Here is a 954,038-nt window from a genome sequence, read left to right as displayed (position 1 = left end):
AAAATCCAATTAAGTCGTTTTTGCTATTAGTTTCCAATCTAGGCGGAATTTTTAGTGCTCTGTTAAAAGGCTTTGTACTCATGATTGTTCCTGTGTGCAAGAGATCGCCGTTTCTAATAGTATGGCCCCCTTCCATCACAAGGAGTATGAATTACATCGCTTGTGTTCTTAAATGACATTGTTAGGGGCCGTCCATAAAGTACGTAGGCATTAAATGCCGACTTTTCAGACCCCCCCCCGGTACGCGTGGCTTACGTACGTACGCAGTAGCTCCAACCCCCCCCCCCCGTACGCATCCGCATTCCACGGCACTCTACCACACGCATACGCATTCCTCATTCCTCGGCATGTCATTTTTGCTTATCAAGTGGAAAAGTGCTGCCATGCTTCGATACGTATTCACACCATCCTGTTGCAACGTTTAGATTCTACAGTTGGGATATCTGGCAAAGTTCTGGCCTGGTTTTTATTCAGGGTACTCGTCAGAGAAATTTGATCTACACTGTGATGTCCCTCAAGGGTCTTGCTTAGGGCCACTTATATTTACGGTTTATGCTTCTAAAATATTTGACATCATTGAAGACCATTTACCTGATGTCCACTGTTATGCAGACGACACACAGTTGTATTTATCATTTAAACCTGATGGCACTTCCTGCCAAACTGCTCTAGTTGTAATGGAAAGTTGCATTCTGGACATTAGAAATTGGATGCTGCACGACAGGCTAACGATCATTGATGCTAAGTGTGAATTCCTGATTATTGGAACTAGGTAACAGTTGCAGAAAATAAACATTTCCAACGTCACTGTGAGCGATTCCGTAATCCCTCCATCAACGTGCGTCAGGAATTTGGGATCATGGTTCGACTCGTAAATGGCAATGGGCATCCACATCACTAAGGCGTGTTATGCAGCATTTTTCCACCTTCATAATCTTAGTCGAATCTAGTCTGGATACCAGACCTGATGATTCTGACTATTCTACGAATCAAGGGTCCGGTATTGCCCAATGTGCACGTGACCAAGACTGGAGGAATTCCTCCAATTTTCCGGAAATAGCCGAAATATTCCGAAGTCGTCTCGTCTATATTCGGAATTTTCGGATGGTACCATTGATGTCCGGTTATTTCCGGCTGGGTAGGTAGGCTAGCTGTTGATCGTAAACTCCCGTATCCTAACAGCAGCTGTTGATCTTATAATATTTGACTTTACCGCACCTAGACCTCTTACGAATACGCCAACACCCATGTTTCAACCTCTAACACCAATACACTCCTTCACTGGTAACCTGTTTTGTACAGGATTAACTTCAAAATCATCCTGTTAGCATACGAGGCCATCCATGGTCTTGCTCCTAGATACTTAATGAATCTTGTCATCATTAAGGAGTCTAGATATCATCTCAGGCCAGAAAGCAACGGTCCTTTGTTAAGTTACCCTAATGGTAAAATGCTGCCCACTCTTGGTGACAGGGCATTTGCAATGGCTGTTAATTCCTAAATTATTGAATGCGTTGCCATGGCACATACGGTCCGAGCAGAGCTTTTTTAATGTTACAGTTGCACAATAATATTGCACTTCAAGATTCTTGATTCTTATTTTTTATGTTTATTTTAATGTAGGTTTAGCTGTGGTCCGTAATTTTAGTGTCACCGTGTCTGGTATAATTACTGTTCTTTTAGCGTAGGTCGGGTTGGAGGCGTCTGTCCCCGGGAAAGATTGAGACATCACCAATGCCAGCAGGGTTAGGTCGGAGTAAAATTATTCTCCCTGTTGGCGGGACAGACATATCCTTATACTATGGTTTGGGTGCTAACGCGGTGGCATTCTTCATTCATTCATGCATTCATTTTTTTACGAAAACTTGTACCGCACTGTTGATCATTTTTATGGAAACGGCGCATTAGGCCTATAAATTTGCTTCAGAATCAATAAATGTCACAGTGGTGCGTCCCTTCCAAATTCTTAACAACAGGTTTTTATATCGGTATTTCTTTATTAACGGCCATGGAAAATAATTACTGTGCAGCTTTAAAAAAGATGTTGATAAAAACAAAAAGTAATCCCGGTGCCTTTATTTGTTTCTTACGCCGGTAGAGGGCACCTGTACGTTTCGAGAGGACGCTGCCGGTGTTTGTCATGAGTAATGTTGCCGTTTACTAATAATGGGCGCTGGGAAGGGCTGATGATCTTGCACAGAGTTTATTGAAGGAAATACGCCACAAGGGGTTACACGCAAAGCATTGTTGGTAAATTTCTGCCAGGCGCGCGAGCTCGCTAAATACGTTACACAAGAGACGTTTTTCAACTTGATATTTTTTCTTTTTCTTCCTCATTGCTGAAAATATTCTCACTACACTTCATTTGTTCTTCCAAAATTGATCAAGGTAACCAATGATTTGAAACATAACCCCAAATGATGTGTGATCAGTGATACTTAGTGGTGAGAAAATAAATGGCACAGGCTGTAATTTTACCAAGGCCATGTTTTTATGATATACGCTTTGCCCGTGTACTAAAAGCATTGCCATTGGCAAACCAAGGAATTTAAATAAGGCTTCGCCAACAGGAAGTGATAACTTCACGGTCGCAGGTCATGCACAGTGTAGCAAATCACAGTGCAAAGCCATCATCCCGGGTGTCCGCGCTGTCCCATAGGGAATTTACGCACAGTTGAAGAAAATTCTATGAAGCAATTTTTCGATTGTAAAAACAAATCCTGCATTTACTTAATCTGGTCCGTAGGGATTCAAAACAATGCAGTTGCAACATTTCAAAAGAAGAGTTAACAGTACCGTAGAGCAAAAAATGTGAACGTATTTGGAAGCACATTTAAACAAACACAGGCAATATAAATGCGTTGCTCGTAATGCGTCGCGTCGCCCAGTATTTGCCCATACTTTTCAAAATATACCCAAGACTGGCGATTTATGTGTTTATATGGGTCAGGCAGTACCACAGACATAAAGCCTTCTTTTTGCCCTCTCTTCCTGTGCTCTTGACTGCAGGGCAGCCAATGTTGAAGGAAACCATCGAGAGAAAGAGGTGTCCCAAACAAGCAGGCACAGAATGCAGCAAAATTCCAGCATCAATTCATGATCATTCATATTCGATGCAAGAGAGTCACAGAGTACTGAAAAGAAAATTAAATGGTGATCTGGATTGCATTGATGCTCTAAAGAAGTTTAGTTTGAGGTGTGTTTTAAAACACATACAGACTCCCAATTAGGTCACTAGCGCACGCCTCATTGGCAGTCCACATGTATACAATCGTTCAACTGACACCGCCCGAGCAATGGATGTTTGGATCATCTCGTCGATCATTTGGGACCATGCTCCGGAGCATGGTTGCACCGCTGGTTATCAATAACCGATTTCATTTATCATCTCGGAGGGAAATTCACATTGTTTGAGATTTCAGTGACCACGTCCGCTGCGAGATTCGCAGCCAACAGTGAAATGTTAGTAACGACGACATTTGAAAAATAGGCCGACTAAGATTCGCGTGTAACTGAATTGCGCGAGCAGGCTATTGGGCGAACTACAATTCGTGCCCGAACATGGCTGTTTTCACCATTGGGTGCGTTCGATTAGCTTCCTGAATACAGCAGTGTTACACTCAAGGGAAGCCTCGAAATGAGGGTAATCGAACGCTGCAGTGCAATCGCCAAGGCATTCTGGGGAAAAGGTCAAGTCCCCGCCACATTCCATCATGTATGTCCATGCACGAACAGTCCGTCCGTGACGTCATTACACTCGGGCAGCCTCCAGAGACCCGCTCACTAGCTAGAGTACTAGTGGCTGACACCAGGGCAGGCACAGGATCACGTGATGGCTAAACGAACGCTCTCGTTTAAGCTAATCGAACGCACCCAATATAATGCGGTACTTCTGCTCCAGGCGGCACGTATAAACGCGCGTTCCGACCTTTCCATGAGCGTTGTGCCGCCTCAGTAAATTAATGGCTTCTAGTTCTGGAAAGGCCTGTTACGAAGGCAATATTAATCTTTATTTGCATCACTAGTGTGAGTTCATTTGTAGTAACATTGACGTCTAAATGGACCAAGGATCATTATAATAACTACTGAATCATATCAGATGCTTATCTTGCAGCGACAAAGTACCTGGAAGATAACACAGAGATGGTATCTGTAGGTTCCCGATCAAACTTTGCTAGTTATTATTTTGTACAATAGACCCAAGTAAAACTCGTTGCCACGGCATACAGATAAAATGTGAACGGTGTCAATTTCATCAATTTACTCCCCAGAGATGATCATCATCACCACCGAAGTCACAGTAAGTAGTATTTGACATGCTTAAAGAAGTGGGCACTTTATAGAAGGTGTTATTCTTAAATCTTTGTCGTTATTTTGGCATTATTTTGAGCTAGGTGCGTGATAAAAGTGAAGTTCAAGTAAAACTGGCCTATTATTCCTCGGGACGCAATATAGTACGATAGGTTGGTTCCCTACCAATAGCAGGGTAGGATAACGTCGGGCTTTTACGTACAGGATACCTATTGTGGTGCAAGCACGTCTGTTAGGCCAATAGCGGTTCAAACAGTCAGCGTAATGAAAGGTGCGTGCAAGCGGAGATCAGTATGCAAAATACAGGTTTTCCCGGCCGAATTCGTCATCTTCACAGTCAAATTCATATAACTGTTCATTCGTATTCCAACGATTTTAAAGCTGGCTGCTCCCATGTTTCTTTTTCGAAAAAATACGATAGTGTCTTCAAATTCGTTTACTGGCGTCGAAGTGTATTGTAACAACTTCAGTTTAAAACTCATTTCATTCAATTGAACGGTGCATAACCGTCATTCGATTTTTCGCTGGGTGACAGGAATGAGACATTCCTTCCGATTTTTTTACTTTTGTCTTCGTCTGTGTGCAATCATGTTCGCATTTTGAGCATTCAAATTGGAAAACTTCAAGTTAAGATGAATATACGTCTAGAACAGAAAGTGAGATTACAAAATGAAAATATGCGAGAAGTGAGTCCCACGCATGAACTTGAATGTATATGTTTTTATATATCTCAAACAAATTAGATCAAGATCAAATCAAGAATACAGCACATTTACTCCTACACTGACTGCCCGTTTAATCAAAATGTAGAAATGAAACTCTCCCTGGACGTTAATCACGGATGCTGAAAGAAAAATCCTTCAGATGCAATTTTAAAAATGTGCATGAATGCTGGGACATTTCGGATTTTCTTAAACAATTGCTTATTTTCTTTTTGTGACAGTTTTAAAATAATGTTTTTGCTTGTGCGTTTCATTCCATTTTTCTCATCCTTTTAGACACTTCGCCACTTAGTCCATTTGTATGGTATACATACTTTTACTTTTCATTTTCATAGAGATCTCTACCCATTAACCAACGTTTCCTTTCTTGAGTATTTGGCATAAATTAGTCCCAAAAGAAAAAAAAAAAGAATTAAAAGATTTCCGGTAACGTGTAATGAAATAACACTTCACAAATCTCAGCTCACACATGCTTGCTGATTCACGGAACTGAACACCAATACACATACCGCAGGCGTGTCCGCGCGAATATGAATGCTTTTTACGTGTTTTTCCAAATTGAATGCCGACCTTTCACTTTTTGAATAACAAGATTGTGCAATCGTTGCTCTTAGAATGAAATTGAATGATCAGTTTTGCTCTCTGAATGGTGATCTAGATTGTCAATCCATTTCGTGATAATGTAATGAAAGTGTCTCTAATTCGTGTGAGAAGATGATGAATTCAACCGGGAAAACCTGTAGTAAAAAGAAAAATTGAGGAGTATGTTTGAGCTGTGATGCATGTTGGGCATCGGACAAGAAAAGTTACTGATATGACCCAGTATTCGCGAAAGTCAACGAAATGGATTAAGAACATTTTGGCTAATTTTTGGAAAAATTTAGGTTTGGGAGAAATTCCTACCTGTTTTGTCGTGGTAGTGTTGACCTTGGCGGTTGCTTGACCTTAAGATCTCTCATATTTAGAAGTTGGAATTTTTTGGTTTGGAAAGAAGCTTTATGTAGTTCGACCGACCAATGTCAGTTAAAATTTTTACAAAGAGGAGTACAGCGCCCAACTTAGACCCGCTCATAAAACAGGAAAAATAGGTCGAAAGTCTCTTGCGAATGTTGCTGTTGTGCGTATTATAGTGACGTGTCCAGGTCACAAAGGCATGGGGGCAAAATGAGATGATTTTTTTTCAAGGCATAACGACTACCCAACTTTCTATCCCCACAAGAATTGCCCCAAGCCAGTGCCGTTTCTTAAAAGGTAGTTTCAATCAAGTTGTTTTAATACAAACGTTCACAATGTACCTCCATGTCTCAGTTAATCTTATTTTCAAATTTTTACCCTTGTTCAAAGGGGCCTTTTACTGCCTTTTTTGGCTTTTACGCTAACGTATTTCAATATTCATAGACAAAACTGTGATGTCATCTCAGGGAGAAAGCCTCAATGTTACATTAGGTTGTACACAAAAATCCTAGGTTCTGTAGATTATGATGGACTAAATGCTATCTTGTTCACGGATTCAGTATTTCTTATGTGCATAGCAATAAACAAGCATCAATCACATCCTCAAAAAAAAGTAATAGTTAGTAAGTAAATTCTAGGTTCACAATTTAAACCAAAAAAATAAAATGTACATTGAACATGTCTTCTCTAGATGTCATCACAGCAACAGCGTCCTCGGTTGCAGAAGTGCATTTTTCATTTCAAACATTTTTGTCTACGAAATCATTGCAGCTACACTTAAAGTGCTGGTATGTTTTGGTGGGTTCTCGTGAGGGTTTTAGTATTTGGCCCTTGTTTGAAGGTACTGTGTTGAATTTTTCTTGTGCCTTTTTAATGTGCCCTTCAGATTCCATAATGTAGGGCGTATAGTGGTTGATCATAGAAACTGCATTTGACCCCAAATTCTACACAATTCTTGTACCAAGCTCAATTTATGACGGCCTCCCCGAGATTAATCTGAAAGCTTTGAACAGTTGCAGCCTCCACGTGTTTTCATACAGGTGTTTCCACTCCACCAGAGTTCTTGGTATGAAAGAAAACGAGAAACAATCTTTCTGAGCTGGTGGGTGGGAAAAGGAGATAGAAGAACAGGATTTTCTTGTTTTTTATTCCGAGTCAATGAGTCATACGTTACAAGACGTATTTAGCAAAGATTAATTAACATCTTCACGGTCGCAAAATACATCTTGTAATAGTTCACGGCACCTGCTACGACATCTGACTCTGACCGACCAGCCGATCCCTGTACGTTCAGTGGTCGATAAGGATAACCTGAAAGCGAATTCAATTACTGTCGAGGGGGTCTGCTAAAATGGCAACAAATACAAGAACACACTAAAATCACATGTAGAGATTTATACATACAAACAAAATTCAAATATGATAAAATCAGCATGTCGGCTGGCAAGAATACATGGTAATCCAATTTGCTGGTTAGTTTAGGCAAGATTGCATCGGGGTTTATTGGAAAGTAGGAAGCATTATTTGAGACTGAGAAATGCATGTACAATAAAATTAAAGTTGTGTTGTTATGGTTACATTTACAAACGTCATAACAGATGACGTAGTAAAAATGCTCGGAAAAACAAAAAACAGTTTCCTTGAAGAGTGTAATTAAAAGCTACATGTACATGTAGACATAAATTATTCATGATTTACATTAAAATGCTGATATCCATAGATGAATTTTTATACAATTTTAAGATCAGGGGAAAGCCAGAGGTTTCTAAATTTTAAGACAAAAGAGTTGAGGTCAAAGGCAATTTTTCATTAGCAACATCAACGGTAAGGTATCCCACAATCTGGTAAATTTAACAAATAACGAATTACGAAATCCTTGGTGTACGTGAGGAGAAATGAATGAATTTGACCCTATTATGGACAAGTTCTCAATATTTTCATAAAACCTGTTATACAAAGTTGACAATGAAAACTACTGACAGGAAATTTAACCTATAAAGTAGAGGGGGTAATCCAAGTTGAATGTGAAGGGCAAAAATAGTCTAAGTTATCAAAGTGAAATCCTGGTACATTTATGTGTCTTCGAGGTAAACTCGAGGTAAAACATCATCGAGAAAAACTTGCAGAGAGCAAGCAAATTCAATGATGGGTCGAACAAGAGCACAGAACGTTTTCACTTGAATTTGAGAATCTTTAAAATGACCAGTCTTTCTTTAAAGGCCAACATCCCAGTTGTCTTAGAAACAATCGAATCAATGTGCTTTTTCTAGCTTAAATCATCACATACAATCACACCAAGTATAATGATCAACAATTTCAAGAGCACCAAAAAACACATAAGTAGGGCCATTAAACGTCTGCACTAGTAAACAGGAGGTCATCGGTTTGAGTCCCACCCAAGTAAGCCTTTTTTTGCAAGCTCTTTGATAAACACTGAGTATCAAATGTTACACGTCGGTAAAAAGTTAAAAACCGTATTCAAAAATTTTAACACCTTGCTATCAGTTCGTTTCTGTTTGACACCTGCGTAGGTGAAGGAATTGAGGGCGCTCTTTACGTACCCGTGCGGCCCCGCTTGCGCTTGTGTCAAATGCTCATGTACATTTGAAGCATGTTTTTATTCCTCCATGCTTGTAGTATGAGATTATTCATATTTACATGTACATGTATGTTTGCTTAAAAAAACAATGGCATCGAAGAGGATGAAGATGATCCAAACTCGTCCGGAGCCACCGGATCTTGACAGTACTCTGAGTGATCTTGAAAAAGCCCAAACAAATGACGTAGTATTCTCATTTTTTCAGTCAGTAGACCTGTCAAATGACGATGACCTCGCAAAGGGCAGTGCAGCATCGCGTAAGTACATGTATACGTTGCTGGCTACCCCCAGAACTCAGTGGGTGCATGGAGGTAGAATGCGACGTCCGCCCAGTGGTGGAGAGGACGTCGGACCCCACAGTTCTGGGGGTAAGTATTGGGCCTTGTTGACCTACATGTAGCCTTGTAGGCCTACAAACAATGCTACATCATCAGAGCAGAGTAGACTCGGAAACAGGGCCCTTCTCAGTTGGTACTATAGTATAGGCCTAAGTACTGGGCTCTGACTCAGGAGGGCCTAGGCCCATGTAAAATTTGCAACTTTACCCTCTTACATCCTCAGAATTCACCTTTAAAATGGTCCTTAACCTAGTAACAGTCCCAAATCCTCCAATTTCAATATGATTTTTACATACACCCTAGGCTAAGGGGTGAGGATTAAACTGTCCGTGTGCCTCACAGTCCCAAATTTTCATTGCTATGTAACGCAAAGCCTACAGGTATGGGATTCTGAATGTGCCCATTTATTCTGTCTAAAACTGCACTTTTTCAATCAATCTTCCCTCCAAAAGTCATCCACATTGAATAATCTCTCATTAACACGTAATCGTGATGGGTTTTTGGACCGTCTACAACCTGTTTTTATCAAATTTCAGACCTTTCACACACGATCATACCGGTTACCTGTCATGGACCATGTTTGTTTACGGACACCAAAACTCACCTAATGGATGATGTGAACCAGCGTTAGGATCACTGATCAAGATCCAGATCCCTGTAAACAAACAGGCCCAAGAAAATGATCCACACAATTTAGCTGCATACAGCATGCAGTGCATGTCCGTTGAACGGAAGACTGGTTCCTGTCCTGTCCTAGCCATCTGAATGTATATAAGGGTCATTCTTCAGTAATTGTCTACTTTTGCGTTTCTGGAAAACCAATTGAAAAATCGATCTCTTTGCAACTTTGAATGTTGTTTCACGAAAATAAACATCCCAGGCATAGCAAAAACACGTTGGCACAATCTTTACTGGAATTTAACTTAATTTCACCCCTCTTTTGTGGGGCCAGTCATTGTCTTCTGTCATATCCGTCACATTTTTGTGATAATCAACCTTGGAAAATAAAACCAAATGAAAACTATAAATCTGCATTCATACCACAGTCTTCAAAACTATGGAGTACTGTCTTACAATTAATATAAATTCTCTGCTCCCTTGGTATAACACACCGATTTTAAATCCACAAAAAAGTTAAGTGCCTCGAAATTAATGACTGCAAAACAGTAACTGGCACATGATTTTACTCCAACTTCCTAAAATATAAAGTGAGCTCCAGATGATATACATGTACTGGACAAAAATGGTTAGTTTATCAAGTACAAATGATAACTTTATTGATTTTTATATTAGCTTGATGTTCACTGACATAAATTCATTACATGTATGTGATGGATATAACCGGCTGTGATGGAGATGATTAAGTCATTTCTGTCATGTGACGGAGATGACGTCAATCATCATGAGGTTCTAAGTGTGTGAAAACAGGAAGCTACATATCCAAATATGTTTTTAAGGCATTTTTATAAACTTGCAAATCTCTTACAGACTTAACCTTAAAAGGGGTCATGCAATGCAAATTGTTCAGTTGGTAATAGTTTCTTGATGCAATAATTTATGAAGCAACCATTTTCAGGAGTTAAATTAAGGGAGGGAAGATGAAGCTGTGATACTAGACCTCCTCAATTTTGCTAGCGGCAATTCAACAACTGCATGTATTCATGTCAATTTTTTACCATTAGAAAACATTTATGGAAGGTAGAGCCTTAGAGCAATTGTGTCTTATTATATGCTTGCAAAATACAGCAAAATGCTTTTAAATGAAACAAAAAACTATTAAACTAAGGTATGATTTTTTTTCATAGCCTGTTTTCTTCTCTCTAAATGCAGAGTGAAAACACTCTCAATACGGGAATAACTCCAAAACATTGAAGCTCCCACCCTTTCAAGGAGTCATATACGTGTAACAACTCGAAAAAGAGCTGTCCACAACACAGCTCGTCTTTTTGAGCGATATTTGCTCTTGTGGGGGTTTTTCTCTCTTTTGGGGTGGTCTTTACTATTTTAGAGGTTATAAAGGAACTCACTCCGTAGAAAAGTGGAATATTCACCGTTTAATTTACATTTATATGCTCCATTTCAGGCTCCTTTTCATCCTGATCAAGCGATAATTAAGAAAAATGTGTAACAACATGGCAACATTTTCACAGATATTGGCGTACACCCCATTAAGCATTTTTGCATTCATTCAACATCGAGTTTTACAAGAATTTCTCGCCAGTAATCCATGGCAACTTGGTGATGCCTGTAAGTCACTTTCTCCGGTGGGGGTATCCAAGTAACATCGTCATACTTACATGTATACTATATCTTGTCTTCCCTTAGTGGCCAGAAAAATCTATTTTTCCCCACTCTTGCCACGGAATTCACTTCTACTGAGTCTGCATCTATCTTGTCAATGATGCCCGGATATGGCTCTTTCTCATATACCACCACACAATTCACCAATCTTGGCATTCTCAAATGTCACAGGCTTCAGAACACTGTTTGTTTAACTGTCCTTTCCTTGGATGTCTCTTTCTGGTCTGTCCGTGCCTCTCTTTCGTCTGCTGTGACTGTCCCTTCCTGGGTCGTACCTTCCCGGGCTGTCCTGTCTTGTCCTGTCCTCTTCTCGGTTATCCTATCCTTGGTTACCTGCTCCTTTGCTCATCTTAACCTTGCACAGGATGTTTTGAAGCAGTTTGTGCCATTGCAGAAGCAACTCGGCTCCCGATGCTCAACAACTTCAGGATCATCGGTGAACAGCATCTTTGGATAATACAACACCCACAATGCCATCAGGAGCCCCCTTCCCATGCCCTGCTTCCATAAAGTTCCATGTCATTGTATCAAAACCTTTGCTCTTAGGGACAGTTGATCCAAGAAAAAAGTTCTTTTTGTTTCTGTACTGTGTAGTGGGCCCATCTGAAATAAAGTGTACTGTTGTTATGCCTGGGTTTTGCTCCTTGATTTCCTGCAAAATTGGGTCAAGATGCCCCCAAATGCCAGAGGGATCTTGCCTTGCGCAGTCAGATATTGTACAAAATGTACAGTATCCATCTGAAGTATAATACACTTCTGTGTGCAAAGATACCTACTGGGGTGATGCACCGAAGTGAACACTTTGTATCTCTTCGGTGTATTTGCAGTTATAATTTCTGGAGAAGTCTATGTGCACAATAACAGAATTTTCTGCCAGGTTTGCCTTTAACTTTCTCAGCTCTGCGTACTGATGCAAAATGTTGAAGTAATGGGTAGTGTAGCAGTGCTTCAGCTCTGCTTCATATTTTACACACAGTGAGAAAAGTGTGCTCTTGAATGTTTCTTTCGCAGCTTGTCTTGTTTAGGCAGCTGGAAATGTACTTGTTTCCCCTGGCATACCTCACACTCTCCATACATACATGCCTTGCTGCAGATGTTGCAAACAGCTGACTTCATTGATTCTTCAACAGTACTCATTACTCTATTCACAGCCAGAATCTGATCCATTAGCTTAATGTTACTGCATCTCTTACACCTGCAAGAGTCCAGATTGATGATTGGTGGTTTCACTATCCATCAGGGCCTTAGCTTACAGGAGGCAGAGTAGTGTATTGACAGTGTTGGATTTTCATACAGGAACTGCATGAAGCACTTTAAGGTTGTCATTGTTTCTTGTGATTGTGTCTATTTTGCCAGGCATTTGTCGGCTGTTGTAATCGTGTTCAAAGAGGTCATTGAGTAACTTCTTTGTTTTGTTGTTTACCCTGTCGCTTCTCTGGACCCTTCATATTTTAGGTTTTTGCCCATGTCTTTATGGATGGAGCGATGAGCATTTGTTCCGAGTGTCAACGACAAACGTTTCACCATCCTGTATTTTTTACTATGTTACTTACAGCAATTCGTCTGATTTTTTGTTTATCTCGCTGTGCCTTGTTGTGCCGATACTTGTTACACAATTCATCAAGTAGAACATGGTGAAAGACAAGTTTTTTTTTTTACTTCTTTGTCCACTGTAGTAGTAGCTTCCTTGTTTTTGATCGTGGCAAATCCTTCTTTTCAAGCAACTGTTTATTTACCCTGTGGTACCTCTTCTTCCACCGCTGAACCAGTCTCTCTTGTTGCTTTAATTTCCTGGTAAGGACTCCATTTTGTCTGTAGGCTTTTGCTTCATCTTTCTTGACCTTCTTGCGACCTCTGTTGGTCCTCAGATCAACTGACTGTTGCAGAGTTGAGCGTGATGAATTTGAAGCACTTTCACTGACTGGCGATATCGGAGGACTGTCTGGACATGGACTTGTTCCATAGTATGACGATATTTCTTTGTACTCGTGCACCAACTTTGTCTTGTTTTCGTCTGTTGTCACTCACTTCTCTGTGAAATAGGAAAATAGTTCACGTCCTTTCAAATCCCCTCTTTTTCCACGTAATGAGCTTTCCACGTTGGGTCGTTTTTAATACGATTATGGTATCTTTTGGCTCGTTCTGCTGCTGTAAGAGCCATTCTGTGATAAGAAAATTAAAAGCTTACATAAGGTTTGAAGTTCAAGGAAGAAAATGTAAGTTGCTAAAGCCTGGTTTCAGTAAACCCCAAATTTATTCAAAAAAGGTTCAACTGAGGCCTAATTATGCCCAGCGTATGGAACAGTGTAGGCCCTTGCATGCCTAGAACCTGGATCCCATTTATGGGGCTATTACCAGACCAGTCTCATTCAGTGACTGTGAACTCCATATTATATGGACCTTAGACTGAAAACAGGAGTAAATAATGTTAGGCGCAAGCTCAATAACATTTTTTGGGAAAAAAGTGAGATCAGCAATTTTGTGCAAAAGTAGGCCTAAATGAAGATTTAACATGCTTAACCATGTAAACATGTCAAACAAAATAATGCCTCGTACCTATCGATATGAGGTTGCGTTATTGGACTGATAACTGTCCCTGTAATGTATGTTGGGAGGGCTGGGACACGATGGGAACCACTCTTCTGTTTAACGGACATGCAGAGCAGTATGCAGCTCAAATGTGAAGATCATTTGTTGGAGAGAGGCAAAATCATGAGTACAAGGTCTGAATTTTGAGAACAATAGCTTGTAGATGGTCCAAAAAACCCATCACGATTACGTGTTAATGAGAGATTATTTATTGTGGACAGCTTTTGGATGGAAGATAGATTAAAAAAGTGCCATTTTAAAGCAATGAAAATATGGAACTGTGAGGCACATGGAAAGTGCCTTAACGTGCCCACCTTAGGATTCAGTGGGAATCGGAGATTCCAATGCTGGTGATATGGTAAGGTGTACTCACATAAGGGAAGAAAAGAGAAATTTCCCATCTAAATTGGAAATGCCGGTCAGCCGAGCTCAGAGTCAGTATCTTCTTCATGTAGCATTTCAAACTGTATGTTAATATACCCGGAGACAATGTCATGACACTCCAGCCGAGCTAACAAACTTTTTGAGGTATTTGATTGGGAGTAGGACAATTTGTTATCTATTTTGAATGAAATCCATTAATTGAAGGAACAGCCTATGAAGGGTACTTTGACTCTACTATCACCCGACCATGTATAAATGTTAAAAAATGTGATTTGTAGCTTCCAAGTTATGCAAGATTTGTACCAGTAGTTTCCAAGTCATGCAAGTTACTTAGACTACCCTATGCTCAAGTGAAGCATCAGACTGCAGAAGCATTTGCTATTCGTTGGAAAGTTACATGTACATGTACCTTTCTCAAAAATTTAGGAAGAAAGTAATTGCGACCATAACCTGACAAGACTTTGTGGTATATGAATTCTCACAACAGACAAATTTTGACTTGCATTATGCTTTGATCCCGACTCAATTTCTTCCAAAGCAGTGGGAAAGCTCCTGTCTCGTCGATCAAAAAGTATGTTGATGTGATCAGCAGTCAGGACCTTGACTCCTGCATGTCCAAATTTGAGGGAGCTCTGCAAAAGCACCTGTTTAATGGGTTACAATTGTCAAAATGCTAAAGGCTGTTTTATGTCATGGAAAATTTACTGCTGATTTAGTTCAGTTCAATGAACTAATGGACTAATTCAGTAACGCCAGGTCTTTCATTTTTTGGAATTTTATGTTTTTTAAGCGTTGTACATATATTGCACAGCCACTGAAGCACAGTGTCTTATTGTCACAGAGCATCTGTGGTTTGAGCATGGAGTCACATGTGTACATATAATATCTGTGAAATGAAATTTTACCGAGGACATTACCAGTGAAACTTCATAAGCACACTTTTCACATGATAGAATAATAAACTGCTTTCTGTCATGAAATATCTTTACATGATTGTCTAGTGTTAGTTGCACAATTCACCAGCACATTGAAGCAGTGTATGATAGCCTGTGTCCATTGCTGTCCTGGTGATTTGGAGACCATGCACACGACATTACAATGGGAGGAAATGGGCATACAGTTAGCATGCTCTGTTACATTATTACCTGAATTATGCCAAATAACAAAGTCTGTTATGCCTCTGTTATAACATAATTATAGTGATACTAGTCTAGTGTAATTTGTAAGAAAACACTGTATTGTGTGTGTGGTATCCCGACACCACTTTATTCATTTAGTTAATATTTGACCATGAACCCAGTCCCCAGTTGTTGTTTCTATGCTATTAGTATGGTTACCAGTATGGCACAGTCTGCTGAACATATGCAGGCAGTGTTCTTGGAGAATTTGTTTGATGTTCTTGTTGCTTCCCTGTCTACAATTTTTGAAAATTATTTTAATTGAATAGATTTACTTTCTCCTCGAGAGCTTGGACTTTACACAGTATGTGATTAATCAATTTCACTGATTATTTGCATTTTCTATGTTCTTTTTTTTTTTAGATCTATCAACCAGCAGAGATGCCTTGGCAACTGAAGTGCCATCAACAGTTTCTACAAAGCCCAAATCATCTGAACTCAATCACTGCTATACACAGACAGTCCAGTTCATCCGGATGAACGACTATCTGAAAGATTCACAGGAAAGGCTGGCCGATCAGGCCACAGAGCTACAGAGGCTAGGACAGGCCATTAAAGAACAAGTGGAGTCACTGAGAACACAACTCAGTTGATGTGTATTTTGGGACACCATAGATGTGTGAAAAACTGAATATCTGTGAAACACCAAAGTTACATGAGGTTGAGTGGGATATAATTTTGTAAGATGTTTAAACTATCAGTTTTTAGTAGTTGTGGGCATTCTTCAGCCTGCATTTTACATTGCTGTTTCCAAATTTTCCACCAGTGTGATTGTTTTGCATGATGCTTTTGGGTTTCCATAACTACATTGTATTGTCTTTGTGTTGTTATTTAAGAGCGTGATGTATGACTACATGTCAATAATTGGGCTGTGAGTTTGCTATCACCATGTGGAGCAATGTATAGTTGGCCAAATCAATTTGATGGAGCGTCAGCCAAAACTTGTCGGATTCTTTATTACATGTAAGCCTTTATGGTCCTTTTGAGGGTATGAGGCAAAATTTTCCGGATTTGTGCATGCTTGTAGTAGGAAATGAAATACATGTTGTCCAAGAAATCGACCTCAACACAAATGTTGGACTTACAAGAAAAGGAAACACTTCTTGTGCAGTATTTATGTAAGGCCACCTGGACTTTTTTGGGATTTTTTTAAATCGGAGCTTATTGTGGGTTCGGTGGGTGGAAGGGTCAGTGGGTAGAAGGGTCGATGGGTGGATGGGTCGATGGGTTTATGTATTGCAATTACATTGAAAGTTTTCTGTATATTTTAGGTAGTAGTTTCTCATCTTGGTGATAGGTAAACATTGAAAAACAATGTGGTCCTTTTTATATTCATGAGTATGTTCAGGAGGGAAAACATTTTCTGGACATTCTTACAAAAATCGTGTTCTTTCCCGTGAAGAGAAAATTAATCCAAAAGTGATTGCAATTATTTGTTCATTGTCAATAATTGATCCAACCAAAGTTCAGTGGAAGAGCACCGAGTTTTTTGCTTGAAGTGCGTTTTGTCCTGAAAGTATTGAATTCGGACGTAAAATGAAACACTAATTAATTAATTAAATGCATACTTAATCGTGCAATGTACAAACAACACCCAGTTTCTCAAAGTTAATAAGAGTTGTAAGCCTTTTACTCACAAAAAGATTGCTGCAAAATTTAGTTGGTAAAAAAACCCCGACTTTCTGAAGATCATTGCTGATCGGATTGGAAATAAAAACACGCGAGGAATCTACCTACCTCTCATGGGATAATCTCTGGAAGAAGTACCTTTGGAAATATAAATGTGCAGTGCAAGAACACAAGTCACACGTTTTTAAAAAATCTTGTACGGGATAAGGGATTTTACTGGGCCTTGATCGCAAAGCTAACCACCTGCATCCCAATTGCTCTCAGCAAGTCCAAGACCAATCGGTGACCATTAGATATATCAGCAACCCATGGCCTTAAATAGGGCAAATCCATTTTGTTTTTGAAAAGACACACCTATCAATTCTCAGGCTTGTTAGCTGTCCAGTTGTAATTCCGAATTTTACTTTAATCATCTTAGCCAAGCACATACAAAGCTCAGAACTTTTTGCACCCCTGTAAACAAAGCCCAGCAGGAGCAAAATGTCACGATCGTTACGTCCGTGTCAATGTGTCAGAGCTTTGTATGAGAAATAAATCAATTCCCACTTGCATTCCATTTGAAATGGACCGTTAGCCCACATGGTGAAAATTCAGTTTGACTTTATGACATGCTCTTTTAAGATTAATAATATTGCGTAGTAGAAAAACGTGTGCAAAACCTGTGGAGAAAACTGGATTATTGTCTGGAGGTCTGCCACGTTTGAAGTCAATCAGATATATAAAACTACCAAAGTCGACTAGTGGACGAGAACGTGTACAAACCCTAAGGGGAAAGAGTCTGGAAAAGGAAAAGAAAAACGAGAACTTTATGCCTGTTCGAGAACAGAGCATAAGGCTTTTCCGCATTTTGAATGTTGTCTTTAAAGAATGGCCATTAAATGTCACATTATTTTTCGTGCAGCTGTCAAATGACTTGGTGACGTCATCATGACGTTATTATTTTAGTATAATCTTTGCTTCCAAATCTTTCCTTTGTGTAACTTTGAGCACAACTGAAGATCGCTAAGGTACCAAAATTGTGCATTGTTCTCTGCCCATCTTCGAACTAAGGTCCTTCATTAATGTAAATTTGATGAAGATCCAAAGTTGTTAAAGGACCAAAGTCGAAAGATGAAGAACAAGAAGAATGCATACGCCCTATCATGTATAGGGCGTATGCCCAACCATTAACGTGCGTCAGTCTAGTTAATGTCGGAACATAATGCTTCACTTCGTATTACAACTTTCCGTATCCCGGGATAGGAAAAGAAAAAAAAACATGTAACAGTATTGTTATGGGAGGAAATTTGCTCTGGAAAAATTCCTATCAGACACCCCCCCCCCCCACGGTGGAAGAAGAAGGTGGAAGGCTAACTCCGGGGCATCGTATCTCGTGTTTAATAATTTGTATCTAAGAAATTGTTTGACTGAAGGTGAAGCATTTAAATAAATTTTCGGGATGTCATTTCTTTTCTTTTAAATTTGTTAATTTTTGTAATGAACGGTGTGACGCTGTGACTGCGAATGGCCTGAAACAACCACCCACAATGCATCCCTTTTGCACTAAATGGGCAAAATATTTGCATGACCATTTCTAATATTTCCCGCCCAAACGCTAATAGGGTGGTAGAAATGTGGCCCACAGGGTGCTACGCAATATCTTCATTCAAAGACGTTAGTTTGCATACTCACACCGGGTAACTCCCAACTTCACCAAGGTAGTCTTTTCATTCAGTACCACGTGGTCGTCGAGCGGCACAATGCGCGCATTTGAAGTATCTGCATAAACACGCTGAACAGGTGGTCGTGCACAGCCGTGCATTGTGTAAAACAGCCTGCCTCGTCATGCAGGCCAGCTAAGCAGGCTTAGTGTATTTGGTTTCCAGTCCATACTCGCTCTCGTAGGTTTTCCCTGGGTACTCCAGTTTCCCCCTGCCTCGAAAATTGGACCTTCTTCCTAACTCCGTAATATGATGCTGATATGAATAAACGTAGAGATATTGGCGCAAATAGCCCGAGTAGCTGAAAGTACCATTAAAACAAAACAACAGGAGGCTCAGCAGTTGTGAATTGAACCTGCGTGCTGCTGGTCGTGATGTTCAAGGCTCGTGGATGTGTGTATAGATGGAGAATCGGTGCAGGTGAGCTGTTCGCGAAAATCTATCACCTTTCCCATAACGTATTACAGATAACAGATATGTTTACTCTAAGAATGTGTTGCGTCTTTTAGGGATCCCGTGGGAAGTCAGAAACTTGCCGTCATTACTAATACAGTAAGATGTGCCGAATCAAACGCAGGAGAAAAAAATCGCACGGCAACGATTTGTTCAATTTTGCATTGTAACAAAGCATGTCTTAAACTTCCACCAATTCCAGTGGAAAGTCATTGTTTTTGGATTTATATGCCGTTTATACTCCATGTCAAGGGCGAAATTACATTCATAATGTCATGGGCACGTCATTCTCTTGTAATCTACATTTTATATCACGAGATTGTGTAAGAATAATTCATACCGTAACCAAGTCTTTTTATTTAAATTGCTTTCGCCAAATTTCATTGCCTTCATTTATTTATTGAAAGCAAATATTCCAAGAGCCAAAGGTAACGGTGAAAATGCTGAGGCATTCGCATTCAATTTTTCAGACCAGTCTGGTGGGGCTTGTGTACAGAGCGTAAGCGTGTATCCAAATAGTCATGCAAAATGAGTAACACCGGTGTGTTGCGAGCCAATTGACTCGTCAGACGAGAAACACTGAGAATATCCAAGTCTGGGATGCAAATCCACGGAGTGCTCTAACCCAAATGCCAGTACCCAATTATAGGTTAAGAGACGAAAAATATGGTGTTAATTGGCTTGCAGTAGCCCACACCGTATAACCAGCAGATGTATTCAACAAACCAGATCTGGCCACTTACGTCCCCGAAAGGAATTAAAGGACTACTGGTTTTCTATTTCTGTTCAGTAGGAGTCACTAATTTTTCCGTGAAGTGGTATATCAAGCACCAGAAAGTGATAACGTGTCCTAAAGTGTCACAAAGTTAGCATGAGGGAAAAATATTCAAGTGTTACCTAGAAAATAAATTCACTATTTTCAAACCTTTCTCATAGACTTGTTTACGGCGTGTCCATGCACAGTCATGTTTGTGTATAAAACTCATTTCTTCTGTTCTAATTAAATGTGGATGTCATTCTTCCTGTTTCTGTTTTGATATGTTTAGAATGGCAACTCTTCATCTTATATTTTCCAGGCAATAACTTCACGTCGAACTGAAAGGCTAATGACTAGAAATGAAGTTGCCTACCTGACTGATGTGGCTGGATGTGCAAGTGACCAATGTGCAGTTAGCTTGTTCTGCGGGTATAGTAAGGGTCGCTCTTGCTACCCTCAGCATGTGATTAGCCCTGCCCTTGCAGGATCACGTGTATCTTGTTAACTGTTGCCTGCGTTTTGTGACTGGTTCATGCATGTTTTGTCTGTCTTTCCCCTAAAATTGTTGTTTGTGCATGTTACTAACTCTTGTGTGAGTCTGTTTGTTTCTCAGATGCTCACTGGATGTGCGACAGCCCAATGTGCAAGTTGAGTATTTTTTACTTGTTTTGCGGGTAATAGGGGTAGCTCTGGCTACCCTGAGGAGGTGATCGGCCCTGCCCTCGTGAGATCACGTATGTCCTGCTAATTGTTGTCTGCCTTTTGACCTCCAGGATATGTCCATCACACCACTATCTTAATTAAAGCACTGCTTCATTTTCAGCTACGCGTGCATTCCATCCCAACTGCTTTTGGAATAAGTGCCACCATTTATCTTCCCCTCCCAACTTGTTTTTTGTCATCGTAGGGCCTACTTGGAAGTCCCACCCCGTAACCCGGCCACGGCTTGACCAATTAAAGGCTGAACTGACCTTGCAACACCTACACACACCAGCTTGCAGAAAGAAGTGATGTACAGCAGTTGTGACACTAAGCGTCAGGCTGCCGCTGACATCCCACAATTCAGAGACAGCGACTGAGATAATGTGCTTCTTGTACATTGTGTGTCATTTTACATGTTATAGAAGTATCGAAATACATGTAGGCCTACCTGGATAATTTCTGAATCATCCCATTCAGTTTGCACTCAAAGGCATGCTTGATTGCAGGATCATAAAATTTACGGCATCATTTTCATCAAAACCCCCCAGAATTATGAAATACTTTTCCTGTATCCAAACTTCTCATACTTGGGCTTTATAATCTAAACTTTCTGGCTTTTCAAACTTTGTTCTTTTATAAGTTTCTTCTGTGTTTTAGTAATAACATGTGTTATTATCTATTAATCGCTCTCATTCGTTCTATCAATTTAAATTGTTCATATTTGTGTTGGTTCCTGTTCATAATGCATGATTGATCATAATGACAGTCACACTGAATTAAAAAAAATGTTTTTGCATTGATGATAGTATTTCATTGCGAGTAACAGGACCTTAGAAAAATGTTTAGCACAAACCATGCAAGAGACATCCAATGTGTGTTTAATAGTTTTTTGCAACATATCATCTGGACCTTTCGTATTTGTGAAAGATCACTTTCAAAAGTTTGTACTCATTTTTCATATTCATGGCGGGTTATAGATCTGTTTATGTATAACATCCATGAAAATTGTTAGCTGTGTGTTACATAATGTTTCCTCATTAGCTAATTACTACCTAATTACTAACTTTTAAAAACTTTAAAAATCAAAGAAATCTCACAGTTCAGATAATAAGTTTCTTCAAAGATAATGCACTTCTATTTTTGGTATGAAAATTTTGAAAAATAACATTCAAATCAAGAGTCATGGAAACATTTATTTTATAATCATACAGGTATGTAAGAATCCATATAAAATTATGTAAGAAGAGAATTCAGTCGTCCCAATTTGATGAAACAGCTTGTATGCAGTATAAGCTGTAACATGACCTATACAACTATAGAAAGTAGTGGTTCTAGTATATAGTTTATTTTTGTATTTTTTTTTTTTAGAAATACAAAGTTGTATTAGTTTCAACCTTTTTAAATATTTAATTCATTTTAGGCCCATTGGGGCTTCAAATAGTTTATCGCCACTAGGCTGGGTTGCTGGAGTAAATTCCTCCGCTGACCACACAGGCGCTGGAGTTACGACCCCGTTGTTTCGCTACAGCCTCATAGGCAAAACCAATGTGTGTGCTGGTCACTTTTGTCTGAGCAGTTTGCCATGTCGGTTCGTTTGGTTTACTATTGGATAAATAATCAGTGTTAGTTGTTGTAAATTTGCAAAGTATCCCTCGTAGGTTAGTCGTCTGCTATATTCTGCATTTCGTTTGCAACTTTGTCGTCCCCACAATCAACCCCCTCGGATCACCTCAATTGAACAGTGGACCTCGGTTTTTTTTAATTTTTGCATCAATCTATTTGATGCGGCACCCTACTCTGGCAAGGCAGTTGCTTAAAAATACCGATATCGTCTGTTCGGCTGCTTTTCGGCGAGTAGGGTTATGGGTGGCGCGACTATGAAATTCAATTCAGGTTGCGCCAAGCATATGGGCGGCCCAAATCACCAAAATTAATTTTAACAAAAGTAAATTTTAACAAAGTAAAATCAAAGGGCAATTAGCTGATGTCAACACAATGGTTGCGCATGGTATATGACGCCCCCAACGGTGGAACAAAGTTAGTTTAAGTTTGTTTAAAAAAAATCCGGGCGTCCAAAAGGGCGAAAATCGGCCAAAAGGGTCAAAATTAGTTTTACAAAAAATAAAGTATTATACGTCGAAACCAAATTTGTTTCAGAATTTTTCAAATGATTTGCGTTTAGCAAAAATTGAAGTAAACTACTGGCGACGTTTGGTTTGGACATTTTTTCCCCAAATTATTTCGTATTTTGATTTACTGTTTTCATTTTGGGAACTTTTTGGGTACATATTGTTTTCAGTTGTTGGTTATTTATTTTTTTTAATTATTTCTGTTATAAATGTTTTAGAGTTTGTTTTGTGTTTTACCATTTACATTTTGATAAGAAAATGTTGTTCGCCCGTGATTAATTCATTTTTGGTGAAATTATTTTTTGTGACATGTAACGTTTAATTTTTTCAATTAAAATTTTCAATAATTTGTTTCTCAAATGGTTTTGGTGATTGTTTTGTCTTTTATTATTTAGATTTTTGAATAGGAAGATTCTGTTTGCTTGTAATTGTTCGCATCTATTCGCCCTCTATTGTCTAGTATGTATTTTTAATGTATCACGTTATGTCATCAAAATATACTGACTCGGCGAAAAGGGGTGCAAATAGGACCTTTCTCTTATATTTGAAGTTTCAAAATGTTAATGTTTTGTTTATATTGTCAAGTGAGTAAATATGAATAAAAGTTACTGGTGGATTTTTAGTGTTTCTCATTCCAGAAGAGAGCTAGATTACTTGAACTGACACTGACTTGCTCATATTCATGAATAAAGGTAATCAGTGGTGGGATGGGATATGAGCCAACCTGATAGGGCACAGAATAAACCCAAGGGTGTAGGAGGGATGGGAATGGGGGTGTTCACTAACTTGTGATGGTGGTTGTAGGCTGTACAAATAACGAAGAACATGGCAGTAAATGTTGGAATGGAATAGGTCTACCAGTCCCAGGAAGGTGTTATCGGAGGACATTAAGACTATTTGTCTTCTCTTGAAAATTATTAGTTCATTATTATGATTGCAGATTTATGTTGAACGGGGATTTAGAGACGATTTAGATGGTTAATATGGAGTGGATTGTACAGAAGAGGGGACATATCACTGGAGGATACGGGGTGCCATATTTAGTGTTCTAGTGGAGACTGTCAAAACAAACATGTAAATAAGCAAAGGACACATTAAGGGACTTTACTTGTAATTTATTATGCAAGCATGTTAAATAATGACTGACCGAGGGAGTTCGAGGGAGTGTTGTAAAAAGTTAAAATACTGTTCCTTATCAAAATTTATTTTCCCGTTCAAGAAAGTTACTCAAAAGAAATGGAAATGAGTACTGGAAGATTTGAAATTTGAATCTGTTTAAATTGCTTTTAAAAAATCAACGAATATGTCCTGTTACAATGCAGTTACAATGCAAAACACCAGGACTCGCCCTTTCAATAAATATATCTTGTGTAGCACGTCGATCTTGGCCACCGTATATTTCAAAAGCCGCCAGCTGCGCAGACTTGGGCAGGAATTTTTACACACACGAGGTCGAACCCACTAAAGCTGCCTACTCCTGGGCACAAAAAGAAGTAATTTTTGTGTGAATTGCTTCGATGACAAACTGTGAGTTGTGAAAATAAAATCACCTCTAAAAAATTCAACTACATTTTAGTTTTCTGGAAATCTTGTTTCAACGCCTTAGGTGTGATTCTACCTCCATGGTGCGCACAAATAGGAGGATCGAGCACACTGTACATGCACATCAAAGATTGTCCAGCGCGCGCCGCACAGGGGCGCTATTCAATCACGCATAGCCATCACAGATCTCTCCACACACTGGCCGGGTACCGTGTACGTACAGGTCGCGATCAGTGACAGGTACGCACCAACCAATAAGCATGTGGTTATACGCCCGTGGTGCCTGGTACCATAGAGCATGTAGCTCTATGCTGGTACTGTGCATGTGCGGGCCGGCCGGAACCGCAGCTTGCAAGTACACTGTACTAGCATGGAGGTAGAATCATGGTACTAGGCATGCTGCGTATCTGCATCATAGGTGCATGTTTTTGCATAAATTTCTGGATATGGAAACAGTTTGGTCAGTCAGTCGGGGTTCCTTTCCTTGCTGACCATTGCTCTTCGCATGTGTCGTACAGTATCGATAGATTTTTTTTTTATGTTCCAACCAGTGGATTCCATGTGAGTGATTGTGTGTAGTGGGTGTACGTGTGTGTGGTGTTTTTTTGCGGCAGCGGTGTGTTCGGTAAATTACATAAGCCTGCTTCCCCAACAGTAAAGTACTACTCCGTAGACCTTACCGAAGCGATCTTTTTTTATGGTTCCACACGCTATGGCATTTTTTGTAGCGTTTAACATAGCCCAGGTTGGACGACCTCTACAAAGCATTGCGACTAACGTCCAGGATATGGAAGTCCTCCTATAATGCGAAATTTTAAAAGAAAAATTTTCAGCAGTTTTTTCTCACATTTTTACCTGGCGAAGACAGCTCAAAATGTTGTTCACAAGTGCCTTGTATCCCAAATTCCATAAATGCTGTGTTGACATTATTAAACACGCCTGCGGACAACGTATTTTGCAGGAAATTGTGCGAAACTCCATGCTTTTCGTTGCAACTCATCTTCTGCATGTAAATGACATTCGTCTAGCACGTGTACTCAACTCGCACATGCGCAAAATTCCTAGTAAGTGAATGCCACTTAGTAACCGAATGCATGTGCAGAAAAGCCATGAGCGTGAAGAAGTCGCAGATAAGGCCGTGTCCGAACGGGCTTCCAAAGATATGGCTAGATCTATTGTCTGCGCATCTCTATGTATTTCTAATGAAGCAAAGACCTAGCTCTAGACAACATGCTTACATGTAACTGACAGAATGAGGGCTGAGCTTGGAGGCCATTTTGTACATGTGCAAATACGTACTACTACACGAACGTAGGTCGTTCACGAATCATGACGGAAAGTATGGAGTTTCACAGAATCTTCTGCAAAATACATTGTCCACAGGCAAACATGTATTTAGTAATTTCGTCACAGCATTTATGGAATTCAGGATACAAGGCATGTGTGAACAACATTTTGAGCTGTCTTCGTCAGGTAAAAATGTGAGAAAAACTGTTGAAAAAAATTTCGCGTAGTAGGAGGACTTTCATACCCTGGACATAAGTACAACGCAATGTAGACTTCGTACAACCTGGGCTACAGTTTTACCTATTAATTATTATATTATTGGCAAAAAATGAGGTTCTTTCTGCAATCTTCAATCTCATCCCTCGACCATGTTGACAATCTGCGCGAATCTGCATAGCGCATTCTTTGTTGCCATATGTCACGTGACAAAAACAGGCGCAGCATATTTGCATAACAAACATTTTTGTTGCTTTGGATACCAGTCCCCATAATTCCAACTACTCCCGCTAAGATTATGTATAGAGACGTCTGAGAAAGTGGGAGGTGGTGATGTCAAGGCGCACGATAGCCGCTACGTGGTCAAGCTAGCTGTTTACACAGGTTTCAAATGTTTGAGAAATACCTACTTCATGGAGTGATAATATTTTTTGAAGATTCGGTTGTGAAGTTGTGAGACTAATAAAGTTTAAGATAATGTATAGAGACGTCTGGGAAATCTGTGGTCAGGGATCCACACTAATCACATATAGGCTCGACCGTTTGCAAATGAATCCCCCAATTGTGTGGAAAACGGAAACTTTATTATGTTATCAGATGGGCTAACTTAGCAGCATTCAAAATGCTATAGTGTCTGGAACCATAAAAAAGATCGCTTCAGTAAGGTCAACGGAGTAGTACCTTACTGTTAGGGAAGTAATATAGGTCTAGCCTACAGCAATACAAAAGAGGGCCTAATAACATACTGGTCCAAAATTTGAAAAAGAGGATTACTAATGCTTCACTCAGTAGAGCTAGTGACGCCCCAACTAAAGCGTCTGTCCTCTGTGTAGTGCTCTAGTTGGGCTGGCCCAACTATTAAATTGATAGTTAATAATCGATAGTTGTTAATTTGGCTTTCATTACTATTAGCACCCAGTTCCTTGAATAAGGAATTTTAACTTTTTCAAACTAACATTCAGACCTTGAGGATCCATTCCTTAATCCTAGTAGCTCTAGTTTTGGTAAATTTTGAAAAATCAGAATCTTTTTACTTGAGTTTGGCGAAAGATGACCTCATCACACCAGCTTGTTTCACGTCTGGTTACCTGACCCAGCCATTGTGGATATACTGAATTTCATTAAAGGAACCAGGAAATGAATTTTGGTACTGATGCTATATTCGGGGCGTAACACTTACAAGGCCTATTTTTACTGTGCTAATGCTTTGTACCAGAAGTTGACTTGGCCTAAAATATTGACACGTAAGGATGATTCTGATGATGACGTAGCCCGGCCAGCATGTACCAAAATAACGATGACTGTAGCCTAATAACCACAGTCATGAAAGTTACTTTTAGCTCTGTCTAGTCGGCTAACATCTAAAAATACTGAAGGAGGGTAACGGATAATAATGTAGGCTACACGTACAGATGTACATGTAGGCTTAGCTTAGGCCTATCTGCCTTTATTTTGTTAAATCATGGTAGGGCCTACATGGAGGTAGGGTTAAATGCAAACTTTTAATTATTACTTGTACCTGGCCCACTGAATGTTGCCTAGCAGCATGTGCTATAGGGATAAAGCACATCACTCTTTCCATAAATCTATGGTTTTCGTTGGTCTTTTAATAATTCCAGGGTAAGCACTACACTTTGCTTCCTATATAGATGAACCGTCACTGGTTCTACATGCTAGGTAGGCCTATCAAAAATGATACTAGGGCCTACTCTACAGTTAAAGTTTGTTCATTTTTCAGCTATCCACTTCATGTAATTTGAAACAAACTAGCACAGTTAAACCTTGTAGAAACACTTGAAATTTAGGTTAAGATTTCATGGGCGAGTGTACATAGTATATTCAGCGCAATCTTGAATCTTGTGTGGATTTATTTTACTTCATCCTAAGTTGATTTGCTTTTGAATGAAATCTACCAGAGGATATTTTACTGAGAAGGAAGTACAATAAACTTGTGCGAAAAGAAAGATTGTATTTTGGCTCTTCTCAGCAAATCAGAAGCAAGCCCAGCAGCCTTTTAGTAAATTTGGTGATACCAATCAATAAGTAACCTTCACTAGACTACAATTTCATCCTGCCAAATGCTTAGCCACCCTTTATTACTGATAACTGTCAGATTATTGTTGCACTTCATAAATTCTCATAGTCCATGTTGTGGTTTCTACCTACGTTATTGATAGACATTTGATGTCGGAGTTCTTGTCAGAATGCGAGAGTAGAATTTGTTAATTTTGTAGAAGATGAGTGTGATGTAAGACGCCCTGAAATAACTGAATAATCCTATAATTTTTCTAGAAAGTCTTTCAAAAATGAAAGATTAAAAAAAATTGTGACAAGATTTGTACGTGTACCAGCACATGTATCAATTTTCTGGTCGTCACTACTGTACAACTTCAGTGGACGTAAATATACTTTGCATATACTTGAAGGGCGCAGAAATACATGTATCTCAAAAGATGTCCTTACTCTACAAATTGTAATTCAGTTGGTTTTACTCTCTTATTTAAATGGCTTGGAAAAAGCTGGTAAAGTTGGTAGGATTTTTAATTAGCAGATTTTTCTTCAGGCAAGATTGACTAATTTGATGTACGCCAGTATAATGCAGCTTTAATTTCATCCTTGATGCAGCACATCCTATGTAGTAACTCCCATCTGACAGGAAGTTGGCCCTCATCGGGGTTTTGCCCCTACCTCAGTAATGAGTGACTCAGAAGCTTGTGCGAATGGGGACAGTGATCAGGGGTCTGCATTCACTCTGTCTGAAGAACCAGCCGAAGACAGTAGTGGGTCTGGGCCAGCTGCGTGCGGAGAGTCTGAAGACAAGTCTGAATGTAACATGGAGGAATCTGGACTACTGGAAGGTACCGGTAGAGCGGCAAGGGTCAGCTCCAAGAAGCACTTTTCATCCAAGAAGAAACATGGCCGGTTCCATGTGAAGATCATCAGGGAGACGGACAAGGCCAGCAGTCTAAAGCGCAATGGGGACATGGGCAAAGCCTCCATGAGCCCCAGCCAGCAGGAAAGTGTTGATGAGAGTTTAGACCATTCACTGGCTGCCCATAGCTTTGGCCATACTGTAGAGGCAATACCCTCGCTGGATCACTACAGAAATCGGTATTCACTGCTGGCATCAGGGAAGCAACGCCCTACTTTGTATGAACTTCACGAGCCCAAGGTAAAGTCTGGTAGTGTAGCTCAGCAGCAAGCAATGTTTGCCCATCAGCTTGGCCAAAATATACAAGCATAGTGCTAATGTGAGGGTTGATCACCTGTATTGGGACAAAGTAAATGTAACTGGCATCCTGGCACTGAGGTATAACATCCATTTCCATGCATTGAGTTGCCTTCACAGGGTACAAGTGAAGTATAGTCTTCATAAAGCCTTGCTGAAATAATTGTGCACACGTGTAATATGCACATCCAAAAGAGGTCTTGCATATTTCAGAAGGAAATCAGCAAATAGAAAAGATATATTGGCACAGATGTCCAGAACCAAGATTAACGCCCTTACGAAGTCGGAGCCGATTTTTGTATCTAATATGTTTGTTTTCCCTCTATTCTGTTCACCAAATTCCTTAGACTGCGGTAAATCAAACAGCCGACACCCCTGTCGATGCTGGGGGCTTAGCAGAGATAGAGGCTCCCCCAACTACAGCAGCCAGTGGAGGGGTCAAGTTTGGATGGATCAAAGGCGTGCTGGTGAGTTGGACAGGTCTCAACAGTGAAGAGGGTATTTGTATAACATTGTAATTTATTTATTTATGTATTTATTTATTTTTGGGCAATACAGATACAAATACATGTACATAGAGCACAAGATATAGAAAATTACGTTACAAATAGAAAACCAGCCCATGGGCTACTTAAAAGCAAAATAAATCCCTATACAAGGAGCTATATCCCCTCCCTCCCATATATATAAGAACACTTTTGCAGAATACATTTATAAAAAAGTACAATTTCCTTACAGTATATCAAATTACAGTAAAAGCAATATTAAATTCATTTGTTAAGTTAGTTTTAGAGTTAATGTTATTACTATATGTAAAGCACTTGATGAGGGTACCTTCAAGTAAGAAAAGGTCACAAATACAAAAATACAAACAGTTCAGCAAAACACAGATCCTCTACACTGGATCGGTGAGCAGAAAGGAAAACAAGGCATCAGTTACCCCCCCCACCGATATATCCACACCAAAAATATATAATTACTGGTCATGTAATCACCCTTGAAAACAGTGTTGGAGATAACGAAGAAATATATATGTACATGTACATATATCTACCAAACCAAGCATGCACAAACTGATTTAGCCGCAGAAAAAAAATAGGAGATAAGATCATTTATTTTAACAAAAAGCGGTGCATAACATTTTTGTAGTGAGAGGAATTAACCCCTTCTCATCGGGAAGTGGTAAGAGATGCCGTAAAAATTGAGATCCCTCAGCCCGCTTTTCAGCTATTATTCTCGGCCCACACTCGATCGAACACAGAGAAAGAAGGCAGACCCTGGCTCTTGTATATATGGTGATTGGCCTTTGTGTGTTGCCAAGAAATGAAAAGGCCGAATTTGCATCATAATCACCAATTTCACAATAGTCCCACTTTGAAAAGAGGCAACGGGAATGTGGAAGCGTGAGTAGCGCTGCATGCCACCGAACAACAAGCCTTTTCACTGTGTAAATCAAAGCATGCAGAGCACGCAGGGCCACAAACCGAGAATTTACCGAGGCTGGAATTCTCGGAGTCGGCTTTCAGAAAAAGTCCCAGCGTCAAGGGGTTAACAGTCTGATCCCTGATGTCAGCAGGTAATGAATTCCAAAGATTGGGGAAATGATTAAAAATGGAGAATTTGAAAGAGTCGTTTCGGGCAAAAGGAATTCTTAATCTGTAGTCATCAAGGTGCCAAGTGTTGATTTCAGGAAGGAGATGAGGGTCAATGTCATAATGTTTGTGAAAACAATGTAAAATAAAAGTAAAAGCTGGTATTTGTGATGGTCAGCAGTGGTTAGGAGATGAAGAAGTTCAAGGCCTCCAGGATCCTTCCTGTGCTGGATCACACAGTGCTGGATCACACAGTGCTGAATCACACAGTGCTGGATCACACAGTGCTGGATCACACAGTGCTGAATCACACAGTGCTAGATCACATGATGCTAGATCACACAAAGCTAGGTCACACAGTGCTGGATCACACTTAACAATTGTTGACCGCTGTGGTGTGGGATATGACGTTGTGAACACCCGAGGGACATATGTCTTAAAGGGGATGGGCCATGCAGGTTAAATTGATGTTATATGATAGTTTCACCGTCCTATATACAATAAATTTGATTAACCCCTCTTTTATGTCATTAACCCTAACCGTACATTATACTACAAATTACTACTTGTGGTAAAATGTAAGAGGACATGACTTTATTGTTCTGTGAAGCCATAAGATACAATAGATAAGACAATGTACATGTACCAAGACAGTGCTGTGGTACTATGAGTGCATAGCTTTATTCTGTGTACAAGTAACAATGGAAGTAACCTACATGTAGCTAGAAGTATTAATCTGTAGCGCTAGGTCCTTCAGGCTCAAGCTACTACTTAGTATTTTGTAGTACTGAGTAGTGTAAGGCAAACAATATTCTTGGCGGTTAGGGTTAAATCAGTAACAATTGGCATTTTCTGTGTGTTTTTTTAGTCTCCGCCTGAGCTCTTTGCAAAAACTTATCGAAATTGGTCGATGAGGGCAGCCGACAAATCTTAGCAAAAATGTGATGTCATTGGATGGACTTGACTTTCCAGACAAAAATGCACAGTTCCAGCAAGACAGTTGATTGGTCTGCGCAAGAATAATATTCTATGCCCTGGCACATAGTCGAGTATGTAACTTGTACGACGTACGTGTCAAGTCAACCTCATTTGATCTTGTTTTCCTATGCCCTTCTCTTAACACTGGGCAGAGCTATTGAACAACTAACTTGCTTTCATTTTGTTTTGTATCGTGTCGTACACATGTAATAATTTCTATAGTGAATTGTGAATTTCAAAAGAACGCCAATAAATTGTGTTGTCTGTGGCTGTTGTCGCATTTAAAACAACTTCCCACAGAGCAGTTTTTGTAGATTCCCAATTGACTTTTCACACCAGTGTTTGTAGGTTAGATTTGTGGATAACACACAATCAGATTTTTACAAGGACTCTATAGTAACAAATGTACATGTACATTACATACAGTATGTCGATGCGTCGTTGCATAACAGTAAACAGTCACCGGATAAAGGACTCATCCCCTTTAAGGAATTTATCATTTCAGAAGATGATGGGCCTACTGTAAAACTATACAGTTAACGTACATAAATGATGTCGTTTGCAAATGCACTGTCCCCTCTCTTTCATTAATTGCATAAACGCTAATATGAAACTAGTTCAGGTACCAGTGAGTACACTTATATAGTCTGGTTAGCGGTTCCTGCATTACCTTATCCACTGCGGGGATAGGAACGAGTCTGTTACACATGTACGAGTGCAATCATTGATCGAATTCCCTGGTAGCCTATGCACAAAGCGTATTATGGGTACCACGCAAAACTTACTAAAGGACCACAAATGTTCGTTCTCAAACTTCCAGTAGTTGTTTTGTTTCGCGCGCATGTGCGTGCACACACTGTCAGTAGAATGAGATGTCTCATGATGAGTGTGACATGCAGCTATACATTCGTGTCTCCCTGTCATGTGATCGTTCTGGGCCAAAAATGGACAGTATTAAAGACAGAGGTATGACAAAGTGCTGGATCACACAGTGCTGGATGACACAATTCAGCCATGATGCTATGATATTTGCACAAGGACAAAAATAATACAATTTTTTCAAAGAATCAAAATGTTGAGATATTGCCAGTATTATTCTTGAAATTGTTACTTTATGTTACGCCACTTTTTCCTTTAAAACAAAGCCAGGCATTTATTTAAAGCTTGTGCACTGTGCAACGTCTGATTTGCTGCCTGGTCTGTCCTACATGTAGTCCTTACTGGCATCACTTCTACAAAACCATGTTCAAAACAGCCATCTAGTGAAGTAAAGTGGGACTTCGGCAACTTTCTACATTTTGAACTCTTGTTTGTTGTTTATAAAATGCATTATGAGGATTCCAAAATCAAAAAAAAATTTTGTGATGTTTATCACCTTGATGGCAATTTCATAGTAGCAAAAAACTTGACTGCCAAAAAATTAGTACAACCAGTGTAAACTTTTCAAGTTACCACATTTGTTCTTTCGAAAAAATATCTCATTAACATGTACCATAAGCAAGAAATGACTTAATACATGTAAATAAAATGTCTGTCAAGGAAACATTTCAAAGAATAACTTTGATGGTCTTTTTTAAAACAAAAAGGTCATGTCTTCTTACAAGTGACAGCATTGAATACTACATTTTACTATTAAGTAGTACTTTGTAGTATTCAGAGCTGTTGGGGTCAAAATAATAATGGATATTTTCTCAGTATTTGGCACAGCCTTTTATTTGGGCGCTACTTCAAACTTGATATGCATATGTCATACTAGTATACATGTAAACTACTCAAAAAAAGTGAAGGACCACTTTTTTCTTAACTTGTAATTTCTTTCAAGAGATGCAAAAGACATTATAAATGCAACAACTGAAACGAACCGCATTTGAAATTGATAAAATAAAAGTACACACACAAAAAAGTGGTCCTTAACTTTTTTTGAGAAGTACATGTATATGAAATTATGAATACTCCTGTGAAAGCATTATATATATTTACATGTATTGTTGATTCTGATACAGGTGCAACGTGTGTATTTTTAAACTGCCATACATCGGTACAAGGCTCTTGTGCAAATACTTGTGCACACCGTTTCAACTCTACTTGGTATTTTTACTTTGTTTAATTGTTTTCATCCTCTTTCAAAGCAATGACTGTGCGCGGACACTTCCGAAAACATTTGCTTTTACACTGTGTACACGTGAGTCACCATCGCAGTCTTGGACTCTAATAAAATCGCATCCTGGAAAACTTCCAAGACTTCCATTTAGTCAAAGCAGTCATGCCCAGAAGATGCATTAAAGCAGTGTGAGGTGCTACATGTATGACTGATTTTGTTATGAATTGTGTGACAGCTCATTCCTACCAGTTGTGTTATTTGTACCTGTTCTTTACATGCATGTACATGTACAGTTGTGCTGAAAAAGTATTCATACCCTTTGGAAAATAACATATTTTTTTAAATTGTTCCCTTGTAAAGTTATTATATTGGTACTTCCACTATATCTTTTGTCTACTTCTTGTAATACACAAAGCACAAACCCACACGTATGTGTGTCGGCCCGGGTTTCGTTTTTTGCTCCAGGTCAAAATGATTCATACCCCTGGTTTACATACCGGTAGTCCAAAGTCTCTTCTTAATAGTCAATATCGTGGCCTTTGTCCTTGAATGCCTCAAGACAGTTCCTATAAGTGTCCACAGGCTTTCTGCATGTTTCCTGTGGGATGTTGGCCAACTCTTCCTTTACATTAAAGTAGGCAGTGCCTGAGTTCAGGGTTCAAACATAACACTGGTCCTCTAACTTGTTGTGAACCAGTCAAGTCATTGAAGTGGTCTGGCCATCCAGTCAAGGCATACTTCTGAATATTTGTATTTACTCCACAACTTCAGTAGAAAACTTTGTCCCATATGTTACTGAATATCTGCTTCCTGTAAAAAATAGAGAATTTTTCCCAGTGTTTACCTTTAAAAATGTAAATGTTTTCCCCCAATGTGACAAGGCTGTGGAACATGTAGCAAGGGGACATGTCATTTTTCATACCATGTGCATTTAGCCTTAATTGGTATTATTGGACTGTGTATGTGTGTGGGTGTATTCATTCGCTCAACAAGAACTGTTAAAGATGGCAAAAACAAATCCAAATGCCAGGCTGCAAGAGAAACCTGGTACATGTACATGAACCAGTACATGTGAATGGGTTTGCTTTGAAACATGAAAATTCATTCATTACATGTTCAGAGCAACATGTACTGTATCCTCCATTGTAAACAGAGAAAAGGTGAAAATCACACCCCCATGCAGGAGGCAATCTTTAAACATATCCACACATGCATTTATCTACACATGCATTGAATATTGAACAATGGAACCACAGACCCAGTGTGCTTTTAACCATATCACTTGAATGTGAAACATAATTTGTAAAACATACATGCATTTATACAGTGTACATACATGTACATGTATGGTATTTCAATTTCCTCTTGTAATGTACCCCATCGGTACATCTATCCGTACATCTACATTATACACACTGTACATGTTCATGTTAATGTGCATATGATGCAGCTTTACATGTACAATGGGTGTTGCTGATGCAGTTAACAAAATGATTAATATTACACAGTACACTGTAAAGGATGTTGGAGTTCCTATCACTTTATTATCAGCAAACTTTAAACACCATTTTTGCAAAAGAAACATGTTTTGCTTTAACCTTAACCCTTACAAATAGGGTTTCTTGGATTTAAAATTTAAATGTTTGTTTTTCTCTCTACATGTATTTTGAGAGAATTTTTTTTATTTTTCTTTTTTCCTTCAATTCAGTTGGGAGGAACTTACATGTTTATGTTTTCCATTATGATCTGTGATTCCCCCAGTACAACTGTAATGCTGAATATTCCAACTGCAGAGAATACATGTATGTAAATGTCATGAATGTTATGCACCAGTTCTGGATATTTCTTTGCTGAAGCTTACATTTCAATTTAAATTGCATATCAGGTCAGATGTCTGCTGAATATCTGGGGTGTGATGCTGTTTCTGCGGATGTCATGGATCGTTGGACAAGCTGGAATAGGTATAAGATCTATTATTTTTCAGAGAACTTTGAGGGAAACAATTCATTTTGGAACATGCATTAAGCCAGCATAATAGGTACAGGTGTACTGTAAGCGTTGTACAAGTGCTTGTTCCTGTGAGTTGGTACAAAATAAATTATTGTATTACTGACAAACTTTGAGGTCAAGTTTATCAATATGAATGCTTGCAAAAGCATACGGGTTCATGTACATGTACACTACATCAGGGGTAGGGGCTTGAAGTTTGTACGTGTTCATGTATTGCCATCCAGTTTTACTTTGTGCTTTTTCTGACAGTGCAGGTAGAAGTAAAAGTGAATATGCAAAGGGTATGCCATTGTTTTTCTTGATAGAGGAGTATCAAGTATGTTTATGCCCCGCAATTACGGTAGTTTGTGCACATGCGTACTGAATCCCATGACAGTGCCAGAAGCCAGTAAAAATGGCTCTTGACTCAGGCAGGTGGACCCCAAAAGTAATTGATGGACATCAATCATGGATATACATGTAGTTGTTTGCCCCTCATTTCCCTCCTGATTAGTATTTAAACACTCAAAGTCCCTTTTGCTAACTTGCACATGATGAAAATCCATTTTCTGCCAAATTTTTGCCTGTCTGTCTCACATACCTCCAAAATAATAGAGTCAGAAATTGGAAGTGAAGCCAACATTTAGAGGGGATTTTTTTCAGTTTTGCCAAATTTTCCCTTACATGTCTCTACTTGTGAATAGTGAGGAATATCATGAATGCTCTAATGAGAAAGTATTATTCAAGAAGGAAACCGTATGAATGAGAACGGAAAGGTTTTGTTTGTGCCTTTTAGTCAGGCAAATTGGTGGCGTTGTATGTATCAGTGAAATGAAGTAAACATCACCTCGTACCAAAACACACTCGTATCCAGGTGTGTGTGCATGTACATGTATGCCATGCCCAAATCTGGACATCTTATTTTTGACCATTGTTGGTCATGTCAGACTCAGTGCGGAAATTTGAGTCCGCATGGAAAATGCACCGCATTTCAGACAAATGGCCCTCGATATCTTGAAAAAAATGAGCCGATAGATACAAAAAACTTATCAGTCTTCCAGACAGTATCACCGATGATCTGAGGGGAATTCGACACAAGTGTGAAAATTGGGCACTAAGTAAGGTAAAAAAACATGGAAAATGATGAAAATGGGTCCCAATGAAAAAATGAGTGAAGTTCAAAAAATTATTTGTATTAACTCAGTTGACTAGTCAGATACCAGAACCAGTTTATGAAGTATTGGTGAGTCATTGTTGGTCAGGGCTAACTAGACAGTTGGTAAAACCCCCAAACACTTGTAGTTTGCGATCCTTAACAGTGTGCTGTCATTGGACCACAAGAATCTTTGGTGATTGACTTTTATGGCAGAGATGCCGAGATGTGCATGTAGGTACAGGTATATCACAAAAAAAGCTTGTGTAACACTTGGAATACATGTATGTCAGCAGCAAAGTACGGAGCATTTAGGTCAGTTGTGTTCATGTAATTGATTCCATCACAAGTCTCTTCAAGTCCTTGCAAGTCCATCTTAATTTCATCACAAGTCATTCAGTCTTAAGCAAAGTCACAAGTTATTCAAATGAATCATGACAGAGGCATTCACTCTGTTACTTATTGTCTTGTGGAAGGACTTGTGAGTGGACTTGACTACAGTACTGATTTAAGTGGTCTGAGGGGCATTTTACAGTGATGGAGAACTCTAGTCTGGACTCAGACTCAAGTCAACTTTCTTGGACTCATGACTTGAGTTAGACTTGCTAGTAGCTGACTCATACAACCCATCAGACAAGAATCGTCATTGTTCGTCTTTCCCATGGCCTCTTGACACTTGAGTGTGCTCAGGATAACTTCTTTACATTAACTTTGATCTTTACTGACTGTCTCTTTCGTAATATGTTTCTTAAACTTTCCTGTACAAAATAATGATTGCGTAATTTGTCAATGCTTCTTCCTTTTCCAGGCTTTTCCATTTTGATTGTCATGATGGCTACCGTAGTAACTGTACTGACAACATTGTCAATGTCTGCTATCTGTACAAATGGAGAGGTCAAAGGAGGTACGTTGTCTTGGTGACACAGTCTCTACATGGGCTCAGAAGATTGCTGTGCATGTCATATGGGACACCAATTTTCTGTAGAAATTGACCCATCAGTCTGTTGTGGTAGCCTCAGAAGTTCAGTGTATTGAGAAATGAGCATTGAGCTACATGGAGCCTACATGTATGTGCATGTTATACATGTAGAACAAGCACCTTTTATACCAGCCATGCATAGATGTCCAAATGTAGGGGGATGGACTGCAACTGTAGACCAGGACACTTAACTACTTTATGCTGAATGATGTATGTATTGTTTTCTTATACAAAGAGGGCTCATAAATATAATTGCAAAAAAAAAATGAATTTTTTCATAAGCTCTCAGCCAAGCTTTGATTATGTAGAGATGCCAATGTGTACGATTTAGGTGTAATTTTTGTGATTTGTGTAGTCTGTTTACGACTGTACGATCCAGACTAAGATTTTTGCAATTTCCCAACTGAACACCAAGGTACAAAACCATAAAGTTTTGCAAGAAAAAACTATGTAAGCAAGCCCTGAGCAGGCCTTATAATTTACGCTGTGATGAACAGGGGGTGAATAGGCACAGTTAAACTTCATTTGCAACATGATTGTGTACAACAGTGCACTGTACACATACATCGATATCGTTATATGTCATGATTGTGCTAAAATTGACTGGGGTGGAAGACTATCGAGAATTTGAGTCTCGGATATTTGGTGAGCAACTGGACTTGTTTTGCATAATGCCATCAAGTGAGCAGAAGGTCAGAGAAGAATACATGTGCATGTACACCCCAAAATGGGCCTTTATTGCTAAGTCTTGTTGTGGAGAAGCTTACGGGTTTTGCAATGCATGTACCGGTAAACATTGCCCTGCTGGATCTTACATCACCGAGAAGCACATTAATCAAAAAATACATTAGTTAGGTCAAGAAAAAAATATCTCTGCTTCCGATTACATGCCTCTCAAAAATAGGATCAGTACTGTACACGTAGGTCAGGGTTTTTTTTAATCAATGTTTTGTGCCAATTGAAGGGGAAAATTGCTTTCAAAATTGCCGTAAAAGTGATAAAAATGTGCCTTAATTAATGTAGAAATATAACACGGTTGACAATTCTTACCAATATACACGTTAGTCAGGTACAAGTGTTTTGACATGAAAAGAAGTTGAGAGATGTTTGGGTAGAAAGAAGGACAACAGGATTTTTTTCAACTATTTTAATTATTTTAAATTTGGTTTTCTAATTTACCGATAAAAATTTATGGTTGGTCAAGAAACTGGAAACGGAAGTATTTTTGGCCTTAACTATCATGACTTGTACTATAAGTATCAACTCGTAGGGTTTTAACATATTTCTAGTAGGTATCTCAGTATCATGCAATAGGATTACACTTTTTCATTTTGGAAAGTTGGCATCTCTGGATTATACAGTGTTTGTGAATATACGTTGGAATAAGGGCAAAACCTGTAATTAAAATTAACATGTACCTGACGCTGAGTACATCTTGAAAAAAGTTTGCGATAGCCACTGCTACATCGGACTCGGACCCCTGCACAAGTAAACAAGAGGTCATGGGTTGAAGTCCTACCTGAGTAAGCTTGTGAATTTTTTTCATAAGTTCTCGGACAAGTACCGAGTATACAGTGTTTATGAATGTACATCGATGTAAGGGCAAAACCTGTAATTAAGATCTAATTTTGTTTGTTCTGCAGGTGGAGCATACTACATGATCTCCCGTAGTCTAGGCCCTGAGTTTGGTGGATCTATTGGTCTGATTTTCTCCATTGCCAATGCTGTGGCTGTGGCCATGTACGTTGTCGGATTTGCAGAAGTTGTGCGAGACCTTTTAGTGGTAAATTGAATACACCTGTATACCTTAGGGTTTTCTTTGAGATACCATTCTGTGAACGTTGCTTTTCTCTGGAATTTTTTGTTCAAGGTGTCTTGGTCTGACTTCCATTTGATCTAAATAGCAAAGATATCATAATGAAATACTCCATATTGTTGTATAGATTCTTTATCAATAGTTCCTTCACTTTGTCCATCTTTGATGGTTGACCATACCCAAATTGGATACTTTTTGTCTATAACTTTTGCTGTTGGTACTTTTGTGCTTCAGTGAGTTGCACAGTTAAGGACAGTTCATGTGACGTGACAGATCAAATTGGGTTAGTGTACCACTAAGTGTGACACGACTCAATCATTTGAATTAATTTTACTTGTATTTGACATTTTTACAATTTCTAATCAATTAATAGAATTCCTATTTATGAAGGAAGAATTTGTAATCATTTATTAGCCCTAAACCCTCAGGGGTTATGTAAAATCATATTGAAATCGGAGGACTGAGGACTGATAAGGTAAAAAGCTTGAGCATTCCTCATTGAATAGTGAGTAAATGTACACACGCAATAAATGCATTAAGTTGCCACAGAGAGGGCCAATAGAAACATGTTACCTCTGAGGAAGCATTTTTCATTAGGATGGGATGGCTGTTTTGTAGAATAAGTGTACATGCAGTGTGTCATTCATACATGTAAATCTCCGGATGATGTTGTTTATAAAGTTTAGAATTTTTACAATTAATTAGCATAATTTTTTTATTTTCCCCCGGTTTAGGATAATGGCCTGAAGATTATTGATCCAGATAATGATGTCCGGATCATTGGTGAGGCTACCCTTGTCCTCCTGCTGGGCATTACCATGATTGGAATGGCATGGGAAGCAAGAGTGAGTCATACATGTAGATTCTTATGCTCTGTTTTATAGGCTATTGGATTGATTCATAATACAGTAAATGGGTCATTCCATGAAGTTGGATAACTTCAGTGACAGAGGAGCAGAGTGACAGAGGAGCTGAAATTTCAAATTCACTTACATGTTTGTGTCATCCCCTCCCCCCCAGTTTTGACACATTATTGACCGTGTTTCTCAAAGCTAGTAATACTTTTGCAATAACTTAGGCAGACAAGGAAATACTCAGGCATTATACATCATGCAGCGGGTTGTGGATGTAACACGGAAACCACACAGAGATTCAGAGAAGAAAAATGAAGGTTCATTTGTTATGTTCTAAAGATTGGCAAGTATCCCCCTCCCCAAAAAATAGAACAATAAAGAGGGAAATGTACCACAAGAACGAATGTCAGGGTAGGTACATGCACTCATTTTGGAAAATTTTCCAGATCAGGTATGATGCAGTCGGGTTGAAGGTTTTCTCGTATTCGGTCGGCATGGTTGGGTTGGAACGAAGTGCAATCTTTGTGGCCATATACGGCTGCATGGATAGCAGTATTTGTGTTGATATTTCCACATTTATCCCTGATTTTATTCAAAAGACACTGAAAACATCATGTCAGATTTCACAGAAAATTAGCAAAAAATTTGACACCTTTACTTGCAATTTCCCTGCTGGAATGTTGCCAATATCCTGTCCCGCGCGGGAGGCAAATAGGGAAACCACAGCCAGTCTCCTTGCACACAATACATGTATGTTGTGTTCACTTGCACGGTTCCTCACAGTGAGGAATCGCTCTATCATTAATCCATGAGGGATATGTGGAACTAGACGTATTAGCATAAAAATGCACCACTATGCCCTGTGGGCATGTACCATATTAATATTTTCCCTTTTTTATGTTTAGATGATAATACTGTCATGGAAGTACATGTATGTAAACTGGAGTGATTGCTTAATTGTAGATGGTTAACATTTTCGGTTTGAAAAAGTGCTCCAAACCTGTTTATGTACGAGTTTAAGATACAGCTTCTCCAAGGGGATTGTGGTACTACCCCTTTTATTTCATAATGGTAATGGTCATTGCAATAACAAGATCTGGACGTAACTTGGAACTTAAAGATTTTTGTCCGATCAGTTGTAAATAGTCAATATTTACCGAGCATGAGCACACTACATGTGCCATAAACTTTAAGGACTCATTCTTTCTACGATCTTGTACTTTGAAATCAATGATACCGGTTGGTCTCTAATGGTTGAATTTACTTCCAATAAACTTAGGGTGGGCGTAACTGTGTCGTGGACGTAAGGTGTGGAAAGTCCTTGTTTGGAAAGCAGGAAAATTTATGCCTGACGACATCTGACATGTGATGTTTTGTTTGACAAATTCTAAGCAAGAGCTGTTGAAGCCTGGAAGAACCTATTTCCAATGAGGGGCATACACTTAAACGTTACTGAATACCAAGGGTTGTGGACGCAGCAGAATGACTTCAGAAACCATGCTCAGCATTCTGGCAATACAGTAGTGAAAGCCAAGTTGAGAAAAAGTACATCTGGGTTGTAGTTTTCAAGCCATGATGTTGTAGTTACTAGGAGCAATTATTTCCCAGGTCCAAAAATGAACTCCTGTTTCGAACATAATGCGACTTTTTGTGTGTGGAAACCACATGTTGTGTTCATACTCTCGTACAAAACGGGCTCAGTTACATGTATGAAGGAGGAGTAGTTAACATAAACTACCAGTATATGGTGGACTGTTGTGGGTTGACATAGATGCAACCATATAAACAATATGACAGTATTTACATTTACTTTCAACCCACTGTCTTCGTTTCTTAAATGCCCATTTATCTTGTCACAAAAAACCTGGTTTTACATAATCAGAAACCGCTTATTCATGCTTTATGCTGTAAAAAGTGTTTCCACAAATATGAACCAAATGATCCAACAATATACCTCTCTGTGTGTTCTTTTTATGGTATAAATTTAACTGGCTAATAATTTGATTAGCCGTATGATCTACTCCAAAGTCTTCAGACCACAAGCAAATAACCAGGTATTGCCCAACTTCATGGAATGACCCAAATCTAAGGTGAAAACCCTGCTGTAACACCATCAGCACGCCAGTGGAAGTAACGTGAAAGTCAGATTTTTGTTTTTCTTGGACAAATCAACCTGGAACATTTGTTAGAATACTTTATTTTTTACCTCTCTTAAGTCAGATTGACAAAAAAATATTTACGTACATTTATTTATTCCAGTGAACACAAGGATTTTTGGAATATTTGGTATTTTCCTGTCCATATCAATCATTTTGCTCCACTGGGTCTTTACTGCAGCAATATTTGCAATACCACGTCACATGGGCCGCACGTGTAGACATCGTACTTTTCAGTAGCGGCCTATAACCTTGGCTTGAGCTTCGTTTCTTGCTCTGCTCCCATTGCTGTACTGCATGAATGAACTGGATTTCTGGCTGGAAAAAGTCTATGTGCCCATGTGATCACAGACTGCATTTTGTATTGGATAGTGTCTGGGCTAAGTATAGCTACCGAAGTACATGTACATGTACATTGTGATGGTAATGCTCAAGGTACAAACTCATGTGGCATGATTAGTGAAACATGCTTTGATTTTCAGTTGCATAGTACATGTATGTAATAAATTGTAAAGTTGTCCCCTTGTAGGGCCGGCCAGGGCTCAAAGGCAAAACCATGAAATTGGGAAATAGTCTCTTTTATAACACGCCTCTTGCTGGTTCTTGATTCCCATTGGCTGAAATAGAGCAACTGAAAGCATTCCTTTAAATGTTGAATTGGTTTAGAAATTGCTGAGGGCATCCCTTTTTAACTCGTATTGTTCTCACAAGTTTTTGACCGGGGGGGATTGATCGATCAGAAGAAAAATTGGTAAAAGAAAAACACTTTTTTTCTGTTTCATATCTGTTTGTTTTTTTTTGGATACTTAGATATGATTGACAGCATAAAAGAGATTTTTTCCTCTGTCCCAGCCAAAAATAACGGTCGGTCAAAAATGAGAACCACAGAGTCAACAATGGTCACCTTTATGACTGGATAACTAAATTAAAACGGTTCATTTGAAAAACCCTGAAAAGCTTATTTTCTTTTTTTACATTTTGGACAGAGGTGTGTCATAAAACACATATGGTCTTGCATAATTCAGTCACTCATTCACTCCTGTGTCACTCCCCCCTCGGGCCTGTAAGTGATCAGAAAATGGTCCTATTTCCCTTTTTGGGTGACTTCAACATGTATGTGCAATGGGCCGTGGCTTGATAGTACACTTTTGAGAAGTTGTGATTGGAACTCGGTTTGAGATAGTCACACCAAAGTAAAATCCAGATTTTCATTTTAGCCTATTTAAGGTATGGCAGACACGATAGGAGGGTTGTATTTGGTTTTGGGTAAAATCTATCGTGTTCACTGCAAATTAACCCACTTCAAATTGCACCTTCCTATTGTGTCCGCTGTGCTTCCAAAGAGTAATGCGGAGTCCTCATCAAAGGAAATTAGCATGAAAAATATTTGTTCGGCAGAGTATCCACATTGCTTCTTTGGGCTTGGTTTTTAGCTTGACAGCTCCTTAAATAGACTTTAAAATTAAAATTGATTGCAAAATTGACAGTTAAATTAATTAGGGACTGTATACTAAGTCCCAGTTTCATGGAACTGCTCAATGCTTTACAGAAATCTTATTCGTGCTCATTGTCATACTCTGCGCATGTTGTCTTTGTGAAATGGATGAAGCCCCCTTGAACAAAATGTGTGAGAAGCTAACATGTACATGTACATGAGATGTAGCCCTGAGTGACTGCCGCAGATTTACAATGTACACATTAAGATACATATACAGTATATAATAGTAATTTTGTAATTGAGATGTGCTCATTTTTTTTCTTGTTGAGTGCAGGCCCAGTTGTTTCTTCTACTTCTTCTTGTCATAGCTATCTGCAATATGATGGTTGGGACTTTTATCCCTGCACCGGACCATGAAATAGCTCGAGGATTCCAGAACTACAGAGGTAACGTCAGAAATCATTTACTTTTTAAACAGGGAAAGGGTCCCTAGGACCTTAAACCTGTAGTTTCCCTTCAAAAGCATCATGTTTGTCCTTCCTTAAAAATTCATTTACAGGTGCGCTTTTGGTTGAGAACTTCGGTCCAGACTATCGAGACGGAGAAGGGTTTTTCTCCATATTTTCCATCTTTTTTCCGGCTGCCACTGGTATCTTGGCTGGTGCTAACATCTCTGGTGACCTTAAAGTGAGTTATTGTTCTTTAGTGGAGCCTTTTTGGAGAGAATTTGGTCATGCGTAAATCAATCAGTTGGTATTTCTGACTTGCAATAGATAATATTTTGCTGTCTCACAGGCACAATTTTGTATTTTAATTGGTTTGAATTCAGTCCATGAGTTGGGAGTAAATACAGAATTAATTTTTGTAGTTTGTTTATAAGCATCGAGGAGTTGCCTGGTCACAGAGTCCACAACAAGTGTACATTATTGAGGCAGTCTAATTTGTGACAACTAACCCCTGTAAACCTATCATACTGCTGACACTCTGGTGGAAATGGACATACAACATGTTTGAGTCCTTTCCTTCGGAAACACTTTAACAAATTAGAATGAAACTTAAGCACAATTTACTATGCACGAGTGTCTGACTTGTGTGCACGCCCAGGAAATGGCAAACAAAGCATCTGGCTTATGATGGTGAATGAACAAGTGAAAATTTTGGACTTTTTTTATCACGAATATGTATGAGGTACCTGGTATGGTAACTTGAGATATATCATTTTTTATTGCCATCCTCCTATAACAGGAAGGCCTATATTCCACAATTTTTACTCATTTCAAGATTTGTGTCATAGCATGGCTATCAGTTCTCCCTTATGTTGTATTCAAATATTTGCCAGGATGCACAAAAGGCCATACCCAAGGGAACCCTAATAGCCATAGCCATGACCTCTGTCAGCTATGCTGGATTGGCCATCGTACTAGGATCCTGTGTGTCCAGAGAGGCTACTGGTAATATTGCAGATGTCATAGCAGGAAACTTTACCACAGCTTGCGAAGATGGATTTGACTGTGAATATGGTCTGCTGAAGAATTTCTCTGTAAGTTTGGATTAATTGAGTAATTAGTGGCACATTTATAGAAATTAAATGTGGGGCTTGATGCCCCTTTTAAGTTAACCAAGCTCACAAGGTAGTGTATGATACTTAGGAATTACTGCAAGGTTTACAGCAGTTAGGGTTGATAATGTACAAAAGAATGTCACACACTCTTTTTCTTGAACTCTGAAGAATTTTGGAAGAGGTTGGAAAGTTTTCGCTAAAATGTCTCAGGAGGAATAAAGATTTTGTTCCGCAATTCCAAGAATATTTCTGTTGGTTTATTATTTGCTTCACAGGTAGCAAGTTTGATATCAGGTTGGGCTCCATTAGTTCTGGCTGGTGTTTTTGCAGCAACCTTGTCTTCAGCTCTGGCTAGTCTGGTCAGTGCACCCAAGGTGTTTCAGGTAAAGCTCGTCAAACATCTTGAGTCATGGAAGCTTCATGAAAAAAATTGGAAGGGGGGAAAATCAGTGACCAAATTCATAAAGTATGTTGACATGAACAATTAAAAATGGGCGTCTTGTTGGAAAAAAAATTGCTAGATTCAGATTAAACCTTCCACATTATTAGTAAGTTTATTTTTCACTCATTGGTTTATATTTTGGGTAGTCATGGCAGTAAGTTTCCTTGTGTTCGCTTTCACAAAAACCAACTTGAAGATTCAAAAGTTATGTCGCTGCACTACATTGTAATCAGAAACCTATGAAGAAAAAGGAAGAAAATGTCAGTTTAGTTACAGGTATATGTATTTTTACTATGCTCAGGGTAGCTGGGTATGGGAGAATGCCAGCAACAATGTGATAATGCAATTCTGCGATTCAGTCATTACAACCAGATACACAACACTGGAAATGCTAAGAAGTTCGAGATTACAACAAAAACAAAGGAAAAATAAAGACAGTTATGAAAGGTCCATGAGTCTTGTACCCGAAAACCTGTGGGTTTGTGTACATGTATGTGTTCTGGTAATGCGGTCAGCTCAATTTGCCTTTTGCATCCGACAGAATAAACCTTTTGTGTTAAATTTGAAATAAATCTGGTACACTGAATTCTTTAAATTCACGCGAACATAATTGGAATTCTCCATACTAAAGCCACTGTTGCTATACCTCATGATTCGAAAAAAGCTTTTCCTTGGTTACATAAGAGACGCCTTGCAACAATACACTGTTCTCAACGGAAAAGAAGGGCACAAAGGAACCAGTCCATTCCAGAGATGGTGGTCACTAAAAAAGCAAAAGCTTGCCCCGAATCACGAGGTATAGCAACAGTGTCTTTAGTCTGGGGAATTCAAGTTATGTTTATGTGCAATCAGATAACTCAATGTACTAGATTTTATTCAAATTTAACTCGCAAATGGCTTATTCAAACTAAGGTCCTCATTGTATTAGGGAAGGACAGTTTGACCACTCTAACATTGGGTTCATACAACAGGCGAAAATGAAAGCAAAGCAGATTTGATCTGACAAAAGATTTGCAGCAACATTCACTTGAGTTTGAATGTGTTCAACTTTTGAGAATTTGAAGCACCAAATACTTGATATGAAGTCGCAGCCTCATTAAATGATGATTTTGTGATACATCTCTTTATTCTTTACCCATTATTCTTCCAAAGGCTTTGTGTAAAGACAAAATTTTCCCCAAGATCGGGTCTTTTGCTGTTGGCACTGGACCAGGAGATGAACCACGGAGAGCCTACATCTTGGCCTTTTTCATTGCAGCTGCGTGTATAGCAATTGGCAAGTCACAAATATATCCAATTATGAATAACATGAAACATATTGGATTCCCAACTACAAAAGGGTTAGTTTGAAAGTGCAATCATAAGTGAACTTAAGTTTTAACAGGGTAATTGGAGCAGTTATTATAATAAGCAGGATTTTTAGATTTTCTTATGGTGATGTTGTCACTTAAAACCTAAGCACCAAGGCTGTTTTGGTCAAATATGTGTACTTATAAAGATGATTAGGAGTGGGTATTCATACGCAGGCAAGAAATGTCTAAATGTTTGTGTCAGTAATGAGACCCAAACTCACAACTTTAGTAATATTCCCTATACTCATCTTCCAACCCTTAAAAGCTTAGCACCCAAGTTACTGTACATCTGTATGTATAGTGTAAGACTCTTGACAGTAGAAACTGAAGTCTGGGCAGCAAACCCGACACTCCACTTGCGGTTCTCATTTCACACATCACTATTTTCATTTTTTTTGTGGTGTTTGTTCTCTCGCAGGTGAACTGAATGCAATTGCTCCCATCATTTCTAATTTCTTCCTGATGTCATATGCACTCATCAATTTCTCATGTTTCTCGGCATCATTGGCAAAGTCACCAGGTGAGATGTTTCTCCAGCAAACTGAGGAAGCTGTCAATGTCATCAAATGAAGAGCTTCATTCATTTTTACAGCATTAAAACTAACTCTTTTTGTTTTTAATACAGAAATGTGGATTTCGTTGCACTTCATTTTTAATTATCATATACTGATATTTTCCCAGAAGCTCTAGCCGTTGTACATGTGGTAGGCAATGCAAACTTGAGTGGATATAGGACTTTGTTGTGTTAACAGTGTGAATGAAAGGGGCACGAATTAAATGGCATTTGTGTAATCACAGACTTCTCTCACAGATTTTGAGGCACCGATCATTTTTGTTATTTTTTCACTGAGCAAATAAATCTCACTGGAGAAAACAAATTAGTTAAACTGGAAAAAAATACTATTTCATCAGTTTTCTGTTATCAATATTTGAATTTGTCATTTGACATCTATATTACAAGTGTCAAATTTCAAAAATATGATTAGATTTTGAGTTTTCACCCTTTTTGCTTATTAGCAGCAGAAGCTTGATTTGAAAATAGCCAATATAAGCCTCATTTTGCAGCCAAATAGGCCAAATTTTAACACATACCAAAGAAAATCTGTCTTAAACAGCTCTACAATGAAATCAATTCAGCTGTTGTAACAATGGTTCAAACATCAGAATAGATGAATGTGTTCAACTCAGCCTCAGGATGGATATGTTGTGTGTGGCTGATCTTTGCCCTTGACGTCTTTAGTTCAATCTAATTATACATCACAAAACCTGTTGATTGTTTTGGTAAACTACCATAGGTTGGCGTCCAGCATTCCGTTACTACAACATGTGGGTGGCCCTGCTTGCTGCTGTACTGTGCATGGGTGTCATGTTCCTGATAAACTGGTATGCAGCACTCATCACCATCTTCATTGTGACAGCACTGTACATGTATGTGCACAACACAAAGCCAGGTAGGTCATTGGGAACTAGCTAACAACTGAAATTATGGCAGCGTCTGCTAAAGGCTACTGTCTGGACTTCACCAATTTTCTAATAGTTACTGTCCTATGGAAGGACAAGAGTGAGGAATATTCTTACCTCAGGTTATCAGTGGAGAATGTATTGAAGTTGTGGTCATGGTGGTCAGGCTCTCCATTTGATACTTGCCTCTAAGGAGACTGAACTCCACTAGCACTAAAGCTTACAGTGATTATATACAGTATGTACCTGTAGGTCAGTACCAAAACAAGGATTGTTTACGTTTTCCTTATCAAGACAAAGCCAGTACAAATATTAAAAGTTTGATAAAGAATGAGATGGCACTAAAGCAGAACAACTTTGCAATTGAAAGAAAAGTAATTCTACGGAAGTTTTGAATATAAAAGAACTGGATGACCCAGAATGTCTGTGTGTGTAGATGTGTGCTAGACATGCACCAGGAAAGTGCATGCATGGAAAGTGGCACTGAGTTTTATAAGAAAGTTTATGGTCCCAAATAGCATGGAGCCCCTAGAGATCAATGAAATCCACTGTACGGACATTGTTTTGATGCAAGAAGAAATGAATGGTTTGATTTTACCCCGGACACAACTTTACCTTCCTGCTTTGTTTAGCTTTTTTATGTCTTTCTTGTGTGAAACATATAGAATAAAGGACGGTGGAATTTCTCTAGTTTTTAAGGTTTAATTCACATTTGAAGTAGAATAAAGTATAGATGCGTGAAACCAGACAAAGGTGAAATTACAATGGAAATTTCAGACTCTCCCAGTTTTGTAAAAAAATACGTTTTAAGGAGGAAAGTTTGGCCGAGGACTTCTTTTATCAATCAGTGATGATCTGAAGTCATCATTTTACTTTGTAGTCTTACCTTTGTGCATTTAACTGTCCAGTACCCATGTTCTTCGGCTTTGTTTCCTCCTAACCGGTTCAATATTTGACTGGATTTGGTACTTGAAAAGTACTCAACTACAGCACTGCTTGTGATAAGCTGATTACAAACGTGCTTGAAATAAGGACCCAACCTTTGGATTGATGCAGAGTGCCCATTATAGTCTGATATTTCCAAAAAAATTTCAGTTTGCCACGGCATCAATTTGGAAAACTTTCTTTCTTTTTAATCCCGTTTGTAACAGAGATCAATTGGGGCTCTTCCAACCAGGCTTTTATCTACAAGCAAGCACTGACCAACACGCTCAAGCTGAACCACATACCTGCACATGTTAAAACATTCAGGTAATTAAAGATGGAGTTGTTGTCCGGATATGATGTTCAAGCAGAAGATGAAATTAAACACAGCCAATGCTTTTAGTATTGCACTCTTAACCACTACCTGCTGGGCGACCCGTTTTCGAGTACATAGGCTTTATATGCAGAGCTGGGGAGCGCAAAACTGGGACAAAAGAGTTGGGCCTTATAACAAAAGACTGTGCTCAGCACAAAAGACTGAGCTGCTGGGCATTACCAACATTTTTCGCTCTCAATAGTGGAGACAATCCAGCCTTGTTTTGAAACAGTACACCACGGTTTGAGGCATTTATAGTGAGCGGATTACCACCGGGGACAAAAGCTCTCCACAACCGCAGTGATGAACCACACAGCACCACTGGAAAGAGGTCAGTAGTGCACTGTGCCGGTTTCTGGAACAAAAGAATCTTACTTAACACCATACAATCTGGGCTCTTTTTCAAAGGCTTGCAGGCCTGGCTGAAATATTCAGGAGTCAATGAATTTTACCTGTCAGCTTTAGAGTAGTCCCAAAGAGTCCTTCATTTCGGTATAAATGGCCATTAAATGAAATGATGAATTTTTAAAGAATTTTGAAAACGGAAAATCTTGAAAATGACCCGGCACCTTCCATGCACATGTACAGGTATCTATCCATTCTGTGCATAACCTTCCAGGGATACCTTAGCCTCCCAGCAATAATCAACCAAGACCAGGCTCAGTCAGCAGCCATTAGTCAACCACCGGTTGCAGGGCTGAATCCCTTTTCAGTTTTTGATCTGAAAATTGTTGTTTTCCTGTCTAGGCCCCAGATCATTGCACTGACTGGTCTCCCTGAATGCCGGCCTGCCCTGGCACACTTTGTGTCACACATCACTAAAAGCACAAGCCTCCTCATATGCGGAGCGGTTCTGACTGTAAGTAATTTGCCCCCGTGGCAGGTTGTCTGTGACCGTTAAGAGCTTGTCTTCGTGTACATGGGATAACACATGTGTCTGTACCTCGCACAAGCCTCTTACAGTGTGTAGTAGGAAGGCAGTAAATGATCAGTATTGAAGCTAGTTCAAATTAGTTATGTCACCAAGCATTAACCTCAAAAGACCCTACTTTGGACGAATTGTCCCTTTCAATCGCAGTTTCAGTTAGCTGTTGCTCTGTGTTGCTCTGTGTTGATCTTTGTAACATTGCAACCTTAGCAGGCAAGTGAATGACAAGGGTTAATCGAATCTTTCTCTTTCCGTCTTTTTTCTATATGCTACTTTTCTCCCAAATCCAGCTAGCCAGCATGGTGTTGCGTCGTTTTAGCTGGCAGAATGCAGCTCCTTTTTTTACCCCAGCTGAAGAAGAAAAGAATTTTCCCCTGCAAGTTTCAGGGAAAACATGTCTGAAGTAGTGATTTGCTGTGTGCTCCCTAGGGAGCTTACAAAAGTCCAAGGAATGTTTTTATATACTCAGTGAGCATTGATAATGTGAAGTGCCTTTGACCTTTGTTGACCTTTATGTTCTATCCATTGTTGTCCTTACTAGGGTGAGCAGAGTACTAATCTGAACGAGCTGACGACAGACTATCATGAGAAGTGGCTAGATTCTCAGAAGATCAAGGCATTCCCTGCCATGGTAGCCAGCCCTACACTAAGAGCTGGTGCCCAAGCTCTCATGCAAGTAGGTTGTGAAGTAAACAGGACTAGAGATTGACTGTGCTTAGATGAGTCGAGTTCCTGGCAATAAGTCAATTATATCCTGATGAGCTGAATTCTCTTTGCATTCAAAGTGTGTATACTCCATGACTTTGTATGCACAAACAGTGGCATGCACATGTTGTGTTGCCATCATTGCTAATATAAAGCATGTTTTCTTGTCCATAAGCAAGTTCAATTGTAGAATTACTGTTTGGCATGTAATTTGTTTACATTTAAGAGGCACAGACTTTTAACATAACTTTGTTGCGTACTCAGCGAAAGCCATTGGATGGCACATTGCATGCACTCTGTAGTTGAGCACAACTCAGCTTGGGCATACAGCAACAAAGGAGCCTAAGTGTCCTTCAGTATTGGTCACACTGTTATTTTCACTGTTAAGGAGAGTGTTAGGTTTTGTGCATGGAGACCATACAGTTATGTTAAGCCTACCGGCATTTGTACATGGTTGAAGCAGTCACTGACAATACAAAGGATGCCAACATGCAGATAATATCTGACAAAATTATGCGTGATATCATTCAATTAAAAATTGGACAAGGGTGTGATTTGTCCGGATTTTTCCGGATTTCTGGAATGTCTGTGAGACTTTCCGGATTGTCAATGCTTTCAATATGTAACAAAAAGACTACAATATTTGGTACGAAACTAAGTGAAAGACTTGTACAACTTTAGGTGTATAGTATGCACTTGTGCGTTGTTATTCCCCCTGGAAATGCGCCAGATATGTAGGTAATAGTACTACACCTAGTACATTGAACAGAGGGGGTATCATTGTTAAACATAGGGACCCTGGCCAGCGTTATGATCGTTGTGTGTATGTACATGTACTGTACGTTCGCTGTGTGTGTATGCACGGTACCCGTGTTGTCGTTGCATGCACTGTGTACAACTTGCGTCTGTCTGCCATTGTGTTTCGTTTCGTTCTTGTGGTGGTCTGATGTCATCGATGTCCATAAAAAATGTCCTACAAGGTAGTAGGTAGGGAAGGGGATCTGAATGTAGACAAAGGATTAAAGAATTCTTGGAAATTTTCCTGGCTGGAAATTGAGGTGGACAGAGAATTAACCAAGGGGAAATCGATATATTATCGTGACTTTCTCATGAACATCGACAAACCTGGGTACTGCAAGTGCACGTGGTGTCACGAGAAATGCAGTACTCATCTGTATGAGACAGTTTTCAGTTGTAATAAATTGTGATAGAATTTTGTGGATCACTGATAACTGCATGTTTGTGTGTGTATTACACTTCTAGGTCTTTGATTGTCACCAGTTATAGCTTACATGTATAATTGCAATTGAAGTGAATGAGGACAAGGGTTTTGTTGCAGTAAATGTTATAATTATATCCCTCAAAGTAAGAATAGCTCTTGTGGTGGCTTACATGTAGTACCTGAATCCCCTCCTATAATCGGATTGATATGCTGCGAATCGTACGGAAGCTGTGGCTGACGCAACATGCAAAACCCTCCGACGCATGTTTCGTGGATTTTTCATTTTCCCCAAATCACACCCCTGATTGGAGCAAAGCAGCATAAGGTTGCATAAAATGCCTTCCTAAGATGGTTATACTATTTCTTGAAGCTTTGTATTTCATTTGTAGTCAGCTACTTTGTTGACAAGGGGGTTTATTTCTTAGCCATTAAGAGAAAATGGTGACTTTATGCATTAGCCATCAGTTTATATTCATTCAAACTTAGGTTCATCCTGTTGCTTTACTTTTTCTAGATCGGTGGTCTGGGTAAGATCAGGCCCAACACGATCATCATGGGCTTCCTTGGTAGATGGAAGACAGAAAAGTCCCAATATGTCAATGACTATGTTGGAATCATTCAGTAAGTATCATCTCAAATGACGTATTGTGTTACCCAAAGGGGTTGATTGTTGATCCAATAATTATAAACCCAAATCATGCTAAATCCAGCAAAATTCCATATGGTTAACACAATGATTGAAAGGACTACACTCAGTGTAGAGTAATACATAGGGGCCTATTGTTTTGGTGTTCAAACTCAATATCTTGTTGGTCTTTTTGGAGATTATGGATTCAGCCTGGGGTATTTTGGCCCATACCAGTATATCCTATGGCAAGATACTTTGTCACTAATTGATCTCTCTGCCCAGGAGTGAGTTCCGACGAGAGTGGAGGTTGATTTACATATTTTATTTGAATTACGTGTAGTTGTGGGGGAAATGATAGCATTAGGCTGGGCTGTCTAAGGAATGATTTATCAGTCAGGTTAGCAGGAGTAGTAATCATTAAGTACAGTTCAGCACATCATGATGGTGGATGGGAGCCCTTCAGCAACTCTGCATCCTCATTATGTGAATGTGCTTAGTGTGATGGTTCAAATGAATTGGAATATTTGGTTATTATTTGTCTACAGTGATGCATTTGACCTGAATCTGGGCGTAGGTATACTACGCATTAAGGAATCATTTGATGTGTCTAGTGCCTTGAATACCCCTGGATTCTCTGATTATGTTGAAGGAGGTGAGTTCAGATTTGTTTCAAGTTCAAGTGTTTTACATCTAAAAAAGGGTTAAAGTTTGTGTACTGTACTCAACATTGTCACCACATTGCATTGTAAAAAGGAGGAATTTTAGTTGAGAAACTAATTTTGGAGCAGAATGTGTTTGTCCTATTTGTTTAAATTTATTTAGGTACATGAATATCAATAACATTCGTGCAAAGCATGCTCTGGTGCCAAAAATGTCCATTGCAAATGAACTAAATTAGCAGTTTCCTTGGAAATTTTGCAACTGTTTCACTGCAATAAATTGTGGACACCATCATGTATTGTGATGGAATAATTTACCTGAACTTTGCTATGAGCTACATGTACCATCATGTACCTTCACCTCAACCACTTGAAGCTGACAATGTCTACCTGGTATTATAGAACACAAGTGACCTGTTTCATTTGGCAAATGTTGATTTATTTTCACAAGATTTACAATGGTCAGATCACCTTGACAAGAATGTTAAAACTGTGATACTGGTTTATCTCAGATAACTGTCATAATATTCTATTACACTTATAATGATGCTGGAGGGGGGCTTGTTTTATTCTCTCCATCAAATTCTGAACAGGATTAATAGGGCAATAAGCTTCAAAAATCAATTTTAAGTTTTAATAAGTAAGACCATTTAAATACTAAAAAAAAGGAAACAAATTTTCCTCACTTAGTTAGTGCTGTGTATCATTATTGTCTGAGAAAACTGTGATCACTAAAGAGATACCAGGAAGTTGGGGCAAACATTCTAAGGTAGTAAATTGTATTTTATGGCTACTTTATTCTCTGACAAAGTTCTCCACCAGCCGGAGCACACAAATTCCAGATTTAGGATCGGTAAGCCTGACATGTACTAGTCATGGTTCAAGGAATTAATGAGTGGTACTAGACTGTCATTATGTGGCCTGTTTTTATTTACACTGTACATGTACACCCTTGCATTACAGTATTTGAATGTCTTACTGGTAGGCATGTGGCTGTTTGTTTGCAAATGTTTTGATTTAATTGTTCATCACTTGAACTTAGAGGTTGTTTCATGCAGACTTGTAGTCCTTGGATCTGGATTCATTTGACACAATCCAGATTTTACAGCTGGAGATTGGTCTTGCCTGTCATAATGTATGAATTGATTCCCTAGATGCCTGTCATAATGTGTGAAGTGATTCCCTAGATGCCTGTCATAATGTGTGAATTGATTCCCTAGATGCCTGTCATAATGTGTGAAGTGATTCCCTAGATGCCTATCATAATGTGTGAATTGATTCCCTAGATGCCTGTCATAATGGGTCAAAAATATATCGTGCAAGGGCATACTCCTACAAAACATGTAGCAAGTGACATCAGTACATCGTCACCCACTGTCAGTCATAAGTATCTTGAACTAAGACCACACGTGCCATGTTTTTTTATGTGAAAAAAGTTTCACTGACCACTTCACCATCTCGTGATGCAATTTTGTTTGTAGAAAAGTTTCTAAAAGTTCTAGACGGCCCTCATAAATGTGGACAGCGGTTCTCTCCTATCATGTGTACATGATAAGAGTATTGAGGACAGTTCAGTGCAGGGGTCAAATGCAGCAGAGATCTTGAGGAGGTTCCTTCAAATAGGCTGCATCACCCCTTGTGAAGTGCTTCTGTCTGTGATGTCAAACTGCATTATCTAGTCGACCCACAATTGTGTTCACCTGCCTGTCATTTGTGTAGGAATAGATATTTTGTAATTAAGAAAACAACTGCCATCAGTGTGCATGCATGAATCCAACTTGAGTGTTCTCATTTCATATGAAGTTCTGCATGTAAGAATTCAGTTGAAGGTTTGAGCATTTTACCCAGCTGGTCTAAATCTGGTGTACCTGTGCCATGGTCACACATGGAGGAAGATGTGTTGAATGGTTCTATTGACAAATGGGGGCTGTAACTTGGCAAAATGCTCATATGCTTCAGGTATAACAACACACTGAATAATGTTGTCATTTGATGCATGGATTGGCCTAAAAGAAATGAAAGGCTTGCACATGTGTATACATACGGACCATCAGCATCATACCCAGGTTATGACTCCTGAGGACAGAACTTGAAAGATGTTCATAAAAAAGGGAAGAGAGTAACAAAGTCAGTACCTTTGTGAAGTGGTATTCCCCTCACTCTCTAAAAAAAGAGAAGGGAGGTGGGGCTGGGCTGAATAGAGAAATCCTTGGGGGAGGGGTTAACCACCACATTTTCTCGGTTTCCAGTTGTCTGACAATCCACAAGTTTGGATAAGTTACTGAGCTGCCTTAATGGCCCGCATCCCACTGTGTTTTAAATTACACTCTGCACCTTCATGTCTTAACTTAAGTTTCCCAGTTTTCACAGTGCATCATTCCTCACAGTTTATAGGATTAACAGTCATTACCTTTAATTTCATTGATTCCAGGGGCTTGCATTTGTTACTGATTAGCTCTACAGAGATGGCTTTGTCACCATGTACATGTAGTTCATGTAGTGTTGGTTTATTGTGGATGTATATTGTAAGCACTGTGACTGCAAATAGTGTATTGTAGTTGCAGACTGCAAATAGTGTTGGTGTTATGTAGCACTTTGTACATGTGGCTGTGAAGGGGATAGTATTTCGGTTGAATTGGAAAGTTGTGTGATTTAAATTGCAGAAAGTCTGCTGGATATTTCTGTGACTGCTGTACATGTATTTATGATACCATGATGTTCATTTGGAATGTATTACACAGTGCAGCAGTAGTCTATTGAACATAAACCTGTTCTAGAAGTTTTAAGTGTGTAGCGACCCTCCCAGTTTTCTGGGTTGTGGAGGATTCTACAAGGTTGAATAGCTAGAACATAGCCACAGCGAGCGGGGTTTAATTCCTGTACAAGCTGTAAAGTGCAAAGTTTGATCCATTGGGTTTCCTGCATTGTGCAGGATTTTGCAGGAATGATGAAGGTACCTAGCAGAAGTGCATCTTGGATGAGGGTCAATCCCATACCCCTGGGTTGTGTTCACATGGTTACTCCTGTTAACATGATCAGGATGCATGTGCATCACACTCGGATGCAGGAATATACTCCCCCTCTAGCAAGAGTATACTCTCGCTGACCCGCGGGTCATACTCCAGCTATTCGAGTGCTCAGGAATATATCTCGCTCGAACACAACCTAGAGCGCATTCAAAATCACGTTGCTATTGGAAGATTGACAATTGTGAAGGCTGATGTTCATATATACTCTTTTGGGGCTTGCACATGTAGGAACACCTTGCTATCAGCTTTTGCTGACATTCTGATTTATTCACGGAAAATTCTTCAAAGTTAACCAAATGTAATGTAGCTGACTATTTAACCTATTTCAGGGCTTTAACTCGTCACTTTGAAAAGTTGACTTTTGACCACTTTTATTCAGTTCAACCCCTGTGTTTCTATCAGCAGAAAAAGTTCCTGAAATCAAAGTGGAAAGCATGGTGTCATCCATCAAGGAGGAAGAGAAGGAGGGGGAAGAAGTAGCAGAGCCATCAGCCACTGAACCACCCAATTCCCCTGTGGGAACAAAGATCTCCATGTTTGACAGTACAGCACTCATCAAGGGCAAGCCCATCGATGATGTCATCAAATCTATGCAAAAGTTTCAGGAAAAGATGCCAAAAGGGAACATAGATGTGTGGTGGCTCCTGGATGATGGAGGTACAGTGATTCCAGAAGGATTCATGCACAAGCATAAGCTCTTTTTTATTCCACAGACACATAGCTACAAATCTTTTAGTGTAGTAGGTTTATGTTGACCTGAATTGTGAGACAGCATTCAAAATACTGCAGACCCTCTTCATGTGAAGGTCACATCTTACCTATGACAGGTTAAGCCTTAGGTCCAGTCCTGTGCTGCAGCACATGTTTAAGAATTGTGGAAATCAATGTTTATCATGGAAGATAGTTTCTTTGGTCAGCACCATGATGCAACAAATTTCTATTTAAGAGAAAGGAAATTTTTATGAGACTGACATTGATGTTATTGTTGCTGTCTTTCCAGGGCTGACCCTACTGATCCCTCACCTCTTGTCCATGAAATCTAACTGGGAGAAGTGCAAGCTGCGCGTCTTCGCCACCACAGGCAAGAAGGAGCAGATTGACCGGGAGAGGATGAACATGGCTAACATGCTAAGCAAGTTCCGCATCAAATGCACTGACGTGGAGATCATCTCAGACTTGAACAAGAAACCCAAGGAAGAAAGCCTGAGGCGGTTTGAGGAGCTGATCAATCCCTGGATACTGAAAGAGGGAGCGGGGGAGACAGCCGAAAAGTTTCCCTGGAAGATCACCAAGGACGAAGTCACTACACTCAAAGAAAAGGTAGTGTCTTTTAAGGAACTCATGCATTTGCTTTCACTCGTATCCACCCAGGGGCTCTGGTTGTTACAAATTACACAAAAACTTTGGAAGGCAATGCAAGATTGTTGGTAATTGTTTCACTCGGGTTGTTACCCAGGGTCCCTGGTTTAACCAAAGGTATCAAATGAAAAGTGATAACAACTATTGCTTGTCAACACCATTGGAAAGTCTAGTGGGTAGAAAATAAAAGTCCATGACTTCAATGTTTCTTAATGCAAAAATACTGCTATAACAGAAGCCAATTGAAGCACCACTTCTTCTGTTCATGGGAGATGCTTTGGTTCGTATGCATTCAGTTGTAAAGCCAGACCTGTTGCCTTTGGGCAACAGTTTTACTCAAATTCAGTGTTATGCGGTGGCTGTAGGGACCAAGCTACATGTGCATATGTCATTCCTCAAGAAGTGTTAATTTCCTACCAAGCTCCTCTTGTTAACTTTACTTTCGTGTTTCTCTTTTTAGGTTTACTTACCTAATTTGATATGGGGAGGGGGAATTGGGAGAATTGATAACTTTCCATTGGTGTTTACTTGATATCTTTTGTATCACAATACATGTAAATGCATGTAATGCACCACTCTCAGAGTTCCATTTTGTTCACCTGTTGGAATTTTCTGTGCATGATTTGTTTCTGTTCAGACCACAAGACAAATACGGATACGTGAACTGCTTCGCGAACATTCCAGAGAAGCCCAGCTTATTGTCATGTGAGTACACATAGCCACGCTTAAGTCTGAGGCTCTCGGTTTCAATTTCCTTGCTCTGTTTGAGGTCTCTTTGCATTCTGTGCTTCTTGTCCCTGTTTGTGTAAGCACAATTACGCACTTAACCTGTAATCACACAGTGCTAGTTTTAACCTGTTTGTACCCACATACAGGATCTAGCAAACTGTATATAATGACAAGTTAGCAACATGCAGGATCTAGCAAACTGTATATAATGACGAGTTAGCAACATGCAGGATCTAGCAAACTGTGTATAATGACGAGTTAGCAACATGCAGGATCTAGCAAATTGTATATAATGACGAGTTAGCAACATGCAGGATCTAGCAAACTGTATATAATGACGAGTTAGCAACATGCAGGATCTAGCAAACTGTATATAATGACGAGTTAGCAACATGCAGGATCTAGCAAACTGTATATAATGACGAGTTAGAAACATGCAGGATCTAGCAAACTGTATATAATGACGAGTTAGCCATGAGGTGCACCTTAACTAAAAATCTGGTGATGCTTTAGAAAGAAGTGTATCCCTAAACACACAACATTCCAGAAGTCTCTGGAGGCAGACCAAGTGTTGAACTTGAGCTTTGTTTCTGTACAGGGCTTGTCGTGTTAGTAAAGATCATTCCACTGCCATGCCTGCTCCCTGGAGTGTTGAAAAATATGAGATAATTGTAAAAAATATCATACAAGTATTGTTCTAATGACTGTAACGAGTCAGATTTTGTGGCCTCTGGCTGGTTTACCTTCCCTTTCTCACAAGTCAAACTTTGTGGCCATAAAATTCTATCTTCAACTGATCAATGCATGTACATTTATGTATGCACACCCAGCCTGCCAACCCAGGAAATATGTTAGCCTTTAGCAGATATTTTTTAAAATCACTGGGAGGCTTGGGAGCATTTTACAGTACAGAAGAAGGTAGAGCCAGTCATCATGATTTTGCTTTGGGCTCGATTTACATGTACTTTATATGTTCAAGTACAGAGTTAATGTACTGGTACTGTTTGGTTCCTGCACATTAGCAAAGTTTGCTATACCATCTTGCAGAATAGTGAATGGTAACTTTTGTTATCTTGATAAGTCAACATTTGCGACATTTTAGCTTGTGACTGGCCTCATTGCTCACAGTAACTGTCATTGATTCCTACAGGAGCCTTCCTATTCCACGGAAGCTGACCTGCTCAGCCTACATGTACATGTGCTGGCTGGAGACATTGACCAAGGATATGCCACCCATACTACTGCTCAGGGGCAACCAGACAAGTGTTCTTACTCATTATTCTTAAGGCAATTAGTGCAAAGATTATGCCAGTAATCAGTGTATAAGTGTGATAGTAAGAACAGTTTTATGAGGTGACTAACTAACTGTTCTATTTCACTTGGCTTCACCGCATGAAACAGAACATCCAGTCCTTCGTTATTTGTTTTACACAAGGCCTGAAGAAATCCTCTTTGTGTACAAAATGTCACTTCACTTTTTCAGCTTGGCATTGAAGCATGACACCAGGTTTCACGTTCTGAACTGCGACTAAATTTTGTCAATGATCAACGACCCATCAATCAGTTGACAAGGATTTATTCAGGTGTTGTTAAAATCACATTAGTTAAGAGATTATTTTCCGTTTTTCATCTTGAGAATGATGCATTTTTCATGAACAGGATAGGCAGGGTTTTGAGTAATTGATGCTCATTTGTGCTACATTTAGAAGAGAAATGTTATCAGTCATTAATTTAATGAGAAGTTAAGTCACAAGCATCAAAATAAGAGGGCATGAACATCAGCTCCGGGCTGCCTTCGCCGCAGTTTCTTTGAGCAGCTTGTGACTTGAATTGAGAGGGGAGGTCTTTTTATGAACTGGTGATAACTTAATGACATTTCTTTACTTAACAACACATTTGCCGTAGCTTATAAAAGTATTGGTATACTAGGAATTATAGCTCCAACGTCAGAATCATACCTGGAGGTAAACACACTTCCAAATTTGTCATAAGCTGAATAATGAATAACGCATTGTTCAGCAAACAGTTGAAATGAAATACTGGTATCATTTATAGTGAGACATTCCAGATTTTGGTAATGTTTATAGCACTTGCAACTCTCTGCAGTGGTGATCTTTGCTTTAAGTAATCAAATTACAAAAGGTAGGCTTCCAGTTAAGGTCTTCGTTTATTTTAGGCACATTTTATTTCTCGGGGTGAGTTTTGCTGTATTTATTTGGTGTACTTTTAAAATAGGATTTTCAGTTGGTGTTTTAAATTGTTATTTAATAAATGTTAATATTTTAAAAGGCTCACAAAGCATGCATGATGAATTAGATAGGATAGCTTATGTACAGTTTAATTTTTATAAAGAAAGGGAACATGTACAAAGAGAAGTGCAAGTTGTTGGGAGAGTGGTCTTCACTGTATTCAGCAATGGGAGCATCAGTTGGAATGTCATGTAATCCTGCTTTTCTTGATTTGTTTAATAATGCATGCCACCAGCAGAGGATGATACCCATCGACTGTTTGCATTGAAAAGAGCACTTTTTATCCCTATGGTTGACATCTAAAGTTATCCCACGAGTAACTGTTTATTCCTCTCTGTTTACATGAGGGGCCCGCAAACACATTGCCTCCAGTTCTTTTCAGAACATCACTTGCTCAAAAGGAGATACATCCATGGTGCTGCCGCAAACCCATGTAGTTTGCACTGGCACAAGTCAATATCCATATACCCAAAAATACTCACTACAAAATTCAGCTTTCCCTCCAAATTGAAAATGGCCAATTTCTTTGAAGGAACGCAGTTTGGCATGTAGGTGACTTCCATCTCCTGTCATGTGCTGTTAGCACTGGCCTCTTGGGAGTAACTTGTCTGCCAACTTTTCCGAACCATTCTGCTCATGTCCTATCAACAAATATTTTATATCCATTGAGTGTGTGGCAGTCTTTAAGAACCTTAAACAATAGTACACCGGAATATGTGCACTCCCTGGGATCAAAATTGAAATTTTGTGCACACAGGTGCATAACTTTTGACTTGATACAAACACCTGACCACTTTTTTTTTTAAATTAATTGCCTGCATACGTGTATATATCACTGACAAAGCATTGCGCATGTTCAGTTGCATGTACCTGATGCAAAGTCACTGAAAAAAAGACAGTAGTGGTGAGCTACATACATATTTTTGCTGTCTGAATTCCAGACCAAAAGATACTGACTGTGTTTGTCCTGCATTCAGTGATCAAGATTGAATCGGTGGTGTAAACGAAAAGCAGCAATGATACAAGTGCTTCATTCCCTGACTTTCCAATTTGGCTAGGCATGGGGTAACCTCCCAATACAACTGCATTTTCAGTTAAGCACACTAGCAAATTCTGGTGTGCTGTTCACATATTTTCATCCACGTCTTCTTTGTGCATCATAGAATACACTTTTGTGAATTTTTTTTTATTTTTGTATGTGGTTGGTTTTGCTTTTTCTCTGTTAGTTTTCGTAGGGTATGGAATACCTTGCATTTTGACAGAAGGAATTAAGATAACATCCTTTACCAAGACTTTCCCCAGCAACTGGTTTGTTAGGGATTCAGGTTGTTTCATGCACATGTATAGTCGGATAGTTTATTTGTAGATGAAATATTTACATGAACGAATCCAGGCTTTTTTGAATTGATTCCCTATAGGAAGAGTGTATTTTAGTTTTATACAATCATGACTTGATGTGAGTAAATTTAATGCAGAAATGTCTCTTGTGAGTTGGGTATTTTGTGAACATGTAGAAGATTTATAAATGGAATTGCATGTAACCTTGTAAAATGGGAGTTATGCATAATCTTATGGAATTTACATAGTTCTTCAAAGATTTTCTTGAACTTTCTCTAAAGATAATTATCAGTTACATCACACGTTGTTTCATGCCTGCACTGTAAACTTGATTATTATGTTTGTATGTTTTCAACCCAGTCTTTTTCTGCTAAATAGCACAAATTAGGTGGAAGTTAAAGTACCCTCTCCAACATTGTAATATTCTGTTGTTCAACTTAGCATGTGGGTCTTACTTTGTAAATAATTAAGTTAAAACCAAAATTGATTTTCAATCTGTTATTGGAAAAGCTGAAGTAGCCAGTTCCTTGTTACTGTACCCGTACATTATGACAAGCAATAAACAACACAGACTGAGAAGTTGACTCAACATTACTGTGCAACACTGCCATAAAAAACGTTTTTACAGAATCTGAGATGGCTTTTTACACCTTAGGGCACAAGGCAAAGCCTTATAGCCTCATACCATCACCAATGCCTTCAAAAAAGGCTTTTGACAAATGAAGGAAAAAGATGCAAACCCACACATTTTTTATTGCCTACTTTTAAAGTTAAAAGCTAGCCCCTCATCGGTCTTCTCATTACTCTATCCATGGAGAACGGCAAGTTTGTTTTCAAAGAAGTGAAAACCTGACATTTTACCGGCTGTAACTTCTCCAATACTAGGTTATTGATAGGGACCATGAGCACACAACCTCAGTAGCTCATGCAGTTCACTCAGAATTCGTGTAAATGGTTGCATACAGTAGGCCTTTGTGTATTTTACTTGAAATAAAGATGCAACAACAAATTTGAGCACACCGGCAGGCGTGGTGTCTGAACTGTGTAAGAGAAGCTATCTCCCTGTGGAATAATTCTTCCAAGCAAGCTGTTATTTATTTGAAGAAACCAATGAAAGGCGGCCAATTCTGTGTAATGACAAGTCTAAAGAACCATTGTTAGAAATTGCTGTAGCAAAACACATTGAAGAGTTCAGTGACACACACAAGTCAAGTGATTGCTTCCCTTCATTGGTTCAGTGCGAAACATGATTGTATACAGCTGAAGTAGAGCATGAATTCAAAACATGACTTCACAATTTAATTTAATCTAAGACATGTAGGATCTTAAATTTAAGATCCTACAAGTCTTGGATACCAGTACTGTTTTCCTTGGAAGATATAGCATTCAATGATCTTAAAATTGATGAGGTCGAGTTGTAAAGCACCCTTCTTTAGATTTTGTGCTGTTTTGTTGCCTTATACGAACACAGTAATGCACAAATGGTGGGCTGTAACTTTAAAAATAAAATTTCAAACAGCAGTTGATTCATCTTCCAATCACATTATTTGCATGAGAATCGTCATCATTGACGATGAGTTCAATGTTTTAGGCCCACTGAAAACATGACCTTTATGTCTTTTACTACGATCCAAACTCGGTGTGTAAAACCCTCCTATAAAGATGCAATCTGCACCAAGTTGTGCTATCAGTCAAATGGCATAAATGTCCTGTAAAGGGAAATGTGAAATGACAGGCAGAGACTGAGTACATTGAAGGAGGGTTTCGGTACACCTGTCAATATGTACCAATGCATATCAGGCATCCAAGTCAAACCTTGCCAAAAAATCTAAGCATGCTAAGTGAGCAGTACTAAATATTCACTTTTTAAATCACCGTCCGGGTTATTACAATCTAAATGTCCTCATTTTGTGCCCCGGAAACGCCTTCGGCGCTATACGATCCTTTCTACAAACTGTTGACCACCCACGTTCACAATGTGTAGACCTTAAAATATGAAGCACGCCACCTGTAGCTCAAATTAGAGACAGGCTACAGATCTTTGGTAATAGTCTGGTACCCAGTTGAAAAGCCTGAGAAAATGAATGATTTCTCAATTGGATTTCAGACTTAGTTGCCACAAATTATTTGGCACGCGCTCTGAAGACTGATTACGAAGTGAGTCGGCTGTGACTCGATTGAAGGTTTTTATCGTTCAAATGTCGGTAAGTCTCACAGTTCAGTTATTTCAGGTATTCTTTTTTTACTTTTCAACAAGAATCGGGACATAAGGGCCAAGGCATTTGATACTTCCCTCACAAAAGATTGTTGAAATAGTTTCAGCATGGCATTATAGCAACCCCAACGGTGGTGAAAAGGCCCTACAGTTTAATTACAAAAAATTACCATGGACATCATGGACATGGAGCTATTATTAAATGAATATACTCACGTGATATCGAAGTAGTAAGTTATATATGAAAAGTGGCACTGTGACTTTTGAACAAATAGGCCTAATAGTAGTGTGATAAATATACATGATATATGAACCAATTCTGCCGTTTTTTTAAAAACTGTCCGAGTTGGTGGCTCAGCGCAGAAATGCTGTTTTAATTGTGCACCACTGTGGAAATGAAAAATGTCATGGCCTCACAGGACCTGGTTTCGTGCGTATGTTTTGGTATAAATGCCTGCACGCCTGAGCTGCAGGGCCTAGCCGGACATTTTTTGGAATAAAATAACCTTAACAACATAGAAAACATTCACTCCTTCACCATATTCACTCTGAACTTACGCCTACCAAGCTGTGTTTATCAAACGATCTTGGTCTCCTTCACCACCTTGTTCACCAGCGGTGCCCCCTTGTCAGCACAATCGGGATTCCGTTGGTGCTTCGGTGGCACGATGGGTTCAAAGCGATAAGACTTTGCGCCTTGGATGGACTTGGGTCAGTGTAACTGTAACAACACACGTTTTACTATATGTGCATTGATGTGACCGCGCTGGTTCAGTGCTTACATGTACATACACCAGTCAGAGAACTGTCTCCAAAGTCCTACGTTGACCAAAGCCTAGAAAAGCCATATTCATGAGATGTAAATGAAGCGATGACGACACACTCCTTTGATGAAAGTTAGCCATGGTGCTCGGCAGAAACAGGTTTCAAAAGTGAGTTTTTTAACCAAAAAATAGTGCTGAATCCGGGTGCATAGATGTCTATAATAGGATCCAAGTAAATAAACTACAGCCAGATTTCTTATTTTCTTCCACCGTTGGGGTTGTTCTTTAACCCTACCCCTCCCAAATCCTTTTCTGCAAAGTTTCAGAGTGTATGGCAAAAGTGCATGGCAGATTTTGAAGGATGACATGCATGAAGGTCATGGATTAGACATTGTTGTTTGTGCTTAGTCAAGCACAAACTCAGCCCGATATTTGTTTTGAATCAACTGCACAGCTCAAGAGTGCCGTTTGTGCTGCCTCAACCTAAAGACAGGAGTTGCCGGAGGATTTTGAAGGATTCAGTTAGTTACATGTAGGCACATCTCCAAATGATATTTTCAAGAAATTTTGGAGGATTTGGGCTGAATACAATTTTTTATGTTGAAAATTGGAGGATTTCAGAGGATTCAGGGTGGTTCCTAGTAAAAGGGCATGGGGGTTAGGGTTAATGAACCACTGCATACATGTACATGTGGGCCTAAATAGATCTGTACTCTTCTCACCCAGCGTGAACAGGCTGACAAGGTGTTAGTTCATAGCCAGTCACTGTCATATCGAGGGTGCCTCAAGGCACAGTCCTAGGTCCCCCTTCTGTTTTTGATTTACATACATTAACATGATTAATGATATTATGCGAGGTCTTTCTTCAAACATTAGCCTATTTGCTGACATTTGTGTCATCTATTGCCAATTGAAAAAAGTGCAGATTGTGAGGCTATTCTACAAGATCTTAGGACCCTGGAGAAATGGGAGCAGTGGTGGCAGATGCACTTCAAAACAGATAAATGCAATGTTCTTTATTTCACAAAGAAGAAAAATGTAATAGAATATCCATATTCTCTGGGAGGCTACATTCTGAAATCAGTGAAACATTATGAATATCTAGGTATGCATCTATCTAGCAACATGATATGGAATTTTTACATTGAAGCAGTCACTTCTGGGGCCAGTAGCCCACTGTGAATGACGACAAATTAGTGAATGTAGTCTGGTTCCTTGACCTGGATAGAGATTTGTTTTGATGAATCCAAAACACCTGAGTTGAGTTAACCGACAAGAAACAAAATGGCATGATTCAACTGAGCGATTGTCTTTTGCCAAACTTGGGTTAGAAATTTATGGTTTTCTTGCTTAAATATTGTCAAAATTTACCTAAACTACATGTAGGCCTATCAGGATTGAGTAGTGGTTCCTTAAGGTCAAAATGTCAGCTAGTTTGAGAAAGTGGACATTGTTTCCTTATAAAAGGAACAGGGTGCTAAAGGTAATGAACACCACTTGCATGGGGTGGTGTTCATTACCATTAGCACTCTGTTCCAAAAATAAGAAAAACAAAGTCCACTTTTTCAAACTAACTGATGTTCAGACCTTGAGGACCCATTCCTTAATCCTAGTAGCTCTAGTTTTGGTAAATTTGGGATGCATATTCATGACTTAGCGACAGGTAAGGGCGATTGCATGGGCGTTGTGGAATAGAAGTTTCAGACGATTTACTGCCGCTGCATTCATTGACTTCAGCATTACTTCTGCTTGGCTGGTGCCAGGGACCAAACTACCAGTTGTTTTGGTCGCAAAAGGTTCTATTTTATTTGGTTCAAAAGCCAGCAGCAGCTAGAGGGCACGTATCATGATCAACTATTTCGCTGCTTATTTCAGAATATTGTTTTATTAGACCGCCGGACTACCCTGGAGCTGGTCACATATTGAGGGGAAGAAGAAGAATTTGTGGTGAAGTCAACCCTGCAAAATAACACAACTGAAAAAGATGGTACATGTACCATGTTTTTCACACTGAGTGAAAACAAAACTAGAGTACCAGTACACTTGAACATTGATCATTACATGTACACAAGCAATGAATGTTTATGAGTGCAATGATAACAACAGTTTCACGAGGTGACATGAAATGTTCAATTCCATCAGGCAAGGCTGAGTAGAAATGGATCATTTCATCTGTCATGAAATTATAATGTAGCGGTACATGTAATTATCTTTACCATTGTACAAATGTGGAACATTCATTATTTGTTTTCTACAGTACCTGCATAAATCCTCTTTTGTTAGGAGAGCAAGTACATGCAGGACGCACGCATGTGAAAGAGATTTGAGTCTGAAGTGCTACCCAGTAGCAGTACATGTGCCGTGTAATGTTAGACTGGTTTCTTTCCATACATACATTTTCTTCCTCTGTCTTACTAGAAATGCGATACACGTACCGGTATATGAAATGGGGTTGGGAACAGGTCAAGTAATGAAATTCTGTTCGACGGATCAAAAAGAATGAAAGATTCAGTGACGTGATCAATAATCCCCACTAATCATATGTCGGGATTTATGCTTCATACATGTATGTTACAAAACAGAACATGTCAAGGCTTCCAGCAGTTATTAGTTGCCCTTGTAGCCAATGGAACCAAACTTTGACATCTGTTCTGAAAATTTGATTAGAGAAAAAAAACAGTTTTTCATAATGCATGAATGGAAAATGGCTGCAAAAATGTGAATTTAACAAGTAATAGTTTGGCTATTACCGGTATTTAAAGTTTGCAAGCTGGAACCATGATTCCAAATAAAAGGAACACTGATTGGCTTCCATCTTTAAAAAGAGCCTTGGTTGGGTAGCTGTTGCTTTGGCTTTAGTTCCCTGAACAAATTGCCACTGAAGGCAAAATCGCCAATCCTGAGGCCCGCAAGGTACTGTGGAGGTTTGTTGAGTACCATTGAGCTTTGTGCTATGACAATGATGGTACATGTAATACTGCCCTCTGTTGATATGAATTTTACATTATGCACAAGCACCATATGGTACACTTACATGTGTAGCATGACCATCAACAGAACAAAGATTATCAGTTTGCATGGTATGATGAATTTACACAAATGTTATCATGATATATGTACATGTATGCAATGTGTATTTTTCCATCCCATCAATGATGAAATTATGTGCTTGTTCTTACCGCTAGGGCTTTAATGTCAAGTACAAAATCTGTTGTACATGTACATGACTGATATACATGTACATGTACAGTAGAGGTTACATGTGAAATTTGAGAGCAGTCGATGTAATCTTAACAGATTATTTCATGATGTGAAGATAATATATAAATTTATTTTCCTGTATGCACATACAATGTACAGTTGGTTTTAGTAAAATGACAGGAAAGATTTGGGAAATTTCTACAAAAAAATTACTTGCAAGCCTACATGTACATGTACGTGTACATCTTACTTTGAAAAATGTCTGTCTTGCACCAGGACAACCATCTGATTGTTGTCCAAGTAAAGTGTGCAGCTGTTTTCATTCAAAAGAAAAATACAAATTAATTCAGCAAGATTTTAATTAGAAAAGGACAGACTTCCTGTTTTTGCCTGTATGATAGATTGTTAAATAGAAATATTTATGAAATTAATATAGTTGCTAGCTGTTGCTGTCCTAAATGTGCATGTACCAGTTTTTCCATTTTTTATTTTAATTTGATATTTTGTCCAGTACTGTCAGTTACAGTATATACAGATGATATTGTCATTATAAGACTGCAGCAAATGGTATTAAGATAATGAATTGAAGATCGATAGCCTCCTCATTCTGTTTTTGTAAAAAATAAAGGGGAAGATGTAGTTATTGAGAAAGCTGCTCTTTGTAATTTCTGGTTGCTGCTCTGCTGGTGCGCAGCCTGTCTTCATCCTTGGTTGCTCTGGCGGCAGGCTCGGTTTGTGGAGACAGAGAGAGGACCACACCAATATACATGTATTTTTCTTACTCCTTCCTTCCGGGAGAGAGAGCAGTAATTGGAGATTACCAGAGCATGACTGGACATAGCCAGGGAGCCCATCTTCGATATTAATGAGAAAGTGCCGAGTGATGAGAGATGCAGTGCCGTGGCGACGTGCATGGCAATTCTCATATGGGGATGTAAAGACCAGATGCATGTGGCATGCTAATTAGCATGGGCAGTGTCACAGTAACTGCACTAATTGTATTCAATTTTTTCATCATATTACATTTTGTCCATATGTTGTAAGGACAGTTACTATTTTCAGCCATTTTAAGGGTTAAATAAAATTAGACAAATCCTTTCACATGGTAGCCAAGTAGTGGTACATGTACATGTACCACTAGACAGTAATGCTCTGTGACATACTGGGTGGAAAATGTACTCTTGGTAGAAACGCAAAAGGAAAAGTGATGTGTTTTACAGGATGCAGAAAATCCCCTTTCTGACAGGAAATTTTGAGTCAAAGTCTGTGAGCTCATTAGATAAACTCTTTACAACCAGCATGAAGGGTTGTACTTGTAGTACTGGTATCAACCATTGTTGTATTCAAGTCACCAATGTCGAGTCATGGTCCGAGTCCCGAGTCACAAGCCTTGAGTCCAAGTTTGAGTCATAAGTCACCTGTTTTAGGTTATTCACCAATCTGGTTATTTTACCGTGCATAATGTGGTTTTATATATAACGGGTTTGCCCTTACCCAACGTATATTAATAAGCACTGTATGCTCAGTGCTTGTCCGAGAGCTTGCGAAAAAACCTCACAAGCTTACTCGGGTGGGACTCGAACCCACGACCTCCTGCTTACTAGTGCAGATGTCTTAACCACTCGACCACCGAGCTTGCCGGGGTCGGCTGGCCGGTCCGAGTCAAATGAAGCAGCGGGTACCGCGAACTATTTTCAAGATATATTTTTGCATTGGGGTTGATGTTATTTATATATAACGGGTTTGCCCTTACCCAACGTAAGAGTAAGCTTGTGAGGTTTTTTCGCAAGCTCTCGGACAAGCACTGAGCATACAGTGCTTATTAATATACGTTGGGTAAGGGCAAACCCGTTATATATAATTAACATCTCCCCAACGCAAAAATACATCTTGAAAACATAATGTTTGGCTGATGTGGGCACATGAATGTATGTACATGTACATGTACGTGATGATATTAGATAGTGTCCATGTTGTATTACGTGTACATGTAGCTTTTTGCTTTACAGCGCGCATACAGAGGCGTTTGGGACAACATTCCATGGTAGTGGACACTTTCGGCATAAAACTATAGGGCCTGGGATACATGTACGTGGCTGCGGAAACTACATGTACATGTACATGTACATGTACATGCAATTTTTCGTGGCCTAGCATCAAGTTACATGTACATTAAGAAGGAATGCTACGGTCTTCTCATAAATTTGTGGGGTTTTTAAAGGAAAATATGTGACTCGAATTACCAGTCACCAAGTTCAAGTCGGAGTCATCATGGTCGAGTCTAAGGCCAACTCTGAGCCATTTTCCAATGTGACTGAGTCGAGTCTGAATCTTGGAAAAAGTTACTGGAGGCCAACTCTAGTCTGAGTCCTGGACTCGAGTCCTACAACACTGGTATATGTATCAGCAAAGGGTGGATAATACATGTAGTTCTGAATTCTTGTCCAATAAGCAAACTTGACCAAAGTCATGCATTCCAGTGTCTCATACAGCATCCAATGTACAGGACCAGTCCAACATATACATGTATGAGACAGGTGTACACATACTGGATTAGCTGCACCTGTACGTGAGCCTGACTTCATTTACAATTATGAGCTACATGTATGTTCATCACTTGACCAGTGCACTGTTTTCTTGTCCTAACTATAGAACACATCAGTCCCACAGAGATGTTAGCCAGTGACAATTTTGGAAAATACAGTGAACATGTACTGTGTGAGTGCAAATTGTACTCGTACAGTACACATGCAATTGTAAATGTTTGTTTCAGCACTTTTAGAGGTTTCCATGTGAACATATTCATTAATTTATTTTCCAAATGTTTAGTAACAGGAAAACTGAAGCCTCCATTGTCCCCTTTAGGCATTATTAAAAGTGGGACCCTTTTAACATTTGGAATGGAATGATTCAGAGTAAATGACAAGGAAATGCATTTGAAAGCACCAATATTTTGAAATTTCAAAATAGTACGGTGCAACAATAAGTCAATATTGTGATATTGTGCAAGACAGTACATGCATTTCAAACACTGAGTAATTGAAAAAGTTCTGAAGAAACTGTTCCATTCATAAAATAATTTTGATTAATGTGATGTTTTTGGTAATTTCTGTGACTTTTACACAGTTCTATTTTTACTTTTTATTGTATATTTTTTGAGTGAATTTTCTTTTTTTCAACTTTGGTGTTTGGTCTCTGTTGTGCTGTTTCTTTAGGGGTCGTATTTTTGTGTTTTGACCATTTTAACCCTATCCCTTTAAAATGTACAATATACGTAAAATCATATGGAAATTGGAGGGTTGAGGACTGTGGTAGAACACAGTAGTTTTTGTACACAAAGAGCCATGTGAAAAGTTCGAAATACCATCATGACCATACTGGTAGTTTCATTCATCATTTCAAATTGCCAAAAAACAAGCTGTGTGTGCAAGTGCATGGCCACATGCATGACTGTATTGTACAGCATTCTCATTGTCCTCACTGAAGTACCCTGAAATTGCAGTGAGCTGCACTTTGTTGCATCACCTACATGTACATGTAGCAGTACATGTAGAAGTGTATGATACGAGTGCAACATTTATAACTATAGACAAGTCCCCACCATGAAATGGTTCAAATAATGTACATGCAACAGTGGCCACCAGCCTTTGTGGAAATGAAATTGAGACTTTAATATGTCCAAAGCATGACACATGCAGTTTCTTTTTTATCCTTGCACTAATCTGGAATGCTCCCATTGTATTTTGAAATATGAAGAAAGAAAGAGAGCATTTTGAGAGAGGAAAAAAGCTTGTCAACTCCAGAAGGCCCACTTACTCGTAGTAAATTCACATTAAAGAAAGAGTATTATGTGATGAAACTTGAAACTCCAGTTTCCAAAGATGGCTCTGCACTGGGGAGATGTTAATTTTGGATTTGTTGCCCTGCCTAACTCGTATTATAACACTGTATTCCCAGTGTTCCCCCCCCCAAAGGCTAGTGAAAAAACCACAAGCGTACTCAGGTAGGACTTGAATTAACATCTCCTTGGCGCAAATCCATCCTTGGAAATAGTTGTTCTTAGTACCTGCTGTTACATCTGATTCAAACCAGCCAGCCAACACTGCAAACTTGGTGGCACAGGGTTAAGACATCTGCACTAGTAAGCAGGAAGTCGCGGGTTCGAGTCCCACCCAAGTATGCTTGCGGTTTTTTTTCACAAGCCTTTTGGGGCAAACACTGAGTTTGCAGTGTTACATGTACAATGTATAATACACATGGGGCAGGGAGAAAATATTAAACTCCAGTTTGTGAAAAACATAATATGTACATGTAAACAGTGTTCTATACATGTACATGTAGTTACCTGTGCACCTTTTAAAAGTACTTGTAGTCATTTAGGTCCAGAATGGATTAGTTACAAATCTTGTAACTAATTGTTGTTTGTTTTCAAAACTTTGTTTTATGGTAAGATTTCTTTGTATAAGTTATTCTACAAAGAAAGTGTGGTGTGATGTTGCATTAAAAAGAGTAGGGTTTTTACATTTGTTTAGAGGCACAGGTGTGGCTTTGAGTATAAGTGTATGAATACATTAAATATGATTTCAAAACTTTCATAACAGTTATGCACGTAATTTGGGGGTTGAAAATGATACATGTACATGTACTGTACACGTACCGACACATTTTAGATATTAAACTGAAGGCATGGTAAGAAAAGTCACTGTTAAAAATATCAGGGAACTAGAATTGCTCCACTGTGACATTGTAAATTGAGGGCAAAAAGTGATAATGACTTTGACCATTATTGTCAGCTTGCTGGTGCTCACGAAATGTAAGCTACATGTACATGAAGCTGATAAGTTTGTTACACTTGGCACATACATACATGTACATTGTAACTTACAGAGAAAGCAAAGAATTCTGCTCTTGCTTGCAATAAATTACCCTTACAGCTGCTTTTTTTCCATGTAGTTACATGTAATACATTTATCAGTAGTTCCATCGTTCTGTGAGCCAAGAGCACCTATTCTCTGTAACAAATTATCATGATATTATTAATAATCATAGTTTATCCCAGAGCATTTCCACCATGAAATTCAGAATTGTTCTTTCCCTCTTCTCTCTACATTTTGTCCTTATTGTATTTTGTATCTTTTGTACAAAGTACTTTTCCTTGGATGTGCTGCCAGTTTACTCAAGCTACTCTTAACCTACATGTACATGCTCATGATACTCATACACTTGTAATCGTATGTGTTTACCCATATGGAATTTTACCAGTATTAAATTGACCAGCTCTTATGTACATGTGCTGCTGGCACTGTGCCAACAAAAGACTGGGATGCTTTTTCTCTCTCTCTCTCTCTCTTTTTTTTTTTTTTTTGCCCCTTTGGTTTTGTGCTACTGATTGGCCAGTGTTATCATGAGAGTACGTGAACACTTCATGTGGAGTAGGTAGCTTGGGGCCCCTGATGATTAGCCATGGTCTGACTGTACATTTTTTTCTCCCATCCGGTGTCATTCTGGCTGGGGTGGCCAAGTGTGCACCTGCCTTCAGCATGCTGCTCTTGTTCCAGGGGATTGTCTGCACGTAGGCCTGCCCCTGTTCTCTTCATCTCCTGGTCTATCCATCCTCTGTGTGCTGTGCACCTTTTGTGTATACATGTACACTGTACATGTACTGTATATAATGTGTACGTGCATGTGAGAGTGGGACGGAGACTGTGAGCCCAGTATGGATGGCCAGTACAAAGGGTATGTAGGGTCTTCCAAACTGCATGCAGTATACTGCACTGTGTGTCAAGCATAAAGCTCTTTGTGTGAAGAGCTGTGTTGAGCGGTGTAGTTTAGTCGGTACCCTCCTGGAACGATGATGTAGGAAAAGCGGGGGAGGTAACAGTGCATTTTGTGGGCTAGTATTACAAGGTCAGTATATTGTTAAAAAAAACCTACCCAATATTTTACATTCAATGTGTTTTTTTTCCTGTGTTATTTAGGCTTCCATATGGTTTAAGTTTGTTTAATAGTACAGCGTGGCTGTTCACCAAGTTGTCCTGTTGTATGTCTGTGCGTGTGTTGTTTTTTTGTTTTTTTTGATGAGTTCAATAGGAGGTGCTCACTGGAGATTAGAGATGCATGGTGCGTGCCCTTTGTAGCCATCAATTGATTTGATGATGTTGACTTTTGTTGTAGCTTCCGGATACGATATGATTAGGATCGTGATTCTTTTGGTGCACAGTATTCATTTGGGGTGCAGCTGAATGTGGCTGAACCAACATCCCAGTAGTTAGGGCTAAATTTAGGTGAGTTGAGTTTATTTTGGAGAAGAATTTTTGCTGGAGTTTTAACAATCCGTAGCTTTGTGTCTTTATAACACTTACTTCTGATACAGAAACTGTTCAAATGGTGATGCAGCAATATAAGAATCTCCTAATATACATGTATATGTATGCAAGGATTTGTTAATAAACATGTTCAGTGTACGGTGAAATGCTTCCACACAGTTCTTCTGTTTTACATTTTACCGTACTTGTACGTACATGTACGTGTTAACTCTTGAGCAGAGTTAGCCTTTGCAGGCCATAGCTGTTGCATTTGTGGATATGGAGGCCCTGTGATACCAGTAGCTTCATTGTGAATTTTTACAAGTGTAAAGGAAAGTGATGCGTTCACGTAAGTCTGACATCAAAATGTGTATTTTATGCATTTTTTTTTTTTAGTACCACTTGATGAGACAAAGTTCTGGTTATTAAGTTTGTTTAATGTCGGGCATCGTAAATATTTTTAGAGTTTGCTCCTTGATATAAATCAAGACTAACTTTTTGTGGATTATTATTGTCACATGATTTGGGAGGAGCTTTAAGTCAGGAACCTAAGGCTTAGCATAGTCAAGTTAACCTGTTGCCTTTTCTTTCAGTCCTCCAGTATTGTTTCAGTTTATTTTTATTTTTTTTGGGGGGGGGCTCAGAGAATTTATTTAGATGTAAACATGCTAGCCAGTATTCTTCTTCAGGTAAGTTTATTTTGAAATATGTTTGTTGCTTTTGCTCTTTGGTGGCATATTTGATGTCAGTTATTACATGTATTTTTGTAGGTATATTGGTACATGTAGGTTGTATATTTGGGGGGATTGGGAAGAATCTTTAGTATATTTTGTTCTTGCATTAACAATATTTCCATATTCTATTCTAATTTCATAGTCACTCGTTACTTTTGGTTTTCTTTATGTTGTCTTTAATTTCAAATGATTAGATGCTGGCACTGGCGCTGATAATACATGTATGTAGGCCTAGATGTTCATGATTTGAAATAATTTCCCAACCTTGGATGTGCTTTTTCCGATTTGTTTCTTTTACAAGTTGAAATTCCCTGAGAAACTTCAGACACTGCCCCCCCCCACATTCCTGTTCAGGTCAAATGTGACACTGAAAAATATTTAACCTGGTGGTCAGTGCTTTGACAGATACTGAATGTACAGTACATGTACATTGTACATGTACAATGTACAGTACATATACATTGTACATATATACTATGTACTATGTACCGGTAAATACCACTCAAAGCAGCCCTCCTAGATAACATTAATTAATAGGAATATCTCTAGAATTCACACTTGAGAGGAGAAAGTCGGTAACACTGCTGTTCTTTTGAGAGTCTTACACGGCAACTTTCCACAAATGTGTTTTCAATGCAACATTTGGTCATCTGTCTAAGGCGCAGAGTGTTAAGTGATATTGCACAGGAGTGGCCTTAGGATGTGCACACCAACCATGCTCTTGAGTTTAGTTCTGTACATATACATATATAAGCTCCTCTATTTTCCTTCTAAAAATACCCTCGTAGTGGTGATGAATGGCCTCCCATTTTTTCCTTCTAAAAATATCCTCCTAGCCGCAAAGAGTTGTTTCATATAAACTTTAATCCGTCTGAATGGGCTGATTCAGCAGATTGTTCCTTGCCTAACAACATCTTGTCCCATTTCTTGCCGAGATCAACAAAGTCTGAATGGTCTTATCCATATACAGTCATCTTTTTCGTAATGGCGTACTACTATAGACGGTATAAATCTCCTCCATTCCACGCCAATAGCTTACAACATTTGACATATATCGTGAGATATGTCTGAGGCTGAGTAGGACCTTATGTCCACTCTCAAATAAATACATGTACATGTACATACATGTGCATGTACCAGTGAAGATAACCCTATCAGTACATGTAGTTTGCGTCCTTTATATACTAATAGTGTTTTGTACGTGTAAAGCTGATGAAAAACTGCCCATTGGTAAATTAATTTACCAGTGTATGTACTGGTTGAGATGGACCAAAAGGTGCACAATGCTTGTAAAACACTTCTGAGAAGTACGCTTTATACTTGTTTGGCATCACAGACATCTGTCAGTCATCAGTGTGTTAAGAATTCTACAGGTACATGTACTTTTAAGACTTAAACATTTTCATATTGAAATACATGTACATTACATGTATTTACTGCAAAGATAATGAGTATTTAGTGTCACTATCCATGCCGTTTTTATTACTATTTTTATTTTTGGTTTACATGCATGATTTTTTTTAATTCAATGGTGGTTTCTTGATTTGTGTCTGTTGCCTGTGAAAAAATGTTTTTGGAGTCCGAATTTATTGTCAATAGAAATGCTGCAGTCTCCACAATACATGTACATGTACAGTACATGTACATGTGTGCACTTAGGTTTTTCCTGTAAGTGTGGTTTCATTATTTTTCCATAACCACAGCTCTTATTCATGATTTACCAATGACCCAAATATTTTCATCTCCACAATTTCTAGTACATGTAGTTTATTGTTTTCTCCTTTTTTCAGGGGAAGGGGTCACAGGTCCATTGAATTACTGTTCTTGTACTTCCAGTACATGAAGTGAAAGTGAAAGATTGGAATTTGATTTCCATAGCCTAGTTTCAACCAAAGGGACAAAGCCTACTATTGACCTTTCCCCCTTCTCTTTTGCCAGCCTCAAGGGATATTGATATGATCTCTCACTCATACACACTGCCATATTCGTTGGAAGTCACAGGAATGTGTACAAGTGTAGGCTCTCTAGTCCAGTGCACCGTGTATGGTGCCCCTGTTCTTATTGTATAGCCTACTGGTTGTGATTTCAATTTTGATTGTGCAGGTTTCAGGAACGCAGTTTCTAATTCTGTAACAGATTTCATGAAACTTTACTTGTATTGGTTCATGTGTCAGTCATGAAGTAACCACAAGCACATTTTGCTACCGGTAAGAGTGCAGTATGTAAATGGCAACAAATTATGCCATGTGGATGTATTTTGTTTGTCCATTCACTGGTATGTAGCAAACAAGCTGGACAGTTTTACTGCTTTCTCATTGTGTACCAGAACATCTACATGTACTTGGGGTTCACCATAAAGCTCATTGTTACTCAAACTGCAGTGTAGAAACTCACAGCTTTGATTTGAAAACAGTGATGTATACTTTCAATGAACACTGAGGTTTGCATCCTGGTTATGATGAAGAAATGCTATAAAAGCTCAGATCATCTTCTTCAAAGGTGTTTGAAGTGTTTAAAACATTGTACCTTACAATCACTTCTCATGACGATTTAGAGTATTTTTTGTGCGTACATTCATAGGCTACATATTATGCAGCTGCTCTACATGTACATGTTTATTACATGAAGCTTATACACATGGCCCAATGTTACACCAAGGTTTGTGAAACTGAGTTTAGTTTAACTCCAAATTAAGGGGTGTGACATGAACAGTGTACCGGTACATTTACATATACATGCACATGTACATATGCCATGGTGAAAAATCCAAAGCAAGATGACATTACAGAACATAACTGCACATGTATAGGTAGTAGTATTTTCTCTCTAGACATTGAAGTATAATACTCTACATGTATGTACATGGATGAACAAGAGAAGTAACAGCTGTAAGAATGAGCAATGTGCTCACACAGACCGAGTACATCTTTGTACTGTACGGATGAAGTTTGACTGAAAATTTCAAAAAGAGAAAACTGTTTTCGTGGCCATTTTTCCCTCTGTCAAAATTTCAAAATTACGGCATCGTGCAGCCGAAGTGCCAACTACATGTACTAGGATGAATGCCAGCATGTACATGTACCAACCTGTACAACCCTGTCATACTACATGTATGTGATATTGTCATGTTCTAGAAAATCTTTTCTGATACCCCATAACCCATGCATGTCTTACATCTCCACACATGTATGTGTGCCATATGAACTTATATACCGGTACACTGTTATAAAAAAGTTCCACAACTTGCTGAGTACTTACTGACGAGACATGACAATATGCATGTAATATAACAGTGTATTGTCATGTCTCGTCAACAAGTACTCAGCAAGTTGTGGAACTTTTTTATTTCTTACAAGATTTAAAATGAATTGATTTGTCATGCTGAGTTAGTCTGGTCACGTTTCAACATGAATACTTGTTTTGTGGTATATAAGGTCCAGTAATGTTAATCTTGATTGATGAGTGAATTGTTACCAGAAAGTACATGTAGGTGAAGTCATAGAAATTGTATGTAGACCATATCAATCCAGGAAAATAAAAAGATCCTACACCCGTACATGTAGATCAGCACCTGCCTGCTCTGAAAAGTCCCAACTTGGAGACTGCTTTTGAATGTCACAACCAATTGCGTGGGAGCACTTTCTTGTGCAAATGAGTACATGCACGTGAACATGTACCCTAGGCAACTAGATTCTCCAGAGACTGTATAGAGAAGTTAGCCTGGCAACCAGCCTACTACACACATAACAGTGGGCATGGAGTGTCCCTTCCCATGCCACACAGAGGGGATTGTCTTTAAATTGTGAAGCATATGATCATAATATTTGTGCTGACTTTTGAAACTCACTGGTAACCTTTGGGGTTTGAAATAGTTTTTGCAGATGATCCATGCCTCATTCATACAGTGTGATTGTTTATGTCTTCTGAATTCAGCTACCATTACTTCCAAGGAATTTTGAAATTGTAGTCTGTGCTTTTCACTGCTTCTTGTTTGATTACAGACCCTTCAAGATATGGTATGTACATGGAACACGTTCATAGGGTAAAAGTATGAGGTGACAAGGTGGCATTATTCTGGCATTTTTACATTTTCATATGTTGTTTCAACATTTCTGACCAGGCTCAAATAATGCTATCATGGAATTGCTGAGAAAATGACATTTTTAAATATCTGATCCTGCTAACAAAATTGGAATTAAATAGAAGGGTTAATCTTTCAAAATATTACAAGAAGCCAGAACTGACCCCCACTTCAATATTTGACTGTGAACCCTCAAAACAGGAAAAAGCAGAATGCGACTTTATGCTGATTTTGTTGTGCCAGGTCACATATATGACCTGCCTACATGTAGCAAGATCCTCCACAGTTAATGTTCTTTGTTTTGTACCTGTACCAGAATGACTCTCACAGGCCAAGCATTTTGTAGCTATAAACAATTCTCATTTTTTTCTGTGTTCATAGTCAAAATGCCGATAGCCTTTCATTTCAGTGGACTTGACTCAAATCAGACTTTTCAATAAATGTAGGCATTTGTATGAAGTTTATTGGTGACTTGGAACTTCTGAAATCTTGTTTGCCTTTGAAGTACTTTTGGCAACAACTTACATGCATGTACCGATAGACGAGGAAACAAGCTCATCAAATCCTGCACAGTACTTATAACATAAAGCAGCAAGTGTACAGTTAAATCTTTTTCAATGGTTTATTCCTGGTATTTATAGTAATGGTCACAGTATTTAATATAATTGCTAGATTCTCAGAAGAAATACTCTTAGTTGAAAATGTTCAGAACTTATTCCACCCCATAAAAAAGTCATGTTTGCAACATCTGGAAAAGCAGTCATTTGGTAAGAAATGCACTGTTGGACAACATGATGAAGCAACGTATTAATGAGCAATCCAATACCATCTCTGTGCCCTGACCACATCAATCTTTGTCATTGGCCCAGGTATTGCTTTCCGGGGGAAAAAAAAAGCTGATCCAAAGATGTGCATTTACAGTGTATTATGTTTCATTTCACGCTGTCTTTCTGTTGGACCAGTACATTTTGTGGCCAATCAAGCACCCTTCTTAATGAAGTGACAGCTGCATGCACTGTCACACATGCAATATCAAGTGCCCCATCGCCCGTGTGACATCTAGGCCTGCATCTTATCACAGAAAGAAAAAAAATAGAAAGGAAAATTCAGGGGACAATTTATTATGTTGCTGCCACTGCTTATGCTTAATCCAATTCTGTAAGTGAGGGTGGCATTTATCTTGTCACAGATTATCTCTTTACGATGTTGGGGTAGTCTTTCCCAAAAGAAAGGCGCCAGTCCAAACCATATATGGTCATACAAAAGTTATCGTTTTGGGGGAATTTTTGATGTTGGGTCATCCAACATCTGCAAACAGAAGTGTGTGGACATTTTTTTATATTTACATGTACATGTATATGTATACCTGTGTGTACCAGTAGATTCGGTTCAGTGTGAGCATTAGAGAAAGGACATTATCTAGAGTGAGGAGAATCAAACTAAACATCCCTTGAACAGGAAATAATCTGCACATTGTTGTGTTACTCCCTCTGTTTTCTTATTTTCAGATGGAAACAGATTACAAGATGCCCTCTTTTTAAGGTTGGTTTGCTTTTAGCATGGTACATGTAATTCAGCATGTGTTTTCCTTTGAACAATGATTGTTGTTTGCACAGACCTGTGTTAAATTCTTTCTCATTGCACCATGAAACAGTTAAAACACGAGGACTGCTGAATCCCAACAACTTCACATGTATAGAACAACAGCCTCCCTTGTCCATCCAATTCAGTGCTTGATTTACTTGTATTTGGAATTGCAGTTTTTGCGGACAATTTTACCGGTACCTCTCCTGTCCTCATAAAAGTACTTTTGAAAAGGTCAACTGGGAGGGTCACAAAATGTATGAAATGAGGATGTTTACAAATGTTGTGCAACCCTTTTGACAGGTTGTATAATAACAGGATACAAGGCCAGTTTGATAGTCAGTGCACTTACACGCAGAAATCTGACAGAGTGAAGCATGAAGCATTTACCAAGAATCCCTAGAGGGCACATTTGGTCACAGGGAAAGGTTATGGGCTTTAATATGAACATTTAGCCTAATTTCCATGTTTTCCTCTGTGTATTATGTACATGTACATGTAGTTCAAGTACATGTACATGTACCACACCAAGCCAAGCTTAAATTGCTCACTCCATTTTCTGAATTCTATTTTAATTTAAAAAATACATAGAAGTACCAATTTTCTGATTTAAATTTTGTTGACAAAAAACTGGCCAAAAATTATCAGTCTGTTGAATAATTTAATGCACTTTTAAGCATAAAGGTTAAATTCATCTCCAGGTTTGTGACCTCAGATGCACTCGATTAAAAAAGCTACCTACATGTGGCCTTATTGCACTTCATGGATGTCTGCAATTGCAAATTGTTTGACAAAATGCATGTGTGATGTGCATGTTGGAGTATAATGTCAGACAGCAATTTTCATTGTCACTTGTCCTCTGTTGTGCATCTTTTTAAGCAGTGCCTTTTTATTACAAGTGTTTTGCACTGGGCAATAAAAGATTGGATGGGGGGGGTGAAAAGGAAATTCTGTATTTTATGGCCTCACTTCTCAGGGAAAAATTTATCAAGGATTTATCTTTGATCCAAAGAAATACACACAGGGTTATTTAAAAAGTGGTTGTTTTTTCTAGGCCCTTGATGATTTACATAATTTTTACGTGTATATAGCGAATAAATTTCAACCAAATTCAGTACATGTACTGTACTTGTTCTGTGACCATATGTGCAAGTCATACATGTATGTAACTACATGTACACTGTACATGCATGTAGTACTGGTATGTACATGGAGTAGGTTGAAGTACTGTAAATTTTGGAATATAGGCCACACGGGAAGGAGCAAAGATCTGCAAATTAAGATTTAAAGTTGGCGTTTTAGCCGCACTTGGGTGCCAACTACAGAAGTCATTACATGTGCTGCACAAAGTGCACATAAAGCACTAGTACGTATAGAGTATTACGTGGCATACACGGAAGTTTGTAGGGGTTATGATTTATGAAATTGACTTTTGTGAATCAGAATATTTGGAGTTTGATTAAATTTCACCTTTTGTAAAATTGGAAGTCAAATATTGCTCCAATAATACACAAATGTTAGAGGCAAAAAGTGCCCAGTGTTAGGATCTGCACCACTTTTGGGTACACAATCTTAAGTGTGAGCGGCACACGAATGAGTGTTGTTATTCAAGCTAAACTTTCCCAAGTTCTTGAAATTACTAATTTTGGCAGACTGGATTAGTGTCCTTGATGAGTGAAATAATAAGCGACATGGATTACACAAGCGTAAAAGACAAAATGAACACACACCCAACATGATTTGTGAGGTGCGAACGGTACTTACAGTACATTTACAGGTCTGTTCAGTCCCTCTGGACTGGTTTCCTATATTTCCAAAACATGAGTAGAGCCAATGAAACGGTAACCAATGAAAACATGACTACCTATGCTTGTCCCCACGCCCAGGGGGCTGCGTAGCTTTCACACGTGGTTGACCGGCGGCTCTGGTGGCGGCAACCGTGGTCAGGCTGCACTGAGGCACAGCATGGTGTGGTGTTTAGTGACCGACTTCATTTTTCAAATATTGCCGTATAAGTCGCACAGAGTATAAGCCCAGGGACATTTTTCAGCATGAGAATCGATGTACACCGTACATGGTATAAAGCCACGGCTTTGTAATATACCAAAAATTAGGATATTTTCATCTCACCTGGGCAAATTAATTTTCACAATCCCCATGCTGTCCTACTATTTACACTTATTCTTTTTATGTACATTAGCTACCATACTTTGGCCCTCAATGTACATGTACATTTAAGTGTATTGTAAGTGTTTGAAACTGCCTGTCTCCAGTTGCCTACATGTACATGTACAACATTTCAAGACTGTCACTGAAATGCAGATATAAATGAGTCTGACCATTCCGATCATGAAGAAAACAAAAAAATTAAATTACTGCTACAAAAGAGGAGGGCGTTTACTTTGACAAGTTCTGGGTGCAGTTTTCATGGAAATGATCAATTCCTTTACGAGATCTTCCTTTGTTTTAGTTAGGGTGGCTCGTTAAAGAAAATAAACCTTGAGTGACAGAGTTGAGGGTGTGTGTACATCCGGGGAGTTGCTTGAAAAAAGGGGTGTAACTTCTTAGATTTGATGATTGGTTGTGATGTTAAAGGTTTGAAATTTTACAGTAGAAAGGCCAAGGTATACATATTTTTACTCAGAAGGTACTGTTTTACACATTGTTCCCTTTCAGATAATAGCCAAATTTCCCTGTGGATTTTAAGAAATTGATTTCATTTACGGCATTGTGACAGCACAGGTACAATTTTTGAAACTGATATATTCATGTTGGAGCATGATCAGGGTACAGATAACTAGTTTGTTTAGAGTTGGGGGAAAGGAACCTGATTTGATGTTACCAGACTTTCTGATTGTTCACAATGTAGAAATGTATTTGGGGGGGTCTTTTGTCGCAGTTTTTATGGCTTTAGCCTGTGCGTGAATCAAATCTGGCAGCGTTTTTCTCTCTGCCCAAAGATAACTTTCTGTTAATGGTATCTCAGTCAGATATTAGATGTGCTTCACATAGGTTTTGGTGGTTGATTTTTTTCCGTTCCCAGGTTTTATGGAATAGTTCCTGTAATGATCCACTTTTCTCTCCGTACATGTACATGTATTTCTCTCTGCATGGTTGATTCATTGGCTGATTTCATTGGGAGGGGTTAAAATTAACAGTGTAATTTGAGATGCACAAGGTAACAATTATACAGTACTTGTACCTGCCTAAAATCCCTGTCATCTAATTGATAGATCATTTCATCACATGTCTTTGAATTATTTGGTTTATTCCATGGCACCCATTGAATAGAAGTTCTTTTTACTTGACTGGTTCTCACCCCCATTTCATACATGTATATTTTATTCCCACTAAGAAAGAGGAAAATAATGTGGGGACTGGAACCAGTCTAACATACTGGTATCAACGTACTACCAGTGAGTGACATTTGAGACATGAATCTGTTTGCAAAATGACGAGGACAGTTCTAACAAAAGTGGAATTTATGCAAGTAAATAATGAATGTTTCACATTCATGCAATGGTTAGAATAATTTCATAGGGGACAGATGAAATGTTCAATTCCAAGAGGCGAATATTCATTACTTGTGTAGAATTCCGTTTGTAATTTATTTTGTGTAAGTTACTGTTACCGATACATGTAGTTCAAGTAGACAATATGTCAGTTTTTTCACAGTGTATGAATAAATATTGGGGTAAATTTCAGAATCTAAAAATAATGAGGACATTGTGTTTTTTAATGTACATGTACAGTGTACTTGTACTTTATGATACATTTTCAGTCCTGTACACAGTTTACATGTACTTGTATCATGTTTATTTATATGAGACAGACTCACCAGTTCATAAGTATTAATTCATTCCCCTGCTGGTTTTAATTACCCAAAATGAATTTGAATTTGAAATTTGAGAGGCAGGAATTATTTCAGGGCTCTCCTCTTGCATATCTGGCATTTTCTCTTTCCCTATTTAAAAAAAAGGGGGAGGTATAGCGTGGATGGTGAGCCGTGACTACCATCTGGTAAAAAAACTAAGTAGCAATGTACATGTAATATTTCATTTTGTGTCCACGCTCTGGAAGATACAGTTCCCCCGCACTGCAAGGGGAGAATTCACAGAGCGAAAAGTAATGATCCTGTTCAGTTTGTAATTAAAAATGCTATTGAAGAGCCGACCATGTGTGCACGTTTGTTGTGAGTCATCCTGAAATTTGGGGGGGGGGAAGTTTTGTTGTGGGTCAAAAAATTTGCAGGTACTTGTTTGTTACTGTCAGAATTTGAAACATCTCCAAAGCTTTAGTACCAGTACATGTACCAAATGTCTACATGTACTTGTATGTATAGTACATGTACACTGTACATTTGACTGGGAAGCTCTGTGGATACAGTACATGTACATGTACTGGTAGGTGCATGCACAGGTATTTTCTTCTTCTTTTTTTAATCATGACCAAAAGGCAAGTGAAACCTGCTATCCATATTTCTCTCAGTAATACCGGAACATGGTGTGTGCATGATCCATAATGATTTACATCTGGTTTTATCACAAAGTTAAATGCAAATTAATAGTACAATATTATACAATATTATTAATAATACATTATTTTTTTTATATATATAGAAATTAAGAGTCCATTTTTTTTGCGTGTCGCTGTCACATCTGACATATGATTTTGTAAGTTCAATAATGAATTTATAAAAATTTACCTGCCAAACAAATAGTAATTGTTTAAAATCAATTCCGGTGATATTTCCAAGTCAAATTACAACGTTTTGGACCCCTAATTTCTGGAATTACCCATGTGCTTATATATGGTTCTTGTTTGCTTCAAAGATTATTGGTAAATTGGTTTTTATGGATCAGCTTTCAGGAATATATTTGTAAACCAGGATAGTGAATTGATTATACCAGTACATGCATACTAGTACATGTACATGTACACATGTATGCACCTACATGTACTGTATGCAACTGGTGTACATGTACCAGTGTTAAGCATTGTGTTTGTGTTCATAGCAACAAAAGGGCAATTTCTCTAACAACACAAAAAATGAAAAACAGGCATTTTTAGTGTTTGCTTCATACTAATCTTCACTAAAAGGCATGAGCTGATTCCATCCACTTCATTGAGTGATGCTTGTCCTTGATAGGTGTGACTTTTGCTACTTTTAAATAACTTCAGATTATGACTTGTCGGATGTGGCTTTCCCTGTGGCATTTTCTTAATGAAAAAAGATTAGTGCTTTATGATAACTTCCTCTGCACAGATTTCTTCAAATCAAAAGGAAAGAATCATTTTGAAATTGTATCAGTGTGAACTTACCGGTATCTCTTGTGTGAGTGCAGAGCTTTTGGAATTTTGTACTTCTCAAACTGTTAATTACAAGCCCTGCTACATGTGCATGTACATGTACATGTATTTGTGCAGATGACCAAGTTATACTGTACATGTTAGTACCTGCATGTGTTTCCTTGAACTGAACATGCACTCATTCATTGCATTGTACAAAATTCCCCAGGGTTCTTTGGGGATGTGTTCATCTAGGATGAAGTCTCGTTCAGTGTACAAGAATCCAAGATGCTTTGACAGACAGCATGCCCAATTTGTCATTACCAACAGCTGTAAGGAAGGATATGTACATAGGTCTTGCTTATGATCAGTCCTTAAGGTGTTTTTGTTCAATTGTAAGGCATTGTGTGATCAAACGTCTCAAATATAAAGAAAATATCAATCAAGTTCAAAATTTTGTTGGGCTTACATGTAGTTGTGTGCACTTGCCACATTATAATCTTAAAATCCGAAAAAGTGAAAAAGTTGAGAAATCGGTAAAAAAGTGTTTACCATCAGTTTTAACAAAATATGATGCTCCACCAGTAGTGGGTGTCTCCAGATATTTAAAGCTGGGAAAAGTGTACTTCCGCTATAGTAGGAAAAGGGAAATTGATTAATAGGGAATAAATGAACTTCTTCTGGGGTTGCAACACAAGTTTCAGGTTCAACTCATAATTAATCTACCACGTTCTCTGTCCCTTTTTGTTTTTTATCAAATGTGCGTAGGTTTTGCGATGACTCGCTACATACGACACCTTCTTGGCTCCACCTGGTGTCGATGGCAATCAGTGACATCACTGCTGCCTTCGGCCAATCAGCAGCACCCATCAGTTGCCTGTCAGCGGCGCCTGACCATCCTTGGCGCATCACTGGCCAGCAGGAGCGGGCTATCAGTGAAGTTATTGCACAGTACAGGACAACAGTGTTGTGGAACTACCGGTACCTCCTCCAAAGGTGCCCCTGTTGCTGATGATGATGAGGTGGGAAGGCCTGCCATCACAGAGTCCTTGATGTCCGAGGGTCCAGGGGGAGCCTCAGAGTCAGCAGATGGAGATGCAAATGGCCTAGATAGCTTGGATATTGGGTGAGTGACAGATTGTTAGTATCCTCCATATAGACATACATTTTGCATTGCCACTGCAAACCAGGTGTTGTGTAGCATTGCTTTGCTGAATGATTACAGTTGAAGATGCTCCTTTTGACAAACAAATACAGATTTGGGGTAATCCCAAAATAATTTGTACAAGTATTCTTCCAAAATACTCAATATTTGATGTCTTTAAAACCTTTCTGGCAGATGGACGAAAAATAAATATTTGTTCGAGACAGCAATAGACATTTGGACATTGTCTCAATTGTAGGATGTGTCTTTATTCATTTGCTGACCAGATGGTTATTACTTGATCAGCTATTTTACCCAATAGATGTAGCACAAATGCTTGTGCAGTTATTAACAAACATGCAAGCAAATATCCATATAGTCAAAATGACAGAAACTGTTGAAAATTGTAAGACATGTAGTTCACCTTTGTATTTTTAAGCATGTTTTAGGTGCTTGTTTCTTGCCAGTAAATTGCAAAGATTGGCACAAATACTGGTGGAATTCTTGAAAGTCAATTTTCCATTTGCTGTTTTGCAAAAGAAAATACTGTGTAAGTACTTTTTTTTTCTAGGTACAGTCGGTGGTCCAACTGAACAAAATGAAGTTCAAAATGCAAGGGCCACTTCTGAAGCCCTTTCAATTATTGTACAGTGGAGATAGATAGCATGTTTTCACTCGTTTAATGCTTGAAATCACTGAGTGTTGAATTGAAACCCTGGCTGCACTGGACTTTTTTTGGTAAGCTTACCGAGAGAATGGGTACATGTACTTTTCCCAAGTGCAGACAACCTGGTACATTTTCCTCTCAGTTGCTTTTTTCTGCGTCCAGCAGTTCCATTGGCCAACTGCTGTCCGCGATAACTGACCAGGTAACTTTTCCCAACACGACAAGTCCAGTGCAAACAATGTGAGTCATTGAAAGTCATGCTGTATACATACATGTAGGGATACCACGCATGCACTTTGTGTGTTTCACCATGGTGTGGCACATACCATATGTGTCCAGTCTGTTGTTCCTCTTCTGGTCACAATTGTGGTAAATATTACTTTTGATGCATTCGGAAGGTTGGTGGTACCATTGCATCAATAATTTCCACATGATAATGAAATACATCAACATCATGTCTTATTATAAAGAAATCACAGCATTTGGCTAAATTGAGAAAGGTCACGCAGTGTGCTCTAACAAGTCATTATATACCGATATCGGTAGCTTGGTTACCTCTCCCACGGTCTTGGTAAACTTTCCCTGTTCAAAAGTCCACATACCGGTACTAACATTGGTCACATTTAACCATATTTGTTTTGGGTAAGAAAATATGGCATGGACATCATCAGTCAGAAATTGATTTTGATCCTACATGTGTGTACTTACAGCTTTTTTCTTTCTGTTTTCATCAATGCTTCAATTTCTGCTTTTCACTCATCAGCTTGCACAAGCATTGTGTCCAAAATTTTGCCCTGATCTGCAGTAGCATGCTGAAAATCTTTACTATTGTACTGGTAAATATATACCAACACTGTGTATTCACAATCGTACATGGGTTACTCTCAAACCTGTGACTTCCTGCTTGCTATTTATGCAGATGACTGGCTGCTTAAATGCAAAACTGGTTAGGGTTGACCAGCTGGTTGTTGAGTGCTGTTGGGCAAGTTATATCGGGTAAATACTTAATGGTAAAATATACATGTACATGTGTACATTACTATGATGCAGAATTCACAAAGTTGTCTTCAACACTTGCACCCAGTGTAACTTACATACATGTAACTGCAGTATCTCTGACCCCTGGCAGATGTGCATGCTATGTTCAGTACGTGTATGGCATACGTGGGAGGGTAGGAGGCAATCTCACCCCTCCCATAAATCAGCTGTGAAAAGAAAGGGAAGATGGCCCTCCCTTGACAGGCGAGGGAGCTCTTCCTATTTACCCCACTGCAGCTCGTTAAGTGCCTTCCGTTAGATGAGAGCCTCATCTCCTGTTATGCTGGAAATCCAATGCTGTAGCCGTGTTCTTGAGAAAGGGGTAACTCCCAACCTAGTTTTGTGTCCAGTATCAATTAGTGTTCATATGCAGTGCCACAGAGGTCACCAAAAGTCCATTATAATCAAGATGGGAAAGTCAGGAGGAGCATCCTGCTTTTGTCTTTGAAGCGCTTGTTTACTCATACATTTTTTATTGTTTAACTTGCAGATGGGATGGTTAAGGAAAGAAAAGGGATTTCATTCTTTGATTTCCAGCTGCTTACCTCTAATTAACGTTCACGTGTAGGCCTACAATGTACACAGTTCTGTTTGGAATGGATCAAGTTCGGTTACAATTACAAGATCGAGAGGTTTTCATTAATGTACCGTATACCCAGAAAACAATGTAAACAGGATACACAAGTAAGTTAACTCTGACAAGTCAGCAGGAAATTCAACATCACTTAAACACATGCAGACTGCCTACTACATCTACCGGTACATGTACATTTGAAATCTTATAAAGCTGCAAGTACTGCACAAACACAGTATGTACATGTACATTCACGTTGAAAATCAAATTAAGAAAAAAGATTTTTTTAAGTTCTCATTCAGCAAAAAAAAAAGGCTTGTTTAGAATCATGTGAAATTTGAGAGTGTCCCCCTCATTTGGATTTGAGCTTATCAAAGACAAATTAATGAGGCCATATTCTTTCAATTTGTGTGTGTTTGTTTGTTTGTTGGGGTGTTTGTTTGTTTGTTTGTTTGTTTGTTTGTTTGTTTGTTTGTTTGTTTGTTTGTTGGGGTGTTTGTTTGTTTGTTTGTTTGTTTGTTTGTTTGTTTGTTGGGGTGTTGGGGTGTTTGTTTGTTTGTTTGTTTGTTTGTTTGTTTGTTGCTTGCTTGTTTGCTTTTGGGTCATTTTAGTTGATTTTAATACGCACTGCTAAATGAGTTGATCCAGCTACATGTGGCACTGACTTCAGTAAGATCAGTAGTCAGATGGAAGGGAAATTACATATTGTCTTCTGATTGCTTGTCATTTAAAAACAGAAGTGGTTGAAGTCATCCCCTCCCCCTTTGCATTTCTTTGCAGTCTTTTATGTTAACTTTGGTTTCACTCACGGTACATGAAAACTTTTTTGCCGAAAAAGTGATTAAACCTTCCCCCTAAACTAATAAACTTGCTTTTGCAGACAGAGTACTTGCAGTGATTGATAACAACCATGTACATGTACCGGTATTAATGACAAAGTGAAATACTTGAAAGTACATGTACAGTGTATGTCATATGTACAGTACTTGTAAAAAGCTACATGATTGCATTAATTGTAATTGTAAAGAATTTGGCTTGACTGAACCAGCATATTTGTAAAAAGCTTAATGAATAAACAGAGAAATTAATTTACCATTATGCATCTGCTGCAGCATTGCTCATGTACATGTAGTTTTACATTAATAACAATTTGAAGAAAATTTGAAAAAAAGTAAGAAGTTAATGTTTTGGGCAGTTATATTCAGCTACTAGTCGGTATAATTCAAAACTGCCAAATTTCTCAAACACATGCGCTGTATGCTGTGTATTAGTTGGTAGGGTCATGTAGTGCAACAAAAAAAATTATTTAAGCTCATGAAAGTACATGGCATTCGTGTTGCTACATGTAGATTTTCAGACTCCCTCCCCCAAAACAGTATACATCAGAACACACGCAGTACAACGGACATGTACATGTGTTCATGTAATGGAGAATTTCAGTTGATGTGATTTTTGCTTCACACCATTTTAAGCACATCTCCCTGGGTTGGGCAGACCAATGTATTTGAATATCACTAGCTTTTTGAAACTGGGCCAACAACTCTCTGTGTACAATGTACATGTATACGTGACAAATCCATCAACAGCCCGCTTGCTTTTTTAGATTGTGTCTACAGATGCAGCCTTTGGAGTGTTGTACACTCAGCAACTAAAATGCGCTTTCCCAATCACTTCCTTTTGATATTGTCAAATGGCGCATCACGTGACATCATCTGGGTTATGTGTATTTATGCAGGTCGAAATAGCTGTGATTTGAAAGCCTACCAGGGTCACAGATGGTTGTTGAGTCCAATGGAATGATTTTCTACATTTTGATTTTCATGCTGTACATTGTATGTTGTAAAATGTGCTTACAATACAACCAGACCACCTTGAACTCAGGCATGTATGCACTCATGGACCATTCATCAGGCACTAGAATTTCTCAAAGTGCATTGGAGACTATATGTACATACAAACAAAGTCGATTAGATCAAGCATGGTGATCAGTAGGTACAGCTGTACAAAGTCATGATATTTTCCAACACTTATTGGTTCTTACCAGTACATTGTACATATGTGTTCACAGATGTATGCAAGCACTGTACATTTACATTAGGTTAAGAGAACATTTAGAGCCAGAGAGCCAATAATTAACTTGGACCAGACTCAAGAACAAGGAAGTTGTCCTCTGCATGCATATCTATGCCTGCAAAAATGTAATGACCAGTGTGTTCCATTATTAAATATTTATTTTGTAATCTCATGCATTACTGATAACTGGAGGCAGCTACATGTATGGAGGTTTAATGCAGATGATGAGAGCGGGCCTCACCCACACCAAAGCACTTGGCTACTTTACCCTCACTGGCTGGCCAGGCCCAACCTCTGGCATGCCAGAGAGTAAGAATGAAAACATTGGTTCTATTCCCATCAGTCTCTAGTTTCTTTTGACCTCACTGACCTTACAAAAGTTTGCCATGCCACCTTAAAGGGGAAGTCTGGAACCTGGATTAGTTATTGCTTGTTTTGATCAATGTACTGTACATGTGTACCATACTAGTACCTCTGATTTCCATCAAAAACCAGACCTGACTTTTTTTCAAGAGTGGGTGATAATGTGCCTGAAAAGGCATATGCAGTCTACATGTACCTACATGTACATGTACATGTAGATTTAGGTTTTTTACCTTCACTTTTCTACAAAAGAACGATGTTGATGACATTTATTGCTTACAGTGTCACTCAGGAAATGTATGTCTACCCTGGTATGTCCCACGTTGATACTTAAGTGTGAATATGTGTACTTCAAGCATGGAGCAAATACGTACACGTACGACCCAGCATCATCTGAGACTCACAGAAACAGTAATAAAGACCCCTTTTGTGGATGTGTGGTTCTTCCTGCTTACTGGAAGCATGTGCATCATAGCATCACTGGACAAACTGTGAAAGCCCATTAGCCCTAGGCACTTTGACTGACCTTCACCTTGACCTCCATGGCTCAAGTTGTTAGTGTTGTTACCTTAAAGCGAATAGAAGGGCTTTACTCCATGAACCATTACAGTTGGTGTTGTTTTGCTCAAGAGAGTGAGTTAAGTTCTCCAATTTGTCTTTGTCAGACTTCTGGAAGCCTGGCAACAATCATCTGTGGAAAGTATTGTTGTTGACTCTGGTGCCTTCCTGGTATTTTTCAAGCAGCAGAGAATTGACTGTATGCATTATACATATATACATGTATGTCCAGGTACGGTTCTTTGTACATGTAAATCCGGGTTCTTGATGTCACATTGCGAAACAATGGTGACAAAAATGCTCAAAATCTAAAGAAGAGTACTTTACCAGTATGAAGTTGGAGCTCAGTGAATGCTGTAAATTCTGAGAAGAACTACTGTATAATTCCAGGATCTTGATTTCAAATCAATATTGCATGGACATGTACGTGTAGTGAATTTGCCCAAATTCATCATCTGAGACACTCTCTTTCAGCTGACTGTAGTTATGTGATGTTGCACCTTACAGTGACTACGTGCATGTGCATCGTGTTAGTGCCTTGTGCCCACTTTCAACGGCAATTTCCAAATATGCATCTTTAGACACATCATTGGAAATTGCCTTCTTTCATTGCTTTCCTCAGAATGGCATCTTGCCTGAAAATATGATTTCACAAGCAGTTTAGTCCCATAACTACCGGTATCTTTAAACTAAGTTTGCTCTTCTACAATAATTTCATCGGTTACATAATAGACAGCTGCAAATGTCTGTACGTTTGCATTTAATTGCTTGGATTTTCTGACTTCAGGCTGCTTGAGGAAACTGAATAATTTTAGAACCAACTTTCAGTTCCTGGTTCATCTTAGGAGATACTGGATGCAGCTTCATAGCTTCAGTGTATCTTGGAAACTGGCAATGTCTGTATCGCTATCAAGAGATAGATTTTGAAAATAGATTTTGACTTTTTTTGCAGCTCTCTACATATAAAGTATGCATTTACTAGCACTTTGTATTTTTCTGGATTTTTTGTAAGCATGTACACTTACAGTACATTGTACATGCATGAGTTTTCACATGCTTGTTCATTAAGTTTTCAAAACATTATTTTGGTTGAAAAAAGGACAAAAATTCGAACATAGAAAAGAACACACTTAGTTTTAGAAATTCATATTTCCTGTTTTGCATTGAAAAAACTGTGTTTGAAAATCCATTTAGGCAGTGTTTGGTCTTATTTCTAGACTGCTTGAGCATGTACAGGAGGAGCTGTGCGTGTGGTCTCCTGCAAAGGCAATGAAGAAATGATTCTGTGAATCACTTTTGTGGTCAAGATATCATGAAAACATACGATGCATGTATCTCTTGACTTTGAGATGAAGACCTCAGAACGTGCAGTCATATGTACAGAAATGTTTGTTGAAATGCCAACTCTGAGATGAGTGAGAAACTTCCCCATTTGTCAATTGACCATTTCAGCCCCATTTGATCAATGGAGTTAAACCATTACATTTGGCTTTTTCAACTAAAGTTTGCCCTGCACTGCATGTACCAAATATGAACTGAATTGGATGTGTTTGATTTAGTATGTGACCAGTGTTGTAGTTGTTGAGACTGGTCTTGGTCTCGAGACCAGTTTCAAGACCAGTTTGAACATGGTCTTGGTCTCAGATCAGTGGTCTCGGTCTTGGTTTTTGATCTCGCACCTCCTCTTCTTGGAATTTTTTGCCGAGACCAGTACAAAACCAATTTAAAATACAATTTGCACCATTTCATACCTGACTGGTGATGAATTTTGATTGTTTGTAGACCTACGAAAAACTTGAATCGAGACCCCGCAAGATGTAAGTACGGCTGTTAAGGACTGTACGTACAAGCGTTTGTTGTGGTTACATCTAGCAGTAGTGTGTCATGCGCAAACTTCACCCTTTGTGCGAGTTAAGTGTGCACCCAAAGTTAAAAGTTGCGTGGCCAAAGTTTAAAGCTTTTGCGCTCGTAGTTAAACTTGTGCACACAAAGTTGAACCATGCACCAGGAGGAAGATAGTGCATGACAGCCCCAAAAATAATTGTCACTGGTTTCTGGTCGTAAAAAGATATGTGATTTGTTGTTGTTGTTAGGGTACCTGTCAATGCGTAATCGCATTGTGTGGTCTGGTAACTAGATGCTTATTCATGCACTGTTTGTTGATCTCAAACTTGGCTAACAAGACACCATTCTGTGATGGGGTTTTTGGCACAATATGTAAACGTGGTGTGCTGCGTGCCTTTGCCTTGGTGGTGTGTAAGTTCGTTGATGTCAGGACATTCAGAGCAGACACATCATTGAAGAATGCAAACTGCAAAGAACATTTAACAACAAAAACATTCATGCTAAATTCCAGGACCATTCTGTCAAACTAACGCATACATGTAGTTCTGTGGTTTATAGCCCATCTTCACAGTTTTATGTCAATGTACAGAGATGATTTCCTGCCATTTATTTACAAAGGTGGTTTTGATCTTGGTCTTGGTCTCCTACGGCTGGTCTTGGTCTCGGATTACTTTTTCTAGCCTGGTCTTGGTCTTGGGGTGTTAGTCTTGGTCTTGGACTGCTTGGTCTTGACTTCAACATTGTATGTGACCCATTGAGTGGTTCGACGTGAGTAACCCTTTTATGATTGTCAGAATCTCCTGATGACAGTGTACATGTACCACTGGTGACTAACATACTGGTATACAGTATAAGGTTAGCTTCGTGTTTGTATTAAATACATCTGCTTCTATAAAATCACTTGTCTTTTTGAGAACTTGCTATAGACTTCTATGGTGTATCCATACATATATGTACATGTGTAGTTTAACTTTGCTGTTAAACATGTACAGGTATGAACATATTTCATTCCATTTCTGTCATCCTTGTGTGCCATGTACAGGTACATGTACATACATGTAATAGTGTGGTATGAATTACCGTACTTGGATTATGGATTTCTTTGCCCCCCGAAAAACATTTTTGACCAAAAAAAATTAAAAATCAACAATTGTGGATTTTGACAACAAAAAAAGAGAGGTTTTTGTACACAGAGGCATACAAATCTCATGTCTTCTTTATGAATGATACATGGACATGTATACTAGATGTACATATGTATGCATGTTGCAATCAAACAACATGACGCAGTGATGACTATAAACTGGGCTACCCTGTACATGTTTGCACAGCCATTTGACAATTTGCGTTTTTTTTTCATTTTTATATTTCCCCCTCGTTGCCTGACCCGGGAACTCAAAAAAGTCCACAATTCAAGTACTGTACGGTACTATTACATATGATTTTTTTTAAAGTCCCTCAAATGTGTTTTGGAAACCACTACACTTCCCCTTTAAGAAGCCAAGGCAAATACACTGGTACTGGTAGGCTTCTATTATCGCACTTTGTGCTTTGAATACCGTCCAAAAACGTCATGTGAGGAGTAGGTAATATGGGTGGCTATTTATAAAGAGAACTGGGATCATGTGCCAACCACAGAATGCATGTTCAAGTTCAGCCAGAATGAGTTCTGGTATCAATACAAACACTTTTGTACAACTTGCATTTTCAGTGTGGGGGTATTGCCACTTACATGTACATGTACACCGTGTACATGTATCTACTTTCCTAATGCAAGTTTAAACAAGCAGAGTCAATACTAAAATGCCTGTATCGGGTACCTGTAAGTAGATGAACACATTGCGGGGTTCTTGGAATCTCTTTTTGTCTTCTTCTTTTTCTGAGAATTTCTGTAGGTTAAATGAGAAAGATTTTATACAATGCAAGGTTGCCCGTCACCTGTAACCGTTCTGTCTTTTCAATTCTCCTTTAGTATGCATAGTTGTACATTTCTATAATGACCTCCATTAGGAACTTTTGTAACTCAGCACTAGGCATTCAGTTTGTTGTTCATACTTTGTTCCTGTAGAAGTCTGAGATGTTTATTTTGTTGCTTGTACAAGTTACAATTTTCACCAATAAAAAATACATTGTATTATTGGCGTTCATCTTGAGCCCTGTGTGGTTTTCTGTGGGCACCTTGCTGCATTGTAAATGCAATGGGGAACCTTGCTGGATGCAAAAAAAAAGAGTTATTGATTTTGTTGTACATGTGCTGGGTTAATGTGCAGAGCAACTGTTTAAAAAAGCTGTGGCACACAAATTCAACAATTTACATGAACTGGTATATACCGGAGTTGTACCGTGCAATTTTAATTTCTGTTTTACCTTCATTCAAACTAATAATGTACATGTACATGCACAGTACGTACATGTAGCAGTATACAGTGTGTACACTGTTTTTACAGATGCACATTCATACTGGTACATGTACTGGTACCAGTATTAATAGAAGGAAATTGCATTCTAGAGTCTGAAGTTCACTGTTGCACTCATTTTTGTAATGCAGAAGTGAAGCTGCCTGTGTTTGCACACCAAAAATAACAATTTTGGGTTGTTTATTTAAACAAAAAGTTTGTACTATCACTTGATGATGTAAAAGGAACTGACATGCATTTAGCATAAATTTCTAGACAAGTACCAGTACATGTACATGTACAAAGTTTCTATTCACTGAAAGAGTGCTATCACACTGTACATGTACAACACAAGGTGAAAGCATACTTGTATGTTCACTTGTTACTGATACCAGTATAGTGTAATTCGACCACCAGAATTACAAGCCATTACTGCGGTGGCAGTGGACAGGTGGCACACGCGCGTTACATGCCTCTTCAACCAATAGGGTGTTGTGATTTGCCAAATGCACATGTGAGTCAAGCTGAAGAATGTGCGTGTGAGTGTGGGGCCACTGCAATTAGGGCATCTAATCGGATTAGTCTATTTGCTAAAAAGCCCATTCATAAGGAAGTGTTTTGGACTTTTGATTTTTCTTGTATTTAAAATGACCCTCATGTACTGTACCACATACATGTCTATGTACATGTACTACACATACTACATAATTAATCTGGTTTCACACTAGTGTTACCCAGGTACCATTAATTATCGGGTTATGAAGAAATTTAACCTGAGATAACTCGGGTAATTTCAAGGTGTTCACACTACACTTCTCAGGGATAGAAATTCTCCGGTTTAACTGCCTCAAAATGCCGCTTTCCCGGGTAATTTCTAACCGAACTTGTGAGGTACATGTAGGTTAACCCACCAATTTGGGGGATTATGGTGGCCTTGAGACAATTCTCTGGGTCACCGTCAATCCCAGCTTTTTGGTAGAGTAACAACACAGCCAGTGTTACTTTTGAATGGCCTACGAATGCTACCGTACCAATGTCCACCATAAATGGTTTCTACAAGGACTTCATATGGAGGACATGAGTTCATCTTTCTAGGCACCAGTTTTGACCTCATGCTGCACATGTGATCATTATGGTTGCACTTACTAAATATGCGCCCATGTAAAACATTGCCAAATCGGACAGAAATTGCGCTGCCTGGTGACTTTCAGGAAGGGATTGGGCTTGCGTTTTTCACTGCAAATTGAAATTATGGTCAGAACCTCAGTTTTCTTTAGTTTTATAAGGGTTCGCCATGCAAATTTTTTTATTTACCCTGCCACGAAACCACCCCAAAAATAGTAGTAAAACTACCGGTGTGCACTCAGCTGGGCCCACAGGTTGAGAATTTTGTGAATGAAATATTAAGAGTTGGAAGCTACAAGTCCCAAATTTGATAGAAATACCTCTATGATCAGTCCAGATTATGGCATTTCTAATTGTAGATGTAAATTCCCTGTTGGATCAAAAATATCAATGAGCTCCCACATAGATATCTAGCCATTTAGTGGAACTAAAAGAACGTAAAGAAGATGAAGATACATACATGTATATTGCTGTTGTTTTCTTGAAGCTTTAGTTGTTCTTATATTCATGAAGGAACTCTGGTGCATCCTACAGTGTGTACATGTACATATTCTTTCTATCGCATGTTTGTGGAAAACATTATGTGCTGAACATTGCCGGCATATTTTTCCCCAGAGGTGTTCAAACATGACCTACCGTACATCTTTGCTGCAGACTACACATATTTTCTTTGCTCTTGAAGGAAACATTTGAGAATGGTTCCTGACATTCTGCAGTCCCTCCCAATTTCTCAGAAATATTCACACCATGCTGGGACTTGTGAAACTCATTCGTTTATCTAATAATTCCATTTATTGGCTCCCTGCTGTAGCATGTATAACAATATAATGTACGCAATTGGAATATAAAGTTGTGGTTACAGAAATGCTATCTACGATAATAGCAACTACATGTACCTACATGTACATGTAGCACATTGTTGGCCTTGGGTGTGCAATACACAAATATCCTCTCATTTGGCAAATTGCCATATTGTATAAAGGAAAATCCAACTGTGGGATGATTGGCCTCGACTTTTTTTATACCAAGGAAGGAAGAAGAGAATCAAATCCATAACTGGAACAGGATATAAAAACTGATCTTTCTTTTGGTCAGCCCATTGTCAGAAAATACCTACGTACACGTACATTCTGTTCTACATGTAGTCTGCAGGCCAGGATTTATAGTGGAAGTCCACACACAGCGGAGGTTTACATTTATGTATGTGTACGACTGGAAAAGTGGACCAAGTTTGAGTACGTTGTTAAGTCTCCTGCTGTTACTTTCAAGTGTAAATGATGATAAAGTTTTTTTTTACAGCTTAAGCTGTATTGCTTTCAAACTTTATGTACTTTTGCCATCTGAAGTCAAATCGTAAGTCATTCTTTTTTCAGATCAAAATTTCCCTAAGTCATGTCATTTTGTGGGACGGTTTTTTTGGTAGTGATATAATTCGCTGTTTCCTGGATCCTTTCTTACATCTATGCAAATCACATTCAGCAATCTTGTCTCTCCTTCAGCCATGTAACAGAAATTTAGGTAAACTAGAATTTCAAAATGGAACTACATTTAACACAAAATAGATCACTGATGGCATCAATAGTGCTGCCAATTTTCTCATGTAGATTTGTCTGGATATGTTTGCATGTATACAGTGTGTATGTGTGTATGTACATGTATGCATTTACATGTACATGTAGTCACACAGGATACATGTATCTTATCCAGTCTTTTAATATCTATTTGCAGGAGAGCAGTTGCTTTTTGTGGTAACTGTAGCTGTAGATGTTTGCTCAGATGTGTCATCGAAAAATACATCCGGCGCATAGATGTACCTGTACCTCTCACTTTCCTCTTAAAAAACAAGTCACCAGGCAATGTACACATGTACATGTATTTATATTTTACATGCTGTCCTTTTAAATTTTCAGGGCTGATTCGCAGAGGGCAGAGGTTGAGCTGCCCAGATTGCTTGAACAGAAGTCACAGCTTCTTGGAATATTTTGCATTCTCCCCGAGGATGGGCGGGATGACCAAAGGTTGTGGGAATAAAAAAAAGTGGATGCCTGAGTGCATAAAGAGAATGTGAATTGTTAAAGGTTCAGTGACATGAATTGTTTGTTGAAACATGCTTGAAACATTTTCTGCAAATAACCATTCTGGTGTCTGGGTAACTGTACAAAATTTGAAAAAGTCCCTTCTTGGGTTAATTTCTGTGTGCACTTGTTACTCCAACCATGTACTCTGCTGTTCCAGATCACCAAGGCAAGCCTGCTGAAAGACATATTTTGGTGGCGAGTACTTAAAATTACAGGATGTGCACTCATGTCCACCAACTTGTGGGGGTGTCACTCTGTAGAGTGTATGGTACATTGGCCCTTAAAGGTTGCAGGCCAGTCAATACGTGTAGGTCCAAAATTGCCAAATCACGATTTGTAGGCTGTCAAATTCTCTGCTGTTAGAGCATTTCATGGCAGGTGGACTGGTTGCTTTGTTAAGAAGGAGGATGGAATCTATCAGCAGGACTGCCAGCTTGTATTTCTGAAAGTATCAGACCAAATGGTGCCCTCCAAATTGCTCTATTTTGCAATGGAGTGTAGGCATCAATTTTCAAAATGGTGATGGGCCTCATGATTGTTTTTAGGGGTGATTTTCCTTGGAGCAAAATATCTTCAAAAGTCATTGGTTAAGCCACTGAAAATTGAAAGGAAAATGAAAGATGGGGAAGTGAACTCAACATCTTGAACACCTGAGAAATTTGTAGCTTTCCTGATTTTTCACCTTAAGAAGGAAACGCTCTCCTGTTTGATGTTACTTGATTGTTGGGAAAGCAATCAAACTTTGTGTGAGCGTTGTGGGTGTTATGAATTGACATTCTGTGACTTGCGATGTCATCACACCAATAAGTCGTTGCAGATAAAGAACATCAGAATCTGGCTTAACATGCCTTAACAGTTAGACTTTTCATCCTCTATAGCAGTGTCCACTGGACTTTTTTTTCCCCAAGGGTTTTACCAAGCCAATGATAAAATGAAAAATGGTCAAATGTGACCACTTTCCAAACTTGGACTTTCGACATGGTAACATTTTACTGAGTCTGCGGGGGAGGTAACCAAGCTTTTAGTGCAGTGACTTAGGAGGGCACTTTGTGGGACCTTTCTGCAAATAAAATTTGTTTTTGTCCTTAGACACAATGTTACTATGAATACTGTCTTTATTATCATTTGGAAATGGTGCACTGTTACCATCAGTTAATCTCCCAACTGTATCAATGATAATTTCTGCAATGATTAGGAACAAATGCACTGGAAATATTCACCACATGCCACACTGTGGTGAAATGTGCAATGCGCGTGCATAGCTTCCCTTTATGAAGCACATGTATGCCGTATTTTTCTTGAGCGAGACAAGATGCCAGGTCCTTTCAAGATTTTCCATTTTCAAAATTCTTCAAAAACTCATTTCATTTAATGGCCGTTTATACCCACATGAAGGACTATTTGGAACTACTCTAAAGCTGACAGGTAACCTTCATTGACTCCTGAATATTTCAGCCAGGCCTACTGCATTATAAAAAGAGCCCAGATTGTGCAGTGTTACGTAAGATTCTTTTGTTCCCGAAACCGGCACAGTGCACTGCTGACCTCTTTTCAATAGGGGCCAGATTAGCGCGCAGCGGTGCTGTGTGGCTCATCGCTGCGGTGGTGGAGAGCTTTTGTCCCTGGTGATAATCCATTCTCTCTAAAAACAAGTCTGGATTATCTCCACTATTGAGAGCGAAACAATGTTGGTAATGCCTAGCAGCTCAGTCTTTTGTGCTGAGCACAGTCTTTTGTTATAAGGCCCAACTCTTTTGTTCCAGTTCCGAGCTCCCTGGCTCTGCATATAAAGCCTATGTACTCGAAAACAGGTCGCGCAGCAGGAAGTGGTTAAGAATATTTCATGAAGTTACAGATGAAATGTTTGATTCCACAAGGTGAACACAAATGCGAAACATTCATAATTTTTTTGTACAATACCTGCATCCTCTTCTGTTAGAACAAATGGGTCCCGCTCCCTCATAAACCTCCGTCATTTTGTGAAACAGATTAGTCTCTGAAGTGCTACCCACTGGTACATGTACAGTAGATGGTAATCTAATGTTAGACTGGTTTCTCTCCCTACATTATTTTTCTTTTTCTTACGAGGGAATAGGGATGGGAACCAGTCGGGTGAAATGAAGTTCTATTCAACCGTTTAATAGAATAAATAATTCAATAACATGTGATCAATAATCACATTTTCCCTAATTTTGCTAAGAAGACTGGGGTGTGCCTCACCACTCTCTTCCATGTATGCAAGGTACAGAATCCCACTGCTTTTGCACATGAGAGTAATTGAAAATTTCCTACTCAGGGTAGCATAATGGCTACTTATGTTGAACACGTTATGCTGTTGTTCAATGGATTCACTTTGCATATCACGTTTTCACTTGGGAGAAAAATCGTCATGTGGGAAGAACATGGCAACAAGTCTGTGTTTGCATCTTGTATGGACTCTCACCTCCACTTGTCAACCCAGTCTGATACCTTGATCAAATGTTTTTCATGTACCCAAATGCAAAACAGCCAATGTTTGAGCATGTTGGTTTCTTTTTGTCTAAGGATATCCCTGCAATAAGTGCCCAATAGTTGAAAATTAAAACAGGCTGAGGCATCACATGTTTCCATTATTATATTCCTGTCAGATGTCCCATTTTACGCTACACACTATGAATTATGTATGGGCTGTTGTATGGATCAGTCCTGGGTTTACTTTATTAGCTATGCACGCACCAGGGCAGGGCTTGGTAATTGTATAGTGCCCATGGGATAGGGCAACAGCAAACACATGTACCACTTTATTTGGAAATGCTGTACCATATGGACCCAATTTTTTCTTCCTTTGTTTCATAAAGAAATGCAGTTTTGCATGTACGTGTATACAGTTGTATGCCTGGTAACAAAATAGGTTTAAACATACATGTATATCTACATGTACATATACATGCAATACATACTGGGTCCTCTGTTTTTTTAATTTCTTGTATTTTGTGCACTGACATAACATCCATCAGAAAAAAACCTTGGACTTCTAGTAATTGTTATTCTCACAGTGTATTGATATAGCAAATTTTACAGGACTGAGGCATAATTAGGAAAAGGGCCATCTGTGTTCACACAAAATTCATCAGCCTGGTAGTTGTACCCGTACATGTACATGTATGTACCAACGGAAAAGCAATATGTTAGTGGATGAATAAATGTAGGTCCCCTACATGTATCATTTGCCTGAGAGATAACAGTGGTTACTTAAGAGAGTCTGTAGATGTTAATAACAGTTGTAACAAAGTCTGAGGATGTTAAGCTGTCATTATTTGCAAATTTTTGTAAAGAATGAATGGCTTTCACTCATTATTGTGTTCTGTTAATTACTTTGTTGATCTGCCCCCACCAGGCAATTTTTTTGGATAGATGAGAACAAGGTCTCAAAAATGAAAAACTAGCTGTTCAAATAGACCTTATTCACAGTGATGCCATTTTTTATCATGTTCCCTGAATCATATTCAATGTGTTCTCTTCAATGGGATGATGCCAGACTACTTTGGATTCCATGCCTTGTTTTCAGTTTTTCTATTTACTGGTAGCTTTAAACATTTAAATGTAGATATAGTTACTCACAAAATGTTAAATTCTTCATCAGCCTAAATTCCATTAACTTGCAGTGAAGGTTTATTTCAGTGCTTTCATTTTTATTGTGCCAAAATGAAAAGTTAATCTGCTCTCAATTCATTATGGCTATCTTGTACATAATTAAGGTCAATTGCCTTTTCATTACAAAGCAGAATAGCCCAAGTTTAAAAAAGAGAAAACATATGAATAAGAGCAAAATGATGGAAACTGTGCGTTTGCCACTGTACAAAACAAGTGCTCTTGGACAGTTTGTCAGAACAATTTCTCACTTAATGCCTCCACATTCAGTTAACAAGTGATGGTGTAAGCCTTTATGAAATTTGAAAATGAAACATTAATGTATTTTTAAAATCTTTTGTGTGCATTTGTACCTCTATATTATCCAAGACCATTATTCCTCTAAAATGAGAAATTTTAAAAGGATCATGAACTTCATTTTCCAGTGATTTAATGCAAACAATGTACACATGTTGTCATTATGTAGGGTGCTTTTGAACTTCATTTTTGAAAAAACTTCTGTGTACTCACTGACAGCATATACTGGTACTACATGTATGGATGGGATGAAATGCAATTTTATTTTATATAAGTAACATACTGGTTCTTCAAACTTGAAACTTCATATGGCTCATTTAAATTAACCCTAACCTCCCAGGCCTTTTTACAAGGAACCATCCCAAATCCGCCGAAATCCTTCAATTTTCAACATGAAAAATTGCATGCAGCCAAAATCCTCCAATATCCTCCAACAGTTCTTTAAAATGTCAGTTGGAAGTGTGCCTAACTGCCCAAATCCTTCAAAATCCTCCAGTAATTCCTGTCACTATGTTGAGGCAATGTGAATGGCACTCTTGAGCTCTGCAGTTGATTCAAAAGAAATATCGGGCTGAACTTGTGCTTGACTAAGCACAAACAATATAAGGTCTAATCCACGACCTTCACGTATGGTATCCTTCGAATCAGCCATGTACTTTTGCCATACACCCTGAATCCTCCGAATTCCTCCACTTTGCAGAAAAGGATTAGGGAGGGTTAGGGTTAAAGAAATTAAGCTTTATGTTAGTTTGTGGATTAAACTTAGCATTTTTAGCGCATCACGATAACTGTACATTTGGGCTATTAAATATAAATTACATAGATAATGTAATACAGAGATGCACCATTCAGTCATTACATGGTACAGGTAAGTTTGAATTTGCATTAGAGAAAGCTCTGTGGATTAAATCTTTTACTCCCTTTTTTAAAAATAATGATTTGTTATGAGTTTGCATTTTCACCCTTCAAGTTACAGTACATGTCCATGTACTGTATGTGTTTAGATACATGCAAAACTAAACTGTAGAGATTTCAACCATTGGATAATAATGACAATTGCATGTATGTAAATTATAATCAGCTGTACATGCAACTTAAAGTGAATGTTTCAATATTTATTAATTTACAATGTACCGGTACCATGAAATACTACGTGAATTCAGTTGACTTTCATGTTTCATTTGGAGTACTTGTACACATGTAGTAGTGGGTTTGTTACTGGCAGCCTGTAATCAATGAATCAGTTGTACTGGTACAATGTACTAAGGGTGTGATTTTACAGGTTTTCATGGAACTGGGTACCTGTTTCCAAATACATTTGAAACTCTTATTACTGTTGCACACTAGAAGCCAGACATAAAGCAGACATATTATACTATGCGTTGCTACACTCAGTGAAATAAAGTCAACCAGAAGTGTTATTCGGTAGACATAGAAAACAAATTGATTCAAAGTGATTCATGAAAAATTGTGTTTTGTTGTTGGAAAAGTCCTTTCTGAAAGTAAAAAATTTGGGGGTTACAAACGTCCAAAATGGAACTGGTACCTGCCATTTGTAACCAACCAGTATTCTGGCATAGAGTTCCAACTGCATCTCCTAAGGCATGGTAGCCAAGAACCTGTGTTGTCTCAAATCCACTAGTACCGATATGCAGTAAAATCTTGGCAAATCCTTTGTACTTCACTGTTATGAGGTATCAAGTTTGATTTTGTGTGTCTTCAGTACATGTGCAACAGTGCAATATAAATATAATCCATTGACAAGGTACATCTGCATATGTATACCTGTATATACCGGTACATGTACATTGTACATGCAGATTTTATGTTCACGTACATGTATGTATGGGCAGATATTTATAGTTCGTTATAAGCCAATTTTCTATTTTCATGAGGCAAGGTCAGTCAGGATAAAAGCACCTGATATCACACCAGCTTAAACTTTCTGTAGGTGTGAGTGTGTTTATCCTCATTGATCATGTTGATAAAACTGATTCTTGCACCTGTGGGCCGGTATAGTGCCTATTCCAAGCAGTACCAATAACATGTACCTGTGCATGTAGGTACTGATTGTCCCAAATTGTGCATGTTGTTAAACACTGCATTATTATATTTCCACAGTACATGTACATGTACATGTAAGACACTGGTCCCAAATTAAACACTGTGTACTCAGTTTTTAGAACATAACATTTCTTCAAAATGACCATCTTACTATTGAGGAATAACTACATGTCTTTTTCACAGGGAATTGGTTTACTTCATGTTTACACACTGTATCTAGTGGTCTCACTTATGAGCATTTTAAGCACTATCAAGTGTGTAATGACTGAAATATTAGTCTGTCAGTGTTAGAATTCCTTGTCTGTATGTTGTTGTTATTAGCATACATGTGCAATGTATTTCACTTTGACAGAACAGAGAATTTGTTCCCCTTTCTACAGGAAAACCTACATTCCGCCAGCCACAACAGACAATCTTATATTTGGAGGAATCCCATACTACGAGCTGCCTGTGATTCACATTAAAGCCACATACAACAACACCCACATTAACATCACTGATCACACCGGACGTAAGTCTTTGATAAATCATTAAGTCCTACATGTATGTATATCCGCTGCATGGTCAATCTTCCTGCATGGTGTCTTTTTCTAGTTGGCCTATTTCATTCTTCCGTGATTCTGATGCATACATTGCAGTCACTGTGTGGTTCTTTGTCATGTTTGTACATGTAGCATGTTGTGTAAAAATAGTTGGAATTTTCAGATAAACCTGAAAAATGACCCCTACTTTTCTTAAGCTTCTGAAGTTTAGCACACACTTCTATTTTTATGCATTATGGTTTGTGAAGCCAAGCTACAGGATGACATCATATTCCTAATATAAAGATTGTGCAGTTGCTTTGTGCAAGCATACTTGGACTGTTCTGAAGTTTGCCCGATTCAGGAAGCTTTGTAGTAAAAAAAACAAGACATAGGGTGTAATTGAATGGAATTAATGCAGTGTGGAGAAAGGATGACATTTTTTAAAAGTGTTTGACAGTAAAGGCAGTGGTTGATTGTAAGCTGAATGACACGGGAACAATTTTATGTTCATGTACACGTACGTGATATCCCTTCTTCCTTTCAACGAGTGTCATTGTCATTATTGGCTGTTTTTTAAATGTACTTGCATGTGTCTTAATTTGATTTTTTTTTAAAGAAAGGCACCAATGGTACAGTTTTCTTTCATTCTTATTTTGATTAGACTGCTCAACAATAGACATGCCCATGTTAACCGTTAATACTCTAAAATGCTCAAGACTAATTGTACGGCTGGAAAATTTGGATAGCACAGTTATAGTAGGTGATTCACAAGACAATACACCATCTGGAAGTTGCAATGGAGGGGCTCTTTTTCAAAGAGCATGGGGGTGAGAATGGTTCCTAAATGCTCTTCAGAGTTTTAATTAATCCTTTCTTCTTCAGAGTGCTTGAATTCCCTGATGTATCAAACTTTGCTCAAGTTGTCTACTGACTACTGACTTGTTGTATTCCGACTTCAGAAATTGCCTCTCCATGGCAACCTCTAGGCTGGTGTACTGTATAACGTGTTACCGATGTTGTACCAGCAAGCCAACAAGTACCGCATACATGTATTTTTTTTCAACATTTCATATTTTATCCAGAAAATTCTTTTAAAAATAATATTGTTATATAATGTTATGGAGCCATGCATAAACCAGTGTTCATGTAAAGTAAGGCACTTCATTTTAAGCAATTTTTTGGTCCTTGTTCACTTTGGAATGTACAAAGAGATTCGTGGTAGGGTAGTCCCTTTACTTCTTTGCTTTGCTGTACCTTTGCGAATTCCAAATGTTGTGTACTTGTAATATGGACAGTGTTAGGTTAAACATGCAAACTGTCAGAATCTATCAGGACATTTCAAAATGATGTCACGATGGCTTGATACTGATATCACATAACATTGCACAGCTGTCTTAAATTTATCCTTTCCCCTTTTTTTGTCTCCTAACAACCCGCCTTTTGACTCCCTCACATCAACCCTTCAGGAAGGAGCTACACAAGGACTACTTGTGTGAGTATCTCTTAGATAGATTCTTATGGAAGTTGAGCTCTTAACTGCCTTTTTTACCGGAAGTCTGATTGGCGTCACTAGGGAAAAAAAGAACAGATAAGTACATGAGTTTCCAAAATAGCACTCTTTTCTGTAAACTTCCTGTTTTGTTAGCTGGATTTGTCATGTGTTCATATGGCGTTGATTTGTTTTGTGTCATGTACAGTTTTCTTGGAGAAGTTTATTACATTGAGTTTGCTGGATGTCAGTGCTTGAATTCATGGAGTACCGACTTTTAAGTCTTAGTTATAAAGTAATGTAGTGCAATTTAAAAGTGAAATTTGTGCAGATTGTATTTTCAGCAGGTTGAATTTCCTTCAATCTGATGTACAGTTGTCAGTTAGTTAAAGTCAATCATGCCAAACATTTCTGTTTATTTTGATGATCAAAATGGTGATTTTATTTTCCAAAAACACCTTAGCCTCATCTAGTAGGTTTTGGATAGTTACCAACTTACCACCACTAGAGGCATTTCCTTTTGAAAATATTATCCCGTATAAATATACATACATTTACGTCTCTCAGTTTTACTGCCAAATTAAAAAAATTAGGATAACTAGCAGGATAATTTCATATCATTTTTCATTTATCAGTTTTGAAGCAAGTATTTTCGTTGCACTTTGTAATTGGAGTGTGATGTAGATCGCTCCATGTATTTTCTGACTAAACCTACATATACATCTATGTGTAGAGTACAGTTTGGGGTAACCATTATTTAGTGGTGTCAGCCCAGTTCACTTGCATTCACAACAAATCAGCCAACAAATTGGATTTTACACTCACCCATTTACAAGCTTGGACAGTTGCATTATTGGATTTTTGGAGGGGTGGATGTTGTTGTGATTGTAATGGTCAGGTTGGAGATATCTAATGGAGACAGAAAATTGGAGGGTGACTCTGACTGCCCTAATGAAATCTACTGGAAAGAGGGGGATCACTATATGTGTTTGTTTTTATATAGGGAGTTTACACATCACTTGGTGCATGAGATCAACCCCAAATAGCTACTACACATCAAACAAATTGCGCGAGTGCCATTTATGACCTAGCTGTCGTCGGGGCAGCTAATGAGGAATAGATCCCGTGACCTAGTTAATATAATTGGCTTCGTGGAGCCAGCAAATACGGCAGTGACGTGAGTTATGACAAGCTGCATTATGACTCTGTGTGGGCCCCTGCCCCCATGATTTTTAAAGAAAAGGTATGGATATGCATGTGATGGTCTCATGGTCTGATGCAGTGAGTGATGGAAGCCCAATTTATGATTCAGTTTGGTTCCCATGTAGGCAGTGGTGTTTGTTGTACATCCCACACAATTGTGAGTGCTTCCTTTTTTCTGTGTGGGGAATGTACCGCACCGTGAAATTAATTGCCCATTTTGAAGGGCCTCATAATGTTGTCTTATTCATTTTTGTTCTTCCTGATTCTAAATTTGGTGTGGATTGGATGCCCATGTACATGTAGTGATTGAATTTGTGAAAAAATTCCAGCTCTTACCAAATGGATCCTACAAGTAGCTAGGTTCTTGCAGAAATTATTGATATTGAAATTTTCTATAATCAATAGAACGGAATAAGTGGGTAGGGTATTGGTGTAAGTTGGGCACAGGTTTTTAAAATTGTTTTCATGTATCATGTGCCCTTGTAAGTCGTACCAGAAGAAGACAAAACAAGTGCATTTGGTAAAGTGTTCATTTCTTTTCTTTTTTGGGGGAAGGAGGATTTGTTTCGGGGGTGTTTGTGTATATTTGTACACACCAAAAGTATACTGCAGATTACTATAGCAAACTAAGAGAATTTTCCATACAAGGGCCAGTTCTTACATGGTACAAATGTGTGATTGCATCACAGATGTCCCCTCTATGAGTTTGTGCAATTGAAACACGAATCTGTCCGTGTAGTTCACCTGAGTCTTTCATTATGTCAGATTCCTTCTTTTAGTTGTTCTCATACTGAGTATGAACTACTTGTAACACAATTTTCTGTCAGTCAGAGCAACCGTCTGTGTTCATTTTGCTGTTTATCTTGTACAAGTGGTTTTATTTCGGGGTTTTTTTCTTTGTTACTTTTGGACAAGAAGCATGCATTTGCATTCTCACTATGAATACGTGGATCAGTACTTCGGTTTTCTTTTTTCATTTACTATAGTTGTAATCATTTGCATGTAAATTGTTCAGTGTTCTATTTCATCAGTTTGTAAAATCTTGATTACCAGCTGTGTCTTAACTTTGTCTTGTCAGACAATTCGTTTTTAGCTTTTGTAAATGGGTTTGATCAATTTCTGTGTTAACTTGTTGAAAAAGTATGTTTATCTTTGTTCTGTTTGGAGTGTTGTCAGTTAACTTTGTTATTACTTAATTGGTATAGAATAAAATATGTGAACACCTTTGTTGATGTATTTTGGTGGCCACAAATATTCGTCCTGAGAGTACCTTCAACTCTATGGAAAGCTACACCTGGAAACCTCTAGATTGAGTTCAGCTTTTATCCATTTGTGCATGTAATAATGAGTTCAAACAGTCTGGAATCATCCACTGTCAACACAATTGTTGAAGGTCTTCTGAGGGAGTTAGGTTAGTTTTTAAACCTTTTTGTTCTTTGCTTTATTTTGATACAGGGAGCAGAAGGGTTCAAAAATGCAAAGAAGGGAACAACAATAGCAGCTCAAACTGTTGGCATCTCAGCTGCCGCTGTAAGTCATGTTTCTGTCTTGCGATATCTCTTGCAGGTACATGTACCTGCAGTACATGAAAGTCAAAACATACTGTTCAAAGGCACGTCGTGTAATGTACATGTACATACATGCCATGTATACGTACACATACCAATAGGATAGACCTCAACCTAATCAGGGTTCGCTAATTGTGGACAGTCACATTGAATTCATTTGCTGGTTTCATATTTCGAAGCTTCTCTGGTGCTCGTCATTTTTGTGTACTTAGCATAGCCTTGAAATTAAACATCAGGACAATATCTTGTTTGAATATTACTTTGGTCCTCTCCTGCTAAGCAAGAGAACCAACCTGGATGCAAATGTTTCAGATCGCTGGAATCATTCAACTCTTTGCCATTGACTAACAGATGGATACTGTTGTTTTGTGTGTGAGGGGAAGGGTACGCCCTCAACACATGATAGGAAAGTTTTTTGTTAGGTGAATAAATTAGGAACAAGTTACAGGGAGATTTCTCAATTCCAAAACCTTTGTGGCCCAAAGTCAGTGTTATGACAAGTGTATTTCCCCACAACTTTGCAAAAGAGATGCTAACTCAGTTTCTTTTGCCTTTCTGTCTTCACACAGAAAGCACTGGAGAAGGGGCTGAAGACAGTGAGGGTTATCGTGAAAGGGATTGGTCCAGGTAGACAGGTGAGGGCTTATGGGCTTGGATAGAATGATTGGAGTAGGACAGAGATGATTGACCACAGCCAGGAAATTCAGTTAGAAACACTTGCATTGTTGCTGCAATTTTTGGGGTGGTTTAACCTTTTAAGACTTGTTATCTCTGAAAATGTCAGAAGATGTAGTTTTACAGATTATGAAATTTTGGTTTAAAATGTAATGGATTTGGGCGGGGGTGTCGATGTTTTGGAACAAGTCTTTGTAGTACTTTCAGACTAATGTTGGAGGGTTTTTAATTTGTTAAAAACATTGAAATGATTGAAAGGTAATAATTTTTCACTTATTTGAAGCTTTTCAATTTCATAACACTTTTTTTTCCTCCTTAGTAAACAACCACTTTTTTCCTTTAAAATTAGGTTCATCCTCAAATATCTGAGACAGTAGCTCATTAATTCAGATGGGATTTCTCACCTTACTTCCGGTACCTTTTCCCCCCATGCTGTGTTCACATGTATATACTGTGTATTTCCATTTAGTACATGTAATGGTCTTCACTAACATTTAATTAATCAGTGGTCAAGTAGTAAGAAATCTGCACTTGAAGCAAAATGTCCTGAGTTGAGGTCCTGACAATGTAAGATTGTGAAAGTTTTTTCTCCACACCAAACAATACCAACAATAAATACTACTGATGTTACATGTAGTTGGTTATACATGTAGGTAGGTCTACTAGACATCTCAGAGAAATGCAGTAGTGTGAAGAGTTTAATGAAGGGATGTTTGTATTTTCAGAGTGATTTGTTAAATGAAAGGCATTTGGCAGACTTACAATAGTATTTGCTTGTTGCTTCCATGTATCATCAGTATCTGCTATAATACTGCCCATTGTTTGACAGTTATGTCATCATGTGTATATCCAGAAACATATGTTCCTTACATTTTTGTCCCAAATAAAATATCCAGTTAAATTAATTTGATTGTCCGTTCAGAAAATGTTCTTCCTTTCAACAAACTAATGTCAAAGGATTTGACACATTCTAGTATCTGTCCCTTCCGTATTGATCGGAATTGGAAGGATAAAGAAAAGTGCTATTGTTCAGATGTGAAGTTTAAAGTTATCAGTTTTATTTACAGTAACACAAATCTTTTGACGGCTGTTTGGTATCTTATGGAATAGCAATTGTTATGGTACAAAATCCATCTGTTACCTTGGTGTTGGACCCAGTCCAACAGGAATATGGCTGTGTGCCAAATTCCAAGCTCTGCGATACTGTCATGTGATGTCATGTGATAGTGAAAATATTATCAAATACTAATGCACACAAGTGAAAAATAACAAGGGACACCATCTTGAGAAGAATTTTTAGAAGGTGGATACAATGTAGTATTCCAATCACCAGAACATGTACATGTACAAGTTGGCATACAGATGTACTTCATTGCAAAGTAACATTCCACAAGCAGTTGAAGTCGTGTGATGTTTACTGGGTGGGTAAGTTAGACTGACTTTCAGCAGTTTCATCTGAGGCATGTGACTCAGGTTAGAAGAGTGTGTGGGCTCTGAACTTTGCCCATGTGTTCTTCAAAACCAGACATAACTGTAACTGCCTTGGCAGTCTTGCAAGGAATCTTCCAAACTCCTCAAACATCTTTCATGGTACAGGAGAGCAGTAACACATTCTTAAATTGCCAAAGGGACTTAATTTTCAAATAAAGCTTGTATAATGCCATGGGATGTACCTTCCTGGATTTGGAGAATCATCCCAAATTTCTTGATGCAATTTAAAGAAGGATCAGAAAAGAATAGAGATATGTTAAATTGCACTAATCTTACGTAGTAAGCAAAAATCAGATTCTCAACCATTTCTTATGCCAATTCTTGTGCCAATTTTGCTAGGGCCTGTCCAGAGTATTATGTTCTCTTTGTTTAAGTAGTTTCTCCCATGTATTCTACTGTTTTCACCAGTGCAAAGAGCTCAATTTGTGGCCAACTGGGAAATGGTGCAAAAGAAATATGCCTTCACTTGCATGTCAATCCCCAACTTCCCTTATGCAGATTTAAAGTATGCATGTACATGCACTTGTAAAAATGTTGTGAAGGAAGTTTATGAAAAGAAGAAAGTGAAGTTTGAGAGCCATGTACTAAAATGCTTTATGGTCATGGTGGAAATTGAGGTAGCACTGAAAGACTAAGGTAATAACTGGATGAGGTTTCATAGTGACAACTACTTTGTCAGATGCAATGAAGTAAAACATCATCAACATGAAAACTTCAAGTATTTGAAGGTTACTGTTATATTCTAAAAATAAAGCATGCACTTAATCCCATTTTTCGTCAGTACAGACAAAACAAAAATTTGTTTTAAAATATTCAGTTAAAAAATGCCCCCACAATTATTTGAAAAGATAACAGACTTTTTTGTATTAAAGACAACAGTAATGACAGGTTTCTTTCATTTCTCATACTTTCAAATGCTGAGGATATCCAAATGATTTGCCAAGGAGTCACTCTCTGTACAATTTTGAGGGTTTTATACTTAGCAAAATGAGAGTGTAATGGAGCCGTGTAAAAGTTAAAAGCATGGTGTCATGTTGCAGGCTTCTTCATCAACTGATTGCTATTTTTCTCTCTGCTCTTTCATGTCTGTCCAACATAAGCAATGAGATGTATATCAACCATCTGTCGTCAAGAGATCTAAAATATTTTTGTTGCTGTTGCCTTGATGGATTATCTGTCAACCAATGCGTTGATTTCCACAAAAAAACCTGTGTGTTTGAAATATGTGTGATATTTTTTAAGAATTTACACATCTGAATAGTGATCAGGGCCACTGTAACAAGCCGCTGTTTAGAAGCAAATCCTTACTGTCCTGAATTAGTAGAAATATTATGTTTATTCTGTCTATACAAAGCCATTTATGTGTTATTACTAACTACTGTACATTGAGCAAATTCTGTTTCTTTGTTTCCCCTGATAACCCTTTCATCAGTTAGCAGTAAATTCACTGACAGAAAGCTACCGGTTTTCACCACATTTCAGATACTTTTACACTTTTTCACTTTTGAGTTTTGCTCTGAGTTTCCAACAAAATATTTTTAAGCTATAATACTTGTTATAAAAGTTCTTATTCAAAATATTTGTATCCCTTAATTTGTCTTTTCTTTGTTCCCCTGTATTTCATTTTTAACAGGCATCCATTAAAGGTTTACAGATGGGAGGACTTGACATTGTGTCCATCACAGATAATACACCCATACCACACAATGGAGCCAGACCACGAAAAGCAAGGAGATTATAACATTCCAACACAACTGGCTTTGGGCTGAAAACAATATACATGTACATATTTTGATGATTGCAGTACAGTGCATCAGGAAAGTGTGTCTGCAACTCTACCTACTCTGAAAGTCTTAGCTGATGAAATCTTGCATGTTTCTTTTTGGAGGGAGGTGGGGTACAGTAGGTAAGAGTTGTTCTGTGAATGTTGCAAAGATTGGTAATGAGACTGATTTGACTAGAGTAAGTAGAACTTGGATGCATGTGTGATGTGTGCATGATTATGTTTCCAGTTTGAATCTGTGGATGTTCCAGAACAGGTTGGAATTGGTTCTAGAACTTCTCAAACATATTTCCAGACAGACAGTATTGTTTTATCCCCGGCTTCAGTTTTGTTTATTTAATTTCTGTCAGGAGTATTAAATGCTTTTCAAGCATCTCCCTTGTGTTTCAGTGTAAAATTCATTTAAACTTAAGTCTGACAAACGCCTTCAAGTTACATCGTTGTAATTAGAACAGCGTTGTATTTGAGTCCATCACAAGTCCCTGTAAGTCCATCACAAGTCATTCAGTCTTAAGCCAATTCACAAGCTATATAAATGAGCTGTGAAAACAGCATTCTTTTGTCATTGTTCACCTTGTTACTTATGACTGGCCTTGTGAAAGGACTTGTGATGAACTCAAATACAACACTGAATCAGAAAGTTTTGAAACTGTTTTCTGTTTTAAATTGGAGGCAGATTTAAGGCCGTAAAATGAAGCAAAGTGACAAGCACTGTATGTTAATTTATGCGGCATTTTTTTTACAAGGCGGTCAATCATAACATGAAACTGTACCATGATGTTGGGCCATTGGAATTGTGTGTGAAAGTCAACCATTTGTACATGTATGTATGTTAATACAAAAATGTAACTTTGAAATAAAGTATAGTGAAACGATGATAGCAAGTTCAGTGTTTGATTTTTCAAGTGAGTGCTGAAGCTTATACCATCTGACAGTTCTATTTTGAATGTGTTTTTATTGCATTGCATGCCAGATATCCACTTTCTGGCACTGCGGGATTTTAAGTAACTCTCTTTGAATGCTCAAGGACACCAGGTACAAGGAAAAATACATTTAGATGTAAACAACAATCCACAAAAATGATGTTGCAGCAAATGATACAAGCAAATGATGTACAAGTCATGATGTTCAGATGGCTAAGTTCCAAACTGAGGTTCTGGTTGTTACAAATTCCAGTCCTGAACAGAGGCTACATTCAACCGACTTGGAAAAATGTCTGGGCCCCAGTCTTTCTGTGGTAGTTGTGTAAGGCTGAATCAAGATCCCTCACACACAACCACAGGAAGTTTGGTGTCTCAAGCCATTGCATCGTGATATAGCCAGATGGATACTAACTTGACTTCTGGCCTTCAAAGCACTTCAGTGTGTTGTGCACACTTGAAACCATCAAATATGGAGAATCTCAAGCAGATGTTGAAGACAGTGCAGTGTTGCAGAGTTGTACTACTCACTCTGAGTTTAATTCACAGAAATCTCTTAGGGCTTTCAAAAGGCAAGATGTTCTTCACATAGGTTCACTCTGGAAGCTTTGCCATCTAGGTTGGGAATCGATAGGCAAGCAAGAAGTAACATTGAAGGTTTGGAATGAAAACAAAATGATCCAGTTTGCCAGTGCTGGGAAGCAGGAGGGAAATGGGCTGAACGATTTCAGATTAACCTTTTTTCTTAAAATACTCTGAATTACACCACTCTTGGGTATTAAATATACACTTTAGAGATACAAAGAATGGCTATATAGAAAATTAACAGAGCTGAACAGTGTTGGTGATGGGGCAGTGTTGTACTTGATGAAATCATTTGTCATTTTTCATCGTTACTTACGACTGGTCTTTTGGAAGGATTTAATGGACACAAGTACCACAACTCTGTGACATAAATTTAATGGTAATTTAAACCCCCCCTCCTAAAAAGACAAAAAAATTAGGCAGAAAACTATACCGAGAGGGAAAGGCTGTACATGTAGGACACCTTACATGTATAGCCTAGAATATGCATGTACATGTAGTCAAAGAAATGAAAACATCTCAGTGAAAAAATATATTGAAAAAGCCTCAGGTGAAGAAGCAATGCCACTGCAATTACAGAGAGGAGAAATGCCAGGATCACAACATGAAATATGAGAATCATCATAAACATGCATTGTGAAAGTTTCTGTACGCCCACGGACTTCAGCACAGAGTGTGCAGATGAACTCAGGTGAACTATGACCAAAAAATGTTGGATTTGTTACACAGAGGTTGTTTGCCCATATGCTATGCTGCAGTGATCTAAGGATAAGTGATGCTCCAAAAGTGCTTCCAGGGGTTGTAGGAGTTCTCAAAGAGCAGATCTTTTACTTTGCCAAAACTTTTTTTTGGTGGGGGGGGGGCAAAAATGGGTATTTTTTTGTGTAACCGTTTACAGCCATTCTGAGAGTAAAGCAAAATTTGAGGGCTTTTTACATACTTTGGGGAGGAAGGGCAATAACATCCCCCCCAACATTGCCTTTTTCTCATTTTTAATAAAACATTGATTCTTTGAGACCTCCCCCCTTCCATCTTCCGATGAGTTTTCCTCTCATAAAAATAAAACTAGCCAACCCAACAAAGAGACCCTTTGTGAGGTTAATATTTCAGAGAAATTGCTTATAATATTTAAAACTACACAATGAAGCCGAAGTGCCCAAACCTCTTTTGAAATTGTCCCATTTTTTGAAAGAATCTTCTGGTCCAAAACTGCACCTGTCATCCCTTTTCCTCTTATCATGCCCCCTTTAATAAATTCTGACCAGATTTATGTGTCCCCGGTTTTATATTCTCTACTCACGCCTGAAGTCCCCTGCTCCGCACATATTTTAATTTCAAATATTTTTGCTGTCCCCAACCTAGCGCAGAACATCTGTACTTGAATGAATTGCAGGTATTTCATCTGGTCATACAACATTAAATCATTTTTATTCCATGTAGTTGGTTTCTTTGCTTTGCCTAAAGCACCAAATCTGTCAAGTCTCAAACCCTGTAAACAAGGCGGTCTGTTATATGAAACTGTAGAGTGCTTTGACAGAAATTGTCTAAGCTGGTGAAATACTCGGTTTGCAGAAATGACTTTCCTTACCAGTTCAGGAGGCCTTCAGTTGCTGTCAACAGCAGTTCAAGTAATTTCTGCTGAGTGCATATAATTTGCTCGTCAGCTTTGTCAGCTGGGAACCCAGCTCATGTTTAAGCTTCTGAACTTTGTTTCTCATACATGTTTTGTGGTCAGAAGATATGGTCATCTTCGAAAGAATGTTATTCATTTGTGTAATATATTCAGTTAGGACACCTAACGCCTTACTGAGATTAGGAAAGTAAGATTAGGAGAGAAAGACATGAGTTCCAGCCTTCTGGGCCCCATTCGCCGATACCTTAGAGGTAAAACTGAGGTTATAATTTTAAAAGCTGCCATTGAAAAATGTAAATGTGTAAACTAAGAATAAAAACAAACACTTTCCCTTCTGACAGGAAAAAAAATTAAAAAATAAACATGATTTTCCTGCAATAAAGTGTTATTAGAAGAATGTATCTTTTGTTGGGATGTTGTGTGATTCAGTGCTACAGGCTTGGGGATTTCCAGCCTTCCCTTGAAATGTTGAACTGATCAGAAGTTCGAAACACATGTTTAACAGGGCAGATCCAGGAATTTTTCCCAGGGGGGGTTAAGGCTGGAGATTTTTTTAATGTCGCATTTTTGCGGACAAGCGGAAATGAAGCCGAAACATTAAACATGACATACATTGTTTACAATGGTATTGGTGCACATATTTTACTTATTTTTTACTATAAGTTTTCTCGGGCAATTCCGGAAAATGTGTAAATGAATTAGTAATAGCAGCATTCGTTTTCAAGCAAAAACGAACAATCAAAGCCCCGTTTTTATTTAACAACTAACAATTTCATTTCAAGGAGGGTGCATTCAGTCGTATAGAGTCAGCGTTCAATTTCCTGATGTACTGGTTTAGTACATTGACATTCATTTTTGTGCAGAATTCACCTCCATGCACCTCTGCAATCCTGCATTCATCTTAAGTTGAACAAGGTGATTTCGCTTGAAGTGTTGTTTAATGTATGCCTGATCAAGAATTAGAAAGCTTTTGTGTGCCAACAGAAGTTACATTCTTAGAAGTGTTTAGTTGATTGATTAAATGTTTAAATATTTATGATAGCAATAAACCATGGGAAACTACAATTTGTTGTAGGAAACCTGTAAACATCAGCACTGAGGGAACCTTCCTTCTTGTGCTGCGTTCCAATCATAGAAACCTTAATTTTTTAGTTTGATAACAAATATACCGTTATTGAGTAGCATGACATTAATTATTAAAGTGGTGTCATGATTCGTGTAAACTTGTATATTCTAATCAAATAGAATGTATATTTTGCAATAGCAAATGAAAATGAATACTCACTTCCAAAGGGACATGGTAAAAGACAGATTTTCAGCGAATAATTTGTTGTAATTGGCAAGAAATACGTCAATCCGAAATCCCAGTCACGTATTAGTAACCGCTTTTATGAAACTTAATGCACATTCATTTATTTGAAGGTTGCAAAACGAAGTCGAATGCTTCTTATTGCAAAAATGAAACCAGATTTTAAGTTATTTTCAAAATCCACACTAAATTGCAATTTTATTATGTAAATTAGATGGCACATTTTCCGAAATTGTTTTGTTTTTGTTTTTTTGAATCTTAGAGGGCGAGGGTTGTTTACCCCTTTGGATCCACGCATGCTCGAGCTCCAGTTCATTTGCTTTAGTAAAAAAAAAAATTTTGTAGCCCGGGCCCGTCTCTCCTCTCCCCAACTGGATTACTTCTAGTGAAAGAACGACATCACTGGATCAACGGACGAAGGAGCAGGACAAACAGCTATTTACAAAAACCTAGTACCTGAAGCTGGTAATAAGTTCCTTTCTTCAGTTTTTTGGCACCATTTTTCAATTTCTGGTTGACGAAATATTGAAGCTCTTCGGGAGAAAAATTGGGGCGAATTTTTTTTGGGGGGGGGGGAGACAGTTCCACCAACATGACTAAATTGTAATATGCTCAAGAGAGGGCGCTATTACGAATTCACGGTACACACTGCCTGGTAGAAGTTTAATACCTAGATGTGGAGCGGCTGCGCATACGCATGGGGCTGTGAGTGGTGCCGATGGTACCGGGCTCGTCTTCGTCTGTTCCTTTCTCTATCCAATTTTGAGGACCTGGTCTGTTGCACCAGAATGCGTCAGCACTCGCAGGCAAGAAACTAAAAATGTGACATTTGCAGTTACATTTAAAACAAAATGGGGATATCGGTGAATTGTGACTAAACTGTAAATATGTAGGCCTACTTCGGTACCCCTGGCCATAGAACTGCAGGGTCCGACTTCCGCCCCCGTTCCCACGAACGCGAACCGACAGGACCGACGTCGGACCCCACAGTTCTGGGGTTGGTGGTCCTGAAGTTTACAAATGCCAGTATTTGGGTGGGTGTTTGGTCTAGTCCGAGTGATTCGCTTCTTTGAGATTAACATGTTTAATATCATTTGATTTGGACCTGGTCACCTGAAATTGGCGATTCGAAGGGTCCTGTGGTCCTACATGTAGTTACATGTACATGTACACCATATTCTACCTCCATGGTTACACAGACTACATGTAGGTGATTGTGGACTAGGTGATTGTGTCTACAAGATTTTGGGTGAACTGGGTTAACCTGGTTAACTGTGTACATGTACATGGGTGTACTTGTACCCCGGTCAACTAGTAGTACCCAGCCATATGGCACAATTAAAATTCAACTGCTGTACACCATTTTGTAGCCTTCATGCTGAGCTTGGTCAGTGGCAGTGAGACTTCACAATTGCTCGCTCAAAATGCAAATAAACTTGCACCATCATTAACAATTTCAAATGAATACAATTGTTTTATTTCTATTCTTTTTCAAATCTGGAATTGTTGTTCAGGCGAGAGATACTTTCAACTTGGAAACAAGTTCTGTACATATATGTGCCCTGCTTATCTAAACTATGGATTTTCTCATGCTGCTTAAGTTTTTAGTAATTTTGTAGGCAAGCTTTAGGTGTATTTGCTCCTGTCACTTTATTTTGTGTTGTCAAAAAATTTCTGTCAATCAGTTATTCCTACATGTATCAGGTTTCTTCTTTTGCAGGGGTTAAATTATGCAACTTGTTTCCACTTTAACTGATAGCCAGTGGCCACTTTGGCCAATGGCCGATTGTCACTATAGCCGAGGGAAAAAAAGGGAAAAAAAGAATCTCTTCTTTATTAACCCTAACCACCAAGCATATTGTTTGGCTTACACTACACAGTACTACAAAATACTAAGTAGTAGTCTGAGCCTGAAGGACCTAGCACTACAGATTACTACTTCTGGCTAGGTTACTTCCATTGTTACTGGTACAGAGGACAATAAAGCCATGCATTCATAGTGCCACAGCACTGTATGGTACATTTTCTTATCTTACAGCTTCACAGAACAATAAAATCATGTCCTCTTACAAGCGACAGGGCTGAATACTACATTTTACTGCCAGTAGTAATTTGTAGTATTATGTAGGGTTAGTATCGGGTTAATCAACAGAAATAATACATTATAGCTCTGTTTTGAGGATGGGTTGGCTCTGAAAAGAGCCAGTTGACTTGAATTTCATAATGTAAGGCCAGTAATATGCTTGCAGGCTGCCAGCAAGCCGGATGTCATCAAATCACCGGTCTTCTATGCAAGTCATCTTCTGCTGGTTTACTGTAGCCATGGTACGTGTGCTTGGATTCCTTAAGCAGATTCATCTGGAGCCTAACCATGGATGCCAGGCTGTGGAGCTGCACAGCTATAGTGTGTAGTATAGAACTGGATACAGTGGTACTTGTAGCATGCCCACCCATTCAACCTATGATGCCATGCCTTTCCCCAGAAGAAACCAACCTTACACACTTGATCACAGTTTATTTGATTATATTTAAAGACACCAGAAAGAACAACCGAGACATAATGCTATTTAAATATTTCACGACAAATGAATTTTTCAACAGATTTAAATTGAGACGTGAAAAAAAGGGAAGAAAAAACAAGTGCCCTGCATTGATATAACAGCCACCACAACCAGTGCCCTGCATTGATGTAACAGCCTCCACAACCAGTGCCCTGCGTTGATGTTAGGGCCTCCACAACCAGTGCCCTGCGTTGATGTATGGGCCTCCACAACCAGCGCCCTGTGTTGATGTTAGGGCCTCCACAACCAGTGCCCTGCATTGATGTTAGGGCCTCCACAACCAGCGCCCTGCATTGATGTAACAGCCTCCACAACCAGCGCCTTGTGTTGATGTTAGGGCCTCCACAACCAGCGCCCTGTGTTGATGTTAGGGCCTCCACAACCAGTGCCCTGCATTGATGTTAGGGCCTCCACAACCAGTGCCCTGCGTTGATGTTAGGGCCTCCACAACCAGTGCCCTGCATTGATGTTAGGGCCTCCACAACCAGTGCCCTGCATTGATGTTAGGGCCTCCACAACCAGTGCCCTGCGTTGATGTTAGGGCCTCCACAACCAGTGCCCTGCGTTGATGTTAGGGCCTCCACAACCAGTGCCCTGCATTGATGTTAGGGCCTCCACAACCAGTGCCCTGCGTTGATGTTAGGGCCTCCACAACCAGTGCCATGTGTTGATGTTAGGGCCTCCACAACCAGTGCCCTGCGTTGATGTTAGGGCCTCCACAACCAGTGCCCTGCATTGATGTTAGGGCCTCCACAACCAGTGCCCTGCGTTGATGTTAGGGCCTCCACAACCAGTGCCCTGCGTTGATGTTAGGGCCTCCACAACCAGTGCCCTGCGTTGATGTTAGGGCCTCCACAACCAGTGCCCTGCGTTGATGTTAGGGCCTCCACAACCAGTGCCCTGCATTGATGTTAGGGCCTCCACAACCAGTGCCCTGCGTTGATGTAAGGGCCTCCACAACCAGCGCCCTGTGTTGATGTTAGGGCCTCCACAACCAGTGCCCTGCGTTGATGTTAGGGCCTCCACAACCAGCGCCCTGCATTGATGTTAGGGCCTCCACAACCAGTGCCCTGCGTTGATGTTAGGGCCTCCACAACCAGTGCCCTGCGTTGATGTAAGGGCCTCCACAACCAGCGCCTTGTGTTGATGTTAGGGCCTCCACAACCAGTGCCCTGCGTTGATGTTAGGGCCTCCACAACCAGCGCCCTGCGTTGATGTTAGGGCCTCCACAACCAGTGCCCTGCGTTGATGTAAGGGCCTCCACAACCAGCGCCTTGTGTTGATGTTAGGGCCTCCACAACCAGTGCCCTGCGTTGATGTTAGGGCCTCCACAACCAGTGCCCTGCGTTGATGTTAGGGCCTCCACAACCAGTGCCCTGCGTTGATGTTAGGGCCTCCACAACCAGTGCCCTGCGTTGATGTTAGGGCCTCCACAACCAGTGCCCTGCGTTGATGTTAGGGCCTCCACAACCAGTGCCCTGCATTGATGTTAGGGCCTCCACAACCAGTGCCCTGCGTTGATGTTAGGGCCTCCACAACCAGTGCCCTGTGTTGATGTTAGGGCCTCCACAACCAGTGCCCTGCATTGATGTTAGGGCCTCCACAACCAGTGCCCTGAGTTGATGTTAGGGCCTCCACAACCAGTGCCCTGCATTGATGTATGGGCCTCCACAACCAGTGCCATGTGTTGAAGTATGGGCTTCCATCATCAGAGCCATTTACACTGGTTATTATTTGATCTTATAAATGGTCTACAATAAACACAGCAACAAAATCTATTTGCCCAGTGCACTACTGAATACGAGTTGACTCGGGCACAAGCTACTCTGGATGTTAGGTAACCTGGGTGTGAGTTGACCTGGATATGAGTTAACTTGGGTGTATATTTTGGGTACATGTTGACCCATTTTGTTACATCCTGAATGCAGGATGAGTTTTTACTCACTATCCTAAATTTAGGATATTAACCAAACAGCAGGTTTACTGTAACAAGTTATAACAAGTTACGAGTAGGGTCCTTGTTGTTACAACCCTGCAGATATAGAGGTAATGCATTTCTAGTTCCTGTGAGGCTGTTCACCTCACCACTTGTCAATCCCTTATCATATTAGCCAGCTACAGGGTCACACCTGATTGCTCACACTGCCAGCTTATAGGCATGCATCATCGTAGCCTTCAACAGGTAGTTGGTTTCAACTTTAGCTACAACGAATTTAAAATAGGTTTACTTGGGCCATTTGTACTGATACAAAGCCTGTGCCTTCCAACTCCACCTTGGCGCATAACCTCTTTTCTTGCCAAACTCCCCTTAAAAATACATCCATCCTTGTAGAATCGTTTATGCTTTCTGACACTTGAAAATTGTGATTTTCCTATACACACTGGTAGAATTCTTTCCCACTGCAATCACCCCATCATTTATGGTGCAACCATTTATTGATGGACGGGGAAAGGTGAACATGCTGCGACCCTTCCCCCATATAAGAGGTACATGTAGTTCTCTGGAGGGACTTGCCCTGTATACATGTACTGCGTAAGTGTTTACATGTGTGAGTCAGTCAGTAACCCTAACCATCCTCAATCCTTCAAAATCCTTCGGGCAGTTTTGGAGGATTCAGGTGGCATTGCAAATTTGCATTGCTGATTGGGCAGAATGCATTGTCTTAAGGTTGTGGGTTAGACCTTGTGTTGTTTACATGTTCATCATGCATAAAGTCATGTCCACATTATATACGAAACCCTCCATCTGATCCAATATACCGTTCAGACTGCGTCAACATAATGAGGGGAATTGCATGAGGCTTTTGAAGAATCACCGGTAGGCAGTGGGCACCCCTCCACAAACATATTCAAGATTCAAGAAATATTGGAGAATTTTGAAGGACTGAGGCTGTATCCAGTTTTTTCATGGGGGCATTTGGAGGATTTTGAAGGATTGAGGGTGTATCCTAGCCAAAAGGGCCTAGGTGTTTTAGGGTTAAGGCTCCATCAACAGAATAACCAAACTCTAGCTCAGATGATCTTCTGTTGTGAAGAAGTTCGTTGTCAAACTGAAAGCTGTCAGTGATGACCTTGGAGTCTGCCATGTCTTGTGTTGTTAACCTTACACTTACTGTGTGCCTGTACTCCTGCTTGAGTTTCCCTTGAAATATGAAGTAATATATCAATGTCAGCTTCTTTAATTGCAACCACTTGCTCCATGAGACAGTGAGATATAATGGCCAACCGCAGTCGAACACCAGAAATATTTACCCACTAGATTCATTTGAATTGCATTTGTATGGTCTTTCTCGTCCTAACTTATATTCAAGCTATCCAGGGAGGGGGGGGCCTTCAAATACCCTGTCTCTTCCCCTTCCAACTTATTAACCCATGATATATAAAGGATTCTAAATAGCCACCTCTGAAAGCCAGTTCCTCCAGCAGTCTGTATGCATGCCTCAGGGAACATGTGTACCACACAGTCATGGTGTGTTCGTACTTACTGCTGGTAAGTGGCTGAAACACTGGTACAGATTTATGTGTAACAGGAGATAACCTGTAGCCTTTTTCCCTTCCCCTGTCCAGTTCTGAAGTAGAACATACAAGCAGTATAGATCCATGTACAGGTGTGCAGTTCTGTGAATATGTCAATCTAATGGTCAAAAATAATTTTTCAGTTTTAATGGTCATGTTGGCTACCATTTTCAAGTGGCTTGGCCACAGAAAATTACATTTAATTTTATATATCATATTTACTTGACTAGAAAATAGAAAATGCAATTATTGGTTTAAGAAATACAAAATCTGCATACATGTATATTGCCATTTTCGAGAGACTTTTTATCAATTTAGTTTTGCTTTTCAATGCATTCAAGTATGGTACCAAAAATCTTTGGGTCAATATTAATCCATACAAACATTCTTCATCACCCTGAGGCAACTCTGGAGATGGTCTATTGATATTTTGGGCCAAAATCATACTTTTCTTGCTTTTTGCGCCCATAGTGAGCAACACAAAAGAGTGTTCACCACAAACTTCATGTACATGCACTGTATAAGGATCAGAACTTGGCAAAAAGATGGACATGTACATGTAGGTGAGGGACGCATGTTGCACATGCACATTCAGAGCATGCCAGTCTGTATGTATCACCAACATCAGTCTGTTATCAATTACTTTTGATCCTGCCATTTTGTTCACTTTATCCAGCAGTTAATGTATTTAGGGAAAACACCTCGTATAAACTCATTGTTATAATATTTAGTATACCAACAGTCAAGTTGAAAAGCGTGTGTCTGTTTCCATGGCATCTGTTTCTTCTAACTGTGTTATTGATAAGCTGGTGATATTCTCAAGATTACACCCTGCCATACGATGCCCAAATGATGAGCTTGTGCTTCAGACTGATTTCAACAGGCTCAATTGCTGATGTGATTATAACATACGTGTATGACCTTCGATGCTGGTAAAATTTAAGGATTGTGTATCACCAGAAGCCCTCACCTCAGATTAACTTCCCAATGAATAATTGTGGCAATATTTCTCTCAACTCTACCTTTCATTATCTACATCCCGGGTACATGTACATATAGGTCTTACAAAGATGCTTAAACCCAGCTGGGCAGCACTTACTGTTCTAAAGAAGCTAGAGCCAATACAGGCAATTCACAATAGCGCGCCACCAAGAGTTTGCAACACGTTGGCCAATCATAACGCGTGAAATTTGTCGGCCCTTTCCAAACATGCATTGGGTCGACAAATTTCGTGCACTGTCACTGGCTAACACGTTGCAAACTCTTGGTGGCGCACTATTGTGAAACAGCCGTATTATCTCTTAAAGTTGATCAGAACAGTTCCCGGGGCTTCACTCATTTTCGGTCTTGCATTTCTCAGGGTCTCTTATTTAGCTCAGCTATGCATTATGGACATGTAGCAGAGACGCTAATTTTGTATTAAGTTATTCATGCTGTACTCTGGCGTGATCGCGTGTTCCTTCACTTCTTTATATCCATGTGTTTTCTGTGCTCAGTTTTGGCATGTCGAAATTCCCCTCCATGTGGCTGCGTGGTTGGGCGTGGTAAGTTTCCCTGAAAAGCTAATGTCCAGAAACCTCAAACTTTGTAACTGTCAATCATTCGCCACAGATGACCGGGCAAGCACTTTCACGCACCCGGCTCTACACTTTGTACACGTGACTTCTTATTCTGTACTTTACGTTTTTACACATGACACTTAGGTTCTTGCACACGACACTAGCAGGAAGTCATGTGACCTTTGAGATGGAAGATTTTCATTGGTTGAGCTGTTCAGCAACGCTCAATTCCTAAGCCTCTAGAATCCCATAAATAGAGCAAATTTTCCTTAGCTCGTCGGTCAGGTGCGGCGGACTAAACCCTTGTTACGAGAGAGGAACCTAATGTAGTACGACGGTTGGACCCTTTCCAAGAGAAGTGCGATAGTAACCATTCCTATGGTGAAGAAATGTAACTATATGAATGGCCAGCTAGCTTAGCTTGGACCGATGCGAGAGTGCTACGAACTAGCCCAGGGTGTGAGAGAGAGTCGTAGCAGCCCATCACCGCTACGTCCGAATCAATCGCCGAGCGAGACACCCCCGTGTCCCTCGCCACCCTTGTCTTGCTAACTAACCCCAGTCCTCCCCGTCTCTTTGCTGAGCCAATGGTACATAGTGCGGCAACTTTATCATTGCGCTCAACACATTGTGGTCTGAGCGGCAGTGTGGTCGGTACATACCGGCGCTGGCCCCATCCAGCCCTTGCTAGTCACCAGCCCGGCCCGATGAATGTAGCCTAGCTGTGCGATGCTACACACACGTACCGTACCTACTCCATCCGACTTGCATTTCCAATGGTCCTGCCAAACCGTAGTTTAGTTACACTTGTATACAACTTCGCCTCTCTATAACTTGTGTGTTGTATTATGTTAAGCTACACCTTCTTCAAATCCATATTGAACTTTGATGAAGAGAAGTGAGAGCAATAAACCAACCATACAGTTTGACTGTCACCCAAACCCCTTGTTTCACGTCCACCTTTTAATAAACTGTTGACCCCAAATATCATATCCCACAGACACTAATAAAGTCCATGCTACCATCGATTTGATATTTAGGGAATGCAACAGAATTTCAACACTACTGCATTTCTTGTGTAATGTTTCAAATAATTGCACTAAGTTGTTTCCTCCATTTCCTTGTAGGCATTGACAAACATTGGATGAGTCGTATTTCTGATATATCTGAAGATGGCAAGTAGTGGAAGTAGCACTAAGGAGGTTAAACAACTGCTGAAGAATGCCAGAGAAGCAATAAGGAACAAGGAATACAAAGAAGCACTCAAGCATTGCAAGGTGAGCATCATGTACATGTCTACAAGGCCTGTGCATTTTGTGGATAGACTTGTGAATTTTGACTGGTACAAAATACTGAAGCAGTTCAAAATTTCTTGAAGTCAGATTGTGTGAGGGGATTAAAATGTATCACAAGTTCCATGTCAACCATCCATCATGGAACAAGTTGGCAGAGTTTGGCACTTCTGAAAGTTGTACCTATTGTTCCAAAAAGTGCAAAATATTTTTGTTGTAGAACATACATGTACACTACATGTATGCACATGTAATTCTATCAGATAAGCTCAAATCCACAATCTGTAGAATGGCTGTTGCATGAAGGGAAGTACTTGTAAGCCCAGAAACCAATTTGTTATTAACCCTAACCCCCTAGGCTCCTGCACTAGAAAGCATACTGAACCTCACAAAATCCAACAGGTTCATGTACTTGTCTATGTGCTTGTACATGCAGGGTAGTGTACCAAACCTGATAAACTCCAACAGAATGAGCCTGTTGGAGTTTGAGTGATATGGTATGGATGGGTCTGTGCAGTATAGGATGACTTGCACTGAACAGTACCAAACCTGACAAAATCAAGCATAGTCCAACAATTGGTACAGCAAGCCAGACACTGCACACAATGAACCCTGTGTGTCCCAACTCACACAGAATCCAACACCATCTCCCTGGGCCTTTCATCCCAAGTCTCACAAAATTCAACAACAAGTTCCTCAGGTACGGTACCAAACCTACCAAAACCTCACAAAATCTGCTGTTGGAGTATGGCAGGTTTTGGGCAGTTAGTGTTAATAAAAAAGGACCAAAAAAGGAATAAAAAGTGTGAGAAATGGAAAAATAGATGAAAGGGGATGAAAACAAACAGTTTGGGTTGCTTGCAAAACAATCAAAATTGACCGCTGCCACTTTTCATGATTTGTCAGTTCGTAGCAGATGAGTACGTGCTCCTCTTCCTCCCGTCCCCAGCCCCTCCCCCTCCAAAATTTTTTTTCATCGGCTAAGAAGTGGTTTCCCTCCCCGTGGAAAGAAATCCTGGTGATCTACATGCCTGCCTTTTCATTGTTCAGCATACAATACAATGGTTAGACCAATTGGCCATTTTTGTTTTTGTGTGAATGACCAGTCTGTGCTTAAGCAAGACAAGAACAACTACAATGCCTTGGTGTTTGTTGGTGTAGCAGCAGCAGAGTTAGACCAACCAGACCAAGCAGTTGCTGCCTACAAGAAAGCTATTGAGACTGACCAGCAACAACCTCTAGCTTGGCAGGTGAAGAAAAACATTCTTATGATCCTTTCTCTGCTTTCTTGGACTCTTCACTTTCCTCTTTTGGACATACATGTACCATGGAAATTCTGTATGGAAAGTTTATTTTTAATTTTTTGTAATTTCCACACAAAGTACTTCTTACATGTAGGTCAGGTGTTTTTTTAGATTGAGATAAAAACTCATCTCTTGCTGGTATTCCAAAGCAGAGATATCTAGGCATTCAAAGTTACACTGGAGCATTGGATGTTCAATTACCTGTACCTCATATACCCTATGACCCAAAACATCAAAATTTTGGATTTATGAGCAAATACTTTTAGCATTAGTTAGGAAAATCTATGAGATTAATCCTGAAAAGTGTTTGATTTAACACAGAATACCCCTTTTGAGTAGAGTTATAACTTCACAGCTGTTTACAAGTCAATATGTACATGTACAGTGTATTACATTTCTGTGTTCATGATACACTATGTTTCTCTCATGATATTTTGTGAATTTGAGTTTATAGCATTTGTGGTAACTTTAGTCGGTGATGATTTTTCCATTTTTTTTCCAATCAGTACCTATAGGTTGCATTTATTTTTTCCACCATTTACAAATTTCTCTCAAGATGTCTTTGGAATGGCTTCATGTACTGTGAAACAAGTGTTTCTTTACAAATTACAAGGCAAAGTCCTTTTTTTGCTGCCTGAAATGACACAAGTGTGTATATGACCAACAAAACTTGAAATTCCCTCATTTAATACTAATAGTCTATCTTGTTACTGTTTGAGAGCCAATTTGGTCTTATTAATTTGGAGGCAGGTTTGACAGTCGATTATGCACTACATAACTACCTGTTTAGTGAGGAGGTATTACTGTCATCACTCTTATGACAACATGCTTTTGGAGAACAGTAACACATGTTTCCCATAGTCAGCATGGAAAAAACATATTGAACTTGTTCAGTTAATTAGTGCATACCAGTATATGGCAGTTTGTCATGATGTCAGAGTTGTAATTTGTTATGTATTCAGAGAGCTCACTATTCTCCCTATGCAACTGGTTGTGGAGGCTGCTGTGCTTTTGGTGTAATAGGATTAGCCGATGATAGCTATAGACCGATTGACAGTGCTGGTGAACGTTTTTGTCCAAGTTTGCACACATTGTCTGCAACAGGAGCCTTAAATTAATGCAAGGCCAAATTGAGCTTGTTAACAATGTTCATGAATGCAGTTTTGTGATCTTGAATTCAAGTGATGGTTCTTGTGTGTTAACTTCATTTGAATTAAAACTTGTGCTCACAAAACACTCTTTTGACAGGGTTTAGCTGGGTTCTATGAGAAAAGCCAGAATCCTGGCCATCAGCCAGAACTGGCCGATGTTTATAGTCAGCTGAGAGAGTTGTTGAAAACCAAGGAACCCAAGAAATGGCAGGAAGTTTCAGAGAAACTGGCAAGACTACACTGTGAGCTGGGTGACATACAACAGGTAATATAAGGGAAAGAATGCTGGGAAAATTAGTTGTCCAATAGTGGGAGGGATTCTGGCCACAGGTAGAGCCAATGGAACTGGACAGGGGCTGCAGTGGAGAAAAATGTAAATGGTTTTTTGGTAATCCTTGAGATTTAACATCCCAGATACTAAGACCGCTGCACATGAAAGCACAACATTCTGCCTGTATACCGGTAACATGGGAAATGCAAGGCCCCATGTCTTTGTACTCTTTGTGTTCCAGTTGTGATCGTACAGAATTCCTGTAATCTGCCCTAAACAGAAGCACCCCCTCATTGGTACTGAAAGAGAGCCATGCTGATGGGGAGTGTTCAATGGCTGCATCAGAATCGGTTATGTATGTAGGTCTACATGTATATCCCTCTCCATTGAAAATACACAGAGATGTGTCAACAATAGATGTGGCTATATCTTTGGAAGATCGTTTTGGACATGGTCTGGTTTCCACTGCATTATTGTGCACTGGATAGAGAAAACCAGGCTACCCAGACAGCTGTTGCACTTCCAGCCCTGGGCTGGCCACAGAAATCAGGGAAGACCCAGACTCGGTTTTAAAGACATAGTTAAAAGAAACATGAAATGGCGCGGAATCACCCTGAACAGATGGCAGCAAATGGCGAACAGCAGACCTGTATGGAGAAGCATCATTAAACCTAAACTGAAACCATAGATCAGTCTTCGTCATATCGATGGACTGCAAGACAGAGAGATTGTATGTAGACAGAAGCACATAAAAAGGAATTGGGAACACTGTTACACAGGTCCTCTGGTATGATGTGCATTTAATAAACAAGGTTTGTCATCCAGCAAAGGGTGGTACCCACCAAAGGAGCCACCGTTGCAAGGGAATATGGTCCCTCTCTTGGTCCCGCTTGGGACAGCTAACAAGTTGTAAAGTCCCAACAACTTTGCTGTAATGCTGTTTAACTATAGCATTAGAAGAAAAATGTTTTAAAAGCAAATGCTTGGTATCTTTCATTTACAGAATTCCAAAACTTAAAATTTTGAAAGTCTTTCTTGCAGTATGTTAGTTGTTTGATAAATTGGGAAATGCAGACTTTTAATATCCACAATTTGTCAATGACATGTCTCATTGAAGTGAATTGATCAGTATGCATAAATAATTGAGACAGTTAAACCATTCCTGTTGGTTTAGAGCCTGTCACCTGTCTGGTCTTATATGGTTGACAACGCACCAGCTGGCTGGGCACCACCTCGGGCAGTACACGTTATGTGTGCACCAGTCTCTATATAAGGAGATTGTTTAGACTACTTGCAAGAGGAAAATACCATAATATGAGGGATGCTTGGAAATATGAAGTAAAATTGTTGATCAATATTGTTGGAAATTTATCATTTGAAACTGGTTTTGACTTTGCAACCCTAAAGGTACATGTCAGTGGAAATAAAGATGTGCTTGGCTGGTTTAAGACTGGCTCAGAATGGACTTTGATAATTTCCCTCATCTTCTATCAAGGCACTATCAGTGTCCATTCTCCTGATCTGGGTTAAATTTCATGGTGCTGCTAAGCACACGATTTTACGTGAACAGAGGCTCCGTGTATTTCATGGGGACTGTTAGCGATAAGTATGGCAAAAGACATGCTTACCTTGGAGGAAAACTTTGCTTTAAAACGTGGTAACAAAGCAGTGGAAATATTTATGCTTACGCAGCTGTAATCACAACCATGCCAACTGTAGTGCTTAAGGTTAGCAAATTTTTCTGCTATTGTAAGCGTAACCTTTCTGCCAACTGTTAAGCAGCTCTGTGGAATTGGGCCCCAATTGGCCAATTTCATAGTGCTGCTTAAGCAAAAAATTTGTTTTAAGTGTGCAGAAACCTTGCTTGACAAAACTGGTTACCAGCCAAAACTTTTTGTGATGTATTTTTTTTTTAATGGTATGTGTTTTGGTTAGCATGGCAGTCACATGGAGTTTGGAGCTGGTAACGTTTGTTTAGTAAGCAAGGTTTTATCGCACTTAAGCAAATTCTGTGCGAAAGCAGGTCTTAATTGAACTTTTAAGACTGGCCAATCACATATTTATTCCCCTCATTGAAAGGAGATTGTCATCAGCAATCCCTTAAACCTCCTAGCTTGCCATTGTTCTGGCAATCAGGCCAAACAAAACAAAAGAAGTCTTTTGTTTCCATTCAGGTCTTACCAGCACCTGTTTTAAGCAAGTACTGCAAACTAAGTTGCATCAGCATTGAAAATTAAAAATTGTTTGTGTATGAGGAATTTTGCCCTTCTAAACCATTTTTTTAAATGAAATTGCTCATAGTGTTCACCATTTTGAAAGTGATTGCTTCTTCCTGTCCATTCCACTCTCCCTCAAGGCTGTTCAGGTTTTACGATCCATCATCCAATCAAAAGAGATGGAAGACCCATCAACAAGACTGGGATATTGGATACAGCTTGCCAATGCACTGGCTGGAGCCCAGGAGTTGCCGGATGAGTATGTCACACTGGTAAGTGACCACTCAATTGTGCATATGACTTAGAAGTAGCTTATGTTATTGCCTCTGTTCATGTCATGACATGTACGTGTCATTCTACAGTGATATGTAGAAATGTACTACAGGAGTGTCTTATTAGCAATTCATTTGTATTTGGTTATAAGGAATTTACATATTCAAACGTAACTTCATTAGAATACAGTAGCCAGTTAACATTGGATTTTCGTACCTGAAAAAGCTGCTGAGGATGGGGTTTTTTTACCCGCAAATTCTTCATCCTTGCAATTGTGCTTGGACCCAACCAAGCACAACGCATTAATATGTCATCTGCAGAAATAAAAGAGAATTCTTAAATGAGTGTAGACATCTTCCATGGAACAATAAGGAAAATTATGTTTGTTTACACGTCATCTTGTGTTGAGTGGTTAAAGGCCAGTACACTGTATGTGCACTTTGATCCTACGAATACAAAATTCTACATGCCTAAAAACCACGAATAACAGAAAAGTTAAAGCAAAGTTGCACTGTTTTTAAGGTCCTCCTGGGGTTCATGATAGTCTGCAGCAATTATTGTGGGCTCTGTGTCGTCAAGGATGAGTTAATTTTTTTTTAATGAATGGGGACAAAATTTGTCATTGTCATTTGGGATGGTTGGGTCAGGGCAAAAGATGCTACAGCTTTATGACATTGACTCAGAAGGGTCAGTGTATAAAATGAAGACTGCATTGTAAAGTATGTTGTGTATGAGTTAGATCTCACTGTGCTCCTTGCAATGACATTTTGTATAACCAACACTTTTTGCACTCGTTCATGGGCAGATACAGAACAAGATTTTCGGGGGGGAAGACTTATTATTTGGGGCGCCAAAAATGGGAAATTATTTAGAAGGGGAGGACAGCCCATGTTTGTCCCCGTCCCTGGATTCACCCTTGCTCTTGTGAGGATGTGTTTAGTGGAATGACATCGAGATCAGCCTACTGGTTGTCCAGTCTTTGTAACTAGTAATAGGGTGCATAGACCCCATGCACTCACTCCAGCAGTTTTTAAGTGAACAAGGAAGTCATCAACACTCATTTACTGTTAATTGTCCCAATTTTTCCCCGTTTAGTGAATATTCCTCGTATATGTAAGCATTTGGTTGGCTTGCTGGGCTCCTTTCCATTGTCTTGCAAATGGGAATAAAGTGGAAGCACATGTAGCATTATTTTTTGAACAGCATTTTTTTTTGTCATGCCAAAGGAGCTCTTTCATCCAGATTTAAAGCACGATAGTTCTACGTATTCACTGCACAGTGACCAGACCTCTTTGCCTTAGTAGTCTTGACTTTTCCAAATTCTTTGGAATTTAGGGTCAGTGGGGAACATGTGTAGGCTCACACCATCACTTGCAGTTCTTCTGTAGCAACACACCTCGTTGACATGGCTGAAAACCCATGCTTTTTTATTTAGAATCTGACGACAATATCAAACAACTTTTGTAAAGACCCATGCACATAAGCATACATGACACAGCTTTTGCCTCGTCCTCCCCCCCCCAGCACAGCCAGCTGATGCCTTTGTTTACATCATATCCCTTGTGAAGATTTATATTAATGAAGGTAAAAATCCACGGGCAGAGTGGCTTTCCAAACTTTTCCAAATTGTAATTTTCCTACTTCTCTTGGAGACCAATCATCAAGACATATTCTTTACATTATAATTTATTGTTTTATACAGAAATAATGCAAATAAATTTTGGATTTTTGCCCTGCCCGACATGTATTTTAATACTCTATACTCAGTGTATGCACCCCCGAAGACTTGTGTAAAAAACCACAAGTGTACTCGGTTGGGACTCTAACCAACGACCTCCTGCTCCGTTTTTTTTACAAGCCTTTGGGGGCATACACTGAGTATACAGTGCTAAAATACACGTTGGGCAGGGCAAAAAATCCAAAATTAATTTACATCTCCCCGTTGCAAATCTTCCCTTGAAATAGAAATAATGCAATAAAACCTTTTACATGTTTCCCTTAATTCATGATTCATAGTTGGAGAGAGCTTACAAGACCATCTTGAAATCTGGGGAAGACAAACAGCAACACTTCTGCAGTTACATCAAGTTCTTAACTAAGGTGCATTTTCTTAACATATTTCAGGAGAATTCCTTGCCTTTTCCTCCTTTATCCGTAACCCTCTCAGGTCCTTCAAAATCCAGTTGCAGGTTGGGAAAGATTCTGTTAGACTGAGGAAGGTAGACTCTAGTTTCTGTTATTCTACATGGGGCTTGATGCATCCCTCAAATTGAATTAACCAGGAGTGCATGAACAACTGAAAACTTTGGAGATTTTCCAGAAAGTTACTAGCGAAAACCATAGGTCCAGTAACGTGTATAGTCACTGTGTTATCCAATGTAACATTTGACCTCTTCCTACACTGGAAGGAAAAGAAGGAAGAAATATAAAAGAAGAAATATACATGCATATGAAAAAATTCCTTAGTGGATTTTCATTCCCCCCAAAAATCATTGAATCAAAGGGGGTTTTCTTTTAAGTTTTCCTTCGTCATGGAATATTACTGGTTAGGGTGCTTTCTTTTCTTTGCATCAGCGTAATGATATCGGTGACGAACTTGTTAAGACTGAATGCCTCAAGATGCACGAGTTATTTCCCTCTGATCCATATCCTTTGACAATCCTGGCAGGGATTTATCTGCAACATTCCCCAGGTGAGTACGCTGACTGAAAACAAGAGACTTAAAGGGGTCCATGATGTGAATTTTAGCTGGGTATATGTTTGATGTAATTTGTTGCTTCTCTTAAATGGCACAAACTATTTGAAACCCCTGTTTTGGTTGCTGTCATTGAAAAGTGCATTTTTGAAGACATTAAAAATTTCTTTGTTTTTCCTGATGAAATGAGGGTGCTGTTGCCGTGATGTCATTACAGGAAGACATTCTTCACTTCTGGGGCTTATTGTTCAAATTATAAACCCCAAGTTTGCTTGTCAAAAATATTGTGAGAAATGTGGGCTTAGTAGACTACAATCAGGAACTAACTCAATGAAGTAAAATAAAAAATTATGACAGCAAAATTGCAAAAAGTCTGGTGATTTTCAGTGCAGACATATCCATGGCATTGGGCATTCTGCCATGAGTGATATCAAACATTTGCTCAAAAATGTGCAATTTTTACATTAACGTGAAAATAAAAAGTACCATAAAAATAAAGGAATGTCCCTAAAGTGGCACAACAAGGTTTAATTGGATGCAAAGGGGTATCTATGAGAACTGCAATGAAACAATTACATTAGGGCTTTGAGATCATGATCTCTGATAACGAGCAAATCAGGACTGGGTCAATTTTTGGAACCACTAATGGGATATCATGGGGAGTTAAAATTGCTAAATCTGTTCAGTCACACCAGTGTTGATATGACAGTTGTCCACATTTTGTTCTGTAGAATGCCTTGATCAAGTAGCAGTTTCTGTGTATGATAAACTACAAACCCTGGATGATGCGTCCACTGTAGCATTACTTGGAATAGGACAAGCTAGCCTGGCTAAAAAGGACTACCTGCTTGCAAGGGACAGGCTGCAACAAGGTATGAACACCAACAGAAAATATACAAATCCTGATATCTCAAAGTGATTTCTGCAAAGGTTGATATTCTCTAATATCAATATTTGAATGATGTTTTTAAGAAAGGTGCTTTTCTGTTGGAGCTACCAATGCACAGGCAGCTGAAGCATTCTCCCACATATCCAACTGGTCCCAATTGCATAGCATTACTAAGCATAAGATTTTTCATGCAGTAATAATGGAATAATTCTATGGAGATTATACTTCTCTGAAAGTATCATTGATGTCATCATGACACCCATAGAAGTTACCCGGCCACTGATCAATATTTCAGGTCTTAAGGGAAGCAGAAAGAGTGTGCATGGTTGGCTGTATCTTGCAAGGGCCCAACTTGGTCTCCATGACAACCAGGCATCAGTAGAATCTACTCATGAAGGTGAGGAGATACATATTTCAGATGAATCACTACAGCCTGTTTGTGTGCAGGGATGTGGTATTTGAGCAGTGACCCCAGCACTGGTTCGCTTCATCGATGAGGTGGGTTCTGGTGTCAGTGAACCAGTGACAGATAACTGATCAAGATTCAGATCTGTGTGGTACATACAGGCCCATAGATACTGACCTGAGGTAATGACAGAGAAGTTCTGACAAGTTGATATTATAACCCTTACTTACCCTCTAATATGTCATTAACTCCCATGATGCAAGACACCATGTTAGGAATACTCCACTGAAGGAGTGCATTCCAGTTGTATAATACTTTAAGTACAGATATACAGTAAAATCTTGATAAGTCGAAGCTCAGAGAATGGACGAAAAGTTCGAGTTATCCGACGTTCGAGTTATCGAAAGTTACACGCTTCAGTGCACATGCAACTTTACTGGCTAACGGGAGTTGGCCTACAAGCTGAGTCGAACACAAAGTGGATTTTAGGCTATCCCTATTGTGCAAGTTTTCCTCAAACATCATCATTAAACATGTTTTTATGTGGTACATTGACAGACTGAGAAATGTTTCAATTTTGTAGAAAATGAGGTTGATTTCCTGGTTTGTTGTATTTTGGCATCATGGTACATTTTGGTTCCCTTATTATTTTATATCCTGTTTAATGCACCAAGGTATGAAAGCATTAACTGGTAACAAGAAGCTGGCAGCTTCTCGTCTCAAGAGGGAGCTTCTAATGGTTCAAGCTGATGCTCTCCTGGATGCAGGAACTCTGACTCAGACGCAGAAAGCTCTGCAGATCTATGAAAAAGTGAGTAAGTCTCTAAGTAAATTTGTGTGCCAGAAACTTTGGAATGATTTCATATTTAGACCTTGCCTTCTTGGAGATGAGGTCACAAAGAGAGTTACATGTACTCTGTTGTCAACTTGTTAACTACAACTCAAGTTGCCAATTTTTTGACTCAAGATTTTCCTTTGAAAAAAATGACTTGGACTTGACCAGGGAGAAAATGGCTATTGACATCCCTTGAACAAATTTGACTCATTTACATAATCAGCTTTAATTGAAATTCGTAAACACTTCAGACAGTTTCCTTATTCAACAAGGGGCAACGTGACCATGTATTCACATTTGATAATGCCTGCTGCAATTTGATAATGCCCACTACATAAAAACGTGCTGGCACCTGGATACTAGACAGTAAATCCATTCTTATTGGTCAAGAGAGTGTGCACGCTGCAGCACACAGAACTTGCCATATGCACCAAGTCCATATAAGGAGATTATTCTGGACTTCTTGCTCAAGGAATATACCATAAAATGGGCACGGTTGTTTGGGAAAATGAAGTAAAATTCTTGCACAAAATCCTGGGAACTTTCTTAAATACTGACTTCTTTTGACTCTCTGACTAAAACGGTTTTCGTGAATAGGAATAGATAGTTTAAGTTAATCTAAAATGGCTCAGGAGACTGAACGCTGATAATGCCCGAGCCGCAGTTGAGGGCATTATCAGCATTCGGCAGGCATTATAAGCATAAGGACATTAACTTCTTTGTGCAAAGCAAATCTGTTTATGTTCTATCCATGTTGTTTTGGGATTTTATGATGTGAAAAATTTGGTAAACAGGTCCAACTTGTTTTAGAAAATATAATTGGTCACACTTACATAGGACATTAGGAAAAGTGTACAAGCACTGTCAATTATAAGTCTGACAGGTTTGAGAAAGTCACTTAGGACTTCTGTTTGGCCTTAATATTAACTTATTAACTGGACCCATAGACATTACATTATCAGAGATATGGTAGTCTCCTAAATAAATATTCAATCATGGTCAACGTAGGAGGCACAAGTTTTAATAGTAAAACATTTCCTGGATGTCAAAAACAAAACAGAAGTCAAAGTTTGTCTGCAGCTAGTTGAAGTACGATTTCGTAGTTCAAAAAGAAAACAAGGAACATTTTACTCACAAAAGTATTTTGATACTGCCATCAGCTCACATGATGAAATTTATGGGTTAATGAGGCTAAATCCCTTACACAGGAACACTCAACAACTAATCATAGCAATAACAGTGATAAGAATCTTAATTGTCTTCTTCGGTTTTTCCAAAAGGTTCTTTTAGAACTGACCCATAATGACACGTATACATATATCTACCTTTGAATTCAAAATGATATATCAATGAAGCTGAGGTGCCCAACATCTAAATGCACTATGAGTAAATAAGCACTATGCCGTAAATAATGTAAACCTGTGCACATATGCGTTGCAGATGTACATGTACATGTATTGTGCTGAGGCTTTTTAGTGTGTGAATGGATCAAACTACTTGAGATTGTATTTACATGTGTATGTTATACGCATATGTTGCGATTGCATGTTGCATTCAGACTTGGGAAATTAGGATGGATGAGACATTTAATCAATGCTGTTATTCTTACAAAAATTCTTTGTACAAATATGTAGAAATTGCATATTTTAAAGTACAGTTGTATACTAGTAGATACATGTAGGGGTACAAGTATATATCCCAAATTTGTTTCCAAACACAAAATTAAATTATAACATGTAAGTGTAAGGTTAAGCAAGGAATTACTGCTATTTTTGCTCATAAAACAAGTAAATTCTGGCTTTTCCGCAATTTCGTTTTTACTTTTTCCACCCCAAGGCAAACAGCACTAACTCCACAAGCAGTAACTAAATCTCTACGCACTTCATGTAGGATGAAAACAACTTTAGCTACGTTATTAAAATTGACGGAAAAGTGTGACATTTTCAAGTTATATACACTACTCTTGTGTTGCTTACTGTCCCTATGGGATTTGGCTAAAGTTCACAGAGGTATCACCTATAGGTAGTGTCAGATTTTGCCTTTAGATGTACATTTGCCTTATTGCTTTTAAACGGGGTCATGTTTCATTTAATGCTTGTTATATACATGTACATGTACAATGTACACCGTAGGTTCATGAGATTTTGTAATGAATTTTTCTTTTGTTTTTGACAGCAAGCCATTTATCAGCCACTGATAGGCAACAAAACATGACGTGACATAGAATCATGTATGGTGCAACCTGCAATTAGGAAAGTACCAACAAACCATGAAGTACGGTACATGTACATGTAAATTTACATGGAAAATACAAAATAGTATTTGCACACTGAAAAAGATGTTTGTTGAACTCCTTACTATTATTCTGTAGCTTAATCCAGCGTTATTTTGAAACCGTATACCAGGGTTTGGGGTATTTAGAGCAAGCGGATTACCACCGGGGACAAAAGCTCTCCACCACTGCAGCGATGAGCCACACAGCATCGCTGCATGCTAATCTGGCCCCTATTGAAAAGAGGTCAGCAGTGCACTGAGCCAGGTTCGTAAACAAAAGACAGTTGTATAACACCGCACAATCTGGGCTCTATTTACAAGGCTGCAGGCCTGGCTGAAATATTCGGGCATCAATGAAGGTCACCTGTCAACTTAGGGTAGTGCTTGAAGATTACTCTGTGTGGCTATAAACGACTGTTAAATGGAATGATGAATTGTTGAAGGATTTTGAAAACGGAAAAAATGATAGTCATGCCGGCCCAGCATCCTCAACGTTGAAAAATGCGCCGGCACGAAGTGGTTAAAAGTCTTGCATGGTACAGTTTCACTAGTACAGTTTATGAATAGATGTTTGGTACTACAAAATCAGAAAATGCAATTTAGTAAAGATAAAGATGTGCAGAAGCACATCTCGTCTTGCACTTATCAGAGCATTTATGCAAGAATGACATTAGATGCTAATGGACAATAGGACAATTCCACACCAACTGTGACATGATTGCCAAAGTTTCAAATTGATTTTAAAGTTTGTGTTCACTATTGCTAGTCAGGGGGTACACCTTAATGAATCCGAGGGGGATATCAAGGCAATACCATATGGAAAACTATAAGTAATAAAACAATTCTTAACATTTGTTGTTTTACATGTACATGTATATTTCTATACAGGCAACGTCCGTAATACAAAATGTAATGTCCATAAAAGTCTTAATAAACAAAATTGGACTTTACAAGGGTACTTTTTTCTAACTGTCAATTCAAGCCCTGGACAGAATGGACTCGGGCCAACTGCAACATAGGAGAGTATGTATAAAAAGCTACAGGAAGCAACTTCACAGAGTTTTCTTAAATGTACCCGAGGTCAAAAAGCCATGTCACAATGGCGTTAATGTTTGTAAGATTCGTTTCTCTCACTTGTAGGTAATGAATTAGTGAAGCTAGAACAAAGTTTAACAGTTGAATATAGGCCACTGGTATAAAAGCAAACAAACTGTTTTTTCCACCAAGTGTAGTTGAAACTTCGAAATTCCATAAGCGTAAAATCCGTAACAATGGAATTGCCCAATAGTAAAGTTTAATCTGCAAATATTATTATTATTTGGAAGGAGTAGGTTTTTCTTTTTTTTGAAGTATTTCCATGGAAAAGCGAAAGCTGTAAATTAAGATTATTAACATATCCTTGTTTATACTGGATACCTCAGGTATTGCTGATTTGCAAGCGTTGCTCATACATTTTTTGATAGAATGGCATGCTGAACTGGACACATCGCTCAATATCCATGGTGATTTTAGATTCTTTAGGGCTTGTGGTAGCCTGTTTGGTCAACTCTGTTTTGTGGAAACCAGTGCTGTTGCGGAAGTTTTCATAGCTTGGTGCATACTGGATGATCTTTTTGAATGTCGTGCCCACAGTCCAAGTTTCCACAACATCTGTCCCTTTTTTCCATGTCAAGAGAGAATCAGAGTATGGGATTCCCAGCTTGGTGCACAGTGCTGACATTATGGCTGCTGGGTTTTGGACAAGGTCGTCTGCATCTATGATGACTGGATTGCTATCTAACTGATTCTCCTTAACGTATTGGTACAATTCATAGCCCTCCTGAAAGGATTTCCCAGGAGGCAACAGATGTGGAGGTTGGTGGTCAAAGACAAACTCATCCAGAGATGCTGGAACCTGACTTGGAATTCTGGTATGGCTGTCAGGACCTCATAGGTCAGTTTCTTCCAGGAAGGAAAGACTTTGCTTGGGTGCCGCAACAAGAAGACATGATGATAACCCTCCGGCAGACTGTCGTACCTGTGGTTCAAGCAGTAGACAATCTCCTTGGAGATGATGATCTCTTTGTCAGGATAATCTTGCTGAAGGGTCTCCTTTATCCAGTTGTATGTGCAGATTGAGCTGGGGAAGGCGTATCCTTTGTCAGTGTGTATGGGGTCCTGCGTTGGCTCATTATATGGAGTCTCCTCTTCGATCGGGGTCTGGTTCAATCTGTCTGGTCCCAACAGAAATGCTATGCTGTACAATTCATCAAATACCTTGGTATTTGGTAGGCTGCTCATGCATTTGAGGAGAGCTGTAGAGCATGTGCGTGGTGATGACCAAATGATGATTTTAACTGGTTTGCCCATGTTCAAGCTTGTGCAGTTTGAGAGAGTGATGAAATTTTACTCTGCTTTCGTGAGGGAAGTGTTATGTGGTAGTGGAGTTGACTTGTGCAAGGGCAGTTGTGTCTCTGTTGAGACACAGGTACACACATGTACAATATATGCGTTGTTCAAAGATAAAAGATGTGTGTCCTTTGACCTTCATGCTCACTGCGTACAAATGTATAGTGCTGGTATACAGGTGATTTGTTACTGAGGGAAATATTCTATTGGAGTCACGTATCTTTCTTATCCTTTTACCCTTATTCAAGGCCTTCAGGGCTTTTATGCTGTACAAATAGTGAACAATACCCTGACATCAACTCAGGACATGGTGCTAGTGTAATTGTTTGTTGAAGGCTATGCTGTACAGTTTGACTATTGGCTTAATGATATATCTCTGTTGCCCTCTTTGCCCTTATTCAAGGCCCTCAGGGATTTAGGGTGTGCAATTAGTGAACACCAACATAACAACTCCAGCAAATTAAAGAGGCCATGAGGTGGATTTTACCCACTTTTTGTACAACTTGGTGTAGTTTTCCTCTGGAATGTATGAAAATGTTTGACATTGTTTTGGGGTTAAGTAAATATTTAAAAAGTGAACTTATAAAAAAAGATTTTAAATTTTTGATGTTTCCAGACAACTGAGGAAGTTATTGCTCTGATGTGATTGGTAGAAGACACTATTCAGTACATATTTTCCTATGAAATTGTGGACCAATATATATATACTCTTTAGAAACACTTCTGAGAAAGGGTTGCTTTTTGTTTTATCACCATGTGCTTACATGTACTTAACAATAAATAACGATAGAGAGAAATCACAAAAAACAAGAAATCTTGGACAGCATATATCTCTTTTTTGGTATATTTCATAGTCAAGTTTGACAACAAGTGTTCTTATATTTTAGTGGTGTGGATGTCTGCTCAATACAACTGAGATGTGTTCAAATATATGTACATGTACATGTGTGTAAATGGCATTTTTCTCATAGCTTCTTGAATTGCCCTGCACAAGCTAAGACTGCATTTTTTTTCAACAACATGTGGCGTATTTGTCATTTAATTGACTTAGTAAACAGGAGTACTTGAGAACTGAAACGGAGTTTACTCATTCATGGTGTACTCGATACACTGAATATACATGTACATGTATGCATTGTGGTCCTAGCACTTGTGGGGCTTTTGGTTTTTAGTTTGGTGTTGTTTGTTTTTTATTGTTTTTTAATTAACACGCTAAATAAAGGCTCCCCTTTAGCTAATGAATGACAGTGGTACAGTAGGCATGTGTGACTCAGGTCATGTGCATTTGAATAGTGCTGTGCACAACTACATGTACATTCTACTGATACATAAGGACATTTAATTTGTGTAGGGCATGTGAGAGTTGTACCATGCAGTTTTTTCTAAAGTAAATAGACTATTTCTATTTACTGCCCTCATTGGTCGGTTCTTAGAACTCGGGAAGATGCCACTTTTCATAAACTGAGTTAAACACTTTGCTCAAATATCCAAATGCACATGATGGTGTTGCTTGGGTGTGGGCGGTGACTTCCGCTACTGAGCAGTCATTGGTTACATACCTGCCTAAGTACATGATGTGAGTGACATTCACTGACCTACATGAATTGTCTATGAAAAACTCAGCTTCATCTCCTGTACAATTAGTTTCTGTTTGAGCAGTGTTGGTACCTACAAAGACCCATCTTTTTAGTGAGGTGGTTATAAGCTGACAGGGCCGCAATCCACCAGAGGTACATGCATTGCTAAAATAGCTATGTTGTCAGCATACTGTTCAGCCTTCTGTGATGTACAGGGTGAAAAGTAGATCACCATCATAGCGAAATCTGACCTTTACACTGTATATGGTTGATCTTCTTGTAAGCAAACCAAAGTAACACAGCTGTGTACGTACATGTATTTTACAGTGTTGGTGCCAGCTTTCATTCTTGCTGGACACCTCTGTTACACTCTGACAAGACAGTTTGAATTTATCTTTGACAATGAGCCCTGTGCACATATTGTTACATCACTTTTTGATGAGTAACTTTAGGCGAGGCTTTGATGAAGCCCACAAAAGCTACATGTACTATGTATGCAAATTTTTTGCTGCTCTCTGGTCTTCTCTGGTAATTGTCCAAGTTAAAGATTCCATTCACAGAACTTCTGCTACTGTGATACCCAGACTGAGCTTCAGGATATATTTTCTCCCCTGCTAGATGTTAGAGTTTCTGCAAGATGAAGTCAACGAAGACTTTACCAACAGCACTAAAGAAGTGAAGCATTTCAAGAAATTCAACAAATCATAACGTCATCCATGAAAAACAGTAGCAAAACACAACTTTTATAAAGTGTTGGTGTGCATTGGAGGTGCTTATCTAGAGACCTTAGTATAAAACACAGTGTGTGTAACATTGTAACTTGTCAAAATGTTATTATTACTATTGGTATTTTGGTCATATTGCAGCTACTTGAACAAACAGAAGATTCACTCCAGCTTGGTATAACCTGCGGATTATGTACGTCACTTCTGATCCTTGGGAATACAGAGAAGGCAGATGAGGTAGAAATATGTTGTAATATGGAATAGTGTCCCCCTTTATCGCTCAGATTGATACTGCTGATCTCCGTGATTTTGTCATTATTAGGCCTGTGAACACAGAAAGCAGCACAAAGCAGTATTAATACATGTATATCGCAACAGAGGGCTTTTTGACAGTGGTTCCACTTTTAAAAATAATGCCCTGGTCATAATGCTAATCTGTACCCAATTTCATGCTTGTACGTTAGAAACCCACAATTCTCTACCAATTTGGCTGTTACCTTCATAACAATTTATAAGAAGCAAATGGCTTATACCTGGTAATAACTACATGTATGTGCTAATAATCCCCATGATACCTGTACTGTGCGTATTTGCAATGTGCCATGTGTACAGTATGTGCTGCTTGACCAGAATGCTTGCAAAATCATTACATGGTATTTTGAAGGAAAAAAGCTGATACTTGTTAGTGCTGTGGCTTATCACTGCATTATGCAATATACACACAATTCATGTCTGTCCATGTTTTATATTAAATCTGCTTACATATGTACCATAGTTCCATACATGAACAGGCCCTGAGATTGGCAACATATACATGTGTACATGAACATAGTCATACATGTGTGTGAAATAAAAGATTATCAAACACTCAGAAGCATTGCAATTAAAGACAAATAGAGGAAGGACACAGAAGGAGTTGTAACTCTGGCACTTCAAAGTGTTCAATGATCATCGCCGCCGAGTCTGACAAATAATACAAAATATTCCAAAAATGCCTGATTACTGCCTGCATTTTAGCCAGACAAGCGGGGCCAGTAATATCCTAGCGATACTTGAAGTGTTTTGCTTGCAATTAAATACAAATTAGACTTAGAAATAGAGAGAGAAAAATCCCTGATATTAGACCTATTTTTGCCATCCTGAATAAACTTTTTAAATTTTAATAAACTGTTCCATTATCCATGTAAAAATTTGTAATTTTGTTCTCCTCCCTCCAATACATCAGTTTTCAAAGACTTGGTACGAATTTGGCAAAGACTGGCCAACAAAATGTTGTCTGCTACTGGAAAGCTAAGTTCATAAGGAACAGTGTTTGCTATTTCATCACAGGGAGTGATCATGGAAAGCTAAGTTCATAAGGAACAGTGTTTGCTATTTCATCACAGGGAGTGATCATGGAATCTCGTCAAATCATGTTTTGTATAAATGCCATAATAGAAATGATTCAAACAAAACACAACATCTTGTAAACAATGGGTCTATTTATTCCCAAAATAACTCCAGAATCAAGCGTTCATTAAGGGCAATGACTGCACAGGTACATTTGGGTACACGGTGTAATAAAAGCAACTGCACAAGCAGTAAGTTTGATGTTGTCATCATGAGATCATATCAAGCACCAACAAATGTATGAATATTCAATTTCCTATAACTCAGTACACAAAGTTTTGTGGCAGTGATCATCGGGTACAAAGAGGATTTGTGATTATGAAACAGATGGTACACAGCAAGCGCTCACTGCACTCTTGCTATGGACATAATGGGCATGCCAGAAAATGGTCATTGGCCAGATGTTATTGCCCCGGCAGTTCAAACTCCTGTGTCCTTCCTCTATGATTCAATTAAGTCATTCCTATCACCACCCATATGCACATGCTTGAGGCAAAAAACATCTTTGGATGAAGTACTTGTAAAAACTCTGCTAACTGGATTAGTTTGTATTTTGTAGTCCTTGTGTTGTGTAGTCCTTATCCTGTGTCATTCCTCTTTAGAGGAGCAGATGTGAATGCAGCAAATGTAGGTATCGTTTGATATCAATATTCTTTGATTGCTTCTTTTTGCTTTTCAGATTTATAAAAGAGCACTTCTCATTGATGCTAATGATAGTAGGGTGATAGCACTCCAAGGCCAGATCTTCATCAACCAAAAACAACTTGATAAAGCAGAGCAGAGGTGAATGGATTTGTAGACCTTGTCAATGGTTGAATTTGATAAAAGTAAACCTGGTAAAAAGGACAAAGAAGGTTGATGAACAATGTACGGTAGCCTTCTATTGTCAATTTCTTGCTAGTTGTGCAAGAAGTGAGAATAGCATGGTATGCATTCCACATGGAGTCAATCTAACATGATGTGAATGTCAGTGGCACAATACCAAATGGGGCAAATCACTTCCCAATAGGAGACTTTGAGGCACTTGGTGGCGACAAACATACCGGTCCGTTTACCCAGTTCTAAGCATGCGCAATACCTTGAAAAAGGACCGGTATGTCTGCTGCCACCAGCGTCTCAAAGTCTCCCATTCACATACAGGTGATGAAAACCTCCAGATCAAATCCTGTTGTCACATCCATGATTTAGTGTTGGATTGTTAACTTTCATAGTTGTGAATGTGAGAATGTGAATTTTGCAGATGTGACTTTGTTAATTCCACGTGTATCTATCATCAGAGATTTACATGTGTACATGTATTCAGAGAAGAAAGGGAAGGATTGATTCGAACTGATGGTATAACTATGCTGTTTATTTACTACTCAATTGACTTTGGCACTTTTAAAAAGGCAGAAACATCTACTTGACACTTGTTAACCCTAACCCCCAGGCCCTTTTTGCTAGGGACCCTCCTCGATCCTCCAATTTGGGGGGGTGAAGAAATTGGATTTTCCCCCAATCCTCTGAAATCCTCCAAATTTCTTGAAAATGTTATTTGGAGGTGTGCCTACTGCCTCAATCCTTCAAAATCCTCCAGCAATTCCTGTCATTATGTTGAGGCAGAGCAAATGGCATTCTTGAGCAGTGCAATTGATTCAAAAGAAATATTGGGCTGAAGTTATGCATGACTGAGCAAGAACAATACAAGGTCTAACCCACGACCTTCATGCATGCCATCCTTTACAATTAGGCAAGTGCTTTTGCCATTCACCCTCAATCCTCCAAAATCCTCCAAAACTGCCCAAAGGATTTTGGAGGATTGAGGAGGGTTAGGCTTAACCATGATTGACTAGCACTGAGTAACCACATATTGACCAATTCCATTGATTGCTTGAGATTTGAATTGGTCCCACCCAAATTTCCTTTCTAGACAGGTGAGCAACTTTTCCGAGGATCAGCTAATTTCCTCATATTTCACGTAACACTCATGTCACTGAAAATTGAAAAACACTGTACAAAATCTTGTTCAAATTGGTATTTCCTCATCTTTTGTCAAAGTCCAAGTTGCATGCCTCTCTAGGGTATGTCTTTGCCAGTATTGATATTTCCAGATACATTGCGCAACAAACTTCATGAATTTTGTCTGATGTGATGTTAAGAATATAGTGGAGATTCCCAAAGCAGCTCAGGTATATTAATATCAAAGCTCTCAATGGGAATTTTGCCTCAATCAGGTTTATACAGGCACTAGAAGGAGCGCCTGACTGTGGACTGTTTCATTTATGGCTGGGGAAGGTGTACTGGCAGATGGGAAGACAAACAAGAACTGATAGGTCTAAGATGCTTGCATCATTGTTGAAGGTAACAGGAACCATTCATATGGTAGCATGATATAATGCATTGGCCTCAAAGAGACCAGCATGTGGCATTTCTTAGCATCCTACATGTTAGTTAACAGTTTTCATTGCTTACATGTGCTACACATGCAAGTTCTGATATAAGACACATCAGTTTCACTGTGGATACAAAAACATGTACAAATATTTCAACTTGAACATGGGTAATTCCAGAAATTAGGGGTCAATTTTTTTCGTTTCCCTTTCACATCTGATGTATGATTTAAGTAAGTTCAGAATTCATTTTCTAATTTCTAAGAGTGATGAATTCATGCAAATTACCTGCCAAAGAAATACTAATAGTTTGAAATCAATTCTAGTGATATTTCCATGTCAAATAACAAAGGTCAGATGTAACAGGGACACAAAAATGTCACACTTTTGTATCCCCAATTTCTGGAATTACCAACGTGCATTTCAAATTGTTCAAAAATTGTAAAAACTTATGCAAAGCTTTTTCAGTAAACAGTTTGAAAAATGACCTCTCTGTGGTGATTTCTGTGTAACATTTGTTGGCCCCTTTGTTTAATATAATTTTAAGATTTGTTTGTCTCTTATTTCTCTCCCGACCCTTTTCTTTCGTTATTTCTTAACATATCAAACCGTCTGTCAGTGCAGTTTTTATACTAGACCCTTGAAAATGCACCTTGGTGTTCCAGTTACCCTTATTTTCAAATTAGTTTCGCTATATTAAAAAAGTATTTTGGTTCCTCTTTGGTTTGAGTGCTGATGCAAATTTCCATATTCAAAAGTAATACTGTGATGCAAGTCCAGGGAGGAAACCTCATTGTTGCTTTGGTTGATCCACAAAACTGCTGGAATTTTCAGAAAATTTTCTTTTCGTTTTTGATTTACTGTTGTGTGAAGCACATGGCAATATCCCAACAGGCAACCCTTTCTCAGAATTTTTATCAGTTTATCCCCTGGACTGTTTAATCAGAGATTGGGTTTTCAATTGTCTGAGTTTATATTTGATTATAGTTTTCAAACATTTTATATTCTCATGTATTATATTGCTTGCTTTCCATGTTAAAGTGTGTTTAATATTGTTCAAGTTATTTATTTTGTAATATGACTGTGTTTCTCTGTTCATCTAGGCAGCGAAATTGGACCCATACTATTCAGACACGTTTCTTTACCTGGGACATTTCTACTGGCAAGTTGCTGGAGATAAAAGGTACCCGACTTTTCAAGATCAACTTTCCTCAAAATGTTTGCATGTAGTGGCAGTAGAGTGGAAGTTTTTCCATAGATACTTTTATTCTTGACACTGGCCTTATCTGATAACTTCCTGATGCTATTTTGAATGAATTTATCTTGTTTTCTGTGCTACCAGTAAAGGGAGAAAATGTTACCAGAAATCCTATGAGTTGAACCCCCAGAATGAAGTAGCAGCCGCAGCTCTTGGGGATGCTTGCATTGAGCTTGGAGAAGAGGTAAAGACATACATTACCAAGATAAAAGGCATTGTGTAATAGGTTTATAGAATGTCCAGAGGTTATGTTGATGTTTGAACTCCTACACGTAATGGGGGGGGTAGTCATGCTGATATCATGTGACACATAAAATTCTAAACTGTTGAATATGGATGATATACAATACAGTGTGCCCCCAAGAGCAAAAGTCTATTATTCTGTTGTTGCAACCATACTCTCTTTGTACAAGGCCTTTAGATTTGATGTGTTGGATGGAAATAGTCGAAGATTGCATTTTTACTTAAAATAAAGAGGGCTGAAAATAAATATTGTGTTAATGTTCCATACATAAGCAGTGTCATACAAATGATTTTGTGTAGGCAGGGTGCTGACTCTTCAAGGCAAGGTGCACTACATTGCAAATTGCTCTTATCAGCATAATAGGTTGGGCTTATTGAAACATCCATTAACGACTGAGTTAAGACTAGGTTGCCTTTTGTCTTATTGTAGGATGCAGCCCTGCAGCTGTATAGAAACGTGACTAAAGCTGCTGCAGCAGGGACAGCCAAATGGGCATGGTTGAGGCTGGGGTTGTATTACCACAAACAGGGCAGCTGCAACGATGCTGTGGCAAGGTACGTTAACTCTTAAAAAGATACAACAGATATTGCTTAAGAAAGAACCATTATGTAAGTCCAACACAGTGATCTGTTGTGAATACAAAGGATAACCCTACTTGGGTTTTTTCCTGAAAATCTGAATTACTTTAGCCTATCTTATGTAGTAACTTTTTAAATTTTGTTGTTGATGTTTTCATTTTTGCAGCTTTCAAGCAGCACTAAGAGCTGATCCTAAAGACAGGTATGTGGGTTCCTGGAAAATACCAGAGGTTTTGAAGTCTTTGTAATAATGACAGAGTACTCAGGTTGTCACTTTCAGCCAAGGCAGTTCAGTGCAGATTTTTAGTGCAAGAAATTTGTTGAATATGTAACAAAGGCATTAACTGCATATTTTGGTTGGAGAGTTTGATGTCTTTATTGTCAGACAGTTTTGCACAACTACTGTGTTGCATTATAGGAGACAATGAGCCCCAAGCTGGACCAAGAGAGGGTGCAATTTTCCTAGCAACAGAAGCTTCTTTGGTGGGAACTGCACTTCACTGGTTCACAAATGACTATGCAATGTACATGTTACAGTTGCGTTGCTACCAGCAAAATGAACATTCCTCACCAACATAGCTCTTTTCAATTAATAAGGGGGTGCCATAAGGGGGCTCTCAAGGCAGATAAAATAGGATTATTAAGACACCCTATGCACCCTCCTTGGACACTCATCCTACGGCATAACCATGCTCATATTGATAATATCATATAAAAGTTGTGTTACACCTTGTATACTCTGTTATAAGTTTAAGAATTGTAACCTTTATTTGTTAACAGAAATCTCAAATATATAATTTCCCTGACTATTGCTCTTCATTATGCTATGTGTAACTGAACTCAGTGCCTGTAAAACTGTTTGTCAGAGTAGAGGGGGATACATTGTGTGGACATCAGAAGTCCCCAGAACATCTTCGAACCCTTTATTACAGGTTCACACAAGCTTCGTAAAACCAGCTCACTGGTACAGATGATTGTGGCACAACCGATGTTTATCCAATGTTTAACTCAAAGCATCTTCGAGTGGTCGCCATACAGTGGGAGTGTGGCTGAGGTATCTGTCATCTTTAATTGTTATCATTGAGGGGATTTTAGTGCACAGAGCTAATTGAAGGTTCCAGTTGTTTGAAATACATTGATGTTCCAAATTCAAGTATAATGCCGTTGTTTTTTGCTGTAGGCATATCTGGGAGTGTTTGGGAGATGCATACATGAGTAGAGGCAGCTACACAGCTGCCTTAAAAGCTTTCTCCAGAGGTGTAGAGGTATACACGTTGTTCTTTTTCTGTTGTATTAGAGGGACATGGGATATTAGAAGATTTTTTTACTTGGAATTTTTGAAGTGGACTTTTGTATCCAAGTTGCTTCAAATGTTCATCTTTGCTTTGTCATTTAAGGACATTTAGGGGCTTTTGCATTGTAAAACAGGCTTGTGGATTTGTGTAGTTTAAGGTTAAGTCACTTGTTTGGACGAACTTAAGTAACGCTTATGAATTCCTTTATTTGAACAGCTGGACCCCAATGCCAAATACTGCTTATTTCAGTAAGTACTGCTGTTGATCTGGTCATCTGCCATTAATAGTAGGTATTTTCTGTGGTATTTGTTAAATGTTATACTGAGTGAATCTGAAAATATTTTCACTGAACATTTGTTTCAGAAATTTCTGAGCCTAAAGAAACTGACCTCTGGAATCTCACTCGTTCTTACATGTTTCTGTGTGATTGTCTAGTGTAGTCAGAATAAAAGATATCATTGGTTTTTACATAGATGTTATTTTCATACCTGTAGCAAAGAGCTCATGGTGCAGCTTTTTCTTGTAAGCCTTGATGAAATCCGATTTTTTTTTCAATTTTGTTTGCAGAATTGCTGCCATCAAGCAGACACTTGAGGCCTATGCAGAAGCTGTGACTGAGTACCAAGTCATCTTGGATAGTGACCCAGACTATATTCCTGCCCTTAAAGGTAGGAACTCTCACTGCCATATCTAAATCAACAAACCTCAATGCTCCCATGAAAGAAATGGCTAGCCAGTTCAAGCTGGAGCATGACTAAATAGGGAGTTATGTATAGGGAGGGTGTTCAGGGGTTCAAATGCAGCAGCTGGTTTAAGAAGTTCATTGAGGTAGACCTTGTGTTGCAGATGAGTTTTACTGCACATGGCTGGACATTGCAGCAAATATCGCTTCACCCTGGGGCCTTAGAGTGTTGCAAAAGACAATGACTGCCTGTACTGCAGACTTCTCATGCTATTTTGCCTTGTGGTCCTCATCCAGAACTGTCCTTTGAAACAGTTATTTTTGTTTTTAGGTCAGGGAGAGACCTATGTCCGTCTAGCCCGATCCTCTCTGCATCAATACTTCAATGGCAGGGTTGTGGACTACATCAAATTAGCCATCCAGGTCTTGGCTCGGTGAGGATGTGATTGTGGATTATTGTTCGGCAGTGTGGTTAGCATACACTGGTAATAGTGCAGGGGATCAGGTTAATGGATGTGCTTTGCACATGAGTATGTTAAACACTAAAGCTCTGCTAGCTAAGCAAAAGTAGTTTTTTTCTGCCAAATTGCATTGTGATATACTGCTTGAGACTTAGTCTAAGCTCAGTTTTGCTTAAGGTTTAAATTCACTTCTGATTACAGCAGAAATTAAACCTTGGAACTTTTTGAAGTGAAGCGTTATGGCATAGCCCCAGAATTGTAATGTGTCTCAATCGATACCATTTGATGTTAAACATTAATGCTGCAAACTGATTCTGGCTTGAAAAATTGTTGCACATATGGTAGGTTAAGAATTTTGTTGTACATAGTACTTCATCTAACCCTGCCCAGTTCCCTGTGTATGAATTACTAAGCTTCAGTGTCTAGAGTGATTCAAGACTACCTTTCCATATTGTTCAGAGCTGCCTCCTTGCGTCCTGATCTGAGCTGTGTCTGGAAGCTTCTAGGTGATGCCTGTACAATGCTGCATCCCCTCAGTGATAAACTGATCAGGTTGGTGTCTTCATAACCTCCTGGTGGAGATGTATGAATGTGTGACAGAGGAATGCACACCAGTGTGGGTGCATAATGTCAAATAACAGTCAGGTGACCACAGTGCTCCATTCATTCCAGTATAGTGTATACCCAGAATATGTAGTTTGGCATGTTCTGATGCTACAGCCAAGTACATGTAGGTCTGATGATTTCCTGTAAATGTCTGTGTGAAAAGAAATCCAGAATTCCATTTCAATCACAACAAAACCTTCCTGCTTGTAATTAAATTTGCCATGTAGTTGACGTCCACTGAACGTGACAAGTGTTTTTCATTAAACCACAAAATGCACATAAATCCTCCAAAAACTGCACAAATTGTACACAGAATTACTAGAATCCCATCTCTCTTTTAACATGCAGTTTAGTATTTTCTCCAGAAAGTAAGAATTCCTTTCCCAAAGAACACAAAGTTTTTGACCTTCCCAAAGATATCCAGTACAGTGTGGTTGGGCTCCTGAAATGGATATGACATGGAAAGCAGCTGACGGTTGACTCGTCATACTCGGAAATTAACTGAAACTTTCATTTTGTATTTCAAGCACTTAAGGGTGCCATTATTCACAAGGCCCTTTGTTTTCACTGCCAAACATTACATTGTTTTGTCTTTACAGTGTGCAGGTACCAACTAATTTATTGGACCATTCATTCCATGGGGAGGCTTCTCAGAACAAGAAGCAGTTACTGTGCATTGGAGCCAGGTACAAAATTGTATAAATACAGACTTGGTGAAAAAAAAAAGCTATCACTCCTGTTATTACCAGTGTATCATATATGTATGACAATTTTTTTTGATAAAAACTTGGTGAGTCTCCAGCCATTCCTGATCTTTCAAGAGAAAGTTGTATCAATTTATTCAAGGCCTGCCTTATTCAGACAGTACTTTCCTAAGGACAGCTACTTTGGAGATAATAACCTATATATGAATTTTTAATAAATGTGCAAAGTGTTTAGTATCATGCTTTTTTTCTCAGTTGTGTCATAATCTGCCTTGATCTGAATAAGTCCACCTGATCTCAAGGTCATTAGATTTCCGCCTCCAGCTATTCAAACACTGAGGGTCTTGTTTGAGCAGCTTCAACCATATTCAACTACAAACTGTAACTGAATGCATGCTGATCTATGATAGTTGACCAGTCTATTCAACTATTCAGTGGGTCTAGGTTGGCTATAACACGTCACAGTGGATGACAGAGGGTTAGTACCTTTAGTTGCCTTGATGGGGTTTAACCATAGTTCGTTTGAAGATGCTGTTACGTTAATATTCACAGGTGTAAGATGTGTCATAAATTAACCTCTAGTTAACTAATCATCCTTGATCACCTTTGAATGCTGTGGTCATTTCTTATTTAGCTGAGTTCTGTTGACTAATCCAATGCCATGGTTTTTCTCTCTGGTAGGTGTTACGGTCGAGCCTTGCATCTACAGAGCAGCTGTGCTTCTCTGTGGCATGATCTGGGTCGCAACTATTACTACCAGTCACTCAGTGACTTAACCAACTCAGCACAGCTGGCTGTCAAGGCTCTGCAGGTATTTGCAGCATCTGTTTTTTTTTATCACTTACTCTCATCAGATACAGGTATCATCTAGTACCATCTCCAGGTTAAACCTTTTCTACTTTTTCTCTGGAATGTTTACAGTTGCCCAATCTTTGTAACAATTTTAAAGCTTGCATTAAATAAATTGATGGCCCTCTAAAGCCTGGTTTCCATATGGTCGTTTGTAACGCAGACAGAACGCAAGACATGAAGATGCAGACAAGAATGGAAGAGACGGTGTGCATGACATCATTCCACCTAAAAATTGAAACAAAATGACATCCGAAACTCTGTGTTATTTTTCAGAAAATAACCTTGTAAATTGACTGCACCATGTCTTGATGCCAAACCTGTACTCCAGTTTCATTTGACATTTCATTGATGGTCAACTATTTAGTTGATCATAAGGGTGTAATATTTAAGCATTATGGAGAAAATGGGCAAAATTCGTGGAACTAAGTGAGTGGGACATCGTTGCACGCCGGTCATGCCAGCATGCCTGTTGGTATGGGGATACCATGGCTACTCAGTGTAGACAGTAGGCAAAGTTGATTCTGGCTCAACTTTGTTGATCATTCGTAGGCTGGTTTGGGTGTGTCTTCATTGTCAGCGACACTTCTGTTTGACATGTTTCCACATGTCTGCATTGCAGTTTGCATCTTAATTGTGTTGCTCTCTACATTTCTTACGTCGATATGGAAACCAGGCTTGACTCTCACTGGGAGAGATATTGAATAAATTGACTCTGTATTCCCTTCAAAAGTTCAAGTACCTTTTTGTTATTTGCACTTTTTCATCTAATGATGTAATGCTTAGTTCCTTTTCATACATAGGAATTTTCAGCAACTCTGCTCCAAAATTACTTTTGAAAGGAGACACATATCACATTTTTGGTTATTTTTCTTTTTGGGTAGTGTCTTAAAAAAGCTGTGGTTGTGGACAGCACAAACCATAATCACTGGACAGCACTGGGAGTCATAGCAGCTGGCAAAGGTACACAAGGAATGAAGATTATATCATGTTTTTGCCTTTATGGAGAATAGAATGAAATCTGCTTTTTTCTTTTACCTACAGAAGTTTTAATGAACACTGCATACTCAGTGATGCTTGAGAGAAAAAAATTGTGGGCTTGCCTAGGAAAAACTTGAACAATATTAAAATTTGTATTGTACGGTGCTCCAGATTTTGAATGATTGTTTCAAGTATGGCAGATAATGGCAGATAGTATGCAAAGCTTGCCGGGCTGCCAGGCTGTGTTTTTTTACGTTGGAGAACATCATTAAGATACTACATTGTGCTATTGAAATGGCTGAAGGTAGCATTGAATGTGAGTTTGTGTTTCTTTCAGATGTGGACAACCCTGCTTTAGCACAGCATGCTTTTATCAAGTCCATACAAGTAGAAGCTAATGTAAGAAAACCCAATTAATTCAAAACTGTGTCAAGTTTCCCCCGAGAATTTTTAGAAAAAAACGATGGATACATTCATTATCCACTGGAAAGATTTGTTGATTTTCAACATAAACTATAAGGGAAACAACAAGGTAGACTTGAAATGGGTTTTAGGCTGAACAAATGGATTGAAATGGGTTCAAAGCCCAGACCTGTAAGATACCACTCTGATGCCCAAGTAAGTTAGCTATCCAACCCTTACTTGTTAATGACTTGTAAATATTCTGTTATTGTAGTTTATTGATGAAATGTCACATTTTATGGGAAAAAGCCAAATTGCCTAAGACGTACATTGTGATGAATAAAAACACACACAAAACCTACAAATTTCACCACATGATTTCAGTGTCAAGAGCATGGCAGGCAGTGTTACAATAATTTCTCAGGATTCCACAACAGTGTGTCAGTATTATAAAGCAATTCAGAACTCAAACACACTCATTCTCAGACAAATAATTACGTTATTTTTATTATTATATAAAGTCATATGTGAAGAAATCAAGGAAAGGATCTTCAAAAAAGGCAATGGACTTTGGGGAAATTGAGGAAGAAAACATGTTACACAAGAACATATCAAAGTTAGAGTATATTGTTTAAACGATGGTAAAGTATGTGAATTCCAAACAGGCAACAAGAGTGTTATGAAGAAGTACGACAAACTGTCACACAAGAAGATATCAGCGTTAGAATTTATTGTTTTAAAGATGACAGAATTTGTGAGTATTTTGTGGATATCTGTGCCATAGAATGTGGTGGCCTGGACCAACCTGGGTGCCCTGTATCTCACTAAAGGCAACATAGAGTTAGCCCATCAAGCCTTCAAGATCTCTCAATCTCTAGAACCAAGCTATGTCAACTGCTGGATTGGTCAGGTGAGAGCTATGTTAGAATCAGGTTCTTTTTACTCCACAGCTGCTGTGGTTTTAGCACTTGCATAATACCTCTGTGATGCCCTGATTACACCACAGAAAATCATTCATTAGAAAGAAAGAAAAGATAAATTGCCTTCATATCTCAACATAGACACAGTAAAAACACCTTATGGTTGTAAGTAAATGACGAATGACTGAGAAATGATAAATTAGTTACTAAATTACAGTGTCATTTAGTAATTATGCAACCAGTTACTTAGCTGCACAGCAATGCATTTAATGTGAAAATTCAATCCTTATTTAAATCAAAATTAATAAAATTATACAACTTTTGTTTGCTATCTGTTTTTGATATACTATTTTTTTTAGGCCTTGGTGGCAGAATCATCGGTTCCAGAAGAAGCCATGGATTTGTTTCGACATACAACAGAGCTAGCAACTCATGTGAGGAGAAACATTGACATTTTGTGTGACCACTGTCAGTTTCCCTCCGAACCCTTCATTCATTGATTCCACAAAACCTGTTTGGCCCTTCACCAGTACCCTGTCTAATTCTATATCACACACAGCTCTTGTAGTATTTCAAATCTTTTTGATTGATCACCATGATCATTCAGAATCCTCCAAAATATTTTTGAGGATTTTTCATTGCTGGAGAAGATTGAGCTCATCACTTGGTATTACTTGACATGAGACTCTATTGGGAAAGTTAACCACTTCGGGCCGGGGCATTTTTCAACGTTGAGGATGCTGGGCCGGCATGACTATCATTTTTTCTGTTTTCAAAATCCTTCAACAATTCATCATTCCCTTTAACAGTCGTTTATAGCCGCACAGAGTAATCTTCAGGCACTACTCTAAGTTGACAGGTGACCTTCATTGACGCCCGAATATTTCAGCCAGGCCTGCAGCCTTGTAAACAGAGCCCAGATTGTGCGGTGTTATACAACTGTCTTTTGTTCACGAACCTGGCTCAGTGCACTGCTGACCTCTTTTCAATAGGGGCCAGATTAGCATGCAGCGGTGCTGTGTGGCTCATCGCTGCGGTGGTGGAGAGCTTTTGTCCCCGGTGGTAATCCGCTTGCTCTAAATACCCCAAACCCTGGTATACGGTTTCAAAATAACGCTGGGTTATCACCACTTTTGAGAGTGAAAAATGCCGGTCATGCCCAGCAGCCTGGTCTTTTGTTCGGAGTACGGTCTTTTGTTACAGGGCCCTGTTTCCTTTGTCCGAGTTCGGAGACCCCGGCCACCCATATAAACCATACGGCTCCGATTTCGGAGTCCCCGGCTGGTAGTGGTTAAAAAATGTATCATTTGTTTTCAGCAAAGTGTAGGAGTTTATGGGCATTTAGGAAGGTTGCCAACGTAAGTGTCAAATTAGAATGGTACACCCATGCCTGCTTGTACATGTACATCACAAATACACATGTACTTGAAATACATCAGCACATGTCATCTGAGAGCCGTACTATACATGCCTTAAGACAGGATAAGGACAAGGGGTGAGGGCAAGTATAGAAATAGTGAGTTGTTGAAGAATGTCATGCATTCTTGAACAGGACTGTCTTGGAAATAGTACATTAGAAGTGAAATACTTGTTCAGTGTTATGGTTTCTCAGTATACTGCTTATGTAAGTTCAAACAAATTACACAGCATATTTGAAAATTTGTCTCCCTGTCTGACAGAGTGAAGGAGCTATTGGCTATGCCCACTGGGTCTGCCAAACTCTTTTGGATCCCTCTCTTGATAAGACCTCAGAGCGCTATCGTTACAACATTGTCCAGATGGATGCTGTCTCCATGGCAACAGTTGGCCTGGATAAGGTCACAGGTCAGTGAAATTTGCAACTAATATCTGAAATGTTTTGACAGTGAAGGCTATTCAAAACTAGGCAAGATATTTGGTTACAAAGTGGGGAAGTTTAGAAAACAGGTACTTGTCTCATAAGTGTGTATTATCCAAAGCAATTTCCTGTTTCTGCTTTTCAAAAATCTGATAATTTGAAAAGACTCAAAATACTTTTTTTTCCTGAGCAAGTGAAATTTTAAATGTTTTTTCAGATCGGATCCAAAATGATGCATGTGCCTACACAATGTATGGACTTCTGCTTGAACGGCAAGGTTTGCACAAAAGTGCTGAAAAAGCATTTGCAAGGTATTGTATTGAGAGCATTATTGGAGAATTCAACTTGATGTTTTTTGTCCCCCCCCCAGCAAGCTGGAAGCTCAGAATCTGCCAAGGGTCAAAATTCCAACTCTTTTAAGTCTGGTACGAAATTCCAAAGTCCATTCTACTAGTCAAGAATGCTTTGGACCATGGCACTGGAGCAAACAAATCTCATTGAACAATAGCGGTCAGTGAGATAAAGTATGCCAACCGTAGAGCAATTGGCCCACTTAATTTGCATAACCTTTGCAACAATTTACATTACTGAAATGTAACGGATTCTTTATAATTCTGTCATGAAAAGGTATGAAAGAGATCTAGAAGAAATAAAATGCTTTTTCATTTCATGCCCATTTTCCAAAGAATACCTCGACAGGGACTAATATACACAACCCTTCGCAACTCTAAAGCCCCTTACTATTCTTTTCCTTTTACAGTCACTTCACCCTTTGTCACTTTGTCCACAATGGCTTCGCCCATTTACCATTTTTCCCATTTCTGTGCAAAATCATCAATCCTGTTATCATAATAAAAGTTGAGAACCTTTAACTACTTTAGATAATGAAAATGGTGGCTGGGACCCATTCAGAGATTATCTCCGTTACAGACTGAAAGAGTTATGTCTATTTGTATGGATAGGAGTCCTTTCTTTGTGGTTAATTCTGGTTCATCCAAGTGGACAGGGTTGAGTTTAGACAGTTATCAAAGTCATTAGGACAATTGTGGTAGAGTGATCCTTGTTTGCTTTAGGATTGTTAGACATTAGTACAATTTTATTTCCTTTGGGCGAGTGAGAATGCATTTTCATCCAGTTTAAGACTTACCAGCTGCGTTGGTTTTATACCCTGTCAGTGTGAATTTAATCAAACGTCAATTCTTAACTAGCTACCTAATAAAAAACCATAACTTCTCAAGAAAAGCCCAAGCCCAATTGTGGGCCGTTAGTTACCTTTTCAATTGTAACTCAACTTCCTATCTGAATAGTGTTTTGAAAATTAGTCAAATTTAAAGTCTTGAAAAGCTGAAAATCTGTCCACAGAATTGATCAGGTTACAAGTATTAGAAAAGTTGGGTCCTAGAATATTTCCGTTTTGTCAAGCCCTCAATTTTCCATTAATAATACGCATACGGGGAAATGATGTAGTGCTACCTTGTACGACTGAAATGTTAAGTAAAGTATGCACGTGATGTAATTAGACATGGTGACTAGCAAGCTCCTTGGTTGCCAGGTTGACAGGAATAAGTATATGTACTTATCGTGATTAGTCCATACAAAGTGGGGGCAATAGGAGGCTGACTTCTGAAACTTCTAATAATAATAATAATAATAACACATTTCTTATATAGCGCATCACATCAGTGATGATGAGCAACCGGCCCATTAAAAAGGGATTAAATCAGACCAGCAAGTGCGCATGGTCCAGTGATGATTAAAAAATGGTTTGAAAATGACAAGACTAACAAAAAGCTGTATGGACTGAAATGCCACTACCTGCAACTATCTGCAAGTGTACAGGGTTAACCTAGAAAGAGCCTGAAAATTGGTAAATGACACGGACAAGACTTTGCCTCAGCACTGGTAAAGGTCTTGTAAAAATTCTGTCATTTTTAAAGTAGCATTTCTCGTCATCATTCATATAATCGAGTCTAGGGGGTAATCACATAGGAACGTTAGTTCTCAACCAGTCCATTGTAGTGTCAAGGATGGCTGTAAAAGGGATTCTAGTCCCACAGGATGTGTGCAGTCATCTGTGAAGACTCACAGAGACCCGTCATTGGCTGTGGTGCCAGTTAGGTGGAGAGGAATTGGTTTTTCTAAACCCAGTCCTGTGTGAGTTGAGTCTGAGTCTGACATAAGGCTTGTACATGTACTTGAGATTGTTCACCACTAGATTTGTCGACCACACAGGCATGATATCCTGAAGGCTGGTGGTCATGCTCTCCTGCTGCTCTCTGAACTACTGTACTGTCCATGTAAAACAAATCAACAAAATCGGGTATTCTAACATTTTAGAAAGTAGAAGAAAAAATATATACATTGTATGTTTAATATATTTGTAATTAAAGAAGTTTAAGAAATAAATACATGAAATAACTGAAGAACCTTCCAGACATGTTCTGCCAAAATGGAACGAATTGCTTTCTCGATCAAATCAAGCCAGGAGGATTTGACCTTGCATGTAGTTCATCATTTGGCATGGCACAGGCTGGTGGGGCTCTGGAGTTCCCCTAACACTCCCAAAATTTCAAAGGTTGAGAGTACTGAAACAAAAAGAACATGGTTAAAACAAACACAAATCTTGTCAGATATAAAATACTAATTATTAATATGACAAAAACATTAACTAAGGCACTGAACAAGAGTTCAAAGGCTGTTCCTTGGAAATGCATGACAAAGTTTTGAGGAGATGGGCCTTGGAACATAGTGAGCAGAGCTGATTAGTAAGTCACAAGTAAAGTTAGAAACACACTCTGTAGCCTAACATAGAGTGCTTTGGGGGACCAATCGATGGGGATAAAGTCAGTAGTTTATTTACAAACAATGCAAAGGATACAGGCATGTTTATTCTTTGAGTCTCCAAAAAATTCATACCATTATTTACTAGTTTATGTAATGCAGGGCCCAAATGGAAATAGTTTGTTAGGACTCCCATCTCCAGGCGAGCATTACATAACTTGGTGCAAGCCCACAAGAGAGTTTGTTATTGTCTCTAATTAATTACAATGATACAGAGGGAATGACTGTGAGTTTTAGGGTTGACGGTAGTGCAGTGTCCAAGTTGTCAATCAGCAGGTGAGTTTACTGATCAAAAGATGGTAGGTAAACCGAATGTCAAAGGAAGTTTCTCTCTAAAATCAAATTTATACCGGTAGTGCGTAGCCTTTGACATTTGTCCAAAGATACCAACTCTAAGATTGTTACCATGCCTGGGCTTAAATTGAAGAATCTTATGATATCCTCTCAGTACCCCTGTATTAAATCTGGGGATGAAGATTCATCCAGGAAGTATGCTATTCAGTGCAGCACCATTGTTGCCCAGGTTAGCTTCTTTCCCTCTGCATTTCATTAATATTTTAACTGCTTAGGTTGAAAGTACAGAATGGTTCAAAGTAGTTTTCACTTTTCGTGTTATCATGATTTTGTCAAATTTCAAAGAAAAAAGTCATAATACCTACGTTAGGAGTGAAAGATTGATAGACTGAAAAGTATTAGTTATTAAATGCATCTTACTTTGCAATTTGCTTTTCTTTTTGCCAAAAACTACCAAATGTTGGAGTTCTGGGCTGCAGTGAGATCTCCCTTTTTCACCTTTCTCCTTTTTTTACCATTTCATTTAAAATGTTCTCTGTGATTTTCTCTACATAACCTCATGAAAGTAAATGTAGAAACTTCACCAATTCCTGAGCCTCCGTAGTAATGGGCTAGCAATGTAGCATTGTTCATGACTGACTGACCATACTGAGTTTGCACAATTTTGCCCTATTCTGTGACCAAGATATGACCTCCCTTTGGTCTGAACTTACAGAATTGACAGTAAAATGTTAACAACACTAAGTAATAAGGTCAATACTCTCACTTGGTGACTAATGTAGCTGTCTGCCTTGAGCAGAAGGGCCCCCATCATTGGTAGAATAGAGCCATGTTGGTTGGGAGCGTTCATTTTACTGGTAGCAATGCACCCGTAACATGTGCACGTCTGTTGTTTGGAAAATTGTACCCTCTCTTGGTCCAGCTTGGGGCTCATAGAAGGCAAGCAAACCGAAACTGCAATGTTGCAGTAGAGAGCATGGTAATTCTGCAATGCAATGGCCTGTCAAACGTGCACATACAGACATGTATTGGAAAAGTGGCAAATATGTATAATAGCAGTGCAGGGGCGAAGTATTTGTGGGTGAAGTGGAAAAGGGGAAATGATCAATACCCCAAGGGCCATCCCACATTGAATTGCATGCACCTTGTATTTTACATTCATTTTGAGTTCATTTTGAGTACATTAACCACTACCAGCTGGGGACTCCGAAATCGGAGCCGTATGGTTTATATGTGTGGCCGGGGTCTCCGAACTCGGACAAAGGAAACAGGGCTCTGTAACAAAAGACCGTACTCCGAACAAAAGACCAGGCTGCTGGGCATAACCGGCATTTTTCACTCTCAAAAGTGGTGATAATCCAGCGTTATTTTGAAACCGTATACCAGGGTTTGGGGTATTTAGAGCAAGCGGATTACCACCGGGGACAAAAGCTCTCCACCACTGCAGCGATGAGCCACACAGCACCGCTGCATGCTAATCTGGCCCCTATTGAAAAGAGGTCAGCAGTGCACTGAGCCAGGTTCGTGAACAAAAGACAGTTGTATAACACCGCACAATCTGGGCTCTGTTTACAAGGCTGCAGGCCTGGCTGAAATATTCGGGCGTCAATGAAGGTCACCTGTCAACTTACAGTAGTGCCTGATGATTACTCCGTGCGGCTATAAACGACTGTTAAATGGAATGATGAATTGTTGAAGGATTTTGAAAACGGAAAAAATGATAGTCATGCCGGCCCAGCATCCTCAACGTTGAAAAATGCCCCGGCCCGAAGTGGTTAATCTGTGAGTAGAACATACATGTTAGTTTGTTTGTTTCACCCAAGTTTGCACTATATAGACTTTTCTTGATTAAAAGGGTCCATTACAGAGGTTCTGTTTCATTCATTTTAGGTACGAGTGTAAAACAAATCTCCCTCACTTATCTGGTTATCTTTGCCTTCAATATTTTGGCAGGGCATTGGAGTTGGTTCATGATACTCGGGACCAAGAGAGGTTAAACCTAGCTAAGGCCAATCATGCTAGAAGTCTCTGGTAAGTCTGGTGTACTTGCTATTGTTGTTGCTCATTGTTAGCTTTCCTCAAAATTCTGCCAGATTAGGGAGGATAGATCCTGGACACTGTTAGCTTGATTACATGGGTCTTAATGCTCCTTTTCTAGTCTGGTGGCTGTGGAGAGAATGTATGTAAATCGAGACATAGCACAAAATTTTATTGCGTCAGTGGCCCTCTTTGTGCATCTTCTTAGAAAGTGTCAGAATGATTCATTCCCTAAAGCATTTGCTTGGACAGCAGTTTTAAAACATTGGAGTTTTTGGAAAGTTAAGACACAATCCCAGGCTTTGGAGATTTGCGCCATTACAAAATCCACTGAGTGTGTAGCCGAACTGTGTAAAGAACATGGAACTTGATTTGTTTTAGTTAGTAGTAATTAGCAATAACTGGGTTGTCAGTAATCGGCTTGGTATTTCAACAATGCAAGCTCAAAGCGAAGCACATTGTAGGTCATTTGAGAGCATTAATGCATGCGAGGTTGGCCCTATCAACACAGCCACACAGCGACTTACTCTCATGTTCAAACTTACATGATAAAAGTTGGTTGTTTTGTTCTCAAATGACCTAGCCTGTTTCAAATACTGAACTGGCTCTTTCACTCAAATTTCCTACATTTCCTGTTGACCAGCTCTGTTGGCCACTATGAGGAGGCCATCAAGCAATTTCAAGGCATCACTCCTCTTATTCGGCTAGAAGAGATCTGCAATCTAGCTCTAGCCCTCTACAAGACAGGGAACATGCAGGCTAGCTACCAGGGTGAGTTGAACTTGTCAAAATAATCAACTGTGCTAGAGACATTGCAGCTATTTCCTTTGGAATTGCTTTTTCTCCGTTTCCACTCATTTTCCTCTTGTCCTGTTTCCAGCTTATGAGCAAGCCCTGCAATTGGCTGGCGATGGTGGGCTCAGATCCCAGTTACTGACTTGTCTAGGCATGGTGGCATTTCAGTGTGGGGATAGCAACCAGGCTAAAACACTACTCTTCCAAAGGCAAGCTCTTTTATTACAATCATTATAATCAAATGTTGGATTGTTATGGTAGTTGCTGGTTATGAATTAAATGTTTCCAGGCTTTAGAACAAGCTTTAAGAAGTCTGGGTGGAGTCTGCTAAGTTGGCTCCAATATGTTTAAAATTGACTCTGAGTCCAAATTTGTCATGTAAATGGCATTGGTAAAACCTTTGTGCAGGTTGAAAGTCCATGAATACAGTTGAGTGTTAAGTGGTACAGTTAAGTATTAAGTAATACTTAATACTCAACTGTATTCACTGTAAAAGTTTAACTTGAAAATTCCATTTCCAAAACTGATACTTTCCAGAAACACAATTAGCAAAATGACACATCGTAGTATGGAATTAAATCAGAATTGATTTTAACTTACTGTTAGAAGCATCAACACTCAAGCATCAACACTCGAGTAAACAGGTGAATGAAGATCCTGCTTGTCAAATGATTTGGAATAAACTCAACTCAATTCTAGCTTCAGCACAATTATAACTGGTTCTACTGAAAGATCTTACAGTAGCGTGACTTTCCTGCTTGGAGTCTGTAGTCCCAACTGACTGGACCACGCCCGAAAGAAAACCGGCAAGAATTTTAGGGCTCCTCACTATAAACCATGGCTTTAAACAAAAGTACATTCCATGCCCACTCATGCAGACTCAACCATTATACATACACATTCTTATAAGGTAGTGTTCATTCAACTGGGAAACACAATGCAATGAAATAAGGCCACAAGTGAATATTCATTAGGCCTAAAACTAACAGCCAATAAGAATTAAGGGGAAAATAGACTGCTTTTCATTGGGAACTTTTACTCTCTTACATGGTAAACGTACACAAACTGATTGGAGGAATTAGTCATTCTTTTCTTCAAACACTTTGTTTATCACTCTAATTCAAAGTTGGGAATTAGTTCTGTTCTATTTCTGAGTCATCGAAGCATAGAGGGGAGAAGACATTATTGAAATGAGGGTACATTAAACATTGTTTTTATTAATTTCAGTGTATCATTTTTTTGGCCCTGTGCATTATCTTGTGGAATTGTTTTCATGAATTGTCAGTTCCCAGGAGTCAGAGCCAGCACCCGAGGGTCTCCTAGCTCTCCTAGCTTTAGGTGTGCACCAGGAAGACATGACACTAGCCACAGCTGCTGTGACTGAACTTCAGAAATTGAAAGACAAGCATGGCTTTGTAGCGGATGTGGCCTTTGCTGGGGCTGTGCTGTATGCTCTTCAGGTAGAGCCCTGCATACACTTAGGGTTAGATCGCAGGATATCAATCATCGCACTACAAAAGGGTCAGGTTATTTTTTTTTCAGCCATATTTCACAGCCAGGAAGGGGGGAGATTCTGTCATTCCTGCAGATCTTTGCCAGGTATTGATACTGATCCCTCATACAGACAAGTTCATCTAAGTCAGGTTACCAGCCAAATGTAGTGATATGTATTGCTTTAGACTGGTTCCTCATTCATTTTTAAACACATCAATATGCTAAGCATTATTTAAATGTCCAGGTCTTCTAGACCTTGTCACAGTCTTTTGTAATTTTTATTGATCAAATTCTCATCTTGAACAGGTCTATTAAAATATTAAATTGCTGTGTGTGTGTTTTTATAGGGTCAATTTCACCTTGCCTGCAGACAGGTTACCAAAGCAACAGGAAGGTAGGTTCACATCTCAAAACCTTTTTTTTTTTCTTAATTTTTATCTTATCAGGCAGGATTAGGAGTTATCGTATGGCAGGATCATGGTATATTTCTGCTTTTATAACCCAGTAATCCTGTCACACAATTTTTCATCCTATTCCAACAGACATCCTGGTTTATCTGAGTTGTGGCGGCTTATGGCAGAGGTCATTCTCCAACTTCTTCCTCAAAAGGCCAAGGTAACCAGATGACAAATTTTGCAATTACAACGTTGGTCATACTTTTTTAAGGGTTAAAGTTTATCGTGACAGTTGGGTGAGTTCCCATGGCATTGTTTAATTCTCTGATATTTGTAGGCAGCCATTGTCTGTAGCCATGCTTCCCTCCAGGACAAAGAGATATCCAAGGTAAGAAACATTCAATTTATTTAGCACTTAAGAAAAAGATAAAACATTGGTTCCATCTTCCTCGGGTTCATTCCCAGCTTATAAAGGGCAACAACTCCCATTGTATGACATGCACAGAAAGATTGTAAACATTGGAAGTAGCCCATACAAGTTTTTAATCACCTGTGATGTATTTTTTATCAATTGCACTACTAGATTTCCTCCTGGGACATAGTTTAGTTATGCTGACGTGTTCATCAAGAAGTTTTAAAAAGTTTTTTTTTTAATTTCTCTACCCCGATTGTATTTTTGATTGCTGTTTTATATGAACTTTCTCTCCTGGTAGGAGTCAGTGTCAACATATGCCTTGGCCACCCTAGCAGTTGGTCAGCATGGTCAATTAATTCCTGCCAACCAGCGATGTCTTAGTGCTGCACAGAAATCTGTTCATATCTACCCTGGTAAGACAATGCTTCCATGAACACTGAAAGACAACTCTCTAGAACTACTCTTATGACATAATGGTTCATCAGTAGAAGAGTATTGCAGAAGGGCACCGCAGTACTAAAATGGTTTTAGCTGCAAACGGAAATAAGAATATTTTGCACACTGAATTTGTAGTTGAACCATTAACTAGTAACAATAACCATGCCAAATCCAACAAGATTCTTTGTGATTTGAACTAAATCTTTGGGGTTGCAGGGCTACTAGAACAAATAAGCAGGTGGCGTGTGGTCAGAGAGTACAATGGGAAGTCAAGTACAGTTTTGGAATGAATGCAGCTTTGTCAAACAGGCCCCATTTCATGACCTGTCAAGTCCGGATTTAACTTATCATCTCTGATAAATGAATATAGCTGGTTCACTGTTGTGTTTCTTAGGTATAAATTAAATTGTTTATTCAACAGACTGCGAACATAAACATTGACTCTGGTGTCCATGTACACCCCATTTGGCAGTAACACCTGCATGGACATCTGCAGTTATTTCTCTTGCCTACCACACGGCTATTGTTTATTTCCATTACTTGAGTGTTTCAGTATTAATGCCTGGCCATCTACTATTCTAGTCAGTCCTGATGAAGATCTCCCGATCGAAACGTTGACTTTATCCTATGTTCTTCATCTCTGGTTTACAAACATATGTTCATTATATTGTAAATGTGTACAACCGTTGCTGTAATATGCTGAGCTACAAAGTGCAAAAGTTTCGATTATTGTAGGAGATGTTTGGTTTACATTTAGTAATGTTGTTGCTGTTAGTCTTTGTTTGTGATGAGATCCCCGGCAGCATTACATATGAATACAAAAAGCAGGACTCACAAGAAATTGGGGATTAAACCCCCTGCCCCAATGCAAGCTTGTTAGTAATATACCTACAGAGTGATCTTCAAACGAAAGGTTTACGTTAAAACCAATGCATTTTTATTGCCCATTCTCCTTTGTTGTATTTACACAGACTCTCTTGAGAACTGGGCAGCCTTGAGTGCCAGCTACCTCTCTCATGGTATATGGAACGCCACCCAGAACAATAAACAACATGATGATTCAAACAACTTGGCTTCCAAGCTAGCTACATTTGTTCAGTCATGGGGTGAGAATGCTGGTCACTGGGGATCTGTTTAAAATGAAAATTGCATTCCAAGATCTTTCACAGTCAGCAAGGATTCTCTTTACTGGTACAGCAGTGGCAAAGGTTTTATGGCCTTGTATTAATTATATTTCTAGCTCTCCTCTAAATTGCTAAATTTGTACTTGCGAGCTCATTAACATTTTGTGATCCCACAGGTAATTTACATGTAGAATAAGAGGTGGGCATTGATTGTGAAAACACAGTCGACTCCCGTTATTACGAGGGCCAGCGGACTTTCACAATTCTGTCGCTATAGCCGGAGCGTCGTTAAGACCGGAGCGCAATTTTTCACACTCATTTTGCACAAGTTTATAGCCACGTACATGTCTGTTGGAATCATGTACAGGTACACCAATACCCCACGCCGAACACATGAAAAGACGATGTTATGCATCTCTGATTGATGCTAAATATTTATCTAATGTTGATGAATAAAATGATATAAATAAAGTACATTTAAAAGTCAAATATTTGACCACCTGGATCAGAAGAATAGCCAAGTGAGAAGAAACATTCAAGTCCGTGCCGATAAGTACGTCACACGTCCTGAGTGTACGTTTTGCTTTTGTCATGTATTGGCTAAAACCAGTCAAAAGAGGGCGCCACTATTACCAGTATGTCCGGGGGCGCAATGTCATTGATTAAAGATTGTCAAGATGAAACAACATTACGTTGAAGTTCTCACAAAGGTGCATTGATAAGGTGTTGACAGGCTTGGAAAACTTGATGCCCGAATCGGGACAAAAGGTTTGTCGTTGACAGCTGCAGATAATACGGTTTGGAAAAAAGTCGCTGTAAATGGGTTGAGAACAATACTTTTGCTCGCATGGGGTCTTCACAAATCGCCGTTGTAGGCGGAGTCTCGCAATGTCCGTGCACGTATTAACCAAATATTTCTCCATAGCAATGAACACAAATTGACCTAGGCCCAGGGATTTGCAAGCATTTTAGGGGTGGTTGGGGGGGGGATAAACCATAACTGACATGGTCAACACTGGTGAAATTGAACAGAAACTTGTACTGGAGGTCATTTTTCTTTGGTTTCCAGTGAAAACCATTTTGTTTTTGTTTACTTAACCCTAACACTCCTCAGTCCTCCAACAGGTGAAGGATTGAGGAGGGTTAGGGTTAATTACTCTTTGTCACCAGGCAGCACCCTCTCCCTTGGATTTTGTGTTTTTTATGGGCACTCATTCAATAAAGGAACCCTCAAGAGTCTTCAAATTACATCAGAAGGTTCTTGGAGGTTTGGCAGTGCTGAAAAGATAGATCCAAATCACTTTTATGTGTACCAGCTTGATAGCCCTTGGGGAAAGTTTTTGAAAGAGTGCCACATTAATTTCATATGCAGAAGAGTGTTTTGGTAGATTCCAGAAGTTTTCTAGTTGAGATGTCATTGAAATGTTATGGGGCAAAAGTTAATGTTTGCCTTTACCTTTCTTTACACATGAATCATGGCTGATGAGGCTGTGGAATGTTATACATGTAGCATATACATAGGAAAGTGCTTGTCAAGAAGAGAGCAATAACATTCTGAAATCAGCAGGCAGTGTAAATGCTTTATTTCATTAAATAATAAAGCATGTGAATGCTTTATAAATACATGTATTTGTTCAAAAGGAATGAGAGATATTCCACGTGTTCAAAAATTGCATCTGGGGCCAAGAGTTGAGATGTGCTCTGGTCTGAGTTAAATACACGTTTCATAATTTCATCGTAGTTTTCTCTTTCTTAACCACTTCGTGCCGGGGTATTTTTTAATGTTGATGATGCTGGGCCGGCATGACTATCATTTTTCCGTTTTCAAAATCCTTCAAAATTCATTTCATTTAACGGTCATTTACCCGCACCAAGTAATCTTTAGGCACTACTGTAAGTTGACAGGTGGCCTTCATTGACGCCCGAGTATTTCAGCCACGCCAGCAGCCTTGTAAACAGAGCCCAGATTGTGCGGTGTTGTATAACTGTCTTTTGTTCACAAACCTGGCTCAGTGCACTGCTGACCTCTTTTCAATAGGAGCCAGATTAGCGTACAGCGGTACTGTGTGGCGGAGCGCCTTTGAGCGCTGCGGTGGTGGAGCACCTTTGTCCCCGGTGGTAATCCGCTCGCTCTCAATGCCCCAAACCCTGGTATACGGTTTCAAAACAACACTGGATTATCACCACTTTTGAGAGTGAAAAATGCCGGTAATGCCCAGCAGCCTGGTCTTTTGTTCGGAGTACGGTCTTTTGTTACAGGGCCCTGTTTCCTTTGTCCGAGTTTGGAGACTCCGGCCACCCATATAAACCACATGTCTCCGATCCCGGAGTCCCCGGCAGGAAGTGGTTAATGCTGGTATAGACAAATTTGCATTTTCAATGTAAACTTTGCAGTATTTGGAAAGGCTTGCATGGTGACAGAGTTGTAGGATCCTTTTTTATAACCTTCCCCCACTGTGCTTGTGATGTCAACAGAAGTGTACTGGTGTGTCATACATAGGGTGGACCTCTGCACAAAAGAAGTCCACATAATGCAGGGTACGATGGCATTGTATGGACATGCACATGTCGGCACAAGGTTCCCCCTCTCTGGAAAAGGGGTTTAGAGATATTTTGGGGTAGGGGTCATCTGTGGTAAAAGGAAGAGGAATAGTCAAGGAAACCTTGTACAAAAACCAGCCAAAATCTTGTTCCTGGTTGAAGAAAAATGAGTATTTTCACTGCATTTTCTTAACTGCACAGAAACAAAGGAATGTCCACAGTAAATGTAAACATGGTTGTACTAAAAGAGTGAATTTAAACGTTGGTGGTGAGCCAAATTGAACATTTGATTCTCGTAGTCTTGTTCTCTCAGAACGAAGACAATCAATGTTACAATAATTCTTGTCTTTTTTTTCAGCTGAGAAGTGTGGTAATTCAGCCATTCAGCAGTGGGCGGGGCTTCAGGTGGTTGTCAGCTTAATGCATGAGGGCAGGCTACAAAGGGCTGATGCACTCACTAGGAAGGTTAGTCGATCCAAATGTGATTCACAGTAATGTTTACTACCATAGGGGTCACCATAGAGAAGTCATATTTGCAGTTCATAATAAAAAATAGTTACTTTTTTGCATAAGTTGTCAGCAGTTAGATACTCAACATTAATATTGGAATCATTCTCTGAGCAGTGAGTTTGTAGAGGACTTCAAAATACACATGCATGATGCTGTCCCATGTGCAAACAGTACAGAGTACTTGATTAAGTGCAGGATAATGTACTCAAGATACTGACTATGAAGAAATCAAGACAAATCTTACTGGCATATTATATTGTGAAGGAATCCTATTCTACTGGCACATCAAGGGGCCAACAGATACAGGAATTCGTAAGACTTCCAAGACTAAACTGCCAATCATCTGTTTTTTGTCCAAATTACCTTAGTCTCTTAAGTGTTCTGGTAACTTTACTTACAGGAGTGCTACATAACTACTGAAATCATGAAGAGGACTTAAAAGCTGCTAAGAAATAAATTTATATGTCACACTTTTTTGAAGAAATTAGTAATTATAGGAAGAAAATCTGAAGACATTTTTTAAGCGATTGCTTTACCAAATGTTAAAAACGTCTGCATGTGAATCTTGTTTCTTTAAGTCCATTTTGGTGAATTATTTCTGTCATAAGATTCAACTTGTTCCTTTTCTTTGATGACGTGAAATTTATGAAAGTTTGCCTAACAGCTTTCCCTCAAAATCATGAAGAGTTTTTGCTTACTGTTTGTGCACAGTTAGAGGTCATTTATCAGTCTCAACCAGACATCAAGTCAGCCTTACAGCTCCTCCAAGCCCAGGCTGTCTGCATGCAGCATGTCTCTAGTCAGAGCATTGAGTTACTCAGGACTGTCATCTCAAGAACAAGTTACCAATCATTAGCAGCTTGGCAGGTCTGTACAGAGGGGTCTAGGATGAAGGTTCCTCCCTCCCATTTCCCCACAAAATACCTTACCTATCCCCTCTTCATAAGAGTAGCACCATGTAGCAAATGCAGGAATATTCATCCTCAATATATCAAACCATTTTACTAGTGTTGCACTTGTGTAACAGTCATTAAATACCAAGTACGTACACCAACAAGAGATACTTGAATTCAGCAAGTACACTATTGAATTTACCTGTGGCTATGTTGTGCCTGGTTAGTGTTGCGTGAACAAATGAAAAACCAATTCCTTGACCTTCATTGAAATAGTAATGTATCATTGAATTTGGATGTTAGATTAATAGCACATGTTAGTTGTGAATCAAGACACCATGTTTAACTCTTGTACATGTATCATTCAGACCTTTTAATAAAATAAACTGATCGTGTATGAAACCCATTTGCCAATAACTTGTGCTCAGATCTTCAGGAGTCATTAGTGTCTGTATACAGGATTTTCCATAAACCAGACACTACAAGTTTCATTGTCTTTTTACTTGTTTATCAGAACACACTTTGGCTATATTTACCAATGCACTTTACATCATTTGTATCACTACAATCTTTGATTTCCAGTTGCTGGCCAAGCTGTATGAGCAGGAAGGTATGGTGGCGGCAGCAGAGTCTGCCTACAGACAGAGTCTAGTACACTCACATGGACAGCAGCTTGTACCGTTACTCAGACTCGCCCATCTGGCTCTCAGAGCAACTAAGGTTAGCGCATTAGTGACTCACTGTGAGTCATTCCAGAGTCCTGTACAGTCACAGGGACAGCAGCTGGAACTGTTACTCAGACTCACCCTATAATTGTAAGGCGTTCAGAGCAACTAAGGTTAGGGTCTCAGTGACTCACTGTGAGTTAGTCCACAGTCTGGTACACTCACAGGGACAGCAGATGGTACCATTATTGACTCACCCATGTGGCTTTCAGAGCAGCTAAGATAAGGCCTCAGTGACTCGCTGTATTACAGTGAGTATTACAGTGAGTATTACAGTGACTGACTTAAAGTCAGTCTACAGAAATTGGTACACTTGTAGGGACAGCAGCTTCTATGTAAAACCCCAGTAAACACTCAAGATGAGCCCTAGCCTTGTTGAAGACAGCACCACCCCACCTGAGTGACAAACACATTATTTCTATCCCGGAATAAGTGTTTTAGTGTTGTTTTCTTTCAGGCAAGCAATGAGGAACACTGGGCCGCTCTGGTCCTTGAGGCCACTAATGAGGCATTGAAGTTACAACCAACATGTCCTATAGCATTATTACTACAAGGACTCCTACACCAGCATAAAGGCAATACAAGGTAAGACTACAGGCAATGTTGTATGATTATAGGGGGTAATGTTTGAGATCACCGGTGCATCCTAGACTGGGTGCATCTCAGATACAGACACCTTGGAGCAAGTTTGAATAAAAAGTGTGGTCAACCATAGGACAAGTTTGATCAAGAATCATTGTTAATCATAGTTAGCTAATTCTTATCCATGATTAGTCTAGTGCACTTGATTACTCAAGACCACTGTAACAAGGTTGATTGCATCTCCAGGAGTCGCATGCAATACTGTATACAAAGCAGGGAGCCATGACCTTGAACTCTTGCAGTGACATTTGATCATAATTTGACAGTACTTTGCACTTTTGATGCACAGGTGTAAGACAGGGCAAGAAAAGTCAATAGTTAAGCAGTGATCTTTGGCTGAATTTCATTGCAATGTACAGATTTGAGTGTGCATTGTACGTGTTCAGTTATCAATCTTTCCTTATCACTGTTCCCCCACAGTGAGGCCAGAGATGAACCCTTTGTTTACAAAATCACTTTGTGGTCGCTGCCATTTCACCTAATCAGTTCCCTCTGTACTTGCAATTACAAAACAAAGCTTTTGTAGTTGCATTTCACAGTCTGGTTCAAAGTAGTTGACTGGAGTAGTCGCATCATCCTACATTACAGTTAAAGTTTACATAGTTTGTTCCAACTTGCTCCTGGTCCAATGGTAGGGGTTGCTGTCATTCAAATAATGCTAATACCAATGGGCCATTTCCAATTGTTAGGCAAAGCAAGAAGTGTTTCCAGCAGGTGCTTGAGATGTCCAGAGGAGACCAGATGAACTTAGCAAGGTCTGTAGCTAGATATCACATGATGCAACACTATGCCAGCAAGAAAGATGCAAACACTGCCCAGGTGAGACTCCCTTCATGTATTCTGTGTTTCACCTTCCAAAATGGACATGGGTCCTGTTGCCCAGAGACCCTCAAAAATGGAGATTTGAAACGTTTGCTCTATATAGATCGAACCCACGACCTCCTGCTGGAGGAGGTTGTGGGTTCGAGTCCCACCCGAGTAAGCTTGTTACTTTTTTCGCAAGCTCTCTGTCAAGCACTGAGCATACAGTGTTTTATTAATATATACGTTGGCTAAGGGCAAACCCGTTATATAAATTAAAATCTCCCCAACGCAAAAATACATCTTGTAAAACGTTTGCATCGTAAAAATACTTGATATACAGTGGTGCACTGTTGATATGCACAATGCATGACTAAAGTATCACAAAAAGCCTCTATTAACCCAGCAGTATTCCCCCGATATAGATCTTGGTTGAAGAAGCCATTCAAGAGCAGGATCCCAACCTTCATCTTCTCCAGGAGCTTGTCCCATCAGCATGAAATCCTTGCTTGACATGATAACGGTGATTTGCTTGTAATAGGGTACTCTCTGGCATATGGATACCGGTACATTATTTGGAGAAATGGTTTTAGATGTGGGTGTATGTCAGAGAAGTGCATCGTGCAAACAGAGTCAGTTCTTGAAGTCAGTGAACAGCCATTCCTTTTTTTTTTTTTGCACCTGCCTGAGACAATTTTCACAGTAGTGCTGATTTACAGGAATAGCATTTGCATTCCTGTGTGACTCACAGTTGTGGATGAATTTCAAAAGGGGTACAAAGTCTAAGGGAATTTATCAAACCTTGGCTTCCTTAGCGTCGGCTTCAGTTGTATGAATTTAGTCCCTCATCCCTGCAGCTCGTTACATAGATGGTTTTAGCCACAGAAACCTCAAGCTTTTTTTCATTTTGAGTATTTTAGTTGTGTGCAAAAGTAAATAGTTAATGTTTTTGCAGCTTCAAAGCTGAGAGGCCAGAGTGGAAAATGGCTCACAAGTTGGACAAATACTGTCACATAGACTGTCCTAATGCAGTGTTAGCTCAGTGCATGCTTTGATTTGATTGTAGTCTGGCCATACAGCCAATTTTTCTGAATTACGGGCCTGCTATTTGTACTACCTGTGAGTGAAGGCTGTCAGGTCACTTGGCTACGGGGGGGAAATTACGGACAAGTCTATGGCAGTGGCAGAGGCCAATTCCCATTAAGTCATGTGTAAATTCCGGCCGTAGCCAAGTGATTCAGACACAGCCATATGATAGACTTACTTGAAGACACCGGGATAATCTGTGCTTCATTGCATGCTCTAAAACACTGTAACAATCATATTAGAGAAAAAGCACCGACTCCAGAGAATTGATGCGTCTAATGCCCGAGCTACAGATGAGGGCACTATCAATGGTCCATTCTCCTGAGCCAGTTTGCAAAGCATGTATTTATTTCATTCAAAATACCTTTTGTTTTTAAAACACCTCTATAGCAATTTTATAGTATGTTCCTCTTGCAAGCAATGATAAAACAATCTTTGTCTAGATTAACCACTTGCTGCCAGTTGCCTTTGGAAATGCAGTTTTTAAAGCGGGCAATTTTTAATACATATCTTCGGTTTTCAAAAATCATCAAAAATTCATCTCTTTTTGTCCTGAATGCCCAAACCCCATCGAGTGACTGTCTGGTTATTCTAATCTGACAGACAACGTCTATTGATGCCTAAGTATTTCAGCCAGACCTGCCACCTTGTTAAAAGAGCCCAGATTGTGTAGTGCTACATAAGTTTCTTTTGTTCTGAAACCGACACAGTGTGCTGCTGGCATCTTTTCAATATGGGCCAGATTAGCATGCAGCGGCATTGTGTCACTCATCACTGGGGTGCTGGAGCACTTTTGTCCCTGGTGTTAATCCACTCACACTGAATGTCACAAACAGTGCTATTGTTTTTCCAAACAACGACGGATTTCTTCCCCTATTGACAACTGACAAATATTGGCAATTCCTTGCAGCTCACTCTTTTGTTTCAAGGCCCGGCTCTTTTTGTCCGACTTTGAGCACCCAGGCTATGCGTGCAAACCCAAGGTACCAGAAACGGGGCTCCCCGGCAGCAAGTGGTTAAGACCAGCCATGTGACAGGCTCTCAACCAATAGGAATGGCTAAATTATCTTGGGTATTTGTGAAGTAAACCTAAAAGAGCGAGTAACTGTTGAAAAGCAAGGCCATGCCAAACACTAGTTTTGAAGTTGTATATAATGGCAACTGTTTCCATGCTTTCAGAGACAAACCACGAAGACAAAATCAGTGGTTCACCTCAGTTGATTTTCCCCAAATATATTTCCCTTTTTATTCGACATTTGAATATCATTTACATGTTACCAATACTAACGTATTAAACTGTAGTAAGTCTAGTGACTTCACGCTGATAAAAACATGCAGATGATGATTTGCTCTTTAACGTTCATTTGATGTAATCCACCCTTAATATCAAGTTTTGAAAATAAAACAAAACCAAAAATTAAATTGTGTAGAAGTGAACCCATGCTAGGTTGACCTTCAGTATTGTGAACGTTATCCAAAACGCACAAGTGGCAAAAATTCATTAGAGATGACTTTAACAAGGAGTTACCACAAGTCTTATGTTATTTACAGATCTGCAACTTTCACACTGGTTTTAAAATGTCAATTCTGTACAATGCTCAACTTTTTGTTAGGCTTTGTTTTAATTGCAGTACAGTATAAAGTACCTAACAAAACTGATCAAAGAAATCTACTTTATGGATTTCAATATTCTGTCTGTGGAGGGAGTATACTCCTGTGTGTTACTCTCAACACTGTACAAGAATCTAAGCACACAAGTGGTCAGTGGCCAAATTTGGTTTAGTTACCACACACTGATCCAACAATTAACAGGTGTCTCGTAAGCAAGTACTGAATACAGGTGATTTTTGTACAAAGAAATGTTAAGTCATAAGATGCTTGTTTTATGCTAAAACCTTCTTCATATAAAACTTTCCTAAAAGAGAAAAGTAGTCAAAATGTGTTAAATTTTATTGAATCGAATAACTCAAAATAAAAATCAGAGAAGGCAACAATATCAGTTTTATAAGGAAGAAGATTTGTAGGTGTATTTTGAGTAGCAGTTAATAAATCCTTTCTTCTTCTTGCAGTGAATGTCCCCATCTATCGAATCATGGAAAGGCTGCCATGCTTTTGTCGGCCATTAACTGGAAAAATGGCCTTTCCCTGGGAGCCTTTTGGTGGCGCACTGTATTGTCAATCACCCCTATACTGAGTGGAGACCAGTCAGGATCCAAGTTCATAGAGCTAGTATACAGGAAACTTGCCCAACTTGCCATACAGAAAAGTGTCAAACCAATCATCAGCAGTATATCTCTGGTGATGTTTTGACTGGTAGTCACGCATTTGCTGAATGAGTTTTGACATTCTTAGCGGCTACATGATATTGGATCCAGGCTGTGTAGATTAAAAAAGACATGAAACTACCAGAACTCTGTTGAATCCACTAAAAATCCAATTAGTCTTAACTCCTCAGTCAGTTGTTCATCAACTATCTGCAAACCTCCGCGTTACACACCCTCCAACTTCAATAATATGGTCTCCTTGGATTGTTCTGCAGAAAAAAAGACAATTCCCTCCTTATTGCAAAAGTGAGATGCTGCTTTATAGAACACAAATTAAACACTGAAAAAAGGCAGGGAGGAATTTTTCAGCAATGCATTAAAACCAAATGATGGAAACAAAGGATACAAAAGGAACTGCAGAATTCAATAGTGCCTTCACTTTTCCAATAGGTGGATCTGCAAATTTAAACGGCTCCATCTATAGTAATAAAAGGCTAATTCTTTTTTAATTTCCTTCTGTTGATACCTAATTCTCTGCACCCTCATAACTGTAATACTGCGCTGCACCTTCAATGGATGACCAGGGGCAAATTTCATAGCGCTGCTTTAACTGAAAAATTTGTTAAAGCGTGAAAAAACCTTGCTTGACAAATCAGGTTACGAGCCAAAACTTCTTGTGATGTATACTGTTTGGGAATGGTATTTACCTGTCTTTTGGTCAGCATGACAATCACACAGTTTGAACTGGTAACATTTGTTAATTAAACAAGGTTTTTTTCACACTTAAGCAAATTCTGTGCTTAAGCAGCTCTATGAAATTGGCCCCTGGATGTGAGACTGCAAATCAGAACCATTAAAGGGTAACAGAAATTGAAAACGTTTAGTTCACATGAGGTATTTAAAAATAATAATAAATACATAACCATTTCAAAAACATCGAAAATTTAATGTTTACCCCATTAATTGTGACCCCAAAATGAATAAAAAGATCCTGCATTTCCCCACCCACAAAAAAAATCCCCTTTTGACCGTTTGCACTCCCAGGCGGATTGGATGATGTCATCGCCAGAACACTGACATGTACATTGCGCACAATACATGCAGTATAGCATGCTTGCAATAGAACAAGTTGTGTTTGATGTAGCTTGGCCCACAAGCAAACACTGTCTCTGTTCAAGAAATACATGTACACAGTAGAGATGTGTCTTTTCATTTCTACCTTGAACTGAGACATTGGAATCTGGAAATTATATTACGAGACGTACCAGTACTAGTCCATGATAATTTTTTTAATACTAATATGAAATAATGCAAACTTTCCTAAAGGTATACCTTTTTAGGCTTATCAAACACATATCCAAGAGAAGTTACTCATAAACATTAGCACTTTAAGTGGACTGAAGACCTGCACTAGAAATCAGAGTTTTCCCACAGTGACTATTTCTGACCTACCAGGGGGTTTGGTCTGAATCTGTACGCCAGCATCATCCTCTTCCGATATGCTGAGTATTCATCCTCTGCATCCTCTTTGGTCAAGTTACTGGCCTTGTCAATGCCCAGGCCAGTGGTGGCTGCAGACGCACTGCCCCTGTGAAACCATCCAATGATCCCAGCAATAGATTAATCAAATCATACAGAGATTTCCTGACAACTAACCTGGCCTGTATGATTTCACATCCACCGCAGTTTGGAAAAAAAAGCCTTAGAATTTCTTAGATTGGAATTGGAGAATCACTAATGCAGCATTGTCTACAGACTTCCAATATGGATTCCACTTGTTTAAATTCCCACATTATGCAAGAGAGGCAGTCCCCATGCACACTTTATTTGAGGGTTCAGCCAACCAGACTAGGGAAGTGTAGAATTGCCAACCCACTTTGTAACCAATTTAAGGCACCATCCAAATTGCTTGGCTGCAGCTTGAAATTACACACAAGTTCATGACAGTGGCTGCAGCCATACCCTATGAAGGCTGGTGTAGTTTCAATCCACAGCCAAGTAATTCAGCTTAATTTCTGCCCATATTAACCACTACCAGCCGGGGACTCCGAAATCGGAGCCGTATGGTTTACATGCGTGGCCGGGGTCTCCAAACTCGGACAAAGGAAACAGGGCCCTGTAACAAAAGACCATACTCTGAACAAAAGACCAGGCTGCTGGGCATGACCGGCATTTTTCACTCTCAAAAGTGGTGATAATCCAGCCTTACTTTGAAACCGTATACCAGGGTTTGGGGCATTGAGAGCAAGCGGATTACCACCAGGGACAAAAATGCTCCACCGCCACAGCGATGAGCCACACAGCACCGCTGCACGCTAATCTGGCCCCTATTGAAAAGAGGTCAGCAGTGCACTAAGCCAGGTTCGTGAACAAAAGACAGTTATATAACACCGTACAATCTGGGCTCTGTTTACAAGGCTGCAGGCCTGGCTGAAATACTCGGGCGTCAATGAAGGTCACCTGTCAACTTAGAGTAGTGCCTGAAGATTACTTGGTGCGGCTATAAACGACTCTTAAATGGAATGATGAATTTTTAAAGGATTTTAAAAACGGAAAAAATGATAGTCATGCCGGCCAAGCATCATCAACGTTTAAAAATACCCCGGCACGAAGTGGTTAAGATGGGTGATAACAGTTCAGGCGTCAAAGCTAGTAATGTCCTTCAACAGACACCTGAAGTCTCTTGGATGTCTGTCTGTTGGTCATCTCTGACTTACTTGTTGACTGGTGCAGTGATGCCCTGCCCCGTCGAGCCAAGACCTTTGCCTTCCTCCCAGCCAAGCTTCTTCAACATCTGGTAACCTGTCACAATTTGACCCAAAACAACACAATGTCAGTGCATATTTAACAACTTGTGATTGCTATATGATGCGGGACATGGATTTTTAAAAAATCGAATGATGCAATGCAGCCTGCATTCTCAAGAGAATTTTGAAAAGTTCTGACATCAAAGCATAACAATATGGGCAATTCACAATAGCGCGCCTCCAAGAGTTTGCAATGCGTTGACCAATCACAAGGCGCAAAATCTGTCAACACAATGTACATTTGGAAAGAGTCGACGGATTTCACTCACTGTGATTGGTCAACATGTTGCAAACTCTTGGAGGCGCACTGTTGTAAAATGCCCATATTAGTCTGTTGTATTGCATCAAAGAAGATTCCTTGAACCATACATGATAGGCTGTCACACAATTTACTTGCAAGGTGGAAGGTAGACCACTTAAGATAAATGAGGTATAGAATCTAATACACGATAAAACAAAGTTACCAGATAACCATATACATATATAACCAAAATGAAAGGTTTACTCTAGTTGATTAAAAGAGATAAAAATTTGTAGACTCCACAATCACTACCAGGCCTTGCATTGCTCTCATGTCTTGACTACTATTCAGAATGGATATGAAACTTGGGAGCTATTTTACCAATGTTGTCAGCTTGAATCTTGAACTTCTGGTAGTCAGAGAAGTCTGGTGTCCTGCCTTCTTTCAAAGCTTGCAATGTCTCCAGGAATTTCTCCAGCTCATCAGGGGGCAGGAAGTCACCCAGATGGTGCTTACCCTTGCCCATCCGAGTCAGAATCTCAGCTCTCTCTAAAGACAAGAAAATACAGGAGATGCTTGGAGAAATGATTGGATGCCAATGGCATCCTGTAAAACAGGCAGGCATCACAGAGACATATTTTTAAAATCTTGATAGAACACTTTAAACTGTGTATTAAGAGGACATGCCACGGCTTGCCTACCAACGTGAGGTGTAACAAAGGTGAAAAGCACTTGCAAGACATTTGGAGGCAAGTTCAAGAAACAGCTAAAGAAATGCCACGTTGTCAATGCAGTTAGGAAATAAAGCAATGCTCCCACACAACCCATCCTCACCTCTAGTCTCCTCCATCTCTAGCATACGCTGCTTATGCTCCCAGGTACCACCGTGTGTATCTTCATCACTGTCATATTCGTACTTGTTCTTCTTTCTGGGGCCAGACTCCTGGTTCGCTGCACTGCGGCCCGCCGCTGCTATCTTGTTATGGTATTTCACCATGGAGTCCACCATACGTTGCATCTACATGTATGACCCGTTGGATAACCATCAATAATGAGACTTTCTCAGGGTTGTGTGAATAGGAAACTGGAGAAGTCAGCTTTCTCCTCCCTTGAATTAATAAAATAATTGGAATTTTGTTTCCGATGGTGAAAGACTTAATACTGATTCGCACATAGCACAAAAGTGCACAAAGCAATCACATAAGTGGAGCACATTTCAACTCCTACAAATTTGACCATAATTTATAATGACCAGCTTTACCAACGAAACAACTCCATTCCCAGACTCTTCCCTGAGAAATGAAGACAACTGTATACTGCAGTGCACGCCAGGTCAAATATGTTTTCAGAATCATACAAGATATAAAACCTCTTGCTTGTTGAAGTTTATGGTACCAAACTGCTTTAAGGTAACACAATAATGCCCTGTCATTCAAATCTTCTATACTGAATCTTCCAGTGTTGGGAGCAAGCCCACGCCAGTCTGTTAGAAAAGAGGAACGCACTATACAGAACACCGCTATACTGAACATTCAGCCGTACCGAACATCGTCCTTGGCTCCCAATATTTTGTGCATACAACCTACCAAACACTATGCAGCTGCCATTTGTCATTCCCGAACGTCAACTTGATAAAACAGTCAGGTTTTTTATGTGGGAGAGTGACAAGTGGCCGTTATTTCCTCAGAAATAGGGAAAGCCGCTAGTTGTTGAAGAGTTAATTGTAATTAACTGGCTGAGAAACTGGGTACATTGGTCCACACTTGTTCAAAGTGGTCTTCTAGTGACGGCCAGGGCATCTGCTCACGGTATTGAATGGACACTGGTTTTGCGACTCCGTGTGATCGATTGGGTGCAGAAGAAAATCACACGCACACCGCCGTGGCATTGCACTAACATAAGTCTTAAGAAGGTGCCGCTGATACACAAGCCACCAAGATTTGCCCAAGCATGCATCAGAGATCGATCCTGAGTGGTAACTTCATGACTTTTAGGATAAACCTGAAATCAATTTTGTAACTTAAGATTTAATAAAAACCAAAAATAATTAACAAATACATTTTTAGAAACCTAAAATGTGAACGCAACGGCAAGACATCACGAAAACAGTGAACTATGGTATCACAAGAGGGTGCACTTCAATTAGACAAGAGAGGGTGCTATTCAACATGGCAAGGAAACATTCGGCAGTAAATTTCGCTATACCGAACGACCGCTGTACCGAACATTCAGCGTTGACCCCGGCATGTTCGTTATAGCGGCGTTCCACTTTAGTCACATGCTAAGCCAATGAACTGTGATGCATGCATTCTTTTGTCATCTCTGACCAGACATGATGTAACTTATGATATGGCTAGTGATGGAGATGCAATAGACTAGTCAGTGACTTGGCTTCAGCGATCCTCCTTGATGGAGATGCAATAGACTAGTCAGTGACTTGGCTTCAGCGATCCTCCTTGATGGAGATGCAATAGACTAGTCAGTGACTTGGCTTCAGCGATCCTCCTTGATGGAGATGCAATAGACTAGTCAGTGACTTGGCTTCAGCGATCCTCCTTACCTCCTGCTGTTCTTTCAGCTGCTTCAACTGTGCTGGGCTCAGTTCTGTTGTCCCAATCATCCCGACACGATTCACATCGTTCCCCAGACTGGACGTCGACACACCTCCCCCTGACCCAAATCCCCAATCATTCTCCTCCACCTCCCCCAGCCCCATCCCGGTGCCTCCCACCCCACCCACTCCTGGCTTGGCACTGGCCCCGCCCACTGAGCCCGGGGGGATGATGGTGATCTTGGGGGGTGGTACGGCTCCGCTATCGCCTGGACCACCTTCCATCCAGCGGCTTTTGCGTTTGCGACTTCCCTCGCTTGAATTTCCCGCTATGGACACAATGATGAGAAAAAGTCAAGATTGCCTTATCATTTCAAGTGCCAAACTGATGTTATTATGAAGCAAATTTTCCAAACAACATTTTGGCCTTCAACAGTGTGGTGAATGGTGAAGACAGCTTCTGTTATCACAGAGACTACAGAAACAAACTTGACAAGTTTGCTTGGGTTGGAGGTGAACCAGTCACATTCTGCTCACTTGTGAAGATGTCTGAACCATTCAACCACCTAGCTTACCATTATCCACTTGCCGCTGGGGATTCCGGATTCGGACACGTACTCTACCAGTATATACACGTGGCCGGGGTCTCCGAAATCAGACAAAGGGAACTGGGCCTTGTAACAAAAGACCGTACTTGTAACAAAAGCCCAGGCTGCTGGGAATTACCAACACATTTTCACTCTCAATAGTGGAGATAATCCAGCCTTGTTTTGAAACAGTACACCAAGGTTTGGGGCATTCAGTGCGAGCAGATTACAACCAGGGGCTAAAGCACTACACCACTCCAGCAATGAGCCACACAGTACCGCTGCACGCTAATCTGGCCCCTATTGAAAAGAGGTCAGCAGCGCACTGTGTCAGTTTTGTGAACAAAAGAAAATTACGTAACACCGCAAAAACTGGGCTCTTTTTACAAGGCAGCAGGCCTGGCTGAAATACTCCAGCGTCAATACATGTTGTCTGTCAGATTAGAGTAGAAACCAGGCAGTCCTTCATGTGGGTGCAAGCGTCCAGTAAATGAAGACAGGAATTTTTAAAGATTTTTGAAAAACAGAAAAAAATAATTATCCCGCCCCGGCATCATCAACATTGATAACTGCCACTAGCGCGAAGTGGTTATTATCTAGCTCACTTGACTTTGATGTGAATCTAGTGGATACAATGCATGACAATGTATGGTTGACTCATCCACATTCAGCAACTAGATCTGAATAAGCACATCCAACACCCAAACATGAAGAAAATGTTAGAAATCAAACTTAAGAAAACCTCAATAATGTGACCTTGTGTTCTTGGCCCTGTAAGGGACGGCGACCATTTAGACAGAGTTTGAAAAGGGTCCCCCCCGGTAGCCCACCCGGTATAATGCCTGCCCGGTATTCAGCCTACTCCAGGCCGGTATCAGGCCTGTCTGCACATTGGCATTTCAAAGTCCCTGATGAAAGGCTTCCCCCAACATGCTTGCACAGATGAATAGGGGTCTAAGCGGATTAGTGTAAACATTGTATAGAGCTGAAGGATTAAAAACCACAAGCAGGTTCCTTCTGGGATAGATTACATGTACCAGTACTTGCAAACAATAGACCCCAGGATGAAGAAGTTTGAGATCAACAACCATTCCAGCATCCCAGGCCGGTAGCCAGGCCGGTATGAAAGGGGTTTTTGCAACCGGGCGAGCTTACCGGGGGGCCCTTTTCAAACCGGGTCTAAATGGTCGCCGGCCCTAAAGCAATCCACGCTTTCCATATATCTAGCCCATTGTGCTGCATCCAAATTTCCTGCTGGGAATATTTGCTTGGCCTAAAAATACTTTCTGGGAAGAAAAGTTGAAGAAGCTACTTTACCTGCTTGTCTGGTTTCCCTGATGGTACGTACTTTCTTGGCCAGACGCATCTCCACTAATCGCTTCTGGTAGTACTTGTGTTCAGGACAATCATGGTCAAACAAAAACCTACCAACAGAAATACAAATAGTCAACACAGGCACCTAAACTCAACCACAGGGAAATTATCAATGAAACAAGTTGGGTGTAAGAAAGTGGATACTGTTTGAAAACAAAGCATCTTAATTCTGTAGAGTTACAAAACCAAATGACACTGAGAAAACAGTTTCATTTATAGGATTTCCAAGCTGTGTGCATGGCCCTGCCTTTGCATATTAAGGTTTCATGGTAGTATTTAATTCATCAGCAAACACTGCTCACACAAAACCATAAACTAATGAATTTATGGTTTTTGAAGTAGCCACAAAGTTTGAAAAGCTCCTAAAAAGTCCAGAAATTTCTATTTCAAATACTTTCTCCGAACAAGATACTGACAAATGTGTTACTTTCAAAGTGGTTGTGCCATCTTTACCCTGACATCTTTGAGGCCAACAACATTTTCTACTCACCTGTAAAGTTCTTCATCTTTGTGTTCCTTCTTGGCTGTCTCTTCAACCATTAGTCCTCCCTCTGCAACCTCTTGGGCCAGTCTGTTGACTGTCGTCAACAGTTCAGGATCGTCTGGCGGTAAGACTATAGGCTCCTATAAGTATCGGCATTGAAGGCAGGAGGGAAAACGCCCACAGGAAGAGCCACACATAAAGCCATTTGGCATTTTGGGATTTTACCAACTAATATCAACTATCCTGCTTTTTCAGGTTCAAGGCGTATGACTTCTTGCAAAAGGAAAACTTCCTTAATGAAGACAGGTGTACTCAAAGAAAATTGGATTTTTAGGGGGTTGCTTTATGGATGACTGTTTCCTCTTGTGTTTGCATAATTTAAGAGATGTTTCTGGACAAGGAGAAATCTTTGGAAAATATTTGATGACTTTTTTTTTCATTGCAAGAAAAGTTTCAATTTTATCAAAATTGTTTTAAGATAGATGGTATAATATAAAATAACAGTACTCATTGACAACACTGAAAATTATCTAGAGCTGCCAAGTTTCATTCATTCTTTGATGGATTGACTTTCCCCTTTCAGTCACAATTAAGATCGAGCAGATGGATGATTAGTAGTTGTCTTGCTGTGCACTGTGTTTCTAACTTCCAAGCCATGTGTGAAAGTTTACTCAGTACTAATGAAGCACCAAACGTAAGTCTTTGACACCATCTATGTGTTTCTAAAATGAAAATAGTTTCCCCACTGTTTCTTTACAATGCTTCATTTTCATACAATGAACACACCTATCAATTAATCAAATTAAATTTGTCTAACTATTGCAAATTGTCTGCAAAAATGTTGCATCTGATAGGCAGGAGGGTAGAGGAGGCAGCAATGTAACACATTTTCATTTTCAATCTCACACACCCAGGACAATCAACTTACTTGCTGCCAAAACATTGTCATCTTCATCATCAGAGTCCCGAAAGGCACTCGGCTTTGGCACTGGCAGGGTGGACTTCCTGGTGTGTGAGGACGCTGTGCTAAAGGCTATAGGCTGTGGGGGATTTGTGGGAGTAGAAGAGAGGGCCAGGGATGTGGTTGGGAGCTCCTGATTGGGCTTTGGGGGGTCCGGTAGTGGAATGTCGCTCAGATTGGTCTTCAGCAAAGATGGTTTTGACTCTGTAGTAAGAGGGTATAACACAAAAATTAAGTCATACTCTCCAATCCAATCCACCACATTCTTGCAATTGTAGTTACATCAAATAGTGGCCAAAGCAAAACGGAAACTTAAATCCCAACATACAAGTGCATGTTTACTTCGGTAAATTGACTTCTATAAACTTGTTTCTATAAAAATGGAAAGAGAAGCATATCCTAGGAGTTAACAAAAGTAACTAATTGCCAGCTCCTGCACAGTCATGTCAAACAAAACTATTTTAATGGCTGAAATTGCATTGAATCAGCTTTTCACACATGCAATGATATCAGTAGTTATAATAGTGCACACAATCTTTCACCATTCCTACCAGTCCCAGATCCTCCAATTTCAATGCGATTTTTACATACATGAACACCCTAGGGGGTTAACGTCAATAAAAGAAAGAATTGCAGTAAAAAATAAAGCCACAAGTTTCAGCACATAAAAAACACCTCTGGAAAAAAGGTGTTTTTTTTTTTTTATCTTTCTCATTAGTTTAGTATTTCTAAAGAAATTATGCTTACTGAGATTAAGAAAAACCCATTGTACTATTAAGCTCACTAGTACTCATTGCATATCATTAAACTTTTGAATGGAATGGCAAAGTTTTTCACAACTTATTTTGGTCTAAATTCTTCAAAGTTCTAAAAGTAGATGTATTATCAGGTCTTAAGAGATTAACCCTCTTATGCATCTCACACTCCTCCAATCAGTTACTCATATATTCAAATCTATGTCTTTTGATGAAGATAGGGAACTGTACCTAAGCCAGATGTCAGCATGTTTTTCTGCACTGTCTTGGTTACTCTAAGCCTGACTGTCCCCTTGCAATAATTTCAACCATTTGTCCACTACACAAACCTTCACTCTTCTCTCCCTTCTGGTTCTGCTCTTGCATTTTGCGAAACTGCTCTAAGAAGCTGCCATCATTGGAGAAGATATTACCCGCTGGCTTTGTAACTTCTGGTCCACCTACCACAGGGGCTGGTACTGTGGCAGCTGGTGTTGGTACACCAGCAATTTCTGCCTCTGCTGTTGTCGGTACAAGTTTTGCAGGTGGTTGCGCAGGGAGCCCAATATTACTACATTTTAAAAAGAGCACAAAGTGGAAGATTTGTTACATCGTCTTTGAATTACTGGAAAAAAAGAGCACACTATTTGACATGCGTAGAAAGCAAGAGTATTATGTGTCTACTATACATGCATAAAAACATGGTGTCTCCTTCCCCTTAAATATGAATAGAGCCATGTTTGTTTGACATTTTATTACCATGAGTCAATTTAATGCCCCAGACACACAACCTGCTACCCAACATCACATTCTCATTTCAATCGCAAATTATTATCTAGGCTTACAAGTTACATTTACGAAAGAAAATGGAAAAACAACATCTGCATGTAGTCCTGTTCCCAATCTATCTTTAAATGTCCTAATTACAAACACATAATTATGGGTGAACATGTTAACCACTTGCTGCCGGAGTTTCCAGAACTGTACTCCTTGGGTGTATATGCATAGCCAGCTTGTCCAAAATCAGACAAAAGAACTGGGCCTTGTAACAAAAGACTGTACTAGGAACAAAAGACCAAGTTGCTGGGAATTGCCAACATTTTTTCAGTTGTCAATGGTAGAGGAAATCCGTCATTGCTTTTAATGATTATACCACTGCTTGTGGCATTCAAAGCGAGCGGATTACCACTGGGGACAAAAGCGCTCCAGCGCTCAGGTATACAATACCGCTGCACACTAGTCTGGTCAGCATTTGAAATGAAAAGATGCCAGCAGCGCACTAGGCCAGTTTTGGGAACAAAAGAGAACTACATAACACCACACAATCTGGGCTCTCTTTACAAGGCAACAGGCCTGGCTGCAATACTCAGGTGTCAATAGATGTTGTCTATTAGAGTAACCACCAGACAGTCATTCATGTGGGTGTAAATATTCAGTAAATGACGTTATGAATTTTTGAAGATTTTTGAAAACGGAAAATCTTGAAAATCCCCTGGGTATATGTCATGCAATTTCAAATTAAACCCGGCAGTATACGGTTAACTAAAAAGAAAGGAGACATTATAAGTCGAGCTGTAAATATAAGAGAGGTGAAAGCTATTGCACATTCATGCATATCCAGGATTTGAGTCTGGGAGGGAGCAGGAGAGGGAAGGTACATGTATATTTCCTTCTGGAACAATGGTCCATCTTTTTCTTAATCTTTTAAAAAGAATCTTCCCCCAAGCAAGGTACTAATACCATTTCTGAAGTGTCTTTCAATTCCAATATGACTGATTGTTACACCCACGTTCACCACTGAGTCATGGTGTCTAAAGAGGATAGATTTACCCATAAGGTTTTGAAACATGTGCACACCTGGGGTTTGGGTCAAGGGTATGGAGAAAATATACAGCAAGGTAATACTTACAATTTAATAGCAGCTGCTGTTGCCTTCTTGGCCCCACCCTTGGCCTCTTCCTCTTTTTTCTTCTTCTCAGCCATCTTTTGTTGAATCTCTTTCTTCTTCTGCTCAATGAGGCGTTCCTGCTCGCTGATAGTCACTGCCTTGGCCTGAGCCCGCTCTGCTGGACTGACCTGCTGGCCTTGCGTCCCCTGCTGGAAGGTCTGCCAGTTGGTTCCACCGGCTCGAAACGCCATAGCTTCTTTCACAGTTAAAGTGAATGAGTCTTGAATCTATACACCTTTGAAAGGATTGAAAAATTCCCAATTTGAACTTCCCTTTTTTTGTTGCATGATGATACTGGTCCAAATTAAATGTTATCTACATGTAGGCCTCTGCTTACATCACACAAGGTAAAATTAAGTTGTAAAGAAGGGAACAAAATTTCTGTCAATTTCCACTGATTAATTCCTGATGACCCCATAATGTTGCCTACATGATCTTAGTGTCATTTTAAGGTGAATTCGGTGCTCTTTCAGTAATTTTAATCTTGAGTTATTAAACTGCTAAATCAACCTTTTTCTTACTGGTACATTCCTAGTCTGACCCTTGTCAAAATATTCTTTGAAATACATTGGCTTTTTGTCATGGCTTATTTTTGGAGAACCTAGATGTCATTAGCTCTGGCGGAAGCAAAGTCATAATTTTTTTCATTCAACCAAAACTTTATCTGTGATGTTACTTTATTCAAGATGTAACCCAATGATGGGCTTTAAACATCTTGTTCAATTTATTTGTTTAATCTGATATTGTGCATTATCTAACAGATCATAAACAACCTCACCACTCATCAAAAAAGTTCCCTCCCTATTTCACTAAGTGTTTCATGCACAGTGAGGGTATTAAAGCATTCCCGTTTACATTTATGACCATGAAGGTGTATAAACTGCCGACTGCCAAAGATCATTAAGAATAAAATGCATGAAAATCGAAATGAGAGGAAGTGCACCGGACATGCCAGACCTGCCATGGCTGCATGAGTCGTACATCAACCCATGCCAGCAGTAACCTTTAACAATGGAGGTACCTCCACGCTTTGATGTTCTAGTCAGAGTAACTTGGACTCTACAAATTGCCTCTTTTAACATTTTGGACAATCAATTGATTAGTACTAGGCCTAGTACAAGTGTAGGCTAGTTGAACATGTTGAAGTGCTCCAGGCCTTCCTTTCATCCTAATAAGCCTTTTGCAAGTTAAATTTCAATAAAATCTGGTACAATGAGTTCTTTTGACTCCACGTGAACATAACCATTTGAATTCTCCATACTAAAAACACTGTCACTATATCTTGTGATTCATTGTAAACTTTCGCTTAGTTACATAAGAGATGCCTTTAGGGCTCAGTCAATTCGAATAATTCACTATTCGAGTATTCGACCTTCAATTTGATCAAATATCCAAATATTCAGTCACATCGACCAGCAGATTGTTGATGAACAAACCATATGCATTGTACAAAATCAGTTGCAATAATGCACACAATTGTTCATTATAATCACGATAATAGCTTCTCACATCTAGGAGTATCTTCAGCCACAATTTAGCAAGTTTTAAGAAATAAACAATACTTCTTGTCTTGTTGAGAATTTCTATTCCTTTTAATTTTTTTAATGAATAATTTACTTTTTGAATCGTTGTAAGATTTCTGTGGCTCTTCATTTGAATCTGCTTGAAACAAGCCTCCATATTGCAATTTTTCTCATTTAAAACAAAAGAAAATTATCCCTTTTCGTAAATTTTGCATTCGAATAATTAAATTCAGAAAATAATATTGAAATATTTGATAATTGATCAAAAATTCAGATATTCGGCACAGCCCTAGACCCCTTGCATCAATACACTGTTCTCAATGTTTAAGAAAGGCACAAAGGAACCAGTCCATTAGAGAGATAGTAGTTGCTATGCAATGTCTTTCGTCAGAAGAATTCAAATTGTTACATTTATGAGTGCCGAGCGCAATCTTTGAAAGTGCGCAAATTTAAAATTTGCATGCGCAATGTTTAAATTTTGCAGAACCACGGATATTACCATAACCATTGTGCACAGTAATAAAAAATGCATGGATACATAAACCTCAGGCAAAAGTCGTACGTAAGAGACTGACATCAACTACACATTTTGCACGTTTTGTCGGGTCTGTTTCGAATGTGACCTGTGTGCTGCATGTACTTATACAGCAGCCTATATATTTATGGAGCCAGAACACGAGACATCACGTGCCATGCTGGCCAGCCGCGAGAAATTTCACCATTCAAGCATGTTGATGAATATTGCTACCGGTACTTCAGAGCAATTAAATTCCCCTGTAGACATTTAATTTTGGAATTTGCTTCCCACTGAAAAAATTTAATGCAGAAAATTCTTAAAGCCATACTGGTACATATGTGTGGGCCTATTAATTAGAAATATATCTGCAATAAAGGTAGGATCCTAGACAAAAAAAAAATTCAGGGAAAATCAGGGTTTTTTTAAACCAACATCAAAACCACTTGTTTGTACTGGAAGTACTGGAAGTTTCCCAGCTTGACTGGTGCCAGACAGCTGGAGAGTTCAAAGGGAATGGGAATCCCTGTGCCATTGGCTGGGCCTGGTGAAATGCTAACCAACATGACTCCCTTTGAAAATCGCACAGTTCGAGGCACAAAAATTGAGCATATTCAAATATTGCATTCAGCGCTATCCGTGCAGATTTAAAATATGTGCAACCTAATAAAAATTGCTCAAGAAAAATTGTGCAAGTTGTGCAAATTTAAAATTTCCACACTTTCAAAGATTGCATTGTACCAGATTTTATCATAATCATGAAAATTTAACCCCCAAATTGACAAAATGCTAATTGATTTCACTCAAAAGAGTAACCTAACACTGATGTTAATTTACTGTTGATGATTGATCGTCACTTCGGCATTTTCTTTTTGCTGTTATGTGCGAATTAAAAGCTTTTCCACTTAGAATTCGGGAAAAAATGTCAGCAGAGCATAGAGTTTTACCTTACAGACTAAATACAAAAGTGAACAAGTTGAAATTGTCTAGAAAACGGATAAATGATTGCTGTTTGCTCACAATTGGTGTTAGACTTCTGACACAGGCACTAACAACAAATTTGGTCAACTTTCACCAACTATTCAGGGCATTATCAAACATACAGAGCCTGAAAAAGCACTGCACACCTTATAATTTGAGATTTCCGTTGCTGCCGACGGGCGTGGATTCGGTGGCACGATGTTATGCTACTTTTTTTTAGAAATAAACATAGAAAGCGACATTTTGTCACAGCATTCAGATCAATTACATATATTAATGTTAATTATGATTTATTCGAAGGAATAAAAATTCATGCCTCACAGTAACTTGAACGTAAATTTAAAAAAATTTAAAAACCAGGCAAACGAAAGAGAGAAAGTGATGGGAAGTCAAACTATGGCAATCTAAATTTTTTTTTTTTCCTCAAACTGCATCACCAAACCAAAGTAATTAATGAAAAAATAATTCCTCATTCAAGAGAAGTAGGGCATTATCGATACCCGTAAAATGACATTCGCAACGTACGTGCACGAATTATGCTGACATACTTTTCTTACAGCCGATCAGACTCATTTGCAGACAACATTGTTCCTGTTGTTTTGGTGACATCCAATGTTCTTCATAATAAAATTCCCTGTAGGATTTTAGTCAAACTTTCAACGAGTGCAAATGAAGCCATAAAATGATTAGTTAATTTTAAGAACAAATTTTGGTCAAAGTACGAAGTACGCAAATTACAGTGACATGTGGATACAGTCGTATCCCAATTCAAAATCCTCAGAATTCTGCTGTGACATTATCGTGGGAGCACAGTACCCCCAGAACTGTTGGGTCTGACTTCTGCCCCAACCCCACAGTTCTGGGGGTAGGAGCATGGCGGACGTCAAACCCTACAGTTCTGAGGGTAAGGCTAGGCCCTACTTTCAGAGCTGTAAGTTTTACACTGACCTTACAGATACAATGTTACATAGTGCATGCCACTGTTTTGAGTCAACTCTGACCCAAATGAACTCAGACCCAAAGCCACCTTGGATCAACACCAACTCGGACCCAATACCAACTTGGTTCCATAGCCAACTCGGGTCCAACTTCAACCAACTCAGACCCAACCCGAGGAACAGTTAATTCTGTGGAATGCCGAATGAACTTGCCGCCTTTTGTGAGTCAGTGCCACACGTCAGATTAAATCCCTTGGCGTAGATACTTGCAGCAATATGAATGCGTGTGAATGATTGACATATCCTATAGCTTTTTTAGAAACTCCAACATAAGATTGACATCTAACCCTTACCAACAAATGTTAGAAGTACTGTTTTCTGAGGCCTGAACAGGCAATAAAGTTTTATTTCCATGTTTTTATTTCCATTTTGTTTTGGTAAGTGTAAGCCAAGAGCAATTACACCATTTCATTTGCATGTCCAAAAATCTTATTTCATCGGTTATCAACAAATAATAATACTAAAGATAGTATGCAATCATCTGCCGCATTGGAATGAACTTGAAAATGAAACAAAACATTATTTTATACTCCAGCAAAATTTTTTTTTCATGTACACTGTACTGTGCATTCAGCAATTGCGGATGATGAAATCAAAATGACGCCAACGGAAGGAACGGTGTAAAATTCTTTGTCAGACATTAAACATGAAAAATAAAAATTCATGAATTTATATAGCAACTAAATTTGAAGTTAAACACCCATGAATCGAGTTTGAAAATGTAAGTGGGAAATAACAGGCTTACACCCTCTTAAGCTTTCATTAAAACTTTCAATGTCATGAGAGTGGCATCACTTGAACAAATCTCAGAAAAGGCCCCGATAAAGGTGTAAAAATGTTTTTAAAGTTATCAAATTGTGATAAATTATTATCACTTACAATGCAATTTTCAGTGGATACATAAACCCCAGATTTTCAATAACTGGAATGATTAGAGGTTGATGAACGTTTTAAATGATTATTTGGTGTACTGCTTAAAAGAACTGTTATTAAGTGGCCAGAAATCGTCTTAGTTGACTCAGGGTGGGTCCGAGTTGGTACTGGTCTGAGTTGACATGGGTCCGAAATGGCTTTGGGTCCAAGTTGGTTTGGGTCCAAGTTGACCTGATCCCCAATCCCCATGTCATAGGGCCTAACTAAAGTGAGGCTTTGCTATTTTGATCGAGATATATACGAGATCAGACGTATGAAGCTCAATTTTGCATCGAACATGTACGCACGAAGCCTGTGTATGGTTGATTCATACACCTGGAGGATTTTATTTCCCGTGGTTGATGAGCGTCATAGGTATGAAGCCTGTGTATAGTTGATTCATACCCTGGAGGGGTTTTTTAAGGGAAATAAAGTTTGAGATCTATTAATAGCAGACTAGTTTGGTTCCTGTTTCCAACAAGCAACTCTGTATTGACATATACATGTACATAGGCCGGGTGTCAGTCACTTCACCCCGTTTCCACTTTGCCCCATCCACACTTCGCCCCATCCCCACTCCGCACAATCCCCATATCGCCCCATTTCCACTGCGCCCCACCAAAATCGTTCATTTTTTCTTTCAGTTCAACAGAGGAATATGCAACAAATAAAAATGTCAACAGTTTGAGTCTCTAGCCAAGTCGGAGGTTCCGCTGCTGACAACTTGCAAAGGTTGTTCAATGTAAAGACATGGCCTATTTTCGAACGTAGGTTGCATGTTTTATTCACCAAAATCCAATAATTGTCTGCCAAACATGAAGCACAGATTGTGCGGTTTTCGGTTCTTTTTTTTCATACTGGAACCTGGTTCTATTTTCAAGAGGTACAATGTACCAGTTTGTCACACAAAAGTAATTCAAACACCAGAATTTCTCAAACGAAAGCTTTAAATAGAGGAGGCGGCCCAGACTTGGGACACTTAGGGGAACGTTCATTTTTGTTTCGTTAATCCAACCATGGAGGTAGGAAAACATCGTTAACAAGGGTGCCCCCGTACGAGTTGTGCAACTTCACGTAAATTTGCAGCTTCAAGTAATTTTGTATCGCTTTGAAATAGAGACGACAAACCCAATACATGAACAATTGCAACTATTCATTTCACCAACGCAGCCAACAGTGAGTGAATGCCGTAACATGTTAGATACATGTACATGTATGTTAGAGTATCTTCATGCCCATTCAGGCACCCCTTTCCAAGCTCCCCACTTTGGAGAGGCAAACACCTCAAGCACCGACGGGACGAAGTGGAAATGGGACGTAATGGTGGTGGGGCGAAGTGACGATGGGGCTACATGGTTACGGGCATTACCTAACTTACTAACGTTAGGCCTAAGCCTTGGCCTATCCATGAGTCACCATAATATGTGCACTTATGGTAGTACTTTGACAAAAATTTATTCTTAAATATACTAAATTCTGTCACCGAAGCAATAGGAACAATGTCATCTGCAAACAAGTTGGATCAGCTGTAGTAATACCTACATCACCATAATTCACACGCGCACATTCCAAAAAAGGTGCCAGTTAATGTCTTTTGAATGAGGAATTATTTTTTGCATTAATTTAATTACACGTACTTTGCTTTAGTAATGCAGTTTGAGGAAAAACACTTTCATTCGCAACAGCTTGACTTCCCATCACTTTTTCTTCTCCTAGAGTTTAATTTTTTTTCAATTTAATTTGAAATTATGATGAGGCATGAATTTTCTTTCAAATAAATCATGATTAGCATTAATATAAGTTATCTTCGTGTGTTTCTGAAAAAAGTCACAAAATACAGTGCCACTGAATCCGCACCCGTCCTCACCAAAACTTTATATGTATTTTTGATAACGCCCTCATATTTGGCGAAAGTTGTTCGAAGCCGTCGTTAGTGCCCGTATCGGACGCTCAACATCAGTTTTGAATGAACAGCGATCATTTATCCATTTCCTAGACAATTTTAGCCGGTTCATTTCTGTATTTAGGACCTACATGTAGTCTCTAAAGTAAATGCTCTGTTGACATTTTTCCTGAAGTCTCCCTGGAAAAAAGAAACACGTTGAAGTGAAGATCGATAATCAATTAATGTCAATGTATAATTTTGTTGAGGAGATTCACAATGAGAAAGATGGATGCGCTAATATTTGTATACGCAAATTATGGGTAGGTCCTAGGCCCTCCTGCATTTCATTTTTTTTAGGGCAATGCCATTTGGCATTGGTGGACTGGCCAAAATAAAGGGCACTAATGCTAAACATGAGGGCATTAATGCCATCAGCATACCAAAATTATGGGCATTAATGCCATCACTATACCAAAGTTATGGGCATTAATGCCATCACTATACCAAAGTTATGGGCATTAATGCCATCGGCGTACCAAAGATATGGGCATTGATGCCATCCCGATTTATTTTTGATATTGCATAAAAATCAATGTACATGTAATTCATTCATTCTTTCCTCCATGATTTCACTCACGCTATTCAGGTATTTTCCAGTCTTTTTGCCTTTATCCATTCAAGACATATGTAATACACTGACTGAGCAATAAGATACTACATGTACCAAAACTTTGGCAGCAGTTTAGATGTCTTGACCTGGATCAGCTGTCGAGACGATGAGGGGTCAAGTGACGTAATGTTCAACGACCTTATTTTAAAGATGGCGACTGTGAGAGTGAGCCCATTAGATTGAATGGATAAAGGCAAAAAGACTGGAAAATACCTCAATAATGTGAGTGAAATCATTCAATAAATGGTTTTAGAAAGTGGAAAGGTCAAGGATCATGTCCGTGTGCAAAAGAAATTGCGCCCACAATGATAAGTGGGTGCGCCAAAAATGTTCAGTACACCAACACGAAATTGCGCATACGGATGTGTGGCTAAGGATGGATCGGGAGTGAGAGTCCGTGCCTAGTAGTAGTACTAGTGGGGCTATCCGTTACCATGCATTTCGCGCAAGTGTGAGTGCCTGTGCTAGCTAGATGAATGTGTACTACTGTACATTATGTCAGGTACATGTACATGTATGTAGATCGCGAATCGCAACGGAAAGCGTGGAGTCCCAACCTGGGCTAGTGGAACCCTACATCTAGAGGCCTATGCCTCTCTAGGCCGCCTAGGCTAATTATTCGATGGAATTTCTCTTCTGTCACGAATATTTATGCCCTAAGATTTAACAAGCGCTTTTATTTGAAATGTCTTTACCAATAACCAAAATCCATTTACTTACTGATGTTTGAAAATGCTCGGGGTACCTGAAAAAATGACAAAAACCTCGATAAGTCACTTGCTCAACATCACAGACACGACAGAATTCATGACAACTGTCCACGATGAACTGTGGGAAGGTATACTTTGGTTTCTGAGAGGACTACTGTGATTGGGTCTAGGCTGCAACCAATATGAAATCTATCCAATAGGACAATTTGTTTTTCGGCGTAGAATTTTTGGACATACCGCAAGAGGGCGCCTGTTCATAAATGAAACGCGGTACACAGGCGACGCGGCGATGAGTGACACAAACGAAGCATTTGTCTTCCGGGCGAATAAGGTATAAAATGTGTTGACATTTTCTCTTCTTTATTTGTATAGTTGGCAAGGCAAGGGGCAATGGCATATCCAACGGGAGGGGGGCCGGGGGATTCAAAATCTAAGCGCCAATATTGGATTTCAGTTCATCGAACATGTCGAATGGTGCAGCGCGGACATCTGGGATTCTCACCAAATGAGGTAGGCCTACTGCGCTGGTGAAAACAGCGACCTTGGCAACGTACGCACACACCAGCCAGTCCGAGGATCAGGTTATGCATGTACAATCTTTTTTGATCTGTACGAATGTGTGCGCTCGTTGCAGTTGTTTTCATCGGCGCGGTGTGGTTGCTACCGTTACTTTTGTGAAACTCCCGGATGTCTGCGCTGCCCCATATGCCGGAAAACACAGAAAAATTACTGAAAACACAGGAAAACAACTGGAAAACAACACTGGAAAATAGGCCTACCCTAAACACCATAAAACACCGAAAACATCAAAAAACACCCAAAAGGCTAAACATAAAAAACCACCCTAATTACCGGAAAATACCCTAAACACTGAAAACATCAACAAACACCCTAAAAACCAATAAACATACTAATTACCAAAAACAACCTAAATACCGGAAAACACCAAAAACCAATAACAAATGTACCAGAAGACCTTTCTTGAAACACCTAAGCCTACCAACCACTGGAAAACGTACAAAACGAAAATTATCAAATGCCGACAACTAAAAAAACGTCAAGAAAGCCCAACAGACAAACAATAACCACCTAACAGGTACTTTTAATCATCAGAGGACGGCCGAAAACCACCTGCCGCCTTTTGGGAAACCCCAAAACATGTAAACTTGTACCTTCCACTGTTGAATACTAAATTTCCTCAGTGATGAGGATACCTCATCTGTCCTCGGGAAGTACATGTAAGTTCAAGCAAGTCATCCAGGAGTATAATCAAGTAGTAACGTTCTCGTGCATTTTCTCCACGAAATTGTGTATGATTTACAATGTCTCATATTCACTTCATTTATTCTTTTAGATATGAAAGTGTAGATTGTAGGTCAACTTGCCCCCGGGCCGACTCGTCCCTTACCAGCTCGCCCTTTCCAACTCACCCCCTGGCCGACTCGCCCCCTAGCCAACTCAACCCCCTGACCAACTCGCCCCCTGACCGACTCGCCCCCTCCCCCACTAAGTTTGCCAAGCACGTATGGCCGGCCCATTCACCATGTAATAAAAAAAAAAATACAATCAGTCGGAGATGGAATCAGTGATTGCTGCCCGTAAAAATAGGTTTGGGGGTTTGCAGCAGGCACTCAAAGTTGAGAATTATGAAAGTTGAACTGGTTAACTTGGTGGATGTTCACTTTCTGGGGAATTTGAGGTAAATTTTTTTTTTATTATTAGTAAAACTAATTCAGTGATATTGTGTGTATGGGCCATCTGCCCAGCTGCGACGCATTCCTTCTGCGGACCTCAGTCACATACCCAAATATTAATTGGACGGAGGGTTCGAAGTTGTTGATCCTGAGGGTATGTTTGATGTACAAATAACCTAATCAGACAGTGGACATGGGAAGCGCTAAAACGTTTGAATAAGTCATTAGTGTCCAAATATCCATCATCCTCCGTGAGTCGTTCTTGTCGCATTGTTGCTTAGAACCATTCAGGTTTTTTTACAGATTGGGCCAGCCATACTTGACTGACGGTCCAAGAGAGTCAGTCAGGGGGCGAGTCGGCCAGGGGGCGAGTTGGCCAGGGGATGAGTCGGCCAGGGAGGCGAGTTGGTCAGAGGGCGAGTTTGTAAGGGGCGAGTTTAAGAGGGGGCGAGTTGGTAACGGGCGGGTTGGTAAGGGGCGAGTCGGTCAGGGGGCGAGTTGACCTGACACCAAAAAGCAACATGTTTATATTACGTAAATCCAACAAAATGAAATTTATACGGATTAGTGAGCTGGACGCAAAAAAAATTTAAAAGGCTTACAAAGTCAGCCTATAACGGTGCATGGAGTTGCATAGGTGAAAATTAGGAAGCACTTTTCAGTGTGCCGTGCACCGACTTGTAAAACTGCGTCATCCCAGTCTTCCCAGTATAATCGCATCAGAATCAGGTCGAAGCAACATAAATACTTGCATGAATGTACTTTAGTGAATGGACTTAAGTTGTTGGCTACCTAGCCCCCACTAGTGTGGCACAGACTTCGCTCCCGCTCCATCCTTAGCCATACATGTACATCCATATACGCAATTTCGTGTCGGCATGGTGAAATCTTCGGCGCACCCTCTTATAATCATAGTCGCAAATTTTTTGGCACACACAAATGATCCTTAGTCTCTCCGCTTTCTAATGACCGCTCACGTTATTCTGGTATTTTCCAGTCTTTTTGCCTTTACCCATTTAATCTCACAGTCTCACTCTCACTTTTAAAATTAAAATAAGTCTGTTGAACTTTACGTCACTTGACCCCAGCCCGCAGACGGCTGTTCCGTGTCAAGACATATCAAAAAATTGGCAAATGGTGCATTTGTTCGTCATCCCTTTACAAGGCCAGTCACAAGTCCCCACACAAGACCAATCATTAGTTACAGTGTGAACAATGACATAAGAATGCTTTTGTCACAGCTCATTTGAATACATGTAGCTTGTGAATTGGCTTACGACAGAATGACTTGTGATGGATTTGCATGACTTACTGGAAAATGCAGGGAATTGTGATGGACTTGAATTAATTGACTTGGTTAGCACCACTGCTGGCTGTAACTGCTTCTCATTGTTTCCTCTTTACAGGTTTTTTCAGGCTTGCGAGCTACAGTGCCTAGGGTGCTTTTGAGGAATCCTTGTTGTCATTACCAGAAATAATTGATAATAATGTGTGGACGAAGTGACTGTAAACACATACTGCACTCATTGCAAGGTGACTTTTCTCAATCGACAAATTGTCCCGAGTTGAGTTGGCAAACGGTCGAGTTGTCTGAGCCCTCAGGGACCAAGGCTTGATCTGTCGACACTGGGCCATCGCTTGATCAAGCAACAATTAGGCGTACTTCATTTCATTCTCACAAGATTTCAAAAGTTTTTGAGATTTCCATTATAGATACTGTTCTGGAAAACACACCACACCCAAATCATACAATTTGCAAAATGAGATTGATGAAGAAATTTATCGAAAGAATTTATACTCCTCAATAAAGCTAATCAAAAATTTAGTTTCTTTCGCAAAGAACATTTACATTGTGCAGTCACATGTGCATGAAAGGGGGCTCAGACAACTTGACTGGTCACCAACTTGACTGGGAACAACTTGACCATGTTGAGAATTGAGACAATTCAACCAGTTAGACATCTGGATCATCTGTGCTTCTTTGCACAATTCAACCATTGGTACAAATCATCGATTGAGACAATTTGACTCCCAATGAGTGCACTTATGCTTTACAGTCACATTGCCCTGGTCTTTTCTCCAAATTAGAAAAAGAGAAAGGACTGGGAGACAGGTTAACGCTCTCCCTCTCCCAAACCTGCAGAAAAGCAACTGATCACTGGTGCGGCTGAGGCACTCGTGCACTTTGCGCCTTGTCACCAGGCATGCCGCATTGCCGTCATGGCCTTGCACCGCACTGGTTGGCAAAGCTAACGTACCCCCCCCTCCATTGGTCCTGTAAATAGTCGTGTCATGGGTCCCTGTGCATGCTGTGTCCAGTGAGTCGAGCCGCAATGTAACGTGACACATGCAAATTTGCCTTAACATGCAGATGTGCAGTCCGTCGAAATGCCCCAACCCTCCATCATGTTCCTGCCTTGCATGATTGAGTTGTCTTGATGGACCACTTGGTAAACAGTCACGTTGTCCCACCAGTCGAGTTGTCTCAATGGTCAAGTTGTCCCGAGTTATATTTGGAAAGGGTCCACATCGTCCACACAATCATAAAATATGCTCCACGCAGTCAATCAAGACACTGAATACCAACATTTTTATACACAAAGCAAGTTGATCAAGAAGTCCAGTTTTTTGCATAACAGTTTTTTGTCGGCTGAATATGTGTACCTGGCAGTAAAAACTTTGACACCACCTGGGAAGAGTCAGCAGTGAAATCTTAGCTGTGCACTTTAAGGGAACCTGTAAATGTAGCTGAAAGGAATATTGCTGTAAAACACATGCTATGCAGTCTAAATCAGGAAAATCATTGCCATTTTTATCGAAGATTTACATCACTGAAGAGATCAGGTTCGTTTGAGAGGCATAATCTATAAATAACTTTAAGTGATGTCGCTGTTGCTAAATTAGGTAACGTATACACAGTATAGCAACATTGCTAGATCCAGCCTTGGTCCCTGACCTGTATACGGACATCACTAAGTTTCCCTGTCATGATCTGTTGTGTTAGCTCTCTGAAAACAATAGAATGTCCTAAAGAAACAAATTTAGCAGTAAAAATATTGGGGTAGTCACGTTGAAAACACTTCATATTTTTCTGACTAGTCTTTTAAGGATTGTGCACAGGATGTCGGATAGTGTCCATACTAGTTTTATGAAAAACTTTCTGCCAAGGGTGTATAGTACATGTACACGCATAACGGCAATACAACCAAGGTATACATACCAACTATCAAGGCTTGGACAACTTGACTGTTTGCCAACTCAACTCAGGACAACTCAACCAATGGGACAACTCGGATGTCTATGCCTCAAATAGACAGACAACTCTACCATTAAGCTGACTCGCAATCAGATTAAAAAGCAAGCATAGAAAAACTACATTTTTTATTAAAAAGTGCTAAAACCTACCAAAAGTTGCACATTTTTCATTCTGTTTTTATGAAACCAATCCTCAGGCCATAGGTTATTGATTACCTGGGTGAATATATTGCCAATTGTGGGCTTATTGGCAACGTAAAATGCCTAATTTCCCATGCAGCGACTCTACCGTGATGTACGGTATGTAGGAAGCAAGTATACCTGTACATGTACAGTGTACACCCAGGGATCAAATGTGAAGTCATTGCCCCGCAGGCATGTGATACACAACTCAACACAAACACCTAATGGCCCATTTACCCAAAGACATTCAATGTGTAATTATATTATACACGGCTTCATCTTTACATGTCCAGTTGCTAGACATGAACTCGCTGGAGAAAATAGGGCTCTGTTGGGATCAATGTGTTATCACTGTCTGGTTCCCAAACCAAAAGATCCTGACTGTTTATGGTGTGTTCAACAATCAGGGATGAACTGGTTCATGTATAGTACAGTGTAAAAGGATAGCAGCATTGAGGTGACAAAAAATGACAACATTGGTTACAAAAAGGGAGGCTCAGGAAATTGCTGTTTTAGGAAATCACTAATTTGCTCAGGTATGCATTGCTGTATATGGACCTGTATAGGTGTAGGGCCAAGGATACAGGGAATGGTAGTCCAGTGCACTGGCCTTAACCCTCCTATGTGGAAGTCACTCTTTGGGTCATTTGGTAAACACCTCAAAGAAGCACAGCTGTGTTGAAGTGTTGTGCACTGCACTAACTGTCCCTCACAGGAATGTCAGATTGCACTTTTGTGCTGCCCAACAACTGTGCTTCACTGTTTCATGTGCATCATTGTGCAGTAAACCAAATGCAATGAAGAGGACTGCACAAAAGACCCTGGGTCATTTTGTGCTGACAACCTACTGTGTACACACTGAACCTGTGCATGTTTGAGTTCCATATAGAAAATACATGCTCACCAGTGACTGTGGGCATTTGTGCACATTTGTGCTGTAAAACCAAAGGAGGGTTAATGGACAGGTTACCCGGAATATGGACCTGTACAGGTGTAGGGCCAAGGATACAGGGAATGATAGTCCAGTGCACTGGTTCCAGTGGACTGGTCACACAGAATATGGACCTGTACAGGTGTAGGGCCAAGGATACAGGGAATGATAGTCCAGTGCACTGGTTCCAGTGGACTGGTCACACAGAATATGGACCTGTACAGGTGTAGGGCCAAGGATACAGGGAATGATAGTCCAGTGCACTGGTTCCAGTGGACTGGTCACACAGAATATGGACCTGTACAGGTGTAGGGCCAAGGATACAGGGAATGGTAGTCCAGTGCACTGGCCGTAATGGACAGGTTGCCCAGAATATGGACCTGTACAGGTGTAGGGCCAAGGATACAGGGAATGATAGTCCAGTGCACTGGCCTTCATGGACAGGTTGCCCAGAATATGGACCTGTACAGGTGTAGGGCCAAGGATACAGGGAATGGTAGTCCAGTGCACTGGCCTTAATGGACAGGTTGCCCGGAATATGGACCTGTACAGGTGTAGGGCCAAGGATACAGGGAATGATAGTCCAGTGCACTGGCCTTCATGGACAGGTTGCCCGGAACATGGACCTGTACAGGTGTAGGGCCAAGGATACAGGGAATGGTAGTCCAGTGCACCGGCCTTCATGGACAGGTTGCCCAGAACATGGACCTGTACAGGTGTAGGGCCAAGGATACAGGGAATGGTAGTCCAGTGCACCGGCCTTCATGGACAGGTTGCCCAGAACATGGACCTGTACAGGTGTAGGGCCAAGGATACAGGGAATGGTAGTCCAGTGCACCGGTCTCAGTGGACTGGTTGCTCGTAATCGTCCTTTACATGTAGCCTTATTCTGGTGCCGTAATACTGGATTCCGTCCATACCCTTGGCTACTGCATAACATCTGCACAAACGCACAGGTACCCTTTGGCCATTGCTATAAACACCTGTTGTGAGTGATCCAAGACATTCATGACACTTGGCATTTTTAACATTTCTAAATCTCAAAATTTTGTATATGTATTCTGGTATATTAAAACTTCATTGGTTTTCCCCCAAATTTCAATCAGAGCGATGACAATGAATTGTCGGATATCTGGGATGACACTGCATTGATTAAAGCCTATGACAAAGCAATCAAAACTGTCAGGGTAAGTGGTGCATGTTTTAAGTTCATGTGCTCTTTTTCAACTTAATCTTTTAAACTGTGATGATTTGTTATTTATAGAAAGTTAGACATCTTTTTTCGTTGTGGAAATGCTTTGGTTTTTTAGGTAAACGCTGTGCTTTTAATAGGTAACTTCATGTAAATTTTGAAACAAGTCATACAGGGAAACTGACTAGATTGTATCATGTAATTGAGGTGTGATCCCTGGCTATATGGTGGTTCGGGTTTATTGGCTTCTGGCTGGCACCCCCTGAACAAAGATATTGACAAATGGGAAGAGCCGCCAGTATAGGGCTGGACAACTCGATAGACCACTGGTGCAGTATTCCGAAGGCCGTACATTCAAATCCCACTCCAGTCAGTTTCTTTGTTCATCTTTAGATTCATGTAAATTCTGTCACAACAAAAAAGTTCTGAAAGTTATGACAAAAATAATGCAGAGAAATATTTTAATTGAAACTGTGGGTGTTAGATTTCGATATATTCAGGTACACCTACCCAAAATACCTGAGGAGTATATACATACATGTATGTGTATGCTTGTCCTGTCCAGGGCGAGGCCAGTAATGAAGAAAGTGGTGGGCCAGAGAATGGCAGAAAGTCTGCAAAGAGTGGAAACCAACGTAAGAAGAGAAAGCATTGGAGTCAGAAGAGACATAAGAAACACACAGTAAGAGGCGTGTTGCTTGAAGATCTATGAACCCCTACCCTGCAAATAATTTTGACGTAGTAGTCCTTATGATGTGCAGATCAAAGGCGTGTTCCCCAACTGCAAAGGACTGCTGATTATAAAGTTCCCAGTAAATTTCTGTACAAACCCAGATTTAGTATAGAAATATTCTGAAGCAAGAGGTGACATGCCCTTTTGAGCTGGTGACCTTGTCCAAATTTGTTGCCATAACCTCATGGCATATTTATCCTCTCTCTGTCTCTTACTCTGCCCACTTTCTTTTTGAATACCAGTGGAAAGTCGGTGACCGATGTCGCGCTATTTACACCGAGGATGAGTACACATACGATGCAGTGATCAAACTGATTGACCATGACAGGGGCACATGTTGGGTCACATTTGTCGGATATGGTAATGAGGAAGAGAAAGACTTGGATGACCTCATGTCAGCGGGGTCAGAGGTCGGCTCACCCTCGCGACCTGTGAATGGAGACTTTGAGGTACATTTTATCATAGTAGCATCCTAAATTTGATGCAGTAGCAGTGACAATGCCGTTAGTGAACAAAAATATCATTTCTTATTCTTTGGTTCAACTTTCCCCTCCAACTGCTGGTGATATTGTCTTTATAGCAGCTGAGACTCTTCAAATCTTCTGGCTTGAAGAATTTAGTCAGGTCCAAACTAAGAGAGGACCATTTTGTTACAAAATGTAAATTTGCTGTATGGTAAAGGTCAAGCTTCCCGGTTTAGGATGTCTGACTAACAGTATCTGGCTCAGGTGATTCCATTGTTCTGAAATTCTGCCCTTTCTGTATTTTGCAATTTTATATTTTATGCACATAATATGCATAGGTGTTTATGTTAATGCCCAGTGCTGCGTTCATGGGAATGAAATTTTAAAAGGCAATAATTATCCATGTAGACATTACGTGTAATCTCCGGGGCACTGATAGAGTAGACAATTTTTCTCAGGCCAACACTTTAACATTAGAATACTAGGAAGCAGTGTCATTGACTTATCTATGCATTCGTCTCACTTTTCTAGTATGACATTCTTTTAATAATGTTTGAGCTGAATCATCTAACATCGTGTTTTAGACATGAACCAAGTTTTATCCAATAAGAATTACAACTTTGTTGAGAATGACATATACATGTCGTACCAAAATGCGTCATTTTGTTGTCCCTTTCCAGAACTTTTTATAGAGACCATTTTATGTCCCTAATATCAACTCTTTGCCCAACTTTGTGATTTACATGTACATTCTGAAGGCTGGTTATGAATCCATGGAATATTCAAACCACAACCAGAGTCCAGCACCATCTGGGTCAGGGGTCAGAGGAAATCGCCTCAATGCCTATTCCTATGACAACCACTGGTATCCATCTCAGCAGCCTTTCAGGCCACCCATACCCCCACCAGTGCATTGGCCACCACACCCAATGGTAAGTTTCCTCTGATTGCACCATTATCTTGTTTTATGACGACTAGGTTGATGTTTCACATATTAGCCAACGTACATGTACATGTATTGTGGTTTGCATGTCCTTGATACTCGTGAAGATTCTTCAATTTGGTTTGAATCATCTCTGACTTGAGGACCAGATCGTGACCAGTCATTGAGTTCTACATAATGCTGACAGCTACATTGTATTAACAGCCATCTTTGTCATTTCTGAATAGTAGCTTTGATAGGCTAGCTGACAAAAGTCTCAAAGAGTGCCAGCACACTACGTCAGACATTCATTTAGAATGGGCTCTGGCATGGTGATGATACTCAAGCAATCGTAGCATTGTTCCAACGACTAACATTGATTCAACTCGAATGACACGACCACATGTGCATGAATAAACACTGTGCCCCATGCAAACACATATCATGAACTAGGCCTGCAGCCTTCATCAAAGGCTGCATTGTCAAGGCTACATGTACATGTAGTAACCAGAATTAGAAGCCATTGCAGCACTGGTGCCACACTTGCATGCTGATGGTAATGTACATACGTGCGTTGAATACCAATTTGACGTAACATAGGATATTGTGAGTTGCCAAAATACACATGCACCTCAAGTTGAAGGAGCGTGAATGAGTGCAGTGCCACCAAAGTGACAGCATCACCTTAGATTACACTTGTACAACTTCAGAATCCTGGAGGGCATTGTCTGTCATCATACATGTATGGCATGAGATCAGTATGTCATTAAGTCAATTGTCATCTGTCATGAAGGTGTTATGGTGCTTTTTTGATTGTACATCTCTGGTAACTTAGTACATGTAGTCACCTCAATGCAATCAGTGTAAGCACAGTGTCTAAAGAAATTAAGAGCAAGGTGATACATAGTCCAATAAAATTTAATTATAAAGATGAACAAAGAAATTGACTGGAATGGGACTTGAACCTGTGGTCTCCAGTATACCGTACCAGTCCTCTACCAACTGAGCTATCCAGCCCTATGTCAGTGGCTTTTCCCAGGGATTGCCAGGGATCATGCCCCAATAACGCGATACAACCTGGGCAGAGGTGAACAGGGATCACTCAGAGAGGATGCGGCTTTTTAAGCATCAACCCTGGCTACATGGTGTTTTGGGTTTAATGGCTTCTGGCTAGCGTCCCCCAAACAAAGATATTGACAAATGGGAAGAGCCACTGCCTTAGAGCTGGATGGCTTAGGTGGTAGAGCACCGCTACGGTATTCCACTGGCTGCAGGTTCAAGTCCCACTCCAGTCAGTTTCTTTGTTCATCTTTGTAATCATTTGTAAGCACCTGGTCAGTTTCTGGATATAATTTGTTTCAATAAAATTTAATTGAAATCATCCAGCAATGGACCACCAAAAGCTGTGTTTGGATATCATATCAAAGTGGGTTTATGATATTACGGGGATCACCTTTAGAGTTCAAATGAGTAATTGACTTGTGTTTCCATCCCTCAGTCACATGGCTTCACTCTGCCTGGTTTCCCTTCATATCCCCCTTTCCATGGACATGGGTACATGCCACAGGTGAGTGATTTTCTTCAATGAAACTTGTTCCATGAACAAGCCCATTTGGTTTTCCAACTGTACATGCTCATATCGAGATTTGCCAACTGCTGATTTAATACAGGCAATGAATTTATACAAGTGCACCAGCCAGTGATATTTTCATGCCATCAAAAATAAGGTTGAGATATTGCTCACCAAAAAAGCTTCAAAAGGCTGTCTAACATCATTTATTTCAACTGTTTTAAAATTTTATACCTAATGCATAATATGGAAAGCAAGTTGCTTACTTGTTATCAGTATCATTTTACCATCCATATGTTTGCATGCGTGACAAACTATTCCAAAACAGGAAATTGTTCAATCTTGAAACCTGGTTGTGTGTTTGAAATGGCAATCTGGCTTTTACACTGTCAGTTACTTCACTTCACCAAAGAGATCTAATTCTCTAATATGTAGCAAGCTTTGCAGCAATTTTATTTGTACAGTCAGAATGTAGCTGTATGCTCCCTAGGGAGCTGAGATTGTTTCAGGAATTGGTCACTGCAGTTCTTAATAAGCAGAACATGCTCAAACAGCCAAAGCTTGTGTCCAACAGAGCACATTTTGTACGATACCACACACAGTCACATAAATATAAATTCAAGGCTGAAATCATTGATGACTGAAGAAAAGGCAGAACTGTGAAAACCCTTTCAGGAGAATTTATTAAATCCTGTTTTGGATACATGTACGGTACTGTCATTTTATTGGTCTGAGACCTCACGTCAAACTTATGAAAAGAATGTTACTACTACAGCACATTGCAATTTGTGTGTACCCATAGAGCTACCATACCGGTATGTAAAACCAAATTTCTGTCCTGAGTACCTTAATCAGACAACCATTCATGTTGAGACTTGCTTTCAATGACTTGTTTTTGACATGAATTCAAAAGTATTCTTACAAAATGATCATAAAATCTGAGACTACACACAACTTTAATATGGAGCATATTCTCTGTAAGCTCATCAAACCATCTTGTGTTATGGAGCTGTAGCTACAACTGCACCAGGCAGGGTTGCATGCATGCATGCTAAAATTTGTCGAAAGAATAATGTCATCAGCCCAACATAAACAATAGATTTGGCCATAAGTGTGTTTCGGAAATCGGACTTGCTGTGGACAGAAATGCCTCTTATTTATCTTGTCCTGCTTTTTGGTTGAGAAATCTAATGCATTTTGGTTTGGGGATGGCAAGTCAATTCCCAGAACCCCAAATGTCAATATTATTTTTTTAAGTACCGCTTTAAATTACAATTTTGATCTCAATGAGTAGCGATGAGTAACGATAGCAGTTACACCATGGATCAATCTCTTTCTTGAGTATGTGTGGTTCTGAGAAGAAGCAGGGAATAACTTGACGTTTCGAACAGTGTACTCTGTCCATCTTCTGTCTAACCACAATCGTTTTACTTATAGAGTTCTTTCACCATGAAAACCTTCAAGTCTTAATTTTGATCTCTTTGGCTTTGGCATGATGCAACAGAATGATTGATTGACAATGATTTAATGTTCTCCTCTGTCTTGCTGTTTTCTGCTCAGGGTTTAGCAATGCCAGTGCCCCCTCTACCCTCTGACATTCCCCCTCCCACACCCATGTCTATTCCTGCTGAGGCACAGCAAGGGGATGAAGAGGCCCTGCACACCATGCTTATGTCATGGTATATGAGCGGATATCACACCGGATACTACCAGGTCAGTCCTTATCAAGTAGTTGTTTACACATTTGGCTGCTCACACAGACACTTGAAGACATTACAGTGTGGTCACTCTTACATGCAAATGTGACCCAAGGTACATCCACAGTTGTCGTGGGTTAATACTAGAGCACTGCTTTTACTATTTTGGTAGTAGAAGTAAGCAAGCAGGCCTTCAAGGCTTATAAGTTGCAAAACGTATGAGAAAAAAGTATGTGATCAAGTGCTGGATTAGCATGAGAACAACTATACAAGGCATAAGTGGTGATTGTTCCATTTCATAAAAATGCACTGGTGTGGGATGTCAGTTCCCCCCCCCCGGCAAAACTTTGGTGCTGTCAGCAAGAATGGAGAAGGGAGGGGGCCACCTGTCAGGTCAAGGAATCAGACCTCCATTGCATTTAGGAATTTGCTGATAGTCTGTCAGCAAATTTCATGATTAAACCCCCCCCATTAAAATGGTAAATCAGTGAGTCTTGCTTCTTGTCTCTCCTACATCATCTCAGGGTTTAAAACAAGGGCGGGGCACCAGCCAGACAGCATCACCTCAGAACCAAGACCAGCGGAGGAGACAATCCAAAGAATGGCAGTCACGGTCAAGAACTAGCGGGGCACAGTCGAGATAACAGCAGTCACTTGTTCCATCTTACCCACTTTTTCTAGTTTTTTTTTTTCATCTTTAATCCATAAATCCACCCCTCCCAAATTTTAAGAACACATTAATAGATATGAAAGGTTTTTGTCTTTAAGGAATACACATGTAACTTACTGGAATCTGGCAAAGTGCCTGCTTCTCAATTCCATTCTCCTTTATTTCACAAATGCAACTGTGAAGGTTTCAGTATTATCATGCCGAGGTCCCCCGTTACATTTTGTAGTTTCCAAGCACACTAAATAGACACGTCAAAGCCATGGACTGGACAATGTAAACTAGATAATTTTGTAGCTCAGTGCTTTAGGAAGCATGGCACGACCTTTTGACATGACCAAACCTGTGGAATCCCGACTGCTGCACCATGATTTTTTGCATGTTAGGCTTTGACCTTAATGCTGGTCCAAAGTCCAAATTCAAGACCACCGTGGTCTAGTCAAGACCCTTTTCCAGCAGTCTTACTGTACCATTGAATACATTGCATTCAAAGATTTTACCACCCTCCAAAGCTACATCTTCATCCCTGCAGAATGCAGCAACATCCAACAGTACTGAATGGTGTTGGCAGGACAATGATTTTGTGAGATGTTTTCTTAGTCTCTGGATATGGTTTGATTGTAAGGATCTTTAACATTATGCATTGTTCAGTGTTGCTGGACACGGCATCATGATTGTAGAAAATGAAATTCACTGCTTTACAATGTAGTTGACTTCCAGATGAAACGTGTTTATCAGCACTTTCCTGGGATATCTGGAGATTGTATCAAGATGTAGTAATGTGACATCATGGCTCAGGGAGAGTTAAAGCCCAGAAAACCATCACAGACTACCCACATCGAATTGGGTCTTTCTCTGAATACCAGTTGATCTGCAAAAACTGTAAATGATAATTACCAACCATCACAGATTCTGTTTAGAAGTTCAAAAATGCTGTTTCTTTATTTCCATATAATCTTTTGTAAATAAACAATGTTGGCTACATCAAAAATGTTGAGATGTGTAAATGATTTTATTGACTTCAAAGAACTGTTTGTCTGTACCTAGTGTTGACTTTAACACAGTACATTCAAATCTGGTCTTCATTCAACGTTGCTTTTACAACTGCTGAACAGTATTAGTAAAGTAATTCACAAACTAGGATTTGCTTTTAATACCAGCACTTGATGAATAGAAAATTATCAAAACTTTCTTACTCAAGTAAAAACGGGACTTATTTTTAGGTAGTTAATGCGGGTGACCTACATGTACATGTATTGGCAATGCTTGCACACAGCAGGACTTCATTGCTCTAGCATGCCAGAAGTCAAATCTCTTAAATCAGGTGGATTATTGTTAAAAGGACACCTTGCATGATTACAGATCAGTGCTTGGTTAAGTCCTTGTGCATGATGTTTCTGAATAATTAAGTGGAAACATCAAACAAGTAATGACAAGATAATCGTAAATATTTTCATATTACTATTTAATTTGTGATAAAGAGAAGGCAACGCAAACAAAAGCAAGTGATACAAATCCAAAAGAGTGCAAACATTTTACAATTAATCTGGAGGCCAAATCAGTCATTCTTGAGCTCAGTCTTGGGAAAAGGTTGGGGAAACAAAAATATTTCATCTGTTTTTTGCCTTATCTACAAATATCTTGGCCAGTATTTATAAGTAGCCTCCGGGAGGAATGGGATGGCCTGGATTCCATGTCACCTTGGCCTGAGAGATCCTCCGGAGGGCTGGGGTTACTTCTTGCTTGTTCCTGCCTGCTCTGCCTTCTTTTCCTCTGCTTGTTGTTGCTTTTTGCGCATCACATCGGCATCCCTGCACGAAAAAAAGACACCATTTTTGGCAAACTGAGTTAAATTTTTTTTTTTCACTTTTGCAAATTTTTCTCCTAATTGAACGGAAAATCACATTTGATTTGAAGCATGGCATACATGTATATCTGACAAATGCAGGGGGCAATTTACGAATGGCAATTTCCAAAACTGTGATCATACAAGAGGCAAACATGCCTCAAACTCTCTGCATATGGTGTGAACTGGTCTGCCGGTACATGGAATGATACTATATGGTCACACGGTAATACCAAGCACAGTAACATTAAAAAGCAACACTAAGTCTAATTTCTTCCAATTTGCCACCCTCCAGGATCCTACAAAATCCACCATAAAGTTTGGAAGTACACAGAATGTGCTATTTTTTCCAGCTTCCTGGCATCGTAAAGGATTATGGAGGATTTGGGAAGGTTCTTGAAAAAAAAAATTGCTAAGGGAACAATGACAATCAGTGATAACCCAGACTGTACCTCTGACGTCTACTTTCCAGATTTGTGCCTGCATTTCCTCCTGCTGTCTTTGCTGCCTTTTTCTTCTGCTGTTCTTGCTGTTTCTTCAGGTTCTTGGCCCTTGCCAATTCTCGCTGATTACCACCTATTCAGTCAAAAAGAAAAAATTTAAACTGCTGAAATTTAAAGCACAAAAACTGCTGCAAACTCATCGCTGACTACAGTGACCTAAAAGTACATGTACATGAATTAACAATACAAAGTGAAAAAGTTAGAGGGCCTGACGTTTTAATCCTAGCAGAATCTTTCTCAAAAGGTTTATACAACTTAAACATCTTAAACCTTTTGCTCTGATGCATCCTTCAAAACTTTAAACATTGGCATGTACATGTATGTGTCGTCCATTAGGGTGCATAGATTATGCATAAAAGATGGTGAACTAGACATGACTCTAATGTCCACTGCCTGCCTGGAACATCTGTAAACAACTCACATTGTGCTTTTTTGATACACACTTGTACATGAAGTGACCGTATGCGCTAGTCTTTATATGAGACTTAACATACATGTACATGTATTTACATATAAAAATGCCATAGAGGCCAAAAAAGGCTTCTTTGGCAAGCTACAAGTACATCTATTAAAGTCAGATACTTCTGTATCAGCTTAATCATTTCTGGCAGTTATTATTGAGTCATTTGTGCAGAAGCAGTCAGTGTAGCTGGTCCCAGTCAGTGTAACTGGTCCCAAATGATACTGATGAAGAGTGCCCTGCATTTTTGAGTTGTGAATCTGCTATCCGACCTTTAGAAGTCCCAAAATCTCAATCCTCTATCTTTCAGAGAATCTGCCAGGGTCAGCAAAAAAAAGAATCCAGTACAAATGGGATGTGTTGCCTTCATCTATTAGTATTTCCTTTGTGGCTACAAGTAGGTACAGTTCCAAAACGAAGATAAAAGGTGTGATACATGTATTTGCTATGTAAATGTACACGTTCAATACAAGGTATCTGGGAAATAAATTAATGGACATTATGCAGTTATGGGTGAAAATAGCAATGTTGACCATGTATCCACAAACAAACCCTGCAACACACTGGAAACAAAACTGGTAACAGTGGAAACGGTTTGGTAAGCAGTCACTGACTGGTTGATGAAAAGTTTCATTCACAAAGCCAACCTGTGATTAGTCCTGAGTAGCATTTTGTTCCAAGAGTAAACTTACTGCATGTAACAGCATGACAGCAGTGCACATGTACAGGTATAAGCCTGTAGTAACTATCACTAACAGAAAGTAAGATAAGAAAGTCACTTTTTCTCCCACACTGCTGTTCAAAATCCACAACCATTGGGTCAATGTGCATGTGACTGGAACATTGTGGGATGGCAGATGTCACTATAATGTAAATGACCAAATGTTTTCTGAATCAAAAAAGATGGAAGCGTCCCCTTGTAAGCAAACACTTCCTTTGTTACTTAATAATGATCAAGAGATTGTTGCACGTACATGTATGCCTCAACTTTGTCTACTGACACCGCTTTGTCAAGACCCAACTTGCAACTTGCATCTTTTCAAAGTGGGGACTATTGTGAAACTGGTGATTATGATGCAAATTCGGTCTTTTCATTTCTGGGCTACACACAAAGACCAATTACCATATATACAAGAGCCAGGGTCTGCCTTCTTTCACCCAATATTTAATTCATTGAAATAAGGTAGATTTTACAAAAATATGGATTTTAAGCTTTTCAGTCAAAACCCACTCATTTTCGTGTACAAAAACATCAGTTTCCTCTGCATTACACATGCAAAAAAAAGTCCCAAAACATCTTGAAATACCCCTAGGCCAACTATAAATCAGTATTTCTTTGTTTTGCAAGGACCGATGGAATCCAAACTATATCAAAATGTTTCTCATTACATCCTCTCCAAAATCAAGTCCAAAAGAAAACATAAAAAAAATAGTTGCAAAATTTATGAGCCTCCCTATATTACTATATGATTAGGCCCTAATATAATACGCATGCATCTGTGAGTTGATGAGCAGATACATAAGACAAATTTAGTAGAAAACTGTAGCTTGATTTTTGACTGGTTCACTTCCCCCATAGGGTTGTGCATGAAATGCATTGCTTGTTTGTCATCCTCATCACCCATCACGCCTATATAATGCATTGCCAACTTCAAAAAGGTTTATTGCGAGCATCCATTTGCCAAACGTTACGCAACGTTGTTGTCATGAATTTCTTCCCTCTGCTTGCACATATGAAACGTGAAAAAGGCTTATCATGACAGTGCTGGAGGCTATTTCTGTCTGGGATGACATGCCTGTTCTGACGCCTAGGCCTACAGTCACAACATGTCATCGTGACAAGTTGGGGAACTGGCGTAGGCCTACTTTCAAATTAATTAAATATGTTAAATTAACAAATCACATGCTTTATTTGAACATTAAATTTTAAGAAATCTGTATATGAATCTATAATAATAATAAAAAGTATACCACTTACGGGTCATTTTGATGTAGAGTGAGGACAATCTTCGTCACTTGTTTCAGCTTTGTTCAGCTGACGTTTCAGAATTAAAATATCTTTGACCCGCTCGCTGGTAACTGATGCCAATACAGGAGAAAGGTGCACTAAATTTTAAGGTAGCCCGACTGAGTGACTTCCCTCCGTGTCATTAGTCATCGGTTATAGCGCCCTCATCGCCTTGATGATTAATCACCCTCCTTTCCTTTGTACAAATTTAAATGCACGTTAGATTTTTCACATTATTTTGGTCGACTAATTAAAACTTGAAAAGAATTGCCGGTACCAATGCACATTCGAATTCACCGTAGCGGCCAATTGCTAAGTTTGGCCAGCCGAGTGTTGCAAATCAGCAGACATTTGTAAAATGCAAGCAAAGAGACGCTTTTGGTATATTTTATTGTTCATTGGAATTATTGTTGCTTCTTTGATGTTCAAACTAGGTACATGTCTCTTTGAATGTTCTGCCACGTTTACCATGTAATTATTGACTGTCAGATTCAACTACCACAGCGAGCATATACACACCAGCATGGCAGCTTGAAACGAAAAATAGACGGTAGCCTAAAACTTTGAGCAAAGCATGTGCAAGAAACTATACAAATGCCAGAAAATGATTGAAGCAAACTTGTTTAGCAGACAAGAAAACTTCCAGAGTTGGGCCACATTATGTTCAAAAATAGACTCAACAGTGACAGAGATTGTTGAGAATAACCCATCTAAAACGCCCTGATGGGGGCACCAGCTTTCAGTGGTGTGGTTTTTCAAGCTTTTTTTTTTTCAAGCCTTCTTCAATATCCATTCATCAAGGTTTTTTGTGGGGGGGGGACACGTGGGGGCACCGGGAATTTGTGGGGGACACGTCCCCCCCTCCCCCGTCCCCGTGGCTACGCCACTGGTAGTGCAACTGATGGAAGGATACCGTACGCGATATAGGGCCGATGGGTACCCCCCCCCCAATACGTCCAATCCCTATACGCACTCTAGACTATTGTTACCCAACACATCCTCCAGAAGTCTGTAAAGAGTTCCTGAGATTCCGACCAAACAATGACCAACACAAAGGCGGGGGGGTTCTCTCCGCCCCATATCTTGCATCATTATGGGTGGAAGTGACGCCTAAGCCCTATGAACTATTTTAGAGGAAAATACCAGTCTACTGAAGTCAAGAAAAGCTGCATACTTTTGAATTTTTATCATGCGAACCTGATTGCCGTAATTAAACAAAAACGAAGTTAACATTCGCAATCAAAATCATCAGTGGGGCGGATTCTCCATGCTTATGATGATTGAAAACTACTAAAACGGCCAACAAATGTTCTAAGTAAAACATAATTGTTAAGGAAATTGTGGTCCTGAAGGTGAAATTTAAAGGCACGGATTTTTAAAATGCAAAAGCAACTTGCTGTTGTGTTGCTCAAATAATGAAGTGTTGATATGTGACGCTTTATACTCAGTGGTGTCAAAGCACTTAACATAAATTTTGATGTAAATGATATAATATTGCTAGTTTCGTGAAATTCCCGCTTTGTCTACACATTATTGGTCCTGTTCCCGCACAAAAATTGCTCAATATATTGGATCATAAAAGACAATTTCCAAATCTTTCAATCCTTTTGGCATCTGAAATTGCAAATGTGCCTCTATTCATTGGTGTAGGTTACATATCCATATTTGCTTTAGGTAGGAAAAAATCCGCGAAAGAAGGCAGAAGTTCTTGTCCTGCTGCTTTTTGTTGTTGTGGAATTCCCGTTTTGTCTACACATTATTAGTCTTATTTCCGCGCAAAGATGGATCCATTGTTGGATCAGAACAGACCCGAAAATTGTCCAAATCTGGCAATCTTGGTGGCCTCTTAAAGGGCGAATGTCCCTCTATCCATTGATGTAAGTTTCATATCCATATTTGTTTTAGTTAGGAAAATACCCGCAAAAGAAGGCAGAAGTTCTTAAAGTACCGCTTGCTATTTTTATGTGGAATTTCCGCTTAACATCTACACATTATTGGTCATGTTCCCGCGAAAAGATGGCTCCATATATTGGATCATGAGACCTGAAAATGGTCTAAATCTGGCAATCCTGGTGGCATCTGGAAGGGCAAATGTCCCTCTTTATGCATTGATGAAAGCATCATATTCCATACGGGAAACAAGCGAACATCATTAAAACAACTGACGAAAAGGAGGAATATTAAGTCTACATCCGATTCCGCTGTCTATCCGTTCATAAGCGTGACGTCACTTCAGTTTAAACTACGCCCACTGCACAGAGGGTTACATGCACTGATCGCCGTTGACATTGAACCATGGAATCGGAATTTAACGCGCACCTTCAATGATTGTCCAATGAGAGTCTGCAAATCGTGGCCCGTTTGCCTTTGTGACGAAGTCACTTACGAACCGGATAGAGCTAGGACTTCTTTACGTGGAGACGCGCAGACAGTAGACCTAGCCGTAGCTTCGGAAGCCGAGACGGCAAAACGGTTGTGCTTGCGCAGAGCGCGCGACGTGCAAGGATACGCACATGCGCATGTGCATTGTCCTATGAGATGTTGTTTTGGCAACAGTCAACCAGCCCAAAGGGCAGATGATAGTCATCATCATCAATAACAGCACGGGCATCCAGATTCATAACAGTGCCATTTTTGTTATTTATTAAGATGTTGCGGTGGAAGAATAGGAAAAAAAGCAGCCGGGTACCCGCTGGACAAAAGTTAACACAGACGACTCCTGTACCGCCTATTCGCACAGAAGATGAAGAACGCACAGATGCCGAGCGGGATGAAAGTCTATATAAAACAAAATCCGAGACCACGACACCGGTAGTTCCTAGGTCACCGAAAACGATTGGGGTTGTCTTGCCGGAGCTGCCAGGCAGACAGTCCAAGCTTAGTACACTGCTTGAGGTGTCTCATCCTAACGTCACGTTGCCTTCTTCGGACGCTCCTCACGCTGAGCACGTCCTCGGGGTAATGACAGCTCTGTGGCGACAGAAGCAGCTGAATGATGTAGTGCTGGCCATTGGGCCCCATCGGATAGGCACCCACAAGCTGGTTCTTGCCGCATGCAGCGGGTACTTCTCGGAGCTTTTCACTGGGGAGAATTTGGACAGCGAGGAGTTCGTCTACAAACTTCATGGCATCTCCTTCGACACGCTAAAGTTGCTCCTCGAGTCCATGTACACTGGAAATCTGCCAATTGATTCGTCAACACTAGAAGAGGTCCTCGCAGCTTCTGTTTACCTCAAGCTCTCCTTCGCCCTGAAGATCTGCTGCGATTATATGATCGAGAACATGGAGACATTCAACTGCTTGAGGACTCTTGGACTGGCTACGGTGTTTGGATTGACCCGCGTGATGGAGGAGGCCTCCAAGATGGCAGCCAGGAACTTTGGTGAAATTACCGACGCTCAGGAATTCTTGGAGTTGCCGGAGAAACCTTTAATGACGCTCTTAGCTCGCGACGATTTGGTCGTGGATTCTGAACTGACCGTGTTCGCAGCAGTATTGCGGTGGATCGAATTAGACCGTGAGACAAGGTTGGGTCATGCTGCTGCCCTGCTGGAGAACGTTCGTCTCCCGATGATCAAACCTGCGGACCTCGTGGATCACGTGGAGAGCACACACTTCTTGATGGAGCTACCGTCGTGCGAGGCATTGGTTCGGGAGGCACTCCATTACTACTGTCTGCCCCTGAGACAGAGCATTCTCCAGTCTAGCCGAACAACTCCCCGGTCAACGATGCGACTCACTACTGTGGTGGCGTTGGGTGGCCAACCAAGGAAAGCTAAGGATTCGGTTGGTGATGTACTGACGTATTATAACTCTGAAACAAAGAAGTGGAGGGTTCTGACGAAAATGATTCAACCCAGACATCATCATGCGGGTAAGACCTATTGCACTTAATGCATCTACCGAAGTTATCAAATTTAACACACTACTGGTATGCGTAACCGTTCTTAAAGGTAGAGGTTTAGGCTATGCGAATTCATGCTTCTGTTTTATAATTGTTAATTTTCTCGTTTAGAGGTACATACATGTACATTAGATTTCGCGTAAAAGGCATTGACGACACACACGTTTGAGTTGACGTCATCCAATTAGGTATCAACCAATCCGTCATTCAGTCTTGCGCAACTTCTATTGACAACTTGAGACGTTTTAGCTCGAATCTGATTCCCATCTACGAATGATGTGCATTCAAAATAATTTATTCAAAATAGCTCATGATGTCCACCCCCAGTTGTGCCACAGAGGTCTGGGATTTACGACTACATTAGAGCTAGTAGTTTAAGATGTAGTTGTATGTTGTTTTGAGTATGGCCTTGAGGCCCGAGACTCCCCATGCACTTAGGTGCGCCACTACATCGTGGCGTATTTTTTTGCGGATTAAGTTTGAGCGTATAATTATTGTTGATCGTTTTGACACCCACTGGCCTGACAGGTTGTCTGCAAGCTTCCTGAAATATTCAAAATGACCTCAAAACATTTCCACCGATCTAGATGGGAGATTCTCATGTACTGACCACAGACTTTTACTAAAAGGTCAAGAAACTGTTTTCCTCAGTGAGCATGTGTGAAATAAAAACCCGATGACAACGTTCACTCTGCCTTAATATGCAAACAAACAATGAGCAACTTAAACTACGTCGAAACATCTTTCAATTTCGATGTTCAGATGCAGAAAATATTTTCTCCACTTGTGAATTCCGTTGACCAAATGAAAATATGACCATGCGTCGCACATTGCTTATGTGGCAGTGTAAATCGGCGACCAGCATTAAAAGTCATTACTACTGGAGCAAGTGCATGGGTCCGTGTACGTCTCTTTCATCAGTTTTGCGATTTGAAAACAAAAATCCAAAAATTGAAAAACGAGAAGAAGATTTGTTAACACTGGTTCCCTGTCGTATTGTACATGTGATAGGGCCTATATAATAACCGTCTCCTTCGACATGGTACGACGTCACGTCTAAGATGATCCATCTGCATTTACATGTGTAGCACACACACAGCCAATATTTTTTCTGTAATTTGGGAGCTATAAAGACATTTTATAGATTACCAAGTAAAAATGGGACTGTTTTAATTCTTCAAAAAGTGTATTGATAGATAACCATGTTTACTGTTTTTTTTTGCATTAAAAACAAATTAACAGAAGAGTTTTTCAAAGTTAAATTGATTGATTTTTTAATGGAAAACTAAAAACAGCTTGGATTCGTTTTTCATGTTTCATTTTCAATTCAAGAATGAATGAACCGAACTTTATGTAAACGGACCAAGATAGTATGCATGCATTGCATGCATTTTCGACCAGTAAGGTGACTGTGTTTTGCCAAATGCATGCGCGCGTCAAGCTGAAGACGCGTGTAATACAGAATGTGAGAGTGGCGCCACCGCAGTCACGACGTCTCCTAGGATCAGTATGTGCACGATTTTACCCTGGAATATTTTCCTCGGTTTCCTCATTCCATTTAAGAAATCTAATACGCGTGACCTGTCTAAGGTCACTGCTTGTGAACAATATGTAAATTTGTAAAATCAATGAATCATTAAATATAAATGTCGAGAAGGTGCCCTTTGGTAATCTGTAAAACACCTGACTCTTAAGAACACTGTGCACAAGTGAATGGGCTTTGAGGAAGAATTTCACAGCCATGGGAGCTGCATGAATTAATGCTGACAGAATTCGTGTATTAAAAAAAATGGCCAGAGGGAAAGCCACTTGAAATGCTGGGATTTATGAAAACGGAATCGGTTAAGGTGTAATAATTTATAAACATAGAACCACAGTATGGGTTACAAAGCCTAAATATTTGTATGTAAATGTGTAGTCGTGCCTAAAAGATTATACACTTGAGCAGAATACACTTTACTGCCATTTAAACCGCTTTTGTTTACAATAATCATTATTCTTTCCATTCCTATAATGAGCTCAACCATTCACTTTCATTTTTTCCTCAAAGGTTTTTACGACCTTTTCACTTTGGACGGGACATGATGTGACTAAAATAGTGGTTAAAGTTTACTTACACCATGACTGTATATATAAATTACAACATTGACAAAGAAAACCAGTCAGAATTTGTCAGTTTTGTTCAAAAATCAATGTCTGGGGAATTTCATTTCCCCACAATAACCCCAATCGCTTGCCACAACAATTACAATGTATATATAAATACGCCTTTCTTTAAAGGTGAACCGGTACTCTTGTGTATTACGCTTTCAGACGCTTTAGCACCCCCATCCCCAATTTTTTTTGCTGCCCCAAAAACAAACAAATGCCAAAAAAGGCTCGGAAATATTGGATTCGTAATTCTGCATTTTTAAGACGTCACGTACATTGTATGACACGGCGATTAGGATATAATTTGATTTTTTGAACTGAAAACCGTAACCTATGCTAGTGTTTGTGTAGTTATCAATCGCGGTGATTTGATTAGAAAACTAGAATTATGATTTTTGTTTTACTTCTGTTTAAGTGACTCAGTCCTCACAAATAGCCGAACTGACTAAATAGTTTCAAGAATAAACTAAGCAAATAAAACAAACCAAATATCTGAGAATTTGGAGACTCACTAAAATGCCCCCCCCCCAAAAAAACTCGATAGTTACAGTGTGCATAAATCCGTTGCTTACGAACGAGGGTCCCTATCTTTAAAACATCGTGTATACAACATGCCATTTCAAAGATTATAAATACATGTATATTTCAACGTAACTATTTGCAGGCAATTACGAAGTACATTGTTTACATCTTTAAAATAAATGACAAAGGTCACTTACTACTATGAATTACTATTTGACTGACAATCGTCCATATATCTTCTCTGAACTTCACAAAAAAACGTACATATCAGACGTATTCGCTTTGGTACTCTACTTTGTTCAGAGAATACCTTGAAAAGAACGATTATTATAATGTAATGTAATGCATATATAATATGCTAACAACAGGAATTGAAAAACATTCCTCTGCTCGAAAACCCACCCCCTCCCAAAAAAATATGCAACAAACGCAGAGTGCTGGTCATACAGTCTACAATCAACCCACCCAGGACATTAACGGCTCCGATTCTTTATGCTTGTACCGCCAAGCCCCACCAGTTACATGTACTTGGGAAACAGTGTCACTCAATGGGAACGCGCCAACACTTTTCTACACAAGTACACTATACACACAGAAAAGTCTCAGAATTAGGTTGTGTTCACTCAGTCAAAAAGGACAAGGAATTCTACATTATTCCTACTTTATATAAGTGTATGTGAGTCCACGAATAAATCAGGTACTTACACACAAAAGTGGCAAAAAAGAGTACAAATCTGTGCTCTGTCTAAGCATGAAGACAAGCTACCATTGTACAACTGTCATCAAGTTACTGTACACGAACACGCGGGTTCTGCGAGAGGGTCATTGATCTATGGAAAGTCGTCGATCTAAATGCTGCAACCCTTCACGTTGAGCGTTATTCAAGAAATTATAATCTGCGATTTGGCGGTGTACCTGAACTTCTTGACGAATCACCAGAGTACCCGTATGATAAACTTAAAACATATTCTCTCCGAGAGATGCGACCTGTCGCCAGGAATTAAAAACACCCACAGGTCTGGACATCGTCCAAGATCCCCAAGGACAAACCGCGCCACATACTGGCGAAATCCATTTACCGACCAGAACGCCTGGCTGTACTACTCCAGTAAAGAGATCTTGGCTAAGCATGGTATATACCTCATCCAAGACCCACTTGCTACCACCAGAAGCTTGAAGGATGTGATGTAGAAGGCTTACAAGGCTGACAGGAAGCCAGCATTTCAGAGTGGCGACATATCAGTGGTCAGAAATATTATCCCCCGCTGCCCATCTCCAGTCCAACTAGCCCAGCCCAGCCTAGTCCACCTAGGTCTGAGTAATCTACCTTCCAAGTTTGATTTGTGTAGGTTGGTCCAAGGTCTTAATTACCTGGACTTTATCTGTCAAACTCATTATTAAATCGTTTGGTGTAATATAAAGGTTGGTGTGTCCGCGGTTTGTACCCTAGGAATGGATTCTGGGACTGAGTAAATGCCTTCTGGCATTGTGATTGTAAATTGGTAGTATCTTTTTCCATGGATATCTCATTCGGGGTTACTGGTTACCCACCCCTTCGGGTTCAGACACACCAGTCCTTTTACTTATCATCTATCGGAGCATCTTAGTTGTGGTAAACTCCCTAATTTCATTTATCTATATCTTAACCAAGTTTCAGTCAATCCAATAACAGAAAAATTATGATTTAAGGGATGGAGGAGAGTCTTAGGTTCATCAATGTGTTTGGTTCAGCTTCTAATATGTAAATGCTAAAGTGCTTAAGGTTTTGACCTTAATTTTTGTTTTCCGTAGTTTGTTCTCTTGTTTAGTCTTGTAATTCTTTATCTTGTTTTTGATGGTTTAACAAACACTTTTGGGGGTATTAAGTTATCTGGTTTTTATGTTTAGCTTTAATCAAATCCTGTTTATGTTAAATTTTAAATCCTAGTTTTATAACTACATCGCCCCAATTGAAATCTGCCCTGGCTGTTTGGATTTACCATGGGTAAATAAAAGAATAAAAACGAATAATACTAAAAAATCATATAAAACGAACAGGTGATGCCGATAGAGCACGATCACATGATTTATCGGAAGAGTTTACACGATTGAGCAGAAGTAGACATTTGTCACATAGACGTATCTTATAGAACGTGCATTATTGTGCATTATAGAGGTGATCTTATGGCATTAAGCTTAATAATAAAATTTAAAAAACAAACGGAATCTATCACTTTTGGTTCACAGGAGGCATTCTGTGAATTTCACTCGGGGAAGGTTTTTGTGCAACTTGTCCTATTTACGGGAAGTTATCTCACATTTTCAAAAACAAGGCACAAACATACCCTCAAAACCGGTACAACGAAACTTATCATGATAAACGGGCATTTTCATGGTCAGGTGCGGATCAGGCGGAGGTAAAACGTCCTCCCCCCACTCTGAGACAAAAAAGGCTTCAAACGGGGACAATATAACTAACGTAAGTGCACCAATACCATTGTTTAAACAATGTATGTTTTGTATGATGTGTCAGCATCGATTCTACTTGTCCACAAAAAGTAGATGAAAAAAAGGTTTCGGTCTACCTCCTGAAAACCTCCTGGATCCGCCCCTGATGCCTCTTGTAAGACCCTGCATGACGGCAACAATTTTACTTTTACCCTTAATCCGTGTCCGCAATTTTCCGTCATTTGGCGGCATGGACTGTTGGTCCCATGCAAGGAAATTGTTCTCGTCATTATCCATAGCCTTTCATTCTAGTTATATCCACAAACTTCTGTTCAAACGAATTACGATTTCATTTTCAGCTGCCGTTCTTGGAGGGTTTCTGTACGTGATGGGGGGTAGGGAACTCGTCAACAACATGGATGACCCTTTGAAGTCAGCCTTTAGGTACGACCCTCGTACGGAATCTTGGATCCAGATTGCTGATATGAGGAACGCACGAGAAAGCTTTCAGATGGGCGTACTTGATGGAATGATATATGCCATCGGTAGGTTATGAACATCCTTCCAACACGTTACAACCATCATAATGGTAGCAACACGACACAGTTGTCTTTGTTTTCAGCATCGTACCTCGTACCTTTATAATGATTATTTCAGAATGATAGTATTTACTCTCAAAATACATGGAGCTGAGGAGCTGCAAAGTATGGGCTCTGTGTCTCCGATAAAAAAAAGCCACAATTATTTTGGCACATAATCAGCTAGGTCAAGGAACATTATTGTTCACTCTATTGTCCGTCCAGGTGTATTAAAATTCTTACCTCAACTGAATATATTGAATGGTTAGTTTCGTTTCGGTTCAGTTTCGCTTCACCGTCCTCCTGACTGATATAAGGGACAGGAATCTTCTTCCTTTCCCCCTTAGAGAATTTTCGTCCAACTAAAGCAAAGATACGCAAAGATTATCGAAAGGTAAACACTAAACGAATTTACAATCGAAAAGATACACAGCGGGAAATATTAAATGAAGATATGTCGTTGGTAGGCAATGAAAATTACTAAATTGTTATTATTGTTTTATACTTCTTTGCTTCTGAAGTGATAACCCATGTACGCTACCAGCCGAATACATGTCCATATTTTTGTTTCCTTTACGTTTTTCCCAGGAGGACGTCAAAGCAGTGAAATCTCATTGGCTGCTGTCGAGCGTTATAATCCAAGTACCGACCAATGGGAAGAGAGAGCACAACTTTGTGCTCCCAGACGGGGTGTTGCAGTTGCTGTGCGTGATGGGAAATTGTATGCGGTTGGTGGATCAGGTATTTACGTTCTCTCACAGTGACAAGTGCCAAATGACAGGAGCTGTTAATCACAAGAGTTGTCGGGAAGAGAGAAATATTAACCCAGTAACATTGATGACCAAGATGTCATGCCCAACTGCTTACAAAGCCAGCTTTGGGGACCAACTCTCATGCTAAATTTTACAAAACACAGAAATTGCAGGCAATATTATGCTCTCAGTGTTCTGTGAGTACTATGGCTTTCTACTCTGCCATTTTTTGGATATCCTAGAGAAAATGTGGACTAGAAAATGTATTCAGCGAGCTCTCTGGAAATTTTGAGAACCTATTCAAGCAGTACATTACAAGTGAGTTGCTGGACTTTCCAGTAAGCTCGCTTACATCGACTGTATTGCATCTGACAGACTTAACATGTTTCTCCTTCCCTGTAAAACCTGTTCACAAATGCAGGGAACAGGAAAGTTTCCAACAAAGTTGAATGCTACTGCCCAGCCTCCGATACGTGGAAACAAAAGCGAGACCTCCAAACCCCTCGCTTCTTCGCTTCTCTGTCCTCCGTGGGTGACTACCTGTACCTTACTGGAGGAGCCACAGTCAACCCCCCCGAAGGCGTCCGATGCGTACCGCAGATCGATCGGTATGAGCCCGGGACAGACACCTGGACGACCCTGCCAGCGGTCATGGGGCAACCGCGGGCTGAAGCCGCCAGCTGTTTAGTCGGCAACCGCATCTACATACTGGGAGGGTACTCTTGGGACAAGAAATGCTGGTTGGAGTCCGTCGAATGCTACGACGTGGAGGCGAGGGAGTGGTCGGAAATAGCAGACTATCCTCAAGCGTACACCGGCATGGCCTGCTGCTGCTTAACACTTCATAAATTACCCTGAAAACATTGCCCGGCTGCCATTATTATCATTCGAGGAAAACTCACCCTTGTACGCCAGTTATACGAAATTTGGCCATGCTAGTTGTATTATTATAGGCCTACTAATTCATAAAAGAATAATATTTCTTTTTTAGATAAAACAAATCTACACAAAAGACTACATACCAATCTTGCGAAAACTTCAACTGTTTGATCAACTCTTTAGAGTTTCCCATTTTTAAGTCTTATTATCATAATCAGTTTGTCGGTGTTTTCTAACATTCTTCATCAGTCCTCATAAAAAGAAAAACAAGCCAATTAGGCCTACAGCTTTCCTTCACAGGCCTAAAGAATATTTAAACTTGCCTAAATCCCACTTCAGAGCCGTGTATCCAGTGACAGGCCTTATAGGAAGATCTTTGGACTGCCTTACTTTGTTCGTTTCCGAATAAACTGGATCGCATTTCGACGCACGGGTCCAGCCTTGTACACATTTTTATGTACGTTAGAACGCCCTGTAGTGAATGTGCATCGCGAGCCCCCAGGCGGTGCACGGCTGTAAAGTTAGCCAATGTTTGCAAAAGAAATTAATCCAATACATTATTTTCATAAATACGTTCAAGTTGCTGTAACTTTTTATTCAACGGATGAGATGTATTATACGCTTTATCCGTCAGCAGGCATATTTCAACCAGTAAGACCCATACTGATAAATACGATATATTATGCACGTCTTCAAATTTTAGAAAGGCCCTACTATTGGATTGACATTATGTTAAATAAAAACAACACTTTTTCATGCTCACTTGTGTAAACTTCAAAAATTGATTATTTTGCTATACTGAAGAAATTAAAAGAAAAGAAAAAACAATGACGACGACAACGAGTGGCGTAAATTTGTGCCAGAAATTGGAGGGGATGGGGTGGAGACTTGGGGGCGGATGATTTGCCAGGCCGTGGAAATTTGAAATGCGGGGGAGTAGGGTATGAAACCATATGACACGGGGAAGGGGGGGGCGATGCTCATGGTACAGATGCACATGTGTAATATGTATTACATTCACGAAGAATCTTATGCAGTGCCATTTATGGCTTTTTTGATTGTCATTTTTTAAAGGTATGGAATATATCTTTGTTGTTGGGGAACCCGAGAAATTCTTCACAGTACGCTTTAGTTTTTATCACCACGAAAAAGCTGGGGGATGGTTTACATGCCCACCCCCTCCCTTAAAAAGGGGGGGTATATACATCCATCCCCGGGATTTACGCCCATGACGACAACCACAACGACACTGACGACAAGAACGGCGTAAGCTGAGAACTCTGTAGGATAAAGCCTTCAAAGAGCCCGGAGCAGAATTCCCCTTGACATAAACTCCGTTGTCGTCACTCTGCAATTTTTCCTGTGCCGAGGCGAATGTCATGTGGAGGTCATTTTGACACTAGTTTAATTAAAAATCGGATATGATCTCGCGAAACGTGATTTTTCCAAAATAAGTCAGCAAAAAATGTGTATTTTTCCGCGTAAGACCATGAACTTCAAAATAATCATCAAAAACACAGATCTTTGCATACATGTCATGTTTCCAAAAATCGGGGGTATGAGAGCAGAGTTTGAGTAAGGGTGGGGATTTCCCGGCCCCCGCAGTGAGATGGTCGGGAAGAGCAGAGCTCTTTGCTAGGGTTTGAAGAAATGTTCATCTGGCGGGCATGCCCACATAAGTTTCGTACGTCTGATTGTTCTTGATATGGGTACTCTATGGGAATGCCTGTCAGCCTCTCAACTAAATCGAAACTGCTTGGGATGAAGATTGAAACAAAAATCTTTTAAGGGAGATGATGTAATAGGCCTACGAATTTTGTGACTTGGATACATCTAGGAAAGCTTCCTTGTATAGTTACTCAGAACTCCCCTCCTTAAAGCATTAAGTGGGAAAAACTTGGTTTATATCCGGTTCGTAACTGTGACGTCACGTCGGTTTAAACCACGCCCACTGCACACTCACTGCACATATATAGTGTTACATGCATTGGTCACCGTATGGAACCGTGGAACCAGAAGTTAACGAGCAACTTCAGCGATCGACCAATGGGAGCCTGCAAATCGTGCGCGTCCGCCCTTTTGACAAAGTCACTTACGAACCGGATGCTGATGAAAATATCCATATTCATAAGCTGAAGTGAGATGTCACCCAAGTTCGTAGCTCTGTATACAAATAATATCACAATAATTGTCTACATTTTTTGTAGTAAGTTAAGTTTAACTTGTTTATAGTGTTAAGCAGCTCATTTCGACAATACCAATGGCCAATAATTCCTTCAAGTCTTTATTGGGAATTTTGAAAGGTGAGTGTACTTTTTCTTAGGCTCTTTCGACAACGTTTGCCACGTCTAACAAAAGCAAAACAGCGCACTCTTAAAAGTATTGATGAACTTGAATTTCGTAGGAATGTGAAATTACCCCCCCCCTACCACCTTCTTGTCAAATCCAATGACAAGAAACATTTAGATCTTTTTGGTATTGTTGTAACACCTTGTAATATGTACGTGTACAAAAACCGACCTCTGCATGTGTCTTTTATACATTCATATTCAGGAGTTTTTGTATTTTGTCGCCCTAGACTACTCATACGCCAACTTGAACCACGAGGAGTCAAAGTTACCGCTTTTTGTCACTACGAACAGCATTTGATTAAGACGTATGCTACTTCTACTCCCATGGCACGTAATACTACACATGTTGACCAAAGATCGCAGCGCTTTACGATCTTTGATGTAGATTGCCAACATTTTCATCAGTTTTCAACAGCTTGTATACACTACGACAGTACCATAGAGCTAATATAGCTCGAGCTCTCTGGCCAGTGCGCAATGGAAGTGCATTGAGGCCACTTCGACCCAACTCCCCATACCTCTGCCAAGTTCTCGACTGAAACAAGAAAATATAAAGGGCGACAAAAGCTATAAAAAGTAAAATTAATTTTAAAAAGATAATAAAAAGCGAAAAGGAGAAAAGGGGTTCAAAAGCGGCAGTATCGTCTCCTTCCACGTTCACATGTTTGAATTGTAGGTTTGCTGGGCACCCCCAACCCTGCCATACATGGAAAAACTGATAATGGCAACGCCTATACTGACAGCATGCATGAATTCAATGCAAGGCCTTGCAATTGTTAAAACTGTTCCATTGTGAACAGTTTTCATTAGACAAAAAATAGTATTGTGGGAATTATAGTAAAACTGTCTACAGTGACTATGAAAATAAATATTAAAGATTTTTATTCACGTTACTGAAATGCACTGTTCTAAAATTTAGAACAGTGGTAAAAAATGTCATTGACAAACACGCTGTACGCTGTGTAAATGCACTTAGTTTTAGTGATGACTGTTTATTTTAAAAACTAAAGCGAAGTTTACTTCAAAATGCATATGAAAGTGCTCCATTTTTCCCCACCTACAAAATCTCCATTTCTCAAGGACCTGCGAGTTCAAGGTTGTCACTTCATACAATAAATTGATAAGTTTCTGAAGAAAGCTGTTGAGAGTCTTCTTTCAAATCATTTGAGCTAGCTGGAAAAAAATCGATTCATAATAGATACATTTTCATGCAAGTTAACCTGCGTCTACAAGTGCTTTAAAAATGACTCAAAAACACGAGTAAAAATACTGTACTTGGCGAGTAACTACACTCTGCAAGTTTTGTCTTAGGTTCAGTTACTTGCAGTAAAATGTCAAAGCAGATCTTCAAAAATAATCTACCATTTCAAAATCTGTATTATGCGACTTGCAACAATGGTCCATCATGCAACAGTATAAAACAAAATTGATTTAAATGTTCAAAAGGTTGAAAACTCATAAAAAATATTCGCATTTCTACAAAAACTAAAATAATTATATACAGTACCATTACTGTTCATAGCTGTATAGGTAATATTACTGCAATCATACAAGCTGTAACAACAGATTGGGACAACTGAATTCTGTTCTTACATATATGGATTCTTACATACCTATATAGTTATAAAATAAATGCTTCCATGACTCTTGAGTTTAATGTTATTTTTCAAAATGTTCACACCAAAAATAGAAGTGCATTATCTTTGAAAAAACTTAGTATCTGAACTATTGGGTATGAATTTAAAGTTTTTCAAAGTTAATAATTAGGTAGAAATTAGCTAATGAAGAAACACATATATGTAACACACAGCTAACAATTTGTATGGATGTTATATATAAACAGATCTATAACCCGCCATTAATATGAAGAATGAGTACAAACTACCTGTACTTGCAAGCTGTTGCCAATTATCTGTATGTACTTTTTGAAAGTGATCTTTCACAAATACGAAAGGTCCAGATGATATGTTGCAAAAACTATTAAACACACATTGGATGTCTCTTGCATGGTTTGTGCTAAACATTTTTCTAAGGTCCTGTTACTCGCAATGAAATACTATCATCAATGCAAAAACAATTTTTTTTTTAATTCAGTGTGACTGTCATTATGATCAATCATGCATTATGAACAGGAACCAACACAAATATGAACAATTTAAATTGATAGAACGAATGAGAGCGATTAATAAATAATAACACATGTTACTAAAACACAGAAGAAACTTTTAAAAGAACAAAGTTTGAAAAGCCAGGAAGTTTAGATTATAAAGCCCAAGTATGAGAATCTTAGATAACAACAGGAAATGTATTTCATAATTCTTGGGTTCTGATGAAAATGCTGCCGTAAATTTTATGATCCTGCAATCAAGCACGCCTTTAAGTGCAAACTGAATGGAATGATTCAGAAATTATCCAGGTAGGCCTACATGTATTTCGATACTTCTATAACATGTAAAATGACACACAATGTACAAGAAGCACATTATCTCAGTCTCTGTCTCTGAATTGTGGGATGTCAGCGGCAGCCTGACGCTTAGTGTCACAACTGCTGTACATCACTTCTTTCTGCAAGCTGGTGTGTGTAGGTGTTGCAAGGTCAGTTCAGCCTTTAATTGGTCAAGCCGTGGCCGGGTTACGGGGTGGGACTTCCAAGTAGGCCCTACGATGACAAAAAAACAAGTTGGGAGGGGAAGATAAATCGTGGCACTTATTCCAAAAGCAGTTGGGATGGAATGCACGCGTAGCTGAAAATGAAGCGGTGCTTTTATTAAGATAGTGGTGTGATGGACATCTCCTGGAGGTCAGTTGTTTAATTAAAAGATGTTTCCTCTAAAAAAAAAACCCATCCAGCATCGCTGCTTCACTCTAGTCAAAACTTCATTCAGGAAGTCACACACCCTGTCGCACATGAAGCCAGCCGGGCGGTCGCACATCCAGCCAGCCGGGCAGTCGCACACCCAGTCAGTATATATCCGCAGAAAAACAAAAAGACTCAAACGAGAGTAACATGTCAAATCACTAATTTAAGGGGAATGACAGACGAAATAAGTGCACGCACAATTAAAACGCAGACAACAGTTAACAGGACAAATATGATCTGGCAAGGGCAGGGCCGATCGCTTCATGAAGGTAGCAAGAGCTACCCCTGCAGAAAAACAAAAAGATTCAAACGAGAGCAGCATGTCAACACAATAATTTTAGGGGAATGACAGACGAAATAAGTGCATGCACAAATAAGTCACAAAACACAGACAACAGTTAACAGGACAAACATGATCTCGCAAAAGCTGGGCCGATCACCTCCTAAGGGTTGCAAGAGCAACCCCTACTCCCCACAGAGCAAACTTACTGAACCTTAGTCACTTGCCACATCATTCAGGTAGGCAACCTCATTTCTAGTCGTTAGACTTTCAGTTCGACGTGAAGTTATTGCCTGGAAAATATAAGATGAAAAGTTGTAATTCTAAATAATTATATCAATACAGGCAGGCCTGTACATGACCACCTGTTCCGCGTGTTTATGCAGATACTTCAAATTTCGCGCATTGTGCCGCTCGACGACCACGTGGTACTGAACAAAAAGACTACCTTGGTGAAGTTGGGAGTTACCCGGTGTGAGTATGCAAACTAACGTCTTTGAATGAAGATATTGCGAAACACCCTGCGGGCCACATTTCATCACCCGTTTAACGTTTGGGCGGGAACTTTAGAAATGGTTATGCAAATGTTTTGCCCTATGGGTGCGTTCGATTAGCTTACACGTGTAAATCAAACTTACACGAGAGCGTTCGTTTAGCCATTACGTGATGTTCGTGCCTGTCCTGGTGTCAGCCACCACTACCCCAGCTGGCGAGCGGGTCTCTGGAGGCTGCCCGAGTGTAATGACGTCACGGATGGACTGTTCGAGCATGAACGTACATGATGGAACAAGGCGGGGACTTGACCTTTTTCCCAGAATGCCTTGGAAAACACACTGCAGCGTTCGATAAGCCTCATTTTGAGGCTTCCCTTGAGTGTAACACTGGTGTTTTCAGGGAAGCTAATCGAACGCACCCATTGAGAACAAGAGGGATGCATTGTAGCTTGGTCGATTCTTCAACGGGTGGCTTTTCTCCAGTAAAGGCAGTGCGGGGTGAGCCCCCAAGAATAATTCATTCTCTTGGCATGTACTGTACATAAAAGAAAATGCTTGTCTCGTCGTATGTGTGAGAGCGCCTGTTGATATGTTTTATGTCAGGTATGAAAAGGTTTTTGGTGGACAGCGAAACGGCCAGTGCTGTAAAAGCTGAGCTGGGCGGTTTGTTTCCGGCCATTTGTCAAGCCGTTCATTAAAAAAATAACAAATTTAAAAGAAAAGAAATAAGACATCCACGGGATTTATTTAAGTGCTGCATCCTCAGTCTAACATTTTCTTAGATACAAATAAGCAGATCACTTTTTGACTGCTAGTTATATACGAGAGATACAATGCCCCGGACTTTCTCGATCACCCGTGGGGGGGGGGCTGATAGAAAATTTTCTTTGAATATTTGTTTGTTTGTTTGTTGTTGTTGTTGTTGTTGTTTTTTTCGTTTTTCCTATCCCAGGATACGGCAAGTTGTTACTAAGGGAGCATTTTGTTTCCACATTTGCTAGACAGACGTACGTTTATAGTTGTGCATTAAAAGAAATTGTTATTCGATATTGGTATGTACATTATACGCCCTATACATGATAGAGTAAGGAAGACGCAGGTGATGTGAAGGCAGCCTTCCCGGAATAAAACAGCGAAAAGTGCGGTTCCAATATTATGATTTGTTCTGAATTTGGGGCTGTGATGAGATATGTTGCCATTGAAAGCGCCGGTTTTTCACGAATGGTGTTACCGTCTTTCTGTAGGGGAGGGAGGACAAGTAATTTTTACGGCTGAAAAAGTGGAATCTTTTCTTAATAACCCCCCCCCCCCGGCCCTGGACGCACTGGGATACGCAGTACGGTCGAGTTTGTTGCTAAAAGTGCAGACGATGTTGTCAATGTCAATCTCCCGGATTTAAAATGACGGCTTCACCCCCAGCATAGAATAGGACCTAATTTCGTTGATATCCAAGGTTTTGTCCAAAGCTTCTGCACGTGTTACATTCTGCATACCATCTAAGAATTTAGGATCCCCGGCCATGCAAACTCTCAGCTCAAATAATACAAGTGGGCCCTATACCGTGGCGCTTTACTTTCGTTTTTAGGCTAGTAATTTCTTTTTAGGAAAATACAGCATAAAACTAAGCAGCATCGGAGAAATCACAAAATTGAAATCAAAATGTTAAAGTTCTGTTTTTTTTTTTACATTCAACTAATTTATCTAGGTTCTGAGGAGCAAATCACTGGGTAAACTTTAAAAACTTGACGCTTGCTGAGTGCATTTCCCTCAATAAAACTTGCTCGGTCGTTGAAAAAAATGCAAATGTTATTATTCAAAATATATATATATCCTGAGTCGAAGAAAAAGAATTGCTATTCTCATGCAGTGTCCTTTTTTAGATTTCAGTATTCAGGGTCGGCACGTTTGTGTCATCCTCTCGAAAGCCCTTGACGGGTATTACTTTGATGTTAAACCCACACCACGATATTGAATCATTCCTGTTCAGTGTCATCAATTGACTGATTTTTCAAAATCAAGCAAAGATGTGCACTATTTGGAAGAGCACCAAGAATCATTTAAAAACCTTCAGAATCTTCAGGGAAAGGTTTTCATGGGAAACAGGAGTGATGGTTTAATTGGTTAACCCTTTCCCTTCAACCATAGAGTAAGGACCAGCTCCACCACCATGGCCCGGCGCGCGATATAGCGCAGGTACAAACTCAATTACAATGAAAATCAACAGAGGACGTTCTGCTAAAAGAGATTTTGCTCGCGCGTGCTGTAGTTGAAAATTTGCATCGTGAAATTTACGAATGAATGATATCTCCGAAATGGAGGACGAAAAGTGGCCATCTGCTTTTCTGCTATCACAATCGTAGAAAAGCAGATTGTTTTCTCTAACCGGCAATTTTCCACTTTTCTGCCACCTCAAAAAGCAGAACAAACATTTCTTCTATTTTCCTGCTTTTCTGCTTTAAGAAAAGCAGATTTTACCTTTTCTTCGTTTTTTTAAGTTCGCTGGTGGTCGAGAAGTGGCCATCTTATGGAGGACGGAAAGTGGGCATCTGCTTTTCTCCCATCGAACAGGCAGAAATGAGAATCAGACGTTTTGACAACAACCGTGAATTCTACTTTTCTGCTTTTTTCAGTTTGATACCTGAAAAGCAGATTTCACACAGGCGGCCGAAAAGTGGCCATCTGCTTTTCTGCCTTCCAATAGGGTGCACTGAACCAATTTAAGCTCCATTGAAAACAGTGTAAAATCAACCAAGTTTGAAGCCCCATGGCAGGCAACTGAAGTCCCTGAGGCCTCTCAAACAAAAAACAATATGTTGTTCGGTCCTTTAGGTTTCATTCGATTTTCAATTTTTAGTAGGTTAACCAATGAATTTTTTAATTATCCGCCCAAAACAAACTCACCCCCCAAAAAGTCAATGTTTCCAAGTCTTCTCAGCAGCCATTTTTCAAATGACATCCCTCACCTTCCTGGGGCTCTTCTGACTAATTTCAATCCCATTTTTGTCTGCTTTGCCCCCAGATGGGTGCCCCTGAATCTACAAAGATGATCTTGGGCCATACTGACACAATTCCACCATTTCTTGGCCCAAACACACCCCTGTTCATATTCATATCTCCAATATTCCCCTCTACAGTCAAGGTCAATTCGTACCGTATTTCTACCCCTACTCCATTGTTATACCCCTACCCAAGGTCAAATTGTACTCAAGGTTTCACCCTATCCTCATTCATATTTATCATACGTGACTTTTTCATATTTCAAGATCAAAGACGACACAATCAGGGACGGATCCAGGATTTTCCCGGGGAGGGGGCAGATTTTCCAAAGGGGGCGTGTGAACAAAAGCAACAATAGTAAATGCGGCCCGTCACGGTGAGCGCGCCAGTAGCCTGAGCGCGAACTCAAAATAGCCCGTACGGGTAGGATCCGGGCCCGCGGGGCATTTGGGGATTTTAGGCCGCTCTGTACGTAGTGCAATTTCAGGTAGTATGACTCATCTTTTCTTCCCTGTCCCGCTTCTTCTTCTGTTTTAAATTAATTTATTCATTTATTCATTATCTTTGGGGGTTAAAAGGGGGCGTGTGCCCCCCACGTACGCCCCTTAGATCCGCACCCGACAATGGGTCTCCAGTGTGGGCACCGCGGACTTCATCACTACATAATGCACGACTTTCCCGAAGCCGGCTAACTTCAAGTACATGTACATGTACAGTACTTGCTGATGTAAACACATGCATCGAGCATGCGGGAGAACATGTACATGTGCACTGTACATGTACATATACATGTAAACAAATCATGTACACAGCCAGCCAGTGCCGATTTTGTATCTTGTGACCTTTGAACGTCTTGCGTCGTACCATTTTGTGCACAGCTCTATGGGGCTGGGACCATAGCTATGTGGTACGGAAAAACAATCGCGGCCGGCCCCCCACCTGTACACATTGCGCCTGCGAGTTGTCCGGAAACCAGACTATGAACTGGCGCTCCACTTGAAAATGATAAAAACGGTGCAGCGATGGTTGAAAGAAATGTCGAATCATGGAGGAAGGAATGGTCGAATGCACCTTCGGTCATGTCGGTTTCAGGAGGCTTTGAATTTGAGGAAATTTACTGAACTAAGCGTTTGATAGAAGAAATAAGAAGAACTTTTGATAGAAACAAGGTAAAGCGACGGCGTAGATAAGTTTAAGTACATGTAGGCCTACATGTAGGTCCTAATTCTTTCAAGTATAGTGCAAGGAAGGAGATTGCTGTCCGTTTTTCGGACACACGGGTAGACGTGGTAAAATGTAGCTTGTGTGGTAACGAGCTTACGGTTTGTTTGAAATCATTAGGCCATGGCTCCATGATTCAGATACAGCCCTTGTAATACTTGCAGAACTCAAAGTCACTACGACTTTTTATACTAGGTTCGTAACGCTATGGTTGAGTTTTGGAATGCAACTGATCATGGTTACATGTACAATGTAGATCATTAAGTCAGTCCAGGTTTAATTTTTAATAATATTACTATTGTAGGCTAAGGCTACCTACATTCACTTTGCTCAAAAATTCTACCATCTCAATTGTGCCAATCAAATTGGCCCCCCACAAAAAACAACCAAGTTGATGCATATCTCTTTAAATCTTATGACCTGTATTTTGAAGATCATACAACTGACTTTTTTACTCACCACCCTCTCGTTCTGATGAAAACAGTCCAGCACATCACACACTTTACATGCATCTCACATTACATGTGTGCATATGACTTTTTGGGGACGACTTGATTGAGAAAGTGAAAAGGCCAAAAGTCATTTAGAGTTGTGACTTGTGCAAGTAGCATACTTGTATTTATATATGTGGCTAGATACTCAGAATTGGTACCAAGATTAAATAGCAACACGGAAAAGTGAACCAAAGTCCCAGGTGTTTTAAACAACTAAGTAAGTAGGTAAATATGTACTGTAGTTTGCGTATCTTGGACCCTACAAATTGCCTTTTGTAACATTTGGACACGGTGGGGTGATTGTATGGTACATGTACCTTCTATAGGCTTTTGCTTCCATTAATTATTTCACTCTAAATAGATTGTAACCCAAATCAAAAATCTCTGAATTCACAGGTCTCCAAAATGCTCCATAATGTTCAAAAAGGCAATTTGGTCCAAGTTATTTGGACTAGTAAACATGGTAAAGATGGAAATGACACTCTAATAATGCAGCATGTTGCATTTCTTTAAGTATCACTGCATCAGGCCTTGATCGCAGCACTAGACTGGTGTTTAAATGCTTGTAAAAACTGGTGTGGGGCAGTGAAATGTAATCCTTAATTTGCCTGGTGGGCTAGGAACAAAACACTTGTTTGAAACCATCACTTGTTTTATTTTGTAAACATGACTAATCAAAGGTTATAAATGTTTTGAATTTTGAGCATGTTGTTTACTAAATTACTATTTAATTGTAACAGTTTTCAATCCTCAACTGTTTTGAACAGCTTTACAATGGACATCTTGACGCCACAGAAATGGTTATAAAGTTGAAAAACCAGTCAAAGTTAGTTCTGCCAAATAATGTCCAGTGAGCCTGTGAAAATTCCGGTAGGCTGGTTAAAAAAAGGTTAAGGTTGATGCCTGACTGCACTGTGCTTTGTATTATTCCACAATTTATTGGTTTCTTAGAGAGTTTAAAACAAATTTCTTGGCCGGTTGAATTAAAGTCAAACTTGCCATTAGACCATCATGATGTGAAGAATTGATTTAACTACATGTATTAGCAATTTAGGCCTAATGTTCCTTAACGATGAGGTACATGTACAACCAATAGTCACATAATTGCGGCTTTGTGGTCTAGGTGAGTTTCACTGCCACAGTGCCCTCAATTGTTTCATAGAGTTTATTGTACATTCACACAGATATGAGTACATTCAACACGTCTTCATTTTTGTTTGGTTTCTTACCCAGACTGATCACTAGAGCCAGTATGTGGGAGACAGTAACTCAGCATGCGCTAAGTCATTTGGGTGTTAGTCGCCCTGGTAATTGGCAGGGATCATCAGATGCAAGCTACATGCTGCACACCACACAAATTCAACACCAACTCAAGGGTAGGCTTGGCCCTCTCCAGACCTCTGTGTTTAGAATTACAATGGAGTAACCAACAATCTTCGTCAAACCTTTTTCTATCAGTTTTGCAGGGACGAGTTTCCCTTTTAGTCAAGTCATGTTTCCAAATTGTTCTAAGGGTAACAGTTGGTTTTTAAACTCTGCAGTGTGCCCGTGTCACCATATGGGAACACAAAAATCACAGTTGTACTGCATTAATACAAACATGCAAAGCTTGTGAAGATAGTTTGGATAAGAAGCATTACAAGTTGCACAAGAGGAAGAGTCCGTGGAATAACATTCTCAGTCTTGGGAATCCTTTATCTAAAAGAATCAGGAATATACAATGTCCACTCACCATTTCCTGTTACATGAAGGGCTGAATGCCATCCATGTACTTCTTTGTATTGTATTTCTTGCATGAAGGTTCATGGTTGAATACTCTTCCATCTGCTCAAAGTCATAAGTGCATTACCATAAGTGAGCTTGATGGTTACACACAAGTAGGCCACAGTCACACAGAGAATGCCAAGTGTCTCCCACAACATTCTGCTCTTCACTATCACACTGTGAATCAAGGTACATGTACAGTATGTCTGTGGCTGATTGTTATTTCTTTGCTGTTGAACAGTCAAACATTTTATTAATATTTTACAAATTTAAACAATTGATGATGACAAATAATGCTGGAAGTTACAAACCCTGTATAAAGATTTGGTTTAATTTGAAGTTTCAGATCTGTTAAATGCACAAAACCAGGGCACATTTTAATCCAAAAGGACATTTCCACAGATCATTTAATTTATGCTGAACTTGGGTAATTTGAGACCTTTGGTGAAAGATTTTAGTTTTTATTATTTTCATTGCCCAATGTTTTTAAGGGAGTAAACATTGATCATACTACTCCTTGGCCCTGACAAATGTAGCAGTAATGTCTATGGAATTTTAGAGTTGAATGTTAAAGTGGACTTGTACATTTACTTTGCCTGATGTTGGAAAACTTTGACTGATGTACGATATAACAAGTCCACAAAAACCCCTGGTTAAATAGTTTTCTCAGATGTGAAAGCCTTTTAACGAGCTTTGCTCGTGCTTTTTTGTTGTCCTTAATCATTTGTAGGCTTGAAGCCAATACCAAATACCAACTCATTTCTTCTGGCCTGGCTGACTGCATCACCAAATGTTCATCGCAAACAGGAAGACAAAGAGGACAAGAGACATTGTCCATCAACAGGGGAGGATGAACTGTATCTTAAAGATAACACCGGAAAAGTGCAGTGTCAGGTACTTAACTCTCACAGTAAGAGTCTTCGGAATGTCAGTATACCGATGATCAATTTCATTAATTAAATTAAGCATTCATGTATGTGTATACAGAATGATTATAATTTACCAAATGATTCGGTATTTTAATGTTGAATTTTAACCGTTGCATGCATTTGTGAAACGTAATAGTGAAATTCGATTGAGACTGGTGATGTCAAAAGTAGCCAAGTGCTCATAATCAATGTCTGCTGTGTATGGCTATGCTATGGCAGTGTGTTTGCGCTCCAGTTGTACATTGATGAGATTCGTACGTGAACTTTGTGAAAGTGAGACAAGATTAAGTAAGAATTACTTTTACCTCCAGACTATTCGATTTTTAAAATAGTTTGCTCTCATTCTAAAGTTATGTTGGTACATATTTCTTCATAGGTAGCCATTTGTCACTGGGGTTGGCTCAACCAAGCTTTGTTAATCCCCTGTTGGAATGTTATTCCAGGTACCTATATGTGTGTACTGCCTAATATAAGTCTGTACTAATTACCACAATTATGCACATGCATAAATCAAGTACCAATTATGCCTTTGTCACTGTTTTATGTGTTGGAATAAAATCAGAATACTATACTTTCTTTGACATTTTGTACAGCCATATCCTTGCAGTGTACAAACTCAGTTTGGCATTGTTTGTGAATTGTTCTACATACAAGTTGGCGTAAATTAGGATTGTCTAATACTAGAACCCATACTTGCCAAGCACCTGACCAAGTGTTAAAGAGACTTGTAAGAAGAAAAAAACATGGGATGCTGGCAGCTTCAAGGATTGTTTTAATTTAGCTTGGGTGATTTCGAAAACTCTGACTTGGTTGGCTCCAAGGTGCTGATGCAAGGGTACAAGGATTGGTTGAGATCTGCCCTCGCTGTACCCCCGTGGTCATCTCCAGCATAGCCTCAGAGCCTGGACGACTGTCTGACAAACAGCAGACAATGCTGTCTGCCTCTGCTGCAGTGCAGCTGCTTCAGCATCATAACAGGTACAACTCTACCACTCCAATCTTGAAACATATTGTAGAGTTGGCTGTGGAACATATTCAGATGTTTGCTAGAAGGTCCAAAACAATAGGAAAGTATTAAGGAGGACATAAAAAAGCACAATACAGAAAAATTGATGGTAGTTGTGTTCTTGAGCAGGGTGCTTTGCCATGACTGATTCACTGAGTAGCAAATGAGTTGGTGTTGTCTGAATCAGTACCAAAGCAGCATCAATCTTTTTGAGTTAAAAGACTTTGAACATGATAACACATGGAACAGTGCATTAAATCACACACACCAGCTAACTGATTGTCACTTGTCATTGTATTGGCCAGGCTGTGAAAGAAACATCTTAACTTTTTCAAAATGGTAGTTAACATTTTCAGAGTGGCTAGTATGAATTTATGGAAAATTCGTGGTTACTTTGGCAAAACTTTTTTTCTTGCAGCTCTAAGGGAAGAGTAAAGCAAGTCACCGTAAAAGGGACACTAGTTTGTAAGAGTCCAATAATAAGGTAGGTAGGCTTTCTATTGAACATTTTTGAATACAATATTGATGCAATCAGTGAAACCCTTCACCTGGTGAAAATGTTACATTTAAAAATCAAATTGTCTTTAAAGCTCTTTTAATTTAAGCCATTTGTTCATGTAATGTTATACTGCTAATGACGTAGACATTGTTGAAAGAAGTGAATTTCATTAAAAGAGCCCTGTTGATGCGTCTAGGTTGTATAAACTTTCAGAATGAATGTCTCTACCATGTAAAGGGTTTTTGCAGATTTGGACATCCATATCATATCCATTCTCTTTTATAATCAAGTTGATAATGAACGCTAGATCATGATAGTTTATAAAAAGGCTCCAAAGATTATGTCCAATTAAAATTAAACATACCTTTTGAAAATGATTTTGTGGCAAGTGATGCTAGCCAATTTCAGTGTTTACAATTAGAACCTGTAGGTCTGTTGTCTAATTGTGAGGAGAGATTAATTAAGCCAAATTAAATTTTTTTGTAAAATAATATACTTGTTTGCCAGTGTGTTTTATCTGCTTAAAATGCCCTTAAACAGCATTCATGGGAAACCACTGTTCTTCTTCAAGCTCTCTTCTGATGTTTCTGGATCAAGTAGTGTATCATTTCTTGCCAAGGTAACAATACTTGAAGATGAATTTGAGGAGGGAGTAAAATATTTAATTAAATAATTTGTAAAGATAAAATAACAGTTAGTTGAATTCTCTGATTAATTATCAACTTAACAACATAACTACAGCAAAATATCTTTATGGCACCAACTTTAACACCAGGGCTGTAATTTGTATACTCTATAGAAAAAATCCTGCCAAAAAATCCCCAGTTTTTGTGTTTCAGATTTTTTGTGGATACATTTTGCATAATCCACTTGAATTTTGAAGCTTACTTTTGATATGTGTAATTGGTAGCAGATACAGCATATACACAAAAGAACAGCCACACCCATTTCATCAACTACAATTTAATTTTTAAATTGATTAATGCTCACAGTTAAAAAACCTAACTGTTTCTTTTCTTGATGTGTATTGTGATCACTTTGGCAAACCTTAGCATCAGGCAGATCTTGCAAGAAGAATAAGAACTAGTTAACTCGGCAGTGAATCTGAATCTGAATTCTCCCACAGGGAAGCAACCTCACTTTTTTACACTGTGCTCTACCAATGTATTCCTCTTGTTGTGTGACTCATGTTACTCCTACAACAATTCTGAAGGTAAGAAATCAAACATGTTCTTCAGCTCCTAACATAGTATTGTGAAGAATCTTTTTATTCAAAGCATTTCCCCTGAAATCTTGAAAATTGATGCCCTAGAATCACTCTTGTTGTTTGAGCTTGTTTTTGTCAGTGCAGGTATATGATTGGATTATTTGATGAATTTCTTTGTTTTCTGTGATGTAATTTTTGGCCAGCATTGTTTTTTAATTTTGGAATGTTCAGGGCACAAGGAAGCCTTATCATATATACCTGTGCAGAAAAGAGACCACAGTTAATGTCCAGGAGAGTTGCAGTGAGCATGAGTATAAGAATAGCGTCACGGTAAGACAGATCATTAAGCTTTCTCCCCTCTAGTTCTCACTTTAGCTACATTTCCAACTTGTTCATTGAATGCTGTAGCATATTTTAAGGATTCGATTTTGATTATAATTAATAGTCAAAAAAGTTTGCACTTAATCTAGCATTGAGCATACATAATGTAATCTTTCATCCAATTTTTTTCCTCAACTGTAGCCATGCAAATCATATGTCTTATGTCGTGCTTGAGATTATACATACCTGCCACTGGGCATCACTGCACTACATCACTACATTTTATGTACATGAAAACTGTTGAAAGGGTTCTATGTATTACTGCTCCCTCAATGGACTCAAAGCCACGGGCTTAGTGGCTACCTGAATGCTGTGCACCATGTGAAGACCTAGATGAAAATTGGTCATGCATACTATCCGCTTTGAACAGAACAAAAGAGGGCATGTTTTTTGTTTTCTTTGGTACTTACTGCACAGGCGTTCGTTTATAATGGAGATCAATGGCGCGTTGGACACAGAGTATGCTGAATACGTGTACTACGAATTTACTCCTTAATGTATGGTCTCTGCGTACACGCAGAACGCATGCAAGAACCTGCTTGGAAAACTTTCTACTATCTGTCTTTTTTTGCCACTTGGGGGTACACTTCAACTTGGAGTGGATACCGTTGGCATGTACCTGCACACATTTGTGTGTACCACGTAAGATTTGTTAGCCTAAAGGGATGTAGTACATAGGTAAGGAAGTGCACTGAAGGTTAAAATTTGGGTGAATAATGTTTGATGTAAACCAAAACTTGGAATCTTTGCAAGGCAAAAAAAAAATGGTAACACCTCTGTGTGGATGAAATGGGTCACAGTGTGTCAGCATACTGAGACCACATGTACATGAGTTTGTAGAAAGAAGAACTCTTGGTGTTTTTCCCTACTCGTACCCATCATGTGCCACAAGCATTTCATTTTCAGAATGTGCATATTTACTGTAAGAAGACAGCAATTTTGGGGGGAGTGTTTCAGAGAAAACCCTCTTAAACCCTCACTTCCTCTTTGTGTGAATTCTCAACATCTGTTAATGGATGTTCTTCTGGACATAAAAAAGTTTACCCAACCAAAGTGTTGACCTCTGTTCCTTGTTCAAAATAATTTCATTGTAGGCAGCTGTTACCAAGTGCATTGATGCAACTACAGGCATTTATGAATTGGATGGGAACATGAGGTGAGCAAACTAAGTACTCAGTAATGCAGTTAGAACAGAAATGATAGTCGCCTTTATTATTGTGTGTCAATATCTTTTCATCTGCCATGTGTGTTTGTACAAAGGTTGTACCTGTGTTATCAGATGGATGATTCTGCATCCTACCAAGTTCTGAGGTCGGGATGTATAGTCACAATCCACAATGCTCACTACCATCACTTGCAGATTGGAAAGGTAAATCCACTATTTTGATGCAGGCACAATGCCGTAGATAAAGATAATTATTAACAATTAAACATTGTGGGATAGATGAAATGTTATGAAAAGATAGAAGACTGAAGCAGTTGAATCTTGAAATCTACTTGGCAAAGGCGCCAAGCTTGTTTCTGCATAATTGCCTGGGATAATTAGAACCAATTAATATTTGAAATGAGATGGAACTTTTGGTTAAGATATTGTTGTTTGAATTTGCTTGATTCATTCCGTATGATGCTGAGTTAATTATTGACCTCAACATTTGGATGTAAAGAAGTTTGTGATAATGCCTTTCTGCTGATTTCCCACATCTCGTTTCTGATTTCCTCATTTTCTCAAAACCCTCCTATGCAAATGTCCATTCAGAAAAAAGTTGTATCAGTCAAGTTACAGTTTTAAAAGTTTGAAGTCCCCTGCCTACATAAAGCAAAATTGACTGACTGTGACTGTTTATGTAACTTGACATATCTGTGCCTTGACTGTTAATGATTGATAAACCAGCTTTGTCTGTCACAGTCATCTGCCTTTGTCTATTGATGGAATTTGACTGGTCACAGTACCAACCAGAATTATGATTTGACTGTTGGTGACTGGCAGGTGTATGAAGTATAAGCAGCAGAAGTGGATTGAATTTTGGACAGTTTGTGGTGGTTAATACAGCAAAAGAAGGGTTACATGTATGTGGTGAAAGATAGATTATTGGTTGTTAGTTTGATGCATGATCAGAAAGTAAAGTTAGGTAAGATAAAGGTCAGGTTAAGCTGTTCTTAGAATTACCTAGCTGATAAAATTAATATATCCCTAACACTCCTCAGTCCTCCAACAGGTGAAGGATTGAGGAGTGTTAGGGATATACATGTACGTGCACATATCCCTACATAGAACTAATGCCGTGTGATTAATAATGCCTAACATACCTTCAACAGTGACAAACTTAACAAAGCAAAATAAAATTTTTAAAGCTAGAGTCCACATGTGTTGGACTTGAGATAACGGTTTGCTTCCAAGAGAAATCCATGTTTCTTTATTTTCTGCCTTCCCCCATGTAGTCCACTGTGCCTTGTGTAGTCTGTTGTATGCAAAGTACACTCTCAGTAGACACGTGTTCACCTCTGGATACAGGGCCAAAGAAGGTAATTGGTTTTTTTGCAGTAATTTCAAGACTTGGCCGTGATAGTAGTTTAAAACTTGGTCATCCTGTACTTATATCATCAGAAATGTTCATTGATTCTGTAGGTTTTTGGAACACTTACCAAGGACCAAATGATGTGTCAGTCTCAAATTGAATCTCAAGTCTTGTCACAGGTACACATACCCACAAAGAGGAACAATGACAAGGGAAAGCCTCTGGTGCAGTTTGTCAGAATCTCTGGTGGCTTTAGACTGGATGACTATGAGTGACTTGTGTGGACTGGATCACAACTCTACCACAAAGGCATACCATGATGTCCCTTAGTTTGCACATAGTGCCAGACTCACATTGATGAAGTTGCTCTTACAATATTTAATTGATAGCTTATTCAAGGCTTGAAGCTTTTCAGTAATCCTTCATGTTGCTATTGACCACACGTTTTGTTTGTATTTTAGAAATTAAGCCCACCCTTGTCTGGGATGGTAAGACTTCTTCTGAAGTACAACTTGACCATTAGCCAGTTAGAGTGGTTGGTTTCCGTCGTGACTCAGCTAGAAAAAAAATTCACTCCAACTCTCATCAGGTAAAGCACAAACAGGATCACAAATGGTGTGACACTTTCAATAAAATGAACACAATTTAAATTTTTATTTTTGCAATACGTACTGCTGCTTATGTGACTTTGACCAGCCAGCAAACCCTGGGAAGCTCAGTCATCGAGTGGTAAGACATCTGCAGTAAGGGTGGATCTAGATCTTGGGATTAAGTCAGTGAATGGGAAAAACACCCAATATAAAGATCATACATTGTGTTCAGACAAAATTCAATGTAATGCAAGGGAAGAGAATTGAACAAAGAAGTCGATTTAGTACATTCTAGTCATGCTGGCATCTTTGTATGTGTTTGTTTGCCTTGTAACTTGACTTTAAAAATTGAATTCTTAAGTTGAATTATGTCCTCAAGTGAGAAGTTTTTGGTGCAAGTTTTTGGTGTCCTCAGAAGCATGTGATCACCCTTAAACTCTTTGAGTTTGCGGACATTCAGTATGCTTGGTAAATTGGAAGCATTTCTAGACACAAGAATGTTTTTGATATTTTCAAGCTTTTCTTAAAATTGCTGAATTTTAAAATCTTTATCTTTATACCGTGTTGAATAGGCACTGCAGACATTTGTGATAAGTTCACAGATCATGAAATTGTAGGCACACAACTCATCCAAAAGGCTGAAATTGACACACGGTATCTGTCCATATCCACAGATTATTACTTTGTGCAGGCTGCTATTTTATTCTTACTAGAGTCAGCTAAGGGCTATCATTCAGTCTACAACGTGATGTTGTCATTGTGGCTGCATCACAGTTTCTTATATCAGTTCTGATTGGCCGGTGTATATTGTAGCTAAAATTAGCATGCGAAAATACAAGGTTTATCCGGTTCGTAAGTGTGACATCACTTCAGTTTAAACCACGCCCACTGTGCATGCACTGTACATAGAGTTACATACACTGATCGCTGTTTACATGGAGCCGGAAGTAAATGCACAACTTCAGTGATCGTCCAGTGGGAGCCTGCAAATCGTGGTGCATCTGCCTTTGTGACAAGAAGTCACTTACGAACTGGATGCACCTGCTCTGCCGACTGGATGACAGGCAGTGTCAGAGATATTTTGCAGTTGTTTCCTGACAACATGGTCTCATTATGGGTCTCCACATCCTTGTCATTTTAGGCATAAGGGTCTCCATGCCATTCTGCTAAGACTCTTCAACACACCATCTACAATCTCCAAGGAGCCTCTGCTGTCCAAGAGAAAAAGGAACATCTATGAAGAGTTCCTGAATCAATCCCATGTCTGCCTGGCCTCAAAGGGTGCAGATAATGAACAGGTAAATCAGGCAATGTTGTATGTATTGCCTGACCATAGCACATGTTGACTAACATGTCCATGTGAATGACACACAACTCTCACAGACACAAGAGACTGCATAGACATTTCAGTGGAATCTTTGAATTGCGTCTTGTGTACCATTGGAATTCACTGTTAGCCATTGTATTGCTATTTACAATTTTTGTTGCAAATTTCCTGTTCGCTAGAAAAAAATGACATCTTAAGTTGAAGTTTCAGTATGACTCTTTTCTTAATCATGTCTCTTCCAGCTGTCGTCATTTCCGTCCTTGTTTAATGTGTGACAGTGTGTTGACTTAGCATGTGACTGACAACAGATCAGTGATTAAACATTTTCTACAGTTTGGGTTCATAATTCATAAAGAAGGTCTCTGTGTAGAGGGCACTTCTAACTACATGGCACAGGCTCTTTAAACTTTGAGAAAAATTGCACTGAAATGAAACAATTCACACTGGAAAAGTGTCTTATTAAGTAAAAAACAGCTCAGACAAACCGTACTTACACAGATACGTCTTAGTAAAAAAATGTATTGCATGGACTCAAGAGAATTTCAGATATTTGAAGCAGAGTTTCCTATCCTCTTGTTCACCTTCAAGACTCCACCTTGGCAGTTTCCATCCATGGCAGAATTCTCTGGCTGTATTGAAAAGTGCAGAGAGCAGCTAAGTTGGCATAGATGCATGGGAGAAAGTCTGAGTGATGACACCTTGATCCCTGGTGAATGGCACTGTAGGAGCATACTGTCAACCAGTCTGACTCCGCCCATGGTACACCTTGCTTTTAAGACTTTCTGTGTCTGTTCTTGCCGAGAAATTCTTTGTCTACTGTCTAGTTCATCTTTGTTCATCTTTCTGTTTCATCTTGGGAAATGAGCCTAGGAATAATTCCAAATAGAATATGACACAGTATAGCATCATTCAGTTCTAAGAATCTTGACCAAATAATGTTTGGTAATTCCAGAAATTAGGGGTCCAAAATTGTGACCCTTTTTGTGATCTTTGTGTGTCCCTGTTACATCTGACCTTTGTTATTTGACGTGGAAATATCCCCAGAATTGATTTCAAACTGTTACTATTCATTTGGCGGGTAATTTACATTAATTCATCACTCTTGGAAATGAGAAAATGTGTTCTGAACTTACCTAATCATTTGTCACATGTGACAAGGACACACAAAAAATGGACCCCTAATTTTCTAGAATTACCCATATCCTTAAAATGACTTGGTGTGGCACAGTTTACCTGCTTACTTATGAACTGTTTGTTATTTTTCAGATACTAATTGGCTACCTTCACCTTGACTCAGCCACAGGCCAGGTACAACTCAAAGACCAAACTGGTCTGGTGGATTGTGTAATTACAAAGGCACACCCTAACTCATTTGAGTCCAAAGACACCGTCATATACCCCACCCCAGACCACAACACTATAAATCCTGCAGAGTGTTGCCCATCAAAAGACAACTCATCAGAAGTGGCCTTACCCTTGCAGAGGAAGTGTTCTTTTTCCAATTGTCATCACATGCACACCTGGTGTCTAGGACACCTCATTCGAGTTGAAGGCTTTCTAATTGTTCAGGAAGATTTGCCACCAAGCTGTACTGGACCATCTGGCGATCCTGGGACAACTGCTCATAGTAGTGAAAAAGAGGACTTCAATTCTCTTAGTCAACTGAGAAGGCATCGTGAGTTTGTTGCATTCAGCATGCAGTCTGTAGAGTGCTTAAATTGTTTGAATGTTGTCCAAAGCCACAGTCTTGCCAAGGAATTCCAGAACAAAACTGAAGGTGGAACAGTAACTGCTCTATGTCAGGATTGTTCTGATTGTAACCACCGTGGTAGAAGTTGGAACTCTTCAAAAGTCAAGTCAACAAATAGTACTCAGAGTGAAATGGGCAGTTTCAAATCAACATTAGCAAACGATGTTTCCATTGGTCATTCCTTCAACACAAATCTCTTCCTACTTCTCACAAAGAGTCAACTCCTCAAGAGTTTGAGAGATTCTCTCTCTTTCTTGGTCCATGTCGTGATCCTGCATGAACAATTGCCAGAGGAAAAAGGAAAGATTGCGGTAAAATTACAACAGCAATCCAAGCTAAGGTCGGCTGTTGTGAGGTTTGTAGGAGACTCAGTGAGGTGGTACCATACCTTACACAGCGGCTGTGTTTACAGGATGCAAGGGGAAGTCAGTGTAGTCACTCAGGTTAGATTTAGTTGGTTGCTTTCCTTCCACTCTTTCTTAATTATTAGAATACCTGTTAATTTGTAGGATTTCCTTTGGGGTAATTTATAAATTTGAGTTAGGTGTATTTCTAAATATTTTTGAAACTCATGAAATGCTAAATTTCAAACTTTTTTGACTGTCATACGTGTAGATTTTATACAATGAAAAACTAAAGAATTCAGAATTGATCAAAGAAGGAAATAAAAAATCAATTTTCTGGTGAAAGACAAGATCCAGTTCAATGTTCTTTGCATCTTCGGAACTAATGAACTTTTGGTGTCATCTGATCAACATTGGTTTTTCTTGCAGCAAGAGTTCCACAGCATAACATCCTTACCTCCTGCCCAGCTGAAGCTTGAAGACAACAGTACATTTCTGACTGTGTCACGTGATCTTGCACTGGAACAAATTCCTGTATGCTGTACAACTTTATTGAAATGTTTATATTTCTAGATTGGTGGGAGGTCAAATGCATGTATGAACTTCCTATTGATGTTACATGAGTCCGTTTGACTGAAAAGTTGATTAGCTGTGGACTTTTAGTGTAATCGTTGGCCAGGTATTAAGGCTAGACATGTGTTCCGCATCATTTCCAAGTAGTTTCAACTTAAAAAAAAGCTAATTAAACATAATCCGGTTTATTTAATTTTTTTGCAAAAGAGACAGTTAACTGCATGAATTGAGAAACAGTATTGGGGGGGGTCTTAGGAATTTCACTGGCCAAATTAAGAAAAATGCGAAACTAATGGAAATCAGATCTTTCTTGGACATTTCCTTTCCAAAAATCTCCTCAAATGTTTGGGGCTAAAGCCACACCAATAGTCTTATTGTGTGTGTGTTTTTTCAGGGGAGTGTGTTGCCAGCTCATATTCTTCAGCAACTGCGAGTTATACAGAGTAGGTACAAAGACAAGCTTCATGTCAGTACCCTACAGGATATAACAGCTGACAGGTCAGTATACCCAATCCATACTGCATCAAATCCTATTGAAATACAGGCCAAAATCATTGCACTACCAAGCAAGTAATTTTAAACAGTGATTTGCTGCCGACAAATTTACAAAAAATCACTTAGTTGTACATGGTATCATTTTGGGTTGAAAATGCTGACTGATGTAAAAGACCAAATATAGTGGCAAACTTTCAAATGCAGCAAAACTACAATAACTGATTAGTGCAGGTCAGTTGAACAATCCCACAGGGGTGTTGCTGCACAGTAATATTTGCTGCAGACTGCTTTCCAAGTCACTCAGATTGTCAGAGTTGGTTGGCTTGTTGAAATCCAACAGCAGATATTACAGTCAGTAATTGTCAATGGAATGTTGCTGGGGGAGATGCAGATTAGAATTTATTAGAAATCATTATTTGTGATTCCATTAGGAAAAGTGCATCAGGAAGCCTTGTCTCATTTTGCTGTGTAATCATCTCAACAAGTGACAGTCCTGGAGACAGAATTCATCATTTTGACAAGAAGAGGAAGACAAGTGAGAATCCCTCAACCAGGGGTGAGATTTCTCAGCCTTTCAGCTGATTTCAGCTTTTTTTGTTTTTTGTTTTTGTTTTCAGCTTTTTTTGCTCACTTGCTGTGTACAAAAGTAAAGAAGATTTTCACAGTTCAGCTTCTTTATGTCTTTTTTTCAGCTGTTTTCAGCTATTTTTATCATTGGATAAATAGGCAAAGTTATTCAGCTTTTAGAGCATTATTTGTGTGGAGTCACTTTGTTGGCAAGGTCTCACATGTAACTCATGCAAACAGAAAGTAGCCTTTACCCCAAACAGATCTCATTTGTTTTTCTGTTGGAGTATTAAGAACTTTGTCCCTATATCATGCCTGTTTGTTTATAATTATAAATATGTTATTCATATATTCCTGTACATGCTCTGCTTTCACTAAGAGTTCACTAACATTTCTTATTTTTGTGGCTGCATCAGTGGTTACCAACTATTTGGTTTTCTGCCATTGTTGTAGATGGTGAGTTGAGGTTACTAGTGGCTGGTACTGCAGTTTCTTCAATCACCATGGTAGTCTGTATGAGTGGAACTTCACTTCATAGTATGAGGGGATTACTACCTGGGGCATCAGTAACATTCAGGTTGGTAGATTACTTGCTTGCTTGCTCGCTCCCCTGCATGTTTGCTTGCTTGTTTTCTCGCCCTCAGACTCCCTCAAATCTTTACCAGCAGGCCAGTTTCAGGGTATCTTTCTCTAGAAGTCTTTCTGCATCGTCTTGTTTTTTCACTGTTTTTTCTCATCCTGTTATGGGTCTTGGTTTTTACTTGGTGTGTCATCGCTTATGCAACTCCATCGGCTTGTAAGCAAGTCCTTGACCAAATTCTGTAAGTATACCGAAATACAACTTGGAACAGTAAAACTTGATGAAGAGAAACTGGGTGGCTTGAAGATGAGAAACTGGGTAGTTTGAGGATGAGAAACTGGGTGGCTTGAGGATGAGAAACTGGGTGGCTTGAGGATGAGAAACTGGGTGGTTTGAGGATGAGAAACTGGGTGGCTTGAGGATGAGAAACTGGGTGGCTTGAGGATGAGAAACTGGGTGGTTTGAGGATGAGAAACTGGGTGGCTTGAGGATGAGAAACTGGGTGGTTTGAGGATGAGAAACTGGGTGGCTTGAGGATGAGAAACTGGGTGGTTTGAGGATGAGAAACTGGGTGGTTTGAGGATGAGAAACTGGGTGGTTTGAGGATGAGAAACTGGGTGGTTTGAGGATGAGAAACTGGGTGGTTTGAGGATGAGAAACTGGGTGGCTTGAGGATGAGAAACTGGGTGGCTTGAGGATGAGAAACTGGGTAGTTTGAGGATGAGAAACTGGGTGGTTTGAGAATGAGAAACTGGGTGGTTTGAGGATGAGAAACTGGGTGGTTTGAGGATGAGAAACTGGGTGGTTTGAGGATGAGAAACTGGGTGGCTTGAGGATGAGAAACTGGGTAGTTTGAGGATGAGAAACTGGGTGGTTTGAGAATGAGAAACTGGGTGGTTTGAGGATGAGAAACTGGGTGGTTTGAGGATGAGAAACTGGGTAGGGTGAGGATGAGAAACTGGGTGGTTTGAGGATGAGAAACTGGGTAGTTTGAGGATGAGAAACTGGGTAGTTTGAGGATGAGAAACTGGGTGGCTTGAGGATGAGAAACTGGGTGGCTTGAAGATGAGAAACTGGGTGGCTTGAGGATGAGAAACTGGGTGGCTTGAGGATGAGAAACTGGGTAGTTTGAGGATGAGAAACTGGGTGGTTTGAGGATGAGAAACTGGGTGGTTTGAGGATGAGAAACTGGGTGGTTTGAGGATGAGAAACTGGGGGGCTTGAGGATGAGAAACTGGGTGGCTTGAGGATGAGAAACTGGGTGGCTTGAGGATGAGAAACTGGGTAGTTTGAGGATGAGAAACTGGGTGGCTTGAGGATGAGAAACTGGGTGGTTTGAGGATGAGAAACTGGGTGGCTTGAGGATGAGAAACTGGGTGGTTTGAGGATGAGAAACTGGGTGGTTTGAGGATGAGAAACTGGGTGGTTTGAGGATGAGAAACTGGGTGGTTTGAGGATGAGAAACTGGGTGGTTTGAGGATGAGAAACTGGGTGGTTTGAGGATGAGAAACTGGGTGGCTTGAGGATGAGAAACTGGGTGGTTTGAGGATGAGAAACTGGGTGGCTTGAGGATGAGAAACTGGGTGGTTTGAGGATGAGAAACTGGGTGGCTTGAGGATGAGAAACTGGGTGGTTTGAGGATGAGAAACTGGGTGGCTTGAGGATGAGAAACTGGGTGGTTTGAGGATGAGAAACTTGGTGGTTTGAGGATGAGAAACTGGGTGGTTTGAGGATGGGAAACTGGGTGGTTTGAGGATGAGAAACTGGGTGGCTTGAGGATGAGAAACTGGGTGGTTTGAGGATGAGAAACTGGGTGGTTTGAGGATGAGAAACTGGGTGGCTTGAGGATGAGAAACTGGGTGGTTTGAGGATGAGAAACTGGGTGGTTTGAGGATGAGAAACTGGGTGGTTTGAGGATGAGAAACTGGGTGGTTTGAGGATGAGAAACTGGGTGGCTTGAGGATGAGAAACTGGGTGGCTTGAGGATGAGAAACTGGGTGGCTTGAGGATGAGAAACTGGGTGGTTTGAGGATGAGAAACTGGGTGGTTTGAGGATGAGAAACTGGGTGGCTTGAGGATGAGAAACTGGGTGGTTTGAGGATGAGAAACTGGGTGGTTTGAGGATGAGAAACTGGGTGGCTTGAGGATGAGAAACTGGGTGGCTTGAGGATGAGAAACTGGGTGGTTTGAGGATGAGAAACTGGGTGGTTTGAGAATGAGAAACTGGGTGGTTTGAGAATGAGAAACTGGGTGGTTTGAGGATGAGAAACTGGGTGGCTTGAGGATGAGAAACTGGGTGGTTTGAGAATGAGAAACTGGGTGGTTTGAGGATGAGAAACTGGGTAGTTTGAGGATGAGAAACTGGGTGGTTTGAGGATGAGAAACTGGGTGGTTTGAGGATGAGAAACTGGGTGGCTTGAGGATGAGAAACTGGGTGGTTTGAGGATGAGAAACTGGGTGGCTTGAGGATGAGAAACTGGGTGGTTTGAGAATGAGAAACTGGAACATTAAACTTCCTTTAGTGGATCACTCATTCACTCACCAGTTACATGTGTGACAAGACCAGTTTCCATGTAACATTCTTGATCCCTAACGTTCAAGACATCTTTGAAAAGTTGTTTCCTGAATTTTTAGAAACCTGTATACTCAACAAGCTAGTGGCCCATTTTTAAGACTAAACGTGAAGCCCCTTATAAAGTGACATGGTCTTGCCTGGGCTGTGCATCTCTGAATCCATGAACATACTGAAGAAGTGCCAATTATTTTGAAGATGTAGGTTTAACGTGGTTAAAATCAAGCCTTTTACTCTTTCTGTATTATTGTCATCAGGCAGTGCGTGAGATCAACATCTGCCGATGGCTGTGTCATCTGCCGTGTAACTCCTCTCACCTCAGTCACAATTGACACCCTGCCAAGTCTTGTTCCTAGAAGACAGTGAGTCCACAACATCAGTCCAATTTCAAAGAGACTGTCCTGAGGGTTTCAAAAATATGTAGTGAGGAGAGAATCAGATGCCATTGAAAGCAGTTTTTTGAAAGTCAAGTGCATCTGTTTGAATATTCTTTGATGGTGGTATTCGTCATAACTTTTGAAAATTTGTACCTGATCATTTTTGGCATGCGAGTGAGGTCTTTATTGCTAAAATATCACTTTTCTAGAGTACTGTAACACTCCCTCCAGAAGATGAACCTAAACTACAGTGGAATGTCACTATACTGAACATCACTATACACAACATTCGGCTGTACCAAACATCGTCCTTGGCTCCCAATATTTTGTGCACACAACCTACCGAACATTATGCAGTTGCAAAGCAACAGCATGCATCAGAGATCAATCCTGAGCAGTAGCTTCACAACTTTTAGGGTAAACTAAATATCAATTTTGTAACTCAAGATTGAATAAAAACAAAAATAATTAACATTTCTAGAAACGTCAACATAAATCCAGCGAATCATAGTATCACAAGAGGGTGCACTTCAGTTAGACAAGAGGGGGCGCTATTCCGAAAATTTAGTGTGGACCCCATCGTGTTAATTATAGCGGCGTTCCACTATACCTGAATATCAATGAATCCTTGAGTCCTTTGGCAAATTTGATAGAAATAGACAAACTTATGTATTCATATTTTGTTTAGGCTGCATTTGTGCTGAGACTTATCCTCACCAGACCAATACCAACAAATCCAAATGTTAAAATGGTGTTTATTTACTCCATTTCACCTATAGTGATGGTGTGTCGACCCCAGTTACATGAGCTTAATCTGAGTGTGTCTCGCTTAACCACTTCGGACCGGGGCATTTTTCAACGTTGAGGATGCTGGGCCGGCATGACTATCATTTTTTCCGTTTTCAAAATCCTTCAACAATTCATCATTCCATTTAACAGTCGTTTATAGCCGCACGGAGTAATCTTCAGGCACTACTCTAAGTTGACAGGTGACCTTCATTGACACCCGAATATTTCAGCCAGGCCTGCAGCCTTGTAAACAGAGCCCAGATTGTGCGGTGTTATACAGCTGTCTTTTGTTCACGAACCTGGCTCAGTGCACTGCTGACCTCTTTTCAATAGGGGCCAGAATAGCATGCAGTGGTGCTGTGTGGCTCATCGCTGCGGTGGTGGAGAGCTTTTGTCCCCGGTGGTAATCCGCTTGCTCTAAATACCCCAAACCCTGGTATACGGTTTCAAAATAACGCTGGATTATCACCACTTTTGAGAGTGAAAAATGCCGGTCATGCCCAGCAGCCTGGTCTTTTGTTCGGAGTACGGTCTTTTGTTACAGGGCCTTGTTTCCTTTGTCCGAGTTCGGAGACCCTGGCCACACATATAAACCATACGGCTCCGATCCCGGAGTCCCCGGCTGGTAGTGGTTAAAATAACTTTTCAGTTTCTTTCCGCGTGTATTTTTTCGTAGGCCTGTACAAGATCACACAGCCCCGCCCACCAACCAGCAGGATTCAGCTACAGACACAGTGACCACACCCTCAACCTTTCCCCAGCGATACCAACATACAGCCCCGCCCTCCAACCAGCAGGATTCACCTACAGACACAGTGACCACACCCTCAACCTTTCCCCAGCGATACCAACATACAGCCCCGCCCTCCAACCAGCAGGATTCACCTACAGACACAGTGACCACACCCTCAACCTTTCCCCAGCGATACCAACATACAGCCCCGCCCTCCAACCAGCAGGATTCACCTACAGACACAGTGACCACACCTTTTATCTCTCCCCATCAATACTTCCTCTCCCATCTTCTGTCCTGTCCTGACTCTGTCTCCCCCACTGAGGTGTTCATCATCAACTGTCACTTGCTGGCCATCAAGTCACTGGTACTCAAGTGAGTCAAGAAACATAATATATGTTTGTCTACAAATCCAATTTGCAAGAAATCAGAATATGGACAAAAATATAATACATTATCAGTGCTCTGAAAAATGTGATTGCCAAGCTTTTGGTAACTGGGTACCTTTGTTAGGGCAAGCAGAAACTGAATCTTTCATATATGCAAAATATCAGAGATAGTTTTCTGTATAGTGATATTTCGGGTTCAGAAGGATAACTCACCTCAGTAAAGTTTTGACAAATCCTTCGAAAATAACAATTGCGAGTGTTCCATCAGAAAGTCTGTTTTTTTATCATGGCTTTAAAACTTGGAAACAACATTGGACATGAATGATAGATTTTAATTTGGATTTTCAGATGGTCTTGTCAGCGTTGTGGTCACAAAGAGTGCATCTGTAGCTCAGATAGTGAGGAAGGAGGAATGCTGACATCATCAGTGAGGTACGATTGGAAGATATTGCCTAAAATCCACCAAGTCTCTCAGTCTTTTAAATGTTTGTTTTTCAGTCTTTTGCAAGAGGCATTTTGTAAATAAAAATATAAAAGTTATTGAGTGGCAAGGAATCTCAAAGGTGCAAATTAAACTTTATTTGTCTCCTTGGCAAGATTCAAAGTTCTTTTCATAGCAGGCCATCGGACTGAGTGCAAGAGGACATCTTGTTGGAAGTTGATGCAGAGCAAGAAAAGCCCTCCCTCAGAACCATCTTGCACCAAGAAATGACTTGTTCAAGGAATTGTTTTTGTTTTAAACAGTGGAGGGTTTAATGAACGTTTGTATACATTTGGAATAGTAGAAAGCAAGATGCTTCCACCACTGACTGCGATGTCCTATTAATGCTCATTGATCACAAACCGGGTCTGTCTGACAGGTTTGTTGTGGAGGATGGGAGTGCAGAGGCATTGGTGTGGTGCACTCAACCCTCTGTCATTGCCGCTGTGTTAGGCTTGACAGCACAGCAATGGACTCAGCTGGAGTTGGAGATACGGCGCTGCAAAGAGGTGGTCTACTCCTACAAGAAACCCAACTACAGAGAAAAGGTTAGCTTATTTAAGATAGTTGATCGGTACAAGAAATCTTGAGCTCTGTTTCCTGAATGAGTGAGGATAGGTGAACTAAAGAGAGCGCTTTCCTACCTAGTTAGATATATCCCTTGGGGCTGTGTACACCGTGTGGGTGTAATTGTTCATGCACATATAGCATGCGGTGCATATACGTAAATTTCAGGTAAAAGATGACAAACTCGGGCGTCTTCAGGCACGTGGAAGCACAGCATCATTGCATGGTGTTCAAATGTCTTTATAGGTCCTTTTCAAGAATTTCTTTAAAGGTACAGGCCCATATTTGCAGCTGTCCATAAAGTAGCTCACGTAATTATTGTTATAAAGCATGTTCTTGGTTTAAAGACGGTTATGGGCCCAACTCTCCCAGTGGAATGATTCTTTCTAACAAGCTGTCACATTGAAGAAAGCAATGAGAGAAGGCTGTTGTCAATGATTTGTCCAAGACGCATTTGTTGACATTGTAGTTAGTAGTTCATTTTCAATTTGGCAAAGTGTGCACAAGTGATGCACAATGTGTGTGGTTGCTTTAATTCATCACTCCAGTGTGCAACATCACAGAGAAAGAGCATGTCCTTGACATTGAATTTGTGTGCAATTCAAAACATAACTCGGCAACTGTTGATTTGAAATTGACATCCTTAAAAGTTTTTCTTTAGAATATACAGTATTCACTGAGCTAAAACTTCATCAGGTTTGGGCACCTTTCTTTAGATTTTGAGCACTTTTGTTGCCTCAAACAAACATGGTGCATTAATGACAAATGACGTTCTGTAGCTTTAAACAAGAAGGATGCAGTCAGACTTTAATATAGACACCAAATGTAACAAAGCAGGCCAGACAAAATCAGGTCAATTGATTCCACTTGGAAACATATTGTGTTTGAAAAGGTGGCCCACTAACCAGTTATTTGACTCTCCCCAACCATTTGTATATAGCCACCCAACAGTGAGGAATAGGGAGAGTTTTGTCTAGCTCCCCGGCCCCTTATCCTAGTGGTCCAAAGTCAAAGCTATATTAGCCCAATTAGCAAATTATTGCCCACTGCAGAATATTCGTTGGTGCTAATTAAATCAAGCCAACGCAGCCACTATTAATCATAATGAAATCAAATCACTTCCTGCTTCTGCACCGACCAGTTGAAAAACTTCCTACCAGCCTGTCTCTTTTTTGCCAGTGAGGATGCACTTCAACTTGGGGCAGATTATCTTGTGTGACTTTTACTTGGGTAACTTATGTAGACATTCAACTCAGAGACCTTTCAAGTCTCATCAAAGTTTATGGTTCAAAAAAAAAAGTTTAATTGACCCCTCCTACCCAAATATGGACTTTGCAAACAGTATTTAGGAGAGGGTATCAAGAGGTTTTACATCCATATGATTCAACACGTAGGAATGACATATCTTCACATGAACTATTCTGACTTAAGATAGTGTTGTAGTCCAACCTATCACAAGCTTGGTCACCAATCTGCTCATGGGTAACAGGAAACAAACAGAAACAGAGAAATGGATATGTCACAGTTTATTGGAATAGCCTGTGACTACAATGACTTGAAACTGCATGAACAAGGATTGACTTGTTCTGGACAGACTCCACTATAACAACACTACATTAAAGACTTGCCAGTGATTGAATTGATCATACATCATCCATCACTTTGCAGGTAGTTTTGCCCTCTCCAACAGACACTGAGGGCCTGGTGAATCTACTCTGTAGTGATGACAGTTTACAGAAACCCTTGGTACTGCACTGCCAACTCAGGAACCGAGGTACAAGCATGAGAAGTTCCTCAGCTAACGCAGGTTTGTCTAGATTTAGTAATTTATTATTATCAATTATCAATTATTTCTGGTAATGACACAAGGATTCCTCAAAAGTGCCCTAGGTACTGTGGCTTGCAAGCCTGAAGAAACCTGTAGAGAGGAGACAGTGAGAAGCAGTTACAGATTTAGAGGTGGGAGGAAAACCCCAGAGGAATAGTCTGGGTAAAACCCATGGAATCATTTAGGGACTTCACCTATGTCCAAGCTGTGTACGGATCATGTGTCCAACTTGAACTTGACTACTGTATGTACCCAGCCTGTTGTAGCAAATGTCAGTCCGTGGCAATGCCTGGGAGTGTTGAGAAATATGAAGCTAGGGTGCAGAAATATTGTTCAGATGACTCTGAGTCACAGTTGGCCATTAAGTACAAAAAATCAGAAGTGCTCACTTGCAATGCAACAAATTGCATACATTTGTTGTGGAAATCATTGGTACAGGATAGAGCTATGTACTGATTCATGAAAATGGCTGATTGCCCTGTTCAAACTGCTTCAGTTAAATTCATTTCCTGACTTTGTGACTTCCAGGGACAGCTGACAAGCAGTTTGCACCCTCTGTTCATCTGAAGTGTTTAGCTGCATATGAAGGCTATCATTGAGTCCTAAGAGTCAAAAACACCTCCAAACACCCTTCAGAATTCTACTTCAGGTAGGTTTCCACCTTCAGAAGAAAAAACTAAAGAAAATCTGAGCAAGATGTGCCTAACGAAGCACACGTATCAGCCGGTAGTCTTAACTGCCACCAGTTACTGTTGGTAAACACTGGGTAAATTTTGACCTTTGCCTTGAAATAGTGCATATTCAGCAGTCAACATTAGTTAAACTGAGCAAATGTGAGCCGAGTTAGTTCATACAATTTGGGAAACAACCCAGTTTGGATGGCTTGTCGAGAAATGACCACTGCTGACTACTAGGTGACCTTTGCCCTTGATCTGCAAACAGTGTCCATGAAACTTGCAATAGGGCTATAACTGACCAACAGCGGCATGGTTTGTAACAAAGCTAGTTCGTCCATTCTCCAGAAAATTGCCACTGTTGACCACCAAGTGTTCTTTAACCTTTATCCATTAACACCCTATTTGTAGCTTTGGTCAAGGATACATGTGACAATATGGCTAACATTGGCTGAAGAATGTGACAAAAGTGTCATTTCCCTTGTTTCAATGAAATTACCCCTTGTGACCACCGCATGACCTTTTGCCAAATTCTGTGTTCATTCACTGTATCTAAATCTCAGTCCAGAGATGCAACTAATCATATTTAGCTCCCATAGGAAGAATGCTATGAGAGAAGCAGTGTGTAATTTTCAATGTGACCACTTTATGACTGTTATGTGACCTGTGACCCCAGTCAGAGTACAACATGTCTGTACACGTGGCTTGAAGTTTAGTGGTTATACCAACATAAGATTCGCATTGAGGAAGAAAAACTGGCAAATGGAGATACAGAAGGACCACCCTAAATCAGCCTGGCTAATATAATTTATACCCAGCAAGAAATGAGACCGCGGGGTACCCCCCCAACATGTCCAATCCCTATACACATTCCAGACTATTGTTACTTAACACATCCCCCCAAGATGTCTGCAAGGAATTCCCCAGATTCCTGCGAGACAATGACCAATACAAAGTATTGCAAAACAATACAAAGCTGCATATGATATAATCACCATGGAACAGGCAGTTGCAAGAGGCAGACTTACACCAATAACCAACCAGTAGCATTACTTTGATTGTTAGGAATGTACACAGCTGTGTATTTTAGGAGATGATTTTGAAGCATTTCCTTCTGACGTCTTCGCTGCCTAAGACCAATTAATCACGAAAATAAACACATGAAAATCATTATTTTGTAAAGTTTTCTTTGCAAATTTTCATTTATTTTTTGTGTGGTGATTTTTCCTAGTTAGGAAATAACTAACTTAATTACCGCAATATTACTAGCCAACAGGCTATTCTCAACCTCATACCCAGGTGTACAAAGCATCACATTTGTTAAGTATTTACTTTCAAACCTGGTGCAGTTTATAAAATCAGTACAGGGAAGGGGACTGTTTGGAACTTTTATTTTAAAACAAAAATCAGTAATAAATAAGATTTACACATGTACAATCACTTCAAACAAAAAAAACCCATGGCAAATTATATATTCGAGCAGACTAAATCCAAGATTACAAAAACAAACCAAAACATTGGTCTGCGAGTTTTAAACATGATTTAATTTGGGAAACTATTAGAATGTTGTTGCTGTTTGTAAAAGAAAATACAATTTATCACAAGCTGAATGTTTTTAAAAGTTTCCAACAATCATCACACCATAGTTTTCACACAAATAAACCTAAAAAGTCAAAGAATGACTTTGGAATATCACCTTATGGCTCTTGAATTTGGATACCACATAACAAACACAAGTGAAAATTAAAAATACCAACAGCACTGGACTGCCACTACTTCTAGTATGCCAAGATCTGGCAATAAAACTGGAATGGAGCAGATTTTGTGCACAAATGTACCTGCAGAAAACCAAATAAGTCATGTTTTTCTTTCTCTTTCAGGATGTCTGGCAATAAGTTCAATGTGATTGGGACTCATTTAAGGATACCTCGGTGAAGTTTCTTGAAGAGTAGGATCAACTATCCGTGGCTCTTCCAGCAGCAGCTAAAATTATAATACTGATAAAGCAATGCCTGTTTAATGAGAAAGATTACAGTATTCCTTTATCATGATTTCTATGGGGTTAGTGACGAAATTCTGAAAGATTTTTGGAGGGAAATTTTCATCAAACACTGGAGATTTCTCCATACTCCTATGTACATTTCAGCATGCACACAAGGACTTGAATAGTCCGAATAAAACTTATGAAACTTGGAAGTTTTTCCTTAGAATATTACTAATGGGAACAGGTTTAAAAAAAAACCAACCAATGCTTTTCATGAAGAAACGATTGTTTGGATATCTTTTTGAAACAGATTCCAAATCTCTTACGACATCTCTAGACTCAGTTTCAACATGCAATCTGAAAAAAGCAACTTTGGCACTTTGGTGTAATTTACTACTTTGCAAGACCTCGCCCAGTTCTTATTTTGTCAAATTTGGGATAAGAGTTACTCTTTCCAACTGCTCAATCGAACTGTTCACCAAGATGTCTAGAAATTGCTGGAAGCCTGGTATTCAAAGTACATGTATTCAAAGGCAAAGTGTGAGCTGAAGATTTCTATTAGTTTTCCTAATAATAACAAATGGTTCTAAAATACAGTGCTTTTTGAAAATCGTTTTAAGGGTCAAAATAACCAAGTTCAATACCTCTTGTCAGTTGCAGACCAAACTGCATGACTAAAATTTGCTTCTCCATAAGTCTGGCTTAAAAAAAGATCAGTCACATCTTTAATATAAATATTGTACACCATTGAGCTATCTGCGCAATTAAATTAATTCTAAATAAAATCTCAAGTAGCACACTGCCTTTCTGCATATACAGAAAGTTACAATTCTTTAGATACACAAAGACAGTAAACTATTTTTATAGTGAGGGCCTGTTTATAGGATCAAGTATTCCTTAACTTTTGCTTTTGTCTGTTTGCAAAGGAAAAATGGATTTTTGGCGAGAAGACTTCTTGTGCCCCAAGTTTAGTGTTGATCAGGTACTAACATTCTGGCCTTAAAACTGAATTTTACATTCAGTGTACACTTCAAACAGTGGCATTTGGACAGACAGGTTACAAATGGTGGGCAGAAACAATAGACAAAATGTAACATTTCTCCAGTGCCCATCTCCATCAGTTACTTCATTGCATCAGTGGAGAATCTGGTTCAACTGATTCAGCATACATTGCTATTTAATACTTTCCCCGCCATTTTTGGCTGGGCTTAAACTCTTTGCCAAAGATTGTATAGTGCCACATAGCAGCGTAAGATGGAGAACTCTGCCCAAAAGGTGTAATCACCATGGACGCAGTCTGGGCAAGCAATACACCTGCACAGTGCATGTTGATGCATAAACTCAGGCGCACAAGGTGTGTGCGCCTGTCGCAGCGCCTGTGCATTAATGTGCACTGTGCAGGTGCATCGCTTGCTCAAATGGTGCCCATAAGATTACGTTTTACACGTATTCACGGTGAAGTTCTCAATCTTGTGCCGCTACGCAGCATTACACGATCTTTGTTCTTTGCCCACTGTTAAACCTATGTTTTACTAGTACTGTATGCTGTATAGACCTTTCTTTTCTTTATAAACGTTGAGTGCAAAGTGCGTACTGCAATTTCCTGTGCCTGAATTTGAATTTCTACTCAGGATGTCAAAGTAGGTACGCTAACAGTTTTTACCACAATGGCACACCTACTGTAGTCCAAGGGGTTGAATCTGCAATGTCATTTTGGCATCGTTGTGGTTGTATAGTGATGAGTAATTATACACAATGTACAACATGCTAGTACCCGAGTCATTCATTTCTTTCTTATCAAGGCAGCTACCCACGCCGAGGTTGGCAGAGTTCAGCTCTGATGCAGAAAAGAAAGGACTACACTGTCTCCAAAACATTCCCATTTTGTTTCCATCATGCAACTTTAAATTACTGAATGCTGCCACACTTCAATGCTGAAAGTTTTTACAGCACACTTCCAATGTTTTGTTCTGCTGCTGTTGTTGCATTGGAGGGAATATAATCAAGAATGCATACACAAAGTATCTGAAGGGACTCATCCAGGTATCCTTATACAATTATGTATCAAAAATAGAAGTTTGTTTCTCTGAACATTTTCTTATCTACACTCTGGACAACAAGGTGCTTTTTACAATTATTCTTGCCTAAGGCTTTTCAAACACCGCACCCAAAGATTCTGTTTTGATTGGCTGAGAGCAAATCGGATGAATTTGTTATTCTATTGTACACTCAAAATAAAAATGACCAAGACAGTCTCAGTCTGAAAGGTTCAGAGCCATCTGCAATAGTTTCATATGTATGCCCATGCCAGCTCATAATATGTAGCTTGAAGCAAATATTTTCATCAAGTTTGGCAAACTGCAAAGGAATTTCTCATTTATACCACTTGAACTGAAATGAGTTGGGCTTTTAATTACTAGTCAAATACTTTTTTAAACTTTACAGAAATCTATGGTGATGGCCTCCAAAGAACAAATGCTGACTGCTTTTACGAGTGGAACATTTTTCCCCTGTGGCTTTAACTTGAATCTATAAAAATAAAATGGATCACCATGGAAGGCTAGTTTTACAAGACTACTTAAAGCAGTCAAAAGTTGTAATACTTTGCTCAAAATGCTCAGAACAATGGTGACATTTGTAGGATTCTCACAAGTTGAAATGAAACAAATATCTGCTTATCAGGCACAATGGACTGCAAACTTTATTAACTAGGTAGAAGCTGACTAAATCATTGAATTTAGGATTAAAGTGCAATATGAGCATGGTACCAGACATATTAGAAAATACTTTGGCCAAAGATATATACTGAGTTTTGCTGAGGGCCTAAAGCGCCAAGTAACTTGAAAAACTGGACATAACTCATTTAAGATCAACTTAGGTTTCCTTTGATAGGTCTAAAAATTGGAAAACAAAATTTGACCAAAAACCTAAATCAAATGAAATTCACAAAACAGCTATGCGTATGTACCAACAGGAAAAGCATGCCCTTTCACAAAAGTCAATATTGTATTTCAGACTTACATATTTTTCAAAATTTACTCCGAGAGTTAAAAACTCACCAATTCATGAACCCATCTACTGGTATGCTTAGGCAGTTGCTACGAGCAAACACCCCCTCCCCCGAAGAAACCAAACAGATGTACAAACTAACTGGCACAACAAACACGCTTGCAAACAAATACTCCACTCATAATTTACACATTTGTTCTCTTGAATAGGCACTACAACCTACATTGCAAACTTCAAGAAAATCGGAATATTATATAGATATTCTGGCCCGTTAATAGTAGTACAAATTCTGCACCTAAAAATAGTGGAACGGCTGGTATCTGTTTTCTCCTGTTTTGTACATACTTCAATATTCACAAGAATTATTTGCAGTTTAAATTTTGTGGTTTCTGAACTTGGTCTACCCTCAATGCATCACACACACCATCTCTTGATTATTAAACTGTACAGTTCTTTAAATTTTTTACACTCTCAAATTGTCCACTTTCTCCATAGCAATATTGGACAAGCAACATTAGGTGGCTTCCTTATATACAGCCGCACCACGGTAAGCAAGCATACTGCACTAAAAAATCTCCTGGAGAAAATGATGTCCAGAGTTCCCGCAGCAATTTTGACGTTATTGCCAGGACTGAAATGTCTCTCACCTCAGTGGACAACCAGTCAGTTGGAATGGTCAGCCTTTCAAAAGCAAAAGAAAAAAGAAACAACTAAGACTGACTGACTACTTGAGTACCAGAGAGCAGTGATTGACAGCAGGGTACCAGTGTTTGTCTGCAAAAGACTACATGTCAATATTGAATCCAGAAGTTTAAGCTTATCCAATTTTCACTGTGTACATGGTGTAACCACAAATGCACATGGATCCTCAGCCATAAACTCGTTACTTATATGCGCAAATTCCAACTTCATCAACTGAGCCCAAAACCTGTCATCAAAAGTGGTTAACTGCCAAGTCTTTGGCCAAGGGAACACCACTTGGTATGGATTTTGACTTTGAGCACGTTAAGCCAACCAAAATAGTAGTTGTGCTTCAAATTACCCACCCCAACCTAGCAAATTGGGCCGACTCTAAATCTTTTTATTGAAAAAGAAATTTTAAAAAAGACACTGTTGCCGACCCTTGTGCTTATTTCAGGGGTGTGAAATCTCTGCTTTTTTGTGGAGTATGCTAAATTTCATTTCCGGTTTTGCACATGTACATTGCACATGTACAGTACGTGCATATAGTGATATGTATCTGTGTGGCTCAAAGCGCAAGCCTTATGTGTAAACAGCACCCTGGGACCATCCGGTCGTTGTGCTGTGATTGGCTGCAAATGAAACTTCAATACTCATATATCAGTGAGAATCATTACAGCCGTTCCTGCACAAGCAGAAGTAGTGACTAACAATCTCCACTGTAACTCACAGTTGCACACATTTCACTGTGAATTTACAGCTTGAAATGAGGTTAAAACATTTTTGCTTCCACGGGTAGCAGGTTTCATGACAACTGGTGCGAGGCACACAAAGTTATTGTGTCTTGCATCATCACGCCGGTTTTAACCACTTCGTGCCGGGGCATTTTTCAATGTTGAGGATGCTGGGCCGGCATGACTATCATTTTTTCCGTTTTCAAAATCCTTCAACAATTCATCATTCCATTTAACAGTCGTTTATAGCCACACAGAGTAATCTTCAGGCACTACTGTAAGTTGACAGGTGACCTTCATTGACACCCGAATATTTCAGCCAGGCCTGCAGCCTTGTAAACAGAGCTCAGATTGTGCGGTGTTATATAACTGTCTTTTGTTCACAAACCTGGCTCAGTGCACTGCTGACCTCTTTTCAATAGGGGCCAGATTAGCATGCAGCGGTGCTGTGTGGCTCATCGCTGCGGTGGTGGAGAGCTTTTGTCCCCGGTGGTAATCCGCTTGCTCTAAATACCCCAAACCCTGGTATACGGTTTCAAAATAACGCTGGATTATCACCACTTTTGAGAGTGAAAAATGCCGGTAATGCCCAGCAGCCTGGTCTTTTGTTCGGAGTACGGTCTTTTGTTACAGGGCCCTGTTTCCTTTGTCCGAGTTCGAAGACCCCGGCCCGATTTCGGAGTCCCTGGCTGGTAGTGGTTAAGGGCATCAGTTTGTATGAGCTTTTAAACAATTTTGGACATTAATTTAGCAAAATGTCAGTGCAACACAAATGTATAACTGTTTGAAGAGGCTCTGACTTGGATGCAACCTTTGACAAGATCGATCCTCAAGTTATGAATCCGCAGAAAAAAAAGTGGATGGAATACACTGTAGATGATCAAAATCACTTTTATTAAAAAAAAATTGAAAAATTCCCACCCTAAAATTTTGGACCCAAAAATGTAAAAAGAAAAAAAAAAGATATTCCCACCTACCAAACCTAGTTTTTCCCCAATGTAATAGGGAGCACAGCTTTTACTGTATTTGGCCTTATGCATATGTTTTGCCAAATGGCCTATCCATGGTCACCTCTCGGTGGTGCACCCCAGTATGAATCACTCCACTACAAACATCAACATTTAGTTATCCTTTCCATTTGGACAAATGAAAACCAAGACTTTACAACTACTTGGTATCAGTATACAGGTTGCCAGTTGTCATCTTTTTTTTGTTTATTCAACTTGAATGGGAATTATTCATTTATATAATCATTCCAGATCTATTACACTGCAAACACTGTGGTGTTAATTTTACACCCTTCAAATCTGGATCCAGTGCTGGCTAATATTAACTCCACAGGTGTTAAATTAATAGCAACTTTACACCACAGCATTAGCAGAGTGTGTCAAATGCAGGAAATAGCCGTAAGAAATCTCAACTCCAACTTCTGTCGTGGGCAAAAAGCTGTAGGAATTTCATCAGTTCAGTTTTCCAGCATTTGTTCCAGAAATGTGAAGGTCTGCTATAACATCACCAATGCCGGTGTTTGCTGTTGGCATTTATCAATAACTGTGTTCCATTTTTAACCGAGTGTGGAATGTGACAATGTATTGGTGCCTCCCAATGGATACATGATCACTTCATACTGGGGGGAAACTTCCAGTATTGATGGAATCACTCGGCCAGCTTTTATTCAGCAAAACTGCTAAGAGCCATTTCCTTGACTCAGTAGTGGCTCTGAATGCTAACACTGTTAAAACAGATTTCCTGAGTGTGTGGTAATTACAACCCTAACTTGTTAGAAAATACGATCAAGACTGTGCTTGAAAACATCTGGACACAGACTGCTGTCTCACCTCCTCAGAAAAATATGATGTTCTGCTCCTTGCCCTGCTTATTGTTCATTTTGCTGGATCCCTGGTTGGATTTGGAGGACCCCGTGGACATCCGGTTCCCATTGCGTGTCATTGCAGGGGATGAGCTCTTCGCTGACGAGGCAAGAGATGAGAGTTTTGTGGGGATCATCTGCTGAGGTTTGTTAGAGGAGGAAGAGGAGGGCTGGATGGAAGCCAACGAAGAGAGCTTCAAGGGGAGCTGCTGCTGGACCAGCCCGCTGGATCCCTGCAGCTCGTTGGTGGCACTCAGCAGGTGCTCCGGCACTGCATCCCGCCTCCTGCCGCCGACAGTCTTCTCTGGGGACAATGAGGAGGAGGATGACAAGACTGATGATGGTGGTTCACTGGGCGCTCTGCTGTCGCTCATCCCTCGGTGCTTCATGATGGACTTGGGGCTCTCAGCCTGTGCCCCATGACCAGCATGGGTGCTGTTCTCATTATAGGATATGTCTCCAAAGGCTATTCTCCTAAGGCTTTGGTCTGAGGCCTTCACACCACTAAAAGGAGGCTCATAGGGCTTCCCTTCCCCAACTGACTCTCGTTTACTCCTATCTTTGGTGTCAGGCGTCCTCCCTTTACCATCCTTAGAGTCCAGATTTTTATCTGAAGTTGTACTGCTGCTCCGTCCCTTGTCCTAGACAAATGTAATCAAAAATCTTTCACAATTAATCAAGAAACGTAATTGCTTGCTCACCCAATGCTGGGGGTTATTGTTTACAGTGCATAACACTCAATACGTATTTTACAGGTTAACTATATACATGTAAGAGCGGTAAGCAAATCCTGATTTGGAGTACACACATCAGTGATGCTATCTATAGTATCTCAAAAATTCTGATGCAGTAGTGAAACCCAGTGTGTATCAAGGTGGAGTTTGTTTCATGCATCATACTTTGCTCTTATGCCTATGCTGGCTATTGATAACGTGCTGGCTATTGATAACATGCTGGCTATTGATAACATGCTGGCTATTGATAACATGCTGGCTATTGATAACATGCTGGCTACTGATAACGTGCTGGCTATTGATAACATGTTGGCTATTGATAACATGTTGGCTATTGATAACATGCTGGCTATTGATAACATGCTGGCTATTGATAACATGCTGGCTATTGATAACATGTTGGCTATTGATAACGTGCTGGCTATTGATAACATGTTGGCTATTGATAACATGTTGGCTATTGATAACATGCTGGCTATTGATAACATGCTGGCTATTGATAACATGCTGGCTATTGATAACATGCTGGCTACTGATAACATGTTGGCTATTGATAACATGTTGGCTATTGATAACATGTTGGCTATTGATAACGTGCTGGCTATTGATAACGTGTTGGCTATTGATAACATGCTGGCTATTGATAACATGTTGGCTATTGATAACATGCTGGCTATTGATAACATGCTGGCTATTGATAACGTGCTGGCTATTGATAACGTGCTGGCTATTGATAACATGTTGGCTATTGATAACATGCTGGCTACTGATAACATGTTGGCTATTGATAACATGTTGGCTATTGATAACGTGCTGGCTATTGATAACATGTTGGCTATTGATAACATGCTGGCTACTGATAACATGCTGGCTACTGATAACACGTTGGCTATTGATAACATGCTGGCTATTGATAACATGCTGGCTACTGATAACGTGCTGGCTATTGATAACATGTTGGCTATTGATAACATGCTGGCTACTGATAACATGCTGGCTACTGATAACATGTTGGCTATTGATAACATGCTGGCTATTGATAACATGCTGGCTACTGACAACATGCTGGCTATTGATAACATGCTGAAGACTGTGATAGCAGAAGGGTAGCATACAAAAAAGAAATAACACTACCAATAATTTCACTCAGCAAAGTTTTGTGTCACTCTACAAAACCCTGAGATGAAGTAAAGCGGCCACAGCTTAAGAGTTCCATGGAAACACAGCGATGAATCGGTCCAACCATGGATATCACAGACCAGTGACTGGGGTTTTCAATTCTTGATCTGGGGTCTCAATCCAGCAACAGTCATGTCCTTAAGCAACCTTATTTACCCACACTTGCCTCTCTCCATTAAGACATTTATCCTGTGTGGGCCTTTATCGAAGAAATCTCACAGGAGAGAGAAACACGCTAAAAATAAAGCTGGAACACAGCTGTATGAAGAGCCACACGGGCTGAGGAACAACATGTTTAAAAGACATCCTAGGCATAAAAGTTCATTTCTTACCCCTCGTTTTGGTAGTGAGGCCAACCCTTGTGTACCCATGGAGTAAGCTTTAGCACGGGGCTTGGGAACAACTCCACCCAGTGATTCAATCCTCTTGTTCGCTTCCAGCAACTGTGATCTCATGCTGCCAGGGGGAGAACAGAATCAAGACATTGTCAAATGAAAGGTTTCTAAGACCTTTCTGAAACTCCCTACAAAGACTAGATAAACAGCTTATGAGGGTGTTACCATGCAAACAGACTGCACCCGATGTGGGAGTGGGTGGCCTGTTAATGGATGAACGCCCTTTAAAAGCACTGAGTATATTGATAATTGCATCCAACATGCCACACTTTATTTTTTCTTCCCTTTATGATTTAAATGGTGTAATTTTTGAATTCTAAAATGCACAGAAAGTATGACTCTATTGATTTCAAACTCCTTATTTGCAAATGCTTGAGTTTAACAGGCCTGTTAAAAAATGACATTTTCCCCACACGATTCTCTGATTTGTTGAGATAAGCTTGAAAGCATTCCCAGAGACACTTCAAAAGAAGCATGTTAGGGGACCCTCGGCCCAACTTTGTGCGCAATCTTCAGACACCGCTTTTTGAATTAAAGATAAATAACAATTCACATGATTAACATGACAACAGTAAGAATCCCAAAGCCTTGTGGTGACACTTCTTGAGCAAAGTAGGAAAAAAGTTGAGGAGAGCCATTCAAAGGCTTCACTACTTTGTTACACCAGTAAAAAAAGCAAAACCTTGCCAGCGCCCTCGGTCAAACAAACACCAAGAATACTACTTTTTAATATTTCTTTACAAAAAAATTTCTGAACTGTCATCCGTACCTTTCATAAGCCGTTTCTTTCTTGGATGTAATCGACTGTGGCAGGAAATAAAGGAAACTGACTTAATATCGGCAAGATCAACATTTATACCAGCTACCACATATGCTTGAATAATGACACACAGTTTGTGTCATGACTGATAAGTGTTGTCACTCACCAAGAGGGAGTTGAGATGTTTCAGGAGGTGGTTGACGCTAACTACATGGTCTGGTGTGACAGCAGTTTTATCGTCTTTCAACATGCCCTCTGGTATGTCCTCACTCGTGGAGCTGAAGCTGTCCACAGTCAGTCGGCTGGAGTTGTCTGAGAACCTGTCCTGACTCCCTGGCTCCTGTAAAAAAAATACATAACAGACCTCTCTCATGATACACTTTTATAAATATCACCAGGCTAAATGCCACTCTACACTCAGCACATATGCATTTGTGGTGTGACACCAGGAAGCAACTGAGGTGAAATTAAACACAATTATAATCTGTCCAACTATGTGAATTTGTGGTGTGAGTTTTTGCTTTGATATCACAGATTGAACAAACTTTTTTACAATAAAACTGAAGACTATTCAGCTCTGTGTCCATGAAGTAAAGAAGGAAAGATGTGATAGAAAGTTGCTGACTACTGTACAGGGCCACTTAATTACTTCAGTCTTATCACTGTCTCTGTTTTGGGATCTAAACTGTTTGCATATGTTTCCTTAATCACTACCAGCCGGGGACTCCGAAATCGGAGACGTACGGTTTATATGCGTGGCTGGGGTCTCCTAACTCGGACAAAGGGAACAGGGCCTTGTAACAAAAGACCGTACTCTGAACAAAAGACCAGACTATTGGCCATAACTGACATTTTTTCACTCTCAAAAATGGAGATAATCCAGCCTTGTTGTGAACAAAAGAGTGAGTGGATTTCCACTGGGGAAAAAAACGCTCCACCACCGCAGCGATGAGCCACACAGCACCGCTGCATGCTAATCTGGCCACTATTGAAAAGAGGTCAACAGTGCACTGAGCCAGGTTCGTGAACAAAAGAAAGTTACATAACACCGCACAATCTGGGCTCTTTTTACAAGGCTGCCGGCCTGGCTGAAATACTCAGGCATCAATAGATTTTGTCTGTCAGGCAAGAGCGGACACCAGACAGTCCTTCACGTGTTTGTAAGTGTCCAGTAAATAAAGATAGGAATTTTTAAGGAATTTTGAAAACACAAAAAAACAATAATTATCCCGGACCAGTGTCATCAACATTGATAACTGCCCCCAGCAGCAAGTGGTTAAGCCTGGATCTCTACTTTACCTTCCCATGCATGTGTAGCCTGTCCTGATAGCTATCAGACAACAGGTTAGGGTCAGAGCCTTGCTGAGCAGGGTGGTGACTGTCCGACTCATCCGTAAGCTTCCCCTCAGCCTTGGCCAAGTCAGGGAAGCTGTAACTGCGGTTGTCTGTCTCCCTGGTGCTGGCAACAAAACGCTTCTTGGCCACAGCACCTGCAGAGGATTCAGTAGAAGTTATAGTCTCCTTCAGTTCTTTCGTCCTGAATCCTGGAGGTTATCTCTAGGAGTGTTAGAAGAATCCAATACAGCAAAACAAGTGCAGCCTGCTGTATTCATCAGGCAGCATGGCAACGTCAGGAAATTCCCCTAAAATGCCCAGGAGTATAATTTGGTGTCTTTCCATTTAAAATACCTTACACAAGAAGTACAACACAAGAAAATCAAGATGTATTTTTTTTTTTTTTTTGCGTTGGGGAGATGTTAATTATATATAACGGGTTTGCCCTTACCCAACGTATATTTATAAGCACTGTATGCTCAGTGCTTGTCCGAGAGCTTGCGAAAAAAACCTCACAAGCTTACTCGGGTGGGACTCGAACCCACGACCTCCTGCTTACTAGTGCAGATGTCTTAACCACTCGACCACCGAGCTTGCCGGGGTCGGTTGGCCGGTCCAAGTCAAATGAAGCAGCGGGTACCGCGAACTATTATCAAGATGTATTTTTTTTTTTTTTTTTTTTGCGTTGGGGAGATGTTAATTATAAATAACGGGTTTGCCCTTACACAACGTATATTTGTAAGCACTGTATGCTCAGTGCTTGTCCGAGAGCTTGCGAAAAAAACCTCACAAGCTTACTCGGGTGGGACTCGAACCCACGACCTCCTGCTTACTAGTGCAGATGTCTTAACCACTCGACCACCGAACTTGCCGGGGTCGGCTGGCCGGTCCGAGTCAAATGAAGCAGCGGGTACCGCGAACTATTATCAAGATGTATTTTTTTTTTTGCGTTGGGGAGATGTTAATTATTTTTTGTACAATCTTGATAATAGTTCGCGGTACCCGCTGCTTCATTTGACTCGGACCGGCCAGCCGACCCCGGCAAGCTCGGTGGTCGAGTGGTTAAGACATCTGCACTAGTAAGCAGGAGGTCGTGGGTTCGAGTCCCACCCGAGTAAGCTTGTGAGGTTTTTTTCGCAAGCTCTCGGACAAGCACTGAGCATACAGTGCTTATAAATATACGTTGGGTAAGGGCAAACCCGTTATATATAATTAACAAGAAAATCAGCTAGTCTAAGCAAAAATTGTCAGCCTGAGTAGACTTCAACATCAAGCAAGGAAAGATATTTTTTAAAACATGGGCCAGACCTTGTGATTCTGCCCCCAGAGTAACTTGGTGTTAAGGTGTTACAAAGGACTGTCTTGTTGAACATGTAATGACAATGTTTCAACTACAAAAAATGTGTACACTGGGCTTTCATTTTGAAAAACTTTACTGCTACAAATTGATCTTGAGTTGGATTTTTTTTACCTCATATATTACTCTACCCTCCTAGTAACAGTACAGACTGAACTTGAAATGACGTCAAATATGACAGAGTTGACAAGCAACCAACCTTGCTGTTTGTCAAAGCCACCAAAGGTTTCAGCACGTTTTGGTAGGGCAGGGGCTTGGAATAAGCCGCTTTCTCGTTCACCAGCGCTGCTAGCACTACGAGTCAACCCCACCCCAGCACTGTAGACTGCTGTGGTAAGGCGATGTGCTGCAGGATAGATTAAGAAGTGACAGGCACTAGGTTGTCAGTCCTCAGTGAATGTACATATATGCTATCTGCCTTGAGCAGAAGCACCTCCCCCTATCAGTCGAAAAGAGCCATGTTGGTAGGGAGTGTTCATTTTGTTGGTAGCGACTCAATGGTAACTATACATTTCATGGTTATTTGTGAACCAGTGAAGAGTTGTTCCCGCTGTTGCAAGGAAAACAACAAGAAAACTGTGCCCTCTCTTGGTCCCGCTCAGAGCTCATAGGTTATTCTGCCACAATAAAACAACTATTCCACATCCAAAAGCTTAGAAGTAGATAAATTTAATCAGCAAGTAAAATTCTCTGCTGCCCTGAAACCTTTTAAGTCATAAATCAAAATAAAGCTATCATTAAAGGCACATTGAAATTCTCAATTCCAAAATGTTTATTTTTTTTAATGTTGTCTCCCAAATGCACTGAATCTTTCCTAAAAGATAATTTGCCACAATAATTTCATTTGTTTCAAGAATAATGAATACATTTTGAATTAGCCCCGTTACTAAGGGGACTGACTCCCAATACAATGTATAGTGCATTATCGTACCACACACAGACAAACAGATGAGCAAAGACTAACCTTCAGCAATGGCAGCCAACAGAATCTGTTTAGCTTCCTGCATCTGAGCGTCGCTATCAACTATCACAGATGATTTCAACTAAATCACAACAAAATCAGGTATTATTGGTTTTATTTTACTTTACACTTTATTCCTACAATATTTGTGTTATGCATATTGGATCACTGGACATTCTTTACACAGTGACCTTTGATTTAACATACTACATTGTATGTCATTCCATTTCTTCCCCCCCCCCATTTTTCTAGACCAACTTTGGCAAACAAACTTGAATGTTCAGCAACCTCAGTTTGGGCCGACCTAGGCCAGGCACCAAAGGATTATTGTGTTTGCATCCTGCTTTCTTTACAGCTTGTAAAAGTTGTGACTATAGGTTTGTACACTGGTTTTGTTTTGCAAGCTGGAATTTCAATGGTCTTTTTGTCCAAGGCTTTCAGAATATGTACATACGGTTCCCAAGGCATCATCTTTGCTGAGTGTGTCCTTCAATTCCTCTACTAGCTTAGCTTTCTCCTCCATGATCTCATTCAACTGGTTGTCCTTCTCTTGCATTTGTTCTGAAAACAAAGTCAACAAACAAAATCAACCATTTCTGTTTGTCTTATTCCTTCACGACACTCAACACCTTAGGTTCAGTTTGAGAACTAAACGAAGCCAATGGTTATTTTGAGAGAGAACACGAACAAATACGCCATTTTAAGAACCTATTCTCATCGATGCACTGTATCAGAAAGTGGCCTATAACATGGTAAGTTACTGTTCATCATCACTGCCAGGCCCTAATCCAAGAACAACCCAAGAGGCAAAGTGGCTTGGCTGGCCTAGTTGGCCTAAGCCACAGTCTCTTCTGGAAGGCCAAGACCACTGCCTGTAATAACTACTGCAATGTTGCTCCTACCAAGCAGTTTCTTGATCTTAGCGGCTCTTGCCTCTGCAGCACGCTTCTCTTCATCTGTCTCTGCATCTTCTCCTACACCTTCATCTGAAATCACAAGAAGATTGAAACCAAATCATTTATCCTGGGTAATTCTGCACAGATCGTCCAAGTCCAGCCTGTTTGAGCTGTGGTATGAATGTGGACTGCTTTTTCTCCACGAGGGATCAATTTCTAGCTCTGCTGTTTGCAACATTCAACACTAAAGATCATCACTGTGTGTTTAAAGCAGTAACACAGATATGCCATGGTTACTGTGACAGCTTAGACCCCTTAACTAGAGGATGTATGCATGCACAAATTTCCTATTGACTTGTTAAACATGAAACTTGTTACCAAAGAGTTTTCTGCTTTCTTAAAGATTCTCACAGTAAGCACAGCCACCCAACAGGGCCAAAATCTTTCCAGCCAGGAATAGATAGTCACATTCCGAGCAAATTGGTTGTGTTCTAGTTAGCGGTTTTCACCAAATGAACTGAGCAGTATAAACTCTAGGGAGCTGAGATGATTTTGAAATGCTTTACGTGCCTAACTAGCAAAAGTTATTAGTAACTTGGCATCTTGAGTTCAATGATAATGTCAAGACTGATTTCAGTGACAGTGATAAAATATCTAGGAGTACTTCCAATTCATTTGTATTGAAACCTCATCACTCTCCTTCCCAAATGACTCACCTTCATCAGGACAGTCATGGATGGCCTGTTCCAGGATTTCCTTCCAACGTTTTCTTTTTTCTGGAGTGTCACAGTTGACCTCATACATCTCAGGTGCAATCTTGTTGGGACTGATCAGGTACATGCTGCACTTGTCAATGGCCACATCCCGCACCATAAGCTTGTACAGGTTGATCACAGGTGGCTGGAGAAGAGGTTAACAGGTAACAGGTCAATAATTCAAGGTCCAAGGGTTAAATATAAGCAGGCCTACAGTCAAGACAGTAGGCTCACTGACAGATCGAGGGGATACTATAATATAAGTAACAGCTGTACTTGTATAAGAAACCGTCCCATGTACTACTACCTGGACAGGTAAATGCTGAAGCTGATGAAATCTAGACTAGAGCACGAAGACAGTCTTATCATCCATGAGGGTCATGCACTAGATTAGTAATGTTAAACAAACCCAGGGAACTTATTGTGGAAGACTAGGAAGTTGCCTGCCTTTTTCTATTTTGTTTCATGGTGAAGACTTTGGCTGCCCTCTACAGAAATCAGTATTATTATAAAAAGTGAAAATACACAGCATCTGCATTTGACGTGTTTTTCCCTATTTCAATTAAAAACACACACACACACATGTGTATTTGCCTGCAACTAGGGACCCCCTATTGTTCCTCTTTTGTTTGTACTTTAACTTTTTTAGAAGACCACCGATATGTTTTGTACACAGTTATCAATCGGGGACCCTCTGTCAATTGGGACCTTATTGTTTTCTATTGTTCAGGGTCCCCAACTGAATGCAGAAACAAACTCACACGCACAAAACCAGTGTAGAAATGATACCTTGTTATCCTGGGAGGCAAAGGTGTATTTCTGGTTGTTTTCCTGAAGGAAGATGATGACATCGCTGAGCACAACGGCAACGACTTCCGTCAGCCGTCCCCTAGCTGACTTCCACTTCAGCTCCCCTTCATGCCTCAGCTTTCGATTGCTGGACAACAGGTCTGATTTCTGAGGATGCAAGAAGTAGGTGTCACAGAGTTATCACATCTCAGAGACTTCAAACACAGATGAATTAGGTCACATCACTTTTTGGTGGGGGGAGGGAGTGTTACGGTTTCTGACACATAATTGGGGGTTCGAATCCACCAACTGGCCCCAGGTTGTGGCCTTGGGAAAGCCGCTTCACTTCTACTTGCCTTTCTCCAACTTGGGCTATACATGTGCACCAACAGTAGATGACAAATGACACACAATGGACTCTCATCTCACCCAGGGGGAAATAGAAATATTCACAGCTGTCTCATGCCACTGAAACAGGAGATTAAGCACCAGCCAGATGGGCCATATTGGTTCATGACAGACTATATGATATGAACATCACTCAAGTACGTAGTTGGAATATGTCTAGCCTGTTAACATTACAGAGCCTGACATTTTTAGTTGTGTAGCATTAAGCAACCGCTATAGTGAAACATGACAATGGGATGTTCACACAAAAAACTTCTCCATAAAATTCAAACATGCTTCCTACGTGCTGAAACTAGCTTCGCTGTGTCTACCTCACCCCAAAGATTCTTCCAAATTCATCAGAAGTTGGGGAGTATTTGGCTGAGTTAGAGAACACAAAGCCCAGCCACTATGAACTTACATAGGCTTGATGGCCACTGAAAGCTCAGTCAACAGAGGTAGTTGCAGATGATCAAAAAAACCTTTTTTGAAAAAAATGCTTAGTAACCAGTTATGCCAGCCCCAATATCACCGTTTATACCACCTGGTTCTAAACATGAACTCATTCCTTCCTTGTTTGTGTTTTTGCAGCCTGCCTCACCTTGAATTTCTTGCCACTTTTCAGGATGCCCGTGGACCTAGCCTCCAGCTTGTTATAGATTTCCATCAGTCTCTGGTGTCGCTCGTACTCTTTGACCTGAACATTCACATCTTGGCATATGTTCTACAAACACGTGGGCAGAGACAGTTCCAAAATGAGGACACACACTGAGTAACAAAACAAACCCCAAGCAAACAAACCCTCTCCAACCCCTCTCGCAACCAAATAAGCCTCGCCTCTTCATATTCTGCAATTATGAGAGAAATACAGAAATGCAACAAAGACTGGGCAGAAGGGAGTACATTGTCAACTAATTGATTTCTGAGGCATACTGCACGACCTGGAACTAAACCACCTCCAGCAGACTTTATCAGTGACCAGAATTAGGGAGTCATCACTAGAGTAGCATCTCATTCTGAGTGAGTTGTACACATGCGATAAATCTTTCTTTGACTAAAAGGGTGCTCTGATTGGCCAAAATACAAGTACAACTTTCAGAAGGCAATGATACAATGCATGCGCGAGTGAGATGTCGCCCCAGAATTGGTGTCTCATTAGTCCACAGCAAATCTCATGTACACTCACTTTGACAAGCTGCAATGCTTTCTGGAGGTTTGGGATTTCACTTTTGTCCACTTTGGTACCTGTGGAAAATGACATTGAATCAACTTGTGCAGAACCTGGTGGTTCATAAATCAATTACAAAAGGTGAAGGATAAATAATGAGAATGCAGTAAGTACATCACAGTATGGATGTTGGCAAATATTGTTGAAATTTCGTACTGACAAAGGAAAAGATTGTCAGAACTGAGTCCTGGAATCTAATTGCTGGAAAGAAACTTCTTGTTGCTGATCCTGAATAAACCTGATCACTCATCCTACTACCAAAATGATGAATTGACATTAACCACTTCCTGTGGGGGTGACCGGTTTTGGACACATACATGTAGGCTTTATACACGAAGCCAGGGAGCCCGAAAGCAGACCAAAGAGCTGGGCCTTATAACAAAAGACCGTACTCCAAACAAATGACTGAACTTCTGGGAATTGCAAACATTTTTTCAGTTGTCAATAGCAGAGGAAATCCGTCACTGTTTTGAAAGATTATACCACTTTTGTGATGAGTAATACAATGCCGTCGCACGCTTATCTGGCTCCTATTGAAAAGACGCCCGCGCACTGTGCCTGTTTCGGAACAAAAGTAGCTTATGTAACACGGCACAATCGGGGCTCTTTTTACCAGGCTGCAGGCCTAGCTGAAGTACTCGGGCATCAATAGATGTTGTCTGTTAGATAAGAGTAGCCACCAGACAGTCATTTGTGTGGGTGTAAACGTCCAGTAAATGTACAGTACTTGGGATTTTTTGAAGAGTTTTGAAATGGAAAATTTTGAAAATCTCCCGGTTTTACGACATGCAACCAGCAGCAAGTGGTTAAATTCAATGTCCAGCAAGTCAAGCCTCTAAGTACATTATGAGTCCTGCTTCAGAGTTAATCTTTGGTTTTTAGTCCCTGACAGAAATCTATCTCCAATCAGAATTCCTTACCTTTGGAAGGTTTGATAATGGCTCCTATAAGTAGATGGTACTTGGTGAGTCTGTTAGTAACACTCAGTATGCACTCTGGAATGGACCACCGTCTGCAAAGGGCATTGGTACTACATTTCTGGGGAAACAATATATGAGTCAGACAAACCAAACAGTTATTGAGAGTTCAAATTTCAATTCATTGTTACTGATTAAGATCCAACATTGATGCACCTACTTAAAAGAAATATTGCAAGAAATTTTTCCTGCTGAGTAGAACTCAGTTAAAACCTGTCATAAGTAGTGTTCATCACTTGACATAATGACAGGTGAACCTGATGTTGCTAATCAGAACGTTTCTGTACACTCAATGAAATTGGCTCCTATGATGAAATTAAACAAATTCAGAAGTTTTTATCAGCTGAGATGTAATTTTGGTATCAAGTTTCCTTGATGTTATCCTGGTTGCTTGGAACAAGTTATTTTGAAGTTGGAAACAATCAACAGGGATGCAACAAATTGTTCACAACTTCATTAAGAGCATTCCTGGCAGGAAAAATTCATCCGAAAGACAAAAGATGATGTTTAAACCACAGATCAGTACATTTTCATCAAAGTAAATTGTATTAAAATACTCGTAACTTACACAAAAATGAAAGGACTCAGCTATGTCCAACCAAAAATGCAGAACACAAGTGCCAAAAAATCTGGCTAAAATTTACTGACAAAAATTTGTCAGGCACACCAAAAGGCACTTCAAATTGCCATTATGGATGTGTGGATGTTGACTTACCTTAATAAATGCCTGGAACTTCCTGTCTGTCTTATACAACTCCTTATAGAGTGCTACAGCCTCAATCTGCCGACTGCACAGGAAGGCATAGGCTTCCATCATTCGCTTCCCGTTCTCTTTGTCAAACTGGCCAGAAAATTCAACCAGATGAAAAGAAAAGGGTAAGAATAGTGTTGCAGCTTATGTGAAGAGGAAACTTTTCCATGAAGACAAGAGGGATAGGAAATGTCAATCTTTGTAAAAACTGGCAGACACTGAGCTGCGGTAGTGAACAGCCAGTAGTACTAGTGCAGTGAATGCAGTGATTACTACCTGTCCATAAAAATCAAGACATTTTCAGGGACTCTTCCTCCACATACTCATTTCATACTCAATGATTTGGGCCATTCACACAGTATGTTTCATATTTGTTAACTGTACAAATTCTGTAAAATACCATCAAGACAAATAACATTTGTAAATGGTGTTTAATATTGAAATATCTGGAGAAATACCACTCATGAATTAAGATATACGGGTGTCAGGTTGTCGTAGTGCTTCTTTCCTTGCCTTCTACCTCTGCGGTCCAGGTTTGATTCTAGGCTCGGCAGACATGAGGATTGGGTTTTCAGTCCCTACCCAATTTCATGGGTTTTACCCAAAATATTCTTCTGGGGTTTTCCTTCCACCTCTAAAACTGTATCTGCTTCTCACTGTCTCCTAGATACAGGTTTCTTCAGGCTTACGAGTTCAGTGCCGAGGGCACTTTTGGGGAATCCTTGGTGTCATTACCAGAAAGACTATAAAGACTATAAAGATATGCAGATGAAAAGCCAAGCACAAGGTCAGACAAACGTATTTCTTCAGGGCAATCGCTTGCACACATGGGCCTCCACAATGGAAGTGCACGATATATGTACTGAGTGCTTTACTGTAAACAGGCAGAGGAAAACTGAAGAAACTACAGCCTCTTCACATGTGAGGACTTGGCCTGAGTACAGGGGCATGAAGATGACATTAAAGAGACCTTTACTAAAATTTGTTTGGCACTTGTAAATGGGTCATTCCATGAAGTTCGGGCACAGTTTGTGACGGCGTCCCTTGTTACATCGGTAACCTTTATTGCCCTTTATTTTCACATTACAACAGATTAAGTCATTATTGTTCTGCAAAGATGAAGCACGCCACTACAAGAACCTAGCAAGATTTAGAACAATGTCAATTCAGAATCAACGTGCAGGGAAAAAAGATGTTTATTTTCACTGATGTAACAAGGGACGCCGTCACAAACTGCGCCCGAACTTTGTGGAATGACCCAAATCTCAAGGCACATTTACACAAACGGAATATCATGAAGAACTAATACGGTACTGAAGTAAAGTGGACTGCACATGGACACAGGCTCAGCTTCTTTTGACTATGTGCACTGAGACTCTATCTTCAAGGATTCTGCCTCTGTAATCCATGACAGATTTGAGATGTCCATTTTTGAGAGCCTACCTGATTGACCAAGACATCACCTATCGTTTCTACCGGTTGACCGGTCCTCTGTTTGGCCTGCAAGGCCTCGTTGAACTGGACAGCAATCTGCACCAGCTCTTCCAGGGAGGGGAAGACTTTGTTGATGATGGTCTGGTCCATCTTCAGCTCATTCTGCATCCCAAAGCTGAAAATCTGTCGAGGAGGAGAAAACCTTAAGATTTCTCATAACAGTGACTCACATCAGTCAGGCATCAGCAGAAAAATTGTCATTCCCAACATTTCAAAAAGAAAACAAAACACTATCCACCTCAATATGGATCACACACATTCCAGCAACAGCGCTCAAACCTTTTGGGGGGGTGCAAACAATTCATTTTTTATAAATCTAAGAGTGTTCAACAGGAAACTGTAATTCCAACCATTCTGGGGTCAGATATCAGATAGTTGGGTATCCATTATAGCCATACACATCCAAGGTTTGTGTGTGGTTAGGGTTGCATATGATACTCCAATCATACTTACCTTTTGCATGATCTTCAGTGTTCTCATATGGTGCTTTTCAGTTTTAATGAATTCTGCACATTAACAAATCAAACAAACATGTTGATTAGGCTTAAAATTACAGCACAGGAAACATGTTTGTGTGAGAGCATAAAACCACTGCATAAAAGTAGAACTATACCCAAAATGAGCAAATAAATGGCCAGAAGAAAAGAACTTACCAAATATCACATCCTGTCGTTTGATTTCTTTGTGACTCATCTTTTTCAAAACCTATGAATAATATACCAATAGTAAATGATCAAAATAAATATGGAAAGGAAAATATTGGAAAAAAGGAAAATTGGTCTCTCTCAAGAACTAGTCCATGTAATTTACACCTAAGATGGTCTGCAGGGTTCCTGATAGGTTTGCTGAGCAGGATTAATGACGAAAGGCCACAAACCTTCTGTTGTAGGATGTGCGTCAAGTTTCAGTCCTTCTTTGTTATTAACCACTACCAGCCGGGGACTCCGAAATCGGAGCCGTATGGTTTATATGTGTGGCCGGGGTCTCCGAACTCGGACAAAGGAAACAGGGCCCTGTGACAAAAGACCGTACTCCGAACAAAAGACCAGGCTGCTGGGCATGACCGGCATTTTTCACTCTCAAAAGTGGTGATAATCCAGCGTTATTTTGAAACCGTATACCAGGGTTTGGGGTATTTAGAGCAAGCGGATTACCACCGGGGACAAAAGCTCTCCACCACCGCAGCGATGAGCCACACAGCACCGCTGCATGCTAATCTGGCCCCTATTGAAAAGAGGTCAGCAGTGCACTGAGCCAGGTTCGTGAACAAAAGACAGTTGTATAACACCGCACTATCTGGGCTCTGTTTACAAGGCTGCAGGCCTGGCTGAAAAATTCGGGCGTCCATGAAGGTCACCTGTCAACTTAGAGTAGTGCCTGAAGATTACTCTGTGTGGCTATAAACGACTGTTAAATGGAATGATGAATTGTTGAAGGATTTTGAAAACGGAAAAAAATGATAGTCATGCCGGCCCAGCATCCTCAACATTGCAAAATGCCCCGGCACGAAGTGGTTAATAATGACCAAACAAGTGAGTTGCAAATTTACTTCTGGTCTCTGTGGAGCATTGTTCGTTTGCTTGACGTACCTTCTTCTCTGCTGTAACACTCCAAGATTCTGGCTCCGTTCCTCTCGAGACCAGATCCTCATCCTCATCAAATTCCAGAGTTACAGCTGAGACTTCATCTAACGACTCCATGGACATAGAGATGTTGTTGTTGCTGAGGCTACAGGGTAAACCAAACACAGGAGTTCCATCGTAACTCCATTCAGTATCCTTTACCATTGTGATAATTTTTGCAATTAAACTCATGGAATTGCATGGGATTTGATGAATACGGGATTGTTATGAACTAGCAACTGTAGTTCAACATGGGCACGATGGTCCAATCCAAATTTTGTTTTAAGTACAATGAATATACCATATCTCATTTCACAATGCTGAGTTAACATGCTTCAGACAAGTTCCAAGCAACAAGATTTACAAAGGGAGAAAAATGCTGAAATGCTGACTTTCAACCAACTCAGCAGATTGATTTTTTCAATAGCTCGATGACATTTAAGGAAGCCAAATTTCGCTTCTGACTTGTCTACCTTGAAAGTTTACCAAAAGTAGTCTTCTGTTATGCCACTGAATCATATAATACATACATATGAAGTGTGGACAAAATTCAAATAATGTCATGATAAAGATTGCTCTCAAATCTCTACAAAAACAATACGCTAATGCATTGGGGGGGTTATTGCATATCTATACCAAACATGTTATTTCTATAAAGTTAGCATCAACACCTGTTGAGTGATTATAGATTAATTCACTCCACACATTTACATGTAGGTTAATATCAAGCACTGCGAGTTGAATCAACAGCAGTTACTTCTGATACACATCAGCATCACGTGGATCCACACGTGATGCTACCATTAGAGGACCATCAGGAGTGTCAGACATTAATGATCCACACATACACGTAGGGCAGATCCATTTGCCTTTAAATAACTTCAACTGATCTGTGAGAAAAAAAAAACATCCAAAATTCACTACTACATGTATATGTATGTTTCCTGGAGCAGATACAAATTAGAGGACAACCAAGAGGGTACCTGCTCTCTAGAGTGGACCCAAAACAATGCACTTAGTCAACTTGACAAGACTAGAAATCATCCACTAACAGTCACATGTATCAACTGAATTCACTTCTGTAAACTTGTCTCCATACATTGAATGCATCCACTAACATGTGGATATCTATGTCTCACATCACTGCTGGAGACTTTATCATATTACACTACAAAATTTACTAATCGAACGAAAAAAATTATCCAACAGCTATCAGCCATTAAAATAACACAGCTATTCAACCTTTGATGCATCTACATCAGATACTGCTAAAGCACCGCACTGGTCTTGACTATTAGTCTTTAACTACTTTCTAGTTTCTCTTTTATGGAAAGCCTGATAAGACCCCTCCAAATATCAATGTGTGTTCACTCGACTACCGTATCTCACGAATCCATGCAAATCTCGGCCTCCAGTGATTGGCTCTTTCCTTACCTACTGGGCTTAGACGTGCTATCTGTGGATTCCTCAATTTCTTCACTTTCCTCAATTGTCCTGTAATGGGAAATTCTCTCTCAAGTTACTGACAGACCCACGCAAAGTACAGGCATCATAGCCAAACTGTACAATTTGTGCATGGCGCCCAGGTACACTGTACATGCACTTGCATCTCAAGTTGTCCATCGTCAAACACTTATTTCCTGCTAACATTCAGATGCAAGGGATGGCTGGCAAACAAATCTGAACACTACACCTCAGATACAAATCTCATGCATCATCAAAACATCATCTACGCTTTTTCTGATTTGTAGGATGTCAAATTGTGGTTATTACACTGTTAAAAGTTAGACTGGCTTCAAAACGTTAATCGGCTCAAAACAATAGGGCATAAAGTAATGAAAAGAATATGCAATGAAAACAAAGGCTCCTGTCATAACAAATATCACTGGCAGCAAAGTTCACCATGAATTCTATTAGCCGTTTTAAAAGTTGTAAAAGAGAAATCTAGACATTAGTATTTTGACTACCTTAATATTGAATAACTCCAATTTTTTTTGAAGAAAAACAAATCTAGAATGAACAAGTATGAATTGAACACACATGAAATTTTATGAATACAATCCTAAGAGGTAAGATGGAATTTAGCATATGAAAAAAGCGGTATCTATTGCTTGATTACAACAATGCAGCTTATTCTGCAAATACAGCAAAGAATGCTGTCTTTTGTTATGAAGAAATAAGCCAGCCTTAGTTGAAAATCTTCATTGACTAGAGGCACTTAAGAGTTCATTCAAAAAATATTTAACTCAGAAAATCTTGTGCAACTTAAGCTTTGAAACAAGTTCACACAATGCCTACAGTTTAAGACAAATGACCTGTTTGCATACATTCTGTCTTTTCCGTAATAAATTCTCAACTCAAAAAACTTAATGCAATACAATTACTGAAACTGACTACTTCTCCAGGCTAAAAATATTCCATAAAAAAAAAGAAGAAAAGCTAAAATCGGTCGGAAAAAGCACCATGCACAGATGCATTCTACTTGCAAATGGAATCGAAATTGGATGTTGTGCACGTGGGATCAAATTTATACATTTAAGGAGAGAGGTGCGTGAAACTTCTCATGCAAATAACGAATGCATTCTTTTACTAATGTCTTGATCATCAACATGCAATTAAAAAAAAATGTTTGAAGAGGACTAACTGAATTGTGCAATTTCCCTTTCCCCCGATAATTTTAAAATTACAGTGAAACTACAACTTTTGTAGAATTCTAACAAAAGGCAGGCAATAGTTCTCCTTGCCAACATGTACCCCACACATCTAAACTTGGTGCTCTGAAATACCATCAGGCTTGAATAATATATTATGCCAATAACTGCACAAGGATTTCCCTTTTTCCTGGGGTAAAACTGAAACTTTTACTTCGAATACACCCAAGGTTTGCAACAAAATACGTGACAGAAGGCTGAGAAGAGGAACGAATGTGTGATTTCTCAGGTAAAGCAAGAAAGTCTCCCAACCCAGTCAGTTCTTAAACACTTGTATTAGTCTGAAAGGCTTTTGGACATCTAGGAGCAACTGGCTCCGGTACATAGATGATGCATATAAATGCCAACTATTAAAGCATTTAACAGCCTTAACAGTCTTTGCCAATGTCCCAAATAATGGCTTTGTTTCTGAGTACGGGTGTGTCTTGCGCTCAACAACCATTTGGGATCTTTCACTGGAGGATCCAGGTGAGAAGACTTCCCAAAATGTTTGTTTGGATTGTAGGTGTTTAGAGATCTGTGCAAAGACTGACTGATAGTGATACGGAACTACTTTGCAAGAGCCTGAGAGGACTTCAATCACCAGAGGGCAAGAGTGTATACACGGTGGACAGGCATACTACATGCTTTTATGCTTGTTTAACTGCAAGGGCTTGTAGACATCAAGCTTCAGAAGGATTAATTGATTGCTTGAAAGATTACTTTAGACAGAAAAACCACTTACATGTAATTCTTGTCAAATAAATTTTGTGACAGCTGAGCTGAGAGGCAATACTGATTTTGTACAATGACTTTTGTCTGTACTATCGTGGTTGTATTTCAAGTCCCAATCTCAGCCTTCTTTGAAGCTCAAAAGAATGCTTAGCAGGTAGGGGGCTGCAGTCACTTACTTGACCCCTAACTTTACAGCCACACGATGCCAATGCCAACGTCCAGTGTCCGTACTGGTGTCCAGGTGTGCACAGGGCAAATGAGTGTGGTCACATGATAACACGGTTAAGTTTGACAGGATTAGCAAACAAGAATATGTTACAGAAAAACCCCCCTCCCATTGCACTGGGCTTTGTGTCAACGGTTATGATTGAATGCCTACTAAAATTACGACTCAAATTACATATGAACATGTGAAAATGGATGTGCAAATGAGAATATGAACAGCAGCAACATGAACGGATCCCATTTGAGTCCGTCACGTTCTGTCAGGCACACATTGTCTACTGACCTCCTATCCAAACAGTGATATGCACAATGTATAACTACTGTTATTTTCACATCTTAGGGCCAGTTCAAACTTCAGGCGAATGTGAAGCAAATACCATCCATAGCAATTTTTTCTTGAGTTGAAATGAGTCCATCTTTTGCAAAGTCATGGCAGGAATTGATCTGATGCCATAAAATCCCATTAATGTCTGATTTCATGGTAAGTTGGAAACGGCCTTGAGAGTGTGAACTTTTCAACTGTCCATACGAGATTAACATTGAGCAACATTTTATGAGTCTGTTCTGCCTAGCAGCAGATGTGCACTCACAAATGGGATTCAGTCAAGAAATGCAGGAGGGCGAACTGTAAGAACACACAAAACTCACTGCAACTACCCACATCATCACATCACTGCTTGCCATCACAAGATTTTGTGACTTCACAAAAGCTAACACCGGAATGAGTCAGTTCAGTATTCCCAAAATGCAGGGTCACTTGAGAACAAAGCACCTGATGTCATGCCGGTTCAAACCTATTTCAGTTCATGGGCGGATTTGTCAGACTGATGCTGTCAAATGACACTTGACACACTTCATTTTGGGCATGTGTTGTCAGAATACTGAACTTTCTCACTAACGCCTTGATTTCACCACACTTCAATCTTGTTAAAATACATTTTGCACTGCAAAGCACTTAACATTGCACATAGGGGGAGTTATGAAAATTCTAAATCACAATGACAAATTTAAGATAAAAGTTTCATGTTCATATTTGCTGGAGTCAATGAAATATCCGTGGAGGAAGTTGAGATTTGTTTCCCTAATGCTTGCTATTTTCGTGCAATGTTCCCTTTGTCCACACCTTCCAGGGCCTCTTCCAGCGCAGCACTGCCTCACTATATCCAATCATAAAAAGTCTGAGAAATGTCCAAGTATCCAAATAAACAGAAGAATCCTATATTTTGTTTTTAGTCTTTTTTGTTTGCAATAATGGGATGCAAACAAGACAATAAAAAGAGTATAGACACAGATTTCAGAGTAGTGGCATAAGCCGTCAGGATGAAATACTGGCCAGATTCTGTACTCAATGCAGTGATGTGGAGCGCACTGTACATGTACTTGACATTATCTGCTAGTGTCACACATAGCGATTGTTACTGAATGAACTGTGGGTGGTCCATAGCAGACATACCGTTATCATGTATCGTCTTGTAATTGCTGAATGCAAAGCTGCCCCACACGGGAACTTGTGAAGCACCCCGACAACTCCTCAAGAACCCACTACTTGATCCCAAACTTCACTTTTAAGGATGTGGCCAGACGTACATGTATGTACAGACACATACAAACGTATTCGACCACATCACCGTCTTCGTATGTTCAAAACTAAAAATTTGACTTTATAAAAGCAAAAAGCCCGCGACAGCAATTAGCTTATGAAAAAAGCCAATTCCATGGGAATTAAGACATGACATTGTTCAGTTGGATGTCGCTAGTGACACCATATGAAAACTGGAAACTGCACACAAATGTGGATTCTGCATAATAAATCATTTCTCCCACATGCACACACATTATGGAAATTAATCAACAAATTGCCAATGCATTACACCTGTGTCCATTATGGAACTGCGGTGGAAAAAGCAGAATGCTACTTGTATGAAGCAAAACTGGCTATATAAATGATGCTATTACGATAAACGGAGAAGGATGGCTCATGAAATGTTATGAGTGGAATCTGATGAGCTTTGAACATGGGTAGCATCAGGTTGCAGGCATTTTATAAACAAGCTTGTACACAACAAAGAGGTGTGTCAAAACCAGGCGCAATGTCAAGGGGCTGGGTAAGCGCGGGATGGGACTTGGGCAGCCTGTGATGGTGCAGGGTGAGCCTAGAGCATAGGCTAGGCGAGCTTAGTTGAAGGGCTGGCTGATCAGGGGGTGAGGGGGTGAATCCAAGGTAGGCAAGGTGGGATCATGTGTGTACAGACTGACAGGTGGAAGCGCTAAATTAACTAGATTGATTTAGCTCCATAAGAAGATTTCAAATACAGCCCACTTGCACATCTTTGCTTTGTTTTTATTTGGAGTCCCTTAAATTTCACATTAGTAATTTTCCATGCCAAATTAGCAAAAGCTTATTTCTTTAGTACACAGCGTTAGTATTAAATTCCATCCGGTTCATTAGTTGTTAATCAGTTTGGAACTTCATTCTGTGGGAAAGGGACTTAAGTAAAAGGTGCTAAATTTCCAGAGCCTTACCCGCCAACTGATGATGGTATACCATGCAGCCTTAGGTCAGTTAGACTCCCCTGGAATGGTAACTGCCAAATAAATAAAGACAGACGTTCAATAGTAAGTCTGTACCATATGGAGGGTACTCAATAACTATGTAACGTATACTAAAGTGTCAACTTTTCTGCGCTAGCTAACCATCAGAAGGATGAAAATTTGCATATGCAGATTCTTTCTTTTCCTCATTGTCTTGTCAGCCACACATTTTGTCACAGACAAGAATAAAAACACAGAAGAAAAAAAGACCCAAAAGGGCTTCCTTGGACGGGGTTGGACCTGAAAACTCCTGTTTTCAAATTTTAACAGCCAAACTACTGAGCTTGCAAGGGTTGCCTGTCTGCATGATTGATCCATGTCTGCGTACTGACACAGTAATTTTTCAGGCCTTTATTTCCATTTGTCTTTTTCCACCTAGGAGAAATGTTTTCCTTATTTGTCTATCGGTACCTGTTTGAGGATTTTAAAAAGGAAAACCACCTCTGATCTAATGTAACAAGAACAATGAAGGAAAAAGCAACCGCTGAATATACAGTGCAAGAAAGACCCTACAGTACTCCAACATATGAGCAACTTATTCACCATCAGCTGTTCAGGCATCTGCCTTGTAAGCAGGTGTTCACTAAGTTAGAGTTTATTACAAGATATTCTTCTTTGGATGCTGTATCGAGAGTAAACTGAGGGGTGAACCAAAGTCCTTTCTTCACACATGTACCTGTCGGAATTTGTCAGTATAATGCCCTGATGTAAAATATACAATCAAACCCAATGCCCTCCCTTCATACCTGTTGGAGTTTGTGGGGATAATGCCCTGATGATGCAAACCCTACAAGCAAACCCAATGCCCTCCCTTCATACCTGTTGGAGTTTGTGGGGATAATGCCCTGATGATGCAAACCCTACAAGCAAACCCAATGCCCTCCCTTCATACCTGTTGGAGTTTGTGGGGATAATGCCCTGATGATGCAAACCCTACAAGCAAACCCAATGCCCTCCCTTCATACCTGTTGGAGTTTGTGGGGATAATGCCCTGATGATGCAAACCCTACAAGCAAACCCAATGCCCTCCCTTCATACCTGTTGGAGTTTGTGGGGATAATGCCCTGATGATGCAAACCCTACAAGCAAACCCAATGCCCTCCCTTCATACCTGTTGGAGTTTGTGGGGATAATGCCCTGATGATGCAAACCCTACAAGCAAACCCAATGCCCTCCCTTCATACCTGTTGGAGTTTGTGGGGATAATGTCCCGAAGATGCTGGTCTCATTTTTGTGGGTTCCCTCAGGGACTGTGTATGAGCCACTGTAACAAAAGACAAATAATACTGATAAAATAATAACTGATTCTGATACCTGTCAATATCTATGCACAAAAAGTTCAACTGTAATCAATCCCTATTTAACCTTGTAAGAGAATTGGTGGGGATTTTTAAAAGGAAATGCTTTAAACAGTGGATGACACAACATTTCCTTAACCCCTTAACGCAGGGATTCTTTTGATCGTGACTGCTGGGCTGTGGTATGCCCTGTACGCAAAGCTCTGTCCATCAGCAGGCCCACATTGAAACCGCAGTTGCATGATGAGTGGAATGTATGTGTGGTATGCACTAATCCTCACACAAAGCCGTGGCTGTCGCTGTCTACTGGCGTTAAGGGGTTAAAAGTTTTAACGATGATTTTACTGTGAGACTGCATGCATTAATGTCACCAGTGATTGAGTATTCCATGAACGATGACAGTGAATTGTCTGAAAACCTCAGTTAGTCACTCAGATTAATAGTTATAATGTCACTGCAAATTTCTGCTGTTTCTTATAGATTTTTCAATCGTTTGTCCCATCTTTCTTGGTATGAATGTTTGATAATCTGCAAGCTCTACCAAAATCCTCCACACAGAGTGTGACATCAGATGCAAACAGAATGGAAGACAGTCCACAGGTAGTAATTGGGAGGTTGCTCAGTTATATAGTTCCATGGATGCTGACATTTGTGGTTATGACCACTCTCTTCTGCAGTAATATTTCCGCCGTAAAGTGTAAGATGAATACCAAACTGATTCGGAGGATCCCAAAGCACAATGGTTCATTTTCAGATTTTGAGATTTGAGAAGTTGTTTTGTTTTTCTCTAATGAAATACCACGGTCCACTGCCATTGTCGGGTGAACTGAGGTCTTACGAGCAATTCCAAAAGGTTGGGGTGCCACTTCAGACAAAAGGATCACTGCAATCCTATGACAAGTAAACATGTCTCTACCAAGCATTATGTAAGTGCCTGCGGTGATGTGGTTATTGCTGAATGACATGTTGCCTCAAATGTTCCAGATGGTAGCAATATTATGGGAAGTAAGCGGGGAAATGTAGAGAGCTATTGCCTAAATATAAACGCATACCGTCCTTGTGACAAACTTTGCCATTGTTCTCAAATACAGCTTAAAATGGAGAAAAATAGTACAAGCACTTTCTTGCTGAAAAGGGACAACTGCTGAATGTTCCTTCAATAACTAAGGGACACTTTGATGGCTGGATATGGTCGGTTTATCCCCCCTCCCTCTGAACACACAAGTTATGAAATTTAGTAAGGTTAGTAGAGTTAATTGTGCATACCACCAGACTCACGAGTACTGCCTGGTCTGCTTGGAATGATGGTGGAGAGACGATCCCGAGACAAACTGCTCACAGACTTAGAGACCTACCAGAAAAAAAGGGAGAACATGTCGTTATCCAGAGGAAGTCCTGACATATCAAAGGATGGGAGATATTTTGTTGAAAAGGGCCATTATGAAGCAAATGCTTGGGGGTTCACTGTAGTGTGAATCCCACAAATTTTTATACATCTGTCAGGTGTTACATCTTGGAAGTTTCCCTTTCAATAATGTCCAAGTTACATTCCAGGCATCAACTTTGAGCTGGTGGAGCTTTCAAAATGATTGTTGCTCGCTTACACTTTCAGTGAAGACACAGTGAAGATCTCGTTTACCTGTTTGTGGTGTTTAGTGAGCTTTGCACAACCTTGCACATGATCCTTGCAAGAATTGTTGTGGACATTTACAAAACAGACTGGAAAAAAGAAGAAGAATTCCGTGGTCAGCACAGCGACTACTTCTCAGGGACATATGGTCATTGTTAAATTGCTATACTGGCAAACAAACTGGCGTGAATTCAATAATGTGGCAGGAATTTAAATCACTACAATATTTGAATTATATTTTTACACCTGGAGGATTGTCAAGTAAAGTTACTAGATAGACACTGTTGCTGACGTATCCAGTAAACTTTGTTTCCGTATCCTCAAATGCTTAAACAGGATATGAATGACAAGACCCAGCCCAGTAAGATATTAGGAGAAGCAGGAGATATATTTGGTATTCTTTCCAACCTGAGCACTGCAGTGAGTCTCTGTTGGCCAGGGACTTTTCACAGTAATCACACTTAGTGGAGTTAGAGAAGGAAACGCCCACAAACTGGTGTTTTCTCTTCTCTTTGTCTTTCTCTCTCTTGTCTTTGTCCTCTTTCTGTATCACACACAGGTAAAAAAGGAGAGAGAAACATTATGAATTGGCATACAATGGTTAATCTTCTGGCCAAGAAAAAACCCTGGCTGAATAGCCAATCTAGGAGGCAGCAAAAGACTCCTACTCCCATGCCATCTCAAGGTTTCTCCTGGTATAGGCACTCCCCAAAAGACTCAGCATTGGACCAATAGAGGGCGCTACGCTGCATACTGACAAAAGCTATTCAAGAAAAGGCTCTATGACCGGTGATGAAACAGAATACATGTACTTAAAAAGAATGACATAACTTGGGGATTGAAAGATGTGCCATTTTCAAGAGGAATTTGTTTAGACCGATCAGAAGTTACGATGAATATTCATTCTGGATGACAAAAAGGTGACTGAGGGAACAAAAGAAACAATTTCCAAAGAGTATGGGGTGCAAATCCAACTAATGTGAGGAAAACTTGGTTCCCCTCTCAGTAACACCTGAAATTATTGAGACATTTTTTACCTTATTTTTGGTTTTCTTTAGGAAGCTGAACCTTCTAATCATCTTACTTGACTCCATCTCACTGCTTGCTAAAGCAGACACTCCTGGAATAAGAAGAAGGAAAAAAACTCAATTGTGAACTCAAACACTGGATAAAATCTGAGCATTTAGCTTGATACTACTTCAACTACAGGCTCCACAGGGGAACTTACTATGAATGTAGAAAACTGTGCAAATTTAAAATGAAAACTGGATGTAGAAATCTGTAATTCTTCAGGAATGTTGAGTTCCTTTTCTTTTTAGATTCTGTTCTATCTTTCCAAAACACCTCTTTAGGATTCACTGAGTGCCATATTACACTTTTCTTAAAAACAAAAACTGGCCAATTTGTGATCACTCTCCTGGCCATAATTGGTGAAATTATCAAGGGCTACATATCAGGACGATGCTTCCGCCAAGTTAGCCAAACTTCACAAAATGAAACAACCGTGCCATTTTCAAACTCATTGTAGTTTAGATTGGCAAAGATTGGCAAATGTAATTTTGCAAGTTATTATTACCAGTGTGCACAAAAAAATGTATTCTGAGCTGAACCAAAGTTGAGTTGAGAAGAAATGATTCTGTACACCAGCCAAACTGAAAAACGCACCGATCACGAGAAAGTCACTAACACAATATACTTTTATGGATGCGACTAGTCTTAAACGTTTGTTTAAAACTGGCCTAGAGCATAATTATTCCCATTCATAAATGAATTTTTGTTCACAGAATCAAAAGAAGTCAACATATGGTGGATTTCCTACAATTTTATTCAAAACATTACTTTCACTTTCCCAAACACTCCCGTCCATATTATGGAATATTCCTTCAGAAAGTTGTCCAATAGAATCCCCTTCAATAAAGTTGGCGCTGGCGCGCATTATGCATCGCATGTACACGGACTCCTGACTGATCAGACCCTATTAAACTGTCTCGTATCCATGTGCCAGCACATGATTTGCACAGCGGGCATTAACACTTTTCAGTGGGCATTATCAAATCTTAATATACAGTCACATGACACGTTTTGACAAATAGGAATAGAAAATCTGTCCCAGATATTTATGAATATGAATTTTCCAGCTAGTTACCCATTTTTACCATCAGGCACAGGTCTGTGCTCAACCAACGTGGGTGCTTACTTATTCTGATGCTCCTATAAGCCAGCACAAGGCTTGTGATCACACTTACTACTTTGAGGCAACTGCTCCTGCTGTAGTTGCTGCTGTTGTTGCTGCAGCTGTTGCTGTTCAACCTTCTGCACCTGATCGTCCTGAAAGTTCCTGGGGTCACTCAGGAACTCCGTCAGTGACAGTCGAGCCTTCCTTTGCTTAGCGGCGGTCAGCTGCTGCCGCTGTGCATCGTCCACGTCGGAATCACGACTGTTGTCCGAGCTGCAGAAAATAAGAGAAAATACAGTTCAGCATGTGTAGCATCTTGCAGAGCAATACAAGGAAATGATCTGGTCCTTGATCACTTCGACCTATCTTGTCATGCCTCTAGCCACAACACCCTGGTCACCTCAAAAGTCTTACAGCGCTCCCAGGACATTTTGAGAGTCTTCATAGAATTCAAATGCCTACCAAGTGATAGAGCAATGACATGAGGGATGAGGTGTTCTCCACAGTGACAGAAATGTGAATGTTTCAGTACCAATGAGAGACAATGACAAACACTGAACTAAAACAAGAACAAGAAAAGGTTCAGGGTGTTCAAAGGCTAGAAGGTCAAACAACATTTAAACATTGTTATTTTTGTAATTTTTTTCTATTTTGGTTGCAACGGGAAGGGTCTCTTTCCATGATATGCATTTGCTTTTTAAATTTGACAAGGGGAATGTTACTTAAGGGAAAAATACAGCTTGCACCAAACTTCCAACAATTAGCAAAGACAATGGCTTGCTTGATCATTATGCAATTTTTACTTACCTTCTTCTTGGTAAGTTTCAACAGCAAGACCAACAAACAACAATATTCCAAATGAGGAATTCGAAATTGTTGCAAATGTGTATTTGCTTTTAAGTTTGCCTTTTCAAAGCCAAGGGTCAATGTCTGATTACCAAAAGGCTGATGGATATACATTGAAATTTATTAGCAAGCGGTTAGTGAAAGTTTTGATTACTAAAGCCATTCAGCAACAACATCTTGATATCAGTGAATTTCCGCCAAAAACCAAGTACCCATGTACTCAAAAAAACCCTCGTCATTCAGTACAGAGACACAAGTCGTCCATTACCAAAAAATAAACCAGTTTAATGACTTTCCTTGGTGTGAAAGTGACTACTGCTATGGGATGAAACAATGCTCTTATTATAAGGATTTGCAGTGGATATATTTTGTTTGTGACGCAGTGTGACTGTTACATGGAAGAGTAATTCATAGTGATGTTAGTCCAGTGTACAAAAATGCTTTCAATGGAAAGATCTTTACTTGTTAAATGTTATGCAACTCATTTAATAAACTACACAGCATGACTGCTTTTGTGAGGTCAGGTGGAAATTCATGACAAGAGGTACAACTTTATGACTCCAGATACTTGTAGATGACTCGTTTTGAGAGGCCTTTGTTTACAACATAGCTGCTTTTGTAACTACCAAATTGAAAGAAAAGAAAAGAAACCAACAGTGAGCAATTTTAGTGGCTCTGAGATGGCGCAGAGTGTTCTTAGTGGCTGGAAATAAGGCCAAGTGGGCACGGGATGAAGTGGGGGATGATGGGCATCAGTGGAGAAACTGAATCACAAACTTACTCGCTGTCTGTCTCCACCACGGATTGGATTGGATGGCGAGACTTCGGAGAGGTTAGAGTGCTGAGAGCATGAGAGAAAAGGGGTGGGGGGAAGGTGTGAAGGGGGGACACGTAGATGATGATCCATGAAATAATAAGAGAACAGGAGAAAAGAGAAAAGAAACGGTGTGCAAGTGGAGAAGATTAATTAACCACAACAACTGACACCTTCAGAAGAGGAAATGAAGACAAGACCAATATTATAAATATGTTGCAAGACTAAAAAGCAAGAGAGGGTTTACTCTTGAAACAGGTTTTTGGTTCACATTTCTGTCTTTCATATTTTGGGCTTTAAAAAGACTTCCGTGTTTTTTGGGAGAATGATTTGTCTGTCAATGGTCACCACAATAGGCTATTTTGGAATCACAGAAAAATGGCTTTAAAATATGCAAAGGTGGAATTCTTCACTAATCAACGGTAACATCCTCAGAGATAAATCATATTAATTTTAACATTAAATATTCAGTTTGCTTTTTCTTGGTTAGGATTTTGGTTTTTTCTTTTGCAGTAAGAACATCTACATGTAGGTGCAAAGTTTTCCTGCACTAAGACAAAATGGTGACCATGAACTTATGCCTTTTACCCAAACTCAGAAATCTGTGGATTACAAGGGAAAATTGCTGTTAATGGGCAACGTTTTCATTTCATGGTTTTGGGGATGGTTTTCACAGGGGTTTGAGCGGTATCATTAGTCATTGGCTGTGCCTTCCCATGGAGAATTTTGTAGCTGCTACATGTAGGCTCAGCTGAGTTAAACAAGCAAGAACATTCTCAGAGAGAGAGAGAGAGATAGAGAGAGATTGGGGATTGGGACTAACCGGCTGTGATAGACATTTTGGAACATGTGTCTCTAAAACGGAGTTTTTACTGGCTGAGTAAAGCTAGAGTGCAATTCTAGACCCCAAAAATCAAGGGGATAAAACTGGAATATGATTTGGCATTTGACAGAAAATACATACATGCAAAGGGCCTTAATTACTAACTCGTTTGAAATTTGGAAGTATTTTTTGACAAGAAATTAGAAAGCAAGATATAGCCTCCATTTGGGCAAGGAGGAAAGAGTTCCTTCAAACTTCAATTGCCACTGCTACCGTGTGCCTGCTGCCCGTATGAAAATGCTGCAAATTACACACATTCAGAGAGAATTCCTAGTGTACCGGTATACTCCATGCAGTACATGCATAACCAATTGAATGAACGCAGTGTCTGCCATAGTAGTACTCATGCAAATGGCTACCTAGTATTGTGGTTTGTTCCTGCACATAATCCACAGCCTCTAACCGGAGAGATCAACACATTATTACGTATAGGGTGAATTAGAAATGTTATGGAAGGGTGGATTTTAGTAACAGAGTTGGGAGACAAACTATGCTAGAGTAGTACAGTAACATGCAGAGCTCATTCTTTCACAGTCATGGTATTAAACACTGGCAAATTACTCTACTGTCAGGGCCGATGAGTTTCAAATTCACTGGGGAAAGAACGCAAATCACAGAATTCACCCTTGGAAAATACATCAGCTTTTGAAGCAAATGAAAAGGATGATTTACAAAAAGAAGCCCCAAACATGTATCTCAAAGCAAGACATCAATCCACTTCAGAGAGCTAATGTGCATCTCTTTCTGTTAGTCTGCTCGATAGGAAATTTGCTATTCTCAGTGCCCATCTACAGCATAACTACCAGCCAAATAGGCAAACAGGGTGTCCCTCCTTGGGAAATGGGCATATCTGACAGAGAAAATCACTGGCCCCACAATACCACACTGTGATATTATACTTTCTTCAATAACTCAAATATCCATCTGCAAAACAATGCTGCCCTAACATACTTAAGCTTAACAGTCTGGTTTAAGTCCTATCAGCCAGTAAAATGTGAAAGCCCATCTGTAATGCTACACTACTTTTCATGTTTTATAATTATGCCGGACAAGGGTTCTACACATATAAAACTAATTTCAAGCAGACAACACCAACAACTTTCACCTAGGGTATACATACACGGCAAACTACAAGCTAACTACTGCACACTAACGGGCACACAACTCTCTGTAAATTGTACTTATCTTTCTGAAAGTAGTAACATGGCTGCGTGCATTTAAGAAATGAGTACTCCAGAAAATATCTTGCATATGTTAGTTGCCTCAAAATTTTGAAATGTAAAGGCCTGTTTTCAACCAGACTTGTCAGAGAACTTCATTTCGACTTGCCACTCGGGTATTTGCGCATTCAAGTAGGTTTTCTGCTCAGGGCACATTTTAGTCTACAAGGGTTTGCTAAAGTTGCCAGGAAGGAGAGTTAAAAAATGCCAGAAAAAGGGAAATTGCAATTCCTTCACCTGAAGGGAGAATAGTAGCATAGTGGCTTATCTGATTGAAGGTGCACCAGCAATGTGTCAAGAAAGTATGTAGCAGATACAAATGCTGGACATTTCTCTCATTTAGATTTTCCTCCTGTCCGTAGCAAACATTTCCTGAGTTTTTTTTAACTTACTTAAGGAAGTATGCAAAAGGATCCAACAACTTTACAGCCATACCCACACTTAATTTTCAAGAGATTGCTTGTTGTTTTCTGTGTTGGGACACAGTGAATATTGTGTAAAATAAAACTGTGTGTAGTCTAACAGGAAGGTACCTTGGCAAAGTAACTTTCATACTTGGATTAACTGTCAAGCAGAATGTGAATTTCTTCATTTAACAAAATGTTTTGCTATAGATATTGAAATTTTTGATTTTGTGTTATAGATATTTAAAGAGGCTAAACTGAGACTAAATCACGTTGATGAAAAATTCTCTGTTCAGCTTCAAAATGCATCTGTTTACTGAAACTACTTTCTACCAATTTTGTCCATTTTTTTATAACAAAGAAACGCTTTGATTATAACTTGCAAAGAAAAAAGATGACAAAGTCAACAGTTCAGATGAAACATGAATTGACACAAGTGCACGATAACTGGACACACAAGGGCTGAGATGTTTCTGGGGTTCCACACCAACAACACAACATAGGCTAAAGGAGCCATCAGATGAACTGCCTGTAACCCGGACATCAAATCTTCTGGAACTACGGACGAGGAGGGGCTTAAGAAGGGGAGAAAAGGGGGCAGTGCTGGGAAGCAGAAGCAACTGTCTGGTTAGCAACGATCAAAAAAGCACAGCAGGCGACAGAGAAAGGTACAATTTTCGGCTGGTGTGTCTTACAGCATGACTATCGGCGGTGCACTTTGGGGTGAATTGGGCAGTTCAGGCTCTTCCGGCGTGAGGGGTAATTCCTCGCCTACCGGCTCCCCCTCGTAATCCTCCGTCCTGAAAATCCAAGGGTAATGGGCTCTTTTTGTTTTTAGTCAAGACTATTCCAAGGGTAAGGAAACCATAACTTCTCCCCTCATACAAAAGGAAGTTGCTATTTCTAAACTAACTCTGCACTCAGATAATTTTCTACACCTTGCACAGTGAGTCAATCAGGCTGGCAATCTATTTGTATTAAATGAGATGTGCTTAATATATGTTGTTTGGGTTGTTATTATAAGCCTTGATGACTGCACTACATACTATTAACGTCTCCTGTTGATCACAAAACATTCCATAAGTTATGCGTAGCGTAAAGCACCAATTATCAACCCACGACATGTACATCATCATCTTGTATCCCGCAGAATGTACTGGCATTCTAATATGATCAAGAAAGCTACAACACCCAAGATTTGAACTTTGTGTTTTGTTTTAATATGGAGGTGGAACTGCATCATGAATATGTAATATAAAACAAAAAACTCAATAGAAAATCCATTACTGTTGGCCGCAAAGAAATAATCTATAAGTCATTATTTCGTAAGCATGAAAGATACAGAGAAAAATGGCAAAGTGCAAAACAGAAATCCTTAGCTTGGCAGATTTTTAACAGCTCCTGGTGCATTTTATTCTTTCAAAAATATACTGATTTTCATTTTTTAAAATATTCATCACACCAAGCGTTTTGCATTACATTTAGTCACTGTTCCAATTTTACAGGTGTCCTTGAAGATCTGACAATATTCACACCCAGACATATAAAGAAATTTATTCTAGGCAAATAACAATACCCCAACATGAAAACCTCCTATTTTTTTCCATGCAATCAAAAAAAATTTAAGTACAGTTTGCACTTAAGTAGTAGGGCAGAAATACTGTGAAACAGGACGCAAGTCTGAAGGTTTAGACCGAATTAAGTATTTTCTTCAGAAAGCAAACTTTTCATCAAGCTTCTTGCCACAAAGTTTGCATGCATGTGGCAGATCAAATGACATGAGTACTGGCAAATCAGCTATACATGATTTACAGAACTAACTTCAAATCTCAACGACTCAAGGGACAGTCATTAATAGCGTTATTGTTAGTTGTTTACTTATGAGATGGAAAACATAGCCACCATTACAAAGTGAAACAAGTATTCAAAGAGTTCCAGAATAAACGAACTTGCAGGACAAGTGATTTTCCACTTCAGTGAAAAAACAAAACAATCAAAAGAAATCTTTCTGAGATGAGCTTCTCAGGAGACAATGCATATACAGGGATACACATCAGAAATTCTGGACAAAAATCATGATATGAAAGTATATCTTGTTTTAGATTCAGAACTCCAACTAACAAAATATATGTTTGGCTACGATGAGTTGGAAAGATACTGTGTAATTACATGTACATTATTCATGTTAACTCAGGATTTTTCAGAGGAAAACTTTTGTAACAAGGTGCTCTGCACCTGTGGTGATCAAGGGTTAAAGGTGAAAGGACCAAAAACCAAATTAGATTTTTACCTTGGGGTGACAAACATAGAGTTGGCTTGCCGAGGACCTAAAAAGGTAAAAAGAAATGAATAAAAAAAACTATCAGATGGAAGATCAAACCTGCGTAAAGATTACAAGAGCCTTGTCAGTTAAAAAGGCACCAGTCTAGCGGATAAGTAAGAATGGACATTCCTATGAATACATGTATGATGTCAAATTGAGGTCCAGAAATTGAGACTGTCCTTTTCATACTCATATTGTTGTTATTGACTCAAAAAAAAGGCTTTACATTTATACATCCATGCATGCACAGATAACCAAGGCAGCTCTACATACACATGATTGAAAATTAAGAAAAAAAGATAACATGTAAAGCATTATGATATGCATAGCAACCAATACAATTTGAGAATCTTGGAAAGTACTGCCTGTCTCTTACAAGTACATTAACAATGAAGTAAGATCATGTCTCAAGTCTACTTGACATCAAGCAATATTCTTTCTTTACAAATGAAATTCGCTTTCTTCCATTCTAGCTACCCATGGGCAACTGCTCATTCCTTCACACTACAATATTTCTTTTGCAAACCCCTACCGGTACCATCATGATCACGTCAAATCCACTCAGAGTACAATCAAACAAAATCTGGGCCCAATTTCATGGCACACATGATTTTATGCCAATGGAGGCTCTGTGTATTTCATAAAGACTGTAAGAAGTAAGCAAAGCAAAAGGCATGCTTACTCTAGAGAAAAACAATGGAAATCTCTATGTGCATGCAACCTTTAACAACCCACGGCAAGCACTGCCATATCATGCTTATGGTTACTAAAGATTTATGCTACAGTAAACCAAACTTTGAGGCCCTGCTGAATGAGAGCTCAAAGTGCAAACTAGTCACCAGTGCCCTTCAGAGAGAAAGGGACAGAGGCTATGTGAATACAATCCTGAGGATGAGAACGGCAGGAATATGACCCGCAGATAAATGAAAGCACACTTGCACCATGTGGTTATTTCAAGATGGAAGAAAGGACAACATTTTCTGTTCCCATGATGCAGCATTTTCCTGCAGGCGTATCAAGAGTGACACACCAGAATGAAGCCATAGGTACAGGGTTTCATCAAGGATTTACAAATAAAAGTGTCACTCCTTGCTTTTTCATCACCCTGACCTGCAAAATTGCAAATGAATGTACAGCAGCGTACAGTGGTGAGAAGTTCAAGGAGCATAGAATGCCAACAAGCACCTTCCATTAATGGTTCTTTCCAGATAACAAAGGAAGAAGATATTATTTTACTCCTTTTTGGCATGATGTAAAAGACAATTTTTCATGATTTGAGCCAAAAGCTGACAGTTCTTTTTAACTGTCTATTGGGCAAAGCACCAACACATCACACTTTGCTTGTCCAAACGAAGTATGAAGCCCTGTGAATCAGTGAAAGATAAAAGCTATGCAGAAACAATATGAATAATTTCTGTCTACTTTTTTTATTCCAAAAAAAAAAAGTAAACGACAGTGCTTCTTACGGTTCTGACTCAGGCCATCCTCTTTTTTCTTTCTGCGTGGGACAGCATCAATCTCGGCTTGGGTTGGGAGCGTGGGGGCATTGTCTGGTGGCAAGATGGCGGTGACGTCTAACTCACTCGAGCTCAGATCAAGCTTCTCATCCTGCAGAACCAAAACAAAAAAGATGGACCATTTAAGTAGTCGTGGACCATTTACGAAGTCATCATGTAGAATTAAACCTACTGAATTGCCTTGTGTCAGTAAACAAATGTCACCAGTGATTTCAAGTTGGTTACTGAGGTGGAACATTGTCCACTTTGTCCATTTTTACCTTTGAACTATGGTAACAAGCACAGAGGGTTTGAAGTGCACACTGTAGCACATACATCATCCTTGTGCTTTGTAAGACATCACATCCCAATGCTAAACTACGATGACTATTAGCTCCTCCAGTAGGAAACCACTACAAAATTGATCATCACTTCTGGTAACGTGATTCTGTCACCAAAGTAAACAATGCACCAAGTGATGACGTTTGGAAGGATCGGATCTCCACACAATCCTTCCCACGGTCGCGATCAGGGTTGCTTCGGATCTCAGTTCTCAACCTCATTTTTCTGACTTGCTGTCCTGCTGACATTCGGTGTGCAGAAACTGGTCAAAAGCCTCTATGTCCTTGTCAGAGACCAGTTTCAAATCAGTGTCAAATTACTTCAGTCTGAATTGAAGCAAGAAGAATGCCAATGATTGACACTGTATCATGAAGTCTTGCATTCCTTGGCTCGCTCACTGGACAGTTTTTTTAACGACTCCTATACATGCAGGAGATGAACATTAAGTGATGCAACACAAAATGCTGACAAGTATGGCAAAATCACAGCGTCACTGAAATCATCCGATGAGTGTTTCTGGAAAAAACATGCGTCATGATGCAAACAGCTAGAAGATCAAAATGCAGCCACCATGAGAGATGACACAGCAGGAACACAAATCTTTTGATATGAGTAAACACTGTCAAACAAAGCTGCACCCTTCACTTGCAGAACCCTGATAATTTCAACTGGCAGGTACAAAAATCAGTTTCTACTCATCATTACTGTCAATAATCCTGCCAAGACAGACAGCTGTGATGTCAATAACACAGCCAGACAATACTCGCGGAGAGACAGATAATGTGCAATCAAACAAGGCATTGGCGTCGCATGCGTGCTCACATGCACCAACCAAACTAGCCCTCTACAGAAATGAATGACAGCAAGTCACCTCCCGGTACCAGGTGCTGTTCAAAAGGGGTGCAGGCATACATGTAGTTGCATGTCCACATGATTGCAGGCTGTCGTTATGCTACTCAGCAGTCCCCCACGCATGACTGATATCTAAGCCAGGACGCTGCCACAATGTCAATTCCCCGTCAGACTGCTGACCAAAGCTCCATCTCACTGTAAAAATGTACACCACCTTCCAAGCACCCACCAAAGAAGAAGAAAAAAAAAACACCTGTTGAACTAGCCCAGGGTAATTGCTACTTCTGCCGTGACTCTATACACATGACCAGTGCTGCCATTCTGTCGGGCTCCAGCTAATCAACTCTCTCTTCTGGCCCCTTCCTTCCAGCTGATTCCCCAGGTACTCGTTAAAGGCTTGGTCACATAAGACCTACATTCCTTGGTTTGTCCTCAATACAACTGAACTTTTGAACTTTCATGCGTTCCATTTTTATTCTGACATCCACTCTGAACAGTAAGATTGGAACACGTGCAGTCAGGAGTTTGCTGTGAAAACAGTTCCACCAATTCTCTCATAGATAGCCAAGATTCTTCTTGGAGGCATTAGTTCAGGACATTTTTGGAAGTGGCAAACCCTTGTATTGTGCTTCTCATGTCAATACTGATCAAAGATTTGTTTTCCAAAATCCAACTTGTCAAAATCAAGATCAAAATTCCCTTGGTACTTGGCCTACTCATAAGCTCAATGGGAAATTAGTCAGAATAACACAGCAATGCAGATGGTAACCCTTCCATGCTGAGCTTCAAATGCTTGGCTGACCTGTACCCTTGGCCAATGAAATGGAATCACATCCTAGGTGTGCTGAAGAGCTAAAGGTCGTTGAACTCCATCTAAATGCATTTAGGAAATGAGTTTTGATCCAACATCAGTCTCCTTGGTAACACAGGAAGTCTGCAGCTTTATCCCTGGCTTTCCATGGGTGCTGGGTACCGGTTGTTTTGACTTTTATCCCAAAGGCCAAACTTTCCATCGTTTATGGCTTTTCGTTTCAGAGCACTCTTCTGTGAGTGTTCAGATGTGATAACATACATAATCTATATGAATAGAATTGACATTACAAAGGGTCTTTGGAAAGTAACGGTATAAATTTTAAACACGTGTAGACCCTGGGATTTTTCGATGAGTACTTTATCTGATGCATTAAAAAAAGGTTGGCAGTTGTGGCTCTTGTAATAGACTTCTTGATGAATCACAATCCCTACCATGTGAATAAGAAAAACCACACATTTGGTCATATTTTTGGAAACCTCCTTAGTAGCTACACTCAAGGCCTTGGGCAGGAATTCAGATGAAGTGGAAATAGGCAGAGCTCATCTTGGACGCTCAGTTTAAAAGAGTTTCCTGCAGTAGTATTTGAAATGAAGATTGCTTCAAATGAACCGTCAAAAAGCTACCTTTCAATTTAGGAACATATGAGCTGTTTCTGAGTACTGCCGGAAATACTAGTGCACCCTTTCCAACAAACTCCATGTGCATACATATATGCTCTATCTAAAAACAGGAGAAAGGACAATGGAACATTTCAAACAGAACATTTCAAATTTTCAAGATTACTCCCCGAGTCTGACAGAGACGTACATGTACTAACCAGAAATTAACAAACTCACTGAAAACTGAACCCTGAGCCACAAGTGAGACATGAAATGTTTCAGCCGTTGCTTAGCAAGCTCTGGAACATGTACATAACTCAATATAGATGAAGCCTAATCAATAGAAATACACCCCTTCCTGTCTTGTTACGAAACATGCATAGTAATGATCAACCCAGTGGGTGAACTGTGAGAACATGGCTACTGCCATCACAGGTAATATCAATGTCTTGATTTCAAAACCAGGGTATCTCATTTTAGTCCCAAAACACAAGCGACAGAGAGTTGAGTACAACCTTAAATTTATGGACATATCTAGAAATTAAATGACCACTGAATCCTTTTGGTCCAGTCATTTTGTTTTCTGATGCATTACGCTTCAACTTTTCAGTTTATCATAGATATCATACAACAGAGAAATTAGACGAATTTTAAGAATACAGCACAGCAGCACAACATTTTTATAGGGCACAGAGGCAAATGATACTGTGGGGATTTCAATCTGAGAGGGAAAAGGTCACAGACTGACATAGGAACTTACCCAGACCCAGGAACTACCTGCCAAGGCTACGAGGGTATAAGGCCGAGGATGTGCGTAAAACAAGCTGGGGGGGGGGGTTATGGCCGAGATTAAGACTTGCCAAGACTACAAGGGTATAAGGCCGAGGATATGCGTACAACAAGCCGGGGGAGGGGGGGTTAATGGCCGAGATTAAGACTTGTGGCTGGGAAAACTGGGAGTGTGGTAAGAACTCAATAGAACTCAAGCATGTTTTAATAGACAAGGGTTTACCCTTCAGCACTGCTATATTTGTGGCTATGAGCCTGCAAGGGAGACAAACAACTTTGACACAACTGCTTGATCAAGACTCATATTCACCACTCTGTAATGAAATTGCAGATACTTTGGCCACTGGATTGATTCCATCCACTTTGACTAGAAGCGCCCCCTTACTGGCAACAAAGAGACAGGTTGACGGTGGGAAAAAAATCAACTCCATGCAGAGCACACACGTGAAGACCTTAGATTTCAACAGAAATCGGAAGCGCGAGCGCAGCGCATCCTGTGCCACATGTAAGAGTACACTGTGTTCCCCTCCCCCAGGGATGTCATTCCTACATGTAACGGTACAGAAAAACAAACTCTCTTGCTGAACGGAGCAGATATGGAATCCTTGCATGACTACTGCCTCTGAGGTGAGAGTCAGAGAGGTATGACAGACACTGTCAAATGTGTATCCGGTGCCCCATGCAGATGCACATTCTGATTAAAATCACTCGTGTGTGTACTCCCTGCCATGTGTACCTAAAAGCAGAGATTCCCTTGCCGATTCAAATGCGAGGCGGATCGCCTTATGAATTTTAGTGGCTTTTTAGTCACTATTGCTGCCTCACTGGTGAAAGAATCCTATGTATTTTGCTGTTAGTTAATTTGCAGAAGCTCTCGTAAAAGGTCCCAAACCCTCACCTATTGCAGCTAATGACGTTTTTCTCATTTGCTCTTCATGTCAGAATATGTAAGTATGTACATGGAAATTGAAGCTTTTAGTAATTTTCCCTAGAGGAAAGGCTAAGGTAAGGTTCTGTGGGTCAACCAAGTAGACAAGGCATACTCACCCAAGTGCCTTCTTAAGATGTCAAACACAACCAATATACAATCCAGTCTCTGCTTCTGGAGATCTTTGCAAGAGAGCACTCTCAAGCAAATCCAGCACTTACAAGTGAGTCAAGTGCAAGCAAGACATGTAATCCAACTGACATTTGACTTGAAGCTTGGTGGACAAACTGATGAAAATCAGCCTTGGAGTGTTGCCTTAAAAAGAGGCTCTCCAATAAGCCAGCTGGACGAAGAATAGCTATCATGCTGATGCAGATTCAAAAGACACATAAGCTTGTACGGTAAATTATGATCTTACGTAGGAACAAGAGAACAGTGGATTGGGAGAAAAACTATTCGTAGACTTCTCTTCTGCTCTCTGAAGATTCAGCTGTAACTTGGACCAGATTGGGAAACGGAAGTGCTATTCAGCGGCTTGAAGGATACTATGCTGAGTGAATGAACCACAACAACACTTCCTAAACGCAGGCACACTCACCACAATCTGTACTAGTAACACGTCACCCAGGAATCAGGCTCATTGTTGGAGGGGGGGTGTGGAGGGAATTATGATGATGCGATGAGTTTCAACAGTAGATGTAAGCCGAAAGCACCTTAAGAGCTGAATCATGCAGAGTCACTGTGGAAGGTGTTGCATGTCTACAGAGTATGGAAGGTGCAGGGTTGATCTCTGAGAGGTGGTCTGGCCTGCGTCAAGGTACGGGATTAGACTTGTCTCGATCCATTTATTAGCCATGGGTAAACTCTGACCAACGGAAGGCTTGACGAAGCAATCAGTCCCAGACTCTCAGTGTCTGTCAACTTGTATTATTCGCCAGCAAAAACCTTGTCTGACAGCTAATAGTATGCACAATAAATCCTGGCACATCCAAAGAAATCATATCATATTCCATCTCTAGATGACTACATCTGTCTATCTGTCTATTAATAATCAGGATTTCTTCATTAAAAGAGCCCATTTATTTAATATCCTAAAACATGCTGTATTGTGGATATAACACAATAAAGTAGGGTGAATCAGAGTGGCTTACATAGTACAGCGGTTACTCATTTATGGTTCCGAAAGCTAAGGGGTTCCAATCTTGTCCTTGTTTCATTCACCCATCAGAAGAAAGGTCATCATTGAATGATTAATCAGTTTCATATTTTTGACAGAGGTCTCTTGATGAAAATGAGCTCAGTTCAGTGTGTGTACACAGACAAGCCTCAACTACTGGCATGCTCCTATCATATCTAGCAAGACTGTTGGCTAGTAGTTTTGGCTGTGTACAATGTACATAGATAGACTGTCCTTGTTGAAGCTGATTATGTAATGAGAGTGTCCAATAAGGCTGCTCAATGCATCATCTCCATGAAAAAAAAAACAGTGTCTCCCTTATTATGAAACGCCATGCAAAATCATTACTATCATATGCCGAATATCAGGGCGCCACGTTTGTTCTGTTCACTGTTGCTTACCTTTCAAATAAGTGGTGTTATGGTGTAGTTTGGTTTGTTATGATTGTTGCCATCAGTGCCTTAATGGGGAACAAGCTTTGAGACTGAAAAAACCAAGCAGTGGCAACATGCATGAGCTAACAAAATCAGTCATTCTGGTATCAAGGGGTTGAGCCAGAATGGCCGAGTGCCTTGCACAAGTTTACCACGCTATAAAAAACCCTGTGTCTGGCTAGAGGTGGTTTCCTGCAGGGGCCAGCTGGTGCAATCAGATGTCTGCAAGTTCTCCTGCAATTTTTTTGGGGGGGGAGGGGGGAGCCTTGTCTGGGAGGTTGGCATATGGTTCATGTATGACACACACGTACATTTAATGAGTGACATGGGCTTGATCTGACTTTCAGTGAAGACAAACAGGGTGGGGGAATCAGGGCGTGCAAGACTGAGAGTCGAAGCAATTTTCAAAAGCCCGCTCTCCCAGTCAGTTTCCAATCAGACAATTTATCAATTCTGAAAGGTGCTTTGTTAGAATGAACTTTCAAGATGATGACCGATTGTGCAGACTTGTTTGAAAGAGCTAAGCTTTGAACTGCTGAAACTTTATTTCATGTGTATCAACACTTTGAGGTCGATTGACTCTCTTTACCTGTAAAGTTGTCCAAAACACCTGCAATAAATTGTCTGCTTGCCTTCATAGTAGATTAACAGAGACAAATGCAAAAGTATTTTCAGCTTTCTAAACATCCACCAACTGTCCAGGTCTTCCCAGGGGACAGTCACTCCTGGTCACAAGACCATAGTGTCATTTAGTGCTAATGGCCTGCATAATTTCAAACTTACCACAATGACGTCAGCGGACTCAGTCTGTGCTTCAGGATCCCTCGAGTCAATCGGTGACGACGTGGCACTTGGACCTGCCAAGAGTGCAAGACAGAAGCACAATTCCATTTGTTGATGCAAACACACATTGTACAAATCTGGTGACTGAACTCTGCGTAAGTTTAACCCTAACTTGGGAAGTCATGTGTGAAAATTATTCTGAAAACTGGCCAATCATGACTGTCAGGGTCCAGCTAGGAGGACGAGTCACTGAGTATTATGGACTAATCATCACATTCAAATCAAAGCAACACCATAAAAAACACGAGCATACTGTCAGCACATGCATATATCTCTCGCCCTTGTACTACATTACCTAGCAACACTACTGAGGAAGTTGGTCAAATATTCAGTCAATCACCCCAACCCATGTCAAATGCATCAAGATTCAATGTGATTTGCTGCTGTGATTTCGAATGATTAATGCAGAAGTACATGAAATTTCTCCACTTTTATTTTGCACAGACCTCAATGTCTCTTCCACGTACGTGTAGACTGTGCCCTTGGTTTACTGCACAGACAGGGATTTGGGGGATTTAGAAAGTTACGTGGTAAGAATGCTATATTTTAGGGTTAAGGAACTTCCAATCAGAAAGCAGAGACATGTGGGAGGCTCAACACAAACCATCAATGTCTTTCTAATGATGTAAATCTTCGTGATTCTACACTTACAATTCTCCAATCTGCATCACTGCCAATGTTAAAACTAGATAGGTGAGTTGATAGCGCAACCATGGAAAGCACTACAGGTTGGAAGCTTAAATCCCACTTCAATCAATTTATCTGTCCAATCTTATATCAACTTGAAGTTGGACTTCAAATGTGTCTATCTATTTGGTTGATCTGTTATTGCTTATTTCATTTGAATAGGAACAAAGAAAACAGCACTGAACTGTTTTTGTCTGGAGTTACGCCACCTTTGTATCTCATATCAGCAAAAGGATCACAAAATATGTTTCTTCTGGCATATACTGACCATCAATCGACAGAGGTTCATTGTTTCAGAATAAGGATTCTCCATTTCAGAATTTATGACAAATCACTGCAGACAGCCTGGTAGTATTGGACAAACACTTTCACCCTTTTAAAAAGGGTTTCCTGCTTTCAAACACTCAGTTTGCTAAATCTGAGTTAACCAAGAGTCTCCAGTTGCTGACAAGTACACCTGTGTTTGACACTCAATTATTAGTAATCAAAAGTACTACAATGGAATGCCGCTACAACGAACACGACGGGGTCTATGCTAAATGTTCGGTACAGCGGTCGTTCTGTATAGCAAAAATTAAGTGCCAAACGTTGCGTTGCCATAATGAATAGCGCCCTCTCTTGTCTAACTGAAGTGCACCCTCTTGTGAAATTATGATTCGCTGTTTTCGTGGTGTTTTGCCGTTGCATTCATGTTTGTGGTTTCTAGAAATGTATTTGTTAATTAATTTTTGTTTTTATTCAATCTTGAGTTACAAAATTGATATTTAGTTTATCCTATAAGTCGTGAAGCTACTGCTCAGGATTGATCTCTGATGCATGCTTTGGCAAATCTCGGTTGATTTGCAACTGCATAATGCTTGCTAGGTTTGGTGCACAAAATATTGGGAGCCACGGACGATGTTCGGTACGGCTGAATGTTCAGTATAGCGGTGTTCGGTATAGCGATGTTCCACTGTATGTATAATTGTATATCACGAAGTCTCTTCATGGCAAGATCGCTTAATGTTGTGCACCAACATTACTTTAGAAACCCCAGGTACAGGAAAACAAACATTGAACTTTCAATGTTAACATTCACACCATTACAGCAATGGATAGCATGCCCACCTTCAAAGCCTGAGAAAGGACAAATTACACTTCTTGGCAAGAGGTGTGACATTACTGCTAGAAATAGGTTCCGCATACAAACACACTTGTCTCTTTCTTTCTTTCTTTTTCTTTCTTTCTTTTCTGGTTTTTTTTTGCTGACTAATGTCAATGTCAGCCTCATTCAGGATGAATTAATACACGAGGAATAAGAAATACAAAACTTCACAGTAAGTGAAACAATAACCTCATTGTCAATTACTTATTCTGTATGAAGGTACACATGGATTGTCTTTGGATATTAACAGAGCTGCAACAAACAATTTTAATAGTGAGTTTGGGTGGAGGACAAGGGGATTGTGGGGTGCTAAAGCACATTTTCATGTACAATAACCTTCTACCTATCCATTGGCTGAATTCAGCAGCATGGCAATGTCTTGCAATCAAACTAAAACTATCACCGGAAAACATAACGAGACGTGGTAATGTTCGAGATGAATGCATCCATGGCTGGGAAACATGACATCATGCACATAGACTGCAGCTTCATACAGGAATAGGAAGACATTAATGCGCAACACTTCCTGTTTATTTCCCTGATATTTTCCATTTCCAAATGGCATATTTTGAAGGCAATCTGTACTCGGCACAAATTCTCATTTCATGAAAATGAAATCCAGCCCCAGATGAACATATTGTTTGTCGCAGTACTCATATGCTTGAAAGCTGTATTCATGTTTGAGTACCTGTGCTCATTACAGTACTCACTTTACTCATCATAACCCTGAAAAAGAGTTTATTACACTGAGTGGGAGGGGCGTGTTGGCAGTCCCATGGATGATTTTTCACTGATTTTAAAAGATAATTGTCAACTATAACTGCATGCATCTACAAACCATGCAAAACCTTCATGCCCTAAGAATACCAACCAGCATGCAAAAGCAATCAGCTAACGAGCCCTTTGAGACTCCAAACTCACTTACTCCTGCAAAAAATACATATAAACTGGCCAATTCATATTCAATTCAAGATTGGACGTCAAAGGCCAAACCTTGATCTGGTGATAGCTCCACAGATGCTTTTGAGGACTTTGGAGTTAGAATATCTTTGGCATCGTGGAATTCCTCCTCACTGTTGACATCCAGATTGCCCATGCTTTTACTGTGGGATGAACCAACAGAGAAACAAGTCTCTTTACAACATTATACCACTTGCTTGATTCTCTGAAGTACTGTCTCTTAAACCCAACTCTGTGAGCATTCTTACCACAAACCTTCCTAAATTCTCCCAAAGCCAAGCCCCCCCAGGAACTCAACGGCACATCAACAGTATATTATTTGCGTAAGGCTCAGTTTTACATAAGGCTTGTTGGGCTCTACCTGCTTCACTCCTGCAGCATCCTCCAAACCTACTGGATCTGGATGAATCTCCGAAGGTTAAGGTTAAAGACTTATCACTGCATGGATTAAATTTGGCTTCTGTATTAAGAACTACTTAAAACAAGACATCCATGAACACCATTTCATGGATGAACTTGGCTGCGGAAATATCAGTGGGCACAGAGGAAAACTAGCACCTTTCATTTTTTTTCCTTTACAGGCAAGATTTAGATGCACTCTCACGGAATCCAATTATACCTCTTCAGAGCTACCTTGCATAATTCACCTATGGGACAGGTACATGCACTGTTTGACTATTTTTCATGGCCTGAGTTGCAAAACTGTCACACCCACATACAAATGGGTCAACCACTCTGGGAAATCCCTTACTCAGCAAAACCCAACAGTGTCTTGGGTAAAAACACAGCATGTGCACACTCACGCCCTCATAGTGAGGGGTACACATATATATATATGCATAACCTGAACAGAGATAAACACTTGCTAGTAGTTGAGCATTCCTTTGTTTTCAAGTCATGATTAGAATTTGCTGAACATACTCAGCTTCTTGCCAAAAATGCTCTTTTAAGCTCAGCTTTTCATCACTTCTTTGCCTGTTCCTCTTCATTTTGCTACTGATGACCATAAACTAAACATGTCCTTGATACCATCTTTAAACCAAGTGAGGGAACTGTGTGGAGAGTCCACACAACGCTTCTGCAACCTGCACTCTCCTGGCATCTTTTGTTGTCTGGTCCACACGAGGAACACCACGCTTGTCCATGGAATCTTTATGTGGTTGGCAGACAAGCAGCTACAATGGCATTTAGGGCCAGTTTAAGACTCTTTCTGTTGAAGGGGAGTTACAAACCTGTGCAAGGACGCCATGCATTTCATGGATAATTTCTCTTACCTTCTTGGGGCCAAAGCCAGGGGCAGTCCTTCCAATACTTGGGACTCCTGAGAGGGGCTGATAACCTCGTCGTTAGGGTCTGGTCCCCAGCTGTGACGACGCACCTTCTCCTCTGGCTCCAAGAGGTCCTCAGATGATTCGTCTGGGGAACTGGAAACAATTGAAAGACGAACACAATGTAAGTCAGGGGTTATGGAAGTAAGATCATGGTTACAAATTCTGCATGCATTCAGTCAAAAGCCAATCTGCCCCGAGCTGAGGTGAACCCCCAATCGGCGAAAGAAAGACATGTGGTTACAAGCAGGTTCTTGCATGCATTCTGTATGTGCACAAAGACCATGACCATACATGCCGGAATAAATTAGTTACGCGTACTCAGTGTACTCCACATCAAACGCGCATATAGTTACACGCCTCATGGCACACCTATGCGGTTCTGCTCAGAGCAGATAATGCTGAAGAGATTTTCTGCAAAGAATTCTCTGGAAGATGTCTACAGCAATGTGGATATCAAGTACATTTAGATATATGTACCAGGGGAATGCAGTCCATACCAAATGAAAGAGCTAAAAAAATAACCAAACAGGGAAACAAAGGAGATTTTCTAACCAGTCACATTACAATGAAAAAGGATGTGCTCAATCAGACTGTCTGAAAAGAAATTAAAAACTCGTACAAGAGTTCAAGTGCTATTTCCAGTAGAAAAGCACTAGTACAATAATAATACTATATATATCAACAGTGTATTGTAAGCTAAACACTAGACACTTATGACAGCTCATGCAATACTTGTATGTAGCAGATGAGAAGCAAACAATAACAGAGCACTTTCGGCATCTATTTCATACACAGGGCAAATTGAACCGCTTAAAAAACATTTCGTTCCACAAGAATTTTTGAAGCATTTTCTAAAGAGTGCAATGCATGCAGAAAATTTGAGGCAGCCTGTTCTATATCCAAATGAATGGGCAATGGTGCTTCACTACTACGAATGATGATGAAAAAGCTCTAGACTTTGATTCGAGATGCTGAGTCAATTCATTCACCTGCTTCCCTCTAACCTGGATGGTGACACCTGACCTGGGGCCGCAACCTCAGTCCTACTACTGTCGCTCACGCTGACGTCATTCAAGTGGATCTCGACGGGCTGGCTTGCAGGCCTTTCCTGGGCCGATGGGGGGCCCTCCTCTATTCCCGGCACATCCTCGGTAAACTCCTCCTGGAAGGATGAGGACTCATCATTGGCCAGCAGGGGACTGTCAGATGGGGGATGGGTGGAGGGGACCTGCTGTTCCTCCCCCTCCTCTTCCTCCTCCTCCTCTTGCTCTGCCTCTTCATCACTTGGGAGGTAGCGTTCTGTGGCTTGCTCTCTCATTGGAATGTCTTCTCGGACAACCACAAAAACAAACAAAATTAAACTTCCAATCAAGAGCTGGTCAGCAGTGGTAACATTTACCAATAAAATCTGGATCATTTCTCCACTGCTGATTAACTGCATGTTGGATTGAAGCAGGTACTTTTCACCAAAATTTTGCTCATCTTCATTATCAGTGTCAATTCCCCCTTTTTTTTTGGCCGAGCCTCCACAATCCTCTGTTCAGGAAATCAAAAGCACATTCTTCAAGCTGCAACTTTCAGGAGTGCAATCAAGCCAAATGCAAAGTAACAGAGGCTAGACTCTAGCTTTCTCAGTCCAGCAAAATCTTCCCAAACCTCTAACTGGATTTTGAAAGACAGTAAAACATACAATTTGAGACTTGGAGGTATTTTAATACATGCGTTTATGGAATCGTGCAGGGATGCTAAGCTCACAAATTTGGCTTGTATTAAGTGGATTTACCTTTAACCTAAAAATGGCAATAAGGAAATTCCAAATTCTGGCTAAACGTCTAACTCATCTAAAAGCATTAATTCTCCATTTTAACAGCCTTATGTTTTTTCTACATTGTGTACTTTTTATCTAAATCAAAACAAAGTACCCGTCACCTCCCACAAGCGTTAAACCTCAATTTAAGCAAGCTGTGGTAGCCAACTCTAAGTAGAGGTAAATGCACCATCCTTGACACAAGGTCATTTTTTCCTGTTCTGACACCTTGGCAACCAAGGATATTTCTAGACCCAAGTACCAACGAACTCTGATTGCATAACACCATTGAATGAAACAATGTCTTTGTAATAATTTGACCAAAAAAAAGACAAAAAATGTAGCAAATTGGTCATCACGCTTTTTGACAGGAATTACATTCAATGACGGCGCCAATTTTTAGCCATGCTGAACAGGCTGTTTGCACTGACTTCAAAACTCATCAATCCATAGGTTGCCATCTTTAAGCATTAGCAACAATGGCTATGGCTTTTCAGTACACTGTGTGAAAATGGTAACACCAAAGCCACAGCCACAAAATAACCAATTTGGATACTGCTGACATCAAATGGTGGACCAGAAAGGATAATGGGATATGTGCAAAGATCTACTGAGCATTCTTGCTTGTGGCTTTTTTGTTGTGGCAGCAGGCTGTAGTGAAATGATGAGTCCCGCAACTTCAATAGTCAACTGGCTGATACCTTCTTTTTCACACGAAGTGTTGCATGAGATAGCAAATTATTGCATATAACTCTGCACATCCAATGCACCAAAAACATTTAAAGATCATGTCCCGAATTCATGCTCATGTGAAAAATCCAAATCACATACTCCGCTCTTTCAACTGCTTGAAAGTGGAGGAGGGGAGGCAAACCAAACGAAATGCTTGATTAGATTATGGGGCATGCTGGTCTGAATGCGAGAACATGGGAGAAGGAATGTGATCATGTACGATGATGTGCATTTCATGAGTCCATGACCTGCGTGGAATGCAACAGGAACCAGGTGGGAAAGGGAGAGGAAAATTACCAATCAGATTGTGTTAAGGGTTCACCTCTGTATTTTGAAGTTGAAACAAAAAAGTTAATCTTGGGTGGGGAATGCTCAGGGGAAGAAGCATGAGTTTCAAGGCTGACTTTTTTGGGGGGTCTCAATGGGTGTGAACTAAGGCACGTTCAGACCAAATATTTGGGGGGGGTGGCAGTGGGGTGGGACAACATAAAGGAGGAAAGGCACCACCACCCCTCCCCCCCAAAAAAGAGAGCATCTTCATGGTTTTCTCAGTGAAGACTACATTTAGGGACTCTTTTAAATGCTTTGAGGAAGAAAGGAAATGAAGTTATCACTAACAAATCTCCCTTGTCATTTTTTTTTCAAGAAAAAGAAAATCTGATGTGCAATGCAGATAAAGGAACAATTTGAACCTTGATGTAACTTATAAGCCTTTCAACCACACAATACTTGTCACTGTAATGAGGGGAGGGCAAACGTAAACCAGCCAATGTAGAATGATACATGTAAATTGATACTTAAATGCAAGAAAAAGATGCATATTCTTTTTAGAATAAAGAGCAATGCTCCCTGCATTTATGGATCATCTCTGAAACCAAAATGGCTTGATATTGGCTGTAAAAGGACAAAAGACCATGTGCTTTCATTTCATGATGCAGCATGGGCCCAATTTCACGGCACTGATTAGCAGGTAGCAGAAAAGTTGTGCTAACTTTAGCAGAAAAATGTGCTAACTTTAAGCACTATTTCATGGTTGTGCTTGGCGTGGTTTGGCTAAAGCTTGAGCATGCATAGAGATTTCTATTGTTACATCACTAACTTTAAGCAAATTTTCCTCTTGGAGACCGTAAGCAACCTACTGGTTACAGTCTCCATGAATACGTGGAGCCTCTGCAAGCGTGAAATCATGTGCTAAGCAGCACTGTGAAATTGGGCCCTGATATCTGGCCTTTTATGGACAGCCCCCTCTAGTGTCAAGTGCTGGTGTACAGTTTTCCTATGCAGTGGTAGATGCTCGTGCCTTCTGATTGTGTTAAGCCTGGTTTCCAAACTGACATAAAGAGAAGCAGACAGCATCAGTGAACAGTCTACACAGATGTGGTGTCATATGGAAACACTTTACATCACGACCAATGCAAAAAGTTGAAAAATCTGATAGTGTTCAAGTTTGCTAACTGTCTGTATCTGAGAACCTCAAAGTTGGCCAGTTTCCTCCAAAGAAATTAAACTCATTTTGTGAACAAATAGCTGACAATAAACATATCTCAAACTGAAGTACTGATTTAGCATCAAAAAATGACATAACTGCCTTCAAAGGCATTCATGCAGAATTTTTTGTGGAGTTTCAGAGGCCATTTTGTTCTCATTATTTTGTGGAATGATATCAAACACCGTCTTTTTCTGTGTCTTGACATGTTGCGTACCTGTAAGCGTTCATTATGACTATATGGAAACCAGGCTACATTTTTAAAAAAATCTGACAGGGTTCAGAGCTGTTAGCATGTTGCACTGTGCAGTCTCTGATGTTGTGGTTTTTACAATGAAAAGGTATTACAGCCGTGTCTCCATCTGATGAATGTAGAAGCAAGAAAATAAAGGCATCAAACTAAATATAAATGGCTAATGAGGAGCAGTGCTGAACCTGTGCACAGCGTTTCTCAAGCTTTGCATAAAGTAAAATGTCCTCCACATGTCATTTCAGAGCGCCCTCTATAGATCCAGATTCTAAGTTGGAAAATAATCCTCTACAGTCTATCGGTTCTATTTACTCTAAAAGACTGTTAAACCAGTGTTAAAAATTTGACTTCTAAATCAAAACACCATTCACTATCGGAACTAGGCTCTACAAAAAAATGCACATCATTAGAAAAAGATTTCTCACTTTAAAAGCAACCACTAATCGTACTGTTGAATACTATCGGCAAACAAGCATTACAAGATGCAAGATCCTTTGTGCTAATACAGTCAAAGAGTTTGGGTAACCCCTTGTTTTGACCTGATTGAAATCACAATCACAAGTGACCAGCGATCTATCTGCATGCCAAACTTTTGTTATCTAAGCTGCCAATGTTGCAAAGTGGTTTCTCCTAAGAGCACCATACATCTTCTGGATACTTGCAAATGCAATGCAAAAGATGGTTTGTGCTCACATATATGTAAGGTATGTAAGTACTGTACATATCCCACAAGTCTCTTTGATGCACTGTCTCTAATGTTGGGTATGCCCAAAGCAGACACTGATTGTCTGTGTCTATGGCTGTTCACCAAGGCAAGTTAATGGCAAGCACAGGAGCCATAGCCCATAAAAGCCCAATTCAGACAAAATCTGACATCAAAGATGGCACATTGCAAAGGATTGTGAGAAATGTCCCATAGAGTAAAAAGGACCAATCAATGGAATGAGAGCAGCCAACTGGTTATATTTTGAGACAAAAATGGGGCGCATGATGGCAACTTAGCACTTGTGCTCAAGCTATGATCATGATGCTTTATGTCAACTGATGTATACAGTAAGCGGCTACAAGGCAAGAATTCCGCTGACATCATACCTAAAATGTGCATGTATGGAGGCGGAGTCAACACAATTCCTATCACAAGAAAAATGAGAAGAGTCAACAAGATTAGTCAAAGCTTTCTTCAGTCATTTTCTGCTGATTGAGTGAAGATCAACTGAATCTGGTTGAACCATATATATAAATTTAAAGTTCCCAAACAAAAGGAACAGATCTATTTTACAATAAACAGGTGTACTGTCATTTTAACTGTAACAGTTTTTTGTACATGCCTTAATAAGACAGCTCCTAACAGCTTTCCAAAAGGCCAATCCCCCTCCATCAATTTACACTACGAAAATAGCAGTGCAGTTTTCTTGGTCAAAGATGCACAATGCCATTTAACATTTGGGGAAGACTGCAGTAGCATGGAATTAGCACCAGAGAGTACATTGCCTCCTGATCAAATGCAGGTTATGAGTTTCAACACTGGTTCTTTACCGCTGAGTGGAGAAACCTTTTGCACCCACCCATCCCCCAAAATCCTTTCTTCCACTACATCAGAAATATAAAGGCTGGCATTTGTGGAAACAAAATACTCCAAAATTTGCTGAGCTTGGGTTAGGGTCATCTGTAATATCCAAAAACCTGCTCAAACCACTTATCACTGTTACATGACTTTACAAAAAATGATTTGAAAATGCTGTTCAATTAAGCCCTGGACAATGCTATCTGTAGAAGGACCCATAGTTTGGATCTAAAAAACCCTGATTCAAATTTACTGAGCATCACATGCAGTTGTCAAAAAATATATTGATCCTTCTTATTTGTGGTGTGCTCCAACAAAATGAGACGGGCTCAAAATCAAGTTTCCTAATGTCAATAATACTGGAGCAGATGAATCACCAGGCCAGGATCAGGGCACGGGGGTGGAAAAAACCTTCTCTGAGACAAAAAAGGAAAAAAAGGGTGGAAAATAATAAAATACCTAAAGTACGCACACCAATACCACTGTAAACAATGTAAGTCACATGTAATGTTTCATGGTTTCTGCTTGTCCACAAAAATGAGACATTAAAAAAGTCCCCCCCCCAAAAAAAATTCCTGGATCCACCCTTGATCACTTTACATTTACAACACTGCTGCTGCTGTCAGTTACATTCTTGAAATGTTGGAAAACCTTGCAGTATTCAAGATCTAAGCACTTCGTATCTTAATTGAAAGAAAACAGTAGCCTCAATACCTGGGGACCTTAGTCTCACTTTCTGGACACAGGTCACACTGAGATGGCAGTAAATGGACAGACATGTATTGAATTTGACGCTTATTAAATTTAGGTTGGCCAACACCGCTTGCAATCTGCTTTTACTCGGTATTAAAACCAGTCATTTCTGGTTGGCCTGTTCTGATGGGTAATAAATGCCACTGGTTAGAGTTCATAATACTGATAGTCCTGACCCCAAAATAACAAGGAAATTTTATGGCCTTTGAAAAAATCCCCCAAAAAGTCACGGTCAGTCTAGTATAACTGACCATCAGTAAATATAACGACCATTTTGTAAGTCTGAAATTGTCTCCTGCAATGAGCAGGAAGTCATTTGTCAAGGAATTAAATTGCTGGGTAATAACCTATTTGGTGCCACATGCGTGTAGTCTACGTACATGTATAGATATTTCAGATAAAGAACATCACTCTACATGTGGAAAGCATGACACAATATCCTGATCTAGAATTAGCTGTGTGAAAAAAATAAGATTTGAATGAGTTCAGATGATAAATGATTGGTTACAAGCACACAGGTCACTCGCAAATAGAAAAAAAATTGAGAGTGACAAAAGCTTTTTTTTTTACATTTCAAAAAAGAAAATGCTCTTCACAGTACAGGTAACTTGAGAGTTTTTAAGGTTGAGATAATAGCACTATGTAAAAATCAATGTTAACTTTGATGAATATTATCTTTGCAGGCTTTTTCTCTTCCTTTGGTAACTGCTGGGTAAATATACATGGAATATTTTTTAGCCTTTTTCCCTGTCAAAACATTGTGGCTAATCAATACTTTGTTAAAAGTCCCCCCCCCCCGAATCCCAGTGAGAGAGGAAACTGACAGTCATTCCCACTTCTCATTTGGCAATTATTCATGCAGTGTTGGCATGTACTGGCCAATTCGGAATAAAAAAAAATTAGCTTGCTGATCACGTCTTGCCCTGACAGGCCTGGCGGAAGATGACAAGATGAGATGATGTGTTAAAAATTGTATAATTGGCTGACAGGGCAGCGTGTACTTCTTGGTGCGCTGAGGAGAGTGTGACTTCCCACGCTGCCTGAACATCTGAGAGTATGATGTGCAATGGGGGGGTGGGCATTTAAAGTGATGCCGATGGGAACTGGCAGCCCAACAACGATGGGAAAGGAAAAAAGACATCACAAAATATAATCCTTCTTCTATCTGTCATTTCTCCTCGGGTGCTTTCTGAGCTCTTTTTAGGATGGTGCGATGGGGAGGAGGTTGAGGTTAAAAGCTGACAGTCAAAATTGAACCTTCCTACTTTGCATAAATGCATGTTGATATGTTCAAAGAGACATCAACTTGGTGTTAATCATCCATTTGATATGTCACTCTCTAACGTATCAAAGATCCCTCAGCAGATACAAAGTGTTGTCACTCGGGAAATAATTACGATCATTTCACATGGTAACTGCTAACCACTCTTCCATCAAACAGTTTTGAGTGATTTCCCAATGATAATAATGCCTTCTTCTGTGAGATCACTTGTAGGAAAAAATCTGTGACATTTCTAGACAGAGACAATATACATAGAATTACTCAAGGTATACTGATGGTTATTAGGGATGTTTAAGAGCACCCCCCCAGGTCATTCAGCTCATAATATGAAAGAAAAAAAATATATTAGGCATAACAACACAGACATCGAACTATTTTTATTCTGTTTGGTTAATACTGCAAAATTTGTACCCACCAAAACAAGGATACTTAAAAAAAAGAACTGTTCCTCATTACACATTTGGTCATTTGACAGTAATGACTCCTTGTTGTTCCAAGAAATGTTCATATCACCAAATCTACAGTGTCAAATCTAGTGTCAATTGGAAGGTTTCTTGGAAAAGTAAAAACTTTCCATTTAGACTAAGTTAATGGTATGCCATCTCTCAACCACTGAATTTGAAAATGATGAAAACAAATGGAAACATTAACCACACTCTGTAAAAATGGCATAGCATCAATGTTGCATCTGTACTCTTTATTCTTGAGAATACAAGTACATGCATCTGTCTAAATGACATCTCAACGCTTGAAAACTTTCTGAAACAACTGGAGAAGTCAATACTTCCATTATTATCCAGACACCCTAAATAGCCCCTCATGTGTTGCCACACTTAATGACGAGACTAATAAACATCTCTTCATTGAGCACACATACTGTGTGTAAAAAATTCCACCGAGTACCGAGGAAATGTGATATCTGCTAAGGATCTCTCAGATGATATGCCTTGCATTCATGTATTCAATCACATCTTCAATCCACTCAGTATTTTCCGATGATCTCCTCAGACACAAAGTGCAGTCACACTGCGACTCAACCTCATGGCACCAAGACCAACCCATTACAATACTGAATCAAATATGATTGATGCCAACTTTAAATGAGAAAATTAACTGTATGTACGTTACCAGAAGTAAATGTCTACAGCAGGATTTCTGCAACCCTGAGAAATGTAGGGGAAGTATTTTCACCCTTTGACCTTCAAACGTGGGGTGTTTACAAAGGCATATATTTCACATCCCATCATTTCCAAATACTGCAGTTTCAGTTTCCTTTCGTCCCTCAGCTGATGACAAAAAGAATCATGAGCACAATATTCAGAAAAGAAAATAACACGCTGTAAGATTCCACAATTTTCATTCAATAGTTATCAAGGAACACTCAGCAAATTCTGTGAAAAGAATAATGATGACAACAAACATTTCAAATCCAAGGGGGGACAACAAATTAGATTGTGACCGAAAAAGAAAAAAACAAATTTCATCAAGACTGGACTCTGAGCCAAAATCCAAATGTCACATGGAAGACAAAATAGTATGTGGCTGCCTCTGACAAACATGCAAAGCACAATGACCTGATGAGTATGACTTCGGTTTATAGTGAGTTGCTGCTAATGTGAAGAGAACAATACAAGTACATTTGTATTTTTGATTTTAGACTAGCTTTAAGTTTACACACCCCATCTGAAACATACACTGTACATACTTCTTGTCCCAACAAGAATAAACACTTTCAAGACTCACACTGCAGTGAGGGATTGGATAACAAACAAGCCATGCATTTTTATGCATGAACCTAGGGGGGGGGACTTGAACCAGTCAACCATCGATCAACAATTTACCTCAGAATACTGATATGTAAGTACCTGCTCATAAGGTCACAGATAAGATGCAGAGTATACAACACACATTTTGAGTAAACACTACTTTTTTTTATAAGCTTAGAAAAAAAGCACCATTCACAATACACAACCTTGTTGAAGGGGCACTAGTCAATGCAGGCTGAAAACTGAACACGATTGGTCAATGCAGGATGGATGAGCTTTGAATCTAATTCTGATTGGTCAGTACTAGCTTATTGACATTCATGCTCTTTGTCTGAGACAAAAATTAATACTCAAAGAAAGAATTCCTCAATTTTTCTTTCTCTAATATGCTTTAATCTTTGGTATCTGTGATAAAACTTCATCACACATCTTCAATGCTACAGTATGAAAAGAGAACGGCTTGAATTGAGGAGGGTACGGATTGTTATTTTGCAAGTACACTTCTTCCCTAGGACTGTACATAAAATGCATTAATTGCTTGTTTCAATGTTTGTCATCCAACCTGTTGATGCATTGCATGTACCAAAAGGTTACACTGCTCCCCACAAGTGGTAGGAAGTTCAACATCACACACTGAGAACAATTTGTGTCAGAAATTTTGAGGTTTCGTCTTCAGCTGGAAAAAAATGCAAAGTGACCAGACCCCCTAAAAAGCATGGAGCTCTATCAACACTTATCTAAATTTTAATATACTTCCCATCATTAATCACAAGCGGCTGAAGCAAAAACAGTGCTAGGGATCATGTTGTCAAAGACTTGTCTGTGTTGTTTATTCTCCCAAAAATCCATTACAATCCATTCCTTTCTCTTTTCTCGAGAAAAGGAAAAAAGAAGTGATCAGAAAGCTTTTTTAATTTGACGTCCACTTCCCCTATGATCAATATGGCGGTCCGACTGCCTTTGAGCACAGCTAAACTCCACCTGCCATGCTTGGCTTCATCGACAAGGATCCTGATATTGACTCCCCTATGGCTGTTTTCTCCCCTGATCCAAGCCTCCCTGGATTGATCGGTTAGGGGAGGAAAGCCTATCACAAAGGCGATGGATTACACTGGAGTAGAGTCTGTGTGAGGCAGGTTTATTATTAGGACATACCGAGAAAGGGGACTGGAATGCAGTCACGATGCACTGCACTTTCCGCTATTATTTTCCACAGATATTTTGGGACATGACTTGAGGTGCAGAAGAAAGAAGAGGATTGTTTCAGTTATTCATGTAGACAGCACCTTCTGAAATTCCCATGAGGCTCTAAACAGGTGGAAATGAAAAGGACATTTCAAGTTTTTCTAATTTTTTCTTCTTCTTTTTTCTTTCCATGCACATTTCTCAAAGAACAGTTGCTTTTGGTAATTTATATAAGGCTTTGTTTGGATGCTTGACATCAGAGAAGGCACATTATGTTATACCGGTACAGATGCCACTGTCATTTGTAGACTTACATTCCTCAGTGTACCAGTATACCCTAACCTCCAAACACTGTCCTCTCCATCAAGAATCCTCAAACTGTGTAAAGGTTTCAAGCATTTACACTTTAAGAACTAAATTCCTGTAGCATATAAGTCCAAATGAAAGATAACCATGCTCTTTTTCAATGGAGGCAATGCCATGTGACTGGCGTCCATGACACCTGACAATTTACCAGTGCTTAGCTCAGTTCTACTCCAGCTGGTCTGTACTCTTTCGTGCAGTTCAGAAACACCAACACAGCATGGTTACAACCAACCAACCAACCATACTATATTTGCAGCAGCTACCCACTGGAAGATTAAATAGATACATATCACTGATAGTAAGGGACAAATTCCTACAACTTCTGGGAAATCTCCAGGCTGGGTGCCACATGCAGAGTCTTTGAACTTGTACACAGATCAGAGGGCCAATGTCATGGTGCTTAACTTTAATTTTATTATAGCTGTGCCAACTTCATGAGCATTAACGGAAAAAAAATCCTCCCATCCAAGTCCCACACGATGACTATACAGGAATTTCTACTGCTGCCTAACTTTTCTCAGACCTATTGTGTAACCTGCGTTATGAAGTTCTGCAACCTAGTTGTTGGTAGAGTAGACTTGCGACAGTGTGGCAATATGGAGATTTCTGTGGCATTTTCATTTTATAAACAAATTCTCTGACTGGAGTTGGTAAACTCCACATTGTTCTCACTGTTGTGTGATTATTGCCCTGTAAAATGGGGAGGCTTTCTTTGCTGAAAATCATATTCTTTGGTGACATGAAATGGGGCACTGGTTCTCACTGTGTGGGGTTACTTATTGTACATGTATTTAAGTGGGAAATAAAATTAGCAGCAGCAACCAAACCTAGAAACAAACAAAATCAATCCCCTTGCAAACATGAAACACACTGTCATACATGTACGTATGTACATGTATATTGGCTAATGACCCTTGCTTCAGGCAAATCTCATGACTTATTGTGGGCACCTTGTGTGTTTGTACACATTTTGTTTGTACATCAAATCACTGTGCACTTCAAACGTAACTCCACTTAATTAGCTGCCACTGGATTTCATTTTTCAGAAACAGGAAGTATGGGACAAAGTGTTTTTTACATACCAGAAGGTCTACAAAGCCTTTTGAAGTTTTCCCTGATTTTTTTTTAATCCTGACTTTAAATGGCAGCAACATTTTGTCTGACCTATATGAAAAAAAATCCTTGTATATTAAGAGTACGTTTTAGTTTTATTGATATCTTTTTGACTTTAACTGATCTTGACAGGCAAAAGACAGCTGCAAGATATTGTGTGGGTGTTTTAAAAGGAATTGTTTTTCAGGATTGAAGTGCCTTTTTAGAACTACTTTCTCAGTTCTTTTCCATATGATAGCTAGCATTTTACAGCCAATTTTCTCAGAAGACCTTCAGATCGGATTACGGATTAGATTTTAAAAAAGGACAAAAAAAGAGTAAACTAAAGAAAACAGAATCACGACTCATCCGTGCTCTGGGAATAAACGCACTCGTGTAGGTAAATCAACCACATGACCCTTTTCTTTGCTGCTCTCTCATTCCGGTCAGAAACCTGCAGCAAACTGAATTCAGATACGATCCTGTACTTGTTTGAACAAAAAAGCATATCACTCTTTTTAGGGGCAAATATCCTTCAACAGCATAATGTGCAAGGTTGTTGATGCCCCTAGTTTGGGGCTTTTGCACACTTTGCTCAAGTGCAATCTTTCCCCAACCGCTGATACCAGAGTTATTCAAAGTTATGGCACCGGTAGGCCTATGTGGGACATTTTAAAATAGGGGTTGGAGAAATCTGAAAAAGATTGGGCTGCTGAAGTGAATGAATGTAAGAGCCAACTGGGGTGTAAAAAGACGGTCAAAAGCATGTTTGGTTTTTAGCATTAGAATAGCCAATTGGTCAACACAAAACATGTGTACTCACGTGGAATATGTATTTTTTCATTGTCGTCGGCTAGCACTGGGCAAGATGAACTAAATCTTGACAAAGATTCCCTTCTTGCATCCTGAAGTGGGGAGGAAAATAAAAATGAAACAGATCAAACATAAAAGGGATATTTTGCAATATTATGTGTCTTCCAGAATGCATTTTAGGAAAGGTGAATTTTACTTAACAACTGCGAATAAGATACATATTAAGTGTAGGCTGATTGTCAGCCACTCCAATATTCCTGAGTGTCTTCCACATTCCAGCTGTGTCTCTGCCTTTGGTTTCATGCTTGATTTCTTGAGGTCACTCTTCAAGATGAGCCTCAGGCTCCATGTAGTTCCATTTTTCAGTGCAGATAAGATAAACTATCTTTGAGGTGAAGCCAAGTTAGGGGCATTTTCATCCAGAGCTGGGGTACTTGTACTCAAGTACAACTGAAGTACTAGTACGAGCAAATACTTTGTGCAGACTCAATTCTTTATGGACTCTGAGTACTCTGTACTCGGGTTTGAGAATTCACTGAGCCAAGGCAGAGAAACAACTGAGATTTGGGATAGGAAGGAGAAGGAGTGGGCAAGTCAGTCTGATCACAGCTCCAATATGTCGCACAGATTGCGAGTCGGAGAACATATAGCACATTTTTCCCCAGCACAGATATTTGGTGCTCCTAAGGGGTTTGTTGGGAAAATTCCAAAGCTTGCAGTTTTACAGCAATGAGGGATAGAAGTTCAAAGTAAGCACAGTTTAAAGTCATCTTCACAATTCTATGCGTATCAACAATAAAACATTTAGGGAAGCTCTTACCTCCAATTTTGAATCTAAGAGAAATCTAGCAGTTTTGAAGTACAGTACATGTATGTGTATTTCCCCAATTGCTATATGTTGAGGGGCTTAGCTTAAAAATGTTGGGTTTTCATTTGCAGTTACCCTGGTGTGAACTGAACAGGGCCAAAGGAAAGTCCCTACAGATCTATACCAGTGATAAACACCACTCAAAGGTCTACACAAAAAACCAGACAATGGATATATCCCAATGCTCCCATTCAGAGAAACATTAATGCAGGGGGTTTTAACCTATTAACCTTGGGGATTATGAATTTGTCAACACTATGTGCCTCCCTTACCCTTTCCAAGATAAATGCTCAGTGAACTTCCTGAAATGGTCAGCTCACACGTTATAATGAATGAAAATTAAAGCAACTGAATACTGTTTATGATGATTTGTAAACATCACTTTGTGCATTGGGATTGTTTGCAACAAGGAACATTTCACTAGATTTAGGTCACATGGAACAGTTGTTTGGAGGAAAATATTCCTAGTTCTCTATTAGAGTAAAATCGGATTTAGTAACAAAGGATTCAGTTTTTTTTTAATTTTAAAGGTCAAATTCATCAAAATGTAAACTGTTGCTTCAAAAATTGGCCAATTTGATTTATTTGTATTGTTGAGGTCAATAAATGACATTTACACCTGTAGGTGTTTCAAAAAGGAGTGTACGCTGTACATTGTTTTAACGTTAAACCTACAGATAAACTTCACTTTGTAACTAACTAATGTTGTTTTTCTTAATTTTAGAAGATCAGAAATCCTTAGATCTCAAAACCATGATACTGGCATGTGCTTCTAGCTGTGCAAATAGGAAGCTGCTTGGAAACTACGAAGTTATCTTCTAAAAAAAATACACAAACTTTATCAATGTATATTCTCCCTTTTATATTCCTTATCAAAGAAAGTCAAGCACACAGACAGAATTTGAAATCAATTGTGGGGAAAATTTGAAACAAATCCGATCCAGTGTTCATTGATGTAACCCTATCTAATCTGACCAGAGAAGCTGATAGCATCTGGGACTGTTATCCTATCTGGCAGCCTGTCCAAATACCGAACAGTGCGCAGCACTCCCATGATGCTGTCATCTCAGCATCCCACAGAAATCATGGGATGAGATTTCAGTTAATGCCAATATCTCTCCCCCCATCTCCCTCCCCGCTGAGCTGTGCAAGTGCAGAGTTTCTTGAGTTTCCTTGAGAGGGCCCTGTCCGCTGCTGTGCATGCTAGCAACGCTGGCTATGTCCGCATCTCGGACACTAATTGCTACCCTTTTCTATCCATGATTGGAATGGATTTCTTTTTGTCTCATGTGGAGTATGCGCCATCCCCCCCTTTTTTTCCTCAGGTTATATACCAATCTTTAAAAAAGGGGGCATAAATCCCCTGCTAACTCACTGGAGAATTTCAATGACTACGGCTGCCTAGCAACCATGCCGGTCTTCACATCTCGACAGCTGGCATGGTGCAATAATCATAAATAGGGAGATTCAGCCAAGCTACTATCTTCACAATTCTGCATCTTCAGAATGGCACACACGCATGAATGAATTTTCTATTCTTGCAACATTTCAGTTTGAGTGAGCAACTGTACACTGCACGTGGATCAGAGGCCGTCTCCGAAACGGGTTCCAGGGCTACGGCTAGGTCTATTGTCCACGCATCTCTGCACATTTCCAATGGAGGGAAGACCTAGATCTAGCTCTAGACAACAGATTTGGATGCAGCCCGAGCTGCACTTCTTGAGCTCTCCAAAACTTGGCAAAGTTTTCGGCAACTACAAGTTCATGTAGTAAATGCCTGTAGAGAGAGACAACCTACACTGTACATGTACATGCTGCAGCCATCTGGGAAGATTGGCCTTTCAATAAATGTACAGCAGATTGTGCCATTGGCCAGTAAGGTATTTTGATATTTACTCAACACAATTATCTAAATGTGCAGTCAGACAACAGATAAATACTAAGTGCTATAAAATGTCCTTGGCAAAAATTCTTGCAGTACGAAGTTCTCAGCTTCTTGTACATATGCAACAAAATGTAACACTGTGAATGCCAGTAAATGAGAACCATGACAATATACCAATACATGTAATAAAACAGATTACAGCTCATTTTGTTTTTTGATGACTGCATGTTAGTCAGAAATCTACAAATGCAGCAGTCAAATTTCTAAAGTTATTTCTTTTCTTTCAGAAACTTTGTTACATGTGCACATGTAGATTTCTCATTTCTGGATCTAGACAAAATGAAAAGATGTCATTCTTTAGGCTTTACAGTGGATGTCGTTTTGAGTTCACATGGCACTTAAACTAGCAAAAAAACCACACTCAGTGCTGTGGTACTAAATGTCCGGCTGTAACCATTCCCTTTGGCTTTATATCTCATTACACCTCAATATAAGATTGTGTAATTTCATTGGGTTAGACCTGTTCACATGAAGCCTGATATTTTGCAAGTTAATAAACTATGAAAAGAAAATTCGATCAAGGTCAACTAGCAGAATCTTTCTCAAAGGCAGAATTTCACATTTCATTCTAAAATTTGAAGTGCTTCTGCAGATGCTGAATATTTATCTAAGCAGTCCTCCAAAAATCCTTGGCATATTACTTATCTGTGACTACTCTTATTGCGTTGTCCAGGAACGATTGATTCAATTATGTTATTGCACGGAAACCTTGAGACCAAGTCTCAGTGTACGAGATTCCTGTCACAAACTACAAACTACACAAGACCGAGTCAGTTTCATTTTATGACAAAAACACAACAAATCGAGCACTTCATTGCATGCACTATCATTAACACATACATAACTACTGTTTCTGAAATTGGCCAAAAAGAGACAAGTGGGAGCCCATTTTTTGGACATTTTTTCATCCATAAATGGGAAGACAGTTCCATTTTTTTCGTGTTAATTTTGGAAGATGGTCTTGTCCCCTGGTGTATAAAGGTTACAACTTAGGAAAGAAGGGTTTCTTGAAGCCTCTTGAAGTCTATCGTGATTAAGAGCCTAACATAGTGGGGTACTTCAGCAAAAATAGGCAGAGTGAAAAACACAAGAACCTATGTGTAAGACTGTTATTGCATATCAACTGTCACATATTTAACTCAAATTTCACCTTAAGCACAGCTTATTTGTGCGCAGGACCACGTGCAGGTGGATGCAATGTCCCTAGGAACTGCACTTTGTTGATTTACACATGACTATGAAATGCACCTATTATGGTGGCATCACTACCAACAAAATGAATTCTCCCAACCAACATTGCTCTTTTCAACTGACAAAGGGGTGCTTCTGCTCAAGGTGGGTTAAAAGTGCAGGTTCTCAAAGTCCTGACAGTAACTAAGAGGCCTGTACTGAATATTTTGAATATTCAATCGTTTATCGAATAACTGAGTATTATTTTTTTTAATTTAATTATTCGTAATTGCGGTACTACTAAATGAAGATGTACTCCTCTAAACTGTACTATGTGCTCAAGCTTTGCTGAATGATAAATCCTTACTCTACCGAAAAATCACCATACAGCCAAACATTCAAATATCAATTATTCTACCTGACTCAGACTTAATAATGCAAAGAAGTTTGTTCAGATGAAATAAATGAGTAATTTCTTACCAAGAGTATTCCCACGCATTTCTGAATTCTATGAGCAATCCATAGTCCCAGCCCAGCATTCTGCATATTGCCAGCAGAGTGAGGTAAGAAACTGTGCTCAATACACAGGCCAAAACGAGCACATCCTTCACAAGATATGGGCATTTAAAAAAATGAGAAGAAAATTGCTGGGATTTCTCAGTACAACTGGGGACCCCCTTTTTTTTCTCTCTCTAGGCTAATTTCAAACATCCTCTAGGAAAGCCAGGGTTTTAAAGAGCCAAACCCTACGGCTGGGAGGAAGTGTTCAGTTAAGTCAGTAGGCTTTGCACCAAATCCCCCCCCCTTTCAGGAAGCTCCTTGTCCATATTTCAGCTTGGTCATTCTGTCAGCAGCCTTTTTTGCATTCCCCCCCTCACTTTTGGGTTTCCTACATTTGATTCGCATACCCTCTGGCAGCTTATAATAGCCAAATATCCGGAATTGGGTGCAAATGACGACTGAGTGTGTTGCTGACAGGAAGGGAGGGGGGGCTACTGACATGGGAGAAACCACCCTTTTTCAGGCTACTATTGCGTTTTCTAAAATTGCTCACTGAATACCGCCTGACTTGTAAGACATAAACCAAAGAGGACCTCTTCCATCCCTACCACACACATGGACTTCCAACCCTCCTAACATTTAAATTTGAACAACTGTTCCATGAAAGCAACCACACTTATTGCAGTAAGACCTCTGCACTGAATTTTTAAATTTCACATTTTTAATTTGATTATAATTCAGTCAGCAGTTATTGTAATTGATGTTGATGATGATGCTGTGGTTGTTGGGTGTAGCATTGCTGCTCGTTATTTGTCAGTGATTTCGATACACATTCATGTTTAAGGTGTAAGTTATTATTCTTGTGTAAATGTACCCTTTTTTAATTAAGGTCCTTTTACATGTCATAAAATTCTATTTTATTAAGATTAAGATTGTTATTTTGGTTTGTTTGTCTGTCATTCATTACTCAGGTTATCATTTTGTTTCAAACTTCAGTTTAAGGTGTAGCCCATATACATGCATACTCTTTTTGATCCTTAAATGCTGTATCAGTTTTCTGGTCCTTTTATATGCCATAAAATGATGTATCTATCTGTTTTGGTCTTAGGCTATAATGCTAATGTGATTGCTTTATTATTTTTCAAGATGTATTTATGCTTTATTATTGATATTAACTCGGAACAAAATTGTAGAAATTTTTATGGATTAAATTATTTTGTTTTTATTTATTTGGTTAGTTACTGGAAAGTCTCTGAACATCTTTGATGGATTTGGCGCTATAAAAGGTTATTTACTATTATTATTATTACAGTAAAATCTTGATAAGTCGAAGCTCAGGGGAATGGACAAAAAAGTTTGAGTTATCCGACGTTCGAGTTATCGAAAGTTACACACTGCAGTGCACATGCAACCTTATTGGCTTACGGCAGTTGGCCTGCAAGCTGAGTCGAACATGAAGTGGATTTTAGGCTATCCCTACTGTGCAAGTTTTCCTCAAACATCATCATTAAACATGTTTTTATGTGGTACATTAATAAACAATAAACTAATGAAGTTATGTACCCGTACCTGAGTCTGAATTCATTCATTTGCTTGCGTGATCGGGTTGTTACGGCATAACGCAGCGCACAGGCCAGTCGGTGAGGGTTTCCATGCTGGGTTACTAATACATGTACAAAGCGCTTGAGGGTGCATCATTCATGCCTGATTTAGGCTGCATCCGAATCTCTTGTCTAGAGCTAGGTCTTGGTATTCACTCCATTGGAAATGCATGGAGACGCACAGACAATAGATGTAGCCGTAGCTCTGGAAGCCCGTTTCAGACACGGCCTTATTTTACAGTTGCAGTAGATGCCCAGCCAGTGCTTGTCGACGTGACAATAGCAGCCCGTGTGAACATGCTCGGCTCATCAAAGAAAAGTTGTGCGTGTGACAGTAATGACTCATAATGAAGGCAAGCGTTCTTTCATCACTTTTTATTCATCATTCTTCAGTGTTTTTTTTTAATTGGCCTGCCCAAACCTCGAGATAAGCGGCTTTAGTGGTATTGACATTTCGAGTTACGGATAGTTTATTGTACATAAAGGCCTATTCTTTTGTTGGGAATACAGAAAGACGTCAAGGTAAACAGAGTTCCGACTTAATGGGCTTTGTCTAATCGAGATTTTACTGTATTTTTAAAAATTCAGTACGGGATTCAAATCAAACATGACATCACTGTAACTCTTTACATATGAGACAATGAACAAGTTTGGTACAAATGCTACATTGTCACAGCTTGCTTCTTGCAATGTCTTCAAACTCCATGAAGAGTTACAAGTGTTTTATTCTACTTTTTGTGAAATTGCTGAAGTCCAACTGCAATAAAAACAAGTCGACTTAGAAAACTTAAAAAATACATGTACCGTAAGTTCTGCAACACTGGACTCAATATCTTACAGCAGTTCTCATATTTAATATGCAAAAGAAGAAGTGGACAGTCTTACCTCTGTGGTCAGATACTCTTTATTGCTGGCCCGTAACCTTTGAACTTTGGTGTTGAGTAAGTGAAGATGCGCCATGCTCTCTTCTGAAAGTGAGAGGTAAAAACCGGGTTTAACAGCACTGTTTGCAACCAGGCATAGATCCATGTTGTCAGCTACATTTAGTTTGAAGATACATGTATGTCAACCAGTACTAAGATAGCTGGGGTTTTGTCTGCCATGGCCGCAGACACAAAGTGCTGATTCCCAATTCCAGATGCAAAACTTCTATTTTGACCATTTTCAGAGTTCTAATGCCAGTACTGCAACGATCCCCTGGCACAAACAACACTTAGGGTCCCAATCCTCAACGGGCCTTTAAGAAGAAGCTCTGCAGCACTGTAAGACTTCGATCGGACTCTGATGGAAAAAGAAACATCTGTGTACAGTGACCATTCAGTAGGGTACGCGGGAAACATTTCAAGGAATGGTATCCAAGTTATGCATATCCATGGTGGAAAGGACCATTCATTCTGCACCTTATCCACAGATCGTGCATTACATATGAAAACACAAACCAAATCCTACTGAGTGCTGCAAACCTCAGTCAATCCTTCAATGTGCTTTGCACACATAATCTTTCTCAACATGACAATACCAATCCTCGATATTCAGATGACAAGGTGAGTCAATTATGCGAGTATACTTGCACACCAGACTTGGCCGGGGCCAATGTGAGCTCTGTGTGTGAAATATTCCCTCAAGAGGCACACCGGCATGCACTACAATTCCACAAGCAAGTTCACATCAATAAGAGCATAGCTTCATGGCTAGGCTACACTGCGGCGTTCTGCTGCGGGCCACATTTCCTTCACAAGAGACACTAACGAGATTCAAGTGCATGCAGCATCTATCCAAACATTAATTAGTTGGCTCCATATTGGTGATCACTCATCCACTGAATGACAGGAGAATGCATCATCCTCATATCCACATGGTGTTTTTACCTACACGCATCACATATCATCACAGCATTTTTTGCACAAGGCAGGTATTCCTGGTTGCATTCTATTTTCAAACTAGCCACAAGACAGCCACAGACGAATGAAATCCTTCCCCTAACTGAGCACCAAATGGCCAAATGCTGCTTCAGCACAGTGTTTGTGATGATATACACAGCTCCAAATGGGAATGCCACATGTAACTACGAAGCACTACATGTACATGTATAATACAATCAAACGTTGCACTAATTTATCACTATCCAACACTTTACACCATGAGCACAGGTCCCTGACTCCATTCTGTGACAGCCCAAACTTTGAGGCAGTTCCAAGCACATTCCACCACTGTAACAACACAGCACACGACACTCCAGCGCAGCTCCACACAGTAAATTCCTATATTCACTGTATGGCAAACAATGCCCCAGACAGCTCAAATGTGCAAAAGCTGCCAGAGTTGTTCTGACGCACTTCAATCTGCGCATCACCTTGGTACATGAAACAGCTAATAACAGCAGCCCAGCAGAGGCCAATTCAGCTAGCCCGAGTGGCTCCCTTCAATTCTTCCCCTCAGCAGCCTTCATGCTGCTCTTCAAACCTCCACTTTTCTTCCCTTAAAAAAAAATCTGGCACCATTTCAAAAAGCAACCCAGAAAGTGAAGAGGACCGATTACACAATCCTCCAAGGCTAAACAAAATACTGGCTTCATGAATGCATAGGGCATGTGGAGACTCAAGTATTTCACATCATTATCAGATAAACACTGCCATTTACCCCAAGTAATGCTAAACCATCAATACAATGTGATATCTGAACAGAAGGAAACTTCTACATACAGTACATGCATGATGAGACCATTCTACAAGGGACAGTACCATAAAGATGTATAAAACTTTAACTATACAATTTTTTCTGAAACACATGTACATGTAGGTCTACGCTCATTTTTATGAAATAACAGTCCATTTCCTACTGTTATGTTTTATAATCTATTTAACTGAAAGTATTATAGCACAACTTTTGTAAACGTTTTTGTAAATTGTTGTGTTGTGGTTTCTATTTCTGTCTCTGTGTAAACAGCTGCTTTTTAATCTAGTCTGTTTAATGCAGTCATAGATGTTTTGGGCTATCTTGGGTAGGGCTGAAACGATATATCGATAAATTGGTGCAGCGTGATACATTTGTTCACAATACCATATATCGATACAAATTTTTGGTATCGATACTTTCAAACAAACAAATAAATAACACAGCGGCAGTGCATGCACTGAAACAACCAAACAAGATGCAAGAAAAGTGTGAAGTGTAAAATTGAAAACGCGACAAGTTTAAGTCTCACCATGGAGCGGTACTTCGATCAGTTTAGGTGACGCATCAACGATCGATCATGTCCGATTGCAGTGTTTGTATCAAGTTGCAACGTGTCCAGATCAACTCAGCTGCACGCTCATACATATACATGTATGTCATACATGTACTATGTTTGAGTACAACACATACAGTGCGAAAGTGAGTGACGAGCAAAGCCCCGGTATGCAGATGGAGTTTTCATCAAGTAAACTGTACCTTGAGGGCACCCTTTACAGTGCCAGCAGTAATGGACTGGTACCTTTCTTACTTTAAAGGGGTTTTATGTCATAGTCATTCTTGGACCTACAGCATTTTTGCGATGTTACAAGCTGGCTGATAATTTTTTGGCGTGAGAAGTATTTTTTGATGGGACAAAACAAAGTTTTTTTACAACCATTATCGTTTTGCATAGCGTAAGCAAACTTGATAGGAGCAGATCTAGCACCAGTGTACCAGTGATACTATGGAAGCTTCTGGGATTAAGATTTCCCCAACCTTTAGTAATCTTCTGTATGGAAACACTTTGATTTTCTAAAATCAACCGATGACAATGGAGAAAGAAAAGTGGACAAAACAGGCAATGCAGGCACTGTTTTGTTGTTATGAAGTACACTGGTAAATAAGTATTTAGGTTTATATTCATTAAGTAAATGAGAATTAAGTTAATTCATAAAACAACTAGGCCTATCAGTTGTATGAATTTTATAAATTTGATAAAATTACAACTTTCTAAGCTCATGAAGTTTGCTGAAATTTAAATACACTAAAACCGGTATATTTTTTGCTTATTACAGTTGCTTCAGCCCCAAGTCAATTCATTTTGTCATGATTTGATTTGTTCTTATAATTAAGATACATCACGATACATATCTTATTGTTTGGCAGGTATCCTGATACGTATCATATCGTGACTCAGGTGTATCGTTTCAGCCCTGATCTCGGGAAAATAAAATCAACTGTCTACTGTGTTTCACTTTTGTTCCATGTGTGCAGGTTACAACTGATAATTTCTATCCATGGAAATAACTTATACAGCAAAATTTGAAACGGTATAATATTGTCAGCAATTCATGGAACTGATTAAACTGATAAGGATTTTTATGTATAATTTAATGGATATGTGATCAATTAGTTAAATTCAATACGTTTGCTTTTATCCCTGAATTAATTCAGTACATTCTTGAGATGAATAATCATCCCTAAAGATTAATTAATTCCACTCACACTGTACCCTGTACAACTCCGATAGCATTTGCACACAGCTAGTCAGTCCTCATGTAAAGGCAGCATCCCCTATGCCTTATGCACACCTTGAGCCCAATCACAGAGTGGCAGGCCATCATCATCACTGCAGTCTGCCCATTTGGTGACCTTTATTGGGTCAGTGGGTGGACATTCTGACAAGATTCCTGTAGGTGGTTCATGCTGCCTCAGCATGCGTGGACAGCCCCCCTTTAAATGCCAAGGCTCGGTAGTTGGCGGAAGGCAACAGAGTACCTATTACATTCTTAAACGTTTAATTCTGTTTTCATAAGGAGCATTGATTATCGTTGCATGCATTGGTACAAATACATGTACAACGTACCGATGTTCTGTCTCTCTTTTTAGGGAAAAAAATGATCAGTAAAAAAGAAATGGACATTTTTGGTTTGGAAGAACTGTCACACTGACTTTTACATCAACGTTACACAAACACACTGACTTTTACATCAACATTACACCTGTGAAATGAAATAGAGAAGTTAATCAACAAACTTTGTAAATATAAAACTGTACTGAACTGTGACTGAATTGTAAATTCATGAAAATCAGTCAAGTACACATGTAGGTGAAGCAGAATTGGAGGGGAAAAAAGAAAGGTGTAGGCTACTAGTGGTATATTGACAATTGAATGTATAATGAAATAATGTCTGTGAATCAGTAACCACCTTCTAAGCACTACAAACACTGTAAAATTGCATCAGTTCATTCTGCTGGTTGCATTTCATCAGTGACCATCTGTGAGGGTTTAACTACGATATCTCAAAAAGTCCTAGTCATTCAAGCCAATGATAAATAGCACAAACTCTTGAAAACAACCATGCCATTCTCCACAAGGTGCGAACTAAAGGAGGGCATGTGGCATATCTTGATATCTCCAGTTTTTTGGCAGATGGCCATTCTGTAATTAAAGTTTTGTCCTGAATAAACTCCCTCTCTAATCCCAGAAAGTCCTATTGGATTGGCTAGTCACACAGAGCGACTATCTTCCAATATGGCTAAAATGATGCAATTTCAGCAAATCTGTACAACATCCATCTTAACAAAGTCCCCAAGTCCCACGGAACACTTGATGCCTGCAGTGTTAATCGTCATGTTCAAAGCTCTCAAATCACAGCATTACATGTGCACTCTGGATTTAGTAGTCAATGTCTTCTAAAAAATTAATCACCCAAAGATTAACGTTCTATAAAAGCATCATTCCTGAGAGCTCCAACAATCTCTTTGCTGAGGGATCTTTTATAATCTTCACAATAAAATTTTGCCAGACAGAATAATTTCCATTTTTGGTATTATTTAATTATTTCACGCAACTAAAACTTTCTATCAAAGTACTTTTGAGTGCTAAAACATGCAGACTTTGCTCTCTGGTGTTTAACCAATAAAATTTGTTTTCTTGCTTCCTTTCAAGAACTCTTGTTTATGAAACATCTTACAGACTTTAGAAACTCACTCTGTGGAATCTGGTCACTAATACAAAATTCTTATGTATACACATGTCATCTACATAAAATGTGTTCCATTGCTCCTGATAAAAAGACTACAGGTATATTTCAAGCACCATGGCCAGTCTAAAAAAACTCACGAGTGCATTTGATGCCTGCATCTCAATAGCCCATGTTAATGGTTTTTAAGTTTTATGCTACTGAACTCACTTTGCGACGAAGTGATATGGTATTCTCAAAACAATTTGGTTTCCTGTTTACCAAATCCTGTTTAATCGACTATTGGCCATAAAGTGGTACATGTACTGGTGACAACTGGTTTATTTATTTCCCATACTTTCAACAATTTAAATAATATAAGGCAATGAAAATAAATTAAACAGTATGGAGGGAGGTCAGACAGAAAGCCGAAGTTTGTGTGGGGTCTGCCCCCTGCAAAGATGATACATGTAAATTTACAATTCTCGAGAGAAACAATGTGTGAAGGTCTTCATTAGTTCAAGTTAGTAACAATATATTTAACAATATTTTATCAGCATAAATTTGTTCTAGGGGCCCTGATACAAATTTTGGTTCGGCCTGAAACAGAGCAATGCAGATTACATTGTAATATCCATCAAATCTTTATTGTCATGCAATGCAGATCACATTGTAATATCCATCAAGTCTTTATTGTCATGCTAATGGTTCTCAAGTGGCCTGATTTGTAACTGGGTCAAAATGATAAGCGCTGAATGGCCAGATCTCTACAGGTGAAACGTACATATACTAGTACTCATGTAACAACGGTACCATTTACAATTATGTAGATAGTAACCTCTTTCTGCCATTTCAAATTTATAACAGCAAGTTCTCAAATGGATTTGTACATGCATCCGTCACTGTATCCTGATTGTATCAGAATAATAAATGCCAACCAGCACTGAATATTGTGCCCCCGCAATGCGCATCCACATGACCAACAAAGCCGAGCAAAGTGACATGCAGGGCAAATCTATCTGCCCATCTGACTGCACTTGTGTATCAGCCTCAAGCATTGTTCATCACTGTCATTTGAGCTGGCAGCTCATTTTCCCTGTGCCAAAGATTCTGGTTATAAAATTAATTACATGTTGCAGCTCCACAAAATTTGGCTCCTTAATTTCATATACATGAACATGCACCTTAAATATGCCACACTGCAATCATGTCAGCCACTATAAAGCCTTCAACCTTTAAGCATTCCTTGACTGATCAAGTTAATTTTTTATATTTTTTTCAAATGACAGTGTCTCAAACTATTACCCCTACAGGTAGATCTTCTGTTTTTTCCAGCACTGGCAGGTTAAATGAGAAACCTGCTGATTTTAAACAGTAAAAGCCTGAACTCCCTAATGCAGAGTTGTGACTTTAAATTCTGATTGAGAAATGTCAGCGGCACATTTGTCTGGAGAGGCCCATCTCTCTGCTGAACTGGGCCCATCCTTTATTTCTCAGCCTGCAGGATCACAGGGAGTTTGGGAAAGATCTTTTGGACAGTATTCACTCGTACTACTTCAAAGGAACAAATTAAACACTGCGTGGCAATCCTTCACACGGAAAAGAGCAGTACAGTCCTTGCTGTTCAATTTTGCCCCAGCTGTTTACTTTTTGTGTGAGTGCGTTGAGACAAGCAGTACACTAAAGAGGAAAAGAAAGCAAAGCAGCTGGATTACTTTGATGCCATATACACCGCATTCATGGAGCAGTTAAGCACAGGAAAGCAAATACCCAGGATGTGTACTGCTTATGACTTGTCCCCAGTAAACATTTTCTCAAGGCGTGACATTTTCCACAAAATATGAACTACTGTACTGCACAAACTTTTACTTACCTCTTACAAAAAACAGCCTACTACTTGACCTTAATAATTTTCTTAACCTTTAGCACTGGTCATATGGGCATAAAGGAGGAAATGAGTCTTTCTCTGAGATGGGGGCCCATTCAGTGATATTCAGGCACATTTGTAGATGGAATATGAGGGGTCCCTAGAGAAACTGAATTATCATAACATTTAACTCTTCTAGTTGCTTTAAAATGTTTCAGAGTATTCCCACGGTTAAGTTTGAAAACATAAAGAGAATATAGTTGTAGTTGTAACACGAAAAACCAAACTAGAGTCAATTTTGGTAAAACTGTTTCTCCCCAAGTAAATCAGAAATTGAAGGTGAAGTTTGTTGATATTCCAAGAAAACTGTTCATCAACCTTCATGTTACGTACTTAAAGTTTGGCGTCCCTTAACAGATTCCTTGGAGTAATAGTAAGACTTCACACTGAATTTCCCAAATCCAATTGGAGAGAAGTTTGACCCGTTCTCAGTGACAATCTTCTCTCATCTAGCCCATTATAATATGTATTTATAAATACCTCAAGACAGTCTCCCTATTCAACGTGTAACTTGACCGTGTATTAACATTTGATATTACCCGCTGAGAAGTGATAATGCCCGCTGCGTGAATCACGCGCTGGCACCTGGATACAAGACATTTTAATCAATTCTGATTGGTCTAGAGTCTGTGTACACGCAGCTCGCCATGCACCCGCCAAGTCCATGTAAGAAGACTATTGGACAACTTGAACAAGGGATATACACGTACAATAAAATGCATGGGGGTGTTCAGGGAAAATGAGAGTAAAATTCTCGAACAAACTTATTGGAAACACATCACATATTGACTTGTTTCAACTCTCTGTCTAAAATTGTATTTATGAATGGGAATAAACACGTGCTTGGTCGGTCCTAAACTAATGTTTAAGACCTTACTCAGGAGAATGAATGCTGATAATGCCCTTGCCTGCAGCTCGGGCTTTAGTGACGTCAATTCTCCTGAGCTGGTCTTAAACGTACATTTTAAACCAGCCAAGCACATATTTATTCCCTTAGTATGGGTGGCCCACGGTTGCTGGAACACCAGTAACACTCATCCCTGTTAGGGTTTACTTTGAAATGTGTATTTGTCACGTTACTTTTAAAAACAGCATATCTGCAATTGGAATTCAGCAGTAGCAGGTCTGTATTTGGTGTGTTTGATAACTGTGTGAAATATTTTAAAATTTGAGAATTATTCTTTGGTGTTTGTACAGATGGCCAGCTAAAGTTCACCAGCCATTAATAGGCAAAAATAAAGACTATGACATGAAGAAAAACGTCCATAAATAGGTACCATAGTGCTGCAAGGAAGTGCCAAGGTTTAGTTCAGGTTTGGTTTGGACACGGTTTGGAAATTTCTTGCCAAACTTTGGTTTGGTTTAGGTTCAGACATGCACACACACGTACGTACAGTACATTGCACATTGAGCCATTGACAGACTTGCTACAAATGTGCTGTAGTACTTCTGCATATTAAATACAACAAACAGTCCCAAATCCTCTGATTTCAATATGATTTTATATACACCCTTGGGGCTTAGGGTTAATACAAGCAATGAATCTCCTCCTTCCATTTTTTTTCTACCCCGTTTCCAAAAAGTTTATTTCGGAATTAAAATACCATAGGCTCCCATATGGCCAAAGGGGCCATTTTCCATCATTTTTTGAATGGATAACGGCATTTTGTTTCAGATTTGTGAACAACTTAGAGATCTGGCGAATTCCACAACGTATTCACAGGCCTACAACAACTTTGACCTAACAAAAGGCAAGTTAGGCCATCGCATCAAATCTGATTGAGTGCTAGATAGAGTGCTGAACCGCCTGGCAAAATCAGCCATTTCTGGAGTCGCCTTAGAGCATGAGTCCAATAATGATCAGCATCTAATCAAAATTTGTTTTACAACGCCACTTATGACATCATTGGCCTAATATGGAATTCAAGGGCGAGGCTATCAGCGACTGGCATATAATGTTCATATGAATATACATAAGCACAACTGGATGTACCGGTAGTAAGAATTTAAATGTAGCATTGTTATGCGGCAGAAATGCTATACCTTGCATATTCTCAGTTGATTTTTAGTAAATTCTCTCCACATACTTTTTACAACTATCGCACAGTGACAGGCCATCATAGGTTTACTGTACATACATGTACGCATGTACATGTACAGTACACGCATATACGCACATGTGCTGAGCGCAGGCCCTGTGTGTGGGTAAAGCATAGGGAGTACACTAAACTCATCAATTTTTGTTTAGCTTTTTAATCACGCTGTCTTGTGTGCATTCCTTGCCCTATCAATGTGTTGCCACATTAAAGCCTAACATCTGAACCGACCAGCTTGATTCAGTTCGGTTCAATTCAGTTGTGCCATGTTTGATGATTTTTGGTTCAGTTTGGCGGTTCAGTTGCAGCACGATAGAGAGGCAGAGAAACTGTTGATAAAGAATGTCAGCTGCTTTACCAGACTTGACAAAAATCGTACAGTGCCTTTGTCATGTCTTTAACTTCAAAATGTTCTGAATACTCCCAGATGAGTCTTACCCAACATTATAACTCTGAGTGGTCCTATATATGGCACCCACAAATGTGTCCCGGTGCCAGAGAGTGTATCCCAACCTCATGAAAAGATCTCATCAGCTAAATTTGCCTCCAGTGACATCAGTCACAAATATGCCCCAGAGATCACAATGCTGATAAAATGCATCAGGCTATCTCAACGAATTTCATTTCCACCCTACCCCTGTAAACCCTTGCCTACGTTCACCACACATGCCGGCACTTTGCTCAACTGTTATAGAGAGGCACCCCTCCCTTATGTCTACTTTAATGCTGCATCAAGCCACTCTGTTCAAGGTCCACAACCAAAGCTCCCTGCAGTGACAACGCCAATATTTACAAATGACACTGAACAGCACACATATTTGTCACACACTTGCAACTGTACAGTTCTGGTGATATCATCTTTGCCTGGAGGGTCACACACAAAAATGACCGAGAGCAAGCAACTGGGATAAACAGGTACATGTACAGCTCCATCAGTAAGTTCCCCTTACATACTGCCTGAACATTCTCCACAATAACTAAGATACACGTACTTTACAGACTCCACAGTACAGAAAAACAATTTATTTGATGCCAGTGTTACTTGCAAGGCAATTTGAGCAGCTCAGGATTGAACACCTTTCCCTAGCTACGTTATCACTCTGTACAGCATTTACCAGGGGCAGAGAGGATACTGTCAAAAACCTAGAATTAATCTCATCTTGGCAATGACACTATCTTTACAAAGATCAGGCCAATACGGCTGGGGTAAAAATGTACAGTAAAGCTTAAATGTATGAAGATTTCACTAGAACCCTACCCAAGTCCTCCAAATCCTGCACAATGCATGAACCCAAAGACAGTTTCCTTCAAAGAATACCAAATCAGCATCAATCAGATGACAAGCTACTATCTTATGCCTTCCTCAATCTTACAAAATCCTCTGAAACCATCTTAGAGGATGTCGAAGGGCCTGAAGAGATGGGGGTTAAAGTACACCAACAGAGGGTCAGCATTATAAAAGACTAGGTAACTATAGTGGTACACTGACATTTCATGGGTTCAAATGTGTTCAGACAGCATACAAAAACTCACATCCTCACAGAACAAACCGTGAGTGGCACACAAGCAAAAGTCTTTCTCACCTAGTACTGGCTCCTCAGGAATGTCATCTGGTCTCCTCGTCTCCTCCTCGTCGTCTTCATCTTCATCCTCCTCATCATCTCCTCTGTCATTCAAGTCATCATCAGCTTAAAAAGGAGCAAGCCACATGTAATTCTTTTACTTACTGGTGCATGTAAGTTTGTCTCTTCCAATTCTGCTTAACAGGTCTTAATCCTACAATCCTATAGTGTCTTTAAACTTTTCAGGGGGGGGACTTTACAGACTTTAGAAAGGTTAAGTCTGGCCACTATTAAATTACATGGGGTTTGAGACCCCTGGACAATTAAGGTAAATAAACAGAGAGGATGCCACCATTTTCTGTAAAGTGTAGGATTCTGGTAGGTTCTTGGCTGAAAGTGTACAGAATGTGACAGTGGGTTTGTGCACATGCATTTTTCTCCAGCAACAGCTGCATACATGTACAGGTACATGTACATTCACCGTAATAGTACCCTAATGGCTAAACATCTAGCAACGGAGACAAAACAGCTTATGCATGTGGCCTTAGCCTTTAACATTGCTAGGAGCAAACAGGCGGTGGCCTTTTCATGGGTTTCATGCACCGCCTTTTCACTTTAATAAACGTACCAGAAGATACCGACAGACTCCTGGGAACTGCACACCTCTGACACCTCCAATATACCCCAAGAAGATTACACAGGTGTACGTGTAATAGGATGACATGTCTATGGGCACTGTGACTTGGAATCCTTGGTCATGCTCAAAAGTTTTTTTTTGCTTGTCAGTTGGAAGTCACTTGACTCAGCAAAAGAAAAGCTATAAAACCAGCCTCCCTTTAAAATTAATTGCTCATCTGACAGTCTCACAGCAATCAATCTGGTAAATACAACTCCCAGTGCCCCCTGCCCGCTATCCTATTCTGACCAGAGATAAGCCCTAAGCCTCACCCACGGCAAATAACCGTTCTCAGTCCATTATGAACAAAATGCGCTTGTATCCTGGTCGCACGATCGTGTTTAAAGAAAAAAGCAGCCCTAGACAATTTCATTTGCCTGTGAAATCTTGACTGGAGGGCGGGATGTATTACATTTGTTTTGAAAAGCCTGATGAGGAGGGGGTTTACTGGGGGAGGGGGTAATCTCCCCTGAATACTGTGATACATTCTATCCTTAGGCCCTTGTCACTGTGATGCCCTGCTCTATACAATATACAGAAATATTAAGATGTTGTGTTGGTATAAGCGCATGTTTATTGTTCTCCCCCAGGTCAACCGATAGCCTCTTATTCAATCAAGTCACTGGAGACTCATCCGGGCATGAATGTTTTATCAAATTTTGTGTCCAAATGCAGGGATCTGGAGCATGAGTAACCTGTACAAATTAAGAGCCCTTTATGACAGAGTAGCAAATCGAAGATCTGTCTTGCCCTGCAATTTAGACAGCAGTGTGCTATCTGAAACTCACTTCACAGAGTTCTTGTTCGATCAATTTCAATAAGCTACATCCACTTGGCTCTCTTACTCCATGTACCTCAGTGCTAGTCAAACATTTTGTTGGCAAAGTTTTGCTGATTTTATTTTTTTTTTTAAGGACGGGATTCCAAACACTGCACATGTAACAAACGAGGTTGTGGCCACTGAACGGCAGCCTCAGAATGCACAAAGGGTTAACAATGATGGCAATGCAAGGACTGATAATTCTGATCATTTTACTAACAGCAAACTACAGGTCAGATACTGAAATTCTTCCTTGGTCACAAGTGCTACACATACACTGTATCCTAACTGAGCAAAACATATTTTCTCTTTTTCTATAAGAAAGTGGAATATAAGTGAGTTAATTTTGACCATGAGATTTTTTTTAATTAGATAGTAATGATGACATACCAGGAATGACAATCCAGATAACGGTAATTATGACTATTGTTGTTGATACATATGTAAAGGGATACAGTTTTCACTGGTTCCTCGTAACCTTAGAAACACGGTGCTTAATGAACATATTTTCTGAGAGAGTTCTGGCCAAGTAACACCAAATGTGCCAACTTTCATGGCATTGCCCGGCACCATGCTGGTAAGTTCAACCATCTACTTTTAAGGGCACTGCAAGCACTGTAAAGAATAGCTCACTTCAGATGAAAAACAGCTTTGATGAAAGATATACCGAACAACAGAAATCTAAGCACTAGCAAGTCTGGTCCTGAAATGTGTTTGGGATTAGCATAATTATTCTGTCCGTTACCTTAACTTTCTTTTAACCATAAGCCACTCCACAAAGTAGCCCCTGGCCTTATAGTAAAAACTTACAAGCAACGACCAGGAATATCATTATGTGAGGACTTACGGCATCAAACCAAAAAGAGAAATGCTGCACCGTAACCTAGCTGTATGCTAATTCAGCATTTAGGATTTATTTCAGTTATTCAGCTATTAACATTTATACCTGCTGAGAAGTACTGTTGACTGGACTGTTGTGAGGGTGCTCTCGATGATAGCATTTCCGAGGGTAATCTCGCTGGTAGACTACCTACAATGTAATCATTTTAAAAGATAATGATTAACATCTACCTGATAAGGACAATGACATCAGTTTGAATTCCATGGATGGGAGCAGACAAGGGAAGGGAGTCCAGCCTCTTAATTAGAACACCTCCATAATATGCTTTCTTGGATAACTTTGACATGATCTGAAGGAGGCTTTCCTAAACTGTAAGTATTTTGCACACGCCATTACCAAGTGCAACAAGTACAAACTAGGGTCCAACAGCTGAACAGCTAAACAGTACTCTGAGTAAACGGACCACAAAGAAAGCTTTACCACGGCCTAACTAATTTGACTTGAATGCAGGATGTTTAGACTTTTCCAGTTGACAATTTTGGGCCAACTCATGTGGCACAGTAGCACTGTACACTAAGCACATACAAATATAGCATATGCAGCAAGAGAACAGCGACCAAGAGCAGCAGCATGACATGTAACCAGCGACAAATTTCAGTGACAATGGAATTTCACAAAAATGGTTCTGCTAGTGTCACTGTTAAGAAACTGTGCTGTGTACGCCCACTGGCAAGCAGATATCGACAAGTGGTCTGGCCTGACCGTAGCGCACACTAAAACTTGCTCCAGAACAAACACTTGAATCCTCTGCACTTAACTCGTGTCTTATCTTAAGCCACTGCATATTCTGTAAGCACTTCATACCAGTACCTCGTAAACTGTAAACCAGCTGGGATCTGAACCCTGGCCACACCAATCGAGAGTTCAGGCATGCACCTGCACAACATGATATGTGCTTACCCACTGTGAAGCAGTCTGGACTAGGTGGGTCACCCGTTGATCTGGCTGGTGGACTTTCTGCTTCTTCCCCCATGAAGCTGACTAAATCTCTTAGCATTTGAATATCACCTTCTATGATAGAAAAGAAAAAAAGGTGGGGGCTCTAAAACCGCAATTATCAAACTTGAAAGAGTACTCTCATACCCACTGATTTGGGAGAAGAGATATTTAACTAAACTGAATAAGAATCTCAACATTGTCATGTAAAATTGCTTAACATTTCTCAACACTATCAACGAAGCGGCCAAATTCTTCCAATAACCTATCAGGCTTTCATTGCGCACCTGGCTATTAATGTAACACATTTCGATGCACCTCCTGAATGCAGCACAATGCAACAGCGATCACTGTCACTTGGGTTGATTTGTAACTCAATAGTACATGTTATCTGTACAACAATGTTTGAACATTTACATTTTGCTACATTTAGCAAGGTTAGCATTAAAACAGGCATGCAACAGAACTAATATTGGTGACGTCAATATCCTTAACAGAAACACCATTTTTGACGTACATACAAAGACCCTTGAGACCTCAATTACTAGCACACTTTACACATACATGTTTATCCTACAGAATCACAATATTAGCACATAAAAAGTGACACTACAAAATGATAACGAAGTACTGGATGCATGAAGAACCTTCAGTTTTTGCTTCAAAAAAGGGTCCCAACCAAATTGCCATGTCGAGTATCTTGTATTTGACTGTTCAAGCCACTTCTAGCTTGTCAATTCCCTTTTATTTCTGCTAAAACTTCACACGATAGATGCCTTCACTAAAAAAAAATTCTCTTTTTTGTCTGTACCCAGTGAACGAGACGCCTCTGACGTGCTGGAGGTGATGGTTGCCGTGCCAATATCGTGCCGCTTCACCGTCACAGATTTGCTTTGGACTCGGCTAAGGTCTGTAGGGTGATGTGAACTACCACTGAAGCTGTGCCTGTCACAAACACAATGAAATCTCATTGCTTCCCAGTACCACTTTAAGCACAATGATAAAAACAACCAAGGTGTATGGACATGTCAATCATACAACTTTACACACCTGATTTTCCATATTTTTGAAAGTGTAGGGCAAAAACAGTCCCAAATTTCTTTTGAAATCAATTGTGACCTGTCACCACACAATGAGCTGAAAGTCGGAATTTTCAAAAACTAAGACATTGGTATTTCTGAATTCAGTAAAAAGAGAGCTTTACAATTGTATGTACATGGAACACTTAGGGTAAAGTTACAAGGTGACAATGTGACATTATTCTAGCAGCTTTGCATCTTTGTTCACAACTTTGTTCCAACATTTCAGACAAGGCACAAATAATTCTATCGTCAAAATTGCTGCGAAAATGACATTTTTAAATATGTGATTCTGTGAAATATTTGGAATTAAATACGAGACGGGTTACTCTTTCCAAATATTACAAAACCCCAAAATTGACTTCCACTTCAATATGACTTTGAACCCTCAAAACAGGAAAGAGCGAGATGCGACTTTACTCTCATGTTGTCGTGACAGGTCACAATTACTATTTATTGACACTTATTGAAAGTTTTCAGTTTTTGTGTATTGTAAAGATGGAATCAATGTCCAATAAAACAAGTCTGCATTAACCAGAATAGCAAAGCGTGAAGATATCCAGAATACATCAATCACAAGTATAACTTGTGGATAAAGTAAGGTAGATATGACATTAGGTCAGAGGTTGATGGTGAGGAAGACCCGCTGAACCAGTCCAGCCCCAAAAGAAGCCTGAATACTCCATAACCCTCTAGTGTACGGGTCACCATGAGCACAGTCTTAGTAATATCAGTTTTCAAGGGGGCCCAGGCCCTACGTAAACCAACAGTGATGTGGCTTTATAATTTCTTGAACAATCTTCCTGAACCTCCCAGTGGATGCTGAAGGATCAGGGACAGTTAAGATAACATTCCAGTGTATTATGCACCGTTTTATGTATGTGGGAGTGCAGTTTCAAAACCAGCTCATGAAAAATCCTGCGCCATGAACTTACTCATCCATACGATCAGCCAAGTCATTCAAGCCATGTGACCTCGCCAGGGTAACAGCCAATTCCCCGTTCTGATTGGGTATTCTCAAGGCGACATCACTACCAGGCTTGTCCAAAAGATACTCGGCAAACTGCGGCAGATTGAAGCGGGTGGCAAAGTGAAGCAGCGTCTCTCTTGGTGGTGGATCTGAAAACAGAAAAAAATTGACAAATGAAAATTTAAAAAAATAAATAAATAAAAGACAGAACTTTGCTTCATAGTGCTGCTAAAATAACCAGCAGAATTTCAAAAATTTGACACCTGCAACACACAATGTTGTGCAAGCCGTATTATGTCCACCTCGTTGTTGACAATGCGACAAGAAGGAACCATGAACAGCATCCTTAATACAGGAGTGAGCTTTGACGAAACGGGAAAATCCAGAAAAACAGTGCCTATAAAAACTCAGTCACATATTCAATCCTCCATCAGAAAATTGCAACAATTGATCACATCTACACTATCCTTGGTTCCTTACTGCTTGATTTCTTTTTTGAAGATTTCATGGTAGTGATCATCTTCACCTTTGATGCCTCTTTTTCCAACTTTACTGTTGAGCCATGAAAATTTCCACAGATTTTTCAGGCTTCTGTCAAGTGAAAGATCTTCACTGTTATGAGCAACTCTGTGAGCTATGTTGATCGATCAAAGCAACAACTGATAAACCACATGCAGCAAAAACAAGACGGTACTTGAGATATTTTCCATGACCTAGAAACTGATGGATTAAATGCCAGAATATTATGTATTTTAACCAAGAAACATCTTTGTTAGGATGTTACATGTAGTGTAACATGCTCTTTAATGTGTGGACAGCAAGTGTAAGGCACAGATACAGAGATTTAAGTAACAACACAAGAATGTGTCTTCTATCTAAACCTCAACTTGAACTACGGATGTAAATGTAGTCTTGAATTCACTTTCTTGCAAAAATCAGAAAATAACACTTCAACCTTTTACAAAAGCCATGCCAAATACAAAATCTATACACCACGACTACCCTGTCACATTGTGAATGATAGTGTACATTTAAAAGTCATGTACTAGTCATTTAAAAAGTCATACATGTGCAAGGTGAGTACTTGCACACTCCAGGCACAGTACAAGCTAGAGGATGCCAGAAAGTCCACAGATGTTCGGGGCTACCCCTATCTACAATTACATGTACCCAGTAGTTCAGATACTTCAGGACAACCCTTTCCGTGGCAAAATAAGTATTTTCAATGGAATCACTGAGAGGAGTTACACTGAAAACATGACCACTGTGCATGGCGATTCATACACAGAGAGAATAAAAAGAAAACTGAATACATACACTTTTGGTGGTCAACATTCTGTGTCACTTTTTGAGTAACAACAAACTCTACTGATTGGTAAAAGCATACCAGCACATGTACGACATGCCTCTCACTTCAAAATCCTAACCTTCGAGTACTGCCACACTCTATTAACTCAACACCAATCCATAATCTCTTTCCAGATGCAAAAACAGACGAAAGCTCTCTCTAGACCCTTTCCTACCGTTAGGCAAGCAGTGGTATCATTCCAAGACTGCTCCCGGCCAACTCCTGCCCACATATATGAACGTAGCTCAGCTCCGTTCAAGATACGACACCATGCCCTAACTTTCCTCAGGACACGTGATGGAAAAGCGGCTTAATCCATGGGTGTACAGAAATTGAATGCCGGCCGCAGTACAACACGTTTCCCCCGGTCTCCAGATGACAAAAAAATTAAGCCCCAAAAATACTGCGCACAATGCACCCACCCTGCCAACCAATCAAACAGAGAGGTATCAAAGTACACACAGTGTTTTCCCTAAATGTCACACAGGCAATCACAGCAGAATGCACAAGGTAATCACAGTTATTTGCTTAAGACTGACAGCAAATACAAAAAGTATGTACAAGTGGGTTTCCAGGTGTCATATCAGAGGCAAAACGCTGGTTAAAAAAATGTAGGCTAAAATACTGAACAGTCGTAATGTCCAAATAAGGAAAATCATGAGATCAGACAGAGTTATCAAAAAGGATATTCTGAGTGGAATACCATACGTGTTCCAAAAGGTAAAAATATACAGTTTATGACTATGGATATCCAAAATAGGAAGTTTTATGCTGACATTAAGGCAATAAATGGAATTGGCTCTTGTACATCGAAACTTTACGTAACTACACAATGGCACAAAACTTTTCCATGCATGATTGGCTCGAAAATCATGCCAACAAGACCGTGCATGTACGGTATCCCCTGAATGACTTACATGTAAAACAACTTTAAAATTGTCGTCTTGCCACCAATTAAAGTGAATCTTTCCCAATTTCTGTAAGTGCTGATAATGAGCAAGAATTATTAATGACTTAAGAAAATTAAAACCAACATATGAGACCTTGACAAGTTCGGCCTAATGCACTTTTTGGTCATGATTCTCATCGAGCCGTGCTCGCAAATGAGGTTCAATCTACAGTTTGTTGAAAACAATCCAATGTTCCAATCTTGACCACTGTTACATTCACTAAAAAACATACAAGTCATATTTTTAAAACAAAGAAGATTGAATTCTTGATTTTCAATACAGGTGATTCACAACAGTGCACCTCCATGAGTTTGCAACACGTTGGCCAATCACAATGCACAAAATCTGTCCGCCTAATGCATGTTTGGAAAGGGTCAACAAACTTCACGCATTGTGATTGGCCAACATGTTACAAACTCTTGGAGGTGCGCGATTGTGAATCTCCCCTATTGAAAGTAACGCTTTTAGCAATGACCCCATCCATATTTGGGTATGAATGTAGCAAAAACAAAAAAAATCAAGGAACTAGACTGATCTGGGAACATTTAGCATAACCTAAAAACAAAGATGCTCTCAAGTTTTTCTTTCACAAGGCAAACTGCTGAATCAAACAAAATATCATAACTACAGCAGAGGGTGTAATCGTTTTCTCAAGGTCACCCAAATTGGACAGAACCCCCACAATGCCAGATAAAGTAGGAGTTACCGGTACCATATTCAAGGATAGGCCCAATGCACTCAGCAGAAACAGCACGATGGTCATGGAGGGCAAAATGGTGGGACCCTGCTGGGAAATATCACAAGTATGAATGGGAACAAATAATACATGTAACTCATCAGTGTAATGACACTGGATGATCTACTCAAGCTTACCAATACCAGCAAGTAACCAGCTTCAATCCAGCAGGATACAATTATCCGTAGAAAAAAACACATGTACTGCCACTACTGTTTAACGTACTGCATAGACTGTGCAGTGTGCAGACCATCTAAACATGTACATGTACATTTGTACAGCATACACTGTACATGAACATGTCGCTTCAATGACCACATGAACTTGTCCTATAAACATGTAAGCTTCCACAGAAGGGCATCTCCTACCACAAAGACATAAATCATGTGGGCACAAGTCACGTCCTGTCAGCCCTGATACCTACACATGGTTCCCCGCAGTGCCATGTGAACATGTGTGCGCATGACATGTTGGGTATGTATAGCTAGAACAGCAAGAGACCCCAGCAGGCTCATGGATGGGGAAATAGAAACCACATTTGTAAGTTTCTGCTTGAGGCCAAAAAATGTAAGTAGGTCTGCACCCCAACAACCTTTTTCTTGAAAATGTGCCCACACACTGGCTCTGAGATATTCTTAATGGTGCACCACTTGCCCGTCACCCTGCTTCTACACTTGATGATTTATCACACTTTGTCAAGCAAAGTGAAACATCGCATCTGGTTTTATCAAATTCAAAACTGGGGAGAAGGTTTTCTTGTATTTCAAGCACTTTACTGATAATCACATCAGTGATTGAATAAAAAAATTCTCTCAAAAGAATTTCAATGGCTAAGGAACTTTAATAACGAGGGAAATTTCCAGACAGTTATTCTTTTCCTGTTTTAAGAGGAGCAACCTTAAAAAAAGTGTCCTGAAAGACACCCACCACAACTTTTTGTGTGCTTTGCTTTTAATTTGAAAATTTCTACATTTTCATCAGAGTCTTCCCAATTTGTGTGGAACCAAAAGCTTTAAAATGCAAAGTGTCTTTAAGGACAGTGCACACATGTTAATACTCCTAGAGGCACAAAATGAACACATAACAATAACACCAAGAAACCATCTGCAGGTCATAAAACTATGTGGCCTTATTTTTCACAGACACTGGCTGGTACTGTACCAAGACATCTGTCTGCAGACATAACCACCAGTTACCATAATACCAGTCAAGTTGTTGTTAAAGCATCTACAAAGCGATCACTCAACTTTCCCTGACTGCCTGTCAAACGTGTATGGACACCATCTCATCCCAATAAACTGACAGATATCCCCTGGGTCAAACGTCACAGGCATGACAAGTTCACGGCCATAGAACTTGGGAGAGAAAAGTTACATTCACATGTACAGTATTCTGGAAGGGTAGAAAAACTTTAAAACTTTGGTTGAGGTGTACTCTATATGAAGATGTACTTGGAGGTGTCAAAGTTGATGTACATGTACATATAAGAATGATTTTGTCTTTCCAAGTACATTTACAAACAAGTCAAATTAGTAATTAAAAAAAGCATGCACAAAAGAAAACCAGAGAATAAAAGATGACAAAAAAATTACCTGATAAAACAACCAGCAAAACACACCTGAAATTTAAGATGCACCATGTTAAGGAATGCGTCACAAAACTTCTTTTTTGGGGGGGAGGGAAAGGGTGCAGAAACAATGGTACAGGCAAAACCTACCATACGTCACAATGTTCAATCAATGCCAATGGCACGAATGCATTCGTCTGGATCAAATTACGGTAATGTGAGACAAAACACTGTGATTCGCTATGAGGGTGTAAGTACAGATACTGTGTCGCTCAACCTTATACCCACTGCTGTACAATGTCCTTATCCTGCTGGAAGGCTAAAGGGATTAAGGTTGAGATTGACACGGATTAACTCGACTTGTCCAAATACATGCAATGTACATGTACATGTTCTACAAGGAAGTACCGATACACAAAATGCACACATACATGTACTGGTACATCGGGGTTGCCCAAAGGGAACAGTTGAACATGAGGTGGCAAAAAATTAGGATAGAATCAAAGTTCCCTCACCAAATGCAATAGGACTTACAGTAATTGAATACTCTTGTTGTACATGTACATTTACATTTAACCCTCAATCTATTTCCTCTAAATGAACCAAATGAACCAATCTTAAGGTACATTTGTGATCAAGATGATCATACAAGATGATTGCTAACATTAGAAAAGCAGGCCAACTCCCGTACATGAATGAAACAGGTCGGGGAAACCCTGATGCACATTTATGTGCGTGTACACTAAACCTACATGTATACTGCATGTTGTGATTGATGTCTACCGGTACCTGGCACTTCATTCTACACAGTAATGCTTTATCAAAGCACTGGACGTCAACAACTGAGTCATAGTTGTAAAAAACTGATGTACATGTACTTCCAAGACAATCGTTTTGCTGCTTTGTTCGTCATTTACAACCGCGTAAGACAGAATTCTTTGAAATTCAAGTGAACATCCTAATAATGCCAAAACCACGCAGGTACGGTACATGAGGTTAATCCTTTGTGGAGTCTGAATATACATGTAGATTTACAAAGAGGACATTATGCTGACATGCTCTGTCATGTGACCAAAATACGTGCCTGTGCCTTTATTCTGAGCGTCAATTTCATGCAGCAACAAGGAGCTCTAGGTATGATTGTGAAAACTCTTTGTGTTTGGTGTTTCAAAAACATTGCCTACTGTTTTTGAGGGTTCTCTCTTCATTCTTTGAGGATTTAATCAGATGTGTTCAAAAACATAACCAGTGCACAGAGGTGAACGCACTCCACCTCTCACTAAAGAGTGGGAGAAGTTTTGAAAACTTGCAGATAAGACCTTGGGGTTGCATTCCAAGTTCATCTCAGGACATGTTTCCCTAGTGCCAGCAACTGGAGTGTCACCTCATCGGAAATGAAGGTGTCGTATGCAGAAATGTGAGTGGTCGCTGAACACTTCCTGGAATAAAGGATTTGCTGACAAAAATTTGCTGTGCTGGACTGAAAAAAATTGATAATAATTTGCTGCTAATTCCACAGAGAGAGTAGCTGACCACATTATAATTTCATGAAGATTCTTTTGAAACATATGCACATGTATGTAAAGGATCTCTATGCATATATATTACTGGGTACAGGCATGTGCATACTAAAAAGAGAAAAAAATTACGGTGGGAGTTTTACCCATCACCAATGTACAAATACATCTATAAACATTGTATAATAATGTTGTCTGAGGGCTTGAAAACAATTCACAAGCTTGCTTGGGTTGGACTTGAACTTGCGACCTCCTGCTTACTAATGCAGACATCTAACTGCTCAACCGCAAAGTGTCCTGGTGTTTTTGAGTCAAATGAACTGCGGGTACCAAAAGCAAACTTGTTTATACAACAGAATTTTCCTGGGCATTGTTAATTCTCAAGCAGTGTGTCTTGCCCTTCACCATTTTGCAAACAAACTGAACTGTCCACACAGTGAGATTCGCGGTGGGGGAAATCAGAGAATTTGAAAACTGGTTAGCCGAATTCACAAAAAGGGTTATCTGATCCTCCAGTTTTATCGACCTTTTCAAGGACACAAAATCACACAATGCAGGCATGTACATGTACCTTTAGCAACAAAGAAATGCCTCACCTGTTATGCTTATTCACACTGTCATTCCAATCTAATAATACTCTTTTTTGCAGACTATTTTGAACCGTCTTGAACCGTTTTTTTATATACATCTTTTAAGCCTGAAGTATTTCCCTCTCTGATGGCCACTGGTACATGTACCGTAAGTAAACCAAAAGTTTTGAATAATTTTTAATTTATTCACCTCATCTGACCTAAGATCTTCGAATTCCAGTCAGCGTCCAAGACATTTAGCCAATCAATTACCCTTTCTTACTTACAGAAAAATGCAGCCAAACCCCTTAAGACTACTCAATTTCTTTTTATGTATTGGCGTCCCTCGTTAATAGAATTCTATGATTCTCATTTCCAACTGACCCGACAAAAGTACATGCAAAAAGAACTTAGAAGACATTTCTTTAAGGCCGTGTCACATCTGAAATTTCGTTTTAAGAAAAACTGATTATTTTAAGAATTCTTGGAAATTCTGGGAAAGGATATTTTTTACCACTTCTCCCACTCAGGATTGAGCTGACTGACAACCTTTCCTGAGCTCAGAGTATAACAAAAGAACTGTAGAATTGACTACGGTGTATGATGCCCTATTCTTGCAGCAGAAAATTAAACAAGGGACCTGGAGTCGGGCCTCAGTCAGCATATTACTTGATGAGTTTTTTAACGCAGCACAACTTCCTTCGAATTTCACCCTCCCTATTCTCAAGCTCTTCTACTGCCTGGCCAAGGGCACCTCCAGTCATCCAATCACAGCGCGACTTCCACCCTTGTGGGGCCTAGAGTTCGTCCAATTGCAGTGCATTCATGTTCTGCTTTTGCCGATCTCAGAATATACTCCAATCATCGCGCCCCACCATTCAACGGCCCCTGTAAAATGTACCCCCAGTGTACTGTGTGGCACTAACCTTACATACCTAGTATGGACTTGTGAACAAAAGATGTCCACACAATGCAGGAAAGGAAGACGTTCTGTGGACTTACACATGTCCACAGGACATTTCCCCTTCTCTGAAAAAGAACTTTAGGGGCATTTTGGGGTTGAGGACATATGTAGTAAAAGGAAGAGGAATAGTCAAGAAAACCTTGTATAAAAAGCCAGCTGAAAATCCCGTTCGCAGTTCAAGCAAAACGAGTATTTTCAATGAGTTCTCTTAATTGCATTAAAAAAAAAGTAATGTCCACACTAGGAATGTGGTATGTTTGCCCCATCAGTGTGAGCATGAGTGAGTGCCATCCTGTGTTTCCACTGCAAGTTTGCCGTCTTTCTTTAAACAGTGCCAACAACAATTACGCAACAGTGGCCAATAGTCATTCATACTGAAATCCAAGTCTGTTTTTCTACCCAAATAATTAAAATCTAACCCAAAACGGCAAAGGTGCTGTCAGCGCTGTCGTTCATGACAATGCCAGCAACGTCAAGAATACTAGACAATCCATCGGAGTTGCAGATGTACCGGAAGCATATGCAGCCCACACCCTCCAGTTAACCACTTGCTGCCGGGTGGAATTTGAAGTTGCATGACGTAAAACCGGGAGATTTTCAAGATTTTCCGTTTTCAAAATTCTTCAAAAAATCATAACTTCATTTACTGGACGTTTACACCCACACGAATGACTGCCTCAATGAAAGGGTGACAATGCCTTGGTTAAGTTTTTGTGACCACTAAACAAACCAAAAAGAAGCAACGTTGTTATACATATCTACGGTCATACGGTGGTGACAAGGGATCACTGTACATGTACATATACCGGTACGATGTACAATGTATGTACATGAAGATGTCTTTGATACATACATGAAATTGCATTGCACTTGGGAGTACTCTGGCAAACTTTCGAAAAGAATGAATGTTTTGAGAATGGTATCTTTTGCAGGACAGACATATACAAGTACTGACAAATGATGCTTGATGACTTTTCACCATTTGCTAATAGTCACTGTCATAAACCACAACTGTGTAGTTTCTTCAATCGTGTCAATATTCAAGGATGGCATGTTTACACATAAATATTACAATCTTCAATAAGGGTAACCGATCTAGCAAAAGCTGACCATTTAGGACCCTCACAATGAAGAAAACAATGAAGAAATGTCCAGTTGAAGAGGTGGGAGGAAGAAACAGATAACTTTAATAATCATGGGAAAACCCAGAGAGGGTTTGGGGATTGAAAACAAAATCAACATGCTGGCCTAGTGTAGGTGGGATTCAAACCCAGGCTACAGAGACGGGAAACAAAGAGGGCACCACTACAATAACCTGACCCTGATATCAATCATGGAGATCATTTTTCCACAGATCACTTGCATGATTGGTAAATCACAGAATTAATTTCATGGAATAAATTAGACATCTAAGTATTAGGGACCCTAAACAACGATGTCAAGTTAAACACCTTTCAAAAAAAAAAAAAAAAAAGGTACAATGTATTATGTCCCAGGTATATGCTTTAAATATTTTCCAATGGTTATTTAATAAGGTGGAATAAAAGATATACATGGGCATGGTTTCAAATTCTCCGCAGGCTGTTAAATTTTTTTTTCTTCAGGCCTGTTCGGGCCAATCAATAAAATCACTTTAGGTGTTACGTGTCATGGAATGGCTGTGACGGATGAACCTAGGCTCTTCACTCTGTGAAAACGAGCTGCAATTACGGCACACTCAGCAGTTAGTTCCCAATGGTAAGAGAGATCTGTGATTTAAAGCGTAGACCGGCTTTGAAATTGTCTAATACTGAGCAAGGAGGAAGGAATGCGAGCAGTATCGGCAATGGGCAAAGTATGGGCAAAAAAATGGCTGTGTCTCTGTGCAATGTTCTAGACTTCCTGAAGATTAAATTCACCCATTAAGTAATGTCAACTACATGTACTTTGATTTTTTATGAGCTAACAGGCTTTTCTGAGGAGCTTACATGTAACTGAGAAAAGGTTATGGTCAAGGTTTCCTTTTTTCTTTAAAGGAAATGATGAGGTCTTCTGTTTTTCCCACCCAAATAAACCTCCTTTTCCACAATAACCACCAACCTTTTTTTAAAAATGGCTTTACTTCCCGTGCCAAAATGGCTACAGACTTTCCTGGACTAGTCTGAATAACATACATTTTTTTCCACCAACGGAAATGTAGATGACAAAGTGAGTGCATGGATTCAGGCTGTCTTGGGATGATTGTACATACCGTACAAACCATTGGGCAAGGATGATCATGCACATAAATGTAAGAGCATGTTATTATTTCAAAAAAATAATGATCTCTGACCCAGTACCATGAAGACCTTCCTAGTAACACAAAGGGGATGAGGTGAAGAAATGCTGGAATACCATTAAATCCAGCAACGTGTGAATTTACTGCACCCATGCACACTGACAATGTGAGTGTACAATGTACATGCAGTAAAGTTTTACCATGCCACTGAGGAGAGGGCATCGTGTTTCCCTTTTTTCTACCAATACGCACATACCACTCTCCACACAGGCACTTACCGCTAAGACAAAAGACTTACCACCGAGGACATAAGATCAAACTGAGGACAGGGAAACACACCTTGTTCCGTTTACATGTTCCCTGTTCTCTGTGGTATCAGCTCCGAGTTGAAGTGCACCCCCAAGTGGCAAAAGAAAGACAGATGGACGTAAATTTTCCAAACTGGGTTCTTGCAGGGGTTCTGCGTGTGTGCAAAGACCACACATACATGTACATCAAGGAATAAATTTGTTATGCATACTCAGCATGCTCCACATCAAACGCACCACTGATCTCCATTATAAACACACACTCCTATGAGGTGAGTACCAAAAAACACACCCTCCTTTGTTCCAGGGGATAGCATTAAAACATGTACATACATGTACTGTGCATATGAGACAGTCTATCCTAATTGGTCATGTATATTGAGGGTTCGTACGCTTGTACACTTCAAGAAAATATCCAGTACAATTCTGACTGCTGCTTTAATTTTCCCAATGTGGGTCATATTATCTGATCTGCGTTTGCACACACCATACATGCGATTAAATAACATTCATAGAATTCTTAACAAAAAACAAACAAAAACAGAAGAACATGCAAACAAGAAAATGAAGGATTTAATGTTAATTCAGCATCATCCTCAGTTGCTAACATTCAGGGGTGAGATTGACCAATGATAAAACAGTTGAAAACAGCTGAAAAAAGGTACAAAGAAGCTGAACTGTGAAAATTTCCTATAGTACTTTTGTACACAGCCAGTGAGGAAAAAAAGCTGAAATCTACGACAAAAAAAAAGCTGAAATCAGCTAAAAAGACTGAGAAATCTCACCCCTGAAGATTGTTACACAAACAAGTGGCTATCAGGAATGATGTCGATCAAATACATACAGTCACCTCACATGTTCAAGAAAACCACACATCCTCTGCCATCACCAATAGGCCAATGACCAGGTGCTTCCCCAGACCCACTGACAGACACCTACATGTACATGTACATGGACACCTTCATGAATACTGCAGGACAGCCCACAGTACTAGTACATGTGTACACATACATGTACATGTTACTGCATTATCAGTGCTGCCCCCCAAAAAAGATTACAGAGATGACAGGTGAATTCTGCTTAGGGTCAGACGATGATTGATGATGTTATTGTGGGTTTTTGTGAAAGAAAAATCAGTAGTACCAACATGCCTGTAATGTGTCTGGTGGTGGAACCAGGGAGGGCTACGGGATAATTTAGAACTTCATTAAAAGGGACACAATGTACCACCATGGATTACAAGTTAGTGGGCTCTAAAACTTGTTCCCTCTGAAATATTTGAGAAGACCATTCAAACAGAAGTACATGTACAACTACTGGTACATTTACATGTGAAACCTCAAAATGGAAGGATTCTTCGGATTATAGAGTCTGAAAAAACTGTTGAGGTTCAAAATTTTGACTCCTAAAAATTCAACAGTTAATAGAACTGGTCGTGAATCTCATAACTCCAGTCACATGCATTTCCTATGTCCTATTTTGAAACTTTTACTCGAGAACTGGGCAGATGAACAATAATAAATAACCTCCTAGTGTCGTCCGACACATACATGCATGCACTTCTGCCTATCTTCCACTGACAGAAATGAGAAGTACCACATATTAGTAAAATCCGCTGGCAAAGCATTCATCTTTCCAAGACTTCATAATTATCTTGATACAACCACAGAGATTTGAACAAACCACTCCTCAATGAACAAACTTCCACCAGCAACAATTGAAGCACCTGTGAGTTTTGGTTCCCAGTTGCCTGTTGTTGACCTCTGCACACGTTTCACAGGTCAGGGTCAAACAGGGACATGTGTACTAATCAAACTTCCAATAGGGGGTTGGTTATTTATGATCCTGGCTGATCCTAGGGATAAAGCCTGCAGAATGAAAGTCTCTCCTGATCTTTTCTGTCCACAAACCTACACAGGGATCATTAGCTATTAATCCCACAGCACACAGCACTGCTGGAATGATCTCTGTATCTTTTTGCCCAAGCTTGGTGAAAGTTTCTGATTCATGCCTGCATAACAATGCATGCACACCTCATTCTAAAAACCTGGACCAATTTGCAAGAGCTGAATCATACTTTGAAAGGCAAACATAATACAAGTTTGGGATCTCATGACAAGTGCTGAAAGTTCCCAAAAGTAACCAAAAAAAAAACCCCAAAACAGCACAGCTCTGTCATTTTTTTCCCACAAGAGGCATGCATATACTGTATGGAAGTGAAGTAAATGTAGATATTCTTATTACCACATCTACTGGTACATGCCATTCACTTTTGTATTCAATTTTTTTTCAAGTTTTGCTTGCTTAAATTTGAAATAAGATAAGGCCTTGACAAACTACTAGTACCAGGCATGTACAGTATGTGTGGCGGTATGTGGCGCAAAATCTTCAGAAATCCCATTTCAATTCTAATCTAGATATTTCCTTTTTGTGATGATGCCACCACAACCACAAAGAGTCCATAATGAAACTTAAGAAAGCCTGTACTCCAACTACAATTACAATAATGCATTTTGGTCATTACCTGGAAGGTTGCTAAGCTACAATGTACACTGTACATTTATAGGCCTTCCTTCATCTAGTGCACTTGCTCTCTCTTTTAGGCCAACGACGCAAAAGGCCCACAAAAGGCCAAAGCACTGGTAAATACTGAAATGTGCAGCCATACTGGTATCTCCATGCATACAATGTGCACTATACTGATTGTACAGTTAACAAACTTGTACATGTACAATGTACATGATGTATAGTACATGTACACTACTGGATGAGCTGAACAGAACTGTGACATGTACACGTACATATGCACAAAGGATGCGTTCTACATCAATGGAATTGAAGTTGCGGCTGGCGATGTTCTTTTGTCGTCTTGTTTTTGTAGCGAACACTGTTACATGTGATACAGGTATCTCCTTACAGTGCATACACCAACCACGGGCTTCAGCACAACAGGGAAGTTCAAACCTTATTCAACAGTTTCTCTCTACCGCACTACAGCACAAACGTATGGGTTATGCCTATACATCTATAGGCTCATCAAATAAATTCCACATCAGGGTGCTTAAGCTTGGCATGGGTAATGCTTTTCCCTAAACTTACATGTATCAGGTACATGTGAATGGAGAGCTGAATTCAGTTAGGGTAGCGTGTCTTCAGATCTCACCATCTTCGATGCAGGACATCATAAGCAGACTCTTCAAAACTTCTCAGGTGTGGACAAGGAGAGTAAGGCTCAATCACAATCCAGGTAGTCCTTAAATGGACGCACTTCTAAATATAAATGGTGAATTCCTGATGCAAGGTACCGGTATGTGTAAGAGCCATTAAGATTTTTTCCATTGATTCCAATGAAGAAGAAGTTTCTCTCAGTTGCCGTTACAACATGTGCAATGTACCGGTACATTAGCTGTGCCAGTTTGTTTGAACCACATGCATAACCACCTCCAAAAACCTGCAATTTGCCCACGCTTCAAGATTAGACTAGGATAAACTGAGCTCCTTTTCCCAAAGAGTTTCAGATCATCGGGAGACAGCAGTCCCTGTCATCACAGACTTCCAGTAAGACCCAAATATTTATCAATATCCTGACTGACATGTACAACAAAGTTATAAAACACTTGTTTATGCATTCACTTGGCAATGTAATATACATGTACATATACTTGCTCAGCAGGAACAAGGCAGTGATTCTTTTTTTAAACAGGGCATGGAGTGGAAGGGGGGAATTTCAGCGGAGCATTTTAACAGACCTCCTGAGAAAAAACTCACCCATTTGTGAAATAAGTCACATGTTGCCAAAGGGATATTTGGAGTAACCAGCCTCTTAATTTCAAAGAATCTTTCACCGTGAAAATCAACACAAACTCCCAACATAGTTTGCCAAAACATGTGCAATGCCCAATTTCATCAGGATGGCAAAATGTGATACATCAAGACAAGAGGCGAAGCTTCCTCTATTTTCACACTAAACCAAAATTACTGAAACAAAAAAACAACAACTGCCTTGTGACTAGTTTCACAGAGAAAGTCACAAATAAAGAACAGTTAGCTTAGCATGTTGATATCCTAATTATCAGACAAACCATCAAGCCGAATTATATGCATGTAAACTTACAGTACATACCAGTGCAGAGTGTCCCCTTCTACCGACCTGTGCGAAAAATCTATGCGCTGGTGAAAATGGCTTTGGATCTGTGAATACAATACGGGTACAGGCTCAGGCCATTTTAGGGTGGCAACCCGTTGAAATGCACACCCACACCACTCCAGAGGGAATGTGTGTGGGAGTTGAGCTTGGGGTAAATGTCTGGCTGCTATTGGCTTTTCCTACTTCATTCCCATATGGCAGCACAAAGCTCACAGTATGCCAATTTCTACTCCGGTGACAAGTTCCTTAACTCTCTGCCAATTACACATGCACTGTACTCCTTTTTATGTACGTGCTAAGGCCGTTTTCCAATACTCAACTTCATCTTCGTCTCAGGCTTCGTCCCCGTAAGCAATCCCCAATTGTGGGCCTGACGCATTTAAATCAAATTGGATTACTGTTTTTGCTCTGTTGCATCTTATTTGATATTTTCTGGCACTATCAGACTAATTAGTGCGTTTACAGCTTCAAAGTCAGGTAGTAAAAAACAGTTGAAACCTGAGACGGAGCCAAAGTTGAGTATTGGAAAACAGCCAAAGCATCACAAAGCAGGCCTGTCACTGTGTAGTTTGACCATAAACATGGGGAGGAGGGTGCAGGGTCAGTTATGACCTACAAGTACAACTAGGCCTGCATTGTACAAGTGCATGTACATGTTCATGTATGTGGGAACATATATACATGTACGGAAGGCACAAGTGCTAGTGTCTTTTCTTTAATTGACATCTTTATGAGAAGCAAAAGAACTTTTGCCAGATGACATGTATTTTTCCCACAGACTTCCCAGGAGTCAAATTGGTCTGGCTTTACTGCACAATGTCACACAAACCGGACAACAGGCAGAAAAGGGTTACCTTTACAACTATGGTAGGGGGGGGATGGACAAGCGTCCAGAGTACATGTACATTGTACATGCTCTGTGGTACATGTACATGCTCTCTGGTACATGTACATGCTCTCTGGTACATGTACATGCTCTCTGGTACATGTACATGCTCTCTGGTACATGTACATGCTCTCTGGTACATGTACATGCTCTCTGGTACATGTACATGCTCTCTGGTACATGTACATGCTCTCTGGTACATGTACATGCTCTCTGGTACATGTACATGCTCTCTGGTACATGTACATGCTCTCTGGTACATGTAGATGCTCTCTGGTACATGTACATGCTCTCTGGTACATGTAGATGCTCTCTGGTACATGTAGATGCTCTCTGGTACATGTACATGCTCTCTGGTACATGTACATGCTCTCTGGTACATGTACATGCTCTCTGGTACATGTACATGCTCTCTGGTACATGTACATGCTCTCTGGTACATGTACATGCTCTCTGGTACATGTAGATGCTCTCTGGTACATGTACATGCTCTCTGGTACATGTACATGCTCTCTGGTACATGTACATGTAACTGGAAAGATGTACATGTCCAAATTCTGGCAAATGGAATTTGAAAATGTCAGGTTGCAGTAAAGAGTCCTGGGCATGGAGCCAAAGCACCTACATGTACATGTAGTCTGGATTCTGCCTGCATCCAATGACGCAGTTTTTGACACTTCACAACCACTGGGACTTCAATGGTAACTAGTCTGGAATCTAGACTAAAGATGCCTGTGAGACTGCGTGACGCATTTGAACCCATCCCGCTGGAACCAGACCTCAAAGTCTACAGGGATGAACAATGTTGCTATCAGTAAGTCCAGTATCTCATACATGCAGACATTCCCAGACCATTAGCTCAATCAAAGATCAAGTGAAGCTTTATCTACATGTACCGGTACATGTACATGTACGTGTAGGTTGCAAAGGTCCTGAATGCCTACTTGAATACTGATACATGTCCATATTGACTGGTACATGTCCTGTCCTTTCTCTATGGTCAAATTGACAGTCTATAAATACATGGAAATGTACACTACATGTACAGAATGTACATGTAGTAGTAGCTTACAGACCATTCTCAAAGAGCATTCTAGACACTTACCAGTACGTATACAGCATGTAACAAATGTGCAAAAGCACTGGTATAGTACTGGTACATGTACAGTACAGTAAGTATTGCAGGTGCTTCGGTATGCAAGTGCACAAATACAATGCAAATGCATCAACCATTAAGCAATTTTGTGACAAAGTGCAGTATACTGTACCCAGTATACATGTATATGTGTACATGTATATGTGTTCAGTTGGCAATGCGCATGATGTGTGGCACTACGCGTATGTACATGAACATGTTCAGATGAGTAAGGTCTATACAACACTACGCGGAAGTAGATTTCACCTCATAGAAAAGACCTGTTAGATGTAGGGCCTACAGTAAGATATGTTATGGTACTCTGTGTGATAACAAGCAGAATATGTCTATGCATTTCTTCAATTTTGCATGCTAACCAAGAGTTTGAGTAATTTCAAAATCCTCAAGTCAAGGGTTACAGTACATGTACAAGTACATGCATGTTCCCTGGAGGTTTTGTCTCTCTTAAAGAAGATCATTCTGTTTGCTTGTACCAGGCAAACACCCACAAAATATTGATCACTTTTTTTCTTTAATTGCATGCAGACCTCATTTCTGAGACTGCCCCTGAAGTGACACACCCAGCAAGATCCCTGCACTGGAGCCCAGCTGGTCTCAAACAGCTACCAAGGGTTTCATGTTCCTCCTTACATTCCAAACAATGAGGCCAGCATGACATTAGAGATTATCGGTCCAATAGACACTGCTGACCTGTTGGCATATAATGGGCAGCTTTCATGTAATGCCCATGATGGATACAGTGCATGATACACATATCTATAACAGTCAATGCTATAAAGAGCAACACCTTATAACATTGATGCGGCTAGTAATTCGATTAGAAAGATTCCTGGTGTGATCTTGGCGGAATCACTGTCTGCTGTGCTGTGATTCATGAATTTATCACAGCTGAATATCATAAACTCAAGGAACAGTCTGAAACGTTTACATGTACATGTATATTGTATCTGTAACTCCTCTAACAATCGCGCTCTTCTCTGAATGTAAATATGTTACAGTAAATTATTACAACAGAGGCAATGCCTCATGTACATGTACATGCTGGGTGAGTAACAATGTTACTTTTATAAAAGTACCTGTTTGTTAAAATGTCTGAATTCATAAAAAACAACAACGGCAGTGATCCTTGTGTTTAACACATGTACACCTCATCAGGCCCAAAAGGCATTCGTGAAGACCACACTTATCATTTGCTGAAACTGTTCATGATGCTGCTAATATTAGGACACACTGGTTGCATGTCCATGTACATGTATTACTTTGATCAAGCGCTGACCAACATCCAACTGACTGTGCACAAGTTATTCACCAGCACTAAAACACAATAGAATGTACTTTAACCCTAACAGTCCTCAATCCTTGGACAGGTGGAGGACTGAGGACTGTTAGGGTTAATAAAGCATCCAAATGTAAACGCTTACATTTTGCTTGTTAAAATCCAGACTGCGCCACAACATACACAGTACATGCATGCACACAGTCTGTCAGTTCCATGGAAAGTACAGCCAGTGGTTAGATGAGTCTGATTGGGCAATGTCATTAAATTACTGTGACTGTTTAATGATGTTCTGGTTTTGCTATTAATACAGCAATGGAAGTTTGTTGCCGGTACTGCCATTATCCACACCGTGACAAATCTGATTACAATGTGTACATTAACACAGATCATTTGCCACTCGGATGTCCACACCAAAGATTTCAAGCTGGCATACTCAATATCTAAACCATATGCTTTCTAGGTCTATTACATAAAGTAATGCAGTCCTCCATGGTAGTCCTCCACTATCGCAGGAGGCATAACTGAGATCCCCATCTCCTACCGGTACCACATTTGCCAAGAAAGCTGACTGACATAACCAATTTAGGAGATGCCAGTATGATCAGGGCCTTTCCCAAATCTTGCATTTGAAGTATTCCCCTTTGGAACCCTATAAAAATGCACCAAATTCTGGCCTCTCATTAACTACTAGTACTTCCAGATGGTATTATTTCTGGCTGAAACCTTTGGAAAACGACACATACATTGATCCCTTTTCAAATACCAACAAAGGCTACAAACACAGGCTCTTAAGAGAACAGTCCGGTGTGTTTCTTACCAAAACCTCAAATTCTGCAACACTTTGATGCACTGCCACCGAGTGAATTTACAAAAACAGAAGGCTCCTGCTCTAAACAGGAAAGACTGTTCATTGGTGGGAACTCACTACACACACAGGCAAATTTGTGTGCATTTGGTGTGGAGCGCAAGGAGCACGTCCAACCAAATGCTGTTCCCAGAATGCGGCAAGCTCGGTGGTCGAGTGGTTAAGACATCTGCACTAGTAAGCAGGAGGTCGTGGGTTCGAGTCCCACCCGAGTAAGCTTGTGAGGTTTTTTTTTTCGCAAGCTCTCGGACAGCACTGAGCATACAGTGCTTATTAACATACGTTGGGTACGGGCAAAACCGTTATATATATAATTAACATCTCCCCAACGCAAAAATACATCTTGAAAATAATCATCACATGTTGGCTAGGCATTCATCAGCCCAGTTGAAAAACTTCCTAGACGCTTGTCTTTTTCTCTGCCAGTGAGGAAGCCCCTTCAACTTGCGGAAGATAGTGATCACATTCAAGTTCAACACATGTTTTGCATCCAAAATCTTCAACGACATTTTGTGGGGGTTAGACATGTCTACTGCAAGTGACTCGGGGAATACTAGACAGCTTGACCCATCAGCAGCCCCTGAAAATATAGAACTATTTAACTCTGATGATTATAGGGCAAAGATTGAGGGACTACTGAGCAGTAAGTCCTAACTAGGGAGGAGGAGGTGTCTAAATTCATGAAAATGAAGACCACATTTTAGGAAAACCCCAGGAACATTAACTGACCTTGGTCTAGCCTGGATGGGTCCTCCACTAATCGCCAGCTGGGCGAGAGATCCTGGTGTTCAAAGGCAGCTGTCAGCCGCTCATCCAGGGTAGACATATCCTCCTCCCACAAGTTGAAGCGGTCCGACTTGATGGAGGAGGGATTCTGCAAGGCCGTCAAGTCACAGACACTAGAGGCGAGGTAGTGGGCCAGGAAATAGGTGGAATCCTGGATGTAGCTGAAGGCACCTTCTGACAAGAGCTCCACAGCGCCATCTAGGGAACTGTAGCAGGAGAGATGAACTGACTCAAAGCAGTCGTGCCCTGAACAGAAGAACAAAGACAAACCAAAAACAAAAGGGTTACAAATACATTGTACAGATACTGGAACATGTGGACCATTACAGGTCACTTAGTTTACGCTGGTACCCAATTGCATGTCCAAGTGGAGAGAGGCCACTAGGGTAAAGTGGCTAGCCCAAGGACATCTAAGCATATGGCCTGCAGCCAGACTCATTCCCCTGACCATGCCACCGCATTTTATAGGTAACAGTTTACTAAGCCACGCTCTCAGCAAAGTCTGGACAGAAACACCCAAAAGGAGTCCAGAACACAAGCAAAACGGGTCATCTTAAAAATCAACAGTGAGACATTAAATGCACAAATTTCTTGCACACTTTGTACACGTATTTCTAATTTAAGTACCGCACACTGTGCATATATGTGTCTGTCTAGAGCTGAATTTTATTTTTCACACTTAAATGTGACCACTGCTGTTTTGCCAGAGGAAACTCATTACCTGGGAATAATCACCTTACTCTCATTTATTCAGAGCAAGGCAGTATCAAAAATTTTAAAATATACATACACTGTATATACAATGTACATGCATGCATGTACATTACATGTATTATAAACATTTTCAAATGCAGACAATACTTTAAACAAGGGATAGTTCACTTGCATTTCTAGAATGGGTTTAGTGTGTCAGCAGTTTCATTTTGTATACTGCTTTCATTTTATATTCTCCAAGTGATTTGGCAAATTTCATGGTATAAATTTATGTCCTCATTGTTGACACAGTAGATTGTCTGGCATACTGGTATAGTATCCAGCACCTTACATGCCAAGCACAGATAAGAGTGTAAGGGTACCAGTACATTACACACAAAAGCAACTTTAAACACACATTATAACTGCCAATCAAAAACATAAAACATACAAACAACAGGTTTTGTGTATACATTACATGTACCGGTACCGATACGTAGACATATACATGTAACTTCCTTTGCTTCACTGTTTGTGTACGCGGTATGTTGTAAATGATGAATTTATGGGAGCAATTGCTGTAGTTGCCCCAATTTTTCCTTTTTTCGGGGATGGTAGAGGCCTGGAGTAGTAAAGTTACATGCAGCAGGAAGGCAGTGAAACTGTCCCAGTAGTATATGTAAGGTACATGTAGTAAGCCTCCTACACTGTACAAACAGCCTGAGAAAAATCGTAACAGGTTGGTGTGCCCACGGTTCAGTTAGGTTAGGTATTTTTGTTACCAAATATTGTACACTGTACAGTGCAAAACTAAGGTTTATTGCTCATGTGAAGTTTAGTAGTTACATGTACTTAGTACCAAGAACTACAGTGTAATTACACACTTTGGGGGGGGTGACAATAAAAATAGCTGTATAAGAAACTGGTACTTCTCAAGAAACAACCCAAAAAGGAAAAAAAAATGAAGAAATAAAACACTTTTGGTTCCCATCAGCCTGGGTCAAGCTGGGTCGACACAACCGATCCTACTTCCTGCTTTTGCAGACAACCAGAACAACATGGCATAAATGCACATCAATTAAGATCAGGAAGAGAAAAGACTAAAGTCTGAAAATCCAGTGTTCCAGAACAACATGTATGTACATGTATGTACAAATAATCTTGAACTTAACATTACCACTGACATTTCCATGGGTTCTTGATAGTTTGAAATTTTAACAAGGCTTGGGCTTGAAATACACTCTGATTATACTACACATTTACACACATCATACATGTACTAGTACATGTATACATGTAAATCAAAGGTACATGTAGGAGACAGCTTGGGCAAAAATCATAAAAATGGGACTGCCGAATAACCCTTCAATATCTCTAAAGAAAGTAAATAATCGTCTCAGTCAATCTGTAAAATATTTCCAACTAGAATGATGTAGTTTTTGAGAAAACAGAAATTTAGTTTTCTTTTTTTACAAAATGACTCCTACAACATGTGTACACACCACACACAAAAAGTGGTGCCTATTAATAGATATGGTATCTGAAACAAAACAAATTTTACATGGCCGACCATCGTGTAAAATTTGTTTTGTTTTGTTTAAATACTGAATACTGTGACTAACATTCTTCCTGTATAAAACTGAAAAGGAATACAAATGTGTAAAAACAAGGTCTTTTCTATCAAGGGGTCCATTTACATGTAAATGGTTTTGGAAAATTATTGGAACAGATTTGTTTCAAGGGCATACATGTACATATACATACACACGTTTCAAACAAATTCATTCATCAAAGTTTCAAGTCACAGCTATCATGTCCAAAAATTCCTCCAAAATCTTTCTTTTTCATTTGCTTACCTGGAATGATAGCTTTCACAGAGCTGTGGTCCAATCTGCGAGCTACAGTGACATGCCTAGACTTGGTTCCCTGAAACACTAAGAAGATCTCTGCATCTTCACTGGGAAGGTCACCCGTCTCAGAGAATACAACCACCATCTGACTGCCACCCTGCCAAGAAAAGATACATGTATGCCAACAAAGAAACAAACTACTAGCGGAAGTTGTGATGAAACAATCAGCTTTCTAAATTCTTACCCATAGATCTACTTGAAGAAAAAGAATGAAAAATGCTGCACATGAAGCTTCTGTGACAGTGTGAATTGATATATGTACAAGTACATGTACACAAAATGGCTTAAAGTTGGGTTTCCATTGGACTTTTTCTTATGCGGCCACGTGGAAACTTACCGCGACATTCCTTCGTGTCAATCTACTGAGCATTCCCACGGGGAGTTTTTTACCATAACGGAATGTTTATTTGCTGTGTTAATAAGACTAGCTGATTACATTGCCTACGCTGAACAAATCATGTTGAAATCGGCAAAATCTGACAAAAATATGACAAAATCCCATGAATTCAGCCAAATCTGCCACAAATAAGATGTACCAGTACACAATGTGTGTACAATGTGTATAAAAGAGACAGAAGTCTGCTTTGTGGTCACACAACAGTCCTTCATATACTAAAGAGTAAGAATTGTTCCCAGAAATTCTTGCAATAGTGGGTCAGTGTACTTGTCTGCAGTATAAGAAATAACTAACCCTCCTCCCTTGATTTCCAACAGTGCAGATGTTATTTGGAAGGTATTTTAATTGTCTGAAAACTTGTGATGAAAATCTTAAAAGGTACCTGTACATGTAGGAGAGGGAAGAAATTACAGCATGTTGGAATGCCAAAATAAAAAGACATAAAACGGTTTTATGTGCACGGGGGAGAGGTTAAGTTACAGGGTTGGTGTTTTTCTTGCTCACTGATTTAGAAGTTGGAAGAAGGTGCGACAAAAGTTCACTTCTGGAGAAAACTGACATCCCACGCATTGAGCGCAATATACATGTACATGTATACACGTTCGTACATTATCTGACTGGGTTGGCTTTTCAGATGCCCTCCATGCTGGAGATGAATTACATGTACCCAGGTTACTTATTAGGTATGAAATGCTATACCAGGATCCCTTCCTTAATCAACCTAGAAGTCAGCACCCCATGGAGTTCAGTTTATCATCCTTGTATTCATAAGCATAATATGCCAACTCCAGCTTGCCAAGCTTGGAGCACAATAAAATATAAACAGCACAAAGATACATGTAAATAGTATTAATCTGCTCAGATTTCTTTGAATGTGATCATAATTATTCTCCCTCACAACTGGTAGAGAGCATTATCAGTTGGCCAATCAAACGCAAAGACTCTGGCTTCAATTAAGCAGCTGCTTCCAACTGGAGAGTGGTGCTGCTAGAAGTGTCCCAGCAGAGAAAGGGCTGATAAATTCACTATGAAAAATTAATGCTATTAACCATTTTTAAAGTTAAGTGTCTGTGTGCATGCACCGCTGTGCTGTAGGTACATGTACACATATGCACTAGCTGTGGCGTCATGTGATGAACAGGTCCATGAAATGAAAGTCACATGGTGGGCTACCGGTACTACCCATTCGTTCACATGAATATAATGAGAAACTGTTTTTGTTTACTGTTTATAGTGCACACTTTCTATTATTTACAGCCATTTCTGCACTAAAATTTTTCAGAATAAGGGATATTGTTTCTGATTGTAAATACTCTTACTTTTTAACAAAAACTTCAGTGATTGTTGTGTCTATACCGTACATGACAGTAATGCAGAGAGCAAAGTTTCTCAGTTCTCACTCATATATGGGAAAATTCTGGTGCATAATTTGCACAGAAAACTCCCTAAAATGAAAAATGTTTTCCAATTATACATGTATCAAAGTAACAGGGGCATCATTTGTAAGGAAAAGCATGGGAAAATTTTAATATTTAAAAAGTGCACTCTCCAAACAGAGTAGCCAAAAGGGATGTCAAATAGTTTTCCTTGCTTTTGAGAGAATTCCCACAAATCATCCTCCCAAGTGAAATTCACATCATAAACCCTTCAAGGTGCACATACACTGTATGCACTCTGCAGTCAAGGAATTCTCTCAAAAGTTGAACTCCTGATGTATTGCAAGAAATGGGTAGCTTTGCTGAAAATGGTGGAGCATTACATGTATGTACTGGTATGTATGTTTTTGACAAGCACTACAACTGAGAATTATCAGTGCAATGCCACGAGACGACATATTAGTGACAATTCGCGCAACTTCAGATGTAGAACGAACTGTGAAGGCTCAGACCACAATGACATCACTGAAGTGTGAATTAAGTGCCAATTGGCAATTGCAAGAAAACCCCAAAACCTGGAACACCCTTGAAATTGGCATGTACGGTACACTGACAATTGAATTAAAATCGGACACAAAGGTACTGTACATATACACTGTACAAGTATGAAACCACACATGTATGTTTTCCATCTGTGGCATTGCCCTTTTTAAAGTAAAATTGACATACAATTTTTACTACCGGTACAATTAATTTTTAATTAAGTAATGCTTTTTAGTTCTCAACCTCACATTGAACTAATAACATATAATTTTGTTTTTTTAATTGAAGCCAAAAGCTCATACATGTACATGTAAATGCTGTTAAGTTGATCAACATATGACCTATTATTTGTTACAAAATCCATAAAAAGGAAGTTCTGAATACCAGTAGAACTTTCTGTTGGGTTCCATAGTCCATAACATGTTTAAAGTTTCACTATATCTTAAATGTCAGAAATGATTTCTGAGGTCAAAATAAATTTCACCTTCCTGGAACCTAAAACAACAAAAATCTATACTGTGGGCCTACCAGTACTTCAATATTTGAGTTCGTTTCCTTTTTGTTGGTGAGTTTACATGTACTTTGCATTGAATGTATACAGACAGGATACCTAAGCACGTCATGTGCATGTACCGTATGAAGACATATGTATTTCCTTCCATGAATAAAACCAAGCAGTAAGCAAAATGTGTCATTCCCAATAGCCATTTCCTTGTGACTGCAGCTACAGACTTTTAACACAATGTGACTATACTGGCGTACCAAGTACCGTTTTAAAATGTCATGGTCACGTACACGGGGAAATTTAACAAAATACTTTGTGTGTAAGGTGAGCTGAAAGTCAGGAGAATTGAACATAAGCCTCAAGACTTAGTGTCAGAAACCAGACCCTCTACAGAGAGTACTAAAGACAGATTAAATTACTTACATAGATTGGCGACTCTTTGGGTGAGAAAGCCATCTGACAATTGTCCCCTGGGAGAAAAAATAAAGGAAGGCACTTTATTTCTTAATTACATGTGTCAAAAATCAGATTTAAACATGCAATACAATGTAACAGTACTTGGCTGGAAATCAAAGAAAAATCAAATGAAAAGCAAACACTGAAAATTTGGCTTGAGTGAATCAAATCCACTGAAGATACATCTACAAATCGACAACACTCTTAATTCAAAGGGCCCATGTACATGTAGGTACATGTGCCCATACGGTACATGTACAGTAACAGTTCTGTAAATTTCCTCAAACCTACATATACATATAAACTTTTGTGCTTAAATTATTAATCTTATTTTGAATTTTTGTTTTGCCATTTTAAACAGTAAAGGTATTCAATTTTTTCGGGGGGGGGCCTTAATTTCCATACTACATGTTACATGTACGTGTATAAAAGAAAGCCTAAATGTTGCACTGATTTGAGCACAAAACCTGTTGGTTTGTAACATTTTGCTGTCCTGAACGTCCTTTCTTTGGCAATTTACTGTTGTATACAAACATGGAAGCAACCCTTTCTCAGAAACGTTTTCAATTCAGTGAGCAGGGTTTGGGTTCTGAATTCAACAGATAAAGGCACAAAGTGAACAGCGTCTTCCCTGCATGAAATCATAGCAACAGTGCCCTCGATTGTCCAGGTAAGCTTGACCAATGTTAAATCCTTAAAACTGCACTTTCAACAAGCTGAGACCCAAAGAACATCAAACCTATTCATACATTGAAGAAGAGCATACTGGACACAGTATCAAACTAAAAAGACAATATTTCCATCGTGAAACAATAAGGAGGCAACTTTTGAGACCACGTGCCCCGATCTGTAAAGGCCTACTCTTGGGGGAGGGCCAAATGGCGTAAAAACTGGGAGCTACTACATGTAGTGCTGGTACATGTACATGATTTTTGCTGAAAGCTGCAAATATTTTGTGACAGCAATCACTTGTTGCAAACAAGAGGCCTGTCTCTGCCCAAGGCCATTTTCCAATACTCAACATGGCTCTGTCTCAGGTTTCAACTGTTTTTTTTACTACCTGACGTTGAAGCTGTAAGTGCACTAATTAGTCTAATAGTGCCACAAAACATCAAATAAGATGCAAGAGAGCCAAAACTTACAGTAATCCAATTTGATTTAAACACTTCAGGCCCACTATCGGGGATTGGTTTTGGGAATGAAGCCTCAGACGGAGACGAAGTTGAGTAATGGAAAACAGCCCAAGTTCAGTCAGTGTCCATGAGTCAATTACTTGTCAATTCTGCTGGGTATCTGGGAACTACTGGTATTTTGTGTATCTAGACCACAAGGCAAAATAGACCAGTGGTTGACGAAAAGTACATGTAGCTGATCAAACGTACATTAGCCTATGATTTCACAAATCTTTTTCATTTCTAAAGTAAGTTTGATGGTTGCAGCAATATTCATTTTTCCAAAACTACGGGTAGCATCAGGTCACAAGAAAATACAGGCAAACATAAAAAAAATTGGACTGTGGTATGCATTATGCATATCCTTCAAAACCTCTTCAAAGTATCTTATTTACCTTAACACAAACCTAATATAACTACAATATGCAACCTCTGGAAGGACACTCGACATGTACATGTACTGGTATCGTGATGTTCCTGCCACACACTCCTGCCCGAGTGTGTCATGTTAGTGAAAGATGAGTACATGTACTACAACTAAGTACTACCACCAGGCGCCAGCATGCCCTGGGAAACATTAAGACTCATTCTCCATTCTCAGTGATTTTTAAAATTGATGGGACAGGGAAAAATGACATGACAGATAAGGGTGAAGATATGCACACATGTACATGTACATGTACGTACATGAGGCTGCACATGTACATAAAGCATTAATTAATGAGTTGCAATGTACATGTACGTACATGTATTTAAAGTACATGTACTTTGAGCCAACATAACTATAATTGATATTGGCACTTCCCTTAGGTACCCAACCAAAATGCAAAAAACAGTTTGAGTTTCAAATTCATTACCTCAGACCTCTGTAGAGAATACATTCACCTGTCTGATTACAGATGAAAGTACTCTGCTAAATATTACAAAAGGTCAAACAGTTTTGTCGAAATGGTGGCACTGGCAGCAAAAAATGCTTTCAGATTTTTTTAAAAACTGCATGTTCCACAGGTATTGAACTGCTTTGAAAAGGGTTACTTTTCAGGAAATCCTGAAAAAGTACAACCAGGTAACTTTGTTCACCAACTTTCAATTGCATTTGAATGGGTTATTTGTAACAGTAGCAGAGCGTGAACATGGAAGCTTGTTGCCAAATTTGGTCCCATAGTGAGACGGGTAGACATTCAAGGATCTATCCTACCTGTACATGTACATGCTCGTACATACTGTATGTGGTACAAAGGGTTGAAGCCACTGCAGGATCATGTAACCAACAAATGTCAAATTCTAGGACCTAGTTCCCTGTGGTGCGTACAAGTGTCAAATAACATAACGGTACATGTACATTGTACACTATACTAAGTTTTCATGTGACCTCATGCATTGAACAGTACATTAGTAGCAGGTACATACCGGTACATGTACATGTACATGTAGAATTGCAGGGTTCAAATGTGCATTATGGAACAACCTACATGTACATGTACAGTACATGTACTGGTAGATCATGTATATGTATACATATTTTTAGGGCTTACATGTAGCTGTACATGTACAATGTACATGTACACATGTACCGCTACATGTAGGGCCTATGCACATGTCTGAAGATGGGTGTTGTGTAAACTTGTACACATGCTGGTTTATGAGTACAGTATTTGTATGGCACAAACGGCCTGGAATGTACAAGACTGGTGCCAACTTGCATCATTGCAATATGGATTAATTTCCATGCACAAACTACAGGTGGACCTTTATCCTTTTTCCTATTCTAAATGCAATACTTATGTGGGAAGTGCATAAATTGCAAAAGGAAACTTTACGAATTATGTGCATTAAATAATTGTCATGAGTCACTGTTAGGTATTCCTCATGTTACTGTGGTTGTATGATTACACATTGAAGACTGGGTCAAAACTCTCATAAGGTTTACAATGTGCATCAACATTATCCCCGATGAAAATTTGTTTTCACCCACTAGCAATCTTCTCTATGAAAATTCAGGAGAGCAAATAGCAAATTCCATACATGTGTATAGGGCCTACATACCGGTATATCCACACAAATACATGTACCGGTACATGTACATGTATACAGTACATGTACATGTACATGTACATGTACTCCCTATGGCAAGTTTCAGTCACCATAACAGCACACTTCTGAACTTGGCAAATACAATGGGCAATGTCCTGGTAATGTTTCTCAGTCTGAAGTCAGGTATTACATGTAGATGTATTACATGTAGATGTACATGTACATGTACGCACAAAAGAATCAGAGAAACACTCATCTGTTGACCCAGATGTAGACAATTCTTATCACCTACACTGTATCTATATTACCCATTGTGCTACTGTAGCTAGCCACATCATTCTACTGGTCTTAGTGTGGATGGAAACTCCCCTGCTATGGTGACCCAATTCTGACCTGTTGCTATGGGAACCACGTGACAGCAATAGGGGAAGGTTATATTATATTGCAAAATCAGGGCTTTGCTGGTGACTCCACCTACCACTGCCAGTACCATGGAAAAACTACATGTACATGTGCCAGTGCTTCAGGTACCTTACATGTAGCTGGGGGAAAATGCCTTCACAGAAATTGGACAGGTATAACAATGTACATGTACATAAATGTAGGTCTACATGTACATCATGTACATTGTGCCATAAATATACCGGTGGAGGCTGTATACATACTAGCACATGTATGTATCCTTGTAAGTGTATCAGAGAAGATGGACAAGCCATAAAATTACATCTGCATGTGCGTAAATTTCTTAAAAAGTGTTAAAACTGAAATGTACATGTACCAGTAAACAATTCACTTCTCCGACTTTCCCATTAACTGGGAGCTTGTTTTCAACAAACCAAAAAGACTAAAACACTGAATATTTCAAAGTTCGAAGGGCAAAGATCATGTCCTTTCTCATTTACCGGAATATTTGGCCAAGGGAAACCAGTTTAAGTCTGGAGTGAGGCAAAGAACATGGTACCAAAACCCACAATGATACCTGTAGTTCCTGACTGAAATATCATCAGGGAAGCTCACCCTGTACATGATGTAACATACCGGTAACCTAAGTACATGTGTTAGAGCCTTGCAGGGAACTGGTTAATGTACATGTGCGTACATATAAATACATATGTACATGTATGTACATGTAAATGATGTGATGCCTGACCATACATCTAATGGGCACAGGACACAGACTGTGCAGTCATGACTGGGGTATAGTTGGTGTTTTAAGCAAACAGGTGCAATGTGGTACAATACACGTACATGTACTGGTATTTTCATACATTTCCCCAACTGTCTCTTTAACCCTAACTGCCCAAGGGTTGCAGGACCTAACCTTCCCCATTCACACAAAGTTAAACACCCCTATGGGACTTTGTGCACAGAGGCTGTTGGACTTAGTTTTTCTGAGGTATGCCAAACGCAATGCAAAAGCCAGCTGTCTGGGCCTACCAGACCTATCCCCACAGAACTTAACACTTTACTACTGTTTAATTCTGTGTGGTTGGGGAAGGTTAGGGTTAAGCCCCTTTCACACGAGGTCAAAAACTCACAAAGCTTGATATGTTCCTCATGCTTGAGAAATCTTTCAAAAGAGCCACCAAGTGAGAGCACACCGATGCTTGAGTATGACCAGCATTTTTGGTGATTTTTTCTCAATTTTCTCTGGAGGTACCAAGGTATCCATGACGACATTCGTGTGAAAGGATAGGTATACTGTCTGCTGCACCATAGTCTACGCGATAACCTAGACAATGCACCAGTGTGGAGATCATGGCATGCAATCATGGTATCTGTTGATCACCGTGGCAGTTCACAAACTCCACAGCAATCTCACACTACTGGTACATGTACATGTATGTGCATGGCTGTTGCAAACCATTTTATCCATCTTTTTACTGGTTTGCAGAAGTCTCTATGAGACTTGTGAGACATATTGTCTGAAGGTACAATGTACTTTCATGACCCCCTCCTTTTTCTTTTCTTTTTTTACATTTCCCGAGTTCCGAAGTGGCTGCGTGGAGCGGGCACACACATACATGCGTATTTTGCTGATGATAGTTAGGACTAAATCAGGCCTTCCACCTGCGGTCATTCTGTACATGTACATTGTATGTTGCCCACTTGTGCAACTCATTAGTGTCATCACTGCATGTTTCAGGGCGTAGAAGTTAGGGTTAGGTAGATTTGCATACATGTTCCGGTACATGTGGCAATTCGGAGGGAGTTACTCCCCCTCCTGCAAAGATACAAAAGCTGTCTAATCAAACTGAATTGGAAAAGGGCCAGTTTTAAGACAGTGAAGTTCATGAACAGTTCTTCATACATGTACATAAGGGAACATTATGAAACAGACATCTTTGTGAGATACTAGAGGACCATCGATCTTTCAGCAGAATGTGTAGAATTATCTAAGTGCTGGTCCTGCTGGCTACCATGAAAAAAACAACTGAACTTCAACCTCTGTACATGTAAATGCTACTTCATATATACAGTACTACAACACTTTCACTATCCCAACGGGTCATGCTCAGAGCTTTGGTACAGTATATGTGACATGTGTATTCCCCTTAACCAGCCAAACAACTAAAGATTATTTATGCATGACCTTTACTTTAAAAAAACACTCCCATTGTCAGTTTTCTTCAAATATAAACAATGTTTTCTCTCTTTGTCCTTATTCAATGGGGATTGACAATAGCATGCTTCAGGAAAGGAATCAATCCATTCAGAGTTAATGAATGACAATGGGCAGAAGGCTATTGTTACAAAGCTGATGTAGAAAGTGTAAACATTTGGCTAAAATTAAGCACTACAGTGATGGTCATAGCTAAGTTTGTATATAAGGCAACTTTTTTATTAGGCATTGGGGCTGTGTGCTGTTACCAGTACATGTACAGTGTATATACATGTACATGTAGTACATTGAAATGATACATACATGTACATATACATCACTAGAACTCTTCTGATTTGCTTCTAGAGTGGTACTAATTCAATACTCCCTTGTCTTAGCAATCTTGAATTCTATGCCTTGAACTTCATCTGTGAGCATAAAGTTCTCCAGTCGGCAATAATGTATATGCACATGTACTTGTACATTCACTGAAGGGTGCACCCTCGCAAAAAGGCCCGAAATATGTCCGCCGAGCTCATTAATAAAAGTTATACACTCAAAATATTCTATATTGAAATTCCCGAGAACCATGATGAAATGGAGGAATTGGAGAAATACGGCACTGAATCTCTGGCCCGGACTTTGGGATCCCAATTCTGAGCAATTTGGGTGCAGTCGGGTCCGAAAGTGGCATTATTTGGCCGTTTTGCAGAGGGATGTTTTTCGAAATGGCTCCTTTTCTGGGCAGGGACATTTTCTTCATTTTAGGGGTGGTCTGCTTCTGGTGAAAATTTCTCAAAAATTCATTGGTCAACCCCCCGAAAATTAAAAGGAAAATGAAAGGGGACATGTCGATCATCGTGTTTCTGTGCAGCCTGGACACCTGTGAGAGTTGTGAGTATTTTTAAAATAATTGCGAAGAGTGGGGATTTATCATGGCTGTCTATGGGAATTTATTTGTAGTGGTGCACCCTGAAGGCCCTTTTACACGTGCTGGAAACTCACATCTGCGATGGTGTCACAAGGTGCCTGCCACAAAGCACTGGTATGCCTGTGATGAAATTGCAGGCTTTCACATGATAGAATGCAGAAATTAGCAAATATCCAACATTTTGCCACATTTTACATGTACATTTGTAACTCTGGTATGACGATATTATCTGAATGGTGGAATTATACAGTACCAGCAAGTTTCCTGCCATACACAATGTTCGTCCAGCTGTCTGTATTGGATTTAAGTTTGTCAAATTGCCAACAGTCTCTGTAAGTTTTGCCCAAAAAAGGCCAATGTGAACACAGCTTAGAGTGCCTGATTGTGGCAGTTTATGACATGACAGATTCCCTCTACGAATGAGTAGACCAACTGCTCGAAAGGATGGTTGTTGGATTTATAATGTCAGGTTTCAATTTCGTTTTCAAAAAGTGTTGTAAAAAAATTTTTCTTCTGATTAAATAGCCCTAAAAAAAATTATTTTTACAAAGGAAAGTTAAGTCCAATATTTCATGGAACAGATAATTTCACCTTCTCTAGCATTCACGGCTCTGGAAGACCCATTCTCATTAGGGAAAGTAAGGCCTGAAATTTACAGGTCTGATTCCGCCCCTGGAATATAAAACACATGATGCTAAATGTTGCACAGAACCAGATAGCAACAAAGCTATCATTAATGGGCAGTATATTTTGTGCATTTTCATGAAACTTTATTTCGCACGATGGCAAAATCAAAGGTCTGTATGCGTAATGGCTTCAACACACAGTGCCCCCCAAAAAATTGCATGCAGTTTACATTCACATAATCAAATGTGGTGATAATCACATGGATTCTGCAATATAATTTGATGCGAAATTTTGGAGGAGGTCGTGATCTGTGCGATGAACACACCGGAATCATGAGAATGGTTGCCCGGAATACACTTTTACACAACATGACATCCCTGCATTTGTGACATCTACAGTGTATACCATTTCATCGCAAGGGACCCGTGTTTTCAGAACTCATATGAACGGGCCATCAGCCTCCTGGTATCCTCAAAAAGACTTTAATTTAACCCCAACTGCCCAATGGTTGCTGGACCTAACCTTCCCCATTCACACAAAGTTAAACACCCATATGGGACTTTGTGCACAGAGGCTGTTGGAGTTTTTCCGAGGTATGCCAAAACCAATGCAAAAGCCAGCTGTCTGGGCCTACCAGACCTACAGTGTATTCCCACAGAATTAAACACTTTACTACTGTTTAATTCTGTGTGGTTGAGGAAGGGTAGGGTAAATTAATGGAAGGTGAAAGTGAAACCAACCGCATTCTCCTCACATAAACTCAATGAAAAATGTTACAGTCACCTACGTACATGTACAAAAGTACAGTGTAGCTTAATGTATTACATATAAGTCAACTTCAGGGCAAATACCAGTATTAACACAGCCTGGCCTGGGGCATTCTCCTGGTATTGACAGGTAGATCTGTAATCATCATTGCTAAGCTGTGGTAACTATTGGCAAGCTCAGTCAAACCAAATGAAAACAACAAAGTTTATATTACAACCGGTAGTACTCTCCAGTCCACCAATAAAAAAAAAATACCCTCCATCCTTGCAATACGGCCTTTCAGGTTACTTTACAGCCTACATGTACAGTACATGTTGGTACCCGGTCGCTGTGAAAAGGTTATCCTGACAAGATCAGCACACAAACCCCTGGGGTCCAGTTTTTATGTCCATCAAATTCCTATACAAACTTCGTTCAAGCAGGGTTCAAGTTAGTCAACACCACTACTGTATGTGTGCGTGTACGTGTAACGGTACAGCACATGTAGGTGTGCAGGCATGACAAGCACTCTACACATGTGTACTGGTACATACTAGTACATGGTACATGTATCTTGCAGTACCAACCTAACCATACACATGTAGAACACAGAATAAATACAATGTATTACTGTCAACCTTTTTGTGAACACTGTGCACTGATGGCATGATAGTCATTCCTTGCAAGCAACAGTTTCAGAAAAAAAATGAAAGTTATTTAAACACAAACTTCATCATATCCACGCCACCAGACTGTACATGTATTTGCGGGGTACCCAATTTTAGTCGTATTCCTGAACGTATTGTACACATTTGAAACTTTTAATGAGATGGTACCAGGTGATGCTGGGGGTCGAATTGAAATCATAGAACAGAGTCTGGTTAACGTTTTCAAATGAATACACTACAGGTACACTGTACATTGGGGAATCTGACCGACATTGGGTCCCCCCGCCAATACGGTTCATTGTAGGATGTACAATACCACTAATTTAATAATTTGGTGCCATAGAGATGTTCCCCGACTTGTATTTTGTACATGTATGGTGTTGACAAAAGGCTTTCAAAGAAATTCACAAGCTTACATGTACATATATGTATATGTATATGTACATGTACTTGGGTGGGATACATTGTATGAACCAACAACTTTCTGCACAGAAGTTTAAAGGCAGAGACTGATGATAGCATTTGAACAGTGAACAGAATACACTCAATTTTTCCAAAGTGAACTTAAACAGAACATTAAAACCTGCAACACAAGGCAACAGCTGATTAAGCATTAATTTGCATTAATTTCTGAAGGTACACAGTTAAGTTCTCTACATTCTCCCACTGGTTTCTGATGACACTTTATACATTTTACTTTTTCTTTTTATTTCAAAGCCCCCAATAGTTCACAATGCCTGTGAACTTGGCATGTGTTGTAGAAAATATTCCAGCCACAAGGGTCAATATAAAACACCTGGCTTTCTTTTTACAAACACAGTGGGTGTATAAACTTCAATATTCCCCCACTTACTGTTAATGTTCTTTGGTTTTTCTTTTTTCAAGAGGGAAAGAGCTGGTCACTAAGCACAGCAACGCCATGAACTTGGCCTGCAAATAAAATACCCTTGGTTTAAAACCAGACAGTAGAAATACATGTAAGTAAAGGTTCATGTACCAGGATTCTGAGGTTATGTAAATACATATATGTACACATGAACTTTGAACTACAGTAATTATGGCAATTGTCTGACGTAATGTGTACCTTGTATGCATAAATGCACAGATTACTGCGTATTTTTTCTCAGAATTTTACGTGTATACAACATGGCAATAAAGCCTAAAAGTCTGGAGTAATTACAATTCATATTTGTACGGGCGGGGATTCTTGCCACCAGTTGCTGGAAATCACTATGTGTCATGTTGGCTATACAGAAAAATCTTTCTTATTGCTGTAATTCCATTAGGATTGCAACAGTGATACGTGTACTTCTATTAACACCAACAGATTTGTTGTCCTCATAGTCCATCGGAAATAGTCTTTTTGTATTAGAGTTAATTCAGAGTTAAGTATCACAATACACTTTATTTTGTGAAATCGCAACATTTTCATACCTCAGTTACATGTACAAGGCATCAGGACTCACAATGTACATGTGTACATCAGTAGGCTACTGTGCATTGTTACAACCATGACACAGGCATAAACTCTATCACAGAGTGTGCACATTAGTACATGTAGAACTACAGAAGAAAAATTGATTGGAAAGAGTGATTAAAGTCATGGTAACCTTTATACTGTGTATCCACAATACACGTACAGTATAGGCACAAAGTGCAATGCCTGTACTTGGTTTTTTAAATGAAGAACAACAATCTCTCTTAATCATCTTCTAACCCTTTGAGGTTGTTAATGAAACTATGCTCTTGTAGCAAGATGCTTCTTAGCCGTTTTTAAGAGCACGAAACTCCTCAATGTGGCGGCAACGTGTACATGTAGCACTGCAAAATCAGAGTGGCTAAAACGATCCTGTAAAAGCAACAAATCCAAACTGAAGACTAACCCGAGGTTTCGGTTCAAACTTTGCTGAATTTATGCAACTTATACCCAACGACAAAGTACCCCTCGAAAAGTACCCCCCTCACAAAATTGAAAGTTTCAAGAAACAGTTTATTTTTCATTTTATTTACATGTACATGTACGCTTACAACATGCATTTTTTGTACTGCATTATCAAAGTTTTACCCAACACGACCCAGTTTTGTGCCAGGATCAAAACAATAAAAGTGAAATGGAAAAAAAAAATCAGCAATCTGTACCACTGTATCTGTCCCAGACTGACCCATGCTGTGTCTATTATTACACTCGGGTACCAGTCAAATATCAAGTTTAGCCAAGAATACCTGTGCATTCATACCACGTTTGTAACACCAGGGGATTAGTAATGCCAGGGCAGGATACTTTATGGCACTTCAAATATTTTCCTTTTCCAAAGCAACAATAAAAAGCATTCTACGCTTGGTTTGAGTTCTGGCATCTCAGAATCTGAAAAGCAAATAGATGTTATAAACGTTTGTGTGACAAATTGAAATCATACCAATATGTTAAACCCTCCGGGATGCAACAGAAACCAAGAGTGACACGCACAATTCTGCAACAAAATACTCTCTAATGTCCACTGCTCAAATCAAACAATCACTCGAGATTCCTCGGATCTTATCACTAATGCATCAATTGGCAATGACAAACTTACATTGAGTCAAGCTAATGGTGATATCATTCAACAATACAAGACTGCTTGTCTATTTCTGGGAATACCGGTATGTACAATTTTAAGAATGCCTCCTGGCTGGAGTCGTGAATGACTCTGCATTTACCTCATCTGATTTAAATAAGAAAAATCAAATTCAGTAAACATTAGAACAACAAAACAAAACAAACACCACTGTATCACAACATAACCCTTCGAGCAATGAAACAATCAATGCTACTTAATTTCTACAGACACATTCGGCGACCAGAATAACCATAGACGCCGTTACTGCGGGGCCATCCTGTGCGCACGCATGTGGTACATGTACACGTGTCCGTGTTGCATTTCTCTCAGACCAATAGGGTGTTGTGACTCACTAACATGCGCGCACACGCTCAAGTTCAAACTCATGCCTGAGTATGATGGTCCTGCACTGCTGCAGACATGGCATCTCCTTTGATTTGTCAACGATGCAATCAAAAATCGTCCACAAAAAAAGGAATTGTCTTTTGTTTTACTTTGTTTGAAATCCAAACTGCAACTACATTAACTTCCAAATATTCCTGACAAATTTCCCAGGAGATACACACACACACACGCCAATGGAACAGGAAGAATGCACATAAAATGCTCACAGACACCCACACCAGAGTCTATATACATGTACCAAGTTTCTCAAGGCTACATACACATGTGGGTTTGTTTGACAGCTATAAACTGCGCTGCTTTATTTTCCCTCTTTTGTCTGTCTGTTATAGCCCTGAACCAGGGAGAACAATGGGGCAAACTTACATTGTTGAACACTATCTACAGCAAACCCCCAAATCTCTGTCCCACGGTTGGAGTAGGGCAAGTCGATGTGAAATGTTCCAGAGTGGAGATTTCAAGTTTGATGCACATATATGTACATGTACATGTATCATGCAAGATACTTGTACATGTACCAGCAATGACAAAGTTGCTGTTTACTCAGTAAGACGTACATGTAACTATTAGCTTTGAGTCTGAATGAAGACAACTGTACACATTTACATGTATATTACTTCAACACCCTCCCCTCCCAAAAAAGGCATAAGGGGGGAGCGGCATATATTGTTTATTCTTGTGAAGGTGCTCCATATTATGCACTTCATAAGAGGGAAAGTGTGAAGTAATTACATGTAATCTTAATAAAAAGCATAAAAATCATAGGGAAACAATAGCAACCTGAATCATGTTAGCAGTCAAACAGTGTACAGTATTGCAATAAAGGCATTATTTATGACATCTCCTTCTTTTTCTGCTTCTACATGTACATTCATACTGTGCAAACACCCTTGGAGGGTTATAAACGTGCAGGTGTTCTTGCTCTTGGAACGTATCATATTAAATAATGTAAAGTAATGTTAAATTGAGAGGTGCCAGACTATTTTGGGTTCGAAGCCTCACTTTCAGGTTTTTTTCACATGACTTGAAACATTTAGATATTGTTTGTCACAAACTTTAAATTATTCTTAACCTGAACTGGTATTAATTTGGAATGAATGTTTATTTTGTTACAGTTTTTTTCACTCTCAGAATACCAGTGCAAAAAGAACACAACAAGTTATTTACGAAAGACGGCAAACCTACCTTTGTTGCGCATGTTCGAGGATTCCTTCCAAGTCAAGTACCGTATTATATTCCGATAATCCAGGAAGGAATGGGAAATGCTCAATTGTGACAGCTCACACTGAGCAGGGGCTTTACCAGGAATTTACAACCACCAGTGCTTTATCCGCACATCTGATCATTTCCTTTCCAATGCTTTGTGTTTTCCTATGGCGAACATCAGCCATGAATTCCTGCATGGGGAAAACATAAAGAACAACACGGTATAATCAACAATCTCACTGCAAAAATGTTACCTCAAAACTCTAACAGAAAAATCACAAGGCAACATTTTTTCCATTGTCTCTGTATCATTTCCCTTCAAATCCCTAACATGCAAGCCAATACATGGATAATGCTAAGGGAAAAACATGATGTGAGACCAAGACATTAGTAAGATCGTTAATTATGAGTCTAACAACAGCCGACCAAAAACTAAGCCTCAGGGGTGGTGAGATACGGTACATTCACGTTGGTGTAATGTGTGTGTGTCTAACAAAGAAACTGATGAATATTACATGACCAACCACATCATGGGATGTCAATATCAGGCACTTTCTTCATGTTACATGCATCTTTGGAGGACTGGGTTTGGATATGCAGACAAGAACAATAGCTATTGCTTTCAGTAAAGTACAGGTACATTTTACTCTTAAAATTTAATGTCAAATATAGAGAAAAGATGTAGGCCTACATGTACATATATTTGCCTTGTTGAAAAGCAGCAGTCCCTGTAATACAAACATGAAAATCAAAAAATGGTTAAATGCCTACAGGACAGGATGTGATTTAAGTTTTAAAAAACAAAATGAACCTGAGAGTTCAAAAGAACAATTATATGCATGATATTAATTCTTATTCACCAAGGTACAATGTACATGTGAACATACATGCCCATAATGTATATGTACATACTGTACCTGTATACACACACAATGGGCACAATTCTTTGAGAATATTTGCATGAATCTGCAAAAAAATTTATAAAAATTAAAAATAAAAAATGCAGGAATTGAAATCATTTCAGACGGGGGACAACGGGCATTATGCACAGCAGAAAGCGAGCAAGCAAGCCCATGACTCACATCTTGTAAAATATGCATACATGTTTTGATTTTATAACTAAATGTGCATGGTGCTAAGTTGTGTCTGATGTTTCCTCAACATTTTATGTGTACCACCTGTACATTTCTGTTTTCGTCTGGGAAAACCCCATCATAACAGCACATCTACAGTACTGTTTATATACATGTACAATGTAGAGTGTAATGCACACACATGCAGGTACCGGTACCACTAAAGAAAGTAACTGAATTTACCTGAGATGAGGACAAAAATCAACAAACATGACATAAATTATATATAACGGTTTGCCCGTACCCAACGTATATTAATAAGCACTGTATGCTCAGTGCTTGTCCGAGAACTTGCGAAAAAAAACCTCACAAGCTTACTCGGGTGGGACTCAAACCCACGACCTCCTGCTCACCAGTGCAGATGTCTTAACCACTCGACCACCGAGCTTGCTGGGGTCGGCTGGCCGGTCCGAGTCAAATGAAGCAGCGGGTACCGCGAACTATTTTCATACAGTGCTTATTAATATACGTTGGGTACGGGCAAACCGTTATATATAATTTACATCTTCCCAACGCAAAAATACATCTTGAAAACATGACATACATGTACCTGAGTACTGCACACACAAACATGTACAGTATTAGGCCTTGTGGTAGTTACATGTACATGTACATATGATACACTTTAGGGTCTAGAGCCAACTTAGAATCTACATGTACATGTACGGAGGCAATGCATACATGTACATTGTGCATGTGCTTGCTGTGACAGTTTAAAACATCACCCCACACAGAATTACAAAACATCAAATTGTCAGTAAAACTAGTAAAACTACACTGGACTGCAGGTTTACAGATTGTGTGGATCTGAAATGAAGAGATCTCCAACGGAACATTCCCACTGGTATCTTATGTAGAATGTTTTGATTGAGTATATATTAATTTGATATTTTAGCACAATAGCGTTTGTGTTATACACTGTACATGTATTATGTGTGGCTAGGCTATATGCAACAAAATGATTTACAACAAAAGAAGAGCTGTACATCACAGCTTCAACACACAGATGAAAAACCAATGCAAGTGTTCTGAGTCCATTTTCATACTGCTGCTTAGCACATGCTGACAGAGGGTCCACGTATTTCATGGAGACAGTAAGCAGCAAGCACAGCCAATTTGCTCAAACTCAGTAATGTGCATGCAACAACAGAAATCTCTATACGCGTGCAACCGTCAGCACAACCACATCAAGCGTTACCATGAAATGGTGCTTAAGGGGAACAAATTTTTCTGCTTAAGTCAGCACGACTTTTTAAACTGATAAGCAGTTCCATGAAATTGGGCCCTGAACTGATCCCAGAGTAAATGTCATTTCTATAAACTGAGGTCTACCAAGCAGGCAAGTCAAAGATGATTTCTGTTCTCCCAAACTCGTGCATTACCAATAACAAATGTGGGCAACTTACAAATAAGAAACATTTCACCAGAATCAATCTATTTCAGGGTATTCCCACGACATGGGTCCATGGTGGGTTAAATGAGACAAGGATATTGCAACAACTGAAGAGGTGAGATTAGCAGTGTTGGTACATGTATATCAATTTCAAAGAAAGCCCATTCCTTGGATATTTTTTAAATCCATTTCTAATCCTTGCATGGTACCATGTGATACCACTTCAAAGAAACTTCCTACATTACATGAAATTTGCAGAAATCTTGTACAAACATATGTACATGTACACACTACAGCTCAAGTGTGATCTGTACAGAATGTTTCAAGAATACAGCCAAAAATATGGTCATTATTTAGTCAAACAGCTGTAATTCTAGTCAGCCTGCCTTCGGCCACCTTTCTCCTGCTGAGAACTGAGCGTATTAATTTTCCCCAACTCCGAGTTCACACAATGGACAAAGTGAAGACCAAGTAGGCAATCCTACACAGCAGGACAAATTGCCTGGGCAGCAGGGCAAGGTTTAGCTCAGCAGACCTTGGTATCAGCCCATATTTTCCAACCTAAACATGCCGGTAGCTAATAACACACCAGTGCCTAAAGGCCAATTCTTACTCTCAACATTTGTGAATGAGTACTTTAGCTGCTCAGCAGCTCAAGAAATCTGGACCAAGGCAGAACAGATATTCTTTCAGCGTTTAGAACTTGTGGCTTTTGGTTTGCAAACTAAAGTCAGCTAGTGTCACAAGTAACCCAGTGTTGCAGCTTGAGAGATGAATTACACAGGCAACTGGCTAGTAATCTGATACAGATGCCTATAGGTATGAGTAACACCATGTCCATGATAGTCCATCTGTCTATTGAATAAGTTCAGAGTAAATCTAGGTTATTGAGCTGAGTGGTCAACCTCAGAAAGAACTACATGTAATGGTGGCACTTACATAACTATTCAATAACTATTTCAAATTTGAAAGGCCTTTTAACTTTACATGTAACTCCAACAACATCAATTACAGCTCCTCAAAAAAAATGTTCAATTCATTCATTACACATGTGGTGATTACAGGGGAATAGAAACTGAACTCAAATTACAGCCCTTTCATTGTTTGACAATGTCAGCCATTTTGTATGAGCAGCCAAAGTTTGCAGAACATTCTCCCGCTGCCGACAACAGCTTTTATATATTTGTACATTTGGTCCACTTAATTAAAGAGGGAGGAACAAGTGGGCTTTCAGGCATATTTGTGCTGTTAAACCATAGGAGGGTTTTAACCCTAACAGTACCGGGTGTTGTTTGGCTTAGAGTACTCAGTACTACAAAATGCTACGTAACTATCTGAGCCCGAAGGACCTACATATACCATATAGCGCTACAAATTATTACTTCTGGCTAGGTTTATTCCGTTGTTACTCGTACAGAGAGTAATGAAACCATGCATTCATAGTGCCACAACACTGTATGGTACATTGTCTTCTCTATTGTTTTTTATGGCGTCAGAGAATAATAATGTCATGTCCTCTTAGAAGCGACAGGGCTGGGTACTAAATTTTACTACTAAGTAGTACTTTGTCTATTCGGGACTGTTAGGTTTAAAGAGGGTTGAACAAGTGTTTTACTTAAATATATTTATTACATGTAATTAATATTTTAATAGCTGCATCACTGTGAAGATCTAACACTTTCTGAATTTGTTTCTCGGTTTTGTACTGGTGGCCAGGCACAGTTTTATAGCCACTTTGAGCAGATTTACTCGTTGGTACATGTAGTTACTACAACTTTTAAGACATGAATCACAAGAAAAGTCTTCACACTTTACTTTTGGAGGTCATATGCGAAAAAGTATATTTTAACAACTTGATACGTACATCTATGTGTAGGTAAGACTCTATACCAGGGCCAACAATGTTCTGAAACATGTATATTCCCGTTAAATTTCACAGATACACAGCTCAACACCTAATATTTCAACATATTTATGGCAAAAACAACACCAGTATCTTATTCCAGACAGGCCTACAATGATAGTGTCATTGTGTTTACTGTATTTGTCTTCAGCGAAATCAAATCACGAAAACGGCAGATGAGGTATTTTGAAAATGGTCGAACCAAGATGCGGAGCAAGTGTGGTCATCGTGGGCACAACACGGGTGGAACCTGATAAACACGAACAGCATGAACAGACGATGAACGGAGTAACAGTCAATGGGTGGAAGTAAGAAATTGGTGAGTAAAATCTCTCTTTTTTTAAAGTACTGTATCTTAATGGTCTGAGACCTTATTATCCAACTTTTTAAGAGGTATAGATTAATCGGGTTTGCTGACAAGGGAAAATTTGATTTACGCCTAAACTAAAAGTAATATACATGTAGCCTTATATTAATAGTAATTTTTACACCACTAAATTATTTCACAACAAAAATCCGATTCCAAAACCCCATAGCGTTAGTGGGCTGTTACAACACCATGTAAACGTATGTTCACATTTTTATCAAACATTTTTTTCTTTGTTAATTGTTGTATGTAGATGACTTATATGTAACGTTTTTGTCTTACATGTCCAGTTATGTCTGTATAGGGGCTCCAACTTGACAAGCTGTGCTTCTTGGTGGTGGTGGTCCCTCCACCTTTGTGTGAGAAATAAAACCTTGTTGACTCAAAGTCACACGGAGTAGTGACTTTGAATTCTCAAAGTAGGCCTAAACCCAGACCACCAAATTTTCATGAGGGCCAGTGCAGTGCATTTCCCCCTGGCATGACCATGATGAATGGCCCTGCGGGGACATTGAAGTTAATTTCGACCCCTGTTAACATGGTTAATTGGTTGAATTAACTGATGTTCAATTCAGGAAAAAAGGAATCCCCAAAGTTGAGAATTATCTAATGGTCCATACTTTGAGGAACCTGCCATATACGAACATCATTCTTTTCCCGAAAATGATATCGTGGTTATACTGCACGGACCATTACTATGCATGAACTGAAAAATACGATTGCCGGAGGCCGGACGGCCTTCATGACCATGTTCTCTTTAATTCAATAATGCATGTAGGCCTGCTTTAACATCAAGCAAAGACTTCAAGCTTTTGCTCTATGCTAACTTACCGTTCATTTTCTTTATCATATTCTCAGAGCCTTCGTCAGATTAAAAAGCTCAAAATTCCAGTATTACAACACTGCCAGTTGTCCCGCTTATGAATGGAACTCTCTTCCGCCATAATGGTATCACTTTCCTTAGCTGGTTTCCTCCAACCACTTTGCAGTTTCTCGATCTCTTTTCAAGGAAACAATTACATGCTGTTGAGTACCAGCTACAAGAATATACCACCGATGAGTGACGTCACACAAACTTTGTCACGTGACATAAATAAATCGTACAGAAACTTTTGCACGCGACTTTCAAAGAGAGGGCGCTCCAGTAGTTCAGTTTACACCACAGGGCCACTTAAAAAGGGGATAGTTTTCTGGCGTTTGCTTAAATTTTTACTTTAACAAGAAGTAGTTTGGAATAAATCAAGTGTTACTTTACTTTTCTACTTTCATGCATTGTGTAGGAAACAAAACTCTATCACATCCTTAAAAGGGTAGCAGAAATTAATTTTCCCTAAACGCAATATTTTTCTACAACTTGGTACTCTTTTTCAATTACACTCCCATTTGCTTAAATGCACTGAAAAGTACACAGTTTTAAACTTAAAATTATCCATGGTATCTTAGACAACTGAAGGCCCTGTTGCTGGGATGTCATCTAGGGAAGACATAGCATTTCATTGCATAGGTTTTTTTCTATTCAAATCGTGAACTCAGAACTTCCTTGCTGATAACATTTGAGAAAAGTATTGGTGCTCCCTTATTCCTGTAAAAAATAATAGCCCATCAAAATCTACAAAAATGCATGACCATTTGTATACAAACCTATGTAACATTAATTTTAGACTTTCTTCCTGAAATGACATCACATTTTTGCTTATGAAAATCTCATTGACATAACACCGAAAAGGCAGCAAAATACCCTTTGAAATAGTGAAACAAAAGTTGACAATAAAGTTAACTGAGCCAAAAAAAGTGCACTTTGAAGGTTTGTATTAAAAGAAAATGCTGGCAGTTACCCTTCAAGGCAATCACAATTTTGTTAGCAAACTGGAGACTGACATAAAACTGATCAGAGAAAAAACAGAAGCATATCTGTCATGATAAAATGTTTTATTCATTAGTAATGTAAATGTGGTAACCCATGTCAAGTGACTATGGGAAACATATTAGCACACTTTTGAAATCCTGGAAAATTTCTGTGTCCACTGTTTGCCTGAAAAAGAGTAAAATATTCCACACAATTTTGTTTAAAAGTTAAAATTCCTTATATAACTCCTGAAAATATTAAAAGATTTAATATTGGCAATGTGTCACCACCCAGAAACAATGGCTTTTAGTTAAAAACAAACACCATTCTTTTTCTCTCCTCTTTTCTCTCCTCTTTTCCCTTTTTTAGGGAGCACATTTTTTTTTACTAGCACAGTAAGCATAAGAGAGTTGCTATGGGAACATAAGCAACCCATAGATGGAAGACTTTTCATTTGGTCCAAACATGCAAGGCCCATAAACAACTGCTCGGCCACAGTCAGACTTGAAGCCAAGCTTTGACAGAAGAGGTCCTACGTATTTCTGACCTCGAGTAAGGTCATGTCCAAATTAATTAGCTGTGGCTTAAACTTACACACCACTCTATGAGTACCGGCTGCAGACACCATCCTAAACTTTGTCTATAACGTCAAGCAACAGCCAAGTGCTTCGGACACAGCCTAAGCAAATGCTGTACTGAACGAGTGGTGGCCATTTCATAGTCACTCAAACTTTAATTGAAAAGAGAACTAGACACACCAGAAAGTTTCAGAGAAACCATTTCAAACAAAATGCAGCATCTTGTGTCAAAGCTCTTTTTTCCACTGGTGTAAATCATTTGACAAAATTCTCATAAATTTAGAGGTAAATCGTGTGGCTACATTAACTCATGCAACAATTAAAAATGCTGGATTTTAGAATATAACTTATAAATAAATTCAGCTGGAAACTCTAAATTTTCACTTATTTTAATACAAATCATCATCAACCCATGCTTTGATCTGAGAGAAGAGTCATTATTTCAACTTATTCAAATAACATTTGAGTTTTTAGAAGATATTATGTAAATTGGCCCAGAACTGGAAGAGACAGACGCCATATTTGATGACATAATGTGAGCAGGGTCAAGTTCATGGTGCTGCTAACTTGCTAAAGCAAATGATTTTACACTAACATGGGCTCCAAATATTTCATGGAAGTCATAAGCAGAAAGCACAGCTCCTTGGAGGCAAAAATGGAAATCTCTATGCACATCAGTGTTGTATTTGAGTCCATCACAAGTCCGTTCTCAAGTCCTTTCACAAGGCCAGCCATAAGTAAAAGGGTGAACAATAACAACACAATGCTTTTGTCACAGCTCATTTGAATGGCTTGTGAACTTGCTTAAGACTAAATGACTTGTGATGAACTTACAGGGACTTGTGATGGACTCAAATGCAGCACTGATGCACATGCAATCATAACCACAACCAAGTCAAAACTGCCATGAAATAGTGCTTACAGTTAACAAATTTACCTACTACAGTAAGCACGACTTTTCTTCTAACTGTTAAACAGCTCTTTGAAATTGGACCCTCCTGTGAGCTGGGTTTTAAATTTTATGACTATTCAACTAAAACAGAGAGATATTATTCAAATTACACAGTTTCTTGAGGTGTCAAATTGAATGTTCCATTCCACAAGATGAAACCAAATGAAATTCTTCCCATTCCACGAATGTAAAACATTCCTAATGTCTTATGCAATGCCTGACTACATCCTTGAATCACAAGTTGACATTTTACTTTCTCAGCTTGGTGCAACACAGAGTGTTTGCATTCTGATCTGTGACTGAAATTTCGTCTGTGAAGAGCTGCAACTGTCCCTTACCAGCACATCACATGGTGCAGTGTTCTTTGCCTGTGCGAAGAGCCATATCTGAGCCTACAACATGCAGGCAACGCAATAGTATATTTAATACGTACACTTAACAGATGTACTATTGAATATACCGAGTAAATAAATGCCATGTGCTTGGCGACCTCCAATCAAATGACAGGGATTTAGTCAGGAACTGCGTAATTTGCTGTAATGAAAGCACAATTTCAACTATCTCACAAATATTCAGGCCCTACAGTCAAAATAGGTAATGCATAAGTGTTATCTTTAATTTTTGATTTGGTTCAGAGTGATTCTTATGATAATTGAATAATGTTAAGAATACATCAACATTTTTTCTGGACAATCAATATTCTTTGGAGGATTATAACTCCTGTGAACAAAAACACAGAAATCAATCTTAAAAACTAATGGTTCAGTATAAACCAAGCCCGACAAAGAGCTTTTCAAGTACAAACATCTCAATTTGAAATTAGAAAATATGCTTTAAAGATCACTCTAAAAATCGGAATACATCAAGATTTACACAAAAAATCAATCATTATTCCACATTCTGTCGTTTCATAAACACACTCATGAGCATCAAACTGCTCATGCTAATCATCTTTGCTGTCTGAGGCTTTTCCAGTGGCTACTGAGTAGCATCGCCATGCCAACAGCTGTGGAACAACCAATAGTGTCACATTTATGATCAGGAAGACTGTCCGCCCCTCTGCAGGGACCCGGTAGATGTAGGGAGTGTTGGAGTGAAGGGAACCACCAATGTGAGAAACCTGAGCCTACAGTGTAGAAACAGAAAACATAATAATTTATGTCACATCAATACCTAAAACAGTTTAGCCATTCCTACTGGTTAAAAGCCTGTCACATGGCTGGTCTTACACAGTTGATAAAGCACTGGCTGGCTGAGCACCACCTCACACCGCACAGGGCCAAGCATGTGCCCTTCTCCATATAAGCAGATTGTTTACAACTGTTCATAACAGGAGCATACCATAACATGGCTAGAGTCTTTGGTTTTTTTTTAAGAAGTAGAATTAAAAACTTTGACTTTCTGACTCAAATGGTATTTATGAATGGGGCCATATCAAAAAATCAGCCCTGTATTTTTTTTTTTAATCTAACCAGGGTCGCCCTCTCAGTTTCAAATGAACTTTTACCCCTGGGGACCTTGGGGGAAAGGACAATGAAGAAGTGTTCAGTTATACACATGAATGAAAACCCCAGACAAGCATTCCAGGGAAGACCCTTGGAATTAGACTTAACCTACATGTATAGTGATCACATGGCTGCTCTATATAGGAGTCTATATTACATTTGAATTACTTTTGTTTAAACGAATCGAATGTACAAGTACCAGCGAAACTAGCATAAGGATCCTCCCACCCCCACCATTTTAAAAATAGGTTTTGAATAAAGAGATGCGCAATGCCATATGTGACCCTCCATCCCCAAACCAGGCTGAAATCAGTATTTGTGTTGTTGGACAATTCATCTCCTTCAGGTTTTTTTACACTTTAAAGTGATCCATGTGAAATTGAAATTCTGTCTGCAGTAAGCTTCTTATGGGTAGTGATAGCTGTAAGACTCCCATGAAAATCTGAACAGTGGAGATTCCACTATTATAGGGTTTTGAAATTACCTACTTCAGCCTGGTTTGGGGATGGTGGGTCACATATTGTAAGAAGAATTCAAATTTTGCATCTTGTGGCCCCAAAACCTGGATACAGGCCCAATGCTGTCAAGCTGTGCATCTCACGCACATCTTTAGACATACTGAAAAGTTTATTAATAGAACCCTGCTCAGCACTCATACATTTTCATGCCCAAAATATAGAAATAAAAGGGTCCATGCACAAAAATGTATGGCCCATCTGGCTTCACAACAAGCTAGCACTCCAACCAAATTTGGTTGTTAATGTTATACCTTGCCAGGACTGCGCTGTGGAAAAGATTTTTAGTATTAAGCAAATTCGACCACAAGTGTGGGTTCATGTGGTCTCCTGGAGAATTCTGGTCCCTACCAACAAAACTGTCAAGCAGCACCACTGTATCCAAACATACGAAACAAATTTACAGGTTCCTGCACCAGTCTTAATACCAAATGAAGGAAAGCTTAACAAAACCAGTACCTGCGCAGATGCACCTGCATGTATTATTGCCCAGTCTGACACCCAGGATGCCCCAGGATAAAGCAGGGCCCAGATGGTGGCAGCATAGTATGGAACATAGTAAAACCAGAATGTCAGCATCTGTGTTCAGATAAAAATGGAATTGAAAATAACAGGGCGATTAGTACCAATTCTTCCGAAGCTTTCAAATTCAAATTGGAGGTTTCGGGGGAAATTGCAGGTTTGAGGAATGAACAGCTCCGATGCTACTTGTTCACACAAGGCTTGATGCCCATTGAAAGTTCAAGTAATAGGAACGTGCCATTGGTTTCCTCAACAAGGGAAGATTTTTTATGCTTTGGAAGGCTAACTATTAAAAAAAAATGTAAGGGGAGAGCAGGTAAGGTTGCACACGTATTAAAGGTGGCTGTGATATCTTTGTTGTGAGGCTACATGTATGTGCAGTTCTGAAAAGTACCTTTGTAAATATACTCAGATGATAAAAAGTGTGTATCACTCAATGACTGATTAAATCCCCTTCATCTGATTGGTGAAGTGCTGAATGATATGAATTATTCATCTCAGTGCGAGGTCTATGCAAACATGCCACAAGAATTGTGTGATAGAGCCAAGCAAAATTGTGTGTATGGATAAACAAATGGGGAACATACACATGGACGAAAGTCTTGTGAATTCAGTCAGAATGAGCAGGTCAAAGTGCATGTCTAATGAAGATTTCTTCAGGCATTGTTTAAAACATTGAATGCTTCCTATTCATGCAATTGCAAAACTGATTTCACTTAGTGACACGCTGCATACTCCATGTTGCTGAGCCTCGACGTGCGGAACAGGACATTGTGCCTGCCAACTCATTAAAGTATTCTTACAACTGCAGTCAAAAATATTCTTCTTTTGTTAATTAATGTAACTGACACAGATCCTTATGATTTGATTGGAGGAAACTAACATTACATGACATTCATTATTGCAGCCATTCAAAAGTCCCATTCGCCCATGGTGACTGGGACTTACTATTCAACCATTAGGATCATCCTTGTTCCCATGGCTTTTGAACAGTTGACCCTTACTAACTTTGATCAGCAGAGTGCCGCAGACCAAACCCCGGGAGAAGGTTGTGACCTGATTTATACAGCTTGACAAGCACACACAATCATGGCAGACAGACATGCTTATGTTCACGTTCATTTTGGACACCAATTATAAAGGACTTAATTGATGTAAAGGACTTGAATCTCTCTGTCAGTTACATAAATAAAATATTGAGTGGCTTAAATTGTAAAATGGGGGAATTTTATTGCTCAGTATAATCTGGGCAGTTTCGCCTCGTGAAAAAAATAGAAAATGTCCGGATTTTACGCTGCAATAATACACCTCCCATGCCACTCTGTACCACCCAATATTTTTATACTGTACGAAATGGTCAAGATTGCACAGGCTTTCCTGGGTAGGCCTTCCCCCGGTTAAGAAGAAAATTTTGTTAGGAAATTCAGGATCAAGTTGTGGGGACAAAAAACTGTCCAAGTAGCGTTCTGGCCCTCACAAAATAGGTGAAAAGACAGGTGTATAATGTCCCTACAACCACTGTATGTGTTTCAAGTGATCTTTCTCTTTACCTGTAGTTTGGGGTAGGACACTGGATCGTGTAGGTAGGGCTCGTAATCCTTCAGGTACATCTGTGCAAAGGGGAAGGGGCTATCTAACGCAGCCTGAGACACAATGTAAACACATACCAAATATGAAATTAAAAAATCCAAACTCAAACGATGAGCTTTCAACATTTTGTTCAATTTTTAGTTTAAATGGACGATTCAAATGGAGCCTGGCTTAACTGTTTTTTTTTGCCAGCAGACAAATTTGAAACAGGAAAACTAAGAAAAAGATGGTGGGTATGTTCACATCTTGACAGGATCTAATACTTGAGGACAGAAGAAATCCTGTATGTACATGTAGAGACTTGTGAATATTGATGAGCCGTCTTCGGACAGTCTGCCCTTTTTTGTCGTCTTGACTCAACAGGCAACAGTCAGCAGTTCATGCTCAGCAGAAAGCACAGCTTTTCTACAACTCTTGTAACTCATATACATGTACATGTATATACCACGCTGATTGCAAGGGAGCACTGGGTATGTTTTTTATCCTTTCATATACACTTGGTATTTATTTAAAATGAATATACATGTAGAGAACTTCTTTTAAAGTTTGTGCATGGTTACATAAGAGACACCTTGCATCAATGCACTGTTTTCAACGGATAAGAAGGGCACAAAGGTACCAGTCCATTCCAGAGATGGTGGTCACTATGCAAAAGCTTGCCCCGAAAAACAAGGTTTAGCAACAGTGTCTTTAGTCTGGAGAATTCGAATTGTTGTTTATGTGCAATCACGTAACTCAGTTAACCAAATTTTATTCAAATTAAACTTGCAAAAGGTTTGCTGAGTGGTCAACTGTTCACCACTTCAGGACAGTATTTATACCAAAGAAAACTTGTCCTAGATGCGGTATTATTTTTCTGCTGAAATACTGACTTTTTAAACGATAAGACATCACAACAGTCATTTATAACATTGGGCTTTACAAATGCTGACCCTCAGTGGTCATGGTCATTGGTCAAGATTTTTGACATTTTTGACATTTTTTACTGCATCATTGGAAACAAGTTGGAGCAATTTGTTACAATGCCCAGCCACGGAATACAGGAGCTTGAAGGCCCCCACATACTCAGTCACCATGGACTAGTCTATGCTTCTGTGAATTTCACAAAGTCAGTGGGAATCACTCAATTGCGGGGAGACGAGTGCAGATGTCCCCCACTACCGCAAACAAAATTTGCCAGAGAACATGATTCTACGTCCTCCATGTTACAGACACAGAAATGGCCACGTGTCTTTGTATCATCTGGCATGAAGTAGTTACTTGGAAAGTGTCCTGTGTGTAGAGGCACTTACCAAGAAGCGGACGAAGGCTAATAAAGTTGCCCCGATGAGGTAGACTACAAAGACAAGATCCACAGGTCGAGATAAGATACTGCTTGGTTTGACAGACCCCTGTGGAGGTGGAAATTGTCAATGAAGCAAACTTCACACGTACACTGAAAGGAAAATAATGATCAAGGTTCTGTCGTGGGCCATAAGTTGGTAACTACCAGTACTTTTAGGATGCCAATGTTTTCTTGAAAACTTAAGACAGTGCTTTTAAATACAACTCTCTAAACATTTTCAATGAATTACCCAAACAAAGTAAACAGACATGACACTTAGTCACAAATTTTCAGCCCCTGCCAGGAGTTAAATAAGTATTTTTGAGATCAAGAGCAGTCTAATCACAGAGAAAGGACACAGAAGGAGTTGCAACTCAGGTACTTCAAAAGTGTTCAATGATGGTCGCCGCCGAGTCAGATGAATAATAGAAAACATTCCAACATGCCTGATTAATATCCCAGCAATACTTGTACATGTAGTTTTTTGCTTGCAATTAAACACAAATTATCGCGTTGACCAGGAAATCGAGAGAGAAAAATCCCTGATATTAGACCTACTTTAGCCATCATAAATAAACTTTTTAAATTTGAACATACTGTTCCATTATCCATGCAAAGTTTGTAATTTTATTCTCCTCCGTCCAATACATCAGTGTTCAAAGACTAGGTATGAATTTGTCTAAGACTGGCCAACAAAATGTTCACTACAACTGGAAAGCTTTGTTCATGAGGAACAAAATGCGCTATTTCATCACAGGGAGTGATCATGAAATCGCATAAAATACGCTGTTGTACAAATTCCATAATATTAATGATTCAAACAAACCACAAAACCTTGTAAACAACCGGGATATTTATTCCCATAACAAGTCCAGAAGAAAGAGCTCATTAAGGGCAATGACTGCACATATAGATTTAGGGCACACAGCATAATGCAAGTAACTGCTGAAGCATTAAATTTGATTTTGTCAGCAGATCACACCAAGCACCAACAAATGTATGAATATTCAATTTCCTATACCTAAGTACACAAAGTGTTAAGGATGCAGATTGCCATCGATAAATTGCGGCGGCAATCATAGGGTACAAAGGGGTTTCGTGGTTGTGAAACGGATGGAGCATAGCAAGCATTCGCCGCGCTCTGGCTATGGATATACCAGGCATGCCAGAAAGTGGTTATTGGCCAAATGTTACAGCCCGGGCAGTTCAAACTCCTTCTGTGTCCTTCCTCTATGGTCAAATGATGACTACAAAGTGTTAATTATAATCATTATTGTAAGCCATTAAAGGCATGGTACAGTATCTAATTATACTGCAACTGTCAAAGATTCTTGGAGGAAAATAACAGCTTAAATTCTACCTTTGTTGGTTTTCTCTCATGTAGAAACCGGTACCCAGCATACACTGGTAGGAAGACATAGGGTATATTCAGGAAGTACGACGATCTGACCTCAGAACCAAACTTGCCCAAGATGTTACCTGGCATGAAGACAATAATGCTATTCATGATGGACCCCACCCAGTAGAGACCAACCTCACGATAATTTTCACTGTTGTCAAAAAAAAAGAACAATCACATCAATGTTTCACTTCCTCTTTCAAATGATTCACAAGGGTGCTCACAGAAAAGTTCAAATTAATCAATGCCTTTATCACAAGCTCGAGCCATGGAACATTTACTCTTGAATCTTTTTGAAATACAAAAGTTATACTAGTTTAACCTCCAAGATTTTCCAACTTGCACCAATAGGTTATGAAGGATTATGCTAGATTGACAACTATCAACACCCCCTATTTGCAGCTGTTTCTTCACCATTTTCACAAATTCTGCCTTTGAATCTGATCTTTCTCGTTGTAGTGCTGCTTAGAATATCATAAGAATGTTGAAAGCAAGGAAATTAGGTGATTGTCAGTGCCATAATATTGGCTGGATTAGGCACTGCATGCCATAACTGCTGTAGTTTTGATCAACTGCTGATTATTTCCAGAGATTTAATTGACAGCTTTATTACAATGCACTTCTGTCAAAAACACATGACCTGATGGTTTGTTGCCGTGCAACACAAAATATACCCATATGAAGTAGAAATTTTATCCAGGTATGACTCAAATGATTTTTCAGTCAAGACACATAAATTTTTTCTTCTGAACCCTGACCAACCACAGAATGCATTGAAGATCACTTGCAAAGTATAGCATAATGAGCTATAAATGTTCATTACTCTTTTAATAACATGGATGACTGGCCACCGCAGCTCATTGGAATAATCCCTTGATCAACATCAGTGTAGATTATAAGAATCTTACAGGTACCGGACACTGTAAGTTCAATGTTAATGATATGTGTACTTGCTGGCTGGTACATTCACTGCACTTATCTACAATTCATGATCCATTCTCTTTTTCAAGATGACAATATCTGTAATACTGTGGTGGATTCGTCTGTCAGATGATGGAGGTAGGAACCTCCACGGTCTGATGCAAAGTAAACGTAAATTAAAGGGATGATCACACGGTGTTACTGATTTATTCTAGACAGAGGTCCAACTCATCCAAGGTCACCTATTTATACTAGTTACATGTACATGTAGCTTGTTTTTACTAAGAACAAAGAACAAAATATTTGATCAGAACATTTACATACAAGAAAATCCATAAGAAATAGTAAATACAGTGTGTAGCATGGCATAGCAACTTTACACGCCCCATCACAAGACGGCGCGTGATGTGCATTGTTCTGGGACTGGAGCTGGACGGCTTCCACAGGGGAGTGAAGGTACGCATACAGACCATCACAATGTCCGTTATTGGGTCATCATTTACAGATTTCCTATCATTATCAACGAATTCTACATGTAGTAATGAATAATTAAAGTGTCACATCAACACTATCTACAGAATACAGTTTAGTGCTTTCATTAACTAGTGATTCTTTGTTACTTTGATGTGATAAAATTTTTCTCTATGTAGAATTATTAAAAGTTCTGCTGAAAATGCAATGTACAAAATCTTACTTCAATCTTTAACCATTTCCTATTTCCATGGTGATCGATTCAAGTTGATAAGGAGGAAATGAAACAATTATATATACTTAAACGTATGTATTTCTAATTAACAAAGAACATCTGAATCTACATGTGCAGTAATGGCAAGTTTAACTTTCAAGATCAACTTAAGCTGTGGAATACAAAGCAATGACACGTAAGCTGTAATGATAAAAGAATAGCATGAAAATGTTCATACATGTAACTTGTGAGCCTAAAGATCTTTACTAACACACTACAGACATACATGTTCACGTAGGAATGGTCTTTGTATCTAATGACAGGTTTTGCTTCAGGAAATGTATGCACAATTACAATGTTCCACTGAGGCAAACAACTGCTGAAAATGCGCACACCGGTCAATTGAGCACCAAGAAATGAACTGAAGTTGTAACCCAGGCCGTTTCCAATACTCAACTTCGGCTTCGTCTCACGCTTCAACTGTTTTTTAACTAGCTGACTTTGAAGGTGTAAATGCAGTAATTAGTCTAATAGTGCCACAAAACATCAAATAAGATGCAAGAGAGCCAAAACCTACAGTAATCCAATTTGATTTAAACGCTTCAGGCCCACAATTGGGGATGGGTTTTGGGAACGAAGCCTGAGGCGGAGACGAAGTTGAGTACTGGAAAACGGCCCTGAAGATCAGAAGAAAATGACATACAGGTACTCACCTCGTCTTGGTTCCAAAACCTTCCTGTAGTTTATTCAGCAACACAAACCATCACACAACGAATCACTATCCGTGACATGAACAATTACTAGACGAATCACTAGCGCGGACCAGCTGGTACCCATAAAAAGAGGGCGCTGTTGCAATCAATCACCTAAATCATATGCCACAATAATTGCATACACAACATGCATATCTTCTATGTATGAGTACTCGTCTTGGACCCAAGACGAGTACTCAGCATTCCTACAGCATGAGGCTGGGTTTAATCAATCACATTTACCCTTGTTCATTAACTTACTTCCAGGCTATAGCAGTTATCATCATGATGTACATGAAGTAATGACCGGTACCATCCCAATAGTTGATCATCATGCCATAAGCTGTGTTCAGGTAGGGCTCACCCTGCAAGTACACAGACACCAGCCAAGAGATTATAAACAGAATCTTAAAAAATTAATACACCTGTAGTCTAAGTGAGTTGGCAACAATTCTTGTCCAGACGCAAGGTTCATGAAGATGAACCCATTAATTTCTGTGCACTTGTAAGATTGGAGGAGGGTGAAATCTCCTTTAAATAATCAACAGATTTTGAGGACCCTGACCACTGTAGTACAGGGGTCCATGGTATATGTCTGTGTTTGCTTGAAGGCATCCCTTAAATGGGTTCTTGTGTTCTATATTAACTGTTGAAGGTATGATAAAACTACCTTAATGGAAAATGGAGGCCGGCTCAAATTCAACGTGTCAATTTTGTGCTGAGTGCAACTCCAGACTGGAGCTTGCACTGACTGGATCATGTGTGACATAACCGTGCTTAAATCCTGGGGGTTAGATAAACCATGGATTATTGTGGTGCAGGATTGAATTGGCTAGTGGAAGATTGACTTTTTATACAAACCAGCATTATATTGTAGACATTCCAAGATTATGTCCTACTCTTTTACTGAATATGAACGGATAAACCCAATGACTTTGAAATGAACCCTTCGTGGGAGCAATCAGCAGCCAACAACAAATGCAACAAACTTTGGCGCTGTCAGCCATGATCAATATCAATCTACATGCTAATTGCTATTCCAAAATTAGGGAGGAAGTCACAGAAGTAAAGACGAACAGACTTACTGTATTAAACTACCAATCAAACCCTCTCCCTGCAAGAATTAAGTGTAATTTAAAACACGTCTGTAGTTTTTTCTTTTGGGGAGAATTTTTTAAGTTAAAAGTGCCTGGAGCTACTCAGAGTTTGTTTTACATATTTTTCTGCTCTTCAGACCTATGCCTATTTCCATCAAACCACCAGTGCCTGCAGTGGAGTTCTGACCATACACTGGCTGAGCAATGCTTTGTGCAGTTAATTATTAATGCCAGGGAACAACCCCTGATTGCACAAACAAACAATGGTAATAGGTTACAGATCTGATAAAGGGACTGGTATCAGGTGGACAAAAGTCCTTTGCTGGACAATTTTGAAACTATTCATGAAATCTGGACACCTTACACAGCTGTTGGAATGAACAACAAATAATGCTATATACATGTAGTAGACAGTATGTCAGCGCTTTGACAAAAAATGCTATCCAAGTTCTTCAAAGGGGGAAGGTGACTCTGATCCAAATAAGGATTGTAAATTGTGCAATAATTATCATGAGATGAAGTACTTCATTTATCAGCAATATGTAAAAACACAACACATTTATAGGTACATGTATTATAACAGCACTATGAAAAAAACTGTGAAATCCACAAAAATAAAACTCCAGTTACTGCATGTCTGAACTTACATGTTTTTTGGTGGTTTTTTACATGAAGGATATCAGGGTTTGCAAAGTTTTTGATTAAAACAAAATTAATATCAGATGTCCTCACTTTTTTTACTTAAAGCAAATTGTTGGATTCGAATAGGACAGTTGGAGTAATTTGAAAGCAAGCAAATTTCTCTGCATGCCCGTTAATTTTCCTCTATTTAATTCTTTTGTTCCAAAATTAAACAAATTTGTCTTTAAATTAGGAAATTTCAAGCAAGTACCATAATTTGATTAAAATCCCAAACCACATTAAAATAGGGGCTAAGTCAAGGTGAAATGCATGCTGTAGGCACCTTCTTGTACCCACACAGAAGACAGTTCCTTCAGAGATACCGTACATGTGCATAGATACATGTACATGTATCAAGGGTAAAGTACCAGGTTTGAAACTGGACTCTAGATTTTAACACAGACCACAGGAGTTTGCCTATAAGGAACTCAAACCTGATAACCAGTGAGTGGAAAAATGTAAAATAAATACAGGTACATGTACCATATGTTCATGATTTATGTGGACGTGTGCAAAATGCTGGTATTTTACCTTACTCTAATGTGTGCAAAAAGTAGTCTTGTCACAACAGGTTTGTCTGTGAGCCAACTCCCTTGTCATAAATAGAATATTTAATATACAGTGAGTGATTTCAAATTAAGGTGATTTAAATTGCCTACCCTGAAGGAAATAGAACTCAGGAAAAATGAAAGAATAGCTGTGCAAAATCCATCAAATATAATGTAAATACACTTCAAAATTGACACAATGAACAGCAAAGGAATTAGGTTTGGCTGTGCCCAATTTGTAATGATTACAATGGATGACATTTTTAGTACACACAACATAATCTAGGGTCCAACACTGTATCAATATAACTTGATTATTCCGATATAATTTTGACACTGATATCGCCGACATCAAACTTTTAATATCTAAATATCAAAAATCTTGATAAAGGGAATAATATCAAATGTATCAAAAGCGAGTCAGATCTTGGAGCAAAATGAATCTCCAGTTTGAGTAATGCAGTTGTTATTAGTTTTGGTTTGAATTACAGCATATATGCGCAACATAGCTGCAAATTCTGCCAGTAGCTGAAAAAAAACACAATCACAAAAGTCCAAGCATCAACCTCTGATTCTTGTTCTTTGTGGCAGATGTTAACATCACATCAAAGCCTGGAGATCTCAAACAAAAGCACTACTCAATTACTATTAGCTAAACCCAATCGGGGCATGCAAAACAAATTTTCTTTTACTAGCTTGTAAGCTAATGATTTTTCACATCTGTAGATTCTTGTGCAGCTCGGGGTCAAACACAGATCTACATGAACTGAAGAGCCAAATTTTCATATTCAACATGTTTTCGGGGGCCCAACATTTCAAAAAAATTTCACATAACTGTTGTGGTCCTGTCTGCAGGGTGAGGCTACATTTCTGGGCTTTTTACATGCTTTTTGAAGGGAATTTATATTGACCAAAATTTTGCCTTTTGTTTATCATTTTTCAAAAAAGAAAGCTTTTAAGGCTTCTTGTGTCTTTCTCTTTTTTTGGGGGGGGGGAGGTGGCCAGGGGTGAGCAGCATAGCAGGTTAGGCTTTCACTAGACCTACCCTTGCTCAGGATGCACCCTCATCTTTTTAAATTTATCAATATTCTGAGTCTAAAACTGAAAATAAATTGGCCTTTGTAATTTTCCAAATTTCCATGGCTTTTCCAGGTCTTGGAACTAAAATGAAATCCTATGACTTTTGCCAGGATTTTCCATGATGATGGAAACCCTGTCTTTACCATCTGCCACAGGTAGATCATACAGCCTCTGTCTGGCTGGACCTTTGAAATGGACACATTTTTCTCAAACCATATTTTCTTTCAAACCATATTTAACACCACTGATTTACACTTCACTCATTACAACCAAATTATTGAAACCTTTAGGGTTTTCCATTTCTTTCGTTACTTTACCTCCTTTAGGTAGAAGTCAATGAAGTTGGCGATGATTCCATCAGCAGACAGGGCGAGTATGATATCGATCACACTAGTCCATGCAAACAATGAAAACACTGTGGGAAGAATTGACAACCCCATTAACACCAAGCTAGACATCAGCTCCTCACGGGGCAAGTTAATGGGGCTTTTTTTTTCATTCGTAATATGCTCCATAAGCACCTTTCTGGTGAGAGGCGGTACACAAAAACACACCAGTAGATGCATAAAAGGTGATATTTCAATACCGTTGCTGAACTTGTATAAAAATGAAGGCAATTTGTTAGCTTGAATGTAAAAGAAATAGGAGCGCCCTCCTCAAATTAAGGTCTGCTTACCAAAACTTGTGTACTTACATGTCTTTGCTGCAGTGGTATTGTTAGTGGGCTGGGGTGATCAACAAAAACATGTATGCCACACTTACTTGAGACTTAATACCAAGCAATAAAAAAGCCAATTTTTTTACATAGTTGTCAGTTCAAACTTTGATTTACTTCAAACTGAATGAGAAGAATATACATGCCTCATGTACAATCATGAGATATGTACGGAGTTTCTTTGCTTCGACTGGACACACTAACATGTCAAACAATTTGGGAAAATGCTCTACCAAAAAGATGATTTTGTTAGGCAAGCACATATTATTTGCCCACAAAAATACATACCCCTGCTCATGTTTTTCAGTATTTAATGTCAGTTGATGCACAAGTTATCGTATCAAATAATTCAATAGTGTTTTGTTTACCCTGTTCACATGACCATTCAGTAGTACCACCCATTTCCCATCTACATTGTACATGTACTCATTCTTCTAATGCCTCATTTCAACTCCAAAATACTGTCTCCAATACTTCAAGGCAGATCTGGGAGTTAAGGCATCCTGTTTTCCCCGAGGCATGTTACTCAGTCTTTTTTGTTCTTCTTTGCTTTTTTTACAGGATGACCGACCATTTCAATATGAAAGAAAGCTTTCCACATGTGACCATGCGTACTCTACATGTAGACAGTGTCCTTCTATGCTATTTAGATGGTTGTGCCACTGGGGACTGGGATGTACGCTACATATATCTCAGAGCCAGGAGTGGGTGTATATGTTATTTCTTTATTGCTCTGAAAAAAACAAAAAAATTGATAACCACACTGGATCCACCACTGACCAAATAAAAGTAGATTTACATTTTGTGAAACTTCAACTTGGTGAGTCAAAAACTTGATTTCTCCAGAATATGAGGCTATTGATCAGGTTCCAACTGTAGCAATCACCCTTCCTGAGTACATTACATGTACATGCATGTTGCACCACTAAGGGCTACACTTTTGGAGCAATATGTGACAAAAACACAAAAGTTATGGTCCTTGACAATTATTTCTTGATAGACGTCACTCACCAGGGATTTTTAGAACTCCATAGCATTATGTTGGTTTCAAACCGCATGTAGAGTATGCCTTGACCATCCCTAGGCCTTTAAATAGAAGTCCGAAATGGACTTTAATTAAGTCTGTACTATTAAGTGTGCTGTTTGTGTTGAATAAACTTTTGTTGGTATAATTTGTTCATAACAGGATATCCCTTCCTTTTTCATTCAGGCTTGTTAGTACAAACCAGTACCCCCCTCACAAGTTCTCTTCAATAGGTATAGACCCTACCCCCTTTTTCGGGAGGGGAATTTTTCAAGGTAAGAAAATGTAACTTTCTAGGAAAAAATTACACTTTCTCACCTGATTTCCCAGGTCACAACAAAAACAAATATTCAAACAAACATAATGCACTAGACACAGTGCAGTAACGTCAACATTCCATCAAATATGACATTCACAATGAACATGTTGTACTCATTATATACATGTATCTATATATAGCCAAACTTAAATATTATTTTTGGTGGGTGAAAGGTATGAGATCTGGTACATATACTGGTATTCTTTTTCTGTGGGGCTTTAAATGCATCTGTTGAAAAATGTACTGAATTTTCTTTGCTGTTGAGGGAAGTTCTGAAATCAAGTCATCTGGCATAAACGTTCAGACTTCAAATGTAAACGAGTTCAACTCCGTTCGATTTGCACTGGTAGTACATGTAGCCAGCCAACAGTCCACCAAATGTACACAGTCTACCTAACCATCCCCACATAATATTTTCCAAAAAATTTTACAAATCTGAAGGTGCGAGGGCCTATTTTGAGTTTTCTATTACCAAAGTTAGTCTTTTAGAATTTGAAAAATGACATGGATTTGCATTTTGGTCAATTTTTCGAAGAATATGCCATGTATCACACGATACTTCCCGATGTATTGACTGTGTGGGCTTTGAGAAACTGTATTTGGACTCCAAAGCCGGAAAGATGTTTCATTTCAAATTAATTAAAGAGAGAAATTTGGAGAGGTGGGGTATTCAGGTGGTATTCTGCAATACGTTGTCAACAAACACCATTTATTTCACCTTACTAATCAATTTCATACACAAAAAATACTCTACGGGTACAGTCCACTAATTCAAGCCCCACTGAAAACAGTGCAAAATCAGCACCGTACAGGACCGAATAACATGCACGCCAACATCCCTGAGATTTCAGAAACACGAATAAAATTATTGTCTAGTCCCTAATCTTTCAATTTCTTTTAAATTTTTTGTGGGTTAACCAATTAAATTTTTAATTATTCCCACAAAACAAAACCACACCCCAAAAAGTGATTTTTCCCAAGTCTAATTGCAGCCATTTTTCAAGTGTCAAGATCAACCCTCAACTTTCTCAGGTGCTTAGGACCATTTTTTTAATGGTAGTTTTTAGCCATTCTGCTCTCATATGAAAGCTCAAAGACCCAGGGAGTTCATCCTGGCAGCAATTTACACAATCTCACCATTTTGGGGGTCAAACAATCTCTTTTAAAAAAAAATACTGTGGGGGGCACTTTTAATGCTAATGAGCTGGCCAGAAATTCTCACTTGAATTAGTGGTCTGCACCCCTACCACAGAGCAAGGAACAGATACCCACCATAGAAGAACCAATCTCTGGGCTTTGCCCTGCGGCTGATGAGATACGCCAGGAACACAACTAGCGGTATAACCAGGCAGGCTACGGCAAACACCGCCCGGTGGTCTTGGGAGAATGTCTGCACCGTGTTCAGCGTGTAACTCACGGGAATCGCAGTCAGAGACAGCAGAAAAATGCCAGTTGCTGTAGCCATTGTGATCTAAAGCGCTTATGAGGAATTGAAGCTCTGTAACGGAGGGGAAAAGTGCAAAAACTGAGAAGGTGTCCGAGAACGACGCTTGAAAGTTGTCACAGATCGATACGCGATGCAGAATTCACGGCGCATGCACGCAATAAATGTGTGTTCTGGGAACACGACTGGGATGGGACCGCGATTAATAAACTTAGCGTTTTCCCACTGGAGACTTGCCGGTACTGTCCACAGACATAAATGGTACTGTCCCGCTCCGCCGCGCCAAGGTCCAATCTTAAATAGCGCCCTCTACCGGACTCATAAGGACAAAACACCCCTGGTGCTTTTTAGACTTGAAATCAAGTCGTTAGTCGGTCTTGTTTGTCGCTGCGTCATTTTACATTTACTGCGGAGCCTGTTGAATGAAAAAAAGGAACTTTAACATTTTCATTTCAATTTTATACTGTCCTCCGATGCTGTTTAGTTTCATGCAGTATTTTCATAAAAATGAAATTACTAGCCTAAAAACCGAAAGCAAATCGCCACGATAGGGGACACTGGTATTATCTGAGCTGGGAGTTTGCATGGCCAGGGATCTAAATTCTTAGATGCTTTGCAGAATGTAACGCGTGCAGAAGCTTTGAACAGAAGCTTGGATGTGAACGATATTAGGTCCTATTATCTGCTGGGGGTGAAGCCGTCTTTTTAACATCTGGGAGATTAACGTTGATAAGATCTTCTGCACTTTTAGCAACAAAAACGTACTGCGTATCCTAGTGCGTCCAGGGCCGGGGGGTTATTAAGAAAAGAGTACACTTTTTAATCTGTAAAAATTGCTTATCCTCCCTCCCCCACAGAAAGTCAGTAACACCATTCGTGAGATACTGGCGCTTTCAATTACAACATATTTCATCACAGCACCAAATTCAGAACAAATCATGATACTGAAACCGCACTTTTCGCTGTTTTATTCCAGGAAGGCTGCAGTCACGTCACCTGCGTCTTCCTTACTCTATCATATATAGGGCGTATACATGTACATACGAATATCGAATGACTATTTCTTTAAATGCTCAACTATAAATGTACATCTGTCTAGCAAATGTCGAAAAAAAGGCTTCCCTTCGTAACAACTTTCCATGTTCCGGGATAAGAAAAAAATGCAACAGCATTGTTATGGGAGAAAATTTGCTCTGGACAAATTCCTATCAGAACCTCCCCCCCACGGGCGATCGAGAAGGTAGTAGGCTAACTCCGGGGCATCGTATCTCTCGTATACAGGCCTAACTTGCAGTCAAAAGTAAACTGTCTACATGTATCAAACGGCACAATGCGCGAAATTTAAAGTATCTGCATGAATACGCTGAACAGGTGGTCGTGCACAGGCCTGCCGTGCATTGTGTTAAAACTGCGCACCTCGTAATGCAGGCTAACCAAGCTTAGTGCATTTGGTTTCCAGTCCATACTTGCTCTCGTAGGTTTTCCCCGGGTACTCCAGTTTCCTCCTGCCTCGAAAACTGGACCTTCTTCCTAACTCCGTAATATGATACTGATATGAATAAACGTATAGATATTGGTGCAAATAGCCCGAGTAGCTGAAAGTACCATTAAAACAAAACAACAGGAGGCTCAGCAGTCGTGATTTGAACCTGCGTGCTGCTGGTCGTGATGTTCAAGGCTCGTGGATGTGTGTATAGATGGAGAATCGGTGCAGGTGAGAAAATCTATCACCTTTCCCAAAACGTGTTACAGATAACAGATATGTTCACTCTGAGGATGTGCTACGGCTTTTAGGGATTCGGGGGAATCAGAAAGTCAGAAACTTGCCGTCATTACTAATACAGTAAGATGCGCCAAATCAAACCCAGAAAAAAAAATCGCACGCCAACGATTTGTTCTTCCATTGTAAGAAAAGCATTTCTTAAACTTCCACCAATTCCAGTGGGAAGTCATTGTTTTCGAATTTATATGCCATTATAATGTTCAATGTCAAGGGCGAAATTACATTCACAAAGTCGTGCGCACGTCATTCTCTTGTAATCTATGTTTCACATCACGAGATTCCATAAGAATAATTCACATCGTAACCAAGCCTTTTCCATTTGCTTCCGCAAAATTTCATTGCCTTCAAAGCAATAAATATTCTAAGAGCCAAAGATAACAGTGAAAATGTTGAGGCATTCGCATGAAATAATAAAAACACAATGTTTTGTGACAGGTTCGTGTATGTGCATGTTTTGTTTGTCATTCCCCTAAAATTGTTGTCTTGTTACTAACTCTTCTTTTAGTCTGTTTTTTTTTTTTTCAGATACCGACTGGATGTGCGACTGCCTGGCTGACTGGATGTGCGACTGCCCGATGTGCATGTTAAGATGTGCTTGACCAAAGACTGAACTGACCTTGCAACACCTGCACGCACCACCTTGCACGGGGAAATGATGTACAGCAGTTGTGACACTGAGCGTCAGGCTGCCGCTGACATCCCACAATTCAGAGACTGAGATAATGTGCTTCTTGTACATTATGTGTCATTTTATGTGTTATAGTAGTATTGAAATACATGTACCTGGATAATTTCTGAATCATTCCATTCAGTTTCCACTCAAAGGCATGTTTGATTGCAGGATCATAAAACTTAACCCAGCATTTTCATCAAAAACCCCAGAATTATGAAATACATTTCCCATTGTTATGCAAGAAACATCCAATGTGTTGTTTAATAGTTTTTGCAACATATTATCTGGACCTTTCGTATTTGTGAAAGATCACTTTCAAAAAATACATACGGATAATTGGCAATAGCTTGCAAGTATAGGTAGTTTGTACTCATTCTTCATATTAATGGCGGGTTATAGATCTGTTTATACATAACGTCCATGAAAATTGTTAGCTGTGTTACATATACGCATTTCATCAGTAGGGAATTACTACCTGTATATCCTTTGAAAATCTTTAAAATCACAGATATGACAGTTCAGATACTAAGTTTCTTGCAAAGATAATGCAACATTATGGTGTGAACATTTTGAAAAAAATCATTAAAATAAAGAGTCATGGAAGCATTTATTTTATAACTAGGTATGTAAGAATCCATATATGTAAGAACAGAATTCAGTTGTCCCAATTTGTTGAAACAGCTTGTATGCAGTAATATGACCTACAAACTTTAAAAAGTAGTGGCACTAGTATATATTAGAATTGTTGTAAAATGATAGATTTTTGTTTGAGTTTCAACCTTTTTAAATGTTTGAATTAATTTTGTTTTGTATTGTTGCATGATTGATCATTGTTGCAAGTCGCATAATACAGATTTTGAAATGGTTTATTATTTTTGAATATCTGCTTTGACATTTTACTGCAAGTAACTGAACCTAAGACAAAACTTGCAGAGTGTATAGTTACTCGCCAAGTACAGTATTTTTTACTCGTGTTTTATTATCATTTTTAAAGCACTTGTAGATGCAGGTTAACTTGCATGAAAATTTATTTATCAATCACATTTTTTCAGCTAGCTCAAATGCTTTGAAAGAAGACCCCTGACAGCTTTCTCCAGAAACTAACTTCTCATTAATTTATTTTATGAATTGACAACCTTGAATCCACAGGTCTTTGAAATTAAAACACTTTGCTTTATTTTTTTTTAAATAAACACTCGTCACTAAAACTAAGTGCATTGACATAAAATCTAATTTAATGTACGGTGTGTTCATGACAAATGACTTTTTACCAGATAATAGCTTATGTTTTCCCTGTTTTTAGAACAGGCTTTAACATATGAATAATAAAAAAATGTAATATTTATTTTCATAGTCACTGTAGATATTTTACTATAATTCCCACAACACCATTATTTATCTAATGAAAACTGTTCACAATAGAACAATTTTGAAAATTGCAAGGGCGTAGCCTGGGGGCGATTTTTTCTTCCGTACCACATATTCGCTATGGTCCCATAGAGTTGTGCACAAAATGGTCATACATGAAGTTCAAAGGTCAAAAGATACAAAATCGGCACCTCTATTTCGCGCGTTGACGGTGTGCTTGCATGATTGTGTACGTGTACTATGTATTCTGTAAATGTATACCGCCACATGCTCGCACATGCATGGATGGGTTTACTTCAGCGAGAACTGGAACTTTGTCGGCTTCGTGAAGGTCGTGCATGTAGTGATGAAGTCTTCTGTGCCCACACTGGCATTTAGGCCCATTATCGGGCGACTCCAGGGGGCTTGGGGGGCACGCCCCCCCTTTCCACCCCCCAAATGAATGAATAAATAAATAAATAAACTAATTAAAAACAAAAGATGGGGGTGGAGAAGAAAAAGAAGAGTCATACTGCCTGAAATTGCACAACAGAGCGGCCTAGAATCCAAAAATGCCCCGGATCCTATGCCGTACGCAAGGGCTCTCGGGCATTTTAGTCAAACTTAAATGATTTTACTATTGCTGCTTTCGTTCACACGCCCCTCCCCCCCCCCGAATATCTGGAATCAGCCCACCCCCCTCCCCGGAAAATCCTGGATCAGCTTCTGATTGTCGTCGTAGTTGTGGAATTTTTAACTGTGTCTTGAACAATGTCTTCAAGTTCCTCTGTGCTTATATTGAATGATCACAGCCATATACCCCTCATGTTACACCTTGTTCATTAAATGAAATTCCGTCGATTGCAACATAACGGCTAAATTTTGTTCCATCTTAAACTTGGGTTGTCCACTTTTAGATAAACTACAAAGGCCAACAATTTTCATATTTTTAACACACACGCGTAGCCCACTTGAAATTAATAATTAGCGGAAAAAGAACTGAGCCCTGCTGTAGTCCCTTGTTATTAGGGGAATTGTGTGCCTTTCTTTTTGCCCTGTACATGCATGTACATCATGTACATGTACCAGTAGGCTTAGGGCTATTGTAGGCGATCGATGTGCAGCTACAGTTTGCACTTCTTTCTGTGATTCATTGCGCAAGCGTCATTCCGCACAGAGCTAGATTTTCGAGTCGACATTCATATACACGTACAATAATCACACAGACAAAAATTAACATACTTCAAGCATAAACTTGCGACTAATTCTTAACACCGTGCAATAGAGCCTGAAAGTAAAAGGTCACGCAACGAGCTTCCGGAATTCCGGAACCCTCGCGCGGTTTCATGGGGATTTTACGTTAGGCTGTCCTATCACGTTCGATAATTTTTGGAAGAATAATTCCTTATTCAAACCACCCCATGAAACGCTTGTGTTGGAATTTTATCTTTGTCTTCCTCAAATAATATTAAGGAAAAGTCACCTGGAGATGGGTAAAACATGAATTTCATTAATGACCTTTCAGTCCGACGATATCGTACGCACGTTTTCACTCGCCGTACGTGCTTCCGTGAAAACGAGATTGTACAACGATGCAAAGACTACCTGCAGTCGATGGGTTCCAGATTCCGTTGAGCTGACCATCATCCGATTGTTGTCAGCAAAGGTTAAATAAAGTGTTAGAATTTTTCGTAAAAGTACAATACTGCTTTAAGTTTATTACCATATATGTTTTAGAATCTGTCAAATATTTTGCTCTGCTTTTATTCCGGTTTTTAGTTACAGACTTCCACAAAATTTCAAACTGTAAATGTTCATCTGCGTACGAGACTGCCGCATTGCACTGTTAATTCTTCGTGCATATTAGATTTTCGGAAGTGAATTGTTTGGGTCAATTTTTGGCAGGATATTTCTCCTTTAGATCAGGTGATTTCAGTTCCTATAAATTGATATCCTAGCAAATATTTTCCAAAGCCCCATTTCTGTGTTGGAATTGTTAAGAAGTAAAATATTACACATTTTTCAATCTTTGCAGGTTATTTTTCTTATCCAAGGTTTCTGGAAGCGCGCCATCACGGGTCATCTTTCGGGCTCTGTACGCGTACGTTGCACTTGAGCTCAAGCAATGTGGAGTGTAGAGTACAGCGCGTACAACACAAGTACATCTGACGGCTAGCTTCTGGGTCAAAACTCTCTCTCGAATCATGCATGACTTAACGTAAACTTGGCCCAATCAGACAGTTTTATTTGCACCCATAGCAAATATGTGGTACGTTAAAAAAAAAAAACCGTCCCGCTTCGACAGCGCCCTCCATCCATGTATTTAGCCACGATTTCCACTTAGGTCTGGCAGCACTTTACAGTAGGAAAATGGTTCATTACTTTTCTTGAGAGAACAGTCTTCACGCCTCGTGGAAGCTTCCTTTGTTGAAATGTAGGGTTTTACTCTAGAACCACGATTATAGCCATGGTTTATACACCTCAACGTTTGGGAAAAAGAGAGAGAGAGATAACAAATTCGCGGTGCCGTTCTAGGAATCATTGTTTTTCTGCAGTTTATGAGCGACGGACTCTGGGACAGTGGGAGGGGACCGGCCGTATGGGAAGTTGTACCTCCCGATGTCAGAATTTTGACAATAAGAGGTAACTTTATCTTCCTTATATATAATGTGGTTCTGCGCGTGGTTTACCATCTAGGAAATTAGCAGGCCTTTTCCGTGCTTTTTTTTTTTCTTGCTTTCAGAGAGAGAGAAAAAAATTGTTTTGGCGAATGGGACTGTTTCTCAGTCATATCAACACAGAAAAATTGCTACAAAACTACCAATTCCCAGAATGTCGAAACTATACAAATAGTTGCAAGGATGCATCCAGAACCAAATTTTAAAGGGGGGGGGGCTTTTTCAAGCATCATTTATGGCCTTACTAGGAAGTGGAATCTTAAGGCTTTTACACGTTTGGTTGTTTGTTTGTTGGGTTGTTGGGGTGGTTGTTTGTTGGGTTGTTGGGGTTGTTTGTTTGTTTGTTTGGTTGTTTAAAGAAGGGAAATGAAGTAGCCCCCCCCCAAAAAAAAAGGGCTCTTGGGGGCATGGCCTCTGTTGCCTCCTTCCCTGTATCAGCTTCGGAATGACTAGTCTTTTTACACAATATCCGAGAGCTTAGCGATCCACTTTTTATGAGCTATCAGTGCATGGACCAGCTTTCTGTGTGGAGATATAGGCGTGTTGCATTTCTGTTTGTAAACAACCATTCAGAAGGTATAAAAGGGGGTCTCCTTGCAGCACTGTGAGCAACAGGACAGTAAATCTTCAAACCTTAAAGCAACAGCCGCCTGCGCATTATGCACATGAGCCTCAACAATGGGCTCTGTGCATTAGCAGCGCTCTCGGCCGTCATAAGATGATTGATCTTGTGTGGGCATCATCTGCTTCCGTGGAAGAAAACATCCCTCGTGGAATAAAAAGCATGAAAGGGGTGGGGATAACCGAATGCCGCTAGCCACAATCCTGCCAGTGTTAACCCGTAGCGTAATAGCACAAACCACATCAGGTCCAAAGACTAACAAGTATGGTCAAGTTATGCAGGTATAGAGTATTGGGCAAGGTTGAGGCCTTGCACAACACGATCTAAACAGAAAGTCAGGAAGATACCTGCTTGTTACACGGAATACAAAACTGAATCATCTTTCAGTTAGATTTTGACCACTCAGTTGGTTTTTCACATGCTATGTCTCCATCGTGATGATTAAATCTTTCCTCTTTTCAAGGGTACTTTTGTATCAAAAGTTAAGTTTTGAGACAACTGGAAGATTGGAGACTGTTAGAATTAGTAAGGACCTGTTACCTTCCTCCATGATGTTGGAGAAGAGGAATTAGGGTCCAAAGAAGAAACTTGGATCATACACAAGCGTAATAATTTGTATGAGTCCAAGACTGCCGTGTCAGACAATGCCATTCCTGCAGCGAGCCTCCATCTGTCCATGATCTGTCCCAGTCCGGGAGATTTCGATGGAATGCTTATGTGCAGCCCCTTTTATTATCTCCAAATCTGAACAATCTGGTGGTGTCAGCGAGGGACCCCCTTTTCTGTAATGACTTCAGGGCCATGAAACACGACACGAGGTGTGGCGCCCCACGTTGTGATTGGTCCGGGGCCTTCTACGAACGTGATGTTTGGAGCCCCGGTGATGAACCGAGCGGCATAATCAGCAGACCCGAGTCGCGGCCTTCGAGCTTCTTAGCTTTGAGTCAAAGTTTTAAAGGCAAATATCAACTGACCCACAGTTAGTCTAGATAGGTGCCACCCCAGATCTAACACTGTGTCGGTGTATGCTCGTGAACAGCTACCTGCTCGCAGTGACAAGACTTTCTAAATCTAAGTCGGTCAGGCGAGCTGAGAGTGAGCCAGCTCACTCGAGTACGACTCTTGCACTCTCCCGAGCGCAGCACTTCAACCTCATTCGCGGGGACTGTTTTGTGACAGTACCAAGTGCAAAGTTCTGTGTTGCAGAAGGTGGTGGCTTTTTGCTCCTGTTGTAAACTTTCAGGGGATAAACAGAAACGACAAATCGGCCGGCGCATCGTGTGTGTATGTGTGTGCAACCCGGTGCATGGTTGAGTTCAGCGGAACTTTTTTGAAAAGGTGATTGATCACAACGTGGTAAGTAAAATCCACACAGGTAGTTAAACTCGGTACATGATGTAGTACAGTGGCGAGGTTTTTGAATAGTTTTGCGAGTTTGGTTTCACATTGACATGAATGAAAGATAATTGAAGTCAAAAATAGCTGATTTGATTTTTTATGTCGTTGGTGTCTTTGCTGAATGTCGCATTACACCATGTACACTATACCCCTAAACTCCTGGGTTGGTTCGAGCATAAGGAGGTAGGAAAACACCTCCGTGGTTCGAGAGCGCGGTTGACGACAAGTCCTAGAGTTCGAGGGGTGCATACACACTGCAGACTACGGGACATGACGTCATACTCGAGACTACCATGAGTAAATTGATATTGCTGTTTGCAGCCATGGAGGTGCACGCTTAAATTTGTGAGTCTGTAAATACAGTATGTCAAAGAGTTCAGCAAGCCTAGCGAGGTATCTGGAATAATGGAGCTCGAACTATCCTTGGAGAAGTTGCGTTGGTATGGTATGTGACAGCACTTCCCAATTAATTCACGCATGATTACCTCTCTGGTCGACCCAGCGCGGCTTGGGCCCTTAAGCACTGTTTATGATGTTAACAATATTGGTGGGGTTATAGGTTACGTAACTCCATACTGATTTCAGCTGGTACTGTTGGTGATGATGGGTGGTAGTGGGGTCGATATGCGCAGAATTCTCATGCCGGATTCACATTCTTGGTTATTCGGTCATATCTCTAGGTAAATTTTACTGTTTCGTTATGAAGATCGTGGAGGTGATAATGTGTGAAGACCAACATGACTTAGACCAACATGATCAAAGTCATCCAAGTACTAACGTAAAAAAGGGCACGAAACGAAAGCCACCTTCCAAGAACATTCAAACATTTAGTTACGACGTTAATTAACATCTACAAAGTGTCTTTACTTTCACACTGCATTATGTATCTGTTTACATTGTTACAGTACGTGGGATCCGGAATAAAATCATTTGAAAAAAAATTTAATGCTTACTAGGAAAAATAATTGGGAAATGCTTTCCAGGAAAATCTGTCTCCGTCAAGGAGAATGGCTGGACACGTTAGTGAGCTTGCACTGAAACTAACCTATCAGAATTGGGATCTGAAGCTGAAGCATCCTGCGTTGACCACACACGTTCATGTTTTCTATCAGTCTGACGACCAGTGTCTTTTCAAAAAGTTTTGTAGGGCGACGCTTCCTTCCTAATCCTATGGTTCAGCTTCCGTGTGGATAAATTCCATGGCTAACTCGCCTCCTAATCCCATGAAGCAGGGTGGATGTCGAAAAATGCGTGAAACTTGAACAGACTTTTTGTGATATCGCTGTATTGGCTGATGACATAAGGTTACGCTATTTTGTGCAGGCAGTTTAGGTTGGCACAGCCTGATGATTGCATTATTTGGGTACATTCAACCCCCCCCCCCAAAAAAAAAAGTAGCCTGCCGTTTTTATCCCGGTGCCTGGACATACCAAACCTGGTCTAGGACTTCTGTGGATGCTTTGTGGTTATAAGAAAAAAACACATACTGACGTCGAACTTTCACGTGAAGTCAAAACGGTCAAGTGCTTCGCCATCTGTCTGTGTATTTATCGTAAAATTTCTGATGGTGATCTTGTTTGCACTGTTTAAGTAATTGCCGTTGCTCCTCCATTCACACTATCTCACTTTGCTTGGACTTCTGGAATCCCTGCTCCTACCCTACGAGTTAATTGCCCTGTATGTTTTTGTAATCAACGTGGCTGTAAACATCGATCTCCCTATGATTTGGTTCTCGATTCAGTAGGCAGGATAGGCTTTGTGCAGGTGCCCTACGTTGTACGTTGACTTGCCCCCTTCTCTCGTCCTGGACCTGCTGTTTACTAACCATATCAGATGGACAACAGTGATTTTTTTCTTATCTGTTGCCAACATTAGCTTTAATCACAGCTGACTTGCTACTCGAGTCGATGACTGACTCGAGTTGCATTTTTTGGCGACTCGACCTGACTCAAACCTTGACAAGTAAATGACCTGACTCAAGTCACTGCGAGCAAATTACTTACCTGGACTCTCTCATCAGACGACCCGACTCGCGTGAAAGTAAATAAGGTTCGAGTTCTAACTATAAAAGCAAACTTTGTTTTGTGAAAACAGTATATTGGCAACTTAATTACTTTAATGGTTGGTAAAATTTATGTTGTGTTATATCAAGAGTAAGATGTGGTACGGCCACATGCAGTAAGCCAAAGGTGAAATGTAAAAATGCACCCAAAATGGTTTTTCTCTTGTTTCTACGTACCTTATTGTGTTCAAATATTTGACTCAAATCGACTCGAGGTACAAGAATTAGTGACTCGTTAGAATTTCGATTCATCCGCTGCTCAATTTACTGTTCATTCAATTTACTACTGTTTTTCTCCGAGGAAAGAACTTCCCGTAAGTCGTGTAAGATAAATTTTAGGCCTTCAGAAAATAAAGTAAAGCGAGTGATGTAATGAGACCAAATACTTTTTGGTCGAAAAGAAATGGCTTTAAATTTGGTCAATTAATCTTTTATGCTCGAACTCACGGTGACAATGGATCAGTCATCTTTAAATTACTTTTCACCTAATTAAATACTCCCCTTTCTTAATACTCCCTTTTTACGTTTCCAGCTGTGACTCTGAATGTCAATGAACTCCTATTGATCCAACAGAATCAGGATCATTCTCATGTGAAGCTCTTTCATGTATTGTTAACCAATAACCTTACTTGTGACTGAGCCTCTTAAAAGAATTACATGTACAATACAAAGGTTTGTATTTGAGGCTTGAAAGTTTTGTTTTTAAGTTAATTTTTTTTAACTGTCCATAGTGCATCCATTTGCTGGATTATGAGAAGGTACTTACTTTGGGCAAATATTGAAAAACCCTAGTTGACTTGTTCGCATCCCCATGTATTTGGGTAAAAATGTACCGTTTTCTGCCATACAATAAAGAAGAAAGATTCATGAAGAAGAAAGGTTTACGCGCGGTTACTACTTTTGAGTCTTTTATTTCAAAAGAATCCAACCATGGTATCAGGAATACTGTGTCCTATTAGCATGCTTCAGAAAATGCTACTATGATAGTAATGTAATACATGTACAATGTACATGCATTTATACTGAAAGGATTGTCTAGATTATGCCTGGCGGATATTTGCTACAGTTCGCTTTCAGGAAGTGTTCCTGTTATTTTGCTGAATGCGCAGACACGCCGCAGTGTGGGGGTGGCCAATCTCCCCTTTCCTAGGTCAGTTCTAAAGGCCCACTCTCGCCAATCAGGGTAGTTGAGGTGATTATTGTTGATGCATTCACTGATTGAAGACACAAGAAGTGGCAGAAAAATGGGTTGTGTGCTAAGCTAAGAGCACATTCTACATCATGAGCGGGTATTGTTTCATTTAATTATCCAAGGGCGAAATTCTAGTGTGTAGACGTTAATCTAACCGCTGAAGACTACCCAGCCTGTGTTTGGTTTGTTGCAAGTCCTGTGAAAAAAAATCAACTTAAAAGTCTTCCTTCTTGAAAATATTTGATCCAACCACTCTATCCACAACCATTTTCCTCCCTAGTACTGTGCCCAACACGGATGTAGAATCTGTTTCTACCTCCGTGGTGCCTAATGGTCCAACCATGGTTATGCCCTTTATAGAAATATCCAGAACATTGTTATGTCTGCAGAGGAAGTTGGCTCGGCTATCTTTTATCAACAGATGCCAGTCTTAATTGGCTGACTTACAAGAACATTCCTTTTCCGGACACCATTTGCTTTAACGCTTGAGGCTTTGAAACATAATTAGGCCTTTTACGCAAGACAAGTAAGTCTTGGCAATGACAAGGGGTTGAAAACAGGCAATTTACAACCCTAATCCAGTGTCAACTCAGCCAGGGTTGAATTGATACAACCCTGCTCCACGGTCACACCAGCGTTGATATTTTTCAACCCGGGTTGAAACAAATCCAGTCAATCGCCCCGGCTTGAGCGTTGCTCGATGCTGCTTTGCTCGAGGGAAATGTACTCGCTTGTTTTGACTATACAAGAATAGTCGGACATTGTCTTGCTTCATTCCACCCAAGTCCTCCGTCTTCGCAAATGCATATGAAATAGCAAAAGATTGTTCTCCAAGCGCAACGTCGTTGCAATCCTTGTATTACACGCGCATTACTTGTACTGCTGCAATGTACACTAGACTGGTCCCCGTCCTTATTATATAGGGACCAGTAGCTAGCTGCAGGTTGACGTACGTGATTAGCCCTGTCGATTGAAAGCTGAGTATTAATTTTGTTTTTGTCAGGTCAGTAGCAATGCTATAACATGAATTACATTCCAGTAGTGAGGTGATTAATACGCAAGCAAAGTACCTATTCATGTTAACACCCTGTCGATCACAACGTGGTAATTTATCTTTCAACGAGTATCATCGATATGTTATTTTTCGTCAATTTATTCCAAATCAGTTTTTGTTATTTTAAATAAATATACAATTTATGGTGAAGCTAATTTCGGTACCGTCGAAGAAAGGCGAAATATTCTATCAGCTCCTGTTTCATTTGTGCTTAAGTTTGAGCGGGCTTCGTTTCCTCATTTACATATATAAACCGACAGGATTCCTCCAGTTTCACTATACCTCTATCGGTCCCTACGTTCGAAGGACGTCTGTGAGACCTCTGAAGACGACTTACGGGACGGTCACCAGTCTGTGAAGTACACTTTATATGTATATTTTTACCTTTGCGCGGGGATACGCGGGGATGTTGGCTTCCTCGTCCCCAGCTAGCGGATGGATATCGACTGAAGTTCAACGGCAAAACGACGAGTTGAGAGGCTCGTCAAAATCCATTATCAAATCATCTGCTCTTAAGGTGCAACCAAGTTTGGGTTAACATCTTGTGCTATTCGAAGACTCACCAAAATGTTACAAAATGAATTTCCAATATTGGAATCTCCGTGATGAGCGCCACTTGTGCATCGATTTAACGTAGTTGGCTCACAACAAAGACCGTAGTTGGCTCACAACACGTGTCCCGTGTGCCTTTATTTTCTGGTGCTGACAAATGTTTCAAGTAAACCCTGGATTTTACGTGTCAATTTGCACGTTTTATTATCTTTCCCGTGGCTCCTACGTCGAAACCCCCCCCCCCGAAGACATGTCAATCAAAACGTGTGGGAAGGGAATACATTATGGAGGAACCGCCTTTTGGACTGTACAAGATTATCGTTGTTGGTTTGCTCGTAGAAGATTTCATTCAGGCGTGGCAAGGCACCCATTTTGCATTGCTTTCCAATTCCAAAACTTATAGAGCGAGCAATGACGCTAAAGACTAAGTATCTCTGATTGTAAATGTTGCTAGCAAGCCAATGCAATGTTCTTCGGTTGGTTTAAGGCGGGAGTGGTTGGTGGTTGCAACCAGATATTATATCGGTTGTTGGCCATGGGTAAATCCTTTTGGTGGTTTGTCGTTTTCGCGAACACATATGGCCGGCCTCAATATGCATACACACGGTTATTCACCAACACAAAACACGCGCAGATTTTACCATTTATTTCCCTTGTGCTCAGCATATTTTGCTCCTCAAGAAGCTCGGTGGAGATGTCCTCTTTCCAAAAGGTAGTTTCCCGCTTGCATACTCCAGCTTGCAGATTTACTGCATTAAATCTATTGCCAATTATGGCATGGACTTTTCAGTTGTCTAACACAAAGTCAATTTCTATCCTTCAGGCTATATAAGCAGCATTGGCATCCTGGGGATGGAATTGGTGAGAGGAGTCGTCTTAAGGCTGGCGTGTCTTTGCCTGATGTTTCTGACTGGGACTCTGGCCCAGGAGCAGGGTCCAGCCCTGGGTCCTGTTCCAGGAACCGACGTAGGATCGGGTCCAGTAGTACCTGTTGGCCGAGTGCCGCAGGGAGCGCCCCCACAGGGAGCGCCTTCACAGGGAGCGCCTCCACAGGGAGCGGACGCCGCACAGACAAGATCGAGCCAGTACAGAATCATCAGTGGGTAAGCAGCAGTTTACAAAACTTCCTTTCTTCTCACGCGGATTGAAGATTGGCACATATAATTTTTTACATTCATTTTTTCAAGGTGCATGATGACATGCACTATGCATTCAACACGTAACGCACGCCTCTCAGGGCTGTTTACATAAAGTCATGCACACCTCCCCCCCAAAAAAAAACCACGATGAGTCTCGCAATCACTAAGAGTTAAGATATAATTATTAAGTGTCTCACATGGAGGCTGTTTTGTGTGGAAAGAGCCATTTCTTGAGAAATTTATTTTTGAACAGCTGCTTAATTATGACTGGTGCGATGTGCACTTAGGATGCGGCTTACTTGTTCCCCCCCTCCAGGGTTTGGATCTGCCCTTGCGTGCATGTCGTTGGTCCGTAAACGGTACAAACATCTTGCCACAAGAATGACATCGGCACAACATAATTTGTTTCATGCTCTCCTACTATTAAACACGGCTTTATCCTCCAATTTCAATACAGTTTTACTTACACCCATGGGAGTTGTAGTAAATAAACCACATAAAATTTGTGGTTCTTAATCTGAAACTCTTTATTCTTAAACGATTTATAAAACCTGAGTGTTGCCTTCATGTCCAATGTGGAAATATAAATATAATATATATAATATATATAATAAATAATATATATATAAGCTCTATGACTCAGTGACATTCTCAGTAACGGCTTAGTTTCAGCGAGACTATGCGATGGTTGTTGTTGGTAAATATATGTACATGTATTTAATGTATATCTGAGAAAGCCATTTCCGCTGGTGGATGACAGCTTCACGTGACACCACTTTTACTAGATAAGCCGAGGAGGTCGGACGCAACCCCCACGACTTATCAGGCTTGCCACACGTTGCCTTGGTACACCCCCCCAGCGTACATTAGTAGTTATCTGTATAATGCATCATATTTTGTGGACGTAACTTTTTTTTCCCAAATCGGACACATTTCTCCAAAGCCCGTATCGTCAGCGCTGTTGTCAAATGCTTGAAAAGCGCGAACCAATATGTTCCTTATAAGCGAAAACACCTAACTGCCTGGAAGTATAAGAGCGAGTCTGCCATCTACTACATACAGGCAAACCTACATGTACAGTGTACGTGTCCGTAACCTGGTGAGCCTAATCCTACAAGCGAACGAGCTACGTTGTTTAACCCTCACCTTAATGTGCAATTACAAAACTTCGTATCGGGTTAGGGCAGTTGAACGTGGTTGGGAGGTTAAAACGTGTCCTACATGTTTACATGTATTATGATACAAATGGCTCAGTAATAGTAAACAATACTCACCGCATACCTTTCCTTTTGAAACGGCAAGTAGGACAAGGTGTGCGCGTTACATTTGCCTGTTGCTAATTTCTACATTTCTGGAAGGACATCGACAGGACACATGCGACAAAAAACATTTCCACGGGTGTACAAGATAGCAAATCCACGAACTGATATTACTTCCTGAGACAATACGGCGCTTTATAACTTCTAATTTTTTTTTGGGGGGGGGAAGAAGTTGTATAGGCCGTGGTTATTTTTGTTGTTTCAAGCTATCTCTCTGTGCAGCATGCAATGGCCAAAGGTGAAGCTTAAAGTCAGTTGGGCCCGTCGCCCGTGAGTCATCGGTGCAGTCAAAAGACCCGCCAGTACCAAAGTTCAGGCGTCAAAGGTGCACTCTTCCGACCTCTTGCACAGATCGGAGGTCAGTTCACACGTATTTGGACAGCTACGTGTACATGTACATGTACATTCACAGTTTGCTGAAAAAAGACCCCAGACCAAAATAAAACAAAAACATCATGAAGTAGGAGGAAACGGGGAGCTCATCTGTAATCGAGCGTGTTCTTGGAACAGTATTGTAAAGTGAGCTAAACTAAACTTCCAGTGAAAATCTTGCATATGCTTGTTGGATTCGAAATAGTTACGGTTAATTTACTTATTACAAAGTGTACTATTCAGGAGGCTTTGTCCTCAGTCAGTGTGGGGTATTTGTTTCGCTTTAGTTATTGTCCTAGTTCTGTTGTACGTCTTCTCTAAATTTGCCATAACGTCAAATAAACATATGCCTTTCGACTCACGAGATTGAAATTTAAGTTGATGTCATATTACTGTTGCATAGTCACTTGACACCCATAAATTTGCTGCCTGCACAAATTAGCTAGCGCTTGTCAAGATCGGTTTCCTTTGGTTCCAGCTGGAAATATTCACTCATGAACAGAATGTGCTCTTGCACTGGGCCTCAACTATCTGACACAAGCTGTGAATTATCTCAGGTTCGCTGTGTTTACCAACACCAACTGTTTTTCTGATGGGTAGCCATTACCGCGACCGGGGAGGGAATTGCGCACCTACCGCTTTTGTTGGTCGGCAACCGTGACCCCCGCAAGCGTGACCAAAAAGAACGCCTCTTTGGAGAGTCCAGGAACTTAAATTTTTCCTTAGAACACGCTGCTTGTTGGAGCCCGTTGGATATGTAAAATATACATACATAGGTTAGAAGGAAAGCTTCCCCACATACAGTTCATAAGAATGTTTGGAATTGTTTGATTGGGCGAGAGGTGCTAACGAAATAGGCCCAACTACGGCATCCACTCTGGGACGAGTATAAGTCCTTACGTTAAATCCTGCTTTAAATAATGGTACAGCTGTTTCCTGGTATTTTGTTTTAACGAAACGCATTTTATCAGTCTTTGGGTTTCTTGGGTTTCACAGTTTTTTTTATCCGAAACTAATAGGCCTCTTGTAGCCATTTTGTCGTGCAGCGGTACGAGGAAGCAGTATAGTCAAACCAAACCCACGCTACACTTGGTAGACTTCCTTGAATTTATTACATTGCTTACATGACTTCCAACTGAACCTTTCTGCAAGAATCTTTTCTGCGGTGTTACGTTTATGAGCTTTCATGCCGGCGAAAACAAATCTACCGTGCAATATTCACTTTAAACAACCCTGCAACGTGGTTCAAAACAGTTGAAAATATATATCTATCAGCAAATTCTGTAATTTCTCTCCATTACAGCATGTAACAGTCCAGGATTTTAATCATGTATCTGATTTGGTTTCGAATGGGAAGGAACGCCGAGTTTCACGTGTGCTAGGGTGAACCTAGACTTTCATACTCGGCTCGTTTGAGTTTGCCTTGTCGCCACTAATTATCATCTGATTAAGAAGATGGTTGCTCGATGATATGTTAGAATATTGTCGTCAATTGACCCGTCAGCTTGCGCGATATGTGGCAAAAGGTAACTCCTGTGTTGTACCATGGAGCTATCATACATTGGAACCACGGAACCATGGAATTCCTTTCAGGTTTTCGGGGGGGGGGAGTGCGAGAGGAACCTGAAGATAAAAGGGCTACAGGGTATGTAGCCCTTTTGTGTTGGTCATTGTCTTACAGGAATCTCAGGAATTCTTTTCAGACACCTATGGGGGATGTCTTAGGAAACAGTAGTCGAGAGTGTCTATAAGGTTTGGACATTGTAGGGGGCACCCTTCCGTCTGCATCTTGACGGGTATGGTTGGGGATCGCTTATACTGAAATGTCAGTGGTATACTGGTAAGCAAGCCAAAGGCGAGAACATGCGATCTCAACGATTGAGTTATGGGAACTACAGACGGGGAAATGTTTCATCTCGCTGGATGTCACTTGTCACACACATAACTGCCCCAAGTATAAAGCGACTTAAAAATAATGCTCTTTCTTTTCCAATCATTAAATCATTGTCAATAGTCTTTTACTTACAAAGCATCACGTGTGTATACACGTGTTACCGATTAGAGCACTGATACTAGATTTGATTTGAGCATTCTACCTCCATGATTTGAGCAACTGCGCCTTGTCAGGGTGCAGTCAGAAACTTTCGACGATGTGATAAATGTTTTGGCTTAAAATGTAAGGCATTCGTCCCTGACCTGAAAGACTTAGTGACTGCCAGTATTTATGTTGGATTACTAGGGATATTGGTTAGAACCTCAAAACAAAACCACACACCGCAGGCCTCGCTTGGGACTGCACGAGAATAACGCGTTCATGCTGGTGTGTCGTCGAGATGGGACACAAAACCTCAAGATCAATTTACTTCAAAGGATTTCTGTGTATTGCAGTTTAGTGCCAACCCTGTAGTGCCACTATTTCAAGTTGCATTCCTACAGCTGTATCGCTAGGCACATCCCAGTTGGAAGGGGAAACTCGTTTAAACATTCGGGGCTGAGTTGTGGGGACAGATATTTATCCCATAGCGTTTTTGGTGTTGAACACAAATGCATGTCCCCACAACTACGGTAGGAAGTATAAGCTTGTTTAGTTTTTCTTAGTGTTTGAATTGTAGAGGGCTGTCTAGAGTAAAATCTCTATTAATGCAGAAAATTAAGCCGTATCACGTAATTATGAGACAAACGCAACGTTACGTTCAGGGTCCTGTCTTGCTGGACCTACGTCCACCCTGCCCATGGAGGCAGCTTTATTCAGTGGAATTGGGTCTTGGACATTTTATTGGGAATTTGGGACATTCTTTAAATTTTTAGCATACCGCAGACTTGTCTGGGAATCGAGACCAAGGACAAATCAGCAAATGTCTCGAATGTCCTTTTGGTGAACTGAACAAAATATTTGCTGTGTGTTGACGTTTCTCGCCATGATAGGTCCCACAACAACACGACTAGTATGGTATAATTTTTCAGACTTTGTGGGCACGGTCATCGTTTACAGAAGTCCAGTTTATTACAACACAAACATACCAACATTTATGCGCAGTTTGTTAATCTGTGAAAATGATGAATGACAAAAATGAATCTTCTTCGTGATGATCATACAATCATACAGAACAAACAGTCAAGCCACGCAGAATCCTGTTGTCAGTCTTTACATATTGATTAAGCACTGGTATTCCCGCAAAGATCAAGAACAGTCAAGTTAACTAAGTGCACCATTGTGCTTAAATGTCACATTTGCTTTGTGCTTGATACTTAACTTCAGGAGAATGACGACTATTTTGACTTGAAGGTATGTTATCAGTGTCTTTTGGATTGTCACATTATTTCTTACAAATGAGGTCACCTACTTTTTGACGCAAAGAAAGGTATGTTGGGATTATTAATTTCGAACAAAAGAATATTGCTCAATGGAAGTAACTTATACGATCACATTATACTGTCTTTATAAAAAGAACATTTTTTGTACTTTGCTGAATTTGTTTCAAAAGTCTCAATAATAGAATAACTAACTTCTTTGTGTATAACTTGAAATATAGTGAACTCGAACCTAATAAGTAATAATGATTCTTTAATAAAGATATTAAAAACATAAACTAATCTGTTTTCAGTAATGACCTTTATTCTTGCTTTATTCAGTAGAGTATATTATGATTTTTTTTTAAATGTGGCTTAATCTCAAATTTAAAATCAACATTCTTTGCTTCATTATTACCAGTAAATGTTAACAAATGTTGCGGTGAGGCCCTTTTTAACATGACGACTTCAGTTAACCAGTTTTGTTTAGTAACCAGGTTTGTTTCAAGATATTTCAAGGAAAAGTCTTCATCTTCGTGTTGCAGATCTTTCAATCTTTCACAGAAACCACAAACCATAGATCATGTTGACCATAAACCAGCTGTCCATGTGACGCCATTTTGACTGATGTTCTCATGAAAAATGCAAGTTTAGAAGTGCACAGATATTTTATAAAAACCCAACAAATTTGCTCCAGTGTTAGAGTTGTGCACACAATGCTCTTTGATAAACGTCCAGTTGCAGCCACGCATATTTGTCATTTTTTAGGAATATCTTGCTTTCAAGATGTCGCTCTTTAATCTTTCAAGAGTATCGCCGTTTTGTTCTGAATAAACTGTGTGACAGACATTACTGTCACCTTTTTGACAGGTAATGCAGCCTGCCGACAAGATGCACTTATGGTATTGACACCCTTTTGATGTCTAGACATTTTCCGCTCAAAATCAATATGCCCGGTTGACATTGGCCCACGGCAAGAAGATTTATGTTACAATTCCGGGGACTAATGCAGCCTAATTGTTATTTGACATTCCTGCGCGGATATTACACCTCGATCTATGTTTGATAAGCAGCGTTCTCTCAGCAACTGGTTTTACTTTACTTCCCAATACTAGCCCTGTTATCGTTAGGTGTACTCTTGCCCTCAAGATTTTATGAGTAATGTCACTTCGCGTGCAAGAACAAAGACAGACCAGGAAAACTGCTACAAATCACCATTCAGACGAATTATTCTTAATCGTCGTAACCGCACTTGCATAGCATTATATGAATTTCACCAATGTGGAATCCTGCGGAATAGCAAAAGAGTGTTATACAAAATCGTGTTCTTTGTAAGACATGACGTTCTTTTTTGTAGGTCAGCATGCTTTCAGCTTTAAATTCAGGAAAACCCATACGTCAATTTTTGTTTATTTTATTTCATTTTTGTAACATGAAAATACACTACAAGTTAGATGTTCGTGTACAGTTGATAGGTCAAAATGACCAATTAGGCAATTACTTGGAGAACTCAAGGTAAAAACGGGCAAGGAGGTTGAATGGAATGGAACAGGTGAACACCAATTCCCTGTGGTCCATAGATTTATCATGACGAAATACACTGGTCAAGTTGCAACTTTGACAGAAAGCAGTTCGGACGAATAATTATTGCAAGTACGTTTACTTTATTTACGGGCTTTGTTAGTTGGGAGTCCCTCAACACGAACTGGAGAAAGGTTTTGTCAGCGAGTTGTCAAACTTCAAGACAGCCCTAGGTCTATGTATTAAATCATGTCGGTGTACGAAGAAATACTGATATTTTGGAAAACCGAGGAATGCAGCAAAACAGCGAAGAATTTCCCAAATTTGGTTTCCCCAAATTCTGAATTTCTCCCAACCTGTCAACACCTCAAGACATTAGTATTTCTCGTTCGTGAGATGACGATTAAAAATTATTGAGTTCACGTTGATTGAGTCTGAAAGACATATGAAGTTAAAATTTGAAGGTTTTTGCCCACTGCTAGAGAAAATCTTTTGAATATGGTTAGAATAGACGCAACTGCCCTTTCAGCCCATCGTGCACTGGGAATGGACGGCCGGCGAGGTTCTTCATTACGGAACCAGAATAACATTTACGGAGTGGTATGCTGCCGGCCGTGTGTAGCACCCGTGAAAATTGGATTTGATTTTCTCTTACTTGTTTTTTTGATGTATCGGGTTGCGAATGTAAAAATCAAAGCAAAATTCGTAACAATTTGGGGTCATCAAGATAAGGATACAAAACAAGTTTATTGTTGGGGAGGCCTCCCAAGACTGAAATAATTTTGTTCACATCGTTCAAATTTCATACGCTAGCTGTCTCAAATCTAGTGTACATGTGATTTTATGATTTGAAAAACTTTAGTGGAGAAGCAACCTGTTTGCAGGCTTATCTGATTACTGTAGAGATTACTGTGGAATTTCCCTTGAAGTTTAAGGAGGCTTACACGAGTCAAATTCAATGGCTGTATCTGGCCTTAGGTCCCCATCAGCGCATGTCGGTCATTTCACTTGATATGAAGACAGTGTAGAATGTGTGGTTTTTCTTTTGGTTTGCTGCTTTTTTTTTGTCAGATCAGATTTTGAAAAGTGATAAGTGATTACTATTAATCATAGGCTACTGATTAAAAGTTTTGAATACTTTGGTGTGTGAAGTCAGATACACTCAAGTGACAGGAATGTTAAGTACTACTACCAGGCCTAATGGCATCATTATGGGGGGGCAAGAAAATAAATGAAAATGATAGTTATTAGTGATATATCCACTTATGAGTGATTTGCAATTACTCTTTCCTTCCAGTCCCAACGTCTGTGGTCGTAGGTTGTATGCGTATTGCTGTCCTGGTTGGCAACTTCATCCTGGATTGCAACAGTGCACGAAGCGTAAGTTTTTAAGTTTAACCAGAGAGAGAAAGTAGTTCCAACGTCAGATGTGGAACCAACAGGAATGTTCATTATGCATGCAATACAGCATGGAGCTATAATAGTAGCTTGTACATATGCAGAGTTTGGTCTCCAAAGTTCTAACATGATATCTTCATCAAAGAGACAAACTTTGCAAAGAGTTCCCTTTGACTACTATAAAGTTTTTGAGATGACAGAAAGGGGGGTCATTCAACACTTCAATGAATGGTTTGAATAGAATTAGGTTCTTTAACTTACAATATTTACTTTAGAGTCCCCTATTATATAGGTGTGCGAATTCTTCCCAGAATAGTAGAGTGCTACGATTAAATTTGTATCAGTGAGTTTAGTTTTGACCACATTGCAAAGCTTATAAACTGAGTGACTGATTGTAAGCTATTTTTATTTTGTTTTTCTTTTTGTAACTGAAATAAATGAGCAATATTTTGTGATCCCCCCATATCTACACAGCCATATGTAGCAGGTTATGTACATCAGGGTATTGTCGTACGCCCAACACCTGTCTTGGCCAGGAGTGTGCATTCGGAGGGATAAACTGTGATGGGGTTGGTGCCGACAGTAAGTATTACTCCCTCTAGTCTTGTTTTAATGCTGGAAAATTAACAAAACTTAACGTCACTGAATTTGTCCGTAATTGCAGCGTTTTCTGCAGACATTTCTGGATTAAAAAAAAATGCCTTTTATGCAGAAAATTACTTCAAAACAAATCTCTACTGTACATACCATGTCAAGGTGAGAGTAAAACAGCTTGTAGTATACAAGCTTGAGATGACATTGACATCCCACAATGCAACATTTTTCTTGAGAAATTTGAAAGGTGCAGTATTAAATATCTCTTTTTTTTTACTTGAATGATCACCAGATGTAGTGCCAAGGTCTTTGGGGATACAAATAGTCTGTGGCAATCACATGCATTTATTCTACAGTATGACACACAGATTTTCACAGTGTCTCTAAATTCATTTGTTTACTACTTATTCATGTATATTTGACAAGTAATCCCAAAATGGCTGTACTAAAACTGCCTCATTTGGAAGAGTTCTATATCTAATTATGTATAGCAAATAAAGTATATGTACAGTACATGTACATGTACTTTACATAGGCTGTGTCATTTACCAACCACATTACCTCATAAGATAATACTCACCTTTATGGGTGGCTTACACATATTTCTTTCTCGCGCGCAACAAATTTCGATGTCAGAATTAGACTTTACGTAGGAATTTTAAATAAGATTTGTGTAAGTATATCTCTATAACTGCCAAAAATGCAGGCTCAGTGAGGTTTCATTCATAATGATTGACTGCCTTAACTCTTAATGGGTCAGTTAAACTAGCCACCCTCATTGATCTGTCTTTTCCATTTTCCCTAAATGCAGTCTTCTCAGTGGAAAAATAAAATTTTAAATAAATCACTTTGGCAGGGTACATGTAGTTTCACTAGGCCTCTTGATGTTGACTTTTCAAGAACTTAAAGATTTGTTTGTGTGAATTCACATTAACTGTTCATAACTTCAACTTGTCTTGTTTTTAGTGCATGGAGAGTGTCTGAAGCCATTTATTTATGCATGTGTCTGTCTCATTTTGTGTTTGTTCATTTGTGTTTTTTGCACCCTGTTTCTCTAACCCTTTTCCTATCAAGCAACGGGTGTAGGGGGAGACTATGAAATTGTTGACTATGGTGGTGTTGGTGGTGATTACGGGCTCCCAGTGCTGCCTGAGCCCCCCACGTTTTGTGGTGAGACTGGGTGTAGTGGCAGCGGTATCGTGGATGGCCAGTACCCACTGCCTGGTCCTGGCCCATTTGATCGTAAGTCTTTCCCAGTTGGATCTTATTTTGAATCAGCAGATTCTGTGAGTTTTGCTTTCTTGAGGGGGGGATGGGGAGTTAAAAATTTATTCTTCCAAAAACGTGACACTGCCAAAATTTCCAAAGTTGTAAGGGAAGTTGGTAGCCCGGCATTGCGGTACCAGGATACCAGTCTGCTTAATAAGCAGAAAAATAGCATGTACATGCCAAAGAGTGGCCAAGGGTTTATCCACTACGAACACAGGGCGAGGGTTCCCCTCGTTTTCTATGTTTTCTCAGAATGATGCAATCTACATTCAGAATTCACATTTTGGCATGAACAGAAAAAAGCCCTTTTAAGCTTGTATAATTGAGCTCTGAAGACAAATGACTTTGCATTTGATTTGGATACTTCCATATTTTTTGAAAGATGAAACCAGAGAAAATGTGTTTTCTTGAGAGGTGCTCTTTAACTGTTTGGTTACTCTGTAGCTCTAGAGAGAGCCCAGCCGTCAGAAGTGATCTGTTATTTTCTGCATGGAACACTCAACAGATCGCACAAGGTGGCTAAATAAATTTCACCTACAGATTCTGGATAAATTTAGAGATGCTTTGTTAATACAGGCATTTTACAATAGTACACCTTCAAGAGTTTGCAATGCATTGGCCAATCACAACGTGCTATGTCTGTCCACCCAGTGCGCATTTGGAAACAAACAAAGTCGACAGATTTCATGCGTTGTGATAGGCCAACACATTGCAAACTTGTGGAGGCACACTATTGTCAGTCGCCTGAATAACTCAAAGCTTATCCAGATAAATAAGTGAAGCTTCACTTTAATGAGATGATTGTTTTCCACTCTTTCACTAAAGATCAAGGGTGCATCTGCATATATTATGTTGAATTTCATTTGCTGATTGTATAAATCTGTTGTTGCATTATGCATGCTACTTTTCAGAATGAAGCTCTTGTGCTGCACCTGTAATCTTGTTACTGATTGCACAGCAAAATAATTGAACAATGATCAAAATGTTATGTTTTCTAAGCAGGGATGTGAGAATTCAGCTCTTAAGCCGATTTCAGCTTGTTTTGTTTAGATGTTGACCCTGAATTTCAGCTTTTTGTACACCTGGTCTGTACAAAAATGGGGGAGCTTTTTACATTTCAGCTTGTTGCTAGCTGTTTTCATCTTTAATTTAAAGTGGCCATTCACGCCCCTCTTTAAATCAATCAAGAGACAGAATGCCATTTTCAAGAAGCCATTTTCAAGCAAGAGAAAAGTGCTGTTATATGTACCTATATTTTTGGCCACCAAGTGCAGCAGACTTTATCCAGCATCATATGAATTTAAAAGTGTCTCTCTGTTTTTCTGGACATTTTCTTTATTAATACACTTCCCCGTTGTGCTTCTAGGCTACTAATTTGCAGTATATTTTCAATTAACATATTTATTTGTTTGGAGTGTCTAACCCTTTAAATTTCATGTATTTATTTGATGTCGAGTCTGTCTTCACTTACATGATGGTATTACTAAATTCTATTTTGGTGGATGTAAACGACTTCAAACATAACCCAGTAATAAACAGACTTCACTGATCTGCAATTTAAGGTAGTCACCAATCCATGCAAATGTTACATGTTACCACTTCATTTTTACTTTAGTCAAAAACTGCCAATAGTAATTTCACTATTAATCATAAAAACAAGGTTGAGTTTAATGTAGTGCCCGGTGGTGGAAGTATTCGAATACCCATTTGTACTAAGTGCCAGCCATTAAGCATGGACATCCTGTCAGAAATGTTCAGTTAAGGATAAATTGTGTGGTTAGTAAACCACACTATACTCAGTTGCTGCAGGTATATGAACTTCAGCCAAACCATAGAAGAATAAAAAGTGGGAAAACCAAATTGGGGGGCACAGGTAGTGCAATAAATTATATGTAGTCATTGGTTTGTTGAAGTAATCTTTAAAACAGAATCATAGTTAAGGCAAAGACAAAGCACATCACTATGTGAATTACAAATTGGTTCTCGAACACTTTTGTGTACTAGTAAAAAAGGTATAATTCAAAAATTGTCCAACTGTAAGAAATGGAGCAGTAATTCCTCAGCCACCTGTACAAAGTGTGTGCATGCTGTAATGTGAAAATAGTGTAAGCATTGTTCGAAAACAACCCAAGATGCAGAAGGTGAAATATACAGGGGGTAATCCACCAGGGTCATGAGGTGAGACATCTGAAACCTTCCAAAAGTCAATTTTACAGATGTGATTTCCATGTGAAAATTTGTTCCCAGTCAGAGTCAGTTCCGATTTGCTTTGTGTGGGATCACATTAATTTATGGGGTTGCGGTTAGAGTTGGCTCGCTGGGGTTGTGTGTCAGTGTTGTTAGAACTTTGCCATGGCTTCTTCCCACTCTGTTTATAATTATATATTTATAAACATGTGCCTATAAAGGAAGTTGAGATCCCAAAGACCCTTGTCACGTACTTTCAGTTCATTACAAGACCAATTACACCAAAAGAGGATGATTGACTTCAGCGTTGAAATCTACTGGATGACACAAGTGTATCCCAGTTTTGCTATTTATTTATTCTGTTGAAGTAGTGCCAGTGGGAAGTGATTGTGGTGTGGAACTTGCTTAGCAAAGGCTGAAGATTGCAAATTGGAACCTTGAGTAACAAATCTGGAATTTCAGATCTGTAGGAGCTTGCAAATGCATGTTAAAATTTTGCAAAAATTAATTTTGTGCGGGCGTTTAATAATTGACCAGTTTTTCCAGTTATGCTGAGCTGAACTTTATATGTCCATGTGTGCCCAAAGTTGAGCTTGGCATTGCACTGCGATCCATTGCCAAACAGAGCTTTGCTACTTTATTATCATCCTGAATGAGCAAAGACATATTTATTAAGATTTTTGCACAAGTTAGTGTGTCCTTGATCTTTTAGAATGGTCAGTGGGAATATTTATATTCAAAGTAGTGTTGTAGGAGAGACCATTGACTACAATCCAGTTTAGAGTGAAGTCACAACTCACAAGCCATTCAGATGAACTGTTAAGTTGGCTGTCCCCTGTGAACCAGTTATTTGACTTGACCTTGCCAAACAACCCCAGAACGAGAAGCACATTAAAAGACATGTCCATTCCCTCTCATTGGAGGTATTTTCAATTATTTTTTGTGGCCATGAACAATGAAGTATTTTGAATGGTTTAAAATACAAGCTTGTAATAAAGTTTACTAATTATTGGAAGAGATGGGATGTGGCTTGCTTATAATTATTTTAAATTAATATAGTATTTAGTATTCTGCAGTGTGATTGGGGACCTACATGTATGCCTCCTTTACCCCACATGCTCAGAACTTGACAAACTTGTTTTGGTTTGGTTTACTGGTGTACACAGCACTTAAGTTTGAGTGCTTCTGAGAAATGGGACCACCTTAGTGTTCCTTCCATATTAGAAGGAAGTTATATGGCACATTTCTCTGAATATGCTTCCGTAAACTATGTATGTAAAATATGGGAGTAGAAAAGGGATTTGTGAATGCAATTTGACGAAGATACCATTATAACACAGTTTATATCTGACACAACTAGTGTGTTTTTAGCAGCCAGGGAACAACATGTCAGGCTTGTTACACATCTGTGAAAGATGTGTGCACCAGGAAATTTGTTTGACCTGCTATTTGGTGGGGGCAAGGCCAGGAGTTTATCAAGTTCCAAGTCCACAAATCAATGTGCTAGGAGAGGATCAATATTGGACAAAATCAGATGTGCCCAGTTTTATAATGTACATTCTGCTTTGGGTCAGTGCTGGCATTTTGCCAAGAAACGTTTCCAAAGAGCTTACAGAATGAGTTTGCTTAAGGCAATTAGGATTTGCATGGAGCTTCTTCTAAGGAGTTGAGTTTTGGAAAAAGGTCAAGTTGTACCCCATACTAGAGGTCAGTGCATTTTTACATGTATGTAAAAAAAGTCATTCCTACTGTTATATAAAATTCTTTCTTCCTGTAAACCTATTGTGGCGAATGAAAAAAAAGCAAAAAATTTTTATTACTCATTCCATATCACAGGCCAAAATATTAACCACATTTACCATGGTCACAAAGAAAGAAGTAGGCATAGAAGTAACCTTGAAGTTGATGCATTGTGACAAAATGGGAGTAAATACGTTCGGTGATTTTTCGCAGACGTTGCAAAATTACATTTGTCCTGAGAGATATGACACTCCTTTAGAATCTACTGAAAATATTACAGGGTCAAATGAAGGGTAATTTTTTTCTTGATGGGGTTTTAGTTGGGATTAATCTTAGTGGGGTGAAGGAAGGTCAATTGTTTATGTTAAATCTGTGCATGCAAAACTGTGTTTCTCTTAAGCTCTACTCCCAAGATAGAAAGTAAAGTTGCTTTGCTGTGGCAGGAAAAATATTTACATTTAAGGGGTATTGTTGCCATCAGGATTCAGTCGAAGATTGACTTTGCTCAAGTTCTTGTGTCCTTATTCTTTTCCATTGTTGGAAACTGAAAGATACTTGTGGCTAATTATTTGTAGTCGTAATTAATGTTGTACTTGATCAAGAAGAAGCTGACTAGTGATCAAGAAAATACAAGGATTGGAATTCTAAAAGTCAATAAGTTTGTGTCTGCAATTTTGTTCGTAATGGAAGAAAATGCACCTTCTCACTTGTGTGCAATTTATTCTTCAAGGACATAGTGCTTTTCCTCAGATGAATGATCTCTTTACTTCCACTAATGGACTCAAAGTTGAAAAACAGAACAAAGTCATGGCCATGGGTAGTTTTGAGACTTCCTGTCTCTTTTCCCAGCTGACATATCTAGTGGAAAGATAAACTCTTCAGTCCTTGAGCTGTCCACAGCGTTATAATTTGATGAACACGTGGGAAAATTAGGATTGACTACCAGTTTGATCTTGGTGTCTTTTTTGTGTCCACAGCAATTTGTAACCCTGAGTGCTTGAATGGGGGCAGGTGCATCAGTGGCAACAGGTGCTCTTGTCCTGTTGGATTCATGGGAAGCAGGTGCCAAACCGGTAAGAACACAGCACTGGCAATCGATGTTGAATTGATATACATCATCCCTTCCAACACAGTTCAAACATCATTCAGAAATCAACATTCTGACCTTGTGCAGAAGGCATTGTAGGTGTTTTTACCAACCTTGATCCACTTCCTGAAAAGACTGCTGTAAAGCATTACTTCCCTGACTGGAGATGGCCTATGCCCTGAACCTTGCAGTGGCCCAGAGATATCCTGATTTCTCCCAGTAAACAAAGAATGCCTACATTGAGGGTCAACAGGGAATAGTCAGTTTATCGCTTCTTAAGGTGCTATTTTGATTTGTTGTCAGAAGTTTGTTACTGTCCATTCTCTGCCACTCACAGTAAATGCATTTTTTTCCAAAAGATAATTTGATAAAGCTCCCAATCCCACTGGTGCTCTTGTGTCACCTTCAGATTCTTTTTGACCATGTTACTAAGGTAGTAGATTGTTTTCTTTTCATTCTTCCAGTCACATTTTATCATCCAGTGCACACTTTGAAATGTGATCAGTGCCCAGAGTAGTGTGAAATAGTCATGGTCTCATATTCAAATAAGCACAACAAAGGTTTGGTGCTGCAAACTACATATACTCCATGTTCAGTGACCTTATGTAGATCATTTTTGCATGTGTTACAGTGTGTAGACAGACCAGGTGGGTCATTTTGAAGAAATATGTGGGTGCACCTGGCTGGTGTGTTACTCTAAGATGAAATCATGCTGCCAGTCGTGCACACACATATCAGATGCTAAAACTGTATGAAGGGGGTCACTGGTTTCTTCCAGCAAGGGTTGCCTATACATTCCTTCATGTAATATCAATAAATAAGATTTCAAGGTTTGACAGTGACGTGCATGCGCCAAACCAATAAAAACAACGGCCTGTCCCACTGGCACTGGTGTTTGGCATACAGCTTCCTCAGCCTCCCCCCTCGTGCCCTGAAGGAAATTTAATGTTGAAATAGTGACAGGTGGAAGTTAAAGAAAATTGGCCCTTGTTTCCTTTAGGGTTTAGCCTTGGGGCTGTGCACATTCATCACTGTCTAGTTGCAGTCATGACCCCGGACTCTTTTTTGTTTGAAAGCTTGTAATGTTCTTTGTGATGCACACGTAGTTACTGTTTACCAAATGGCTGCACGTGAATACCAGTAAATCTACACGAACGGAACTTTGATATGGTTACATACTTGAGGAGTTGGCAACAAATTCAACAGTTGGGAAGTTCACCTTTTAATCATGGGCATAAACCATAAGCTAGTTGATGTGCTTCGCAATGCTGTAACACCTTTGTATTACACTTGTAACTTTTATTGAAGTTGTTGAGTTGTTACCAAGAAAAAAAACTTGCTCTGTGGAAAATTGTTTTGATACCAAACAACTTATGAAATTTTATTTGTTTGGGAGTACTCTCATTCTGAATATAAAATTCAGTTTCTGGAGGCTTATTCATGCCTCATAGAATGCAAAATGTAGGCGTAAATGTGATATCATGCATTATTTGCAACAAATTCGCCTGAGCTGAAATACATTCATCACTTGTGTATTTGCCGTGGATAAGTGGGGAATATTTATTTTGCCCATGCACAGAGTGTGAACCAACTTTTACTTTTCCCAGTGTAATGATTGCTGTAGCTGTGATCAGAATAACACAACAAATAATCCCATTAGGTAACATTATGGTCTTCAAAATGATCATTATGGCAGTGATGAATATAATGTCTCATGACAATGTGGATACGCCTAAAAATTAAAGATGGGAAGATAGGACAACTCTTTTGGAATCACTAGCTACAGTTCATTTGATGTTTACCCCTGGTGAACGATGATCCACATATATGAATGGTCCACAGTGCTTGTGAAGTGTTTAAAAAGAGTTATTTGCATGCATCTTTTAAATTTAGTTCGCATTCAATCTCTTCAGACTTCCGCACTGGGCAGTGCTTCACGCAGTTCAACCTTGGTATCTGCTCAGGAGAGATTCCAGGGTTACAATGCACCAAGGCCCTGTGCTGCTCCACCATTGGTCAGGGGTGGGGCTCCAATCCCTGTGAGGCCTGCCTCACTTTTGAGAGCCCATGCAAGAGGGGATTCGTCATTGATGCACGAACTGGCCTGTGCACAGGTGAAAAAAAAAAGGATTTAATAATCCGTAGGGTTAAAATTGCATTGTAAACCAGATTGGTTAGCGTAATCAGGGGGCATGTCAGAGAAGTTTACAGAGAGAATGAACTGATCACATTTTGTGGAATGTGGAAATAACTCAAAGAGAACCAACTGTTATCAATGAAAACAATGTGGTTCCAGTGGTATTTTAGGCTGTAGTCATCTGATTTCTATAATTTTATGATTAATAAGGAAAACAATTGTAAAGCTGTCAGTGGGATCCATTCTTGCCTGTGATGGAGATGTTAAAATACCTTAGCTAAGGATGACACTTAAATCGTTCACAGTGATAATTTTTCATGTGAACTGATGAAATAAAAACTCACTATCAACTGGTTCCAATGTTTGTCTTCTCTTTGGAAACATTTCCGAGAAAGAGTTGCTCACTGGCTTATTAGCATGTACAAACATAATGAATCAACAAAGACAGAGGAAATTGGAACAGAAAAATATCAAAAATTTGGCATTTTTGTGAACATGCGGCATTGAGGTTTTCTTTGTGAAATGACATCACAGCTGTGATGTCATTGAAAAATAAAAATTTATGTTATCATGTAAACCAAAAAGGCACCAAAAACTGTTAAAAATAGTGAATCAGAAATTGGAAATAAGATTATTTGAAACACAACAATGCATTTTCAAGGGTTGTATTGCAAAATTGCTTTGCCTAGGCACTTCATGCAGTTCAAATCCCCATTCAAAACTTTTTTCAAAGGTTAAACCAGTGAAACAAAATGACTTGCTTGGTTAGATGATGCAGCCCTTTTTGTGTGATGCACAAATCCCATCACCTAAACAGTTCCAACTTAAAATGTTGGTTCCTTTTCTCTGCCACAACTTTCTATTCTGGTACCACACTGCAGATTCCAATGAATGCCACGTTATCCCAGGGCTGTGTCAAGGTGGTACTTGCACCAACACTATTGGATCATATGCCTGTGTGTGTCCGCAAGGCTATGCTCTCAACCTTCTTACGTTGGGATGTGAAGGTAAGTGTGTAACTTTTTTGTGAGATTCTATTTGTTAGACCATTACAATTACATTTTCGGGGTATTTGCTAGCACATACGTATTGGTTTCCCTTCAGATCATGCCATTTTTTGAGTGCCTTATCCATAATCATTGCCAACATTGATGACGTTAGGTACACTGAGCTGTTTACCCCTTATCTCTGTGAACATCTTAAATCCTTGTTAAAGTACCACTGGCGCTTAATGGGTTCAGCCCAAGTCAGTGGCCATACTTGCTACAGGGTTATGGAGCAGTTAAATGCACATGTTGAATACGGGCAATTCACAATAGTGCACCTCCAAGAGTTTGCAACACGTTGGCCGATCACAATGCGAAATTTGTTGACCCTTTCCAAATGCGCATTGGGTTGACAAATTTCGTGCACTGTGATTGGCCAATGCATTGCAAACGCTTGGAGGCTCACTGTTGTGATACGCCTGTATTATGGACCTTTGGGAACTGACATGTTTGAGGGAGAAAATATTGTGCCAGGCACTTCGTCTTGAAGTCTCTGAAAAAAAATTGTCTGTGACGCCTTAATGTGGGGAAGGTCTACCCATATTATATATTGTTTCAGCATATCTGCTCTCCATAAAATGGCCTTTCCAAATATTCGCTGGTCCCTTAAAATCTGTTATTTTCACATTTAACCCCTGCTTTTAGAAATCCACAAAAAGCTTTTGATATGCTTCCTTGTTTAAATAATGTTAAACTTTCTGTCTCCTTCACAGACATTGATGAGTGTATTTCCATCAGCAATATTTGTTATGGTGGAGAATGCCGTAACACCCCTGGTGGATTCCTGTGCATTTGTGGCCCCGGTTTCACTCTAAGCCAAGATGGGACAAGCTGTTACAGAAGTTCAGGGGAAGACGGTAAGAAAGAACCTTCAATGCCAGTGTTTATAGACGCTTGTTCTAAATGTCAGTAGAAATTTTCTCTGGATGCTTGTTGGGTGAGAATAATGATTGGTTTCATCACTTGAGGGCTCTGTATAGATTCGGAACTTCACTTCCAAGAAGATTTTGTTTGGTTGTTTGTAAGAAGGAAAGTAGAGCATGGAAATAAGTTACCCAGTTGTTGTATTCAATATTTTGCACAAGAAGTTACTTTGATTACTTATTTGAAGTTGTTGTATAAGCCTATTTGAGGCATGGTGGACACACTATGAAGGCACCATTTGGTTTGAGTAAAATCTTTCATGTTTAATGCAAATTTACTGACTTCAAATAGTGGCACCTATTGTTTTTGCTTTGTAACAGTTCAAAAAAGCCCTGTCAATCTTTTTTATTTTTTATTAATTAATTTAATCAAATTTTTTGAGCAGCTCTAGCTTGACAATCGTTTTGATTGATACTCTTGTAATTTGAGCGTTTTCCTTCTCCCTCATAGACATCAATGAGTGCATCACTATCCCGAACATCTGTGCTGGTGGAGAATGTCGTGACCTTCAGAATGGATATCAGTGTATTTGCCGCAATGGCTACATTCTAAGTCAAGGTGGAATAAGCTGCTCTTTGAGACCTGGAGGACTCGGTAAGGAAAACCTTCAGTTTTGCTGCAAGTCGGCTTTGTCTTAAATTGACAACCCTAATAAAGTTTTGTCTAAGTGATCACTGGATAATCTGGACAGAAGAAAGGGGTTCTATAATTGAATTTTCTTTTGACTTCATAGACATAAATGAGTGCATTTCCATCCCCAACCTCTGTTCCGGTGGACGATGTCTCAACACCCAAGATGGATATCAGTGTATTTGCCCCACTGACTACACTTTAAGCCAAAATGGGCTGAGCTGTGTAACAGAAGAAGGTAAGAAAATGCTTTGAGTTTTAGTTCTGTTTTGATAAATGGCAGCAGAAGCATGTACATGTTCATACACTGTACATGAAAATGAAGATGCACTTTGGGTGCCTGAAGTCACTTTCTTATCTCCATTGAGGAAGGTCTAGATAAGTTGGAACATCAATGATGTGGTCTCATTATTCCTGACCCGTGCCCCCTCAGATCAATTGACCTATTGAATAACTGAATTGCCTTGATAACAGTTTGATGTACATAGCTGTGAGAATTATTTTCAAGGACCCTGTGGACTTTCGTGGAGAAAGAGATGGCACTTTGTTCCCTAGCAGTAATGTCCCTTCAGGCTAATGCGCATGCACATTATTTGATTTTCACTTGCATGGTACTTAGTATATACAAGCAATTTTCATCGACACAACTGTGTCATTGGCTCTGCCATCATTTGCTTCATTCACTATCGTTAGGGGTTTTGTGAAAATCTCATAATAATCATGAACGAAAGAAAATACAAAAATCTGACAACCTGGCTACCAACACTGAGTGATAGATGAATGTAAGAGTAGTAATCTTTTTGCTGGAGTCAGAAGGTGGTGTCTAACACTGCCACATCGGAAATGTCCCATACAAACAAAACATGCATGCCATTATTGATAGTGTGATGGGAAGTCACACTGTCATGCTTTCAGGCTGGAAAATGTTTCATTGGTTAGTAAGGATAGGACAGAGAAGTGTCGATTAATTGCTTGGTTTTCATTATTCTAGTTACATTTTTAGCATGAGAATTCACATGTGGGCATCAGAGCTTGAGGATAGCCTGTTACACTCAGTGCATTAGAGTTAATTGGCAGCCTTGTAATAATGCATTTCCACATGTCTGTCTTCGCAGACCGTAATGTGTGCACCACTATTCCGAACATTTGTGCTGGCGGAGAGTGTCTCAACTTGCCACAAGGTTACAAGTGTGTCTGTGTGGGTGGCTTCATTCAAACCCAGAATGGGGTGATATGTTCTGGAGGTGCTGGAGAAATTGGTAAGAACAGATCTTCCATGGCATTGTTTCTTCAGCTTCCTCTAAAATGCCCATGCGCTCTTGAATTCAGTTCTAATTAGGACACAGCAGATTTCTCAAGGTTTGGACCTTAATTTTTTATGTTTTCATCAAAGTTGACATTTTCTTTCAGAAAGGAAATGAGAGCTGGGAGTTTGCCTTTTTCAAGAAAGATGATAAGTTATTGAATTTTTCAGATAGTATCATTATACCTGCTGATGGATCCATGAGTGTGTAGAGGAGATTTCCCTCTCCTCGAAAATAATATATCCAACTTAAATGGGCTCACAGAACTAATCACTGGCCATACAGCCCTCCTCAGCAGTTCTGCTCAAACTCCTGGCTGGTAGCTCCCTGGCCCCAGATTGATTTCCACTGCACAGGTTATTTTTGACTTTCAACTTCAGACTAGGTCTGCCACTTTGGCTACATTGAAAGTCTTTTGAAATTCCTCACCTTATGGACATTTCCTTTCTTACAGACACTAATGAGTGTGTTACAATTCCGAACATCTGTTCCGGTGGAGAGTGTCTCAACACTCAAGATGGATACCAGTGCATTTGCCGACTTGGCTACACTTTTGGCCCAAATGGGATGCAATGTACACAAGAAGTCTGTAAGATGGAATGCTTGATTTTGGCATAAATTTTAGATTGGGCTAGTAGGAGTGAGTAGAAATTTTGTCTAGATGCTTGCTTGTTGCTGTCATGGAATTGGAATGTACTAATCTTTGATGAATTTGAAACTTTAAGATTTTGCCTCTTAGCTCTGACCTGCTCTAATACAAATGCACTTTAGAAATTACCCAGACAATATTAAAGTCATTTTGGGATATTGAAGTACTATATCTTCAAACTTGCAGAAAACAGTTTGTATACACATTCTACCTACATATAATAGGTATGTCTGTTGCTGGCTTTCTGAATGCATAATCCTGCCTAATGAACTGAGTCAAAAAGTCACCCAACTCATGTTGACCTCTATGTAACATGTAGGTCAACTTGAGTTGTGGTGACTTGAAACAAATTTTTGAACGGAAATCATTCAGATTTGTCAATAGTTTTACCCCTGAAGTGATTGTGTCCAGATCAGACAGGCTGGCAACTTTCTTTTGGAGTTGTTGATGTCCTCATTTTTTTCTTTATCCGTTTTCATTTAAATCTCATTGTAGAATATTTCTCTCTTGCAGCATTTGAAAATCCTTTTTTTAATGTGATTTTTCTATTCTCTTGTTTGCACAAACCATATTTAGTGATTTTTTTTTAAATGGGGAACTCGGATTGTTCTTGAAACTTCATGAGAAACAGTTTCTAAAAATAGCAATCAGGTACTTAGTTCTTGTTGGTTATAATGTGTGTTAATGGGCCAAACTTCACAGTTCTTCCTTGTGCTGTTACAGAAAATGTAGCACGTTTGGTTACCCTGTATCAATAAATTTAAGGATTCTACGCTTACAGGATTAGTATAAAATTTCCTTAGCAATGGCATAAGCTTAGGATGGTGTGATACGTTATACGTACACTTATTTGGTATTGCCTTGGGGAGAGTGTCACATCCAAGTGTCCTTTCTTCAATCTAGAGCTTAGCGTTTCTCTGACTTGGGAATGTTTTGAAGACCATAAAATGGTTAGACTCTGCCGGGAGACTCCTGTCATTGGCTTCATTTTGTTTCATTTGTATTCACTAAAATCTTGATCCTTCATCCTTTAGCCCAGGGATCTAGTCAGAACCCAACAATCAAGATAGGCTGTGAGAAATGACTGGTTCTTATTGGTGGGCCATACACAGGCTAAAACAGTGTTGCATCAACTCTTGCCCTACCTGAATTATTATCAAGTTAAACCTAATCTCTCCCCAGTACCTGCTAGGGGTCTCTGTTTCATACGGTATGACCAGTCCAGTGGTGAATGCTCATCTGAGCTGACTCGCATCATGTCTCTTGAGGACTGTTGCTGTTCGTTGAGTGTGGCCAAGGCTTATGGGTCCAGCAGGGGAAATTGTCAGCCTTGCCCAAGACCGAATGAAGGTAGGCTCCTTTCATGATCCATGATATGGAAAATCATTGTGAAGTTAAATTCTCAAATTTTCTTAGTTTTGGTGAGCTTGAGATATCAGCAGCATACAATTTCATAGTCATTAAACTTTTTACAGATTAATGGTTTCATCATTCTTTTTTTATCTGACTTTCAGTTGCATGTCTAAATTAGGTAACTCCTTTAAGTATTATCAACTGTAAATTTAACTTTCAGCTGTGAAAGGATGTTATGATTGTCAAGCCCAGCTGACAACTTACCAACGTCAAATCAGTGCAGTGATTAAAATGTATTCCTTTTCCTCCAGCTGCCTACACGGACCTGTGTACGAAGGTTTTGCCACCTGGCCCAATCCGTGACTACTGCAGCCTGAACCCCAACATCTGCACCAATGGTGACTGCGTGTCAGTGGGGGACACTAACTTCCGCTGTGACTGCAAAGAAGGCTTCAGAAGACAGACACAGACTGTATGCATTGGTGAGTGAATGGTCTGATCAGCACATACAGCAGGATGTTTAGGAAGATACGAGAAGATTCAATAGGAGGACAGAAAAGAAAGAAATCAGCTGGCATTCTGACACACAGGACATACTGAAACTTTTGAATCAGTACTCATAAAATGCTCTGCATTGAGAATTTGATAACAGGCTGTATTTCAGTATTTTGTGATAAATAAGTATCAAGCAGTTTGGTTTAGGGCCCACTCCAAAAAATGAAAAAATGAGGTGCAGGAAGATGTGTCTTTTTCAAGAAATAGATGTTAGCATCTCCAAGTGTAAGCAATTTTTCATGAAACCATTCCCTGACCAGCAGCATTTATATCCCTTGTGTCTTTCACCTGCACATTGTCTCATAGAAAAGACTTTAAGTTGTCAATATTGCCATTATGGTGTCTTTACTACATGTTTTTGATTGTGAAATCTTAATCCCAAACTGGCTGATTTACTTTGGTAATCATCCTACTGCTGGCCCAAATTTGTGGGCAGTTGTGAGACTAGCACAGAGCATTACCTGGAATTTATTTCACATAGTTGTTAAAAACAAGTTGTCTGTATGGACGAATTCACATTTCTTTTCAGTTTGCAAGGGATTTGAATGTAGTGGGACATCACACCAGTGTTGGAAAAAAAATTGTAAATATCTTTCTTTTGGGGTCTTTGTTAGATATCAACGAGTGCTCTGAAGCAGGAAGATGTGTGAATGGGGAATGTAACAACGTCCAAGGATCCTACTATTGCGAATGTAACCCCGGCTTTGAACTTGCAGATGATAGGATGTCATGTCAAGGTGGGTGTATCTTCATCAGATGCAATGTCAACTATCCAGTACATGTGGCTGACAAATCTGAATTCACATATTGACCTGAACATGGGATGGAGTTTTTTTGCAGTAATGTGAAGTAATTTAGCATTATTATTGTTTTATTGAGAAACAACAATACATGGCACCCCCTGAGGCTGAAATGGGTATTGTTTACAAAGTGTCTTTTAAAAGTGATGTAATTTATCACAGTTATAATATGACATGTCACATAATGATACCGGTTCACTAATAAGATTCAACCCTCTAAATAACCTAACCAAGCAACTAAATCATTAGGAATTATGTGTTAGTCAAGGAATGGGACTGTTTTTCATCTGGTTTGTTTGACAGCGTGGTTCAGGTATAATATATGTATGTCTGAGAGTTCTTTTGTTCTCCAAAGGATGAAAAAGGGTTTGTGCAAGGGGGGTCTTTCTTATTAAAGAGTAACTGAGTGTACATCTTCCTTCTAGAGTCTGGATATCAAACAAGGTCAAAGCATCCACATATTAAGTAGTGTATTGTTTGCATAAATTAAGGCATAGAGCACATTTTGCACTTTTTCTATGCTTTCACACCGTTTTCTGGTAAGGCCCCCATTCCAAGCAGGAGCTTGATATTTGAGGATAGGGCAGATATATCCCTTGTATATCAACAGCAGGTCACAACTTGAAAGGTGATATCATTTTAAAACATGTTGCATGTGAATTTTTCCATTGGATCTCTTTAAAATGTCTGTTACATTTGAGTCCCATTTTAAATCATTTTGAATGATAATACCCAGGAGCTTTAACTTGTTGACAAATTACAACTGGTGATTATCTTTACAACTGCAGACAGTAAACCAGGGTTTCAAGTGAAATTTGTATGCATCATAGAACACTTCGTTGGGTTGGAAACAGCACTTTGCATGTTGGAGCTTTCATTTCCACTTCAACATTCAACTAGTGTCAAATCATTCTACATATTTTGTAGGCATTAATGCCATTAGAAGGTGTTGCATCATTAATCATGGCAAGAAACACTATGGGGCCTAAACGGATCCCCTGTGATATTCCAGCATGCAACGTTGACCAGTGTGAAAGGGATGATCTATACGGTACGCATTGTTGTTTTGACTGTAGAAAACTCATAATCCAAGGCACAAGGCTGGGACAAACTCTAAGGCTGATAACTTTAGATGTGGCTATGGACTGATCTAAACCGTCAAAATGCTTTTGAAAAATCAGTTGCAACAATCGTGGAAAAGGATTTTGGTTTATCCGCATTGACAAAAACATGTAAAATGTTGATAATACAGTGTGACGTTGACAAATATTTCCAGTTGCCAAACTGCATCGAATCCACCTTTGGCTGAATATCGCCTAGTACTCATTTAGCAACAAAGCCTTCCATGATTTTTACAAAATGGTCTGTGAGTGACACGGGTCATAACTTTTCCAGGGAGGAAGGATTTGACTTTGGAATTGGGATCACGATTGCTCATTTCCATTCATCAGGAACAATATTTTGTTGGATAGATGAATTGATGATATGAGCGAGAGGTGTTGCGAGTTCATAAGAAAACTTGCGTACTGTTCTTGTGGGGATACCGTCAGGTCCTCCAGTGTCGTATGCTTGACTTTCACCAGCTCTCTCTGTACGTCCCATGATATATCGTTGGTTTCGGTTTTGGTGACGGAAGAAATGTAGGTAGGTTGATGTGGTCAGTGGGTCCAAATCTTGGGTAACTGAGATGAAGTATTTGTTGATTACATTTGCAGTACATGTAGTTTCATCATCAGTCAAATCACACCCGGGTACTGTGATGTACGACTGATCCCGTCTGCCTCCCATCATTATTGTGATACCAGGATGCAGGGTTACTGTTCTTCAGTCAGTGTACACCCATGGGGTAGTAATCAGATGCTGCTCCTCTGATTAATCTGATCACTTTGTTGTGAAGATGTTTCCTTTCATCCACACGGTTTTGGCTATATGCGCATTGCCTTTCTTGAATAAGCAATTGAATCTCTCCTGTCATCCACGGCTTATCAGATGAATGTAGTTGTATTTTCAAGATGTATTTTTTGCGTTGGGGAGATGTTAATTATATATAACGGGTTTGCCCTTACCCAACCTATATTAATAAACACTGTATGCTCAGTGCTTGTCCGAGAGCTTGCGAAAAAAAACCTCACAAGCTTACTCGGGTGGGACTCGAACCCACAAGCAAGCTCTCGGACAAGCACTGAGCATACAGTGTTTATTAATATACGTTGGGTAAGGGCAAACCCGTTATATATAATTAACATCTCCCCAACGCAAAGATACATCTTGAAAATAGTTCGCGGTACCCGCTGCTTCATTTGACTCGGACCAGCCAGCCGACCCCGGCAAGCTCGGTGGTCGAGTGGTTAAGACGTCTGCACTAGTAAGCAGGAGGTCGTAGGTTCGAGTCCCACCCGAGTAAACTTGTGAGGTTTTTTTCGCAAGCTCTCGGACAAGCACTGAGCATACAGTGTTTATTAATATACGTTGGGTAAGGGCAAACCCGTTATATATAATTAACATCTCCCCAACGCAAAGATACATCTTGAAAATAGTTCGCGGTACCCGCTGCTTCATTTGACTCGGACCGGCCAGCCGACCCCGGCAAGCTCGGTGGTCGAGTGGTTAAGACGTCTGCACTAGTAAGCAGGAGGTCGTGGGTTCGAGTCCCACCCGAGTAAACTTGTGAGGTTTTTTCGCAAGCCCTCAGGCAAGCACTGAGCATACAGTGTTTATTAATATACGTTGGGTAAGGGCAAACCCGTTATATATAATTAACATCTCCCCAACGCAAAAATACATCTTGAAAATAGTTCGCGGTACCCGCTGCTTCATTTGACTCGGACCGGCCAGCCGACCCCGGCAAGCTCGGTGGTCGAGTGGTTAAGACGTCTGCACTAGTAAGCAGGAGGTCGTGGGTTCGAGTCCCACCCGAGTAAACTTGTGAGGTTTTTTCGCAAGCTCTCGGACAAGCACTGAGCATACAGTGTTTATTAATATACGTTGGGTAAGGGCAAACCCGTTATATATAATTAACATCTCCCAAACGCAAAGATACATCTTGAAAATAGTTCGCGGTACCCGCTGCTTCATTTGACTCGGACCGGCCAGCCGACCCCGGCAAGCTCGGTGGTCGAGTGGTTAAGACGTCTGCACTAGTAAGCAGGAGGTCGTGGGTTTGAGTCCCACCCGAGTAAACTTGTGAGGTTTTTTCGCAAGCTCTCAGACAAGCACTGAGCATACAGTGTTTATTAATATACGTTGGGTAAGGGCAAACCCGTTATATATAATTAACATCTCCCCAACGCAAAAATACATCTTGAAAATAGTTCGCGGTACCCGCTGCTTCATTTGACTCGGACCGGCCAGCCGACCCCGGCAAGCTCGGTGGTCGAGTGGTTAAGACGTCTGCACTAGTAAGCAGGAGGTCGTGGGTTCGAGTCCCACCCGAGTAAACTTGTGAGGTTTTTTCGCAAGCTCTCGGACAAGCACTGAGCATACAGTGTTTATTAATATACGTTGGGTAAGGGCAAACCCGTTATATATAATTAACATCTCCCCAACGCAAAAATACATCTTGAAAATAGTTCGCGGTACCCGCTGCTTCATTTGACTCGGACCGGCCAGCCGACCCCGGCAAGCTCGGTGGTCGAGTGGTTAAGACGTCTGCACTAGTAAGCAGGAGGTCGTGGGTTCGAGTCCCACCCGAGTAAACTTGTGAGGTATCATGTAGGTTCGCATATCTTCTGAAAGAGCGAAGTGCGCTATGGTCTATTTGTATGAGTTGTCTTCACTCTGGATTTGTCACAATATTGGTTCAGTCGCCATAGTAACATTGCATAATTGGACAAGCCTACTGGAGACAGAATTTGAACTTTCTTACAAAAAAGACTAATTTTGTAATGATTTTATCCATTAAGCATCTCCCTCGTCGGCTCTTGTTCAACATGTTTAAATCATTGATCACATAGGAGAGGGCTAATATCGAGCTGGTTCAAGTCATCCAGTAGGATGAATCCGGCATCTGGGTGTTTTATGGTGAGGAGATCCACTGAGGTCTGGATACGCTGGAGTAATCGATCCACCACTAGGTTGTCATGTTGTGGGTAGTATATTGTGGCACAGAACACACATGAAATCAATTAAATTAAGGTAGCCTGTGGGATGAACTCGATCCACATGACTTCAACTTCAAGGTCATCTGAAGTCAAGGAACAGTAATATTTTATAGGCTAGAATGGGTGGATTTCATTCTTTACACACAGGACTACTCCACCTCTAAGACGATATATTCTCGATTTGCAAACCATGGTGTATCCTGGAATGGACACAAGATTGGCTAGTAGATCATGTTTATACCATGTTTCAGTGATGGCACATACGTGAACTTTGTTGATGAGAAAGATTGTTATATATTTAATTGGCCCATAATGACAAAACACTGTCGGATTGGACTGAAGTTTTAAGAAGTATACAAGGCATTGATGTTTTGTGGGCTTCTTTGTAAAGTTTTATTCATGCAACATTGCATGGATGAGACCAAAGCAGGGAGATAGAGTTTCCTTCTTCCTTTTTTGTCAGTTACAAAACAAATTAAAAAATCACCAACGCACCATCCCTTTGTGGATTTAAACCCTTAACAATACTTGTCATTTTTTGTTTAATGAGTAAGTGAAATTTATTCTCATGGGCCCTCAGACAGCACTAAATATACAGCATGAACTAAAATGCGTCTGCATCAAGATAGAATCATGTATTCAGGAGCTTGCATATCCTCTTCCCTTTGATGATTACATTCTTCCTGGAATAGGAAATTACTAAGATGTATTGCCCTCTCTCTCTCAGTCACCAGCTTCAAAATATCTTGCTTATTATGTAACATTTGTCTCCCAAATGTCAGGATTTCCCATCTGCTTTCAACAGTGAATAGTCACCAGCAAATGGGTCATTTTCTTTATCGAGACTTGTTTCCTTGAGATACAGTAGTTCTCCTGTCTGAAAAAGATTGTCCTTATCAAATGTTTGTGTCACCTAAGTTGTTTTAAGGTCACAGTTTTACAGAGTACATATGGCAGGAAACTCAAATTATTAGGTATGTTTGTATACAAGTTATATGAATAGTGTACATTCTTAAAGTCAGAGAAAGAAATGTTAAGAAATGTAACAACTGTAATGAATTTCTAACACCCTAAGAGATGAACATAATTTGTCATGTTATAACTTACAATGCAAGCTTCCACAAGTTTATATTGTATTTAACATGAATAAATAGTTTTTAATCTTTGTTTTCTTTGGTTGAATGCAATCCTGACTTCAATCAGACATTCAGTAATAAAATAGACACAAAATGGTGTATTAAATTGATTCCAAACACATTGAATATCAATTTTGTGCTGCAAAATTTACAAACTGGGTTAGTTTGCTATAGTTGGGGTGAAAGATGGTCAGCATACTCCACATAAGAGGCGGGTTGAAGGACATGGGCTGACTTAGAAATGAAGTTCAGGAATGAAGTGAATGATGCACAGCCATCCGTTTTGGAACCGAAACTGCATGCAAAGCACACGATCCGTGCAGCCTTTGTGTATTTAAGCTCCCAATTACAAGCTCCCAGCTGCCTGTTGATCAAGTGGAGCTTTGACAATGTATTGCTAGCATATGTAACAACAGGATGACAAACATTTAAGAAATGTCGGTGTCCGTTTCCATAGAGGTTCCCTCTTTTTCAGGAAGTTATTGAGCAGCTGTTAGGATATATATAAAAAAGGCGGAAGGACAGCACCCGTCCTGTTTGCCATTCATGTGTTCCATTGCAAGGTCGCCATAACCAAGTGACCCTTACCATCAAGGATGAGAGAAAAACGGAAGTCACATTTTGAAATCCAAAATCAAACTGTCCTTGGTGAACGACTCACATTTGTGCACACCAGTGGGAAGAACAGATTTTTGATCATAATCTTAAATTACCGTGACAACAAAATAGCCGCCCTATTAATTTTGAGAGTTTGAACTTGGGTACATTTGAGGGTACATAACTCTCTCTTGCTGGTGGGTCTATTGACTCTGACCTATTTTATTAGGCAACAACTGTTAAACTCATCATGTAGAATGTTGTTGAAAAATACGTGCCATTTCCCACTTCAAGGCAGTAAATGCTTGCCTCTGTATTGGATTCAAAGTACTTCTGCAGATTGGCTGTAGATGACATGTGAAGGTTCCTTGAAAAGAATTTGAACTCTGTTTCAGTTTCTGACTTGGTGACATATATTCTTGTCAATTGACATACATCTACAAAGCAAAAAGTGATTGCACCTGTGTGTACTATGGGCTATGTAGGCCAGATTTGTGTGTGTGTAATATTTTTATGGTATTGTGGTTAACAGTTAAACTTATAAATGTAGTGCTTGCTGACAGTCAGTATGCTGCAGTTCATTTTAAAACCATTTTTCCCTTTTTTGTGTTGGACCATGTGATGAAATTAACACGCTTGCTCACTTATGCTTAACAAGAAAGCTTATGGTAGCATGTTGGAGTTGTAATTGTGAGTTGTAAGGTAAACCGAATTGTCGCAGACTCACACTACTAAAAAACACATGTGGTGGGCTAACTCCTGGAACTTGTGTGACTTATGATACCTTGCATATACTTTTCACTTTCTCAGCAGATATTTAACTTTATTTTGCTGTAACTTGTGGGAAGTGGCAAGCATTGAAATATTTTATATATTTTCTTGGGATTAAAGTAGCTAAGAGTAAATGTGATAAATAGAAATGTTTCTAAGCTGTTACTCTTTCTTTTGGACAATTCGGCCTCTTAATGATTGCTATCTCACCATAATGTTAGGATTTTTAATGATAAATTATATCTGCAGTTGCTCTGTCTAAAGCAAAATGAACAATCCATAATATTTTTAAACGTTAAATGATGATAATGTACTTCCTGCTTCACACTGGATGGATACATGTTTCATTTTGGTCAAATATGTCACCAACCTCAGTTGATGTTTTCAGCTACTGATTATTACCGATATAAAATGGCTCTCAAAGTTGTCTAAACTAAAGACTGGTCTGTCTAGGTTTTTCAAACTGGAACCATGTAGCACCATTTTTATGTTGATATCTTTACCAATAGTTGGTACAATTTTGTTAAATGGGATAGGTATCCCGTATGCAGAGTTGGCAAGTTTGCATGTACATGCATGCCTGGCCTTGTTTTGTGTTCATGTCATGTGTGTAGCCATAGTGCTCTGGAAGCAGAGCTGATGAACTGGTAGGAAAAAACTGAGGGGTTTGTGTGGATGTCTTCATTAGAGAGGACCAGTGACCAAACTGTTGAAGTCGGCATGCATGGGGACCAAAGCAGAAAATTCAGACTTGCAATATTGCATGACATTCGCTGAGGATAAACAGGGTCTTTTCTCAGTAATGTGGAAATAAGAAACAAATGATCAGATGGATAGATGAGCAGGGGCGGATCCAGGAATTATTGAGGGGAGGGTCAGGCCAGAGATATTTTAATGATGAAACATTATACAAGACATACATTGTTCACCTTGGTATTGTTGCACTTACTCTAGATATTTTTTATTATTTTCCCCATTTTTTCTTGTTTTATTTTCTCAGAACAGGTCTCTCCCTCCCCCAGATCCACCCCTGATGAGAGGGTGGTTAGTGCCCAATCGACTCTTTGAACGCTGAACCCACCCTTCCTTCCAAAGCAGTTTGCACATTGGTTGTTCACTTAAGTTTATTTGTTCTGTATGCAGAATTTTCCTCTGTTAGTTTTGTAAATGCTGCAATTATTATTTTGCTCCCCCCAGATATCAATGAGTGTGGTCTGAATCCAAACGTCTGTCTTCATGGGACATGCCAGAACAGAATTGGCTCCTATGAATGTCTCTGTTTCCCAGGCTACAAGCTCTCTGTGGATTCCAAGTACTGTGTTGGTGAGAACTCACACTAAACAGTGGCAGTGACAGATCAAAGATTTTCAGAAGAGAAAAAATTCAGACCCTTTCCACTGCAAAGGGGTGAAGGTGGTTTTCTCTAATTATGTTAACGTTTAACCTTGCACATGTGGTTCAGAAAGCTTTTTATTCCTAGAAGTACTTTACTTTCCTTACTTAATAAAAGATGGAGCATCACGACCATTCCCCCCTTCAATTCACGAATAGATGATCATACCTTGTGTTGGCCATCTTGAATTGAAAGTGAGGCGAAGCTTTCCATTTTAGGAGTATGTGAGTTACAGTAACAGTGACAAAATGAAAGTTCAATTCAAATTCATGCCAGCTTTTGTTTAGAATAATTTAAAATTGTCATAAATTATATCCAAATGTTTTAAGCCACAGTTTGAAAAATGAAAGTAAGGTTTGTAGCCTAAAATAGTCAGGTACCATCACATTATATTGAATAGGATAGATGCAGGTAACAAGTTGAACAAATAGTTTCCTTTTGAATTATGGTCTATTGCCAGTTCTGTCTGATGAATCATGGACAGCTACATGTAATACTCTGTGAATCAGTACCTCGTAACTGTTGAGATAGAGACTGGGGAAATGTGTGAATTTTTCACTTTGCATTTAGTGGTTATGTGAACGAAGACCCTTTATATCTGAATACATTGTACATTGTGTGTATACTTTCTATACTTCATACTGCATGTGCAGGGACAACAGTGGAGGTGACACCTCACTCTCGTGTTCATTCACCAGTTGAAACGATATGCAAACTTGCATTTTTTCTGCGCTGAAGGACAATGTTGGCCATTCGATTTTTCGTGTCCTCCTCATTTTTAACAAGGTCCATATAGTTTTTTCTGTCTGTTTTCTTTTCAGATATCAATGAGTGCAGTAACCGTGACGTGTGTATCAATGGGGAGTGTGAGAACCTTGGTGGCAGCTACAGATGTGTGTGCAGGGAAGGCTTTAAGGAATCCTCTCAGCCTGGGCAGTGTATTGGTGCGTAGGAGCTAGGCTCCATTCATTCAAACCTGACATTTATCATGTCATGTTTCTCAGCCAGTAAGGGACTTTAAGAGTATGGGGTGGGGGTTGAAAAGGAGTTCTAAAGATGCTTCCAAATCCAGAAAAGAAGTGAAAGAAAGAGACTACCCAGCACCAGTTGATCCCAATATCCCACCTTTGTTCTTAGAGCCAATTGAATGTACAAAAAAAATGGTAACCTTCATCCACCAAAGAATTTTTCTACTCTGTATAATACTGGTGTGGAACACATTACCCCTTATGTATTTAATTTTCTAACATTGTTTATCTAAAAAATAATCTGCAAATTATATTCCAGATATATTATATTCCATTTTTGATGGTTGTTATATGGATGATTCATACTTCAGTGCGCCACCATGAGGTTGCCTCCAGAGGGGCCTTTTTTTGTAGAGTGTCATGGGAAAATGGTCAACAAAGTTCAGTCAATGAGTTTTGCTCTGGTAGGGAAATTGAACCAATGTTTATTTGTCTGGGAAAAAGATTTGAAAGGGTTTTTGAGTATCAGTGTTAATTAATCAAAGTGGTGGTATTTTGAGAGGTAAGGAATACCCCGATCAATCGCAGAATTTACAACTTGTCCACTGACATTCACTCCAACATATTAAAATCACAGCAAAGCGGCCATGATTTTGTTGGCTGTAAACTAGAAAAATGACCTCTAGGTGGTGTGCTATATTGTAAATTGCCCATATTCATTTTATTGGGACATGGTTGTTGGTATGTTTTAGTGTAACCCAATGTTGGACAGTAGCAAGTACAATGTACATCTAGGTGAGTACTTGTACATATACAAAGTTTAAATGCACTCAATTGGTTGAAAGTTTATCCTTTTCATTTTGATTTTTCCCCCAGATATCAATGAGTGTGAAGAGGGTCCGGCTGATCCCTGTGGCAAGATGGGAGATTGCGTCAACATCCAAGGGAGCTACCGCTGTCATTGCCCCATGGGATACACGCAGGGAAGCAGTGGATGTGAAGGTGATCAGAGACTTCGCAGTCAAGATTATTGTAAAAACCAAAACATCCCTGAAACAAAACACGCTGGTACAGAGATTGTCTCAAGAATGTTGTCTTAGCCATGTTTATTTTAATGGGATTGTGGTTATCCCAATTCTAATGGAAGTCTCCCACTTTTGTTCAGAGTATGAAGAATGTAATGCGATTTAGGAGGCCATGGTCCAGTGGTTTTCGGTATTCGGTTTGGGTTCAAATCCTGTGGGCAGACCTATCTTGGTGAAAGCACTGTATAACTACCACATATTTTTATTGTTGAGATTTCAGAAAGCTTCTTGGAAAGATGCCAAGAGAGAGACTATTTGTCCCCATGTTTAAGGAAATATTTTTTATTCTTGAATTTGTTATGGCTTTCATTTGGGTGTTGTTTCCAGGAAGTATCTTTGATTTTGACGTGATAATTTGCTTCTGTTCAAGGGTGGACCCGGGTCTAAATTTTAAGGGGAGCCAAACTTATTGTTGAGGTAGCCCCCCAAAATTGTGTTTTTTCATGTAATCTTTTATTGCCTTTCTGGGGTGAGGCTACATTTTGGGGGAATTTACATCCTTTGGAAAGAAAGCAAAATGAAAGATAGCAAGAAAAGTTGCTTTTCTTTCATATTTTTTATTTGTATTTAATTTTTATTTTGGTCCCATTGTTTTTTCTTTTTTTGAGGGGGGGGCAGAGCAATGTTGACCCCCCTGAATCCACCCTTTACTTGTTATACATATTTTTTTATTGTTGCAAAGTACATTCCATACATGTGACGATGGCATAATGACATATTGCTTTAACAGGCTAATGTCTTAATGTGGACATTACTGGAATTAACTTCATGATATCAGTGTCACATTCCAAATGTAAACAAAATATAATAGCCCAACATTTACAAAAAAACAACACTCGCTACTGCAATAATTCTAAGTGCAATAAGATTAGCAAGTGACCTAAATGTCAGATTTAGACCTGATAGTAGTGACTCGATTTTTGAGAGGAATGCAGTTGCTCTTTATTACTATTATTATTATTTATTTGGCCAAAAAAGAGTGAACAAAACAAACTAAAACATGTATTTTAAAAATAAAAAGACAAACTTCAAACAACAAACTAAAAGAACCCACTTTAAGATGGCCAGGATTAATAAATGTTAAAATAAACCACTGTAGCTCGAAAGCCAATTAATCCATCCTTAAAGTGGAACAAAAAACATTAAAGTTAGAAAACTATAATGGCAAGAGAATCACTGGGGAAAAAGAAAGTAGTATGAGAAGTATAGAAAATGAAACCATGAATACGATGAGACTAGAATCCTTAATTGGATATTGCATAAGGGAAGAGAATGGTGAAAAAATTTTTTTCATTTGATATTTTTCTTTTTTATTAGTCCATTTGCCCTTTTAAATTTTTAATTGATCAAGTTGTTTGTTTCTGTTTTTCTTGTGGTGTTTTAATTTTTCCCTTGTGCTGCTTCTGTTGTATATTGTCTTTTATGGTAGTTTTTACAGTATTTGGAAGTGTTTCCTTGTGTGTATTATGCATGTTGGTTATTTTAACTGCAAATTAGTAAATGAGATGAAATAGAGCCAAGTAAGTTGATGTAAAGTTATGCTAAACAGGTGCCTCTTGATTTGTTCAGACATCAACTTAAGGAAACAAGGTATATGAGATTCAGACCTTGACTGTTACTCAGCTAAGAACCATTAACATGAGATGTGGATGTACAAACAAACAAAAATACAAATTTAGGAAAAGCTGACTCATCATTTGACTGACCTTACCCCGCCTGTTTAATTTGATGTGGAAATGTGGAAACTTTCTCCTCTTGACTTGTGGACAGTGCTTTACGTTTATACCTATGTCTTCCTATGGTATGCAGAGTCCCGCCATGCCTACTGCTCGCTGCACAGCCGAGAAGGACGATGCACTATCCGCTCTACCATCCAAGTCACCATCTCCCAATGTTGCTGCAACGTGGTCACCATGGAGCAATCAGCTGGCTGGGGTCCTACTTGCCAACCCTGCCCTGCCCAGGGCACCATGCAGTGGGAGAAAATGTGCTCCCAGGGTCCCGGACGGGATAGCCTGGGCATCAGTAAGTTAATCCATTTGAACGTTTAGTTTGTCCCTTTGCCCTCGTCTAAGTTGAGCCGTATCACACACTTCTTGTTGGTTCTTTGTCTTAGATATTGATGTTGGGCGTCGGATGCATCATGTGTGGCACGAGGTTCTGCTGGTCATGCTCCAATACGAGTGTTTCACTGTAGTGCACCTCCAAGAGTTTGCAACGCCTTGGCCAATCACAATGCGCAAAATCTGTCGACCCAATGCACATTTGGAAAGGGTCGACAGATTTCACGCATTGTGATTGGCCAACACATTGCAAGCTCTTTGGGGCGGGCTTTTGTGAATCGTTCGTATTAATTTCCTAAAAATACTAATTAAAGTTCATTTGGTTGAAATGTACAACTAGGCAGTGATTTTATTTGGGAATGTGGGTCACACAGAACAAAGAGAGACAACGGAGACCAATAACTTCAAACACTTCAATAACTCCAACTCTTTTGACCAGTGAGGCCTAGAATGTTCTTCTTTGGGTATTCATGAAGTTAGATTAAAACCTATAATATACATATACTCGATATCTCCATTAAGTTTCACACCCATGCACCCTTATTCCTCCATAGTAGCAGCAGCCACAGCACTAATTACTCCACTGGTCCGAGCTTCCACCCTGGCGGATAGCTACTCGTCAGCTACACCCCTGGCGACTTTGTCAAATACTAACTGCTAATTAATTACTCTGCTACTTCGACCTTGGGCCGCAGAAGTTCGAGTCGCCATCAGCCGTTTCCTGGGGATTGTACCTGTATGTGAATTAGCAGCCTGCTTATTGGCGACTGACTTATTTTTGTGAAACATCTCTCATTGTAATAGTAAAGGTTTCATTTGATATTGCAGTTCTTGCCTAAATGATTTATTACTATTAACTCTGAATTGGAGTCACTCCTGTCATCAGAGTAATGTGTTGCAGGAGGTCTAATAGCTTCCCTTAAAAAGTCGAACCACATTCTCAACTTTTGGCAACATTTTCGGCATCATGTTTCCACTTCACAATGTTTGGATGCACCAGTGCAATAATGAAGAAACGGAGGGTTTCCCGTAATAAGACTTGGAAAAGTAAAGCGTAAAGAATCTCAGAACTCTGGCGTAAACCTAAACTTTTTATAATTTGGCAGAAGTGCTCAATTGCATGGGAATTAGTGGCCTGCTTATCGGCGACTGTCACCCGTAGCAACCACAAGCAACTCACACACAGCCCGCGTCAGACCCTTGTATGATAACTTTATATAATTACGCAAATTTGCAACAATAAAGGAATCCACCTTTAGTCTAAAGAAATGCAAAATAATAAGATAATAGGCCAAAATTAATTTTAGAAGTAAATTTGTCAAAGATGTCATGTCCCAAAATAAACCAGTAAAGTGAGAAGCATGACAGCTGCTCGTATCCAATAGTGAACGGATCCCTCGTATGCATACATTAACATGAATCAACTAAGTAATTTGGGAAGACAAACAAGTACTTTATATTGATGCAACTTTTGTAAAATACAATGTAGGTGAAAGTGGTTAAGCTAAAACCACAAGAAACTTGGGGGGGGGTCATCTGTAACATTGACAACACACTCATCCTAAAGTAACTCACATAGACTATTTATTACATGAAATTTATCACATGGAACTAGGTACATCTTAAGTATTATTTGCATTGAGTATGGTGCCTTATTGTGTACTGTAATCATCAGTCCTTGATTGAATCATGTATTGTTGAAGGGTACCAAAGTTCGTCAGGATATATAAACTGACGTCTTTGGGGAGTCAGGTTGGTGTAATGATTCTTTCCTCGCCTTCCACCTCTGCAGGCCCGGGTTTGAATCCCGATCCGGTCCTCATGTGGATTGGGTTTTCAGTCCTTACCTGATTCCATGGGTTTTACCCAGACTATTCCTCTGGGGTCTTCCTCCCACTTTTAAAACTGTAACTGCTTCTCACTGTCTCCTCTCTACAGGTTTCTTCAGGCTTGCGAGCTACAGTGCCTAGGGCACTTTTGAGGAATCCTTGGTGCCATTACCAGAAATATATAATACTACTAATAGGAATATTTTGTAAAATGCATAAGCTAGGGTCCATTTTGTACATCTGTGCACTGCATCCTGTTAGGCTCCCATAGCCACTTACTTCAGCCTTATTTGGCTTCATGAGGCAAGGTGTGCTGGCCAGTATACCTTGTGGAACTTTGTGCAAAGAGTGCACCCTTTTAAAGAGTGCACCCTTGCTAGTTTGTTGTAACTACTAGGGTGTTATGATTAAGGCCTTGTCTGAATCCAGGAGTTTTGTCAAATATTGTTGAATATTTACTGATACCGTAATTTGATACTGGGACAGATATCAATGAGTGCATGTTGTTTGGTGACCTGTGTGCCAATGGAATGTGTGAAGACCTTGTTGGAAACTACCACTGTCGCTGCAATCCTGGATTTGAGCCTGACGTAACAGCCAAGGATTGTAATGGTGAGTGCTGATGAGAAAGCCTGAATGCTTCATATCTGGGGAAGTTGCACTGTTCGAAAATTTTCGGATATCCAATCTTGATGTTTGAACGTTGTGAGGAATTTTTGTTATTTTATCCAATTTCCATGGAGCTTCAAAAGAAGGTATTGCTTTGCCAGATTTATGTGCCAAGCAAGAATTAACTGGGAGCCAATCGTTTGCAATATTTTTTATTGTGGCTACCATTTTGTTTTTGCTTAGCCAATTTCAATTTGGAAACTAGTCTTTTCAGAAACTGTTATCAGAAAAGGCAAGGTAGGTTTATCTGACTGCTTCCTTCCTGATTTATCTAACTGCTTCCTGTTTAATATTTGTTTAAATCGATTCTTTACCTTCATTTTTCCACATTTGATTGGGTTTAAATTTCTATGCAAGTATGCATTTGAACATTTGAATATGCATTGAAAGAAAACTGACAAAAAAATCACAAGGATTAAAGGAGCAAGATCAAGGGATTGTGCGTGAGCTCTTGCAAATGATCACCAAACTGAACAAAGATTACATACAATTCCTTCTCCCTGCCTGGTAGACATCAACGAGTGTGCCATCAACCGGTTGCTATGTAGTGGTGGTGCCTGTCGCAACTCCCCAGGAAGCTACACTTGCGAATGTCCGGAGGGATACGAGTTTGACATAGCTAGTGTCCAGTGCAGAGGTATGCTTCCTGCCATAAAAATTGAGATATGAGTAAATGTGTGTGAACTGTATGTAAACCAACTTCAAATGTGCTCTGCAGTCACTGTCTCTACTTTATGGCTACGGGGGAAGATTGGACCTTGGCGTAGAATAACACCAGTCAAATCTGTGACTGTCATTATACAATCTAATATCATGAGATAAATTGGTGTAGCTTTGATTAGATTTTGATGCCATCTAGATGTCAAATTCTGAATTCCCCCAGCGAAAACTAAAGCATTGGGAAAAGACTCTTTAGTAATGAAATGAATTAGTCATTGGCTAATGTAAATTCATTTTGAGGGTAATCTTCCTCTCTTTTACAACCTTAAATTTGGTTTCAATTGTCTGCAATTGAATCCTGGAAAAACGGAACCTATTACTTTGGGGTGGCTACGTCAAAACAAAATAGAATAATTCAAAATCTAAATTATGAATTTATGTTAATTAAGTATGGAGTCATGTACCACAGGCTAATATCTGGTATTAAAAGTTGATAACATGGCATCCTAATCCTCCCTTTGACTGCTAGATATCAACGAGTGCTTGCGTGACAGCCAGTGCCTGAATGGTAGATGTCAGAATACTCTTGGTAGCTTCCGTTGTGAGTGTACCATCCTTGGCACCTCCTTGGATGAATCAGGCAGAGCTTGTGTTGGTAAGACCTCACTGTGCCCATTTTTGCCCACTTCTTTCGTGAGTCCAGGATTTTGCCAAATCAATACAGCTTACTTAGTTCAAAAGATCAATGGAAAGTATGACATAGAATAAATCAACTGTTTTAGAATGTCAGTGACAGTACATAAACAAATGTATTTGCAAGGTGTAAAGTTGTTCGTAGGTGAACCGATTAAAGCAGTGAAGTGATGTTGGTTGCAAGTAATGGTCGTTTACATTTAAAGGTTATTGACTGGTTAGTGAGGGAAAATGTTATGTTTACATTCAAGGAGTGCATGGTGCCTGGAGTGAAGGTAGTGTTGTAATGCAGACATTCTGCTTTACATGAGTTAAGAATTTTGCCCTTTTTTCCAATAAAGCAAAAATGGAAATTGTGACTTAGTCTGTAAGAATGAATAAAGTATCACATGGTAACCCTTGATAAAAGTAAACTGCAGTTGTAAATTATTTACACATTCTGGAAAGTAGCCTTGCATGTGGTGTTTGAAAAGCGCCACAGTAATGAAATCCCTCTTTCTATAACAGACAACCGTCTGGGCACTTGCTGGACTGAGATCCGATCTGGCCGCTGTGAGTCAGACATTATGGGTCTGATGAGGAAGTCTGAATGCTGCGCCACCTTTGGCCAGGCATGGGGAAGCCCCTGTGACCCTTGCCCCATGTCCTTGGGTGATTGCCAGAGAGGATACACCCTGAAGAATGGCAAATGCGAAGGTAAACATGAACAGAAAAGTAACCCTAGTGACATCATTTGCACAAATTGGCACTTCCTACTACGGAAAGAATGCAGCTGTCATGCTGAAAAGAAGCCTGCTAAAATATGTCAAAAGTTGCTTGAATGATATGGAGATTGTCTAGGAGACCAGAATTTGATCACAGCTAGCACAAGTGTTCAAGGTACCACTGATACATAAAACACGTAAATGTGGTTCAAAATGTAGAACTGTACACTATAAAGCTAAAAAATTTGCTCTCAAAGAGTGAAAACCAGTCTAAAAAGTGTAAATATCGCCTAAAAAGAATGAAAACCCCTCCAAAAGAGTGAAATTGCCAATCGAAAAGAGTTGTCATTCAAATGGCTCCTCTTTGAAATGCTTTTCGCTCTTTGTAGAGCCGTTTTCACTCTTTGTAGAGTGGTTTTCACTCTTTTGGAGTATATTTATAAGAGACAAATTCTTTTTGAGATAAGGTTTTTGCTCTTTTGTCTGAAGAGAGTAGAAAAATGTTCAATTTTGAAACAGTGGAAAATAAGGTTAGGCCAACCAAAACAATAAATGTGCTTCCCGTTACCTTGAAAAAAAATAGGTTGGGTAGTATATTTTTCTTTTGGTGTGGGGATTTTTTTAAATTAAAAATTGATTTTGATGGTCTACGGTGTATTTTCCATCCACTGTTTTTTTCTGCGGATTAATAACTTGAGGATCTTGTCAAAGATTTTATCCAAGTGAGAGCTTTTTCGGACAGTTACACATTTGTGTTGCACTGAAATTTTGATAAGTTAATGTCCCAAAAATGTTTGAAAGGTCGTACAAAACAAGGCACATAGAGCTCTTAAACCTGTGCAATGATGCATGACACAATAACTTTGCATTGTCACGAAACCCTCTATTGGTGAAAGTGAAAATGTAGTAACCTTATTTCAAGCCATAAATTTACAGTGAAATGTGTGCTGCCACAAGTTATAGAGTAGGTTGTTAGTCACTACATCTGCCCTCTCGCAGGAATGGCTGTAATGAGTTCCACTGACACATGTATGAATATTGATGTTTCATTGGCAGCCAATCACAACACAATGACCAGATGGTCCCAGGATGCTGTTTACACATAAGGCTTGCGCTTCGGGCTACACTGATGTGCATCACTGTACGCACGTACTGTACATGTACAGTAGATTCAGTCGCATGCATTATGGAGCTTCAGTCCAGTGCGGTGTCCCAACAAGGACGTGCAAAATGACAAAAATCTGGCCTGTCGATGGCAAAAAAGTGGAAAATGAAATTCAAAATACTCAACAAAAAAGGCAGAGATTTCACACCCCTGAAATAAGCATAAGGGTCGGCAAGAGTATTTTTTGAAACTTTTATTTCTTTTTCAATGAAAAGATTTTGGTTCGGCGTGATTTGCTAGGCTGGGGCAGGTAACCGGAAGCACAATTATTGTTTTGTTTGGCCTTAAGTAATGGTTGATTAAGTTTATGATCACAAAAATGATTGAGGTTGTGGTAATAATTTGCACTGTTGTGCTTCTTCCAAACTTTGCATGATACCTGTGGCAAAGGTTATACTGTTGGCTTCCCAGAATATCAATCAACATAAAGCTAATCCCATTGTTGCAGCTTTTGAGATGATTGAAGTTGCAATTGTTAAGTAGATAAATAATCGGCACTGTTCTGTCTGTAATCTTCTGTTAAAGTGCAAGTGTAATATTTTGGAAATGGTTATTTATGTGGAACAGATGTCTGAAGCAACTTCATTGTCATGTACTTTTGCCAGACATTAATGAGTGTGAGCTGAACCAGATGGTATGTCAGAACAGTGAGTGTCAGAACACGGTGGGCTCCTTCAGGTGTATTTGTGAACAAGGACACACATTGGACACCACTGGAAGGAATTGTATCGGTAAGAATTCAAATGAACCAATCAGATATCAGAGAAAAGCATGCGCTCATTATCATTACCATCAGAACCAAATCAGCCAATTGGGGTTTAGAACATTTGTCACCATTGGACACAGCTTCCAAGAAATTGCATCAATAAGAATCAACTCAGCCAATCGTTGTTGAGATTATAATTATGTAACATTGGATGCCACTGGAATGCGCTGTTTTCAGTAACTATCTGGCCAACCAATAAAAACTCACTCTATGCCGAAACTGAAATGAGCCAGTAGAAGGACGTGAATTCATTTGAGTTGTCTTTGTTAGGCTCTGCACAGTTGCATTTATATAGGGCCTTGAAATTAATATCCCCTCACATTATTGGTTGGAAATGAAGTGAACCTGTTTTAAAACTCTTAAAATTCATGTGAAAATTCATTGACAATGGAAAATAGGTTCAATTAGGTAGATTGTGTAAGCAAGCATTGTACACATTGTCTCAATGTATTACCAACTTCAGTTGCTCGTAGGAGATGGATTCTGTAGAGATGTTTGCCTGTAGCATCATACTTAACAAAGTGTGCACACATTCTGTTAACCTTAAAATTATTAGTCTGACAGACTTGGCATTTGTGTTTAAGTTAAAACCGGAAGGCAAATTGTGTCAACTGGTTCATTGTTTAAAATTTGAGTTACATTTAAGTATTTTTAAACACACAAGGACTCGTTTTCTTTAAATGTGTAAATTTCTCATTATTGGAATAAATTTAGTGTTGCAGAATGATAAAAGGAGTAAGCATAAAAGCATCTGTAACATGTGAGTAGTTGATAAGGGGATTCTAACTACTTTGCTTTGCCATATGTGTTGCTCTGAAGCAAGCCATTTCTCCATGTGGTTCTCTCTGCCAAGGAGTATAAAGTGGAACAATATCTACCTGGGCAGTAAGCCTTATATAAATAGATGGCTACCCCTTCCAGGGTGAACAGAATTATTGTCGGTTGTTTCACACCAGGAATATGGAGATGAACATTTGACTTGAAAGTACTGTAGCTGACATTTCAGGTAGCCATTTGGGCTCATGTATATGTAGTGTTTTGAAACCCATAGAAAAGTCTGGGCATTATTCATTGTTCATTTTTCCTCAGATCTAAGGAGTTACCAATGCTTCTTGGACTACTCTGAGGGTCAGTGCCATGATCCTATCCAGGGATTGTACCGCAATGCTGTGTGCTGCTGTTCCATGGGCAAAGCCTGGGGTAGCCTGGGCCAGTGTTACTCCTGCCCACTGCCAGGCACTGGTAAGGTGGTTGGATTGTGTCCTGTATGTGGCTATGGATTTTGTTTTTGCTGTTAGTGTACTATCATTACACTGAATAGCCTATATGAAGCATGCGCGTCCTTGGACATAGGCTCACCCGTGACAGCTCAGTCACTGTTTAGTCTGTTGGTAAATTTTTGTGCTTTTGTCAATCTGAGAGCCACTTGTATATTTGATAACAAAATTCTACTTTCACTTACTGTTGGTTGAGTAATGCCTGTTAGATTATTCTCTGTAGTTAATCATCTAGACAAGTGTGGAAGTACTCATACAAGACACTGCTGGCAGGGGGTGGGGACTGCCCCACCCCACTTTTTGCAGGTCTTGTAATGGGTTAAGGCTTAATGGATCTGCCCATTAATGGCTGATGTCTGATGGTCGCACATCTGCCCCCCCCCTTGAAAATCTTCCGCTAATCTTCCTTACTTAAATTCTCAAATCTAGCACAGTCTTTTTAATCTTGAATTGAAAGTGAACAAGTGGTTATTGAATTTGTCTCCTTTTTATAGTTGAATACAATACGCTGTGCCCAAGAGGTCCAGGCTATGCTGACACGAGGCCAACACCAGAACTCATGGATGGATCGAGTGTGACCATTGGTAAGATAAATCTGTCAGCAAATAAACAAAAATAGATATTATGTATTTCAGTTGCATACTCATACAAATTGTTCGTTTTATTCTGTAAATATCAGAGGTGTAGCTTTCAATAATAACATCACAAATTTCAGTTAAATGTGGGTTTCTAGATTGCAGATTTATAGTATATTTTGCAAAAAAAATTGAATTTCAAACAAATGGAAATGAGATTTCCTGTGGAGCTCGGTTCATTGAAGCCTTTGAAAAAGGTGGCAACTTAAGTTTTTAGTGACTGAAAGGCAATTCTAAGAGATGAAATAGTTGATGTGTTGGCTTTCTGTCAAAGAGCCAGCCGTTTTTCTGGGTATTCTTCCATGTTTAGATTGTTGTGAGATTTTTTTGTATTTCACGCCAGACATCAACGAGTGTAATGTCTTTCCTGATGTTTGCTCCAACGGTATTTGCCGTAACATGATTGGCACTTTTGTCTGTGAGTGTGACATGGGTTACGCACTGGATCAGTACAGCTACCATTGTGTGGGTGAGTAGTCGGCAGTCTGCATTGCTCTTTTAGATTTTCAACGATTACCAGAAGCGTTGATTTTTTCGTTGTTGATGGACCAGTCCCACGGTCTGTGAATTCAGTTTGTTCTGTAAATTTGTAAATTTGTACATTATTGAAAGTAAATTAAAAGCATTATTGAAGGGCCAAGCAATGGCAAAATTGAGGTGAAAATAAGAATCCTCTCAGTCTCTTCGACATACTCAACTTGAATTTTATATTCTCAAACATATTTATTTTTACACAAGGAGTTGAAACAGTTTTTCTGTAGGATATTAAAGGCAGAATACCAGAAAATTCTGTTGAAATCAAAACCTTCCTCCCAGGTTTGCAGCATTGTAATTCAGAGCATAATCTCTGTACATGGTTTTAATTGCTACTGATGAGCACTCCACAAAACATGAGACATTAGCAACACAGGAGTTGAATAGTTCATTTGGGTTGAAGCCCTGTTCCTGTCAAGTTTTCTAGCATATGTCATGTTTGAAATGAAATACTGAATAACTTCTCATTGCCTCATGTTAACCTCATCCTAGATATTGATGAGTGCCGTATTGCCTTTGGTGCCTGTGGCAATGGAACCTGTGAGAACCGTCCTGGTGGCTTCACCTGCAATTGTAATCCTGGCTTTGAGACCTCCATGATGATGCAGATGTGCACAGGTGCGTGCAATGCCAGTTTGGTTTTTGGTGTAGGGTCACCTGGTCTTGTCACTGGCTACCCTTAAATTCTGTGCTCATCAGGCTTTGCAAAGTTGCTTTTAGTGTTTAATGAAAGGGATCGAGAGCCCACCATATTGCATCTGCATTGTCTGATAGTCATCGTATCATTCATTTATTCCTTTGAGGTTTTGTTCTGTTTTCTTTTCCTCAGATATTGATGAGTGTGTGGTGATTGCTGGCATCTGCCGCGGGGGTCAGTGTATCAACACTGTGGGGTCCTTCCAGTGCCTCTGTCCCCCGGGCCAAGAGCTGTCAGATGATGGACGCATTTGCAAAGGTAGATCAGGGAGAGCCTCCACGTACACTTAGGTTGTCATGGCCTCTGCTGAAAACTTCTTGAGCAGTATACTTGACTTATGTCTTGCCTCTAGTGTCCACATACTTTCAGTGCACACCCACTTAGCTTCGAGTATCCTGTTTTGAAGGTGCAATTTGCGTAGAACTTAAGAAGAGCATTCCTCAGCCCTTCTCTTAGACCAAGTACCTCACCAACCTAGGGTGTCCTTGATGGAGGACTAGAAGTGTGACAGACTGACTGGGATTTTTAAATGAAATGTTGCAAAAGACAAGGTCATATTGCTCCTGTATTATGGTGTCTGAAAGTCAAAGTAATTAACAAGTTGGTTGTTATTTCTGAAGCATATTTGCATTTAAAATAGGCATGCTACTTTTCCTCCTATCAGCTAACTTCCTAGTTTTTGGAATCCCCATATATTCCATAATAATTTGAAAAAACACTCCACAAAGTCTTGTTATGACTTTCTTTTTTCTTGACTTTTGTAGCTGTATACCTGCAGCAAGCTGATTAAGCAGTCGCTGTTTACTGCAGTTTGGAAAATGAATAGTTCTGAAAGCCTACCTTCATTCAAAAACACAAACAAAAAGCTTACCTTTTATTCCCAATTTGATGTCCTCTCTTTAGATATTGATGAGTGCTCTCGAGGAAATGATGTTTGCTCCAATGGCCATTGTATGAACATGGTTGGCGGCTTCCGTTGCATGTGCAACCCTGGCTTCAGACCAAGTATGAACTTCAAATCCTGTGAAGGTAGGTGTTTGAGCCTGGTATTCACTGGTAGGAATGAAAAAGATACAATTGATTCCCATTATCATGAAATCGGCTGTTACATAAGTTTGGTTATAAATATGAACACACATTTGTGGTCCCGGAGAAAATGTGCCCGTTTCTATGGGGAAAAATCTGTTACAGTGAAATTGCATTGTACAGAATTCCTGTTACAATGAAAGGTTTTTCTGACTCAGTTGCCTGACAAACCATCATTGATGACCGAGTCCGGACCCTTACACAATGCAAGTTGCATTCTCAACCATGGTTATCTTATTCATTTGGTTCCCCACTATCCACAACATCTCCTGACAGTTACACCAATACTCCTTTGTTCCGTATTCCCGGCTGGACACACTTGACGTCCCCTGGTTTCCAAACTCCTGGACTACCCCAGCACCTTAATATGTGCATGAACCGGGTATCCCCATTGCCATTCCTCTGGAGTGTAAAAGGTCACCAGACATATGCCTTACAGTATTTTCTGTATTCATGAATTTATTTGAGGTTGTACTACTCGTACTCGAAGCAAGCGTGTTTCCACAAAATTTCCTGCCACAGCACATGAGGTTTATCACCTGTCCCTCCAGATGCATCTCTCACACTTACAATGCAAAATACAGACATTGTTTGCCAGTTTCCTGTCATCATGACTACCATAGTGCACAATTAAAAAAGGAATAGTTTTTTTACTTTGATTGTAGCAATACCAGAACGAAAAATCCCTTCCCAATTCCGATAAAAATACACCCCAAATAAGTTTGCTGAACTATTCTCGCTTCTCAAGAGCTTAACTAATCGCCCAATACTGAATTATTCATACTGCTGCTAGAAGAACTAGCGCGAAGAAAACGGAGGGGTCATACTGCCTACCATTGCACCACAGAGCATCTAGAATACAAAATGGCTCCAGACCACACGTCAAACTGGCATTTTACCATTTACTGCTTAGTTCACGCTCCCCCCTTTTGGAAAGTCCGGGATCACGTCCCCAGTTTGGGAAAATCCTGCAGCTGCCTTTGCATATAACAAATTTTAAGTTCCGTTTGGCACCGCACCCCAAAAGATCTGTACACCTGCTATTTCTCTTTTATTGTGAAGTCTAGTAGCTAATGTTGGGTATCTTTTGAATGAAAGTGATTGGCTTCTATCTTTTGGACTCAAAACCTTTTGATGTCTACTTTGGCTTGGTGCTTGTTTTTTGTTGATGACAAATAGACATGGATGAGTGTAGCATGGAAAACGGAGGCTGTGAGCAGACCTGTGTCAACACACCTGGCAGCTATGAGTGTGTCTGTGATGTAGGTTATGGTCTGATGCATGGACAGAGGCAGTGCAGAGGTAAGAGAGATCATTACTGGGCCAGATGTTTTGGAACATTTCGTTCAAAGAGGTGACCAGTGGTGTTACTTAGCAGGATTCCTTGGGGCCGAAGTCACTCGTGTGCCCCTTCATCCCTAGCTCAGAAATCAGAAAAAAGGGGTTTGTTTAATGGTAGGGTGTGACCAATCCTACCGAGTATCCCCTTCCAGAAAACCAGGCCACCAATTTTGCAAGTCCCCTCTGCATATTGGATGCACTTATGTTACTGGAGGGGACATGTCCCTTCTTAAGGCCTCATTGCTTACCCACGTACCAGTCAAGTTTCATAGGGCTGTGATATCTATGAAAATGTACAAAGGGAAAGTTGAAATTGTTTTGTGGATGGATGCATTGTCACGTGCTGGATTTTACAAAAGTTTGGTTTCAGGTAAAATTTTCAGAAATGAGCCAATTGAAAAGGCACAATAAACCCATCAAGGAATCTTTGCTTCATTTCCAACCTATAGAGGGAAGTTCGGTTCCAAAGGAAATGATCATTTTTGCCATTTTTCAAGCTCAGTTTCCTTTTTGTTATTTCCCATTTCTACACACAAACACATTTTCATAGGCTGATTTCATGTAGTCATGCCGTGTCATTGTGTTACTAACTGTGGAAAGCTAACTATACAGTATAACGATTTGTGTGTGTTGGGTCATAGATATTGATGAGTGTGCCGAGAGTGTGGACATCTGTGGTGGAGGCATCTGTGAGAATAGTCAGGGCTCTTACAGCTGCACCTGCTTGGAAGGATTCCGAATCTCCCCTGACTATTCCAGCTGTATCGGTAAGGCATTTTAAGCCACAAGTACTAAGGCTGCATGTGAATCTCTTGTCTAGATCTAGGTCTAGGTCTTTGCTCCATTGGAAATGCGTGGAGATGCGCAGATAATAGACCTAGCCATAGCTCTGGAAGCCCGTTTCGGACACGGCCTAACTCTTTATATCCCTCACACAGTGCTGTTCTTGTTAGCTTGCTACACATGTCAAATGACTCTTGTTTTATTTCCACCATGGCAGAGCTACCTGATAACAAATTTCAATTGTATTTACTTCATTTGTGTTTACATCTTTTCATAAAATTGGTCACAATGTGCCCTTCTAGTCATGATGTGTCATTTATTATATATAGCAAAAATTAAATCACTTGCAGGAATACAGGAATACAGGATTGGTTTATTGCTCAGAATTCGTATAAAGAACAAATTGTGGAGCACAACACATTACAACGGCTTTTCCCAACTTATTACAGGGTGCAGACTTTTATATACATGAAAAACAGGGTCATACAAATAAAGCTTGGACTGACATTCAACATTAACTATACCCATACAAATGGTAATCTGTACAAAAACTAAAAAAAGACACAAGCATTACAAAACAGGTTTACTTAAACTATGACAAGCATTCCTTAGCAAACATGGCCAGGTTAACAAGCTTGTGCCCAGAGCAATTAAAGACCTGGGGCCAATTTCATAGAGCTGCTTAAGCACAAAATTTGGTTAAGTGTGAGAAAACCTTACTTGATAAACCAGGAGACCAGCCAAAACTCCCTGTGATGTATCTTGTTTTGGGATTGTCTTAAGCTTTTTTTTGGCTAGTATAACAATCAGACAGAGTTTGAGCTGAAATCTTTGTTTATTAAGCAAATTTGTTTCCTGCTTAAGCAAATTTTGTGCTTAAGCAGCTCTATGAAATTGGCCACTGGTCAAGAGAAAGAAGTGAAAAATGTTGATGGTTCCAGAGTCTCTTTGGAATATATATTTCAGGAGAAATCTTTTCTTTTTTTCTTTTTTTTGGCACAGATTGTTACTAAGGAAATTTTCTGAAGACAGTTTCACAGAAATGTTAACTACAATTTGTTAACCTCTGCTCTCCACAGACATTGATGAGTGCACCATGGCTGATGACATCTGTGGAGCAGGCACCTGCATCAACACCCAGGGATCCTACAATTGCCGCTGTGATGAGGGCTATGCAATCCAAGGCTCATTCCTCAGCTGTCTTGGTAGGATGACCAGAGTTTCGTACTGTGTGGCCTGCCACTTGGATAAGAAAGAGAGCCTTTGCTAAATTGATTCACCTCAGGATGAATTATGTGAATAGGTGCAAAAGGAAATAGTTGGATGGATTGTTCAAATGTGGGAAAGGAAGAAAAAAATTTTGTCTGACAATTGCAAATGCTTGATGTTTGAACAAAAACAACCTTCCCTGATATAAACAGCCCATTCATTTACTTACAGCACCGTCTGAATTCTTAGGTTTAAGCAGCATGAACAGCTCTTTTTAAACCAAATTTTCAGAAAATTTCCCATTTCTCCTCAATGCATCTGTCAAGCAACATCTTTTGGACTGCATGATCAGAGCTGACCCACTGCACAGGATCTTGATTTCTTTGTTTTTCCTTTACTCACAGATATTGATGAGTGCACCATGGGCATCCACAACTGTGCCATGCACTCGCAGTGTGTCAACTCCCGTGGCTCCTTCCGTTGCCAGTGCAATGCTGGATTTTTCCCCAGCTTTGATGCCTGCATCGGTAAAGAAAATGTCCTCTCCAAACTGGCTTGTCAGTTTTCAAATCTAAATTCCTGTTTCCGTCATGAATATATAATTTTTGGGGTATTGGTGACCCTGTCTTTGATAAAAACTTATTGCAGTAGTATCATGCTTAAGTACATGTATTTTGTTTAAAAACTACCCTAAAATACCAGACAAGGTAGAACCTACCTTTCCGAATAAACTTCCCATGTCACCCTGTTGGATAAATTCCCTGGAACTCTTCAAAATAAAATTCAAATCCCATTTACTTCGGTAGTTCACTTTCTCTTGAGATATATCTTGTTGATTTTAAGTTTCCGTTGTTTGTAGGCACCTCAAGCGAGTTACCTGATAAGTGTGAAGTTGAAGTCATTGTTATCATTACTGTTATAGCTCTTAAAAACAGATGGCTCATGGAAGTCTAAGTAGCAAAAATTTGAAAGGGAATGGCTTCTACTTGCAGTAGTACTCAGTTCAAAAACTATACCACATACTGCCAAGAAGATCCATTACTTGCTATGATAGGTGCACCTTCATCAGGGGAATGAATATCGACCTATTGTTATCCATGCGGGTTATGTACTCCAGGTGGGATGCTAAACAGTACATCCTATGCATGTATAACAACCCAGGAAACATAATGAGGTAGACTTGGTGTTTGCCCTAGTATCTCTGGCTCACAGCATGGTATTCTGATCCAGTGCTCTGGGTCCGTAGCGGAAAACAGGCCATGTAAAGCAAAAGGGGTTCATGATTAATATTTGTTTCCCCGCAGATATTGATGAGTGTGCCACCCAGATCCATGAGTGTGATCGTGAGAATGCTGTCTGTATGAACACCGAGGGATCCTATGAATGCATCTGTAATGAAGGCTTCACTGGCAATGGCCTAGAATGCAATGGTAAAGTAGAATGGTTTGGAGTATTCGTCTGGTCTTACATTCAGGATGCTGTTATCCCCAGCAGTGATTGGTAAAATTATTCCTTGAAAATATTACTGGTAAAATGTTGTGGTATAGGACTGTGTGCAGTGACTCTTGAGTTCATTGGGAACTGGAGGAAAAAAGGTTAAAATAAGTGGCAATGTGTCAATTAAATATGAATGCCCTGCTGCGTAATCATTGCACGTTTGGTGCCAGCAATTTCTGTAGCCAGCAAGAAAAGTTCCTGAAGCTTTACAGCATGTGGTAGTCCTTTACTTCTTCTGAAACATGATGTACGTGACTCACCGTTCCAAAACCAGGCTGAAGGCTCCTTGGCTATGGAAATACAAATGAACAATACACATTCCACAACTTTTCATTGGGTGTAACTACCAAAGCCTTCTGGAGATAATTAAAACTTGTACCGTGGATCACTTTGAAGCATAAAAATGAACAGCATAGGGAGAGGAATTGTCAAACATTGAAAGTACTTAATTTTGCTAGATTTTGTAATGGTGAGGTCAGTCAAACATATGTCCTAACCTCATGACTACCAAGCTTTCCGGGTTTTATGAGGCTTGTAAGAAACCTGATAATCTGGTATACATGTACCAGTGGAAACCATAAGCAGTGATCAAAAACTAGAATTTTTGCAAATATTGAACTATTAAAATAAATAAAAACCAATGAAAACTTAAAGATTACCCAGTGGACCTGATGGCAAGACCTTAATATGATATCCCAGAAGTTTCAGATGTGAATTGAACTTTCTATGTAGTGTATTTCCAATGGCTTGACAATTTTGTTTGTATTGTGTTTAAATATTGCAGATGTTGACGAATGCATGAGGAACCCAGAACTTTGCCCCAATGGTCAATGCCTGAACACCCCAGGATCTTACGAGTGTGACTGTGATATGGGCTTCCTACCAACAGAGAACAGAGATGATTGTGAGGGTAAGTAGACCCAATTTGCTCCCTCCTTGTTTTGCAAATCTCCCAGTTTACATTAGCAGTGTTGTAGTCAAGTGTATCCTACTGGTCAAGAGCCTGTTATGCAGATGGTTTGATGTAAGTGCCAACTGGTTATTAATACATCTTCATATGAAATTTTGACTTCTTTAATAATGGACTCAACCCTCATGCAGTGGCATTACGCATCACATCATGCAGCACATGGTGCTTGCATATAAAATGTGTAAACTTTTTGTCCTATATGTACATGAGGGACATACCATAGATATGGATAGAGGGATGTTACACAAAGCACAAGGTAAAACCGATAACTAAAATCATTAGAGAAATATGAATTATGTTCGCTTATTTTAACTTTTTTATTAGAAAGACATTGGTGAATAGGCATAAAGGTGTGGTGGATTGGTTTTCAGTTTATATTTTGAAACTGGCTTGGGACCTTTGGCCTGGTCCATCATCATCATCCCTAGGCCTCTATCTGATTTAAACACTGTCACGTTTCTATTCTCTAATTAGGCAAAATGGTTTGACTTGGAATTTTACATGGAAGAAAGTATGAAAATGTTGCAGCCCTCAGAAACTGACATTTTGAAAAATACTTTGCCTTATTATTCCTTGGAATTTTTCTTCAAGAGGGTTGTGTGTGTTGATTTGTGTTGCAGATATTGATGAGTGCACCATTTCCTTCATTTGTGTCTTTGGCACCTGCATCAATGTGCCAGGGACATTCCGCTGTGAATGCAATGAAGGATACCAGCTGGATGCAGGAGGTGCCAACTGCACAGGTAATGCTCGTTATTAGCATTATCTGCAAATGTTACACCTGCTGTTAGTGTTACAAGCCGAACGGTTCAAAGTTTCTTATGGTATGAAGTGTGGACACTTCATAAAAAAATAGTGCCCAAAAGTCAACATGGATATTTATTTATAATTATAACTCCCTTTGTGTTGCTCTTTGTTGTCACTGAAACAGATAATGTACTGATACTGTACCCTGTTATCTTTACTTATAGATTCAGATTCTGTGTCAGCACTTCTCATAGCTTTAAGTTGTGAAAGAATAACAATCCTTGCTATACATCTTTGGTGCAAATTTGCCTTTCCTTTTGTATTTTTGTCAGGGATGTGATTTTGTTCTAGGACAGTATTACTCAGCTCATTGTGTTTCTGCTGTTTGTTTGTTTGTTTATTTTGCTTTCCACTGTAAGACTTGGATGAGTGTGCAGAGCCAGACACCTATTGTGTTAGCGGGGAATGCACCAACACCATCGGCAGTTACATCTGCATATGTCCAGAGGGCTTCACCCTCACCCCGGATGGCTCAGTCTGCTTAGGTGAGTTGGTAGGAGTAGATAAACAGTTTAATTTGGTCAAAGTACCAAGCTGTGAAGTACCAGTCAGTAAAGCTGATCCCAAAACCTTGTAGCAACCTTAAAAAAAGGGGCCACGTGATCCCATCCAGTTGATTGCATCCCACATGTAAATGCAATGCAGAGATCATGGGAGATAAATTTCGAGTGAGGGAGTATTTAGGTAATCTAGTGGCAGTTCGTATGATGCATTAGGTAGGATCTGAATTGGGGACACCATAGCTGATCAGGTGAGTAGTACTTTCAACAATTTTTTTTCTGTACTGTATACTCATAGGCAATCATGCTACATTACATTTCCAAAAACTTTCATTTTGTGAAAACCTTACAGGACAATTTTTTACTATACCAGTAACTGCGGTTATCACTAACTGCGGTGTACACTCTCAGCATTTCATTCTTTTATCTACCTTGAGCAGAAGCACACCCTCATCAGTTGAAAAGAGCCATGTTGGTGGGAAGTGTTCATTTTATTGATAGCTATGCAACAGCAACATGTGCATTTTGTAGTTGTTGGTGAAATCCGTGAAGTGCAGTTCCCACCATTGCTCGGAAAATTGCGCCCTCTCTTGGTCCTCACTTTGGGGTGGATTACTTTAACTTTTCAGCACTTATTGACATACATTTTACTATTGTACAGTGAAACTGGCTGGGATTAGATGCCAATCAGGTGTCCCACTCACTTATCCAACATTGTTTTATTGGTAGATGAGAGACGTGGCCTGTGTTATGCCAACAGCCCTGACCGTGGTGACCTGGCTGGGTCAACTTGCACTACCATCCTAGGTCGTGACATCCCCCGCTACGAGTGCTGTTGCACCCTGGGTACTGGATGGGGCGACCCTTGTGAGCCTTGTCCAGCAGTAAACTCCAGTAAGTTGCCGCCCGTCTGTGAAGCTATCTCTCTTGGTATTATTTCTCAGCTTCATTTCAGCTGTTTTTAATAGTTAAGTGAACACATGGTGGTGGTTTACTTGTTTCTGTCCACCCAGGGATGTGAATGAGAATCTTTCAGGGCAGAGATGGTTATGTGTGTTGCCATTTGTGCCTGATATGGCATTATCGATTTGTATGCTCCCAAAGAAGTTGTGATTTGTTTCAAAAATATACAGATGTGTTGAGTCCAATGAGCAGGGATGAGGATAAAAAATCAGCATCTTTGACATTATGTACCGCAAGCCTTCAAAATGCTCTGTTGTCATTAATTTTGAAAGAAGAGAAGAGTTTTTTCCGTAAAGTTATTTTCCTTTGAAAGTGTATAAACCTGTTATCTTTATGATCGAGTCCACTGAAGCAATGTCATTGAAGTATCTTTGCCTAGCATGGGCTTCGTCCAGTCATTATCCTGCCTTTAGACAAGGCTTTATTCACTCCAAACAGAAAATTTGTCATCAAAGCCTGCCCTAGTTCAGTTGTTGAAGTGTAAGTGAGGAAGATTTACGACTAATGTACTTGACTGTATAGTTGCCAGGTCCCATAATTCCACCACCTATTATCAAGTCTGATTGGTTTTCACCATAAGTGGTGAAATAACACCCAGTTCAGACAAACATTCTAGTGTCACGTTGCACCAAGTTAAAAGCAAATTTTGATTTAAGTGTGGCAAAGGCTTGACATCTTCGACAATTTGGAGTAATCAGGCGTGTTACCATGCAAAAGACTGACTCTTTAAGGCATTCAGAATGATACCAGAGGGACTTGGTTTCAGATGTCGCTCTTTTCATGGGACAAATGTATATTCTAAGTACATCTAGCCTGAAACCAAACTTTAATTAGGTTGACCCTGGCTGCCAATGGCAGCAGAATGGTTTTAAAAGGTGGGGAGGCAAGCCCCAGCCATTAAACTGAAAAGAGTACAATTCTGAAGTTGCAATGAACCTCCAATGGCTGGTAGGCCTATAAAGTGGGGAGGGGCAAAATAACTAACTTTTTAAAGGTGGGGGGCGATGGCCCAACAACCCCTTTTTCTGCTGCCGCTGTGAGTCACTCTTAATTCTATTTGGTGCGGCATGACCCTGGAACGCCTGTCTGAAATGGATGTAAGGCACCTGGTAACTATATGATCACACACGTTACATCTTGTTCAAAGAGAATACGGACGTTTCACAATAGCATGCCCCCAAGAGTTTGCAATGCGTTAGCCAATCACAATGTGCAAAATCTGTTTACCCAAGGTGCATTTGGAATGGGCCGACACATTTCGCGTATTGTGATAGGCCAATGCATTGGAAGTGCGCTATTGTGAATCTCAGAATTTTGGAATGTCCAGAAGAATATGTCAAAGCTTGACCTGGGTTGACCAGAATCAGCTGATTTCTTCTAATGTTTACTTCTCATGTATGCCATTACAACTAGAAAAACATTGTACACTATTTTGTCCCATTTTTCCCCATTTACATGACCAAGACATAAATATCTGTAACGTTTACCTCTTATTTCAATTCCACAGCTGAAGGACAACTCTTGTGCCCCACTGGCCCTGGCTTCAAACCTGTGCCCAAACCTGATGGCCCTGATGTTCCTGGAGCTACCCCTGTTCCTGGCGGTCCTGATGGTCCAGGAGGCACCGATAGTCCAGATGGTCCCGATGGCACTGATGGTCCAATTGTTCCCCCTGATCTGACCACTGGTAAAGCTTTTGACTGTCTTATCTAATTCTTACAGTGCACTAATTCAAGCCCCATTGAAAACAGTGAAACAATCAACAAAGTTCAGGGCTGAATAACATGCAGGCCAGCCTTACTAGAATTTTGCAAGCTAGAATGAAATTATTGTCTTGTCCCCAATCTTTCCATTTCTTTTCAATTGTTGGTGGGTTAGCCTCTTGCAGTTTTCCACACAAAACAAACTCACCCCTCGAAAAGTGATACATGTATTTCCCAAGCCTGTTTGCAGCCTCTATTTTCTTAGGAACCAAGGGCCATTTTAGATCCATAATTTTATTAATTCTGCCCTCGGATGAAAGCCCCACACCCAGGGAGTTGATCCTGGCCTTTATTTCCAAAATCCATCCTTTTTTGGGCAAACCATCTGACTGCCTTGGAAAAATTAATGGTTCAGAAGGTCCTGCAGGCCCTGATGGTCCTGGAGGTGCTGATGGTTGGAGGCCCCGAAGGTTGCAGAGACCCTAATGGTACATTAGACAATGTTGTTTTGGTTCCCCATAGTCCTCCTGGACCACTTTTACATTTTGGTGTACACCAATCCCTGCATGAGCTTGACATTGGTTTGTTAAAATGTTGGTTTGCAAAATGCCAAGTTTTGATGGAAAGTATTGAGACAGTGTGAAATAATTGTAAATGTAATTATAAAAATGCAAATGTTTTTCCTGTTTTGATATATCAGCCATGGTACTTTCTTTTCCAGTGATTTGTTTGTGTATCTGATTTTATAAACCTACAGATATTGATGAGTGTGCTATCTTCCCATTTGTGTGCGCCGGAGGGCGTTGTGTAAACACCCTGGGAAGCTTCATGTGTGTCTGTCCCGTGGGTTACACTTTGGATGAGGACTCACGCTCCTGCAGGGGTAAGATGAAACAATAGGGCCAAGAATGTTGCTGTGATCATTTTGGTCTTGAATTTATGTAATCAACATTACAGATCTTCACCTTTATTGATTCTAAGTCTGCCTTAACTCGTATGACAAGATTGTGGTTGTGTGACATAATTTTAATGGGTTCCTTGTGCACAGTGGGACCCGCCATCATACCTTTAGAAGCACCGCAAGTGTGACGTCACTGTGAACCAGAAAGTGCAGTGCAAACGAATGGAGTACGCGCACGTGTTGGTTTACACGCTGGTTCTCGAGCTAATTCCTTTTACACACATAATCATGTGAAGTATTCACTTTGGTACCCTATACAGGAAATGGGTTGGACGGAACACTGAAATTCTCTATGCAAAGAATGTGTGATTTAGTTACTGTACAGTGTTAGATTTTGAGAGCTTCTGGAAAGTTTTTTGTAAAAATACCCTGATGGACAAAACTAGAAAATGTGTGTGAGAATGTAAACGGAGTTTTTAGAGTTATATTGCTTAATACTTATGTTGATGGTAACAACTCTAAAATCTAAAATAGTCTGTTGATCACAAATTGAGCATTACATCATAACAGAGACTGTCAATGTAGCCATCATTGTTAGTGGACAAAAGATTATGCAGACCTTAGGGATATGCTTTTGGAAATGGCTTGATTTTTGTGTTCACAGTTAGTTTGTGCCACTCTAACAGCATTACATGTGTTTTCTCATGTATTCCCTTTCAGACATCAATGAGTGCGAATTGAGCCCTTATATCTGCGGTGCAGGCACTTGCATGAATACTGTTGGGAACTATACCTGTATGTGCCCACCAGGATTCATGTTGATGGATATGTTCAGTGGACGCAATTGCATGGGTGAGTAGGATGCTTAAGCTGCCCCTGAAATCTGTAGCTTGCCCCCCCCACCCATAGTTTTTAATGCAATCATTAACACAATTTTCTGATGTTGTCTTGCATGTTGTTCACCATTTTCTATACCTCTTTTATCAGAAGTTGAAATCATTTCAGACCTTGTTATCTAGACTTTTCTAACAAGCAGGTTCTCCAAAGTTATGTCAGATTTCCTCCAGTCCCTCCCTCTAATTTTCAAGACAGACCATGTTCAATAGTCCAAGATGAAAGTTGATTTTTCTTTTTAAAGAGAAAATATGTTCATGTGCAATGTACCAACACAAAATGGAACCAAAATGCTCTTACAAAGAAGTTAAAATGGTGGAATGCAGATAGGTCTGCCTTGCAAAATTGTGACAAAGTGGTAATACAATCTGCAACAATATGTTTTGGACTGCATATACTCACCATAATTGCATCATTTCTGAAGATTTCTATTATATTGATACTCATGATGCCACATATAAGATTGTTGTGGCTGATGAAACCAGTATGGATTGCAGGTCAATATATAGCCATTCTACTTTGATCCATTGAATCACATCTGTAGTCACTTCTGATATGTACAAACTCCTCACCGATAATTGTTGCAGACATGCGCCAACTCCCTTGTTACCATTACTACAATGAGACTGCAGAGCCCCAGTGCAGTGCCTCCTATGGCATGAATGTCACCCAGAAGATGTGCTGCTGCAGTGGGCTTCAGGGGGCAGCATGGGGAATATCACCTTGCTCCAAATGCCCCGATATGTTCACAGGTAGGTTGAAGACAGCCAACTCTGTCCACTCAACCAGCAGCCGATGTCTTGGAGCTCTTAGGTACAGGAGGTTTTGTTGTTGAATTCAGTTCAAGTCCAGTAATAAGAAAAATTGCTGAATAATTCACAAATCCAGTCATTATAACAGTCATGAAGAATAACCAACAGTATATATGCTACATTTGTTGGTTGACTTGAGACTGAATGACTTGTGACTGATACTTGAGGACTTAAGCTATTTATGGAAACTTGTGACAGACTTGACCACGGTGCTGTAAGTTAAGTACTGAAATTATTTCAGGCAAAAGTGATGTAATGTATATTGTATGTTTGGATATAAGTTTTTGAAATGATGAAAACATGATAAGGAGAACTGAGCTCTTGTTTAGCGATCTATGGCACAGATTAGAACGTACATGAATTTATTTGTGAAGAGAATATCAACACAATGTTCTGACAAAATGATTTGGCATTTATGAACATTCAGTATACTGTTATTACATAGATAAAAACTTTTAGTAATGTTTGAGTAATAGAAGAGGTTGTTTTTTTTGTTCAGAGGAGTTCCGTATAATGTGCGGCATTGCACCTGGATTCTTCATTGATCCGTTCACTGGGCTTCCTAAAGGTAAGATAGCAGTGACGAAAACTTTCCAAGAGACAACTGCAAAGGCTTTGCATGGAGAAACCCACCAATACTTTTGATCCAATAGATATTTTTCTGATCTAGTTGGTTTAATAAGTGAGCAGCAGCGAGTGTCCCTGGCACCTCTGCTCTTCGTAAAAAGGGAAACCTTTTTTTCCAATGTCTTATCAAGTTTTGGCATATTCATTGTCTTTTTATTTAAGATATGTACAGCTGTGCTTGTCTGCCAGAAAAAATAGTACAGGCTTTTAACATAAATAGGACAGATTACCTCCACTTTTCCTCGTGATTTAATGTGACATGATTGAAGGATTAGATCTTCTCTTTAGGTCTCCAGATTACATCCTAATTTTGGGCAGCTCTTAGGCTCCCCAATTCCTTGCAGTAAATTTTCTTGTTTAACTCTCTAAAATAAAATGTGTTGATCACATCAGTTTCCTGTGCAGTTTGAGTTAGCAGTATTTGAGTAACTGTAGGCCTGTTCACTTCCCACTTAAGTGCACTTTCTATGTTAACCCCTTTGAAAACAGTTTTACACTGATCAAAGTTCTCGTGTTTTACTCTTCACATTAATTTCTCTGCCAGATATCAATGAATGTGAGGTATCTGACCTGTGCCTGAATGGAGCTTGTATTAATCTCGAGGGGACATTCAGGTGTGATTGCCGGCTTGGCTATCGTTACGACCCCATCAAATTTCAATGTGTCGGTGAGTTATACCCCTCGCAATAAAAACAAATTGGGGGAAACTAGTTGTAGGAGTGAGGAGCCGGTGCCCTACCCCTCCACTTTTTCGCAAGGGGGGGGGGGAGGCATGGCCCCCTACTTTTTGGAGGTCCTGTAATAGAATGGGGCTTAACGGATCAGCCTATTAATGGATACTGTTTGATTTTAAAACTCCCCTCCCCAAAAATTGTTTTGCGGCCGTTGCTGGGGGACAATGTGTACCAAGTTCACATTGTTGTTTGTCGTTGAAAGATTTCAGTTCTAGGTACAGGTGTTGGCATAATTGAGTAAATTACTCGTTGACATATTCACCCTTCCCAGCACCCTTTTCAGCAGTTGATATCACTTGTAATGTTCATAATGCACTGTTGATCAGAATGTTCAGGTACCATTAGGCATTATTTCAAAGATTTTGTTCTGTGGACCTTGAGGTTCACCACACCTTGAAGCAGAATACAAGTTAATTCATCTAAGCACATGACAATGGTTTCTTTAATTTGTCGAGTTGACTGATGTCAAATGTCATCCTTGTTTCTTAACATGAGTTAAATTTGTTGCAGTCTCTTGCCTGATGTAATGCTACTTACTATGTTGTGATTCCCCCTCCCCTCCAGATATTGATGAGTGTTCCGAGGGTATGTCATTCTGTCGAAGCAATGCCATCTGCAGGAACACCATTGGCAGTCATGTGTGTGAATGTAGGGCAGGCTACACCTTGGCCACCAATAACGTGGCATGCATCAGTAAGTACCAAGTTCTTTCACACTTTTCCAACTCCACACAAGAAATGCAGTGAACATTATTTGGTCTATGTGATGGATTTTGTTGTGTAGGGTTCAAACTGTCCGCTGGTTGTCTCCGACACCTAAATTATCTTGAATAGACACACAATCTCCTGTTCAGCACTTGACTGTGTCTAATGTGAGTAATTTCAATTCACCAAAGCAGATCAGCATTACACTGAGATTCAGCTGATTAACTGGTCTCTGGAACAAGATAATTCTCACAATTGATGTACATAAACAAGCCTCCAAAGTTGTACACTGCAAGAGTTTGATTTCTTCAATTTTGATGTACTAGTCCTAAAGAAACTTTGTAGATGGCCTTGCTTATACAAAGTACTTATGTGTTGCATGATGAAAAATCCAAACGATGCACTCAACTGCTTTAAAGTCCAATCACAATGGCAGTTGGTCACATGTATGAATATGTAATGTTATGTGGAGATCAAGCCAAAATAAGCGATGTACAAAACCAGAATGGCTCCTCTACACAGCAGTCCAAATCTCTAAAATTTACAGAATATGCTGAAGTCTTATCACTCAAATTACATCTTAAAACTTTTTATAAATATCAAAGATATCAAACTTTGTTTACAAACAATACCTCAAAATGGCTTCTCAGCAACATGAATGCTAAGGCATTTTTTGGAAGGTCCGAAGCAAGAGTGCCCTCAAGTGGCCCGAGACAGAAAGCAAACAAACTTATTTTCATCTACAAAAAACCAAATTATACTGAAGCTTTTTCAGCCAGTGATAAATAAGGTAATAAATATGTGCTTGGCCAGTCTTAAACATGCGTTTAAGACTGGCATTAAAATGGACGCATTATCAGCGTTCAGTAGCCAAGCATATATTTATTCTCATTCATAAATACCTTAAGTCAGAGAGTCAAAAAAAGATATGATAGATTTCCATCAATTTTAATTGGAGTTTAACTTTTATTAATCCCAAACACCCCCCCGTCCGTTTTAGGGTATATTCCTTGTGCAAGTTGTCCAGAAGAATCTCCGTATATGGACTTGGCGCACACGTAGCGCATTCTGAGTGCCATGTCGCAGGCAGACTCTTGGCCAATAGGGATGGATTAAACTTTCTCATATCCAGGTGCCAGAGCATTTTTTTACACAGTTGGCATTATCAAATATTAATACACAGTCAGGTTGAGTGTTGTTAAAAAGGGAAACTGAGGCTTTATGAAAATAGTGTAATCAACAGGTATCAACAGTTATTACGTGATTGACAAATATGAACAGTGAAAAAATGTTGTCTCTATTCAGAGCCCAAGATCTTGTGTACATTGTTCATTTTCTGTCATATCTCCTACCTTTTGTACAAGCTATCCTCTCACATCAAATTTTCCACCCTTTGAAAACTTCAAATCAGCCCTACTAACAAATTTACTTTCATGAAATTCTTGGACAATTTGCTTTTATTTTGTACACAGAATTATGACTTCTTGTGAACTGCAATTTGTCCTAATTCCCAAGAGTATGTGAAGAATTATATAATTACAGGATTGAGAATAAGCTATACCAATCGTGGTTTAGTATTTTTTATCACTGAAAACTGGGCTACTGGGATTTGTTGCTTTGCTTACTAGTACAAGTGAATACATGACTAGATCTTTAGATATCTACCTATAAAGATCTGTATGGAACTTGGACATTAAAAAGGGATGGGGTTTTCCAACAGTGGTTTACCCTGGTTTGTTTGCCTTGTGGGCATTATTGGGACTTTTTGTGAAACTGGAATGCACTCTTTTATTTGTAAAAGAGTCATCCATTGTTCTGGGAGCCAGTATCATGACATAGAGTCTTGGTACTTTCAGTTTCTACCAAACATTTGTGTCCTGACAGCCATTCTGCTTGATGTGTTATGGTGTTTGTCTTCATCACCTTCTCCCCCTCCACCCTGCTGGATTTTCAACTGGTTTACCACTGAAAGAAACATGCCAAGCTTTGCTTGCTTCTGCAATAAACCACAGTGTTGAGGGATTAGACGAGATTTTTACATGAAGCACCCCACGGAATACAGGGAATTCCATGGACAGCTGGTCACACCATATAAGAATATCCATTTACTTGATTCCTTATCTGTCATTATCTATTCACTGTTTTTATTTCAAATGTTTGACAGACATCAATGAGTGCCAGGAGTCACCCAACATCTGTGGAAGAAATGGCCGCTGTGTTGACACCATGGGATCTTACCGCTGTGATTGTAATATTGGATTTGCTGAATCATTTGATGGAAAGTCCTGTGACGGTGAGTTGAAAGTGGTGGATTTGTGACATGCTAGTGATTTGGGAGTACTTTTGTGTTTTATTTGATCTTTTTTACATCAGTGTTTCTTTGCTTATCAGGCCTATATGATTTTGGTAAGACTATTGCAAATCTGAAGAGTCTGCTGCTCTTTTACCAGGTGAGGATCAAGGAGGGGGGCGGGGTTGCATACCCCTTTTTTCACCAAAAAATATAAATAAATGAATAAAAAGAGAAGAAAAAGAGGGAGGGGGAAGAAAAAGAGGGAGAGATTCAGTCCCATAAATGTGACAAATATGTAAAAAGCAACAGTTCCGCTTCCAGTTACCCAACCTCCATAGTTTTATGGCCGGGACCCTAAACTGTTTAGTTCACGCCCCGCCCTTTTGGAAAATCCTTGATCCACCCGTGATGACAATAATTGCAAATAACTCATTTAAATGTGAACACCATATTTGCCATCACAGATACTCATTTACTCATGTATTGAGAGAACCAATGAGTGCTGTGGTCAAGGACACATAAATCTTACCTTAACCCCACAGCATGGAGTTGACGCATAATTTGGGTATTACCCACAGGATCTTGAACTACATGCATCAGACCTTGTTAAATCACTCTTTTTGACACAGAAGTTTTTCAATCTTTTGCCCTCAACTGTGGCAGCCATAAGTACCATTTGTCATGTTGTTGTTTGTCCAGATATTGATGAGTGTCAGCAACGTATTGGGAGCATCGGAGTGTGTGGCAACGGCACCTGCCGCAACACGTTTGGCTCTTACGAGTGCGAGTGTTTTGGTGGCTATGAGTTGGGACAAAACAAGGACTGTGTTGGTGAGAGACTTGTTTTCACCCATTTTTTTTTGTCGCTGTAACATTTAGCATACTGAACAATTTCAAGTGGGTACTTGTCATTGTGTAAATGGGACACTAGACTTTTCAAAATTGGCCATTACTGTTCTTACATAAAATGAATGAGGTCATTCTTACCATCCTTTGATGTCAGATTAAAAATAATGTTTTTATCTGTTTAGAAATAAGAGTCAAGATTTCATTTGCACAGTAGTTATATGTCTTTGTTGTAACAAAAAGGTTGTTGTCAAAGAGATTAAGGAAACAAAATACGGAGATCAGTATTAGTTTATTGTGAATTCATTTTTTTTCTGTACGACATTTACCACTAACCTTTACTTATCCTTGCTAGAATACTTTTTATTGGGATCCCCTTGTTCCTTTGAATCCCACAAAGTGTTCAATATGATGTAGGTAAGGTACATCATATCTGTTGAATGGACAACTCAGCAGAAATTACCTTGCATCCCCAGTCCATAATGAACCCATTAGAAATTCGAAATTGACTCACTTGAAGATAGGATTATAGCAGCTTTCCTAGATCTTTCAAAGTCCATGAAAGATTTGTGAGGATTTTACCAGACCTGGAATGGTAAGGCCTTGCCACTACTGTCGAGTGGTATTTGTTGCCTCTTGAAAGTATAGATTAAAGAATTTCAAAGGGTTCATAAAACATCCTACTGAAAAAAAAGCCTAGCTAGGTAAGGTCATGTGTCTGGACCCCAATGTCTCACTGAAATATTATCGTTTGAATGTACCACATCTTGGCATCATGCTACTAGACATCAACGAGTGCATCACTGGTGTGGGGGCATGTTTCAATGGCCGATGTGTCAACATCCCTGGTGGTTTCTTCTGTGAGTGCTTTACCGGATTTGAACCGTCTTTCACTGGAGAGACATGTGAAGGTATTCAAACCTATCATTTTCATCTCCTCCCCTTGTCCTTGTTTGTTCCTTAATGCTGTGTTATTTACTCACATTGATTGATCAATTTGATTTAGATAAATTGTTAGCCAACAATGTTACTTCAACTATCAAGCTGTTGTCACGTGCAGAGAATGCACGGCAGAAGAAAAATCAAAAGACGGTAATCAGGACACTAAAACATACGAGCAAAGGACAATAAAGGAACTAATTTGGAATAACATTTAATTATTAACTTAAATCAGCAAAGCAGTAAATTAAAACAAAGTAAATCTAGTGGTTTGCTGCAACTTAAACTTCTCATGCGAGAACATCGTAAATTTGAACAGTCAAAAAGCATAAAAGGAAATTATTTACATTAGCTCAGCCAAGCAGAATTAATTACACTGAAAATTAGCAAGCTGGCAAAAACATATTAATATGTGAAGAGGCAAATTATATTCGGCCGAGTATGATTACCTTAAGGAGCCAACACAAGAACAGAAGAAAATTAGGCCCCGCCCAGTCAGTGCCGTGGCTAAAAGAGCGCGGTCGTCGGGCCAAGCACCTCCGCACTCCGCGCCAGAACAGCCCAGTTCAGACAGGCAGGTCAGTGTCAATCCCCGAGATTCGGCTTCTACATGGAGCCACGACACTCCAGGGTCCACGGTCCCTCAGCGGTGTCAGCCTTGGCTACGGTGCGGCAGTAATCGAGGCGTAGACGACAAGGAGGTGCTAACCCAACGCCGGCTATTTTGAAACGCACATGCTAAAAGCATATAGGCACTGACTGAGAGCGAAATCAATGACTACGGAATCTTTTATAGGTTTTTGGAACGTGCGTAAATTCCACACGTACCTTTTCAGGGAGACACAAAAGGATTTGGATCAACTGGAATCATAACACTGTCAACTTCAAGCAGAGTTCTGAAGGACTCAACTTGCCATTCAAAAAAAGGATCTCATGTCGATTTTTTTGTGTACTGCTTGATAATCCAAAAGTTTGATAGACTAACAGACTAAACGTTCATCAGCCTCAAGGTAAAAAAATCCAAAGATTTGTTATTCCTAAGGTTCAGTTGTCTGTAGGTTTGTTTGTCTAAATGTTTTAGTGTCCCACCGTTTGTCAGTCTAAAAATAGACCAAACAGACCAATGCAAAGGCTTATTGTCTGAATTGAAAATAAGGCTCATTAATCACAATAATCAACAATAAATAGGTTAAGTTGTCTGAAAATAAATTATAGTATATTGAAGAGAATTTCAAGTCAAGTTTGGATCATTGAATTTTACATTTAGGTACTTTTGAATTAATGAACCTTTGGACTATTTAACCTTGCCTTGATTTCAGACTTTTGAACCTTCACAATAATTCTTATTCCTTATTTGGATTATTGAATCTTCAGAAGAATGAACCGTCAGACTATTGCACCACATGTTCAAACTTTTTCATTTTCAAACTAATGAACTCCCGGCTACAGAAAATTTGTGCACATGGACTATCAAATCTTCCAACTATTGAACATAGGAACAAGTGGAACCCCAGTTTTTTTTTCCACACCTTTTGAAAAGATTCTTGTCTTTGCTCAATTACTGTGTAAGAAAGTCAAGAGAAACTTAAACAACATTGCAAGAAAATTTCTGTTTATTTTGTGTGGGGAGGGAGGGTAAAATAAAATTTCACAGTGTTCTCTCACAACTTGTGCCTTCTCATTTTCAGATGTTAATGAATGCTTAAAGCAACCTCTCCTGTGCCCTGGTGGCCGATGCCAGAATTTGATTGGTTCCTTCCAGTGTGTCTGTGACGATGGTTACCTTCTTGCCCCGGATGGACAAGCATGCATTGGTCAGCACCACTTTATTTACATTGCTTTGAAAAGCACTCAGAAGTCCAGCCAGAAGATTGTAGATGTTTTATGTTGTGGTTACTTATTTTTGATTGTTCCCCTATTTTCTTAAAGTGCTAAGTTTAACTGTACTATTACATTTCATACACGCTCACTGGATTAATTTTAGTTGTTAACCGATAACTCAATTGTCCAAAATATCACGCTATTTTTGGGCTTGAGGTTCCCTAAATATATGATCTTGGATAAGGAACCAAACACAGGCCAAGTCCAATGTTTTGATAAATCCTGTACATGTCTCGTGGTAAACCATTTTCCACAAAGGTAAGTAGGACATTGCACTAAGAAAATTCAGTGTGTTTATTCTGCTAGACAGTGGAATTGGCACTGGATTAAGTGACAGTATTCTGCTTTTCCATTGTCAGTGGAAGTTTGTGTCCATATCAGGAAAGTATTTGTAGGTATTTGAGGTAGTTATTGACATCAAGTGGAATGCCAAGCGGGACTGACCACCTTATTGTGTTGCCACAGATATTGATGAGTGTGCCACACTCACTGACCCTTGCCTGGATGGGGTCTGCAGAAACACTCAGGGAAGTTTCATCTGTGAGTGTCAGCCAGGCTACATGCCCACCAGTGATGGGTTGACGTGTGTGGGTGAGTGAGCATCACAAGAATGGTTGCTGGCTAGCCATGGTAGTTGGATTTTTTTTGGGGGGGGGGAGTGCTCATCAGCTAAAAATTGATCAACATTTTATGGCTAGAGGGTGTCAATTTTGAATTTTTTTCCAAGCAACTTGGTTATTTCTTTCATTTTTTCTCATTTCTCCCCCTTTTTCCTGTTCAAATTTTTTGGGCCAGAGGAGGGAGGGGGAGGCCGTGCTTCCTCATGACAGGGACAATTGTTCTAGACCTTTGGAAAAGTATGGCTGTGGCCTCCATTTTATATATCCCTACTATGGAGATGTTTGTAATGCACCATCCCCCTCTCATCCAATATAAAGTTGTCCTCCTGATGCTATTTACGTGATAGATGTCTATGCTTAATTCCATTAATGAATATACTTTTTAGCTCAAGACTCAGTCTGAAAATTGAAACAGCTGGTATCAAGAAAATTTCTATGGTATTTGCAAGGTACAGCCCATCATGTGTAGTCATTCAAAAAAGTAACTTATAAAATTATCGTGGTTTAGAGATGGTTATGGGACTTAACTTCATGTGAAGTTTCTGGCAAGCTGCCATTTTGAAGAAATGAAAGAAGGCCATTTCCAACTATATGTCAAAAGATGCATTATTTGAACTTGCTGTAAGTAGTTGGTTTTTAATTCATGTGAAGCATGTGTAGTGGTTAACTTGACACACAAGTATGTGCAGTTACTATAATTTATTGACTCAGTGTGCGACATTGTGCAGTTGCATTCAGCTGAATGGGATGGTTTCCCAGATGCTGAATATGTGCACAATTCAAAACATGAGTTGGCAACTTTGATTTGAAATAGAGATCCTGGAATACTGTTTTCCTGGAATCTATAGCATACACTGAGTTGAAACGTCATCAGGTTAGTTGTTGGGCACCCTTCTTTAGATTTTGAGCACTTTGGTTGCCTTAAAGGAATACAATGTACAAGTGACAAGTGATGGAGTGCACCTTGAAATCAAGAAACTCACTGCTCCCTTTTGCAACTAAAACTGAACAAAAGGAAATGTCTCCAGTGCTGGTTTAGCAATGAGCACTGTGAGTGTTAGTGACAATTTGAAATTTGTCAATTGGGCTTATCATCTGATTTCTTTGTATTCTCCTAATGTAGACATGCGTGAGCTGACTTGCTTCACTGGCTTTGAGAGGGGCCAATGCGTGGCCCCACTGATGGGCAATCACACCTTGACTGCCTGCTGCTGTAGCATGGGATCTGGCTGGGGCATACCCTGTGAGGTTTGCCCTCTACCACAATCATGTAAGACTACTAGACTGTTACTCAAGAGTGCACAGACTGAGGCTGCATCCGAATCTGTTGTCTAGAGCTAGGTCTAGGTCTTCCCTCCATTGGAAATGTGCGGAGATGCGTAGACAATAGACCTAGCCGTAGCTCTGGAAGCCCGTTTCGGACACGGCCTGAGGATGCTGTAATGTGACAGTTCACTTAGTCCCATGATCTCCCAGATGTCACTCAGGCGGCTAGAGAAAATTGTGGCCAATGAACAGTTGACCACTGAAGCAAAGTGTTACAGGAGTGGTACTTCATGATAGCTGACCAAATTAGAAAGAAGATTGGGAAGATGGCCCCAGTCCGAGTTTCTTGGACTAGGGGATGGGTGGGATAGTCAAATCTCAATGAGAAATGTTTTGGCATGTCCATGGAAGTGGCTTCCATAGTAACTTGAAATTGAAACCAATGATGTAATTTTTAGGTCTCACAATTGTCATTCTACTCAGATTTCATATTGCTCTTACGTAAAACAGGTGTAAGGTATACACATATAAGAAAGCACTCCACGGCTGTGCTGTTTTTCACATGCATTTTGTCACTTATGTATTTTGTGCAGAAATGATGGAGTGTGTGCTAACTGTGCTTTTTTCAAAAAGACATGGTCATTTCAGAACAAAGTCCCTGACATGATACCACTTCAGCCTCATTCATTGTGTGTGATTTGGCCTATGGCCGTGCTGGACTCGCATGTACTAATGGGCTTCATTTTGTGTGTGTGTTTGGAATGGCAATATGGCTTACTGACAAATCTTTGTATGTTTGGCAGCGAGGTATATTGATCTCTGCAAGAAGGGGCAGGGCTATGCCCCCACAGTTTTCCCAGACATCTTTGAGGACATCAATGAGTGCAAACAGTTCCCAGACATCTGCAGCAATGGCTACTGCATCAACATGGATGGCTCCTTCCGCTGCGAATGTGATCTGGGCTTTGTCTTGGATGAGACAGGCCACGCCTGTGTTGGTAAGAGCCAGTGAAACTGATAGAGGGGTTGGATGTTTTTTGAGTAATGGAATGGAGCACACATATGCCCATTAAAGGCTTTTGGAAAAAGGAATCCTTAAAAATATTGTGGATCAAAGGGAAAGCTTGTTGCTGATGCACAGTGAACTATGTTAATTGTCCAAAATGATTGGGTTTAAACAGTCATTCACTATGCATTCCTTGTTGTGGGAAATCTGGTTCAAACTCTGAAAATTAATGGTATTTATGCTGACATTCCTGCAGGATTCATGTGTTCCATAATAAGTTAAACAGTTTACATTGTATTTGATGAGTTTAAACATGAGTAGATGAGAAACAAGTCAATGGAAACACCTCCTTGCTGTGCAATTGCTACTTAATCACTAGTAAAACTTCACGGTCATACTTGATACTGGAAAAACAATGCTTGTATGTTGTCTAGATGTGGACGAGTGTGAAAACTCACTAAGTGCCTGTGGCTACAATTCTACCTGTGTAAATACGGCTGGTTCTTATGAATGCATCTGTGGTGAAGGATACCAGCAAGGACGCAACGGAAAATGCCACGGTAAGATAGATTACAGCAGTAACATCATGGATGGTAGGTTTCCACTTTGTCATCAGCAAAACTTCAGCGTTCATTTAATGTTGTATTTCTAGTCCATTTTTCAAACATTCTGTTTTTTTAAATAAGTTATACGTGGAATGACATATATCTCCTTGAGCAGATCCTTTACATGCAGCAGCTATCTCAGAGACATTTGAAGGAGATGTATTTTAATTCCAGAACGGTGAAATTACTCATATTTAACCCTGTTAAAAAGTACTCCTCTAAGATGGCTGCAAAGCGTGTCATGCAAATGATCTATAACTTTTTGTGTTGATGGACAAGAATCTTTTTCATAGCTTTTATCACAGCTTGTGTTAGATCATAAGTATACTTTTTTGTAAAACTGCCAATTTCTTGAAAGATTTTGTAAGCATGTAGAAACCTGTGAACAAATATCATTAAATAAATGTTTATGTTTGGATGGGAATAAAACACCAGTTGCAATCTCCAGGGAAAACACATAGATGTAAGTAGAGATTAAAATATCCCATCCATATGATAATGCAGTAACTATTAAACTGAGCATTTGTCGCAGGGGCATACTGACACTTGGAACCAAATCCTTGCCAATCTGAATTGAAGTGTTCTCTTCTGGGGCAGATATTGATGAGTGCCGTCGTGACCGTGACTACTGTGCCTTCCGCTGTCAGAATCTTCCTGGGTCCTTCCGCTGCATCTGCCCCCACGGATTCGTGATCACCGATGATGGAAGACACTGCCGAGGTAAGTGAATCACACCCTAAAATGCACCTCGATAGTCTAGAGCTTCATTTTGGAGAAAACTGCTGAAAATGATAGCTCATTAATGCATTTCTACATAAATCATGTGCTGAGATATGACTCGTTATTATCATTTGCAATAATCCGTTTAAATCATTTTTCATATGCTACAAGAGAACAGAAACAAGTAAAAGAGTCGTAAACGTGTTACTGTTTGGAGTGGCCTGAAATGTAGAAATTTCAAAAATTCTGAGGGCTTGTATTTTGATCTCAGCAGAAATCAATGGTCTTTCACAAAGATTCTTCTTGGATTGAAATATTAAAGCCAAGAGATGTGTACAGCGTACATCATCAAGTAAACCACATCAAGCACACTAATCAATTATTCAGAGGGAACTGTAACGTTAGTTTGGGACTTGGCTGCTTTGTTGTACCAGAACTGTACTTTGGCCAGCAATTGGATGGGTTAGTTGTCCAGTTTCTGTAATTTCCAACTTGGGTGCACATTTTAACATTTACTTCAATATGCCAGTTTGCCACTTACATCTCTGTGTAATTCTTGGACCAGATTTGGATGAGTGCCAGACTTCCGCCAACAACTGCCGTTACATGTGCAAGAACCTGATCGGCAAGTTCATGTGCACCTGTCCAGAGGGCTACTCCATCATGGGTGGCAACGGAAACATGTGCAAAGGTGTGTGTTGTACTACCATTTTGTGCATAAATGCAAAGTGATGCAAACTAGTTACGCCTGATTATAAAAAATGATATGTTTTTGGTCAGTCTGCCCCAAAGCTATTTCCTGAAGTGATCGATGAAATGTCTAATTCAAATCAAGATATAACAGGCATATAGCAGTTACAACCACACAGAATGATGAAGTGTAACCTTTGAATTGATTGCTAGTTTATACTGTGGATCTTATTTTCAACGTTAAACCTAGAAGGTTTTACTCTTCGAGTCCTTGCCACTTGTTGGCTTTGCACAATAGACTAATTGTTGCAGGATTGGGTAATGTCAGGCAATTTTTCTTCTGATCAGCTGTTTTCTTGTTTTGTATTTGCCGTGCTTCATGCATTCTTGAACATTCTAGGAGTGTTGCTGCACCAATCATGCTACAAGATGTGGACATGAATTTTATGTTCTTTTGTCCTACAGATATCAATGAATGCCTGGACTATCCTTGTAGTAATGGCCGCTGCATTAACATGGAGGGTACTTACAGGTGTGACTGTAACACAGGATATATCCCAAGCTTTGATGGAAAGCAATGCAAAGGTATACTCAATAGCTTCTTATCAGATGCACTACTTTGCTTGTGACCTTTGTTTGAGGTGAAACATCCATGTAGCTGTCTGTATTCATAGTGGTTTTGATAGCCAATTAGTATATAAGGTTTAGAACAAAAATTGTAAAACCAACCACAAAATATGCTTCTCAGATACTATTCTTGTAGTTTTCAGGACAGCTCTTTACGTAGATTGTTTGTTAAAAAAGATTCTTTGTTAAAAACAAAGGAAGGAATTATAAAAGTGCTCTGTATGATCACCACTTTGGGAACCTCAATAAAGGTGGGTAATGAAAATTAAATACACTTAACAAGGAATACGTTCTGAGTGCTAAAATTCAAACATGATACCACCGTTGAGTGTAATACAAGAAAGTAAAGCCACTCGTACTTGATCAATTCTAGAATACGTGATATGTTGGTCCTCTAGAATTTTTTCTTGAAAATTGCCTATACATTTACATGCACATTGATACAAATGGTTTTCTGTGCAATCTGTGATCCCACCCCATAACAGATCAGCGTACTGGTGTGTGCTATGCCACTACTGATGGCCCTTGCAGTGCACCAGCTAACACAGTACCAGTCACCCGAGATTCTTGCTGTTGCAGCGGTGGGCTTGCCTGGGGACCTCAGTGTGAGGAATGCCCCAACTTCGCCACTCGTACGTATATGCAATTATTTTCGTCATTGAAATCAAGAGACAATAACAGCTTTGTCAGTTGGTGATGGCTATGTTGAAGTAGCTGCCACAGCTCATATAAATAGCAGAGTAAAAACAAATCAAGTTCAATATCGGTCACTTTCCACACCATGCATGCAGTGCACTGTGTTATCTCCAAATATGTCTTTATATGGCCATACCCAAACACTTGCCAGTGGCTGCAATTTGCAACTGCGCTCATGTGAGAAAATATGTTTAAATTCTTATGAAACCACTGCTACAGACTGTATAAATCACTTCAATATGTTCAAATCTCGTGTCCCACATGCTTCAATTTTGTGTCTTTGAAATGTAGAAATACCAGTGGTTGTCGAAAATGTAAACTGAAATGGTGGCCATCTTGAAAGTGGAAAAAACGAAAAGCCTGATGAGTTTGTCATTGTTTTAATTTTCAGGAACTGGAGAAAATATATAATCTGATATCTTTGTACTGCTGATTTTTCATTAAATTTTGTAGTAAGGCTACTATGCATGGAGAGATTGCTGTAGGAATGACATATGAACTTTTGATCATCAGGGGAAAGTACCTTATATGTTTTAAATGCTGTTAATTGTTTCATTTTCTTGATAATTGATGACTGCATCATTTTCTTGCCATTTGTCGCATCTATCTTGTGTTACAGCTGAGTTCAATGACCTTTGCCGAGACTCTGGCCCGCCAATCACGGACCCCTGCACCACCATCATCGGCCTGTGTGCCAACGGTCAGTGCATTGCAGCTCAGGGTGGCTTTATCTGCCAGTGCCATACTGGCTACGTGCTGACACCCGACGGCTCTCGCTGTGTCGGTGAGTACATGCATGAGAGTGACAGGCCGCTTTCTTACTTAGCAGTCAACATCCCATTGAAGTTACATGCTGCCTGCATGCAAGCAAAGTAAGGACAACTAAATTTTCATGGATATCAGTGAGTCACAATATGGAGATTGCATAGAGTGTATGGCTGCAATAGGATTCAGTCCATCAGTCCATCTGTAGCCTTTCTCTTTTTCACAGGTGAGGGGTGTTTGTGCCTAAGCATGTGCTTTAATACACAACTGTAACATGGATTGAAGGTTGATAGTCAATGTTAGCTCCCAATTGGAAGATGACAAACTAGTTCCTGAGATAAAGCAGAAGGAACTTGTTCATTGAGTTCCAATGCAGAGGCTTGTGATAGTGAATTGACCAGTGAGAATTAAGTTCACAACGTGAACGTGTGTGGTCAGGTAGCATTTCACACAAGTTATCTTTCGATACAAAAGGTTTTTTTTATTTGGGGGGGCACTTTTTTGTTTTGTTTGTTTCTTAAAATAGTTTCAGGAGAGACACATTATTAAGGGCAGAATTTTCTATTGCGCTTGTCAAAAGTCCAGGTTTTTATTGGCTATAGATTGTGCCAATTTGGTAGTAGTATGTTCTCCCTCAAATTTTACCAGGAAATTAAAGAGGCAAGGTAAAGAAACCCTCCTTTCCCCAATTATAACCTTTAAACAACAGCTGAAAAGACCATCTTCCAAAATTAATTTGAAAAAATGGAAAGCTGTCCCATTTATGGTCGAAAGAATGTAAAAAAGGGATTTGTTGAGTCCTTTTTTTTTGCAGATTCCAGAAACACTCATTTTGTATTTATGATCTTCTGGTGACCCCAAATGTCACAGGGAGATACAGCTGTAAACAGTGCAGGCTCGTAGGCTGGGGGGGAGGGGGTTTGAATGAACCCCCCCGCTCGCTTCTGAGTTCCACTTGTTGGTGTTTTTTTAATAAATATATCATTTTAATATACCGTAATTTTCGGAATATAAGCCGCAATATATACATTGATCCTGACGCGGAAAATGTCTCTGCAGTTTATAATGAACTACGGGTAATTTATATGGCAACATTTAAAGAATGAAATCAGTCACTAAATGCTGCGCCATGCCTGCAGTGCAGCCGAACCTGGACCGCCGATGCATGCCGTGGCCGGCCAGGCACGTATACCAGCGGCGCAGCGTTCTGGGTCTAGAGACAAGGCAGTCATGTTTTCATTGGTTACTGTTTACATTGGCTCTACTCACATGTTGGAAATGAAGGAAACCAGTCCAGAAAGACTGAATAGACTTGTAAATGCACCGTAAGTACCGTTCACACCTCACAAATTGTGTGGTACATCTGTTCGTTTTGTCTTTTACGGTTGTGTAATCCATGTTGTTTATCATTTTACTGGTCTTAAAAAGAATTGCTGCATGGCCCACTCAGCAAGGACACTAAAATAATTTCAAGGACTTGAGAAAGTTTAGGTTTAATGAAAACACTGGTTCACGCGCTGCTTCACGTTACAAATTGAAGAATGCACTCTGGAGAGTGGCACGGACCCTATGGGCACTTCAAATTTTTGCTTTGGATGTTTGTGTATGGAACAATATTTTACCTCCAATTTCACAAGAGGTGAAATGTAATCAAACTCCAAATATTCTGATTCAGATATGTCGCTTTCATATATCCACTACAAAGTTCCGTTGACATTAATCCGGTCTGATTTTCCGATTTTTTTTCTGAAGTGCAAAATGAAATACACCTCAATATTTTTTTACCATTTTTAGTTAGGTGAGTGGAGGTAATAATGATTTACTAGAATTTATCACTTTTTATAACTTCTTTTTTGTGGGATTTTCCGAGATATTTGTAATAATCATATTCATATCATTCACTTGTCACCTAGCGCCCAATGCAAGGTGCTGAGTGAAGAGCGAATTCATATGCATTAGGCCAATTTACAATACGCCGTGAATAATAAAAAAGCATTTTCTAATATATTTTGAGAAAGTATTAAAGGACTAAACTGATAGAATAATGTGAAATATCCCTTGAAACACAACTTACAAATGTTTATTTAAAAATCACTAAAAAGGAAATGTGACAATTACAAAACATACACATGTACACTGGACTCAGTATTTTTTAACACAATTTGAGATTTGAGCACCGATTTCCTCCAAGTTTCTAAAAATATTCTGGAAAATGCTTTTTCATTTTCGTTTCTCGGTATTTAGTTTTAATTTCTGTTAACTATGTTTTGTTTTCAGCTCAAGTGTTGGTTTTATATTTGGATTAATTGTGACCCTTTTGGCCACCCATAGGGGGGCTATGCAAGTCTAACATGCATCCTTCGGTTTGCAAAAAACATGGAACTTGTTGATGTTGTGTTCCCGGCAAAGGGCATTATGATAGGCCTTCGTATAAAAAGATGTGATCACAGTGCCCAAAGTTCCACTTTTGGGTTTGATGAACCTGCCCAGTCTCTGGTCAGGCAGCGGGCTTGCAGTGTGGATCTTCACACGCAAGTCTCACAGTAGAACTGTAGAAGCATGCTCAAAGTGCAATAGTCTTACACAGTTCTTGTCCACTACGTTGATTGTTCCATCCATCAAGTTTATGTGCATGATTTGTTGTATTTTCGTCATAAAACATAACATACTCTCCTGTCTTAATGGTGCTGTTTGTAGTTTTGAACAGGAATCTCGTACACTGAGACGAGGTTTCCTTGCAATAACACATTAAATTAATCATTCCCGGGCAATAAGGGTAGATTTCAAACCTTCCTGGTTGTCACAGATAAGTAATGTGCCAAGGATTTTTTAGGACTGCTTTGACAAATATCCAGCATCTGCAAAAGCACTTCGAAGTTAGAAAAGTGATGCATAAGCCTCGCCGACTGCTCGTGTTGTGTTGGAGCTGCCGGTGTACGATGCTGTGCTGCTGGGCCACCACCAGGTTTGGGACTGTCACAACACCCCCCCCATTACTGACAGATTCCCTGCTGTTGTCCTCATTCATCAACAAGTAAATTATAGTTCCTGTCCTCAGAATTGAATCCGCTCACTTTCTCGAGAAGAATCTGATTCGTGTATTTCTCTTTTATTAGACACACTGAAAATTATGGACTTGGCAAACAAGTTCGCACGTGGGTTGTTGTCTTTTTCTAGAAGCTTCACATGTACACACATACATGCTTGCCCGCGATTCAGCCCAAGATTCTGGTCTTTATACTCCTACACAATATTCTCTGTGGTGTATGAATAGTCTGTTACTACTGTACGTGAACAAGAGTGCACTCTCATATGTATGCCAAGCAAAGTATGTTCCTCTTCACCTTCAATATCTTATACTCCTTCATTTCGGAACAGATCTTGCAATTATTTCGACCAGCTTAGAGTAAGATTTTAGGTTTATCCATCTTAGAGATTAATGTTTAATATTTTGCATTTTCTGCACGTCATTAAAACTCCTTGTCTTTATGCATTGGGGCTGCACTTGCATGTATCTTCATGCATGCTTCATGCATGCCTGTTGTGTCTTTTTCCCTGTTACGTCATCAACCCAACACAAACACAAAATTTGACCTCATGTTTCCAAAAACGGCCCAGTTGGTTGTGCACAAATCAACATGAGAGAAATAAGATGCAATTTCTTTCCACAATTGTGGAAATAAGATGCAATTTCTTTCCACAATTGTGGAAAGAAATTGCATCTTATTTCTCTCATGTTGATTTTTGGCAGATACATTCATTGCATACTGGTTCTGGGCTACCAATCTACCTCCCAAACCCCAGATATTGCAATAGTCGAAGCCTTGTCTGGACGGCTTTAATGAAAGGTAGTGAAGAAAGTTTCAGGTCACTTAATGATGGGCTTACAGTGTTCACTTACTCTGCACATTGAATTGAAAAAGAGTTGCAAGGCTTTTGAACCGCTACAAACTCTCTTGGAGCAGCACAACACATCACTGCAAGTGCTCTCAAATGTCACTCATTCTGAAAAGGAAGTAACCTATAGAAAATTGTTTTTGTATGTGCACGTGTGTGTTGCAGATGAGGATGAGTGTAGCCGTGACATCAACCCATGCCCCCACAGCTGCCAGAACACTGTTGGTAGCTACACCTGTGACTGCCAAGAGGGATTCACCAGGGGTAGAGATGGAGTGACCTGTGTTGGTGAGTTGTGCTTGAGTCCCAGAAGAATGAATAGGCCTTGATCTGTATTAATGATGTCATGCTTTGTTTACAAGTACACTTTCTTATGGGACCCAGGTGGGAAGACAGATTTGAAGCTTTGAAGGAAAGCTTATATGGAACACATTTCAATGTCATTAGTACACATAGCTAGGCCTATTCTCTGCTTGTTCTATACATAGACACACCAGGAAAATGGCGAAGTGTTTAGCTTGAAAAGAATGTATACAGTTCTTGTAATATTAACTCTTCTGGGTAGCTTGGCATGAGTACTTGAGTAGGTTCTAAAAATATGGTTAGAGTCTCCCCCCCCCTTGCAATCAGGGTTTTCATATTTGAAAACACACTCTTCTTTGCAAAGTTGTGCTTACTTTATGTCCCAACAGCGAAAACAGTGTGATTACGCTTTAAACTGTGGTTTCAACTTGAGGTCTCCCAAGGTCTCCTGCTTGAGGCAATACCAAATCATGTAGGTGTGGGTACATCTGCATGGGAAATTCTTAGGCTGATAAAATTAGTAAATGTCAGAAACTTTCTTTGAGCTAGCCAAAAGAGATGTGTTCTTGCAACTAGTGCACCTGTATAGATCACTGGACGAAAATCACCTTGAGAGGAATTAAATGTAATTACAGTCTTAAAATTGTGTATAAAATTTCGGACATATCAAGGAGCACAAATGCGGGGGGGGCACAAATAGCAATTAAAAACTGAAAAAAGCAGGTCTTTTTCATTGTAGTTCCATTTTAAGTTCTGCCTGAAGCACTCTTATTTTGACAGGACATGTTTTATATATTTGACAATCCCTTCACTTGTGTTCTCTAATTCTAAGATGTGAATGAGTGTGTACTAGGAACTCATGACTGCCAGTTTGATTGTTTCAACACCGTGGGTGGGTACGAGTGTAGGTGCCCTGATGGCATGGCACCGAAGGATGGCTCATGCATCCGTAAGTAGGAGGCTCAGCTTCTGTCATTGTGTCAACCGTGATAGTTTGACCCATTTGTAGGTATTGCATGTAACATGAATGCCTGTTGGGATTTTTTTAGGAGCTTGAGGTGTCCTTCCTCTTTCTTCAAAAACTGTTAAATGGAATGAATATTAAATTAGAAAAATAATATTCAGAAAACAGTTTGCATGTAACTGAGTTTTGGGAGTCTTGTCTAGCTCTGTATCCCACTTTTTGATGAGCAGATTACACATATTTCAGGAATGTCATTATTTCTTTAAAAATCCTCCACTTCTGAAAAATGATTTAATGAAAGGTAATAGTAAATGCTTAGATATATCAATAATGTTGGAACGTTTTGCTGCATCATCTACTAACAAGAATCTAACACAGATTTTTATTGTAGGCCTATGCCTGATGATCATCTGTGTTTGTTCATTGCAGATGTTGATGTGTGCGCTGTATCTCCTGATATCTGTGGTCCATATGGCACCTGTCGCACCACAGCAGATGGCTACACCTGTGACTGCCAACGTTTTTTCACCTTGGACCCCACGGGCAAGAAGTGTGTGGGTAAGTCATTTTTTATTAATCCCAGATGCAGATAGGAGTTAGTTGCCCTTACCCAAGGGCTGTAATTGACAGCCAAGGAAGAGGCTGCAGCAAATCTGACTACTATCTATTCAAGGCGGCTATCTGCAAACTACATATCTAGGCTTGCTGAATGTGACTTAATTCTGGGTGTGACAAAAAAGGAACATATGTATCATATTTGAAAAGCTGATTTTTAGAAAGTTAAAAGGGAATTCAGAAAAAAATGGAAAAAAAATTTGCAAAGTTTGTGGAAAACTTGCTGAAGTTTTAGCTGAATGTCACTAATCACTTTTCTTTTGCTGTCAGACATTGATGAGTGTCAGACACAGCCTAACAGGTGCCAATATGGCTGTCGTAACACAGTCGGAGGATACCGCTGTAATTGCCCCGATGGATTCTCCCAGCACTATTACTGGAATCGCTGCATTGGTAAGCTCACGATCAGTGGTTGGTTCCACGTGGCTTGTTCCTCAACAACCACTGACGGTGAAGCAATGACACAGTAATGGAATCAAATGCAAATTGAAAGATGCATTCTTTTGTCCCTTTTTTGTTGTAGGGACTATAGTTTGGGATTTATAATATATTTGGATCATTTAAAGAGAAATCAATACAAAATCCCAAAAAAGTATACAAGAGACACTTAAAAAAAAATTCACTGGAATTCATACAAATCTTACTTTTCTTCAATAACTTGTCCGACAAGTTGTTGGAAATCCCCAAAAATTGGATTGTTAGAAGATGTTTTACTGCTTTACTGTATGTCAGAGCCTGTAATGAGACTTGCTTTTTGTGTTTCATTCTGCAGATGACAATGAGTGTAATCAGCCTGGTGTGTGTGGTCAGGCCACTTGCTACAACACTGAGGGCTCGTACCGCTGTGGCTGCTCTGGTGGCTACAACTTTGACCAACAGAACTTGGTGTGTACAGGTAGGTGCTGACAAAGGAAAGCTCGGGGTATGCAAAGTATTGCCATCATGGTGCTAACTTGATTTTTTTTATCTTAGTTGATTTTTTTTTCTAAGCACAGAAATTTGCTGCGATATTTTCTGATCATCAGCTTTAAGGTAGTGTATAGGATTTGTATGTACTGCAATTTGTCCAAATTTGGCCGATTTTGGGGTTTGTGATTTGTTTTGTGTATGATTCCATGAATTTTTTTCATCTTTTGAGATCACTGCCTTGAGAAAAATTGAGAAAAACACTGTCTCTTTTAACCCTCAAAGCATGGCTTGTGTAATTTGTCTCACAAAAATCCATGTGCCACTGGACCTTTCTGTGTGCCTGTACAATGCACAGGCGAGGTCGATCTGCAGACCGGTTATCATGGTTAGGCCCTCAAAAATGCATTTTTCCATTTGGCTTCACGTAGTACTAGTGGTTGGCAAATTTACCTTCAAGTTTGTGTTTCCTCTTCAACAAAGCAGACTTTGTCAAACTTTGTCATACGTTTCATCGGGCGGAGACAGTGAAGTGACTACAGTCACCATAGTCACTGGCTGTGCAACCTCATATAAATGTACATGTAGACTACATGTGCATGTACGTGTTCACAATCAACCACACAGTCATTACTCACTCTCCACATGTATGTATGTCAGTCCATAACTGTCCACACACCATCAGTGCCGTCATAAACACTTTAAAAATAAACAAAATGGTAACATCCTCGGGCATGAGAGTTACTGTTATTGGAAATACAGAAAGCTAAAGGTCTCAAAATTGAAGGTTTTGTTTGAGAATGAAATCATTGGAAATCCATCAAAAGTTGACTTGTTTTGACTCTCTGAATAAAAAGGTCTTTATTAATGGGAATTAATATGTGCTTGGCCAGTCTTAAACTAATGTTTAAGACCTTGCTCAGGAGAATGACTGCTGATAATGCCCTCGCCTGCGGCACGGGCATGAGTCGCATCCATTCTCCTGAGCTGGTCTTAAATGCACGTTTAAGACCATCCAAGCACACATTTATTCCCTTTTATAAAATAAAGTTATTTCAAGATAAATTGACAGTTCTGTTTTGAGATCTTGCAAATCCTATGCACTGCCTTTAATGGATTTTCATAAAATACGTGTGCATGCACCTCCCATACACTTACCCCCATGCACAAGTACAAATATTTGGCTCTCAAGCATGAATATATACGAGGTATTGTAATGCAGCATATCACACAAGTTATCCTTCTACACAGTGGATATATATTGGGGGGGCTTTTTGTATTGTAGAACAACTGAAGGAGTGACACATAAAAACAAATTGTTTTTTGCTGTTGTCATATTCGAAGTGTTGATTAGCAATAGAATGTGCCTGTTTGAAAGCTTTGAATTGTAGCTTGTAACTGATGGACAGTGACGGAGATGTCAGAATAATGAGTGAGGGGTTGACAGTGTACGCTTACTTTTTAGGCTCATAATGGAAAAAGTGTCCCCTACTGCACTGATGCAAGGCCTGTAAATTGGGGGAGGGGGTTAACCCAAAGTGCTTCAAACTCTACACCTGAACAAGTGGCCGGTACGAGGGCCAAAACTCAATGTGAAAGTTGCTGTAAAAATACAGAACAAATGACACAAAGAGACCCCAAAAGTTGAACATTCTGGATACTCTAGAGTATTCCTTACAAAAAAATCTCCTGTACAAAACCCTGTGGGAATTTCCCCATCGGGAATTTCATGGTGATTTGGACACCATGGGATTTTCACATGTAAAATTACCCCATGTTTTCAATTACTTTCCAATTGGACATCAATTACCCTTGAAGGTCACCCATGGGGTCCCCCATATATCCTCCATGGAGTTTACCCCAATATTTCAATGGGAACCCCCATGTATACCCATGGGGTTCCCCCATATATCGCCATTGCCTTCCCCACACTGCCTCATGATAGTTCCGATATAATTCCACATTTTTGTAATCTTGCCCCGTACTTTCTATGGGGAGCCATGGGTTTTTCTGATGCTTGTATCCTTGCAGTTTTGGGCTTATTTTACTTGATGATGGGGAATGTGTTGGGGAAGAAGTTCAAGAATGTAAATACATCGTTAAGTTTGAACACTTTTCACTCTGGTGAAATCTGAGAGTTTGAGGGAGACATTTTGGGGGAAAAAATGTCTTTACATGTGATTTGTTGGGGAAAAAATCAATTGTGGGAACAGGTGGGGGTGGGTTGCCGGTGTGTTCACCTTCTCATCCACCCGTGTTGCCCCTTCACTATACCAAGCCATCACTGCGAAGTAAACAGGCAGAAAAGGAAGTGCTCAGGAATCTAGATTACCACTCCCTTCTGTTCCCATCATTTTTTTTTTCTAAATATGATACTAACAATGGCCAATTCCCAATCTTGCATTCTCCATATCAGATGTCAATGAGTGTGCCACTGGATTTGGTGGTGGGTACCAGCCCTGCTCCTATGGATGCCAGAACTTGCCAGGGAGCTTCATCTGTGGTTGTCCTCCAGGTTATGTGACCGTGGCTCAGGGGTGAGATTTCACTGAAATTTGCTCCTTCATTGTTTTTTTTAAATAGACAGAAACTTTAAAATCAGTTAAGTGATCATTTAAACATTGTACTTATATATAATAGGTTTGCCCTTACCCAACGTATATCAATAAGCACTGTATGCTCAATGCTTGTCCGAGAGCTTGCGAAAAAAACCTCACAAGCTTACTCGGGTGGGACTCGAACCCACGACCTCCTGCTTACTAGTGCAGATGTCTTAACCACTCGACCACCGAGCTTGCCGGGATCGGCTGGCCGGTCCGAGTCAAATGGAGCAGCGGGTACCGCGAACAATTTTCAAGATGTAAACATTGTACTGTTATTTATTGAGTCATCAGAGACTAGCTAGCATGTGCTCATATGGGTTTAACTGAATGTAATATTTGTGTGAGAGGAATCCTTAAAGGAGTGTTGCAATTGTTACCCCTAAAGGCCTTTCATATGAGTGCCGATTACAGATTAAATCAATGTTACAATTGCAGTGATATCGCGTCGTGTGAGGGTCAACCTCTGTCAGCAAATTGTACGGTTATAGCACAGGTCCTGAGCGATTGTTGTGGCGATTGAGACTTGCTCCAAATCTGTGTAATGATCACCATAATCGGCTGTGTGAATGCAGAGCAAGCGATTGTCGCGAGGGTCCTTTGAGTTGAATCTCATTACGCATGCACATTCATTTATTGACATCTTCAAAAATGGCGGCTCTCCACACAGATATACTCCTTTGGCTACTCCAAATTGTGATGTTGCAAAATGGAAGGTCTTTGCGTCTTTCTTCCGATCGGGCTACTATATCTAGCATGCAGGCTAGCAGAAAAGAACAGACACGCAGTAAACTACAAGAACTATCAAATTCTGCGAAGAACGCATTGCCTACAAATGCATGGTGGGAAAATCGCAGGTACCACATGATTCTAACATTTAAAACATAGCTAAGTACCAGCGATGCAATTTAACCTTTGACCGCTACTGCAAATTGTGGCGAAATGAGGAATGTCAGCTACGTGATAAACATTGCACTGTGTGAAAGCCTGCAAAAAAATCTCACATCGTAAGATGCAGACACTGTGGCACTGACTGTGGCAGATGTGTGGTTTCAGCACTCATGTGCAAAGGCCTTAAGGGTACATAACTCCACAAAGGCTTGAAACCCTTGTTATTTGGAGGGGTAATCTACTTCGGTCAAGTTTGTAACCCTGACCTGCCCAAATGCCTCAAAATCGGTCAGGTTGCTATTGAGGATTTGGAGGATTGAGGAATGTAGATCCAACTCAGGCCCGATGGGGGGGGGGGTTCTGGAGGGACCAAGGTTCCCCTGGTGAGCAGTGCCCCCCCCAAGCTGGTACTGTGGCCCCCCTGGTGCCAGAAGCTGGCAACAGGACTGATTCAACTTACTGTCACTTCATGGGGCTTGATGCCTGTTGGAAGCATAGTGAGAAACTATAGAATTTGGGGAAGGTTCTTTGCAGAACTGCCAATGGAGCTAGGGTTATCCAAGAACAAGTCAATGTTCAACTCAGTAATATCATCTTCTTTGTGCTCTTCCTTCAGAGCTTGTGTGTCTACGTATGGACAGGGAGGTTCTTATTCTGGTCAGTATGGCCAGTATGGTCAAAGTCAACAGACACCTTACGGTCAGACACACTATGGCCAGGTTGGACAACAGCGATACAGTCAGACACAATATGGAGGCCAACCAGGGTATGGTGGCCAGTACGGTAGCCAATATGGTGGCCAGACACCCTATGGCCAGCCCAGTGGCCATCAAGCTGGCCAAACGACAGGTGGGGCACAGAAGCCATGCTACCACTGTCAGCTGAACAACGGCCGCAAGCGACGAAATGTGGACACTGCCCTGAATGAAGTCCCTCAGCCAGAAGAGGATCATAATGTCACTGTAGTTGAGGAGACACCTACCAATAACACAGCTGAAGGCCTGACCAACAGCACCGAGACAGCTGAGAACTTCCAAGGTGTCCATGCAAAGCCTGGCAAGGTTGTCTACCTCAACATTCCCATAGAGAAGGCACGCAGGCGGTTCCGTGTGGCCAAGTTTGTGACGGGCTACTCCAAGGATATTGGCGCCATGCAGTACAAGCTGGTCAGTGGCAATGAGAACGACTTCTTCATCATCCAGGACAAAAAGGAAGGCGTAGCCCTGATCCGCCTGCACAAAACCGTGAAGGAGCATGCTATCTTCAAGCTGGAGGTGGAAGGTATCTTGAAGCCCACAAATGAGGAGATGGCCGAAGCACTGCCCAAGGAGCTGGAAGAGCCAGTGATGTTTGAAATTGAAGTGCACATTGTCACAGATTCGGAATGAAGTCCTGACACATGCAGCCATGTATGATCTGGTGACTTTCTGGTGCTATTTAACAGATGTGCTGTATAGTTTCCTGCTCCTCTCCCATTCTTAGTGTGGCTAACTTCATGGATTTGACTTCTAAAATAAGGGACTTGTTCTTTGTTTCCACCATGCTTTTATATTAGGTTTACAAGTACATGTAGTCCATAACATTTCTTGTATCTCCATTGTAGAATATGTGTATGCACTAACATCATACTGTAGTTTAGAAATATTTATATTCACCTGAAACCAGCTTTTTGAAATGCTATTGTCGTAATTGGACAACAGTATTTTGAATATTTGTAAATAAGCTAAAACCTTAAAGCAGTCATTTAGATTTTTGTATTGCTTCTTTTTAATAATAGTGTTGTTTTCTTACAGGGTATCCCATATCTTGTGAGTATCCTTGCATAAAGTATGTGTAGTTTTGACATGATTTCACTGAGAGAACTTTTTTAGTTATTTTTAAAAACTAATAATAGTTTTTTATACTGAGAAATTTATATACTTAATCCAGTGTAGGCACTGCCACTTCGAGTAAAATGTAGCAGAAGTTTCCAATTCAGAGGAACTGCAGATTCTTTTTAGTGATGGTATTCATTGGAAAGTACTGTTATTAAAAAGACATCCGCTTAGACTCCAATACAGTTAAAATGTAGTGTTTCAAGTGAGTAAAAGCGTGGGGTAACAGGAGCCTTTCAGCAAAAAGTTCAGGCTAAACTTTCCATTGAAATCTATTTGCTTGTTTACTGACATGCAGATTCTCTTGTTACCACTGAGTTGCCGTGCTTTACCAGCTTGAGCAGTTTAAAGAAAAGGACTTGTATAAAAGTACAGAATAATATGGAGAAGACAGTAAAAGGCAAAATTTTGTATAACCAGATAGTAAAAAAGTGTTACATTTGATGGTAAAACTGGTGTTCTTTGATTCAAGAAGCCACTTCTAGAATTCTTTCAACACAAAATGCTGCACTGTTATGTTTTTTATTGAATCATCCAGCACAGTCCTTACTGTTCACCCCTCTATATTCAGGGATTCAACATTTCCGTGTACATTAACAATTCACAAAAGCACGTACAGTTCAAGTTTGATAAAGCCTTGGCTGGAGCCCATAGGGTCTAATTTTGATAAAATGGTGATAGGCAGAAACACTACTTGGTGCAACATGCAAGTGGTAAGCATATGGCTGATGGCCTGTTAGTGCTTACTACATGTAATTGCTTAAGTGGCAAAACCCATGCTCTTTGCATCCTTAGATAATGGGGAGGGGGTAAGCTATTTGCATATCTGACAATGTGGCTTCATGTGTAAGGTGGTCACAATATCCAGAGCCAAAAAGATAAGATAGGGTCTGAATTTGGTTGCATTTTGTCGTCAAAAAGGTCATTCAAGGACCATTTGAACTTGCATGTTTTTGGATACAAGTTCAGAAATTATGAAATGTGCCATGAGCCTTTTGAGCAAGGCTTGTTGCGTAATTCTATTATTACAACATCAGCATGTGCTCATGAAGTGAACCAAATCAAGTTGGTTTGACTGAAGAAATATTCCAAATGTACTGGGCAAAGTAATCATTTTTATGATGACACCGCTATGTTACCAAATGATTGGGTCCAAAAACAGAAGCAACGTGCTGTTGCCAAGAAAAGGAGAAAACTAGATTTGTTCTTTTTCCACTAAAGAATAAAATGTGTGTGTACATTAATGTAGTACTAATGTTTGTCTGGTAACAAAACATTTTGTAAAGAATGAAGTGAATAAAAGCAACCTTCGTATTACATCCTGTGTATACCGTCTGCATTTTAAAAAGTATGCATTCAAATGTAGTGTATGTGCTTCACGCAGCTGCATGCACTTCAAAGTTTTTACTTTGACAGTACAAGACACCCAGTCTTCCCCCCTCCCCAGGTGAAAAGTATCATTATATTTTAAAAATCACTCAAAATACTAAGTCCTCTACACATCTGAACATTTCTGTAGAAGCATTCTATTTTGCCAAAATATCCAATTTTAATTTCAGCCACTTGCACAAACCTGAAAATATTGCCAACTTTCAGCTTACTCTGCATCAAAAATGGATTTAAATCCTGCACATGCTTGCAACAAACAACATGCATATTTTCATGTTACGCCACCTTCCTGATATTTATTAACACAAGAATGCAAGTAGTTGCTCATCAGCAAATGTGATTTGTAGTTACTTCATACCTCAAACATTTTGTGGGAATTACAGTCAAACCTTTTAAATAAGAGCACTATTAATGCTCTTGTTTTTGCAGACTTTGCAAATTACAGGAATCTTATCAGGAATTCAAGCAATGAAAAGGTCTAACGAACAAGTTTCAAAATGACCAAGTTAACATGATTTTTTCACCTTTGAACAATGTACAAGTATCCATATTTGGGATGCAACCAATATCATGTGCTTATTTTTTCAGGGGCGTAAATCCTGGGGATGGGGGTATATCACCCTAACCCCCTTTGCCCAGGGCATGGGCTACTAGATCATCCTCTCTTAATTTTTAGTGGAGGGGGAAATTTCACTTTGAGGAATTTTTGAACCTCTTTACAACCAAGCTGTACTCAAAAGAGTGCTGAATAAGGGAAAGTGTAACAAAAGCTTGAAAAGTACTCTTTAAATTAATACAAGGTTTGGTGCTTTCTGTACACATGGCCATCTAACTCCCCAGTGCTATACCTGTTCAGCTGCACCCCATCCCCTCCCCCTTGGAACTTCCGAGCTATGAACGACACTGTTGCTATACCTCTTCATTTGGGGCAGCTTGCATCAAGTTACATGAGAAGATCTCTCACCAATACATAACTTCCAAGTCGTTATTGCCGAGATGGTAGCCCCTTTGCAAAAGCTTGCCCCAAACACCACAAGGTGTGGCAACAGTGTCTAGTCTGAGCAACTGGAATTACATGTCTTAACTGCCATCAACTACCTGAATCAGATTTTCAAGTTAAACTCGAAAATGGTTTATTCCCTGGTTGAAGTCAACCCTCCCCCCATGTACTACTGTGGTTATTTCATTTCCCAGGAATATTTTCAGCAAGATCTGTTGCTGCAACCACATACATGTACTATCAATCAGACCCCCTCTTAAGAAAAATGCACCTACCTGAACAAGCATTGGCTTAAGTTGGAGTGGCAGTAGGCGCAACACATCAACTCCAAACCTGGCAACAGTACTCGTCAGTTAATGACGGATCACGAAAACCTACTTATTGTAATTTATGTGAACTCTGCAAAATTCCAAAATGCCCCGATGCAAGCAAAACGAGTGCGATTGGATAATTAACAACCAAAAAATGACAAAGGGCAGGCCTAAGCCACCATAAGGCACGGTGCTACACTAGCCCTTCTCTAGCCATTGATGCCATCAGGTCACGTTCCACAGACATTATGATTATTCATGTATTTGTAAGAACCGTGTTATGATGGCATGTATCTACAGTATCCTCTCTTAGGTGTTTCATTGGTTTCTACAGGATAAACATTCAGCGCTCCAGACACAGGTACCACTCTATTAAAGAAAACAAGGTTGGGGAGGGTCAACATGAAGCATGCAAGTTTGCTGGAAGTCCATCTTCACCTGCAGAACACAAGAGCTATTCAGTTACCCCTCTTCGGTCAGGAAGGTGGGATGTTTTGCGGATTTCCAAGCCAACGTTATAGCCCGTCACCGTACGTACATGTACATACATCATGGCTGCAAATTGCGAACACAGGGAGATGAAAACAATCAGAAATTTGGAATGTCCATGAGAGGACGAGTCGTTCCACTGGTATCAACGTTTCAACGACCACCCCCCCCAAAAAAAACCAAACTTTGTTGAAACTATGCAGGAAGTAATGCATCATGCCAAATTTCGATAAAGTTGATCGATCGTGTATATACATGTATCGCACAAGATGTACAGATTTTTCTTGACCAATTCTTTAAAAGTCTTATATCTAAAGAAAAGGAAATACCAAAACAGAATGACAATGCTTTTAAATTTAATGCACTTTCCCAATTACCATCTTTTCATATGTATATCTCAACAAAGTGTACTTTTCCTACAAGCTTTCTGTGAGTTGAAAACGTACAAGATGGGATTCTTGTTTCCAATGTCAATACTACTTGTATTACTCAAGGGCTAGGGCCTTCCATATACGTGTACACATGTGTATTGAAAACTCCAAGATCCAACTAATGTGAAGGTTCTGCAAAGAAATGCTCCAATCTTTTCAAGTTATTTTGACAGACTGATCTGGATACATCTCATTACAAACACATGTATACTTATGTACAGACTGTTCAAAGTTCAAGCAATCTGTACTCCATAGGCTTAAATGCATCACTGGGTCATTCTATTAAGCAGGGTTCAGATTTTTTTGGTGTGCGTCCCTGTTATAAAATGACATGATTTTCCGGTTTTAAAAACATACTCAAGTTTCCAAGAGTTCTTACATCGTTCAACATGAGAAAAAAGAACGTTTTGAATTCGATTTCAATGATACACGTATTTCCATTTCAAATTAAACGTCTGGCGCAAGTGACAAAAATTCTGAACTTTGGGACCCCAAATTTACAGAATGACCCACCCCCGAAAAAAGTGAAGGCAATGATGAATTTTTGCTTTTCATTTCAAATTTTTATCATCTTTAGAACTGTAGTTTCATTTTTAATTAAGGAAATGGAACCTGGTCACAAGCAGCTTTTAGTAGTATATATGTGCAGTAGTACCTCCTTAATATGAGCAATGTTAATACAAGATTCAGCTAACAAGGTAATCTTTAGCTCCCAATCCTTTTTTTTTTCATTGTTTTCACTCCTGGTAACACAAGGTTCCTGTTGTAACAAGGTAATTTGCCGAGTCCCATGGACCTCTTATTAACAAAGTTTGACTGTACTTTTTTTTTTTAAACCTAAACCCCTAGGATGTGTGAAAAGTCACTTATTTGGAGGGGAACTGAGAACCAAGTTCTGAGTTCATGATTGTTTATATTCAGTTTTTCCCGAAGCGTCCTAGTGTTCTGAAGCTGCAGAAGTGGCACTACTAAAACATTAATCACTGAACAATGAAGTTACAGATGTTCCATGCAAGTCTTGATTTACTGCCCTCCACGCAGACGCAGAACCAAATGCAGGGTAGACTCTTTCTGGATGTTGTAGTCAGACAGGGTGCGACCATCTTCCAGCTGCTTTCCGGCAAAGATCAAACGCTGCTGGTCTGGTGGGATGCCCTCTTTGTCTTGGATCTTGGCCTTGACATTCTCGATGGTGTCGCTTGGCTCAACCTCAAGAGTGATGGTCTTACCGGTCAGGGTCTTGACAAAGATCTGCATACCACCACGCAGACGCAGAACCAAGTGGAGTGTGGACTCTTTCTGGATGTTGTAGTCAGACAGGGTGCGACCATCTTCCAGCTGCTTTCCGGCAAAGATCAAACGCTGCTGGTCTGGTGGGATGCCCTCTTTGTCTTGGATCTTGGCCTTGACATTCTCGATGGTGTCGCTTGGCTCAACTTCAAGGGTGATGGTCTTACCGGTCAGGGTCTTGACAAAGATCTGCATACCACCACGCAGACGCAGAACCAAGTGGAGTGTGGACTCTTTCTGGATGTTGTAGTCAGACAGGGTGCGTCCATCTTCCAGCTGCTTTCCGGCAAAGATCAAACGCTGCTGGTCTGGTGGGATGCCCTCTTTGTCTTGGATCTTGGCCTTGACATTCTCGATGGTGTCGCTTGGCTCAACCTCAAGGGTGATGGTCTTACCGGTCAGGGTCTTGACAAAGATCTGCATACCACCACGCAGACGCAGAACCAAGTGGAGTGTGGACTCTTTCTGGATGTTGTAGTCAGACAGGGTGCGACCATCTTCCAGCTGCTTTCCGGCAAAGATCAAACGCTGCTGGTCTGGTGGGATGCCCTCTTTGTCTTGGATCTTGGCCTTGACATTCTCGATGGTGTCGCTTGGCTCAACTTCAAGGGTGATGGTCTTACCGGTCAGGGTCTTGACAAAGATCTGCATACCACCACGCAGACGCAGAACCAAGTGGAGTGTGGACTCTTTCTGGATGTTGTAGTCAGACAGGGTGCGTCCATCTTCCAGCTGCTTTCCGGCAAAGATCAAACGCTGCTGGTCTGGTGGGATGCCCTCTTTGTCTTGGATCTTGGCCTTGACATTCTCGATGGTGTCGCTTGGCTCAACCTCAAGGGTGATGGTCTTACCGGTCAGGGTCTTGACAAAGATCTGCATACCACCACGCAGACGCAGAACCAAGTGGAGTGTGGACTCTTTCTGGATGTTGTAGTCAGACAGGGTGCGACCATCTTCCAGCTGCTTTCCGGCAAAGATCAAACGCTGCTGGTCTGGTGGGATGCCCTCTTTGTCTTGGATCTTGGCCTTGACATTCTCGATGGTGTCGCTTGGCTCAACCTCAAGAGTGATGGTCTTACCGGTCAAGGTCTTGACAAAGATCTGCATACCACCACGCAGACGCAGAACCAAGTGGAGTGTGGACTCTTTCTGGATGTTGTAGTCAGACAGGGTGCGACCATCTTCCAGCTGCTTTCCGGCAAAGATCAAACGCTGCTGGTCTGGTGGGATGCCCTCTTTGTCTTGGATCTTGGCCTTGACATTCTCAATGGTGTCGCTTGGCTCAACCTCAAGAGTGATGGTCTTACCGGTCAGGGTCTTGACAAAGATCTGCATACCACCACGCAGACGCAGAACCAAGTGGAGTGTGGACTCTTTCTGGATGTTATAGTCAGACAGGGTGCGTCCATCTTCCAGCTGCTTTCCTGCAAAGATCAAACGCTGCTGGTCTGGTGGGATGCCCTCTTTGTCTTGGATCTTGGCCTTGACGTTCTCGATGGTGTCGCTTGGCTCAACCTCAAGAGTGATGGTCTTACCGGTCAGGGTCTTGACAAAGATCTGCATACCACCACGCAGACGCAGAACCAAGTGGAGTGTGGACTCTTTCTGGATGTTATAGTCAGACAGGGTGCGTCCATCTTCCAGCTGCTTTCCTGCAAAGATCAAACGCTGCTGGTCTGGTGGGATGCCCTCTTTGTCTTGGATCTTGGCCTTGACGTTCTCGATGGTGTCGCTTGGCTCAACCTCAAGAGTGATGGTCTTACCGGTCAGGGTCTTGACAAAGATCTGCATACCACCACGCAGACGCAGAACCAAGTGGAGTGTGGACTCTTTCTGGATGTTGTAGTCAGACAGGGTGCGACCATCTTCCAGCTGCTTTCCAGCAAAGATCAAACGCTGCTGGTCTGGTGGGATGCCCTCTTTGTCTTGGATCTTGGCTTTGACATTCTCTATGGTGTCGCTTGGCTCAACCTCAAGAGTGATGGTCTTACCGGTCAGGGTCTTGACAAAGATCTGCATACCACCACGCAGACGCAGAACCAAGTGGAGTGTGGACTCTTTCTGGATGTTGTAGTCAGACAGGGTGCGACCATCTTCCAGCTGCTTTCCAGCAAAGATCAAACGCTGCTGGTCTGGTGGGATGCCCTCTTTGTCTTGGATCTTGGCTTTGACATTCTCTATGGTGTCGCTTGGCTCAACTTCAAGAGTGATGGTCTTACCGGTCAGGGTCTTGACAAAGATCTGCATACCACCACGCAGACGCAGAACCAAGTGGAGTGTGGACTCTTTCTGGATGTTGTAGTCAGACAGGGTGCGACCATCTTCCAACTGCTTCCCAGCAAAGATCAAACGCTGCTGGTCTGGTGGGATGCCCTCTTTGTCTTGGATCTTGGCCTTGACATTCTCGATGGTGTCGCTTGACTCAACCTCAAGAGTGATGGTCTTGCCGGTCAGGGTCTTGACAAATATCTGCATACCACCACGCAGACGCAGAACCAAGTGGAGTGTGGACTCTTTCTGGATGTTGTAGTCAGACAGGGTGCGTCCATCTTCCAGCTGCTTTCCGGCAAAGATCAAACGCTGCTGGTCTGGTGGGATGCCCTCTTTGTCTTGGATCTTGGCCTTGACATTCTCAATGGTGTCGCTTGGCTCAACCTCAAGGGTGATGGTCTTGCCGGTCAGGGTCTTGACGAAGATCTGCATCTTTATATCCTGTGAAAAAAAAAAAAGTAAATGGTGGGTGTTAATGATGGTTGCTAGTTCAGTAGTATAGTATAGAGTGATATTTCTGTCAGAAAATGATCACAACCATTCACAGAAATTTCTGTGGACAGACCATATGGTGTTTGGACAGGGGAGAAAACCTACTTGGAATGGAACCAACTCTAAACAAAAGTTGCTAATTCAAGCATACTAGACTCTCCAAGGCTTTGTTGGTTGACCCTGGAGCCAAGAGGTTTAACAATAACCTGTAAAACAGACTTGAAATGAAGTCATTAGTCAGCTGTGTTTGTTGTCCATGAGCCAACAGAGCTGAGCCTGTTCACTGCTGCATGCAATATATCCAGCGTTCCACGCTGAATTGGCTCACATGTAAAAATGTCATGGGCTTTGACTATGTGCACGCCGAACGACTTGATCAACCCCATCCTCGAAGGATATTTATACCCATGCGAGTAATCTTTCCAACACAAATTGTACCAAGGAGAGAACACTTTATTAAATTTTCTGTCCGTCTTATGATTTTCATTGGCCGGTACGCTACATCTTTTTGTTGCAATATAACTAATTCAGTGTTTCAGGGAATTTTTGTTTCGATGTTTGTGTAATCAATGTAAAAAATAATTGATATTAGAATCGTGCTCTATGCTTGTCATGACTACAGGAAACTGGCAAACGATGTCCGTGTATCGTGTTGTGAGTGTGCGTGACGTATCTGGGGCAATTAGCCTCGTGCTGCGGCTTGAAATTTTGTGGAAACACACTCATTTTGAGTGCGAGCAGTACATCTTCAAATGAAATACATGAACACAGAAAACAAACATAGACATGAGATCAATTTCTGTGAAGAACCTACAGAAAAATTTCTGACGGCAGTACTTTTTTGACTTGCAACTGTAGAGCTGCATTCGTATACGATGTACATGTAGTAGGACACTCGCAACCCTTATTGGCAGCAACTGTGCACTGACTGGTTGCCGCATTTCCCTCATGCCTTCTTTGGCAATGGTTCCGCCCGGTGGGAACTAGCGCGATGCACTGCGCACGTGTCTTCACCACTGTGATTCACAAATGTTTGTTATAAATGGGTAGTCAACAAATGGTTTTTCAGGCAAAGGAATCACAAAAACCATTCGTTGTAACAGGAATTACTTACAATGCAATTTCACTGTAACAGATTTTTTCCCCATAGAGATGTGACCGGAACCACAGACTTGTATAATATAATAATGAGAGTCAACTGTTTACGTTTTTTCAGCCCATTTCGGAAAATGTACAATGCAATTTGTAAAATAAAATTTCAATTTAGCATAGATTTTGAGAACGACTAAAAATCTGGTTTCATTTCGCAATAACAAACATCAACTTGCTTTTGCATCCTTCAAATAAGTGAACGTGCATTAAGTTTCATTAAAGAGGTTACAATTACATGACTGGGATTTCGGATAGATATATTCCCTGCCAATAACTAATAATGTGCATTCTTAATGCTGAAAATCTGTCTTTTACTGTGTCCCTTCCGAAGAGAGTATTCATTTTAATTTGCTGTAATTTAAAATCACAAAATATACGTTAAATTTAATTAAAATATATATACAGGCTTCACAAATCATGACCCACTTTGGTACCAAATGTCATGTTACTTATTTATACTAACACTATAAATAAATTTTTTTTCAACAGTTTGATAAACTGTAAAAAAAAATTTCAGGTTTCTATGATTGAAACGCAGCACAGGAAGGAAAGTTTCCTCAACGCTGGTTTTTAGGTTTCCTGCGATAATCGCTAGTTTCCAATGACCGCATGAATAGTTTATTTCAATCATGAATATTCAAACATATAACCAAATCAACTGAATACTTCCAAGATTGTAACTTTGGTTAGTACACAAATAAATTCTCATTCTTGACCAGGCATACTTTAAATAAAATACAAGTGAAATCGCCTGCATATTTTGCAAAATAGCTTGAGTTCAAATTAAAAAAATGCAGGATTGCAGAAGTGCGATCAATTTGGCGCAATAATGAATGTCAAAAAACTAAACCAGTGCAATGTTTAGGAAATTTAACGCTGACTCTATACGACTGAATGCACACTCCTTGAAATAGAATCGTTACATAGAAACAGGAATATGTGCGCTTGTACGTGGTGCCTTGTGGGGTACCGGAACAATGGAAGGTAAACCACAAGGCCAGTTTTGAACCTTGTGGAGTACTAAGTGGCACCCCACAAGAATTTCACAAAAAGAGATATTTGAAATTTACTCAAAAAGGAAGAATTTTCAAGCGCCATTCATCTGTCGCAAATTGAAGTGTTTGTATAAGGGATATACACTGTATGGTCAAAGTTTCAACCCAGGAAACTAAATTTGGTTGAAATGGCAGTGATTTGAAATGTTTTCCTGTGTTGTGTGGGAGTTTTGTACACGAGAACAAAGGCAATACCCCACAAGTATACATATGTAAGGGTGGGTGTGTGTACACATGCACGGTAGTCCATACAATGATTGTTTGCTCTCCACACATACGTTTGTTGGTAAAAAAAGTCCACACATTGTCAGTTCCAAGCCCATCATGAACAATTCATAAACAATATGGTAACGCTCCTTGGGTTTGGGGCATGAGAGTTACTGTTATTGGAAAAACTGAAAGCTAAATGTCTTGAAATTAATCAGAGTGCTCCATTCCATTTTGGTAGCAAGCCCCATATATTGGGCACAAAAGGGCTTGCAGATTGTTCAAGTACATAATATTGTTCATGAATAAACAATATGGTAACAAATCCTTGCATTTTGGGCACGAGTAACTGTTGGAAAAACAGAAAACTGAATGTCTCGAAATTGGAGATTATGTTCAACAAAACTGGGCTTCGGTAGGGAGCTCTGATATTGGACCATACCAATATCTTCAGTGACAGTGAGGTGATGTATCACATGAGGTAAACTTTCATGTTTTTATGAATAAACTAGTTTTAAACAAGTCGAAATTCTCCTTTTGAGTGTAAGTTATGGTTATGTATCTATTTATTTACTGATTGAGTTTAGGGTTACCGAGTATTGGCAGTATGTATATTACCTATTCATATAGACAGTTCCAACAGCTCCATGCTTTACATAATGTTCTCTGCACCGGTTAACAGTTGCGAAATTTGAACGAATTTTTTCCCTAAAGATCCTCTGTACGGACCATCTTTGGAAAAAACATGAAATTTCTGTTTCCTCGAAAATGACAGCATTTCTGGCGGTAAAATTTTACTGTTTGTCTGACACTATTTATGTACTTTACAGCAAGACATTTTTAAGATAATTCGACAGTTGCATTTTTGAGATCTTGCAAATCCTATAAACACCCTTTAGACTTTACACACAGTCAAAGCTACACAGCCCAGGCAGTAAAAGGCATCTTTCCAACATCACTATAAAGTGGTACGATAAAAATTAAATAGTCCCCTGTCTCTGAAAATGGTTGAGCAGATACACGCACACCCAACATATGGACGTACACATATTTATTCTCATACCATTACAACATCCCAAAAAGTGGTGAAAAAGCTGGTCTTTGAAATTTGATTAGAAAAAGGCTTGTGCAGACATGGGCTATGTGGCTTAACAATTTCCAGATGCTACGAGCATCTAAGCTGGAGTTACTAAAGCTTACCTCACAGTAAACGCACTTTAATCATGATGCATTGAAAATAAAATATGGCTGTTCCATGTCAAGATACCTAAACTGCTGCAAAATATTTGGAAGAGCCCATTGGTACATGTAGAATCTTATCGCTCAGTCCGTGTATTACATATGTCTCAACAAGGAACAGCCGTCGAGACGATGAGGGGTGAAGTGGCGCAATGCTCAACGACCTTACTTTAAAGATGGTGACTGAGAAAGCGAGCCGGTTAGATTGAATGGATAAAGGCAAAAAGACTGGAAAAAACCTGAATAACGAGAGTTAAATCATTATACTATAGAAAGCGGAAAGGTCAAGAATCATGTTCGTGTGAAAAGAAATTGTACCTATGATGATAAGTGGGTGCACCGGAATGTTCAAATATCATAAATTTCATACGAAATTGCGTATACAGATGTGTGGCTAAGGATAGATCTGGAGTGATAGTCCGTGCCACACAAGTGGGGCTAGGCCTAGTTGTGCAACAGGCCTAGGCTACTAACTATACGTGGCATGAATTACTCACAACCCCTCCCGGATATGGCACAACAAAGAAAAAATGCGAGTCATGAATGTTAGCCTGATTAGATAGGCCCCAAGCCTTATGTAAAAAAAGAATCTGATCGCACCTGCAGATTAAGTAGTCTTACTGCTGAATGCACGAAATATATGTACTCTGGACCATAGCAAACATCACAAAAACGAGCAAAATGAGACTTTTCAAAATAATGTTAGGACTTGTTAAGGTAGGTAATTCGTCAGCGTGCCGGCGTACGGTTTGCACAAACATTTACGTCCTTATTGCCGGAAAATGAGAATATCAACCAACATTCAACCAACAACCAGAGGTTCTCCGTACAAACAATTACACTTACTAACCATTACACCTAATAATACTTACGTTTTGGTACAAATTGTAAGAAATAGCTTCAATTTCAACGCGGTAACTCGCCTCTGACGAGATGCACGAAGTAAAATATATTGCGTAGCGAGTTTAGCGTCAGATTATATAGTCAGTGTTCAGGTAATTCTATTGGCCAGACTAAATCACATGATCAAAATTGGAGTCTCCAATTGGTGAATAAAAATAGAACGTGTCTCCAAGCGGAAGCAAACCCGACCTGGTTCCCTGCAAAATGAATATCAAACGCCACGTCACTCAGAGAACCACTTACATGACGTCATGGTTATTATAAAATATGAGTGACTAAGCACGGGCCTGAAATCGGTCCTTCTCGAAGTTCATTGTGTTAGATGATATAACAATTTATTTGCTCAGTTGAGAATAAAAATCAAACAGTTTTTCGAAATAAAAGTTCTTGATTTAATAAATCCTTAGCCTTTCAAAAGTGTCTTCAAACCAATACTGATATTTAATTCATACACGATGGCCATAGGCCTTTTTTTGGAAATGATCGGAAGGACTGGATCGACGACTAATCGAAAAATAATTCTTGGCAGGAATCCATAGAGTTTCCAACTACACCTAAAATGATTTCCCACTAGGACTGATTCAACGGAAAAGGAATTATTAAAATTTTCAAGGACACTTTTCTTCCATAGAAAAACCCTGCTATATGGGCGGCCAACGTTTGCGGAAATAGGCCAGTACCATCCTAGGTTGGTGTACTGAGATTTCACCCTCAAAGTGTATTTTTCCTAGTAAGGAGTTTGTATTTTCATTGAGTGAAGTAGTAATCAAAAATGGTGGCTTGACATCGGCATGAGTTTTTTAAAAATAATAATTTATCCTCTTGTTTATGTACTACGGTCCACCACAGTTACTGGCCAAGGTTAGCGAAGCTTGATGCGATTGTGATGTGACGGTAGGCCTATAAAGCAGTGGATGTCACGTGTTGTTAATGTAAAACGGACCTGAGGTAGGTGAGTTAAAGTTCATGGTTTCGTCTCCGAATGAGTCACACCATATATGGACAAAAGCCCGGGAAAACGATATATGAACAGGCTTCGGCTACAATCATACAAACACATGTTCCGTTTTCTTCTTTTGATAGGCCTACTTTTATATAACCCTAGTAATTCTTTCTCGGAAAGAGATTGATCAATAAAGCATGTCGATTCTCCTAAAAATATATATATTTCCCCCCAAAATACAAGGTATATAAAATAGGGGAAAGAGTTCTCCTGAGTTCCAAGAAAATGTTAATGTCGGTAAACCGATAAAAGTGCCGACTGTCACTGCATCAACCCTTATCTATTATGTCTGTGTCGGTATCCTACCTGAGTTGAAGTGCACTCTCTCCCTCCGGCGAAAGAAAGACAGGCTGGTGAGAATTTTTAAACCTGGTCCTTGCACGCGTTTTATGCGCACGCGCGAAGACCATTCCACACCAGTATAAATTCGTTGCGCGTGCTCAGCGTACCCCGAGCCAAACGCGCATACACGTACACGTACATGTACACTAGAGTACTCGCGCGCCTAGGCTACGCGGTGAGTTCCTACCAAAGGGCCGTCTTTTCATTTACAAATACAGTGACGCCCTCTTTCGTTCCTGCTCGGAGCGAATTCAGTGGCAGAAACTGGTGTCGATTTTTTTCATAAAATACGGTGACCGGGGATGGGAACGTGGGGTGGCGCAAGACCGCAGCAACAACATCGGAGTTTCACTCGTCGCCCAGCGCCCACTGATGGCCGCGTCCAAAGTGTCGGTTTATTTGATAAAAACATGGCCTTGATACAATTCACGGTACTTTATCCTCTCACTGAGCATCACTTATCACTTGTCTTTTGGGAATAAATTTTAAATCATTGGATATCTTGATCAATTTGGATGAACTAATGAAGTGTAAAGAAAGCGAAAAATCCGTGTGACAAATTTCCTACACAGATCTGTGCAAGGTCGTACGCCCTCCTCCCAAACCCAGCGCCTTAATTGAGGCCGGTTCGCCCGGCGGCGAATTTTTTTCGTAGGTTGTGGAGTGAAACGCCGTAAAATTATTCAGGAGGCCTACTCATGAATAAGTGATTTCTCGATGGCGGAAAAGCTATCTCAAAATTATTTTATCACATTGGGTTGTATTGTTTTCGCTAAGGTCGGCAGCAACGTCAAATGAGTTTTATTAAAAGTTCTATAAACTTTACCCAGGAAACAGAATAATAACAAGTTAATAACCTTTTATCCCCAACATGTGGGCCGATTGACGCAAATTTATTCAGAACTTATTCAGAACAGCAATAACGACATTGTTTGATCAGTTAAAGCCTCTTCAAAACATGCAATATCTGACCTGAAGTGATCAATGTTTTGTGCATTGATTAGGGAAAAAAAATCACATCTTGGAATCATTAAATCTAATAACACACTGTCTTCAGAGGACAATCAATACAAATGTGTACTTCTATATAATCCAACCCGAGCTTTGAAAAAATGATTATGATAAAATTAGGAATAAACATTGTATAAAAAAATTGTAATCAAAATCTGTAGTTAATTATGAACTTAATTATGTGTTTAAATGAAACTTTCCTTGTTAAAAACAATTTGAATACAATTATACATGCTATAATAAAAGCTTTGCTGGCTTTGTGCTTTTGCCTTACTTAAGATCAGGAAGGATACTTGATGAACATAGAAATGAGCTTAATTCTTGAGACATTCATCTTTAACTATGAGGTAACAGTCATGATTAGTAGTGGAAGTTTGGAGAATTTCCACGGTACGAATGTCCTTATTTTTTTTCCTGATTCCGAGTGCAAAATGATTTATGCAAACAACTTTAAGGTAGTAACTTTCTGACCTTTGGGGTTACTTGGGTAAAAGTATAACTGACTTGATTTTGAAAAAAATTTACAATCACAAAAATCGGAAAGTGAAAAAAAGAATCATATATGTTTTATATCATAAACTAATATACATGTACAATTTTTTTCAATTAAATGAGGAAAAAAAAGACTTTAAAAAAAAAATGCAACCTTTTAAGCACTACTTATTCGGAAATCATAGTTCAAATTTAAGCTCTGACCAACATACCCTTAATCAATTAAAATTAATTAATTGGAGGTTCCTATTCTCCAGCCTGTTTACTGACTGGCACCCTGCACTCCAGAGGGGGCTTTTGCCACAAGGCAACAGCACCTCGGGGAATTAATATCAGTACGGCAGACATTTCTGCCGGAATATGTTGGAGCCGTTTTCTTCATACTCTTGTCTGGTGATCCAGCACGGATCAAAAGTTGGAAGCAAGGAGATGATGGATCCACCCACCCAGTTGGAGAAGTGACGATAAGGTGGCGCATTCACATTAACCTGGGGGGGGGAAGAGAAAAAGAAAAACCACACATATGTTCACAGTTGGACGTAAGGGTTGCTCGTCGACCAGCTTGGACAAATGAACACTGGGGACAGACCTACTCAAGCAATGGTTTGACATAAAAATACTAATATTCAGTGCATATAGCCTCACACACTTGTACTTCTGGGTTCCTCAGTTGTCCTATTATTTGTTCTACTCAATTCCCAAACTCTATGACATCTTCCATGTGGGGCAGGGCATTATTCTTTGTGGGTTCACTTTGGTTCCTCCTCCCACAGGGATTCCCCTTTAAGACTATAAGCAAAGACACAGCCAGAAATTAACAGTGGGAGTGGCCTTGGCTATTCCAGTGGGCCAGGACAGACAACATTGGAGTTTCTTGCAACAATCCTCTCCTTCTGTAGTCTCTGATGGATCAATTTCACAAGGGAGTGTATGCCGGAATTTACATTCAAATTGTGGACTTTCAACACAAAGGATGATAGTGCTCAGTTGAGTGAAGGTCCACAACAGGAAAAGTGCACATATCAGGTGGAAGCTTTTTTGGGTAAAAGGATAATGTGTTTTCACACATGTGCATGTTTTCCAAAGTTTTCAGTTTAAGTGAGGCTGTGACCGAGTTCATCATGAGCAGAAAGCCGTGACACCAGGTTGGGCATTTTCTGAATCACTATCAAAGATGGAGGCAACGTTTTTCTTGGAAGTAGTGTTTCACACCCATACGTGTTCCACAGTTGTATCACACACGTGTTGAAATATAAATGTTATAGGGCCCCAAAATGTTATGGAACAATTGTTTGTTCTCCTTTCCTAGGACAAGAAATTGTTGTCATGACCCCTCAACATGGTGAAGGCTTACTCACATAATCCCAAGCTGGGCATTGATTACTCCTAAAAAGTGGGTCAGGGACATGGTCTACAAAGGCCAGCAGGGTTAAGGGCCTTGATGGTGACATTACATTTAAGTACTTAAAAACAAACGTGGGGGGGGGTTGGAAGGGCACATCCCCTTTCCACCACATGTTGATGCCTCTAAATCCCATTACTACAGTACATATACGCAAATAATGTGTAGCATTCATTCCTTGTTCAATGAGCTAGTTCTGTATTCCAGCAATGAATGCCCAACATGAAGCAGAAGCATTTCCAAGGTCTGCCCTATTAGTGCAGCCTCATATAATGTGGATGCGCATGCATGCTTTGTGCCTGAATGACCTTGCTCTTTTGAAATACCAAACTGGCTCACTAAAAAAGTACATGCATGCCCCATATAGTCATGTTTCTTCACACTTCTTCAGTAGGCTGCTTAGACAACAAGGCATATTATAATAGCCTAAACGACAACCATGTAAGTGCCACTGCTCCATTGAACATGAAAGAGACGTAACTCTGAATAGTCATATCCCTTCTCTTAGTTTTATGTATTTGCGGTAAAAAAATCTTCCCCCTTTTCTAAACACTTAGTCATCCATTCCATCAACAGAGAGCATGAAAAAAAAGTTGTGCACGCGCACAACCATATTTCGCTTTGAAAAAGTGGTGCGTACAGTGGAGTATTAAACATCATGAATGTCTGATTCTCTTACCGTCATGAATGACAAAAACTTGACTCTGTCAACCTCTGCTGTCAGTCTCTCTTGCAAGCCCCTGATCATGGTGTTTCCTCCAGCTAAAAGGATTTTCTTGAGATAGAACTCATCCATCCAGTCCTCATCATCAGACAGCTCAATGCTTTCCATGATAGCCTTGGTCAGACCTGTCATCCAGGAAAAATCAAATTACACGTCTGTATAAACTCTCCCCAAATTAAACGTCACTGCAATTGATGCTCTGCAGAGACAGTACAGCACAAAATTACTACTGAAAACTATCCCTTACCACAAAGATTGGTTATTAATTTACAACTGGTGACTGTAAAAGAGGGCCCGTAACAATCAGCAGAATCTCTCTTGATATTTTTTGCTTTTCAGAAACATTCCACAAGGATCATGACACTGGGCCTTCAACCTTTCATGATTCCTAGCAAATTCAGCTCACTTCATGTGAATGATGTTCTAAGTCAGTCTATTCATCCTCTGAATCATCCTTTTAAATAGCTCCACATTTGAACTAACCAAAACAGGACAGACCCAGAATGGATGGGTCAAAAAGAGCCTCTCCAATCTTGGCTCCAATTTCCCCTGCATCAATGGAATACTGCTTGCCGCCAACATCCAGCATGACCATTTTCTGGGGTGGTTTGTCGCCTTGAGACATTTGGAGATACCCGTGTTCTTCTTTGAACTTTTCAGCGAGCTTAAAGTCCACTGTCTTGATGTCAATATCATGTTGCTCCCTCAGTGATGCAGCAATGAGTGCTTGGGTATATTCAGTCAATTTGAAACCGGTATATGTCAGTGGTACCCTTCCAAAAGTTGGCCGGTGCCCATCACGAGCTGTCATCACATTTGTAAGACCATGGCCAGATTGAATGACCAGACCAGTCGCCTGGCCAATGGAGTACAGTGACAGCATCCCTTGGTTGGAAAGATTCACGGCGGGTGCCTTGAACCCCTCAAACAAAATCTCGAGGCTGGTCTTACGGCACTTGTGGGGGTTCCCGTCAGGCTCGCTGAGGAGAATGGAGTGATTGGTAGGATCAATCTTCATCTTGCCTTTGAAAATGTGCTCCAAAAGCACCTCCATGCTGTCCCAGTTCTCAATGTATCCATTGCGAATTGGGACAGGTACTTCGCCAAGATCACAGTTCATAAAAGGCTCAGAGGTCCGGAACACAAAATCCGGAGCCCGCTTAGAAATCTCAGCCAGGCCAGCTTTGCAGTTCAGTGTGCCACAGTCAAGCACAACTGGGGGAGTCTCGCCACTATTCATGGTGTCTGAAGACTTACATCAAACACCAAAGTTCACTCAAAATATTCTGAAACTGAGGAAGAGAAAGAAAGCTTATCAAATTTTACCATCACAATCATATTATTGATTTAACAAGCAGCGAAAACTCTTTACTTGATATCATTTTGTTTGACATTAATACGAGATATTGAAGCCGTAATCCCCTATGAAAATTTTGAAAGAAGTTTCAAACATAGCAGAAATGTTTCTCAGTTACGAATTCATTTTGGGAAAGAATTTTGGTTCGACTTACAAAAGGTCAGAAATTAACCAAACGCTGAGAAAACAATGCTAACACATTCTCAATTTCAAGCTGTATACACACCAGGTAGGTCCTCTTTACAAGCCTATACAGCCTATGTGAGGCCCAACAAGAATGCGTTAAGACACCCCATTATCATGATTATATCCACATACTGTACTGGGTTACACAGGCACATACTGTATACAAAAGGAACAGTCCTACATGTATGCCAGATTTCATCAAATTTTACTGGCATACATGTAAGGATGGTTTTGCCTAGTGTTCAGAGTTTATCATGATGCATCTGCACGATGGAGTAACTAATTTAGTTGGGAACCATGGGAACTCTTGAATGTGAGTCACGTAAAGGCCGATTCATGCCTTGCATGAAGGTGAACAAAAACACAATTCTGTGGCATCAGTATGTTTTTTTTATGTAGAACTCTACAAATAGCCTATTTTACTATTTGGTCATGACCTAGTAACACTAAAAAAAGTCAGTTTTTGGTGAAGTCCTGGTTTCTTAGACCAAAGTGGCTGATGGTCTCCATAGTCCATTGTAAAAGTTGCAACCATCGGAGGACTTTCTATCCCTTTCTCCATGACCAGACACAGGACTGCCTGCAGAAAGAGTTCCATACATGGACAACCCTACTTTTCCCTTAAAATACTACAACAGTCATCAGAAAGTGATAACATATCCTAAAAAGTGAAATTTGGCTGAGAAAATTCCAAAGCATTTACTTAGAATACACTTTTTCAGACTAGTCCCACACTCTGCACGTACGCAGGAGCATCAAGGGTTGTCCATACATAGAACTCTTAATTCCATCTGGGCCCCGGCTTAACCCCACACGCAGTAAAAATTTGCAAATCTATATTGTGAACTTGTGATGATGATGAGAGTCTTTTCAAACTGAAACTGCATGCCTTTGTGCAAAAGAAAGTTAATCAACTTTGCTCACTCTGCATACCTGCTGATGCCGAATTCCTGGATGCTGAGGCCAAGAAGTAATTTTAAGGACAGATCCACAGGAGGTAGTCCAGTGATTAATGGGGCCCCCATTAATGACAACCAGTATAGGCCTGAGGCGTAACACCTTGGCCCACTTAACTTATCTCCCCAATTTGTGGGGACTAAACTCAGAGTAAACAGTAAAAGGTTAAAGTACAGTTGGCACTACTCTATCTACTTTATACCACGGTTGAGTAAGAAACTGGGCTTATTGTAGTTAGTCTAGGCATGTGTTCCTATATAGCTCTATAGTCCAGGTAACCGAGACATTACAAATCGCCTTTTTTACTACATATTAAGTGTGGACATCGCTGACCATGTCCAAAAAGAGGTGGTTCTACATGTAGGCCTAGGTCTTAAACTTAAGACCCATTTTGCCATCATGAGGAAGGAAAACATAACTCTCTCCGAGTTTTCAACACTGGAACAGTATGTGCAAATTTCCATGTCTGGCCATCACGATCTTGAAAAAAAGGAATCAGGATATTGGACTTGATAGATTTGCGGAAATTGCACACATCACTCAGCATACCTCGTGCCAGTGCCAAGGGTGTTGATATGTTATGTATAATACGTACGTACACGGTCCATGTACACGACGTACATGTATATACGTATATACACATGCAGTGGACAACCTAGAACCCATCCACGTCTGATAATTCGGGACTAGCGGCTGCAGCTAGCTACTGTCCACGGACGCGTGTTACTTGCAGCCGCAGTCGCTTATTCAGATGATGAACTTTAAGGGCGCCGCGAGGGCGCGCGCGCGCGACTTACATCGGTTGGTTCCTTGTAATCGTTCACAGGACACTCTCTTGTTCGACGAGAAAATATTAGTTCACCGTCACATTTCTCCACCCAGTGACGAGGTTGAAGTATAACAACGCGCGACCGGTCGACCGGGCACGGCGATCATATAGCGTATAGTACAGTGTATACGTAGACTACTTGAATGTTGACATGATTGAAGCAATGAATGATTATGTTGTACTTCTGCAGTCTACTTGAATTCAAGACTGAGCAAGATTTGAAGTACTTGTAGGCCTACCTTACTCACGCCAGTGTTCTACTTGGAAAGTAGGTAAAGAGACACTATGCACATTATAAGCAGATAAGAATTACGGATGTTTGAAAATAGGGCAGTTGTGGAATTTAACGACAATAACTGACAACGTTCTAGCCCCACTAAATTAGTAATGGCACGGACTCACGATAGGCCTACGTACTACCGCCCCATCCAAAAGGATGGAGTTGACCATGTTGACGTACTTGTTATGTATGTAGGCCTAGGCCTAATCATGCACTCGCCTGCGCTCCGTAGCGCTGGTGGGGTAGGCGGCGGTGACACCATAACCAATTACAATTTGACACTGTTTGAACGTGTTGTGTTAATCAGCAGGATTTTATCCTTACAAGCCATATGACTCAATTCCTTGTGCCAATAATGAATCGGAAAATTCACAGAATTTCCGATGCTGTTGGCTAAAACACAGTATCTAGGTAGACCTGTGTTTATGTGTGGTGGGGATTGTATACTTGCATTCGGGGAAGAAATGGTCAAGTCGTCCCCAAGATGGAAACCCTGGTCAAGTCGTCCCCCACTAGTTGTGTTAGGCCTAGTTATATATATCTGTGCCTGTACTAATTTTCTTTTTAGGTACATTAACATGATCAACCAAACGTAGAAGAGAATGGTAAACAAGATAGACAGACGGAAGATTCGTACTCGTTCATTCACAATTTTCATTTGTATAATTTTTACAATTCACAGTCTGTCATTAAAATCACACAAAAAGTTCCTTGTTTTGCCCAGTGTGTAAAAATACAAAGGCAACTCTCTCCCTTTAATGGGCTGACCCTATTTTGTGGAAATTTCAAATTGTAATTTGTGAGAAAATGTGACCCTCCTAATGATAAACCAGCCATTAACCTGATAGCAAATACTGCATGGGTGATTTTGCACAATGGTAGAAAGGCATTGTGGGAAGGAAAAATGAGCAACCATTGAACCTTTTGCCTACCCCAGTGCCTTTCTGCCATTATACAAGATCACACATGCAGCATTTGCGATAAGGCTTATGCAAATTTGAATCCACCATGTCCATGTGTCATGTGTTAAAATACTTACAGTTCCCCTCATAATTTTCTTCAAAACTCAAAACCCTGCCCTTTTTTTTACATCAACCCTACGGTTATTGAGCATGATGTCACAGTCATCTACCAAGGTCAGTGCAAAAGTTAAAATGTAGCTCTCCCTGTTATTGGAACAGGGTCCCCAAATTTACAATCCCCATGTGGTAGGCCTTGGCCTATGAGCATATAGAACAGCGCGGACATCCAGGAGCTTCACAAAATGGTGGGTAGTAACCGCACTGCATCGGCAAAACTACTTTCAGTGACTTGCAGCCATTTTTGTTTATATGGGGCCGTAAAGCTAGGCCTACCTGTTTTTTGAATGCAGCTTTTGAGGTAAATAGTCATTTACCTCAAAAGCTGCATTCAAAAAACAGACTGGTGACGCAAATTCTGCTTTTTCAATTCAAATTCTCCTGAAAGAGCAACTTGTGAAGTACTGTAGCTATTGAAAACAGTTTAACAGTAGTTTTTAGAGCATAAGATCAAATTTTGGGGGGGGGGGAAATTGGAGTTTTTACACCTGTTTGCTACCAGATGATCGCAAAATACTGCACACTCTGTGTGCCTCCATGGCACACACGTGATGGCGGCCGCAGGCCAGTGGCTGAGCTACTTGTAGATGTTGGTTCAATCATTTTTGGAGGTGGGGGTATTTTACCTGGTCACAGCTACAGCTAGCACAGTGCAAGTTGCACATCCTGTTGGTATCGGTCCTGTCAGACAGCTAGGCCACTCATGCGATAAACACAAGATTCCAGTTTCCGCCTCTGAGAGCTACATGTGTAGGTACCTCACAGTTGCTCTCTAGGGAAAAGTTGAATTGTAACAGCAGAATTTACGTCACCAGTCATCCACCTCAAAGGCTAGATAGTGTTATGACCCCGTGTAAACAAAATGGCTACAAGTCACACAGAGTAGGGACTTGCAGTTCTGCAGTTAAATGTTGGACAACTCCGCCGCTAACAACTCAACGCTGTTACGGTCCATATTAGGCCAACGATGTCGTAAATGGCCGTGCAAAATGAACTTTGATTAGATGCTGATCAAAGTCAGACTCTTTCTCGATTGAAGGCAACTCTAGAGGGAAAACTGATTTTGCCAGGCGGGCCGGTGCGGCAATCTAGTGCACAACAAGATTTGGTTTGAGCGGTAGCCCACTTTGCCATTTGATTATGTTTGATCGAAGTTGTAGTGTAGATACATTGTAATGGAATATTGCCAGATCTCTAAGTTGTTCGCAAATCTCAAATAACAAAATGCCGTTATTCATTAGAAAAAGACTGATGAAAAATCTCCCCTTTAGCCACGTGGGTGCCGTCCTGGGAAAGAATGCTGAAGGTTCTTCGAACACATCGAAATCCATAGTTTGGTAGTTGAATCTGTTTCGTGAAAAATAACAAAAACACGATTCACTGGAAATCTAATTTTATCTTGTATCTTTTAAAGGAGGAAACGCCTATTTGAGCATGCCATTTTTTTCTGTTTTTACATATCCTACGATTGTTTTGTTGAGTCAAGCATTGTCCAAATACAACTGCTCTTGGTCTGTAAAACACGGTCAGAAGCTGTCACTCCGACAGTAACTTTCTAGGGAATTTTAACTCCTAAACATACTTTGGGGAACAGTTTGGAAAAAAAAAAATTATGTTCACATCGAAGTTACTCGTGGATGGGATGGAGAGGAGATTTATTGCTTGAAAACGGAAGTACTATATACAACACATACGTTCGTAGCAAGCTCTTTGATATCTCGATGAGCATTGTACATGTACATGTCCGAACCCAAACGGAACCGAAGTTTGGCAAAAAATTTCCGTACCGAACCTTGACACCTACTTGCAGCACTAGCATGATGTGTGCAGGGACACAGTGATGCACTTATGGACTGGTGGGTGGCGTGTCGGCTGCCCCCAACCAGCATGGTGTGAGGCTGTGATGCTGATGCGGCATGCATGGTGGTGTAGCACACCATCTGCGGTACACAGGCTCTGGTGTGGGGGTAAATCTGCCCCCCAATCAGGGAGTTGTTTCTTTTTCCTTCCTTTCTCTTTCTTAATTGGGAAAAAAAGTGAGGGCAAAGTTACATGTACATTTTGACTTCTCTCAATCAACGACTTGTCCCAACGGTCAAGTTGTCTGTTGATTTGAGGGACAGATAGTCGAGTTGTCCCACCATTCCAGTTATCTCAATGGTCAAGTTGTCCGAGTTGAGTTGGCAAAGGTTTGAGTTGTCCAAGTCCCCACATGAATAACTGCAAGCGTAAAGTACGCCTGCCATTCCTGCAGTGATATATCAGCCGTAAGAAAGTAATAACATGTCCTAAAAAGTCAATTTTAGCAGGGAAAATATTGAAGCATTTACTAAGAAAGCACTTTCGTGAAATATTTTTCAGACCAGTCTTATCCCCATAGCCAAACACTAGCCCAGGTGAGATGCCAGTCCTCAAGCTACCAGTACATTACATTATGACGGTAAAGTATGGTGAAAAATCCACCTGGGCTAGCTTCATACTAGGTCTGTGCATGGGGTGTCACATGATGCTCATGTATGGAACCCTTGTCATGTTCGTCTACCACCAGAATTGTGGGGTTCATTGTCTGCTGCGCTGCTTGTGGGAATGCAGCAGATGGTGAACCCCACATTTCTGGGGTTAATGTTTACCAGGTTCATTGAGCATAATTTTACGGGAAAGCTATGGCCTGGAATGATAAGCAAAAAGGCTACAATTGTCTTACCACTAGTTAAAAACCATAATACATGCAGTGTACTCAACATTTGGACTGACGGTAGCCCATTTCTGTGACCAAATTGCTTGACCTACAGTAACCTTCAGTAATCTAGTCCTAGCATGCCTACAGTTCTGGCCAAATGTCTTTTTTCCTTTATGTCAGAAACATGCAGATGTCTCTACTTGCAGAGTTCCAATCTCTGAAGGCACACCGAGTGTAAACACATCAGGTGTTACCTTTTGGCCGGTCTGTGTAACCACTCCAATGGAGTTTGACTATGAACATTTTAGCGAAGCCAGTTATGAAGACAAAATGTCAGTTTTCCAGTACACACAAAAAAGACAGATCGGCAAACCACCCAGAATATCGCGGAAGCTGGATTCGTTTGCAGCAAGAAAGTTACCCTATCTTCTCAAGGAGAAAGAGATACCCCTAGGAACGACCAACAAAGTCTTTGCTTCGGAGTGGCTGTCAGACCGACAGATTATCTTCGGAACTAAGTGCAATAAGGTAAAAAACAATAGTGCTTTCATGTACTTAATGTTGGACAAGCCACAACAGCAGAAAACACCCAAGCCGAATTTTCACTCACTGGGTGAAAACTGCCAAGAGCCATGGTTTTAAATGGAAGTCTGGTTTTATCAGGAAAGCTTTTGCAGTTCACATGACTACATTATTAGACATGGTTATTGTATTGTCATGTTACATGGTGCGCTCTCCAGTTTACTCATATACTAGTATCTTTCCTATGTTTGTTGTTTCGAAGTAAGCAAAATAGGTGACATCTATGTATTTCTTACCATAACATGGCACCCTTGGACTTATAAACGAAGACTCTTGGTGTTTTGGTTGGTTGAATTGTAGTGCCAATCCACAACCAACTTACTCAACATATAGAGATGAATTAAATTGAAATTATTTTGCCATCATGAACTATTTCTTCTTTAACCACAGGTCGTGAACAGTACATTTTACATTTATTGTCATCACTGTGACTGTGTACACATGAAGAGAGATTGAGTTGAACCTGAAAACTGAAAGCTTTTTTGATGTAGCTAATATCGTTCCAAATGCCTGTTCAGCTACTTGTGGTTTTTGATCAGAAGTCTGATATCATTTTTATGTGATTTACTTTTTCTCATCTGCTCCTGATCAGCTGATTGTGCTAGATGTCTACACTGGACAGCAGTGTAGGTTGCCCATTATCAAAAGCAGAACCGGACGTGTCTATGAGAACTGTGTGTACACACAGTCTCTAAGTTTTGGCGGGATCCACAGCATAGCCACAAACCCCAGCAAGACATTGTTGGCCACTGGGGCAGATAACCCGGACAATGTTGCCCTCTATAAACTACCTTCATTTGACCCAGTTTTCCTTGGTGAGGTGAGTGGAGAGGCATTTTGCTCGAGAGCATCACTGCTCTCTAGAAATCAATAAAGCTGACACAAAAGTTATTTTTTTAACTTTATTTCAAAGGTTTGCAATCATTACATTATGTCAAATTCCCTTTGAATTTATTCCTAATCTTATGAGGGGCCTTCAAAGCCCACTAAGAATAGGTGTTTAGTGGCCAGCTACTATTCCTTTCATTGGCCTGGATTTGACGAGAATATTTGAGGATTCAGGAACATTGATTTCAATAACATTTAGACTGTACGTGTAGTTTGCGTTGATACCTAGTATACTCTCATATTGCAGAAAATAGTGTGGTTCAGAATACTATCGATAGGCCACAACACTGCTTGTAGTAATTCAGCCATGCAGAAATGTTCTATATAAATTCTTGACTGGCTTGATTGTTGTAATTGGGCAATCTTGTGTTGGTGAGCTGTCAGTTCAGCTGCTGTCTCCCTCGGTGGTGGCGACTTGACTTTGGCTAAAGAAACCAAGCCAGATATCCTGTCCAAAGACAGATCAGTGGAGTTGTGTTGGAGAATGAGGTTGAGACATCTGCATCTTCTTTCCCTTCATGCTTATCCATGTCATCCTGCGTGAGCAGATAATCTGGAGCTAGTACTATTTCAGGCCTTCGTGATATGTACATAATATGATTATCATATGCCCCTCCCAGTAAACACAAAAACAACACAAGTACCAGAGACATTTCAAAACATTCTTGAAAAGAATTGTTACGCTTGAGTTACAGTGGTAAAAAAATCCTGAAAGTGATTTAGATTTTTAAAACTTTGGTTGAAATAATATATCTGATTAAATAAAAAATCATCAATTGTCGTCTGCCCTGATGCACACCAAGCCCTTGAAGTGTAAATAAGTTTCTTGATTTACATGTCTTTCTTGCAGAACTGTCACGAAGATTGGATATTTGCCATTGCGTGGCTTGATGACCAGTATTTTGTAACAGGTAACTGGCAATGCAATGTTATTTTGCAGCCTGCATTAGGATTTGGCAAAGCTGAAAGCTGACATAATAAGTGCCTATGTGTATACATACACGTAGGTATCTGGCTTGTGTATCTACTTTGTGTTGCGAGAAGTAACTTTGAACCTTGAATTTTGGACAGATAATTTGTTGACAGCGAATATGACATTGTGGCCTTTTTGTCCAGTTGCTTTTTTGTTGCATTCATCTGTGTTCTATTGACATCTTGAAAATTGGCAGATTTTTTCCAAATATCAACAAAGTAAAACTCAATATGTTGCATACTGACATAACCATGTTGAAGAGTGAAATTAGATAAGCACTGTATCTTAATGCTGTAGGTGACAAAATATCAAACAAATGTAGTTACATTTATGAATCATGTTGTCTCTGTCATCAGGTTCCCGAGATTCAAGTATAGCCTTGTGGTCTACAACAGAAACACAAAACATTGAAGAAAAGACTCTGTCCAAGAATGTCTACCTCTCCAAAGGCAGATGGCGGGAGTCCTCAGTCCGGCACTACTCTGAGGACGAGGAATCATGGTCCTCGTCACCAGAGAGGCTGGACTCCTACCAGAGTGGAAGTGAAGACAGTGCTTACAGCTCAGTAGAGGACGTGTCCAATCACACATGTCTGAAGGATGTTGCTCGCAAGTATTGCCAAGACAAGGACAAGGTTCGAGCACTGCAGGTGAACGAATTTAAGAAGGTAGGTTTCTAATTTAATGTACAACAGAAATGTAAGCACAGCGCTCACAGCACCGCTGCACGCTAATCTAGCCCCTATTGAAAAGAGGTCAGCAGTGCACTGAGCCAGGTTCGTGAACAAAAGACAGTTATACAACTCGGCACAATCTGGGCTCTGTTTACAAGGTTGCAGGCCTGGCTGAAATACTCGGGTGTCAATGAAGGTCATCTGTCAACTGAGAGTAGTGCCTAAAGATTACTTCGTGCGGCTATAAATGACCGTTAAATGAAATGATTAATTTTTGAAGGATTTTGAAAATGCAAAATATGATAGTCATGCCGGCCCAGCATCATCAACATTGAAAAATACCCCGGCATGAAGTGGTTAAACATGGAATGGTCACCAACAGTCAGATCATAGTTCTGGTTGATACTGTAACCAATCAAATTCCATCAACAGACAAAAGCATGCCTTTGGTAGACATAGACATGGCTGGCTTATCCATCACTGACAATCAAAACACAGCCATATCAAGTGATATTAACAAAGCCAGTCAACTTTGCTTTATGTATTTAGGTAGGGGACTCTAAACTGATTGATTTCGACTGAGAGGACAACTTTGTCCAGAAAAGATGTTTGCTTCTGCAGGAGACCTAATGAGTGTATTGTCAACTTTGGTAGTGAGATACACTTATTGCTCAGTTTGCCACACAATGAAAATAGACATAAGTGAAAATATTGCCAGTTCATTTTATTTGCATTTTCAAAACCATTGGATGGCCTGCAAATTGAACTTGTCCCCATGAACTTCCAACTCATTTTGGTTGGATCGATGTCATATCACATTTTCACAGCGGCGAGAGCTGTACCAGGTCATATGCTCAAGCATCATATATTTCCCATGAACCTCTGAACTGCTGTTCACTGTAGCAAAAGAAAAAGAAAAAAAAAAGAGAAAAGAACACCATGCTGTAACCCCAGCTATCCTTGATATCAAAAGTGGCAGCCTGCGAAGAATTGCTGGAGACGGGTTGTAGATTTCAAATTGTCTGCTGCTTAGTTGTGTCATGCTGAAATCATTCGGTCTCAAGAAATCTGCAGTGTAAATGAAAAGAAGTCTACAGCCGTTAATAAAACGTGTCAACTTTACCAGGATCTGGCTGTGCTGACGTCAAACGGGTTCATCTACACCATCGACATGGAGACTTTCGATCAGCTAGATGTGGAGCACCTAACGTACTGCCAGGAGAATGTCTGTATAGCCCTGTCTCGAGACTACTCCCTCTATGCTGTGGGGTCACAGTCCCACATCACTTTCCTGGATCCCCACTCACTGAAGTCCATCACATCTATATGCTCTAAGGAACGAGGAAGCGGTAAGTGCTGTGCAGTCTTTTGAAGCCTGTACCAAACAGTATGACCAAGTTTGCCAATGGTGTCATTTGCAGATTGTGTCACCTACACTTAGTGGACTAAGCTAGTTCACCATAAGGTTTTTCCCCCTTCGGGGGTCAGGGTTATCCATAACCAAAATGAAGAGGAAGTTGTTAAAATGTGTTCATAGTTCAAGAAAAATGAGTATTTTCACCCAGTTTTCCTAACTTCATGAGAAGAAAGGAGTTTCCACACTAGTTATGTATTGTGTAAAACACGAGTGTCTTTGAATGTGCAACCAAGAGGAAATGAGCCCTAAATTCTTGAATAAAAGTAGTTTTCCAACCTTTAATATCCTCCCCCAGCATTTTTGCTCAGAACCTTTGGCAATTCTCAAAAGTCCTTTACTCTGCAGTAATCCGGTGACCCGTTCTTGGTACTCAAATGTGAGGAGTTATTGGTTGGGCTGTACCCTCCTCAAAACCTCCAGAATCCTCCCAGACTTTATGGTGGATTTTGAAGCTGCAGGCAGGGTGTGGGTAAATTTGATCTTATTTCTGTGACTTTTGTCAGTGAGTCTTTAACAGCACTTTGCTGTTACCTGTCTCTAGGTGTCCGTTCTGTCAGCTTTAGGGAAGAGATTGTAACCATAGGCACTGGCAGGGGTACTATACGCTTCTTCGATATCCGGGCCGGTCGCTATCTTCCAGATGAAGCACGGCCCAAGAAGGAATGCACCCTTCGAACGGGGCAAGGACACCTGGTAAGACACAACACCAAATTCCTCTGCTGGTGTATTCTCAAGCAGATGAGTCTCTTGAAAATTTTTGAAATGAACACCACAAATGGCAGTGCACTTTTGGAATGAACAGAATTTTGGTAAATTCTTTTGATGGTTTAATTTGTCACGTCCAAAAATGCAGGCTAGTGTTCAAATTTGTTTGAAAAGAGCAATTGGTTGGTCCATTTTAATTTGGCATCAAATGAAAAACAAGTGAAATACATTTCGTTATCCTATTCATACTGTTAAAAATCAAGTTTATGAATTGAAAATCCTCTACTTTATTGCCTGATTTGAAACATATCAGGCTCATATGAAAGCTTTTGCATTGAGACTGTTCAAGCAACATTGTACCGTTTGAGATGCTGCCTTATTTAGTTTAATGTTTCCTTTTAGAATCGAGATGACATGTATTTCCAGCACTTCTACGGAGAGCAACATGGGAACGCAGCGTACACTCACGCTTATGATAAATCCGGAACCAGACTATTTGTTGCCGGAGGCCCCCTTCCAGCAGGACTCTCTGGAAATTACGCTGCATTGTGGCAGTAGCCCACTGTAACACGAGCCACACGAGGACATTGTGAGGCACAAGGTGTTGGGATTTTGAATGCAAGAAGGAGAAATAGTTGATGCCCAGTGGTGCTACTGGTGTGTATTCCTCACTGTAAAGATAACTTACGCTGCAGGAAGTTAAATCTTTGGTGTCTGACAAACTTGCAGCTGTACAGAACTTACAGTATGGATAACTGAGGAACCTGCAAGTGGAGGATTTTTCATCGAGTATTTTCACAAGCATTTTGGAGCATGTGTGCACTGAAGTGGCAGCATGAAAGATCGTCACTCTGGCATGAAGTTGCATACATATTTTTGTTCAGCAATTTTCAGCAATTATTTGATGAGATTATGTGGATATTTATATACCCCTTTTGTCACAAAGGTTTTGCTCATTCACCCTGTGTTAACAAGCCACTTTGGAGAAGTGAAGCGTGACGTTATTTTGAACCAGGAAGTGTAGTGGAAATGAAGTACGTGAAAGTGGTTCACGCTCTGGTACTAATGCCTATTACACACATAATTGTGCACGTGACATATTCACTTCAGTACTCTAGCAATACCACAGATCAAGGTACCACTTGCTTCAGGCTTAGTTCTGGCAAATTGCTGACCATAGGTTTCAGAGCTGGATGTCCAGAAATTTATGACATGCTGACACAGTTGCAGTACCACAGTGCTGAAAAGGAGGGATGTATCAATTATATAAAGTGGCTGTCCTTAAACAGGTGGTTTGATTAGGAGAACTGTGTACTGACTTCGACGAGATGTTGCTAACAGCCAGAAACGCTTTGGTGTGCACTCATTTTGCTGATGATCAAATGACAGAATTTCTTTCACAGAAACCTGCGTCATTGTTTGGCTTGCCATACTGTGGAGATCTGCATGCCAAAACTTCGAGACACTTGTGAAGTATGTGGCACTGCTATCAGAGAGATCATCAAAACTTATCATCTAAAAATTTACAAGTCCTCTGCTTTGTCCTTCACCTACCTACTTGGGATACTAGTACAAGACTGAGGGTACTAGTGCAAGACTGAGGGTGCTAGTACCAGACTAAGGGTACTAGTACAAGACTGAGGGTACTAGTACAAGACTGAGGGTGCTAGTACAAGACTGAGGGTGCTAGTACAAGACTGAGGGTGCTAGTACAAGACTGAGGGTACTAGTACAAGTGCCCTCATGAGACAGTTTGGACATGACTGGCTGTCAAGACCGAGTTGATGACAATACATTAACTTCAGTCACAGTCACTGGTGTTACTCAACAAAGTTAGGCTTGCACCAGAGGTCCAAGTTAGAACTGTGGGTACACAGACGTACAGCAACTTATCTCAAAAAAAACCCAAAACTGCACTGACATTGATGACAGAAATTATACAAGAATCTACTCACAGATAAGAAAGTCAAGGAATTTTATAGGCGTTACAACTGTTGTCGGGTACAGATCTGCATGATATATTGACAGTAAGGTGACTCCGGATGTTGGGTGAAATGGTAGAATTTTCATGTAGAGTGAGTTTATCAATGGGTGATCTTGCTTTTTCATAAATTTCTCCTCTCAATTTCAACCAAACTTTACGTGTACATGAAGATTTTCAACCTATATTGGAGGAAGGATTGTCCCGAGAACTTGCAGTATCAGCCACTGTAAGTCTAGGAATGGAAACCTGTTCCACCTGTTTAAAAGCATGAGCCCAGTCCCATTTGCACGCTTTAGGTTGTTGAAAAAGATCGACAATGCTCTCAAGTCCTCCTTGTACATTGGAAATAACCACACCACCCCCTCTTCCTGCTCGGTTTCCCCTAAAAATTGCACCGTAAAAGGATGTCAACTGGTCAAGTAGAAATTGTTCACTCCAAAATTCAACTTACAATGTATTTAAGCAACATCCAGTGTGCTTGTACCAAAGGTATTTTTTGACTAGCATGCCTGTATATTGATGTTGACATCAGTCTCATTTTTGAAGCGAGGTTTGGTGCACTTTCTTGAAATTTGGGGTTTTTATACTACATAATTATATAAATTCCTTAATGGTAAGCACTGATGTCATCAAGGCAGCAACTACACCCATTAGTTTAAGGCCATTTTTATATGAACTGAATGAAGTAGTAAAACTTTCATTTAGCACTTTAACATGCCATATTTACATTTGTCCCTCGATTACATTACTGAAATGGTTTCGAGTCAACTCGGACCCAAACCAACTCGGACCCATGCCAACTCGGACCCATGCCAACTCGGACCCACGACCAACTCGGACCCATGTCAAGTCGGCCACAATACTAACCCGGACCCACGACCAACTCGGACCCACAACCAACTCGGACCCAATACTAACTCGGACCCACAACCAACTCGGACCCACCCTGAGTCAACTCGGACCCAACCCCAGGAGCGTGATTAACTGGTTGAAAATTTTTATTTTGTCCACTTTTACATTTTAGCATTTGGTAAATGACACTTTTGCACTGCATGCTGCCAAGCTGTAACGTCCTCTCTACACGTTATGCAGGGAGACAGTGGCATAGGCTTCCCAGAATCTCTCCGTTTTCCAGATCCAGATCACTAGCAGAAATCGAATGAACTTTCACCAAACAGCCCCCAAAGTTTTTGTTGCAATAAAATGCCACAGATAGGCCCTTCTGATGTACATAAGAGATGCTGCATACATACAACAGATACTGCAGATACACATCAATGTCACGAACATTGGACCTTTACAGTGTCTAATGGTGTTATCCTCCACCCCACTTTTCAATTTTTTTTTGGCCTGGCAAGTCTTACACCTCCACCTTGCCCCATTCTCTCCCCACCCCCAATACCGGCAAGATGGAGGAATTCATCCATACAGGCCTTAACTGACTGTCCAAATAACGCAAATAGGTTGGTAATTTCGAACAACACAAATCAAATCATTTTAAAATAAAAATGTGGAATATTTCCTATTGGCTTAAACTTGGAGACGGTTTTGAAGCGTCGTATGTCTGCTCGCGAGCTCATTATTAATATTTTGTGATCCCACGGTTTGTTATTTTCTACAATAAGACGTGCCATAATCACGAGGGATCATAGAATTATTTATATAAATCCCGAATTTGGGATTGATAGTTTCCGGTTCAGAGTATTTCTTTCACAAAAAGCCCCACAACGCGGGCCTATTTTGGATAGAGGAAGGCGACTACATTCATATGAGCGCATAGTTTTACTACTATTACTTAGGGGGTATCTTCGGGAAAAGACGAATAAAAAAGTTCATAAAATTGAAATTGATCGATCTGTCCATAATCTTGAATTTCCAACGAAAAAATGAAGGCCAACCTCTTCGCGAGGTTCAAGAGTCAGCGCTATTTCGGTCTACGGGCGCGTAAGATTCAGTGGGTCCGAGTTGACTCGTGGTGGGTCCGAAACGGCGTGGGTCCGAGTTGGCGTGGGTCCGAGTTGGTCGTGGGTCCGAGATGGTCGTGGGTCCGAGTTAGTATTGGGTCCGAGTTGGCGTGGGTCCGAGTTGGTCCTGGATCCGAGTTGGCATGGGTCCGAGTTGGAATGGGTCCGAGTTGGTTTGGGTCCGAGTTGACCTGATCCCACTGAAATGTGGGACCTGCTTACACAGACAAGTAAAAATGGAAACAGTGACAGTGGTGTGCCATGTGATATTTTGCACTTGTGCTCGGACGCCCGTTGTGCTCAAAGATCATCATGTGAATTACTTTCCACTTTGACAGCGGCCCCCCACAGGAACAAGCGAAGACAAGGAAACACCCAGCCATGCCAGTCAGTCCGTAGTGTCATACTTAACGAGACCACTAAATGGCCGGAGGACTAAGCGCAGTATCTTTGAAAAATCACGTATTTTACTGAATACGGTGGTTTAATGTTCAGTGTTTTTGACAACTCAGAAATAAGTTACCATTTGTCTGTGAAAAAGGGTCCATAACCAGCCGCCTTTTGAAAAAGCAAGGTAAAGCCCAAGAATGATAAGTCACGATTGCAATTCAAAGGATGCTTGCGGATTTTGTTCAGATTATCAATTAGCCCATAAAATGATCCAAACAAATTGTGGAAGCATGTAATGGGTTCCATTGGTCGTATGACATCTCAGTGATTGTCCCAGATTTGTCAATTTGTTTCAAAACAGCCAAGTAAGCTATTTTGGTAAAGTTCTTGAAAGCAAAAAGATCTTTTTTGTATAAAAAGAGATATTTGAAATACTTTGTTGCATGTATTAGAGAACTAATGTTTTAAAGAGCTCAATTGTCTGGAATTTTTATTGAACCGGATTCTCATATTTTTATATGCCACGTACATTTACGACGTGAAACATGCCATGGCACATCAAACCATTTTGAGAGTGCTTTGGCTGCCAGTTTCTCCTCTAGTGTCCCTTACTACAACAAATTGATTCAAGTTTACATAAATAAACACTTTAAATCTCAGAGAAAAAAAGCCGCCACTAGTACCATTTCACTCAATGGTTTTGAAAGACAGCCCTCAGTTACAACATAAAAAAACAAAAGTAATAAAAGATAAGTTTAAGTTGTCTCGCAGTGTCTTATTTCTTTGTCTAAATTTATCCTTGGTTACTTCACAAACGGTAAACAAAGCTGTAAATACCTATTTTGTAAACATATTTATTGCTGAAATTTATTTGGCGTATGATTCCTTTGATTAAATATTTTGTACGATTCATTTTTATGTACAGACACCGGAGTGATTTTATTCAGATGCTTCTGTGTACACATGCAGTGTGTCCCTGTTCTCACAGAATGCACAAATAAATACCAACTTTGTATGTGACGGGGGTCTTTGTACTTTGTGTACTTTTAGCGTGTAATAAAAGGACGAAACTTTCTATTTTTACTTATGCACATCTGTACATTTTTGACATAAAATTTGTCTCTAACAAAATTTGAACTGTTTAATTTCAACTCTGCAGTTCTGCCCAGCTGCCCCATGTTCCGCACTTGTTCTTGCCTGATTTTGTTGGATTCAACACCACACCTTATACATATATTTAAGAGCCAAATTCTCAACGGTCCATTCACTGTCTCGTGCCACTCACTGTTTCTTAGATGTGCATGTGAGGATCCATACACAAATCAAATATGCTAGTATACTTAAAACTGCTCCCCGACAATAGTTCAGTGGAACTGTCACATGGGTGAGGTTTACATGCGCAAGCATTGCCTTAGCTATGCTACATTTCATTTCATGGTGGTTATGCCACTTTTACCTCATCCTGAACATTTTACTGGCAACTGAATACATGTATGTTTCATAAATAGTAAAACAAATATACCATGATTAAGTTGGAATGAATAGTCAATATTACCATACCTCGTACATATTCACCCTACTGAAAATATCCAATTCATTTACCTATTGAGACCTATTCACTTACCCATTGTATCCAATTCACTTTTTTACTAATTCAATAACGAATTCCAAAACCACCTGCGTTTGCTTGGAATCGATTGGAATCCAATTGGGTTCAATTGGTTTGAATAGTAAATTCGGACCTTTTCTCAGTTAGACCATTTCAAACCAATTGACACTATTTGAATGCCAATTCACAATCCAACTGTAACCAACTGAACAATCGATTGAAACCATTTTAATACCAATTGCGTCATATTTGGAATCTCCAATTGATGGGGGAAAACAAATGGGAGAGAAAACATACCAACTGAAACCAATTGATTGCCAACTGGACCCAATTCATTCCAATTAAATCCAATTCCAAAATCAATTGGATTGAATAGGCCATTTTTAGTAGGGCATCAAGAATCAAACTCTCACTCATTCATTTATCATCACGTGCAAGGTGCCATTTCTGCAGTTCATCAGACACAAGAAGGGATCTTCACGTAACTCATGTACACATTAGTACTGAACTTTTCCCATAGAAATGTCACAAGAATACACAGGCATGAGCATAGCCACACCTATGCTACATGTACATGCACACTGAACATGAACAGGTGGTAGCATATGTACATGCTGCCTTTCCCTTCCTCCTGAAAACTGGAATTGAGTGTGTCTTAGGTTTGGTAAAGCAGACAGTGTGGCTTCATTTGATTGGATGGTCAACATGAGCTCCCCTTGGTGTTGCAAGTTGGGAAAATTCCCTCGGCTTTATCTTGGGAACTAGTTTGTTAGTTTGTCGACTTCCAAAACTTGGGGTGCAAAAATCAACTCATTCTTTCTGTATAAAGATTGAGCCATTGATTTCCTGAACAGTATAAGATTTTGGTAGATGAGGGAGTAAACTTTCCCCTTAAAGGCATAAATAATTGGCAATGCCAATCTTTGGGAATGGAAACAGAAAAATGATAATCATTTCAAAAAGAAAAACCATTTTGCATCCCTCCCTACTCAAAACCTGAAACTGGGGTTCGGTCTTCATTAAAATAGAACATACAGAAGTCTGGAAATGAAACTCTCATGGAGTCATTATTATTTCAGAGAAAGAATTACACGTTTTAGTTCCCATAAAATCCCATTACTATTGTTCTAGTTCCTCTGTGAATGCCACTTCGAAAATCCCAGCGTCAATGGCATCTAAAACTAGATTAAATCTCCAAGGTAACGGACCTATTCCATCACAAGTCAACTACAATCAAGTCTTGGAGCAAAGTATACATGGACATGTATTTATTAAGAGACCAATACAGGAATACCCTTTTTTGGTTATTCCTGTTGTCATAGATCATGTAAAGTAGGAGATTGATGGCAACTTTAATTCAGAAAACCTCTAAACATATTATATATAACGGGTTTGCCCTTACCCAACGTATATTAATAAACACTGTATGCTCAGTGCTTGTCCGAGAGCTTGCGAAAAAAAATCACAAGCTTACTCGGGTGGGACTCGAACCCACGACCTCCTGCTTACTAGTGCAGATGTCTTAACCACTCGACCACCGAGCTTGCCGGGGTCGGCTGGCCGGTATGTATTTTTACATCTTGAAAATAGTTCGCGGTACCCGCTGCTTCATTTGACTCGGACCGGCCAGCCGACCCCGGCAAGCTCGGTGGTCGAGTGGTTAAGACATCTGCACTAGTAAGCAGGAGGTCGTGGGTTCGAGTCCCACCCGAGTAAGCTTGTGATGTTTTTTCGCAAGCTCTCGGACAAGCACTGAGCATACAGTGTTTATTAATATACGTTGGGTAAGGGCAAACCCGTTATATATAATTAACATCTCCCCAACGCAAAAATACATCTTAACATATTAACGTCAAGATCACCTCACAGATGGATTTTTCTGCACTGCTGGGTTTCTTGGCTCACTCACTGAAGGCAGACATCTGTACAGATGAAATGCACAATTGGTTTTCCATTAAACTGTTCTGATTATGAGATCATCGATGTGAGGTTCCTACTGGTTTCCTGAAGGTAGGTCATGTCCACCACCCTTTTCAAACAAGTTTTCTCACTTAGCCCTCTTCTGAGTGGAACACAGTGTGGACCAAAAATAGGTGTGTATTATGCATTTTGGCAAAATTTCATCTACTGAAACCAGTTCCTCAGATCAAATGTATCTAAACTTCTCTTTCCTTCTGCAGACTATAAGACCCCTGTGGTCATGCAATACAAAAGCACACCATTCTGTTTCCTACTGTACATCCCTCATCGAAGATATTGATTCATAAGTCATGGAAATAATACTTTTGACTGCACTGCAATGGACACATAACAAAGAGTTGGGTCCGTCTTACTTAAGGTAGTCACTAGTATGTCACACTGCTGGAGGCAATGTTAAAGGTAAATATTGTCTCTTGTCGCTGTGGCTTTGTCATGTATCAAGCACTGTGGCCCATGCTGCACAACTAGGGCCTGATGGCAGAACCCAAGAGACAGGTACCGACGACCCCTCCGGGTCCTCTTGTGGCACAAGGAACTGGTCCCACTGGTGTCTGTACAGTAGGGAAAGAGAGGGCAGTTTCAACATCAGTTTCTGTGGAGACTTTATATAAAAGTCAAATTTGTAGAGATGAAGAAGTTTTAGTGAGTGGATGCAACATGGCATACATCAATGAGCAGAAAAAGTGAAAGCCTCAGTTAACCCCTTCGCGCCGGGAGGCGGCTAGACACGCCGTAAAAATTGAGATCCTCAGCCCGCTTTTCAGCTATTATTCTCGGCCCATGCTCGAGTGAACACGGTGAAAGAAGGCAGACCCTGGCTCTTGTATATATGGTAATTTGGTTTTTGTGTGTAGCCCAGAAATGAAAAGACCGAATTTGCATCATAATCACCAGCTTCAGAATGTGGAAGCATGAGTAGAGCCGCATGCCACCGAACAATCAGCCTTTTCACTGTGTAATTCAAAGCGTGCAGAGCACGCAGGGCCACAAACCCAGAATTTGCGGTTTGGCAGGTGGCCTTCGTGGCCAAGCGAGGCTGGAATTCTTGGAGTCGGCTTTCAGGAAGAAATTCCCGTCGTCAAGGGGTTAAAAGGAACGTCACAGTTTTCAATGTGTAATATCTATCATGTCACAGTCTGGATCCCATAATTAAGAGATTCACCCATTTGGGATGAAATACGGTATAATGTAATGGCAGGAAATGAAAGAAGGGATCCATGCTACCACTTTTGGACCAATCAATAATTACATGCACACATCTAAGCAAGTATTATATCAGTATACTGAATGACTGCTCGGAAATTAAGTAGCCATTAACTTTGCTACAGCTATTAATCAAATTGATCAATGTTCACTTAAAAAGATTGGCAACAAACTTTAAAATGTTACGTGAGTTATAACTTGTATCTATGGAAACATTTTTTCCCCCTACTTTTTGTCCGTCATGGTTTGTGCTCAGAGATTGTTACTGCAATGACTACCTGATATCTATCAGAGCTTGTACGTTATTCTCAGCTTGTTGGTAAAACTGCTGGAAAGGGAACAAGGGATCGTCTGGTCTCAGTGATTCATCTGTGAAAACAAACAGCACGTTTTCTTTTTACATATACATATCCAATTTCAGCAACAAGTCAGACAGAAGCTCCAGCTTCGGACTTTCTTTTGTCAGATGAAAATGCAGTTTTTACTGCCACATGTGAGACCAATACACAACTGACTACACAACATTTAGGACTGAATACATTCAACTTTTTGGTTACCTTTGCCAAAGAGTAACTTCATCTTGGCCTGCATCTCCTTGATAGCCTTCTCCTCCAGCCACTTTTTTTGCCTCCTCTTCTCTTGCTCTTTGTATTCCTCGTGCTCTTCCTCAAGCATCACCTTTAGTTTGGAAAATAATACTTGCAATTAGGGGAACAATACATGTGAAAAATGTATGTTACTCTTTACAGCTAAAGAGTTTGATCAAGATGATTACTACTAAGCATATTTGGAGAACTATTTGGAAAGTCTGTAAAAACTCGCTGCCTGTGAATGGATGTAAGCCAAGAAAAAGAGCAAGAATCAAGTATATAAAAGCCTGGATCAGATTTGATTATACGTTCATATCCAATATTACCGTGTCCCATACTCGACTAGGTTGACTTTTCATTCTGGCAAATGCCAAAATATGTATACCTTTTACATGATTTTGAAACCTTTTTCACTTGTACTCGGGCATAAAACTGATGAAAGCAGCAAGTGCCCCACTGTAAATCGCAAGTGGGCTAAATCTGTACTAGGTCAGTCGGCACTCCAGTCTGTACTTCTGGAGTATCAATCTGTTTAGGTATTGAGAGATTAGAATCCTTCACAAGACCAAGGCCCAAGTACAGAAACCTACTCTGCCCACCCCCCCATATACCTGCATAACTCTCTCCTCCTCCTGGTATAAGACACTCTGCTTGCCCATCAACTCCTCAAGGGGCTTCAGTGTTTCATCAAAATTGACATCTGATTCCCTTGGGGTGTAGATGCCTTCAACAAAAAATAATACATGTATACAAATCAGTCATTCTCGTTCTCAAATCCTGGGCAACCAACCTCAAATTTGGTCCATGATAACAGGTCTGCAAGTTAGCATAAGAACAGACCTATTTTACCCAGCGTCATTTTGTTTCATATTTGAACAGAAAATCCATGACTTGAAGAGTTTATGACATCATAGTGTTGAGGTCTTGAGTTGCAACAGAAAAGTATGGATATTTTAAGTATTGTGTATAGGATTTCCAAGCTCTCAAAAAATCTTGAAATTTCGTAAAGTAAGTACATAATAGTGTCAGACAATCTGTGATATCTTGCCATGAGAAATGCTGTCATTTTTGAGAAAAAGAAACATTTCATATTTTTGCCAAAGGTCATCCAGACGGATGATCTTTGAATGGCCAATGATGGTGTGTGGATGGTTTTTGACTGATGTAAATGGTAACGTGTGAAGAGCGAACAATCCAGTCAATTGTGCATGTGTATAATGTACCCGTCCATGTACATTGTACATTTTGGTCGCGCATTGATTGTGGTGTCTGCTGTCTGAAGTCAAACCACTGTACGACGACAAGGTGTTTATTCAACAAATTCTCAGCATTGCATTGCTGAAGAAGCACAAACTTGAAGGTAAATTTACCAACCACTATTACTGCGCAAAGCCATGGGAAAAAATGCATTTTTGAGGGTCATAATTGGTCTCCAGATCGGTCTGGCCTGTGCACTACCCAGGCTCTCAGGAACATCCTGTAGCCCATGAAGTTTTGCGAGACAAATTACACAAGCTGGGCGTTTAGTCATAGTGTTAAAAACGAACAGCGTTTTTCTCAATTTTCCTCAAAAGTAGTGAACTCAAAAAATGAAACAGGTCCTTGAAATGATACACAAAGTGAATCACAAATCCCCAAATGGGCAAATTTTGACAAACTGCAGTACCTGCAAATCCTGTGCACTGCCTTTACGGAGTGAAGAGGTGCCTTTCAAAATCTTTAAGCAAAGAAAGGGTGTCTGACTATTTTCATACACGTACTAGTCAGGTACTGGGAAAATGTGCCAACTCTAAGTTTTTCATAAAATTATCTACAAGTATGGGTAAGTTCGGGTACAAACTATAGTTCCACTGGCAGTCAATTGCTTTTAGCAATTTATATGTGCAATTCAGTTACGTTCCAATGACCCCAGTCGGTCAATTTTAAAATTTCGTTACAATTTACCATTTGCTGTGATTTTTGCAGCATACATGGTCATTGACATCTCATACAATTATTTCCATGTGAATGGTTCCCTCCACAATGATAAATGAAATCAGCTATTGGTAACCAGCAGTGTGACCATACCCAAATGATCGACTAGATAGTTCAAACCACCCATCCTTTGAGCCGTGTTAGTCCAACTAAAGTCAACTTTATAACACCTCGCCCACAGATTAGTTTTACTATTTTTATACCATCGCTTCAAAAAGACTATACCATGCAGCCTCATTCTGAAAAATAACTATATCCATAGCAACCAAAGAACCATATCCATAGCAACGAAAGCATAGGCACGTATTTGGGCTCATGGCAAACAACACTGGTTAATGAATGTATTCAAACGTTGCTGTTCCGCTTGGAATTCTTGAATTAAATTTGATGAAAGTTAATTCCAGTTTGGTGTTTCATTCTTGATTTTCAGCTTAAATTTTGCACAATCTGCGAGGAGGTGTTATAAAACATATATTGACTGCTTTATCTCGTGGTACAGTAAAACTAGCCTCCCTTGGTGATTCATGGAGCATTCTATTTTCCTGAGGCAAAGCCGCGGGGAAAATAGAATGCTCTAAGAATCACCTCAGGAGGTTAGTTTTACTGTACCACTTGAAGCAGTCAATATTTGTATAATAGTCGTCGCTCAAACTTGTCTTATCTTTGAAGCCTCAAGCCCCTTTCCACTGTTGGTGCCTGTTCCTTACCCTTTGCCTGGGCTGCATCCTTGCGAAGCTGTCTGAGCTTCCTCAGTCCTTTGATGAGTTCCAGAGCCTGAGAGACCTCTTGTTTCTTCTTTCGAACCTCATAGAGCGTCTTGTCGACCTCTTCCTGCAGTTCGACCTCCTGGCGCCAGAGGGAAGAGAATAAAAGATGGTGAACAGAAAACTTATCTCCAACATCTGGTGAAATGTCTGGTTGTGAAGGGATTTGCTTGGAGTGAGGGAATTTTCTTTATGGACAGGGAGAGGGAAACAGGAGTTTAGATGGCAAGCTTTTGATGAATGTTGGTTCTATAGCTGTGCAGGCTTTAACACTTAGAAGTTGAGTGTGCTTCTCTTCTTGAACAAGTTGCCCCATGGAATATCCATTAAATCATTGCCTCTAATGAACATCAAAGGGTACTGATGCGAACAATTCAACACTGTCTTGGCAGCAAGCAAACTTACAAGTGTAATTAACGCTTCCAACACAGCACAAACCACTGAACTGCCCTCACACAATCAACCTTTCAAAAACATTTGAACAGAATATTCAGCAAGGCAACAACAAAAGACGTGTTGATCTTGACAACTTGATGTGAACCTTTTTGAAAGAGGTTTCTGTTAAGCTTAAGTACCCTTTTCTTTTCTTGCTCAGCTTGTAACCTCTTGGCCAGCTCAGAATCAATCTTAAGATGCATCTCCTTTCTCCTGGCTTCCACATCTTGCTCCGCCTGGTACTTCTCCAATCTTTGCCTTTTCAGTCTCGCCTTGGTCGTAAACATAGTCAAATTGTCACAGTTTTAATATTAGCTTCCTTAGTATTTTTTGCTTTTGTATGCTTCAGAATGCAACACCAACTGCTAGTGAACACTGCTGTGCAGTATAAACCAATGGAGAATGGTTACGTTTGCTGCAATCAAGGACCTTTACCACACACTTAAGGAGAGCCTCTCTGGGGTTTATGACCCACATCGCCCCACAATGCAAGCACGCCATCACTACAAACTTTCTACTAGGCACTGACATTTGTGTACATTGCGAAGGAACTGCTGAGCCTGTGGATTAGTGCATGTGCACCTTAAGTCATTCCAAGAACCTTCCGGACAAACACACCTGCTAAGGTACACGTGTACACAGTGACATTTGACAACAGATTTGGCTGTACGTATCTCACCCGTTTTCTTCTCGTCTTCTTCATTTTGTTGTCTAGCTGGTCAGTAACTTCCTTACTAAATACTTTTGCCTTCAGCGCCTCAACTCTTTCCTAATAGAAGAAGAAAGACACGCGGTACTAATCTTTCTGTGTCTTAGGAATTCTTTGCCTACCAGTTGCTGGTAAACCGTGGCAAAAACAAAAGCAAAAGAACAATCCAGAAAGCGTTGAAAAATTCACTACTACTAAATAATAATATAGCCCTTTTTAAAAGTAATGGGCTAGATTTACATACCTCACACCAACAAGGGGTGATATTTCTGACCACATGTGCAAGTAGCAGGTAATATAAGAGAGGTCTAATTTGTTTGTATACATGTACGCGAACTGCTGATTACTATGATGTGGAACATGTCTCTTATGCAGCAAACAAGTTGTCAAAGAGGTAAAAAAAACTGCATCAAACACATTCAAGCAGTCAACAATTGCTTTATTGCATGGCAGTGAGACTCTAAGATACAATGTTGTAACTATTAGAGGGGAAACATTTGAATCAATGTAGTGTACCCTTTGATAGTTGACAAGCAGTATTTTTATGAGGCAGTATCGTTTAAGGCAGTAAACAGCTGTTTTGAATCGAGCGCTACTGTGCTTTACAAATGAAGCTACAGCATCCAAGGCATGGGGGTAAGGCACAGAAAGAGTTCTGCTTCTAATTACATGCCTTTCAAAAAAGGGGTCGCTAAGTCGGAAATTCTTTTGGGGGAATTTTTGTACTGATTGATTGGGGTCATATGCCCTTTTTGACAATTTTAGTGCGTGGCGGGAAAAAACACAGCTTTGCTTCACTGAGCATCAATACGCAATTGTTTTCATCACTGTGACAGCGAACCACAAAGGTTACTTGTGAAAACAACAGAGTTTCTTTTTACAAATAGCTAATGTAAGAATGCAAACACATAAGTGTTTTTGAAGTGAAAAAGTTGAGAGGCATTTTAAAAAGACAGACAAGACAACGGGCAATTTTTGTCAGGGTCGGTCAGATTTAACTGGAAGCAGAAGAAATGTCTACTACCTTTGTCCGATTAGCCCTCCTGCATTCATACTGCCAAGATGACTCATCTTTGTTGATGTGCCTACTCATCATGTCTTTCTGCTCGTTCAGTTGACGCAAAGCCAGAAGCAAGTCTTTGACTAGCTGTCGACCTTCCCCTAGCTGTGCATTCAAAGGAGAGGGAAATAAAGAGATAAACATTCAAACATTAAATAGTAAAATGCTTTGAGAATTAAAAGGTAGGGCTTTAGCCAGTTTTGTGAACTGTGGAGTTTTCTTTAAATAGAATTTCCAAGATCAGACCCTTTTGCTCATACTCGTCTGTGAAAACGGACTTTCATCCATCTGACTGGTTTAAAATATGCATTTAGAAACTTCACATTATGTTGTTAGAAACAAATAAAAAGTACATTGAAAAGTGACATACAGGCAGTGATGAGAAGCTAAGTTTTTTTTCCTTTGCCTGAATCAGCATCATAAATTGAAAAAAACAATTTGACAAGATTTTAAACAGTGTTTAATCTACTTGGACATTCAAAACACAATTTCTCTTTTTTTAATTTCTTCCAAATTTGCACTCACGGAGATGGGTTTAAATTTCTTATCCTTTGCCTTCTCTGATTGGTCTATCTTGTGCTTCCTCAGCCAAGTTTTCAGCCAATCCTCATCTTTTTCTCTTTGAGACTTCTCAGGCATGGGAGCCTGGTGCTGTGAATATGGCTCAAGGCCTTCACGAGACTGTGGTGGATGATGAGAAGGCACAGCTGGTTGATTTAATTCTTGGATGGAGAAAGGATTAGAAGTAATAGCCTCTTGTGGCAGCTGTTGCTGGGGCATTGCAAGGAACCGATGACCAAGTGGGTGTGGTCCCGTGGGATGCTGTCCTACAGGGTGTGGTCGTGGGAGAGATGAATCTGGACGGTTGTGATCTTGGTGCTGCTCTGGTGGATGGAAAGGTTGGGTTGGAGGTGGCACACTGAATCCTCCTGGCATTTCGAATGGGCGTGGTACAGGCTGATGTGGATGTGGCTCAAATGGAGGCAGGCCAGAATGGAACAGTTCAGATGAGTGTGGTGCAGGTTGGCGTTGCCCTGAGGGGTGTGGTTCTTGATGCTGCTGGAAGTGTTGAACATGACTGAATGGACCGTCAGAAGGAAAATGTGATCCTGGAAACTGATGTCCTGGAGCAACCATTTGAGAATGGTGTCTCCTACTCTTAGTTTCTGCCATTCTTTCCCGATTTGAAAGATGGCACATTGATGAGCTCTGCCTCTCATCAGATATGGGCACTGTGTTGGAATTGGTTGATGTGTGGACGATATTTGAAAATGGCTGCAACTTACTTCTCTCTGTCTCGTCACTTATTTTTAAATGCAGACATGCGTCAGCTCTCCTAAGCATGTTTAGGTTATCTGGACTGACAGGATTTCTGGGGACACCAGGATGATTCTGAGGACCCCGGTGATTCTCAGACTGTTGAGTTCTTCCCTGCTGCTCCTGACTTCCCATCCCTGGCATGCCCGGAGGCAGAGTCTGCCAAAATGGTTGAATGGGACTAGGATGGGGGCCATTGCCACCAAGCACTGGCTGACCCAACAACGGAGGCCCCTGGTCTTGGGGAATCGCCATTGGTGCATTGGTTGGGGTGTTCATCATGGTAGATTTTACTCTCAAACAAACCTGCAGTTAGTCACATTGGTTTGGTTAGGGCCTGTAAGCCTTACCACTAATAATACTGCATGGGTGATTTTGCACAATGGTAGAAAGGCATTGTGGGAAGGAAAAGGGGGCAATGTTTGCTTCTTTTTCCTTCCCACACATGCCACAACATTGTGCAAAATCACCCATGTGGTTACTAGTAGCGGACGCGTATGAGTAATGACACATTTCAAGTTCAGCTTGGTTTATTTTATCTAACTTAGACTCAAAGTCACCACTCCGCATTACACAGAGCAGCCTTTAATAGTTGGCAGACAACAAGCACAGTGCAAATAACTTACATGTATGTACAATTAGGCCTACACAAACTGAAAGTTTTCAGAATAAGCTTACGGAAATTGAAGAAACCGGGTGATAAGCAATAAGACATTGTTAGACGAGTGCATGTTCTTCGACAACATGTTTGAAGAGTTGATAAATTGTGTTGTTGACTGTTGTCACTGGTTGTTACTTACGTAAGCCCCTTGGCCTTGTTAAAGGCACCTTTGGCAAATTTATGCCATTGGTGCCAGCCTTCAGTAGAATTGCTGAGTCACGGTGAGACTATCCGCTGCGTCTGGACTGTAGGCTTGAGCTTCGAGAGTGGAGATGAGTATGAAAGAAACACTAGAACTATGCGCTAACTGAAAGCAACATGCGATGCGCGAGGCAAAAATAAAACGCTGAACTGAAGCTACCTCAAATCTCGATTGGTGCTTACGCATTTGTGTGCCGCTGTATTACGGTAACTACAGGTCTCCGCAAGGTACAAGACTTTAGTCTGATACCTTAGAATCAGTTACTCTCTCACATTATACTGCACTTCCCAGACAGGTACCAGACACAATTAGATGATGTAGAGATGGCCGAGGACAGCCGAGCTGTACGGATTTTGTCTGATTTGTGTGGCGTTTTACGTCGAGAAAAGAATATGTAAGGAGTCATCTGTATTCAGTGTTAGTTTACTGAGTTACGATAAGCAGAATTGTTTTCGTATGTCGGAAATACATGTAGGGCTCCAGACCTAGGTTACTTCGAGAACTGCCTTTGTACGGCAATTTGCATATCTGCAGCTAGCTGCAGCTGTGTGCTAACACGATAAGTCAACGAAGCCGATGTGCAAACAACCAGAACGCACAATCAGAACCGAGGGCCAAAATCATAAATGAGTATTTCATTTGCTCTATGCCAAAAAAGAAATGAAACTGCGGCTGCGTATGACGTAAGCGCTGCACATTAATTTTGCTGTGACCATGGTGACCTTTTTAAATTTGGATTTTATCGTTACCAATTGCAATGCGCACATAAGCCTGCTTCTATGGTGTTATATAGAATATAGAATTGTGTCGTGCCATCACCACAATGCGATGCCATGATGGAAGATCACAATGCGATGCTACAATGGCTCCGTCATGTTGTGCCATTGCATGTGGCGTCACCTCCTTTCTCATTACTTTCATGCTGATAAATGTGATACATTGAATATGATATTTGGGAGCCTAATTAACATTGTACAAACCAGATTTTTGCATAAATGTGCTTGAATAACTTGTTGACACCTTGTTGATGCTCATTTATTTTCAAAGCTAAAAAGCATAACCCAAACTGTAGGGTTTTTACAAACGTTACAGGTTTTTACACATGTTACAGATAGACATGTACCTGTATAACTCGCATAAACACAGTTTTGGCTGTTTCAATAAAATTCCAATTTACTCCGCCATTACAAATATTTGTGCAGCAACATTGCACACATTCCTTCTTGGGCAGGTAAGATGTCTTATATTCACTTAATATCTCATTTAAATGGTAAAATTCACAAGCACTTCACCCATCCATGCCACGGAAACCATAATTTGCGCAAGAGTTAAGATTGTGCTGAACAGGCTTGTGCCTTTAGAAAGGATTTTTTTAACATGATATGTTGACCTCTCACTGTCACTCCCAAACCATAATAGTGTTGTCCAAACGGTCAGCTTTGTATCATTTCATGCTTGCCCAACATGATTGGCCTTCTTCCTAAGCTGCGTAGTGAGAGGCCTAGTTTCATCAGCAAAAAACTATGATTGCGGTTCTTGTTAAGTCTGTATTATAACTGCAAGGAAAGTGTTTTTGAGCTGTGAAATTTCCTCCTTGACCATAATTGTTAGTCAACTGAGAAAACGAGAATGGGGTTTAGACTTTACATTTACGATGATTATGTGAATTGACACGTTTGCTCTTTAGATTTTAGATTTTCAACCCATGGAAACATTGTTCACATTGTTCTGTGTTCTCCATTTAGTCTTAAGCCCTTTTGATTCTTTTACAGACACGACTTTGGCTTTGTCTACTGCCCTGAGCCATTGTGTAACAAGAGCCCTATCGTAGTGGTTGATGGGAACTTGGGCATTGAGACATGGAGCATTAAACCTCTGTACTTTCATGCCTACTCACAACTCTTCCACAGCAAGCACAGACAACATGGTAAGAAGTCTGTGCGCTTTGATGACATACGTTTCCCAGATACATTTTCAATCTACTATCATGGATGTCAGGCAGGCATTCTGGTCTGGGACTAAGGCTGTTCACTGTGTTGTGCTTCAGGCTCAAAGCCACAGCCACTAAATACCTGATTTAGACAAAGCCTGACATGAACTGTGTCTGACCACAGAAACTTTTAGAGCCACAATGAATGCATCTGTACAAAGTGCAGTTGATGTGTAAGTTTTAGAATGAGATCACTTCACATCCTAAGGCAACAACAATTTCTGCTGAAGCATCATGGCAGTAGCAGCATTTTTAAAGTTCTATGTTGTTACATAACAAGGGTCCTGCGTGTATGCCACAAACACACCAAACGTTGTGCTGCAGTTAGACATGAATCCAGTCGGACTTACATGTACATTGCTCTTCCCCAGTCAGCCATTTCTTCACTGTACAAAGTACACGGTCTTCACCCTTGGCCACTCGCATTTATGAGGCACCCTTATTTGATAGCTTTTCTGCAATATGCCTCATCGGTGTGTGTCATATGTCACCCGTCAGTGATTCCAACTTGATGGATAAGTCAATCAGACCCCCCGTCGGTGATATGTAGTTATTCATAATTGCATATGAACAACATGATCTTACATAATGTATACAGAATTTCCACCAATCAAAGTAGTCGGACTTGAATTTTCCACCAATCAAAGTAGTCAGACTTGGAGGTACATATATGAATGATGTAAAAACCAAGTCCGGCAATTTGATTGGCGGCTACCTGCTTGGGAAAATGAGCTGATTTGCATGTGTACAAATGGCTTGCAGATTTGTCAAGTCAGGATTTCTGAACTCAGAGTAATAAGTGGACACGAGGGCGCGAAGCATAAACAAGCATAAATGCGGACAATGTCACAGAAGATCCTGACTTGAGTCAAGTCCATGCTGCAGGTTACATGCACTGTTTCTTGCTTCAAACTTTCCTACATGAACTTCAACGTAATCTCATCAGCTTTTGAAGGGCTTCAAAGTACTTTGCAATTTTTTTGTTTGGGTTATCAGAACTGTCCCAGGTCCATTAAAATCCACCAGGAGAATTTGGAAGAATTTTTCAGAATTTAAGAAAGAACAAGCCAGTCATTCTCACTCACCGGTCTTGATGCCTTGCGAATGTTGAAGTACAAATATCATGCTGTTGGGAAGGTTCCAGTTATAATTCCCGTGGTCAGTGTCAAAAGCAAGACTTCACGTGAAGGACTTGCTGTGCTTGAGACCACTTTCAAAGTGCACATGTACGTGGCCAAAGAAGTTCCGTCTATTATGACAGAAGCTGGTAGCAGCGAGTGTCCTAAGACTAAGTGTAGCATTTTACCAGTAAAGAGCTTGCTGTATGCAGAGTGCATTGATACATGGTATGTAGACTTCTGACATATCACATTTTGTCATGGCTGAATAGAATACTTGCGTTCCGACCGCACTGATTTCAAGCCTCTCTTTACCTTTAAGACTTGAAAAGGTCAGGTGACTGCAGCATGGCTGTTCTCCTACTTAATCCTGATTGCCTCTCTGCATGGAATCTCAGGTAATAGTTACCTCTGTAGATTTCTGTGTTTCTGCATCCATGAGAGTGTCAGTTTGTTTGTCTCTGTCTCTCATTCTCTCTTATCCCCCAATCATTATGTATTCATCTGTCAATTGTCTCATTACTTACTCTTTGATCTGAACTGCCAATGTCAAAAGATCCAAAAGATTTTTGTAAAGTCATACATCAATTTTTAAATTTGTAGGCAGGTGTGCACCTGTCCATTGTGTCCCAACCTCCCCCCCCCCGGATGCCCCGTCCAATCCGTGGTATTGTCACTTTGTGAAATGATAAATTCTCACCCTTGGAGCAGCCAGTGGTAGCAATATAATTTGGAAAAAAAAACTGGGACTAAACTCATGACATAACACCCAGGGCAGCCTGTGACGGGTGGGTTGGGGAAAGCAATTGATGGCTGCATTAGTGGCAATGAATCTTTCCTCAGGACACACCCGTACCCATGTAGGCTAGACAAGCACCCATTGTCTGCAGAATTACCCACAGGTCTTGAGTTTGAGTTTCCATATTATGAGGCTACTTTCCTTGAGTTTGGGCTACACACATCAATCTTTGGTTTCATGTAGGAAACAACTTGTCTTGAACAAATACTTAAAAGCAGAGGAGGAGTTGAACCTTGCCCGACTGGTCTTGTCAAAGCATCCCAAGAGCACAGAGACATTCAGCCAAAGGTATGGCATCACTGACGTGCAAATGCGTGGCCTGGAAATTCACAGGTAGACAGAACCTCTGTCACCTCACTTTAGTTCCTATACTTCCGCGAGGAGTGCTTATTAAAAGCATTTTTGTTTTAAGTGCCCTTTCAAAGGTTAAACAAATTCGTTCCTCTTCATGGATGAAACCAGGATTGCAGTTAACAAGGAAACTTGTCAAAATTATTCAAACCAAGCACCTCAGGAAACCAGTCTGATGCTCTACCAGGTCACATCTGTGGCATCCGGAAACCCGAATTCCATGAAACTAGGTTATGTTTGCAGGAGCCAGAAAGGAGAATTTTAGAGGAATTTTGACCATATTAAAGCCGGCATTACAAAAAATGTAATTGTGACTTTTTTAACAGATTAATCAGCATTTCAAAAAGAGATGATTTTGCAATCAACAACTTTTCAAGGAGAATTTTGGTTTGCTTCCTGCAGACGTTGGCTCCTGCAACAGTTATTTCCTATCGCAAAGCTAGAAAAAGGCAATGCCCCCAGAACTGAGTTCCAAGAGGATGACCTGGCAGGACTTCATCCCAGTGTGGCTGACAGTTTACAAGAACAAGATGGAGAGAATGCCCACAGGCAACCACATGATGAGACGCTGATGATATTCGTCAGGGCCGAGATGGAGGTTTGCGAATTGGCTGCTGGCCGGTACCCAAGCAACTACAATGCCTGGAGCCACAGGATATGGGTTGTTGAGCATCTAGCTGGTTGCCCGCCACAGGTATTGCAGTTTGCAATATAGGGGGATAACTCAACTCCTGGCTGAAGTGATGTTCATGCATACATGAACATTACTTACAGTTCTTACAAACGGTTGAGGGTTGAGCACCAGAAAATTTAAAAATAACTAAATTAGTAAAAACAAATTGGCCAGTTATCCTGCTACGTAGCTATTGTCTGTCGTCCATCTTTCTCCTCTGTCAAAGATTCATGGCTGTCAACCATCCATGAAAAGTATTAATGCTGCAAAAGATATGGGGCATGAAAGACAAAATCCAGAGCAATACATGATCATTCATTGGTTCACTCGTGCAAGTGGGTGTCGCGTATCAGTAAAGTTGTTAATACGCTGGGTTTTTGTGCTGTCAGACAACCAAACTGATTATTTCACTGACAAATGTAAGTGTCTTAATAGCCAAGGAACAGATTAGTTGCTAGGGAAACAACGGAATCAAGAAAAGTTGGTGAATTGAATAAATAAAAATTTTTAGTTTCTGGCATTAGTGCCCTTTTTTCCTGTTCCTCCTGAACACAGTTCCTGAAGTCTGAGTTAAGAGCCACCAAGTCCTGGGTGTCTTCTCATGTGTCTGATCACAGCGGCTTCCATTATCGGCAGTTTCTCCTCGGCACGTTGACGGGGCTTTCCCGGCCCAACCGTCTGTACCCTGGATCTCCCCTAAGGGCCGGCTTGGGGTCTGACACCGCTCTTCCTGGGAGTCTCATCCTGGAGGAGCTACAGCTCATCCTAGAGCTGGTGATGTCTTACCCTGGGCACGAGGCCGTGTGGTATCATAGGTCAGTGTCTTATGTAGTCACTTACTACTCCAGCATTTGAGAGGATTTATACACCCACTACTTTGCCAGTAATCCTGACTGATAAAGCAGGAGTTGCATAGAAGGATCATTAGCAGCTTTTTGATTGAATCATTAAAACATTTACACTTACAGCAGTGGATAGAGAAAGTCGATAGTAACCACTTGCCAGTAGTGTTGTTGCTTCAAGAAATTTGTCCCAGGTGTGGTATTATTTTCGGCCCAAAATACACACATTTTCGAATGACGGGATACCACAACCACAGATGTTTACAAAGTAGGCCTTTATAAATGTTGAGCCTCAATGATCATTTGGTCAAGAATTTTGCAACATTTCTTACCAAATCATCACTTTTTTTAACTCCAAGACGGTGAGTGACGTTGCCTCAACACCTGTCTACAGCACAGGGCTGCTTGAGGACTCCACACATAGTCAACCTCCACGGACCAGTTTGAGCCTCTGTGGGTGTTAAAGCTCAAAAGGAATCACTCAAGCATGGGGACGAGTATGGACATTACTAGGCACTACATACTGCATTTACCAGAGCATATTTAAACATCTTCTGTGTTATTACACCGGAAATTCCTTTGCATTTACACATATTCAGTATTCACTGAAGTGGCCCCCCTCAAAATTTTAAATAATTTATAAGTCTGATGAAAAGTAGGGATATGCAGTAGATCTCCAAAAGTGTCCATCCTCAAACAGTTTTTTTTTGCATTTTTTTTTCTTATCAAACAACTATTAGGCGGTTTGTGGTTTATCTGCGGAAGACACTTTTATGCAGTGGATCTGTAGCAGCTGTGGATCAAACTACTGGAAGCCTGGGAGCTTATGGTGGTGTTGAATTATTGCACATGGAGACATCATCACTAGACAAAGCTTCAGTCAAGGATTGCCCAACTGCAGATCAGTCACAGCAGAAGCAGCAGATTGGAAACTGTCCAACTGGGAAACAACCGATTGAGAATCAGCCAATCAAGAATCGGCCACTTGCACGACGGCCCTTCAAGAATGGGCAAAGTGAAGCCTGTGGAGGAGATTCTCAAACAGACACTGGAGAAGATTTTCGAAGAAGAGACGCCATGTTTCCTGCTATGCAACTCCCTTCAAGATGCTCTCACGATAGGTCCTTACTGCAGCCAGCCAGTGAGCAAGTCTCAGATCAGTTGCCTCCTGTCCAGACCTCTGTTCAAGTGACTTCCAAGAGGCCAGAGGGAGTATCTTCCCTTGCGCACGATGTCTTGCCCAGTGAGGTCCTATGGCTGGTTCAGCATGAGAGGAGGTTCGCTGACATTGCTGTGGATGGCACAGCTCGGTCAGAGAGACCAGCACAACAACGATGTGCAGAAAACTACTGCCGTTGGTTAGAAAACTTGCTGACAACCAGTGGTCAGTAGGCAATATTTTCAACTGATTTGGGGTTCTGAAACACCAACCACTTTTGCAATACTAACAGAAGTACGGGGTCTGTTTACGGAAATAAAGTATGTGATGAAACTCACGTTTCAAAAAAGTATGTGATGAAACATTACAGATTGGAGATTGACTCAAATTTAATTCCTTGAACATTTACATGTATGTATCATCACTGCCGTGCAGCCACACTAAATTATGTTCCTTCCATGCGAAGATACCAAGACGTTTGTGCACATGTGATGAAATTTGATTGCGTGGCCTTCACACCGTCTGGTGCCAGTGTGCATGTAACACGTCATTCCTCTGCTCAAGTGAGGAGGTCCCAAGAGACTGTGTACAGTTCTGCACTAAATTCACACAGAAGTTTGATTTAAACAGTTAAACATAATTTGACTAACTTTGGTTGAAGGCACGGTTGTTGATGATGGTTGGACTAATCTTGTTCATTAACCAGGACCAGCCTACCATGAAATGCTTCTACTAGAATCATTCAAATTAATTTATTGGAAGGTGCTCTCAATCAGTCCAGAATCTTATCTGAGCAGATGTGGGAAGTTTGTACTTAATCTTGTTATGAAATCGTGTGTGCATGAAACTGAAATTTTGGTTTAAACTCAGTTTTTAATTAACAGAATTAATGAGACTTTATGTCCACACATTGGATAAGGCACTTTGTGTTTTATAGATGCACCAAGTGTGTGTTGTATGATTTTGTGCTGTACAAAAATTACTAATATTCGTCTTTCAACAGTTGCATGATGGTATTCTTTCCATAGACGTACTGGTGTCTTCCTTAAAGTTTGGTTTTTAAATCAGCTGTTGAGACTGTGTGTGATCCAGTGGAACTTTTTAACCTTCAATGCAAGTTTTTAAGTGTCTACAAGTGTTAAGGTGTTACGATTTGTGTTACATACATGTTGGGGCTGGGCATGAAAGTGTTCAGGTTTAACACCACATGTAAGTGTCCCAAGCTAAAGTGAAAAACGTTTGATGGAGAGCAGTATAACTCGGTTTCAGCAGAATCTCCAAGAAAGTTTCAGGAGAGTTCATGAGAATTCATTTTTTCCACTCTGAAGTCACAGTTATCACAGATGAAACAGTTTAGCGGGCTCTGTGATGCACTTTAACCTGGTCAAATGGCACACTATTGGCTTTGTCCACAAGACGGGCATTGCGAATCAAAAGTGAGTCAATCCCTGTTCAAGTTTTTGTAAAATTTGACATATGGGAATTAAGATGAATTAAAGGGACATCCTTGTGCTCCCATGGGTACTTTCAAATCACGATTAAAAAGTCACATCCTCTTTAATGAGTAATAAAATATTTATTTTTTTCAAATTGAGGCTGTACATGTAATCATAGCCGTATAGTCAGACTCATTCCCACTTCCAAGAGTTCATTAAATAAAGTGGATTCAGGGAACACCACCATGGGAACTTGCATATTATGCTAAACGCACAAGGGAAGGGGACATCTAAGACAAAACCATACTTTTTTTTCCTCAGGTGACGATTGCCATTGTCTCATTTCTCTACCACATACTGCATGCTATCTTGAAATGTTATAGAATCCATTTCTTTTCAGACGTGCTTGATCCTTGAATACTATCGGATTTGAAATGTCTTCGGAATTGTCAGGCACTGTCAGGGATAAAGTCTCAAAGAAGGATATCTTACTACTAGAGTTGCAAATATCCCCCTGCACACAGCAGGGAGCTGGGACAGTGACATTTGTACACATTTGATGAGAGTGAGCGAGATCATAGTTAACCGTGGTTCTGAACAAGGTCTAAGTAGGCTCAGCTCAAAACCATACTACACTACAGAGTGCACTCAACAGTTCCCACACAAAGCCTATAGGGAACAAAGGTAACAGCAGTTAAAAACGGGACAGCAATCCTCTTGCAGCGCAAACACGTTCTGAAACTTTATTTCCAATATTTCATTGGATACTGTCATTTAGTATGGGGATGGAACATTACTTCAGGCGGTCTTTATTTTACAATTTTACAGTAAGTTCTAAATATCTAGAACAGTACAAGCAAAGGGGTTACAGCTAATGTTTACATTCACACAAATTCATGGAACAGCATAAAAAAATGAGTAACAATTATGTTAAAAAGATGTTTACTACCTTAAGAAAGTAAAAAAAAATAAAAAAATAAAAAACTAGTTTTTTGTAATTAGTTTCAATAACTTCAATTTCAAAAAAATTCAGAGTCCACAACCACGTCTCTGCCATTTATCATGTCCCAGAGAGCAGATCTATACATTAGATTTTACATTTAAATGTACGCTATCAAACAACATTGTATATTTAAAAGAACCCTTTAGTTCAACAGTATTGTTACATTACATAAAACTGACCAGGGGCTACATAATGCCAAATTGATGACCACAGCTTGTTACAAAAATGAATTCTGCAATGGATCATTCATCAGATTACAAACTCGATGAGTTGTGATTGAATCAAGGACAAGTTAATCACTTGTCTTATCATAAATCGGTTCACGTCAGAATATGAACCATGCATATGTCACAGTCTCCTTGAGTGGCTTGTGACTTTGATTTGAGTTTACATACAGGTTTCCAAATGTTGAATACATGTAATTGCCGGGGGTTCAGTGCACTGTCTTGCATTACAATAATTTATTCTCACCATTTTCTCGCCAAGAATTCTCCATCTTGCATCAATAGTCTCTGACAGCTTGAACAATAGAACAACTTGCCACTGATTCGTAGTGACTTTTGATTGATCCAGTTTTCACTCTGGAAATCTGATGTTCCTGGATTGTTGCTTGTGATATCATTTTTTCCTCATTGTGGTTATGTCTACAGTATTAGCCCACAATAAGCCTTTAGTGAGTTGAATTTGAAGAAAATCCGGTACCATGAGTTTTTTTAAATTCTCACGAAAATACCTCGTGATTTGGGGCAAGCTTTTGCATAGTGACCACCATCTCTGGAATAGACTGGTACCTTTGTGCCCTTCTTATCCATTGAAAACAGTGTATTGAGGCAAGGTGTCTCTTATGTAACCAAGCAAAAGCTTGCCCTGTATCATCACGTGGTATAGCAACAGTGTCTTTATTATGGGGAATTCAAATTGTTATGTGTATATGCAGTCAGATAAATCAGTGTACCAGATTTTATTCAAATTTAACCCTAACCCTCCTCAATCCTTCACCTGTTGGAGGACTGAGGAGTGTTAGGGTTAACCCGCAAAAGGCTTATTACATGGTCACATTCTATGTTTAAAACTTAGCAAGAGTGTATCATGATAAATGCTTGACAGATGCACGTATTTGCACTATGCATGAACTATTTGATAACCTTTCAGTTAATCAGACAGTTGGGCATGGGAATGGGAGGGAGCCAGTTATCACTGCACAAAATTTGAAGTGTCTTTCTAAAATGCGATAAGCGCAATTTATGTATCTTTCAGAATCCTACCTCTCTCCATTGGTTGCAGTCAGTTTCTACAACCTCAAGACAATAATGTGTCCAAATAGTGAAAAAGAAGTTTATGGACACATGGTTCACTGTTGAAGCTCTGAAATCTTTCATCGTTGAGGAAAATTGCATGTTTTTCAAATGGTCAATCTCATTCTGGAAATAAACCCTTCATTTTCATTTTTCAATGTATAGTGGCATACATGGGAATTGAAAACAAAGTTATCAGCTGTTTTGTGGAAAAATTGCACTCTTGACAAGATGCTAGCATACATTTTGTACTTTTTTTCCTGGAAGAGTTTCTGTTTCTGCAATGAAACCTCTCCTATCTAGTTTTCAAAAAGTACAGATCACAAAATGTACAAAAAGTGTATTAAAAACTGCAAAATTTTCCTGTTTTAGAGAGTATTTTAAAGGACTTTTCTTCAAAGACGTGCAATTTTGAAATAAAAAAAAAACTTACTGAATGTACAATGTAAGCATGGATTTCTCTTCATTACACTTTTTAGCATGGAATTCTATTCATTAACTCTTCCTGAAGCAATGATTATGCACAAATTTCATTTGTACTCAAATGCTTAATTTATGTACTCTAAATAATTTTCCTTTGTAAAGGCCATATGCTTACTCAGATACAATGTCTTTTTAAAAAATCTGTGAAAGTTACAGAGAAATAAAACTAAGCTTAAGGTGCATATTGGACTGATGTATTGCGACTATTCATTGCTAATGTGTTGTCATTCTTGGTCCCTCACAAACCATCTTTATTTATTTAGAACCATCTTTTTTTTAAAAATCAGTGAAAGGTGATCATATTTGGCCCTCACAATGAAGACGACGAGGGTTCTGTGTGAAAGGTGGGAGGAAACCCTAGATAACTTTATCCATAGAAAACCCAGGCAATCAGGGGTTGGAAAATCAGACTGCAGAGGTGGAAGGCAAGCCAAGAGCCACAATGCCAACCTGACTGCCTGCATGCTACAGATACAAACTCAGTCATGAATTTTCCCCACGCAACTGGTCCTGAATTTTGAAGAGCCTGCTCGTGCAAAACACTGTTCCCTTTTGCTTCACCTTAAACTGAAGTGTCTCAAGGAAAAACTGACTTTATCATCTCTATTTATTTATTTATAATTTACATTAAAGAGACTACCAGTTGTTCATCATTTCAAGGTTATAAAAATAGTGTGTCCCACGGTCCTCCTTCCTTGCTTAAGAAGGGAATTTTAAACCTTATTAAAAATTCCACATTGTGGAGATGCTTGATATGATACACTTTCACCGTTATCAAGACGCTCCTAAAGAAGTGATTTCCTAAGATGACCTCACATACTGTTCTGTTGAAATTTGCAGCCATTACCTTTAATAAGAATAGCAAATAAAATCACACAAAACTTTTTTAGGTAATTAAAATGTAAAAAAGATGTTGTGAGCTATTGGGCAAATAATCAACACATCTCAACAAAATCAACGCATCCCATTCACTTTAATCTATGATAGTTGTTTTCAAACGTTAAAACCATTATGAAAAGGCATTCTTATACCATAGTAAGAAACTTACTGAATAATTTTTGCTACATTTTAAAAATTGGATTTCAGTTCACTAAAATACCATGAAATAAATTTACATGTATTTTGATATTTTACTAAATACATAAATTACATTTACTAAAATTTGTTTCGTTCCAAATCTGCCAGTCTGAACATCATGCATTGCTTTGTTTTAACGAGCATTGCCAACAACATATATCATCAAAACATAGCATGCCAACTTTTATCAATGTTGTATGGTGACTGCTTTTGATATATATAGTACTTGGACTTTACCTGCACCAGAGGTTGACACTACCGTACATGTATGCATTTACATGTAGGTCTTGCATTACATTTTGGCAATATGGCACACAACATTTTAAGAAGTCAACGCACACAGAATTTTAAACTGAAAATTTAGATGGACAGCGTTTCTGAATATCAACAAAAGGCATAAAAAAACAACATTATTGGCAATTCATCAAAGGGCAACAGAAACGTTTAGAGAAAAGTGCATTATTCAAATTGGCAACTTTAGAACTTCATAATAAAACCCTTGGGAGATAAAATACCAAGCAAATATGTCCAACGTTTTTACATTCATTCAGCATGATAACTTTTTTGGCTAAAGGAATTTGATATACTTGTTCAATTTTCTTATGAATGGATATGCTGGCAAGTAGTAATAGTCGTATGGTTGTATGCAAATACATATAGTGAATGTTTATGAATGCAGTGGAAAGAATTATTGAATGAGGTGATAGATGGAATGTTAACTCCACAAGCCGAAGCCAAATAGAATAGACCATCCACGTCACCAAATGAGATTATTCTTTCCATTGCATGAATGTGAAGCATTCATCGTTATTTGTTTTATATGATGCAGTTTAAGAGTAAATCATAGAAAACCTCATCATCACCTAAATAAATCTTGAAGAAATCTCTGCTTGAATAAATAGCTGAGTCCAGAAATTTCTCGTGACCAAGGGTTTGATCTAATCCATTGTCATGGTGGGGAAAAAAGTTTTACACATCATCTGAATAAGAATTGTTGGTTAGAAGGTCATCGACCAGGTGTCATTGACTTACTCGGTATATTTAATGGTGCAACTACTAATGTTAAATATTCCTATGAATTAAATGTGAGCTCTGTAAGTACTGTTACTACTCTTCATACAGGCAAAGAACGCTGCTGTAAGCTGGTCCCACCACACGCATGTGGGCAAGATGCAGTCATGGCTCTTCACACAAACTTTCAGCATTTTAGTCACAGCTCGCAACATGAAAACAATGCGAACGTTTTCTTTCACTTGGTTTCACATACTCTGTGGAATAGAATGCTCAATCTGTCACCTGATGAGATTTTCTTACCATTGCACTCATAAACATCCGTTAGTTATTTTGAGTAGTGACTGCAACATGTATTGGGACGGATAATTCAATGAAATGTGACTGACAATCCAACAACTGACCAGGGCTTTATTCGGGCACTATATAACCCTAGTAAGGCACAACACAGATCAGCTGCAATAATCCCACTAACACTGTGAATGTCAGGCTATACCTGAAATGAGCATCCTTGTCTACGGCTACTGCTGTTCACCATCACACACAAATGCAAAACAAAATATGAAGCCGTAACCACAAGATACCCCCTTCAGACATGGCCTGACATACACAAATTACTGTTGACCCAAAAGGATTTTAAGGAACATAATGATGATTAACGTGAGACCCTAAGAATCCCACCTTCAAACAGTACACTGAAAATAGAGGCCTTCTCATTGTCATTAGAGTTAAATAGAAGCTCATGTAATATGAGAAACAAGAGAATTTACACATTTCCTGAGAAAAATCCTGCTAATCTCACTGGCGCGTATGTCATTGGTTACATGTGACTGAATTTACCTGTTAATGCACATCAAAGCTTTGCAGGAGTACAGGGGTTCCATTCCATGATGCTATTGCTTGTGTGAGGATAATTACACAAAATACACCATTTACTTCTGATACAAATTTCTGCACTCCTAGGTAACACAGTGGTATACTTTGGATTTATTCAGGATATTGTATAAAGCAGTATTTCATTTTCAAATGGAAAAAAAATTGTATCTGATGAAAATAGTTCTTGAATGCAGCAGGAATTTCCACCAGAGGGGATCAATCATCAAAAAAGAAGTCATCTGGAAGGAAGGAATAAAAGCAGTAAAAGATTAGTGAGAGAAAGTCAGGTATCTTTGTATGCAAAGTTATTATGGCCAGCAAGATTGGAGTATAGATATAAAACCATTTGGATGAAAGGGCACATAATGGATTCTTTTTCTCTTCATTTTTTAGTAGATGATAAATTGGTTTTAAGTAAACAGCTTGCAATTCAGTATTAACCCTTATCAGCAGGAACTCAGACCTTGTTCTTCAAGACTTAAACACAGTCTCAACAAAGACATATCCAGGTTGGGGCCGAGGGAGGGAGGACAGGGGATTTGTTTTTAAAAATTGATGGTCCAAATTTTTGTTTTGTTCGAAAAAGAATGGTCAAAAAGGTGGTAGTGCATTTCTAAAGTGTTAGGGCTATGAATTCCTTTAAAAACAAAGAAACTGAACAATTGGCAACATGCCGGGGGGGGGCAACTTGGCCTTGCATACTCTCCCCCCCCACTACTATGGTGGATAAGCCATGGAATGTTCATCAGAAAGACAAACAACTGCTGTTGCCAGAATTAAGTAAGGCTGAAAATTTCACTGTCTTCAGGGTTGAATCAACTTCAGGGCAATTTCCTGTGAACGTGGAAATTGGTCACCCTGCTACTGACCATTCTATTCCTAATTCATAAACAAAACTTCCAGTACTGTTGAACTCATTCTTGTTTAGCAATTACAAATTATAATGAGGTTGTTAAAGGTGTGCCAAATGTCTATTTTAGCATGGAACTGTCCTTTAGATGATCGGTAAACAGCCTCTTTACATCTGCTTACTCTTTACATTTTTCCTTACCTGACTCGTCCTTTTGCATACAATGGAAAGGGTCATCCAGTATCATTCTGTCTTCGGGTAGAATCCCGTCCCCTCCAAAGTAGATATTCTGTAGGACTTCCAAGGGATTTCCACGGAAGGCATGACACAAGACTCTGTCACTGGACCGGGAGAACAGTCGACGGAATCCTCTCAAGTTACTAAGGCTCTCCAAGAGATTCCCCTCGAAGAGATTGTTCTGCAATTCCTCTGCACACTGCTTGAAGTCCTTGTAGGAGTTCTCATCCAAACCTGCCATTTTAATTCAAGAAAATAAAAGAGTTGGATGATGGTCTTGATACGTGTATATAAGCTGCAATGGTTTTTACCCTGTGGTTTGGATGTGGAGCGTTAAGTTAAGAAAAGCCACAACTTGTATCTAATATGACAAAGTATCCATGGACAAGATTATCTTAAGAGGTATTAAAGAATATCAGCAGTAAATTGTCAAAGAATGAGCAATAAATTTGTATTTCCTCATTGTTTACTGATAAGACAAACAACATTCATCAATCCTGCAATTTGGGCTGGATGAAGTGAACACAGTACTTTCCCTAAACCACTTGACACTATCATTCAAAAGGGAATTTTGTGTTGGGGAGTTAGCTATAAAAAAGTTTTATCTAAAACGAAAATAAAATGGATAATTCCACACGGTGTTTGGTGTATAGTTCCTGTTTTCTTCAACTACGATTCTTAGCAATGGATTTACCTTGTATTTTGTGACACAATAAACCTTTTCGACATTCGCAATGCATTGTGGGTTTGGATGACAAACAACCCTTTGGAAAAGTGTACCTGCAAAACGTTAATCTGTTTCCATTTTATTTCATACTCCACTTCAAGCCACCCCCTTCTGACAAAGTGTTGCATTATTGATTTGGGACGAAGAAATTCACAAACTTTAAAGTTTAAAGCTTGGCAGAGAAGGAAAATTCAGAGAATCCTTTCCGACAACACCACTTTCTGTCATGGACTGTGCTTTGACTAATGTCGTAATATTAATGTTCTTGTATTGTCCAATCAAGATCACAACTTGCAGCTCATTCATCCCACTTTGACCAGTCACGTTCATTTTCAGCCTGTAGAATGACTGGTGCCCTTTAAAAAAGACAAGTAAGGGTGATTTCTTCTTACAAACATTTGAAAACTTATTGAAAATGTTTCTTGTATAATCTGATTATGCACATGCATCTGTGGGTTGATGAGCAGATACATAAGACAAATTTAGTAGAAAACTGTAGCTTGATTTTTGACTGGTTCACTTCCCCCATAGGGTTGTGCATGAAATGCATTGCTTGTTTGTCATCCACACCCTCAATGCATTGTGAACGTACATGTAGAAAAGGTTTATTCTATAAGCTTTGGAACTTATTTTGGAGTTGTGTTGTGTTTTAAATGAAAATGGACCAAACAGGTGTGAAGGAAGGTCTTCAAATTCCCTATCTAGTTGAAATGGATCGATCTAATAATGGCTGATTCCTGATCGTTTCACAACTGCACCCCCCCAACTCTGAAAATCATTCAACCGCCACGTATTCCAAAACTTTTTTCAAAACTCACATTCTTGATACGAGGCTTGAGTTTTCAATAGTAATGTGCAAGAACTGCATACTGTTTTCATCATTTGGTGTCTGTCCAACTTAGACCTGTACTTTTTGGCTTAAACAGCCGTATCTCATTTACCAGTGGAAGCAACTGAGTCCTGTGGTATAAGCCCATCTCTCATAAATTTCTTCAACTCATATTCCATCGTGGCCCAGGTGACTGCAAATTCCTCACTTGGTGCAACTGCAGCGCCTTCGTATTTCGTCATAAGCTTGATGAATGATGCTCTCAGTAAATCTTCTGCCCCATCAGCCAATGGCAGCACACTTCCCGGCAGCAACTGGGATGGGGGAATTAGGATGGTCCCATCCCTCCATGATTCTCTGGAAAGATAATTCTGAGATTCTCCAGCTGATGTGGGAAGGTCATTTCTGTCTCCTCCAACTGCACCCCCCATCAGTGAGGTGCCTTGTTCTTCATCTTCCCTTTCCCTCTGGACATTGCTGACCAGCAGAGAAGTAATCCCTCCGACAAGATTCTCATTGGTTGCCACTGACAAGCCCGCTCCAACTGCTCCTTCATATTGTTCACCCGCACCTGCAGCACCAGCTTCGTCAAGCTCAGTGTCTCTCGGTTCTCGTTTCTGTCCAGTCTTCTCCATGGCTCTGTTCTGCGTCGAAAGCTTCAACTTCTATGAATACGTGCCCCTACGCGCAGATGTAAATTTTTTGTCGTTTGCGGAAAGTTACTGGTCGATGATAGGTAAATTCAGACGCAAAATTTGACTAACGACTTCTAAAAGTTCCCCAGCTCGAAAATATCACAATATTTACTTGTTCTGAAAATCTGAGCTATTCGCTATTCGCCGCTGTATATACATCAATGAACGACGCAGCGGCCAAACACGCACGGCACGCAGTTGGGAAATCCCGATCGTTCTATTTTTATATGGTGACGCAATCAGACTACGCCCTCATGAACTGAACAAAGCAACGACGGACGCATGGGCCGGGGACGTGATCGTCTTTTTCTTTTTTTTTTGGTGTAAATAAAAGCGTTTCATTTACTACCTAGCATCCTGTACGTCCTATCGCCCGTGTTTACGCAAACACTGTTACTTGATGTAGATATACCATTGTCGTTACTGTTTATTCCCTGTGATTTTTCCCCTACACATCACTTATCATGCTTATTTTAACTGTGAAGTAGGCCTAACTTGATGAAAAACTGTCACATTTGCCAAATGTTTTTTGGGCATGTTAAGTGTTATGGAAGCCTGGATTATTCATTCTGTTATTCATGGTAATTTATGAAGCCCCCACCTTCCCTTTGTGACGTGTGTTTCGCAAGGAGGCATATGTCTTTCAGTTGCCAAGGCAAGATGATAAGTTGCCGAAGCAAGATGATATTAAGAATAACTTGGCGAAGCAAGATCAGAATTGTCAAAAGGTATGATGACCACTGCAGCACTTGCCGTCGGGACACGGTGAGTTAATGATCTATGGTTTTGCCGTTTGTAGGCCTACTATATCTAATCTTGTTTTACTGGTACAATGGGACTTGGGTGTACAGTAAAAACGATGCGAAAGTATGCCGTGGCAGCGGGTGAGTCCATCCTGCCACGCCATATTCTAGTACTAGTGGTCGGACGAGATAACTGACATTTAGACCTTGAGCATCTGTTCCCCCTTCAGGTCAAATTTGACAATATTTAAGCAAAGAAAAAACCCACAATTTTCTTACCCGCATTTGGCAAATGACAACCGCTCAGTCCAAATCATTTTGTTTCACAACTGGTTAATATTCGACTCAACCATTGTGAATACATTGTATACTAAAATTCATCAAGATATGTCAAAATCTTCATCTAGGTCAAGGAACCAGACTGCTTACACTAATTCGTCTTCTTTCACATCTGTTCGTCGCGTCACGTACGCTGCTGTTTCACCCCATAATTCCCTAAAAAATCAAAGCCCTGTCTTCTTTGCACAAACACAATCTTTCTGATATGAAAAAGGACATCATCGTCGACTTATCGAGATGAGCTGTTTCGTAAAAGTAGACTTTGTTTCCTTATAGGAACAGGATGCTAAAGGTAAGGAACACCCTGCTCATTCATGCCTCACCACAGCAAAGACCTGTCGTCAGTGAGGGGGCACTTTGCAAGTCCTCATTAATGGCGTTGTTTAAGTAATGTGCATGTTGAGCATGATCGCCTGATTGCTTTGCGTGATTGGTCAATTCTGCAAGAAACTCTTTCCAGCTGTCTCATCCTGAGCGCACGCACACACTTCGGCAGTTGACCATTGCCCGTTGCACCGCCTATGTGCGATAATTTTGATCGTCAGATTTGTCTATATGGGGACACCATTTATAATTAGAGAAATCCCAGCTCGTGCATGTAGTGCTAGTACATATTGGAAATTCAGCAATATTTCTATGATGTCTGCTCACTGTTGTTATTTCACAGAGGAATGGGTTATAGAACTCAACACTTCCAACTGCTTCACAGAGGGCATGTCATTACGTCTCGTCAGACTTGGTGTAGCCTATTTATGTGCAGGACACTTTCTGTATCTGGTCGTCATGGCAATCCTAACCAGAAAAGATGCTCAAATTGGAATAGTAGAAAGTTATTTGGAATGATTCAGCCAGTGTATGTTCTCCTGAGGTGGTTTCACATACGAGCTCGCCCCTACCATCCCTCCAGAACAATTCTTGAACATGGCTGGTGTGTTTCACCACGTTTCCCATGTCAGTTTTCCTGGAAACCGAAAAGTGATCCTCGGTTGCAACCAGCCTCTTCATCTGCCCATGATCGTGTGGAATTCTCCCGAGACACAATATTTGCATTGTCCTCAGGCCACGGGAAGTGTGGGGTGGCGGTCATCCGCATTTCGGGCCCCGAGGCATCCAAAGCCTTTTTGGCCATGACCAAAATGTCAGACCTGCCAGCAGCCAAGAAGGTACACTTGCAAAGACTGTTCAACCCTGTGGATGGGGAGACCGTCGACAAGGGTCTTGCAGTCTGGTTTCCAGGTCAGTAAGGCCTGATGTTTGTTATAGCGTGTTTGTCTAGGGAGAAATGTTCAAGTTAGAATAATATTCTTTCCGTTGTAAAAAGTGTCACGAGACATGGAAAGTAGGACACTGGTCAGTTGTTAGTTTCAATCGTGATTCAGGGCATTCTGTGGTCATTGTTTATCCCCTGATAATTGTGACTCGACTTGTGTTGTGTTTCAACGTGTGGTTGACTTCATTACATCTCTGCACTTAACGGAAAGAAAATCTATAAACCAACACTTTTGCCCCATGAATTAACATCAAAACTCTTTGGTTCAATTCTGTAGACCTTGCCATGACAGGGAAACCCAATGTTACCTTGAATAAAATTGTGTGCCTTCTCTCATCCTAATTTTTCTTAGGTCCACAGAGCTTTACTGGTGAAGATGTTGGTGAGTTCCATGTCCACGGTGGGCCTGCCGTTGTCTCAGCAATGCACTCAGCTCTGGATGCCATTGATGGCCTGAGACATGCCGAGCCAGGCGAGTTCACCAAGCGGTATGTCTACCAGTGGAGAAACAAACCAGTGGTAATGACACCTAGCATTAGTCAACGGTGTCATTGGCACGAAAGCTTGCCAGTCAGAGGAAACCCGTGAAGAAATGACAGATAGTGTGAGGACGGGCTCCCCCCCCACCAAATTTTTGGTTGGCAAATTACCAGAAATCTTCCAGTACATCCCCCTCTCCATTCGGTTTAGTCCAGCATTCCCCACAGTGAAATGTCCCAAAAGTATTTTGTGGAAAGTTCACGGAATGGGGTCAAATCTACATGTCAGCCATTGTGCGATGTGAACCTGGGCCGTGTTTATCTTGCATGGATTGTGTGCAGACACGTGTAGATTTGAAAATGCTAAAGAGACATGTCCATCAAATGAGGAGATTGGAGCACCATGGTTTAGTACATATGATTGGTATTTGACATGTATGACTTGAGCTGGTTTGACATGTGGACTAATCTGGGGTGATTCACTGTAGTGGTACCATACTCGTGCTTATGATCTTAAACTTGAAGAATTTGTGCATTTGGTGAGTCACAACTCGTATCCTTGTGGTTGAAGAGGTATTCAATACCTGTGTATTTGTGGTACCACTGCAGTGATGGCTCCCAAATATGGCTGACGGATCATTATCATTCCATGCCATGGCATATGCAAATTGGACATGCAAGCAAAATGACACCATTTGAGGATATCTGCAATCGGCAGGCTGCATCTTAAAACCTGCAGATCACTGGGCAGTGTGTTGCTGCCCATTGTACGGAATCCATTTCTTCCCTCCCCAGGGCATTTTTGAATGGTAAACTGGACCTGACAGAGGTCGAAGGGCTTGGAGACCTCATCCACGCTGAGACAGAGGCCCAGAGGCGGCAGGCTCTCAGGCAGATGGAAGGTGATCTGGGCAAGCTGTATGAAGCCTGGAGGTGGAGACTAGTCAAGGTAGGCTCAGAAAAGGCTGAAGATCAAGGTTTATCAAATTAGGCTCAGAGAAGCTGGCGTCACACACTGGTGTTGGTGTGGTAACTTTTTCGCCACAAGCACATTGAAATTTCTCAGATTTTTTGTTGAATTCCACGAGTTGATGGAATTTTTACAACAGAAGATGTAAACTTGGATGTTTCTCCTTTGTGCTTTCTGAGACCATGTGGGAAAACAATTCATAAGCTTGCTCATGTGAGGCTCGGAACATTACGACTTCTTGCTTACTAGTCCAGACTACCGGAACAAGCTTGTCAAGTGTTTTCCCCACAAGCTCTTGGAAAAGATTTGACAAGAGCTTGTCACGTTTTACAAGTTGCTTATGCTGGATTGTTTGGATTGCTTAATTTAGATCACTTGCTTTCAGGCAATGAACATGGCTGTTCTCTGATTTGTTTGAGTAAACCTTTTTCCCCTTTCCCTGGTTCTCCTATAAGGAAAAGTTTACAACATCTTTTTTTTGATAGTGTGTTGCACATGTAGAAGCATTCATTGACTTCAGCGAGGATGAGAACATCGAAGAAGGTGTCTTGGACCAGGGTAAGAAAGGAGTAAAATGACCAGCTTGAAGCATCCTTAGAAGAACTGGACACACTCTTTGCAGAGGACCGAACATGGAGCGAATTCAGCATTCTACCATTTTTTGTTCATTACCAGCATTTCATAGCTAGTAATAGCAGCTAGCACTCCTTTTTTCACTGCACAAAAGCGTAAGAAAAAAAAATTCATCCCTGTCCCACAAACCTGACAACTTCACTGAAACTTCAGCTGCCTTCAACCAACAGTGAATACCTACGACTTGGAACAAATTGGCATCTGTACAACTCACTCACATTAATACAGGTCTGATACAGGTCTGGTTGTCAAATTACCCACAATCCAAAGTACCGCTAATTCTTTAACTACACAAGATTTTCAAGGGCCATTGTGTTGGCCCACCTCTATTAAATGGACGACCCCTTTATTCCTTTCAGCTCAGGCTGGGGTGACGCAGCTAATGCAAGACATACATGCCCATCTAAATGACAATCGGTGTGGTGAAAGATTGAGAAGCGGAGTCCAGGTTGCCATCATCGGACGGCCAAATGTTGGCAAGAGCTCTCTTCTTAATCTTCTGTGTAAGAGTAAACTTTTTAAAAAATTGAAACAAAAATGAGTTCTGCAATGAAATGAAATGGGAATGAAAATAAGACTTGGTACTGAGTTTCATATTTTGTAGCATAAGTACTTGGTCCAATTTTGAGGAGGCGTCTTTTTCTCTGGAGAAGAAACTTTTTTTCAGACGTAACAGGTTTGGTAAAAGTGTTAATTTAAAAGTCTTTTCCTTGTCAAATTCTGAGTTCAAAGGGCAGTGTCATATGTCTTCAGCCATTGTCATGAAATGTTGTAACAAACTGAGCCATATAACGTAAGCCTTGTCTTGCTTCATTTGTTAAAGGTCAAAGACCAGCAGCCATTGTAACCCCAATAGCAGGCACAACAAGGGACGTGATTGAGTCTGCGGTGAACATCGGCGGGTATCCTGTGCTTCTCCTAGACACGGCTGGGTTAAGAGACACCCAGGACATGGTAGAACAGGAGGGAGTCCGTAGGGCGAGGCAGAGGTACGTTGCAGATGTTGGTGTTACTCAGCAACCATAATTCGAGAACACTGTGAAAGTCCATTTTAAACCACTTACCAACAGGATAAGTCCACAGTGAACTTGTCCCAAGCATAGTATTTTTTGTTAAAAATATTGACGTTTTAAATTACGCGATACCACAACCGCACTCCTTTACAAAGTTAGACTTTTACAAATTCTGACTTGAGGTGGTCATTTCTTCAAGACTTGTATTACAATTCTTATGGCTTCATTGCTTTTTGGAAACTCCAAGGCATACAGTGTGGTATTTGCTACAGCAGTTGGCCATGGCACATGGCTCTTGGGGGCTCCACACACATCCATCCTCCACAGACCAGCTCTTGTGCATGTACAAACTCAATAGGAGTTTCTCAAGTGTATGGATGAGTACAGACGTCAGGCTACTGCACATGCAGAATACACCAGAGTGTGTTTAATAATCACCTCCATGTTATAACACAGGAAATCTAGGTGTGTTTACATGCCATCCAGCACAAAGCAGTTAACCACTTGCTGCCAATGTGAATTTGAAGTTGCATGACGTAAACCAGGAGATTTTCAAGATTTTCCATTTTCAAAATTCTTCAAAAAATCACAGCTTCATTTAGTGGACATTTACACCCACACAAATAACTGTCTGGTGACTTCTCTAATCTGACAGACAACATCTATTGATGCCCGAGTATTTCAGCCAGGCCTGCCGCCTTGTAAAAAAGAGCCCAGATTGTGCAGTGTTATGTAACTTTCTTTTCTTCCCGAAACTGGCATAGTGCACTACTGGCTTCTTTTCAATAGGGGCAGTTTAGCGTGCAGAGGTACATGTGTTGTATCGCTCATCGCTAGAGCACTGGAGCACTTTTGTCCCAGGTGGTAATCCGCTCGTGCTGAATGCCACAAACAGTGGTGTAATCTCTCAAAATAAGGATGGATTTTCTCCGCTAATGACAACTGAAAAAAATGTTGGCAATTCCCAGCAGCTCGGCCTTTTGTTCCGAGTACAGTCTTTTGTTACAAGGCCCAGCTCTTTTGTCCGGTTTCAGACTCCCTGGTTTCGTGTATAAAGCCTATGTGCCCGAGTTACAACTCTGGCACATCAAAGTGCTTGATGATCATCGCCGCCTGGTCAGACGAACAATAGTAAACATTCCAAAAATTCCTGAGCACTGCCTGCAGCTTACCTGGACAAGTGGGGCCAGTAATACCGTAGCAATATTTGTGGTGTTTTTTGCAATTAACAACAATGTATCGCAGTGACCAGGAAACAGAAAGAAAAAATAGCTAACATAAGATTTACTTTTGCCATTTTGAATAATTTTTTACAGATTTTGATGCCCTTTTCCATTATCCTTGCATATGTTTGTAATTTTATTTTGTCACTCCAAAACATCAGTTTTCAAAGTCTATGTACAAGTTTGGCTAAGACTGGTCAACAATGTGTTGAACACCACAGGACAGTTAAGTTCATGAAAAACAAAATGCGCTGTTTCATCACAGGGAGTGATCATGAGATCTCACAAAATACCGTTTTGTGTAAATTCCGTAATAAAAATGATTCAAATAAAACTCAAGATCTTACAAACAACTTGGCTATTTATTCCCAGAAAAAGTCCAGGAGAAAGCATTCGATAAGGGTGACAACTGCACATGAACACTTCAGGTACACATCCTAATAAAAGCAACTGCACAAGCTCTAAATTTGATGTTGTTATCAGATCATAGCAAGCACCAATGATGGCATGAATATTCAACTTCCTATACTGCAGTACACAACGTTTGAAGGATGCAGATTACCAACGAAAAATTGTGGCAGTGATCATTGGGTACAAAGGGGACTTATGGTTGCAAAACAGGTGGTGTGTAGCAAGCGCTCACTGCACTCTGGCTATGGACATAACGGGCATGCCAGAAAGTGGTAATTGGTCAGATGTTATAGCCCGGGTAGTTCAAACTCGTTCTGTGTCCTTCCTCCATAGTTAACCCTTCGCGTCAGGATGCGGATAGAGCCGCCATAAAAATTGAGATCCTCAGCCCGCTTTTCAGCTATTATTCTCGGCCCACGCTCGAGCGAACATGGTGAAAGAAGGCAGATCCTGGCTCTTGTGAATATGGTAATTGGCCTTTGTGCGTTGCCCAGAAATGAAAAGGTCAAATTTGCATCAAAATCACCAGCTTCACAATAGTCCCCACTTTGAAAAGAGGCAACGGGAATGTGGAAGCTTGAGTAGAGCCGCATGCCACCGAACAATCAGCCTAGTTTCACCGTGTAATTTAAAGCATGCAGAGCACGCAGGGCCACAAACTGAAAAACTGCGGTTTGGCAGGTGGCCTTTGTGGCCAATCAAGGCTGGAATTCTTGGAGTCGGCTTTCGGGAAGAAATTCCCGTCGTCAATGGGTTAAGCAAGCTCACCAGACAACACACACAAAGCTTAATCAAGGTCTTGTGTGAACCGTAAATGGAACAACTGTGCTAAAATTGTAAAAAAAGGTGAAAGTGACCGGACAAGTCTGGTCAATTCTTCGGAACCAGCCCACTGAGGTGGTGTAAAATAGCTTTCAAATACCACACATATAAAGTGCACAGTCATTTTGAACATGCTCCTGTATGCAGCAAATCAGAAAATTTGCACCTTGTCGTTTGCTGCATAATTCCACTGAGTTGGGAGTTCTTCATTGCAAACTGAATTGCTGTTTTTGATTTTTTAAACACAGGGCCGAGAATGCTGACTTAACCATCGTCATGACAGAAGCTAGTGACGTTCACAATTGCATAGCCTCCTCCTCAGCAGGCAGTATCGGTGACAAGTTTACTACCTTCTTAGAAAGCAGGCTTCAAGAGACCGCAGCCTCAACCTTTGCCTCAACCCAGAGGTCAATGTTACCAGAGAATGCTACTTTAGATGGGACAATGATTCAAAAGGACTCAATCTTTGTGATTAACAAATCGGACCTTGTTGGTGATGAGGTAAAGGATGCATTCGTTGTGCTAGAATCTGCTCTTGGACAGTATTGTAATGAGAAAGGTCAAGATGAGAGATCTGTTTGCATTATTTCCTGTAAAACGGGCCAAGGAATGGAAAACCTTCTGGCAATCTTGAGGAGAAAGGTCGAAGCCCTGTAAGTGTTATTTTACCTTTTCTCATTTTCAGCATGTTGTCTCATTGTGCAAAAATGAAATGTTTGTGAGAAAGGAAATGACAGGATGAGCTCAGAAAGGCGAAATTATTCATCAGAAGTTTTATTTCTGGTTTTCAAATAGCAATCAAAAATATTTATAAGTAATGCTTGAAGAGTTCCATTGAGATTTAGAGGTCAGGTACCATTGCAGGTCATCTGATGAATACTCATCCGAAGTCTGATATGAAGCCTGGTTTTTAAGTTTAAGAAATTATTTTTTTTTTTCTTTTTATGAAATTGAACAAATTCCCCACCTTTTATTTGGTATGAAAAGCGTTGAGAAAACCAGCTTGGTATGTTTTCACCCCCCCCCCGTGAACTAAAGCCAGATAAATTGTATCCTCCCTTTATTTATTCTCTTTCTCTTGCCAGGTGTGGAAACCCCCTCCTTGGCAACCCTAGCTTGACGCAAGCCCGTCACCGTAGCAACTTGACCCGTTGCCTTGCCGCTCTAGAGGCATTTGCCAGCCAAGAGGACCTTGTCATGGCTGCTGAACAACTCCGCATTGCACTGAGGCATCTTGGGAAGATTACAGGCAGAGTGGGGGTGGAAGAGATCTTGGACGTGGTATTTCAAGACTTCTGCATTGGCAAATGATTGCATTACTTGACTGTTGACTGCATCACAAGTCCAGTTACATAGAAGAGGGTGAACATTAACAAAAGTACACTTTTGTTGCTGTTCATTTGAATAGCTCATGATGAATTAACGTCGCTGGTCTTGGTATATATTGTGGGCTCTTGCAATGTCCATTAGAGGTCTCAACTATAAACGCTTATAATCTACACTAAAAAACACATTTTGGGAACTGGTTAGGCAAGATTGAGGAGTTTCCATTCCGCAAGTTCAGTGAAATTAGCTATTAAAACTGAGGGTTATTAACTTTAAAGGCAGTCATCAAGAATGGACTGCTGTTCTTAAGGAATCTTAATCTAATGCTTGATTATTCACCCAGTTGAAAAAAAGAAAACGGATTGATAAAAGTCTCAATGAAAGTGTGTGGTTCTACTCTCTTAACCCCCTGATTAGTAGGTTTGCAGTGTTATGGGTATGCTCAGTGTACAGACTGATCCAAGTAGATGATATTGCTATAGGGTAATGCAAGCATTGTGGCAAAGCCCAGTGCTGGCCAAAGAGGTATTTAACACAACCTGTGTGTGCACAAGCAGGGTACCAGTGCAACTACTTTGAACAATTCCACAGCTCTCGAACTTGGAATCTAAGAGTAAATTACAGTTGGGAAATGGCTAACATCTGGCCAGGAAAAATTGTGCAGTAGTGAGCATGCAATGGTGAATTTGACCCATACTGTAAAATATGAATCCACAAAAAGCCATTTACCATTGTAGTTTGTTCAATGACGTAATGTGTAGTGTATATAAAAATCTTCTGACAAAGTGCTTTAGAACAATACATATTGGACAAATTTACAGAAGTCTTTTTTTTTTAAAAAGGTGTGTTTATTACTCAGAATACCTTGTCCAAATTCAAGATGGTCACCACTTGTTCACAATTACACATCTTGAAGATATTACCAGAAATCATAATTCAATTTCTAATCAAGCATGCACAGGTCAAAACAAAAACAAAATGAGGTCTTCAGCACATTCAGTTACTAAAACGGAACTCTCTTCCAGTATGACCCTAGATTTCCCACAACTGTGCTTAATATTACATGCTTGTGAATTCCACGGACCCTACTCTGCTGAAAACAAAAACATCCAGACAATTTCAAATGTATGTGTCTCATATATTCATTTGAGTGACCTCTTGTGAAGAAATATCAACCGGAAAAGTTATTTATCCCAACCTTTGCCAAGTTCAATTGACTCTCTTGGTACAAGGTACAATAACTTAAATGGCAGACTCTCTACACCTTAACACAAATGAATAGTTGACAAAAAAAAAAAAAACCCACTGCAGGTTACACCAAGCACATCTGTTTCAACTGGATTTAAAAAAACTATTAAGCACTTTAAAATTTTAATGTTATTGCCTTACATCACATTCAAAGAAATGTACATCTTGGTTTAGAGAGAAAAAGTACGTTAAACTATACATAAAAGAAACAAGTAACAAAACTGAAGATGAAATAAAGGAACAGCTGCTGCAGCAAAGAGACTCTCCTCTAACCTGTCACTATGGCAACCGAACACTACCCTGCCTCCTACTGCAGCTGGTAAGCAGCTGACCACCTCAACAAAATGCACAGAAACCAGCGGGGTAGTCATCAAGAGTTCACATCATAAGGACCATTTATTTACATAGCAAGTGACAGAAGATATTCTGCATGATGGAAAAAAAGCAAACACTGGGTGATGAATTTTTACCAATCTGAGTGATTTTTCCAAACAGCTAAGTATAATGGCACAGACTAAGTGGAACGGTTGAGTGGTTTGCTGTAACATCTTAGATTCTTCATGTGTGGTGCTATGTGGTTGCCATACCAAACAGTTCGTGCCTCATGTAAATGTAAAACATCACACTTCATACTGTGTTTCATCGCCGCATTTCAATTATTGATTGTGAGAGTAAATGATGTTAATATGCTCCAACTATGGCATCAGTCCCCACTTGCCAAAGTGCTGCATGTGGACTGGCCAATCAGCACTCTCCGCTCTGCACAGGAACAAAAGAGGGCATATGTGGAAATAACACTGACAGACGTTTCCTCACATTCACTGCATACGCTGCAATATGGTCTTCATGTGCACGCAGAATACGTGCAAGAACCCAGTTGGAAATCTTAGTACCATAAGTCTTTCTTTTGCCAGTGAGGGTGCACTTCAGCTCGGGGCAGAGAACAGGGCAGATAGGTTGAAATCTTTGCATTTGACCCTTTTCCAAATCAGGCTTTCTCTCCAGCTTTGACTTCATATGTAACTGGCCATTTTTGGGCTGAATATATCACTGCACCGAGCCTGGAGGTGCATCTAAAATGAGTGAATTCATAAGATTCTGTCTGGAGTGGAGATAAACCCAAGGTCTGCAGAATCCATTTTGACGGAATTTGTTAGTGTAAGTTACATATCAAACTTACATTTGGCTCTGCGTTCACAGACCCGTGTCAAGCCACAATGCCCATTTGCTAGAAACAAAATCGATGACATTGCTACAACACTTGGAACATGAGCACTGTGGATTGGCAAATTATGTGCAGTACAGTGACTAAAATGTTTTGAGTGATCAGGACTACGCAGTTGAGTGTGCTTTGATACAGGGTGGACTTCACGTATAAGTGGCCAGCAGACTAAACTTCAGTGCATGTAATGGGCATATCAGATCCGAGTACACTTGCAAAACTGCTGGTCCTCGGTAGGGAAACTAAAAAGAAAACCAGGCCAACTTTAACTGAGAATTTGTTACTAATGAAAAATAACTTTACATGCCAAAATTCAAGAAGGGAGGATATTAAAAAAATGTAAGTATGACTTGACAGAAAACTTGCACTGTTATGAATAAAAACAGTTACTATTTAATTCTGACAAAAATTCAAGTTAATTTTTTTTTTAAAGGTCACCCTCTGGTCTTGGGCACTTCACTTGGAATCACTTGACTTCAAAATTCCCCAATTCAATGAACTGACTGTACGCCATCATAGGAAGTTTGGAGTAGCATGCCGGTTCTTTGGATTTTACAAAGCCTTCTAAAAAAACATGAGCCTGTGTCTCAGACTAACAAGAGAAAATGCTCACTTAAGTAGCTTTAAAAGAAACTACCAGGGTTTGCCATGACCAAGCTTTCAGCAACACAGAAACAACAATCTGGGGGGGGGGCAACCCCCATATACAAACTCTCCTCTTCAGGCTTAGCCTCAGTAAAACTAGACAAAACATCACGCAAACAACTTGCGACTTCATTTGAATTTACAGCAGACAGATAAAAGCTAGGCAGCACCATGTTGGCGTGTTAATGGTATACGGCACTTGACACACAAGTCACACAGCAATAATTTGAAAACAATTCATCTTATCAAAACAATGGAATGTAGTGTAAATAACATACATCTCGCACTCACAACCTGATATTGCATGCGTCTTGTCCCACTCTCCCGTGTCAGAGTACAGTTTGGATGCCAATCGCAGGCCTCTATGATTATGGGAAAATCTTAGTATCTTAGGAAAATCTTAGTCCACACTTAGATTGAAAAAGCAGTGTTGATTTTGGGTGCTTCATTGGAGATGGGGGTGTAAGCCAGTTCGGAGTTTTATTACCAGGAAATATTGACCATTGCCATTTCATGATACTCACTTCAGAGTATAGGTATACATCCAGTGGACAGTCATAAAACTTTCCAACAAAATGGGACACTTTCTTTTCTGAGGTCTAAAAAACTCATTGACAAATAATGAGTTAAATAAGTTCTCAACAATAAGTCATTAAGACTTCTTCTGTGTTTTTACACACACAAGAGCACCCATACTACCTTACTTGTTTCCAGGTTATGGGGAACACACACATGCTGAAATAAATAATAAAAAAATAAAAATAAAATGTTACAGAGACAAGTTTTTCTCCCCACAATACAAATCCTACTTTCCTAAAAAAAGACGTTGTCCCTTGATGTAGGGAGGGCCTAGTCATGGCTCTCTGACTCTCTACCTTTGGTAGCTGAGTAATTTTTGAAATGGGAAAAAAAATCAAATTAATTTGTATGGTTTAATTTTTAAACAAAAGAAGTAAGTCACAGTGGCTTCCTTGAACTAAATTGCATGCTAATTACACCCCAACCACCAAAATTTAATCAATTATTGCAATTTCTGTGTTTCACACAAGCCTTGCATTTTTGTTTTTTCCCCAAGTGTAATATTTCTGTGACATTGAATCTGTGGAGTGATTCCACCAATTTCAACTGGAAGAAGTGAGGCATTACGTGTATGTCCAAGGAAAAGTCACAAGTTTCTTTCTCATCCACTGTTTTGAACTGTGTTATTGAGCTTAAATAGTTCTGTTATGTGTGACCTGTTTTATTTATGCCTTTGACATTTTGACAAGGGCGGAAAAGGAAAAAACATGACAACCCTCAGTGTAAAGAGAAAACTTCATGCAAACTTTGAAATACAACAGACAGCAGACCCCCATTCAGGCTTGCTATACATGGTCTCCCTCGTCGTAAACCTCATTGGCTCTGCCCGCCTCATTGCCCTGAGCGTCTCCAGCATCGTAGTGATGTCGGATATCGTTGTTGGGTGCATCTCCTCGGTCGTTTCCATTGTCCTGATTGTTGTCGTGGTCTGGGTAGTCTGCTGCTTGTTGCTTGTTTTCGTCTGGGTGAAAAAGTACAAAACAGTCAAACCTTTCAAATTCCAGAAGACAACAACGTTAATCCTGTTACAGCTCAGATACAGTTCTACAGAGTGCCAGGAAACTTTAACACTCGTCCTCAGTGTTACAGTGTCTCCTGAACTGCTTTAAAACAGAGCATTTTCCGACCAGGTCTCTCAGCGACAGGAATACTTCCTTCAAACGCACATAATAACCCATTTCTAACAAACAGTTCCTCCAAAACTACTTCTGTCTTGTTCTTGTTTGTTTTGTCTGCGTGTCTTGCCTTTTTTCAATCTAGAACTGTGCCTTTTCTCAGAAATTGAAAAGCAAGATGGGGACTGCAGAAGAACTGTACACCTGGCATTTAAAAAATGAAACCTAGCATTTGGGATTCAAACAATTTCAGTACCAAGTGTGCCCTTCTCTTATGCAAACTAGAGCTGTTGCGGAGAGAGTTGCAACATGAGTGTCTCAATTATTGGAACCAAAATGGTGGATTATGCATTACTGCACCTGGAAAATTAGCACAGAATAGCTGCAATTGGAACTGCACACATAATAACAGCCATCTTGATTCCACAATCTCAAGCTGGCACCGTCCTATAGCTCTGATGCAAACTACATTTGGTACTGTCAGACAGCTTGGGTGGGAACACTGAATGGTAAAAGCAATGGTACAGTCTGACCACTCTCAAGAGTTCCACTTAGTGTGACACAATACACACGTGTACTGATTCACATGCACATATGGCATAAATATGTTTCCAGTTTTCATTTGAATGTGTACACACCCACAGTTCTCACTTGTGGACCAGGTTCAATCTTGTGTCTGGATCTGTCTCTGATATAAGTCTCATGAAAGTAAGGGATACTTTTGGGCAGTCCACATAAGTTGTTTCTAAAATCACACTGGTGAAAGGATAATCTCAGTACTAACGTAAGCAAGTCAACAAGGATATAGCAATCAAATAAGGAACTCTCACTATGCAAGTAAAACGTGTCAAGGATTCTTAGGTTATAGCTATAAGGTAGGTATACTGTCATCTAGAGCCAAAATCTTGCTTTCCAATATGGGCGATTCCAAATAGTGTGCCACCGAGAGTTTACAACATGTTGGCCAATCGCAAGGCACGAAAAGTGTCGCACCCTTTCCAAACGTGCATTACCAATCAGCACGTCCAAACGTGTCAAGCCATTCAAATGTGCACTTTGTACAGTGGCCACCGCACTGCAAACTCTTAGTGGTGCACTATTTGGAAAATCGCCCGTTGAAACTACTGCTGTGCTTTCTTGTCATCGTTTCCAAGCAGCACCTGGTTAGAGAAGTCTTTCAAATCCACTGCAAAAGGAATCTGAAATCGAATGAGTCGTACTTCAATAGCGATTTACACAACAATTCACGGGTACACACAACACAACCGGAGCTGAAGATACACACTGTCTATTCAGTATTAGTTCTACATGCACAAATGAAGAAGAAAGTACACGACAATCACGTTCAGTTTATTGGAGGATTTCTACAGTCATCAACAAAGAAAACACACAGCATCTGAAGAGGACTACCAGGGGTTGACACGAAAGGGTGATTACAAACATAAGAGTGTGAAAAGGCTTTTTGTGCTCAGCAAAAAATGTGTGCTTAGCATTGGTTGACAATGGGCCCTGGCTGCTAAGCACACAATTTGGCTATCAAGCACGGAAAGACCTACTCTGTAAAAGTGAGTTATCCGTTATCTACATGTATTGTAGTCGAGCCCTTTTCGGACTCTGAAATATGAGGGTGGTGAAGTTGGGATCAAGACTGAAAACCTTGGAGAGTGCAAGTGATTTTGATTACGAGATTAAATCTGAGTATTGGTACAAATAGCTCCACTGAAAATGTCCCAGTATTTGCTGGAGGAGTTGGACTTGAGCTCTGCCATAAACATGAGTTTCTTACACCTCTTTGTCTCTGCTGTAACCGTTTCATCCCAATTATTGGTCTTCTCTGAAAGTATTCTGTGTCTTTTTTAACATGTACAATTATACGTAAAAAGAAATGAAAATAAAATTTCTTTCACACCCTTTTCAAGTGTATTCCAATCACTTATATTCCTTCTTGTTTAGGGATGACTCGGCCAACACTGCCTTGGAGCTTTGGCCTGATTGCTGCAACCTCATCTTGTATTTCTGTTTACTTTAAGAGACTTAAGAAAGGACTTGACATTGAATACTGCCATGTGACATGTACGTTCTTTGGAAAAACTGTCTTTCATTTCTTAAAACCTCAGCAGAAGAAAATGAAACAAAAATTTAATTTTATCTTCCTTTGGATACCATTCTAAGCCTCTGATGAAATTTCAAAGAAAAAAAGGTTGGTTCTAAAATCTCCCAAGCTTGGCAGTCATTGTAGAGTTATATCATGAAGTTACATGTAAGTGTATGAAGATGGAAGCTGACTTCTTCCAAGACCGTTACAACTCAATGTTTAGATTTTACATTAAACTCCAGTAAATTAATAGAACTTTGGAAGACTTGAGCAGTCAAATGGTGGTTTGTGATTCTGAAGAGTAATCGAAGAAGAATTCCAAATCAGTCAGTGTGGTTCACTCAATCTGCCTTCATTTGGAAGCAAAATGTTGTCAAAAATGTTACTTTATTAGTGGTTATGTACATAGTCAAACCACACTGAAGATGTGCAAAGTGGTAAGTAATCGTTCTTGTTTTTTTTTTGGGGGGGGGGTGATGGTGCTCTCTTTCAGAGACCAAGGAAAGAAGTATGAACATAGTGATGTGTTAATGTGAGAGATACATGTACAGTGAACATGTGGGGTTGATAACATGCATGCTGTATTACAGGCATTGTTCTCTTGATCCTGGTCCTGTTTGTTGCGATCAGCTTCCTTGGAAGACAGCTCATTGTCTGTCTCGATCTCCACCTCTCCAAGTTGCAACTGATCATCCTCTTGCTTGTCATCTGGCCCTGCCTCTACCGCATCCTCTTCATTACCAGCATCCTCCTCTTCCACATTCTCAGCATCCTCCTCTGCATTCCCAGCATCCTCAGCATTCCCAGCATCCTCCTCTACATTCCCAGCATCCTCCTCTGCATTCCCAGCATCCTCAGCATTCCCAGCATCCTCCTCTACATTCCCAGCATCCTCCTCTACATTCCCAGCATCCTCCTCTGCATTCCCAGCATCCTCCTCTACATTCCCAGCATCCTCTTCCGCATTCCAAGCATCCTCCTCTACATTTCCAGCATTCTCTTCAGCATTCCAAGCATCCTCCTGCTCTACTTCCTCTCCATCTACTGGCTGCTCGTCACCTTGAGGAGCGTCCGCATCGCCTGCATCCCCAAGCTCCTCTTCCTCCCTCCTCCTATCATTTTCCTCATCCCGTCCATGCCTGGCAGCATCCTCCACCCTGCCTTCCTCTTTCACTCGCCCTGTTTCCTGATCATATATGAATGCTGGTCTTTGGAGCGCTGGTCTCTCATCCAGCTGATTCTCAGCATGATCCCCGAGTTCTTCCTCCCCTTCTTCTTGTTGCTGCTGTTCTTGTTCCACTTCCCACTTTTCATTTCCTACCTCCTCATCTGTTAAGCACATTATTTTTAAATGTGAAGCAAGACAGTGTTACAACACTTGATCAGCACTAAATGGTGACAGCCTGCAACCGACACCCATCATCATCCATCCCACCCTTAATAAAACACAGCCAGCCTTGAGGAGTGGATATTGTTTGTTTTGTCCATTTTGGTTCTGAATTTTTTTGTTTGTTTTACTTTTTGCAGAACATAGGTATAAAATCCTTCCTCAAACTAGTCTCTGTCGCTGGTTCAGAAACGAATATACAATAGGATGGAAAAAAGGCAATGAAATCCACTCTAAACTCCGTTTCCAATTTATGCCCATAGGCACACAAAAGGGATTTGACACTAGAAACATGCACTACAGCTCTCCAGGGGTATTACAACTGAACTGCCTCAGCTTCAGATTGGACTAGACGTATCCTGCAGCACTCAGAATATAAGCTGGAATTTCAGGCTATTCATGGTGAAGGACAGCAACAGGTGGAAGGGCTTGTGGTAGCACCATGTGAAGGAATACATCTCTCTTATGAGTATGTGTGGTTCAGAAAAGAACCGGGAGTATATTAAACGTTTCGGACTGCGCGCTCAGTCCGTCGTCAGGAGCATGGTGCTACCGCAAGCCCTTCCACCTGTTAAGAATACAAGCTGTTCACCACACTGATCATGTCACGTTACCTGCACCGCCCTCGTCCCAACTTCAATGTAACTTTTAACATATCCAAAGGAAATAAGGGTTAAACAGCAGTGTTGGTAATCCACTCTAGTCAATGACAATTCCCCCATCATTGAACTTGGCAGTTTTGTATTAACATAACATGATACAAACATTTGTTTGTGAGAGTAATCACTCATGTTTGTTGTTTCCTGGCCACTGCCAAGTTGAGGAATGATATTCCGTCCATTTATCAAGATGTTCAGGATGTAGGCATGATTGACAACACTAGGATTGGAGGCTGATGTATGTGTAAAAAAAAAAATGGAATGAATGGCCCTTGGACATGTATTTACCCTGACCCTCTGAGATCCATTAAAACTTGTCTCATTTGATTACGTAAGCCTTGGAAGGCAGAATCTAGCCCTTTCTTTGTCTACAGAGAGGAGAGTGTGCAAGGAGTTTTCCAAACAGGGGACACTTGTTAGATGTTTTGGGCAGGTTCCTGAAAAAACCCTCCTCTAATCCTTCCCTAGATCGAAACAAATGCTATGCTGTAAAAAAAAAGGCATATAATAAGGATTTTTCAGTTTCATTTAACAAAACCATGAAAACTATGATGGGAGAATCCAGAGGACTGGGAGTTATGAGCAGATCCAAGCCACAGTGGATTGTCACTTCTGGAATAGGCCCTTCAACGGTTTCCTATTTTTGAATAGTTTTTATTGCCATCTGTATCATGAATCTTTTGAAATTTTGGAATTTTCAAATGACGCACTTCTTTTTAATTCTGCTCCTTTTCATATGAGGTGTGGTTTGGAGCAGAAGGTTTGGTTGTTTTGGGAAATTATTCTCACACCTGTGCGGGTTTTTAAAAATCTTTGTTGATCTTTTATTGTTTGTAGTTCAATTTTTACCATGGCGTTTGTCCATTTTGCACGCTGTATGTCGTCTGTGAAATAACCAATAACATTAGTTATGAATATAATCTTCGTGCTTGAAACAAAGATTTTGATATATTAATATATTAAAGATTTCAATAATCTGTAGATTTTATTTCCCAGTGGAACACATGGGAAGTTCAAAACAAGCTGGTATGCGAATGGGTTGTAACCAATAACTTTTCAGAACTTTTAACAGATACCAATGCACGAGTGTTATCCCAAGTGGCTACGATTATGTGAATCTTTTTTGTCCAGTGTTAAAGTGGCAAAGTACGCCCGACTGACCCTCTCACAATCCAGCTCTTTTGGGAAAAAAATTTGAAACCCAGTAAAATCTCACCGCTGAGGGAACTGCTTCAATCTGAGGTAAACTTGCATGCTTGTGCTCATTCAAAAGAAGTGTTCGGACTGTCAACTTTCACCCAGACACATCACCGGCAACAGCTCCCGCGACTTCGGGGGAACAACAAAACATGCCCCCCCCCAAAAAAAAGGCACAAAATATTCCCAATGTACATGAGAGTAAAGAAAATGCAAAGTTTTTGACAAAAACTGAACTGATTGATTGAAAGGCAAAAAACCAGAACAGCGACCACAATTAAACAGACCACTTACCTTCATTATCTCCTTCTATCTGAATATCTTGGTCCACTACAGGAACGTTGGCTCCTTCCTTTGGCTGGGAACAAATTTGAGAGGCAGATACATTAAATACTGAAAATATTCGAAGTATACCAAAGAGAAATTTAATATGAAGTGAATCACTAATGACGTGTAGACATTAATGAGGTTGTCTCTGAAGGATGTGTAAACATGAAGTGACCATTTGTGGTCATTTGTTTAACCCTAACAGTCCTCAGTCCTCCAACAGGTGAAGGATTGAGGACTGTTAGGGTTAAGCTAATGTTTCAAACACTACTCTCCCATTTGCTTTGCACATAACATCTCTGAAGTCTGTGGAGACAGACCAGGTGTTGAACTTGAACCTCAAGTGAAAAGCCTGTTAAGGTGTAACACATTAGGTTAACACATTCCTGAATTTTTAACAAAAATATCTCGTTATTTCCCCATAAAAATTCTTGGCATCGGGAGAAATTAGCCCTGATTCGCTGTTTGTAAGAATGGCTCAAGAGTGAAACAAGAATAATCAACAACTATGTACCAATTGGAAGTTGAATTAGAACAACTCAAGTCAAATGATCTCAAGTTACTGCAAAACAAAACCAAATTGAAGAATTTTTAAAGTTTTCAAAAATAAACAAAGTCTAGAATCATCGAGAATGACCGAGAATTATGTCGATTTAAAATCTGAGTGCTGTCACAAGTTATTCCATGAAATATTCGCATAATTCTTGACACATTTGTAGTGATTTGGCATGATGCCTGACTAATACTAACACCAACTCGATGAAACTTGTAAGAATGCTGTAAAATATCCAGAATCAGTCGTGAAAACAGGAGTAAACCACGCATTATAATTTGATCTGGAATCACCCTGACAAGTTTAAAAATGTCTAAAACTGTTGGAGTGCTTCCCAGTTTTTATCAATCTGTCACCAAACAACCAGAATCGTCCTGTGGCAGCCAAGAAGTACTCCCTGGGAATGTGTGAACCAAGCTTAACCCAACGATATCTTTGGATCTTTGGCTGGGCTTACCTCTTCTGCATCTCTCTCCTCATCCTCCTCTCTGTCATCTCCATACTCTGGCTGCCGTTCATCCTCTTCCTCTCGTCTGTCTTCCACTTCCTTGTCATCCCTGCCCTGTTGCTCCTCACCTGCTGCCTCGCCTGCTGTCTCACCCCCTGCAACGACAAGTGGTTGTCGTCAAGAGTGCTTTCAAGACTGTGACTGAGTACTGTTTGGAGTCGCTGAATTTTGTGACTTATGCCCAGTTCCGCAATTCTATTAAGGAAGAGACTTGAGTTGAAACATTACATCAAGTCACAACAGCAAGGGGGTCCAGTTATAAAAGTCAAAGTGGTGTCAAGTCAAGTCACTGATATGTGTAAACCTTCTCTTAAAATTAACACTAGGGAGGAAGAGACCAGGTTGAGATTCAGCAGTTATGTCTTGGTAGGTCTTATGTCCATGCTAGCCTGTACATGTACATCTCCATGCAGTCAAGTAAATGTAAAACCTGTTCACAGAGTCTTCATCTACAAGTAGCACTGCAGTAAAAACTCATCAAACTGTGGCCGGGTTCAAGTCATTTGCTCAGGGTGACTCAAGTCAAATTGAGTCAGCTACATGTACCTGTTGCGACTCAAGTCAAAGCAAATAGCAAAAATTGTGACCCCCGATGGACCATGACCAAAACTATCTTGCTGGGCTTTGTTTCTTAATTTAATCCTGGTTGGAAGTCACTGTTTGGTCCAAAAGGAACCCAACACTGTAGTCAATTTAACCTGTTTTGAAACGTGAGAGGACATGGAAAAAATAGTATTATTTCTGGGGGGGTCACAAAAATGATTGATGGGTTCTGTGACTTCAGGTATTTAGATATTAGTTGGACTGGAGTTTATCTTCGAGAATCTATTGTGTTTAGGACACCCAGTGGGAAGTGTGTCAGATATCTGACTGACTGACAACTTGCCATCATGAAGTATTCAGTCCTCCTTGGATAAACACTAAGTTTGCCAATTACATTTTTAATGATTTAGTATTTTTTTGCATGACAAGTTAACATAAAAGTACTTTTGAGGTTCGACGTTTTGTTATGATTTCAAGCACAACCTCGGACAATTTACAAGGAGAGCTTGTCATTGTAAAGTTAAACATGATAAGAAAAGCACATGGCAATCTCAAGATTTTTCCCAAGCAATCATTTTCCATCTCTCCAAAGACCCAGAAATATAATCCACTATCTGGACCATGTGAGGGCACTCTCAAACAACTCAGCCAAGTTCAAATTTGAAGTGCAACAAGTGAAATTCGTAGTTTTCTTTCTGCTTGAGCCCTGCAATAATGGTGATACGAAACTGTCCTCTGACTTCGGGTAAACACCCTGGGCCCTGCACCCTGCTAACGTAGTGCTCTACTGTTATAAAGTTTTCCTCCAAAACATGTACAAACAACACAAGTCCCTTCACCAGCAGTGATCAATATCACTTATACAATAAAACATATCCCCACAAAAATCCAGCCACATAAAGAGCATACATGTAGATCTCAAAGCAAGGGAAAACTTTCAAGAGTGATAATATGCCATTCAAATATAGCAACAACCACCCGCAGTAGCTCATTGATCCTCGACCTATCTGCTGTCCAAATCCAGCCACCCTCAGAAATTTCATGCCAAGGTTAACAATATCTTGTCACAATGCAAATGTTACAGCATACTGCCCCAGCACTTCCACCGTATATTTGTCCAGCTCCAAACAGACTTTGCATAAAAATATAGGCGAATCTGGGCACATAATCACTGTCCATTAGGAAGCCCAACAGCAGCAGATGAACTGAGCCAGCTACTGGAAAAAAAGGCTCAAGCACGAACTATGGGTTAGATCTCAAACTGGGGTTTGCTCAAATGTTGATCTCTTTACCAAACCATGTATGTGCTTCAGTTCCCTTCCAAGAGTGCTACATGCAACCCAACCACTGTTGAGGGAATTTTGTTATGCTGATCTTGCATGACTGTGTTAATGTCCTCTCTGCACACAAGGCCCAAACCCGGGAAACAGCTGTGTGGTGTTGTCTGTTTAGATGTTGGAGTAAAGTACTTCAGACATCATGTGTACAAAACTGTATCTTGCCAAAGACAAACTTGCTAAAACTTGAATATAGCCCTTCACTTTCTATAAATAGCTGGTAAACTGCTTCAACTCAAAATCTCTTTGTACACAGCCAAAAATGAGAAGGGGAATTTTCACTGTCAAGTCATTTGAACTCACACATTTCAACTGCAGTATATTGGGCTGTGAGTGCTTTCTATATCACACTCATGTGAGTGACACTAGGCTTTCACAGTGAGCATGAATAAGTCACAACGTGAGGCCTTCCCGGCAAACAGTGATCACTGCCCTGATTTCATTTATAGAGTAAAGATCACCCGTTGAAACACTAAGAAAATGAAGGATACAAAGGAACTCAAAGATGACAGTGCAGAAATACGTCAAAGCGGGTTGCACCTCAGTTTTCATGGGGGAAACAGCAGCAGCAGAAACTCTGTTTTAAAGAACCTCAAGCCCCAGTCCCGCATGAGAGCCAGTTGATAACACAGATTGGAGGTTGCTATTACCCAGGGATCACCTGCTGGGATGGGTGCTGGCTTATCCTGGAGAGCGGCAGGGCCGTGTGGCCTAGCCACCTTGCTAACTTCACCTCCCGCATTCTTCTCCTTTGTTTCATCTGACGTCAGCCCTTGATGCTCGGCTGTCAAGACTGGCACATGTATGCCAAGGTAGCCAGTGAGTGGGTTATCCTGATGCTTTGGTGTGACCTTTGACATACTGTTCCGAGTTTCTCTTGGCATTAACGCAGTATCTTGTGCCAGTTTTAGCACTTCTTTCCAGTAGACAAATCAAGAATACAGGGGATTTTTTTAAATTCAACCACAAATGTTCATATGCATAAAGTACATGTATTTCAGTACTGTAGCAAATAACACACATCTATTGTTTAAATAAAACATGTATGTACACCTGTTCTCATCAATATATTCTTAATTTTAACTGGAATTTCATGGCATTTCAGTTCACACAGTTTTTGAATATGATGTTGTGATATCTTTGTTATACAATGTACATACACCCCAATGCATATCTCCTCCCAATACTGTTGTTTCAATATGAACCTACATGTATCTCATTCTCACACCCCATACTATTTTCATAATAGGGTAGTGATGCTGATACAGATTGTCTTTGAGATTCCAGCATCCCAAGTTATGCTCCTGTCGCAAATGTATCCCATTGCACCTGACTTGTAAACACATTGTGTCAGTGCAGAGAAATATCTTGGTTTCGAGTACTTTTGAGAAAAATGTATAAAATAGGTTTGCAGCTTCCCAGTAAAGTTTGGGACAAATCATAGGAAATGAAACTTTTGCCAGGTACATGCATTGTATTTACAAACACATTTCTTTAATTCTAGGCTTTGGTACCTGATCAAATTTGATATAAATGAATTTTGAAAGGAACAAGATGGCCCATACTCAGTAAGTAGGAAATAAATTCTGTAAATTCACACATTATTCCTGTTGAAGCCCCAAATCACCTCGGGTTGGAGTGAAATATCCCTCATCCGACTAAAGTCTGTTAAAAAATTCCAGCAGCATCTGAATCAGTGGCAGATGGTGTTTTATACTCTATTCTTGAATTTTCCACAAAATTTGTTTCTTTCTCATGTTTCCTACTTACATGTAGATGCATTTTTTGGTCATGAAATTAAATGATTTTGGGTTAGCTTTAAATTGCGATAAGCTGCACTGAAAAGGGGGCCAAAGTAAACACAATTTTATACTGCATATCAAGAAAATGTGAATTTCGACTAATTTTAAAGTTATGAAATTTTGGCAGAAACATGACTACTGTATATGGGAGTTGTGCTGAGTGTGCTAAGATACAACATTTTAGCACAAACGTGAAGGCACGTAATAAAGATACGTTTAAACATTTATTAATTACATCATAATTATGCAATAGTTTTCATTGAAATTTATGTATAATCATCTTTAGGTAAATCTGAATCAAAATTCACAAAAAACCTGAATTTCACATAATATGCAGTCACAACATTTTTTCACTGACACGACGACATATTGCCTCTAACACTGGTTATAAACGCAAATAGAACAGGTGTATTCAACCAGAAACGAAACTACATCAGTAAACTTGTACTGGAAGTACATGTACACTGTACATAAAGCAACATTTTTCTGCCTGATGACATAGATTCTATGAATTGTCATTGATCAGCAAATGGGACGAGTCAGTTACTGAATCTCCATAAATGTAGCCTGGGATTCTCTGAGTGGTCTAAGTGTCTATGTGAATGGTGATGCCATGCCCAAAGCAATACCACAAGTACTATGTAACTATATCAAAGACAGCATACATTGAGACCATCTGATGTTTGTCCTAGGATTGAGCTCTCATGTTTTTCTACAACTACTGAAGTACCCGTTTTCTGCATCTGCATCTGCAGAATCTTGTTTACAATTCAGGCAACTGAGGAAAAGAATTTGACAATCGCACAAACTTTCCTAACGTATTGTGATAATTCACATAAAAGAATTCAGACTTTATGCATTCTCTGGACACAAGCATGTTTTTATTTCACTGTTTGGCAAGTGATTTACTGAAAAGCTGGCACTCGTTTTGGAAAAGCTGTTTGTGAGTTAGGGAAAAAAATTAATACCTAATAAATATGAAAAAAGAAATAGCAGGCCCGTAGGCTGGGTTCCCCCGCTTGCTTCCGAGTTCTGCTCGTCGCCGGTGTTTTGTTTTTAATAAGTATATATTTCTAATATACCTTAAATTTTGGAATATACGCAACATTTAGTAGTTTTGTCGTTTATATATGAGTTTTGTTGTATATTAGTTTTCATTCTACATTAAACTTTTTTTTCCTTAAATGTACTTTTGTCCTATATATAGGTTGGTTTCGTACTTTATTAGTTTTGTCCTATATTTACTTCTTTTGTCTCTCATATACTTGTTTGGTTTTAGATTTCACTTTTGTCCTATATTCATTAGTTTTGTCGTGTATATATTATTTTGGTTTGATTTTTTTTACTGATAAATTCATAAAGGGGGCCTCATAATAATAATTATCACAATGCCAAAAGTTCCACTTGTGGGTTTAACGACCCTCCCCAGTCTCTGGTCAGGCAACGGGCCTGAATAGCTGCAAGAATTTGCCACTTATGGTCAGGTACAAGTCACAGGCCTCATAACTGATATGCTCTATGACAAGCAGGCCGCCCTAATGCAACACAGATATGGTCTTGTTCCCCAGGTTTTCAACCCACCTTGTTCCCCTTGGCGGTCCTCTTCACCCCCCTGTGGTCTAAGTCGTTGCATCCTCAGCTCCATGTCTTTCTCCAAGTCCTCTTGTCTGGTCTCCTCATTCTCCTGGCCTTTCTTGCCTTCCTCCCCATCTTCTGTCCAGACAATCATGCAGTGTTGTGGGACTCACATTTTAAGAGCTATTCTAGCTACATCAAGTATTGCTGTAACAAACTACAATTTAACCACTACCTGCCGGGGACTCCGGAATCGGAGCCATATGGTTTATATGCATGGCCGGGGTCTCCGAACTCGGACAAAGGAAACAGGGCCCTGTAACAAAAGACCGTACTCTGAACAAAAGACCAGGCTGCTGGGCATTACCGGCATTTTTCACTCTCAAAAGTGGCGATAATCCAGCGTTGTTTTGAAACCGTATACCAGGGTATGGGGCATTGAGAGCAAATGGATAACCACCGGGGACAAAAGCGCTCCACCACCGCAGTGATGAGCCATACAGCTAATCTGGTCCCTATTGAAAAGAGGTCAGCAGTGCACTGAGCCAGGTTCGTGAACAAAAGACAGTTGTATAACACCGCACAATCAGGGCTCTGTTTACAAGGCTACAGGCCTGGCTGAAATACTTGGGCATCAATGAAGGTCACCTGTCAACTTAGAGTAGAGCCCAAAGATTACTTGGTGCGGCTATAAACGACCGTTAAATGGAATGATGAATTGTTGAAGGATTTTGAAAACGGAAAAAATGATAGTCATGCCGGCCCAGCATCATCAACGTTGAAAAATGCCCCGGCACGAAGTGGTTAAGGAGATAACAAGTACAAACACCGCCAGACAGTTGCCTGTACTCATAGGTTAGTACAAAGTTGGGACACAGTTCATAAAATCAGTAACTTCTAACCCCTCCTGGTTTTCTCTGGGTACTTTATTTAATGCAACAGAAACAATCACAGCTGAAACACCGACCCTATGAACAGCAGACTCGGTGGTGCTATGCTATGTGCTACATATCCACCCTGACTAGAAATATCTTCTCACCAGCAATGAGACTGATTGGCAAGGAAAACGTTCAACTTGGCACACAAGGCCCACAAAAAAGACTGCACATTTCAACAGAAATTACCCCACCACACCAAACATGGCCGAACCTGTGTGGGCAAGCAGCGGTTTACCATTACAGGAAAGTTGTTCCAAAGTCGTTACAAAACCAGCTATAGCTTGTTCCTGCGCTAAGTAGGCATACAACCGATGCAAAACATCCCAGCCACTTGTGGTAACTCATAAATCATACACTATACAACTGTTCAATGCTGTTCCGATTGGCCAGGCTAGGGCTGAAGTCTGCTGAAGTTTAAGCATGGTAACTAAGGCAAATTGATTCCACCCACCTCCATCCTGGTAAGCCGGTCCCCCATTGTCTTCTTCCCCACCGTCTTGGCGTGCGACATTCTCTTCCTCCTCTTCTCTGTCTTTAGTCTCCTCCTCTACTTTCTGCCCAGCTTCATCCTCCGTCTTCTCCTCTTGTCTCTGCTGGTCTACCTCATTCTCGATCATGTTGACAGGGCCTGGATCCCGACGATCTGTTACAACAACGTGTGATCCAAATAAAAAGCCTGGCCACTGGATAAGAAACAGGTTCTTTGCACCAATAAACATAAGTTCCTTGTACCAGTGAGCCAACACTAATGTAAAAATGTTTCAGATGGCAAAAACGACAAATACCTTGCCCTGCTTCTTGCGGACGGTCAACTTCCAATGGAACTCTGTGATGATGAAGTAAAATATATCAAAAGATACATCAAATTACAGTGATGTGCAAGTACATCACAAAGAACAAGTTACTTTTTGGGATCGATTCATGTTGTCAGATATGAAACTCCTTTTTTGCTAGATCCTCCAAAACACACCAGCAAGCATTTGTTTGTACGTTCACAGCCTGAAAATGAGTAAATGCCGTGTGGCATTTACACTCATTCCCACACTCGAGTAATTTCCATTCAGTCAGTATGTACACAAGGGGTTAAAACTCGCCCATGGAGTTTGAGCGTGTGTGGAGCCGTCAAGTGGCTGTGCAGTGTCGGGCCTCAGCTGGGCGTTGTACCAAATATGATATCGCTTCATGAAATTGTGTAAGAGTTTCAAGAAAGCAATGATTCAGAAGGGAATGTTGCACCCTTCTTGGGCAGAATATTAGCATTTGTAAAAGTCCAGTGTTATGAGGACCGCAGTTTTAGCATCCTCTCATTGTGATTATCAAAAATTTCTAAAACTAAACAGCACCTGGGCCGAGTCTGTTGTGGCATGCAGTTCAAGACTGAATCTTACAATTATAAAGTGATTTCTTTCGCTTTGTTTGGATGCAGCCACGAGTGAGAAACAAGTGTGGTTTTTATTTTCAGGTGGCAAGACTCACCCTCTCTCGTTGCTGTCAGGCTCCTGCAGTTCCTGTTGCTGCTGCAGTTGTTCAAGCTGCTGCCGGTGCTGCTCCTTCTGCAGCAATTCTTGCTGCTCCTGGATGTACCGTTGCCGAGCGGCTTCATCCAGTGCTTCAGGCTGCTGCGGCTGCTGCGCTTGCTGTTGCAAGTACTGGTTGTAGGCCTGCTGGTTCTGCACATCCTGAGTTGAAGTGGAGGACATTTCAAAATGAAATTGAAGCAGCAATTCAGATTTATGTGAATCTCAGCTGAAATTGAAATCGTTGAAAAAAGCATCAATAAACAGAGTTGTAAACAAAGCAAAAATTGTGAAAAGAAGCTACAAATAGGTTCCTCTGCCATACTTGGCTTTGCCTCTAGCTTTACATCCGGGCTTCAACCCCACATTCCTCAAACCTCAATCAAGGATCATCTGGCTCAATGCAGAACCATCTCTACAAGAGAAACACCAACTTGTCTACTGAGAGGCTGAATTTTAGAGCATTTTATGGTTCTGTTCCAACTGTGAGCGTTTCAATGTGATGCTCTGGTGCCCAGTTGAGACCAAAGCTGGGGATGAAGCTGTTAGAAATGGCATTAGCATTACCTGCTGGACCCACAAGCTCTGCAATTCTGTGGTCCTGCCAAATACAAATTGACCACTCTGTGTGGACAACACGTATTCTGTATTTTATGGACCGATTATGGCCCAATTTCACAGCTGCCGACCTATCTGATTTGTCCAGATTTTACAGTTTACAGAATGCCAAAAATTGGAACTGATTTCTGACAAAAGAGCATGTTTAAAAAGATTTTTTTTAAAATGTCTGGCAAAGAGGGCAGTGCTTGCTATACAGATATCTGCCTGTGTAGACCAACAGAGGAGGCTACATGTATTTGCTAATTTTTGTTTTTTATTTAACATGGGACTTTGCTGCGCTTAGCCTTAAGTTCTCAGCAGAGATTTTCTTGCAGAACAAATTATTTTTAAGGTGATATGGAAAGGGTAAGTCACAGGAATGTTTGCAGAAATTCAGAGTTCAGAACAACTTCCGTGCAAGAGTGAAAAGGGAAAAGTGCAATTCCTGCATATCCCCAAAAGTTTCATTTCGTGTTCTGAAAATATATGAACCATTCCCATAAGGCACCCTTTCAAAGTTGAAACCCGCAATTCACAATTGTACATACACAAAACTTCCTTGGTGCACCTTGCTTCGTTATCCGTGATTCGTAAAACAGGTGTTCCTATTTCTGACTTTTCAAAGATGAGAGGTGTGCAATCAACACTACTATTTGAGGGCCATACGGCTCTCAACTAACACCTGTCTGAGTATTAAAGACATGGGCCTCCTGACGCTTTTTTGCAGCCAAAGCATGTGTGCCATCTTGTGATAAGGCCTGCACAGTGCCCAAAACAGCTGGAAATCTACTAAACTTGGTTACAGCTGCTCATTCATATAGATTACAATAAATTCTTAAGCACTTGTTCAATTTACTCATTTCAGCACAGGTGCTGTATTTACGCAAGGGGTTGCGGCACCTTTTTTCCTTTGTGCCTATAAGCCTGTTATGTGAAAGTGGAGAAAAGAGAAAGGTTTACTGTATTGTTTTTACACGCTTGTCAGGTAGGTTAACGGCAACCACCACCAAAAGAGACCTTTCATATTAATATTAAGTCAGCATGTGACACACTGATCGCCTACGCAACTGAGATCATGAACTTTAATATGCACTGGGCCTTACCTTCCTACTAATCCAACAGACCTTATTCACAGGGAAGCCATTTTGAATTGTGTTTCCTAAATCTAATTATGCATTAAAATCTGTTAAATGGAGTGGAGCCAGACTACTTTGGGTTCCATACCTCACTTTAATTTTCTAAAATGAGGCTTAAAATATTTTGGTATAATCAATCTCAAATTGTATTCTTCATCAGTAAAGTGACATTTAATTTGTAATGCAGTTTTATTTTAATCCTTTCATTTGTGTTCTCTGGTGCCAAAATTAGAAAGGTGAACCTCACTTTTAATTCAAAATGACTGATGTGTGAATGAGGCCAATTCTGATTGGAGTTCGGAGCAAGTAACAAGCAATGATGAGACGTCCAAGCAGCACTAACCAACAGCCCATAAAAGCCTACATTGCAACAATCTACCAGTGTTTGCAGAGGATTTTTGTGGGAAATGCCAATAAAATGGCAAATGCTGGCAAATTTCCGGTACGGGCCCATTTACCAAGTCAACCACAAACCTACTGCAATGAAAGAAGCAGTATCGAGCGTGACATTTCACATTTAACACAGAAGGCATAAACTGTTTGGTTTGCCAGTAACTGACTGACCACACAAGCAATAATGCCCCATAGAAAGAAACAGCGGCATGAGTAGCAACTGCTGAATGAAGTGTTCCTACCGGCGTGTAACGAGACCACTGATTGGCCAGAACCCACTCAGCACAATATTATCTTCGGAGGATAGCTAAGGTTTTTAAATACAGCCATTCATCACCTCATTGAGAGGTTTGTCTGTCTGAAGAGTAAACAGCACATAGGAAATCACCTTGATCAATTTTTTTTAAACACACAGAACATCTTTTTCAAGATGTATTTTTGCGTTGGGGAGATGTTAATTATATATAACAGGTTTGCCCTTACCCAACGTATATTAATAAGTACTGTATGCTCAGTGCTTGTCCGAGAGCTTGCGAAAAAACCTCACAAGTTCGCGGTACCCGCTGCTTCATTTGACTCGGACCGGCCAGCCGACCCCGGCAAGTTCGGTGGTCGAGTGGTTAAGACATCTGCACTAGTAAGCAGGAGGTCATGGGTTCGAGTCCCACCTGAGTAAGCTTGTGATTTTTTTTTTTTTTCGCAAGCTCTCGGACAAGCACTGAGCATACAGTGTTTATTAATATACGTTGGGTAAGGGCAAACCTGTTATATATAATTAACATCTCCCCAACGCAAAAATACATCTTGAAAATAGTTCGCGGTACCCGCTGCTTCATTTGACTCGGACCGGCCAGCCGACCCCGGCAAGCTCGGTGGTCGAGTGGTTAAGACATTTGCACTAGTAAGCAGGAGGTCGTGGGTTCGAGTCCCACCCGAGTAAGCTTGTGAGGTTTTTTTCACAAGCTCTTGGACAAGCACTGAGCATACAGTGCTTATTAATATACGTTGGGTAAGGGAAAACCTGTTATAAATAATTAACACAGAACATCCTTCATTGCTTACTGTGTAAATGGGCTGTTAGTGGAACACGGATCCATTATTTTACTTGCTTGCATTTGTTATGCTGCAACTGTTATGTGCTCAAAACCATCTCATGGAATGACTGTAACCATGGCACCTGCAAGCTCTACTCTTAAAAGGTCCAACTTGCCATGGATTTGTTTTGCCGCTGCTGGCCTGGCTCAACATGTTGTTGCTGCTGCTTGGACAGGTGCTGTTGCTGATCATTGCGCTGACTTTCCCGTTGCTGTTTCTCTTGATGGTCTTGTTTGCCTTGCGGCTCTGGCGTTTTGTGTTCTTCCTGCCGTTCACCGCCTTGTTGGTGTGCCTCTCCTCGCTGCTGCTTCTGCTGTTCTTGATGCTGGCTAGTATTGCGTTGTTCCTGCTGCTGAAGCTCTCCCTGCTGCTTGTGGTCATCATGGTGGCGCTCTTTTTTTTCACTTTCTCGTTTTATTTCATCTTGATGCTGGTTAACATTTTGAAGAGCCTGTTGCTTGTTATCTTGTTGCTGTTGTTTCTCCTCTTGCTGCTGCAAGTTAATGTCGTGCTGTTCTTGCTTCTGTTTCTCCTCTTGCTGCTGCGAGTTAATGTCATGCTGTTCTTGCTTCCGTTTCTCATCTTGCTGCTGGTTAACATTTTGAAGAGCCTGTTGCTTATTATCTTGTTGCTGTTGTTTCTCCTCTTTCTGACGTTGTCCTTCCGTCCTCTTCTGGTCAATATTGTGTTGTCCCTGCTGCAGACTCTGATCATGCCGTTGCTGCCCTTTCTGCTCCTGTTGGCCAGTTTTCTGCTGTGCGTGCCGCTCCTGTCCTTCCTGCAGTTTTTCTTTGTCTAAATGCTCCTGCCTTTCCTGCTGCCGCCCTTCATGTTTCTGCTGCTCTCCAGAATGCTGTCTTAGTGGTGGCGAGGTTCTTTGCTGGTGATGCAGACCCTGCTGCCGTGTCTCCATCTTCCACTGGTCCCTCTGCTCCCCTCCTCTTTGCCCTTTTACCTGCTGGGGTTGTTCTCGAGACCTTTCCTTATTCTGTAGAGATGTTTGATTTCTGATTCCTCCTAGCCCAACAACCTACAAATCAACGATCAGTGATTGAATTCTTAAGCCTACAATTTGGCTCATGTATTTAAAAAAAGCCATAGGATTCTGGCTAGAGTTTGGCAGAAACCCACTTGAAAAGATGTCTACTTCTCAGAAAATTTTTTTTCATTTATGATTTTTTCCAACTGCACAAAAGTGTAACATTCCAAATTAGACTCTGACCACGTGACCATTTCAAAGTTAGTTTGCTTCAAAAATGAGTGCGGCAGCTTGCGATGCCTTTAACTTTTATTTACAAGAATTTTTCGAAAAGAAATGATAATTGGAAATCCTGATATAATGGAAAGTGCATAATGGGTCTCTCTCAGTTGACGTCAAATCCTGCAGATTGCCATGGCATGGGCACTCTTGACGTCAAATTGTTGTGATGCGTATCGGCTCCACAGTATTTTGAAGATACTTGATCAACTCACGTGTGTGTGTACTTGTATAACATTTGCACACTGCGTGCACGTGTACCTGATGGTGTGGAATATACAGTTGTAAGTTTTCTACGAAGATGGCTTCCCAAGAGAAAGATCTATAACTGTCAGCTGAACTGACAACGGCTGAACAACTTGGGAACCTGTAGAGGCACTTGGGGGTTTATGCACAGACACTGGATACAATTACACATAAAGTGATACTCTGACTTTAAGGAAAGTTGAATGCAGAGACAGAGAAAGCGGAGCAAGCATCGTCAGAACGTTTCATGAACTTGCCAACAACTGCACTGGTCGCAGAGGTCCAGGGAGCAGGAGCTGTCAATAGCTGGCTCTTTGTGACAATGCTGACAAGCATGGTACATGTACGTCAGTTGGGGCACATTTGCTAGAAGCTGACGAAAGCTAGGTCATGATGTGTGCTGCTCCACAAGGTCAACAGTTGGCATCATCTATGGCCATGGACATTTGTACAATGCGACTGTGATGAACACGATGGCGTTTTCTCTAGTTGTGTCTAGTCATTCACAGAGTTGTTTTCATTAGTTGACAAAAAAGCAAGGCTGTGATACCTCCCTTTGCATCCAACCAACGAAGTCACCAGTTAATGTTGTCCAAAGTGGCATAGGCTTTCGGAATAGTACGGTACACCACAACAATCAAAAAACAATGCTATGTGTTCTCTTTTGTATCTAGTCAGCTGCCAAGCCAATGCAGTCTTCAGTGCAGAGACAGTGAGATGAGGCAAGTGGATTGCTCTTGGCACTGCTCTGGCATGGTGGGTGGCTCTGAATGCAAGCTGTGGTACGTGAATTTGCTCACAGGGTAATTGTGGAAAAAAAAACTTTAAAGAAATGCTGAATAAAACAAGTGGTACCAGTGTGTGACAGGTACCCCCTGCGGTGATGGATAATAGCCATTTGTGAGTTAAATTGGAATAAAATCTGGTACATTGAGTTATCTGACGGCACATAAACATAATGATTTGAATTCCCTGGACTAATGACACTGTTGCTATACCTCGTGATTCGGGGCAACCTTTCAAATAGCGACCACCATCTCTGGAATGGATTGGTTCCATTACGTCCTTTTTATCCATTAAAAACAGTGTCATGATAGAAGGCGTCTGTTATGTAACAAAGCACAAGCTTGCTCTGAATCACGGGCGAGGTATAGCAACAGTGGTTTTAGTACTGAGAATTCAAGTTGTTATTTTCATGTGAATTTAAATAACTCAGTATACCAGATCTGAGTCAAAGTTAACTCGCAAAAGGCTTATTGCACCTTTTGCATTTGCTACGACGATTCAACCATGGCGTGATAGGTGTATAAAATGAGATGGGTGAATTTTGCGACTTGTGGCTTTTTCATGATTTTTTTTCAATGAATGATGAGATTGCATAATGTGCCATGCACGAAGAAATGCTTTCATGGGAACTTGCCACAGGGGATGCATTAAAGGGTTGATCTTGATGGACGTGCTCTTGCTGTCCTTGCTGTAGTTGGCTGTGCTGAGATGCAAGTTGCTGATGTTGACTAGCCGTCTGCTGCTGCTGCAGCTGTTGATCTAAGCTCAATGGCGGCTGCTGTGATTGCTGATCTGCCACCTGCTGCTCATGCTGTTGATCCTGCTCAAGTTGCTGTGGTGGACTCTGTGAGTATCCCTGTTGCTGTTGCTGATCGGCTGTCTGCTGCTGTTCTTGGGACTCTTGCTGGTCGCCATGATGCTCTTGCACCAGCTGGTGCAGCTGCTGTTGTCTGTCTTTGAACGCTTGAAGGCGCTGCTGATGGCGTTGCTGTAAATCTAGGTTCATACTTACTTGTTGCTGTTCCTACAAACAGGTGCAGCAGTATCATTTTAAAATTGAAAAGTTAGGTTAGGGGTACGTATGTCATTAAAGCGGACTACTTGAGCAGGAGAAATAGACATGTTTTTCAGCAGACAAAGTTGTCATCTAGGGCCATGAATGTGTAAGTTTACCTTACAAATAACATAAACTACATGTACATTTCTGCCAGTACTCCAAAGATTTTTCTCTTTTTATTTTGTCAAATTTCTGTAATCCTTCACCAGAACAGAAACACAATTACACAAATTAGTTCTATGACTGCTTGTCAACTTGTAATTGTTAATTGTGTGTAATTCTGGAAATTCAGAGGAGAGGGGCCGTGGGGATGTTTGTGGAATATTGGGGGAGTAAACACGAGAATGACGGGCCACTTTTACGGCACACTCACATGTCCCTGGCCAGTGCCAGGCTGTTGCAGCTGTTGTGCCTGTTGCTGGTCATATTGCTGTTGTTGTTGCTGATACAACTGTTGTTGCTGCTGTTCTGTCAACTGTTGCTGCGGCTGCTGCTGGTTGGCATCTACCACCTGCTGCTGTTGCTGCTGTTGCTGCTGTTCGGTCAACTGTTGCTGTGGCTGCTGCTGGTTGACATCTAACACCTGCTGCTGTTGCTGCTGCATGGTCATCTGTAGCTGTTGCTGCAGGTTTTGGACATTGTTCTGGCACTGCTGCATGGCCTCTTTGCATTTCTGGATTTCGATCTGCCTCATTTGGGCCTGCAACACACAGACGACCCACCAGATCAACGGTTTAATTAGCAAGACAAGTTCTTCACATGAACATGTAGGTCCAGTCACAAGAAATGGCTTACACTAGGCCATGGCATCCCTCCCATTCATTTACAGTAGGATAAGACCAGACATACAGTGTATACATGCACTGTGCATGGTTGATAAAAATCATATTTTGTTTGAAATTTAATGCTCAGATTTTTATTGAAATCAGATTTTTAAATTTCAAATTGATTTTGTTATACTGTTTTAATTATTGTACCATTTTCTTTAAACACTGCTTTTAAATGTGAACTGAATGTGAAGTGAACTGAAACAACTGTTTTAAAATTTCTCTGGCATCATCAGTGTAGCTGTTGTGTTTATTGGGAAGGCAATGATCACACTGAGTGCAAGCAGCCAAGCCTTACAAGAGTCAGTTGGGATGGATTGTCAAGACTCACAACCAGTAGAAAATCTAATTCATGGCAGTTGTTTATGTTCCAAAGGGAAGGTGTATGGTGCAAGAGGGTGTGAAAAGTGTATTGTACTGTACATCAGTATAGGAGTTGTTTCATTGCTTCAGAATACTGCAGGACATGCACTCTACACAAGATAAGTATGGTACATTGTTTAAGGAATCTCGTCTCATACCTTGTGTACATCCCTTAAGAGTGAGTAGTTGCAAAGTAAAGTTAATAAGCATGCAGGTCTGAATTACAGACTTTGTTTCTAGATTAAAAAGGGACAGAAATAAAAACAAATTATAACTGGATTTTGGATTTTAATCAAATATGAAATCAACCAACCCATGCACTGAGCCCACTAGCTCAAAGATTGTCTTTTACCTTGTTTCACTGGACTTGAGTGGATACCTGACAAAACCAGAAGCAACATACTTACCTCTTTCTACTTTAACTACAAGCCCACTGTGATTGTGGAAAAAACTGTCCGCAACATGATTCCCAAGTTATTATTTGAATGTAAAAGCAAGGCATTTTAGTGAACATCTCTATCTGCAATTGTTTAATAAAGAGAACCTTCCTGTTCAGGGAAGTGTTGCCAGAAACTGCGAAGGTTCTGGGAAACAAGACTTCTGTATCTAGGTACCAATCACGACTACAGAGAACACCTTCACTGACCTCTCCTTTCATGGAATTCACCAAGTTGTTCATGGCTTCCTTTTCTTCCTGACACCTCCGGTAGTTACTTTCCATAACACCTTGCTGGGAGCGAAGACCATTCATCTCTTCTTGCCGATTGGCCGTAATGATATCATCTTCTTCGACTAACTTGTCATACTTTTCTGCCATCAAACAAACCATCAACAAAATCAAAACTGAGGGGGGAAAATGGGCCAATTCCCCATCATCCTGGTTCTTGTTTTATTTCACCGAGGGGTAGGCAGGAAAACAACAGCTTATGTGTAAATGGACCATATCAAGGAACAAATCAAAATTACTACATACGACAGGAAATTTGGCTGGCATGGACCCCTGAATTCTGGAACTTTGGAACAAATTATTTGGAATTAATTTGGAAACAAATTTCAAAGTGATCCATTTTTTAGGATTATAAATCCCTGTGGTATTTCAAAAGAGGTCATAGCCAAAAACATTTGTGATGGAAGTACCAATCAAAATTTTCTGGGTGTATCTTAAAATTAGGGATGGACTTTTGAAGACAAGGAGGGATTTTTTGTAGAAATCATGTGATTTAAATAAAAAATGCCTCACCTGTGCATATTTGTAATAGTCGTGCTGTGGAAGATAAATTGCCTTGTTTTATTGCCTGCACAGAAAAATGATAAAGTAAAGTTGTTCATAGGTAAACGCAGTGGTCGTTAAAAAAAGGCATCATCAAAGGGTTGTTTTTTTCACAGGTAACGCTTAAAAAAAATGAATCATTCCTATGAAATCCTAACCCTCCAGCATGTCCAAGATCCTTGGAAGTGAACCTTGCAGTTTCAGTGGAACGTGCAGATGCACTCGTTACTGAGTGGTCTACTGCTGGGACTGCTTTTGTATTGCAATCTAGGCCTGGTGCACTGGGACAATACATGCATTGTACTGGTACCCAGTTGGTCCTGACACTGGTCCAGTCCATTTACTCAACTCCCCCGAAGAATCTTGAGAGAAACTTTGTTCTGCACATGCGCTGCTGGGGTTTGGCACTAATTCATTCCCTCGTCAAGCCCCCCGTCAGCGTATCGCGCATGTGCATACAAGAGTACTCCTGAGCATGTGAATGATACATGTATGTGGGCGCATAGTGCCATGCGTATCCATGTTCAACCTATTAACCTTAGTTTTTTAGTGCTTGCCACAGCCTGTTTTGGACATTCTTTTCCGCTTGTTGCATTAAGCTGGACACATGCCACATTATACAAACATTTATGCAGGGAAAAATGATAAATAGCAGTCAGAATCTGGAAGGACAACTACGGGGTTAAGGCTCTGCCACCAACCACTCACAAATTTGTCCTCCAGGTCGGTCTTGTGCTCTTGGCAGACGTTGAGGTTGTTGGTCAGGTCCTCGTTCTCGGTGCGTTTCCTCTCCAGCTCCTGTACGCATTCCTGCCTCTGCATGTCCGTGGACTCCTTCTCCTGCTTGAAGCTGGTGATGACCCGGTTGGATTCGGTGATCTGCATTTGTAAGGCCTCACTGCGCTTCTCAAGATGGATCTGTGAACACACACCCAAGAAAGAGTTGATATGCAAGAAGTACATTAGATTCACAGTGGACTTTGTTAGACAAAGTCCAATGGACCTGGCCAAAATGTTTGTTGTAACATAGGGTACTAATTTTCCCATTTTTCCTGCACACACTTGTAAGTTATGCATGTGCTGGTATGTACATGTATGTGCACACATGTTAAGTTCAGCTTTTAAAATACAATACATAGGAGAAACTTGTAGGAACTACATGTAAAACATAGACTCATTACTACGGTATAATGGAAACAGAAACTATCCTAAAAAAATGTTGGCAGGTTTAGACAATGGGGCGGTGCGGACAACCGGGACTCTTGCAAAATGGCGGATAGTAACCGATGAAAATAGCAACCATGGCAATGTAATTAAGCCTGCACCAGCCAGTCAAAGGATCAGATGACACAATCATTTCTTTGATCAGAACGTATGCGCATGCTCGTTGCAGTTGTTTTCATCGGCGTGGTGTGGTTCCTACATGCCATTTTGTAAAATTCCTGGATGTCCGCGCTGCCCCACAGACCTTATTTATGGAGAAGCCATGTTTTATCTTGTTCCTTGAATCTACCAAATATTCAATGTCATCTGGTAAGTGGGATGGTGCCAGACTACGTGTATGTTGAGTTTAAAACCTCACTTTTTTTAAAAATATGTTTTAAAACATTTAGGCAATTGATTTATCACATTTAAATAATTCTAAACAACTGGCATGCATTTTTACACACTTTTATTTTGTCACTGTAATTTTTACTCTCAGGTTCCCAAAATGAAAAGTTTTACCTCACTTTCAATTCAAGATGGCCAACACATGCATACATTCAACTGAATGCATTTTCTCTATTGTCACTATTTTTGTGGTATTTATGTGAGCTGCTGACCTGTAATGTACATGTTGCTCTATAGTGTTACTCATGGAACTCATTACATAAAATTTCAGACATTATCTGCAGTGCTGAATGAAAAAAAATTCAGTAAAATTCTCCAAAACAATTTTTGAGAAGTTTTACTGAAATTCTAAGGTCCTATTGACATCCAAAATGGAACCCTAATCCCGAGATGCGCTGTTTTGATGACTCCGCTCAGTAAAGAATTTCCAAAAGCTTGCTCTGTTTCAATTGCCAACCAAGCATCCACAGCACTTTGTCAACAGGGCTGATCCAAGCTGTAATACCCCTTTTCAGATTTGTTTGCACAGGCTAGGTGTCAATGCTGCAATATTTGCTGATAGCACACAGTTAGCATTATATCTGGCATTTGGGATTAACATACATGTATATGTACAGTGTGTACACAACTAAGAATGATTTCTCAGGTATAACTTTTGGACGAAATATAGTTGGGTCTGCGCATCTGTTCAGGCGACACTGTGATGCAATTCTTTGGCATTTTAAAGGGTTTAAACTGAATTTGTTCAGTTTAGTTCAGTTCATAGCATCACATACATATTCAAGGAGGTTTTTATTAACCCTAACTGCCCAAAACCTGCCATACTCCAACAGCAGGTTTTGTGAGGTTTTGGCAGGTTTGGTACCGTACCTGAGGAACTTGTTGTTGAATTTTGTGAGACTTGGGATGAAAGGCCCAGGGAGATGGTGTTGGATTCTGTGTGAGTTGGGACACACAGGGTTCATTGTGTGCAATGTCTGGCTTGCTGTACCAATTGTTGGACTATGCTTGATTTTGTCAGGTTTGGTACTGTTCAGTGCAAGTCATCCTATACTGCATAGACCCATCCATACCATATCACTCAAACTCCAACGGGCTCATTCTGTTGGAGTTTATCAGGTTTGGTACACTACCCTGCATGTACAAGTACATAGACAAGTACATGAACCTGTTGGATTTTGTGAGGTTCAGTATGCTTTCTAGTGCAGGAGCCTAGGGGGTTAGGGTGAATGTTTCACCATCTAGCCGGTCGTCTTTATGCATGTGGGAATCGCCATCATTAGTTTACAAACATTATTTACCTTATCATTAGTTGTAAATGATATGAAGTCATGTACACTGTATGAATGGTTACAAGTACAGTCCGGGTGATAGTAGGCAGGTATTTAATAAAACAAGGAACAGGCATGTACAATATGCATTCTTCAAACAGAATAAAACCTCATTAGAAGAAATCTCTTGGAATTTTTCTAAAATGTCACTGCATTTTGGAGTTTAGGGTGATTGTGTTTCACAACATGATGGAAATTTTGAGCCACAGGGTCATAAGTAGGCATATGGCCAGAGTCTGTAGCTTCGGATCACAGGGTCCGAGGTTCGAATCCAGCTGGTGGCATCATATTGGGATCTTGGGTAAGTTATTTTAACCCTATGTGCCTCTCTCCACCCAGGAGTAACTGGGGACCTGTGAGGGCAGATACTGTTATGTTAAGCCATTTGCATCTGATGTGGCAGCCTCTGGCTAGTATACTCCCCAGGAAGCTGAGATGATTTCAGGAATGTTTGTACATGTACATGTATGTGTATGTGCAGGGATACTGAAACTAAATGAGTGCCACGAGTCCCTGGTATCAGGTGGATTTGTGCATTCAAAATGAATATTCCTTCATCTATATCACAAGGTGTAAGACTTTCTTGACATTTAGTTGAAGCTTAAATTTACATACAATAAAGCTGTATGACAAAATTAGGATCTGTGTAATTAATTCACCAATTAGGTGTGAATTCTTTGAATTTGTCACGAAGACAGGGCAAATTTTGATTGAAAATGAATACCTGAATGAAATTTCAAATGTGTCTTCAAAATCTGACTATTAAAAGTATTTAACTCACAAATTTGCATAAGTAATTAGCTAATTTTATGAAAATAGAAAACTGTTAATGCTAGTCATTTATTAAAAGTATGTGGTCAAAAACAATTTGTTTATTATATGCGAAACACCTCAACTTAATATAATTGTTAAAACTGCAAACACATATTTTAAAATAATTATCAAATATGCAGATTTAATAAGCAAATGTGCAAAAACTGTGAGGAATACATTGATTTCAATGAAGGCGAAAGAACAGTTGTAATTAATGAAATGTTTGTTTGAAGAAAAAAAAATCGGAAAAATGTATTTGGAGTACCAAAAATCCATACATAGTTCAACGTGATGACCTTCAGATGCATTACATTTCACAAAAAATGATCAAAGTGAATAAAAATGCACATGGCAAAACCCTTTGTTCCATTCTTGCCCTCCCCCCTTGTCTATCCGGTTGTTAGCACTGATGCCAGGTGCACTGAAACATCTATTTTTGCATGATTAAAATAAAAAAGGCACACTGAAACATGACCCACACTCCAACCAAATGCCATGCATTATTTAGGGTATGAGGGAACCTTCTTCCGTAACAAAATCTGGTTAAAAGCATGAATGTTGGCGTTAAAATAAGTTGCAAATCAGCATTTGATCAGTCATGTCATTTGGCCTGACAACATGTGCACGCACACCGGATTCGATGTTCAGATCCCATATACTACCCTTCATAAAAAGGGATTTCCTTAAAATCCCATTGTTCAATAGACATTTATAATTTTTATTCTAAATCTGTAATAATAATAATGAAGGTATTGATCCAATTTGAAGTGCTAAAGCCGAAGAATGCTGGAGGTCTTCTTCTCTCCAAATGATGATGTACATGTATTGTAAAGGATTGGGCCAACAGGAATCTGGCAAATTTTGACCCAAAAAGACTGATTTAAAAAAGCCGAGTTTGCAAATTGGCCAAAAGTGTGTGCCAAGAACTGTGTGTTGATTGACTGGAAGCAACGCATGCCATAGGAACTGTACAACGCTGTGTACGCTGTGCATGTGCTGTGAGCACATACATGTATTTCGGCAACGGAAGTGTTTGAGTGGGTGAAGTGCCTACTGTTAGTCCTCGATGATTTTGGAAGTTCTGAACCCAATTTGTACCCATAAAACTGTTTTTAAATTTTTTTTTCAAAATCAGGGTGCCAACATATGCTCCATGAAAGTATGTTTTACAAACAGCAGATCCAAAGGGGGCAGATCCAGCACATTTTCAATTTATGTACACGTCTGTGCTCTCCTGAGGTTCTCAGTAGACCGTTGTCCCTCTCCCCCCTGGCTCTGTAGGAAATATCACATGTAAACAAAGTATGAGGTCATCTGTAAATAAATGTACATGTAGGCCTATTATAAATACATACATTGTACTCATACATACACGTACATGTATAAGGACATGCACAGTATACATGTACGTGTACATTGTACCATCTCCCTTTTTCTCTCGTGTATTTTAACCAGTTACACGTATTTCAGGTTTTCCTGTGTGTTGTCCAATTGGCCTGTTGAACATGTACATGTACATGTATGCAACCTTAACATGACACACTGCTTGCTGAAACGGCTCATGATGAGTCAGTTCCATAAATGACTGTTATTTACTTCTTAGGCCTCAAAATAATGGTTCCCCCTTCGATTCCTACATGTACATGTAATTGCACTAGGGCATGGATGTGACAGAACGACATGATAGAAACACTGAATGTTTCATTAAAATTTATGTATTCAATGTGGACAGGGTTGCATCATGCATGTACAGGTACCTACAATGTATGGTAATTGCCTAACCTGACATCTATTGAAAAAACATACATGTACAGCACATGTATCGATGTGCGCCTATCTGGCAATGGATTAATGCTTGATCCAAACAGGTACTGCTCTTGCCTTGTTTAATGTTTTTCAAGACAGCCAAGCACTGGTCACCCAAACAGGGTTAATTGTGAGTTCCACAACTGGGGTGGAGGGAGGGTGAATTAGTGAACAGAGCATTCGATGGCAGTGCTGGGACCAAAATTTGGAAAGAAATCCATATCAAATCATCACAATTTTCTAGTGCTGTAGCGTGTTAACCTAAATTCTAAAACTTATTTCCTAGAAGTACTATTACATTTCCCTTTGTTAAGCAGTGTTATGATGCACTGTATATATACACTTGCTCTAACTACTTGCAGACCTCCAAAGCGCTATGTTCCCATTGGAGTTTTTTTTTGGTTCTGTTACCGTAACTTTCCTGAAGAATTACAAAATTAAATGGGAACACATGGTAGACTAACATCCTCGTCAACTTACTGCGATTGTGATGTAAAACTAACAGGCCAAAAAGGGTTGCTGAAGATTTCCACGCAGCCATGGTACATGTAAATTAGCAGGGGCGCAAAACAGTCAAATGGGAACAGTTCCTGTACAAAGCAGATTGACCACGACCAAGCTAAACCTGCGAACCAGACTACTGGTGCACAGAGATTGATAGCGGGCACGCAAAAATGGCTGTATGGTTCCCAGTCTCCAGCTCCGTGCATACTGTACAGCAGCATGCCACCTACACACACAGTGAGGTGTGCCCGGATAAAGCTATACATGCACATTGTGTACAGGGCTTTTCATGTACCGGTTCATCTTATTTGTGGGAGATTTGGCCGAATTCATCTGATTTCGTCATGATTTGTACAGTGCATGCAGACAATGTAATCAGCCAGTTTTATGAGGCCTAACACAGCAAATAAACATTCTGTCACGGTAAAAAAAGTCCAGGTGGGAATGCACGGTAGATTGGCACAAAGGAATGTTGTGGTAAGTTTCCGCATGCCCGTAGAAGAAAAAGTCAGATAGAAACACGCTTCAAGTCACTACTGTGTGTGACTTGGAGCCCTTTGACATTTTATGGGTTTGTAACGCTAGAAGTTTTTTTAATGCAGCCCATACATTTAAGTCAAATTGGGGTTCTGTACATTTTCCTTTGAAAAAATCCACTTTGTCAATCAAATCTTTCCTCAAAAGTCATCAAAACAGATGCACTGACTCCAATGACCCATGGGTTAAGGACTGTGTGACTGACTATTTTTGGAAAAAAATCAGAGCTTTTACTAACCAATGTCTCATTCTCCTGACGAAAAAACACATCACACATTCCGCAGGTGGTGTGAAGTAAGTTACGTATTCCTCATTTGAAATTCGACATTCACTGACGAACAAGTACCAGTGCTTCAACATTGAATAAGTACCAGGTTTACATTCAGCAATCACTCAGGACGCACATCCTCAGAAACCATGGGTTGTAAATGGGACAAAAAACAAACTGCGCGCCACCTACATTTGAGGGCTTGTTTGACCCCTAAAAAACCCATGCCCTGGGTTACAAGGAGTGGTTGGTGATTGAGAACTATGACATCAGCTTCAATGTAATCTGGAGATGGGGCACGGGGTTTGGTTATTCTTTTTTGATTTGAGAAAAGTTTGGTGTGATGTATTCACTTTCCTACTCTGGTTTGAAAATGAAGAACTCCACCAACAAAACTTCAGTCAAAGCCGTTTTGACCATGAAAAACTGCGTTCCCCTGGTTGAAATGGAGGCAGCAGGGTCGCAGAGAACAGTCCCAACTGTAGTGCTGCAGTTGGGCTGGCCCAACTATTGTTGACCAATGCCTGTGGGAATTGTCTCAACATTATCCAAGTCAATGTGTCTCACGCTTGACACAATTCATCTAAAATGTGGCACTTCATCTCTTCATCTAGCCCTATGACCAATGACATGGCATTTGTAAACATCATGCAAACAGGACTTCTCTGCTGTAGTTGGGCGGGCCCAACTGTAGCACTCTAGTTGGGACGGACCCAACTATAGTTGGGACTGATGGTAGTTGGGGCATAATAGCACTAGTAGTATTTTACTGACATGACTGAATGAATTTGAAGTTTATAAACAAAGAAGTTTGGCAATAACGCACGAGGAAAGTCGAGGACAAGTGCGCCATGTTAAGGAACTTAACGTACGCGGTACACACAACACAGGCATGACATGCATGACATGGCTAACGCCGTAACTACGGGCACTACCATTGCTAAACCTTTACAAATCTCCATTCAAAATATGCACGAACAATCTTCGGCTTACTTTCGACATTGCCAGCTCCTCTAGAGTAGACGTCATCTCTTGCACCTGCTTCTGGAGAAGTTTACTTCTCGAGGAAACATTCCAGTAATTGAATGCTAGCACACATATGACGATAAGGAGCCCAAAAGTGAGAAACTGGGGAGTTTTTCCTCTCGACATCCCGTTCGGTGCCATCTTACTCTTACGCTGCATGTTTGCCAACAAGATTGTTGAGCAAAAGCTGGTTACCGGCGCGATACAGAAAAATCGACTAAGAGAGACATGAGTACCAGTTAAAGGCAGTTCACGTTAGCAGGTGCATGGTCATAGTATTGTGGTTGGAGTGACAGGTGGATGTACCGGCGACTATGGGGGAGGGGGAGGGACGTGGCTTGCGCCCCATCACAAACTATGTGAATCGATCATAATGTCATCTGCAACGTTTTAGCATCGACAAAACAGTTTTCCTTTTGATAATACTCCGATGTGATGCACCGAGGATTTGTCGTTGGGAGGAAGACTCGGACCGGATTTAACCCCCCCCACCATGGAGGTAGGAAACACGCTCCCGGCCCCTCAATCACCCTTGGGACCACCACTATACTCCAATAAAGGGATTAATGTCCGTCCTATGTGACTAAGCCTATGTACGAGAGAAAACAAATCTGTAAATATCAAATACAAACACACCCAATACTACTAACGATTATGATTTCGTCTCTCGCACGATAACTGTGTATAGTACTTCTTTTTCCACAATCGACTTTACTCATTTCGCCTTCCTTGCTTTCCCTTCTTGAATGTTATGTTGACTTAAATCTACGTCCTTAATACCCCCCCCCAAAAAACACCCTCACCAAAAGAACATTAATTAATAAAAAAGTTAAACTAACGATGCCGTGATAATTTTAAGACGACATTCTGCAACGCATGTAAAGGTTAGTGCATCAGTAACAGTATGGTGCAGTGCACTATCTGTGTATCCACCTGTCGGTAACAACTTGACATAAAGAATCTGACGGGCCTACCCCCCCACACACACACAAACCCCCACATGGAAATTTCCTGGATGCCCCTGCACCAAACCTGATTCAATCCAATTCAAATTCAATTTATTCAACATTTATTTAAATACTTTCACAACTAGATCAAATTCAAAATCCCAATGAAAAAAAGTAGATAAACACAACAAGAACAGTGCATGTCTGAAACTATATAAACAAGCTGTGACGCTAAAAGAGGATAAATGTACATGTATAGTGCTCTTCGTATAAGCCGAGGCTTGTAATGATCAGCCTGCACTGTGCGTATGTGTACACGCGCCTATATGCTTTACAGTTCAGACAGGTTTGTTCTCAGCAAAAAACAAGCTTTTCGTGTCATGCTAACCACACAGCTGGGGATTTCAACAGCTGTCTCTACCATATGCATTAAAAAAAACTTTCTTTTGGCGCCACAAAACATATCGATCTTTTTAACGTCCATGCGAACTGTTGCTATGGTTCCACAGCTGACTGAGAATTCATGACCTGCAATATTTTGTTGCGTTCATGCATGTTTCCCGTGAGCATATAATGATAAAGAATATCACGAATTCTTGTGGTTCGGTCATAGTTTTACTTACAAGAGTAAAGTATGTCTTTGAATTGAAAAAGGATAGGGCTTGACAGAAATTCACAGAACATATCTAGCCCTGAATTATGATTTAAGAAAAGGATCTTGAATTGTGATGCTACATTTCAATAGACGTATTCGCGGCGTCCCAAATTTTAGTCGTATTCCTGAACTTACAGTATAAATTTGAAACTCTTAATGGGATGGTACCAGGTGATTTTGGGGGTTGGAATGAAATCGTAGAATATAGAATGGTTCTTTGAATTTAACGTTTCCAAATAAATACACTACGTTTGGGAATATGACATAAGTTGGGTCCCCATGAATGGGGCCTTGGCCGTTTTCCAATACTCAACTTCGACTCCGTTCAGGTTTCAAAAGGTTTTTTTTTTACAACCTGACTTTGAAGCTGTAAGCGCAGTAATTAGTCTAATAGTGCCACAAAACATCAAATAAGATGCAACAGAGCAAAAACTTACAGTAATCCAATTTGATTTAAACGCTTCAGGCCCACAATCGGGGGTTGGTTTCGGGGACAAACCTGAGACGGAGATGAAGTTGAGTATTGGAAAACGGCCCCATTCACTCATGAGCAGCGTCGGGGTTTTGGAGCGCCCCCGCATTACATAATAGCAACTCGGCTTTGTTTGTTATAGGCCTTTCGTGCTTAACTTAAAATAAAAACGAAAAACAACATTTCAGTATTTGGGTGAGTAAAGCATGAAGTTCATAGTTTCTGCGGCGACGGAGGACTTTTTGTTTGAGCTAGCATCTCGAGTGGCAGGGGGACTAGAATGAGGAGAACCACAGACAGAACGAAGCCGCGTATTGGAAAATACTTCACGGTCTCGCTTTTCCCTTATGTTAACTAATGTTCTACCCTTTTCTTTCAAGTTAAAGTGCTGTTAACAGGTGATGCAATGTAATCTTTTAAATGCTTTAAATGTGTACCACGGTGTCCGGTTCAAAAGTGTGATGTCATTCCTGTGACAAATCTAGAGGTTACAGCTTTTTCAGTACCAACATTTGCTAGAATTTGGGATATTTTACTATCGTGATTTTTATGAGATCAATCAGTGGTCAACAAGATGGTCGCTCGACCCAGCTTGGCCAGGGTTGTAGACTGTCGGAGAAAGATCAACAACCTGACTCGTTCAACAGCGGCGTGTAACATTTCCCCCGTAAGCTATTGGAATGGCCGATCAATATACTTTGGAACAATTATGCTGTTGAAAGGAGAGCTGTTCGTCTAGGCCTAAGAGTAAAACTTGCACATTAACGCTTGGGTGCTGTGTTGATTTGTTCTTGAGAAATATGAGAATTTGACAGGTGACTGATTTCCTCAAATTAGACTATGAAAACAGATCCACCATTACGAAAAGGAGGGTGTCGGTATAGTACACGTCGTGTGACTTCGGCCACTCCCACAGCTACATGTGTCCTTAAATTAGTGGTGGAAGCAGCCCTGACTTGGTCTTTGTCCTACAACCAAACAGTGACAAGGTTTTCTCAAAAACCATGCTGACAAACAAACTCCCTCTTTGCATGAAACATACACAAGTATGACACAGGGGGAAGTGGGATCTTTGTTTCTGTTATTTGCTTAATTATACTGTAAATAATTATCCAATGACAAAACGTACATATCACATGTATCGATTAATTGAAGGATTTGGACAAAAGGCCATCGCATCTGGTATGGAACACGCGCAAGGTACGTGGACATTATCATTTGACGTGTGTTTATTATGTTCACAACGGCACCGTGTAGATATTCACAGCATTCAAGCTATTACAACCCGGATTCAAACATCTGTGTCAATTTTAAGTACAAGAAAGGCTTCCATCTAAAATCACGTTTGGTTTGTATCTGCAGTGTGTAAAAAGTTGTAGCTGCGAACATTTATTTTAAAAGATCGGAGGACCCATTAGTTGCTGCTGCAGAGGTTTGTAACTTGAAGACGCACGCGACACTTCAATGGGTGTCGCCCACACTTAATGTTGAGCATTTGGCTGATCTTTCCGTTGTACAGGTGGCTCCATCTTCCGTTTTTCAAGACCTCCCAGAACACGCGTACAGAGCATTTCGTGTCTGTGACACCTGCAAATTGGCATTGCCAAGTTTTAGTCGACCTTTGATTAAAAACAGTAGATAGCGACATTCTTCACAGGCATGCCTGCTAAGAATGCCTCGTTCGTCCTGGCCTCCCTGGCGCTCCTCAGCCTGGGCTTCAACCTCTACAGGCGAGTATTCACTGCCAACGAAATGCTGAGATGCACCAAGGACCTCCAGATGACCCGAAGAAACTCCATAGTAGTACGCGAGCGGCTGGTCCGAACGGCAGCCATGCTGACCGAACTGAACCGGACCATAGCGGGGTTGGGAGAGCCCAATGGCCCGGCCGCCGACAGGTCTGCTCTTGGCGGAAAGCTGTGGCCATCAGAAAACGAGGACTTGGTGGTCAGGATCAGCGCGATGAAACGGGAAAACGATAAAGCCAAGGTGTACCTAGTCAAGCTGCAAGAAGACCTGAAGGGGACTGAGAAAGAGGCGAGCTTAGCAATACTTAACGGCGGGAAATTGACTGATGAGATCAATGATTTGAGAGAAGAGTTCAAACGACTTAAGCGACAATTGGCAAGTATAATTAAATTAAAATGTGCTAATGGACTATTTTATTTGAGAATGGAAACACGACGAATGCAGTGGAAGTTCATCTGCACCCAATATTTGTCCACTTCACGGTATTTGCTATTAAAACGATCAATGTAATGCTTCAAGAGCATTCCCCGATTACAGTGTGTCCCAAATGTCCAGGCTTGATAATGTTTATGATTTCATTTTACTTGAAATCTGCCTCGTATCAGTAACACGAGCGCTCAAAATTGAGTTGGCATCAACTGGTCTGTACTTATCAACTTGTCTCAGTGCATCATCGTCTCCTGCGAAATCAAATTTGCTTGTGTCTATGACAGAATACAGCTTGATTGTCCAACCCAAATAACATGAAATTATAAGCATCCTCAAGCCAAGAGTGTCCTCTTTAAAAAGATACACATACCTCCAGCTGACATTTTGTATTTAAACCAAATTTTCAGGGGAGGGCAAAATGTGAGGAGAACATTATGCAATTTTTAAGGCTTTAATTGATTGTTTTGTTGAATGTTGGTTCTTTCTACACGCTTGGGGAATATGAGAACTGAAACCGGCCCCCAAATCGCTCCTCTTGTATTTACAAAAATAGGCCTTTTTAGGGATGGATGGTCCCAATTTGTCTTCCCCGAATCCGCTGATGGCGGAAAGGGCGCTTTATTGGAAACAAATTCCTTTTGAGCCGACAGCATTGGCTGTCTTTTTCACTTCGCTGGTTTACGTTTATTAAGTGAACATAAACCAGAGTGTTGGTATATGAGTCCCTAGCTGGACCAAGAGAGGGAGCAATTTTCCTAGCAACGGAGGCTCCTTTGGTCGGAACCAGATCGTATAGCGCCGCTTGGCGGCGCTATACGATCATTGGTCGGAACTGCACTTTGCTGGTTTACGAACAACTTTGAAATGCACGCGATACGGTTGTGTCGCCACCAACAACATTAACACTCCCGACCAACGTGGGTGCTTCTACCCAAGGCGGATAGAAAGTGTTCCCAAGTCATACAATTCCTGTTCTGATCCACAAAAGGCTACATGAAATTGTACTGGGAAGGGGGGTAATCGTTCGACCCAGCCTCTCTGTTGTTGACTGGTGAGGGACACTTCCAACCCATACTGATATCATTCCTTAATGTATTTCTTTTCCATTCAACTGCATTTGCAGAAGGCAGCAGTGCGCAAGGACATTTCCTAAGTCATACCGACGACATGCACCCACTACGACGTCATTCAAACATGAAAAGGTCAACAACAGTACTGTTGTCTTGCTCCCCCGTGTTGATGTGGATGGATCTGGGAATGAGTCGTCACAAAGGCTTCGCACTCTGAAGCAGATGCCCCAAATAAAAGGGACTGCTGTTCTGGACCCACTGTTGGAGCGATGGGACGGGGTTGACGTTAACAACATTTTGGATTGGATCCGACGCCAGCTTAGTGAACGGCTTACCGAGTCATCATTCAACTCTATACGGATTCATGAACCAATTTTGAAAACATGAATGGGAAAATGTAAAATAGTAATGGACAAAAACCGGGGAAGGCTCATTCTTCAGCTCAGCGGCTCGGTTTGAGTTATGCGAAACCTCTTATACTTTACAGCCGCTGGAAATTTGGAAAACAGAGGCTTGTAATATAGGTTCACTGAACTTGTCAACTATCTGCAGTGTTCATTTACATCAGATCTGAAATTTCAATTCAAGAAACCTTCGTGTGCTCTCTTTTCCTATTCTCAACTGAAAAGAATGTGGTGTCAAGTTAACACTCTCGATATTTATGACAACACATTACCGGTGTTGTCTGACATGGGTACCGAAGGTGTTTATCTAGGATATAGTATTTTGTGTGTGTGTGCCAATAGTATTCCTTCGACTTTAGGATGCTCAACGCCCAAATCTGGGGGCGGGGAGATAGCCCATTCCCCCTCGATGATCAACCCTATTCCATTTGATCTAGTTAGAATTTGAAAATCCGAAACTTCAGAACATATTCCACCTCGTTGAGGAAAGCAGACACGTTTTTGTCAATACAACATAAAATCTGATAGCTCTCTAAGTCAACTAGGGTGCAAGTGGGACTTGCCTGTTAGCTTTGTTTTAACAAATAAGTTTCTTTAAAAATTCACGAACAGGTTTTAACTAATTTTAAACTTGGTCTTTATTATGCAAGTAAAAAATTGACCGTTTTAAATCTCAGCATAAATTCACCATTCGAAATTATTTTGGAATGTAATTACAAAGCACGTTAAAATGGTTGTTAAGAAAAAAATCAACATAAATGCGACAGTGTTACATTTCTATACAAACCACATTAAACATTTAACAGTGTACCATGAATACATTAAACATTCATACATGCTGTTGGAGAAATAATCTCTCTTCCATTTCTGTTGTATGGGCTACCACTGCTTATGAAAATGGCAACTTATTTTCGGCATAATGTAAGACTAACCCGTTGTGATCTGGAATACGACCCTTTCCCCCTGTTGTCATGATAAAATTATGAAAATCATGTCATCGTTAATTTTTTTGTAGGGTGTTAAAGTTGACTTGACGGCCTTAAAGGTACCATGTGATAGAAATATTTTACTAACTATTAAATCTTTGAAATTGCTCCTTTGTGTTACAGATAACCTTATTTTATGTTTGTTTTGCTATTCTTATCTGTATTTTGCATATTCATGACTAAAACTGTGATGTAATCCGAGGCACTAAACCTCGACGTTGCATTGATTTGTGCACAAAAATTGCTAGAGTTTTTATAATTTTCTATCAAAGCTTTCCACTTCCTTTGGCACGTTCGTTGTTCTGTAAGTATGTGGCAATAGGCCAGAGAGAAACGTTTTCCCTGAAATGTTTTCAAAAAGCAAATTTGGGGTTCAAAATTTGAACATGAAAACATGCAAATTGAACAGTGTCTTCCTAGATTAACATTGTACCGATAGCGCCCTCACTTGTCCAGAAAAGCTTCATCAATTTTGAATTTATAAAAATGTGCATTTTTACAGTTCACTTAACTTCAGAAAGATTCCAAACAGTTTCATGAATTCAAGGAGAGTAAAAGTGATTTTTAAGAAAAATTTATTGCATTGATCCTTTAACTTGGCAGGTAAATTACTTATAATTAGTTTTTCCCCCTTTTTTAAAGAAGAGCAATTTTTAATTAAGGGAATGATTTATCTTGCATAAATCATATCAACAACAAATAAATAAAAAAGATAGGATTTATATTGTGTATGCCATTGACCATCCTTCATTTATTGTTTCCCAGAAACCTGCTGTATAAGACGAGAGGCATTTTGGGTCCAGTATTCACAGGTTTCCAGCCACTGACTTTTTTGCAACGGGAAGATGAACACTCGGACCACACACATTTGAAATGATTTTTTTTGGGGAGATTGGTCACTTGTTGCAAGCTCTGATTTCAAAAATAGCTTGTAATTCCAATGCCTCATGCCCAGTGCTGTAAATCGGCGGATGGGGTGGGGAAATGTGGGGGGGGATGACATGCTTGGCCGTGCAAATTTGAACAGCGGACAATTTGCTGACACTGTATGACACTATATAGAGAGAGGTATTCACGATACAAATGTACATCTGTAAAAAGTATTATATTGGTATTCATTTTCTCTTACTGTTCTCCCTTTTTGAGTGCTGTTGAGGGAAGTCCGATGAATTCTTCACATCCGTCGGCCTTAATTTTTCTTTCTCACCACGAAAGAGTGGGCCATAATTCAATAGCCCATCCTCCACCCAAAAAGTAGAGGGAATATATATCCCTATCCCCGGGATTTAGGCCTTTCTTGGGTCTTTTTCAACAGGGATCATCACCCTGCCAGATTTTGTTTAACAATTTATCCAACCTCAAACCACTAGGAGTAGTTTTTACACCCCGAAAAACAAATCCAAGGTATTTCATGCTATGAGCCTCGAGCTGGAACAAGAGAGGGCGCAATTTTTCTCGCAACCCAGGCTCCTACAGTGGGAACTGCACTTCGCCAGTTTATAAGAAACTATGGAAATAATGTACTTGCACAGTCGCATCTCAACAAAAAATCAGTAGTCCCCACCAACATGGCTCTTTTCAACTGATGAGAGGGTGCTTCTTTTCAACGCAGATTGTCTATAGCTGTAGTTGGTGCGACATGCCTCTGGTCTACATGAAGCGATGCACAAACACAAATCACTCGAAAAGTGGGTTGGCTAAATCATCAATGTCAGTTTGTAATGACCAATTATTAGGTGATAATAATTTATATAATTATTAACAACAAAGTTAACGTAGAGCAAATACCACACTGTATGCACGGCCCCTACTCCATAGTGTTGAAACTGAGATGAAATTTCGGAGGGGAGGGCCTTCCGGCTGTACATAAATGATTTTCTATTAGGAATTAAAGCAAATAACCGTGGCTTGGACAGTGGAACCTCACTGATAAGAGGTCCTTTAGACTTTGCAAATTAACATTTTGTAACAGGAACATTGTATTATCAGGAATAAAAACAATGAATAATGATAACAATAATTATAATACGGGATTTCTATAGCGCCATTCCATCTAGATCATGGCGCTAAGGGTAACAATGACCAATGATAAAATGACGTTTTTCGTTTGTTTGTTGGGGTGTTTGTTTGTTTTTTGTTTAGGATGAAGCAGTTTCCAGAGCAGGTATTGTATGGACAGGTACTGTATTCCACAATGTGGGACTGGAGATTGTAAAGGCTTTGTCAGTGACACTGTTTTTGATCTCGGTACTGACAGGTCGACCAGGAATATGTAGTGTGAAGCAATGATCCAGATATTTAGGAACTGTGTGGTAAACGAGCAGAGCTATCTAAATTGAATTCCCTGTCGGACAGGAAGCTGGTGAAGTCGGGCAAGCAGTAAAGACACCGGTTCGCGCCAGCCAGCAGCGGATAACGCGGGTAGTGCGATTCTGAAGTCGTTGGAGTCTTGTTAGATGTGTTTCAGCAACGCCAAAAATAACAGAGAATTGCAATAATCAAGCTGCGAGAGAACAAGGGCTCGGATGAAGTGATGACCGAAATCAAAATCAAGGTATCGGCGAATTCGTGACATGTTCCGAAGGTGGAAGTTAATAGACCGCAGCGTGTGTAGACATGGACATGTGGACATTTATGCTTCAGAACAAAGGATTGGGACCTAACCTTTCCTGACTATAAGCAGAATGTTGCAGTGTTCTCATTAAAGAGGTTTGTACGTTCGTCTGTATAGGTTGTGATTTCATGAACTTCCCTGGAGGTGGAGCACCGGCCCCATAAATACGCTACTAGGCCCCCATGTAGTACGCTTCAAATGTCCTGCTTAAAAAACTCAAGGCAAGACATTTCATGTATCTTTGGCATCCAGAAATGCTGGAAAGTTATCAGACTGTGAAAAATGTCAAAATATTACATACCTCGTTGGAAAAGTTTCGCTTAAACTCCAAACATTTTCAGAAAACATTGTCACCTATAGCCTTTCGATCCCGGAAAGGTGTCTGATTTACCACGCCCCTCATGAAAACATGCACGCTCACGTGCAAGCGTTCCCCACGATAGTGAATAAAGCGATCTTTTCCCATAATGTGACAATCTGTAATGTTTGCGATTGACGGCAGATATAGCGGTGAACTGATTCCACGTGAGAGCGATACCTTCAAATATTACAAAGGAAACGTCATAAAACATCTAATGATGAACTCTCCTCGAAGAAGTAGACACTCTCACCATACTGAACTTTTGTAGTCTTGTTTCCTTTTAGGTGCTTCATCAACTCGCGGCGCATCTTCTCTTGTCTCTGGAACATCTTGAACCTTTGTTTTCTCAGATGCAAAGAGGCTTTCTTCAGTCTGTTCACGGTGGTCTTGTATTCCTCATTGTCTTGTGTCAGCCTGACCACGCGTCGCTTCGCGTCTCGTAACCGTTGGTCCAGTCGGCGAGTGGCGTTCACCAGGACGGCCAGCGACGCTGCGTCGGCTCGAATCCTGGCCAGTAGTTGCCCCTCGTGGGAGCGAAGCGCAAAGCGCTCCGTGGAGGAGCTCCAGTAGCTGGCCAGCAGGAAGGAGATGGTGAGCAGCAAGACGAGCAACGTGGACGGGGACGAGGCGTCGCGGAGATGTCCTCGGAGTAAGGAGCCAGTCATCGCGTCCACTTGTCCGCATCTATGCCACAGTGTTGTGAAGGCACCTGTTTTCCAGCTACCCTGGATTATTCACCTCTGGATAAAACCATAGCCGTGCATATTCGCATGTGTCTACCTTTTTCCATATTTTTCTTTATAATGATGAAACCAACGAAAATCCGTCACACATTGTCTTCGCCGTTCTTAAGTGCACATTAAAGGTTACCACACTGGCAGTATGCATCAACACAAAATTTCTGGCATAGATAAGGCTCATTTGTATCCTTGGAGCCCATCACTCGACCATTCAGTTGATCACGCCAGCCTTCCAGCTCTGGGGAAGCCAGAGATGTTGCCACAATTGTTATGGAAAATACAAAAATTTCATTGGCTGAGTGACGCACAAAGAAACACTACCGTTAAGCAAATCCTTATCGACCCATCTGTACATGCCCGTTTATGATAAAGAGTGGAAACTGTTAAGGATGAACCGTCGCCTTAGTAACGAGGAAAAAGCTAAAAATAGCGGTATAACAGTACTACAGTGATGCATCGTGGACACATTGAATCCTTGTCATTATTAGAATGTGTGTCAAGCAATTACGGACGCCCCCGTCATACTTGTCATAACACTTGATCTATTTGTATACGCGGAATTAAATACCAACAGCCTTCATCGGCCATTATGCAAAATAGGAAAACCTGATAACAAAAAATGAAACAATAAAATTCTCGACATGGTCTCAAGCGACCGTCTGCAAATTTAACATTTTTTGTCTGTTTTATGATTGGAGCTGATCGAAACCGCCACTTGACGTGAATGTCACGAAAGTGGGAGACTCAGTATACATGTACTTGAGCTCCTCCCATTTACTGCAGCTCTGTGTTTCATCATCCGAGGAAAAGCACTAAGCGAGAACAAGCAAAACCCAACCAGAAAATATTGTGTAGTGTATATAAAAGAAGAGGGAAAGTGGATTGAAACTGATCTACATGTCGTGAGGCTTGTGGATGATTTTTTTTGCTGTAGAATTATAGACTTTTTAAAAAATATTATGACGGTTTCACTCATGTGTCGTAAATTTTCTACGCTTCAAAACGTGGCGAGCCTGGCGAGATGGATCTCGTTTTGGGTGTCAACTTTGCATGCCTTGGAAGATTTGCCGAACATGATTTTGAGGCAGGGCATTGAATGAACTGAAACTATCTTCTATCTATTCAACAGAGGAATTTTCTCTTAACGGTTCAGCATAAAACCTAGGTTGCCTCGGAATATACCACTCTCGGACTGAACTATATGTATATCTTTTTAGTGAATGGCAGCTCTGATAAAATATTAAACTATGGCATTTTTATTTTGCTGGTTTTTTAACTGGTACATAAAGAATATACTGTATCACTCCCACGTCATTTTAATATGTATTTCACAATAGAGCCTTCAAGCTGACCCCTGAAGGCACTCTTCCAAATCCCTGAATAGGAAAAATAATGTGCAAACATTGGAATTTGCAATCATTTTGAGCTTCTTTACTTCTTATAAAAATCACCTGCGAAAAAAGGACTTTGTAAAAGATTTACTAGCTTATAAATTATTTTATAAGACTGAAAAATTTCCCGACCTGAAGGGGAAATATTATGCAAAATAATGACTTTATTTATGAGAAAAATTGACTTTTCACTTCCGAAAATATAAAAGACATGACAACCAATACAACACTCGTACACACGCAGACGAAAGTTTCACAATTTAGTTTAGCAGTCTATAAACAAAGTTTTAAAAAACCTGCGTTTATTCCCCGCCCCCAAATCTAACCTTTGCTGACGAGAAATGCCTCGAGGCAGCCTGATCACATTTTTACACAAAACGCTGGGGAAAATCAAGACTAATATCGTGGCTCTGGAGGCATTTACTAAAGCGGTGCGAAGTCTAACATTTCAACTATTAAGGAAACTTCCACGAGGCATGAAGACGAGTCTTCTCTTACGACTGGCCACAAAAACCACTTTCCCATGAGGAAAGTACATGTTCTGTCCCAAGACGGTTGTGTATTAACGGTCGACGCGGCCAGACTGAATCTAGAGCCCATTCATTACAGGTAGGTATATAAATCTTAAATAAACACTTGTTCTCAAGTTTGTTTGACATGAATGTTTCTTTGGGTGATTTTGGGCTAGAAACCTTTTATCCAAAAGTTGTGGATCGTACAAGAGTTCCGGGAGCTCTCCGCGTGATCTTTTATTTTCAGGTCTATCTTTTACACCGATTTAATTTAGTTATTTTAAACCTGCATTTACATTATCCAAAAATGGATTGAGATGGACTGTACGGTCTCAATCCCTGACCCTGTCAAAAATGTAGTAATAGCATCAGCATTTACCCTTTGCGATGATCAGTAATCATGCCGGAAAAAAAATTGTGGGTTGCAAAACCCTTCAAAGCTTGTGAAACTTCTCACCAGCCCTTAGACAACGTTGGGTCCATGCAGTGCTCATTCAAGCCCGTTAGCCAAGGGTAAAACCTACCATTACGGGTATACCTGACGCTAAATATCATTGAAAGTCGGAAATATGACAAAGTTAATGCTTCAGAGTAAGTTCTCGTAAAGTTTGAGAGGTTCAAATTTCTTCGGTGCATTGGGATATAATTTATAAAGATTGTACTTAATTCATGTTACATAAAATTGGAATGAAAGTGTTTGACCTTGTAAGCTTTAGTTTTCATTCTTTCCATCAGGGGTAGTTGTCACCGATGATTCCAGCTCTGTTTAAGTTTTTACACCTTGTTCTTTCCCGATTGTTGAATCGTTGAAATTTGAAGTACACATCTGCAATCGTTATAACGATCACAAAGTCACAATTTCCGTGAATATGTCATATCTGAAAGTGGCGAAGCAAAGGTTCCCCGAGAAGTGACTTCCTGGCCATTAATTTCTGTCAGGCTTACACAAACGAACTTGACAACCGTGATCGCCCAACACGTGAAGATGGTTCACAGGTTGGGTTTTTTTTTCGGCCAATCAGGTTCTGGTAACTATCGTTATCAATATGGATTGGAGTCAGTTTTTCAGTTAGAGTCTATATTGCTCTAAGCAAACATACAAAGGTCCTCTTTGAAAGCCTATGCAGCAATTTTTCTGCTGGCACAAAGATAGCAGAAAAGTGTGTTTACAGCGTACAAAACAATGGAAAAGCACGATAATGCACAGAGTGTATGAACAGATTATGTGACAGTGATATGTACCACAATTGTTTGCTGGTTGGAGCTAGTAACCACGACAAAGACGGGCTATACAGCACCACCATCCACAAGTCCGAGCCAAAAATGGCGAGAAGTTTCGGGTTTCGGTCGTGTGTGAATAGGTGCCGGTGATCAGTAATGAAACTTCAGGGTGACAATTAAACGGGCTGTAAACTGACCCAGAGAGTGATTTCTTTTCATGACAATCCAGATCGCAAAAGTAGAAATTCGAAACGAGAGACTAAAATGCAAGTGGCTTAAGACCAAGATTTGCTCTTCAGTCGGAGACAACGTGGATGCATATTGCTCCTAACACAAGGACTTTCAAGGTATGCAGTGACATTTTCAGACACCACCCGACTGTAGCTGAGTTTTACAAACATTTTTTATACTAGCACCATTCATTTAGTTTTGCAAAAATGTAGCACATACGTGTATTATAGCAGAGGATGTGATTGTGTATACTGTGCATGTTGTTGGTGTTGAATTTTAACTTACAACAAGTGAGAGTGCGTTAGTATTGGATGAAGTGAGATGGCGCCGTGGGTTTTTCGCTACGACGTAATATTCCAGACATATAGGACTTTAAAGAGCTTCTTGGACCAAGTTTCAAAGTAAACAGATCATTTCTGAGGAAACTTTTGACATCAATCAATAGCTGGTTGTAACGCAACCCATACACAGAACAATTATTTTTCTTGCCCGATATTTTCAACAAAAAGAATTCACTTTTCTAACCAACAAGTCTTATCTTGCCAATGTTTATATTCAATTTTACTCTGCACAGTATGCTCAGTGCTTTACGAGAGCTTGAAAAAAAAGTCACCCACTTTCGCTGATGGAATTTGAACTGATGACCTCATCCTTTTATTTTTACCGCAGCGTTCGGTTCCCAGTGCCACTTGACCATCGAGCTGGTTGGGATCGATTGATCATTATTTCGAATCGATACGGCAGAGGGCACTGCAGTTAACTGCTTGACATTATTGATGAATTTTTGTCCATTATTGCCAGTATGACAAGATTAAAGCTACGTTTTGTCATCATAACCAAATCCGACATATCAACTGTTTTTCAGTGCAATAATTTCATTTGTCTTCTGGCATTGTATACCAGTCTACGAATATCTTGTCAGTATAACAAACGGAATTTGTTTTGTACTGACGAGTAGTTCGTGTCGCTGTGACCAGAAGCCAAGTATCAACTGTGTTCAGTGAACCTGTAACATTCGACAAACACACAACTAGACATTGCAAACACGGGCGTAAATCCGGGGGTGGGGGAGTATATATCCCCCCCTCACTTTTTTGGGGGGGTGGGCTATTGAATCTGGCCCAGCTTTGTGGTGAGCAAAAACTTAAAGCGGATTTTGAAGAATTTTTCAGACTTCCAAAGTCTAGAATGCGTTCAATATCACTCAAAAAAAGGAAAACAATTTAAAAGCCATAAATATTCCATTTTGAATACTATTACAGCTGTACATTAATGTCATGAACATTGACCGCTATATAGAGCCCTATTGTGCCCCCTGCTTTCAGATTTTCATTTCATTCCCCCACCTTTTCCCATCTCCCAAAATTTCCGTCACAAATTTACGCCACTGACTGCAAAGCTTACAAAATTGGGTCTAAAATAACAAAAATCATCGTCCGGACAAGAAAAACCATTTGCAGCCTGGGCGTTATGACAACCTATATTCAAATCAGTTGTAAAATAAAGCCTTATAAGTGGCATCGGTCTAGTTTGTCCTATTTCAAAAATTTGGAGATTATACACCACGGGCATACGTATAGAAGAATCTCAAAATTGCCTGTATGATTGCGAGAGAAAGTTTGGGCGTTTTTCGATTTGAATCAAACAGAATTAACTCCACAACATGATTCAAAGACCTACAAAATGGTTCCGAAGACAGCGCAGAAATCAGAGCTAGAGACGAAACCAAGCTTTGAAAGGAGGCCTCTGTCGTCTCATTTTACCACTTTAAATTGTCTAAATATTGCCCGGCACGATAACAGTACATTGTCCAAGTGGTGCAAAGATGATAGAGACGTCTATCTTGTCCATGATAGTTATTTAATCATATCAAGACTGGTCCCCCTTTTGTTGATGACCTTTCAGTTCAAATAACATTGAACAAGTAGCCACGTCGTTTGGCTCCCAGACTTCACGCAACCCATCACAAAGCAGTGATATGTGAATACTCTTTGTTCTGTTAGTCGAAAAACCATGGGATAATTCCGATTCGTGTTTACTCGTTGCGAACCCGTGATGAGCTTGTCATCCTCCATTTCGCCACTAAACGAAGATACCATTATTTCCTGGCACAAAGTAATTCCACTGCACGGTTGCAAAAAACCCTGACTGACATCGTGGCATTCACTGTTCCATTATACAGCTAAAGCTATTGTTTCCGGAGGAGACAGTTCATGAAAACGTAATGAAGATATCGTCACCGTTTTTTCGAAGTGGCGAACTGCACAAATGCCGCGCCAGGAGTGAATTTCTTGTCGTCATAGCGCCCTCTTTGGGTAACAGTGCAAACTAAAAATGTCTGCGCTAGTACCATATGCTGGGAATTTCCGCCTCGAACCATTTGAGCCGCTCGCGTTGGTAGTTCAACATTTTAAGCAAATTTGAATTTGTAATTGGTGTTGACATTCACCCGGTGGGCATCGAAAAAAGGGTGATTATCCCGCTAGTGTTGTTTCTTTTAGTCGTTATTGACTCTCAAAATTGCACCGTAAAACACCCCAGCATTAATTTACACCCGGCGCGGCGAAAGAAAATCTAGCCCAATTAACCCACAAATTCTGACATAAAAATGTTCGAGTGTGTTTGTCGACAAGCACTTGTCAGTCTTTTTACCCCCAAGATTTCGACAATTTGAGTCAAGATAGCACTGGAAACTTTTTTCAGTGCAAACAGTTCGTTTGTGAACCGGTAGCCGGCCCTAAGTAGTTGAGATAAGGGAAACCAAAGCTAAACTTTGTACTCATTAGTAACCGAGGAGATTTCTGTGTGTAAAAGACAGAAAAATGTGCGTCCACGTGCTAATAGCTTTTTGACGTTGAAGTATTTTAAAGGGTCGACTTTATGAGGAACGCGGCGTTGAAAATAATTAACTCAATGGGCACGACGGTGCGTGGTTTGCTTCGCTGTATTTCGTCGGCTGTTCACAACGTGTGTGGTTGGTGGTCAGTCTTTTCCCTGTTGTCACGATTCTAGTGAGACGTCCATAGCTATAGGGATGCGCGGCACAGTGTGACGCACAACTTTAGACGGTAAGAGCAAATGACACACCATGACCGACAGTCTAGGGTTGAATTATTGTACCACCGATTACACAAGGGGTCGAAACAGGGACATTTTTGCAATACATTTTGAGCTCGTCATCACGACAGCTAGGAATTTTAGGTCTGCTGCACACATAATAATGAACGAAATTCAACTGCATTGAAATTCAATTCAAGTTGGATTTCCGAAGTATACATTATGGCTGAAACAACATTTGTTTACAGATTTTCATCTATGCTGATTATTGTCTTTTATGTTGTGATGCCAAATTTGTCATGGATTTCCTAAAATCTTCTCGAAATCATACAGTGTTACAAAAATTGAGATGTAACCTGAAACATCGACGCATGAGCTGCTGATGAATCCTTGAAAGTTGATTGGTCATAAAAAGTGAACTTAAAACAGCCGTCACATTGATCACGGAAGTCTGTTTCTTTTTCATTTCAGGTTTGTGGTGAGAGATCAGCGGCAAGGAGCAGGAACTTAGTGGAGTGTTTGGAGAGGGTGGGAAGTGAAATGGAGAACAGACTCGTGGCCAACCGACCGTCGACGGGCAGGTTGCTACCGCCGCTTGTCACCGTGTCCGGTCCCACAGCCACTACCGGCTCGCAGCTGCAGCAGGGCCGGTCCTTCGACAAGACGCTCCGTGATATCGGCCAAGAGCAAACGTACTCCCGGCGGATCCTGGACAACGAGAAGCAGCAGATCAAGGCGCGCTACGAGCGGCTGAAGAAGAAGGCCTCCCAGATCCGGTCCAACCTAACCCCGGAGCAGATCGCCGAGCTGAAGGGGATGGAGAAGGCGGCGGGCGGCGGCACCAGCGGCGAGGCCGGTCACAAGTTGGAGCTGCAGAACCACAAGGAGCGCCTAGCTGCGAAGCGCAGCCAGCGAATTTCGCTGGAACTGACCACCGCACAGACCAGTTTTTCATCTAGTGCTACCACCACGTCTCCTGCTGTTTCGCATGCACCTCGCCCCAAGTCGTCTCGGGTAGAGTCGGCTATCGTCGCCCCGTCTGCAGTCTCGATGGGCCAGAAACGAGTCCGTAAGTCAGCAACGTCGGCTAAACCGGATTTCAAGACCAGGGAAGACTCAACTCCTAAACCAAACGGAGCTCGAAAACGTACTTTGAATAAAAAGAAATCTGCTGAAAAGGTAAAAAAATTAGACTTCTCAACAACAACATCGTGGAGCGTATCACACCCAATACCTACACCACATTCCACAATGATGGATGATATGTCAAAACTTAAGGAGGAAGAAATTAAAAGGAACCGCTCTGCGACGTTCGTGTGTGGCCATTCTACTACCAGTGGCACTTCTTCTGAAAAGGAGGAACCGAGCATCGCCGATATTCTCAACCGTCCTCGAGCCAGCTCAGCCATGGGAAGATTGCAAACCGCCCCCGAAAACTCTCCGACCACATTGCCAACCGTCCCCGAAGAAGTTCACAAAGTTTACTCCCCGGTGATAATGCGGAAGTCTGCCACGCCTCACCCACCCACGCGTCCCAAGACGTCCATGTGCGCTCCCTTGTCCACACACATCTCATCAGAGCACCGGCCGGCAACCGGCGGCACCTCGGCTCATCGGTTCAATCGCAAAGTTCCAAACGTTTCGCCTTCTCCCCCTTCTGCCAGACCCACCTTCCGACGCAAGTCAAGCATCACCAACGCTCCGTCCAGTCTGGGCAGCGCCACGGTGGTCCGTGCACCGGTGTCCGTCTCTGTGGAGCCACCGGCGGCGTTCTCGTGTCACGAGCCCAAACTCGAGGATGTCCTCTCTCGCTCATCCGCCGCTCTGAACCCGGTCGCTATCAGGCGGATCTCTACCGCTGTGTCACCTTTCCACGAATCTCGTGCGATAAAGCGGGAAGAGCTAAGAGAGGCTCGCATCGATGACAACGAGTTGCTTGCCATCGAGCTCGAGCAGAGGAAGGAAAAACTAATGAAGGGGCTCCAAGATATTGCAAGGCGCCCTCAAGAGGATGAGAACGAAGAAGCTCTCCAATCAAAACTGGAAGAGGTTTCAACCTCTTCATTGAAACTAAAATTAGAAAAACAGGCAGATTCCAATCAGAAGCCGAAAGAAGACGAAAATCTGAGCTCCAAATGGAGGAAGGAGATGATGAAAATAAGATATCTCCGTCTCCCAAAAGACTGCGAGGAGGTCATAACAAGTGACATGTTAAATTTGGCAACGGCCCAGCATAAAGCCGTCTCAAATGTGCGGAAACTGAACAGCAAATAATCCTGAGTAATCCTAATGTTCGAATAATCTGGCAAGAACACTGCCGCATTGTTTATCCATTATGATTTTGCAGTGACTGGAATGTATTGAGCTCGATTTCTTTTTTCACAGCGAGAATGAATAAACATTAAAATTTATCACATCCGTGCCTGAGCACATTGATGTAGGGCTGTGCCGAATATCCGAGTATTCGGTGGATTATCGAATATTCGAATATCATTTTTCGAATTTTAATATTCGAATGCAAAATTCGTGAAAAGGAAGGGAGACTGTTTTGTTTTCAATGAGAAAAAAACAGATGTTTGAAGCAGATTCAAATGGAAAGCGACAGAATATTGTGTCTTACAGCAATTCAAAGAGTAAACTATTCTTTTAAAAAAATAGAAGGAAGTTAAGTTTCAACAGGGCAAAAAGTAAATTGTGGCTGGAGATATTCCTAGAAGTGGGAATCTATTTTAGTAATTATAATGTACAATTGTGTGCGTTATTGCAATTGATTTTGTATATCGTTTGTTCATCAACAATCTGCCGATCGGTACGACCGAATAATTGGATATTCGATCGAATTGAAGGTCGAATATTCGAGTAGTGAATCATTCGAATTGACTAAGCCCTACATTGATGAGATTCGGCTTCCGGTAGGGAGGCGACAAAACAATCTTGCTGGGATGTCCCGATTGCATTTGAAGAAAGAGCGTCACACACAACGCTGTCGTGAATGCCGGGTCGAGTCATTTCTCGTGCATTCCGGATTCATGTTCCCTTCTTTGCCATGCAGACTTGATTGAAGGACCTGTTAGCAAACCAATGAACATGACTGGTGGTGGTCAATCCTGTCGCACGATTGCTGGCTAAAACTTGTTTATGTATGAAAGGAAAGTCAGTAAGCAGTTTTCTGTTTTTCTAGCCATGGGCAGATCGGGGGCCTTGCACCTCCCACCCCCAAGAAAGGAACTCCAAACCAAAAACCTTTTTAAAAAAAGAGAGGAATGTGTGTTCTGTTTTGGATTCATGATTTTATTTCCATCCTTCAAAAAACGTGTGCCCCCATGTAGTTTTCGATCCGCCCCTGTTTCTGGGTTGGAGGGGATCTCCGTTGCCCTGAGGCCTTTGGGCAAGAGCATCCTTTTTCGGTGGGGAAGTGCGGTGAGTGGGCCTGCTGTTGAAATTCGGGGCTAGTCGCTCCATCAAGACCGTACCGGTAGTCGTCGTATTAGTGTGAATGCTCCGCTTCAAATGAATGCGCGATGTGTATTCTCGCAGGTAATGGTTGGCCAAATGAGGTGTCGCAGGCAGTCGCTCAAACACAGAGCCCATACTGCAGGAACTGTGCACAATTTAGAGTTACAGTCCATGACGTAAATAAATGACAAAAGTTAAAGGGAAAAACCAATCAATCAATCAAAAGTGCAGGGGTGTGTTAAGATAGTCCCGTACGATATGAATTTGTTTGCCTGTCTGATTTTAAGTCTCATTTTTCAGATTTGAATTGCCTGAAAATGTGGCAGTTTATTCAAAAAAATTAAAAGAAATGGAACGTGCATCGACGTTGCCAGGATTTTTTTCGGGGGGGGAGGAACACTTTTCTCTGGGGCAAATTTCCAGAGGGCGTGCACTCAGCAAAAACAGTTCAGCACTTAAAAGTGAGAGGGGACAGTTTTGATTTTTTTTTTCAAGCATATTGGCAAATTTCATCCTCTTTCATTTCTCTTTTTTTTATTTCTCAATTTTCTCTGGGTGATTCCCCCCCACGACGCCCATGGGAACATGCAATTGAAAAGAAAACTGAACAATTGTAATATGGTGTGACAGTGTATGTGTGTGAGTTTGTTTCTGCATGCAATTGGGGACCCTGAGGAGGTCCCCGATTGATAACTGTGTGCAAAACATATGGGTGGTCTTCTAAAAAAGTTAAAGTACAAACAAAGAGGAACAATAGGGGGTCCCCAGTTGCAGGCAAACACTCACTGGTGTGTGTGTTGGGGGTGGCGTTGACGCTGACTATGACTTGCTCAGTAAAATAAGCTTTGTAAATATAGTCGAAACCAGGCTCGCCGTACCTCCATAATCTTGCTGAGCTTATCAATATGCACAGTTTCTAAAGCTGGACATGAATTCACCGTGTAATTGCTGGTACTTAGGGTGCAAAATACTTGATTGGTGCAATTTTATTCTTTGCACTGAACTTGTTCAAAGTAATCCTCGATTAGGTTAAATCTGGTATTCGCTTGAATCCCCTCCGTTAGACTTTCAAGCACGTCCCGTTTACAATATCTGCAGACCACGCCCACCAGTATAAACCAAAGAGCTTGTGGCGTCAGAAGTTGACCGTGGAGGTAGTGGCCAGGACAGAATCAAGGATGAGTGTCGCTCGTGGTCTTCGTAACTGAACACTCTGGCACTTTTGAAAGGGGCATGAAATGCTTTCGAAAATTTCCCATTTGGCCCTGCGACAGGACATGGTACCTTGATACGCCATAGCGAGGCGACAATTGTAATTATTATGGTAATCTGACTTGAGACACAAAATTCGACCAAATTGATACAATTTTAGCGATTATATTAGACACTGCTGTTCAGGTTTCACTCATCAATGTTTCACACGACAAAAAACATCAAATTTTCCACACAACAAGAGTGCAATATATCAAAAGTCATACAATACCTACAAATACACAATCAACCTAATTGACAGCTTTATAATGGACAGAAAAAGACAACATTCTCCTAAAGTTTACGGAGCTCACCTCATTTCCCTCCCTTTTGAATCTCCCCTATTTCAATTAATATGCTTTGTTTGGTAAGTGTCATCCAGACGGCTGTCGGTGGTAAATTTTGAGTGCCATGCGCTCCGCTCTGCGGACGCTGAAACACAACTCTTCTCTCCCGCCGACGAGAGCGCCTAATCACGCTACCCGCCGAGATTGAAAGTTGACTGTGTATTAAATGATATAGTGTTACCTCCAAATGGAGTACTGGCGGAGATAATTCAACGCGTTGACGGCTCGCTGTCAGCGGGAAGGGGTCAGAAACATTATTACCCACGGCTGATGTTTATAAAGTGCTGGTTTATTATCTTGAAAGGCGGATGGTGAGGTGAAAAAAGTGGGGAAAACCGGTAGAAACAGGGTTCTCGAGGAAGAGGTTCCAAAGACAGGATTTATGTCAGCCCATGGAAGTTATGAAAGCAAACAGAAAATGGGAAGTCTAATCTGAAATAATCAAATCTCATCAACGGTTACGATTCTGTGGAATTCATGATCACGAAGACAAAATATCGTTACGCTACCGGCTTAAAGAGGCCATAAACGCATCTCACACCTACAAATGGATTATCCATGAGCTAATTGTACTATCTACGCCTCAGAACTATCAGAACTATACATATATATGTTGGCATAACAATTGTTATGCTGATTTCATCCAACTGAACAACTGATAACTTTTTCAATGTCTATACTCTTACTTCTGACATCCGTAACGTCATTTAGGCCTAAGCCTCTCACTTTTACACTTTGAGGGGATTTTCTAACATCGTGTAATTTGGCCAACCATAGGACTCAGCAAGGTTGACACCCCTCCGTTGCCACACACGTTAAAATTTTGATGTCTGATGTCAGCCCAGCGCTAGCAGTGTAATGAAGTACCACACGCAGTGGCGTAACCGGGGGAGGGGGAGCTTGGGGACACGCCCTCTCTTTGTCCAGTTCCCTCGCTCAAGATTCGAATAGCTTGACAAACTGTGCCCTATAGTTACGGTATTTAGAATACACTTGTAGGCTACGCAATGCAAACCTTTCTGCTGAAATATCGTGTAGAGATGAGCGAGGGCCGGTCAAGTTAACTAGTATTGTATTTCGTAAAGAAGTGAGAGTTGAATCAGGCCAGCCCCTGACATTATTGCGATGGCTCTTACATGCAGACACATTCTGAACATCGCGGGGAACTGTTGAACAAAAGTTCTGCCCTCCCCCTTGACCACGTGTTCCAGCCATCACCTTGACTTCACGATGGCCTGCATGTCCACTCGGACAATCCCGCGGGGTGCTCTGGTATCAAACTGATTATTATTGGGAACCGGTTTACTTGGACCGACCTCTTTGCCGGCCCGTAAATTTCCAGCCTACTCATGATCGCTGACATGGGCCGACACGAACTGCTCGAAAGCGCTTGAAAAAAAGCCTTTTAACGGCTTCCATTATGTGTAATTGTATCGTCATCTCCAAATCCCCAGTTGAAAAAGGCTTCATTTTTTCCTTTGGAGTTGAACTTCATGAAGCATTTGGCTGTTTTTTTGGTTTCCAATTTGTAAGCCTCCTTCATCGCTTTTCCCTACCCAAAGTTGATTCGAATTCCCTCGGGTGGATGGATCTCCAATCTATGGTCGTGGTGATTGAATTCGCCGGGATTGAAAGGAGCAGAGGACATGAATTTAGGGTTCATTAGTTTTGATTAGTTGAAATGTGTTTTTAAGCCCCGTTCGGTGGCGACACGACGGCCATCAATCGTGGTCAGCCCCGGGAATTTATACGGAAATTAGTCGAGGCAGGGTACGGGTTAATTCAAACGGCCCATAAACGCCTCACCCAAGGTACACGGCACCAACGTGCTAGACATTTTGGAGGTCCTCCATTTGAAGACTGAACTTTTTTTTCAATCAAGTCTCCCTTGTGCTTGTGCGATGCGGAACACATTCATCACCCAGATAAAATGAAATTAATGCCATGTACAGAGTATCAGAAGATGAGCCTATACGTGTTTTGTCAGATGCATTCTCCTCCTCATAATCGCCATCATCATCATCGTGTGTTCGAGGTTCCTCAAGATTTAGACGCGAGCGGGCGGGCCGGTTTAAAGTTACCCGTGCCGATGTCGCGATGATACGGCGCTGATGGCACCCGAAGCCGCCTAACAGATCACCCTTGGGAACTCAATGCCTACTGATCGTAAAAACATTTTCCCATTTATTTATTTTTGTGTGATAGCTGGTCTTCTCCGTCCGGCTGTAAAATAAGAGCTTTGACGATAGATAAAACGACCCAATTTCACCCATCTTGTTTTGAGGTATCTTTCAATCCCGTTGTTTGGTTTTTGGGTACTACTTTCTCGCAATCACGTCACAGCTTTGTACAATTTAATAGAAAGATAAAGTGGCTTATGAGACATGCCGGTAACACAAACATCAATATCAGCGTCAAAATTTAATTCTTTTGCACAGGGAAAGATTTCATGGATACCTCAGACATAAACATTAATTAGTTCTCAGGGAAGGTGGGGGTGGCACATCTGAGAGTCTATGCGGTGACAAAAATAAAGCTTAAGAGGGGAACAAGGGGGAAAATGTCCCTCACCCATTCCCCCGCCAAGCGACGGCCACGATACCGGATATACCTGAGGAGACGCCATTGCTGGCGGTGGCACCGCACGCGCGTGGGTTCTTAAGCTTGTATTTCGCGAAGCATTCTTTTGGTCGAGGATATTTGTACCGCGCGTGTACCACCTGTCCGCGAACCTGATGGCTCTACCCAAGTAATGTCTTCTCTTTCTGATCTCATTTGTTGGCTAAGTAGAGGTAAACCGAGTATTATCGTGAGTAGTTTGACGAAAAGGGATGGTTTAGGATATTTTAACTTTTACAAGCCGAGACACAACAACCTCTTTTTAAATGTGAGACCCTATACAAGGGATGTTGTTTATAGCAGACTCTCGTTTATAATCCCTGAACCAAACACCCACACAAACAGATATTATGCTGATAATTTTTCTGGGCACATAAATTTTCTGGGCACTGCTATCTCTTTCATTACTGCACAAAATTAGACTCACACATTAAAAATGCATTTACACAAACAAAGAAACTAAAACACAATTGCAAAAATTCCAAACGAAATGTTTCCATTACTGTCGCAGCAAGGAATTTTTTTAATTTTGTTCTGGTGGTTCGCCAGAAAATGGAAAAATAAATCAATCCACAACAACTGCGATAAAACAAGTCTTTCTTTCAAATCTAATGTCATTCGCGCAAAGCCAACCGTTGTTAGACTCAAGCGTTGGCTGCAGGCTCACTCATATGGGGGAAAGACGTTCAGTTAAAGTGTTTTGCAGAAAGAAAGTTGTAAGAAAACGGCTAATGGCGAATAGAGGGTCCTTTGATTGATAAAAGCCCTAATTTTCTCTGCTTTTACTATCTACGGAAATTCACAGGAGATTTCAGTGCCAAATTATCATACAGATTTTAAACATCTGACGACGTTAAATCTTTTTGATTATCAGCTCGGCAAGGTTTGTTTCGATCATAGCTCTACGGTTTAGATCCACGCAAACTCTGCAAGTTAGGAAGCTGGAAATTTCTGTGAAAGCTTTTCAGTTATGACGCACATTATGTTCACTCCCAAGCCTTTGTGCACCACTTAGTTGTTAGCGCATGCGCACTCAATCACTTTACTGTGGATTTCGAGGCAGGCGATGTGGGACATCGTTCCGACACTTCTTTCCGCAGATGGAGCCAACAAAAATGTTAACAAATACAAACAAAGTTCACCTGATAACTAGAAATTGTTTATACAACATTGTATCACTGTGTTATATAAACCCAGTTGCACAAAACTGAAACAAATTCTGAAAAGTGATTAAAAACAAACACGATCAGATTTGAAAGAAAATACGTCCAAGGTCTATCCCATTTAGAAACCATTCTCCGTGTGTATTAAGACCCGATAAAACATCGGTAGTACTTTCAAGTTTTTGCGAATTGAATATTTTGCACGAGAATCATAATTTTTATGTCCATAGTAGAGAATGTATACGTGCGTTGATAGAGCACATGTACGCGCACATGTGCACGCATAAATCATGGCCGACCATCAATTGACAGGGAGCCAAAGTTGAAATTGATAAAACTAACAAAGGACAATTCGCAATAGCTTAAACATAACATTGTATCCTTTTTCAAACACTTTTTCTTTTATCGAGGTATGCAGCATGTGTGGAAGAAACTGGAGAATAATTCAAATTTTCGAGTTTAAAATAGGGCCTACCTTTTTTTTCGTTCGGAAATGTAATGTACACAGACATCGTTTATCCCATTATGCCACTTATAATTAACAAGAAGCACACCACAAAATGAAATCTGAAGCCTGGTTATATTTCTCTGGTATAAACTCAGCAAACGTTACACAATGTGGAAGCTCTCCGCAGATGGATTTTGGTAAACGTTGTTTGCTGGCTGGAATCGCCATTTTAACAAGCAACAGAAACGACCACGACTTTGACGAATCTTAGCGCATGCGCACAACCTAAGTGGAAGGGTTGAACATACGTGGACGGGTATTAAAACGAATTTGTGTTGTATTGCTGTTTGGATTCTTCAGTCCAGGACTACTGAACAGAAAAATGAAAAAAAAATGGCGGTAAATAATGCCAACGATGATCTCATTCAACACTGGCAAAGGTTTCATTTACAAGTAAAAACGTGCATCAGGCAGATACATGCTGGAGAAAAACGCCGCTTGAACTGCATCAAATTCACGTTGATCACCATTATTGATTGGTGTAAGATTTCAACTGAATATTTAATTTTGGGAATTATTACTAGTCTACCCATCAACTGCATTAGTGTTATTATGACAACTCATCCTTTTAGCGCACACAGGCACACTTCATCCTTTGCGATATTGATGACTCTCATGCACGCACCCCCCTTTTTCTTTGTGTTTTGTTTCTTTTTTAATTTTGGAGATTATGTTGCTCGGCTTTTGCCTATTGTGAGATATATCATCAAAAATTAAAATCTAATTGGAAAGTAGTTCGCCACCAGTTCCAAACCAATCACGACCCACTGCAAGTCTGATGTAGCGAAAGAAGTGGCGGGCAAAAAAAAAAAATAAAGGTAGATTGGCAGTGCCTTGCCAGTTCTGGCGGGAAGGCAGGACGTCTAGAATCAGGCGACGCGTGCAAGACGGAGGGGACGCGGGGCTGGCATGTGACGGCGTGGGACGGGTCAGGTGCACCGTGATTCCCCACCGGTAAAAGTGCGAGTGAACTAAAGGTGTCGTCGCAATAGTTGATGTCTCAAAGACTTGAGGTAGGGGAATTAAAGCTGAGAACCGAAGGTGCAACTGAGCTGTACAGCACTCCGCTGACATTGCCAACGACCACACACCACTAGTTAACAGTTCGATTAACGATAGTCGGTCAACCATTGGTTCGATTTTATCTTGTACAGAGGGGATATTTTGCGCTCTGATTACTAGGAAGATTCGACCAGTGAGTCGCTGATCGGACTTGCCCGTTCAGAGGGGTTCTCTTTTTTTCATAGAACTACCGGCATAAGAACACGTTGTATAAAGTCAAATACAGTAATTACTTATGACAATTTGCAATCGTGTCTTTTCATGGATTGGGATTGTGAAAGCGAAATCAAGCAATAGCACGTAAATGAAAGATGAGCAATCGACAATTCATTCGGAACTACCACACTGCCACTCCATGAAACACCCAAATGGTGTTGGTGTTGGAATAAATATAGCAACATCCGATACGCAGGCATTGAACTTAAAGAGGTTTGTTTGGACGCTTGCAGAGGTTAAAAAGGGAGAGGATGAGATTTGATGAACCGAAAGGAGCTGAAGCGACATGCATTCTTCCGTCACGTTTTATCTCAATAATGGAAGAACTTTGGTTGATATTATTTGCTGGTATAGTTTAGCGCGAACTTCAATGTTGATGGATTTTTTTTGGGGGGGGGTTACAGATATTTTCTCACATGCTATCGGGCAGCAACAGCTACATGCTTATCAAGAACACCTCGATAAAGGTTTAAGTTGCCACAGATCAGTCTTACAGCAAATTTAAGCCATCTTATTTTGGAATGAAAGACCAGGTAAAAACCAAAGGGAGTGGTTTCTAATACAGGCTCAAAGCATGCCCAAACTATTCATGTTGGAAAGTGAACAAAGCACCTTCAGTCGACTTGAGTAAAATCCGATATACGATGCCCATACAAATCATTTTAAGGTAAGTGAAAACACATCGGATTTTGGTGGATGATGAGGAATTGTGACATAAAGGGTTACCAACCCAAAATTCGTGCATAATTAGGGTGCCGTATGCATAACGTACAATAACTAAACCTATTCTGGGGTGTAAAAGAAAGTGAGCCCACATGCGCTTCAGCAGGTTGAAGAGGTTCCCCATTGCTTCAATAATTAATGGTTTCTCCATCAACACGAATCTTTTAATTGCAACCTGCGTCCCCTTTTAAGGAGAAACGGTCAAGCGCACAGCGGGAGAAATGTGGGAGTGGGAGTTGATTGCACAATGACACAAAAGACCCGGGGAATTAACGCCCTACACTGCACCTGAATCATTGATGGCACGGACATCCTATACTTCGTTACATCTGCTGGTCTCATTTTGTAGTTTTTATGTTCAACGTACTCCTGCGCTTACCTACTTACATCAATACGAGCATGATATCGGGTTCAGAAGACTGATCTGAACATTTGGCTTAGAGTCCCCCCGGACAATTAATTAGCTTGTCTTGCTTTGCTGATGAGGGTGTTCACATCAAAAATGATGAGACGAACACGAGGGAACAATAGATTCTGAAAGTAAAAGGTCACGCAGCGAGCTTCAGGAACCCTCGCGTGGTCAACATGTGGGGATTTTACATAGGGCCGTCCTATCACGTTCGATAATTTTTGGAAAAATAATTCCTTACTCAAACCACCCCATGAAACACTTGTGTTGGAATTTTACCTTTGTCTTCCTCAAGTAAGATTTTGGAAAAAACACCTTTCACGTCCGGCGATATCGTACCTAGGTCCCCTAGTTCATTCACATTTTCATTCGCTGTACTTTCTTGAAAACGAGATTGTCAACTTTGCAAAGATTTACCTACCTGCAGTCGAGGGGTTCCAGATTCCGTTGACTTGACATCACGTAGTTGTTGTCAGTAAAGGTTAGATAAAATATTAGAATCTTTCGTAAAGTAGAATATTGCTTTATGTTTATTACTTTATAAATTATCAAATATGCAAAATATGTTGACCTGTTTTTATTTTCGTTTTTACCCACAGACGACCATAAAATTTCCAGCCAGACCACCGCATTGCACTGTTCTTCATGTATTTTAGATTTTTGGAAGTAATGGTTCAATTTTTTGCAAGATATTTCTCTTTTAGGTCAGGTAATTTTTCAGTTTCTATAAATTGATATATTAGCAAATATTTTTCAAAGCCCCTTTTCCAAGTTGGATTTTTAAAGAAGAAACTGAACGAAAAAATAAATTAAAAAAAAAATTCTAAAATCTTAGCACGTTGTTTTTCCTATTCAAGGGCTCCAGAAGCGCGCCATCAGGGGTCAAATTTCAGGCTCTACAGTGCTTTAGCTTGTGCGTCTAGTGCCTTAGCTTCATATTAAGGTTAACACTGGCAAGATCCAGGGCAGATACCGGAGTCCATACCCCACTTTTGTTTTTGAAAATCAATGAGAGAAAGGCAATTTGGGCAACTTCAAATTTACTTTCCTTCTAAAGGTGTGTCAAAAATTCCTGAATTAAGTCCCACTCCCAGACAGAACATGAAAGGTTACAAAAAGGAAATTTCAGAAATTTTAAACCCGAAACTCCGTGACCTCAGAAAATTGGATTCTGAATCCGGTCTTGGCTGGAAAACTTGAACAATATTTCCAAAGTTCTGTTTGTTTCTTCTCTAATTACGCTTTGTCAAACTCAGTCGAATTTTTTTTAGTGTTTTATAATTCCTGTGCTATAGTCTAGGGAATAGGCCTCAAAACAATAAAGATACAGGCAACCGGGGGGGGGGTATCCCGTGGCAGTCAACATCGCATTGTGTCCCTGATATTTCTGTGGCTTGTGGAGTCGAGTCACCTAATTTGACAATAGATTAGTATGCTGAATCAGAAACAGCATATGGGTCACAGCACCTGTATAGAATTATGAGAGAGCCTAATTTTCACCAAATTGTCAACTTCGAAGTCTATATACACCGGTTTGGTTCTAACAGTATCTTTAAAGAAGAAAAGTGCAGCCCAAATTACGTCTTCCATTTTGTCATTCCTTAATAGTGAAGACAAACGAAGTCTTGAATGGAAAAATTCAAATTCATTTGAGTTGGGCCATCTGGCTAGGTTTTTCGGAATTAATTAGCAATTCATGTGACTCATCGGTGCCCAATTATGCCAACATAGATAGTTGATTATCAAAGGATCACGCAAGATTTTAAAAAGTCACTTTAGACATGTATTGGTCTGAGGAAATATTTACCGAAAACTTCAAACATATGTTGATGTCAGCTGGCAATTCTGTAAATGGTTTTGTGAATAAACAAACCATCGCTCTTGAGCTTTCACCTTGAAAGCAGTGGTAGTTCCGTCATCCAGGATTGAATTTTTTTGTAGCGCCTTTTTTTTTGGGGGGGGCTGCTTTTTTACCATGAAATCTTTTCTTTAGATACAAGAAAACAAATCGGAGCGTGTTGTAAAATGGGTAATGTTGTTATGCATAATAGCTTTTGAAATTAAGGCAATGAATTACCAGTAATTCGTTTCGAGGAGTAGGGGAAGATGATGAAATGTGCATATTAAAACGACCCCGTAAGTTATAACCTATAGCCTAGCACATACTGGAAAGAGAATTTATGCAAACATTATAGACGTCCTAGACGCTGAAAAGATGTACTGCGCAAGCTCAAAGTAAAAACAGTACTACGTCTTTGGTGACGGTCAAGTTGTAAAAATAAAGGCTTTTCACACTGTCAACTTTTCAGCGAAACATTAGTTTTCCGGAGGATTGCAAGAAGGGGATAGTTGATAGGAGAGGGGAATGTTGTCCCCCCCTCTCTAGATTTATGCTTATAGTTGAAATGGAATGCACCCGGTTTAATTGTTCGGCCCTTTCCAGTTTTAAGATCGACATACGGTCAGCATGGCTGGACAATTTGTTTTCACTATCATTTCAAATCCCTCGTGCCTGTTGCTTTTATACGGCGTACGTCTCAAAGCGCAAGGCATGTAAATTTCCCTGTGTCCCCACAAAACAAGTTAATTAGGGACACGGGAACCTCGTTACTGTCTTACTAATTAATTCTCAGCGGGTTTTACGAGGGACAAAACAACATGTAGATTCCTTGGGACTACAACCTGCCGGTCTGCACCAGAGGATTTTCAGCCCTATCTGACCAAGGCATGAAGAGTCTAGACGGTTTTAATGACGGGTGGGACTGCAGGAACAATTGTCTACAGCGACTTATTTTGAAGCTACCCGCGTAATTGAAATAATTGTCAACTTGGAGTACAATAAACGATGTAATACTTGAGATTGGTTTGTATGGAGTTTGGCGTCCGAAAACTGTCGAGATCGGATCTATAATGAGATTTCAACATGCGCGTAAATCCCAGGGGCGATGGGGTATATATCCCCTTCACTTTTTTGAAGAGGGGGTGGACTTCCAAATCATGCATCACTTTTCCGAGGTGAGACAAAAGTAAGGCGGATTGTGGAGAATTTTTTCGGACTTCCTAACACCCTGAATGTATTCAATAGCACTCAAAAAGCGAGACAAATTTTTAAAAGCCACAAATACGCCTTTTTGATGAAAGGTTCTGCGGGAGTATACATCTATAATTTGAACATCGCCCCTACGATGTCAGCACACTTTTCAAATTTTCGTGGCCGGGCAAATCATCCCCATGCATCCTCCCAGTTCCCGGCACAAGTTTGGGTTTTGAAAAATAAGGAATCCAGGCAATCCGGCATAACTTGTTTAAGCAGTGAAAAGGTCACACGTGACAGGAATTTAGGCTCAGACATCTCCCGTCCTTCGTGCCACGTGTGGTCCTTTGACCGAGAACACAAGACACGGCCAACCACAGTATTTGCATTCTCAATTTTATACTCATGGCAAGCTACACTTTTCTCAACTGTCCTGATTGGCAAAACTGCGTTATTTGGCGTGCCAAAAGAAACACCCGTTGTATACAAATGAAGCTATATCCAGCAAGAAATGAGACCGAGGGATACCCCCACATGTCCAATCGCCGCACACGCTCTAGACTATTGTCACCTAGCACCCCCCCCCGATGTTTGAAAAGAATTCCTCAGATTCCAGTGAAATAATGACCAACACGAATTAAGCGGTTTACAAAGATTTCTTTGAACAATAGCTTGTTGGTAGTGCTCCTGTTATTCATGCGGACGCTTCCTGACAGTCCGGAGTTTGTCTGCATGCATACATCAGAGCAGGAGGTAAAGCAACATGTGATGGCATATACGTCGAAACCTGAGAGTTTGCTGAGGCCGGTCGCTTAAAGAAAGCCAACCTCATCGCAGGCAAGGCCTGCCGCATTTCCCTTCCGCTAGTCATCGGCTCGTGCCAACTGGCGAAACAGTTGTTTCAGAGTCTTGTGTGTGGCGGCCTTACGAAACTGGTTTGTTGGCTGAGACATTGAGCATTGTCACGTGAAAAAAAGCCGCTTAATTTTTGAGGGAGTGGGGTTATTTTACTGGAGTCCTTAATGAACTTAATGAATAAGTAGACTCCAAATGGCCTGTTTTAAGACTTGTCAATTAGCAAAATCATAACATGCATTAATTATGGAAACATCTGAATGGTGTGTAATAGTTCATTAATATTCATTAGTTCATTAATATTCTGCTCCGACCACGCTCATAGGGCCTATTTACCTGCTTCAAAAGCCTGCTGGGCTTCAACCGTCGACCTTTAAGTTGCCGGTTTCGAATCGCCAGCCCAAATACGCAATGGGCCATTTGTGTATTTTCCAGTAGCATAGCCAAGTGTGTGTGTGTATGTGGGGGGGGGTAGGAGAATGTTGTGGGCTGGAGAGGTTAAGAGTAAATCAGGAGGCTGATAGTAGAAGGAAATTCGGGGTCAAGAGATTACAACATGCAGCATCAGGACGATGAAAATAAATCATGAATTCAAAACCAAAATGATGAAAATTTCAAAATGCTTCCTACAGTGCCACGAGAACACTCCCAAATCAAATACCGCAGTCTTTCCATATAGTCTAATTTTGTAATTTAACTAAATCGTGACAAAAGTTTTAGTTTGCAATTGCATAGGAAACAAAACACTGGAAGCGCACCTACTAGAGGCAGAAGCTGTAACCAGAATAATACCCACATAGCTGGGGCAGAAAGTCTCTGTTAGGTTGCAAGTGCAGCCTCGTTCTCGTTCCACAATTTTGTGCAGGCATTGGAGGCAAGGTGAATCCCAGCAAATTACATGTACATGTATTATGATTATGACATGTTGAGTCAGTGTATCACTCGTGAAAAACGTTATGAGCTCATCAACGTCGGAATGCTTATGTAGTTGTTGCCAGCACTCGAGTAGAGCAATTTTCTCAGTGGCTACCTATCAGAAATATTGTCCATAATATGAATCGCTGTCTCTTTTTGTGTTTTTAGGCAGAAAAACAAATCTAGTTATACAACTATGGTACTTCGTACTTATGTGTCAGTGTTTCTTCACAAATTAATGAATGATTTTTACAGTCAATACACATGTAGTAAGATTTAAATATCGAAAAGACCCGAGACTCATGGTGGAGAAAAAATAATGATAAACGAACTTTTAATCCCGTGCATGCGGGCGGTACGGCGCAACTAATACCTCCTCTTATCTCATCAAAAAAGTAATCGTTTACAAGTAATCATTCAGCGATGTAGATTAATACAGCAAATTTCTCCAGCCGGTTGGACGTGTCTTCCTTTCTCTTGGTTTCTCTCCTCCGCCCCTTGGGGCCCGCGGTCCGCGAGACCCCGCGCTCGTCGGGCAGACCAATTACTCTACCCGAAGTGACTCCGAGGTTATCTCCAGCCGATGTTCCCCGGCGCAACTCAGGGCAATGGCGTGCTTGCAGGTGTACTACGAAGTTGCTATGGCACATATATCAAAAAACGCCTCTATTTTAACGGACAAAGTAAATGAAATTCGTTCCCGGCGTGTCGTGGAGATTAGTTGTGTAGCCGCAATCCAGACCGACGGCTAACCAACGGTCAACATCGCATCCTCCTTCCCAGCCTTTGATTCACGGGCCTTCCTCACAGGCATTTCGTCGCTGGCATATTAATTTAAGATGACCACTATACCGACATTAGGTAACAATGATTTGAATGATTGGACGTCGTGAAGAGTGTGATGAAGGGGTATATCAAAACAATCCTTGTGTCGATTCTAATAATGAATAAGAGGGGGAAAGGGATATCATTAAGCCATGGATGGAGGCAAAACAGATGAGTGGGGTCATCGATAATAATGGAGCCAAGCAATGAAGGACTGCCGTGGCAGAATGGAAGACCAAATGACTCGTGGAGAAGGGCTTCCGTCGTATGTGACGCATGACCCGCCTGAATGAAAATTATAGAGTTAACAAACGCCCCTGTTTCATTATGTTATGTTATGTCATGTTATACTGAATCTATAGGTCAAGTGCCCCCTTGATAACAAAAGAGTTTGAGTTGGGGTGAGAGGCGGGTAACTTGTACGAACCTAATACATACCTAATGTGGACCCACTAACAAAAGAGGTCCATATTTACGTAATGCAGGTTGTGTGAACCTTCTGTGGACTAAACTTGGTCCACACAAGATTACCCTCTTTCTGGAAAACGGGTTTAGAGACATTTCAGGGGTGGGGAAATCATCAAAAATCTAGCTTGAATAAATGTTCATAGTTCACGAAATTCTCACCGAGTTTTCCTGACTATACCACGAAAACAAAGGAATGTCTAAAGTAGGTAACACCAACATGTGCGTACATTAAGTTTTCACAAGTCCATCTTCGGTCAATCCCGTCCCAAGTTCAAGTCACAACTTATTCGTATATACGAAGTTGACAAAGGCACTCCTTTTGATTATTCATTTCCTGTTACTTTTGACAAGAGTTGCGATTAAACCCGAAATTTTTCGAGTGATGAATTATTTTACTACATGTTTATTCTTCACGCATTAGTGACTGCAGGAGGCATATATGAAAGCATTTAAAGTTAACTAGCCCTCCCCGGCCCCAACCCCACATACAGACACACCGCTTGTGAAGATACTTTGCTGACATGAAGAGCACGGCAGAGGATCAACGCCGGGTATGATCCTCGAGCTAGATCAAAAGAGGGCGCAAATTTCTCAACAACGGAGGCTCCTTTGGTCGGAACTGAACTTCGTTGGTTTACGAACGACTATTAAATACGCGCTTTACAGTCGTATAGCTACCAACAAAATGAACACCAATATGGCTCGTTTCAACGGATGAGGGGTTGCTTCTGCTCGAGGCGGATTAATCATTTGGGTGAATATTACGTTTTAATATCAATAAGTCGTATAAATGTATACACATTGCACATTACCAAATCAGATCCTGCATATACATGTATAGTGCCCTCGACATCATTTATAGGCAACTTGTTTGTTTGAAAGTGGGATTTTCTGTATCGAGCAACCAAGCCCTGCCGTGCAACGGTGGGGGCTTGACTGTTGACGGGCTGGTAAGCTAAAGCCCAGGATCTTTTTCGCCAAAATGAAAAAAAAAATATTTTCAAGGCAAATGTCGTATTGACAAGACCCATCGAAAACTTTTTACGGGACCCAGGTTTGTGTTGTGCAGCAGATCAGCTGCAAAACGCGCCGTAAGTTTTGTAATCAGCACAGCTCTCGATTTGCATATGGTCATGACACGTGCGCATTTAATGTTGCGAATAATCAAACTGGCACGTCCAACAAACGGGGTGTCCCCCGAGCCACGTGCACGGTGCGTGGCCAACCCACCGCCTGCCGAGGGCCCGGCAGTGCTCTGCGCCGCTGTCATCGGCCTGACGTCCTACGGGTCGGCCTCGCAAGATTCCATGGCAATACCACCACAAAACTGTGACGTGTCATCGCACGTCTACCAGATGTCGGAAATCATCGGCTACTTGCCCGTGATGACATGCATGATTATACTTGTGCTACTAGCGTAATCATTAAGAGAACTAAATTGCAGCGAAATTTGCATGCTTCGAACTTCATCGTCTCATTGGCTGAGCGAGCTCTCGGCGGTGACCACACCCACCTGTTGAATTATTCACAATCTTTACCAACGTGAAAAGCAGCTTTTACATCTGAGATTGTTGTGGTAATTCTCGTGCTGTCATGATCAGAGCGACCGGTATTTAAAGTGTATTATTTTTACGGGGAGGCTCATTTCTGGTTGTACTCTTCCACATGTGAACTACCAAAGAGACTCGAGAGACGAAAGAGGGATTTCCAGTTACAAAAAGATCCTCGTTGCGATTCGCTTAATTCGGTAAGTCAGAATGACTGTTGACTGTTTCCATTTTAATTGGAATTAGGACGCACACGTGTGCTAACTGACTTGTACTGCATATTTAGTGATTAAGACCTTGAATAAAAGAGCGCGATTGTAAGTTATAGTTCAACCGTGAACCACCTGCCTGCAAGCCACGCACAAGTCGTATAATTCAGGGTTGTGTCTTATTGTGGATTTCCGAATGGAAAAATGACCATCAAATTTTAAACTGCCACCCCCCTCAAAAAATTATTTCCGGAAAGTACGTTTTATTGCGTTCTAATTTTAGAGGGGTTGCTTAGCCTTGTTGTGAAGCATGCACATATGCATATATGTGTATATGCGATCTAGTAATTTAAGAGACGTTAACAAATGAGTACAGCGGTACTCAACATTTTTAGAAAAAATAAAATCAACTCAAACTCAAAAATCGAACTTTGTTGATAAAACCTCGACTTAAAAATCCTCTTCTTGTTACTTTTTTGTCATAGGTTATACCCTCCCCTTCAGGTTGGTGGTTGTGATTTGTCCCGATGCAAAATGGTTTTATTAATTACGTTTATCCAATTTATTTAAGGCTAATAGAAAACACGTGCACTATTTGGCATAGACCGTTCACCAAGAAACGGATAATGCGCAACTGTTCGAAGTATTTTGCCAAACTGTGGTGTTAACATAGGATGACACTGGACTGGTCTATCATACTTAGCTACCAAGAGTGTTACATGAACACTGGAGGTTTGCTGTGTAGTGCTATGAAGGAACCTTTCAATAAAATTGGGTTTACCCTCTTGGGCGTCGCTAGACCATTTTGAAGGCGGAGGTGCCACATGAAATTTGCCTACACACCGTCACGTAAAACGAGTGTACTGTATTCCCCTTCCTTTCATTTTCGTTCTCCATTCTCCGGTCTTTTATTTTGCTGACAGACCATGATTTTTCTGACAAAACTAACCAATGGGAGGGGGTGTGATATCCCTGACACTCCCTAGCAACGTCCATGTTTATTCTCCATGTGATGTGTAAAGTCCGGTACGTGAATGGAAATTTAAGAATCCAAACCTTTTTGGAGACCGTGGAAAACTTTTACCTGAATAACAAATCAGGTCACGTTCACCGCGATAAAAAAATTCACGAAATATAAGCATGTCCCTGTCACGCTCTTCTAAATGTTCCTTTTGGAACCTGTTGAAGGGAACATTACCTCTAAAACGCACACTTTCGTCGACACACAGAACAGGAAGAAACCCGAGAATGATTGTGGATGTCACTTACATTTCAACTTAAAATGACATATTTCAAACCAAAGCCTTTCCTGAATATTTTTTTTTCGGCTGCATGGAAATCTATTCCCCGAAAAGGATCAAACTTAAATGGCGGAATTTAAAAAGTGCACGATAAATTCTTTACAGTTGAGAGGCAGGACGACTACATCAATTGTTTTAACCAGATTTCAATCGTGCAGAGCTTTCAATGGCATGTAAGTGTGTAACTCCAACATGTGATACCCAGGAGCTGCAATTGCACGGGGAATCACGTTTGCTGTAATAGGCAGGAAAGCTTCATACAATTTGTCAATTAATTTAGTCTCACAGCACTTGGCAGACAAGAGTCTAGCGTTGCCTCGGACAGACTGGGCGAACTTGATTTCTCTTCATTTCTGCCAAAAAAAAAAGAAATTACATGCAGGGGTAGTTATGCAGAAATGAAATGGTATAACATAATGTGGAACAACTTCAAAAGAATTGTAGTCCAGCTAGTGCATTTTGATTTCACGCTAAGTCATTGCTTTCCGTGGGTCACTTGTATGATTGGAAATTCATTCCATGTTTGAAACTTACGCAATGGTTTTAAACTTTTGCATCATATTAAGTTTGCATTGATGAGTGCATTGCAAACAGTTTACCGGTAATCATTACCGTTTGGTACCGGTACCCCAGCACAACTTGCTGAAAAGGGAAACAAGGACAACTTTTATTGACTTGGTGACTCGCTGAAGAAAGCTGGAAGTTTTCCCCTTGGATGTTTTTCTTGGCGATTTATCTTAGAATCGTGAATGTAAAGAGAAGAAAACAGGTATAACGTAAAAGCTATATGTTCAGCCCACCTTGCGGAAACCGCCTTCACCACTCAGGCGTGACAGTGTACATGTACATGTACTCCCCTCGAACAACTCATCAGCATTAATTACAAGCTCACGCGATGTGGGTCTTGCCGTAAGTTGTCTAGTGTCAGACAGCTCATACTTCGGCTGGCTCGAAATGCCAACTCTCAGGGACGCCCGTGGAACTCAATATACTTAAATTTGAATGTTTCAACAGCTCTGTTGATGATTGAGTTTCCTCAAGGATGATAAATAAATAGGGCCTTGGCCGGCCTGATTGGTCTTATTGACGTTTTATTTCAAACCCACTAGGCGCTTGTGTATGAATCTGCGAACTGTCATAAGAACCGTGTTGCATTTTATTGTCTTCTTGTTGAAGTGGTGTAAGATGTTTGGTGGGTGGATATTAAAAGCAACTCTTTTGAACTGTTTGGGGGAGGTGATATCAAGAACATTTTCATTTGGGGGAGAGAGTGTGTGGGATTTAAAAGAACACTGAAAAGGGGAAGAAGGGAAAAGCTAAAAACTGGCCACCTAGGGATGGAAACAGAAATCTGTGGGAACATCGTCATAAATTATATCGGGAGTTAAACGCCGCGTCTGAGTAAAAGTGGAGAAGAGTGAATATGAATAACTGTTGTATATGATAACTTATCCACATGACTTTAATGCACTCTCGCTGTCTCTCTCTCTCTCTCTTTGTGTTGAGGGAGTCTTGTCTGAACATCGAACCCGACATCAAATTTGTCAGAACATTATAACAATTAGAGACAGCTTTGCCCGTCCCATAGACAAATTGTGGTTTGGTTTGCTAAGGAGAAAGATCAGGTAAAACCCTTGGTAACCTCTAGACCCCCCCTTTTTTGGCGGTGGGGAGGGTTTGGGACATTTTATTCAGGGGGGGGTTACAGCATGTAATTATCGCTGTGTGGTGAAGCCACGACCTCTGTGTTTTGTCCATAACCGTACACGCAAAATAAGATCCCTTTTAAATCCTTTTAGGGGGTTTTCCAACCGTTACACATAGGTCCCTATAAATTACAATAAGCACAGGGTTTGACTTCCAACCATGGGCGTCGCCAGGAGTGTTTCCGAGGGGGGCCAATCATTTTTTGACCCGGAGTGGGAAAAAATAAAACAAACCAGACGAGTATTGATAATTTATGATAAACCCATTAAAGGATGGAGGGAGATAATTTTAAAGCAAATACGGGACTTTCATTCCATTCCTCTTTCATTTCTGTTTACTTCGTTTTCCCCGACTTTTTGTAATGGTCCCCCATTTTGGCCCCCCCGTGACGCCCATGCCCCCTGCCCCCTCCAAATCTCCGCCTTTCTGAGCAGATAGCTTGCCCCCTTCCATTGAGGCAGTTGCAATGGAGAGACACATGGTGCATGCATGCTCCTTGTTTTTAGAAGCACTAAAAACACATAAATGAAATCCCTTAGTTGCAAACAGCACCACATTAACGCTGTGAACCCACCGGTGACTAAAACGATAGGATTTCTCTGGTCATTCCGACAAGACACCGTTAATTTGTCAGACTAACCAGCTGACATGTTCTCTAAACTTTATCATCTTGGCAAGACAACACATTTTCGGTTGGACGAGCTGTCTTGTCAAGATGCCTACTGAAACGCATTTCTCATCGGTAACAAGTGTACGTCAGTTTAATTACTTCCCAGTCATAGCCATCTTTAAAAATCCTTGATGATGATGGGCCTACCTATTAATACCCCACAGAAGATAAAATGCAAACTGGAAATTTTATACACTTCTGTGGCCGACTGGCCGAGTTGTATCGCGACGCCTGCGCGAAGGTTGTTGGTTTGAGTCTACCGAGATTGCTATATTTCATTATATGCAAACTGCTGAGGAAAGTTGTCTGGAGTGGCGCGCGTCTGTTACTCAAGTTAAAATTATGTGCTGTAGCGGCCTGGGTTGGAACAGCGGAAAGAAGCTGTGTTTTGAGCATTTCTTGCAAGGGCTTTCCCATACAGTGCTTCTTAAATTGTGTCTTCGAAGATTAAAAAATTTTGTGTAAGATCTCACACGTACATAAACGTACACGTTCACGTCGCATATTCTCTAATGGGCAAAATGCTTTTAAAATAAATTCATTTCCCGAATCTCATAAAAAAACTCGTTACTTTGTTGTTTTCTTAGTCAACTCGTGAAAATTTTCATAGAATCACGTCAACCTGACTGTGTTTGGCTTCTCAAAGTAATCATCGTGTTGAGTCAAATTTTGCCCTCAAGACACTATTTCGAGTCGCAAAGCTAAAAAGCTTCAAGATCTCAGCCGACACAATTAAACCGGCAGACATATTACAGTTCGATTTACTTAAATCAAACGGTAGCGGTGGCCAGCGGATGTTGCCAGATTTTTTTATTACTTAACTGTCGACCAGGACAAACTTCAACGGTAATTCGGCCTTAATCCTGGGATATTAGAGACGGGACCGCTCGAAGCTGTGTGTCACGCCTGGCCCAGGGGACAAGCAACGAAAGGGGCAAAATGCTAGAATGATGAAAAGGGGAATAATAAAAACGATCCCAAGATCTTCTCAAATATCGATACCAGATAATGTCCTTTGACTCCTCATCTCTCCTCCCTAATCACAGCAATCGAGTATTCGGTTTCGAAAGAAAAACAGTAAACACTTTTCTCATGATACTTGTGTGGTATAGATCCCCCTCTTTCAGCCGTGATTCGGGTATATATATCATTCCTTGTTAAATAAGACTCTTTTTGCTCATAATGAAAATGCCAGGCTGGTCCGTGTGTAGGAAGGAGTGAGGTTAGGAACGTTGAGGGAAATCAGCGGACGAAATGATGCATCTTCTTGCCCAGAATCCTTGATATCGATGCCAGGACTTGACGTATCCTAACGATACATTCGTCCGCGGCTATCGTCTTCTCATATTCTCTGAATTGTTCAGTCCTCGTTACGACTTTTGGTTGGTGCGAAAAAAAAAATCACCACACACACAAATAAAATAAAAACGGAGATAACGACATAGAACTAAAAACAGGGCCATTGTAACTATTAAATACTAATTGTGTTCAGCTCAACCAGAATGAGAAAATCGTCGAGATTTCGGAGATGTTGAAGCCCACATTTCAGTCAGAGTTAACTGTTGGCAGGTGATGCCGTTCCCGTGTACGAAGAGTTTTTCTCTTAAAGAGTATAAATTATACAACAAAGACTGTTTTCCCCATTCTGAATAAACAGTAGATCATGTTCATTGACAAATTTGAAAAAAAAAGTTCCGTTGAAATAGGAAGAACAGCTGTCCTTGCTGCATCTCCTAAAGTTGTCAGTAAGTTACACACAATGAAGACCTTTCACGTTGAGTCTTTTTTGGGGGGGGCGGGGTTCAGAGCTTACTTGTTTGCCTTGTGTGAGCACCTCCACGGGTGGTGTGAGCAATAAACGGTTCTCTCGGCATGTACGCGTCTGCGTGGGGCGCCGGGCCAGACTGCACGATTTCTACACTTCTCGCCGTGTCCGAGAGACGTGCGCCATGCTCTCAGCGCCGAGAGCATCCCGAATCACTATACCAAGTGAACGAATACACGTAATGGTTTCATCTTTCAATTCCTCGCTTGAAGCGCAGACGTTAAAATCAGGAGTGTTTTCTCTCGCTGTGCGGGTCTGCTGTCCAAGTCTGTAAATTTTAATTCAATGTAATTTTAATTTTTTGGGGGGGGGCCGAGGGGAGATTCAATTTGTGCCAAGTTCATTCATCATTGTTCCTTTAAATAGCTGTGATTCGGACCCTTCAATTTCTCAGGATTTCAAGGAGTTCTCGGATTATTAAAATGGTTATAATTATTTTTCTTTCATGAGGGTCTTGTTGTTAAGGCGGTAACTGTGAACAAAACCTATCAGTTTGTTCAAAAGAGCACTTCATCACTACCGCAAACAACTGCTCAAAAGGACACCAACTGTTGTTGTGACTCTCTGTTCTTTTTAAACCGTACAGATAAACAACCGATCTATCACAAAAAATTCGAAAAGAAGAGACAAATGGCTCGGGGCTACCCGGTGTGTTTTCATTCGGATATTATAAACAAATGATATAATGATGCTAAGCGAGACAGTCCGGCAGCCCGAGATAATAATTTGTACTAACTTGTCATATCCATTCTGCTCCGCCAGCACAAACCAATCAAGCAGAATGGTTTAACAAAGATCACATGAAAAGAGAGACAGAGAGAGAGAGAGAGCAAAAAAAAAAATGTAATCAGCATCAGTTGTGGTAGTTTGACGGAGTCTCCTGTTGATTCCAGCAACATCTTCCTCGCCATCACAATCATGATCGACGTCATCATCGTCGTTCAATTGGTGTTTTCTCCAGCCCAGCAGACCCGCAGCCAGTTGATGCATGGGTGGTGCATGCGGGCGGCGCGCGGGCGGGTGTAATCCCGTGCATGAGCGCTCACATTCAGAGCCAATCGCATTTAGGGGGGAAAAAAATGACTGATGTTAATTAAACCGTATAGTCGCCGGGACAAGTTCGCGAGGGAGGAGAAAAAAGGGACAGCGAACATCAAAGGCAGAATCGTGAGCAGCGAAGCGTGTCGACGTTGGCATCATCTACGGTTTGTTTAATTAAAGTAATTTCCTAATGGGGGCAGCGAGGAAGTGAGAGAGAAGCTAACGACAACCTGTTGAATTATTTCTCGAATCTCAATTCAAGCATTTTCAGGCAACCAGAGACATAAGGGGAAACTGCCTATTTACATAAATTTGGTTTTCGCTGAGTTTCCAGTAATGGCAGAAAAAATGGAAACGAGACGTTGGCGCTGCAATAATGGCGGCAGCCCACTCTGAATATTTGAAGAGCTGCTCTGTCGGTGCAACTTGGTGCGAGACGGGGGGGTGGACAACCCGCGCCTGATCAGTCATGCTCGACGGGGGAGGGGGTCGTGTTTTGTGCATGGTGCAGATGCGACGGGTTACGGGAGGATATTCGCAACCAACCGTGGACAGCCTTCTGTACGGGATTTACTGGTAGATTGCTGAACTGCCATCGCGATGGTGAATAAGGCCAACTTATCCACAATCTTATTGTAATTTGCATACTGTAAAAATGTGCCCACTTGTTTTCATCAAATTCCAGAAAGGAATCTGCCAGCAGATACAGATATTCCATTTTGTCCTCTCAATTTCACCTTGAAATCCACAAATACTAGACAGTGCGGTGGATAACAAACTGTTTATTAAAATGTATTGTGGGTGTGTATGCCATGGTGGATAGACCAATGAGAACAGGTTGTCCAGCATATCAGCATTATTTATGGGGCTAACAAGTAACCTTACTGTTCAAAAGAGCCTACCTACAACTCAAGTCATGTCTAATTTGGAGTATACAGCAGATTTCATCATGGGTATACCCGCCCTCAAAATAATGTTGAATCGGTTCGTTTCTTATTAAATATATTAAGGAATCAAACATTGTAAATGATTTATTATTTACATTCCGTTATGTGGGATATCGTGCAGGGACAGACAGAAATATTACATAGGCTATAGACCTAAAGTCAGGCCGTTAACGAGTAAAGTTATGTCTAGAGTAACTAAGTTATCGATGTAACAAAAATGGTATTATTTCATATACACGTCACTTAACCGATATCAGGATATTATTCCTCCTTTCAAGTGGAGTTCGGTGCAACTGCAAAAACGAATACATCTTCTAGCTCTACTGCTAAAATGAGAGTCAGGCATGGTGGATCGATCGAACAAGCACATGTGCATGTGAAACGATCAAGGGTCAAAGTTAAAAATACTACTGCGCAATTGAGACAAAAAAACACATGACGCACGACGGACGACGGGCGACGCACGACAGGCGACGTACGACGCAGGACGGCAGATACGGAATTCCATATGAAAGTGCCACTGCCATCACAGGTGTGTGCATGTTGTTTATATACTCTGTCCGCCTGACTCGATATCGAAAATTGTGTACAGTGTTACTCCCCAAATATGGAGCTTTGTTTACTTGGTTGTTGCTTAGAAAGAAATACAACGGTAGAAATAAATAGTTTTCAGGATGTTGGATATTTTACAGTATCAGACCAAACCGACAAACTTATTTCATTTCAAGGAACTCTAAATTTGTCCTGCTTTTTATCTCTTTGATAATAGCTTGAATCCAGCATGGAGGATCTTAAACATCAGAATCCGAACCAGACACCGACTCCTTCTACTCATCCTCACGGCTCTGATCTTATTCGTAAGCCCCCTGAGCCTGACTGCACTAGTAGTACCAGCAACCAGTGCTACACTGTCAATCTCTTCGGTGTCCCCATAGCCGCACTTATCATAGACGGCCAGGAAAGGCTCTGCCTTGCCCAGATCTCCAGCACCCTCCTCAAGAACTTCAGCTATAACGAGATCCACAACCGGCGCGTAGCCCTGGGCATCACCTGCGTCCAGTGCACACCCGTCCAGCTGGAGATCCTCCGACGCGCCAACGCCATGCCGGTCTCGTCCCGCCGGTGCGGCATGATCAACAAGCGGGAAGCTGAGCGACTGTGCAAGTCCTTTCTGACCGAGAACACCCCACCGAAGCTACCGGACAACTTCTCCTTCGACGTGTACCACGAGTGCACCTGGGGATGCCGCGGGGCCTTTGTCCCCTCCCGCTACAACAGCTCCCGGGCCAAGTGCATCAGGTGCGCCTACTGCAACCTGTTCTCGTCTCCCAACAAGTTCATCTTTCACGCGCACCGCACGCCTACCTCCAAGTTCCACCCTCCAGACGGGCCAAACTTCAACTCTTGGCGGAGGCACATCAAGCTGGTCGATCCCAACCCACCAGAGGAACTCCTTCACGCTTGGGAAGACGTTAAGGCCATGTTTAACGGAGGCAGCCGCAAGAGGTCTGTCTGTGAGACTTCTAACAAGCTGACACCACCGTCGTATATATTAAAGCGCCCGGCGGATTCCATCTCTCTCAACAATGATTCTCAACGGTTGCTCCCAAGTCCACCAAAGAGAAGCCGTTACGACAAGGATCCCCACCGTGATCTTCAACCCACGCCTCCTGGAGCGGTCAACGTACCCTACCCACTCATGCCAATCCCAAGCCGCACTCTGTCTACATCAATTAGCGAGGCTTTGCCGGAAGAACCCCCGATGAACTCCTCTCCGCCTTACTCCGTCGGCGCCATTTTCCCCGGACAGTTGTCACCTTCGGCCTTCAGACAACACCCGCTCATGGAGTTTGTCTGGGGCGGTGGCAGGGCGGGGTATCCGCTACCGGCTGCAGCAATTTGGCCGAAGACTATTGGTATGCCGTTTGCTGGCAACACCGGCTATTACCAGCCCTTTGTGGATCCGGACAGCGATATTCACGCCATAATGGACATGGCTTCATCAAGCAACAACGCCCCCTCGAAGAAACCCCACCAGGGAGAGGACTTTGACCCCTTGAAATTCGGCAGCCTTAAATCCAAGACTTTGGCCATGAGGCACCACGTTCACCACCACCATCTCCCAGACTTGAGATCCAGGAATGCGTACTATACGTCCGCCTTCCGCCCCGTCCTGACGGGGAAAGGTTGCCTGGAACCCGAGCGGGCCTTTGGAAGCACTGAACGGTTCGTATTCCCCTCGAAGCCCCCTATCGAGGACTGTTGCTTGGCTATGGGACATCACCACGCCAGACCCCACCAAATCGCCAGCCACCAGGCAAAAATCAAAGCAGACCACTACCCGATCAGCAAATCACCGCGGAGTCTCAGCCCCCAGACCCCCACTCTCATCATCGATGCCGATGATCCCGCCGATAAGACCGATCCATACTCTGAGGCGACCACTAAACGGACACCGGGCGTCACGGACGGCACCGAGCAAGACGCAGGTGGGACTTCAACGGGCGAAGACGCGAAGAGCCAGCGTGACCTCGGGAAAGCGCACTCAAAACGAAGAATCTCGATGGAAGAGGTAAAGAAATCTCCATTTAATTAGCTGATGTTTCGTCGATTAGACCCTTAGCCCGTAATCATCTGTCTCAGGTGCAACTCTGTCATCATTACTTGGCACTCCGGCAATTACATCTACTGCTTTTTCAGTACCAAAACTCAGCCCCCCCCAATACAGTAGACATCCTTTAAGAACTTACATGTAATTACTATTTAACCCCGAAAGATGTGGTTCGGGAGCTCAAATGTCACACAGGAAATTATAAGGAATAATAAAACAGCCGTTTACGTAAACTGTTCGCCCACAAAAGCACCAGATGGCTTGGAAGGAGATTAACATCACTGTCTTTTTCAGACGTCTAATCAAGACACGAGAAGCTTGGACAAATTACCTCTTATGTATCATTCTTACAGTACAATAATTTGAGCAGTCTATTTTCAGCTTGTCTGACCGGAACGTAAACAACTGCAACAGCCGCAGTTTCGTTCACCGCAATTGTCACTGAAACAAAACTACAGCGGACTGCGTTGCCTTCAACAGCTAACATGAACTATGCAGCATCCACACAACAGTAATCTACAGATGCAATGTATGGATTGCATCTTGTATCCCATCCATTTTCCATCTTTATATCGCCAAGTTTTAGGTTTCAGATTCCTTTCAATTCCTATAGTGATTTTAAAAAGTGTACAGTCGTGGGAAAAACATTAATGTCATAGGATGTGGCCACATTGCGCTGTTACATTTGCTTCGTCGTAAAATGTCGTCAGAAATTTGGGATTTTTACTTGCGTTTAACTTTTGATTCGGTTAGGCACAAAAAGAAAAATGACATTAACGGCTGCACGGTACTTAAAGATTCTCTCAAAATAGTCGGACTCTTAACTTTGGTTTAAGAACCAGTCGACTATAAAGCGTGCGACATTCTCTAGATGTCGAGAAAGTGCGGCCAAAATTAAACCAAAAAGGGGCTTCTTTATCACAAAACCTACGCTTACCTTAAGGAGTGCTTACCGAGTCACCATGGTGCGTAGTGTAAATTATTCGTGGCCATCCAGCAAGTACTTGTCTTTAATTAACAAGAAATAATGTAGAGTAATGATGTGCATAATTAATGTAAATTTCCATTTTGGTAGACGGTTAAGTGTAAGTCAGCAGTAAAGGAGGGTACGGCAGCGATAGTTCAATGAACCTGTGGACAAAGATAAAAGTTGCCTGCACCCGAGAAGCCTTTTTTTTGTAAGATGAAACTAGCACGCAAACTTGTGATCGTGGGTACATGTGCCATGAATACACAATTTAAAAACTACAACTTTGGACTAATTCACAAGTTGGTCATATGAAATTGAAAGCGAGGTTAACATCTTTATTTTTGCACCTAAAATACAAACGAGAGTACTGAAATTAAATTTCATTACAAATTAAGGTCATTTATGCTGATGAAGAATTTCATTTCTTGTGATTAATTAGATCTAAATGCTTTAAGCCACAATGAAAAAAATGAAAGTGAGGCATGGAACCTCAAATAGTCTGGCATTACCCCCATTCAACGGATTAGATGGTATGTTGTAGGAACACGAACAAAAATGGCCGCCGTGTAGAAAGTCTCTTGTCCACAAGCGCTATTACAAGCAAATCAACTTTTTCAAAGGTGGTTTAACCTCTCTAACAGTTGCTGCTGTCTGCTCCGAAACGGAGAATGGTGTGATGTACGTTCCTGTGACGAGAATATACGATATTACTGTCCTCTATCGTGCAGGCCGAAAGTTCACGCTTTTCTCCGTCGGACTCATCGGTGTTGAGTAGCCGCCACCCCGACCATCGCGCACAACACCACCGCCGACATATTACCAAAGAATCGACCACTCCTTCGCCGCTCAAGGAAGACGACGATCACACTTCACGCAAACTGGGAGAAGGTATGATTCTTGCATACTTTGTATCATCAGCCGCGTATCCAGCGGGGAAAGGGGGCAGTGGGGGTGCAACGCCCAAAGCATCTGTATCAGGAGATTGGAAGCACCGGCATTTTTGAAACCGTACTCGCATAATCTTTCTTTTGGGGTGAGGATTCTTTCACAAATGAGAGAAAAAAATGGACAGTCGGTTTGGGGAAAACAATTCGATTTTGCCCTTCCTGGACCCCAAACCTCGATACGTATGTAATTGGATGCGCATTTAACAACTTCAATACTGTTGATGAAATTATATGCAAAGTGTTGCACGAAAATATCTACGCTTGCAACTTCCAAGCATTCGATGACCTGAGAGGAAAAAAAAACAAGAAAGAAGAGGGGATTAGGGTGGCCGTTTTATTGAAATATCCTAGGAAGCAGACGTTGTGTTCTGTCTGTTCTCCATGGGGCAAACTCGTAAACAGACAAAACAAAACAAAAGATCTTATTTTCTTCTCCGGGCTCCCTGGACTCCATTCTCAGTTACTCCCCCCCCCTTTAAAAAAAACTCAAAGTCTTTTTCTTTTGTTCTCTCTCGATTTATTCATGAAAACCCCCCATCCGTTAATCCATCTCTTTCCACGGCAGAATGAGCGGGCCTCCCAAGTTCTTCAACAGAGTTGACCCACTAATGGCTTCGAGTGATGTCCGTGTGTCTCTCTTTGAGCTAATAAACCAAAAAAGATGAAAAGGAATACTCGTTGTCTTCGTCACAGATCCTGATTTTGTGCCCCCAATTTTTCTTTACAAAGAGCTTTTTTAATCACAATTTTCATTTGTTGCCGTAGAAATTTAATCATCATTACCCATGCATTGGCTATAGAACCCCCCCCCCCATGATAAATCACCCCAGGCAGTGGTACGTTCAGTGTCGAATAGCGTGAGTGCTGAGCACGGCCATTGGTCGCAAAGCGCACACCACCGCTAGTCTCGGCTCTTTGTATTTAATAAACGCCTAATTAAGGAAGTCTGGGTATTACAGGGGAAGAACAGCTTCCAAAGTCGGAAGGGGATGAATAACAAGTTCTTTTTTTATTTTTTATTTTCTTCTGGATTTTGTAAAACTCAATCAGAGCGTATCCACCAAGGTCGAGACACAGCTGCATATTCTAATCATCGTTCGGATTTTTTTCATTAATTTTCGGTACTGTTCTCTTTCTTCTAATAACACCCCCCACCTTTCACCAATTGTTACTTTGGTTCTGGTAAAAAAAGCCACCCTTTGTTTGCTAGGAACTCGGGAAAGTGCTGTGCCTAACTGCTTTGACCGGGACCGAATTTGTTCCTCCCCGTACCAACCGCCCTCCACCCCCCCTCGGGGAGCTCGGCAGATTTTTCCATTCCCTTCCTGAGCGCGTAAAAGCTTCTCGGCCGTTGATTAACTGCTAAAGAAACAACTAGTGGCAAATATCCCTTAATTAAAGTCGCCCAGGGTGCTCTATCCCCTTGTAATCTCGTCAGAAAGGATTATGGTAAAGTAGGCACAGATTAATTTTTTGGGGTACAGTAACAATCTGTGGTGCGGCCCTTTTGTTTGGCAAAAATGAACTCGGATTCAAGTGAAAGTGTTGCAAATGTTGCCGCTCAGAAAAGACGGGATTTGGCCCTGCAACAACAGCCGAAACTTCGCCAACAGACTTCAGTCCCCCTTCCATTAAAATAACACAGCGTCATGGAAGAGTAGTTCTCAGCATATTTCATCTCTTTAATGAGCACACAATGAAGTACCTTTGATGCGGAGATCAATCTTTTGGGCGTTTGGGGATAAAAGGAATCCATTCAATTGCATTGTTAATTCATTTTGGATTAGAAGGGCCTTTGTCAAACGTGAGTCACCCTGCGCGCTAGTGTAATTATGCAGCACCGTTACCTACGATGCTTGGTACAAGTAAGCCATTTAAGTCAAGCGCACGGGTACAACGCACTAATAACGACAGTCGTTACAATCAGTCCCAGTGTAAGTGAGAAAAATGAGATCCGTAAATGAAGAGAAACACAGTCTGTTTGTCGAGTATTGAATAACATAGAAGAGCAAGTGACAACTTTTGTGATGCAAGCAGGCATAACAGTAATCCATCAACATGCATTTGCTATTCTTCATTAAGGCCTATCTCAAGAGAGATATTGGCAAGTTCAGTTTTCAGTTTAATTCGGTTTGAAAAAAAATTCCACTGATTTTTTGAAGATGACGAGGGCGTGGGGGGAGCGCTTTCTCCGGAAATATGACAAATAAAAAAGGGGGAAAAGAAAAGAAAAAAAATCGAAATAAATGGAAAAGAAGAGGGACGGGGATGGAAGCTTGAACACACCTCGGAATATGCCCCCTCCAACCGTTAATGGTTTACAGCTGCTGAAGATTGCTTTGCCTTACCCCGGGAAAAAGTCCTGGCGATGTCCGTGATTGTACAAGGGGTCTGGTTTGCTTGTCGTGACATGGGGTTGGTGGGGTTCTTTCAGTAATTCCTCTATGACCTTTAGCTGTATGACCAAATGTTTGGCCCATCCTGTCTTTGGGGAGGGAGGAGGGGATGTTGGGGGCGTTCACTTCACCCACAGCTTAATATGGATACAACCATCATTCAAACTATGAGACATAAGTGGATAACAGCAGACGACAATACTGTGTTACATTTCCGTTTTGTTGTCTCATTGCTTCGCACCTTCAGGTAACTTGAATCTCCGAAAGTTCAATGGTCGATATAGCAATAGTGGCAGCCCCCAGTCAGCCGCTGAGTAGGTCCTAATGGAAATAAATTTCTAGGAAAACAAGCTATGAGTAATGAACGAAATGATAACATTCCTATCAATTTACTCTCTAAATGCTTCGGAATGGAGGCAAACACATGAAAGATTTCATTTTTTTCTCAGGGAAAATCCCCCTCCCCGACAGGGCGTGGCTAAGCTATGCCTTAAGCTTACTCCCACCTTTCCATCAACACTCCAGAAAGGCAGATCCACTCCTGGCTGAATGATCTCAGCTGCAACAGAATAGAAAAGGAGGTTAAAATGAAACCTTCAAAGTGGAGCAAAACATACACAAACACGAGTTACAGCTAATTACATTCAATACCCTGGTTTATTTGGAATTAAAATATACCATTGGAATTTTAGAATTGGTTATACAGATAAAATAAGACAAAAATATATAACACGCGCAAAATGCAAAGCAAAATAAAGATATTCTCTGTCCCGTTTGTCTATGTCGAAGTCATATCTCTGCAACGAAGTCCAATTGTAGCTCAATAAAAAACTTGAAATGCGATAGTCAATAACACCATTAATCTTTTTGTAATACACGTCGTGAAATAAAATAGTCACTTATATTGTCACTTTGCCTAATGATTCGATTCGTTCGTCAAATTCTACCTACGCGTCATGTGCATTTGCACCTCCTCGGGCTGTGTTGACGAACAGAAAGGAAACTGTTACTTTTCCTCGCTTTCTCCCGCGCGCAGAGATGGTCCGTCTTCAGGCTGTTGGGAGTACTTCACACCCTATCGATCGCCGTGAAGAATGAACCAGGCCCGGCGCGTGGCCGGGCCTAAGCCGGACCAACAATGGCCGGCTACAATCCGGGTCCCGGGGCATACCTTGCTCTCACTTTATTGTGGTGTTCTACAGTCCCGACCAATCAACCCGGAACCGTGGGGGACTTCGGGAGCTCCACCGTCACCTCGACAGCTACGGGACGTTGAAACTGTATTGTTCGGGGGCCAAGCACAAAAGCATGGCCCGGCCAGAAGTCACACACTCGGGGGCATCATTAACTGTGATTACTCCAAAAAAGTCCGACTTAAAATGTTCATTTCCTTAATGCCTTTTATGCAGGGGCCAGCACAGGAAAATAATTGATTATTTCAGGCAAGATTAACGTTTTCTTGTATTTTTTCATGGGGGGTGGGGGGTGGTTGATTTTTGTGTCGAGCCCCCGAGGATGCTTGGCTGTGGGGAGTCCATCTGTCCCCGTTCATGCATGCTGTACCCGGTCAAACTTCCACTCCGTTCTGCTCAACCCAACGTGCCTTGCAATCCACACCCCACAGAAAAATAATAATATAAAAATACATACGCTTTATTAAACGACTTTCCGATTAGCTAAACATGTATTTTATTTCCGCGCCACTATCCCCAAATGTTATCAGCTCCAATTTAAGAGCGGGACTCGCAAACTGTAACCGATATTATAATGGAATTAAGGTAAATTGCCCCCGCCATTTCAACCGTTGTCTCGCACAGGTTCGTCCTACGGATTAAACCATATCGCCTTACATACTGTGCACGCGCGCGCAATATTAAATGAACATCATTCGAAAGTGATCGTGTAATATGAATTGTCAGCAAATTTCGCAGACAGTTAATAGAGAGGGAAAAAAACACGACGTCGACAAAGCTCCAGGGTCGTCGTTCCATTAAGGAAGTCCTGGAAATCCGGAACGATTTTTGGGTGGGAAGTAGTACATTTTGTAAAAAAAAAGCAATATGAGTTTTGTCAGATACACTCCGATGTGGAGATCGAGAGCGGACCAAAATGAGAAACACGATCGGGAAAATATTCCCACAAAGCGTCAGGCACGAAGTCAGAAAAATTGACGTTGGACGATTAAATGACACTGTCCCTCAAACGTAGACAAACCTTTCTGCATGTTTCTCGGAAGGTACGAAGCGCAACGGTACAATTGTTCTCCCTCGGAGGACTTATCTGTCAATTCATCAGAAATACCTGGGTGTGTGCAAGGTACACGAGGCTAGAGATCAGAAGAGACATCAACTTGGTGGAAAGATCGCATGGGAAATACTTCTTTTGGAGAGACTCTCTGAAAAAGAGTTGAGAAAATGCGCGAGCACACAGATTGTGTTGTTCAAGCAAGGAACCTTAAAAGCAAATGCTACAAGAAACTTATATGATAACAAACGTCAAATAAAAAGAAACAATTATATACAGTTGAAGCATGACCAGCTGAACCCCTCTTTATTGTGGTACTGCTTTCTAGAGCGAAATGAAAAAGATCTGTAAAAACAGAAAAAAAATCTGAGAAAACTGAATATGTATACCGCATCTATCTATAGTTTAGCCTAAGCTGACACATTCAGCAGCGCCACACAACCCTCTGGTTTTATGACCTCCATTATTATCCTTTACATAATTTATGGTACAATTCCTTTTATTCACAGGCTTGTCGATTTCTTATTTTTGTTCCCTTCCAGAAAACCAAGCCACTCTGAGCCATTTCTCTCGGCGGCTCTTATCTTCGCACAGCGTGGGACTCGACTAGACCTGAATAACCACGGTGAATACCCACGGTGTACCAGCGTTTAACTTTGTCTGAACAACAATGCACCAGTTCGGGTTTTTTCAGTTCAATGCATTGATCAATTATTTGTTTGATGCTAATTTAAGAGACGCTGTATTGTAAACTTATAGATTAATCGATACATAAGTTCATTTACTGCGTTGTATATAGAAATAGGACCCAGTTTCTCATATATATAGTTTTGAACATTTCTTAATGTGGACATGCATACAACAACAAAGTCAAAGTGTAACGTAGAAGTTGCTCAATGTCGGGGGCGGGGGGGGGTAAAAAGTAAATAAATCAAATGTAAATGAACAATTGTTTAAACTGACGCTTAACAGAAGACAGAGGACAGTGTCCTCAATCACTTTTGAAAATAACTGCAATATCTTGTAACTACTCCAAATTTCGTAGGTTTTCACATAGGCCTATCTCCCCTAAACACGTTCGATGCGCCATCTTTGATGCAATGCAGTATGCATTGTTCCGGTATTAATTAATACATTACCAACCGATTACCTTTTCTAGTCTGTATGCGTTTCTCACTGGCTTTTGTTCGGTGTGTTTGAGAAAACGTCACAAGTTACACTTTCGCAAGAGTAACCAAGTTCTGTGTTTAATACGAAAGGTTGTCGACAATTATTCACCCTTTAAATTCACAGCTAAAAATTTGTCGAACTTGGTGTGTTAAGACCCTTGATGCACGAAAATCATATACTTTAAACAAAAATAAATAAATTGATTAAAAAAGCATGATGTCGGTACTTTTGTCTCAAAATGCACAATGAAGAGTTTTCTCACCCCAAAAATACATTAGAAGTTGTTGTCAATGTTTGTAAAGGCGTGCTACACAAATATTGTATGTGATAAAATTGAAACCCGAGTCTGATCGAATAGGCCATGTTCCACTCACTACACCGTCAGTTACATTGTATATTAATAATGTGCAAAGTCCATCAAATAACTGTTCTTGTGTACATTCAGTTTCCTGATTAATTGAATTCTCTAATTACATGAAATATTCACAAATGCTCCAATGGAGCGAGTTGAAAATGTTCACCAGCCGGGTATTCTGATAAGGCCCATTTTGGCACCTTCTCGTGAAACCTGTTTGGGTGGAGTGGGGATGAATGGAATGTTTTGAAGCTATGTAATAGATTATATAACAGATACATAGGAAAGCGAGAAAATCACATTTTAACAATCGTCGACTACTGCCGTGTGAGACAGTAATGTGTACTTATAGGGCTAAAAACGCACATTACAAGTCAACAAATCTTTCCTACGCTGTATCAGTAAGCCACAAATATTTCTGACAAAAGTCCTTTGGGTTTGAAATGCTATGTCGTGGGCGCATTAAACATGCATGCTTGGCCTCCACTTCTTGGGCACTTTGCTCTTAAGGTGCTATTTTAAGGACACAATTCCTTGTAGAGAACATAAAGCTACAAGGATTGGAATTTTTTTTAACGTTTTGTCATTCTGTCGTGTTGTGCAACATTTGAAATACCAAATGCTGAAAATTCAACACTTTGAAAGTGTGTTCACTGACCGAACTAAATGGGAGTGTTGGATTCAACACTTCGGTTTTAGCGTGAGAGTGCCACGTTTGGTTTTTGACTTTTCAATATTAAATACTTATATTCTTATTATTCTCTTGCTGTATTATGGTACAATTTTTGTCTTTCGATGAATATCGATCTATATACGCCAAACTTAATCACTACTAATTTGCTTTTTATTTATGTTATTTATTTGTAAAAAAAAGCTAAAAATGTTGTTAAGAAACTAAAGTTAATTAGACTTTCTTGTTGATCGTCTTCAAATACACATTGATGCACCATCTGAAAATTGTAAATTTGTATTCATGGTAAGCAAAATAAACGCTTCATGTACAAATCTGCGTGCGAGACATGTAGAAATACCTTATCCGTTGTCTAAACGCTCACAAATGATCACACAAGCGTAATTTTCAGCTCTTGATCTAGGCCCTGTATGAAATCATTAATATGCAACTATTTTTCTTGCTCGGGAACAGGAAAGACCATAATCCCAACTTTAACCTTACTACGTTAAACTCGTGGCGTGTCGGGGGAGGGGAGTCCCTCGGAGAGATGTCACCAATGTCCTTTTTTTTTCTTTTTGAGGAATATGGGTGATTCACAATAGTGCGCCTTCAAGAGTTTGCAATGCGTTGGCCAGTCACAAAGCGCGAAATTTGTCGACCCCTTTCAAACGCGCATTGGGTCGACAGATTTCGCAAGTCGTGATTGGCTAACGTGTTGCAAAGTCATGGAGGCGCGCCATTGAATCGCTCGTGCAAACGTATTTCATGTATATCAAAAACCGTACCATCACCTTTCTTGACAGTGGGGTCATCTGAGATTCTTTTACAGGTTAAAAATTGAGTCATTTTCAGAAAAAACTTCCATAATTCCCCCACCAATCAAGACTTCCATTCCCCACCCAAGACTTCCCTAACTCAAGACCTACCTATACCCCCTACCTAGTACCTACCAAACCCCCCACCCACCTACCCACCCAAACATCGATGAAACCGGAAAGTCTGGGGGGGGGGCTAAATTCATGAAACTCGGGCTCTCAAACCGAAGACGAAACCAGAGGTACCTGAACGCCGTGCTCTGAAGAATGCGGATACCGTCGCCCAGTTCTGACGCCAGTGTTGGGGTAAAGACTGGGTTGGGAGAAGGTAAGACATGGAATTTTAACCGTGCCTCCATTTACATCTGAACAGAGAATCATGGGGAGGATAACTGCGTGAGATTTGAAGCCAAATCTCGTTTCAAACAGGCACTGTCCCGCCTGTTCATCGCAACTCTTGTCCCAGGCACAGTTGCGACGGCTGGCCTGTCTTATAGCAAAGATCGAAGTATCAAACTAACTATTCTGAGATAAACTCACAAGGTTCCAATCGACTGAACACCCATCCATAGCGGCCATCGCGAAAGGTATCTTACGTCGGCTATAAGCACCAGCGGAGGAGCTCCAATGCACCAGGTCCTTCTACATAAAAGGTCTATTCAAGTCTTCTTTAATGTAACTTCTCAAGACTTACACATGCTACATTGATTTCTACGTTGCGCTTTTATAATGTCGCATAGCGTTTCCTCTCTGTATATAAGAATAGAACAATTCTCTTTATGTACATTCTGAGAAAAGACAGAACTATGGTTACATCTACAAGCTTACATCATCTTTTTTAAACTTCTGTTCCTTTCAAAACCACAATAGGTGGAGAAACCTCTTGAAACATGCAAATTGAAAATTCTGTAATTGAAAAAGCAAAGATTAATGTTTTGAGAAAGAAATACATTAATGAAACTTTAAATTGAGTGCCAGCTTGACAAAGGTCATCGCTGAAATGATAAATTTGTCACTATTAGGTGATTTGCAAATCTTGCAGAAAGACCTCCTTTAACCCGGGTTACCCTGCTTCAGAAATCAACGAATCCTGTAAGATGCATGATGAGGTATTTTTGGAACTGGTTGTCAACACCACATAAATCTAAGCTATTTCACAACTTCCCTGCAAACGAAGCTGAAAAGATGTTTATTCCAAGTTTCGTTGACGGGAATAAACAATCTCTGTTCCTGGTCAGAATGCCAGTCCTTACCTCATGACTCCCAAAGCTAACGCCGGTGTGCTGTGGTATTTTGACTCCGTGAAAGGTGGACGCCTTAACTGTTCTGAGCATGTCCGATGCACAATTAATGAGAAGAAAAAGGAACAGCTTGGGAGTCCTCACCAAGTGGGAAAAAACCTTGGATTTTCATGAAGTCATAAATCCACATGACACCGGTAGCTGTTTACATTGGAGATGCGGTAAGCCAGGTGAATGTTAACTGTCCTGCTCAGGGACACAGCACGTAGCACAAACTTGCATTTGAAGTTCTCGCCTTTCAAATACAACAGCCAGCCATAAAATAGTAACATACAAAACAGCTTACATCATCTCACTCATCAGAAATATTCACGGTTTCCAAGTTTGCCAATTTTAAAATTGAATATTTTACATTCCCAAGTACATACCAAGGCAAATCATTTACAGTCCACAGGATTTTTTGAATGTAAAAAAATACAATCGAGAGAAGACTTGCAGATTATTTATAGACTTAGCTCTTCACTGATAAACTTCTGTTGAAAATATTATTTGGGATTATGTTTCCATTGTTGTCTGATCTGGGGAAAAATGGGAAGAACAGCAAGGTCGTCTGGAAGAACAGGAAAGATCAGCAATAAAATATAAATGTATACTAAGGCTTAGATTTACCCTTTTTGTACTTAACAAGATGTCAAAGATTTACAAAGCATCACATTTCTCAGAGTTTTCCACAACATCAACCTCACAGCTGCATATTTGTTTGTTTGTTTTTTTTACCAGCTAAATCAACCTGGGGACAAAAGGTTGTGCAGTGATATCCGCCCTCTTGTGATAAAATCTAGCTGTTAACACTGAATCAAAGGCACTTCTTCAATTTCCAATGAGCCTTTTGCGAGTTAAATTTGAATAAAATACGGTATACTGAGTTCTTTAAGTTCACATAAACATAGCAATTTGAATTCTCCATACTTAAGACACTATTGCTACACCTCTTGATTTGGGGCAAGCTTTTGCTTAGTTACGTAAGGGACACCTTGCATCAATACTCAATACACTGTTTTCAATGGATAAGAAGGGCACGAAGGAAGCAGTCCATTCCAGACTAAGTGGCTAAGTGGGACTAAGTGGCTTTGTACGAAACAACCAATATCTTATGATCTGAGGAATACTGAGTAATATGTACAATACAGTTGTAAAACTAAACGATTTCAAAATAGAGCAATACCTTCTATGATAAAAATTTTTTAAATTTTTTTCTTAATATCAGTATTTGTGTTTTACGAATTTAAGGTTTAATTTTTTGTTATTATTTTGTAATATTTTAATGGTTTTTAAATTGTAAAAACATGTTCAATTAAGCCTAACGGCTGCCATTCCTGATTTAATAAATCATAATGAATGAATGAATGGAAAGAGGTGGTGGCAGCTATGCAAAAGCTTGCCCCAAAATATCAAGAGGTACAGTGACACTGTCATTAGTGTCATTCAAATTATATTTATGTGCAATCAGATAATTCAGGCTACCAGATTTTATTCAAATTTAACTCGCAAAAGGCTTATACGGCTGCCAGTTGGTTGTTCAATTGCCCTGTTGGTTATCTGTGACATTTTAAAGTTCCATCAAATGTGAAAACATCTGTAGAAATTAACTATTCCTTTCAGAAGGTACATGATCCCTGAAACTGTCTCACACCCTCCCTTGGAGAAAAACTAACCAAAAAATCCACAATGGAAATCCTGAAGTTGACAGCACGTCCATAATGCAAACACAAATGATACAGCAGGGGATGTTACAGTTTTTAAGAGAAGTTTCATATGAGCAAACCACCAAAATACAACTAATGGATGGATGATAAGTGGGTTCTGCCGTTCCACTATTCCAGAGAGGTTTCACAAGGACAACAAAAGAACATGCCTAAGCACATGATGTAAAAAAACATTTAACCACTTTGAAAATTGCTCTTCAGAATCGATCCTCCACATTGGAATGCACATGTGCTAAATTTCACAGTGCCTTGAGAAATGACTAACATAAGATTTGAAGACTTGGTGGAAACATGGAGGAATAAGACACGAGGGGAATACACACACCCACCCATTCTTGTCTTGTCTGTATACACATTTCAAAATACAACTGCAACTATCAGGAGTGCATATTAACTTGATAAAGGCCAAAACAAAATAAAGCAGACTGTTATACAGTGGTACACTGCAGTCAAACAAGGTTGTGGGGAGGGGTGGTACTTTTTACCATGGGGGGGATTGACTAAAAGCCATTCAGGTTGGTGTTAGGATTTGAAGCTTCAGGGTCCATCTTCAATAAGGCTGATTTCCAGTCTTGGAACACGCCCATCTTTCAGCACCCCCTGGCTCCGCCCCCAAAGGGTTAGACTATGCACTGCAGTATTGTGCGTGAAACCTGTGTTGCTGCAGGATGGTGTGGTGGCTTCTAATCACTGTCTTCATCATCCAAGTAATCCTCGTCGTCAATTCCTACAACGTCAAAGTGATACCCGAAGAGAACATGATATTAGCATGTGCTAAGCAGAGAAATGCAAACCTCACCCAAAGGTGTTTAATTGTTTAGCATCACATTAAAATAAAATATTGCCCCCTTTAATGGGGTATGTGACCCCCACTGACACCGCACTGACACATCCCACCCTGATCTGCCAATTCCAAGTATGGAGTAGTTTGCAAAGTATGTACACATGAAGCAGAGGTGGGGATGCTGACATGGCATACTCCGTGAGGGTAGGGGAGGAAGGAGGTCACAGCTGACACCTACAAATGAAGGATGAAAAGCTGCTCCACGTAAATTTTCGAGAAATCACCATTCATGTTCAATACCTACCAGGAGCAGTATTTACAGGATAGTCTGAAAAGTTACCAAGAAATATCGTACGTGCATGCGCACAAGGAAAGGTTGCGTTCAGAAAGTCAGAATTTTGTATGTACTTTCCAAAGCTACTTATCAAGCCCTCTCATTCAGTCTCATGAGGGTCGGCTCTAAAATTTCACCCCTGTCAATACAGATTGCTCAGTAAATCAACAATTTCTTAAGCCAAGAGTACTATTCCTCACTTGTTGTATGTGGTGCAAGAAGGGCAGCAGTTGCTGGGTCTTTGGAGGCAAGATCAAGAGGAACCTTTTCTTCTTTGTTCTTAATGTTCGTCCGTGCTCCTGTGAAAAGAGAACATCTTCCTGAAGTAATCTCACTTCAAAAATCAAAGCACAGTGCCACACAAGTTTGATGGCAATTGGAAAGTTTAGCCCTAACATCTCTGCTGCAAAGATTCACAGAATTCACATTTACGGAATCAATGAAAATACTCCAAATATTTGCCTTGCATTCAGACAAGGGTGAAGCCAGGACTAAATATTGGAGGACCAAAATTATTACTTTTGGGGTAACCAACAATTTGGAATTTTTATGAAACCTTTGAATGTTTTTGTTTTGGGAGGTCGGGCTGCATTATTGAGGCTTTCACAAGCTTTTAGAAGGAACGAAACTAAAATAAACCCAAACTGCCTTTCTCTCTGGTTCAACGCAAAACACAGCAGGGTTTTCTGCTGATCGGGCATGCCCCCCTCAATCCGCCTCTGCATTAAGACAGTGTGATGTTCCTGAACCAAACTTGTATCCAGCCAAGGGGGCATCAACTTTGGGAACTAAACTGTGTTAAAGACACCCCAACCATGGGTGTCCAAAGGGCCCCCTTGGCCCCAGGAAAAAACCTAAGGGGATGAAAATCACCAATTTGTCCCCTTTTCTCTCTTTAGAGTACATCACTTCGATGCCAAAAAGTACTTTTGCCACCCCAAACCTGGAAAACATCCTGGTGATGCCTACAGCTGGAAACCTGCCCCCCCCTAGCTGACCTACCTTTACCCAGCAGCATTTTGACGACCTCTGCATGACCCTTCCAGGCTGCAGCGTGCAGTGCCGTGTCTCCAATCTTGTTCTGTGTATTGATCTCCACCCTGGGCTGGCCGAGGAGAATACTGACGCACTCTATGTGGCCTCCGTGGCAAGCCCAGTAAAGGGGAGTGGACCCTGACTTATCCAAACCATTCACGGACACCTGGAGTCGTAGGAAATTCAGAATTGCCGTTTACTCTGACACTTTGCTTAGGAATTGCCTTCCCGAACCTGCTTAAATTCTTTCCAATGCAGGAACCCCAGGCCACATTATTTGTAATTGAATCTATCTCCAGGCTCAAACCCTTTGTAAAGTAACACATGCTGGACTCATGAAAACTCCTCTGAAACCTTGTGATGTGCTTGTGGTGATCTGGAAATGTTAGGCTTGATCAATTTGGTGTAGGGTCTAATCAAAAGTGCCACATCACCAGACAGTTTCCTCAGGATCAACTGCCACGGAAGTGGGCAAGTATTTGGATAGCAGCCGTACGGCGTATGTTGTTTATTAGACAATGAGATTTAATCTTAACTAAAAGTACCATAAATTCTTTATTAAATGGCATAATGATTGCCACTTATGTACAGTTATTGTTTACCAAGCCAAACCACAACTGGGTAGTGGCTCCACATTTTCCTCAAACGTTTTGCCATTTACAAAGCATTAAAGGCTTGCCTATTGTCTAAGCACTGGGTCTCGCACCCACAGTCTTTGCCCACATTGCTGATGGATGTGAGTGGATCAGTGAGAGTGACCTATTCAAGACGGGCCTGCATGCCTGAAGACCGTTACAGTTTCAAGTTCAATCTACAGAACTCATATAAAAATCATACAGGGTTTTATGAAAACTCACCCAAAAGTTCTTGCTCTGCAGTCAGTATGACATTTAAAACTCTTTGGAGTGTGCCATCTTTAAAAATGTTTTCAAGCTACAATGTTTGCAGAAAATAATGGAAAATAAATTTGGTTCCCCCCCAATGATCCCATAGACTAGTGTACATTTATCTCCTGCTTTTTATGGTTGAAATTCTAAAATCTTGAACACTGGCTCCAACACTGCCACAGAGATGCTGGCCTCTCCAGCTCAACATCACCGGTCTAACAGGTGCATGGATTTACAGTTAAGGAATTCTACTGACTTCGTTCTGAGTCTGGTTAAATTGACTTGCCCAGTCACTGCCTAGAGTCTGTTTATTTGTAAATGGCTATAACTGAGCCACGTCCATGCAAATACGCAGAGTAGAGTGTGGGGGAAAAGGCACCCGCCATGAGACCAGAAAAAGTTTTTGCAAACCTACTGTATGCAGTTTCTGTAAATTGGGCAATAAACATTCAAACAAATATGAGTGTGTATCATAAGTCCGAAGCCTCATAGGTCCGACGCCTCAAAAGTTCGAATTTTCGGACTTATGAGGTGTCGGAATAATGAGGCGTTGGATTTATGGGCAATTTTTCTTATTAGCCTCATAGTTCCGACGCCTCAAAGGTCCGATGCCTCATAAATCCGACGTCGGATCAATGAGATGTCAGACTTAACATGAGGCATCAGTGTGATTGACTATGAAACATGAAGGAGTGCAGGCCATACACCATACTTGACACGGGGAACCAGTCTTGTTCCTAGTGCTGTTTTCATACGCTCGTAATGAGCATCAAATCAAACGTTGGCTTTTTGAGGCGTCAGTCCTTTTGTTTTGAGGTGTGTGATTGCACTCCCAAGCCATCACACGCCTAACAGTTTTCCGAGAAGTGCAAATAGTTGCACGCCTGAAACCATCCGTACTGCACTCCTCGGCATGAGTTTACTTTATAATTATACTTCGCAATTGCTGAGAGAAATGAAACGAAAAGAATCAAACATTAGGCCAACCTAACACTTGGTGATGACGGAATCATTTTTTATTCTCCCGGCGAAACAGTTTTGCGTGACAGCTTTGTCAGTGTACAATCGTTCAGCACACACACGTCGCACAGCACAGCAATGCTTGCTGCATACACCAGACTGTTCATGGCTTTATGAGCTTGTACACGTCACACGGACTTATGAGGCGTTGGACCTATGAGGCGTCAGACTCGAGGACTTTTTAAAATGCTTTTTTCGGACTTATGAGGCGTTGGAATTATGATGTGTCAGACTTACGAGCTGACCCCACAAATGTAAGTGTCCATAAAAAACATTAACTGCATTGTAAGTATGTCATGAGGTTGGAATTTTATGCACAAAATGCCCCTTTAGGTACCAAGTGGATGAAGTGGTCAGTGAATCAAGCCCCAGAGGGTCATCAAGGCAAGTTGGCCCATTGATAACACGATGCTCTGAGTCCCTTGGAATGTGGGGCTGAGGTTAATGCATCCAGAGGTCGACTTTTTTTTAAAAAGAAATGTTATCTTTTTACAATAAGGGGGTGAAACTTTTATTCTAATCGGTAATATATTCAGATGGTCAACTTTTTTAAAAGTTTAAAAATCAACTCAAACATTTTGTTGAAAAACTGAGTTGGAACTACATGTATGGGAGCAAAGAGCTTGCATCGGATGAGACTAGTATTGATGTTTTTATTCTGTGACGGTATTTTCATATGAAGAAAACACTTGTCTCTGCAAAGCATCTTCTTACTGTGAAATGTCTGTTTTCAATCAGGATTTTCCTCGCCAGCTCCCTGTTTGACTGTGAGCTCTGCACGAGGCGGAATTTGGGACACAAAGAAACCTTTGATCTCATGTCCTTGCTCAACTTCTGTTTGTCATCACTTCCACTTTTTGTGAGTCGCTGTTGTCCAGGCTGCTTGGGCTAGGACGATCAGGTTCTAGTTTGGTTCACTGAGACCCACAATCAGTGCTACTAAAAACATCTCATGACAAGCCGTAGGGGCAAGAGTGTTGCAAACTACATGTACATGTAGGATGCTCTCGAATAAAGAGTAGGGAAAATATATAACAGTGTGACATGTGAAGACTAGAACACTGTACTACAAGCAAGGGCAATTAATGGGGCAGTCAAAAACCTGGAGATTATGATACAGATGCACATGTACAGTCAAGCGCTACATCTGCAGTTGGGGAATACTTACAAGATTGGCGAGAGACTCTTTCAGGAAGTCCACATTTCCCCGTTTTGATGCTTCATGGAGAGGGTTGTCTATCTGTGCTGCACTCTGCTCAACTGGGGGGGGGAGAAGAGGAAATTCAGTGTTTCATCAGAGGGTGATTGTATCTGTTCAAAGAGATTTATAAACTTAATAAAAAAATCACACTTACAAATCAGGCAGATAGAGCAAGAATACAGTAATTTCGATGTTATGACCTGTTACTCCAAATTAGCAAAATGTCATTAACTTTTTCGTGTTGTTACCTGTTATAAATCACTTTAGGAATTTGAAGAGGATCGTGTACAAGTAATCATATAACTAGGATGAAATTTCTGGAGAAGCACACAGGGACACACACTTTTTTTCTCAAGTGGGCACAGAAAGCAAATAAAGTGTGACATGTATGTTGTGTTCATTTAGAGGCCGGGGATGTGGGACAGGGGGTACAGACATCTGGGGGGGGGGACATGTCCCTTGTGCAGTATGCAGCCCACTGGGTATACCACTGTATGCAAGTTATCTGCCAATATTGCCATATTTTAGTATTGATTAAATTGACTACCTAATATCGATACTTAATAAACCGATTCTCCCATTTTTTATTAGTACCATAGCCAACAAAAGGGACAGACAAAACTACAATACAAACACATCAAAGGGCAGGTTTATGTTCAGTCTGTATGTGGTGATCTGATCTTTAGCAGTGAAAGGCTGGTGGCATTCACTGTGATTATTTTATCAATTTACAGGAAACAGAAACAGCTGTCATCCCCCTCCAATATTAAATAATCAGAATTTCCTTTTTCTTCTAAAGCTGTATTATTTATTGTTGGGACGGTAAGCCAACGAACTAAGAATTATGAAAATGATGGATTTTCACACAGGTGGGTATTATTTCCTCTTTCAAAAATGGTTGTTTGATCTCGGTCTCTTTTAAGATCTGCTTAAAACAGAAAGAAGAACTGTTCTCTGTGACAGATTGAAAAGAATTTGGAGTTGAAATTCTGAATATACAAAGTTTTTACAGTTGGCCCAAATATGATTAAAAGATAGAAACAAGGAAACAAATTTTTTGAAGTGCATTTCTAAACACCATTGTGACACTTCCTTGTTTTCCCATTATTAGAAATCGACTGCTACCAACGGCACTGGTGTGTGTGATGTGACAGAAGGAACATGGCTTTACCATGGGAGAAAACAAAAACGGATAAAAAAACAGGACGTAAAATTGGACAGGCTGTCATGCATCCACTGACAACCGCATACTACTCACTATAATTGCTTGGAATCAAACCCGTCTTCTTGCCACATCGAGCCCTGTACCAGTCTTTGTTGGACTGCAAAATGCACAAAAATGTTCACAAACAAAAACTATCTTCAGCTATGAATTTCAACTTTCAACTTGTGCACTGGAACCCAAAGTTCAACATTTAAATCAACCTTTCATCTATCTGTCCTTGGCTTCAACTCTCATCGGATTAGTACGTGTACTGAGTTCTCAATCATGAACTTGACCTGTAGGTTGCCATGGAAGTTTAGCTTAATGTCCAACTTCCAAAAATCAACTGCTTGTCTTTTCCTCATATATTAAGTAATGCTTGTGAACTAAAAGCAACTGATATTTTGGGAGAATTCTTGGTTTTAATACAAAAGGAATACAGAAAGCAAAAAAAGGGGACTAAAGGTTCGTCTACTGACCATGTCTGTGACATAGAGAAGGTCTCCTTCTTCAAAACTCAGCTCATCGCTCTGGTGAAAAGATAAAGAGACTTGTGTAATACTGCAACATTCTTTATCCATTAACAAACTCAACGAACAGAGCTACGGTACAGTGGTAGTCTGAATTTCCCATCAGTCAAAACTTTTTTCCAGCTCAACTTTATTTGGATGTCCTCATAATGTGCAGCATTACTGAAATTCTGACATAATGAACTTACATGTTGGGCCTGGTAGTTATAGAGTGCTCTGAAAACTTTGACCTGACCTGAAATGAGAGATACACGAAACAACCAACACATGTAATCTAGTGGTTATACATGTACATGTACTTCCCATTTTGTCTGCAACACTGCAAAATCTCATCGGTCTTTCAATTACATTTACAACCATATCATTTCTGGGATGGTTTGATACACTGACTGATTACATAATGACCTATAAATTATTTTCAGCCACGAAATGCAAATGAGTATATTACTGCTCTTAATTATTCAGCATACACCAGTGTTGTCGTCAAGACCAGGCAGTCCAAGACCAAGGCCAACAGACAAAGACCAGGCCAGAAAAAGTAAAGCGTGGCCAAAACCGAGACCAAGACCAGCTGCCGGAGACCAAGACCAAAACCACATTTGTAAATAAATGGAAGGAAATCATCTCTGTACATTGACATAAAACTGTGAGGATGGGCTATAAACCACAGAACTACATGTACACATTAGTTTGACAGAATGGTCCTGGAATTTAGTATTAATGTTTTTTGTTGTTACTTTGCAGTTTGCATTCTTCAATGATGGGTTCACTTTTTGAACTGCTCTGAATGTCGTGACATCAATGAACTTACACACTACCAAGGCAAAGCTACACGGCACACCACGTTGTGCCACAAATGCTATCATGGAACGGTGTCTTGTTAGTCAAGTTTGAGATTAACAAACAGAGCATAAATAAGCGTCTAGTTACCAGACCATGCAACGTGACTACAGGTTCACAGGTACCCCGACGCCAACAAATCACGTATCTTTTTACGGTCAGTAACCAGTGAAAATTTTTTGGGGGGCTGTCACACATTGTCTTCTTCCAGGTGCAAGGTTCAACTTTGCGTGGGGAAGTTTGACTGCCAGTGCTAAAGCTCTAAACCTCAGCCATGCAACTTTTAACTTTGGGTGCGCACTTAACTCACGCAAAGGGTGAAAGTTTGCACATGACGCTCTACTGCTAGCCGTAGCCACAACGAACGCTCGTACGTACAGTCCTTAACAGCTGTACTTACATCTTGTGGGGTCTCGATTCAAGTTTTTCATATACCGTAGGCCTACAAACAATCAAATTCATCACCAGTCAGGTATGAAATGGTGCAAAGTGTTTTCTTCAATTGGTCTTGTACTAGTCTTGGCCAACAATTCCAAGAACGGGAGGTGCGAGATCAAGACCAAGACCGAGACCACTGATCTGAGATCAAGACCAGCATGTTCAAGACCAAGACCTAGTTCAAACTGGTCTTGAGGTCGAGACTGGTGACGACTACAACACTGGCATACAAATATCCCCTGAAACAGAAACAGGATCATATTAAACTAAAATAAGTGCCAGAGTTGTTGACTTCAGTCACTGACATGGATGTGAATTAAAAAAATTTTTTGACTTGGATGGAACTTAAAGAAAAAAAAAACAACTTGTGGCCTGACTTTATAGGACAACATTTTGGGACTTGAACTTGCAAAACTTGACTAATGACTTGACTTGCTGCAACATGACTTGTGACTTGACTTTTAGAAACAAAGAACTTAATACCACAACATTGGGTGTTTTCTAGAAATCGGCTGACAGATAATGCAAATAAATGTTACCCTTTCTGGAAGTCACATAATCAAAGATTTTTCCTTTACTCCTACAAATAAACAGGTAATGCGGAAGAATTTGGTATTGGACGATCACAGTTTTCAGTGTCACAGATGTGAATACCAATGCCATCTAGTATATTCAGGGGGATTTTAGCAATAAGAGGGGCTAAGTAATTAAGGGAAGGGGTCCTTAAAAGGGACCCTAACAGTCCAATACAAAATTCTTTCCTACAGTTACTTTTTTTTAGATTCTGGGAACTGAGAATTTTCATGCACATGGACAGATTGAGAACCACATTTTATGGAGAGAGTGGGACTATTATGTATATGTGTGTTTTTTTTTTGGGGGGGGGAATTTGGAATTATCTGATTTAATCTTTTATGGCCTTTCTGAGGGTGGGGCTACACACTTCGTAAATGAACAACATTGTGGAAGTTTTTTTGGGGTGCAGAATTGTCACAATCCCACCAGAAAGTTTGTCGAGCCTGTCATCTGCTACTTATTTTGATCCCGAATGACTACGCCCGATTTACATGTAAATGTCAAAGTAGTCTTGTTGGAAATGAAACAAAGACTCCCTGTCAATCCTCTGTGCTGTTATGAACCCTCAATGTACATGTACACTGTACATCATGAACTGAGCTGAGAACATCTACTGCTCTGATCTATTATACAACTTGAAGCTTATGTATGCTTTAACCACCATGATAGACATTAACTTTTCTCTGTTCATAAAATATGCAATGTATGACCTGATGAACGCTCTGTCACAGTCATGACAGAAACAAACTCGCAGAGTGATGCGCAACTGAACCTGCACAAGAACCCAGATACATTTATGTCAGTCTGCACTCAACAACACCCGTTTTAATTACTTTTACAATTAAAGGTTGGTCCTGAAAAAGAGTATTCTGGCAATGTCTCTTGATTGTCAAGACCACATTTTGGGCTACATTTGGAAGAGAAACTTGCGAGAAAAATGCGACTTTCTTGCCTTCCCTCTGTCAATGTAATGCACAGTCAACTTGACACACACACACACACATGGCAGACTGTATATGAGCTGTGGCTGTTCTCTTCAACATGTTCAATACTCTTAATGGTCTTATTCCCTAATCTGCTTTTTGGGAAAGTCAGAGATCAGCTTTCGAATAAAACTATCCATTAACCAATTACAGACACTCTATCAAGCAGTTTTGGCTGTTATCTTCAATACTCTTACAATTGGCTCATTTCAACCAATAAGAGATCAGCTTTTTAATTAAACTTTTCAGTTATTAGTCAGAGACAACATGGTCTGTGTCAATGTTGTAGTTTTTACCCCATAATTTCCCTCAAAAAACAAAACCCTGCCTTCTTTCTACAAAATTAAGTTTGGTGAAATTATGTCATTGACTATTGTCATCTTGTTTTTCCTTTCCTACCTCCATGGTTTTTCTAAATACTGCAACAACCTCCACCATGGGATATTTGAGAGGCAGGTCAATTCTGTCAATATGTCTGTACGATTTCCCGGGAAAACAAGTGCTTTCAATGTAGGCCTAAGTGGTATTACCTGGTTTAGGCACTGGCTTTGGCGGCGGTGGTGCACTTCTTGCTGGAGTTGTCATAGTTGAGCATTGACAAATAGGTCAAAAACAAGGAAAACGTTTTATTAAGATGTGAAACTTGAAAGAGAAGTGTGAAACGCGACAAAATGCCACAACCACTGGAACTTGTTACGTTTCCGTGTAAGGTCTGATTTCCGTCACTATCATCAACGCAGAATTCACTGTTGTACAAAATGTCCAATGCAGGTGCCAGACTATGAGCTAAACCCGGAAGTGTATAAAATTCATAAACTGCGAACATTCATGTGTCCCAAAGATACGTGGTAATCGAATTACTCTGAAAACAAACTCGTATCTTCCAAACGGAACGAAAACAGCATTGTGCGCGCGCACGTCGTGAAGAACTTCATAAAAAATGGATATTTTTTAATCTTCACTGTATTTAACGTCGGTGACATCAGATTATGGCCGAGGGAGAGGAACTGCCGCTTTCAATTCCTGTAAGTTTAATTCCATTCATGTCACTAGGCTGCCGGCGTGGCTGTCATCATTGACAGACTGCGTAATAAATTTTCTCATTACTTACGTCTCATCTCAAGTCAAGAGTTACTTGCAGAATTGCAAGTGCAAGTCACAACTCTGTGTGACTTTCAGGCTTACGACAATTGTCAATGTCATCGTGACGCTGTTGATGGGTTGTCGAATGCAGTCCAGTTAGATCAAATCAATGCTGATCCGGATAGTATTTACTTAGGTCAAAACGTCTACTTTCTCAATCAAATTTTCACCAAAAAAGCTGTCCAAAGTGATCCAAATCTCTCTAAAACTTTTGCCATGTGGTTTTCTGATCACCCAACTGATTGTTTTATGAATGACATTCGACATGTTCGAGCTGTTTGTTCACTTCCTCCTGAAGATAAAGATCCAAACATATCGTGCACTTTGTGTGCATTACACATTGTGTGTGACGTGTGTTTCTGGTTGATGGCCGACTGTTATGTATTGGCAGCGGAGGGGGAATCTTGTTCTCATTGCATGACCGTCGCATTCTAAAACCCATACTGTATCAGTGTATATACAAACTCATAAGAAGTCATAGGGCTGTTAGTCACATAGAGTTGTAAGTCACACAGAGTTGTGACTTACAGTTCTTGAAATACTCAAGAGTAAAGATAGAGTCTGTCCCAACTATAGCCACGATAGCTGGGACAGTCCCAACTGTAGTGCTATTGTTGACCAATTTCTGTAGAAAATTTCTGAACCTTATCCAAGTTTATGCATCTCACACTTGACACAATTCATCTAAAATATGGCACTTTATCTATGACATGACATTGTAAATAATATGACTTTGGCACATACTTGGCACATGCACACTGGACCACTGTGCTGTAGTTGGGCCAGCCCAACTATAGCACCTTAGTTTAGATGGGCCCAACTGTAGTTGAGATGGGCCCAACTATAGTTGGGACTGATGCTGTAGTTGGGGTGTAACATGAACATTTGTCATAGTCATTAAAGGTCTGTTCATACTTGGTGCTTCTAAAAGTAAACATGTATGTAAATTTGTGACGTCAGATCAAAATGTTCATGCTGCAAATTTGCAAAAGTTGAACACGGTTTTAACGCAGCGAATTTCACATTTCATGAAGTCATCTTATTCAAAGTGTGCCGGCCTTAACCCCCACCCATTTACTGTACCAGTACTCATGGTTCTGACCATGGGTTCCATACTGGGGTACAGACCCCCCACAACTATGGGGTAAGAAGAATTCCATATGGACACCACTAATACATGTAAGTCTCACAGTGTTTAGGCAGAGGGTATCGAGCGGCATCCGTAGCTCCTTTTCATGGTTCTAGGGGTCATACTATAGTGGTTGGCCATTTGGTTTTCTGACTTGGCATGACCAATCCAGTTATATTGTCATACTTTTCAGGACATTCATGATCAGTTTGCCGTTTGCACTAATGGTCAATTTTGTGCAATTTGTATCAAATCTTGGACTTTGCTTCCCCAGCTTCAAAAATAATCTTCCACAACCACAAATAGACCGCTTGTGGCTGCTAAGTTGCGTGACCTATCCGCCCTGAGCTGAAGTGCACCCCCAATCAGCTAAAGAAAGACAGATGATAGTAAGGTTATGCAAATCCATACATTCCGAAATAAATTTGTTGCACGTAGTCAGCCTGCTTAGCGTCAAACGTGCAAATACTTGGGTGCCTATGCAGTTAGTCGGTACCAAAAACACACCCTCTTTTGTTCCACTCAGAGCAGGTAGTGGGAATGGAACATCAACAAATGCAACGTCCTCCCATAACGAAGTGTGTTTTTTTAATTTACTTGTAAGTATTATTTACCAACAATGAAGCGGATCGATGGTCAGTACAGTGCAGAGACCACTGATGTGCTGAGTTTTGTACTAACAATTGGCTTTATTTTCGGTAAACAGCACTGAAAGCACACATTGCTATGGGAGAACACCATGTTTGTTGATGTTTGATACCCACTATAGGTCAGATGACGGTGCAGGTGCAATCGGTCTCTTACATGTAGAAACAGGGTAAATGGCTCATACAAAAAAAATAACTGAGGATTGGAAGATTGTTCCACAAGATCAACAGCTGCCATGATCAGTGGCATAGATGGGCTGATTGATGATCACACATTATTAAAGCTAAATAATAAGAATAAACTCTTGCTAAGATAAAGTAGAAATTGGAAGTTTTCCAGTTGCATGTACTCCTGTGATCAACCCAAACTGTACCCCCAGCTGTGGTTTGTTCCAAGTGTCTACTCTGAATTGAAGTGCACCCTCACTGGTACAGAAGAGACAAGCTGGCGTGAAGTTCTCAACTGGGTTCGTGTACATGTACAATGTACATGCAGATTCTTGTGGTTTTGTGTTTCTCAGTGGCACCTCTCACGCTAAATGCATGAACCCATCCATGTGGTGAGTTCCCACCAAAGGACCATCGCTAAAATGTAAACACACGCCCTCTGTTGTTCCCGCTCAGAGCAGATACTTTGGTTTTCCCAACTATTCCATAAGCGCTGTTGAGATAGTCCAAGCTACCTTTAGGACTGCCCTAGAGTCCGAGTAGCTAGGACCCAGCAAGTCGTCTCTTGTAACATTTGGCCATGATCTGGGCAGTTCAAAATATATTTTTTTCATGAAGGTCAAAGCAGTGTCTGAGCACTTCACTTGTCCCATCTGCATGGAGAGACTGTCCCAGACGTACATCACGCCCTGCGGCCATCGCTACTGCGGGATATGTATCAAAGAATGTGTCAACAGAAGGTAACCAGAAAAAGAATGTGAAATATGCACGAAAAAGGGGAGTGACCATTGGCAGGGATTGGGAGGATGACTTGGGTGGTATCGGTTTGGAACAGTGTACAAATATTGAGTGGCTGAGAGTGGAATGGGAGAAATATTATCGTAAGGTAAAATCTGGACTTCAGTAGATTTTATCAAGTAAAAGTATTCCTTCCCTTGTCATAATCCAAAGCCACTCTGTGCCCTTGCCTTGCCTCATTTCAGGAGCCCTCTCTAGGACAGACAAGCCAACTTGTTACAATTTTTTAGTTCCTTATATCCTGTAGGAACAGTTTTAGAAGGGAGAGGGCACGAGAAGGTTTGCAGTTTGTTGGAGTAAAGTAACTTTATTCCTTTGCCATCCTACCGGGCTATTGTCTTTACTCTAACGACTTGTATTTGTCTCTTTCTGTATATATGTGCACATTTCTACAGATCAAAATGTCCCTGCTGCAACACAAAAGTGACAGCAGACAAGCTGTATCCTGATTGGGCGTTTGACAATCTCATCAGCATGGTTTCCACGGAGAAGTCCAAAGCGGAAGACCAATACTTTGTGAAGCTAATCCAAGAAGCAGGTATCAACAAAACAGAAACAAACAACCGTGACCATTAGACTAGACTGGCGTAAGTCCATCCTTTAAAAAAGACGGGCCACTCAGTAGCCAGGTGGCAAGACTATGGAGAAACTGACATTGTTCTTGCAGTAGTAAATTAAGTTTAATTCTGGTTTTATTCTCATCGAAAGGCACCGTGCAATATACATGTATGTAGAAAGTCAGACACTTGAAAATTTGACGTAAATAATACTGATTAGTGAATGGGTTGAAGTGTCAAAGCTCCGTGTATAGCACATCGATTTAGAGACTATTAGTATTTTTGGTCTGTAATGAACAGAAAGCCTAGAGAGAAACCTTTTTGTCTGCAGTCTCTTTGACAAACTTTTTTTCCCAGCTCAATTTTCCCTCAGTTTTGATAATGGGGATTTTTTATACCAATCATGGTAAGCATAGACATGTAAAGCGTGCTTACTCCTTACTCAGAAAAAATAGTGATATGATGTTGGCTAGAAAAGCATGTGCATCGAGCCCTGAAACCATTGTTTAGCAGGTTACGTTCTCTGCCTGTTGGTTTCCTGCATTTCTGTCGTGGTGGGAAAGACATGTTTTAATGGACTCTTTAAGTGAAGTTGAGTTATTTTCTGTCAGCTGGTATGCTGCCCAGTGTGGTCGAAATTCACACTGGCAAAGTTACCTCCGTGGCTTGCACCAAACTGAGAAACTTGGATTCATTGTATTCAGGGACCATCTCGTGTTCTCGGCATTTTTGCAAGTTGGTGAGAGATGGGATAGTAGCCTGTGTATTCAATTGATAAACTGAAAATTGTTGCTTGATTATCAATCATTTCATGCCTATTGCTGGGGGGCGGGGAGGTCAGAGGACAAGAGTATGCATTCATTGTATTGTACACTGGTGAAACTGATGGAAAACTGGGCAACCCTATCATGCCTTGCTTGTCATGTTTTCATACTGTTCGATTGTCAGGTCATCATGAACATGAAGGGGCCAATCACAGAGAGGAATCTCCGATTGTAGGAACGTTACAAAGTAAGAGACTGTGAAGACTAACGAGCTGTCCTCATATTCACAGATGAATGAGACGTTGGAGGATTTCTTTAGATATGCGCAAATTGTATTGGTTGCTTTGCAGCTGTTAAACATTGTCTCCCCCTGTAGTCCAACTAGATCAACTGGAGAAGGAGGCTACTTATAGTCTCATTGTACATGTACCACAAGTTAGAGCCAATAAAATTCATCATCAGAAAAGAATGACTGAATTATTTTTAAACATGCTTATTGACATGTGGAGACACTGATACGTTTATGATAGTGTAATACCTCCTTGCAAATTTGAAGCTAGATGTTTCAATGAGTGCACTCAGAAGGATTTAGGCATTTCGCACCTTTTCAGTTCTTTCCGTCCATTCTTAAATTTGCCAGCAGACTAGAAATCCAGGAGTACATCTTCACATGATTGAGCTCTAGTTTTTTCTTCAGTGGTCAGCTAGTTTTTAACAATTGTAAAGACAGGAATTTCCACTTCAAACATGCCCTGCTGGTGTGTATGGGCGCTTCGTTTGGGTGGCCTCCCTTGCATATGCTGGATCCATTGCATATTTCATTGAAACAGTAGTGTTTTGTTCTAAAAGCTGCAGGGCCGTGGTAGAAGAAAATTTAACAATTGAAATGTTTCATGGTTATCCCGCTCCTCCAATCGTACTTTTTTTCTCAACGTGTACCCACATGAATTATTCACTTGCCACCTTCCCCCGATTAAAAGATGGAAGGACTTTGCCATTTGGGATCACATGTTCTCATCTTGGGAGTCATTGATCCTAATTCACAGAGCATCTCAAGACTGGGCTGGCTACCCATGAGCAGTACTATCAGGACTTCAAGCGGGAGTTCACCCAGCGAATTCAGGAGGTGAATTTACAGATGGAAGCACTGCAAGGAGGTAAAGACCAGGAAGTTGCCATCAAGAGCTTTCTTCCACAGTGTTGTAGTCGAGCCCATCACAAGTGCCCCTCCTAAGTCCCCCCCCAAGCCCCTTCACGAGTCCCCTCACAAGTCCTTTCACAAGACCAGTCATAAGTAACAGGATGAACAATGACAAGGAAACTGCCCTTGTCACAATTCATCGGAATAGTTAGTGGCTTGGCTCAAGACTAAATGACTTGTTGTGATGGACTTGAACACAACTCTAGATTTTCCTTGGAAGACACTGAGACAAGTATCAGCAGAATAACGGGAGGTGGGAAACTGAGCTACGATCCCCTAAAAGAGGCAACATTTTGCTTACAAATATATGTATATGACGAGAGGGCCAAATTTGTGGGACTTCAAGTTTCCACTCTCTAAACCATTTAAAAAAGTTAGCCTCACACCTGCCAAAGCCCATAGCAACTACTACAATATTCCTCCATTTGGGAGTTCCCCTCCCTTAAATTTGTTTTGGATCTTTCCTTGGAAAGAAGTGGATGCGTTTTGAGTGAGTATTTCAGAGGTTAAGTTGTGTAATTCAGCCCCCCCAAAAGAATCAGGTTTTATGATGGACAAAAGATGTTGGACTTACGACAGTAACCGGCAGACTTTTTTCAAAATCAATTCGACTCGCAGGTGGAGATGACGTGTTATTGGCCCAGCAGCTTCAAGAGCTGGAGGTCAAGAAACAAACGCTGCACACAGAACTTCGAACGTGTACCCAGTTACTAGTCGATGCATACGACAAGTGAGTATTTTGGGCCGTGTCCGAAACAGGCTTCCAGAGCTATGGCTAGGTCTATTGTCTGCGCGTCTCCGCACATTTTCAATGGAGCGAAGACCGAGACCTCGCTCTAGACAACAGTTTTGGATGCAGCCTTTTATTGTGTGGTGCCTGTATTGAGATGTACATAAGTTTGAGTATCACTTCAATGGTGATCTTCATAGTAACTGAGTTTTAACCACTCGCTGACATTATTATTCTACAGGAATCTTGTCCCAGCTGTTATCTTTGGCCCAAAATACTGACTGTTTAAAATGACAAGGTACCACGATTACTGGCCTTTACAAATTCTTGCCTTCAGTGATCCTTCACTGAAGATTCGTGGTACATTTCTTATGGCATTGTTACTTTTTTGACATTCTGCAATACTGGTTGCATAGTGATATTTGCTGGCCATGGCTCACTGCTGCTTGAGGGCTTCACCGTGCTCAACCTCCATAGGCTAGTTTGAGCCTGTTTGTGCGTATAAACTCAATGGGATTCACTCAGGCATGGGGATGAGTATAGACATCACCTGAAATTACGTGTAGAATTCACTGTAACATGTTTCAGTGTCCTCCAACATAAAGTTGTTAATACCAGTATGTAAATATTTCCAGATATTTAGCCGATCACCTACCCACTCCTTCATTACTACCGGTCACAGTGTCTGTGCGACTCCAAGGGAAAAATGTCAGTCTGCCAGATATTAAAATCAAGCCCCACAGCAGGTGAGCTTAGCAAGTGAAAATTGGCCACCAGCTGCAGTCAGGCTTTGGAACAAATAAAGAAATCTGCTTCATTAGTCCGGAGAAACACAGTTGTGCCTTTACAGTGCACCTCCAGCTGTGTTTCACTTTGGCAAATGATTTTCCACTGCTTTGCTGCTGATGTATCTTGAAATACTTGAAGTTTGCAGAAATACGAGCGATTCACAATAGTGCGCCACCAAGAGTTTGCAACACGTTGGCTAATCATAACGCACAAAATTTGTCGACCCTTTCCAAACATGCATTGGGGGACAAATTTCACGCATTGCGATTGGCCAACGCGTTGCAAACTCTTGGTGGCGCGCTAATGTGAAACGGCCGTATTGTGGTTTGACAGAGCAGTATCAGAGTTGATGTCAAAATAAGTCTAAAAAACAAGTGGTAAGTGATCTGGATCTTTTTTTTTCAGTATATCTGAAATTAAGGATGTTATTGCCATGGCAATGGAGGCAAGAGGAGATCCAATTGCTAGCTTCCCAGATGACCAAGTGCAATTTGTTCTTCTCGGGTAGGTCTTACCATTTCCTGTGTGATTTATGTCACTCACATTTTCTTGTCAGAATACATACAATATACATGTGTTTGCAGATATGGTTGGATTGGATTGAGATTGTGAATAGTGGAGGATATTGCACAGTCTAACAACAAAAGCCAGTGATACAGGCTGTGAGACATCATTGGTTTAAGTGTGTTAGATCATTTGTCTAATCTGTGTAAATCAGTAGTGGATCTGGGAGGGGGAATAAATCAACCTTCCATCCCTTGTCCAATTTTTTTGGGATACCTTTTCCTTTTTCCCTGTATACTGTTCTTTTGCTGTCAACTGGTTGTTTAATAAATACAGCAACTATCACTAAATATGCCTTCCTCATATGTTTGGGTTCACCTTCATTTGGGGCAACCCCCTAGTAAATGTCAGGTGCACTAGTGTAAATTACTGTGTATGACCTTTCAATAATAATAATAATAACAATAATATAGGTACTTATAAAGCGCATTTAACCCCTTGATGGTGGGAATTTCTTGCCGAAAGCCGACTCCAAGAGTTCCAGCCTTGCTTGGCCATGAAGGCCACCTATCAAACTGCAAATTCTTGGTTTGTGGCCCTGCGTGCTTTGCACGCTTTGATTTACATGGTGAAAAGGCTGATTGTTTGGTGGCATGTGGCTCTACTCACCCTTCCACATTCCCGTTGCCTCTTTTCAAAGTGGGGACTATTGTGAAGCTGGTGATTATGATGCAAATTTGGTCTTTTCATTTCTGGGCCACGCACAAAGACCAATCACCATATATACAAGAGCCAGGGTCTGCCTTCTTTCACCGTGTCCGCTCGAGCATGGGCCGAGAATAATAGCTGAAAAGCAGGCTGAGGATCTCAATACTTATGGCGTGGTTAGCCGCCTCCCGGCACAAAGGGGTTAATATAGATCAAAGCGCTGTACATCATTATTACCCCTGTTCACTGAGCCCATGAAACATACCATCTCAGCTCCCTAGGGAGTATACAGCTCGATGCTGGCATTTCGGCGCAAAGCAGTTAAATCAACAACAAACCTATCTCTGCCCTCACAGGGGACCCAATTACTCCTGGGTGGAGAGAGGCAATGAGTGACAGAGTGCCTCACCCAAGGGCACACGCGCCATGACCCCTGGCTGGATACGAACTCGCAACCTATAGGTGTGAGACACTTAATGAGACAAATAGTGAGAGACTTTCATTTCCCTTTGACTGCACCTTTTCCTAATGATATATCTTGTGATTTTTTAACAGACACTTTTTGACAGTTTTTTTAAAAAGTAATCTACAATTCATGAATTTCCTGTTATTTATTGTTTTGTATTCTTCATTAATCCAGCTCTTTCATTTAGAAATAACATCAAGTGCAAAAGCAGATGTTATCGTCTGCATCCAGGGGCCATGTTTACTACTGAATGGTATCAAAACACTTCTAAACAATGTTTTTTTATCTGATAAAAATCAGGCCGAAGTCACCGTTCACCAGAACTGTGGTATTTTTCGTTCCTTTTTTCTTTCTTTAGACCTGTCGAGAAGGGCCGCGAAATATCAGCTGAGCTTTTAGAGGAGCTGTTGCAATCTCCTGATAGTATGGAAAGGTCAGAGGTTGTCAGGCTGTTACCCCGGGGTTGTCATCCTTTACTGGAGTTTGGTGTGAAGCCAGGGAGTGAGGTTGTCGTAGCCGGCCCACTCAAACTGGAAAGGTGAAGTCATGTCCCAAAAAGGCATTATTAGTTTACAGCTATGACTGCTGAACCAAGCCGTAGCCATCAAACATGGAACATTCAATCAGGGCATGGCTAAATAGCATCCTTTTAGCCCAGCTAGCCCTATCCTTTCTTATCTGGGATTTGAGTCCTCTGCAAACAAATTTCTGCTGCCCTGTGCTCATGTACATTTTATGTGACTCCATGCACTATCCAGTTGGTACTGACTACAGAAGGGGAGTGGTTGTGAAATAACCTTTTGTCCCACTATAGCGTTGCCTGTGTCTGCTTGCACATTTAGGGCAAGACTTTTGAGTTCAGCGTGAGATATTGTAAAAATGGACAAAACAAAATCTAATGAACAAGTGCAACTTGAACCTGTGTGTGTGTTGATTTCAGTGAGATGCCCAAGCAGTGTTTTGCACAGACTTTTGTCAAGGACAAGGGCCAATCAATGGACTACTTCACCTGTAAAGATTGCGCATTCAAATGTAAGTTCTCGAAACTTTCCACCTAAACAAAGAATAGATCTCGGTGTTCTCTGCATGTATGTGCTTTCCTATGCTGCTCAGTGGACTGTGTGCCCCCACTGGCTGTATACAAAAGTGTACATGTCAGCAAAGTATGGCATTAACTGTATGCAGGCCTATTCCTGGACATGCTTTGAAACCTGTGACCCTCCAATCAGATGTCACGATCCCTGACCTCCAAGCCGGGCTTCCCCAATACAGCCACATTACAGACAGGATTTTCTGTTCTCAGATTGATTATATTGAATGAGCAGTTTTCATTTCTTAGCCTCTGAATAAATTTCTGGATGGCAAGTTAAATTTATTCCCTAAGCATATTTAACTGAAAATAAATACCCTATTTGGAATCTCTCCAGTCATAAGTAGGAAACACCACTACATTTAAATCCATAGTTTTATTTTTTTTAATTTTTTAGTTTTTGACAGTGTTCTGTTGAGGAACGTGCTTGTAAATGAAGGACCTTTTCCTGTTACAGGGGTATGTCGATCCTGCAAAGACTTCTGCCATAAAGACCACCAGACTGTGCCATATATAATGGGCCACCAACCGACATGGTAAAGCTCTCTTGCAAACTTACCAATTAAAAATTAATATCTTGAATCAGTGAGATTATTTCCACTTTTTACAATGGTCACCAATATTTTGTTTTAGGTCACACATTAAAAGGAAGTGATGTGGTGATTTAGTTCTCCATATTTTCATATTTTTTGAATAACTTGTTAATTTGTTGCTGAATTAGGCTGAAATTTTGTGTAATCCTCAATGTGCTTCAAGACTGCCAAGTCCCTTTAACCCTAGCCCTAACCAGTGTGCAGTATGGCCTGTTGAAAGCCCAGTGTTCCCAATGGCCTTGTGCAGTAACCGGATCTCTTTGTTCACAGACATGTGCCAACAGGTCACGGCTGTTTGGGTTGTGACTGGTGTTACTGTACTTTCACAGCACCATATGAATTGTAGATAGAGAGGGAAGCTCATGGCGGTATAAGCTGCCATAAGAGATCGGTACAGGTTCATTGGCGTACTGAGCCTACAGATATGACCGGGAAATGACTTGGAGACAAAACTATCCGCATCCCGACCAGGTGTTATTTTGGAGGCGTGGCTTCTCGCAGGATTGTTTTTTAGTATGTGCATGAATCAGAGTGAAAACTAACAGCTGTTTTCAATTGTTCATTTTTGGGCATTCAGGGCATGTTGCTACTGTCCCAGAAAGAAAAAGGTAAAGTTAATTTTTTTTGAAATATTTTGTTTAAATTCGAAGTCCATTATTTGGTACTTGTGTCCATGAGCAAGGCACTTTGCAAAAGTTACCTCTCTTGACCTGGCATAGAAATAGATGCTTGTTTTACAATTAGAGTTCTTCACCGTTAACCACTTCGCGCCGGGGGACCCCGTATCGGGTACCTTATGTTTGTATGCATAGCCGGGGAGCCCGAAATCGGACAAAGGAGCCGGGTCATGTAACAAAAGACAGCACTCTGAACAAAAGACTGAGCCGCTGGGACTTGAACATTTTTTCAATTGTCAATAGTGGTGGTAATCCGTCCTTTTTTGGAAACACTAAACCACTCTTTGTGGCATTCACTACGAAGGGTTACAATCATAGATGAAAGCTCTTCAGCGCTGCAGTGCTGAGCAACACAATACCGCTGCACGTTAATCTGGCCCCATTGAAAAACACGCCAGCAGCGAACTGCTCTAGTTTCGAGAACAGAAGAAAATTACACAACACCGCACAATCTGGGCTCTCTTTACATGGCAGCAGGCCTGGCTGAAATACACGGGCGTCAATAGATGTTCCTGTCAGATTAGCGTAGCCACCAGAGAGTCATTCGTGTGGGTGTAAACGTCCAGTAAATGAAGTAATGAATTTTTAAAACAAAAAATCATGAAAAAACACCAATATTTGTGCACGGCCATTTTAATTAAACCCGGTGCAAAGTGGTTGAACAGTGCATTCAGCAGCCTGTTGAACTGATTTGAGACAAACATTAGAATCCAACTTTACTGTTACTCTTTTTTTCCCAAACCAGTCCCAAAATGCTCCTTGCAGATTACCGCAAGAGTACTCGCCAAGTTTCTTAAATCTTACCTTCTGCAAGTCCACATTAAAAGCTAAGAGTTTGAAAATCATTCGGTACTATCACCAACATGCAAGGGGACTACTGATCACATATCACTGGAATTTGGGGATTTTTTGTAGCTGCAATCTTACTGAATAATTATCGTAACCCAGAACTAGGAAAATGACTGATTATCATTTTTTTGAAGCACCCCTGATGCTCTCTTTCATTTCTTGTTGAAAACTCACAAATTTATGGTGTTGTAGGATTTTTTGGGCAACTGTGCAACTACATTGTATCTGTGAACTTCCAACTGTCTTACTTGATTTTGTTTTGGGACTAATAGCCTGCATTTAAGAATGACCTTTTTGCAATCTTGTTTTTATAATCGAAAATATGGAGAAATTATTTTGTGAGGAATTTTATGCATTGAGAGCAATTAAAGGTTTTATATTTTCTCTTTTTATGATGGTGGGGGCAGGATTCCATACCTTTACTGTGTTGAAAGAAAACATAAAAATTGAACTTTGAAACACCTGCCGAACAAGAGGTAATTGTTTACCAGGTTGTTTACAATGTTAAACTGAAAGTAACTCATCAATGAAACACAGCACTCGGTTATTTGTGTTAGGCAAGATAATTGTGATTGTTGTCGTGTCATGTACAACAGTTTTTGTGGATCTAGATGAATCTTGTGTGCCAGCCAACAGCGCCAAAGTAGTTACATCATATGTGTATGTGTGTAATGACTGGCCTTGGCCTCGAATGGCAATGATGTAGCCTTGGCCTTGAAGGTTGTGGACTCGACTCCAACACTGATCGGATGCATAGTTACTTCAAAGATACTCCTGTCAATTTCATTCTTTTACTTAGTGCCAACTTGGTGAATCGAGAACTTGAAGAGGATCACAGGACCCCCTCCCCCAGGCCAAATGTGGTCAGCTCCATCAACGTGAAAACAAACTCAGCCTGCTGTAACACTGACATTGGTAAAAAGGAAATGTGCATGTGGAAATAGGAAGGGCAGAAGACATCAAAGGGCACTGTTGGAAGTTTCATTGTGTGCAGAGGTCTTTCGTTGGTTTACATGGGATTCTGATAATAACGTAAATGACAAACTGCCAAGAGATGTCCTCAGGCCATTCTTGATCAACATTTGTTGAACATTTTTATTATTTTCTTGGTATTTGAAACTATTTTAGACAGTTTCAAGATGTACTTTGCATCAGGGCGATGTCAAGTTTTAATTCCTCATTTTGCCCTTACACTGATGTATACATAAGACAGTCCAGCCATTCCTATAGAGGACCCATTATGAAACACCAGCTGGCTGATCTTACTGACTTTTTTCTGGTGTCACGTGAAATCTAGACTCTGAAATCTGGTCCTTTGATTGCTATTTTGCACACAATTCACAATCTTCACTTACGTTTGGGCAATGGTCCCAATGAATCCATATTTTGAAAGTCTGAGATTCACGCTGCTCTGGGTCATCTCATTCTGTGCTACGTCAGACAGTATGCACCACGCAATATTCATATCAGGAGATCATTGGACTACTCGTGAGAGGCACGTACCATAATATGACTAGATGGGTGTGTTAACAAAAAAAAATGAGTGGGAAACACCAAAATTTTTGAAATTTATACTTTTGAAAATTGTTCGGACTTTCTGACTTTATACGAAAGGTTTTTATGAATGGGATGAAATATGTGTTTGGCCAGTCTTTAACGTTGATTTAAGACTGGCTGAGGAGAGTGCATGCCGATAACGCCCCTTGCCATGCTCAGGTCATTATTCAGCATCCATTCTCCTGATCCAATCTGAAATGAATGTTCATTCATTCTGAGGCTGAACAAGCACATAGTCTCTCATTAAACTATACAACATAACACGTACAAATACATCAGAGAATGAGCCAGTGGCAAAGTTAACTTGCCAAGGAGTGGTCCACAGGTCTTTCCTTGAGTGTGATACAGGACCATGATTTACTATAGAAATGTTTCTAAGAGTTCCAAAAGGATTTACAGTGAGTGTTTCTACTGGATTGTATTGCATTATTTAATAAACATTCCCTGTTGAATCCATAAGGCCATATTGGTCGAGTTCGGGTGGCCTGTTCTTGTACACAGGTTTCGTAAGATTTTGATTTTTGAACAGCTGCAAACATGGAAAAAAGTAGAGTGATGGCTTACAAAGCCAGTGACCATATGACATTTTGCAAAAGTATCATTAATTATTCACCATAACACAGAAATGAATGTTCCTGTTTAAACAGAAAAGAATTCAGCCCAGTTATCCAAACATTAACTCTCAAATAACATACATCAACGCTGCCATGTCGGAAGTTGCTTGTCACTAACTACCACCAATAACCGGTTGTACGTTACCTGCATTCGAGCGGCTGTCCAAGAGCAATAAATCAAGCTGTTCGTGAACATACGAGAGCAAGCCGCCCGAACTCAGCCATAGTGTTGGCGGTATACAGCTTGAGCAGATGTACCCCTTCATTGGTTGAAAAGAACCATGCTGGTCAGGATTACTCAATTTGTTGAAGGCAATGCGACCGTAATGCATGCATTTCATAATCATTTGTGAACCAGCAGAGTGCAGTTCCGACCCAAGGAACCTCTGTTACGAGGAAAATAATGCCCTCTCTTGGTCCAGCTTGGGGCTCATAGGTTGTAACAGACAAGAGTGGATTTAGGACAACTAAGGGACTGATGGGTAAACGGCCCTTCAAATGGTCTGTGTAATGCAATTTTTTATCTTACAATTTTGAAAATGCACCTTTACAATTTTGATTAATCTGATTTTCAGTTCATGTTTTGCTGTCCTAAAAGGCATTTTGCAGCCTTTTAGTTTTTACCTAACATTGCCTTCCCCGATCGACATTACAATAGAAAAACTCCCTTGGTTAATTGCAAATGTTACAAAAAGTTCACTTTTTGGTACTTGTATTTATCAAACACCTAAATGATGTCAAATAGTTTTCACACAGCAAGGAAAAGTATGAAGATTTACAAAAAAGTGTGTTCAAAAAAAAAGATTTTTTTTTTCAAATGTGGCAATGCAGTTTTCTACACTCTCTAATGGGCTATCGCATGCACTCTGAAGGGAACAGTTTTTGTTTGATATGGGCAGACACATGCAAAACTTGCTCTCATTTTGGGCTAAAATTATTGTACTATTTACATTATTGTCAACCTGGTCTGGTATTAACCTCTTGATGCTGGGACTTTTTTCTGAAAGCCGGCTCTGAGAATTCCAGCCTCGCTTGGCCACGAAGGCCACTTGCCAAACCGCAAATTCTAGGTTTGTGGCCCTGCGTGCTCTGCACGCTTTGAATTACACAATGGAAAGGCTGATTGTTTGGTGGCATGTGGCTCTACTCACGCTTCCACATTCTCGTTAGCTCTTTTCAAAGTGGGGACTATTGTGAAGCTGGTGATTATGATGCAAATTCGGTCTTTTCATTTCTGGGCTACGCACAAACACCAAGTACCATATATACAAGAGCCAGGGTATGCCTTCTTTCACCGTGTTCACTCGAGCATGGGCCGAGAATAATAGCTGAAAAGCGGGCTGAGGGATCTCAATTTTTATCCCTTCCCGATGAGAAGGGGTTAAAAAAGGAGTCAGTGTTTTGCAAGCACTGTTTAAAAGTCTGCATTGCCTTTTCAAAACTGCCTTCATGACATCTGCAAAATAATTTATCTTTGAACCTAAATATTAGTGAAAAAATCAAAATGTTTATTCAACATTGAAACTTTAAGAGCAGCACATTAATGAGGAAAAGTTAACATCTTGACAAGTTTTTGTGTAACAGCTACACGGGCATTCCACTCATTTCTTGAATTGACAGGTTCAGAAACATTTGCTCTGCCAGGCTACAGATTTTCCTCAGTTCTTAACAACAATGATGGTTGTTTGAACAAATGTGAATATAATTTAGAAAAACATGTACACCTTTTACGAAAGAGACTTATTTACATGTGTATAAAGCTGACAAGATTTTAAAACTGCAGAACCGAGTGTGGCGATTTGAATTGTTTTTGCAGTCAGATCCTTTGCAACACCCCTTTAAAAGGCCGTGATCTGTTGTCCAGCAGTGATTGATATCATCACGAAGGGTTACCTTTACAAGTTGCTGACCCATGTCGGTTCTCAAAGCTTTATCCACAATGCTTTGCATTTCCTTGCAACATGCACACAATTCCTCCAACTGTACCGGCAACTGGCTTGGGAGTCCACCTGCTGGCTGTAAATTACAGTCCAAGGAGAGCCCCTACTTGCCACTCTCCGCCCAGGAGAGCTCTGTGAGCGTTCTGTGCCATCCCGTCCAGGGGAGAAGGAAAAGTATCGTCAGTCATTTCATGCCAAGGACGCCAGATATTAACACTCCCCTGTTCAGCCAAAATGACCTTAAACAGACTTAGTTTTTGACCAGCAACTGTGTGACCAGTGGTCACAAGTATAAAAAGGATGGAAAGATTGGGAAGCGCCTGATGTCTACGGCAAAGTATTCTGGGTGGAATGATAAAAATGGAGCAAGTGAACTAAATGCCGCCCGCCGTTGGCTAGAGTTCCACGGGCCGTCCCAGGCTCAACATCAGCTCCTTGAGATGTCCGTCTTCAGCCCAATTCACCCCGCTGCCGAGGATCAGCCCTTGAAGGATGTTGCGGCCTATCTGGATGTGGGACATCGTCCGCTGGATCTCCCCTTGCCTGCAGTGAACGGCAAAGTAGACACATCCACAAATAGATGGTAATTTCTCCTTTCATCCAAACTACTTTCACAGCACACTTGGCAACCTTTGAGACCTTCTCTTATAGAATATCCATGAAGTTGTGTGACAGTGAAAATTCTAGACTGGTGAAATTACTGAGTTTTAACACCTTAGCCAATCAATCTAGTGTTTCTAGAGACATTCCTAAATGCAGGCACACACACAAGAATGTCGGTACTACAACATCACACATAGGTCCATCATTTCTTGGTCATTTTTTCAAACAACCATGCGAGTTTTCAATGATGCTTTGGAAGCACTTAAACGTTAACAACTGAATCTACCTCTCCGTGTCAGTTCCACTTACACTTGTCGGTGTTTTTCGTTGTCATAGTTACTTGCTTGCTGGTTTTTCTCCTTGTTGGTCTGGAGAAGCTCAGCCATGATGTCTCTGTTCCTCTTCTTTAAGTCTGTTCATTTGAGAAACAAAAATGAAGGTAAATGAAGAAACTGGTTTGTTCCAAAGTGTCCTGTAGCCCTGTGGGAAGGTATGGACGCTTGTGAACTGTACAAGCTATGCGTAAGATGAGGACTGTAGTCGGGTCTACTGCGAGTCCTTCCAGGTTCCCTTAGAAATCAGAAACCAAATGACTTTTTCAGGACTAAAATATGACAACTCTCATGACATTTATTGCCATTTTGTAGAGAAAAGTTGTTTGGTACTATGAACTGGTTCCCAAGACTGCCATAGCCACCACTACAGACTGACAAAGGATATCCGCTCCGAGCGTAACAAAAGAGGGCGTCCTTGTTTTGGTACTCGCTGCATAAGCGCAACTTTATAATGGAGATCAATGGTGCATTTGACGCGGAGCACGCTGAGTAAGCGTAATGAATTTAGTGTGCAAGAACCCGCTTGGAAAACTTACATCAGTCTTTCTTTGCTGCTTGGGGAGGTGCACTTCAACTGGGTGCGAAGAGCCTGTGAATTTATCATTCCATTATTGCATAGAAAGTAGCCCATCCAAAATAACCCTTGCATGATCTTAATTTGCAGGACTTTTCCATTACTTTTTTCCTCGAAAGGGATCCAGGACAACCTATTCTTCCCCAATTTTCTAGGACTTTTCCATAATTTTCCTGAACTTTATAGGATTTTCCATGACTGTAGGGCTGTGTCAATTTGAATAATTCACTATTTGAATATTCGACCTTCAATTTTATCGAATATCTAACTATTCGATCGCACCGACCGGCAGATTGTTAATGAACAAACCATAAACAATATCAGTTTCAGTAACACATAAAATGGTACATTATGATCAATATAATAGCTTCTCACATCTAGGAGTACCTCCAGCCACAATTTAGCAAGATTTAAGAGATAAACAAGACTTCTTGCCCTGTTGAAAATTTCTATTCCTTTTAAATTGATTAATGAATAATTTACTTTTTAAATTGTAAAATTTCTGATGCTTTTCATTTGAATCTGCTTGAAACAAGCCTCCATAGTGCCAGTTTTCTTATTTAAAACAAAGAAAATTTTCCCTTCCTTTTTATGAATTTTGCATTCGAATATTCAAATTCGAAAAATTATATTCAAATATCCAACAATCGATCGAATATTCGCTTATTCAAATATTCGGCACAGCCCTACATGACTGTGGGAACCCTACGGTATCTTTGCAAGTCAAATCATCCTTTCTGAAAGCAAAAACTATTCCTTTGTCCCTGTTTGTGGTGCTACTTGTGACTTGACTTGCAAAATGATTTCAGACTAGTCTTGTGATGGGCTCAACAATAATACTGGATACTCTTGTTGCCATGCGGACAAAATTATTTTAAAGGAACCAGGAAATAGAAATATTTTTATAAATTTTGCTAAAAACCCTTGAAATTGCATCTTTGGGTTTCAATTAACTTTACTTCAAACTTTTGTTTTGCAAGTTTAACCCATATTTTGATGCTTTTTAGGTTTTATGCTTATGCAATTTGCTTATTCATGAGCAGAACTGTGATGTCATCCAAGGCACTGAATTTGACTGTTGCACTGATTTGTGCACAGAAAATTTCTAGATTTTTTTAACCACTGCTATGGCAGATTTCAGTTTCTTTGGCAATTTATTGCTGTGTAAGTATATGGCAATAACCCAGCAGAAACCCTTTTCACAGAATTGTTCCCAGATAGCAAATTTAGGGTTCACAATTTGAACGTGAAAACATACAACCTGAACCATGTCTTCCTGGATTTACATCAAAGCAAAAGCGCCCTCACTTGTCCAGAAGTGCTTGGTCAATAATTAATGTTTGAAAAAAAGCACCGTTCAGTTCACATAACTCAAAAAAGATGTCAAACAGTCTTCGTACATGGAAGAAGAGTGCAGAGATACACAAAAAGTGATTCTAAGAAAAATTCATTTCCTGGATCCTTTCAGTCTATGCCAGGCTACACTGAAAGATCCCAATTCCTGCAATTTGACACCAGAGACTGTCCATGTTGCTAGAATGTGGAGCTTACAATGGGCTTCACCATTTTCCCCACGTTTCCTTCCTTCACAAAACTTTGTTTTGAAATTTCACTGCAGAGCAAATTGCAGATTGCAAAGCGGGGTAAACTCTGCCGCAGTGCGTGTGCCTTTCGGGTCAGGCACTCATGAATGGCATAATCTAAGCTCACATATGGGGGCTTGTCTTTGAAGTTTACAAAAAGGTTACTCTGCGTGTGGTGAAAACAATGCTTTTGGATGTAACCACAGGAGGGATGAGTTATATTCGTTCTGGCTGTAATTTTGTCTTGATCAAGTTTGGTTTAGTCGACTACATCAGAGTGACATCCAAGACACTGTTGTAAAAAAAACCAAAAGTGGCCAAGGCAAAGCCAAAATTTATTTTAGAAAAACTGATAACACACATACCTACACACTCCTTCTGCACACTGTCCAGCTCGTCTTGCACTCGCTGGCAGACCTTGTGGTGACCTATGACCTCGCTGACCAGCTCGCTCTGTTTGGAGGTCAGGTCGCGGAACTTGTCCCTCTGCTGGGAGGCTGCTGAACCGCTTGGGGAGGTGGGGAAGAGGATCTGCAGGAGGGTGTCACTCAGTTGAAGTCTGGCAAACAAGAAAGCAAGATAGGCGTTGGGCCTGCAGCTTATTACAGTTTAGAGGCAGTGTGATTTGTCTGTGTCACTTTGACCAGATGACCAGCAGATAATTTCAAACCATGATGTCATTCCAAATAAAAAACATACTGCTGGGCTCTCACCTTCTTAGTGCCAGTTCCTTCAGAGAGTGGACTGTAGACTCTTTTAGCAGCTCTTTTTGGAATTTTAGAATCCTGCATATCGGAGAAAAAAAACCCACCAAAACACTGACAAAAAGGGTTTGTGTGTCATGCAAACCTTAACACAGCACTGTGCACACGGTGCCGTCCTGTATGGGTGTTAAAAATAGGAGCAAAATCGGGTAGCTGTGTTTATGAGATGGTAAGATAGGAATTCTTAAAAGTGCTTACTAGAATTAATTGGTCAACAAAAGTGTTGGACAGATGCCTTCATTGCAAACCTATGCCCTGAAGGGCACATGCCCCCAAAATTAGTGAATTAATTCTGTTGAGCACTTTGGTTAATTTTTAAAAATTTGAATTTGAGTTTTTGCCAGGTAAATTTGACATCGTACCAAAGATTAATGGAATTCATGGATGCAAGGGTAAAAGTACAATCTTAAATTTCTGGTACATATTCTTGAAGAACAAAGCAATAATATCAGGTCATGCAAATTTCATTTTTTTAATTAAAACTGTACCAAAGATTACTTTGGATCATTTTTAAATGGGCTAGGTGATGACTTTTTTTTTACAAGCACTTTTTTAGCAACTTCATTCTCTTCTTGAATGTATGAAACTATTGGATGTCCTTTTGGGGTGAAAGTGTCTTTTTCAAAACACTTAAAATTGTCCAAGCTTCCTTGGACAACTGAGGGTGCTGAGGCCGCGACATCATCCAAGGAAGACATTACTAAGTTTATGTTTTTTTGTTCAAACTGAATTAAAAAATATCTTCATTGAACACACTTCTGTGAAACGGTTGCTCCATGGTTTATTGTCATGCACTGACAGAACAACACATACATAGAAAAGGAAATTAAGGACGGTAAAATGTCAAAATTCTAGCAGTTTTTGTGCACAAATCAATTTCGAATTTGACATTTAGACTTGCATTAAAAGAAACCCCAAAAGGTACCATTATATCTTTTAAAATAACAAAACTAAAAGTCAATTGAAAATAAGGTTAAATGATTAAATGAAACATAACAGTAAATTTTCAAGGACAGTAGTTCAAGAAATAATTTTAAAAATTGCATTACATAGACCTTTTAACGGACCTAAACTTGACCTCCCTTGCATACAGCAGGGTTTGAAGAACGTACCTTTCATCCAGCTGCTCCTGGTCTTTGGCTGAACTGACCACCCTCCTTGCTTCAAAGGCAGCTTCATGGTCCCGCTTCACTGTGTCCAACCATTCCTTGTACCTGCAAATGGTGAAACAACACAGAGGTAAAGGGTAGATCGATAACAAGAAGTTTAGATGAGAAGGTATATCTAATCTTTTCCTACTTGGTCTTGCTGATGACGTACCTGATGTACTGGAGCAGCTTCTGGTCAGGTTTCCCGCCAGGTTGACTGCCTGCTGCCTGGGAGGTACTCAGCAGAGACTGGCCAGCAACAGAGGATGTCTGACCCAGCGAGCTCTCTTTGAAGCTCTGACTCAGCCTGTCAAACACCTCATTGTGAGTGGTATCTGCCATGCTCTGCAAAGGCAAGGACAAAACACCGTAAAAGAACAAAGCATTTTTGTCTGCAAACTGCATGAAAAGGAACGCCATATGATTCATCCCTTTGGAAACAAGGTATAAATGTGGCTTGTGTCCTTCCAAACCAGAAATCAACTAGCACAAAAGTCTGAATACCAATTAACAATACTGAAAAACACCTGCACATCTTTTCACTTTCTTTGAAAAGGTGAGGTAAAGTCTGACATTTTCTACAGAATTGACCAATAAAGCAGCATGCTCGATTGTGCAGATCGACTGGCAACACCAAACAATTTCACGACGACAATCCATCAAGTAATTATTCCTCCATGCTACAGCACAACCCTTTTGGGTCCAAAGGACCAGTAGCATACACCTAGAATGACGGAGCTCCTTCCTCCACTTCTGAGAGATAAGTGGAGCTGAAATTTTAAAACCAACCATTATTGAATTTATCAGTGTTTCTCTCAGTAAAAAAGTAACATTTAGCGTTTGTGTGACAGCCAAAATGTCTCTGTGCTGTATGAAAGTTGAGTCGTTGCCAGAATATCATCAATAAATAAAATGAAATGTACAGAACTACAGATCACTCTCACTTTGCCTACAACTTGTATGGGCAGCCAAAGTTTGCAGAAATGTCACCTTTTGGTTGGTTTTCGATTTACCTCCAATTCTTTGAAATTGACATTTGTCGCATTAACTTTAAATAGGGTTGTATTTTCATTTAGTGTTGTTGTAGTACGTGTATCTGTTACCTGACGTTCTGATAGCTGCGTGAGATTTTTAACACTTTGTGAATCATTTGCTTACTTTTGTACTGATGACCAACCATAGCAGCCACTTGTAGAGAAAACAAGACTGTGACATCAAATGAGCAGACCGTATAGTTTGCCATAAAATTTTGCTGTCATTCCAGTCACACATTATTTGTTTTGCAAACAGCCATCATTGAACCAATATCATATTACTTCTCAATTTCTCCCTTTGAAGCGAATGAGTGCGTATGGCAGGTGGCCAGACACGAAGGCACGTGATCGCGGTTCCATCCTTGGGTCAGATCTGCAAATTGCAATTCCCTCCCCCGTTGTTAACTAAATCCCAAGTTAAATTGCATGAACCAGATGAAGATTTTCCCCCTAAACTTCTGTGCATGTTCAGTTGATGTGATTGTACAACAGTAAAAGCAAAACTGGACCGTGAGCTGGTCATCTAATTGAAATTGAAGGCCTGCACACTGCCTTCACAAAATAACAGCTGACACAGTTCCCCCCCCCTGAAAAATGTTGAAAAAGAAAGGACAAAAATAAGGAAAGTAAGCTAAAGGAAACTACTTATCAAAACGAAGAAAGAAATTGACTGGAGCGGGATATGAACCTGCCAACCTGAAAACACAGAACTGGTTCTCTGTTGACTACAGGTAAGCTGTCCAGCCCTATGTTGGTGGCTCTTCCATTTGTCAATATCTTTGTTTGGGGGAGGGGGGCACTAGTAGCCAGAAGCCATTAAACTTGAAACACCATGTAGTATCACGCTCACAACACAAATCATGAAACAAACTATATACAAGAACTGACTAGGTGCTTAAAGATGATTATCATCGTAAACACCTACTCAGCTTTTGTATATAGTGGAGTACCCTAACTTCCCGCATGCAGATATTCCTGCATCCAACTCGCTCGTTGTGAAGTCAAACTACAGCGATTAAAGTGTTTTCCTCAAACTGCGTCACCAAACCAAAGTAAGTAATGAAAAAAATGTCCTTATTCAAGAGACATTAACTTAATAACTGGCAGATTTATCAGAAGTAGGGCATTACTAATAACCGTAAAATGACGCTAGCAATGTACATGCATGAATTAAAGTTTTACTACAGCCGATCCAAGTCATTTGCAGATAAAGTTGTTCCTGTTGCTTCATGACATCCAATGCTCTTCATAATTATTTCATGTGGGCCTTAGGCCTAGTAGTTTAGTCAAACTTTCAACTACTGAGAGTGAAGCCATAAAAGTCTCGTTCAAGAGCAAAGTAGGTGCATGAATTATGTAGACTCTGGATATATAGGATTGTTTCAAAAAGGAATCAAGTAGATGGGCCTATGCTAGCCCGGGTTGGACGTTGTCTTCATTTACACTACGACTGACCTCCAGGGTATAAAAGTCCTCCAACAATGTGAAATTTTTTCAACCTTTTTTCTCACATTTTTACCTGGCGAACACAGCTCAAGTGTAGTTAACAAGTGCCTTGTATCCCAAATTCCATAAATGCTGCGTTGAAATTACTAAATACATCTGCAGACAATGTAGTTTGCAGGAAATTTTGCGAAACTCTACGCTTTCTATTGTGATCCACGTTTGTCTAGTAGGTGTACTTGCACATGCGCGAAATGCAGGGCAACCGACCGCCCCTTACGCATGTGCAGAAGAGCTGCGGTCATGAAGAAGTCGCAGATAAGGCTGTGTCCGAAATAGGCTTCCCAAGCTACAGCTACCGTAGGTCTGTTGACTGCGTGTCTCCACACATTCCCAATGGAGCATAGACCTCCACCTACATGTAGCTCTAGACAACATAACTGACAGTCTGTCAGTGACAGAATGTGGGCCGAGCGTGGAGGCCATTTCGTACATGTGCAAATGCGTACTAGGCCTACTATATGAACGTAGGCATTCATGAATCACAACAGAAAGCTAGGAGTTTCGCAAACATGGCAAAATACGTTGTCCACAGGTGTATTTAGTAATTTCAACACAGCATTTATGGGATTCAGGATACAAAGCACTCGTAAATGACATTTGGGCTGTCTTTGCCGGGTGAAAATGTGAGAAAAACCACTGAAAAAAATTTTGCATTGTTGGGGGACTTTTATCCTGGACAAATAGTCGCAATGCTCATAGGCCTAGGGCCTAATGAGAGGAAAATGAACTGATGCCATGAACACTGATGAAACGATAAAAATCACACATTTGCTTGAAAGCAACCTCCAAATCATTATTGACCCCCTCCCGCTGTTAACTGTAATTTATTTCTAGATGATGAGTGCTGTAAGCGTTCATCTAGCCCTGAGACTTGACAACATTTGCACTGCTGCAACACTGACTGCGCGCCATTGACTGAGAGTCTGTCAATTGTGCACATGAGCAAAACATTACACGCTGTAGTTGCGTCGCGAGGTGCCGCTCTGCCACAAATTCCAAAACTTAGCAAAATTACAGTAACGCATCAAGTCTGGGTATGATGACTATGGTCTTGACTGTTCTACTCACCCAAGTTACAATTTTTTCACAGTTCTCATTACTGTTTAAAGTAGTTAATTGAGCAGTAGCTCTACGCCTAGCTTAATCCCGCCCGGAGCTGGCCGGTAGCGATTTTTTATATACATCATGTATTATGCATAAGGTTCAAAGGTCAAAATATACAAAATCGTCAACTGTGCACATATTGTACGTGCCTACGGGAGCTAGTCTTTGCCCAAGACGTCAATGATCAATAGTTGTTTCATTTCTGTTGAAGAGCGCCCTCGCGCTAGTTTTTACTTTTAAGAACATTAAAGCGACGATTGTCGCAATATGGACTATTTAGAGGAAGACATAAGTCGTCCATAGTCGATGTTGCCTTTTTCTGGAGCAAACACACGAGTCTGGATTACAAAATGGATACCGATGGACGCATCAAAAAGTGCTTATTGGCAGGAATCACTATTTCAAGATCAGATGTTACCTTGCTGCTCTCGGTTTTGGATGGCTAACAATAGAGGGCGCTTTCTTCTTATATGAGTTTGTGCTATTTCGCAAAGGTTTTTTCGTTATTTCGCAATAAAAAATACATGTACTTAAATCTGGCACGATTGGGCTTCAATAGTATTCTGTACATAATACCCATTGGTTGAGTTCGGGCGGCCTGTTCTTGACACGGGTTTCTTCAAGTGTTCTCGCGCTCGAACGGCGGGAACACGACTCAAGAACGCTGTTCTCGGAACAAGATCACACACCACCTCCTCGTCGGGTTTTACAAGAACACACGGAAAAACTCGTGAGATTTTGATTTTTGAACAGCTGCCAAAAGTAGAGAGATGGCTTCCAAAGTTTTGCAAAATTAACATTAATTATTTTCCGTAACACAGAAATGAATGTTCCTGTTTATATATAAAAGAATTTAGCCCATCCAAACATTAACTCTCGAATAACGTAGCTTGCATGGACGCCGCCAGTTGCATGTTGCTTGTCACTAACTACCATCGATAACCGGTTGTTTGTTCTCGGCGTTCGAGCGGCCGACCCACGAACAACAAATCGAGCTGTTCGTGAACATACGGGAACAAGCCGCCCGAACTCGGCCATTGATCTCCATTATATCAATGATAATACCACAGACATACAAACTAAAAATAGTAGCGGCGCTATACTATCTTTGATATAAACGCATAGACCGCTAGTCTTGTGCGTATAACCGGCGGGCGGATCCAGGGGAGTGTAGTGGCGTACGCCCCCTTTTTTCACCTAAAAAATGATGCGGCATGCCAGCCAGCTGGCCGGCACGGCATATCGAGATGTTAGCAGGTCGGGGACCAAACCACAATCTAGCGACGTCCCTAGTTTCTGCTTATGTCGCTCGTTCAAGCGGCAATGACGTCATTTTCATCAGGTCACATGATAATGATGTATTTTTCCCGCGCGATTTTGGGAAAATAACGAGATTTGAAATGCCGGCAGCCAACACGGCCACCTTTGCCGTTACCGTTGGAGTCTATGGCAAAATTGTTTTCGATCGCAATTTTGGAAAATCGCCACGGTAAACATAAAATCTGCCACGATGAATCGATGGAGATTTATAATGGCAACATTTTCATGCATAAAGCAAACTTCGGCAAAGTTTCATTTTTTTCGCGTAAACGTTTTCATCGGCAGAGTTAGACTCGCCTGCCCACCGAATTCGACACTTCCACTTCCAGTACAAGATTTGACCGAAAAATCTCCTCGATCCGCTTTTAAAAGATACCAAATGAAAGGAAATTCATTTAGATCTTGGGTAGCATGTTTCCTTTAAAGTTGATCGATCAGAGGAATTTGTTTTGAAGTTTCTGGCCGATAAAGAGATCGATGTTATCTGCGAACCGTGATCTAAAAAGTTAAAAAATTACGTCATTGTTGCACAAACGAGCACCATATGCGCGCATAGTCAGTCTGGCGTCGTCGGTGGTTTGGTCCCCGACCTTATTAGAGGGCGCTGTTCATGATGATCACTCGCGAAACCGAGCTCGGACTGTCGGAGGGAAACTCAAATTTGTTTGGCAAACATCAGCAGTATTGATTTCACAGTTTCATGCACTTGACTTTTGTCATCTTATTTTGACGGCAACACGACCACTCCAGGTTCGTATGGCTTCCGAGGAAACAATATCAGGAAAGAGGTTTCCATCTTTTCCTACACTTCGCGCCCTGTGCTATAGTGTGTCGCCTAGCACTAGGCCTACCCTAGCCTCACTATACTAGTGTGGCACGGACTCTCACTCCCGATGTATCCTTAAATCGGGAGTGATCCGTGCCACACTAGTGGGGCTAGGCCTACCCCCACCCCCAGAAGTGTGGTTCTTTCCTATGCCTTTACTCAGGCTTTAGCACACTGTTCCTTAAACATGGAGGTAGTAAGGAAACAAAGTTCACTTTCTCAGACTAATTTCGTGTTGGTGTACTGAAAATTTTCGGCACACCCACTTATCGTGGGCGCAATTTCTTTTGCACACAGAGATGATCCTTAGCCTCTCCGCTTTCTTAGCGCCATTTATTGAATGATTTCACTCACGTTGTTCTGGTATTTTCCAGTCTTTTTGCCTTCACCCATTCAATCTCTCAATAAGGTCGTTGAACATTACGTCACTTGACTCCTCATCGTCTCGACGGCTGTTCCATGTCAAGACATATCCAACACGCGGACTGAGTGATAAGATACCACATGTACCAATGGGCTCTTCCAAAACTTTGGCAGCAGTTTAGATGTCTTGACATGGAACAGCCGTTGAGACAATACGGGGTCAAGTGACGTAATGTTCAACAACCTTATTTCAAAGATGGCGACTGTGAGAGCAAGCCCGTGAGATTGAATGGGTAAAGGCAAAAAGACTGGAAAATACCAGAACAACGTGAGTGAAATCATTCAATAAATAGTGCTAAGAAAGCGGAGAGGCTAAGGATCATCTCTGTGTGCAAAAGAAATTGCGCCCACGATGATAAGTGGGTACACCGAAATTTTCAGTATGCCGACACGAAATTGCGTATATGGATGTGTGGCTAAGGATGGAGTGGGAGAGAGAGTCCGTGCCATATTAGTGGGGCTAGGCCTAGTTTAGGTAATTTACAATATTTAAACAAGAAAACCACAATATTTTTAACCCAATTCTGCCAAAAGACAACTGCTCAGTCCAATCATACCATTTTGTTTCTCATCTGGTTACCTGACCCGGGCATTTTGGATTCATCAAAATCAAATCTCCATCCAGGTCAAGGAACCAGACTGCATTCGCTAATTTGTTGTCATTCACATCTCTTTGAGGCAGTCATGTACACTGCCATTTTACCCCAAAAGTTCTCTCAAAAACCAAAAGCCCTGTTCTCAATTCTTGAAATTCTTCTTGATGAAAGAGGACATCACCAACAATGTCAACCCTTACATGTACCTCTAGAAGTAATTTACGGGATTCATTGCGCACACCAGTCTTTCAGAGAGCAGTGCACATGAGGTACCCTATAGTTGTTGGGATAATCTGCCCCTTAACTCAAGGAGCTGGGAGTTCTTATTGTGTAATGCGTAGCTTAGCCAAAGATTGGCACAAAATTTAGAATTAATTGTGATTTCCCTTTACATCCAAACTTGGACTTCAAATCTACTTTGCCATGCCATTTTTCCGTACAGATCTTTGAGTTAACAAAATGCCGCGCACGCTCCGTCCTTCTCCGAGACGAGGTCGTGTGTTGCGTCCAACACAAGTGGACAACCTGGAGAACATCAACAATAACCATGGCAACAGCAGTGACCCTGATGCGGATCCGGATGTTGACATGAGCAAAATGAAGACGATTTTTGAGCGCACCCCCAAAATAGTGCCCTTTGCCACACCCCACCCTCCCCCAGCACAAGGAGGAGACGAGATGGGGAGCAGACGGGGAACGAGTACCTACGGTACTGTGAGAAACAGACTAGAGAAGACGCTACTGGGCGGAGACAGCGGGGATGAAGAGAGGCGTGTCAGTCCTAGCCTCAGACAGTTGAGGATGACACCAGGTACTTGCTTACAAAGCAGTGAGGCCAATCGAAAAAAGCAGTTTTGTTTCCCACTGTGTTGAAACAAATTTGAGTGGGTACAGAATTGAATGTTGAATTTGATTATTTGTCTTTCTGACGCATGGATGCAGTTCCTGAGTTTTTGAAATTGTTTCGGCAATTCCTACAAGCCAGTTGATCTGGGGTATAAGAAACTTTTGCTTCTCAAATCCAGGTTTTTGTTTTGGCTGCTGCAGGCAGAGCTTTGCAGAAGCAGAAAATACTGGAACGCAAGCACCACGAGGCCAAGTCACGAGCACACTCTCTGGGTGTTGGCGGGGGTGTCAGCCTCTGGCCCCAGATGGAGAACATGAGGCTGACTCAGCGAGAGGTAGCGGTGCTTGCTGCTGCGTCTCTCTTCCTAGGTGCAGGCGTTGTCCTTCTCTTTCACTACCTTCATGGTTAGTTTTTTTGTCAGTCAAAGTTTGGGTCTCATGATAGTCCTTAAATGTTGTAACAAATTGTGTGTTGTTCCTCAACAAGGCATTTGTCACAGTTGGAAGAAATGTGTTGCAGTTGGCAGCTGGACCTCAATTTTACGGCTCTGCTTAATGCATGAAAAGAATCTTTTCTAACCCATGCCCGAAAATTTTTTGCCAACAGTTTGCAGATTTTACAGATTAGCAAGGAATTTGAAGTTGGCTTGTGTGAATTCATACACCCTTGAGCTATAGATTTTGTGCTGACAGGGTTGGTTTTGCACTTGTTTTGTAAGCACAGAATGTTGGTAAGCACAGAATTTTGTGGGTGAGCATAGATATGAATTTGGATCTGAGCCTGACGGCAGATTGTACTAACCATAAGGACTGCTTAGATTGATTGGACCATTATCCTGCTGCATGCTTGATTTTGAAAAGTGAAATGGTTCATGTCAGAAGTGTAATCCATTACGGAAACTTCCAAATTCTTGTTATTAATCTGACCAGCTTTCCTACAGCAGGTTTACTTTTGCCTGTGCCATTTTCAGGGACAACATTGGACAGCCTAAGATCTTTCAACAAGCAGCTTGCTAAATTCAGTGTGGTGAACAAGATTGAGGCAACAAGTCAGGGGGACTTGGACAAATCTGTGCTAGCCTGGCACCTGGCTTTTACCAATCTTATGGTATGTCATTTATACCCAGCAAGAAATGAGACCGAGGGGTACCCCCCAACAAGTCCAATCCCTATACACGTTCCAGACTATTGTTACTTAACACATCCCCCCCAAGATGTCTGAAAGGAATTCCCCAGATTCCTGCGAGACAATGACCAACACAAAGCAGGGGGGGTTCTCTCCGTCTCATACCTTGCTGCATATGATGTCATTAGTGCCTCAGAACCACACAAGAGCCTGTATTCAAGCAGGATTTGCCCTGGGGTACTGATACATTTGAGGAGGTCAAACAAATTTTGCCAAAATTCTAGTGCCTAAACCAAACGTGAGTGTTTTCAAAAAGGCCTAAAATAAACTCTATACAGTATAGTAGTGTATTTACTCTAAATTTCCCAACTAAACAAATCGATCTTACATTCTGTGTCCCTCTTTATCATTGTGAATAATTTGAAACTGATTTGTTTCACAAGATCTGAATCATTTTGCTTTCTCCTGCCATCTTCGTCTGTTTTAAGTGTGAGGTGGCAAAATTCACCAGCAAAGCCTGAGCTGGTCACTAAAATCAGTGAGGTGGGTCGCCTCACAGTTGAATATCCAGGGTAAACCCTGATTCATAGTGAAAAGTGACTCGAAAATGACTGTTACTGTAATACAAACAAATCTTTGTTTATCATTACATAGCTGAGTTCTTTTCTGAGTTGCTTGTGTACAGTCACTGAGAGTGAGTAAAAATTGAGTATCTTTCTGGTGTTATTTGGCAGGACTCTATAAATATCGAATTTGACACCCGGTGGCCCAAGATCTTAGGAATGTACCACATGTGTGCGCTGGTCTACATTATCTGCATCTTTCTCCTGCTGTACTACCTGGCTGAGAATATCTTCACCACGAGTCGTCTGACGCCGTACAGGATAAAAGTGTGGTAAGGAGGGATTAGAGCGCTTACTACCAAGATTTGAGTGAGAGCTGAAGTGCATTTTGTTACAGTATAGGCTACCTGTAGCCCAGTTTGTGGTCACAGGGGCATACCCAGGATTATCGAAAGGGGGGGGGTTTGACTGCAGTGGGGGTCAGGGGACAAATCTTCCTCCAGAAACTTAAATAAAAAACCACATCAAATCCTGCAATCTGGTGCATTTGAAATGACAAATTCAGGACCTTAGTTTTGTTACTGTGTTGTTTGTTTGAAACTCAAATCGTCTCCCCTTCCCCCCACTTACGCCCTTGGGGCATAATTGCATTGTCTCATGAGTGTGTAGTCTGTAGTAATACAGTCGAACCTCGTCAATAAGAGGTTCTTCAGACTTGAAAAATTACCTCGTTATTACAGGAACCTTGTGTTGTCAGGAATGAAAACAATGAAAAAGAAAGGATCGGGACCCCAAAATTTCCTTGTTATAAGCAGAATCTTGTATTAACGGTGCTCTTATTAACGAGGTTTGACTGTATATTTATCAACTTTTGTCATTATTAAAGTTTCCTTTTGGCAAACTCTGATTGAATGTGAAATTTACAGAGGAGTGAGTTTACTACTTTTCAAGAAATTTATACCAGAATTCTGGCCGTGTAGAGGCTCATTCATTCAGGTGTTGTAACTTTTCACACTTTGTATCACCAAAAATGCAAACTTCACATAAAAAATGCATGTCAGGGAGATACAGTTGTTTGTTAGCTACTATAAGGCCTAGAAATGCACATTATGATCCTGTTGTCATTGGTACAAATATCTGCTGGATTTGTTGTTGATTTTGCTTCATCCCCAAGTCATCCCTGATAATTAAGAAGTTGATAAATATTTATATTACAGTACTGCTGACTCATACCATTAATCCACAGTTCCACACCCCTCAAAAAATCTGTAAGGATCCAACACCTGGTTTTTTGTATCAGTGGATTAAGAACTGAAATGTTTATGGAGATGCCATTGGATGTCATTGATTTTGAAAATGATTAGGTGGTCAAGTTTAGACGTTTGAATGTGTTCAAAACTCCTCAGGGTGTCTCTGCTGGTTGTGACTGGTACTTGGAGTTTGTTGATGGTGTACCTTCTGAGTCAGGCCCAAACTCTGGAGGCTAGAGTGGAGTCCAATGTACATGTGCTTAGCAACCATCTGGTGAGTTACTGCGAAAAGTCATTAGGCTAGATAAGTTTGACTCTCTGAGGACTTGAACCCTGAAGACCACGGGGCCTTGAGTCTGGTGCACCACCAACTAAATTTACTTGAAGAAATGTTGTGTCTAATTTGTACGCATTGAGAGAATGATAACAAAATGAATATTAAATGTACATTAAATTTGGATAATTAAATCGTTATTCCTCTTGTGTCTCTAATCTTTCGCAAATCTGCACTCATTTTGAACTAGGTAAAGTTTTGTTAAGAGTATAATTTTATTTACAGAAAATTTAAAACTTTTTATTAAAAAGAAAGATGTACATGCACTGGAAAAAAGTAAATGGTGGTTTTTACAAAGGTGTTGCACATATGAATGGAGAGTTTAATTTCTGCTGACTAAATTCATGTGATAATACTTTAGTGATAGTGACAAAAGAGGTAAAGATACTAAAATTAATTTTGATAATGAAACCGATACCTTACCTCATGGTAAGTATAAACGGTAATAGAGGAGAAATTACTTTTTAACTTTTAAAAAAAATTCTTTTGTTTCTTAATATTTTTGGACCTGTAGAGTGACTTTGTCTTCCTAGACCTGGACTTGGAACGTTATAAGAATGTCCTTCTGTACTGGCAGACTCGCTGCCTTCCCCCGACGACCTCCGGCATGCTGAGCATCATGGGATTGCTGCAGGTGCGAGATGTCTCCTACTACCTCCAGTACTACAGCTTGCCCGTACTGACTGCCCTGCTGACCCCAGTGGTGCGGCTGATTTTAGCCTTGAGAGAAGTCTACAGCACCGACTCCAGAAAGAATTAGAGCTTCAACCTTTGAAGCAACTCTGTTTACAGGCAAAAGAAGGAATCTCTGCATCTGTTCATCTTAGAATTGGAATGAGGCTCTTTTACCGGGATCCTTGCCTCATTGAAGGGATAATTATGTTAAAGCTACCTACGTAGAGCAAAAATACAAATGATTGTTTTAAATGTTGTGTATTCTTGCTTTCAACTCGTTCCAACACGGCAGCTCTGTGTACAGAGAAATGCTGCTTCATTGATGAGATCAGACAAGTTTGTGTTTAGAAACCAACTCACTATTAAAACCTTGAGAACTGATCAAAATCTACCTTATCCACTCCGAGCGGAACAAAAGAAGGTGTGTTTTTTGGTACTCACTGCGAAGGCGCGCCATGAGCGGCGCAAGTATATGCACGTTTGACGCGGAGCATGCTGAGTACGTGTAACTAATTTTAATACTCCAGCATATATAGTCTTTGCGTACACGCAGAACGTGTACAAGAACCGGTTTGTAACCACCTTTCTTTTCGCCGATTGGGAGTACACTTCAGCTCGGGATAGATACATGCTGACCACTAAGGGTTTTTAGCACTGCTTATAATCAGTCTTCTCTCTCCCTCATTAAGTTCATCGTGAACTGTTATTTGAGGGGGAAAGTTGGAAATACAGAATTCATGTAAGTGCTCATTTTGTCAATTGCTTTTTAGAGCAAAAAGTGCAGAGGGACAGTACTTTTCAGTAGGAATAATTGAAAGGTAATCTTAGTTTTACCTTGTATCTACACCTAAAAGAACGAAGAGTGCCATGCATAAATTAAAGCAGGATTTCATAGTGGGAGCCTGATGTATTGTCAGGGTTGTCATGCCATCAGGTGCCGATAAGTCACTGATTTCCCTGAGTAAGAACTGTAAAAAGTACAAAGGAATTTTTGAGTGAATTACTTGGCATATGATTTGATAATTTACTATAGGAGTTGCAAATTGCATAAAATATGACAGATTAAATGACAGTATAATATTCAAAACTTGTGAATATACATTACGCATTTTTATTGCCTCATAATTGTGTAATATTTCACCATGCTACATTGATTTCAACCTTGATTTTGCCAGTATAAAAGCTATGTTTGACAGACCAACAGTCATTATTTCATGTGACAATTATCAATGACTGATTTTCAAAATTAAACAGATTTCTCACTGTACTCTGAAGGTTGACATAAAAATTGAAACAGTGCTTACAACAAAAGAGCACTATGGGCATTCGATTGTGGAGGAGCTGACATTGGTGCATATTTTTCATACTTTCACCGTAGCATGGTTAAATTTTCATCATGCTGCATCAAAATGCCATATTTCCCTCGCAGGATCACTGGATCAGTGGTGAGATTTGTCAGGATTTTTCCCGATTTCAGGATTTTTCAGACAATCTGTTTTTTAAGTTTGTCATTGAGGTGTTTTGACGTGTAAAAGTTGGTTTAGAGCGCAAGAAATGGGCCCTTAGGCAGACACAAATGTATACCATAGAGCCTATGCTGCTGCTGCTGTGTGATTACATTTTTCACTCTTCTCCAATCTCACCCTTGGGATGCACCTATGTGTTCACCTGTTTCATTAATTGACCAAGATTTGATCATTAGTATTAAATGTATTGAAACTGGCCCGGGTGATTTTGGTGACAACAAATTTGGTGTCCCTCTTTACATTGTGATACTTGTTTGCCTGTTATTACTAAGAGTGAAGACATACATATTTAAATGATTCTAGCAGCTCACATTATAGAACTTTAACCTAAATATCCGGTGACAAAGGATGAAATATCTAATATTAATAGTTTGCGGTTGTACGCGTGAGGGGACATCAAATTGCAACATTTTGGAATGTGTTATGGGGTCTTAACATGTCAAATACTATAACTCCTTTAGAAATGACCCTTTATTTATATTAAAGCAAGTTATTAGGATTTGGAATGACACTTTATTTAAATGATTTAGTGACTAGCTGAACAAGATTCGTAAGTGACATGTTTCGTGTGTAAACAAGATCTACGTACTGTTTCCGTTTGGGGTCAAAATGTCTTCAGACTAACCCAATCATGGTAACATCCTCAGTCAGTTCTGAGCGAGACAAATGTAATGAATTCAAATTTTTGTCAGGTTTGACAATGTGCCGTTACACGGCCGACATCTGAAGGGTACAGGAATCCACCCTCGTCAGTGAGCTTTTCCCCAAACCGGTAGCACTGGTTGTATGGTCGCAAAGCAGGGGCAACCACATTCAACGAAATATGGGAGAACAGGCTTAATTACGGCCAAAAATTATGAAAAAGGGTATATCAGGTCTTCGGCTCGCTAAATTTTTCTAAGGGTTATCCCACCCCGGAAAAATTCTAAACAGGTAACTATTTCCCCCTCCATTTATGTCTCCTAATGATTAAGCCGATTTTGTTTCAACTTACGGATTGTTCTAACGCGCTTAAACTTGTGTTCAATTCAACATAGTTCAGAGACAACTTGAACCAGACATGTTCAATGGCATAAATCAAGCCCCACGCAATTGAAAGAATTTACCAAACAATGTTTGAAAAAACGTTGTGAAGTTCCAGGACTTGAAATTTGAAAATCCAACACAGTGTATATGTGTGGAAATGGATGTAATTACCGAATGCAGAACCTGGGTTTTTTTGTTTTCGTTTTGCAATTTAATATTCGGGACCGAAATGTTGTCGCTGACAGCGGTAAAAAAAAGTTGACAAGGAGTGGGGTCGTCTCCCGTGTTTGATAAGAGGCCAATAGTAGGCATAAAGGCCCCGCCGCATCTCATGATATAGCACCTCATTTTTTCTTACTCAGAAACTGTAACTAATTGTGTAAGAATATCAACGAAAAACACTTCCCCGTGCATGCAGGCTGTGATGGGGGTAACTTGCCATGAGCAATTCTCTCTCAAAAAATAGGCGGTCTCATTGGCGTAACCCGAGTGGCAGGGGCATGTGTCCCACATCTAGGTCCGCGCACCCCGCTGGCGGCATCACCCCCCTTCCTCATTTTAAAACCCGCCCAACCTATGAACAAGACGCGTTCATAGGTTTTAGTTGCCCCCTGAGAAAATGTGTACACCCCTGGGGTGTCTCCCAAATGTCACTTCAGTCACGCCACCAGGCGGTTCACCTTTCGGTTTTTTTCAGATTGCCGCTCATTATGAGACTGAGACTAAGCCGTTTTCCAGTACTCAAAGAGTCGTCGCCGCTGCCGGGCTTGTGTCTCCAAAATCGATCACCGATTGTCGCCCCAAAGCGTTCAAATCAAATGAAACTACGGTAATACTTTGCTCTTTTGCATTTGATGTTCCTTTGGCACTGTTGGACTTACTTTTTGAGCTAATAACTCAAAAGCAAGGTGGTAAAAACAGACTAACTGAGACAGACGAAGTCAAGTATTAATAAACGGCCCAACTAGTCGTGACTCGATCGACGTTGGACTTTCATCATGTGTTGCTCCACATAGAATGTTCAAAACTTTTCCATTTTCTCGAGAGGGATTCTTTCGTTTTTCTTTACCAAAAAGAAAATGTACTTCTGCATGAAAGCGGTCAACATAAATACTTGGTAAGTATTTTGTTTGGAATTTTTTTGAAAACGCTATAATCGGCTGAATGAGTTCTTTCAGTATAGCCTCTCTCGGGTCGCATACAAACATTGTTCTCGCAGCGCAACAAGTGCTGGTGTGTGTCATGCATGGTACGACTGCCATAGAGACTAGTCAAACAATGGCACTTCACCGTTTACGATCGTCAACGCTAGAGAACCTCACCGGTTTGCAGCCTTTAACCACGCTTCCACTCTTCTGGTAACAGCTAATTTATTTATTTTAGTGATTATTACTTATCAGAACTGACGTTTCACAACATACTCGTTTGGATTTGGTAATAATCTCTGTCAGATTCCTAGACTGTCGAAACGATCAAAATTCACCGGTATACAGCGTGCAGTAGTCCAGACTATTTGCATTCATTCTTAATTCAAACAGTCTGGCTTCCGTCTTTGAGCCGCCGAGTTGTGACAGATTTACGTTGACCACGGTCAGACGGTTGGGCATTGGCCTTGTTTTTTTCTGGTAGGCGTTTACTAGGCCTAACGTTAATCCAACATTTACAGCGTTTTACTTTCTGGCATAAAAACTGCGACTGTGTTGCTCAGTGAGTGGGGCAGATCATTAGGTACCATTTAACAAGAATACAGTGCCCGTGGACTAGTCTTATTCATGCATCATCCTGTCACTTTGTGTCAGCGACAGTTTCACGGAGGCCTTTTTTTAGTTTGTGCCAACACTGGCCAAGTTTTTGTAACCTACTGACCTAAGTTACCTTGCAACACGCCATGTGTAGTTTGTTTACAGGTTTGGATGTGAACTCGGAGTAAAGTTACAGGATATGAGCATGTGAACAAATTCCTTAGCTTATTTGAGATTTGTAAGTTAGACTAAATGGCTGGCAATCTTAGTTCACTTTGTCGTTTGTTGAAGCATTTTTGCAAGCTCCTTGACTAAATGTTGACTGATAGCCCTAACAGTCTCAAATCCTCAGATTTTAACATGATTTTACATACAACCTAGGGGGGTAGGGTTGGTAATATTAATATTGTTGATATCTTAAAATTCAGCTTCAACAATAAGATTCTCTTTAATAAAATTATATTTATTTTTGTTGTGGGTAATGAGAACATTATGGGTAATTTGTTAGATACACTTGTCCATGTTCAAATGTGTATAGAAGAGTGCTGTTGAATGCCTTTGCAAGTCAAATTCAACTTCACGCCTCTGTCTTTAACTGGACTTGGGATTTGTCACTTGAGTGGGACAAAACCAGTCATCATAGTAAATGATTGCAACTTGAAAGCTGTTTTTGCTCTTCTTGCAAATGAAACTTTGTTTTTCTCATCTTTCTTTGCAGAACTCAAGCGGCACACTTGTTTACACACAGCAAGGTCTCAGCATGGCAAAACACATCCATTCTGCGTGCTTGGCCCTTGAGATATTCAGCTGATTAATCAACAGTATTGTTCCAAGCAGGAGGGGCAGAACTATTACAAGTAACAACAGTTGTCAAATATCAGTATGAGCAAAGCCAAGATGGACAAAAGCCTATCCACTCCAGGGTAGGTCAGCATCAATTAACTTGATACAAAATGTAGCGGTTTGCCTGGATTGATATCACCTCTGTTGTCATTTGAGAAGTTGTTTCTGGAACTTTTAGGTGTTAAATATCTTGGTTTACGTGTAAATAATCCTAACACTGCCTGTACAGAAACTGTAACAGCATCCTCCTATTTCTACTTTGTGCAAGAAAAGTTTAGGAATGTGCCAAATATTTAAATATTTATTTTTGAAATTAGATATTCAGTGGTTAAAATCAATGAAATAATAAAAATTTGGTTGTTCGGTAACAATATTACGTTAAAAGTAGATTTCAAGGTGTTAAGATTAATCTTAAAAGCAGCTGGTGTATATGGGTATTCCAGAAATTAGGGGTCCAGTTTTTGTGTCCCTGTTACATCTGATGATGTTGTAAGTTCAGAACCTATTTTCCAATTTCTAAGAGTGATGAATTAGTGCAAATTACCTGCCAAACAAATAGTAATAGTTTGAAATCAATTTCAGTGATATTTCCATGTCAAATAACAAAGGTCACATGCAACAGGGACACAAAAATGTCACACTTTTAGACCCAAAATTTCTGGAATTACCCTTATGGTCAACAGTATAAGCTAAACCTTTTCTTCCGGTTTTCCGTTAACTTTTTTTGTGGCGTGTGAACTCTTTGGGACTTGTAGACTGATAGAAAAAAAAATCACCAGTCAGGACCGGACATCAATTGGTCCTCCATCATCCTCCTTTAACAAGGGAACGGATATCAGTTCTAAGACTTAGTGAGGTAGAACACCACACAAACATGCAGATTTTGTTTCTTCTTGTGTGGGAATGTGGCATAAGGTCTGCTCTCTCATGTCACAGCTGTGTTTTTCTTACAGGTGGTTGCTAAAACTGTGGTTGGCCATTGGTACAAAAGTAAAAGAATGATTCACAAAGTGTTAAAAATCCCAAGCAGCTATCAGAACGCCAGATAATAACACACGTACCGTCACTACTAAAGACTAAATGAAAATACAACCCTATTTAAAAATCAATGGGACCATTGTCCGTTTTGAACGAATTTGGGGTAAAATCGAAGGCCAACTAAGAGCTGATATTTCTGCAAACTTTGGCCACCCATACAAGTTATAGGCAAAATGAGAGTGGTCTATAGCCAGAATATTTGATTGAATGGGAGGTTGAATAGTTAAATATTCAGTTATTCAAATTGACTCAGCCTTACAAAGGATTTGAAAGATTCACTGTCCATGCCTTAGACTCAAAATGTAATTATCACCCTGGGTTAAAAATATCTTGCGTCACTGAAGTTAGTAATGCAAATGTTGCACTTCAATTTTTTTCTTAAATACAACTGATCAAATGATTTAGTGGTTTCTTCACTAGATAACTGCCTTAGTACTTGTGCTTTATGTGAAATCTTGTATAATCAAGTCATAATGCCGTAAATCCTCGAAATACTCACAAATGTAAAGGCAGTTCACCACTTTTTGTACAAACTTTCACATGCATTTCTAGATCACGAATAGGGACTTTGCTGTATTCCCTTGAAAAGCTCAACAGTTCCAACACAGAGGATGTTGAGCAGATGCGTTACACAACAGCCAAAATATTAAACTGCACCAGAGATCAAGGTACGTGTAGTAAATTGTAGTAAAAATTTGATTATGTACATGCACTCATTTTAGAAATGACATAGGCCTAAGGAATTTCATTGCTAATTTTCTTGAGAAGGCATGTGTATGTACAAAAGTCTTTATTGTGGTAGTATTTGAGTGTTAAAGGGCTTGGATTGCAATATTTATGTTGCCTGATTTTTGATTTAGAGTTGATGAGATCTGACAATGCAGTACAAAAATGAATTGGTCTGAACGGTGTTGGCACAAGTGGTAAACAGTCTACTCTTATTGCAACTGGAACATCAGTTTTGGACAATGTAGACAGCTCCTCTGCAGAACAAATTTGCTGGTTGGCAAATGAAACGTGCAGACTGACAGATGATCAGGCTGTGAATGAGAAATTGCTCGTTAATATTTCGTCATTTCATATTTTTAAGGTTAACAGTTACACTGTTGGTTTTTGGATTTAGAACCCGTTCGGAAACAGATCATGTCAAAAACTACAAACGGGTTGGAGATACTACTCTCAACGCTGGAGGTGAGTCAGTGTGTTTTTACTTGCGCTGAAAAGTCTCAACCTTTTCTGCTGGTACAGACCAATAAGTTGTTGCCAAATCCTGGGACGGAAACCTTAAGGATCATGGGTACATCCAACAGCTGATATCAACAAACAGCAGATTCCTTGGGGTAGACACAAAATGCATTTTGAGTGAAGTAAAGTACTGACTATATTAAGCGCAGGTCCAACCTCGAGACTGCATTTGTGAAGCCTTTTGTCTTATTTTGTTACAATATGAAAACCATTTGGCAAAGTGTGCGCAAATATTGGCACTTTTCTTCCCTGATGCACTGTGGGCAGTGCAGGTCGTCCACAATCAAGGTCAGCTCTGCTGCATTGCATGTACACCCACCAGTGGTTTCTGAGTGGCAGTTTGACATAGTACATCACAGCAAGTTCATGCGTTCCTTGCATGATTCAGGAGTGTAAAGATCTTAAAATGTCTAGGAAATTTGGATGGTAACGAGTCATGGGGGCTTAGTAATGTTGTAAAATAGTTGATGTATTCCTGATGGGTTTCAAAACTACTGCCAAGACATCCCTCTCTGTTGGTCTATTGCCTTACCATCTTTAATGTGATGACTTTCTTCAGAGTTCGGCCGACAACCATGTCTCTTTCCATGTGGTATCAACATTGATGGAGTTGTTATACACGGGTAAACGAGCTTCAGTTCTTGTGACGCACGGAGCGACTCAGATTCTGCTGGCTGCCCTCGGGATGGCATCTCGCGCACAGCCGGTTTCGGAAGAGCTCATGGTGGCCTTGCATCATGTTCTTAGTAAAATTGGACCCAAAGGTTTGTATCTCCCAATTCTGCATTCTGACCATTGCATTTATGGCTGATTGGCTGAGATTTTGTTATCCTAACTGCCAGTGTATTTTTACTGGGAAATGTTTCTGAATCCACCACCACAATCTGCTGGGCTGTATGTGTATCTTCCTAACTCTTTTAAAGTCCTCTAAACCTCTTTGTAGATTTTAAAGGATTTTGGAGGGTTAGGGTTAAAAAAACCCCAAATGTATGTGTGATCCAACTTAGCAAAGTGAATCAGAAGTTACCGGAATTGAAGGCCGTTAAAAGAATCTTGCAGGATACAAAGCAGGAATCCTCAACAAATTTACCCACTTGATGTCCATTTTCTTCAGGACAAACTAAGTGATGCATCAAATGGACGAGTTCAGCTCACTCAAAAATACTAGAAAATGGCCTTAAGACTTGTTTGATGAGATCGGGTTATATTACGTAGAATTTTACTTCATGTCTATGGTTACTATATAGACTTGTCATCAATTCTGGTGCACTGTGGTTAATGTTGCGTAGTGACATGGATCAGACTTCAGTTGTGATCAACATGAATCGCATTTTAGCTCAGACTCAGACTTGACCCATCAAACTTTTCTTGCGGCCAATTTGGACTCTTGGCTAGGAGTTTACCCTTTTAAGGCACGAAATATAACTCTGCAAGTGAGTCATGATGTCTGTGCCCTTGAGCAGTGACATCTATGAATTGACCCCTTTTTGTACGAGGACAGAGTGTGTAGTTATTTGTTTTTGTGTTATTACAGACAGAAAGTTTGGTGTGAAAGCTCGTCTCAGCGGTGCCTTACCTATTACATTTGGCCTGGTCCGTACCAACGCAGCAAACTTTGAGATCTTGCAACCGGCCCTTCAGGTGCTCAAGATATATGCAACCAATTGTAAGTAGACTTAGTGCCGATAGACATGCAGGGTTCTGTTTCGCAATGCCTTCCATTGAGAGCATTTTTTTAAATAACTTGGGTTGATTCCATTAGACTATGTTCATGTGTCGGCCATCTAGAATTGAACTTGAGGTTAACTTTTCATTTTAGGAACCTGAGAGTAAACTTGAAAATAACAGCAACAAAATAAAGTTCATTACAATTTCATGTTAGTTTACATAGAATAACTTCAAGTTCGTTGTAAGTTATATCTTAATGTTTTGAGCCACATTTAAAAGAAAAAAATGAAAGTGAGGCTTTGAACCCAAAATAGTCTGGCACCACTCCATAACAGATTACACTGAATATGATAAATTCAGGGAAGAAGATCAAACATGGCTTTCCTAGGAATAAGGTCTGTAAGGTCCCCATTTGCTCTGGTCTGTGTCAAACAAGCATTCTCCTCATATCGCAAAAATCAGCATTGCAGTAAAAGTACGTAATATCCAGTGTAATTATGAATGCCGTAACAAAACCTTGCAAGGTGATCTGTTATGAGTTTTATTCTTTCCTGGCAAAGCCCAGGATAAAATGGAATGCTCAACAGATCACTGAGGATGGTTAGTTTGAGCAAACCACAAGACATAACCAAGCAGTATTGATTTATAACACCTCTACCAAAAATTCTTTAGGTTAACCCTCCTATGCTGAAGTCACTCTTTGGGTCATTTGGTGAACACCTCAAAGAAGCACAGCTGTGTCGTGTTGTGCACTGCACCAACTGTCCCTCACAGGAATATCAGATTGCACTTTTGTGCTGCCCAACAACTGTGCTTCACTGTTTCATGTGCATCATTGTGCAGTAAACCAAATGCAGTGAAGAGGACTGCACAAAAGACCCTGGGTCATTTTGTGCTGACAACCTACTGTGTACACACTGAACCTGTGCATGTATGAGTTCCATATAGAAAATACATGCTCACCAGTGACTGTGGGCATTTGTGCACATTTGTGCTGTAAAACCAAAGGAGGGTTAGGGATATTTATTATGTACCGAACACTAACAAAAGGGTCTTTCTATTTCAATTCATTTAAGAAATCTAATGTATTTAGAAGTCACTCGTCTGAACTTCCCAAACTCTAAAGATTTTCCCAATAACCAATACCTAGCATTCATGTGTAGCCCAAATTCGTGCAACTTGAAAATTTACATTTCTTTCTTAATAACTTAGCTAAAATGTGAGTGTTACATTACTGATTCTTTTGACCTTTTCTCACCCAGCTGTGAATGCTTCCTATTTGGGTAAGTCTGGAGCTGTAAGCTGCATGTTCAGGATTCTTTCTGTGTGTGGTCGTAAACACAACAGTACCCTTCGCCTCGCATTGGACATTCTGTGCCAGCTTGTCAAGTCAAGTAAGTTTATGATTTGCAGTTAACCCCTTAATGCAGGGATTATTTTGATCGTGACTGCTGGGCTGTGGTATGCCCTGTACGCAAAGCTCTGTCGATCAGCAGGCCAACATTGAAACCAGCAGGTGCATGATGAATAGAATGTATATGTGGTATGCACTAATCCTCACACAAAGCCGTGGCTGTCAATGGTTCCCCCCCCTCTCCCGATGAAGGGGTTAATAAGAACTGTTGTCTCTGGTGCACACTCTGAATTCTGTAAATATTGGGTGATGTGGAGCAAATGTCAGCTCGTTTGTTCTATGTTTAGATCTTTTTATTTTGGGTGGTCCTGTAGGCCCCTCAGGAACATGAGATTTCAACAATACCTGTGAAGCTGTATATTAAATTACTCGGGGAGTCAGGTTGGTGTAGTGGTTCTTTCCTTGCCTTCCACCTCTGTGGTCCAGGTTTGAATCCTGGCTTGGTCCACATGTGGATTGGGGTACCCCCCCCAACATGTGCAATCCCTATACACTCTCTAGACTATTGTTACCCAACACATCCCCCCCAGATGTCTGAAAAGAATTCCTGAGATTCTGATCAAACACTGACCAACACAAAGGTTGGGGGTGCTCTCCATCCCATATCTTGCTTCAAATGGGTATTCAGTCCCCACCTGATCTATCCAGAATATTCCCCTGGGGTTTTCCACCCACCTCTAAAACTGTAACTGCTTCTTATTTCAATGTGCTTGAGTCTTCAAGTATATGAAGTTGGCGCATTACTCGGAATAAGAAGGATAAAGTGTGGGTGTAAGCCATCCAGTCAGGAAAAGTATTGTCTAAAGCCTTGGTGCTTGTTGTGGTCACAAGAGTTGTAGGATAGTTTCATTTGCTGGAAACACAAAGCCTTCTGCCAGTGATGATGGTTTTGTATAAAGGAAAAAAAGCAACATTCAGGAAAACTTGCAGAGGTGTCCCTAGATGCCTGTTACGCTAAACTACTTCTGACATGCTGAGACATTTCAAAGACATTAGCCAAATTTATAAGCATATTGAAACCAACAGGGTGCAATCCTCTGATTTCAATATGATTTTGACACACACCCTAGGAAGTCAGGTTTAACGTGGATGGCAGATCACTGATATCATAATCTGCAGGATAGATCTTGAACCATTGAAGTATCTGCAGATATTTTTGAATACATAAAGCATGAAACTGCTAAGTCTGCAGGGGTCTGAAAACCTCAGTGTTCATTATGTTATATTTATCTCTCCAAAAACGAGAGGATTATCATTTGGCCCTGTTGAATTTAGCAAATGTCGCCCCTTTCAATTGTTGGTTGCTTCAGATTGCCAGGGTTGTTTATAGAATATTTCAAGAGTCATAGGGCTTTTGCTGAGCATGAGTTGTCATGTGCATCGACTCAATGGGTGGATCAGGCAGAGCATGTTATTCACTCCGAGCGGTAACAAGAGAGGGCGTTTTTACTTAGCAACAACCGTCCTTGGGTGAGACTCACTTCATGTGCCCACAGGTTTATGTACATTTGGCGAGGAACTTACTGACAGAGCGTGAACAATTACTGTTCTCAATCACTGAATTTGCGGTCTTTGTATGTGCATTGGGTGCGTGAAGGAACGTGGTTGAAAACTTCCCACCAGCCTGTCCCTTTGCTGGAAAGGGCACACTTCAACTTGGGGTCGGTAACTCACATGGAGCTGTGATGTCCCTTCAAACCAGCTCACTACTGATGTGATCTATTTGCCTTCGGCACAGAAATTGACAACCCTGTAGGATCTCAGTGTGGGCAGTGGGCACTTGGCAGCCGTGTTGAATTTTGACCTAACATCTCTCTTTGTCATTGGCAAGGGATGACTTGTTTACAGAACCCCCTCCCAAATTACTTGTATCTATCATACCAGACATGACTTACTTAGTGGTGGTTTGTGTATGTTTGCTCTCCAGAGAGTAATGCGGCCAGAGCAGTAGGCCAGGGTGGTATCACCATGCTTCTCACCATGATGTGCGACTGGCAACGCAACGATGCCAGGAATCGACACGTCAGGATACGCAAAGCCATCCTGAATGCCATCAAAAACATCACTGTACTCAGTAAGCATGAAGTGACTCGTTAGTTTCCACGAGTTTCGCTTTATATCTGTTCCATTGTAAACTCTAACCTCTATCAGACATTTGGACCCATTGTACTCAAAGCAATCACAGATCATAAATGAGTCATGCATCAATCAGCTGAATAGCTCAAGACTCAACTTGGGTCTAAATGACTTGTTACAGGCTTAAGAGTAGTTAGGATGTGATGGGCTTAAGATGGACTCGTGAGGATGTGTAATAGACGTGTCAAGTAAGTATGATGTGAACTTGAGAGTTTTTGTAACCAACCCACATTGAACTCTTCACAGTAACCCAAAGTGCAGTTTTTCACTCTGTAAACTCAAGACTCCAAGCCCGATGTAAAGTAGCAGTATGTGGACTCTGTAGTACTGTATCCAGTGAAATCACACAAAATTAAGTGTTTGGTTGTGTGACCCAGTTCTGGGATTAGACTCGTTACAAGTGTCACCAACTTGTGCCAGCTACTTATCTCTTTATAGATATACAGATAATGTACTCTGAAGGTTTTGACTGCAAATGCATTCCAGTTTGAACATCATTTATTGCATTGTCATTTTCTACACAGTAAATACACGTCCTGTTTAAATTATTGAGAATTTTGCCTTTATATGCCATTCTGCTATTTAAACATGCTGTGTGGCTGCTTTCCAAATATGGCGTCTGGGTTTTGTTTGAATAAACACCACACTAGAAAGAATAACTGTCACAAAACCACTGCAATATTTGCTGTTATTACCACTTTGTGTACAGGGTCAGGAAGAAAAGCATTCATCGATGCGAGTGGCATCAAGGTCCTCTATGACATTGCCCAGGAAAACACCGCCAGTCACTGTAAGTTCACAATGGAAGATTGGTCACTCCGCATAAGCCCGCTGAGAGCATTCTCAAGAGTTTAATATTCCTGAACCGTTCATAATGCTTCTGATCGGACCTTTTAATCAAATTGCGTTTTTCACCGAGCAAGATATGTGAAATGGATTAGATTTGTGCCTTGGTGATGCATACAGCATACCGCTTGAAATTTGAACAAAGAAAATAAATAAAAAAAGATGCACTGAAAGATGTGTTTAAACCTGTTAAAAATTCAGCACAAATTGGAAATTGGAACTTGGAAGCAAAAAATACACTAGTCATTGACCTGACGGCATTTACTTGGCAGACTTGTTTGTATTGTTTCTGCCTTGTTCTTTACAGGCAAGGAGTTGGAATCCCTTGTCAATCTTACCAGTGTCATCCTGAGGAAGTGCTCTCCACTTAACCGTCTCCCTGTCACCACCATCAAGTCCTGCATTACCTTCAACTTACCACCCAGCACAGCAGGACTGCTCCCCTCTCCACCAGAAAGAGAAGGTAGAATATTTTATCAGTGAACGCTTCTTGGTCACTAACCCTTATAACCTTAAACACACCAACACCCAGCTTTTTGGTCACTAACCCTTATAACCTTAAACACACCAATGCCCAGCACCAGGCCATGAATGATTTCTAACCCGACAGCCAGTATTGCATTCAAGTCTGATGGCCTGATATATATTTTGAACTGGAAAAAGAATCGACTACGACACTTAACAGATTCATTAAAAAAGAAAACAAAGAAAAACATCTCTCACTGAGGTAGCTGAAATGTGTTTTATGGTCTTCATTATTATCACCTAGTGCATGGATTTTGCATTCAGCAAGAGCTAGATTTTGTTCCAGGCACCGTAGATACACCTTAATTTGTGATTGGTTCCAGTGCCCTCTGGAAGCTTTCAAGGCTCACCAAAATGTGAAAAAACATGATTACTTTGTGGACTTTGGCTATTTATAATGAACAAATAGTGGCTGACATAAGGCCTTTTCACTCTACAACCTCTGCTGGGTTGAACTCAAGCCTGGGTGAAATCATGACCACCCTGGGTTGAAAATTGGATTTTTCAACCATGCGTTCAATCCGGCATTGTTTCACACTTGTTTGGTGAAGACTGTGCATATCGGGGCAATGCGCAGATGAGCACGAATGATTTTGTAGCGGTCTGGTCCTTCAGCAGTTGTCAGGAGTGTGGAGATCCGTCCGCTAATTAAGAAGGATAGGAGGCGCAAAACTAGACAAAAACTGGACTCAAGGCAACTGTGGCTTGATTTCCTTCACTTTTTTCCCAGATGTCAATTAGTAATGAAATTGTGTAACCAAAAGGGGAAAAAACTTAAGAAAGACAGAGGACATGCTATTGAGTGATGGCTTACACGTACATCGTAATAAATGTTACATTCGGTATGTCCATGATAAATTCACTCTAAGAAACGTCTCTATATAATCATAAGTTCTCTTTCCCTGACGTCTGAAAGTTTGCCCAAATAGGTATGAACACTAAAGCTAACGGAAAAGAGCCCAAGTTATCCCAAAAGGGGCCACCTTGCTGTGACTGCCAGCCCTCCAATTTGGAGGTCTCAAGCTTGGGAAATGTCACTCAGAAAAGCCCAGAAACTTCAGTCAATCTTGAGGTTGATGCAGGGCTGGCGCGGGGTTGAAAATTCCAAGTGTGAATCATCACCAGTTTTTGACCCTGCATCATCCTGAGATTTGTCTGGTGTGAAACGGGCCCATTGGATATCTAGTGTACCCTAATCCCTTTGAGTAACACAGCAATAGGGTTTCCGGGGGTGGTGGGGGGGGGGAGAAGAGGGGAGCAAGAGTACCCAGGGGGGCAGCCCTCCCCCCAGCGAGGCCACTGGAAGTGGAAGACTGAGGTACATAAGATCTTTATTGCCATTCTTGTCCATGTCGTGCTTAATACAAGAAAGAAGTGTTTTTTCCATGGGACGATACATGGCATGTGCGGGGCATTTCTACTTCCAATCATATACTCGGGCTGAGTTTGCTTCTTCCTCATCTCTTGTAAACAGTGGCTGGGTGCACCGCACACTGCAACAGATTGGCATTGAAATCAAGACTTGTAGTGATGGGCTAATTTAGCATCCAGAATCATAAGCCATTATTGCTATGTGAACCCTGCTCATGCACAGGAGCTACATGTATATTAAGTAAGCCTTTCATCTATAGTGTGCTGTGACTTGCCCAAAAGACGCACGCTCATCAAGTTTAGAACCTACATTGGTGTATAGACGAATCCAGTGTTTTAGTGGACATCCTTGATGGACCCTTTTAATGGTAACAAACATTATGTTGGGTTTATACAGAGTGATTGTCATGGAAGAGTGTACAGTTATTATCATAGTGCTCACGGCCATTGGTGGGGGCCACTGATAATGACCAGTGAATAATGGTGTCTCTTCAGATTGATTTGTAAGCCATGGTGGGACATAGGAACCTTTCCTTTGTTTAATCTTTGCCTAACAATGGAGAATCGAGGCCATCCATCAGGATACTAAGCTGAATTTTTTGGCTCACTGTCACCCAGGTGATGATGTCATTGATGAGAGTGATGACCAAGATGATGACATCAGCAGCAGTGACGAGCAGAAAGACAATGAGCAGGTGTGTTTATAGAATGAATTCATTTGGGGCAGTTTACTCATTCGTACAGGTTGAGAGCTCGTTGTGTGATTCAGATGGCTGAGCAGGGGTGTAAATCCTGCAGGGGGATGGGGATATATCCCCCCTCTTATGTACCGTGGGGGGGACGGGCTGTTGCATCATCCCTTCCACTTTTTTGTTGTGAGAAAAAATTGGGGATGGTGAGGTATGTTTAAAACTTCCAATAACCAAACTTTTGTACTGAAAAAGGGAGAAAAGTACAAAAGTTTTCAATGCCACATTTTGATGTAGGGTGAAAGGGTGTACATGTAAGTATACATAAAATGCACACAGCGCCCTCTTATGTTGTGGAGTCCTGCAGTTCTCTCCCCACCACTTGTTTTTAAAGTTTTCACATTCAATAAGTTACTTTGATTGAAATCACCCCCCTAGTCCCCGGTACAGATTTACGTCACTTGTGGCTGATAAAAATGTACAACTGGTTTTGAAACATTTTGCCGGTTTCATGTGAAATTTTGACCGCTATTTTGTGGACTTTAAAGGTAAGTTACACCATTGAAAAAAATCACGAAAATGGGACTGCCAAATATCCTTGAAGATCTAACTTGAAAGAAACTACTTAACAGCCTCAGTCAATCTATAAAATACAAGTATTTTCAGCCAGAATGCTATCATTTTCGAGAAAACAGAAGTTTTGTTTTCTTTTTGTAAGAATGGTTGGCCGACCACAATGTAAGAATTTATTTTATTTAATTACTAAATTCTTTCACGGATGCTGAGTTCTGTGTGTGGTGTGTGTACAGAAGGAGTCATTATAAACAGGTAATGCTAAATGCGGCAAAAACTTGATGGCGGAAATTCACAAAATGCATTGAAACCTGAAACAAGAGGAAAATATGTGCAAGGTATAAAATAAAGTGAAAGAAAAAAATGGATCAGTTTGAAGTTTAATTTCAACTCTGGAAAGGGATTTTGTAAACGCAAAAATGTTGCGATCTCACTATCACCTCCGAAGCATAATGGTATGGTCCAAACTGTAACAGGGCGGCCGTTTCCACGCTTAGCGCATAGCGAGATGATTTTTGTCAACAAAAACCATGATTTCCAGACATTAAACCTTCCATGTTTCCAGATGTAATTTCCTCTGTGGCCATAATTATTAGTTAGTAAACTGAGAATGGATTTTAGACTGACATGTAAACTGACACAAACGTGTGGTCAATAAGCAGCATCGTGCACACACATGCAGAGCGTGAAATTAGATCAAAAAAGTGCTCGGTCCCGGACAAAATGTCATAACACAATCAATTTTGTCCGTGCCATTACCAGCTTCTGATCTGCCATATTATCTAAAAGGTAGACTTGTAACGTGCAGTGTCAGGGGTCGAAATTAACCTTTTTCTTCCTGGCAGCCAGCAGGACCAAAACTTTATTTCCACTGGTCCTGCTAAATGTTTGGTGGTCCTACCAGAACTGCACACGCAGCCGCATCTAGCAGTCTTTGTTAGGGCGATTTTTTTTTTAGTTTGCCTGATCGGACAGGCCATGTCATAAATTTGCTGGCTTGAATTGGATCAAGGCTTGCTCAAGATTTCTCGGAATCCACGATTATTATGGTTATTTAAATTAGGCTAACTGCATACATGCAGTCTTTTATTAGGCCAAAAAAAATAGTTGTGCTATGCATGCCTCTCAAAAATTGGCTCGGTAGGTCGGAACATTTTTTTTTTGTTTTGGGGGCAATTTTGTGCTGATTGAATGGCATCAGTGGGGGTGACGATCTTGAAAAGTGATGAACACCTGTCTTAATCTACCGGTATGTAAAAATTGTTACATATGGCAATTCACAAGAAAATTATGAATTCACACAGTGCTACTCTGGCAATCACGACGGCAAACTGGCCAACAATGTCCGTGCATCCCATGGTAAGCATGCGTGATGCATCCAGACCAGCAGGTGATAAACCTTGAGCCAGAGCCATGAGCAGAACAACCTCAAATTAAACTCATGAACACAGAAAATACATACATAAATAAGAGACCAAGTTCTGTGAATTAACTTGCAGAAACCCTCTTGCAACATCGATGTCTTTCCGGCCTGCGCCGTGTACGGCTGATGAAGAGTGTTTATGTGTGTACAGTACATTCAGTACATGTACAGTACAGACTGGTTCTGGTTGCTACATTTCCATCACGTAGTCTTTTGCATGGGTGCGGTGCGGCAGGAACCAGAGCAGCTTCCTTTAAGGCACTGAGCTTCGCGCATGTGTTTTCACCACTGTGACAGCGAAACGTGAATGTTGACGGCATGACCTACATGTACGTTTTACAATGTTCAAAGAATTTTGGGACGATTTCATATCTGTGCAAGTAAAGTATACGCACGTGTTCATACATGCGTGGCACTGGGTGACATGGGCCAGTGATGAGTGATCAGCTATGATGAATGCCTTGGGTGTTAATTCTAACACAAAACTTATAATAAATCAGATGCCATAATCCCACATATTGTGTTGATATTTTAAGAGCTGTTATTGATATGTTGGTCAGAAAATTTGTCCGAGCATCTTTGATTTTGTTCTGACCAACACATTAAGTGCTCGGAAAATGTCCGATGTCTGACTGTAACTTCATGCTCTGCACATGTATAGCATTATTATTCGTGAAATGTCATGGACACAAGTCTTCTGTAGTTTACTGCTCGATGGAGTGTTTCTTCCACGAATCCACCGTGCTACATTGTCCAAGAGGCATATTATTTCAAGGTACGGTAAATTCCTTGATTGCTCGTTGCCATGGATAGATGCTCTGTTTAGAGGGCAAGAGCACCTGCCATGGATAGATGCTCTGTTTAGAGGGCAAGAGCACCTGCCATGGATAGATGCTCTGTTTAGAGGGCAAGAGCACCTGCCATGGATAAATGTTCTGTTTAGAGGGCAAGAGCACCTGCCATGGATAAATGTTCTGTTTAGAGGGCAAGAGCACCTGCCATGGATAGATGCTCTGTTTAGAGGGCAAGAGCACCTGCCATGGATAGATGCTCTGTTTAGAGGGCAAGAGCACCTGCCATGGATAAATGTTCTGTTTAGAGGGCAAGAGCACCTGCCATGGATAGATGCTCTGTTTAGAGGGCAAGAGCACCTGCCATGGATAAATGCTCTGTTTAGAGGGCAAGAGCACCTGCCATGGATAGATGCTCTGTTTAGAGGGCAAGAGCACCTGTCATGCCTGTTCATCTGCAGACGGACCCTGCGAGAACATTGTTTGCTCACTCAGAACACCCTGTGGTGCATGGATTCTGTGCAGGATAAATTAGAAGATTTTCAATCTGACCATTGAAAAGGCCACTGCATTTTTCTATTTCTTCTCAAAGCAGTTCACTCAAACACAAAATAAGTCAGTGTAATGAAACCTGCAGTAAATAATATCACCCATAAATCAGCCAATCTTGCAGAATCATGGCAAGAAACCAAAGGCGTAACCTACCTTTAAACCCTATTACATGACAGTCATTGGGCTAATTATCTTATGTAGGCATGTTGAATACAACCAACAAGTCAGTGTACTCACAGTCAGAATTTTACTTTACACTGGTACTGCTGCATCCTATGCCTCATCAGTACCCATCATGCCACTTTCTGTGTAAGAAACTTTCTCTGTTGCACTCGGCAGACACATGCCATGGATATTGCCAGAGGGGCGTTTCACAAAACATGCGGTTAAAAATTGAATTTTAAAAAATCGTGGAGAACCGTTAATTTGACTTTTCAAGAAAAAGAGTATTTGTGAATTGGGATAACAGGTTGAATGGAGCAATTTCACACAAGTTCATTTAAACTAGCGGGCCACTTTGTCCGTTTTTACCAACCCCATAAAACTCTATCACATTTCAACATATTGTTTGAGTTGTCTTATCAGTGATGTCCGTAGTAATGTAACAGTATACATGTATTGTCACCTCTTAGTGTGTAAGGCATCTGTTACTTGTACCTAGCGCCCTCTTGTACTGAACAATATGCTTCTGTACATGGACACAGTGGTACCAGGATAGTTGATTTTATATTCTTTAGTGTTCTAGTCAGTATATTTATCTTTGCTCAATTAGCAATCTGAGCAGATGTGAGGACATGATGGTACGGTAGAAGAAATGACAGTGAGTGACAAAACTGTGCCCTGTTCTTGTTCCCATTATCTTCAGAATTGGGGGAAAAGTTGCCTTTGTTTTATATTCTCACTTAAAGACTGGTCTATGCTTGGCAGGAAAGCAGACAGAAATGTGAAATTGTGACATCAAATATTCATGTTGAACGCATTTCAGTTCAAGTGAATTTCTAGGGAAATGTTTCATACCACTCAAATTGAAGTATGAACAGGCCTAAAACCTGATGAACTCCCACCAATGCCTAGATTTTTCCCCTCCAAGTTTTCATTTGGGAAATGAAATTTTTCCCCAGTACTTTTCAGTTGACAATTCCTTTTTGAAAATCGTGGAATTTGTTGTGTTGGTAACATTTAATTGAATAATTAATCTGCAACTTTCTGCATAAATTCCCATTTACAAAACCCTTCCTTGCATAATTGTAACCTTGGATATATATTGCATTAAATGCCGGATCATGTAGTGTAATAGTCCCTGCTTGTCTAGAATGTATAAAGCAGGCAAATTGTCATTTTTAAAAGGCATCTCCACCCCAAGGACAGCCATTGACTGGGAGTAATTGGTTGGAATAGTCCCAGAGACCCTGGGCATGTATTTATGAGGTTAACATAAAGACCAAACGAGGGGGATAAGAAGAAAGAAAAACAATTTCACCCCAAAGTATAGAAAGGCTTAAGAGTGTGAAATGTCCTCAAAATTTCCCAGGGATAAAGAGAAATGCCCAGTCTAAATGTTCCAGGTGTGGTATGGTTTGGCAAAGGACCTATTATTGGAGATTATCTGAATGATGCGTAATTTGAAAAGAGTTTTGTGGGGCAGCAGTTTCATCTGCAACCCTCCTTAGAAAACTTTCTTGTTTGTCTGTTTGTTTCCTGCTTTTGTCTGCTGATCGCCTTAGCTATACCTTAGACTGCTTATTGGGCTGATGACCCAAACTTGTTACATAATCAAGTGATTATAGAGGAGAAATATTGTCTGGGAAATGGTCCCGACAGACAATTTGGAAATGATCCAAACCTGCTTTAGCCTCTTGTGGGTTGAGAGTTGAGACCAAACTATTTTTAAAACTGTCTAGACAGAAGTGGGCCAGCCTCCTGTTGTAAATATTTGGCACTGACAGATATTGTGGAGAAAATGATTGCATCCATAAAAACAAACCTGGAATGGAGTCATTGTTGAACAACTAGCCTCTGTTCCAGCAAGAGTTTGTGTTCATCTCAATTTTGGAAGCAAATTTGTTTTCTCAATTTTTCTTTGGGGGGTGGGGGAGATAGGAGGGGAGGGTCAATTCAGTGCACTTGCAGTGCAATATCGTGCACTGTAAGTTTATGCTAATATTTGACAAATTTCATTGTAACTTGCACAAAAGGGCATAATCATCTCAGATAACATTGCACTGTTTCTCATATCAATTCTGCTTGTGGTTCATGAGTGTCTTTTTTCTTTGGAATTAATTTTTTGAAAACATATTAGACTTGCTCAGGGTGAAATCAAAATTACAAGGAAAATAAGACCCATCATATACTTTCCAAAGGGTACGTGTACTTGAACGGTTCTGAAATCTGCAAACTTGTAAATGAGGGGCTTGGGGTTTGAATCTTGCCTGGGCATGCTTAAGGAAATCAATACCAAATCATTTATTAAGTCAAGGATGATGAATACCCAGGGCATTATTTTGCCCAAGTGTAAAACTTTGTTGTCTGCGAGAGTGTTTATCTTCCCGCTTTCTACAAGGTGTATTGGCTTACATGTAGATCTCTCCTCTTTGAAAAAAGATATTAATGCTAAAGGAATACTAGTCGCTCCTGTAACAGTAGGTAAACTAGGTTAGGGTGCAGTGATGTAATACAGAAAAAGAGAGAATTTTTTTTATTATAAAGCACCCGTGTGGGCGTTAAGTCCCTTTGGGTCCTTGATCTACTGTATATCAAAAGGGGAAAGCTTTTAACAGGAGCCAGAAAGTTAGAAAAAAAGGCAAAGCTTAAAGTGTTTAGTTTGGTAAAGGCGTGAACCCCACGAGAAGATGGCCCATTTCAGCAAACTCCTCCAAGCAGCTATAATTGCAGCTTGGAAATGACACTCAGTTTTTCAAATCAGTTGAAAATAAATGGTACCGTGTAACACTTTCTATCTCACAAAGTGTTCAATGTTAACGTATTTGTTTTGTTTTCTTCTCCCCAGAAGTTTGTATGAACTCTCGTATCCCCTCTGCATGCAAATTTTATTAATAAGAAACAGAGAAACTTGAAACAGACGTGCAAGACAACAGGCTTAGAAAAATGAATGCACTAATGAGAAACTGGACTGTACCATTTTATCAGCGTATCATACAACGTCCATAGTTTCCTCAGTTACCGCAGTTGCCCCGTAGTGAAGAAACACTCATCAACAGATGCAAATCAGTATTCCAAATGTCATTTGCCTTTTTGCCAAGTGGCAAATATTTTCAAAATTTGGCTTTAATCCTGAGTAGTTGGTTGGAAGAAAAATTATATTTAGCAGTCCCAAAAAAAAAAAAAAAGGAAATGGCCCTAACGATAGCCTTTACAGGAAACTTGGGGTAGTGTTCAAAATTCAATTCTGCAAATAATAAACTCTCTTACTCTAAACCATCCCTTAATTATGGTCAGTCTCATCCTTTATAGGGGATAAACTCTCTGTGAGGTTGTTATACTCGAGGAGGTTGGGGAGGGGGGTAAGGGGATACTATGTGCCTCTGAAAAAAAAAGGGAAAGGGAATGAAAGTCACCAATTTTCTTCGAATGAAATACCTCAGAATTGACCCTTTCCACTGTTAACGGTTTGTCAGTTTGCTGCTAATGACTGTTTTGTGCCCTCTTCCCCCCAGGAAAAGTCCTTGTTTCCTTCCTGGAAAAAATCCTACTGACGCCCCATGGTTATATCCTGTATTAAGCAGATGCTTGCCAGATCATCTTTCCCTAATAATAAAGGTTTATATGATACTTTTGGGAGATATTCAACTCCAGAGAAGACCGCCCATACAACTAGAGCACTTTCAAATGAGAAAACTCCAACTGGAGAGCTCTGTTTTGAAAACTGTCGCTGCACATCCATTTCACCCCAAGATGGGGCTTCAGCAGTGTTGTATTTGAGTCCGTCACAAGTCCCTGCAAGTCCATCACAAGTCATTCAGTCTTAAACCAATTCACAAGCTATTCGAATGAGCTGTGACAAAAGCATTCTTTTGTCATTGTTCACCGTGTTACTTATGACCGGCCTTGTGAGGGGACTTGTGACTAGCCTTATGAAGGGACTGATGATGGACTCGAATACTTTCAAGATTGGCTTCCAACCCATTTATTCTACGACCCTTTAATTGAACTGCACAGAAAAATATCCACTCAGAACTACATAATGCAGAGATAAGGCCTTGCAGAATGTGGTGCTGCTGCTATCTGAAGGCAAGTTTTAGCAAAATAACCGACCCACATCTCTTAAGGCTTCACCCCAGACACGTGGCAGACATTTAGAGTATAAATCACTGGAGTTTAATAGACCCCTTGAAACTACTCCTAAAATTTCCCCTGCTGTCATTTAATGGCCTTCGCTGCCCCTGTTTTTGATTCAGTCACTATTTAAACTGTGACATTTTGGCTGGGGGGTAGATTGAAAATAGGATAATCACTCACAGGCTTCCAAATAAAAATTGAAAGGGTAATATCCTTGAGGGGCTCTTTTCATCTGGAATTCTTTTTTTTTTTTCTGGAGGGCACTCTCTAAAACTGTAACTGCTTCATACTGTCTCCCCTTTACTGATGTTGGTGAATGTGGGTCGTTTTGCGGCTGGCTGTCCGAGGCGCCCTTGTATGCCATGGGCTCAACCATGTTTAAATGTATTCATTGTTCCGAGCTTAATGTCTTCATTGTACAGCCCATTTGAACATATCTATAAAATTTGCACTTATAAATAAATAAATTATTAAATTATTATTTTTCACGCAAGATGTCATTTTGCAAATGCCTGGTTTGCCACTTTTAACTGCACCTTTGTTTTTTATACCCTCTGAAGTACAATGGTCCAGCCTTGTTGTTAAGTTTCAGGAAAGAAAGTTCGGGAACTGTTTTTGATCTGACTTTTTGCTAACTCCTGCTGCTAATCAATTTGGACTAAGGAGCTTTCAAGAAGTAGATTTTCTTGGCTTTTTTGTAGTCTCACGTCAAAGCAATGTAATGTTCGGCCAGGATGGCTTGGAATAAAGTTTGCACTCTGCTCTTTAGGGGAGGATACATGAATATTAATCGTATATTTAATGAACTGAAGTTTCGGCTGTTGTCTTTCCAGCTTACATTACCTGTGTCTTGCTTTGATTTAGCATATCAGATGGAAATGCTCTTTGTAAAGTAGAACATCAAGTGCAAACTTTGGGTTAAGTTATCCGTTTTCTGGGAGAACTAATGTATCTTTCTAAAGGAGATTCTTCCATTTTATTTTTGGCCAAATGAGCCGTAATGAACACATTTCTTTTGCCTTTGTTCACCCCTGTTACTTGTCTATGGACCCATGAGTTTAGTAACAAGTAAATGACTTGTGTAAGACATGATTGCAAAACTGCCCTGACATATGCATGTCTGCATTTCAGGATCATCATTTTTCCATAATGTGGTTTGTTTTGCCAAATTATGCTTTTGTATCGCTTAGCATTAACTTGGCTTAAGTTGGAGGATTTTTTCGTGATGCTAGAATTTAGAAAATCCCTTGACATTTACTTGACATTTCATGGGCTCATGTCCCTTCTTGTTTTATTCATGTAGGAGCAAGAATCCACAGAGTCAACGGCCAAGCTTTCTGAAATTCAGAAACGATCACCAGAAGACCTAGCAGTGTATGAGCACTTCTTTAGAGAACTCACAGATTATGAAGAGGTACTGTCAAAAACATTACAAAAATATTTTGGATTGATGAGGTTTTGAGAGTATCACAAAAGGTGGACTATTTTGGGGGCAATGTTTATTCCCATTCTCACAAGCTGAGAATAACGTGTGGCGACTCTGTTTCCTTCTAGGAACGCACATAACAAAATGCATATCCTTGTGGAGAACAGGGGCCATGCTTTCTTCTTGTGTACTTCTAAAACAAGCAGGTGTGAAATACTGTTTTCAAAATGCTCCCGTTTGAACTAGCGTCACTTTCCTGGGTTGAAATTTCAAAAGAATGTGCCTTAAATAAAATTCTTTAATTTGCTACTGATAATGTCACATTGAAAAATCCTCCTTTTTTGGATTAATTCCTGATTATCTATTCCAGGAAATCCTTGTGGAGGTCTTTACATCTTTAGAAGTGCTTTGTAGAGACCTTTTCAACCTTTTGTCCTGGCTTGTCCACAAGACACCATATTTGAGCACACTGAGTGGCAACTGTGTGCATACATGAGAGCATATTGTCAAAGGGCCCGTGTCTGTTGGCAATATTACAACATATTAGGGAGCAGTTTGGTAACCCAATTATTTGCCAGCACGTCAAGACAATTCGCAAGCCATTCCCCCCCCAATCAAGTCAAGTCGTGACTAGACTTTCCCAACTCTAGTCCTTTAAATTCCCACGTTTTTTCTTAAGCCTCTCTGACATAATAGTTGACATGACACTTGTTCACTTTTCTGTCGTCCTTTATTGATAGTATGACCCGTGATGTTTCACAAAAATGGTGTGACCTGTCTGCCTCATTTTTTCATTGTAATGTGCTAATATTTCCAATACTAAACAGGTCAGTATCATAAAAACAGACAGGACTGCTTTTGCACATAGAGAGTCATAGATACATTTTTCTTGTAACTTTTTCAACACAAGTTGGCGATGTCAACAAGTCAACTTTGTTCAACTCAGGTCCCAAGTCATCTTCTCCCTAGTCAAGTCCAATCAAATTACAAAGGATTTTTTTCTACTTCTAAGTCTCAAGTCAAAAAGTTCTGATTTGAGTCTGACTCAAGTCCTTGTCAGATATCCAAGTCAACAGTATATTTTTAATATCTATGAAACAAGAGTTTTGCCTTACATTATTATCGTGACCAGAACCAAAGGTCATGGTTGCATATTGTCCAAATGCTTTGAAATGCACAACCAACAACTGAAAACAGTTATTGGTTCATTTCATCTACTGGAACTTGGCCCAGCATTCCCATCGGGAGTTTCTTCATGGAGTGGAAACATTCTGAGTTTGGACAGATTGCAAGCAAATTATTGCTTGATGTCTTCAAGTTGAAACCATGATGTGTAATGTGATATCTAAAAAGTGTCTCTCTTTGAAACCCCAAACCAGTTTTTACAGGAAGAGAGTGACTCAGACCTGGAGACGGGAGATTGTCAGCCCATCGTCATCCCAACTGCTGGAACTTCCTCTTCCACATCTAATACCCAACCTCAACGGACACATTCCACTTCCCTCCTCGCAAGCCGTCCCCAACGTGACAAGCAACTGCGGGAGAACCGCCTGAGCTTGCCCAACCTGTCACGCATGGGTAGCCTGGTCAACAGCAGCTCCGGCCAGCCTGCTGACGAGGCCCAGCCGATCCAGACCCTCGCCGTCAATGTCAGTGGGATGAGACTCGATCCGTCTATCCTTGACAGTCAACCTGATCCCAAGCACCTCAGGACCACGGGTAAATCGGTTGCTGCAGACAGCAGCAGCAACGGCATTGACATGACGATTAAAGGTGGACGGGCCTCGTTTACAGTTGGCAACCCCAATCGCTCTCCCAAGCAGGCCGCCTCATCCTCCAACAGGCACAACCTACGCTCCCCGCCGAAGCTACGCAAACTCTCCAGGTCCTTGTCAAGCCTGAAGAATTCAACCTCTGACCAGGCCTCCCGTCCTGGCTCCAAGCAGAGCAGCAAGTGGAAGTTGGACCCAGAACTGGAGGAAACCCAGCAGGATTCTCTCAGAGCGTCTATGACCATATCTCGCATGACGCTCCGATCGCCAGAACCGCAGCTGCAGCACAGCGTCTCGCCGGAATCCGATTCAGTCAGTCTGGACGACTACAGCTCAGAACTGTATGCGGATCTGATGTGCAAAACAAAGCGGGTGTTGCCATTCAGGAGAATTGCTCAGCCGGAGTTGCGCGGCCATAAAAGCCCAGACACTCCAGAAATGTTCCATGAGAAATCTCCAAGTGTACAGAGGTGAGTCGGCAAAGCGTAAAACAAGTGACACAGCTTGGTCAGGAACCTTGTAAATGACCTTGGAATTTACACTGGGATTGAATGAGGTCCTGTGTTAAAATGGAGTCATGTTTCATTCCACTGAACATCAGAGTCCCTATGCTCTGTCTTTGTGCACTTCTTTGAATGGGAATTTGGTAACTCGTACCAATATCAAAATTTTGCGCCACAATCACACAATATCTGTAGCCTGATAAATTCAAAGCAAATAAAATTTCTTAGATTCAAAAGTCAGATTACCAGATGATAGTTGAGAATAACAGTCTTCAGTGCGCCAAATTGAATAATTTTTTTCACACATTCTAAGAGGTTAAGATTAATTTAGATTTCCGAAGGTTAAATGATCTTCAAAAATACCCTAACTGTAGTTTTTTTTCTTATTTACCACTAGAGGGCGTTATTAATTGAGAAAACTCTCTTTTCATTTAAAAAACGTTTACATGTGAAGATTAATTACACACTGTAAACTGCCTTTTGCGAAGGTCATCATTCCTGTGTTGTGTTCCACAGAGCCATGATATTTGAGGACATTGACCGAGTTATCAATCCCGTTAAAGTGCTGGACAGGGTGGTCTTTGACTTGGACACTGAGATCAGGACAAGGGTCTCAGGGCCAGGGGCGACAAGTAGCACGGAGTTGACATCATCAGGGCACATCAGGTATGCAGATTCAGGAACTAATTGGGCATGGTGTGGTCAGTGTCACTTGGTGTTGACAGTCTGAAGGTTATGGCCAGTGGTTGGGGTGTGCATGTGACTGAACAGGGAGTCTGGAATCTACTCCATCATGTCCACTATTCAGCCTTGAGGTCAGGTCATACTGAGTGCTAGAGCAGATGAGAACAGGAATTAGTGATATATCCTTGCTGATAGTTGCACTTGGAAGTAAATGCACTAAGTTGAGCACATTTTCAGTTCTTTATGGCAGCATTATGATGTCAAATTTGCATAGGTTTCATGTTGAGTGTCAACCATCCTATCAGTTGTCAGTCAATCATTTTGTCAATTTTGTCAGTCTCAAAACACTTCTGTTCATCCAAGATGCTTGCTCTTCTCATGTCCTTGGGAGTTCCCTTTGACACTTGTTTAGACATGAGGTTAGCCAGCAACTTTCAGAAAGTCTCACTGAAACCATTCAAAACCTTTATTCAACTTTTAAAATTTTAAGTTTCAGATTGTAACGTGCGTGGGAAAATGAATACAAACTAACTTATGTTAAAAAAAGCACACGGCAACAAGACAGACTTCGGGGGTGCCTCCCAAATTTAGTATTGAAATCATACAAAGCAAATGAGTATTTATGAAGATATCCAAAGGCAAATTAACAAATATAGATAAATTACAATATTGGGTAACACTTATAAGTAATAAGACCAGTGCAGATGAGGGGTTGGAGGAGAGAGTATGGCTAAGGCGAAGAAACCCAAATGTAAAAGTGGCTACAAAAGTAAAGAATCCGAAAGAATGACCAACGCCCCAATGCGCGCAGCAGTCTTATATACCTGCAGAGTGCACCCAACCAAAAAGGTATCAAAAGAATTGAAAAGTGTGGGCGGTATGCCCACAGGTGGAGCTCACGTATTAACTGTTACAAGATAATGTCTGTTATCCGATAGAAGTACAAGCTGTCATCCCTCATTGTTTTGTCACTTGTCTTTTCACAGATCCTCAGATGCTCTCGCTGAGTTGCCTTTAACCTTTGACTCCCAGTTTGAATGCGGGAACCTTAGGAAGGCCATTCAGGTCCGACAGTATGAGTACGACCTGATCCTCAACTCGGATGTCAACAGCAACCACCACCACCAGTGGTTCTACTTTGAGGTGTCCAGCATGAGGTCTGATGTGCAGTACCGGTTCAACATTATCAACTGCGAGAAGACTAACAGCCAGTTTAATTATGGTCAGTCTTGTTATTTTTTTTAATAGGTCTTGTTTACAAGGCGGCCATTTTGGATTGTATTCCCCGACTCCACTTTATTTGTTGAAATGCTGAAATTGGACGGAGTCTGACAATTTTGCCAAAATTACAGGTATAGCTGCACTTTGAAAAATATTTTTGTCTTGGACGATAGGGGTTACTTGACTTTTTATCCATAGTTATCGACTACCCGTCAGAGAAAAAGGATGTACATTTGTAGTTTGCCCCTGTGGTGCCATTTTCATTCCCACACGTATTGAATTTTAAGAAATTTTTACAGGGCTTTCAATTCAAGATGGCCGACTCTAGAATAAGGCCAATTGTCTAACTTTGTCATTGGGGGCATTTCAGACCTCAACTTGGTAACATTTTGGGCAAGATGAGAAATCAGATCTGTGACTGATGGCTTAGAGCAGTAAAGGTGACACATTTGCTAAGGTCAGAAAAACTGAGTTTTAATGAAAACAAAATCAGGTTACCAGTGAAACTGCCATATAGCATTGGCCCACACAGGTGCTTGGCCAATTAAGTTTGTTGGGCAAGTAATTTTGGTGGGTGAGACTTCTGCTACATGTTGCGGGGTTTCCGTGCTTATGAATTTCCCCCCGCCCCCCAACTCCAGGGATGCAGCCTGTCTTGTATTCTGTACGAGAGGCCGTGGAAGGGCGCCCTCGCTGGATGAGAACGGGCAGCGACATCTGCTACTACAAGAACAACTTTGCCCGCAGTTCCCTGGCGACGGGGGGACAGAAGGGGAAGAGTTACTATACCCTGGCCTTCACCCTAGCCTTCCAGCACACCAACGACATCTGCTACTTGGCCTACCATTATCCCTTCACGTACACCATGATGAAGGTATTGGGGATGGCGAGACATTTATTGCGAAAGAATCGGATGTTTAAAGAAACGTAACAACAAAACCTGAAATTGTTTGGGTACATGGCTGCCCATGTGTGGCATAAGAGGCACACCATCTGAATGGTGTAAACCTGTCAAGTGTTGGCATTGATGCTGGGTCAGTACGGTGAGCAGGAGCATCGTGATGATACCGTGCCTTTATCCTGGAAAAGCTAGGGGCAGGCTTACCTAATACATTTCCTCTGAAATCATTGCAGTGCATTTGTTCACAGTGCTGACTTTTCTGGAGTTTTTCCACAATGTCCTGTGATCATTTTGTCACCAGTATTTATGAAAAGTGGCCATACTGTTCTGTCAAAATGCATATTGTTTAAAAGATGAGTTAACTAAGCATGTTAACGTTTTCCCATTGACATTTGCTCAATGTACAGGCTGACATGCACGATAGTATAAACTATGAATGACCACAAGTACGAAGTCCCATGTTGGATTGCATTGAAATGTCTTCAAGTGCATGCCAAGTTTCAAAAATGAACCCGTCATGGGACAGCCAAGATCTTTTGGGGCAGAGAGGTCAAAAAACTTTCTTTTAAGATTCATCACCAACACGGGTGGTATAGATGGAACAAAGGACTTGGCCATAGGCTGCTGAGCAAGGACTTTACCTGAACATGAGTCATGTGCTCAATTCTTTCCAAGAGCCTGGAAGAAACTGTTCATAGGTTTGTAACCCATAATCCTGCACTTACATGGATTTGGTTTTTTTATATAGGCATTACATCAGTGCATTCAACTTTCATAAAATGTCAACTTGCTGTACAGTTAACGACTAATAGCTGAAATTGCCGCACTAGTCTAAATGTCTACTTCATCTCCCAATTTTTTTTTCAAATCTAGTATTGGAGGAACAAACATAGCTGGTAGGGTTTCTTTGAAGGCCAAGTCAGAGTTACATTGCCCAGGGTACCTCCTTGTACTCCATTTGTTTTAGGTACACCTAATGAAGCTTGAAGCCAGCCTGAGTGAATGGAGCAGTATCTACTACCGCAATCAAACTCTGTGTGAGACGCTGGGCGGCAACGCATGCCCGCTGTTGACAATAACTAGCAACCCTTCAGCCCTAGATAGGGAAGGAGTGATGCAGTTCAGTAAGTAATGAGACCAATGAAACATATTTAAAGTTGGCACTTTCAGAAGAGTTGTACTAGAGTTTACCTGATGGTACTTGCCCCTTTCTGCCTCATGAAAGAGTTCATGAAATGCATTTTACTCCCTTGAAACATACTTCTATTCTATTTTAAACAAATATCTATTCATCTAAATCCCATAAATGTAATGATCCACCCATTTTGAATGTATAACTTTTTTAATTTGCACCCTTTGGGCAATTTTCATGCTGTTTCCTGACAATAGAGGGTGCTGCGGTTTTCATGATGTCACAGTGGGTACACATTTTGTTGTTTACAGAAACGGTTGTATACTGAGTAGTCCTGTTACCATCAACAAAGAAATATGAAAACATCATGACCAACATTTCCCACTTGTGTCTCATATGCTTAAAAAATTATATCATTTGATCTGTGAGATCACAAGATTTTTGTTGGATGTGTTAATCGTATTTATTGCCTTGTCTCTGTAATTTGCAGTTGTGGAAGATTGTTTCGAAAAACAGACAGTAAAGTCAGATTTTCAACTGAATTAACCGATGCCACAATGCAATCATGTGATTGTACTAGTCGACCAATCACACCCAACGTACACATCTCACAAGGCTCCATTGTTTCCTCAGGATGCCGGCCCTACATTGTGTTATCCTCCCGCGTCCATCCTGGCGAGAGTAACAGCTCCTGGGTAATGAAGGGCGTCTTGAAGTACCTGTTGAGCTGTCACCCTACTGCCCAGCTACTCCGAGACAGCTACATCTTCAAGATAGTCCCCATGCTGAACCCAGACGGTGTCATCAATGGCAGGTGAGGCTGTACCACAGCCCATTGCAGAAAGCCACAGACTAAGGGAGAGGTCAATCCATTAACCCTGTTGGCCCTTTCCTCCAACTGCCGCCAGTAATGTGCACCTTGGTGGGGTGACCCCTGCCTCCATACTCCAAACTCCTGTGGCTAGTCCCGTCGATATCCTGGTGCAGTGTAAATGATTTCGAGTACGGTGTAATTGACTCCCAGATTTAGCATAGACTACACAAAGTCCAGTCCAAGACCTTGACACGATGCATTCTTCAAAATGGGAGACACATTCTTGCTGCACAGCCTCAGTCTTTATAAACCACTTGGAGGATCGAGGACGGTTAACATTGAGTCCCACCCACTGTCCAAACGTGGACACCATTTGCGCGTATTTCAGCCATTCCTCAGTTCATGCACCTGTAAGGTCTGTCTTACATGAGTACACAGGTATTGGACTTTAATGAGACATTTGGTCGCACAAACATGGCTGTGACTGGTTGATGCATTATAGGTGTTGGGTTTAAAAGATTCATTAATAAAACCAAAACAGAATAGGCCTTTTTTGTGGAGCTGGTAGGTATAGCTGATTACTTAGAATAGAAGATATACGTGGCAAGAAGGCCATTTAGTGTTTGAGAATGGTTTCCAACTGACTCATAGGTAACACGCAAATGTGACTCACCATTGCAAAACCAGGGTGAAGGCGTCTTGGCTGTTACTGGGGAAGTGAAATCAGCATGCACATAGAAAACACAATTCCACAACATCCGCCGCTTGTAACTACCAAAGCCTTCTAGAGACAACATTTGCACTGTGGATCACTTTGGGATGAAAATTAACAATGGGGAGAGAAATTGTCAAATATCCAAATTCCAGCTTGGTTTTTGAATGGTGGGTCATACAGAATTTAGTAATCTTAATAAGATACCATTACTGTGGTCGCACCATGCGTCCGTGGAGTTGATAGCCTTGGCGTTATGACTTGCCGTTCTTTAACCTCATGTGAGTGTGGTCTTAGCTCAGTAACACCGTCTTGCCAGATCAGTCTATTAAAAAAAATATTTGTTCTGAATTCTTTCTTTGGTGTTTCAGCCATCGATGTTCACTGACTGGAGAAGACCTGAACCGTCGTTGGGATAACCCTAATCCTGACCTCCATCCCACCATATACCATGCCAAAGGTCTCCTACAATACCTGGCCATGTGCAGTAGAAACCCTCTGGTTAGTCGTGACCATTCTTAAAAACACTGTCCCCTCTGAAGTTCAGCTTTTAAAATCAAACCACAAACCAGTTCACTTGAAACCTGCATGAACAATTTGGACAAATGAATTACGTGATAATCTCTGTCAGAGAACATTTAAATCATATTTGATTTTGAGCCCGAACGGCATTGAAATAATTAGTGTGTGACTTGGGAGTTTTGATGACTCTGCAAAGATACGTTGTTGGATGCCGTAATTTGAACTTGGTGTGGAGTTTGTTTTTTTCATTGATAGAGAGACATAATCACTGATGAAGGTGCATTTTCAGTTTTCTAACACCCATGCTTTGATATGACTAGACGAAAAGCTCAGTGTATTAAAAGTATTTTTGTATCAACAGAAATTTTATTCTAAATTGTATTGAAAGAGGTTTTGTAGGATCATGCTAATTTGTGTCAATTAGAGTTCCCCATTGGTGAAACTTTGGCATGTGTTTGAAATCAGCTGAAATGTCAAAATTTTTGACTTACTACTGCTGACAGGTGTATTGTGACTTCCATGGGCACTCCCGACGGAAAAACGTCTTCATGTACGGCTGTAGCGAGGCCCAGTCACAACTGACTGATGACATCACTAACGGCAATAAACAGGAGGATACCAGCTACAAGGTACACGACGGAACACAGTGTTTTCCATGTTTATTTTGCTGAAGTCAAACGAACTGTTCTTCTGATCATCAGTTTGCAATATTCTCCCATTGGTCTCGCAGGAGCTTCCTTAGTTAACGGTCATCACTTTCTTGGATTCATCTATAAAGTCTGTGCTTGGTGGTTGATGAAATAACTCAGGAATGAAGATTGATTGTTGTAAAGTTTCAGGGCTGTGGTCCAGTCCAACACAAGTCCCTTCAAGGGCCTTGCAAGGTCCATCATGAGCCATCCAGTTTAGGGCTAAGTGAAGCTTGAAATGAATTTAATAAACTGTGACCTAAGCATTCCATTGTCGTTCTTTACTGGACTTGTGACTTGGCCTGAGAAAAGATTTGTGACTGAAATTGCGAGGGACTTTGCTACAATCCCGATCTGTGCTCTGTAACATGCCGTCTTTTTCAGGAATGTTGTGGTTTTTGTGAGCAGACCCCGGCCGTCTTCTTTCCAATTCTTACACCAGCCTCTTCTTTGTTGCAGACCCTCCCTCGAATTTTGAACCAGTCGGCCCCAGCTTTCTCTCTGAGCTCCTGCAGCTTTGTGGTGGAGAAGGCCAAGGAGGCTACTGCGAGGGTGGTAGTGTGGAAAGAACTGAAAGTCCCTCGCAGCTACACCATGGAGAGCACGTATTGCGGATGTGATCAGGGACAATACAAGGTGGGTGTGTGGATTATGCCCGACCCCCTATCGTTATACTGCATAGAGAGTTTGTACTGCAGATGTGACCCCAGGACTATGCTCTGTCCCCAGTATACCATGGAGTGTAGCACTGCTACCATGACCAGGGCAGTTCAGTGTGGGTGTGACCAGAGAGTGTACAGGGCACTGATCTCTACATACTGACTGGGTAGCACATCAAGGGCTGGATGCTTCTAGGCACCATCTTCAAAGGCCTAAATTATGTATTGGAGACAGGCTGCGAGACTTCAAATCTTAGTCACAATTGAGCTTTTTAATCATTTTCACAGGCTAACTCATGTAGACCATTATTTGTATTTTTACACGTAGAGTGTCTACGTAAAATATCCTATATCTTTAACCCATAATTTACTTAGCTTTCACTCGATACTTCTCAAAAATCTTGAAAATTACAAAAGTGTAAGCGACCAAGGCTGCACCAAACAGGTGGTTGCCATCTGTGGAGATCCAACAAAATTGCTACACTGATGTGTGTGTCATTTGTTCATGAACAGGGATGGGCACGTGAACTAACCAGTCTTTGTATAGACATCACTGGTACATGATGTCAGCATTGAAGGTCCCCTACTACTGGAACACCGTGGAAAGTGTTCTGTAGCGAGGTCTTTTCCTCCCCCTTTGCAAGACATAATTCCTGCCCACTCTCCTGCTACATCACAGAGTTTATTTTTTCCTGTAACCGCTTACATCTCTCTCCTACCAGGGATTTCAAATCACCACAGCTATGCTGGAGGAGATGGGCAGGAAATTCTGTGACGGGCTCCTGCGTCTCATAACGCGGCGGTCTGCCGACAAGTCCATGTCTGACAGGACACCATCTCAAACGTCCCTGTCTTCAGCCAAGATCTACCCGGGGTCACTGAATTCAGTGATTGCCAAGGACCAAGATGATTATGGAAGGTAAAGTTCCTTATTTTGCCAACTCGTGTTTAACAGGCACCAACCTTTAGGTGTAAGCTACAGTGTTCATGGGAAAAGGTACTGTAAGGTTAAACCCAGTCAAAGGTTTGTGACCCGATATGTCCACAAGCAACGGACTTTACTGCAATTGCCTTCTACACCTGGGAGTAAATGATTGCGACCGGAGAAGGAGTCATGTAGGATTAGCACTGTCACTTGCCAGTGTGCACACAGAGATTCTAGAACATACACCATTTGATATCCTGTCCAATGCTGTCCATTTTCAATCCATGGTAAATTTCTCATTCCTGCAACTGTTTGCTTTTTGAAGTCCCGGAGAGGATGTTGATGCTTTGATACAGGCCTCTGTCCAAGGCCTGTCCACCGACCATCAGCGCCCCAGGCGGAAACGCCGAAGCAATGATATGGACTCGGCCGAGGAGGAGGAAGAAGGAGAGGACGGCTCGGAGGAAAGCGAAAGCGGGGTGTTTGGAAAGAACAGTGACGATGAGGCTGAAGACATGTCACCAGAAACTGCCGGGATAGATTAGTGGAAACAAGTCATTTCTTAAACTTGAATGGAATTTGATGAATTGTCTTTGAATGCACTGTTTGTGCTACTCTAAATTCTCCTATCAAAACTATTTGACATGATTTGGGAGTTAAGTGCATCAAAATATAGTACCTTTGGTAACATTTCATGTTGCCTATGCATTCCTGGACACTGGTCAGTTTGTATAGGTTTCTGTTCGATTTTAAACCCAACTTTGCTCAGTAAAACATTTCTGAGAAAGGGTTGCTCATTGGCTCATTGCATTTACACAACAATGACTTTACCAAAGAACAGGAATACCGAGGACAGCAGAATACCAAAAGTCCCAGCAGTTTTTGAGTGTGTGTGCACAAATCAATGCAACATTGAAGTTTTCTCCCTGAATGACATCACAGTCATGACTATGTAAATTGGCATTAGCATATTAACCAAAACAGCACCAAAAATACTATTTGAAATACCAGAACAAAAATTGAAAGTAAAGTTTACTGAAACAAAAAGGTTCATTTTCAAGGTTTTTAAATTGATTGGGTAATCTCAGGGTCTAGTTACACCTGTTTGGGCGTATGTCTGTTTCGCACAGAAACAAATCCAAGCAATAAGTACACCAAAGAATATGGGGACTTTAGAAGCAGCGTTTGCTGAAAATAGTCACCCTGTGGAAATTTAAGTGTGTGCGTTTACTAAGGGAATAAATATGTGCTTGGCCTGCGTTTAAGACCAGCTCAGGAGAATGGACGCGACTACTGCCCAAGCGGCAGGCGAGGGCATTATCAGCGTTCTGTCTCCTGAGCCAAGCATGTTTATTCCCATTCATAAATACCTTTTTAAGTCAGAGAGTCAAAAGAAGTCAATATATGATGGATTTCCAGTGATTTTGTTCTAGAATTTTACTTTCATTTTCCTGAACACCCCGATCCACTTTATGGCATATTCTTTGTGCAAGTTGTCCAACAGAATCTCCTTATATGGACTTGGGGCCCATGTGGCGAGCTGCATGCACACAGACTCTCGACCAATCAGAATCAATTAAATTGTCTTGTATCCAGGTGCCATTGCGTGATTCACGCAGCGGGCATCATCACTTCTCAGCAGGCATTATCAAATGTTAATTCACAGTCGAGTTGCTCGTTGTTGAACAGGGAGACTGTCTGAGGTATTTATGAATTTACCATAGAGGACAGACACACAGAGTACAAAAGATTTGTCCTGTTCTCGGAGGTCAATCCTTTGTTCAGTCCTGTCGGCGGTGGCAAGTGTACATTTGCAGTCTATGAGAAAGTATTGACGGAGCAATGATAAACATTTCCTGTCCTTGTCATTGGTACACACAACTGTGCACATACAGGTGTTGGTATGTCATTGTCATCAGGCATGGTCAAAACTTGTGCTGTGTTTCCAGGTGTCTTTACCACCGTAAACATCTGCTAATTGTTAAGCAACATTGTGAAGTATAGACTAATCCGATTAGACGCCATGACTGCGGTGGCACCGCAATCACACGCACAATCTTCAGCTTGACGCGCTTGTGCATTTGACAAATCACGACAACCTATTGGTCGAAGAGGCATGTAACGTGCGTGTATCACCTGTCCACGAGCCTTGTGCCACGGCAGTTATCGCTTCTAATTCTGGTGGTCGAATTACACTATAGCTTTGATGTGCATTTGCATGGTAGCTACTCAGAATTCTTACCATTCAGTTTCTGTAACACCCAATCCACTCCTGTAACTTGGTACCGTAAGTTAAAGCTGGCTGGATTTTGGTGGGGTAGCTATATCATGGTAGCTTTTGTCTGCATAAATGCTGTCCATATGCTTAATGAAGTACAGACAGTAATGTGCAATTGCATACAGAGAACAGTATTACAAGAAAGGTAGTGAGATTTTAAGAATGAACATTTAGTTATCCATTAATCTGCCTCGAGTAGAAGCACCCACTCATTAGTTGAAAAGAGCCATGTTTGAGGGGAGTTTTCATTTTGTTGGTAGCAATGTGGCCGTATAACATGAATTTCGTAGTCGTTTGTGAACCAGCAAAGTGCAGTTCCCACCAGAGGAGCTTCTGTTGCTAGGACACACTCTAAACCACAGGGTTCTTTCCTAAAGGTCACCATTAGGTGGTTGTCGTGGCAACGTAGGCATCCTGTGCTAACCATGTGAGCTCAGACTCCACTCCATGGTTACGAGATGTACTCACTCAAAACAGAGCTTCTGAGAGATGTGCCAAACTGTTAGCCAACAGCTTTCTGCCACAGTTTGCAAGATATAACACTGTGAATGCTGCAGGGCCACAAAATTTGGCCCTGGATATGGCAAGAAATAAGAGCTTTAATTCTCCAAGGTCGTCGTTACTCGCTGTTCGCTGTTTGTTACAAGCCGAAGAATATACACAGCGCCAGATTTGAGACAAGTTAGCAGTACTATTGTCAGTCCATCAAAAGTCCCGTCACAAATCTAGTGTCCTGGCCTAAGGCTGTAATTATGACACTCGATGACTTGCTGATGATGGACTCAACTGCAAGACTGAGTCAGAAAGATTTTTAATCGAAGGAAGGATGGGTATGTGTATGTTTGTTGGGGAGGTGACTGATGAGAATACAAACAGGTGTTAAAAAACCCCTGGATACATCCCTAATGAAGTTGAGAGCAGCCAGTGTTAAATTTTGTAGCCTAGGAAAGCTCAATGTAACAGGATCACGATATCTTAATTTGTCGGTTACTACCGTGTGGAGTTCAAGCAGACGGTATTGCCTGTCGTGCAAAAGTAAGCTGAGGTCCAGTCATCGATAATAACCATCACGATGTTCTCTGACTGGTAAATGATTTCGCTAGAGAAATTTTAGTACTGAAAAGAGTTCAGTGAAAGAAGGCTGTGCTTTGTCAGTTGGTCAATGTGGTGTTTTACCGCTCAGTTCAGATTGAGAATCAGCCAAATTTCAGTTTCAAGGGGTAAGAGAAATTCATTTCTTTCCCCTCTGTGTGATCTGCGTCCTTGACAAAAACGCTTAGACCCCCCCACCAAAAAAGCAAATCGAACTTCCCATTTGTAGGTAAAGGTAGATTTTGATCTTGAAAGCTTTTTCTCCTAATTCTTTTCCATGGAATTCGTGGAATCTTTGATTCTTGATGTCAACTTGCCTTGGAGCGTCCAGACAAAGACAGGAAATTACAGATAAGAAAGCGCGACCCTAACGCTAACGACGCGTGACACGCGATAATCAGAGAGAGAGGGGGAAGATCTCCGCTCGTCTCCGGCCCAGCTCGCTCTCAAATCAGATTACAACGGAAACCCAGGGCGGATCTGGGACGGTATCTGGAAAGGAAAAACCCTCTGCCAATTGACAATCAGGAAATCGGGGCATCCGTTCTCCTAAATGACTTGATCGGGATAAGCATGCTAGATATTGGGACCGAGTTTGCAAAATGTTGGGAATGTTTGAGAACATTTGAAAAGAGATCTCTTGAAATCTTGTGTTGGACTTGTGTGTGTTTTTTAATCAGAAATTTGATTAATGGTTGTGCGCGCGGAAAGCTGTCGCCCAGCAAATTTAACATGCTAAGCAAGAATAAGCTGGTAACCAGTCACAAACAACGTTTATACTACGCAACATTTTCCCCTGGTAACCTTTTTTTCAGCCCAACCGATCTACTCTTAGCAAGTATAAAAACAGCTGCATAAAATTGGCCTCAGTCGTTACAGTTTTCCTTCTATGTCTAAAGTCTTGAAATATCAATAAGTGCCCTTCGATCACTAAACATTCCATTAAAAAAGTTCTGAAAAGTTCTCTCACTGGCAACTTTTGTATTGGCAAAGGAACACCGTCCAAGTATTAGGCCTATCGAGCAATGTTTATATGATAGATTCACTCTTAAAATACCGCAGACCAGGGTAATTAGTTTTAACTTACGCAAGTATTGCAGTTTTTTCATCTGAAATCAGTACGGTAGGGGAAAAAGTGTAAATATCATATTGTAGACACGTAACCAGCCAATATACCAGTACATCTTTGTTTTTTGAGGTCAAGCAAAGAAGTGTTGTAATGACAGAAGTCTTACGTGGCTGCCATTGTCGTCAGCTGTACAGAGTATCATCAAGAAATCAAATTGGTCGATGTTAGTTGGTTGATTCAGATTAGATTCGGCGTGAGTTTCTTGTGCTTTTCAAATAGTCAACTATGAAATGAAAAATATGCGATTTATTTAATAAAAGTAGCTAGATCGGATTTATTTTAAATATCCATACATACAAATTTGAGTTGCATAAAGTTTCAAACTTGCAAATCTAAGAGAACACAAACCAGTATAGAAAATTCACACTCCCGACAAAATGATAACTTCGAAGAGTGAGACTGGATGTTCAAGAGGTGTTAAATAAAAAGAAAATTAAAGAAGATTTTTAACACGGCTGGCTTCCGGTTCCATTTTATATTTAACACGGCTGGCTTCCGGTTCCATTTTAAATAGTGGGACATGAATTCCAATGGTAAGTTTATGTAAAAATAGTTGAAATAAGAAAAACTGTAGTTTTTATTTGGAAGGTTTAGTTTTTCGAAACGGGTTAATTGTAAAAAGAAATCGAATCACTGCTTGGTCTGTAAAGTTGATGGCATTATCACAAGGTGTTTAAAACGTGATTATCGGATTTTATGTACAGCGAAAGACATTCTAGCAAGCATATTCAGTGTGTCACTATGAATTGGAAAGCTGTTTTTTCAAATGTTTTCTTTTTGTTGTAATCATTCTATTTTAAAGGAGTTAATGGCAATAAATTACTAAATATTTTCCACATATTTAGACGTGATTTTAAGAACAGGGTTGTCTCTTATTGAAAGGACAATTTCAGTTGTGTGTATGATTTCAGTTTGGAAATAACTACGGTACTGTTGTGAGCCAGCCCAGTAATGACAATGTATTGCCGGCCGCCTTTGCATTGCATGTACAGTGAGATAGTGTGCGCCTTCTCTAATGCTTTGATTGTTACAAGTTGAGAGAACCCGCGAAGTCACACTCAGAGGTGTGAAAATTCAGCTTTTTAGCCGATTTCTTTTATATTTTGGTTTAGATGTTGACCATGGATTTCAGTTTTTTTGTGTTCCTGCTGTGTACAAACGTATGGGGACGTCTTACATTTCAGCTTTTTGCTGCCTGTTTCAGTTTTAATTTTAAGTGGCCAATCACACCCCTGGACACTACTCCACCAGCTGGTTACCCGTTTATTTTAAGTAACATTGTCTGCGCTAGCAATGTAAACCAGGATGCAGTTTGTAGATGAGCTAAGGTCCCTCCTGGATGGGGGAAGTTTCGCTGGGCGAGGCAGGGTTTCTTTAAAGTTTTAGCGGAGGAGGGGGTGTGCACCGTATCCCGGTGTTGAGTCGATTGGAGGTAAACTGTGATTGCTTTTAACGATTGTCCATTTTCTCATCCTTAAAAACCTTCCCATACCGTTTCTAAAATGATGGCGTTTTCATTTCCTATTTTTTAAGAAAAAGACAATCTGTCCCGGGGGGGGGGGGAAAGTCTTGTCTCCCAATAGCTGGACACGCCACTAGAGGGGGACATGCATGGGCGTCGCCAGACCATTTTGAAGGGGGAGATGTATTATGAAATTTGCCAACGAACCGTCACGCAAAACGAGTGTACTGTAGTTTGATTCCCTAGTCCGACACCTACTTGAAGTTTTTTACTTTTGTTGAGAGACCATGATTTTTGCCGACAAAACTAACCAGTGGGGGGGGGGGGGACATGATGTATAGTGGCACAGTGCGTGAGGCCGGGGTGTGTCCATATCTCCCCTCACCGGGTGTAAGAATTATTAAGCGCACTATGGCAAATTTCTTTTTCACGGAGATACGCATGTATCTTGTCTACAGCAACACTTAGCATGCGCAAGTTAACGTCCACGGCGCTCCTAGCAAGTAAGGGAGAAGCAGGTGGGAATCAAACTGAAAACTATAATCACGCGTAGTGGCCATCCCATGACAGGCATTAAAGTATAGCGGGCCATCGAAGGACTACGCCCAGCGTCAGATCTGAGACTTCAATGCGTAGGCAACCCCACTAGTACAGTGTTATAAACTTCACGTGCTGATGTCCTCCGTCATCGATGAATCTCCCACATAATGACATTTCCATCTTGGCTTGACAGAGGAAATGAACTGATTAGTGGCCTGGTGTAAGCACGCATGACAAGAATGGAATTCAAGGCCGCCCTAGCGTGTCCTTTGTGAATAAATGAAATCCATCCTCTCGCAGAGGGATTTCATCAGTTGAATATACGATCCCCTTAACCGGAACCCCGGAGGCCATTTCATGAAGCAGAAATGAAAATCATAGATAAAACAAAGGCGAAATCATCCCCGTCGTTATCATATTTTCCGTTGCTCGCCTGCTAATTAAATAGCCGGGGTGTTATTGAGTCTTGAATTTTTTTCCGTTTTCGGAGAATTCCGGTGCGTGTAGGCCTACGTGAGTATTGTGCGCGGCTGGTGAAGAGGTCACCTTGAGGCCTCGCGGCGTGCTCTCTCCAGAGGGTTGGCAGGCAATGTTCTTCAATAACAATGATAGGATTTAAAGTCTATAATGATCCTGAGAAATAGTTCCATGTACTGAAAGAGAACTTGATGGGTATCACCAATGGTGTACACATTGATGAGCCTCTATCAAAGCGTTGGGCTTATCTTACTGTAGTGTTGGCCTACAGTCGATCTGCCCTTGATAAAAAAAAATCCCTGAAAGTGCCTGATGCTTTTTGTAGCCTAGTTAATTGGATCAGTGCTGTGTGCATGCCGTGGGTTTACGCATGGTTTGCGATAGCACCCATGCAAAACTATCTCTCCCGTGAGAATGTGTGGTTCTTGAAAGAACTGGAGGGTAGCATACGCATATACACCCACTTGTCTGTATTTATATGTACAAGACCGGTACGTAACCCGCCAGGCCATGCGTGACGTACACCCATACGTACATGAAGGTGTGTGCAAAGCAGTACGTACATGTACGTTGGCTCTGTGTGGTTCGCCGTAGTTCCGTTCGGGAATTCAGTATGACGCGACATTACACGCAGGTTCGTTTGCAGTGGTTTGCGTGCGTGGACCCGATTCTCTCTTCTAGCCAAAAAGCTGCAGAGATCGCCTTGGACGAGGCTAGCATCTATGGTGTTTTGTTAAACATTGTAAGTGATGCGCTTTTCCCCATACTTGGCAAACCTCCCCCATACACCATTAATAGAAACATTCATGAATGTTACACACAAGAGAATTGACACACACTGTCCTTTCATCTGGAATTTTAGCAATGCGAAGTTAACGTCTGGTCTGACATATACAGTGACGATTTTCAAAAACCACCTCTTCCTTAGCGACGCCACTGGTCTGAGAATCCTCATCCCTAACCCTACCAACCACCTCTATCACCCCAACCGACCCTGCAACTGTACACAACCCAACCGACCATATGAAAAACGATTTCTGACAAGAATGGCCTTGTAGCAAACTGAATGCACTGGCAATTCTGACAAGGGAAAAGATTTTTAATCTAGCCATTTGAGGGGAAGGGTTGAATGACTACTCAATCGTTTGAGATCGAAAACAAGGTATTTCTGTGTAAAAAAAGGTGAAGATTCGTATTGCGTTACGAGCGTTTTAGGTGACCACCCTTCAGTGCAGCATCGGGGCCGTGCCTCACCCCAAAAGATATTTATTCCTGTCTGTTTTTCAAATATGTTAAAAGATAATAAGCCTTTTGCGAGTTAAATTTGAATAAAATCTGGTCATCGAGTAATCTGATTGCACATAAGCATAACAATTTGACTTTCCCAAACCGAAGACACTGTTGCTTTACCTCGTGAGCTTTCACATTGGTGACTGGTTCCTTTGTGCCCTTCTTATCAATTGAAAACAGTGTATTGGTGCAAGACGTGTCTTATGAATTTAACTAAGCAAAAGCTTGCCCCGAATCACGGGCGAGGTATAGCAGCAGTGTCTTTATAAAATTATGGTAGGCCTATGGCTAATTCAATTTGATATGTTCACAGGAATTTAGATAACTCGGTGTACCAGATTTTACTCACATTTAACTTGCAAAAGGCTTATTATTATGGGGGGACTTTGTTCTCAAATCGTGTAAGTACACAACGCGCGTAAACACGTGTAAAAATGCCCCCCTCTCTCTTTCAATTTATGCCTCCCCTTGAAAATTTGGTTCTCGAATCGCCCTTGCTAACTTTTGTGTCAAAATTCTGCAATTCCCACAATAAGCCAGCTACAGCCTTTATCTTGACGCAACTGCTCGAGATACCTACGCGAGATACCTATAAATCCATTCCTTGTACTGCCAGGTGTTTTTGAGCCGTCAAAATGTCAATCTGCTTGAGGGAAGCGGTGACATTAAGTTCCAAGCACGCCTCAAGTGGAGTGACTTACTAAATCGCATAATCGGTTGCCCACAAGATCAACTTGGTCAAATTGCCGTGTTTTGTGGAGTGGTGTGAGTGAGTGGTGCTAACACGAATTCATTTTTCACACGATTGAGGAGTTTCACATAATTTTCCCCACTGTATTCTCCGAAGCAGTCCTGTCGCACGAGAACAAAGGAGTGTCCACACTGGGTATGCTGTGGACACTGTGTCGAAAATTGGAACTGTTTATATTAATCATATTAAGTCTCTTCAGTTCCATAGGCTACACACATTCTCTCTCCATCGTCGTTGCAAGAGTGTCAAGAGGATGCTTGCCCCCGGACGAAGATTTGAAAATGAGAAAGGAAAGGGGGAGTAAAAGAAACAAAACCGAGATGAAAGACGTAACAATAGCCCAAACAGTCCAAAATCTTCCGATTTCAATATGATTTTACTTACGGCCTAGGGACTTGTCGTCAGCCGCATGCTGTACTGCGCACAGAATGAACAGTCATTGTTTGTTATTATGCATACAGCTCTGACAAGCAGCGGCGTATCCAGCGTTCGGTGTGGGGGGGGGGGAATTCAAAAGCAAAAAGCAGCTTCGGGCTCATTCAACATGTGGCGGAAGAGAAACAAACATCAAAAGCTTTACTCGTGGTCCCGAAACCCTTGCTTTTATTTGCTGGTGTTGATTTCTTAGGGTTTGGTGCTAATGTTTGATAAATAAATATACCGATTACTTTCTTTCCTACTCAAATGTGAAGTATTTTTTGGAATTTTTTTTAAAAATCCCTCAGGGGAGACCTCCCCTCCCAGCTGGATACGCCACTGCTGACAGGGTCTAAGGTCATTGTGGTCTCTCACCTGTGGTTTCAGTGCACGTTTTTAATGTACAGATTTCCAAAGCCCGCCTCATCAAAATGTCTCTCTTCTTTAGAAAATAAACGGTTAAACGACAAACTGACAGAAAGTAATTAACACTGAAGTGGGACAGAGTAGACAGAAAAAAGTGCTTCAGCTAAACCATGTCGACGACGTTTAATCACGTCACTCCAGTCTGTGACGCCGGGGAGGCTTCGTAGACAGGATTCAGCTTCGTTGACCGCGCTGAGGTTTCTGCTGTGAACTCCGTTTCACTACAGCATCAACGTGTGGCTAAGATAGGAGGGTAGGGGTGTAATTATTTGAAACAGTGGTGAATATAAACAGAATGTGGTGACGGTTCATTTGAAACGAGAGGGGAAGCAGGGTGATAGCATACAGCAGACTTGGACCCAGTGAACCTTTTCGACGTTTGCCATACATTATTGTTGGTTTCAATGACCACCGGAAAAGGCATTTTATGCACAACCCTACGAAAACCTTGTAGTGCCATCAAGTGCACATTTTCGTGTTTGTGAAGTATATTTTTCCAAAGTTCGTTTCTGAGAGATACATGTTGTCTAATTCGTTCTCATGAAATCTATATTAAGAAACATTGCTTTTACTTTTAGAAACAAATCGTTTTTAGGAGATTTTTTTCCAAGTTAGTTATTATGAGATTTATTCCATGTTAGATACTTTTTCCAATTGTTAGTTTTTATGAGATATATTTGTGTCCAAAGGTCGTTTTTTCAAATTTTCAAATTTTGTGGTCATTTTTTCCTTCGCTTTCCACTATTATTAGATAATAGTTTGGCCATAGTGGTTTATTACATTAATGTCTAAGAACCCTTTTGTTCTTTTATTTAGGTCTAACTCACGATGAAGTCATAGATTCCTTGTTGTCAAATCAGCCTGACACTCACCATAGTCAAAGCCAACGCCCTTAACTTCCCCAGGGACCTATGGCTCAAGTATTTCCCAAACTGATCGGTCGTACGCACGTGGGATGCATACTTTAAAACGAACTTGAAAAATATCTCCATGAACAAACTCGAAAATTTATCTCTCGTAAATACAAAGTTAGAAAAAATATCTCACAAAAACGAACAAGGAAAAAAATTGCATTAAAGCAAACTTGGTAAAAAATATGCCGTAAAAGTTTGTTTCCAAAACTAGAAACAATGTTTCTACATACAGATCTCATAAGAAGGAACTGGAGAGTATATGATCGAACAAACGAACTTTGGAAAGACCAATCTCCTGAAAAGGAGGTTGAAAAATATACTTCATAAAAACGAACTTTGAAAAAGTATACTTCACTTTTTTGAAGATATACGCTAAATGGCACTACAGGGCCTTCGTACAATCCTATGGAGGAAGTATACTACTGTACCTGCAAAACATTCATCTGTTTCCATTTTATTACGTACTCCAATTCAAGCCATGCTTTTTTCACACAGCGTTGTATTGTAGATTTGGGATAAGAAACAGTCACAAATCCAAAAATGTTATGCTCACCAGAAAAAGAAAAAGCGGGAAATTCTTTCTAAGAACACTAGTTTTTATCTTGGGCTTAGATCATGAATATAGATAACCTAGCATTTGTCAATCAGAATCAGGATTTAAAGGTGAATCATCCTGCACCGACAAGTCATAGTGATTTTTTTCAGCCCTGACGTAAAGTGACGTAAGAATATTCTGAAGAAAATCATAAATATATTTCGGACTGTTTCATTTTCCCCTTACAGGTTTGTGCACCAAATACATCGCTTGTTTGTCATCCAAAATGCATTGCTAAAGTCAGAAAGGTTTATTACATTTGTAACGCTTTCATGTATACCTACAACCTTTGGAGACGCAACTGAGATACTCAAAAACATGAAACAAGACGTCAAGCCAACGACTGTATTTAAGTGCATACATATTTTATTTATAATTATGACACACACACGTACACGACGGCTGTCCGTTTCTCGTAAATCACCGTTAAGTCCATTAATGACGTTTACAGTAAATTTCTAGTTTTGAATCACCTTTCACTAATGGTTTGTATCGTTTGTAGTATATCTCGAGTGGTTCTCCAAATCTACAGATCTAACAGTGATTATGATTATTGGCAGTGATTGTACAGAAAAACCCTCGAGGCTGATAATTCCGTGGGTTCCACACACAAGATCACAGTCTAGGGTCTACATCCAAAGGTCTTACATTATTGGTTCTGCGTTCAAGCCTATTATTGGCTCGGCATTTGATACCCCATTTTTTCCGGACATCAATACCGCCCCGATAAACAGTCACAACCTCATCCAATGTATGCTCATGTATTACCATCCATCTTCCTCCCTGCATACCAGTTGAAAACTCCTTGTTAGTAAATTACGAAAATATAACGTGTTTTCATCATTTTTGTTTGATACTCTCTTAGTGACACTTACAAATATTAGTTTACAAAACATCTTACCGCTGTTAATTAGTTACAGAACAAGGTGAAGCGCAATACATTTTGTAATACGAATATCTTGATTTTGATACACCATGAGATCGGTAGTGTTAAAATTACACCCTTGTCAATCATTGCTGACGACTGTTTGGTGTAAGTTTAACACCAAATGTCCGGGAAGTGTATTTTTTCAAAAATACAGATGTGCTCGCATGATAGTGTATCTGTAATATATACATGGAAATATATACAATACATGAAATGACGAAGTTACCGGATAATACGTTTTACTAAATTTCATTACATAGCGTGGAGGGTCGATGACGTATACATTTGAATTTCGAAAGGGGGGACCACATCGACTGAAAAAAATTGGGATGAATGACAAAGCGTATTCAGCCCAAACTTCTTGTTTCTTTTCTGAGTTCAAGCACTGCCGGATATGACTTTCCTCCTCATCAAGTATGATTGAAATTATAGGCAAGAATATTTTAGGCTGGAATTACCATTGCTTTCAGAGTTGCAGGCAGGTCGTCAAAATGAGTCTATCACTGATCATCCTGTCCCAATTCATACCATTCACTACAAGTGACAACCTGCCACACTTTGTTACTTATTGTGCTTTGACTCACAATTTTCAATTTTGACTCGACGAACAACGTTTCAATACAAGCTATATTGTTAAAACAAACAAACAAACAAACAAACAAACAAACAAACAAACAAACAAACAAACAAACAAACAAACAACCCAACAAACAAACAAACAAACGAACGAACAAACGAACGAACGAACGAACGAACGAACGAACGAACGAACGAACGAACGAACGAACGAACGAACGAACGAACGAACGAACAAACAAACAAACAAATCATATCAAGAACAAAACAGAAACACAAAACTTGCCTGTATGTAAAGTAAAATAGTTTTTAGTAAATCTTTCCACAACAATATACATATGGAACTTAATATCAGCTTAGTATAAATGGAAATGGCTTCTTTACCCCCGGACCACGGGAAAAGTGACTTTTTTAATCACACAACAGAGTAAAACATTAATACGTTAATGAAGCAATTGTGTTTTAACAAAAATAACAATCAAACACAAATCGACTCGTTTGACTGACAGCGACTCGTCCAATTACTGTGAAACATAACATTAAGAGTAAATTTCTATTCATTACTAAGAATTTTTACGCTGTGTAACGTTTTCAGCTGACAAAACAAAAATCTTATTTCTGTGACCCAAGTGAGAAGAGATTTAATCTTTCCCACCGATGGTGTCACCAGGAAGGGGCGTAACTCTTGGGAAGGGGGGAGCACACAGCAGCTGCAGACTGACAACCATTAGCAGTGGAGGGGGTCCTTTCCAAGGCAACCAGAGATTTCCACCAATTTATTCTTTTCTTTTCGTTCTTTTTTCGGTTTTTATCAACCCCCATTTTGTCGGGGAAGAGAAGTGCTTCTTTGTCATCTACCCCCCTTTCAGATTTCGTTCGTTATATAATAGTAGTGTTGGAAGTTTGGCGTTGTTCACCAACAAAGAGGCATACAAGTGAGTATTCTAACCTAAACTTGAAATAAGTAAAGAACCCCCCCAAAAAATACATGTATCACGTTTATAAGGTAGGTGAATATGGGCTTAAGTCTTTTGCAAAAAAGTTTCACACAGATAATAACAAACCGCATGCTGTATCCAGAGCTGCATTGTTTGCAATCTAACTTAAATACTTCGAAAAAATGTTGTCGGTTATGACAACAAGATTTTGTTCAATTTGTCCACATCATAAAAACGCATAAACAAGCACAAAATAGCGTTTCCTGCGAATAAAATGCATAAGGAAACGCTCTTTTTGTGTAAAGAGGAAGTTACCAGCACTTCTGTAGTATAAAATGGAAAGTGAAACCAAACACGAGGAATAAAAAGGCGCAAACCTCATGCATGCAACATTTGGATTCTAACAGAGCTCATGCCTAACAACTCAATTCAAATAAAACGGAGAAAATGAAATGGCAAAACAGAGGATTAAACCCAAGCGGATAAGTTTAAGCAGGCTCTCTTTTTGCAATATCTCGTCTCCTTTCTGTGTCCGGTGCATCTTTCGTCCTCTCCTCCTAGCGCTTGTGACACTGACGTTATCGTGATGTTTATCTAGTGTCAAGTGTCGAGTATGTGAGCTTGAGGCATGAGCAGACAAAAAGTGTCAACTTGATGCAGTATGCGTCTGACGCCGATGTCCAAAGAGAATGTCATGGAGATTATGGAGTGGTGCTATTTGACATAAACCATCCTGGTGCAGCCGCAAGATACCAGAAGTCGAGTTGCTGCACCTGTGTGGACAACCAGCAACAATCGCGCGCAAACCGAAACAAATCAGACGAAGGGTGAGCAGTGTTTCCTTTGTGAGAAACCATCACAAACAAACGCAATGTACAGAGAGGTCCAAAGCATTGCCCTTCAAATGATGAATCAAAGAACGGTTTTGATGCGTTCCCTTTAACAGCAGGCCTACTTTGGGTTTTGGAAGACAGTTTGTCAAAGTAACGTAGGCCCATGCACAAGTGCTTTCATATTCCAGTCCTCCACATTCTCTTGAGCGTAACACATCTACCAATGGACGACACTTCGAAATGCAACCAACTTATACTGATATAAAAAGCAACAATAGAGGTAGCATCAGCGAGAATAGAAATAACACTGGTTTCGCCAGTGAGGTATGAGAATTCTTTCAAACGTGAGTTTCGATGAAATAAGAAATGTACAGTTTACAAGGAGAAAAGTAGCGTGACTTTCTTCTCAGGGGTGTCCCTCTTTAAATGTGTGGTTTTCATTTCCGACCGACCATGTTTTCTGCTCCCGACCGAAGGAAAAAATATTGTTGGGATTCCGCCAACCATGTCAGCAACAAGACCACGAAAAAATGAAAGGAAAGGAACACTCCGTCCGATTTTCTGGACGAAAATGCGACATGAATGTCTGTAATTATCGTATTTCCCCACAAAACGTACGTGTGACTATAGGGAATGAATCGACTGGCGGAACACTAGATAATGAAGGTGTTGACCACCATATTGGAACTGGTGAACTTTTGAACGCCAGATGTTATGTGATGGTAATGTGCCAGGTGCAAATTTGTTCAATCTGTGTAACTTACACAAAGTGGTTATTGGTGGTTTATTCTGTTTACTTCTCCAAAAACCATGAAAATAAACATTAAGTCAGTTAAAAGACAATGTAAAAAGGCAAAACAGTTAATCATCAATCGATTAACTTGCATGATTTCAGCTTTAGTGTGTTCACCTTGCAGTTGTTTATACCCAAGATTTTTCTTCGACCGACCGACTCTCCTCAACTACCAAGAACTATGAGAACCATGGAATTAAAAAGGGTTGCCTTAGAGAAAAAAGATAATTCCTTGGTCCCTGAAAAATTGTTTTCTTACAAAAATCAAATTTCTCATTGTTACATGACAACAATGTATATTTACATTACTTTGTACAAGACACATCTTTACACGATTTTTTTAACAGTGTTTTGGGAAGCAAAGCAAAATGATACATGAAACAGCCATGTAGGATATCTCTACGTAAATACATGCGTAAACGTAGTGAGAAGCAGATGTATAATGGAGAAATATATCAGAGAATATCATGGAAGTACAGTTTTGAATCCTTGTTCTTTTTGACTGCAATAAATCTCTCAATAGGTGGAAGGAATGTGGAATTCAGACGCCATGCTGGACATATGCACAAGGTCTACGTAGAATCAAGATTAGTTTTTACCGAAAAGTCACAAATTTGTGTATTCTCCAACCTAATTGCAGTGACTTCCATTGAGGTTACGAATCAATGAAAAAAAAATAGCCTCCAGATACTTTGCTCTTTCAGACGATCAAGATAAAAGTTTGGCCATTGATGTGTACGTCAACGCAGTGCTTAACAATGTTTTGTTGCACCGTACACTTGGGAGCATTTTTGCTTGAGTGCCTTTGTCAATGGTAGATTAAAGTTGCGAATCTACATAACAAAGATACAAGTTACTTTTCGGATTTTTTTTGTCTCGTTTGAAAAAATTAGCAAATTCACACCAGGCGGCTCCCAATAGGCCTCCCTTTTGAATATTTCCTCACCAACGTTTGTGTACATAATTATTCACAATATACAAGTGTTTACAGTTCTCAAGAAAATATCTGTTAAGGTGCAATGGTTATCATACGTACACATTTGATATAACTATATCGACACCATCATGCACGAGGCGGTATTAACAGGGAATGATTACATAAATCAAAGGGACCCGGTATAATGCTGTCAGTGAAACTGACACAGAGAACATGACAATAATTTCCCGCCAAGTTTCATGGCATCGTACAAATGAAAAAAGTCCGTGACAAGATAACTACTGTATCACCAATATTCTGACGAAACGCATACATTCCAACATTTAGGTTTACTGCATTACTTACATATGAACACACCAGACTGAACAAAACGTTACACAAACTGAGTAACCGACTGCTTGTCTATCATTTAACAAGGACTTGCAACGTAGTTACATGTATTTTAAGCACCGATTTGTAGATATAAATATAACAGAGAAGCATAGATTGAATTGTCCGACAACGTATTAATTTGTCTCCCATGTGTATGCCAAGGGAAACAAGGAGAACACCGATGAATGGGGGAACCTTGAATTATCCAATGAGACATTGATTTCTGTCTGGTTCCCGCATGAAAACACGGGGAGCCCAAACGGCGTAAGGACACAGCGCCAGTCACTTTAACAGTCATTTTCTGAGGATGCTTTCGAAACGGTTGGCGCCGAGTCGCGCAACCGGCTAGGTCTAGGCGTACTTTACACCGGTTGAAACCGGTTCAACAGCTGCTCAGCGGACAAATTACGTATACCATCTTTACATAATCTCGTGATGAAGTGTAGAGCGCTTCTGGGGCAGAGGTTAATCGCTACTGACTGATCAGCTCACACAAATGTATTCTTGCCGGTCATGTCGACAAAGGGCGGGTTCTCGTCGGACAATCTGCTGATGGCCTCATGTGCCTCCTTGATGACCAGTCGCTGCTGGGGCTGTCTTTGCCAGCAGCCCAGCATGACCTTGTAGACCTCCTTAGGGCACGCCTTCGGACAGTCCAGAAGGATACCGTTGTGGATGTACTCGATCACCTGTAAAAATCGGTCCAGAAACAAGCACAATATGGTATGTTTGAACAGGAACGGCCAAGTTGAGGTTGGCTATGTTTGATCAGTCCGTTCTTGGTAACATCATCTGGAATACCGGCATGGTAGGGCCATAACAGGCTAGTAAGCAGTCAGCCTATAACAAGTCACAAGTCCAACCCAGGTCATCTGATCTCAAGTCAAGTAATCGACTAAAAATGTACAATGACATGACCATTCCTTATTCATTGTTTATCTCTTATAACCTGTAATTGTTTTGTGGTGGACTCACCACAAGTCGGTCGACAGGGTTTAGATTCGTTCGCCGATGGTTAACAATAAATTTGGTTGAGCTGGAATTCTTGAGTTTTTAAAGCTTTGCTGCTACCGTGAAGGATTAGGTTGTGGTACTGGTGAACTGTGGTAAAATGTAACTACCTATAGATGCTAGCTTAAGGGCTAACTTCTGCTAACTTCATCTAGGAGTACGTCTAAGGATGGAAATGGTGGCTGTATTACGAAACGAGCATGGGTGTTGTAAAACAACGACCGCTCATGCCACTCGACCAATACGTTGATCAGCTGTGACAGGCAGTCTCAATCTCACCTCATGGTTAGAGAGTCCATACCACGGCTGTTTGCCGTACTCAAAGATTTCCCACAGAACTACACCGTAACTCCAGACGTCGCTCTCGATGGAGTAGGTCCGGTAGATGATGCTCTCGGGTGGCATCCAACGCACCGGCAGCATGGTGTGGCTACCAACCTACAGGCAGTAACGGGATAGCGACCATGTTTAAATCAAGCATCCGCCTTGAGGCTCCCAGCGGGTGGATTAAGTGGTCAATTTGTGCTTGTGACCCTGGCTCGAATCCCACCCACTTCATGTTTTTCCTTCATATAATTACGAAGCATGGGCTGTGCACAGAATGGCTATAATATTACACACAATTTTTATTTGTTCGAAACTGGTCCATAACACAGTTCCTCAGATGATGATCTGACAAGTTTGAGAGCGAACTTTGTTCATCTATTGGTCCTACTATTGTTGCGCATGCGTACTAAACTTCCAATTCGCATGCGCAATACAGCACCTAGATAAACTCTTGTCAAAAAACCAAACTGTTACTCAATCATCCCGTTTTTGCATTTCGATTTCTCTCACAGTTGCAGCAATCTAGCACAATTATGTGCGTTCCGTTTGTGACTAACAATGGGAAGCAATGCACGGAAAAAGAACAATGCAACTGCGTCCTGTGGTCCAGTTTGAAAAAGTCAACCAGACTTGACCAACCATCTTGCGTTCACGGGAAATATGTTGGAATTTGATTAATTAAAATATGCGCGCTTCAGCCCACTCCAAATGACGTGCGCACAAAGAAAATCTAGCACTGTATAAGGGGAACTTTCGTGCCTCCGTTAGCACGCCTACCCTATAGTAATCGGTGCTGTAGACGTCTCGGGACATGCCAAAGTCGGCTATCTTGACCACAAGCTTGTCCCCCACTAGGCAGTTTCTGGTGGCCATGTCTCGATGGACAAAATGCTGAGAAGCCATGTACATCATTCCCGAGGCGATCTGCTTGGCGATGAAGAGCAACTCGTTGACAGTGAGCGGGAGCAAGGCGGGGTTCTTGCTCAGACCCAGGCACTCGGCGTCCGGCCCACGACACCTGATCATTAGGTAGCAGTGCGCAGCAAACAAACAAACAAACAAACAAATCATCATGAGGATTTCAACACAATCAAATTCATCAATTACGAGGAGAAGGGCTCGTGGTGACCCTCGGATTGCTTGGGTATGGCTTACAGAGAATTGCAGTGAACCTATCGCTGACTGACTACAAGACTCTCGCTCTTGACTGGAGTACTTGGAATCACTTTGGAAAAAGCCTTACAGCCTTTATGAGCAACTGAAGTTCAGCACTCCTTTCTTTTGCTATTGGTTAAATGTTTAACTATTTCAACTTTGGGGTAAACTAACCACTCTTAGCATGATAAATCATGTTCGAGCAACGAAAGTTATGAAATTATTCTGGTTTTTGCATTGAGCATAAAGTCCAACAGAGAAAAATTAGAATGCCTAAACCACATTCGCATTTTTGAGAAGGGTATTTCGATTTTCTTTTTGACTGCACAGAAGGTTAGTATCGTCAAAAACAGACTTGAGCATGAGTTCACATGGGACCGAATTTGCTCAAATTATGGGTGCGCACGTGCTGTTTGTACATTGTGTTGTACCTGTTTGCTAACAAGAACAACAACGAACTAACGATTGTGTTCAATTGTGCAGTACATAAATACAGAATGTAGTAGGAAAAAAATTATAACACAAGCACACAATGAAACACATGAAGAATGAAGCACAAAAACCACAAACAGGCTACAAATAAAAAATATGAAACATGACAAAATTCGTTTGAAAGCAGCCATGAAATGTACGTCTTAGGATTAGTTTTAAAAACAACACATGCAGACCCACCTCAGGAAGTTGTTCAAATCGCCGTTCTCCATGTACTCAAAGACCATCAGGAAGGGCTCCTTCTCCATGCAGACGCCGTAGAACGTCACGATGTTGTCGTGTTGCAGATTAGTCAAGAGTTCCGCCTCCCTCTCGAAGTCTTTCCTGGCATCACCGATGGAGGCATCTTTCAGGGTCTGGGTGAGTTTGAAAGAGAGGTGGTGTGAAGGCACTGCAATATTGTGGCATTAAAGTATCGTGTACAAACCAGTCCGTGCATGCTAAGAAGTACTGCACACCACCATTTAACCATAGAATGGATATGTGGAATGGAATGGATACAAGCTGTCAAACAAAATACCTCGCACGTGACATTTTATTCTAAACTTTAATAGTTAGCATAGTGCTTCCACAGTATTATACTTGGGGGCCTGAAGAGGCTACAGTCACGTGCCCACATTCGTTCTTATCCAACATAATGAAACCAAGCAAAAGGCTAGTAACTCTATAACTGGTACGTTTGTTGAGTAAATTCGAGTAAGATAGATTTGGTTTTACGCATACAGATTCAGGATTGTGAGAAGGATCGTGACAAAGCTTACCTTGATAGCTACCATCGTGACGTCACCCTCTGCAGGTAGGTTCTCACAGATTCCCAGACACACGACACCAAATGCTCCCTCCCCAAGCTCGCCCAGAAAGCGCATCTGATCCCGACTGATGTGGTGGACAGCTGAAAAAAAAGTCATTAAGGTGGTATTATTGCATTGCGTTGACAGTCATGTTGGTTTTCGGATCTGCATTAACCAACCACATGCACATCTCTGCATGTAAAAGGTATCATTGGGTTGCTGGAAAATGCAGTTATAGGGACACATGTTGAAATGGCATGAACTAAATTGGAATTGAGTACGTATGTTTAATATGCTCCAAGGTAGCTGAATCACGCTACGTGTTGTCACGAGGGTAAAAAGAGATCACCATGTTTTGAGTGACGGAGGAACAACGATCTACGTTTCCTCATCACACATCAAATTACAGGTTAACAATCGTGCCGTTCACTGGGGATTTCTGGTTTCTTCCACTTCACGTTAGGAAGAGACGGAGAAATACACAATGTAATCAAATGGAATTTGATATTTTTTTTCTGAAGAATGAAAAGCTAATGGAACTTACTGTGATGTTACCAAACAAGACAAAAGAGTTTCAGTCACTTCTGACGTTTTGCGACGAATTTAAAAGTTAAACCTTGTCAACCGTTCCAGCATTAATGTCAGATAAGCCTGTGTTACAATTAAGGTATCGAATTTGGTTGGGCGAACTGGAAGCATCATCTTTCTACTACTACAATATGTAAAGCACAATGAAGCAGCATGTAGACTTTAAGATAAAGAGTTTACATGTGACCGAAATCAGTTCAGTGATGAAATTATGGCACTGCATTGATAGATTTAGCACTGAACAAGACAAGCATATTCACTCCAATAAGGCGCTTAGAGTTAAACACATTTCTTAACACTTTTTTTGTACCCAATTTTAACATGTTTAGGCGCGACATGTTTATTGTTATATTCGTTTAGGAATAATTATGTTTAAATGCTAAGTGCATTGAAAACAGCTTAACATGCACCGGGACCACGAAAAAGTGTTAATCGTTTGTAAATTGTATATGGGTAACTTACCCGTGCCATTTCTGGGTAGGTAGTTAGGGTTGGGAATCATGCTGACCATCTCGCTCTTATCACCCCGACCATTCTCCATGAAGCTCATGACACTGAAAGGAGCAGCATTGCCGTCCTGATTGATGCCCCGGTACAGGTGCTGCCTCTTCCGGTACCTGTAGCCCACTAGGCCGACCAGGAGGGTTCCAACGATAATCACCACCAAAACGACGACCACTTTCTGCAAGAAAGGTGTCGAGGCAAAAGACAATCAAATGCTACCGGGGATAAACTGTTTAGTACTATCGAGGCAAACTGAATATGCTCTGATAAACGACAAAAGCACTGTTAATAGCTCTTTGTCAAAGTCATTTTGTCACTACCATTCACAATTTGTCATGATTAAATGCCGCTGACGAGAAAAGTTGAGAGATTTCAATCATTGCCACCGGTGCTGCCACCTTACGTTACGACCGACAATCAATACATAATGTGAGGGTAACTATTTCCATTTGTCAACACAACAGCCATCAGTACTGTTACCTCGTGTCACTAAAGCTGTTCAGTACAACCAACGATGTCATGATTATCGGACTGAAATATTCTTGTCAGGGTACTGTTGTCAATATCCGTGTCATTGTCGCTACATTCGAGTTTTATTGTCAGAGATTATTATGAATGTGCTCTCGACCAAAGACAGTGCACAATACAAACATTCCAGATAAGTTGTACGCATAAATGAAAGACAGACAGTTATTGGTGGAACACTGAAAACTGCAGATAAGTGTTTTTTTCCATTTCCCTTCACTGGCACTATAAACTGACGACCGCTTTTCTTAATGCGCAGAGATGACAATATTGTAACCTGTTTGAAATAATGGAATGTCTGTTTAACTGCGTGCTCTGCTTCTATCATTCAAGTCGTCTGTGCAAGTCTACAAATAAATAAATTCAAATATTCTGTTTTTTGGGTCGCAGGTTTCGAATCGAATACACATTCCTTCATTGGGTGAAGTTTTTTCCTTCAATGAAGCAACAAACGCACCTTGTCTTTCACCAGATTTTTATCTACTTCGGGTGTTTGTGAATATGTAGCAAAATAAAATTGAAGTTATTAACATTTTTCAGAATCCCCCAAAAGAAAAACAGAAAAATGAGACTGATCCTTGTTTTCGTATCTGAAAGAGCAGATAATATCTACCGTAGATAGGTTTCTTCCGATACTGGCAATTCACAATAGTGCGCCTCCAAGAGTTTGCAACGCGTTGACCAATCACAATGCGCGAAATCCGTCGACCTTTTCTAAACGCACATTGGGTCGACAGATTTCGCTCACGGTGATTGGTCAACACGTTGCAAACTCTTGGAAGCGCACTATTGTGAATCGCCCGTACTCGGAACAACTTTTTGCTTCGAACCAAATTGTGCCAAGAGCGACAAGTATACAAATATAGGTCATTTTTGAAAATGAATCTACATGGTCACGGCTATCTCTCCTGTTGGCGAGTATCTTTGAAGCGTGCAAATATTTTTATAAAGGGCGTGCAAAATCGAAGAGAAGAGAAAGTAAAAAATGAAGCAAAAACTTGAGAGAGAAAGAGGTATAATTTCGATAAAATAAACATTTGAGGACCATTAAGATACGGTACAAATTACATCAACGTAATATAAACGTAACGAGCGAAGTCCTTAGTTGTTTGAAGGCTTTTGTTAAAGCACAAATTGTAAAGGTTTTCTGTGAGGTTTTTAATTTGACAGTGTTTAATTGATCACCACAAACAGTGGCTAAGCAAACCGAAATGAAGTGACTGTAAACATTGATATCTTCATTAATCTTCTTAGACTATTCCACAACCACCCCAGGGGGCATGCTTGAAGATTTTTGGTCTGCTTGAGGATTTTTGGTAATATGGCTCGTGGGCTCTGTCCAACAACTACAACGGAAAAAACAGGGTACCACCTTGAAGTTGCATATTCTCAAATTCTCTCCTAATCATTAGCTCTCCATGGCAGGGTTTGTAAAAACATAAAGTGGAAGTCATGAATATGACTACAAACTTGTATTTATGTAAAATTAGGTTGAAAATGGGTCCTGAAAGTGCTCTATTTTGCACCGGAGTGTTGCGATAACTTTTCCGCATTGGCGATAGGCACTACGAGACTGTGACCAGACCAAGGGTGTAGATTTCCCCCGAAAGTCGTCGGATAACTCCCCCAAAACTTTACAAAAAATTGAAAGAGAATTCAGCTTTATTTTGATGTGTGCGTATTAACACCTAATAAGGCTATACTTTCCCCCTAGAAATTCTTGGAGGGGATGAGAGTATTTATCATCGTTGACTATGGCATCATTTTAAATGATCTGTAACCTGTGAAGCACCACTGGACGCCAGACTGCCCGTGCCTACAAGAGGCTTCACGCCTCCTGTGCGACATGCGAGTGTTGGACGGTCACAATATAAAGTAAAAGAGCTCTGAAAGTAACTATACTTACTGTAATGACAGAGCTGGTTGCCGTGGGAACGGAGTCGGGAGGGGGTAGTGCGGAACTCGTGGGGTTTTGGATCGGAAACTTCCGATCATCGTGAATATCATCAATTGGGGGTTTCACTTGTGGGGAACGAACAAGAGTGGAAAAAAAACCCGTGGCAACATAAAATGTGTGGATAAAAAACTCAAACAAAAGGAGTCACTCACATTCTCACGATAATTACAATTACAATGATTAAATTAAAATGAAAGGAGGAATTAGACATTTTGTTACACTGATGAACAACAGCCCTGCAAAATAAATGAACTGGATAAGACAAATAAAAAATGTTGAAACATTTAATTACTTTACATGCACACGTAATGTTAGTGCAGGGATGCAGTGTAGGGCGATCAATAACACATAAGTTACAAGCATGCTGAAAAGACAAATTTAGCAGCGCCATGCATGTTAGCCGAACAAGGTTAGAAAAATATTACCAGTTTCACAGCGAATGCGGTTGTTAGTCCACGTCACGAAAGAATATAAATAAAGCCGCGTTTCTCTGTGCTGTCCACCTAAATGTGCATTGTATGAATATTTACAATGAATGACAACCCGTTTAGATTCGTCATTTGTGATTGGCTCCAAGTTCATCTAATTTGCATACCTTCACGAGGCGTGTCCGATGAATGGAGGTACCGGTATTTAACTATATCTTTCGTGACGTGACCGATGAAATACTTACTTGCATAGCACTATTTTTGTCCGCCTCTACCCGTGGTGCTAATGTTTCAATGCGAGTCCGATCCTTGACGGTTGTGCCGTGAGTTTTGGGAGTTTTCGGTGAAGGGAATTTATCCCCTATACCGCAAACGGGCAGCGTGAAGAATAAGACACAGGTATATACAAAACAGTAGAGTAACGTGACAGCACAGAGATCGCTAAATAACCATACATGGTCCCGGACATTGTGAGATTTTGCCCCTTGTTTTGGAAGAGAGATTTTGGGTATAAGTGCAAGTTTATGTCATCTCGGATGAAGAAAATATTGAACACTGGTATGAAAAGAACACGACTCACATGACAACAACAGACCTGCCAGCCTGGCCATACTCCTTCCTGAGGTCAGGCATTACCACACAGTAGATTTAAAGGTATTTACATGTAAATGAGCCTTCAGTTCATTTCAATTTTTAATCTATTGTGTGGTAATGCCCGACTTCAAGAAGGGCTAGGGCATGTTGGCAGGTTTGCAACAAAACAGCAACAGAACCGTTGCGATAACAAGGAGAAATGCCCGAGTTTTACATTGTTATTATTATTAAACTCTCATACCAGAAGGAAAATGGATATATCCAAAAATCTTTTCAAAATACATCGATCTTATCTTTTACATTGATACGTGTATTCCTGTTCGTTTGCGCATCGACGTTTTAAAAACATATCACAGTATTAGACCACCTTTGAACTCGCGAGTCGAATAAAATAATGTGGTCAAAATCTCACAATTTCACTGAAAAAACGAAAGTTGTTTCACCAGAAACAGGGTTAATTCAGAAACTGAAAAGAAGCAACTTGTTAATATTGGCCTTCAACAAAAAGCAGAGCGGTCAGTTAAAAGATATACATGTGAACGAGGATGTGCTATCTCACTTTCAGACTTCAATGCATTATTAATGTAATCACAGAATGGTTCTCGACCCCTTAATATTTTGACCAGTTGGCTAGATGTCATGTAACACTTCAGATAGGTCCGTGTGTGTTCGCAAAGTAAACACGTTTCCATAGCAAAGAACTTTAACTATTAGCGTGTGCGGTTTGCGCACTTCGTTGCTGTAACACCAAGCGTCATCCCATTTTGAACCCAAGTCGAATTTGTGAGAAAAGTCCCACACCAATCACGGTGTTGTAAATGTTTTTCTTGTTAACATTTCTGATCGCGTCGGCTAAATTGATATTTTCGTATATGTTTTATCCTTATTCACCACATGCACGAGCAATATATAGTGAATTCGTGTTCCCTCGTTAAAAGGAAAATGAAAAACGTTTGATTGGCACAATGTCTCTATGCTTGCTTACTGCATTATGGGATCATCTTCACTCGTTTTATATAGATGAACACACACGTGGGGGAGTGTCCCTCTTCCGATCCCTTTATTCAATTTAAGGTCCAAAGGAAATGGAGGGACCGGGAACCAGTCTAGGAAATGACAGAAATGCGTCAGAGGAAGAACACCGCCACCACCAGAAATGTCATGCATTGAAGATAATTGGCAAGATCTATTTGCCGTCTACCAGCTACAGAATTCAATGAAGGAATCTTTTCTACAGGTATGTTTAACCCTTCAAGAGCTGGGGTCCAGAATCTGCCTTTCCAACATTTTTACCGATATCTCCGCAGTGCAGTTGTTTTTCGCGAGCCGAGGCTTTTAGCGTTTTTTCAGGAATACTCGCGGACACTTGTACGTCAATTTTGTGAAAATTGAACCGACTGTTCTGGCGCAGTGCCATTCTTTTTTGGACACAGGTCAGCCAAAAATGCATACGTACTTTTCCACTGCCGTACTCGGTGCACGCGGGCTTGCACGTATGTGGCCTTGAACTTCAAATGACTGTAACTACAAAACAATATGTCAGATTGAGTCGAAACTCCACATTTGTACTGGTTTGCACTGTTTTACATGCATGCAAAGTTTAAAAAATCAGGCAATGGACGGCTGAATTATTAGGAAAGCGAAAATCGCCTCCTCAGCTTTGAGATGGTCGGAAATAATCCGGCTCTATCAGGGTCAAGCAATGCTGTGATTTTGTACGTGCAGTTCCACGGCTACGTTTTCGGCTAATATGCATCCTCGCTCACGAACTTAAGGTTGTCTACGGGTAACGCCGGCCAGCAAAATAACACATGTCTCTTACCCCAAAATCAAACTATCGTTTAATCTGTTAGTATCAACAGTTTGAAGAGAGCTGGTCTAGCTTGAACTCCAGCTTTTTCCTCTCGATCTCGGAAACTGCGAGCCACACTTTGGCTCATTTGGCAAGAAAAAAATCCACCAGCCCTTATCATTTCATGGTTGTATAATAACGGCAACAACAATGCCTAACTTTACGAAAAAAGGTTTTCCCTTGTATACCAAGAGGGCAAGAATGACATATTCCATAGACAAATCAAGAGAACAAATTAGACTAGCTCTTGGATAATATCTGACACCACCACTGCAGATGCAAGAACCAACCAATGGCGTTATTGACAGAAAACAACTGACAACCATCCATCAATATACCCCCTTGAAAACAAGAGGCCTGTCGACACTTGGTGGAAGCAAACATAATCACATTTCGTCCTTTTAGTTCTGGAATCGGAGCCACAACTGGCATTTAAGAGTTGAACTAGAGAAAAAGTATTGGTTGATCAATGTGTTTCCACCAAGAGTCTAAAAACTACGATTCTGCTTCTCACTCACACATTTTACAGGCCCTACATGGCACTAAAATATGAAAAGTCCTCTTTTACAAAAAAAGAAGATTACACTGGTTAGGTTGGCTTTTTCGTAATACGTTTTATGATACTCTTTGATCAGGTCTTTGGCGTTTTGGCTTTGTTCTTGGTTTTTATTCTTGCAACACCATACACAGAAAGTGGCCGAAAGCAGTGAGTCATAAACTAACGGACTCAGCACTTCTTACTGTATCAAATCATTGGAAAAACCTCAGGCCAACACCATCTAAGTCTAGCATTCTGATGTAAAATGGAGTAATGTTGACCAGACATCTATCTCCTTACATGAAGGCTTATTTACACACGTGAGCGGTAAGAAAAAGCGATAGTTTATGTTTACACAGGAAACGAGAACTCGCTCGGCAGTTACGTTAGTTAAAACAATGACGCAACAGCCAGACCGTGATGTCATACCCAACAAGAACACTGATTGGTCATAACGCGCAGTCCCAGTGCAGCATCTTTGGAAATATACCGGTAGCTGCAGTTTCTAAATGCAGCGGATTATCAAGAGACAACGCGATTTGCTGATCTGAATGTAAAAACATCTAACAGAAAACCAAGTGTCCTATAGTTCTGACCATGCATATTTACGTTAGCGCGCGGGTACATGAGCCTGTAAGCACTGTCATACTATCAGAGATATTAATGGGAATGACATACCTGGATGAGGGATAAAAATGACTTCCAATTCCTTCTCGTCGCGGCCAAGTAGGTTTGTGCAGGCCAAGGTGTAGTTAGCGTTGTCGACGTGCGACGGGGTGGTGAAATACACACATCCATTCAGGGCGTTGCTAAGTGGCTGCTCTGGGTCAAAGTGTGCCATCTTCACAAAATTGGGGTTGTTGGGATTAAGCACGTCCGAGATGAAGAACTTCCCGTTCTTGAGGAAGGTTGTGTTGGGCTTGGGTATCCCCCTCACCTCAAAGCATATGCTGGAATGGAACATTTTCTTCATTTGCAAGGACACGATCTGCGGTTTGGCTGCAAAAAGAGAAAATGGACTCGCAGCTCAAAATCTCTGACTTTCAGTGTCTGTTATTTTTACTGAACTATCTAGCAATTGTTATGTAGGATAATAGACGCGGAATTTTAATAGAGAGACGAAGAGAACTGAAAGTCTTATACAACAGACGTAAATTTGGCTTCCAAAATAATTGAATAAATCATGACAACGGAAAAAACGACAATGATGTGACGGAGCTAATGCCCTGAAGCAAACTGCAACAAATAATGGGCACGGGCTTACTTATATAACCATAAAAGAACGGGTGGCATTAAAAGAATCCAAAGAACTTTTAAAGGACCACTTCTGGTAATACATGAGATTACCAGAGCACCACAACAAATCAAGAAAGAATCGTCAAAAGACATGGTGTATAAGCAATTCGCTTTTGTGGAGAGATTTATGACAAGTGACTGCATTAAGACCGGTTCATACCTCAAGAGAATGTGAAAGCGAAGCCAAGTTGACTTCACAGAAGATTTGCAACAAAGGTTCGCTGAGTTGATATATGTTTAACTGGTTCAACTTTTGCAAATTCGCTACGCGAATGTTTGATCTGACGTCACAAGTGCTATTGTTTGCTTTCGCACCAAGTATGAACTGGCCTTTAGCTTGGTATTTGTGAACTTCGTAAGCACACATGTATTACTCAGATATACAGGGGTTGGGTCTTACTTTGTACATACAGACGAACGCTTTGTAAATTCTGCCCCCGCTCGTTGGAGGCGCTGCAGTTCAGCATACCCGTGGCAATCCCCGTGGCTCCTGCCACCTGTAATTTCTTGCCACCGTCCGGCAAGTCCACCACAGTAAAGTTACTGACGCTTCCTTCTCTCTCGAGTGAGCTTGTGTCCCAGTCGATCTGCGGCGTCGGCTCGCCAGTCACCCGACAGGTCACCTCGAACGTCCCCGTGTTATTGAAGGTAAATTCACTTCGACTCACTTGGACGGTTGGTAAAGCTGCGAAAAACGGTGTAATTATGAAGAGAACCATTAACAGATGAAAGTTTTCACAAAAGAAACATTTACCAACATATTCAATCACAAGGAAACAATGGTGTCCAACTGTTCTAATTAGCAGACCCGGAGAAGGATTTTAGTTTCACCCAGAGAATACGCTCATTACATTTTCAATGGCCTTATAACACTGGTTGCGGGCACTCGAACTACAGCACCACCCGATCCGACTACCTGCTACTTACAGCTTGCACACCAAATACGCCATGCTATAAGCAGGTTGGTATCATACGATCGTAGGACTACGTTCGCCACACTTGTAAGCATGACATGAAAAGCGCCCCTACTTGACATACAACACAGAGCCACTGCTGCGGTGCACAAGCTAAAACCGGTCCAGCTTACAACTGTGGCGCACGTAGTCCATGCTACGGTCCTATGATACTGACCTACCCAGAGCATGGCGTATTAAGGTGTGCGACCGTACTTATAGGTAGCGGTGGGTAGTCGGATCGGGTGCACCACAAACACACAGGAATCACCACAAGGAACCATGCACTTTAGCAATATGGCTCTGTGGTGTTATCATCTTGGAAAGCGTTCTAAGTTTCCAGTGTCCTCTAAAACATAATGGCATTAACTCTTTACATTCGAGAAAAGTGTACTTAGTGTTCTTCTGACAGATCTTACATTTAGGCATGGGTGATTTTTTTTCGACAGCAATATAAAAATGTCTTCGACGATGTCTATACCAAATGACTACAATATCCAAAAGCATATGCGTAAAAATCGTATTTGTGTAGTTGGCTTGAAATGAATTTTCCTAGATAGTGAAACCTGTGGGACCAGCTTAATTCATCACACTTTGCCGAAGAGATAAGCAAGTTCCCAATACTCACTACATGTTCCCTCTGGTATGTCCATGGTTCTCAAGCTAATTGGATCTCTCTTTGTGTTCTCAAAGCAGGTTGATTCCCCTATGTCAAACGAGGTCTGACCAGCAACAGGCCTGGGAACCAACCAATCGAGGGCACATCCGCACACAAGTGGGTTGTCCGAGACATCCCTGATTGGGGAGACAAGACAAAAGCCAAAATTAATTGACTCTCATGGCTCTTTTTTTTGGGGGGGGCTAAATGTTAAAACATGGCACTAAGTCCTAGCCCATCTTCGTGTATTATATTTTCCATTAGATCTTGAAAAAGATCATTAACCGCCTTAAAATGTGTGGCAGTGCAACATATTTTAACTGATCTCTCAGTACAAGTTAATTGGCTTCACACCACTGTTTAGACATTTGTCAAGAAATTCTTTTCTTCAGGGGTGTGAGTGGCCACTTAAAATTAAAGCTGAAACCAGCTACAACAAAGCTGAAATGTAAAAAGTTCCCATACTTTTGCACAGACCAGGTGTACAAAACAAGCTCAAATTCAGGGTCAACATCTGAACAAAAAAACTGAAATCTGCTAATCAGCTGAATTCTCATACCTGTTTATTATTATGGGACTTACATGCATAAAAACGTCTTTCTTCAACGTATATGACAGAGCAATGGTTGTAAAAAATGCCTTCTATCTGATACTTACAATTTTTGCAATTTGCTAATTATATATTTGAAGGGTCTCCATGACAACGTCTTCAAGTTATTACCACTGAAATCTCTGAAACGAATTAAAGTTGACAGAATGCAATATATAATTGAACAATATGTATTATTTAGGGATAACGCCGATGAGTCGATATATAGAGAGACACGCAAGGCTATGTTTCTGCTCATCATGCAGGCCTGGATAAAATTGATTTGCTATCTAGTTTGCACTTGTGGCCGTGGTATTTTGAGCATTTTAAGGTTTGATAGCTAGCCTGATTTACGCTTGTGGCAGTCACAGCCAAGAGAAATCGCATGCAGTGATCGATTAAACGTCAGCCGAACCGCTCACGTTTTGGTGCGCGATCTGACCCATGCATTTCCTGCCCACTATGCATTTAAGTGCCTCGACTTGACTCTTGGAGAGGAGCTGCTCGCAGGTATTCAGACTGCATTGTTGGTAAGTGCAAATCAAGGAAAGGAAATTTTCTAGACCAAAAACATAAATTCAAAATAAATAAATAAACAGATCGCACATGTACAATGTATTCGAAAAGTATGCGTTAAATTTGAAGTTATAATTATGATCCTCACTGCTGTTCGTGTGGTCAATAAAAAAATTCGTTTAATTAGACTGGCTTCCCTGAAAATAGTACAGAGAAGACACATTTTCCCTTCCTACCCAAGAAAGCCAACTTACATCTGAACAAGGTTGGGAGTCTCCATGAAGGCATCGTCTGATACATGCTGCAAGCCACTACGAGATATTTCACTGCAAAGAAAATACTTAGTATGAGTCCTCGATACATCACGAATGAATGTGCTTGCTATGACTAGCTGCATCTGCGTCAAAATCTGCAATTACCGCGTTGAAAATTTTTAAGCGATAGTTTTTATTTTCTCCTCTCTGTAAAAGTGTCCTTCCTGGTAGCACTCCTAAGCAGTCAGCTAATTACAGAGGGCGCCATGAGGGAATTTTTTCTAACAATTTATTTGAAATTTAACCCAATGGATCAAGATGACCAGGAACATCGCCTTTTGACCCATGCTGCTGTGAGTCTACCGGTTGATGAGCTGATCAGAGACCTTCAGTCTCGGGCACATTTTGAAAAAGCAACAACCTTCAGATTTTACCTGACCGCACACTTGCACAGACATTCCTACCCGGTAAGACAGAAACCGACACCGTGCACTGAATGGAGTACTTCATACTCATTGCTGTCGTGATACAACCACTTTGTAAATAGTAATTGTTATCGGCACAGCGGTGAACTAATATAATGCTTCTCTTCGCTTTGAGACCCCCCCCATATCATGATGTACAGTAGAAAGAATATTCCGTTATGGGACGGGGGAGCGCATCGACCAGCCTGCGTCTCGGTGCCCAACATAATCATATTCCAAAGGAGGTTGTAGTTCCCTAAAAGCATCGGTGTACCATGTGTGCTCCCTCATACGCTGTATCTTTGCAGCTGCACGAGCTGAACGTGATGGAGATTTCTGAACTGAGAACGCGCGCATTTCAGAACTGACAAACAACTATAATACTGGATGACCTATCAACTATCTAAACAGCTACATGCATTTTGAGCATCAAATTAAAACTGCTCTTCACAAGCTTGCTAAAGTGATCAGAAAGAAAACACATTCTGAGAGGTACTTTACGCTAAATATTGCGTCAATATTCTCCCTTTGAGTAGTATGTTTTCGGCTGAGTCCTTGAGGAAACTCGGTTAAGGGCACGTGGGCCGGGCCGTAATTGATCTTCGTTGTCTTCGCTCTTACGTTGGCTCCGACCCTGGCCTTTCAGAACATCGTCTGCCGTCAATTCAGCCCTTCAAGTTTCATCTCGTCAAATCAGGCCTTACTTTCCTAGGATTGGTTTTTCAAGGGGAGGGGGCTTGCTCGAGGATATCTGCTTGTTTATGAACTAAAATCCTGTGATAAACGGGGTCTGCCGGTACGGGGGCTCCGGAGAGCGTGATGGGAACGAATTGGTGACGGGGACTGACGAAGGTAAATTGCCCGCTGTCACACCAACCACCAGCCGCCAGTCTCATCCCATCACAGCCTCTTAGCTGCCGCGTGTTTTAACTCTACATCTTTTTAATCTGCAGAACAAGTATTTTAAGCAAGAGTCTCCGATGGCCAGCTGATCTGGCAATCTGATCAAACTCATTCCTCCAATCTGATAACATAATGTGTTCGATCATCTTGAGATGGCATTTCCCCTAAATATAAGTGTGTCAACAAAAATCACTTAACGTAAATCGTCCAGTAAATGTTTCATCACTGTAAGTTATACTCGCTGCAAATGGCCTGCATTGATTTTGTAAGTTGTAAATGTCTAAATCTCTCCAAGGGATTCTGTTAAGTGTTCCATGATTTCTCCATTTCATTTGTTTCTGCAATCCACAAATATTTCTGCTCTGTCATGAACCCATTAAAGAAGGACCATTTCTCTTATCGTGATATTTCAACCGTACGCTAAAACTCTGCCCCATCTGAGGAGATCCATTCAGACGACAGGTGTAAATGACCGACAAAATGTCCGCCACATGGCTCTAGGCTGAATGCTTGAATGTTTATAGTTCAGACTTCAGATGGACCTGCCATTTTTCTCCATTTAGAAGAAAGTCTTTGGCAACAAAACTGCAACTCCATACGCAAGCACCCCTAAACGCCAAATGGAGTATGATGCCACTGCCCTGTGTAACAGCAGTGTGGGTTCGTCTTTTGCCTATTGTGTGTCATACGACCAGTGGTGTCAATCCGGTTCGTAAGTGTGACGTCACTTCAGTTTAAACCACACCCACTATACGTGTACTGCACATTGAGTTACAGTTGTGCTCAAAAGTATTCATAGCCTTTGGAATAATAAAATACTTTTCTAAAGGCACCGGGAACCTCATTAAGATACAGGGCATCATGAAAAAGGAGGATTATATCAAGATCCTTGATAACGATGTGAAAGCATCTGCTGAGAAACTCCAGCTAGGACCTGATTGGACGTACAAGCAGGACAATGACCCCAAGCAAACCGCCAAGGTAATAAAGCAGTGGTTCAAAGACAGTGGTATCCATGTACCGGAATGGCCAAGTCGAAGTCCTGACATAAATCCAACAGAGAATTTGTAGAGGGAGCCAAAGACTGGAGTGATGGCCAGGAGATCATCCAACCTGACCCAGCTGGAGGCTTTCGCCAAGGAAGAGTGGGCCAACATCCCACGGAGACATGCAGACAGCTTGTGGACACTTATAGGAACCGTCTTGAGGTAGTCATCAAGAACAAAGGCTGCGCTATTGACTATTAAGAAAAGACAATGGACTATGTAAACCCTGGTATGAATAATTTTGAACAGGAGCAAAAAAGAAACCTTGATCATATCTATAATTACGCAAATGAAGTTTAGCCAACACACATGTGGGTTTGTGTATTGCAACAAATAGACAAAAGATATAGTGGAAGTGCCAACATAATGGCTTTTACAAATGAAGAATTTAGAAAAGTATGTTATTATTCCAAAGTCTATGAATACTTTTGAGCACAACTGTAAATGCATTGATCGCCGTTTACATGGAACTATAAGTTAACACGCAACTTCAGCGATCGTCCAATGGAAGCCTGCAAATCATGGCGCATCCGCCTTTGTGACGAAGTCACTTACGAACCGGATATGGGGCAAGTTCGATCATCGACAAATTGTCAACCATGGTCACTTTTAAATGGTAACTTATGCATTAAATATATACCGGCCACCAGGCAAAATCGACCAGTGGAAAACAAATTGTTGTTGATAGAACTTGCCCCTGGGTACTCATTGCGTCCACCACACATCGGCTATCTGGCTTACACCGCAACTATGGGAATGTAACTGACCCATTTTAAACCGAATTCTAAAAATGTATACTTACAGTGTTTCCAAACTGGTCATGTTTCTTAACGAGTGGCCTGTCAGCTCGGAAAAATTACTTTGGCCGCGAATAATCCTGGAAAGATGAAAAATAAACCAAAGAAAAGACAACTGTCAGAATAGCTGCGAAACACTTTGGCTACGCTTACGGACAAAAATCTAGCGGTTATTGTGATTGTCAAAAAACTTCACACAGATTTGAGTGTACAAGGGAAACGTTACTTTGAGGTGCAAAGCCATTGCTGACTCAAAGTTATTACAGACAAAAAATGCTTACAATCCGTGCGTGCAAGATAATTGTTGAGCCCCACTGTTACATGGCGCCAAAGCGAACGCAAACGCGAATTTGTGACGTCAGATCTAATTATTCGCCCTGGGAATTCGCAACAGTCGAACACCTTTCAACTCGACTGAAATGTTGCTGGAATTTTATTTTCGGACGTCAAAATTTGCTTCACTTTCACATTTGCCTGAAGTAGGGTCCGGCCTTTACAGTGTTAAAAAGTTATGTACAATTCATTTAGGAGCCAATCTAGAAGGCAATTGGGGGATGTATTAATTCAGTTCATGAACATGGAAAAGGTACAGTAATGGCAAGCCGATTCGATGACCCCCCCCCCAACATGCTATCTAGCTGCACTGTATCCACTATGGTACTGGAAAACCCTCCATACATTTCCAAATGTTGTCAAATGGCCACATCCTGACATCCGTTATACTCATTTATCATCACCCTCCGGTATTAAACTCCATGACCACAGAGACAAATTTCAGGGGGAGAGGTAACATGCTGGGGCCCCCCAAAATAGGATTTTTTTCTTTTTATTGCATTTCTGAGAGGCAAGACAACATGTTTGGCCTTTTGAAACGCTTTGGGAAGGTAAATGCAAAAGATCCTTCCCCAAATACGGGCGATTCACAATAGTACGCCTCCAGGAGTTTGCAACGCGTTGGCTAATCACAACGCACGAAATCTGTCACGCATTGACTCGACAGATTTCGCGCGTTGTGATTGGCCAACGCATTGCAAACTCTTGGAGGCGCACTATTGCATTTCTCTCATTACTACATTTTCTTTCCATAGGGGGGGGGGGCGTGGATGGCCCCGTTACGCCCTCCTCCCGATCTGCTCTTGACCGGCTAGAAAAATAAGCGCGAGGGTGTTTAACTGTATTCTTATACAAGGACATACTTTCTTCATACCCTTCTAACGCCCTCTTGTGGTTAACGAGGCTTTTCATTCTTGGGTTGCTCCGCCGTAAAGCAAATATCTCCGTAATTGGTTATAAAAACGGTGGAATAAACTCTGAGATATAAGGTACGTGGCCTCTGTGTGACCTCTCCGACGAAGGTAACTGATGGCAGCATTTGTGATCTTTCGATTGCTAGTCTCTCTCCAATTCATCCCTCAATAATTGAGGCCTACACTCCAGGCCGAAATAAGCCGGGTTCCCGGGAAAGTCATTTTGGACTTGCGCGCGCAGGCTTATATCGGCGGTGTCGATGTCCTGTATGATTGGCGTATATCAGAGAACCTAACACGGGCTGTCCAGAATCGTAAAACCGCGGACTTAACTGCCCAACTTGCGTTGAAAGCCGACACGGGCCTGCCGGCTTGACAGCGGGTATTGTCTGATGCGTGCACAGCTGCGATTGAATGGCAATAGCTCGGCATCGATCTGAGGCGACGACGGGATGATGAACTGAAGAATAGGAAGGGATATGGCGAAAAGAGGGGGGGGGTCACCCAGTGAGAGATCGCAGTGGCTTAACTTCGCACCAGGGGATTACAGGTCGGCGAACATAATGTTATAGAAACGGGGTCCCAGTTCACGTGGTCCTCGTTGGTTGTCAACGTCAAGGGGCGCCTTGAAGGGTTTTTGCGAGGATTTGCTAATCTGTTCTTGCCAGGGTAAGATGGCATTTCAGTTCACAGCGGAGACATCACCAGGTGACGAAGAGGTGGTGTTGACGCACGCATGATATCGCCTCCTAAGTGACAGCCAGAGGGAGACGGGCAAAGACAAACAGGGAGATGAGCACCCTGGTATTTCATCGAACGAAGGTGTTTTCGGGTACACAGAAAAAATGTTTACCGTTACGGTAACGTTAACAGTGTGTTTGTGCCACGAGCACATCGTGAACACCTTTTTCGACAGATCACGCTCTGCCACTATTCTCCTTTTCCTCTGAAGACGCATTTTCTAAGTCCGCTAAAGTAGAGCCTCGGTGCTTTAATTAATGCTTCAGTCCTTTTTTCCTTTCTGAAAATGCGTTCATTGTCCAAGTGATGCACCTAGAATACTAACTCTTCACAACGAAGCATCACTAGGTACCAAACTGACTTGGTTACACGTTGTACCACGCTTGTTTCATTGAACAAGACGTTTCGTCCGACGTTGCTCTTAATTAATACCATGAAACAAATCGTATACGGAAACTGACTAGGTGCTTATGAATGATTATAAAGATGAACAAAGAAATTGAATGGAGCTGGATTTGAACCTGCGGCCTCTAGAATACCGTACCAGTGCTCTACCCAGCCCTATCATAATACCAATTAGTGGGAAATGAAACTGTGAAGACGGTAATGGGTGGTTGGTGCATTAGCTCGGCGCGCTTGGGTAATCCTATTTAAAGTGTAAGGAACTTTGGTAGAATAATGTTGGAATGATTCAGAAACTCGGTGTATGAGGTTAATAATGCGGCGATAAGCCCTTTGTGAGTTAATTAATCAAATTTGAATAAAATCTGGTACACTGAATTATTTGATTTCACATAAGCAAAACAATTTGAATTCCCCAGACTAAAGACAAGCAAGCTTTTGCATATTGACCACCATCTCTGGAATGGACTGGTTCCTTTGTGCCCTTCTTATCCATTGAAAACAGTGTATTAGTGCAAGATGTCTCTTATGTAACTAAGCAAAGGCTTGCCCCGAATCACGAGGGGTAGCAACAGTGTCTTTAGTGTAAAGAATTCAAATAGTTACGTTTGCGTGAATTTAAAGAACTCTGTGTACCAGATTTTTATTCAAGTTTAACTCGCAAAAGGCATATTGTAGGCACGAGCATAGATTTAATCTCGAATTAGAGGTTTTTCATTCAAATGCAATGTGTGACACTGGCAATTCACCTTCAAGCTACAATCTCTTGTATTAATTACGTTCTTTTTACATAACATCCTTGTCCCATTAATGGCATTCAAGTATCTGTTCCTTCCCCCACTAAACGTGCCTGGATTCCAAGGGGAGTAAAGAACGTTAACGTCTTGGAGAAAAAAACCTTTTTTTCCTGATCAGCAGCGCGAGGACCGTGCGTAAACCTATCTGCACTCTAACTACATTTACCAAGTACAATTTACGCGTGGCCCGGGGCTGTTGTCTGTCACTCCGCCGAACAAGAAGGGAAATTTTAAACTTTGCCTCTGCACTTGGGATGTTGGGCCTCTGCCAAGCAGTGGCTAGCTAGCTCCTCGGCCAAAACTGGAGGTGAGGCGATACTTCTGGGCTAAGATGTCTTCCTGGGACTCTCAACCCGGTCGGCCGTCTCAAGATTTGGTGGGACGGGGTATGCGAGACCGGCTCCAGCAAGGTCCCTCTTCAAGCAATCGAACAAGACACGCAAGTCGCTTTTTCTCGTTTGGCCCTTGGCTGCACGCGGGTCGTGTTTCATCCGACGTCATTAGTAGTGCAAACCAAGCTGAGTATAACACAAACACTGGAGAACAGGCTACAGGCCGGCAGAAGTCCCGCGGCCCCGTCCATTCGAAGTTCTGTTTATTTTTTCTTGATACCGATGCAATGGCACCTCTAAGCTCCATTTTATATCACATTATGTTTCAGTTGTATGCATAGGCCTAATAAGATATAAATAAAAAAAAACCTCATCAATACCTAAAAGGTCACACTTTGTAGACACGGTCATCTGTTATAACCGCCACTGTACAGACACAATGGAGGTGTAACAAGAGGTTCGAAGACTGTTCTCATAGACAACGAGCAGCTGTTTGCGGCTGGGTGAACAATTTTCCTAGGTTCAAAGGAAACAGTCACTACGAACATCTAACAAAAGAAACACAGTGCTTTAACAATGAACGTCCATTGTTATTGCATAGTACTTCTTTTGTTAGATGTTCACAGTGAGTTGTGCTGATACCTTAAACACCATTGACACCATGCAACTGGTAACCACGCAAAGACCCTATGGGCTGAAGATTTTGCTTGCCCCTATCGCCCTTATAGTAAGCTGACATGGGCTGATTCATTTCACGAATTTCATGCTACAGAAACGCAAAGCATTGTGGGTTACTTACTGTCTTGATCGACGCACGTACATGTACATGTGCATTAAACATGCACGTATCACACGCACACGGAAGAGCTGAAAAGTGTTTTGTTCAAACGAGTGTTATCAAACAAGGCCTCGAAGAATTTACCTCATGCGTCCTGAAATAGCAGCCCATCCCAGCATCCAACAGAGGGTAATTCAGATTAGCAATGCCAGACGAAAATTGTTCATGCGTAATATGCGTCATGCGCGAACAATTCGATGAGACGTCACTGCTATGTAACAAAGCGCCCTCTCTTGCTCACGAAGAGAGTCCTTTGGTCAATACTACTCCTGAGATGTTGATAATCCATGATGTTATATATACTAGAAGACCAAAATAGCATTCTTGATCCCCTTCCCAGTACACATGCGAGATTTATTAGTTCACTTATACTTAGAATGTATAGCCCATTATTTACGCATTAACCGTGCATTCTACATGTACTGTACATGCACGTCTATCCTTAAAAGTTGTGCACGGCAGGATTTTAAAACAAAGTCTTAGTATCTCTTATAGAATATCAGTGTTGAGATGTACTATAATAAGATTTCTCTCCCGTATTTATATTTTCTAAGTGTTTGATTTTGGCTCTTTGCAATCATGAAACAAAACAGAGCTGACATTTGTTGAAACGTCCTCAAAGAGAGCTCTGCTGGGACATTAAACAAAGTTTTACCAATCATGACGCGGTCATTAAAGGCGTCACATCCTGCGATTATGAGCCCAAAAAAAATCCCGGGGTTTCTCAATTTACGATGCAAATATAGAGGCAGTAAGAAGAAAAATCGTTGTCAATTACCAGTGTTGTGTAGAGCTATGGGGATTCAGGGGACAGCAAGCTGGGCCGGACTTGTTTTTCCATTCCTCTTTGGCTACGTCCCCCTCCCTTGCGTGTATTTGAAATTCACGACCGTGATCCGCGTGCGTCATTCGGTTTAAGCGCGGTCTTGACGGTACATGATGAGGGAATCATTTCGACGAGTGCGATCGCGTCTAGCGCGGCTGCCCCCTGCCCAAGTACTCTGCGATTTTCACGGTGCCTCGATTGATGCATGGTGTGGTGTCCCGTGCGAACCATTCTCACCTACGTCAAAATGCTCGCTTGGCAAGGCAGTGTTGCGGTGACGGTGGTCTTCTGAAAACACAGTAAACAACAGCCCCCCCACACGTTTTTTTATTTCGGGGTAACGACTGAGTGAGGAATTAAAACAAATCAAGAGAACAGTGCAAGAAATCAAGGAATCCCAGCATTCAACTGAATAGTTCAAAGAAACAAAAGTGCTCTGTAAAATAACATTCAACCTTCCTTTAGTACATTTCAAAGAAAATGCGAGATATCACGGGACGAGTGAAATTCTAATGAGCATACGATCTTGCAATTCTAAGAATAGACGTGTGTTCCACACCTCACGACAGCCCGGCACATCCCAACAGAAAAAAAGGACATCCCTTGGAGAGGGTCACTCGATGAAAATCAAGACAGTCACTCACCATGAATAGACTGTCCAAGGACCGAGTCCGCGACGCCGTATTATTGTCTATGCCCCCAGGAGTTAAGAAGGCAAGCCTGGGCTAGGTAAAAACGGACCCAAAAGTGACTCTTGCCCCGCAGAAAAAAAATACGAAGAGCTCAGCCTTTCTGGCCCTCATCGACGACCGTACCTGTCTCATCAAGATTTCTTCCTCCGAGCTTCTTTCGCGATCAGCACTTCTCGCAAATAAAAAAGGCAGAAACATCCCCGGGCCAGGCGCAATGCATGCTTCATTGGCCTTTCTGACGTCAACGCAAAGATCTGCTTGTTGATTTTCTCTCCTCCCCTATCTCTCTGTGTTCACCTCTCGTCTTACTGGGGATTCTCAAAGTGTTCTGTGATGGTTTTACTCGGTCAAGCGATGCGACAATGGCAGTGCCTCGCGTGCTCACTTGGCCACCCGTGAAAACAGCCCTTCATTTTTTTCTTTAAGACAATCTTAACTGGGAGAGCAATGTGGAAATGCTGAAATAACGTCTACGGTTACTAGCCCTGGCTTGACTTTAATAACAGATAAAAGGGATTTGGGTATCAACTGCATTCAGAGAAGGGCAATCACCGGAATTTGTTGAACAACGCCTGGGGAAACCACAGCTCACCACAAAAATACAGTTCCGCTCTGCATTGGGCATCTTTTACTCTGACAAAATAAAATTTGATATTCTATCCACCGCACTTGATCCATTTCGTTAGCACTTCTGAGTTCTTAGCACCAGTCGTACGAAATAACAAACCCTAAATAATAGGCAATGTGTAAGGCGTTTTGAAGTGCTCAATTAAAATGAAATCATTGATGTATAATTCTGAGCTTTCTATTGTTTTGTTGTTGAACCTTTCAGCTGAATATTCCCAAAAGGTAAATGGTGACGCTGTAAGATGAATTGTGATTCAATAAAAGTCGGAGCTTTTTTACGTACCCTACAAGCCTCTCAAACGTCTTCAGACACAAGACAAGACGTCTCTAAATTCTCTTATCTCAACCTCGAGCGGGTTAAGAAGTAAAAAAAAAAACCGTAGTTATTTTAAAAGACAGCCTATTTTATCTGAGTGCGCAGCATTGACGGATTTGCTTGATCGGGAAGTCTCGTGGGACCACGCGAGAGATGTGACGCACGAAATACGAGAGTGAGTTCCGCAGATTGTATTTGTCCAGCAGACGACGAGGCAAAAGAGGTCATCAGTAAAGCTCCCACGAGCGGACTTGCCTTTTATAGGTCTCTGTCCGCGCGGCCTTACTGGGATCATTAGAGCGGGGGAGTGAAAGAGAAGAGCGCGTATTAGGATTGACTCCTTCAGGCAGACTGAAAAGTGAACCAGCACGACATATTTCTTCGCAATTGCTCTGATCACAGAATATGATAATATCGTCTAATCCTATTACCGAATCCAATACACATGCAATATAGCCAGCACCGTTGGCTTGCTCAGCCTTCGTTATTTTACGTGACACGTGAGGATAAATACTAGCTAGCCAATGACCCAGTTGCACGTGTGCGGAGTAGGCCTAATCGTCCGGTGGCCTTTTTACAAACATACAAATCTGCGTTTGAACTCTTGACAGGTAGCCCCTTTCGGAGTGACCCTATTTCATTCAAGGTAGGCCTACCATTTGGCTTTGTTGCGGCTAAAAAGGGGGAAGCACGCGAAAATAGATAGCGCCACCCAGCGACCAGCTTTGATGTCACCGTTAATAAGCCACTTGGGAGTTAAATTTGAATAAAATCTGGTACACTGTGTTATCTGATTGCACAGAAACGTAACAATTTGAATTCCCCAGACTAAAGACACTGTTGCTTTAACTCGTGATTCTGGGCAAGCTTTTGCTTAGCGACCACCATCTCTGGAATGGACTGGCACCTCTGTGTCGTTCTCAACCATTAAGAACAGTGTATTGTTGCAAGACGTCTCTTATGTAACTGAGCAAAAGCTTGCCCCGAATCACGAGGTATAGCAACAGTGGTTTTGGTATGGACAGTTCAAGTTGTTATGTACACGTGAATTTAAAGAACTCAGTCAGTTATTCAAATTTAATTCGCAAATGGCTTATTTCTCTGTATTCTAGTATTGGGAACTAGTTTCAGATGCAACGAATTCAGTAGTTATAAATGTTGCATGACACCACCACGGTAGCTTTTATGTGAATTCCTGAGCATACCTTTCTAACGTACTCTAAATCATATGAATATATGTTCAACATATCAACGTTGACTTTTATTCATTAGGCCCATTTCAGGCCCATCATGAAATCACCCGTTTGGTCTTGTTTAACTTTACAGGTTCTCGTCAGAGACACCGAGAGAAAACTCCAAGCTCTCATCCCTTTTATTAATTTTGAGTCTAACCTAACAAAATTCCCCGGAACCTGTTACGTCACCTGGTGGGCAAAAGCAAACCTACCGTGCCTGTAATCAAATTTTTTCCGAAGAATAATCAGCACTGTGCTAATCAACCTCCCGCTGATGCTGTCGTACGACCGACGGGCAATGCCGTAATAAAAAATGTGCAAACCCGAACAAGTTGATTGAATTCCGCTCAGTCCGTTACACGGTTCAGCTCAAGGAAATGCATATTTGCCTTGGTATCTGTATGTTTTTTTACAGAGATAACCACACGCTTAGTGCTGTTGCTTGTTGTCAAGATGTTTTCTTTCCTTATGCATGCTTGCTGGTAATCAATGCAGGGAAATTGATAGTAAACATGCTGTTGGTTCATGAATTATTACTTTACCAAAAATGACAGACCTGGTAGTTTCGGGCTTTCCGGTAAAAACTTTATATACAAAACCTTTGAAAATTTGTCATTCGCAAACAAAATCAGAACACCGGGCTTTTTACTTCATTCTTTATAAAGTTCAAATTTATCTCTAGAGAACCTTGTTCAATGATCTCTGGGCGCCCGCGTCATTAATGAATGTCATATTATGAAGTCAATTTTTATCTACGCTGCAGGGTTAAAAACGCAAATACAGTACCTCCTCGTACATACAATAACAGCAGCAACCAAAGGTAATATGCTACGTCATACTCGGTTGGAAAAATACCCCTCTCTTCGCCAACAAATTAATGAATAAAAACAGGACTGTTACAGTTGAACTGTTCGAGCCGACGTGACTATCCTAACACAATACCCTAAGATATCTCCACCAAGTTATTAACAACTTGTCGAACAGCGCCACTGTTGGACTGATGAAGTAATAGGCCTTCAGTCAGGCGCCAGTGTATATCAACACTCCTACGTGCCATCCGTTCTCCTGCCAACTTATCCACTGTGAATTACACCACGTGACAACAGATTTGACCAAAGCGCGAACAGTCGCCCCCAAAAAACTCCCTATAGCCGACATAGGCCTATCTTTCCTTTTTCCTTTTAGACCACCATTAAGGAGAAACTCCCTCTCCAGATTATAGATCTATTACGATCCAAGGGATGATGAACATGTTTGTTTTTTAGGCGGGCAAGAACCCGGAACTAATCCAGCTGCCGATAAATCAAACGCGCATGAGCAGCACATAGCTCCTGTAGCACCGGGAGGGGCGAAGCACGTGACGAAATCTTGCAGGGTCCGATTGCGACTGTTATTGTAAGCCTCAGCACCGACAGAAGTAGCGCGTACAATGCGACCGCACGCAACGAAGAATAATTTTTCGTGAAGACAACAACGTTTATAACCACTTGGTGTGCCAGATGTACAAACACTCCGAACATGATATCCAATACATCTTCTCCAAACCAATGTCTTTAATGAACCTGATTTCAGCCAAGCAGGCCCGGGCATTTGACTTTAATACGAGCTAACGACGCTTGGCTCAGCTGTTTCTTTCTGTTCACTTATGACAGATAAATCATACAGCAATGAACGTCACACACAAATCACAAAAGGTTATTGCACAGAGGCTACGCCTATTAAACGAACATTAACACGTATAGATTAGACAAATGTTACCAATTTCAAGTGCAAAAAATGCAGTTAGTTAATGGCACTTTCTTCAAACAAATACTATTGGAAGTTGATATCTTTCATGCGGAAGAGAAAATATTGGATTTCGCTCAATGGAGTACGTTTAAAATCATTGATTTTGTAATTCAGGGTTTCCGTTTAAGACCCATCGTCATTTAATTTGGAAATGCGAATATCTTTCCAATCCTGACCAATTTTAAAAACATTGTCGGATCTTTTCTGCGAATATACCAAGAGGTCTTCGTAAGACTGTGAAAATAAAAACATAAAGCCGTTCTTTCGAACTGACTAACCTCCCAGTGACAGGCTTGGCAGAGTGTTCCACTCCGTAGTCATTACGATGGAATGTTTGTCAAGTTGACCAATTATTTTGATGTACCTTGGATTTAGATACGGTAGAAAGTCATCAAAGCCGTTGGAGATTAGCGTTTGCACATTGGCGGATCTTGAATGTTGTCGAATCCACGTGGGCGGCCCAAGCATTAAGCTAACGCAGACCAGACAGTCACGAAATGGTAATGCCCAACTAGAACATGCTGTCAATATTGAGTTAATATAATTTCAGGCGCGATGAACCGTGCACTCTGTGCAACCAAGCGTGTGTGCAAGGGAAAAAATGAACTCAGCCGGACGGCTTCGCCGACAAGAAAAAAATCCCACACAACACTTCGATGCGTTTATTAATAACTTTGAGTTAATCGGTAACTTGGGGACTAGCGACTGAAGTAAGCGTGAAATGCATTGGAATGCCAGCCAGCTGTTGATGGCTTTCTTCAGATGCCTGCTATTCATTATTCTGCAAGTTGCATACTGTATCTGTCAAACGGATGAACGCCAATACATTTTCCGCAGAAAAGTATAGTCAACGGCCATGACGCTCATGAGGTAGTCATCAACAGAACAGAAGGTTTCATAAATTTGACGCCCGTTTGGACAAAATCCTCAAAATCTACGAATCATAGATGATATAGGCCCCTAGGCCGACAGAAAGTTGGCCAAAAAAGTTGAAAATCTAAATGTGGGAAAGGAATGAAAAGAAAGAGATATGATCTTAGTGGACCACGGGAAGCAATGTTAGATGAAATGGTGATGATGTGCATGATATTACTCGTTGCTAACACATTTTCAACTTGGTGGACATTTACTAATCATGGTCATCCGCATTCTTTTCAAATATCTAAACTGCACTTAACTCAGTGGAATTTATTTCATTGATGAATATTTGAGCGATGCAGGCCTTAATTCTACTTACAAGAAAAGTTCTTCTCGAGGGCCCACCAAGCTTCAGGACGAGGAGTACAAAAATATTAATAACAACAAATATCCCCCAATCCTAAATACGATGCCATGGAAACCGTGCCGTGCATTCTCTGAGGCAGACTGGCTGCAGGGCGGACTAGTCCATGTCCAAGGGTTGAAACGGTATCGCTAAAGCAAATAAGACAAGATCTTAATATTAACGAAATGTTGGACCACAACGACAGATTGGGAAGATAAAGTGACGAAACAACTCAATTTGCACGGAGCAAGATGTGCTCACGCGTTTCACCGGGGATTCAAATCTACCTAAAAAGCCATTCAGTTTGTTTGTTTGTTTGTTTGTTTGTTTCACATTTCATGACAACATTCTTTACAACATATTAATAAAGTACAGATTACATACGTTCCAAATGATCATACCAGATAAATCTTGAGAGAAAATGAGATTTATCCTGGATGAAAATACGCGTCTCCATTATTCGCGCATTTTTATCACAGTGGCGCAAAAATACGCAATGCCGATTCCTATCTCCTCCTACACACAACTTCACAATAACATTATGTCTGCTTGATGGCTAACTTCTTTTTGCAGCAAAAAGACTGCAGTATATGATAAAGATGTTATTTATTGTGACGTGTGTTTTTAACGAGAATGACAATGAACTTAAGGGTAAAATAACTACTGTGGAATGATCAGGTATCGTATCCAAGTGAAACTGCATAGAACAAAACCCACTTCAGCGCAAGCTCTCTGCCCGCACTGACCGCTGAGTTTTAAAGGCCAATGCACATTTTCTACACCTATACACCTGAAACGTGTACAGGCTATTTACCATCCCTTTTTGGTTAATTATGTTGAAAATTGCACTCAATAAACATTTCAAACATTTCCATGCTTTTTCTACAACAAAATTACGAGGATGCTGTTGTTGACGCATAGTATACTTTACCTTGTGAAAATATTTGTGGTGAAATTCACTCGCCTGCTGTCTTGACAACAGTACTGAAACAAGAACAAATACCTCCCCCAAGAATATTAAGATCGAACATACTCCAGATTTTGGACAAATCTTTGTGCAGATAAAGCTGCTAAATTGAGGTTTCCTTCAGATGTGACATTGCACGATTGCTCATAAGTACACAAAACCAAAAATAAAACAGAACCAGGGCACTTAAAATGAAAAAAAATGGAAAAATACCTTAAACGGAACACAAAGAGCATTAACAAGGACCACGTTACAAATTGTATTCCATGGGCCCTTTAAAACCCGAGTATGGGATTACGAGCTATGTCATCCATATCCACCTTGGTTCAATGCTCGAGCCCACATCTGACAGCTATTACATTACTAGGGCACTGTGCACATCATCCCTGGATATCACGCCGTCGCGCGTAACTGATTACCCATCTAGGGAATATCCAGCAACCACCCCCCCCCCCACCTCCTGCCATGCCAAAATCTCCTGGCAATTTGCTCCGACCTCCCGTGCAGCTTCCCGTCCGTAGTTTTCGGCATGCCAGCCCAAATGAGCTAATTTTCTCCGCCGAACAGCCGGGGTGCTTTCACTGTCGCACTGAATGAATGGCACGGTGCTGTGGACGTCCAATGCCAGGTGGTAATGTTTTTCCATGCGACCCGCCCAGTACGGCATGACATTTCGGACGTGTAACGGACAAACTTTTCAATATCTATACCACCTGAACTATACTGGATTCCTGGCTTTACCCCGGCACATTTGGAACTTCGAGTGATTTTAGCCGTTGCCAACCTTCTGAAACAGAAACTAAATGTCGAGCAAATTTTATTTAAAATATGATAGTAAAAGATGTCTTAATTGGGAACTTCTACTTTATGTTGCAATGTAGTTAAAAGTATTTCGAAGTGCTTCATAATTCCTAAAAATTGGCTTTGTTGTATCACGTTTATGCTAAAAGTACATTAAAGCACACTGAAAAAGTGCTTATCAATCGACTGCAAAAGAAGACTTCCCAAATCGAGAACCAAATTTGTGTACAAATTTCAGAATGGGTAACTTCAGATTTCCACTTCATTGCACACAAGAGCAATACACGTCCAACTCGTCCAGAGCTCTGGTACAGTCCAGCTTGTATATAGAGAGAGTAGTACTAACTCCAGACTTTGGAACCAAAATAGCTGTTCATTATGCGTGCAGTACAGCATGCAGTTATTGTGTGGTAATTGGGCATGTGCACTGACGCATAATCAACCATTTTGGTTCAAAACAAAACACTCATGACGCAAGTATCACTATAAACAGTTCGGGTACGTTCCAGCTATGACATGCGCCACCGACATTACAAAGCTTTTCCCTTGTAAAACTGCTAACACGATCGATGCATGGGCTATTATAATAATGCTTTCTCTTTGATTTAAAACTTGGGAATACTGGCCTCGCTTCGTCACACAGGACCGACTTGTATGTCACCCGTTGAAGCACATCAATCCACAGCATTCTTTATTGTTGACTCCATAGCCCTTATGGTTCCAGGAAATATGATTTCCAATAGCCAGTGTACATGACCACCTGATGATCCGGCCGATATCCAATGTCTCACTTAAATACAATTTTGTGCTCTCTGTTTTCGTTTGTTAAGATCCGGAGAAACGTTTGTTGAGTTGAGTTTTTTCCTGCATATGCAAGTGAATCATGGTAAGCTTCGCATATACTTCTAAGCTTGTAAAAGGAATTTCCTCTCTCTATAATTTTGAATCATGGTCAATACTGCTCCAGCTGGTAGTGTGACTTGGGCTAAGTGTTCACGCGTAGGCCTACACCCTCGCCACCAAGCCTTTGACCCCCAATATCGTCTAATCATTAGTGTCTTCTGACGGAATCACAGCCTTCTCGTCTCTAATTTCCCCCATCCAGGGTAGCACGGCAGAGTGGCAGAGACTGGGTCTAGCATCGAAAGAATGCGCACCGATTTCCTCTTCCGTTTGCGTACTCGAGCTCTGCAGCGATGCTCGCGCACCGCCGTCACCAACCAGGCCAGGGTGCCGGCCCAGGCTTTGTTGCAGGGCCCTCAAGATTAAAAGGCCCTGGGGGCCTGGTTGCGTACCTTGCACGCTCACTGACCAATCAGCGATGGGCGCGGGGTTAATTCGGATAAACGTGCCCGCCAGCAAGACATGATGCATAAATTTCAGCTAATAATACGCGGTACATCACCGTTCGCTGCACTAAGATGAAGCACGAAGTCTGTGAGAATTTTAATCAAAGTTGAAGTCCTTCCATTGGAAAAAAAGGAACCCGTAGACAAGTTTCCACATTTTTTCCGATTATTCACTCATAATGCATGCAGACGAGTTGACACTCTGTTTTGATCTAAAATAAAATACAAAGAAAAATCTCATCGTGTTTCTGTGATTGCACGATAAATCAACTGAAACACTGATCTTCTCCTGCTGATTGAGCAAACTGCAGGCGTATTGGGTAGCGTAACAGTGTAGGTCTGAAATTCTTGGGAATCTGTATATTTTAGATACTATTTTTGACGTTCGAGCTACCACTCTGCCCTATTGCCCTTGCTCGTCAACCGAGCATCTTGTGGCAGTAATGGATGGCGAGCCAGCGGAGATTTATCTAGCACGCACGCTGGCAGCATTTTAGCATGGTTCCGAGGTAATGAAATGTGACGGACATTGTTTGTAAACCAATCTTTTCTGAGGAGTTTCCCTGAAAGCGATACCCAGACGACGTCCCTCGATCGAGGCACACTGATTTACCAGCGAGGTGGGCAGCTGAGATGGGCAACGAAAAAACGGGTAAATTTGACAGTGCGGATCTGCCTTTGAACGCTAGTGAGAGCCGGAACGATTCACATCCATGAGATAAACCAGAGTTGATTTCATACAGATGTCGAGCATAGACACTATCGCGTATTAAAACAAGAAGTTTAAGTTTTACATGCGAGATATTCTTCTCAGCTACATTGCAGTCTTGCTTGTAAATATGGCTTAAAGACGGGCGAATCAGAATTCGCAAAGACATTTTTAATTGAGCTCAGCCGTGTCTGTATTGCGGGTAACCGATCCGATCTATGGCTGTTAGTGCCAGCTTGTCAGTGTGCCGAGTGATTGATCGGACACACAATGGAACGCGATACTTTGGTTACCGTGCGAATAGCCAAAGAAAAAAAAAACAAAACAAAACAACCCGAAGAGTTCAAGCGTCCGAAGGTTCTGGCCAAAGGGTTCATTAGCTCGAAAACCGAAGGTCTGGAAGTCCGAATCAACAACAAGGTTCACTAATAATCCAAATCGACCATCTCTTTCAATAGTTCCAAAAAGTCTATCAGAGAATTGTACCTTGCGTTCCTGACGGAATTTGAACATTTGAATGACTTAACATTATTCTAAAGTCGGAAAATTGAGCCTTTGAATACCAGAGCACACTGATTTCGAGTGTTCGGACTGTTAAACATTTGGACTATCGCAGTCGAGACTCACAGTTACCAATCAATATGCGATATGGCGCACTGACAAGAGACAACCGTTAATACTTGCGTACTGATATCAGAGCTCGATGATACCAAGTTCTCCATACATCAGACGCACACCCGCCGTTAATGACACAACGAAGTTAATTTTGATGTTAAAATGCATATTGTTTTTAAAGGCCTACACAAAATACACAGAAAAGGAACCGAGAACAAGGCAGCACTTAAAGAGATCACCCCCATATTAACAACCACACAAAAACTACAGAATTACAACGCAATGACGAATGAAGACTCAACTCATCACCTTACCCGTGCAACAAGGCCTATTTTACCTAACAACGAGCACAGAATAAATACTGTCAATCATAAGGACATGCTTCTCACTACAAACGTCCTTCTAAACCCTTTAATGAACAGTGCCATTTTGCGTTTTAGGTATTACTTCGCAAACTAATAAGCATCATTATTTTTTATTCGATCGAAGGTTTCCATAAAGCCTATATTCTCCTGAGTCTGCTGAGTCTCTCCTTACCAGCCGCTGCTTAAACGTCAGCGATCACCATGCTGCTGCTATTTTCAAACAATCTTCCCGCCGAAATGTAACCTTATCAACGCGTTTATTATGCATTCAAGTCTTTGTTTCTCAATGTTTCTGGCGCTTTTGGGCGCGCGTGAACCGAATTTTGTCGAATACGGGACCACTCAGATGACCAACCGATGAGGATGTCTGGCCAATCAATACACAAAGTCCATGCAGTTTGGAAGATATTTTATAAGTGGTAGCGCGTATGCTTACGACTGTTACAAACAGCCTCACTCATGGAAACACGCATCTGCTTTGGCCCTTGCAGTGGGACAGTAGGTGCTACGAAATGGTTTCCCCAAATTGCCTTTATAGTCTTATTTTTTCCCTTCAAATATGCGGGTAGGTGGGACGTAGTCCTCGTTGCAACCCTGGGTCCTCCTTTGCATTCCTGCATGTTAGATGTCGCCATATCGCAATGAATTGTTCTTGAATAGTATCTCCAGAGCCCCACATAACAGTATAAGCTCTATTATTAAAAGAGTATTGGCGGCACTCCTCAGGAATGTCCGCAACCTCCCCGCTTATCCCAAGTCTCACATTCCTTTGCTTTTATGATACTGCAATTCAAAACTTCTCAAGGTACGAGACGATGTTTACAAGGGTTTGCCCTAAAACAGGTGTTTTGGCGACTCGCCAAATCCTCAAAGGCATTCCTGGATTTTTATCAAGTTTCTATGTGAGAAAGACGGCATAATGTAGCCGACACGTGTACAGCGTGAACTCTCGAAGAGGCGTGCGAAGGTATTGAATGTTCAATGACTTCTTGATTACAGGCCTAACAAACAATTCCAAGTAAAGTGCACACGTCACCAGTGGTATAGCCTTACGGTTGACAAAGCCATGACGGTACGGGTAAGAAAGTCCTGACCCGCCATCTTGCAACAACAGAAATCCAATGCAACGCTGTTAGAAAATGTCCGGCAATACGGGCTATGTCCACAATAACCCGAGTAAATGTTACCCTCCCTTAAAAAAATTCGAAACCTTTACACCTCCAGTCAATGTGGTTGCGTAAATACCAACTCCTCCCAAATATTTGGATAAGCTCAATTTGATTTGGTGCCAAATTACCGAGGTAAGGGTGACAGATCGGCATCGCCCAAGCGAATGGAGCTCAGACCAAACATACCAACATAAACATCCCCATAAAAGAAGCCATAAAAATTATTCCTGATGCCAGATGACCAAGTACATAGTTTTCTTTAAACTTGCCCCATGCATGTGAAAATGAAACCATGTCACCTTGCAACACAAGGCACAGTCGCGTGGTGTTTTTTTACACCCTCCCACCGCTCTCGAGATGATACGACCGTCTTTATCGATCCACTCCCGCCGGTTGAAGAGACCTTTATGAGAGGCGAGGCAGAATGCAATAGTGAGACGGTGGGGGGGATGGTGGGGGGGGGGGAGACAGCGATCTGCCGGTTTTGCAAGTCATCAGCCAAGCAATGCATCTCAACATGCTCTGGGTGATGTCGCAGCGCTGCACCTTGTACATGCACGATCTCGGCGTCACTTCGTAGATCCTATTTTCCCCGAAACAACAGTGAACAAGTTCCCACGCAAAATAACGCAAGGTACGCACATCGATGCACGTCGGCGCTTTCAATAGCCAAACGATCGCCTGACAGCAGATCGGCCCCACGTTAAAAGTCAACATAATTACGAGGTGTTTCCATTTTGCTCTACCCATGTTAGAAATTGTTTTTCTTTGTAAGGCCTACACGGATCGAGGCAAAAAATCTAATCTTATAAAGGCGCGTAAAATGAATGACAACAAAAAGGTAGGTTATCAAAATTTACAGTTTGGTCACTTACACAGCTAACAGAAAATACGAAACGGCAGCTTATCAAACTGCCAAACAGGGCGCATTGATATACAGAAATACCATATTCTTAAAAATTTGATTAAAATATCCATCTATCCAATCCATCAAAAAGTGCACCCCAGAAAAACGTAATTCCTGGTTACAGCAGGCAAAGCTATTATTGATAAAACAGTTGAATCTCATGGCACATTCAGTATAAGCCCACTCAAAGAAGCCATACTGTAGGCAACATAATTACAAGAATTTGCCAAACAACGGGATAAAACAGTGGTGAATGAAATGTCAATGATTACGCTATACTGCAGCATTATGAAGTATCATTTTTCCAAAACACCAATCATGACATCCGTGAGAACTTTAATTCATTTATCGTTCTACGGCACTGGGAAGCACGCATAGTCCAATGTTCCTCCATCTCCTCCATACAGCGGATATTACACATGCATCATGCAAAATCTGGCAAGCCGTACATAAAACCTTCCAACGATTATCTGACACAAGGATTAATGGAAGCCATTTTTGGAAGGGGGAAGGGGTATGCTTATCCACACTCGACATGTAAGACCAAATTGTTTCAAACATAATGTTCGCTATCGTGCAAATAGAAGTATATACAAAGCGGCTGGGCTCTTGTCTGAAGCACGGAAAAATGTGTCACTTTCCTCAGAAAGTTGGACTTAAATGTGACACAGGGACAAAAGCACCCCCCCAAAAAAAAGAAACAAGAAGAAAAATCCTCAAGAGAAACAAACATTTCATAATTCCCTTAAAATTGTCATGAACTTGAATCTGATGCACATTTACAGTAACAGTTGCCCATCCATGTATTTAATTATGCACATACATATTCTGCGGTTACCGCTGGCACGTGCCTACGGTACATAATGCATGGGAGTGGGTTTAGTCTACTGAAGATAGTTGATGAAGGCGGTTGAGTCACCCACGTCCGCGATGCACGTATGGTGCATTTCTTCCATCTGGCTAATTGGAACTACTTCCTCTTTTCTACATCCATTTTCCAGGAACAACTTTATCACACAAGAGTAGGTGGCATCGCTCCGTGCAATGCTTACCGTCCGTACTCCGGAACAAGATGGCTTAATTATTAATAATTTAATCTATATCAGCATTAATATCTTAATTAGTCCTGTATAGAAGGATTAATGATAATGAGAAGGGCGTGCATCGAACAAAACCCATCACAGCAGTAACAGACTGACAGGCAGTGTCCTTAGCCTCCAGGCATAGGTCAGACTACGCAAACGGAGATGATATTATGGATGAAATTTACACTGAACTAAAATAATACCTTGGGCTCGGCATGTTTCTTGAAGACTATCGACCAAACTACAGCACCTTTCAAAAGGAAAAAAATACTTGTGCACTGCAGAGGGTGTTGAATCACGTGTCAGTAAGGTTGATATAAAGTCTTGAGCAGTGGCCCGACGAGATCACCGTTAAAGAGTAAACCAGTCCACTACTCGACCGCTCCAATTACGATCGCACCGTGCGGTTGATGACGTCAGTAATGACGTCATGAAGCCTGGCAGGCGCGTCTTACTCGAAGAACACCACCGAGATGACGAGATAAATACTATTTACGATCAATTTTTTGTTAGAAAGGCAATATAAACTCAAATGGCATAAAAATGACATTTTAAATGTATTCCATTGAGCACTTTTTTTGCCAGTTTTATGTCGTAATCGGTGCTATAAAGCTCCAGTGTATCCATAGAAACCTCTCGTAAATTCCCTGAAAAGTCTCTCAATTATTACTGCAATTCACACAAGCGTTGAATTATCAACGCTTTCGGAAAACTGTAACACTTGCAAAAATTCCAGCAAAAACGACAAAAAATTCTAAACTTTGAGAGAAGGGTCAAAAGTGCTGAAAAATAAAATGAGAACAACAAATAATGAACATTACTTTTGAACATTTCATGAATTAGGTCACTGACAGCGTCCACCTACACGTGAAACTTGTTCAAACTCACTCGTTTTATGCTGACAAAACAAGGTTAGTTAACCCGCTTTCAGTATTAGACATGACAGGTTTGCACCGAAGGCACTTCCTATCGAAAACAAAACGAAGGTTCAAGAGATTTTGTTATTCCAACCACACCGCCTATCAGGTTAATTTATAATTTCTACAATGTCTTTATCAGCTAAGGAAGTATACAGCTCTTTCAGTGACACAATGAGCTAAAATCTACGTCTTGCTCAAAGCCACACATTATGCTAGCACAATGTACCTGGATTTGAAACCCTGATGAAGAGAATCGACTACTGATCTAGACTAATGCAGCAATGGCATCCCATCACCATGTGGTCACTAGGTGAAAGCACTTTTGATGGAAATGTTATTTAAAAAAAAAAAGAAGCTAAATTGATGTTGTCTATCGCCTACGGCGCTCACTGGTTCTCTCGGCATCAAATTCTTTCTACTGAGCCAAAGCTGCAAATTTACAAGTAAACTCTATACGCTACAGTGTTATCGAACGACAACCTGACATATGGGTCATGTCTGACGCAGGGATGCAATTGATAGTTTCACCTTGAGAAAAGCTTACGTCAAAACCTTGAGACAAACAAAAAACATTCGAAGTGCTTCCACCAGGTGGCTGGAAACAACAAGACTGTCTCTTATGGGGGATTTGGATCACGGAGTGCCGTGCCTAAGTTCCTAGCAACAACAGAGCAGGATTAAAACCACTGACTGCGTGGTGTTTTGAGAGATCCACGGTGGGCCAACGCACGTCATGGAAACACCTGCGTGCGACTAGGAATAATCGAAAGCGGCTACAAAGAGCACACCTGCTCAGTGTGCGACCCACAAAAGCTGAGGATCGCAAGGCGAAATTGGATACTTCCCAAGCTGTCTCACTGGACATCTTGCCTGGCAGCGTTCTCGTGCGCGAGGTTAGAGCTTTATAAATCACTATGCTGATCAACCTCGTTACCGATGGGACGAAAAGGAAACCGTCACAGCTATAGCTGCTCACCGTTGGAAACAAGGTTGAAAATGAGGCGACCCTTGGGGATAAGGTTGCATGCTGATTCAAGCATCAAGGACATCTACTGGTGGCAAATTGTGATTAGACAATACATGCATACTCAAACATCAAGCTTGCAACTCCCCAGCAAGCAACAGAACCGCGAAACAGTTTTTCAGGCTGAAAGGCACGTCCCAGGCATGCACAACGAAGTTCACTGTTTGATACTACCGCAAAACAGCTGGATTGAGTCTAAAACAATTACAGAATGACCGGTAAAAAGCCCAATAATCTTTTGTAAGACAGAACCTGTCCGTTTCTGGTAGTGCATACTTGTTCCCAAACTGGAGTAGCGCACGTGGGCCAACGAAACGTCATGTACAGCTACCTTCCCGCGTTGTTGTGGGAAACAACGCCCTCTTCCGTATGGTACTAAAGCAAATGAGTGCACGTTACCAGCGCATTGCGCTAACCAGTGGCTCAGTTCGGGCGGCTTGTTTTCGTATATTCACGAACAGCTCGATTTGTTGTTCGCGGGCTGGCCGCTCGAAGGCTGGGAACATACAACCGGTTATTGCCACAGTTATTTGTAGCAAGCAACATGCAACATGGCGGCGTCCTAGTGCATTCTTCGAGAGTTAATGCTTGGGTAACTGGGTTAACTTGTTTTCCATTAAAAAAACAAACAATTTTTGTCATGGAAAATTATTCATGTTAAACTTGCTAAACTGTCCATTTTCTCCAGCTTTGTAAGCCATCTCGATAGTTTTTGCGGCGTTTCAAATCAAATGTAAAACCCTGACGTGGAGATGGTATGGGATCCTAACATTGTTCCGAGAACAGTGCTCTTGAGTCGTGTTCCCGCCATTCGAGCGCGAGAACAAGAAACCCGTGTACAAGAACAGGCCGCCCGAACTCGACCAGTGACTGCAATGGCACAATGTATTTATTCGCACAAGAGTTGACTCTGATCAGAAAAATCAAAGTCTTGCTCCTAAGCAGCTCAGAATAAGATGCGGGTGAATACAACAATAAGTCGCTCAGCTTCAATTACCACGCCGGTCTAGTATCAGGTGCAGTTGATTTCAACAATACGACAGCATGTATCTAGAGGCTGAACAGAAACGACCTACACAAATTTTGTATGATATAAAGTAAAAGCCTGTATCACCAATACAAACATTCATGCGAAATAGAAAGTTGAAGCCATTATAACCTTACACTTTGTCTCTAACATCCGTCACTTCGAAAGCCACACAGAACCATGGGTGTAAATCAGGGGGGGTAGGGGTACATATCCCCCACTGCGGTTTTTGGACGGGGTGGGAAGGGGTTATAAAAATCATCCCTCCAAGTGTTTTTGTGCCATGTAAAAAAACATAAAATACTTAATATCATTCCCTTGCAGTCAATTGAGAGACCGTAGTAAAAAGGTAATTCAATGCAACTGCGCAAGATCCGTGCTTGTTTCAGAGAAGATGAATGGACAGGTTACAGGATGAGATTACGGCACCAATATTGATATAGTGTTCATAATTTGGATGACTTTTCAACAATCAGGATTAATTTCGTCCATTTTAGTTAATATCGATGTAAGGTGCCAGCTGTACATTCAGTTCATATGTCATGTTTCAGGCTCACATTATCATAAGTTTCATTGGGAAAAATACAAGAAAAATTGCCCAAAAATATTTCAGCATATTTCGGTTAAGTTTATTATGATACATGACGGTAATACCAGGGAACTTCATTACATCAGAAAAAAAATGAACGTATCAAACGAAATCCAATTTTATGGGGGAGTCAATTTCATGTCCGAAGGACTCCAATGACAGTGTCAAATGATTTCCATCTCTCTTACAGGGAAACCAGCCTTCTCATTTCACAGAATACCTCAAATAAATATAACTCCGTGCACCACCAGGTTTGCAGTGTGTCTTAACCCCAGCACCCATCACGGCGGTGAGGACGCCTGCAAACCATCTCACAAAAACTCATCAAAAGCCGAAAGGCAAATGCATCTTGTAGCCGCGAACTGATTTACCGTTTCACGGGATTATTGGGCCGATCGACAGTACAGATCGGAGAAGTGTGCACTAAAAAGTGTGGCCGATATGGCCATAAACAGTGTGACTAGCATAATAAAACCAACCGTTTAGTTTTTTCTTATCTGACTTCATTGGAAACGGTTTCACCGGAAAGGTGTGAGGGCAAAACAACTTAAATTGATTAGCAGCAATTTTTATTTCAACCAATTACAAAAAAAGTCGGGTCATTCAAAATGGATGCCCTACATAAAAAAAATGGCAAAGCCACGCGCGTTTATGATCAAACAATAATTTTGGTCCATGCCATCGACAAAGTAATCTCCCTAAAATAATCAAGTAAAACAAAGTCAGTTGTTGCCATACCAGTGACTGGCTATGTCATGTGATCATCATATTCTTATAAACGGCATGATTTTGTGCTGGTAACGCCACGGCCTATGGCAACGGCGTACATGACACATACCGGTAATCCGGTGAACCGGTAAAATTGGAAAAGCGTGCCACCGCGGGCTTTGACATAAGACCATAACTCAAAATGACGGATATTATTCTAAAAGTTAGAAAACAACTTTCCAACTGACTGTCACCAAATTTGAAACTATATAAATACTTCTAGTTTTCACTGTAAACAATATCTAATGCATGTTTACAATAGTGTCAATTTATAAGCCTCCCAACTTGGCCTTGTTTCCGTACAGTTATCGTTATGACATAAAACTGGCTCAGGAAAGGCACCTCAAACGATGAACCAAAACAAATATTTGCTGACGATGTCCGTTAAACTTGTCAAGAAACCTACATTGTACTTTTTCAAGATGTACTTTTCAAGATTGTACGTTTTGCATGGGATCGCACGAACGAGTCACAAACTTATCGCACGCAAGCACTTCGTCCAATGGGGCTGGGTGACATGGTGCTGCGGTACACTAGTTTTACAGTATTCATGGTTTTGTCCACGCACTGTAAGCAAACGAAAACAAAAGCGGACATATGTAACGTGAGTGGCGAGTAGTAGGTTGTACTCATGTAAGCTGTACTCCAGTAGTCATGGTCGTGGGGGCGTCTACATTGCCTATGAACACTAACGCGTACAAGTGCAGTGAATTCAATAATGTGACGGGAACACACAGCACGATGCATTTGAATCACTCCAGAGTCTTCAACTTTCACTCGGTTTTACTCATTGGATTTGAACGCGTTTTGTACTCGTCATCTGCGACGGGATTCTGATACCATCAAATGTTCAACAACCATATGTCCATTTTGCTGATCTCTCGAAACTGAAAATGTCTCTGTGATGTCTGTGATTCTAAAACTGAACTTGGGATAACCCATTGTATGTTGATGACACACGCAGTTTCCTCAAGGATGACGCGTGCGTGGTGGCCACGGGCCTCGGAACCGTTTCCATAAGCAGAATTTTTCTGAAAAAAAAATTGAGTGCATGTAGCATTAGGAAGAGTCAGTACCATAAACCAACAGACGCCGTCAATGCTTTCAGTTTAAAAGATATCTGTATAAATTTGAGCAGATGTCAAGGTGTGTTCTCGATTCACAACACATCCCTCGGTTTTCCTATGTAGTAGCATTCTTGGCCTTCAGTTTTCTATGAGAGGATGGCGGCCGAACTGTCAGGATCCGATTAGACAATTCAGTCATACACAAGCTTATTATCGAACATAGCAGTGAAACTTCATGAGGACGCTGAAAACAGAATCAAAGAATTACAAGGAAGAATTTGTAATACCTTCTTTGTGAGCAGGACGACTACCACCGGAAGAAAAAACTGCCAAATAAACACGAGAACACTTTGAATGGAGGATTGTAAACTGAGCACGTCAATTATGCGCAAACAATGCATCCATCTTTTCTATTATACATTGTACTTTTTTTTTACACAAGGACTCCTGAGCGTGTTGAAATAAGACGTTTGCCTCGAGTGCCTGTATCAGCAGTTTGCCCGGCCTAAGTTATTCTTTCAACAATGGTACAAAAAGCAAAATATGGGACAACTCCGTCATTCAAGAATGCCGCAGGGATATCAACAACTTAAATGGGGCAGGTCGCTACCGAAGACCGTACCCCAACACCAAAAAACAAACATTCCTCGTGTAAGAATCTGGGTTTTAAACGTTATTTCATTCAACATCATGCCAATCTGAGACTTCACATTGTCGCATAAGATTTTTGTGATGAACATGTCCCGGTTCATGTACACTCAGACACGTGACTTAGTATTACCGTTTGGTAATAAAAATATTTAAAAAATGGGTCAGGCAGGATAACTTGTCGGCCCAATTCTGCTTACATTTCTACCTGCACTCCGGAAAACATGAAAGTTGCTGTGGGTATGCAATGACATGCTGATGTCACTGTTTCATCAATCACAGAGCAAGGAGACCACGGAAAAATGTGCTCATGTTACTTGGCAGCACGGAAAAAAGTTTTGGTTGGAAATAACTTGAAGTCGCATTGAGCTCGCGATTTGTTTCCTCGTTATTGTCAGCCTATCAAGCAACCATACACGTGAAAATCTATCATTCATGTCCTCTGTGCTTAAGTTATTGAAAGATACATGCCGCTACGAGAAACGTCTTGTATCGAGTCTAAACTGCTTCTTATTACGTCTGTAGCCTCGACACACTTTCTTTGTTTTTCACTTTCAGCCGAGAAAAATCAACAACCACCTCTGGTGCACTCCATTCTGCCGGCTGTGGATATCAGTTCTTGAGTATGGGAACACTCTAAGCGCAGGTGTTTGGATAACTGTTTCTGGATGATAGTGGTGGAAAGTGACCGATTAGCTCTTTCCATCTACGACCCCCATCGTCTTTGTTATTCTACGCCCTTGTCTTGTCTCTTGTATTTTTTTTCCGTCCCAGGCTAATTTACAGGCTAAACCCGAACCAATCCACGACAGCATCCAAGACTTGTCGGAGTAGCAAACTTTCTCGACCTTCGGAATGCCGGAGCGGAGGACTGTTTTGAATAGTTATAGTCACTTGTGTTTTAACACCGTGTTACTTCGTGCTCTCTCTCTAAATATAAAGAATAACAGAAGTTGCACATAGAGGAACTCGGCATTGTACGAACAGAGAAATGAGGTGTGGATTCACCAGTAGGGAACCTATCCACCTTGAGCAAAACCACACCTCGTCTGTTGAAAAGATCAACGTTGGTCGGGAGTAATAGGAACGTTGTTTGCGGTGACACCATGTGAAAATTTTTTTGTGAGCAGGTATGGTTCTGATAAGGGGGGTCGACGTTTCAAAAAGCTTGCGCCCTCTCTTGGTTTACCTCGGGGCTCATTAAGTCCGCTGAAGACGATCGAATCACATTAATCGTCTCAAAGGCTACGAGTGACCCATGCAGATGTTCATAAAAATTCACAAATAAATATCCAGAGAGTTGTCAGAAGAGTTTTTAAACCTCAACCAAACAATAGGGAGAAAATCGAATCCCTTCTTTTGATCTTCAGAAGTTGTCTCGACCCACAACATATTTTATTGCTCTTGATCGTAATTACTTCCCGCAGTATCAAACCGGTCTTTTAGAATCTAACTACCACACTCTCTTCTAATCTTTATGTGGTATCTGTTCCATGTCATAAGACGGAATTCCACAAATTCTCAAATTTCTGAGAATTGCTTGTATTCCGCTTGCAGTACTGTAAACCAAATTAAAAGGTCTAAATTTTCCCGACCGAAGTCTTCTTCCAGGCTTTTCAGCAGAAAGCACACCTTTTTAATATTTCAATGTTTGTGCCGCACAACGGCAGGAATCATTTTTGAAAAGAGGCGTTGGTCCATTTGAATTATCCTGTTAGCGTTTTGGAAGTAGGATTATCAAAAGAAAAAAATGCTGTTATAGTAGCTTTTTGGTCATATATTAGCTTTATTTTATAATGGGCTTTGTTAACTTTATTTTCGAAAAAGTACACATTGAAGTTACGAATGTCGTATTATTTTAAAGTTCAAATCTTGTCATTTTGTATTTCTTTCTGTGTAGTGCGAGGAGTTTTTCTGCTAAGCCTTTCTCCACTGAACGTAGTGTACACTCTAAAACAGCGCCCTCAACAGATCAGTGGATTCCTTATGAGGAAAGTCTAATGGGATCAGTCTCGGCATGTTTAAAGCGATGTCGGCTTCTTTGAAATGACCGTTGATTCGAAGATAATTGGATGCTCCAAAACACCTTAGCCTCAATACAAGCCGCTTTATGCAGAGCAAACATTGCAAGGACGCTCAGTTTCAAGCTCGGTAACCTACTTGTAAGTACTGACTGCAGCAGAAATGCGTGCGTGTATTCGCAGACTCTTATACAGATATCGTATGTTTCGAATTTGAACTAAAGAACAAACACATACAAACAAAGAACTACACCAAAATACAACTAGGACCCCAGTTGACTTTTGAAATCTTTTCTCGCCAAGATATCCAAAACCTAGCAACAATGTACTCGTTCGTCACAGGTTCATATAATTTGCATTTTTGCTGAGATCAAGTTTGATACAAGTATTGACGAATGTGACACGCCCTTCAAAGACCATTTTAGAATTTGGAATTTAAACTAACTAATTTGGAATTAAAACTAACAGTTTGTCTTTCAAGCTTGACCCATATGCCTGGTACGATCAGTCCCATCCAATATGCCAACAAGCTAATCAAGTTGTGGACCTCGATCCCGATGCCAAAGCCTGCCTCCCGGCCCCTTATTGCGGGAGACAGCGCATCGGAATCGTCGGTTCGCTTTGCCCACGATCTCATAGCTTGGCGAGCAGACGCTCGTGGACGCGCATTCGCGCGCTTGCTGGCTCGGCAGCCACACAGTGAGATAGCCTCGTCAATCAGTGAAAATCACAAAGGTTTGATTGCAAGGCTAGGCCGTTGCCTGGATAACGATGGGGCAAGGATGGCCGATGATTTTCGATGATTATTTAGACAGGAATATTGAACCGCGATATGCAATGAATTTCTGATTAACTCTGGCCTCAAGCGGTGAGTTGTCATGAGTGCAAGGGAACCTAAGGTCTCTCCAGGTCCGCTTGGGTCAAAGAAACATATTCTGTCTCCATATCAGGTTCTCCTCTTCCCTTCTGTTAGCACGAAGACCTATGAGATGTTTGAACAGGGGCGACGCCATCTTTGAGAGGGTGTTTGAGCGTTCACCAGAATGCCTGTATTCTCACGACTGTTCAGTGTATCAAACTGAAAGAAACCAAATGATGGACACAAGGCGCATCAAAGTTTGCTAGCAGTACACAACGACAACTTTTCTTCCTTGATTGCGGCCAATTCAGCCGTGCACCGAAACCGGTTGGCCTGACAAAATTCAAGTCGTGCACCACGGATTGAAATCGGGTCCTGAGTGTTTGTTTTCTGAAGTTAAAAAAACGGGACAGGAGGAGGGTAGAGCGACCGGGGGATCTGTCTCCGGTAGGCCCCTCAGAGTGCTGACTGAGTGTTTTTGCTGACAGGGAACATTACCCTGAACGTGCACTGTGAGCAGGAACAATGTGGCCATAAACAACTGCACACTGGCAGACAGGTCGTTTTCCATTCACTTGCTCTGTCAGTAGAGGATAAAAACGTACAAACCAGACGTATTTGCAGGGGGGGGGCGGACTTGGGCGGCGTGCATCCTCGATTATCACTCCGCCGTGGGCGTTGCCAAGGAAAGGCCATGGCTCTTTCTGGGGAGGGGTAAAGACGCTCATCAGAACCAAAATGACCAATAATAAAGAGAGGGGGCCTATTCTGACAAAAAATTCAAATATATTAGCGATTTCCATCCCCTTTCCTATTTTTGTTTTGTTTCTTTCCTTTTTAATATTAACAATATTTGTTCCAGGAGGGGTCTTCTTTCTGCCTCCCCTGACGCACATGCCCTCTGCTTCTCCAGAACAAGGACTTCAGGACTAACAGGGGAGATAAATGTCCAAACATCTATATTACAGTTGAGTTCGCCATGATCATGATCCCGTGCAAGTCCATCACAAGTCATTCAGTCTTGAATTCATAAAGTCATGGGCCACACTGAATTTCAAAATGAACAGTGAGACGTGTTTTCCCTTGTCATGCTGATCTCGTTACATGACACAGGAACTGTTACGGACTTAGAAAACTGTTGGTGCAAACGCTAGATCACGCAGAATATTGTAAATCAATGGCGGAGTTCACTTCTTTGATTTTGAAACCTTAAAGATTGCGGTAACACCATGTATTTATCTCTTCTTTGAGTATGTGTGGTTCTGAGAAGAACCGGGGAATAACTCGACGTTTCGAACAGTGTACTCTGTCCGTCTTCAGGAGACTGCAGGATTCTAACTGGGAGTGGAGCTTATATGGTGTAGAGAGGGATCCAGATGTAGGGATTAGCTCGGTGAGGCGTTAAGGCGGGAGCAGTGATGGCGGGAACAACGGATGCTGCACTGGATCCTGGGGCTGCATGCCCTGTGTGTGTGTTTACCGGAGCGTGTCAGTTGGAGTTGGCAGTGGGAGAGTGAATAGCTGGGTGTCAAGGGGTATAGAAGACCCATAGGCTAACTGGGGGGGAAACCTAACTAGGGAGTCCTAGGGTATAGGAGACCCATTGGACTGGGATGTGAGGATGGGGCGCCAGATATCGCTGATGTTGAAGCCGATGTCTTGGGGAACTGTGTCGTGCTTGATGATTTCCATGGCTTCTCTAATGCGGCGGGGATACCATCGTTCGATGCTGGTGATAAGTTCAGCTTGGCTCCAGTTGATTTGATGGTCTTCAGTGTGGGAGTGCTTAATTATTGATGACTTTTCCAGCTCTCCCTTCCTGCCATGGGCTTTGTGCTCGTTGATTCGGGTAGGGAGGTCCCTGCCCGTCTCGCCGATGTACACTTTGCCACATTGGCAAGGAATTCTGTACAACCCCGGTCTGCGCTGGGGGTCCTGTCGGTCCTTGTGCGAAGTAAGCAGGTGATGCAACTGTAGTGGTTTCTTAACCAAGAAAAGACTGCCTGGTTACAGAGCGCAGTAGTTTGGCGTGGGTACAAAAATAAACAAAAACCGGGGAAAACTAAACCCTAATCTTTCTTCTTGACGACCACTATACATGCCACTCAAGCTCCCGAATTGTCGAGTGGTTTTTTTTTTGGTACTGAGATGAAATGTTACGGAAGATTCATAAAACATGCATCATGCCGGTGCGAAGGCAGCTTCCGGCCGGAAGCAGCAAGCGACCGGGCACGCCCCCACGCGATTGCCCGAATCAATCGAGAATTCACAAAACCATTCACGACCACACAGACTTGATGGATGGACTCATAAAAATTTGATGTAAGCCCATCGCACGCCGGGAATAAAAAGACGAATTGAGCAATCGCCCCCAAATTGACAGAAAAAAAAAGATTGTGGGGGTGGGGGCTACATAGCTCGAGTGAGGAAGCCAAAAGCGTGGAAATCGGGATGGGTTCTAGTCGTACCGGGTTAAACACTGGACAAAAAGTCTTTTGCATACATAAACACACAGCGATAGAGCCGACTTGCCGTGTCTTGCCAAATATACAAAGGAAAAGCACTTTCTTGGCACGATCCCAGAAAAGTTCAACAGCGGTACCGATTCGAAAAGAGCCGCAGCATCCTGGCCACCGATGCACTCACGGGACGGCCAGGGACAAAAATTAGACTTGACCACATCGCTACGCTTTTGGGCATTGAAACGGAACGGCAACTGACGGAAGCAGGACAAGAAAAGATCCACAGCGGAACTGTGGCGCAGGATGCCTCTCAACAAAGTGGGCCGTAGGGAGAAGGTCTTTCGTTTGCACAAAGGATCCCATCCACGTTAAACTGGACAAGACGTCAATGATTTAAACGAACACGATGTCATTGAAACTTTATTTTCTCTTCCTCTTCAAGAAAGGAACTGCTTATTATATTTACAGCCCGTTCAGTGCTGTAAATATAGTGTCAAAGATACATAGGGTAAGTTATCGGCTGAGAAGTAATGACCAGGAAACTGTCACCAAATATTTTGAAAATTTCACAAAAAAAGTAACTTGGGGCAAGATTATAAATTATGACATAAGGATCGTCTGATGTTCAAGTTAATTCGGAACATCGTCGCCATCAAGATCCAAGATGCAGTTTTTTTAATATCTAGTTGTTTGCTAGTCGAGTCTGATTCGTGTCTTTCCTCGAAATGACATTTACAGGAAAAAAACTCCTCGACAAATACTACCCTCGCAGATTGCAAATAGCCCTCGAAAGGCGACACCGATCTCTGCCGTTTTACAATGTCAAGAGTTGTCCTCCTTTCTTTTTTTTCCTTCTTTCTTCTTCTTTTATCTTCTTTTTTTGTCTCTCATTAGTTTGGAGTGAAATGCTGTTGAAGATAGCACGCACACAGGCTGAGGCACACAGAGATGACATTTCAAACTCCGGCAACTATCGGACGCCACCGTGCAGGCACCGGTCAGCATGCAAAATGGGCGCCGGCCGGCCACGGTGCGCCTGAAACTGGGGATGAACTCACAGACATCGATTACCCATCGCCGATTCTACTTCTTAATGGAGAAGCAATAATAACTCTGGGAGCGCAGCAAGACATATTTCATTGAGGTGGGCCCAAAAAAACAGTGGAATGGAAAGTTTTGGCTAGTGGTCGAAAACGGGGCTGGGGTGGGTACACACAATGTGCACTAAAGAACGTATCCGTATACGTCTCTGATGTCCCAGCATATCAGTGATGTTGTGACAATACCGTGTCCATGTAGTTCGTTGTTCGAAACATTGATTTGGTTTTCCCTTTGTTTCCACTCTCTGCCCCTCCCCCTTCACCGACTGGGCCTATTTGTCCCACAGTCACTGACTTATGACAGTGAAGAGAAGCGAACAAGCACTTGTAAGCTGCACTATGGTCTATCTCCATTCTCAGTGCGTTTAGCAAGGTATCAGAGAAAGTGGTCTATGAACAGGTTGAGGAGCACTTTATATAAAAAAATATTCTGTATGAATTCTGATCCGGTTTTCGATCCCAATATTCAACTGGAACCTCCCTGATCCACCTAACAGACTTCCTCAGATCTGAATCGAATAGAGGTAAATTTGTCGGAGCGATCACGGTAGACCCACAAAAAGCTTGCATCTCCGTCAGCCACGAAATTCTTACATTTAAATTAGCTGCGATGGGATTTTCAGATAACACAGTAAACTGGTTTAAATCTTACCTTTCTCAAAGATCACAGATGGTTGAGATTAACAACGTAAGATCTTGCGAACTCAGTCTTAAAGCTGTGGTGTCTCACAGGGCTTGATATTAGGACCATTGCTGTTCTTGTCCTAGTTAATGACATGCCATATTCTGTCGACTGCAAATTACAGCTACATGTATAATGCAGACGACACAATGTTAATAGCTACGGACAAAAATATGTACAACGTAGAACAGAAACTACCTGCAGAACTTGCTAGGGTCACTTGCTGGCTCGCAGATAATAGGCTTTCACTCCATCTTGGCAAAACCCAATCCACTGTATTTGCTAACAAAAAGAACCTTCGAAAAAGACATGTTCTTAATATAACCTGCGATGGTGTCAAAATCAAAGGAGCAAAGTCAGTGAACAGACAATTTACAGTGAACTGGCATAAATTGACGCGCGATTTTTCGCGATATTGGTGCCATTTCAACACTCCCGTATAATTTACGGCCAAAAGTCGGAGTTAATCAAGTCATAGGGTCAAGTAGAGTATTCCGTGAAAAATCACATTATCGTGACGACTACGGCTATGTTTCAACCTCTCCGTCCGGTTCCGAAGTGAGAGTACAAGTGTAACGCAAAGACTCTATCTGCTGCAAACCACACTTTACAAATAAAGACGGCCTTCTCCGTCTCAACAGATGCACCTGTCGTACTGAATAATTCAGGTTTTTTCTTGTTGGTAGGGACTCAGATAAGCAAGTTTAAAATAGGCTTTTTTATTTTGTTTCAAACTTATTACATTTTAAATTATTTCATTCTGAACTTTTGTTCAATAAAGCTAATATTTTTTATCATAACGGACAAAGTGAAGCCGTAGAACATTCGGAAAATTTCCAAAGACTTATTTTCATTTCCGTGTAAGGTTCAAACGCGTAATGTCTACACCGGAGGCATGTGTTGACCGTGTCGGACCAGCCTATGCCAACAACTGCATGTTTGAAGATGTGATGTACGCGACCGTGCGGTCCCAGCACTGTGTCAATAAAGACGCGGCAGGCGAAGCAGATATCGACCTTTAGAGCAACAAGCATAGGCAAAAACGACTCCCACTTCGACCAGGAGTAGAGCCAATCATTCTGATGTAAAACACGTCCACTCTCACATCAACAACACTGCTAAAATACACGACAAAGGCACATTTGATGGCATGGGCGTCGCCAAGATGGCGGTCAGGGGGGGTTAAGGTATGGCAAAGCATTCAAAAACAGTAGAATGACAAACCAATCAGTGTGGAAGAAGTCAGTTGCCGTTGTCATGGAAATTGGCGACTGTCCTCTCTTCCCTCCTTCCTTTAATTTTCTTTCTACTTCTTTTTCTGAGGTCAATCACCCTCCCTCTGTCGTGTATCCAGGTTTTGGGACGGGGAATCAAAAAAAAGAGAAAAAAAATAAATTAATAGAAAAATGGCAACATGTCCCCCTCCCCCCCAATACGCTACTGAGTACAGTGGATTAGAGTATGACGTGCCCACAACTTATGAATGACATGCATGACCAGTGTGACGCGTTGAAACCAGAGTGTACGACTAGTCGTACGCAGGTGTTACGAGGTGCACGCACTAATTTAAGTGTACGAGTTCTAAGGCTCTACGAACCCGTACGGGTGAGCAGAAACGTATTGCAGGGAAGCGGGTGGATTTTTCACTGTCACCTTAATAAGCACGCAAAGTGCATTGTGTCAGCAGCGGCTTGATGAAACTCCGGACGCTGCACATGTGTGGGCTCACCGCAGACACCCACCGACTGGTCACGACTTCGTTGTCCTCAACAACGCACGGACGTTGCACAACACACCGTTCATTAAGATAATAACTTTTCCCCTCTCCCGCCCCCTCAAAAATAACAATGAGCGAAATTAGCGTCGGTTCTGATTCTTCTCTCCAGCGGGGGTTGCCCTTATCGTTAGTTCTGTAGCAGACACGTGCCAGTGTCACTTCAACTTTTACAAGACCACCCACACCTTCAAGGGATCGTATTAATGAGTTCTTCCACACAGCACTATCAGACGGGCAGACAGTTGACCAATAAAAAACGTGAAATGTACAACAAATTAATCGCCCGAGCATATACAACCATCCTCTAACAAAAACGCATCGGAAAGATTTGCTACTTAAACTGAAGTCTTTTAAATATTTCAATTTGCTGATATTACCAAATTTAATTCAATTCGCTATTGGAGTTCGTAAGGGTTGTTTTAGTTACGTTTTATTTTTCAGGTACTATGTACACAAACACGTCCAATTGTCCATCAAAAATAGCCTCACTGTCGATGTAAAACAGTGCTTAAACAGAGCGGTTTGACGAATTTCAATAAGAACAATTTATCGTCATTTTCAGGCACTTTACTTTACACTCGACCGTGTGGTGAATCTGTCCATTTGGCAGGATCCCTGACTTTGACCTTTTATAGGAGCCTGGGTCCACTCCCTACAGATAACAAGTACTCGCTGCCGCAACAAGATACGTCGATGGTTACGACAAGAGGCCTGCCTGAACTTGTTATCTGCGTGGAGTAGGAACTTAGATCGCACCACACGCTCGATTTTAACACTGTGCCATATTTCTCATCATTGACAAAAACAGAGAGGCGGAAATGGCAATAAATTGTTCTTATTAAAGATTTGTAAAACCGCTGGAGTTGTCTAAGTACTGTTTGAGCTTCTTGTCATGGCGATCAACATACAGTACATGTATATTTGAAATTACTGCGGGTTACGTTTTCGGATGTTGGCCACATTTCTGGTAAAATACAGCATTTGCATCAAATGCCATAAAGCTAGACCCTTCAATTTGGCACAAAAATTGGCTTGTGAATTTTTAACTGCAAAGAGGATCACCACAACCTGTTAGGTTATTTGCCAGTGTCTAGCAAGCGAAATTGCACGTTTGTTAAGACGTAGAAAACCTACGTAGGCCTATATGAGCTACGCATGTCTTTGAAACTGTCGAATCGAATAATATTCGACAATATCCAAGGTTTCCCTTCATAATTTGTTTTATCACTTTGTTATAATTAGTCATGGTAATACTCACGATTGCGACAAACATTTAAAACTGTCATGGCAATCCCAGGTGATAAATTTAAGCCGCTGCAATAAATCAAATTAATTAGTCACTGTTAAATGTAACTTAATTTGGAACTTCATTATGAGTAACTTAATTAACCCGTATTTGCGTGTGATCTTCTATTCAAATTTATTCCTTCCTCTTGCTAATGCCATGAATTCCCACACTGAAACACTTCGCCATGCTACATTTCCCGTGGCTTCTGCAAGCTATTGTCCAAGTCGACGTCGGGACACTGTACGGTACACCGTCCTGAATTCTAACCCTACGTTATCACGGACACTGTTGACCTAAGTCTATATTCAGACAGCAAAATTTCGAGTTTGTTATTCTTGATAATGACAGCATCCCACAAGGCGGTACCACGCTACAGTGGTCTAGCCGAAGTACTGGAAGACGCTCTAACGGCGACCTCCCGGTGCAAGGAATCCTCAGACAAATAGACGTCCAAGGAAAAAAAAAGAAGAGGAAAATCTTTAATCTTTCACAGCATTGAAAAGTTCCAATCCTAGGAGGAACATATTCCCCAACAAGCAATACGCAACATGATTGTAGGCTGCATGAGTGCATGTGACGTGACTGTTAAGCATGAGCTACTCCCTAATACACTGTCAACAGAGGGCGCTAAAAACCAGGCACATTTTTGGCCCCATGTGACCCCACCGGAATTTACGTTTAACTCTCAGTACCTGCTAATGGGTAGTTACAGTTTTTTACCTCCATGGTAAAAGAGCTGTGGTTACATACACCTTCCTAAATGATGCAACCATGTAAATTTTTAGAAATGGTCACGGCAGCTCGATCCGTACATGTGCAGTAGGCCAATAATAAAGTACATCTAGATTTCTCTCCGATTTGGTGTAGCTACCACTTTCAGCGAACTCATGATAACTATTATATTATTATCCTGATTATGTAAGTAATCAGGCGGCAAGGACGCAGATTTTTGCTTAAGTTAGTCACCGTCACGATAAAGCACCGTTGCGGAACTGGCATGGCAAAAACAAAAAAGCATATCCTTCCGCATCTTGAGGCCTTGTTCCAACTCAGGCCGCAAGCTGAAACGCGTTGTGCATTGTATCGGCAACGAATCACTGAGTGGATACGGACAAATTTAATTAATGAAACTACCCCCAAAAAGTACACATGCTTCATCATCCTTATGACGTCGAATGATTTATGTAACCTTGCAGCCTACCTCCATGATGTAACAAAGAAGCTAAGTAAAGAGGTGTGCATTATGTGGATAAGGCTACATGATTGGCCTCTTTTAAAGGGGGGTAATTTTTCAAATGTTTACCAATAACCTACCAGCGTTTTACAGTCTGGAACGACTTTACGAGTTTCATAATAACATAGCTGGTGGATCCTTCCAAGGCCAGACATCCAAGCATAGTAAATGGTTGTTACGTAACGACACAATGCCCATGGCCACATGAGTGCCACCAAATATTCATAAAGGTCATGCGGATAATGACAGGTGGAGGAGGCTTCACGGTACGCAAAGGACAGAGAATCCATGCATCCAACTACACGGCGGTCAACAACATTTCCCAGAACTTGTTATAGGACTAACAGACTCTCCCTCACGTGTATACAGAAAGCTCACGAGTAGACAAAAAGCAAACCTTTCGCAAATATATGATTCAAGGAACGATTTTTCCGTCGAATACGTTTAAGTGCAGTGACACACTGAGAGGTTTGGACACTTCTATAACTTTCATTTTCATGCGACCACAAATTGCTTAGATTAGCAAAATAGTCTGTAATGTAAGACAGACCGAGGGGGCGGATCTCAACTCATATTTCCCCGTAGAATGGACACCGGGGGAAAATAGCGCACAAATAATCTCACCGCAATATTGAGATTTCGTGACAGCATGCAGGCGAACAACACAACCAACACTCGTCAAACGCTAAGTATCTGTGGACAATACACTTGGCGACTTCATGTCTCAGTATTACTGAGACATGAAGAACTAGCCGTGCGATATCTTTACTTTCGCGAGGCGCTAGGGATGGCACCTGTTCTTTCACTGTCCTTACCAAGTTCAAACCCGGTTTCTGTAATTAACACTGCAGTTAATAACAGCGTAATAATGAAGACAGCTGACGTCATCGCGTATTGATTGTATTGGGGCTTGACAGGTTTCAGTCCATTTTATTTACATGTATTCTTCCTTTGTTGTCAAGAAATGTATTAGAACTCAGTTTTGTATCAAAGGCTGTCGTGTCTGATTGTTGTTGTCTATTATGCATTGCCCCAGACTTACTGCAAATATAAACAAAAGAGGAATACTTAAAAAGAACTAAAAGGGGGGGGGCAAGATAAGACACAGCGCAAGACGGGGTGAGAACGTGACAGGAGGGACCGTGAAAAAGGAACAGAAAGGGACGGGACATGACAGGACAACGCAGGACAGCACAGAAAAGGACACAACAGGGCAGGACAGATCTGGAGAGAACTGGACGGGCTGGATAGGATACGACTGGGGACAGACCAGAACGGGTAAGACAAGGTAGGGCAGGCATGACTTGGTAGGACAGAACAAAGCCCAATGAAATATACAACACTACGGGACAGTACTATAGGACAAGACGGTATGACAGGTGTTGATGGGCCATCAATTAAAAGGATGGACGAGTTCTAGAACAGTACCAATCTGCGACGTGTCAGATACATGTAGGAATGAAGTGGGACAGAACATGTCGAAACGAGGACTACTGACCCACGACTGGTCATAACGGAACTATCATAAATGCTTTGAAGAACAAATCAATTCCACAGGAGAAAGTGTTTGGCAACCGTTTGACGGCTCCCTATAGGCTAGGATTGTCACAGTAACTTCTCCACGATGCAGAATTCACATATAAACGTGGCCCACTCTGGCATTCATTTTGATTTACAGGCCATATTAACCCTAATAGTACAATAAATGTCCATATCTCACCGATCATCAACTAGCTGAGGCACGCATGACTGATCAAGTGTGCAACCAATATCAAAGGTACTTTACTGGAGAAAAAATCACATATAATTTCAAATTAAGGAGTCAGCGATTATGAAATCAATCCATGGTAAAGAACAAAAGGTATATCCGAGAAGGGATACCCTCGGTTTCTCTTTTTGGAGGAAATGTTGTGAATGAAGGATTAAGGGATGGTTCAAGAATGTACCTCTAGAAAGGAACTATGCTGGCCATGCTCAAACTTGTTGCCAGTCTGTGAAGGTACGGCCCTGACAAACGTTTACGAGTTGAGCCTAAAACACAGAGAAAGGTGAAAAGTGGCTCACTTTTTAATAGGCCTTCCTTTCAGATTTCAGTAATAACGCTGAGTTATAATGGCGGGAAGCCGATTTCAGCCTACATAAAAAAACAAAAAACGCTGTGTTTTTAATTGGTAACAAGTTATATTGTGCATTGCAATGTGTCGTGATGTTCAGGTGCACGGATTTCGAGAGACCAACAAAATTCTAAAACTCGACTCTTTGATCGTTGGATCGTTTGATCAGTAAATCTCAAACTGTAAACTTGACTACTCTGGTCCAACCAGGTTATCAGATAATGCCGGATATTTACTTAAAATAGTAATTAAAGCATACATTTAGTCATACAAACAACATAGGCCGATTCACTGAACACTTGTTTACTAAAATCGGCTTGCATTTCTAGGACATTCAGAGCACCTTAACCTTTGACCAAGACAGTAATTACCGCTCAGATGGACTATGACTTCGTCATTAAAATGTCTCACACAAATATTTATGCAACGGGCACACGATTATCCGGAAACAAAACCCGAACTTCAGTTGCAATGTGTTTTCTTTTCTATTTCTGTGGAAGTCCAAAAGTGGACATCTGCCAAGCCATTGTTGGTAGCCATTGTTTGGAATGCACAACGGTTTCTCCACTACGAACACAGGGCGAAGGTTCCCCCTCGTTTTCCCTTTTTTCTCCGAATGACACAATCTACATTCAGAATTCGCATCTTGGTATGAACGGGGGAAAAAAACCTTTTTAGCTTGTTATAGTTTCGCTCGGACAAATGACACTGCGTTTGATTTGGATGCTTCCATATTTATTTGAAAAGATAAAACATGAGAAAACATGTTTTCCTTAGAGGTGCTCTTTAAGTCTACGTCAGCGATTCAGAGACATATTTGCTTTGTCGCTTCAGCTGATTGAATATGTTAACAGTAGGCCTATCTGTTTTTTCTAGTTTAATGCATTGCTAGGGACCAGATGGATTTTTTTGTTTGGATGGTCAAAGTGTGGACATCTGCCTTCTGCTACTCCACTTCTTTTCTTGCTTTTCTGCCAGCCCAGAAAGCAGAATACGCTCCTTTCTGGCTGCCAAACTTGATCTAAGGCTTGTCGTTGCTACTTTCCCCGTTCAAAATGGACAGTTCCAGTTTACGTCATTGTCGGGATAGTGTACAATGTACGCACGAATCCTTTATCAAGCGACGCGACGGCTGAAATGGACATTTTGCAGCGCCATCTTCGCGAACTTTCTCTACGCATGACCGCATCATACTCAGTTACTTCTTCTGTCGAGCAAAACAAGTGTGAGCAAAGCTTTCTCTTTATACACGTTGCATCGTATTCCGAGAGAGGTCGACTGGATTCTCTCGGACTGTGGAGGGCTGCAAGTGTTACGGGCTTTGAGGTTCCTCAAGTTTCTGCTCTTGCTGATTACATCGACGGGTTTAAAGTTGTTGTCAACTGAATCATTTTGGCAGCACATAAAAAGGATGTGCATGGTTATGCATGCTTGTTTATTACAACGACAACCTTTGTTTTCCCTGGCCGCCATTTGCATTCACTTTGCTCCCTTTTGTTGAAACTTCGCAAATTATTATGTCTTTTAGCAAGCGGTTTATTATTTCGAACATCTGGGCAACTGACAATCTGGGAGAAGCTGACAACTTTCCTATTGCATTTTTGGCGCACTATGTTCTTGTCCATAATAATTATGCTTAGCATGAAATTTTAATTCGTTTCTCAAAATGGGATTGACAGCCTCCGTTTAGTGCTGCCAAAGTTTCCCCGTGCATTGGGCAAATTTTGGCTGGTTATCGGAACTAACTGAAACTAACACAATGCACTATACTTGTACAAACAAAACCATGATATTCGCACTGCAAAATCTGTAGTGTTTTATTACCAAACCCGGTCTCCATGTAGAACAAACACGGCACTCGTGATGTCCTACCTGGAAAAAGAGGGTGTTAAATTCACACCGCAGTTTTGGCATAGCATTGAAAGAATTTGCTTTCAGCGCTCCCTTGAGAACAAGGTGTGCACCCTAGGTAACTCTGCTTCGTTAGAAATTTCACCCTAGTTACACGAATGGCAGGGGGTTTCCCCGAGTTGGGTAGTACGTAACCCCCCCCCCATTTATGGTATTGCAAATCAAATAAAGTGAAATGCCGTTAAGATTCGTGGACTATGTAGCGGAGGCTGGCCTCCTGCTCAAGCAGTCCCCGTTTGCTTGGCAGTCGGGCCTGCATCCCCTACGGCTTCCCCATAGCCTTATTGATTTTGACACCTTTGCTTATCGACAGACGTACCCGTCGTATATAGGTCGGAGCGTAAGGACAACTTAGGCGGGCTGACTTTTAACCTTTCTTGCTTGGAACCAAACCCTCGTTCCAAAGATAACAAATACCTGGCAAATAAACACAAAAATCCAAAAAGGTCTGGACGTTGCTTGACGTGAAGAGACAAATGTAACAATCTCCCATGCTAATTCTTTATGTTGTTTATCTTTCAGTTTAAGAAAAAAATGGTTTGTGCACACTAAAATGTGACTGGCTATTACGAAAAGAATCTGTTTGAGACTATTTCCCACTCAGCAGGCCTTAAAATTTATGTGCATTACATAAAGAAAATAATGTCGTATAAAAAAATGTAAATTTTTTAAAGTTGAATTTGCTCAAAAGAAATAAAATTTTTTCATTATCCAAAACTTGGACGACCAGAATTGCCAAGAATTTATGCTTCAACAGAAATGCAAGTCTTTTCTTCCCCATTTTCCAAAAAACCCGGATGTTACAAACACTAAAATACAAATTCAAGTAATTAAATATCGAGTCAACGAGATCAACCTCTGTACTAGTTTCACGGACTTCCGGTTCTGTCTCAACTACAACCAGAATTGAATTCTTCAACCCATCTACGTCTCTTCACCGAGCAGATGCACGGTGGCACAGACAGAGCATGTCACATATCATTCATAACTTGGTTTTTCAAACTAGACAAATGACAGATTAAGGTTATTAGCTGCCGTTTCTTTATAGAAGCTGCAGTTTCTCAGTAGAGGCACTTTCCGCGAGAGGAGTTCACGGACACTGTTTCTAGTCCGTAAGCGGGCGTCAGTTTACTGACCGGAATTATCAGGTTTATGATGACCGTCATCTAATACATGATGAGCGGAAATAGCCGGCCATCATATCGATTTTTCGCGGTCACTGTCCTACCATTATAATATCTCTTTGTATTCATCTCAACTTCACATTCCACTAGTCTTGCTCAGAAGAAAAATGGTCTGCAATAGTCAAGTGTTCATTGCAGTAACTCCGAGTTTGTGGATCAATGGCCCTTTTTAGAATCACTCTTTGGCAAAGACCGAACCACATTTAGGTTGCCATTCGTCGCTCACGTGCACTAAAACGTGCTCTGCAATGTTATCTGCTGAAGTCAGCGATCGTTCGCAATTTTGTCCGATGAAAAATGTCTCCATTATTAATAGTGACCACCCATCGCGCAACATGAGTATAATTTACCGTCCTTTTTTTCTGCTGATGTAGCATTCATAAACAAAGAACTCCAAATTACCTGATCCCAGATTTTCAATCAGTTATTCCCTTCTCTGTATTCAAGCTCCTTTGTCCATCAAATTTAATTACGCAGGCCCAGGGAGCGCGAGCATTCTGTCGAGTAATAAACTGGAGCATTCTAAATGAGGTTAGTGACATATCATATGTGCGCTATTCAATAAATGGTATAGTCGCCATACTACATGTTGAATCCAAGGCCACGAGGCCTACGGCGCACAGTCCAGATCACAACTATAATCAGTTCAGTTAGGCTGACAAACCATCAAACGGTATAATGATGTCGTCCCTTTTCAAATGTAGGAAATATTAATCATAACGATGCGCTTGTCTCCACGTAACATTTAGCCTTCTGTTTTTCAACCACGTGTTGAATATCAAACTCAAAGAAAACCACAGGACAACACCAAACGGTGAAATTAAGTGTTCCTCCAAAGCAGGCAACTTTATACTCTGCCCCGAAATTGAACAAATCACAAGGATACGTGGACGGGATGATGTCATTGTTGGGTTCCAGAAAAGAGGTGCAAAATTAATCCAAGGGAGTTAAAATTCCGTCAGCAGGGTTGCGACAACTTAGGGCTTATAAACCAAAGTTTTCTCTCTGAAGGCCGGCGACAATAGACTTTTGTGGGCATAACGTGACCACACAGTACCGCATGGATCGATGCCCGCTACATTGTCCCGGACGATGCTTGCACGTTCACATCAGACACAATGCTGAGGGTGAACACCGTTACGTGCTCCTATGCCTTGAATGCTTACGGACTGGAGTGAAGACGGGCACGGAAGAAGCCTCCGAATAGGAATCAAACCGTGCCAACGCGCTCCCGGCGACGATAAATTTGGAAGATAGTGCCAAAACTGTAAACAGTAGGCCCGATAAGTTTGGTAGTAAATAAATCTGGGCAAAGTTCGCGGCATCAAAATATTGTTCACTCGTGTTGTTTCCTGAAACATCCGCCACTCGTATTGTAATTGTATATTTGCCCACAGGCTGGGGAACTAAAGTTATGCCTTACCTATATGCCGAACGTTGGTTTAAGCATGCATTTTCTTGCTTTTACAATAAATACACTCGATTCCTGTCATGCAGATGTTTAATTCATGTTATGTATAATGTAAGAGACGATGTCGAATAAATGTCTAGAAGTCTTTAAAAGATCTCAGTTTGCTATACAGCGGAATACAAGAACTGAGAGAGGTATAATTATTTTTCCTATAACAGGCCTATTTCGAGTGGAGAAATACTCATCAGCATACTGAAAACTGTAGCAATTCATTAACACCGAAAAATGGAAACAGAAATCGTCTTGATCACATGCAGCACAATATATCAATTTTTTACTTCTGACAATATTGTCCGTCTTGTCAGGATTTGGTCTATCACTGGCATCTCCGGATAGGTTAAGGCCGCTCCCTGACACTTCAACGTGGCCACATCACTATTCAGTTCTTGGTGCGCGCCAGGCAAAATTAAAATTTCCAAACGCTTGTATACAAACATTTGTAGTGGGGAGAAAAGGACCATCGTGCTCTCTCTGTAAAAATAACTTTAAGGAACAGAAGATTTGTATGTGCATATCCATAGCAAGAGACCAAACAATAAAAAAGATATGTATGATCGAGGTGTCATGAAATATTAACTTGCTCCAGATACGATAAAATTACGAACAACTGTATCTACAGGTAATGGGGTGAAGGTTGCACGGTGGGCCTACATGAATAAACTTACTTGGGTACGCGGTTTGGGTTCAAAGCGGCAAAATGCCGAATGATGAAACCATGGCTATCTCGGAAAAAAACAGCCCGATTTCAAAGAAAATGACATATTTGAAATACACTGAAATAAATTTTGCGTGACAAAGTCAGATGTGGCAATTTGGTTTACGTTCTCATTAACTTTTGAGTCAAGTATCGTAAGCCACAGGACGCTCCCGCTGTCCTCCTATTCCAATTACAAGAGAATGGTCCCATTCTTTAATGGAAGGAAACCATAGATTATCTAGAAAATTGTAAATAGGCCTAGTAGTTTCGCATCGAGTAGACCATGAACAAATAATTTGGTAAGGCATACAAAAGTGACGTTCATCACTGTTTTCACGAGAATTTACCGGCAGTACTGCTGTTCAATATACTTGTGCAGGAAAGAGTCGAAACGCTAGAACAAATTCCACTTTCATTTTCACTCCCACATTTGTCTTTATTCCAACGCGTCGTTGGCACAGCTCTTGCCCATGGCGTTATATAAACACAACGAGAGGACGGAAAACAAAGAAGAGTGGCGAAGGAAGACAATTCGAGTGACGTTATTTCGCATTGCAAAAATGGACGAGGGGAAAACCAGGGAATTGGGAAGTGTATGAAATAAATCAACTCACAGCAGACTGGACAAATATACCAACATTGTACACGTATCATCAGTTGACATTTGGACTGAATACAAATGGGGGGAAACGGCTCTAACAAAACTGTTTCTCCCAAAAGGAATCATTCATTTTATCAACGCCGTGAGAGAAATAACACCACAATGCTAAGCTGATCGAAAGTTGTTGATGGAATGTAGCATTGATGGCAATGTCGGCACAGTCTTTACCCCCCATTACTGCATTGTTATCCCCATCAAAATGACAAATTTCAGTTGTCGCCGTGTCGCGATATTGGCCTACTACATGCTAATCTGAATTATGCACAAACACGCATGTAAATAAAAAAATAACATTTACTGTGGTGGGCAGTAGCAACGAATCCCACGAGAGCGATCGAATCATTTTTGAAGCATTTGTTCTTCTGACATTTTTACAACCCTTTCAAATTCAGTGTAATAAAATTGATGTGTTTTCCACCAGCACTGGGTGCAAGCGACTTAGGTAAGGTGAAATTCAAGACCTTCGGGATTTCTGTGCCAAGTACCGAAATGGCACATAGGCATGACACGTAGACATTATAATGGTGCGGTAAGAATGTGCGCACTCTTCTTACGCGCAGGGAGAGATTTTCTCAAGGTGCGCCATCACAAAGCAAATATTTCCAGTGCACATGCATACTCTGCAATGTTTGAGCCAGCTCTGGTCAAATGGGGCTGCGATAAAGCAATACGAATAATATGCATTACACGTGTCGTGCGTCATGTGCGTACAGTAATGTATTGTGATGGTTGCTGACAAGGGGAAAACTACAGTAGGCCTACTTACAATCTTGTGAAGAGTTGCTCCGGCGCGAGTATGTGACTCGGGAACTCAGTCATGTTGCTCTCCCTAGTGCATTCGATGGTGAGCGTGGAATAACACTGGCAGGGGGGCGGACAGGCGCTAGTGTCCATGGGGGTCGCTAAAGCAACCCCTCCCCCAGTGCCCGACTTGTGGAAGATAACAACAAAATGGAAGCAAAGAAACCAAAACCTCATCTTGTGGCTGTTCTGGCGATGAGGATGCACGGCCAACGACGACATACTCCTCCGCACGGCACCTCACCACCCGTCTCCTGTGCGTTTTGTGTCTGCTCCGGACAATCCCGAGCGCTGCACCGTTCGTGGCTTAATTCCTCGTGCGAGGTCGACGCTAACCGTCAAGAATTTCGGATGAAATTCCCCCCATGCTCTGCACTTCCTGGTAATTCTTGCCAGTCGTGTATGGTTTACATCCTTTTTGCTAAGCGGAGAGCTTGGAAGGTGTCTGCAGTCTTCCTGTTCACGACAACGAGAGAACAGCGACAGCTTGGTTAGTGCATGGTTAGCGCGATGGGGAGGACGCACAAATAATGGTTCGACCGGCACCTAATTTCCCTTGTGAGTTAGCGAGCGCAGCACATTTCACACTCCTAGTCCTAGGCCTACTGCCGCGGCAAAACACGGTCCGACCGGCACGCGACCTTGGTGCGGTTGCATATTAACTAGAGTCCAGAATATGCATAGGGCGGTTCAGCCCGGCCGGCCAGCGGGTCATGGCTTTTTACTGCTGTTGGCTCTCGCCTGTGCCGAAGTCGAAGAGCGTTTGAATTCCCGTCCAGAGATGTTCGGAATGAAAGTGGCGCAAATAGCCAAAAACCGCCTGTTAAGAAGACTACCCGGTGCGACACATGTCGGTACGTACTGCAACTCTTGTGCGCGTGTACTGTATGTGCGCCGACCATGAACGAAGAGCCGTATACTGCCGTCTCCTCACTGCTTCCGATGACAAAGCCCCCACTCTCTCAGATGCTCGCGCTGTGCTCTATGGCCAGTGCTTACAGCGGTTTATTTACTGCGCAGACGTTGTGCTCTCTGACTCACGTTCTTCATTACCATAATGATCGTCGTTCCCATCATCTGAAGGTTTTCGCCTTAGTCGGAATGAACGGAGCCGTTGCAGCTCATGTAAACGATTCATCTCGTCCATATAAACTAGTACACGTAATCTTTTCCTGCCGTCACAATCTTTTTCATTATGTAAGGATGTTTTGAGCTCGCCTGTGCCGTCCACTGTATTATTTCTCTCCAGACTCCGGATTTTTCTATAACTACAAAAAATGCCAATGGTGGATAGCAGTGGTTTACGTATTGGTGCAGGTGCTGGCAAATCACGAGTGGATAGTCTATCTAGATACACGCCCCCATGGGACTACAGCTGAATAGCATTCAGAAGCACTTTGTTGTGTTCAAATACTATGGCAAACAAAAAAAAGAAGGTATTTTCACCATTGTTTCGCATCAAAGCTACAGACCCGGTCCACATGTCGAACCAGCCGAGCAAAAGCGCATTGTAATGCAATCGTCCATCTTATCCTCCAGTTCCTCGATCAGATTGCCGGCGGATGACCTAGCGTCGGTGTACCGATGAATAAGGCTAACACGTTAGGACCGGATATCCGTCAACTTCACCAATAGACAAGAGATTGGGCCATGCAAAATTTATTAATCATTTTCATAACCTTCGGATTTACCGAAGACGCGAAGGCGAGCAAATATTATCCGCTTTCACCCGCTGGAAATCCGCGTCATTGTGGTTTCTCGTCCTTTATTTTCTTTTTCCAACTCTCTATGAAAGACCCACAGAAGTCGGTCGCAACCTAAATGGAGACATTCTCCACTCCAAACTTCCCGTATTAAGACCCTTTTACCGTTTGGTTTCATGACAGGCTGACAATCTTGAATGTTTGCAACTTTAGATGAAGATGGAAGTAAGATGGTGAGGCCTCTTCCATCCCACGGAGAATCACACTATACTTTTCCTTGGAATATAGCTTGGGATTTGCTAAAACCAAGTTGTTTCGAAAAGCGTTCACTTCATTCTATGTCTAGGCGCAGCATGATAAAACAGCCTCTTTTGGCAGGTGGACTGGCGTGTTCTTTATTAATGTTTTTAAAAACAATTTTCGGCAGTCCAGGGGTGCTAAACCCGTAACCCCCAGTATAACCAATTGTAAATGCAAATAAACGAAAACCTACCTTTTTTTCTAGGTTACAGATGTCTAGATTTTTTTTTTCATTTTAGTGAGTTACATATACATGTTTAACAGCTATCCAGGTCTTGTGAATTACTAATACATTTTATAACGACATGCATGTTGACGGCTATTCCAACCACAAGTAAAGCCACTAAGCAGTTAGTGCTGTTTTGCACAACAACCTTTCTGGTCTACAGGCTATGATTACATGTATTCCCACACTAATCACTCAATCAATGTTATATCCCCTATACTAGTCGTATCCCCTATGCTACTAAAACCTCTGCGGGAAAACTCTTCAAAATGCTTATACAAACCCCAAAACGGCTAGTTTACAAGGCGAGGAGCCAGGTTACATCGAACGCCTCTTTGTTTACCTGTACAGCGCGCTCAGCCGGCTACAGAGAGTTTAAGGCTGCGTTCGGATCACGTGGCAGCCGCTTAAAATTACAGGGGGGTGTGTGGTATTGACTGCGGCCCGTTTCCATAGAGTTGTGCGTAATTTCAAGCCACAGACAAGTGAATTGGACATGACCTAACTGCAATTTCTTGTCGAGCTCGTCCTTCTTCACACGGCATCAACTTTCGTCAAAAGAGGGCGCCACACCAAGTTAACGAAGCCCTTGTACAGGGGTAGCCGACCATTAAAAGAAAAGGCAATTGTGACCAATGCCCAAAATTAAAAATGAAGAAAATCAGGAAAAGTATTCATAACTGTCCTATCTTACAGACAGACATCAAACAAGAGCTTGATTCAATCATACTTCACCTGCTGTTCAAAGATGATCCCCGTAAAATAATCACCAAAGGCCTACGATCAAGCATGTTTATTTGTAAATGCAAAATTATTCAGGAAGCTATGGGTGCTGTTACATTCGACACTCATTGCGTATAGTGTAATTCGACAACCAGAATAAGTAGCGACTACTGCAGTGGCACAACGCTCGTGGACAGGTGGTACGCGCGCGTTACATGCCTCTTCGACCAATAGGGTGTTGTGATTTGCCCGAATGCACGCGCGCGTCAAACTGAAGAATGTGCGTGTGAGTGAGGTGCTACCACAGTTAAGAAAAAGAGAAACTGGTCGCCGAATTCAAAATATTCTCATGAGGAGACAGATGGAATGCTCGCTTGTATTCCGTGAGGCAAGATGCCGAGTGGAATGGAACATATTCCAGCAGTCAGTCAATCACTTCATGAAATTATACTTTCCACTGCACTTTGACCATGAAATGAGACCTCTACCGTGGCACATAACTTGCCGTGTGTTTGGAAGAATTAGAATCATTTCATTATGACTGACGACCAGGTTCTGAGACTTGTGTACAAAACTACCAAAAATTTGGTTCTAATTTGTTTTTGGTTTACCTTGTTAAAGAAACTAATTTCACGTTACTAGTTCTTAATGCCACTATCTATCCATCTGGGGGGTTTGAGAATTTAAGAATGAACCATGGACTGCAAAATTAAGGAAAATAATTGAGAGACAAAGTTACTTTTGTAGAAGTAATTAATCCGTTCTCGAGTTGTAAAGTGCACGCACGAACAAGAATGCGAACTGTGTGCACGCACTACACGTGCGCAATTTCCATTGAAGGTCTGTCGCGCGCTTGCTACACAGAGGCCGTGACTGGTGCCCGGCTTTAACCCGCCTGTCGAAATAAAAAAAATTCAGTTCCATTTTTGTCGGATCGGGGGCTTCAGACTGACCAGTAACCCCCTCTTGGTTACCCCTAAATGTTCATTTTTTTCTGCTTTATATTTCGGTTTGTAAACATAAATTTGCGACAAGACCTGCTATTTCATAAGAATAACCTCTGTCAGCTGGCTTTATTAAAGGGTTCTTGTATGGGCATAAGTTCATCTCTTTTGGAAGTGTTTACCATACAAATTTAATTCGATCGTAGAGTTTTATTGGTTAAAGATGTATAAATAAACAATATTGTACAGATCTGATTTTTATTGAAATGAAACAGTAACTTTTTTGATAATTGAGGAATAAAAAAGAGGATTACACTGCGGGCATGATGATCCTGATGAACAGGCGTAAGCGAAGCTATAAACTGATCAGGAACACAGTATGCCGAGGCAGTGCTGGTGCGCGCACGTGCGGTAAGTGGCGATCACGCACAAAATTGTGCTGTTGATCGGCCTTTCCTTTTTCATTCGTAAACCAAACATATAATAAGCAGACTGAATTGGTATTGGCAGTTACGACTTGGATTTTAAAGCAATGGACAGATAGCTAGACTGTGTCAAAGTTTTAAAAAATCTCCTAATTCATACGTTTTTTGGGGGGGTTGGGAGATGCTCTCCTAAAACCCTCAGCCTCACGTAGGCCTACATCAAACAGCTGGAAACTTAAGTTCATGTGTACTATGTACATGTTTGGAGTCCTTTGTAATCATAAGTGCCTTCCGATATTCTTGTCAATGTTTTGTCAACAATTTTTGTCAGTGTGCTTAAAATTCATTGGCTTATTTTGGGAGGTTGAAGTTTATGGTAATGCTGGAGCTCTGTGTGGTTATGGGGCGATGGATCCCAACAATGTGCAATTTCAAAATACTCAATAATCTCAAAATAAGTGAGTTCTCGTTTTTAAATTCAGGCCCAAGAGATCATGATTGTTAATCGCCGTTATTGACTCTCATATCAGTCGATTTTTTTAAATACTTATTTGTGCCAGCGCGTTCTCAAAAAGTTCTCCATCTCTAACAAAAATGTATTTGGTACAACTTTTAAAATGGGACAAATCAAGAGATATGAGTAAATTGCTAGCAACAGAAATTTGCCAAAGCTTTGCTGGATAGTACCATCTCCCCTCGACACGGAACTGCCAGGAGTCCCTTAACTGCTATCAAATTTTGTGGACACCTGTTGTCTGTCTAGTTTAAGTCCACCTGTTGACACATAATACATGCTAGAAAATGGCTAAGATTTGTACAAATCCTGAATTTTAATTATATAATTATCCCTTACTGGCCGTAGTAGACTCAGCTTGCGTGCAGGTTACTAGACCAACTGTCACCAACGCACGCCACTGCCTCGCCCCCGGCCCGATGATGTGTGTACTCTGTATGGAGATCAATGGTACTAGCGGCTGATAACTACGTTGTTCGTGCTTGATTTCATAGATTCGGCGTAGACTTCGGTTTCGCTGGTTCCAGTCTAGTCAGAGCTTAAACATGTGATTATCGATGTGCGTGTACCCAGCTCGGAATCTCGTACGCTGAATAGATTCGCGCGCACACTGTACGAATTGCATTGGAGAACGCGGTTGAATGAATGGCAATAATTAACGTTACTTCATAGTACATTTTCCTGTTTTTGTCTTTTGTGGTGATATGTCGAATTTCTTAACCCACCAGCTGTGGAGAAAAGGAGGTATAGCAGTTACAGGCGTGAAATTGGCTCTTTGAAAAAGGTAGAAGTGTTGAAAAGTTTAGTTATAAAATTTTTCGCCCGATTTTTGGCCCGGTATATTCTGGACTAGACTTCCTCCGTAACGTAGTACGGTCAGGGATTCCACCTGGGCCAGATGACGGGGAAGTTCAGGTATTGCATAAAATTAATGGTCTGTTTTCATTTTATAAGCAGGTGCCCGGTGTTGTCCCTCTGACTTCGATAAAGCTCCGAGCAAGAACGGTTGGGAGAGAACAGTTAGTACCATAGTGGTATTTGTTCGAACTAAAACATCTCTTCCACTAGTAAGGGCTATTCTCTTCCACGAAATTTTGTACAGGATGCTTGGGTAACGCAAAGCATTGTGGGGAGCTCGGGCACTGTGTGAAAGTGACGACACAACCACTATTACAAACTTGACGCCGATAACGCCTTCGATACTCTTGAGTACGCTTTTTTGTTTCTTTATATTTTAATTGATTAGATGAATTTCGTTTAAGCTTCGCCTTGAATTTTATTCAGTAATCATTAAATACTGTACAAAGGGTTGGGAATAAAATTAACAATGGTAGTACCGTGACATACTAAATAACCGTGTAAAAGACTTACTACTGGAAAGGAGGCTATTTGGTCAAATTGAGGAGGAAAGGGATTATAGGACAAACATGCCAACTGAAAAGAATTGGTTGATGCATTTATGAAGACAGTTATCAAGATTTTTTCTTTACTTTTAATGAAATATCTCATCCTTTCCAACTACACGCATTACAACTTCGGACAAGCTCAAATAATTTAGTAGCGATACCGGAGACACGTCGACAGACGGCTGTCGAAACCAAGCCAATTCATTGTGACTTCATTCCGTGATTTCATGTGGCGAGTAATGATGTTTTAAAAAATCCCCATCTTACATCTACATGCTATGTTGACTTACCGGTAGTTTTTCCGAAATAACACTACCTTCTACGTTTACGTATACCCCAAAAGGCCGTCCGTCGTCATCATTACTTATAAACATCACACAATGGTCTTTACGAACGTTAATACAGAACAGCCTTTCATTTACTTTTACCAGACGACAAATGACGCTTCGTAAAACGTACAGGCACACAAGCAGGTGTACAACTTCTAATCTCTTCATACTTGGGTGTTTTAAAGCACAGTTTTTCGTACATGACTTTTTCCAGGCTTATACAAATACTCAAAGGGGCAAAAGACGGATACAATTTCTGTGGCGTCAGAGAAGCACTGCAATATTTTCCTAACGTAGGCGTTATGACTGAAGGCTTTTGGTCTTTCTACAGTCCAGTATATTTCATTGTGAATTATAGATAGAGGACAGAATGAGGAAAATCATTAGTAAAATAATACGATTCATTTCAATTGGTTAAGTCTGGCTAAAGTCTATCTTACAGGCGTAATATTTTGCAACAATACAAACTAGTACAGCCCACAGAGTTAAAAGAGATCACGCGACACCACCCCCTTCCTGTACAATACATCTATTTACATCATCTCATCAAGTCTTCCTGTGCTCACATTGGAAGCACAGGGTTTTTCCCTTGAGAAAAGAAATCAGATATCAATTTTTACAATTTCAGCGGCTGCGGTGAAGTAAATATTTGTGTGTTTCGTCAAGCTGCTGCACGGACCTCCGACATTTCGCTCAGGAAAAAATGTCAAAATTATTCCAACTAACGTCCAGCAATGACGACTCCGACCACTTGAATGGAGTATATTTACTAACAATTATAAACTAAGTCCGGAAATTGGACTTGACACTGACACCACGGCCGTTTGACCATACTTGGTAATATTTTAAAATAAAAGCACCATTTTATTTGATTGTACATGTAATACTCACGGGTAATTAACACATTCAGACAATATTAATTTGTGAAGTTACTGTGACATTATACACCATTGAAGAATTTTTTGTCTCAAAGGGAAAGAACTTGACATTATGAAGCGAGGTATTTTCATTTTCATATATAACTTCAGTCTTAGCTCTCGGGGAAAAAACCAGCAAGTTTTTTTTCTTAGTGAAAAATGAATGTGACCTGTAACAACAGAAGCAGAGCAGTTATTTCTGAATGTTGGTGTCAGATTTAGTGGGACATCCCGGGGAAAAGAGAACAAAAAATAAAACAAAATAAAACCGCACTCTTTGACCACAATGCGTATGTCTCGGCACAAGAAATAAAGTGGGTATTGGCAACGTGCTCCTCCCACCCCTCACAAAATTCTACGGAGGAAATACGTCACAGCTACCGGAGCGCAAAGCACTGTGGGTTACTGCTATCATAATCCAATGCATGTCCATGAGTGTGCAAGACTTACTGATAAAGGAAAGCAATGAATTACCGTACAACTGCAATTGCTGAATTTAGCAGCTCGATACAATTGGCCCAGCACGGCAAACAAATTAAAATTTCATGAAACACTACTGGTACTTCCCAGATACAGCACAGTTTTACTATTCATACAAAACTTGCCACTCGGGCACCCAATAACATTAAAATACTGACTCACTATATCAGATTTCTGGCGACTGGATGTCAGCTTTTCTAAAAGCAAGTATCTCATCATTTAATGATAACAAAAAGGCCATAAATTCGATGACATTTCAGCGATAGCCTAACCGCACATGGTGTGAATGTCGATCCGAAAAAATTCCGGGAACCATCTTCCACTTCAACTGCACACCTAAATCCGATGATGGAATTTGGCACAGCTCGGCAAGTAAGAAACCGACAAAAAATATTTTGATTACTCTTATCCAAGGTGTCATCTGAAGGTCAATTTTGACCAATATCTCCAAGCCCACGCTCATTAGAAAAACATTCTCTACCATGTCGAGACTATACACAGTTACTTGCAGTAAAGAAGGGAAACATGAACAAAAAAGGAAAATTTTGAACCAAAAATACAAATATATAAAAACAATAACTAATGAATACAATGTAGACATTCAGTGACGCTCAGATCATTATAAACATTTTCTTACACGTACCAAAATAACAAATTTTCCATATTCACTGAAGTATCTTTACCAGAGTTGTGCTGTGAATTATTGATCTTGTGTAGTTCAGGTCCACATCCAAGTATTTTTAGTACACGCTATTTCTCCACGTGAAAATTAGAAAAAAAAATCACAAAAATAAATTAATAAATGGAGATTATACAATATACCTTCAGCAGGTGAAAAGAGAGTACAGGTTGGTTGTTAATTATATGAGAAGCATTTTAATCATCGATTTAAATATTTGATAAATTGAACAGGTTCCTCATTATAAATACAATTTCTTTTGTACAATTTTTTTTGGATGACAAAGTCAGTCAAAAATACAACCAAAGCCTGACAACAGGACAGAGAGATGCCGATTTAGTGAAAGTTGTTTATATTTTGTAACAGTAAGAGGAATTTACGTCCACATTTGGGTAAAACACGGAACCACTGGGTATTCATTATATTATCACAATGATGGTAATTACTAATAGACAGTCAATAATATAATGTTCTCATTCCAATTTGGTGTAATGTAAAAAGGATTGTTTCTCCATACATTCGTTTGTAAATTTTTGACAGTTAGGTAATTTCACCTGTCAAAACCATGACCTGAATTGTCAAATATCATTTATGTTGTTTTCCACCAACATTCAATACTGTCATTTCCCTGTCTCGGGGTAGTCTAAAAAAGAAACAGATTCATCAAATCTGTAAGATGATGTGAAAGTGTCCAAGCTATCAGACACAACAGCATTAAGGTTTGTGTCAGTAAGTCAATTTGAAAAAAAAAATCATTTCAATTCTACAGTGCTTAGCCAAAGCTATGGAATCAGCCTAGGCCAAACTGTTCAACTCGAGTGGGCTGATTCCGCGCACTGGTCAGAGTGTTGAGAGAAATACGGCGATTATATTCATTTAAGGTCAGACCGGGTCTTCAATATGTATCATACATCATATACATGGTTGACAAACAGCACCGTTGACTTATAAGTAACTTATATGTGACAAGGCTGCTTGGGAGAGGTGACTTGGGTTCAAGTGACTGGCAGCTCGCCCATGTTGTTCTTGTTCCTGGCACAAATGCTTGGGAACCGGTGACTGTATGGTTCCAACTGAACCTGTCCGTTGGGTGCCTCGTTGTCCTTGGATTGACAGAGGGCGGTCTACACGGTGAGTGGACCGAGCTCACATCCACAGAGATCACTGAGGCTCCTCGCATCAAAAGCACCCTCCTAAGTGCACCAGAGTCACTCAAGTTGAACTTTCCACGACCCTTTGACATGCTCTGACTGCGATAGTGGAATCCTTGATGGAAGCCAGTGATCTATCGTGCCACTGTGACACTCCCGGAGTAATTTAACAACCAACAAAAAATCTCTTTTCTTGTTGCATTTATTATTATACAATGAACCCACTCTGATCTCGTGAGATCAAGGTAATTCTTACAAGCCAAGTTCCAGGCAGACTGGAGCCTCTCTCATGAACCAAACTTGACGATGCTGGGGGCTCAGCCCCTTGCCTCCTGTTGCTAGTGCAATCACCTGACGGTGGTATACTTCCACAAATCTCACACCCCTCCTGGGTGCAACGGGGAATGTAATTGAACGAGGATTTCATTGGAATAACACTGACCTTAACAGCAATTATCACAAGAGTCTTCTTTCTTTTGTCCAAATTTAGTTCTTATGTACAAATATTTACAAAGGATTTCGTTTTCCCTTTTATCTCTCAATAGCAAGAGTTTCTTTACTCTCAGATATAGACTGGCTGCTCCTGTCCTGTAAGTAGCTTGTACATTGAGAGTGGCATTGTCTTCATACGAATCTGCAAAGGGAAAAAAGAATTGTCACTTTTCTTTCCAAGGACTTGCACAAAGCTGAATAAAAGAATAAAGGAGTTTCTTCTCCACTTTCCTTTTCCTGAAGCTACTTTGCTGTTGTTGTTTAAAGGTTTCTTGGGGTTCGGTCTGCAACATATTTTGCAATTTTTTTTCTCATAAAATATTTAGCTATACACGCCAATTTAAAGCTCAGAAAACAAAACAAGTCCCCAAAGAAGGCCCTATCTGCTAAACTGAGTTGAAAATCCACCCTCCAAATCAGAGAATAATTATGCCATCTTTGAAAAAGGGGGGGGGGGAACTGCCTCAACGGGTGAGCAGAGTTTTGAGACACTTCTTTTCTAACCTCCCAAAGATGTCTCAAGAATTCTCACAAAATACCTAATCCTGTCTAGGCCAGACAAACTGGGCATTTTTGCGAGGCCTCTTAGTTAATCCTCCTCGGGGTAAGGCAATGATGACACAGTCTCTGCACTGAAACTTTCAAGGGAAGTCAGGTTCCACACCTGCCCCAGTGTTTCAGAGGGAAATTATTAACTGCGTATGTCCCATTTTAGGGTCACTTGCATACGTAATGAGGGTCATGTGAATTCGTGCCAGGCAAGCAGCTGTTTCATTTCATGAAATTTACATTTTTTTTTTTCAGTTTCAGGAAATAAAAATTCCTTTGCTGACGGTTTTCTTCTAGACTTTGTCTCTTCCCGACCGAATGCGTTTGCATATTGACCTCATGCATGGCTGATTCCGTTCATCCCACATAATCTTAAGGCCTTGCAAATGTAAGAATTCAGTGACTCGGGAACGAAAGACAAACACAAAAGTACCGTAAGTTAACATGAAGTTTATTATTGAAACCAAGGTCTATCTGTCATTATGACATTGCCAGGAAATGTTGAAATTCACGGTATATATCCCCAGTTTTACATGTACTTTACATGCGTGAACCACCCGAACCGGCTCCGACGAGAATTTCCATATACACGTGCATGCACATATACGCTGCGGTAAGCTTGTAACAGGCTGCAGCGTACCATGCATGGTACGTGGCTGGGTCGGTTTTGTGCAGGTAAAACACATATTTTGCACAACGTGGAAGTATCAAAACTCATGAAAGTCAAACAAAAAAAAACCAACTAGATAGAACTGATTATATTGTGCAGTTAAGATGCTGGCCTATACAGTGTCTTACTGTTCTGGGAAAACTTCCAAAATTGAGAAATTTAGTAGAAAAAAAGACCAAGAGATCAACTGAAAATGGGAACAGTTTATCATCTTAGCAACCACTTGAGGCTAAATTTCATATTTATGTAGCATTTCTTTTCATGATTTTGTAGTGTTTTAATTGGTTTGAGTATTCTAGAGCACATACAAAGAGTTTCAAAGAGATTGTTTGTTAATTTTGTGCAAATGAAGTCTTCAAAATGAGAAGACTCAACAGAGGATTGGCAAGTTGCTAAGGGCAATTCCATGTGGTTTATAAGGGTCTGGTCAAGTAATTGCCGCACACAGTCAAAGTAGTTAATTTCCAAATATTGAATGGGAGTGAAACATACATGTGCTTTCCTCAATCCTACAAAATCTTCCCAAACCAAAGAGTAGACTTTTAAGCATCTTGGTGGAATAGGGAACGCAGAGGATTGCAAGGCCAATAAGTCAGTTACATATGCCTTTCCCCACTCCATGTACTGCAGTGTTTTATTCACGCCTTCTCCAAGTCCAACAGGAAATTTGTTTTCTTTTTTTAATGTTTTCACCTGCAGTTTATCAGCCTATTTTAATCAATTACCGCACATTACCTTGTGTCGCCTCTTTATGAATACATTTATTTGTCCAAGTATATTTATCAGCTCATATTGTACTGGTCATTCATTGCTTTAGCCCGTGTTCCTCCGTCTTGCCTCTATGCTTTTTAGAGGCCATTTTGTTTCAATGTTTTAAAGGTTTTTAAGTCTTAACCTTTGTTTTAGATATTTTATATTCAATATTCATATTCTGATTTTTGGTTTATTCATTACATTTAATCTTAACTACTCGATAACTCTCAGATTAAATTAATCCCCTTAATTATGATTTAAAGCTCCCATGGAAACCAGTTTTATCACTGATAACACCACCATGTATAAATAAAATAGTAAATAAATAAATAAGTTAATGAATGGTACTGAGTGGTACACAGGAACTACACATGTTGTAATTACACAAAACTGACATAGGTCACAAGGCCACAGTGGCCACAGTATTTTGAAATGTTGTGCCTTGTGGAGACCCAGGAGAATGGGTTGACTAGGTCTCCACAAGAAATTTCTAAAGGTGTATGGGTCTCCACAAGGATTTCACAAAACTGATATTTGGAAATCGCTCAAAAAGGAGAAATTTTTCATGTGTAAGAATCTGTTACAAATTGAAGAGTTGAAGAATTGAAGAAGGCAAAGAATTTGAAAAATCAAACAAACAAACAAACAAAACAAACAAACAAACAAACACCCCAACAACCCCAACAAACAAACAACCCAACAAACAAACAAACAAAAGACTTCTCCATGACTCTGATACAGTTAAACATTCTACCATAATCCTTCAAAGCGCTCTGCTAAGACAGCTTAGCACTGGTGATACATTGTGACCAAAAAAACCCCTTGTCTTTCATTATATTTGGGAACCCGGGAAAGCACTTAACCGTTTCATACTAATCACACACAGACAAAATAACATCTAATTTCCACAACGTCCCCCCAAAGCAGAACTGTGCAACAAATTCTGTCAATGACTAACTAAGGGATGTCTGCCGTTCAACCTGGAGTAACCCCTTGATTTTTTTTTTTTGAACCAACTGATTCTGCCTGAGAGTGGGCTGGAACCGGACTGTCCCTAGGCTAGCACATCAGTCCACATTTGACAGGGTCTGTGTGACAAGACCCTGCAGTATGACTGCACTGGAGCTCCCCCCCATTCATTAACCTTTGTCCATCGTCGTCTTGATAGTGTGTTAAAATCAGACATGTTTTCCATTCAGGCATGACCACCTGCCGTAGGGAGACTGACGGCATGAAATAAACCACCCACCTTATATTTAGACATTAGAAGCAGAAAGAAATAATTTTCAGCTTTTTTTTGTCTTTTCAAAGGCACTGAAGTTCACACGTCCAGTGTTACAGTTTTGAAGATCTTTTCTAGCAGCACCAATGGTGAATTGTGAGGCACACACTCTCCCCCTTCCCAAGACAAATTTCTTTATTACTAGAAAGTACTACAAAAGTTCAGCATCTTCCAAAGCCTAGTAGCCAAAGTGTACATGGTTTTGAATTGTCTTAAAACTTTTCCACTTTGCATCGAAAAGCTGAAAGTAAAGTGTCCTCAGAAATGATAACTTGCAAAATTTGAATGCAAACACTCTCAAGAAAACGGATTATGAAAATTTGAATTCCAATTTATAATCTTGTTTGAAAAAAGGCACAAAACAGTGATATAAATGAAGTAGAAATCAGGGATTCACCTCTCCAACAGACGTGGACAACATCTCTACAATCTTCTCGTGCGCCGTGGCTACGACGCTGGCCCCATTGATCTCGATGATGCGGTGACCCACCCGCACTCCTCCCCTCTCGGCGATACCTCCTCGCATTAAACTGCATATCTAAATGAGAGAAAGCAGCTTGGGTTACAAGGATAACTGTAAAAATAGAAATACAATTCGAGATTATATTACAATGGGCATGTTTATCGCCAGGAATATCGTAGGGAAAGGAAGCACTTATCAGTAGCTAAGTGACAAACCATCAATAGTGGAACAGGTTTAATTTCAAGGCGCTTTCAAGCAAATCGCTGATTTTTATCCCCTTTCCTTATTTTCTTTTGCTACTTTACTTTTTTTTTCCTTCTTCCCCTTTCATTGTTTTCCCAGGGGGTGGGGGGTGGGGGAAGGGAGTGGGGAGTGCCAACCCTTCCTCCCCCTTTCAATGTTTTCCCAGGGGTGGGGGAAGGGAGTGGGGAGTGCCAACCCTTCCTCCCCCTTTCATTGTTTTCCCAGGGGTGGGGGAAGGGAGTGGGGAGTGCCAACCCTTACTGCCCCTTTCATTGTTTTCCTGGGGTGGGGGAAGGGGGGAAGGGAGTGGGGAGTGCCAACCCTTACTGCCCCTTTCATTGTTTTCCTGGGGGTGGGGGTGGGGGAAGGGGGGAAGGGAGTGGGGAGTGCCAACCCTTACTGCCCCTTTCATTGTTTTCCTGGGGGTGGGGGTGGGGGAAGGGGGGAAGGGAGTGGGGAGTGCCAACCCTTACTGCCCCTTTCATTGTTTTCCTGGGGTGGGGGAAGGGGGGAAGGGAGTGGGGAGTGCCAGCCCTTACACCCCCCACACGACAGCTGTGATGAGGAGGCTGCGATGGGAGGGGACAAAGGGGCATTTTCTGGCAGTAGATGAAGTAGTCAAGACCATTTACAAGACCAACGAAGACCCCTAGTCCCAGTTCAAGTCACAGGCTCATCGAATGATCTGTAACAATAGTATTTCTATGTCAGTGTTCACATTCTGTTACTTGCCAGGGGTTGAAGCAGTGTTAACGGTGTATGAAGACGTAACACTAAGACTATTGTAGTTCTGCTCTGGCATGTCACATGAGTTGCATACAGCAAAGCCAGCTTAACCAATTTAAAAAAGCCACTGTAATCAATGAGTGAGATTACTTGATAGGTCCCTATAATTAATAATAATTTATTCATTTATAAAGCACAAATTTCATATAGTATGTTCAAATGGGCTGTACAATGAAGACATTAAGCGTGGAATAATGAATACATTTAAACATGGTTGAGCCGATGGCATACAAGGGCACCTCAGGCAGCCGCCAAACGACCCACATTCACCCACATCAGTAAAGAGGACACAATAAGAAGCAGTTACAGTTTTAGAGGTGGGAGGAAAACCCCAGAGGAACAGTCTGGGTAAAACCCACAGAGTCAGGTAGGGACTGAAAACTCAATCCGCTTATGGACCGGGACGGGAATCGAACCTGGGACCACAGAGGTCGAAGGCGAGGAAAGAACTACCTTGCCAACCCGACTCCTGATTGTCCTCGACAGCACTTGATGTGTCCCAAGTGTCCTCAAAACCACTTCACAATGGGTCTTTGCACTCCATCATAATTAGGCCTGTGCCGGGTACCCACCCGTCGATTTCAAAACCCGGTTCCATTTTTCCGGGCCGGGTACCCGTAAAAAAGTAAATAAATTAGGAACAAATATTCATGCATAAAATATCTGTGAAATTTCTTACTGAAGGACAGACTTCATGAAAAACCACCGTGCCGATGAAAACCCGGTCCCGCGGTCATACATGAAACTTGAATTCGGAGATCGACAGCTAATTTTGTTACCCACTCCGCCCATTGTACCGCAAGTCGTTTTCCTACTTCCGGATTTCCTAGTTCACGAGCGAAAAAACCACTAAAATTCACGGGCGATAGGTCACTCGCTACGTCTGATTTTAAATATTTCTTTAAATTGAATAGTCATATAAACCTTTGCATCTAATGTCTGCTTAATCAAAATGACTTTTTTTTAGAGTTTCCGTTTTTGTAATTTACCGAAAACTGCAAGCTTTTCCCCTACTCTCGGATCGCGCGGCGTTACCACGCAAAGTCGTTGTGAACTCAACTACACGGGCGCAGCAGAAATGTACGTGACGTAATGGGTTCGTCAACTGTGCGGCGCGGGGAGGGTAACGTTGATAGCTCACTGTACAGTTGAAAAGTCGAGTCAAACCTTACGCAATTTCTACCTTTTTAATTCATTGGAATTCTTATTTTTCATCAAATTTTCTCAAAATTAAAAGATTCTCTATTAGAAAAGCAACTTTTTACAATGGTTTGGGCTGAAAATGGATTTTTCGTATGGTAATTTTTATTTGTGAAGACGTTTTTGTCTCGATCCTAAACCGATCCAGAACTAGGAAAGGTGTCACCGTCACTTTCGTTGATCGATCCTGTGAGTCCAAAGATAAAAGCTTAGATTTTGAAAAAAAAAATTGACGTATATCCAAAACACAAAGTTGACTTCTGACCATATTTCAATCGAATTTGAGGATTTTTAGCTGCAGTCTTAGTGAATAATTTAACAACGTGAAGTGCTGCTATTTTTTTCACTTGGGCTTCCCTATGTGTGGTCACATGACCTTTCTTTTTACGGTCACATGGCCGCTGCAGTGTCAGCGATTGGACTGCCTGAAGGGCACTACAACTGGGCCCGCGTTGCAATCAGGTTAGTTTCAGCGTCTTGAAAGCCAGGATTACACAGTTGCAGCTACGTTGATTTATAATTATGCAACGTGCTGGTCCTCGTCAGAAAAGAAATGAACTTGGGATGACTCCTAACCCTATATAGACTTCCGATACTTTTAACGCCGTTTGAAGCATTTTGGTGGCGTTTTTTTAAATCAGAAACTTCAAAATAAGTGGATGTAATGGTGTGGGCGTTGTTCGAGTTACGGTGGTATTTTTGTACATAAAACTGTAAGCCTTTTAACCCGTGACGTACATAGCACTGATCTGGTCCGCACGTGACACGACCAGCGCTCACCATTTGTGCACGCCACATGCGTTCCGCGTGTACGTGGTCAAGCAGCATCCGGGACATTTCCTTTGAGCGTTTGCAGGTGCGTGTATCATGTAGGTGGTTTGCAGCTCTGTTCTCTTTTCTAACGTTCCCCGTGAAGATTTGTTTTTCTGTTTCATACATCCACAAAAAATTTGCAAACTGAAGGTAACAATTTCGTTTGATAAAAAGGTACGAGAGATTAACTCCGACGTTTAGAACAATGTTCTGCTTGCTTCCTATGTACCAAAAAGAACCGTGTTTCGGGTGCATGATCCACCGGTTCGCGCGCAATGCCATTTGTTATTAGGCGATCTCTTTTCCGGGTACCCGGGTACCCGATGTTAACAAAAAACGGGTACCCGGTTCTAAAAATACCCGCAAATGCACACTCCTAATCATAATTCTAACAATGTCCACTATCTTTTTGGATACCAGATGTGTCTGAATTGGGTAGCTATGGCTGGGTACAAGACTTCGGACAAATGGAAGATTTCCACCACGGTGCTTGACCCACGATTTGCACACAGACTTACGATGCCATTCTGCACGCTGAATCCCAGCTGGTACTTGGTGTCTGGTCTCTTGATGAGAACTTGGGTTACTGGTGGACAGGAGACAATGTTGAACTTGGCCAGGCTCTGGCTCTTCAAAGACTGCAGCAGGTGGCAAAAGACAGGACAAACCAGAATTAGACATGCAACAATGGGAATATGAAGACATGTTCAATCCTTGAGTGAGTGCCCTAAAAGCTGGAGTGAAGTCTGAACCTGACTGGTGACTAGAAAAATTCGACAAATTCGACGAGGCAATTGGTAACAACTGTAGCCCCCAGAAGCAAACTTGGGGTCCTACAGATGAAATATGATGCAACTACCCCCTCTAGAGGTGAAGAATGCCACATTTATTACTCGTGGATGTTTCACCGGCAAACTGCTCCACAATGGTGTATCCTTGGTATATGAATCACATTGCATGCTCTACGTGTACAGTTTTTATAACTTCAGCTCAACCAAGACTACAGCCATGTGTTACAGGCATGAGAGCACCTCTAGACACAGGTACCGGGTATGCAACTGGTAAGCACCGCTGTTTTCTGGTCCTAATGTGAGCCCCTCCCCCAAATATTGATGTACTTCTTTCATCACCATGCCATCCATGTACTTAAACACTTGCATTCTGTCACATGTAACTCCACTAACGCTGCCTTGGTTTTTCTGCCTAATTTTTGTGACTTCATCTAATATTTCCATTTATTTGGGGACTGGGGAAAAAACTACAATAATTGCTAGCAGGAGAAATAGAAAGTCACTGGCTGCACAAGACTTCGTGTATACTACTCAGTCTGTATTGGCATGGATGGGAAGTACGTGCAGAACGCACAGGAAACCAGCTGATTTACAGCTGACCCCTCACCTTGATCATCTGTTGGCACTGTGCCAGGGGTAGGCCCACTAGGCTGGTGCCGTTGATGGACATGACCTGGTCACCTATGTTGAGCTTGCCCGAGCGAGCCGCTGCCCCAAACTGGGACATATTGGCTATGACCACGGTGGGGATGAGCGAGCCCCACCCAGACTCCACAATGACCACGCCCATGATCTCACCCCGCTCCTTCTCAATCAGGACCTAAAGTATTTGAACACAGAAATAACAAGTGTTTCTTCAGGTCTGCATTTGGGTTACGCTATAATAATTCTCACCTGCACAAGCTAGCCGGGTCCAGTGTTGCAAACACATCATGTCCTGCATCACATTGTTATGAATGGCACCTCCGAGTGAACAGTAACTTACAGGGGGCTCGTTATTCATGCAACATATTCTCAGGGGCTTTTTACACCAAACAATCAAGTTAGACTCCCCACAGCACAATGTACATTGTACTTATTGGGTACATTTCAATTACTGTGTAAGTAAAGTCTCGGCTGGATGAATTTTCAGTGCAGGTGCCCAAATCCATCTCCAGGGCGTGCGTGCCTGGACTACTAAATGTGTCCACACAGGAGTATTCAGTTGCCTTCGGACATGTATCAGATGACATATCCTCAAAGCTTCTAGTTGTCTTCACTCCCCGGGAAACTCATCTATTTTTGTTTCCAGGGTATTTGGCATAATGATGGCAATTTGTCAGCCTTCGGGCACAGCTTTGGCTCTTTTAGAGGTTCAAGCTATTCTCAGAGGCTCCTTGGTAATGCCATTTTACTGAGAAATAAAAACAAACTGATTCAGGTATCCGAAGGATATAAATTCAGCTGGAAAACACATCATCTTATTGTGAATAAACTCCCGCTGTTTAAACTCGAGTCTCTAAACTGAAAGTCGAGAGCAAACATGCTGCAGTCCACAAAGCTGGTAACATTAGGAACTAAACTTCAATGCCAAGACACAGCACGTAGTCAACTTAGGAATACACGTACAACCGATGGACCTCTTTCTTTTGACATCAGAGTGTTATTTTTTTGCCAACAACAGGCTGGTGTTCAACCATTGGCTGGCTGTCAATACACTTCAGCCCAAGTATAATCCACCAAGTGTTAATAGGAAGGCATGGCCCTTTCCAAATGCACAATTTGTGGCCCAAACCGAGGGTGAAATTTCTACAAAAGGTGGCCACCCATACAGACAGTGCAATATTAGACAGATCTACATTTCCTACGCAGTTCCTTTACCACTGAGTTGATGAGATCAATGTCTCAGTATGTATATGGAAACATGGATGCACAACACAGACACTGACATTCAATCCAGCATTTACATGTACACTGTTCTTGGGGGGAAAAAAAAGCAAAAAAAAAAAAAAAAATAAAATAAAATAAAAAAGCATGTCTTTTATTTTTTTAGACAGGACATGTCAATCTGAGAGTACACCTTACCTCCTTCTCGCACTCCTTGTTGGAGAAGAGCATGAGGTCATCGCCATATATCTCCTGGGAGTTGAGCACATCATGGTAGTCCAGCTCATTGACATGATGGTCCTCGATGCCGTTGGCCTTCAGGAACTCCAGATAGGCCATGGCAAAGGCCTGGCCAATGGTCTGGGCAATCAGCTGAGCCTGGATGGAGTGGGGACGGAGGGAAGGGGGATAGAGGGAGACAAAGGTATGGTACCATTCAGAATCAGATATCCAGGACAGAGATTGTCAGCCAATTGCAGACAGGCCACCGGTGACGATTACGAGTGAGGGGAGAACACTGCATCGCTGATGCCTAAATCCAGAGTTGCCTTCCACTTGTCTCTTCAAATGGAGGATATCAACTGCTACTCTGGTAGGATTCAAAAATCGGAAACTCTTGCTTCTAGAGCAGCCAGCTTGGTGAAAGGGAAACTCCTGACCTAATCACGGATTACTCAAGCGAAGTACATGCATGCCTCTTGTTGGCAGACTGCTATCCTTGAACAAAATTAACTGCTGTGCTGTACTTGTGCCAGGCAACGACCTTCCTCCAACAGTCTTTTTAAAAAAAAGGCCAGCGATTCATTTTAGTTTTCCTCCAAGAAAATCCCACTCCCAACACAATTACCACTGCTGGTTTGCAAATATTTTCTTTGTTGTGTTTTTTTCCCCCACGACAGTCGTGGTTGAAATCGATGGTCTACGCCATCCATTAGCAGGGAATTGTCTAGACAAAGAGGTTGGTTGTGGCAGACCAGCCATCAGAGTGTACACTGCCAACTGTGTGTGTGTGCCTATGCTGCGAGGGGAAATGGGCATTTAAGAAACCGGCCACTTTTCTCAATCAGAATTTCCTGCTTTCTGCTTAGGTTACAATGTGCATCCTGTGCATGGATAGTACCAGGGTTATTAGGCGTGTGATCAAGCTTTCACAGTTCATGTCACTTTCATTTTTTACTTTGCTTTTTTTTGGCAGGCCTCCATATATTTCCGCTATTTATACTGCGCACTGGGGTGTTATTTAGATTTCCTTGTATTGTGCCTGGAGCACTGTTAAAAACATTACTACGCACCGCTTCCAAACTCTTGTTTGTATGTCTTTTCAATAGACTGTATTGTGTGGTTTTACATGCTATTGTACAGAACCATTCTTAGCATTTCACACCAAAGTCAAATACCTAAATCAAGAGGAACTCACATACGGCTGTCAAACAGACCCAGATTTGTTACAGTTTTTGGTTGAACAATCTTCATGAGGAAAGTTGCAAATGAAAAAAGAACTTGGAATTTTATGAAAGGACTGAAAGCAGAACCTTTTCAATAAAAATGTCTACTATAATTTTCGGAATATAAGCCACCTGGTGTATAAACCGCAGCACGCAAAATTGGCAAATCAAGATTTAAAGTCGGCGTATAAGCTGCATCAGCGTGTAAGCCGCACCACAGTGCTGACAATAGAGCCACAAAGTTCATTGAGCTGTGTGCTGAAGTGCCAATACAGCATGAACAGTCCTAAAAAATGCAGGCAAAAGGCGAATGAATGTCACCATAAAAAGTGAGTTTTAAGTCCTCAAATTTAATACTTTTGTGGGCTGGATGGTGGTCCTGCACAGGCCATGCATCAGTTCTTGCCCTTTGTCCAGTAGTCGAAAGATCATTTTATCTCGTAGGCCAGCTATTTCTTGCCAAAAGAATAGGCTTTTATATAAAAAAAAATACCTCTGTAACTGTCCACTGCAATACATCTGGTTATCTCAAGGTTTCTGTGATGCCAAATCGCTTCAGATATGAAAAATTTGCCGCAACCCCTTGTACGAATCATCGTATGGAACCGCATGTGTTGAATGCATGCTGCACGTGGCATGTCACACACACGCATTGCATGCACTACCGCGATTGTTCAAACCCTGTTTTCAGGCTAGCCTGACTGCTACCACAGACCCATTCATGGACAATCCAATCGCTGACTCTTTCTGATAACCACATGATGACAGAAAGTGTTGTCATCGGTAAACCCACGTGGAAAAACCCTGGCATATCACGCTGAATACGATCAGCGAAAAGATGACAGTTCTATCACATGAAGGTACACTATTGAAGTGGTTGAATTTTGTATAATAGTAGAAAGAAATCTTTAGGTTAATAAAACAATAAAAAAAAAACGTGATTAAAATCACACAAGGTAAAAGTTCATTCAGGAAAGACGACCGGATGACTCAAGTCAACACAGGACTGTGTAGAGAAAACGGAACTCGAAAAACTCAAAGATGTCTAGAGACACGTCAGTTGTGATACGGCACTGAGAAAAGAAGGACAAACATGGTGGCGTGACTGCAGCGCATAGTGGCAGGTCAAGGGGCACCTTGGACGATTAAGTCTTTTCAGCGAATGGCTATACGCGCATGGGAAATTTGGATATGTAGCGACTGCTTGGGTAGGTAGAACACCATAGACTTTAAGATTACGTACATATTTCATGGATGTGTTTTGTGACTCCGTGACTCAGGGAATTCTGTTAACTCGAAATCTGGACAAGTCAAATTTTTATTTATCCTCTGAGATTCAAGTTTTCAGATGTAATCGGGAACCATCAAAAACATGACTGCGCCACCTGCATGTGGTATGCGTGGCTACGGGTTCGGCTTTTGTGACTGATTTTATCCTTTAAAGTTTGCCGTGTAAGCTGCCCGGGGTATAAGCCGCAGAGACATTTTTCAGAGTGAGAATCAACATATAAGCCACGGCTTATCTTCTGAAAATGACAGTACTTTGATCTGTCTCAATAGCTGCATGGGCTGTACTGTACAAAGCTGAAATAATATTTCTTTCATGATAGAACTGCATGGCCAAAAGAAAGGAAACCAGCGTCAGTATAATACAATTCTTGGCAAGCCCACACAAGCCAAAATTACTGCAATGCAATCCTACTCAGGTGGACAACATCACTCTCAAGATGACACACTATCACTTTCCAGTTTCTGGGCCAATATTCTCTCTGTTGACAACTTGGGCGCATCTCTGTTGTGACAGCATGTTGCAGGACATTCGTGTTTACACTCTAACACAACAGGTCCAGTGGGGGAAAAAAAAAGGAAACTGGTTAAAGGAGAAAATTCTTGCAGCCCTTGATGGAGACACTGGCCACAGGCTGTGTTTGAACAGGTGTTTGTTTCAAATGAAGCCGCCAAGAGAATGCTTGGAGGAGACCAAATTGAAATAGCAGCTGCCTTGTAGCCAACAGACACTAAAAGTAGTTCATCCAAACACTGGGGAAACAACTACACGACTCATTTCCGCTGTTTTTATCTCTCTTTTCTGTTAAGGTAAAAAACTGAGTATCATGTGAATCATCTAATCCACTTCCCTTCTCATTCCCAAAATAAAAGTATTTTCAATTGTCCAGAGTCTTATAATTTTTATTGTTTTTTCTCTACTGCTAAGTTGATTTCTTATCTACTGTCAGTGTTTCTCATGTGGCATTTTCAATAAGCTGATCAGTACTTGATGACAGAAAGTACTCAATCACAATACTGCGGGGAGCTATCAACAGGTCCTATCAAAAAGAAAATGAGAGGAACGCAAGATCTGGACACAAGCAATCAGTGGACTAAATATAGAAAAGCATTTAGGAAAAGGGAGCCTCTAACTCTAGAGCAAGCTCAGATGCTGATTTGTTTTATGCCAAGCTTTACGGTGACCAAAAATGTATGCACATTAGGGCAGAAATGTTGCACCACATGCATTTCTAATGGCAATTTTTTCAGAGACGTTCCAATGCTCTCTCGTGTATGGATACTTCGAGTGTCGCGCCTACATGTACTTCTTAATGCAACGTTTCCGTCTGATGTTAGCATGTTGCTTCCCATGCTTTTGACTAGTGGTCTAGTGAAATGAATGAGTAAACTTTGCACCTGAACTTGCCGTGGGATGTATGTTTTAAGACGTCAGGTAGGAGCTCTACTCACGTCCTCAGTCTCAAAGACATGGCAGATGATCTTGCGGGGCTGTCGTCTGCCCTCCGAGTCCACCATCATGCCGCTGTCCTCCATGGCTTCGTCCAGCGTCCTGGTCACTCGCCGTCTGGCCATGATGACCACAATGTTGCCGATGTCCGCGATGTAGGAGATCGTCTTCAGGGGGTGGTCCATCATCGTCTCCTGTCCAATGAACAAAAGATTCCCAAAATTACCCCTATTTGTGGAGGCACAGACAAACAACTGATGATTCATATCTGGGCCTGATGCCAAAGAGAAGCTAAACACAAAAACGGGCCCAACACTGAAACCATTTGAAGAATTTATTTTCAAAATATGATAAGTGCCATGTTGGTACCTTTCACAACCCCATCCTCTCCTGGCTGCCTCAAGACTGTTTCAATGGGTTTCATGAAGATAAACACAACTTAATAAACCAATACAGAGAAAAAACTAAGTATTAAAAGGCAAACTTGGTGCAGCCCTGTTATTTTTAGTATTTCATAATAAGCAAAAAATTTAACCTGCTGTTTAGTGGAAAAACTCATCTGCTTTAGGTTACCAGCCAAAAACGTCAAGTGATTTGCATTGCTCATGGCTGATATTGAAATTTTGTTTGTTTTTTCATTTCTTTGCTGAATCTGAGTTGCGGATAAAAAGATATCTTGTGTGACATTTCCAGTTGCAAATGCACACAAAAAACTCCCTGAATGTACATACCAGCTACTATCGGCTCTTTCCACATTAACTAAGTTTGTTTCCACATTTACTATAAGTTGGGTGAGATCTTGTGATACAAAGCAATATGGGGCTCAAAGAACAGAAAAGAGGGTGGGATACTGCAACAAATACCATTTTTCCCTTATCACTCCACAGTCTCAATATGTTTTCAAGATGGAAGCAAAAATGGAAAGACTAATAGGCAGGCACTGTTGCCATGACCAAACATGAAAAACTATGGATGGGGCACACTGTATACATGTATGTCCAATTTCCTACTGAATGGGCCTGAAAACCATTACTGCTGCGCCATTTACCTGTGCTGATGTGAGATAAACACACGACTCAATGAGGGTGCAAAGTGGATGATTACCAACTTCAGCATCAGTGGGTGCCGTATGTGAACAGTAAACAGCGGGTGAGGAACACTTTGACAGCTCTTCTACCCAATTGGTCACCCTCTCTACAATTTATGTACGTCTGTGGGCACAATCTGCCCACAGTCCTTCAATACTGGGATTCTCTCATTTTTTTTTTTTGGTTGTTGCTGTGTGGAAGATTCAGGCGGTTCTGAGGTTCAGTTATGATAAACCGGCAATAACACAAGGTGGCTGAAAGGGTGTGATAAATGTTACTGGACTGCCCCGCCCCCTCCCACCCCACAGAATGAGCCTCGAGCAGATATTCTTTTCAAGTGTTTGTCTTCATAAGCAACAGAGAGAAATTTCTCAGCTCTTTGTGTCACTCAGAGTGGCATGCTAATAAATGCAGATGGCACGTGGGAGAAAACATCGACATTTCCTATTGATTTCCATTCAGAAAGTTTTCTTTGCTGCTTCTGGCGATTTGTGGCTCATTTGGTACGGTTGGGCCACAACCGGAGGGTGCTTGCTTTAACGGTTCACAGCTAAGGTATGAGACAGGCTTAAGTTGCATTAATCCTGACAAACTGCAGCACTACTGTGGAGACACCAAATGGCACATTCTCTGTTTAATTTGCAAGGAATAGAGTGTCTTGTGTAAAGTAGCAGTGACTAGAGTCTGTCTTCTTTTATAACACCTCACCCACAGATGCAGCATCTTGTTGGCAACGAGCTGGTCACAAGTCATTTGCTCGTTTTCTACCTTATTGTGCACGGCCAAGAGTACAATATCTGAAGCAACAAAAGTACCCTAGCAACCAAAGTGCCATACATGTAACAAGTGGTGCTGTATGCAAATGGTTGTAGGCATTGAGGGCATTCTCAAGCGCTAGTAATACTGAGCTGTGCTCAACCATTTCATGCAGAGCCACTGTGGAAAAATGCTATTGAAATCTCAACACGTTCCATATTCAAATACAAGCACATTTTTAGTTGTATTTAGGTTAAATGAATCAGTTATTGCTTAAATTGAGCAGAATCTGTGGGAGAGGTGTTAGAAAACACATACTGACTGCTTTAACTCACTGGGCATTAGCATCAGCTTCCCTTGGTGATCCCTGGATCATGCTACTTTCCCTCAGCTTGGCCTCGGGAAAAATAAGACTGCTCTATGGATCACCTCAGAAGGCTATTTATACAACACCACTCAAAATAGTCAATAGCTGTATACCATCCTCCAAATTTCTCTGTTACATTGTACATCCTGGTGGATTTCAAGGAATCCGGGAGGCAAGGGTGAAACCATCCTCGACTTTTTTTTTTCCTGGAAGATTGTCTTTCACCATTTCAGTGAACTTGGACATTTTACAAGAGTGAACTTGGACCCGACCTGTGTGTCTGCATTGAGGACTTTGATCTTCTCGTTGGAGATAGACAGGTCCACCTCTGTGCTGGGCTGCTCCTCACCTTCTGGGGCCTGGAAACATGACCACACACAAAAAAAAGTTGGCTCAGATCAAATAAATAGCACAAAATAAATACAGCACCACACTGTCAAGTTGCCTCCTGCAGTGCTCTGAGGAAAGTGAATTCCTCAAGGTGATAATTCCTCATCCAGCCTGATAACCGTCAAGATGCATTAGGTAAATCATATCGATCTGAAGAAAACCTCTTGATTGGAAAAAGAATTGGTACTGCCATGCACAATGCAACTTACGCATTACGATGAATACGGTACTTAATCCAGTAAAACCTTGAGGACAGTGAGTTGTATTCCTTGACTGTTTAACTAGGACCCTTGTCAGTAAGGTGATGACTTAGCATGTAGGGTTGGTGTGGAGTCAGGACTTAGCATGTAGGGTTGGTGTGGAGTCAGGACAGACTGAAACTAATGCCTAACTTACTGATCAACAAAGACATTGAATTCGGCGATGATTTGGCACTGTGAGATACATGTCAGGTCAGGTGTTCAACAGTATAGCTACTCACATCACTTTTATCTGTTTGTTTCATAGGAATCACTTTTGGGTATGCTGGTGGGTAAAAATTTTAAAAAAGACAAGGACCCTACACGTAGTGAGGTGACTGAACAACACTTGGGTGAAGTAATGTGTGGTCAATACAGAGGCTGCTTATATTTTATATTCCATATACATGTACATGCATACAGGGCGTTAATAATGCCATCCTAACTGTCAGGTGTACTGAACTTTGAGTGCACATGTTAAATGTCCAATATAAAGAGAACCATTATTTTCCATGAAATAGTTATTTACCGTAAGTCCACATGAAAATTAACAAAATGTGCATTATATGAATGCCCCCCCTAAAAAACTGTACAATTACAATCAGTTTGTGCGAGCATGTTTGAAAAGTGCTGAATCACAAGAAGAAGGTGACTGATTTCCTATCAAGGCAAGACGACATCAAGCTACCTGAAACCAGCTAAAAATAAACTAAAAACAATCTGAACATGAGAGCATAAGCCAAAAAAAAAAAGAGAGGACAAAAAAAGTAACATATGTCATCAATAATCATGAAAATGCTTTCTTTGTCAAATTAAACATCTGAACATATGGCTTCTACTCTAGTAGACACTAGCGTGGGCAGTGTGGGCGAATGTTCGGTCAACTTATTACATCAAAATGAACATGATTTTGGATTGTGTGTAAATAATTTGAGATAAAAGTGATAAATAAGGTGGTGGTGGACTGGTGGTGAAAAGGTGGTGGTGGTGACGGTAGTGAATGTGGCAGTAGTGGTGGTAATGGTGACTACATCAGCCATAGTTAGGGGAGAGTGGTTGGGATGAAAGATGTGCTTCACCACAGGAAGGGGTATCCAATGTCTATCATGTTAGTATCAAAAAGATACAAAAAGATATCAAAATGTTTAGTAGGGCGACACATGAGAGTCATGCCTGACGTTTGCTTTCCCCGCTCAGCCTCAGCTGTTTCAATGCTGTTTGGGGCGAGGGATTACTTGGAGGGGAAAAACGTTTTGAGTAGCTTAATTTCACAGCAAACCTTTACACACCAACCAGCCAAAGCAACATACATTTTACTAATTTTAAGGTTTTGCTGTTATATTTGGTTTGCTAGTTGCCTTTTCTTGATAGTCTGAAATGTTACATCAGCCTCTGATAAATTACACATGCAGCACAGGCAATGATGGAATATATACATGTACTTTGTCTGCAAAAGCTAAGAATGCTCTAGGTTGACTGTGGCCAAGTGTGGTAGTCACAACGCTCACTTGTTTCTAAAATGCACACCAGAAACAGAACAAACATCTCATTATTGGCAAGCCGTTTACAACCTGAGGCCAATCCAGTTTTCAAATTTCCTAGAAAACGACCAAAAGTGCATCAAAGGACATCCGCCCCATTACTTTTTCAGAGTACTGTATACATGTATCAGTTTTCCAATGTTAAATGATCGCCTTTCCTGCATCTGACTTTTGATTCTCAATTTTCCCTCTGATCTGTTCAACTCTCCATGTAGTTTCTGCAAAAAAAAAAAAAATCCTTCCATTTTGCATGGAAATGAAATGAACCCTGCAAAACAGCAAATTTCCAGCTTCTGTTTATCTAAAGTTTCTGATAGCTACATTATTTATGTCTGTTGCCACAACTTTCCCCTGATTGTGTTTCAGGTAGACAGACTAATGAACGGAAGATGACTGGGCTAGTCCAGATGAATGCGTTCTATGAGTCCTGATTAGTAATGTGCTACAGGCAAAACACAATATTACCACAGCAATTTGCCAGCACAGCGTCAGGCAGGCATGCACTGTCGTTATGACTCAGTACATTTGGGATGCCATTAACCACAGCCAGCAACGGCTGAGAAACACTTCAGCTTTTGGGGGGCCATCATGCACATGCACAAACACATATGGGCAATTATGCTGCGTCCACAAATGCCAAATGCATCATGAATTTTTTTTTCCATCTTCATTCTCAAGATTTCCCTGGTGCCCTCTTCAGTAATTGTCACCGCTGAGCAGTGGAGGGCCCATGAGGGAAGCCGGTTCGAGAAAACAGAAATGGAATTAATCTAAACGTGGTACTAAAAACATCTGGATGAATCGTGACAGCGATCAGTGTGTTTATGTGGGAGACAGTAATGCAAAGTGACGATTAATATAAAAAAATAACGCTTGTTATTTGAACAATTGAATACAATAGTTTTGAATTTTTGACAAACACAGATGAAAAGTCATTCCTGCCCTTCGACTTAAGAAAGAAGCGATATGAAGATCTACAAACAAAAACATTTTCAATTCTGGGTTAAAATAAGTATCTGGTGGTGCCCAAATTGCACTGTTCTTAAAGTGATCATATAAATCACTGGGAAAAAACCCCATTATGTTCATTACATTTACGGTTTGTTTTTACCGCCATTTTGACAGTAATCTCAAGTTTTCTCTCACACTAGATGGAATTATTTCAGAAATTAGAGAAGCTACATGATCAGCCCTAAAAACTGAAATTTGGGAGAATTCATAATTTCTGGATAATGAAGAGACTGATTATTCCCCTTTTGTAATCCTGTTGCTTTAGAACCTTGAGATGCGCCCTCTTTGACAGATCTTTGTAATTGTACACTGCATTACAGCCATGTCTTTTTTATGCACGGTAACTCTCTTCCATTTCTTTCGGTTGAAAGCAAAATTGCAACATGATATGACAACATGCTGGAGCGTATCACTGGACACGAGTCAAAGTGTGACAAACAAATGCATGAATTGTTTCAAATCTTCATCTTTTTCTCCCCAGGCCATTCTGTTTTACTGCATGCATCTCGGGCAAGGCTGTTCATGTAAAATCTTCCTTGCAAAAAATGAACGAAAGAAACTGTTCCAAATGCCTTGATGCAAACACTGTGCAAAGAGATCAATTGGGCTCACTATTGCCGTTTTCACCACAAACTCGGTATCAGCCCCTTCTTCTTGGGGTGTCAGGATTTGATGAAATAACTACAATTATTCACACAAAAAAAGGAACAAACACACAGAAAACATCACTTTAACGTATCAAGCATGCACAGCTATATATGGTATTGGCATATCAACTCCCTACTGTGTGGCTGTGGCTATGGCTTTGACTCTTAGCAACAGTTATTATCAATAGCCACAGCCACTAGCAAAATGAGCCATCACTTGCAAGTGATCAGTGTACATGTACATTCAGCATGAGCCAGTTGGGTATTTCAACAAAGCACAGTCATTTGGCAACAAGCAGGCGCACAAATCTACACAGGGTTGCGCTGAGAGGACAGGCCTTGGACAAACCTGGCTGGCGCTGTTGGAATACCGAACTGGTTCACAGCCACCAGCAATGGAGGAAGTTCTGGCCAGTTACATGTACTGTATACCGTGCACTTTTATAAGTTCTGAACCTTTGTGGATGTCTCAACCACGGCTACAACGCTGCATCTGCTGTAATCAGGGGCTGTATGAGGGTACAATGAGCAGGGGGCCAGTATTCATTCACATGCATAGAATGAATGAACATGTAAACATCTACACATACACAAACGTACTGGTACATTGATAATAGTGGGAAAAATGATCTGCTCAGTTGGTGACATAAATTGTCACATGTTCAAGCGGCATGGTATGATGCACAACTGACCAACATAGCAAACATTAAACTCCATTCAAAACCTATGGTATGCATGTACGTGCAATGGACAGAGTGAAATGTGCCTATCAGGAAAAGAAGAAATGAAGGAAAAAACAAACTGGTTCTGAGCAATTCAAAACCTCCAGAGACTGATATGGGGATCCACCTTAGAGTCATCGAGAACATAGTAGAGAAATATCAGCACACTAAACAAAGGAAGAGCTACAATATAAATGCCATTTTGAAATTGTTGTCGGAGGAGTATTACTTTGAAAACGAGTACAGCAACCCAAAAAGCAGACTTGAAACAAAAAGTCACTGAAACAAAAGAGAGCACATTGACAGCACAGGATGTGTGGGAATTTTCAGAGTATTCTAAAAGTAGAAAGGAAAACCACAAGTGAAGTGTCACCATCACCACCACCATCACAATCACAAACCATCAAGAAAGAAAAAAAAAGAAAAGAATTGCAGCTTTTTTTAGACTATACACCAAAACATCCAGAGAGCTCGGAAAACGCCACCTTATTCCATCTTCTCCGAATACGCGTCTATTTAGCATGGGGAGGTAGGGATGTAAGAAAAGAAGACATCACATCAGTTTCTTCACAGACAAATATAAGAAACATTAAATTTTGTTAACAGCTTTGATAGAGTTGAACGTTCGTACAATCCAACACTGACAGCACAGTTCCCGCCACCGCGTGCGAGTCTGAAGAGAATATAAGAATTGTTATGGCAGTGAAATAAAATTAGCATCATTATCAACAGAGACCAAACTTGTAAGAGTCAATTCAACATCTACCACAACTAAAATGTTAAGGCTGCGAAGGGAACTTCAGAAGTTTTCCATTGTGAACATGACCAGAACTTTGATTTTGAAACATGTATGATGCATCCTCAATGGAATGGCACAGTGGTTCCCAGAACTTTAAATTCTCAGGAGTCTACATATGGCAGAAACAAATACACTGTGGGCTGAGATGGTTGTACCAGTGTGCAAAACACAAGAGAAAAATTCACGGAGGGGCCAGTGTTGTCACTGAATTTGGTAACCCGAGTCGAGTCTTTTTAACATTGTGACTCGAGTTGAGTCATTAAGGCGAAGAAATCGAGTCCAGTTACTTTGTGTAGTTTAGTCAAGTACCGAGCTAGAATCAATTTGAGTGACAAATTTTTGTACAATTTTCATTTCGACATACTGAAAATAAATTAAGATGACAGGTATCTAGCAAACTAAAATTTTCCTTTTAATTTTTTGAGACTTTAGTCTTATAAGCTTGTACTTGAGTTGAGTCTCCATGAAAGATTCGAGTAAAGTCATTTGGTCGCAGACACTCAAGTCGAGTCACTTACCCGTTGGGACTCGAGTCGGGTCACCAAAAATCGAGTCAGGACTCGAGTCGAGTCATTGACTTGTGTCATTACAACTCTGAGAAAAGCACTCTGGGAGCAAATTCATTGATCTTCTAAGCGTAACAATATTTAGAGAAAATTCTCGTTACACAAGCCATATGATGTGAATACATGTGACTCATCCGACAAAACTTTATGCTCATCACCACTTTGGACTAGTAACCTGTGTTCTTAGGTCAACATTTTTCTCTGCAGTTAGATACCTCCATGACACTGGCCCCTCTCCACAATGCAGGATGCATATGATGTGGTACATGTCACTGAATGAAATATCTATGTGTAACAATGACAGCCCCACTGAAGGTCCATGATCTGCAAATGTTTTCGCTCCAACCTTGAATATGCACCTTTGCACTTCTATTAACCTTATTTTCAAACTTTGTATTGCAATTTTGATAGGTATTTCGGTGAGTTTTTGGCTTTATGCTTACACAAATTTCCATACTTGTGAGCAAAATGGCAATGTTATTCCACAGCAAATGTACTGCAATGATTTATGCCCAGAAACTGCTGAATTTTTTTGAAATCTTGCAGTCTGAAATTTCCTTTTTTTTTGGATAATTCATTGTTGTGACAGGGAGCCAATGAGCAACATTTTCTCAGAAATGTTTTCAGTGAGTAGATTTGGGTTCACAGTCTAAACAGAAAACCTACAAATTGAACAGTGTCTTCCTTGGATGACATCACATCAACAGCGCCCTCAGTTGTCCAGAAGAGCATGGACAATTTGAAATGTTTTAAACAATGCACTTTTTCTTTACGCTTGATCAGTCAAGGATATCAAATAGATGTGCAAACACATTAGGAAAAAAATCATCACATGGACCCTTTAATTTCTCGGAATCAGGAAATATTTCAAATAAAAAGCACGCCCGTCCCTGTAATTCAATACTAAGAAGACAGTATTTTTGTAACATTGGCGACAGAATGTTTATCAAGGCAATCCATGCTTGCAGAACCTTCGTAGCTCAAAAAGTGAAGAGTTTATACACTGCAGATATATTAACTCATAAATCGTCAGTGCCAGCTTGGTTATTCAAGCAGGGCCTCCTCAAATTCCAACCTTGGTAAACTGGGTAATTGACACAACTAGGTTACCATGTTCAGGACACATTTCTATTCACTTTTTCACAAGATGAATTTGACATAAGACAGGAGATGTTAGAGTTTATTTCAAGGACACCAGAAGATACTTCTTGAGACCCACCAATGAAAAACAGAAATGGACGATAAAAACCTTGAGAAAATCCCTACAATAAACACATGTACAGAGAACCAAAGGGAGAAAGACAGAAAAGGTGTCGAGGGGAAACTGAATACTGTTTGCAATAGTTTAAAATGGAGAAAAGTTATGTTAATTTATGATCACAACCTGAGAGAAAGAGAGAAGAAAGTACAAACGTGAAACAGCTGTGGAGATGAGTTGATCTACACATTAATGATTAACATATGCTTGTCCCATCCAATTCTTGACCTGCATGTTCGCGCACATGTACGTATGACTTGATGGAGAGAGCTGAGCACGTGGATATGGGTATAAGGAGCTGTTACTAAAGGAGAGGGGGAATAGGGTTCAGAACATTGCATGCCTTGCTGTAATGACTCAATCTGGTACCATCAATCATGCCTATTGACGGAACGCTTGGCTTCTGCCTGGCAGTACATGCCTGCGCACTTAGTGGCTCGCCGCGATAAATATTTGCTCTTCTGGGTCCAAATAATCTAGTGGAGCATTTCTGGTGGACTCATTCTCCTTGATTAAACAGGGTAAAGGTAAAAAAAACACACACATACACACACAAATAAAACCACAAAGAAGCTACACTCACAGTAGAGACACCAAAACATTTACATTAGTACATAAGTACTTAAGTACATCAAAACAACTGAAAAAAAAACCAAACAAACAGAAACAAGTACCCACCATGTCTGTCTTCCCTTTTCTCATTACCCAAGGCCAATCAGCTAACTACTCCTAATTTGCTGTGTTCAAACTCTCAGGAGCCAAAAACACTCTGTTCCAATGGGGTAAACTTCTTTAACCCTCCTATGCAAAGACACAATCTTGACATAGTTGTCCTATCAGTCAAATTTCCCATATGTGTCTGTGTACTAGGGAAAATCAAGTGGAAGGAATTTTTGACTGTTTTTGACGGTTTCAGCAAAAGGAGGGTTTTAAGGAGTGCGGTCTTGTCTCAGGCAAAAGTTCCCACAGTGGTCACAATGAGAACTCTACGTAGCTGTTCCCAATAAAACACACTCTGGAAAAGATCAGCACTGCCAACAGGGAGATCCTTCCAAGCTGTACCCACTGTGCAGGTGCACATATGCACTTCTCCGATGCTCCACTGCATATTCCAAATGCGCATACCAAGGCAAATAAGTGTACATGCGCGTCAGATTTCTGTCAAACCTTTCAGTGTTGCTATCACTGCTGTGATTGGTCAAGATACCATAGGAGAGTGCTCCATGGATCAGTCTTTTGGGAAACCAGATGTTTTAAAGTTACTCTTACTGGGAACATGTTAAACAGCTTTCCTGGAACCAACAGGCAACAGGTGGCATTCCCACCTGAATGTTCCTAACAAACCCAAGCCTATCTACGTACATGTATGTCAGAGTAGCTGAAAGCTCATCTCTCAACCTGTCGGTTAGGAAGCCAGTTAGCCAACCAACGAGTCAGCCAGCCAGCAATTCAACAATGCACTGACTATATATGGCTTGCTGGATATGAATGGTCTGCCTTCTGGCCAGCCAGCCGGATTACCATCTACATGTAAATTGTAGTAATAGTAAATAGTTCAGTCTGCTAGCTACCGAGCAAGCCACTCAGCCACCCAAAATAGCCAGCTAGGTATCCAGCCAGCCAGTCAACTAGTCAGTCAGTCAGTCAGTCAGCCAGCCAGCCCCCTCTCCCACCCACCAACCGTACCAACTGGTCAACTAGCAAGCTAGCCGGCAAGCCAACAAGTCAGCCAACCCACCAAACCATGTCATCTAGCCAACCAACTGGTCAACCAGAAAGCAAGCCTGCCAGCCTGCCCGCCAACCAGCCAGCCAGCTAGACAGCCCACCAACCAGCCAGCTAGCTTACCCATCCACCCGCCAACCAACCAGCTAGCCAACCACATACTACAGTTGAATATTGACCTTAATTCTGTTGACAGCCTCCTGCGCCTGTTGCATGCGGACTTTCTTGGTGGGCTGCTTGGTGGTGACCAGCTGCGTTGACCCCAGATACGCAGCTGGGTAGATGATACCTTTGGTGAGAGCTGTTTCATCATGTGGCCCACGAGCTGTCACACATAGAAAACAAAAAAGAGAAAAACGTCAGTCTAAAGGTTTACCACTTACAAAACTATTACAAGAAGAACCGCAGGAAAGCGTATGGAATACTGCAGGATTATGCGTTAGGTAACCCACCACCATATGGATGTAAAGGACAGAACAAGATGGACCTACATGTACAGAGACTATTTGAGATTGTATTAGTGCACATACACATGATTCAAAAGAAGACTGGGTGCCAGACAATGAGAACTGTGACTGGGCTACAATGAAATCTAATTAGGGTATGGAAAAACTTGAGGAATCCAAAGTCAGAATGATCAAAGAAAAAATGTGACAGAAGTACTAAACATGTGGCTTTTTAAAAGAGAAATATGCAGCACTATATGGTTGTGGAACAGCAATACTTGGCACTATTCGTGACCAGATGTAATCATGAAATCACCTCGCATAGTCCTTGGGTGATGCAGTCAGACCAGAATGTCAAGGCAAGATAATATACACATTAACATGACTCAGACAAACAAGACCGAAGCGTGATGAAAGACGTGCTAGATGCGCTTCATCCATGGAGAATTTGGGCTAATTACGGCAATTCAATCTAAGCACGCTGTGACTTGGCGAAATAGAAATGTCAATTTTCTTAAACCTCATTATATCAGTGATATTTGAAGCTTTGAAGAAACAAGACATTGCAAAGGAAGGCCCATACGTGGTTGGGGGGTCTGACAGCTGCTTTCAAATCTTGGCTTCATTTCTCTCCTGTTCTCTTTTTTGGTCCTGTCAAAGTTCAAAATTACATTGGGCTCCACTCCCTCACCCCATCCTCCAAATCCACCTTCGGTTTTAATACTCCTCTGAACGGGGAGGGTTCTTAAGTGATAGAAATTGCCAGCTTGGACGCTTTCACCTCGCTCAGAAAAGTGCTGTCCGATGAATATGACAACTACAGGTGTGTGACGGGGGATGAGGAGTCACGATTCTGAAGCGGGTTTGCCGCCTGACTGGACGGGGGAGTGAGGACTTAATCCCCTCGGCAGCATTCAACAGGAAGCCAGAATTCAATTTGTGGGAATGAAGACAGATTGAAAGGGAGAGAAAGACAGACTTTGTACGCTGTCCATGACAAGATATTGCACTCTGTCACACTGTCTTAATGCCACAGAATGCACTTTTGTGAGTGTATTATGTCATGTTCGTCCCTTTTCCCACATTCAATTCAACACTGGATCATTTTTACATGCATTTTGCATGAACTTAGGAGCATTTGTTATTAGACTCAAACAGTCCTTAATCCTTCTCATATCAATCAAGGCCTGTTACAGTTACTGGCTATATGGATTGTATGTTCATTTAAAAACAATTTTCAGAAATTTTGATACCCTTACAAAATACAAAATTACATGTACAACTTACAAAACGTCATTTGAAAGTGGTATTTACCCGCCCCAAAATGGGGGGGGGAATGAGTAAACAGGAAGCTTACAAGTAACAAAATTTGGATTCACTCTATTTGTCAAAATCAGCCACCTTTTCCCCAGCAATTTCAATTGATGTACACCCAGCACCACGTCAAAATATTCCAGTGCTGCTGGCGTACAGGGATTAATTACTTGTAAGCCGAGCATCCCTGCTGTGCTTAGGCAAATGTAAATGATTAGTCTCTAGGAACGTGTTACGCATAATGACAGCCTAGCTGGCCGCATCTTTTTTTTTAACACCTTGCTGAATGCCCGAGTGGCCGACCATGTCATGTGAGGTGAGAATTTTGTTCTTCCTTTTTTGAAAAAAGAAAAAAACCTTTTACTTGTCTGTGATTAAATGTTATGATATTTCTAGCGGCAGGGGCAAGCCAAGGTTTTTGGGCAGGCCAAGGTTTTTGCATCAGGTGATTTCTAACGCACGATGAAAATCTCTTCCCCCTTCAATGTTTACAAACCCCCCCCAATAAAAATACAAGAAAATAAAAAGGGTTGAAGAAAAACACGAGAACAGAACTGCTGCAGAAGAATTAATTCTCAAGACTTTGTTTAGAATCTCAAAAAATGGGAAAGAGTCTAAAAACAAGGATAGAGTGATGTTGCGCGATGGTTACATCTAAGTTTAAGACTCGAGCCAATTTCAAATCAAACGGGAAAGAAACAGGATTCTGATAACAAAAAATGTCGTGGAAGCTAGCTGTGGTATTCACGAAAACTCAGACCCTGTTGTAATGATTATAATATGCAGTTTTGTGATTGCCATGTTGTGTCAACTTTCAGATCCTACTAGTGTGACTGAATACGTCAGAGTTCAATTAAAAGGAAATTTTTAAGTACTGCATGATTTCAATTGATTCAGCCCTAATTCAACGGTACACTATTTGGACAGTCATAAATATGGGGCACTGGGGTCTACAGTGTTTTTAAGGTCTAAAATGCTAGACATTGGAGAGGTTTGGGGCGGCAATAAAATGAACTGTGGTGCTAGCACAAGCTTTGATTTATTATCAAATTCAGAATTTTTCTGTACTGACGAGGCCTTGTTGCTGGTTTGTATTTTACACACCTGCATCAGCTGGTAAGCTCCAACCTACAAGTATGCAACATCCTTTCGCTTGCCCCTGCATGGCGCAATCTCCTTGCGCATTGATTTCCCCCCGTCCCCTCAGCTTTCCAATCTTTATTCCATTCCGCTGTTGTTGTCAAGGCTCTCACAATACAGAATCAATGACAACCCCCGAAGACTACCGTAAGTACATTCTCTGCACGCTAGGCAGAAAACCCCCTGCTTCAGGTGTTCTGGCTTGACCAATCACAGCCACCTACACAAAAAAGGCAACAGCTGCACAGAATGACATTCTCCCCCCCCCCCGACAAGTTTCTCCTAATTTCTATGGCTGCCTGCCTAACTTTTCAATTTTTAATCCCTGATCTCCCCCTCCCAGAATGGTTAAAAAGTGTTTTGCGAGTACACGTCACCTACAACCTACATGTACATGCTGAAGAATTTATGATCAACTGGCTGAGGGTCTGACGACCAAACTGGTCTTTTTTCATGTGATAACTTATTGGTGACAAGCGGCATGAAACTTTAATTGTTTTCATCTTGCTGAAGTCCACACATATCTGACAACTTCGCTTTAACCTGCTGGCTTCTTTCACGTCAACTGGCAAACATAAAAAAACACACCTTGTCATTTTACTTTTGCTACAGTAATTTAGTTTTGAGTTGTAAAAACTGTACAAGATGCAGGGAACGAGTTCTGCGCATACAAAAACCAAGCAGTACTAAAATGCAGTTCTGAATTCTGAATGTGCTAATTTTCCCCCTGTAAAGAAGGGCCTATGCATCACTGTCACTCGAACAATTATAAACGAGGTAAAGGGTACATTGTACATGCACCCACACAGGCATGTACAACCACGGCTTTCCAGAGTGGCAGTACGAGCGAATGCCAGAGCTTTGCAGCACCCCCCTGCAACTTGAATGGCTTTGGAGATGCAGCGATCCATTGATTTATCAATGTCTTCTTTGATCCTCTTCATGCATTTTATGGATGAGGCTTGATGCGTGACTTAAAGATTCTGCTCCCTCAAGTGGAGATAAAAAGACAAGTGGAAGCTGTTTTGAGGAATTCTTTTTTATTCTGGAGGTAAAGATTTGTTCGTGGATACCATCCCAAATTGCATCTTTAATATAAAAACCAACTAAATCAGTGAAAATAATAATTCTTTGTACTTTTTTCCCAACTGCAGCAAACCATGACATCTTTAGAACAATTTTGGTTGGTTCAGGTGCATCAAACATGCAGACACTCCCCTCCTCCCCATGAAGTTACAAAACGAGTACTTTTCAAAGCATTTTACTGAATAATGTCCCATGTTGCAAAAACATGAATCTGGTGATTAAATTGAAAATCAAAGTTATTACTGACTCTTGGAAAGTATTACCAACACAGTGCTTACTGAATTTGAACTAAGTTAGAAGTGGAAAAAAAAAACAAACAAACAAAAATGACCAAACAAAATAACAAGTATGAACTACACAGTCCTTATTGGACCGAGAGAAGACGAAACAGCAAAATACATGTACTTGGGTTTTTTTTTTGGGGGGGGTCAAGCGATGTAAAGCCCCACCATTCTCCACATTTGCTGAAATTAAGCAAGATAAGCAGTGTGTGTGTACAAGACAGCCAAGAATCATGCTCTATTTGAACAGAAGATTTGCACCAGTATCAGAGATCAAGATGCAGGGGGGGAGCACATCAACTGTCTCCTTACATCCCACACATTATGCACCATCCTTTGATGGAGTAACTTGAGCCCCTCAGACCCATCCTGTGGGAGGCAGAGGATGTACAATGGATGCCAAGGGTAATTGGACATCAGGATGCCAAGTCACGCCCATCTCAGTCCCCCCCACCCCCCTTGCGATTTGAGCGCGTAACGACAGCACAAACACAAATTACCCGCACCTAATCAAGTCGATAGGGACACAGGCACTGTGTCAAGCTGTCACTGAACAATGCCATCACAAGAGAGTGTTCTTCTCAGAATATCCTTTCAAAATAAAGACAAACTGAAATGCGGCCATTTCCTGCATTGCACCTGTATCATTTTCGATTTGCAGGTGGATGATTGATTGAGAGTAGAAATAAATGAAAGGCTACGGATGAGGAAAAAAAATCCACGTCGCATTGATGGCATTTGCAGTGACTACATAACAGTGGTGAGGATTTCTTGAGTTAGTCATAGTCTTGAAGTCATATTTGGGAGGAAACACAAGTATATTACAGATGTAATAACACTATGTCTTGACAGACATCACAGAAATGGCAGACACGACACGAAGGCTAATTATCACTGCCCAACAGCGTAACTGACAAGACAGACAATCTGGAGGTGCATGTACAGTACATGCAGTTAGTTACTCTTTGGAGGAAATGTGCGCATGATGCAAAAAGTCCACTGAAATGAAAGTGAGATGTGATTCAGTCGAAGCCGACATGTGGGAAGAGAACATGAGACAGGCAATATGTGGGATGCAAAAAAGAGGAACAGCAAGTGGTGGGCGGAGCATGGTTAAGGGCCGGAGCATGGTTCAGAGTGGGGGTGGGCAGGGGGTGTCAGGCAGGGGCCCCTTCTCAGCTTGGGCGACTTTTATTAACATGACTGTCTTGGAAGAGGGTCTTTTGTCATTCCTGTTATCTCTTGTGAGTAGTAACCTTCTGGTACCTTTGAACACATGACTACCCAACACCTCAATGAAGTCAGAGTTGACAGTGGTTCCCTCTCACAAAAATTCCATCACCAACATTATTGACCCTTGACATTAAGTAGTAAATATGTTCAGCCACTTCTTTTGGTTTACATTCTTTCTACTTCAATTCCAGAGTGTTCTTACCTCTTTGTCATATAAGCTTACATTAAACATCCTGTTTGGAGGATACAAATGCTGAGCACTCCTGAGATACCCAGAACTACATGTAGCTCTCCAAGCTGGGTTTAGGACTTAGGGGTAATTAAATTCATTCAAGATTTCATCAGAAGCTGGTTGGAAGTTACGAAAAAACTTACCTCACCTGAGATTCCTCTGTCAGTTTTACACCAACACAGCACACACATACAGTATGTGTACTTGTTATTAGGTTATGGGAGACTTACATGTTGAAATACAGATATTACAGAGACCAAATTGTTACGGTGACAACCCCCCCACCCCCAGTTCTGACTTTACCAACACAAAAAACTGTCTCCTTCCCACATCTACATGTATTCACAACAGAAATGAATGCACATTTAAAACAACAATATTAATCTGCACATGTACGTGTACAGTGCAACTAAGTGTTGCCTTTCAGTGCCATACTTCAAAATAACAAAACAGGCAGACTCAACAATCTTGAGGTTGCTTGCAAAACTGTTACCATTAAAAGAACAAAAACATGACGTTTGTAGGGTAAAAGGCCCAAATGCCAAAGACTAATTCAAAACAGTTTCCCAGGAAAATAAAATGACACTTCCACGACTTCTTTAATCCACAAAATTAAACTCGTCAAAACTCCAGTAAAAACACCACGTAAGTCTTGTCACTCTATGTACAAACCAAGACTTCCCTATGGGATGGTTACATCCTGAGGAAAATGTGTGCAAACAAATTGAGAACCAAGGAGCAGATCTACAGATTTTATGAAAACCAAGATGACACAAATGATAATTCCTAATTGAGGATGTTTCCTCTACTGACAAGACTAAATGCAAACACACTATGGATTAGGTATTCAGTCAAAGCACAGGAGCGGGTGACTCACGGTAAATTGCAAATAAATGGATTATAACCGCAAAAAATAACATAGAATTCTGGGACTTCTGTTGTAACCTGCCCACTCATCCCGGCCACTGCAAACCGGGCCCCTAAAAAATAACCCCCAGCGATGAAGCAAGTAAACCTGAGGCGGGTGCAGCATGGGCCATGATGGCGTAAACAGATTCCATGCTTGGTGTGCTGGAGTGCGGCGTTCTTGTCACATGATAATGCAGGGCAGCCTTGGGACACAGCGACAGCTGATGGAATATACATGTACGACGTGTATACAGGTGAAGCGTTGGGCTCCCCGCTTCCATCTTCTGGGCCTGAATGTGGCTTTGGTGAGCTACATGTACATGTAGTCCACAGAAATGAGCCAAATTTGGCCAGGGCAAGCCTCACAAGGAATAAACTCCTATAAGATAAAAAGCTAATGTTGTACTTACATGAATAGAAGGGGAAGTAATCGCGCCGGATGCGCACACTAAGCATTGTTGTGCAATCTAATGCCAGCACTCACAAGGTACCAAAAAAAAATACAAAAACCGCAACGGCGTGCACTCACTGAATGCAATTCGCATGCGAAATTCTGCCGCTTCGGCTGGAATGTAATACCAAGATGAGGAACGGTGAAAAAGACGGGGAGGAGAAAAAAAAGGAAGCAATCTAAACTGTGCACAGGTTTTGTGAACCGTACGCACACAACCTGATGCCCCAAATGGCCTGTGGGCTGCGGGGGGGAGTGGACGTGATTTGCCTGCCGACACTAAGGCGAATAATACCTTCCTTGAGCCACCTTCGATTGCTTTTTCCCTAAACCCCAATTTTGGCAGGCCCAAGCCCCAATAAAAGAAAGATGTGGGCACAGACATGGCAGAAACACAAAAGGTGATTTTTTGAAGGGGGGAAATATAGTGGATTGAAGAAAAGAAGTCCCACGTTTATAAAGAGGAAGAGGAGGGCTGATATTTTGATTCCTACCCTGAAGCTGTCAAAAGCATTAGCTATAGGAGGTGAGCCAAACAGAAATAGTGCAGGGATTTCTTGTAGTGTCACCACTATGTTGGGATCAAGAAGCGATTTCAGATCGGGAGCAGAAAAACCTCCTTTTTTCCTTCTTTTAATAATGGGAATCTCTCCGGGTGGCGCTTAACTGGCCAAACTATTTGGGCTAGACATGATTTTTATGTGAGCTATTCATGAAAAAAGTCGGATGGCATTGAGGCAGCTGCTGGGAAAATGACATCCAAATTACAAAGACCCATACGTGTAGATATGACTGCCTCTGACAAACATTTCAAAAATTTAAAATCAGAACAAGTTAAAACCAAAAGTGAGACCTCCAACTTTACAAATACATTACATTCTGTATCATCCATAAATGAATATTTATGAGGCCATGAAACTGTAGAAGAAACTAAAACTGGAGCAGGGCAGAGAGAATGTCTTGCCAAAAATTAGAAGAAAGAGTGACCGATTGCTAGAGAAGTGGGGACGGTCGAGAGCTGCAAACTCAAGCAGTGGGTCACCATGGCTACTGAGACGTCATTGGCCGATCCTCTTCCATCTAGAGAGAGATGTACTGCGAGAGAAATCAAGTGGTCTGTCAGTCAGAGGCTACAAATGCCCTGGCTGGGCCAGGCTTCAGTGGAGGGTAAGAGATGTAACAGCATCACCGATTCCAACCATTGCTGGCAACTTACAGTACAACAGACTGCACCATTCAGAAATTGAGAAACTTCGGTCCCACAGAACTTAACGATGTATTTGCCTTCTTAACCATTGTGATCTCATCGTTTCGCTGAACCAGATCCTAGACAAGGACCCTCAGTTGTTTTTAGCATAGGTCACTTTTGGTTTTCGACTGAATGGACAAGAACATTTCAGGTGATCACCTGATTTAAGGAAACCTTGTCTCATCAAACGGGAAATTTGCAGTGCTCACAGCTGATAAATCAAGACCCAGATGACTTTATCCTTAAAATGGTCTTGACAGAAGCTTTCAAATCCTTCTGAAACAAGACTCAAACACCCTCTCATTGGCCAACATTTGGTACTGTCCTATTCATGGAAAGATGCATACAGCAATGACAATCAATACAACTTTGAAGTAACACTTGAAGAGACCACAGTCTGCATCCATGCACCTGCTATGCACACTATTAACACGTCCCTGTGACTGATCAAGTAGGGGGGGTATTCATCCTTAGGATGGCAGGTTAATATTCATATAAAATATTGCCAGCCAAACCAATTTAGCGGCAGGGGAAAAAATATAGGGCAAGAGCTTGTCAGAAACACTGAACATCACCCCACATTCAGGCTGGTGATAAGCTTCTTGGGAAGCAACTATGCCTGCTTATTGGCCAATGAGTAGTTGCCATGACACTTGTATTATTTTTCCTGAGCAAGACATAAGACAACAATTCAAGTCACATTTTCAGGAGTGCTTGCATTTTTATCAAGGGTGAAAGAGGCACACGGTAAATGTAATGTAGAAACTGTACATTGTTGTCCAACATAAAAATTATCCCAATAAATACATGTAGTTCTCCCTATTAACCTGTTCACTGAGAAGACAGCGACAGAAGTGACGTTTTCATATCGGATTGCTAAGGGGTGTGTGCATGGAAATTCAATGAGGATAAATGGAAAAAATTCTCAATTTGCTGTGTGAAATCCTTTTGAATAAGATGTACCAGAAATATTCAAAATGTAGCACCATTGACATTTTTTTAAACAGTCCTTCTGGTATCATTGTGGAGCCCCCCAAACTCCAATCTGTGGTCATATATTCCATCCAACCTCTATTCTTCATCTCTCAGCCCCTATGCCCTCCCCTTCCTTGATTCTTCTCCCTGTCCCCTCCGTTGACTCCTCCCCCCGTCCCCCCACCACCGACCCCTGAACCTCTTCCTTCATTTGGCCAACATACAGATTAGAAGATTAGCATGTTCTAAAAAACACTTTTGCCGAAGCTGGACTAGCTGGCAGGTGCTAGTGTGCATTCACAGGGGCCAGGCTCCGCTGTACTTTCTGCAAAAACAAGCCCTTTGATCGGACCTGGAGCGGGAGTAATTTGACTGCTTTGGCCAGCAGTTGAACGACACAAATTGACAGAATCTTGGTGCACAAAATCCCCCATTCCCCCCAAAAGCACACAGTGATGTTTATCAACCCTAAAGGTAAAAACTGTGAACACTTGCATGGGTGTGGATAGAAAAAGAGACAAGTGCCACCAAAAATGACAATATCAGTAACACTCCAATTATTGAGCAAGATGAATACAGTCTTGAGGAATCTGCACATTTGATTACACCAGATGGTCAAATGATGCAATAAACTCAGCATCTATTTGAAATAAATGTATTGGATTTGTCAACCTTCATCCCATTAAATGACAGCACAATCTATGCCACAATTTGTTTTGTACATGTAGGTGGCAGATTTACACTGTCTAACCTCCGTAAAATGTTTTATGAACTTGCTGTTCAACTTAAACACGCAACAAAATGTGGAGCAAGTGGAGCTACGCGGCGTGGAAAGTGTCGTAAAATCGGACTTTTGGTTGCTAGAAAATGCGCGTGTTGATCTATACAGATGATCTCGTGAAAGCAGAACTTTCCCATCCAAATTGCAACAGCGAGGCACAGCGAGAAAATGCAGGGGGAGAATGTTGATACTCTGCACCAAGTCTACAGGGTGACAACAGTCAAGCTAAACACACCAAGAAGGGATATTTTAGGGGGGGTAATAACGGGCCAGATAATGGAGAAACCTGATCCCAATGCAGGCAATAAACATCCTGTCATCTTGGTACATCAGTAGGATTGTTCCACGGCAGAAATATGAAAATGAAGATTGGTGGGATGGCAGGGGGAATTGGGATGAATCCAGAAATACTTGTGAGACTGCTCTGTGTGATGAGAAATGCGAGTTTCCAATTGGCGATGACGTTGGGGGAAACAGCCTGTTAGAAAGGACGGACAATCCGCAAACAGCCGTATAATTTACATGTCACAATTGGTGCAGCTGTTACAACAACACGTATGCACTTGACAGCAAGTCCTTCCGAGTTGTTTCATGAGGTTATTTGGAAATTATGACTTCCAAGAAATAATTTCACTCTGAGTGCATCTCTGAAGACAGCAAGAACTGTCAACAATGTTCTTTCACTCTTGTTTTTTCAAGATAGGACTTTGTTGTATAAGTTTCTAACCCTGTCATGATCCAATGGGCATCTTACTTTTGCTAATGATTCGCCTTTATAACGTTCACATCAGGTACTTTGAAGATCAAATGAATATAATGCCTGAAATGGCTGCCATGAAAAAAATTAATTTTCTGAATGTTTTCTACATGAAATATCAGGTCTTTAAATCTGTAATTTTTATGGTGCACATGCATTATGGGAAGATACCATTCTATTCCTATGTGGTCTGTGCACAGATGTGCAAAGAGTTGAAATTTTCACCCCAAATTTAAACAATCGCCCTTCACATTGTCAGGATTGTGGGAACCATTCTCGAGTATTTTCCTTCTCTTTGTTCAAAACACGGAACTGTCAAAACCAAGGTTAGACACATATCTCCTCAGACACATTCTGACGTAATTAGATTTTGGTACAACAGAATACACAGGCATGATGCAGAACAAAAGACATCAGCGCTTTGCACAACATGAATGCACGGAAATGTGCCCCAGAACACAGCGAAACTGAAAACCTAGGCATCGGGGACACATCAAGGTTGGAGCAGATGAAATCTGAGCCTTGACTTCCATACCCGAAGGTCTGGGCTTGCTCGTGCGATTTGCTGTTCCTGCGTCACGTACTCGATATTAAAAACATTCTCCCACCACCAAAGTCATCATAATTTAATAATATGGACTCACACAATGTACATGTATATGGGGAGTGCCTTTCTACCTATGGTAACTGGGTCAATATGTACTGTATGTTCAGGACATTGGATGTTCAAGGGGAAATAAAAAAAACCCGGATTTTTTCCCAATTCCAAGTCAAAATTGTAGGCCAAGGTGAAGACAACTAAGTTCTATTTTTGCTTTTCGGACTCTGATTTTTGTCCTCTTTTTTCATTCTGGGTGATATAATCGAAGATGCAATCTCAGGGAGATTTTTTGGGGGACACTGGATGCACCTTTGCTCCATTATGGAAGCCAGCTGTAAACTTTCTTGGCCTCACGTTGCAGTCAGTATCTTTTTTCACGTATGCTCTAATTTGGTTGAGTGTGAGCAGGGAAACTGCACTCAAGGACTGACACACATGTAGAGTACTGCACTCCAATAGACGCTTCCTTCAATGATGAAGGCACATGTACATGTAAGTGAATATAACTTAGAATGTGAGTTTAACGACATCAAGCACCGATGTCAACTCTGAAAAAATGGTGGAAAAGGAACCTTGGTACACGACCCAATAAGCACACACACCTTTTCAAATGTAACATGCAGATCTGCCACACAAATTCTCCAAACTTATAATTTTAAAAATTAAAAACAAAAATTACTGAGATTCAAAGGCAAACGTTGTCTAAAGAAATGCACATGGCCCATCGGTTTCAGCTTCTCCGTTAATAATTGACGGAAAATTGGCCTGTGAATGATTGATAACGTCGCGCCGGGAGACAAAAACAAAGTTTTGGGAGGAATAAATTGCCATTTACATGGGCTGGATATTCCGCCGCCTAGGCCGGTAACATTATGCCTCATCTCCACTCTAGTCACGTCCTTAAACATTATCTCCTCCGTCTACAGAAGGTCAAGTGGTGGCCAATGGATTGACTGGTGACTATTTAAATACAAAAAAAAAAACTAAAAGAAGAAAAAATAGAGAAAAGAAATGACAAAAAAAACCCCCCAAAACATACTGGCGCTGGATGGCAAGAATATGCATATGCAGTCTTGTGCGCACCAAAGGAGGGTGTTTGAATACACGCCGTGTCCCCGCATGTCCCAGGCATTCAAATGTACATAAATTAAAACCTGTGTTATTTCATGCCTACATGTGTTTGCATGGAATAGGGCAAGAACGGTATGTGTAAGCATGTGAGTGTAAAAATGTAACACTAACGATGCGTGGGCCAACAGATGCCCGAGGTGTGTATGTTCTGCATATTCACAGAGCGGAAAATTGAGACTGGGTCAGCTAGAAAAAACACTGTGCAAGCTTCTTACTGCATGTTCTTTGGCCATTAAACAAAAATGTATATAAAAATCTCACCCCAAGTTGACAGGAATGCCAACAAGTTTATACACTGGTGTAATCAGATGTACAGGTCCACACTGTACATGTACATGTAGCATTTGCCTGGATTTAACAAGTCCTGTAATGGATGCAGTTCTAGTTGGGCTGTTGGGGCGTTTGTATTTTTGTTGATTTTAAGCAAGGCTCCAGTATGCAGCCTCCATTTCTCCAGTCCTCCAAAAGACTATGAACATGCGAACTGGCACATTACGTCCAGTCAGTTCAACTCTGCACATACACGTATTTTGGCTAAAACTGAAGTGCAAGCCTTGTTTAAATTATTAGATCAAACTACCTTCCTTGTATTGATAGGTTTCATAGTTCTTTCAAATTTTACGAATTACAAAAAATTTGAATGGTCTTGTACTGGATGCATTAGCGTATGAGGCAAAGCAAAAGCAGTGTTAACTGAAGGAAATGTTCAGTTTTTTTACCAACAACAAAGAAATTAATTACATAAAGATAAATTCATTTTCCTCGGTTCCTGGCCATTACAAAAATGGGTTAGATTTGAATGTTTACATCCTGGGCTAAATTGCACCATACATGGAAAGCAGTCTGTCTATTTAAAAAAATTATTCCTTCAACTTGACACTATATCAAATGCTGAGCGTCAAGAATGCGGAAGAAAAAGCCAAACTAACTGACAGGAAGTGACAAATGTGCATGTGTCTGACTTACAGCCTCCTGGTCGTTTCCTGCAGCGATAACGCAGCAAAAAATTATCCTCCGTCCTGAGAGCCTTGGATGCAACGACTGCCATGCTGTGCGACACTTGACTTCCCCACACACGGCACCCCTTGCCCGGACTGGCCAGGCTTGTGGTGGTTGGGGGGAGGGAGGCCAAGTGTCTGGGATTCAACCACCAGATTCAGTACTTCGTTCAACCGACACAAATCCCCTCAGGTTGGTTCACAATGGTGATTGACAATCCATTAAGCATTCCACAGTGCCATGAATGCATGCACAGTGTGCAAGTTGCGTGCTCGCAGTGGGCCGGTGCTTATTCCTAAGTGGTGTGGCCAATCCCACTCGCGTTTTCAATTTGTGACAAAAAATATGAAAGAAGGGGAATGGAGTGTTTCAGCAAGCCAACAACATGATGACAACCACAATAAAACGAATGCTGTAGCACAACAGGAAGGGCAAATGCAGAATCATCCATTGGGACCGGTCTCTGGAGATAAAGTCCCTGGCCGTGAAATCCCCTAGAGCTCGTTGATTCACACTGATTAAGGGCCCAGCTGACTGCACGCATGCACGTGTCTCCTATAGCCAGCTATATCTTTGGTAACAGCTACATGTACAGCCGTTTATGCGTACATATGTTGCATGGCTGGCCAAGTTTACTCTGTACACATCGTATCATTTGAAGCAGGTCTTCCTGTTTCAGTAATGGGGACCTCTGCTTACCACACAATGTGCATTTGTGTGATAACAACTAGCTACCTGAGTGGAGACCTGACCCCTGTAATGAAAGATCAAGGGCAGACAATGAGCACCAACTATCTCCAAGCTCCAAGCCAGTACACATGCCAGTATATCTTCTCATGTGGGCACAGTCATCAAGCTGTCACAACAGTTGCACATGTTGATCTTTACTTTTTAAGGGCTTGCCAGGATCGGCAGCATTATCTTGACTGGAGGCATGTAGTGAAGTGCAAAGCTTGGCAGCTTTGGGTCAGTAATCCTGCAATGATACAGACTCATTTGTAAACACCTTGTCACATTAAGAGGGCCATGCACCCTGCACTGTTTACAGTACAGCTGCCAAGCTCTTGGCATCGATTGGTGAATAAACAGTGACAGTGTCTTTTCAAGAACCCCTCAGTGTACAAGATGAAGGCAGACTTATGCAGCACAGCTTCAATTTATCAACTGTTTTTCAACGGCTTCCATTTTCGATTTTCAGTTGTAATCGTTGTGTAGCCAGTGCAACCTTCCTCCCCAAAAAGTGATGATTGTTCATCACTGAACTCAAGTTGGTTGATTCGTGGTCCAGCAGAGGTTGAGCATTAGCAACACAAGTTTCTCATCCAAGAGGCGACAGCAACTGAACTGTGAACCTTGCTGTTGGCAGGCAAGAGAGGAATCTTATTCCAACTGCATTCTCCTCAGGTATAGACATGCGTAATTTCCGTAAAGGTCACTGCCAACCGTCCAAGAAATTCTGGTAATGTTTGACAAGTATAAAGGAATATCAGTTAGTTTTCTTGCCCACTCTGATCCAGTAGTCAGTGTAACTGAATTCCGGTCTTACTTCTTGTCTTGGAACACTGCTCACAATGAATCTGAACATCAGTATTTTTCTACTACTAAAACAATGAGCTGGAATAGTTTATCAGTACGGCTAAGGCTGGATGTGATTGTATGGAGTCCTTCATCCCACGCACAAGTCCAGCCTCAAATAGTTTGCCACTGAGGAGGTTTCTAAACAGCCACAGTGAGCATCACACTGCTTTGTGAATAACAAGTTTTGATGTTCATCCTGGTTGTTTTTATGAAGCAAAACTCTAGCAATAACATTCCAATGCGACAGCACCTAAGAGTACTACACAATCTCCTGACGAATCATGGAACGTTAGAATAACTGGCCAACTTTCATGCAAGTACATTTATCTCCAAGGAGCTGGCTTTAGTTTGACTGAAGACAATTTTCCTCACATCAATGTCTCTGGCTTCCATTACGGCCCGAATCCAGCAACTGAGGAGTTGTTTAGAACAAATGATCCCGAGCTAAGAAGTCTTGAGCCCAAGTGATATTGCAACCTGAGTTTTGTATGAATCTGAGCCCACAGCTAGTTTGGAATCAATTAACGGGGACTGCTGCTATCTAGCTCCTATTTCCTTCTCTCTGAGTATAAGATGCACCAGTTTCCGCGCTGACATTTAAAGAAGAAAAAAAAAGAGATGAAGTCTCTGCGGGTTCCTGGGCAGTATCACAGCTGCCTGACAGAATTTGTATACACTCCCAACAACGGCGAAGCAGTTGTGATCAAACAAAGTCCAGGCCTTCAACGTCGAATGAGCAAACAACTTCCAGCTGCTCTGGAATACGCTCACCCAGCTCAATGACACTAACGGTCAAGTTATGATGCCTTTGTGTGGTACAAAGACCATTTAGCGTGCAGCCACTTTCATAGCAGACGCATGCACAACACTGGATAGAATCCTAAATTAAGATCACTTTCTTCCCTGCACGGGTTCTATGGTTGCTTTAACATCCTAATGATGGAATCAGAGAATTGAGAAATTGAAGCATCTACCAACATGTTGCATCGTCAATCTTCTGCTCACAATGGAAACCTGGCTTTAGCCATCTTTGTTTTTTTATATACACAACGTGCAACTTCTACAGTGCTCTGAGCAGATACTGATGTGTTGAACTAATGAAAGAAATCAATCATGCTGCATATTGGGCCGATCAGGGCCTGCTGGCTGCCAGTGTGATATTGGCAACTACTTCTCTTTGTTGTTTCAAGCTCTCAACGGCCGACAATCCAGGAGTGGGGCTTGCAGCAGGGCACTCTCAAAAAGCCAATTAAAATTAACTTCAATGGAGAATGTTTTCACTCATACAGGTGCTGCAGAAACACTTGTTTTTTTCTCTTTTCGAACACAGACCATGCAGCAGGTAGTTGCGGTTAAATTAATATCTCCTGCTGAGGCCACAAGGTAGAAACTATTTTCCTCGAAGCAAATTTCCCCTATTAAAGCACACAGTTTACAGCATCAGTGCCGGGCTGGAGAGGAAAAAAACGTCCCATCCTGTTGTGGACTTCTTGTATCAGTGTGCCATCAGTTCATCTGCGCGTGGGTGATCAGCCCGGACAGCCCGACATAACTTTAATAATGAGGAAGAGACCAAGTCCTGCGTGCCACGGTATGTTGGTTCAGCCCGGCAACGTGGGGCCCCGGCCCCCCCTGCTGGCCCTGCATGGCACATGCCCGCATGCCGTGCACGGGAGACAAGACGATAGATCTCGCACCTTCTTCACAGGGTATCACAAGGGAAATTAACACTCGGCCGCACACTGTGTGATTATGCCTATGGGATGAATCAGCAGGAAGAGAGATAAAGACTCCTATTGCTGCCCAAAAACAAGAAAAGAAAAGGCGGGAAGAAAAAAAATTATGCAATGATATGGCAAGAATCATGCATCGAACCACTGCAGATGCAGAAAGCTCTAACTGTGGAGCAGATTGCTCGTGGTATGGGGGGACGGGTTCGGAGATTGCAAAACCTCTCAGAGAAGTTTGTGATATGACCTGGAAACAATCAATAGGGCATTCGCTGGAGCGGAGGTATAACGTGGCAGCGAGGAGAGTCTTCTCCTTTAGGGAGGAGGGTTCTGGGGCATGACGAGACATAAATTACCGGGGAGAGAGAACGCTAGGGAGGTGTGGTGACAGACAAATTAGGACAATGAAATGAGGGTGATGAGGAGGATTACAAGGGTGAGAACACAGCTTCCTGTGCTGACAAACACGGGTTGTTGGGGGTTGATTCCTACTGCATCTGGAGAAGAAGTACCGGGCTCAATTACAATGAGCTATTTGGAAATGGGATTTGCATGAAGCTTTGACTGGTAACCTCTTTTTGTTATCACTCTGTGCTAAATGAATGTTTGCACTTTGTTCTGGTATGAAATTGGCTTCTGGTGTGTGTGAGTCCTACTCTCACGACACCGCATATTATCTAACAGCTATTCTTAGTCATTATGAAGTAACCGAGATTTAAATTTAAACTCACGCTCCTCCAGCCCAAACTGAAGGAGAAACATTTTCTACCTTTACCATCATTTTTTTCTGACCCCCTTATTTTTGGCATTCTTGTAACAAATAAATAATAATGAGACTAATATCACAATAACACTGTGGCTTCAGGTGGTCTTCATTGATTGTAAATTAATGCACTGTGGATAATCCGTCAGAAGCAGTACCATGCATATTTAATACATCTCTCTAGGTGAGAACCACTTAAGACAGTCCAAAGAATTAGCCCAACGTTCTCAAAATTGGACCTTGTTGTCCTCCGGATGCTTCCGCCGCCACAGTGCGCAGGCTGTGTTTTGACAATTCATCCCATCAATACGCGCCGCCCAGGGTCCATGTGGACGCGGTGGGGGAAAATGAAATTTGGATTATTGTGCCAGGTGGCGCACCTGCTACCGGCCAAGGGAGGGTTGCACATCGGCTCCGATCAGCGACGTGTGACTGATTGGTAGGGATGCTTCCATAATGATACAGAACAGGTCAGAATATCTCCGGGGGAGGGGGGCCAGGTAGAAACCTTGTCAATATGGGAAGTGGTGGTGGAAGAAACACCCTTGCCCCCCCCTGCTAAGGCTACAACTTGTTGGCAGCAAAATGATGTACATGTATTCATCTGTAAAGCACAGCTCCATACAGCACATTTTCAAATGCGCCATGCAACAAAGACATTAAATTCAACATGGTCAAGTGGAAGGCATGAGACGGGGGGGTGGGGATATCTCAGGCAGTACCACCCACATCTGCCCAAGGAGCAACAGCCACAAAGCATAAAGGTTGATTTTGCTTAGGGAGGAAAACTAAGGAACTGGGAGAAAAAAAAAACAATCTTGTGGCAGAGGAGAGAATCAATCAACAACTCTATTCACATATGGCCCGGGCCAGGAATCGAACCCAGGACCACAGTGATGAGAGGAGAGCCTTTTAGGCACTAGCCACCCCGTACCAAGCAAACAAAAGAGGAACACTGTCGATTAAGTTTCTGCTCCGTTTTGCCTCAAGAGGAAACTGATACATTCAACAAACCCTTCCTCTGAGGCTATGCTTACAGTTCCTGTACACTGCAACTTCAACTCACAGTGGATGACACAAAAACAAAATTCATTCATCAATGCTGTAAATGTGAACTAGCCATGTTGGCTAGAAAAGAGTCAGTCAATGTAGTCTGGTCCTCCGACAGCTCCACCGAAGATTGAATGTAATAACATCCAATTAAGTGTGGTGACAGATGTGCCATCATCGTGACTGCCATTATCCACACCTGACTGGCACATCATGCAATACTCAGAATTAAGGTCATGTCATAAAACTACGCTACACACAAAGGCTACAGTGCAGCCCCATCACTGAACACCAAGAATGGCCCCTAGTAATGGCAAAGCACTGTGTACCAGTATATTCACACAATCTGTTCAGGGGCCAGTTAATTTTATGACTGGTGAAATGTTGATTACCCGTCATAATTTATTTATCCCACTGCACAGTGTGGTCACAGGATAAAAATTGGAACGCTCCATTCCACAGGTAAATGAATTGATCAACTTTTGCTCAGTCACAATATTGGCGCTGCTCTGATGCCTGACAAGAGGCAAAACGTGCAAGAGAAACACCAGGTCTTCTTCTGAAATAGCAAGTAATGCTGAGGCTGCCAATACACAGGAACAAATCAAATATGCTTGTCAAAATACGAGGAATCTGTAAGATACAAGAGGAATGCAATTTTATGCCAGACTGAGAAAGGAAAATGAGAAACACACACAAATGAAAGGATACAAACAATAAATGTTTCACAATTCCTGGAAAGAATCCATTCCCTCAGTGACAGATTGAATGCTCCGATCCAGTCATTTCTGCTCATGGTGTAAAACATTCCAGCATTCCAACTGTCATCTCATCCCACAGCACTAATAAACATGCATTGCTTGTACACCAGTCTCTCCAATGCTTCCTTCATTAATAACAGCTCTCCCTAGTGAACAATAATTTCATGTGCCAGACACAAGAACATGTACATGCTGCAGGCCAAAATTCTAACTGTAGGCTCAAAAGCTGTACAGCCCACCCATGAAATCCAAACATTCCATGAATAGCTTGAACATTGAAAAACAAAATTAAAGTATAGACTAATTTTTACAATCACAAAACCGAGGCATTACAGTCCCCAACAGTCCTCCAATACTGTCTGATTCTTAAAAGCTTAACTGGGGACTGAATTTGATAGCAAACTTAAAGCATGATGGATGAGCTCCATCTATACATTTGTGGCTGGCACATAAATACAATACTCATATCAAGGTCTGGCACTAGGAACAGACAGTGACGATGTGCAGCAATGGAAAGATACTGTGTTTTCATTAATACTTAGGCTTCAAATCTGCCCCCACAAATCCTGCCTTTCCACTGCTGGAAGGGATTAGGATCACTGCTTTCGGTTTTGATGCCGAAGGCTAAATAGCTTTGTCTATGGCTAGAACATAAAATGCACTTGGCCACTGACAGTGAACCAAGACTTTATTTCACAGAGATAGTTAGCTCATGTTCTAGCTTCGTAAAAATAGGCTAGAGAACCAGTCAAAGCTACTAAGCAAAGCACAATGTTTACTTGGTCACCTATATTGGCTGAGCAATAATTGTGTTGGCCTTGGCTTTGGCTCCAGGCCTGTAAGCTGGGGAGGGAGACCAGTAATGCCCGGGTAGCGATGCTTACTTGGCAAGCTCTCAAAATCTGACTCCCATCTGGGAAGGCTGGAAAGGGATTCAACAAAAATGTCAGTATCTACCCACACCGTTCAACAAGGGGAGACAAACAAATCTTGACTTACACCTACATAGGAAACGAGAACTTCTCTGAGGAGTCATTATCAAGAAGGTCAGGGCTTCATCGTTGACCTTTCCCGGATCACCTGAATGGCACCTGTTCCGTGGTGTAATCACAGAATTGTCCACTGAAGAGGTATGAAAAGGGCTCTTCAGTGTCCACTGAAACAAGGATGCCAGCTTCACAAACAGGTCAGGGGACAAGTGAGGCTCAGGTGGACTGGACAGCATCCAATAATTGGTGGGATGGGATGGGGAGAATATCTCTCAGTCAGGGAAATGAACTCACCCCTCCCTAAGAAAATGGACAGTATGTTGAAATGAGATGAGGTAATCATGGTGCGAGGCAGACAGGCAAATTTAAATGTACCGGTACATGTATGATAGGTGTGTCAATACACATTCAACTACAAAGTGGTATTGTATTTTTTTTTTTCAATATCTAATTTTGTTTTTCAAATTATTTTCCACTTGTTGGAGTAGAAATTTCAGCACTCAACTACCAAGTTGGGGGGCTGGTGGCCAGCCTGTAAACACGTAGTGCTTTCACAATTACACATGCAATAAATGTTCATGTGTATAAACATGGAGGAAGGACACAGGAGTTACAGCTCTGGCACTTCAAAGTGGTCCAAGATTGTCGCCGCCCAGTCAGGTGAATACCAGAAAACATTCCAAAAATGCCCGATTACTGTCTGGAGCTTAGCCGAACAAGTGGGACCAATAATGTCCTAGCGATAGTTTGTAGTGTTTTGCATGCAAATAACTACAACTTATCACTGTGACCAGGAAACTGAGAAAGAAAAAACCCTCACGTTAGACCTACTTTTGCCATCATGAACTTTTTTATTTTGATGCACTGTTCTGTTGTCCCTCCAAAACATCAGTTTTCAAACGCTTGGTACAAATTTGGCAAAGACTGGCCAACAACAAGCCGAACACCACTTGAAAGCCAAGTACATAACAAACAACATGCACTATTTCATCACCAGGAGCAATCATGACTCTCATAAGACACTTTTGTCTGAAGTAATATGATCCAAACAAAAAACAAAATCTTATAAACAACTGGACTATTTATTCCTAAAATAACTCAAGAAGAAATCATTTGACAGGGGCGATAACTGCACATGAACATTTAGGGCACACAACCTAAACACAAGCAACAGTGTAAGCATTAACTTTGATGCTGCTGTCGGGTCATACCAAGTGCAAACGAAGACACGAATATTCAATCTCCAATTCTTCAGCGCCCAAAGTTTTAAGGATGCAGATTACCAGCAAAGAATGGCGGCGGTCGACCATAGGGTACAAAGGGGTCTTCTGGTTGCAAAACAGATGGTGCGTAGCAAGCACTCACTGCGCCCTGGCTATGGACATACCAGGCATGCCAGAAAATCGGTGATTGGCCAGATGTTTCAGCCCGGGCAGTTCAAACTCCTTCAGTGTCCTTCCTCCACGGTACAAAGCAATAAGCTTTTGTTGTATTTAATAATGTATATGTATTTCTAGTCCCAAAAAGAATTAGCATTTCCATAAACCAGGGTGCACGTGAAACAGACACGACAACGAAACTTGTTGTGTAGCATCTTAGCTGAATTAGAGGAATCTACAACTGTAAAGGAATTTGTGTTAAATTTAAGTTTTTCAGATTTCAATACCACTGTCTCATTTCTATTAACCACAGAAATATTTTCTCCTGACATACTGATCAGTACTACATGTAATGGCTCCTAAGAAAGCTCTTATCACAGTCTCGCTTTTTCAAGATCCCGTTTCATATTCTGTCAATAAAAAACCACAGGGGACAAAAAAGGGAGAAAGGGAATCCTTGGCAGGATAAGTTTACAATGAAGGCATCAAATATGACAGAAATCACCAAATGAATGCCCAGGAAAAAAAAAGAGAGACTAGGCCAATCCCTCAGAGTGACTATAAATATAACATCACTGTTTCTCTTCTCCCAATTTTCCAGCATCCGCTTTTCTCTGTCCCAGCAGGTCTGGGCCTCAAATCACGCAGCCCCACTGTACGGGTAATACAATTCGCCTCCAATATTCCCTGTCAAGCTCAAAAGAAGAGCCAATGAGTTTTGGCATGGGACAAGAGCATGAAAGGCGAGTCCTGGCCATCCACTGTGGTCCGCTGACAATTCACCGGATGAAATTTCACACCTTCCAAGAGCCGTGCTGGGATTCTGTAAGGCTGTCAGCCTCCTGTGCCTCTCTTTCTCTTACTCCATCTGTCTGCCTGTCTGGTGGTTGCCCCGGTGGTGGCGTCATCATACACTGCGGCGCCAGCATCACTCTCAATGGCTCCCTGACTCACTGGATTTGATTGCTTCACCAGGACATGTCAATAGAGGGCTCCCTTTGCAAATCACGGAGTATGAAGACAGGACTTTTTTCTTGCACTCAAAGACAGAAAGACCTCATCACATTTTATATGCAGAGGTAAAGCTACAACATCTGCAATGGACATGTATTCCTGGAGAGATAAATTCAATAATGGTGACGACCTTACAGAACACACACACACAAAAAGGAACAATTGTTTAATCTCAGATTCTGTTATATTTTCAATTCAATAATATGATTAAAAATCATGAAAATGGGCAGTTTTCAGCTTGGCTCTGATTTTTAGATATGGTATCAAGGGATTCCAATGATACCTTCTAAAAGTGGTTATACAAGAAACTCATATGATGATAAACTTGGATTTCTGGTGATATGGAAAAAGACCAAACACATGAAAATCTCAGAACTGACCATCAACAAAAACACACAGCAAATCCAAATGCTATAATGTCTCCCTGCATAAAGGGGAAATGTGTAGCACGCCTGCAGTGAAAGATCAGTGTACACATTTACTTTCACATGTAACCTAAGCTTCTCCAACTACAAACAGAGGGATATAATTATTTGGTATGCTTAGGATGGAGTTGACAAACCAAGCAGGCCAAAAACAACAATCTAAGCGAATAAACAATTTTCCTCTTTTCGTGCACTGATCGCTTCAAAACACCCTTCCCGTGGGATAGAAGACATTATCAGCTTTCACTTGAAAACCAGAAATGATCACCGCTTTCCAATGTCCAAGAAGGGACAGTTTGTGCACTCAGTTTTCCAGGCACAGCAGAGAAGTACAAGTTAGTCTTGAGATTCATTTTAAGCTGTCTGGTGGACGCTAATGATTTGTGAGCAGCTGGGAAATTGTTCCTGGGCTTTGGAACATACAAGAGATGAAAATGTATGGATTCTCAGCTTTGTTGGAGAGGGGTCGAATGAAGGTTACTGGTGTGACGACGCTGCTCGTGAAAATTCTGGAGGTTCCAATGACTCGAATTTGGAATGAGCTTAAAGTGTAATAATAATGGGAGATACAGAATACAGGAAATACACAGGCGTACAGTACAATTTGAATGACAAATCAAGATTCATAAATAACTAAATTTAAAATGCTCCAATTATGCATGTTTTTATACTTATTAATTTTTTACTACTTTTTGGTAAACTAATTTTCAGACAGAATTTAATCACATATAACAGAAGGCAAGCAGTCCATCTTTTCATATTTGTCACTTCTGACATTCATTTTTGACATTCTTGACAATTTCTCAAACATGTCATTGACATGCAGCCTTCAGGGACCACAACCTATGTGAGTCGGCCTGTGTTCGCATTCACCACGCTCTGGGGCAAAAAAGAGTTTCGTTCATGCAGTATTTCAGATTTGGGTTAATGGAACACTTTTCACATCACCCTTTTTCAATAAATCAAACCAAAACCAGTAGGCAAACAAATCAATGGCACAGCATTTACTTGACTATCAGCAACTGAAGAAAATTCTTCCGGGGAAACCTCTCAGGAAATGTCCTGAAATGTTCCCTGAGCTGAGTTGTGATGTCACTTCATCTTCCTTGCTGCTGGGCTCGAAAATGTGCACAAAACACAAATGGTCCACCACAGCTTCACAGGATAAAAAACCCAAGAACCCACACAAAAGCCACCGTGTCGGGCACAGAGATGAAAAAAGGTCATCCGTAATTTGTACTCAGTAGCTCAAGGGGGTGTGGAGCTGACGCTTGGCACGATTTACGCCTGCATCAATGGCTTCCCGTCGGCCAAAGGGTACCTGCCTTATGAAGCTGCCCTTTACCCCTCGTTTCTTTTTTCTTCTTTCCCGGACCAATAACGGAAGAATGAGAGCATTCCCTTCCTCTTGCCTGGTCATAATTGACTAATCACAACATCAGCAGAGAGAACCAGCCTTCCCCTTTCCTTCTTGAGCGAGACAGGAACCTTGGCGACGTGGCGATGCATATTTAGCGAGGGGGGATGTCTTTACTCTTTCAGGCCTTTTGAAAGTAGGGGGGGCCTGCTGCCCGCAGGACGACAAAAAAAGGGAACAGTAAAGATGTTAGCAGACTAGTCCAACACACTGTAAGTCGAGGGGGGGATGCTGATAGATTGCCTCAATCCAGCAGGACCTAAGTTAATGCGTAACCTGGCTGATGCCCTATCAGCCACTGGTATGCAAATACTTCACCGGTCTACTGCCTCTTCCCCGCTGCTGTGACTTTGCTTGGCCTTCCAATGCAGGTATTTGCTTACTAGGGGGAAATCAATAGTTATTTACTCCTACAACACTGACCAGAAAGAAAGGGAACTCCAGAATATAACCACACATAGCCTACAGGTACTCCTGCCTCTGTTTTGAAGAATCTCAGATTTGATTTTCCCCATTCCATTTGAAGTGAATACTGATAATCAAAGACATTGTAGGATATATCAGCTCATTGAAAGACTACTTAAAATGAATACGCCACATTACAATTTTTCCTACCATTAACCCCCTCTCCTCCCAATAAATATCTAAAAGAAAATAAAAAAATTGTATCTGATTTGCTGCGTACAAGGATTCAACGATTAATTAAAGTGCTTGAAAACTGAGTTCTACTGCAGCAAGTTAATTAATAGGTATTCCAATCAGGCATTCACAAGTACCCCCCTCAATAAAATGTTAAACCACTACAAACCTAGATAATGACTGTGTTTCAAAACTCAGTGGCTGTCCTACTAATTGAACAAGGGTTTGACTTTGAGGGCAGATTCTTCAATAAAGCCACTGTGTTCCACTTTGGCTAGCATTAAGCACCTTGACTGCTCGACAATGATCTTACATATTCAACCTCAGGAAGGATGTAGGCCTATGTGTACCGCAGGCAATGTGCTTCATGCAGATTTTGACTGGTTGCCCGGGTACTGTTGCACTGCTGCAAAGCTTAATGTCTCCGCCTGCCAAACGTTCCATGTTTGCTCCAGCTGTCAAGAGTTACCGGATGTGACACTAGAGATTCATGATGAAACCTCCACCCAACCGCGACGATAATTTCATCTGGCATGCATCTCAACCAACGGTGATACAGTCTGACCGACTTTGATATGAATCTATCCTTCCTTCTCCCCCCCCTACCGATACCCTCCCTCCTTCCTGTCTGAGTGAGCACCGGCAGCAGTTCTTGACTCTGCAGAAATCCGACCCCACTTAATTATGGGCAACTACAATGCAAGAATCACTGTCCCGCTGATGGAAACAGGTTTCAGTGCAAGGCGACCGCTTTGCTGGCGGCTTTGTGCAATTACAGACTTCAGAAGATATTACTCCCCAGCCCCCCCTTCCTTTCTTGAGGGAAATGGAAAAAAGACGAATGTCATCCTTCACTGATAAGCACGTAGGAAAGATCACAATCACGTACGAATGACACCTGATACTCATAAAGCATGAAGAATGTCAAGGATGGGTTGATTTATTTGCCGAATGATCTGTTTGATGTGAAGTCTCTGTCGACTAAATTTCCAACGGCAGACGATCAAATGAATAAATTTCCATATCATGCAAAATCTCCGAGCAAAACAAGTGTACACTGACACAGAATGTGAATAAATACCATTCCAAGCTATTACACAGAGATGGTGCATCACTTCTCTGCAATTCAAGGAGATTCTCATGCCTTTCAAAATGAAGTTACATGTATGCACCTGCATGTAAATTGGGTCTTTCTCGCATTTTTGATAGAGATTATTTGATGTGCCTTAAAATCTAAATGCCTAACATTGTGCCAACTAAAATAAATCATTCCAATCAATGAGCAACTCAAATAGCATCTTAACAAACCATCCAATAAAAAAAACAAAAAATTAAGAGCACAAAATACATCATGATAACTCAATATTTTGTAAATTCTCCTGATCCTAGATGCAAGCCTTGATATAATTCTATGCAAAGTTACTGAGCAATTCTTATTAATATCTAACCTTTATTAATTATTTTGTTTTTGTTCCGTTTTTACTTAACATTATAAGTGCTCAATTACACAAGTTCTTGGCCATGTTATGAGTTTAATCATATTTATTAATTTATATTTTGCATGTTTTAAAAAAATTTGCAATATTGTGACATTCTTGTACCGGTAATTTGACCCCTAGGCGAGAGGAAAGAAATAAACCAAAATTATAATAACAAAAATCATAATAACATGAGCAGCAAGCAACAGCATTCCCTTGTATCCATCCACATCGCACAATTCATTAACTAATTACCTGTAATTTTTCGTATTGCATTGTATATGTTTTTTATCAGTGTAATTTCTCTTTTCTTCATGGTTTCTTTAAGTGTTTTTTAAACATTCTTACACTGTTCTAATGTTTTAATTGTATGTGAATAGTTTTATCAATGGGCGACCAGTGAGTTTTTCTCACCGTATGGCATGCCTAGAATAACAAATAAAAATGAAATAAAATGCCTCTGAATTAAATGTTTATCTCACCAAACGGCAATGAGTGCAGGGAGCTTGTTTATATTCAACTTCTTTGCCTCCATCTGTTGGTTTCTGTTTCACAGATTATTGTGCAATTCACCACGATGAAACTGACACTTTGATGAAAGTGAGCAAAAGTGTCGGGAAAAAAGTCCTGCATCTGCAAGGCCGCTGAACTTTTCCTTCCAAATCAACGCCAATGTGAGACTGCTCCAGTTTGGACCAAGCATAAAGGTCGACGTACTGACTTGCAACAGCGTGTGTCGTCTTTCATAAGGGCAACTGATAATTTCGGCAGACTTCCGTCATTGCCTCGACCAAGATAAATCACCAGCCGACAACAACAGGAGTCCGGGATATGTTTGGCACAGCGTATTATTGCAACTTCTCTGAAACCTTCCCAGGGCACACGCACACACACACAAGAAACGATGAAGAAGAAACCGGCAATATTATTAAAAAGCATGGTGGTCCATATTGCCTGTGGTAAGCTGCAGGCAATAGTCGCTTACAAGCTCAGAAAAAAAAACAAAGTTAACGGTGAAAACCGACGTAATTTATTTCTAATTTGCCCCCCCCAAAAGAGAGAAAAGAACGGAAAACGTCAAGACAGATTGCAGAAACCAAGGACTGGTATTTGTAACCAAGCCACTGAGCAGATATCTTGATTAAAAGGCCTTTGAGAAATGCTAGTAGCGACCTCGGTTTAATAAATAACGCAGGGCGAACGTTATCACATGTGCACAAGAACTTTGCTTGTCATGTCTGAGATGTGTGGCACACTCCATCTGAAATTACGCTTCAAAATCTGGGTTAGAATTCAGCAGGACATGTACATGTCCATGTCCATGTACATGTATGTGAGAATGTCATTCTGGTCCCACTCCTCAACTGTACCAGGGCAATCCGTTGTATTCTAAAGTAAATGTGAAAAACCATACCTTCTTTTTCAGTCAGGGTGTGACATGCCTTCAGAGGAAAACATTTCTTGCCGACTTTTGCCGCTGATGGTTTTATGAAAGGCCAATTTTAATCCTGTCCTTCAGATTTTGTTATTCCGGAGGAGTGCAAACATCTCTCTATTTTGACGACCTTCTTGTTAGGACACAAGACCACTGCTCAGATCAACCTCGCAACAAATGTAGAAAATGTAGGGAAGGCCTAGACATCTGCGAATCAATTTTTTCAATATTTTTCTGACCCACAAAGTGTACCGTTCTAGTTTCTGCGAGTGTCTAGTGTGCTGTGCCAAAGTGATGTCACTCATGCTTACTCTGAGGCCACAAAAAAGAAAGAAAAAAATCCCAAACGCTGGACAGGCATAAACAACTCCGACTCCTCAATCAAATTCTTCCGGGAGAGGTAACAAGGCATAAAACAAGGACTTATTCCTCCTCCCCTCCCCAGTCGAAGAGGTCAGAGACGCGTTGCTGACAGAGCACAGTTGGCAAGACCGCTGCCCGTATGTACATGTAAGCTGTGTCTGGAACTGTCAAAGTGGTAAAACATTTGAAAGGTTGGAGATTCAGCCTGGAACGTGTGTCACCTGCCCTCCGATTCGTGTTTTTTTACCTTATTGTGACTGCAAGGGCAGCTATGCTGAGCAGGCTGCTGGGATAGTGGAGGGGGGTGGAAAACACGACACCATGGTACCCGGTTCAAGTTGGGCATGAAAATGATTCAGGTTGCCATGGATATTTTCGACATTTTCTGATGAGGTGTGCTCACTTCAGACGTGACAAGTGAGACGAATTGCATGGCCAGCCACGGTATTTACTAAAGTAACAATACGAGTGCTCTTGAAGGCGATGTGTTTTCTTACACATCCACTGTATAAACGAACTGGCATACGTTTCACAGTTTTTGTGCGCCACCAATCAGCATGCCATCATGGTACTTGTAAGCCACAGGAACAAAGTGACCAACATTTGTACATGGCTCTTCAAATTATCATGAGGTTTACAAACTGTACACTTACAATTACACTTACAACAAATCATGTTTAAGCGATAAAATCTGCTGTTTTTTTCATTCAATTATGAGTAAGAGTACTTGCAATGTAAAATTTGCATCTTTGATTGAAATTTCTTCAAATGTCTGTTCCTGACACAAAATAATAATAATTTAATAATTTATTCATTTATAAAGTGCAAATTTCATACAGATCTGTTCAACTGTGCGGTACAATGAAGACATTATGCGTGGAACAATGAATACATTTAAACATGGTCGAGCGGATGGCATACAAGGGCGCCTCGGGCAGCATTCACCAACATCAGTAAAGGGGAGACAGTAAGAAGCAGTTACTGTTTTAGAGGTGGGAGGAAAACCCAAGAGGAATATTCCGGGTAAAACCCACTGGACTCAGGTAGGGACTGAAAACCCAATCCACATGTGGACCGGGCCGGGAATCGAACCTGGGACCACAGAGATGCAAGGCGAGGAAAGAAAGAACTACCTTGCCAACCTGACTCCCCAAAATGGACTGCTCACAACGATGCCTTAGAGCAGCAAGTCCAATGTGTGCAGAAGGTATGAAGATGTATCTACGGTCTTGCACTTGGAGTATGCATCCTACTTGGTAAACAAATCTGAGCTAAGGCAGGGGAGGCAATGCTGGCAATTGTATCTGGAACTTGAAGTTCGTTTTGGTGACCGTAACCCTTACGGTGAGGTCTGAATTCATTCACATTCGACCAAAAACCAAATGTCGATTGGTCTTCAAAACAACAAATGAACCGAAATCTTTTAGAACATGTATAAAAGTGCACTTCCTTTTAATGGGAACATACATATACGTGTACATGCATTTTAATGCCTCTTTTATAAGCGCTAAATTTTTACTGTACAAAGTGAATTCTGCTTTCATACTATTCGACTTCACTAATGCAGATGGGGACGCACAATGTGAAATTAACATGCACTGTATGCTCATGATAATTTCAGATTTTTTAACAATGTTTATTAATAATGCCTACATCCATTTCAGTAGAAAAGTACAGTTAAGTGTTGTTTCAACTTTCTCCGGGAGCAGTAATGCCAATTCATGCAAACAGCCTAAAATGCAATAACACGGCACCGTGATCATAATTGCATCGGCGCATGAGGAGCGGCAACTTAACTTGAGCTTGCATATGATTTCACCAAGCGCGCTGACGACAGGACTCGGGGAAATCAGCTCCGCTCCGGAGCCAAACAGTTAAGGGGGCCCAGTTTGCTGCTGCCTCTAACCTAATTAGGCTATATACAAGAGTTCCGAGCCGTGTAGTGGCCCAGGGGATCGACTGTCTCCGCAGGAAACTCGCCGGGGATAGAAGCACAAAAGACGACCCGGACAAGAAAAACGGTGGCGAGTTGAGCACAGTAAGTTGCATCACATTATGGGAATGTGACACAAAACACAGTAAAGCATGCCAGTCAAATTAGCTGTATTTCCCAGTGGTTACAAACATCTGCAAGAGTTTCAACACTGCCAAACGTTTTACACTTGCAGGTATACAATCTACCGAATGAAAACAGCAGCAACAACATTACTACATGTTCTTACACAGTTGTTTGGGTCAAAAATGAATGGAACAAAACATACTTGTCAGGTTTGATTTTGATTTCAAAACCAAAATCACTCTCTGGCTGTAATCCAGTTACAGCCTCCACGCCGATACGCACAACAAAAAGGATGTGAAGAACTCAAGACACGTCAAAAATGTCAAAATCATCAGCAGTACACTGCCAAATGTGCTGGTAACTTTAATACTGGGCCCCTTTACTGTGTACATGTACACTCCGAGCTTAAACATTTCCCATGATATCATCTACAAGAACCTTCGATCTGCGCTGTACGCCTCTACTGGCACACGCTAAATAAACTCATAGTGTCAGCCTCCCTGCCCCCCAAACTAGAAACACAAGCCATCCACCTACTTTCAATCAATGCACTTTCAGGAGGCAAATCGAAGCTCTGAGATGAACCATGACAGAACTTAGCTGTACAGAAGTTGCGATCAATTTCAACCCAGAAGTGGTCAGAATGGAGTGAAGTAACGTGATGGTGAATAAGCGTGGTGAAAATGCTCCCAACAGCAACATGCCTCATTCACTTCCAACACATGGACCTGTCAAACTGGCTCACATGTGAGCAGCCAAAGTCTCCCCAATCTGTCCTGAATCCTCCAGTTTCAACATTATTTCACATAAACCCTAGGGGGGTTAGGGTTGGAAAGATCCCAACGACTGTTATTTTGTGCCTGTCTTTATGGCAACAAAGTACAGTGCCTGAATTTAAAAACAAAAAATATTTAGCAGAGCATACAACATCACTGGATGGACTGGATGGACACAGAAGGAGTTAAAACTCTGGCACATCGAAGTGCTCAATGATCATCGCCGGTCAGACAAACAATAGTAAACATTCCAAAAATGTCTGATTACTCCCGGCAGCTTAGCCGGACAAGTGGGGCCAGTAATATCCTTGCAATGTTTGTGGAGTTTTCTTTGCAATTAACTGCAACTTGTCGCAGTGATCAGGAAATAGAAAGAAAAATATCTAGCATTAGATTTACTTTTGCCGTCATGAATATTTTTTAAAAGATTTTGATGCACTTTTCCATTATCCATGCAATGTTTGTAAGTTTCTTTTGTCACTCCAAAACACCAGTTTTCAAAGTCTTTCTACGAATTTGGCTAAGACTGGCCAAAAACATGTTGACCACCACAGGACAGTTAAGTTCAGGAAAAACAGAATGTGCTGTTTCATCACAAGGAAATATCACGAAATCTCATAAAATACCTTTTTGTGTAAATTCAGCAATAAAAAGGATTCAAATAAAACACAATATCTCATAAACAACTTGGCTGTTTATTCCCAAAATAACCCCAGAAGAAAGTCTTCGATAAGGGCGACAACTGCACATGAACACTTCAGGTACACAGCCTAATAAAAGCAACTGCGCAAGCGTTAAATTTTATGTTGTTGTCAGATCATATCAAGCACCAATGATGGCATGAATATTCAACTTCCTATACTGCAGTACACAATGTTTGAAGGATACAGATCACCAGTGAAAAATTGCGGCAATGATCATGGGGTACAAAGGGGGCTTACGGTGGTGTGTAGCAAGCATTCGCTGTGCTCTGGCTACGGACATACCGGGTATGCCAGAAAGCGGTAATTGGACAGATGTCATAGCCCAGGCAGTTCAAACTCCTTCTGTGTCCTTTCTCTATGATTCAACTGAGGACATTTTGGGTCTGGTCTCTCCTTCCGTGTTTTCCAGTCTCCTCTTCACTTCCCTTTGACCAGCCCAAGGGACTTTTGCGCCATTAGTGTTGATGTCTTTTTACGGCCGAGGCCGGTAGTTTTGGTTTTTCGCTGTCTTTTAAATCAACATAAGAAGTGAATTTAAGCACCCTTCTGTAAGAGCATGTTTTATGCTTATGGATGGCTAAAGACCACTGTAAACATTTTGGTTATTGGGAAGTCCAAAAACACTTAAAAATCTGCCTAATTTTTCCAAACACAAAAAAGTGGGGGGAAATGATCCAATAGCCCATCATCCTCTGGTCAAAAAAAAAAATATATATTTCCCAACCCCCCTCCCAAATTGACATCCCTGTCCCCCAAAATCATGCACATGGCGGAGGAAAACTGCCCATCCCCCTTCCTGCCCATCAATTTGGGAATTAACTGGTATCAATGACTCCCCCCAATCACAGTGCAGTCAGCTGAGGCTGGTACATTAATTTATCTTTAACACCATGCCCGGTCTTTGTCAGACATGTAATGCTATGAATGCTAACGGGGGAATTCTAACACCGAGAACAATAAAATACAGTGACTTCTCAGGGCTTATGACAGAAAAAAAAAGGAATTAATTTTCTCCAAAATGGCTATGATTATGTGAATTTTACACTTGGTTTGGGGGTTTTATTTGGTATATTGTGTTAAAAGATGCAAAATCTGCACGATGGAACTTCTACAAATCCCCCACTTTATTGGGCCAAAGATCTTGAAATCCAGCACCATCCTGAGAAATCCCACTACCGTGAAATGCGACACATGGCCTCTTCAAGAAGGTGCCTCGTATCATTTTACATGCCATTGCCCAATCTCTTTAATGCCCCAGATTCATTCCGGCTGTCAACTGGAAAGGACAGTGCAGTTCGGAGGAAAGTGAGTGCGTTCAAATTTCGAAATGTCACCTTGCCGACATAAATTCATAGGGCTGGCATTTTCCCCAAAGCGTTCTGACAGCAGCCGGACGGTTCAAAAGAAAGAATTGCAGTCTGCGAGGATGACAAACCTATGAAAGGTTCTCATGCATGTTTGTTATTTGATTTGCCCAAGTTCCTAAGTAAAAGGAAACAGTGGAACATGTAACATAATCGTTTGCATTTTAATCATGGCAGCAAGTCTAATCCAGATGAAGCAGACTTTGAAACTGACCTGACATTTGCGCTACAGTGAATGTCAGTCTTTGAGTGAACAGTTTTCATTGGTGTGTATTAGTCACAAGTATTTGGTTTATCTCAAAGTGCCACGTTGTCTGTAAGCATCAACAAGATCATCAACGTTGGCAGAATAACGTATATACAGTTCACCTGGAATTGCACCAGATTAACAGGGCAAGACTTTATAGATGTGACCTTCAGTACATGTACAAGGATGCAGAGTACCCCTGTGGGTGCACTGTGCTGCCAACCATTGCAGACCAAGGACAATATCAAATTGCAGCATGGCTGCTAAGGTTCTTTCATTTCATCTGGCCAGCACCAGAAAAACGGGGTTTTTGTTATCCTTCAAATGAAGAACATCATCAACTGGCTGTTTGTATCACTACCTACCTACATTTAACGTAAGATTTTTATTACCTCAATTGAGAAAAAAGTATTTGTTTCAGGTCATTGATAATATTAAAGCTACATGTGGGATGGATTGAAATTGTATCGGATAATTTTGCTGCATGTAAAAACTGAACAAAGTACCGGGTACTTAAATCCAAGTGTTCTAAGCATGTGCAAGATATACAGACATACATGTATGCAGCTAGGGACAAAAACAAAACCTAAAACTCCTCAGCAATGTAATCATCACGACGAAAACTGAAATTAGTTTGGGCCTGCAGTCATGTTTGAGTGCGCATTCTCATTTTGCAAAGTGTTAAAGGCTATCAAGGAATCACCGGCCTGCCATTAATAACTTGACGCCGGTTACCAGGCAAGGTGTCGGTGCCATCTTTTGTGGCCATAACGGGTGATTACATGTGCAGGTGTCCCCATCCCAGTGGACGTGTCCCTGGCTTTTCATCGACCATCTCTGGCCCTGTAATGTGGCCGGTCGCAATCTATATCTTGTTCGTTACACAAGAATCCAATCTATGTAATGGGAGTTTAAATAGCATTGATTCAACTGGGGGGGGACAACAGTTGCGACACAGGAAATGCATAATGTGATTATGGCTCGACAGAATACCATAATGGTCAGACACCATGGCTGAATTTCACAGACATGAGGACCTCTTGGGAGATGGTTCCTGCTGTGCAGAGGCACTGAGGATACTGGACCATGTACAGGGCACGGAGTTCAAGACAAACAGGGTTTCATTGATCACCTCCTACGCTCTCTCGTGTGTATGTTGTGGGGGAGTGACGGACCGGATGCTGGGTAGAACATGTGTGCAAATACATCAGCCTGTTTCTTGTTTCTCCAACTTGAAAAACAGCAGTGGGCCTCTCTTACATGTACTTACACGAGTGGGCGGGCCAGTGAGAGATTAATTCCTGAGCTCTGGTTAAAACTAACGAGTCATCAAGTGTTGTTTCCTGCATCCATTTTTTCTAATCTAGGGAAATCACCTACACACATGTAGCTTTGCTACTGATCAAAAACACTCACAGCAGGTTGCTAGCAAGTGATTGGCCACAATCCCTTGTGTTCAAGTTGTCAGGCAGGCTGAAGAAATCAAACACATGGCTTGAACTGTATCCCAGGGAATGCATGGTACACACCCCCTCAAGATAATTTAGACGGTGAAATGGGCGTACATGTAGGATTTTCCTCTCCAGAGTTTTGTGCTGAAGACCCATCAAAATAATCTTCATGTCATCCCATCACAGAAGTAAAATTGCCAGCAGTGAGAAAGGACTGATGGGAGAGTGTTAAAGGTCTGCACCTTAGAGTGTGGTAACATCACAATTTATGGCTTCTAACTGTAATTGTAGGGGGGGGTTGGACTAAGGTTAACCCACTGAAGGGAAAGTGCCAGAGATGTTTGCAAGGACCAGGCTAATCAGATGATATGCATGCAGGGGTCCATTTCTCAGGAAAACTGTTTATCTATTAAGAATGTACAATTAACTGCTGCAGCCTTGAGAAACTGGGTCCAACATTCCCTAAGAGGACAATTCTGAAAGGGCTTGATTCAGCTCTGTGAACAGGACACAAGTGATTCTAACATAAAATAAACACATTCTAACAATAAACACACATACAGACACTGAGTGGTCTCTCTCTAAGATCTGGATCTGATTTTCAAGACTGGGAAAAAAAAACCATAAAGGAAAACGACGGGAGAATACTCAAGCAACAAGACTGAAAGAAAGGGAGAGATAATGAGGAAGAAAGAGCAAACACGCCGTCCTGCTTTGGCCAAGCAAGCTGGGGATTGACATTCAACACTTGTATTCGATCAGCGAGAGTGAGCTACAGCCTGGCATTATGAAGGGGAATCTTTTGCCTTTTTTTTTTTTTAAAGGTCTCAGAACGTTACGTTCTTGCTTCCCAGATTGAGTTTCCTGAACGCTGCACGGACCCTGCTATGCTACACCTGCTATGTGCTGCCTGGACTTTTTTCTCTTCTTCTCCTCCCCCCCCCCTTCGCTTTGCAATCTTTCCCATAATGACTCCAGGTTTGGCTCGGTGAGGTCAAACGCAACTTCAACGACTGACTCCTAGCAAGCCGATACAACAGCTAGAATGGCCCCCCTGTCAGATTTCGGGAGTCCTGCCATGGGTCACTTTACAGGAGCGCCACAAATTAAGACTGTGGAACGTCAGGTCCAGACACGATTGCTTTCAAAGCACGTAGAGCTCAAATCTGATTTCCAAAAAGATGGTACTCATGCGTACGTGTAGCCGCTCCGGATATTTGCTGATACCACTGCGCATGACATCACTTTTCTCCTCGTCTTAAAACCAATTCTGGTCAATCAACCCTGGAACTGATTCATGCTGAAGACTTGTAAACTGTAAGATTTTCAAATAACTCAGTAGTACACGTATCGGAACTTATTCAAAGAAGTACTCCTCCAAACAAGTTACGGGGCCTGATCATCCCAACAGAACTTTCTCAATTTCTCATGGACAAAAAAAAAACCAACCCCCCCAGGTGGCTTTTGTACATAAAATAAATACATGTACATGGACTTACCATGGACCTTTTCCACAGTTAAGGTAACAGTTCTTGATCACATGCATGAATGAGAGAAATTTATATGTACCACAAATGTAGCATGGATATTTAACTGTAAACTGGGAGTGTGAGTACCAGTTACTTTGTGATAACTTGGAGTCAAAAAGCTTTACCAAGTACAAGTACAAGGTACATGTACCGGTGCTTGTCTTTTGTCAAACTTGTCAAATTAAGAGCATTTTTCCCCTTAAGAATGCACCTAAGTGTGCAGGATTTCTCTCAGTATAGGCGTTGGTATGAGCACCACATGTACATGAACAGGAGATTATCAAGGTCTTCGAAAACAAGGCGGCATTTTAGCAAATAATAAAAAAACCCAAATGTGTTGCACTAAAGTTTCAAAGTCATCATGCAAAACAGTTGAGGGAAAAAGATTGACAACCATGATGGTAGTAAAAGACTGTAAGAACCCTTCACGTCAAAAGACCCTCCAGCAGTGTTCACTGTTACATTTAAGAAGCTTCAGAACCCCAACACTTGTTTCTTTCACCCTGGGGCATAGAAACTTCAAACACACTGAAGTACAGATACTGCCTGCTACTGGCAAATATTGCTTAATTACTCATCCAGAATCAACATCTTTGCTTAAGCTAAACTGCATGTATAAACACTAGAGTCTAGGCTCTAGTCAGCCAAGACTTTCTGCAATGCATTGCCATAGCACAGACAGTGATACAATATACAAGACAAATGATATGCCAGTTATCATGCAAAGTATTATAGCTAGCAGACTTTGATCCTCTAACTTGCAAATTCACACAGTACAAGGAAAGCTCATACAATGATTTCCCAAGATACAGTTTAGCCTTTCTTCTGGACATGCAGATGGATGTTGTTGTAGCCTTGTGGGATTGGCTCTCTGAATCATTGCGGGAAAATTCACTAGAATTTAATAAGAATACTGCATGGTACACGGACATATACACAAATGAACATGCAGCCGGCAGAAAACAGAAACCACTCAATTTATAAAAAAAAAAAAAGACGGAGATGACTTGAATCGCCAGCATATGGGACACTCCCTACGGTGGTGTATCAAGGTCTTGGATTGGGAAGCGAGGGGCAAAATGGAAATATTTCTAAAACTGACAGTTCAAATTTTTTTTCAGCTGTAAAAGAATCCCCCCCAAAATAAAATATAACAAAGGATAGTTGGTACCAGGTACATGTAGTACTGTTTTTAAAATGATGGCATTTTCAATTTCAACAAAATTTCGAGAAAATATTACAACATGGCTGCATATGCCACCAATTCCAACACATGATGACTTCAGAGGGTAAATCTTAAGTGAACATAAAATGTCAAAATCTGTCTGGCCACAACCCATGCACAGAGAGGCGACAGTAGGTGCCAACTCTGCGATTGGAAAGTCCATTTCCACGGCTGAATAAATATCTACGCCATGTCTGTGAGTAGCTGCGACAAAGGTTCCCTCTATTAGGTATAAATGGACGGGGGGGGGCTCAAATTTTGGTGCCAGAGTCCCTGTGTACACTGTCCATGTTAAGGATTTACCAGCAGTCTTTGAGCTACAATAAAAACAATCAACACAGATACTTTGCAATAAGTCCATAAATTCTTTGAATCTGGACTTGGTCACAAAAAACCCATCTGTACTGTTGGCAAACACACAGATGAGCCCTAGTTTATCATGATTGTCTACATATGGATGAGAGTGTTAACTTCTTTTCTTAATCTTGGTACAGTATGTCAGCGACCTCTAAAGATGGCATCTTTGCTGCAAAGGATGGAGTCAATGAACTTGTTAACTATCTTTAAATCCCAGAGAGCTGTTTTTATCCAATCATACAAGTACATGTATTACTGTTATTAAGGAGCACACATGCAAGTGAATATCAAAATTACTGTTTCTGATATCATGATCAAAACATGAACAGCATAAGTCTGGGGGAAAATATTTTTGGAAAACAGCATACTGCAGAAGCAGAAAACTAAAGAAGCTTTTGCCACATTCAATACCCATACTTTTCTATTGTAAGCATTTGCTTTAAAATGACAAAAAAAAAGGTTTATGACTACCGGTACTGTGTGCACAACTCATCTTGATAAAGTCTTTTTTTTAAACTCCACAACAATGTAGCCGTGAAAATAAATGGCACTTAAAACAACAGGTATGATTGCCTTACCATACATCTCAATGACATGGCACAGATCCATGGGTATCGATGACCCTCTTCTCTGACCGATATCTAGTATCTACCCCCTTGAAAAAAAAAACTGTTCTAACAACTTGTCACCTCATCAGTGCATAAGCCCGGTCCTCAAATCCAGTATACAAGATGACAATCCCCTATGCTAGCAACGGTGACAGGCAGCTCAGTACATGGGACGGAGATTACGCTAAGAGTGTCCAGCCACAAACGCAGTATCTCGGGCATTACCGCACACCCCATAAGGCGATTCTTCACGGCTTGCTAGCTGCAGGGAGGGAGTGTATTATCGGCACACCGAGATTGCGTCCTAATCGGATGGCCAATGTTGTTATCAAGTCCCTTCCGTCATGTCCGAGGAAGTGGAGGGGGGTGGGAGGGGGAAAAAACGCAATGATTTTTTTTCCACTGGCGAATTTGACATTTAAGATGCCTCACTAATCTGACTAACTTGCATGCAAAATGGCTCATAAAATATCCAGCACTGCTCCCCCTCTTCACTACGTACGTGTCCTGAGCATGCCCAGGGGATAAATATCCAAACAAGACAGAGCATTTTAAACATCATCTGCTACAGCAGAAGGTAGAAAGGGATTTGCCTTATTATCCCCTCTTGAAATGGGGAGTCAAATGATGGTGTACTGTGCAAAAACAGCCGGTTTAGACAAACACATCAGGATTATTTGGTGGGAGGGGGGCCCACTCCATTCTGCAAAGGCTGAATCCACAAGCCCGCCAATTACATTACGCTGGGTAATTGAACGGGAACATTATGCAAGAGAAATGCCTCTCCGGACACGCAGGTGTGCTTGGGGACCCGCGCCATCAGCACTGCCCTTAAAGACAAGGGGGGGGGGAACCCTTGACACAGCAGGCAGATGTTTACAGTCTGTCCCCCAAATCAACATCTTCTTGTGGGAAGGCGGATCGAGCTATTTGAAATTACTGGTGGAAAATATTTTGATAAGGAGGACTCGTTAAACAAATACGGCAACTCACACTGAACAATGACCCTAATGCAGAAGAGCACTGAAGATTTTTGTGTGTAAATATTGAACATTCAACACGAGTTCAACAGTGAAGATATTTCATAGAAGAGACATATGCTTCCTTTAAGGGAGCAAGTACATGTATTGTACATGTAACTTTATGTACCGAGCTGTGGTTAAAATTGCTGCCACTTAACATGCCTAACTGGAATGATCATTCAAACTCCAGTGCGGGACAGAGCCAATGTCAGGCAGTTTGACAAATCACCCTCTCATAAGCGCTATAACGGTTACAAATTGTAAGCAATCTGTTCGGTGCGTAGCTGCCAGGTAAACAGCGGGCAAATAATTAACTCCTGTACTAATGTAAAATAGAGGTTGGCTTCTGTTAATTGCTTGGCCTTTACAAAGCAGTGGAGACATTTCACTGATGGACTGCATCCGTTCCTTTGTAAAAAAGAAACACTGATATTTTTTTTTCAAAGACGCTGTCTCTATTTTTGTTGTTGGATCATCCCTACTACTTATAGTGCCAAACATCTCAGACATCTAGACTAAAATCACTGAATTCCTTTGTAACAGGAATGGATGAAAAACAGTGATTTACCCTTCTGACATTGAGTCATCTACAGTTTAAATGTCAGATGACAACTTAAGCAGCCCCTTGGTTTTACTGTTCTTGTCCATTCCATTTTACTTTGATTTTATTCAATTCATTTCCATTCCTTTCAGTCTCTTGTTCACACACTTTTAAATCTTTCTTACCTTTAAAAGAAATTGTTTTGTTTTAATTTACCTTTGCTCTTAAAGCAATCTTCAAGTCATTGTGGTAATTCAGACTTGTGTTGTGAAGGTTGGAAATAATAACTATTGAATTAAATTGATTTGTAGAGTCCCTATACATTTAGAATGTTATTTTTTTAATTTCCTACAAGCGGTACTACATTTTCATAGTAGTGGTGACATCTACAATACAATGTATGTAGACTGCCATAAATCAGAAACTGTGACTGATTAAACGCTGCATACCTGTATGGTCCAATCAAAACCACATGGTTTAGAAATGTGAGCAATCAGTATTAAAGGGTAAGGAGGTAGAAATGAGCGGCACCTGGGATGAGGCTAGGTGAACTGAATGCATTCCGTAAACACAACAGGAGACATCATGAGGAAGTTATGGAGCAGCTGGGGTGCAGAAAGGAAACTTCTGTTACCCAGCAAACATGGGGGGGTGCTCTGTGTAAGCGACATTACGCCAGGCTCACGGATTTCAGAGAATGACAAGGGAGTGCAATATCAAAACGGCAGACTGAGTGGTGCCTGCGTGTAAAGTGCACTGGATTGGCTCAGGACGGGGTTCACTGGTCGTCCACTGCAGACAATCTCAATTATGCAGTGCATGTATCAGAAGAGTGAATGGGTGACCCGAGTCCTCACATCAGTTTCTGTTTGTATCTCATATTTACATGTAGTATATTTCTTCTTATTGTGGCCCAGGGCCCCAGGAGAACAGTTCACTGATGAATGATGGAGCTCCTCTGGTAAAATAACATGAAATAAATCAAAATCAATCACTCAATCCAATGATCAGAATACAGTGATGTTGATAAATTAGGAAACAAATGCATTTTAAAGGACATCCAATTTCAATTCTGAAGCAGAAATTTGTCCAGGCGGACTACAAGTATGTCTTTCTACACATCATAGGGAATAAAACATTATATACTTTTGGGGAGCAAGCATGCTGCTATCCAGGGACGGAATGTACATGTATCAAAGTCTGCCATCTGGCAAGGCAGGTCTGATGCTGAATTAAATACTCATCAATCATGGCGCATCTACAACATATACGGGTACGTGTGTGAAAGCAGCATGCAATGGAAGGCCTTCCAAACGTGCTGAGGATATTCGCACTGCATTAAGAAACTAAGGGTTTCTCCTTGGACTGGATTTTCTTTTATAGTAGAGAGAAACAGTAGATTCAATCTGCAGACTTCCAAATTGCACATTTCATGTAATTACAGGTGTATCTTGATTACCCTCCAATCAAGTTTTAAAAAAAGGATTCTATTCCATTTTTCCTCCTTAAAAGGCGCAGCTGCTCTCTTTCAGTTTTTTTTACAAAAGCGAATTTTCCAAGACGGCGGTTGGATTTTCCGAACACTTTTGCTCATGCTTTTGTGAGTGACGAAAAAGAACTTTCACCCATTTGGCATTTTAAACTTGCATTTATGTATATGTTGTAACAAATAAAGTCAAAATATGCTGAAAATTTAACCATACACCCCCAAAAAGCAAAGGAAAAACTGAAAGGGGGACAGACATGGAACAAAGGAAGCACAGAGGAAGAGGAAATTTTTTAATCAGCCTTGCAGTCCTGAATCAATATAATTCTTTACATACCGTAGTTTTTTTTTAAGGCATCGAAAGGGCTAGAAATGGGTTCTTTTTACACTGTGTATATGAGATCGCAAAACAGTATGTTAACGTTCTCATGAAGACCGTTTAGAACAGAGAAAGCTCAACATAAATGAGAGCAGCACGGTGTTCAGATACCAGACATTTCTCAACACTGCATGCCTGATTGCCTCAATTCTTATTTCCTAAAAAAAAAAAACAAGAAAAGATGTTGTGTAATTCCAAGCGATATTTGTCCATGGCTGGCAGCTGCCAAAACAAGGCTGTGGCTTCCCTCTGCACTGTCTAAGTAAACAACAGACATGGAGCCCCCAACCTCTCCTGCCTCATTAGCTAAAAGCTTACTCAATACTTCCCTCTTTGAACATGAGTATCGTCAGGGGCTGACTACAGTAAAAGCCATCAGTCAGTCTTAATTACTACTTGCCGGTCTACAGAGAGGAAACAAATACCGATCGCTGACAAAAGAAAGATACTGCAGTTGATAACTTATGAATGGTGATGGTGTAGTTATTTAACGGTCATTTCCAGGTGTGATGGATTGGACGTACTGATGTGGTGCGGACAGTAAATGTCCGTGAGGGGATCCTACATGTTATCTCTGATAGTCTCGCGAACAATATCACATATCATCTGGTTCTGTGGACAGCTGGGCTGAGGTAGGATACGATGTACAACAGATGTGCAGTGTTGTGTGCATTCTATGAAGACTGGGCAATTTCACACATTCTGGCTTTGACTCCAGCTCAGGAGGTTGCAGTGTGGAGTCCCTAGGCAAGATACATTGTCACTTATTGCTTCCCTCCAGCTTGTTAAATGATTGCACCTACACTGTACTAGATCTATATGTTCCCCAAGGAGCTGCAACTGCCTACAGTGCGCTTTAACCCTTATCAGGCCAAATCCATCAAGTGCCTATGTTATTTTTTATTATAAACCTTAAGGATTAGGGTTGAAATCCCTTCGATTTTGGCACCAACAACACTGTAGAAATGCTACCATTACATCATGCTAGGAAGCACCCAACACCAAGATTATCCCGGAGCCATCTGACAAGGTTAGAAGCTCCAATAGTCACAACAAGCACTTTCAGAACCCAAGCAGTAGGCAAAATATTCTCGACTAGAACCACAAAGTATGCATCATCACGATGCATGCATGTTCATGTAGGCAGTGCAACTGGCCTGCTGAAAAGTCATAACCACAACTTGGGATAAAGTACCAAAAGAAAAGCACTTGAGATAAAAGTAATTCATTGAAGTCTTTGTGAAGCTAGACGCACCTTTTGGGGCAATGAGATACAGCATGTACAATCACCATGAAAAACCAATGGCCACAGCAATGAAATCTGCTTCACATTTCTAGCTAGTTCACACAGGGCTTTTTATACATTGCATGGGTTCCTGATTTTGAGTTGATTCCAAGGTACCGGCACATGTACATGTGCATCTAGAGACATGTATACTGGAAATATGGCTACTATGTACAAATTTACGAACAGTCCAAAGGAGCAACCACTGCAACCGCATTTTCACTGCAGCAAAGCTGTGGTGAGCTGACGATTCATTCATCTCAGTGGGAAATGGCATGGTGGATATCTCTCCAAGGCGGGACACCATACAGACTTCACAGATGTATAAGCATGGGTATTTCACATTTTACTGCCCAGCAAAAGCATCCTATCAGGCTGACAAAACGTCCCTGTACTAGTTTGCACAGGCAACTGTGGCATGAAGCAGGCATGATTTTCATTTGAATGTGCACAAACTCGTAGGGTTTCAGTATTGACTCCTGATGCAAGGCAACAAAGACATATACCAAACCCAACCTTTCTCTTTGTCATTTTTTGCATGCCGTCATACTGGTCCCAGGTGAATTCCATTAGTCTGATTACAGCTCAAAATCTCTCATGCAGAGAGTCTGAGAACAGTCACCCTGTTATTCTCCATTCGACCTTTGACACGGGTCAAGACAAATGCATGATTAGGCACTACACTCCCCTTGTACTTGTACATGTTTTTATGAATCAAGGCCAATCAGATTCAAGGGAAGGCAGTGTTTGCAAGGTGCATATCAACCAATACAATGTCAGAGTTATTGAAGGTGTTGCCTACCATCTCTGTGGTACGAGGACGTACGGGCCTTCAGCGTCAGTTTCCTTAGGGTCACAAACTCCCGATGATTAATGTGCATACATGTAAATGTATACATGTATGTATCTGGACTATACCTGACTTCATCCAACAACACTATTATAAAGTGTGACAAGATCGATACAAAAAGTAATCAATTAAAAAAGTAATCAAATCAGTAAATCAAATTACATAACAGGCTAAAACCAATTACAAATACATGTATGAGTAAACAGCATGTATACACCAGTACCCACTAGGTTATATTCAATTCTGAAGTTTGATGGTTCGTTGTTATATGAAGAGACATTTTACACATGACATCCATTCAACAGCCTTTTATCGTATTTCAAAAAAAAAAAAAATTATAGTTCCACCGACAATTCACAACATTAATGAGACAAATTGTTACATTGTCTTTATCCAGATGATTTCAAGGAAAATCCACATCTATGTTTATACAAGGCTATATTCTTTAATACTAAAGTACATGTAGGTTGGTTGGAAACTTGGCGACTAGCACAAGTACTGCAATGAATCATCCATTATAATCTTTTCTGGAACCAGACTCTCACGCACAACTCACACACAGATAATGACGGACAAAAGAACAAACCGGGCCCTGGTTGACACAGCTGTCCATTTGCTGTCCCATTCCCACGTAGATTTCGACTTACTGTCTCCCGCACGTCAAATTCAACTTACCGTCTATGGTAATCCGGTAATCGTAGTCTAGAAGCAACGTCGGACCTGCGTACCTAATCATGGCAACATCAGCATGCACTTTTTTGGGGGGCAGGAGAAATCACAACCCTTTTTCAGTATTAACTCCACATCTTTGGATAAGGCCTGGGAAACGATAGCAGTGGTGGTTTCAAATGAGCACACAATCCATCCGTGAGTGGAGACAAAGTCGGGGGTTAGTAAAATCCATGGGCCCCATGCTGTTTCAGAAAGAAAGGAAAGCCTCCAGAAAGCAGGAAGACAGTGGATTCGACAAGGGAGGGCGAAGCTCAGTTGAGAGGTTACGTGTGTACACGTGTGTGTGGAGAGTCACTTGGGTCATGAGGGAGCAGCAATGTGCGCATGGAAGCTGAGCGATGCCAGAGAGAGCACTGTGGATTGGATTGCAGTGGGTTAAGTACTGTAGCCTCACACGTGCGCCACACAGCGCCGCACAACAAAGTGGGCATTACGCATGTGGGCTGCGGCTGGGAGAAAAATGGGGTTAGTTGGCAGATGTCGGAGTGGCGGAAGCTGGAATTAAAAAAAAAGAAAGAAAAAAAAAAGGGCCAGCTCTGTTTTACACTGTCATTGGCAGAGTGCTAGTAAGGGGGGGGGGGATTTTGTGAATTAGCCTTGATTTCAAGGTGGCACACTTTGCAGGCATACTCACAGCAATGTAAGGAATATGATGATGAGTGATGAAACCAAAGAGGAGAAATTTCCCCAATGACGGGGGCATTGTGAGATGGAGAAATGACATTGACATGATTTTGAGTTATAAAACAAAAAATTATCGGTGTGGGTACTCACCAGCGGTGCGCAAATCCATGCAAGCGGGCATTTCACAAAACAAGGAGGAAAAAGGGTAAAACAAGTGAGCGTTTCATTGAGAATCCATGCACTTTTTTAGAGATGTTTTTCGGGGTGTTAGAGGTGAACACGTTTATGCATGTACATGAAGAGTTAGTGTGGACTGGCAACCATTCACAGATGGGACAGTTCCACATATTGATCAGCCTGTCCACGGAATGAACCATATGGTCTGATAACAGATATGGTCTGCTGAAAATACACTGCAACCTAATGAGCTGCTAGTGCTGATGTGCACTGACATGTGACTGCCTGTATGAATATCAAATGAGATGCAAATTAGGTCTGGGATATAAATGAGGGTTGTGTCCATGACATGAACTTCAGCTCTCTGGATTAGTTACACAATACACAGTGCACATTAAGAAAGCCAGACATACATGACCTGTGTATTCTCTTGTGCTTAACTCAAATGTACGCCAGACTATTGTGATCAATACTTGAATAGTGGTACAGCGTGTATCCTGCTCCCTTTGTCTCTAACTCATGAATTTACATTTCAGGTATAATTTAATTTAATTTAATGGGGAAATAAGGTAAAAGAGTACAAGTTTCTTCCAATACCCTTCTTCAATATTCACTTTCTTTGCATTATTGTGACCGATTTCCCAATCACAAATTAAACAAAACAAAACAAAACAAAACAAAAAACAATTTGATTTTCATCTGCACCAAATTTTGCAATCCTCTTTGTGCTGTCTGTTTTTATGTAAGGACAATTCAAATGTACTTTTATCAGAACCTCTCCCAAAACATCAGTTTCTAATTACTCCCTGTGTTTTTCAATTAGAATTTTGCTGTTTTCCATTTTCACAAAGCAATAACACTATTTCCCTGCCCAAGTCTTTTCCCGAGAGGTGCATGTATTTTCTAGATTCCTGGGGGGGGGGTGGCAGGAGGAGGGTTGCTGTTGCCCTGTGCTGTCCCCCTCCCCCTGCGTCATCACAAACAGATTACGTTTCTCTTAATATCATGTCCTACGAGCCTGTGCCATTATCCCCATCATCCCAGCTCCAATCTACACGGGTGTAATGTCGGCCGGATGATGAGCATCACTTGAATGCCAAGTTGCTGTTGTCAGGAACATACATGTAGCCCTGTGGCTTATCCAACTGCAGTCAAAGTATCATCCTCCACTAATGTACCTTTTTTTTTTCCAATCCAGCAAAATAAATCCATGGGTTTAAAGAATTACACCGTATCAACTAATGTTATACTGTAGATTTTGTCCACCGTTTAATGGAATCGATTGCAGAAATGTGACCTGTCACGACAAAATGAGAGTAAAGTCGCATCCCATGCTTTCATATTTTCAGGGTTCAAAGTCAAATTGAAGTGGAAGTCAATTTTTGGGTTTTCTAATCATTGGAAAGACTAACCCGTCTCCTATCTAATCCCATATATTTCGCAAAATCACATATTTAAAAATGTCATTGTCTCAGCAATTTTGATAGTATTATTCGTGCCTGGTCTGAAATGTTGAAACAATGTCGGGAACAAAGACGCAAAGCTGCCAGATTGATGTCCCATTGTTACCTTTTACTTTTCCCCTAAGTGTTCCATGTACATACATAGGGAAGCTCTCTTTCTGCTGAATTCAAAAATACCAATATCTCAGTTTTTGAAAATTCCGACTTTCAGCTCATTTTGTGGTGACAGGTCACAAATGTCCTGTGGAGAAGTTGACCACTTTCCCATCTGCATGCAATGATCATCTTTTGAAATGAATTTAACATTTGACCGACACTAAAACATCATTTTTGATTTTGGCCTGAGGAGTTCACAATACAGATTACCGTATGACGTTCGATTCCACTGTGAGAAGAGTCTACATGGGCAATAACCACAATGATGCAATCATTGTCACAGGACTCGGACTATTTGCACAGACTGGAGAGAAGACTATAGTGGCAATGTGCCATCAGACCAATTCTGACACAAGAGGGCTCACTTCAAACTCTCACAGTGGATCAGTTTTGGCAGAATATTACGCACTCCAAAATGTGAATGATCTGCGGTTGGGTATGAAATGTCTTCAATATGAAAGGTTTGGGGCAAAATAATGAGATAAGTCCAACTGACAATTTCAACCCAACTTTCAGGTCAGCTAAAAACTCTTCAAGAGTTGAAAGACAACAATCAAATGAATAAAACTTTCAATTTTAATTTGACCAGCTGGGGCAAATAAACAAAACATAATGAAATGCCACACTTAAACTTAAAAACAGAGAACCCAAGTAAGTGAAATTATAAGCAGAAACAAACTATTCAAGGCTGTGAATGTGAAAATGCAAATTTCATGCAAAAAAAGAAGATGTCAATCCTGGAATCTTTATTATCTTTGAGTGCTCTTCACCTGAACGACTGGAAGAAAAACACTCAGGGAGTGTAGGACATTTATACAAATGTGTAAGGTTAGTTTAATACATGTACCAATACGTGTTGCAAAGATCTGTGCATGTTCTGGTAAGTATTGGTACATGTACTGTACATGCAGAATATAACGTTCCGCAACAAGTGCAGCGAATGACAGAAACGGACCTTTCCTTTGCCAGTGTCACAAGCAAAACTTTGCCCACCTGCCAAAACTCTTGGCTGGGCCCAAGTCAATCCCATAAGAATAATTCAGAGAGTGTCCAAAAATATCTTGGAAATATTGGCACCAGCAGATGGTGCATACGTGTACTTCTGCTAAGCACTGACAGAAAAATATCAAAGCCACATGTGCATTTTGGGCCAAAAAATGTTGCCAACCGACGGCAACCTTTCTGTACACTTTGGCTGGCCATGCAGAACAGCAGTTACTGTTTGTAAACTTGTAAAAGAAATGTCAATATTATACATGTACAATGTATTATCCCAATGTGTTATCCCAAGTGCATGGCTGGGGAAAACAAACAAGCATATCCCAATTTTACGTAGAGGACCATCCAGGGCCAACCAAAGTATGTACATTCACACACTATTCTGCACATTCAAGTGGAGCAACAGCAACTGTGCATGCAACATGGTCTGACAAAATGGTAAATAGCGCCCTCTCTTGACTGTTTTACTAATACTTTGAGTATACACCATGTGCATGTACATGTACGATTCGTACACCAAAGAGAACCTCTTCAGTTGCAACTCATGAGGTAGTTAGTTGAACTTGACCTTACACATGAAAATAGGAACTTGTAACACTGAAGCCAAAGTTTTTTCCCATTACCTACATCTACTGCATACATGTACAAATTTTGCCCAAATTTTGCCATTGTCGGAAACAGCCAATACAAAGTCATTAAACCAGTCTCTCACACCGCGATGCTGTTTTGCCATGTATGAATTTTTGCTCTTTTTCACATTTAAACTGTCAGTCAAAATTTAACCAACCTGTCATACATGAAAACAACTGACTCAAACTTGCCAGGAATAGAGGTACTGGTACCCTGAAGAACACAAAATATCACACATTTTGGGAAACAACAACATGGCAGATGGGTCTAAGATCAGGTCATGCAGAGTTCAAGCAGGTGACTAGTCACAAGAAGATAAGCCGCCAACATTTATCCCTGACAGTCCTGAATCGTCCAATTTCAATGCGGTTTTGCACACACCCATTGGAGTTACGGTAGGGTCAAACTTCAGGCAAGTATTTGGTAATAACTACGAGTGAGCAGTTCCCACCTACCAGAAACTGCACTGCACCGTGTTGCAACTTGATGTTGAAAGTATATTGAAACAACATCTTTCAGAACAAGACATTGTGTAACGTTTCAGTTGTGTATTCCAAGTTCATGAGTTTGACCAGTTGGGCAACACTTTGGAGTACTTTCCACTTTCGGTGTTTGGGGGGATGTGTTTCCCAATTTGTGCTTGCTTTGTAATTTTACAAGGATTATCTGCTTTGAGGTCTGGTGCTTGACTTTGTTTTGAGAAGTGAAATGGAAAGTGGGAACAGGAGGAAGTTGCACAATTTCCAGGCGTTGATTTGTATTGTTTTGGATATATTTGTTTTGCTTTTCAATGTTCCACCCCATGTTGATCCAGCAAGCCTTTGTGCTCATATCTTTCTGAAGGCTTAAGGCTGCTTAACCCAGTTTTGGTCCAAACTGGAATACTTTTCATGGACTTTCAATAAGAAAATTTCAGATCTCTTCACTGAGCAAATGTGATCGCATCTCAGTCTCACAACATGTGCTGTGAGGCCATTCCTCCCCCCCCCGTGACTTTGCTTTGGTTTGCATAAGATAGAGAGAGCAAGGTGAGCCTCTGTTTCGACGTATCACTCACTTTGGCATTTGCACTTCAGATTGTTTTTCAAGACCTCTGAAGTGGCTCTGGCAACTTCAAACTCGTTTTGTGAGATTGGGTCATGTATATGACCCACTCTTAAAAATTCATCCTCGAGGAGTTTGACTGGTTGATGAATGTCTTTACTGCATAATGTGACCCGCTCTGCAAAAAGTTGCACTAAGTCGCGCCATGCAGACACACGTAATGGCCCATTCCATGCACTGAGGGAGAAAATACTTGGGAATATTTTGCGGCCAGTTTCTTGACCAGAAAGACTCTGTTGCTAAGGAAAACCAAGAGAGTGTCTAATTTAAGTTAAATGTTTCTGTTCATTATGTTTAAAGGGCATTATCTCAAAAGGCATGTGTGATAAAATGGAATTATATGAATATGCAAATGACAAATAATTCCAAAACGGAAAAAAAAATTAGATATAATACACCTTTTTGCCGAGCTGGTCACATATATCGTATCATATTGATACTGTCCTTTAATGTCTGATGTACCAGTAGGTACATTTTTTAACTGTAATGTTATTACACTAATTGTAGTTACACATGATACATGTACATGTATATACATATCGGTACATGTACATTGGTCTCACAGTGGTCTGGCCGGACAACTTATTCTTTTTCAGGTTTCTGCCCAATTTCACAAGGTTTTGCTTTCTGGCTTTTAAAGGTGGTTCTGGGTTTATACACTTCTGTCATTATGGTTGTAACACTTCTTACACAATAGTCTTTATCTAAGCATTTTGTGTGTGATTTACCATGGGTCAGTCAATGTTCTGCAACTTTACTGTGATAGCACGTGGTTGAAAAGTCAACTTTGATCCATGGGGTTGTCTTGGGTATTTTTCAGTGAAAATTTCATGCGTGGCTGTGTTATTCAGTGAAGTCAGTTTACTTGTGTCCTTGAGGAATTGGGAGGCAGTGGGATTACTCTTTTACATTATGAAAGCTTTGCCAAAACTGGAGGAAAAATTCTGAGCTTGTGCATGAGTGGATGAGGAGAAATCCCCGGGAAAAGTGGTTTCATTGTGTCACATATTAAGGCATGGCTCTTTCAAGGACTGCAGCCTTTACGTCTCGGGTATCTGATTATGCCTGCCACCAGACGCTGCTTGCTAGCTGATCCGTTTTCACAAACGAATTCAGGCATGAAGCTGCCCCCCATGACCGGATTGCAGGAACTTAGGGAGGTAGATTTGGGACATAATTCTGCCATGGGACGGCTGACGCAACAGCGTGCAGCTCTCATATCAGGGTAACCTGAGCACTATTTCCATGAAACAGTCCTGGGGCCTCGTCATACATGTCCAACACCTGCATCTTGGTACTATGACACCTCATGCATGGCTGTGTGGATCCACTCGGGAGATCTTCGAGGGCAGCAAGATGAGATGGAATACCTGACCCAAAAAGCAGTTGACAACCTTGTTAACTTTGCTTACGGACATGAGGGGAAAAGTCCTCATCAAAAATGATGGAAACTGGAAGTGACACCTTGCTGAAATCTTAAACCGTCTGTCTGGGCATGGAAGTGCAGACTGTTAAGGCTGATTTCTGCTTCATGCAAATAGGCCAGGCGAATCTGACGACACAAACGTCTACTCTAAAATTTGCCAGGGTGGAAAAAGTGATCATTTTTGCAAACGTGCAGTATGAAACGTATTTATTGTGATGTCACATGTACGTAAGTTAGTTTGCTCTGGTACAGAGAGTGAACAAGCCTTTGGTGTACAGTGTACATGAACGTACACGAACTACTGGTAGATGTATGTCAAATTTTGCTCCCAAATAAGCGAAGCCGACAAATTTCTGAAGCTGGGAAAAAAGTAAATGAAGCAAAATAAAAAATGCAAACCAAATACACGTAATCCGTGATGCTTAAGCATTCCGTGCACAGATCCCAACCCACGATTTCAGTCATGTTTGCACTGGATGATGTTTTTACCGTACAACCCCAGGGACGATTCTAGTTTTCCGAATACTTCCACCAATTCAATCAAGGTGACGGGTAAAAACCTTTCTGCCCAGAAGGCAAAATGCAAGGATCAACTGCCTGGACAACCGACCCCCTTCCCAAGTCCACAATCTTCCACTAGAGATTCTTGCCCAGCAACTATGAGGGATGAATTAGGTATTTCACAGGAGGGGGGAGGGGAATAATCGGCTGTTTAATGCCTTCTGAATCTAGACGTAACATACAAAGGGATAATGAGCGTGGGTTTGAGACCCCGTTCGTGATGATTCCCGGAGGGTATTTCCCGTGGGATGCGGGCGCCAGGCGCGATCGATGTTCACCACAAATCGTGTTTGCACCCTAATGCTACCGCTTGTCCTCCCCACGCCGAGCGGCTGTGTGATCTTCGTGCCGTCCTTTCCAGAAGTCATTGCTCCGGAGAGTTAGATTTTAATCTGCTTCGATAAACGCTTTTCCAATTTCTTGTGTTCGCTCCTCTAATCTGCAGCATCGTGGCTCCTAGGGTCTGTCGTGCAAAGTGGGCATTTTGTTCAATCGTCCGCCCAGCAGATTATTTTGAAAAGGCTTCTTAGAGCCTGCTGATACATCTAGGATTTTCACTTGGTGAGCTGTGTATCAGGTAGAAATGGCTGTGTATGCAATCACAGGTAACTGTGTAGCTGCACCTACACATCAATCGCTGACAAATTTTGACACAACCTGCCAGCAAAGGAAGACTTTGGTGTGATATCTGATTTCAGTCAAAGCATATGATTATGTGTCTAAAGCTGAAGTAACTTGTCTCTCCCGTAAGATGTACACGGTGCGGGTGTATCTCGACATAATTGATTGTGATAAACAGAAGGCAGTCTTCGGAGGACTGACCTGAGGGCAAAAATTACATTTGTACAGTCAGCCATTAGACATTTTCTGGAAAGTGTACATGTAGTACGTTCAGTCACTGATGGGCTTTGCATGTTGGCTTGATAGGCAGTATTTGGGTGATACATGTACATGTATATACATGTAGCTGATTATGTCCCAATATCTCTCATATCAAGTTATACCATATGGAACTGTGTTTTAGGCTTTGAACACATGACCACTTCTAATATCAGCAACAAATGGCTCGTATTCGAGTATGCATGTACACTGTACATGTCCACGGACCTTCTAATGAGGAACCAAGAATACTAATGAATAGAATGTGAGCTCTTCCGTACCATCTGCAGTCGCTCGCGTTGAGTTCTTTATTAGAAGACAGCGAGCACCCTGTAGGTTGCGGCTTGTATTTTGTATTAAACCTGGCTGGGGCTGGTTTGCTGGATGTTCACTGAGGCCATATGCCCGGCTTGATGCTGGTGAACTCATCAATGCCCTCTAAGTGCCCTCATTTGCTATTCTGATGGCTGCCTCTGTCCGTGGTGGAGTCAGACAACAGCTGGCGTGTTGTCCTCATGACCTCGGATACAGGCAAACAGAATTGACAGATTTTACCTGTACATGTACGCGTACATGCATACACACAGGAACGATGTTGCACCTCTTGAAGGCAGAGTGGACTACGTGTATTCATCTTTTGTGCATTTTTTGTTTGAAGCAACAAAACTGCTTTAAATCTGAAGACAGGTTTGAAGACAGGTAATATTTTGAGAAAAAGGGCGATGTCTTCGGGTCTTGTGACTCGCTTACAGAAGTTCCTGTGTCGTGTTTGCAAATGAGCCCTCGTATCGCCAAATTGATAGAAGATCAGCATTTGGACTCTCATTCAGCCTAGTTACGTACATGCATTATTGCAAACTTATTCAGTACTTCTACACACATGTATACATACTGCCACAAATTTGTTGCATAAATTCAAGGATTTTCCCAGTAACAAATCAGAATGGAAGGATGTCAAAAGGGTGTCTCTTGACCTATCTTTGGAAATTAACTTTTATCAACTTTGTTCCCGTGTTATTGAACAGTGAACCCCAAGTCTGCTCTCCAGTCCCGGTAAAGGGTGATTTCAATGTCCAAAAATCATGTCAATTAGGAATGGTCTGGTGCCTGGCAGTCTGTTAAAAACAGTTTTCACTTAGGTACACAGAGTCTGGTTTAACAAACATGGTCAAAACTGCATCGCGTTGAGAACTGTAAACACAATTTTTTTAAGAGTTAAAAACCTTAGCCAGCTTATTTGCAGTACCATGCTTAAACTGAATATGAACAAACTGGAAAAATGAACAGCAATTGGTTTGTATGAACCAGAGGGGGTGTAAAAATTCAGAGTGAATGTGAATTAAGAATTTAATAACACAAAGTCCACAATACAAAATCATTATTCACTACTGCTGTTTCAAATCAGGGCACAGGTAGAAGGTTGGGTCTGTCTAATGAATAAAGTCGTCTTTAAACTATGTACATAACTTTTGTAATGATAATTGTGTCACTTGATCTACATGTACTTTTTAAAAAGTCTGGTCAATGGAGTACAGGGTAGGGAGAACCATCGGTTGCTTGGCAACTGATGAAATGCAAAATGATGGGAGGGCTTTGCCTGTCCTCAGATGAGGTCTGGTTTCCAGTTTTATCATTTGGCTTTGCTGGGTAAACTGCCATGTTCTTCATCACAGCTTGCACTGAGCTCCATAGGCAAGCATTTAATGAGCAATTTTCGTGCACAAATCGTAAAATACAAGTACCTTGCTTCAATAAGTGCTCATGAATAAAATCTACATGTACATACATGTACAAACACCGGTACATATGAATTTCTAACCAAATATATATAGTCTTGAACTCTGAACTCTCGACCTGACCTTAAACCCAAAGATCACAAGAGGTAGACTCCCACAATGCAAATTTTAATCACATCAAAAGATTTAAACAGATGAATGTGTCTGGCAAGATGATTCTAATCATGTCCCGACTCAGATCTTACAAATGGTAGTGATGAGTCATCTTTGTTTGCAAGGTACAGTACAATGTGTAAACGTGACAGGTATGTCTGGAATCTGCCAAGAACATTGAGGAATTGGTCAGACGGGTACATTTTGTGTTCAAAATTATTATTAAAAATTGAAGATCTTGCAACATCCTATACATTCAATGAGGATTTCCCCAGTTGGTGAAATGATGTCATTTAACTGCTAACAACTTGCTGTGGGAGGTACACATATTCACGCTTGGGCCCATGGGAATGTGTCAACACATCCATACTGTACACAAATTTGAATGTATATGCAAGACCATGCATTTTGACAACATATCCCTCTGTTTGCACTTTCTTATCTACTAGGAGTTGCAGGAATGAGATTGACCAATGATAAAAATAGCTGAAAACAGTTGAAGAAAGGCATAAAAAGCTGAACTGTGAAAATCTCCTATACTTTTGTACACAGCCAATGAGGAAAAAAAGCTGAAATCCCAAACAAAAATAGCTGAAATCAGCTACAAAGCTGAGAAATCTCACCCCTGCAATGTAAAGATCTTTGGTTTGAAATGTGGGATCTCTTGGCATACTACTGTTGAGTGGAAGTTTTATCAATGCTTTGTGTATTTGCATGTAATTGGACATACGGCTGTTGCAATGAGTAGGATTGATTTTGAGACTCCTGACTGAGTGGCTCCACGGAAAAGGGAAAAATGGTTTGACTTACATTCTTGAATTCGTCCTGGGGCTGGGGGAAGATCCGGGGCCTGCACAAAATTAAAGGAAAGAAATAAAGCAAAAGTTGATTCCCTTGAACACTCGTCGAACTGACAATCAAATGAGTTCGGATTCAGTGACAAAATTCTTTAAATTGATAGATTTTCCCTACAGATTCCTTTCATCGTATTCATGAGTGTACACAATTCTTTTTGGCAGAGTTGTAATTGAGTCAGTCACAAGTCACTGCAAGTCACCACAAAAAGTCAGTCACAAGTCATTCAGCCACAAGTCAAAACATAAGTGAACTCTGACTAAAGCATTCCTTTGTTATTACTCATCTCTTTAGTTCGATCCCACTGACTTGTGAAATGACTTGTGAAATGACTTGTGGACTGACTTGAGACTGAAGATCTACAACTCTGCTTTTTGGACCCTCCTCCTAGGGAATAAAACTTGAAAATACATTTTTCATATTGTACAAGCAGATATGCAATTCACTGTACATGTACAAGTACAAGTATGTGGATGCATTTTGTGGAACATGTGCGTCAAACAGAGGTTGACCTTTTTCCCACAATCTCCTGTGATCCCTTAGATAAGGGATTGAAATGGAAATTGATCCCTTTTTCCTGCTTTCTTCAAAATGCCAGGTTATTTTGAAATTTCTGAATCCTATCAATCTTCTGTTTAATTTATATACAAAGATCTACTGACACATTGGTCTTAAAATCTTTAAGCCCCCCCCAAAATGATAAGAGTGCTCTACACGCCAGCTGAGGATGGTCTTTGGAAGTGTGGATGATATGCAAACTCTGTATCTAAAATCACACAATGAATTTTTAACATGGAAATGACTTTTTCATGCGAGGCAGCGTTGTTGACAAAACACTCTTTTATCAAGAATATAAGCAGGTTGTTTGTCATGTCCCCATACATCACGTCAAGGGATCCAGGGCGTCATATCCAGAAATATTAATGTGCTTATCCGATGCTATTTGAAATCAATATCACATGCGTTTTACACATGAATGGTATCAGGATCTGCACACTTTCAATACAGCAAAACCATGTGGGCTGTGGGAGGTTGATGGGAAGTCACTTTTAGTTCTGCTGCTGAAAGAGACATGTACACATGTACATGTACAGTACAAGTGATTAGAAGGCACAGTCCGTCGTCATTTGTCATTATGTTCATTTGAGGCAACATATGTGCTCAGAATCTGAAGAAGTGGAATGCGCTTTAAAACTGCTTGTAAGATTATGAAGTTGGCATTCAGTGAATGCTGTATATTCAGAGAAAAACGATTCTTCTAGGATCTTGATTTCAAATCAGACGTTGAAGAGTCATGTTCTGAAGTGCGCCCATATTCAGTGTCCAGGACATGCTCCCATCCAACTGACTGCAGCTACCGTACATGCACATGTACGCACTGTTGTGCTCTGAACCTGAGAATTACATGCATAGCAACTGACAGCACTGTGTCAACACTTACGCTTGCTTCGCTGAATTACAAATGAACTATTAAGGGCAATTTCCAAAAATGCATTTTTAGACACGGCATTGGAAATGGCCTCCTTTCATAGCTTTCTTCAAAACAACAGCTTGCCTGAAAGAACGATTCCACGGGGAGCATAGTCCCATACCCATCCATAAACCAACTTTAACCGAGTACAGTGTATGCTTTCCAACAATAATTTCTTCAGTTACTTTATGGGCAGCGGCAAATGTGGGACTGTACCTTTTAGTGCATGTGCTTCTAAAGCAGTCTTTAATTTGCAGTCCCACCCTTCCTTTCCCTTCCAAGTCAACCTGGCGGTTTTGCAAAAAAGTGAAGGAGTGAGGAAGGCCCAGCCCAGCCCAGCCCAGTCAAGCCCTGCCCAGCCCAGCCACTTTCCATCTGATACCAATGGGAAGTACCCGGTAGTACCCACAACACTCTCTCAAAGAGTGTGAGAGCTGGGATTGTTGGAACAAAGCCTATTGTAAAATCCAACGTCGTTAACCATGTGCATGCACAAATGGTTCATTCAGTGTCTGTCCATGTTTACCATCTTGTTTTACATGAATTTCATTTGCAGGTTTCACAGCGAGCAAAATATCATGCAGAACGTATTTTGAGGAGTACGGTGTACATCACAAGGGCGAGTTTATTTGTGTCACAAGGACAGGCCTGTATAATTTGTCAGTGTTTTAGCAGTATCACTTTTATTGTTCTTCTACTCTCTGTTCAATTGAAGGATGCCTACTTTTTGTTAGACAAGGTTTTGGCTCCATAATGCATATACGTACCATACACTGCACATGCACATGCCAACCATGAGAATCTTTCAAGTGACAGCAATTACAGGTGCGTCTACGGCGGGGGGAGGGCATGTTCAGGATGGGGGAAATGCTGCAAGCTTGACAGGAAATTAAGCCAAGTAACAGGGGTACACACACAGGGCATTTGGTAGCGGTAGAATTGGATTGGTCATGACGGGAGGGGAGGGGGGATGAAGGAAAATGTCTGCGCTGGAGCAGGACGTGGCAAAGAAGGGAGAGGGAAGAAGGGGAAGGCCAGGCTTGGACGGAAGATATCCCCACTGGAGGGGGATGTGGCAAAGGGAGAGGGGAGAAGGGGAAAGGCCTGGCTTGGACGGAAGATATCTGCGCTGGAGGGGGATGCGGCAAAAGGAGAGGGAAGAAGGGAAAAGGCCTGGCTTGGACGGAAGATATCTGCGCTGGAGGACGATGTGGCAAAGGGAGAGGGGAGAAGGGCAAAGGCCTGGCTTGGATGGAAGATACATGTATCTGCGCTGGAGGACAATGCGGCAAAGGGAGAGGGAAGAAGGGGAAAGGCAAGGCTTGGACGGAAGATATCCGCACTGGAGGGGGATGTGGCAAAGGGAGAGGGGAGAACGGGAAAGGCCTGGCTTGGATGGAAGATATCCCCACTGGAGGGGGATGCGGCAAAGGGAGAGGGGAGAAGGGGAAAGGCCTGGCTTGGATGGAAGATATCTGCGCTGGAGGACGATGCGGCAAAGGGAGAGGGGAGAAGGGGAAAGGCCAGGCTTGGACGGAAGATATCTGCGCTGGAGGACGATGCGGCAAAGGGAGAGGGGAGAAGGGGAAAGGCCAGGCTTGGATGGAAGATATCTGCGCTGGAGGACGATGCGGCAAAGGGAGAGGGAAGAAGGGAAAAGGCCTGGCTTGGATGGAAGATATCTGCGCTGGAGGACGATGCGGCAAAGGGAGAGGGAAGAAGGGAAAAGGCCTGGCTTGGATGGAAGATATCTGCGCTGGAGGACGATGCGGCAAAGGGAGAGGGGAGAAGGGGAAAGGCCTGGCTTGGATGGAAGATATCCGCACTGGAGGGGGATGCGGCAAAGGGAGAGGGAAGAGGGGGAAAGGCCAGTTGGACGGAAGATATCTGCACTGGAGGACGATGCGGCAAAGGGAGAGGGAAGAAGGGGAAGGCCAGGCTTGGATGGAAGATATCTGCGCTGGAGGGGGATGCGGCAAAAGGAGAGGGAAGAAGGGAAAAGGCCTGGCTTGGATGGAAGATATCTGCACTGGAGGACGATGCGGCAAAGGGAGAGGGAAGAAGGGGAAGGCCAGGCTTGGATGGAAGATATCTGCGCTGGAGGACGATGCGGCAAAGGGAGAGGGAAGAAGGGAAAAGGCCTGGCTTGGATGGAAGATATCTGCGCTGGAGGACGATGCGGCAAAGGGAGAGGGAAGAAGGGAAAAGGCCTGGCTTGGATGGAAGATATCTGCACTGGAGGACGATGCGGCAAAGGGAGAGGGAAGAAGGGGAGAAGGCTTGGACGGAAGATGTTAGGAATGGAAATTTACGTGAGCAGTGCCAGACGGAGTGATGAAATGGGGAAGCAGCAGGGAGGGGAGGTACATATACATTGGCTGGCCACTGTGCGTCATTACCTGACACTGAGGGGAAAAGGGGTACCGGGCACACGTAATGTACATCTCATATCCAGGTTCATATGAAATGTTTAAATGTCATAAACTTACATGTATACCGGTACATGTGCATGTACATGCACAACCAGGCCATGTGAGCATGGTAAAAAACTTACTGGAAACTGGAATATTGCCAAACATGCACATGTATATTTAGCTGTCCTCAATGCCAAAAGAATCGGGGGAACACAGCTCCAATATCACTCAAATAGATTTGGGGGTTCTGAAAACAGCAAGTGCCTCAATATCTGCATGAGCTCTGTACATAAACAGGTGCTGTGTTCCAGGTTTTTGATCGATTGAGACCTTGGCCAATCACGCTACAGGAACGGAAACACTGACAAGTGCACTGCATCCACGTACTGCCTGTACCCAGTGTCTCGGATGCCATGGGGGAAAAAAAAGTATTGACATGGCATGGCTGTGCTGGCACCAACGACTGGGATGGATAGATACTGCGTATGACCAGACACAATCCTGAAAAACAAAATGCCAAATGTACCGGTGCATGTACATGTACATTCATGTACATGACAGGCATGAAAAGACAAGATACATGTAGATCTTTGCCAAATGTACAAATTTATGATTATTCACATACATGTACGTGTTTTGTTTTCATCAGAACTTGATGTGGCACAACCAGATGAAAGTTTGGGGGCAAAAAACACTTTACACAGTCTTATCTCCAAGGGTGAAATTTCTAACAAGTGAGTCACTTTCACAAAGCAGGTAGCTTGTGTTGACACAGCAGATTGGATGCCCGTACATTTTCAGCAATTTCTATTCTAGAAACCTTTCAGAGTCCTTGCTCCTGTACATGTAGTCGTGACTCATTTTCAAAGATCTGAGTCACAAGTACATGTACATGAACATTCGTGTTACCATACTTGTCCAGTAGACTAAACTGTTAGTCTAAGTTCAATGCCCAGACAGCATATTATTATCGTATCAACGCCAACCTGTTGTGGGCACTTGCTACCATTCAGCCCCAAAGCACTCAAAATGGGATTTACTGGTTCATCAGCTACTCCCAAATCTCCCTGCGCTGCACCAAGTAAAGGCAGGTTTCTCCAAGGGTGAGGCTGAACAAAGACACAAATTAAATGTCAGATGTCCTTAATGGGATTGCACAGGAACCCCAATCTGTGGGCTCTCGTCATCTCAGCTGACCCCGCAATATTCATGAACATCGCTAATTCAATGGAGCTGGCCCTGGTAATCAAATTAATGTGCTGGCTACATCTAATAACGGCTGGCTGCCAACAAGAAGGCAAGCTTGGCCATCACTGCATTGTTACAAATACGCTACTCAGTTTTCCTTTGACATGTTTAATGTACGCGTACACGTATACTGATGAATGCGTTCAAGTATTAAGGCTGGCTCATACTTCAGGCGAATACGAAAGCAAAGCAAATTTTACGTCAAGAAAAAATTGCAGCGAATTTCACTTGAGTTGAAATGTGTTTGACTTTTGCAAACTCGTAGCAAAAATATTTGATCTGCCCTCACAAATTCGCATTTGTTTTTGCTTTCGTCGAAGTACGTGTACCGGTACATGTATGAAACGGCCTTTAGACAGCAGCTCTTGCTGTCATGTGGGAGGTTAGCTTGAATGTCCTAGAGTGTTGAAGTTGTGATATCATTTTAAAGACAACCACTGTAATTCAATGTTATATAATTCAAGATTGGATAACTCAGGTTTACATGTACCGGGTGTCTTATTTCATATCCTAAGTCCTGTAGTTCTTTCATTTTATTTTAAAACTAGATGTAGGTAGTTGAAGAGGAATGCCCTCAATAATTCTGTTCAAGGTGTTGCAATCAATCTGTCCACTTTAAGTTTAAGACAAGTTGTTTGTCCATAAAATTGGGACATTAGGTCCACCTGATAGTGACTGCATTCCGCTTTCTACATTCCCAAAGACAGCAAAATGTTGCTGAAAACCTTGGCAAGCATGTTCCTTCAAAAACAACTTCAAGTCGAAATGGTTGACACCAGAAAAGTGTAAATATGAACATAAGGGGTCTTGAGTACCGTACATGTAGCTTTCAAAATCCACCATAATTAATGTCTGTCAAAAAGGACAGAGAAAGTTAGTACACTTGCAAACTCCCAAGGTACATGTACCATAAACAAACGCCCAAACGAACAAGTTCTGCAGACTGGGAATTCAAGGTTCTGTTTCCAGTGCTGGAAGTACGGTACACACTGTGCACATCATCAATCTCCTGATTCACACCTGACTGGCTAGTCCAGAAATGCACATAACACGCGGGGTGCCATGGTGTTAGACTGCGAGCTGTGGTGTGTATTTTGATAACTTGGAGGAATGAACATGGTATGAATGGGTCAAAGAGATTGCTATGAATCATAAATGATGGTAGAGACGTAAGCCACATGGGGAAATTCTTAAGACTACAAACACGTACATGTACACTGTACCGGTACAGTACATGTATATTGTAAATATGCATAATTACATGTATATTAGCTTCAGCAGTAAAGACATAGATGGTCTGGGACGTTTTAGCCGCTGCTGGCCTCAGTAGAGTAACATTGGAGCTTGGTCACTCTATGACAAATCAAATGCCCTCCAATGTGACTCAACACACACGGGCCTGAAAAAAGTCGTCAAACATGTCAAATGAACGGTGCCTTTTCAAACAAATGACAAGAGAGTTTCAGTTTGATGGTGTTTCTTCCAATAGATCCTTTTGTCACTTCGGGCACCCATAAACTGCTCGTCTGTTTTGGTGGCATCTTTGGAGGCCTACATGTATGTATTGTTTTCTCAGAAAGTTACATGTACATGTAGACGCTGAAATAGGCGTGAATGCCAATTTTGGCTGATGTTTCTAAATTCTACAATGAAAAATGGTTCACCTCGTCAAACCTGGAAGTTATGGACCCCTAAAATCTAAATTTATATGCTGTTCAAGTGATTTTTGAGTTCAGATTTTGGGATTCCACGAAATTTAGGAACTTGACGATATATCAAAGCTTGTTTCATAGGAAATATCAGTATGATGGGGCCTTCAACACAGTACTGTGACAAGAGATCACCTCAACTACCCCCATGTTTCTGTTTGACAATATATATATGATTTTGCTGGCACATTAGATGGAAAACTGATGGTAAGGAAGTAACGTTGTAACCCATAGACTTCATTCAGAAAGTCCAAATGGTGAACAACTGATTATGTGACCGTGATGTACTGGATTATGCACTGAATTTTAGATGATCCGGGCGGAAAATTTCTGAGTATGCAAGGAGCATCCAATGAATTCTTCCCAAGAGATCAGTACAACTGGTAACTGAACCTGTAAGAAATGTTACAGGTTACAGTAGGTGAATCTAGCCCCTCGCCCAAACTTACTTCCCTCTCTTCCCCCTTTTCCCATTCCTGGACCTTACCCGCATGTCCGGTTCCAGGACCAGCCGCTGCTTGTTCAGGTAGTTGCCGCCGGCCTTGTCCTGGTTGGAGATGAGCTGCCGGCTCTCCAGCCCTTCGTCGGTCTCCTCGTCCTCGTCGGTCACCGTGTGCTGGTAGCACTGTGGGTCAGTGCTTTGCATGTACTCCTCCCGCTGCTTCAGCCGTAAGATGCGCAACTCCTCCTGCCTGTAAGAGGGTCAAAGTTCCCCTCATTAAGCCTAGTGCTGCCCTACTATGTGAGAGGTACATACCAGTACATGTTGGGTTACATTTGGCAGCCCAAATGCATGTATGGCATATCTAGATGTTCGGAATGTGAAGAAGAAGCACTGTTGCAAAGTGCTTACTCAGCAAAGTCACCTCAAATTTGCAAAATCTAAATAGCATACCTATCAAAACTTGGCAGCCCAACTACTTCAAGAAGATCGTTAATGTAAAGCAACTAAACTGCGGCAGAATGATGACTGACCAAATGCAAAATCTAAACAGTTAGCAGTCCTGTTTTTCACTGTCAATCCTTGAAGTACTGGTATCTTTCCGGGGATAAATTTCAGTCCAAGCAGAAACGACCGAGATTCTCGAGAGAATCTTCCTTGAGAAAGAGTTGACCCTTGCAGAAACTGCCCAGATTAAGATCTTTCTCACAAATTATTCACCTAGCATGGAAACAGCAGGACCTCCGACTCTTTAGATTTGCATTCTGAGGGTGACCGCCTTTGAAAATGCTTGTGAAGTGATGAAAATGTTTTTTTGAAATGCTTTCAAAGGAATAATAAATAATGTAGTAGGGATCACTGCCATGCTTTGAAAAAAAAACCAGAAACACTGTGGGAGAACATCTGGTGAATGTTCCCATTGTTCTAAGCAAATTTACACTTTGATCAGTTTATCAACCACACATTTATACTGAGAGCATACTGGTACCAGTAACTCTGGTAACAAAAGGACCCAGCAATAAATTCCTTTCGGGCACTGCACCTTCAAAGGTACATGTACAGTCAATCATTTGTCATATGAACATCTTAATCCTTTGAGGCAGTCAGTTACTTTTTGGATAACTGCAAATGATTTACTGTACCTTTAAGATGGACTTACTCTCACCTTTTCTTACGTTCCTCCATGATCCTTCGCCTCCGGTCTTCCTCCGCAGCTTTCTGTGCGGTCTCTGGCTGCATCACCCAGATTGGCTGTGGTAGCTGCTCTTGGATGTAGAAAGACGGGGTCTTCATAGAGGCATTCTTGCTGGATGACAGGGCCTGTTGGAGCTCCTTCATGGCATCCTTGACGTCCACTGGTTTGGGAGGTGGTGGGGTCTCTTTCACCGGCTTTGGGGGATACCTCCCAGCAACGGGACTTCCAAGGTTCAGGTTTTTGTAGCCTGGGCTGAAGTTAAACTTCTCAGGGAATTTGTCCGGTGCCACAACACTGCTGCCCACTCCACCACCGGACTTGGGCTCATCCTCTTCGTCGGCGTCCGAAAACTGATCCTCCTCGGGGTGGGGTGGGAGACTGCCCGCAGCTACATTGCTCTCAGCGTGGCCGGCCAGGCGCACGCCCACCACATCGTACTCCATTGGGCTGACGTTGGGCATGTTGGGCTTGCGCTGGTCCTGCTTTGCCCCGGCTGCGCCCAGCTCTTGTGGTGTGGTTGGGGGACTGGGCCCCGAGTACTCAGATGACTGCCGGCTGCTGTCAGGCTGGACGCCGCTGTCCGAGCCAGCACTCTGCTTGTTCCTGTCGTTGGACTTCCACAGGTTGGCAAGCTCCCTGGCTGCCAACCTGGCCAGGAGGTTTTCGTCAACACCAGTTGGTGGGATGACCGGAGCCCTGTCATCGCTATCAGTGCTGCCGTCAATGTCTAGATCGTACTTCCCTCCACCAGACGACCCTGCAAGATCCTCTTTCCCGCTGGGATGCTGGTGGGATGGGGTGTTGCTGTCTTCAGCACTTCCAGCAGCATACCCTTCATCAACTCGGTATTCCCCTTCATTGGCTTCATCTTCGCTGCTTGATTCGCGATTTGCCATCTCATAGCTGTTGCGACGTCTAAGAGATCTTGGCCTCTCCTGGGGTGCAGAAGTGCTGCCTGGTTTGCCAAATATGCTGTTGGGAACATCCGGGCTCTTACTGGAGCCACCCATGCGCTCATCAAGGTAGGCTCCACACTCATCACAGTCATCAAAAACCACCTCCCCACTGGCACCATCTGACAGTTCACTCACATTGAAGTTGTACTTGTCAGCAACCCTGCCCCTCTGCAAGGCACTAGAACCAGGGCTGACCCTTGGTAGATTGTTGGCATTGGAGTTATTCCTTGGGGGTTCCGGCTGAGCTGCTTGAAGCCGTGGCGAACTGGTGATACGTTTGGCTGGTGAAGGCAGGCCTGATCTCTTCTGTACCTGCGTCTTGGCGCCTGCTGGTTGTGAGCCAAGCTGGCCAGGGAGTTGCGATGCTGCCTGGGCCCTCCCTCGGGTGCTCAGTCCAGGGCTGGCCTTCTCTGCTGCTGATCTGAGAGACGACACAGCAGCATACTCATCATTGTGGCGTGCCCGCACTGGACTGGTTCTCTGCCCAGTAAGGGACGCACTTTTGGCACTGTGTCCATTTTGAGTCCTCCTGCCAGCTTCCTCGGCAGTATTTATGAAAGTACTTGAGGACAGGTTTTTCTCCAAATCGAAAATCTCCTTCATCTCGTTCTGGAATCGGGACTTCAGGGAGGCCACTGGCCTGGCACCCCCAGGAACAGGGAGCGGCTTCTGGGCCTCAGCTGGTTTTTCCATCAACTTGTCCTGATGCATCACCTGCTGACTGACCTCAACCTTTGGAAGGCCTGCATTTGATTCTGGGACTTGTCTCCTTTGAGCATGTCCAGGACCGACACCTCTGGCATCATTCTTGCCGGCTTCATATCTTTCCTGCTGCTTCCTTTCAGGAGCAGCTCCTGTCGGAGAAGTTTTACCTGACAGCGTTGTGGCTGATGTCTGTGCTGATGGCAGCTGTCTCGTAGGCACTCGTCGTGTGGGGCTTCTTGGAATCTGACCGGCTGAATGTTTTGCGAGTGGCCTGGTACCCTGGGCATCTCTATGTTGAGCTGTGGAGGCCTGTTGAGAAGGAGCGTTTGCAAATCTTTGGGGCTGAGTGGTAGTACTGCTGTTTGCAGGAAGTCGGGGAGCTGGAGGCTTTGATCTCTTTGGGCTCTTTGGACGGACAGTGTTAGGAGGGATGCCTTCCTGATTGCTTGCCAGTTGCCGAGCGGGTTTGCGAGTACTGTCACTATCTACTTTGGGTGCATTTGTGGGTGGCTCTGCTCTCCACTCTGGAAATCTACTTACATTCGGGTGCACCACATTGACAAATTTATTCTCCTTAGTACTGTCTTTATTAACATCTAGCATGTCGTCAACCTGTTGTTCCTGATTTAAACTCTCATCAACAGGAGGCTCGATGGGGTAACATCGGTCATTTAGAGCTGGGCTAAATTCCTCCTGATCTGCCTCCGCTGAATCACTCTGACTTTGATCCGTTATGTCGCGTGTGGTTGCTGGCTCCACTCCGTAGCTCTCTATGTCGTAGAGGGCTCCACCACCTTGCTCTGTGGTTCCTAGCTGGTCATCAACTTCATAGAGCTCGTCTGGTTCATGACGGCTCTTATATGCATCTGTTGCGCCTGACTGACCATACTGAGTAGCTGGGTTGCTGAAAGAGTCCAGCGGTGCCTTCTCATATGAATCACTCTCTGCTTGTTCTGACTGAGGTAACTCTTCCTCCAGTGCAAACCGTTGTTTCAACTGAGGCTCCCCACCCAGGTAGAAATCTTCCACCTCCTCAAAGAAGTCCTCCCCTTCGACTTCTTCTTCGTCCTCACTCAGGTACTGCATACCCTCCACCCTGGTGTCTCGGCCCAGATCCCCTTCTCCTTCGGCACCAATGTTGTCCTCCTCAGCTTCCTCCCCCTCCCTGGGTGACTCCTCCCCTCGATCCAGAGGAAGCTGCTGGTCATCCTGAGGCTGATCTTCGGCATAATGCCCCTCCCCGCCAATAATGTCCCCCTCTTCTGTCCCCACCTCCCCTTGGTACTCTCTATCATTATCGCTCTCCGTCATGTCCTCTCCCGTGTGGAACTGATCGGCGGGCTCCACGTAGTAATTATTTTCGTCCAGCTGTTGATGGAAGTCATCCCTGGGTAGACAGCTGTCTTCCTCATTCTCATAATAGCCTTCCATCTGGTCATCCTCTCCCTCCAAGGCACCATTCATCTCCTCGGGGCCAATCTCCTCCCCACACTGGGACTCTGATTTCTCTGACTCGGGCAGCTCTCCATTGCTGCGTATGGACGAGGTGATGGTGTCCATATGGAGGTGTGGGTCCAGGGTTGATTTGGGGTTCACAAGGTCACTCTCAGCATCTTCGAACGCGTCGTCAAACTGGGCTGCGTCACGCCTTGCCATGTTTGCACAACACAGCTACCAACTGCTCTCCTGTATAAAACAGAAAGGGAATAACTGATTCAACAATGTATCATGGCTGAGGCTAGTGTGTTAAAAGATACATGAAAATTTCACAGCATTGAAGGCTAAATAAATGTACGGTATCTGGGTACATGTGTTACAGCACAATCCATGATGGTGTGTGTCTTTCGCATCACTGTCAATTTCCAGGTTACAGTGCATGTACAGTACATGTAAATAGGCCAGTGTAAAGCAAATGAAACAAATTTTAGACGCATTATGTGCAAGCAACATGTATGTACATGAACATGTAACAACACAACTGCTGTCAAATTATACGCATCTAAGTACACATTGGTCAACTCATGTTAAAAAAATATCAAGCTGCACAGCACAGACATTCAACAATGAAGTAGAAAAGGAATGCTGCCTACATGTACATGTACATTTGCACATGCACATGTATGTATGCACTGTAAATGTACAGTACGCTGGCTTAAATGTCCTCAGTTGGTCAAGGGACAAGACTGATACAACGCTGACAGTCTTTAAATGTTAATGACGCAAGGTGCTGAAAATAACTGATAATTTCTCGAGTCAGTGGGCTTGAATGAGCAATTTTCATTGTTTGTGACTTACTACACAATGTACATGTATGTAGACACATAAACCAAGAAGAAAAACACCCACAAGCAGGTACATGCAGCATGCTCCATTACTTGCAATGTAACAAATGGAATACAATGTGTCCTAACGCAAAGCCACTACAGAAAGTACTGTACAGTAAGCATATCAAGAATGTGGACACTACATGTACATTATACATATACAAGTACCGGTACATTTACAATCGACCAAGATGGCATGTCTGTAGACTCTACTCTCAGTAGACTGTTCACAGTTAGGTGTTACATGTACTGGTAGGTCTTGCTGAGAATGACGTACATGTACACTGTCCATGCGCACTCCACTAAGATTCTTAAAGTACTGGAACAGTTTTCTACAGTACACACTACACGCTGTGTACAAAGCTGCATAAAGATCCCTCTGGTGACAACAAAATTACGATAGGACTTTCATGGTCGACAACGACCAAGAAATTGAATGAAAACACTATGAAGTCATTTTCATTTGATTCCTACATACATGTATATGTACGGTACAGTGCCCTTACATTGTAAGGAAGACAGCCAGTGATACTGGTCATTTTGATCGTACATGGACAAGTACTGTGTACATGTATTTACTACGAATGATATGCATCTAACAACTACAGGTATATACATTATAACAAAATGCCCTTGGCTTCTTCATGTCCATATACCTGTACTATACATGTTCATGTATATGAAGAAAGTTACTTTCTAATGTATGTCATTAACCCTAACCCCCTAGGCTCTTGCACTAGAAAGCATACTGAACCTCACAAAATCCAACAGGTTCATGTACTTGTCTATGTACTTGTACATGCAGGTTAGTGTACCAAACCTGATAAACTCCAACAGAATGAGCCCGTTGGAATTTGAGCGATATGGTATGGATGGTCTATGCAGTATAGGATGACTTGGACTGAACAGTACCAAACCTGACAAAATCAAGCATAGTCCAACAATTGGTACAGCAAGCCAGACACTGCACACAGTGACCCGTGTGTGTCCCAACTCACACAGAATCCAACACCATCTCCCTGGGCCTTTCATCCCAAGTCTCACAAAATTCAACATCAAGTTCCTCAGGTATGGTACCAAACCTGCCCAAACCTCACAAAACCTGCTGTTGGAGTATGGCAGGTTTTGGGCAGTTAGGGTTAATAGCACCTCTCAGGGCTACTAATCTGCCACGTCAGATGTGTCTGACAGACTTGAAGAAAAAAAGATTTCTTTTAAAATAAACAGATCTAAGGAGAAAGGGAAAGGGATCTATGTACCGGTACGTAACTTTTGTACTCATTTTTCAATTCCAAATGCACTAGCATTTCAATATAATATTAACACAATGTACCAATACATGCAACTTCATTTAACTTAAATGTCTGGCCTACATCAAACCATTGAACATAAGGCATTCACCTGTCAATTACCCATGCCAAAAAACTGCATGCTGCCTCAGTCCTCCAGAATCCTCCAACATTTCTTGAATGTGCTCCTTTTGAGGGGTGCCCACTACATGTGTACCTCAACCCTTCAAAATCCCCGGGCAATTCCTGTCACTGTGCTGAGGAAGTGCAAATGGATCCTGGAGCAGTATGGATGATTTTGTGTATAATCTCGACATGAATTTATGCATGGCTGAGCATAAACAACACAATGTCTAACCCACAACCTTGACACAAAGTATCCTTCGCAATCGGCCACACCTTTGCCATTCTTCGTCAATGCTCCAAAATCCTCCAAAATCACCAAGAGGATGTAGGAAGATTACAGTCAAGTGAAAGTATCAAATTACACCATACAAATGTGCAAATGTACACATGCACATGTACATGTATGTCTTATAACTGTGATAGAACACAAACGACATCTCCAGACGTTTTTCAGGTCATGTATTCCTTATTAACCCTAACTCCCTAGGGTGTGTGCAAAATCATATTAACATTGGAGGATTCCGGAATGTTAGGGTTAATACAGAATATTCTGAGCTTCAAAGTTCAATATGTCACTGGCTTCCTAACCTGCTTCATGTTTTTATAGCATTGATTCTTTACATGTCCACTTCAATTAATGTACATGTATTGCGCCTACCGTACATGTACTTGTCAACTGTTATTATATTGTACCCATATAATGTTCTCTGTACTGTTTGCTATACAGTGTGTTCAATGGACAAATAAATAAACAAAGATAACAGTAATAAATGTATAGCATATTGTGGACATACATTCTGAAGCTGCCAGAATTCATGTGTACCACTATGGAGGTCGGAAACCACCAAGCATTACAATGAGCTATGGTACGTGTATTGACATTTCCCTTGTAGATGTACTGTACATGTACATTGTATGTATTTCAATTTATGCGCATGTAGCATACACATGTACTGTCACCGTGAAGAGGTTTCCAATACCACTCTACAAGAACAACAGACTAATTTCCCAAGGGCAAAATAACCACTGGCTGGCAAGGGTGGGTGTATAGAAAAAACATCCAACTATCAAATTGCCACCCATAAAATATAAAAGAAAAAGTACACTTGTACCAGTACACACATTACAGTAGATGTAACACAAAGCACACGCAGAGTACAGGTTATTTCATTAATTAATGCTTTTATTTCCTTCTAGGTGGGTGCATTTCAAAGGAAGACAGAGGGATATGCAGTACTCAAGAGTAAGACAGCTGCATGCCTTAAATACAGGCACCGACCACAAACTCCAAGCAAATTCTCCTCTGCCAATTTTTTTGGGGTGGGAACAAATTACATCCAGTTGGTCTCCTTTGGTTCATCTGAGGGTTCAGGAATTGGAATCAGATACACAGTGTGTACTGTACAAGGCACATGTATGCTACTTGTAAAGTACACGTTAGCCTGTGCCTGAGTGTGTGCTTTGTATAAAGACGGCGTACGCCATTCTTGCTATTCAATCAGGATTGATTGTGAGGAGGAAACTGCTTTAATTCCATGTTTGTAGAGTGCACTGTATTGACAGATTTTTCAGTGTAGAGGTCACGTCATTTATAAGAATGACGAGGTGGAGGATGTACATGTAAGAGGGAGACTGTGAAAAAAAAAAGATACACGTGATTCAGTGACTGGAGGAATTGTACATGTGACGAGGCTATCAAGAATATGTCCAATTTGTCAGAGTAAACAGCATGCCATCACATCACCAGTGATGTGTACTGTGCATGTGTTCCCAAGCTTCCCTGAAGCAATAAAAATGTTAAATTTGGAAAGATTTCAGGGAGTTTATCATTATTGTTTATTATTGATCATTTCTGGTAATGACACCAAGAATCCTCAAAAGCACTTACAGTTTTAGAGGTGGGAGGAAAACCCAAGAGGAATACATGTATTCTGGGTAAAACCCAAAGAATCAGGTAGGGACTGAAACCCAATCTACATGTGGACTGAGCCAGTATTCGAACCCAGACCTATAGGCTGAGCCTTTTCAAACGTGTGCCAGCCTGCCCCACAAAGTGTTTGGGTATCATAGGATTTTGAGCCAAAATCTACATGCAAACAAGGTAAAAAAAAAAAGAACAGGAAATTCCTGCACTCTTTATTACGTTAATATCCTTTCTAGTTTCCCCTATGGGGTACAGCCCTCACTGCAAAGTAAAATCGCAAAATGAAATCAACTTTTTCTTGAGTCATCACTGAAAATGATTGAAACTCGCAAGATACATATTTATCGAAGATTTCTTTAAGTCCAACAAAGACTAACCCTAACAGTCCAAAATCTTTCGATTTTGATATAATTTTATACACCCTGGGGGTTAGGGCAAGCGTAATTCCTGTTTCAGTGGTTTCAAAGCTCAAATCTGCCGGCTTTGTAGCGATTACCATGCAAGATTTCTGCACCAGAGTCGTTAGCGCTACATAGAGTACACGCATACCATATAGACATACATGTACCATACTTGGCAACCAGTCCGCGTAGCCGCATGCAATGTACACTGCGCTAAATATACAGTACATATCATGCATTTTGTCGACCGAGAGTGGAATTTCACAAACTTTGAATTATTTATCATCAGTTCTAAATATGTTTCTCTTATTTAAAACAAATTTGTAATGTTCGTTAAAATGGCACAGAAAATTTGGGAGTCAAGGGGGACATTTGGTATTCCCAAAATGTTCGGTGTAACTGTGTTCGTTATAGTGACGCTCTACTGTACATGTATAAAGGCAAGTGTGTTGGGACACAGATACACTACTTTATTCTGTGTTCCAAGAGCGCTAGCAGAACAACAAATTCATCTGCAAGCAAACTGGACATGCAGTATAAAGATGTTATGGGGCCCATGTGCACAAATGTGCCACCTTGAATTGACAGCAAATTTTGCAGTTGCACATTTTGCTTTTAGCGTCAAAAATAGCGCATTACGTGGAGTAACTCAATATTATGCAGACTCCATAAAGACTAATGAAAGCCATGTTTGATTCAATATTTCGTTCTTTATTCAGAACATAATGTTCTGAATAAAGAACGAAATATTGAATCAAACATGGCTTTCATTAGTCTTTATGGAGTCTGCATAATATTGAGTTATCTGAATATTATCAGTGGATCACCTACTGGTACGTGGACTCGTGGAGTAACATCATGTAGAATGTTCAGCACATTACGCAGGGTTTGATATGGACCGTGCAAAACAGTTACGTGTCACACTGTTTGTTGCCATGGATCGGCTAATCAGAATTGAAAAATTCAGGTTTATTTGAAGACAAATGAACATATTGGGTTTTCCTGCATTTCAACAAAAATAATTCTAAATACATGTAGTTCTACGATTGTTGTAATTCTTGAATTTATATTACAGTTGTAATGCTTCAAAACTTTCCACTCCTTTTCTGTAATTTGGTTGTAAGGGGATGAAGTTACAATGTAATGGTACATGTACATGTACGATACATACTCCGTACATGTTCATCGTCTACCCGCATAATCACGTGTCTTTATGTACATGTACACTGTAGATAGGCTTGGGGCACACTGTAATCTTTGACACCGATTCTACAGATACATGCACATGAACAATGTACATCAATTCTGACTTCCCCTGCCAAATTGAACACGCTTTACAATTCACTGATAACATGACGCATGATGTGCAAGTACATGTACAGTGTACATGAATGTATCCATGTGAAAACCATATTGCTCCCTTCAACATTATTCAGAACCTAAAATTTGTTTGACATGTGCATAAACACGTACATGTACATGTAGGTTCGGGCACTGCTCAGACTCATGTTTTAATAAACTTGTGGAAAACTAGAATTGGCCACTGCCTGTGTATAGACAGTTGACTCCTCAAGCCCATGATTTTGATTTTATGTATAGGTTGGGAATCCATTCTGTTGATTTTTTCGGGCAGAGTCACCCGAGTCTTCATGCAAGAAAAATAACCCTCAAATCAGCGCTGAACTCCGACTCCTCGTTTTCCCTGACTTCTCGCTCCGATTTCTCTCACACAAAGTCCCCCCAATCACTGAGGTAACTCTTGTTCATGCTGTGTGCTGTACGTGTACGGGCATGCTCAATCACATCCTATCCAAAAACCACTTTTTCCTTTTATCATTATTTTGTTCTTCACATTTTGCTGTGGGGCTCCGGAGCTGGCCCCCTCGATCTCTCCTCAGCCACGACGTGCTTGGGGGAAGCACTAGCTCCCAAAGTAGGTCAAATCAATCCTAAAGATTCTTATCAAGTTGGGCAACACAATCATGTCCGCTTCAAGTTTCTTTAATTGCAGCACAAAGTATGGTTATGGGGATATCTTCCACTACAGGTACTCATGTGCAATGCAAATCGACGAAGATTTACACATATTCTTTTTACATGTACATGTATGTGCACAATTTGCTAAACCGTACAGGTATTGTTACAATACATGTATTAGGTAGTGCATTTACATGTACATGTAACTTTCATATATGCACAAGTTGAAAGTACTGGAAGCCGTTCACATAATGTGTCTGAGTTTGTCAGCAATGTACATTTATTCACTTCGTACAGGTGTACATGTACACAGAAGAACACACATTTGGAA

General features: G+C 40.6%; 31 protein-coding genes, 3 long non-coding RNA genes and 1 pseudogene across 104 annotated transcripts in view; 19 read left to right on the top strand and 16 right to left on the bottom strand.

Annotated features, from left to right (window-relative positions):
* The first annotated feature begins 8,542 nt into the window (after nt 1–8,542).
* On the top strand, nt 8,543–18,449 carry LOC110977310 (uncharacterized). 2 transcript variants are annotated; one of them, XM_022231298.2, is made up of 2 exons: nt 8,543–8,954; nt 15,740–18,449. In XM_022231298.2, exons 1-2 carry the CDS (start codon nt 8,675–8,677, stop codon nt 15,967–15,969), a joined length of 510 nt encoding a protein of 169 aa, XP_022086990.2. In that variant the 5' UTR covers nt 8,543–8,674; the 3' UTR covers nt 15,970–18,449. The 2 variants fall into 2 exon arrangements, with proteins under 2 accessions (XP_022086990.2, XP_022086989.1); XM_022231297.2 differs by having other exon boundaries at nt 8,555–8,843.
* Nucleotides 18,450–24,444: 5,995 nt separating this feature from the next.
* On the top strand, nt 24,445–64,057 carry LOC110977269 (solute carrier family 12 member 2-like). 7 transcript variants are annotated; one of them, XM_087136782.1, is made up of 24 exons: nt 24,445–24,528; nt 28,417–28,963; nt 29,368–29,487; nt 35,577–35,652; nt 37,642–37,737; nt 39,456–39,595; nt 40,363–40,473; nt 44,411–44,522; nt 44,636–44,763; nt 45,416–45,616; nt 45,913–46,020; nt 47,232–47,355; nt 47,850–47,951; nt 48,727–48,882; nt 50,044–50,143; nt 50,940–51,051; nt 51,662–51,796; nt 53,562–53,668; nt 54,221–54,327; nt 55,146–55,187; nt 57,766–58,020; nt 58,364–58,683; nt 59,360–59,427; nt 60,602–64,057. In XM_087136782.1, the coding sequence occupies exons 2-24, from the start codon at nt 28,487–28,489 to the stop codon at nt 60,735–60,737; spliced, it is 3,333 nt and encodes a 1,110-aa protein (XP_086992908.1). In that variant the 5' UTR covers nt 24,445–24,528; nt 28,417–28,486; the 3' UTR covers nt 60,738–64,057. The 7 variants fall into 7 exon arrangements, with proteins under 7 accessions (XP_086992908.1, XP_022086929.1, XP_086992906.1 ...); XM_022231237.2 differs by lacking the exon at nt 24,445–24,528 and adding an exon at nt 24,535–24,706 and having other exon boundaries at nt 57,769–58,020; XM_087136780.1 differs by lacking the exon at nt 24,445–24,528 and adding an exon at nt 24,535–24,706.
* A 1,067-nt stretch (nt 64,058–65,124) lies between these two features.
* Nucleotides 65,125–116,672, top strand: mrps11 (mitochondrial ribosomal protein S11). Of its 8 annotated transcripts, none has more exons than XM_022231201.2 (8): nt 65,125–65,242; nt 81,847–81,880; nt 87,980–88,337; nt 107,444–107,574; nt 109,054–109,079; nt 111,735–111,809; nt 112,417–112,482; nt 115,647–116,672. In XM_022231201.2, exons 3-8 carry the CDS (start codon nt 87,988–87,990, stop codon nt 115,752–115,754), a joined length of 756 nt encoding a protein of 251 aa, XP_022086893.2. In that variant the 5' UTR covers nt 65,125–65,242; nt 81,847–81,880; nt 87,980–87,987; the 3' UTR covers nt 115,755–116,672. The 8 variants fall into 8 exon arrangements, with proteins under 8 accessions (XP_022086893.2, XP_022086896.2, XP_086992803.1 ...); XM_087136677.1 differs by lacking the exons at nt 65,125–65,242; nt 112,417–112,482 and adding exons at nt 74,670–74,790; nt 87,441–87,543; XM_022231203.2 differs by lacking the exon at nt 65,125–65,242 and adding an exon at nt 74,670–74,954.
* Nucleotides 116,673–120,506: 3,834 nt separating this feature from the next.
* On the top strand, nt 120,507–179,775 carry ttc37 (tetratricopeptide repeat domain 37). 3 transcript variants are annotated; one of them, XM_087136675.1, is made up of 46 exons: nt 120,507–120,708; nt 129,007–129,156; nt 130,278–130,421; nt 131,724–131,891; nt 134,254–134,385; nt 136,403–136,486; nt 136,961–137,078; nt 137,813–137,953; nt 138,266–138,367; nt 139,051–139,187; nt 146,317–146,412; nt 148,244–148,347; nt 149,778–149,904; nt 151,037–151,116; nt 151,276–151,375; nt 151,865–151,989; nt 152,180–152,215; nt 153,194–153,278; nt 153,525–153,556; nt 153,876–153,976; nt 154,322–154,424; nt 154,911–155,003; nt 155,657–155,743; nt 156,443–156,572; nt 157,495–157,573; nt 157,929–157,990; nt 158,778–158,903; nt 159,273–159,347; nt 160,593–160,737; nt 160,968–161,061; nt 165,839–165,916; nt 166,566–166,693; nt 166,803–166,926; nt 168,003–168,177; nt 168,559–168,605; nt 168,754–168,826; nt 168,944–168,994; nt 169,320–169,434; nt 169,676–169,723; nt 170,431–170,565; nt 173,483–173,589; nt 174,346–174,501; nt 175,110–175,247; nt 175,710–175,837; nt 176,584–176,713; nt 177,121–179,775. In XM_087136675.1, the coding sequence occupies exons 2-46, from the start codon at nt 129,052–129,054 to the stop codon at nt 177,193–177,195; spliced, it is 4,719 nt and encodes a 1,572-aa protein (XP_086992801.1). In that variant the 5' UTR covers nt 120,507–120,708; nt 129,007–129,051; the 3' UTR covers nt 177,196–179,775. The 3 variants fall into 3 exon arrangements, with proteins under 3 accessions (XP_086992801.1, XP_086992800.1, XP_022086951.2); XM_087136674.1 differs by lacking the exon at nt 120,507–120,708 and adding an exon at nt 120,900–121,049; XM_022231259.2 differs by lacking the exons at nt 120,507–120,708; nt 169,676–169,723 and adding an exon at nt 120,900–121,049.
* LOC110977281 (uncharacterized) lies at nt 140,302–143,964 on the bottom strand (annotated as a pseudogene).
* sugp1 (SURP and G-patch domain containing 1) lies at nt 178,999–200,083 on the bottom strand. Its single transcript, XM_022231280.2, has 12 exons — nt 199,936–200,083; nt 191,694–191,967; nt 190,135–190,355; nt 189,018–189,254; nt 188,096–188,219; nt 187,549–187,655; nt 185,654–185,973; nt 183,928–184,111; nt 183,475–183,642; nt 182,763–182,847; nt 181,498–181,633; nt 178,999–180,314 (listed from the first exon to the last, which is right to left on the bottom strand). Exons 2-12 carry the CDS (start codon nt 191,921–191,923, stop codon nt 180,288–180,290), a joined length of 1,839 nt encoding a protein of 612 aa, XP_022086972.1. The 5' UTR covers nt 191,924–191,967; nt 199,936–200,083; the 3' UTR covers nt 178,999–180,287.
* A 73-nt stretch (nt 200,084–200,156) lies between these two features.
* LOC110977277 (survival of motor neuron protein-like) lies at nt 200,157–214,224 on the top strand. Of its 2 annotated transcripts, none has more exons than XM_022231256.2 (8): nt 200,157–200,256; nt 207,095–207,175; nt 207,746–207,862; nt 208,156–208,362; nt 209,136–209,309; nt 210,798–210,866; nt 212,430–212,582; nt 213,091–214,224. In XM_022231256.2, exons 1-8 carry the CDS (start codon nt 200,215–200,217, stop codon nt 213,208–213,210), a joined length of 963 nt encoding a protein of 320 aa, XP_022086948.2. In that variant the 5' UTR covers nt 200,157–200,214; the 3' UTR covers nt 213,211–214,224. The 2 variants fall into 2 exon arrangements, with proteins under 2 accessions (XP_022086948.2, XP_086992802.1); XM_087136676.1 differs by lacking the exon at nt 200,157–200,256 and adding an exon at nt 200,318–200,435.
* On the bottom strand, nt 214,144–218,174 carry LOC147799101 (modifier of protein aggregation 4-like). Its single transcript, XM_087136678.1, has 3 exons — nt 218,021–218,174; nt 215,532–215,655; nt 214,144–215,044 (listed from the first exon to the last, which is right to left on the bottom strand). The coding sequence occupies exons 1-3, from the start codon at nt 218,025–218,027 to the stop codon at nt 214,966–214,968; spliced, it is 210 nt and encodes a 69-aa protein (XP_086992804.1). The 5' UTR covers nt 218,028–218,174; the 3' UTR covers nt 214,144–214,965.
* A 2,337-nt stretch (nt 218,175–220,511) lies between these two features.
* LOC147799100 (kelch-like protein 9) lies at nt 220,512–230,094 on the top strand. Its single transcript, XM_087137338.1, has 4 exons — nt 220,512–221,924; nt 227,414–227,599; nt 228,221–228,373; nt 228,806–230,094. Exons 1-4 carry the CDS (start codon nt 220,700–220,702, stop codon nt 229,240–229,242), a joined length of 2,001 nt encoding a protein of 666 aa, XP_086993464.1. The 5' UTR covers nt 220,512–220,699; the 3' UTR covers nt 229,243–230,094.
* Nucleotides 230,095–232,566: 2,472 nt separating this feature from the next.
* On the bottom strand, nt 232,567–235,788 carry LOC110977313 (uncharacterized). 2 transcript variants are annotated; one of them, XR_015425290.1, is made up of 3 exons: nt 235,393–235,788; nt 234,512–235,047; nt 232,567–234,273 (listed from the first exon to the last, which is right to left on the bottom strand). It is a non-coding gene; the product is annotated as an uncharacterized LOC110977313 (long non-coding RNA). The 2 variants fall into 2 exon arrangements; XR_002597943.2 differs by having other exon boundaries at nt 234,964–235,047.
* A 3,371-nt stretch (nt 235,789–239,159) lies between these two features.
* Nucleotides 239,160–264,648, top strand: LOC110977312 (CST complex subunit CTC1-like). The gene is made up of 27 exons (XM_022231299.2): nt 239,160–239,414; nt 241,194–241,336; nt 241,761–241,913; nt 242,455–242,618; nt 243,030–243,096; nt 243,475–243,631; nt 244,078–244,143; nt 244,699–244,777; nt 245,285–245,371; nt 245,597–245,695; nt 246,841–246,902; nt 247,007–247,115; nt 248,186–248,269; nt 248,724–248,851; nt 249,994–250,150; nt 250,768–250,938; nt 251,446–252,372; nt 252,703–252,807; nt 253,241–253,344; nt 253,773–253,897; nt 254,362–254,485; nt 257,318–257,422; nt 258,903–259,334; nt 259,697–259,780; nt 260,209–260,377; nt 262,065–262,203; nt 262,753–264,648. The coding sequence occupies exons 2-27, from the start codon at nt 241,213–241,215 to the stop codon at nt 262,821–262,823; spliced, it is 4,092 nt and encodes a 1,363-aa protein (XP_022086991.2). The 5' UTR covers nt 239,160–239,414; nt 241,194–241,212; the 3' UTR covers nt 262,824–264,648.
* On the bottom strand, nt 264,069–397,063 carry LOC110977278 (rho guanine nucleotide exchange factor 28-like). Of its 13 annotated transcripts, none has more exons than XM_087137040.1 (50): nt 396,905–397,063; nt 391,257–391,468; nt 378,259–378,305; nt 374,961–375,111; nt 372,355–372,657; nt 353,042–353,225; nt 351,839–351,972; nt 350,992–351,102; nt 350,137–350,220; nt 347,716–347,820; nt 337,095–337,177; nt 330,135–330,216; nt 322,396–322,434; nt 318,018–318,354; nt 316,972–317,121; nt 315,731–315,840; nt 312,847–312,920; nt 306,099–306,240; nt 304,600–304,636; nt 303,005–303,109; nt 299,770–299,829; nt 298,213–298,415; nt 297,004–297,086; nt 296,375–296,510; nt 295,976–296,055; nt 295,603–295,687; nt 294,223–294,302; nt 292,970–293,031; nt 290,398–290,451; nt 288,231–288,290; nt 286,764–286,902; nt 285,828–285,879; nt 285,628–285,680; nt 285,124–285,297; nt 283,645–283,770; nt 282,873–282,990; nt 281,911–281,969; nt 281,326–281,448; nt 280,338–280,505; nt 279,510–279,693; nt 278,800–278,883; nt 278,352–278,458; nt 277,901–277,979; nt 277,136–277,282; nt 275,544–275,734; nt 274,411–274,584; nt 274,254–274,288; nt 273,422–273,545; nt 271,145–271,817; nt 264,069–268,572 (listed from the first exon to the last, which is right to left on the bottom strand). In XM_087137040.1, the coding sequence occupies exons 2-49, from the start codon at nt 391,267–391,269 to the stop codon at nt 271,149–271,151; spliced, it is 6,000 nt and encodes a 1,999-aa protein (XP_086993166.1). In that variant the 5' UTR covers nt 391,270–391,468; nt 396,905–397,063; the 3' UTR covers nt 264,069–268,572; nt 271,145–271,148. The 13 variants fall into 13 exon arrangements, with proteins under 13 accessions (XP_086993166.1, XP_086993167.1, XP_086993168.1 ...); XM_087137041.1 differs by having other exon boundaries at nt 295,615–295,687; XM_087137042.1 differs by having other exon boundaries at nt 318,033–318,354.
* A 922-nt stretch (nt 397,064–397,985) lies between these two features.
* Nucleotides 397,986–415,818, bottom strand: LOC110977306 (transmembrane 6 superfamily member 1-like). Its single transcript, XM_022231292.2, has 8 exons — nt 415,399–415,818; nt 412,386–412,483; nt 408,924–409,027; nt 406,266–406,455; nt 404,874–404,972; nt 403,542–403,634; nt 401,929–402,048; nt 397,986–400,575 (listed from the first exon to the last, which is right to left on the bottom strand). The coding sequence occupies exons 1-8, from the start codon at nt 415,589–415,591 to the stop codon at nt 400,393–400,395; spliced, it is 1,080 nt and encodes a 359-aa protein (XP_022086984.1). The 5' UTR covers nt 415,592–415,818; the 3' UTR covers nt 397,986–400,392.
* Nucleotides 415,819–416,846: 1,028 nt separating this feature from the next.
* Nucleotides 416,847–419,210, top strand: LOC147799099 (uncharacterized). Its single transcript, XR_015425260.1, has 2 exons — nt 416,847–417,284; nt 417,879–419,210. It is a non-coding gene; the product is annotated as an uncharacterized LOC147799099 (long non-coding RNA).
* A 4,331-nt stretch (nt 419,211–423,541) lies between these two features.
* On the top strand, nt 423,542–517,840 carry LOC110977321 (fibrillin-3-like). Of its 2 annotated transcripts, XM_022231321.2 has the most exons (67): nt 423,542–424,029; nt 429,755–430,034; nt 437,871–437,953; nt 438,446–438,553; nt 439,640–439,807; nt 444,739–444,834; nt 446,762–446,962; nt 447,867–447,992; nt 448,745–448,888; nt 449,406–449,549; nt 449,689–449,823; nt 450,701–450,844; nt 451,344–451,478; nt 452,721–452,888; nt 453,203–453,373; nt 454,061–454,183; nt 462,048–462,173; nt 463,065–463,187; nt 464,088–464,213; nt 466,106–466,321; nt 468,675–468,800; nt 469,369–469,494; nt 470,047–470,172; nt 470,718–470,906; nt 472,685–472,810; nt 473,935–474,087; nt 474,617–474,706; nt 475,101–475,226; nt 475,784–475,909; nt 476,121–476,246; nt 476,892–477,017; nt 478,254–478,376; nt 479,057–479,182; nt 480,278–480,403; nt 480,812–480,934; nt 481,712–481,837; nt 482,689–482,814; nt 483,495–483,617; nt 484,041–484,166; nt 484,911–485,075; nt 486,652–486,831; nt 487,605–487,730; nt 488,469–488,600; nt 489,230–489,394; nt 489,954–490,022; nt 490,626–490,748; nt 491,380–491,508; nt 493,684–493,812; nt 494,512–494,643; nt 495,444–495,569; nt 497,286–497,411; nt 497,944–498,069; nt 499,222–499,368; nt 500,168–500,362; nt 500,805–500,930; nt 501,573–501,695; nt 502,261–502,386; nt 502,851–502,970; nt 503,498–503,644; nt 504,328–504,492; nt 508,536–508,658; nt 509,506–509,622; nt 510,067–510,195; nt 510,523–510,645; nt 511,025–511,147; nt 513,575–513,695; nt 515,266–517,840. In XM_022231321.2, the coding sequence occupies exons 2-67, from the start codon at nt 429,784–429,786 to the stop codon at nt 516,035–516,037; spliced, it is 9,612 nt and encodes a 3,203-aa protein (XP_022087013.2). In that variant the 5' UTR covers nt 423,542–424,029; nt 429,755–429,783; the 3' UTR covers nt 516,038–517,840. The 2 variants fall into 2 exon arrangements, with proteins under 2 accessions (XP_022087013.2, XP_022087014.2); XM_022231322.2 differs by lacking the exon at nt 439,640–439,807.
* Nucleotides 517,841–520,051: 2,211 nt separating this feature from the next.
* On the bottom strand, nt 520,052–530,193 carry LOC147799098 (polyubiquitin-C). 2 transcript variants are annotated; one of them, XM_087136953.1, is made up of 2 exons: nt 530,062–530,193; nt 520,052–524,145 (listed from the first exon to the last, which is right to left on the bottom strand). In XM_087136953.1, the coding sequence occupies exon 2, from the start codon at nt 524,134–524,136 to the stop codon at nt 521,167–521,169; it is 2,970 nt and encodes a 989-aa protein (XP_086993079.1). In that variant the 5' UTR covers nt 524,137–524,145; nt 530,062–530,193; the 3' UTR covers nt 520,052–521,166. The 2 variants fall into 2 exon arrangements, with proteins under 2 accessions (XP_086993079.1, XP_086993078.1); XM_087136952.1 differs by lacking the exon at nt 530,062–530,193 and adding an exon at nt 528,722–528,843.
* LOC110977270 (DDB1- and CUL4-associated factor 12-like) lies at nt 529,162–549,066 on the top strand. Of its 5 annotated transcripts, none has more exons than XM_022231246.2 (9): nt 529,162–529,440; nt 529,602–529,700; nt 541,275–541,622; nt 542,269–542,496; nt 543,415–543,475; nt 543,894–544,204; nt 545,337–545,559; nt 546,169–546,320; nt 546,735–549,066. In XM_022231246.2, the coding sequence occupies exons 3-9, from the start codon at nt 541,377–541,379 to the stop codon at nt 546,888–546,890; spliced, it is 1,377 nt and encodes a 458-aa protein (XP_022086938.1). In that variant the 5' UTR covers nt 529,162–529,440; nt 529,602–529,700; nt 541,275–541,376; the 3' UTR covers nt 546,891–549,066. The 5 variants fall into 5 exon arrangements, with proteins under 5 accessions (XP_022086938.1, XP_022086937.1, XP_086993081.1 ...); XM_022231245.2 differs by having other exon boundaries at nt 529,602–529,704; XM_087136955.1 differs by lacking the exon at nt 529,162–529,440 and having other exon boundaries at nt 529,475–529,704.
* Nucleotides 530,951–536,965, bottom strand: LOC110977271 (uncharacterized). Of its 5 annotated transcripts, none has more exons than XM_087136956.1 (4): nt 536,826–536,965; nt 534,210–535,018; nt 533,682–533,851; nt 530,951–532,088 (listed from the first exon to the last, which is right to left on the bottom strand). In XM_087136956.1, the coding sequence occupies exons 2-4, from the start codon at nt 534,964–534,966 to the stop codon at nt 531,933–531,935; spliced, it is 1,083 nt and encodes a 360-aa protein (XP_086993082.1). In that variant the 5' UTR covers nt 534,967–535,018; nt 536,826–536,965; the 3' UTR covers nt 530,951–531,932. The 5 variants fall into 5 exon arrangements, with proteins under 5 accessions (XP_086993082.1, XP_086993083.1, XP_022086939.2 ...); XM_087136957.1 differs by having other exon boundaries at nt 536,822–536,961; XM_022231247.2 differs by having other exon boundaries at nt 536,776–536,903.
* Nucleotides 549,067–550,729: 1,663 nt separating the features above from the next.
* Nucleotides 550,730–563,328, bottom strand: LOC110977297 (uncharacterized). The gene is made up of 10 exons (XM_087136954.1): nt 563,112–563,328; nt 561,520–562,617; nt 560,959–561,099; nt 559,905–559,994; nt 559,366–559,497; nt 558,734–558,872; nt 556,664–556,776; nt 556,020–556,140; nt 555,741–555,831; nt 550,730–554,810 (listed from the first exon to the last, which is right to left on the bottom strand). Exons 2-10 carry the CDS (start codon nt 562,591–562,593, stop codon nt 554,690–554,692), a joined length of 2,022 nt encoding a protein of 673 aa, XP_086993080.1. The 5' UTR covers nt 562,594–562,617; nt 563,112–563,328; the 3' UTR covers nt 550,730–554,689.
* A 128-nt stretch (nt 563,329–563,456) lies between these two features.
* Nucleotides 563,457–574,512, top strand: LOC110977298 (protein prenyltransferase alpha subunit repeat-containing protein 1-like). Of its 2 annotated transcripts, none has more exons than XM_022231286.2 (7): nt 563,457–563,568; nt 564,947–565,101; nt 566,605–566,680; nt 567,265–567,369; nt 567,835–568,126; nt 568,661–568,920; nt 569,688–574,512. In XM_022231286.2, exons 1-7 carry the CDS (start codon nt 563,498–563,500, stop codon nt 570,337–570,339), a joined length of 1,611 nt encoding a protein of 536 aa, XP_022086978.2. In that variant the 5' UTR covers nt 563,457–563,497; the 3' UTR covers nt 570,340–574,512. The 2 variants fall into 2 exon arrangements, with proteins under 2 accessions (XP_022086978.2, XP_022086979.2); XM_022231287.2 differs by having other exon boundaries at nt 569,307–569,781.
* A 32-nt stretch (nt 574,513–574,544) lies between these two features.
* Nucleotides 574,545–580,843, bottom strand: LOC110977309 (uncharacterized). Of its 2 annotated transcripts, none has more exons than XM_022231296.2 (3): nt 580,139–580,843; nt 578,339–578,608; nt 574,545–577,526 (listed from the first exon to the last, which is right to left on the bottom strand). In XM_022231296.2, exons 1-3 carry the CDS (start codon nt 580,563–580,565, stop codon nt 577,504–577,506), a joined length of 720 nt encoding a protein of 239 aa, XP_022086988.2. In that variant the 5' UTR covers nt 580,566–580,843; the 3' UTR covers nt 574,545–577,503. The 2 variants fall into 2 exon arrangements, with proteins under 2 accessions (XP_022086988.2, XP_022086987.2); XM_022231295.2 differs by having other exon boundaries at nt 580,043–580,840.
* Nucleotides 580,844–580,865: 22 nt separating this feature from the next.
* Nucleotides 580,866–590,677, top strand: gtpbp3 (GTP binding protein 3, mitochondrial). Of its 6 annotated transcripts, none has more exons than XM_022231315.2 (10): nt 580,866–580,984; nt 581,255–581,390; nt 582,375–582,943; nt 583,330–583,465; nt 584,252–584,405; nt 584,912–584,984; nt 585,419–585,562; nt 585,883–586,048; nt 588,777–589,181; nt 589,614–590,677. In XM_022231315.2, the coding sequence occupies exons 2-10, from the start codon at nt 581,356–581,358 to the stop codon at nt 589,837–589,839; spliced, it is 1,908 nt and encodes a 635-aa protein (XP_022087007.2). In that variant the 5' UTR covers nt 580,866–580,984; nt 581,255–581,355; the 3' UTR covers nt 589,840–590,677. The 6 variants fall into 6 exon arrangements, with proteins under 6 accessions (XP_022087007.2, XP_086993637.1, XP_086993638.1 ...); XM_087137511.1 differs by having other exon boundaries at nt 580,873–581,027; XM_087137512.1 differs by having other exon boundaries at nt 580,930–580,948.
* Nucleotides 590,678–590,680: 3 nt separating this feature from the next.
* On the bottom strand, nt 590,681–626,216 carry LOC110977315 (uncharacterized). Of its 9 annotated transcripts, none has more exons than XM_087137503.1 (16): nt 625,996–626,216; nt 618,841–619,050; nt 618,103–618,157; nt 617,509–617,672; nt 616,046–616,372; nt 615,250–615,639; nt 612,441–613,355; nt 609,061–609,263; nt 608,370–608,410; nt 608,036–608,227; nt 606,653–606,784; nt 603,931–604,185; nt 601,339–601,484; nt 600,296–600,359; nt 597,347–598,087; nt 590,681–594,509 (listed from the first exon to the last, which is right to left on the bottom strand). In XM_087137503.1, the coding sequence occupies exons 1-16, from the start codon at nt 626,185–626,187 to the stop codon at nt 594,334–594,336; spliced, it is 4,203 nt and encodes a 1,400-aa protein (XP_086993629.1). In that variant the 5' UTR covers nt 626,188–626,216; the 3' UTR covers nt 590,681–594,333. The 9 variants fall into 9 exon arrangements, with proteins under 9 accessions (XP_086993629.1, XP_086993630.1, XP_086993631.1 ...); XM_087137504.1 differs by having other exon boundaries at nt 603,931–604,182; XM_087137505.1 differs by having other exon boundaries at nt 606,653–606,781.
* Nucleotides 626,217–626,323: 107 nt separating this feature from the next.
* Nucleotides 626,324–632,847, top strand: LOC110977327 (uncharacterized). The gene is made up of 3 exons (XM_022231330.2): nt 626,324–626,527; nt 629,622–630,226; nt 631,404–632,847. The coding sequence occupies exons 2-3, from the start codon at nt 629,762–629,764 to the stop codon at nt 631,431–631,433; spliced, it is 495 nt and encodes a 164-aa protein (XP_022087022.2). The 5' UTR covers nt 626,324–626,527; nt 629,622–629,761; the 3' UTR covers nt 631,434–632,847.
* A 6,689-nt stretch (nt 632,848–639,536) lies between these two features.
* On the top strand, nt 639,537–645,634 carry LOC147799097 (uncharacterized). 2 transcript variants are annotated; one of them, XM_087137307.1, is made up of 2 exons: nt 639,537–639,926; nt 643,339–645,634. In XM_087137307.1, exons 1-2 carry the CDS (start codon nt 639,894–639,896, stop codon nt 645,139–645,141), a joined length of 1,836 nt encoding a protein of 611 aa, XP_086993433.1. In that variant the 5' UTR covers nt 639,537–639,893; the 3' UTR covers nt 645,142–645,634. The 2 variants fall into 2 exon arrangements, with proteins under 2 accessions (XP_086993433.1, XP_086993434.1); XM_087137308.1 differs by lacking the exon at nt 639,537–639,926 and adding an exon at nt 642,149–642,878.
* Nucleotides 645,635–661,995: 16,361 nt separating this feature from the next.
* Nucleotides 661,996–681,605, top strand: LOC110977320 (uncharacterized). The gene is made up of 4 exons (XM_022231320.2): nt 661,996–662,465; nt 670,735–672,537; nt 674,275–674,434; nt 679,676–681,605. The coding sequence occupies exons 2-4, from the start codon at nt 670,747–670,749 to the stop codon at nt 679,741–679,743; spliced, it is 2,019 nt and encodes a 672-aa protein (XP_022087012.1). The 5' UTR covers nt 661,996–662,465; nt 670,735–670,746; the 3' UTR covers nt 679,744–681,605.
* A 1,195-nt stretch (nt 681,606–682,800) lies between these two features.
* Nucleotides 682,801–695,713, bottom strand: LOC110977263 (osteoclast-stimulating factor 1-like). Its single transcript, XM_022231226.2, has 8 exons — nt 695,516–695,713; nt 692,337–692,383; nt 692,098–692,148; nt 691,673–691,736; nt 690,382–690,473; nt 687,274–687,472; nt 686,472–686,570; nt 682,801–685,880 (listed from the first exon to the last, which is right to left on the bottom strand). Exons 1-8 carry the CDS (start codon nt 695,568–695,570, stop codon nt 685,837–685,839), a joined length of 651 nt encoding a protein of 216 aa, XP_022086918.1. The 5' UTR covers nt 695,571–695,713; the 3' UTR covers nt 682,801–685,836.
* Nucleotides 695,714–695,825: 112 nt separating this feature from the next.
* Nucleotides 695,826–711,754, top strand: LOC110977261 (uncharacterized). Its single transcript, XM_022231224.2, has 13 exons — nt 695,826–696,010; nt 698,691–698,812; nt 699,266–699,408; nt 700,376–700,438; nt 701,238–701,348; nt 702,011–702,122; nt 702,758–702,868; nt 703,317–703,415; nt 704,948–705,127; nt 705,530–705,621; nt 706,137–706,215; nt 706,850–706,880; nt 708,598–711,754. The coding sequence occupies exons 1-13, from the start codon at nt 695,975–695,977 to the stop codon at nt 708,622–708,624; spliced, it is 1,206 nt and encodes a 401-aa protein (XP_022086916.2). The 5' UTR covers nt 695,826–695,974; the 3' UTR covers nt 708,625–711,754.
* Nucleotides 711,457–720,662, bottom strand: LOC110977262 (centromere protein H-like). Its single transcript, XM_022231225.2, has 7 exons — nt 720,525–720,662; nt 717,089–717,261; nt 716,881–716,982; nt 715,718–715,789; nt 715,370–715,563; nt 712,822–712,924; nt 711,457–712,452 (listed from the first exon to the last, which is right to left on the bottom strand). The coding sequence occupies exons 2-7, from the start codon at nt 717,256–717,258 to the stop codon at nt 712,305–712,307; spliced, it is 789 nt and encodes a 262-aa protein (XP_022086917.1). The 5' UTR covers nt 717,259–717,261; nt 720,525–720,662; the 3' UTR covers nt 711,457–712,304.
* A 1,812-nt stretch (nt 720,663–722,474) lies between these two features.
* On the top strand, nt 722,475–730,556 carry LOC110977291 (uncharacterized). Its single transcript, XM_022231277.2, has 7 exons — nt 722,475–722,630; nt 724,168–724,536; nt 724,773–724,976; nt 725,543–725,679; nt 726,432–726,592; nt 727,667–727,784; nt 728,359–730,556. The coding sequence occupies exons 2-7, from the start codon at nt 724,185–724,187 to the stop codon at nt 728,602–728,604; spliced, it is 1,218 nt and encodes a 405-aa protein (XP_022086969.2). The 5' UTR covers nt 722,475–722,630; nt 724,168–724,184; the 3' UTR covers nt 728,605–730,556.
* A 1,529-nt stretch (nt 730,557–732,085) lies between these two features.
* Nucleotides 732,086–769,526, top strand: LOC110977290 (cytosolic carboxypeptidase 1-like). 5 transcript variants are annotated; one of them, XM_087136945.1, is made up of 23 exons: nt 732,086–732,188; nt 733,532–733,736; nt 735,247–735,362; nt 735,818–735,885; nt 736,499–736,703; nt 737,474–737,605; nt 738,870–739,001; nt 740,949–741,095; nt 741,867–741,947; nt 742,311–742,466; nt 744,518–744,594; nt 753,527–753,637; nt 755,029–755,891; nt 756,441–756,590; nt 757,595–757,830; nt 758,471–758,703; nt 759,698–759,854; nt 760,496–760,676; nt 761,760–761,889; nt 762,414–762,539; nt 763,059–763,235; nt 763,981–764,177; nt 764,509–769,526. In XM_087136945.1, exons 2-23 carry the CDS (start codon nt 733,696–733,698, stop codon nt 764,726–764,728), a joined length of 3,936 nt encoding a protein of 1,311 aa, XP_086993071.1. In that variant the 5' UTR covers nt 732,086–732,188; nt 733,532–733,695; the 3' UTR covers nt 764,729–769,526. The 5 variants fall into 5 exon arrangements, with proteins under 5 accessions (XP_086993071.1, XP_086993067.1, XP_086993069.1 ...); XM_087136941.1 differs by lacking the exon at nt 732,086–732,188 and adding an exon at nt 732,309–732,429; XM_087136943.1 differs by lacking the exon at nt 732,086–732,188 and adding an exon at nt 732,625–732,696.
* A 6,372-nt stretch (nt 769,527–775,898) lies between these two features.
* LOC110977267 (high affinity nerve growth factor receptor-like) lies at nt 775,899–847,642 on the bottom strand. Of its 3 annotated transcripts, XM_087136711.1 has the most exons (15): nt 847,511–847,642; nt 844,512–845,002; nt 799,175–799,249; nt 795,960–796,031; nt 795,258–795,332; nt 794,571–794,737; nt 793,390–793,674; nt 792,372–792,692; nt 788,231–788,346; nt 785,758–785,977; nt 784,678–784,808; nt 784,097–784,272; nt 783,047–783,287; nt 782,222–782,380; nt 775,899–781,620 (listed from the first exon to the last, which is right to left on the bottom strand). In XM_087136711.1, the coding sequence occupies exons 2-15, from the start codon at nt 844,766–844,768 to the stop codon at nt 781,420–781,422; spliced, it is 2,496 nt and encodes an 831-aa protein (XP_086992837.1). In that variant the 5' UTR covers nt 844,769–845,002; nt 847,511–847,642; the 3' UTR covers nt 775,899–781,419. The 3 variants fall into 3 exon arrangements, with proteins under 3 accessions (XP_086992837.1, XP_022086926.1, XP_022086925.2); XM_022231234.2 differs by lacking the exons at nt 788,231–788,346; nt 847,511–847,642 and adding an exon at nt 788,955–789,070 and having other exon boundaries at nt 844,512–845,681; XM_022231233.2 differs by lacking the exon at nt 847,511–847,642 and having other exon boundaries at nt 844,512–845,679.
* A 2,367-nt stretch (nt 847,643–850,009) lies between these two features.
* Nucleotides 850,010–865,782, top strand: LOC147799096 (uncharacterized). The gene is made up of 2 exons (XR_015425261.1): nt 850,010–850,165; nt 864,418–865,782. It is a non-coding gene; the product is annotated as an uncharacterized LOC147799096 (long non-coding RNA).
* LOC110977288 (amyloid-beta A4 precursor protein-binding family A member 1-like) lies at nt 850,582–926,215 on the bottom strand. 9 transcript variants are annotated; one of them, XM_087136993.1, is made up of 10 exons: nt 925,538–926,215; nt 879,722–879,867; nt 874,438–874,506; nt 870,917–871,003; nt 868,436–868,627; nt 864,450–864,629; nt 862,993–863,205; nt 862,113–862,232; nt 858,487–858,627; nt 850,582–854,977 (listed from the first exon to the last, which is right to left on the bottom strand). In XM_087136993.1, exons 1-10 carry the CDS (start codon nt 925,566–925,568, stop codon nt 854,906–854,908), a joined length of 1,251 nt encoding a protein of 416 aa, XP_086993119.1. In that variant the 5' UTR covers nt 925,569–926,215; the 3' UTR covers nt 850,582–854,905. The 9 variants fall into 9 exon arrangements, with proteins under 9 accessions (XP_086993119.1, XP_086993114.1, XP_086993112.1 ...); XM_087136988.1 differs by lacking the exon at nt 925,538–926,215 and adding an exon at nt 924,707–925,204; XM_087136986.1 differs by lacking the exon at nt 925,538–926,215 and adding an exon at nt 923,984–924,608.
* An 8,901-nt stretch (nt 926,216–935,116) lies between these two features.
* LOC147799095 (uncharacterized) overlaps nt 935,117–954,038 on the bottom strand; it is a 23,005-nt gene continuing 4,083 nt past the window's right edge. The window contains exons 2-5 of the mRNA XM_087136802.1: nt 943,976–947,352; nt 942,856–943,060; nt 935,482–935,521; nt 935,117–935,157 (exon numbers count right to left, since the gene is read on the bottom strand). Of these exons, the coding sequence (XP_086992928.1) occupies nt 935,117–935,157; nt 935,482–935,521; nt 942,856–943,060; nt 943,976–947,322 (3,633 nt within the window). The 5' untranslated portion in view covers nt 947,323–947,352. The remainder of the gene's footprint in view (nt 935,158–935,481; nt 935,522–942,855; nt 943,061–943,975; nt 947,353–954,038) is intronic.

This window comes from Acanthaster planci, linkage group LG05, assembly GCF_054643075.1.
Source record: "Acanthaster planci isolate LZ-2023a linkage group LG05, COTS_SCS, whole genome shotgun sequence".
Taxonomy (NCBI): domain Eukaryota; kingdom Metazoa; phylum Echinodermata; class Asteroidea; order Valvatida; family Acanthasteridae; genus Acanthaster; species Acanthaster planci.
This window is presented reverse-complemented; position numbering and strand designations above follow the sequence as displayed.

Bases quoted from the DNA above. Each gene is read 5' to 3' on its own strand.
- LOC110977310 (XM_022231298.2), top strand. From the start codon at position 8,675: ATGGCATCGAAGAGGATGAAGATGATCCAAACTCGTCCGGAGCCACCG. The intron at 8,955-15,739 runs GTAAGTATTGGG...TTTTTTTTTTAG, and splicing joins CGGACCCCACAGTTCTGGGG to ATCTATCAACCAGCAGAGAT.
- LOC110977269 (XM_087136782.1), top strand. From the start codon at position 28,487: ATGAGTGACTCAGAAGCTTGTGCGAATGGGGACAGTGATCAGGGGTCT. The intron at 46,021-47,231 runs GTAAAGCTCGTC...ATTCTTCCAAAG, and splicing joins GTGCACCCAAGGTGTTTCAG to GCTTTGTGTAAAGACAAAAT. The intron at 55,188-57,765 runs GTAAGCCTGACA...TGTTTCTATCAG, and splicing joins AAATTCCAGATTTAGGATCG to CAGAAAAAGTTCCTGAAATC.
- mrps11 (XM_087136677.1), top strand. From the start codon at position 74,672: ATGATTAGCCATGGTCTGACTGTACATTTTTTTCTCCCATCCGGTGTC. The intron at 74,791-81,846 runs GTAGGCCTGCCC...TCTTATTTTCAG, and splicing joins TTCCAGGGGATTGTCTGCAC to ATGGAAACAGATTACAAGAT. The intron at 111,810-115,646 runs GTAAGTCATGTT...CATTTTTAACAG, and splicing joins TTGGCATCTCAGCTGCCGCT to GCATCCATTAAAGGTTTACA.
- ttc37 (XM_087136675.1), top strand. From the start codon at position 129,052: ATGGCAAGTAGTGGAAGTAGCACTAAGGAGGTTAAACAACTGCTGAAG. The intron at 146,413-148,243 runs GTAGAAATATGT...TTTGCTTTTCAG, and splicing joins ATACAGAGAAGGCAGATGAG to ATTTATAAAAGAGCACTTCT. The intron at 174,502-175,109 runs GTCTGTACAGAG...TTTGATTTCCAG, and splicing joins AATCATTAGCAGCTTGGCAG to TTGCTGGCCAAGCTGTATGA.
- sugp1 (XM_022231280.2), bottom strand. From the start codon at position 191,923: ATGGCGTTTCGAGCCGGTGGAACCAACTGGCAGACCTTCCAGCAGGGG. The intron at 187,656-188,095 runs GTGAGTAGAAAA...TTCTGTTGGTAG, and splicing joins AAAGATGAAGAACTTTACAG to GTTTTTGTTTGACCATGATT. The intron at 184,112-185,653 runs GTAAGGAGGATC...TCATACATGTAG, and splicing joins AGCTGAAAGAACAGCAGGAG to ATGCAACGTATGGTGGACTC.
- LOC110977277 (XM_022231256.2), top strand. From the start codon at position 200,215: ATGAGTGACACAAACGAAGCATTTGTCTTCCGGGCGAATAAG. The intron at 207,176-207,745 runs GTAAGTGGTGCA...TGTCCTGTCCAG, and splicing joins AAGCAATCAAAACTGTCAGG to GGCGAGGCCAGTAATGAAGA. The intron at 212,583-213,090 runs GTCAGTCCTTAT...ACATCATCTCAG, and splicing joins ATCACACCGGATACTACCAG to GGTTTAAAACAAGGGCGGGG.
- LOC147799101 (XM_087136678.1), bottom strand. The intron at 215,045-215,531 runs GTACAGTCTGGG...TTTTTCGTGCAG, and splicing joins CTGGAAAGTAGACGTCAGAG to GGATGCCGATGTGATGCGCA.
- LOC147799100 (XM_087137338.1), top strand. From the start codon at position 220,700: ATGTTGCGGTGGAAGAATAGGAAAAAAAGCAGCCGGGTACCCGCTGGA. The intron at 227,600-228,220 runs GTAGGTTATGAA...CGTTTTTCCCAG, and splicing joins TGGAATGATATATGCCATCG to GAGGACGTCAAAGCAGTGAA. The intron at 228,374-228,805 runs GTATTTACGTTC...TCACAAATGCAG, and splicing joins GTATGCGGTTGGTGGATCAG to GGAACAGGAAAGTTTCCAAC.
- LOC110977312 (XM_022231299.2), top strand. From the start codon at position 241,213: ATGTGGGAGACAGTAACTCAGCATGCGCTAAGTCATTTGGGTGTTAGT. The intron at 241,914-242,454 runs GTACATGTACAG...AATCATTTGTAG, and splicing joins CTATCACACTGTGAATCAAG to GCTTGAAGCCAATACCAAAT. The intron at 250,939-251,445 runs GTACACCTTGCT...GTTATTTTTCAG, and splicing joins CCAGTCTGACTCCGCCCATG to ATACTAATTGGCTACCTTCA.
- LOC110977278 (XM_087137040.1), bottom strand. The intron at 350,221-350,991 runs GTAAGCACATAT...ATTACATTGTAG, and splicing joins TCCAGACTGCTTCACAGTGG to GTAGTCTACCAGCGAGATTA. The intron at 282,991-283,644 runs GTAAGTCAACAT...TTGTTTCCCCAG, and splicing joins AGTTCCAGGCATTTATTAAG to AAATGTAGTACCAATGCCCT.
- LOC110977306 (XM_022231292.2), bottom strand. From the start codon at position 415,591: ATGGCTACAGCAACTGGCATTTTTCTGCTGTCTCTGACTGCGATTCCC. The intron at 409,028-412,385 runs GTAAAGTAACGA...GTGTACTTGCAG, and splicing joins TTGACTTCTACCTAAAGGAG to GGTGAGCCCTACCTGAACAC. The intron at 403,635-404,873 runs GTAAGTGCCTCT...ATTGTGTCTCAG, and splicing joins TAGCCTTCGTCCGCTTCTTG to GCTGCGTTAGATAGCCCCTT.
- LOC110977321 (XM_022231321.2), top strand. From the start codon at position 429,784: ATGGAATTGGTGAGAGGAGTCGTCTTAAGGCTGGCGTGTCTTTGCCTG. The intron at 430,035-437,870 runs GTAAGCAGCAGT...CTTTCCTTCCAG, and splicing joins CAGTACAGAATCATCAGTGG to TCCCAACGTCTGTGGTCGTA. The intron at 488,601-489,229 runs GTGAGTAGGATG...TAATTGTTGCAG, and splicing joins CAGTGGACGCAATTGCATGG to ACATGCGCCAACTCCCTTGT.
- LOC147799098 (XM_087136953.1), bottom strand. From the start codon at position 524,136: ATGCAGATCTTCGTCAAGACCCTGACCGGCAAGACCATCACCCTTGAG.
- LOC110977271 (XM_087136956.1), bottom strand. From the start codon at position 534,966: ATGAATAGTGGCGAGACTCCCCCAGTTGTGCTTGACTGTGGCACACTG. The intron at 533,852-534,209 runs GTTAGTTCAAAT...CCTGGATGACAG, and splicing joins TCTGGGTCTGTCCTGTTTTG to GTCTGACCAAGGCTATCATG. The intron at 532,089-533,681 runs GTAAGAGAATCA...TCCCCCCCCCAG, and splicing joins AGTTTTTGTCATTCATGACG to GTTAATGTGAATGCGCCACC.
- LOC110977270 (XM_022231246.2), top strand. From the start codon at position 541,377: ATGGAGTTTGACTATGAACATTTTAGCGAAGCCAGTTATGAAGACAAA. The intron at 542,497-543,414 runs GTGAGTGGAGAG...TCTTTCTTGCAG, and splicing joins ACCCAGTTTTCCTTGGTGAG to AACTGTCACGAAGATTGGAT. The intron at 545,560-546,168 runs GTAAGTGCTGTG...ACCTGTCTCTAG, and splicing joins CTCTAAGGAACGAGGAAGCG to GTGTCCGTTCTGTCAGCTTT.
- LOC110977297 (XM_087136954.1), bottom strand. From the start codon at position 562,593: ATGATGAACACCCCAACCAATGCACCAATGGCGATTCCCCAAGACCAG. The intron at 561,100-561,519 runs GTGAGTGCAAAT...TTGAATGCACAG, and splicing joins AGAAATTTAAACCCATCTCC to CTAGGGGAAGGTCGACAGCT. The intron at 555,832-556,019 runs GTAACCAAAAAG...TTGTTTTCACAG, and splicing joins GAAGTTACTCTTTGGCAAAG to ATGAATCACTGAGACCAGAC.
- LOC110977298 (XM_022231286.2), top strand. From the start codon at position 563,498: ATGGCCGAGGACAGCCGAGCTGTACGGATTTTGTCTGATTTGTGTGGC. The intron at 566,681-567,264 runs GTAATAGTTACC...GGTTTCATGTAG, and splicing joins CTCTCTGCATGGAATCTCAG to GAAACAACTTGTCTTGAACA. The intron at 567,370-567,834 runs GTATGGCATCAC...TGCTTCCTGCAG, and splicing joins ACAGAGACATTCAGCCAAAG to ACGTTGGCTCCTGCAACAGT.
- LOC110977309 (XM_022231295.2), bottom strand. From the start codon at position 580,565: ATGGAGAAGACTGGACAGAAACGAGAACCGAGAGACACTGAGCTTGAC. The intron at 578,609-580,042 runs GTAAATGAGATA...TTAAAATGGCAG, and splicing joins GGACTCAGTTGCTTCCACTG to GTTTGGATGAGAACTCCTAC. The intron at 577,527-578,338 runs GTAAGGAAAAAT...CCTTCCTTCCAG, and splicing joins TATGCAAAAGGACGAGTCAG to ATGACTTCTTTTTTGATGAT.
- gtpbp3 (XM_022231315.2), top strand. From the start codon at position 581,356: ATGATGACCACTGCAGCACTTGCCGTCGGGACACG. The intron at 581,391-582,374 runs GTGAGTTAATGA...GTTATTTCACAG, and splicing joins GCACTTGCCGTCGGGACACG to AGGAATGGGTTATAGAACTC. The intron at 582,944-583,329 runs GTCAGTAAGGCC...AATTTTTCTTAG, and splicing joins TCTTGCAGTCTGGTTTCCAG to GTCCACAGAGCTTTACTGGT.
- LOC110977315 (XM_087137503.1), bottom strand. From the start codon at position 626,187: ATGCAGCGTAAGAGTAAGATGGCACCGAACGGGATGTCGAGAGGAAAA. The intron at 604,186-606,652 runs GTGGGTTGAAAA...TCTACTGGAAAG, and splicing joins GGACCGCCAAGGGGAACAAG to AAGTGCTAAAACTGGCACAA. The intron at 600,360-601,338 runs GTAAGCCCAGCC...ATTTGTTCCCAG, and splicing joins AGGAGAGAGATGCAGAAGAG to CCAAAGGAAGGAGCCAACGT.
- LOC110977327 (XM_022231330.2), top strand. From the start codon at position 629,762: ATGCCTGCTAAGAATGCCTCGTTCGTCCTGGCCTCCCTGGCGCTCCTC. The intron at 630,227-631,403 runs GCAAGTATAATT...CTGCATTTGCAG, and splicing joins AACGACTTAAGCGACAATTG to AAGGCAGCAGTGCGCAAGGA.
- LOC147799097 (XM_087137307.1), top strand. From the start codon at position 639,894: ATGCATATTGCTCCTAACACAAGGACTTTCAAG. The intron at 639,927-643,338 runs GTATGCAGTGAC...TTTTCATTTCAG, and splicing joins CTAACACAAGGACTTTCAAG to GTTTGTGGTGAGAGATCAGC.
- LOC110977320 (XM_022231320.2), top strand. From the start codon at position 670,747: ATGGAGGATCTTAAACATCAGAATCCGAACCAGACACCGACTCCTTCT. The intron at 672,538-674,274 runs GTAAAGAAATCT...TCTATCGTGCAG, and splicing joins GAAGAATCTCGATGGAAGAG to GCCGAAAGTTCACGCTTTTC. The intron at 674,435-679,675 runs GTATGATTCTTG...GTTCCCTTCCAG, and splicing joins TTCACGCAAACTGGGAGAAG to AAAACCAAGCCACTCTGAGC.
- LOC110977263 (XM_022231226.2), bottom strand. From the start codon at position 695,570: ATGACAACTCCAGCAAGAAGTGCACCACCGCCGCCAAAGCCAGTGCCT. The intron at 691,737-692,097 runs GTCAGTAGACGA...TGCATTTTGCAG, and splicing joins TTCTCTATGTCACAGACATG to TCCAACAAAGACTGGTACAG. The intron at 690,474-691,672 runs GTGAGTAGTATG...TCCCCCCCCCAG, and splicing joins TTTGATTCCAAGCAATTATA to TTGAGCAGAGTGCAGCACAG.
- LOC110977261 (XM_022231224.2), top strand. From the start codon at position 695,975: ATGGCCGAGGGAGAGGAACTGCCGCTTTCAATTCCT. The intron at 699,409-700,375 runs GTATCAACAAAA...TTCGATTGTCAG, and splicing joins GAAGCTAATCCAAGAAGCAG to GTCATCATGAACATGAAGGG. The intron at 702,869-703,316 runs GTGAGCTTAGCA...TTTTTTTTTCAG, and splicing joins AAAATCAAGCCCCACAGCAG to TATATCTGAAATTAAGGATG.
- LOC110977262 (XM_022231225.2), bottom strand. From the start codon at position 717,258: ATGGCAGATACCACTCACAATGAGGTGTTTGACAGGCTGAGTCAGAGC. The intron at 715,790-716,880 runs GTACGTTCTTCA...TCCGATATGCAG, and splicing joins CAGGAGCAGCTGGATGAAAG to GATTCTAAAATTCCAAAAAG. The intron at 712,925-715,369 runs GTATGTGTGTTA...TCAAATGAACAG, and splicing joins TGTGCAGAAGGAGTGTGTAG to ACTTAAAGAAGAGGAACAGA.
- LOC110977291 (XM_022231277.2), top strand. From the start codon at position 724,185: ATGCCGCGCACGCTCCGTCCTTCTCCGAGACGAGGTCGTGTGTTGCGT. The intron at 724,977-725,542 runs GTTAGTTTTTTT...TGCCATTTTCAG, and splicing joins TCTCTTTCACTACCTTCATG to GGACAACATTGGACAGCCTA. The intron at 725,680-726,431 runs GTATGTCATTTA...GTTATTTGGCAG, and splicing joins TGGCTTTTACCAATCTTATG to GACTCTATAAATATCGAATT.
- LOC110977290 (XM_087136945.1), top strand. From the start codon at position 733,696: ATGAGCAAAGCCAAGATGGACAAAAGCCTATCCACTCCAGG. The intron at 742,467-744,517 runs GTAGAATATTTT...ACTGTCACCCAG, and splicing joins CTCTCCACCAGAAAGAGAAG to GTGATGATGTCATTGATGAG. The intron at 755,892-756,440 runs GTGAGTCGGCAA...TGTGTTCCACAG, and splicing joins AAATCTCCAAGTGTACAGAG to AGCCATGATATTTGAGGACA.
- LOC110977267 (XM_087136711.1), bottom strand. From the start codon at position 844,768: ATGTCGTCGTTGGCCGTGCATCCTCATCGCCAGAACAGCCACAAGATG. The intron at 795,333-795,959 runs GTAAGTTGGCTT...AATTCGTTTCAG, and splicing joins ACTCCCAACCTTGTTCAGAT to AGATTTCAGTGGTAATAACT. The intron at 781,621-782,221 runs GTGAGATTGAGA...CGATTTTTACAG, and splicing joins ATGGACTCTCTAACCATGAG to GTGATCGAGTACATCCACAA.
- LOC110977288 (XM_087136986.1), bottom strand. From the start codon at position 924,080: ATGTATACATTTACATGTATGCACATTAATCATCGGGAGTTTGTGACC. The intron at 863,206-864,449 runs GTAAGGTGTACT...CAAATACTTTAG, and splicing joins ACAAGGAGTGCGAGAAGGAG to GTCCTGATTGAGAAGGAGCG. The intron at 858,628-862,112 runs GTAAGTCTGTGT...TCTCTCATTTAG, and splicing joins TCAGCGTGCAGAATGGCATC to ATATGCAGTTTAATGCGAGG.